Source organism: Vulpes lagopus, chromosome 20 (assembly GCF_018345385.1).
Source record: "Vulpes lagopus strain Blue_001 chromosome 20, ASM1834538v1, whole genome shotgun sequence".
Lineage (NCBI taxonomy): Eukaryota > Metazoa > Chordata > Mammalia > Carnivora > Canidae > Vulpes > Vulpes lagopus.
Window position 1 is genome coordinate 21,671,220 of NC_054843.1, and position 1,153,433 is coordinate 22,824,652.

Genomic DNA, 1,153,433 nt, shown 5'->3' on the forward strand with positions numbered 1-1,153,433 from the left:
TTTTGTGGTGGAACCTTACAGAAACTGATGGTGAAGTTTCTTCATTTTACCTAAGAAAAAACTTTCGCATTGTACCAGATATGTTTGGCAATTTATTTTTCAAAATTGTTCTTTTACAATTTTTTGAACTTTTGATTAACATGAGGAAGCATAAATTTGGAGCTTATTTTTTCAAATCACTTACCTATATTATTAAATAATTAAAATTAATTTATGGTAGATTATTTCCTTTTTGCATTGTTATTATTCTCTGAAAGTGGAAGACGTGGCTTTACACAAGGCCAGTCATATTATAAGAATGTAGGAACATTTATGCTAAGGTCTGAACATTTATGCTCCCACAGATTTATATGTTGAAACCCTAATTTCCAGAAATGATGATATTAAAAGGTGTGGTGTTTGGCATGTGATTAAGTCATGAGAGTGGAACCTTCATGGTGCCTTATAAAATAGGCTTCTGAGAGATCCCTAGCCCCTTACACCATGTGAGAACACAGTGAGAAGATGCCAACTATGAACCAAGATGACAAGTCATATCGTAACATGCTGGCATGTTGATCTTGGACATCCTCATCTCTAGAACTATGACAAATTGTTATTAATAAGTGACCAGTCTGTGGTATTTTGTTACAGAATGTCCCAGCATTAGTGTAGACACGCAAGATAGAAGAGTTCACGTCTTCATGCAGTTTATATTTTGGTAGCAAGAGAAAAATCAGAAAAAAAAAAAAAGTATATTTTGTTCCAACTTAGGGTAATGCAATTTAATGTATATATATGTATATATATATATGTATATATTTGCAATTTAAAATATTAAAGGTAGTAATGGAAATGATAGAACATGGAGGATGTATACTATAAAAGGATGGCTACAGAAAGTCCTGTCTGATGACACAACATGTTAGCAGTTACATGGAGGAATGGGAGGGATAAGGCTTATAACTGGAGGAAGAACTCTCAAGGCCACTTAATATCATCCTGCTAAAGGTCCAATCACACCACAAACAAGTTTGTTCTTTGTCTTGAGAGCCTTTTTCACAATGTGATAGAACATATAACAAAAAAATCATTGATGGAAATGGTATGCCTAAATCCTATTTACCTTATGAACTATATATAGAATTACTATTATTCATGGAGAAAACTAGCATATTATTTTAGATGGACTGTTCAGTAAATGAATACATTGATATATAATTTAGGCGAAGTTGTTACCTTTTAAAACTAGTCACATCACACTCTAGAATGGATAATTGATATCAACCAAACAGGATGGCAGATGGAAAGCACTAATAAGAATGGTAGCCTGAATGATATTACATATCAAGTGGAAAGTTTAGATATCAGGATCATAGTACGAAATTGGGGTTACATGTTTTATTCATCATTCAAGGGATATTAATTGAATGACTTTTATGTGTAATGACCCCAAATCTTGGAGGGTGTAGAAAAATACATGATGGGAATTGTGTCTAAGTTTCTGTCTTTGGGGAGGTGGGAGGAGGCAAGGGGAATAATGTGTAACCAAATCATAACTAGGCTTTGTTGGATATACTTTTCTTATTTTCAGGTAGAAGACAGAATGACAGCATTTTCAATAGGTAACAACTTAGATGGACTGCAGACGTTCCAACTGGTACTTCCTTAAGGAAGGATTAGAAGAGAATACAAACTTGCAAAATGTTTTGGGCAGCTATTTGACTTAATATATCAATTAGGTAATGGGATTGGTCCTTGGAGAGGGATGCCAAATTTGAAGGATGTATAGTACTGCAACATAATAACCCATAACCTTGGCAGTCCTGATGTTGAAATAACTTCAAGTATTTCTTTTAATCACGGTAGAGATTATAGTAATTTAAAAGCTGTATAATTTTTCTTACATTATCATTTCAAATCTATTTTATTTATTTTTTTAATTTTTTTTAAAGATTATTTATTCATGATAGACATAGAGAGAGAGAGAGGCATAGACACAGGAGGAGGGAGAAGCAGGCTCCATGCCAGGAGCCCGACGTGGGACTCGATCCGGGGCTCCAAGATCGCGCCCGGGGCCAAAGGCAGGCGCTAAACCGCTGAGCCACCCAGGGATCCCTCAAATCTATTTTAAAGCACAGAGAAAACAGCATATTACATTATAATAAATTATTTGGTGCATTCAACACTCATAGCCTAAATGCAAATGTGATATTAATAAAATACCATTTAATAATTTACAACATATTTGGTAAATAATGAGAAAATACTGTAGTATGAAACACATGCTTTGGCCCCTTATTTTAAAATCAGCCCAATTACCAATCAGAAAATTGGTTATTAAAAAAAAAAAAAAAAAAAAAAAAAAAAAAAAAAAAAAAGAAAAGAAAATTGGTTATTTATACAACATAATATTTATATCAAGCTTTATCCATGTAATAGAAAATTCACCAAAAAATATTTGTGCAAAACTACCTAATGGGATACCCACCTGCAGAATGTTTTAATATTTTAATATGAAATATCAGCTAACTATCCAAAATTTATTTATGTTTCCCAACATTGACAAAATTGAGAGAAAGAGAAATAAAAACCAAAAACATGATGTTTGGTCAATTGTGTTCATATGATTTTGGAAGTCATATATTTTTCTTCATAAAATTATGCTGTCTTTTGTAAATAATATAATATCAAAAGAGAAACATAACTTTTTAATACTAAGCTGAAAGACTTTAAAATTTATTGGGTATAGCTTTGTAATATCAAATAATTTCATAATCATGAATTTTTACTAACAATTTCAACAAACTAAAAACTCAATTTTGTAGAAACTTCATGATCATTCTGCAACTGTTAAGTTTAAAATAGTTTAAGACCTGATTTACCTGATTGTTTTTTTCTTCTAGTTATGTGTGTAGACACCTTAAAAGTAATTGATATATATTCTATAGTAATAAATAGTACCTATCTTTGTCCTAATTATATTTCAATTTTCATGAATATTATAGCTTATTATATCATCTTTCTTATTAGTGTTTTTTAAGGCTTCAATATTTTTTAAGATTTATTTATTTTATTTATTTATGATAGACATAGAGAGAGAGAAAGAAAAAAAGAGAGAGAGAGAGAAAGAGAGAGGCAGAGACACAGGAGGAGGGAAAAGCAGGCTCCATGCTGGGGGGTACTAGATTCGGGAACTCCAGGATCACGCCCTGGCCGAAGGCAGGTGCTAAACCGCTGAGTCACCCAGGGATCCCAGGCTTCAATATTTTTTATGTAAAGTACATACAATAGCTTTTTTCCAGAGTTTGATTTTTCTCTCTGGCACATTATAACCAGTCTATTAATTTTGCATAGATGTTAAAGTATAATCAATCTGCATTATTTAGCTTTTCTGATTTTCCTATCTATCTGGGACAAAACTTTAGGTTAACATATATGTGAAAAAATAAATTAAAATATAATGAAAATCTGGACACACATGTATTTAAATATAATACAATTTCAAATAAAACATGGTTGCTGACTGGCATCAGTTCTCAGACCCTTCCCTGTTCAATAATCAAAATCTATCCTCGTCTTCTGAAAGTCTTTAGTATGTACAAGTCTTATAAAGAAACTGAGGCAAATTTATCCAGTTTCAAAGTGATTTATCTAATCTTAGAAAGTTACCCTAAGGGAAATGCCTGACTGGCTTAGTTGGAAGAGCATGCCACTATTGATCTCCTGTCAGTTCGAGCCCTATGTCGGGTGCAGAGACTACTAAAAATCAATCAATCAATCAACTTTTCAAAAGGGGAAAAGAAAGGTACCCTATCCTTGGAAAAATGTCAAATTCTTATTTTTAAATCTACTTAATATAAGCAAATGTCTAGATAGTTTGACTTTCCATATTTTTATTATTTAAACATTACTTGGTATGGGGACGCCTGGGTGACACAGTGGTTAAGCGTCTGCCTTCTGGCCCAGGGCGTGATCCTGGAGTACTGGGATGGAGTCCCACGTTGGGCTCCCTGCATGGAATCTGCTACTCCCTCTGTCTGTGTGTCTGCCCCCCCACCCCCATGTCTCTCATAATAAATAAATAAAATCTTTAAAAAAATAAAACAATAAACATTCCTTGGTATGGAATGAGATGTGTTTTTTTTTTAATGAAAATAAATTCTATTGTCACGTTATACAAATAATACTTTTTTCTATTTTTAGTAATATTTCATTATAAAATAGTTTTAGATTTGCAGAGAAGCTGCAGGAATAGTGCAGAGTTCCCATATATCCTGCACACCATTTATCTCATTGTTGACATCTTACTTTATTTTTTTAAGATTTTATTTATGTATTCATGAGAGACACAGAGAGAGAGGCAGAGACATAGGCAGAGGGAGAAGCAGGCTCTCTGCAGGCAGCCAGATGCAGAACTTGCAGGGAGCCTAATGCAGGACTTGATTCTGGATCCCAGAATCACACCCTGAGCCAAAGGCAGACCCTCAACCACTGAGCCACACAGGTGTCTTGACATCTTACTTTAGTATGGCAAGTTATTCACAACTGATGAACCAATATGAATACAATTTTATTAACTAAAATCTGCACTTTTTTCTATGATCTTAGTTTTTACCAAATACTTTCTTTTTTTTTGTTCAAGGATCCCATACAGGATGTCACATTATATTTAGTTGTCATCAATCCTTAGAGTATTCTTGATGATTTCTCTTCCTTGTTTTTCATGAACTTGGCAGTTTTGAGGAGACATGTCTAGTATTTTTTGGGTTGCCTATCAATTTTGTTTTGTCTGATATTTTTCTCAGAATTAGACTGGAGTTGTAGGTTTTGAGGAGGAAGACAATAAAGGTAAACTGGCATTTTCAAAACATCATTTCAAGGATTCATGATATCAACATGACTTACTACTGATAGTGTTAACAGAATTTATTTTTATAATAATTTATACTTGGTGTTATAAAAATTAGAAAAACATTTTTATTTGGCACATATTGATTTGAAGAGCAATGTCAGCACACTAAGAGGAGATGCATATCTCAAGGAAATCTCATTTTTCAAGTATGTGACACTATTAGAGAGCAAAAATGTCATTTTACTTACTCAAAAGGAAAAGGAAAAGCTTTATATGTGGAAGTATATGTGGATTTGTAGCATTAAACAGTCCATTCTTCATAAGTAGGCTATGTGGGTAGTCAGATCATATTCAGTAGGTTGCTGGTGAACACGTAAATAAAACAAAGAGGAATAAACAAACTAAACTTTAAAGGGAAATGATGGAGAATAGTTGTATGTATCCTCTACATTAAGCAGAACCTTGCCAATGAAACCGGAATAATTGACATCTCTTGGCTAAAATCTCTGGACAGTGTTTGGATGTGTGTTAGTTGGCTTTTGCTATAATAATGAAACAAATGATCCAAGTTTTACTGCCTTACAATTGCCATCATTTATTTCTCACTCATATACCTGTAAATTGACTGTGATGGTTCTCAAGCTGTGGGTTGAATTTGGCTTGATCCTCCAGTTTTCTGATTTCAAAACTTAGGATGTTGGAGCAATAACACTTGGACTATCTTCTTCTCATGGCAGAGGGAAGAGGCTTAAGGGACCAAGTTAAATCATGCAAATTATTTAAATAATTTACTTAGATGTGGAGTGTTATGTTTCAAATACCATTAGCCAAAGCAATTTGCATTGCTAAGCTCAACACCACTGAATGGAGATCTACATTCTTTCCCCAAAGGTCATGGGTACACCGAACATTTAGTGAAAAATCATATAATCTATCAGTGATGACTATTCATATTCTTTTATGCTTCTTTTGCTTCTATATGTAAAAGCTATATAATCCAGCATATTATTTACCTAGTCTTACTTTCTGTTACTCCATCCTAGTATATTCAACCAGTTCATGTTTAATTTTTTTTTGTAGGTTTAAGTACTTTTTTATTTATTTAGAAGTGCTTTGGATTGATCATGTGTCATGTAATCTATTTCCCTAATTCAGGTTTTTGGTTTGAGTCATGCCTAATTTTACCTCCCAAGAAATAAAAGCCCATGGTATACCATACACTTTTAAAATATATATTTGTTCTTTTTGTCACACAGAAAGAAATTTCAAACTCAACTGATATGTTCAAAATCAAAAATCAAAGTGCATCATGCATTTAAATAATTGTACTAGCAAAATAGTTGATCTCAATATAAAAATCTGACTTATACAACAGAATGTCAGTATAAATTTATGTTTCTTATTTTATTGGAAATAAGCAGAAAGGGCAATTCAAGAATAATACATAATTCATTATGAATGAGATAAGAAAATTTAACTTAAGAGAACCTGGGTGGTTCAGTTGGTTGAACCTCTGACTCTTGGTTTTGACTCAGGTCATGAAATTAGGACCATGAGATCTAGCCCTGTGTGGGCCTCTGCACTCTGCACAGTCTGCTTGAGTTTTCTCTCTCCCTTTGCCACTCCCCCACTCTCTCTTCCTATCTCTCTCCTCTCTTTCTCAAAAAGATAAATAAAAAGATAAATAAATCTTTTTTAAAAAGAAAAATTAACTTAAAACGAGAATTTCTTTTAACTAGAATTTCTATAAAAATAGAAAATATGTTTACATATAATATGCATATATACTAATTCATATATTTTATGTTAGAAACTCTGGATTGATTATAATGCTCATTACATGAAGCTGAAATGAAAAGTTAATGATCTGGAAGACCAAGCTAAAATTAAACAAAATGTTGCATAGCTATCTAAAACTTGGGAAAGTAAAATAGAAATTGATAAATATATAGTATTAAAAGACAAAGTCTATTATGCATAAACTTGGGGTTCCTGATGTTTAAATAATCAACTGGGTTTGGTATAAGGCTGTATCTGTTTCTTTCCATCTCACTATCAGTATTACCTAAATTGTACTAACACTAGCCAAAAATCCATTGTTACTTTTTTTCCCCCATCTCTCTTTAGAATATGAAACACATTTCAGACCTTGATTTCATGGAGTCAGTAAAGTCTCATATTGTAGGTATCCCTTTTCATTCCTATATCCTAAGAAAAGTCTTCTTTGTTTTTCCTTTCTTAGCTTGTTTCTTGATTCAGAAACTAGCATGCCTGCACATTTAAACACATGAATTAATTTGTCTTTATATTCCATGTACTTTCAGAAGATGTTCTAGGAAAAACAGAGTGATAATGGGCACATGAAATATATAATTTCATAAATATGTAATTGATTAAATAATTATTTGTTAAAAAATAAAGAAAAAATAAAATTATATCCTAGTACACAAAAGCCAAAATAAGTTATTATTAGAACATAAACTAAAGGAAATTTGTCAGGCAGAGGAAAGATGACAACAGATGAAAATATGGATTTACATACAAGGAATTTAGAATACCAGAAATTGTAACTACATAAATAAAAATACAAGATATATTCCTTATTATTTAAATCTCTTTAAAGATATTTGCTGCTTAAATTAATAATGCATTGTGGAATTGATAACATGTACATATATATATATATATATAAATTCATACAGACATGTAATATTAAAAAACATACACATATATAAACGGTATGAAAACATTTTTATAAAGGCTAGAAAATAAGAAATGAAGGTATACTATTTTATGGTTCTTATAGACTATGTAGAGTGGCATAATAACATTTGCAATTAGACTGTGATAAGTTGAAGCAATCACTAAAATAACAAAACGAAGAGATAAAACATTTTATCATGGCGATAAAATGCACACATAGCAATACTCAGTTAACCCAAAAAAAGGTAGAGAAAAAAGAAAAAAGTGAATAAAGAGATGATGAAACAAACAGAACATAAATATCGTGATATAGGCATAAATCTTATTGTATCAACAACATTTTAAATGTAATGGTCTAAAGTCTTCAATTAAAAGACAAAGTTTTCATATTGCATTAAAAGCAAGCTCTAACTATGTGCTGCCCAAGAGAAAGGAAAACTACAAGTATAACCACAAGTATAGAAGTAGAAAGATTGAAAAAGAAATTAACAGAAAGTGAGAAAGAAGGTGAAATTATGATATCAATATCAAAGAATATTGAATTCCACTCAAAGAGTGTTTTGGGGTATGACAAAGATAATTTCATAATAATAAAAATGCCAATTCATATAATAATCCTAAATGTCCATGCACATAATAATACACCTTCAAAGTACATGAAAGCAGAGCCAGTATACTGCAAAAAGAAATAGGAGAATCTAAAATTATAGTTAAAAATTTCAATACCCATTTTCCAACAACTGAAGAGAATAGACTTAAAAGCAATAGACAAAAAATAATAGGTAAAGAATCCATAATATGTTTATACATTGGATTACTGCTCAGTCATAAAAACGTATGAGATCCTGTCATTTATGACAACAATGAATGGACTTAGAAGGTATTATGCTAGGTGAAATAAATCAGACTGAGAGAGAGAAATATAATATGATTTCACTTATATGTGGAACTTAAAAGGCAAAAGAAATAAATACATGGACAAAAACCAGAATCTGACCCATACCATAAATGCAGAAAACAAACTAATGGTAGCTAGGCAGAAGAGGAGTTGGAGGTTGGACAAAATGGGTGAAGAGTTGCGGGAGTTACAGGCTTCCAGTTATGGAATGTTAAGTCATAGGAACAAAATGTACAGCATTTGGAATATGGTCAATAGTATTGTAATAGCTTTGTGTGATGACTGATGTTAGCTACACTTGTGATGAGCACAGTGTAACCTATAGAGTTGTTGAATCACTATGTTGAAATCAATGTCACATCATCTGTCAAGTATACTCAAATAAAATTATTTTTTTAAATCATTAGACTATATCACTGGAACAACATTAGCAACCACTTTGACCTAATTGACAATTATGGAACTTTCTAACCAATGATAGCAATACACACACTGTTTTGAAGTATATGTGAAACATTTTACCAAGTTGGACCATATGTCAAATCTCAATAAATTGAAAAGGATTGTAATCACTTGAAGTATTATTTCTTACTACAGGGAAAATAAAAGCACATCAATCTGAATTAGTGGGATGCTACTAAAGAAATACTAAAGGGAAAATTCACGGCAATAAATAAAATCAGCACTCTCTCAGTTTTGACTGGAGAACATAAGAATATGAGAAATAAAACCTCAAAATAAAGCAACGTGTGGAAGTCTGTATCTCCCTCTCCTCTTCATCTATCTTGCCCATCCTCCCATGGGAGGAGTCCTCAACTCCTCTCAGCAACTATCAGTTTTTTCTTTGTATATATATAGGTCTGATTCTACTTTTTATTTGTTTATTCAATATATTTTTAATTCTACTTATGAGTGGAATGATATGAAATTGACCTTTCTCAATCTGACTTATTTCATTTAACATAATATCCTCTAGTTCCATCCATGTTGTTCCAAATGACATCATCTCATCCTTTTATGTGGCTGTGTAATATTCTATCCACATTTTCCTTATCCATTCATCAGTTAGGTTGCATTCATGTCAAGGTTATTGTAAATAATGCTGTAATAAGAATAGGGTGCATATACCTTCTCAAATTACTGTTTCTGTTTTCTTTAAGTAAATACCCAGTACTGGAATTATCAGATCATATGGTATTTCTATTTTTAATGTTTTGAAAAGCCTCCATGCTGTTTTCCATAGTCACTGTACCAATTTACACTCCTGCCATCAGTCCAAGAGAGTTCTTTTTCCTCCACATCTTTTCAATACTTACTTTTCTTGTCATTTTGATTTTAACCATTCTGACAGGTATAAGGTGATATCTCATTGTGGTTTTGATTTGCATTTCCCTGATGATAGGTGATGTTGAGCATCTTTTTGTGTATCTGTTGCCCCTTCTGTATGTCTTGCTTAGAAAAATGTCTATTTAGGTCCTCTGCCATTCTTTAATAAAATTGCTTGGGTTTTTTGGTGTTCAGTTGTGTAAGTTCTTTATATATTTTGGGAATTAATCCCTTATCAGATATTTCATTTGCAATTATCTTCTCCCATTCAGTTGGTTGTCTTTTTGTCTTGCCCATGGTTTCCTTTCCTGTGCAAAAAGCTTTTTATTTTGATATAGTCCCAATAGCTTATTTTTGCTTTCGTTTCCCTTGCCTTAGGAGATATATTTAGAAAAATGTTGCAATGACTAATGTCAGAGAAATGATTGCCTTGGCTATCTACTAGGATTTAGGTCTCATATTTAGGTCTTTAATCCATTTTGAGTTTATTTTTGTGTATGATACTAGAGAGTGGTCCAGTTTGATGGGAATAAAAGGCACAGCATAGAGAATACAATCAATGACACTGCAGTAGCAAGATGACAGGTCAGATAGTAGCTATACTTATGGTGAACATAGTATAATGTTTAAACTTACCAAATCACTAAGTTGTACATCTGAAACTAATGTAACATTAGTTACAAACATTTGTGTGTCAACATATAAGAAAAAAGAAAGAAAAAAAGAAAATATAAAAATGCACTAATACTTTTTTTTTAAACTCTAAGGTTTTTACTATATTCAGATGCTAGGTTTATTTTTTAGCTAGTTTATTTTTTTTATTTTTTAATTTTTTTAGCTAGTTTATTTTTGTAAATAAAATGATATTTTAAAATTGTAAGTTAATACAAAAGAAGATTATTTAGTTAATAGTATCAGGGCAATTAGCTATTTGGAAACAGCTTAGGTTCTTGCCTCAGGTCAACAAATTAATGCCACATGAGTTTAAAAGTTAATGTTAATATTAGTTAATGTTAATTCTCTAAAATATCAGTAAAGAGGATTTGTTATTGTTCAAAAAAAATAAAGCAATGGAAAGGAAATAATGATCAGAACATGAATCAATGAAATAGAAAACAGATAAAAAAATGAAGAAATATGTACAAAACAAAACTAGTTCTATGACAAAATGAATAAAATTGATAAATCTCTAGCCAGATTACTTAGAAAAGTGGAAGACACTCTGTCATTACAAGGAATCAGAAAGGTAACAAAACTCAGATGGTTACAGATAACTAGGGAATATTATGAACAACTTGATTCCAATAAATTTAAATTAAGTTCAGCATTTTAAGTTTCTTTAATGCAAGCATGACCAAAGTTTACTAAAGTAGAAATAGACTTGAAAATAAAACATACCTGGAAAACTGTTTCTTTCATATAGCTTGAATATTCTATATCAATGAAAGACATTGAAATTTTAGTTAAAATTTTTCCTACAAGGATAACTCTAGACCTAAATTGTTCCTCTAGAGAATCTTTTCTTAAAAAAATTTATTTAGTTTTTATTTATTTGAGAGGGAGAGAGAAGGTGCTCACAAGCGGAGGGAGGGGCACAGGGAGAGAGAAGCAGACTCCCCACTAAGCAGGGAGCCCAACCTGAGGCTCCATTCCAGGATCCTGGGGTCATGACCTGAACCAAAGGCAAAGGCTTAACCAACTGAGCAACCCAGGCACCTACCTCTAGAGAACTTTTAAGAAGAAATAATAGCACTTTTATAAAATCTCAGATTGTTAAAGAGGGCAGAACACTCATTCTATGAGACCAGCATTATGTTAAAACCAAGACCAAACAAATTGTAAGAAAAAAATACTATAGTTCAGTATCCCTCTTGAATACAGATGCAAAGAAAATGTTTATCAAAGTTTTATCAAATAGAATCTGATAATCTGTAAAAAAGATATTTCACCATTATAATTATTTTAGAAATGCAAATTTTGTTTCACATTTAAAATCATTTAATGTAATTAATCATATTGAAATAATAAAACAAAAACATAAGATGATCTCATAGATGCAGAAAAATGTTTGAAATTATCCAAAATTTATTCATAATAAAATCTCATAAATTTAGCATGTAATCTGATATAAGGCATTGTGGTAAGGAGAATTACATACCTTTCCCCTATATTGCTTATATCCTAAGCTTCTAAAACTAAAGAACTGATGAGTGAATTTAGAAAGTTTACAGGATCCAAGACTAACATACAAAATCCACTGCATTTTTACAGAGTGAAAATCCAAATTAATTAACAAAATACATTTATAAAGTTTTGTCTTTTTTTTTTTTAAGATTTTATTTATTTATGATAGACACAGAGAGAGGCAGAGACACAGGCAGAGGGAGAAGCAGGCTCCTGACGGGTGCCCAACCTGGGACTTGATCCCGAGACTCCAGGATCGCGCCCTGGGCCAAAGGCAGGCACTAAGCCGTCGAGCCACCCAGGGATCCTCTATAAAGGTTTTAAGACGTGAAAAGCTTAGAGATAAGTCTGACAAAATACATGCATGGCCTGTCCACTGTATCCTGTACAGCATTGCTGAGAGAAATGAGAGACTTAAAGAAATAGAAAAATACGTCTTGTTCCTAGATGAGAAATCTCAATAATGTTAACATTTAGTTTCCCTCCTCTAACTGATGGTTGGTAAATTTGAATAAAATCTCCAAATCTCATCAGATTTTTTTTTTTTTTTGGTATAAATTATCAAACCAATTCTAAAATCCAAAGAATTTGGAAAGGTCAAAATTTGAACAAGAATCTCTGCTAAGGAACAAGGCTTGCAGAGTTAAAGGGTGATTGAATAGATAGAGCTCTCCAGACCTACAAAGTGTTCTCTTCCTATCTTCCTGGAGATAACATGTTTACATTTCAAAGTGAGAGTAAACCTTGAGAATTTGTTTATATATCGAAGGATAATAAACTAGGGATCTTTATCTTACCTCTAAGGTAGCCTTGACTCTACAAAAAAATAACCTGGTTCTTTCTCTTCATTCCTCCCATCCCCCTCCCTCTACTTCATTTTCCCTTCTGTCTCTCCCTATACTTCAATATAAACCTGAACGTCATTCATATAACAAAAGGAATTATAATCCAGATCATCATATATCAATTCTAATAATGCATAAATTATAATTAATGTCTGTGATAAAATGAAGAGACAAATTTAATGTTAGAGACATGGCTAAAATATGATGAAAACTTTTTTTATTTTTTCAAGTTTTATTTTATTTATTTATTTATTTATTTATTTATTTATTTATTTTAAAGATTTTATTTATTGATTGATGAGAGACACACAGAGAGAGAGAGAGGCAGAGACACAGGCAGAGGGAGAAGCAGGCTCTATGCAAGGAGCCAGACATGGGACTCCATCCCTGGTCTCCAAGATCAGGCCCTGGGCTGAAGGCGGCGCTAAAGCACTGAGCCACGGGGGCTGCCCCTCAAGTTTTTTTAAGATTCTGTTAGGATCTTGAACTTTCTTTGGAACCATAAATATATCAGTGAAACAGATATACTATTTACATTTTAGATTAAAATGGTGAATATAAACCAAGAAGACAAAACAAAACAAAATCACAAGGCAATTAAAACTTTGGTGTATGCAACCCTGGAGATTACACAGATGATATATAAGCAGCTTAATAAAATTACTAGAAACAGAAATACCAAGTTATTTTATCCATTAGATGTTAGATTTATCCTGCCCATCCCCCTACCCCAACTTATCCCGTAAAAGGAAGCAAGTATGTACTCATGGCAAACGATGATTCAGGGAAAACAATGTTAATTAATCTCCCCACCATCTCCTCCACCCAGAGAAGAATCAGCAGCAATAGCATAATATAATGCAAAAACACCATGAACTGGTAAAATAAAATAATACAAGGAATATGTCCTCAATTACAATCAATAAATTAGAATAGGGATAGGACATAGCAGTGGTAAAATATCAAGCTGATAGACTGCTCTGCCTATTTAGGGAAGAACTTTTTGGTCCACTCCTGATCTACCGTGTCTAAAATTTTATTTCCCAGATACTGTAAAAGAAGTAAGGGCTATTATTGTACTAGACTAATTTTGAATAAGAAAGATGAATTGGCTGGTAAAAAATGTAAAATGAAAGCACTATAACTTGAAATCAGTGATTCTGAATAAATGATTTGGACATGTATCCTAGACTTAAAGCAGAGAAAATAGGTATTAAATCAATATCTGAAATTTCTGAAATAATAAAAATATTTTAAATATTTTGAGAATTATACCCTGAAACCATAATTTTAAATGGGCCAAATGAAAATGAAAATGGAAATGATGAAATTTCAAAATTAACATATCTAAAGGTTAGGAGAAGTGAAAGGACAGTTCATACCCAGAAAAAAAGACAAATGTCGGGAGGTTATAAATATAGTATTAGGATACCTAAACTATAGATTATAACTGCTACTTATAAGAAGACAGGAACAGAAACTCTTGGCTATATCTGGAGGAAAAAAATGAACAAAGAAGTCATAGGTCTGGTGCTTCAAAGAGACAGTCAAAAGACAAACAAACATAAGATAAAGTCTTTAAATGTTATTTTGAGTCCATTTTCTCTGTAATTTTGGAATGAGATGAAAACCACTTTGGTAAGAAAATATCAGCAAAGTAAACAAAAATGTTATGAAAAAAAAAGTAAGAATTCCCTGAGCTACCTAAATGAGTTTAAGATTCCTGGCTCAGGCAAATTACAACCCAGGCACTGAATGAATTTGATAGGCTCATTAAATGGATGTCAAATATGTGTGAGAGCTATAGGAAGACAAGGAGTTGGTGAAGAGGCAAAATGTTGGCTCAGTTTCAGAAAGGAAGAAGATGAAACTCAGATTCTAGACTAGATAGTGTTCAGTATCAGCTGATTAATTTGGAGGCAATTAGGAAAAGAAATGCTGAAAATCTGGAATGTTATAAAATTGGGATTGCCTATAACAGGTACACTACTTTCTGTGCTGGTTGTACTCATTTGGGATAAGTTGTTCATGAAATACATTTAAGAAAAATACGGACACACGAGAGCAGTTTATCTCTGGAAGTATAAAAATGACACAACAATTAAAGCCAATTTTTGCAACTGGGGAGCAACGCAGACATTTAATAAGAAGAGACACTTAAGAGTGACAATTGCAAACACATATTTGAAGGGAGGAAATTTGGATAAAGACTTGGGTATGTTCTATCTAGTGTGATGAAAAAAAAAAAAAAACAGTTGCCATAGTAAGAAAATGCTTTCTAATAATTTCACCCTCCCTTCATAGTTCATTGTGCATTGTGGAATAATTTTATTTGAAAATACGGATACTAAATTTGGATTACCATGTACTGGACATGTTTTTTGAAGGATCTAGATATATGGAAGCAATAGATCTTCTGACCTTAAGACTTTCTTCTAAATATGGTGATTGTGTGCAAATAGACATAACTATTGTGCTCACCTATGCAACTTTGAGAGAAGAAAGTACAGTCTGAATATTTCTGTACCATTTCTTGAGTATTATCAATATTTGATTTTTTTTTTACTCTGGCTATGGAGCCACTTATGAAGAACTATAGCTTATATTACTTAAATCTTGAAAATTCCTAAAAAATGTACTGTGGAGAATACTCTGCATGTCAAGGTGATGATCCAGATGACCCAATAGATATTACCTATCTACAATTTCTTTAGCTCTGCAGAAAAGTACCTGGCAGAAATAAAATATGTAGTGCATCACCCTAAATATCTATTATAGTCATTATGTTGCCAAGTTTAATACATTCTATCCCATATAATCTGTAAATCTCCATAATTAACACCTTATTCATTACAGAAGCTATATCTCATATATCATCCATTCACAGGATTAAGTAGCAGAGTTCCCAAGGGTAATTGCTTCATCTATCAATAAAGAAAACAGAGCATTGCACATTTTTACTTATAAAACATTTTATCTCAATAAGTGAACTAGCATATTTAATTTCATTATAGATATATTTCACTTAGAAAATATTAGCCAATAAACAATGAATTAAGAGTTACAATTTGACTTCTCTGCTCCACTTTAAGTACTTAATGATATTAGAAAAACTATAAAAAAAGACTATTTAGAGAAATAACCTAAGTTCAAAACAAACATCTTCCAGGGCCAAATAGAATATAAGCATACAGCAACAGGCAGATTTAAATATGCAACCCTGCTAGTTTTGGGGCCAGAAAACAAGCAGAGGAAGAAGGAGGTGAGGGTTCTTTGGGGTAACAGGATTTAAGAGTTCCCTGAAATTGCAGGACTGGGATATTTCTATGAAGTAAAGATATCAAATTGATTCCCTGATCTGAAAGGAGATGCAAAAAGGTTGTGATGAATCTTCTGGTTGGAGCTATGACTTATATAAGGTGGATATTTAATGAGGTGGAATGAAGGAAGCAGGTACAACCATGCAGCCAAACATGTTGGATAAATTATGCATGTATATCACCATGGATAAAACTCTGAACCAACCATATAAGATTGTTCTGGTTGTGGTTAGGAGAAATGTATGATATATAAATTCATATTATAAGGAAGGATGAGTACACACACACACACACACACACACACACACAGTTAAAAGAGTAAACCATACACAAAAATTTTTAAAACCCCTGATCAGTCTGAACTTAACAACCCCAAATTTGGAAACTCAAACTGATATTAAAAAATATAACAAACCAAATCAATTGAAGGTGAATATACACTAGATAAAATGAAAATACTAGAGGAAACTGAAAATGACTTTAATACTTTCAGGGGAAAAAATGGAAGAGCATTAATAAAAAGAACAATTTAGGCAGCCTAGGTGGCTCAGCGCTATAGCGCCGCCCTCAGCCCAGGGCCTAATCCTAGGGACCCGGGATCAAGTCCCATGTCAGGCTCCCTGTGTGGAGCCTGCTTCTCCCTCTGCCTGTGTCTCTGCCTCTCTCTCTCTCTCTCTCTCTGTCTCTCATGAATATATAAAAATTTTAAAGTAAATTAGATAAATATATAAATAAATGAGTAAATAAATTAAACAATTTATAGGGTAGAAATTACATGAACATATGTGTTTATCAAGTGAACTGAGAAATCTTGAAAATGAGAAAATATGATCATTGACTTGATTAATAAAAAAGAATGAGTGGAAAAAAACTCTCGGACACATATAATCAAAGAAAGAATTAGTATATCAAAAGACAGTTCTGAGGAATTTACCTACAGAACACAGTAAGAGAAAATAAAAAAAATAAAAAAATAAAAAAATAAAAATAAGCAAAATTTTTAAACAACACATGTGTAATATGGTTTCTGGAGGCTAATTATAGAGGAAAATGTCAAAGGAACAGTGCACAAAGTTAAAAATAACCTAAACATTCCTCTGATTTTAAAAGCTATGAAACCTCAGATTGAGAATTTGATGAGTTCTGGGAATGATAAACACAAATAAAAATATACCAAGGCCCCTGAATAAAATTGAAGACAATTAACAATAATGAGTAAAATCATAAAACCTGATGGGGGGGAAAAAAGGAAGAAAAGATCCTAGGAAAAGAAATAATTAAATTGATGATTTTTTTTTTTTTTTTTTTGCCATCAATATATGCCAGGAGTCAGTAGAGTAAAATCTTTAAATTTACAGAAAAGAGCTGTCAACAGAACATTCCCTATCCAGGTGCATTATTAGTCATAATTGAAGGCCAAATAAAGGTATATGTCAAATAGAGGACTATGAAGAATGCTCACATACAACATACCTTCACTTTAAAATCTACTAAAGACTGTGTCAGGTGTGAACCTATATGGAAGGAGTGAGGTGACATTAAAGATCAATATATGGGGCACCTGACTGGGTTAGTGCATACAACATCCAACTCTCGATCTCAGGGTTTGAGTTTGAACCCCACACTCAGTGTAGAGATTGCTTAAAAATTAAATTAAATTAAAAAAATTAAAAAGACCATTATAAAAAAGACCAAAATATAGTATCAATTTAGCTATCATGCACAGGAATAGTAATTGTGACCAATGTCCATCATTAAGACATTATAAATTAATTTCTTAAAAAACATTAGAAATTAATTTCTAGATAGAATCATTAAGGATAATATGAAAAAAAAAAAGTGCGTTTCCTAGGTCTTTTTAAAATTTGCTAAGGTTTTTTCCTTTTATAGCAAAAGGCCAGAGGCACCGAATACAAAAAAAAAATTTACTTAAATATGTACACTAAAGGTAATTACACAGTACAAATGCAGTGTTAAAATTCCAAACCACCAAAAGGAAAAAAGGGCTCCAAGTTGGGCATGATATAGTATGGTGGTGAAAAGTGAGAAAAAGTACAACTGAGTAAAAAGAAGGTAATAAAGAATTAAAAGTCAGCAAGATTAATCCCAACAAAATTGCACTAGGATTTGGAGAAATTACAGTCACTGGCAAAAGGATATGGGGTTGAATCAAGTCTCCCTGTGCAAGTGGTTCATAATTGAACTTATTGATTCACGGATCACTATATATAGTCTTGTAATATATCTGGAACTCTATGCACTTATTCTAGGTTTACTTTCATTTTGACAAATCAACTTTTACCGTTTTAAAACAAAAAATGGTAGCTGGTTTATCGTCAGTACATATATATCAGAAAATAATGCACCATTGATGGTGGCTCCTTCTTAGAGCAGTGAACTGAATAGCAGTCATGGGGACACCGCACAGACACTTCTCCCTTTGAATTTCTCACATGCAAGGGTTTTCCTTGCTGTGCGATGTGTCTTCCCTTTGCTATCTTCAATTCACTCTCCGGCTTTCTCTACCTTCTCACTTGCCACATGAGGCTGAGCCCTTATCTACATCAGTGAGCTTCCTTGAACTCTGGTGTTGTGGTTGGGCTCAATCCATGAGGTGCTCTGACAGGAAGTAGAGAAAGGTCAGGGTACCTGTGCCCCTGAACCTCTCCCTCTGAGGTTGCTTTGAACTAACTGTGTATCTTAATTGAATGTCACTGCTACTCTTAAGGAATCCTATATTGTACAATTCTCTTTATCAAGTTATTGTTACTGTGCCTCTCTCTTTTTCTCCTCCAGGGTCATGGCTGGTGATTGCTCTATTGCTACCAAGTCCAGGTCACTGTACACTTACTTATTCCTCATCCACTTTGGGTACTGTATTGACTGGTTCCCTCAGAAATCCCGTTAAGTACACAATTCAATAAATAGATAATTTTTTTTAAAGTAGTTACTATCCTCATGTATTCAATAGAAATATTTTATCCTTTGCACAGAGGGAGATGGAAGCTTCAGGAAATTATAGAAGATGAGTCATCACTCTCATTAAAAATCTCTCCCCTTAAAAAAATAAAAATAAAAATAAAAATAAATCTCTCCCCTTCAACATCTTATATACAAAGGCTTCTTACAACAGTGTATTAACGTGTAAATGTCAGAAGCTTGCCTTCCTAGCAGCCATTTTCTTCCTCCTTTCTTCTTGCAAAAAACAACCTCCTGTGACAGAGACTGAACACTATTGAAGTGTGTCTCCCCAAACTTCCTGTGAATCACTGTGGCCAAGCAACTCAGTCTTCACCAATGATCTGTGCGAGAAGACTGTTTGGGGTGAGAGGGACTCAGAGAAAGATTTTCACTTTAATAAATGTGGGAGCTTAAAAAAGAAAACTTTTGGATTCTATTCCTCATCTTTTTCCTGCTTGGAAAGCTACCAGGTTTGGATTCAGATCCTTTCAGACACACTTGAATTCACCTATGAAGGAAGATACTGCTACCACATACAGGATGGAAAAGTAGACAGCAAGAACCTGGGTAATTTAGGACTTACTGAGGCTTTTAATCAATTCTGGAATAGCCAATATTTAGACTTCTTACTATGTGTAATTTAATGTTGTTATTTTTAAGGCATTATGAATTGTTTATTCTGTTACAGTCCAAACCATGTTTCATTGATAGAGAAGATGAATTGAAAATGTCATAAAACCCAACTTAAAATATATAAATCAAGATAAGGATTTGGATGAAGATATGGGGAACTCTTAAGGTCTGAATTATATAAAAACATCGTAGTCCCAGGAATAGTTGGAAGAAGTTTTATGAACTTCTTGTCGCTGCTTCTCTGCTCACTATTGCTGCAATGCTGAGTGGAACTTATCAAATGACTAAAAGATTAGTTTCTGACATCATCCCCAACCCACCCCCACCAAAACTTTTATATAATGTTTTATATAATGTGAGACACTCAAAAAGGTACTCTTAGTTCTAATTCTGAAAGTCCACAGGTAAAGCATATTCCATAAACATGCATCAATTTTCTGACCTAGAACATCCCAGATGACTGTTGGAAGGGTAGTGGACTACAATGGGAAAGGGGTGGCAACATTTTGCCCTGAGTCCAACCAGGGGGGCTTTGCATTGCAGAGAATTTATCAATTATAATGAAACAGACTAAGTTATTCTACTTTATATCATCATCATGTGTCTACAATTCCCAACAATGATAGTGATATAATAGTCCTCTTTGTTGAGGCAACCACCACCCACTTTTAGCATGTCACTAGGTAGTTCTAGAAAAGCAATGAAGAGCGTGTGATCCCAGAAAGTATCATAGTGGTTAGCTACATCATGAATATTGAGTGTCTCTATATAGGCATTGGGCTAACCAATAGAAAGAGAATAACAATTAAAAGAAGAATATTAGCTGCTCTTAATGAGTTTTACAATGTGGTGTCAGTTATTAACCATATGAAACACATATTTTATTTACATTATGTAATGATTATATAGTATAATTATATTATTATATGTTACAATCTATACACATATATATTTTATATAGGTATGATCATATAATATTATACTTTGTATTATACTTGTACTTAATGATGAAGTTTTGGCATATAGGTGAGGTTTGGTGGGGTGAGGTCTGGAGGTGACAACCAAGAAAGAAATCTTGAGACATCTTTGGTGTAAATGATGGTTTGATTAAAGCACAGGAACAGGACCCATGGGCAGGAAGAGCTGTTGCTCCAGGCCTGTGAGGGGTGGCTGATTATATATCTGGGATTTGGGAGGGGTTTGAGGATAGCACACTCTCTAAGGAAGTTTGGAAGCAAGATTTACAGGACCTTGAAGGAGCTAGCTATTGTTGGGAAAAGGTGACTTATTACTGTCTAATATAGCCTGAGTCATGAGACTCTTCAGATGTATATTGGTGGGCCATGTGCTTGGGGGATGATTGCCAACACATATCTTGGGGGGTTAGAGATAAAATAAATTTCTAAAGGAATTTTTATATGTTAAAGTAGACTGATAGGATTCTGGGGGTCAGGCTAAGAGTGCCTGTTGCCCTTAGCAAAGTATGAATATTGAGGCAGTTGAGTCCATAGAGGAATGTCCCTCTGCCTATTTCAAAGACTTGTCAATGTGCTGCCCTGGGCTTATGCATTGTCCTCAGCTAGTCCTCTGTTCCCTCATCACTCAACACACAAAAATAAGACAAATACAAATTACTATATTTATATTTTATTTGTGTACAATAAATTAGCACTATCAGAAGTTCTAAAATAGAAAACTAAAACAACTCAACATACATGGAGCTTCTCAGAAATTGTAAGTAAGACAGTTTTAAGATAAAAAAAATGAATTATATGCCAGGCAAAGGATAGGGTAAAAGTCAAAAGATAGTAAATGAAGAATTTTAAATAAGGGAAAACTTGTTTCTACTTATACAACACACAGTAGCCTTAGACAAGTGAGTGCAAATTAAAAAAACAACAATAACAACTGTATTTCCTTCAGGAGCTGCCATCAATTACTTGTTTTATTTCCTTCATTTGAAAAATGGGGATGGTAACTGTTCCTAACTCATTAAGCTGTGATGATTAAATGTAGTATTTGTACTGTACTTATGGTAGTGCTTCCACAAGAGTATTCAACAAGCAAATGTTAAGTAAATAAAAATTATGGATGGATGAGTAGATAGAAGAAAGATGGGGGGGGCGCTAAGGTAGAAAGGGTGAGATAAGAAAAGGAGAGGAGAGAAGGAGGGAAAAGAAGGCAGAAAGAGGAAAGAAAGAGAGGAAGATAACCTTCTTGTTCACGAGTTCAAAAGTTTCTCTGTTCAGGTCATGATCCTGAGGTCTTGGGATCATGAGGTTCACATGGAGCCTCATGTCTAGTCCATGCTCAGCAGGGCAGCAGCTCAGCAGCTCCCTCTCCCTCTGACCTTCCCCTCCACTCATGCTTTCTCTCATTGTCTTGCTCTCTCTTTCTCAAATAAACAAATCTTTAAAAAAAAGTTTCTAGTCTATGATGTAGATGGATAGATCGATGATATCTATCATGAACATGGTAATTCTCTGTATCTGTCAAGAACAGAATTGGTAGACCTTGATATTTGCACACATTCAACTCTTTAGGCTTTTGCTAAATTACTTGCTAAAGATTTTTTTTTCTTTCTCTTGCAATTTTTCCCTCACAATTTACACTTACACATGTAGGTATGAAGGTATGCATTCTGCTATTTTTGTGACAATGTTTGTCATTATAGACCTTCTAATTTTTGTGATTTCTCATCGTGGTTTTATCTGCATTTTTCCACTTACAAATGAAGATAGGCATGTTTTTATCCTGTGAAAAGTCTGTTGATGTCTTTCCAAAGTTTTCAGAGGATGATCTTTGCCTGAGTTCCTTTTTTTTTTTTTTTATCAATTTTGAACAAACTTAAGAATTTGTGACCATATTTTCAATATTTTCGTGGGGCACTTTAATGAACAGAAACATTAATTTTATTATATATTCCAAATTATCAATCTTTTCTGTTCTATTTGTGTTTTTTTTTTTTGCCTTGTTTGCAGATATTTTAATACTGAGTGGTGTGTCATTAATCACCTATATCTTTTTAAAAGGCTTTGAGATACTGTCTTTCATATTTGTTATTTTTCATCTGGAATTGATGTGCATATAAACCTAAAATGAATTTTCCAGATTTATAATCAGTTCCACTGCTATTAACTGAAGTGTTTATCCTTTTCCCATTTATGTGACTTTATCTCATGCATAGTTTTAAATATATATGGGTCTGTTTCTGAGATCCATGTTAATTTAGTTATATTTCTGAGAAAAACTACTTCACTCTTTTATTTACTATTATATCACTTATTAATTACTAAATAAATTTATCATGTACCTTGTTCTAAAAATGTTTTTTTTTTTTCCTTTTCTGCCTTCTGAACACCCATACACATTTTTGAAACAATGGTCAATTGTGTTAATTAATGTAAAGTTTGGTTGTATGAGAGAGTGTTCCAAAAAATCTGTACCTTATAAAAAAAAATATTTATTTTTATCACTTAACATCTCCATCCAGTGGGATTCCTACTGTATGGTATTGTCAAGGCCATGAATTCTATTCATTTTGGGTGGTTCACCCTTCTACAGATATTGCCCTCATTCATATATGCCAAAACAATTCTGCAATACATTCTTATTCCATATAGAAAGAAGACAGGGGAGTCAACGGTGAGAGGCAAATCCCATTTAGTTAATAGGAAAACCCTGTAATTGCATACATTTAACAAAATATTCTTGAACTTCCATCTTACTGGAGAGAATTTAGTCCCATGACCATACCTACATGGTAGGGAATGAAGGAAATGTTATTTTTTTCTTCTGGATAATGATATACCCAATATAACAGAATCAAGATTCTGTTACCATGAAAGAACATAAAGGGACAGTGACCTTTTTTTGCTGTTGTTAATTTATTTCTGTGGCTATCCAAATAGCCATGCACTCACTTCTCATTCATGGAACAAATTCTTTTTCTCCAACAAGAAAATCCTAAATTAGTATGGCAACTAAATATCCATGAAGAATGAAAAATGTTCAGCAAGTTTCAGTATGGGTGTTTAGTTTAGACAGCTAGGAGACAAGTAATATGTTTATCCACCCCATGTTGAAATATGGAATAAGAATAAGAACACTGTAATAAAAATTCATTTGGAAAGAGGAAAAAAAAGAAACACAGTCCCCTTTTCCAAGGCATTTATCAAATGTCACTGGTAGGACACAGCACTTTAGAAACAACTCTGTTGTTCATTGTCTAATGTGCATTCTGGCTCTGCCTCTGGAGAGTTTTTCTTATATAGTGAAGCCCCAGGTCACATTTAAGAGGAAATTGGAGAATATTCTCCTGGGAGGTTAGTGCAGGTTTGGTCTTCTGGAGGTTGTTTGTTAGTTATAGGATGCCTCTGCATATCAAGCTCTCTGTTTCTTTGCCAATACAATTACTTGGCTAACAAAGTCCCCATCCCTTAAGTATGTGATGTGCATAGTACCTTCTAAAGGGTATAGTACAGAACGTTGAGAATAAAAGAGTAACTTGACACTGGAGAAAGCTGACAAACACCCCCTTCAGGTGAGTGATGAATGATAGCAAAAGTTATATTGACAGTATGTACTTTTGATATGGCATGAAGAAAACAGCACTTTACCTCTGTAATCTTTGTCCCATGAACCCATAACCCCAGTATGACCATGAGAAACACATCAGACAGGATTAAAATGATGAGGACTTTACCGAATATCTGACTAGTGCTCCTCAAAACTGTCAAGATCATCAAAAACAAGGACGGTCTGAGAAACTGTTCACCTTCTAGAACAACCTATAGAGATACTATGAGTAAATGTAATAAGATATCCTGTATGGGGTACTAAAACAGAAAGAATATGAGATTGAAGGTATAACATCTTAGTGGGAGTGAAACCAACTCCTGGCTTGGAGCAGCAGCCTCACCAGGGCCTGCTGGTCTCCAAGGGTTTCTCTGTCCGGTGTCTCTCCCTCCAGTCCACAGCATGGGGAATATCTACACAAACCTCTTCTTCAAGGGTCTTTTTGGCAAAAAAGAAATGTGAGTTCTCGTGGTCGGCCTGGATGCTGTGGGGAAGACCACCAGCCTGTTCAAACTGAAGCTAGGTAAGACCGTGACCGCCATTCCCACTAGAGCCTTCAACGTGGAAACCATGGAGTCCAAGAATATCAGCTTCACTGTGTGGGATGTGGGCAGCTAAGATAAGACCCACCCTCTGTGGCACCACTGTTTCCAGACCACACAAGGTCTCATCTTTGTGGTTGATGGCAATCACAGAGGGTTTGTGAACGGGATCCCTGAGAGCTCGTGAGGATGCTGGTGAAGGCTGAGCTCAAGGATGCTGTCCTGCCAGTGTTGAAGCCCAAGCAGGACCTTCCCAAGATATGAATGCAGAGGTTTGTTTGTTTTTTTTTTAACGTGGTTTTTGTTCTCAAGGAGGCAATATCTGGTACTCCTTGGCAATATTTTATTAAAAATAAAAATATTTTTTAAGAGGTGGGAGAAAATTTTAATTCATTCACCAGATTAAATGAAGGGACAACATACTATAGACACAACTTAAGACAATTAGGAATCATAAAAAAAAAAAAAAATGAGGTAGACCAATTAGTGAAATTCACCAAATTTTTGTGAAGAAAACTTTACAGTAATAAAAGAACACAGGTGCCTCCTTTTCTAAAAATCATGGAAAAACCAATTGCATAAATTACAGCCAAAATAATTGAATACAACAATTCTCATTCTAATTTTAGTTTACATTCAGTATTAACTTGTGTGAACTGCTGCATGTCAAGGTGCAACAGGTCTATAGATCAATTATTATGCAGGCCTAGCAAACACATTCATACCACAATGTTCTAAAGGATGGCAAGGCTTGAAGCTGAGCACACCAAGGTATGTATTAACAAATCATGGTGTCCTGTGCTTGTGCAATTTCTTTCTTAAAGGAGAAGGACCTAATATTCTCTAAAGAATTATACTGATAAGGTGATTTTAAAAGATCCAAACCTTAATAATATAGGCATTGAAAAAAATAGGTAGGTCAAGTTGAATTCAAGTTGATTGTCTTTTGGCTTTCTTCTGGCATTTCTCTTTCACAGAGTTAAATAATATTTAGCTAATAATAATATTTAAGAAATCATTCAGAATTTTTTTGTGTGTGTGTTAAAAGTGAATCAATTCACTGTTTAGTACTGAGAAAGGATTTTAGGCACTCGGGGCCTCCAGCAGTCACTGTGTGGGATCAGCCTTGGCACTCCTCCTCTGGTGTCCATTGTACATGGTCACAGTAGGGTCCCTGTGACTCACTCTGTTTCAGTTCCACCTACATCCCTAGACTGTCTGTATTTTCCCCTTTACCCTAAACTATTTTCTAAATTTCAATTGACAATCATGATTGTTACTTGTCTTCCCAATCTGGAGAATATTGAGAGACTGAAGATCCTAAGGTCTATATCTATATATTCCCACTGTGTGAGAGCTCAAGTTTAATCAGTAAATAGAGTCTCTTTGCCAGGATATAGAATTCTCACCGGATTGTAATTGCACATCTATATTTTTAATTTAGAAAATACTTTCCTAGAATTCTTTCTTGGAAAACACCCGCCACACATTTAAAAAAAAAAAAAAAAAAGGATTGGCTAAAATGGCTCTTCTGGTAGGACCACTTATGTAGATCTAGTAATCTTGCTGCAAAAATAGAGAATATATGCCCAAGAGCCAAAATTCCATACGTAGTTTAATTCCTTTTTATAAAAGCCAAGAAAATGTGACAAACTTGTGATGATCATCATTTGCTTTTATATCTTCAACATCATTAGCAACTGCTCTTTATAATGAATGGGGGACCATAGCAAAGACTAGCAATTAGGTTGCTGACCTTAAAGTAGAGGTTTAGACACAGGGTGGGTAGATTCTTGAGTGGAGGGTAGAAAGGGAAATGATTGATCCAGGATTTAATTGGTGGATGCATGATCCTGACTACTACTTACCTTTTGTATATATTTTGATCTATATTCATTTGGAGCTGAAGCAAAATCTGCAAATAAAGTTGCCTTTTGTTAGAAATTTTTTGCAACTATTCTTTCTATATCTAATTTTTATTAGAATGCTATATACTCCACTGCCGAAAGCCTTCAAGGCAACCCTATTTGCTTCTTCTATGCTCCCAACCCTCAATTTTGAGACTTTGGTAAATATTGTTGAAAAGATAAACTATGGTGATCCCCCAGTGGTCCCACAGTGGTACCACCATGATTGGGACATGAATGAATTCTAGGGACTGACATGTGACTGAATATTGGGCAGTGTGAAATGGGGGCAAGTCTGTAGTCATTGGAAGTTTTAGGCATAAGTCTTTAGCTCCTAATATAAGAAATGCAAGGTCCTTTACTAGCTTGGTTATTGGTATGTGATGTGATGCCTGATGCCACTGAAACCATCTTGTGACCATGAAAGAGACTAACAAATACTTCAAGGATGTTAGCATAAAAAGATGAAAATAATCTCTGAGCTACTGAATTGCCTACTTCCAAATTGCTACTTTGCATTATAACAAATGTCCTTAAGGCTTAAATCATTTTCATTTAGTATTTATTTCTTTCAAATGAAAGTATCTTACCAATACAGATGGTCTATTAATAAGAAAAACTCTGGGGGTTCCTGGGTGGCTCAGTGGTTGAGCATCTGCCTTTGGCTTAGGTCGTGATCCCAGGAATCCTGGGATCCAGGGAGCCTGCTTCTTCCTCTGCCTATGCCTCTGCCTCTCTCTTTGTGCCTCTCATGAATAAATAAATAAAATCTTAAAAAAAAAATCCGTATGGTAGGAAGTGAATAAAATTTACCAAACTGTAACTATATGTAATAAAAGTCTGCTCTAATATAGTTTTAAAACAAGTAGTTACTTTTATAAGCTACATATAGAATATAGCTACTTAGTATTTATTTGTTTAAAAATTCAAAAAATTGCTTATATGTGTTTTATTACATTTAAAAATTAATATAAAGTAGGGATGCCTGGGTGCCTCAGCGGCTGAGTGTGTGTCTTTGGCTCAGATCATGATCCCAAGGTTCTGGGATTGAGTCCCACATTGGACTCCCTGCATGGAGTCTGCTTCTCCCTCTGCCTGTGTCTCTGTCTCTGTCTCTCTCTCTCTCTCTCTCTGTGTCTTTCATGAATAAATAAATAAAATCCTTAAAAAGAAATAAAAATTAATTAATTAATATAAAGGAATTAAAGTGAATATAGTTGTATAATTAATATGGCAAGTAAAAGTAAATCTCTTTTTCCCTCAGTAAGTTTTTGTACTTTATAAGAGGAGGAGACTATATGAAGGATACTGTATTCCAAATATCTGAATACTACTTTTAAAATATTAGTTTATTTTGTATCAAATTATAGTAACACATTTTTCATGTACATTTGGTAAGTTTTAAAATTGACTCTTACTCCTAACTCTATGTAAATCATCTGTTGATCACAGTAATAAAATAGAAAATGGCAACAAAGTCCTTAAATAATAGTATTGAATAATAAAACTAGAGAATTAAGCTGTTATATGTGACACAGTCATAAATTGTATCATCAATTATGTGGTAAATATATTATTTTCTCTAGCTCATATAAAGAAATTAAAAATTCTCAACACAAAGGTAAGGCTTACCTTTGCACTAAGATGTAATTTTTTTTTTTATTCATTGAAACTCTAACTTTATGAGAAACACACTAAAATAATTTTGACACAGTAATGATAGTAAAGTCCATTGTCTGATATTTCTATCAATGCAAATTACTTTCTTCATATATTGCTTCATTTATTTTGTACATTTCCATTCTGGTCATCATTCATTTTGTATTTCAAATCCTAATTCACAGATAGTACCTTAATTATTTTGATTGTATGTCCTGATAACATCCTTTGTGAACTTAATTTCATGAATACATGAATAACTACTTCTCTTTTAATATCTACATAATGATGAGATTTTGTCTGTTTATAAACATCTTCTTATTAGCCAGAATAAGAATTCACTTCAAAAATAATACATATCTTAATGATTAAAGTGCTTTTAATTTCAAAAAAACTTTAGCCTACAAAATCCTGCAAAATCTGAGACTATCTTTATTTGAAATACATTCCAGATCATTCTGAAATTTGTGATGAAACCATTCCAAAGATGTTAATACATAAAATAAGAATTTTTTTTCCAGATAACAACACTATCCTGCTGATTAAAACCTGGGAATTTATTGAGTCCAATCTATGATCTTTCAGCCTATTGTTCCATACAGTAGTTTTTAATATAATTTTATTTCACATAAACTGTAACTGCTAGGAATGGATCTCAAATATCATAAATAGAATTAAAAATCATATGGGTTTCCTTATTCAAAAGTCTCATCCACCTACAAAGAAAAGCATATGAAAGAGTTTCTATTAACTTTGATTTTAAAAATTTTTAATAAGATAAATACCTGCTTTATAGTATTTTTAGTGTGGCTTTTATGTATTTTTGCTGTTTACTTCTTTCCGCAAACTCTTCAGATTTTCAACACAGGGCTTCATTCTCACCCCTAAATCTACTGTGTCTTTTTTTTTTTTTTTTCCCAATACAATAATTCCATTGAATAGCTTTTTTTGATGGTGGAAGTTGTGATTTGAGAGATAGACTGATTCACATATACATACGAATGCATTAAAATACGGTGTATTTTTAAAAATATTTTATTTACTTATTCATGAGAGACACAAAGAGAGAAGCAAAAACATAGGCTAGTATTATTTTCCATGTTTCACTTTTAAATTTGTGTGATCTTATCTTCTGAGTGTGTTGATTGTTTATATTGGGTATAGCATATAAGGAACCCCATTACCTCTACCACCCACACTGTGGAGGCCAAGAAAAATTAAGGCCATCCCACCTAAAGTTTAGCATTAGCACAAGTACAGCCATCTTAGGTCCCTGTGAATAAGAGCTGAACTTTATAGGAAAAACTGCAGAATGTCCTCAACGTCCTGGGCAGGTAATCCCATATCAGAAAGACAACAGAGCCCACGCCCATGGTAGAAAGTCCCATATTAGAATGAGAACAGAGCTCAATGCCCTTGAAAGCCCCACATCAGAATGTAAACAGAACTTGGAGAAATTCTTCCACCCCTTCTGAAAATCCCCTAGACCAGCTTATAAAAAATCCAGCTGTAACCCACTTCGAGGTCCAAGTCCCTGCTCCGCTGTGTCGGGTATACTTGGACCCAAGCTCCAGCTTGCTAATAAACCCTCGTGCGCTTGCATCAGTGTCGGCTTCTTGGTGGTTTCTCAGATTCACAATCTTGGGCACAACACCACCCAATAGCTAATACAGCAGATTCAGCATCAGAAGACTGAACTACTGACATCACATCTCAAAGAAAAGTGAAGGTTTCTTTCATGGATATGAAGAGTGAAATACTTCCTTTCCAAACCCAAACATCAAAGACAGCTCTTAGTTACCAATTTGCCAGAGTGGGTATATAAATACCCCAGCTCCTGTAGTTCTCTAGTGAGTAATTCTGGTTTGTATGTTTTTCACAGTTTCCTAGAAGTGGTTGCGTTGTTTTGTTTGGTTTGATTTCTTTTTTTGTTTTTTGTTTTTTGTTTTTCTTTCTTTCTTTTGTTTCTCGGATAAAATTGTACTTGTTCTGTTCATTAGCAACTGAATGCATATTCTTTACTGACTGCTTCCCTAGCCTTCAGGTCTTTGCTTGTGTTCATGAAAACACTGAAAATTTACATTTACTTAAATCCTTATCTTCAAGTCTGCTTCTGGGAACACCAGCAGAGATAATTAATTTCCCAATAATCAATTTGTTAAATAGAAAATTTATTTCTACTTACTTTTATCATGATTTTTGATAAATTAGAGTTCATTTCACCATCCTATTTTACTATTTTGATTTGCCCCATATTTATAATTCCCTTTATTACTTGGAGTACACACAGAGACAAAATACTTTATTTTGAGCTTACTTTTATCTCCATTTAATTTCACTTGAGAGAAGGGAAATCCAGAAGAAGCTTGAAGTTAATTTCAGGAGTAAAATGTGTTTTTTAGTGATGCCTGGTGGCTCAATGGTTGAGCATCTATCTTTGGCTCAGGGCATGATCCCAGGGTTCTGGGTCAAGTCCCATATCAGGCTTCCTGCAGGGAGCCTGCTTCTCCCTCTGCCTATGTCTCTGCCTCTGTCTCTATGTCTCTCATGAATAAATAAAAATAATCTTTTAAAAAATGTGTTTTAGTACAAAGAAGAAAAATAAATTTATATGTTAAACTATAGCAAGCATTAAAAAGATAATTCCAGGATATGATTCAAATTACCAGACCAAAAGACGTGGAAATAATTATAAATTGCTGAGAAATAGTTTATGCTTGAGCATGTGCTTTAAGTATTCAAATAAATAGTTGATACATCAAAATATGATTTATTTTGCAACTTTGAAGGCAGGAGAGAATTGTAAAAATTGAGTGTTACTATAATAACAATAACTATCATTTATCAACTATTTACTAGAACAAAGACTTAGTACTCAGAACATTATATATGCTGTCTTTTCTCTTCATCACAACCCTGGGGTTATACACTGTTATCCTCAATTTTTAATTTACAGATGAAGAAACTGAAGTTTCCATACATTCAGTAAATTGCACCACAGACAAAACGTGTCCAAGTTATTCTGAAGTACATGATCTCAATAGCAGGAAAACTGAAGCATCTTGGAAGAGGATGAAGTTGAAACTATTTTCCTGAATCAAAAATTATATTTCGTTTCAAGTATTTAATACAAATCTTCACCATAATGCTCTATATTCTATAGTACTATAATAAAGATACCAGCATCTAAAAAGCAACTGCTGTTTAACTTTTTAAAATTATATTATAAAATTTCCAAAGAGATTATTTTCATTGCTTCATAAACATCCCCCTATATAAAAATCTATATTTTAGGTGTATCAATATACTTATCTGTCTACAAACCTATCTGTTAAAATTTATTCTGCTGCTGCATGGAATCTTCCTAAGTAGAGTCCTACAATTATCTTGGAATGTCATAAATATTTCCTACATCCTAGTTTAGTGTATTTCAATACCACTAACTACTTAACTTGAAGTTGAGTGCTATAAAATGTAAACAAATATTGACTTAAAAATGAAATAAACATAGTGTTTTAGAGCAAAGGTCAAAGAATATTTTCAGAAAAATTTTGAGTTTTCTGTGTATTTAGTAATCATAAGCTTCTGATCTAGACTTTTAACATCTCAAACCTTTCTCCCCACACATAAGCATAAAATTGTCTCCCCATTCTTCACACATTTGTTGTAAAGGTCAAATGAAATCAGGGTAAATGCTGTAAAAACCGTCAAGTGCTCTATAGGGAAAAATAATTAGAGCATTATTGTTAATAAAGTAACCATTTGTAGGAATTTCCCATTTATAGTCTCCTCCACTGTCTCTCTGATGGAATGTCTTATCTAAACTAAGTTTAGATAAACTAAACTAAGTCCACTATAAACTAAGTCCACTATAGATAGCCTCTATTACCTTGGCTTTTTTCTAATGCCAAATGATAAAAATCCTGTTCACTATCTGTTAAAAAGTATAGCAAAATAATCCAATCTGCCAATCCTGACTTTATTTCCCGTAAGCTTCCCATATGAAGATACAGCACCTGTCATACTATCTCCCTAATAGAATTCTCACTAAAAATTTTGGTGATTTCAAGATTAATATTAAAAATCCTTTTAGTTCCTTAACCCCAGAAGTCCTTCAACTGCTTCAACTCCAATGATCTTGCCCTCAGCCATTCACTCTGTGTTTATGCCCTAGTCTTGTTAGTTCCCAGCAGCCATACCCTTTCCTTAATATCAACTTCAACAATTCCATTCTATAACCACTGCTTCCTATTTTTTCAATTTCCCTTCTTATTATTACAGTTTTCCAACAACCTCTACTTTCTTTCTACTTGAACCTCCTTCAATCCATCGACTGATATTTATTCCCATCATGTCTTTAGTGTCTTTATTGCCTGACTCGGTTTCATTGTAATCACTCTATTGCATGAACTTGAAATCCCCTTCTCCCTTCCCTTTTCCTTTATGCATTATGCATTTTTCTAAAAACCCCAACCTTAGTTAAGTTTGACTCTCTCCCTGTCCTGTTGCTGCATCTGTGTGACTCAACATGGCTGGAGGAAAACACATAAACGTCTACCAACTGATATTACTTTTAACTCATGGCCAGTAACCTCAACTTCCTTCCTGCTCAGAGAGCCTACTTAATGTTGGTTGCCTATACATACTCCAATTAGAACCTCAAGGACTATATCACAACTTTGTCTTTCTTCTCAAACATCCTTTAAAAAAATTGGAAAAGTGTACTGAATCAGAAATAAAATTCTAGGGACACCTGGGTGGCTCAGTGGTTGAGCATCTATCTGCCTTTGGCCAGGTGGTAATCCCAGAGACCTGGGATCAAGTCCTGCATCAGACTCCCCTCAGGGTGTCTGCTTATCCCTCTGCCTTTTTCTGCCTCTCTGTGTCTCTCATGAATAAATAAATAAATAAATAAATAAATAAATAAATAAATAAATAAAATCTTTTAAAAAAGAAATAAAATCCAAGGACCTCTCTACCCATGTACCTGCGTTTGTACTCATATTCTGGTTTTCCTCATGGTTTAATTTATTCTTAACTGTATTACTAAGGCCAAAGGCCAAATCCTACACTTTTGCAATGCAATTATTCCTTTTCAAATTATCTTGTTGCACACTTCCTTTGTTTTTTATACAATTTAAATTTATTATTACTTAAAACTAAATGCAGAATACATTTTAAAATGTTAACTCTACATTCTATCGATTATCACCAGCAACATTTGCTCTCCTCTCTTTACAGTAGAACTCTTTCAACAGTTGTCTGCAGTTTGTATATAGTGTTTCTCCTCCCCATTCTCTCTTGATCTCAGTCATGTGAGGTATTTCAATGACTAAGCTAAAGTCCCCAGTGAAATTTGATTTGTTAAATCAACTGGACAATTATTTGTCCTTATCTTACTTGATTTATCAGAAACAATGGACACAGCTGGTCACTCCCTTTATAGAAATAGATTCTCTACCTGGTATCCAAGACCTATGCCCTCCCAATTCTCTTCTAACCTCACTGGTCAGCCACTTATGCTAATTCCTTTCCTGCATTTTGAGCACTTCCTTATTTTCTTAGTCAATATTCCTTATCTGAAATATACCTATGCAAAACAGTCACTTCTGTGCCTCTGGATCATCACAAACTTAGCATACCTGAATCTTCATTTTTGTTTTCATTCTTCTTTGAACTCACTTTTCCTTCAGTTTTCCCAATTTCAGTAAATAACAACTCCATTCTTCCTGTTGCTCCTACCAAGGCCTTGGACTCATCATGGATTCACCTCTTTCTACTTCCTCAGGCATTAGTAGCAAACTATACAATTACTATGTGATTACACTGTTCTAACTGTTATGCACACATAAACACACACATCAGCAATGAATTTTTATAATAACTAAGGTAAGAAACATAATTTTTCATTTTTTACAGACAAGGCATCATGTAAGTTTAAGTAGTACCTGGCTATAAAACATGAGTCAGTTCTGGTATTTAAACCAAAGTAGTCTATCTCCAGTGTACATGCTCTTAAGTCTGTCTTAGTCTTAGTCTTATGAAATATAGCCAAGAGCCAACCCAATCGGTTCTCAAGGTCTGCAGTCACTGACTTGCTCTCAGCAACCACTGTCTAATTCTAGTGTTGCAATGTTCCACTAATTACTATCCAGGCTATACTGTTACTCTCTGTAGTTCAAATTCAGAATGATTTGCATTTTAAAAATATCCACATAATATCATATTCTCTGTTCAAACCCCTACAGTTCTGTTTCATCTCTGTCTCTCAAAAAAAAAAAAAAAAATCCACAATCCTTATCCTATAGGCATGGGTAGATCGGTCCCCCATCATTCTCTTTCCTTTCTGACTTCATACCTTACCATTCTCCCCCTCCCCAGGGAGGAGACTTTACTTGCCAAGTTCAAACCCTGCTTTGTTCTACTTGCAATCTTTCAGCCTGGGAAACCTTTCCTCTGGACACCTGCTTGCCTTGCTTTCTCCTTTCCATCAGGTCTGCTCAAACATTACTTTATTAGAGAAGCTGTCCCTTAACACACTTTAGAAAATAACAGCAATCTCTCTCTTATTATTTGACCTTGTTTTCTTAGTCAAGGGCTCTGTTAGGTCAGATGAGTTTTCTTCCCCCAACCTCTTTTTTATTTCCACTAGGAAATAAATATTTTTTTTTATTCTTACAAAAGTACTAAATATTAGTAGATACTCAATAAATATTTATTGAATAAATTAGAAGTCCATGCATATACTAAAATTATTCTAAGTTGTCCAGATGCCTTGTAGTTAAGCTAAAGTTTAAATTAAGCAAAAATCACATTATGCATCTCCTTTTAGAGAGAAAGTGAGATTTAGGTGCTTATCTAAGTGAAAAAATATTGTCACACATTATGGGATAATTTGATATGAAGTTTTCTAGAAACTACCTTTCTATGCAAAGGTAGTAGCAGAAAAGAATAACTATTTCACCACCATAACAAGTCTGGAATTTGACAAAAGCTGATTTACTGGATCTCCTACTAAGACAGTTTGAAAATCTCCTGATATCATTTGAAACGTTTGGTGTATGCTCTTGGTTGGCTGTGTTAATTTGTTCTCTGTATTCTCTAAATAAGTTGTCTCCAAAGGGAGGTGTATGTATTTTCACAGGATGTGAGCAAGATAATCCATCAGGGTACAAGAAGAAAATATTACAATAAATAATATTTAAACATAGAGAAAGAAAGTGATTCTACTAATAATATATAAAATATGGATGAATACTGAGCTCACTCCATCTTAACAACAGATGGAGGATTAGCCTACATAGTTTAAAATGTTCCTTGAGGGAAAGGATAAGAGTTCAACCAGAAGGGATTTACAGTGACAAACATCTTTTTTCCCCCTGAACAGGTTGTCATGCGTTGTGATATACCTCTTTCAGGTTCAGTAAATTTCTGGATAGTATTATCTAGTTAAAAAAAAAAAGTCTAAAGTGGACAAGTAGCTGATAAAATACGCCTAGAAAGAACGGTGAATTGAAGATATCACTAGTAGTACAAGTAAGAGCAAACAAGCAATAGCAGAGTATATACTTTTCTTACTTAGAATATAATAAGCACTTTGAAAAAAAAATAAAAGAGAATATAAGCACTTTGTCAGCAACTACAGGATAAAAACAGTGCCAGTATAAGATTTAAAAGAAAGATGAAACAAATTGAAATAATCAGAAAACAATTGGAAAAGTGCATTTATTTCTCATTTAAGTGTGTGTTATGCCTTGAGATAATGGTTAGTGATACTGCTAAGCCATCATTGTTAACAAAACTGTTAAGAACTACTGAAAAGTGTCAATTTTTACTGAGCAATAAATATCAGTAATTTATTGTATTGGGATTTTCTTTGTGTCAGTAATTAATGATACAATTCAAATATCAAATCATGTAGAAATAGAACTTGTTTATAATTATTCCTTTTTTAAAACTTAATTTTTAAAAAAAATTCACCTTTTGTATATTTTAGAATGCAGCTGCATACATATCAGTACATCACTATTAATATATAAGATATAAACAAGTAGTATACTTTTATTAGGAGTATAAACTCAAAACATTTGATAATAGAGGTACATAATGAAAATGATTTGGCAATAACTGTCTCAGGATATGAATGGCTCATAGTCTATACATATTTATACAAATCTAAAACCACAAGTGGAATATGCTTAGTCACACAATTGGTTAGTCTGATAAAGATTTAAAATCTGTTAAACAGACTGTTTGGCTCCATGCAAAAAAAAAAGAAAATGATTGCATTAATGCTAAAAAGTTCTGTATTCAAAAATGAGAATTTTGATAATGTTTTAGCTAGTTTTTCTCACAAGTAGTTAAATTAATTTATCATATTTCACAAGCCTGAAATATTCCTTCAAATACAATATAAAGAAAAGGCATCCTAAAGAATGACAAAAGTAAAAACATGTAATAATTCATAGTAATAAGTAAACAAATTAAAAAAAAAAAACCAGCTACACATGCACAAATGAACTTACATTGACTAGCAACTCCAAAACCCTTATTTCTGTATAATAAATTGGTAAATTTAACATAAACACATTACCTAATTAATACTATATATCAAAAAACACAAAAAAATACTATATATCATTAAACATTTTATTTTTTTTTTAAGTAAGCTCCACACTCAGCATGGATCACAATGCAGGACTTGAATTCACAAACCGGCAATTAAGACGTGAGCTGAGATCAAGAATTGGAAGATTGACTGAGCCACTCAGGTGCCCTAAACATTAAACATTTTCAATACAAATTCTTACATTAATATGAATTATAATTGTTCCAGATTAATAGAACATTTTTACAGAAATGCAATTGTATCTCTAAGTTATTACTAATATTGTTATTTGAATGTATAATGTATGTTGTTTATAAAAATAATAGTATAATTCTTAAATTTCTGTGCATGCTAATTATTCATATTTAAGCTTTTTAAGTATAAAAATTATTTTGCAAATGCAAGAAAAACAGCTATTTTATTCTGCTTAGAGTTAATACTCAAAATTAATTTAAAATGTGGTCTTGAGAAATAATGTGTTCTTATATGCTTATTATTTATAATTCACAAATATATTGAAAAGAACCCAAGAAATTGCCACAAAAATACTAAATCATGCTGTGACACGTTTTTCAATTGTATTTGCCTACAATAAAGTCTTTAGACTTCCCAATTAGAATCAATGTATATATTGTGGTTTTTTACATTTTGAAGTAAAAAGAATAAAACAGAGCTATTGTACCTAGAATAATCAAACTTCTCCAAAAGACTTGGAGAAATTCCTACACCATGCTAACATAGATAATATTAAATTATTGTTTTATTTCTTCAGTTGGAAAACAATGATCTACATTTTATTTGCAAACTGTGTTTTTTATTTTGATGTTTGGAGAATTTTGAAAGATGACTGAAGGGGAAAGAATATCCTGAGCATTTGTAGAATTTTATTAAGCCTACTATATTTTTTCTCAGATGCAGAATCTAAAAAGTAATAAAAAAAAAAAAAAAAGCAGAGAAAGAAACTGTCAATCTAAAAAAAAAAAAAAGTTTAAACAAAGAAATACACAACAGTTCTATTTTCAACCCCCATGCTCAATTGGTATTTCAATTAAATATGAGGTAGTCAAGTAGGGTAGTCAAATAAATGCAAGATAATGAAAAGATGAAGTGCTCTTAATATAATCATCCTCAATTTAGTGTGCAAATAATAAAGTGAGCTAACCGATGGCAAACCCAAGCACAAAGCAGTCCAGGCATTAATATTTATCATGTTCAAGGGAAGTTCCATATTTGGAGTAACATCTAAGTAGGGTGAAATTTTTTAATACCTTAAACACACAAATTGCATTTCTGTAAAAATGTTTGCTCTATCTAATAATCAAGAGCAATTATAATTCACATGGTTGTAAGCATTTGACCCTTAGAGAAAACATCTTAGTAAAAAGGCTATGCTGTGCTTTGGATATTAGGACATGGCCTCTCCCACATCTAAAATGTTAACTAAAGGGGTCAATTTTACCTCCAAAGTTTCTGTCATCATAATCCCATCTATCTTTCCCATGTGTAATATAGTGTAGTTCCTTTTAAGTGAGACGATGTAATTTCTAAACTTTTCTATTAAAATATCCCCCTTATTCTTAATGGTGGGTTCACACCAACCACCAATGATACAAACTAAATTTTATTATTTAAAAACAAAGATACTACTGGCATTCTCTGCTTGAAGAAGAAAAAGCACCAATAGTAAGTAAGCAAGCATGTCTAAACAAACTTCTATTACCTACCTGTGGTCTACCAGACAAACATGTGGTCCTGACTCCTTACCTTCTCCCGAAACATACTAACCAATCTCCTCCTGGAAATTGTTCCAGACTGTCACTCAAACTCAACCTGCTTTGCAGAGCATCCTGTGATCTTCCTACTCTAAACTTTCTGATTGTCACTCATGGATACATCTGACTCATTCAATACATTGACCAAGAAACAGGTTTTATGCACAGTCTAAAGTATCCTCATAAAAGTATGTATTTCTGTTACTGTAGTGAATTTAACTTGTCCTCATATTTGTTGATACTCCTTTAGGAAGTGGAGCTTTATTCTCTTTCCATTGACCTTAGATTATGTTCAGTTAGTGCAGACAGCTTTAGCAGTTCATGGACAGGTATAGGAAGATTAGATGTCTTTGGAAAGAAACATAAAATTAAGAATATCTTGAGCTTCCTAGAATGTTCTAAAAAGGTCCTCAAATTTGTGTAAATTAAGATTTTCCATATAATTTACAAAAGGCAATATTATAGAGTTGTGAAATTACTAGAAAATTATTGAAATTGCTCTTGCTTAATGATGTATTTTTAAGGACTGGATTTCAAAATTTTTATTTGTTGTAAGGTAAGAAAGTAAAGCAATTTATAGACTATTTTCTTTTCCCTCAAACTTAAATCACACTTTACTGGGGAAGCTATTGACATTTAAAAAACAGTGGAATGGGTGACGGGCACAGAGGTGGACACTTGACGGGATGAGCACTGGGTGTTTTTCTGTATGTTGGTAAATTGAACACCAATAAAAATTAATTAAAAAAAAAACAGTGGAAGAAACAGTTACATTATTCTAAATGAATTTTCAAAACAAACACATTAAATCAAGTTAAGAAACTTGCAGATTTGTTTAAATCATAGACCCATGAGCACATCTAGTTCCCCTCCCTTACTCCTAAGCAACCAGTCAGCACAGACAGGTACTAATGAACTGAAAGACAACCCTGTGGGAACCTACAAACACATAGGAAGCTATATAGTAGTGCTTTTGCAGTAGATTTTAAAGTGTTTTTTCTTTCATTTATATCTGAAAAATAAAATTACTACTGTATTAGAGTCTATTTCCTATTGTTTAGTTATCTGGGGACTTGGAAAACTGCTTCTCCTTCCTAATTGCTCTATGAATGACTCATTTCTATAATCAGATCAGCCTTGTCCTTCCTTTCTCTAAGCTAAACAAATCTAATTCATTTAATTTCTGTTTGCCAGAGGTTAATTATCTTAGCTTCTCTCCTCTGACCATCTCCTGTTCTTTCATCTTTTTTTAAATTTTTTTAAAGTTCAATATCTAAAACTAGACACAATTATAAAAACCTGATTGATGTTGAACAGCAGGAAGATTACTTTCCACTTCTTCCATAATTGTTTTATTTAATACCTCTCATTATCCTATTGGATTATTTTTTATCATGACATTTCACTGTAGATTTCACCTTGGCCATAGATGCCATCTTCAGTCATCCTTTTAATTTTTTTCTCTAAATCTTAGAGCATCCTCCTTTCCCAAGGATTTATCTTCTCAATTCATTCACATATCAACAATTTTGAGGCTCTGACAGTGTCATTTACCTCTGTCTCTATCCTCTCCAACCCATCTATCTTCTACCATCAGATTAATCATTCTAAAGTAGCATTGCTTCACAATAACCTATGGGAAACCAATCCCTGTTAACTGTCACACTGAGTCATGGCCCTTCTGGGTACTTGCAAGATGTTCCTTATTTCATTCTTGGACATGAAGTGAGCTGCCTATACAATTGTGCTCTCTGACAATTTCTTCTATAATACTCTCTTTCTCCTCTACTGTAGCATTTATAATACTCTTCTGTGATGGTTTTCTCTTCCTTTGCCCTACTTTAAATTCTTTGGGAACTTAGACTGTGTGATTCACTACTTATCTTGATAGCCTGGCATTTTGTACTAGCACTAAGACTTTCAATACATTTTTGTTACAAGAGTAAATACATAAGTTAATTAACATGCAAATAATATTGTGGAAATATTAAATCGGTGTATTTTAAATGTTTCATAATTAAAATTTCTCCCCACACCTTTAGACATGTCTAAATCTAAACTTTTGTCTATCCTACAAAATGGACAAGTGTGATTATCACTTTGGAAGGAGGAGAACATAACAAAGCAGCATCTCCTGTGTAAAGAAACTCTTGCTTTATGGAGGGAGAAAGAGAAAGAGGGAAAGCAGTCAAACTTGAGGTTGCTGATCACTCATCTGGGTTATTACTTCATAGAGTAGGGGGTCACAAAACTACAGAATGCCCCCAAATAGAGGAGAAAGCTGAGTCCATCAAAGCTTTTGTTTATATTGCCATTAGAAACTCTAGAGCACTTTGTAAAGAGCCCTGTACCTATATAATTTTAGGAGAATATAAATGGTGTTTGACTTATTTAGACCCAGAGAGGTGTTTAAAAGTATCCCTCCTGCATCTAAGTCAATTTTTAGCCCCTGTGAAGAGACAGTTGAGAGCTGATAGGTACAATGTTTTGAAAGAAGGTGATCACTCCATGACAAGGGCTATAGTTCAAAGAGCCTAGAACAAGTACTGAACAGAGAACATGTTGAGTTCCCAGGCTTCAGCAGTGCCAGCAAGAACTGGGTTGAGGATGGGTTCAAAAGGAGGTCCCAGCCGGTTCCACCTGTGGCCAGAACACAGATGAGCTTTTCTAGCCACAATTGGTACCATAAATGACAACAGGACACCCAGTGCCATGGAGTATCATTGTATAAGCTCATGAGTACCTAGGGGACAATAGGAAGTTCTAATTCAGAGCTTACGTTCATTTTTTTTTGTCATGATAAAGGCACATAGGTAGTCCTCTACACAGCAGCCTACCAAGAAGAAGAATCTCCAGAAGACTGGGCATTTCCTTCAAAGGAGAAAATTTTAAGATGAAAATGGGCTTCTTCCTTTTAACTGTAATCTTTCAAAGCTCCCCTATCCTCAGTGGAAATGGAAATGAGCTTAATGAAAGTTTTCATAGGAAAATACACTCATGACTTTTTTTTAGAAAACCTAAAGGATACTATGAAAAAATTCTCATCAGCAAGAGGTAAATGAAAAGACCACATGCCCCGTTGACACTGGAGTGGATGCATGTGAATTTCTCACTCCTACACGTATTCTAGGTATCCACTCTAAAGCTGCATGCAGAGTCAGTGTGTAAAAACCTTCCCACGAAATCGAGCTCTAACTAAAGTAGTGGTGCAAACCTAACATCCACTTCACCTTAGTATCTATAACCCCCTCTTATGGGCTGAATTGTATCCCATCAAAGTTCATATGTTGAAATCATACTCTCAATGTGACTGTATTTGGAGACAAGCCCTTTAAGGAGGTAATTGAGGTAAAATAAGATCATAAGGGTGAGTCCCTAGTTGATAGGATTGGTGTCCTTAAAGGACATTAAAGTCATCTTTCTGTCAGGGCACAGAAGAAAGGTCATGGGAGGACACAGGGAGAAGGTGGTAACCTGTAGGCCAGGATGAAAAATTTCTTGATTTTGAATTCTTTGCTTCCAGAACTGTAAGAAAATTAGTTTCTGTGTTTAAACCACCCAACCTGTAACATCTTGTTATGGCTACCCCAGCAGACTAATATACCCTGCTAAGTAAACTTTCTATAGTCATACCAATCTCTTCATCGTATTGCATTGGTCCCCATTGTGGAGTCTTTATTTGTGAGTCACTTCACCTTCTCTTCGCCTTTTCTGATCCTGCTACTATTGATCTTTAAGAATTAGGTCACCTTCTACCTTCTGGATACTAGTACACATTCTTCTCTCTCTATAGTACGATCCGAGAGCTGCACAACTTAGCTCTTAAGTGAACTTGTATTGCTCATGTTTATTTACTAGACTTTGCTCAACAATTAGACTTTAGATTTCTTAGGAAAGTATGCAACAATTTACACTTCTTGAATAAATCCTACCACATCCAGCAGAAGTTTAATTAGCAAGAACAATCTTTTGAGCTCATGGTCAGTGTTGACTTTCCAGGTCTATTTTATTAGTTTCAAGAAGTTATTATTACTTTTTTTACCATACATCTTAATCCCATACTATGATTAATTTCCTTCTCAAGTGTACTTTTCTTACTGATTTTATACTTTGGATAGTTGTTCGGACAAATTTTCATTTTTAGTTTATATTGCTTGCTTGTTTTTGTTTTATTTTAAAATTTTACTATGTGATCACTCATTTAATAAATATATATCCTTTGCATGTGAGTATCATTATAACATGTCTAAAATATTGTAGAAAAGATAAAATACATGGAATCCAAAGACAGATAACGATCTCTTTTCTTTCCTCTGAGCTTCTTAGCACCTTCTTTAAAATATGGAAAATCTATTATCTTTTCATTGTGAAGACCAACTAGAAAAATAATGAAAGTGCTTTTAAATCATGAAGAATTATAGAACTGTTATTCTTTGAAAAGATCAAAAATTTAAAAATTATCTCAGTTTCAACTAATTAAAATACTTTGTAAATAATTTAAAACTAAAGCTACATAATACTTTTTACATTATTGCAAATGTCAATAATTCATCAAATTAATTTGTTATTTTAATATTTGATTAAAATGTAATTGAACATTTAAATCCCTGAAGTAGTATGACATCTATATTGATAGATATCATACAGTTATTCTCCCCTAATTTGCCATTAGGGTCTAACCAACTTATGGTGCTTACCTAGTGTCAAAGCATTCATCATGGTCATGTGTTTACTGCCACTAATCTGTGATTTAACATCATTGCTTCTCTATATCTTCCTTTGAAATAAAAGAGCTACATGAGGTTTAAAAAAAAAAAGGAAATATGTTAGAAAGTGTTTGATGATGACATTGAGGACAAAATCTAGTTTAAATAACGAAATGGTCTGTGTTCCAAGAGAAGACACCTGAATGATGCAGAAAGAAGTGATTATGGGCCAGAAAAACCACTACTGCCAGTAGTTGGGACATGAAGGAATGTGTGTACACACATACACAGGAAGAACATGCATGAGCACACACATACACACACTTAATAGTTTTTTTCCTTATAGAGAGTATGCGCTCTATCATGCTCAAACTAGAGCCTCCAGGAGATCATTTACTCTGCCATCTGTACCAATCACCATTCTATTCCAGTTTATAGTTACTTTTTAAAAGATTTTATTTATTTATTCATGACAGACACAGAGAGAGGCAGAGACATAGGCAGAGGGAGAAGCAGGCTCCTTGTGGGAAGCCTGATGTGGAACTCGATCCTGGGACCCTGGGATCACAACTTGAGCCACAGGCAGATAGATGCTCAACAACTGAGCCACCTAGGTGCCCCTTAGAGTTATTACCAAATTAACTTTTACCCTAAAAGTACCTGTTATCTCAAGCTTGACTAACATATTTCCATTTCTTAAATATCCTCATATAGTCATATCAAGATAAGAGAAACTTTTATTTTGCAAGATTTATTATACAATGTTGCCTGCTTTATTTTTTCAACATATTTTAGCATGTCTACTTTTCATGACACAATTTTAACCAAAATAAGTTATTGCTGTGTTCATAAAATACAAAAAAACCCCTCATGATTAAAGGCAAATTATAAAGTGTAAGTATCATTTCTATCTGATACTATTAGCTCTCTGATCAATCTGAATGTAGCCAGGAAGCATAAGAGGTAATCTACTCACTAATAAACTGTAAATGAAACTCAGTGATTTATTATATTTTTAGAATTTAATGTGCACATAAATATTTCAATTTTCTCATTTCAAATATATTAAGAAACATACTAATAGATATTTGGATAACACTTAAGTCATGAAGTCTGAGGTTTTTAAATTGAATTATTATACTAATGGAAATTACCAGTTATGAAGGACTATTTTTTAAATAAAATATCATACTCCCTAGTTTTAATAATTTTTTTACTCATTTAGACTTTCCCCTACTCTTTCTACTATTCCAAACCCTACAAATTCAGAATAAAGGACTTTTTCATAATTTATTTGTGTCTCTCTAGTGGCACATTACTTTCTATCTGAATTATATTCAAGTACCCACATATCTAGTTTTCCATGTTATATTATATAAAAAGTATTTGAGGATATATGTTTATTATCATTTATTTTCTACAGAACCTGGTAAAATGTCTTACACAGCGTAAATGTTCCATAAATATCTCTGTGTTAGTTAATCTGTAACAGGTTGTTAAAGGAAGTTTCCTAACTCACTTTTGTCTGAGACATAAAATTAATAGATGCTACATTCCAAAGTAGCTTGTAACTCCAAGAAGACATTTTATAGTAGGTGGTTGAGAACCAGTTAGAGGATTCACCTTATCTATTTTGTAAAAGGGTCAGATTTGTCTGTAGAGTTTTGTAAGAAAGGTCTAATTGGAAAGATCTGTACTAAAATTCCATTCCACAGCAAGGTGGAGAATCCAGGCCACTTTTCTCAATTCCATGGCAGTACAGTACCACTTGAAAAGCTTACTATTTGAGTCCTGCCATTGGAGATGCAGGGGCTGATGTCTGACCCATTCTTGACAAAGGTGGAGGGTGGGACCTGACCAAACCAGGACTGTGTTGGGAATGATCTGCACTTTTCTTCCAAAACAGTCAAAGGTGTGTGAATCCCAACAACCTCTACAACATTTCCAGTTCCGAAAGAATTCTACCAAAGGGTCGTTCATCCACAGAAGAAAGAGATGGAGAATATCTTCAAATATCAAAGCAGAAAGGGACATGGAAGTATGCAAATGAAAGATTGGAATGGTCTACATTGAAAGAGTTGCAGTTGAAGTGACCCAACATAGGACAGATGAGCATTGGCTAAAATAGCACTATAATATGTCAGCAAAGACACTTAAAGATAACAGCTCTGTCCAGTAAAACATTTTGGCTTTACTTTCCCTTCCTCTCTTCCCTTAGATCAATTCTGGAATCTTATATCAAAAGGGGATATTAGATAGAAGAGAGCAGGACTCTCAATCTACTTCCAAAACTGTAGGTTTTCAGCAGGCGTCAGCTGAAGATGAGGGAGACAATGTCACTGTTTCATCTTTGAAGAGCTTTTGTGAGATGTAATTGATATACAGTAAACTACACAAATTTAAAGTGCAAAATTTAATAAGCTTGACATATCCATGCATCTGCGATACTCACAGCGCAATCAAGATAGGGAACATATCATCATCTCCCCCAAATCTCCTTATATTACTTTGTAATACCTTCCTCCCTCTCATTCCCCACCCCACCTTTCCATCCCCAAACAACCACTGATCTACCCTCTCTATCACTAGAGATGAGTTTGCATTTTCTTGAGTTTTACATAAATGGAATCATAGAGTATGTATTCTTCTGGGGGGAGAGGAGAGGTCTGGTTTCTTTCATTCAACATAATTTTAAGGTTCATCCATGGTGTTGGTTATATCAATAGCTCATCCACTTTTATTGCTAGGATTCCTTTTTTTTTTTTTTTTTCTGGCATACGACAATTTACTCATGAGGTAATGGACATTTAGATTGTTTTGTCAATTATAAATACCTTTGCTGTGGACAAATGTACCAGTATTTGTATAGATATACACTTCATTTTTTCCTCCTTGAATAAAACTAATAATAGAATGGCTATATCATATGGCTTATATATGCTTAACTTTAAAAAGAGAAGCTGTCAAACGTTTCCCAAAGTGGTTGTTTATTTACTGTTCATACTAGCAGATTATGAAAGAGTTTAAGTTCTTTCCATCTCTCTTAGTATTTGATATGATCAGCCTTTTTTATTTATTAGCTATTTGAATAGGCATATCATAGTATCCCAGAGTTTTAATTTTCATTTCATTAAAGACTAATGATGTTGGGCATATTTTAAGATGTATATTTGCAATTTACCTAAAAATTAACATTTCCAATTATAACAGTTTCTATGACTTAAATGATTCTAGGTTTGTCTGTTCCTTCTTTAAACACCAGACGTAGCTAAATAAACTCTTTTTCAGCTTATTATTTCAATAAACATCTTCTGACTTAGTAAAGCAGTAGCATATTGTTCAATTAGTTAAAAGTTGTGTAGTTGTTAAGGTGGCAGATTCTTAATTAAAGAAAGCTGCTTTTAGGAAACAGTAGAACAAGTTTTTGACTGTCATAGCACTAAGCAAGGCATTTGTGAGAGGTTAAACATATTGCCAAAAACAAATGGCAAAACTAAGGGATGATTTCAGGTCCACTGGCCATTTTTTTATGTTTCAAAACACATTTCAGACAACTGCTTCAGACTAGAGTCACCACACTGAATATTACTGAACCAAAAAATAAAAACTAAATGTAAATTCAATAAAATATCACTGCAAAGTTTATTTCAAATTATTCAGTGTGTTTTAAATACCAGTATTATACCTACTAAGCTCTGATAGAGTAGAGGCTTCACATCCATCATATATGTGTTTTGAAACATCTTACATATATTAAATTTTAATATAGAACAGGAAGGAACTTATGTTACATAATCTTACATGCATTATGTTTTATTTTATTTACCAATTATCCATGCATTTTCCTTTTTTATTTATTTGCTACCTTGGCTTATAGAATCTCCTAAAGGTATTCAGTGATTCAAAAACATTCCTTCAGCAATTTTTTAAAACAGGTGGTGGTGGGGAGTGCCACAAGATATTTCCAGTCTGACAAATGCAAGTCTTTTGATATTACATTAAACCTTTTGCATTATTGATCTAATGAGGAAGAAGAATATAAGAATAGTGATTTACTATTAACCCTCAATAGTAAGGCTTCAGTAGCATCCGTGCCAACAGTCTACTTGGATGATTGCAACAAACTGGAAAGAAAAGTCACTCTACTAACTTGCCTCATAATAAAAGACAAAATGATCACAAATTCAAAGAATTTTCATTTTCCAGTGTCCACATACTCTGAGAAAGTATATTGATTTCTGATATAATTTTTTTACTTAATTTTTAGTTTGGAAAATGGAAATACTGGAAAATAAAAACTGAACTCCATTAATTAGAACATTTTTTAAATTGTTCAATACTTTGTTGGTGTTCAATACTTTTTATTAATAATGTTCAAAACAGAGGATAAGAGGAATCACTCTTGTTGGGTGGAAATCTGAGAAATACTATCTTCTTATTAGCTAAACAAACTGATACTTCCCATTCCAGTTCTATACTAGAAGATCTACTCTATGTCCAACCCCTTTCATTATTGTTATTCCCTTTCACAATAGTGAGACTCCTTGTTACTGTTGTCCACAATATGCATTTGACAGTCTCAGAATATACAGTACTAATTACTGATTAGTAATTAGTTTCCAAAGTACTAATCTATGCCAATACAGAAATCTTGCCTGCCACGTTTCAGAACATTTTTAAAGAAATCTTTTTTTTTCTTGTGTTTTGTTTTTTGTTTTGGTCTTCTTACTGAAGGCTTTATAGTCAAAATACTGTGACAATATGTTTATAAGTCACTTGGGTTATTTCTTTGTTCCACTTTTCAGTTTGGTTGTGCTATGCATCTGAAATACAGTTAGGTTAATTTGTTTTCCATTTTAAACATTTTCCCCAAACCTCATTTATTTTTATTTTATTGGTTGTATAAAACCTTAATGTGGTTCCAAACAACAAAACTATATGTATATATAAAAAGGGAGATCAGAGAAGTTTTGGAACAATCATTCTTGGATTTGTTTTTTTTAGAAGTTGTAAATACATATAGATTTGCTAATTCTCCTTTCTCATGTAAATGTTAGCATACAATGTATCTCTGTTGCTGTTTTCACCTGACATTACATGAAAATTACTCCATATCAGTTAATATAGACCTTCCTGAGTTTTCCTATTAGCTGCATAGACTCCAGTGTGTAATTATAGTATTTATTCAGCCAATATTCTGTTTGTGAATATGTCTTCCTCCAGTACCCTGCCCTTATAAACAATGTAGCAGTAGCTAACCTGTTGCATATGTATTTTCATATGGTTGGAGATATATCTTCACTCTAACAAGTGAAGCTTCTGAATCCAAACATAAATACACATATGGTTTTAATATATATTGAAACATTCTATTCCTTAATAGTTGGACCAACGTGTATTCCTAACAATGTTTGAATGTTCATATTTATGAGAGACAGAGAGAGACAAAGAGGGAGAGAGAAATTGTTTCAGAGATTCAATCTTCTCAGGAATTTCAGAGATTTGACCTTATCCAGAACTGGTGAAGCCATATTTCTAGATCTGTTTGCTTAGTGTCTGATACTAGGGTTTGAGGTCCAGCAGGACAGGCAGCAGGGAAGGGAGGGGAGATGCCAGGGTGAGAACAAGCACTAAATGGAACCCAAAGCCCAAGGTATAGCCCATGAGGAGAGCTAATGCCTGAGTCAGTTGTGGTTGTCTCGACCCTGCGCTGTGCAGGCTTCTACAGGAGCGAGGCTCTCCAGCAGAGGTAACAAATGCTGATGTAGGAGTTGGATAAGCAGAAAAGGAACAAGGGGAAAGTGAAGCTGCTGTCTTACATGAAGATGAGTTGACAGATCAGCAAGAAGGTGTGAGAGCTACCTAATGGCTCTGCCTCAGTTTCACCCACCAGACCTCTCACCAATTCTCTTCTATAACTCACCCTAACTCAAAATATACAGTCGAAGAAATTATGGAAAACATACTTAAGCATAGCCAAGTTGACACATTGCAAAGCCATGTAGGAATTTGATAACCAGCTTTCTATTTTCAAAACCTGTTCTCAAATTCAATGCTATATGATGATCACTGGAAGGGGCTGGGAGAGTTCCTTCACGGTTTCTGAGTGTAACTATAGTAGAAGCTGCCATGTCCAGACAATGGAGAAAAGCGCATTATCAGAGAAGTTACATGTAACCAGAATTACCATTATCTAGCACTGTGCTTAGCACAATCGTCTGGCAAAATGTAGGCACTTGATAAGGACATATTAAGTGAACGACTAGATTGGGGAAAGTGGGGAAAAGGAAGAAAAACTGAATTTGTAATAGATATGAAAGCAGGACACATGATGTCAGAAGCTTGATGGACCTGGAAAGCCAAAAAATGTTTGAGAACCAAATATTCTGAAGTCAGCTAAAAGCCTAATTAATCAAAGTATAGATTTTTATATGATACTTGTAGTATAATAGATTGCCCTTTTTGTTTGTTTTAAACTTCTTTCTACATCTTTATATTAATAGGAGCATTTACAAAATGTTCTGTGGATTTAGTGTTTTCTGGGGAATATGTACTAGAAAATTCTTTTTTTTTTTTTCAAAGATTTTATCTATTTATTCATGAGAGGCAGAGAGAGAGGCAGAGACAGGAGAAGCAAGCTCCATGCAAGGAGCCTGATATGGGACTTGATCCTAAGACTCTGGGATCATGCCCTGAGCAGAAGGCAGATGCTCAAGCACTGAGCCACCCAGGCATCCCTGTACTAGAAAATTCTTGCCTTTGCTCTCTATGCAGATTTTTAAAATAATGATTAGCTCAAAAAATTACATTACTTCTATTCAGAAAACATCATGAAGCCATCAACTGTCCTTTAGAGCAATTGGCTTGTAGCAAAGAAAAAAAATACTTTATGAAGAATTTTGGATGAATTAAAACCTATAATTTTCTTTGGCCCATTTTTTTAAAAACATTTTTAGAAATGATCCAAATATTCTAGTTTATCTAAGAAAACTTTCAATGCAAATGAAAGCTGGTCATTCTTAAAATTTTATTTTTAGTGTTAGATTAGCAAAATAGACTAGTGGATATAATCAGAGACTATTAATTGCCCTAACAAAAGACCATGAGATATTATTTTGACCTGGAGTCCTGTCTTAATGAAGCATAAAAGCAACCTGTATCAGAGGAAAGTTATTTTAAAAATCAATAGTGATAAGTGTTAGATGGAAAGTGCAAATTTATAAGTTTGAGCAATAGAGTTTTTAATGGAAGTAACCTACATGGCCAAAAGTGTATCATGTGTCCCAGTTAGAGTTCATGCAGGTGAAAGGTGGGAATTAGTTTTCCAAAAAGCATACAGAAAAAAATGAAAAGCTAGTCATTTTTTATCTTAAATACATAGAGTACTCTATTCATTAGACTTTGAAGTTTCCTGTTTTTCCATTGATTATTCAGTGTAATTATAACCATGCATTAAACAAGGTCACCCAGGACACAACTGAATATAGTAAGCTTGAATTTTAGTTTTGAAGCCTCACGCCAAAATGGAAATGAATGTGGTTAAATAGAAAAATAATTCTCAAACCAATTAACATATTCCCATTCTTTCCTTTATGATGCAAATTGCCATTAAGGAGCTGCACAAAATTTTGCTGCACATCACTTAATGAAATAGAAAAGCCTTGCCATCTAACTTTAAGTTGTAGAAGGAGTATCATTATAAATATTTGTAGCATTCTGAATTGTTCTTTAAACATTTTTCATCAAGTAAAACTCATAAACCAGTTATAACTGTCAAGGCACTCTATCATATCAAACATAATAATACCCCATGAAGTGAAATAGTAGCATGACTACTCATAACTGCACACACGAGGACACACACAGCACAACATATCTAGTTGTCAACTTTTTGGTCTAACTTCTTCATTCACCAGAAACTCAGACACCCGGTGTTTAGCTTTTGCTTCATAAAAAGCCATCCCCAAACCCAGGAATTAAAAACACAGCCATCTCTTTTTCTCTCAAATCTATACCTATACATTTTGAAAGATTCCCACAATCAAATTAATTAATACATCCATCACCTCAGTTACCTTTTTTTCACCTTTTTGGTAAGAATATTTAAGATTTCGCCTAGAAAATTTCAATTATTAAATACAGTATTATTAATTATAGTCACCATGCTATAGATTAGATCTTCAGAACTTCATCATCTTTTTTAAAAATTTTATTTAATTATTCACAATAGACACACACAGAGAAAGGAAGAGACACAGGCAGAGGGAGAAGCAGGCTCCATACAGGGAGCCTGATGTGGGACTTGATCCGGGTCTCCAAGATCACACCCTGGGCCGAAGGCAGGCGCTTAAATCCCTGAGCCACCCAGGCTGCCCCAGAACTTCATTATCTTATAACTGAAAGTTTGTACCTTTTTACCAATATTTCCCTATTCTCTCCCATGCCTCAGCACCTGGCAACCACCATTCTACTCTGTTACTGTGCATTCAATTTTTTTGTCCTCATATATGTGATACCATGAAGTAATTATCTTCCTCTGTCTGGCTTATTTTACTTAGCAGAATGTCTGCCAGTTTCATCCATGTTGTCCGAAGAGGAAAGATTTCAGTTTTTTTAAGGCTGAAAATGTCCCATTATATAAATATCACATTTTCTTTGTTCATTCATCTTTGATGGACACGTGTTGTTTTATCTTGGCCATTTTAAATAATGCTGCAATGAACATGGGAGTGCAAATACTCTTCAAGATAGTGTTTTAATTTATTTATATATATGATTTATATATATATATATATATATATACATATATATATGATTGCTGAATCATATGGTAGCTCTTTTTTAAATTTTTTGAAGACCCTCCATCCTGTTTTGTCCATGCTGATTCTACCAATTTACCTTCCCACCAGCCAATGTGCAAAGGTTCCCTTTACTCCACATTCTCACCAACATTAGTTATCTCTTGTCTTTTTCATAATAGATACTAATAGGAGTGGCGTAAATAGCTCCTTGTGGTTTTGATTTGTGTTTCCCTGATGTTGAAATTTTAGGCAGTTTGTAGAAATTCTTTGGAAAAAAGGGTCTGTCCAGGTCCTTTGCTCATTTTCTAATTCGGGTTTGTTTGTTTGTTCATTCACTATTGAGTTGCATGGATTTCTTATAACAACAAAGAATATTGCTAAGACCAGTGTCAAGGAGCTTATCCCTTAGGTATTCTTTCAGGAGTTTTTGAGTTTAATGTTATGTTCAAGACTTTCCATTTTGAGTTAGTTTTATGTATAGTGTTAAATAGGAGTTCAATTTCCTTCTTTTGTATGTGGATATTCAGTTGTATCAACACTATTTATTAGACTATCCTTTCCTCTTTGTGTATTCTGGGAACCTTGTTGAATGTTAATTGACCATATGTATGTGGGTTTATTTCCGGGCTCTTGATTCTGTTCCATTGATCTGTGTGTCTGTTTCTTTTTTAATTCCATACTTTTTTTATTACTGTAGATTTGTTACATTATTTGATTCAGGAATGTGGTGCCTCAGCTTTGCTCTTCCTGTTCAAGATTACTTTTGCTATTTGAGGTCTTTTGTAGTTCCATGCAAATTTTAGGATTTTTTTCCCTATATCTGTGGAATATGTTGTTGGAATTTTGATAGGCATTACATTAAATCTTTAGATCCCTTTCGGTAGTATGGGCATTTTAACAATATTAATTCTTCCAATCCATAAACTCAAATATCTTTCCATTTATTTGTGTCTTCTCAATTTCATTAATCCATGTTTTATGGTTTTCATTGCACAGAACATTTGCCTCTGTGGTTCATTTATTCCTATGTATTTTATTGCTTTTTTATTACTTTTGGCAAATGGGTTAATTTTCTTCATTTCTTTTTCTGGTAGTTTGTTGTTAGTGTATAGAAACATGGCCAATATGTGGATATTGATTTTGTATCATACAACAGTACTACATTTGTTCATTGTTTCTAACTCTTTTGGGTGGAGTCTTCAGGGCTTTCTATATAAAAATCATGAACAGAATAATCTATTTTCTTGAAGAACAGAATAATCTATTTTCTTGAACTGATCTATTAAAAGAATCTATTTTCTTGCTTTCTGATATGAATCACTTTTATTTCTTTTTCTTGCCTAATTACACTGACTAGGACTTCCAGTACTATGCTGAATAGGAGTGGCAAGAATGGGCATCTTTGTCATGTTGCTGATCTCATAAGAAAACCTTTCAGCTGTTCACTCTTGAGTATGTTAGCTGTGGGCTTGTCATACATGGTTTTTATTATGTTAATATATGTTCCCTCTATATCCACTGTGTTGAGTTTTTATCATGAGATAATGAACTTTGTCAAGTACTATTTCTGCATCTACTCAGATAACCATATGATTTTTATTCATTTTGCTAATGTGGTATATCACATTTATTGATTTGCATATGCTAAACCATCCTTGTATCCCAAGAATAGATCCCATTTGATCGTAGTGTATGATCCTTTTAATGTGTTGATGAATTCAGCTTGCTAATTCTTCTTTTGAGAATTTTTTATATGTCTGTTCATCAGGAGTATTGGCCTATAGTTTTCCTTATTTGTTGTTTCCTTATCTGGCTTCAGTATAGGGAGATGCTGGCCTTGCAAAATGTATTTGGAAGTGTTCCCTCCTCTTCAATTTTTTGGAATATTTTGAGAAGGATTAGTATTAATTTTTCTTAAAGTTTTGTAGAATTCACCAGTGAAGCCATGTGGCCTTGGACTTCTCTTTGTTGGAAAGCTTTTGGTTACTGATTCAATTTCCTTACTCATAATAGGTCTTTTGATATTTTCTATTTCTTTATGATTTATATGTTTTTGGTTGCATGTTTCTAGGAATATATTCAATGCTAGGTTATTAAATTTGTTAGTATATAATTGCTTATAGTAATGTCTTATGATTTTTAGTATTTGCATACTATCATTTGGAATGTCTCATTTTTTTATTTATGATATTATTTATCTGGATTTTCTCTCTCTTTTCCACTGTTAGTCTAGCTAAAGACTTGTAAATATTTTCTCTCCTTCTTTTAAAAAATCTAGCCTTTAGTTTCATTGACATATTGTATTGCCTTTCACTTATATCCACTCCAATCTCTATCATATCTGTCCATCTGCTTACTTTGGACTTAATTTGTTCTTCTCTTTATAGTTTCTTGAGATAAATTCTTTGAGACCTTTCTGAGTATGTTTATTGTTGTATACTTCCCTTTTAAGAAATTGCCTTTGCTGCTTCTCATAAATTTGGTATGTTGTGTTTCCATTTTTCTTTCTTTAAAGATAACTTTGATTCTTCTTTGAACCATTGATTCTTCAGGAGCATGTTGTTTAATCTCTATCAACTTGTGAATTTTCAATGTTTTTATTTACATTTTTTTATTTTTTTAAGATTTTTATTTATTTATTTTAGAGACACAGAGAGATAGTGTAAACAGGGTGAGGGGCAGAGAGGCAGAACCTCAAGCAGACTCCCTGCTGAGCCCAGAGCCCAGATACAGGGGCTCTAGGTGAAAATCCTAATCATGACCTGAGCCAAAGCCAAGAGTTTGAAGCTTAACTGAGTGAGCCATCCAGGTGCCTTAGGGTAGGTGCTTTTAAAGTTGTGGTCTATCCTCTTCCAAGGAAAGGCTAGGAAATGGACATTTTTGCCTGCTCCTCCTATGCTTACCTGGAGTGGATAGATGAAGAAAGCAATAAGTCTTAAATTTTAGGTGCTATCTGTGTGGTCCAAACATTTTGCTGCTCACAGAGAAACTGAGAGTTTGGTATTTTCTCTCCATTTTAAGGTGCTGTACTGGGAATGGGGTTTATGGTTATCATGTATCTCAGTCTTTATTTCCTGTTTTAGTGTGATATCATCTCAGTCACCTGATGTGTAGGATTTATTCAACTAGTTCCTGGATTTCTCTCAGAGGATATTGATTATTAGTAGTTGTATATTCAGTGCATCTGTGGGAGAAGGGAAAGTCAGGAGCCACCTATTTTGCCATCTTGGTCCATGCCCAAAACAAACAAAACTTCCCCTCTCTTTATACATTTTCTTTGGTAGTGCTTTCCCACACTAATGCTGGAACTGGCCACGTGATTTGCTTTAGCCAATGACACAATAACAAATGAGGTACAAGCAAAGCTTTCCAACTGCACTCTGCAACACTCTCTTTTGTGAAAATTGGAATCATTGTGCTTAGTCTATGGCATTATAAACAAGATCACAGTAGCTTATGGATGATAAGAAGCATATGGTCAGTAGTTCTTGTTCTGTTGGCCAACAGCCTACCAACCTTCATTCACGTGAGAAAGATCTTTCAATGTAATCCACTCCCAAACAACTCTCTAGCTGACTAAAGACACATGAAAAAGCCTAAAATTAAGATTGACAGACATATAGTAGGTTTGAGAGATTGAAGAGATGGTTGTGGCTTTAATTCGCTGATTTTGGAGATGGTTTATTAGGGAGCAAAAGCTAACATCATGTCAGAATTTTCATAATGTCATTCTAGAATAGCATTTCCAATACTCAAACATATTATCCCACTTAAATTTATATGCATAGCATTAGTGGCCATCCGATTTTTTGTTTCTTTAATGTTTGCACTTCTTCCACTATACTGTAATCTCTAGGAGATCATGATCATATCTGATTTCTTCACTCATATCCCCCAGAGCAGTTTTTTGACAAATAGTAGGAAATCAATGAATATATTTGAAAGAATGAAGAAAGAAATGAAGAGTGTATCTGTAATTGTAAATACACTGTCCATGTCATTCTTTAATATGTTCACTCATTCTTTACGAATTCTCTCAGATACAATTTTGAGTCCTTGCTAGATGTATTTGCAGGTGATCAGTAAACATTATCTTTATTCTTCTATAGTGAATTTATTTTTGTTTCAAAGCCCAACTCCACTAAGTAGTGAACCCTACATTTCTTTAATGTATGGCATCGTGAACCTCTGAATTTTAAATAAGACTGAAGATATTTTCAAGCCATGGGAGAATGGGCGAAATGGATGAAAGGAATTGAAAGACATAAACTTCCAGTTATAAAATATATAAATTTCCAGTTATAAAATAAGTAAGTCATGAAGATGAGAAAGTATAATACAGGGAAAATAATTAATAATATTGTAATAAGGTCATATGGTGATGGATGGTGACTATACTTAACATTGGTGAACATTAACTTGTGTAGAATTATTATATCACTATGTTGTACACCTGAAACAAATATAATATCATATGTCAACTATACTTCAAAAATAAAAGAAAAACACTAAAGGAATGTGGGTAGTGCAAGTTATTAGAAATATGTGACATTTGCTACCTGTTCTTCATTTTCTATCCAAGCAACATCTGAAAAGTCCTTTCTTCTTTTTTTTTTTTTTAATTTTTATTTATCTATGATAGTCACAGAGAGAGAGAGAGAGAGGCAGAGACATAGGCAGAGGGAGAAGCAGGCTCCATGCACCGGGAGCCTGACGTGGGATTTGATCCCGGGTCTCCAGGATCGCCCCTGGGCCAAAGGCAGGCGCCAAACCACTGCACCACCCAGGGATCCCAAAAGTCCTTTCTTCTAACTAATTTTTATATATAAATCAGTGCATCTCAGAAGCATTCTTCAAAATCTGCCATTAATTCTCCTATTTTTCTTCTCTTTCCTAGCTGTGAAGCCCTTTAGGAATACAGAAAATTAGAAAATTCAGTCGGATTATTTTAGGCCTTACACTCTCCCAGTCTTACTTTACTTTACATAGAAAATTATTCTACCCTCTATGTAGTTATGCTGCTGGGGTATAGAGACAATCCGTGGAATTATCTAAGACTCTCTTATTTTATGGAAACCCAATAACAATTTCTACTCTATTAACTTGAGTCATGATTGTGCATCCAAAATATCTGGGATCATGCCATTATCTTGAGCATAAGTCTGTCCTGAGGTTCATTTTCCTACAAGTTTCTGAGTTTCAGTTGTTCCCTTCTAGCCTCAATCCCAGGGATATAGCTCTGCTTAGGGACAAGCTTCCTTGTGTAATTCTTACATTATTCCTATAGCTTTTCCCTTCCTTCCTTAATCCAGAAGCAAAACAGACATCTCTTCTTATCTCTCCAATCTTTGTGAACTGTATTTAGATCCAAGTCACCAAATGCATAATTCTTAACCTATATGTACATCAAAGTTGAGAATCAAGGTGAAGTCAAGGAACTTTTCTGAGCATATTGTTAAGTCATCAATCAACTCAGCCACTCAAAATATCAGGACAGTTGCTTGTTTGTTTGTTTTTTCCCCAGTAAATTATCTAATCTAACTAAATGACTCTTAATACCAAGGCTTCCCAGAAACTTATATTTATAGTTATGTGTGTTGGAATTAAAAAATGCTGCCAGTGTTTCTCCAAGTACAATACCTAACTCATTTGAATCACCTAGAATTTGTAAGGAATGCAAACTGTTAATTCACCCCAGAACTACTTAGTAAGAATCACAGGTTGAAGGAAAAAGAATCTAACTCTTTTGCACTTTAAATACATGCATTAAAAAAATAATAAATACTTGCATTAATAAATAAATAATAAAATTAAATGCATTAAAAAGGAACTGTAAAATGAACATAAGAGCAAGTATGTAAAAACATTTAGATGATACAACTAATCCACTAACAATTACATATATACTTAATGTTGTCCCTAAGTTGTATAAATAATCCAATTATATTCTCTCCTTTAAGATAGAACAGTCCTATACCCTAACAAAAATTCTATCAAAGTGTCAAGAATGAAATGGTTACAAAATAGAAATATGTCATGGATTTTTATGGAAGTGAACAAGACATTTGAAAATAATATATTGCTGTTGTTCTAGGAAATTAGAAATTTCAAATACTATTGATTACCTCTGAAAATTACGTTTAATACAAGAGAGTGTATATTCTTGTGATAAGCCTACTTGGTTAGATTCAAGATCCTGACCTTAGATTATTTCCATGGACTTCATATTTAAAAAACAAATTTATTTTTTTTTAATTTTTTTTTTTTTTTAATTTATGATAGTCACAGAGAGAGAGAGAGAGAGAGGCAGAGACACAGGCAGAGGGAGATGCAGGCTCCAAGCACCGGGAGCCCGATGTGGGATTCGATCCCCGGTCTCCAGGATCGCGCCCTGGGCCAAAGGCAGGCGCCAAACCGCTGCGCCACCCAGGGATCCCAGCTGCGCCACCCAGGGATCCCTAAAAAACAAATTTAATTCATAAACATGTTCTGAACTAGCCTGTGTCTAAAGTAACCACTAAAGTAGTTAAACAACTATTGGCTTTCTTAAAGTAATTAGGTTAATTGATCTATTGAGATTATCAAATATTCACTATTTTAAAATGAACTTATACATAATTTCTCGGCAAGAATCAGTATACCCTGCTAATACAATTATTTATGCTTTTCATATCAATTAAAAACAGATATGTGCATTAAAAACTCTGAACAATTGATATTAAGCATCATTTTATTTCTGGAATTGTCTTAAACATATGTGAAACTCAGACAAAAGATTGAATAAAAAGAGACATTAAAGTCATTTTGAAAATGCTTATTGAGCTTGCAATATTAATTATTTAGCCTCTATTACAATTTCTAGTCTAAAGCTAATCAACACAAACCATTAGGAAATGGGTTCTGAATTCAGACTTCCTGGTTACAGATTTGAGCCATGTCTCAATATTAAACTTCTCTAAGTTTCAGTTTCCTAATATAGACAGTTTGAGGACAAAATGAGTTATTAGTGAAATGTGTAGTTAATGCTCACTCAGTGGAATCTATTATGAGAGCCTAGACATTTCTTCTTAGCTATAATCTTTATATATTTCAAAGTAGCTAAATATATATTTTTAAAATGTAGGTCCTTCTAGCTCTGTCATTGTACATGTGTCAAACACATAACTGAGCTTATATTTTGTGAACTATGTGCCCTGCACCTAATGTGAAGAACAATCAAAATAATGAAGTTGTAAAGATTTTCCCAAAGACAGAAGAGAATCTCACATTAGCTATGACATGAAGTTTTCTACAGGCATGATGACTATCTATTATTTGAAATATAAAATTCATTTAGAATTATTTAATTATTTTAAAACATCTTTAACAAGTCCCCTTTGTTTGCTTTGATTTTCATGTTACAAATGAATACTTATCAAATAATCAGTATCTCTTACAAACATATGGTGCTTCTGATCATCACAGCTGTGGCCACAGACCCAACAGACAGTGGGTTACTCTATTACCATATGATGTGCATATTCAGATAAAAAGATAAATCCAAAAAGTGGAGTTCATCTAGCCGCCATTCTCAAGTGATGTGTATTATAGTAAAAAGGAACACAAGAAAGAACTGTGGAATCTCAACCATTTTATTAACTACATTAAAGGGAAAGAATTATAATATCAGGTAACAAGAAGGAAAAATATGATATTCTACAGTGAATTTGTATAAAATGGAGTAGTGTGTATCATAATGTGAATGAGACAGGTTTTTTAACAAAGAACAATGTAGACTTCTAATTTTGTAACCTGTGACTTAACGTAAAAGAATTCTATTTTTCATTTTCCTCAGGCTATTCCAACTAACTTCTTCTTCTAATTTACCAGCCAAATTGGTTTCCCAAATTCTAATGTGTGCCTATGCTAATAGAATCTATAGAGTAATGTAATTACCTAATCCATTCATTATATGGGTTAAAGATAGTACAGTTAAAATGTCAAATAGAACCAAGGCTATCTGAATAAGAAATATTTTCAATTGTAATTTTTCCTTTCCCGAAAGAGATATGAAGGTATAATTTCTTGCATGCATGAAATGGTTTATATTAAGCTTCTGAAAATAAGTCTCAGGAACCATTTTAAAGTGTAAAGTACATCATATTTGTGACCTTGGGCTAGTTTCCTAAATTTTAAGGCCTCAGTTTCCTCATCCCTAACATGAGAATTATGAATCAAATCATCTCCTCACTATATTAATAATAACCAAGGATTTTATGAGTCCAGAAATTAATTATTTTTAAGTAAGAGAAGAATTTAGTGGATTTTAGCAATTTAATAGGATTGAAGGAATCACAATGTTAGATAGATTGAGATTGAAAGCTGAAATTTAATTGAACAGCATTTTATTTTTTATATAAATTTATTTTTTATTGGTGTTCAATTTGCCAACACATAGAATAACATCCAGTGTTCATCCCATCAAGTGCCCCCCTCAGTGCCCATTACCCAGTCACCCCCACACACACCCACCTCCCCTTCCACCACCCTTAGGTCATTTCCTAGAGTTAGGAGTCTCTCACGTTCTGTCTCCCTTTCTAATATTTCCCACTTATAATAAAATGTTAAAATGCAACTCAGTATTTGCCCTCATAAACTTACAACTTTTATCTCTCCTATGCACCATGCATCTCTGGAAAAGAATATGCCCCAGAAGCAAGGTGGAATCAAAAGGGTGAACACTTGTCCAGAGCCCATTATAATTATTCTGAGGGTTTTCAATAGCTATATATTCATCAAGGATACAAAATGTGAATGAGAAAAAAATTAATCAACATTTTATCTGCAAAACATACACACTACTACTCATTTTTTTTATTATTTTAAGTATTATAAATAGTAATCATGATATGAAAATTATATAATATGTTGAAAGCAAGTAAGTGCTTTGAGAATCCTACAGAGAGAGAGAGAGAGAGAGAGAGAGAGAGTAAAGGTGGTTGGGGATATCTTTTTGCAAACTACTTTCTAGCCACATTCCGCTGCATGCAGTATAGGCATGGAAGAGTCTGGAAGGTGAATTTAATCAGATTTTTTTAAATTAGTATGTAAAATCAAGAAAGGGAAAAGTTTTGGAGACACAGGCAAGGGATAATTATTATGACTGATTATAGCATTAAACCTAGTAGGTAAAGAAAAGAAGCATAATAAAGCTGTGAAGATTAGTTGAAAGAAACAGTATGTAGGATCAAAAATGTATGTTTGGAGAGTCAAAAAGTGATTTAAATGAGGGAATACATTTATTTTAAACCTGGATATTTATGGGAAATGAAGATTATGATAGATATTGGTAATATATAACATAATAAAGATTCTTATCAAGAAAAGGTAAAAATTGGGATCCCTGGGTGGCGCAGCGGTTTGGCGCCTGCCTTTGGCCCAGGGCACGATCCTGGAGACCCGGGATCGAATCCCACGTCGGGCTCCCGGTGCATGGAGCCTGCTTCTCCCTCTGCCTGTGTCTCTGCCTCTCTCTCTATCTCTCTGTGACTATCATAAATAAATAAAAAAATTTTAAAAAAAAAGAAAAGGTAAAAATTGTTGAGATTTCTATAAAAACACAAAGCAATAATAAAATAATATCTTAAGTAAATTATTGAGTATTTTTATTAGGAAAAATAAAATCATTTTATTTTTTTAAAGATTTATTTATTTATTTATTTATTTATTTATTTATTTATTTGAGAGACAGAGAGAGAACAAGCAGGAGTCAGGGCAAATGGAGAAGGAGAGAGAAACTCCCAAGTAGATTCTTTGCTGAGCCTGATGTAGAGCTCAGTCTCAGGACCCTGAAATAATGACCTGAGCTGAAATCAAGAGTAGGATCCTTAACCCACTGAGCCTCCAGCGAACTCCAAAATAAAATCATTTTAATCATGTCATAGTTTAATCATGTCATAATCAAACATACTAAATGTTTTAGTATTTTATTTGCAATTTAACACCCTTTATTGAGATAACATTGGAAGTTTGCATTTGTTTCCCTTACTTACATTGTCTGACAATTTGCAGGTATGGAAATAAAGGCACAGGTATGAAATAGCTAGCTGATAGAAGTTCCAGAGCTTAGACTCAGAGATCAACTTCTGCTAGCACCTTCCAGTAAAGAGCACAAATCCTCCCTCATAAACGTGTTCAGTCACATCTCTTTATTCCATTCTGTGAGAAGAGCAATAGACACAGGAAAAATGAGCTTCAATGTCAAATGACAGGCATTCTCCTGTGCAGATTATTTAAGCTATTATTTGCATCATTATTTTCTGTAGCATTATATCACATATATATGTAATATATATATTTTGAGACATACAAAATAAAGGATAGTTAGAAAATTGACAACTTGAGGGGACAAAGTTTTGAATATCCTTTTATTTGTTATTTTGGAGGAAGAGGGAGGAACTCTCAAATACCTTGCTATTGACTTTTGGTTAATTGCATTTTTGCCTATCTCTATAGCAAAAGTGCCATTTTCTTATAGTAAGAGTGTCAATAATTGTTTTTTTAATAGTGGAAATGGTGTCCAGATTCATGCAATCTTGATGCCCTCCCCTAATATAACACAATGCATAATTTTTCAATTTTATTATAATGAAAATGCTTCGATGTTGTGTTTTTTCTTTGTATGTAGTAAACAGATGTGAAACTGTTCTATTACCTAATCTATAGTAAGTTCGTATTTAAAAGAATAAAGATTAATATTAGATCTTCTGATTGAAATGCAATTTAACTTTAGTGTCATATTTGAAAAATACTAAATTCTCCAGTTGTAATTGATAAAACTAAATATTTTTATTCAGTCTAATAATTTTAAAAAGAAAAAAACCCAGCCTTTTCTTAGAGCGTTTCAAAAAATATACTAAAATCATCAGTGACAAGGCTAACATTTCAGGGCATTCAATATGTCTTTTGAATATGCATTGTCAGACAAGCCCTAGATCCCACCAAAATATGTTTCCCTAACAGTAAATCATCATCATGATTGCCATTATTGATCTGTAGAGTCAGTAACCGAATCTATCCATGAGATTCAACACCATCTATCTTGATATTATATAGCCCCATCCTCCTGCCTAAACCCATTAAACTGTCATCTGTGGGTTTATATCATTTTTATTTGAGGGACCTAGTGAAACTTTGCACTTTACTTGTTTTCTAAAACACTTCTAAAACCAAACTATCTCATCAGGAAAATTCCATTGTTTCCTGTTACCATCTGTTACCAAAATGGAGGCCATAATAATTTTAAATGGGAGGATAACCATTATCACTGAACCTAGCACGTCATACAGAGTGTGCATTTTTATTTTCATGTCTGTACATATACTCGTATGAATATATAATATGATGATAATCTATATCCACTGGAACATGGGAAATATTATGTAACAATGCCTATCTTGGGGTACTTTCAGAAACAATTAGAATTGGTGAATACTATTTAAAAACTATTGCCTACCTCCCCTAAATAATAAACTAGCAACAAAGAAAAGGTATTACTTACAAACTGTATAGTTAATACAATTTGCTTAGAGTAAATATGAAGATATTTTGGACTATGCTGTAAGGATCTTATTACTGGATATATTTCAGTGTGTGCATGGATATCTTGATAATGCATGTGAAGAATTATATCTATGTGCATCTCTGCTAATTGGTGAGGAAAAGATCAATGGTTTTCAATACAATCTCAGAAGATATCATGATCCTTAAATTATTAAGAGATACAGGATAACAAGAAGTCAAATTTTTAAAGGGGATCCCTGGGTAGCGCAGCGGTTTGGCGCCTGCCTTTGGCCCAGGGCGCGATCCTGGAGACCCGGGATCAAATCCCACGTCAGGCTCCCGGTGCATGGAGCCTGCTTCTCTCTCTGCCTCTCTCTCTCTCTTTATTATTTATAAATAAATAATAAAAAAATTTTAATAAAGAAGTCATATTTTTAAAAATCAAAACACAATTATAAAAATCAATCTGCTGAAAATAAAAAATGTGGCAGATTTTACTTAGTTTACACTCAAAACATTGAAAGTGAGCACTGAATATTGGTTTAGTATCAAAATGAAACACAGAACATTGTATATCTGTAGCCCAAAGCTCATTGTATGAAATGTGTTAGAAGTTTTCAGAAAAAGCAAATACATATTGCATGCAAAATAAAAGAAATACATATACATGTCTGTACATATATATACACACATATATATGTGTGTGTATAAAATGTACCCTTTAGTTTATGTGTAACATTTTATGTTCTTGCCTATATTTTATCTCTTCCATGTTTACAAATTATTTCTTATGTTTATAAAAGTATAAAAATTGCTGCTGTAATAAAGTGCATTTGTCTGTTATATTTCCTAAGTAATGAAACTTTGAATCTTTAAATCATAGATGTTTGCAATTGAATATACTCATTCTAACTGCTATTCTAATTGTGAGGTAAGAAAATAAACTGAAAATAATCATTCCCATTTACATTTCACATTTTTTCCCACATCAATACCTTCGGAAAAGATTTGAGAGACAGATAAATACACAATTTCCTTTAACTTGATAGAAATGACAATGGAAAGAAAGAAAGAAAGAAAGAAAGAAAGAAAGAAAGAAAGAAAGAAAGAAGAAAGAAAGAAAGAAAGAAAGAAAGAAAGAAAGAAAGAAAGAAAGAAAGAAAGAAAGGACAATGTTCAATTGGAGGGAAAACAAAATCTTTCCTGCCCCTGTTCCCAAACTTCACTGTTGTTGCTCAAAGCCCTAAGAACAAGAGTGAAGTTTTAATGAATCTTTTAAATTATTTTAACTTTCTTTGGAAAAATGTAATATTTTACACTATGGTAATTTTTCTAGAATTTGTTTTTTTTTTTTTAATTTTTTATTTATTTATTTATTTATGATAGTCACAGAGAGAGAGAGAGAGGCAGAGACACAGGCGGAGGGAGAAGCAGGCTCCATGCACTGGGAGCCTGATGTGGGATTCGATCCCGGGTCTCCAGGATCGCGCCCTGGGCCAAAGGCAGGCGCCAAACCGCTGCGCCACCCAGGGATCCCTAGAATTTGTGATAGTACTAACAAAAACAATGTTTAAAGAATTTAAACACACACACTATGTCTTCTCTAAGAAAATGCATGTAATATAGGGTGTTTACCATACAAGTATATTCAACAGTCATATAATGAATACACAATTCACTAGATTTTAGGCATCAGAGAGAGAAAATTATAAGGAATCTCAGGTTATTTGTTATAACAGAATGTAGCAAATAAATTTTTCAAAATAGGTAAGTTTTACATGTATTAGAATATCTCTAAAGATGTAATTGGACATCTTTAGAGATTTTTACCTTTAAAATATCTCTGATTTTTTACTGATTTTTACCTTTAAATCATCACTTGAAAATTCTCATAACAGTTCTAAATGTGTTTTGTTCTAATAGGATCCCATTATATACTTTTTTTAACAAAAAGTATTTCCTGAATATATATCTGGTGGACATATTTCTCACACTAGAGATTTTAAAGAGAAATAAGAAATGGTCCTAAAATTGTGAACCTAGGAAAATGCCTTCTACGTGAGAAATATCAGGGACATTCTCAGATAAACAGGCCTTTTTCTGGGTCTTAAAATTTAAAAAAATATATATCTTAACCTCTCCACTCAGAAGCACCAAGAGCTTTAAACTAAATAAAAAGGAGTGACATGTACAAGGCTCATAGATGCAGAAGTATGTGGTGTACTGCAGACAGAGGCAAAGATTACTATCTGAGAATGGGTTAAGCGAGGATTCTGGAGGGAAAGGGGCAGGTCGTCATGAGAAATGCTTCATCAGGTTAATGAATTGAAAACATCTTTCTACAAGCAGAAGAAGCAACAGAAGGATTTGTAAACAGATTTGTTTTTACAAGTTTTGGGTTCAGTTCAAGACGTGGACTCAGATGCAAGGCAGCATCAGGGGTTTTTGCAAGGACTGAATGAGAGAGATGCTAACTGCCATAATGTAACCTTTCCAACTTTTGACAGTAAAAACACATGAGGACTTATGTATCTTTATTGTTATATGTCAAGAATGGGGTAGTAGTAACAGTTTACTCTGAGGAAAGGCAATAAGCAAACGGGTACAATGTCTGCAGAGAAATTGAAAACAATAATAAAGCTGACTAAAAATCAGTCTTTTTTTATTATTGCCCTGAGCCAATAATGCTAAATAATATCAGAAAATATCTTTCATTAGCCTAAGTTCTAAACAATTGCTGCAGTTAATGTTTTGTTTCAGTGATATCTCAGTAAGCCCCAACTTATCACATTTGTAATGCTTACCCTTTAACAAACATTAATACAGAGTACTTCTGCGTGGAAGTTAATACAGAAAATTTCTATAGTTGTAACATACATCTCCCAGTGGTTTGAGACTAAGCTAGGCATGTTCATCTTGAGAGTAAGTTACTAAGAATTCATAACTGTTTGACCTTCTTTCAGTGCAATTTGTGTCTCTAACTCAAAGTATTATATAATTTTTATGCAATTTTTCTTTTATAAGTTATCTTTTTCTCCCAATGTGAACTTTTAAATGAGGTTAATCAGAAACAAAATATATTCACAAACAGCCAGAATCAGCCTTAAAGAATGTACAATGAAACACTAAGCTTTGAAATCATTCTTTGAAAATTGGTGCATGGAAATTGTGGAGTATGTCATTAATTATGCAGGTGCAAAAGTAAGAAAATGGAATCTTCCAAAGAATAGTAGAATCAAATTTCAAAGACTAATGCTTGGAGAACTGACAAAAGATACTCATACTGTCAGACATCAAAAGAAATATTGTATTGCCTTGATTATTTTCATCAAGAACTGATACTCATTCTAAATTAATGAATCAATAATGTCAGCTTGTCATTCAGCCATTTTAAATGTCATTCAGCCATTTTAAAATAATTATAATAGAAGAAAAATAACTTCAGAAGTTTTTAAGAAATATAATTGAAATTTATAATGTTTATTTTTGTTTCAGATATTTTAATGGAAAAGAATGAGAATAAAAACAAAACACTATATAGATTTCCAAATAGATTTTTATGAATCTCTACAAAAATTATATTTAAGTCTTTTCTTAACAACTTAACAACTTACTTCATGTGAAAGAATACTTTTGAAAATTAAAATGCTTTAAAAATTAAAATTAATAAGAAACTTTCTTTGAGCAACAAACAAGAGAAAAAAAGATTGATAATTTTGCTGATGTCTATTGGACATGAAGAAGATCAATTTTAAAGAAGTCATTGACAAATTTGTGTAGGGTAAAGCTCAAAACACACAAATTGTAATGATTGTTTATCAGTGCAACAGAAGAATACATAAGCATGATTGTTTTAAAAAAAGTGCAATTAAAAAGCATTAATCCATCATTTTCCTCAATTATATATATATATCAATATTTTAAATATAAATATATATATTCTGTCATTATTTAATACATGTGAAATTCCATAAAATACAATACTCACTCTGCACTTTCCTGGCCATTATTGCCACTTGTTTCACCTTATTATTATTCCTGAAAAAAATATGTCATGTAGATAAGGTGGATGTTAAAAAATGATCCATTCCGCTGTCAAATAAGCCAGGCATTCATTACCTTCATTAGACCTCCAAAAAATTCATTTTAAATCTAACCTTGTGACAACCTCTCAGAAAATTTAAATAAATTCTATCAAGAATTCATCATACAGATCATATACCAAGGATACTAATGAGTTATACATTTTGTTAGGTATGATAATGGCACTGACATTACATAAGAAAAGAACACCATTTTTTAAAACATTGATTTAGGGGATCCCTGGGTGGCACAGCGGTTTAGCACCTGCCTTTGGCCCAGGGCGCGATCCTGGAGACCGGGGATCGAATCCCACGTCGGGCTCCCAGTGCATGGAGCCTGCTTCTCCCTCCGCCTGTGTCTCTGCCTCTCTCTCTCTCTCTCTCTCTCTCTCTCTCTCTCTGACTATCATAAATAAATAAATTTAAAAAAAATTTAAAACATTGATTTATTTACTTTAGACAGAGAGAGAGAAAGAGAGAGAGTTTGAGTGGGGGGAAGGCCTAGGGAGAAGGAGAGAGAATCTCAAGTAGACTACTCACTGAGCATGGGTCCCAGATGTGAATGAGGGACTCCATTCAAGGACACTGAGATCATGACTTGAGACAAAACAAAAAGTCATATGGTAAACTAATGACCCATCCAGTCACCCCACCCTATTTTTAGAGTCATACAATGAGTGAAAGGCTATGAAGTTCTGAAATTTGTTTAGAAATATCAATTATAGAAAAATAAAGGAAAATAAGAAAGAAGGAAGAAATTGTAAAGAGTGAAAACAAGGTCAGAAAAATATTGATCATTTTTAATTTGAATGATGGATATTTGAGGAATTATTATTCTATTCTTTCTACTAGTTGAACAACTAGATTTTTTTGTAATAAAAATAATCAAAGGTGTGTTCACCTTCATATGTGGACCTAGATTGACACTTTATGGTATTATATTTTCTGAGAAGGTGACTCTAACATGACTGAGGGGGAAAAAAAAAGTGTTATTTTCTTGAACTGGCCTCAAAGACTCAAGGTCTATGCTAAGGGTGTCACAAAAAGTAAAAGATGGAGAGGGTCTCTGTTGTAATGCATAATGGGAATTATGAATTAGTTTATTAATTAGGACAAAAGTTCAGTGACAAACTCTGTGACAATAAAGAGAAGAATCAAATTCAATGTAGTAATAGCCCACAAATAACATTAGCAGCCTCAATTTATCACTTTTTTATAAACCAGGACCTCTTCTAGTTGATTTGTGCATTCTATTTCTATTTCCTGTTCATGAAAAAAAAATTAAGTCAAGGCTCACTTATTTAAAGAAAGATCACCCCAAAAAGTTAGGAAAATGTTTGCAATTAGTGTGGCTTTGGAAATGGGAAAAGAAAGTGAATATGCTACAATGAGAAAGCTGAACCTAAGTACCTCATCTCTCACCCATGTAATCATCAAGTCAGGCAAGGCAGCTAATCCAAGATGGAAAATATATTGAGTTAAAGCAATCAGTTGAGTCTTACAAGCCAAAAATCATAGGAAAGTATGAAAACAAAGCAAGAGAACTTATATACATGTAATTATTCAAGAACTGTTCAGAGTTTGGGATCCCTGGGTGGCGCAACGGTTTGGCGCCTGCCTTTGGCCCAGGGCGCGATCCTGGAGACCCGGGATCGAATCCCACGTCGGGCTCCCGGTGCATGGAGCCTGCTTCTCCCTCTGCCTGTGTCTCTGCTTCTCTCTCTCTCTCTGTGACTATAATACATAAATAAAAATTAAAAAAAAAAAAAAGAACTGCTCAGAGTTTGAAGAGGTAGAAGTAATAAGCATAGCTCTATTCTACACAGGTGGGGGAAAGAAGTCTGGAGTCATAAACAGGCAGATTTCATGGCTGGTTCAGATCTGAACTGGTGTGAGACAGAGGAAGTCCTGACAATACAAGTCTTGACAGTACTAGCAATACCACAGCTTGGTGATATACAAGATTGGTGGTTTCCTGGAATTCTAAGTAGACTTAGCAAGATTAGTAGATAAAAAACAGCTTTAGAATTGATCAAAAATAAAGTCCAAAATCATATGAACAATTAAAATTAGGAAAAGTCTGAGCAGCAAGTAAGCAGTAGGATCAAGGTTTGAGGCAAGACTTAAGTATGTTCCCAGATGGTATCAAGCAAAACTTAAACCTGAAAAGTTGAACAGATAAGGAAGACTATTAAAGACTCTTCAAATAGTGTAATAGTGAAGGGGAAAGTGCAGTCTGAACTCCAATCTGGGGCAGCCTTGGTGGCGCAGCGGTTTAGTGCCGCTGGCAGCCCAGGGCGTGATCCAGGAGACCAGGGATCGAGTCCCATGTGGGGCTCTCTGCATGGAGCCTGCTTCTCTCTCTGCCTGTGTCTCTGCCTCTCTCTCTGTGTGTCTCTATGAATAAATAAATAAAATCTTAAAAAAGAAATGAACTCCAATCTGTTAGGGGAAAAAAAAGGAAAAAAAGATGGGAAAATTTTTTCAGATGTGGGGTAGAGGATAGTAGGCTATTTCTGTTTGACAATTGGCTCTACTACCTTTTTTTTTTTTTTAAAGTAAATTTTCTTCTATCTTCATGACAGGAAGGAGTTTTACAACTCGGAGTTAGACTGGAAGGTAAAAGCTTTCTCTTCTTAATGATTACATTTCAAAAAGATGGCTCCCAGCTCCTTAAGTAACATAGTCTTTGGTTGTAATATTGGCAAGAGACTTTTTTAAAGATATACATTTTAGAAGGGTAGAGAAAAATTTTTCAATTATAAATTTCTTAAAGTAAATGTTCTAAGAAAAAGGAAATCAGAAGCCTAGAGTCAGGAAGAAGCCTGTCCAAGTTTTAATAAAGCGGAGGAAAATAGTAAGGTTATCTTGGTAAGTAGGCTGTCATTACAATGGGAAACCAAGGAATGAAGCAATCTCAATTTGACAGTTACCTCTGAATTCCTTGGAAGTAAATGTCTTCTATACTTCAAAGAGTCACAGTTGTTAAGATTGGCACTAATTACTAAAAATGTGTAGTCTTTTGCATTTTACATTTGAACTTAAAAAAAATCAAGGCAGATTTCTCTTTCATGATTTTAGGCAGAGGTATCAAATGATCCTTCACTGACGCCTTCAATAAACCTGGAAGTCAACCAATATGGGAAGGACATGGATTAATTAAAGGAGAAGGGAACTGCTGTGAAGAATTTCTTAAGTGTCCACCAAATGATTATTTTCTTCCTGGATACAAAGCTGACGCATCCATGCCCCTCTCTCTAACTTCTAGGAAGTGAGACAATGTGATCAGGTTTTGGCCACTATAAATGTGGACTGAAAACATGTAGTTTTCTTCCAGGTCTTTGTTTAAGTTTTCTTTACCTCTTCTCTTCTATTGAGAGCTAGGTAGATGAAGATGATCCTGTGGAGAACATCTTCCTGGAGAGCATGGGAACCACTTCTGGAAGAATCAAGAATCAAGAGCAAGATTTTAAGTTGCCAAGAGCAGGGCATAAGCATTTGTGGTGCTACGATATTAGTTATTTATTTTGGCAGTATATGGAGTTTATAGTAGAGACATAATGTGAAAAAAGGCAAAGCTGGGAATATAAATGTAGAATGTAGAAAAAAAAAGTGGAAATGCCTGAACTCTCCATGAAAAAGAAAAAGGTCAAAACAAGCAATGGTCCAAAATAGAGCCTTAGAAAACAACAAAATTAGGAAACAAAAGGAAGATACGTATTTATAAAGGATGAAAGTAATCTGATTATGGAAGAAAAATATAACAGTATAATAGAGATTTTCAAATTGAAAGGTTAAATAAAATAAATAAGATCCAGGAAAATATTGATTAAATATTTACATGATGGAAATTTCAAAATTTTATTTCTATTATAAAATTCACTGATGACAGGAGACAATTAATTCAGTGTTCTTATTTCAAGAGAGATGTGGATTAATTCATAAAGGAAGATAAATTATTAAAATTGTGTCATATAACTCCTTAAAAATAGTGTTTTAATCAAAATGGATATCACAAAAATTTGAGCAACAAATATTTTCGAGACACTAAGAGAGTCCATATGAATAAAAGTATACAGTGTTTCTGCCCTCTTGTTCCAAAGAAATTATTAGCAATTATTTTGTAATCTTCTTTACATAAGATGATGGAATTGTATTATTATCAGATAAAAGAGATATCTGCAGATATGTATGTAAACATACAAAGCTAAAGTATCCATTGCCCTTCTTTCTAACTTCTAGGAAGTGAGACAATGCGATCAGGTTTTAGCCACTAGAAATGTGGACTGAAAACATGTAGTTTTCTTCCAGGTCTTTGATTAAGTTTTCTGATTAGAGATAACTTATAAACAAAAGTTGGTGTTGCTGCATGGCTCCGTCATAAGCATCTGACTTTTGATTTTAGTTCAGTTCATTTTCTGGGGGTTGTGATATAAAGCTCTGCCTCAGGCTCTGCTTTAAGTGTGAACTTGCTTGGGATCCTCTCTCTCCCTCTCCCTTTGCTCCTCCTTCTACACACTCTCTCTCAAAAATAATAATAATAATAATAATAATAATAATAATAAAAGAAAAGGAAACAAAACAGTGATTCTAGGGACACCTGGGTGGCTCAGTGGTTGAGCATCTGCCTTTGGCTCAGGGTGTGATCTAGGTACAGGGATCTAGTTCTGCATTAGGCTCCCTGCACCCTCTATGTCTTTGTCTCTCTCTGTGTGTCTCTCCTGAATAAATAAATAAAATCTTTTAAATAAAGTGATTCTAGTATTTCATGCAATTGTAGATTTTGAGTCTGAAATTATTTACTAGTAGAAATCTCTGGAGATGATCCATAAATAAGCTGCAAGGTATTACTATATTCCTAAAATTAAAAGTAGCATTGGAACCGCAAGACATTTTTCTGGAGAGAGGAGACATGATTATCATCAAATCTGCAAAATGTTCATGACTCAAAAAGATCAAAAGCTACCATTGTAGTCCATCTTTATCCTTTTTATAATAGAGGCATCTGAAATTCAGACCAATGAAATGCCTTTCTCAAAATCATGCAGATCGTTGTAAAACTAAAATCAGAACCTCTGTTTTCTCATCTGTAGTCCTTTATTCTCTTCCATATATTCTTTTCAGCATCTTTACTATTCTCTGAAGAATTCTAGAAACAGGAAAACATTTCAACTGTAATGATTTAGTTATAGTTATCTTGAGCGGCATGAGACGTGGCATCCTGTTCTTTAAGCTCTCAAAGCCATTATTTGCCATTGCTTTTATCTGTGAAGCTGTTTGGAAGCCATTCCCCAGCACATCCTTCCCTGGGTTTGAGGACAGTCATTAAATCAGTGTAGGCCTTTCAGGAAAGATACTTCTGATTCTTCTCTTTCTTCATACACCATACATTATTGTTATATTTGCTCTCTTCTAAAAACCTTCCAAGTCTTTTCCATGCATTATTGTGTCCAACAACCACAAAAAGAAGGTATGTAAATTCTCTAGTAAAATATACAGTTCAGGGAGCATTTTCTGTCCTTTGTTGTGTAATTCTGAAGACATATCTACAATTATTATGGTCTCTCTGCAGTTGAAAAAACATGAAAAAGTATTCAAATAATTGAATGCAATACTTGAAAGTGTTTTAACACAAAATTTGAGATTTTTATGAAATTTTGTAGCAGTGTAGTATAAAGAAAATAGGCTATGAAGTATTTCTAACCCGCTGTGCAATCTTCTCTCTCACAATTCAATGTGTAACATTGCGTATTTTTACTTCTATGAATCCCCAACTCATTCTTAAATGGAAGTATTAATACATAGATTAAAGTCTTCAAACTAAATGCATTAATTAATGAATTATTTAGTTAATTAATGGGTTTAAATTTCCTGGCACTCCTGAAAATTGTACTTCATCATTAAAACTTTGTGTATCATTTGTAATATATATTAGCATCCTTTCTCAAAGGTACTCATTAAACCAAATGAAGACACAAGACTGGTAATTATATTCATTTTATCATTGTATGCATTCTACAGTGGCTTTCTCCTGCAGATTTACATGTTAGTGTTGAATTCCACAAATAAACTTCAGTGTTTCTCACTAGTACTCAGCCCTGAAATTCCTTGTTTACAAGGGATCCCTGATGACCAAAAGATGGAGTAAATAAAACCAAAACTGTCAACATTTAATTGTGAGTTGGTAAGTCAGTACATCACTGTCTCACTTTACCTTTCCCCCATACCAATAACTCTCCAGAGAATTTATTTTAAAAGCAATCATCTGGGAATATATTTATAGGAGGACTATATTTGAACTCTTTGTTTTCTTGGGTATAGATTTTATTTTCTATAAGAATTTAACATTTTTAAGATTTAGGGTGTGTGTGTGTGTGTGTGTGTGTGTGTGTAGTGTGTGTATGTGTATGTGGTGTGATGTGTGTGTGTGTATAGTGGATGGTGATGGTGTTATGTGCCTATCTTCAACCCCGGAGTGATAATTTTGACTCCTAAAAGGATCACTATTACTTCCAGCAACTTATTATCCTATTTCTTTTGTCTAGTAATTTATCTTTAATGAATAATATTTTAAGTTTGAAGAGAAAAACAAAATTGTTTTCCATACTTAACTATTGTGAAGCGTTCCCCCCATCTGAGAAACATAGCTGAAGAAGAACTGGAACACTATTGTACAAGCAGTGCTTTATTTAAATAGCATATTTCATGTCCCAGAATTTCATTAACTTGCAGTTCTTTGCTTATTTTATTTATGTATTTGCTTATTTTCAGAAGTTAATTTAAAATATGTTTACCAGTATATTATGAAGAATCCCAATAAATAATTGAAACTAGTACTGTGGAAATAGATATATTTTGTAGTCTGAAATATGCAAATTACAGCTTTTGGAAGAAATGAGAATACTATCCTTTTTTCTAGATAAAGAATAGTAGTCACATAAGTTAATGTCTGAATTACAGTATGACATATTACAAGGTAACATAATATGTCACAATAACAACACTAGGTACAATGTGCCACTGTGCCATAAACTTTGAATTGTTTTATTGATAGTCCAGCAATGTAAGTATGAGTATCTGGTTATAATTTAACATGAACAATGCTTCTGCAGGCATTTTAACAGTAGAAATGTTTATTATTAGTCAAATCTAGGTTTATGGATGGCAGGTAAATATAAAACAACAAAGACATGTTACTTCATAGTTTAGTGACCAATATTTCCAAAAATATTTTTTTCCAAATGCAAATAACTTTCATATTTGTCATACTGAAAGAGATATAAATATTTATCAAGACTGAATTTAGTACATGCTTTATGTTTTACATGGGATTTTTTCCCACTGTTCTGTAAGTACATCAATTTTAACAATTTAACTCTTCATGCTTTATATTTATAGATAAAATATATAATTCTGAATTAATTAGAAAAGTATGTCATGGTTCTTGAAAGTTTATATGAGTTTAAATACATTAAGTACCTAGCACAGTACCTGGTAGAAAATTATTTCTTTCAATTTCTTTATTTATCAATTCTAGGTTTATGATTTATATTCTATGATCTTTAAATTATTTTTTTTACTCTCAACTCACAAATTGCCACTGCATGTCAAAAGTCCTCCCCTTATCTTCAAGGTTAATACAATTATTTCTGGAGAATCTCATTCAATTCTTATCTCTATCAAATATCTCACATCTTATTTTTCTTTCATTAGTCAATCCATTCAGAAGCTTGCAGTGTATACATATATCACTCTAAGTGCTATGGTGAACATGGAAAACACAGTGTCCACAAGAAAAATAATGTTCTTGTTCTCATGGGCTTCATATTTTAATGGGGGAATACATGATATAAAAATGAAAGAAAGACTATAATTTCAGAGAGTACCATGTCCTTTTATAAACCACAACAGAATTCTTGGTTGATGAATGATAAGAAGCCAAACTACTTGAGTAAAGTATTAAAGAAGGGAGTCCTTGACAAGCTGACCAGTCCTGTGATCTTATTGATAAATCATATGAAAATCTAAGGGAAAGATGTTTCATGTAAAGGAAATGCAAAGATAATGCCTTGAAACTAGGAACAAGTTTGATTCAGCAAAGGAAAATAAATTCAACCAGCTTTAGTTTACATTACAGGAATAATTCTCTCTTTCTCCCCTTGCCACCCTGCATTCAGACTTAACTCATCTGCCAAGCCAAGTCAGCCTGAGTCCTGACTCTGTCTGACATCTTCCATCAGTCTCTCACTCACACTGACTTGATGGTCAAGGGTAGAATCCTTAACACACATGCCAGTTCATCGGTTTGCAGTCAGTATTTTGGAGTACTAAGATCTAAAAAGAAAGGTGAAAAATTGGTTAGATTTGGCATATGATCATCATATATTCTACTCTGTGGAGTTCTTAGAAAAGAAAAATCAAGAATGTGCCCAAGATTCTTGATGTGAGGATCTAGATTAAGAGGTGAAATGTGACCAGGTATAACCCAAAGGTTGAATCTAGTATTGCCTTTCCAATTTTAGCCTTTTCATCCATTACCAGGAAAATAATTCTTTTTAGAATTTATTACCTACACTCTTCATATGTAATTAATAATCAGATTCAGTTGATTATAAGATCTTAATATTTTTGTACCTACTCTCTGTACCAGAGTCATATATTACCTGTGTTAATACTATCAGCTATATATACACTGACCTTCCTACTTTTAATCCTCTCCTTGAAATGTTCTTTCTAAAATGCAAATCCAGCTATGCCATGTCCTGAATAAAGTCTTTTGTAACTTTTTATTACCTTCAATATCAAGTCTAAACTTTGTAGAATGAGATATATATGTGCCTCCATCAAAAGGCTTTTGCTTCTACCTCCAACCTCTCTTTTACTATGTCCTATCTAGGATTTCCTGCTTCAGCTATTCTAAAATAGGTGTGGACCTTTAAATCTGAATGTTTCATAATTTTATCTATGCTATTTTTTCCCTTAGATGTATTTCTTCCTCCACCATTGGACATTTATTCATTTTTGAAGACTCAGTTCAAGGCCATATCCTAATGAGGTTCACCTGCCCTATTGATCATAGTATCTTTTGTGAACCCATTTGCTATTGTATACTCTTGTTTCTCTTTAGCTCTTTTGATTGTAAGAAATTTGCTCATTGGTAGCAGAGATGAATGGTATAAGAATATGGATGGTACAATAAGGAAGAGGCAGTTTTCATGGGGATTTAAAGACTTGATTCACAGACAGCCAACCATCAGGATTAGTTTTTTAACTCAACTGTTTTCAAGGTCACTGTGGCAAGTTTAACAACATGAATTACTGTTTATTTATTCTCTTTTGCTCGATATGACCTACTCATATTCTAACAATCCCTCTTTTTTCTTTTGAGAAAAAACATGCCTTTTAATTTTTTTACAGTAAATTTAATTTTAATTCAGAATGTAATTTTTTTAAAAAGAAGCTGAAAGTAATTTTGTTTTTAAAAAATTGAGTATAGTACAGTAGCAGAAGGTAGCTATACTTGTGGAGGACATAGTACAATGTATAAACTTTATGAATCACTGTGTTATACACCTGAAACTAAAGACATTTTACTATTCCTCAGTTTGCTCAAATATCTTTCTTTCTTTTGCTGTTGTTGTTGTGATGATGATGATGATGATGATGATGATGATGATTCATGAAAGACACAGAGAGAGAGCCAGAGACACAGTCAGAGGAAGAATCAGGCTTCCTGTGGGGAGCCTGATGTAGGACTTGATCCCACCCAGGTGCTTCTCTTTCTTGCTTTATAAAACCCCCATTACTTTGAAATTCATAAAACTCAAATGTCCTTGTATATTTCCAATATCCTTGTGCAAATCATATGCTTTTAGTTCATTTCTTGGAAAGATAATCAGAATAATCCAGCGAATCTTTCTATAAAATGTGTCACAAAGTCTGTATAGGTCCAGAGAAGCTTCTGGATTCCTTGTTCTACATTTTTTTTTTTTACTCTGCATCCATAGATTCATGGTATAAAACAAAGCTACCTGGGTAAAATTGGCCAAGAGTCAAAAAGTTTCCAAGATAAAGAAGTATGGGTGAAATGAGCATCAACCCAATATATGGCATCCTCTATTATGAATGCTTCCATTTATCTGATACTCATGACATCAGTTATAAAGATGGCATTTGCTGAATGTGGCCTAGCCATCACATACAACCACCATACCCACCTTCATAGTCACCTCACAGAGTCTGATCAGAAATATAACTTGTTACTAGATCTAGAAGTAAGGACACAAGTCTCTTTAAAGGCATTTGCTGGGGTGCCTAGGTGGCTCAGTGGCTGAACATCTGTCTTGGGCTCAGGTTGTGATTCCTGGGTCCTGGGATGGAGTTCCCCATTCAGTTCCCCTGAAGGAGCCTGCCTCTCCCTCTGCCTTTGTCTCTGCTCCTCTCTGGGTGTCTTTCATGAATAAATAAATTATTTACAAAAAAAGGCATTTGCCAATCTTAAAGTCTAGGATTTCTAGTGTTCCTTAATTTCCGACTTCATTCACAACCCCATTCTGATATTATTTATAGATCTTGTGAATCATATGAAATAAATGGTAGATATAACTACCAGTGCCACTGTTTAAGTACAGTATTAGGAGGGGATCCCTGGGTGGCTCAGTGGTTTAGTGCCTGCCTTCAGCCCAGGGTGTGATCCTGGGGTCCCAGGATCGAGTCTGCATCAGGCTCCCTGCATGGAGCCTGCTTCTCCCTCTGCCTGTCTCTCTCTCTCTCTCTCTCTCTCTCTCTCACACACACACACATAAATAAATAAAATCTTTTTTAAAAGTACAGTATTAGGATAAGAGCAGAAAGTGCAATAGTAAGGCCCATTTATAAAAAGATTTTTTAAAAAAGATCAAAGGCAGCACAATATATCAGGTGCTGGTTGTATCATTTATCCATTGCTATAGAGAAAAATCACAAAACTTTGTAGAGTAGAACAACAGTTATTTATTCATAATTTTGTTCATGTATCTGTTTTATTTTGTTTTTTTCATTTTGTTTTGTTTTTTGTTTGTTTGTTTGTTTGTTTTTGGCAGGGCTTCGATGGGATTCAGCAGGTACCTTGTCTTTAATTCAAGAGGTTCAGCTGAAAACAATTCATCTAGAGCTGGAAGATCTACTTTCTGGTGGTTAAGTCACAGTCACCACTGTGAATTTAGGACTAGCTATCAGCTGGAACCTCATCTATACTGTTAGCCAAAGTTCATGCACACAGCCTTTCCATGGACTGTCCCTCCTTTTTAGGAGCAAGCATCCCAAAAGACCATGGTGGATGGGCATGACATTCTTATGCTGAGACTGTCACAAAGTGCCATTCAATTTCAAGGGGAGAGGACACAGATCCTATCATAAGTCACACTGTAAAAAGAACACACAGAATACAGATTCTGTTGTACTCATCATTGGAAAACTCAATACCCCACACTCTAAAATATATCACTGAAATTTCTGGCTCTCATTCTAAAGCAACCAACCATTTCTTAATGATAATATATTTGATCAACTATCTAACAACATGATAAATAGTATTTTTCCTCATATGTTTCCCCATTTATACTCATGCCTAGAAATGACATCATGAGAAGAATCTCAATGTATTCCTCATGTGAATCATACACAAAATAATGATGAACAGGCTTGAAATATTTTTTGGAAATTCAACTTCCCCCCAAAGTCAGCCCACATTCACCAAGATTATAAAGTCTTCTCAGCTCTGTTTACTTGGAGATAATGATATCAATGAGGATTCTTTTGCTTAGCAGATTTGGTCCAGGCCAACTAATCCTAATTTACCTATCATAGTTCTCAAATATCCAATGTAATTCAGATACTGTTAGGAAGTAATGTACTCTTACAGAGAAACATGACCCATAACAGCTTCTCTAGCCTAACTCAATCTAATGATTTTTCAGAAACTTCTACATTACTCAAAGTCTTTATATAGGCTTAGCTTGAATTTCTGTGTCAGAAATTGTCCTTGGGTATTATCATCTTTATAAGCCCATTTTGCATAAACTGTAGGTGTCTGTAAATTGAATGCTTTCATGATATATCATCTTTTTGATCAAATCACCATGACTTTACAGTAGAAGTTCTGGGTCATATAGTATGAAGCTTAACCACTAAGGCAGATGGAACTGGAGGGATACAAGGTGGGGATAAAACAGGAATAGGCATCTTCCATCACAAAAGCATATGGATGAGCAGGCATAAATATTAACATATCCAAAATGACAATGGAACTTGTATTTTAATTATGGGGGTTCTTATTATGTTGTATCTGTTTTGCATTCAGGGTACATGTCTGATTCTGTATTATGGCTGGCACACAATAATACTCCACCAATGTCATATGCATCAATAAATGACAGAATGAAGGAACCAACAGGTTATAGTCTTTCCTGTTGCCACTATGGCACTGGGAGATTATGGTCAGAAGAGTTCATGTCAAGTCTTATTTATACTGATATGAAACCATGTTGTATATGATAAAAGACATTTTCAAGGATTTTTCTACAGTCAGGCACTTTCTACATAATGGAAAAGAATGAATGTGTAATGCAAATGCTTGTATGCTTGGTTAATCAATTATTTAAATTTTTGCTATTAAACATATTATCAGGAGGTATGTGTGCTCAAACCTGCCTATTAAAGGAAACTATTTCAAGCTTAATACCTAATCAAGACCCAGACACAATACTTTCCACTTAAGTGCATACTTATGAACTGATAACATGAATTATCCTGTATAAAACATTGAATAACTAACATAGGAGCTCAATAAATCAGGTTTTAGAAATACTCTGTTCAATTCAGGTATACTCAATATTTTAAAATAGTATATGATTATCTGAGTTATATTTGAGGATAGGCATAGAAGAGTGAGAAAAGCAGGGTGGAAGAAGCTGATCAAGACAAAATGATATGAATAAGTTAGGAATATTTGCTTTGTGTAGCTAGATCCTGAAAGGGGTAATAACATCAGAATACAAGAAAATAACACAAAAGTTTGCTGACAAAATGATGCACAAAACACCATATATATTTTTCCTCTGTTATTTTTCATTAAATTGGGTTCTCTGTGTAGGACAAAAAAGGGCCATTGGATACAAATCTTAGTAACAAAGAAATAACTCAGGTTACTGCTTCATATACAGATTGAAATTCTGTCCACAATTAGGATTTACACAATTGGGTGGTAGACAGACACAAGATGGAAATTTTGATCCACTGATTATAACTGTAGAAATAACATAAAAGATGCATTTCCAGGAGACTTGAACAGCTTTAACCTGCCCATTATATTTCTGCAAATATTGCCCCTCCAACGAGAGTTAACTTTAGCAACACAATATTTCATTTGTTGGAAAACACTCAAAAGTCACACAATCATCTAATTCTGGTTATAACTGTAGTACCTTTTGAAGCCCAACAGGGCATTTTTCATCTTCTGTGGACTTTTTCTCATTGTGATATGATACAGTGTGCTTCGGGGGCTCCAACATGTAAACTGTTTGCTGCCCAGTGTGCCTGTAGAACGTGGTCATTCTACTGAAATTAAGTCACCCCTGAAAGGTAGCAGCAACTCTTGCTTTCCTGCAGGGGACTTTGATATTGATTCATTAAACTCACTGTAGCCATGTGGCAGGATCATTATATACTTCACTTTGAATTTTCATAAGTTCAATGCAAATCTGTGATTGTCAATGATTCAACATAAAATTATTTTTTTTTTACCAACATATAAGACGTCCATTTCAGCACTTTCAGGGGTTAAGAATATATATGTGTATTTTTTAGGATGTATATATATATGTATATGTATATGCTATTTTACATCAGATAGTTTTTAAGCTATGCATCTAACTTGTGCATATATTAGGAAAGTTATCTGATGTAAAATAGCCTAAATATGACTAAGGAACAATGTTTATCAGTATTGATTGTTGTTAGAAATCCTCCTGGATTACTAATCCGTAATCCTTTTATACTAAAAAGTTGCATTTTCATCTTTTTCCTAGTAATTTGATGAATGTAGTGTTTGTGTTTGCAGTATTTTTAAAAAGATTTTATTTGCTTATTTGACGGAGTGAGAGAAAGAGTACAAGCAGGGGGAGAAGCAGGCAGAGGGCAAGGGAGAAGCACACTCCCTGCTGAGCAGAGAGCCTGATTTGGGGCTCAATCCCAGGACAGCAGGATCATGACCTGAGCTGAAGGCAGACTTTTACCCAACTGAGTCACCCAGGTACCTTGAAGCATTTTTCAACACGTTGCTCTATTTATACATTCTGGAAATAATTTTCACATGTTGATCCAGAATGCTTTAAGAAGTTTCTGGAGGCTTCCAAAAGACTTAGACATGACTTTTTTGCATATCACATTGCAGAAGACCATCGTGGAAGATCCCTAATAATCCCCACTTCCTGATGTTCACATCTTTGTGCACTTCCCTTTCCTTGTGTGCAGGTGGGACCTGTGAGTTGCTTCTAACACACAGAATATGGCAAAGGTAATGGAATGTCGCTCCTTTGATTAGGTGAAATAAGATGACAAAAATGATAGGGTACCTCTTTCACATTTTTAGCAGCCTTAAATGAAAGATTCTCCCTTCCTGTACTTGAAAGTAAGCTTCCAGGATGCCTGCTCAGTGGGTAGTCTGCTTCTCCCCTCTCTCTTGTGCTCTCACTCTTTCATGCTCTCATTTACTCTCAAATAAGTAAGTAAAATCTTTAGAAAATTAAAGAAGAAAGTAGCTACCATTTGCAAGAGGGTCTATAGAGAGGGTCATGTGGCAAGAAATTATAGATAGACTCTAAGAACCAAGACCAGTCCTCAGCAGGTAGTGAGCTAAAAACCAAGAAGGTCTATCCCACAGACATAGGAGATAAAATCTGCCAATGACTTGAGAGAAATTAGAAATGTGTCTTGTCCTACTAGAGCCTCTGATGAGAATGCAGACATGGCTAGCACCTAGGGTGTAGTTTGGTGAGACCCAGAGAATCCCGTTCATCTGTCCCTAGACCCATTAGAATAAGTACCAACACAGATAAAGAAAAGGAGATATTCTTCTCCCTTCATTACCATCTTTAGATGCTATGGTTCTAAAGAAGCACTGTAAATCAGAATCATCTGTTCGTGTTATTAGTAAGTCATGATAAAAATTAAAAATGATTCACAATCCTTTAATATTTGGATGACTGAATGAGTATCTTCACATTCTCTTTCTTTACAGACACTGAGGAGGGAACAAGTAGCTAGTGCATTTCCTCAAATGGAAGTAGCTTTTTCAGAACTGTAAAGACAAATCTGAAATACTCTCCCAATTAACAACTACTATTTTAATGGCACTCTAGTTCCTGCAAGATGAAATGTAGTCTGACATTCAAGGCTGTTCACAGTATGACTCCACTTACCCCCCTAACATTAGCCAGCATTTAAGATATACCAACATGTTCAGCTCTCTGAACAGCAACAAAATGTCATGCCATTTGGTCTATGATCTGCCTGTAATGTCCCTCCTTACTTTGTCCACTGGCCTGTTTCTTTAGTTCAAGCATGATTCCCTAGACTGTGTCGATGAGCACTCCTTTCACACTGCAATCATGCTACTGAATTCATTCTTCTTTTAGTGTCAAGAATGCTGTGCTGTGATGATTTTTACATATATTTATCTTTTTCATTAGACAACAATTTTCTTGAGTTCAGGGTATTTCACTCATCTTTATGTGTTTATGCCTTATGTGTCAGTGCTTAGTAGATATCCATATATTCATATGTAAAATGTTATTTTTTAAAAAAAGTTTTATTTAGGGGTGCCTGGGTGGTTCAGTTGGTTAAGCATATGCCTTCAGCCCAGATCATGATCCCAGGGTCCTGGGATCAAGCCCAACGTCGGGCTCTCTGCCTAGCATGGACTCTGCTTCTCCCTCTGCCTCTGCCTGCCACTCTGCCTGCTTGTATATGCTCTCTCTCTCTCAGTCTGTCAATTAAATAAATACATAAAATCTTTTTCTAAAAAAAACTTTATTTATTTAAGCAATCTCTCTACCCCACATGAGGCTCAAACTCATGACCCCAAGATCAAGTCACACGCTCTTCTGGGGCACTTAGGTGACTCAGTCAGTTAAGCATCTAGCTCTTGATTTCAGCTTAGGTCATGAACCTCAGTGTCCTGAAATCAAGCCCCATGTCATGTTCCATGCTAAGCATGAAGCCTGCTTAAGAGTCTCTCTCTCTCTCTCTCCCTCTCTCTCTCTCTCTCTATCTAAACAAAAGTCACATGTTCTTCCAAATGAGCCAGCCAAACACCCCTAAAATGTTGTGTTGTAGACATCTATATAATAGGCCCTCAATAGAGATCTACTAAGTCAAAATATGTAAGAAAACATTTAATCTAAATGCCTTCACAAAAATAATGAGTCCTTCAGATAAAGCTTGGTTAGTGCTCAGTTGTTTACTCATACTCTACTCTAGATTTGGCTATAGAGGTAATTGTGAATGCTATAAACATTTACATTCAGTTGACTTGAAGTAAAACAGATTACTCTTCACAGAGTGAGTACATTTCATCCAATCAGTTGAAGACCATAAAAAAAGACTTAAGGTTCCTGAAGAAGAAGAAAAGTTTCCTCAAGTCTGCAATATACAAACCCTGCATGAGTTCCTAGCCTGCTGAGTCACCTATAGATTTTGAATTTAAGACTGCAGCATCAACTCTTGCCTGCATTTCTAGCCTTCTAAGTAATGCTACATATTTGGGACATACAAAATAACTGTGTGAGTCAATTGCTTAAAATAAGTCTTCCTTTAGATAGATGATTGATGATAGATGATAGATGATAGATAGATGATAGATAGATAGATGATAGATAGATAGATGATAGATAGATGATAGATAGATAGATAGATACACAAACAGAAACATAGAGATACAGATGTATTTCTTAATAGGTCAATGGTTCCTTTTCTCTGGAGAACACTAATACAGTGAATAAATTTTAATTTTTGATGGCTTAATATTTACCCACTTTAAAAATTATCAATTCAACAGGAGATGTAATTTCTTGATTTTGGACCTTAAATAAGGTTTAGAATCTTTAAGATTTGTTCTTTGAATTAAAAAAAAAAAAAACGCTTTTGTCAGTGATAGCAAAGTAAAAATGTCAGATTTACAAAATCTGCTATAGCTAAAAGAGAAAAAATATATAAAACAAGGTAAATCTTTCTATTTAACAACTTTCCTTATGTAAGCTTGTTAATGTATAAATCCAAGTCTTGGTTGGTTTGGATGAAGATTAGATGATTTAAAGATATCATATTGAGATAAACAGCTTTTGAAAGGTTTTTGGTTGTTATATGGGCAGGGATATTTTTTATGCCATTGCAATGTATTCTTTGGCAGAATACCTCTGTGAAAGGAAAAGAATTATTGCTTTTAACAGGTGTATGTCCTGTGGAAAGACTCGGAGCAACAGAAGTTGTGGTAGGCAGAGTAATATCCCCCCAAAAAGGGTGCCCACATTCTAATCGCCAAAATCCACTAATATGTTACCTTCCATTGTAAAAGATGTTGAAATGTGATTAAGACTTTTGAGGTGTGCAGATTAGTCTGGCCCAGTATAATCACACGAATGCTGAAAAGGGCAGAACCTTCTCGTTTGTGATCAGAGGAAGATTTAATTAGGGGAGAAAGGTTGGACAATGCAAAGCACTGGCTTTGAAGATGAAATAAGTTGACCATGAGCCAAGCAATGTGGGTGGCCTCTACAAGCTGTAGAATAGAGGGTACAGATTCTCTTAAGAGTCTCTGGAATATAATGTAGTATGTGCCAACACCTTGATTTTAGCTCAGTGAGGTCCATGTCAGATACTTATCATACAGAAATGCAAGATAATAAATTGTGTTGTTTAAGCCACTAAGTCCCAGGTCTGTGGTAATCTTATTATAGCATTATTAGAAAACTAATATGGAGGTTTTCAAAGTAATTATGATGTGGATACATAGTCATAAAGTTACAAATACAACAGAAAGAAACACAGGGTAGATTTTAACAGTGTCTTTCCCATGTTCTGCAACACTGATAGCCCAAAGTGGGCAATATATATGCTATATTGATAGTTAACTAGAACTTCTCTTTCTCTGCACGGTACAAATAAGGTCACCTAGAACATGAAAAGTGTTTCACCACTGACATCTTCCCAACAGCAGGCAATTGTTCACACCTTAGATGGTTCAGTTGGTGACTATGCACAGTTGGAACTATTTCTTATTCCCATGAAGCAGACCTGATTTAGAGCTGTCACCAAGTTATTTGAGAGGTGAGGCATTAATTAAGGAGAGAGAAATTTTGGACTTCATAATATCGTCTTCCTTCCCAGCCTATCATCAGCTAGAATTCTTGTCTTCAGCATTTCTAAGATGTTGCTTAGCAATGCCATTGTCTCCAATGGGTGACAGAAGTAATATCCAAAGTGAAATAAGAGTGATCCCTGGGTGGCGCAGCGGTTTGGCGCCTGCCTTTGGCCCAGGGCACGATCCTGGAGACCCGGGATCGAATCCCACATCAGGCTCCCGGTGCATGGAGCCTGCTTCTCCCTCTGCCTGTGTCTCTGCCTCTCTCTCTCTCTCTGTATGACTATCATAAGTAAATTAAAAAAAAATTAAAAAAAAAAACAAAGTGAAATAAGAGCTTGAGAAGTAGACAGAGTTCATGTAGATGAAGAAGTAGCATGTTGGGCTCTAAAAGTGATTTTGAGGACAGCCAATTCTTCAAAGATGTATCATTTTGTGAAAATAAGAAGGATTTCTTGACTGTGAATGTTGAATGAATGACTCACTTAGGAGTTTAGTTTCTCTAAGTTGTTCTGTCCCCTAGAGAGAGAAAAAGAAGTAAAGGAAATGTAAAGATAAAATGGAGTAATTTCTGTCTTATCATATAGTGTTATTATGAAGATAAAATTAGATAAAGAAAAAATATTTAAAATGACATAAATATGGAATAACAGGCCTTTATTAAAAATAAAAGCTACTAAAGAGAAGCAGAGATAGTAGAGAAATCTATCTTTTGTATTGATAATCTATAAAATTTTTGAAAAGATCAATAGTAGCAATAGCTTTAAATCATTTCTCTTTTTAAAGAAACTTTTGGTTCAATCTACAAAATTGAAAGTTTGCAAACAACTAAATGCTGCTATGCATTGTTATTCTTTGATGTTTTTCAATGTCCAAGTGCTTTGAGACCAGCACTGACCATTAAAAGAAAATGTGAGAAACATATTTAATTTTAAATTAGGCCGGGGAACGCCTGGGTGGCTCAGCAGTTGAGCGTCTACCTTCAGCTCAGGGCATGATCCCAGGATCCAGGATCAAGTCTCGCATCGGGCTTTCTACAGGGAGCCTGCTTCTCCCTCTACCTATGTCTCTCTCTCTCTCTCTCTCTCTCTCTCTCTGCGTGTGTGTGTGTGTGTCTCTCATGAATAAATAAATAATAAATAAATAAATAAATAAATAATAAATAAATAAATAAATAAATTTGGGGGTGCCTTGGTGGCTCAGTAGGTTGAGAATCTGACTCTTCATTTCAGCTCAGGTCATGACCTCAGGGTCATGAGATGGAGCCCATGTTGGCCTTGTCTCTCATTGAGGATTCTACCTGAAATTCTGTGGCTCCCTCTCCCTTTGCCCCTCCCCCACTCTCTCTCTCTAAAAATAAATAAATAAATCTTTAAAAATAAATAAATGAATGAATTTTTAGTATCTGCACTAAAAAGATAAAGAAAAAAGTCAAATAATGCTAATAATGTATTTCATTTTGTCTAATATATCCAAATAATACTTCAACATGTAATCAATATTAAAAATTATTATTAATGTATTTTACCTTTTATTTTTAGTATGTCTATAAAATATAGTGTTTATATTATATTTTGTAATAGTTACATTTTAAGGCCTTAATAACCACATGTCATTAGTGGTTACCATACTAGAAAGAAATATTTTAAATTTAATGCTTTTAGCATCTTTGGCTAAACAAACAAACAAAACAATCTAATCATTCATCAAGTGCAAAGATTTAATCATTTTATTTCTTAGAAAACAACTTGATGTACTCTTAGCCGGTGGCTGTCAGTCCTCTGTGGTGGAGGTAGAGGTGGTTGTGAATATTTACTTTTTTTCACAGCTTTACTGCTTCAACTAGAGTCATTTTAGTTTATATTCTGGTCAGCTATTGTATATTTTTATATTATTCTTTTTGAACAAACTCTTCTTGGTTATATTTTATAATAATAATCTCAACAACATTTTATGATAGTGATCATAAAATGGAAACCATCAACAGAAAATAAAACATGGACATCATATATTTGGGGCCTGTACAATATTTTTATTATTATTTGTCACATGAATAGCTACATTTGTAATTTCTTTCAAAAAGAAAAAAAAATATTGGTTTACACTTTCCTTGCATGCCCATCCCACAATTGCCCAGGAGCTCCTCTGGAGCTAGTATCTGTTACTAATCCTGAACACTTCCTTACCCATCTACCAAGTACCTGCAGAAAATTAAATGTGCAATTTGTTCTCCAGCATTAATAATAGTATCCAAGACCAGACATCTACAATATCTGCTCATATTAAGTGAAAGTCTATTTTGTTCTGATACTTGAACAACACTAAATACTATAATTCATCAAGAAATCTCAAAATATATCACAACCAAACACAAATTCCATTAATAAATAATTCTGGTAGATGTGCCAGAAATGATAATTCAGGTATAGGAATATCTCAGAGATATTATAGATGTGGTTCCATGCTACCACAATAAAGTGAGTCAAATAAATTTTTTGGTTTTCCAGTGCATATAGAAGTTATGTTTATAGTATACTGTAGTATATATTAAGTATGCAATAGCATTATGTCTAAAAAAGCAATGCACATATCTGAATTTAAAAATACTAACCATTATATGAGATTTCAACAAGCTTTTGAGCAACATTTGCCTCAGTGTTGATGGCTAAAACTGACTGATTAGAGTGGTGGTTGCTGAAGTTTGGGGTGACTGTGGCAATTTCTTAAACAAGACAATAATGAAATTTGCTGCATCAATTGACTCTTCCTTTCACAAACGATTTCTCCATAGCACACAATGCTGTTTGATAGCACTTTACCCACAGTAGAACTTCTTTTAAAATTGAAGTCAATCCTCTCAAACCCTGCCACCGCTCTTTGACTAAGTTTTGTGATATTCTAAATCATTTGTTGTCATTTCAACAATCTTCAGAGCATCTTTACCAGCAGTAGATTCCATCTCAAGAAACTACTTTCCTTGCTCATCCATAAGAAGCAATCCTCATCCATTCAAGTTTTATCATGAGATGGCAGCAATCCAGTCCCATCTTCAGGCTCCACTTCTCATACTAGCTCTCTTGTTATTTCCACTACATCTGTGGTTACTTCCTCCACTGAAGTCTTTAACCTTCGATTTGTAAACAATACAATATCCGCAAAGCATACAGGTATGCCTATATCTGTGTCAGATTTTAAAGGAATGCTAAATAAAATTATATCCTTTACCATCTAACATTACTTGATAAAATGAATTGATAAAATCCAAGAAAAATAGTTGATATACTAAGGTCATCCCAATATAAAAGGCCCCTACCTAATGGAGAAGTTCCTAGTCAGCTGATTAATGAGGGAAACTTACTTCTGGGCAAGAGAGAGTGAAAAACAAAGGATTTGCTCTGTCATCTGAGAAACCTAAAAATCAGAACAAAATATAAGACAAGGTGTTTTTAAAACATTGACATTGGACAAAGATGGCTAACAATCCATGAGATAGGAAACAAGCTGGAAGAACACTGCAATTGTCCTTAATTATTGCCTTGAGCATGCTGGCTATATGGTCATGAAACCTATGCAGTTCCAGATTGAACACTTAGTGCAATGCCTGCTCTCACTGCCTTGAAATTCCTTCTTTTTTAAAAGATTTTATTTATTTATTCATGAAAGATACAGAGAGAGAGAGAGAGAGAGAGAGAGGCAGAGACACAGGCAGAGGGAGAAGCAGGCTCCATTCAGGGAGCCTGATGGGAGACTTGATCCTGGAACTCCAGAATCACGCCCTGAGCTGAAGGCAGACACTTAATTGCTGAGCCACCCAGACGTCCCTGCCTTGAAATTCTTAATAGTATTTGAAAAAGGGCTTTTGCATTTCCCATTTGCACTGAGCCTGCAAATTATGTAACAGGTTCAAACTTTGAGATTTTCTATATCATCTTGTGAAATGGGGGAATCCCAACTAATGGATTTCCTTGAGTGGGAAAGATGGAAAGGAAGTGAGAGGGGGCAGAAACAGCTGGAATTGACAAAGCAGAATACCAAAGAGGACTATACAGATGGAGAACTCCAGAAAACCACAGATGGTGGCCTTTAAGAATTTAGCAGACATGTAACAAAAAGTTTAGGAGGCTTGGGAAGAGGACCCGAAGGGATCAGAAGAGACAATAATTTGAGACCTGGCTGAGAATAGGGACCTTTCTCACTTGCCAGAGTTGAAATCCTCATCATTCATGAAGCACTGGGTTGAATCTTGAGATAAATGCTGCTGTGGTCCAAACTAACAAAATTTAAAAGCAAGTCCCTAAAGGATCAGTTTGTTTCCAAATAACTTCGATGCACTTTAGAACAAAGCAGAAACATTATCTATAGGAGTACACACACAGGCACAATGCAGCATCCTGCACAATGCAGGAAAGTAAACATCACAGTGTCTGGTATGCATACAAAGAGGTAGAAAAAGTCTATGCATGATGGAAAGAACAATCTATGATTTGAACTTTTCATAGAATTGATACACATGCTATAATTACTAGACAAAGACATTAAATTTCAGGTATTCAAGCAACTAGAGGAAATCGTGAACATATTAAGAGAGACATGGAAGATATCAGAAAGGCACATATCAAGCTGTAAGTGCTGAAAACTACAATGTTCAAAATAAAAAATTCATAGGATGGGATTTTTACCCAATTGAACATTGCAGATTAGTAAATCTGGAGATACAGCAAGAGAAACTTTCTAAAACAAAACACTGAAATAAAAAATAACAGTAATATAATAAACAGAGATAGCTGGAGCATCTGGGTGGCTTAGTTGGTTTAACGACTGGCTCTTGATCTCCACTTATATCTTAGTTTCAAGGTCATGATTTGAAGTCCCTCATTGGGGTCCATACTGGGCATGGAGCCTACTTACAAAAAGAGAGAGAGAGAGAAAGAGAAAAAAAAAAGAGAGAGAGATGGGTGACAACTTTTTGGGACCAAATACAGAATGTAATTAGAGTCACCAAAAGAAGGGAGGACTAGGGAAAAAAAGCTCAATTATGTTTTAACTGCAAATTAAAGCTCTTAACAGGAATACAACATATATTAGTTATGCTGACAACTCTTGACCAGATCTAGTCATATAGTCTCCCAAAAGGACTAGTTAGAGTTTGATGTTTCCTAAAGACTGTTAATATTTAGTGAACAAGACAATGACTACCATACTCGCATTCATTGTTACAATGTATATAAGTCCAAATCAGATTTTCCTAGTGCATCATATAGGGAGTTAGAGCAACACTAGCTATTATAACAAATTCTACAATTTTGGTAGCTTAACATAATCAGAACTATTTTTCATCACATAAATATCTACTATAGTTTTTGTTTTCATATAACTGTTTTTTATACTTAAAAATTCAGAGATTTAGACTACTACCTTCTCTATTTTCCTAAGATCTCAGCTCAGTCTTCTTCCAGGTTAAATAAAAAGAGAGAGTGGAAAAGGCATTCATGCTTCCTAATTCATTTGGCCTGCAAGCAACACGCAGCATTTCCAATCACGTTCTACTGGGCATGGGCCCAACTTATTGCAAGGGGATCAGGAAATGTACTTTTCAAATGGCAAGTTTATAGGGTTCTTACATTTTCCTAAGTAGGCTCTATGCCCAGTATGGAGCCCAATCTGGGGCTTGAATTCATGAACCCAAGAGCAAGACCTGAGCTGAGATCAAAAGTCAGATGCTCAACTGCCTGAGCCACTCAGTTGTCCCAGGGTTTGTATTATTATTATTATTATTATTATTATTATTATTATTATTATTAGACAGCTGCTTTTTCTAAAATTAGAAATGAAAATAATTATTTCTCAAAAGAAACCAGTATACCACAGTGTACTTTCAACTCAGAGGAAAGATTGGACAACAATAACACAGGAAGCTCAGGGCTGGACCTGGAGAGTCTTAATGCCTCTCTCCTCCTATTGCTATTTCCCTTTTCTGTTTTTATTTCCTTGGTGCCTTTCTTCTGTTCTGACTTCGGACTGTTAGTTCTATGTGGTGAAGAAAGTGGTCTCACAGAGTCCAAGTCTCACATTTGATAGCTAGCTTCTAATACTAGAGAAGGAATGGCTTGTGCTTATTCTTATTTCAAATTACTGAAGTCTTGGGGAAGGACTCTAATTGGTCCATGAGGGTCAGGTACTTTTTCTGGATCACACTACTTGATCAAAAACTCAGGGTGTACAGGATATGAGAGCTCTCTTACAGATTATATTTTTCATGTAGTACTTAAAAAGATGTTTCCAAAAGTAAGAAAAATGTTCACGTTCAGAGCAAACAATAGCAAACAATCACTTTCCTATGATCTTTTCTCTTCTTCTAAATGATTTCCCTCTCTAAGATATTCCTCATCTTTACCAGGCCCCCACCACCAAGCATTCCCTGCCATGCAGTTCTATAGCTGAAAATGATTTTGCCAAGTTTCCTACCCCAATTTCCTCCTTCCATTTGTCACTGGGGATGGCATTGTTACTTCTTAACAGTGGAATGCAAGGCTATTTTGGACATGAACATTCCAATTTCCTGCTGTTTGGTAGATACTCTATTTATATATAGGTAATGTGTTACCTCCTTTCCTTTAATTTCAAAAACTGAGGCATGTATCATTAAATGGGAATTTTAGTGCCTCCACCTCTACTCTGCCTCCTACATTCTCTCATCACTTCCAGGGCCATTTATTCTATTATTAGGCCATTCGTTATATTTTAAAATCCTTTTGCTACTTACATTCTTTTTGACACATTCTTATCCACATTACATATGTATTCTCTATCTAGGAAATGGTGCTATTATTGGTAGTAATTATGGATGACAACGTGGGCTGCACTTGGACTCATCTGGGGATTACTGCTGCTACCACAGCTCCCGAATTAATTATAAGGGGTATGGCCTGTGTATCAGGATGCTTCAAAGTTGTTCCCAGATATTTTAATATGCAAAAGTTTGAGAACCACTGATCTGTATAATTTCTTAGCCAGAGCCTGATCTGATCCTTCAGTCTCTAGTGATACCAGTTGCATGCAATTAACAACAGAAAAGCCCTATGAATCTCGCTTTTTGACTCTCTGACATATCTATTCCCTCTATATATACACACTGCCCCCTCTTTATTTGAGAAATTCCTTTTCTAAAATATTTTATTTATTCATGAAAGACACACAGACAGAGGCAGAGACATAGGCAGAGAGAGAAGCAGGCTCCGTGTGGGAAGCCCGATGTGGGACTTGATCCCAGGACCACAGGATTACTCCTTGAGCCGAAGGCAGATGCTCAACTGCTGACCCACCCAGACATCCGAGGAATTCCTCTTTTCTCAGGATTATTTCATAAATAAATTAATCTTACTAACCTTGATCTGTCTGCTGGTCAACAAACACTGCAAATTGTCATCAGACTACTCTTTAAAATCACAAAGCATATATTTCACACTTGCTCAAAACATTTGGAAATTGACAATCTTGTTTTGCATGAAGTCCAAATTCTTATTGCAGCCATAACTCAACAGTCTGATACCAGCCTAGTCCTTCAGATCTACTTTTCCTATAGCCCAGGCTTCACCAACCTTGGATTTCAACATTTCTAAACTAAAACATCAACTCATGTATCCAACCTTTTTCACTTTTCACATTTTCAACTCCCCCAACTGCATGCTCTAACTCAAGTTGAATTGTTATTCTCTGCTTTGGTACCATAAATGAACTTTTTGCCAATTTGCATGACATCTTTATGCATTATTCACTTATAGGTTTAGTTTCATAGTAAGATAGATAGTAAGTAGATAGTAAGGCCCTTAAAACCAGGGACCATACATTATTCATCTTTGTATTGTGATTGTGTCCACCGAAAGGGCTAAAACTGGATGAATAGACACTACCCCTTCCAAAATATTAATTCAATTTAACAAGTGAAAACATAATACTGGAAAGTAATGGTTTTCTAGTGATGAAATTTCAGACAAGGCCAAATATTTTATGAATGTATCCTCCAGTTAGATGGTAGGCTGGTCTTATCTACACATAAGTAGCACATACCATTCCTTCAATGAGGCCACTTTATAACCTTGATGGGTTTCTCTACATATCTGATGTAGAACAGCGGTTCTCAAGGTGTTTTCCTGGGACTATCAGCATTATTGTCACCTGGGATTTGGTTAGAAACACAAATTCTTGGGCCTCCCCTCAAATCCTAATTAACCAGAAATTCAGGGGAAGGACTCAGCAATCCATGTTTCAAGTAGTCCTTCAGATATTGCTAATGTCCCAAAGTTTGAGAGCAACTACTAAGGTTGGAGAAGGAGCCATCATTTGCTACCTGACTAATGTTTTCCCTTTGCCTCATATGGTGACTGCAAGAGCCAGCTCTGAATGCGAATTATAGCCAACATGATCGTCTAGGTAGCATGAGGAAGTGGCTTAATCTTTTAAACCTATGTTTCCTTATTTATATAATGGGGTAAAATATTGCCAACCTCAGGAGTTGCTGTGAATATTAAATAAGTTAATCAATAGAAAATGTCTAATACAATTCATTGTATTAGAAAACTCAAACAATTTAGGATTTTTTTTTCTTTGATACTTTGCTATTTCTGTTGTTACTTTGCTACACAACTCTGTTTAATACCACTGTGGCCATTACTATTAATTTTATGATAAAACTAAAAAGGTAGCTGTGAGGTATTGTATTATTCTCATTTTAAGAAGATGGAAACAGACAAGAAGAGGTAGACTAACAGGATCACAAGGATTACAAAATGAAACCAAAATTAAACTATGAGTCAGTTTGATAACCCAATGAATACAATTTTCAAAGTAAATATTACTACTTAAATAACTTCTATTTCAAGAGAAGTCAAAATACTTAGAGAAATGATTAGTACATAAATGAAAAGGTAGTTCAGCCATTTGATAAGAACTACAGATACTATTAAATAATGCAAAGTGAATATCATTTTTGAAGAGTAGTAACTCAATATGTCAAACTGGAAGCATGGTTAAAAGATGACAATAAATATACAGCTTTATGGACCTATTGATATTTTTCTTTGGGAGTTTATTTGTAGTTATGAATGTCAACTCAAACTCAAGGGCATTAAAGAAATAATGTATTTTTCCCAAGTATTCAACTTATTTTCTATTTTGAGGGCCCATATCACTGAGGTGACCTTAAGTCTTTAAGACTTGAAGTCACTCCATCTGGAGTTCTTTTTAAGTGCCCAGATACTATGATCATTTAACCCTTGAAACAGTCTACTAACATGAGAATCCTGAGATTTTCTTCATCCATTCTGGTCTTCAGTCAGCGATCCATTCAGATTGACATTGAAACATTCCTCTTTCCTATCTGCTGACTTTATTTAGATTCTATTGTTTTTTTGCTACTTTCACCTAGAGTCATGGACATTGTCTGTAGCTTCTTTGTTACCCAGGGGATGAAAATCCCTGGAAGGTTACCTGTGACCCTTATCTGCTTAATGCTAAAAACTTCCATTCCCCAATATATACATAAAATGGCCTAAATACTTTGTGTGATAGAGTGAGCAACTGAGAGAACAAAAAATATGTTAATATTTATGACACACACAATATAAACATAGCATATTTTGTGTAATATTATAAAGTTTAAGTCATATGTCCTTCTAAATTCACCTTCGGTCTGCGTCATCTAAGCCTTTTAGCTTTCCCTCACGAAACAAATGAATAAGTAACCATTCAACTGATAAACTAATTCAATTCACTGGAACACAAGCTACACACAATTCTCCTATCTATAATGTGTTTGGCAACAATGAAAAAAGTTTGCATGCACCAGTACAGAGATTCAAATTTTTACCCTGGAGGAAAATGAGGAGGAACATATGGTATTCAAATGTTAGTGATTAAATCTCAAGAAATACAGGAAAAAATCATTAAAAACTCCTGCAATGTGGAAAAAGGGAGAGTATTAATAATGGCTCATACATTAGTGGGGAGTTAGGGGGAAAACAGGCTTAACAAGAAAATGTTAATTCAAATTGATGAACTTATTTCAAATGGCAGAAAGAAGTTCAAAATGCCAGCAAGTCCAAGTGTCAGCTGTTGGGAAGCATTGACTCATAACACAATAATTGGCTTTGGTTCTTGAACATCATCAAACACACCCACATATACACACACCCATGCACACATCCTTTACTTTTGATATATGATTGTAATAACCTTTAGGCCACAGACAGTTTTGGTTATGTAGGTTTACTTATTGCAGCAAATAATTCATACATTCATTTCAAATTTATCTTAATAATGAAATTGATATTTTCATCATCTATGTAAATGAAGTGGTAGTTTATTAGACTGAACAAGCTAACTTCATGATCTGAAACTCACATATCTAATCCAGTGTTAAGCTAATTCATAAGATTGCTATTGACCCAGAAAGGAAACAAAAATATTCACAGAATAGTGCTTACTGAGTATCTATTTAAAAAAAAAAAGAAAAGAATAAATTTGAAAACAGTAAAGGAAAGAGATAGGGAGACAAGGAAGAAAACTGAAAATAAAGAAAGGGAGAAGGGGCAGTGAAGAGAGGGAGGAAAAGGAGAAAGAAAGGAATGAAAATGAAGACTTTTCAGGAACTCCAGTGAGATTAACATTCAAAATCCCTTTTTGATACTATTTTATTATGATTAGTTATTTCTTCTTTCAACTTAAACATAACTTCGTGGTATGGTATCATCCAATTTTTCACAGTAGAGATTAATCCTATTTCTTTCAATTGTACCATAGTCTTCCATTTAGTTTAACCCCAGAACGACTTCTAAAAATTCACTTTTCTATGACACAGATTTCAATAGCGACTCGTGAACTATTAATATGTTCCCATAAAGCATCCATGTTTTATTTATTTATTTATTTATTTATTTATTTATTTATTTATTTATTTTAAAGATTCCACCTATTTATTCATGAGAGACACACAGAGAGAGAGAGGCCGAGACACAAGCAGAGGGAGAAGCAGGCCCCACACAGGAAGCCCGATGTGGGACTCGATCCCAGGACTCCAGTATCATGCCCTGAGCCAAAGGCAGACACTTAATCACTGAGCCACCCAGGAATCTCTCCATGTTTCTTTTAAATGTTTGCCTGTACCATCATATTTAGATTGCTACGTTCACTACTTTAATGATTTCTAGGCACCAGACTCCCTGTAGACCTACCCTAAAGGCACCTAAAAACTATCACGTTAATTTCAATACACAATTTCAATTAAACTTAATACTACTAGTTTGTCATTACTTCTTTCGTTTCTCCATTTTCTGCAATATCATATCCAAATGTGTACCCTCAAACTGTTGACAATCTAAATAACCAGGGATCCCTGGGTGGCTCAGCGGCTTAGCACCTGCCTTGGCCCAGGGCGCCATCCTGGAGTCCCGGGATCGATTCCCGCATCAAGCTCCCTGCATGGAGCCTACTTTTCCCTCTGCCTGTGTCTCTGGCTCTCTCTCTCTCCCTCTGTCTATCATGAATAAATAAATAAAATCTTTTAAAAAATAGAAAATAAACAGTTTTCTGAGAAATTGAACATAATATTAATTATTTTTATATATCATGGCATTTAATACTCATAATCCCATTTTATGGAAAGGAAAATGGAGCTCAGGAATGTGGGCAACATATTTGAGGACTTGCAGCTGTTAGGGCTAAACTCTAAACCTAGCTCCGTCTCACTCTCAAATTCTGTTAATAACACATTGTGCAGACTTGGTGTCAGTTCCTCATAAATGGTTCCAATGTTTTTATTGACTTCATGTCATGTGAAAAATAATATTTAATATAGCAGAAGACAAATTTTAAGGCTCTTCTTAGTCTTTATTTCTGTAACACAACAATTACCAGTCTTTTCTTTTACTTCTGTTTCAACACTAATTATTTCTGTGACTTTCTGCAATATTGTTTCTGGTTGTTTCAGGTCTTTAAAGATTTGTGATAGTGCTATCTATGTATTAATTTCACTATATGTTGAATTAATATTTCTAAGGTAAGATTATAAAATAATAAAGTGTATTAAAATAGCTGGATTGCAAGCAACTTAAAACTAATACACTACTAGCAACAATTTAATTTACAGAAAAAAAAAAATCCAGAGTTTGCTAAAATTATAGACAGGTACTAGAATATGTGTTCTGTGTATAAAGAGAGAAAAAGAGTGAATTGTTATCCCAAGTATATTGCCATATGTGGATTAGTTATGATGTTTTTCCTATAAAGATATTCATGTGTTTATGTGTAAATCTAATGTGAAATCAGGTTTATAAAATGCATTTATCTATGTTGTCCTACCATTATGTAGCATCAGAGCTCTAACTATTTACAAATATAGCCAGAGTATCTCAAGAAATACGGAATATATAAAGTGTAATATATATTAAATATAAATATGTACAAATGTATTTTAATATATTATATATTATTTAATGCTAATATAATTGGATAAACAATAATACTTATATTAATATTATAATATTTAACATATTATATAAAGATATATACTACATATATTATATATTTCAGCAGTCATACATGTTTTTATTCATTGCCATCAGGAAATATTGACTTTTTACGTACTGTTTACATACTGTTTTGCCCTCCTTTTTTGTGCCTTGAACTCTTGAAGCACATCAATCCTTTCTTCAATGACATTCCTTTTAGCTGAATATACTTCTTAAAATTCTTTCTGTCAATCACAATCCTTCAGTTATTTCAAACAAACTCCAATCTTAAATTGTTCTCCACATCCTGCTATTCCTTTAATTTTCAAATTAATGAAAAACAGCATAAAACAATTTGTTGCACAGTTTACAAATATCTAATCTTTTAGCTTCTTCTACCTGAATGCACAAACACAAGTAGACATGTTTACACACACAATAACACACATACTGAAATATTTAAAAATGGACTACACTATTTATTACTGTATACCTATGTACTATAAAATAAAACCTATAGTTTCTTCTTCCTTTAAGATATTGATATTTTTTAAGAGTTCAGTAGACCACACAAATGAGAATGAGCATTATTATTCAGAACTTGTTGTGCAAGGGAGTCAATCACCATTATTTGTGTTTTGGCACATTCAAAGGCAGGCGGATGAGTGGGGAAGCATTATAGTGGGAAAAAGAGAAGGCTTCAAGTATGCCCTCGTGTGAGGCATTTACCTAGGGAAGCTGATAGCTGAGCTAACTAAAAGTGAGTTATCCTGTGTGATTTGTTAAAGGTACATATTTGGCTTTCTCCTGTTAATCCTAAATTAAAAGTAGGAACAAAAATTAGCAAAGCTGTCACTTATTAATCAAGCCCTGGCCACTTGGGGCCAATTTTTTACAAAGGTTATTATTTGATTTCCCTGACTGGTTGCTAAGGAAATATTATGATATACTACAAATCTTGTAGGTTGACTTCCTGGATTGTCTACTATGGATAATGGGTTGAATTCTTGGGCATGTTTTTTCAGACTGTGGCTCAAAATTCTATTTTTATGCATCATCTAGACACTGCCTATTTATATATTCAGTCTCTCATATGAAATATCAGACAATCTGGATATGTGCGATCTGTCCCCATGTTTACAACTACACTGAACTTTGTTGCAGGTAGCATTACCATGATGTATATTTTTCTTTTGCATAATGTATGTAGGTACATATATAGAATCAGTGTGTCCCAATATTTGTTTAAGTCAAATCACTTTGATAAGATGTTTGTCAGATTTCTCCATTGTAAAGGAATTTTTTTCTCTTTGCAGTCAATAAGTAATTTGTAAGGTGATACTTTGAGATGTTGTAAATATCTTATAAATATCCTTGTTCTCCAGTAGAGTTTTATCCAATCTTTATCTCCATTGATGATTATTACATTGATGGTGGCAAAGTATCTTCAATCATTCTTTCTCTGCTATTGTTTCATTGCTCTGTTACTAAGAGCTTTCTTTTCCCCTCCTCCTTTTTTTGTTCAAATATCATTATGGATCCATGGAAACTTTTGTTATTCAAATTTTTAAAATCTATTAACATCAATCATTTTCTTATTTCTTTCTTTCTGTGCTTTTTTTTCACCTTAAATACACAATCTGTCCTAAATTTGTCCCATAAAAACACCTTTGCACCAGATTCTTGCCCTTTTGATACATTCACATTAGAATTTGAATATTCCTTTGCTTTCTGGAACAATATATTACATGCCCATCTTCCACCTTGCCTCACCTAAATATAAAATCAGTCATTTCTCCAAGGAACATTGGTGCCTTTTGTTGGAACACATTATTATTTTGTTTTTAATGCAGAGAAAACCTAAATAATATTATCTACCTTGCTGGGAATATTTGTTAAGAAAAACTCTATTATAAATATTAATAATCTTAACATAAAAATTCTGTAGTGATCAAATAATTAATATCGATATCATATATACCTCCAAATTACTTAAAAATTTCCTAAGCAGTCACTAGTTCATTGGCTCATGTTAATCACTGTTCTTTTCTTTGTATATGTAATACACATGAGTATTGATGGACTAAACTGATAAAACAAAATAGTTAAGATTTGCAAGAGATAAAATTACATTAAATCAGATGTTTTCTTGACAGGGACTTCCCTTTGGCAATATAGTAGCAAATAAAAATGACAATGTCATTTATTTTTTCAGATTTCTGGGTATGGGAGAATAAATGTAAGAGAAGGAAAAGCATTTTTTGTAATTTTTAAACTGATTCAGGTTAGAGAAAATATTTGCTAGTAGTTATGAAACTTTTTGGACTTAATAAGTAAAAAAATATTTTTCACACCTAACAATGATTAGAAAATAATTAAATTTAATTATTTAATTATTCTGAGAATGATGCAAGAAGACCTCAATATATATGTATATATGTATATATGTATATATTCAACTATATATATTTTTTGATATTCCAACTGATGCATGATAAATGAGATATAATTTAAATAATATATATACTACTTAATAGGTTTGTAAAAGAAAAGAAAAATAGCCTGATTTACAGGCAAGTTTAGAAATCAATTAAAATTTGAACAATTTATTAAAATAATTTTTCAATTTAAATGTGATCTTTTCCGTATTTTATGTCCAACAGATCACATATTTCTACCATACTGAACTATCAGTAACTCATGTAATATTTTTCCTAAACCAAGAAAAAAAATACTGCTTAAGCAATAAATTACTGGATTGCTATGAAATGATGTTAAAATAATTTTCAGTTATATTGTAGAAATTGACTTTTAATTCATATTAAAAATAGTTATTCATTATGAGAGTTTTCTAAATTATTCCCAAGCTTCTTCTCATTTAAAAGAAGGACTCTTGGGGATCCCTGGGTGGCGCAGCAGTTTGGCACCTGCCTTTGGCCCAGGGCGCGATCCTGGAGACCGGGGATCGAATCCCACGTCGGGCTCCCGGTGCATGGAGCCTGCTTCTCCCTCTGCCTGTGTCTCTGCCTCTCTCTCTCTCTCTCTCTCTCTCTCTCTCTCTCTCTCCGTGTGACTATCATAAAAAAAAAAAATTAAAAAACATTATTTAAAAAAATAAAATAAAAGAAGGACCTTAAAAATATTGGAAAAGTTGAGGGCACTCATCCATATGATTTAACTTAAATGCATGCATTTGCTTTATATTTTTTTTTCCTTAACCCTGAGCTCATTAAGAAAGTTACTGAAAGTGTTGTATATATTAAAATATAAAACAAAATAATATAGGTGATCTTTAAATTGGTTAAAGAAGAAAAAATAGGAAAAGTAAAAATTCAACCTATCCCTCTTGATATCCATATGGCACATGTTCATTCCTTTAACAAACTTTTATTTTGCATATACTGAAAATGGATTAGAAGGAACATGCAGGGGCTCAGTTCTTTGGGCAAACAACTCTTGATTATGGCTCAAGTCGTGATCTCAAGTTCATGAGATCAAGTCTCCAGTCAAGCTATACATTCAGCATGGAGTCAGCCTGAGATTCTTTCTCTCTCTGTCTGCCCCTCCACCCACTACTCACACATGTGCATGCACTCTCTCTAAATAAATAAATAAATGAAATCTTTAAAAAAAAGGAACATGGGAGTATGTTAATGATAGTAATCAGAATACTAACAATGCATATTTACTATATATTTACTATATGCTTGACATTGTTGTGTTTGACTACCCAATCAATCTTCCTGATATCCACACAGGGAGATCCTTTACTGGCACTATTTTACAGGGGGGAAATGAAGCTCAGGTACATTGAATAATTCACCTGCAGTTGCTTAATCTTGGGTGATGAAGCTGAGGATCCAAACAAGACAGTGTTATTCCATAGCCTCTTTGTCTCAGATCACAAGATAGTAAGTCTTCAAAATAGCTTAAGTACAATATTAATAAAAAAGGAGATACATACAACATATAATATTAAAATGTCTACACATTTTAACATAGAATGTTGTTTAAAACTTAAAAGAAAAAGATGAGATAAACACATTTTTGTTTTACCGTTTTTTTTTTTTTTGTTTTTGTTTTTAATGATAGTCACACAGAGAGAGAGAGAGAGAGAGAGGCAGAGACATAGGCAGAGGGAGAAGCAGGCTCCATGCACCGGGAGCCCGACGTGGGATTCGATCCCGGGTCTCCAGGATCGCGCCCTGGGCCAAAGGCAGGCGCTAAACCGCTGCGCCACCCAGGGATCCCTGTTTTACCATTTTACATAATAAAAATGACTTTCTTTAAAGTGAGGTGACTTGCCAAAAGATCCAGAAAGTATTGGGATTGGGACCAGATCCCGATTTTCTCAAATTAAATTGTTTTATTTTTGTAAGAACATAAAGCCTACTAATGAAAATTATCAGGATTCTGACTGGTTAAATAAGAGATGAGAGCAAATAATAATAATAATGGGCTCATACATAATGTGTACTGTGTGCTAGACACTTTCCTAAATGTTATATATTTCAATGTGTTTATTTATTTATTTTTAAAGATTTTATTTATTTATTTATTCATGAGAGACACAGAGAGAGAGAGAGAGAGAGAGAGAGAGAGGCAGAGACACAGGCAGAGGGAGAAGCAGGCTCCATGCACCGGGAGCCCGGCTGGAGACTCAATCCCGGGACTCCAGGATCACCCCCTGGGCCAAAGGCAGGTGCTAAACCACTGAGCCACCCGAGCTGCCCCTATTTCAATGTGTTTAATCCACAGAAAAACTATGTGAGATATGTTTTTATTATTAATCCTACTTTCAAGATGAAGAAATTGAGGAGCATAGAGAAAAAATGCATTTCTCAAGGACATAAAATTAATAACTGGTAAGCTTGGGCAATGGGTCCAGAATTCTTGCTTTTAAGTCCAAGGAAATGCTGACATTTCAGTTTTGTGACTGGGAGGACTATGGTAGAAATAGAGAAGGCAAATGCTGTCTCATCAGTTTTCCCCCTAAAAAATGAAGGTGAGTAAGCGTTTAACATATGCTATGCTTGAGTCATCAAAAGGTATGATATCCAAATAGAAATTACATCTGAAGAAAAATAATATATGAAAATAATATATGAAATAGTATATGAAATATATTGTTTCATGTATATGAAATATATGAAATAATATATGACAAATAATATATGCGATATATGAAACTAAATCTTAGCACAGGAATCAGAAGAGACATATTTCATTTACTAGAGATGATATTTAAACTGAGAAAGTAGAAATAATACTACTAACAAAAACAATTGTTATTGCAAATATCTATACTATAGTAATTCCTTTTATATTTATTCTGTAGTTTACAGCTAGAATTCTTGTCACATATAACCTTATTTAACCTTATATATTATTTAATCTCAGAAATAAAGCTACATATGGGGCAGAGAAGTATGCTAGGACAACTTAGGAAGCAGTCAGAAATAAGAAATGGTTGCAGACATGAGAAATGATCCAAATATAAACTAGATTTCAAGGGTTTGCGTTATGAGTGGATGATGAGCTAATGAAATCGACAAGTTCTCTGCATTTTCAAGAGGTTTAAGGGAAAGAAAAGAAAAAAAGATTAAGAGATTAAAGAGTTAGTCAGAATGAAGAAAATAATAAAGGAGTAGAACAAACTAGAGCATATTTGGAAATAGAACTAATGAAGAAAGATGAATTAGAGCATATAAGTCAGGAAGGGATGGTAAATTGATTGTGTTCCTTGAGACATGAGTGAATGATATCAGAATATCCCATCCTCCCTTCCCATTAGAGATTATGGACAAACTGATACAATAATAAAAGGTTCAGTAGGAACTTTTAGGGATCTAAAAGTTTTATGAGCTTGCTCTCTTCAGAAAGGTAGCTAACTGATAAATTAATCTGTTGAGAATATGGAATGAGGGAAGAATACTGAGAAGAAAAAATGGTATACACATGTAAGGAAATGTATTACAAAGTCACGAAGAGTACCATTTTCAGTAAAAATTGTGGTATTCGTCAGCTTTCTGTCTAAGGCACTTTTAGTAAGAATATAGTTTTTAATTGCTTCAATCATTTAAAATTTAAAAAATAAGGATCATATTTCACTGTAATAATAAAATTTTTAGATATTCCTTTAATTGTTGTATAAGTAGGCAGCCAATAGCAAAATCTAAGAAAGACTGAATGGATTCTCAAATGAGCCAGTTAAAGATTTCTGTCATCATAAAATGTTAAATGGAAAGAGATTTTTAAATAATAATTACTGTAATCTATACTGGAGCTCAGAGAAGGCAGTAAAGTCAATCACTAAATGATTTATAATCAATTAATGTTTCAGTGTCCATAAGGACTTCACTGTTACTCTATCTCATACCGAAAGTTACGTGTAACAGGATAACTTTTAAAACTCATTTTTCTAATTATTTCAGTTCTATTTATTTCCATCTTCAATTTGTGAAGCTACTTTTAATCTATTTGAGTGTCCAAAATATGCTACATAGCTCTTGTGGGGAAAAAATACAAAAATCATTTAAAAGAGAGAAAAATAATAACTGAATTTTCTCCTTATAATACCTAATTTCTTTATAAATTGTGGATTCCGTAGAAGTCCTAGGAAAATGTAAATTGAGACTTTTAAATTTTCAAATGAATTTAGACTGACTGTAGTGCTTTAGCAAAACATAGAATTGTAGAATCTCCTAAGGAGTTTTAAGAACATCTAGATACAAATATATACAAGAATTAGAGGGATGAGATGAGGTGAATGGCATCTAATTCGTTTCTGCCAAAACCACATAAATATTGTCTTTGTGCAATAATGATTATTTTGTTTATTGCTTCAGTATGGAATTATCTTATATACTGAATATATATCAAGTATATATGAGAATTCTTTATCAAAATTTTAGCTGAAAATTGAGACAATAAAAAGAAACCAAATGAAAATTGATTTCATTTATAACCAGAATATTCATTCACTAAATATATTATAACCCACAAAAACAAAGTTCAAAGTAGTCCATTATGATACAATATGCAGTTATAGTTTCTTATGCCTGCTATAACGAAGTATAACAGACTTTGCTACAAACGTCATGGCTTAATATAATACACATTTATTCTCTTAGAGTTCTGGAGGCCAAAAGTCCAAAATCAGCTTCACCTGACTGAAACCAAGATATTCACTGGACCATCTCTCTTTGGAGATACTAAAGGAGAATTTGTTTCCTGGCCTTTTCAGCTCCTAGAATTGTATTCCTTGACTCATAAGACACCTTTTTCATCTTCAAAGTCAGTGTCAAATCTCTTTCTCTTTATGTTTTTCTCTGCTTCCTTCATATGGCTTTCCTTTTCTATAGTCTGTGGTAAATGTTTCTTTTATAAGGATACAGTGATGACATTTAGGGCCTATCTAGAAAATTCAGACATATTCCCTCATCTCAAGATCCTAACTTAATTTCACTTGCAACATTCCTTTTGCCATGTAAGGTAACATTCACAGGTTCCATGGAATAGGATGTGGATACCCTTTGGGGCTTCATTATTCATCCTACCACAGCATGCAAGGCACACAGTAATCTATATTGTGGTATCTAATGTATTTTTATTTTTAACTGGTGTATTAAAAGGAAATTGTGAGGAAAATGTTTAATGGTTAAAAACTGGCATACTGAAAGGAGCATATGGTCTCAGAAAAGCATGCTTGTACAAACCCATAAAACACAAAGGCTGAACTCCAACCCTAAGACTTGTCACCTACTTCTTCCACAAATCTTTAACAACTGATAACTATGTGGGCATCTTTAGGCCATAGCCTTTCTGTCAAAGACACTACCTAGCAAGTGTTTGCCCATGAAGCAAATAACAGAAATGCCACAATGGAAGCAAAATCTCATGAGATCAAATCAAAATCAAGAACCAAGAGGCTTTAAAATGCAATGAGAATAATGTTTGGAAAAAGTTATAAAAAAATCCTGAGAAATTGGCAAAGAGAGGGTAATATATACATGAAATTGATAATTAATTATATTTCAAGTATGCGTTATGTGACAGTCTGGGTTAATGGTATTGACTTAATGTTATTTGTCAGACATTAATATCAGAAAATGTAAATGTATTTTAAAATATTTTGTTGAAATCACAAATCAGTAAGACCAGCTGGCATAAACTTCAATTTCAAATAATAATGGACAATCATGTTTTGGCAAACAGAAACCTGGACATATTTTGGCATAGAGTTATCATGGCATGACAAATATGCAAATTCAGTTTTTCACAAGTTCCTAATCAAGATGAGTCTTAGTGTCTATGTGCCACTAATTAGTATTATTATGTACTGTTATCTTTCATAGTTAATGCTTCATGTGTTTACATAATATCTCTTCAACTAGGAGGTTTGCCCCTCATGAGATAGAACATAGCTTGGGCATGCATAGCAATAAATATCCTGAGAAAAATATTGTTTCCCTTTTGACAATTGCAAATCCAAGAGTTCAAAATGAATTGTGTTCTAAAGTCACTCAAGCAAATCTTTTTCATCTATTGAAATGCCTAGCATAGCAATTGATACATATAATGTAATCAGTAAAAGTATATAGAAATCATTAATGCAATATTTATAAAATAATCTGCACTCAGTTAAATAATTTATTTCCAAAACAAGCCAAAAAACCAGTGCTTAACATCAGGAAATTCTTAGATAAATAAAGTGTTGTGATGTTTTGCTGTGGAAAAATAATAGCACTTAGCCATGGTTTGAAGATTGTATCCTCCTCATTTTTCATCCACCCTTTAGATTCATGACTTGAATTCATAGACACCACTCAGATTTCTAACAAGGGCTTAAGATAGCTTCTCATAATGAAGGAAGAAGGAAAGATGTTACACAGACTATTCTGTCTGGGCACATAGCCAACCAAAATAAAAATGACATTTCTGAGGGTAGTTTCAGATAGGTATAGTTTCGAAACTAAGTTCTAGACACTGGGATATAAAAATGCATAACCTTTGCAATGACACTAATGTACAAGAGTCAACCTTCTATTTTTTTAATTCCTTTAAGTTGTTTGGAATTTGTACATAATGGATACAGCTGGAGAGGCGAAAATGGACTATGAGAAATTCCTGTGAACAGAGTCTTTCACAATTTGAGTTGTGGATACTGAAATGGAGTTTGGTATGCAAGATATTTATTAACAGTACCTTTTAGATCATCCACAGTAGAATGTAGGGCAAGGAAACAGGACTGGACAGAGGTAGAAATTGAACTGAGATGGGGGTCCCATAATAGCCTCCAGTGATCTCATGAGATCTATGGAGCAAGAGTTGTCCTTCAGAAAGAGTCTCAAGGTGGGTTTGAAGTGGTGAAGGCTTAATACTCCTGTATTGATAAGTCATTAGCTGTCAGTAATCCAGGGGAGCATGAGACCCAAGGAGAGACAGCTCTTTGCTCCTAAAACTACCCCTTGAGTGGTTGACAACAATGTGCTGACAGTTCATTAATAACTGGGAAAACAAATCCTTCGGTGACAGAGATCTGATGGTGCATCACAGTGTCCAAAGCAATGGCATGTTCAATGGGTAATAAAATAGAGCAATATCATAAGCCCTGGACCCCTGAAAGAACTTTCCAATCTTGGACTGACAATCTCTGGACTTCACGAAAGAAAAAAATTCAAACGTGCTCTCAGTGGTATCTCCTCCACAACATGGCTTTTACTAACCATACTTATGACAGTGAGCCCCAAAACTTCATCTCTAATCTAGATCAAGTACCACAGATATATCAGAAATAAATACTTGCCATTTCTAGTTGAAACATGAATGCATCTTTATTTCAATGTGATCAAATTAAACATCATACGTACCAACTACGCAAAAGATTTCTTTGTACTACCAATCTTATTACATGACACAAAAGTCCATGTAGATGCTCTGATTTCACAATCCAAATCCTTATGTCATTCATGAGCTGAAATTTTCTATACCATCTCATAGAATTCCTCATCATACATTCAAAATTCCTTTCTGCAAAGGGGGTAATTTTCTTTTTTTCCTCTAATCCTTTGTCCACATCATTCCCTCTTTTTGTATTCTCCTATGCTCCTCTTCCAATTTACTTCTATTCACATTTTATATCTTAAATTAGATTTTTTTTTCTGGTCACTATGCCCACATTGTAACACAGTTGTATTTGTAATTATTTATCTTCAAAACAAAGCATCATAGTCTCATTACATTATTGTGTCTCCAGCACCTACAAAATGTCTGGCCCATAGTAGGTCTATATTGATACTGAGCAGATAAATGAGTGCATGCATGAATGAAAGAAACCCTTGATTCCATCCAGTCCAGTTTTCTCCCCTTTCCAGTTCGGTCTTCACAGGTTATAAAAATAGTGAAAACAAATCTGAAAAATATATTAGGATCAAATAACTGACAACAACAAATATTAGAAAAGGTAAATTGGACTTAATTTTTTAGACAATGTGGAAGAAGTCTTCAAGCATAACCTTGAGTTTGATTTCCAGGCCTTGGTCAATTAAAGATAAACAGAATAATACTTGCATAACTGGTATCTTACTGGAAGTGTGTGGTCAGAGTTAAGTCATGAATCATTTAAGAGAAGGAATTCTGAAATCAGGATGATAGAATATCAACTGTGCTCATTGACTCTTCAGATAACATTAAACAGCAAGAGAGAAAAGGAAAGAGCTTGAAACTAAAAGAATCTGATAACAATTTAAAGTGACCTCCAGGAGTGTAAAGACACACAGAACAAAATGCATTAAATATAAGATGAGGGAAATATAACTGGAGAGGAAAATAAATTTCCGAATGCAAAAATGTAAGATGCGCAAGTGTGGCAGATACATAGCTGAGTGTCAGAGTAGATAATGAACTGGCCAAGATCAGTGGTGCAGCTCCAGGGAAAGCAAATATAGTGCTGAATCCTAAGAAGAAACAGTGCACTCAGACATGATATAGTGATTCCCAAATCATATTCTCAGTGCTTTGGGTTTTTTTTTTTCTTTTTTTTTTCCCACTCTTTCCACTTTTTCTTTTTTTTCCAGCTTTGTGGAAAATTGGGGGAGATTCAGGAGAGGAGAGTATAATCTGTTAAGTGGTTAACTAATAAAGGAAAGCCCAGTAAAGGAAAAGGAAATAAGAGTCACCACGCTAATAGTGGTTGAGAGTTACATTCTGCAAACAGTGGTGTCCAGGCCACTTCCCCTCACAATTTGGAAGGCAGTGAAAGCAAACAGTAATGCGATAGACTATGTTGTGAAGAATGATTCCCTAATAGTTGTTTTTTTATACCAGCAAGAAATGCCACAAAGATAAAAACTAGAACTGATTATAATTTTCTTGGAATGATTTAAGTAAAATTTTATTGACTAGAAAATGAAATAAATACCTTTTTGAATAACTCTTATCCATCATAAAAACATTTTGATATTATTGGTCAGACAAATTGATTTTTAAAAAACCAATATTTTCCAGTATGAATATTTACACAGAGAAACACACACACATACACACACACACACACACACTAGTGCTGTGGAGAGAGTGGCTAACACTCAAGCAATCCTGACACAGTGGAATGAATGCCAGCCTTCTAGTGATCTTGAAAAAGGCAATGATGGGTATTATCAGGGATTTGGTGCATTCTCTGCTGGGAACCATGCTGATCCCATTCAGTACTTAAGTCACATTGAATTCTGATGATGATTCTGTGGGTAAATACTATCAGCATTCTCAATTTTACAATCAAAAAACAGTTAACTAGGGATCCCTGGGTGGCGCAGTGGTTTGGCGCTTGCCTTTGGCCCAGGGCGCGATCCTGGAGACCCGGGATCGAATCCCACATCAGGCTCCCGGTGCATGGAGCCTGCTTCTCCCTCTGCCTATGTCTCTGCCTCTCTCTCTCTCTGTGACTATCATAAATAAATAAAAAATTAAAAAAAAAAAAAAAACAGTTAACTAGACTAAGTGACTTGTCCACACTCATGTACCTGGGATATATATCCAAACCGATGTTTGTTGGGCACGAAAATACATGTTTCTAGGCATAAATAATACAAGAATATCAGTCTCAAAAAAAAAAAGCAGGAGAGTCGAGTTTTTCTTCTTTTCCCTCTATATCCTCAATGTCAAGCACATGGTATTTACTTAAATATTTGTTGAAATAATATTATAAATGAAAAAAATTGGAAACTAAGATAAGATAAAGATGCTAATGAATTAATGTAAATAATGTGTATCCTTTCATGATTTTAAACGGATGATATATGGGCTGAATTGTGTTCCTCTAAAATGTTGAAGCCCTAATTTAAAAAAAAAGTTACTGAAACTGTACTTAGAGTCAACCCTTTTTGTTATGAAAATCATTAAGAGTATTTCTAGTAAGGCAGAAGTATTTCTGGGTTCACAAGACTAGATTTGACTTTGGACTTTATTCTTTAAACAAATTGTAGAGAATGGAGGGGAAAATAAGTGATTTACAGAAAACAATATCTACCTAAGTACTCAGGTACAAATCTCGTGGCAGAAGAGAGTAAAGTACATGCTGGCATCTCACAAGCAATTCTCAAAGAACTTAGTTTTATTTTATTTTTTTTTAATATTAAGAACACCTAAAACCTTACATCATCTTTGACCTTGGAAGCCAAACAGTATTTTCTATGTCCCATACTAACAATTTTATACTCTATAACAAGTCCATCTGTAGACTTACTGGGTGTTGCTGTAGGAGAGTGAAGTGGTTTTTGTAAAGAAGTCCAGATACCTTAGTGCTAAAGTTAGCGGAACTGGCTCATTTCCTCTCTATGGCAATAGCTTCCTCCTCTTTGTGAACATTACTTGCTTCTGACAACTTAATATTTATATTTCCAAGTTCTACATGTACTAAAGGAATAGACAGGGAGGTTTGTTGTCATACTGTCGTTTGGTTTTTAAATCTGGGATAGTAACAATTGCTCTTAAATTCTCTCTTTGTATTTTTATTTTAGATATACTGTCTTCTCCTGAGTTAAACATATCCAATTTTCCAATATTCATGTAATATTTATAATAATTTCACATTTATAGGAGAAAATAGCATAGATATATACCATAGAATATCTGTTGGAATGGGAAGGTGAAGACATCCCCTTCATTGTCATTTTTTTATGATTATCTTTCTTTTCATTGTTAATATCACTTTACAGTCTCTGATCTTGGTGGAGAGAAACCAGTCTTAACTTTAAGCGAACTATTCTGACACTTTAGATTTCTTTAATTCAATGCTCAAGTTGGATTCAATTCAATTAATACAGAATATTTAAAATGTAGGGCTGCCTGGGTGGCTAAGTTGGTTAAGCAACCAACTATTGATTTTGGCTCAGGTCATGATCTCGGAGTAGCAGGATCAATCCCAGGGTCAGGCTCTGTGCTCAGCAGGGAGTCTGCTTAAGATTTTCTCTTTTCCTTCTCCCTCTGCTCCTTCCCCTGCTTGTGCACTCTCTCACTCTCTCCTTCTCTTTCTCTAAAATAAATAAATAAATACATCTTTTAAAAACAAAATAAATTGGTTTATCTTAAAATTCTACAATGAAAAACACAAGACCACGATAAAGTCATTTCCTTGATTAACCTTTTGAGTTACTTACTTCCAGTTGTAAAAGGTTTAAATGAGAAAAATAAATAAGTAAACCACATTGATTTTTTTTTAAATTGGATTGAAGTGTTATAAGTGGTCAGAAGTAAAAATGGGTAATGGAATATATATATAGAGAGAGTGTTTACTCTCTTCAAAATATAAATTTGTTGGTAGAGATTTGGTTTTATAGTCTAAACCATTATCTAATCTTCTGTGTCCCTCATGCATAATTTATTTTTAGAGGAGAAAGACTTTCTGTTATGATGTGATATTTGATCCAATATTTTTAAAATGTTCTTCATCATTTCCTACAGAAATACAGTGACAAAGGCTCTTTGGTCATCAGTGTAGTTGTTTGTTAATTACAACTATGAGAAAGAATACTTGACCGAATTTTCAAAAATGTAAATCCCTAACAATACATAACCTTAGTTTAATTTTAATTATTTAGCAATATTAGGAATGTTTACTGTTTACTGTTAAGCTTCCCTGAAACTGCTTTCCTTATTTATATTTTGGAAAGAAAAATTATGTCAATATGGCAGGCAAAACTGATATGAGCAGTACTTCTTTTGCTCCAAAGACATAAAAATACTGCATAAAAAACATATTTTAATTCATAACAAAGTTTTTAACACATAGCAACAAAATATTTACAATTTTGCTTCAAAAGTATTAAAACAGATGACATTTAGTCTTATATGTAATATTAATTATGTTTCAACTATTTGGTTTCTAAAGTATTTACATGGGTTCCATAGATGAGCAGTGGCATGTAGATAAAGACTGAAACATAATCAAAAGTCAATTCATGAAAAAATAAAATAAAATGCATGATGGAATCAGAATAAAGATATTTCAAAATATTGTTTTAAAAGGAGAGATTATGTAGACACTCTGTATTACAAATACATTAAAGAAATACAAAGCCCAAGTAAAATATCTTAGTGTAAAATAATAACAAAAACTCATCATATTTGTAACAAATTCCATTTTTGAAATGTGCATTTGATAGAACCCTTTTTTTTTAAAGATTTTATTTATTCGTGAGAGACACAGAGACAGAGAGAAGAAGAGACACAGGCAGAGGGAGAAGCGGATTCCATGCAGGGAGCTCGATGTGGGAGTTGATCTCACGTCTCCAGAATCACAACCTGGGCTGAAGATGGCACCAAACTGCTGAGCCACCCAGGCTGCCTTTGATAGAACCCTTGTAGCTGAATTTCAGCGGAAGTTTTTCAACTCTTAAATTGCATTATTTGAGCCTCTGAATCTTAATAAGATTTTCCAGACACATTTTTTGCTGTTTGAGTAGCACTCTCCATCAATGTTAATGAATATTTTTACAACATAACTTGTAAAGAACTGTTCTGTCCATTAAATTAGATGGGACTTTTAGCATCATCTTGAAAAAAAAAAAAAGATGCATCAGCTGTTTCCAAGCACTTTTAAATACATGATGTATAACTTCTAGACTACAAAATGAAGTTGGCAGAACTCATATAAAAATGCTCTTGATATCCTCAAATGGAGTTTCCTAAGGCTAGCATCAATGAAGAGAGCAAAATTTGTATAAAGAAGGAAGAAAATGTTGAAAAATCTTAGGATAAATAGCAAGTAACAATTGGTAAATATGTGGGGAGTAATATTGAACACACCTGGTAAGGATAAAGAAAGGTTAGCATAATATAATGACCTATATTTTTATATATAATGTTTATTTGTATATTTTTACACACACATTATATATACATTATATATGTAACTTGTACACTTATAAGTGTTATAATACTTAACAAGGGGGCTAATACATATTTTTGATGAAGTTTTGCATTGCTTTTTCTTCACAGAGACTTGAGGAATACTAGTAAGAGTTTTAAACATGACTAAATTGAGACTTTTTCTTGCTAGAGGGCTCTGGGAAATAAATTTATGTAACAGGAAAAAATAAATCTGTGATTAGTTACTGTTGTGTACAAAATGCTATTTTTGTATTTTTTATAAAAATGTATAATGGGAAGGAAATTTTTGTTGACTGTTTTACAGCTCACAATATTAATAAGAATATTATATTTGAAAAGTAAGAGCAATTGAAATAACTAGTAACATTTTCTGAATTAAACTGGTGAAAAATGCTAATAGAATAAATATTTTATCACACCATGTTTTGAGTCTACCTTCCAATATTTAAATTTAATAGCAGTATAGCCCAGAATATAAAAAATTGAACACATGTAATAGGGCAGCTTCTTTTCCTCAATAAATCTAATGGCAAGTGAATTATGTTTTTGTGTAAGCAACTGAACTTTCTCCATTTCAGAGGCTTTGGAATAATACATCAGAAAAGTGATGGAAAACAAGTGTCTCCCATGCCATAAAATTATGGCAACATAAAATACATTGGGAAGTCATCTTCTGGACATCAATGAAAAATATATCAAAATGTCTGCACATGTTTTATGTTTCTCGTCATGCCAGAAACATATCCTCCAATAAACTACAAAAATATGAACACGTTTCAATTAAGCATGTCTTCTATTATATATACATTTTATTATTCAACCGGTGCTCAGATGCACATTAGGGATAGTCAGTATAGTCTTTCCACTCTGTCAATATTAAAATTTAGATCAGATAAAACTTAAGCTTTTATATATAGTCTCATTTTAGACTTGACAACTAAGTCTTCAGGCTCCTCAAAGTATTTTTATTCTAAAAATCTTTAAATTGTTTTTTAATTTATCATGGCAGCCTGTTTTTAATGAGATGTCAAGACAGCACGTAATATTGGCCATTAATTTAAGTCCACACACCACAAAGTACATTTGAATTCTTTCATTAAGCTGTTTCTAGATCAAGTGACTATATATTTGCAGCAACTGAGATAAAACATATGATAAAGTGCAGATGCATAATCACTTATCTGTGATTATAAAACCCAAAAATCTCTTAAAATTAAAAGTATTTTGATAACTCAGTGGACAATATTATTTGAGCTGCTCTATGTTCACTTCAGAAGTGAATAGATTTGAGATTATAGCTTTTCTTTCCCACTTAGAGTGACTATCCATATGATTTTCTGTGAATATAACACTATGCTTGATAATAGATCCCACTAGGACTGTTAGGTACACAGGATCTGTATATACTGCTAATCAAAGTATCTCCAAAATTCTAATTTCTAAAATATATCTGGCTTCATGAGTTTGAGAAAAAAAAACAGTATGAATATGAATAAAGATTTTAGGACATTGTTTCATCTGCATAGTTGAACTATCCTTGTATCTCAGGGATAAATCATGGTATGGTCCTTTTAATGCACTGCTGGATTTGGTTTGCTAGTATTTTATTGAGGACCATTCCTCTTGTGTTCCAAGGATATTGACCTCTTTGATTTTTTTTTGTGTGTGTAGTATTCTGGGTTTTGGTATCAGGGTGATGCTGGCCTCATAAAATGAATTTAAAGGTGCTCCTCTTATTTTGGAGAAGTTTTTAAAAAGTGTGTGTGTGTGTGTGTGTGTGTGTGTGTGTGTGTGTGTGTTAATGTTTGGTGGAATTTACCCTTGGAGCCATCTGGTCCTGGGCTTTGCTTCAGTGGGAGGTTTTCAATTACCTCTTTATTTGTTATTGGTCTATTCAGGTTTTGCATTTCATCTTGACCCAGAAAAAGTGATACACATCCATACACACACACACACACACACACACACACACACAGGAATATTATTCAACCTTTAAAAAGAATGGCATTCTGACATTTGTAACAATATGAATAAACCTGAAGGACATTATGCTAAGTGATAAGCCAGACACAGAAAGACAAATACTGCATAATCTCACTTATATGTAGAATTTAAAATAGTCAAAGGTACAGAAGCAGAAGGTAAAATGGTAGTTACTAGGAAAGTGAGGTGAAGAATGGTGAGATGTTGGTCAAGGGGTACAAAATTTATGTTTTGCAAAGTGAGTAAGTTTTAGAGATAAACAGTGTAACTATAGTTAACAATACCATGTTGTATACTTGAAATTAGCTCGGGATAGATATCAAGTGTCTCACCATATACACTCAAAAAGAAAGAAGATGGGGGTACCTGACTGGCTCAGTTGGTGGAGCATATGACTCTTGATATCAGTGTTGTAAGTTTGAGCCCTATGTTGGGCATGGAGATTAAAAAATTAAAATTTTGAAAGTTAAAAAAAGAGGAAATGGTATAAATACATAAAGTGATAATATGTTAACTTGAGTGTGATGATTATTTCACACAATGTATATGCATATCAAATCATCAACTAGTATGCCTTAAATATACACTATTGTTAATTATTTATAATTACCTCAAAAGAAAAAAGATACAAGGATAATTTTCTAGAGTAAGTAAATAAAAGGCATCTTAAATTTTCCTCATTTTTCTCATTCTGAGTTCACTGTAACAAGATCACAGCTATGAAAGCTCTTTGACCTTGGAACTATATCTCCTACTGTCCCTAGAAGTCACATCTATCTGGATGACACTACCTCACTATTTTACTTTTTGGCAGTCTCATTATCCATATTTTGAAGCTGTGGTGTCACCTCTCTTCTCTAAGTGCTAGAAATAAGCTCCTATATAATAATTTTGTTGGAAGAAACTGTTTCATTGCATCCCATTCAGAACTCCCCATAAAATGCAGCATGCAGATCTGACCATCCTAGTCTGAGTTAGGGTTATCTCAGTATTTCAGGAGCCACCTGACTGGTTAACCTTTGCCCACTGTTGTGCCCTTAAATTTTCTTCTTAATAAAGCAATTGGTATAAGTCATGTCATTCCTTTCATTAAAACCTTGCTGTGATTCTCATTTTCATCAGGGTAAAATACAAATTCCTTCTGATGACCCTAGGATCCTTTCTGTCCAGGCTTCACCCACTGCTTCTCTGACCTCAATTTCCATGACACACTCTCTTACTCTCCCCAGCTACACTGGCCTCTTCATGGTGGTTTCTTTCACACAGCCTAAGAATTTTCCAAGCTACTTCCTCTGCCTAACATGTTGTTTTCTAAAATGTCCACCTGGTGAACTTTCTCACACCCTTTAATTTTTTTGCTAAAATGTCATCTCTTAGGATGTGAAGGCAATTTGGCTGGGATATCTATCACTCCGTTGATCAGCAGGGTCTATTGACTAATCTGGCTGGCTAGGCATGTGTCCCTTTTCTCCTTTACTGCTCCATGTGTGTTCCTCCCAAAGCTGGGCACTCGGTGGAAGAGGACAATCTTCCCGGATAGAGGATGACTGTTCTTAAGTCAAGGATATGAGTGGCTGTGCTCTCCTGTTCGAGCCACCAAACAAGCTCTCAAGGTCCATTCATAGGAGAAGGTGGGATGGTCAAGCTTTCAAGACTCTAGACACATCCAAATGAGGAGCTGCATGTGGCAATCTGCCTTTCTTTAAAAAAAAAAAAAGGAAAAGGAAAAAGAAAAAGAAAATTTCACCTCTTAAGTGGAGGTTATTGACTTTTCAAGTTTCAGCCTTCCCTATCTATACTCATTCTCTGCACTCTAAATGCCCCTTAATCCATTCCATGTATTTCTTCATAGTATATATAATCTTTTGACATAATGTATTATTTATTTACATAATAGTCACAATAGTAGGGATTTATGTAATGCCAAGTTTATATAATAGTTTTTGTCATAATAGGCACCTGCTGAATATTTGTTATGTGAATGAACAAGTGACTAAAATAATGAGATTAATATCAATTTAATTCAGCCTGAATTGAGAAAATGTTGGATTATTAGAGAAAAAAAATACTGATGAACAATCATGATACCTGGGTCATTTTTGATTGTTTGTTTGGTTTGTAATTGATTTTGCTCACTTTGGACAAGTTACTTAATATGGGCTTTGGTGATCTAATCTAGTACAATAAAAATGATGGAACTTGGATGAGTTCATTTCTAATTTTCTTTCCTTCTCATTTTCCACCGTCTCATTCTATGAGTGTACTGTAGTTTTCGATAAAAATATAAGAAAAATGACCAATAGTTTATAAATATTTTCAAATCATGACATGCAGTAGGGATCAAATAAATGGCTGTTGAATAAATAAATGCATGGATGGATAAAAATTTTCAAGTGTACCATTTTAAATATTCAAATGATAAGTTTATGAGTATATTTTGAAAAGTAATTCTGGGACTAGATAGAAATTGGAAAGACACTGCCAACTCTTCCGTGGTATAAGAATTGGAAAGGGGGCACCAACAATCTAAAAGCCATTGATGGGTCACATTCTAGTAAGTGCAATGAGAAATAGTCCTTGTGGGACCATAGAAAGGATACTTATGGAAGTGTGCCATGCCTGGGTAATTCTTTCTTAGTCTTGTTAGTCTTAAAAATGCATCTGTAGTTGAAAATGGATAATGGCCTTTAGGAAACAAAGGATGACCTAAGCTTTCAAAATCTGGTTCTGATGAGAGTAAGAAGAAATGTTGCCAACAATTAGTCCATTTGCTGTATTCTGAAAATGTTGCAGCTTCTGTCTCCAAAATAGATGATGATGTAGCAGATTGACTTGTACTTTTACTACCAATTTGAAAAATAATTGAACTCCACACTCCAACAATTCATAACACTCTTGAAAAGTTAAGCAAAGGTTAGTTTAGTCATATTGTTACATAATTAAAAAATTAATTGGACTATCGAAATATTTTGAATATTGAAATATTTTGACTCAGAATTAGTGTTTTTGTGCTATTAGTAATTATGCTATAGTAAAAACAATCACTAGAGATAAATATACTTTAATGTATTAAATCCATTCACATCTGAGTAATGAGGACAATTAGAAAGAACTTCGAAAAAATATATATATTTTGGTCTCAAGTGAGTAATAGGTTATATCTGAGTATTTTCTAAAGGTCAGGGTAAACCAGGAAGGAACAAAATCTACAGCACACAGGACGGACAGAAACAGATTAAGGTGGTCCTGTGAAATTTATCAAATCCGGAAGAAGGAAAAATCCAAGGTAACCTGAAGCAATAAAAATGCTGTGGAAATTTGAAACAAAATTTGAGAATGGCTAAATCCATAACTTACGATTTTGAGTGTTTATCATATCAAAGGGATATAAGTCATAGAGAATAGAACAATACTTGGAGGCAAAATGTCTGGGCTTTAGAGGTTCAGAAAGGGTAGCAAAAGAAGAGATTCAGAAGTAGACATAGTCAACCTAAAGGATAAAATATAAGTGAAACGGGCAGTCCTTAAAGGGCTGTATGTCTGTCATATGCTGTCATAAACAGCAACCTAAAGAAACCACGTAGAGCTGATCACCCCTCCTGTCACCATTGTAGGTGAAATGCTGTTATTGCCATGAGTATCTGGGTTGATTCCCTTGGGGACCCTGTAAAGAGCTGTATAAAGCAGATTTAGAATCTCCTGCCTAGGGCAGGAGGCTGGGACATTTCTCCACTGACGCCCATGCTCAAGAGACAAGCTTATTCCCAGTAGTCCTAATGTCCCTGAACTTCAGTGTAGCACCTTCAGGAAAACTGAGGGGCCCTGTTCAGCTTTAGAAAAAGGCTTTTTGTACAAAGGCAGAGAAACATGATCTCAGGTGGGACAGCCTACCAGATATTTTCATGGAGGCTGTGCTGAAATTGAAGCTGTGCAGCAGTGATGGGATATGGGGCTTTAAAAGCATATGCTGCATCAAGTTAGCTTAATATAGTATTTTTTTAATTTTATAAATCATGTTAATGAAAACATAATCTCAGTAAATTAAATACTCAATAATATATTGTAAACTGCCAATATACCATTTCTATAAATGATCAGCTATCAAGTGTGTGCCTATATTCCTTCACTCATGGCATGTTTCATACAGAACAACGGTGCATTCGCTCATTAATTTCTTCATTCATTCAACATATAGGTATTGAGAGATAACTATGGTCAGGCACTTTTCAGGCCATGAGGAAATAGAACAGATAAGAAACTGTCCTCTGAGACTTTTTTTGTTTTGTTTTGTTTTGTTTTAATGGGGAAGTGTTTCCTAAGTCTTATATCATGCAAAAGGTATGACCTTGTGAATTTTCAAGAACTGGCAAGGCCATGGGAAATCCTGTTTTCCTAAATAAAAGCTAACATTTCTCATGTTAAATGTTCTGTATTCAATGAATAAAGTACAGGGGATCCCTGGGTGGCTTAGTGGTTTAGTGCCTGCCTTCAGCCCAGAGCGTGATCCTGGAGTCCCCCATGTTGGGCTCCCTGCATGGAGCCTGCTTCTCCCTCTGCCTGTGTCTCTGCCTCTCTCTCAATCTCTCTCAATCTCTCTCTCTCTCTTAAATAAATAAATAAAATATTTTTAAAAAATAAATAAAGTACAGTGAGTGAGCAGGTCATGAAAATGTATTTGATAGATTGAAACCCCATGTAATTGTTAGCTATTTCATACAGTATATCAAATTAAGTGCTTAAATATAATTCAACCCATGCTAACAGTTTGAAGACAATTGAATGCAGGCTCCTTGAATTAAATTTGAATATTGATTGTTCTGATGATAGTAATAATGGCATCACCAACTTACAGACATTTGTTCTACAGACAGCTAGGCTAGGAGAATTTATATATTGAGAACTTTGGAAGAGGTTAAATGAAATGAGAGCAGAAAAAATTTAAATTAATAGTGAGGTTAAAAAAATGATCTGTAAAGCCTAATTCTTTAGTCTGACATGTTATAAATCAGACTCCCTATATAAGAGCTGAAGTATATACTATTGCCCCAAAATAATTTTTTCTAGGAACTTAGTACAGTAGTTAGACATAATGAAATCTGGGATGCAGAGGGGCTCTGTCACTCCAGGTGTGGTATCCAAGGGTGAGTAATTTGCTATGCCTCAGTTGCTTCATCAAGTGAACATAATTTTACGTTCAAAATATTCTCAAATTTCCATAACTAAAGTGTGCTCCAGAAGTTCTCTGTTTCTGTGAGTAATTCTTGGAAAACAAAACAAAACAAAACCCACAAATGGTCAAATCATGGTCTATATTGGTGGAAATTTGCTGACTTGGACATAAGCTACAAAATAAATTTGATTTTGCAGCAGATCATATACATTTTAAAGTTAAAAATATCCCTTTACATTTTGCTTATTTTCTCAATGCTTATGAATCAAGATTTATATGGAAGCAATATGGGGAATATTTAAAATGTGAACATTAGAACTGATCCATCAATGTGCCTTCTATTTAAATATATACATTTACTCAGGATGTACAACCATGCATCATATTTAAAAGAATTGGAAAGACACGGATGGCAAAGCGCACTTTAAAATCATTTCCAATGACTTTTCTTTATAGTTGTGAAGGGAGAAGAGCCATATCTAAGTTCATACATAGCTTATGTGGCAGATGAAACATACTTTAAAAAATACAATGAACACTTCACTGTCTCCTGGGACTTTAAGACATCCTTGCCTTGGAAGAAGTATGTTTACCTTTAATCTGAGTAATGGAATTTTAGGATTCCATATTTGAATCACCAAAAAATGGTGCCATTCTTTTATCTTCTATCTTTCAACTCTAAATATAGAACATTCTTTTTTGCTTTGTTTTGTGAGATGAAGACTGCACCTCATCATGCCCTTTTCTTTCTTTCAGGCTTTCTACTGTTTCTTTTCATGAGGGAAACAGATGGAGATCAGAAAGAAAGGAGTCTTGAGAAAGGACCTACTCTGTTTTATTTGCATACCATTCCTACCAGCTTCTTCCCATAGTGAACACCTGAACTGACAGAAGCACAGCAGCTGTTGTTTCCAGTTCCAGATCCTTCAGGTCTCCAGGGCAAGCCTCAGGCACCCTCCTTCCTGGAGCAACCAGCAACAGCCAGGCAATGGTTCCTCTGAAACATCTCAGCTTGGTCTTCAAAGGATCCTTTCTCTTGTTCTCCGGGTTTCCATGAGTGCTGCTTCCTCTAGCCTGGTCGCTCTGAATCTGAATGTTCCCTTTTTGACTTTCCAACCTGCCAGCAACCATGAAACAAACGACCCTACACTAAATCATATCTTTCAAAATACCTATTTTGGTATTTCTGTTTTCCTGACTGATATGAAATATATATTTGAGTGTTTATTTTAATTCCAGTTAATTAACATACAGTGTTATATTCATTTCAGACATACAAGATACTGATTGAAACCCTCCATACATCACAAGTGCTTCCTTAATCCCCATCACTTACCAGTGAGGAAGCCCAATTAGGAGGAATAATGCTTTGTTTGAGATTTAGAGGCTATAAATGAGATAGTTCAGAAAATCCATCCTACAGTACCCAATCCATACACTCTATTGATGGCTCATAGTAATGGACTTAAAAGATGACTATAAGGGCTTGTCTCCCTCTCTGATTTCGTGTTGTTTCAGAAGAATGATTCAACACCTGTAAATCTATCATTGTAATTCAATGCATTAATAGAATAAAAGGAAAATAATCATGATTATTTTATACATTTAGAAAAGATACTTGATAAAATTCAAAACTCATTCATGATTTTTAAGATACAATACTTTGGAAATTATGAACACTTATTTAATCCACTTCTCCCACTCTCCTGCCCCTCTGATAACCATCAGTTTGTTCTCTGTGGTTATGAGTCTGTTATTTGATTTGTCTCTCTCTTTCATTCTTTTTCTCCCTTTGCTCATTTGTTTTGTTTCTCAAATTTCACATATAAATGAAATCGAATGATATTTGTCTTTCCTTGTCTGACTTATTTTGCTTCACATTGTACTCTTTAGCTCCATCCATGTTGTTGCAAATGGCAAGATTTCATTCTTTTCTATGATTGAATAGTCCATTGTATATATATATATATATATATATATATATATATATATGTATGTATATACCACTTCTTCTTTATCCATTCATCAGTTGATGGACACTTGGGCTGCTTCCATATTTTGGTCATTGTAAATAATTCCACTATATACATAGGGGTGTATGCATACCTTTGAATTAGTGTTTTGGATTCTTTGGGTAAATACCCAATTGCATGATTGCAAGATCATAGGGTAGATCTTGTTTAACTTTTTGAGGAATATTTATACTGTTTTCCACAGTAGCTGCACCAGTTTACATTCCCACCAATGATGCACAAGTGTTCTTTTTCTTGACATCCTCTCCAACACCTGTCACTTCTTGTGTTGCTGATTTTAGTCATTCTGACAGGTGTGAGATGATATCTCATAGTAGTTTTGATTTGTATTTCCCTAATCATACATGATGTTGAGCATCTTTTCATATGTCTGTTGGTCATCTGATGTCTTCTTTGGAGAAATGTCTGTTCATGCCTTTTGCTCATTTTTAAACTGGATTATTTGATTTTTGATGTTCAGTTAAGTTTGTTATAGATTTTTGATACCAACCTCTTAACAAATATGTCATTTGCAAATATCTTCTCTCATTTTAGGTTTATTGATTGTTTCCTTTTCTATGCAGAAGTTTTTTTTTTTTTTATGTAGTCTCAATAGCTTATTTTTGCTTTTATCTCTCTTTCCTCAGGAGACATATCTAGAAAAAAAGTTGCTGCAGTTTATGCCAAAGAAGTTACTGCCTGTGTTCTCTTCTAAGATTTCTATGGTTTTGGGTCTCACATTAGGTCATTAATTCATTTTGCATTTATTTTTAATATAAAATATTTTTAATAATGTACTGTCTTAGAATATTTTGTCTACATTAGTGAGTTTCACAAACCTTAAAGAATTTTCAGAAATTAAAAATGAATATAAAAAAAGAAATGCAGACTTGTGTTGATCATAAATATTTCTTTAGTTTTCCATTCTTTGAATATGGAAAAAATGAAACTAAAAGTATTGTAGAAAGAGTTAGGGATACCTGGGTGGCTTAGCGGTTGGGCAGGTGGCTCATCTGCCTTTGACCCAGAGCATGATCCTGGAGTTCCAGGATCGAGTCCCACATCCAGCTCCATGCACAGAGCCTGCTTCTTCCTTTACCTGTGTCTCCGCCTCTCTCTCTGTGTCTCTCATGAATAAATAAATAAAACCTTTATTTTTTAAAAAAGAGAGAGTTAATAAAAAATTCCAAATACTATGGTTGTTTTGGTGCATGACATCTCTGACTATTGATTGGCAAGTTATTAATGAAGAAGTTTAATGATTTGCAGGTTACTTTTTTTTTTTAATTTTTTTTGATTTGCAGGTTACTTATAGATAAGTCTACACACATAAACACACAACATCTTACATATATATTAAAGAAATTTTTCCCATTGGTTTGTAAATTAATTCAGTTGAAACAATAACAAGTATCCTGGTCATCATCTGTAAGGATGTTTAATAAAAATAATTCACCTGGCTACAAGTATTTTACCAATTATATTTTAGAGATTTAACTGAAGAAGAATACCAATTATTCAATTTTCAAAAGAGTATAAAGTTCAAGTTTCAGCAATAACACAGAAAGGACTATTACAATGTAGCAGGTTTTTGCTAGTGCATACTGAAATGTTTCTTAAGTAAGGTAAAACCTGCAGACTAGACCATGTTTTTTCCACAACCAGTATAAGTTCTTCCATGGAGAAATGAGAGATGCATAAGTCTAGATTGTGTTCTTCACTTTCTAAAATAAGGAAACTGTGAGTACTTGTGCCAGTGGGTGAGGAGTTAGAACTGAAACTAAGACCATATCACATATTAACATTCTAATCGAAATGTGAGTTACTGCAAATATGACCAAAAGTGTGAAAACCAAATTAGATAGACTACTACATATTTTTTTTTATTTTTTAAGATTGTATATATTTATTCATGAGACACACAGAGAGAGGGAGAGAGGCAGAGACATACACAGGCAGAGGGAGAAGCAGGTGCCAGGCAGGGAGCCCGATGTGGGACTCGATCTGGGGTCTCCAGGATCAGGCCCTGGGCTAAAGGCGGGGCTAAACCCCTGAGCCACGCGGGCTGCCCTTTTTTTTTTTTTTTTTTTTAAAGATTGACTACTACACGTTAATGATACTGGATAATCTTTTATCAACTACTACAGGCAAAGAATTGAAAAAGAGATAATATGGATATTACATAATTCCATATTTTAAGTAAGTTACAAGAACTTATTTTATGGTATATGGGAATAATGTTGGAATTATAACATGAATTTACAACAAAATAACTACAAGTAAATGCATGGGAACACATATAAATGATTTGAAACTCTTAAAATACCATGTTTTTAAAAAGTACTCAGGTAATGTAAGCTTGTGCAGCAGAGAAGAATTTTCTCAAGTTTCTTAAGAAAGTTTCTTTCTTTTTTTAATGTTTATTTATTTATTTGAGAGAGAGAGAAAGAGAGAGAGAGTGAGCATGTGTGAGCCTGGCATGGTGGTGCAGAGGGAGTGGGAGAGAGAGTATTAAGCAGACTCTGTGCTGAGTGCAGAGCCCAATATGGGGCTCGATTTCACAACCCTGAGTTCAGGCCCTGAAACTATGACTTAACCTGAAACCAAGAGTTGGAGCTTAATCAACTGTACCACCCAAGCACCCCTCTTAAGAAACTTTCTTAAAAATACTTTAGAAGGGGATCCCTGGGTGGCTCAGTGGTATGGCGCCTGCCTTTGGCTCAGGCCATGATCCTGGAGACCGGGGATTGAGTCCCACATTGGCCTCTGGCATGGAGCCTGCTTCTCCCTCTGCCTGTGTCTCTGCCTCTCTCTCTCTCTGTCTTTCATGAATAAATAAATAAAATCTTAAAAAAAATACTTTAGCAGAATCTTATTGCAAATATGTGTGTATATACTGTAGGATAAAGAGTGGACCTAGGATGCTGTAGTCTATGAACAGGGAACTATATGAATAGAGTATAGTTGAACTATAAAAACATATTAAGAGAGACTAAAATATTCATCTAAGTTCCTCTTAAGTTTTCTGATCTTTGGTATCAAAATGAAATTTGGTTCATATTTTTCCCCATACATATTCAATTTGTTTTGATTTTGGAGAGTAATCTATATGTATTATAAACTAAATCAAAGAATTACAAATATGTTTTAGAAGCAATAAATTGAGAACTAATGTTTTATTTAGTTCATCCATGCTTCTTTCTTTAAAAAAGTTCTAGGTAGACTGATATACTCATGGAACACATTCTCAACATTTCTTTTTTTTTTTTAAGATTTATTTATTTATTTATGATAGACATAGAGAGAGAGAGAGGCAGAGACACAGGATGAAGGAGAAACAGGCTCCATGCTGGCAGCCCGACACGGGACTCGATCCCGGGACTCCAGGGTCATGCCCTGGGCCAAAGGCAGGCACTAAACAGCTGAGCCACCCAGGGATCCCCTTCAACAACATTTCTACAAAATAGTTGGATATTAGGATTTTAGGAAGTGTATTTCATGAAAAAGTGTCAACAACTTTTCTTGTTGATACTTGTTGATAATAGTTTCAATTCATTTAATTAGATAAACTCCTTGTGTGTCATAGTATACAAGATCAGAAATAAGATCTCCAGAATAAGAATCTACCAACAAATTATATTACAGTGTAAAAAACTGAAATAAATTACAGTTATTACCTTTAAACTTTCATCAAATCTCAGAATTATTTTCACCCAATCAGAGAAAATTGTGAAGCCTAGAATACAGAGGAAGAGCAGCATGACAAGCAGGAAGAAAACAGTAGGAAGAGGAGGAGAAGAAGAAGGGGAAGGAAGGAGAGGAGGGGGAAGAGAAGGAAGTAAAGGAGGAAATGAGCAATTTAAATATCTTTGCACTGTTTTGCTGCTTATTTTGAAAGCTATGCCTTCCTTTCTACACTTTATTTTTAGGAGATGCAGTGCTTTTTGTGACATTGCTTTATGTAACTTAACATTTGCATAAATTTATCTTATTTTGTATTAGATAATATTGATATGGAAATGTTGAGGTTTAGAGCAAATGGTTAAGAAAGAATTCTTGACATGTCTTTGGTGCAAGGAGGTGATTTTATTAAAGTATGGGAACAGGACCCATTGAAAGAAAGAGCTGCAGTGGGGGTGTGAGGGGTGGCTGATTATATACTGTCAAGTTGGAAAGGAGTTAGGGATAGAGTTAAGTCTCTTTGGAAGCATAGTTTCCAGGACCTTGAGGGGCTAGCTATTGTTAGGAAAACGTCATTTATTGCAGTCCAGTAAAACCTCAGTCATAAGACTCTTCAATTTATATCAGTGGGCCATATGCTTGAAGGATGATTGCTAGCATACATTTTGAGAGGATAGAGATACAAGAAGTTTCCAAAGGAATTTTTATATGTTAAAGAAGGTTTATAGGATACTGGAGGCCAGGATAATGTTAAGCTAATGTTAAGCCCTCAGCGAAGTATCAACATCAAGGCAACTGAGTTCTTAGAGGAAGGTCACTCTGCCTGTGTCAAGGACTTGTCAAGTAGTAAGGAAATTTAATATTTTCTTTTGCCTTTGTTTCCCACATCAATATGAGAAGCATTTCAATTTTCTTGTAACACTTTTGGTCATAAATGTGGACATTTATGTAGACGTTTGCCTTTTAAGACAATCAATTAAAAGTAATGACTACCCCCAATGTGAATCAAAGATGAAATTTGCATGTGCATTAGGACAATGAGAAAAATGAAAATGCTCACAATTTCCAAGGCAATTGATGAAGTAAAGTTTGGAGAACTTTTGGTCTGTTTTAGTCCCACATCAATTTTCACTGGCAAATCAGATGCCCAAAATCTTTTAGTGTAATTTATTCTTTTCAGTCTAACACATTCCACAGAAATTTTTCAACAGAATTATGTGAGGAATGAGGGCCACATTTAATTTTAAAATAATATTATATTATTATATATTTTGTAAGAAAAATTTTAATCCTTTGAGTTATTATTTGAACAGTAGACATTTGCACTCTTTTAAGAAATATTTGAGTACCTACAATATACAGGGCACTATAACAGGTTTTTTGAGGAAAGAAACTTTTAAAATATCTATAATCCAATGCATAACTATTTTACATAAATAAAGACTTTCATATATATTGTCTTCTTTTTTCATAAAGCTTGCTTTATTTATTTGTTTATATTTTATTTACTTACTTACCTTTGCATACCTCTGCTTCAACTGCTACATAATCCATACCAGCATCTAGAAAGTAAATGGTGAAAGCAGCAGATCTGCCATCTATTCTCAATTCTGGAAAGGCATTGGTATTCCCAGGAAATAAAATTCAGGTGATGTGATCTATGCCTCTTGTAAACTTGGTAATGATAGGCTTCCTGGCAAACAATTTAATGGCATTTGCTAAACATAGCTTCCTGGGAAATGTTGTGTAAGCTTGTGACCATCCGAGGATGATGGAGATGGTTTATGATTAAGATGGCTTTTTGGGTATAATTTATGTGGCCACTGTCATTTTTTTGGAAACCTCACATTTTAATCTGGGCCACAACATATTCAATGTCATAAGAAAGCACCTGGTGAGGGATGCCTGGGGGGCTCAGTGGTTGAACGTCTGCCTTCAGCTCAGGGTGTGATCCCAGGGTCCCAGATCCAGCCCCACATGGGGCTCCCTGTGGGAGGGCCGGCTTTCCCCCCTGCCTGCGTCACTCCTCTCTCTGTGTGCCTGTCATGAATGGATAAATAAGATCTTAAAAGAAAGAAAAAAATAAAGTACCCGGTGAGCTCTTTGACTGTCTCTGGCATCTCCTGCATTGTTTGTGCCTAGTGATTGCTTATATCCTTGTAACTATTCATAAAAAATTAATTCTGGGTAAATTCTCTAATTTGTGTGTACCTAATCATCCTAACATCCTAGTCTGATGTTTTGCATTATTGCATAAACTGTGTATTATTCAGGGATCTTTAGAGAAACTGAACTAATGAGATATATATTTATTATTAGGAATTGGCTCATATGATTATGGAGCCCAAAAAGTCTCAAGAGCTATAGCGACCCAGGAGAGCTGATGGTGCATTTCCAGTAAGAAGGCAAGACCCCAGAAAGAACCAATGTTTCAGTTTGTGTCTGAAGGTAGGAAAGAACCAATGTCCCAGCTCAGTGTAATCAGGAAAAAAAGAATTCCCTCTCACTCATGGGTAGGTCAATCTTTTTATTTTATTCAGGCTTTCAACTGATTGGGTGAGGCCTACTTACATGAGCGGAGGTGGGGAACAATCTGATAGTCTACCAATTCAAATGTTAATCTCTTGCAGAAACACTCTCATAGACACATCCATAATAATGTTTGACCAAATATCTAGATATCCATCATTTAGTTGACACATAAAATTAACCATCACATTTAGTATTCAACCTTCCTCATTTTTGAAATATTAAATGATATACAACTTTTTCTGCATGCTGATTTCCTATCCAAAAATAACTTTGAGAACTCTTTCTCAAACCAAAACAAAGATCTCTTCTCCTAAAGTCTGCATAATTTTCCATGATGTATATTACCATGGAACAAATAGGCCATTTTTGTCTAGCTATTTTCTTATTGATGATAAGAACTCTATTTCTGATTTTTGCTATTTAGAAATAATTCTGGGATAAATATTCTTATGTATATATCTTTATATACTGTCACTTTTATTACTTTTGTATATTTTTCAGGAGTCAGATTGATGTGTTTAATGATACACGTTTTTGTTTTTTGTTTTTTTTTTTGAGTAACTGCTCCCTGAAGAAATCCCAAAAATGTATGTGGACACTCTTATACTTTAAACCACAACATGAAAAAGTCTCATACATTAATTATATAAATTCTCTACAGAACAAATGTTCTAAATGCTTGTGACGTGGAAAGATCTGTGTCGGTAATTTTTCCTTCGCTATTGCAAAGCCAACATAATTTTATTTTTCAGTTTTTCATGAATATACCAGTGAGACAATTTTCTTTTTTGCTCTTATGTTCTTAAGCTCTCACCATCATTCAATAATTTCTATGGAAACTCGACCTAGGGAAATGACTCAGGTGGGACATGTAATATCTTTGAATAATCCAGACCTTAACTCTGAATCTTCATCCTTTTTTGAAATCAGTGGGCTTCAATTTTCTCCTTCCCTAGGTTAGTTATTTCGCAGGAAGTAACTTATGAAAAGTGCCTCCCAGTAGCATTTACCCAAATGTCCCAATCTAGACTCTGGATATGCAAATATTTCCCCCATGTCTGAATTCTAGAGTGAGCATGTCTAGACTCTAGAGTCTGCATCCACCCTATAGAAGAAACTACTAATCTAGAAAAGTGTAAACCTTTACAAGAGGTTATTGACTAACAGGAATAAAAATGTTTCTGAAAATTCTATGAAAGGTACCATTCTGGAGTCATTGCTGTAGTGTTAAAAGGCTTGTGAAACAAGATCAGCAAGAAGTTAAAGGACTGGCAAGGAAATTTGATGTCAGTAATAATGATGAAGAGAAGACATTACATTGTGGTGGTAGCAAGGGAAAAGTATTTTGAAGGCTAGAAAATTATGAAGTTTTTTTGTAGTTAAAGAAATATTTCATGGAGAAAGTTTTAAGAAGCAAAGCACAATAAGGAAAACAAAATCACCAGAGATGATATGGAAGGAACTGAAGACACAAATGAAGGAACTGTCTTTGGCAAAACTGAAGGTCATTTCCCTTACCCATAGCCTAAGCTTTCCTACTTCCTACATTACTAGTCCATACAAAATATAAATATAAATTTGGTAAGTTTTATTTTGCCTTCCATCTTTTTTTTTCTACCCAATCAATTATTTCCCATATGATTTTTGTGTTCTATATTTTATTGTATAATTTAAAAGAAATTACCAGAGGGTTCAAACAATTTACTATTCACAATATGATTGATTTTTAAAATTGTATCTTATGGAAATGTGACTTGGGGTGAGCTACAGCACAAATTTAGATAATCATAAAAGCCAAATAGGGATCCCTGGGTGGCGCAGTGGTTTGGCGCTTGCCTTTGGCCCAGGGCGCGATCCTGGAGACCCGGGATCGAATCCCACGTCAGGCTCCCGGTGCATGGAGCCTGCTTCTCCCTCTGCCTGTGTCTCTGCCTTTCTCTCTGTCTCTCTGTGACTATCATAAATAAGTAAAAATTAAAAAAAAAAATTTAAAGCCAAATAACTTTAACTTTTATTATAATTATATATATTTTATCACTACATATAATATGTCTAGGATTATATATATATATATATATAATTTCTTAATAATAGAAAGGAATTTATGTTAAAAAAATTCAAGACCTTCATACTATTTGAAGACCTTTCAGTTTTTAAGACCTTTAACTATATGTATATAGTGTTTTGGAATATATTCTAAGTATAGGCCATAAATTTTATAGATGTTATTATGTTCTTGAAGGAAGTAGTTAGAAGCAATGTGAGAACACAAGACACTTTATGTAAATTATTATTTTTCATATTTTCCATCACTGTCTTCTCCCAAAATTCCTTATCATAAAAATATTTCACAATTTTATTGTCATTTATGAGATTTTTATACTGTTCATTTCTTGATTATCTTTGGTCCTGTGTTCACAAGCACATGTGTATTCTGCTAATATATCAGAGCATCCTATTTTAAATAGACTAAGTGATATGGCATAGTTCATATAAATAATGATCTAGAATTTAATGAATTTTAAAATCCATTTATATGTGCAGCATCTTAGAGGTATGTGTGTTACCAAAATAAGTATTTTAAAAGTGTTATTTATGTGTTATAATATCACCATTGATCCTTGGGTATAAGCAATAATTAGCCAAATATTAGCATCCTCTGCCATTGAGATCCAGTATTAGTATTTTCCAGAGAAATGGAACTGATGGGATCGTATTTTATATAAAGAGAAAATAAGATTTATTAGAAGATACTGGCTCACATAGCCTGAGAAGCCCCATAATCACCATCTGCAAGCTGGAGATCCTAGGAAGCTGGTGGTATAATTTGAAGGCCTGGGATCCAAAGAGCTAATGATACAGATTTCAGTACATGTCTGAAGGTCTGAGATCCAAGAGAATGTGGAGAGCAACAAAAAACCAATGTCCCAGCTCAGTCGGGCAGAGAGTGAATTCAACCTTACTCTACTTTTTTGATCTATTCATGCCCTTAACAAATTGGATAATGACCATTCACATTGAGGAGAGTCACCTGTATTAGTCATCATTTAATGCTAGTCTCTTCCAGAAACACCCTAATAGAAGTACCCAGGAATACTTTTTAGCCAGATATCTGGGCATCCTGTGCCACAATCAAGATGACACATAAAATTAACCACGCAGGTCCCATAAACATGTTTTATCAGTCCCAGATAATTCAATGAAGATCTTAACTTATTTAGAATTCTGAGTTGGAATCAGAACTCTAAATATTTGATCTTCTTGATATTTCTCAGTAGCTTGCCAACTGAGCTAATTTTTTCCCTCTTATGTTCTAAATTCTATAAAAAACAACAACAAACCTTACAATCACCGTCTATTTCAGAGAAGAGAATATACCAAATTTCACTTTTCATTTGTACTTCTACCTGCTGAAATTGCAGTAAGGCATTAAATCAAAGAGTTGATATAGGTCAGAGTGATTCAGCATACCACACTAAATTTTTGTTTAACTATACAAGAAAAGAATGATTTAATCCACCTTTGAGATACCAATCCACTACAAACATAGTTTTAGAATTTTTTAAAGGCTCGTGGATTTATTCCCATAGCTAAATTTTAAACAACTCATGAAAAAAGGATCATGTTATTGATGGATTTTTAGTTTTTATTTTCCCATTTAAGACAACGTATTAGATATTAATCTTTGTATTGTCCTTTATGGTACCAAATACATTTGCTATGAAGTGACTATTTTCTCTCCTAAGAAATTGAAATTTCATCAGAAATGACTATAGTGCCCCTATTTTCCATTATTTTTATGAAAAAATATTTTTTTATTCCTCTAGTACATTACTGGTATAAACATAGCTTAAACTGTGATTGAAAATTGTCCAATGGAATGACGGTAATAGACAACTAGAGTTTTATTAAGATGGTGAAGAAACTTCTAGTACAAAGTCATTTTAAAGGATAAGGAAGCTGGACATAATGAACCTGATCTAACTAAGACATTGGAGGAAATAGTCATTGCTTCTGTCCTCAGATTCTTCTTTAGCCCCTAGGACAAATTTAACTAAATTCAGAAAAAACTATCTCTGTAAAACTGTTGTGAGATATTGAGGCAGAAATAGCAAGACTTCAGTACACTTTATGCCAGAATAAATGGTCTGTTCTGTCAAAGGCAGCTGAGATTTCTAATATGATACACTAAGAAGTACCCTTTGGACTTAGAAAATACAGAGTTTATATTGACATTTGACAAGCTCCTCTAGAACAGAATGAATATACAAAGGAAGGGAATGATGATGACTCTTCCAAAAAATTTTGTGGTGAAACCAAGAGATAGGCAAGATTATATCCTCATAGATATTGAATGAGTACATTGAATACAGAAAAACTTCTGTTTTTGTTTTGTTCAATGTGTGCCTTTTTGTTTTAACAATGGGGAATACTGAGCTGTGTTGTATGAAGAGAGAATTCATAAGTAGAAAGAAAGAAATCAAAGATCTTGAAGAAAAGAAATTAAGTGGCATGATGAGGTGCCAAGAAAGAATATAAGGATAAAATCCATAGCAGAGTGAAAGGTTTAGTTTTTGTCACAAACAGATCCTTCTCCACTGTAATAGGAGAGCAGATACAAAAATCCATATAGAACTAGGGGTTGAAATTTGAGGTTGCACCCACCTTATGTCTTCAATATTTTCTATAAAGTAAAAGTGAGAGCATTTAGAAAATTTCGGTGTACATTGTGAGCAATCAGGAATGAAGCTCGTATATTCGAAGAAATAGTGCATAGATGGCACATGGTTATTTAAAGACACAACAGTATCACCCATATTCTATGCTCTTCATATTCTATGGCATAACCACTTTCCTATCAGTAATTGGAATCTATTTTTTAACCTTTCTGAATCTAAGCAGACATACTGACTGCTTTCACCAATAAAATATAGGCAAAACGATTCTGTGCCAGTTCCAGATAGAGCCTCTAATTGGGCATTCACTTTCTGATTCCTGTTCTTGGAAGCCAGGTCCTTATAAAAGGGACTGATATCCTGAGTCCAGCATGCTCTAAGAAGGCAAAGCCATGAGGAGGAAATGAGATACCAAAGACAGAGAGGTAGAGACAGAAGTACCAAAGTACCAGACATCTGAGTTAGATGCCCACTTTGAATGTCCAGCACACTTAAGAATTCTGATCTATCCTTAGATATTATCTGCAACTAAAAAAGATGATTACTCAATTGAGGAGAGGCAACCTGCAGAACTATGAGACATGTTAATGAAAAATTATTTATTTAAACTGCTAAGTTTGGGGATTCTTTGTTACCTGGGAATAGTTAATTGGAAAACAATGTCAAATATGTTGTATTAGAGGGTTCTGGACTGTACTAACCAGAAAGATACAGTAGGAGCTATGAAGCAGTGCTTTTAAAGCCTAAATAGGGTGTGAAACTAAACTTATTTTGGAAACTCTAGTGCAATTGAGTAAATCTAGCCAGATGTAATCATGAGCTAAGTATGAGCATGAACACAAAGAAAAATACTTGTTCATAATCTAAGGAGAGGATACCCAGGATAGGTATAAGAAAATGAAAGTCATTTAAAAGAGTAAAAGATCAAAATAAAGAATTTTTTGAATTATTATTTTAAACTAAAATGAATGTTTCGTTGTCTTTGATTGCTTTTACCATTTTTACTTAAACCATTCTATAGTGCTCTAAGTCTCCATCATCGTCACCACCACCGCCACCACCACCACCATCGTCATCATCATCATTCTTATACCCTGCAATATGCTTTTCCACTGGATCTAATCACAGTTTCTTTCTATTAAAATAGTGAGTGGAAATCACTATACTTTTCCTTGGGGCTGGTGTATAGTTTCTAATCTTTATCAAATGATTGGCATTGATTATAGATTATCATTCTGGATATGTTCTTTTCAATGGTCTATTTTGGCACTGAAGTTTCTTTTTGTTCCTCCTCAAGTCGATGTACTGTAATTCAAAATCCAGAAGAGTGTATTGGATTTTGAAATAGCTGGCAGGCACTCTAAGAAATATTTCCCTCCTAAATAAAGTTCTTTTCTTTAATATCCTTCCTTCCTTCCTTCCTTCCTTCCTTCCTTCCTTCCTTCCTTCTTTCTTTCTTTTCTTTTTCTTTCTTTCTTTCTTTCTTTCTTTCTTTCTTTCTTTCTTTCTTTCTTTCAGAAACACATCCTTTATTGCTATTTAATTTTATAACTGAAGAAATTAGAGAAACTACCTAGAAGAAGAAGTGAACTTCCTCTAGGTTTGCTTTTCTTTCTTTTTTTTTTTTTTAAGGCATTCTTGAGTACATGAGATTGTTGATGTTCTTAAGCAAGCAACTTCACAATGATATGTCACACATATGTCACACCTACATTTTCACCACACTCCTGAACTGTGAGTCACAGTTACAACTGCCAAGAAAAAAAGAGTACTTTAAATTTTAAGAACTGATTTTCTATGTTTTCTGCTTTGTTGGCTGCCAGAGAGGAACTGCTAGTCTTTTTTTTTTTTTTTTAATGCCAATGGAAACCAGAATAGATTGAGACTCGTTTACACTGATTGTGCCAAAGGGGAATGATGTGAGAAGCTGATATAAATGAAGTTGAAATGTTCTTTCTAGTTTTATTACTTAGAAAAAGAGTTTTCCTAAGAAAATAGAAAATTCACATAACTAATCATTTTGAATTAACTTTTTTAAATGAGTTAAAAATTGAATTGGCCATCGGTATATTCCCTGTGTCCTTCAGCAATTCACAGGGGTAAATACTTGATGAAAAAATTTTAAAAGAGACATTCAAAGAACTATGTAGAACAATATGCTGGTATGCATTGGATAAAAAAGATGTGACCCAACTTTTTCTATTTAGTCATGCAGCCTACACAAAATTCCCTAGTTTGGCCATTCTATTAAGTAGTGCAGTCATGTCTAAAAATGAATAAAATATAAGGGAGGCAATTTGTCTGAGGCAATTTAGCCACTGGAATTTATCCCCCTCCATTTTATAACACAATCCTGATAGATACTCAAATTTACTTTTATTTACATAATTAGGGATTAGACAAGTCCACATTTATATTCTCTTTCCATTTACAAATGCCCTATTGAGTCATCTATTATTGTCTCATATTCTTCTCTAAGGCAAGGACCCCATACATCATTACTATGTGATTTCAATACTACTGTCCATCCTCTAATCTGTAAAGACTTTCATCCATACATGGAAAACATAAGAATCACACTATCTGTGTTGTAATAAAACCAGAGATGCCTGTTATACCTACCATTCCTTCCCGTTAGTAAATTATCTTTGAAAAACTTCAGACAAATAAATAGGCACACAGGCTGATACTGATTACAGCAGTCCCCCTCCCAAAGTTTCAGTTACCCCCAGTTATCTACAGTTCACAGTCAGAAAGCAGATGATCCTTCTTCTGATATGTGGTCCATCGTAGCCTAGGGGTATGTCATATGTCTCTTATTCCATTCACCTCACTTCATCTCATTCTGTAGGCATTGTATCATCTTTCATGATTACAAGAGAAACATGAATACAGTACAATAAGGTATTTCGAGAGTGAGAAACCACATTCTTCTAACTTTTATTACAATATCCATTATCTTAATTTTGAAGGTTGGATGTCCCATTGGTAAAATATTCTCTCAGATTCATATATTTCCAACAAACCACAATAAATAACGTGATCGCAGTATTTTCCAGCTACTCAGAAGAGTGTCAGAGAACTGCAAAAAGCAGATACATAATAATAGAATTAAGATTCAGACTCAATCAAGACCAAATTCAATATAACCTCCATGCACAAAGAGATAGACAAGAGAAAGAGAGTAATGAAAAGCAGGATGAATTTTTTTTTGAGAGAAAAGAGAATCATTCCTTTTTGACAGAAAAGAGTTACTTTTTTAAAATGTAGGTAGATACATGTAACGATACATGATTAATTATGAAGTGCTAGGTTTTAGTAAATTCAAGAAAAATTGTTTTAAAGATTTTATTCTTTTATTCATGAGAGACACAGAGAGAGAAGCAGAGACATAGGCAGAGGAAGAAGCAGCCACCTTCTCCCTCAGGGAGCCCAATGCAAAACCTGAGCCAATGGCAGATGCTCAACCACTGAGTCACCCAGGTGCCCCCAAATTTCTTTGGTATAACTGTACTAATAGTTTCATAGTTTCTTTTTTTAAGATTTTATTTATTTATTCATGAGAGACAGAGAGAGAGAGAGACAGAGAGATGGAGAGACACAGGCAGAGGGAGAAGCAGGCTCCATGCAGGGAGCCTGACATGGGACTTGATCCTGGGTCTTCAGGATCAGGCCCTGGGCTGGAGGTGGCACTAAACCCCTGAGCCACCTGAGCTGCCCTGTACTAATATTTTCTAAAAGTTCTTTTTTTTTTTTAATAATAGAAATTGATATGGCTAAGTCATTTTTCTATCTAAACCTATGTGCATTACTTTATTCTTTTTCCAAATTAGCTTTGAAATCTCATCTTAAATGTTGGAGTTTCATTTGTCATTTGAAACTTGTGAGAAGGTACTAAACATAGAAGGACATTTTTAATAATTCAATACTAAATATTTAAACATAATTCTGGAGCATCTGAGCATTATAGTTCTTAATGTTTCTCTAAGATATAATAAAACTTTCCCAGTTAAAATTGTGATTATGCACAATAATGATCAATCATTCCAGAGATAACATTTAACAAAAGTATGTTTTACTGTCTATACTTAATCAATTAAATAATAACATTCAAGAAATTATGCTCAGAGAGTATTTCATTTCAGATTTTGAATTTATTCATTTTTTTTCATTTCTATATAGTACATCCTGCTAGCTGAATAATTTGTTTGTTATTGTTTCTCTTGATGGCTTAAATGCTTTAGCCATTTATAATTATCTACATATTTAAATCAGGTATATTGCTACATTAAAGCTAATTTTTCAAGAGCCCTTAGTAGTATTATTTAGTTTGCCTTCCTATATTATATAGAATAGCACTATGCAATGGAAACATACTACAAATGACATGTAATTTTAAATTTTCCTGTAACCACACTAAGAAAGTTAAAAGAACAAGGACAATTTATCCAGTAAGATATTTACATGAACCAATACCAAAAATATCCTCATTTCAATATGTAATCAATAGAAAAATTATGAATGAGATATTATACATTTATATTGTATATGAAATTTATTGTGCATTTACATTTTAATTTAAGCTCACATTTCAAGTGCTCAGTATTCACATATGACTAGTGGATAGCATATTGGACAGTGCAGTTCTCAAAAACAGAAAGTGGCTTTTTGTTTTGAAGGTTTATTTATTTGCAAGACAGAAGAGAGAGAATGCAAGCAGGGAGAGTGGCAGAGGGAGAGGGAGAGAATCTCAAGCAGACCTCTCTGAGCACAGAGCCCATGTGGCAAAGACCCAGGACTCTGAGACCATGATCTGAGCCAAAATCAAGAGGTGGCTGCTCAACAAACTGAGCCATCCAAGTGCCCCAGAATGTCTTTAAATTTTTCCAAAAAAAAAAAAAAAAGCATTAAAAATGGCTTAATTAAACTAAGTGCTCAAGTGTTCTCACTTTCTCTAAATGTTAACATTGTTTTTAACTTTTATAATGGAAAATTCCCAACTAATTGAAAAGAAGATTCAGAAAGAAGGAAAGACAAAAAGATAGAGAAAGAAAGAAAGAAAGAAAGAAAGAAAGAAAGAAAGAAAGAAAGAAAGGAAGGAAGGAAGGAAGGAAGAAAGAAAGAGAAAGAAAGAAAGAAAGAAAGAAAGAAAGAAAGAAAGAAAGAAAGAAAAAGAAAGAGAAGAAGAAGAAAAAGAAAGAAAGAAAGAAAGAAAGAGAAGAAGAAAGAAAGAAAGAAAGAAAGAAGAAAGAAAGAAAGAAAGAAAGAAAGAAAGAAAGAAAGAAAGAAGAGAAAGAAAAGAAAGAAAAGAAAGAAAGAAAAGAAAGAAAGAGAGTTGTGGGCATCACTCAGCTGCCAGAGTTATCACTTGTGGTATTTTTCCTCAACTCATGTGTCATCTATATCTCCACCCACTCCCACCTCTATTTTTATTGTAAAGCAAATTAGATAAATTATAGCATTTCATTCACACAGTTAACTATGTATCTTTAAAAAATAAGCCTTTTGGGGATCCCTGGGTGGCGCAGCGGTTTGGCGCCTGCCTTTGGCCCAGGGCGCGATCCTGGAGACCCGGGATCGAATCCCACATCGGGCTCCCGGTGCATGGAGCCTGCTTCTCCCTCTGCCTGTGTCTCTACCTCTCTCTCTGTGACTATCATAAATAAATAAAAATTTAAAAAATAAGCCTTTTAAAAAATGTAACCACAGTATCTCTAATACACCTAAAATATGTACAAATACTTTAATATTCAGTGTCACTTTTCGAATTCTAATCATTTCATTTTTTAAGTATCACAATTTTTAAACAATGCTTTAAAATATGTGTAAATTTCTTGGCAGCCCCGGTGGCGTAGCGGTTTAGCGCTGCCTGCGGCCCAGGGCTTGATCCTGGAGACCCTGGATCGAGTCCCACATCAGGCTCCCTGCGTGGTGCCTGCTTCTCCCTCTGCCTGTGTCTGTGCCTCTCTCTCTCTCTAGCTGTGTCTCTATGAATAAATAAATAAAATCTTTTAAAAAATAAAAGAAAATAAAATATGTGTAAATATCTATTATGTTTTGAGTTACTTTTCCTTTACAGACTTTCATCCTCTTATTTTCTCCTTCCTCCCCACTTTCTCTCCTTTTCATTCATTTGTTGATTATACTGTTTTTGGTTTCTATGTTATTCCCATTTTGTTTTGTTTTTGAATGTTGCCTTCTTATAGTGTTCCCCACATTCTGGATTTGGAGGACTGTATTGCTGCAAAGTAATAAAACTGCTTTTTCTCTTCATGGTATATCCTATACATTGGTAGGTGAATCTAGATTCAGGTTGGTTTTTTTTTTTAACAAGAATATTTTATAATATATCCAAATGTTGTTTTTCAACAGGAGACACATAGTTTTTATCAGGCAACACATCTGATCTGGTTGTGTGTGTGTGTGTGTGTGTGTGTGTGTGTGTGTGTTGTTAACAAGTATTGATGATTAATGCATAAATCCATTAATTCACTGAGGATAGCAAAAAAAAAAAATTCTAATCCAATCGTTCATTCTTTATGTATTACCTAGAAAGTTTCTATAAAAAAGTAGTTTCCTATCATTCCCTACTTGAGTACCCAGTTCACATACAATTTTTAAGAGAAAAACCTAAATACTTCTTTCTTTTTTTGATTTTTAGGAGCTTTCAATAGAATTTTAACTCAAGCTTCAAAAAAAAAATTTTTTTTTAATTAACTTGTGGTGTGAATATATTTGATGGTTTATTTTTGGTAATGTCAAGCATGTGCCACCTTTGGCCAGTGGATGCTTCTTCTTTTAGGTTCCTGAATTTTTTTGACATGATCCTAGCATTCTTCCAGAGTTTCCTCACTGTCTGATATTAGGATGTTGCAGACTCCTCTTGTGTATATTATCCTTAGTTAGAGTAAGACATTTCTCCTCCATATCCTGGATCAAATCTTGTGGAAGGCTGATCTCGGCATGCTATTTCTAGGGGAGCAACCATTTTTTTCTAAGTCTTTTTAGTAGAAAATGCTAGAAATTTGTTGTTGTTTGCTGATTTTCAAGATAAAGTACATGACTTCATGATAGCATTTCCCATTTGGGGTGCCTCAGTCAGTTAATTATCGCTTAATCTCAGCTCAGATCTTGGTATTAGGGTCATGAGGTCAAGCCTGATGTTGGTCTCCATGCTGTGCATGGAGCCTAATTAAAAATAAATAAGTAAATAAATAGGCAAATTTAGGTAATTGTACTTAATCTGCTTTACCTTGTATTTGTATCTCTTTTACCTACAATGAGAAGGTCATTTTTCTAAGACATCAAGAGTGATAGAATTTTAAAAATTATGATTACTCAATTTGTATACTTTACAATACATACAATTACCTCAGAAAGGAAATATCAACACCATTTTAAGAAATATAAATCTTGAAAAATACTAATAACTTTCACAATACTTATTTTGGTTCTACTACAAATTAACAAATTACTGTATTTTAAATCCATTTGGCATCATTCCCAACTGTGTGGCTATGACCAACTTTGTGTATCTTCATATGCATTTATTACATTTTATTTTTGTTTGTATTATTTTGGATTTTTAATTCAATTTTGTTTAATAATTATATGAAATATTTGCATAGCTCCAAAGTAGAATTTACAAAACAAGGACTATTTAAAGAAGCCTAATTATTACAGAAGTCTCCTCTATTTTATTTCTTTCATTATAAGTAACCCTTATTTTTAATTCTCCTGTATATTTTTCATGCTTTACTTACTATAAGCAAATGTTTTTGTATACTCCATCTTTCTTAGGTAAACTGCATCATACTATAAATCATTTCATAACAATATATAGACATCAAATGCTCTTTTTTTAAATTCAAAAATATTTTAGCCAAAAGAACTTCTTGCATAGATTGAAAGAGTATGAAACAATTTTATATTCTGTGTTATTTATTGTAAACTTTCTGAAGTAAGAACTTTACATATATCCAAAAAGATAAAACTTTATTGTCTCCTTATGAAGGGAAGGTTACATGGTTTTCCTATACGATAGACTTTTTATTGGGATATATGTATTTTAACCCAGGGCAATCTTTTAGAAAAGGGGGTAAAGATATGTTAGAGTTGCTTGTCGCTTAGAGATGGAAAAAAAATGGCCATTGTATCTGTTTCATCTTGGAAATTGGAGTGTGGTTTCTAAAAACCTCTCATTTCCTTTAAGTTTGAGAATATACCTTTTCCAGCAGGCAGTAAAAATTGCCCTCAAGCAAGATGAACCTATCTTCTATAAGTATCTTGTATTCAATTAAGCTTTGCTTTTTAATATAGCATTTATTAATATGTCTCATTTAATGGATGATGGATCCAAGTGAGAACATTTTGCTTTAAGTAATGTAAACCAATTCAGAATTGCCATTAAGTTGTGAATTTGAATTGCTCCTGTCATGGCTAATTACCAAAGAACTAGTTTTAATTTCTTTTTTTCCATCCATCTCCTCTCTTAAATTTACAAAAGAGAAAAGATGTTGATGGCTGAGGTAGAGTGTCATTTGCTCCAATCAGAGAATTTTGTCAGGTGTTTAAATTTACCCTCTCCAAAGAAAATTTACATGTCCAAAATGCCTGGAAACAAACCTACTAGAAATAGTGATTGTTACATTGCACATCTAGGAATTTTAAATGTGCTTTCTTTAACCCAAAATGATATTACACACACTAAGAGAGAGCTAGGATTCCTGCAATAACTCATTATAAGGTCAGAAATGATGGATTCTTTGCATATATGTATGTGTGTGTGTGTGTGTGTGTGTGTGTTTAAAAACTAAATACCCCATAAACAATACTACATAAACAAGACTACATATTTTAAAAGTAAACACCTGGGAGATAAGTTCTCTCTCAACTGAATATTATTTTATTTATAGTTTAGCACTCAATAATGTGAACAAGGACTTATCAGTTAAAAAGAAAAGAAAATCCTTACCAATAGCTTATTGTGATACACTCATGGAATAAAAGCATGTGTGGGCAAAGGTCATATAGTGTTAGTAAAATGTTCCAATAAAGAGATTGAAGGCATAAGAAATGCAATTTCTCTTTAAATATAGATAATAATGATACATAATATTGACCTCTATCGAGAATTGTATCATTTAGTTAGGGAGATATACAATCCACTTAGTAAGCCATCATCCCAAAACATTAGCATATTGAGACAGGGACCAAAAGACAGCATATAAATGATGATGATAATGAATCATGTTTTGGAAAAATTCCATGAGCTTATGTTGCTGTTGAGATAAGCTGCTTTTCCAACTTCTTGATTTTGGGGAATCCAATGAATGAGATGAAGTTCAAGTTGTTAGATACAAAAGCAGAGCAATGACTAGCTGAAAGTGTATGTATGGGGTAGGCAATTGAATGTTGAATAAAGTCTATATCTAACTTTATTGCAAAAAATATTTACCAATTCCCTCCATATTATAATTGTTAAATTACATGTGACTCTTCCATTACTATGGATAATTCAGAGCTGAATCTAATTCATTTCATTTTTATATGCACCAGCAAATGATTAATTAAAGATTTTATGATATACAAGGAAAAAGTACCTTGAGGCTTAAAGATAATCATAACAAAAGAGATCCACAAAATTGAGGGAAAATGTATGAATCAAATATCTTATTCCTTTCCATTCCCTGTTATATATTGTCCTTCTAAGCAATTAAGCTCCTTTTCATTCAGCTCTTGCAGATATTGAATTCTAAATATCGAAGAAACCACATTTCATTGAAAAACGCAACACTTTCATTTTGGGATAAAAGATTTAGTTTATAAGAGATGAAACTTTAATCTGAATTTCCCTTTTAAGGGTATTGCATTCCATTATCGGGAGGCCCTACATATAAATGGGGGATGATAGATTATTTTTTTCCAAATTTAGGATGTTTAGAGATCCTTTCAAAAAATGTTAATTTACTTTTTAGATATGGAGATTTGTTTTTTGAACTGACAGATTGTTATTTTAAGGCTGAAAATTGTTTATCAGTCAACATAATGTTCCATTGCTCATCTTTAAATGAGTCATCTCCCTCTTTCTAAGCCATTATTTCCAGATGCGTGGTAGGTGGCCAAACTCCTATTTATGAGAACTTTACTATGCCTCACCCAAGAAACAGAGACATTGACAATCGTCTTCACTGTTTCAGCTCCTAGTCTTGTCTACTAAAGTAATGAGGAAATGCAAGTTCATTGGTGACTCGACTGACTTTATCAATACTGCCTTAAAAGTTCTAAGATCAGCGGAAAATGTGATTTCTAGTCAAATCACTCTATAAAATTCTATGTATATAACCCTGAATTAAGAACTTACATAAACTGCAGCCCTAAGTTTCAAATTACTGTTAGTACAGAAGTATGGGTATTATTATTTACACTTCACAAACAAGGAAACTCAAATCCAAGAAGAGTTGTAAGTCATGCTTGATGAAGTTTTGGAATATAGGTGAGGGCCAGAGCCAACGACCAAGAAAGAATTCTTAAGACGTCTTTGGTGCAAAATAGTGGTTTTATTAAAGCAGGAAGACAGGACCTGTGAGCAGGAAGACCTGCTGCCCTGGGCCTGTGAGGGGTGGCTGATTATATAGGAATTGGGATGCAAGCAACAGGGAGATTGCAAAAGGATTTTCATACACTAAGGAGGACCTACAAGATATCAGAGGCCATGTAATTGTCAAGTTAAAGATTGTTTTTCCTTCTAGCAAGGCATTAACATTAAGACAACTGGAAGCTTCCTGAAGAATGTCACAAGTACCCCATCCTGAGTGGGGGCTGTTTGTGGGATATCAGTTCTCCTTTGTCCTAAACTAGCCCTGCTCCCTCATCAATGCTCAAAGAGCAATAGCTGGAGAGAGTGAAGAAAAGATTTAACCTAGAATATCTGGTTCCAAACACAGATTGAATTGAAACATTACCCTAAACCACAATCTCCTTGTACATATTTGGACCAGGCTTAGTAAAAAATGCCTTGAAAGATAGATGGACACTTAATTTCTCATTCCCCTTTTACTTCCTGGTGTTGAGCATCTCATGATTAACATTAGTCCTTCTTTCCATGCCTATTTATATTCATTCCCCAGGTATCTCACCCCCCCCCCATGATATCAACAAGGACTTTAAAATTCATGGAATGATTAAAGAAATCAGTACCTTAATCCTGTCTTCTCCTCTGTTTTTCTGTTTTGTTTTTTTTTAATCTTGTCTCCAGCTGTCTCAGATGTCTCTTTATAGATGTCTCACTAATGTCTCAAGAGTAAATTCTGTTTTTGCTTTTCTTCTTAATTTCTCTGCCAATACTCAGTAGATTCACATTGCCATTAAACCTTTGTGATTATCCTTTACCCTGAATATCCCCAATATACTAGTTTCTTGGGCTAAAGGCATTATTAATCTCTTCTCACCATTGCTATCCTAGGCGAATCCTTGAGGAAAAGTGAAATATGACATAGAGATATTTTCCACGGAGTCATAAAAACATACACATTAAAAGTAACTTTAAAAAATACATTTAGTATTTCCTTGCAAAATTTACATCAAAAAATGTCAAGAAGAAATTGTGCTACAAAGTAAAAAAAAAAAAAATCTATGTTTAGCTAAACATACTGCTGAAGCAATTGAGCTTAATAAGAGGTCTCCTACTCTAAGATATTATTTTTAGATATTTCAGATTCCTCACACAGTGGACTCAATCAAATATGGCTCACCTACAAAAGCAACTTGAAATCCAAAGGCTATTTGTAAAACAGCTACTCTTTTTAAACCAAAACCAACAAGAAAAAAGAGTTTTAGCAACATACTGCATTTCTGGTGACCTCATAATTTTCATCTCTCATTTTGTAGATTTTACCACTTTAATTATAATCATTACATATCACCATCACAGCCATCTTCCCAGTTTATGCAGTCACCCTTTCAAAATCTGCATTGGTCAACAAGCTCACTGATCCTTTCACCCAGCTCTCTGTTGTATCTATGAGTGGTATCTAACTTCCTGAGTGTTCTTATCTCAGACAGAAAGTGTCCTCAGGTTCATGCCATATACATTCTTCTATTTTATTTAGGTCATTATTATTTTCTTGATCTCCTTACAAGTTGTCTTTTCTTGTTCACCATGTATTAATTTTCTTAACTATCTCTTCTTCCTTCCATGATTAGCAAATGAATGGCAGCTCCTTCCAGTAGAGGCTAAAAAGATTGTCAATCTCTTTTGTAAATCTATCACTTACAATGGAGGGTCACACAGAAACCTGATTGAGGAGATTACTTCTCTGTATGTGTTACTGCCAATAATCCATTTTGCTAAGACATTGATACTGAACACATTTTTCTGTTTTCTGTTTTTTTTGTTTTCCATTGCTTTCTTTTTCTGTAGGATAACATTGTGCAGTAAAGCAAGAATTGGACTTGGAGTTGTTGTGCTCAAGATTGCAAATGCGAGAAACCACCAAGGAGCAGACATCCATGCAAACGTCCAGGTCCTCCATTTCTAAGATCTTGGCAGGGGCCTTAGATCTTTTGTTAGGGCAGTCTTTCACCCAGTGGCCCTCTTCTTTGCAATAAGCACATTGGTTTTGTTCAGTTTAGGGCACTCCCGATGGGGACCAGGGCCATCCTCCTTACCTGTCCCTGAAGCCAGCTTCTTGAGGTGCCTCCGTCTTTCCCGTGGGTTGTCCATGGTTGTGGCCAACAGGATCTTGGCCAGGTTTCGGGTCTGCCGGTCACTTAGTTTGGTTTGTTGTTCTTCCGGACTTTCTCTATTATTATAGACTCGTTCTACCACTATCCCTAAGTTCTGCAAGCTCTTCTCTCCCAGTATCTCTACTCTTTGCAATTTCTTTTTAATGTCTGGAGTGGCCTGGTTAACAAAAGCCATGATAATTACGGCCTTTGTTTCTGGGGCTTCTGGGTTCATAGGGGTGCACTGCCTAAAAGCCTCTATGACTCTCTAAGAAGGCTGCTGGACTCTCATCCTTACCCTGTCTCACATCATATACCTTGGCCAGATTGGTAGGCTTGTGCGGCAGCCTGGAGACCTGCCCCTAGAGTCTGGGGGTAGACCCAGAGTCTCTCCTTAGCTTTAGCCGAATTGTGCACTTTGTGGGGTAAAAAGGATTTTAGCCAAGGAGGGGAATTCTCAATCATGTCCTGCCAGGCCAGGATGTAGGGCACCTGGTCAGGGTGGCTGTCCCTGAAGATCACGGCCTTAACCTGTAAGATAATAGGTAGGTGGAAAGTTCCTTCTCTGGGCCATCCCATGTCAAAGGTTGGCCATTCTGACATGCAATACATTTGAAATTTCCCTCTCCTTATGTAAACAGTTATGACAGTTAACAAAGACACAGAACACAGACAAATGCACAGTTAACAAGGACATGGTAACACAGACAAATGTTCCAGTGTGGCCATGGAGACAAAACAGAAAGTAATCCAAACGGCTGGCAGCCAGCCCTCCTTACAGATGAGGACCCCCGCCCCCCTTACAGATGAGGACCCCCGTCCCCCTTACAGATGAGGACCCCCGTCCTCCTTACAGATGAGGGCCTCCATCCTCTTTACAGATGAGGACCCCGTCCTCCAGGCGGGGGCAAGGGACATCTCCTCAACACCCCGACAAGGACCCACCAGCGTTCTGCCTAAGCCAATGCCGACCCAATACAGATTGGAATTCCTACAAGGTAAAAGTACAGTTTAGAGCTCTCAGAGAATATGTGCACAAAAAGTGGAAAAAGTTGAGTGAACTCACCACACATGAAACCCTCCGGATGGGGTCCTGGGGGTTTCTCAGATCTTGGACAAGCCCCCAAATGTTGTACTCAAGATTGCGAATCTAAGAAACCACCAAGGAGCCAACACCAACGCAAGCACAGGAGGGTTTATTTACAAGCTCGAGCTTGGGTCCAAGTATACCTGACACAGCAGAGCAGGGACTTGGAGGTGGGTAACAGCCTAGTATTAAGGGCTGGTCTAGGGGACCTCCAGAAGGGGTGGAGGAATTTCTCAAGTTCTGTTTACATCCTAATATGGGGCTTCTGGCCCTTGGCTTGGGCTCTGTTCTTATTCTAATATGGGGCTTTCTAGGGCGTTAAGCTGTAAGCTGTTTTCTTCCTGTAACTGAAGTAATGTAAATTTTAGCTCTTATTCACAGGGGCCTGGGATGGCTGTACTTGTGCTAACACTGAACTTAAAGTGGAATGGCCTTAATTTTCTCAGCCTCCATAGAGTCATAACGATTGTGTGTTAGTCTTAGTTCTGCCACTGAATAAATTTGTGTCTACTTTTAAACGAAGTCACTGAAATACTTTGAGTTTTAGTTGTACCAATAGTGAAATAGTAATGTAAAATTACTAGTATTTCATTTTTCTTCCAGTTTTAAAACATATTGAAATATTTTTATGTATCATATTGTGTCAAGTCTAGAGTACATCTCTCAAAAACAGAAAAAAAAATCCAGTATTCTTTCCCTTCTTCATGTGTAGTGCATGGAATAAGATAAAACTTCTCATGCTCATTAAATATTTAATAATTTATAAATCAAGGAAAATATTTCTTGCTATTTTGTTAAAAGTTTATGTCGCTATTTAACAATTCTCAAAACTAGATAATGTGCAGAAAGACCTATCACCAGATACAATCTAACTTAAGTAGACTAATGCTTGGACCAATTATGGATTTAAAAGTACCAGAAATAATATTAGTTTCTAGTAATTAAATACATATTTTTGATAATATACTTATTCAGTACTTCTAGGACCTAGCCCATAGCCCATGCTCATTACATAATTAAGTAATTGTATATTTATAGAAAATACAATATTTTGTTATTTGTTACACATATTTTCTTTTTTGTTGTTGTTTTTTCCAGAATATGTAGTACTTGCATAAGCAATATAAATAGACTTTGCCAACCAACCTAAATATATTTGATCAAATATCAGAATTAACAGAATATCAGAATTTTAAAGATTTATTTTCCAATAATAATTTCTAAGGATGATTATTACATTTCTCCATCTGGTGTGTGTGTGTGTGTGTGTGTGTGTGTGTGTGTGTGTGTGTTTCTCAAATGTTCAAGGCATTTCATTGTATTATTTGTAAATTTAAACTGAGTGTTATGAAGAAACAAAATAAATCTGTAGCCTTCCTCATTCTATATTCCTATATTTGCATGTTCTACTACTCATTTTTAAAAATACATTTAGCTTTATATATATTTTAATACTTTTAACCAATTCTGTCCCCAAAATCTTGTTTAGTAAATTCAAATAGAAATCAAGACTTCTAGAATTGAATTTTGTGAAGATGACATTTATTTCATTTCCTCAAAAACAGTAACTTGTAATAAACCTGAATTTCAGAAGAACCTATATTTTTGTGGAATGCTACCAAAGATCTGGGCATTCTCGTTCAATATTATGTTTTAGTTTCCTTTATGGGGCAAAACAAAGGTTGTATTGTCATGTGTATTATAAGGTCTTTCCCACTCACATAAAATATAAAATTCAGTTAATCTGCTGTCAAAGTAAACTTTCAAAAAGTTAAAAATGTGACTCTAATCCAGGTACAGATTTAACACATATCAAAGATTTTTAAATTTACAAATGAGGGAGCCAATAAGATGGTAAAGTTGTTTCTAAAAGCACTTAAAGGACTGCTTATGTATAAAAGACAGCAAAAAACTGGTAATGCTAGTTTAGATGCAAAATTGGTTAATGTGTGTCTTAGTGGGCAATTAAGCCCTATCTTTTGAATCTTTTTCTTTTTGTTTTACAGACACAAGTATATCACTTTATATATAATCTCATAACCTCTATCCAAATAGCAACATTAAACTAGTTATATTCTGCTATAGCTAGGCTTCTTAAAATGTTCTCAGTAATCCTTTATACTAAAAATTATAGAAAACTTACAAAAAAAGAAAAAAATTCAAGATGCTAATGAGTTTCGTGTTTTTTTGATTCTAGCTACTGAAATTTACAATATTAGAAATTAAATCTAAAAAATCATTAAAAATAACAAATCCATTGAACATTAATATAAATAACATATATCATTCTGAAAAATAAATGCATTTCCATAACAAAAAGTGGAAAGTGTGACATTATTTTATAGTTATTTGAAAGTCTTTTTATTTATTTATTTATTTTTTTATTTTTATTTATTTATGATAGTCACAGAGAGAGAAAGAGAGGGAGGCAGAGACATAAGCAGAGGGAGAAGCAGGCTCCATGCACCGGGAGCCTGATGTGGGATTCGATCCTGGGTCTCCAGGATCACGCCCTGGGCCAAAGGCAGGCGCCAAACCACTGCGCCACCCAGGGATCCCTGAAAGTCTTTTTAATATTAGGAATAAAACTGCAGGATTTTTATTTCTGTTTCTGCATTTGATATGATGAAACATAATATTTAATTTGAAATATATGAAGAAAATTCAGCCTCATACACTAGGTAGTAGGAAAAATTAAGGTCTCATAGATGTTTGAAAGGATTTGGAGTACTTCTTGGGACCCCCAAACTATAGTTGGAGGATCAAATAGTTCTTGGAAGGGCCTGTTAAAACATGCCCAATTGGGGGCACTTGGGTGGTTCAGTCAGTTAAACTTCTGGCCCCTGATATTCGCTCAGGTCATGATCTCAGGGTCCTGAGATGGAGCTCTGTATAGTCCAGTTCTGGGCTCAGTGAGGAGTCTGCTGGAGATTCTCTCTGTGCTTTTCCCTCTGTTCCTTCCCTCCACTCTCTCTCTCTCTCTCTCTAAATCTGAATCTTAAAAACACCTTCAAACATGCCCAATTAGAATACTAAGAGAACATTATAGTGAATATTCAGTTTTGCTTTATTTCCAAATATTTGGTAATTTTCTCGACACTACACTCTTTTAACAAATCATTCTGCCATCTTCAATCAATGTCTTCTATTGTGAAGACATGTTTTATTACAGCATTAGTCACATAAGAAGAAAGAAAGGAAGACAGAAAGAGAAGAAAGGAAGAAAGCTCATAATCCATAACAGTGTAAAACTATTAAGAAACTAAACTAGTACTTTCAAGAGATATTTCTTAAACGTGAAAACAGTGATGATTGCAATTTCTATCCAAACCTTATACTCAGTTTAAGGGAACCTATAAGAATCCAAGGAATGAAAAAATATATTTGATTCGATCTGACTTTCAAGGGGTCTATCTATAGAATCTGTGGACTAGAATAAAAAGAAAATGCTCCAAGGAAAATGAAGATGAAGAAATTCCTTACTCAAACTGAGCTTCCAAAGGTCTATAGCAATAGTATTCAAGTGACTTGGTTCAGTACCACACTTAGTATGAGGAAAACTGAAATAGATAATAAATGACCTTTTGCACCCTCTTTCATACAGTGAATAAGTTTTGTATTATTTATTGTCATCAAGGAAGCCTGATAATAAACACTGAGTGAGTCATGAGGAGTGAGTACTAACAAGTGGCACAATGGATGACACAGCACCATGAGCAGTGAGGTAGCCAGCATTAAATAAGGTGATGTCAAGAAACTGAGAAAAGATTTATATAGTGGTTTTTTTTTTAGATTTGTATAATTGTAATACAGATTCTGAAGAGCTATGGCTTTGTGCTGTCCTTTTTCAACGTCAGTGCAGTGACATGACATTAGCCAACAACTCTACCGTTGATGATAACACGCACACACACACACACACAGAGTACACACACACAGGGACACAGGTAGTCGCTATACAAGCAAAGGAAGATATGTGCCTGAACACTGGAAAAATCTTTACATGCACTTACTGAATAATAAATAAATATGCCAGTGCCTCTTCTCCACTCTTTATTTTAAAACTTCACTGATGAGCTACCATGATCCACTTTGGCCATAATTCACTTTGGTCATATATAGATAGGGCCCAGCAAATATTTGCCTGATCCTGTGTATTCTCTGACTTTGACCTAGTCACAAGTCTGACCTACTTTTATAACCTTTTGGCTCTATAAAGTGAATTATTAAGATAGCAGGTTCATCCATAGCCACAAAGCTCACTGTTTACATTAAGTTGAATTTATTAATTAAAAACCTTTATCAGGAGGACCTCTGGGTGGCTCAGTGGTTTAGCACCTGCCTTCGGCCTAGGGCATGATCCTGGAGTCCCAGGATCAAGTCCCACATCAGGATCCCTGCATGGAGCCTGCTTCTCCCTCTGCCTGTGTCTCTGCCTCTCTCTTTCTCTGTGTCTCTCATGAATAAATAAATAAAATCTTAAAAAAAAAAAAAGCCTTTATCAGAGGAGCCTGGATGGCTCAGTTGGTTAAGTGGCTGCCTTCGACTCAGATCAGGGTCCTAGGGTCCTGAGATGGAGCCCCCAGTCTGACTCCATGCTCAGTGGGGAGTCTGCTTCTCCCTCTCCCTCTGCCCCACCCTTTGCTAGTGCTCTCTCTAGCTTCCACTCTCTCTCTCTCTCTCTCTCTCAAATAAATAAATAAAATGTTAAAAAAAAAAAAAAAAGAACTCTGTTAAATTAATTTTACTATTCCAGGACATTTCTCACCCAGAAAGATGAGGTTGCCAATAATATTATTGATTATTTATGTAACTTCCATATATCTCTTTATACAAACACTAGTCAAAGTAATCATCCTCTTTTCAGAGCAATCACTATCAAGATTATAATGGTAGTAGTCTTTCTTACTGTAGTAAGTAATAAATTTGGGGTGATTTTATTTTTTTTTATTTTAAAAAATATTCTATTTATTTGAGAGAGAGAGAGAGAGAGCACAAGCACATGTGTGGGAGAGAGAAGAGTAGAGAAAACCAAGCAGATACTGCACTGAGCATGGAGCCTGATGCATGGCTCAATCTCACCACCCTGAGATACTGAAGTCAGCCAAAACCAAGAGTCAAATATTTAACTAACTGAGCTACTTGGGTGCACCAAATTTGAAGTGATTTTAGTGGTGTCTTGGGAAGTTGGCTATTGACATACACTCACAGTTAAAGCTTTTAAATAAATATGTGAATGAATAAATCAAGACATATATATTCTCTTTGAAATAAGACAATTTTAATAAATATAACAATTATATATTTCAAACTGTATTTTATAATATCTACTAGAGACTACCATAAATGACATAATAGAGGGCCTTTGCATTTTAAAGACAGCATTTATAGGAGAGAGGCATCGTACATGCATTCTAGTTCCATAACCTATACATAAAAATGATACAGTTTTAAGGTAAGAAGGACCTAAAAAATTCACTGTCAAATGACAGAAAAACTGTTCCAGACAAAATGTGTATTTTAAGTTTATTTAAAGCTCTTTATTGCATAATAAAAAAAATAGGCCCTTTATTATGCATACCAAATAATTTCAAATACAGATCTCTCTTCTTTGAAGCTATTTTAAGAATTGATTACTAAAGTTCATCTTTCCATTTTAATATCATGTTAATCAACATCTTAAAATGTAAAGCATTCAAAAAATCACTTCTTCAATACTAATTTTTCCTCTAGTAGACTTTCTAATTAAAAAAAAAGTTTTAGTATTCCTATCTCACAGATTGATATGGTTTAGTCTGTCAAATAAATGTATGTGAAACATCAAGTCTCACTTTTGCCCACAGAAAGCTCCATAGCATCCATGATTTTTAGCTTCAGATTTGGGCAACCAGTATGGATGTAAGGATGAATGAGACTCATTCTGTACTCTAAAGTAATTTATGCTCAGATGAAATTCCAGAAAAGTACACAGGAAATTGTAATATAATTTGCCAAATATAAAAATTAAAATGAATGTTTGGAACTAGAAGAGGAAGACCTATCCAAGCCTTGGAAATATAGTGTAGAATCCTCACTAAAAACTACTAGAAAACTAGATGTGATTTGAATATTTTGTATCATAAGGGAGTTTACGTAGTTGACAACTATGTTTTGACTGCTTTGCAATGAGGGAAAACCTCCCATGCATAATCATATATGTAACCAACCCATCAAAATATATCTTTAACAATTTATACTTCTTTAGTGTCATATTTCTTTTTGATTCTTTTTTATTCTTATTTTCAGAATGACTGTGACTCACTTTGTTTTCAAATACATATTTGAATCTCTCCTATGTATACTTTATTTTTCTCAAATTTTTCCTTTTAAGAAAATGAGTATTTAAATTTTTTTTCAGATGTAAATTTACCACATTGCTCAGTCCTTTCTCTTCCCAAAATGCATAGTTAAGTCACTTTCCAAATCTATATTATTAAGCATTGTAATTTCCTTTGCTTTCGAGTACAAAGACTTGTCCTTTCTAATCTCAAAATTAGCAATAGGAAATGTGGGAAAACTTTGACTTGCACTCATAATATTAAAATGTTACAACTGGTGTGATATCTCCTGCTTTGGGATGGGGCTCAAAGATTCTCATTAAACAACAAAATACATGCTGGACATGTGCTTTCATTTCTTTGAAGCTTGTTCTTTTATTTCTTTAGATCCTATACTGGGGGAATTTTCAAGCTCCTGAATCCCATCAACTCAAGATTTATCTCAAAATACCTAAAATTATCAGCCTCTATTGGAGTCAAGATTCAGATATATAGCATTGGTTTGCCAGTCATATGAACTCAAGAGAGACTTCAGTTTGGAAGGGACTACAGTTGACCCTTGAACAGCATGGACTTGAACTCTGTGGTTCTACCTATATGGGAAATTTTTCTATAGTACATTATAGTACTATAAACGTATTTTCTCTTCCTTGGGGTTTTCTTAATAACATTTTTCTTAATTTTGCTTACTTTATTGTAAGAATACAGTATATAATACACTTAAGATACAAAATATGTGTTAATTCACTTTTATCAGTTAAGACTTTTCATCAATAGCAGGCTGTTGGTATTTAATTTGGGGGCAGTAAAAAGTCATATACATGGATTTTCAATTGCATGGGGGTCAGTGCCCCTAAAATCCACATTGTTCCAGGGTCAACTATAGTTGGAAACACACATCCAACTCTCAGAAGTGGTAGTAATTTTAAGTTTGAGTCCTTTCTCAAATCTTCTTCTATTACTGTGGAATCTTTCTCTAGAGCCTAGTGGGGCAGTAGAAGCTTGAGTGGTTTCCTCAACAGCCTGTTGTGTGTTTGAGAAAGCTTTGTTTCAAGTTGGGCTCTCTGGACCCCTCCCTGTGCTGTTCCACAGACTATGAAAACAAAAATAAAAGCCTCTCTCTACTTAGTGTTTAATCAGTAAGAGTTATGTTCACTACAAAAAAATTGATTTTTATGGCTTCTAAATGGATAAATCATAAAACCTTTGTGATACACAGCCTATTTTTAAAATCATCCTTGCACTCAGAGAAGAATAAAATTGAAAGACAGCAAGAAGTAACCACAAAATAAAGAATTCTAATTGATATATTAGACCATGTGCATTAGTTTTCCATGGCTGAATAACACATTATCCCCAAATTTTGCAATTGACACAATACATACTTATATTACAGTTTCTATGGGTCAGCTGAGCTCTCTGTTTCTCACAGAAGACTATACTCACGGTACAGGCCAGGGTGCCTCATCTCTTGAATTCTCGATTCAGGAAGAAACCATTTACAAGTTCACTTAGTGTTTCTTGTTCAGTCACTTGTGGGATGTTGAATTCAGGGCCCCTGTTACCTGTGGGCTGTTAGCCGGAGATGGCTCAAAGTTCCTTGCTGGGGCCCTCTCACATGACAGTTTGTTTGGTTAAAGAACAAATCAAGAAGGTCATTGAAAGAATGTTTTAGCAATACAGAAGTTACGGTCTTTTATAAAAAATCTGGGAAATGACATCTCCTCAACCTTGCTGTGTACTGTTGATCGGAAGCGAATGACTACAGGGGAATTAATAGCTCAAGACTGAATATCAGGAACAAGGATGGTTGTTGGTGTTCTTAAAGTCTGCCTAAATACAATTAGACTTTAATCAACCTCCAGATGATCCTTCTTATGCTTAGTCAAAAAATAGCTTAAAAATAAGCTTTTGTTAAAAGCCATGGCAGGCATTGACAAACAGGTAAAGCAATTGTATTTGTTAAGGTGTTAACACAGCATTTGTTTGGGGGAAGAACTGAACTTCAACCATTTGTGTGGATTGTACAACTAGAAATTAGCAACCTAAGAGCTGTAACACGAAATTAAAAAAAAAAATTAAATCTATGTTGTCATAGAGCGAAAAAGATGGTGTGTGAAGTGAGATTTGGAAACTTCAGAACACATTCACAAGCAACCTCTAATTACTGTTTCAACACAGATATAAAGACATTCCTATCCAATTGTGGACTATTGTGTATAATATTTGGCTAAAAATAGGTTGCTTTGAGAAATGAGACTAAAAGAAGAAATCCTAGACAATAAAGAGGAAAATACTATAGCTGGTCATGGATTTGATCACAACTGGGGAAAATTTTAAGACTACTTATTATTTGACAAAGGTTTTTTTTTGTTTTGTTTTTAAGATTTCATTTATTTATTTGTGAGAGACACAGAGAGAGATGCGAGACATAGAAAGAGATAGAAGCAGGCTCCTTGCATGGAGCTTGATGCAGGACTCCATCCCAAGACCTCAGAATCAAGACCTGGGGTGTATCTCCCTTCTCTGGCTTTGAATATTCATCCCCTATCCTCCTTTGTGCGGGGGAGGTGAGGGTGCTCTCAGGGGGCTGACATCTGTGGGCTGAAGGCAGATGCTCAACCACAGAGCCACTCAAATGACTGACAAATGTTTTGTTTTGTTTTGTTTCTCACATTTACAGTAAACCCATGACACAAGCAGCTTAGACCTTTGACTTCCCAAAAGTTCATCAACCGAAGTTGAGTTTACAACCTGCTGCATTAAAGGAGAGTATCAATTTGGCAAGGTTATAGCACTCCCTGGGAAAGGGGAAAATAGGGGCAAATACCAGTGTCATCAGTAATAGGACATATTTTTACCAAGGATAAAAATGTGCAAATCTTATTTAATAATTAATGAATTCTTGAAAGGGCTTTCTTAACATTCAGAATTGAGAACTAGATGACAGAAAACTGAACAGTGGTAAAGGAACTTAATTCTATCTTGCCAGGACTTCTAAAAGTGTTGGCTATAGATCTCCAGAAGATTGCCAGAATTGATCATGCAAAGTTGAGTCTATTGTCTGTAACTACAAGGCATCAGTTTGATGCATCTTGGTGTGGCCACAGGGCAAATATCAATAGGTGTTCAGCGTCTGGGAGTGGAGAATTTAAGGTAGAATTTCAATGTGGACATTTAATTGAAATGAGCCAATTTTATGAAAAAAAATTAAGATTAATGGGCACGGTGAGAGTTTTGAAAGTGAGTGTGAGCAAACAACAGTTTGTTCCAAAGTTGAATGGTTTTGCCTGGTTGAACAAGTTATTGTCCTGGAAAGGGGGCTTTGGGCCCAGATGGGCAAATTGCTATCCTGAGGAGGAAATTACTTGAGCAAGTTAGTCTTCAGATAAATTGGTTTCTGAGAAGTTCCAGAAACAAACAATGAAATTATTTACTGATTTATAGACTTGTCTTCCAGGGAAAGAGTTTCCTGGAACAAATAGTAAAATGTAGGCACTTTTCATTCTTAGTCCTAACAGACATGCTGTGTCTGCAGGCAGTGTTAGGTCTCAGTATTGTTACTACCCATACTTTTAAATAGGGAAAATTAAGCTTCTAGAGGTTTTAGTGAGTTTCTATCAAGTACTCTAGAATAAGACCAAAGGAAAAAAAAAAAAAAAAGAGGAAAAAAAAGTTTTAATTAGGAAGATTATTCTGAAAGTAAGAATACTTTGATTTTCTGACCATGAGTTAGATATTTTATATATTACACACATTTTGGTTGGTCTTGTGAAAAGGGACAGAAAAGCAAGAATTTGAGTTGTTGGGGAACGAGTATGAGACAAAAATGAATGAATAACCACCAGTTCTGAGAAGCACATGCCCTAAGGGTAAATAAATTAGGGATAAGTACATTCTGAAGATTAAGTTTATCAATAAAATGGGTGGTTTGGTCGCCATGACTGTAAACTTTGGCAACATGAGCTTTACAGAAAATGTCTTTAACTATTTGATGACTATAAAATACAGCTATACAATTAAAAAATGGCAAAAACCAGATAAGCCTGTAAGACTACCTCATTACAAATCTATGCTTTCAAATAGGGGTCATTTATCTTATGGAATGTTATATCACACACACACACACACACACACACTCACACACATAATAGACGCTTGATCGTACATATCCAATAGATGGTTGGTGAGTAAATAAATATAATATCATGTCTTCAGCTTAGTACATTGATGATTTTTCACTATTATAGTTGTTAGCCATTTACTATGTATATGTGCATACATATGCAGAAGAGGCAAATATATGGCAGCTTATTTTATATCCTGTGATATTTAAAAGGCAGTATGATAATGGATATATCTTCTGATGATATAAAATTATTTCCTATTCTTTTTCCTAATAAGGAAAAATAAAATAATTTATTATTTCTTAAAGAAAAATGTGCATTGAACATCTATGCTAGTTATTCTTTATCCAACCTTATTTAAATATTACTACTTATATACATTGAAAAATGTTATGGCAATAAACAAAAATGCAGTATTATAGGGATCTAGGAACTGTGATATATAATTCATTAATATATTGGTTTATTTATTCAATATATTTAATATAATATTTGCTAATGCTTTTTATATGCTAGATGCTGTTGAAAACAACGGTTCAATTTTAGGACCAGTATATTGGCTTAATATCAATGATATTGTGTTACATAAAACAAGTTGTAATACAATCATATATAAATTATATATATCATATAGATTGATATATATCAATCATATATATATATGAACATTATGTTGTACATAAAAAGTACATAAATATAAATCCTGTATTCCATTAATAAGTCTGGAAAATACCTTTTACCTCTGAGTACTAACATTTGAAATATCAGAGAAATTATTTAGCTTTCTATTCTTTCTTAGTTGAGAATATTTGTATTATTTTTACTTTTATTATTCAAAACAAAAAATAAAGTTAAATATTATTATTGAGCAAAGTTCTTATTTAGCAAGAAATTTCTTTTAAGAAGATTTCAGAAATAACACTAAAATTAGTGTCAGTTCTAGCTCTAATACTAGAACAAGTATTACATATAACTAATTTTTTATTTAAATGATGTAAATATGTAATTACTTTTATTTTTCCTTTTTTAAAAAGATTTATTTATTTATCCATGAGAGACAAAGACAGAAAGGCAGAAACACAGGCAGAGGGAGAAGTAGGCTCCCCGCAGGGAGCCCCAATGTGGGACTCCATCCTGACCCAGGGATATGCCCTGAGCTAAAGGCAGATGCTCAGCTTAACTGCTATGCCACCCAGGCATCCAATTACTTAAAAAAAAAAAAAAAGCCATATGTTTTCCAGACAGGTTCCTCATCTGTAAAGTGAGGCAATTATTTACTTCATTATAAGGTAATATGATGTCCAATATAAAATTCTAATGTCCTCTGATTCTAAATAATCAAGTCAGAATACTCAGGAAAGAAAAGATAGGAAAAATGCAAAATAAACTGATAGCATTATGCTCACCAAAGTTTACATGCAAAAGCAAGAATTTTCAGGTATAAATTATGCCTTCATTTTTCTTCATAATTGTATAAGAGTTATTAACTCTGCTGTTTGCAATTCACATAGAGGATAGGGAAAAGAGATAATCTTTCCTATAAGGGAAATTAAATTCTCAAATAATTTTTCTCAAACCAAGATCTTTGGAAAACTAGAAGCAAAATAATTAGGGGGAGTTTATTAAATATACTGGTTCCAGGGCTGCACCCAAGAACTACTGAATTAGAAACTTGAGATGGATCGCAATAATTGTCATTTATAACAAGTTGCTCCAGTTATTCTTATAGTTGATGACATCAAAAACCACGAAGAATTAGTATTAGAATTAGGGAGACTGTCAATAAACATAGCCAACAGTGTTAAGAGATACAAGTGAGTTAGAGAATGGTATATTTGAGGAGGGGAATGAAAAGACTATTTATATTAGATCTTTTCATTTGCGCAATACATTTACAATGTGTTTTTGGTAGGATCATTTTGTCATTTGTTCCATAAATGCTTTAAATGCTATTTAAAGTAGTGACCATAACTTTACCAAAGTCAGAGACAAACTTGAAAATAGGATGATTTTGAACTTCTCACAAGCAAAGAATGTATATATAGGAAATTTTCATATGTTCCAGAACCTCTTGGAATCTCATTCATAATCCTGAATTTTTAGTTTAATGCATTGGTTTCTGTGAAACTAATGTAATAAAGTAACAAATATAAATTGATCTTATTAAAGATTCAGCTTTTCAAAGTTGGAAATGTAAAAGGTGCTTTATGATTTTTCAACTGTCAATCACACCATAGCATTAGGTAGGTTGTTCTACATATTAGTCATTTAATTTTATCTGTCAAAAGGGAAAATATGTGGGTAGTCACTTAAAAGTTCAAGCAAATTTAAATGAATTAAAGGTTCAAATAAGTAATTACTGTCATTGGATAAAAGGTTACTTAGGATTAAATCTGACCACTCCATCTATTTTATAGTCTGTAGTCAGTTAGGTGGCTGTATATCATTGCCACTCTTTTTTAAAAAGCTGACATAGGCATTAGTATGCTGACATTGAAACTAATTTTACAAGATATTTTGAACGTAACTAAGCATGAGACCTGAGCTCTAAAGATATCCTGTTCCTCTTTAATTCTAAGGACGAAACACTGACAGGTTAAGTGCTGTAAATCTCCTACAGATGCTGTCATGACTGCCTTCAGATGCCACTCAATGTCCCCAAAATGCTGTCAAGAAAGAAAGATCAATTATGGGTAAACATAAAGGGAAAGTAGCGAGAAAATCAGATTTTTCAAAGAATTATAATGCTGATTTGAATTTCAAAAAGTGTTAGTCAAAATCCTTTTAGATATAATTAATGGTAGTTAAGAAGGTCAATTATAAGCCCTAAAGCTTTGGCAGAAAATTTTAAAAAATAAGAGTAACAATATAAATTTAAAGAAACTTATAAATAAATTATATTAAGCCTAAACATTGACAGGTAATGAATAAGTTAAGTTTGCTGAGCATCTACTATATATTGAATATATTTTATTCACAAAGTTTAATCTTTCCAAATAAACACAACACTCCCTTATACACATTGAAACATATCTCCTTTTCTTTTGCTTATGAATCTGAATTTTGTATTTGTAAAAAATAATTGAGCATAATTAATTTCTCTGAAGATGTATATCATCTTCAAAATTTTCCTGAAATTCTTTGCACCAATAAATATTCATGTGCAGTAAAGTTATCACTTTGAGACTTTAAGTATAATGATAAAAAACTTTCATATTACTAGATAAAAATATCAACTTTGATTTTTATTGCCCATAACTTTCATTTTCTACCCATTTGTAAGTGCTGACACTTACCAGCACATTACCTATTCCTTTTAAAAGCTGAGTATTTATCAGCATATTAGAATTTGTTTTTTTCTTAATACCTATGATACAGATTTTTACTTTTCCCAATATATACACAGGAGTACTACGCTCACAGTATTTCTATGATGACTGATTTTGAATGTTTTTATAATGATTTTGAATTATTCCAAGTGAAATAAGGAACTAAAATTTCCTTCAAATTAATTTGGAATGAAAATATTTTCTGAAAGTATAAAATCAAGTTTAAAGGACCCTCTTTAGGAAAAAAAATACTCACTTTATGTATGTATGTATGTATGTATGTGTGCGTCTGTATTCATCATTCGTTATTTTATTTTTTAACATTAAATATTTTAAAAGTGTGCTAATGTGTTTTTTTTTATTTTATTTATTTATTCATGAGAGACACAGAGAGAGGAAGGCAGAAACATAGGCAGAAGGAGAAGCAGGCCCCATGTAAGAAGCCTAATGTGGAATTCAATCCTGGGACTCAGGGATCACGCCCTGGACCAAAGGCAGACACTCAACCACTGAGCCACCCAGGCATCTCTGGTAATGTGTTTCAATTCCCTTTTCACTTAGCATTTGCCTGGGAAGCTTCAGAATAAAAAGAAATCATTAAACAAATTGCTAGAAGAACATAAATATTTGAGTGAAAAATAGTCACCATGACACTGCAATAAATAGTAAAATAAATAATTCTAGTGTTTTTCTCATATATTATGTAGCTCTAAATAAAACCAAAAAATGGAGAATTTGCCTTTTTTTTTCCTCTTTCTTACACATCCTTTATTAATAATAAAGATAATAACTTTATTACCACTTTCTTACACATCCTTTTACTTGTGTCTCATCCCTATCAGATCATTTTTTTTCCTAGATGTGGGCTATCTAAATTAAATATGCTAGCTGGGACACTACTATTTTTTCTGCTCTATTTAAGGAACTACCTCTGGCTTATTCTCCCACTACTCTCACCAGAGCCCCTGACAATTTTCAAACATGACTCCAAATTCTTTGATACTCATTCCATCAAGAGTCATATCTCTATCTCCTTCACTTAAAACCTGCAAGGGTTTGTACCAGCCTCAGCCAATAGAGTACATGGTGCTGTAGCACCTCTGAGGCTCATTTATAACAGGTCATGTGACTACCACCTGGTTATATTGTTTCACTTACCCTCTGGATGATCCCTCTTGAGATGTATCTTCTCATATTCCAAATTCCATTTTGGGAGAAGTTCAAGACTCAAAGACAGGCATCTATATAGGTGCCTTGGTCTATCTTCTTTGCTGACCTCAGCCTTGGAGTCATTCCCACTCAGCCATTAGACATATGAGTAAGGGAGACTCCAGATACTCAATTTTCCTGTTATCGGAGTCTTTCCATTAGAAACAAGCCATTCCCCCTGTGCCTGGTTCTAATTCAGGATGTAGAAAATGAGCAATCATAAGGAAATGGTTGTTATTTAAGCCATTAGGTTCTAGGGGTTTGTTATACCTTAGTAAATAATTTGAACACTTAACAACTACCCCTAACATATCTGTTCTTCTTTAGTCAAGATGCATTTACATGAGCAATTCAAAGTTTAAGATTACCATTGACTCTTTCATCATGAAAAGATAAATAGATACTGGAAATTTATCAATGAAAAAAATCTACAACACTGGTAGATCCCTTAAGCCACTTCATTTAACACAGTTCCCATAGCTGACCAGAAAGAAATACTTCCTAGGTCTGCTAGCTTGTCAGGGACAAATTGTCTGCACCAGTGCATTGGATACAGACAATTATATACCACTGCAGTAAGAGGAACCAGGCAAAACCTAAACTGATACTTGCTATTACTGCATATCAAAAATAGCCTCCTGTTAATTAAAGTAAAAAGAGAGAAGGAAGACAAGAATTACCACTACTTTCAACAGACACAGCAAAAGCTGTTTGACTTGTTGGTAAACAAATCATAATTTTCACATTAGAAAATATTTTATGATTCTATAAATGTAACTTACATCCCTATCAATAAACATATTTATAGAAGAAACTAAGTTGTTCATAGTTATTAATATACAAATTAACATTTTTCAATAATTGAATTAATCTATAAATTAAAAAAGGAATGTTATTGAATTTTATTCAGTATGACATCTTTTTTTTAAGATTTTATTTATTCATTTATGAGAAACACAGAGAAAGAGAGAGGGAGAGACACAGGCAGAGGGAGAAGCAGGCTCCATGAAGGGAACCAATATGGGACTCGATCCTGGGACTCCAGGATCACACCCTGGGCCAAAGGCAGGCACAAAACCGCTGAGCCACCCAGGTGTCCCCAGTATGACATCTTTAAAAAAAAAAAAACTTTGATTAAAATGTCTATAGTTGGGTATTCACATGCAAAAGCAAATTATAGTATTAGTCAACTAGATTGTAATATATTGATTTTAATTAGTTTTACCTAGACTGTTATCTAGACTGGAGATTCTTTATCAATTTTATTAATAATGCATTTCAATGAAGATAATAGTTATTTACAAAAAATATGTAAAATCCAGAGACTGTTTTTGTCACTTTTTACATTACCCATTAAGATTGTAATTATTTTATTTCATTTACATGCTCAGTTGATTACATATTCCCCCTCTTGAGGAGCTTGTTAAAAGTTATCTTGGTAGGCTGGATTGAATGATCATTCAAGCAATATTTTTCAATGTCGCTTTCAAAATCCTCCATCAGCTTCATAAGTGGCCTCTATCCTAATACTCATTCTAGTAGTTTCTCCAGGGAGAAGGAGGTAGAAGAAGAGAGGGGATTCATCCCAAATTCAATACATACTGTGTAGGGTATTAGAGAAGGTCCTTAGTGTCCATGTCTTTCTGAGACTCTAGGTCTTAGCAGTTGACAATAAGTCTGGTCATGTGTTTCCCATGAGTTTTCATCATCCTCTCAAGCATATTTATGATTTCAATGGGCCAAAACCTATGCAGCCATGTGTTAAATCACAGATTCTACAAATTGGACTTCTTCTAGGACTCTCACCATGTAAGTTACCCTAAGAAAATATACTTAGGGCTATTTACTTAAGGAATTTTATATATAGACATTTATAATTTTACATTTATTTATATTATATATATATTATAAAAGCAGCCTAAAACACCTTTAGGTTCCTGCTGAAGGCCAAAGGTGAGTGAGGGAGCATTTGAGTTGTGATGCACAACGCAAGCAGATTTTGAATAATATCAAGAGAATAGCTAGTTAATTAAGTAAGTGACACTTGACTCTACTGCAACTAAGTTCTTGAGTCCAATTCTCATATGGGTCAATTAGCATCACTCTACCCTGCCCTCTGACTGCAACACTAATGTCAACCAAACTTTTTATGAATAAGTGTTAGTTGCTTTTTGGTGGCTAGGCCAAGATAATATGCATGATTTCATGCCAACCATCAAGAAGCTTAATTTGTATTCCACATGGCAGTTCAGAGCAAGAAAATATTTATTAGAACAAAGTAATCAAAGTTATTTTATCAAAATGTACCTTTTAATCTAAAAATTGTATTAAATATATTGAGCTTAGATTTACATACACATATACACAAACACATACACACACACATATATATACCTGAGGAGTTTATTAAAATTAGCTGGGAGTAATTCAGCATTCTGTAAGATTAGATAAATGACCAAAACTGATCTTTAGTTCAGCAGTGCAATTAAGTCACAGTCTAGATTATCTGATTTACTCTTGATTAAGTATGAGAATAGGAAGAAAAATCAGGTATCTTGAAAAGTATTTATCTTGTTGACATGAATGAAACAAGATAAGTGTATTAAAATCTGTATGTGTCAATAATATTGCAACCCCACTGGACCTTGGAAAATATGTTCACTAGTCACATAGCTGAGGAATGAACTTCAGGCATTCATTGAGAAATTAAAATTAATCTTACTCTGTTATATTCCTAAGATTAAAGTAGTTTTCTGTAACTATAGAAATGCCAAAACTTAATCAAATTTGCAAAGCTACAAGTGGCAACACTATTATAATATTATAGAAACATTTGTTCCCTATTTTACAGTGGAAGCTTAATTTTCAAACATGTTTGTATATAGGAGGAGAAATTCTCTACTTTAGATTTACAAAGAAACTAACACTATTGTTTGTTGAATGAATGAAGACTGGGGAAAAGGGAATAATATATGTAACACAATACTGGCCAATAGCTCCAAATACTATTTCATCACACATGATGTCTTTTGAGAAGTGATTTGCATGTATAAACCATACTTTAAAATAGATTCATTCAACCAGTGACATAAACCAAAAGATAATAGTTTACATTTAAAATGGCTGAAAATCAATACCTAGAGTATGTAATAAATGTTTAATTTTTTTTAAAGTCACATGCTTTTATACAAGAGAGAAGAGAAAAAAACAGAATGAGTGTCACATTAGCACAGAAACTCGTAGGAATGCAATTTAGGGTTCTTTACTGTGTGCTCATGTTCACGTGCTTGAGCTAAAAGAGTATGTGTCATTGACTGATGAATGGATAGGGAAGATGTGGTATATATCCCTATTTCTACCTCTATCTCTCTATCTGTATACACACACAATGGAATATTACTCAGCCATCAAAAAGAATGAAATCCTGTCATTTGCAATGATGTGGACGAAACTGGAGCATATTCTGCTAAGCGAAATAAGTCAATCAGAGAAAGACAAGTGCCATATGATTTCACTCATATGTGGAATTTAAGAAACAAAATAGACAAGCATAGGGGAAGGAAAAATAAAATAAGATAAAAACAGAGAGTGAGGCAAGCCATAATAGACCCTTAACCATAGAGAACAAACTGAGAGTCACTTGAGGGGAAGTGGGGAAAGGGTGGTATTTGGGTGATGGACATTAAGGAGGGCACTTGATGTAATGAGCACTGGATGAGAAATGCAACTGATGAATCACTAAATTCTACCCCTGAAACTAATAATATACTATATGTTAACTACTTGAATTTAAATAAAGTCAAAGTAAAATAAAATAAAGGAGTATGTGTCCCAGGATTATGGGGTACTAAAATGAAACATGTGAGGTGGCAAACATAGGTCACTCATACTTAAAAGTCACTCAAATAAACTTGATATTCATGAGATTAAGATGAATTTATAATATTCTGGATGTTTGGGTATGTTTGTGTACCTGAGACTAAAAGTCACATGGTATCAAGTCAGAGGCTTTCAATGTAAAACATATGAAAGCCTCATCCTACCGTTGTATTTCACTTATTACTCACTAAAATTTATTAGTCATCTTCTTAACTCCCGAAAAACTGGCCATATTTGGTGTTCTACTGGGAGGTGAAGCATATTTATATTAAGGAGAAAATAGAAATCCCAGACATAGAAAAATACTCAATTCTGAAGTAGTCTTCATTTATTCACAATATATCTATGGCAGCTCCATTCTATGGCAGGCAGTAATCCCAAGTGCCAAATACTATCCGTTAAGTCAGGTCTCTGCTCTCACAGAGCTTGCGTTCAAGTGGGATGGGACAGACAACAAACATACACTATGTCTCTAAAAGTTAGCTGGTGGTATTTTTGTAGAGAATAAAAATAAAACAGCATAGGAGAAAAGGGAATACAGGAATGGAGATGCATTTGAATCAGGTGAAAATTGAGCAAGTTAGTCCAAGGCAGAGAGAAACGCAGGTGAAAAGATCCTGAAGTAGGAACAATGTTGGCATGTTTGAGAAAAAACAGAGAGGCCAGTAGACTGCAGAAGGAAAAGAGTCAGAGGGAGGGCACCCACTTCCACCCAACATGAGGGGCTGCAGAGTAATAATACAAGTGGAGCTCAAGAATTTTATGTCCAATATGTAAAATGAATAAATTGGTGCAGCCAATTCCTGAATAAAATACCTAGACGTTTCCTACAATGATAAACTTATTTTCCAAACAACCAAGAAGTCTGTTTGTATTTAGAATTCTTGGGCTCCTTAATGTTATCACAAGCATAGAGCATCACAGAGAAAGCTCAGTAGGGAGAACAGTTAGGATCTACTGCAACATTCCACATGGGATGATGGTGTGGTAGGCCTGGCTTATATCGATGAACAGTAAAACTTGATTAGATTCTGTGTGTGTGTGGACCCTGGGTGGCTCAGCAGTTTAGCACCTGTCTTTGGCCCAGGGCGCAATCCTGGAGTCCCAGGATCGAGTCCCACATCAGGCTCCCCGGCACAGAGCCTGTTTCTCCCTCCTCCTGTGTCTCTGCCACCCTCTCTCTCTCTCTCTCTCTCTCTGTCTATAATAAATAAATAAATAAATCTTTAAAAAAAAAGATTCTGTGTGTGTTTCAAAGGTAGATTAGATAAGATTTGCTGATGGACAAGACACGTGACATCAGATGAAAGGAAAGGCCCTGGATAAATGCAAGATGTGAACATAAGGAATTTGCAGAATGAAACTACCCCCTCCCTTTAGGATGAGGATTAGAAGATCTTTTGGACACACTGAAATTTGGATGCCTCTTAGACACCTAAGGTGGCAGCAGTTATTGTGAGTAAGCTCCCACTCATATTAGTCTGGAGTTCAGGGGAAAGTTTGGAGCCAAGGTTAAGCATCTGGGAGTGTTCAGTGAACAGGTGGTATTTAAATCTGGTGTACTCACCCTGTGAGCAGGTGGGTGAATTTGGTGGTCAGAACATGTAGAAGTTCTCTTCAGTTTGCTCATCTTCTCTCAGTGAAATAGAAAGCAAGATGACCCTCTGTGAGAAAGCATGGTGGAGAAGATTTGGAAAGTTTGAGAAGATGGGACCAAGTATGAAATCATCCAGGAGCATGGATCAGAGAATGGAATAGGGAAATGTAGAATTCCCACATAGCACTAAAGGTTTATATCTACAAACAAATGCATCTCCCGGAGGACATACATTATGTATTCACTTCCTTTGTGTGCCCTACAAGATTAATAGAGTATCTAGCATATCTTTGCTAGATTTTGTTGAATGAAAATGAATGCTGCATCATGAGATTTATCCCTGACCTAATAGATGATGTCTAAAGCTTTTCTAGGTTTCCATCACAGAGAGAAAATCTTTACATTTGATTTCCTGATTTCCCTTCACCACTGATTCTGGGACTTGGATAGAGGCCTGGTGTAGGACAACGTTGCACTCCCTTGTACATGACTTTTGTTATATTTGTGGCTGATCATCCTCAGGGAAGGATTTGCACGCTTAGAGTAATGGAGGATTGCCTTTGCTTACATCATCAGCATGGGAGTCAACTGAGGTGATTCTACAGAAGAAAGCTCAGCAATTTTAGAGCCTTCTTCCTGTGATAGCACTGCTGGTCTTAATCCTTCAGGCCCGTTCTAGTATTCCACTTTTTCTCTCTTTAAAATGTGCTTCCTTTCCAAATATCCTTGAAAATTGAAAAGTCCCTCTTCTGTCGACAATTTCAGCTGAAAGAATGCAAAAATAATAAAAAGAAGCTTCTACCTTTCTGTTTCCTTTTTCCTCTCCTCCCTTGAATCACCTCAAGAACTCATTGTGTTGTACCAGAAACCTGAGAGCAACTTGCCTAGGGGTGAAGGTTTAGTAATTATCCTTTGCATGTACCCCAGGGTTTTTTTTTTTCTGAGCACCCCTGGTGATGCTAGCTCATGACCATTGAATCAAATTGAATTGTAATTTTAAATGTCACACTGAACTTAATTTAATGTAGTAATTAAAATGACTTATAGCTCAATCATTTTTCACTGTTCGATTTAGATACCCTCCTCTTCTCTCCCTTGTACTGAATGCCTCACACTGCACTGTGCTTAGCAGAGAGGACAATATTGAGAAGTATCTTACTAGATCCTTTTCCTCCGGACATTTACAATGTTAATGGGGAGACAAGAAATGTATGCTTAAGATTTTAAAAACCACTGTCAAATTTCTGTATAATAATGAAGTCTGGAGAATTACATTTTTGAGGTAGAAGAGTTTAGTTTAAATGGTATCAGTTAAATGGTGTCAAATGATGGAAATGCATTCAAGTGGAAAAGTCCTGCAGGCGGTTGAAAATGTAGAACGGATGCTCAGAGAATGATGAAAATGAGAGATAAAGATGAATTATTCTATTGCATAGAAGATGCTTACCCATATAGAGAAAAAAGTAGTAGAGCACAGAAATGACTGGACACATTGGAGAACTTTGAGTCAAACCAGGGATTAGAACTTGACTCTATGTCTCTTACTTCTATATAATAGTACAAATCAGTCACCTTCTCTGAGACTCTGTTTCTTCATTAAATGGTAAAATAAAGCAGTTCTACATTTTCAGTGTGCAAAAAGGGTACAAGTTGTCAAACCATAAAACAAGTATTGACTGCTGACACCATCAAAGAAGCAACAGAAGAATCTGTTAATCAAGTAAAGTTTACTGGTCCTACTACAGTAAGAGAGACTTAAGAGTCTTTGCAGTGTCTCAGAAGGGGTTTACAAAGAAGGACATTTATAGATCGTTGGGGTCGGAGATCAAGCAGATATTTCAGATTATTTCCCTTATTCAGAGAGGAAGATTAATTGGATTTAGGTAAAGATTGTGACATAATAATTTAAGACTAATGGAAACAGTGAGTTAAGGATCTTGAAAGTAAACTGGTGTTTAACAAGCAAGGTATGGGCAGCCCGGGTGGCTCAGGGGTTTAGCGCCACCTTCAACCTAGGGCGTGATCCTGGAGACCCGGGATTGAGTCCCACATCAGGCTCCCTGCACGGAGCCTGCTTCTCCCTCTGCCTGTGTCTCTGCCTCTCTCTCTCTCTCTCTCATGAATAAATAATTTTAAAAAATAAAATCTTAAAAAAAAAAGAACAAGCAAGGTGTGTGGCCAGGTTACAACCTATTGTCTGAGGGGAGACTTCTTTGCCCAAATGAGCTCTTTGCTTGGAAAATATAGCTTATAAGAGTTTCCTGAATAAAAATAAAATTGTTTATTGATTCATGGTCTTATTTATCTGGGTAAAGATTTGTGAACAAAAAAAGATAGGTCATGCACCTTTCCTTTTGCTCAGTGAGACTGATTTTGGATGTCTGACCTCCAGAAACATAAGATAATAAATTTGTGCTATTGGAAGCCACTATGTAAAATCTTGTTACAGCAGCAATAGAAGTGTAATACAGGTTCTAAGCTCTTTGTATTGCCAGAGCTGAAACCAGAAGTCCCAGAGAGATTTTTAAATTTCTCTCCATACTGGATATATTCGACTCTTGTAGAAGGACGGAAGTATTTGAGGTCAGGTAGGAGGAAAGGAGGGATGCATCCCTACCAATATTTTTCAACCCTGACTGTAGTATAGAATTACTCAGAGAACCTAAAACAAAATGTAGTAGCCGAATTCTAAAGATATTCCCACAAAACTCCCATCCCTCGGTTATTCAATCAAACACCAATCTACGTATTGCTGTGAAGGGATGTTACAGGGAAAAGTAAAGTTATTAGCTTACCTTAAAATAAGGAGATGGTCTTGAATTACCCAGGCAGATTCCATGTTATCACATGGCTCTTTGGATTAGAAGAGGAAGGAGAAGAGTCAGATGAATGTGGAAGAACAAGCAGGAGAGATGAGGCAGAGGGTGGCTCAGGGGGATTTGATGCATATAAAGGACTCAATCCATAGGCAGCCCAGGTGGCTCAGCTGTTTAGCTGCCACCTTCAGTCCAGGGCGTGATCCTGGAGACCCAGGATGGACTCCCTGCATGGAGCCTGCTTCTCCCTCTGCCTCTGTCTCTGTCTCTGTCTCACTCTCTCTCTGTGTCTCTCATGAATAAATAAATAAAATCTTAAAAAAAAATAAATAAATAAATAAATAAATAAATAAATGACCCAATCCAGGGATGGAGTTAAGTGGGTCATGAGCCAGGGAATGCGAGAGGATTCCAGGATCTGGTAATAGTTCACAGTCTATAGCTGATGAGGACACAAGGAACTCAGTCTTACCTATTCAGAGAATTGAATTCTGCCAACAAGCTGAACAAGCAAGGAATTCATCCCCAAATCTTCCAAATATGAGGATCTACCTGCTGACACCTTGCTTTTGGTCTTTTGAAATTCTAACCAGAGGGACCAGCCAAGTCATGCAACACCAGCCCATCAGACCTGCAGAACTGCGAGGTAATAGATTTGTATTGTTTTAAATCACTGAGTTTGTGGTCATCTGTTATGGCAGCAATATACAGTAATAAACCAACAAAACAATACCTGAGACCCACCCCAGATCAATTTAAATAGTCTGTTGGTAAGAGCTTGGGCATATATTTTTCTTGCAAATATTCCAAGATAATTTGTACAGTGAGAAGCAAAACTAGGGGTGACCCTCGCTAGTTCTGCCTCAGCCATGGATTTTCCTGATTTGAGCAATTGAATTTCCTTTGTCCTGAGAAAGATCTTAGCATCAAAACAGATACAGCTTGTCAACCCAGAAATCTTCCTAAAGGAAGCTAAAGCCATGTGGAATTTATAAGAGATGCTTTGGAATTTGTACTTTTTAAGCCTCCGGCAAATTTCCTTGTGAATAGTTTCCTTCAAAACTATTTCAACAATTTTTGCCCTGCCTTCCTAGAAAATAGACCTGTATGTTGAACTTCTGATTCTTCCACCAATTTGGTGTAGCTGCCTAGAACTAAACTAAAACTTTCACCTAACATCCTTTGTCTCCTTGCAGGAAGTGTAGTATTGTCATTCACACACTTTTTATCAACCATTATGGTTGAAACTGCTACTGAAATGTTACTATAACCATACCATGCTGGGCATTTCCACACACAACATCTCAATCATAAAATTATGTTAAGAAGCAATATTCTTTCACATTACATTGAATCTCAGTTCATACATTTATGAATTGTTTTTACATGATTTGAAAGAAAATTAATATTCAGTCTTAGTTTACACATGTATGGAATATCTATATAGTGCTATGTGAATGTATTATCTTTTCAATTCTTGATGACTAAACTCTTATTGTAGTTAATCTTAAATATGAATACTTACTCATTTGTATTCAATTTATCCTCAAAAAATTATTCTCTATAATGGAAAATATAATATAAAATCAGCAATTTCCAGCTATGCATACCATAAATGTTCCCCTCAATAATATAATTCTTCACATTTTATATTATTTTGTTTGCTAACCCGTATTCAAAGAGACAAAAAATTTACTTAGCTTTACTACAAATTTTTCAGGCGGAAAAATACACACACACACACACACACACACTTTAAGGCATAAAATAAATGCCTTAAAATAAATGCATCCTTAATTAAAATAACAAATGTATTGATTTAAATGTCCATAAGTTTACATGCCGAAATAAAATCCAGAGGAAAAATTAAAAATTAAGGTAATTAGTATGTCAATTTACTGATTTTGAGTTGTATAATCTAAATAAAATAAAAATATAAAAGCTCTACAAGAATGTATCATTAGACGTTTTCCATTTAACAATGACAATAGTTAAGTAAAGAAAATTAGAAAGTTAAGTTATTTTTGTTAAAGCTCCAAATAAAACTTTGATTAGAGGAATTACAGGCACTAAAATTAATATATCAGCCTTCATTTTTCTTTGGGTATACCTCATCCTATCCTTACTTTATCACATTCTCAGCCAGATTTCAATAATCATTAAGTCTTATATTTTACACATGTCCTTACAGCAGAATATCTGCTTCAAAAATTGTTAGACTTCTTATTAAATATTAATTTTTTTCAAATTTATGTTCCATTTGTATATTTTATGCTTACTATGAAAAAGTGAAACATGAGGTTAGGAATTATATTTGTCTTTATGTCATATCCTTCTTCATGTATAAATAAACATGATCCTTTTGACTAAATTGATTTTTAGCTCAGGGAAATATAAATATAGAATGGATATGAATATCCTGTATTATTTTAACCAAAATCTCTCTCTAGCCTCAAGTAAGATTGATTGAATCTTGTCTTTTTTCAAACTACTTCCAAAAATAACTCAAAATTTCTTTTTTTGAAGGACATTTATTTATTACACACTCAAATCAAAGATTTTCTGAACAATTCAAGAGGGCTTTTTTTTCCCACCTTAGAGAGGATCATGCAAAGTTAATATCAGATCAAGATGGTTCACACTTGGGCAGCCCTGGTGGCCTTGTGGCCTGGTTCACACTTGGGCAGCCCTGGTGGCCTGGTTCACACTTGGGCAGCCCTGGTGGCCTTGTGGTTTAGGCCTTCAGCCTGGGGTGTGATCCTGGAGACCGGGGATCAAGTCCTGTGTCAGGCCCCCAGCACAGAGCCTGCTTCTCTCTCTCTCTCTCTCTCTCTCTCTCTCTCATGAATAAATAAATAAAATCTTTAAAAAAGAATAGTTCACACTTTTGAACATTCTTTAAATTTAGTATTTTATATTAAGTTGGATTCTCCATGCATGTTTCCACGATGATATGTTCAAATGACCTGAAAATATTTAATTTGTTCACTGTGATCAACACAGTCAAATTGCAAGACTGAATCTAATATGAATAAACTGGACTTTGTTAACCCCATCCCCTGATTTGGTTATTTTAAAAGCAGGGTTAGTGAGATATTGAAACAAGGAATCATAAAGTAACTCATTGTGGACATATACCTTATGTGTTATGCCCTTGAAAAATCCACTCACTTTGAGTGTGGGGAAACTCTGGCTTGATTGTGCTGATAGGAGATAGGAAAGATGAGGGGATAGTCATTGCTAAGACTATGTTGTAGACTCCATCTTAGCAGAGTAAAACCAGAGTGAACTAGTCTTTAAGAAGTAAACTGTCATGATGAGAGGAGCTTAAGAAAGATCCATGACAGAAAAATTTGAACGGTCTCTGGGAGCTAAGAGTTGCTTTCAACTGACAACAAGAAAAGAAATACCATACTATACAGTAGCAAGATGAATTCTACTAATAATCACATGAACCTCAAGAGATCCCAAGCTCAAGAAAGGAATTCAGCCTTATTGTCAACTTGACTGCAGCCTTGTGAAATCCTGAGCAGAGAACCTGTCTGTTTCATGCCTGGAACACTGGTACACACACATTATGAAATAATGCACCCTGATCGACTGTAGGTTTCAAAGGTTATTATTTTGCCAATCTATTATGTATAATATGGTTCCTTACTATTTTAATTTGCATTTATCTATTTATAAATGAATTTGGACATCTTTTATATACTCATAAGGCATTTTATTTTTTTATTTTTTTTGAGGTTTCATTTATTTTTTATTTTTTTTAAAGATTTTATTTATTTATTCATGATAGTCACAGAGAGAGAGAGAGAGAGGCAGAGACACAGGCAGAGGGAGAAGCAGGCTCCATGCAGGGAGCCTGAGGTGGGATTCGATCCCGGGTCTCCAGGATTGCACCCTGGACCAAAGGCAGGTGCCAAACCGCTGTGCCACCCAGGGATCCTCATAAGGCATTTTAATAAAAAATTTTACTGAGATAATTGTAGATTCAAATACAATTATTGGGTCTATAATATACAATATGGATTATGTTTTAAACCAAATATACTAAACATATATTGTTATTTTTCATATTTTATTAAATATATTACTTATATTTCATTAGCTAAATATTAAAATATGCTTATTTATTTGGAGAGCAAATATACTGGAAAAAAATTAAAAATATAACCACATGAATATGTTGTGTTGAGGTTTCTTTCTATAATCACCAATATTTGGTGACCATATTTCCTCAGTAAATATATCTAATTTATTTCAAGTTCTCTGATAGCAAGCAACAGAAACCAAGTATAGTCCATTAAGCAAGCAAACAATCTTAAGTATATAGACTGGCTTATAGAATTTACAGAAAAGATAAAAAAAATACCTGTCATATTTAGTACAGAAAATGGATAAGCTTCAAAGATATAACTAGCAGAGACCAAGGCACAGTCAATCCTAGATGCCTCTGTTGGGATTAATCAGCATTAAGTGTTGGGTGCCTGTGTCACTCCACCCAAGATCCAGGGGAGATAGGGCATCTTGACATTTCTCATCAGGACTCTCTCCATTCTATGTGTGGCAGGGGAAGGGGGTGAAAGTTTGCAAAGGCTAATTATTAAGAGTACCCAGAATAAAGGTCAAATTGGTGTGCTTCCAGCCCCTGCAACATACGTCTATTACATCTGCTATGCTATTTTAATGACTTATTAGTATTCCACTTAATATTAAATCAATCACTTTCTGCTGGACATCAACTACTTTATAATTTTTGTCATTGTATTCAACACTGTATTATTAAATTGGCAGCCAAGGCTTTCTAAGCCATCTCTAATGTGCTGGTTCAGGGCAATATAAACTGTTTTCAGTTAACTGCCCATCAGAAAATGTATGCCAATTTAAATTTGCACCCGTAGTTGAAGGGAGTATTTTCTAAACATGTGAGACATTTGATTTATTGTTTTACTGCATTGCTATTTTATTTGCAGTTCTTGGATCACCACTAGATTTTTAAAATATTGGACGTATTCTTCATAATAAAATTTTCTTTCGTGTATTATATATTGTCTGGCTTAACCATAGCTCAATTTTTGTCAATAGAACGGTTGTCTATTATTTATTGATTTATAATAAGTCTTTAAATGTTCTGTTAACTCTTTGTATCTTATACATACAGCAATTATTTTTAAGAATTTGTTGCTTGTTTACTACTGATAGTATATTTCATTATACAGCGGTTTTATTTTTATAAAAAAAGTTTTGCTTTTATAATTTCTGCTTTTTGTTGCTGTTGCTTAGATAGTTTCTGGGTGAAATGGAGTTTGTCTTTTTGCTGTTGTTGTTTTTAATGATTAATGGCTTGGACCTGTATGATGTAGTGATTAATCTATTCTTACATTATATAGTTGAAATATTCTTTTCATCATTTTTTAAATGTATATGATTGATGTTGATAATGAAAATTATCAGGTAGCTGAACACACATAGGACCCAGAATATTCACCTTGGAACTCCCTCTTCTGCCTAAATTGGTTAACTGTCCTCCACAGTTCCTTCCTCCCACCACATTGAGATGCAGAGGAAAGCTGGTTCTTTACCATCCTCCTTAGCTCCTTGCCGGAAATATACAGATATTGCCACAAGGTGATCTGACAGGCATTTCAAATTCAAATGTACCAAACAAGACCCCTGTTTAACCAACTCTGTCTCCACAAAATCACTCCATTCCCTTCAAAAATATTTTATCAAGGAGCCATCCCCACAGTTCTTGTCCTGTCTTCTGAGTCCCAAACTAAATCTGTGACACTGTTTTGAATCTTTTCAATGGTATTTTGATCTTTCCATAGTAGTATTTTCTGTCTCAAAACTTCTTATTCAAAGGCTCAAAACTGGCTCATGTATCAGGGAGCCTGCTTCTCCCTCTGTCTATGTCTCCGCCTTTCTCTGTGCGTCTCTCATGAATAAATAAATAAAATCTTAAAAAGGGGGAGGTGGCACTTGGATGGCTTGGTGGTTGAGTATGTGCCTTTGGCTCATGTCATGATTCTGGGGTCCTGGGATTGAGTCCTGCGTCAGGCTTCCCACAGGGAGCCTGCTTCTCCCTCTGCCTGTGTCTCTGCCCCTCTTTCTCTGTGTCTCTTATGAATAAATAAATAAAATCTTTAAAAACACTAAAACAAAACAAAACTGGCTAGCATGTAATAAGAATAAATTTCCAGTGCCCCTTCCAAATCCAGTCTGACTTACATAACACAAAAAGTGCCCTCATAGGTTCCCAACCCCCGCCCCCCCCAATAGGTTCAATCTGGTCTGGCAGTATGTGGTCCTGCCTCCCACGGGAAATGCTAGTCTGGGGAGATGGAAACAAGTAAGGGCCTGTGGGAGGACAGTGTACCATGCTGAAGACGTGCAGTGTGATGGGGGAAGCTTCCATGCTGCTGCTTTTTGTGCATGTTTGCAGGAAAAAATTAGATAGCACAATTTAAATAGCACAGCAGTGGGGATTCATGATGAAGGGATCTACTGCAAATCCTGCTATGGAAAGAAGCATGTGCTCAAAAGCTAAGGTGGCTGGGTGAGGGGAGGCTGAGCCTGAAGCCAGAGAATGTTCAACCTCACAGGCCAACAACAGAGCACACACTGAGAACCTGACCATCATCTAGGCACAGATAACATGAAACTACTGTGAAATTTTGCCAGCATGTGAACATATCCATGGATAGGCTGGCTGAGTAGGAGGAAGAGAGCGCTGTCGCTTTTTGCTTTATTTATTAGCATTTTCAAGAATTGTTTCTTTTACATTTTAAATAAAACTTCAAATAAACCAGCTTGAAACAAAAATCTCCATGTAGCTTTACTTTAATATAAAATCTATGTCTCTTCATATTTAAAGTATACATAAAATTGAAGTAGATTTGGTGGGTTAAACATTAGATGACCAACATATGCCCTATTTTCCCCCCTGATCTTTAGTATATATTAAAAGGCAAAGTAGATCACAAATTTAAAATAACCATTATAGATATTATTTTGCAATGATTTAGTTTGATAAAATTAACTGTATTGGGACGCCTGGGTGGCTCTGCGGTTGAGCCTCTGCCTTTGGCTCAGGGCGTGATCCTGTGTCCAGGGGTCGAGTCCCACATTGGGCTCCTTGTGGGGAACCTACTTCTCTCTCTGCCTATGTCTCTGTCTGTGTCTCTCATGAATAAATAAAATATTTTAAAAACCCTAACTGTATTTTGGTAGTGCAAGAAGTTCTACAAAACTGTGTATCTGTCACCTGCAGGTAAGAGACAGGTTGTGTACTATTGGCAAAGCAAACTGCATTTTGGAACTGATTTATATAGATATTTAAAAGTATTTGAAGCACAAAGGCCACTGTCAAGCTAACATATGAAGTCCTTTGAATGGTACTTACTTTAAAAAAAATATGGATGTCCTAATTTCTATTGTTGAAATAAAATAGAAATTCTGGCATTTAAATGTTAATGGAAAATTCTCATATGGAGTTTAGGTACAACTTATACAATACCAGGTATCACAAAAACAATTGTATTTTAGGTTATCTTGATATTTTAGTAGGGAAATAATAGGCAGTGTTTTTAAATATTTACTTCTAAAAGATCAAAAATAAGAAGATTGGGAATTATTAAAATTCATTTCCATATATTTTCATAAGAGAAAATAAAGGAAATCACAGAGGCCAGTACCAAATATATCAGCTTTTTACACAGTTTTTTGAATAAACACAAAGGTATAATTTTTATCTAACAAATCTGCATTAATGTCAATGCATGTTTAAAAGGAAATAGTCTGGACTTTCTTTCTCTGGACTAATCTGATATCATTATTATCCTAAAGCTTGGGAAAGTCATTATGTAGGTCAGGGTTTTACTATGGTTAATGGTTGGATTTGGCTTTCATGATTTCCTATAATTGTAACAGCAGTGGTATTTCTTCAGGCTACCTCCAGACAGGGTCTTGATAAAAAAGCATGGAGCACGGACTTCTTTTTTTTTAATCCTTGATGATTCTTTTCTTCTTTTACTCCCTGAACACAGCAGTTCTTGGTTCAGGGTGTGAACTATGAAGCAGTAAGTAAACCAGTTTTGGAATCAGAAGGTCCAGATTCATGCCCCAGCACTTTTTACTGAAGAAGTGACCTTTGGAGAAAGAAGCATGAAACAGTGCATTGAGTAGGAGCTTTACAAGCAGTAGAAACCCATTCAAACCCAGCTCATATCTCTTTACAGCTGCATAAATGTGACAGGTTACTTAATCTCCTTGAACCTTGGTTATTTTTCTGTAAAACAGTGATTGATGTTTTATGCATATCATTGCTCTGCATCTTAACCAGGAAAACTTTCTAAAAGATTGGACCCAGAAAAAAAGTTCTCAAAAAATTGTGGGTGTTTGCCACTTGTCTCATCCTCTGTGCTGCAGTAGCTCAGCTGTATAAAACCCTTCTCTATGCTTACTTATGTCACTATATCAAATTGCCCCATTTCCAGCCCCTGAAGATTTCGGCCCCAATTTTGTTCCCTCTACCACAGGTAGTAACTCTTGAATTCTCATTTTCTAAAAAGGACACATTTCTATTTCCATTTGTCCCCCTGACAACCTGCCCCTAATGACAGTTGTCATACTCAGCTGGCTGTACTCTCATTTCTAACTCATTAATTTTGGTGAGGTTTATACTCTCCACTAAAGCCATGGTTATGTTTATTAGACAGTGTCCATGAAATGATTCTAAGAAATGCATGTCAACAGAAAACATTCCCTTTCCCTCTGACTCCAAATATTCTTCAGAACTGAGCAAGGATTTTACTTGTTTTACTTTGGGTTTCATGTCACAACTCCTGTACCACTCAGGGAGAATGTTGATGAGCTAAGTGTAAGTTACATCTCTATTTTTAATGCCACACACAATGCCTTTAATTTATCCACAAGATTTTCAGAGTGTCCAGCCATATATCCTTTCTATCAATGCCTCATTTTTACCAGGGAACACTACTTTCCAGAACCTTAGAATCAAGACAACCAGCAAGTTTTCTGCTCTGTTTCCCTGGTAGTTATTCTTTTTCCTGTATTCATTATTTCCATTTTTCTTTATAAAATGTTCATTCTGGGATCCCTGGGTAGCACAGCGGTTTAGCGCCTGCCTTTGGCCCAGGGCGCGATCCTGGAGACCCGGGATCGAGTCCCACGTCGGCTCCCGGTGCATGGAGCCTGCTTCTCCCTCTGCCTGTGTCTCTGCCTCTCTCTCTCTCTCTCTGTGTGTGACTATCGTAAATAAATAAAAATAAAATAAAATAAAATGTTTATTCCTCATCTATCAACTTTTTTTCTACCCTCACTGGGTATATTGTTTGGCAGAATATGGAAATTTGGATAAATGGTGATTTTTTTTCAGAGATCTGTACTCCACTGTCTTCTAATTTCTTCCTGATAAAATACCTGCCACCAATTTGACAACTGTTACTCTTTACAGGCCTTTGGTTTACTGTTTGGATACTCTGTAATCTCTTGATCCTAAGAAGTTGGGAATCCCACAATGTTATATGTTACCTAGATCTTTTTGTGTTGTCCCAATAATTGTTCTGAACCATCAATAGGCCTTTTCATTCAGGGGCATAGATCCTTATTCACCAATGGCAAAAAAAAAAAAAAAAAAAAAAAAAAAAAAAAAAAATTAATGCTTGATATTCTTCTCTGCTCTACTTTCTGATTCTTTGTTTTGGGAAATCTCTTAAGTCTGGTATGGAATCTCCTTATATCTTTGCTCCTTTCTTGCCTTTTTCTCATTTCTTTTCCTTTTTGTTCCTGGAGTTTTTCTTGGCTTTCTCTCCCAACCCTACTTTTCTTATTAATTTTAGTGAATTCAAAATAGTCTGTTTCATGGATGCAGTATCTCCTTTCAGTCTTTCCAAGGATAGATTTAAGTTTTTGTTTTTCCCCCAATTATATTTTGTCCCTCAATTCCTTCTAATAACGCTGAGGTAAAATTACTCCGCTTTATTCTTTTTTAGAGTTTATCTTTCATATCTTAAAATAATCATGCCTTTTGCTTGCCAACTGACATTTTGAAGTAGGATTGTGGAAGGTCTGTTAGTGCTGTTTTGGTGGCAGGTTAGATGAGTGGGTAACCAGCCATTTTTGCTGAGGGAGCTTTATTCTTTTCTTCTGGAAGGTTAAAGTGGGAAATAAACTAGAAGAATATTTTTTCCCATTATTTTTTAAAGTTTTCCATTAATTTATATGATTTGGGCCTCACTTCTCACTATTGCCTTACCGGTATTTGCTTCTGCTTCATCCAGAACTTCCCCAGTATTCTATTGGTAGGACTGCCTCCCTTCCCTGAACAAATGTCTCATATCCCAACATTCTCAAGCTATGATGCTATGTGGGCTTTCGTTTTCATTTTCAATTTACATTCACTTCTCCTCTCTTAATTCCATTGATTTGTTGAAAACCTTGCATGTGCTATTTCCTATGACGTACATGACATCTTAGCTCTCTTTTACTTATTCCTTTGCTGTCATTTTAACAAATATTTAGAAGAGATAAATGCATTTTTGTTCCAATGTAGCATCCTGCCTTAGCCATCTGAGGATTTAGAAATAAATGAAAAAATTGGCGGATGTTTTTATTTGGACTCAGAATTCCACAATTTGATACTTTGCAGTGATACTTGGTGAAAAGTGGAGTCCTATTAGAACTGCCTAGAAAGCTATAACACACATGTCCAGCTCTTCTTTGCTTTTACTATGTGGTCCAAGAGAGGGCACACCATTACTTCCAAGGGCTTCGAACAAGAATTGAATTAAAACAAAGCAACATAAGACAAGACTTGTCCTTGAACCTCAAATAACATTCCTCAAACCTGAAAATCACTGAATACATGGGTGCCTGGGTGGCTCATTTGGTTGAGCATCTGCCTTCACTTCAGGTCATGATCTCGGGGTCCTGGGATCCAGCCCCGTAATGGGCTCCCTCACATACTTTAATAAATCATCACTAAATATTTATTTAGATTATTGGAATAGCAGGCCCAGCATTCCACTGATCATATCTAATCCTGAGAAAATGGTGTTTGAAAATTTTCATATAACCAATCAGAAGAAAGGTATAGACAGACATATACTAAAATAAACTAGTAAGGGAAACTGAGCATGAAAGGAGAGCATTCATTACGTGCCTTACATAGTTCCCTAATTTCCAAAACTAGTCTTTTATCATTTCAACATTGCTTTCATCATTTTCCATTCTTGTTCATTCTACACATTCACTGTCAAAATATTTCTACTGAGGTGTCAACGTCTTGGGATTCCATTCTCCACTTTCTTATATATTTTTGCTACTATGCAGTAGGGCTACTATGCAGTAGGCTTTAGTCAGATTAGAAATCTTTCCCTGACATGTATGTTAGAATTATTTAAGAATTATATGAAGAATTTTTACATGAGTTTTTGTATATGGTTATAACAATAGATGATGAAAATCATTAATGAGATTTTAATTTCAGGTTTATTGGACACTGAGAGCAAAAAATGCATTGTAGGAAAAAAAACATTGTAGAAAGTTGATGTATTTTTTTAAAGATTTTACTTATTTGACAAACAGAGAGAGAGAGCATATGTGAGAGGGGTAGGGGCAAAGGGAGAGAATCTCAAGTAGACTCCACACTCTGGGTGGAGCCCCAGGTAGAGAACTAACTTGTAACTGTCTGAAAAAGATTATCTTTGCAAAAATTCCATATAATCACGTTTTTAATTTGTTTATTTCACATTTTATTTTTATGATCTCAACCAAAAAACATTTATCCAAGTTTGCCAACACCTCTGTTTCATCTTATTTCCTTGTTTTTCTTTTTAAGATTTTATTCATTTATTCACAAGAGACACACACAGAGAGAGAGGGAGAGAGAGAGTGGCAGAGACATAGGCAGAAGGAGAAGAAGCAGGTTCCACTCAGAGAGCTTGATGTGGAACTCAATCCCAGGATTCCAGGATCACACCTTGAGCCAAAGGTGGACACTTAACCACTGAGCCACCCTGGAAACCCATCTTATTTCTTGTTCAATCCAGCTATGCTTGCTACATCAGTAACTATATCAATTGGACAAGAATGGTCATTGTATAAATAAATATATAAAAGCTGCAGAAAGTCCCATACTTTAATAAATCATCACTAAATATTTATTTTTTTTATTTTTTTTATTTTTATTTATTTATGATAGTCACAGAGAGAGAGAGAGAGAGAGACAGAGGGAGAAGCAGGCTCCATGCACCAGGAACCCGATGTGGGATTCAATCCCGGGTCTCCAGGATCACGCCCTGGGCCAAAGGCAGGCACCAAACTGCTGCGCCACCCAGAGATCCCATCACTAAATATTTTAATTTCTTAAGCAATTAGTAAATGCCTAATAACTCACTAATGTTTAGATTGTTTTCGAGGAAAAAAGTCACACTATCATTATTCTAAATTGTGTAAAGCTTTAATGACATCAATTTTTTTTTAATCTGGGAAAAAATCAAGTTAAGTCTCTTCAAATACAATTATAAACCCACAGCATTTCTCTCTTGCTGAAGTGATCTGCAATTTCATAGCAACCATGTTCTGCTCTGTAACTTTGCTCCTTTGAATCACTCATAACAAAATTGGTAGAGCAGAAGGGATTTGTTTATCTCTACAGTATTGTTCTATCCTGCTTCAGGTCATGTTTAATTTCTTCACACCACTGTTTGAAAAATCAGCTTCTGACTTCAAGGGTAGAGAAACAACCCTGAAGGATTCTGTTTGTTTTACAGCTCTGTAAGACATGCTTAATCTTCAGATTCCTACAAGTGCAAGATGACAATGGAGTACAAAACAAGGGTTTTAGGTCTTCATAAAAGTGCAAATATAAAATCCTTGTTTTTCTTAATAACAAAAAATATTTATTAAAATCAGTTTTTAATTTTTGTATTAGCCAGGATGGTTCTATAAGATAGAGTTTCCAGACCAAATTTATCTTTTAGTTTATCCTCTTTTCCCAGAGGCAGCTCTGAAAAATTGCTCTGCCCTTAGAAGTCAGCCTCCATAATTGGAGACAAGTGATGTAAATAATTTGCCCTGCATAAGTAAAACTAAAAGACAGCATGTTAAATCTTTTTAGTTCCAATTACTAGGTAACACTGCTATTAAATTATCAAGCTCAAGGTTTCTGGAATAAATTTAGAATTTATACTTGGTATGCAATACCATTTTTGAAATGTGAAATCTACATCATTATTCTGTCAGGATGTAAGTTTAGTGATTGAACATGTATATGATCAATTTCTTGCTCTGGTTGAACTTCAACCTTATGAGAATTATGGTATTGGCTTAGGTTTCTCCTAGAAATATAGTGTGAGAATCTGGGCCAAAATTAATAATCACCCTAATTCTCCATAGACTCATCTATCTCATCTTGCATGAAACAACCTTTAACTTCAGGGGATTCTCAAAATTCAGAAAAGACATATATGTGCACATGCACACAAAAAGATTATAGGGTACATAATGGCATGCAGCATTATTGCAGCTTCTGAATTAAAATAACTTTTCTTTCTTTTCCTTTTTAATTGTATCAATATATTCATGGTCATTTTTTAAAACTCTAGGGTGGGATACACAAATGAATGTAGATTTTACATAATGATTGCCTGGTGAAACTACTGGGCATAGGAACCAAGTAAGAGCAAACATACTATCATGTTTGTCAGTATACAGAGAGACTACTTACATAATATTTTCAATATCCCATGTTTCTCCACAAGAGATAAATTAATAAGACAATACATTATATAGGTCATTGGAAGAAAATGAATTCTGAAGTCAAAAGTTTGTGATCACTGGATCCACCCATTTTGAATAACTTCTTAAGAATCTCTGAACCAAACTTTTTAAGGGTGGTGTTAAATCTTAACTCACATATATCATGGACAACAGGGTAGGTTTGCAGTCTAATTTATGTTTCTTTCCTGCTAAATCCTAATTTACTGAATAACAACTGTCAGTTACCATTAAAACAGCTGGGTTTATTCATTAAAAACCAGTTGCAGAGTCCTACTAAATCTTTGGTTTTGAATTACGTATGAGTGTGGTCTGATCTTGGATACTAGCAGTCCCTACTGTGTGTCTTCTTGAATTAAATATGAACTTATTCAAGCCTTGGCACCAAAACTCACAATGAAACAGCTGTTAGTATTTTCTTATTAGATCATCTCTGAAATGGGGTAACAAACAAAAAGTAAGGTGTTTGAGGGAAAGAAATACTGGATATCTTTTCACTAGAAACATATCACTGTATTAAATATTTTTATGCAGAAAATTTTGCTTTAAAGATTTTGAAGGACACTAAAAGAGCTATGTCTAAAAGTTATCTTTGTAGAAAGACTAAGTAGGTTACATATTGAGAAGGGCAGAGGCTATGCTTAGAGTTTTGCCTTGTATCATACTCAGCAAGTGTTGATTGTGTGATTGATTGGCTGTCCCCAGTCAAGAACTAAGATGAAGTTAAATGTTTTTGACAAGAAATGGGTTTTGACATAGTGCTTCACTGGTTTTTAGTACTAATGAATTTCCACAGTGTCTATCTCTGTTCGTCTTTTTCATTACCAGAAACAATACCTGTATCAAAGTCTTATAAACCTTTCATGCCTAGAGTTTCTCTCATGCACAGAGTCCCAACCTTGCAGTCATCATGACTTTACTGATCCTCCAACCTTATGCCAACCAGGTAAGATTATGGTTTCATGACTATAAGAGAAACTGTCCCAAATCCTAATGCAACTAGGGGGATAAATTTGACTGACCTTCAAGAAAAATATCTAAAAGAATTGTCATTGCTGCAAATCAACAAATCATGATGGGGGTGGAGTTCTCAAGGAAAAGGTACAGTCAACATTTACTATCTTGTTAGTTTTGCTTTCAAAGTTTTGCATTTTCATTTTTCTATTTCAGCAGGATGATACAAACTTTCAAAAGTGTAACATCTTCTTGAATCACCACAACACTGAATTTGTGATGAAGCAACTGCTACCCAGACCTCTTATGACCTGCTATTAGAAATCAAGTTAGCAGTTCAGGAAGGATCTATTGTCCTCATCAATAAAACACAGCAAGAAAAAAATATAAGCATACTCATTTTAATTGCTTGTACTATTTATCTCTCCTCTTTTCTGTTGAAGTTCTTTTTTCCCTCTTTTAATTGAAGTATAATCAACATACAATGTTGTATTAGATTCAGGTGTACATTACATTGATACAAGAATTCTATATATTACTTAGTGCTCACCATGAGAAGTGCAGGCACCATCTGTCATCAAACAACATTATTACAATTTTTAAAATATTTTATTTATTTATTCATGAGAGACAGAGAGAGAGAGAGAGAGAGGCAGAGGGAGAAGCAGGCTCCATGCAAGGAGCCTGACATGGGACTCGATCCCAAGTCTCCAGAATCACATTCTGGACTGAAGGTAGCGCTAAACTGCTGAGTCACCGGGGCTGCCCCATTATTACAATTTTATTGATTATATTCCCTGTGCTGTAATTTTCATATCTGTGACCTATTTATTTTATAACTGGAAGTTTGTATGTCTTAATCCCCTTTCTTGTTTCCCCCTAACTATCCTCCCCTTGGATATTAGAATAAACTCCTTTTCAGAGAGGTAGTGAAGGCTTTCAAGCACAGACCTCAGCATCATGTAGTTGAAGATTTAAATCCTGGATTTATCTGTATCACATAAGCCTCAGTTTACACCTTTGTCAAGTCCAATTTAAAAATGCATGCTTCGTGGAGTTGCTATGATTAAATGGTATAACATAGTTAAAACCCTTAGCCCAGAGCCAAGTATATAATTAGTGCTTGGTTAACCCTATTTATTGTTCAATATTATTCCACAATGCACATTGAAAATTGAAAGTTCAGTTATTCAGATTGCCATATTAATGGACATTTTCTTTATGATGTGATATTATGACTTAGATCTTTTCATGACAAACATATCGGGACTTTTTTTTAATAGAAAGCCGTTAAAGACTTGTTTTTGGTTTTAAGATTTTATTTATTTATTTTGAGAGAGATAACAGGAATAGGGGGGAAAGGGAGAGAGAGAATCTCAAGCAGACGCCCCACTGAATGTGAAGCCCAACCAGGGACTAGATCTCATGACCCTGAGACCATGACCTAAACTGAAATCAAGTCAGACATTAACCAACTGAACCACCCAAGTGCACCTAAATGTTTCAGGACTATAATCTACGTGTGGTTGTTTCAAATTTTCCCTCTTCAATAACAATAATTAAAATTTCAACCCCCTTAGATGTTTAAAACATAATGTTTGTCCAAAGTATCAGGATCTAGCCCCCCAAACCAGTAAGGTACCCTTTAAGTTTTATTTTTAGAAGAGATCTTGGACTGTAGTATTTCAATTACTACTTACCCCTTTTGATGGATATCCAATTGAATGAAAATTAATGTGTCCACAATTACTGTACAGGTCTTGGGACAGGGAAACTACTTCCTTTCTTTTAGAAACAGACCATGGATCTTTGCTTTTATCAGTCGTATGCAACTTTCATTCGATAAAGAATGCAGATGATTTTTAAAAATTGCCCTAGATGAAAGGCGTTGGTGTGGCCAAGGTGAAAATCAAGAGCTTGTGAATACATTAAAGGCTTAAGGAATTTTTGGAAACTATTTCCAAGGATGTATAATGCACAATTTCTAAAACGAATAAAAGTTTGAAATAAGCTTTAAATAAGATGTTGAGAAGATGTAAGAAGTGTAGCTACTTTCATCTTAATCAATGCAACTTGTGATGAGGCAATCAGTCAGAACCCAATCTACTCAAATGAAATCTCAAACAACAACAGAGGTTATTTTTTTACTTTAGTTTGTGTTAAGAGAAATGGGCAATGTAAGTGCTGTGCAGACTTAATGTGCTAATGAAATCAATTCATCAAGTTTTAAATTATGTAGGAAATTAAAATAAGAAACTGTTCTGTACACAAAAGAGACTATGCCCCAAGAGACTATCCAGCCTTGATTTAAAAAAAAAAAAAAAAAAAAAAAGAGGGCAGGCAGGATGGTTCAGCAGTTTAGTGCCACCTTCAGTCCAGAGCCTGATCCTGGAGTCCTGGGATCAAGTCCCACATCAGGCTCCCTGCATGAAACCTGCTTCTCCCTCTGCCTGTGTCTCTGCCTCTCTCTCTCTCTGTCTCTATGAATAAATAAATAAAATCTTAAAAAAAAAAAAGAAAGAGGAAGAAAAACAACAGCCCTAACAAATTTAAGTAAGATTTTAAAAAACGTTAAACATCAGCTGCTTTTAAAGAATTCTGTTTTTTGTTTTTTATTTTTAAGTTTTCCTATGAGTCTCCAGAATTTCTATTTAAAAGCAAGCCTAGGAGAGGAAATCTGAAAGAAGCAAGCCAAAAAGACCCTTTGTGAAGTTGTTTAGCTAACCAGTGTGGTGCTCTTCCTCACATCAGTGGTCTACCACCCGGCTTTTGGGTGCCACTAAAGTATATGGAGACATTCAAGAGTATCTGGCAACAGGTAGTTTAAGAGAATTGAAGGAATTACACCTTTTATATTAAATCTTTGCTAAGAGTCTTTAATGGAGTTTTCAGTCTAATTTTCCACCACTGTATACTAAGAATCTCCAAATTTAAAAATAAAATGCCTCCTCAACACTAAACTTATAGTGATAATAAGGATGGCTGAGTGGCTTAGTGGTTGAGAATCTGCCTTCAGCTCAGGATGTGATCCCAGAGTCCTGGGATTAAGTCCACATTGGGCTCCCTACTTTTCTGCCTATGTCTCTGCCTCTCTCTGTGTGTCTCTCAGGAATAAATAAATAAAATCTTTTTAAAAAAATAATTTTTCAATGTTTAGAGGGGCTTATGGCCACAAAAATAAATTAAATCGATAAAACTCTTCTTTGCATAACATATATCGCCTTATAATAAAAGTTAAGTGTGAGAAGTTGAATGAAATTGGTTTTAGAAGAAAAAATGTATTTAGAAGAAAAATGTATTTAGAAGAAAAAATGTAAAATTTCTGCTGGTTAAGCAAAACAATGTTGATATATATTCCTAAAAATATATAATAGTGGATATTAAATCATTAGAGTACTTTGCTTCCATTGGAAATGTTTAAAGGAGTGATGTAAATGCTTTTTTTTAAAATGCCAATATATACGTTAGGCTGGATATTAAACTCTTTGTAATATTAAAACCTAAGATATAAAGTATAGCTGTCTGCTTAAAAATATATCTACTGTATTTCATCTATATGTTCTTCTTTTTAAAGATTTTATTTATTTATTCATAAGAGGCACAGAGAGAAGCAGAGACATAAAGAGAAGGAAAAGCAGGTTCCATGTAGGGAGCCCAATGTGGGACTCGATCCCAGGGCGCCAGGACCACACCCCGAACCCAAGGCAGATGCTCAATTATTGAACCACCCAGGCATCCCTCATTTATATAGATTCTTACTAAACTAAAGACAGATTAAATATTGATTGGGATGGCTTAGACATACTTATGGAAATATGAGTCCTCGGAAGAAGTCAAGACTGAAAACATCCACTTGTTCATTACGAAGTAGAATTGGTTCAATATCCTTATGTACACTATATATTTCAGTAGTCTTTAAATAAGCTGAAAATTCTATAGATTTTTATAATATGCTACCTTTTTAAAAAATTATTGAGTGACAAGTATTTTCCATGAATTATTTCAAGTAAACTCTCAGTAGGCCTATGACAGCATTATACATATCTCTGGTTTAGACTTAGAATGAGGAAAGAAATTTTTCTATGATCATCTACCTACAAGTGGAAGGGGCTGAAATTAAAATCAAAGGACTCTGACCATGGAGTATACATGGATTCTTATCCTTTAGTTGTTTATGTCTTGGTATTCCTCAATTTCAAGACAAGAAAATAGGAAAAAATCTGCCCATCTTATTTGATGATTTCTCTCTTTACCAATAATATATAATGGAATAGTTATACAACGAAAAGCTAGATTTGGCCATACTTCCACTATGCTACAGTACTATTCCCATACATTTAAGGAAAACTATGGTCTCAATTTATATTATGCTTATTTACTTTGTACCTTAGTATATTGAAAAATAATTATTTTCTAAATAAAAATAATAGTAAATGTTTATATATGTGACTGCAGATTACATATATCTCTAGCACATAGGGATAACATAAAAAAAGATTGAGTAAAAAAAACTAGTGAAACTACATATTAAATATGAAATCTATTCTCTTTTTTACTGAAATTTCTGTTAAGAATATTCAAAATAATTATTGAAGTTGAGAAATTTTATTACTTCCTCTGAAATACTTATTATATTGCAAAGATCTTATTTTTTTAAGAGATTTTATTTATTTATTCATAAGACACACACACACACACACACACACACACACACACACAGGCAGAGGGAGAAGCAGGCTCCATGCAGGGAGCCCGACGTGGGACTCCATCCAGGGTCTCCAGGATCACACACACCAGGGCTGCAGGCGGCGCTAAACCACTGCGCCACCGGGGCTACCCAAAGATCTTATTTTTTACAAAATTATTTCATAAAGAAAAATGTCAATACCATGAGATATGTAAATTTAGTTGTTTAAATTTATCACTCACCCTGTTGATGAATGATGAAAATTTGAAAGGAATTCACATAGACTAACAAGCTTGGTATATTAAACATTCTATCTGCAAAACTGAATGTGTCTCTTCCCCCACTCCAAATTCATAGGTTGAAATCTAAACTTCCACCATCATTATATTAGGAGGGAGGGCCTTGGAGAGGTGATTAGGTCATGAGGGTGGGGTCCTTATGAATAGGCTTAGTTATAATAAGGACCTTTAGAGTTCTCTCACCCTCTTTCTACCATATGAGGATTCCAGAAGATGGCAATCTACAATCCAGAAAAGGACTCTCACCAGAACCTGACCATGCTGGCACCCTGATCTCGAACTTTCATCACCCAGAATTATGAGAGAGAAATTTCTATTATCTACAAGCCACTTAGTCCATGGTAGTTTGTTATAGCAGCATGAACTGACTGAGATAGTAATAATATAAAAAGAAAGGCAAAAGAAGAATCAAAATCTGTACAATTTCCAGTCTTTAGCTTAACAATTACAATGTCATAGAACTAGTTTGTTTTCATCTTTCTTCATTAATGCTAGATATCCAAACAGATTTTTTTATACATAAATGTAGATGTTCAGAGAGCTAATGTGGGCCAAATAACTTGCTAAAGATGATTTGGTAAGTTTTGGGCTCAGAAAATAAATTAGACTCACAATTATCATCAGACACAAAAAGTTATGAAGAAATTAATAAATCTTGGTTAGGTTTAACAGTTCATTATAGCCTGTGAAAGAAAATGATTTCTAGATAATGCTATTTGATCTGTTCAGAAAGTATTGATCAATTTCTCTCTGAACCATATTTCACACATTCAATTTATCCTAGAAAGCACTAGATTACTGAGACAGACCAAGAGAAACAAATATTCTTGTCATGATCTATACATTAGGCATATTTATATATGTATTATGTTCATGCATGTAGGCACATGTATAAATGCATACACACGTGTATGCACACACATGTGTATATGCATTATAAGCATACATGTATATATGTACATACATGTGTATGCATGTGTGCATATAAATGGCATATGTATTTATAAACGTGTACCTTCATACACTCATATATTTACACACACACATGGTGGCACATGGTGGCTAATTGATAAGAAAGAGAATACTGTCATTTTCTTAGTCATTGCTAAAGAAGATTGCATTAAATCTAATCAGGATAGATCTTTGACTTGCTCAGACTGCCAGGAGTCCTTCTCACCACCATATCCACATCTACTAGCCACAAACACAATACTGAAAAGTATTTACTTATCTAACTCCTTTTTTTCATTTCTATTACTATTTACTAATCTCAGGCCTTTAAAATGAACTCATCACCCCTCAAACCAGAGTCTTCCTTCAACCCAGATGCTTCAGTAGTGCCAAATATCTTCTCTCATACATAGAATAACAACATCCAACTTTATAACTTTTATTGACTGTCCATTGCCTTTGGCATCATGTTGTATAACATTAACTACACATGCAGACAAAAAATTAATTTGGATGAGGAATAAAAAAAATGAGTTGACAGAAACCAGTTATTGGGTTGCTGCCATAATCTAGGTAAGAAATGATAATAACATGAACCACAAAACGAGTGAAACATTTAGAAAACAGTATATTCTAAAGATATCTAATGAGTAAAATAAATAGAACTTGATAATCAATTAGATAAGGAGGATAAGAAAGAAGAAATCTAGAAAAATCTAGCTTGTCTAAATTTGATCATTTGAAGGCCAATGAAGTCACTTTAAACTGGGCTACAAAAAATGGCAGATGGGAATTCATGGGTTCACTTTTGGACAGACTGAATTAAAGGTATCTGGAAATAACATGGAGATCTGAAGTGAGTATTTGAACATAGGAATGTGGATATTCAAGGAGAAGTCAGTGCTGGAAGTCATAGAAGTTGTAGAGCAAGAAAAAAAAAGCCAGTTAATATGGAAAAATTCCTTTGAAAATAGTGCAGAATTTACATATTAAAAGATTAAAGGACTGGGTTGTAAAAAGTCCAGCTAAAAGATGTGTAAGACTGGGTAAAATAAGGCGAAGAAGTAGGAGGAAACCAAAAGAGATATGTCATAAAAGACAAGAAAAGTGTTTCAAGGAGGACGTTAGTTGAGGATGTTAGTGAGATAGGCTCCCATTTTTGCCAATTGTAATAGTACCTTCTGCAAATAAGTGATAATGTAATCCAGACTGAAACAGATTGTTTACAATGCAGGTAATGCATCCATATACCCTCTCAAGTGTTTGACTTAAAAAACAAAAACAAAAAGCAACAAACAAACAAAAAAAACAAATGAGGAAATAACGAAGATGAGAAAGATCAGGGCATATATAAATATCAATTGTAAAATGCTGGTTGGGATGGATAAGTTGCTTGAGACCTTATGAGCACAATTGAAATAAAGGAAGTAATTAACAAGCTTTGGGTCAAATTTCACAAGCTTTTGGGCAAATTTCACAAGCTTTTGGGCAAGCTTTGGGTCAAATTTCATAAGCTTTTGGGTCAAATTTCACAAGCTTTTGGTCAAATTTCAAGTTGCTTGAGACCTCATGATCACAATTGAAATAAAGGAAGTAATTAACAAGCAGTGGGTCAAATTTCACTTTCTCCACATTTCACTTGTTTCTGGTGTCACTTTCTATTTTAGTTGAAGTTTGTGGAATACATCTACACATCCTTAAAATGTGTAGGGCATTCTCAGTCTGTGTTCTGAGAGACAAAGACAATTTGAAAAGCATCAATGATTAAATGCAAATACCCCAATGCAAATAGAATGAAGCAGAAACACAAGGATTGGAAATTTTTGCGTCATTTTTATAGAATTCTTGTCAAATAGTGTTAGCACAGGTAAATAACTAAGGTTATTGGCTTATGTTAACCATAGTTGTTACTCTCACCCATTAATTACACAAGCACACACCCACACACACAAACATGCCTGCCTGCTTCTACAGCAATAAAATAGTAAAACAATGAAAATGATGCATAAGCACATTATGAAACAGGTTTCAGTAATGTCTGGCACTTATATTCAAATTTTCATTCTAAATGATTGGTATGTTCTTTGCATAATATATGCATAGCAGGTGTTTCAACCACCAAAACAGAAGCTCCACTGAGGTAGAAATAAAGTAATTTTTCTGCTTCAGCAACTGGGAAGATATTTTTTTAAGGAAAAAAAAGAGTTTTGCAAATAAAGCAGAATTGGGGAAGCAATGTATGTTCAGTCTTATCTTAATTATTGATAATAGACCTGACAAGCTAACTTTCAAGACTTTGTGTCATTGACAAGGGTCATTTAATCAAATATTTGCATGTAGAGTTACAAAAAAAACACTCTGATTTCAATGCATCCAAGTCTGTAAATATTCAAACTAACATAAAAAAATCCACATGACTGTATAAACCACTAACTTATTACCTATATATTAGGTTGTAGTTTATTTTGCTGCAGCTGTAATTCCTAGTGAGAAAAAAAATCAGAGCGTAGCAAAATAACTTGAAACATTCATTTATAGCCTGTTTTATTTTAATTGAAATGAAACTGCAGATGAATTATGACAGTTAAATACTCAGTTTTGTTATGTATTAGCATCAATTAATAATATATTTTATATTCAATATATGATTCTATAGAACTTAAAACTAATATTTCAGAATTTTTCAATAAAAGGACAGAAATATTATAGGGGTTTTATTGTTTTACCAGGCAGGTAATTTAGCACATACTCATTGAAGCCAATAAACAACATAATATTTTGGGTTTAAAAGTTCAGATGTTGGGACGCCTGGGTGGCTCAGTGGTGGGCGCCTGCCTCAGGATGTGATCTCAGAATCCTGGAATCGAGTCCCACGTTTGGCTTCCTGCATGCAGCCTCCTTCTCCCTCTGCCTATGTCTCTACCTCTCTCTCTGTGTGTCTCTCATGAAGAGATAAGTAAAATCCTTAAAAACAAAAACAAAAACTTCCTTCTTAAAAAAAAAAAGTTCAGATGTTGCTATAATTCCAAGTATCAAAAAACGTAAGAAATAAATTTGAAAGTAAATTAATATAAAAGACAATTTTAAGATTATATACATGTTCATGACATAAATAAAAGGAAAAAAAAAAGCAGCTTTGCTTTGACAAAGATACTTGAGTCATTCCTTTTGTTTCCCTGTGGTCCATTAAAGTGTTGAAATAAGTTTCTAGGCCCAACATGGAGTTTGCCTCTGCCCCAGGTGTACATCAGGGAACTGAATCTCAGATAACTTTCATGTCCCTATAAATACTTTGTTTGAGGAGAAATGTAGTATTATAAATCCAGTCAGCCAATCCCCAAACACAAAGCCTGCTCTGGGCACCATACTTACTTTCTGGTTCCTTCTCACCACTAACAAGGCTGACTATGTGGCCCTAGCCAATCTGATATTTTCTTTTTGTCTTTTCCTTTTTCGTTATTCTTTACCCAAAAAAGCTTCCTGCCTTCCTTCCCTTTTGCAGTTCCCAGAATGAAAACTACAGTCTCATGGTTAAATACATTTTGTTTACATCATCTATTTGTTGTTTAATCATTTTTTGAATGATTAAATTTTTTGTTTTGTTTAATCATTTTTTGAACAAAAGTGAACAAATACATTTGAAAATAGAACTATTAACTTTGTTATTTTGAGTCTTCATATAACAGTAAGAAGTAGTGGAGGCTAACCTATTTATCCATCCTTGACTTGAAATCTGCACAATAACTTTTAACTCAAGTTTTTTGAATTAGAATAGGCATCTATGGGGTTAATAAGTAAATACAGTCCATTCTCATTATGCTTGGTAATTATGTTTTATAAAGCCTCTGTGAACACTGATGTAGCAAGTGGGGAACCATTGTTCCAGGGAAAATACAGAGTTATGTACTGTGAGACTCTGATCACAACATGTGCAACAACCATATACATAATCTTATTTTTATGTGTGCTTCTATTTAAACACATTTTAATATATAGTGCTAATTCATTAACACTGAATTCAGCAGTATATCTGATGCCTGAATGAAGCTTATCTAACACATGTATTTTATCAGAAAGGCATATCATCACCTAAGAAGATGCCTTTAGGAAATTTAGAGTAACTTTAACTACAGGGCCACCTTAAACAGCTAAATCATCATCAACAATAACAAAAACAAAAATACAGAAAACATAGCACTAAATAGACTGCTCACGTAGAGTAAGGATGCTCACTTTTTTTTAATTAATTTTTATCGGTGTTCAATTTACCAACATACAGAAAAACACCCAGTGCTCATCCCGTCAAGTGTCCGCCTCAGGATGCTCACTTAGAGTATGAGAGCTGACACTAGAAGCCAGAGTGGCCAGAGTGGCCTTGGTCCATGTCAGCGGCAGAAGTTCATTCTGGGCCAATTGCATTTTTTGATGCTCTGGGCATGTCTGTGAATGACCTTGACAGTCCTGGGAACTGTTGGGGGGTATATATAAATTTTAGCAAGTAGACAAAGTTGCAAATGCAAAATCTAAGAATAATGAGGATTGACTGAATTTCTCCCTTTCTGCTGCCAGTCCTTGACAAATGGCTCCAATGGGCACGGACAACTAGAATTTAGGTAATTGTCAAAAGTACTTGGAAGACTTAAAAACTTAAAAAAATTAAACACATACAGGTTAAGAGGAATTTCTCAGGGCTGTATCATTGAATAAAGACACAAAAGACCATAGTTAGCAACTAAAACTAAGCTGCACATCTATCAACTTTTCTGCTAATTAAATTAGATGGGAGGGTTCTTTTAATTTTGTTTTTTCTGTTTGTTTGTTTTGATGTTTCTTTGTTTTGTTTTTGGTTTTGCTTTCATTGACAAGGAAGAAAAAAACATGGAAGGATTGATAAAAAATTTGCATTTCTACAAAAAATAAATAAATAACAAGTAAAATTTGCATTTCTGGCCCATAGCAGCTGTGGGTGAAATCAATAGCTATTGTATTGATTTGGGGTTGCCATCTCCAGTTGATTGATAGTGAACCTATCCGGTAGTATGGGACCATCAGGGAGACTGCAAAAAAAGCTTTGGAACCTATTATTACTCAAGTTTTCATGTTTCAAACTGCCAATAGCTAAAGTTATAATATACCACAGTCTTCTCGGGTGGCTGTTTTCTAAGGGCAAATGCCTATTAACTTATTAAGATACCTGTATATATTTGCAGGCCACTAATTTTAAGGAGATTCTTAAAGTATAGGCATTATTCCATAATCAGTTTTCAAAGTGATTGATATACCCTTATATGTGACTATAAAGCAAGTCAGAGACGTTACTAAAATCTATTAGCAGAAGCATAAGGATCTGAAAATCATTTCTGAGTTATTTATAATTCTTAATAAAAAGTGAAATGTGGGGACTCTGGGGAATAAAATGGTGAATTTAAGGGACAAAAATGAGTGCATTTGGGGATAACACTAAATGCCAAGAAGTGACTTTAAGGGATAAAAGAACCTTTTAAAAAATTTTTGAAGATTCTGGAGAAAAAAAAAAGAAACAACAACATTATATTCCAAAGAGAATATGGAGAATATAAAATTCAGATATTTGGAGGCAGGAACCAAAGAGATTAAAGTGAATGGGGGAATTTCTAGATAATTAAGGTAGGTTAGCTCCATGCTGGTTATCTCCTATTCAAAACTAAAACAGAGAAAAGAAGCTTTTAAAAAAACGTGAAAACTAATATGTACAAACCCTAATGAGATTTTAACATGTTTTTGTAAAAGTCAGCAGATACAGAAGCAGTAGCTGACTTAGCAGAGAAAGGGGAGGAACAACTCCAGAGCAAAATGATCCCATTGAAGCCTAGACAGGTGAGAACTTGGAGCCCTGGGATACCTTGCAAACAGGATTGAAGATAAGAAGCTTGAGGTTGAGAAGGAAAAGAGAAGAGTAAGAGCTCCAGAAAGATCAAGAAAGGAAAGTGAAGTTGGTAGGTTATCATGATATATTTGAGCATTTAGAAAACAATATTCCTAAAAAGTATTTGACTAGTTTGTTGAAGCAGAAAAGTGAAACCTATTTGATTAAAAAATGCATCATACTCACATCCCTGTGTGACTCAGTGAGAAGAGTATTGACAATAGGCTAAATATTGACATAGGCTAAATAAATACTGATTCAGAATGTGACCAAAAATCATGATTCTATTTGAGGAAAAGTAGAAGTGGGTGTCAACTTGGCAGGAAGAAAATAGATGATGTTTGAAATTGAAAACTTAAAATGAAACAGTATAAATGCTATGTAGAAATATGAAGCTAATATATAAAGAAACAGCTGGAAGACTTGGAAGTATTTTTTTTCTAGTGCTGAAGTTGGGAGTGGAGAGAGAGAAACAATAAACAGACAGAAAAAAAGGTAGTTTTTACTCTAAACTTTGGTAACATTTTTATAAATTTACTTGAATGTGTTACTTTTGCTAAAATAAATATGAAACAAAAACAATAATTAAAGCTGGAAGGGGATTTTGGCATCTGCCTGTAAATGGTTTAAGATTACATGTACAATTTTACAGGGCCAGTGGCAGGACAAAAACCCATATTTCTAATAGATATACATATACAGATACAGGTAGATAAATAGATAAATACATACAGATATAGATATATCTCTATCATATATATATACATATATATGACATATACATTTTTTCCTTCTCTATTGGTTATTTGGATTCTCTTCTTTGTAGATTTCCTTCATTAATTTCAATTCTGTATTCAACTGCTTAAATATGAGCACCCCTAAAGCCATCTACCAGCTTCTATCTCTGCTAAATTGAATCCTTTCCCTTTCATAAAACTTTGGATCTCTTTCCATACATGAAGCCACTCTATATTACACACTTTTAGACTTTAAACTTTCCACTCTGGATTTTGCCCTCTGTGTTTTCCCTGTCTTAAATATCCTTTTTCATCCTTCCCTCTTAATTGGGTCTCAACAGCATTCAGGATTCTGTTCAAATCATTCCAAGAAGACTTCTTGGATAATTTCAGTCTTCAAGTGATTATTCTTCCTCTGTGAATCAGGACTCATTTAATGGCTGGTTTCGTCAATTCAACTCAAATTGATTTAAGAATAGGAAGAATTTTTTGGTCAACATCCCCAGAAAAGTGCAGGGGTAGAAGAAACTCTAGGTATAATGAGATACAGGAATACCTCTCTCTCTGCATCTCTCAATACTGTTTTTTTTTGTCTTAAACTTTATTCCCAGAAGGCTCTTCTAATTGAGTGGCAAAGATAATCAGGAGGACTTCCATGATTTAATCCTACTAGCCTAGGACCTTCACAGAAATAGTTCCATCCACATTCGCTTCAGTAAATCAAGAAGCAGATTTTCATTGGTCCAGCTTGAAGCAGTGTGGCTAGCAAGAAAAATATGCTAATTAACCAGGCAAGAGCCATATACATACTACTGGGGTTTATTGTGCTCTTATGATATCCCATGGAGGGGGGGGGGGCAGGGGAAGAGATACATTCCTAAACAGATTTCCACCATAGATCCCTTTTCTAGCCTCCCATATTTCTGGTCTATAGCACCCGACATTTAGCATTTACCTTACATTGTTATAAATACATTGTGTTCACCCACATATGTTTATGGATGCCTATGTGTTTTCTCATCTAGACCATGATAAGCCTTTATAGAAGGCTACATTTTACACTTATTTTTTATACTCAGCACTCAGTCCAATGATATGTGCAAAATAAGAGTTCAATAAACATTTGTGGATAATGCAGAATTACATTCTGGACAGGATATCCAACTATTAATCAGCATATCCTATGCCAACTTGCATGTGAAAGCCTGTGATATGGAGATGTTTCAATACCTAACACATCCCTCAGTATAAGGAACCCTTATGAAAAACTGCTATGTACACAAAGTCTAACATATCAGCTCTGACTCTATTCTCCTAAAGACCAAAAATTGATTTAGTTTGTCAAACTGCATATAAACAGGCAGAAAATAATTCTGACCTTATGCAACAATAGAGCATGGTATTTGTGAAACCAAAAGTTTTAAAGAAACACATCATCTAATAAACTGGAAATGCTGGTGACATTTTATAGCTTAAATGTGAAATGAAAGGGCATTTCATCGACATTCATGATGTTTTAAAAACAAAGGAAATTACTTTGTATAAACTGCATTAAGTAGCCAACCAGTGTTTCTCCACACTGTTGATTATTCATGAAGCCTCTGGATAGGTCTCAGTTGGCTCATCCACTGCCCTGTCCTGCTCAACTCTATACCTCATTCTGTGGCCTCCACTCACTTAATTACATCAAAGCATCCACTTCATCCTCCAGCATGGCCTAGGCCACCTCTGTGGCTTCTGAAGCCTATTCAGCTCAGGGTTCTCTGGTTCTTTAGCTGAGACCAAAGCTGCTTCCTTTCCCAGGCTCTGCTATGCATGAATTGAGCTAAGAGTTTCGTACAGGCAGAAAGCCTGTTATTAAAGTTATTAAGGCCTGTTTTCTCCCAAGGGAGCATACACCTACGGGAAAGATATCAATGGACATGAAGGGGACATAGACTCAGAAGTTGTCTAGTGTGAAATTAATGATCAGGCTGAAAGACAATTGGAAGAATATGAGAAAGCTCCCTTTAAATAGCAGGGAGCCACTGAGGTATCTGAGGACAGGGACAGCCACGTATGAAGCCTTCTCATGACATACTGTATGTTGCAGTTGTTCTTAAACTCTGGTTTGGGGACTGCTAGGTATTCCAAAACATTTTCATTAACATCTAAGAGGTCAAATTGATTTATTTTTTATAAAAAAGATGAAGATTTTTCTTGCCTCTCACTCTTATTCTCTCAGGAGCATACTGTGTAATTTTATTATTGGTGTCATTAGACACCTAACTCTGGGAAATGAACAAGGGGTAGTGGAAGGGGAAGTGGGCAGGGGTTGGGGTGACTGGGTGGTGGGCACTGAGGGGGGCCCTTGGTGGGATGAACATTGGGTGTTATGCTATATGTTGGCAAATTGAACTCCAATAAAAAAATAATAATAAAATAAAAATTTAAAAAATCTGATATAAACTAAAAAAAAATCTGAAGACCCATGAATCACATTCTTATGTGTCTTGGATTTTTAAATTTCTCAGTTTAAATATTTCATAAGGTCAACATCCAGAGATATAAGCTACATCAACAAGTTCTTTGGGTTCGTCAATGCAGGCATTCCTTGCTTTGCTTGGTTCTCATATGCATGAATTTTCCATTAATACTGTACTATGCAGAGTTGGCTGTAATTTTAAGAGTGTAAAGGTGGCCTTAGACAAAGTGTGTAATGGAAAAAAAATGTTTTAAGAGACAGAAGGCCTATTTCCAGTCTGACCTATGATCTATAGAACTTATTTGAGTTCTTACCTTTTGTTTCTTGATGTAAAGAAGGGCTAAGAACTTCTGTTTAGTGTGCTTCACAGATTAAGTGTGGGTGGGTGATGACTATAAAGAACAAAGAAATGTATTTCTGTGGTGTTGGTTGTGATCTCTCCTCATTCCTTCATGATTTTATTTGGGTCCTTTCTCTTTTCTTTTTGAAAAGTCGAGTGCGGGATTTATAGATTTTGTTAATTTATAGATAAGTTAATAGAACCAGCTCCTAGTTTCATTGATCTGTTCTGTTTTTTTTTTTTTTTAATTTCTATGTCATTTATTTCTGCTCTAATCTTTGTTATTTCCCTCCTGCTGGATTAGGCTTTCTTTGCTGTTCTTTTTCCAGCTCCTCTAGGTGTAAGGTTAAGTTGTGTATTTGAGACTTTCCTTGCTTTTTGAGGAGGACCTGTATTGCTATTTACTTCCCTCTTAGAATTGCCTTTGGTGCATCCCAAAGGTTTTAGACTGCATGACCAAATGAGATTTATTCCTGGGCTGCAGGGATGGTTCAACATATGCAAATCAATCACATTAATAAAAGAAAAGATAATATCCATATGATCCTCTCAATAAATGCAGAAAAAGCATTTGACAAAATAGAGCATTATTTCTTGATTAAGAAGCCCTCAAGAAAGTAGGGATAGGAGGAATGCACCTCAACATCATAAAGGCCATATACAAAAGACCCACAGCTAATATCATTCTCAATGGGGAAAAACAGAGCTTTTCCCCTAAAGTCAGGAGCATGACAGGGATGTCCCCACCATTATTGCTCAACATAGTACTGGAAGTCCTAGCCTCAGCAGTCAGACAACAAAAAGAAATAAAAGGCATCCAAATTGGCAAAGAAGCCAAACTTTTACTCTTCATAAATGACATGATACTCTATGTAGAAAATCTGAAAGACTCTACCAAAAATTTGCTAGAACTGATACAGGAATTCAGCAAAGTTGCAGGATAAAAATCAATGCATAGAAGGCTGTTACATTTCTATACAGTAATAATGAAGTAGCAGAAAGGAAAATCAAGGAATTGATCCTATTTACAATTACAACAAAAACCATAAGATACCTAGAAATGAATCTAACCAAAAAGGTAAAATGACTGTGTTCTGAAAATATAAAACACTTATGAAAGAAATTGAGGAAGACACAAATAAATGGAAAAACATTCTGTGCTCATAGATTGGAAGAACAAATATTGTTAAAATGTCTATACTACCCAAAACAATCTAGACATTCAGTGGAACTCTTATGAAAATAACACCAGCATTTTTCACAGAGATAAAACAAACAATTCTAAAATTTGTATGGAACTAGAAAAGACCTCGTAATGAGGTAATACTGAAAAAGAAAAACAAAGCTGAAGGCATCACAATTTCAGACTTTAAGCTCTATTACAAGACTGTAATCATAAAGACTGTATGGTTCTTGCATAAAAAAAAGACACACAGATCAATGGAACAGAATAGAGGACCCAGAAATGGATCCTCAACTATATGGTCAACTGATCTTCAACAAAGCAGAAAAGAATATTCAGCAGGAAAAAGTATCTTTAACAAATGGTGGTGAGAAAACTGGACAGCAACATGCAAAAGAATGAAACTGGACCACTTTCTTAACACTGTACACAAAAATTAATTCAAAATGAATGAAAGACCTAAATGTGAGACAGGAATCCATCTACATCCTAGAGGAAAGCACAGACAGTATCCTCTTTGACCTCAGCTGCAACAATTTCTTATTAGAAACGTCTTCAGAGGCAAGGGAAACAAAGGCAAAAATGAATTATTTGGGACTTCATTAAGACAAAGAGCTTCAGCAAAGAGAACAATTAACAAAACTAAAAAGCCACATATGCAAATGGGAGAAGAGATTCAAATGACATATAGGATATAGGGTTAGTGTCCAAAATATATAAGAAACTTATTAAAGTAAAACCTCCCAAAAATAAAAAATCCAGTCAAGAAATGGGCAGAAGAAATGAACAGACATTTCTCCAAAGAAGATGTCCAGATGGCCAAGAGGCAGATGAAAAGATGTTCAACATTACTAATCATCAGGGAAATACGAATCAAATATACAATGAGATATCACCTCAAACCTTTCAGAATGGCTAAAATCGATAACATAAGAGGCAACAGGTGTTGGAGAGGATGTGGAGAAAAAGGAAAACTTGTGCACCAATGGTAGGAACGCAAACTGATGCAGCCACTCTGGAAAACAATATGGAGGTTTCTCAAAAAGTTAAGAATAGAACTACCCTAGGGCCCAGCCATTACACTACTAGGTATTTACCCAAAGGATACAAACATAGTGATTTGAATAGGCACATGTACCCCAATGTTTATAGCAACAATAACCACAGTAGACAAAATACGGAAAGAGACCCAATGTCCATTGACTAAGGAAAGGATAAAAGAAGAGATTATATCTATATCTATCCATATCCATATCCATATCTATATCCACATGTATATCTATACCCATCTTGGAATATACTCAGCCATCAAGAAGAATGAAATCTTGCCATTTGCAATGACATGGATAGAACTAGATAGTATTATACTGGGTGAAATAAGTCAATCAGAGAAAGACAAATATATGATTTCACTCACATATGGAATTTAAGAAACAAAACAGATGAACATAGGGGAAAGGAAGGAAATATAAGAGAGAGATGGAAGTAAACTATAATTGACTCTTACATATAGGGAACAAAGTAAGAATTACTAGAGGAGATAAGTAGGGGCATGGGGTAACTGGGTGATAGGCATTAAAAAGGGCACTTAATGTGACACACACTGCGTGTTATATGCAAGTGATGAATCAGTAAATTCTACCCTTAAACTAATACTACACTCACTATATGTGAACTAACTTGAATTTAAGTAAACTTTTGAAAGGAAAAAAAAAATCAAAGAAATGGAAAAGAAGTCATAGTAAATCTAATTGATATACTACCACTAATAACAGCTAACCCACGTGTACTAAGAGACAAGCACTGTTCTAAGCAAAGGGTACCTGCTGATTTAGCCTTATAACTACCATATAAAATAGATGTGATCATTACCTACATTCCTCACTGGACAAAACTGAAGTTGAGAGCATTTAAGTAACTTTATTGAACATAAATTTAACTTAGAAAAAAATTTAACTTAGAGAAGTTTCATTCATAGAAAAATTGAGCAGAAAATATAAAGAGTTGTCATATACCCCCTGTCTCCGCACATGCATAGCTTCACCCACTATCTACATCCCCCTACATAGAAGTACATTTGTACAAAAAAAATGACCCTACATTCACACATTATCACTTAGTTAACACATAGTTAACACTTGGGTTCATCCTTGTGTTGTACATTCTATAGGTTTTGACAAATGTATAAATAGATGTTCATCATTACAGAATCATCATTGCAGAATAGTTTCACTGCATTAAAATTCCTCTGTGCCCTGCCTATCCATCCCTCCCTCCCTCTAACCCCTAAAAAATACTAATCTTTATGCCTTCTCTACAGTTTTATCTTTTCCAAATTATCATATACTCAAAATAATAAGGTATATATAGCCTTTTCAGGTTAGTTTCTTTCACATTTACATTTCTCCATGTCTTTTCATGGCTTGATGGCTCTTTTCTTTTTAGCTCTCAATAACAGCTAACTGTATGTACTATAATTTCTCTATTCACTCACCTGCTAAAGGACATCTTGGTCGCTTCCACATTTTGGCAATTATGAACAAAGTTGCTGTAAACATCTGTTTGTAGGTTTTTGTGTGGATATAACTTTTCTACTCCTTTAGGTAGTTAAATACCAAGAAGCATGTTTGCTGGATCAAACAGTAAGAGTATGGTTAAGCTTGTAAGAAACTGTCAAAATGTCTTCCAAAGTGGCTGTGTCATTTTGAATTCCCAGTAGTAAATGAATGAGAGTTCTTGTTGTTAATTAACTTTTTTAAAAAAGATTTTAATTATTTATTAATGAGAGACAGAGAGAGAGAGAGAGAGAGAGGCAGAGGGAGGCAAAGGGAGATCCCGGGTCTCCAGGATCAGGCCCTGGGCGGAAGGTGGTGCTAAACCGCTTAGCCCCCTGAACTGCCAGTTAAATAACTTTTTGTAACTCGCCCAAAGCCACACAGTTAAATAGTGGTTGATGCAGGATTTAAATCCAGTAGATCAGCAAGCTTCAGAGTTCAAGATCCTTTAAAGGAAAAATAAAAATAAATAAAATAAAACAATTTATATGCCTTTAGCTCTCCACCTAAAGTAAATGTAATTCTGAGTGAATGTAAAATTGACATACTCAGAAATTCCTGGCTGTTTTGGAGACTACTGTCTTATTTAGTTTAATTAGCCTAGAGCACTCTGGAATTGTGTGCCAGGAATAGGATAAGAGAATATTGCCTGCAAAAATGCCACTAAACTAATCCCTACAGTTTCACATGTAATATATTTGCAAATACCTAGGGAAAAAAAAAGATTACAGCTCCAAAATTTCCACTGATTACATAAAAATAGGTCTTTTCTTAAAATGAAATTTTTTAGTAATCAAGGAGAAATTTGACATAAAGCAACTTAAAGAAAGAACTTCAAATACTTAAGAGTGATTCATGACTTTGATTCAATAGCCGATTGGAGGAAATAAGAGAGAATAGAAATATTCAAACTGTCTTTCTTTGGCCTGCAAAGCAAAAACTATGCATTTTGTAAAAATGCTAAAGTATTTTTGAACAGATATATCATACATAAGTATTTTATAAAGACTTTTCACTGTAATTTTTTCATTTTGTATTTTTATGCTTTTGACTTTTCAGTAATACATCACATGGTGATTGAGCAAGATGCATCTTCTCTCCTTTCTTCTTCTCTTCTCTTTTCCAACATTGACAAATAGAATCTTTAAGAGACAAATTTAACAAAAACCGTATTTCTGTTACAATATTTTGAGGAAACATAGTAATTTTTGAATGTAGCCCTGTTGGCTCCTTCCCTCTGCACTAAATTTGGGTGACTCTGTCAACTGACTTCAATTTGACTGCTGATGTCTAATGGCTGTTTCCAGCTTTTGCTTATTGAGTTTTATGCTGGCTGCTCACTCTCTGCAGGAGATGGGAGGGAAAGGACAATGCTTTATCCCCAAGATTTTTGTGTCATCCTACCTACTTAGTTTGGATCACTCTTGGGTTATACCTTTTGCTTCAATATTTATATTGGATTTTTCAGTGTTTAATGAATCAGTTTTATTAAAATAAGTGGCATTATATATTTTTTAAAGATTTTATTTATTTACTTGAGAGAAAGAGGAAGAGAATGAACAGTGGGAATGAGAAGAGGAGAGGAAGAGAGAGAAGCAGACTCCCTGCTCAGCAGAAAGCCCAATGCTGCGGAACTCAATCCCAGGACTCAGAGATCATGAACTGAATTGAAGGCAGATGCTTTACCCACAGAACCACCTTGGTGCCCCATTAAGTAAGTGGCATTATAATAAGGCAGAGGTTTCGGTAGAACTTCACTTGCATTCCAGTTCCTGTCAAGGTCTCTGTTAGTGAAATTGAGGAGCATGTACAGTGAACAGAGATAATTGTGGTTAAATCTCACTTTGCCTATCAATGACCCAGCAAGAACTCTTTTCTCAGCACTTTCTATTGAGGCATACCTAAAGTCTCCTTTTTACAATGGCAAACAACACAATTACTTACAAATTATCTTTAAAAATGCACCATAAATGGAGCACCTGAGTGGCTCAGTCTGTTAAACATCTGCCTTGAGCTGAAGTCATGATGCCAGTGTCCCAGGATCAGGTCCCACATTGGGCATTCTGCCCAGCCGGCAGCCTGCTTCTCCCTCTCCTTCCTCCTGCCACTCTGCCTACTTGTCCTCTCTCTCTCTCTCTGTCAAATAAAAAAATAAAATGTTTTTTAAAAGCACCACACAGATTTAACTAGGCAAGGAATACTTTGTTCAAGACTATTGCAATAGGAGAGAGAGGGTGAGCTTAACTCCATGGAAATAAAAGGTTGAGAGCATTTTTAAGCACTGAGCACAGCTAATGAAAAAGTACTGGAGGGCATCAAGGGATAGGTCTTTGGATGTGAGCAGGGCTGTCTTGTTTGCTAAATGTTCCATTTTAGTAGTTAGACCTCTACTATCCCACAGAGACTGTTAGGGACACTATCATTCTTGATAATTACATTTCAAAGGAATGGTCCCTTAGGTCCTTGGGGGAAAAAAAAATCCAGTATTATAAAACTGACAGGAGGCTTGGAAAATATTTATATCTCAAAGAAGCAGGAAGTATTCCAACTGAAAATTTGCCAAGAAAGAAAGAGAGAGAGGGAGGAAGGAAGAAGGAAGGAGGAAGGAAGGAAGGAGGAGGAAGGAAGGAAGGAAGGAAGGAAGGAAGGAAGGAAGGAAGGAAGGAAGAAGGAAGGAAGGAAGGAAAAAGATAAAATTATTTTTTAAAATCCTTGAATTTTATGTGATTAAGCTATTCAAACCCAAACCTGTTACCACTATTCTTAGAATTATTTCCTCACCTACTGGTTGTCTTCCCAAGATAATTCATATAAAATCCCAAGTGATTTCAATATCTACAATGATTCTCCCAAGACCCCTGAGCTCTTACTTCCTGGATCTTTTCTTCTGCAGGGAACTTGCCTTCCACAATCTATTCTCATGACCAAGCTTTGATTTTATCATTATGCATAAAGCCAAATCTCCATAATCTGATCACAAGCAACTATTTGCATACTCCATCAACTCACTTGCCTTTCTCTTGCACTATTGTTTTCTCTAAAGCACAATCTTAATGAAATCCAATTTTTTGCTTCCCTTTGGCTCCTTGAACTTGAGCATTTATAAAGAGGAAAAAAAATGTGTTGATTGATCTTGATTTAAAATCATAGCTGGGGCTTCTGGGTGGCTCAGTGGTTGAGCATCTGCCTTTGGCTCAGGTCATGATCCTGGGTCTTGAGATCTAGTCCTGCATCAGACTCCCCACAGGGGGCCTGTTTCTCCCTCTGCTTATGTCTCTGCCTCTTTCTTTGTGTCTCTCATGAATAAATAAAAATAAAATCTAAATAAATAAATAAAACTCATAGCTAATTTCTTCATTCAGAAAATAGGCACAGGTACTTCCCTTAATTCTTACTGTAATATCTGAGGACAAGATATATGTTTACCAAAACCGAATGGACACAAGTTTAACAAATTTGGAGACTTGTGCTTTAATTTCCTGTGATTGTCTTAAGTCCTTGTAACAGTGTAACAGCTTTTTTTCTTAAGAGTTTTTTTATTTATTCATGAGAGACACCGAGAGAGAGAGGCAGAGACATAGGCAGAGGGAGAAGCAGGCCCCATGCAGGGAGCCCGACGTGGGACTTGATCCCGGGACTCCAGGATCACACCCTGGGCTGAAGGCAGGCGCCAAACTGCTGAGCCACCCAGGTGTCCCATAACAGCTTTATGAGTTATAATCCACATACTATACAATATACCCATTTGAAGTGTACAGCTGTGTTCATTGCTACAAGGAAAGGGGTTAGGGATTGGCAAATGGGTGAAAGCGAGTGGGAAATACAGACTTCTAGTTGTGGAATGAGTAAATCGGGGGGAAAAAAAGGAACAATTTAGGGAATCGAATGAATGGTATTGTAACAGTGCTGCATGGTGACAGATGTTAACTATACTTGTGGGGAGCATAGCATAATGTACAGAGTTGTTGAATCACTATGTTGTATATCTGAAACTAGTATAACACTGTGTGTCAACCATACTCACATTTAAAAAGTAAAAATAGGAAAATAAAGTGTACTACTCAATGGTTTTTAGTATATTTATAATGTTGTACAACCATTACCACTATCATTGTAAAACATTTTCATCACCTCAAAAAGAAATCCCATACAGGCAGCTGGGTGGCTCAGCAGTTTAGCACCTGCCTTCAGCCCAGGGCCTGATCCTGGAGACCCGGGATCGAGTCCCATGTCAGACTCGCTGAAGGAGCCTGCTTCTCCCTCTGCCTGTGTCTCTGCCTCTGCCTCTCTCTCTCTCTGTCTCTCTCTCTCTCTTTCTGATTCTCATGAATAAATAAATTTTTTAAAAAAAGAAAGGAAGAAACCCCATATCCTCTACCTATCCCCTCCAACTGCCAGGCCTGGCCCTAAATCGCCTTAATCTACTTCCTATCTCTATAGATGTGCCTAGTCTGTACATGTCATATAAGCAGAATCATATATTTATTTTTAAGTGGTATATTTCTAAGCACAATAATCTTTAGCTGACTACATCCTCCATCAATCCTGGATGCTGTTAGAAAGCATTTGAGTTTGGGTTTCCTGGGAAGAAACAAAACATGCCTTAATATAAATAAAATATAATTATATAAACCTATGCAGACATTTTCAATACTGTACTGAAATCTTAATAAGAAGCTATGTTCAAGGGCATAAGTTGCTTAATTTTTTTCTAACTCAAATTTCTCCCCTCTGAAGAAGGGTTAATAATATACAACTCACAGAACCTCTTCAAGTAACAAAAAACTGTGTTATGTAACCAACACAATGCCTAAAACCTGAAAGCTTTAACACACTTTAGTTGCTTTCTGAGTCCATCTTATATTCATACTTTTTCAATCCTTCTTGTGTGGAGGCTGAGAAAAATCAAGGCCATTCCACCTCAAGTTTAGCATTAGCACAAGTACAGCCATCTTAGGTCCCCGGGAATAAGAGCTGAACTTTATAGGAAAAACTCCAGATTGTCCTGGGCAGGGAATCCCATATGGGTAAGACAATAAAACTCAGAATGCCCTGGGCAGAGAATCCAGTAACAGATCTTAAGAAACTCCCCCAACCTTTCCCCCATATTGGAATGGAAAAAACTCCTCCACCCCTTCTGAAGATCCCCTAGACTAGCCCCTAAAAAACTCAGCTGTAACTCACTTTGGGGTCCAAGTCCCTGCTCCGCTGTGTCAGGTACACTTGGACCCAGGCTGGAGCTTGTAGGTAAACCCTCGTGTGTTTGCATCAGTGTCGACTCCTTGGTGGTTTCTCGGATACGGAATCTTGGGCACAACACTTGGCTGATTTTTCTTTATGTAGGTAATAAAGGAATATTCAGAGTTTCTTTGAGGATATTATTTCAGAATTCCATTTCTTTTAAACAGAAAATAAGTTGACGTTTTCTGTGAAAGGTTAAAACAAAAACAAAACAAAACAAAAAACACTTTCTGATTGAAGACTTCAGTCAAAAGATCCATATTGACTTTGGCATGTTGTGGAAACGTTGAATTGGAAATGCTGAACCACATCTCTGCTCTTTACCCCAAAATCTATGCAGGAGTAGATAGGGTCTGTTGAGTGCTGTGATTGCCACACCTCAGTTTCTGTGGGACCTCCTTTTCACATTCTCATTCATATTGGACTAAGAAAGGATTTCCCACTACAACCTCCCTCTTCCCACAAACACATTTCAACAACTGTTTTGGAATTCAAAAAGGAGGACAACCATTAAGTTTATTATATGCATTTGAAGAGTGCTTCAAGTATATATTTTAAACAATGGGAAAGGTAGTAACAGTGAATGAGGTTAAGTACACATTTGAATGAAGACTCAAATGTGCTTTTGAAAACAAAAAAAGTTAGTACACCTAGGAAGTTTACAATTGTAAAGGGAATGGGTAAAATTGAATTGAATTGAATTGAATTAAATTAAATTAAATTAAAATTAAGACACACATGAATATATATGTTATATATAACCAAATATTATACATAACCAAAATAGCCAAAATTTAGGAACATTTACAAAGTCCCAGTAACTCTATCAGATGCTTTAACCACAGGAGGTAATCTCCATCCTACTGTCTTTGAAGATGTTGCCATTCTCCTGTTCCAAATGACTTTAGGAAGCAGTATATTTTCAGATTCTAAAGTAGTCTAAATGGGATGCCTAGGTGGCTTAGTGGTTGAGCATCTGCCTCTGGCTCAGGTCATGGTCCCAGGGTCCTGGGATCAAGTCCCACATCAGGCTCCCAGCAGGGAGCCTGCTTTTCCCTCTGCCTATGTCTCTGCCTCTCTCTGTGTATCTATCATGAGTAAATAAATACAATCTTAAAAAAAAATAAGGAAGGGGCACCTGGGTGGCTCAGTGTTTGAGCATCTGCTTTTGGCTCAGGTTGTGATCCCAGGGTTCTGGGATCATGTCCCACATCAGACTCCCTGCAAGGAGACTGTTTTTCTGTCTGCCTATGTCTCTGCCTATCTCTCTCTCTATCTTTCATGAATAAATAAGTAAAATCTTAAAAAAAAAAAACAAGGAAGTCTATTTTACTAATTCTGAAATTGATGCTAAAATTTAAAGCTAAAAAGATAAATAAAATTTAAAGCTATAATAACAGCACCAGTATTTTAGCAAATTAATTTACATAATTTTATTAAATATTGTAAAATGAAAAATCTGCACAAAATGTGTATGTAGTAGTTTGCAACATGAAATGTCGATGAATATTTCAAAATGCCACCAAAATCATTTTATTGAAAAGTTACATCTATTATTTACATAGAAGTTTCTATATGCCAAATACTATTACAAACTATTTAAAGATTAACTTAGTCTTCATAGAAACCTAGAATTCACTCTCATATTACTCAAGTACAAGGAAACCAAGACACATCAAGAGAGGAAAACAACTTGCAGAAGATCATCCAGCTAGAAAGTGGTATAGGCAACATTTGAATACAGACTAGTCCCAGAATTCATGCTATCACTTATTTCACTAAAATGCCACAGGAAAGGAAAGAAAAAAAAGTCAAAATATTTCTCCCCAGAATGAGGAAAAAGTGAATTGATAAAATTTTTTCCAAGTTTTTTTTTTTCTTGTCTCCAAGTTTGTGCAACAATGTATTTAATGGGCATTTATTAATTTTGACATATAGGGAATATTTTTCCTTGAAAAGGCAGTAACAATAACCAAAATTTAGAAACAATTACAAAGTACCAGTTACTCTATCAGATGCTTTAACTGCAGGAGGTAATCTCAATCCTACTGTCTTTTAAGATATTGCCATTTTTCTGTTCCAAAAGAGTAAAGAGAAGCTCAGAAATATCATGAAGGATAGTTGGAAGAAGGTCAGACAGGGACAAAGAGCCATCAGCTTAAGAGGAAACCACCCTTAAAGGATTTTACACCACCCTGGAAGGAGTCCTCCACCTTTTCCCACGTGACAAAAACCTGATTGGGTGACAGGCTCAGGGAGGGTTAATCAGATTAAAACAGCCTGCCAACAAACCCATAAAAACCCCTAGACTTATAAATTTTGGTGGCAATCCTCACAGGTCCTATTCCTTTTTGGGAGTTTTGTACTGTCCCTCAATAAACTTTGCTTTGCTGCCCACCACTCTTCATCTGATCTACCTCTTCATTCTTCCAATTGGTATGACCAAGAACTCCACCACTAAAGGAAAAAAAAAATCCTGTAACAAATATATAGTAATTTTTTCATAAGCTATGTGTAAATGGCAGAGTCATGACTTTAACCCAGGTTGGCCTTGCTCCACTGGATGTTGCTTCTACATCATATTGTCTTCTTCCCTTTAGTAGTTGCTTTGGTACCAAACTCTGCCTTGTGAGGGCCTTCATCCAGCTTTGAATGTGTCTAGAGAAATACGTACCCTTCCTGTTTACCTTTCTGTTATTCTAGCCTCTGCTACTGGCTCATTGTAACCACTTTCAGTCAACCAGACATACTTTCACTTCCCAGTAGTTACTTATTTAAAGAAAAAGGAAAAGGAATATCAAATATTGGACTCTATTGTTGACATAACATTAGAATGAATAGATTCCTTACTGTTGAAGTATAAAGGAAAATCAGAATTCTCAAAGTAAGATGAGAACCCAAAGGATCTCACTGATTGTCAAATGGTATTTTTCTCAATGCTTCTCTCAGGTTCAATTTTTCTGTAGAAGAGATCATTTATTTGGTTGGGCTTTCTCCCACTGATGCCGAAGCCTTCAAAGTTCCTCAAGTTGGCTTTTAGGAAAAATGATGTCATCCATATTACTTCTATCACTCAAAAAATCCAGTCACAAGGGCCCAGGTGTGACTGAGGCATTAGGACACGTCATGGCTTTTAAAAGGGCAATGGGTCTTCTGGGAAACAGATTTGAGGGATCATCAAAATGTCATATCTCTAGTTAGTAAATCATCAACTGCAAAGTATGTCCTTGAATCCACTTTAGATTCCTTTAAAGATGTTTTTTTGCTACATAAAAATGCATATTCAAAAATTTATATTCAAGTACAAATTTAATGAGCACAACCAATGCTGAAATATGACTTTGATAACCAGACTGATAAGCATATTGGAAAAGAATCACTATGTGTTGTTTTTTCCTAAAAAGTGTGCATTTAGAATGTTGATCAGTGACAGCTTTCAAAAATTATTCCATTTTTCTCTTGAAACTATATATACCTGTAGCCACCTGACTGAAAGCAATAATGAGAGTTTTCAAGAGGTCTGTATTGTTCATTCTCTATACCCTTGTCAGTTTAATAGTGCTTGACATGGTCTTGGCATATAAAATTCACGCCTTGCACTTATATAATGAGATACTGAGTCTAAAGCTCAATTTGGATGCTGAGCAATGTTTACCAATATTCTAAGACCCTTCATGATGGAATAGTTCATTGCACTCCTGTTAATGGCATTGTGTCTGGGCTATTTCTAATTCCAATAAAGTGCAACATGTTTGTATGATACACCCAGTTTTAATCAAACAATTTTACACAATGATAAATGAGGTCATAGCAATAAGCTAAAAGATGAAATTAAGAATTATGTTATATTTCCTTGATAGATTCTAAACTACCATAACATTTTAGAATTTGTATATAATTGTATGCTTTATAATTAGTTATATTCTGTATTTAGATGTAAAGATAAAAACCATCTGAGATTTAAAATTATTTTTTTGTTGTTGTTGTTTGCTTTATTTATTTGTTCATGAGAGAGAGAGAGAGAGGCAGAGACATAGCTAGAGGGAGAAGCACGCTCCCTACTGGGAGCCTGATGTAGAACCCAATCCCAGGACCCTGGGATCACAACCTAGGCCAGAGGCAGATGTTCAACCACTGAGCCACCCAGGTGCCCCATGAGATTTAAAATTCTAACACAGAAAAAAAAAAAAAATTCTAACACAGAGATTGTAAGCCTCTGGAAAACATGCTGTACTTTATTATCAAGTAGCCAAGACTAGTACATTTTTTAAGCCCATTCAACTCAAATGTCTCTTCAGTCCTCTAAATAAAATGTTTTGGTTCTGAATACTAACAGACTTTCACTTACTTGCAATTATTCCAATAGCTTTGGCCTTCACTGATTTTTTTTTATTTCCAAACAGTGTTTTGCCTCATGCATGGGTTCCTCAGTGCTGCCTTATGATCTTCAAATTACCCTCTCCACCTCTATGCCCAGAGAAAAGTGGACCATCCTTTCCTTTCAACCCACACCAAACAAGATGAGCTATAGTTTTTAATGTTTTCAGAGGTTGAGCTTCTAACATTTCATTAGGAAAAGGAAAAAACAAAGGATGTGGAATTTGCAAAATAAATTAAAGGTTGCAATACAATTTTCTTGATCATAGTATAGAAACTGCCTATTCAAGGAATTGGAAATAAAGAAACTTTACCTAATTGGTTTATATCTGTCTGCCTCAGGAGCCAAAATCACTTGATTCATTCTAAACCATGATGCCAGAGGCATTTCAAAATGGAATGAAATGAAATTACATGGGTTTTGTTCAAAAACAACTAAGAATTTTAAGATGGTGATGGCAAAAAATAAAAAATAAAAAAATAATAAGATGGTGATGGCAGAGCAGGAAACCATCAACAAGGCCCTATTGAGTGTGGGATTCCATGAGGTTGCCTGGGTTGCAAACTCATCAAGCCCACCCAACCTTCAGCAGAGGAAGAAGAAGAAAGCTAATATAGAGGAAAGCCTCTATATTCGTATTTTAGCTTGTAATTATTAGAAACTACTTGAAATAGTCTTTTTATACTTTGATGAATTATAAAAGATATAGTCTTTGGTAAACAAAGAAAGTCAGCCATTTAAGCACACTTCTTTATCGAGAGCTGTGCCTCTGAAACTCATGCAGAAAGACATGAAGCACATCATACATCTTGGAGTGCCAGCACAGCACGGTGTTGACAATAAACGTGAAGGAGAATGAGGTCATTTATCAGCTAGCTTTGGCAAAGCACCTCTTTAAAATTCTTAGTTCCTTAACTGCAATAAATATCCATGTTTCCAACCTGTAGAACTATAAAAGAGTTGTAGCCCACTGGAGGTGATTTCTTTGTTAAAAGTAAGGTGAACAGTGGTTACCCTATCAGGAATAAAACCTTAGCTATGAAAATAAGTAGAATGTCCACTGCTTGATCCATGAGGATTACCCTGTGTTCTAGAAGCAACTGTCTCAATAGGAACTTTAATTAAAGTCATTTCTATTTTAGTAGATGTCCAGCTGGAGAGATCATCACCACAGGAAGATTCTGAATGTGTTTAATATCCAGAAAGAATGTAAGAAAGCTTTTCCAGTGTTTATGCATAGGTAAATTTTATACATTTATTTTTGTTGTTCTTACAACTAATATGGCAGTAATAACAGATATATAAACATATAATCATGTGAACTAAATAGAAAATACAACATACATAAGTATAACAGTCTTTTTCTTAACTATTTTTAAATTGAACCAAAGAATACCTGTATGGACTAATACAGTCTTTTTCTTAACTTTTTTTTTTTTTTTTTTTACTATTTTTAAATTAAACCAAAGAATACCTGTATGGACTAATACAAAATATAGTCATAACCAAATTGAATTCAGATTATGAAAGTTTTGGGCTCCCAGGTCAGTTTGTTTAACCAGAATATGAATATTGTAGAGCAGTATATTCAGGTAAGTGAATAATTTTGAGTAATTATCATGTTCAAGGCATTTTGCTATTTCCAAAGACATGTAAAACTGCTAAAGTTATAGTGTCTGACCTCATGAGCTAACACTTTATTAGGTAGAAAGGGAATATTACTGAATATATGGGGTTTATATCAGCATATGTAACCAGTTGTAATGCACATTAATATTGATGCAGGTACTCATATTATAGACAAAGTGTTACAGGAGAGAATGCATGGAAGTGATGATGTATTAATCACAAGAGAATCAAGGTAAATTTTACACTATTGGTGACCTGTGAGTTAGGAATTTAGACATAGAAAGAGAAAAGCAAGTTCTACACCAGGAGAGTAGTTGAGCAAAAACACAGACTTGGAAGTATGACATATGTAGAAATTAGACATGCAATTTCAAGGGATTCAGGAAATTTTGCTACAAGCATAGATGGGTTATTGCAAGATTCTTTCTCTAATATTCCTTTTTTAATTTCTCATAGTCATCATATGACTCATTCTGTATGAAAATTCATAAAGAAATCAATGGAGAGAAAAAAGAGGTAATCAGTTCATAAAATGAATGACTTTGGGATAAGCATGTGAATTTCTAATTCAATTTATATTGTTTAAAGCTGAACCTTTCTTTATCAGATGCCCAAGGGATAAAGGTCATTTAACATGGAGTAGTTAGCTACAATGACTTTTTAAATTATTCACTAATCAAACCATTTAAGATGCTTTAAAATATGTTCTTTGGCAGTTATATGGTTTCATAAATGCTTTCACTCTTGTAAAATCTTATTGTTTCCATTTTTTTCATTCTCCAGTGCCATTTTAAAACAATATAATGAAACCTCAGGAAGAATAACTTAAGAATTGATTTCAGAAGTTCAAACACATTGCCTCTGGATAGATAGATTTTTAATTTGTTTGTAGTTATCCTAACATGTTCTATAAGAACTTTTGAATAAAGACTCCAAGATCTAAGACCTTTGAAGCACCTCATGAAACTTGTGGATGCTAATCAACTTCTAGTCATTCAAGTGTGAATTTTGGACTCAAATTCTACACTTCTTAGTAACATCTTCATGATTCAGTCTGTGCCTTTATAGTTCAAATTAATTTCAATAGCTGTTAGTTGTAAGTTCATCGTTTCTATAAAGCAAATGATTCCTATTTAAAAGAAAAACAGATGAGATGGGGATTTATATCAATGTGGATTCAATCAGGGTGGGAAGGGAAGAGGAACTAGGATTTTGGTTAGGGAATTCATGAGGATATCAGTTATAGTCATAAGGAAATCTGAAAAAGGAGTGCACTGGAAATAGAGAGAATGGGGCCCCAATATAACATGTTAAATTTAAGTTTCTTAAATTTGAAATCAAATTGAAAATTCTGAGAAGATGCAGTTGAAAAGGATGCTTGATCAATACTTTCTATTAAAAAAAACTTTCTATAGAAGTCTATAATATGAATAAATGTGAGAATGAATAACTACAGTTTTAGAGCTCAGGAAAGACTTTATAAACTTCAATAAGTAGATCACAGTTGAGACAATGAGATTAGATCATCAGGCAGATCATGAAAAGAGAGATGAGAAAATTAATAAAATTAAGCCTGAAAAATATCAGTGAATTCTGGTGTGTGAGAGGAATAAGAGCCAGCAGTTTCTCCTGAGAAGTGGCCAGAAAAAAAGGAGAATCAAAGCAAACAGTGGTTCAAAAACAAAGAGACATCAAATAAAATGAAATGGAAAGTCCACTGAGTTTGTTTTTTATAGACATATGACTGATCTCAGCCTTAGAATATTAGAAATAATCATTTTCTGTTGAGACATATTTATTCATATTTATGTTGTAAAGTGAAGAAGGAAGGGTGTGTAATGTCATATTGTTACGTTGAAGTTTTATTTAAGTTTGATCTAATAATCTCTGTTTTTATTTCACCCATGGTTTCCCAAGCCAAACCTAACTCACTCTTTCAGCTGCCTGTGGTTCAGGTCTTGGTCCAAATCTGAGAGCTGATTTTCACTGCAAAATGAGCAGAGACTTGGTGAAGTGCTTAACTTTGAGTAGACAGAGGCAATGGGAACTTGATTTTAAACCACTGATTCCACTAACAAACCATAAAAACCATTTCTATTCATCTTTTCATAACTTATTAAGGCCCAGGAAGAACAAGAAGATTGTACAATTAATGGTTATGGCCCTTGAATATATCCTGGCAGCTGTCATGAGAATTGGCAGAAAAGTTATGACTAAACATTTGAGTGTATAACTTTAAACAAAAAATCCTACTAGAGAAGGCTGCTGGAAAATGTCCTGATGGGAAGAGATCACACAGCATGTGTTGAAGTTTTCAGATCACCAATTAGGAGTTATATAGATCACATTCTGTTCCTAAGTCTAAATTCCCTTATACATGATACAATGATAATAGTCTTTGCCTCACCAACCTCATACAATCGCTGAAAAACAAAATGTGTGACATTACTGCCATATACTGGGAACTTCTCTGGTATATGAACAGTTTGGTAGATTTAGATCTGTGTACCATGAATATCATTATCAAAGTGTAATACATTTTCTAAATGTAAGGTAAATTATTTTCAATATCACAAGATTTTCATTTTTAGATTAAAAAATTTTTTGAGACAATTCTGCTTAAAGATTTCTCTTGCATAACAAAATAATGGACTATAAAACTCCAAGCCCCTTTGCACTCATAGAAATATCAAAACACAACCAGAAACTGGCTTTATAAACCTTATAGGGTCTCTGAAAAATGATGCACGGTCTACAGCAATCAAGCAAATCCTTAATCAAGACAATGTGACCTTCAAACCAGTAGGAAATTTTCTGGTGTTTTGACTAACCCTTGCCCCCACAGATAATTGCAAACCAATGTTCATAGCAGCATTATTCACAATAGCTAAAAAGGGGAAACAATCCATCAACAGATGGATGGAAGAACCAATGAGATGTGTGTGTGTGTGTGTGTGTGTGTGTGTATGATATTTATCTATCTATCTATCTATCTATCTATCTATCTATCTATCTATCATCTATCTATCTATCTATCATCTATCTATCATCTATCTATCATCTATCTATTTACAATAGAATATTTAACCTTAAAAAGGAATGAACATGCTACAACATGAATAAACCTTGAAAAATTATGCTAAATGAAATAAGCCAGACAACAAAATGATAAATATTACATTCTTCCACTTATATGAGGTACCAAAAATAGTTAAATTCAGAGACCTGAAAGCATAGTAGAGGTTAGCAGGGCCTGAGGGGAGCAGGGAATGAGGAATTATTTTTTAATGGGTAGAGGGTTTTGGTATGAGATGATGAGAAATTTCTGAAGAGGAATAGTGGTGAGGTAATGCACTGTGTAAATGCACTCAATGAAATTTAATGCACTGAATTGTGCACTTAAAATGTTTAAAATGGTCAATCCTACCTTATCTATATTTTATCACAATAAAAAAACATCTTCCTAGCATACTCTTTTTTAAAGTGTTAATATTCCTTTGTAGAATTCTAGGATTTAGTCTTGGGGCCCTATCAATAACTGTAAGGAAAGGTCATCAATCATTTTGAATTCACCAAGCAGATATTAGCTTTTTCTATTAAAAAGAATTTCAACATTCCTCTCTATCTTCTCTTAGGGAGAAAAGGTGTGGGAATGTATCAATATGAGTTTTATTTTTAATGTCCTTGAGTATAGTTTTGGATACACAAAATATTATTCAGAAATTATCCTTTGGTTTTTTTAATTAATATTCAGTAAATATCCAAACACAAAAATTTAGATTATTCTAAAGATTTTTAGTTTCACTTAGAAATACTATTCTATTTACACACCCGGCATGTTTTAACCTTCTGCTTATTTCCAAATCTTGAATGTATTTTTAACAATGGATATTCAATTCTTAATATAACTGCAAATAATAACTATATCAAACCAAAGCAAATTATACCAATTGAAAAATTGTTCAAAATTTTTCCTATAATTTTTAAAAGTATAATAACTATGGCCAAATAGGAAACATGGGCCTTGAGTGATTACATAAAAAACAAAAAAATACAAGTAGTAACCTATGGAATTATTAGTGTTTTCAAGTTTTGCATTACCTTGGGTTGCTCAAAATTTATTTAAATAAACTTTGATGATTACAACATTCATTTCAACAAATTTGTTTTCAAAAAATTACTTAGAGCTGGAAATAATATTTAAAATGTTATGAAAACATTGCTATAAGATAGAGTAGAAATAATTGACTAACATTACATTTAAAGTTTTAAATGATAAATTTGGATATATGGGACAAATGGTTTAAAAAGCTGATGGCAAATTAAAGTGCATAAATGTCCTCTGTCTACTAAAAGTTATCACTATGTGAAAGGGAACATATTGTAAGTATTCTTATTTTGACCAATTCATTATTTTTGATCAATTTGTTTTCAACCAAAATCCTTTCTACAAATTTAGTTTCCATCAGTTCTCCTGGAGCTGGTAGGAGGAGAAGAGGCTCGGTATTTTAGCAGCTGATGGAGGTGGCATGGTTGGAGTTGAACTATTTCATAATGCAGACTTTTCCTTCTTAGTTAAATAGTCTCTAAGGTCTAAAACTATCAGCTATGATAACTAGGGATAAGGAAAGTGGTGTTAAGGATATAAAAAAGATTTGAGGGATCCCTGGGTGGCGCAGCGGTTTGGCGCCTGCCTTTGGCCCAGGGCGCGATCCTGGAGACCCGGGATCGAGTCCCACGTCGGGCTCCCGGTGCATGGAGCCTGCTTCTCCCTCTGCCTGTGTCTCTCTGCCTCTCTCTCTCTCTCTGTGACTATCATAAATAAATTAAAAAAATTTAAAAAAAAAGATTTGAACCCACATTCATAGAAATTAGGAAAAAGAACAGAAAGAAGAGAGAAAAAACCAGGGGGTTTAAAATTACAAACATATCAACAGCAGGAGAACACTTATATAATATGCTGAACATTTTTTCTGACATTCTTATAACCTAAACCCATGATCCAATGGGCACAGGTTTTGATATTCTCCCCTCTCTTGTCCCACTGCAGATGTACCTGAGGCTGTGAATTTAGGTATAAGCATATAGCTATTTTGTGCCATATCAAAATAATTATGTGGCTTTTCTGCTATTGAATTCCAGATTTTGTTTCAAGCCCAGGTTGGCTCTCTTCCCTGCTCTCCCTGCTTCTTTTCTCTCCTCCTACTTCTTTTTGTTCTCAACTCTTTCTCCTCCTTCTCCTTTTTTCCTGTCTCTGTTTTCTGTTTCTCACTCTGTATATACACACACATGCAAACACATTTCTCTACCTGACTCTCCACCATGCCCCCTGTCCAACCCAATGACAACTAAAGATAGGGACTCAAACTATTCATCTCTATTTTGCTCTAGAAATAAAGGGCTTTATTTTGAATTACTATAGCTAAATAGATTCAGCAGGATAAGACACAATCTTGAGACAGTTATAGAATCCGGAATTCTCAGAAGTGACAGAGGTTATGGATTGCTCAAGTGCAGACTGGTGTAGACTTAATTCTGAAATGGTAACTATTCTAGTTAATCTATTGTGTACTGTGCCTTCCCTTGAGAGTGATGTTTACTATATATTTTTTTCTTTTGCTTCTGTCACCACTCTCTTTATTCAGCTGAAGTGCTTTCCCCCTTATACAAACCCCTTCTATTCATTTGCCAGTCATGATAGAACAATAGCTATCTGTTATTTTAATGGCGCTTTGTATCCCTAAGGATCTTTAGGTTTGCAATCCATGAGACCTAGGGCTGAAATAACTTCCTCCCATTTCCTCAAAAAACCTATTAGTTATGAGTACCTGTGGAGTTGAGGATATTTACTTATGCATCTTTGTATTCTCCTGGAGCATTTATGTCCTTATTTCCCCATCTATTCATTGAGATGCAACTTGTGCCAAGCAATGCACAGGTCAATTAATGCGTAGTGTTTGAAATGCATTTCTTTATTTTCTATTAATTCTAGCCATAGTTTTTTTGTATCATGCCATGCCTGCTGTCCTGTTGAGATATCTGGTCACTTTGGGTTCTACTTATGAGTTGAAGGGGCAGATTGCTAAAAATTGCCTTTTTAATTCCAGTTTTGTGTTTGAGAATGTTTGACTCCATTTAGGATTATGCCTAAAAGCATTTTTTTTGTAAGTGTGTCTTTCTCAAAATTAAATTTTTATTTAAATTTATGATGCACAGTGTATTTTGAGGTAAAAGCAAAATTGTGAACTAATATTTTGATTTTGTGCATTGAAATGTCTCTAGTGGGAGTTTCTAGAATAACATCACCATTAGCTGTTTACAGACTTTGAGAAATTAGAAAGATAAAGGTAGCCGAACAAGAGTTATTAAATCAAGAAAACCTCTCAGGCTTGGACACAACTAAAAGACTCTCAGGAAAACATTTCCACAACATGTAAATGGCAAATAAGATTACTGTTTCTTTACATTGCAGTTCTAGACATTGCCTAGTCGTCCTTCAAGGGTTATTGGACTTTTTTCTGTGTTTTCACCTTTGTTTGTCTTCCTTAAATAGATAATTTTATGACTCTGTAAGGGTGGAATGTAAATTGTATAAAATGGATGGAAATGCAAATAATTCTTATCCATTGCAAAGTGTACAATTTTTTAGTGGAAATACAATTGACTTCTGCTCTGTAGAAAATATGACCCCAATTATTGCATTTGCATTTTATTTCCCTATAAAACATGAACCCATTTTTGTAACTTTTAGCAAATGTATTTTCGAATATATAGATATAGGTGTTCTTCAAATTTCTCTTTGAACTGATTTTCACATCTTTCTAGTTTCCACATGCGTTAATGAGTTAAGACATTCGACACATGTTAATTTTGTATTTGTATGAAATCTGTACTTTATCTTCTTAAAATTAAGGTTCAGTAGCAATACTAAGTCACAAATAAGAGCTTCCTTGACCCTTCCTTCACAGGACTTGATCTGCCTTAATTTAGAAGGTAAGCATTCACCAAATGAAAGAATTCTAGACCACTACTTCAAATGAACTGTGGGGTCTCTGCATGAAGTTGTTAGAATAGGAACAGCACTAGAGCTACTTCTGTCTCAGAATCAGGAGGAAATCAAGATTAGCTCTTTGCTATTCCCATTGTTCACTGATCAGGAAGGAGCCTTTAGATCCTAAGAGTCTGGTGTCTGTGTCATTTATTCATGTTTAATGCCTTATGAGTCTCAATTGGCTATAATCAGATATAATAATATGGAAAATACAGTTTTGATATCTCTTAGACAAGTTCTGTTCTCAATGGAAAAGTTCATTTTTACATCTTTAGGGAATATATCCATCTGAAGTCAAAATTCACATTGGAATACAAATTTTAAGGTTTTTAAAATCAATTTTTAAAGTTTTTTTTTAAATTGTGGTATCCTTGGTTTTTAATAATATATCTTGTCTGTAATTTCTGTTTTGTTCTTTTGTCCATCCGCAGAGTTAGATAGGTTTTAATTTATTTTTCTTTTATTTGTAATTGCTATTCTTTATTATATCTATTCAGAAGATCTATCTTTGAATTTCAAAAATTAGAATTGTCATTTTTCAGTACTTGATATCTTGAATGATTCATTTTTCCATATAATTAGTTTCCTACAAAGATCAAATCTCTTCTGAACTAAGTTCATTTTTAACAGACTCCTAGAATATATTCATCTCTTTGAAATAATAGCATTTATAAAATAGTATCAGGATAGCTAACTTATTAAAACTCTTCATATTTTGAAGTAATCGAAAAATATTCTCAAACTTTTACCAAAAAGAAACACTACAGAGCCTTTTCATTTATTAACAACTTTGGGGAAAATGGCAATATGAGAGTCAATATGCAATATTCACTTTTTTAATATCAAATGTGTTCTGAGTGCTTTAATATATACACATTGTACCTGATATCATACTTATTTTGGATTTTAATATAGTCAAACTTCTGAATAGATGTGACTTTGAAACATTGTGCTTAGATGATTAAGTCATGCATATCTACTGTACAGCATAATGCCAGCAGTTAACAAATTGCATTCTCTACTTATACAGTTGCTGAGACGATAGATCTTACATGTTTTTAATCACAAAAAGATTAGAATAAAGAAAGAGGAGGAAACTTTTGTAGATGATGAATGTGTTTATAGCATTGATTGTAGTGATGGTTTCATAGATATATACTAAACCCCAAACTCAGCAGGTTGTATACATTAAATACATACACCTTTTTGTTGTCAATCATAACTCAGCAAAGTGGTAAAAAAAAAAGCATTGCACATAAAAATGAATTGTTAGAAATTATTATAGTCAAGCAAGCATGGAAATACAGTTTTAAATGGTCACACTAGTTTGAGAAATGAAAAGTTAATAAATTCAAACTATGGACTGAAAATTTTTCTATCTGTTTCTATAGAAATTTTACTAATACATAAAAATTTGACATTCGGACCATATCAACAAAAGTATTGAAAAACCAAACTGAAAATTAAGAACAGGAAAACATGGACATTAAAATACACACAGCTTGTTTAAATACTAAAGAAAACATTTTCAGCTGTCCAATATTAATGGATGGTTAAAAACATACTCATCATTCATTCATCTAGTCAAGAACATGTCATTATTAAACCAATAAATGAACCACAGTAAGATGAGACTCATAATTTTCCATGTTCATTTATTTACCAAATATAATTACCATGTATGGCACCTGAACATTCCCAAGATTATATGCTAGTCCATTTAATGCCACTTAAAATAATTCTAGAGTTTTACATTTCCAATGATATTATCAATAATAGTAGTAATGATAATGCATTTTATAACAGAATGGGATTTCAATGAACACAATTTTTTTTACTTGTTAATTTTAATTTCTTAAAAAAATTTACTCATTTATTTGAGAGAGTACACAAGAAAGAGAGAGAGAGAGCACAATCAGTGGTGAAAGGGCAGAGGGAGAGGGACAAGCAGATTCTCCACTGAGTGGGGCGGGGGGAAGCCTATTCCAAGGCTCCATCCCAGGACCCTGGGATCATGACCCGAGCCGAAGGCAGTTGCTTAGCTGAGCCACCTAGGTGCCCCAAAACTACATAATTTTTTTAAATATGATGTTAAAGACCATGAAATAAGGGCCTAGTGACTAGTTCTTTGGTTGGCATACGAATCAACAATGTGAATTAAGCTTGTATCATACTGTTAAATTATCAGGTGGATTTGAACTGGACCGTAACAAATCTTTACTTTGAGCCTCTGGATGCCACACAATTCTGTTTTCTGACAGTTCTGGTTACCTTTCTGGAGATGATTATGCTTTTGTGTCTTTCATAAGCTAGAGACTACTTTAAAACACATGCTGAAAAGCCACTTGGGGACCATGGCCATACAATTGAGTTGGAGTGAAATTACTCAACCACCTTTCACTTTGCCCTCTCATTCCACATTCCACTCTCTGCTCAGGCTTTGCAGATCTCTTCAATTAAGTGTATGGAAAAGGCAGTAAACTATATTTTCCTTTTATTTTTTTTTTTCATTCAAGTCACAATATTACAAGGAGTTTGAACTGGGGCTGGGTAATTTCCTACTTACAGAGGAAAGCATGGGTATCCTTTATCAACTATTTCATGAATAGCTTAGAGTTTTCACTAAACATAACTAATTTTTATTTTATTTTCTTATCTTAGGTAGTCCAACAAGGTTTTAGCCTTAACATCCAATTCAGTGGTTCTTCTAATTTTCCATACTTTTGCAATTTTCTGCTATGTTGACACATCAGGGCCTTCATCTACACTTCCAAAACTCGTAAAGCTCTAAAAACTAAAATATTTTTAATAACTCATTTAGAAGCAAAACCTGACCTGATTGACATGAATTTTATAGGATTTATTTGTTGTGAATATTTATTTGTTTTGCTTCAGAGTAATTTATTATGAGACATCATCCTCGAACCTGCTGATGAATGCTACAAAATATATCACATATACACTCTAATAACTTCATAAGTCTGCAAATTCTATATTCCATATAAATTTGGTCCTAACAGTTTGGATGAAAATTTATGGAATTTTACTGGTTATTCCCTAACTTTTTATCTGCATAATGACTTAAGCTAAATAAAAAATCTCTTATCTTCCTTCTCTTGTAAGTCTGTTTTTCCTGATTACACTTTCTGCGTCTCCAGTGGCATCATCTCCTGGACCAGCTCTGCTTCTGGTGGTTGTACCCTGCCCCCCTGTTTGTGTCAGCTGTTGCTGCAGAGCTAACACAAAACGTAGCAGTTTAAAGCAGCAATCATTTATCATCACTCATATATGTGCAAGTTAGCCAGGTGCTCAGTGAACCTTCACTGTGTCTGCTCCTCACTGGTGCTCTGCTAGCAGATTGAGGATGTACAGATTGTGTCTGCAGTGAGTGGAGCGACTCTGTTTCCAGGTCCTTCCTCTTCTTCCTGGAACCAGCAGGTTAGCTGCCTATGTTCTTTTCGTGGTGAGGGAGAACTTCAAAAGAGCAAAGACTTACAGATAAACTAGAAGGATGGAGAAATGGGAATAGGGAGGAGAAGAAAGTGGAAATGAAAGGTGCAAATAACTGATAGATTTTTAATTAAAAAATCTGATAGATTTTTTTAAAAATACCAAATTCTGCTGTTGTTTCCCCTTCCTATCTATCATTACATCCCTTTGAGCGTAGAGGAGGACATAGTGGCTTATGGTCTCTTGTTAAGATATTGTAAGCACTGAAAATTATAACATAAATAAAAACTGAAGAATAAACTACCCTATTTCATTGTAACCAGTCCCCACCTTTGGAAATAAAGAAATAATGAGATTTTTATCACCTAACTAAATATTTCTCAATATGACCATTGTGAGCATTAGTCCCAAGTTTACACACTGGAAATATACTTTTCTCTAAAATACTTCCAAGTGAGAAACAAGTATTGATTACTTTCTGAGAGTAAACTCTATATTCCATACAAATTTGATTTAAGAATGTAGTTTTTGAACATATAAAAAAAAAACCCTTGTGGCGCCTGGGAGGCTCAGTCAGGAAAGCTTCCACAGCTCTTTGGCTCTGGTCATGATCTCAGGGTTGTGAGACTGAGCTCCTACTTGGGCTCCATGCTGGGAGTGGAGCCTGCTTGAGATTCTTTCTCTCCTTCTTCCTCCGCCCCTCCCCATGCCACTTATACTCACACACACACACACACACACACACACACACACATACCCTCTCTCTCTTTCTCTCTTAAAAAAATATTTAAAACTTCCCTCTATTTAAATTAATTTAAATATTTTATTTACATAAATGCTACTCAACAATTAGAAATTTTTCACAGGTCGATGAAATTCAGTTTTTGTTTTGAAAGTGCAAAGTAATAAACACTTTTAATCACAATTATTCAGAAACTAGCTAACAAAGTCATTGGGCAAGACAAAAATTGGCATGGTTTCAAGTGTTAGAAGAGTTACTCTTTCAAATTAAAAAAAATAAAGTTTAAAAAAAAATAAAGTTTAATTTCAATCCACTGGGTTTCAAACCTGTATTTCTCTAAATGCAATTCCTTTAACCGTCAATTTGGGACAATTATTAAAAATGCAGATGCCCCATCTCTTTTCCAACCTACTTAAAGAGAAGATTCTCATGGTGGGGACCTGAAGTCTTCATATTTACAGGCATTTGGGAAATTCTTAATTACATTAATGTTAGAGCATTATGAAAGCTCTATAATGTGGAGTATTTTTGCTTAATGCTACTTAGTTGCTGGCTGAAGTAAATGCATCACTGGTGTTTCAAAATAAAACAAACACTGATTGAATCAAGGAAAGAATGCATAATGATTTATCTTTATGAAAATTACCTTTCTCCAAATATATTTATAATTGTAATAGGAATAAAATGAAAATTAAGTAATCAATTCTACCATCATTATACACTGCAGCTGTGTCTACAAAAGTTGTCAGTCATACAGAAGGAGTTTTGTTTTAGGTGAGTGCAGCTAGTCCATTTTTGGCCAAAATATAAAGATGTTAAGGGGCATCTGTGTGGCTGAGCACCCAAGTTACATTTTCACTCAGGTAATGATCTTATGGTCATGAGATTGAGCCCTGAGTTGGGCTCCATGCCGAACGTAGAGTCTGTTTAAGATTGTCTCTCTCCTTATCCTTCTGCCCCTCCTCATCCACCATACACGCTCTCTTTCTCTCTCTCTCTCTCTTTCTCAAAAGGAAAAAAAAAGACATTAAGTACTTTTAAGAACTTTGTAAGGAAAATAATATTATTTCTATCTGAATATTTTTTATGTTATAGATAAAGCTTTTTTTATAGTAAAAAAAGAGAAAGAAAACTGACTGATTTTCAGTAATTAAATTGACACTTCTGATAGTTTTCTTTGTAATGTAAAATTATAGTATTAATTCAGAGAGGCATTGGGTGTTTGAGTCTCTGATTTGGAACAGTAGGTAAGAATTAAAATGCAGTTAGGTAATTGTGCAGATATTTTTCATTCAGGACACACGGATTAGTCATTTCTACAAAATGGCAAAATAATTAAGAATAATTGTATAAAGACAATTTTATAAAAATGGGCTTAACATACAGTGTAGCCTTGGGGGCAACTATAAATAATGGGTCTGCTGTTAAGTTAATCACAGTGAAACCTGACCATCAATTTTTGTTTTTACCATCTTTCCAGAAGAAAATCAAGAGTAGTCCTTTTTCCTAATAATTTCCCTTCTTATTTTCTTTTCCACTTGAAATGGCAAAAATTGCTATCAGAAAACCTGTAATAATCGTCAAATGTGATATTAAAATTTTATTATGAATATTTCTTTAGGTTTGCAAATGTTATTGCACCATGGATATTGCATGTGCATGTTTGAATCATTTCTTTTAGAAACATCAACTAAAATATATATGAATTTTAAAAAAGAACATCCATATCATATGGATGGATATGTGAATGAGTGTTTACTACTACCTCTCTTCAGTAACTTCCTTTTCCCTTAACTGAAGGCCTGAGCCTATAAAAATCTGGAGTAGACTTGATTGCTAGTGAAATGAGGCAGCAAAGGCATAGGAGCTCAAGGAGTGTGTTTAAGTTTCCAGGACAGCTCTCATCTCTCAGAAAGGACTCCATGACCTGGAAATTTGGTTTCACTTATATTGTGCTTATTCTGCAGAAGCTAAAAGTGAGAAATAGTAAAGACAATTGGAGATATAACTGAAGAAGTTTATTAACTTTTCAAGTATCTTTTTTCTGTAATTAATTTTTGAAAAGACACATTAGTATTCACTGTAGTGTCTATCATCAAGGAGAGGAGATGCCTACTATACAGCATATGATGCCTTATCATTTTGCTTGAGAAGCTGGGATGTGATGGTCACTATTTGTGAGTCTTTTCATCATTAATAAAAGTTGGGTGCAAAATCTCAGAGATTCCAATTTATTTCTTTAGGATCTAGATCAGCAATTATGGACCAGAAAAGATGCCTTTAACAAACTTGAAAATTTTCTTATGTTTCAAATTTTAGCAGTTCAATTATTTATTTCCTACTTTTTCACAATGATTAACAAAAAATACTCAACTAAATCAATCTGGACACTTCTTTCCTTCAATAGCAGCAAATAGCAGCTAAAAGTCTTGAGCCTAAAAAACATTAAGAATTGGGCAACAGCAGCTTTCAGGGAGAAATGGCAAACAGCTGAGATTTTGCATCCTGCTGAGAAGACAGTATGAATCTGTAGGCAGCAGCTTGAGCTCAAGAAAGGCTGTAGCCCCGAGAAGACACCTCCTCATGCCCTGTGAACTAACTGCCACTCTGGACAGGTGCTCAGGACTCAAACCCTTCCTCTCTCTCTCTAGCAAGCAAATAATTGAAAATAGTGTTTTTAGTACAGAAAACCATTAAGGAAAGGAAGGAAGGAGAGAAGGAAGGATAAATGGAGGGAGGGAAGAGAGGAGGGAGGAAGAAATGACGAAGGGAGGGAAGGAAGAAAAAAAAAAAACAATGTCCTACTTAGTCATAAGTGTCCCATGGCTTATGTGTTAGGACTCAGGAGTTGCAAACTCCTTTCCCTGAGGGTAAGCCACTTAATTTTAAAAAATTTTCTCATTTTTAACTGAGGCAACTAGATTATCTCTACACTTTTTGAATTTGAATATTCTCTATTATTCTTTAGTTCTAATGACAATATTGCACCTCCCTCTGTAGCCTCAAAGACAAGGGATCAACTCACTTTCACTGTCAGTTCCTTCCTCTATAATAATGGGTTAATACTGTCAGATGATCAGATGACTAGAATAACTTGAGGTACTAGATAGAAATATTGATTCCTTGACCCCAGACTATATCTGAATTCATCTTTCGGAAGTCAGAGAAGCTTGATAGTTTCAACATTTTGCGGGGGAGTGGTACAAATTCTAGTCCACATAGCAACATCAGCATCTGTTGGCTGAGATATTCTTTTTAAACATGTATCCATGATATTCACATCAGATCTACTCAATCTTGATCTCCTAAAGTGATGCCAAAAGATGTATCTTTAAAAAATGTTGCAGGTAATTCCAAGAGGAATTCAGGAATAGAAACCATTAGGTTAGATGCTTTTCTGGTTGTAATCTAGCAAAAAAGGTAATTTCCAGAGTGCTCAATGCTGTGATATTTTGGATGAGCATTGGTCTTTTAGTAATTGGTCTTTAGTAAATAAGGGTGGATGTCTCAGAGATGCACAAGTCTTTTCTTTCATCTGACTAACATGAGATACTCAGAGCTTGATCTTTTCCCCCTCTGCAGCTGTTTATAGAAGAAGCATTTAAGGTGGGTGTGAGGGAAGAATGCCTTAAATTATGTGAGGCCAATTAGATGGTCATTATTATAGTTCCAAATATTTCTGGTTATGCTTCTGGAACATAATAGGATTGGATTTTCCTACTCTCATATAATTAGATAAGGCTGTAGGATTTTTCTTAGAAAATGTAATCAGAAGTGGTGTGTGCATGTTTTCTACACTGTTTTAGGGTCAGCAATCTTTTGAATTCAAATCATCATTACTGCATATTATTATTATTGTGGGCTTCTCTAGAGAAGGAACTTTTCTCATGCAAGTTCAGAATTCTTGAACCTCATGTCTCTAATACAGAACCTGGCAATACCTTCATGGATTTGTGTCATCATATGTATGGTGACTTTTGACAAATTTGGCCAGATGAAGTCATAAGAATACACAAATATACACACAGAGAGAAAATATTTATATAGTGCCACCAACTGTCCTGATTTGTTCTGCATGAGCAATTACCCAGAGTAATTATAAGATAGAATATGGAAATTTTCTCTTCTCTCAGTTATTTAGGTATCATGACACAAAGTATTTACTGAGTGCCACATATTATAGCTACTTGAGATCATTGTTGAACCAAATAAAGATTCACAGCTTTGGAGAGCTTATATTCTAGTGGAAGGGAACACGTAGTAAGTAATTAACCTAGTACATAAGTAAATGTGTAGCATGTTATAATTGACAAGTGCTATTGAAAATGGGGAAAGTGGAGTAGAATGAGAAGAGATCTGTAACAAGGTGGTGTCATTGGAGAGCAAGTTAGTGGTTTAGTGGACCCCTTTGAGAAAGTGTGATCTGAAAAAAGACATGAAGGAGGTAAGGGGGATTAGTTAAGCACATATCTTTGGAAATAGTGTTCCAAACAGAATGGATATCTAGAATCAATGCCCTATGATATTCTCCTGTATTTCTGATCATAGAATAGTAAGAGATAAGCTGAGAAAATTAACATTATGGCCATTGTATGAAATACATTTTATGTTGTGATTGGAATGGGAATTGATCACAAGGCTTTGGGGAGAGAAAATGACATGATCTGACTTAAATATTTGAAGAACTAATGGCAGTTTTCAAAATGAAATAGACTCCTTAAAAGAAGGGTAGGGAAGGAAGCAGGGAGACCCTTTGTCATGCACTTGCCACAATATGGACAAGGCATAGAGGTGGCTCAGACCATGTAGCTTAGCAATGGAATGGAGTTAGGTTAGGCATAGCTTACTTTCTGTCTTCTATGTCATGGAAAGAAAAATGAAGGATCATAGAATAAAATAGCAATCAACTGTATGCAATCCATATTTTTTAATCATAAAAATATTTATGAGCTGGGAAGCTATAGAAAAAAAATAAATACCTGTAAGCCCACTGGTGAGATAAACTATCTAGAAACAATGGAAGTCTGTGTCCCCCTCCACAATGACAGCCCTTAACCACTGTTCCCAGAAATAGCCATTTTTGCTATTTATAAATGTGTCCATAAACTATAAGTAGGCTTGATTTACCTGCTTTTAAGTTTTATATAAGGGGTATGCTACTATATAGAAAGCAGGATGTATAAGTATACACATCTTTTTAAAATCAATATTTTAATTTTTCAGAATGATCTATGTTTATAACATAGCTCTAGTTCCTTTGATTACATTGTTTATCTCTATTGTATGGATAAAATTTATCTAATTTCTATGATCATGGAATTTTAGGAAATGTCACTTGTATTCAGGGAAATTAAAATTAAAGCCACATTGAGATCATTGGTATCACATTTTGTGAAGTGTTTTTAAATTAAAATTTTTAAAACCTAGCAGTATCTAAAATCTACCAAAACTAGGGATTGAATATTAAACTATGGTAAGATTATTACTGTTGGGTAAAAATCTAAAATGTTACTACTTATGACCAATTCAGCATAATTTATAAAATTGAAAATTTATTTCAATTTCCTATAAATTCCCATTTATAGGAAATATTTTTTGGTAGTTTCAAGTTTTTATTTAAATGCTAGTTAGTTAACATATAGTGTAATATTAATTTCGGGAGTAGAATTGAGTGATTCATTACTGCCATAAACACATTATCACAATAAGTGCCCTATTTAATTTCCATCATCCAATTAATCCATCTCCCTGCCCAGTACCCCCTCCAGCAACCCTCAGTTTGTTCTCTGTAAAGACTTTCTTTTCAATACACTCTTGGTTTGCCTCTGTCACTTTTTTTCCCTTATGTTCATTTGTTTCATTTCTTAAATTCCACATATGGGTGAAATCATATGATAGTTGTCATTCTCTGACTTATTTCACTTAGCATAATACACTCTGGCTCTATCCATGTCATTGCAAATGGCAAGATTTCATTCTTTTGATGGCAAATAATATTCAGTACACACACACGTACACATCCCACACCTTCTTGACCCATTCAACTGTCAAAGAACATTTGGGCTCTTTCCATAATTTGACTATTGTTGATAATGTTGCTATAAACATCTGGGTGCATGTGTCCCTTGGAATCAATATTTTTGTACCCTTTGGGTAAATACCTACTAGTGCAATTGCTGGGTTGTAGGGTAGTTTTCTTTTTTAATTTTCTGAGGAATCTCCATACGGTCTTCCAGAGCAGCTGTGGCAGTTTGCATTCCCACCAATAGTTCATTTTTGCTTTTGTTTTCCTGGCCTCCAAAGATAAATATAGATGTAAATATAAATATATGTAGTTTAAAAAAAAAAGCTATGGTTTTAAGTAGTACCAAACATTTTAAGCTCAAATTATCCCATTGTCCCCAAATGGATAAATTAAAAAAAAAAAAAAAAAAAAAAGAGTGGTCATAGGGCACTAGCTTCAGACACATTCTCATGGAAAATAGGTCTTGGCCAGAGTTACACTGCTATCATGTCAGCATGTCCAGCAGTCTTCTCTCTTTTTATTTTCTTAACATATATAATTTTCTTATTTTATGCATATTTTAAAATTTTAATTCCAGTGTAATTAACATACAGTGTTACATTAGTTTTGGTGTATAATACAGTGATTCAACAATACATTACTCAGTCCTCATCACTATAAGTCTATTCGTATTCCCCTTCACCTCATTTACAAATGGTGTTGGGAAAACTGGACAGCTACATGCAAAAGAATGAAACTGGACCACTTCCTTATACCACATTCAAAAATACATGTGAAAGGAATTAAGGACTAAAATGCAAGAGATGAAACCATAAAAATCCTAGAAGAGAGCATAGGCGATAATTTCTCTGACATGGGCCCTAGCAATGTTTTTCTAGATGTGTCTCCTGAGGCAAAGGAAACAAAAGCAAAAATAAACTGTTGAGACTATGGTGGTCTTCTCTTAAAACCAAATGAGCAGGGAAAAGGACTCTCACACTTGGCTTTTCCCCTTCAGTGTCAGTGAATTGTCAACTCAGGAGCCAGGGCCCCTGGCCCCTGGTCAGGCCCAGCATCAGCTCCTGCCCTCAGAAGAGTTGGCTCACATAGATCTCCCTTGAAAGAAATGAAAAATCTGCAGGAGCTCCTGCTTGAGTTTTTGCTGCCTCCCACTAAGACAGAACTCTACCGACAGCTCCCTGAAAGTGGTGCACATGCAATGGGCTTCTTTGGAAGTCTGCAGTGGGTGGCATGCTTCCTTTGGTGTCACATGGCTCCAGTAAGAACAAGTAGAGAGCAGTGAGGGAAATGAAAGCCCACCTACCTCCTAGCATAAGATGGATCTGCCGAGGGCCATCACACCATCTACCAAGCATCAGGGAAACTAGACAGTTAGGCAGTATGTGTGTATTCCCCAGAAACTCTTGTACATACACATATGGAGACATAGACAAGAATGTCCACTGCAGCTTGTTTGTTATAGCAAAATATTAGAACTCTCCTTCATATCCATTGAGAGGGGATTCTATTTATAATGGCCTTAAAGATGGAACTTATGGAAATATGAGCAAAAGGTATCTGTCACAGGGAGAAGAAACAGAGTAATCAATACAAAAGGTTAGGAAAATTTAGACATGTCTTAGAAAAAAATTCATGTCAGCTAGAGCATGGGATTTGTAAAGGATAGGACATGTGATATATCTGTAAAAGGCCGATTAACATCTAATTATGGAAGATTTTGTGTGACATGGCAAGAAATACACACTTTTGTCTACAGATGGTAGATAGTAAAGATGGTGAGTCTATAAACAATCATAGACAATATGAAGACAATAAATGTATGTCTAACGGGGTGCATGTATGGCTCAGAAAGTTGAGTGTGAAACTCTTGGTTTCATGTGTATCTCATGTGTTGTGGGATCAAGGTGGGCACTCATTAGGGAGCTTGCTTGAAATTCTCTTCCTCTGCCTCTTCCCCACCTCAAATAAAAAAAATAAATCTTTAAAAATAAGTATGTCTTAAGGCAAAAAGACCCATAACAAATACTTGTGAACAAGCACTTTTGCAATGTAGTACCATATTAACAGCAATAGTATAAAATGAGGGAGGAATTACTGTTAGGTAACAATGAAATTGTATTGCAAGTTCTGTTTTTTTTTTAAGATTTTTATTTATTTATTTATTCATGAGAGACATAGAGACAGAGGCAGAGACATAGGCAGAGGAAGAAGCAGGCTTCCTGCAGGGATCCCAATGTCAGACTTAATCCCAGGACCCTGGGATCAAGACCTGAGCCAAAGGCAGTTGGCACCCACCCAGATGCCCCTGTATTGAAAGTTCTAGGCAATGATCTACAAGGTAAAAGAAATGAAAACAATTTTAAAGTAGCACATGACCAACATGGTAGATGAGCAATGATGAGCAAATAGTTCATGGTTGAGGAGTAATGGCTAAAGTCCTGGGGCTGGGACTATGTAATTAGCATATTGTTCCTGGAATGATGGACTTGTGTCTCACTCATCCGTTGCTTAGAAAGAAGTAAAATGTCTCAGATCAGAGACATCTGCTGAAATCATGAATACCTTGTTTACTAAACTCAGTAATAGGAAAAGCCTGCTGTAGCTCAGCTGTTATTGTGCTGCCATAATTAGAAAATAATATCTGAATTCATGGGAAATCAAGAAAACAAGGACAGCATGAAATATCAAACTGGAAAGTTTCAATAAAGAGTGATTTCAGGCATAATTGTTCTAGTCCTCTCTCTTTTATTCAAATAAGTAACAAAAGGGTCATAATCAGAGAGGTGGATACACTTTTTATTTTCTTAGGAACAAAGCAGTTTAGATCTGAGTGAAAATATTATGCCAACACAAAGCTTCCCCGAAAACAATATTAAATATTGGGAAACATCTGCTAACATATTTCCCAGTACATTTTAAAATATTTTCTTTGACATTTAGCCAAATATGTCTTTCTCTCATTTGCTATTTTTTGCAGGCTAGTTCGGAGCCAGTATTCATGGAATCAACAAGCACATTCCCATATATTTTTTTAAGGCTATGTTTCTTTAGTAGAATGTGAACTCAATAATATTACACATGACTTAAGAAGGTATGAACCACTATCACGACTATTGTTGAAAGTCATTTATTAAGCTCCCATCTGTTCAGCTGTTCTCCTGTGCATTGCATAAAGTGAATTGGCAGTACGCTTCTTTGACATCCATATTTAACAATTAAAGACGAATATCTGTAAAACAAACCAACAAAATAGGGGCAACTCTTTTTGGCAGAAACACATGCAAAGGTAAGGAAGAGACTAATCTTTTTTGAAAGTCAGTATCTTCAAACAATTAATGTTGAATCCTCACTATCATCTAATATGTTTGGTATCATTGTCTTTTTTGTCAAGGTGGTGACACATTGGCTTGTACAACTGTAACAAGATAGCCAATGGAGTTAGTGGAAGATTCGAATTCAGATCTCTTTGACACAAAATTTTGGCACTTTACAATAATGTCAAAACCTATCAACCTAGAGATGCTTAACCCTATCTGTACCTTCTAGTCTTTGGTCTGGGACACTAACCAATCTACTGCTCCCTCTATTGGGAATTTGAACAGGCAGCTTTCCAGACTCATTTCCTTCCCTTACCCAACTTCTGTTCTTGGGGTGTTAGTTCCACAGGTCAATGATTCCTGAGTAAAAAGCCAAAAATTTGCATATAGTAGATATAGAGCAGGACAAGCAACCTGGCATGGTCAAGCACCAGGAGGTAACCCTAATGCAGGTGACCTATTAACCAAACTGGAAAACACCATTTTTTCTCAGAAGGCTTCATTGGTCTCCCAAGGCTAGTGAAAGTGCTCCTCTTGTATTCTCATATCTCACATACTGTTTGATTACTTATACTCCCGATCTCACTATTACTATGCTTGTGCATTGACTTAGTCTTCTTGACTAGACTTAAATATGCTTTAGGCAAAGAAGTATGTGGTATGTTTTTAGTCTTTGCCTACCCTGGACCCAACTCTGTTCTTGGGATAGTGTAGATGGTAAATAAGTGCTTGATTCAATGACTGAATGCATGAATGATAAATGCTCTTTACAAATGCTAATGATAAACAACTGGCAGACCACTGAACAAATGTTTCTATCAATTTTATAAATCTGTTCTTTGTTGTGAAGAATAGAATCAGTCTTCACTGTTTGAAGTAGAAACATAATTAATTATGTTAGGTGGTACATAGAACTTTACACACCTGCCCCACACAGATACTACTTTTGGCTCAAGAATGTGACCTTGACCCACTGCTTTCCTAACACCAGACACCTCTAACATCACTTGCTTTAGCAAGTTAGGTCTTCATACAGATCTGTGCCTTCATGTTGCTCACTTAAGGTCTCACGAGGGGACATCTGATTGGGGAAATACAGATTGCATGCCCACATCCTGACTGTAAGGAGAGCAAAGATTTCAAGTTACATCACTTCTCTGTTGAATAACATGAGAGCTTAGCCAAATAACATGAGAGCTTACCCCCGACTGGGGGTAGGTAGAGATACCTTCTTTACATTCAAAAAGCTCAGGTTTCATTCAGTTTAATAATTGCAAAGGCTTTAACGTGGTCTTCGCGCTGCTGAATTTTTAGAACACCTATATGTTACTAAATTGACACATTTGGATAACCGTAAGAGAAAGTAAATCCTCCAAAACTTTTTGATTAACTTTGGGAAATAAATTTGAGTGGCACATTGTTATATAAGGGTAAAGCTCTTTCTTGTCTCCTGATAGTATTCATAAAAAGGTGAAAATAAAAACTTGGAAAGACTGACAATAAAATTTTATTGCTAGAATGAACTTATTGGTATGGAAATGAAAGTCAGGTGAAAGTTATTTAAAATGAGGAAAAGTGGAACACCAGATCTTAACAAGAACAAGGCAATGCCTAAAACCTGACACACAGAGCATGCAAAACATCCTCAGAGCATTGCTGAATAAAATTCAAAATGCAGCCAAAGCAACGATGCACAATTTCTTATATTATACTTTAGTTCATACACACATTGATATATTATACATTAAATTGATGTGGAATACATTCCTAAATATTCATGCCTGTTTTTCACGAATTCATTCAAGTGAGAAGATTCATTGATTTGCTGAGTTCAATATTTTTTCTAATTTTTTATTACAGTAAAATATATATAATATAAACTTGCCACTTCAACCATTTTTATGTGGAAAGTTCAGTGCACATTAAGCATATTCACATTGTTGCAAACTATTGTCACTATCTGTCTCCAGAAATTTTTCATCTCCCCCAACTGAAATTCTGTGTCTATTGAGCACTGATATCCCATTCCCTTCTTCCCTCAGACCCTGTCAACCACCATTCTACTTTCATTCTCTGAATTTGGCTACGTTACATACCTCATATAAATGGTTGTCATTTTGTGACTGGCTTATTTCACATATCCTAATTTCCTCATCTTCTAGGTTTTTCTGTGGTTGTAGCATGTGTCTTATGTTGAACGTTCCCTAAATACATCCATCACACTGTTCCTAGGAATCTTGGAAATCTTCAAGATAGAAGACATGCTTTCAACAAAGCTGCAGGTCATACTTGACATATATATGTTTTCTGAACCCCCATATGCAATCAATCACCTTGATTGATTGTTATTGTATCACTTTACCCCCCCAAACAATCAAAAACTGTGTGTGCTTCAGAGCATCTTCATTGGTCCCATATGAATACTAGTCAACAAAATCTCTTGTCTCTGCTATTCTGATAACTTGTCTACCTTGTTTCTCCATTTCTATTCTTCTCAACCATCTCCACATAGCAGCCATGGTGATCTTTCAAAAAAAATTAGATTCTCAGTCTTCTTAGACAAGCTGATATTAAAGGCTCTATATGACCTAGCTTCTCCCACCTTCCCAAAATGTAACACTCGGCCGTCTTAGATTCACTCTCTTCCCTCCAGCAGCCCCTCAGAGCTCCAGGCTCTCACCTGTCTCTCAGACTTCACTCTTCCATTTCCTTGGCATGATCATCCTTTGATTCTCTCTCAATCTATCCTCATTGTTTCTTTACAGAGCACCTGGATGTTCTTTTCACCAAAACATTGATTGCAATTTTAAATTTCATACTTGTGTTTCTATTTATTAAAAATATGTGTCTCCCACTGGAGCACAACCTCCATGAACCAGGCACTATGTTGGTTTTATATACTACCATAGAGCCAGGACTTGGCATGGCACCTGGAACATAATAGGCACTGTGTGGCACATATCACACAATATGTGATAAAGGTAATGAATAATTTTTCTCTAACATGTATATCTGACCGTATAAGTAGGTAAAATGCACATATAATTACTGAGAATTCCAGAGTCACCTCAGACTGCAAATTTCTTTAATTTACTTACTTGAGAAATCAGGAGCTGCATATTCTTCATGAACAGCTTTAAGGTTGTTTATATTCACAGGCAATGACTTCCTCAGTATGTAAAGTTGCTACCATTGGAAATCAGTTTTAGAAGTTTCCATAACTCTCCTTAGTGCCCTGAAGTAAAACCATGAGTCAGATAAGTAAGCTGGTGCTCAAGGGTAAATTGAAGAATGGTGAGGATAATAAAAAAATTCATATTTTTTAAAAGATCAGATAAAATCATATTTGTTTTGTTAAAAAATACAATGATTTTCAAGTAAGATTTTGGTTCTAATCTTGACTCTTAACTATTTTTTGAAATTTAATACATTAACTCTTTGCATTTTGTTGTCTTTAATATGAAATGAAAGTGGCAGTTCTTTCTGAAGCCACCTCCCTCAATTATTTACATCATTAAAACAAAAATGGCATTTCATGTAGTTGAAAGGGTTTTACAAATCTATTATGATAATACTTCTGTGTAGATGTGGTTAAGTGCTGAGTTCCTATACAATGGTAACACATGTAGCATATACATAAAGCAAATTGTAATTGCTTTATGGCTAATAGGTAGGAAAGGTAAAGAAAGAGATTTTTAAAAGAGTAACATTGTCAAAATAATGGAATCCTTACAGGTTTGTTAGAGATAAATCGGTCAATTCATTGATTTTGCCTTTGAATTATTCCAGAGAAAATAGCAGAGAGCAATGGCCACATTGTGTTTGACACGCTCTATTTCACAATATAATTCCCAGTTTTCCACTTCTACTGAGAGTTATGCAAACTGTTTTTCATTAAAACCATGGCATATTTTGATTTTCCACTTCAGTTTTCCCAGGGAGAGAATGTCTCTGAGACCACTCATTTGTGCTGCACTCCCCTTGAGAAGCACCACTATTAATTGGAACAAAAATGTTTGGATAGCAAATGTCACTGAATCTCTCAGGATGTTTCATGCCTCTGCAGCTATGAGAAAACGTAAAGCAAGTCATGGCTGCATTATCTGGATAAGCTAAGGAAACAGGAGGTAACTAAAATTTTGCCAATGTGTTACAAATAGCCTGACCACTTTGATTGAATTCACCAGTTAATAGCATTTACTACATACCTATTATTTGTTAGGAATTTAACCTAGTTATAAGGTTGCAAAGATGAGAAAAAAAAAATGGTCTCTGTCCCTGTGGGATAGATGAGTCACAGAAAAGAGACAATATCAAGTCAAAGAAAGATGTGATAAGTGGGCTGACAAAAGAGTGCAATGTACTGTTGGCACACCAAAAGGCATAAATGTGCCTTAGGACATGTGGGCTAGGTAGTGCTGTGAAACTAATCACTCTGATATTTAGTGGCTTAAAGCAACTGGCATTTATTTAGCTTTCAGATTTGAAAAGCAGCTTGCAACTGGCCTTGCTCTATGTTGCATATGCTGATCCTGACTTTGCTAACATATATCTGAGGCTTCAGCTGAGAAATTGAGCTGAGTACTGGTCCATGGGCCACTCCATCTTCAGTGCCTTAGTCCAGACTTTTTTATATGGCAGTCACAGAGGACAAAAGAAGGAATGCAGAAATGTGAAAAGGACTCTTGAAATCTACACATGGAACTGGCATTATGTCATGTCTTTTAAAATGTCTTTTTAAAGCAAGTTTCAGGTCCAGCTTAGATTCATGGGGTAGGAACGTGGATTCTATCTTTTGAAAGAAAGAGCTGCAAAGACATATGGCAAAGGAGCATGGATACAGAGAGGGTGATAATTATTGCCATTTTTGCAATTAATTGCAGCAGATGGTTAAAAACAAGAAGTGATTTTGACCTGTCTCTTGAAGTTTCCATTAGGTGAAAGAAGGACATTCCTCGATAAGACTAAGGGCAGGGGTGATTCTGAGTTTAATATATTTTATACACCCTTTCATTCTCACACCAACATTATTCAAGTTAAGATTTTATTGCTAAAAATGTAAACTCAGAAAAAGAAAAAGTTACTCAAGAGAAGCTGTACAGATAATAAAAATGGTGAGTGATAAATTGACCCATGTTGTTTGACTCCAAAAGTGTTATCATTCCAATTGTTCTGCACCATCTGTTTACAAACAATACAGGAAATCTCCCAAAATGTAACATAGTCCATGCAGTGTTTTCTGAAACTTCTGAGCTTCTTTACTAAAAGTAAACTTCTTTACTTTCCTTTGTATTATTATTTTTTAATCATTTGTCCATTTGCTAGTCATATATTATTTGCTTGTTCATTTTATATATTTGTTCACTATTAGCACATGACATCCATAGTTGTTGTATTGGAAATGTTGACTACCTACATAGAATCTTTCTTTCATTCCTAAAGAAATTAATTTTTCCTTTAATATCCTTGTGCCCCATATGTCTCAGGACCCCATCCTTAGCTGCAAAGCTGTATCTTTTTTATTCTAAGCCAATTAATGCATGATATTCTGATGGTGACTCCCCTTTGTCCAAGGGCAGTCATGTGACCTAAGCTGAATATGTCTGGCTGAGGTTATGAACTTTGAAAAGCTGCCTGTTCAGTAGGAACAATGAAACATGTAGTTATGGTCATAATAAGCATTCATTTTGTGACAAGAAAGGAAACCAGACATACATAATTGTTCCTTATTGTTCCCTTTTAGGATGGGCAGATGGTGAAAATAATCTGACCCTTTATGATATTACTAAGCAACTGATCTCACTTTTACTCCACCTTGGAGTTCTAATTGTAAGACATAATGCTTTTATTAAAACTGTGTAGGCCAGCTTTATTGTTTTTGTTTTTGCCATTTGCTATTACTCAGTCAAGCAAAGATCTGCTGACCTAGATTTTGTAATGTCCACCATACCATCTCCTATTCTCCACCTCCACCATCACAATCCTCTTCTGTTTCAGTTCTTAAATTACTCCTATGCAAAAAAAGTTTGACTCTTCCTGTTTATTCAATTATTGACTCAAATTTATTTGGGATCCCTGCTTTTTCTCTATCTTATTCAAGGCTCTAATAAATTAACCTATTCCTAGAAAAAAAATCCTGATTACTCTGCCTACTATAATATTGCAATGTTATAACTACTCAATTTAAATTTTTTTAAACTTTTTAAAATTTATTATTTATGATAGTCACAGAGAGAGAGAGAGAGAGAGAGGCAGAGACACAGGCAGAGGGAGAAGCAGGCTCCATGCACCGGGAGCCCGACGTGGGATTCGATCCCGGGTCTCCAGGATTGCGCCCTGGGCCAAAGGCAGGCGCCAAACCGCTGTGCCACCCAGGGATCCCACTCAATTTAAATTTGATTAAGGAATAAAAATGATCCTTCCACTTGTGATCCACAGTAGTCAATAAATGTTCTTACATACCAAACTTCTGGTACTGTTTTATATACTTTATAAATCTGGGAAATATTTTTTTATCTAAAACAAACGTGTAAAATGTGTTTTATTGTCACATAAGTGTAAGGCAATAGAATTCATAATAATTTATGTTCATGAAATAGACATAATATCATTAGAATTTTAATGGATAGTATAATCACAAATTGTAAACTAATAGTTAAACTATACTAGACATTTATGATTGTTTTAGTTCACTATTGGATCAATATATTAATTCAACTAGGTTTTTTTTTTAAGATTTTATTTATTTATTCATGAGAGACACACAGAGAGAGAGAGAGAGAGAGAGAGAGAGAGAGAGAGAGAGAAAGAGGCAGAGGCACAGGCAGAGGGAGAAGCAGGCTCCATGCAGGGAGCCTGACGTGGGACTAGATCACGGGTCTCCAGGATCACGCCCTGGGTTGAAGGCGGCACTAAACCGCTGAGCCACCGGGGCTGCCCTCAACTAGGTTTTAAAAATAAATTGACGTGAAAGCAAAATAAAAAATAATAGAATCCTTGGAATCAAGGATTACAGTGCATAATTTGTTTTTCAGTGGTTCCAAATGTCACTATGTTTAACAAATTTGTTTTGACAAGAAAACTTACCTAGAATTCGCTACTTTAATTAAACTTACATGCACTGATAAAGCATATTCCAGCATAATACATCATTTTCAGAAATAAGACTTTCACTTTGGGGCAAAGAAAGTAATTAAAAACTTGAAGAATTGATTATAGGTAACTTAAGAAAATGAAGTTTATTTCTGTGAGAAGGGGACAAATTAAATGAGAAGCATGATTAGCATAAATCAGTATTAGAATATGTGAACATCTGGGAAGGCACATAGTTAGTCTCAGAGAACTGAAAACTAGCACCCAAATGCATAGTCAGCTAAGTCAATGGTTTATTAAATAAATACTTCTTGAACATGTATTATGTCGCAGTCCATGACGTACTCTCCTGAGGTTTATTTCCTAGTTAAAGAAGCAGATATGGTTCACTCTTCTGGATAATAAATGCTCTGAATAATAATGTAAACAATGATGGAGCAGAAGTATTGAACAGGCCAGGTGAACATAATACACATACAGGAAGAGTAAATGAAGTATTGTAAACATCAACTGGTTACCATAACTGACACAAATGAAAACAATAAAATAGCTCTGTTTTGCCAACACAATTGAATAATAGGATCAACTTATTATAAGAGCTAAATTGATCCCCTACAAAAGATTTTTCAAGCTCAACTAACACATAAACCTAGAAATTTGTTTTGTATATAAATTAGATATCTGAAAATATACAGCATTTATAGGAAGGATTGGAAATTAGATGTAAAAACACATTTTAACAGCTTAATTGGACCACCTTTAAGGTTAAATTAGTCAGTTACTAAAGTTATTCTCAATCTCCATTGCATGCTTTAAAGACACAATTTTAAATGTTAGCTTATCTCTTCTCCAGGAGGTATTTTTAATTGAATTACATTTCACTGACAATGTTGTTTTTACACTGAAGTATAGAAACAATTTCCCACGTTGATGATTTTTCTATAAGCTTTCAAGCAGAGCACAGCCTTTCATTGCATGTTCCCCAGAAGACATTCGAAGAACAGATGATCAAATCCACACAACCCTCTAGAGTTCATCTTCAGCATGAGGTTTTAGGTCAGGCGCAGGTCCTCCACACCAAGCGACTGGGATTTTCATGACTCTCTCAAGTTCCCAAGAAGGTACAGAGACCATACCAGCTGTCTCGTTTGAGGACTGAATAATGGACAGCACCTCCAGCCTCTGGAGAGAAACATACTTCATCTTCTTCAGACACCGTTAGGATGGAATGGCCATAGATTCACTTCAAGAAGATGGCTTCTTAGCTTTAAATTGAGTAATTATTATTCACCCAATTATTATTCACTAATAATAAATGCTATTGAATATATTCAGGAATGGATAAATGAATGAATGAATATATAGATTATGACATTCTGTGCTCTGTGTTGAAGAGAGGGAAGGCACGTAACTTCTGGAACCAGTGCACCGTTAATATTCTTGACTGTTCCACTATAATGATACTTCCCTAACTTTTAAAAGTAAATTACTTTGGGGCACCTTGTGGTTCAGTGGGTTAGGCAACCAGCTCTTGGTTTCAGCTCATGTCGTGATCTCAGGGTCATGAGATTGAGCCCAACACCTGGCTCCTTGTTCAGTGGGGAGGGAGTCTCCTTCTCCCCCTCTCTCTCTCTTCTTCTGCCCCTCTCCCTAATCGTCTTCTCTCTCCCTCTAAAATAAATGAATAAATCTTTTTTTTTAAAAATAGTAAATGACTATAAAATTTCCTGAAGAAGGCAAATGTTCTGAGTATATGTATATATATACACACACATATCACAGACATGTAGTACTTTATATACTATATATACAATAAACAATATACATACACACATATATTTTATATATGTGGCTTCCACAAATAACTAAAAAGAAATCACTGTATTCAGGAAGAAGACAGGTGGACATTAAATAACTGGAAGGCTAGAAGGCAGGAGGCTACTTCACACCATTTCTTAACATACCACTGCTATGGCTTTTCATTTTATTCATAGATAAAAGCCAAGATACATTCAATCACCTCTTACTTTGTTGAGTAATCCTGTGATCCACAGAGAAAGGAGGCACTTTTACTCAAAAATATACAAACTTTAAAGGATTGGCTAATATTATATATTTAAAAAGTGATATTATATATTTAAAAAGTGTCAAAGTATACAGTTTGACAACATAAAAAGCAACCAGGAAGTGAAGTCAAATTCATATAGATTTTTAGAAGATATTTAAAATACATATTTTGAAGAAACGGGAGGCAGAATTAAGGTTAAATATATTTAAAGATATATTCTGAAAATACAGTTAAATATTTTAAAATTTACATTTGTTTAAAAATAATTTATATGCATATACGGTATTTTATGACTGAATTCTTTCATTTAGCAGAATGTTTCTAAGGTTTATTTATATTGTAGCCTGATCAATACTTTGTTGATAAATAATATCCATTGTGTGGATATACCACATTTTATTTATCTATTCATAATTTGATGGACGTTTAGATTGTTTCAACATTTTGGCTATTATGAATAATGCTACTATGAATATTCATCTACAAGTTTTTGTGTGGACATGTTTTCATGACCCTTGGGTCCACTTACGGGTGGAATTGCTAGGTCATTTGGTATCTCTATATTTAACCATTTGAGAAACTGCCAAAATATTTGGAAAACCCTTTGATTTCCAAAGCCCATCAGAAATGTATAAGGATATCATTTTCTCCATATCTTCATCAACACTTGTTATTATCTGCCTGTGATTATAGCCATAGAAATCATTTCAAGGTTTTGATTTATATTTCCCTACTAACAGTAATGTTGAGTGCATTTTCATCTGTTCACTAGCTATTTACATGTCTTCCTTGGAGAAATATCCAGTCAGATCTCTTGTCGGTATTCAATTATATTATTTAAATTTCTATATTGGGCTATAAATTTTCTTTGGGGTCCAAATCCCTTATCAGAGATATAAATTTCAAAAATTTACTCCCATTTTGTGGGTTGCCTTTTCAATTCTTTGGTAGTATTATTTGGAGCACAAAAGTTTACAGCTATGATGAAGTATACAATTTATCTTTCTTCTGGTGTCATATCTAAGAAATTATTGCTTAACTCCAGGTCATAACATTTATTCTTAACTTCTCTTTTTCCAAAAGTTCTGTAATTTTTGTTCTTAAATTTAAGTCTACAGTATATTTTTAGTTAATTTTGGTGAATGATGTGGAAAACAACATCAATGGCATTATTTTCCATGAGGATATCTACTTGTTCCAATATCATTTGTTGAAAAGACTATTATTTCCCTATTGAATTAGTTTTGGCACACTTGCCAAAAATCAGTTGACTATAAATATAAGGACTTATTTCTGTACTCTCAATTCTATTTCATTGGACCAAATATCTCATCAATACCAACACCACATTGTCTTGACTACTATAGCTTTGAAGTAAGCAATAAAAAACATGGGTCTTCCAACTTTTCTTTTCATTTTTAAGGTTGTTTCGGTTGTTTTATATCCTTTGCTGCATTAGCTTGCTAGACCTATTGTAACCAAATGCTACTGAGTAGGTAATAAGCAACAAATTTATTTTCTCACAAGTGTAAAAGCTAGAAGTCTGAGATGAAAGAAATAGCAGGATTAGTTTCTTCTGAAACCTCTATCCTTGGCTTATAGGTGGCCCTCTTCTTATAGATTGTCTCTTCACATGGTCTTCTCTTCATGTCTATCTGTGTTGAAATTTCTCCTGCTTATAAGACACTGTGAGTACTGGATTAGGGCCCACCCTAATGATGTAATTTTAACTTAATTACCTTTTTAAGGACCCCACCTTTAAATATAGTCACATTCTCAGGTACTAGGGGTTAGGAACTCAACATATAAGTTTCAGGAGAACACGATTTGTGATACTTACATAAACAAGTGCATTTTAGGATCAGTTTTTCATAAAACAAAAAGAAACCAAGGTTTTGTTATGTATTGTATTAAATCTGTATGTCATTTTAGGGAGTATTGCCATCTTAGTATTGTTTTCTGATTCAAAATATGTGATGTGTTTCCATTTATTTAGATCTCCTGTAATTTCTTTCAATAATGATTTGTAGGAACTTTGAAAAAAGATTTTATTTACCTATTTATTTATTTGAGAGAGAGAGAGAGAGTTGGGCAAATAGGGGAAGAGGCATAGGGAGAGGGAGAGAGAATTTCAAGCCGACTTCATGCTGAATGTGAAACCAGATGCTGAGAACGATCCCATCACCCAAAGATCTAAGTGGAAACCAAGAATAGGATGCTTAACCAACTGAGTGTCCCAGGTGTCCCTGATTTGTAATTTTCAATGTAAGAGTCTTGAGCTTGTTTTGCTGTGTTTTCTAAGTAATTTAGTGTTCTTCATGCTGTTGTAAATGGTATTGTTGTTTTAATTTCATTTTTGTATTTTTTATTGATGATCTATAGAAATACAATTGACTTCTGTATAATGATCTTGTATCTTGTAACTTTACTGAGAGTATTTATTAATTTGTGTGCAAGTGTGTATTCTTTAGAATTCTTTCTCAATAGATAGATGATAAATAGATACTTATAGATATATAGATATATATTTATATATTTATATATGAATGTCTTTTATTTCACTCTCTTGCCTAATTTCCCTGGGTAGGCCTTTCACTACACTACTGAAAAAAAGTGGTGATAGCGAGCATCCTTGTCTTGTTTCTTATCTGAGTAATAGTTGATCTTGAACCTTCACCCAAAGTGTGAGCTGTCAGAGTGATTAGAATCTGTTTTTGTTGGCCTGCCTTATTATTTTGGGCATCGTGGGGAAGTGAACTCCAGTACTCCTGGTTGCATTTGCTAGAATACAGCTTCTGCAAAATAGAGCTACATGGTATAAAAGTTTCTGGTGTCCTGTCACTCCCAGATTGAAGCAATGGCCCTAAGACTGAGAGCTATGTGGAGGGGTTCTGTCTAAGGTATGAGCAAAGAGGGCAAGTTGAAGTCAAGCACCACAGACACTTTGCTTGTACTACGGTATAGTAGATTTTCTTGAACAAGTACTTCTCCGTTTGATGTATGTCCTTAATGCCATTTAGAGAGACTATTTATGATTTTTGCCTATTAAATGATTGTTTAGCTGAGACAGCATTGACTGGGCTCTTCACACAATGATGCTGACATTCCAGAAGCCCTTAAAAAAGGGTAAGTTTGGATGCCTTTAAATTTCACCAGTCTTTTGTAATCTTAAGATCATAAAACCTTTAAGATACTTAAAAGTGAATTCAAGATACCTTGCATGTCTTTTTGTGATCCAAGATACAATCTAGAGGATGATTTCAAATCAGTAGAGGTAAACAATGTCTCTGTTTTATTTACATTACTAATTTTCATGTTCCTTCTTGGCATAACAAATTAGTGATAACAAAATAATTGATTAGGAAGACTCAGCACAATGCATTCTATCCTCTTCATCTTTATGAGTACCATTGGCTAGCATCTTTGTGTGTATGTTTCATTATGGACTTATTCTTTTTTAATATAACTATATAACTTTAATATAATTATAAGGCAAATCCAGTCAATATCCATTTGATTTAAAATTATTGCTACTTGGACAGTATGAACCTCTTGTCAATTTAGTCTCTGAGTATTTGACATGAACCAATGAAACTTAAAAGCTGTCTTACTTTCTGACATAGCAATGCATTCTGGGCTTACTTTGTACCTTTCAATTCCAAACATGATGAATTCATTTCTCCAAAGGGTCATGATTCCATTTAGTGGAAAAATTATTGTATGGAAGAACAAGAGTCTGGACACTTAGATGAATCACAGGTTTGAAATTCCTCCTGGAACATTTCAATGGATATAGCCAGAAAACGGGGAGGATTTTTAATTTAGTGTTATTTTATAATATTTTATTGACACTTATAATACAGGTAAAAGGACATAGTTCTCCTTAAGACTCTTTCTTCCTTAATTATACTACTCACTGTCAATTTTGAAATAGATGTGAGAGTGTGAGAGTTACCCTTTTCTTTGGATCCACTTATTAAGTAAAATAATTTTTTCGGGTTGTAAGAATTCATTATCCATTGATATTCCAGTGAAAGTCACAGAAATAAGGCAAAGAGGAGAGTTTAAGCAGTTGCAGATTCCAGACAAGAGCAAGGAACAAGCACTTGTGGAAGAATTTGTAACAAGAATTCTGTTCATGTTCTTTTCACTCTTTCCAAATCTTAAATCTTTGCATGAAACTAGATCCAAACAGGACTTTTTAAGTCTTTGCTTATTGGGATCTCCATTTACTCTGCACCACAAACAAGAAAATGGTGACAGGACACAGCAGCGAGGAGCTTGAACTCTGATTCCAGAAGGATAAAAGCCAACCTTTGGCTTGACAACTTTTTAACTACATGATCTGGGCAAATTTTTTAAGCAGATTCTGACAGTTTCCTTTTTATGTGAATAGGGGGAGATGATAATTGTTTCTATTTGAGAAGGTTTTTTTTTAAAATTTTTATTTATTGGGATCCCTGGGTGGCGCAGCGGTTTGGCGCCTGCCTTTGGCCCAGGGCGCGATCCTGGAGACTCGGGATCGAATCCCACGTCGGGCTCCCGGTGCATGGAGCCTGCTTCTCCCTCTGCCTGTGTCTCTGCCTCTCTCTCTATCTCTCTGTGACTATCATAAATAAAAAAATAAAAATAAAAAATTAAAAAAAAAATGGCTTTCTCCTTAGCCTAACGGAAGCACATCAAAGTTTTAAAAAAAAAAAAAATTTTTTATTTATTTATGATAGTCACACAGAGAGAGAGAAGAGGCAGAGACACAGGCAGAGGGAGAAGCAGGCTCCATGCACCGCGAGCCCAAAGTGGGATTCGATCCCGGGTCTCCAGGATCGCCCCCTGGGCCAAAGGCAGGCGCCAAACCGCTGAGCCACCCAGGGATCCCTCTATTTGAGAAGGTTGCTATGATTAAATGAGTTCATATTTATAAATGTGTAATATTAAATGAATTAATATGTATAAAACACAACAGTGCCTGGCACAGATTGTTAAATAAACCTAATATGATTCTTAAATAATTTTTCCTAACAATGAGAGTTGTTAGGTCACAGTATTTTCCTTCATGATGAGTAGCAATCTTTTTTTTTTTTTTTTTTTTTTTTTTTTTATGATAGTCACAGAGAGAGAGAGAGAGAGAGAGGCAGAGACACAGACGGAGGGAGAAGCAGGCTCCATGCACCGGGAGCCCGATGTGGGATTCAATCCCGGGTCTCCAGGATCGCGCCCTGGGCCAAAGGCAGGCGCCAAACCGCTGCGCCACCCAGGGATCCCAATGAGTAGCAATCTTAAACAGTCTTTTTTCGTTTTTTTCTTTTTAAGATTTTATTTATTTATTCATGAGAGGCACAGAAAGAGAGAGAGAGGCACAGAGAGAGAGAGAGAGAGAGAGAGAGGCAGAGACACAGGCAGAGGGAAAAGCAGGCTCCATGCAGGGAGCCTGACGTGGGACTCGATCCCAGGTCTCCAGGATCAGGCCCTGGGCTGAAGGGGGGCGCTAAACCGCTGAGCCACCTGGGCTGTCCCTAAACAGTCTTTTTTGGGGGGTTATTGAAACCTTTCCTGGAAAAATATGACTAAAGCTATTTACAAATATTAAAAAAAGAAAAACTTGGGCTAAAAGCAATAGCATGGATAAACTATTTGACAGAAAGTGTTTATCAATTTAAATATCTATTATTACTATTGTAAAATAGGCTAAATCAAAATAATTTATAATTTTGGAAAAAAGAAAACTTTAAAAATCAAACTAAAGAGTGTCTATTTTCCCTGAATATTCTTATAAAACACATGCCACTTCAAAGGAAGATTTATAGCAGTATAGGAAATGATGATTAAGGTGGTTGCTCTTCCTTCTACTTGTCTTTTATAATAAGAATTTGCCTCAATTGTTGTCTCTGATGGAGGCTATACCAGATGTGCTCCTGAAGGCTCTTAAAACATACGAGGTTCCTGGGGGTTAATTTCTGCTTCCATGGAAACTACCCTGGTGTGCCCCAGTTTTAAATGACTCCCTGCAGGCTGACACCCGAGGCACCTGCTCAAAGAAACACCTTTCTTAGGACAAGAGCAACACACAGAATGTGGAGAAAAAGCTTTATGTTTACCCTCCTTTCCGTTAAATATATCAGTTAACATTTTCAATTTTTAGGAAATTATTTCTTTAGAATATCCTTAGCTATGAATTCTTTAGCAATGCTGGTAGCTTAGCAATACTGGTAGTTCAAGAATATCACTCTTGACATGGAAGAGGCGTGTTATACCTCTTAATGATAAAAAAAATCATTAATAAGTCATTTGTTAACTAATTAATTTATTTGACGAGCACTTATTTGATGTGCTAACAGGATAAGAGGTAATTTTGATATAGATACTGATCCAAAGAATCCAACTATCTGAAAAACAGACCCACAAGAAAAGAGATTATTCTAAAATAATCTGGCAAGTTAAATGGGTACTAAGTATATAGGATAATATGTGTTTAGAAGGCATATATTACTAAGCATGGAGAAGGAGTAGTCATGGAAACCTCTTTTGAGCAGGTAAGGAGACTCAGGAACAGGATAGTCAGAGGGCAAGCAGGGCATAAAGAAGAGAAATATTTTGGCATCTAGATACATATAGGATGTGGCAAGTTATTTGGCATTGTGGAAATACAAATACAAAGGGGGAAACTTTAAAGGTTCCTGAAGATATAGATGATATGGAGAGTCATATAATTGTTATACTACGGCTCTTAGCCTGTACCTTTTTAGGTAAGAGGATCCCTGAATGCTTTAGAGCAGAAAAGAAGCGGAGTTAGATTTGTATTTTAGGCAGATCTCTCTGATGGCCATGTTGAAATTTGACATTCAAGAGGACTGAAAGAATGGGATATGGGATGGTTCTACTGGAGGATTCTAGACCAGAAAACATAAAAGCCTAAAATAACACAATAAGAGAGATAAAGGGGCAGAAGAGATTAAATAGTTGCATGGAAAAAAATCAAAAGAATTTGATTTGAGGAAGTAACAGTTGAATGGGAGAGGTATCCACTGATACGGGAAGCAAAGGCAAAAGAAAAATTAAATTTCCTTATGACTTATAGCCCACTGACACGTCCTTGAAAAAGGCAGAGTGACTTTCCTCTAGGAACTCAGATGCCTCGATGTTGGTACTTTGCTAAAGGCAAAAGGCAATCTTAGCTTAATATTATCCCAACCCCAGAGGATCCTGTACATCTACTTTAACATATAAAAATTCCTTTGGAAATTTCTTTTATTTCTAACCTCCAAGATATATGTTAGCAATCATCCCCCAAGCATATGGTCCACTGATATACAACTGAAAGGTCTCATGACTAAGGTTTTATTAGACAGTAATAAGCAAGCAGAGACTCACTTGCTCCAGGGCCCACAGTTCTGGTGGATCAGTGCCTGGGATCAGCATGCAGCAGTCATGCTGATTTTAACAACAGTTTTGGGAATCATTATAATGGTGGCCCAACCTGAAGCCTGCTTTTCCAGATCTTCCAACATTTTTGTGTTTACCAATTTCCCTGTAATACTTTTTGCTTAAAGTGTATAATATGCTTTTTGTTACCTTCAAATAACTTTTACCTGATACACATTGCTTAGTTTATCAATAGAGCAAAAATATGGAAATACATTACATTTATACATGTGTATTAGTATATTTTAAAATATTAAAATATATATGAAATATACCTAGTATAAATCTTTTCTATCTCCACAAAACTTAAGAAGTTCTGACATTTAATGAGACCTTGAGAAGGCAAGGAGAAGATATTTGTACCCAGTCTGGTATCTAATCTATAAATATTCATATTTTTATTAATAACTGTAAAACAGATTGAGCTAAAAGTATACATATTATTACGAACAATTATACCTTACTTTTATGCACCTTTTGCATTAGATCAATTTAACTGTTTCTTTTTTTAAATCTGTAATCTATATATTTCTCACTATGAAATAGACGTTAAAGTTGTGCTGGAATTTGACAGGGAAATATTAACTTCATATGCACATACTCTGGAACTAATGGTTTATACTGTGTTCTAAATTTGACACATTAGACTATGAAGAACCTTTGTTTCCATTGTCGCTTTATTCATCATATAAATACGGTATCTTGACAGTTGCTGGAGGCATATGCAAGGCCCCGGACTGTCTTGATTAAATGCTAATGAGTAATTTTGCCTAGAAACTTCTGTCAGGATAGACTGGTTTGAAAGGTATATTTTGCTAAAATGTTTCATTGAATACTCTCAGTCCTTCTTACAAGAGCGGTGTCCACTCTATGGTATGTTTGTTTCTTTTTTTTCCCCTTGCTTTTGCAAACATGAAATTCAGCTTTAAAGACTATAGTTCAATTTAAAAATCTTCCCACCTGGCAAAGAAGCAAATGAGAGATTCCTTGGGTTGTACATAACTTCACAATTAATTTTGAGAGAGAAACATATCCTGATTAGTTTTAGAACTACTAACAAGAAAATTAGAGACACAACAATGGATTTTACAGGAACTTGAAATAGAAGCTATTTCTTGTTAATGATGGTCTTTGGTGCTCAGTGCTTCAGATGCAAGGTTGAGCATAACAAGGTGATTTAATAGGGCTGATAAGTTGCATGCACATGCAAACACACACAGAAAACAAAGTGGCATCTAGGAAGCTCAGTTTTCTGTCTGAATGAAAATTGTCTTTTATATTAAAATTACATTGACTAAGTTTTATGAAATTCCAAGTTATTTTAAAATTTTATTTATTCATGAGAGGCACAGAAAGAGACAGAGATATAGGCAGAGGGAGAAGCAGGCTCCATGCAAGGAGCCTGATGTGGGACCCAATCTCAGATCCTGGGATCATGCCCTGAGCCGAAGGCAGGAGCTCAATCGCTGAGCCCCACAAGCATCCCGAAATTCCAAGTTTTAATCATGCTGGGAAATATTGCTTAAAAATATTATACTGAAAGGGATATAAACCTTAGTAAGTGAAGACACTGTGAAACCTGTGTCAGATAACTAGAGCCACATTTAACATTTTTAAAGTTTATTTTTTTCTCAAGTTTGGGTATGGGATCAGAGAGTTCTTAAACGTGGGGTAGCAGAGCAGCAGATAACAGTTTATTGGAAATGGGATTGTTTATTTAAAGGAAGAGCTATTGGCACCAGCCTTTGCTTATCCTTTGCTGCATTTCATCCTCAAACTAGTTGTGAATGAACAAATGGTAGGTGAAGACATGTCATTGTAACATAAGCCCCATTGGAATATGTCTATGTCCAAACCAGGATTGAAACAGTCTCCATTCTAAGAACTACAACAGAGAAATGTAAAAAGAAGAAAAGTGCAGAGAAGAGTAGGTACTGGGGTATGTGTGTGTGTGTGTGTGTGTGTGTGTGTAAGGGGACAATGGGTTTGAGGAGAAGTCAGGGTGATTCCAGCATATGCTACTGTGATCAAATACTCACCAGAAGGCACTGAATATCTTCACTATAATGAGACTAAAACTCTTCTCACCTCTCATGATGCATCAGTGAGACATTATACTGGTCAAGTAGTCTCAATCTCAAGAACTAAGATGACCTTCTCTGTTTTTTTTTTTTTTTTTTTTTGGTCTTTTTAGCATGTTCATATGAAATAATGTAACCATCACTGTTAAGCCATCACTAAAGTGAAGGACACTAATTGAGCAACCTTATTATTATTGAATACTAGGTAGAATATGATTAGAAACAATTAAATAAGAGCACACATGGCATTTTCTTACCAAAATCATGAACAGAAGCCATTTCCAAAATAGAGCAATATAAAGGTCACATATCCTCTAAAATAAGAATGCATAATTTAAATATGCCTAGGAGCAGCTGGAACTTACCCTCTAGCTATATAAACATATTTTTATTTTAATATTTACTCAAGTATTCATTATACATGGTTAATTTTCCATTTGCTTCCTCCCTCAAATTGCCCACACCCTGCCTGAAAACACTGTATGGTTCTCTTTTGAAGAGTAATTCAGATTTATGAAACTTTTACTAATGAAAGTAAAGAGAAAAGTGATTACCAAAAGATGACACTTTCATATTTTTCAATTTTTATATGGATTTCTATATTAATTGAGTTCCCAAGTGGATAGATATACTACTAGGTAATAAATGCTTTGTGTCAACAATTATTCTAAAGGACTTATTATATTTCATGTTTTCTTTAATATTTTGTCACTGAATAATTTCATCCTATTAGAAAAAAGTTTACAAATATCACACCAAGTGAAATTGTAAGTAGATAGTGCATGCATACATTTAAACTGAGAGTGAAAAGAAAAAATCAGCACAAAAAATGAACAATGACCTAAGAAAGCAATAGAACTGACCCTTATTGTGCATTTACTATGAGCCATATTGTATGTGATGCAATTTCCACAAGATTATCCTATTTAATCCTCAAAGAACTTCTAGATCAGCTTGAATTCTCACATTTTAAGAAGATGAAGAAACTGGAATTTGGAGAGTCCAATATGTCCATGATCACTCAGGTGAAATAAAGGGCAATAGTGATTATTCTGCTCACCCTTATCTGCTTTCCTTGCTGTGGGCCCTGGGAAGTTCCAAGCCCTCCTGCAGGTACACAGAGGCCACGTGACTATTCTGACTAATGGGTTGTGAGGCAACGTTACACGTGTCACTTCTGGTGGGAGTCAGTTAGGAGCCTTTGGGAGTTATCCACATTTTTGCTCACGAATAATGCAGCCCTTGACTGCATGTAGCGGAGCTGTGAACTGGCCTCTGTCCCTAAGCATAGCAGACTCCTGTGTGCAGCCAGCAACTGGTGCTGGACGGAGAAAGAGAAATCAAATACCTGTTAAGCTACTTGAACTATATTGGCTAGAATATATGGAGGAAAGTAGCATCTTTTCCTGGTATTATTAAATACAAGGAGAAAAACCATCTTCCAGAGCAAGTATATTTTAAATGCACTGCTGTTCATGCTCCATTGAATAATAGGGTAGCAGCTAACTGCCTATGGCCATTTAAGTTTAAATGAATTAAAATGACAAAATTTAAGTTTTAATTACCCGTATTAGTTACAATGCAAGTATTCGGTGGTGGCACATGGCTAGTGGTTCCTGTGTTGGACAGCAAGAACTTTTCCAACATCACAGATGATATCAAACAGTATGAGGGATGGATTTCCTCTTTATTCTGTACATTCTATATATAGAGAGGTGGCTTTTGAAATTCTTCTGAGTCATAAATACTTTGAGAAAAAACTATATACTGTTGCTAAAAACAAATTTATTTGGGGAAAAATAAAAAAGATAGTCATGGGTTTTCCTTCCAGAAATTATCTTTGCCTTTCTGAAAATATAAACATATATTTAAAAATTGAGTATCCTGATATGATATCTAATTGTAATGGGAAATGTTATAAAACATAGAGCCCTCCAAGTAATGTGAAACTACTAGATTAATATTTGTTTTTTTCTATGGACCCATATATAGATGCACACATTCTACTTCTCTGTCCATCAGCATCCATAATAGAATTTCACTGCATATAGAAAGAAAAACATTATAAGCAGACATAGCTCTTTTTAATTAAAGTAAAATCTCAGAAGATTTATTTCTTATTACTGCCCCTAAACCAAAGTGTGGGGCTTTCTTTTATCATGTGAGAGAAAAGGAGAAAAATAAATTGAACATGAGAAAGGGGTTAACATAAATGGAGAATGAGAAACTATCTTTTTTTTTTTTTATTGGAGTTCAGTTTGCCAACATATAGCAAAACACTCAGTGCTCATTCCATCAAGTGCCCCTCTCAGTGCCCATCACCCAGTCACCCCAACCCCCTGCCCACCTCCCTTTCCACCACCCCTTGTTCATTTCCCAGAGTTAGGTGGAGAATGAGAAACTTTCTGAACCAAAGCCAACTAAGGCATAAATATATCTGTAACATCACAGCATTATTTCTTCAAAGAGTCAAGCATTTTTAAAAAATTGTATTTATTTATTCATGAGAGAGACAGAGGCAGAGATGGAAGCAGAGGGGGAAGAAGACTCCCTATGGGAAGCCTGATGTGGGAGTTGATCCAAGGACCCCAGGATTATGACCTCAGCTGAAGGCAGATGCTCAACTAATGAGCCACCAATTGGTGTCCCAAAGAGTCAAGCATTTAAATTTTCTTTTTCTTAAATACAACTCTCCATCTCAGTAACAAACTAAGAAATAAACTTTAAGAAATTAGTACTTTAAAAAAGTTCCTGGAACAAATTTCTCAATGTTCCAGTTTTCCTTTAAGTTTTAGCCTTCTCTATCCTTATCAAGAAAAAAATGGACTATTATGAAATCCTCTTAAGTAACGCCTGGAGAAAAACCAGCAGCTCTTTCCTTCTCAATCCATAAGAGTGGAAAGGAGAAAAAAAATGACCACATGGCCCACGGATTCCACTTTTGTTCGGTAGTCAAATGCACCCTCTAGTACCATACATGGCAGGCTCCAGTCTTGACTTCTGATCAGTGACATATCAAGAGAGAGAGGCCATGGAAACAATCTGCCCTCTCTTGAGGAGCATTTTATCACTGATATTGTTTGAAATTGTTAGTATACAGTGACAATAAAAAGTAGAACAAATTTTAGTTGGATTTTATTTTTTAATCATGTTGTATGATCTTTAAGTATAAAGACTTCCTCCAATCATGTTACCTAGGGGCCATTTTACCCACTGCTGTGTTTGACTGCCAGTCTCTTGTTTCTCTCCTCAGCAATGGTGAGGTGGATACCTCTTCCACTGGGAAGAGATATCCATGGTTTGTTTCCTTTACCAATAAAATAAAGGTGGAGAGCCAGGTGGCAAAGCTGTTGCCATTGTATCTTTCATGTGAACTACATCAAAAGAACAAGGGTGTCTCTCTTTGTTGGTGATCACACCAGTTCTTCCCAGGTTAGCACTTCTAGTCAACATCCACAGATTACCATATTTGATGAAATTAGTAATCTTTCCAGTCTCCAAATCAATCTGAATGGTGTCATTCACCTTCATGAGGGGATCTGGATAGTGGGTGGAGTGAGCATCCTGTGTCACCAAGTGAGGGATTCCTTTTGTGCCCACAAAGATCTTTCTCACTTTCTATAACTTATACTTGGCCTCTTTAGGTCTAAGCCAATTAACAGCAAAGAGACCCTGGGTGTCATAGATCAGATGGAAATTCTCCTCAGGCTTGTCAGTGCTGATAACATTCATAAAACCAGCAAGGTAGGTTATATCTGTTTGGACCTTGCCATCACTCTTGATGAAACACTGAATACAGATCTTCTTTATTTCATCTCCTGTTAGGGCATACTTAAGTTTATTTCTCAGGAAAATGATGAGAAGGAGACCTTCTCTTAGCTTCTGGGGGCAAGTAGATGGATGACAGGCAAACATAACTAGTCAGTTTAATCAGTGTCCGATGGAGCTGCTACATGCTTTAGATGCTTCTTGGCACCATGAGCTATGGCTACACTAGGCACTAAAAGATTACTGGTTTGGGGGTTTTGTTTTGTTTTTTTTTTTAATTCTCCAAAGAAAACTTGTCCTTAATGGCCTGTATCACTCTTAAAGACCCATACATATCTTGGTAGCCTCTCAAACTGGTCACATGGACATGCTAATGACAGAATTTTGGGACTTTGTCTTATCTACAGTTTGAGGAGGTCAAATATTTACTTTCTTCTGGCAAATCTGTGCTCCTATGAAAATTTAGCAACATTCTTCTGTTATAGTAGGATTTCACTTTTCTCAGGTTATATTGCAGAATAGCTTCTTTCCTTTTTTAATTGGCTGTTGATTTAGTCTCAAATACCCTATGAAATATTTTAATTTGTTATGTCTATTCAATACTTTTAGTTGTTTTGTTGTGTAGATTTGAATTATCCTAATACTCTTTAGGGCATAATTGGCACAAACTATGCCAGCAAAAGTTAGGATACATTGTTTTGAGTCAGTGCCAATTAAATTTAAAGGAATGGATTTTCCAACTTTAAGAAAAATGGCTCACAGCAGGCTAAAGGTGAGATAAAAACAAAACTAAACTAAAACCTTTGAAGCCCTAACATTTATCCTGAGGCTATGTAAGAACACCCATGTTAGATAGCTTTAGTAAAAAAAATAACTTAATATCAACATTCAAACAGAATATATGCTGTGATTCAGAAAAGATGGGATTTTATTCAACTCAATTGCTTTCCATGAGGAAAAAAAGATTAGAAGAAAAGCTAATGAAGGAAAATATATAACAGTAATGCAATTTATAGTGAAAAAGTCAGAGGTGAGAATGCTCACTTATTTTCCATTAAATACCAGATGTCAAACTGACTGCCATTGAGATCAAATATCTCATAATTTTCCTCTGCCTTTGCTACCACTATACCTCTAAACCATTGCCTCTATACCATTTCAGTCACCATAGCAGGTCCCAATCTACTGGTGCTAAACACAAAGAAAAGTTCTTTTAAACGCTAATGGAAGTACATACTGATTGATATCGAGTAAAGGAGACATTGAATAAAGTAGAATAACTCAACTTCATGCTGCATTCTTTGAGGAAGGGATAGATGAGTACAATAAGTACAATAAGTACATGTTACACAACATGGCACAATGAATGAATGATCTAAAGTTTGTGATAAGCCATCATCGTCTTCCAAATTTCAAGCTTTCTCTCCCCTCTCTTTCTACTACTCTCTGTTAGGAATTCTCAGTCCTGTTAATCATAGCACATCTATAAAGTATAGAAATTTCTATGAGTTTTTTTTTTTTTAATCTCAGGACTTTCTTTGGGATTCTACTCAAAGGGGCCATACATCCAAACACTGTAGGTCTAAAAGAGAAATAAATGACTGAGCATTGCTGAATTAAATATTTTTTTCTTTTAATTTTGAGAGTTTATCACAGACGTAATTCATGGTACTTGGAAGGATTTGGGTCAATTTTATCTTGGAATTTAATATAATATTTTCAAATGTCTTGTGGCTTATGCATAATGCTGAGCTACATTTATCAAAGTAGTGAAATAGTGTTACTGAGCTATATCAAAATAAGTACAGCAGAAACTGATCAGCAGTGATGGGGAGAATAAAAAGTGGAATCAGATAGAGCTGATACTGAATGCTAGTCTTGTAGATTATAACCGTGTGGTGGAATGTTGTTGCAAATTGAACTTCTCCAAATCTTTATTTTAGAATCTATATAAAGTGAAGTTGTCACATCTCATGGGATTCTACTGAAAACTTAACTTATTAAGGCACAAAAGTGCTTCTTACAGGTTCCTAAAGGCTCTACAAAGGTCTAGCATATTTTTAGTCATGGGATTTAAATTGTATGATGGTCTTGAAAAAAATCAGCATCAAAGTATTCTAGATGTAAACTTCATAAGCAAACATTGCCATGTGATTTTTGCATTTATTTACTTGCTTTTGTATATGAGCTTGTCTGTAACAAGTAAAAGTAAAATTAATTTATGGTTCAGAGTTCAAGATTTCACTGTGGTTTAAATTGAGGGAAAAATGTGAAAGAAGTAGGAGTTTTAGGTTGTCCTAAAGGGTAAACTAGTATAGATATACTGAACTAAAACAGAACAAAACAAAATGAACAAACAAACAAACAAAAACAGGCCACCCAAACTGGATATTTCAAGTAGAATATTATCTGACTATGGTCCTTTACTTACTAACTTATAACTGTTCTTTAGAACTGGTATTAATTTAAAATCATCATATTTGGTGAGTGCATTATTGAATTATTTGATCCCATAAAATATGAGGAATTGATAAAAAAAAACACTAATTTTTAAAGGATATATAATCATAGAAATAATAGAAACATCTCAAAGGGGAATATATTATGTTCTGAATAGCAGTGATCAAGGAAAGAAGGAAAATTCAAAAGATGCATTTTACAGCCAAACCCAACATCAACATTACAATTTCAATAAATCAATAGTATACATCACATACATGTAGTGGTGCTAATTCAAATTTTATTGAGAATGTGATTTTGTTTTTAATTAATGCATTTGTTTGGTTTTACATGTGGTTAAGATCCTTAAGCCTAAGGAGTTTTTTTTTTTTTTTATCTATTTTGTATCTATGTATATTTCATTGTGTAGAAATTTAACTTAAATATTGTCAAGATTCTGGTATACAGAAAAATCACTTTCTAAACCAATAATTGAAGCAACTATGCAAACCCATAATCTATTGCTAACGCATTAAAAACTATGGAATGTAAGGATTTTAATTGTGCACGTCTGTTAGTTTTTGCTTAGATTGGTAAGATTGATCTCTCTTTCAATGATGTTTTTCTCTTCCTCCATTTCTGTGGTATATAGACCATTTTTATTTCAAGGATTCCAAACCCACAAGATAGAAAAATCTACAATCAAGTATAGCAAGCAAGAAAAAGAAGCTTTTTTTTTTTCCTTAGGAATAAAAAATAAACATTTATAACACCTTACCTTTTAAATAATTCAAAAGAGAAACAAAAGGATGTTGCATAACAACAATATTTATATTGCATATTCTGCTTGTAAGAAGACAAAGCAACAGGGCTTCTTTTGCAATTTTAGTGTGAAATCACACATAATTGAGGAAAGGTACATTGACAGGAAGAAATGAAGATTCTGAGGGAGAAAAAAAGAAAGGTGTTGGAAACAGAGAGAACAGAGAGCAGAGGATGTGCCAAAATTTGCTAGATAAGAAGGAATTATAGGGATAAAAAAGAAGGAATTAGAGGACAGAGAGGCACATGGGCAAGGTGAAGCTAGGAGGGAAGCCAGGCCAAACAGGGAGGAAGAGATCATTCATTCTTCATTCATTCATTCAGTCAGTCAGTCAGTCACATAGCTAATGAAACAAACACTCCTTTACCAAGAATATAATTGAGTTCTGGTTATGTGCCAGGCTCTGAGTTAGAATCTGAGTATGTCGTAGCAAATAAAATGAACACTTTAGTCACGGCTTAATAAAAGAGATAGTCAATCAAATGAACAAAGTTAAATACATCATTAATTCTACTCATTATATAAAAAGGGGACATTAATTTTCCTGTAACTCCTGCTTATTTAAGACACTATTGTGCCATGAGGCAAGAGAAGAATATGTAGAAATTTATGACTGCATAGTTTGTCTAAAGTTATCCAGCAAGCACACAAATGGAGCAGTTTATTATTTTTAACAGTCACATTTTTTTTTTTTTAGCTTGTGTTCAGTTTGGGACAGAAACAGATGAGTTAATAATTTAGTTGGAGGTACACTGTATGCCACATGATATTCCCTTGAATTGTCTTTTGAATCATTCGTTAATTGCAAAACTGAGCATTATGCAAAAAGCATAGAATGACCGTTTTTATTTTAAAATGCCAAAACCCAGGGATCCCTGGGTGGCTCAGTGGTTTGGTGCCTGCCTTTGGCCCAGGGTGCGATCCTGAAGTCCCAAGGATCGAGTCCCGCGTTGGGCTCCCAGCATGGAGTTGCTTCTCCCTCCTCCTGTGTCTCTGCCTCTCTCTCTCTCTCTCTCTCTCTCTCTCTATCATGAATAAATAAATAAATAAATCTTAAAATAAAATAAAATAAAATAAAATGTCAAAACCCATAATTGAACTGGAATTTTATTTTTGTCTTTGAGACTGCTAATTCAGGCCAACATTTCTAAAAATCTTATTGGGGATTAGTAATAATTTAGTTTTGTGGTCATTTTTAAATTCAAATTAAATAAAGCATATGATTTAGCTCGATATTTGTGGAAATGTTATCCAATAAAAAACTTAGGATGAACAATGCATATGTAGAGTTTACCCTTGTACAACATAGGGGCAAAGAACATGGCTCCCCCATGCAGTCAGAAATCTGCATATAACTTCTGACTCTCCAAAATCTATTAATAGCTTCTGTTGACCAGAAGCTTTACCAATAACACAAACAGTCGATTAACACATATTTTGTATGTTGTATGTATTATATACTATGTTCTTATAATAAAGTAAGCTAGAGAAAAGAAAATATTATTAAGAGAATTCATAAGGAAGAGAAAATATATTTACAGAACTGTTTTATATTTACAGGAATACATTTGCACATAAGTAGACTCATGCCATTCAAACTGGTGTTGGTCAGGGGGCAACTGTATTTAATGCTACAGAACTATAAACTTGAAATAATTAAAATAATAAATATAATATTATTTAATTTTGTCACAATAAAAAAAGATAGAAATCCTAAGAATGTGTGAAAAAAAAAATGAGAGGAGTTCCTCCACTGTTTCTTGATCTCAGCTTTCTTACCTAATCCTTTAGAGCCATGGCCCTCAACCTCTTTTGTCCATGGGATACATTTGAGAAACTGATCAAATGATGGTTTCTTTGTGTACATAAGGAAACATACACAATGGTTTTGAATAATTTTGTAGGTTTCATAGACAACCTTTAGTCTATCTTTGAGCCTTAGAAAGGATTTGACCTCCAGAATAGTCTTGGAATCATTTTTAAATCATTGACTCATTAAAGAAAGATTTCTTGTAAAAAATAAATCATCAATCAAAGAAACTCTAATGAATGAACAACTTTTCTTCCTTCTCAGCCAGTTCAGTCTGTTGAGAAATTGGAACAAGGAAAGTAAAATAGAGGCATGGAGAGGTACTGTGGGAGAAAAGAAAGGAGTAGCTAAGTCAGGACAGGAAGTGCATAGATACTAAGACATGAGCTGGACTTAAAGAATGGAAAAGAGCTTTACAGATTGAGAAGAAAGGAAGAACATTTTAGATAGAAGAATCACTGCGGGCAAGGTCTTGAGAGGGTCTGTGGGTAGGCAAAAAGAATAGAGATCCCATTATGAAAAAAACGTAGAGATCAGGACAGTGGGTAAAGAAGAAGCTGGGAGATTTGGTTTTAACAATTTGTATGTATCAGGCTGTGGTGTACAGGACTGATGGGGGAGGGGGAAGGCACAAAATAGGACTGAAATGGACAAGCTGAACAAGGAAGGTTATTGTCCTTGGCATGGAATTGAATCTCTTCCAAATGAGCTCACTGCTGGCAATAGAAATAACATACTTGATTTGTTACCGAGCACAACTTCAGGAAAACCACAATGGAAAATGTGAGTGTGATCACTTAGTTCCTCCATGGAATAAGAGCCTGTCACCGGGTTTGCTACCTCTCTGGCTTTGTGACAGTATGAAGGCACGAGAACACGTCAGGTTCCATTGATGACCTACCTAATAATCTACAAGTGATATCCATTTGAAATCATATAACTGGAGCCAGAAAACAGCTATTTGATAGTTTTTTAAAAAGTATTTTAGGTTTGCAAATCTGGAAAGGCTAAGAATTTAAACAGCATAATTATCTTTTAAATGCTTCAATTTTGATATAATATATGCTGTCGAGGTAAAATTTTTATGGTCCTTAATATGACTATACTCTCCCTCAACCTCATTCCCATCTTAGGATGTCCTCTATTTAGAGTAAAATTTTGAATAGCAAAACCTTAATGACTCATTCATGTTCATGTCATTTACAGCCATTACAGCATAGGTCACTCACAGCTTCTGTTATTATCAGAACATTAAAAACCCTGCCGGGGCTTTTCATTGTTATTTGTTTGACATCCGCTTATTATTTACCATTGGGAACATCACAGATGGCCCAATTTCCTTCTGACCCTCTTAATGAAGAGTGATCATTATTTTTATGGGTCCTCCTAGGGTACCCTATCTGTAAGTAAATAGCTAGTGGGAAGAAATAAATTATATTCCAAGTTATTACCAATTGACCACACCTCACAAAGAAACCTGTGCAGTTAAACTGGACCCCAATTTTTGAACTTCAATCTTCTGGGAAAGATGTAGATACAGATAAGGAGTTAAATAAAAGTGAAAGAACATTGTAATCATTGCATTACTTAGGAATATTTAGGATGCATACAGAAAGACCTTACTCAAACTGATTTAAGCTAGGGAATGTATTAACTTCTCTAATTGAAAATTCCAGAGGAATGCACAGCTTTGACACAACTTCTTTTAAAGGTTATATATTTATTTATTTGAGAGCAAGAGAGATGGAGAGAGTGGGGAGAAGGGGCAAAGGAAGAAGGAGACAGAGAATCTCAAACAAATTCTCTGCTGAGCATGGAGCCAGACATGGAGCTCCATCTCAGGACCTTAAAATCAAAATCAAGGGTCGGATGTTCAACCAACTGAGCCACCCAGGTGCCCCAACACAACTTCTTTTAGAGTTCAATTAATGTCATTAAATTTAGTTTCTCTCCACCAATTGATTCTGTTTCTTTAGGTTACCTTTTTCAGAAAAAACCCCCATGCGATTTCAAGATTGCCACTCAACTTTTGGTATTAACATCCTCATCTAATAAGAAACTGTATTTACCCTGATATTCCCTGCCAAAATCCAAGTATATCTCTTTGCGTGGGATTGCATCTTTTGCTCGGCCTTGAATACAGAGCGACATTCTGATAGTGTGAAAACTGTTTTACTCTGGCTCACACAGTCCATATGTGCTAAAAGAATAGAAAATGGAAAAGAAACCAGTTAGTTAAAGCAACAAATTACCACAACAATGATAAGGCAATAATAAGATAGAGTTAAAAAATAACCTAGATATGATTGATATCAGTGGATAGTTTAGTCATCAAAATAAATTAAAGCTAATGCCCTTGAAATTATAGAACTATATATATATATATATATATTTAAAACAGTAAATCTTATAAAAGTATGTATTTTTCGCTACTATTTTCATGTTTTCAGGCTCAAGACAATTATTAAAGCATAATGTTCTTAAAAGTATCTTTCTTTCCTAAAATATAGCACCATCAACATTCTACTTTCCATTGTTGCTTTTGTAAAGCAAATATTTAAAGATACTTGGAAAATAATCTGATGTCACAATTGCTTTTTTAAAAAACTGTTTTTCCTTCAATTTTATATGCTTGTATCAACAGTAATTTTTTTAGACATTCATAGCATATTATAACAGGTTATCTTCTTTCCCTAAAGCACACCCAAAATACATCTTCTTAGATTTCCATTTTTGCTTCCTTTAGAGGGGCTTACAGTCAAAACAAGATGGTATAGACTCATTTCTCCCTATTCTTTCCTGTTCCTCTGCACAAAGTACAACTATAAACCCTGGTAATAACATAAGAGACAACCAACAGAGCACTGACAGATAGAAAGAAGAGAGTGGGTTGGAGAAGCCAAGATCTGAAGAACAACACAGAGGTAGTTTGGCTGCACCCCCACAACAACACAGACATAGAGACCACCCAGATCCCATGCCTTCAGATCTCCAGCCTAACGACAGAAGGCAGTCCAGGGAGGTTGATTTCTTTCTTGAATCAATCCCTCTGACAGCATCAGGGCTAAGGAGGTCAATTGGGAACCCCATAATGACAAGCAGCCAGCAGGGGAAGCATTCTTCTTTCCTGCCAAATAGAAGACAACCCTCTTAGCAGCCTCTTTGTCTACGTGGGCCTGATATCTCTTTTTCCTGCCCAGAGACTCTGGCTGGCTTGGGGTAGAAAGAAGAGAGATTTTTAGTGGAACCCCACCAAATCCTCCTCTAATCTCCCAATCCAGGGACACCCTACTGCCACCTGAGGCAGCAAGATCAAGGGAAAGGAGAGTGCAAGTTGCAACAGATAAACCAAGTCAACCAAGACAATTGCAAAGACTCTGAGAAGTCCACTGACAGCCTACAAAAGTCAACTAAATCTTGGGGCCTAAACTTAAATAAGGTGCCCACTGGTTAAAAAAGAATAAACAAAGGCAAAAACAATGAAGTAAGGGTAACTGGGTTAAGCCTCTGACTCTTGGTTTAGCTGGGGTAGGGATCTCAGAGTTGTGTGATCAGGCCTGCAAGGACTCTACTCAGCCAGGAGTCTGCTTCTCCCTCCATCTCCCTCTGCTCATGCTCATATTCTAGTTCTCTCTCTCTCTCTCTTTCATATCTATCTATCTATCATCTATCTATCTATCTATCTATCTATCTATCTATCTATCTATCTATGATGGATATCTCCCAGAATCTCCTAATTGTGGGGACATAAAACTTCCCCGAATTTCTCACTATTCCTATAAAAAGGTCATAGTTTCCAAAGACTCTTTATATACCATGTGAATTAGATCTGCAGGCTTCTATCCACTTGATTGTTCAAATGTGAAATAAGAGTAAAATTTCTCCTCTCTAAGAGAGCCAAATGATTCTACTCCTGCTAAGTTTCTCAGTAAACTACAAATGAGCCCTGAGCACACTGAGTTATTTTCCTCAATATTTACATTTCAAGGAAGAATTCTTTGGACCTGGACCTTGAAAAGAGTTCTTACTTATAGTGTAGGGCTATCTGGCACCCATCAGACATGTTATTTACATCACAAATGTCTGGAATAAAGATACATTTTCAGGAATACAGAGATATCGATCTCTTTCCCCTTTTTAGAAGCAGATAAAAATTTTTCTTCTCCCTCACCTATGACAAGTCAAGCCACTCACAAAGTGAAAACAGTCCTGTGGGCTATCATTTTGTTGCCCTAGGAGTAAGATAAAGTCCCTTAGGGGGACTAACCACTTCTTATTTACTATAAAGTATTTAATAGGAAATCTTCCTCTAATTCAAGAATATATTATGTATAAATTCAGTGTAAAATTATTAAAGATAAATATTAAAAATGTAATATTACACAATAGACAAAATGCCCAGGATTCTGTTGAAAATCACCCACCATACTAAGAACTAAGAAAATAATGGCTTACATAAGAGAAGCCAACTGATGCCAACACTGAAATGAATGATCTCACAAGGATTTAAAGCACCTATCACAAAAATGCTTCTGTGATCAATTACAGATTCTTTTGAAGCAGATTTTAAAAAAAGAAAAGAAAATCCCAGCAAAGAACTAAGATTTGTAAAACAATCAAATACATATTGTAGAGCTTAAATTAGAATCAAATTGATATTATATAACTGAAAAATAGAATAAAAGATACTTTTGAAAACCCACTAGACAGACTCAATAGTAGTGACAAAGGATAGAATCAATAAGCTTAAAGTCCAAGCAATAAAATTTACCTAGTATGAACAACAGAGATAAAAAACATAGCTGAAAAATATTGAACACAGCCACAGGGACCTATAAAACAATAAAAAAAAGATCCCACACAGGCATATTCAGAGTCCCACAGGAGAGGAGAAAGAGAGTAGAGCTAAAGGAGAATTTAAATAAATTATGGCTGAAAATCTGCCAAAGTTGGCAAAATATGCAAACCTACAGATCCAAGAAACAGAGTGGATCCCTAACAGTTAAATCCAAAAAAAAAGAAAAAATCATAATTAAATTTTGGAAAATTAAAGGCAAAAGAATCTAAATGGAAATGAGGTTTCCACACTTCGTCCCAACTGGAAAAATATCATTAGTAGATTGCCATAAATCAAATATGTATTTTGTATTATCCACTATAGCATCCACTCAGAAACTATACAAAGAGATCCATCCAAAAACATTGTAAATAAAGTGAAAGCTTAAAAAAAAATAACAAAGCAAAAACTTAAACATACTTTTGAAGTAGCCTGATCAAATTTTTTTTCTTAATTTTGACATCCCCCCCCCTTTTTTTTTTTAGAAAGAACACACTTTATTGGAGAGAAAGTACTACATGTGAGCCATAGATGAAGGCAGGCAGCCTTGTGGACATCCTACATGTCACTTCAAAAATGGGCACAGCACACCTACAACCTGAAAATAAAAGGTTGGAGAACCATTTACCATTCAAATGGTCCTCAAAAGAAAGCAGGGGTAGCCATCCTTATATCAGATAAATTAAAATTTACCCTGAAGACTATAGTGAGAGATGAAGAGGGACACTATCTCATACTCAAAGGATCTATCCAACAAGAGGACTTAACAATCCTCAATATATATGCCCCGAATGTGGGAGCTGCCAAATATTTAAACCAATTAATAACCAAACTGAAGAAATACTTTGATAATAATACACTTATACTTGGTGACTTCAATCTAGCTCTTTCTATATTAGATAGGTCTTCTAAGCACAACATATCCAAAGAAACGAGAGCTTTAAATGATACACTGGACCAGATGGATTTCACAGATATCTACAGAACTTTACATCCAAACTCAACTGAATACACATTCTTCTCAAGTGCACATGGAACTTTCTCCAGAAGAGACCACATACTGGGTCACAAATCGGGTCTGAACCGATACCAAAAGATCGGGATAGTCCCCTGTATATTCTCAGACCATAATGCCTTGAAATTAGAACTTAATCACAACAAGAAGTTTGGAAGGACCACAAACACATGGAGGTTAAGGACCATCCTGCTAAAAGATGAAAAGGTCAACCAGGAAATTAAGGAAGAATTGAGAAGATTCATGGAAACTAATGAGAATGAAGAAACAACCGTTCAAAATCTTTGGGACGCAGCAAAAGCAGTCCTGAGGGGGAAATACATCGCAATACAAGCATCCATTCAAAAACTGGAAAGAACTCAAATTCAAAAGCTCACCTTACACATAAAGGAACTAGAGAAAAAGCAACAAATGGACCCCACCCCCAGCAGAAGAAGACAGTTAATTAAAATTCGAGCAGAACTAAATGATATCGAGACCAAAAGAACTGTGGAACAGATCAACAGAACCAGGAGTTGGTTCTTTGAAAGAATTAATAAGATAGATAAACCATTAGCGAACCTTATTAAAAAGAAGAGAGAGAAGACTCAAATTAATAAAATCATGAATGAGAAAGGAGAGATCACTACCAACACCAAGGAAATAGAAACGATTCTAAAAACATATTATGAACAGCTGTATGCCAATAAATTAGGAAATCTAGAAGAAATGGATGCATTCCTGGAAAGCCACAAACTACCAAAACTGGAGCAGGAAGAAATAGAAAACCTGAACAGGCCAATAACCAGGGAGGAAATTGAAGCAGTCATCAAAAACCTCCCGAGACACAAGAGTCCAGGGCCAGATGGCTTCCCAGGGGAATTCTAGCAAACGTTTAAAGAAGAAATCATACCTATTCTACTAAAGCTGTTTGGAAAGATAGAAAGAGATGGAGTACTTCCAAATTCATTCTATGAGGCCAGCATCACCTTAATTCCGAAACCAGACAAAGACCCCACCAAAAAGGAGAATTACAGACCAATATCCCTGATGAACATGGATGCAAAAATTCTCAACAAGATACTAGCCAATAGGATCCAACAGCACATTAAGAAAATTATTCACCATGACCAAGTAGGATTTATCCCCGGGACACAAGGCTGGTTCGACACTCATAAAACAATCAATGTGATTCATCATATCAGCAAGAGAAGAACCAAGAACCATATGATCCTCTCATTGGATGCAGAGAAAGCATTTGACAAAATACAGCATCCATTCCTGATCAAAACACTTCAGAGTGTTGGGATAGAGGGAACTTTCCTCGACATCTTAAAAGCCATCTATGAAAAGCCCACAGCAAATATCATTCTCAATGGGGAAGCACTGGGAGCCTTTCCCCTAAGATCAGGAACAAGACAGGGATGTCCACTCTCACCACTGCTGTTCAACATAGTTCTGGAAGTCCTCGCCTCAGCAATCAGACAACAAAAAGACATTAAAGGCATTCAAATTGGCAAAGAAGAAGTCAAACTCTCCCTCTTCGCTGATGACATGATACTCTACATAGAAAACCCAAAAGCCTCCACCCCAAGATTGCTAGAACTCATACAGCAATTTGGTAACGTGGCAGGATACAAAATCAATGCCCAGAAATCAATGGCATTTCTATACACTAGCAATGAGACTGAAGAAAGAGAAATTAAGGAGTCAATCCCATTTACAATTGCACCCAAAAGCATAAGATACCTAGGAATAAACCTAACCAAAGAGGTGAAGGATCTATACCCTAAAAACTATAGAACACTTCTGAAAGAAATTGAGGAAGACACAAAGAGATGGAAAAATATTCCATGCTCATGGATTGGCAGAATTAATATTGTGAAAATGTCAATTTACCCAGGGCAATTTACACGTTTAATGCAATCCCTATCAAAATACCATGGACTTTCTTCAGAGAGTTAGAACAAATTATTTTAAGATTTGTGTGGAATCAGAAAAGACCCCGAATAGCCAGGGGAATTTTAAAAAAGAAAACCATAGCTGGGGGCATCACAATGCCAGATTTCAGGTTGTACTACAAAGCTGTGGTCATCAAGACAGTGTGGTACTGGCACAAAAACAGACACATAGATCAATGGAACAGAATAGAGAACCCAGAAGTGGACCCTGAAATGTATGGTCATCTAATATTCGATAAAGGAGGAAAGACTATCCATTGGAAGAAAGACAGTCTCTTCAATAAATGGTGCTGGGAAAATTGGACATCCACATGCAGAAGAATGAAACTGGACCACTCTCTTTCACCATACACCAAGATAAACTCAAAATGGATGAGAGATCTAAATGTGAGACAAGAGTCCGTCAAAATCCTAGAGGAGAACACAGGCAACACCCTTTTTGAACTCGACCACAGTAACTTCTTGCAAGATACATCCACAAAGGCAAAAGAAACAAAAGCAAAAATGAACTATTGGGACTTCATCAAGATAAGAAGCTTTTGCACAGCAAAGGATACAGTCAACAAAACTAAAAGACAACCTACAGAATGGGAGAAGATATTTGCAAATGACATATCAGATAAAGGGCTAGTTTCCAAAATCTATAAAGAACTTATTAAACTCAACAATAAAGAAACAAACAATCCAATCATGAAATGGGCAAAAGACATGAAGAGAAATCTCACAGAGGAAGACATGGACATGGCCAACAGGCACATGAGAAAATGCTCTGCATCACTTGCCATCAGGGAAATACAAATCAAAACCACAATGAGATACCACCTCACACCAGTGAGAATGGGGAAAATTAACAAGGCAGGAAACAACATATGTTGGAGAGGATGCGGAGAAAAGGGAACCCTCTTACACTGTTGGTGGGAATGTGAACTGGTGCAGCCACTCTGGAAAACTGTGTGGAGGTTCCTCAAAGAGTTAAAAATAGACCTGCCCTACGACCCAGCCATTGCACTGTTGGGGATTTACCCCAAAGATTCAGATGCAATGAAACGTCGGGACACCTGCACCCCGATGTTTCTAGCAGCAATGTCCACAATAGCCAAACTGTGGAAGGAGCCTCGGTGTCCATCGAAAGATGAATGGATAAAGAAGATGTGGTTTATGGATACAATGGAATATTCCTCAGCAATTAGAAACGACAAATACCCACCATTTGCTTCAACGTGGATGGAACTGGAGGGTATTATGCTGAGTGAAATAAGTCAATCGGAGAAGGACAAACAGTGTATGTTCTCATTCATTTGGGGAATATAAATAATAGTGAAAGGGAATATAAAGGAAGGGAGAAGAAATGTTGGGAAATATCAGGAAGGGAGACAGAACATAAAGACTCCTAACTCGGGGAAACGAACTAGGGGTGGTGGAAGGGGGAGGAGGGCGGGTGTTGGAGGGGAATGGGTGACGGGCACTGAGGTGGACACTTGACGGGATGAGCACTGGGTGTTTTTCTGTATGTTGGTAAATTGAACACCAATAAAAATTAATTTTTTTTCTTTTAATTTTTATTTATTTATGATAGTCACACAGAGAGAGAGAGAGAGAGAGGCAGGGACACAGGCAGAGGGAGAAGCAGGCTCCATGCACCGGGAGCCCGACGTGGGATTCGATCCCGGGTCTCCAGGATCGCGCCCTGGGCCAAAGGCAGGCGCCAAACCGCTGCGCCACCCAGGGATCCCAATAAAAATTAATTTAAAAAAAAATGGGCACAGCAGGTTCTGCTAAGAAAGAGCAACTGGAACATGGGTTCATCCGGGCAACTTTCCCAACCTCATCCCTCCAAGGGGTGGGGACACTCCCAAACATTTCCTTGAAGGCAACTGTGGTCTGCTGGAAACAGAGCCCCTCAGGGGTGCCTTCTTGTTTTATGAATAAAGAACACTTTCTTTAAATTTTTTGAAGTGATTTGTTATTTTCATTCTACGTTCTCTCCAAGCCACCAGACTAGTTTCTGTGCAGAACGCCTTGATATGGGCACTGGAGAGATTATCTTTAGCCACGATCAAGTTGTCCAGGGTTACATCATCAGCCAGCATCATTTTGCTGTTGTGGATCTGAAAAATGCACTTTTTCAATTTTCCATCAAAAATTCGAGGGAAATCAAATCTACCCATCAATGTGGCCTTCTCTGATGAGGTCTAGATCTTAAGTTTCTATTTGGTTTGTGGCCATGATAACTTTCATGTCATGACAAGTATACTCTGAAGGAGATTGCCTTCACGTATTTCACTCATCCCCCTACCTATCTCCCCTCTGGTAACCACCAGTTTGTTCTCTATATTTAAGAATCTGTTTTTTGTGTGTCTCTGTTTTATTTTGATCATTTGTTTTGTTTCTTAAATTCCACATATGAGTGAAATCATATGGCATTTGTTTATCTCTGATTTATTTCAGTTAGCATTATATTCTCTTAGAGCTCTTAGATCCATCTAAGCTGTTGCATATGGAAACATTTCATTCCTTTTTTTATGGCTGAACTAAGGTCCCATTATGCTACATCTTCTTTACTCATTCATCTGTCAATGGATACTTGGGTTATTTCCATAATTTGGCTAATATAATAAGGCAACAATAAACATGGAGGCACATATATCTTGTTGAATTAGCATTTTCATATTCTTTGGGTAAATATGCAGTAGTGGAATTACTGGATTGTATGGTACTTCTATTTTTGATTTTTAATTTTTTGAAGTAACTCTAGAGTTTTCCATAAGTGGCTATGCCAGTTTGCATTCCAACCAACAGTGCACAAGTGTTTCTTTTTCTCTACCTCTTTGCCAAAACTTGTTGTTCCTTGTGCTTTTGATTTTAACCATTCTGACAGGTGTGAGATGATATATCATTATGATTTGGATTTGCATTTCTCTGACAGTAATGGTGAGCTTCTTTTCACGTGTGTGTTTGTTATCTGTATGTCTTCTTTTAAAAATGTCTGTTCATGTCTTCTGGCCATTTTTTAATTGGCTTATTTGTGTATTTTAGTATTGAATTGTGTAAGTTCTTTATATGTTTTGGATACTAACCCATTATCGGATATATATCATTTATAAATATCTTCTTTCATTCAGTAGGTTGTCTTTTGTTTTTCTGTGAAGAATATTTTTATTTTGATGTAGTCCCAATAGTCTGTTTTTGCTTTTGCTTTCATTGCATTAGGAGCCATATATAGAAAAATATTGCTGTAGCCACTGTCAAAGAAAATATTATCTGTGCTCTCTTCTAAACTGTTTATGGTTTCGGGATGCCTGGGTTTATTTTTGTGCACATATGGTATAACGAAATGGTCCAGTTTCATTCTTCTCATATTAATTGACCATCTCATTGGTTTATTTATGGGCTCTCTCTTCTGCTCCACTGAATCTGTGTGTCTACTTTTGTGCCAATAATATGCTGTTATGAAAACTGTAGCTTCATGGTATAGCTTAAAAACTGAGATTGTGATACCTTCAGGTTTGTTCCTTTCCAAGACTGCTTTGGCTATTTGGGGTCTTTTGTTGTTACATATATATTTTAGAATTATTCGTTTTAGTTCTGTGAAAAATGCCGTTGCTTTTTTGATAAGGATTGAATTAAATCTGTAGATTGCTTTGGGTATATGGATATTTTAATGTTTGTTCTGCAAATCCATGAGCGTGGAGTGCCTTCCCATTTGTTTACGTCAGTTTCTTTAATCAATGTTTTATAGTTTTCAGAGTATAAGACTTTCAACTCCAAGGTTCAGTTCATTCCAAGATATTTTACAATTTTTGATGCAGTTGTAAATTAGACTGATTTCTTAATTTCTCTTTCTGCTACTGCATTATTAATGCATAGAAATGCAATGGATTTCTGTATATTGATTCTGTCCCTTGCAAATTTACTGAATTTATTAATCACTTTTAGTAATTTTTTGTGGAGTCTTTCAGATTTTCTATATGTATTATCATGTCATCTGCAGATAGTGATAGCTTTACTTCTTCCTTACCTATTTGATAGCTTTTATTTATTTTTCTTGTCTGATTGCTGTGGCTAGCACATCTAGTACTGTGCTAAATAAACATAATGAGGGAACATATTAGTATTGTTCCTGATCTTAGGGGGAAAAACTTTCAGTTTTTCACCATTAAGTACAAGTTAGCTGTTAATTTTTTATATACAGACTTTATTATGTGGAAGAATGTTCCTTCTAAAGCCACTTTGATGAGGGTTTTTATCATGAATTGATGTTGTACTTTATCAAATGCTTCTTCTGCATCTATTGAAATGATCAAATGGTTTTTATCTTCTCTTGTTTATGTGATGTATCACTTTGATTTCCAAAGATTAAACCACATTTGCATCCTAGAAATAAATTCCAGTTGATCATGGTGGGTTTTTTAAAATGTATTGCTGGACTCAGTTTGCTAATATTTTGTTGAGGATTTTTTGCATCTATGCTTATCAGAGATACTGGCCTGTAGTTCTCTTTTTTGTGGTGTCTTTATCTGGTTTTGATATCAGAGTAGTTTTGGCTTTGTAGAATGAATTTGGAAGCTTTCCATCCTCTTCCAATTTCTGAAACAGTTTGAGAAGAATAAGTGTTAACTCTTCTTTACATGTTTAGCTAAATTCTGTTGTGAAACCATCTAGCCCTGAACCTTTGTATTTTGGGCGTTTTGGATTACTGATTCAATTTCATTGCTGGTAATTGGTCTCTTCAAAGTTATTAATTTTTCCTGGTTCGTTTTGGGGGGTTACATGTTTCTAAGTATTTATCCATTTCTTCTAAGTTGTCCAATTTGTTGGCATATAATTTTTCATAATATTCGCTTATAATCCTTTGTATTTCTGTGCTGTCAGTTGTTATTTCTCTTCTTTCATTTCTTATTTTGATTTTTGAGTCCTCTCTTTCTTGCTGCATCTGGCTAACAGTTTATCAGTTTTGTTCTTTACAAAGAATCAGCTTCAGGTTTCATTGGTGTTCTCTTGTTTTTTGTTTTGTTTTGTTTTGTTTTTTGTTTTTTTTTTTTTTTCATTTATATTTTGTTTATTTCTGCTCTAATATTTACTATTTCCTTCTTTCTCCTGGATTTGGATTTTGTTTGTTCTTTTTCCAGCTCTTTAGATGTAAGGTTGGGTTGTTTATTTGAGATTTTTCTTGATTCTTGAAGTAGGCCTATATTACTATAAACTTCTCTCTTAAAACCATTGTTGCTGAATCCCAAAGATTTTAGACTATTGTGTTTTCATTTTCATTTGTCTTCATGTACTTTTTTATTTCCTTTTTGATTTCTTTGTTGACCTATATATTGTTTAGTAGCATGCTTTTTTTTTTTTTTTTCAGTAGCATGCTTTTTAACCTCCATGCCTTTGTGTTCTTCCCAGATATTTTCTTGTGGTTGATTTCTGGTTTCATAGACTTGTGGTTGGAAAAAGTACATGAGATGACTTCATTTTTTAAAATTTATTGACACTTGTCTTGTGTCCTAATATATGGTTTTGTTATACTATTTTTAAGAGCAGTTCTCAGCTCACAAAAAAAATGAGAAGATACACATATGTCCTGCTCCCACACATGCAGAGCCACCCCTATTATCAACAGGAGTCACCAGAGTGGTACATTTGTTCCAAAAATGAATCTACAGTTACACATCATAATCAATTAAAGTCCATAGTTCACCTTAGGGCTCACTTTTGATGTTGTACATTCTACAGAATTGGAAAAATATATAATGACATATGTCCATCAGTATAGTACCATATGGAATATTTTCCATGCCCTCAAAGTTCTCTGTGCTCTACCTATTCAACTCTCCCTCATTCCCATAGATGGCAGTCACTGACCTGTGTATTGTCTCCATAGTTTTGTCATTTCCGGAATGTCATATTGTTGGAATCCTGCACTATGTAGCCTTCTTAGATTAGTTATTTTCAGTGAGTAATATGATTTTTAGTTTCCTCCATCTATTTTATTCTCATGGCTTGATAGCTCCTTTACTTTTGATGTTAAATAATATTCCATTGTCTGGATATACCACAGTTTATCCATTCACCTGTGAAAAAACATCTTGGTTGCTTTCAAGTTTTGTCATTTATGAATAAAGTCACCAAATAAACATAGATGTTTAGAGGTCTTTGTGCAGGTTTTTGTGCAAACATGTTTTCAACTTCTTTGAGTAAATACCTTGAAGCAGAGTTGTTGGATCATATGGTAAGAGCATGTTTAGTATTGTAAGAAAACACTAAACTGTCTTCCAAAATGATTGTACAATTTTGCATTCCTATCAGTAATATATGAGAATTCTTCTTGCTCCACATCCTTATCAGTGTTCAATTTTATCAGTATCCTAGATTTATGGCCATTATACATGTGTAGTAATATTGTATTATTGTTTTGATTTGCATTTTCCTGACATTATGTGATGTGGAGCATCTCTTCATATGCTTATTAGCTATCTATATATCTTCTTTGGTGAGATATGTGTTAGTCTTTAGTCCACTTTTTTTTTTTTTAAGAATATATTTTATATTTTTTAAAAACAGGACATGTATAAACAGCATGGCTGATTCTGACCAAACCCATGCTGGTAAGCTCTTGAGAACCACTGGCTGTGCTGACAGTAGTACTGGCACAGGCAGACAGAGTAAGAATAAATAGTGCTTTGGGGAGAGCAGTAGTGATCGATAGGGAAAGTGAAGATGTGGATGCTGTTTTAGTCCACTTTTTAATGAAGTTGTTTGTTTTCTTATTGTTGAATTTTAAGAGTTTTCTGTATATTTTGAATAACAGTCCATTATCAGATGTGTATTTTGCAAATATTTTCTCCTAGTCTGTGGCTTCTTTTTTTCATTTTTTCCATTCTTCTTTTCTTTCTTTCTTTCTTTTTCTCTTTCTTTCTTTCTTTCTTTCTTTCTTTCTTTCTTTCTTTCTTTCTTTCTTCCTTTGAGAGACAGAAAGCACATGTGAGTAGGAAGAGGGGAAGAAGGAAAGAATTCTTGAGAAGATTCCCCATTGAGCATGGAGCCTAATGTGAGGCTCAATCCCACAACCTGTGAAATCATCATGACTTGAACCAAAACCAAGAATTGGGTGCTTAACCATCTGAGCCACGAAGGTGCTCCTGTGGCTTCTCTTCTTATTCTCTTGACATTGTCTTTCACAAAGCAAAAGTATTTAGCTTTAATTAAGTCCAGCTTATAAATTATTTCTTTCATGGATCATGTCTTTGGTGTCATATGTAAAACGTCTTGCCATACCAAGGTCATCTAAATTTGTCTTCTGTTATCTTCTAGGAGTTTTATAGTTGTGTATTTAACATTTAGGTCTATAACCTTTCATTCATTCATTCATTCATTCATCCATTCACTCATTCATTCTTAATGAACTGACAAAAGTAACTTATTTTACTTCTTTTTTTTTTACCTTGAGTTTTAAGCAATGGTGCTCTATGCACAATAATCACTGTTAAATATAATTTTTAAGCTACACATCCTATTCACTTTAATTAAAACTTAATTTTCTATCATAGGTATATTAAAATATCTCCATAGGAACACCTGGGTGGCTCAGTGGTTTAGTGCCTGCCTTCAGCCTAGGGTGTGATCCTGGAGTCCCAGGATTGAGTCCTACGTCGGGCTCCCTGCATGGAGCCTGCTTCTCCTTCTGCTTGTGTCTCTGCCTCTCTCTGTGTGTCTCTAATTAATAAATAAATAAAATTTATAAAAAAAAGAAAATCTCCAAATTACAATATAAATATGCAATTTCATTTAGAAAGAAATTCAGTTTTCATAACTGTCAGAATAAAATGAGACTTTTTCAGATGGGATATCAAAGAAAGTGAATATAACAGCCAAATTATGATACATCTTTATAGTATATTTCATTAATTATTCACCAAGAAATTGAGGGGCACTTGATGAATAATATTTTGATATCTTTAGTGAAAAAAATGCATGTTCTTTTTTGAAGTTACAACTTGACCTCATCAATTTTTACACAGCACAGATTTTGTTACATTTTCATCAGAGCCATAAAAATGTATATTCCACTTTGACAAACTTGTTGAGGCATAATTAGTAAATAATAGAATGTACATGTGTATTTATGCAATATGGCCATTTTTGTCAAATGTATGTAACTGTGAAAGCATCAAAACAATTAAAATAATAAATACATGTATCATCCGCACAAATTTGTCCTGTACCACTTTGAAATCTCTTCCTTTTGCTCCACTCCAGTTTCCCCACACCCAGAAAATCACTGACATTTATTTCACTATGGATTAGGTTACATTTCATAAAATTTGTTTTGTTTTTGTTTCTTCTTTCTTTCTTTAATAAATGGAATCATAAAACCTGTTCTTGTTTCCAGATTTTTTTCACTCAAATGAATACTTTTGAGAATAATGTACATTGTGGCTATGGTTCGCTTCTTTTTTAAACTCAGATATAAAGGACATATTGTGGAGGTATATAATATCTTAACTCGATATACTATATATAATACAGTATGGTTGACTATAACCACAATGCTGTGCATTAGATCTCCAGAACTTACTCATCTTCTGACTGCAAATTTATACCCATTAACAATATTTTCCCAATTTCCTCACTTAGTCTCTAGCTCTTCGTGACCACCATTGTACTCTTCTTTTACAAGGTATGGTTTTTGAGATTCCACATATAATTGAAATCATACAGTATTTGTCTTTCTCTACCTGTTATCTCACTTAGCATAGTGCCTTCAAGGTCCATGATGTTGTCACAAATGACAGAATGCTCTTCTTTCTTATGCTGAATAAGATATATATATATATATATATATATATATATATATATATATATATAGTATATATACTATATACATATATTTAAACTATATATCATATATTCTTTGCCCATTTATCAATTGATGAGTGCTTAAGTAATTTCCATTCCAATTTCCATGATTTTGGATCATACAACTCAATAAACAGCAAACAATCTGATTAAAAAATGGGTAGAGGAACTGGATAGACATTTCTCCAAAAAAGATACACAAAGAGCCAATAGGTACATGAAAAGATGTTCAACATCACTAATCATCAGGGAAATGCAAGTCAAAACTACAATGAGATATCACCTCATATATTTATATATATATATATTTATATATATATATATTTATATATATATATATATATATATATATATTTATATATATATATATATATATATATATATATATTTATATATATATATATTTATATATATATATATTTATATATATATATATTTATATATATATATATTTATATATATATATATTTATATATATATATATATATATATATTTATATATATATATATTTATATATATATATATATATTTATATATATATATATTTATATATATATATATATATATTTATATATATATATATATTTATATATATATATATATATATTTATATATATATATATATATATATATATATATATTTATATATATATATATATATATATATTTATATATATATATATTTATATATATATATATTTATATATATATATATTTATATATATATATATATATATTTATATATATATATATATATTTATATATATATATATATATTTATATATATGAATTTTAAATAACCGGGCTTTAACGTATGTTCTATAATATTGGTCCTTATATTTTTAAGCTGTACATGTTTTATTTCTTACACTTAAATATATCACCAAAGAGTATATTTTGAAGTTATGTAGCTGATTCTATTAATATTGCTTTGTTGTCAAAACCAATATATATATGGAGAGCATAACTGAAGATCTTGAGTTTAAACCAGATATATTCTGAGATTAATTTTAAATTCATCATTAATATATGTTGTCTCTTGATATGTGATGCTTACTGGAAAAAAATCAGAATAGATATTGCTTGACCTGAATTTGAATCTTGTTTCTGCTACTTTCCAGATATATAAATCCAAGAAAAAACATTTCATCTTTTTGCTGATCAGAATTTCAGTTATAAAAATAATGGGAATTAACAAGGAGGTGTCTAGTGCCTGTATACATTCTATTATTTCATTCTATTCTATGATTTTCTTTCTGACTGTAAAACCTCTTTTTATCTATTGCAAATTTAATATTTTGAGCCATTTCACTGCTTAGTAGGATACGTTTTATTTGTCGCTGCTAATCCATCATGTGTCTTGATGAAACCCTCTCTCACAGTGACTGAGTGGGCACAACATTTGGAAGCTGTTGTCATATTAACAAGAGTAATGCAAACAGACGGTTGATAAATAATTGCACACTGGAATTTGTGCTCCTGAAAACTCTCTTTTGAAAGCCATTCTCCATACTCTAAAGATCTTTGTACTGGACTACAGAATGATTTGAGGCCCTGTCAAGAAAGATCTAGAGGATGAGAGATAATTTTCCACATTCTAGTTTCCCCTGAGGGTCCAGCTGAATGTGGTTGTGTTACTGATCTTAGCACATCAGTAGAGGAAAAAAAAAATCACATCAAATTGTGCAAAGTCAACACAAAAGAATCATAATATAATTGTATTGTTTTACCATTATATTTGATAATAGTTTATAATGTAGATTGGTAGGCAGAGCAATAACCCCCAAAGCCTGTCGGGGTCCTAATCCCTAAAACCTGCAAATATCTTGCCTTATATGTGAGGGAGAAAAAAAGCTTTGTGTATTTGATTAAGTTAGGAGCTATGAGAAGGAGGAGATTACATTGGATTATCCCATTGTACTCGATATGATCACAGGCTTCTTAATAAGAAATAGGGAGGCAGGGAGTAGGAGTCAGAGAAGGCTTGCTGACAAAAACAGAGGCCTGAGTGTACCATTGCAGATGGAAGGGTACTAAGAGTCAAGGAATGTGGGCAGTGTTCATGTTATCAACTGAATATTTGTATCCCCCTCAAATTTTTGTGTTGAAACTGTAATCTCCAATGTGATGGTATTTAGAGGTGAAGTTTATGGGAGATAATTAAGGTTAGGTTAGGTCATGAGAGTCGGGCCTTCATGGTGAAGTTAATGCCCTCATAAAAAGAAAATTATAAAATGAGACTTCCCCTTGCTCTTTCTCTCTATTTCTCTCTCTCCTCTTCTCCCTCTCTGTCTTCCTCTTTCCCTTCCTTCTCCCCTTCTTCTTTTACTGTCTGAATACACACACCAGGAAAAGGCTATGTGAGAACATAATCAGAAAGAAGGCCTCACCAAATCCCCCAAACACCATGCTCGCACCCTAAATTCAGACTTCCCATCTCCATAACTGTAAGAAATAAATGTTTTTTTGTTTAAGCCACCAATACTATGGTAACTTGTTATAGCAGCCTGAACTGACTAAGGCATTCTAGAAGCCTTCAGACTAATACAATCCTGCTGGCGTCTTGATTTTAGCCCTGTGAAGCCCATATCAGAGTCTCACCTCTACAAATATGGAATAATACACTTGCAGGTTGTGTTTTTTTTTCTCTTTTTAGATTTGTTATTTGAGAAAGAGAAAGACATAGAAAGGGATAGAGAGAGCATGAGTGGGAGGGAGAGGGATAGGGAGGGAAAGTCTCAAGCAGACTCCTTACTGAGCATGGAGCCCAAGGTGGAGCTTGATCCCATGAACCTATGAGATGATGACCTGAACGTAAACCAAGAATTGATGGCTAACTGACTGGAACACCAAGGCACCCTGGGTTGGGTTTTTTATTTTATTTTATTTTTTAAGTCACCAATTTCCTTGTACTTTTTTGTGGTAACAGTAGGAAACTGATACAGCTCAGATAAGTGAGACACAAAGTATAACTGCAAGTGGGTTACTACTGTAACAAAATCTGAAACTTCTGTCTTTAGCTTTGTAAACTGGATAGGAGCTAGAGACCTGAATAGGGTAAGGAGACCATGAAGTCCACTAGAACAGTTACTATCAGATACCAGAGACAAAACTACCTTTTATACTGGAAGAACAATCAGGTAACAATTAGGCAGAACAATTAGGTAGGTAACAGTTAGGTAACAAACTGTTACGTGTGATAAATTGGTAAACAGAAAATGTAACTAATGAGTTTGTAAATCTGACTAAGGAGATATCCAGGCAACATACCGAAAGTGGTATCTATCTTTTTTTTTATTTTTTCCCCTCTCAGGTATGATAAGATCTTTCAAGAGAAAGGTTTGCTAACAAGACAGATACTCAAATTTTAAGCAGAATTCAGAGGAACAATTTTTAATGCAAGACTTGTTCTCTCATCCCCACACTTATAGCTGTCAAAAATTTCACAAAGCAATAAATGGCATAAGGATAAATATCAAATTAAGCTATTGTCAGTAAAACATAATCTTGAGGTCAAAAATCACAACAAGGGTCTCCTTTGTTTTGGGTCACATAGAATTTAAGGAATTGCTTAAGACACTAAAGGAAGTGTTTTGTAGACTTTCTTAATTAGACAAATGTGCTTTAAAGAATCTTAAGAGCATTATTCAATAGCTCATTTTGCAGCCCAACACAGAGAAGACACTGCCTTAAAAAGATTTGAGATTTTTGTCAAATGTAATGGTTATAATTTGATACATAAAAACAACAACAACAAAAAAAATAAATAAATAAATAAATAAATAAATAAATCAACCATAACAAAGAAAAACAAAAACACCCCTCAGTTTCTAAAAAGGTTGTATTAGTGGAACACCTGGGTAGCTCAGCAGTTGTGTTTGCCTTCAACTCAGGGTGTGATCTTGGAGTCCCGGGATCAAGTCCCACATGAGGCTCCCTGCAGGGATCCTGCTTCTCTCTCTGCCTGTGTCTCTGCCTCTCTCTCTGTGTCTCTCATGAATAAATAAATGGAATCTTAAAAAAATATATATAAGATAAAATAAAGGAGTTGTATTAGCTTGAACTTAAGAGAACTTGGTTTAAAAGGAAGTAGATTTGTAAGTACTAGATATATTTGGCCAGGTAGCAAGACAAGAAATTTACTTAGCTACACACACCATTTTCCACAGAAAAGAAGTATACCTCAAAGAGTTTTCCAAAAAAAAAAAAAAAAGAGTTTTCCTAGGAGCCACTGGGAGCAACAGATTTAGTAATGACTGGCACAAATTCAAACCAAAGTTAAAATGCCCTCTGTTGGAAGCAAGGGGGAACTGGTGATGTTTGATTGGCTGGATTTCAAATTTTCTGTAGACACAGTAATTGTTGAATTCCTTCATTTCCTCCCTTTTTATCTTAAACGGCAATGTCTAGTGCTTTTTTTTTTTCTGCTTATATCTCACAATTAATTATCTGTAGGGTTTCCCTGGGGCAGTTATATTGTCTTTTTAGTGCCTCTGTACTGGAAAGGCCCACCCAAGTTATAATAACCAAGGAGCCTTATTGACATTTCAAAGTTATTGAGTTGATTAAAGTCTGAAATTGAAGCTCGAGTCTCTTAAACTAATGAAATAAGACTTTGGAAATCTTGGGAAAGGGATAAGTACACATTGCATGTAGAAAAGATGTGAAACATTAGGGGACAGAAAGAGAGTGTTTCCATACTTAGGAGTGTTGCTCAAATATGTCATGCTCTTGTTACATTATGCTCGCACATTGACTATATGGTATTCACTACTTGAAGATCTCAAGTGTGATGCAAGTCTTGGTAAGTATATACACAATGAGGCTTCCATTTGTAGGATTTCTTCTTAGAAACCAGTAGCAATATAAGTGAACTTGGCTACACCATATGGAGGAAAATAATTGCCAAGCTGAGTCAAATTAACAGATATGGTCATGAAAAATAATATATTGTTGATGTTTTAAGCCATTATATTTTGGCTTGATTTATATTTAACAAAAGATAATTAAAACAGAAGTAAAAGAAATAATGAAATGGAAAGCCATACTTTCAGCTTTTAATGACTCAAATTTAACCTATTAATAGATAATTTAATAGATTAGTAAAATTATGGTCAGTCTAAAGAACGTGAAATAGCTGTCTAGCACAACTTAATTAGGATCAGTATTAAAAAATGGCAGATATAGAGATAATCATGGCTATCTTATTGTTATTTTCTGTGGTAGACACTGCATAAAGAGTTTTATTAATAATATCTCAATGAATCTTTACATCAACTCTTGGAGATTATTATCTAAGCACATTTTATAGATGATGGAATCAAGATTTAATTTTTTACATAAATTGTTTAAGCTTAGAGCTTGCAATAGGTTGTAGAATTGGACTGTGAGCCCAAGTATATTCTAATACTTAGATTCTTATCTGTTTCCTATTATTACTTTAGTAATCTCAGTTCTATCCCCACTGCAACTTTGTGAGAGCACTTCTTTCCTCATCTTTTTTTTCTGGTGAGTAAAGATATGGGTCTCTTGGTTCCTGACTTAATGAAAATTTTGTTTATGCTTTCCAGGGGTTGTTTTCATTAGAATTGTTAGGGGAGCTTCACATGGTCAGACATGGTGACCAAGTTTCCCCAACCTCTACTGAGTGATCTCTTGCATATGTTCCTTCCTCTTTAATTAGAAGGAACATTACCACTTCCTTTTACAACCCTCTACTTATAAAATGATTCTTCTAAGAAAGTTTGTAATTGCTTGACTTTTCCATTGTGAGTGGATTGATTTTAGCTATCATTCTTTCCTCTATATATCTCAGTCTTGCCAGGTCAGTTCTAGACATTGATCATGCTTTTGTTATGACAGATAAAGGAAGATAAAGGGATCTGCAGAGGAATGTGAAAATTCAAGGTGAAAGAAGAGATGTTTTTGTTAGCTGAATCATCAGGTTAGTCTTTTTTCCCCAAATCTTAATATCTTAATACTAGCAACCTCTGCCTTTATAGCCTGCTAGATTAATAAAATGACAAAGTAAATTAAATTTTGATTAAATTTAATATTATTCTAGCATAATAGTACAGTTGCCTCCTCCCTGCATCCCCCACCCCCAAATTCTGACTCTGGGAAATGACTTAAGTTATCCAGGAAAGTGAAAATATCCAAATGCATACATTTTATTTTGGTGAACAAAGTTATGCCAAGGATAAGAACATATATAAGACCCTTCACATAAAACAGAAAACATTATTTATGATTGAGAACATTCTAACTTGTGTGTTGAAAATGCATTCAGAAAAAGTAATTAAATTTAAAAAGAAATTTAAAGTGCTGACTCCATATATGACCTGATTCTTAGGAGACATACATTCATTACCTATATTACAAATAAAGAGGATTATAGTAGGTGATAGCTTAGGTTAGAAAGAAATAGAAGAAATTCTCTAAAATATTAACAGAGTTACCTGATGCATTTTTATCATATATCAGAGACTTTGTTTCAGCCTCTTTCTCATGGTATATTTTGTATTTTATTATAACTGTTCTTTTAATTAAATGCAGGGTAACTGACAGAACAAGCACCATATATAAATGTTTTTTTTTTCATTCTTGACCAACTATTAATATTATTTTTACTCTACATATGTATGTACTTTGTGGTATTTGTAAGGCTTATATTGAGAATTGTTCCCTTGTGAAAATTTGGTATTTGCTTTCCTTTCATTTTTTTTTTTTTCATTTTAAGAATAAGTTGAACTTTACACTGGTTAAAAAAATGAAAACCCCTTATAAAAGCATGTGAAGAATGACTGGCTTCTCTTATAACTCGTGAAGTCCTGCTTGAACATAATCTATATAATAATGAGAAATAAAATTTCAACATGAACTAGAAGTTTTTACTTCTAGATTGTCACCCAAATGTGTCTCCAATCCACTCGCTCTCAAATTTCTGTGTGCATTAGGTTACTAGAAAGGCTTGTTAAAATACAAATTCCTGTAGCCCCTCCCAGATTCTTCTAATTTAGGGGGTCTGTGGTGAGGTCCAGAAACTTATATTCATTTCTAACAAATTCCCAAGTGCTAATGCTGCTGGTTTGATTTTAAGTACTGTTCTAACCAACCGTTTATTATCAAAATATTGTGATTCAGCATAGGGCAAAATGGCAGAAAGTATTCCTTTTTTTAATGTATAGAGATAAATTTGGAAATTCTTTGAAAATGAAAATATCTGAAAAAAAAAAAGAAATGCCAAGTCATAAGCTCACTCAATGCAGAGATGTTATTCAAAATAAACATAAATGCAACACTTTATTAAAGTAAAAGTATCTTTACTATTAATATACAAATGGTGAAGAGTGACAATTTTGATATACTGTAAGCCATACTTTCAATGTCTCTCATAAATACAAAACTTCAACATTTGCAGTATAATTTTTACAGTTTAGACATATATATACAGCATTTCATAGGGACATACTATATTGAAACAATAAGAAAACTTCGTGGTAGCTAACTTAAGAATATAGAATTTGAATGGATATATACGTTAAAGAAAAGTATGTTTTTATGCATACTGAACACAGCATAGAATTCATACACCAAAAGGGAACAAAAAGGTTTTCTAATTTTATTTGTAAGAAGTTCACATATTCCTAACACAGTTTAGAGGCAAAAATGCTAAACCATGAACATTCCTTTAAGAATTGGAACAAATATGTTTTTTTCTTAACAGTACCATTTTATATAATGCATATTGTCTTTGAAATAAATCCTATCTGCAAAATTGAATATTAGGTTATTAGGTTCTAAGTTAACTTTTTTTCTCTGGATCTAATTGAGTCTTCTCTTTGCACCAGTATAACTGGCCTTAATTTTTATCTAAGTGGTGTTCCTAGTCCCTGGTCCAGCACTTCTCACACTTACATCCTTCCAATCTATCCTAAATATAGGAACTCAGTTTGCCTTTCTTGATTCTTTCAGTTTTTTGTTTCTCTAGTCTCCTATGCCTGGTTGCTGGTTGTGATTTGAAATGCTCCAAGCCATTGCATGGCTTATTTTTTCCCAAAGAAGGCTAAAACCAGATGCTACTTTTAGTGTATTATATGTTTTTATTTTAGAAAAAAAAAGTGGCAATGTTAAATTTATATAAGCAGTTTTTATATTAATAATTATGAACGTCCATGGCCAAAAACCTGAAAATTATATTAAAAAAACTAAAGTGGTGGTACCAGCTAAGGTATTTAAGTTATTGATAAAATTTTATAGTGAATAATGAGCTATTTTTAAGAACGTTAAATGTGTTATCAAACAAATATTAAACATTATATATATTATAAAAATCTCTGAGGGGAAATAATCTGCATTCTCATATAGTGTTGTTAAAAGAATTCATCTACATCGGTAAATGCATTTTTAAAAAAGGAGATTTGGAAAGACCTGGGAGGAAAAATTGTATTTGTTCAGCGAGTACTACATCTAGGCTCTTTTTATAAGCTTCCCGTTTACACATATCATTGTTTCATCTCAGAACATGATTAAATGCATGAGTAGAAAGCTTTCTTGAAAGATTTTCACTTCAGGACTGAAGTACTTCATTTCTGTGACCTTACATAGTTTAATTTTAGTATACCCTAATACTTCCATATGCCATTTCAGTGTGAGAGACAATGTAATGATGCTTCAAAGGATTAACACAAAGATGCAAATCTTTCCTCTCTAAATATAAATAATGCAAACAATTCATTAAAAAAATATTTTCCCTTACTCATAAAGTTTGTTGAGTAAACATTCTGGATATGATTATGAGAAGAACTCCATGAGCAACTGACATTGAGCATTTACATTATTCTTCATGAAAAAGAACATTGCAACTTTAATAAGTAATTGTAATATGCTATTCCAATATTTCTTAAGAAATGGAGATTATTCTTTCTATTATATCTCTTGTAGATATTTTTATCAGTGGTTAGATTATCAATAATAAAGGATGATGTATGGACCCCAAACAAAGTACAACAAGACAATGTAGACCCAAGTGACACTAAAATAATTTACCCTATCCTAAAATATCATGTTGTCTTTGTCTTACAAGTGGTAGAACTCAATTTTAACAATATCTAGAATGTATTTATTATCTAGAACAATAGTGTAGACAAAATGAAATATATTTTACATGTGCATTAAAGGAATTGCTTTGTTATGAATGAAATAAGTTGCACAGTATTATTTATTATATTTAGATTTTGTATTCAAAGTAAAGTAATTAAGTTGAGCTTATTCACTAAATGTAAATAAGACAGTACCACTTAAGTGTCACAGATATGAACAAAATTAATCAATAAAGATTGCAGTTGATTTTTTCCTTTAATAAAGCAGAATATCATGCTAATCCAAAGGCACAAATACATCTTAATTACTTAAAATAAGAAGCATAAAATAAAGGTCTGATTATAAAGTTACAATTAATTGTTGGCACTCAAATAAATAATTTGATTAATAAAATCCTATTTATATAAACGTTTAAACCAAAGACTCAGATTCATGTAAACTTTGCTGGATCAAATCATCTTTGAAAAAATGTATAACTATTAATATTAAAAATAAGGGAAAACTAGAGAAACATTACATTAATGTTAGCATTAGCATCAAAAGAATGGCAATAAATCAATCAACAAAAATAACAAATCTATAGAAATCACAATTCTTTAGTTCTTTTGCAGATCATTGTAAAATATGTTGACACATTAATTTATGCCAGTTTTAAAAACAGAATGTGTCAAAATGCTGATATTACTGTTCCTTCCTATATGTTGTTGAATATAGATTGTCATTGCCTAATTGCACATTACCTATCAAGAAATATCAATATTTTAGTTACTTTTTTCTTCTTTGTTTAAATTAGCATAGGGTTCTGATTATTTAACCCACTTATATTCAGTCAAATATTTTGACATTTTATATTAATATTTAAGAGCACTCTCAGACAGTAAAAATAACATTTATACAGTTATATGGCATGTTTAGAATAAGAATGAAAATAAGAACAGATTATTTCAGTTTTACTCATATTTTACAATTTACTACAAGCATCTCTTATTCGGAAACTTTTAAAAATAGAGCAAGTTGGAGCATTCCATTGAAATGTTATTATTATTATTATTATTATTATTTTTCATCACAGTATTGCCTTGCTCCTGCATGGCATAGATTTCAAGGACAAGAGATAAGGACCACTCAGACAATTGAAACAGTGCACTTGAAACGGTTTGTCTACAATTAGTTTCAAATTATCTGCTAACCTCAGATCATTACTCCACATTAGTGGCAAGAAATTTAACAGCATATATATGTATATGTATATATATATAATATATATATAAAAGAAATATTTAAGTAAATTGCTTTACATGGAAAGTCCAAAGAAATGAGAGAGACAAACTTTCAAACTGAGGAAACACAAAAATATTTGTTCTTTATTATGATTTCTCTGCTCTTGAAGTATAGCACAAATATAATAATAGTAAACATGCTAAACTGGTTTCTCAGTTTTTCTAATTCTTTCACCATTATCAGTTTAAAACCAGCCCTATCCAGGAAAAGTTAGCATTCATGGCTATTGCTTCATGGACATTTTACTAAGCCTGTTTACTTTGCACAAATAAATTCAAGTACTTTGACTAGTTATAGCACATTGGTACAAAAGGGGGGGAAAACGTCAAATAAAGCAAAGAGGTGATCAAACCAACATAAATAGATAGCAACAGTCAAGTCTATCAAAAGACCAGGTGGATAATTTCTACTCAAATTCCTAGGGAGGCACAGCATTTCTTCAGAATATGTCAGAAAAAAATATCAAGGGGGATATTCCGGCACTATAATCCTGTGAATTATGAAAATGATGCTGGAGATTTAGTCCACAAACATGCAGACGGACACATTCTGTCCTGCTAATAACTAAAGTTCTGTGAAATTAGTTGTCTCTCCTTGCCTGACAGTTTCAAGCACTTTGTAGAGAAAAGTGCTCATGAGTAGCATTAATATTGCATTTGATGTATTCATCAAGTTATCTCTACAGAGAGACATGCAAAGCAGGTTGCTCTGCACTGTTAAAACTCTCAGCGTTCTGTTGGTATGCACTTCCCAACCAGCCAATATTTGAGCTATAATACCACCTGAAACACTAAAGATTATGAATGTAACGGGCCTAAAGAAACCTTTGGCTCTCTAGGATAACAAATAATCTAAAACCTGCTCCCAACTGGTATGTATATTTATAAACATAAATACATTTATTTTACCTCACATATGAATGAAAAATCACATTTCAGTCTTTTACCTCTGGGAGCTTGCATAGCTTGGAAGTTAATAAGTATTTTATTCTGGTTTAGGCCCTATCAAATAACATTAGAAAGCTTGTGTTGAACAGCCAAGGAATTTCTTCAACCAAAGTTATTTATCAAAATTTTAAAATGACTTCTAGTTACAACATCAAGAAGAAAAACAGAGAGTGGCAATTCAATTGTTTATCACTGACACTTTTATGGCATGTGTAAATGTTGATTTCTTCTTAATTTAACCACTAAGGATCTTAATTTCCAGTAGCCAATTACATTTAATGATTGACCTATAACATTGGGAAAATGAATTTTTAAACAATGATTATCTAAAACAATGGTCCAAAAGCATATCTGAGGATACGGGTTGAAGTATTTCAACACTAAGGACTTATTTTTTGATAAAATTATTTAAAAAGTAAAAGATAATCACATATTTATAAATATATCAAGACAACATTGATATTGTTACCATTTCAATTTACTTTATTTGAAGCTGAGGGCAGAAATCATATTATTTTCACTTGCAATACATTTATTATTTTGTGTAATCCATTGTGAGTGATTATGGCATATATAAAGAGAGAGATTTACGGAATCTTTCTAATCTAATTTTACACACAACTAATATTCGTTCAAATGGGTAACAATTTTGATCTGGCACTTTAGTCTACCAAAAATGAACATTGAAATAGCACTGTAATTATAACTTAAAAAGAATTTTCCAGTTTCTCTCAACTTATCTGCTAAAAATACTGGCTCCTTCAAGCCCATGTTCCCTGAAATTCTCCTGATAAAAAGTGTAACCTTTATTAACTGTTTTTCATCTTAAACTGAAATCTACTTTAATCATCTATTTGCCCAAGATAGAATGAAAAACATGCAGGGCTTTCTTACACATTTAGCTCACAAAGTTTTTCTTTCCTTTTGTTTTTTCTTAAACCCCTGTTGGTTGGAGAGGTCATTGAATGAAATATATGTTTCTTAAGAAACAGAGCACTTTAGATGTATAATAAATTGCAGTACTTCAATCACAGAATCAAATTGATGCCCAAGAGTTGATGCCAGTCAGGTCTCTCTATTGAAATTCATAACAAAATGAACAACAACAATAACAACAACAACAAAAGGTAATGGACCATGGGTAGGAATATTTGATCATATGTATATGTGTACAAGCTATTCCAAGCTAGAAGTTTCCCAAGAAATTAAGGTCAATGGAATAGTTTTGGTCATAGGGTCACTGCAATCCAAATGCTCTTTGTAGCATTGCCCAAGCCTCTGTGATCTTGGTGTTATGCTTTGCTGTCGTCTTCTTTTGATTGGATGATGTCATTAGAAACCTTAATTTCTATAGTTTCTTGATTTAAGACTTCTTTTCCATTTTCTTCTTTTAAAGGCAATTTTCTGGAAGGAAACATAAAAGTAATGAAGTTCATTTTCTAAGGTAATTTATGTGGTATTCTTTAATGCTTACATTATTGCTTTATAGAAGGCAATGCCCACAATTATTAGAATGAAAAAAAAATCAGATTTGTTAAAATTGATAGAAAAATAATTAAATAATTAACTAATATTGTCCATTGTAAATATGTGATATAGCACAGAACAATTAATGAGACATTTGAGGTATTTGTAGATTTACATGCACCAAATCGTTCACTGTAGGGTGGCTTAGAATTGATAAACAGTCATTAGTATGAAAAATGTAATTGTTTGGAATTTAAACAAGCCAGTATTTTTATATATCAAATAGGTGAGTTAATAGTACATACATTTTTTCAAATAAAAACTGTTTAAAAATAAAATAAAAACTGTTAAAAGTTGCTGCCATATTCTATTACACAATTTGAAAGCTGGGTGAATTAGCTATATTCTTTGGAACTTAATGGAAGTAAATGCATTTAAGGACTTTGTCACTTTTCTACATTTACTATATATGTTTTCTTTAGTCTCTTGTCACCATTATTTTTTGTTGTTATTTTGGTATTATTTGTGAGCATATTTTTTTAAAGGAGAAAGAATCTCTCTCTCTCTCTCTCTTTTTTTTTTTTTAAGATTTTATGTATTCATGAGAGACACACACACACAGAGGCAGAGACTCAGGCAGAGGGAGAAGTAGGCTCCATACAGGGACCCTAATGCGGGACTCGATCCCAGGACTCCAGGATCACACCCTGGGCTGAAGGCAGGCGCCAAACTGCTGAACAACCCAGGGATCCCCTATGAGCACACTTTTTGAAAGTTGTTTTCAATTATAACTAAGAAAAACAAGCTCTCTTCTTTTTCTTCTTCTTGTTCTTCTTCTTGTTCTTCTTCTTGTTCTTCTTCTTGTCCTTCTCCTTCTCCTCCTTCTTCTTTTTTAGATTTTATTTATTTTTTTTAAGAAAGCAAGAAAGAGAGCATGAGTAGAGGAAGGGGGAGCATGAGGGGCAGAAGGAAAGAGAAGCAGACTCCCTGCTACATGGGGAGCCCAAAGCTGGGCTCAATCCCAGGACCCTAGAATCATGGCCCAAGCCAAAGACAGATGCTTATTCGACTGACCCAACTAGGCACCCCTTTATTTCTAAATATTATGATAGCTTCACAAATCTTACTATCATGACAATGATTCGAGGTGTATAATTTTTTCTACCACTCTTGAATTCAATGGTTAACGATTATGCCTTGTGTACATGGCTTTGGGGGTAAAATTTCCTCCCTTGACAAAATACTTTTTCCACATCAAAAACAAATTCCAGTTCAATTCTGTACTTTAATGTCATCATAAAAATAATGTCATCATTTTGTGGTGTAGTGAATGTTACTATGTTAGTTTCTCCGGGATTTACTTGTAATTTCTTTTCTATTTTTGAATGTATTGTATTCTGAAGATGAAAGCTATTAGTGAAAACTAACCAAACAAAAGTAAGTCACAGGTAAAAGTTACTACAACCCATTGCTGGGAATGAAGTACCATCTACTTTGTACCCACTAGGGCAGTTTCTTTAATTTATATTATAATAATGCCTTCACAGTTCTTCAGTTCTCCCATCCCCAAATATTGCAAACATTGATAATAAAAGATAAAATCAATGGGTCACTTCTAAGCAGCAAAACACAGAGAAATTTAGAGCTTGGATAAAAGGTTAGCATAATGCTTCATATATCTCTTATTCGAAGACCTGTAACATTGTAATTAACCAGTGTTTTCAACTAATTCTTGGATGATGAATATTTGCATATATAATTTTCACTACTTACATTTATGTTAAATTGTTTTTAAAGATTACTGTTAATTCTATTGTTTTTATGTTGATTATTTCTTTTCTATAATTGAGGACTGGAGTAGTTATAAGATCATCTTTTTTATTTTTGTTTTATTTTTTGCAAAATATTATCCTGTCACATGTAAGGATATTTTTTAGTAGTGTTTTGTTTTGTTTTTTTGTGGTTACAAGTTTTTATTTAAACTCCAGTTAGTTAACATATAGTGTAATGTTAGTTTCAGGAGTAGAATTTAGTGATTCATAGCTTACATGTAAAACCCAGATCTTAGCTAGTTTTCATACACACCAATCTGATTGCAGGTGTTAATAAGTATATAGAAATTTGTTTGTTTTGTAATATTTCACTTCCTTGAAAATTCTTCTAATTTTTGAAGGGGAAACTATAGAACCCATCTTGTAAAAGCTGCCTCTAAAGAGTAAACTTCAGTTTAGAAGATAATAATCTCTAAATGCAGTCACTGACATGACCTGAGGATTTATACTGAAATTTTAGCTACATAGTAGTACTTTGTATTTCTCTAAATAGTAATTATTTCAGTCCCTTGAGAGCAGATATCAGGGAATTTCTGCAACAAGTTATTTTCTTCACCTGTAACGACTCACAGCCTTCCATTCAGGATGAGAAGCCTATATCAAATTTCTCTGCAAGGGAATGTGTGCTGGTAAAGAAAAAGGGATCCTTAAAAAAATAAAATTTAGAAGTCACTTTAGTGAGCAGTTTTTAAAGAATAATGTGATAGCTATGGTTTTGTTGGTATCTAATACATTTCATAGAATACTATTACCATCCCCTCATAATGCCTTTGACTTTAATCACTTTAACTTTCATGTTGATGAACATCATCTTTGAATGTGTACATCCTCTTTGCAGATGTAGTTGAAATAAATATCTGCTATGTCTACAATGGACCTCTGACGGGTGTAGAAAGAAGTAAATAATATAATCTTGAATGAAGAGCAAGCACCAGTTGCTATATAGACATTAAAATGATAGACAATTTAACTGTATTTCTTTCTCTTCCTAATGACTCTTCTTTCCTTTTAAAGTACACTTCTGTATATTTTCACACTATTAATTTTTATTTTAAATTGTGATATTCATATTCAGAATAATGACTTATTTCCTGACCTTTTTAAAAAATATTTCAGCAGATATCACATTTTGAAAGTATACGTTCTTTTAAAAACAAACATTTATTTATTTTAGAGAGAGGGAACATGAGCTGGGTGCAGGGAGGCAGAGGGAGAGAGAGAATCTCAAGTAGACTCCCCAACTGAGTGCAGGAGGTTCCATCTCACAACCCTGAGAGTTGTATGTCATGACCCTGAGTTGAAATCAAGAGTTGGATGCTTAAACCTTAACTGACTGAGCCCCCTGGATGCCCTGAAAGTATCACTTTCTTAAAGAGTAAAATAAGTGTAAGAAAATCTGACTCTAACATGTTCCATGTTTTTGATAATTTTACATAAAATTATAAATACATGTTTGAACAGTTGATTTCCTCTGGTATTGATATAACATTTTCATATGAAATGTCTAAGTAGAAAATGGTTTACAGAGGCGCCTGAGTGGCTCTGTCAGTTGGGTGTCTGCCTTCCACTCAGGCCATGGTCTCAGGATCCTGGGATGGAGTCACAAGTCCAGCTTCCACTCTGCAGGGAGTCTGCTTCTCCCTCTCACTTTGCCCCTCCCTACCTCACTCATGGTAGCTTTCTCTCCCTCTTGCTTGTCTCTCTCTCTCAAATAAATAAAATCTTTTTAAAAATGGTTTTTGATATTCACATGTATTTTATTTGAAAAAGAAATATTTTTCTACAAATGATGTTATTTGGAAATATATGCTATAAGTAATTACAAAATGTTATAATTAATCATGCTATAATTTATTATGTTAACTTTTATCCAAAAATAATTAAGCATTTGAATTTACTTACTCAGGTTCTGTTAGCGGTGTGGTTTCATTTGGCTCATTTACTGGGCTCCCATCCTCATGATTAGTGATTCTTTCATCCTCTGTTCTCATCTCCACTATTGGTTCTTTTGATCCATCTTTCCTAAAAAATAAACAAACAAAAAACCTTACTCATGTAATGCAAAAATAGAAGCATTATGAAACATAGTTTAGCATCTCAACTGAATCCCACCTCCTTCTGCCAAAAGTCCAACAGTCAGATTAAGAATACCACTAACAATTTTTTTTAATTTAAATTCATCTCACCCACATAATTTTCACTCAGAAAAAATAGAAAGGAGAAATTCCATTTTGTCTAGAATTCTTTTTCTCCTCAAAGCTGTGTTAAATTTTTACAAAAGTCCAAATTTAAATTTGATTGTGTAGTTTATTTTGTGAAATAAATAAAAAATGTTTGCTAAAGAAAATTATGACATAAAGTAGCTTTTCCCTCTAACTAGCCATATGCTTTAAATTTTTTATTTGAAATATAGCATCAAAAATATTGCTCCTACATTACAATTCAGAAGATAAAATTTATATATGAGATGTTTTATTGTTTTAAATGTTTCCATGAGTTATATGAATGATTTTAACTATAATGTGATATTCATATTTTCAAGAAAATAGCTTAAATAAAAATATCATAACATATGCATGATCTGAGCCAAAATCAAAAGCCAGACGCTTAACTGACCAAGCCACCCAGGTGCCCCTCTGTTTGCTTTTAAGTTTGGTATTTTCTTTTAAATCTCAAAGCTCCGAGATTCTTTCTTCAGCTATGTCTAGTCTATTGGCAAGCTCATCAAGGGCATTGTTCGTTTCTACTAGGATGTTTTTGGTCTCTAGCATTTCTTTTGGATTATTTTTCAGAATTTCCATCTCTCTACTACACAGGCCATCTATTCTTTCATGCTGTCCTACAGTGTTCTCACCATATTAATCATATACTTAAAAAAAATCTTGGTCTCATAATTCCAACATCCCTCCCCGCCTTCTCTGAATCTGGCCCTGATGCTAGTTCTGCTTCTTCAAAATGATTTTTTTGCCTTCAGTATAACTTATAGTTTTCTTTATACTGGGACATGATGTACTAGTTAGAAGGAACTGCTAAATACAGGCATTTACTAACATGGTGGTAAAGTGGGGTGTGGAGCAGGTACATACAATAGTCTTATCATTAGGCTTCATTAAGTCTCTGCCCCTGGACTGTAAATGTCACAACTGCTTCTCAGGCTTCTGTCCTGAAGTGAGTCAGAATGGCTGTAATACAATGGCTGTAATGTTATGTATTTCCTTTCTCTCACATGCCAGTAAAGGGGGCTGGATTTGGATATCTCTCTGAACATTGAAAAGCCATTTCCACACACACACATACACCTTGGCTAGTTACATCTTATTAATTTTTAATAATTTAGTTCCTTTACAGCTTGCTCAGGTAAGTCTAATCAGGAAAATCCTTTCCTTTTTTATGTAGCATTTATAACGTAAATTATTTATTTATTCATCCATTTGGTTGTTTTTTAACTGAAATGTGTTTCCTAGTAGAGTAAAAGTTAGATGATGGATGGGACTAGTTTGCTTTACTTCAGAGTTGCATTTCTGGGGCTTAGAATGGTGCCTATGTAGGTGTTCAATAAATATTTATTTGCATAAATTAATGCTTGGGTAAGCAAGAGTATAAGTACAGTTTGATAAAATAGAAATCATTCACCATTTTTATTAGATAAATGATAAGAATGCAAGATAAATGTAAATTTAAATTTACAAGAGCCAAATGATATAATATTCTAGAACTTTACACGAATGTCATTCTGTATGCTATGGACTTTAATTTCTCTTTTCTGGAACTTGATACTCTTTAAACAAGAATTCTCTAAGTGTGTAATTACCGAATTCTGTAATAAAGCTGTATAGTTTTTAATTGTGATAACATGAAAGAACTAGTCTAAGAATGCTTCAGATCTTGTTTAAAGGCCAGTGGAGATCCAATCCATCAAATCAGTTATATTCTATTTCTCATTGCAATTTTATGTAATATTCTTGAAAAATATATATAATATTTTCCCAAATAAAACACTGAATATTTGAAAAATATTTGAAAACTGTTTTCCCAAAGCACAGGAAATAATGATATAAAAAGTTATGATGGATAACAAGCAAGGAATGAACCCTGTGTTTTCATCTTCCCAAGTCTTTAAGGTTAATTAAACCCAGCAGGACTTATAAACCAAAGTGTTGATGGGTAAATTACCAATTAATAGAGTAAAATAAAAATAAATGGCAGAACTTGAATATCCTCATTGTTTTGCACATGGTCACCAGTATCCTCCAGTTAATTAAGACAAAAACATGATTTCTCTCTTTAGTTCATCCCAAAGTCAAATAAACACATAGTATTTGACACTACCTCAGCTGTATCTAGACTCCATACATTTTATATGTCTATACCTTGGTCCAAAAAAATGTTATTTTTTATTTGGATTATTTCAAGGTCCTTCCACTCCATCATTCTGATTCTAAATAATTCCTCTATACCTATCAACCTTTCTGTAATTCATTCCTCACAAGTAGCTAAAGCAATCTTCAAAAACTTATTGGGAATGCCTGGGTTGCTTATCAGTTAAGCGTCTGACTTTTTGTTTCAGCTCAAATCATGATCTCAGGTTGTGAAATCAAGCCCCGCATGGGGCTCCACATGCAACACAGAGTCTGCTTGATTTTTTCTCCCTCTCCCTCATCCTCTACCGCTACCCTACCTCACTCTCTCTCTCAAATAAATGAATGAATAAATAAAATCAATTAAAACTTACAGGAGCTTTCTATTTAAAAATATTTCTTACTTGGACTTAAGTAAATTTAATACTTTGGTATCTAGTAATTCTCTAACATGACATTTGTACCAGACTCTCTCTGACTGGCATCACTCATGTTCATTGGCCTTTAACATAGTAAGATGATTTCTGCCTTAACAACTTTTGTATTAATTATTCCACCTTATAGGATATTTCTGCCCTGATTATTATATTCTTGCCCACTATCACGCATGCTACACCCTCCTTCATTTTCCCTGCAAGACGTCTCATGACCCAATCTGTAGTAAGAATTTATCACTCTATTTTTGTTTTTTTTTCTTTTTAGTGCTTATTGCTATTAAACACTTCCTTTTTTAGTTACTGCTTATTATTGTCTTCATAAGTCAGAACAAGAACTCTATGTGAATAAAATTCTTACTTACTTTTGTCATCTCTTTACTGCTTGGTTGTATAGCAGTGCTTATTATCTAGCATTTATCCAGGAAATATTTGCTCAGTGGTTCAACAAGAATAGAGATACATAAAATTAAGCTTTGAGTTATATGTGTATGTGTGATATATATATATATATCATATAATATCATAACACACATATATGTGTGTGATATATGGTTTTATACAATATATAAATCATATATATATACTGTTATATAATATATAGTTCTCTTAATATGTGAAAAAGAGACTAAAACTAAGTTTGGTATATATTTATTTAGGTAATAATGTAAAAGCACAGCAAGTTATTAAAAGTAGACTTTGTTCTAGCAAGAGATGGTGGATAGTGAATTGATCCTGCTACATTTACTATGGGACACATTACTATCTGATTCAAAGTGTGAAGTGGAGCCTGATTTCTGTTTGTTCTTTGCCGTGATCTGTGTCCAACAAGTAAGTAGGTGGCATTTTGGTATTGAAATGAATCTAATGTTTTTGAAATGAAAATGTATACTATCTGATTTGGCATCCTGTGAGGTGAAAATATCCCTTATAGAGAATCCATAAGAAATGGTCATAGACAAATTGCTTAGTAGGACTGAAATAAGCTTGGAGATGTAAAAAAAACCAAAACAAAGTAAAAAACAAAACTCAATACAGTTTTTACAAAGTAAAAAACAAAACTCAATTAAAGAATGGTTTCTCCTATATTGTGAAGCCTAGAAATTAGTGCATGAGACTACAGATGCCTAAAAGTATGCATAGAGAAGCAAATAGTAATGATTCAACAATAAAAATAAATGAACTACTAATAAGCAGAACACTATGAATGAATCTTAAAACATGATGCTGAATGAAGGAAGCCAGATACAAAAGAGTCAACATTACAGGAACCCATTTTTATCAAGTTCTATAACAGCTAAAAATTATTTATGATTTAAAAAATCAGAATAATAGTTGCCTGGGGCAGGGTGAGGTAATGTTAGTTTTCTGGATAGAAACATGAGAGAAATTTTGAGGATGATGCTATTTCTGAATTTTGATAGGGGTTGGATTGTACACATATAAACATTTGTCAAAACTCATCAAATGGAACAGTTTGTGCATTTTACACTATGCAAGTTTTTTACCTAAAGAGAACATTAACACATTTTGAATTGCATGCAGTGATAGGCAGGTCAATGAATTATGTAGGGTTCAGTGGATAGATACACTATGAAATGCAAAAAATAAAATAATGGATTGAGGGAATAGATAAATATATGATAAGAGAAATAAAATAAAATATTTTTTCTATAATCCACATAGATGATAAATGGGTGTTGGCTATAAAATTCTTTTAACTCTTTTGTATGTGTTAGATGTGGAACAGAAAGACTAAGATTTATAAAGTAAAGGAAATGTTCTCATTTCTTAAGAATGCTTATTTTGGATTACAGGGTTTAATATAACATATATGTATATGTATGCAAACACACATATACATAAACATTGCATGTTTATATGTGAATGTGCATGTTCTCCTGTGTCCTCTTTTTTTTAATTGAGCCTTTTGTGTTTTTGATATTAGATAAAATCTAGCAAAAGGCCACAAAACAAAACAAAAAGTATTAAAACCTCTTAGTTGATCTTTTACATAACAAACGAGTTTTCTATAGTATTCCGCTCTGTGTATTTTCTTGGAATTCACATTCTAACTGAAGGAGATGCCACAGACATAATAAGGAGATGTCTTATTAAACACTGCCAAATTCTAACATATAGTCATCTTTTGATCAAAATTTGGAAGAGTTAGTTTAGAATCTGTAATAATGTATTGCATGGCACATACAACATTTCTATACAATCTTGAAGCCTCTATGTAGTCACCTCTTACACTTGAAGGAATTTGCATAACACATGTTTTTACTCAGCTTACCCAAGTTTTTAACTCAAATTACCATCTATATCCTTCTTTTATTCAACATAAACTGAAAAACGGTGGAAAAAATGATAAATATATTTGCACCATTGTCTATATTTCCATCTGTTTATATTTAAATCATAACAGTAACTAATTTTTGTGTGGATCCCATTTTAAGATTTATTTTTTAATAATCTGTTTTCAAAAGCATTTGGCTCCATAACATGTTATATTATTTAAGGTCATTAGATTGAAGATCAGAAAGCAGACAGTAGTGTTCACTGATCTTAGAGCTGAGCTCTTTACTCTGCTCAGCAAAGTCCCTGAGCAAAATATTCAAACTTGACTGTGGCACTTGTGTAATGTAATTGCTGCAAATATCTGCTACTCACAGGTATGCAGCTTTTCCTTCTTCGAGTTCTTTACTTTTCCCACTAGAACCACTTTTCTTCCCGCACATTCTCCTCGTGATGCACATCAATAACCCACATTGCCGAATAAAGAAGCAGCTGACGTCCGTTACCACAAGGATTAGCAAGAGTGCCGCCACGCCCAGGCCAATGACTGCTCCGAGCCCAAGACCATTAAAAAGCGTATCTTAAAAAAATAAAAGAAAATAATTTTACTAAGCTCCAAATTAGAAAAAAAAATAGATAGTTATTTTGAAAATAAATCTTAACTAAAGAGACAGGAAAAAAGTGAGTCACTGGTAAATTTTAATTTCATGATTTTTGGGAACCATTCTCTGGCTTTCTAATAATATTTTAAGCAACTGACCTGTTAATGATTTGAAATATATTTTTTCTTTTTTAAAAGATTTTATTTATTTATTCATGAGAGACAGAGGAAGAGACATAGGCAGAGGGAGAAGCAGGCTTCCCATGGGGAACCAGGTGTGACACTTGATCCCAGGACCCTGGGGATCACGCCCTGAGCCAAAGGCAGATGCTCAACCACTGAGCCACCCAGGGTTCCCTGAAATATTTTTTTCAGACTTCATTTAGAAAAATGCTCTTAAAAAAAAAAAGAAAGAAAAGAAAAATGCTCTTAAGTAGCTCTCTTTCCAATATATTTTTTGATTTCCCAAGGGGAAGATAATGAATATTATTATAGCCCCAACTGTACTCTATTAGAAACTCATAACCATTAATGGATCATCACATTATTAAGAGGAAAATGTAGTCAAAACTCCTGTAGGAGAAGGTTAAATAAATGTTCCATGTAGAATTATCTCAGTTAAGCCTTGAACTTGCAAATTATGTGCACTCCAAGCACTTTGTTTTGACAGAGAATACATTTTAAAATATCTGTGTATGAATATTTTGAAAATCATCATTTTAGAATAAATGATTTACTTGTATTTTTTTCAGCTAATATCTTACTAAATCATATTAGACTAGAAGCAAACTTTTTCAGAGCTATGGTACTTATGACCTTTCTGAAGTGTATCATGGGAAGGCTAGGGACGATAGGAGTCATTTTTCCTTGACCTGTGGTTGTAGAAATTCTTGAAAGTCATACAGAAACTATCCATGAAAGAGGTAACTGGGAATAGGATGGAATATGCTGACTGATAAAGTAGAAATAGCAAGAAGGAGAGTGGAAGTGAGGATGTATCAAGTGTTTCACGCCTATAGTCAAAAATGATGTTAGACCACACAATCACAACAGTGTTGGCACAAAAATAAGTACCATGGAAAGAGATTAAACTGGTGATACTTTGTTATCTATCTGAGGGAAGAAAAGAATTCCTGTAAGACAGTGTTAGAGAATTATTCAAAATGATTCTTAACATAATTATGTTAACATTTGCTTACATAACATTATAAAATTATAATTATCCTTTTTAATGATAAAATATATTTATTACTCAGCATCATAATGGCATCTTAAATATCTAAGATGTGTGCAATGCAATTGATAGGGACAGATGCACACTTAGTTTGGAGAAAATCACTTCTGAAAAATAGCTATGTAAAACAAAGTTTTTTAAGTTATATTTTTAAAATTAGGTATAATATTTTAATAGTGACTTGAAGAAATTGTGATATAAAGGAATCAATGTAACTCATTTGCATTTTAAATCAAGCTGATGCTAGATGATGACAGACCTGTCTAAATCCTAGTTGATTTTTCCACTGAAAGACTGAGCCTCACATCTATATTTATTTTTTTCCCCAGGAAATGCATGTTCTTTAAAAAAAAAAAAAAAAAAGAATTCATTCTACCTGTGACATAGTTCCTGGCTTCTTACCCAGGTGACTTTGTGGTTCACCTGTGCTAGAACATGGACGTACTTCTATAGCATTTCTGTGTAATTGCAGGTAAGAATTCCTGAAGTCTTAAATCAACAAACTTGCAACTTCCAAGCAATTACACTTCCAAGCAAGTGTAATTTTGATAATAGTTCTTTTACTTCTGATAAAGAGAAACAGGAAGCAAACACATAACTGTGTTGGAGGATAAATAAGATTTCTGCAAAGTTCCAATACACAAATGGAGAATGAGATTCTAAATGTTATTTATCAAAGATATATCTATAGGCAAGATTGAAAAAAAAAACTAGCGTCTCAAGCTATAAAAATAATACATTAAGCAAACCAGGCTTTCTTTTGACAATTAGAAAATCATTTTATACATTTCCTTCCATTATCCTTTTTTGAATATACACGATTCCTACCTGAATGTACTATTCCAATATAATAAGGACAATTCATCTATGAAATGTCTTTGATTACATATAAAGCTAAATTTTTTTTTTCAGAGTCCATGGAAATTCATTTTGCTCTACTGCACATGATTCAACAACTAAAGCTCAAAAAAGAGGAGTTGAAAAATAGAAATCTGATCGGGCATTAGGCCTTCTGGATGTATTGACCAAAAGACCCTTCTGTTATAAACTATTGCCTTTTCTTTTGCTTCACTTAGGTTCCTCTCCCATGCAGCACTGTTCTAGACAATAAATCCCCCATGTCAATGATGATCTACCTGGCCTATTATTAAATCTTCATTTACCTTTTTTTTTTTTTTAATGTAAACTCCACCCCCAGCATAGAGCCCCATGCAGGGCTTGACCTTGTGACCCAGAGATCCAGACCTGAGCTGAGATCAAGCTTCAGACACTTAGCCATCTGAGCCACCCAGGCACCCTTTTATTCACCATTTTTAAGTATGAAAGGACTGGCTTTCTACTTAAATGCACTGAACCTGGTGTCCATCACATACTGCTGTATATCCTTGAATGAGGCAGCTAACTTCTCAAGGCTGCAATGTAACTTTATTAAAACGAGAACAATTATAGAAACAGCAATAATCACAAACTAGGTCATGGGGTTTTGGAAAGAGTGTTGTGAACATATTAATGTACTTAAAACCTCTACATTTATTGTCCAGTGCAGAGTAAAAATTTAACAAATATTGGCAATATTAGCACTACTATTACTATTACTACGACTACTACCACTACTACTACTACTATTTTGCTATTATAAAATTCTGGGGAAATGAAGTTTTGCTAGAAAAAAAATTGATCTTCTAAATTTAATCTATTCTCTAAGCATATTTTTTTCATCAGCACCCTAATGTGGGACACTTTCTCTTATTAAACACTGATTATTCTCTTAAGAATACAGTCACATTATTTTCTTTACTTAGTTTTAGCTAGTTAGCTTTTAAATAATAAATATTTTATTTATGATTTTATCATAAAACCAGCATACTGATCTGCTTTATTACCATCTTTAGAAAAGCTCTTAGAAACATTATATTTGTAAAGCAACTTATGATAAAGGAATATTGATGCTAAAATGCTAATTACTTTTTTCCTAAGGAAACAAAATTAAATCTTTTAAGCTCATGATTATAAATGTTGAGAGTTACTTGAAGTTATTTTTATGGAAAACTGAATATGTTTTGTCATTGCAGAGGAGAGGGTGGGCAGCAAGATAGTTTATGTAACAGATATTTAATTTTCTTGTTAAGTTATGGTTTTTAAAAATTGGCTTAACAATGTATTTAAATGCTAATATTTTCTCACATCCCATGAAATTAGACAATAACTATGAAAGCCAAATTTTCTAATGTTTTCATTTTTTTTTTCTACCACCTATTTACTATGGTGTGAAAATTTACTACTTGTCTTTGGCTTTTTCAGAAACAAAATCATGACCACATGTAAATTACATCACTAGGATTTGGGGACTAGCAATGATTTTTTTTTTTTTTTTTTTGGTGACATATAGAATATACTTTCTTTTTTAAGTTCATTACAGTTTTAATTATTTAACAAATTGAAACTGAGCCTAGTGATAATTTAAAAGATTTTAAGTTCAACTTTTCTTTTTTAGCTTTCCAGAATACTTACACGTCCTTTATGATACGATATTTTATGATAATTTTTACAACTCCATGACATAGGAAAATGGTGTTATCTCTACATTACAGATAAGAAAACTGAGGTCCAGAGAGTATAGTGGCCTAAGTCTCAGGATAATACTGGATATTAGATCAGTATCAGTGAAGACTAGCTTCAGGATTTATATTGTTTGTACTTGTGTCAGTTTTGTATTGTATATTCCTCATCAAATAATCAGAAGAGGAGGGACGCCTGGGTTGCTCAGTGTTTGAGCATCTGCCTTTGGCTCAGGTCATGATCTTGGGGTCTGGGATCAAGTCTCACATCTGGCTCCACCCAGCGAGCCTACTTCTCCCTCTGCCTATGTCTCTGACTCTCTCTCTGTGTCTCAAATGAATAAATAAATAAAAATCTTCAAAAAAAATCAGGAGAGGGGTAACATAGTAAATAAAACATGTAGTTTTTTTGAACAGGAAAATGTCTATTTTTTCCCTACACTACTAGAGGAACAACAATTTAAATGAGGTACAACAGTGTAAATCATTTATTTATGTATTCTTTATTTTAGTTTTTTAAAGCTTTAATTATTCATGAAAGACAGAGGGGGGGGGGGGAAGGCAGAGACAGAGGGAGAAGCAGGCCCCCCACAGATCAGGAAGGTCCTCGTGGGACTTGATCCCAGGACATTGGGACTATGACCTGACCTGAAAGCAGATGCTTAACTGACTGAGCCACCCAGGTGCCCCTTATTTATGTATTCTTGTAATTAGCTCTCTTTTTAGTGATCATTTTGTATTGCTTTTTGATAGAGTATTTTAAACTAGAATTTAATAAGAATAAATAATTTAGGAATTATAAAGTTTAAGCATCTGTTTTTTGGTATGTATTTTGCTATTGAGAGCAAATAGGAGAGTCATTCTGATTGTATTTCTATAACTTCCCTCCCAGCTGACCTTCTGTTCCATGAAATTCAGAAATTGTCAAGCTCAAGCCATATTAGTCCCCAAACCTTGTGTAATCACATCCTAACTGAAATAAAAACATAAATTCAAAGCATTAAAATGAGAAAAAAAACTTAAGTTAAAATTTGTCACATGCATATCTTTATGTTTCTGTTGTAGAAATTAATTCACAACTAAAACACAATTAATTTTCTGTGAAACGTATTACATTTGATAATAGTTTTTCAAAAACCAGTACATTATATTCATAAAACTAGCCTTGTTTTTTCACTCTTTAAATAGTTTAGTATTTTACTTAACTATTTTTCTATGTGTACATATCATCTCCTCCAAATAGATTGAAAATGACTTTCAGACTTGGAAAGGCAATAAAGATATGAAGAAAAAAAATTTCTTAATTTAATGGGTCCTAAGAGGGGAGATTTATTTTTTCCTCGCAGAATAGTGGTAGCTCTTTCCATAAGAGATATTCCTAATATAAGTAAGTAAATAGTGTAAGTCTATGAAAGACAAGAAGACATTCAAAAACTTTTGGTGTTTCTCATAACATTGCTAGGTACTATATCCTCCAAAATCGCAGTAGGTATACTTGTCTCCTTTCTTGTGTGTTTGTTCTTCCTTCATCCTGCTCACAGTAACACACTTTCAAACATCAGTTGATCTGTGGAAAACCTAGGTGTAAATCTATAAGCATGCATGTTTACTCATATATGTCCCATGTGAAAAGAGGTGAAGCAGGTGGTTTTCTGAGTTGGGCTCCATCTGAGCCACAATGGGAGCTACTTTAAAATCAGATCTGGATTAACTAAAGACTTTGTAGCTGTATAGTTAAAAAAGACTATCAAACCATGTATGCTTCACAAACTTTCACTGAGTGCCTGCCTAATTAGCGTAGAACTAGATGGGCTTTCTGATACGTACTAAAATAGAACTAATAGAAATTAACATAAATCTTTAGGATTATACATCCTTTTAAGTCCTTTTCTACTTACAAAGCACAAGTTCCTAAAATTTAATTTCATTCATTAAGCTCCAAAAAATACAAGCAAAGAACAAAAGAATAATACCCACCATTTGCTTCAATGTGGATGGAACTGGAGGGTATTATGCTGAGTGAAGTAAGTCAATCGGAGAAGAACAAACATTATATGGTCCCGTTCATTTGGGGAATATAAATAATAGTGAAAGGGAATAGAAGGGAAGGGAGAAGAAATGGGTAGGAAATATCAGAAAGGGAGACAGATCATAAAGACTCCTAACTCTGGGAAACGAACTAGGGGTGGTGGAAGGGGAGGAGGGCGGGGGGTGGGGGTGAATGGGTGACGGGCACTGAGGGGGGCACTTGACGGGATGAGCACTGGGTGTTATTCTGTATGTTGGCAAATTGAACACAATAAAAAAATAAATGTATTATTAAAAAATAAAGGAACAAAGAGCTAAAAAAAAGGAAAAAAAAAGATTTTTATATTAATAAAGGCATACAGTTAATAGTAAGGGTTTTCACTAGAATTAGTGGTAATCTTGCATTATAGAAGGCACACTCTACAGTAATACATCCCCACTCCTCCAAAAAAAAGGACGTTGCACTGGATTCAAAACCAACTATCATCCCTAAGGATTTCACAGTTTCTCACACTGTTGATAAACAAGCTGTTTTCAAAAATCATCTGTCACTTACAGACTTGGAAATTATCTTAAATTGGTAAATTAATGTTTCATGATTTTTCCATAGGATCTCCACATTAACAAAGAATAAAAAAGTGTAGCAGAAAGAACAAAAGTATAGAAGTGAGACAAGGTCTAGACTAGTTCAACAAAATAATAATTTTTAAAAAGTTTTTTTAAATTTTTTTAAAAATTTTTATTTATTTATGATAGTCACAGAGAGAGAGAGAGAGAGGCAGAGACACAGGCAGAGGGAGAAGCAGGCTCCATGCACCGGGAGCCTGATGTGGGATTCGATCCCGAGTCTCCAGGATCGCGCCCTGGGCCAAAGGCAAGCGCCAAACCGCTGCGCCACCCAGGGATCCCCCTTTTTTTTAATTTTTTTTTAAAATTTTTATTTATTTATGATAGTCACAGAGAGAGAGAGAGAGGCAGAGACATAGGCAGAGGGAGAAGCAGGCTCCATGCACCGGGAGCCTGATGTAATTTTTAAAAAGTTATAAAAAGTTTAATAAGCCTCACAATTTCAAAAATGATGGGGATAGTGAAAATGAAGTCTAATCACAACATTCCCCCACTATAGACAAAGCTGCAGTATTTACATTTCTTGACATAACCCACTTGTCAAGAAAGAAAATAATATTCTCCAACCTATGGAATTGTGTAAATAAATGTCTTATTACGCATTTATAAGACTTTCTATTCTCTACTGGGAATAACAGATCTGTTAATCAGATCCTAAATTATGTTAAGATTTGTCTTTGGATTTGATAGACTTTTCTCAGCTAAACTAAATGGAGAATCAGACATATGTTTGTAAATGTGATATTTATATATTGTATTTAGAAAAAATCATTATAAATATCTATTTTTATATATTTAACAAAAAACATGACTTTCAGGTCACCTTGGTAGTAGTAATCATAAATGTGGAAAAAAGTAAATGTTGATTTATTCATATTATAAAATTCACTATTAAAGAGGGAAGTGTTAAAACCACTCATCTTAGTAAACTGAGCACATGTCACACTGTTTCCATTTTTCCAAATACCACATTTCTGTGTCATGACCACAGGCCTCCTGCATTTAGGGTGCCTGGTGTTCATTCCTGAATTGATAGATCCATTTTATTTTGATTCATATTTAATATCCCTGTTTGAAACAAAGGTTTGGACTTCTGAAGTTTCCAATGTGTGGTTAATACCCCCTTTAAACTGTATTAAATAAAAAGAAGGAAAATATTACAAGTTGCATCAGCAAGGATTAAAACTATTTTCTGCTAATTTAAAAAATTAAAAATCAAACTGCCAACTGACGAGCAACTATAATTGGATTTTATATTCTTCCTCTGTCTAAACTATTTTTTTGTTGCTTCCACATACACCTGGGAAAAAAATGGAGTGTACTCTCCTAAGATACATTTTTTTCATTTAAATTATAAATAGGTAATATTTTATGACATTTACACTTTGATAGACACACAATGCAATGCATTGTTCATGCATTTTGTGGCTCACACATTGCAGTTAGATATAACTAGATCATAATTACAATTTTGTTCTTTTTCATTATTGATAAAATGTGAGTAATAATTCTAATGTATCCTAGCTAAAATATTATTTGAGAATCATATTATGAAAATGATTTGGGAATTCCTAAGAACTGTACAAATGCATTATTATTCATTTGTTATACTTGTTACTTTATGCTCATTTTTATAGTAACTTATTTTTATTTTTGTTTACAGTATTTTCTTTAAAAAATAGAATTTCCCCACTTTTACCCCAAACCTTCCTATATTTTAGAAGCTTAAACATTTGAATATTGCTAACACTTATGAACTGTGATGCATAAAAATAATTGTAAACATGTATTTACATTTTACAAGTGTTTTTGTATCATTATTTTTGATAAACTGTCTTCATTAAGGTCTAAGGTTTAAAACCATTTTAATTCTTCTGGTTTTAGATGTGAATTTCACTATGACTAGAACTCAGCATGGTTGAATACCATTCCTTTTTCATTTGTTCATTATTCATATAGCAAATTATCTTTCTGGTCATTCATTCCCATACTTCTGTATGTCATAATCTTTCTTGATCTTTGTAAGGGTGATGTTAAAATAAATGAAAGCAAGAGAATTATTAAAAATGCTCTTTTTGACTCTTATAGATGAAACTGCTTTTGCCTGGTTTGGGACAAATATATATATTATATAAATATATATATATAATATAAATATATTATATATATATATATTCTATTCTGTAATTCACCCGCCCTCTTTACTTCACCATTAGATTTTCTTGCTGTTACTATTGTTACATTTGTTGTTATGGTTATCTTGTGCATTTTAGACCCATTTGTCTTCACTGAAACAAAAATAGGGTTGAAACTTGCAACAGATTATTGCTAACGAATCAAAAACCTTTTCCCTAAAATAAAGACTGTACCCCTTTTGTATTCTGATCTTTTCTCTGTTGTATCTTGACTCCCTCTTGGAAAAGCTTCTAATATTCATGAGATAATGAAAGTATTTACATCGTTTAGCTTCCTGACAGAGTGCACTTATTAGCAACTTTTTAAGTTCACTCAAGTTCATATTATTTGGATATTTAACTGCTTAGTGAACTAGCTGAGTGAAAACTGTGTGGGTGCAACATGAATTTTTAGGCATGCAGTTTTCAATGAACAGTGTAAAGAAAAAGTATGTAATGCTACTAATATCTGTGATGGCTGTGTAAGAGTATTGTTAATGGTGAAAAGAAAATTGTGGACTCTTTTATAAAGGATTGCATTTGGGGAAAGGAATCTTGGGATTTTAAAATTTAAAATCTTTAGAACTATATTAAAAATTAAAAGTTCTAATCTTGAGAAGAGTATATAATTGTATGAAATTGCACTATTTATAAGTGCATTGTGATCAGCCTGACAGATGTTTGAGTTTTAGGATCACACAAAAGTAATTTGCTGTGTATTGAAAGAACATGTATTGAGTTTATTGGAGCTCTTTCAGTAATCCAAAAACAAATTATAAAAGTTCATGTCCGAGATTAATATCTGATAATCCTTGATAACACTATTTGTGTATCCACACATTAATTTCAAAAGGTGAAATTTCAGATTTTTTTTTAAGATTTATTTATTTTAGAGAGAAAGAAAGAGAATGTAGGGGGCAGGATATAGGAGCAGAGAGAGAGAGAGAAACCCAACAGACTCCAAGCTGAGTGTGGAGCCCAATGAAGAGCTTGATCTCATGACCCTGAGATCATGACTTGATTGAAACCAAGAGTTGAATGCTTAACTAACTGTACCACCCAGGCACTCCTGAAATTTTCAGGTTTTTAATATTATAAGTAAAATTTACCAATGATTTTTCAGTATTATTCAACTATATTAACAAAGCCTACTGTTACTATTTGTATGTGTTTTAAATCCTCAAGATATTTCAGTACATTTTAGTAAGGTGGTGTTGTCTTTTCTGGATGTACTCAGTTAAGCAATATTGATGTAGATGTATTCTTGCTTACGACCAAATTTCTTTGTGTGGGGGGGTGAGGATTGTATGTTATATCATCTATTTCTTACCACTGTGTCTCTATTATTTAGTTATTTTGATTATGTCAATATGTTCTTTACACATATAACAAATATCACACACACACACACACACACACACACACACACACATACACACTCAATGATAATACAAATTTCCCTTCAAGTCACTTATCCTTACTAGGAAGTATTATTTGGGAGAAGGTAGGTTGAGAAGGCAGCACAGATAAACCTGACTTAACTTATTTATCTATTTACTTACTTATATTTACTATCTGATTTGGGGCAAGATAATTATCTAATTAGCTAATTGAGGATATCTGGTTTGGTAATGGGAAGAGAATTATGTATGTGTGTGTATGATTTATAATTACAAAACTCTATACATTTTCCTAAGAATGTCTTTTCCTAGATATGTTTGTTTACAAAGGCAGAATTATAAAATATCTTTTCAAAATATCTTCTTCTCCTTTGATAATACAGAAATATTTTTGCCCAAGGCTGAATTGAGCCAAAATACATGATCATCCTTTAATTTAGCACAATCTTATTAAACAATCTTATCAAGCAGTTGTGAAGATGAAATAAGAAAAAGGCAAAAGACTCTCTTCACTGGGGACTCATATAAATTGAGAGAGAAGAGTAAGACATGTAACTGGAAACTGAAATGCAATGCAATTGATTGCTTTACTAGTGGTAAAAATTAATGTAACCTGAGCAGATGGGGGGAAAATCACATATGTTAGTAGTTCGTGGTCAAGTAAGACGTAATAGAGAAGACAATGCTTGAAATGGTATTGAAGAATGAGGACATTTCCATGTGATGACAGGAGGTGATTTTTGACAGAATACGCCATGAGTAAATGTGGAAATGTATGAAAATATATGGTATGTTTTGAAATTAGCATATATATAAATATTAGAGATAAAATACGGAAGATGGTTGAAAAGGTCAAAGTGAAGTGATAAAAATGATGAAATTAAAAATGTGGACCTTGCAAACTGAGTAGATAAATACATCACCTAAACCAAAATTAGTCACCACCACCAACAGAACCTCAAACGTGTGATCTTTTCACAAAAGATGGTAGAGAGTTGTTAGAGATACATAGGAAGGGAAGTAGAATCTGTTGCAGGAAAGAAGCTAGTGGAAGCCTGGGCTATGGTTTCAAACATCTGTCCAGTCTTTCCTGTCTCCTCTTCCACCTCCATTTCCATAATGCACCCAGGCTTGTCAATCTCTGCTTGATACTTGAAGCAGTGAGAAAATAGACTCAGCCTAGAACATGTGATTAGTGACAGAACATTAATAGTGACCATTAATATGTTTTAAAAATGGACACTGTATAAGTTATCATTTACATACTATATCATTACTATATATTTACAATTACATATAACTGTTCTGTGTAATTTGTCATGGAAAGACATTCTAAGTGGCTCATCTCCTTCACACCATTTTTAAAATTTATTATCTACACAATCCTTAAGGTTATAGTATTTGTCTTTTGAAAACAATTCCCTGTAAAAAGGAACACTCTAAAATATAAAGTTATTATTCTTCTATGGGAGTGTTGATGAAAACTTGTCACATTCTCAGAAAAAGTTAAAGTAGTATATTTAATATAAGGAAAGGAATTAAAGATATAAGCTGTCTTGATTTTGAAAAAAAAAAGTGTTATCTAATAGATAACAGCACATTTTTGGTAAATGTTTCAAATGACTGAAAACTTTAGAAATGAATATTTCTAAGTGTTTTTTATAAATCTGGTGCAACAAACCATGAGAGATTGTGAAATATCTAGAGTACTTCCACAACAGAATACCTGTGCTCCTAACTACACTGACATTTCAAATTGCTAAGTGTGTTGGAATGGAAACCACTGATCATTTCACAAAAAAATGCAGGATATAAAATATTTTATATGTCATAACTATTCAAACTGCTACTTTGGAAATTTATTGTTATCTCACTAACTGTACTATTCCATATGCAGTTTAAATCTTATGATATGTGTTATTTTTCTTTGGTGAAGATGATTTGAGTATTTCTCATAAGATAATGAAGGTTTTTATTGACTTATAGGGAAGAAAACTTCTTAGATTGGAATGAATATGATAAAAACAGACATGAACCAGTGTTAAAGAATAGAATAACTTAAATTTTAGTTTTTTGGTTTAACCATTAACTGGCCAAATTCATTTTTTTCTGTTAACATTAGTTAGTTCCATTTATTGAATATGGAATATTTTGCACAGGTAAAAAATACCATATTTTCTTTTTAAATAAGATTTAATTAATTTATTTATTTGAGAGAGAGAGAGTGCACATGAGTGCTGGCAGAGGGAAAAGGACAGCAGACTGTACTGAGAGTGAAGCCCCACATGGGCTCCATCTCATGACCCTAAGATCATGACCTGAGCTAAAATGCAGTCGAACGCTCAACTGACTGAACCACCCAGGTGCCCCCAAAATACTTTTTTTCTTAAAGACTCTATATTACAAAGTTGAATCATAACTGTATAAGATTAAACTACAATATTTTACAAATTGTTTAAATTACAAACTGTTTAATCTATTGCAAAATTATTAAATATACAGACCTTTGAATTTTATAAATATGTAAGACAATAAATGAAAAATATGAACAAATATATGGATCCTATTATTTTCTAAGGAATTTATAACACTAGGTTTTGAAAATTTTCCAGCTTTAGACATTCACTATATTGAGTTGTAGAGATTTCAATTTCTGCCTTAGGGTTCTATTTTAAAACCCCCATTACATTATTAAAATGAAACATCTAAATATGTAAGACCACTTATAATGTATATTATTACATAGTACTTCAAAATAATATATCATATAGTATACTTTAAAATAGAAGTGCAGATTTTCAATATATTTAAAAAGTACATCTAAGATATGCTCCTCTGGGTGAATGAATACACTGTGGTACATCCAGACAGTGGAATATTATTCAATGCTGAAAAAAAATGAGCCATCACAACATGAAGAGACATGAAAGAACTTTAAATGCATATTACTGAGAGGAGCCAATCTTCTGAAAAAGTTATGTGCTATGTGATTCCAACTACATGACATTACAGAAAAGGAAAACTATAGAGGCTGTAAAAAAGACCAGTGGTTGCCACGGGTTAGGAAAGAAGGAGGGACGAACAGGCAGACAATGGAGGATTTTTAGAGCCGTGAAACTTTTGTAAAATACTATAATGGTGCGCACATTTCATTATGCATTTATCAAAACACATATAATGGACAACACCAAAAATAAATCCTAATGCAAAAACTGGTCTCTGAGTAAAAACGATGTCAGTGGTATCAATCGAGGTGGATCAATTGTAACAACTGGACCATTCTCCAAGTTGATAAGGGGAAAGGCTATACATGTACTGGGGCAGGAAGAAATGGGGAACTCTGTATATTCCTCTCAATTTTGGTGTGAACCTGAAACTTCTCAAAAGTAAAGTCTTTCTGAAAATGGGAAAAAAAATACAATGTCATATCTTGAAAATCTTCCCCCCAAAAATGGCTAACATGCCTCAATTGACTGAGAAAGTCTATAAATTCAATAAACAATCTTTTATGCCCTTCATTAATCAAAAAGAAAAAATGACCTGCTAAGTGATGACACACAGGAAAGTCTTAAACATTTTTGGCTTCCTGTTTTAGTATTATGGGACTCACCGATGAACCAGACCAGCCCTTGCTGTAGAGCAATGGTTATATTCCCTTAAATAAACTTTCCTTCATGTCTGAGCCATTTGATGGAACAGGCCAGTATATCAAAATGCCACAATATTTTTTTCTGTTTTCCACCAATAAGCACTGTGAAACAATATTTTTCTTATCATTTTTCAAGAACACCAGAGAGTTTTGCATTTAATCTTCTATGTAACATATGTATTTAGCCTTTGTGAAATTATATAGAGATAATAGTAAATTCAAAGTTGTTGTTCATGCATTCAAAACAGAAATGCTAGTTTGAAGAGCTGATTTTTACTTTTGCTAACCTTATCTAAGTAAGGAAAAAATAGTCTATATTAATTATAATATGAATTTTTAAATATTTTAATTGTTTCTCTTTGTAATAATAAATGAGAAATCAGTAGAGAAGCAAGCATATAGCCACTATGTAAATTCTGGTTCAAAGCTGTTTATTTTGATTTCTTAAAATGAAAAGGACAGATGCTGATATGAAAACACCTGTTTTAGTTTTTATTAGACAGTACACAAAAATATTACTAGAAAATGACCTCTTCACACTAACAATGCAATAAAGTCATTTTATAAGGTATTTTCAGGAAATATGTAAAAATCATAAAGTGATCACTTTTAATTTGATATTCCTTTAGGGCTAGAAACTGAGTGTGAGTTTATTATATTACATTGATCATGGGAAAGGAGCTTTGTATAAGAGTGGAAGTGAGAAAGGTAAGCTGATTTGTTGAATGAAGTATGGAGATTACTGGAAGGAACTGTAGTTGATTTATACATGGCCTTTCTTAACTCACATTGTTTTTTCTTTGAGGCAATCAAGAAGAAATTAAAGGAAGTGGGACAAAGACAAAGTCTGTATGAATTATAGACTAGGGATTGAGTTATTCTTTCTCTGATTCAGTGTAATTTGATAAAACAAAGACAGGAGGAATGCTGAGAGTTAATGCATCCCAATTTGGCTTCTCTGATCCTCAGTTTGTTTACATAAGATATTGGTATAGATGACACTATTCGAATAGATTTCCTCAAATCTCTTTAGCTTTTTCATAGTGATCCCAAACAAGAAAGTAATATAAAGCTAATAGAGTAATGTAAAGTCACTGTGACAGTCACTATAAAAATGTCCAATAATTCCCAGATACTTCCCTTTTGATACTGTCTCATTGTCAAAGGGTTTCAGGAAAAATAAAAACAAGAACAGCAAAGAAAAACAACTTTCTTTCTCTCCCCACATCTAAAACCTCTGTAACTGTTGAATCAACTGAAAGAGCTCAAAAGTTGTAACAAAATATTATGTTAAAATTTTCATTTTGAAATGTATATAAATATGTTTTAATGGGGGATATATATATTAAGACCTACATTTAAGACTAGGCTGTTCTGGAATAAGAAAGATTAAATGTGCCTTAAAATTATGCAAATCTTGAAAATGAACATTTTCTCCTTTGTAATTTCTACACTGTTTCATTTTTATCTGGCAATGCAGCACTTGACTTCATTTATATAAGAGAAATACATATTCATATCTAATGCAGCAATTTGTCCTCTGTAAAAACTAACTGAATAATTTCCATAATAAAGAACTGTCATTTGAATCCAGGTCCACTACTAAAACAAAAAAAGAAATATAATGCTTCATTAAGAGCCCTGGACCTGGATTCTAACTGTGACTCTTTACATAAATTATTCAACTTCTTTAGACCTCACTATTCTCATCTAAAATATGGGATAATGATACTTTAAAGAGACTTTATGAAGGGTCAGTTAAATATTCCACACAGCATGTGTGGCAGTACACATTAAAAAATAGAATTAATTAAAGAATAGAACCAAAGTCATTTTTGTTTCATACCCTGGCTGTGTATAAGCAGAGAAACTTAGGAACTTTTTATAATTTTATTCTTATGGTGCTTAAGCCAAATTATAGCAATACATTAACCAAAGACATTTTAAAAATCTCTTTAAGCATTTATCTCTGCCTTTATAAACTTTTGCTAGGAAAGGAAACTATTTAACAATGCTTGCATTATTAAAATTATTAACTATATTCTTGTATTTTATTAAGATAGTATCAATTACTTTCATCTCTTACTGGTTATCGAAGTCTTCTAAGAAGACTTGAACTAGTTTACTATGAAAGAAACAGTATTTAATAGTGTATCTAAATTATTTTTACAATATGAGCCTACTAATGATGTATTTATTTATCCCAAAAAGAAGTCACTCAATGATTATATGTTTATTACATTGAGATATTGGATTTGACCAAGTTAGAAATGAAAACACACAACAAGGACAGAAAAAATTTGTACCAGTAATAAAGAAAACACATATAACAAAGATTTTCCTCAGTTTTCTTTATTACAACAATGGAGACACAGAGGTACAGAAAATAAAATGACATTTAATATACTATGAAACACATGCATAGGATTACACATAGTGCTGGATATTATGTTGGGGTTTCAAATAAGAGATGATACTGAAGACAATACATTTACAACGTACATTTTTTTTTCAAGAAAGTAAGCTATGATGAAAACAAATGCAATTAAAGTGATCAGAAATAGTCACTTTAAAACACAAGTGTTATACATAAAATCAGTGTAAGATGTGAGATAAAAATATTCTTAAAGAAGCTCATGAATCATGGATGTTACTTAAAACAGTAATTTTTAATTGCTTGCATTTAAAAAATTAACTAGGAGACTTATTTCATAGTTCCCATTTAGTACAGGTATAGAATAAAAATAAATATGATATAATTAAGAAAAAGATGCTATCTCTTAACATTATGTAGTGCTTGCAAATATGTAACTTTATATTTTATTAGTTAAAATGGAATGATAGAGAATAACTTAATTTAACTCAACACACACAAATTAAGAAAATTTACAATATACCTAAAAATAGAATTAGTTCACACTTAAAATGAAATTTGATTATACTTGAATGAATCTATCTTTTAAAATTAGGTAAAATAATAGTCTATGAATTATAGTCTATCAACAAAGCAGTAAGGACATCAGTTGCAGTTCAGATCAGTGAAGCTATAATAATAGAACTCTTGAACATAGGAGTTTTCCTTGGCTATTTCAATTTTTTCATTTTGGGCTTCGAAATTAATGAATAGCTATAGGAGAAGAGTGGACTACTATCAAAAAATCTTTATCTGAATCATCTTAGATAAGAAGATATTAAAACCAAAGGCATTTGGAAAACGAAGCATGGATATTACACTCACATCTCTGTCTTATTTCAGAACAATTAAATTAGATTTAAGATTACTGAATTTTTTACCTTAGATAAAAATTGAGATGCTGCTTAATATACTATAATAAGCATTATGTATTTCGTCAAGTTTTTAGGTACAATAAATTAAAAAGAGATAATATTAAAGCTTTATATTTAAAAGTTAAAAAAGTATTAAATCTAAATGTTGACTCTACCAATATAGATGGCAAAGAAGGAATCAGGTTAATTAGATGTTTTTTTTTTTCTTTAGTTAGATCCTAAAATTTACTGTGGTAATATCTTCTAAATTCTATGATAAACTATCAAGAATTAATAGTGACTAAATAATTCATTTATTTTTTATGACATCATCAAGTGATTTGAAAATGGAATTTTTACTAATTTCAATTCATACTGAAATAATTTCAAGGGCGATTTGTCAAATATTTGCATCTCTAGTCATTTGAATTATGCAAATTTGAGCTACCCATTCAATACGTTAGTCTTTCTGAAGGTTTTAAGACATATATCCAAACCACAAATGCTAAGACTTTAATATTTACCACTGATTAATGGAAAAGGAATAGAAAAAATACATCCTATTTATTTATGGCTAGAAATCCAGAGGGAGGGAAGGAAGGCTGGAGGGTGGACGAGAGAGAGAGGAGAGCAAGAGAGACAAAGAGGAGGAAAAAAGAGGAATAGAGGAGAGACAGGGAGAGAGAGGGACTATTAGAAATTATGAATTGGAAGGAAAGAATGGAGGGACGGAGGGAAGAAGAGAGGAAATGATGGAATGAATGGGAAGAAAAGAATGAAGGAAGGAATTAAGCCATAATAAGAGAAAACCTACTTAATTTGTACCTATTCAAAGGTTGTTTGAAGGGTATTATATTATACCTCACAGATTTGAGCCATAATAATAAGATGCATAAAATGGCACATTTAGATATAACCTTATGATCTGATATCTTTATTCATTAAGCAAAATTATAATACATAAGGGCTAAAGAAAATTATAAATAACATTTAATTAGGTAGTATTGTAACACACCAAAGCTCCCAGTGCTGCCAATATCATAACCAAAAACAAACAGGTGGAAATTTTCAGATAATTTTACGTAACTAGAGAGGTTCCTTAACTACTTCAAACTGTAAGTACTATTATAGGTAACATGAGCTAACTCTTCTTGAAAACTCGCCCCAAACATAGTTAATGGTTGTATTGGTAATATAAATATCTACCTTAAATCACTAAAATCATTTGTAATTTTAAAATTTATTTTTCCGTTCCCAGTGTAGGTATACCATATTATAAATAAGATGCTTTTCAGATACATAATAGAGCTCATCCTGACCCAAAAATGATTAATTACCTCTTGCAACTCTGTTTTGTTGAATATAACTGACTAATCACAAATCCAATTGTATAAAGTTGAAACTACAGTAGAATTTTCCGTATTTCAGTTTTAATTTAGTTAAATATGGTAAGTGGCCATTCTTATATGGAAAATATTTGAGTTAAATTATAATGGCTTCCAAATTGATCCAAATTGTAGAACCTATGAACTACTGTGCATACTTGTATTTTTAACTCTTAATTAAAAAAATCTTCTGTATATTTAAATAGTAAAAACTATTTGCAATTAAATTATTTGCACATGTATTCATTTTATATGTCCAACTGAAATAACATACATACACTATTAATCCAATGTCTAGAATATATTTATTTACTTATATAATTTTTTAAAATACTTAAGAAACTTTAGATGAAGGAAATAATGGAAATAAATTTTTTAAAAAATAAAGCCATAAGACATTTTAATCTTGTCCATGTCTACCAGGAATGAATGCATATATGTTCTTTTGTGTAATGTTTTTGGAAATAGTATGAGTGTAGCATTTATAAAGTATAGCTATTCCCAATGACTAATATGAGGAGAGAGGATGAAAAATGTTAATTGACCTATGAATCTCCCAGGTAAGAAGTTTCATAGAAAAGAATTTACTGCTACTTGCTAGGCATACTCTGCTGGCACATCTGGCACGTGGTATTGGTGAGCTTTATAGTGATCTGATGAATAATTACGGAGTTTGGTTTGGGGTAGAGAAACCAGTAGCACTGAATAATTAAAGGAGAAAAGAAGACAGACCGAGCAAGAGCTGGGAGGAGAAAAAAAGGAGATATCTATGTTTATACAAGAAATTAAAAAAAAAAAAAAAGAAATTAACCCTGATGCTCCACATGCCACAATCATCCATAAGTAAGTCAGCCTAACCTAATAACTCATATAATATGCCTGTTAACAAAATTTTGGAATGATTAAACATTTGGAGATATGATATACATGTCAATACACATAGACACATTAAATGTAATGATTAACATAAAACTCACCTTAACACACAAGTTCCTATTTTATACATTTCAGACACAGCATTTTATTTAAAAATCTATTGGATGAAAAAAATCATTGGGTAATACTAGGGAGAGACATAAAATAAGCTGAATTTTTATGTTTTGCTTACCAATAATAACATTCACTTAGACTTATAGGCAGATACTAATTAGACTAAAAAGCACTGTCAAATTACATGGTTGCATATAACAAGACTAAAACTCAGATTATAAAAAAGATAACTTAGCAACACTTACACATTATTATTATTATTTTTTTAAATCTGAGATGGTAATTTACAATCCCTAAGGTTTCGTTTATTGAAATGCTATAGCTATACTGTTCAGAGTTTTGTGCTTTCCTATTTCTTGTGGAAATAAACCAAAGCACAGAGCCTGTATTTTAAGATATCTGAGGATCTATTTTCAAGAATTTATGCATTTCTCAGAACTGTAAAATAACATCTTCTAAGCATAAACATTTGGTCAAATGAAAGGTTGCTCATTAATTTCAGGATTAAAAACCTGATCTGTACTTAGATGTTTATAAAAACTAAATGAAGGGTTCCTGGGTGGTTCAGAGGTTGAGCATCTGCCTTTGGCTTAAGTCATGATCCCAGGGTCCTGGGTTGGAGTCCTTTACCTGGCTCCCTGCAGGAGCCTGCTTTTCCCTCTGCCTTTGTCTTTGTCTCTCTCTTTCTGTCTCTCAGGAATAAATAAATAAAATCTTTTAAAAAAACTAAATGCTGAATTTATTAAATGTAAGTAATTCTGTGAGAATAAAAGTTTAATTTTAGATTATTTTATCAACTGTCAAAATATTATTTTAGGTATCATGTAAACCTGATTTCGAGTCTTCTTCATATCACTGTTGGTAACCTTAAATCATAGAATATTAAATTTAAAAAATCAACTATGTTGTCTTATAGGAGACCTATTCCATGTTCTTAAAAAATATTTTGCTATCATATACTATGTCAAAATAATTTCTACATGACTTTCTTGAAGAAGCATTTATCTTATTGGAAAGATCCAGTCAGGTTATAGTGAACAGAAAAATTGTTCCTGGAAGAGTTATTGAAACTTTTTTCCCAACACTTTCTACATATTAGTAACCAATAAGTCTACATGTCTTTTATAAGCACAGATATCCTTGAATATTATATGCACTTATAATTAGTTCTTTAATAAAAAACAAAAAGTTGGCTATGGTGATTTTAAAAATAGAACATTCCCCATAAGCAGGTTAGATTTTCATACTAAAGTCTGGAAGTTCCTTTGTCTCAGCAGAAGAGAAGGGAAGGAGGCAGAAGTATGTTTAATCTGTGGATGGGTTACTTCTAAAGGTCCATTGCTAGGTAAGAAGAAAGAAAGACAGACAGAAAGAAGAAAGAAAGACAGCAGTGCACTGCAGAGTTTAGAAAAGATAAAGAAGATAGACTACTAACGAGAAGTCTAGCCTTAGATCTGACATAATAGGATCCTATCGCTAGTTTTTTGAAAGAATAAGAGAATACCTTCATGCAACAAAGTAAATAGTTTTTGATGAGTGATTCTCAAAGCCTAGAATCCAACAATATGATTTACCATATAAGTATGGTCACTTTTGCGCACATATGTAAATCCGATTGCTTTCTAATTATCCAGAATGAGTAGTAAGATCATTTACTAGGGTGTGGTTGGGAGTGAAAAGCACAAAACACTTCTTATTTTATAATGCATGAAAATGTGAAAACTGAAATCATTACTCATGATAATTCCTCAAATCCAGCTTCCTTTGAAAAATGGAACTCAGTTTCATCTTCTTGCAAGTAGTAGCTAAATTATTTACTTCTGTCTCTGGTCCTTGCAAAGATATTGACTCTTACATGTCCAGAAAGATGTGAAAAATAAGTATACGTGTATGTTGTTACAACATCAATTTTTGATGCCAGCTCACAGCACAATCCATAACCAGTGAACAGGGTGCAACTTTTTAAACACATTCAAAATTAATTTGTTATTTACTTTGGGATATTTGCAGAGATATATTTTCACCTAATGAAAAGTCTGGATATTTTAAATTGATGTTCAAATTTAAAAGAGGAAACACTTTCACTTTTATTCCTATGACATTTTAGGTCAATAAAAGGAAAATAGGCAGCACAGTAGGGATACACATCTAATATAATAAAAGTTACCAGGTTTATGTTCTATATAAATGGTAAACACCATGAAATTTTATAAATGTCCATGAAGTTAGAAACTTACATTTGAAAGAGTAACAATGAAAACCAATATAAAGGATCCACAATTCTACATAATAAAATTAGTATTTATACAGTGTATGGTCATGGATATTGAATTATATTTGCAAAATAATCAAATGAAAGAAGATTAGATGCAGCAAATGCTTATGTTTCAAGTAAAAGTGACATGATATTTAACAAGGTCAACCTTAGAAATTAAAGGAAACTTTAGAATGAAGCAAGTTATGCAGTGAACTGTATCCTGGAAGAAACATTCCTGATTCTCTTTCTTTCAGTGATTTTCTGACAAATTATCTACTTTAAAGATTGACAATTTGCGGAAAGGAAAATAGGCTAATTGTTCATGGGTGAAAATACATGCATAATTAGTTGGACCATAGAAAATCTTTTATCATAATTCCCGATTAGTCTTGTAAATTTGCAAGGCATAAAAGGAAATATATAACAACAACATTAAAACATCCAAGACAAACTTATGGCTATAATGAAAGAAAACCCAGCAGCATTCAGCTGCCATGACTGGCTTCCATTTTCGCCTTTATTCGCTTCACAGCATCTATCTGCATGACGGAATTGTTTTTGAAAATAGAGTAAGAATAAAATAATTAAGGAAGAAAAGAGTAGGGTTACAAACACGAAAGTAAAGAAAAGGAAAAAAGTGACAGTAGGAAAGAAAAAAAAAGAGAATAATTAATGCAAGATTTACACAAAGCCGTTACACATTACCTACAAAAAAATTACTTTGATACAAGACAAAGAATGTCTAAAATCTGTATAGAACATTTCTAAATAGCTGTCACATATTGAAAACATATCTGAGCCATGATATTAGTTATTCTTATTTCACATAAACCAGACAATAGTTCTGTCTTTGATTATTTAATATAAGCATCTTAATTATTCTCTAATGAAGATATAACTTATGAGCCAGGAGGCAGGCAGCTGTCATATCACTGGGCTACTGGTAAATTCACATTGCTACTGTTAATTTGAGCTCGTCACATTCTGCAGTGTTTACTGATAGTACTTTTTGCTACCATTTTATCTTAGAAAAAATATTTAATAAAAGTATATTTTTAACAGTGAATAAAACTACCAAGAAATAGCAGTGAAAATTATATTTCACACAATGAAAATTTGCCATAAGAATAGAAGAGCAAGGAGCACTGGCCCAACAGACCAAAGGCAAACTCTAGACATATGTCATTGTATCTCCTTAAAATAATCTCCTTAAAAATTAAAAAAATAATCATGAAAATATAGGTTTACTTTTTCATTACATGCTTCAAAGAAATATTGCTTTGGGTGTAGTATTAACATTTAGCTTTGATATTTCCAGATAGTTAAAATGAAGTTCTCCCCAATTAACTAAACTTCAAGTTCACCATTGTTTTAAAATTTCTCTTATTTATATTCCAAACAGATCATAAATTAAACTTTAAGAAGACATTTTAGTATTGGCCATGCACTTGAATGAGTTGTTTTTGTTTATGTTGAGTTATACTAGGTTTCTTGGAACTAGACTGAGCGTCATCAAAATAATTTTCCTCTACAGTTCATTAGAGGTATAATCAAAAAAATATGAAAACACAAAAAGAAAAGACCTAAAATTTGTAGCAATATATTTAGTGATGGTGATTATATAATTTCTTTGTTATCTTCTTAAACTTGAGGACCTCTCAGAGATGTATTACATGCTTGAATTCAGATGGTAGAATTATTTTATCATCATATCTTAACAATGTATGAATGGAATTCTTTCTTCCCAAATTATATTGATAGCGCTAAAATTAGACATGTGTTCAATTCATAGTAACAAAAGCAGAAAAAGGGAACAACATTAAAAGAAAGAAGTTCCCTCTTTTTGGTTAAAAGAAACAGTATTAAGCATGTCACAAACCAAAAGAAATGGTGGGAAATGTTTTTCAAATAAATTGAAATAAATAAAATCATCAAGGATTTTTTATTTTATGTATTTATTTTTTAAGGATTTTTTTAAAACATTAGATTATACTCATTCCACCAAGTTAGGAGTATTTTTAATCAGAGAAATTATAGAATGAATCCATAAATGTCATTTTATCAGACTCTCCTCCGATAGATTTGTAATCATTTTCTAAGAACGAGTCATAACATTTGAATATTCTCATTGGTCATAAATAAAAAGAGACAGCATTATGCTGTGTGAATATTCCAAAAAGGAACAAGATTGTGATTTTGCACCCTATTTCTAAGTAAATCAAGAAACACATCTTTCAAAGTAAACACATGTTTAATAAGTGAAAATGAGAAAATACTATTCATCACAAAGTACTTTTCAAGTTAGGATAATAAACTATGGAGAAGTGTGATATCCACTAATATATGTATGTAGAAAGGCCATTATTATCAATATAATATATATAAACAGGTGAGCATAATGTTAAAAAATAGTTCTTCAGTCCAACAAGTATGTGTACTTTACATTTAGCCTGTTGCTCACAAAAGTTAAATATACTGAATGCACATGAGCAATGACTTTTTAAATTCAAAAGTCCATAAACTTATTTAGACAGTGTGCAATGCATGCTACCAAAAATGAATTAAAACTAAATTAACTTGGAAAGTTCACATCTTCTAAAACTGGATAGAAAGACTTAAGGTCTGCTAGTTTATTATAGATAACATATTTCAGATATGAGTTTGAATTTATAATATTTACTTTAAAATGGTATAAGAAATCATACAGCTACAAGAGTAATTTTGGTGAAGGCACATGCAGATCATTTTCCTTATTTACCAATACATAATTTTAACTCTATCGGATTCTGTTGGCATAAAGACTCCCAAACTCACCATCTCTCTTCACAGCCTTTAAAATTGCCCAGAGAAACCTTCTGGAGCTAAACCGAACAATTCTTAAACTATAAAGGCACGTCTTTAATGTGGCTTTCCACAAGGCTTTTGCAGCCAGTGGATTCAGGATTCAAGTTGGTGGCTATAGTTAATTAGACATCATCTTGTGACATTTTTATAGATAAATTAATCTTTTCTTCTTCTTTCCCCTTTTCAGGAAGCTGTTACTGCTTTGCATCAGCTGCACAGTTTAGAGAGGAGAAATTCTTTCTCCTACCTTCTCAGATAGCTTTTTCTGATTTCTCCTTGACTGCATGATCTGCTTCATCAGCTGTGAAACAGACTCCAGCTTTTTTCATCCTAAAAGTCCTTCTGACGCTGTTTTTCTTTTTTTAAACTCTGCTCACCTTCATAGCGAAGCTTCTTAAAAGCATTAAATAAACATGGAGTCTAAACCTCCCTAACCTCACATAAAATCCTCATCCCACTCCTACCTAATTTCTCTCTCAGCCACTTCAGCAAAGTTGTTTGTACGAAGGACACTTCACATCTCTTTCGATTGAGTTCCACTGACCTCTCAGCAGCATCTAAAGTGGCAAATGTGATTTACAGCTTCTCTTTTTGAAAGATGACTCTCTCTTAACTTCCAAGATACTACAGTCATCTGTTTTTACAGGACCTCTACAACATCTTATTCTCATGGGAGGGATGTGGTTTGCCCTTTCTTATATTAATTCCTTGGGGGCTCAGTTCTTCTCTACTCAGTAATCCCAAGAAGTACTCCTTGACATATATGTTGTGCCAGTCACCCTTCTAGGTACCAGGGAGATATCTTCGAGTATTTCAGACATTGACTCCTTTTCATAGAACTTAGGCACTATTCATTGTGTAATTGTTATCCTCACCCAGGCTTCAGATACCATTCACCTATTTAGTATTAACATCATAATGTATGTTTCCAGTCTATGATAGTCTTCTTATCTTAATGCACACACATAACTACTACTTGACATTTCAAACTTAGTGAATAACACACTGATCTTATGTTTGATCCTATTCTCCAAATCCTGCTCCTCAAATTCTTTATCCTGAGAGATGATGCCAACATTGTTCCAACCTCCAAGCAGGAGACTCAAAAGTCATCAATATCTACTGAATTCGATCTGTTACACATTTAAGGTTAACCTACATTATACTATGTCCAGAATTTGTTCATGGTTTTCTTTTTCTACCGCTATCACTTTCTTTTAAGTGTTCTTGTTCATCCATCTCTTCCTTTTACCCATATGAGCAAGATTAATCTGTCGGTAATGCCTATCTTCTCATATAATGTCCTTGCTTGAAATGATTTCTTATTGCATTTAGGATCTCTCTTAAGATTTTTTTTTTATTATATGTGCTGCTGAAGTGAGTACTCTCTTATGATTGTTTATGCAGTTTTCAGAAGACTTTGGATTATATCCCTCTCTATCTTTTATCTCTGTACACACATCTCCAGGTTCTCTTTGGCCATGTTTTTTAAAGTTCTTAAAGCAGATCAACTTTTTTTCTCTTCCTTAAAGGCTTCTTCTATATATGACACTTTCCCTGGAAGGCTCATTTCCTGTCAGTTTCTTTTGGGAAGGCACTTTCTACGAGAACCCCTCCCTACCCCCACTCTATCACCCCAAGTTAGGTGCAAATGCCAACCCCCCTCATGGCAGCATACAGCACCAGCACATCTCCTAGTTGTAATTATTTGGTGGTTATTCTAACTCTGGTTTTATGTCTATTTTCCCCAGGAGATTGTAAAATCTTTGAGGACAGAGGCCAGTTCTGTATTTTTCACAGGTCATTCCTCTCTACTCATCTCTGTCCTTGTCACAAAGCAAGATCCCAATAAATATCTGGAACAAATGAATGAATCTTAACATTGAAGATCCAGAAGAACTAACTCAGAGATAAGAAAAAGCATATCAAGAGAAATTAAGTAACAAAAGCAAAGCTGAAACTATAAACCATAATTTTTCCATTTTTCTTCCAGGTACTTCCCACAAATTGATTTTGAAATTGAAACAAAATATGTTTTTATAGTAAATGTGTCATAATATATCTTAGGTATATATATATGTATGTATGTAATTATATGTATGTATATGTATGCATATATGTATATACATATATTCTTATTTATTTATCCTTTTTCCATACTTATTTTTGGTTTTTATTAACAATTTTTTAAAAAATAGCAGGGATTCAGAAAGTATAAAGTAACCTGCCTAAAATCTATTTTTTTACAGTTTGTGTTACCTATAAAATGTCATTAAAAATGTCATTAAAAATGTCATTAAATTTTTGTCTTCTAACTTCATACAATATTAATTTTTATCTCAATAAAAATAATTATTTCCTCCAAACATATTAGCTAAATTAAAGATTTAGGAAATAGAGTACACTGTTGCGATCATCCTTTGAAGATTTTAACTCAGATTTAGAATCATATTTATATCATGCTGCAGATATTTGTATAAAGGATAATTACTACAAATATAAAACATTGTAATTGTAGAAGCAGTTACCAATGTTTCAAAGTCACCAAGGCAATGAAACTGACAGCGTATTCAACCATTATTCTTGGTTAGGTGTATCATAACTGTACTGAATTCGTCATATGACTAAAGTAGCTCTGATCTTGAACAGATCCCTTAACCCCCAAATTTATATCTGTAAAGTGATTATAACTTTTTCTTGTTCAATTCAGATTCAGAGATATATGAATTAAATAATGAGATAATAAATGCAAAACTAGTTCATAAATTTTAAATATGATATTATATCAATATTAGTTCTAGATGCTCCCAACTTCCTAATTTCAAATGATAATTGGAAGCACTTAATTAATATTAATAATGCAAAGTCAAAATATCAATTACTTTTAAATCATATAACCAATAATAATTATTTTTAATAGAAAGATTAACTATATAAAATCTTTTCAATTTGAAAGAGAAGACATACGGATCACAAGCTCATAATAATGATATTAATAGCAATTTGAAGTTACAAGAGGGTTAAACAGCATGACTGAACTGACAAACTTTATTTTTAACCCAGTTTCAAAAATGTTATATAACAGTACTGATACTTTCATATGACTTCAATAAGCCATACTTATGAATATGCTGCTCTCATGTCTACATATATGCATATGAAGAGCATATGTATATTATATATATTCATACATGTACATTTAAAATTTCCCAGTAAATATTACATATTATATTTAAACGAATGATAGATGTTAAAATATGATCCATATGACAATCACAGAGTCAAATATGACTATAAATCAGGAAAATTCTTGCATCTTTACCTCTACAGCATGTATCTGAAAAAAATGTTAACATCCCTCTGTGGACTTTGATCGTATCACAAGCATATAATGGTGCAAGCATTGTTACTTAATAAAGGTAGAATCCACCAGTGTGCTGTGAATATGGATGTGGGGTGTCCTGCAACATTGTGAGCCTCCTTTAACTCTAATTAAAGTTTTTTCTAAAGCTACGTCTGTGGCCCTTTCTGCCTCACTGTGTGTTTGAGTCTATCTTTCCAAAATCAACTTGCTTGATTAGTCATGGATGGGCTTATCATTATCTTTGACCACATTTTTCCAAAAGTGAAGGACCAGCCTCCATGTGTTTGGTAGAAAAGTTGTCTTCTTTGCAAAAGATTTTTTGGTCTCATCAGAAATCTTTCATGTTGACTTTGACACTTCACTTTTATCTTCCACCTCCCCCCCCCACCCCGTTCATCCTCTCTCCATCACTTCACCAAAATTGTCAGCGTGTATTTACAAGTTAACTGATACTTCATGACAAGAATGACTTGAGAAATCTTGAGTAAGACATGTCACAATAATTATGATTAGAACTTGGAATTTACACTTTCTTCTATAAAATTATGTTTTCAATATTAAGAAAAAATCCAGAGGAGTTATAAAAAAAGATGATATCATATTTATTGCCCGCCTAAGAAAGCATATAGTTTTGCTTACCTTTAATAATGTTCGGTTTTGGTGGCATGCTGAACTCATAGACTGTTGGTTCTGAATATCCCAATCTATTGGCAGCTGTAATTTGAACTTCATACCCCATTGTCCACTGTAGATGCTCCAAAATAATGTGGTCTTTATTTCCCTGGACTTTTTTCTCTAGCCACTGATCTTCTTTATCTTTCTGTAGAGGCAATACAAATATATTTTGTAAATACTAAAGTTGTAATTTAAAAAAAACAATAATTTATCTTCAGATAGAAAAAGTGGTTTATTAATAGTGGAAAAAGATATTTATCATCTACAGAAAGTTGATAAATTTGCTTTATCAATGAAGTCATTTCTAAGAATTTTCTATAATATGTGTAATATTTTTAAAATTTTAGCCAAACAATGATTTCCTAATTAATTCCTGATAATTCAGTGGTTGATGAATCACCCTCATTAATATCTTTATTTTTATTTCATAGGTATAATTTTACTGTTTGGCTATTTTTCAATTATTAATAGTCATATGTACAGAAAAAATAAAACATGATTTACAGAAAAAGTCTAGTATATCCATTAAAATAATTGCCAGAGACTACTGTTTAAGGTTTGAGGTGGTGTGGGGGGAGATACAATGTCTTGCAAACAGAGGCTGGATATTTTTTATAGATTTAAATTTTTATTACTCTGATGTTTTAGAGTCATAATAAAAAATATGTAAGAAAAATTATTACTTGTTAAATATGTTATTAGCATCAGAAAATAAAATATGTTATGCTGTCCTTGGACACCTACACTTAAATCCTGATTCTAAAATAAAGGCTTTAGAACGTGTTTTATAATTACCCTCTATTTCAAAAATATACTATGATTACAATTAACACAGAAAAACAAATCTATACAATTTAGTGACAAACTATCCTAAACAATGTGAACATTTGGCTGTGCCATGTTAACCATTTAAACACTGGTAAGTTCCTTAACCTCAATGCCTTGTTTCTCTCTATTATAGAAATGATAGTAACAGTTGCATCTGTCAGCTTTCATGAGGGAACAATGAGGAAAACCAAGTACTTTGGGTCGTCCAGGGCCTTAGGAATCATAAGCACTTAACAAATGACAGCCATTATTAAGGAGAACTTATTTCCATAATAACTGTATGAAAATAATATTTTTTGGAATGATGTATTTAATAAATTATCATTGCAACTGCAAAACTCAATTTCCCAGAGATATAATTATAAGTAAATTAGAGCCTGGCGATAGATAGATAGATAGATGGATAGATAGATAGATAGATAGATAGATAGATAGATTTAGGTAAGTAGATAGATAAAGGGCAGACAGATGAATCCTTTTTAACTTCAGAGCTCAGCCCAGTATTACTTTATGTTGAGCCAATATTTTACAATGTTTCTTTGGCTATAAAGCATAACAATGTTTTCAGCATTTATGGTGAAAATTGAGGATTTATTCTCTGAAATGAAATTATGGAAGTTAAATGCATGATTGCATTAAATTGATGATACTACAAACATGAAGTACTCATTAAAAGGAGACAAGAGGACGTTATTAATTTGATGTCATACTATTACTCTATCTTCCTACTTAATTATTTTTGGTTATATAGAACTTTTATTACAAAAGCATCAGGCTATTTTGATAATTCATCTAAAACTAAAGATATTAGCACCCCTAATGAAGCCATGAGTTCTGGAAAAGCACTTAAAGTTAGCATATAAACAAGAGACATTTCCTTTGATTTTTGAAGCTTATAAATGGATTGAGTTAATAAATTGTTGTCCATTACTATTTTAAGGTAATATGAGGAATACTGAAGAGACCAGTGGAAAAACAAATAATTTGGACCAGAATGCTTGTAACTTGCCTACATCACTACATGACTAGTAAGTCTAAGAAAGGAGGTTAGGCATGCTTTTGAAATGCTTGGGACAGCTGTGCCAAACAGCCATGATTTTCCCACCACCTTCATTCCTTATCAATCCATCCATCAACTATTCATTCTACCTTTACTGGGTAGAGGGCCTGTTCTAGAACTATGAACACAATAGTGAACAACACATGTAGAATATGCTCATCTTGGAGTTCACATCAAGTGAGAAGAAAGACATGAGCTCTTTGAAAAACTAAGAATGCTCCGGGAGCATGAAACAGGGAAACTTAATATTAAATCCCAGGGCTAGGAATGTTTCTTCTAGGGAGGTGACATCATCCTCTTTGGAAATAATAAACTCCAGTGCCATTTTTCATTTGTCCTAACTTAACAAAAAAGTGTGATTCTTTCACAGTGCTTTAGACCCGAACATAAGCACAATGATGAAAATCTCAGAAAGGTGCATGAACACTGGGAGATAGTAAGATACACACTATAGGCTTATTGTTTTCAGTAAATGTAAAAATGCTATAGATATTGACCAAAAGGAACCCTTAAAAATACTTATTCAAAAATGACATTAGAGGACATGTTATATGCATATGTGTATACATATGTGTATGTATAGATTTTATTGGTTTTATTATTTGTAGAGGACTGTGTGTGTATAGACATATATATTGTGTCCATATATGTGTGCATGTGTGACACATATATAAACACATACATAGACACAATAAAATCTATGTAACATAAATATCTGATATGTTCTATACTGTGTATACACATACACATCTATAGGAAGGAATGGGTGAGAAATAGGAGAGTTGAAAGGTTAGATAAAGACAAGGGGTACATAGAGCAGGAAAGAGTTGCCCTTGTGGCCTTCTTTTTATCCTAATAATTCCATAAGTTCTAAGTAACTATGAAGTGCTTGGTGAGAATGAATATCTTGATGAAAATCCAGAGTTGAGTTTTGCTTTGGATCTGAATAGACATGTGGGTAAAAGAGCCAGAAAATGAGCCAACAGCTGAGGTCTGGATTATCCCAGGATAAAATTTATTCTTCATAGTGATGGAGACACTTCATGTCCTTCATATAATCCTCCAAAAATAGTATTTCTGGGAACTGAGCATTTGAAGTGATACTTCCTGACAAGCATAAGACATGTAGATAGTCTCTTCTGAAATACCTATCATTTAATTCTTAATTGCTGAAGCTCTTAGTATGATAAATTAAAAACCCCTCCATCATTTTAGGTAGCTGGGCTGATGGCATAAGGAACCAAAGGGAGTTCTAATATCTCCCCCCATTTAAGTCAATTTCATTTTCCATTCAATATTAGACAAGGAGGCTTTTTTAATCCCTTAATTGCTGTTCCTGGGGAATAGGGAAAAAAATTAATGTGGGTGTTACCAAATACTCCCCTAGGTATCAAAATCTCAATTATGCATCTGTAGAGTGCCTAATTTACAGAATTTAAATGCCTAGGGAATGATTTAAGATAATCTAGTTGCAAAATGTTCCCCTAGGTAACTTAATGAGATGATTTGCTGAATAGGGCTATTATTAATAAGCCAATTAAATGTTGAAGGGCAGTTACTAAAAGAAAAATGGCCATTTTGCTTTGATATAGCTTCTCTTAAGCAATCCTTTTTCTCAGAAAATAGACAGCAGGGCCACATGACAATTAAGATTTCTCCTTAATAGTTATTTTGAAATCTTAATATCAGCATATGGGGAAATATTTGCTATCATCTGTCTAGGGAGCAAAGCTGAGAGGAGATGAAGGGTGTGTTGGTTTTATTTGCAGAGGACTTGCTGACTGCATTTATTTATAAGAAGTAATTCACTAATCCTTTTGCAAGTGTCAGAGAATATATGGTCAATATCATCTTAAATGAAAGTAGAATCAACAGAGGACAGGAGAGGCAATGTGCTTGTACTAAGTAGATGAATTTTAAGGTTCTTGTGACTCTCATGTGTTATGCTTTGTTTTTAAGATTTTATTTATTCATGAGACACAGAGAGAGATCGAGAGTGCTTGCATGCACGTGAAAGAGAGAGAGACAGAGAGAGACAGAGAAGGGTCCCTATGGGGAGCCTGATGTGGGACTCAATCTCAGGACCCCGGGATCATGACTTGAGTGGAAGGCAGATGCTCAACCGCTGAGCCACCCAGACATTCCTCCCATGTGTTAAGCTTTAAGATTTTGTGTTTCCATGAAAGGCAGTTTCTGCTTCCTGGATTACCTGGTAGCATGGTTCAGCTACTCACTATTTGTATGATCTTTTGTAAGAATTATCCCAGAATTCTCTAAAGCTCCATTTATTACTCTGATTATAGGAGAGGTAATTTAGCAATTACATACACAAACACACGCCCGTGCATGCATGCACACACACACAAATACACACAGACACACACACAATTGTGATTAGAAAAGGTATAAGATTTGGAGGATTTTAGTAAAGTTTCAAATTCTACTTTCTTTCTAACTGAATCAGCACAGTTGATGCGAATTCTAATTATTTTTTTCTATTGTCATAACTGATTCAAATTGCCTTTATTCCATTTCCTGAAGCTTGATAAAATGTTGTAAACTGGATCCTACTTAACCTACTCCTAGTCTCCATCACTTATATATCTCTTTAGGGAAAACTAAAATATAATTTTTCCTATTAATCACTTTGTTTTCTCGAAACCCATAGAAATTCACCCAATGCAAGTGTTTTTTCCTCTTGCATTATTTCTTATATTTGTTAATCTAATTATATAATTACTTACAATTATTCAACACAGACTGATTCATTCATTGATTCTTTGATGGCTTTATTCATTCAGACAACAAAGTCTTTTTGAAGATATCAATACGAGAATGAATAAAACTTATCCTCTTCACTAGGTGCAAAGGAAAATTATCAAAAAGTTTAGGATTGTTTAATGGCCATAGTTATTACTTGAAAATGCTTCAAAACTATACTGATGGCTTTAAATAAATTTCAGTATACCCACCTAAATATAAGAAAATCAGAAAATAGGTTATTATCGTTAATAATTAATTAGAAAATAAGTTATCTCAACAACAAGAACTCAATTTTACGTAGGTATCATTTTAATATCCTTTAAAATTTTTTCTTTTCCTATGGCTATTGAGATACACCTTCCAGAGACTCCAAGTAGCTTAAGAAGGTCAATTAAGACTCAGAAACGTATGCTAGAGCACTGTTGCTAGTCCCTAAAGTACCTTCTTCACAATTGATTTTAAGCAACTAATTTTTTTTAGTCCTTCTCAGCTCAGGAAACTTATTTAATGTGCCAACACTAAGTGATAGTTATGATCCCACAGCTATCATCAAATCTGGGGAGAAAACAGTGAAAAACTCATGGAAGCACGTAAAAAGCTATTTATTAAATTATATGCACTTACATTGACTCTACAACACAAAGTAGATGTAAAATATTCTGTTCATAAAATAATTTCTTTCATTTTTCCATATACATTTTGAAATTAATAAGCTTGTCTATTCTCCAAATACATGGTTTAATCCTACTGACTTACTGTTACAGACATTAATTTTCACAAAGAATCCATAGAGACATATAATTCTTTTACTACTCTAGTTCTGATCTCATAAATTCTGTCTTCTTAATGTGTAACTGAACGAAGTCATGTGCTCTATCTACTATAAGATAACATGGAATAGTATGTTGTCCCTGGTTTATATTGAGTTACACATTTTCTATATTAGGATATGATTTGTCTTATCCTCATTCTGGTGAAATGCAGGTTTCATACTTAGATTCAATGTCTGCTAGCAGTCAACAGTCACATTAGGAATATATTAGTTTAGTTTTGTTGTTCCTAGATGTGTTCCTATGTGTTCCTAAATATACAGTCCCATGCACATGGAGAAATTGAAAGATAGGGTCAAAGAAGCAATCAAGATTAAAATCCTTATGATGTTTACTTTCTGAATTCCTCTACTTCCTTCCATAGAGGTCATACAATTAAAAAAATGCATTGCATATAGCTAAATAATTTTTCAAGTTTTTCAGTTGTAGTTTATTCCACTGTGGAATTCATCCAGTTTGAGAAACTAATAGATGAAGGGGCTTGGAATCATACAAAGAGAAGAGATGATTAAAAACGTTTTTGAAATAGTTACTATTTCTATACAAGTGCAAATATCAAGGCAAATGCTGCCATGAATATCTAGCTACTAAATCTTAAAATGCAAATTTTTAAATGTGAAGAAGTAATCAATTGAGAAAGAGTATGTGGAGAAAGTTATTCCTTCCCAAGATCTGCTACTGTTTGACCACATTAATAGAACTTACATTGAATCATGGAATTTCCTAATTAGACCTGCAGAGCATGATTGTAGGATGAAGGAGGCAGAGAAGGAAGGGAAAGAAAAATAAACAGAAATATGGACATAATGTTGATGTGTTTAAGTAGAAGACATACCATAAATGATATGGTAAAGATGAAGTGGGTCAGAATGGCTGTATTTTGGATGTACAGAGCTGGTCATTTGAAGTGAGATGGGAGAGTGGTCGAGGGGTCGATACAATCTCTGTCAGCGGATTTCAATTCAACACTTACTGCTGCAAAACTAATGTTTAGATTATAAAGTCTTATGTTCTGATATCTGCTCCCCCTGCCCACTAAGTCACCCATATTGTGTAGGGTACAGTTTTCCCATTAGAAAGTATTAAAAAGTATCACTTTTTTTTGTATAGCTGACATACAATGTTACCTTAGCTTCAGGTGTACAAAGTAGTGATTCAACAAGTTTATACATTGTGCTCTGCTCATCACAAGTGTAGCTACCATCTGTCCAAATATTTCACATCCCTATTACAATATTGTGGACTACAGACAATGATATTATGTCAATTCCTTATGCTATGTGTTTTATTCCAATGACTTACATATCCCATAACTATGTCTCCCACTTCCCTTCACTGAATGTTTAATTAAAGGTTTATATTTATGTGTATACTTATACTTATATTTATAGTATCCAAGAGTAGAATGCCTTGCATGAAGTACAAAGGATGGAGATGAATTACTTTTATAAATCTTGCCATAGTAAAATTCTGCTATGTAACAACAGTGTTCCATCTAAAATGCTATTAGTTCTAAGAGTACTAAGACACTAATTGATTATCAGTCATTTGTAGCTATGCATTAATTATGCAACCAATTATTTTCATTATGGCATTTAAAAACAAATCCTTCAGCACTTTTTCAAGTTAGAAAGGGCTGGGGATTGGAAATGAAGAGGAGAGGTATGGCAAGGCAGAAGTAAGATGGAATTGAAAAGAGAATAAAACTTTTTTACTGGTAGAGTAAACATAGATGTTGAGTAAATAAGCAAAATAGAGCTCCCTTGCTATTAGGCTCCCTTGCTATTAGGGCTTCCCCTCCTCCCCTATTTTGGGGGGGAGGGGAAGAGAAGGGAAAAAGAATGAAAGTTACAATTATGTAAAAAATATTTACATCATCTTTATGGAAATTTGAATTACTCCATGTTTTTGAATCTATTATACTTAACACTTTAACTTACTTGTATCCATATATGTTTCACACAAAACTTTGCATAAGACATTAATTCTAATCCATGTTAAAGAAATAAAAATTAATTTGGCAGCATTTTAAATGGCTTGTATTATTAATTAAAATAATAAATACTAAAAATAGATAATAAAATGATAAAATAAATTATTATAATATTTGTAATTTCCCCTTGAATATCTAAAATGCCATTTTACCCCCATTTTGTGAATATAATTGGTTCTAAACAGATGCAGTGCTACTCCAGGGGACATTTTTGGGTTCAATAATGATCAAGGACACAACTGGTAATATAGTGAGTGAGGGCAGGGATACTAAACATTCTGTAATAGGGGGTAGATTTCTGGAGGGCTCACTATTATATTTAAAATGCCAATAGTGAGTGCTTTCAGATACACAGGATTCATGACTGATAACTTGTTATGGACTGAATTGTGTCCCTCCCCCATTCATATATTAAATCCCTAAATTCCAATGTGACTTTATTAGGATATATGTCTATAAGGAGGTTATTTGGATGGAACACTTATGACTGATATTTTTATAAGAAGATGAAGAGCGGTCAGGGATGTATGTATACAAACAAAAGGTCATGACAGGAAGAATGCAAAGAGGGAGGCCTCAGAAGAAACCAAATCTGCTGGCACCTCGATCTTGGAATTCTAACCTCCAGAACTGTGAGACAGCAGATTTTTGTTGCTTATGCCAACTATGGTATTTTGTTATGGTAGCCCTAGTGGACTAAGACAGTTGTTGTGACAATAAAGATAATTATTTTAACAATTTGTGGCAGACCCCAGGCCCTATTATTTAGTTGACCTAACTCCCAACTAACCATTTTTCATTTAGTGACAGTCTTGAGAACTATTTGTCTAATGGGACATAATTTTAATTTTGCTCAGTGGAGTTTTTGGAAAATTTGTACTGTATTGCTAGAAAAGAAAGACAAAAATAGCCTATTATTCTTTTGTGCTTTTTACCTTCTCTACATTTGGAATGTGGATGTGAATCCACTGTCTTAAAACACAAGATAATCTACATGAAGATAAAAGCCAACGTGCTAAAGATGAAAGACATGAAGAAAAATATTATGTGGGTGCCTGATTTTATAAGATGAAAAAGTCATACATTCCTAAAATATAATGCTGCATTAATAAAAGCCACTAGTATATGAAGAAAAGATACAATAGGAAATAATAAATATTTGCTATCATCAGTTGAAATAAATGATTCTGGTTGAATTCAACATAGCACTGGTATTAATTCCAGTATCAAACTCTTTCAAAAGGATAAGTCAAACATCACTTTTAATTTTAGGTACAAATTACATTCATAGCAAATTTTTAGATGTATTTTTGTAACTTCTCATTGTAGCTCAGTTTAAAAATGGGATTTTATTGGAGTTGCCTATGAATTCCTATCATCCACCTGTATTTTGTGCCAAAAATTCTGTCCAATGGTAGGCCACAATCTGCATTGAGGTCTGTTCTCCCTGTTTAATTCATGATTCTGTTCAGGCCTATGACCCTTAGGACTCTTTCCCTTCCAAAGAGTTTCCAGATGGTCAAATAAGAATGGCCATGAAACCTGGCTTGAGTAGCATGAAACCATCAAATTCATAGAAAGACTGGTGAGCCATTCAGAGCCATTTTGGGGTAGAGGCATGAAACCTTCATAGACAATTAGCCACAAAATACCCACAGCTGCTCATCATTCCCAGCATGAAACCTGCAACAAAAAGGGTCCCAGAAGGGGATATTAATTTTAAATTTAAAAGACTGATGTCTAAAATTAATAATTTTTAAGTATGCTATTCAATATCAAACTTCTAAATAAAACTGAACTCTTTTTTTTTTTTACTAAACTTTAAAACTTAGATGTTTGAATTAAAAAATACTACAACTTACAAAATTATGAATTTGTGGGAAACTGCTGAAAATCATTTATAGACTATTAAGGAGCAATTACTTGGTATAATTTGCTAAAATATATATTTGCTAAAATATAATAAACTTAGAAAGTATTATGAGGTGTCCAGGAAATGTAAACTTAAAATTGACACTGTATGACACAGATAATCATAAATGTTAATAAATAAATATTATAAAATTTAATTTAAAATTGCATTTCACTTTTAACATATTCCACAGTAGACACAAATATTCGATGGCACTTACTACAAAGTTAAGAGAAGTCACTTTTAGTGGCTCTTGACATAATTTTCAGACAAAGGCAAAATCCACTGGGTCACTTTCTTCATCACTCTACAAGCAGATGTCCTTCACCCCTACATGTATAAGTTCCAAAGGAGTTCTTAGCTGTCCAAAATTCCATATTAGCTAGTGCTAATTAAACTTAAAAAAACTAATCCTTCTTCCACAAGTTCAATGTGGCCATTCTTTGTTAAATGTTGATGAGAATAATTTGTTTTTAATGAAATTATTTATATCACATCCCTAATAAAGTTATTAATAATTTAATAATTCACAAAATTAAAAATAAAACATTTTTGCTACAATAACTAAATTGAGAAGAGGGGCTTAACTTGAAGCTACTAACATCAAGCAGAATGGAAGGTGAAATGTCCTGTTAAACTTGTCAGAAAAACAAGGAAATGTTACTTCATTTCTGAAATGTGAAGTTTAGAAAGCACAAGTTAAATACATGGCATGATTTGCATGATTAATGCTTAGATTTTTCACACGGATACGAAAGACAAGTATTTCACAATTTATAATGATTTTTCACACAGACTCAAAAGACAAGTATTTCACAATTTATAATGATGAATTTCAGCAATGGACAATTAGCAATTGAATATCTATGAGAACTGTTGATCATTACTATTTAATATACATTGACACCTAATATGCCTATGAATTTAATGCAAATTTAATGCAATTTGGAAACATTGTACAATGATTATAATAAAAAGATACTTACAAAAAAAAAAGGTACTTACACTTCTATACTTCACAATGTATTCCAAAATAGGGGCTCCTCCATCATCCTGCTTGGTGATACTGAGTTTAAAGCTCTTCCCACTGCTTGGCTGCCCATGTATGGATGGAGGACTTGGTTCACCTTAATAAGCAAAACAACATTCTTGATGTTTACACACACCTCAGATACCTGGAGAAACTGCATTCTAATAAAGAGAACAATGTCATGTAATAAAAAAACATGATGTGATCCTGAATTTACCCTTTGGTGTGATAAAACCTCTGGTCCTTTCTCCCCATTCAAGAAACAGCAACATTCATAAATCTAGATAAATCTAAAAGTGTCATGACAAAATTGTGACACCTGAGAATCAAAATATTATTCAAATTGATATGCAAATGTTCTGAGAATAGTACTGCATTATACAAATGTAAATTTTTTTCTTGTGTTATTAATAGAGTGCAATCATATTTAATAATGTAATTTTGGTTTACATTGTGTACATGTGTATTAATACAAACATATTAAGTTATCAAACTATATAGAATACATACTTACCAAGAAAGATAATGGCTTAGCAATTACATATTGCTTTAATGAGTATTTTCTTAAGATTTATCTATTTATTTTTAGGGAGAGAGAGAGAAAAAAAAGAGAGAGGGGAAGAGAAAACACGTGAGAAGGAGGAGGAGCAGAGGGAAATGGAAAGACAAAATCTCGAGAAGAATCCATGCTGAGCATGAAACCTGATATGGGGCTCTATGTCTTTACTCTGAGATCATGACCTGAGCTGAAATCACGAGTTGGATGCTTAACCAACTGAGCCATCCAGGCACTCCATACTGAGTATTTTTTAACTAGATGTAGATTTGAATTACAAAAATTTTGTTGTATCCAATTGATAGACATGTGTTCCAATATATGTTTTTTTTTTCTTTTAACATCATGAACATACTTGCCTTTGATGTTTTTCTTCCCATGGAGGTGGTCTTATAACAAAGATGCTTATATGTTTAACCTGAACAGGGATCTAGTGGAATGTAAGAGTTTTCTATGTGAAAGATACCATCACTGCTTAGCAACTTGGAATGGGAACTATTTGCTGTGTGTCACTTATGTGATGTCCTTTGGCATGTGCTGGCATTCTCTACCTTTAATTCCTCCACTTCATATAGATAGGAATATAGCAATACTGAGGAACTTTCTGAGGACATGCAAGGTTCCAGAAACTGGTAGTATGGGTCTATTCAGAGGAGTGTCAAGACAAAGTAAGCAGAATAGAGTTGAAGAGGATTTTATGTCTCCAAATTTGGGGGAATCTGTTTTTTTTTTTTTTCTCAGCAGGTTATCTTTTCTTAATATGATGTTTATAAACCTATGAAGTGAGAAGTTTATTTGAGAAAAGGCAAATCATTAAAGAAATATGCCAGTAAGATATGTTGATGAGCAAATAAAAAATAAAGCAGCTTAGCATACTAGAGCCATATAGAAACAAAGTAAATAGAGGTATTTTGGAGTGATTTTGCTAAAATTAATTAGTGTTCAGATATTATGATATAATCTGTATTCGATGTAACATATTTTCAATAAATGAATTAAAATGTCTGTAAAAACTGGTACAATAATTTCTTTAAAAGACTTAAGAGATTATGGAAAATTTAAGTATTGTAAAATGAATTTTACATTGAGTTTAGTATAATTTATAAATTAAATTTTAGAATGTATGCTGTATAGCATGAATTCATTTAATAATACTATAATCATGTTATTTTGACAATAGCATTTTGAGACAATAATTATACAGTAGGAACTGTATTTTCAGTCACAAATGTTTTAATATATATATTTAAAATATTTATGTCTACATTTAACCTTTACAATATTCTAAAATTGTGATTCCATTACAGTTGTTATTTCTTTGAAAAGAAAACAGAGTTCCAAACAAATGTAAGTGCTATCAAAAAGGAGTTGATCAAAATAAGGTTTCCATTAGCAGTTTAATGGAATGTTTATGCAAGAGTAATAATATAAATAATAATAAAGAAGTAATAATGGATAGTTACGTCATATTAAGTACTTGGCATATACCATCTTATTTAAACTTCAAAAAAATCTTGAGAAGCAGCTACTGGGCATCTGGGTGGCTCAGTCAGTTAAGCATCTGAATCTCAGTTTTGGCTCAGGTCATGATCTCAGGGTGGTGGGATGGAGCCTGTCATGGACTCCATGTTCATGTTCAGCATAGAGTTTGCTTTCCCACTTCCTCTCCTCCTGCCCCTCCATACACTTGGATTCTCTCTCTCTCTCTCTCTCAAATAAGTATATTAAAAAAAAATCTTGTGAAGCAACTAAAATATATATTTACTATTCAAAACACTAAGACCTGGCCCTTAAAGTCTCAATGTCTAGGACAGAAGTCTGCAAGTCAACCGCAGTCAGTACACTAAGAAATTAAAAGTGTTAGAATTTATTTTATTTAAAAAGATTTTTTAATTTTATGTATTTATGTATTTATGTATTTATTTATTTATTTATTTATTTATTCATGAAAGACACACACACAGAGAAGCAGAGACACAGGCAGGGGGAGAAGCAGGCCCCTATGCAGGCAGCTGGATATGGGACTCGATCCCGGGACTCTGGGATCACGATCTGAGCCTAAGGTGAGGCTCAGCAGCTTAGCCACCCAGGCATCCCAGAAGCATTAGAATTTAAAAAAGGAAAGATGAAAAAATAGTTAAGGAGAGGGGTTTTATGTTAGAAACACGTAGGAAGGTGTTCTAGGTACGAAGGAAGGGAATCATGCTGACTTGAAGGAGGAGAAGTTGAGAAGTTGGAGTGGTTAGTCAGGGTCTTACTGGTCCCTGTTTGGAGGCTGATGTGCAGTGACCAGGAGAGAGGAATCAAGACAGAATGCACAGCACATTGGAAAGGGAATACAGCTGGATCAAACTTGATTTTCACCTACTGATGCCCAGAGCACTATGGCCTGAGGAAGGGGTAAGAGGAGGAAAGGCAGGCAAATGTGTGTGTGCACAGAAGGTGTGAAGGTGAAGGCTGATGTTGAGGATTCTAAGTAAAGAAGGGACAGATTTGCTTAAATTTGTGTAAAGTTGCTCTGGAATTATTTTAGTCTGAAAGTACGGTTGTGAGTCAAGATGTACCAGCAGTCATCCTGGAGAGAAAATAGGGAGGGACTGAAAAAGACATAGGCATTGGAAATGGAAAAAATGAGACATCTGACAGATTTTATGAAAACCAAGAGTGGGTCACAAATTAGAGTAAGATGATTTATTGTGGCCATTTTGTCATATTAGGTGTATATAAGAAGCAGGGTGATACATAGATTTTGCAATAGCATTTGTTGGGTCACAGACAAATTTCTCACATTTTCAAGTAATTTATCCAGCATAAAGGAAACAGAGGTCTTTTCACGTTTATCTTTACATTATATAACTCAATTGATTTACAATATCCTCAAAAAGGATAGTAGCGGGGACAAGGCTACAATAGTTAATCTTCTGCAGTCACCATGATAATGGATTAATTCAGTGGTGTCATTTTCTCACACTTACAGCCTAAATGGGCCCTTTATGAGGGATAAAGGCAGTAGTCATGTCTCATCAATAGAATGGCATATTGGACATTTTACAAAGTCACTATTTTTACTTTCTCACAGACTATGGTCTGAACAATATAATCCAATTAATCAGGCTATAAATGAATAGGATACCTTCCTGATGAGGAAAATTTCCTGACGGCAGTTTTACTGTATCATAGTGTACCTTTTCCTTTTTGCCTTGTTCCAGACCAAAGTTATTTTTATAAATCTCAGATGCCACCATGTTCAGAAACTACTTCACCAAAGACATAATTCACTTCCCCAAAGCGTTGAAACACCTCTCTGCATTTCAAGATCCCTTCAATTTGTTAGTGAAGAGAATAGTGAAAGAGAGCAAAACAGAGATGACTACTTACGAACTGGTAATGTCTGGAAGATTTCTATTTTACTGTAGTCTCCTTGCCCTTTTCCATTTACTGCTGCAACCCTGATTTCATAAGTTGTATTTGGTTCTAGGTTGCTCAAAACAACCATTGCTAGAAGAAGAAAAAATATATATGTGTGTATGGTTATATACTTTAATAAGTAAAGAAATAGATCTATTACAAAGCTAAGTAAACAATTTCACTGTAAATCTTTCCAGAAAATACCCGAAAAAATAGCAAATATATATTAAAAGAGAATGATTTGTGAACACTCCCCTTCCACTTCTATTTCATTTAGCTTTCTAATTCTATGCAGTAACTTTCAAAGAAGAAAATTAGTAGCTTCTTTCATGATTCTTACATTCACAATGTATTCAATAAATAAGAGTGAGCTAAGCAAAACATCCTTACTGTTTGCATTCCAAATATTCTATCTACTTTAAATTGATTATTTCTAATTTTTTTTTTTTTATTCATCTATGATAGTCACAGAGAGAGAGAGAGAGAGGCAGAGACACAGGCTGAGGAAGAAGCAGGCTCCATGCACCGGGAGCCCGATGTGGGATTCGATCCCGGGTCTCCAGGATCGCGCCCCGGGCCAAAGGCAGGCGCCAAACCATTGCGCCACCCAGGGATCCCTAAATTGTTTATTTCTATGGGACTTCATAAGATGTAGAATTAAGTACACAGAATTCTGGCATCCGGTATAAGGTGTTCAACTCATGTCAGAAAAGTGTCACAAAGCTGACTTACAACTAAAGTAGATCATTTATTTGAAAATATCAAATCAAATTAAGTCAAATTATTTTTAGTGCTATTTTGAAAGTTGTCACCTCTTGTATTTTGTCTCTGAATTTCTTAATTCTATACTTTATCAGACCTGGATTCAACATGACACCAATAAGAGAGCATCCAAAAAAGTTATTAGAAATGTTTCTTGGGTCATGCCAACCTCCTCCATTTGCCAAAGAATTCTGGGTACAATTGCAGCTTTAAAATATATCCTTACGAATTCCTCTGAGGAAGCCAACAAAATTTCATAGCTGTCTTACTGCTTTTGCTAATTAGTGCAAAAATTTACCAGTGGAAGTGGCAACGCCTTCAAAAACAATCACAAAGAAATTATATCTGGCTTATACAATAACTCTAAGTAAGATGACCAATTCATAATAGAAGATATAATCAATTGTAAAAAAAGCTTAAATCATAGATAACCAGGAACATATCTGTAGAAATACTGCTTTATATCAACCATGAGTGAAGCTGATATACATTATTTATTAACATATTTCTGAAAACTAATTATAGATTTTAGATGATATATTTCATTCCACATTTTATGAATATACTTAATGAATTTGTTTTGATATTTCCTTTTGTTTCCTTTTTTTCCCTAATATTTATTATCATGACATCTCTTTAGCTTTTTTATTATAATTATTTAATCTCACTGAATCACTTATTAAACTACAGAAAAGAAAAAAAGTTGCTGAATGCACAGTAAAGATATTTTTGTTTAAAATGCAGAATTAAAATATGTAAAAATTATATATATATAATATGTATCTGATATTCTATCATATGTGTCAGATAATTCTTAATGGCAAAAAAGAAAAAGACATCAACCAGACCTTATTTAATACAGGACTGATGTTCTAAAACCAGCAGAAAGGATATATTTCCAATTGGTAAAATTGACATTCGTATTTCTCAGTTTCTCTACCTCGTAATAAAACTGATCTACTCAGCCATTAGAAACGACAAATACCCACCATTTGCTTTGACGTGGACGGAACTGGAGGGTATTATGCTGAGTGAAAGAAGTCAACGGAGAAGGACAAACATTATATGGTCTCATTCATTTGGGGAATATAAAAAATAGTGAAAGGGAATAAAGGGGAAAGGAGAAAAAACGAGTGGGAAATATCAGAAAGGGAGATAGAGCATGAAAGACTCCTAACTCTGGGAAACGAACTAGGGGTGGTGGAAGGGGAGGTGGGTGGGGGGTGGGGGTGACTGGGTGACAGGCACTGAGGTGGGCACTTGATGGGATGAGCACTGGGTGTTATTCTATATGTTGGCAAATTGAACACCAATAAAAAAAAATAAATTTGTAAGTAAAAAAAAAACAAAAACAAAAACAAAAAGTGATCTTGTTTTGGAGTTTCCATTGCTTTGTCAAAACCTCAGATTATAAAACTTGGTGTCAAAGTTACAGGAGGCCATGTGGGAAAGAACTGATGGGAAGGGATATCTGACTTATTATAAGGCATAAGGATAAATGGGAATACAACTGTTTATTGTATCTTGAATCCAACTGTTGCTGACAAGCTAACAACCTGTGAGCTTTTTCAAGAAACCCAAATCCAGTTGGTTGGTGACCTGAAATCAATGAATATATAACATCAGTCCAAGAAAAATAAATAGCTACAATTCAGAGGTTAGTGAATTAGATCATGCAGATTATGGAAAGGGAGGAGGAAATCAAATGAAAAGTTAGAAAGCTAAAATGCTGAGAAGTTGGAATCCTACTGTCCTTGAAAGAAAGCTTCCATTCAAGGTTAGTATAACAAGGAATTCAAGAGTTTAAAAGTCATCATATCTTACCAATTTTCCCAGTAAATAAATATAACAAATTTAAAGCCAATATGGAGTAGGCTTACTGTTCTGCAGAGATTTTCAAAGCTTTATAACAACGAACATATTTGTTCGTCAGGGCTTGTAATAAAAATGCCTTTGGACAATCAATACTGTCACAGACTAGTCAATGTTCAATGTGCTGTCATGGAGCAGTCAGTGTTTGATTGCCATTTCCTTTACCCTACTGGAGAATGACTTAACGTAGCATAGGGACATAGAAGACTCGTACAGGTATTAGTTTGACTACACAAACTCTTGCAAGACACTGTTGTGATGCATACTTTAAAATCATGAAAGAAGTCATTTGGTTCTGAGCCTGATTCTACCATTGACTGAGATTCCACCAAGTCTCATGGCTGAGTTAGTCTCCCACCTCATCAATGAAGACAGTTTTATTAAGTGTCATAGAAACAAAAGTACAAAAATAAATTGAAATAATGTTCAGATAAAATAGTTTGAGCTCTGTGAAATAATCATCACCACGCACTGATGATCTATGCTGCTCATGATGCAAAATAATGGATCATCCAAAAGTTGTTCATCTTTGCCTCCATTTAATGGCAAAATACTCTGTATTTATACACTTATTGATAAATATTAACATTTGCATAGATATCTATTTAGGCAGTATGCTACATAAGGATATAGGAGAAATTGCTATAGATGTCTTCCTGTTGCAGACCACTTTGCTCTGTGCTATGCCTGTCCATATTTCTATGATGTAAAGAGGCGACTGCTATCATCATTTTAAGATCATTGATAGTCTGTAACTCAGCAATGTAGGTGAGAACAATCCCTAATGTGTATATTTAGTTGTCTTCATACAACTCAGCAAGTAAAACAGTAGAACTGAAATCATACAATTTTAATTGTAAATAAAATTATCTGTAAACCAAAAGTGTGAAAATCAGATGGTTCATCTTCTTAGGTTAAAAATGGAAAACAGAGCTAGCAAAGTATCAGAGCTTATCCAATGAGGGGGAAATGAGGTTTTTAGATTAAACAATGAAAACAACAACCCCCTCTCCCTTCCCAAATACCTCCCACATTTACTTGAATTATCTGAATGTTTCTAGTGAAAGCTCTTTCTGGCTTAACTGGCCAGCATTCTTCCTCTTTTACCATTTCACAGGGCTTGTGAGGAGCTTTGAGTGTCCCTCTGTCTCTGCCCAGGGGAAACTCATTTCTCTAATTACATTATAATTATTTTGAAATCAAGTCTCCTCATATTCTTCTGTTCTCCATGTTAGACTCTCCCCCCTCTGGTGTCTAAGAGCAGTGCACGGAGGAGAAGAGCAAAGAGCTTAAATGTTGGCTGAACTGTTATTACAGTGCTGAGCTACAACACTCATAGGTAAAGTGGATGAGGGGGCCTGATGGAGGGCCTTCAAAATTATAGGGGAGAAGCATGGAAGTAAACCTATTGAAGCAAGTTTTACGAAGTTTATATACAAGAAGAAGTCGGTTTTTGAGTTCTGACTGTAAGGGTTTCGGTACAATAACACTTATTATGAGGCTTATTAACATTGTGCGAACATAAAGATTATTGTGTTGAAATAGAAAGAACTTCTTAAATTGGGACCAATTCAAAGAGAGGTAAAGGAAAAGGTTCAGGGGAGGCAAAGCCCGGATCTGTAATTTGACTTGCCTTTCTTAAATGAGAGGATATATACATTAAGTCATCCACAATTTCCTGGCATATTACCAAACACAGGGTTTCTGAATACCCAAGGTAGAGATTGAAAGCAAACTACCACTTGAAAAACGAAAAGCTGTGTACTCTATAATAGACTCATACCTCAAATTATGAAGTTAGTTAATAGAAGACTTGCTTTCCCCAAATGTGCCCATACAATACAACAAAAGAACCACAAACTGAGGTGTGGGATGGGTTCTTTCCCTATAATTTGTTAGAAATTTGAACTCAGAAATTAGGTGAAAGTAGATCTAGGTTACAAACTACTACAAGTTCTCTAAGGAAAAATGGCACAAATTAAGGTATTTTTATAGTTACATTCAGTCAGCATGATTTGGAAATCACAATGCAATTCTTCTGAAAATTATAAACCACAATGAATTTTTCTGTGACATGGCAATAGGTATTGGTTCTATAAAGGTTCTGGTTTTCCTCATTAATTTAATGTTTCTGCCTGGTTTAATACAATTGAGTTTCATAAAAGACCATTTGTCACCTGGCTGCAAATGCAAAGGTGCACCAAATATTAAAATGCATAAAATAATGACATTTAAACTAGCAAAATGAAGGAAAACAGAAACTTTTTTACGTTACTTTTGCAAGTATGGAAATAGTATTGCTAGAGAGAAAAATCTGAAGTTTCATTTTCCCTTTAAGGAGGGAATCAGAGTTTATTAGAGGGAGTTGAATAAAGTAAGTTTTTGTTTGTCCAAATTAGGTATTATAAATCCCATCCCTTCAACTGTCAAGAGAAGCAGAGGCTACAGAATCCTTATGACCCTCAGAGCAAAATAAATTACATATTTGCAAACTAATTAGGTTGAGTAAAGTTGTAAAGTGAGATTAAATTTAGCTATGCTCTTTTGGCTCTCTTAAAACCTCAGGCCTCTCCATAGGGTTTTCCAACTAGTCAATATTAGCAGATAAAGACTCCCTGGATGGAGAAGTGCTGTATTACCCACCTGAAATGCCATTTATTTATGTTGCCAGGAACTGTGAGGCATGTCAGACAGCTATGAGAAATCATAAAGCTTAGCTAAGATGGGACTCAGCATTCAAAATTGCACTTGCTGCTTATCTCCTCAGATATATCTGAAAATATAATAAAATTTCCTGAAGTTTCTCACCTAAGATTCAGCTTTTGTTCTCTAAACAATAAAAATAAAACAAAAAGCTTTCATTCCTTTTTTCTTTTTCTTTGAGAGAGTGAGAAAGAGAGAGAGAGAGAGAGAGAATTACCATACTGTCTTCTGCAGGAGTCTGCAATAGGTTTAAATAAAAGTGTATTTATCCATAATGTAGAATTTATTTAAATACTTTTACTCCAGTTATTCTCTACATACATATAAATGACTTGTGGAATTATTCCATTAACAGTGCAAAGTTTTAAGAAGTTTATGTAAGCAACCTTCTCAGTTCAGTTAGATTTTCATTTACTTTTGAAAAGTAAAATAGGCATTTTTGTACAAATCACATTGTGTTTCAAGATTCCATTAGTTGCAAAAGAATATCTCATCTTTTCAAAAGTGCCTAAAAATTTCTATGAATCATAATATATAACTTGCACAGATATATACTTTAAGATGTATAACATTTGTTATGAATAGATTCTGTGTAATACATAATTCATATTGATACGTACTGATGAAAAGCAGAAGGAATAATTAATCAAATAATTATGTGGTTTGTCTGTGACTTTTACTCAAAACAGTATGTTGACGGCACTATTTTAAGACCACAGATCGTCACTTAGGATATTCATAATTTTTTCTTTATTGTACCACTTTATGTTCTCGTTCATCATGAGTATAAACTATGCATAAAAAAAAACAATTTAACAAGTCAGTTTTAACTGACATGGGATTTTACATAAGAAATACATACTGTCTCTTGAAAACAAATGGCTTCCCTTTGAAGTAAACTCTAGATAAAAACTTTGATTTCAGAACAGGATGGTTTCATCAAAGAATATTTTTTTCACAAACAATTCATACTTTTCTCACTTCAAATATATCTCTTAGCACACAAAATTTATTCATTGAATTTACTATTCAAAAGTTCAAATGATACTTGTTTTCAGGACCCACTTGGTATGTAAAATATGATAGATCTATAATTACCAAACATCTCTTTCTATAGTCTAAACAATAGGTTTTTGTAAAATATTCATGAAATCTCCTTATGATTAAAAGTAATCAGAGTATTACTTTTCATTTATAAATAGGCTAATTTCTTAAAATGTCTGTGTCCACAAAACTTTTAATGCTACAAACTTTTTGTTGCTATAGCTTTGTTTGTTTGGCAGAGGTTGTCAGCATAAATTAAGCTTTTGTAATTAAATGCCCCCCTCTGCCCCCGCCCTCCACCGTGCCTATAGAAACTTTAAGCTACATTTCAGGTATTTAATCTCCTAACAACATATATATTTTTTCTCATTGATTATGCTCCCTACTTTTGTAGTTGGCTGTGTAATTGTTGGAAGCATTTTATTGTAAGAATCTGGTGAGCTGTTTATATATATATACAGGGAGAGTCTCCACCCCTTACAGAGGCTTCACATTTTGAATGCAAAGCGAGAATTAAATAGTTTTTGAATTGATATGGCATATTTAAAAAAATACCCCAAAGAAAACATCACTTTACAAGAAACTGACCCAAAGAGGGCACTGCTAAATCTATAGCTGGTATCCTTTATCACTTATTGACTCTACTCTTACACTGCTGAACACTAAAAGTACATTTTATTTCTCCAAGAAAAACTTCTTGTTGGGGGGGGGGGGGAATCCACTGTTCAAATTCCATTTGATGCTATGCATTTCACACTTCGACTAGTATAGTTTGGTTGTATTCTACATTCCATAAATAAATGGAAGCTCAGAAAGATCAACCAGCCACTAAGTAGCAACGCTTAGATTTAAACAAGATTCTGTCTTAGAGTTAAAACTTTACATCCTTCCCCAACCTAATCCTGGCCTTTAAAACCAGAGTACAGAAAATCCTTTGTAAAAAAATGAATTGAAAAAAATCCTCATAAACCTAAATGTAGGAAAATGTGTTCCATTTTCCCAAAGACACTAATTACATATAAAACTAAAAATGATAAACTAACAAAAATGGCAATAATGTATATGCCTTTTAAATTTAATTTATCAGAGAACACAATCTCTTAGAATACTCACGCATTTCTGGATTGTTATCAGAAAGAACAATGTAAATGCATGCTGATGATCCTCATAAATTCTGAGCACCATAAAATAAACACAACTCAGTGATTTTCTCCTTTAGTTCACAGGAGCATATTATAATAAAAGTCAAAATGCAATGATGAGAGATTCAAAGCAAAGTTAGATCAGACTATCTGATCCCTGAGTTCAGATTCTGAGCCCTGTCACTGGAAAGAGGCTTTTACCAGCTGGGTCTGCTTATGGGCATTTTGTCCAATTTACTCTGTCTTATTTATTTTTAAACAAAATCAAATAGATTATTTCATATATCCCACTCAAGCCCATATATTCCTAGCCACTTTTCCATATAATGAGGGATGAACTGGTTTTGCTCTACCATTTATCATTTATCAGAACCAAGTGCAACTTGGGCAGTTTTCTCTCTAGTTTCTTCTAAAAAAATTTTCTTTCTGTATTTCCAAGGAAGTTATATAGTATTTTTAAAATTCGTAACAGTACTTGAAATTTCATCTAAAGAAACCATGCTTTTCTATAGTTAACCCAGACATCTCCATTAGTTCTAATCAATTGCTCGCTATTTTTAAATGAATTTCAGAACATAGAAACATTTTACTTTATCTAGATACTTTGGATCATGTATTATGTTCCTTTCTTTATCTTGTTTAACATGTATATATTTCATTTTCCAGCAAACCTTAAGCATTTCAAGTAAGTTAATATGAATGCTTGCCATTCATATTTTATAAATATCATATCCTTTAACAACTTCCGTCAAAAATTTATTTGTAAATATTTGAAGTATTTTATGAAAATATATTTCTATCTAGCTATTTCTAAATCAAATTATTGGACTTAGAGCATTTTAAAGTGATTTTTGGAGAATTTATATTTTGAGCCAGACAATTCTATGGCTAAATATTCATGTGCATAATTCATTTATTTATGAATACTTCATATAAACTGAAGATGATCATCTGAACAATTCCACTGGAACCTCTCATGAAAGTGGTTAAAAAATCATCTGAATCTTGAATTTTAAAGCTAAAAGAACGAATGTCTATAATTAAATTGTCAATGAATGTGAAGAATTATAAATGGAAAGGGAGGATTCTAGGAAGATAGTGAAGGGGGAAGCACCAGGAATCTTGTCTCCCCACCTAAACAACAACTGTACCAGCAGAATCTGTCTGATGTAAATATTTTGGAAACTTAGAGTCTATTAAAAGCATGCAAATTCTAGGGAAGATATGGATGCCAATTAGGTAAATTTTGGTCAATTTCACCTGTTAGCACAGTAGCAGCTACCCATTCCTATCCCAGACAAACAGAAGGCAGCTGCACACATGTTTCTAGAGTGGCTTGCACACAGCATGTGGGAGTCAGGCTGGGTAAAAAAGGGCACTCTCCTCTAAATACCAGGGATCTTACTCTGAGTTTGATTGCTGCTTTTCATCACAGAAAAGTGGACAAGGAGGGGGGCAGCCATTGTTGTTGCACACCCCTTCACTGTTGCATGCCCCATCTCTTCTGGCCAAAGTGACTTCCCAGGTATTAAAGGAACTGGTGCCCTAAGGAGGCCTTACATTTACACGACAGTCTGATCCTTGGCACAGATATAGCCTGCAACAACAATATTTTTTAAAAATAATAAACAAGAATAACAAGAGTTAATGCTGGGGAAGGGGGAGATATGATTACCAGAGTTTTCATATTATTAAATTCAAATGTCCAGTTTTTAACACAAGTTTCACAAGGCAGTCAAAGAAACAGGAAATTATGGCCCATTTAAGGAAAAATTTTAATCAACATAAACTTTTCCTGAAAAATATCTCATAGTGGATATACCAGAAAAGGATTTTTAGAACAACCATCTTTAGTTCTAAGTAAAGAACTAAAGGAAGATGTGAACAAAGAAAACAAACAAAACAACAAAAACCAATCTATGACCAAAATAAAGGCAGAAAATCTAAAAAGAAACCAGTAAGAAATTGTGGAGCTTAAAAGTACAATAACTAAAGTGAGAAATTTATTAGAAGGTTTCACAAGTATATCTGAGTGAGCTATAGAAAGAACCAATGAACCTGAAAATAAATGATAAAAAAATCTTGAATCTAAGGAATAGAAAGAAAAAAAGATTGGAGAAAAATGAACAGAGCCTAAGAGACCAATGAGACATGATCAAGGGGGCAAAAATAATCATACTGTGGGAGTCCCACAAGAAAAAAAGCAAGAAAGAAACAGAGAATATTTGGAGAAATAATATTTGAAAACCTCAGCCATGAATGTAAATATCCAAGAAGTTCAATGAATTTCAGAGTAAATGAACTCAAAGAGGCCCATATCAAGCCACATTTTAATCAAAATTTTAAAAGCTGAAGACCAAGAGAGAATCTTGGAAGCAGCAAGAGAGAAGTCACTCATTATATATAAGGCATCCTTAATAACATTCTTAGCAGATTTCTCATCAGAAACTGTGAAGGCCAAAAGGCAGAGAGATGGTTTATTCAAAGTGCTAAAAAAGGAAACTGTGCTATATTTGACAGAATTTTTCATCAAAAATGAGGGATAAACAGACATTCTGGATAGACAAAAGCTGAGTTGCTTTGTTACTGCTAGGTTTAGTCTGCAAAAAAGCTCGAGGGAGTCTTGCAGAGTAAAAGAAAAGGACACAAGACAATAACTCACAGTCTTATAAAAAATGAAGGCAAATACAGAGATAATCACAAAAGCTGGTACTGTTAGAACAATGATTAATAACTGCACTGGTGGTTTTCTAAGTGATTAAGGAGATTATATATATTTTTTTAGATTATATTTTTTAAGTATTCTAAAAGCTGATATTATTGTAACTTTGTTCGTAACTCCAAATTTTGTTTTTGTATATAATTTAAAATATTAAAACATTTAAAAGAATTACTGATTCATGTTCTTGGGCACACAATGCATAAAGATGTAATTTTTTGATATCAACAACCAAAAAGGATGTCTCCATCCTTATAGCTATAAAAGAGTAGACTTTTTGTATATTACTGAAGTAGAGCTAGTATATATTCAAATTAAAGCGTTATAACTTTAGGATGTTAAAGGAAGTTCCCATGGTAACCACAAAGAAAATAGCTAGAGGATAAACACAAACGTAGACGAGATCAGAATTTAAACATTTCACCACAAAAAATTGACTAAATACAAAAGAAGACAGCAGTGTGGAAAACAAAGGACCAAGAAGCTGTAAGACATAAAGAAAACAAACAGCAAAATGACATAAGTTCCCCCTTATTGATAATTACTTTAAATATAAATGGATTAAACTCTCCAATCAAAAGACAGAGATTGGCAGAATGACTAGAATCTATAGGAGATTTACTTTAGATCTTAAAGTACTAACTGACTGAAAGTGAAAGGATGGAAAAGTTTATCCATGTAAATAATAACCATAAGAAAGCAGGGCTGGTTATACTAATATCAGATAAAACAGACTTTAAATCAAAAAGTGTCACAGAATACAAAAAGGAAATTATATATTAATGGAAGTTTCAACACAGCAAGAAAATATAACAATTATAAAAATATACATGTTTATTAACAGATAATCAAGATACATGTGAAGCAAAAACTGACAGAAATGAAGAGAGAAATAGTTTAGTAATAGTATTTGGAGTCTTCAATACTCCACTCAGAATAATGGATAGAACATTCAGATAAAAGATAAGTAAAGAAACAGAGGAATTAAACAACAAGATAGACCATATATTAGGCCACAAACTAAGTCTCAACAGACTTTAAAAAATATATATTATATCAAGTAACTTTTCTGACCAGAGCAGTATAAAGTCAGAAATCAGTAACAGAAGGAAATTCAAAAATTAACAAAATCATTCAAATCAAACATTACATTCTTAAATAAACCAATAAGTCAAAGAAGAAATCACGAGGGTAGTTAGGAAAACTTAGAGATGAATAAAAATGAAAATATCATGTATGAAAAACTAATGGGAACCAGCAAAAGGCAGGCTCAGGAGGAAATCATAGCACTAAAAATGCTTAAATTAAGAAACAAGAAAGATCTGAAATCAACAACTTAATGAACTAGAAAAAGAGGAAATGATTAATCTCAAAGCCAGCAAAGTTAAAGAATAATAATAATTTGGACAGACAAAAATGAAATAGAGAATAGAAAAATAATAGAGGTAATGATACCAAAAGTTGATTCTTCAAAAAAGATAAACAAGTTAAAAAAACAAAACAAAAACAAAAACAAAACTTTACATAGACTAAGACAAAAAAAAAAGATACTCTATTACCAAAACCAGATATTAACTGGAGACATTACTATAAATTTTACATAAATAAAAAGGATTATGAGACTACTATGAACTGTAGGCTAACTGGATAACCTAGATGAAAAGGACAAATTTCTAGATACATAAAGCCTACTAAGACTAAATCATAAATAGAAAATTTGAATAGACTCATACCTAGTACAAAGATTGAATCAGTATTCAAAAATCTCCTGACAAAGAAAAGCCCTAGACTCAAAAGTTTCTGATGAATTCTATCAAACATTTAAATAAAAACTAATACTGAAGTGCTTGGGTGGCTCAGTTGGTTAAGTGGCCAACTCCTGATTTCGGGTCAGGTCATGATCTCAGTCCTGAGTCAGGCTCCATGCTCAGCAAGGAGTCTACTTCAGAATTCTCTCTTGCTCTGCCTCCTCTCATTTTTTTAAAATTTTATTTATTCATAGAGACAGAGAGAGAGAGAGAGACGCAGAGACACAGGCAGAGGGAGAAGCGGGCTCCATGCAGGGAGCCCAACGTGGGACTCGATCCCGGGTCTCCAGGATCACGACCTTGCTGCACCACTGGGGCTGCCCTGCGTCCTCTCTTATTAAACAAATAAATCTTTTTTAAAAAGAAAAAGAAAAACTATAAACAATTTTTCTCAAAAGTTCCTAAAACAAACAAACAAAAAACAAACGAAAAAACAAAGAGGAGTGAATACTTCCTAATTCATTCTGAGGCCAGTATTAACATGATACCAAAACCAGACAAAACACTACAAAAAAAAAATTAGACTACAAATCAGTATCTTTTATGAACAGTGATACAGAAATCCTCAAAACACATTAGCAAACCAAATTCAGCAGCATATTAAAAAGTTTATCCACTATGACTAAGAAGAAGAATATTCTTGGAAAGCAAGGGTGTTTCAACATACAAAATTAAACACTACAATTATAGGATAAAAAATTATATCATCATCTTAATGCAGAAAAAGCATTTGACAAAATTTAATAACCATCATGATAAAAACACTCAAACAACTAAGAAAAAATAAATACTTCAACATCATATTAAAAATCTCCAGTTAATCATATTTAATGGTGAAATATTAAATCTTTTCCTCCAGAATCAGGAACAAGGCAAAGATGATTTCATCACTTCTATTTCACATAATGCTGGGATTTCTAACCAGAGCAATTAGGCAAGAAAAAATAAAAAGCATTTACATTAGAAAGGAAGAAGTAAACTTATCTCTGTTCAGAGATGATGTGATCTTATATGTAGAAAATCCTAAAAATCCCACAAAAACTTTTAGTACTAAAAAATGAATTCAATGAAGTGAAAAACACAAAGTCAACACTCCAAAGCAATCAGATGCTTTTCTGTACACTAACAATGAACAATCTAAAAAGGAAAATTAAAAAAATTCCATTTTAATAGCATCAAAAAGAATGAAACACTTAGGAATTAACTCAATGAAATAAATTTAAGACTTGCACAACAGAAACTACAAAATATTTTTTGTAAAAATTTTGTGAAAGACATTAGAGGAGAAATCAATAAATGGAAATGCATCCCATATCCATGGATTAGATATATGTAGGATAAGCAGCCTCACCAATAGATCCGGGGATAAAACAATGCTACCCTGGACATGAGATCACGTCTTGAACTCCGATTCCAAAGTTCTTGCTATGTGTGTCTGTGTCACAATACCCAGTTGTGAGGATGATGATCTCTAGCAAAATATGCTAAATGGACACAGTTTTACAGAGCATACTAATTTTTTTATGACGTGATAGATATCCTAACTGTCCACTGACATGCCCAGTTGCCAGAACTGCACAAGGATGTTCTATCACGTAAGGAGGTCTTCTTTTTTTAATGTTAGGTGAGCCAGTAGCAGAAGTACATGACCTACAGTGATTGGATGCTTACCTTTGGTCTGAAGTGTGGAGAAAAACAGGAATAATTAAGGCTGCTTTTTTAGAGAAAGATAAACTGCTGTCTCTATTTTCTCAATTGTCTACTTATGTCTAGATTTAGAATATTTTTTAAAAAGCTACAAAAGATTTTTAAAATCTTAATAACTGAAAGGGAGTTTTAATATACAATAGCATCAGATTTTATGGAACAGCAAATTCCATAACATTAGTATCCAGAAAAGCTTGTGGAATCTGAAAACTTTAAAGAAAGGAAAAAACAACCAACTTGCTTAGATGGTTCCATTTAATTTAGCAGGGACCCACTAATAATTTACAGATGTTTGGAAATGGTTAAAAACTATATAATTTTATTTGAGTATAAGTAAACCTAGTAATTAAGTAATCCATTCATTCATCTCAGGTGATGTAGAAGATTCAAAGGTTCATACAATATGTTACACAGGCTCTCAAATGTGCAATCAAGATAGAGAAATGTGACTTGTGCCTTAATACTTATATTATGAGGTGAGAAGCTGGCAAATACTAGTATAAGCAATATTTACTCTAGAGTTTCAAAGGAATGTAAAAATATTTCTACTAAAAAGTAGATAAGCCCTTACCAAAAAGCTCAAATTTATACTGGATCTTGAAGGATGGATAAGAGAGTGGAAGGAGTAACACAAACTCAAGTATGGCCATAAGAACATAGAACACATGTATGACACAGTGAGTGGAAAGTGTTTGATGTGCTATGTGTTTATTCTGGGACGTTTTATGAGATGAAGAAAAGGGACATATGAAGCACATACACTCTCACATACAAGTACACACACATACATACTTATATTGTCAATTATTTATAAATGTGGTTATCTGAATCATAACATATAATTTGATTAGAGAAATGGACCTTAATGGCTGATCCTTTATATATCGTGGAATACAAGAATCCTATTTCGATATCACTGCTATACATAATAGTCATTTTTAAAAAGGGCTGTGAGAAAAGTCAAAGCGGTGCATTATTAGTATAAAATGCCAATCAGACCTGTGTATACAGAAAAACTAAGGAACATATGAGATGGCAAGATATGAAAAGAACATTATCTCCATGGTTCACATGTGATGTACAAGAGTTGAGAACCAGAGTATTGTCAGTCTCTGAAACCATTTCTGGTCATTCCAGTCCATGACAATCATCCTGCTTACAGGATGGCACTCCTGAGGAAGGCTTTAGAACCCTTCCAAAGATAGAAGAATCTTGAGCCACTTAGCATATAAAGGAAAAGCTCTACACTCCTCCTTAAACGTTGAGAATATTTATTTACTATAATACAGAAAAGGCTGTTACTAATATTGAACCTTAACAATCAAAAAATCAAATAATGTTTATTTAATAAAGTGAAATGTGTTAGTATGATTTTAAAAATTTTAGGGATATAAAATTTAAACATGTCTTCTAAGATTCCCTATTAGTTAAATTCACTATTAAAATAACCATGATGGTCAGCCCACAGTGATTCTTTGTCAGAGTTAAGAAAAAATTTATGAGCTATATTCTAGGAAAAATTATATTTACACTGAATATTAAGGTGTTCAAAAAAGTGTTTGAGCAGCGAGATGGACTCTTATTTTTTTAAGTTTCTAGTAACAATGAATACTGGCATCCTTCTGTGGATTAAATTCCTATAAAACACTCACGAAATATGTTTTTCTCATTACTCACAAATATCTTTCTTATATAAATTAAGTTCATTTTTTCATACCAGTTATTTCTCTGATTTATAAAATTATATACATACAGAATTGTTCCTTAATTTTATTAAAAAGTTAAGAATTATTTGTGTAGAAGTTCTCTTTATCATTATAGAAGAGACCAGGCTGAGTGCAGAATTACAAATGACTTGGGTCTTCATACTGAGATGTGAGGGGAAGTTTCTAACATACAAATAATTTTACTTAAGGGTATTATTTCACTCAATTTCCTTCTTAGTCTCATTCCCCATATATTTAGATCTATATAATTTAAATTCATTAAGATTTCTACTATACACAAATTTCTAATTTAGCTCATTGTTTTTAAAACAGGCACAATGAAAAGTCCAAGATATTCTTGTTTAGATTTTTAACCTACAGAATTCTTTCTATTACATTCAAATTAGAACAAAGTTCTATTCACTGAAAATAATTAGAATTAATGTGGACTACTTTTATACTTTCTTTTGCAATTATAAAAGCTTATTGCACTTATATTTAATATAGACAGATGATTTTTGCAGTCAATTTCTCTTTTACCATGTGAAACACAGTCATTAAAATGATAATCATTTTTCTTCAGGAGCATTTATGTTGAAAATAGTATAATTGTAGAAGATATTCCTTGTGGAGAATTTTTAAAAGCACTGGAATTTACCAAGATTTTAAAATCTGCAGTAGTTTACAACTAATTTTAAACAATGATTATTTAAAATTGTTTCTAAAATCATAATATTTAGTAGTACGATATGTGAAAATCCAGTGTCACCCAGGCAACTATAAATAACATTGATTAAAGAAACATTGGAATAAAAATCTTAAATGTAATTGGAAATGATGCTGTGATAACTTTTAGCCATTGGAAAACAATAGGAAAACTATACATCCTCCTACAGAAAAATCATTCCTACTAAAATAAAAAAAGAGTAATGGCTACAGATTACTTAAAAAACAAACTCCAAAACCCTCTCGGACCCTTTTCAACACAATTGGTAGCCAAGGAAGTTTGTTGAGACCTGGTATAATATAGCATTGTAAACATAAAGTAATTGTCATGTTCATGTCACTGTACCACATTAACCCTTTACTCATTATTTAGAAAATTATGCCTACCAAAATATCACAAAACAAAATTCATAATTGTGTTTCAAGAACACAGGCAAAACACACACGAAGGTAAAAGAAAAAAAAAAAGGAAATTCCTTTTTTATAGTTAAATGAGACCATTATGTATTTGGTTGGTAGACAGGAGAGACAGAAGATAGAAAGAACCTAAAAGTATGATCATGTCATTTGTTACACAGGGACATCTGAGATGTATTTCCAAAAAAAATAAAAAGACAAAAAAATGAAAAAAAAGTTTTAAGTAACAAAGACCTATCAATTATTTCTTTCATTATTTTTAGTGGTGCCGTAACACAACATAGAAAATTCCTGATAAATTTAGGAAAGTCACACATTCGAAGAAATACCTGGGTGGGCTTACTCTGACTTTGATTGAGTTATGATGCTTGTTCTCATTATTTTCCTCCTGTATTTTAAATAATCACTGGCCTTCTTCTTAAGTATGAACAAAAGCAAGAAGGTTTCATATTCTATAATAATCACAGCAAAACATTTATAAACAGTAACTTTAATATAATGTTTCCACTGACAATAAGTTACTTTTTTTGGAGTCACAATTCAGAAGAAGCCCAATCCTGTATATTCTCACTACGAAAATGAATTAATAATTTAAAAGAAAGAAATCTGCACTATTATATTATCATTCCCTCCTTGTAGACATAGCATTGTATATATACAGAATGTTCCTCAATTACCACTGAAGAATCCAGGAACTATTAAGTAATCTGAACTCTATAGCACAATTAATGGGTTTTTGAACAAAAAAAAATGAGATGAATATCAAATAGCATGTTTTTAATAAAAGAGCTGGTTGTATTAAATTATCTTTGGACTCTAACAGGCTCTTTTACACAATGTAATAATATCTACCAGGAGGCAGAATTACTGTAATGATTTCAGTGGATTCCCTTATATCACAGTCTATTGTAAATAGTTCTTCTTGTGGTGATATATTATACAACATATGCAACCTTACACTGTGTCCACATCTAATGGCCTTTGTTATTTTTAGTATTATTAGAAAAACTGTCAAATATTGAAGCTTAATTTATATTTAAAATTTCTACTGAAATGTGCCTATGAAGCTATCCAGTTTCCAAGAAAAATGTGAATTTCTTTTTGCCTATAAACCCCCAACAGAGTAAGATTAGCTGGTTATAGGTGCTAATCATTACTCAGTAAGTAACACTGATATGCTCATTTTTCTTAAAAGTGTGATTTTCAATACTATGTCATCAATATATAAACAAATTAATTTAATATTGTCTGTTTTAAAAGTTGAAAGACCCACATATAAAAATATAATATTACATCAAAAATTATAAAACTCTGTATATGATGAGATGATAAGGAGAGGTAAACTAGACCTACAGAAGTCAAGAAAGTCTCAGGAATTTTAAGTTCAAAAAGATGAAAGCACGAGATTGGATGATCATCAAACATTTAAACAATTGTATTATCCTGCCCTCTTCTCAGGTTTAAAAGATGAATTCCTCACTTTCACCTAAAAGGAAGATGATAGGTTAACTATCCAGTTAACCTGGATAACTGGGACCTAAGAAGTTTTGTGCTCTGGAATTCTAAACATGAGAGAGCATGGAGTTGATGTGCTAGACAAAACTTTGTGGAAAGCATTTGACTCCATATGATACAATCTGCTTTTCCAGTGTCCTGGTAGCCAGGTATTCCAATAATAATTGAAAAGCCTCAAAAAGGATATCCGAAAATAGTTACTATTTCACAGACCTCTGTTGATGAGGAAGTAAAACCCTGCCTTTTGCATAGAGCTCAGGCATGATTTTTTTCTCACTTTTTTTTTTTAAAGGTTTTTTCTCACTTTTAAATGCACATATCCAAGGCAAGGATCACCAAATACTTGGTGAAATTTTTCAATGTGAATGACAGAGAACACAACAAGTAACAACAACAAAAACAAAGTAAGTCTAGGAAAATAAAATGAAATCAGAAAGCAAAAATAACTCTGACAATGAATTATAATTACAGTTATCAGAGAGATAAGAGAATATATTGCACACATGAATTAAGTGATCTGATAATGGAAGATTTAACAATTTTAAAAGTTGATAGGTAAACTATAAAAAATAAGTGATGAAAAATTCAGGGCAGAGTAAAAGATAAAAGTAGAGGCAATGAGAGAAAACACTGGTAACATAGGAGGATTAATTAAAAAAACATAACATTTGATTAAGAAATTCTAAAACAAAACAATGAGAAAAAGTTACAAAAAACTGTACCAAAATCTATCTTACCTTTCTAAAAGGCATTAATGTCCAGCTTTAAAAGATAAACAATTCTCTGAGGCAAATAATGTAAAAGAACACTTTGTAGGCCATACCAAGCCTGTTACATTAAGAGAAAGTGAATAGGGGTGGGGTGGTGAAAGGACAGCAGGGCATGGAGGTGATTTCTGGTGAAAAACTAAAACATGGAGGAACATGTAACAGCGCTGTTGGTACAAGGAAATTCCATGCATATAATAAATAAACTAATCATTGTTATGTGGAGAGTCAGCTTGAATATATATATATATATATATATATATATATATATATATATATATATATATATATATAAGTTTGTGGTTTGGGAGAATTCAAGCCAGAAAGATTCTTTATTCCAAGAGAGCTGTTGATGCCATTGAATTTAGGGCACCCCCCCCACCCTTGAGACAAAGGAAGACACCGGCAAGTAGCATCTCATTAGTTGCACTAAAATCTTTCTCAGGATTTGATTAATTTTCATTCTATTCCAGTTTAAGCTCCTATTTAAAATAAGTTTGTGGGCCTATCAGACACAGGCATATAATTTATAAATCCAAACCTATACTTCAAAACAATCTTGGAAAAACTCCTTCATAAAGCTGAAAATGGATTTATCTACCATATAAGTTGATATTTTTTCCTTTAGATTTTATTATTTTTTAAATTATTTATTTATTTATTCATGAGAGACATAGAGAGAGAGAGGTAGAGACAAAGGCAGAGGGAGAAGCAGGCTCCCCGCAGGGAGCCCGATGTGGGACTCAATCCCAAGACCCCAGGATCACACTCTGGCCCAAAGGCAGGCGCTAAACCACTGAGCCACCCAGGCATTCCTTCCTTTAGATTTTAATTAAAATAGAACTAAAATCAAAACCTGGATAAAAAGTTTGGCATTAAATGTAATAATGAAGCATGTACATAACCTTAATCACAACATTTACAAACTAAATGCTATAATGTTAAAATTACCATTTACAGATTAAAATATACATACTGCAACTGCTACCTGTGAAGTCATATTGAAGGTTTAGTGAAATTATGCAATGAATGAACTGTAGAGTCCAACTGTGAACTTACTTCCAAATTGTAGTTAGTTATTATTACATCCTTCAATTAATAAAAATGGTAAAAATCTGAATATATTCCTAATGAGTGTCCCATTTACAAAATGCGACTATTTTCAAATAAAAATTATCTCCCTTATTTTCAGATCAAAGAGAAATTCTGCTATAACCTTAGACCCAAATAAAGCAGAGCATATAATAATCTTGTTGAGATTGAAAGGACGTCTGTGTGTGATTCTATCTGGCTAAACATTTCAAAATTAAAAGAAATAGATTATGCTATCTGAAGAATTGTTCTATTCTCTGATAAAAAGAACCTGATATTTCAAAGTGTTAATTTTTCATTTTTATTTTGAATACTCAAAAATGAGTAGCTGTTTTGCAAGATTATTATCTTCTCTTCATTTGTGCCCAATGAAGTATATAGAACATGCTTACAAAGTGTTAAATGATAGGGTAATGAAAATGTCATGTATCCCTCCCAATCAAAAAGTCTTGCTACACCTGTGCTACATATTTTTCACTCAAAATTAAATGTCAGAATGACTCACAGGTTTAAATAGTTCAAGTTGTTGATATCAGATCTGTTCATAATTCTTCATGTTTTTGAAATTTAGTTTTGTGTCACATCAGTGATTGGGATGATCAGTAAGACTTCAGCTAAACCTTGAAGAATATAATAATTGGTCCAGACTGCAATTGCACTCTAAGCCTAGGACCAGGTGCAGAGTAAGCAGGTGAAATTCACTGGAAATTAATTAATGAGTTATTTAGAATCAGACTCTACTAACAGGCCTTTTTTTTTTTTTTTGCTAAATTTTTCTTGCTTATGCTACCACAATCAAACAAGAGCTGATATTTACTTCTAGTTAGAAGTAGACACATGAACAGTACATAATGAATTATAGATATTTATGAACAAAGAAAAATAACTGAACATCAACTGAAATCACGTAAATTAAATAAATAAAACCAGCTGAGGGTAAAAAGTAGTAGCTGAAATGTTCATGACCATAGTAACTGTCTTTTCATAGATAAACCTAAATTTATCTTCTAACAAATGTCTCAAAGACAATAAGTATGCTTACAAAACTCTCTTAAGCTTTAAGATGAATGAGAAGTACAAACTATAAAACAAAGGTACCAAAGAAGCATTTCTCCATTATTCAAAACCATGTATGTGCTTTAAAATATGTCTTCAGAATTTCAACAATATGGTCACCTATACAGCAAGAAAATCAAATTTTTAAAATATGCTTACAATTTTACATACCATTTTCAAAAATCTCTTTAAATGCACATATTATCTCATAGAAAAGGAAGGCAAACTCTGAGATATGAAATAAAATGATGTGAATGGTGAGACGTGAAGCTAGAAGATTAGTCATGCAATTGTTTTTCTATCAATTACTGCAGTCTTTTGGAAATTATCAGTGATACTCAGACAGCTGAGAGCTTTTGCACAGATGTGTAACAGAGGAGATTGGGTTTGAATGTCGTCACTGGGGAAAGAAGAGAGAGGGAGATCTAAGGCTTATACCCCTGTATGCAGCCAGGAATCTCAAAGTTTTTGGAAGAATGTAGAAGTGTGGACCAGAAAAAAAAATTGTTTGTCTTGGCCTTGGGCCAAAACCCAATTTTTCTCCCAATTGTAATCCTTTTGAAACCACCAACTAATACATCACATAATCTCACAACTCACATGTACACAATATCTATCATACGTGTTCTGGATCCTGTCCAGGAGTGAAGAAACATGCTTAAGATGTTAAATCATAGTTATTCTGACAGGTTCTTGTTCTTTCCTTTTTCTCTCCCTCCCTTCCTTCCTGTCCCTTCCTTCCTGCTTTCCTCTTTTTAAGAAGAAACTTCTAAATAATAGGGATATTTCAACTCTAATTCATATTTAACTTGGTTAGGCAAATCATTCCCTAAATTATCTATGTAACTCCTTCTACTAAGTTTCTAAAACATATTGTAACAAACACACACACAGAGAGACATATTACACATTATATATATATACTATAAAATTATTTATATATAAATGTACATAAAATTATATTATATACCTTCAAACTATATATATATATATATAATATATATACACACACATGCACACATAGATATAATGGGTCATATTAATACTTTACAGGGCAGTAATTTCTGTTACACTTTCTCAACTCTTGACTGAATAGAGGATGAAAGGTGCATAAGAGTCAACAGTACAGGCTCTGGAATCAGATTTCCTATTAGGGCTTGAGTTTTAGTTTCTCTGTTATTTATCCATACTACTTTAGAGATAAGAAGCTAAACTTTCTAGTCTCAGTTTTCTCCTTTATATAGATAACCCTCAGATTCATACTCTGTAAAAGAGAAGATATTGATAATACCACATTCTTCAGTTTGTGCTCAAAATCTATTGATTTATTTTCAGTTCTTAACACAGTGACTAAAATACAATGAGTTTTTTGGAACTATGAACTGAATTGTGCCCATCCCCCCATTCATATGTTGAAACCCAAATTTCTAATGTGATAGTATTTAGAAGGGGGCCTTGGGAAGGTATTTATGCTTTATGGGTCATGAAGGTGGAGCCCTGTGATGGGATCAGTGTTCTTATATGAAGAGGAAGAGAAACCAGGACTTTGAGTACTCTAGTCTCACTGGCAAGCTTTACGGTGTCCCAGTCTGAGGGCATTAGATAGCTCATTTGTGTAACTTCCCTGACTGATATTCAAGACTCATCAAACAGCTTTCTGACTCATGTTTTCTTTCCTCCATAAAATACTCACAGGTAAAGAGTATACCTATCATAGATATTCTGACCAACTAATTTCAAGGACAGTGATTTCTTCTTGTGAATTCACATATGTTCTTTCTTATATGCCTGTTTTATGAACGTGGAAATCTGCTTCTGAGAGATGGATGCATGGAGTAACAATATCAGGTTTTTGAACAGGAATAACTCCGCCAGATCAGGGCCTTAAACATTCTTCATGGGGTTTTATTTTGTAAGAAGTGGTGAGAGATTCTGTTAATCTTCTTCCCCAGAGAGGAAGGGTTAGGTGTGGCAGTACTATTTTGCCAAGTTTAATGTCTCTAATATTCATCTTTAACATCACATTTCCTCATGATTGTGCACAAGCACCCACTTTGAGTGTTCCATAGTGTCAGAAAGAATTCATTTCTCTTGCTCTCAGCTTTCACCTCTCTCTTAAAAAAATTATTCTTGAATCTAGGATAATAGTTTCTTCCCCTAGAGTAAGAACTCACTTGCTCATTCCTTTGGGACATTGTCTTCTCTCCTAAACCACACAGCATTTGCACAAAGAATATTACTTACGCAAAGCCTCTCATCATTAAAATAAATGATAAGAGCTGATGTGTTTGGGGAGCATTATTTGAAGCATGTGGTAAATGACTTGTGACATATTGATTAATATTTCTGGCACTTCTATCAAAAACATATAGTTGATCCCAGTAAAAACAGAACAAGTAGGTGCCAGCATAGGTGAAACTGGAATGACTAGGACAATTCTTCACAGGAGGGCTCATACTTTTTTCATAGGACAGCTCATGGCTTTTACAGCTCCCTTACACCATACATGTTAGGGTCCAGCCAGGGCCCCAGGCCAGGGCCAGCATAGAAGGTGCACTATGGAACCATCATTTCCTCACTATTTTCCTTACTATCCTTTTCAGCTATTCAATGTAGTTCTACATCCCAGCCAATAGAGTCCACTTCTCATAGTTTATTATGATTTTATACTTTAGTTTCTTCTTTTAGTGGGAAAACAAATCACATTTTTACAACATGATGAAATTCTATACAAGTGAAAAGAAGTGCTGTAAATTGTTTTAACTTCCCAGAATTAGCTTATTCTCCAAAATGCCATAATTGGTAATAAAAACCTGAGTTTCAAAACACAATTTTGAAATAAAGTTTAGTAGACAGATGAGTTTTTATAGATGGCTTCATAAATACATACAATAAGACATCCACATTTTATAGTATGACTTTTACACCTACTTTTGGAAGATATCTTACTAATAAATGAAAACCAAAGATATTTCAGAATATTGAATCATCAAATCTGACATGTCAGGAGTTGTTTTTCACCACCACAATTCTAAATACTAACTTTTCTTCCATAAAATTGAACTTTGGTGATTTTGTTAAACTCTCCCATCTTTATTAAAGACGAAAACTTTCCAACTCCTATTAAAGTCATTCTCAAGAAGAGTAGGGGGCAGTAAGAAATGTCTTCTCAGCCCTACTTTATTAAAAAAAAAAAAAGGTACATGTTGAAGGAAAATAAAAACCCAATCACACAAGAACATTGGAGATCAGCTTGAATTAACCAACATACTTTGAAATCACTGACTCACTTTGAACTCCATGGGAGCGTACTATTTTCCAGGTTTCTGATGCCACTTCTTTGACATCCACTTGATAGTGATGAATAGGCACACCTCCATGGGAGTCCGGCTTGTTGAAAGAAACCTTGGCTGTGGTCTGTGACAGCTCTATAATCTTCACTCCATAGGGACTGGATGGCACATCTATGAAAAAGTGAAAACAAAGGAAATATAAGCCAGGATAATGGATGGCTTAATATGGATGGCCATTATTAAGACTTAATGGTATTCTGCTAATTAGGAATAAAGGAAAATTGCTTCCCATGTTGCTTAATATATTTGAATTAGAAGGCTTGCATAAACTGCTGAATGATGTCTTCAAATGGCAAAGAAGTATACATTAATCAATCTTTTTAACTACAGCAAATAAAGAGTAAAATATTCATTACAAAATTCCATTGATTTTGGCAATAATTTTACTGCTGCCTTTTCTATATAATATGAGGATTTCATTTGCATTCAAGGAAAACAAGCTCTTATGTGTATGTATGTATGCATGTGTGTGTATTTAAGTATGTGTGACAGAAAGATAGAGAGGAAAGGAGAATGCAGGTACAGTTAAAATACAAGAAGAACAAAGACTTTATTGAATCATTAGCATAAGTAACTTTTGTGAAGATGTGAGATTTCTTTTTGTTCATTAAAATTCTATTAATAATTTTGGGGAAAGTGTTTAGAGTAAATGTCATTATGAACTAAATAAAGCTGCACATGACCTGTTTTAGTTTCACTTATATATTATTTACTAGAATAAAGCTTTATTTGGAATATTTAAATTGTAACCCCTATATTTTAAAAACAGCTATAAAATCTGTCTTGTGTGTGTTTTTGTATCAATCCATTACTCACATTATTTCAAGCTCAATAATGTATCCTGCATGAAACTTTATTTTCCAGTATACAAAACTTTATAAACAACTATAAAAAATGGTAAAGAGGCAAGAGGAGAAAATAGAGAAAAAAGTCTATGAGGAAATCAATGAAACATCTATTCTAGAAACATGAAGAATTAGAGGCAGTTAAACATTGAAGGGATATCTATCTCTCAATTTCTCTTCCTCTACCCCTTTTTAAAGAAGTAATCTCTACACTGAACATGGGGCTTGAACTCATGACCTTGAGATCAAGAGTCACACATTCTAGTAACTGAGTCAGCCAGGTGCACCCCTCTTTCTTTCTTTTCAATACCACATTTGAAATAATCATAAAGTTGGAAATTTATATATAATTTACATAAAATATATATACATATGTTATAAAAACATGTAAGTAAGGGGCACCTGGGTGGCGCAATTGGTTAAGCATAAGACTCATGGTTTCAGCTCAGGTCATGATCTCAGGGTTGTGAGAATGAGCCCAGCTCAGCGCAGAGTCTGCTTAAGACTTCCTCTCCCTCTGCCCCTCATCCCCACTCTCTCTCAAATAAATAAATAAATCTTTAAAATATATATGTATATATAAAAATATATCTCTGAAATTAATTTTAAAAAAAGAGAAAAAAAACTTGATTAAAAATAATGCAGTAAATGCAAATTCCTGTTCTGATACAATCAAACATTCCTATAAAAATCTGTAATGGCTGTCAAAAGTCAAGTGTGCCTTATTTGCTAGAGTTGAAAGAGAGCACTGCAGATCACATAAAAGTACGCCTTATAAATGGTACTGGGCAAGAGCCAGAAAGACAGGCTTATGGCCTTTTGGATAAGAATATTGTAGAGAAATGTAACAGTGTACATTTTAGCTTTAATTAGTAACTGTAAATTATTTGGATATCCTATTAAGTGTATTATGGAAAAATTCAAGGTTTGGAAATTAATGTGCAGAATACTGACGCATCCCAAAGTCATGTTGTTACTAAAATCTTATCTGGAAATAAAAATTTTAAGTTACCTTAAAAAAATCTATGAAAGCTGCCATACATAAACATTATTATATCCTCATGTTTCTTTAATTCTTAGATTATGACTATAGGTTTTTTTAATCTGTAGGTCTGATCTAAAATTTGTAGGGGGAAAAAAAACATACATCCACACTCTGATTGCTCTTAATAAGATGCCAATTCTTCACCTCATGCCCATGACTCTCTAATGTCAGTCAGGTCTAAATTGGACATCATAGCAATTATAATCTTCAATTTAAGGTTACATTTAAAAAAGGAAAGGTACTAAGTACGGGGGAGGGGGGAGCGGTTCGTGGAGGGAGACATATGATACCTCTTGGGCTCCACCTTTGACCACACATTCAGAATGGACATGGTTCTTGGTTCTTACTCTGACCACAGAGGTATGCAACATTAGCTGAGCTGTGCCTGTGACATAATATAATTACAGAAAAAAAGAGTCTTTTTTTTTTCTTAGCACAAAGATACTATTACCAAAACCTGAGCAGTGCATATTTTTTTCTAGCCAGATAGTCTATTTTCAGATGGGCTGACTCTTACCCTGGTTTTTCATTTGTATTTATTTTTTGTTGATCTCTTCTTTCTGTTACCTGACTAAAAGGAAAAAACAAAAACAAAAACATGCTTATGACTTGCAGCTCTAGTAACTTCCTAAATATTTTTTCTTTTACATTTTGATTTTGTATGTTCAACCACTTCCTGACTACCAAAATATTCCATACTTATGTGCATATATATATATATATATATATATATGCCATTGAGAAAAATAACTGGACTATACTCAACCCCTGGGAAATAGATGATGAATTAAACATTTCATTTTAACAGAATCTATGGATCCAAAGACTGGCCTTGCTACTTTTTTCAATAGCAATCTTGGGCAAATCCCTTGTCTTTTCACCAGTATTTTTCTTTCTAAAATGGAGATTAGAATTAAAAATAGTATACAAAGGTACAGAACATATTCAGGTCTTAGATGCCTAAAACCAATATCTCTAATTCTTCCCTCCACTCTCTCAATTGTTTTACAGTCATGTTCATCCTTGAGTCTATCTCTTATATACATCACAATAAGTCACAAAATTATTTTCATCATTCCCACATCATAATTCTTGTGTTCTACTCTTCCTTCCTGTTTCCACTGTTAAGCCCAAGGCCTATTAGTTAAGCCCAATGCCATTAGTGGCTCTTGGTTTCCTTTCCTATTGGACATCCCACCAAATTTCAATGCATATGGCATGTAAATGTAAAATCAATCTTTCTAAAGCACCACTCTAATTATGTCACTTCCCTGAGCAAGGTATTCAGAAGCTTCCTCCTCTTTATAATATCAAGTTTAGACTTTTCAGTCTGGCTTCCAATACCCTGAATTATAGACCTCACTGGATCTATGCAAACAGAGGATTGTATTGTTGAAGACTATCCAATACAGTCCTATGTTTCCAATGGGGCTTGTGGGTATTGAATTCCATAAACAAAACTCCCATCATTGTTAGCCTATTTTTCTAAACTACTTCCTAGCACCTTCCATCTCAATAATTAATGAATGCCACCCATCACTAAATGAATAGAACAACTGTACAAACATGTGTTTCTTTCTTTATTCTTTCTTTTCACCTCTACTAAAACCAGCATAGAGCTAGATGAAGAGCCTGTAACTATATATCATCAGAATCTATGGATCCAAAGATTGGCCTTGCTACTTTTTTCAATGGCAATCTTGGGCAAATCCTTTGTCTTTTCACCCATTTCTTTCTAAAATGGAGATTAGAATAATACCCATTGCTAAGATTACTATAAGGATCAAGTAATGCAGTACACAAAACAGAACCTGAGATAGACTAAGTAAATGTTAATCATTGCCATTTTGTTATCTCTCTTTGATAGCCACACCCTTTCTATTGTATTATTATGTATCCACAGCCATTGTCAATATTTTGGTTACATGGAAGGTAAGAGACAGAACATTGAGGTTCAGCTTAGAGACATGGACATTATATGATAGCAAAGAAGGCCATAATGTAGGAGCAGGACAGAAACAATCTTTAGCAGATTGTTGTAGGAGTTGCTGTATGACCCTGGGCAAATTAAATGCATTGACTATTTAGTTTCCTCCTACACAAAAGGTAACAATGTGAACACTATAAGTTGCTGTTGTAAGGATAAGTTGATGGACATAAACCACTGGAAATTCACAAATCCTATTTTCACTTATCCTTTCTTTAAAAAGGCTGTCAGTGTATAAATAATGTTGATAAACATTTTGATATTTATATATATGCTTAAAGCCACAGCTATAATGTAACAAATATAATAAACATTTTGATATGCATACCTATGCCTTTAGCCAAAGTATAAAAGTGAAACTTCTAAAAAGTATGCTTTGGTTATTATTTTATCTTGTGAAAGGTACAAACACAATGGAAAAAGTTGCTTCTCTGACTTTAATTCTGATAAAATAAAATAATGGAATTAAAAAAGAGCAACGAGGGGATCCCTGGGTGGCTCAGTGGTTGGCGCCTGTCTTTGGCTCAGGGCGTGATCCTGGAGTCCCGGGATCGAGTCCCACATCGGGCTCCCTGCATGGAGCCCGCTTCTCCCTCTGCCTGTGTCTCTGCCTCTCTCTCTCTCTATGTCTATCATGAATGAATAAATAAAATCTTTAAAAATAAATAAATAAAAAAGAGCAACTAGTAAGTGAAGTGGAAGTACTTGTTACATGGAGTCTTATTTAAAACAACAAAAAAAGAGTACGACCATCAGATATATACATAGATGTGTGAAAACAGATTCAAAGTAATACATAAAATATCATATTCTTCTTTCTAACAACAATAACAAAAGAATCCCAAAGTAAAGATACATTCTAAAATGCAAAATTCTGAAAATATATGTCCAAAGATACTCATGCGGAGGGGAAGGTCGTGAGCTCATGAATATAATGTGAGTGCATAGGAAATCACGGATGAGTAAATGTTTTAGAAACATTTTTAAAATGAGATGAATCATGGAATTACAAAATAATATTTCTTCAGGATTCAGGATAAGCTGAGATATGTTGAAATGACAGCAACAACAAAGATTAGCTGTGTGTGTGCATGTGTGTGTTTGCATATATATGTGTTTAAACTGTTCAAACTATTCAAACTATTCCTCAACTGCATCCACAATTCTCCCCAAATATAAAAAGACCTTAATATCAAGAGGGAAAATAGAAGTCATCAAGTAAGCTCACTCAAATTGTATCCAATGGCTTCTGAATGAACCTGTAATGGAAGGCTGCCTTCCTCTTTTTTTGAAGGGCAAACACTCCATCTTTGAGTGTAATTTCTTTAAAGTGTCTGTTCTCCAGGACACTGCATCGCTAGATGCTCTTCTCTTCCCTCTTCTGCTCATTTGTATTTTTACTTCTTTTTGCATCTTGCTACCATGAACTATAAATCTCTCTCACACGACAAACTGTCTTCACCCTACTTTCTTCTCAGGCCATAAACTCTTCTTTTGCTTCTCTGTCATGCTGTTCCAACAGGCTATCTCTGATTTCTGCACTGGCATCTTTACGTTACTTTGGCAATTTGGTTTCCTGAAATGCTGGGGTGCCAGTGACAAAGGTATGGCTGAGAGTCACTGACTCAGCTCTTCCCCCCAGATGAGGATGTGGTATTGCTAAACTTAGATCAGTTGGAAGAGTTCAGTATTTGTCAAACTTCTCTTAAGTGGAAGTACTCAATTGAATATTTGTCCAGAATGGTGCTTCAAATCTAGGTAATAGAAGTACCTTAGACATTTTCTGTTGACACATCACATCCATTTCTATCATCTAAGCTACTCCTCTTTATCATAAGAAATGGAAGACTAAAATTTTCATTTCCCAGACTCACTTGCTGGTATGGTTTGAAGTGCCACAAAAGCTCAGGATGAGATGCACAAGTAAGTGGTTTAGAATACTGAAGAGGAATGAACACTACTTCCACTTTTCGATGGAGGTGCATCTGAACAAGAGGACCTAACAATGTGAATGAAGACAGAAGCTGTACTCCCTACTCCAAGTCTATTCACACAGTTTCTGGTGCAGGGTGGCTGTGAAGTCAGCAGGGGAAAGCTTGGCAGTAGGACTTCCTGACCTCAGGTTGGTTAATAGTTGAAGACTTGACCTCTGAGCTGTACTTTGCTAGATTGTGACCTTGAAGCTGGAAGGTGATTCTCTTATCTTCCCCTTTCTCTGTCTCTCCAATGATTTTATAACCACCCAACTCTCAATATGGAGTTCTTTTCTGCTTGGTTTGTTTCTCAGTCTCCAATGTGATGAAAGACTCACATATTAAGGGAATTGTCACATAAAGTATTGACCCTCTGAATTTAGCAAGACCATGGAATATGCAGTATCAGTATTAATTGCATGCCTGTGGGGGACTATGCTGAGATGGGTTCCATTGGCCTCTGCTCTGAGTGGCCACTTTATTTCCAATAAGATTTTGTATATATTTTTCCTATTTAAATTGTAAGCTTAATCTAACATAAGAGTAAATTTGCAACACATCCGAAACCTTATAAATTTCACAACCTATCCGTTTTTCTCCAATTGCAAATCCAAAGCATTAGTCTACCAATCTTTTCACAGCATTTGATCACTCATGTTTAAATTTTTCTTTGTACAAGTGATTATATTAACTGTGAATAATTGTTTTTCATTTTATTTATTCCTATCCTGCTAAGTCCAATAATTAAACTGAAGTAACCCAGGGATCTCTCTTTAATTACATCATTTTTACCTCTAATATTGTCCATTGAAGTGCTCACTTACTCTTGAGATACCAGTGGAAATTATTACCTTCTATAATAGTCAAGTGTGAACCCTTCTCACAAGTCACTGAGTCCTATGTCCCCTATTAATTGGACAATTCAACTATGATCAATCAGCAAATTAAATAGAATATACTAAATCCTTTATACCTTCAATAATTCATCTAAACAAAAAAAAAATTCATCTAAACTTACTACAAGCTAGGCAGTTTTCTATGTCTGGGGTAAAACTGAGACAGCAATCATTACTCTTATGGTGGTTATATCATAACTACATAGAAGAAATTATATATACAAATTATTTATTGTAAATATTGTGGTCAAAAATTAAGCAAGCAAGGGAGATGGTTGGGAGTATAGGGATGAGAATTGGGAGTTTGGAGTTTTAAAAACAAAATAAGATGAAATCAGAGAGGGAGCCAAAGCGTAAGAGACTCTCAACTATAGGAAATAAACAGAGTTGCTAGAGAGGAAAGGGGTGGGGAGATGTGTGATGGGTGTTAAGGAGGACATGTGATGTGTGATGTGTGATGAGCACTTGCTGTTATATGCAACTGATGAATCACTAAACTCTGCCTCTGAAACTAATAATACACTATACGTTAATTAACTGAATTTAAATAAAAGTTAAAAAATTTAAAAAAATTAAATTGAGTGGACAAGAGTATCTTTGCTACAAAAGGTAATATTTAACCAAGGACCTAAAGGAGAAAAAAATTCAACTCGAAATGCTAGGAAGAGAAAATAGTAAGTACAAAAATTACATATGCCTTGGAGTTTTAAAGAAGGGGGTGATATGTGCGTAGGAGCATAACTAAGATGGGAGAAAGGAGACAAAGGTCAGAGAAGCCAATGAAGACAGTGTAGGAAGAAACATTATGAAGCTTTTTTTTTTTTTTTTTTAATGAAGCCTTTATAATCATGATGACTTTATCACTGGACAAAATGGTAAGCCACCAAAATGCTCTGAGCAGAGGAGAATTATGATTTTTGTTTGTTTGTTTTAGTTTTTAAAGAACTCCTCTTTATTTATTTATTTTTTAAATTTAACCTATACTCTAGGGTGACATAGGCCAAAGCAGGAAGACCAGTTTAGGAATTTATGCAACTATCTATATTAAAAGCAAAAGTAAAGCAACCAACCAAACAAATAAAAACAACCAGAATGCAGAATTTAACATGAAAGCAATGAGGCTCTTGAAATATTTTGCCAGTATAATCAACAAGACTTGTCAAAGGGTTGGGCCTGAGTAAGTAAGTAGATTCAAGGATAACTGTGTGTTTCTTGGCCCAAACAAGTGGAAAGAGACAGTTGCCATTTACTGAGATGGAAAGAATGACAAAAGAAGATATGTAGGGGTGAATATAGGGGATTGGCTTTGGATATCTGGATATCTTAACATTTGCATTGCCTACAGAACACCTAAGTAGAGAGGGAATTAAGCAGTTGGATATAAAAATATAGCATTCAGGGAAAAGATCCAAGCTGAAGATGTATATTAGAGTTACAGGTGGAATACAAGGGGTATTTAAATCCATACAAATGGTGGTATTCTGTATTTGATTGTATATTGACTGTACTGATGCCAATATCATGGTTATAATACTGTACTACAATTTTGCAAGATGTTACCATTGGCAGAAACTGGGTACAGGGTACCTGGATCTCTGTATTATATCTTGCAATTATATGTGAATCTACAACTACCTCAAAATTTTAAAAAAATTAAAAGCAAAAAAATCCACATGAACTTAATGTATCAAGGATGAAAGTTTATATAAAAACAAAGAGATCCAAAAATGGAGTCCTATTGAATTTTAAGAGGTCAGAGAGATTTATAACAACTAGCAAAAAATATCAAGTAGGGCCCAATGAGGAAGAAGGAAAACCAGAAAAGCATGGTGACATGCTAGCTAAATTGGGGGCTGGAGAGATTATTCAAGGAGAAAGAAATGATCAACTGGGTAATATTCTGCTATTAGATCAAGAAGTATGAGGATTGAAAAATGGGCCACTGATTGAGCATGAGCAGCTCAATGGATACCTTAATAATAGGTTTTATAGAGCAGTAGAGGTAAAAACCTGACTGGAAGATGTGTGCCAGAATAAGAGGAAAGTAATTAGGTACAGAAAATATAATCAATTCTTTTGTGAAGTTTATTTATTAAGGAAGAGTAAGACGCAGAGAAATTATGTAGTGGCCAGAAGAATTTATAAGGTCAGGATGATTTTTTTAAAGATAAGAATTATTTTTCATTACAGAAATAAAAAGCTTACTTTTTTCCCCACACTGATACCCTCCAGAACAAAAGAAAAGCAATCCATCTGCCTGTTATACACACACACACACATACATACATACATAAATATATATATATATATATATATATATATATATATACATATAAAATTTATATATATGTTTATATATACGCATTCTTTTTCTATCATCTCCCTTTCTGGAACAAAGGACATTACTTTGAGACGTTTGAGTTTACACTTAGAAATTTTAGGATATTTAGAGAGACATGGAAATTGGCAATTGCCACATACCGGTATCTAGGCCATGTTGAGATCAATGTCTACAATGCTACCAACATAAAAGGATCATGCTGCTTTATAACTAAAAACTCCAAACTTCCCTTGCTATAAACATGATGCAGGAGAATGCAAACATGCTAAAAGTTTCTAAGGACATGCATAATCTGACCATCTCGCTACTTTCCTGTTTGTGTCACCACCACTGATCCCCTCACATAATATGGCCTCCTGTCTCTCATTACTGTACAATCCACGCCATTCCACAGCATGGTACCTTTGATTCTTGCCATTTCTCCCTTTCTTTTCAATGGATCTGTTTCTAGTGTCTTTCAGACTTAACTCAGAAATTGATACCTGTTTGAAACCTTCCTCAAGAATTCTAAACAGAATTCCATTTTGCATTCCTAAATATTTCACCTACATTTCTATCATCACCCTTTTATTTTGTACTCTTACTTCAATGTAAAGAGTGGGGGCCATATATTACTCATCTTCTGATTCTCAAGATCTAACACAGTACCTGGCACTTATTAGAAACTCATTATACAGGTTTTGAGTGAGTGAACTAAGAAATGATTAAAAATTGATGCAAGCATGGGCTCCTTAAAAATAATATCTAGCTATTCTAATTTCCTTTTTCAGAGGAGCAGGGGAATTACAAAATTAAGTTGATTAAGCCATAAATAATTTCTGACGACACACAAAAATTTGCCTCATAGTTTTAGAAAAAAAAGCAAGATGTAGATTTTTCCAGGCTAGATAATAAAACTGATCATGTAAAAGAAACCTGACTTTATATTCAGCTGAAGAAAGTGTGTTTCTAAATGAACCAACTTGAATCTGCTTTCAAGCTTTATATATAATAAGGGTCCAGAAAAAATATGATTCAGATACAAGGACAAGTAGACTGACTATAATTCCATAAATACAAAATTCTGTTCAATTGATTCAAGTTAGCATATAAGCAGGTTTCTATTCTCAAAAATGACTTGATAGACTTCTCAATGACTTAGGTGAAAATAGAGATGACCACACTTGATATTTTTGAATTAAGTCAATCCTGGAAAGAGGGCTAAAACATTGAATTTGACAGGGTCTCAGTAGGCTAAAAAGGTGAGCCCAAATGGACAAGATGAGATTTAATAGGGTTAAGTACAGGGTCCTGAGGTTAAAATAAAAATCAGTTGTGAAGTACAGCATAGGAGAACTCACTTAAGAGCAGTTTGTGTGAAAAAGATGTAGGACCAAAAGGAAAAACGTGGCAAAATCAAATGAAATTTTGTATCCTTTAATAGAAAAGTAATGACCTCCATATAAGTGAGGTCACTGTCACATTATCCAGTTTTACTATGCATTGGTCTACAGTGTCTAGATCTATGTATTTTTTTTCTAGATCTATGTGTTATATCTAAGGAGATATTTAACAAACTGACTTTTACCCAAAGTAATCAATATGAACTACAACTTGGCCATAATAGTAGCTAGCTAATACTTATTGAGTACATGCCCTGTGCTGGTGCTTTGAATTCATTTTTTCACTTAACCTTCACACAATTCTGATCAGGTGGATCTTGGAATGGCTTCTGTGGAGCACAGAAACCCCCTTCAGGACAGAAGCACCCATTCCCCAATGTGTGTGATATGTTGCCTAACAGCTTACAGTAGAGTCCTTCCCCTAAAAGTGCACAGGAAAAGGTGACTTTATCAGAAAAGCACATCAACTAATGAAGCAAATGGGAACTCATAAAATTAAGATTTAATATGAAAAAGTTTACAGTTAAGAGTTAAAGATGAAATGAATTAAGAATATTAAAATTATTAATGGAATCGTTTGATAATGTTCAAAAGTTCGATTAGGGATGCCTGGGTGGCTCAGTAGTTAAGCAACTGCCTTCAGCTCAAGGAGTGATCCGAGAGTCCCAGGATCAAGTCCGATGTTGGGCTTCCCTGCATGGAGCCTGCTCCTCCCTCTGCTTGTGTCTCTGCTTCTCTCTCTTTGTGTCTCTCATGAATAAATAAATAAAATATTTTTTAAAAAAGAAGTCTTTAAAAAGGGGGTGCCTGGGTGGCTTAGTGGTTGAGCATCTGCCTATGGCTCGGGTTGTGATCCCAGGGTCCTGGGATCAAGTCCCACATTGGGCTCTGAGTGGGGAGCCTGCGTTTCTCTCTGCCTATGTCTCTGCTATTCCCTCTGTGTCTCTCATGAATAAATAAAAAAATAAATCCTAAAAAAATCCACCTCTGTTTCTCTCTTCATTTTTTTAAGATCGATTTATTTATTTATTTATTTATTTATGAATGATAGACACACAGAGAGAGAGAGAGAGAGAGAGAGAGAGAGAGAGAGGCAGAGACACAGGCAGAGGGAGAAGCAGGCTCCATGCCGGGAGCCCGACTCGGGACTCGATCCTGGGACCCCAGGATTACGCCCTGGGCCAAAGGCAGGTGCCAAACCACTGAGCCACCCAGGGATCCCCTCCCTCTCTTCATCTAATTGCATTTGTATCTGATATTTTAGTAAAAAGTTAATATAACAAAATTGTTATCAAACACATATGGGAAATACTTGTTATTTCCCATTAATTGTAGTTTTCCAAAGACAGGATATAAATCAAAGAGAACTGAAAAATCCTTGCTCCTAAATATGAAGCCAGAGCCTGATAGGTAGATCTCGTTCAAGGTTTTTCTGATTTAATCTAAGCACAGCTAAATAAATTTTATTTAAAAAAATCATTTGACAAATGGATATAAGTTCCTTGATATTAATTGTGAGACTGTAAAAACAAAAATTAAATTAAAATTAGTACTTGGCCCATTAAGATCACATGTAGGAAACATGACCAGAAAAAAAACAAAAAAGAACGCTATTTTCTCACTGGCACTTTAATCATTGGAGACCTTGGACTAGCCAGTATTTTATCCTACTTACTATTTAAATCATCATCAGAATAGGTAAAATAATAATCATAATTATTATTATAATTGTGTTTTTATATATTTTCCCTAATTTCTGAATGTATCTTTCTTCTGTAAAATATGTATAAATAGTATCTCATGTACTTCCATGAGGTACTTTGAGAATTGTATCGATGACTACTCAAGATTCAACTTAGTTAATCACTCCTATGCATCTTCTTGCTAGAACTTTATCAAGCTGTTCTTTCCCAGCAAAGATAAAGGAAAATGAAGTTGGCAGCACATGGGTAAAATATCCAGCACATGAATATAAGTGGTGTCTATATGCCAATTTCGATACCCTATTATTCCATACACTTCCATATCCTACTAAGTCTATGCCTTGATTGTTAAGAACAGTATTATCATCATATCTATTAAGATATTTTTGAAAAGTGTCTAAATTTTATTTAGAATAAAATCTATTTTAGAATAAAATTATATATTTTAGAATAAAAAATTATACCTCCATATTTGAAACACCACGTGTCTGTGAATCAATGAATTATTTAACATGCAAACCTTCTTTTCAGTATTTTAAAACTATAATCTCATATATGAAGCTATGTATGTACACACAAAAGATTGGATTTTTTTAAATCAAGAAAGCTACCTATATTCACAAGTTATGTTGCTTTTTTAAGGTAGAATGTATGCCCAGTGAGGACTCCAATGCAAGGCTTGGACTTGAAACTCATAACCCCAAGATCAAGACCTGAGCTGATTTCAAGAGTCAGATACCAACTGAGCCACCGAGGTGCCCTTACTCCTTTTTTAAAAATATAATTTCAGGTTTATAGACAGTGTACAAGAATAGTGTGTAGAACCTATCTTTTTTAATCTGAGCCATTTAAAATAAATTGATATGGTGCTAACTTTAGTATTTACTATAACAAAACACTCTCCTACATAAGCTCTATAAAACAAATTACTATCTAATCCAAAGACTGCAATCAAATTTCACCTATCATCCCAGTAATGTCCTTTATAACAAAAGATACAGGCATGGCATTTATTTGTTATTTATCTTTACTGTCCTTTAATATAGAAAGTTCCTTAATCATTCCTTTGCGTGGCTTTGACACTTCAAAGGCTGGTTATTTTGTAGATAGTACCTCAATTTGGGTTTGTCTTCTATTTCCTCATACTAGATTCTGGTTATGCATTTTTAGCAGGAATATTACAATTGTTATTCTGTGTTCTTGCTGCCTATTTCTGATAGTGCCCAAGTTTAATTTTCTCATTACTGGTGATGCTAATTTTGATCACTTAATTAAAGTGGGATTTGGTAGGTTTACAAATGTAATGTTGCCATTTTTCCTTTGTAATTAAAAAATAATTTGAGGATAGGCACTTTAAAAGTATTTCCGTTTATTGTTTGGTCATCTAGCTCGCTATTTTTTTTTTCAATATACACCTGTATTAGCAACCATTGATGCCCCTCAGGTGAATTCATTTGTATGATGGCATTTGTTAGAAATGCTTGATTGGGGCAGCCCCAGTGGCTCTGGTTTAGCACCGCCTTCTGCCCAGGGCATGATCCTGGAGACCTGGGATCCAGTCCCATGTCGGGCTCCCTGCATGGAGCCTGCTTCTCCCTCTTCCTGTGTGTCCCTGCCTCTCTCTCTGTGTCTCTCATGAATAAATGAATGGAATCTTAAAAAAAAAAAAAAAAAAGAAAAGAAAAAAAAAAGAAAGAAATGCTTGATGGGGGAACCTAGGTGGCTCAGTTGGTTAACTGTCTGCCTTCAGCTCAGGTCATGATCCCAGGGTCCAGGTATTGAGCTCCAGTCCAGGGACTGGGCTCTCTAGCTCAGCAAGTAGTCATCTCCTTCTGACACTCCCTACTCAAGTTCTCTCTTGCTATTTCTGTCTCTCTCTAGAGAGAGATAAGATAAATAAAATCTTAAAAAAACAAAACAAAACAAAAAAAAAACAGTTGATGGTTGTTTTCGACATGTCCTTATTCTTTTTTAAATTTCTTTCCTCCTGGCACAACACATTGTTTCAGGCTTATCTTGTACTCTCTTTGTCTCCCTCCTAGAATCAGCCATTGTACAAGAAATCTTGGTTATTTTTAGTGAAAAACAGTATTTAGAAACCAAGATGTGGCTGCCAGAGACATGTAGTGCTTTGCTGTATGGGAGCTCCCAAGTCCTCCCAGTGGATAGAGCTAGCTCAGCAATATATATATTTTTTAGTTTTAAGTTTTTATTTCAATTTTAGTTAGTTACCACATACGGTAAAATTGGTTTCACGTGTAGAATTTAGTGATTCATCACTTACACATACAGAAATTGTTTTCTAAGTAAGATCCCTGACAAAAAGAAGTTCCTTTTAGACATGGCTGAGTAAACACACACACACTCCTTTACTTCTTTTCTCCTTTCTATATCTAGCTACATACATTAAAACCTGATTTCACATCAATAACTCCAATACCCAACCATTACCCTAGGGTCATTCTAATTTGTGTGTCTGTATGCAATTACTGATGTTACCCATAGGCTTGTAGAAATGAATCACCCATCACTGCTCCCACCACTTTATTTGGGCCTCTCCTTACACTGATTAGATTCCAACACTCCTCTCTGAGTTGCTGTTTCTGTCTTGGCACATGCAAATCCTTCTCACTTGCTTAGACTCCAACACCCACACTAGACCACTGGACCCCTCATTAGTCTTTTAACTCTGCTGAGAGTCAGACATCCTATGCTAGGCTGCTCCGCTCCAACCTGCATACAGATGTCTACTTGCTCAGATGTAAGACTTGATTATAAAGGATGTAAAAAAAAAAAAAAAAAGAAGAAAAGAAAAACGGAAAAGAAAAAGGAAACAAAGATTTTTGAAACAAAGGGAATTTAAAAGGTAGCTTTTTGCTGTATTTTTCACTGAATAGATAGAACATCATTTCATGTTTGTCACTGTTTTAATTTATTGCCGTTTTGAATCAAAGTAATCTGTTATAATATAAAATACCATATGCCAAATGATCTGGACCTTTTACTAGGTCAGATAAGCTAATGAGATACTGAGCTGTGATACTTACATCTATTTAGAAATATTTAAATTTCTACATAACATTTCTCTTACATTTTATTTAAAATCATATTGCACTTTCATTTTTCAAATTCTTCATTAATTTTGTAAGCATTAAATAAAAAGGTCCATCAAATGAATAATGTTTATAAATGCTGATGTTTAAATGTATGTTTCCCATCTAAGTCTGTGGGTCTAATTCATTTTTATATCTCTGCTACAATTTCAGTCGAATCTATCTCTTTCTTTTTTTTTTTAAGATTTTATTTATTTATTCACGCGAGACACAGAGAGAGAGAGAGAGGCAGAAACACAGGTAGAGGGAGAAGCAGGCTCCAACGTGGGACTTGATCCTGGAACTCCAGGATCACGCCCTGGGCCAAAGGCAGGCACTAAACTGCTGAACCACCCAGGAATCCCCCGAATCTATCTCTTTTTTTTTTTTTAATTTTTATTTATTTATGATAGTCAGAGAGAGAGAGAGAGAGGCAGAGACACAGGCAGAGGGAGAAGCAGGCTCCATGCACCGGGAGCCCGACGTGGGATTCGATCCCGGGTCTCCAGGATCGCGCCCTGGGCCAAAGGCAGGCGCTAAACCACTGCGCCACCCAGGGATTCCCCCATCTCTTTCTGAAACAAATATTCAGTTTGTATTTGTCACAAAATTTTGAACTATTAGGAAAGTTGCATATTTAAGAAATATTTCCAATAACATTTTAGCTCTTCACTTGAGTGAACATATTCTATTTTTTTTTATGGTTAGGCTGAGGGAAACTCATTAAGTTAATATCTTAATTAGAAGGATACATATCAAATATATTTTTCAATAAAAAATGTTACCATAAGAAATGTGAGATATGAAAATGTACAGGCATTAAATATTTCTTGAGAATTTAATGAGATATTAAAATCTCATGAATATAATATTCTATTTTTCATATTTTTTCTGGAATTACAAGCACTTAAAAATTTAAAAAACATATCTTGTCATTAATGAGTTTACCTAATAGATCCAAACCTATATGATTTGTAAGAAACCAATGTAAAATCAATGTTAATTAATTGTATATACATATATTGATCACATTTATAGCTGTATTTATAAAAAAGTTCATACTAACTACAAGAAAATTTGCCTAATTTTCAGAGGCTTGGAATTAATGTAAGGAGTAAATGCTTCTGATCAGTACAGATGATGCTCACTTCAATTCATTATCAGTGAATTTTGATATGACTTAGCACATTTAATTTTCCTACAATTTATGCTTGTGTAATGGTTTATTCATATATCTAAATGTGGATAGTCTATTTCCTATGATTTTCATTGACATCAATTTTCTAATGACGTCACGGTAGGCAATAAATACTTGTTTATTTCCTTTCTTCCTTAATCCTTTTCTCCCTAAGTTAAATTCCCTTTCATCTCAATATTTTCCTTCCCCTCCTTCTTCCCTAAAGCACGTCACACAATCCCTTCTTTCTCTTCTCCTTCGTGTAGAAAAACCCAAATTGGAGATAAGCAGATTTCAGTCACATAATAATTTTAGTATTACTTGCTTTGTAAACTTTTAAAAAATTTCTCGTTTGGTCTTTGAAACTAATGATGTGACTTTACATATCAATAGAAAGAAAAATATTTCTTAATCAAGTTAATAGTTATATACTAGAACACTAAGAAAACATTCTAAAAATTTTCATGGAAGCTACTTATTCTATTAAAACAGAACATTACAATAATTTTCTGATATTTCTCTAACTAGCCCTAAAGACAATAAATCATGTTTTTGTATCTTCTGAGCTATGTAAATATACTGCTATGTATATTTTCAGACTTCCAATCAGTCTTGTAAAACATAATGCAAATTCTATAAATATATATGTGTGCTTTATATATAACTTATTTATATAAATAAAAACATTACTGGTTTCTAGTTAAAATGAGTTGTATCTACAAGTTATGATCTCTATATCTATTAGCTCTTGAGGAAGAACTAGAATGTTTTCATGCACAAAATGCAATAGTTTTCAGTGAATGTTATGTAAGCTCCAAATTTTCTTGAAAATAAAATTATTTGTACTTTCAAGTTTAAGATTTTAAAATAGATTAATTTTAGTGTATTTTCTCTCAAGAGGTCTTTTAAATTTTTTGATATGATTCTTACTTAACATAAAATATAATTCGCTTTCTTAAGATATATCTTTCCTATTTCTTTCGTAGATAGCTCACTTGAAAAGGTGGGGGATTAGAATCAGGGTTTAAAATCAATCTTGATTTATAAAAGTGTTCTAAGTCCTCACTATCTGTCAGATGCAACTATTCCTAATTTTTAAGCACTGGCCCATTCATCCTAATTATAACATGTATTATGACCTATAAAAATGTAAAGCTATTTGCTTATAAAAATATTTTATGAGATCTCAGAAATTATTGTGCTATACTTACCAGCCAAAGCAAGAATATATTCTTGAAATCTTGTTCCTATACGGTTAGTGGCTGTGCAATTATATCGTCCAAAGTCATTGTCAGATGTAGGTGCTATCTAAAATATTAATAATAATAAAAGTTTAACAATTTTGAAACAATATCATGGCAGTTTTAAAATAGACTCTAATATGACTACCAACTTCACACATGTTCAATTATTCACAATGCCTTGCCATAACTCCTTTTTTCTGTATTTAGTAAGCATCACAACCTTTTAGATGTAAGAAATGGACCCATATTTCCACAGGACTAGATGAAACATAGGTTAACCAATAATTTAGTCAGTAGACAAATGCCACAATTTGATTATATCTATTCAAAAGAAAAAAAATCATTGGATATTTACATATGTAAACCTCTGAAAGTAGAACACAGTTTGGAAAAAATATATATTCTGCAACTGTTGCCGACATGAACTTGAAAACAGAACACTATACCAAAAGCAATGTTAATTAACCCTTTGGTTTTTGTTTTGTTTTGTTTTGTTTTTTGTTTTGTTTTTAGCATGAAGTCAAGCAGATTTAAAGTTCAAGAAAGCCAGGAAATGCATCAGTTTTCTTTCCCTCTCATGACTTTATTGATTGTGAAATATTAATGAAGGATGAAGACTCATTCTAAAATCAATCAATCAATCAATCAATCAATCAATCTTTCCAGGAAGGTATTTTGGAAGAAAATGTCACCCTTGTGTAGCAATCCTTGCAGACAGGCACGTTATATGGATAGCTAATAACAGTATCTTGCCTCCATTTCTGTTCAATTTGTATCATTCTCTTTCAGTTTAGGTGGAAAATAGCTGACCTCAGTCCTCACACATTTGAAATCCATAATTAAGTTAACCTTTCAGGAATCTATTGCTGAACATTGTGACCAACCCTGTAATTCAAATGTACCGAAATTTTGAAGTATCAATTCAGAAAAGAGATCTGATGATAGTAATAGATATAATTTTCAATCCCAGTAACTGTTATTAAGAGAGAATATGCTTACAACAAGAGTTGCTGTTAATTTCAACTCTATCCCAAAAGGGGGGAAAATGATTTTGTGGTAATGGGAGGCTATTAACTAAAAGTGTAATTTTGAGGTCCATTGAAGATGGTGATTCTGAAAAAGTACAAAAAAGCTGTGTCATTCATTCTCTGGTTAGCTGTCTATCTAGGAATAGATCATAAGTTTTAAGGATTAGAAGCCTTAATCATTCTTATGTAAGTACTTCTGAGTGATTAAAACATTCATTTTTCTTACATTCAGCTTTTAATATACCAGGCTAATTTAACTTGAAAATAACTTTACTAGAGAGAAAGGAATCTGCCAAAAACTTTTCTACAATTTACAGGCATAGGGGGGTTATTTGTATAGTCCACAGGGAATAATGTATGCTGTACTGATAAAATGTAGACAGGATGGCCATGACAGAGAATCAGGAGTATTGTGCAGCCCCTCAGTATTAAAAAAGTAATTCAAATACAGCTAGTTTCATTGGAACAACTTTTAAAAGGCTCCATTCAGGGTTTTTTCATTTGATTGTTTTGTCTTCTGTTCCCAGGAGTTCACTAATCAAAAGATAAAAGTTTTACAGTTTTATCTGAAATAACTTCTTTATCATGTATGATTACCAAATACAGAAAACACCTCTAATAGCACAGATTATTAAAAAAAAAAAAAAAAAAAACCAAAGGCCTAGATATAATCTGATCAAATCATGTGCTTTGCAGCCTATCTGATGTGTTCTAGGAAAACAGTATGAATGCAACGCCCAATAGTGGCTTTATGCCCAATCCCAGCACAATTAAATGATAGTTAATTTTGTCAAAAATAAAATATTATACAACAAACATATAAAGCATTAATTTTAAAATATTTAAATGTTTAAAATATATCAGTTATTGCTGATATTTATCCAGGAAGTGGTAGACATATCTACATATGGCTCAACTTTTTCACACTTTAATATTCAGTTAACATAATTCAAGTGTACCTAAGATATTGGGCTTTCATAGTACATAATAAATCAGATATAGTTTGATATAGTTTTTAACATCAAAATATGAGCTGGGAGTACAGTGTTAATAAAGGAGCTCACTGTTCTTTCTCCTAAATCTGCAAAAATTTTATTTCCTCTTTCTTTGTGTTCCATGGTGAGAAAATCACATATTTAATAGTTAGCATTTTACTTAGGGCAAAGAACAGCAATACAAATGATCAAAAGCACAATATTATTCCAATCAACCTATTACAAAGTTCCTACAACAAATTTTTTCCCATATATTAAAATGTTGACTTATTACCTCAGGAAGTGCTCAGGGAAAAAAAATGGATGACCTTTACAGATGATTTTATTGACACTAATCCAAAGATTTATAGATTACTTTTTATGTTTAAGAATTCATAAATTTAAAAGACTTAATATATATATTTACTCAATGAAAAACTCTAAAAAATCAATTCAAGAAATCTGTTATTGATCAACTTGTTATCAGTTGCAAATTTAATATTGTATTAAATGTATAAAATATTCTTAAGAATTACCAGTTACATGACTATTATGATTACTAAGAAAAAATAACACTGTACTATCCTAAGCAACGATGTATGCTATTAATTCAATTTTGGTAATGCTTATCTTTGCTTTTTCATTTTTGTAGTTATTATTTTGTTTTTAAGTTGTATTAGCTACCCTCTAGTTATTTATTCAAGGTTTTAATTTTGTTTTAAAAAATAGTATATACATAAAAGTATATGTTTAAGGTCAATGCTTTAATCAACAGATCATATGGTACGTATAAACAAAAATTGCTTAGTTTTCACTTTTTGGTGGGGAGGAATGCCATTTAAGCAGAATAGTAAATAAAATGAGAGCTTTATATGAATAGAATTTTTAAATATAAAAAACTTAAAATATTTAAATGTCTGATTTATAACATGTTGCTTGACATTGACTATGAAGAATTATGAGCTATCCTAGAAACTGAAAAGTGGTAAAATGAACTAAAAGCAGAAATCACAGATTAGTCTGCTATTTAAACATGAACTTATACTGATCTGCTATGGAATAAATTGTGTCACCCAACAAAAGTCATATGTTGAAATCCTAACCGCTTAAGGTTATTTGGAAATATGGTCTTTAAAGGAAGTAATTGAGGTTAAAAGAAATCATAAAAATGGGCCCTGAGGTCCTTATAAGATAACAAGACACCAGACCTCTCTCTTTATGTGCACAGAGGGAAGGCCATGTGAGTGCATGGTTAGAAGGCATATCTACAACCCAAGGACAGAAGTTTCACCAAAAGCCAATCCTCTGACACCTTTATCTGGACTTCTAGTCTACAGAAATATGCAGGATGGAGAAGGTTATTTTGTTTAAGCTACCCCACCTGTGGTATTCATTACAGAAGCCCAAACACAATAACACAGTGTCCAGAACTAAAGTTAAACCTAACCTGTTTTTAAATTTGGGTGAGTTAAATCTACCCAAATGTCTGTAAAATTGACCTTTGTGTCAACTCACCCAGTTAATTTTAATACAGTTACAAAGAAGCCAATTTAAATCAAAACAGATTTAGACACCACCCACCCCAAGGTGTCTAAATCCTCTGGGATGGGTGGTGTGCACAGATGTTTGTCTTACTAATATTTTATAATATGTGTATTTGTTGGGCATATATATAAGTGATAGTCAAAGCCTCTCTTCCCTAGGCCTCGAATATCGAATGTAAAACAATAGCTCTTTTTAGAGTCTAGCCTTTTATCTTTTTGGCTATATTAATAAATAAATAAATAAAATACAAAATTAAAAAAAAAAGAAACAGATTAAGCAATTGCCTAATTAACAAAGAGTCAGTTACCCAAATATTTGGGGGAAGTGCTAGCTAATTCCTTCCATCAACCAACATTTTATGAAGTCCTATTACCAGATAAAAGAGTTAATGTGGCACCGATTAGAATACCTTTAAGTTAATGAATTAGTAGTATCAGATGTTATTTTAAAACATGTGTATATAAAATGTCTATAAATTGAATCACAAGGAAAAACACAGTATCCTTTTAGTGAAACAAAACACAGTATACTTTAGTGAAAGAAGGCTATCCAAGGAAGATTCCAATTGTACCGAAAGCGTGATAAATTAGAAGGGTTCATGATCGTGACCATGGACACACAAACTTTGTGAATTGCCACACACACACACACACATACAATCTACAATTAATAAATAAAAGGTATTGTATTCAAACAGAATTTAAATGCCAGGCACTTGACAGCATAAAGACGATTATCTAGAATCTTAATTTAAATGTAAATATAAAATAATATAATATAAAATGAAGTGAGGGGTGCCTGGGTGGTTCAGTCGGTGAAGCACCTGCCTTCAGCTAAAGTCATGATCCCAGGTCCTGGGATTGAGGCCCACATCAGGGCTCCCTACTCAGGGGGAGCCTGCCCTTCTCTCTCTCTCTTTCTCTTTCTCTCTCTCTCTCTCCCTCCCCATCATTCATTCTCCCTCTCAAATAAATAAACAAAATCTTTAAAAAAATAAAAAATTAAATTAAATAAGGCACTGAAAAAGTAAATCTGGTTTATTTAGAAAGTTCTAAGTATGTACCCAGCAAGAAGTTACATATGCCAGTCTTAGAAGGCATGGTCTCAGAATCAATATCTACTATCAACACTGAAATTGAACTTTTGGCCCTTAATAAATGACGAATTACTCATTCTGTCACCCTATTTTGTCCTGATATAATTTTTTTCCAAAAATAGATTTTCATAAATAATGGCTTTTGCTATACACTCATATTTCTATATAAGTAAATAGTGAGATATTAATCATTAATGGGCCATGGTCCAAATACATAAAATTTCCCTTTTAAGTAAATACACAAGAAAGATATATAATGAGATTTGTATGTGTATAGATATTATATATTTGTTATATAAATGTATTTATATTAACATATTTATATATATTCTAAAATAGCAGATAACTCCTAAAATAATACAACTTATTCATAATGTACAAGACTTACCTCTAATATCATCTTTCTCCCTGCACTGTATGTCTTTAAATTAGTGGTGTTTTTAGCTGGCAGGACTAATTTCTCTCTTCTCCAATGGACTGATGCTGGTGGATTAGATTTCACATCACAGCTTATATTGATAGGGTTTCCTTCCCAAGAGTAATAAATTGTTTGGTTTGATATAAACTTGGGAGCATCTGTAAAGCAAAATAACATAACATTTATAGACCTTTTCTTTAAGATAATCACTTAATTAGTATAAACAATAGTAATTACTACTTGACTACAAAAAGAAGCTGCAGCAACTCTAATTTCATATATTTATTAATACACGACATTGGAATTCATGATAATATGTCATTTGACTGTATCATCGAATAATTTTAAAATTAATATAGAAATATTCAAAGTTGGCCAATTGTTAAAATATGAAACATTAGTGCCCAGACAAAAAATTATCAATCCAGTTAATTAATGGCTATCTATATATGTGAAATCTGTTTGTGGAACAAACCTCATTATAAAGTGTAAGTTCAGGATAACAAAATCAGTGGTCTTGTGTCATTTTTAAATATTGTCTTACTCATATAATTTCTTCTATCAGGGGATCCCTGGGTGGCGCAGCGGTTTGGCGCCTGCCTTTGGCCCAGGGCGCGATCCTGGAGACCCGGGATCGAATCCCACATCAGGCTCCCGGTGCATGGAGCCTGCTTCTCCCTCCGCCTGTGTCTCTGCCTCTCTCTCTCTCTCTGTGACTATCATAAATAAATAAAAAATTAAAAAAAAAAATTAAAAAAAAAAATTTCTTCTATCAGATATTTTGAAACAGATATAAAATCTGTATGTTTGTTAAGCCAGTCTCACAGAGGAGTATGAAATATTAATTGAATGTTTTCTACATAAGACAGTAAGATTATATATTTTATTCTATTTTATCTTTTCAATAATCTTGTGTGGAAGGTGTCATCCTGTTGTAAGCATGAAGGATCTGGAGTAAGAGCTGTCAAGCTATCCTAGCACGAAGTTGTAAGTCTGGGATGTGAATTTAGGGTGATTTTAACCAGAGACCATTCATTCTATATCTATTAACCCCAGGAACAAAATTATATTATTCACTGCTAGCAACATTTTGGTGATGTGGATCCCATCATACATTATTGAAGTGAGTACAATTTGAACAATTCTTCAGAAGATAAAGAATCTTAAAAAGCCTTATAATTTTGATTCTGCAATCCAGTCTTAGGTATGTCTCCAGAAAAATACATAGAAATATCTAAAGTTTATACGCAGGACTTTTAATGCATTGTTATCTTAACAAAAACTCAAAAACAGCTTACTGTCCCTCCAAAGAGAATTGTGTAGCTATGTAGTAACACATCTTGGCACTCAGGTGTGCTGAATATTACATAAAGGTATCTGCTGTGATTATCCTTCAGCTTGTAATGTGCCCGTCCTTCCCTTCACCCGGCTGCCTTCAAAACTAAGCTCCATACTACCTAAACACAGCTTTTCCATGACTTTCTATTGTGAGTGAGCTTCGGTACTTGGTGCTCCCACAGATTTTGTGTGTTCCCACAGCACAGTAATAGGAAGTGACAGGATCTACATCACTGTTTCTCCACCAAATGATTTGAATCTTAGGAGCTAAGATATGTCTTGGTCACAATTATATACCTGATAGCTTACATAGTGTAAGATGGTGACTTGGTTCTCAAACACTGTATATCAAATTTACTTGAGATTAAGCCATCGATGAGTTTTCAATTCAACAGTTCACATATATTGAACACAAGGTATTTTCAAGGAGAATAGAAAACAAAACAAAACAAAACAAAACAAAACAAAAACAGTGGATCCCTGGGTGGCGCAGTAGTTTGGCGCCTGCCTTTGGCCCAGGGCGCGATCCTGGAGACCCGGGATCGAATCCCACGTCGGGCTCCCGGTGCACGGAGCCTGCTTCTCCCTCTGCCTGTCTCTCTCTCTCTCTCTCTCTCTCAATTATCATAAATAAATAAATTAAAAAAAAAAAAAACTTTTTCAAGGTCTGGGAAGATTAAGTGGAAAATCTAAGGATGTGTAACTAATTATGGGTGCGGGTGTAAGAGAAACCAAAGTTCCTGATATTCAGAGTCAAAAGCTTAGGTTATATCTATATCTTTATCTCTAGCTCTATCTATAAAACATTTTATTACACTTACTAAATATTAAATATAATCTCTTTAATATTATAATATTCTAAGGAAAGGTTTATGGGTAATTTATTTGCATATAAATATAGCCCAGTATGAAAATCATACATGCTAGCGGAACTATTAATTGCTGACTCACAGTCTACTCTGTCCACGATGTGGCATCTGTGTGAATATGTATTATGGTTTTATAATTTAACCATAAACTTAGGGCAAGGTTTGATTTTTCTATAAAAGCAAGCAATTGCTGCTAATTGTTTGCCTGATGATCTCAGTAGGAATTTAATTTGGAATCACTGATGTTGAATGCAAACATGCTTACAGGCAGTACATGCTATTCTGAAAGCCACATTAAAAAAATGTATTTGTGGTGTGAGGCAAGAAAATATTGATAATTTCCATCCACAATTAAACACAAAGTAAATTTCTATATGTTATATGCTTTGTGGATATCAAACCAGATATTGTAGCAAGGCACCAATATTCACTGGCACAAGATGGGCACGTTAATAAAATCCAACAATTAGTGCTGGGTCACTGTTTGAAGAAGGATGTAACTTTGGCACAGGCAGCATGTGAAAACTTCAGGCTAGAATCAAGTAGCCATATTTCATGTTGATAAATCAAATATAGTAATTTTCAGAGAATCGGCCTTTTTAAGAAGTAGGCCTTTCCCATCATGAAAAGCTTCAAATATTGTGCAGAGGAAATAAAGTTGAGCAGTTAACAAAACAGCAGGGGGAAGGAAGAGGAGTGAAGAATATGGCATAAACAGAACATAAAGTAGTGGAAACTTCTCCCAAGGCATTATATGTCCTCCAAATCCTATTCAAGTCCAAAATAAATAATTCTAAAAAATTCAATGAACAGAAATCACTTTATTGGAAGAACATTTTATCTGAGCAAAGTAGAGAAAAAAGTCAGTGAAATCTATACAGTGACAAGATGAAATATTTCATTCATGGGATGGAAAAATAGAGGCGTCCCTTAAAAACCTTCTGGGAGGGATCCCTGGGTGGCGCAGCGGTTTGGCGCCTGCCTTTGGCCCAGGGTGCGATCCTGGAGACCCGGGATCGAATCCCACGTCGGGCTCCCGGTGCATGGAGCTTGCTTCTCCCTCTGCCTGTGTCTCTGCCTCTCTCTCTCTCTCTCTGTGACTATCATAAATAAATAAATAAATAAATAAAAAAAAAAAAACCTGGTAACAATGAGGAGCAAGGAAAATAGCAACAATGCCCTCCTTGACAAAACTTTCGTCAGGCTTCTGTAAGTCTTTCTATAGGGATGTGGCTTTGTGATTAGGTCCTGCCCTGCTCCGCTTCTTCCTTTAGTGAAGAATCCTGCTAAGTCTGTTTAGTGGGGATCGTTCAAGCATTGATATCTGAATATCTTTGAAATCTGATCAAGTTCCTTCTTACTCACCCTTAAAGCCCATGACCCAGGCCTGCCTTTAGTGAGAATTCTAGCATGCGAGTTTAGCGAGAATCACATTACAGCTGAAATTGAATAAAGTTTCTGCTAGTAATTTTCCATCCACTGACTTCTGTCATTCTGCTCCTTGGCTATAAATCCTCACTTGTCTTTATTGTATTTGGAGTTGAGTTCAATCTCTCTCTCCTATTGCAACAGTCGTGACCCCCATTCCAATACAGTCTTCCTTACTATTTTTAAGTGTCGGTATAATTTCTCTTTGACAAAAGATAGAGTACCCCCCCAAAATAAGGAAAAATTTATTTCCTTTTAAGAGGAAAGAAAACAAGAACAATAACAACAACAAAGAAATATCTGAAGCAAATATGGCAGTGTTAAGAACTACTTAATTTTTGGTCACAATTATATATCAGATAGCTTACATAGTTTAAGATGCTGACTTGGTTGTCAAAACACAAAATATCTCCTATATTTTGTGTAATTGAAGTTGTTAGAATTAGACAATTTTTAAAAATCAATCACACAATAAAGAAATTTACCCCAACCAGACACAGAGGAGGAGATATGAAAGATTAACACCCAACTGTGTGTGAATTCACCAAGTTCTCATTACGTGAAGAGATCTTTGTATTTACTGTATTTACCTATGAACAAAATTAAACTTGTCTTTTGTGTACATGGTCATTTCAAGTTTGACAGAACTAGACAGATCTTATAGCATCTAATATCTGAAAAGGAACATGAGAGTCATCTACAAATCTTTGTTCCACATACAAGAAACTTGATTCTGGGATATTTGGGAAGGTGGTGGCAGAGCCAACCCATAGACTTTTGGCTCTTTATGATCATGTTATGAAATCACACACTGTGACAGTTATTCTATTAATAACTAAGTACATTTTCAGAGACTCATTCCTAAAGATCATTAATAGAAAATTAAAGTTTAAAGTGATTATACCAAGTAATCAAGGAAATATTTATTACTCCTGTATGCTATGTTTAAGCAATAAAAGAAACATGTATGTGGTTTAGAAAAAAATTGATGGAAACGAGTGCACACTCACTTATGTCCAGGTGATGCCAATAAAATGAAATGATTTAAATCATGACCACTTTTCCAATTTCTCTGCTCATGTATGAGAAGCTATGATGTAAGAATAAATGTATTCTGGGGTAGAGCATTCATTTTCTGCACTAATGGTTTTACGGTTAGAATTGCATTTAAGCAATATATCCTTGAATAAATAGTTCTTGGATAAAAACTCAGGAAAGTTAATCTCACATTAAGGTTAATAGAGAATAACGAAATCTAGAGTGGGGAGAAAAAGAAGGAGTAAAGGATGAAGGAAAGAGAGGAGGAAAAGAAGAAGGAAAATAAAAGCAAGGACAAGAAGACAATAAAGTATACTTTGCTTTGTTGTAGAATTTACATCTTATAAATATTTCCTGATTTCAACTTGTGTTCTCTTCTGCATATGGGGATCGAATGATGAACATGAAAGACAAGGTTACCCACCTTCTTGAAGTTTTTATGTTCTTTCAAGTTTATTTTATAATTTGAGGTAACTTGAAAGAACTTATAGATACATCATTATCAGCATCAAGACACAAAAAACTAAAATAATAAACTAGAAGTTTACTAAAATTGCAAATAGGGAGAAAAATTAATCCACTGTTTCAATATCAAAGTCAAAGGTAATCCCCTCAGCTCCAGTGTGGAAATTTGAACATACTTTTCATTTTGAATTAATAAGGTGTATTAAAGTAGTGTATAAAATTTGTTTGGTTGCTGCTTATATATAAATTGATATTTCAAAGTAATCTCAAAATTTGCTGTCTGGCCCTCTCATGGTTAAGAAATTATGAATAAGCTAGCCCAGCACTTTTGCTCTTGATCCATAATAAATGAAGTCTTGCATTAAAATACCTAAAATAAATGGAAGATATCATTCAACATCTCAATAAAGAATACATTTAATCCCCAAATGAGCATATTTACTAGTGCCTTACAATGTAATAATTGTTTCTTAACACTTTTTAAATTATATTTTTTTATTTACTAGGGTACCTGGGTGGTTCATTCTGTTGGGTGTCTAACTCTTGATTTCGGCTCAGGTCATGATCTCAGCGTCCTGAGATCAAGCCCCTACCCTATTCCAACTTCATGCTCAGGGGGGAGTTTCTCCCTCTCCCTCTGCCCTTCCCTCCCCCATGCTGTCTCTATCTAAAATAAATAATCTATACAAAATGCATATACTATGTAATTTTTATATGAGGAAAATTCATTTGAATTTCCAAAGTTGAGCTTGATATTCAACTTCCTATTAGGACATTTATGAAGAAAGTAGGTTGTTATTACTTTTCAAAACATTAAGAGTTGAAAATATGTTACTTGCTTCTATCATTATAATTACTAACATGTGCTATTTTTTTTTTTTTCTCAAGAAGGGTTTATTGCAGGTCGGGTACACGTGTAAGGGGCAAGAGTCTAACAACGGGAAGGAACTACAGGGCCCACCGGCTTAGAAGATGAGCCAGTAAAACAAAACTACGGGTTATATACAATCATTAAAAAGGGAGGGTGGTGGGGCCAAAAAAAAAAAAAAAAAAAAGGAAAAGGAAAAAAAAAAAAAAACTGACATTTTGAATATGCTCTCTTCATATCTGAATCTGATAATTATGATTTATAGATTATTTTTGGATGTCAATACACTTGTACATATATTGCCTCTAATAAAAGACTATTCTAGAATATAATGAAAAACATGGGGTTTTGTTATTAAAAATATCACTTATAGGATATAGCAAAAAAATACTAAATGTAACTGCTAAGATAGAGGATATTTTTCTAAAATATCCTAAAAATAGTGAACATACAATTGCATATTCTAAAAATAGCAAACATATATACTGGTATCTTTCTCATTCTGTACCTTTTCAACAGTGAAATTCTAATTTTTTTTTAAATTTTTTATTTATTTATTTTTGATAGTCACACACACACACAGAGAGAGAGAGAGAGAGAGAGAGGGAGGGAGAGGCAGAGACATAGGCAGAGGGAGAAGCAGGCTCCATGCACCGGGAGCCCGACGTGGGATTCAATCCTGGGTCTCCAGGATCGCGCCCTGGGCCAAAGGCAGGCGCCAAGCCGCTGCGCCACCCAGGGATCCCGAAATTCTAATTTTGATACTTTTTTAGTCTTAGTGAACTTACAAGCCTTACAAACTTACATGTGTGTGTCTGTGTGTATTTGCTCTAGTGCAAACACTTATATATGTATCATTTCAGGGAGATTTTAAGCAATCTGTTTATTTGTTGAGAAATATTATTTGGAATAACTCATAAGTGGCTTCATTTTCATATTTCAAAAACTGTAGCTACTGCACATGAGGTAATATGCTTAAGATTTAAACGGTAATTTATGCCCACTGACACAAAGCTACCACTAGTAAGTGTGGATATAACTGTTTAGGTATAAAAGTTTTGCCAACCTGGCTATCCATCAAATCATATTTTGAGCTTGTGGGGAAAAAAAAATCAGATGTCTAAAGCTTCCTCTTAAATATTCTAATGCACTGCTCTGGGAGGGGTGGCTGCTGCACTAATTACCCAAATTATTTTTGTTTTTGTCTATTTTATGCTAAGTACTATTAAAATGTGGGGGATTCGTGACAGCAAGGAATCCTATCTTAGTGGATCAGGAAGATGCAAAAATACATAACTATAATGAAGGCAATATGTAGTGCAATGGAAGTGGAATGGGTAAGGTTCTTGTCTCAAGGTATTAGCACTGAACCTTGATTCTTCCCATCAAGCCTGACAATAAGAATCTGGACACACACACACACAGACTGGAGGCTGAACTATAATAGAAGACAGAAATTTGCAGTTACTGTTTATAAGTGAATATAATTATATTGGAATTATTATATAATACATAATAATTAATAATAATAACAATAATAAAATATTCAAAATAGTGTCAGGCCTTCTTTGGATTCAGGTCCAAATGATGCCAGATAGCAATTATGTCCCCTTAATTTTCTGTTTATTAATTTGAGCTTTGGGTTTTTAATTTTTTTCTTTCTAGAACTAATAATTGAACTTGTTTCTTTAACTCTAGGAGTTTACTAACACAGAAAATATGTCTTGGACAGGTTAAAAATATAGAAAGAGGGTTATAATATTTACCATATATAAAGAGGCATTGGACCATATAAAAGTGACATTTGCTTTTGGCTAGAATTATAAATACTTCAGGATAGTTAATTATCTCATGGCTGGTAGTTTACTATACACGCATACATGTAATTACATATATATGTACACATATAATGCAAATGAAGAATAAGCCTTCTTACTAAATATCATTTTAATAAGTTAATATCTTAAAAAAACTGAAGAGTGTATGAGAGAAAATCATGTGAGTTCCTTGGTGGTGAATATACTAGGAAGCACATGATTTTCAGGTTTCCATATATTCTACTTATGAATATGATTAATAAAACTATATATATGATTGCACAGACTGTGAGAAGGAGAACATGTAAAACTGAATGTAAAATGAAAACAGACCTTAAAAATCAAGGATCTGTGTTCTCCTAGCTATTATCACAACAGGAAGATCTCTAAAGAGAAATTATTTATGTTTAATTAAATTGTAGCTGAGCTAGGACATTTCAACAGTACTTATGTCCATGACCTTAACTGAATCTCTAATTTAAATTTGCCAGCATAAGTAGAAACAGCAGAGTGTGTCAGTATCTGATTTTGTCATTTCCTCAAAGTGGGGATCAGGAAAAGCATGTTCCAGGAGTACCAGGAGACATTAAAGAAACTTTTCAGACTTGGTGCCAAGTTACTCTTGTTTGGTAAATGTGTTTTCTTATTTTGCCTTATTATTTGTCTTATGGCTGAGACTTAGGGCTGAATGTGCAGCCAGCACTCATCACAGCATTCCTGACACTGCACGAAACTTCCCTCCTGGATTATTTGCTTAATGCAAGCTTTTCACTTTCTCCTGTCATTCTCTCGTAGTCTCTGAAGGCTTTTTTCTGAACATGGTTTATCTGTGACTGGTACCTGTGACCTAAGTAAAGTCTTACTTCTCGCTGGGTGCTAGCCTGGATTCCTGAATTCTGCTTGCTCATGAGCAGGCTGGAGCTGATAACAAAACACAACACACAGGCTCTGGGATCTGATCTATAAAAATCCTTGACCTGAATTTCCGAAGGTTCATGAATAACAGAACCAGGCAACTCACTATACACACACACTATACACTATCCATTTTGTGAATCAAATTGAAAGGCATATGAGAGGGTAAGATTTAAAATCGATGAAAAATAAATTTGACTTTGAAAATCATATTGATAACACGTATTGCACTTATAAAACTGTACTGGAATTATAGTGAATCTGTCTCACACACTCTCCAAATAATTTCTATACTGTCACGAAATACCACCCCCTCTTCTAATCATCATACTTTCTGGCACAAAAATTTCAAATTCTTTTTATTTAATATTAGATTTTTAAGACACAATAAAATGAAATATTCTTAAAAGTTCGACATTTATTCCTCACCAATAAATCACAGCATATAAAAATACCATTCACTTCTTCCAGTTATCACTATTATATCCCCGGTTGAGGCCATCATCATTACATGGTTAACTTTAGAAGGCTGGTCCTTACTGGTTTCCTGGCCTACCAGCTTCTATTTTAAGATAATGTCACTATTCTGATTAATCCTTGCTATAAGATTCTCTTCACACTTCTTAAATCAAAAACTTTTTAAAAGATTTATAAAGTTCCACATTAGCTGGCCTATGCCTACCTATTTTTGCGTCTACTTTGTCTCTGAGTTAACTCAATCCATCCTGAGATGGATGAGGGAATGTGAGGACCATCCCTAACTTTCCTGCTTTCAGCACTTTGCACTAGCTTCTTGTTTCTTTTCTGAGTTCTGTATGGCACCTGAATTTATATTTGACATTCAGTAAATAACAGTTAAATAAATGAATGAAAATCCAGGTTAAGTATAGATTCTAAATATTATCATTGCATTTAATAGAGAAGGTAAGGTATATCAACATTCGTTTCATTTTCCTAGTATCACAGAATTTAGGACTTTAATACTGTATTAATTCTGTGCTAACATTGTCTTTTGTAGATTCTGATTGCCTATTTTGTGAAGAAGCCAGCCCCTTAAATTAACTAAGAATTAACTGCACATGTGTTTTTTTTTTTTTAATATCTAAAACACCTTGATGCTTTTTTTCAGGCACTGAATTTTCTCATTTGATTTATGCTGAGGGAAACTACCAAGGGAATAAAAACTAATATATCCTTTGGCACATTTAGAGGATAATTCAATTAATAATTTCATAGACCCAGCTCTACTGCATGTTCACTCATAGGTGGAATCAGCTACGGCAATTAACTGGATTCAGTCCATGTATCATGGGAATTCTAGTGGCTACATGGAATACTAAATTAGATGTGTGCTTATTGCCAATTAACCAACCATAGTGTTGGATGTGCATTTTCTGTACCAAATTTGAACAACCCAGGAACGCATAAACCTCAGCAAATTTTACGACCCTGGAGTCCTAAGTGTCATATGAAGATAACGCTTATATAGGATTTTTAGCACACATTGGGGTTCTCTTTAATTTGACTAATATTAGTGATATAATTATTACTAATAAGAAAAGCTTGATTACAAGTACAGCAAATTATTATTTCTATTACTACTCTTCTTTTACTTGTCTTAATATTTCTCTTCCTTAAACCATACATATGTATACTGATAAAAGTATTTTACTACCTATGGTTAATTTTTCCTCTATTGATGCTTGATATAATTCAATTTTCCATAAGACTGCAGTTTTTTAAGGACTATATTATTATTATGCACAATTTTACATAGACATTTAGGAAACAAAGCCTGAGTGGATCTCTTTGGTAAAAATTTCTGAGTTGTCAAAAGAAGATTGATTGGACATACGGATATAGCAGTGTTACAGTTGTTTTATAAATAACAATATTGTTAGTTTCTTCAGAGTCTAATTTAATTACAGCACATTCTGTTATTTATGTTATTTGTGCTTATTCATGTCAAATAATTTTGGAGTTTGTCACTACTATTAGGGTTGAAAAGAAAGCCCTATCAAGTTAAAAGTACAGTTTTTTTTCTAGTGATTCAATTTGATATCTAGGTTATTAATCTTATATGCAGTAAGTTTAATTCTTTTCCCAAACTTATCAAATACTGATGAGCTAAAAGATTTCAAAAACAAACTAAAACATTTTCACTATTATATTTCAAAGTGCATTATTGTGTTTCTAGAATGTTGCTTATATGCACAAAGGAATGTCTGGGTCACAATAATGGAAACCAAACAACAAAAACTCCCAGTATTATCGCCATGATATAATAATAATAATAATAATAATGATAGAAATAATAGTACAGTTAACGTGGTGCTTATGACCTATCAATGTTTAAGCATGTTGTATAATGAACAAATTTAGTTGCAATTACATTAGATATTATTATTATCACTACTTTACCTTTATATTTATTGCCTCTTAGTTGAAAGGCTGAAATGCAGGGAATTATGCAAACCTTTTCTACCTTCCTTTAAATGTCTTGAATAAAAATTGGTATCAATTATCACATATTTTTAACTTTCAAAGAATCATAGTTTAGATTTATTTATTTATTTATTTATTTATTTATTTATAAGATTTATTTACTTGAGAGATTGTGCAAGTGTGAGTGAGTGTGTGTGGGGGGGTGGACGGAGAGAAAGAATCAAGTCAACTTCCTGCTGCTGACTGCAGAAGCAAGGTGGGGTTGGCTCTCATGACCTTGAAATCATGACCTGATCTGAAATCTAGAGTCCACTACCCAAGTGAATGAGTCACCCAGGTGCCCTCATTGTATTATTTAATTGGACTTTGATCACAATTTCTTCCTGCTTAACTGCTGTTTATGTTGACATGTATATTTTTAATGTGTATTTGATTAGAACACTCTTTTATTTAAAGAGGTGAGAAGCTATTGTTAAAATTAAATTATTTTTACATAACATAGCAAAATATTTTGAGCCAAATGGAATAAAAGTAATTCAAGCTATGATTAGAAATGAATCATGTGTGATATATTTTCAGAGCACTGCACCATAGTAAAATAAACAAAAACAAAAAATGTACAGTCTCTTCTAAAATAATATTGACCTAGATCTCCATCTTCAGCTTTTTCTTTTATTGAGCTAAAAAATGTGCATCCTTTATTTGGGTTTCCCCGGGGCCAATATACTGCCTAGCATATAGTAAGAATTAAATAAATATTAATTTAATGAATGTATATGGCAAAAAGTATCAAGCAGCTGGTATTACACTATTATGTACAAAATTCATATTACAAATAATCTACAGTTTTATAATAACATTAACCGGTTTAGGAAGTAGAGAATTAAATGAAAATAATATTGAAACAACACATTGTAAACCATAGTCTGAAAGAAAAATACCAATGTATAATGAAGGTTTGATCAAGGAAGCATTTTTTTTTTACCTTATATGTTTATTTTAAAAGTTTATTGTCAAATTGATTAAATAGGTAACCAAGTAGTTTCTCAGTCATCTACAATTTTAATTCAAGCAGGTGGACAAACCTGTGAAAGTGCTTTTGATTTTACTTTCCCAAAATAAAACTCTAAATTTAGAAAAAAAGAAACAAAGATTTAAGGATACCTATTACATACAAAAATAGCTTTGGGATTTTCCAGAGAGCTTCTAGAAAATCACAAATATGTGTTCCTTTTACTTTCTTTTTTTACCCCACTTTAGAAAAAGAGAGATGTTCAAAATAATTGGCTTTGTGCATATTACATTATACTGGAAAAATTTCCACTTATTCTAGGAAAGAATATTTCATTGTACAAAATCAAACAACTAAAAATGATCCATATGAGTAAATGTAGTAAGGCAAATGAGTTACATAGGTTTTTGAAGTTGTATGGATATAGAATCAACATTATCTGATCTTAGTTTCTACTTCAGGATATTGTGATATTGCATTTCTAAGAGGCTTTTATGTGTTTTTTTCTATTACTGCTCATTTGTATAGTCTCTATGACACATTTTTAATTATAATTGCATTAAATTATATGTTATTTTATAATAGTTTCTAAGCTGATCCACATAAGTGGATTCCAGTTACCTAGATATATAGCAATATTTGTATATCCCTTCAATCATTTTGTATCTTTGAAGAGCCCTAATAATACATTACTTCTAATGTTATACAATAAATGTTATTAACCCAAGTAATTATTATGGTCATTAAATGAAGATACAAAAATACCATTTACTTCTTTAATATCTTTAAAACAACTTAGTGAAAATTATGTTTTTCCTTATTCAATATGTGATGATACAACAATTCTGAAGCAGCTTAGAGAAAAAATGTAGATACATAGGTTTTCACAAACTTGAATATCATTTTAAAATTATCTTTCATTCACAGGTATATAGTTTTGATACATTCAGCAGATAGTCACTTCCAAAGCCCTCCCAGTAGGAGTGTGTTCCCCTGCTGGATTGATGATAGGCTTAGCCACATGACTTTTTTGGATGTGACATGAGCAGACACATAAAATCAGCTCTCGGTAAGGGGCTTGTTCTCTTGTGCCTCTGTCATTGTCACAAGACAGCTTCCTCCCTGTAGTTGTCACCTCTTCTGCCTGGTTACAAGTGTCACTGGATCCATAGAATGGAATTTAGCCTTGTTACTTGACACAGAGCTCCCTATAGAAAGCCTGCCTGTATCAGCTGGTTCCATTTGAGCATGGGAATTATTATCAAGTGCCGCAGAGTTCTGGGATGTTTATTATGTCTGATTATCATAGCATTAGCTGCATCTCACTGCACTGCTCTATTTTCTTCTCCTTGATCCTTTTCACTGTCCCATATTATATATTTTACAACTTTTTTTTTTTATTATTATCTGTTTTCCTTGACACAGGGTGAGGTTCATAAAGTCATTTTTTCTTGCTTAGTTTAATTCTCTATACTCAACACCTGGAAAAGTGCTTGGTTGGTACTACATGCCTGATAAATACTGTTGAGTGAAAAAATATGTAATTAATATCCTAACCTCAATATGCCTAAATTCATAAAATAATGAGTTTAGATGCATCTCTCTCTCTCTCTCTGTACAAATCCGGAAACTGAAGTTTCCATAATTTAAATTAGCAACATCATAGGATTAGATCCAGCAGATTCATTAAAATGTAGGGACAGCTGCTAATACTATGATATTCAAATATTTTTGTAAAGCTCAATATATTAGAAAACTATTTCAAATCATCACAAACAAAAACTGACTTCAGTCAGTGGATAGATATCAAGAATACATAGATAATATTAGGAAAAGCTTGTCCTTGCCACTGCTCCAAAGAAATTAAATAATAGAATTTAGAAGATTAAAGGATTTATGGCCACAGAGTTCTGGCTCATTGGATTCAAGCCCTTGGTGGTCTTTTTCAAGAATCAATATCATAACTTTTGGTGGCCATGCTATCGCAGACTAAGGATTAAAGTGGCAAATACAACAAGGCAATATTTTGGCACCATGTCTTAAGAAGAGGAGGAAAGTGGAGAAGCACTGTTACAAACTGAATGTTTGTGTCCCATCCCTACCAAATCATATGCTGCAACTCTACTCCCCAATATGATGGCAGTAGGAGGCATGGCCTCTGGGAGATGATGAGGAGTAGATGAGGTTGTAAGGGTGGACCTCTCATGAATGGGAGCAGTGCCCTATAAGAGTCAGAAGAGAACATTGTTTCTGGGTCCTGCTCTCCATCCTATGGGGATATAAACAGAAGCCAGCAGTCTGAACCAGAACCCCACCATCCTGGCTCCCTGATCATGGACTCCCAGCCTTCCATGCAAAACAAACTTTTGTTGTTTACAAGCCACCCAATCTATGGCACTTTGTTACAGCAGCCTAAATGGACTAACACAGGCTGTCTGCCACAAGGTCTTAGCATATCTTCCAGGATCTTTTTTTTTTTTTTAAATTTATTTATGATAGTCACACAGAGAGAGAGAGAGAGAGGCAGAGACACAGGCAGAGGGAGAAGCAGGCTCCATGCACCGGGAGCCCGACGTGGGACTCGATCCCGGGTCTCCAGGATCGCGCCCTGGGCCAAAGGCAGGCGCTAAACCGCTGCGCCACCCAGGGATCCCCTTCCAGGACCTTTAAGATGATAAAAATTCAATGTCAGTGAAGTCTTAGTATGATATGATCTTGGTGGACAGCTTCATTCTGTGAACTTATGCTCTAGTTCCATCTGTGAAGTGATCTTCTCTGTCAAATCCAGAAAGTTCACTGCTATGGAATGAATGAGGGGGTTCCCACCTCACCCCAATTTCATAGGTTGAAGCCCTAATCCTTAATATAATGGGATTTGGAAGTGGGGGGACCTTTGAGAGGTAGTTTTGATGAAGTCAAAAGAGTAGAATCCCTTAATGGGATTAATGTCCTTAAGGAAAGAGGAGGAGATAGCAGGTATGTCTGTGCTTGCATCAAGGAAAGGCCATATAAGGACATAACCAGAAAAATGTTCTGACCAATAACCTGACCACACTGGCATCCTGTTCTTGGACTTCCAGCCTGCAGAACAGTGAGAAATAAATGTTTCTGTTTAAGCCATTCAGTCTATGATACCTTGTTATATAGCAGCTCAAATTGAGACACTCACTTGCTAGTGTGAACTGGGATTCCTGGGGAAAAGAATCAATCCAGAGGAAGGATGGACAACTGTGGCAAACTGGAGGTAGAGCTCACTATTTCTGGGCAGTTAAGTTAAGCAAGTGCCAAGAGGCAGTGATAAATTCAGGGGCTATATGATACAGATATTTTTATTTCTTTGATATTTGCTTATTCATTTCTAAGGTTTATCCTCTCAAGAGCTGGATATTTCCTGAAATTCCTTAACAATTTATCATCATAATCTCTGAAGTACATTTCAACATGATTTTATTTGAATCAGATGATGTCTATCAGAAATAGACAAAAATGGAATAAGATTGGAATAACTGATAGTATCTTTACATGAGGAGCATGGTATTTCAAATTTTCCCAGGAGATACATGGAAAGTTTGGGTTAAAAAAATACAGCAGAGCAGTAAAAGATCTTTCACCTTTTTTCTTAATATTCTATTCTTATCTTCTGCATGTAGGTATAAGCTTTATATGCCTCTCAAATACTATCCTTGAAATTATCATACTGGATATAAAACCTAAGCTGTTGCTAGCATTAGAACCAACTTATTTCTACAAATAAGCCATTTTCTTTAAAGTCTGGATAGCTTAAATGTATTATGGTTAGTATAAAAGTTAGGATCATAATACAATATTTCAATCACATATATAAATGTGTGTCTACTATGACCAAGAAGGTTTTCTAATTTCAAAGTATTTACTAAGATAATTTTTTAAATATTAAAATCTTATTCACATTTTATCTACCTCATCTTGTACATGCAGCAGATCATGCTACCAGAATCACTGTTATCTTGAGAGTGCAAAATGTGAGGAAAGAATTTATGTGATGAAAGATGTATCAATTCTATGGAATGCATGTAAATATGGAAGTAACATGAGTCTGCTATAAGATTAATTAATATTGCCACATCCTTAAACAGTTTCTGATATTACTAATGCTTTTATATCACAAGAAAAATGAGTATAACTATTGCTATTAGTCTAACAAGAAAAAAAGTAGGTGCAGAGAGCTGGATGAGAAAAAAATGTAAATGAAAAATTCATTATTTCTTAACATGCATTGTTACATTGTAATCGTTAAATTTATCACATAAAATAATTAAGTCTAATTAACAGGTAATATGCAATGAGTCTGTAGTCACAAAGCTTAATGATATCCTAATTTCAATCAAATGTACTATGTAATCGGTGCTTATTGCATTAAACCACATATCACATGCCTGTTGTCTCCTTTGTTTTATAAATTGGAACTTTAGTTGAACTTCTGTTTCTTAGTAAAAGTAATGCCTTTGAAATGTTGAAAATGAACTGGCAGGAAGCCAAGAAATCTGTTTCAGAGAAACATAAAAGAGGTTTCGAATTTTTAAAAAAGGGAGTTTAATTTAAACACTTTAAGTTTAGTGCTATTACAGTAAATACAGTTGGTATCAATTATAAATGGCTTGATTCTTTTTCACTCTTTTTTAGAAATAAGACAGTAGCTGCTTGAGTCAGGCAATGAAGATTGTTCTGGTCAGTGTTTTATAACACTGTGCAATGCCGTTGTAGTTTTCATAGTTCCCATACTGTTTTTGATTTAAACAAAATGTTTAAAATGTTCTTACCATTCTCATTTGTAAATATTTATTTACAAAAATAACTTATCGTAGCATTGCCTATCAGGTTCCAAAAGTTTCATTGCTATTGTAATTTAGCTGCTAAATAAAACATCCTATCTTATAACAACATAGGCTTTAATTACCAGGAAATAAGCTTTAGTACTTATATTGGAGCAATATTCAATCAAAATAAAAATTTCTACTAGTCTTTATATGAAAGAAGATGAAGATTTGTTACAATAGTGTTATCACAAATGTAAAGAAAGTTCCAAATTTCATAATACAATTACACTAATTTACAAGGAAAATAATTGGAAGAGAAGAGCAGGCCAACTAAATTTTAAATTATGACCATGGTTACATATTCCAAATGATCATTTAACAATACCCCAAAATAATGTTAACTACTGTAGATAAATGATAACATTGTGGCATTTTCTCTATTTCTATCACAAGAATAAAATCTGAACTTTAGCAATTAATGAAATTAAGATTAATAATTATGTTGATTTATATTTAAGTAAAATTCATCTCTCATCATATTTACATAACTTAGCATAAATGAATTTTCCGCTATAATTCTCATCAAATTTAAGCATTTTTATGATTCAGTTTTAATACATTATATTACCCATGAGGTAGTGCATATAGAGAAGAAGTTAGCTACATGGATAGACAAAATATTATCATGCTAAAGCTAAAATTTATTCTTAAATGTAATATAAGGTTGGAAAAGTGGGTTAGGATCCCAACATATTTTGTATCCTCCTAGAATTCATGAGTAATTTCAATTGTGAAAAATAAGGATTCTCATTAAAGTATATGAAGTATATGAAGAAATAGCATAACAATTTGGATCAATCAAAGCAAGCTAGACTTCTAGAGACTTATCGATAATTTGTAACGGCTATTTAAAAGGTACCATCTGGAGGAGAAAACAAAAGGAGATAGCTAATATGTAGCATCTGTGTGTAGGTTATAACCACAGGAAAAACTCCTTTCAATTGGAGATTTTAAAAAAAGATGGAAAAAGAATGTCAATGGAATGTACCGTTAAATGTATTTATTTATTTTAAAAATAGAAGATATTTTTAAGATATTTTGTTTTACATGAAATGTAGCCTGTATCAGTAGAATTAGAATTATGTCTCTATAGGATAATTTCTAAGGGATACTATTAAAAACTTTGAACATCTAACTCTGAACTTCAGCTTAAGCTATCCTATCTCTAAACTTAAAATCTGAAATGATTTACATAGGAAGAATTTAATACACTTTTCAGGATAATTAAGGTTTGTGTATAGATAAATGAAACTGCACAGAAGATCAAAGTAGTAAAAGGGAGAAAAGAAACTCTACTTCTTTTTAGGACTTTGGATTTTAAATAATCTTTGATCAGTATAATGCTTTATTTGAGAACATATGATTTATAAAAAATAAAATCAAAAACACGAAATTTGAAAAAAAAAAGGGAAAGGAAGAAATATACTAAACACTCCAAAAAACTGAAATTAAAAATTTGTACCTCAATTCTGGAAACTAGGGAAACCAAATATTTTTGTGATTTAAAATTATATGAATATAATATATAGAAATTTCTGCTTCCATAATGGCAGTATAAATCTGATTGTCCATTTCCTCTACTAGTAATGATTAAAAGCTTTAGAGATGATACAAATTAAACAAAAACACAAAAACAATAATAAAAGTCACTATATAAGACTTCTATAGATTAAACAAAATCAAGGACATTGTGGAAGGGAATCAAAATTAGTTTCCCACTTCTTTTTCTCTTTCCTGGCTTTGTCTAAAGGGCAGGCCTTAGTCGAGCTTCACAGTGATACTGGAGTTAAAATCTGTCTAGAAATAGAGCAGTTCCTTGGAGGAAGCCAATACAGGATGAGTAGCAAGGGGGCAATTCCAAATAGGGGTCATAGAGGAGATGCCATAATTCTGCACATAAACCATAGAAATTGGGATGCCTGAGCGGTTCAGTGGTTTAGCATCTGCCTTCAGCTCAGGGAGTGATCCTGTAGTCCCAGGACTGAGTCCTGCATCAGGTTCCCCACAAGGAGCCTACTTCTCCCTCAGCCTATGTCTCTGCATCTTTCTCTGTGTCTTTCATGAATAAATAAATAAAATCTTTTAAAAAAATTAAAAAATGAACCACAGAAATCAACCTAACCCCTGAACTTTGAATGTATGGGACAGGCACAAATTTATATAGCAAAGGCTTTAAGAAGTTAATTGAGATTTGAGTCACTGCTCACAGTAGGCACACAGAATTAGGAGTGAATATCTGCTCAATACTCTTTTTCCAGATGTTTGTCAAAAGTCTTACAGTGTGCACAACATAATATAGTAACCAGGACTCAATCCAACATTTCTTGACATTCAGTGAACCAGAAAAATATGATCAATTCTAAAGGGAAAAGACAATCAACAAATGTATTCCAAGATGACCCAAATGTTGATTCTATCAGATTTTAGATTTATAGATTTTGGACTGGCTATTCTAACTATGCTCAGTGAGATAAAGGAGAGCATGCATAAAATGAATAAGGATAAAAAATGTCAGGAGATAAACAGAAAAAAAACAGAACAAAGAAATTCAGGAACAAAAATTAATATTTTAAAACAAAGAACTCACTGATTGATCTTAGGAACAGAAAGGAAATAGTGGAATAAAGGTTCTGTTAATTTGAATAGAAAACACCAGAAATTACCTAATTTAAAGAACAGTGAATAGTTAAAATGTGTAAAACTTAACAGTACCTCAGGGGTTTTTTAGATAATTTCAAAAGGTCTCATATGAGTTGAGCAAAGCCCTAGAGATGAGAAAAAGATTAGGAAAGAACTAATAATTGAAGAAATAATGTCCAAATTGCTCAAATAGATTGACAAATATAAATTTACAGACTTAAGAAGCTCAGTACACCCCAAACAAAAAACTCAAAGAAAACTGCACCTAACACATTCCATTCAGAGTTAAGAATAAAATAGAGAAAGAAAGTAATTTGAAAGTAGTTAGTGAATAATGACACGTGGCATATAAGGAATTCACAATTCAAATGATCATGAAATTCTCATCAGAAACAAGGAGGTTAGAAGATAGTGGAACCAAACTTTAAAAAAAATGTCAATCCAAAATTCTTTCCAGGGGGAAAAAATATCCTTCAGGAATGAGGGATGAGGAGAATATTTTCAGATGAAAAAAAAAATAGAGTCTATCCCAAACATATATGCTCTAAAATTAATGGAGAAGAAATTTCTTCAGGCTGAAGGATTATACTATCAAAAAGAAATTTGGAACTTAAGGGATGAAGAAAAGCAAAATAAATGGTCAATGGATAAGTAAATTAAAATATTTTATTTTCAGTTCTCAAAAATATGTACGACCATTCAATAGAAATTTAACATACTTTCTGGTGAGATTTCAATGAATATAGATATAATGCATATGAAATAAAAAATAAAAAGATCAGTGGTGGGCAGGTGTAAAGGTATCTATATGGTTGTGAAGTTCTTCTATTTAATATAAGGTATCAAAATATTAGCTCAATGTAAGACTGTGAAATGTTAGGTTTGTGTATATAATTCCTAGAGAATCACTTAAACAAACAACAACAACAAAAAAAAACACAACTATATTGCAACATAAAAATTAAAATAAATATAATGCCAACATACAAATATATAGCCAATATACAAATTAAAATAAATCAATAAAATCTTATATGACTAAAAATAATGAAGAAAAATCAAACAGAACATGAAAAAACAGAGAGAAAAAAATATAAAACAAAATTTTACACCTGAATGATATTATATCAATAACAGCATTCAATTTAACAGTGTAGCCTATGAACTATGACAAACTATGAACCATGGACAAAATATACTCCAAGGATCTCTTATATGTATGCTTACAGTTAAGATTTTTTTTTTACATTTTTAATCATTTGTAAGAGAAAAATGTATGAGCCTTTAAGATAGTTTGTAGGTGACAGAGATTATATCATGAAAATTTAAAATATTTATTAACTGGTCCACTTATCACTGATTCCTACTTTAAACACTCTAATGTTAAGTTAGAGATTGACAGTATGAATGAAAAAGCAATATTCTGTCATAAGCCACCTAAAAAGACACATTTTAATTTCACATAAAAATAGAGTGAGGCAGAAAGTAAATAAATGAAAAAGGGTGTATAAACAGTAAGAACAAGAAGGTATGACTAGTTATCTGAATATTAGGCAAAATAATTCTAGGCCAATGATTAGTGGAGAAAATAAGGGAAATAATTCATGAGGAAAACATATGTGGGAGAGCAAACAATGACCTGCCCCTCCAAAGATATTCACATCATCATCTCTGGAACCTGCAAGCATGTCATTTTACATGTCAAAAGGAACTCTGCAGCTGTGATGAAGTTAAATATGTTAATTTGAGAAGAATATCCCGGATTATCCAATGTGGGTCTCATGTAATGGAAAGTCAGAGACAGAGAAGTGAGAAGAGCCCCAGAATTAGATGAGGTGATGTGAGAGAGACTCCATCTGCCATCGCTGGCTTTAAAGATGTTAGAGGACCAAGAGCCAAAAAATGTGGGCAGATTTTAGAAGCTGAAATGGACAGAAAACAATCTGCCCTAGAGCCTCCATAGAGGAAAACAGCCCTTCTGACATTTTATTCAAGTGAAAATAATTTTGAACCTCTGACCTCCAGAACTGAACAATAATGTATTTGGGCTGTTTCCAGCAATTAAGTTTGTTGTCATTGGTTTTAGCAGAAATAGAAAATGAATACAACATACAAGCTATAAATGAGCATGGCCTCAATGAACTTAAAGATACGTGATGCAAAAATCAACAGATTAAAGGGAGAGAGAAAAGTTCACAATCATGGTAGAGGATTTTAACAACTCTCACTGTCATAAAACAGCTCTACAAAAAAAGTCAGTAAAGACAGAAGATTTAAACAACAGTGTCACCTACCTCTATCTAATGGATATTTATAGAACACAGTATTCTATGACTACAGAATACATATGCTTTTCATATACACTGTGTAGTTGTTGAGATAGATCATATATTGGGGCATAAGTCTCAATAAGCAAAAATGGCTAAAAATCACACAAGGAGTTTATTTATTTATTTATTTATTTATTTATTTATTTATTTATTTATTTTTAAAGATTTTACTTATTTATTCATGAGAGACACAGAGAGGGAGGCAGAGACATAAGCTGAGGGAGAAGCAGGTTCCTTATGAGAAGCCTGATGCGGGACTCAATCCTAAGACCCCAGGATCATGGCCTGAGTCAAAGGTAGATGCTCAACCACTGAGCCACCCAGGTGACCTAAGGGGTTATTTTTATACAAAATTGAATTAAATTAGAAGTAAATAATAGCAAAATATGTAGGAAAACACTAAATATCTGGAGATTAAATCCTTACAAATAACTATGGACCAATGATGAAATCACTAGAAAAATTAGAAAACATTTTCAAATAAATGACAATAAAAATATAACATATTATAATTTTTGGATTATGGTGAAGTATTGTTTAGTGGCAAATGTAGAGTCTTATATGGTATTAGAAAATAAGAAATATTTAAAGTAAATGACCTAATATTTCACTTCAAGGAAATATTATAATATAAACAAAGGTCGAAGCAAGTCCAAAATATATAGAATGGAAATATTGAAAATAAAATGGAAATCAACAATCTAGAAAATAGATTTATATACAAAGAATGTAAATTAACAAAGTCCAAAGCTAGTATTTTATAAATATCAACAATATTGACAAATCCTTAGCTAGAAAAAGGAAAGTCAGAATTAGTGCTGAGTCATTTTGATATATGTATGAAAAAATAATATATATTAACTCCACAAAAATGAATCCAAAATAGATCATAGACTATCATGCAAAATCCAAATCAACAAAACATTAAAAATAGAGCCTAGCCTAGAGGTGCCTGGGTGGCTCAGTTGCTTAAGGGACTGCCTTCAGCTCAGGTCATGATCTCAGGGTCTTGTGATTGAGCCCTGCATCAGGTTCCTTACTCAGCAGGGAGTCTGTTTCTCCCTTTAACCGCACTCATCCCCACTGCTTGTGCTCTGTCTCTCAAATAAATAAAATCTTTAAAACAAATAATAAAATAAAATAAAATAAAATAAAATAAAATAAAATAAAATAAAATGAAAGCCTAGTCATAAATCTTTGTGGTCGTAGGTTAGGTAATGATTTCTTAGATGGAACATGAAAAATATCGTGAGTCCAATATGATAAGTTGGACTGGAACAAAATTAAAATCTTTTGCTCTTCAAAGAGACATTTTTATTCCAGAAAAAAGAACAAATCTCTACACAATGTTCAAAAATGTTCACAAGAGCTTTTCTTAATAGGCCCAGACTTAAAACAACCAAATGCCCATCAACAGGTGACTAAATAAACTAACTTTGTTTTATTCACACAATGCAAAGACAGAAACAAATTATAAATTTTTTATTCATAGTCAACATATCAATGTATGTTGACTGAAAGTGCTTAGTAAAAAATTAAAATCAATGTACGATTCCATGTATATAAAGTTCTGGAAGTGCAACTAAATAATAGTGATAGAAAGTAGACTAACAGTTGCTTGGGGAGGAGAATGAAAGAATAGATTACAAAGGAGCTTGAGAAAATCCCTGGAGGTTATGTAAATGTTTGTTTAGATAATGGTGACACATATGCAGGCACTTCCATATGTCAAAACTGTTAACATTTTGCCCTTTATATATTGGCATCATAACTACAGTCCAACTATATTTTAATAAAATTTTCAACAAGGGGTATTTATTTCTCTAATTATTCTTACTAAAGAAAAATAAAATTCAATATTTAATTGTTCAAAGGAAAAACTGATCACATGCTCTAAAAGCTATCCATAAAACAAAAATTATTAAGACAATGGTTCAATAGTTGAGACAAAGTATTTTATTATCTTTGAAATAGATTTACCTAGCCAGCTTCTAATCAACAGGTAGCAACAACAATCTCAAGGAATGTTCAAAGAATTCTCAAAGCATTCTTTTACAAAGAAAGTTGTTTCTTTTTGATCCTGGCTAAATAAGAGATACTGTATAATTTGCTGGTGAGCTTTATTCTAAACATATACTTCAGAAAATTAAACAGGCCAACCAATGTCTATACCTTTAAGCAAACGAGAAATGCCTCTGTGATCAAAAACAACTTGTACTTCGTTATATTAGCCCTTGAAAAAGAGTATCCTAAGCATGTTTTTGTGTGTGTGTGTGTTAAAGTATTCATGTTATTAGAAGATCACAAGAACATGCAATTTGTACTGCAATATACAATCATTTGTTTACCCTATTGCTTTCTACCTATTTGAAATCAGTAATAACTAAAAATCTCATGTCATTATACATCAGCATTTCACAGTATCTTGATATTTTTCTCCATCTATCTCTTGAAAATTTGAATTCAAGTTGAGGTTTGATTTAAATCTCTCTCAATCCCAGTGTTCTAATGAAGCATGAGCTCTGTTTTATTCATTTTGTGTCTACAGTCACTCAGTACCAATTCTAAATCTTAAACAGCTTAATGAAAAGATTCTCAGTTTGCTCCAGTATGGCATTTTAAAATTCTTTTCAATGAAGTTTTAAAACAGAACAGAAATTGTAGACCTTAATTTAACTTGTTATTTATTTCATAATGAAAACTCAGGTAGGCATGCATGGAGGACAATTAAGAAGTTCTAGGATTGTAGGATGTGACTATGCTTGAGTAAAAGCATTTTTACATGGTTAAGTATAATGAAGCCCCACAAATTTCTTCCCTTAACCTTCTTAATTCACGTATATGGAAATCAAGGTCCCAGGGATGCATGTCAAACAACTAATTAGCACCAAACCTAGCACTGATATATTAACCTAATATTGCCTATAGGACCCAGTCAGCCTTACTCTGTTTTGGAAATATCAACAATGCTCATTTCTCATGAGCTCCACTTTTCTGAGTACTTATAGCAATAATTTAGTAGTAATTCTAGGATATATTAAATAAGCATTTAAATATTTACAAAATGCGAAGGAAAAAAGCCCTAAAGTAAGTTTTATTAAGAGAATATGATGCCTACCATTTCTTTGGCACAGTGAGAAAAGGCTGGAAGTATTCTATGAACTGCCCCTCCAAACTGGTTGGGCAGCTCTAATATAAATCATGTTTTGGCACCCTTAAATTTTTGCTCATGCAGGTTCACATTTAAAAAAGTAAAAAAATAGTAAGGTAAATTTTGACTTAAGATACTTATTTTGAATTACAAAATATAAACAAAGATGTTAAAAATTTGAGAAATGTTCATAATTTGTACAAATGCTGTTGACTTGAAAAAGATATATCTATTAATATGTGACATATTAATACATATAAAATATCGGGAAAATAGCAGAAAATAGTGTTAGGAAATAAAGCTAAATAAGTTATCAGTATCACTTCTTCCTCTGTGCATACCATTATTATGGCATTTTTTTTGCTGGTCTCTATTTTTTTAAGATGTATGGTGACAATAAAAGGACTTTCTTGGAAGTTCTCTACCTTTAGAAAATGAAACCTGCAATTTGTGAAATAATTATTTAATATCCTTCACATTTTTTTGTAATTAATTGGCCTTTCCATGAATTTCTTAACAAGAACACTTATGAATATGTAAAATAACATGGATTATTTGTGTCTGTTCTTGAGGAAATATTTACTTTCTAAAGGCATTTTCCACGAAAAAACATCTTATTTCACAGTTATTAATCACATTTTATCAATATTAACGCACAAGAAATTCTCCAATGTTTTGTCAATAAGAGCATGTTATACATCCCCACTATGACCGTTATGTCCTCTCAAACATCAGAGAATCTCCAACATTGATGATTCCTGAATATTCACTGAAAATAATATTAAATTTCTTCCTTTTTAGAAACATATATGTGAAATTATTCTAAAATCCCACTCAGTGATGGAAGGTGGATTGTGCATTAGCCTTCATATTCCCCAAATATTACATCTCCTTGTCATAATTCCCACTTACAGACAATAAACACTACTCTGATAAAATATGAATGCTGATACAATCATCTTAAAAACAGTATTTCATATCTTATGAGGATGCAAAATAATTTAACAAAATAACTACACAGGTGATACACAGGACTATTACTATTATAAATAAACAGATAAAACTCTAAGAAGATACTGACCAATTATTGATAACTAATGCAATTCAATTTGTATTGTGTTTGGGTTAAACACTTCAAAAAAGAAAATCAAAGTTTTCAGGATAAGTAGTATCAAAACCATTGAATCTATAGAGTACTGTGAAATGTCCTATAACATCCACTAGATGTCTCTAATAACTGACTTTGAATGCCAACAATAGATCTAGAGCTATGCATCAAATCATGAACTACACAGGTATTTCGATGATCCTACCAAAATTCATACTTGTCAAAGCAGAAAAAGTTGTTTTAATAAACATACAAAATGAAAATAACTTACATTCAATATCAAGGTACATGCTCTTTTGGTGCCCTCCAATTCTACTTGCAGCTTCACAGTCATATCTCCCTGAATCTGACAACTTCACATCTTTAATATGCAGTGATGAGCTTCCATGCTGCCCTTTGACTTCGATACGGCCATCTGGGCTCTGTTTACATCGATTCAGGAAAAAGAAAGATTTTACGCTTGTTTTGTGCAAAATTATGACCAAACATAGGGTGTTTATCACATATATAATAAACGAAAAAGTCTTACCTGCATTACTTTTTTTAAAAACCAATGTTTCTGTGTTTATGACTTTCTGTTTTTAGCTTTTCCATTTTACCCACCTACTTGCTTACAGGGACACCAACATGTAGTAAAAACTTCAACACATATTTTATCAACCTCTTTATTTAGTGCACTCTTTGCTTTAAAAAAAGCTTGCATGTTCTAGGAAGGGCTTTGTTGGCTTCCAATTATGCTCCTCACAAACAGAATGGAACAACAATGCCCATTCAATTCTGGCTGAAACCCACCAGTGAAAATGATATTCCTCCTTCACTTTAGTTTCCATTTCATCAAGTAAAGTCAGTGTATAAAGATGTATGGAAATTAAAGCTTTAAGAAGAATTTATATTTATTTTGAATGCATGAAACAGCACTGCTCCAAAGTCTGTTAGGTACCATATTTATAACAGATAAATTATTAAAAACAGCACTATGTAAGTCATTCTTAGAAAGTAAACAACATGAAAAAGATTAATCACATGCCCTATGAATATTGATGCAAATCAAGGAGTTGCTCATAATCCAATAGCCTAGAGATTATATTTCAAATAAGAATTCTTGTGTGCAACCTAATCGGTATACCTACAATTGTTTTCTTAAATCATTTAAATACCTTGATAGCACACATGTTAAAACAGAGGTAGTTAATTTACTGAATTTTACTTTGCACAATCAGGAAATATAGTGGTATCTGCCATTTTATAATTCATTTGTAACATGTACTTTAATATTATTGAATTGATTATTTTCAATATTTGAGGTTTTAGTGCCATAATAAAAACTACATGCCATACATTTAATTTGAAATATGTAAGTTATTATGTAATAACGTAATGGCTGTTTAATTTTCTATATAACTGAAATTCTATAACTGAAATGTGTCCTTTGTATCATTAAAACTTGTTTATTTTCTTTTATTAATATCAAAAGTCTATTTTAAAGCTCCTTTTCAAACATGAAGTTGATTGGGACACAGTATGATCACTTTTTTGCCTTCTAGTTTTATAAAGGAATGCAATTACTATACAATCATATCAGCCACTCATAATTCATTTACTATCATGATCGTAAAAATGGTTTTCAAAAACAAAGGAACAAAAATATGCAGGGGATGTATTATGTGACCCAGATCAGACCAAAAATATGTTCCTCAACTCTCAAGTATTGCTAGAAAATAGTAAGGTAAGGCTTTCAAGCAAAAGACATTCTCTTTTTCCAATAATTAAGATGTTCAGTGGCCAACCCAAGTACTTACTGAAGAGAAAAAAAAATGCAGAAACTCACAGAAGTTAAAATTAGAATGAGTAATCTCAAAAAAGCAGAATGGCCACTTTGTTATACAAAGTAACTAACTACTTTTTGATAACTAAATGAGTATTATTTTCTTATCTTACTGCATCTCTATCATTGGACCCTACAAACTACCCTTCTGTCCTTATGTGCAAACTTCCCTTGGCTTTCAGGACACCCACACTCTATTGTGTTTTCTCCCAGTGTCACTTTCTGACTACTTGTTAGTCTGGGTTGAGGTTTCCTCTCTTTGGGGACCCCTGTATTCTGTCCTGAACACAACCAATGAACTCTGCTTAGACATTCTCATCCCCTCCCATATTAGCAGTTGTCATGACCTGTAGTCACTCTTTCTCTAGGCAAGATTCCTCTTTCCCAGGAGAGCTATGGAACCAGATATGTCTCTTTCAGGACATGCCCATTTGATGTTTCTCAACCAGCATGGGTATATCTGAACATATCACTTCCTCACCCAGCACAACATGATCTACTCCTGTGGTCTTTCCTTCCATGAATGGTACTAATCGTTTTCCATGCTCCATGGTAGACCATGTCTTCAGTCTTAGATCAGTTGCTGAGTCTTTATCCATTTACATGGTAAGTGATGATAAATCTCAGTTTATCATCTTGTTCAACATTATCTTGTTCAGTGTCTACCAACTGTATTTCCATGGACCTATCTGCTCTCTGCTTCGCCTATTTGTAAACTTAGTCGTGCTGCTGAGTTGGAAGAAAGCTAACGGGCATCTCTGGGTTTCAGAGAGAACAATCACACTCAGGGTGAATGCGACTGAAAAAGATTCCCTGACTCTGCAAAAGCCATCAGCATAATGTTATTTCCTATGTTTCTCTAGCAAAGTCTCATTGCAGATGCAGAAATTATTTCTTGTGTAGCTAAGAATAAGTTTTTCTAAAAGCAAATTTTTAATTCTCCTAACAACTTCATGAAGGTTTCATATACCATGTGCTTTATAATCATGAATAACATTGTACTGACATCTGAATAAAATCCCAATGTCTCAGCCTGACATTTAAGGACTTCCATGTGACATCTCCTTTCTGTCTAAGACATTGATTTTTTGTTTAAGCACACTTTATAATTTGGATACCATTAATTTGGATTCCAATTAATCTGAATTACTGTCATTTCCATAAGCACCCTCCACAGACCTGTTTCAACCTTTCCCCCTTTACCTCTTCTATGTTTACATGGCAGGGTTCTGTCATCATCCCTTTAATTTCTTGGGAAAATATCAGTTTATATTCAAAATAAATCAACTGTTTTATATAATTATTAAATGTACTACTTTGAACTTTGAGCTTTTCTTAGAACACACTACTTTTTCTAATCTAATTGGAACTTCAGAATTCATCCTGTAGGATATTATAGTTGAACAAATGTGAGAACATTTTTATTTTTATGGCACTTTATGTTAAAGTCACCTGGACTAGTACCAAGAACAGGGCCATTATATTCTAATATCTTTAAAGCAAATTAAGTTATAGCGAAATTTAGATATAGTTGAGGAAAGGAAAAGTATTCCTCCAGCTATTATTTACTATGAGTTAAAAATTTGCAGTTAGTAACTTTATTAATGTGATAAAATACCTTTTTAATAATACAAAACAAATTCTTCATTTTTCTATTAGGAAAAATATTGTTCTTTCACAGAATTGATAGAGAAAATATGCCTCCTTTGAAAATAAACAGGTCCTCATGTTATTACCTGCTGTAAATGATATGGTTTTTGACTTATGAAAAACTGGTGTCTTTAAAAATTAGTATGATACTAGTAAAGATGTTGGAATTGAAAAGTTATTTTCAATGTATCTGAAATTATTAACAGAAATTCTGGAAAAACAGAATTTCTTTGGGAAAGTGTGTGATTCCCTGAGAAATCATAAGTCATTTTCAGACTTGACATTGATTCTGTAATAATTACAATGTGCATTTGTCTCAAATACTTACATTAGAAGACCAAAGTCATTCTTTCTCATATCTGACATTTCAAAGGACATCTTTCTCTTTGTGTTACAAAAAGGCATTACATATTTCTGAGAGAAAATTAATTTATATCTTGGCTTTGATTCACCACCTACCAAATATTCATGCAAGATACCTGATATTTGATTGAGACCGGTTAATGGGCATATTAGCTGTCCATCTAGTATTTTCAGGTTATATCACTGCATTAAGTAAGATGATTAGAAAGTAAAGTGCCTGACTATACATTATTATTCCAATCCTTTACAGAAAGAGACTCTGATTTGACTTAATGCTATATTCTTTGCCTTTCCAAAAGGTCAATTTAAGAACTGCTTATTTGAATGATATTTCAATATTTTTATAAAATGGTTATTTCTAGAGTATACTGAAAAAAAGTTTATTGATAGAGTTTACTGTCCAATCAAGAATCACTTAATGATAAAAAAAAGAATCACTTAATGAAATACCTATGTGATAACTACCTTCTAGGGTTTAGTTTCAACACAAATATTTTGTTGTCAATTTTAATTGCTGGACTGTTGAAATTATGCAATGTATCATGTTTACAGGTTGTTTTTGTGACCATGCTGACCAGATATTTATTGCCAGGTTTAGAACCCAATTGTAGTATACAACACATTTGAGGTGGTGATATTCCCTATCTGTATTCTATATACTGATGTCATTGGCCCCTTTGCCCTTTTGGGAGATTTGTGAATTATGTCACTTAGTTACTCAGCAATTGTTTTCTTGTGCAATTATTCTACAAAAAGCACCCAGGCACTGGAGATACATGTTGAGCAAAACTGAACCATTTTTACCCTTTGGGAGATTAAAATTCTGCAGATATTAATTTGAAAAAAATAATACAAAAAAACTGAAAAGTACCATGTAGGAATGCCAAAATTCCATTTTAAGGATGAGTAAATGGAGGGGTGGGGTAGAGTGAGAAGAATGTTCCCTGATAAATTGAGGTTTGGATTATGATCTGAGAATAATGAAAGAGGAACAGTTTATAGAGAGAACTTAAAGCTGGTGCCCCCAGAGGCATTTGAAGCAACTGAGAGAAGCCAGCAGGCACAGAGAAGAGAGTGAGGGTACAAAGGCTCTCCTGACGTTGAACTGGCAAACAGAGACAGCACGCCGGACCCAAGACAAATACAGACACACAGAAACCATGCATCCCTATAATATACATTCTGTTTGCCTTTTTGTAATGGCATTCTAGCTTCATTGACTGTAAATTAAATGCAACTCCAAATACTTTGAGGTAATGTAAAAGCATAACTGTTAATTACATAAACAAGGAAGTATGTTCCAAAGGTTACTGGTATTAATTTACTCAAGCTAACCTCTCAAAATTATGTTAACATTGGGTTAAGTTGAATAATTTCTGCAAGAATTTTAAACAGAAAGATTCTCTTCCTTCCTTATAAGATTCCTATACCTACTCTTAGCATTAATTTCTCCTTCCTCTGAGCTTGCTCCCAGCTTCTTAATTTTCTTCCTGCTCTGATTCCCTAAACTGAACTTTTGTACAACTACCCTTTTTTCTATCATTGCAAATTCATGTAAGGAAGAGTGATTTGAACAATGTAATTTCTTAATTTACATAATTTTTCCCTAGGTTCTAATGCCCTCTTCTCTCTTTGTATATAGAGTCAATAATTTATTCAACAAATAGGAACTGAATATAGCGCAGATAGCAGGTAACAGTGGTAGTTAAGATACTATTTTAAATGTTCTACATTTATTAGTTCACTAAATCCCCAATTAATCCTAATACTACTACTATGAGATTTGGACTATTATTTTTCCCACTGTAAAGATGAGGAAATGGGGCACCTGGGTGGCTCAGTGGTTGTGCATCTGCCTTTGGCTCAGGTCGTGATCCCAGGGTCCTGGGATTGAGTCCTGCATCAGGCTCCTTGCAGGAAGCCCTCTGCCTATGTCTCTGCCTCTCTCTCTCTCTCTCTCTCTCTCTGTGTGTGTGTGTCTCTCATGAATAAACAAATAAATAAAATATTTTAAAAAATAAAGATGAGGAAATGGAGGAACAAAAACATTAAATACGCAGTTTCCACACATCTTACAAATTATAGCACTGGATGTCAAGGCTGTCTGGCCCTGGAGTTCATATTTGGAATTACTTTCCTTATGTGGCCCATTGCTGAGCCATAACTAAGGGGTTGAACTACATATCTTACCACTATGCTGGTTTCTGAGGACATCATAATGAATCAGAAAGGCAGAGCCTTTAGTCTCATAGGTCAAAGGGCATAGATGAAAAAAATGTCAAATCATAATGCATGCTGGTATAGATGAGGTTCAGGAAACAAACATGATACAGTCTATGGAGGTGGGGGAAAATGTCTTACAGGTATGTTTGTCTAAACTGAGATCTGAAGGATAAGTAATAAAGATGGGTCCAGCACCAGGCTGACTACATAATTTTCAAGGCCTACTGCAAAATGAAATGTGGGATATCTTGTCTAAAACTTATTGTGAATTTCAAGGCAACCACAGCAATACATGGAAGCACACAGGGCCCTTGTGAGTGTCAGGCTCTGCACAACTGTGCACATCACACATTGACAAAATTGCTCTGGCCAAGCTAAAAGAAGAAACAAAGGAGGAAGGAAATGGGAACTACATAGGCCTGAACTAGAAGGAAAAAAATGGCACATTCAGAAAGATGAAAGAAGCTCACTGGAACTAGAATACTCAATATAAAGTAGAGAGGGGCAAGAGATAAAGTGGCCAGAGAGGGACAGGACTGCTGTAATGAGGCTCAAAAGTCAAAGGAAGACCAGTAATAACATGAAAAGATGCTCAACATCATTAGCTACCACGAAACTGTCAATCAAAACCACAATACCACTTCACACCCTCTGGGCTAGCTGTAATCAAAAAGACAGATAATAGTATCAGTGAAGCTGTGGACAAATTGGCTGGTGGGTGAGAATGAAAAATGGAGCAGGTGGTTTGGATAAAAAAATATGACAGTTATCCTGAATATTAAACACAGAGTTATCTTATGACTTAGCAATTACACTCACCAGAGAATTAAAGATATATGTGCACACAAAATCTTATACATGGATGTCCATGTATAGCATAACATAGCAAAGTATTATTTGCAGTCTTATTAATAAAACCACAGAATTAAAGCACTACAATGTCCATCTACTACTGCATGCATAAATAAAATGATCTAGTCATACAATGGAATGTTATATGGCAATGAAAAGAAATTAAATACTTACACACAGGCTACAATATGGATGAACCTTGAAAACATTAGGCTAAGTGAAAAAAGCTAGTAACAAAGGCTACATACTGACTGCTTCCATTTATATGAAATTTCTAGAATAGACAAATCTATGGATACCGAAGTATAGCGGCAGCTGCTTGGGGAGATTGAGAGTGATGGCCAAGAGGGGAGGAATTTCTTTTTCAGATGATGAAAAATATTCCAAAATTGATTTTGTGGATAATTGCACAGCTCTGCAAATATACTAACAGGCATTTAATTGTATTCTTTAATGAGTGAATTGCATCCTGCATGGATTATTTGTAAATAAAACAGTTAAAAATTAAAGAAGGAAATTGGGTGTTCCATAAGCAATTGGAAAAGGATATGAAAGGTTTCAGGCCTACAAGGCAAATGTGTTTGCTCTTTGAAAAGATCATTCATGCTGTGGGGTGAAGGATGAATTCAAGAGGGAGAAGGGAGGCCCATGGGAAGCATACTGCATGGATAAGGTGCTAAGAAAAGGTAGTGGTAGTGGAGATGGAGAGAAGTGAATACATTCTATAAATGCTTTAAAGGAGAATCAACAGTGTTTAGTGAATGATTGGATGAGAAATAGTGATGAAAGAAAAAGGGAAGAGAGTATCTAGGTTTCTGTCACACAGCCCAGGATGGGAAATATTCTCTATCATTAGTAAACTGTTGTATGTCTATAAATTATACATATGCATGCATATATTCATCTTTTATGATATGTACCCATATTTTAATAACTGGCATAATTCTGTTCCATATTATATTTTCAGTACTTTAAAATTGATATTTAAAATAGAAATGTTAATAAATGAGACGTTGATATAAATTGAAACTAGAATAAACTCTTCACAGATTTTAATTTCAAAAAAAAATTATATAAGGTTAGGGTTCCAACTAACAGTTGTCAAAATGATGGTTTTCAGAATGTGAACTGCTTATTTCATATTAATGCCCGAGTGTGATGCCAACTTTAGCATAACATAGCAGCTAAGACGGCAGAACCAGACTGGAAAGTTTATATCCTAATTCTGCCACCTACAACCTTTATGACCTGGAGTTAATTACTTAATTTAGCTGTATCTTAGTTTCTGTCTGTATAATGGGAGTGCAACACTCATAATCTGCTATGCAGATTAAAGGAGTATTTGTAAAGAGCTTAGGATGTGTTATTACATGATAAATAAACTGGCATAAAACATCCGATATCCATATCCAAGAGATAAATATGTAAGTTTATACAACATTCATTTCATTGTGATAGCGAAGGGTATTCTGTCTCACAGAGAAATAATAACTCTCCTATCTTCTTTTTACTCACCAGTGCATTACTACTGCTAGACTTTTCTCACAGTCCCATAAGCTACATCCCAATTATTTATAATATTTTGTCAATGAAAAATTTGTAATATACTCAGTAAAGAACAAAATTAAAATAGGACAAAGAAACTACCATAGGAGAGCAAAATCCTACTGATAAATGATAAAACATTTCACACATCAATAATTAAATTACTGAATAATGGGATTCATATTTTATTATATCCATAATGCTAAAATAAAACTCTAGATATTAAATTTGTCTGTAATTGCCATCACATTTGTGGACGGTCTGCATGTATCCTTGACTTTGCTCTTCATCAGGATGACCTTCCCTATTCAAAAACCATGACTTTGGTGTGAAAGGTCAGTCTTGTAAGTGTTACACTGATATGAACTCAATGATACCATTCAATGGTTTTAAAATTTTAAGATTCCAATGATTATGCATCACCTCCCTGAAATTTATACTGGTCAAAGCCATATAAAGTAACATGACCCCATGTCTGTGATATTCACTATTACTTATTAGGGCCATTCATTGTGATTAGAGCTCCAAGAAAGTAAATTTTAATAGGAAGAATATGCTTATAGTATAACTGACCATAATTCTGGCATAACTGTTGGCTAATCTGCCTGACAAGACTTATTTTTTGTTGTGTAATTATGTATGGCATTTTAATCTAACCTAAGGATAATAAAACAAAATATTTGATATCAGGATTGTTTAGAAAATTTAAAACACACGAATTGAAGTCATAAGTATGGGACTAGAATAGAAAGTCAGGACTTAGAATATACCACTGATTCAAAGTATCATCTATGTAAAATTCCAGTGCTTTCTCCAAGGTTAAGAAATCAAGAAAAATAGAATGGTCACTATCATTTCTGGAGTCCCATTTTTTCTGTGTATCCTTTATAATGGAAAATAAGATATGTAAGAACAATTGGTTATTAAAAAATCAATAAGAAGTAAAGAAGCCAAGAAGATACTCAGATCCAAAAATCACATCCTCTATTAAGGTAAAATTTAGTTTCATGTCACACAACCATGGAAAGACAGAAAAGGGTTGTGAAAAAATGAGGCACATTATACTCTAAACCTTCCTAGTCAACATTTATTATAAGATACTCAGATGTAGTGCAATGACTTACGTCACATAACTGAACTTAACTTGTGAACATTGATATTGTGTTATTAAGTCATACTGCTCTGGAAGTAATATGAGTAATCACTAATAAGCACAGATTTCATGATTTTAAGGCTTTGAAGAATCCATAGGTCACCTGGCCATGTTTTTTATTCTAAAATTTAAAATGTTTTACTGTCTAGCACAAAGATAGTCATTGGAAATAGAAGAAGCACAATATTAAAAATACTAGAATTGGAATAACACAATATTAATACCTGTAAAGGTGAAGAATAGACATGAAATTTCATTATACTGTTCTCTAATCTTTTGCCTTTGTTTTCAGTTACATCATACATTTACCATGGGAAATTGTAAACAGCACAGTCAAGATGGATCTATTCCTTTAGATCATTCCCTGAACTGTTAGAACAATGTAGAGAAGATCTGAACCCAAAGTCAATACATAAAAATCCATAAATTTTCTTAATTGAAAGGCACTGATATTTCAATGTCATTTATTTTGCCAGAGTTATCACAGTACAAGTTGTCTAATACACAGTATTTACTCTTTGCTGCTTTTTCCCACATCTAGTTAGAATCATATAAGATTAGGTAAGCTCAGTTCTAGGTACATGAAAATGTTATAATCAATTATGTAACCAGTTTAAGGAGTATGGTAATCCAGTTCAAATTCTAGACAAAAGAAGTTTTAAAAGCAGAAACATAATACCAAATAGGAAGTAATACAATAATGTTATATGAAGTGCTAAAAAAAATACCTGACATATACCATATATTCAATAAATGCTAATTGTAGTCATTATGCTTTTCCATTAGTATATCTTTATACAAATCCTACAAGATATTCTATAATGGATTTTTTCCACTTTAGTATGAAGAAACTAAAAATATTTTGGGAACATTTTTCTTTGCTCTAATGGGACAAATAGAGCCCTTATCCTATGTCATCTTTGGTCAATACTTAAGACAAAACAAAACAAAAAAAAGACAGGACTACTGAAAGAATATATTAGTCTGTTACCTCCCTGTATACATTTGAATAAGTTATATTGTTCTTTGATTTCACTAATCTTTTCTTCTGTAGTACCTTTTTTTTAAATTCTTAAAATTATTTTTAAATTTTTTTCTTCTGTAGTATGTAATCTGGTATTAATTCCATGTTTGTTTGTTTTTTTTTTACTTCAGACGTTTCCTGATCTCTAGAATTCTTATTTACTTTGTTTCCTTTGTGTCTCCTTATTATGCTCATGCTTTTTTTAGACAGTATATAAGTATATGTAAAAATACATATATGAATATTCTTTTTTTAGATTTTATTTATTTATTCATAAGAGAAACAGAGAGAGAGAGAGGTGCAAAGACACAGCCAGAGGGAGAAGCAGGCTCCATGCAGGGAGCCCGACAAGGGACTCAATCCCGCGTCTCCAGGATCACACCCTGGGCTGAAGGTGGCGCTAAACCGCTGAGCCACCGGGCTGCCCATATATGAATATTCTTATCTACTCTCTCCTACGTCATTAATGGATTTGTTTATATTAATTGATGTATTTTTGTTTGCTATTCGTTATATATTTCTTGCCATAATTTTTGATTTGGTGCCAGACACTTTGAGTGCAGTATTTTTTTTTTTAAATTCCTTTCAGTGTGTTTGGTCTCTTCTCTGAGACACTGTTAAAATCCTTGAAAACAATTTTATTCTTTTGAAATTTTAAATTTTGTTAGGGGAGGTGGGAGCGATCTTTAGTTCAGGACTAATTTGGTTACACTACTAAAGCAACATTGTTCAGTATTCCAATGGTTCTTTCTATATCTCTGAATAGTCTCTCACACATACACATATTAGTACTCAGCTTAAAACATCAGGGAAAAATACTGAAGATCTTTGGACCTCTCTGTGTGTGAATTTCCCTCTTCCCTACAGAGCTCTCTCCTCTCTAGTATTCCATACTGCGAATTCTAGCACCATGGATGACTCAAATTCGGAACACTGTTTCTTCAACTAAGAGAAACAACCAGACCATTCATCTCTTTGCTGTAGCCTGGAAACTCTCTCCCGACATTATGCTTGAGCAATAATAAGACTCATACCATTTGTTTCTCTTCTCTCAGGGATCAATGTGCTGCCCATAATGTCATAAATTGTACTTGTTGTTTAAAGCCAGAGCATAAATCAAGCCCTGCTTTATCCATTATAAAAGAGAAGCTCTAATAGGTAATTTTTAAAGATTTATTTATTTGAGAGAGAGCACAAGGAGGGGCAGAGGGAGAGGGAGACAAGCAGACTCCCTGCTGAGTGGGGAGCCCAACATGGGCTCAATCCCAGGACCCTGAGGCTGTGACCTGAGCCAAAATAGAGTCTGATCCTTACTGCCTGAGCCACCCAGGGGCCCCAACAAGTATTTTAAGTTGTCACTAATTCCACACTTACCATCAGAAAATTTACCTATTTACCCTCTAATGATCACTTTTTGTCATAGATATGAAAACAGAGTACACATCACTTTTAACATCATTTTCATCAGACTGAAACCATAAGTTAAAACATATTTTGTTAGGAGGAGCTAAAATGGCAGAGTAGGAGGAGGACACCAGCCTTGTCTTATCCTTTCAACACAGCTAGATAAATATAAAATCATTCTGTATACCCAAGAAACTGATCTGAGGGCTGACAGGACAAACTGCACAACTAGAGGTAAAGAGGCTGCATTGTGGAGGTACAGAGACGTGGTTTGGGGGGAGAAATGGATTGAGGGTGCTGTGGAGGAGAGGGAGCCCTGATCACAGAGAGAGTGAAGGGAGAGGGGACACATAGGGGATCACACAAGGAAAACACTTCCCCAAAGTCACTAACTGGGAAAATGAGAGGAGCTGATTTTTGTGAGTTTTTACCACCAGCCAGGCTCAAAGAGTGGAGTTTTGGAGGTACACACAATGGCTGGTGTGAAGCCCCTGAGGGCACTGCAGTGCTCTTGTGGATAAGGGCAGATAGCCCAGCGGCAAATGGCATGATGTAAGGATGCCCTGCGACATAATGGGAGAGAGGGTTCCTCAACTTTGGAGTGGATCTGGGATAGGTGGCATTTCCTCTCTGGGGACAAAAGAGCCAGTAACACCATTTCTCTCCCCTATTCCTCAGCATAAACTAACTTCAGTTAGCAGCAAAGAGCCAACATTGGCTGCCTAAACCGCATACACCAAGTCCTGGCCCCTAGGCTCTGCAAGTGCTGCTCTTCTTGGGCAAGTGTGCCTGAGAACTAGCACAGCGGGCTCATCACCCAGAAAACCAGCACAATGCGCTCCCCTCCCCACATGCACCACATCTACTGACCAGAGAGCTCTGCAAAGCTTCAGCTCTAGTGGAAATAACATCAAATCTCTTTTTTAACAAGCAGATCAGGGCACATCTAGTTAAAACTCACCACACTCTGGCCAAAGTCCAAACACTTCCTACTGCAGGCAAGGAGAAATTCTGCAGAGGGCTGACCTGAGAGAAAGAGCAGCCAAAACACAGCAGCATAATGCACACAGCACACACCTGAGACACAGAAGTGCCAGGCCCTGGACAGCATATGACCTCTTCTTAATAAAGCCATTACTCTCAGGAGCAGGAAACATAACAGGCTTTCCTAACACAGAAAGAAAACAAGGACCTAGACAAAATGCCAAAACAGAGGAATTCATCTCAAAAGAAAGAACAAGAAAAGGTCAAGGATTTAATTGAAACAGATATAAGTAATATGCCTGTTCCAGAATTTAAAACAATAATCATAAGGATTCTAGCTGGGCTTGAAAAAAGCATAGAAGACAACAGGGTATCCCTTACCACACAGATAAAAGAGCACAAGTCTAAAAACTAGTCAGACAGAAATAAAAAAATGCTATAACTGAGATATAAAACCAATTGGATATAATGACCACAAGGATGGAAGATGTAGAGGAATGAATAAGTGATATAGACAATAAAATTATAGAGAATGATGAAGATGAAAAGAAGAGGGAAAGAAAAATATTGGATCACAAATGTAGACTTAGGGAGCTCGGCAACTCCATAATGTGTAAAAACATTTGTATTATAGGCATCTCAGAAGAAAGAGGGAAAAAGAGGCAGAAGGTTTATTTGAGTAAATTATAGCTGAAAACTTCTCAATCTGGGGAAGGAAACTGACATCCAAATCCAGGAGGCACAGAGAAGTTCCAGCAAAATCAATAGCAGGCCAGCACCAAGATATATTGTAGTTAAATTTGCAAAATACAGAGATAAGGAAAAAAATCCTAAAAGCAACAAGAGAAAAGTCTCCAACTTACAAGGGAAGTCAAATAAGGTTAGCAATAGACCTCTCTACAGAAACTTGGCAGGACAGAAGAGAATGACATGATATATTCAATGTGCTGAATGGGAAAAATATGCGGAAGGATACTTTATCCAGCAAGGCTGTCATTCAGAATAAAAGGAGACATAAAAAGTTGCCTAGACAAACAAAAAGTAAAGGTGTTTGTGATCACTAAACCACCCTGCAAGAAATAGTAAAAGGAACTCTTTTAGTGGGAAAGAAAGATGAAAAGCAACAAAGGCTAGAAAGGAACAGAGAAAAATCTCCAGAAACAGACTTAAAAAAGTATTACAATGGCACTAAGTTCATATCCATCAATAACTACTCGGAATGCAAATGGACTAAACGCTCCAATTAAAAGGCATAAGGTATCAGAATGGATAAAAAAACTAAGATCCATCTATATGCTGCCTACAAGAGACTAATTTTAGACCTAATGATACCTACAGGTTGAACTTGAGGGAATGGAGACCATTATCTAGGTAGCGGATGACAAAAGAAAGCTGGAGTAGCCATACTTATATCAGACAAACTAGATTTTAAGCCAAAGACCGTAACAAGAAATGATGAAGGGCACCACATCACAATAAAGAGGTCTATCCAGTGAGAAGATCTAATAATTATAAATATGCCCCTAACTTGAGAGTATCCAAATATATAAGATAATTAATAACAAACATAATGGAACTCATGGATAATAATATAATAATAGTAAGAGACTTTAACACCCCACTCAGAGCAATGGACAGATCATCCAAGCAGAAAATCAATTAAGAAAACCATGACTTTGAATGACACACTGGATGAGATGGACTTAACAGATAAAATCAGAATATTTCATCCTAAAGTAGCATTCTTTTTGAGTGCACATGGGACATTCTCCAGAACAGATTACATACTGGATCACAAATCAGACTTCAACAAATACAAACAGATTCATATCATACCATGCATATTTTTCAAGCACAACACTATGAAACTTGAAGTCAACCACAAGAAATACTTGGGCAGTTGAACATAGGGATAAAAAAAAAGGATGGGGGAGGGGAGAACCATAAAACCAATATGGTAGAGAATCAACTATGGTAGAGAATAAACTGAGAATTGCTAGAGGGGAAGAAAGTGGAGGGATAGGATAAATGGGTGTTGGAGATTAAGTGTGGCAGACGAAAACCCAGAAGTATATTGCACTTGTGATGAGCACTGGGTGTTATTTGTAAGTGATAAATCACTAAATTCTATATCTGAAACTAATATTATACTATATGTTAACTAACTGGAATTTAAATAAAAACTTAAACAAAAAAAAAAGGGAAGAAAAAAAGTACCTGGAAATGTATGTGTATGTTTTTCCTTCCTTTTTAAGAATTACATCATGCCAAATATATATTTAAATGTCTACATCATTGGATATATAAGAAATCTGATATAGCTAACATATATAATTATTATATGTGTCACTAGTATTATAGCAAATATATGCTCCTTTTTGAACAGGGAGCTATGCTGAGTGATTAAAACCTTATTTCAAAGTCTCATAACCAGGCATTGGGTAGCTGTGTTGCTATTTGACTCATAGCTAATGAACATAATTATCATAAATGAAAGCAGTGTGTATTTATTGGAAATGCTTTATATAAGGCATGAATGTAAAAACCAAGAATTACTCACTATGCACCAAAATACCAAAAACCACAATTTCATCAAATCATTACACAGACACAGAAACAACCTATCTCCAAGAAATGGCTAAAAATTAAAACTGTATGTAACAAATATATAAACTCCATTGAGCTGCTTTTCTTTTTGGTTTGGATTTTGCTTGTTTTATAGCAAATAAAGTAATCTTCCATAAAGAATAGGTAAGCTACAAGAAAGAATGCATATGCAAAGCGAACTTTTTATTATTGTTAGAAGCCTTCAATTAAAGAGAAGAAACTCCTCAGAAAGGATATAATAGAAGTTATTAAAGTGATAATGCAAAGGAGGAGGAGAACTAAAAATGTTTGATGGGATAAATGAATCAATGCTGCAACCTGAAACCATGAAAAAGAGAAGGTACTGTGTGGAATTTGTCAAAGACATTAACAGAAGATAAAGCATCTTGTATTTCTATATTGTAGTAATTTTCCTTAAAACAATCCAAAAATTATAAATCAGAAATGTCTGTGGTGAATCTTTACAGTGATGTGTATCAATCATTAGACCATGAAAAAATTAAGAACATTATCATTAAAGGGAGATCTGGTGAAACTAAATGCCCGGGGATCAGAGATGGTCTGGGAAATTATACTACCTTGGCTACAAGACATAAAATTGATGAGAAACAGCTTTCATCAAGCCTCTAATTGTGTGCTGGAATATGCATGCATAAGAAGAGGTCAAATAATTATAACACAGGGCAGAGTGTTGTAATTTTATGAGAAGGTACTAAAAAAGCATACTATTAGTGAATAAATATGTAACGTCCTATCTCAAAGTGCTGATCAAAATAGCCAGCCAGGCAGTTTTTTTATAATATAGGAAGAGATGGATAAGGCCTCAATAAACCTCCAACATCTTCTCCATGATACACATACAAAAAATGTGCAATTTAATGGCTTGATAATCTCCTATTTCTATACATTTTGTGAACGGGATCCTCTTAATTATCACCTTATCTATCACTTGACTCCAAAGTGCATTTTAATTTATGGATAAACAGATTATTAACTTACTAAGTAATCAATTATATCAATTCATTCAAATTTTGATCAATAGATATGCTACTATTACTTTAGCATTACATGTCTCTATAATTAAAATTTGTCCCTGAATCATCACAGCTCCTATGACTCTGATAGATACAATGAACTTCAGAGTTGAATGCGAAAGTCCACAGAGGAAATTAACTCTCGTGTTTTAGAGATATTTAAGTTCTTAAGTAGCTCTGAATTTTGTGATTAAAAGAACAGTGGTCTGCAACTTATCCTTAGTTTACATGAAGAATTCAATAATTAACCAAAATATATTCAGAGTTCATACCTGTTAAAAATCAACCATCTATTATATAGACCTCAGTTTGTCAGTCAAGGACTCTCAGAAGATTCAAAAGTAATTGGAAACTGTAGTCAGTACATCAAAGATTTGTGACAGTTTTCACTACACTTATTAGTTGCTATGTGCAGTTAATATTCTAGATGGATATAGTAGAGACACTATTGAAAAACTTGCAATATTCAAGGATTGATGGAGGAATGTGAAATTTTACTTGGTTGAAACTAATCTTAATAGTAGGACATATGGGGAAAAAAAGAGATAACAGAAATTGGAAGAGTGGCCTACCTACAGAGCCATGCAGGTAATAGAAGGAATTTCCAAATGATATGAGAAACTACTGGAAGCTTCTGAACAAAAGAATGATATTATCTGGCTTTTTTCAAGTGAAGCAATCTAGCTATTTTAAGGAGACTAATGCCCTGAGATCTCTTCAAATCTATTGTAATAATCTAGGCCAAGTAATTATGATGGCTTGGACCAGAGCAGTAATAAGTAGGTGTTAAGAAATGAACAAATTTTGAATACATTTAAAATTGGGCTAGAAGATTAAAAAAAAGAATATGGGTGTAATAACAGATAAGAATCAAAGATAACTCCAAGAATTTCAGTCTATGTAACTATAAGGTAAGTGTCACCGTTTAATAAGGTTGAGATGATGGAGGAAGAAGCAAATATGAAGATAATGGACAGATTTGTACTAGATATTTTCACTTTAAACTACGTATTTAATATCCAAATGAAGTTGTCTGGTACATGACTGGATGAAGACTAGGATGTAATGAAGAGGTCCATTGGTTGAGATTTAGAGTTTACTGGATCCAAGTGGTAAACAAAGCCATAAGACTAGATGAATAAGTCAAGGGAATAAGCATAGAGAAAGGAATTCAAGAATGGGCCCCAAACCAAGGCCTTTAATCACTTAGAGGCCAATTAGAAGGCAAAGATTAATCAAAGGGCACTGAAAAGAGAGAGAAGTGTGGCAGACGAAAACCCAGAAGTATATTGCAAACTAAAGAACAAGATTTAAGCAAAAGAGATAATTTCATTGGGTCACTGTTGTTACTAGGTAGAAAAAAAAAAGGGGGACTGATAATTTACCACTGAGCTTTAAGAAGATGAACATTACTGGTAAATTTGTCAGAAAGCTTCAGTGGGGTGATATGATCAAAGCTTATGTTCAGGAAATAATTGGAGGAAGAAAATTAGAGCAAGGTTAAACCACATTTTCAAGGGATTTTGCTGTGACTACACAGGATAGAAAATCAGATGGCATGTGGAAGCTATATGAGATATCTATCTTTCCATCCATCCATCCATCCATCCTCTTCCTGTCTATATGTTATACACACATATATTCACATATATGAAGGATATGTGTAGTAGGTATGTGTGTATGTTACAGATATACATATAAAATGTGTATGTTATATATGCAATATATACATAAGAGAAAAATAATAGAGTATTTTTGGATGTTGACAGGGATGATAAATAAGGTACTGGGTAAAAATATTGCTGAGAATAAGGATCTGAATTACTGGACTGATATTCGTATGTTAGAAAGCGTACTAGGAGCCACGTAAAAAAACTCAGATATTGCATTTACGGTGACATACAGGTTCAGATATGTATGAGTGTAGATGTAGTAGTAGGAATTTGTTAAAGTTTTTTTTGATTGCTTCTTAATAAAACAGCAGATCATCAGCAAAACTTTGGGGATAGAGGAAATTAGCAAATTTGAGGATGTAGGAAATGAACTGAAGATAGTTGTCTAAAACTGGTCAAGAAAATGGGCCAGAAAAATGTGGGATGAATGGTACACAACAACAACAACAACAAAACGCCCACAGGGTATGCACCACAACTTTAAGGAGAGACCATTCCGAATGATTACAAGCTTTTCCTCCATGTAAGCTCAGCTGTCCTACCACATGTGTGGAATAGATGTGGAGGTTAATTAAACCACGAGTGCTGTTTTGCCAGAAACATTTCACGAAGCCAAAAACAAAAAATTGAGCAATGCGTATGAAGTCGTAATTATAATAATATACAATGAAATTTTAGGCTGGGGATTAAAAAAGGTGAGCAAGATGAGTGGTCTAGGTCAGGGAAAAAACAGTAGAATCCACAAATATTAGAAATGCATTGCTTCTACATATCTGATAGAGTATAAATACATTTTTCTTATAAGTATATGCACTATTAAATATGCATCTAAAAATAATCTGAGGATAAGAGATTTAGAAAGTCGAAAGAACTTTCTGTGGATTACAAAACAACAGTAATAATGCTGCTCCAAGATGTAGATCATGACAATGTAACATTAATAGCCAAAACTGATTTACATGTAAAACATTTTTGTCCCACCCTGAACCCCTATCATAAACACCAGTGCTCGAAAGATGGCCGAACACAGCTATTATTGAATATCTTTGTTTAATACATCATTTAACTTTACTGTTCACCTCTGAGTCAAGGGCAATGAAGGCACTGCAGTAACTATGCTAAGGTAATTTTCATTAAAATGTATTCAGTTTTATTTGTTAATTATTGTGCAAGTAACATTCTTTTATGCACCTGTTTTTGTTGGATGCTTAAAGTTGACAACAAAATACATCAGATGTATTATTTTTATGCAAGTTGTTTATTAGATGTTGGATTAAATATTTTCTCAGATATGCTGCATTTATTATATAGTAATTTGAATTTAGTTTTCATATGTATTATTTTAAATCATACCCAAATGACTGCATAGCTGTCATGCATTTATTCAAATTTGCTTCATCTTGTTTCTTGAATTTTGTTAATATTATTTACTAAAATATAGAAGTTACAAATACCAGAAAATTTATTTTTTGGTCTATTAATATTCACTGACACCTCCGTATTTCTTTATAGCTATATGATTTTATATTTTTTCGGGGACAGTACTAGATTGCTTCATAAGAAGAAATAAATATCAATTGAAGTCGATGTAGGACAAAGTACTTATAAGAAAAAATATTTTCTGCTACAAAGCCATACTAAAATCACTTTCAGTATATAAATAATATGTTTCCCCAGAACAATTCCTGCGAAATCGTGAACTACTGTTATGTTATCTTACAAACCTGATGACGGCTTCTTTCAAGTAGAAATTCTTACAATACATTTAAAAATAATAGTTCATTAATAAATAATGTTTTTTTAAAAGAATAATGACACTCTTATTTTTAAAATATTTCACCGAATTTTATCAAAAGTAGTTTTTAAAAGCATATGTTGAACTTATGGCTTGACTTCTTTGATAATTGTTATTCAAGCTGTGGGCTGGAAACAGAATTTCAGGAAGCTGTAAATGATTGAAAACCCACCTCTCAGCAAGCTCAGTAGCATCCAGGAAGATTTCCAACCTGCCTAATTCTATTCTACCACCTACATCAGATAGGGGATAGAAGTATCCATTTTGCCTATTGCCCAGCAGGGACCTATAATATTGCTCTCAGAGCACTAGTATGAAAAAATGCATTAGGAGGACCTTAAAAATGTCATTCAAATACAAAATCCTTCAGAAAAGCCCATTATCTCTACAAAGGGAAAAAAAAAATACAGGCATTGAAATCTACAGGTGCCAGAAATATGTTCTTTGGCATTCTTCTCTACAATCAGAATTGACTTTCCCCCCCAAAGTAAAGATTTTACTAAAGTAATCTTAATTTTTCTTATAACTGAGTTGTATGGAAAAGCTATATAGAAAAAGGAGATTGCAAACACCGCCTCACTATACTAAGTTATTATTTCAATGTTGTGACTTATACATAGCACTAATTCATAACACTGTATTTTAAATGAACTGGGAATACCAAAGCTAACATAGTTAGGAACCCATGGGTTATGCAGATTATTTTTTTAAATGTATCTTACTCTATGGATAGCTCCTTGAGATCCTCTAACGCACAGCACATTAAAAGAAAGGTGTTCCTTTCAGACATTGATTTTGCAAATTGCACTAGAGGAATTCAAGAGACTGGGCATTCTTTCATTTGAAATTTAACAATTTCATTATCTGTAATCCTTGATTCATGGAAAGTCTATGCCTTTTAATAACTTCTACCCTTTTGTCATACGATTACCTGCATTAAGCAATACAGCTAGTTCAACTGCATGTATGGATGTCTTTAAAATATTTGAACAAATATATCATCACTGCTCTTTCAATTTTGTACTAAAACATTTTATTGATTTTATTTGCCTATTTATTTTTTTACATTAAAGTTCTCACCTTGACCTCTATTCCTGTGTTTTTGTTTTGTTTTATCGATCTCAGAATCAGGCACTAAGAATTGCCCATAACTGCATGCCAAAATGGATCTTCTAGCTTTGGTAAAAAGGTATAAATAAAATTCATCATAAAAGTGATAAAAATACAGCTGTAAAAAATTTGCCCAGAAGTATAGCTACTTAAAAGATATATAAAAGATACAGACATTCTGTCCTTCATACTTAAAGATGATGCTATAAATATGCCATATTTTAGCTTTTCATTTCACTAGGGTATTTATAATAAAGTGCAGATATTTGAAACTCTACAGTCTCTCTTTTAAATCAATAATTGGGGATTTGTTGGTCTTATTTTGGTAATTTCTATTTAAAGAGGAAAATGAAGTTGAAAATCTTTCATTTTTCCTTATAATACAAAGATGCAGCCACTTATGCCATTATTTTTGTTTTTGTTTTTAAATCAGTCTATGCAATTTTTATCATCCGGGAGCAAGCGGAGTGGAGATATTCTATGAGAGTAGACCTACTCTCCAAGGTGCATGATACACAGGCCAACCAGAAGAACAAGTTGAACTGGGTCTGCGATAGCACAAAAAAATATGCCAAAGCAATATCTGTAGTCTTGTAAAAACGCACTTACATACTCAAAATTGGTATTTTGGATGTGCAAATTGCATAATTCAAAATTGCATATTCATAGGGAAAAGACTACTGATTTTAAATATGCTTTGATTCCATCTCCCTCCAAAGTTGTATGCACCATAATGTAGAAGATTTTTTTTTCCACTGCTGCATTCTTTGTACCTAGCAGAGTTCATGCAAACATAACAGTTCTCAGTAGTATTTGTTGATAGCTGTCAAATGAATTTGGGTAAATGATAAAGAAAACACTAGTCATATAAAACCCTATCACTTTAAAGATTATTTTACTGCTTACATTTTATGAAATTTATCTTTTCAAGAAGTCATATTTACTTTAGAGTTAAAAAAAAGAGAGAAACACAGAAAAGGTTAATGTAATCTTCTCATTTTAAATATAAAAGATCTAAGAATTTTCAGTGTAGCTTTTCACGTGACGTGAAACGTTCAATCCATTACCTTCTGCCTTTCATTAGAAGGGATTTAAATAAATCATTTTTTAAATGGAAGTTTCCCGGGACACCTAGGTGGCTCAGTGGTTGAGCATCTGCCTTCAGCTCAGAGCGTGATTCTGGCGTTTCGGGATCGAGTCCAGCATCAGGCTCCCTGAGAGGAGCCTGCTTCTTCCTCTGCCTATGTCTCTGCCTCTCTCTCATGAATAAATAAGTAAAATCTTAAAAAAAATAAATAAATAGACTGGACGTTTCCTTAGGTCCAAAGCTGTACATAGACAATAAGGAATAATATCCCAAAGCATAAAATAATAATATAATAATGAATATAGTCATGTAATAATAAATATATGCTGAGATATTTAAATTGTTATAAAATTTAAAGTGCCATATTTTGTTCAAAAAGTTGTATGAAAAAAAAAGTTGTTGTATGAAAGAACTGCCTATCCTTATTACTACCAGAAATCTCTTCAACCTGGTATTTTAGTCTGCAAGAGCATTTTAAGTAAGCATTGTCCAGATCACAGTGTCTAAATACCTGGAGAAATTTGCTCACCACTTCTACAATATTAAAATAGAAAGGGACATTTCAGTACAACTATGACTGCTGTACCTACGTACAGAATGAAATGTTAAAGTATTCATACTTAATTATTTTTAATCTTAAATTTCAGTTTAAATACTGTGAAGTAACAAAAAGCAATATGGGCCTAATATACAAAAGCTGACGAAGAATCAGCTAGCTTTCTTGGACACACACACTTTTCAAAAGGAATGTAAAAGAATGGAAAATCCTATAATTTTAATCACAAATTTTTGTCTTGATCTAAATTCAGTAGAATTTGGTGTTTTACTTCAGCAAAAAATAGGAAGAAATTGTTTTTGAGGTTAACCACTCCACTTTATGTATTGAGTTTATTGGCATCATTTTGAAGCAGTTTTTTATTTTTGAAGATTTTATTTATTCATGAGAGACAGAGAGAGAGAGAGAGAGAGAGGCACAGAGACAGGCAGAGGGAGAAGCAGGCTCCAATGCAGGGAGCCTGACATGACACTTGATCCCCAGTCTCCAAGATCACACCCTGCACTGAAGGCGGCTCTAAACCACTGAGCCACCAGGGCTGCCCTATTGGCATCATTTTGAAAGGATCACTTGGTATTAAGGACTGAAACTAAATGAGTTTCTGTTACTAGTATCTGTAATCTCTTTTGCCTTTAATTAATAATGAACCATGTTTGTTTAGGGAAGTGTTTGGTCCCAACAAGAAGAGGACGGGAAATGGGTTTTTTTCTTAATCAGTCTATGTGTGAATGTGTTCTACTCCACAAAATTTCATACCTAAACTTTGTATCATGTTAATTCAAAGTATGTTTGACACAAAAAGTAGTCATTTTAAAAGTATAGTCTGTGTACCAGTGAAGGTACACGTTTAGTATGACTTTGAAAAACAATTTTATCTTATAGCTTTATATTTATTTAATGATATTTAAAACATAACTAGTATATAATCATACTTTTGATTCCACTGACATTTTGGGGTAGGATTAGAATAAATGAAAAACTAATTCAATTTAAAGAAAAAAATAAGTGTATAACAGGCAGCACATGATTACAGAGGAGATGAAGCTGTCAAATGACTAATGTTTGAGAAATTCTGCTGTAAGACAGTTATAACTTACTGCTATACATTTCAAATACTTCTTATGCAATGTAGGGTGGGATTAATTTCTAGTAGAGGGAGGCCTATAATTTATTATGCAGGACAAGTGTACCAGGAATAAGATAATTATAGATTCTGTATCTTAAGAGTATATAAGTGGCATGTGTAAGATGTCATCTCCCAGACAATATTTTAAGCACTTTATAATTATTATATAAAACATTCTACTCATATAGATGGGGTTGCATGCTGTCATGTTTACCATTTTGTAAGAATTCTAAAAGTAAAAATCACTCCCTGTAGATCTTTTTACTTCCATTTACTCTTAAAATAACAAGTAACGATACTGCTTTAAAAAATGTTTAAAAGACATCAGGCTTATCAGATGACTATGAAACCATATTTTGAAAACTTATGGACCAGGCACTGTTAAGTCATCTTGCTTTGTGGAGTGTGACATTTTTTTTCTTCCTATTTTAATGACCTGTCTAGTCTTTATTACAATGCATAAGGGTTTATTTAGAATCAATATTTATTGCTATGTAATGTGGGAGATTTACATGGGTCCAAAAAAATGAATCACTTCCTACAGAGGAAAATTTGGGGGTTTAGGAGAAGACAGATCTGAGAGAGCAGAAAGAAATCTGTGATATTTGGTGTCTCTTAAGAAGAAACACCAGCCTTTCTTTAGCATAAAAACCTATTCTCATCCAAGCCAGGAAGTTTGAGCCTCATCTGTGCTCCCTTGCAGGGATGGAGATTGACATCAAACATACAGTAAGATGAATACTCAAATTCAGATTGTCAACTTCCAAACGGAATGTGATATATAGTTACAAAATCTGGAATTGATATTGCTAGATATGATTTTATAGTAAATTTCTATATACAGTTATGTCATAGAAGCACAATCTATAAAAACTATAACACTATTCTCCTGTTTTTGTGTTATTCATACGGGACATATGACCATGCTCAATTTTTTTAACTGGTTTCCTTTGTGACAGCAGTCATTAACAGGGAATTAATATGATCATTTTCTGATGCATAAAATATCAGAAGACTGGATACCCCCAAGGACAAGAAAAAAAAAACATTTTTAAGATATTCAATTTGTGTCTAGCATATAGTTATGTGGAAACATAACATCTTCATCTCCAGAAACTTTTTCCAGGGACATTTCATTATTATCCTGATTTGGACCTGCAAAAACTGAGGTCAGATATAAGAAGTAATATAGTGAATGACACACCAAAGTGACAAAATTAGGATTAAACTTTGACTTGTGTGACATTTTGCATGACATCCCATACTAATTCATCAAAACCTATAATCTTACATATACTAATGTTTATTGAGTAATAAGAATTATAAGAAGGAATGATTTAAAGAAACAGGTTCAAAACAGATGATAAGAATTAATGCCAGGGACTATGTCAAAACACTCTAGAAATATAATCTTACATAATCCATAGATCAATTCTGTGAAAGAAGCATGGTTTTATTTTAAAAATAAAGTTTTTAATATAAAATTAGATTGCTTGGTTTGTATATTACAAAACAATTTATAAGTTTTAATTCATGGCTGTTTTATATTCCATAAAAATAGCTTTCGTTGTGTCTGAAACTTTTTATATATATATATATATATATATATATATATATATATATATATTTAAATATTATTAAAATTATGTGTATAATATCTATTAAATGAAAAGGCTAGGGATTTATGATTTTTAAAACAAATGTATCTTACGATGATTCCAAAATAATATGCCAATATTAAGCTGTCACTTTAATGAATTTCTGGATAACACCAGTAAATCAATATTTTTTATGGAAAGTCATAAATAATACTTAAGTTGCACTAAAGTAAAGTGCCTAGAAATTTTTCAATACATGGGTAATTAAAAGTTAGTTAAAACTGAATTTTTTAATAATAAAATGAACAATGAATTGTTTTTCTGAAATAATATTAAAATATTTTTAAAGCTCCTTTTCTTACATATTACACATATGTTTGAAATTTTCTGAAGTTTTAAAAATTATATATACTATTTTAAATGTATATAGGATTCATTAAAGTGGATTAGATGAAATAGTCATGAGTTTAAAAGGATTCTGTATTTAAGGACCATATTTTTTGTTATCATTTCTGAAGGATGCTTTATTATGCACAGATCTTTTATGGTATCTAAATATGCCTCATTCAGTCTTCAGCAAAACTACAGATATGGAAAACAACTACATGTAAGCCCATTTGAGGTGCCTCGTCCACTTAGCCAAGCTTCCCCAAATTCCTGATCCACAAAATCATGAGCAAAAGAAAAAGGTTGTTTTGTGCCACTATATTTTGAGGTCATTTAGCATGCAGTAAGAATACCAGAAGTTAAATTGCAACAATGCATATACAGTGCTTTTTAAGATGTTATTAACATAAAGTTTGTCAGGCAGTGCACATTTCTCATGGACTCCTAACATTTATTCCATAGGAAGGGAGTTCTGCTAACATATGTACTGGACTTTCCAATTCCTTAATTACTCTCCTCCATGAGAACTAGGCAGATGTTTTATTGGTAAATATGGGGACATCATACTGAATATGCTTTTCCGAGATATTCTCTTTGTATTTTCAGAATGGACACAGGTTCTCCCTTGCTCTCAGCCATGGTGGTAACCTTAGCAGTGACACCTAGTCTGCCACAGTGGAAGGCTACAAGGTTTAATGCTATTCAGGACTGTGCTGTGTAAGTCTATCTAATGCTCTAGTTTGGTATAAGACATTCACTTACCTGCAGATTTAAGCCCCATGACATTTAATCCCCATTTATTTCTTTTGTCTTAGCTGGTGATTAAGAATTAGGCAAGGAAAGTGGATACTATTGATTGACATCACATACTTTGAAAATCTACATTGATGAACATATTTGCTAAATGCATTGTCATATTTCTGGGCGAAGCTATAAGTTTGAGCCATATTGCACTGATGTTGTTTCACTGTCTATGACCTAAATAATTAGCAGTTTCATTAAACTTTGATAGTGTATGCATGATGGGAAGTTTTGTTTTGTTTTGTTCAGTACTTCCCAAGCCCCTATCAGCTGCCAAGTAATCTGTTAAGAGCATATTTCTGTTGACAGGATTGGTTGTTAAATATCATTTGACTTAGAGAATTGTTTTCCAGAATATGGCCTGAATTCAATCCATATGATACCAACCTTATAAGTTTATTAAATATGTACTTCTTGGTCCTGTGTTAGCATTATCAAATCAACCCTGGGAAATGGGATTCTAGAGAGTGCATTTTAACAGGCTCTCCAAATGATTCTTGTTGAAAATATAATCTCATGCTTTCCATGACAAGAGATAGGACCTGAATATACTATGTGATACTGTTTAATCAAATCTTAGGCACCAGACTTTATGGAGTCTATTAACAACTAGAATTTGTTCCAAAACAGAAATAAGATAAAGTATGCTTTGAAAATTATGTAATATGGCAAAGTAATATAACAAAGAAAAAATAAAGTTTATTGAATATTTACAAAATATAAAGAGTTTGGTATACTCCTCATTTCTTGTACTTTAAGGGAAGTATTACTATCCACATTTTAAAGATGAAGAAACTCATATTAATAATAGAGTTCAAATAATCTTGTCAAATGGCAGGGGTGAGATTCAAATGAGATATGTCTTATTTCAAACCTTAGGTCAAACATTCAGTTTTTGAATTTTGTCTGCTGAAGAAGCTAGTAATGTTAGGAGAAAGGAGGCTTACCACGCCGAAAATAAGATATGAATCTTAAAATAACTTTGGAGAAATGTCAAGATAGAAAGTGAATAACCTATATTTCTTATATACTGGATAAAAGAAAAACCATTTGGAAAAACAAAAAGAAAAAACATTTGGAAAAACCAAAGAGTATATGGGTTCTAGAATTGTGGTAACAAATAACCTCCCCACCCCACCAAGAAAAGATGAGTTATTTAATAGAGAAAGTTTTGTTCAAACAAAACCTGTTGATTATTGTTCATACCTACCAGAGAAGAAATTTCTGTATGTTTTGGGTGGTTTGGGGTTTATAGTGTAGAAAAAAATATCATGGCCTGCTAGTTACTTGATAACTTCATGATTAAAAAAACTGAACATAATGTGTCTCTCATTTTTGGTATACACATAAGGAAACATATATTAAATGAAGAGTGAACACTATCTTTAAGATGAGAACTTTTAGTTGCTGGCTTTTTCCCTTTGGCAGCACATATACTAAAATAGGAAAGATATAGAGATTAGCATGGCCCCTGTGTAAGGATGACATGCAAATTCATCAAGTACTCCATATTTTTAAATAACTTTACATCAAATTATCCATCAATAAACAGCTACTAATGAAAAAAAAGATGAGAACTTTTAGAAATTTTACAGCGGACAAGACAATAATGGTAGCATGAGGTAGGAATATGGACGTATAATTGATAAGGGCTTATAGACATGACAATCATTATTCTTGAGTGATCTTGTCTAAAGAGATGTACTGAATTGACAAACAATTACCTACAGTTCTATATATCTACTTTTTTATATATAATTTAAAATAGTTTTATGGAGGGATGCCTGGGTGGCTCAGTGGTTGAGTGCCTGCCTTTGGCTCAGGGCATGATCCTGAGTGCCAGGATCGAGTCCCACATCAGGCTCCTTGTGAGGAGCCTGCTTCTCTCTCTCCCTATGTCTCTGTCTCTCTCTGTGTGTCTCTCATGAATAAATACATAAAATCTTATAAAAAATTAAATAGTTTTATGGAAATATACCTTTCAGATTTGGCAACTATGCCTTAATAATATCTGTGATTCTCTAACAAGAAAATGGTAAGGCAAACTATATGGTTTCTCTGGATTGCCAGAAGATATTTTATAAATTTGATTTTCAATTTGTATATATAAAATACGAATACCAAAATAACATAACTATTACCAAAAAGGATTAACTCTTAAAAATGCCATTATGAGGAGGAAATGAGGCAAAGAAGTGTGATATATAGATATATATGAATACATGTCATGTATATCATATATACGTATGATACATACATATGTACATATCACATATGTAAATACAATTCTTGCAAAGAATAAACAGTAAATAGGCAGGGAGGTAGCTGTTTTGTCAATTTATGGAGTTATCATATTGTTAAAAACTACATGATGAATTGGAAGGATAGGGAATGTCTGTTAGATAAATTGGTTTCAAATTTTTCTGCTATTAATGTTGGTAAGTCAAAGGTATTTATAGTGTAGAAATCACTGTCCATCACAGATCTGATTTAAATAAATGAAAAGTTTAAAAGGGGTTCTCCTTAATATTAAGAAAAGAGATCTGTAATATTAATCTTATCCTTTTTACATGTGTAAAATGTCAGCTCATCATATCACGAATTCAGTATCTTTTCCTTTCTGTTTCACTTTTGTCTATACTTTGGAGTTTTATATGAATAATGAAAAATAACAATAATAAAAAATCTATTAATTAATTTGTTAGAAATTTTAATGCATTTTCAGAACAGGTTGCCTATTTACAGGGGAATGGCAATTGCCAAAGCTGTATTTGTTGTGTTTGGGCTTATGTCTCTTTATTAGATACTAAATTACATGAAAGCCAAAACCAATCTCCCACTGTGTAACAACAATTCTAAAGAGTAAAGAGTTAATAATGAAGCAGAATCTGGTGAATTTGAATGATTTTCATTTTCACAGCATGAAGTGGGTGAGCTAAAATTGTAATAACACAATTTATAGATTCAATATATGCTAAAAGTCCATGTAAGCAAACAACAATATTAGCAACCTAAGATTTTTGTGGCTTAATGAAAACATCTTCAAATATCACACTTTCACTTTTTTTCTCCTCTACTTAGTTTTAGGCTGACTGTTGTAGTTACCTTTTTAAAAATTAAACCATTTCTTGCATTCCTACAAGTTACTTAAGTTGGAGTCCACCATGAGATTTAATAATACACAAAACTCTGAAAATACAATGGAATTGAAAATCATTATATACTGAGTTCTTATTACCTTATCGCCTTCAGAAAATGTGATGCCATCTACTGCTCTCTTCCAAGTGATTTCTGGAATAGGCTCCCCTTCTGCTTCACATATAAGAGTGACTTGACCATTCTCATAGGTAGTCTCATTTTTAAGCTGTATTATGTGAGGCTGTACTGTAAAGAATACATACGTTACTCAATCTGTCTGGAAGGGAAATACTTCCATTTAAGTCCATATTAGTATAGTATAGAATTTTTAAGTTTGTAGTGTTACAGCAGCATGCTTTGCTTGAAAGAGATGCCAAGAGACTTGCAAGGTACAGGAGAAAAAGCTTTAGAAAATAATTCTCATTGATTATCATAAAAATAATTTGAAGTGGCTTAGAAACAAACATGCAAATTATAATTCCTTTTGAAATTTTGCAATTTAAAAGACCTCTAGATATTTTTTCCTCTCTTAAACTACAAAATAAAAAATTTCCTCTTTTAAAGTCATATGGTACCTATGTTGAGGAGTATATATGTGTTTATGTGTGACACTTGCATATTCAGTGATTATCTCTTAAATTTCCATCTACTATTATGAGTTAGCCAATATTTTGCAAGAATATACATGTATCATTTCATGTAATTCTTAAAATAATTCTCTCCGGTAGCTGCAATGCTAAAATATATTTCAGATGAGAAAACACATTTAATTTTGGAAAAGTTAGTGACATATAAGTGACAGAGGAGAATTTGACTCAGACCTCCCTCTAGACACTATAATTTTAACCACTATGCTAGAATACTTACCAAAGACCTGGAGGAATGCCTGCTTTTCATCTTCTCCTGCTTTATTTGTGGCCCTGCAGACATAAGGACCCGCATCACTATTAATTATGTTCCTGACAGTGAGCTCTGTATGGCTTCCTTTCAATACGTACTTTTCATTTTCTTCAATGAACTTGCCATTCCTAAAGAAGAACAGAGGTTGATCTTCATAAATCTGACGTTGTAACTCAGGAGGAGATTGTATTCCATTTTTTGATCAGTAGTCGTCACCCATTTCATGGCTTTTGACAGACAAAGCTATATTCTAATCGTTAAGTACACTCTGAATAGCCCAGTGAATCTCAATTATTAGATATTCAAATTATACTTGAAAATTGCTTTGAATTTAGAGACAAGAATAACATCTGAGCTATGCTGAAATCTTAACCCTGACCTTAGGCAAAAAAGCACACTGGTTCAATTTTTACTTTGCTTACTAGCAAAAAAAAATTTGTTTAATTGATCTTAACTCCCTATATACTTTTTATTTGGTAAGTCAACACATGCTTATCGACTAAGTTCCTAGGACACATTAACAGAATTTTTATGGAAACATCCATTAAAGAAGTTTCAAAGTAAATGCAATTTAAATATGTTACAAATTTATATTGCAAATAAGTACCAGCGATGATAAGAGGGTAAGATGAAACAATTATGTGCAAATGCAGCTAGAAAAATTATGTTGAATATGATGATTTAAATCATTTATGAGAAGAAACCACTTTTCTTATATATGTTCCCTCTTAGATACAAATAATTTTCAATATTTTCCAAGTTCTTTTTGAGTTGAATAGTTCACTCTCTTCCAGTTCTAGTTTTTGTTACCTATTAAAACAATGTCTTTCAAACTTTGTATAATAACTTATAGTAAGAAATACTTTAAATACACTTAAATCTTAAACTATTTCTACAATTCCCCTTCATATGTGTGAAACCTTATACTGTACATTCTCTTCCATTCTAATTTATTCTCCTCATTTCCTCTTCCTCCTCCTTTTCTTTCTCATTTAGTTTTCCCTCTATGTTTTTCTTATAATGGTATTTTGAAGAATTGAATTGATTTTAAGGTCCACTAATGTAAAACGTTAAGGATATGTCCTAAGGGGATGAGACATCTATTTGGCCATACAAGTTTAAATTAAAAAAAAAAAATCCTGAAAGAATTATAACAAATATTTCCTAGAATGAAAGAGAATATTTCTTCAATACACTAAATGATCATTCCAGTGAATTCTAATTTCACTTTCCAGAAAGCATTGGCACATATCCTAATATAATACTTCTTTTATGACTCATTAACATCTGTTTTTCCATTTCTATTGACATCTCTAAAGATATCACGAAATGTGCAAAAATTTCCTAAGAGCAGGGTTCAAAAGTAGAGTTTGTAAAATACTAATATGTATATATATTGCTTTGGGTTTTTTTAAAATATTTTATTTATTTATTCATGAAAGACACACACAGAGAGAGAGAGAGAGGCAGAGACAGAGGCAGAGGGAGAAGCAGGCTCCATGCAGGGAGCCTGATGTGGGACTTGACCCCGGGGTTTCCAGGATCACACCCTGGGCTGAAGGCAGGCGCTAAACTGCTGAGCCACCCAGGGATTCCCCTGCTTTGTATTTTTTTTTAATATTTTATTCATATTTTTATTAGTCTAAATCTCATAACAACTAAAAATGATGTTTCAGCAATTTTGTCTAGAATATAATGTATAGTTTGAACTTTCACAACAACTAGTGATACAATGTATTTCTTACTCTAGCCAATAGAAATTATTAATTTGTGGAACAAGAAGAACAATAATAATAATACACTAGAGGTTTAAGCAATTTATGCCTTATAAGACACTTTCCCTATGTATTCTACTGACTTCAAAACTCACAATTAGCTCATTTGTTCATTTTCATTCCTACCCTCATTCACAGATTAGAGAACTAAATTTTTAAGTATGATTTTCCCAATCCTGAAATCACAGATGAAGATACCTAGATTTACACAGTAATATAAGCAGCAGATTAAATACATTCTAGTGTTCTTTTTGATAGAATTATTTCCCCACCTCATTTGGAATATTGTGCTAAATGTCTGACGTACAGCAAATAAGTGAGACATGGCTACCTATCATGAAGAATTCATAAAATTGGCAGTAACAGCAGTACCAAAGGATAAGGAAAATCCCATTAATGAATTTTTTCATATTCTTTTTTTGTGTTGGGTAGGGGCAAGGAAGGATCTCTATAGTAGGAGAGAAGGAAAAAGAATAATGGATGAAAAATTCCGGAAATTTTCATGGGAAAAAAAATTATGACTTGGGCTCTGAAGCAGATGGGTAGATCTTAAAGAGATTTAGAGGAAATCACTATGTAAAGACTATGGTCAATTTAAAAATATCAGCAAGGGATATAACCAAAGTAATAGCTCTTTAATACCTATCTCCTAATAAGCCTGTGATATAGAATATACTTGTTATTATTTACTATCCACCTCTGAGGAATGTTATGCCTGAAAAAGACTCCCAAAGAATTCTGATTGAATTCTGTAAGACCATACTTTAAGATGCAAACCAATTCTCTAAGTATCCCTTTTCTAGGCACAAGAAAATAGGGATTAGAACTAGGGAATTAGTAGAAATTATAAGGAAGTGAGGATAATTCCACTTTAAACCATAATGGAGTAACAGGGTCCATATCTACCTTCTCACTGTAAACTGCAAACAACACTAGACATAGACTAAATAACAGTTTTCAAACACTATCAACAAGTAGCTCATGAGTGTGACCTGTAAGGACCACCACAGCCTACTATTTAAAGACTGCTCCAAGCTGTAGCTCACAGAGAGAGAACCCAAACACAAGCCAGGCAGAGTTCTCAGCTGGAGGACGTTAAAGTAGCTAGAATTTGTGGATCAGAGAATTTAAGAAAAGACAGCTACACAAGAAAGAGGGCAGAGAGATTTGCAGTGCATCCCCAAATCATCTTTAACTAACTCCTTATAAGTGACTGCATGCCAGTAAGGCTTTCCCAGTATATGGAAGGAACCATTGAAAAAGACAAAGCACAACAATCCCAGAACCTGGAATAATTTGCATCTCAACCATCCAGAGTATAAAGACCTTCTAAAATGCAGGACATCAAGCCACCTCTTTAGAAGAAAATTGCTTCAGTAATGGAACCAGGTTAATTCAAGGCTGAAGGCTGCTCTGCATCCACTCACTAAAAGAGCCTAAAAGCAATTCTCAAAATATCAAACTTTTCCCAAGTTACTTTCTGTGTCTAACCAGAGTAAGAGAATACAAGAATATCCAGGACTCCAGAACATAAAATCCTTAGTACCTGGCACTCAACCAAAAATTACCAGGATAGTATATAAGTGGGAGAATATGACACATAACAAGGAGAAAATTCAATCAATTAAAAAGATCCAGAAATGACACAGATGATGGAGAAAAGACTGTTAAAATAACTATTCGAATATATTCTGTATGTTCAAGGAAGTTAAATACGAGTTTGTAGGAGAGGAATAGAAGAAAAAGAAAATCCTCTATGATAGAATGTGTAATAAATATCAAGTAAATAGAGTGGTGGTTCAAGATGGTGGTATAGGAAGATCCTGACCTAAATTCCTCCCACAGACACACCATATCTTCAACTACACAGTGATCAATTCTCCTTGAAAAATACTGGAAATCTAGTTAAGAGCTTCTTCACAATAAAGATAAAAGGCTACACTGAGATAGGCAAGAGAGACAAAGACATGGTCTCACCAAAATCCCTATCCTCAGCATGGCAAATCACTACTTGGAGGGATCACAAATTTATAGTTTCAAAGTGAGGAGTGAGGAGTTTATACCCCATAGCAGACACCTCAGCCCTTAGGGTATTATACTGGAGAGATGAGCACCCAAAATATCTGACTCTGTAAAGCAAAAAGGCTTACATCCCAGACATCCAAAAAGCTGTGAGAAATAGAGAGGCTGCTTTTAAAGGTCTTATGCAGACTCATTCACCCTAGGAATCTAAAAAAATATGTGGTTTGGAAAACATCTTTCCATATGCAGTGGAGATTCATTAGCATGTCCTGGAGACACAGGAGTCTGGTAGGACTTTCTCCAGGGGAGAAAATGATGGTGAGCACCATTTTTACATTCTTACCCAATCTTAATACTATAGTAGGGCTTCCTCCATTCCCTGTGTTCTACCATAGCCCTGCTTCAACTTCTTGGCTTGTCCTGCCCATGAGCTTTGATGGCCCTACTATATTGCCAATTGGTTCCCTCCTATCCTGGGCTTCCTCTGGGTTCTCCCATAGCCTCTCTGAACCCAGGAGGCTCACTCTGCCCATATGCTGTCTCTCCCTGAGTATCACTGGAGCAAGTTGCTCATTCAACTTGTGTGCGGTTCCTGATTAAGAATAAATCAGGCTATATAGGTAAGCACAAAGGTTCTAGAGATGACCAAAAACTAGGATAAGGTTGGATGAAAAGTTTTATCATCCAATCAAGGCCATTACTTCTGGAATGAGAGGTAGCTGTTCCACCCAATACACAGAAACAAAAATACAGAGAAAAGCAAAATAAGAAAACAAGAATACATTCCAAAAGAACAAACAAGATAAAACCCCAGAAAAGAAAAAAAAAAAATCCTTGATGAAATGGAGATGAGTAATTTATCTGACAAAGAGTTCAAAGTAATGGTCATAAAGATGCTCACTGAATTGGGAGAAGAATGGACAAACACATTGAGAACTTCAAAGAGACAGAAAATATAAGAAAGTATCAAAGAGGTCAAAGAACTAAAGAAAATAATAACTGAACTAAAAATAGAAAGTGTTTCAACCACAGTTTGGACGAAGCAGAACAGAGCTGCAACCTGGAAGACAAGACAGTGGAACTGTCTTGAACAACAACAAAGATAATTTTAAAAAGTGAAGGAAAGGGACAGAAAACTTGTTTGAAGAAATAATGGCTGACAACTTAACCAACCTAGGGAAGGAAATAGACATCCAGGTCCAGGAAGCACAGAGAGCTCCAAAAGATATGAATCCTAAGAGATCCATATTATGACACATTATAAGTAAAACGTCAAAAGTTAAAGAAAAAGAGAAAATTTAAAGGCAGCAAGACAACAACTTGGTACATAAAAAGAAGCCCCATAAAACTCTCAGATGATTTTTCAGCATAAACTCTACAGGCCAAAAGGGAATGGCATGATATATTCAAAGTGCTAAAAGAAAAACTTCCAAACAAGAATATTCTACCCAGCAAGACTACTATTAAGAATAAAGGAGAGACAGAGTTTTCTAAACAAGCAAAAGCTAAAGGGTTTCATAGCAATAGACCATCTTTGTAAGAAATGTTAAAGGTAATTCTTCAAGCTGAAAAGAAAAGGTACTAGCTAGTAACAAGAAAACATGAAAGTAAAAATCTGACTGGAAAAGGCAAATATATGCTAAAGATAGTGGATTAACCACTTAAAAACTTACAGTGAAGGCTAGAAGATAAAGGTAGTAAAACCAACTATAACTACAATAATTTATTAAGCTATACACATAAAATATAAAGATGTAATATACAACATCAGAAACACAAAATGTGGTGGGGGGTGTGTAAAAATCTAGATTCTCTAATTTGTATTCAAAACTTATGCTTCTCTCAACTTAAAATAAACTACTATAGATACAGTCTGCTATAGGTGTGCCTGACAAAGCAAAAACCTGCATAGCAGATACAAAAAAAGACAATGGGAAATGAATCTAAACATTAGACTAAAAAAAGGTATCAAACCACAAAGGAAGAGAGCAGGAGAAGAAAGGAACAACAGGGAGGAACTACAAACCATCCAGAAAACAGGGAACAAAATGGCACTAAGTACCTACCTATCAACAATTAATTTAAATGCAAAGGACCTAAATTTCTCAAATCAAAAGACATATAGTGGCTGAATGGATAAAAGAAGACCTATTGATATGTTGCCTATAAAAGACCCACTTCGCACCTAAGGGCACACAGAGATCTAAAGTGAAGGGACAGAAAAAGATATTCCATGCAAATAAGAATGAAAACAAAGCTAGCATAGCTATACTTATGCAGACAAAATGATGACTTTAAAACAAATACTATATAAAATGACAAGGAAGGGTATTATGGAATGATAAAAGGGTCATTCAAAAAAGAGGATATAACATTCATATATAATTATGCAACCAAAATAGGAACACCTAAATATATATAGCAAGTATTAACATACGTAAAGGTAGAAATTGACAGCAATGCACTAATAGCAGAGGACTTTAATATCCCCTGTACACCAATATAGTATCATCCAGACAGAAAAATCAATAAGCAAACATTGGCTTTAACGCATTAGACCAGATGGGTGTAATAGATATATACAGAACAACCCATCAAAAAGCAGCAGCATACACATTCTTCTCAAGTGTACATGGAACATTCTCCAGGATAAATGGCATTAGGTCACAAACAAGTCTCAATAAATTTAAGAAGACTGAAATCATACTGAGTATCTTTTTGACCATAGTGATATGAAACTAGAAATCAATTACAAAAAAAAAAAAGGAAAAATCCGATAGAAAAAGAAAGATATCTTGCTATTTGTGACAACACAAATGGACCTCAAAAGTACTACGCTAACTGATATAAGAGATAGAGAAAGATATATACCTCATGGTTTTACATGCATGTGGAATCTTAAAAAACAAAAGAAATGAACATACACAACAATCTCATGGATACAAAGAATGGACTGGTAGATATCAGAGAGGAAGATAGTGGGTGGGTGAAACGGGTAAAGGGAAACCACTGTCTGGTCACAGACTGTAACTAGACTTATTGTGGTGATCACTTTGTAATGTATACAAAAATCAAATTTGATGTATATCTGAAACTAATAATATTATATACCAATTTTGCTTCAAAAATAAAGTCCTTCCTCAAACTTATAGAGATAAAAAACAGGATGATGAAAAATACTCTGATAGATTTGAGAGCAGGTTAAACATTGCAAAAGAAAACTATCAATGAACTTGAAAATATGTCAATATAATTTATTGAGTTTAAAGACAAAAAAAATTAGAAACAGAAAAAAGTACTCAAAGTTCCACCTGGTATCATTTTATTTCTAAAGAAAGTTCATTAATAATTTTTATAATATTGATCTGATATTATAAATATCTAAACATAAAACAGACCTTCAAAAGACATGGAACAAAACAGACCTGAGCACAGATATAGACAATAGTTGTCAAATCAGTAAGAGTAGAGAAGATGTGAAGAATACTAATCAACTAGCTGACCTATTTGATATTTAGAGACTACTCCACACAATAGTTGAATATAAATATATACATATACACAAACACACATACATACATATGTATACACATGGATGTGTGTGTATGTATGGTCAAATGCAAACAAAATATTTAAAAATATAGATCATAAAATGAGACCCAATAAATTTAAATAAATTGATAACAATTGCAACCATGTTTTCTGATAGTTATGGAATTTAAGTTAGAAACTAATAACAGAAATACATATGAAACAAATCAACAGCATTCTAAATAACCAATGTCAAAAATAACATTACGAGAACAGATTCGAAGGGACACATGTACCCCAATGTTTATAGTAGCATAATCAATGATAGCCAAATTATGGAAAGAACTCAAATGTCCATGGACTGATGAATGGATGAAAAAGATGTGGTATATATATATATATATATATATATATCCAACAGAATATTACTCAGCTATCAAAAACAATGAAATCTTGCCTTTTGTAATAATGTGGATGGAGTTAGACTGTATTATGCTAAGCGAAATAAGTCAGAGAAAGACAAATACCATAGGACTTCATTCATATGTCGAATTTAAGACAATAAACAAATGAATATGGGGGAAAAAAAAGAAGAGAGGCAAACCATAACACAGATTCTTAACTACACAGAACAAACTGAGGGTTGCTGGAGGGCCAATGAGGGGGATGGATTAAATGGGTAATGGGGATTAGGGAGGGCACTTATTCTCATGAGCAATGGGTATTATACCAGAGTGATGAATCTCTAAAATTCTATACCTAAAATTAATAGTACACCATATGTTAACTCAATGGAATTTAAATAAAATTTGAAGCAGACAAAATAACATGACAAGAAAAAAAAATTACAAATAATCAAACTAAGAGTGTCTGAGTGGCTCAGTCAGTTAAGTGTCTGCCTTTGGCTCAGATCATGATCTCAGGACCCTACGATTGAGCCCTGCATCAGGCTCTGCACCCAATGGGGAGCCTGCTTCTCTCTCTCCCTCTACCCCACCCCCAACTCACACTCAAGCTCTCTCTCTCTCTAATAAATAAAATCTTAAAAAATATATTTGAACTGGACAAAAATTGTGACATATTAAAATTAGTAAGGTGCAATTAAAGTATTATTTAAAGGAGAAAAGGTATGCTTATATTAGAAAAGGTATAAATGATTGAAATCAATAAGTATCCACTTTAAGTGACTGAAAAAGAAGAGACTATTTTTTTTTTAAGAAGAGACTATTAAACACAAAGTTAACAAAAGAAAGACAATAATAAAAATAAGAGCAGAAATCAATGAACTAGAAAATAGAAAAACACAATAGAAAATAATTGAAATCAAAAGCTGATCATTGAGAAGATCATTCTTTTCATAAACCTCTATCTAGACTGATGAGGATGAAAAAGAGAGTAGAACAAATAACCAATTACCAGGTTATCAGGATGAGAGAGGGAATATCAATATAGATAATGCACAACTTACAAGTATAATAAAATAATACTATAAATGACTTTAAGCTAGTAAAAAACCAATGAAATTGACAAATTGCTGGAAATATATATACATATATATCAACAGATATATGTATTACTGGGATAAGACTTAGATGTATGAAAGAATCTGAATTTGTAGTTAAACCTTTACACAAGAAAAGTCCTAGCACAGCCTGTTTCACTAGGAAATTTTCCAAATATTTAAGTAAAAAATAACAAGCATTATATATAAAGTCTACCAGAAAACAAAAGAACAACACTTCCCTAACTCATTCTGTGAGGTCAGTATTGCCCTGATCCCAAGCAAGTCAAGAACAACAACACAATAAAACAGTTATCTCTCATAACTGAATGTGACAATTTTCACAAAATACTAGCATAATGACTCCAACAAGACATCAAAAAGACAATGCAGCATAATCAAGTGGGTGCATTCAAGGAACACAAAACTGTTTTAACATTTGAAAACTAATGGAATTCCCTGATTAATGGGCTAATGATAAAAATCCATATGGTATTCTCAACAGATAGAGAAGAAGCATTTGAATGGAACAAAGAGAGAGATACTTTAGAGGTACCTGCTTTTACTTGCATTTTGGCCTCCATGTCACCAAGTGCTCCTGATTCTCTTTGTGAATTTTTTTTTTAAATTTTCCCCCATTCTTTGGTCCTTAACTATTTTCTTTTTCGGTATCTCTCATACCCCTTGGACATATTATCTCTGTGCAACAGGGAGACTGGGTCTTCCTCGTTGGGCTGCTACTCTATATTACCTAATGATTACAGGATTTTTTTTTTTTTTTGGCAAGGATAACATGCTTTTATCTGCATATAAAAACAAAAACTTTTGTTAATACTAATTTTAAATTTGTTGATGTCGTTATCATATACTCACTCCCATTCTCCCATTATATATTAAATATCCAGAGAATATAACAATTATTATTTACACCATTAGAGGGATGAAACAAATGGCATATAAATATAAAGAGAAAAACATTATAGATTTAAATGACTTACTACATTAGGTTCTGATTTTTATTTATTCTAGCCTCTATGATAATTATGTTTCAACTTAAATATGAGAATTTTGAACAAATGTTGAACTTTAAGATAGAAATCTAAACAGAAGAAGTCTCTCTGGAAAGATACAATGATGAGAATGAGATTCTAGAACAATATTTGTTCATTGTAATGAATGATCCAAGAGCTTTTCTTGCTGCAATTAGATGTAATATTGACTTTTAAGGATACACACCAGAAACCAGAAGTCTCTGAGATACATGATCATTATCTGGGGTGATATGTTCATGTTTGATGTATAATCCTTTAAAAAATACAAACAGTATGTCAGCAAGGAATTAATGTTTGCAAAGAACATCTATTTCCCTATTTGAAGAAACATCTTGTTTATGGCTACCTGCCGTATTAAATGGATAAAAGTTTGAAATGGGTAGAATATCTGTAAGTGCTCAGGAAGTAATAGAAAAAAAAGGGAATCAGACTGCAATTATCCTTCTTAAAATAGTTTTTTTAAAAATCTAATCCTCACCATGGCTACTTTTGTCAAAGTGAATATATTTCTACTAATTGTTTTCTTGTGATTATTCTTACATTATTGGTTTATGAAGTGTAGAAGAGATTCTATAAATACCTGTAGCCATGTTTGAGTGGTAACCTGAACTAATAACTAATATGTATTAATAACATTATCCATTTGTAAAGTTTCATTGTCTCTCTTTTTTTATTTTTTTAAAGTTTTTATTTATTCATTCATGAGAGACACAGAGAGAGAGAGAGGCAAAGACAAAGGCAGAGGGAGAAGCAGGCTCCAGGCAAGGAGCCTGATGTGGGACTCGATCCCAGGACTCCAGGATCACACTCTGGGTCAAAGGCAGGCGCAAAATAACTGAGCCACCCAGGGATTCCCCACTGTCTCCCTTTGAACAGTGAAATATGTTCACTAAAAGAATGAAATATGTTGATAGCTGTTTGATGTTAGTAGAAATCAAATAACACTCTAAAATCTAAAACAAATATATAAAAGTAAACTGTCAAAGAATAGATTTAGAAAAGAGAGTTTCTTCATTTGATGAAGTAAGCTTTTTAAAAATGACATTATATTTATGGAAATTTAACTGTACATAATGAGCTTTTTTCCTGAATAATACGGTACATAAATAAAATATGTAATTACATGCTAATAAAATATGATTTCTATACACATACAATGATGGTGCCATTAATTCTAATATTCCTATTTCTAGACACTCTCTAGCAGTACATTAACGTAATGTAGTTGAATCAGTCATTAGATTTCTGGGCCCATTTTTGCTCAAATGTGCCTTATACAAAGAATAAGCAATGCAATGGGTGTAGCCTTTGACTTGGGTTCCATCTCTCTGTTAATCTCTCTAACAATTTAATCTAACCAATTTAAGAGAAAACAAAACCAACATGACCTTTTATTAAAATTCAAAAGAATACTTTTATTCTTGATAAAATCACATCAGAAATACGGTTCCATGAAATTGATTCTGGACACAAGTCAGAAGGATATGTACGCACAATAACCTACCTGTACCAGGAGATGGAGGGCTCAGGAGAGCCAGAGGCCCTGCAAGATAACGTCATCTCTTCTCCTCTCTCTGCTGTGGCATTAAAGGTTTTCTGAGGCATTGTGATTGCTGGCGGCACTGAAAAAAAGAGATGAACACAGATTAAATAGAGATGAAAAACATTTCATCAACACAATTGGGACTTTCTTACAACTACTTTTGTTGTTGTTAAAATGCTAAGCTTCAGAACCTGATAGCTTACTTCTATATCTTTGTATCAACAGGACGAACTTGGTTGCACAGTAAGTGACCTTAAGACCACTGACCTGCCTTCCAATGTACAATAAGTAGATGATTCACCTTCATATTATGTTACTATTTTTAACCTATCAAACTAGATGAAACAAGAAACTAGACATTTTAACAAATTTATATATACATACATTTATGAAATATTTCTCACAAAAAGACAGACTATAGCGCCCTGATTGACATCAACACTGAGATCTACTTGGAGCATAAATGGATTTCCTACTTGGGTTCTCACTGGTGTATGTAATTCTATAAGCAATCCTTCACTGCTTCAAGACAGGGCTTTCAAATTAGGTGTCAAACTATAATGTTCTTTCTGATTAACTGCACTTAATTTCTTCATACAACTATAGAACATTTTATGAAGAGAAACTGCTAGAGCCATAGAGAGTATGAAATAGATTTTCATGAACAATTCAATTTTAAAATTAAGCTTCCCAATTCTAACTAATTACATCGCAAAAACTGTATAGGCTGCACATTTTGAATATGTTGAAACTGTTGCTAAAATGTACTGTTTGCAATAAACAAATCAATAGCATCCATAATAAATGCTAAATTTCAAAGTAGAGCATAAATTTTTATTTAATGCACACTTTTATGATTTTCAATTGAATATGACAAAATTATATTCCTAAAATTAATTATATTATTAGAATTGTTTTTTATATATCCTAAACAACATGACCAGACAGGCATTTAGAAGTGTGATAAAAATTAAATACATCTACAATAACATTCAGGTCAGCACTGATGCTGTATCATTGCCATCGATGGTAGGGATGGGAAATGATACGTATCTTAGCAATTAAGCACAATAAATCAAGTTTCTGCCTTTATGAATTTAGATACAAGGGACATGATCTGACACGGTGTCTCTAAAGTAACATAATAATTACAAGTATTACAATAGGATGGACCCTTTTTCAGATATTAACTATGCATTTTAACTACAATGAAATTAGACTTTCTGTAACTTGTTTTACTTCTTTTGTAATTATAGCACATTTTAATCAAAATGTATTGCCTTTCATTTTGTTATAACAAAGGTGGTTCCAATAGCATCATGGCTACATTTTATTACAACAATAAATATTTGTAACCCATTAGATAATTATAATGAAAATGAACTCTTTAATAGAAATTCTCGCTATGGTAAAGTATTTGTGTAAATAGGAATACTTCAGGGTACCTGGGTGGCTCAGTTGGTTAAGTGTCTGCCTTTGGTTCAGGTCATGATACTAGGGTCCTGGGATTGAGCCCTGCACTAAGCTCCCTACTCGGTGGGGAGCCTACTTTTCCCTTCTCTTTCTCTGCCCCTCCCCCACGCTTGTACACATCTTTCTCTCTCTCATAAATAAACAAAATCTTTTTATTTTAAAGAAAGACTTCAAAATGGAGAATCACATGCTCCAGTTCTTATCCTGTTATTTTTACTACCTTAAACAAATTATTTATTATGATAATTTTCTATAATGTAAAATATTATTTATTATCATAATTTTCTATAATGTAAAATGCATACGCTGGATGATCTGTAAGAATTGCAAAATCTTAAAGTTTACGTTATATGATAGAGTGACTCTGCTAATGAAATGTGCATTCTTAATTACAATGTGGATTTGTTGAACAATATTATTATTGCTTATTTATATGGTACTTTGAAGAGTAATTCCAGAGCCATTCTGAAGAATAACAGCATTCAAAACCTGCAGAAATGTTCACTAATTCTGATGCCAACATGTTCAGAGAATTCATTAGTCACTGTTTTAGACTACGGAGCATTTTATGTGTAATACCTCATTGGTTCTGAATTTGCTATTTAGTTGGATTAAATAATTTAAAAAGGGATTACAATTATATTTCATCTTGTCATCTTGTCATCTCATAAGACCCATATCTAGTATAATTTTTCTACTCTATTTTAACTTCTTAAAAATACTTTTTGTATTTGACAGTATCTGAAATATCTAGTTCTAATAACCTTACAAAGATTTATATTCCACATATATTAAGTAGTCAATGTTTTCTGGCAAGTTTCAGTTCTCATTCTTTAGCTTTAAGAAACATGAGAATGGGAGGGAGATAGCCCCATAACTCTGACTTAAATGGAAATTTTGGTCCATCTTCATGTTCTAATTCCCCTCACTGGCTGTTCAGGAAGCAAAGATCCCACTAATTTGATAGCTTAATTCCCTTTCATCAACAATAGCACCCAGCAGTTCCACATATATTTTATGTCTTACAATCTCCCTCCACGCATTACCCCTTAAATATTTCTCAGAAAATGAAAACATGGTATTAACTATGGAAAACTCTTGTGGTTCAAATTGACCACCTACCAATAATTCCTCCAAATTTATTCAAGAGAAGGGTAACAACATCCTCACCCCCAATCACCATCATTGTCAGGAAAGCTACTCTTTTATAACTCATTGATTAACCACATCTGACCAAAATATATATCATCAAATAAATTCACATGTCTGTTCTCTATCCAGCAGAAGACTACTAAAATTAAGACTCATGTGTTTTTTTCTACTTTTCCTTGTTTTTACTATTAAGGCTATGTGACTCTCAGACATTAGCATAAGGGGAGATTTGAAAAGAATGGGAATATAGTAAGCACCAGTCATCTGTCTCCCCACCTGGGCAGCAACTGCAGATTCTGGCTCACGTAACTGTCTTGCATCTCTGGAGTTTATTGAAGGCTTCCAGCTTCCAGGAGAAGACATGGAAGGTAAGCGGCAAGCAAAGTCTCAAAGAAGTATTTGCACAGCCATGTTCATATTCATAGCAGCATTATTCACAATATTTTACAAGTAGAAGCAACCCAAATGTCCATCAATGAATGAAAGGATGAGCAAACTGTGGTATACAGTCACAGAACGACAAATACTTTGTTATTCTGCTTACTATGTACGTAGAGTAGTGAAAATTATAGAAACAGAAAGTGGAATTGTGTTGCCAGGGGCTGCTAGGTGAGGTGGAATAACAAGAGGAATATGGAAAGGACAGGTGGTGGAAGAGGAGAATAGGAAGTTATTGTTAAATGGGTATAGAGTTTCAGTTTTCTAAGAGGAAAAGGTTATGGGGATGGATGGTCCTAAACGCTGTACAACATTATGAATGTATTTAATGCCACCTGACTGTACATTTTTAAAGGGTTAAGTTGGTACATTTTTATGTTATGCAATATTTACCAAAATTAAAAAAAAGAAGAGGGAAAAATCATATATGCTATCTCAGTCCCAAGAGAAGAGATAGATCATGTTAACACTGAAGTACCTTCTGGTTTTAATATTCTATATTGTTTGTCTTAATGTATATGGAAAGTAATTTAATTTCTTTCCTCAGGTCTTTCCATGAGTTCATCCACATGTGGTTCTTTCCATTTTACATATACACTGAAGAGAGAAAAAATGAAACAACTAGGAAACCACATTGGCAAAGCTGATTCATATTATTCAGGGATGCTAGAAAAGTGATTTTTTTTTTCAGTTTAATTTTAAGACTACTCCTTTGACACGGAAGCAAGTACAACTTAAGTCTTCAGCACTTTTTCATGTACTTAGCTGCTGATAATATGTAGTAAAAGAATGATTGGTATTTTAATATTATGTAGACGCTAGGCAGTAAGATATTTAAATTATGTATAATGCATTCTCATCATGATTTTGCTCATTTGATTAATACTATCTAATAGTCTTATCAGGCCTTGATGATATCACATGTGCATGGATTTTTCTTTATTCTATTTTTTATTTTTTTGTTTTGCTCTTTACTTCTGTTTCATAGGCTATTATATCATCTAACATCTCTCAATTTTCATTAATATTCATTCTAGTTATTTGCAATAATCCTTCACTTGGTATTTATGAGGATGTTCAATTTAAGGTGCTACTAAGTAAGAATAAGGTTTTTTTGAGGAACTCAAGACATAAATTTAGCAAATACAAAATATAAGATTAACATAAAGAAAAGCTAATAAATTATACCATTTCATTTTGAAAGAAAATCTAGCTCATTGGTAATAGTAAATTAAGTGTTATAGTCATTTCTTTTCAAATAGACATAGTTGCTCATGCGGAGTGTTAGCATACTTACTACTTCCTTCTATAAAATCTAATCAAAAACAATTTTTAATGTACTCGACTGAGAACTGGTAACTCATTGGTGGGCACTTTCTGCATATACTTTCCTAATATGTAAATATAGTAAAACAGCAACATAATTATAAAAATCTGTTGAAACTGAGTTTTAAAATCAAACCTATCTGAGGAAAACAGTAAGGGTTTTATCTGATTTCATCTGATTACAAAATTGGCCCAAAATGTTGCTTAAAAAAAAAAAAAAAACCTCAAGGGAGATATTTCTGTTAGCATATCAAATTCTATTCATAGTAAACTCTAATATGGAAAATGTCATAAATATTGGCAAATAAATATTGCTTTCAGGGGAAAGTATAAAAGGAAAGAAAAAATGTTAACTGGGGCTTTGTTGCATTATTATGCTTTTCTGTATTTTCCAAATTTTGTCAAATAAATCTCATTTTTATGTTCTTTTACTTTGACTTTCAAAGTAGATCATATTCACACGTTCAACAATGAAATGAAATTGATAGGCAAATTCTTAACTTTTCTCCTTTCCTCCTTAACCACTTAATTACTTGTAATTTTATGCAAATATTAACATTTTTAATATTTTTTTGTTTCCTTCTTCCTTTTATAAAATAAAGCCTTTTTTATACCATGCTTCTTTTCTCAAACTAATAGTACTACTAATAAAGGGATATATTCACGTCACAATGTAGAGAACTTTTCACTCCTGTTCAAATTGCACAGTCTTCTACCCTGTGGATAAACTACTGAACATGTACATGTCACCTGAGAATATCCCAATATTTATCTATTACAATCTTTATCTACTGCAATCAATGCTCCAGTTAATTATCTAGTAGTAAAATTTGTATGTCAAGGAGTAAATATATATATATATATATATATATATATATATATATATATAAAATTTTGACTGAAGAAAATTAAATCAAAGTGCCCTCAGTTGTCACTACACAATTTTTGACTTCAGCTATGGACTATTTTCATCACAAGAAAAAAGTATTAATGAACAAATAAGAAAATAAAACAATAAAAGTTGAAGTAAATAATTTTCAGATAATTCCTAAAGTTAACCCATAGCTGAATGTCTATAAGCATTATAACCCTTATTAAAGAAAGTCCAAGTAAAAAAATTACAATTGGAAGCACGGAAAGCACTACTTTGATTTTCTTTTTGTTCCCACAGTAAGAGATGATAACTAAATAAAAGACTCAAGTTAATATAGAAGATACCTCAGGGCAGAATTTTATAAAAAGTCTGAAAGTCTTAGACATGCTGAGGAATATTTTCACAATTAAGCATGGTCATTTTTATGTTTTTCTGAGTACACTTTATATCAACAATATTCTATAGTACTCAAAGTATGTTTCAAGAACCTCAGAAGCCCTCAAAACCTTTTACCAACCACATATCTCTGTGAGTAGGGATTTCTCCTGCAAAATTCCCACAGTTTTTACAATCCCAGGTATTGGATTGTGCTAATGGAGGAAAAGTTCAATAACCACCTAATCTAAAAGAGTCTTTTTTCGGGTTCAAAAATATATCACAGAAGATTGAATGAGCAACAGATACAAGAATCTCCCTATCTTCTGTTATAGTACACACTAGAGAAACTTGCAAAAAATTTAAAATACAAAACAAAACAAAAGGATGTCTTTTTGTCTTGGAGTAGTCCCAATAGTTTGTTTCCTTCTGTTTTCCTTGCATGAAGAGACAAATGCATATATTTGTAAATGATACATCCAGTAAGGGATTAATATCCAAAACATTTAAAGAACTTCTACAACTTAACACCAAAAATCCAAATAATCTTATTTAAAAATGGACAGAGGATCTAAATTGACACATTTCCATAGAAGACATTAACAGATGGCCAACAAACACATGAAAAGATGCTGAACTTTAGTAATCATTGGGGAAATAAAAACTACAAGCACATCAAAATCACACATGATATATCACCTCACATCCAGAATGGCTAGCATCAAAAAGACAAGAAATAACAAATGTTGGTGAAGATATGGAGAAAAAGGAATCCTCAGGTACTGTTGGTCAGAATGTAAACTGGTGCATCGCTATGGAGAACAGTATGAAGTAAACTTAAAAAATTAAAAATAGAAATACTATATGATCCAGTAATTTCACTACTGGGTATTTATCCAAAGAAAATGAAAACAGTAATTCAAAAAGATATATGCATCCCTCTCTTTATTTCAGTAATATTTATAATAGCCAAGATATGGAAACAACCAAAGTGTCCACTGATAGATGAATGGAGAATGAAAAGTTGTGTGTGTGTGTATATATATATATATATATATATATATATATATATATATGTGCGTATATATACACACTCACATATATACATAATATATATTATATAAAATTGTAGCAGGGAAAATAGTCACTAATACTGTAATCATGCTGTATAATGACAGATGGTGACTACAGTTATGGTGAATACTGAATAACGTATAGAATTATCACATCACTAAGGTGTATATTCGAGTAACATTATACATCAACTATACTATAATAATAATTTTTAATGTAAAAAGAAGCTCCTATGCAACTGTATTTTTGAAAATGTTATTTTCTTTAACATGGTATTTAGATTAGCAAGTGTCTCCAGAGTGGGAGGAGGTCAAAGAAACTACTGGGAGAGGTGGGTTTGAGAGGGAGGCCTCTGTGTCTAGGTGATGTCACTCAGCAGCTCAGCAGGGGAGCTCCAGAGGGCAGCAGTGGCCTGGGGTGGCCCAGAGTTTGTCTTGTCTACAGCTAGCAGAAGATGAGTGCACTTCTGCAAGGTGTGCAAAGCAGGCAGATTCTAAATGGTTAAAATATGCATATTTTGGCTATATTTAAAACAATAGATGTGTAAAAATATGAATTTGGTGCTAATGAGGCTTTGAGCTAATGGTCCCAGCATGCTAGGAAAGCAAAAACAACATGGCAATTAAAATAGGAGGAAGGGGTTTTTCTTTGGCTCATTTATATGACAGGAATGAAGGTAAGGCTGATGACAACAAAAACTTTGGGAGAAAAGGGCTATCTTGGTATTATATTAAAAACTGTTCAGTTTATTATAAAATCTGAATAGATATTAGAATAAATCATCAAATGATCATACAGCTCATAATTTTAGGAAGTTACAATTATTATATGTTTTTTAAAAGAACAGATTTTATAAGACCAATATAATTTCCATCAGTCATATGCTGCCAGAAAGAGAGTTACAGATTTCCTTTGTTCCCATCTAAGTAGATATAAATGGTCTTAAATATACTCATGGAAAAAGTAAGTAAGTAGTCTGAGCCATCCTAAAGTCTGAGCTAAAAGTTCAGAGCCACACTTGAATGACAAATTAAATATCAATCAAGTGAGCTGCTGTAAATCATTTCAGTTAATATCTTTATTGAGAAGATACTCATTTTGAGTTTAAAAAATGAACAACAGAAAAATTCTGATCATTTACATGTCAACAAGTTTAAAAATAATATTACAGATTTCCAGTTCTGGGTTAATGAAAGTCGCCCCAATGCATCCTGCCTGTATCACTTAATTCTTCTCTAACGCTTAGACAGCACGCATGGATAATCTCTTTGAGGATTTCGAAATGTAAATAGTAGCAAGCACATCATTACTAGAAAAATATCAGAATTTGAAATACTATAAGAAAATCTGTAAAAAGCAAACAAACACAAAAACCACCACATTATTATTATTATTATTATTATTATTATTATTATTATTATTTTCCTTCAGAACCCTTGGCCTGGACTGAAGGCAGCTGGATACTCTGAAAAAAAAAAAAAATCAATATGGCCTGATGTTGATCCAGAGATGCCTTCTGGTTCAGTCTCAGAGAACAGAAGAGTTCTCCTGGGACACAGCACTGGGAGCCTGCAAAGCCTGCAAGTGCCTGAGTCTCAGCGAGAAGAAATTCTTTCTCATCAGTTAGAAGAGCTGTGCTCCCAAGAGGGCAAGGCAAATCCCATTGCTTTGCTCCTTCTCTTTCCTCCAGCTAGTTGACCCTCAATAAAGGCACATCTGTGGAACTGAGGGGTAGATAAAACCCCAGGTTTTAGTCCAGGGAACTAAAGGTTATTCATGGAATCTTGGGTTCAGCTTTGAGCTGTACATTTGGAGATATGATCTTAAACAGTCTCAAGACTTTGAGAATTGAACTAAGAGATAAACCACCACACAGGTACTGAAATGGCCCCAGGTGCACATGCATACAGATCTGAAAATACTGCAGAGGTTGTGAAAATGTAACTAATTTTTAATCCACACCCCACAGAAGTCTGGTCACAATATGTGGCCTGAATTTCTACAGATTGTGAAAATAAAGATATCAACATCATAAAATTGCTAAAAACCAAAGCCATACAAATACAAAAGATGTATCAGTTTTAGGAAAATAATTCAAATAACTGTAGGTTTCTTATCAGAAACTATGGAGGCCAAAAGGCGGTGATACAATATTTTTTAAGTGTCATAAAGACAGATATTTTAGAAAAAGTTCTATGTCCAGCAAAAATATCCTTCAGAAACGAGGGTAAAATACATTATCATGCTCAGATAAAAGACAATTAAAACTTCTGCCAGGAGATTTGATCCCTAATGAACTGGAAAAGGAAACTCTTCTGACAAAAGACACATTTTATCAGAGGAAGCTTCAGGGATGAAGAAAGAGCAAGAGAAATGGTAAATATCTTTGTAAAAATATGTTTAATGATAGAAATAGAACTTTAGTGTTGTATAATAGAGGTTTTCAGTTAATGCAGGTATAGTACATAAGACAATTAAGACAAAGAAGAAGGGGGTATAAGGACGTATGGTGCTACAGCTTCTACATTTCAACTGAAACAGTAAACTATTGGTTCCAAGATAAATAGGCACATTGTAATCACAATAGCCATGAGAAAAAAAAAAAAAAAACAGATACAGCCAATGACATAGTAGATAAAAAAGAATACTAAATAATGTTCACATAATCCAAAAGAAGGCAGGGAAGAGGAAATAGAAGAATGAGAAACAGAATAAAATGAAAACAAACCAAACCCATATGATGGACAGGTAAAAGGATGAATATTTTATTTCTAAGACTGGGAATAAGTAAAGAACTCCCCACTCAACACTCCTGTTTAACATCATACTGAACCCAGTACTAAGCAAGAAATAAGAATAAAAGGCAGACAATTGGAGAGGAAAAAATCATTTTCTTCCAATTTGCAGATGCATAGTTGTCTTCACTGCATATCCAAAAATCTATAAAAGCATTGCTAGAACTAATAAATGCCCATAACACAGTCACAAGATATGAGCAAAACATACAAACATGATCATATTTCTGTATACATATTTGCAGTGAACAATTATATATTAACATACATTTATATTATAAATATTTATATTATTTTAATAACGTATTAAAAATAGAAAACCATATTCAATAGCACCAAAATAGAACACTTAGGTATTAATCAAACAGCATTCATGTATGACATCTGAATGCTAAAAACTACAGATTAAATAAATGAAAAAATACCTTAATAAATGAAGAGATATACTGTTCATATATTTGTAGACTCAATATTGAAGAAAATGTCAAATATTTCAAAATTGCTATCAAGACTCTGCACAATTCTAACTAAAATCCCAGTAGTATACCATTTTGTAGACAGAATGACTCTAAAGTTTAAGTGAAAGGCAAAGAAACTAGTAAAATATTTTTGTAAAAGAAGAACAAAGTCAGAGTAATTGTACTATCTGATTCTAAGGCATGGGTAAAGCTATGCAACTGAGGAAGCATAATAACGGTGCAGGGATAGGTGCACATATCAGTGGAACAGAAAAGAGAGTCCAGAAATAGACCCTTATGATACAACCAATGTCTTAAAATTTTAGTTTACAAGGTGCAAAGCCATTTCTTTCTCTCTCTCTCTCTCTCTCTCTCTTTTTTTTTTTTTAAGGTTTTATTTATTCATTCCTGAGAGACATAGAGAGAGGCTGAGACACAGACAGAGAGAGAAGCAGGCTCCCTGTGGGGAGTCCGATGCATGACTCAATCTTAGGACCCCAGGATCATGACCACAGCAAAAGCCAGACACCCAACCACTGAAGCACCCAGATGCCTCTGCAAAGGCATTTCAATACTTTGAGAAATAGTAATGTTTTAGTAATGGTTTTTAAATATTTGCATATCTAAAAAAAATTTGCATATCTATATGCAAATACATGAACCTGAGGACAGAGAACTCATCCCTCATATAAAAATGAGCATCACCTTGAAATTAGAACTTAATCAGAACAAGAAATATGGAAGGACCACAAACACGTGGAGGTTAAGGACCATCCTGCTAAAAGATGAAAAGGTCAACCAGGAAATTAAGGAAGAATTAAAAAGATTCATGGAAACTAATGAAAATGAAGATACAACCGTTCAAAATCTTTGGGATGCAGCAAAAGCAGTCCTGAGGGGGAAATACATCGCAATACAAGCATACATTCAAAAACTGGAAAGATCTCAAATTCAAAAGCTCACCTTACACATAAAGGAACTAGAGAAAAAGCAACAAATAGACCCCACCCCCAGCAGAAGAAGAGAGTTAATTAAAATTCGAGCAGAACTCAATGATATCGAGACCAAAAGAACTGTGGAACAGATCAACAGAACCAGGAGTTGGTTCTTTGAAAGAATTAATAAGATAGATAAACCATTAGCCAACCTTATTAAAAAGAAGAGAGAGAAGACTCAAATTAATAAAATCATGAATGAGAAAGGGGACATCACTACCAACACCAAGGAAATACAAACGATTTTAAAAACATATTATGAACAGCTGTACGCCAATAAATTAGGAAATCTAGAAGAAATGGATGCATTCCTGGAAAGCCACAAACTACCAAAACTGGAGCAGGAAGAAATAGAAAACCTGAACAGGCCAATAACCAGGGAGGAAATTGAAGCAGTCATCAAAAACCTCCCAAGACACAAGAGTCCAGGGCCAGATGGCTTCCCAGGGGAATTCTATCAAACGTTTAAAGAAGAAATCATACCTATTCTACTAAAGCTGTTTGGAAAGATAGAAAGAGATGGAGTACTTCCAAATTCGTTCTATGAGGCCAGCATCACCTTAATTCCGAAACCAGACAAAGACCCCACCAAAAAGGAGAATTACAGACCAATATCCCTGATGAACATGGATGCAAAAATTCTCAACAAGATACTAGCCAATAGGATCCAACAACACATTAAGAAAATTATTCACCATGACCAAGTAGGATTTATCCCTGGGACACAAGGCTGGTTCAACACTCGTAAAACCATCAATGTGATTCATCATATCAGCAAGAGAAAAACCAAGAACCATATGATACTCTCATTAGATGCAGAGAAAGCATTTGACAAAATACAGCATCCATTCCTGATCAAAACCCTTCAGAGTGTTGGGATAGAGGGAACTTTCCTCGACATCTTAAAAGCCATCTACGAAAAGCCCACAGCAAATATCATTCTCAATGGGGAAGCCCTGGGAGCCTTTCCCCTAAGATCAGGAACAAGACAGGGATGTCCACTCTCACCACTGCTGTTCAACATAGTTCTGGAAGTCCTCGCCTCAGCAATCAGACAACAAAAAGACATTAAAGGCATTCAAATTGGCAAAGAAGAAGTCAAACTCTCCCTCTTCGCCGATGACATGATACTCTACATAGAAAACCCAAAAGCCTCCACCCCCAGATTGCTAGAACTCATACAGCAATTTGGTAGCGTGGCAGGATACAAAATCAATGCCCAGAAATCAATGGCATTTCTATACACTAACAATGAGACTGAAGAAAGAGAAATTAAGGAGTCAATCCCATTTACAATTGCACCCAAAAGCATAAGATACCTAGGAATAAACCTAACCAAAGAGGTAAAAGATCTATACCCTAAAAACTATAGAACACTTTTGAAAGAAATTGAGGAAGACACAAAGAGATGGAAAAATATTCCATGCTCATGGATTGGCAGAATTAATATTGTAAAAATGTCAATGTTACCCAGGGCAATTTATACGTTTAATGCAATCCCTATCAAAATACCATGGACTTTCTTCAGAGAGTTAGAACAAATTATTTTAAGATTTGTGTGGAATCAGAAAAGACCCCGAATAGCCAGGGGAATTTTAAAAAAGAAAACCTTAGCTGGGGGCATCACAATGCCAGATTTCAGGTTGTATTACAAAGCTGTGGTCATCAAGACAGTGTGGTACTGGCACAAAAACAGACACATAGATCAATGGAACAGAATAGAGAACCCAGAAGTGGACCCTGAAATGTACGGTCATCTAATATTCGATAAAGGAGGAAAGACTATCCATTGGAAGAAAGACAGTCTCTTCAATAAATGGTGCTGGGAAAATTGGACATCCACATGCAGAAGAATGAAACTGGACCACTCTCTTTCACCATACACAAAGATAAACTCAAAATGGATGAGAGATCTAAATGTGAGACAAGATTCCATCAAAAGCCTAGAGGAGAACACAGGCAACACCCTTTTTGAACTTGGCCACAGTAACTTCTTGCAAGATACATCCACGAAGGCAAAAGAAACAAAAGCAAAAATGAACTATTGGGACTTCATCAAGATAAGAAGCTTTTGCACAGCAAAGGATACAGTCAACAAAACTAAAAGACAACCTACAGAATGGGAGAAGATATTTGCAAATGACATATCAGATAAAGGGCTAGTTTCCAAAATCTATAAAGAACTTATTAAACTCAACACCAAAGAAACAAATAATCCAATCATGAAATGGGCAAAAGACATGAAGAGAAATCTCACAGAGGAAGACATGGACATGGCCAACAAGCACATGAGAAAATGCTCTGCATCACTTGCCATCAGGGAAATACAAATCAAAACCACAATGAGATACCACCTCACACCAGTGAGAATGGGGAAAATTAACAAGGCAGGAAACAACAAATGTTGGAGAGGATGCGGAGAAAAGGGAACCCTCTTACACTGTTGGTGGGAATGTGAACTGGTGCAGCCACTCTGGAAAACTGTGTGGAGGTTCCTCAAAGAGTTAAAAATAGACCTGCCCTACGACCCAGCAATTGCACTGTTGGGGATTTACCCCAAAGATTCAGATGCAATGAAACGTCGGGACACCTGCACCCCGATGTTTCTATCAGCAATGGCCACAATAGCCAAACTGTGGAAGGAGCCTCAGTGTCCATCGAAAGATGAATGGATAAAGAAGATGTGGTTTATGTATACAATGGAATATTACTCAGCAATTAGAAACGACAAATACCCACCATTTGCTTCAACGTGGATGGAACTGGAGGGTATTATGCTGAGTGAAATAAGTCAATCGGAGAAGGACAAACAGTGTGTTCTCATTCATTTGGGGAATATGAATAATAGTGAAAGGGAATATAAAGGAAGGGAAAAGAAATGTTGGGAAATATCAGGAAGGGAGACAGAACATAAAGACTCCTAACTCGGGGAAACGAACTAGGGGTGGTGGAAGGGGAGGAGGGCGGGTGTTGGAGGGGAATGGGTGACGGGCACTGAGGTGGACACTTGACGGGATGAGCACTGGGTGTTTTTCTGTATGTTGGTAAATTAAACACCAATAAAAGTTAATAAAAAAATAAAATAAAATAAAAATAAAAATAAAAATGAGCATCAAATGAATCAAAGACCTAAACTGAAAACATAAAAGTATAGAATTTTTACAAGAAAACTTGGGAGAAAAGTCTCTGTGACTTGGGGTTAAGTGAAGAGTTCTTAGACATGACACTTTCAAAAAAATGGTCCATAAAGAAAAAGATTAATACTTGGACTTCTTTAAAGTTAAAAGGCTTTGCCTTCTGAGTTACACTGTGAAGAGAATGAAAAGATAAGCCACAGCATGGGGGAAGTACTTGCATATCACATCTCCAAACAGGGAATTGTATCTGAAATATATAAAGACAATCTAAACTCAACAATAGGAGAAAAAAGTGCCTAAGAAGTGAACAGATACATCACTATAGAGGCTGTTTAGAAGGCAAAATTGCTCTGACAATTTGTAAGGAACTCTCACAATGTAATAGTGAAGAAAAAAAAATCCAATTAGAACATGGTACAGACATTGCAGAGAGACATTTCACTGAAGAGGAGATGCCATAACAGAAATGAGAGATAAGAACATGAAAAGGAGTGCACTATCTTTGGCCACTGCATAAAGCCATGGCAATGCATTGCAGAAATGCAGATTAGGACCAGAGATTTCACTACACACCTCTTTTGATGTGTCACATTAAAAACAAACAAAAAATAAAATTACAAAACTGACAAAATCAAGCACTGGTATGAATGAGAAGCAACTTGACTTCGTATGTATTTCTAGAGAGAATTCAAAATTACACAGCCATTGTGGAAAATGTCTTGGCAGTTTCTCATGAAGATAAAAACATGCACTTACCTTATAGCCCTGCAACCAAACCCAAGGTATTTACCCTAGATAAGGCTAGGCTTTAGATGATTCCATTTACATGACATTCTTGAAAAGACAAAATTAGAGTGAAGGAAAGGGAATGGTGGTTGTGTGGGGCTGAGAGGTTACAGGAAGATGTAACTTCAAAGAGAAAAAAATAAAAGTGTTACTGAATCTGGTGGAGGTGGTTACATGAATCTATGTATACATTAAAATTCATCAAACTGTACAGTAAATATAAAAAAGAAGTAAATTTTACTGATGTTAATATAAAGCAAATAAAAGAAGTAAATTTTACTGATGTTAATATAAAGCAAATAGGCAAACTTCAAAAAATTATGTGGTAAGGTTTTACGAAATTATAATTGTATTATAAATACTATCATTGTATAATTTAAATAATGGCATTATTTAATGTATAATTAAGTGTATGGCAATTATCTACCAGATTCAATAAGGTGACATCTGAAATCATCCACAACTCCTGGAGAAGTCAGTTCCTCATTGTTTAGAAGCAGGAAAATCGATATGCCTGGGTGACTCAGTGGTTGAGGGTCTGTCTTTGGCTCAGGTTCTGATCCTGGGGTCCTGGAATTGAGTCCCCCATCAGGCTCACTGAGAGAGACTGCTTCTCCTCTGCCTATGTCTCTGCCTCTCTCTCTGTGTCTCTTGTGAATCAATAGATAAAATCTTTAAATAAAATAAATAAAATATAAAAAGCAGGAAAATTTCAGAAATTTCCCAAAATCTGAGGGAGTCTTGACTCACATTAGGGTGTGCTTTTTTCAACTTTACTTTATTAAACTCCTCCCCTTTCTTTAACTCATTACTCCTATCTGCCAAATGTATTCTGAAAATCCCTTCACTGCTTGTTTTTACCTATCGTGAACTGCAGATTCCACAGCTTCTGGATTCTTCCTGTTTTCTGAAACACCTAGAAATTTGGCCACATTTCAGTTCATGGTTTTGGCTCTTTCAGAGTAGTTTTGTGCCACCCTGCTAGCAATAGTCCAGCGTCAAAACTGGAGTACAATTAAGTTAATTAACAAAAATACATTAATTTCAAAGCAAAATGTGTGGGCAACATAGGCAGAAAATGAAATTTAGACACAGATATGTAGATACAAAATGATTTTGAATTCAGTACAGAACAGGAGACTGTAATATTTTGAAGTTAGGATTTAGGTACAAGTGAGCAACATCACATTAAATGAAACATATTACTAACATTATTAAAATCCTTGCCATTCTCTCTAGGATTATGTTTACTATGCTGAAAGAATACAAGAGAAAAAAAAAATGTAAGCTTCCAGCCAAGATGCAGAAAGAGGTGCCCAATTTATCTTACTAAGTAAAAGAACCAAGAAATCAGACACACTGTACAAAACAAGTCTTCAAGACATTGTGAATCAGTCGACAAAGCAGTCACAGTGATCTCTGAAATATAAGAGGAAATGAGTGAGTCCTATTACTGCCCCAGCTAATTGTCTGGAGAGTTTCTATGCTGCAGTAAAGGGAAGAGGAGCCCAGTTGGAGTCGAGAAGTTTCTCTGAATTGAGGCAGAGAATGCACTCAGGGGAAGCAAAGAGGGCTGTAGTTCACAGGGCAGAGTGCCAGACAGGAGACAGGTGTGCAATAAGGACATCCTGAGATCTGCAGTGAGTTTCCCTGTAGCTTCCAGATGAGTACCTTTGCACATCTGTTCATGAGAAGAAACTACTGAGGTCAGAGAAAGAACTTCCCAAAAGATTCAGGAGAAACAATTTGCAAAGCTCAGAGAAACAAATAGTTTTTATTCCCACCAGCCAGAATTTTTTTTTTTAATGAGAAAAACAAAGCCAAACCAAACATCTCATAAAATTTGTCAAATAAGGAATTTAGAAAGATTTTTACCTCAAGAGTGAGGCAAAATTAGCTCTGGACTATTTTGATTCCACCTAAAAAAACTTAAAAGCATGAACTGAAAGGATGAAACTGTTTCCAAGTAATTCATCTGCATTTCAGAAAAAAAAAACTAAAATAAATACAAAAATATTCAGCACAGCAAAGGAGTAAAATCCACAAATTCTGGCAACCAATTTAAAATTATTCACCATGAAAAGAAGCAGGCAATATGAGACAGGATGAGGAAAAAAAAAATACATTCAACCATAAGTGACCCAGAAGTGGCACAGATGATAGAATTAGCAGAAAAGAATATTAAAACAGTCGCTATAACTGCATTCCATATGTCCAAGAATTTAGAGCAAAAGCTGATCATGTTACAGACTTAAAAAATCAAACTTATAGATATTAAAACTACAGTGTCTGAAGGTAAAATACAGAAGACAGAATTAATTATAGATTAAACTTGCAGAAGATAACTTGAAAATAGTAACACAAACTATCCAGAAAATTAATACATCAAGAAGAAAAAAAAAGACTAAAAGAAAATGAACAGAACATCTGAGAGATGTGGAGTTCAATTGGTCTAGTCTATGTGAAATTGGAGTTCCAGAGGAGTGTGGGACAGAAAACAATATGTGAAGACCTACTGGCTAAAAGATTTCCAAATTTGATAAAGATTATAATACAAGTTTGTCAACAAAACCCAAATACAAGAATAATAAAGAAAACTACTCCAAGGTATATCAAATCCTAGTTGCTTAAAACAAGTGATAGAAAAATTGTTGAGAATCTAGGAGGGCTAAAGAATTCAATTTGAGATTCTATACTTAGCAAAATTGTATTTCAAACATGAAGGCAAAATGAAGATTTTCACAGATATACAGCAGGTGAAGTGAATCATCACTAGCAGACCTGCCCTGTAAAAAGATGCTAAAGGAAGTCAATCAGAGATTTGAGGAGTGATATCAGATAGAAATCTGGATACATACTAAATAATGAAGAACTCCAGAGATGGTAACAATATGGATATATATAAAAATTTGCTTTCCTTATTAAAGTCACCTTAAGAGCTCATTGCCAATTTAAACAAATAAATAAATAGATAGAAAAGTGGTAGTAGAGAATAATGTCCCCTTCCTCTGTAAAGATGTCAATGTCATCCATGCCATAAGCCCAGCCATTTATAAATACGTTAAGTTAAATGGCAAAGAAAATTTTCAGATAATAATAGGATTAAAACATTATAGTAGGAAAAGTATCCTAGATAATCCAGGTCAGACCAACTGCATGAGCCCTTAAAAGTAGAGAACATTCTCCAGTTGGAATACCAAACAGAAGGCGGAAGGAGATGCAGCAGAAGGGAATGTCACAAATACTCCAAGTATGAGAAGGACTGACTACACCTTTGTTGGCACTGGAAATAAAAGTCTGCATGTTAATAAGCACCAGACAGAGCCAAAGACAGTCTCCTGTGGGTGATATCTAGCAAGAAATTAGAGCCTCAGTCCTACAACAAAAAGAGGACAAACCTGTCAACAATCTGAATATTAGAAGAGATTCTTCCTCAGAGTTGATAGCAAGGAGGGCAATCCCACTAATACCTTGATTGTGGACCTATAATTCCCTGAGAAGATCCCAGCTGAGCTTACGGATTTCTGATCTATAGAAACTATGGAGTAATAAATCTGTATTGTTTCAAGCCACCAAATTTGTGGTACTTTGTTACCATAGATGGAGAACTGATACAAGGTTTATAATTTATATAGATATAAAACATATGATGATAATTACACAAAAGCTGGAAGGAAATACTGTTACTCAATGTGTGACTAGTATAACATCACTTGATAAAGGACTGTGAAAATTAATTACTAAAATAACATAACAATGATTTATAGTTAAAAAGCCAGGATAGACAATTAATTGATTGATACAAAATACTTCAAAAATTAAAGGAGTCAAAAATAGAAGAAATGAACGAAGAACAATAAGATATATGGAAAACAAATAGCAAGATTTAAACCCAATTAAATCAATAAGACATTTAATATAAACTGTGTGAATATTCCAATACAAAGTCAAGGATTGTTAGAATTGACCATTAAAAAAAAAAAAAAAAGACCACTAAACCTTCTATATACTGCCTAATCTAGCGATCAAGAAGTCAATTCATCAAGAGGACATAATTCTAAGCTTATGCATAAAATAACAGTTTTGAAACACTAATAGAAATAGAAACTAATAGAACTACAAGGAGAAATACACAAATCTAACAAATTGAACAGCCTTCTCTCAATAATTAATAGAGCAAGTAGACAAGAAGTTAAAAAGGATAAAGAAGACTTGATTAACATTATCAATTGACCTTAACCTAACTGATTATTATTAAGACTCTAACCAAACCAGCAGATCACATTTAGGTTTAAATTTAAAAAAACAGAAAAGAGGATCAAGTTAAACCCAGAATAAGGAAGAAAAGATAAAATAGAAAAAAAAAAAACTAATTAAACCAAATCAGTTCCTTTAAGAGACCAATATAACTAGCAAAATTCTAGCCACACTGATCAGAAAAGATGAGAGACAGGAGTGAGGGACAGAGAGAGAAAGTGAGAGAAAAAGAGACAAGGCAGAGAAAGAGGAGGAGAGAGAGGATACAAGTTGCCAATAGTGGAACTGAAAAAGTCAAGATGACTGTAGATTCTAAAGGTATTAGCAGGATAATAGTGGGATATTGTGAACAATGTTATGCCAATAAAGTCAGCAACTTAGATAAAATGGACAAATTCCTTGAAAGGTATAAACCACTAAATTCCACTTAAGAAAAAATAGATAACTTCAAGTGGATAAACTTTTATCTATTAAAGGCTGAAATAGCAGCTTAAAATCTTCCCACAATGTAAACTCTAGACCCAGATGGCTTTAATGATGAATTTTACTAAATATTTAATGAAAAAATAAACTAAGCACAAACTTTCTCAATATAAAGAAAGTTCTTTACAATTTTTTCAATGAGGCCGATAACATTCTTGTACCAAAATAAGACAAAGGCATAACAAGAGAAGAAAACTGAAAAACAAACAAACAACCCCTCCTCAAGAAACTGCAGAATAATATCGCTTAGAATACAGATGCAAAAATTCCAGAAAAGTAAATCCAACGTTATATGAAAGAATAACACATTATGGCCATGTGGAAATATAAAATCAGTTAACATTCTAAAATCAAGCAATGTATTTCACCAAATTAAGAGATTAAAAGAGCACAAACTATATTATTATCTCATTAGATTCCGAAAAGAAGTACTTGGAAAAACCCATAATTCATTATTGATTACATTTTTTACCAATCTAGGGAAAGGTCACTTTTCAACCTGATAAAGAGCAGCTCTGCAAAGCCTATACTTAACCAAATATTTGATACTGAGAGAATGAATATTTCCTCTGAAAGATTAGGGTCAAGGCAATTGAAATCTCCATAATAAGAAAATAATCCAGTAAAACAAAAAAAAAAAGGTGGATTAAAGATTTTAAAAGAAAACTGATGGTTGCTCCACATCTTTAGTCATTAGAGAAATACAAATTAAATCTTCAAATATGAAACTACTAAACACTTATTAAATATGTAATCATAAATGGTCTGACCATTAGGATGTTCTGTTGAGGATGTGGAGCTTTTGGGAATATAAAGTAGCTTTTGGGAATATAAAGTAGTCCAACCACTTTGGAAAATTATTTGGTGGATTTTTTAAAAAGAAGGTTAAACACATACATTATCCTATGATCCAGTCATACCTCTCAAAGGTATTATTCCCGGAGAAATAAAAACATATATCCATGCAAAGACTCATACATACAAATGTTTATAGAAGCTTCATTTTTAAGGCAAAAACTTGAAACATTCCAAACAGTCATTTGGGTGAATAGATAAGCAAATTGTGAAATATTCTTAAAATCGAATGTTACTAAGAAATACGAAGGAATAAAGTTATTATTTGCATGGAACAACATGAATGAATCTCCAAATAATTTTGCTGAGTGAAAGAAGTCACTTAGAAGAGTATATACTGTATGATTACTCTTATTTTTTATTTTTATTTTACTTTATTTTAGTTTTAGAGAGAGGGAGTGAGCTGGGAGGGGTGGGGAGGAGTAGATAGGGAGAGAGAGATCTTAGGTAGGCTCCAATGCCCGGTATGGAGTCTGACGCAGGGGTGTATCTCATTACTCTGAGATCATGACCTGAGCTGAAATAGAGTCAGACACTTAACTGACTGAGCCACCCAGGCACCCTTACATGAATACTTTTATTTTTATATTTTTAAAGATTTTATTTATTTATTTCATGAGAGAGAGAGAGAGAGACATAGGCAGAGGGAGAAGAAAACTCCATGCAGGGAGCCCGATGTGGGACTCTGGGATCACAACCTGAGCCAAAGGCATACACTCAACCGCTGAGCCACCCAGGCATTCCCACATGCTTAGTTTTATATAAATTCTGGGAACTTCTGTGGATAATGGGTATTATCTTGATTGTCATTAATCATATTACATATATGGCATTCACATATACATATATATGTATATATATGGCATTTTAAATATGCAGTTTATTATGTATTATATAACTCAAGAAGACTGTTAAAATACATGCAACATAACTAAAATTGGATTGGTAGATTAGTAATATAAGGGAGAAACGTCCTCAAGGTAATGATAGGATAATTGGCATTATTTAACCTCAGGAGAAAAAAAGTAAGCCATGATAATTATCAAATAAAATGTCTTTTGTGACTGGGGTACTGATACTTTTGTATAAAATAATTAAAAGCTGAAGAAATTATTCCTAAAGTTTACTGCTTTCTAAGAGTTCCAAAACTCTAAGGTATTTCTTGATGCTATAAAATATTACCTTTGTTCTTGAAGCATTAATGATCTAGTCTGAGATAATTTCACACACAAATAGATAATTTCAAATCAGTGCGAAAGGTACACTGAGAGAGAGATTGTAGAGATGGAGGTGGTTAATAGCTCAGCTGAGAAAGTTCTAAAAGACCTTTGGTCATACTTGGATGTCTGTTGTTTGACTTTGGACAAAGATAAGGCTTTGAAATTTATGATGAGCCAGAAACTCCCCTAGCAATCTCCAAACATTTTCTGCCCTAACAGCTTGAACCTGGACTGGCCAATTTATAAAAGTTGCTTTAATTACTTAAGGACACCCCCCCACTGAAGGCTTCTTGGAGATTCCTCACTCAGATGGAGGTTCAAGGTAAAGAGCAAAGAGGGTTTTTGAGGATCTCACACTGGGGACTGTGTCCGGAAGCCTGCCTGATGTTCACCTGCATTATTTTCCTCTTGCTGCACCATGCACGCTCTTTCCTTTAAAATAAGACCTTTCCGTGAGTATTCTGTATGGAATTTGGTGAGTCCTCTCAAATAACTGAACTTGGGAAAATTTTACAGAGATGAACTGAGTGCTATGAGATCTCAAGGAGAGAAAGTCAGGTAATGAGGCAGATAAAATTGGGAAAAGCTTGCTAGACATGACACTTGAATTAAGTCTTACAGAGAAAATAGAAATCAGGCTACTTTTGTGTGTGTGTGTATATGTGTGTGAGACAGAGACAGAAGACTCATTTTATATAGAGCCTACACACTCCTTTACCCTGGAAAAACTAAATGTACCTACATAAAGGGGCAAACCATACTGTACTTAAAAATGTGTTCAGTTTAGGGAACTAATTTTACTTACAACTGGGTATTTATTTAATCCATACTTAAATGGAATTATTTCTGTTTCTAAACTATTTCCACTGTTAAAAATACACATGCTCTGGCTACCTACACTTTTATTGAAAATCACAGGATATGATGCAAAAAAAAAATAGTAAGTGAAAGCAAGAAATACTGGTCATAAGTAACTTGCAGTATGAATAAAATAGTGACACTGCTTCCTAAGTTATCCTTTAGTGTAGCAGACTTTGAAGAACAGAACTCATGAATATCATGAATGTAATTTAGACACTAATTGTCCTCAATGTCATTCATCTGCACAATGCCAGATAATAGGCTGATGGTGTCTTTTACTTTACTGATTGATTCCATGAAATGTAAAATATTTCCATCGTTGCAGAATCTTGTAGCCACTATAGATTTCTTGAAATTTTTGTTATTGCTTTCACAAATGATAGTATTCACTTCTGCACTTATTAACCAAGGGTTACAGAAAAATTACAAAGACCGATCTCTACCTAACCTGCAGGAAACTGCCATTCAGAGGATGGTTGAGTTCAGAGCTGGGATCTGATTCAAACAATAGGATAATTCTGCCTTTGGAAAGGAATACCTTGTAAAACAAATGTATGCTTTTCTACAACCTTGCAAATATAATATTATGCCCTTTGTGCCTAGGAAATTCTGGGCAAAAAAGAAATACAGATTGAAGAAAAGGAAGAAACTATATTAAATATTCACGCCAATCATTTATGTTGATGGGAAAGGCAAAAAAAAAATGTCTTTAGATATACGTAGGTGATTCATCTGTCTATCTATCTGATAGAATAGGCAGTTAGCTAGATATGAGCAGGGAATAGGTGCTTTCAGACTGATATATAGGGTGGAAACCAAGTTCCAAACAGCAAGTTCCAAACCCCAGGGGATCCGCATGCATTCTTCCCTATTAATTCAGTCCTATAGCAAACTCTAGCTTCATTTTGACACATTTACATTGCTATTTTGACCCTCCCTCCCTGTGGGGGAAGGCTGCCATGGCAGTTCCAACAAAGACCATAGAGAGCCAAAGACTTCCCCTCCCAACAGGCAGGAGGAGTCCCTCAGATGACTAAAAGCAACCTCAGTCAGAGACCACCCTAGCTATGACTCATAACCTATGCAAACATAAAAAAGAAAAGATAACCTGGACCCCCGCCCCTGGCATGCAGTCACACCTGCCCACTCCCCTGCCTTGAGAGTGTTTCACTTTGACCCTTGCTTATTTAAGAGTTTGGCTCTGAATTCTTTCTTGGCTGAACTCAAGACTAAGGCTGGGGAAGTGGATTCTCATGCTAACATATCTGTCACATTTCTTTTTTTTTTTTTTTTTTAAGATTTTATTTATTTATTTGTGAGAGAGACACACAGAGAGAGGAAGAGACATAGGCAGAGGGAAAAGCAGGCTCCCTATGGGGAGCCTGATGTGGGACTTGATCCCGAGATTCCAGGATCACATCCTGGGCCAAAGGGAGGTGCTCAACTGCTGAGCCACCCAGGCGTCCCGATATCTGTCATATTTCTATAGTATGGAGATTTCTTTTTTTTTTTTTTTTAATATTTTATTTATTTATTTGAGAAAGTGAGAGAGGGAGAGCCAGCATGAGCAGGAGAGTGGAGAGACAGAGAGAGAAGCAGATTCCCTGCTGAGCAGAAGCTTGACTTGGGGCTTATCCCAGGACCCTGAGATCATGATCTGAGCTGAAGGCAGATGCTTAACTGACTGAGCCACTCAGGTGCCCCTGGAAATTTCTAAAATAGCATTGGATAAGAGTAAAAAGAAAAAAAAAGTCTACCTTATATTCTTAGACTTGTAATCTTTTAAAATTAATGGGACCATTAGGGGTAAAAAAATAATAATAATAACATCAGAAAATAGTCTGGTTTTGACAAATGCTATTTAGTAATTCTTTGGTGAATTACATTTTATTGCTATTACCTAGAAATTCCATCATAATTTGCAGTCATTAAACTGACTTAAACTATTGCTCTGAATGGTTGATTCAATTATATTATTGATAAAGAGGCTAGTTCACTATCTTTTCTATTTTTCTATATCCTTTATGTTATATAACGTTGTGTAAAATTTAAAGAAGAAAATTCTGACTTTTCATTTTCTTTTTAAAGAAAAGTATCCAATGTTCTTAATTTTCAGAAATGGGTAGAAAATGGGTAGGAATACAAAATCACTGCCTGAAGGCCACTGCATTAACAAAGTGCACTATCCATTCTGACATGTACTTGCACAAATATCTCTGGCCATTGTCACTTACTGTTGATTTTAATGTTCAAAGGAAGACTAAAGACACAATTGCTGTAAAATTATACCACTAGGTGTTTTTCATCCACTCTGAATTGTTCCTGCTTCCATTATCCCAAGTTTGAATTGGCAATTAGTGGATTACTCTCCACAAATTTACAAAAGATTTGGAAAATAATGAATCATTATACTTTAAAAGAGCATTTTATAAAAAATAACTTTCTATTGACTACACTTTAAATTTAAGACTTATTTCCAGACCTGTCATTTGTATGGACATTTTCTGAGCAGCTTTAGAGACTGTTCTACTTAACGAAGGGCTAGGAGTCTGATGGGGCATGGGTTAAAAAGACAGAAATGATTTTGATTTTCTTTTAAGAAATGTAACTAAGATTTTGTAGTAGTGTGTCTGTGGGGGGGTGCATAACATAACTATCTAGTAAAAAGCATCCAGGAATTTATAGAGAATATGGCCAGCCAATTTATCAAATATGTAATAACGTAAGGTATAATAATAAAAGGAAGAGAGCCACTGGAAGATTTGTGAAAAAAATTTTAGGCATGTTAGAAAGCTTACTTGAAAATCCAATAAAGAGCAGATGTAAACACATAAAACCGTGGAGAAATATTTGAGCAATATCCAGAGTATATCAATGTTTGCTAGGTGACGGAAGCCAGGTGATTGGAAATAGAATAGTGAACTCATGTGGCAATATTTCTCTTAAATTATCAACCAGACCTATCTTTGAATTAATTTATCCACATCCTAACTCATTTCTGACTCTCTTGCTCCAGGCTCAGGATAAAAGATATCCTCCTTATGTTCAAGGACTATCTTCCTTACAAATGTCCTAAAACTCCAACCATTTCCTCAAGTCTTTAATTCAAACTTGTGATGTTTCCTATTTAACAAATGATTCCAATGAGCTGGGGTAACAAATGCTGTGTCTTTGCTATCTTCGTTCTTCAAATGAATGTACAATGTACATTCTTCAGGACATTGCAGTATGAATTTTTTCCAGGCTATTCAGTGCTATCATTGACTCTAATGTCTCTGGTAATCTCATAATGGTCAAATTCAGCAGATATATTTTAGTTCTCACTTTGTTGGTCACTTATGTTTGCATTTATTATACAGAAAACCTAGAATCTACACTAAAAACCATCAAATTACCCTTGATTGCTCTAGCCTCTGTGACACATGCGTAACACAAAGACTTTGCTTCAAATAATACCTGATTATGTATCTCCTTCTCCATTTCTCTGGGGCCCTAATTATCTTTCACTTTAACTAACTCACTTTCTTTCCCTGCCTCTATCCTTCTGTCAATGCCCTTGCTCTCTAGTTTTCCTGTTCTTCCATGTCAGTTCATCTCTGTCTCATAGAAGATAGTCCATAGTCCTCCATGATCTGGCCCTACCTGTTTTCCAGCTGTATCTTCACCCAACACTACTGTCACTCCCTCCCCAAAATATCACATCCAGTCACAGTTTTTGGATGCTTTTTCATATCATACCTATCTTCTCTTTTGTAGATACTGTTTTATTTCTCTATCACTCTCTCTCTCTGTTCTATAAGGTAACACTTTTTCATCAATAGATTTGTCCCAAATACCAAGCATGTCTTCCTTTAAGCCACATTAGGTGCCTCTTCTTATTATAAAATAGTCCATGTATATCCATATAAATTGCCCTTAGTATATGCTTTTGTATCCAACTGCCTCATAAACAATAAAGGACTTTAGTAAAGTTGATTACCTTAAGTTATTAAGATAAAACTCTAAGTGCTTTGAGGGAAATGATGTTACATTAAGCCTACTAGTATTTTGAGCATAACATACTGTGAAACATACAGTTAGCACTTCATATGTACCTGTTCAATAAATATACAAATGCAATATAAGTTAATATTGAAACTGCTATCCAAAGTCTTCAGTTGAATTTCTAATATTTTGATAAGGTGATAAAAAAATCATAAGAACGATCACCATCAGGGGAAAGTAGGATTATAAGATGCCTGTGCCACAGTCAGTGAAGTAATTTTATTTTATTTTATTTTTTTAATTTTTATTCATTTATGATAGTCACACACACACAGAGAGAGAGAGAGAGAGGCAGAGACACAGGCAGAGGGAGAAGCAGGCTCCATGCACCGGGAGCCCGACGTGGGATTCGATCCCGGGTCTCCAGGATCGCGCCCTGGGCCAAAGACAGGCGCCAAACCGCTGCGCCACCCAGGGATCCCTCAGTGAAGTAATTTTAGAAGTACCCCTAGGTTGAACAGTATTTAATTTGCTTATTTTAAGTAGGAAAAAGCCACTGGCATTGCATTTGTCTGCTTTTTTGTGATAACAAATGACTCATATTTCAGAGCTTAAAAAAATTATGCTTTTACTTCTTATTTATGTTATGTGTCTGCACCTGCAGACCAGCTGTGACTCTGCTGCACATGTCTTCAACATGGTGTCCAAGGTGAATGAGAAGTCTCTCTTTGTGTCATGTTAGTTTCATGTCAGAAGGAAAGAACAGGATAAGAAACATGTGATTCTTCTTGCAGCTTATTTCATCATAATGTATACTGTGTTTGCTTATACACCATTGACCAGACCAGTCACATCATCAATTGGGTGGAGATGCATAACTCTCCCACCAGAAGCACTATAATCCACATATCAATGAGCAGTGATATATAACCTTTTCAGTGGAGGAGAGAAGTATTTGTGAAAAACTGTACACAGGCATTAAAAAATATAGTAAGAAAGTCACTGAGGAAGTTAAGAAAAAAAATATTCCTGGGGCATCTGGGTGTCTCAGTCAGTTAAGCATCTGCCTTAGGCTCAAGTCATAATCACAGGGGGCTGGGAAGAAACCCTGCATCCCACTCCCTACTTAGTGGGAAGCCTGCTTCTCCCCCAACCTGCTGCCATACCTCTTGCTTGTGCTCTCTGGCTCTCCCTATTCTCTGTCAAATAAATACATCTTTAGAAAAAAAAAAAAGAAAAGAAAAGAAAAGAAAGAAAAGAAAAGAAAAGAAAGAAAAGAAAAGAAAAGAAAGAAAAGAAAAGAAAAGAAAAGAAAAGAAAGGAAAAGAAAAAATATTCCTAACATTTAGTACTGCTGGTACCACAGAGGAACCTAGAAAATATATCTTTCAACTAATTATTGAAACAAAAAGTATGAATTGGAAGAAAGGAAATTTGAGGGAAATGTTTTCAAAAGCAAAATATAGAAGAAAGAGAAGAATTTCTTCCAGAGCCAAGATTTTACAGGAAGTAGTGAGATGTACATAAGGAGTTGCCTGGAGCCTTTGGTTGGGACTCCAGTGTACTTGAGGAGAAAGGAGACAAGTAAAGGAGGTCCAGGATAAAATCCAAATCAGTTAGGATAAAAATTATTAGCAATTAAGAGAGAGGGCTTGCAACATAAATTAAGGAAAAAGTCATAGAACAAATCAAATTTGTAATTAAAAAGAGAGATAAGATAATGTGGATAAAGCAATTGCTTTATTATTATTATTATTATTATTATTACTATTATTAATTATTTTTGTACCCTTGAAATTTTCATTGAAACATCTTTAAGAGGTTTTATTAGAGAGAATTAATAGGGGGATAATTCTAATAAGAGTTCAAAATTTAAAAGGAGCCAGTAGTCAGTAAGAAGCACCAGAGTCAATAAGACCAGAACAGAATGATTTTTCTGGCTGAAGTAAAGGCAAAATGTGAGAGAAAAGCACAGATGAACTGGTGGCATTAGTCAATGCATTCCCTTGACAGGGTGCAACTGCATCATCCAGAAGCGAAATAAATCAATGGCTGATTTTTGTGAACACTGTTATTTTGAAGAGTAGTGGCACCAGGAATTCTATGGTATGAGTGTCTGTGACCAGAAAGGGAAAATGTGACTAATTAGAAGAAGTAGAGATAAAGCAATGATCGAGCAAAGGTCAGATTAGGATCTGTAGTTGATTCTGTTAGAGGAAATTGGGATATAGAAGGAGGATGATTTGCCTGCCTTTGGGAGGCTCCATCTGATGCAGGCAGAACAGAAAACCGTCTACATGATTGATTTGAGTGGTACAAAAGAATACAATCTCATGTTTATCTACTTGTGAACCCTGACATAATAGGAATAGACATTCAGAACTAAATATTCCACTTTGAGCGTACACCACGATGGACTTGAAGATTCAAACTTTGTTAACCCAACACACTCATACCAAATAATGCCTCTTTTGAAATAAATGTAATCATGTATAAACATTCACAGATAAACTAGTATGGAAATGGATTAGAACACTTATTAAGTGTATTACATGAGAAATTACAATAACAAAATATTTAATGAAGGGTGAACATGCTATGTTGGCTAGATAACACTTCTTTTGTAGTATCAGACTTCAGTTAATGTTTTAGTGTAAAATATGTGCATAATTTGACATATATATCCATATATATAACATATAATAGTAAATATTTACATACTGCCTCCAAAACTTTATATGTAAGAATATTATAATCCCCATTTTCATAAAAGAATACTCAGCACAATGATTTGTCTGTGACAAAATACACTTACATATGTCAGCATAAATTATTTTGAAAATAAAGCACAGTATAAAAATGTCAATAATTAAACAGTGTAAGTTATCTTTGTTTACTGGACATAAAAGAAATAGTTTAAAGATGCTTAATGGTAATAGAAATAGATGGAGATACAGATATAGATACACATCTACACTTTAAACTATTCTTCATGCACTGAAACCATTCCCTTGTGTTGAAGGTCAAAACCTCTGGGGTATGGTACTCTTAATAAATACTGGACTCTGCATTTCTAAAAGAGAAAAGCTTCTTCTCTGAAAGCCTGGCCCTTTGGCCTCCTTCATGAGCATGTGCAATTTTTACCAGCCTGTCTAGTTTTCATGTCATACTATCTGGTCTATTCCATTATATTATCCACAAATCCCAATGAATTACAACTTGGAGAAGGAGAGAAAAAAGATAGCAGTATTTTAATATTCTCCTTCTCCTTCAGCAATAACTTTGTGGATAAACTCCTTTGCTGCAAGTAAGAAAAGACCAATGAACTCTTTTAGATCTATATGAGATTCCTAGTATTCTCCAGTCTTCAAGACCCTGGAGAGAGTGAGCTCATGGTGGGATGGGGATAGAATACAGAAGAAGACACAGATTCATTTCTCTGTCCTTGCTCTAACTCACAGGAAACATGTGGCTAACTCCTTAATATTATATTTTGTCTATTCTAAAAAGAACAAATGACATTCTGTTTACAGAATCCTATCATTATAGTTATCACTAACTTGTTATTTTACTTTTTGTGGTGGGAGGGGTAGAAGGAGAGGGAGAGAGCATTTAAGCAGGCTCCATGACTAGCGCAGAGCCTGATGTGGGGCTCCAACTCACAACCCTGAGATCATGACCTGAGCTGAAATCAAGAGCTGGATGTTTAACCAACAGAGACACCTAGGCAACCCTAACTTGTTATTTTCAAGAAGAAGAAAAAACAAAACTGCATTTGTGTACTGTTACTACTTGTATTTCCATATGGCTGAAGCGTAAGCTGCTAATGGTTGAATGTTAGGGAAGAGGGGCTGGTGATCATAAAAGGATTCCTAGAGCAAAAAAGTGGTTTTGATTTTGGCTCAAAGGTAATGGGAAGCATTGACAATTTTAAGTGTTGGAGGGCTGGATGGAGAAAAAGTTGTTGAAATCATGAGACTAAGAGTAAAGGAAAAAGGTTATAGCAATTCCAGAAAAAAAAATTTGAAAGGGCTCGTCTTATGGAGGGATCTCATAATAGAATATATTTTAAAGATGTTAAAAGTATGCAATGCACATGTCATTTACAGATTAGATTACCAAAATGGAGACAACCAGGATAACATTAATATATCTTCTGGGCTCACAGAATGTCATGTTAACACAGGCAGGAAATATAGCAGGAGAAGCCAAGTTTGGAAGAAGAGATGTCATCGTGATATCATAAACTTAGTTATCAATCTCCCTGTGGAATCAATTATTAAATTTAAATTTGAGAAAACCTACAAAACTGTTAAATAGATTAGTTTAAGCAACAAGTGATTCATGCAATTTAAAAGTAAAATCTAGTATGATACTTTACTAGGTTTCATTTAGCATTCTTTCAACTACAAAGCCAGAAAAAGGCAGCTAGTGTCTTAGAGAATCTTTGTAAAAGAAGAGGATGATGTTAAATAAGTCACGGATCCTGTCCTTGAGGCTACACACAATGTAACAGATTCTATTGCTGGGATGAGGAGATTTCCTCCAGGTAAAGAAGAGGTGTATTAGAATGCTGCATGTGCAAGGTTGCCCTTTCAATAAACATATTCCCAACATGCATAATAATACGATACATACAAAGTATTCTCTGCTTACCATTAACAATAACGATGATATCACGGAAGTCAATTTCTCCCCTAGCCTCTACTCTTCCTTCACACCTGTATATACCTTCATCACTTTTATTGATGTTGAGAATCTGCAGATTATTGTTGGCTAGCATAGCAAAGCGATCTGGAAAGTAAGCAAAGGGGAGGAAATGATATCAGTAATTGAAAGCAGAGTCCAGTGTGCTCTAAATTGCTAAGAGTTAAAATATGGCACTTGTCTGACACTATCAAACTTTTCATCAACAAACAAATTCAAATTTGAAAGTAAAATGTAATTTCATGGCTTCAATTTTTCCACTCCACACTGCCTTGTTACACCTTTTTTTTTCTAAAACACATTCAAGACTTTATTTCCACATAAAACGGTTAGGCTATTATTTTCCCCTTGGTACTCTGAATGCAGAAATGATACACAAAAGAACAATGCTGAGAGATTAGATATTGCAAACATGAAGACATTTTGACTGCAAATATGTAGCAACTTGTGTATGGGAAAGGTTTAGAAAACTGAACAGTCTTCCTCACACAATAATTAAACTAATAATTTTGTATACTCTGAGGAGGCAGCTAAATGATACAATAATATTCAATTCACATAGAGGATATATAAAATGGCCACATACTGAATTTATTTGAATTTTTTTCTGAATGCAAGATAATTCACTTTAGGAATGAACAGATTAGACTTGATTATTTTTATTTGAATATTCCATTTTACATGTGAGTATATGCACATGAATATACATTAAAAATAAGCTGTTACAGGGCATGCATTAGTAGATTGCTTAAAATAATCTGGCTGGCCGAGGCATCATCTCAGCCTGACAGTGCTTCTAGAAGGTCTGGCCTGATTTTTGAATCATCACAATTTTGTCGTAGTGCTAACACCTTTTTCCTTCTTATCAAGTAAAGAATGGTCTGATATCTGGTCCTATTTTAAAACATGTTGCAAAAGCAATATCTTAAATTTCATTAATTAATACATCATTAAACATTGTCTATTTGGTATGTACAGTATTTGAGATGCTTTGGTAAATAAGAGAAATATGTCCTTGACCCCCTTGGACCTTTTGGTAAAGTATAAATGCCGATTAGTTTAAGGTATTCATCTCTGGGATGAGCTGTTTATTGTTATACCATTGAAATTTACTTTTTGGATCTATTCCAATGTTCACTGCTCTTTCCTTATCTGGTGGCTTGATAGGTTAGGGCAAACATGGAAGGCACATGAGATAAAGGTAGAGACTCCCTCTGCCTAGAGTGATGAATGGATGCATTGGGTACAGTCCTACCCCTAGGTTTGCTGCTAACTGGACTTTGTATAAATGAGAAATTAACTGCTTTAATATCAGCCAGTTTGGAGCTCAATTCAGATTTGGGATTGATCTGCTATATCCTGTTTCCTTAATGCAACTCCTTAATACCATATCAATTCTAGTTTGGGCTACAAACACAAGTAGGGGAGTCATCAGACTAGGACTTTGCTTCATATGGGTAAGCAAAAGATAATTAACACAGATTGGAAATATGTAGATTCAGAAGATCCCAGAGACAGAAATGTTGATTATAAAGCAACAACCATGATTTTCAGCTCAGAAGGCACTGCTTTAGTCAATCACACATAACTTTGGATATCAGAACTATTTGATTATTAGAGACTATTTGTTTCACTCAATTATACAGAAGTTTCATTATTAAAATGCAAATTTTCACTACTGCATTAAGAAAAATAAATAAAATAAGATAATACTCAATAAGTGATCTGCTTTATGTTTTTTAGGCAAATTGTTTTCTAGTTCTCTTCTCTTCTCCTTCCCCAGCCACTGATGATTGGTCTCATCTACTCTTATGGCTTCAATCACCATCTATATTTTGAGACTAGCAATTTTTCTTCAGACCAGACCATTAAATGATTATAAAAGTGTTTAACAGTAGAATGGATGTCGTTACTCAAAAGGACTGTAAATACCTCAAAATCAGCAAATGAAAAATTTACTTTACTATCTATCCCTGGAATTTTGCATATGGTCTCCCAGTTCTGTCTTCACGCATCTTTACGTTGAACTATTTGCCCAAGTCAAATTCCTTGAGTCATCCTTGACTTCTCCATCTTCCTTCATTGCATATTTAATCAAACCTTATGTCCTGTGACTTCTGCCTTGATCATTACTTAGTCTACATCTCCTTATCCTTCAGCAACTATTTCATTAGGGTTTGAATTGTTATCACTGCCTGGAGTTTTGCCTTGATGATCATCCAATTCATTCTCCTCACTGAAGCATTAATATCTTTCTCAAATTCATATTGGGTCATGTTACTGCCTTGATTAAAATCCTTTAGTGATGTTCCCTTTGGATAAACTCCAGATTCTTTAGCAGGGATGTTAAGGCCATAATGACTTGGCTCAACCTTCCTTTCCAGTTTCCTTTCTTATTAGTCCTTTATGATCAATCCTAGTTTATATTTGTCTATTAGTATGAGTATTCTAGTTGCACTTATTCATAAATTCCCATTATAATGAACTAATTCTAGTTTCTGAAAAGCATCATTCATAGTGTCTTTTACCTCCAGGCCACTGCAGATGGCATTTTCCCCTTCTGAAAAGTCCCCACCACTCTTTGCCTGGCTTATTCCTTTTCATATTTAAGGATTATTTCTCTCTTCAGCAGACATCTCGGACACCCTCCCCTGCCCTAACAGGTTGAGGTATTCTTTTTTTTTAAATCATCCTCTGTCATTGAATTTTTCTTTTCATAGACATCAATATATCTTGTTTTCATTGATTCTCTATTAATCTTTTCTACTAGAGTATTAGCATTTTTCTAAAGGTTTTATTTATTTATTCATGAGAGACACAGAGACAGAGAGTCAGAGACAAGGGGGAGGGAGAAGCAGGCTCCATGCAGGGCGCCTGACGTGAGACTCAATCCCGGGTCTCCAGGATCAGGCCCTGGGCTGAAGGTGGTGCTAAACCACTGAGCCACCCTGGCTGCCCGATTATTAGCATTTTGAAGGCAGTGTACTTATTTACCTTGATAACTATGACTAGCCACCATTCAGCATGCTAAATGGCACACATTAGGTTTTCAACAACTAGTTTAAAATTGAATGAATTTTTATACTGGAAGTAGATTACATAAAAAAAATTATAACAAAATTATCCATAGTTTTTGATGCAAACAAGGTACTTCATTAGGCAATTATAAAGGCATCTAGGATATTTTAGAGATAACTTTCAAACTGGCTGAGGTTGAATGAGCAGCTGCAAGAGCATATCCCTCCATCTTGAGGATACTAAGTCAAGATATTCAACTTTGTAACAAAGTGGCACATTTACTCCCTAAATGCTTGGGTTCTTTAGCAGATGGATTCCTTTCAACAAGCAACATGGAAAACCTCCACTTCAAATATTCTATTGGAATTTTAATTATGAATACCTGCCATACAGCTGCTACCAAAAGCAAGGCTAATAAGATGGACATTTCCAACCTTTCATTATATCATCTGGAGCCTGCAAACTTTACTCACGTACCACATTAAGGCTTTAGGAAGTTACCTGGACATACTACATTATTCTAAATCTCTTTACATGTTCCTTTCATAGTTATAAATGTAATCTTATTCCATTAGCTTTAATAAAAGGGCCATACAAGGTATAATCAGGTGAAGAATATTATTTCTTATAAATCCATTATGAATTTGCAAATTGCTCCACAATGAACTATGTGGTGAGTTCCTTCAATATTAAAAGATTATAAAAGCTTGTCCCTCCTCACAATTCACCTAAATCCTTTATATCCTAGAGTTTAAAAGAAAAAAAAATTGTCTTTTTTTCTTTGCTTGCCATACAACTCAGAGCCATATTTCATTTCATGCTTACTCTAGACTAGTCACTTCCCCTGCATTGAATTTTTTGGTTATTGTTGTTCTAGTTATAGCCGAGTGCATATAATTCTGGTAACCCTGATTCTTGAGATTTCAAAACTCAATGAGAAGGGAGGATAAAGATGAATGTCATTGTGTTGAGAAACCGATATATATATACAAACATTCATCCATTTAAAAATATTTATTATGTGCCTAAAGTCTTATTGAAACTCAACAACTATTGTTGAAATTGGAGATAATAACCCACTGTTTACAGATAGGGAATCTGAATTAGATACAGAGCACTTAGAAGATTCAAAGTTTCTAGGCCAAGGAAAGGAGTAGAACCATAATGGCATTCCAGCTTCAAATCATCTCCTCCCTGGATACTGGGGAAAAAAAATGTGTGGGCTGTATCACAGAAATAGCGCTCCTCTGTCACCACCCAACACACTTGACTATCAATCTCTGCTTTGAGGCTTTTATTCTACGTGTCTTTTAAAAACTATAATTCATTTCAAAACCTTCATGTAATTAAGGTTCACAATAAACCAGATGCACACTTGAAGTCTAAGATGAGGCAATCTGAAAATGTTTAGACATTGTCATTTAACTGCTATAAAAGAATTGCCTTTTCTTTACTATTGAGGTAAAAATTGCTGAAAATACATTGCACAATGTACTCATGTGATTTGTTAATAAGATATAAAGCAGTTATCCTGAAATAAAGTCAGAGGAAATAAAGTATTATTTCTCACTAACTTATTATAATAGAAAAAAAAGAGAGGTAGTCAATAAATGACAAATGCTGAAAATGCTAAGACCAGAAAAATTGTCTCAAAATTTAAAAAAAATGACTATTAAACATGATTATGGCACATTCTCTGTACATATTCAAAAATAGATACTATCTGCTCTCTCTCCTTTATGCTATAAGTTTTATCTCCTAGAAAACACACAACGGAATCATCCAAGATGGAGAGTATTTAAAAAGATTCAATTATTTTGTAACTCTCTGCAGTGCAGGTGCATTGAAAAATATTCTAAATTGAAAATGCTTCCCAATGCACAATGGTAAAGTAGCATAATGTAAGCAAATTATGCTTTCAATTTCAGATGTCATATTATTCTGGAATTTTAGCTCAATCTGAATCAAAATTATGAAGACAATTTGAATGAATGTACTTTTTTGTCTATTATCCATATGCATTTTACCATAATATTTAGAACACGTAGATGTCTCTGAAAGAACAGTGCCAGAATAATAAACAGGATTCATATAGATATTATTATAAGATTATGTAGATGAGCCTACGGGATGATGTTTGAACTATAATATGTAGAATTTGAATGGATCAGGATTGATTCCTTCACTCACTTATCTTTAAATTGTTTGTACTAACTTTTTCTTGAATAAGATAGAGTCAGCAAACTTTTTTTGTAAATCTCCAAATGGTAAGTCTTGTAGGCTTGGTAGGTTACACCATCTGTGTCATAGCTGCTCAACCCTGTCCCCAAAGTGGCCATGCATTCTATGTAACAGTGAAGTTTGGCTGCAATCTCATGATACCACAAAAAAATAGCAGAGGGGCTGAATTCAGCCCAAGGTCTATGGTTTGCCAATCCCTACTTTAAAACTTTAAAGTCCTCAGAACAGTTATTTGATGCTCAGGATAAAAAAAAAAAATTCTATATTCAACAAGGTGGATCCAGTCTTTCTAAAAATTGCAATGTTATTAGAACATATAATTTAGGGAGTTACCCAAATACTAACTGTCGGAAAGAGCGGTGACTTCCTCATTATGATACAACCAGCTGACAACAGGGGCAGGTGAGCTGCTGACTCGGCAAACCACTTCTGCATCCTCTCCTTGTTTGAATTCTTGAGGAGATACCACTTCTTTGAAAGTGAGTTTTTCTGTATCAAGAAAGTAAAACAAACCATAAAAGTATTATTGCTTGCTCAGTTCTCCCAATAACATATTCCAAAATCTGTGCTGATTGATGCTATGATTAAATCATTAGTTAACTCTAGATCTTTTAAAACCTTAAGCCAAATAATGTAATTCCTCTACCCAAGAACTTCACATCTCACTGAGAAGAAAAGTCAAAGTCCTCACAACGCCATATTAGATCCTAAGTGAACTGGAGTCAACCCACAACTTGGATCTCAATTTCTTCTCTCTTTTCCTAGTCCCTGTGATCCAGACAAACTGTCTTTGCAATTCAAGGAATTGCATTTCAGGTTTGTTCTCATCCTCAGGCACTTGTGATCCTTTGAATTCCTTCAGATTTCTGCTCAACCTTCACAAATAAAGTAACTATCTCCCTTGCTAATCCACTTCTCTCCATCTCTTTATCTTATTAGCTTTCTTCACTATAGAATTCTATAGCATGTATAAATGGCACCTATGTATTTTTCTAAGCTCATTCATTGCTTGTCTTTCTCTGCTCACTAAAATATAAGCACCAAGTGGCCAGTGACATTTCCGTTTTAATGAGTGTCTAGGACTCAGAATATTGTCTGTTATGTAGTAGACACCCAATAAATGTGTTGAAATAATGAATGAACATGGGTATTTATGCCTGTTGATAAGTTTTCGCAAAAGTAATTCATTGTTTTTTCCAGGAAAAATAAAAAAGTCATTTCTTTAGTTTACAAAACAACACCAGGCATCTTCAAAATGCCAGGCATCATTCAAAGTAAGGAAAAATCTTTCCAAATACTAAGTCTGTGAAAGGATCACTTCAATTAATTTTTTTTCTATTTATGAAATAGGTACAGTAGAGTCACATAAATAGGTACACTAACTTTTCTTAAGGAGCTTAGAAGCCAAAAGGAGTGGGGTGAAATCTAAATCAGAAACAGAGAGGGCAGTAATATGCCAACAATTTGCCCTGGGTATCAAAGAGGAAGTCATGCTGTGGGAATGCTTTGCCTTTCTTTTTCTTCCTGTCTTATTTCTATAATAATAATAATAATAATAATAATAATAATAATAATAAATCTATAAGGAAGAGATGTCTTATGACTTAGTATTTAAAATTTTATAGATTTTCACATATTTTTCTTAATACATAGTAGAAATACTATCACGTATTAATTTTAAGGCATTGTTCTAAGCACTGTACAATATTAATGTAGTGCTCAAAATAACTCTGTGTATGAGGTAGGTAATAGTATTATATCCATTTTATAGATGACAAAACTGAAGACAGAGAGGACAGGTATTTGCTCAAAGCCACTAAAGTAAGTGATACAGCCTAGGGAGTCAACAGGCTTTACAGTGTTCTTAAACAGGTTAATGATTCCTGGGCCACTACGGTGGTGCAGTCAGTTAAGCACTGGACTCTCGGTTTGGGCTCAGATTGTGATCTCAGGATCATGAGATGGAGCCCTGTGTGGGGCTCTGTAAACTTGAGGATTATACCAAGCCTTGCGTTGGGCTTCCTGCTCAGCAAGCAGTCTACTTAAGACTGTCTCCCCACCGCCCCCCCCTTGCACCCTGCCCTTCCCCCTCTCTTTCTTTAAAATAAATAAATAAATCTTCAAACAAACAAACAAATAGGCTAAGGATTCCTAAATGTAAGAAGGGTGAAGGAATGCAGAGAGCGGGCAATCTCAAGTCATAAAATGAGGTGTAAATGTGGAACCTTGTTAATGAAAATTCTGATGGTGAAGAATTCAGCTAGATATTATTCTCCAGTAGATGAGTTTTCAGTTTTTTGTGTGTCTACTCTTCTTCACTGACCTTTTCTCAGTTCTCATTCTAGACTGTTCAGTGTTACCATATATGTTATTTCACTTGTTCTAATCCTGAACTTTATTTTAGAATGAAAAAGTACTCCCTATAAATTTCTTAACATTAAATAATCTACTGTTTTCTATTTGTCCAACAGATTTTTAATGGGTGGAGAATATTAAAACATTTTCATCTCTCTTATTTAACCAACAGAAGTGGCTCCATCTACGTGTTTATAATAAACTATTTCCTATTATCCATTCTATTTTAGAGATGCACTATGGTAAAATATGAACAAGCTGATACTTTTAATGGTCTTAGAACGTTGCCTATCACATAGTTCTTCATGGGGGTTATTTTTTATTAAACACACTTTTTGTTCAAGTTTTTATACAACCACAATTTCAATCAACTAATAAATGCATGACTTACGGTAAATTTCCAAAACAACTGTAGCTTCTTGTGTCTGTCCTTTGGCATCTGTTGCTTGACAACGATAGATCCCTGCATCCTCTATGTTTGCATTATAGATGGTTAATCGTGATCTAACACCTTCCTTTTGCACTGCTACTCTCTGGGTTGAAATTATCTTCTCTCCTTGAGGATTATACCAATCTATACTCTCAGGTTCACCAATTGCTGCAAAGAGCAATGGAAAAGAAATGTTTGAAAATATGTTTCAAGTGTTTGTTTTGGCATTGACATTTACTATTATGTAACAATTTTTAACAATTTTGGGGGAAAATGTAAATAAGAGAAGGCTGGAAGTCTGAAAAATCTTACAAAATTGAAAGTAAACACAAATGTTAGCACACATGTTCATTCGTATTTATTCAGTGTTGAGAATTCAATCCTGTTTGCATAAGCAAAACCCAGAAGTTCTATAGGAAACTTCCAGTTTGGTATTTAAGCTCTGATAGTTGAAATTTTACCATAGCAATCTATGAATTATTACTGCAGTTAAGTTACGAAGCTTGCTTTGGCCACCGAGTCAGACATAAATTAAATGAGATCAATACATCTGAACAGAAACACGATTACTAACATGATTTCACCTGTTCCCAATTCTCCTTGCTAGGGTCAGGAGATAGCACTTTTTTCCCAATTAAGTACAGCTCATAACAATGTAAATCTTACACAAAATAAACTTTGGCTTTTGATAATACTGAATTTGGAATTAATTTCCCAAGTTGTTAAACTTATACAGATAAGGTTAATAATTATTTTTTGAAATGGAGTCCTAATCTCTTTCTCAAATGAAATGAATAATTTCATCATTTTAATCTAAAACTGTTAACTATTTAATCATACGATAATTAGAATACATTGAAATGATACTTCTACTGTTAGGCAATTACAACCAAATCATTATAGGGTAAACATTTATTTAAGTTTTCCAATTTAGAATCCAGGTTCTTATCCTCTTCATAAAAACTTCCAATATTTGCTTTTACTCACGAAAAGGATGTATTTCACCTAATTAGTTGAGAGATAATTTGTGGAAGCAGTATATGCTATTAACTCAAAAGTATCAGGGGAAAATGCATAAAGTTAACTAACATTGGCAGGACAACTTTGAAAAACATTGTTCCTTCTTATTTTATTACCAAGAAATGGCTTTAGGAACAAATTATTGTGCTTACCATATCAAATTAGACCTGCTTGAGCAAAAAGTATGAAAGACAGTTTAGTTAAATCTTAAATGGATATAAGATATGTTATCTTCAGTTCTTTCTGGACAGAACCATAAAATCTTAAGAGTTATGGAATGACTCATTTGGGGGAGGTATGTGTTTTAATTCCTCTCTCCACAGAGAAGTTACAAATGAATAATTTAAATGAGTAGCACTTTAAATTTGAACAGTACAAAAATCTCACTTTATACAGTAACTAGGATATTCTGTGAAATATTTTGGGCATTCTTTTCCTTAATAATATGGTATAAAATTCCATTATCATGGAGAGTTTATTATGGATTTTCAGAGAGCAGTCATTCTTCTCTTTTTATGTCATCTCTAACAACTACTAATTTCCAGTGAAACTTTCTATGTTATTTATTAAGACTAGACTATTGGACATACTGATAAATATCATTAAATTTTGTATTTTCTTAAAAATGTGGTATACAAATTCATTTGCTAGTTATGACATACTTTTATTTAGCTCTCTGAGGGTCCGATATATCAATTTTAGACATATATTTTATTGAGTTCAGATGTCTATGTTTTAGTGTGTTAGGAAACTTCAGAGTCATATCAACTTGGTCAGCACTGTAGTGGAAAAAAATATATGAAAGCATTCCGACTTGCAAGGGTTTCCCACATCTGATTTTTAGACTCTTGTTTTATTACTGTATTTAATGTATATAAGGAAATTTACATGACAACAGTATGGCTCTTGGTTATGCAACTTTATACAAGGAAAAGAAAATATTTCATTATTTTATCTTATTTTAAGAGCGAAACTTAGTACCACTGAATGATGTTAATTCATTCTTTAAAATTATGGCTTAATTTGACCTTATGTAATACCTACAGAGGTAATAACATTATATAATTTAAATCGCTGTGTATATACAAAATTTTTAACTACCATTCTGTGAATATGTGACACAATTGAGCTGTGTGCGCATATGTGCACTTGTGTATATAAAACATGGATGAGATTCATAAACAATGATCTACTTTCTTATGCTAAAGCTCTGCTAACATAATAAATGATGATAAACCAATATCTCACTTGCTCTCTGCCTTTCTACTTGTCAATATGCAAAAATATGTATCAATAGACCTATTAATTCAGACCTTTAGGAAGGCAAACATATGAAGAATCATGGCTTCTATTAGTATTTATAAAATGTGATATTATACATTCATATCATGTAATATATATATAAAATAGTATATATTATTCATAAATTTTATAACTTTCTATCTTTATTGATTTTAATAATAATTTAAGTAAGTCATGCAATTCTCAAGACTTTTATAATTCATTTTATGTCAGAAATGCCTATTTTAAGCCAATTTTGAATTACTTAAGCATAATCAGGAATACAAACAATTTTAAAATACTCTAAAAAGTTGGGACACCTGGGTGGCTCAGCTGTTGAGCATCTGCCTTCAGCTCAGGGCATGATCCCAGAGTTCTGGAAGTCCCACATCCGGCTCCCTGCAAGGAGCCTGCTTCTCCCTCTGCCTGTGTCTCTGCCTTCTCTCTGTGTGTCTCATGAACAAATCAATAAGATCTTTAAAAAAATAAAATACTCTAAAAAGCAATTCTGGCACTGGATGAATACTTTTTAAAACTTTGGCTATGAAGGCTTGTATGCATAAAAATGAATTTGATGAATATAAATAGAAGTCATATGTGTGCATTTGTGAGCTCTATAGTACTCTGAATTAGAATTCATTGCTTAGGTATTTAAATGTCTTCTGAAAAAATTCTGCATATGCATGATTAAACTAAATGAGGTCCATAAAACTTCCCACAGGTATTATGATATATGATATTTTTGATTAATAGTCTCAAAATTCTTGCAAAAAGTTTTGCTGATTCAATATTTACTTTTTTTAAATTCACTTTTCATAAGGATGGATTTGATTTTCTTTGTCCCAAAGTTTTCATTCAGGTACAACTATAATGCAGTGTGCCATATCTAATTTATTCATTATATATTTACAAAGATAATTCAGTTATAATATTTTCATTCATCCTCATATTACCATTTATACAATAATAATATTTGAATTTATTAAGTTATTGTGCATACAATATATTTGATAATAAGTTATTTTCAAAATAAATGAGCTAGTCTGGCAGGAAAAATTAATAACTTGGAATTAACAGAAATAAAATTCATACTTTTTAACATGCAAAATATGGTTATTAACACTTCCCAGTCCCATAAGCCCAATGATAATAAGGTTTTATTTTCAGAGAATTTTTCACTATCTAAATTTTGCAAATATATAATATTAAATTATTAAAGCATAAAACAAGTCATCATCTGAAAATATTTGTAGAAATACATACCTGTACATGTGAAGAATTTAGATTCGCCCACACTAAGCTCTACTTTGCTAAGTGAAATTGTCACTTGAAGAAGAGCTGAAAAAAAATTAAATAATAATTTAGTATGGCTTTCAACATGAATTCTAAGATTTTATTACATAATCTATAAACTCCACAGTCCAAACAGCAATTATTTTCCCTGTAAATTTTTGTACCTGTAAAAAGAAATGAAAGTTTTATAAAATACAATCAAATTATAAAATATAGTCTAACAGCATTATGTCTGATTAGATGTAATTCACAACCAGACCAAATATAAGACTTATTAAATCTAACATGTTGAAATTTGTTGATCATGTAAATAAGTAAATTCATATTCACTTTCATATTTGCATTCTTGGTTGTATATGTACTACCACATTGGGCAATAACTACAGAAAATGTTTGCCCAACATATGGAGCCTTGTTTGAAAGAGTAAATCTTATACTGTCATCATAACAATAAAAATATAAACTACATTTTAACCATCTACTAAAATATTTCCATGAAAAGAAGAAAAATATTACATAAGAAATGTGAATGAGCATTATTTTCACAAGATAAATAAATAAGTGAAGGAACCAGGAAACTAGTAATAAAATAGAGATGTTCAATAAGTTTGTTGTCAAAGTTGAAATAAAATAGCTGAATATTCTAAGATTTTAGAAGGTAACTAGAATTATTATTATTTTTTTTTAAATATTTTATTTACTTATTCGTGACAGACACAGAAAGAGAGAGGCACAGACAGAGGCAGAGGGAGAAGCAGGCTCCATGCAGGGAGCTCGATATGGGACTCCATCACAGGACTCCAGGATCAGGCCCTGGGCTGAAGGCGGCGCTAAATCACTGAGCCACCGAGGCTGCCCCTGCTTTTTTCTTTGAATCTTTAGTATGCGCTTTTCCAAAATCTAATCTTGTGATTTCCAACCCTCAGCTAGAATTCCGTTTGGACAGCATGTTTTAATTTCAAATTTTTTTTAATTTATTTATGATAGTCACAGAGAGAGAGAGAGAGAGGCAGAGACCCAGGCAGAGGGAGAAGCAGGCTCCATGCACCGGGAGCCCGACGTGGGATTCGATCCCGGGTCTCCAGGATCGCGCCCTGGGCCAAAGGCAAGCGCTAAACTGCTGCGCCACCCAGGGATCCCTAATTTCAAATTTTCTATGTGCAAACTGAACCCATTTCCCTTCCACCAAAACTTGCTCTCTGTTTATATTCCATGTTTTGGTCACCGTCAATCAGTTTTCAAGTCTTGGAGATACAGCCTCTGAAATATCATTTGCTTGCATTCTTATTTATTTCCCATACTTTTCCCCTAACACATGTACTCATTAATTTTGATGTGAGATGTTTATTTTAATCTGAGAGGGTGATGTATCAGATTATTTATTTCTTTTTCTGACTTTTCTCTCTTCAATCTCTTTTTCCATGAAGTATTTCTCAGGCTGTTGTATGCATAAGTTTCTAAAACTGTTCAATTTCACCTTCCTAGTTCAAAAGTCCTCAAAGTGGATTTACTGAGCCCAATTAATTATTATACAAATTTTAATTGAAAGAAAACTTACCTTTCCAAGTTTATTTCCAATTAATCTTTCTCAATGTTCTGAAGCTAGAGACAACCGCAATTAATTATCCCTGCCCTTTCTCCATGGACTCTTATTTTCCTGCCACTATGTATTCACTCAAACCTATTTCCTCTGGCTTTCTCTCCCTTTTTCACATGTCCACATGGCTGGCTATATTCTATCCTCAAAGCAAGAGTAAAATATCAATAACTTTACAAAACATTCTTTGTTAGTCTCTTTATGCTATCAATAAATAAATATCTTTGATCAGTAGGCATTTTCATCAAACTTACATAATAGCTACTTATATTAATTTCTCTACCTTATTTAAATGTAAATTTCTGAAAGTGAAGGCTCATCAACCTCACTTCTGTTCCTTGCTTAATTAAACTGATAAAAAAAATACGACTATATGGCAGAACAATGGATAAACACCAAGAGCTTATTACACGGCAGATACAGGACACTGACATTAGTGACATTATAAAATTTTGGAATGACTTCATTCCCTTAAATTGAATTTAAGTATATCAGACAGTTTGAGAAATGTCTGCCAATTGTTGTTTAAATAATTTCCATCTTTGGTCTTTGTAGTAAATTTGCTTTCTTAAGGAAAAGTTTATAGAAAAGACAAAACTTGAAGGATGTAAGCACTTTAAATGTTAAATATAGTTCTCGGTAATTTTATACTAATTTGCTGATGGGTATAATAAATATCCTATCATTGTAATAAAATGGAATTGATCCTGAAATTAATTAGTTAATTTATATTAAAATACTTGGTTAATTTTTCATTAAGCAAAACTATCAATTCACCCATTAATCAAGAACATATTTTTCATGGGCATTTTGGTGACTAGACACACTGCTATATTTCAGGTTATTAAAATAAAAAAAGAAAATATGTAATAACCTAGTTTAATACATTTCCCAAAGGCTCAATTTGCACTATTGACCTCTATAGATACATTAAAACATGTGCATGTTAGGAAAAACTTGAAGAACTAAAATTTAAGGTCATGTCTTAATCATGGCTCTCGTGATTTAACATCCAGAGTCCCTTGTAATCATTCTTGACCCATGGCCACCTCCAATAGTCTCATTTTGGACCCAAATATCAGAAGAAAATTAAAGTTTTATAGTGTCAAAAGTTGTGTCCATAAAAAACTGGATAGGACTCATCTATTTGATACCTACCTTGTTAATCTCTCCTTTATTTCTGGTGTTTCAAGTTACACACACAGAAAATGAAAGTGGATAGTAATATGAGGCCTTTATTTCATTAAGAAAAAATAATATTAAGCATTTCTAATTAAAATTTCTATGTAGGATTGGAATTTGAAACTTAAATGGCATTCATTGATCCTCAACAATCTCATTTTGGTGTTCTACTTTTTATATATTTGGAATAGATATAATAACTTTAAAGAAGACTGTGTAGAGTATAATATTTCATAGATTCACCCCTTATAAGTCATTACTGATTACATAATGGCATTTCTTAAAATTCAACCAATAAATCATCTTTTTGTATTAGAATTAAGTTTGAATAGTAAAAAAAAAATTCATCTTCACACTACATTCTTTTTTTAAAAGTTTTATTTATTTAAGAAATCTCTATACCCCATCTATGTGGGTATACTCACAACCCTTAGATCAAAAGTCACATGCTCTTCTGACTGAGCCAGCCAGGTGCTCTTCTTTATGAAAGATTCTGAAGGGTAAGAAAAAACTTTAACCCACAGACTGAAAAGTGGAACATTGATAAACCTATGTTCTCTGTGAACTATTCTCAAAGAAATGAATGTAATATCAACCTTAATAGGTTGATTTAATTTTACAAAATTAAAAATTGTCTATAAAAATCAGTGTTTATTAACTATATGCATTTTGCAAATCACTCTTTTAAATTCAGTGGTATACAAAAATAATAAACCATAATTCCAAAATCAAAGGAATTATAATTTATTTGCAAAGATTAACACTACATAAAACGATAAATAATAAGATGACATGTATCAATTACGGCCATCATGAGATTTATAATCAGGAAGCCTGCATAGTGGACAATAAAACTTTAAAAAATATGAAAGATATAATAGACAGAAAGAGGATAAACATTCCAAGTAAGGATTATGTATGCTGGTGGACATTCCAGGTAAGGTAATAGTATTCAAGGAACATTCAGAGGATAGTTAGTAAGTCAATATAGAGGAGGTTAAGTTCATGTATAATATTGGTAATATATTATCATTGGAGAAATAGTTTTGAAAAGACATTGGAGGATCTCAAAAGCCATAGTAAATGTCAAACCTTAAATTTTTCTTCATTAATTATTTATAAATAGATACTGACATGACAAAATTGGCATTTAGTAAAGGTTAGGCAAAGATAGGATGACTGACAATAATTAAGGGGACATGCACTCTAGGGTAGTTATGTTGAGTATCTGAGCTGGCTTGTGGCAAAGAATTTGGAAAGACCGGAACAGATGTGATAACAAAGAAAGATCAAAATAGAAGTTACACCTGGGATCAATTAGAACATTAGGATGAATAGGGAAAAAGTCAAAGATATTAAGATTTTCTACTTCAGCGAAACAGGGGTCACCAACATGGAAAAGAATATCAGGAGGAGAGCTAATGAAAAGAATATACAGAACTGCAATTTATTTCCTAAATGAAAATTATTTCTCAAGATAGAACATAGGCAACACAAAGGTAATCGCTATCATAACAAAGCTTAAATTAATATTTATAAATTTAAGCATGCATATCAAGTAGCAGATATTCGAAATAGAGTTTCTTAATTCATAGGAATATAAATATAATGAAGTCATTGGCATTTCTAAGTGCCATGAGGGGCCCAAGAGCCTGTTGCAGTTTGATACAACATTTAACAATGGCATTTAAAAAGGGCCAGTTTATCACCTACAGAGGTTTAAAAGCTGACAACTTCATCAGTCTACTATATGCCTGACACAAAGCAGAGTTGGATTCACTTAAAATTCAACAGACATGCAGAGAGAACTTAGGGCACTGATTTATCTTGATACAATGACTTGTAACATTTCTCAAGCAAGCACTTTTATTCCTTGGCCTCTACATCCAGGGAGTTGGGGAACGAAGGCACTTGCCTAGTAATTACAGAAACTCTCAAGGAATCTTACTCACTTAAAGTCCTTATAAATTACTGATACCAAATGAGTATGATATTCTCAATTTTTCATTGAAAACGTTTTAAAACTTACCTGCTTTAAGAGAATTATGTAAATATCTTACTTGTTCACGTTTTTATTATTGAATTTTCATGTCATTATAGTATAACCGTCTAAGTGGTTTATTAGATTTTGAAAATGTTCAAGAAAATTCAGAACTTTTGAAACATTTAAGAAATAAATACTCAAAAAAATACTCTGTCATCAAACACTTTAGGAAATTTGATGCTATGAATGTTTCATGAGAATTATTTTTAAATAAATTTTTTCATCTAAGTTTATCAAGATGAAGTTAAACTTTTTAGTGTAATTCCTCTCCAGCTGCATGGTTTGTTTTGTTTTGTTTTGTTTTGATATTTGAATTCAATTTTCCTATCCTAAGTTAGGAAAACAAATGTCGCAGTTGCTAGATCACTTGGCTTCTTCTAAAAGAAAAAGCTCGACTCTCTAATGCTTCTGTTCATTGGCCCCTTCCTGTCAAACTATAGACTCCACCTAAGGACTTCCATCCTAAAATTCCATCCTAATTATTAAGTGAAAAAAAAAAAACACAAAAAAGAGAACAAAACAAAATAACCAAATAAGATAAAAAGAAAAATCATCCTTTCCTTGCTTCTCTCTGAAATTACTATGGTACATCCTATTTGTCTTCATCATATTACTTAAAAAACCAAAAAAAAGAAGAAAAAGAAAGAAGAAAGGAAAGAAAGGAAAGAAAGGAAGAAAGAAGAAAGAAAGAAAGAAAGAAAGAAAGAAAGAAAGAAAGAAAGAAAGAAAGAAACTCTTGAGGCCCCCAGTCATTCTTTATTCTATTCCACTTTACTTCAGTTCTTTTCATTCAACTAATAAGCTTGCTATTCTAAGGTCAACCACAACCATCCGATTTCCAAATTCAGTAACACTTTCACCTTTGAAAAAAAACCTGACTTAATGAAGGATGAGACACTGCTGACTATTTTGTTTTTAACTGTCCCATTACTTGATTCCTACTTATTTATTCTCTGCTCACTTTTCTACATCCTCCTATTTTAGTCTTCTTGGATACATCTCTTCTTCCATATATGCCCTAAATTTCTGCATTTCTTAGTGATCTCTTCTTTGATTTCTTCTCTTGGAGTCCTACATATTCTCTTCTACTCCAAACACATATATGATGTTTACTATGTGCTGGGCAATGTTTTAATCAGTTGACAGTACTAGGAATTTACCCAAAGAATACAAAAATACTAATTCAAAGGGATACATGCACATCAATGTTTATAGCAGCATTATCTACAATAGCCAAATTATGGAAGCAGCTCAAGTGTCCATCTACTAATGAACAGATAAGGAAGATGTGGTGTATATATGCAATGGAGTATTACTTGACTGTAAAAAAGAATGAAATCTTGCCATTTGCAACAGTATACATAGAGCTAGAGAGTATTATACTAAGCACAATAAGCCAGAGAAAGACATACCACATGATTTCACTCATATGTGGAACTTAAGAAACAAAACAAATGAGCAAAGGGGAAAAATATAGAGAGAGATGCAAACCAAGAAACAGACTCTTATTAGAGAACAAACTGATGGTTACCAGAAGAGATTGGGTGGGGATAGGTGAAATAAGGGATAGATATTAAGGAGGGCACTTGTGATGAGAACTGAGTGCTGTATGGAAGAGTTGAATCATTATATTTTACACTTGAAACTAATATTACACCGTGTGTTAACTAACTGGAATTTAAATAAAAACTTAAAAAATGTATACATAAATGAAGTGATACTATAGGCAATGAAATAAAAACAAATGAAACTTTCTTATTCACATTCTTCCATGGATGTTTCTGTTGGTTGAATTGAATAAAAAGGAGTTTTAAATCTACTTTTATTTTCTATAGACTATTCTATTTTTGAGAATCTAGATCTTGCTAAATTTATAAAAATTTGCATAAATTACATTAGTGACATATTAAGTGAGTCAAGTAAAATGTTCTGCTACCATGGATTATTCAGTAATTGTGAGTGTTTGTGTTTCAATTCAGACATGCATTTCACTCGTGAATATGTGTACAAATATGTCATTCAAATGATTGGTACTCAAAAAGTAACCAATGTTCAAAAAAGACATGTGAAGGAAAAGAAAGGGTGAATAAGGATAAAAAGAAAGAAAGAAGTCCAAAGGAAAGTGAGAATGTCTATAAAGAAATGTCAAGAAATGATCAGCTTGGGAAGACCATCATGGTGAGACAATACATTTTATGATCATTACACTCATATGTCATGGAACCACAGCACTGAACAAAAATCAATCACTTATGTATTGAGATTTTCCAACATGTCAAACATTTAAAAACCTGGGCTTATCAAGAAATTATGAATAAATCACAGCAAAGAGGAAATGTTTGTGAAATGAAGTTACTGCAGATTCAAATATACTTTTGTTGTAACAGACAAAATGATTTTTCCCAAAATCCATTGCCTGAAATTAAATAGCATGCAATAAATTTAGAATGAAATATAGAAGTTGAAACTCCAAATATGTCAATACTTATTTTTTGAAACTCCAAATTTAGATAAACTTCAACACACAGCACACTCAACAAAATAGTTTATTAATAAAAATAAAATAATGGCATTACTTTATATTTATAAAACTGGAAGGAAAAATACCATCTGTCCCATATTTTAAAGTAAATCCTTTTTCTTAAATCATTTAATGTAAATAAAAGTGAAAAAATATCCCTTCATGCCAATTAGTCTAGAAGATGTCGTCTGAGTGATGAGTGAAGCAATCTGTGGTGGGCAGGCTTGGAGTCCATTACCAGACCAAGCACAGCTCACTCATCACTTATTTTGAGTGTGACATTTAATTAAAACTAAAATATCATGAAGTGGCAGCTAAGTCCAAGTTCTACATCCAATCCAAGTTTATTTCAACAGACACCACTTAGACATGTAACTTATTAGCTGCCTTGATGAAACCAGCATAGAACATTGTGTGAAATTTTGAATCACTGCTAATACTATGCGGTAATAAATTAAATTAAGGAAGAGTGTTTGCGTTGGGGCTAATTCCTAAGTGTCTGGATGCCTATGTAAGTGCTTTGTCTACTTCAAGTGTGTGGACTTTCTCTCCAGATTGAGGTTAGTCTAAACCTTATTTATAAGCCTGACAAATCAAAAATCAAACATCCATCACAGCAGGGCTATGCCAGAATGTTCACCTGCCTTCCTTCCCTGAGTCGTCTCATTGGGCTGGCTATTCAACACTAATAGTGCTTATCAGCCTCCCTTGATATACATTGTTAGAAAATGTGAAACCTGTCGGGATATTGCAAATTCTAGTGTGAAATAGTGCGGAGAAAAAGAAAGAACATGCATTCTGCAACTTTAGGAACAAAAATGTTTTAAATCAGAAGCATAATTATAAAGGACCAATGAAAGATGTCATCCATAATGTAAAATGTAATGTAAATGTAATTTCCTTTGCTCAGTGCAGATCATAAAATTACTATAACATGAGTATATTATGTCACAGAGTCCAAAATATTTCTATAGGAATACACTCCATTAAAATAAACAATTTTGAAAGACTATAGGCATGAGTCATAATATTTTTAAAAGTTTTCAATAGCACAGGGTAACTAACAGCAATTACTAGAATAAAACTGGCATTTATCATTCAAAGATATATGCAATTAGTTACTCATTGAGTGGCTCACTCAATAATCACGTATGGGATCACAGAGTAGATTTGCCAGAGCACATATATATCAAGTTTGTTGTTATATAACCACAATAATATTTCATGAAGCTGAAAAGTTTATGGTTTCATGAAATAAGCAATTTATATGTTTTAAGAAGTCAACAACAGTTTTGTTTCCTAGGCCTCCAAATCAATGATAACTTTATATTATGACTAGGAGCATATAATACTAAGATTAAATATTACCAAAAAAAGGATATTTTACATATGATTTATTCCAATGTGTTCACAGAGTCATGGAGGCAAGCCAGAGAAATTTTTAAAAAGAGCAAATTAGTTTGGATCGTTAAATATAGAGAAACCTTTTTTAAAAACGATTTTATTTATTTATGAGATGCACAGAGAGAGAGGCACAGACACAGGCAAAGGGAGAAGCAAGGAGCCAGCCTGATGCGGGACTCGATCCCAAGACCCTGGGATCATGACCTGAGCCAAAGGCAGATGCTCAACCACTGAGCCACCCGGTGCCCCACCCCACGACTTTTCTTTTTAAATGAAAGCGTTTTAAACATCTCTGTCAGATTATTACAGCCTGGAGGTGTCTACAGGATCTCTAGTCTAGTGATCTCAGGTTCCAGATGAGGAAATGAGTCCAGAAGGTTTATCTATTTCAGCAGGTGCCAAGATAAACCAGAAGTAGTTCTGTGCTTAGACTACTTCCAAGTAACGTTCAATTTCCATCTGAAGTAACGTTCGATTTCCAAAATACTTGGTGCTATGCTGTTGAAGACTGAGTGAAAGAGCAGACTGGTTACCTCCTCAGAGGGGCGGAAAACTTAAGTTGGGGATAATCCCTTCCAGATGGGAGGAGAGCAGATAGCCTACCCCCTCTTCCAGGGAGCCAAGAGAATCAGAAAAGACATGTACAACGTGGAGCTGCCAGAACTCATCTTCTACAGCTTCCTACTTTGGACTAACGGAATGAGAGGCTGTCCACAGGTGTAGAGGAAGGCTGGAATCAGAGAAACGGAACCTTGCAATTTTGTGTGGCTCTACGTGTGAACAGGCTCTATGTGTGAACAGCAGCAACTCCACAACTGGTGACTGCAACAACCCAAGGCAACAGAGAACTCAGAGTGACAGAGTGAGTAAGAAGAGAGGGAGTTAGTACTGTTGCGGGGTGTGTTCCTGACTCCTGTGTGGTGCAGGAGGATGTAATGTCCCCAAACCCACACAAGTCTCATGGAGCAGAAAGCAGCATCGGGCATGAGGCTTGCTGTGGGGGGTTCCCTACTGAGAGGTGAGTGACTGACCGTGAGGCACACACCCGCCAAGGACAGGGCAGGAAACGTAGAACTCTGAGAAGTCCTCAGCACCAACAGCAGCTGAATGCAGCTGAGGCCGCATGAGAGAATTCCTCACCCCTGACTTGGTTCACAGGACAAACCACATATTCACCAGCAATTTCTCTAAGACACCAGTTCAAGGAATCAGGAACCCTAGCAGGGCTGGAAACCAAACCAAACCAAACCAAGCAGCTGAAGCAAGGACCACAGTTAGAACTAAGAGACCAGAGACCGGCCAGTGTCTCTAAGTTTACATAGGAAAGTTTTCTCTTGGGGCACAGGGGCTTTCTGTAGAGCATCCAACTCTTGATTTTGGCTCAAGTCATGATCTCAGGATCATGAGATCGAGGCCCACTTCAGGCTCACCTGCTAGATGTGGAGCCTGCTTAAGATTCTCCCTCTCCTATAGGGCACCTGGGTGGCTCAGTGGTTGAGCATCTGCCTTTGGCTCAGGCATGATCCTGGAGTCGTGGGACCGAGTCTCGCATCAGGCTCCCCGTGGGGAACCTGCTTTTCCCTCTGCCTATGTCTCTCATGAATAAATAAATAAAATCTTAAAAAAAAAAAAAACGATTTTCTCTCTCCCTCTCTCCCCCTCCCCATTCTCTCTTTAATAGAAAAAGACAGAGAGAGAGACAGAGAGAGACAGAGAGAGAGAGAGAGAGAAAGGAAGGTTCCCCTACCATACCAGACACACAGATGCTACTATCTGAGGAAGGTGGTATTAAAGATTCAGAATTTACCTGAATGATATTGAATTAATTGTATAAACTGGAATAAACCCATATTCTGTCTTTGGGATGAGACAAAGTGTCTGATACAAAGTAAATACCAAATGAATGTTAACTGCAATCACTGGAACACCTCCTCTTCATTAGCTCCAGAGGTGCTCACAAAGACAAATTTCGTATTTTTGTTCCTTTTACCTAAGACGACTGCTCCATGTTTGCACACCACTAAGGTTGCCATTCAAACTGTACTGGTCATTTTTCATCCCAAATAAACTGAGAAATTGTTTACTCAATCCAAATATAGTTAGAATGTATTTAAGCAAGATTTGTTCACTTCAGTCTCAGTCCACCTAGACTGCTATAGCCAAATACCATAAGCTGGGTGATTTATCAATAACAAACATTAATTTATCAGTTCTGAAGGTTGGATGTCCAAGATCCTGACACTGGCATGGTCCTGCCCTGGCGAAGGCTCTCTCCCAGGGTGCAGATTGCCTACTTTCTTGTGTCTTCACATGGTGAAAAGAAAATGAGAGCTCTTTGAGGTCCCTTTTAAAAGGGCACTAATCCCATCATGAGGGCTGCACTCTCATAACCTCATCACCTCCCAAATGCCCCACCTTCTCACATATCAGCTCGGGCATTAGGATGCTATTGTAAAAGTTGAAGTTTCATCCTTACAAACAAAAAAAAAAGCTATTGTCTCTGTCAGCATTTATGCAGAAAATTGTGGACGAGATAGTTACTCTTAAGCTATTATAATGTAATAAACACACCTGAAGTAACCAAATTTCTAAATCAGTACTAAGAAAAATTATAATAGTATCAAAGTGATTGATTTCTGCCAAACTAGCATAGTAATTAATATTTCAGGGTATCATATGTTTCAAATTCTGTCACATGTGTATATGACTCCTTCTCCAACAAGACCCCTGGGAAATTGTTATTTGTACATCTAAAGTCTCCCCTTTTTACACCTGTTTCATGCAGCTCCTCTTCTTCAACATGGCAAGCCTCCTATTTTTCTCTTCTCTTCTACCTTCCAGAATTAGGTTGTCTGCCTCATTCTCTTTGTCTCTTTGTGTCTGTAGCTCCTTCAGCATATCACTCTGTCTAACTTACCATATTTGAAGGATAATTATTTGTTTATATGGCCTTATCTCTAATTAGAATTTTTTCTGAGAAAACACGGTGCTTTACTAAATGTATTAAATAATCTGGAATATTGCCAGCATCTATTTCATTTCTTAAGGAAGGAATGTATACATGAGTTGGATTATTTTTTAATCAACACATTCAAATCTAAATTTGTCAAATAAAAGGGTACAAATCTATTCCCCACTCCCACTGCCAGGAAAGAGAGGGTACTTATTTTAACTTATATTTTTAAAATATTTTCTATAATCAGACCTTTCTATTTTGATATCATATAAATAATGAAAGAAGCAAATCTGAATATGTACTATTTGATTGATTGATTTGTTGATTGCAAAGAAAGATGATTATTACTGTATCAGTGAGTTCTATGATAGGTTTCAAAACCAAAATAACATGCTCACCTATTCATTAACCTTTTTCATTCAAAACAACTACATCTCATGCAATTGAATACTGAGTACTGGGGTGATAAAAGTATTTTGTACTTTAATATTTTGCGACCTAGCTTAGAACCTTAACAGAAGTAAAGAAAGAGTGAATTTTGAATACATATACTTTTAAATAGAATATTAACAGTAAAACCATATATTGTATAACTCATAGTGCTCAACTTTGTCTACTTTTTCAATATTAATTAAATTTATGTGACTCTGCCTTACAGTTGTACTTTTAAATTTCATCAGTTAGTCCCTCTCGACATGAGTCCAAGGGGTCAGGAAACTGAGCAGAGCCCCAAATGGGCAGCTGACCCAAGAACAACAGAATCATGCATGTATCAATGGATCTCCCAAACATTGAAAATTTACATAAGTGGGTTTCCCCTCCCCACTATATATGCTAGCTAAGATAATATAAGTATAGCTAGCTCAGAAAAAAAATCAAGTTTCATGTTCTTTCTCTTTCATCTCTGGTTCCTGGATTCTTTATTTTATTTGTTGTGCCATTTGGTCTGGTGAAAATTTAGAAGACACTATTAGATTTCTTGAGCCTTTACAGTCTTAGATGGCAAATAACACACTCTAATCACAACCACAAGGATTCCATAGGACATTTTATCCAGCTTCAGAGGTTCCTGAAGTTTCTGTCTCTCCAATTACCTCACTCTCCACTTAATTGACAGAAGGGAGTGCTTAGCTGTCAATTCTGTGATTACTCCAGTGACCAGTCTTTGCTCCTAATCTGCAGAGAAATCGGTTGTATTCTAATTCAATCCATCACTTAATTTTACAAGCCAAAGAGTTTACAGTTTAATGGCAATCTCAGGCAAGTGGTTTCTTTTTTTTATCTTGTTTATCTGAAAAACTGGAACAGGGTCAAATTCTCCTCCTACATACAGAAAGCCTATGATAATGACTTCTAGGACATACTAAATCACTGCAGAGTTCTCTTCTATATTAGCAGCTTGATTAAAAAGATGAATGATTGCAGGTCTACTGCAGGAAAGCCAAAGGAGAGAACAGACAATGACATTATCAAAAACACTAGTGGTAAAGAACAGAAGACTGTTGCTTTTCTAGTGTTACTAAGTATACAGATGGGGTATCACAGGTATGTCCAACACAAGGAAGTGACTTCATCTAGAGGTTAATTAACAGGTTAATACTTGAATCTCTAGGCTGAAGAACTATAATATATTTGAATATATTGTAACTGTTCTTTAGATTGGACTTGTATGAGCCTCTGTTCTCTGCATTTGAAAACATAGCATTCCTTTAGAAATGCACATGATTATTTAAGATTGAATTTTAGGTCATCAACAAGTGGAGGGAGGAGGGACTCTATTTCAGTCTCTAAGCGTGAACACTCACCAACAATCAAAGGCATCCAATAGCCCTTCTGTATGCAAGAAGATATAAGCAATTTACCATCCAACTTTATACAACCCAGGTAAAATAACTGATCTCTGTATGCAAGGAAGGGGACTGAACCCCTTCTGAACCCCAGTAACATTTATAGTATTCTAATAACTGGAAATATTATTTCAATCAATCCCCATCCTGGTCTGCCCGGCAGAGGACTGAATGTTCCCCTGAAATTCTTATGTTGATCTCAATGTGATGGTAGTATGAAGTGAGGTCTCTGGGAAATAATTAGATCATGTGACTGGAGCTAGTGGCTTTATAAAAGGGACTCCAAAGAGCTTTTTCATTCTCTTTCTACCATGTGAATATACAACAATATACTTGTCTTCACCAGAGAGGGTCTTCACCAGACTTGATTGTGTTGGCACTCTGTTCTTAGACTGTCGGCTTCTGAAACTCGAGAAATAAATGCTTGCTGTTTAAACCACCTAGTCTTATTATAGCAGCCTGGATTAAGACATATCCTAATGCAGTCTATCCCTATCTTATAGAAAATTCATCTTCAAACATGGGCTTATATATATAAAGGCGATTACCTCAGTATTTACCCATCCAGTGTCAGTCATAACCAGGGATTGTATTTCAGGGCAAATTTTTCAATAAAACTATTTTCTGGGGGTCGATGACAATTACTGAATGAGCTTGGCACCCTAAGACTCTTAGACCTAAACACCATAGCCTAGAGTAGGTAGGGATAGCTCACACTATGCCAAATCGTTGGGCCACATCATTCAGCAACTATTTACAAGGAATCTACTACATGCCAAGTACTATTCCAGGCAATCAGGTAAATCTGTGAAGAAAACAGAGATCCCTACCCTCATGAAGTTTACATTCTAGCAGGTGGGAGACAGACTAACATGAGAAAAAAGTAATGCTATAGAAAAAAATATGAATTAGGGAAATAGACCATGCTATGGGGGGAAAAAAGAAAATAGGGAACATTCTTCAGAATACTTTGATAAAGTGTTTCTAGTCAGGTAATTTGAAAGGCACTCTATCACATAAGCAAAAAAAAAAAAAAGAAAAAGAAAAAAAAAACAACACCATCAGCTGAAGGACAGCATATAATGCTAGCAGCAGATTACTTCCTGCTGGCCATAGTACCAGGGATGCAGAAGCAAGCAGAGATAGCATAGAGGGTTCATAAGATGGTGAAGCGCTGCTTGATTAAAACCACCAGCTTAGATCTTGGGAGGAAAAGTCTTTAACAAGGCACAAAAAGCACTCCAGTCTCTTCATTAAATAGGGCACACCTCCCAGGGAAGTCTGGAAGCTACCGATAAGCTGTAGCACTCTGCAGTATAGGAAAGCATGATTTCTGTGCCAGGGCCATGACCAGTCCCAAAAAGAATAGAGATATTATGACCTTCAATCTTCAAAAGACTTAAGGATACCAACACTTTTGCTGCATTCTAACTGTGTTGTCTATGTCATTTTGATAGCTTGTGGTTTATTCTACCCAAGATTTCAACTTGGAATCAAACTTGTTTTGAAGGAAAAAAAAGTTGTAAAAAAAATCCCTAATACATATGCCTACTATCAACCACAAATAGGTTGATGGGAATAATGTCTGTTTTCACAACAGCGATATAAAACCAACCTTGTCACAAATGGAGGACCTACCACCCCGAGTTTTCTGAAATCACTGAAGTGGTTCCCTAATTCTAGCACTACCACTCCCCAAATACTTGATGTATATTTATTCCATCTTAGAAGTATCCTGCTTTGGTACAGCTCTTTACTCCAAACCTAGACTGGGCAACTGAAGAAATGAAGCATACTGCATAGTAGAATAGGGCCAACTTCAGTAACTTGCATTATAAGAAGATTACGGGCTAGATGATGGTTATGGTCTAGTCTTTAAACCCAATCTCTTACCAAAGATGTTCTGGAGGTGGGAATCTCAGCAAGAGGATAATGCCAAATGACCAACATGCATTTTCTGATCATTCACAAACACAACTCATTTGGCAAATAAAATCCAAGCCACAAATAACAGTTTTGATTATAGGCTATCAGTCAAGATTTCTAAGGAAATGTTGAGTGATCAGGACTCAAGTATTGGTCAGACTTGATTAAGAGATCCTGGCCTGCCACCCAATAGCTCTGAGTGTCAGTTAGTCTTCTTGATGTCTCCTAGTTTTAGCAGATGGATACCACTGAATTTATAGAGTCTTTCTAAGAATTAAAATGAACAATAACGTGACAAGCTTAATGCAGTGTTTGACACACAAAGAAAATAAGAGAAACAAAGTAAATATAATGAAATTAAAATTTGGGCTATCATGGTTTGGGGACTCCTGCAGTTGACTTCTTATTTTGGTATTTGCTTCTGATCAATGCTATTAGTTAGACTAATCTTTTTTTAATATTGTACTTTTTGATTCTTTTATTTGGGAATTCAATACAGGTCTTGGATTTTGTAATTCCTCTGTGTTTCAAAATTTCTAGCATCTTTAGATGAAAGTTAACATATCTCACTGAGTTCTGATGCCAAAGCCTGGGCTTATAATCACTAGCAACTCTGTTTCAGAAATCTTGGCCAGATGCCTACTGGGCCCTAGAACCCCAGTGTCTAAGCTGGTTCTTTTTTTTTTTTTAAGCTGGTTCTTGATATCTACCAGTTTAAAAGTAGAGGCGACTTAATTTTAATAGTTTTCTAATATAAGAACTGATATCAGATTCGGTTAAATAGTATTTATTAAGGACTTACCATATAAAGGAGGAATGGTTCTAGGTATTGCTAGGATTACAAAAATAAATCAGCTGCAGTTCAAATTAAGTATTTGCATTCATTCATTAATCTCATCATTAATACAAAAAAAGATACATAAGAAAATAAAATATTCACACTCCATTAAGAATTTTTACAAAAAGTGCCATGAACAGATTCTTCAGTACTCAATGTTTCTGGTCATTCTCTTTTAGAATAAAAAGCTAACACTTAAAGAGGGGGAGAAGATAATGAGATTATGCTCAATTTAATTTAGTGGAGGGAGCTCTCGGTGGCTCAGCATTTGAGTGCTTGCTTTGGGCCCAGAGTGTGGTCCTGGAGTCCCGGGATCGAGTCCCATGTTGGGCTCCCTGCATGGAGCCTGCTTCTCCCTCTGCCTGTGTCTCTGCCTCTCTCTATGTCTCTCATGAATAAATAAATAAAATCTTTAAAAAAATTAATTTAGTGGAAAGATGAGCCATACCCAACCAACGTAATGTTCAAGAAAGAATGTGAGAAACATGGATAAGCAAAGTGTGACACTAGCATAAAGAAGGCAACATTAGGGGATCCCTGGGTGGCTCAGCGGTTCAGCGCCTGCCTTTGGCCCAGGGTGTGATCCTGCAGTCCCGGGATCGAGTCCCATGTCAGGCTCCCAGCATGGAGCCTGCTTCTCCCTCTGCCTGTGTCTCTCCCCCGCCTTCTCTATCATGAATAAATAAATAAAATCTTAAAAAAAAAAGAAGGTAACATTAAAAACTGACAGTTTGTGTATGGACTTTAGAAGAAGCAGTCCAAAGACATACTTATGCAACAACTGGAATTGGAAAGAAAGAAAATTACCTCTAGACCATGGAAAGAATACAATCAAAAATACAAGGAAGGTAGGAGGAAGCCATTTTCCAGGGGTTTTGGTAGATTCAACAATTTAGAGCCAGATGGTGGTGATACTTCTAATGGCACAAAAATAGGCTGAACTTCTTGTATATGCTAGAACTTAACTGTAAGTCTTGGATCTGGCTGAGTGGTAGGGAAATGATGTCTCTGCAGGGACAGAGAAGGAAGGATGTGAGGAGAGGATGAGTGGGAAGGAGAGAAGAGAGAAAAAAAGAAGTTTTTGAAGACTGAAAGAAGATGATTTCATTTTCATTTTATAATTGATTCTGGCTATTTGTTTTTATTTTTTTAAAGACTGATTGATTGATTGATGAGAGACACAGGGAGAAGCAGAGCATAAGCAGAGGAAGAAGCAGGCTCCCAGCAGGAAGCCTGATGTGGGACTCCATTCTAGGGCCCCAGGATCATGACCTGGGCCAAAAGCAGACGCTCAACCACTGAGCCACTGAGGTGCCCTGATTCTGGCTACTAATTTATTCAGTGTAATTTCCCACGTGTTTAAGAGCACAAAAAGAGAGCATGGGTGTGGAAATATTTTTATTGTTTAATTGTTTGATATAAAATAGCATGAATACTTAAGTCACAACTGCCGTATTTACATTACTCTTGTTTTATCTTGATTTAGTTTTAGAAAGAATTTCCTGTGCATCCCCTCTTTTGGTATCCTCCATAATCTATTTTCTATCTTTAAAGAACATATTTAGATAGGTTAGAGAGCAAAGATAGTCAGAGTCAGCCTTAGATGAAGTTATCTGTTAAGAATAATTCTAGCTTATGCATGTTAGAGAAAAAGAGAGAAGGAGCACTTAGCTTTTTTTTAATGACATATAATCAAAAAGGAAAAAAAAACTGCATTTAACTCTTTCCCTATGAGAGAGAATAGACAAGTCAGGTTTAAACAGAATCAGGCACTTAGCTTAACCTAGTTCTGCACTAGTGGAGGACTTATTATCTAATAAACAATAAGCAGTTGTAATAATGTAATATTAGATTAGCTGTAGAAAAAAATCTATGATCAAAATTGTTTTTTGTGAATAAAATATAACCAGACCAGAAAGGGAATTTGTTAAATAGTTACTTATACATCTTATAAAATAATCCTTACAATTACATTGAATGAAAATTGATATACATGGGGCACCTGGGTGGTTCAGTGGTTGAGCATTTGCTTTTGGCTCTCAGGTCATGATCCCAGGGTCCTGGGATTGGATCCCACACTGGGCTCCTTGTAGGGAGCCTGCTTCTCCCTCTGCCTATGTCTCTGCCTCTCTTTGTGTATCTCATGAATAAATATATAAAATCTTAAAAAAAGAGAAATGTAATATACTTAATAACATATTCACAAATTAAGAGAAGATTTGGAGCTGAAATTTTTTTTCAGGAGTTACAGACTGGTAATCCATGGACATGAGATGGCCAGCAGAAATGTCTTGTTTGGCCCACAAGATTGTCTCAAAAAGTGAACTTGAATGTCTTCTGGGAGATCATGCATGCCCAGGTCTGTGGTGGTATCTGTATTTCCTCTCTTCACTAATGCAGTTATCTACCAGGGTCTATATAAACATTAGACTTGTTGACACATGTACTGCGTATCTTGATATGTTTGCTTATTTCTTTTTCCCTTTTAGGAAAAATGTTTTAAAAAAGACTGTCATAATTCTTACATATTTTTAAATAACTATCAAATGCAAATTTTGAAACATGTGGCACATGTGGTCACATTATATAAGTCAAATCGCATTTTTTCCAGTTTGTTAATCAGTAATGAAAGTAAAATTTCTAGGTAAAGTAAGCAGCTCCCTTGGCGGCATGGACTGAGGAGGACCAAAGTGCTTGTATCAAATTTGATGCAAATATAATTTTTCCAGTAACCATTTAGAATTTTGGCGACTCCAAGTATACTTTCTTCCTTATAAGCTTTGTCTTGCCCAATTAGCTTTCAATGGTGCTTGAAATTCCCACTCGAAATGCCTTATGTTGACCTGTCCATTTTAATCAAGTTAAATACTATCTGGGAGGAAGATATATTAGCTATCACTTAGACACAAATTAGTCTATCTGAACCTATTACTGCACATTATCAACCAGCACACAAAAAAAAAAGGCCTTAGGGCACTGGTTCTTGAAATCATTCAAATGCTAGACCACAGAGAGGCATGGTAAACTTGGTGGAAAACCATGCACTATTAGTCCATTACTCTTATAACCATTAAATATACTTGGTTGCACTAAATCTACTGTCATTTCATTCTATAATCCACACAGTAGGAAAAATCACAGATCTAAAGAATTTGAATTTTTTTTAAATTTTTATTTATTTATGATAGTCACAGAGAGAGAGAGAGAGAGAGAGAGGCAGAGGCACAGGCAGAGGGAGAAGCAGGCTCCATGCACTGGGAGCCCGATGTGGGATTCGATCCTGGGTCTCCAGGATCGCGCCCTGGGCCAAAGGCAGGCGCCAAACCGCTCCGCCACCCAGAGATCCCAGATCTAAAGAATTTAACAGAAGAAACAATTCAATTATAAATATTTCACCCAATTTAAATTTAAACAATTGTTATAATATTTTATTTAGAGAAAAAATCTTGTTTGCTGCAGAGACATTCTATTTTAGTGCCAAAGGATTGAGAGAGAAAAATAAATCTGTAAGGGGATGCTGATGGGGTGCAAAAAGAAGGTATTCAATTTCTTAACCCTCGTAAGACATTTATTATAAGGTAGGGTCATCATTTTAGCGAAACAAAGAAAACATGAAACAAAGAAAATACTATTTTACTGAATGTACACATTGGCTATACAACACAAATTTCAGAAATGTGAGAAAATGTTTATAATATAACTGAATATGGAGGCCCTAATGTGGACTACAACTGCCTTCCCTGGTTGGCCAAAAAGGGGAAGATGGGACAGGCAGATAATTTTTTTCATACCCTGAGAGTGGAACAGCTCTACAGAACCACAGTTCTACAGGAGAATTAAAGTCTCACATTTCAGAAATGTGAGAACATGTTTATAATATAACTGAAGATGGAGGCCCTAATGGGGACTCCAACTGCCTTCCCTGGTTGGCCAAAAAGGAGGGAGATGGGACAGGCAGATAATTTTTTCATACCCTAAGAGTGGAACAGCTCTACAGAACCACAGTTCTACAGGAGAGTTAAAGTCCAGTGCCCCAAGGCATTATATGCAACCTATTAACTCCTCTCATATGCATCAATAATAATATTAGCAATATACCTTGCTTGAAAGAATCAGTCAAATCACTTTCTATAAAACTTAATTTTCTGCAGAATCCCAAGTGAAAATATTGGAGTACAGGGCTATTGAATAACTGGTTCAGATGCAGAAAAAAACTACATTCTTTTTGATTTACTTCCTAGGTAACATTACTTTATCACCTTGATTTATAATTACTATTATTATTATTATTATTACTATTCTTTGCCACATTATTGGAAAAGATAAAAAGAGATAGAAATCAGGAGAAATAAAGTCTTTTTCAGAAATTAGCATTACCTGACTTGCATTTTTTTTTTTTTTTTTTGTTTAGCATCTGAAAGTTTTCATCAAAGTTTTATGTTTCTATTTTGAGAGCAAAGCATTTTGGTACATGAAGAAAACTGTAAATCTTAGTGAACTCTATACTTTTGTAGGAAAGCAAGAACTCTTTTAAGTGTGATGGTTTGTCTTATGAGTCAAAGAACATTTAGTAGAAGAGCACGAAAAGGTTGTAAAGGGAAAAAAGAAAGCTACTCAATTGTTTAATGAGAAGCAAAATGATATTCTTTAAATCGTGAAAGGATAATGACGACTAGTTAAATGGACAGAAAGCAAAAACAAAGGGACTTAGAGATCATCATCTGGAGTTAGAATAACTATGTTCTCTAAAAAGACTGCTTTCTAGGAGAGGTGGGAGTCAATGATCAGGGAAGGACTACGCAATTGGATCAGTAAGTTAGATTCTCACTTCTGGAGGATTGATGCTCTAAGTGGAGATAACAAGGCCTATGGTCTTTCTTTACATCAAGGATCTCTCTCTCCTCTCTCTCTCTCTCTGTCTTTCTCTCTTTCTCTCTCTCTCTCCCTCTCTCACACACACACACACATACACACACAAGCGTGGGCACACTTCCTCTCCACCCCTTGTCACCCTTCTGTCTATTCTTTCCTCCAACCTTAGGCCTTTAAAGTCAGTTTAAACTCATGTTTTTAAAAATGAAAGAAAGAAAGCCTCTGTACAGTAATGAGCAGTAGTAGAAAAATTCTCCCCTGAGTTAATCACATCAAACAGGATGATCGAAGAAAAGCAGGTGTGAATAAGAATGAATGTGCATTTGTCCTACTTTATACTTTAATAGTGTAATTACATGGCAATATGAATCTACAAGCACTGGTTACGATAAACAATATGATTATATGGTGACTCATTTCATTCAACACAGAGTTCCTCAGGGGATAAAAAATAATTCATCAGAAATTACAGGGTAGTTATATTTCACTTTCACAGTAACTATTTTAGGTCTACCTAGATAGAATTTCATTCATCAAAGACACAGTTAGTGAAACACAAATATTCCAAAATAAAATAGATTTTAACTTTTATTTTTTTTTTTTTTTTTTTTTTATTTTTTTTTAGATTTTAACTTTTAAATCAAAGATTCATTCTGAACTTTTTTCTTCTTGTCTTTAATAGATTTGTCTGAAGTAGCCAAACAACCACAGTCTCTCTGTTTAATTCATATTCTTTAACATAATAAACTACTATAGAGACAGTGTAATGTGACACACTAGTCACATCCTAGCTATGTAGCCTTAGAATTCTAAGCCTCCATCTATAAAGCTCACATCCATTGTTCTCCAAAAAGTAGATGAAGATCATGACTTATAGGTTTCTGTTCTAAAAATTTTGAATCATGTGTTTGCTGTCTAAACCAGTGGTGGTGATAAATACTGTAGTGGGTCTGAATGTACTAGGGAAAATAAAATAGAGGTATTAGACAATTCAATAACAGAAATGCTAATATTAGGTAGATAAGCTAAGGTGGCTTATATAAGTAAAGATACTGATGGTGTCACCGAAAGTTAAAAAAATTTCATTGTTAAAATTTAAAAATTTGTGCCAAATGAGTAAGGAAGTGTTTTTTTTTTTTTTTCACCGAGTTGTTCTGTTTCCTTTATTACAATGTGGTTATTGTCAATATCCAGAAAATGTAGTAAGTATGAAATAGGTTAGAAAAAGGAAGAGTTTGCAGGTTTCTGTAAAATTGGCAATTACAAAAAAATGAACAAAACAAAAACTTGGAGGCAAAACTTATTTAAAAAATGGTAGCTGTAGCTCTGTTATTGCATATATTTATGAATTTGTAAGCATAAATCTGCAATATTTTTCTCTATTTCTACTTCTCTCAGATGTATCATACATCTACTTCTCTCCAATTTACTGTAGTATCTAGTGATGCAAATCATTATTACCCTAAACATTATAACTTTAATCAACAGATATTTATCTAACAGTTTCTGGAATCAAGATGTCAAAAGAGGCTTAGGTGGGTGGTTTAGGCCAGCATTTTTCATGTGGTGGCAGTTGGGATGTCACCTGGATGATTCACTTCCGAGACAATTTAAATCACAGGGCTGGCAACAGGAAACCTCAGTTCCTGGCTACATCCGCCCCACTATAGGCTGCTTGGGTGCCCTGAGGGCATGGCAATTCACTACCCACACAGTGAGGCATCCAAGACAGAAAAAGGGAGGGGCAAGGCTCAGTGCTTTTATCACCTAGTCTCAAAACCAGCACATTGTCATTTTACCCTCTATTCTATTTGCCAGAAGTGAGCCATTAACTACAATCCACTCAAAAAGGGAGAAAAATTAGGTTCCATCACTTGAAAGGAAAACTATGAATTTATGGGCTTATTTTAAAACCACCATATCCACCATCTGGGTACTCACATCTCACTTCCTACCATCTATCTATCTACCTATTTTCCTTTTATCCTTCCTTTGTTCCTTCTCATTTCCTCTCCCTCCTTTCCTCCCTCTCCCTTTCTCAGAAGGAAGAGGAGAAAAAGAGAGAGGAAGAATGCAAATAATGGTTTTCATAAGAAAAATACCAGAGAAATATATGGTATAAAATAAACCAATAAATTATAAGCTCTGATATTTGGAACATGATTTTAAGGGAGTAGTACAGTGAAAGATTTTGGCACATGTTTAAGAAGTAATTTCTGGTAATTTGGGTCCAAGGAAAGAGATACTCTGACCTATATTATTTTCATGTTTTGTCCCAGAAATCTTCCTGAAGAAGAGATGGCTTATCTGGCCATTGAAGCTTTCTGCCCAGTCCATCTGGGCAATAGAACAACTTTTCATGTGCACCCCAAAACAGGAAAAAAAAACTTTTGCTTATGACAAAGGAAAAAGACACATTTATGTTCTCAAACAACTTAACCCCCAACAAAGAAGGGAGATATGTATCTCTCTGTCACACACACATATGCAATCACTCCGATATTAACATACAGTGTGATAAAACTGCAAAAGCTAATGGAAGCACAAAGGGAAGAGTCATTATCTTAGCCCCGGAAGTGGTGAGTGCAGTATATAGTGAAGAGTTCACAGGTTTATGATATTTGATCTCTGAATGAAGAATGAGTGATACAGGGAAAGAAAGGTCATCTGGGCAGAGAAAACAGCTTAAAGCTTGAAGAAACGCATGTACATGAAATGCGACTGTGATGGCTGGCCCATGGAAATGTGGAGAAACACGTAAAGAGTGGTTCAAGATGTTTCTCAACATTATTTCAATCACCGATCTTACAGGCAGTATCCTCTTTGGATACTGGGCATTCTCAATTTATTTTAAATCATGATTTGAAGAATTTTGGCTTTTTCCGGCAGTGCTTGTTACTGAGGAGGCACATCATTTGTCATGGATTCAATTCAAGGGGGAAGCTGGGAAAAGAGTCACCCAATGAAGTTGTTTGTATCTTAATTTCAAATTTTATATTCTAGTCAGTTAACATATATGGTAAAATTGGTTTCAGGTGTAGAATTTCCTGATTCATTTCTTACATACAGCACCTAGTGCTCATCACAAGTGTCCTCCTTAATACCCATCACCTATTTAGCCCATTTCCTGTCCACCTCCTCTCCAGCAACCCTCAATTTGTTCTCTATAGTTAAGAGTCTCTTATGGTTTGCTTCTTGCTCTATTTTTTCCCACCTCCTCTATGTTCATCTGTTTTGTTTCTTAAATTCCACATATGAGTGAAATCATATGGTATTTGTCTTTCTCTGACTGACTTATTTTGCTTAGTATAATACAGTCTAACTTCATTCATATTGTTGCAAATGGCAAGATTTCATTCTTTTTGATGGCTGTGTGATAATCCATTATATATATTATATTATATAATATATATAATCCATTATATATATACACACATACACACACACACACACCTGTCCGTTATACACACAGACACACACCTGTCCACCTCCTCCTCCGCACTCACGTGCACAGTCAGTGGCCACCTCTGTCATCTTCCTGGGGTCCTCTGGGACCGAGCCCTCCTGAGCAATGTATGTATAACGGTGTATGTATACACACACACACACAGACACACACACAAGGCCCTGCATCTCCTTCATCCATTGATCAGTCAATGGACATCTGGGCTCTTTGTATAGTTTGGCTATTGTTGATAATGCTGCTATAAACATCTGGGTGCATGTGTCCCTTCAAATCAGTATTCTTTAGTTAACCAATAAAGTACTGTGAAGTACTGTGAATATCATAATGAAGTACTGTGATACAGCAGTCCTTATTTTTTTTTTGTTTTCTTTATGCATAATTTGAGCATTTAATGTGGAGGGTATATATAAATTCAATTAAAAACAAAAATTTTAAAAGGTTTTTATTTTCCCCTGGAAACTTCATTGAGTTAATAACAAAATTTCATCTTTTCCTAAGAAGATAAAGCAGCAAAGTGCTTGAAAAGTTTACAATTAGATATTAGAATTTGTATAGATGACAAACTTGATGTCAAAACTAAGTTAACTATGTATTTCCAATAACTACAGTTTTTAGTGTAGCTATTCCTTGACTAAGTTTTGGTTTTTCCTTCTAGGAAGGAAAAATTTCCTTTCATGTTGAAGGGAATTTATTCTTTTGACTAGCTAGCCAAAACTAATGCAGAAAATAGGATATTCTGTGTACTTCCAGGGCTTTCTACCAACTTTGACCAGGTCTCATCTTAGTATACATAGGCAGAAAAATATTCCTTCTAATCTTGACAAATGGTAATCAACTCTGTTTCTACATAAGATTACCTAGGCTGTTTTTAAGATATGCCAATGTCTGGGGACCATCCTAGGTCAATTAAAACAGAATTTGGAAAGGATAGAAAAAACATTCAGCAGGTAGTTCAGATGTACATCTTGGAATTAGAACCCCTGCTCTCTGTCTTTCCCCATACAGTTTTTTTTTTGTCTTTGTTTTTGTTTATTTGTAAAATAGGCTCTACTTTACTTTCCTTGAATAGGACCCATCCCTTCTCCTCTATTCTTTCCCAGAAACATGTATTTTATGACTGTTCTAGAGGACAAGCTATGACATCTGCAAGTAATTTATACTTCTAACTTCTAATCAGCATCTAAGTGCTGGCAAATGGCCTCAGTTATGTCTTAAGCTACAAGGTCATATGATTGCATTACTATGACCACTCATGTCAGGACTAAGTGTCAGGACCAAAGTCAAACCTAGCTGATTACGATAGACAAAATGGCTTTGAAGACTTATTTTCAACATATCTTAACAGTAAAATAAATTCTCATCAACTGGTAAGCCCAAGCATGTCTGTACTTGTTAAAATCCAAAAAAAAGGGTAATACAGCCCCAACTATCTTTCAATCAGTAATAATAGAACCTCTGCTAAACTTTATGAGCTATAATATTTCCCCTACAAAGAATTAATAGTATTTTATGATTTTTTCAAGGTGTAACTCTCTTTCTCAAATGGTCTGGAACATATATATGCATTCTAAATGATTCCTTCCTACAGTTTTAAGACTTTTGCTCTTCACTAATAGAAATATTGAACCTCTGGGACACTGAGTTTCATGCAAACACTGCCTGTATGCACTGGCATTAGATCGTTTCTTTGGTTTTTAAAACCTTAGGAGCATCTGCCCTATGGGTTTTCTGTATTTCTTTCAAGATCCTCTGTTTTATCTCTCAATTATCTCTTTGTATGAAGTATTAATTTAGGTATTTAAGACAGCTTAACTGATAGTTTATCTGGTTTTGCTTGAAATAAGAAGGTCTAGAACACACAGGGAACAATTATTTTCCTCTATAGCTTTTCTTCCACCATTTCTTGGCTATTCTTATTTCTTCTCTGACTGGAAAAGCTTTCCTTTACTTCTTTCACTTGGTGGTGATTCCAAAAGTCTTACCTCCTATTTAAATATTAAGAACAAATAACCAGTAAACATTTGTCAAACACTTCCTGTGCTGTCTTCGTATTCCTACCACTCAAAATAGTTCCAGCACTTTAATGGGTGCTCAACAACTCTAGTATAATGTGGTATAACTCGCTGAATGAATGAATTTCCACAGTCTTCTTAGATATATTATTTTAATAGTTTCCAAATCTTTATTTAATAACATTATTCTTCAAGCTCTCAACCTATTTTTCTAGCTAGACCTTATTTACAATTAGTAGGGTTTTTTTCTTTTTCCTTGTACCATCAATTAGTGGGGAAGCTAACCAGGTAATGAAGACAGTTTTTGAACTCTCAGGACCAAACTTTATTGATTACAAGCACAATATACTCTAAGCCGACATTTTGGTCAACAGGATGTTCAGAAGTATGCAAGTTTTTGTATCAAATCATGGCTTACATTTTTTAAAAATTAAATCAGTCTCTATTTCAGCTCCTTAAATTACCTGGAATAAACCCTTACAACCTGGCAAGTGCTTCACATGAATGGAGTTGGCAAGACTTCCCAGACAGCTTGTCATTAGAGTCGTCTCCACCATCTGCCCTACTGCAGCAGGGTAAAGCACGTGCGTGGAACTTGGACAGAATAAATCTGGGTTATAGCATAAACTCTATCACACATCCTCATTGAGCGTGGCGAAGTTAATTTGCATATACATGTTTTAATTCCATAATTTATAAAATATGGAAAGTAACAGCTATATGTGAAACATTTCATAGAACTTAGAAGTTTAAGTAAACAGGACTAGCCTATATAGATTGTGATGTGATACTTCTTTCATCATTTAGAAAGGGTTCCTAGAAGACTTTTCTCATAGGCAAATCATCGGGAAACTATGGTTGTTCTAAGGTCAGTAAAAATAATCTCCTAAAGCACAATATATGTTTGTTTGTTTTTTAAAGATTCCATTTATTTATTCATGAGAAACACACAGAGAGAGGCAGAGACACAGGCAGAGGGAGAAGCAGCTCCATGCAGGGAGCCCAATGTGGGACTTGACCCCAGGACTCCAGGACCTGAGGACTTGACTCCAGGACGCCATGCCCTGGGCCCAAGGCAGGTGCTAAACCACTGAGCCACCCAGGGATTCCCAGCACAATATATGTTTTTAAAAATCATTTTTTTTTGTTGTTGCCATTGTTTTACTGCCCTTTTAAAGGTCAGTGATTTTTTTGTTTGTTTGTTTTTAACTGAAGATATTTGAGACACATTATGGTCCAAAATGTGCTCTGAATTTATTAATTATACTATACAAAAAAGACAGTTACACTTCCTAAAACAGTTCCAAATCCTTTATATAGGTTTTTAATCTAATCACTGAAATAAAGTCCTGTAAGATTTCTGGTCCTAGTAATTTTAACTGTATTATGGTAATGCTAATGATGCTGTTGTTTATAATAACAGGAATAATAATTCCATATTTATTTGGTACTTACTCTTGCCAAGGACTATTCTGAAAATTTTATAAATATTAACTCAATCCTCCCAACCCTGTGAAATAGATATAATTATCCCTGTTTCTTCAGATGAGAGTTGATATATAGAAGATAGATAACTTGCTTATATTCATTTCCAGTCCCCAACAAGTCATGACATCTTAATGGGTAACAGATCATGGGATGATCAATATGTCTCATAGGATTTATGTAAGAATAATACAAGATAATAGATATAAAAATATAATCATGATTCCCCAATGTCTCATAGGAGTGATATAAGAATAATATAAGATGGCAGATATAAAATATAAATTCATAAACTATTATAAATAGCACAATTTTCCAAAAGGATAAATGGTCACTCCAATAATAGATTTCCCCAAAGATGATTTAGATAATTAGTGACAAAACAAGAATTAGGTTAAGCATACTTTCTACCACACCACCTGTCAGATAAAGAAGGAGAAAAATGAAATAGTTTTTCCACAGGGTGGATATGCAATAGTGTAGTCCAAAAGCCAATTTTCTTTTGGAAGCAGTTAATGCAGATTGGAGAATTTTGCTTTTTAAAAAAAATTTAGCAAATTCCTCTGAAATAATTTTGCATGCTAATATTATTTCAATCACAAAATTCTTTTTTTTTTTTTTTTTTGAGAGAGAGAGAGAGAGAGAGAGAGAGAGACTGAGCACATATGTTGTGTGGGGGCAGAGGGAGAGGGAAAGAGAGAATCTTAACCAGGCTCCATGCCCAGGGTGGAGACCACCTTAAAGGCAGGGTGCCATTTCATGACCCTGAGATTGTGATCTGAGCTGTAATCAAGAGTCGGGTTGGACACTTAATTAAGCCACCTAGGTGCCCTAATCACTAAAACTTTCTAAACTTTTGGGAGAAAGCATTTAGGCTTTTGCACATTACTTTTTAGGTATGTATGCCACCATAAATGGGATGAGTTTACAATTCATAAATGGCTAAAAGAAGTCTATTGGGCACTTGATATATTCCCATTTAAAACAGTTTTATTTTATTCTTTTAGTACTTCTTCAGTACAAGTGCTTTGCAATATCAAAAATATGTATTGGCTACAACACAACTTCTTCTAGAAGAAATGGAAGCAAGGTGATGGCATTATTGTGTCTGTGTGTGTCGGTGTGCATGAGAAACAGGGACAGAGACAGAGAAAATTAGCCACAGATTTTCCTAAAGCAATTGCTGTTTGGAATGAAAAACATGTAAGATTACCTAAAATTATTTATATTTATTTGTGTTTATATATTTATTACCTATTAATATGTAATTTAATAATTATAATATAATTATATATGTAATCTTAAAGTATCTCTGACCTTAATTTTTATTCCATAAAATGCATCCAAATTAAATCACATATATATTATACATTAGAATATTTTCATTTAAAGCCGCCATGCCTTGTAGGTACAGACTGATCAACGATATAACGTGCTGTAAGAGCAGAAAGAATTCCCACCATTTTGGGAATGAGTGTCCAAATGTTATTCCTGAATGGTCGCTAATTTGTGGTCATAAATACATACATCAGATACAAGTTTGCAAAAAGTTTCAATAATTAGATAGATGGTAACTGCAAATTCAATGCTTAAACAGAGAAAGCTTTACATTTTACTAATACCAACTGAAAATTGAACAATCATGACACTGAATCATTAATCAGGACTATCCAATAAGTTCTTTATAGGTAGATCATTAATTTTTACGAATACTTGCTGGTTGCAAAGCATAATACCCTATATATAGATTATTGCTAACAGACTGCTTGCCTACTGTTTTCTGCCACCAACCACATTTTTTCCCCTCTTAAAATTTTCTGCTCCAGATGTCTTCTTGGATGAGTGTTGCCTGAAGATGGCTGTGGTGGCATGCACACTCTCCCTTTTCATACAGAAACTTTTTTTTACAAAAAATTATGAGTTGCCAATGCCGCAGGGAAAAAACTGCTCACCAGCCCTTTCTGCGTTGGGTTTCTACAGCATCTGAATTTACAGTTTGCATAAATGTTTAATTTAAAAAACAAACATTTCAGAGATGAAGCTAAAGGAAATGGGGGAGCTCTGTGTCTCTCTTTTGTACAATGTCAACACCCCAGTTTATTGCTCAATCAATGCTGACAACATTAGGAAATATTCTCATATGAAGAAAACTGGGAATCTAATTTCATTTAGGCCAATTTTATCTAGAGATTACAAATGCTTCCATTATTTGCTGTAATGACCCACCAAGGGGAATTGCTCTGAGAAGATTATGCCACGCGATTGAAGCCTTTATCAGTATTATAATACAGATTTGAGGAGCTGCTACTTTGCAACCCTAGGAAATTGAGGTAAACAACTCTCTGAACTGCCAGTTGATTATTTCAAGGGAAAATGACCACTTATTACAACTCGTTACAGGAAAGACTACTGCTCTAATGTTTGTTGCTAAAAGTGACTAAAGATTCCTTTTTCAAAAATTTTTTACAGATTTCACCCTCTTCAAAGGTGATTTGATGTAGGTCTGAGCTAACAAACACTAATGTCAAGAGGAAAAAATATTGATGCACCCTGATTCTACTCAATTAAAAACAAAAACTTGCTTTTAAAATTAAGTTTATGCTCAAAACTAAAGTATTCATAGTTTTAAATGTTTCTATGATTTCATCTTAATCTGCTTTTGTATTTTCATTTATGATCATATATTTTGTCTTCTACGATCTTTATGTTCAAAAGTAAACTCTATTCCATAATTAAAAGACTATTTGTAAAACTTCAATATTCAGTGTTAGAAGAATACTGTTAGATTAAGAATAAACTGATTTTAATAACCATTTTAAGGGAAACATAAAGATGTAAATCTAAATAATTTTATTATGTTTTGTCCTAATTATCAATTTGTATGGCAAACTTTTATAGAAAATCAAAGTAATTCATTTTGCCAATTTAGCATGATGTTGTGGGTTTTGGTTTTAAGGATTTAAATGGATTGAATATAATTTTTCAAAGGAACAGATATCCTCCAAAAATCCTATCCTTTTTTAGTATCTGCAATCCAGTATTTAATAGTGTTCAAAACTGTCAAGCAACACTAAATATGAATATTGTTTTAAAAACCCTACTTAAATCATAACTATACTCCATGATTTGATGAATGAACTTTATTTCTTTTTGTAGCAATGCTCTTCATTAGGATAATATAATGTACAGCAAATAGGATTTCCCTTTAAAATTTCTGGAAAGACAAGTCTCAAATTAATCTGGAGAACTGTAAATTTTGAACTGATTCCTACTTCTGGGAACACGTGCTTTCATGAAGTGGAAAACAGTATATAAAATAGATATTCTTAATCTGGGAGAGAAATTCTTTATTTCAACATAACTTTGGGCTATAAAGCAGGTTAAAGGAGCATTTAAATGAAGACTGTCAGAAGTTAGCAAATGGGTTTCTGATTCATAAAGGAATTGAGAATTTGGAGTTGGAATGCTAGAAAGAGAAAATAGTAGTCCCAAGGCCCATCATTGTACCACCACTTGCTATGAAATATTTAAATATGCCAAAAGTTTTATGTTGCACTTACTTATTGCCATAGCTTATTATAGAAAGTAGTTAAATAGAACTTTTCTTCAGATGTAATGATACGAACCCTTAAAAAATTCGAAATCACAGTGACAATATGAGCCATTCCCTCAGGGCTCTCTGCAGGATTAAATACTCTACTAAATGGGATGCCTGACTAATGAAAGGATTATGGAATTAGGTAGTCATGCCCATTACAGCTGTATTATTTCTGTTCGTTCTCCTGAAAATACCAACCATGTGCCTCCAGAAATAGGATTAACTATCAATCAGTAATTAATAGTTTGGAAAACAGAGAAACAGGGATAGAAACATAAATAAGGGGTAGAATTCCAAGGTTAACAGTTTAGGCCTTAAGGGGAAAAAAAAATAGAGAGAACTTAAAAAAAAAAAAAAGAGAGAGAGAGAACTTTGAAAATGGACACATAAGACAGAAACTGTGCAAAAACAGAATTGCATATTTAACATCAGTTTTCTGTCCTGCACCTCCACACTGCCAAAATGTCTACATTAAAGATTTTTAAATTATTAATGACATTTTAGGTAATAGAGAAAACATAGGACTCCAGATGTTATTTGTACAATGTAGACACACACACACACACACACGGATTGACACACATAGTGATCTCTGTGGGTATAGCTTAAACCCAAGAGTTTGCTATTATTATGTGTGTTATTAGGTCATCAGATATGCTGTGACCTCAAACAATCCTAATAATCCTAAATAAAAAGTTTTGGGAGCTTGAGTGGCTCAGCTTGAGTGTCCAACTCTTTATTTTGGCTCAAAAATAAATCAAATCATGATCTCAGGATCCTGGTATCGAGCCCCATGTTGGGATCCGTGCTCACTGGGAATCCGCTTGAGGATTATCTATTTCTCTCTCTCTCCCTCTGCCTTTCACCTAACTTGTGCATCCTCTCTTTCTCTCTTAAAAATAAATACTAAATATTACAAAAAGATTTATAAATACTACAGTGTCATAAGCTTAAATCCAATGCCTCCAAGTTTAAAGATTTTATTTTGAAAATGCCTACAAAAATAGGAAACCAGTCTTTCATAATGTATATATGTATATCAATAATTATTTTGTATTATTGTATGTATGTATAATGTATATCAATAATGTATAATGTATATCAATAATGTATATCATAATTACATAATGTATATCAATAATTATTTTATCTGAGCACAATGTTCATGATTTAAGAGTTATACAGGAATATCCAAGTTTCATAAATAGAAGCAAAACTACTAAGTATAAACATAAAGACATAAATTATTTTGGAAACAGTTTACACTTGCTTATCAAAATCAACACCTCCACCTACTAATGGCTATACATATTTCTTAGATATTACAAAAAAAAACAGAAAATACTTTTTAAAGAACCATTTTTGAAAACCTACAGAAACATTTTGAAACATTTTCATTTTATACATAATGGAATTAGTAACTACCTATCAGAGTGAAACTCTGATTTTTTTATGTCTTACATATCTACTGATGTTATTGAGATTCTATCTCATGGGAAAGAGAACAATGAAGTTGCCTAGTAAGTATTTCATGTTTATGAAATATAAGTCATCATAAAAGAAAACTGAGTTTATCTCATTCTATTTCACTTATAAATGGAAATGGGGAGATCATTATATAATAAAAATCTACTCTGTTATTTATTTTTTATTAAGGGATAATTCTTTTAAAAGCAGGCAGTCTTGGGATCCCTGGGTGGCACAGCGGTTTAGCGCCTGCCTTTGGCCCAGGGCATGATCCTGGAGACCCAGGATTGAATCCCACGTCGGGCTCCCGGTGCATGGAGCCTGCTTCTCCCTCTGCCTATGTCTCTGCCTCTCTCTCTCTCTCTGTGATTATCATAAATAAATAAAAATTAAAAAAAATTAAAAGCAGGCAGTCTTATGGAATGTAATTTGCACAAATTTGATTAAATATGATATTGTAGAGCACTAACTACCCAAATCAAGATTCAGATCCCCTTCACATTTACAAGGAAACACTGGTAGCTGTAAACGACATCAAATTGTCAAATAAGAGGAGTGCATCTTTTATTTATTAACTCAAATATATTTATTTATAGCTCTGATTTTTCCACCATAGAAAATTGAAGCACAAGACAATTCATACTCTCCAAATTTAATGATCTAGTAGAGAAAATAACACACATCCTCAAATCACCAGAGGATATTTGACTATAACCAATACTAAAAAAAGAGCGTATCTCATGGGTTTCAAAGACAGTTTAGTTTTTGTTTTGTTTTGAGAATCAGGGAAGCTTCATGGAAGGCAGAATTTCAGAAGAGAGCAATGCCGTCACAAACAGCGAACAAAGGCCAAGAGAAAGTACCACTGACAGTATTGATGTTCATGGTCATGTTATGTGTTAAGTAAGGTGACGGGTGCTTGATTTCACTGAAGCATTCATTAGACTCAGTAAGTGCAGACTATATGCTGAAGATATACCAGGCAAGGAAATAATTAATTACAAACTTTAATAATAAGAAGATTACTACTACTCTTACACTTATTACTACTACTAAGTACAACAAGAAAACACTAGAATGTGCTATGAGAACATATAGAAAAGGGACTTCATCTAGTCCAGTAAAGATAGAGGTTGACACCAGGTTGTCCTAGTGGTATTGACCTTTGAGCCAAGATCTGAATGTGGAGGAGGAACTAAGCAAACTGCAGCTGGATGAAGGTGCATCTACAGTCAATCATCCCACTATACTTTTAATTAAGTGAATTAATTCCATTCATTATTTATACCAGTTTTATCTGAATTTTCTGTTATATTCAATACAAAGGGTCCTAATTGATTTGGAAGTGTATTGATCACTTGCACTCACGTTATTTTCAGTTCATAATTTTAGATATCTCTGGAGAGTTTCATGATTAATGAATTTAATTTAATAGAATTTCTAGAAGTAATGAAGTGGACTAGGTCCATCTACTGATCTATTTTTTTGACACTGGCCAATTAAATTCATATATAAAATAATAATTTTGAGATATTCAATCTGAGAATAAATAAACTATGCATTAAATTTCCTTACAAATATCTGGAAATCTTTCAATCCCAAGTGTTTCTTACTTGTTGAAACCTAAGATGTAAAATATGTGAACATTTATATTTCATTAAGTTCAAATAAAAGTTTAAATTGGTAAAAAGCAAAAAGATAAAGCTATTTTTCTTTGTTAACAAAGCATATCAATATTCATGTTAAATATCCTTTATTTTTCTTGTATACCTGCCATAAAGTTATCTAACACTAAAGGTGTCTGAATAATTAAATTTGATGTCCTATTTTAACTTGCCAGATGGATACGTGGAAATTACTTGAAAATTCTTTTCCTGCAATGTTTCACTTATAAAATTGGAAAATATTATAGACGATGTTATGTCATTATAAACGTAGCCACTACAAAAGTAAAATATGGAACTCAAATACCATTAGCTGCAATTTACTTTTTACTAAATATCTATGTGAATTGCAAAAGAATCTTCTGAGCGATTTATTCATCATTTATTTAAATTCTCAGCACAATAACAGCAATAATGACCTGCTGGTCACGCATTTCCTGTAAGGTAATGACCATATGGATCAAGGGTCCTCAACTCCTCTTAAAAGCTCCTCTACTCCAGATACTCATTAACTCTTAGGGAAAGTTTGGGCTAAGAGGTCATTAATGCTGGGGAAAAAAAAAAGTGCATATATGGTTCACACCATGGATAATGTGCAAATGAGAAATGTCATCACTAAAAAAGTTATTATAGAATTGAAAATCAGCATCTTTCACAGTATTTTAACATAAAAATTTTCTTTGGGAATGAATCAATAGTTTAAACACTCTCTTAAGAAGAGGAGTTCATTCACATTGTGATTTAAATTTCTTTCCTAAGACACATATACCCATTTAAAAGATATTTCAGTGCTTATTAGTATCCTTTCCCACAGGGGATTTTTCCTGATCCTGACTCTAAGATACTTTCATTGCAGGCTCATATAGTTTCTTGTATTTTTCCTATTCTCACAATCCTGCTCATTTTCTTACTGCGTAAAGAGTATAAATTTCATGACGGCAGATGTCCTACCCTATTTCTGCACCAATCATGGCACCTCCCAGGCAAGGTGCTTTTCTGGTACATAGTATATTGTTAATAAATGGAAAAATAAATTAATGCAGGAATATCCAATATCCTTCAAGAGGTGATTGTTAATTTTTCCAATATTAATGTTTACTTTGGCTATTAGTAAAGCCTCTGAAAATATTTTAAAAACTAGCCCTCAGATCCTCCTTTTCTTTACTAGGGGTGGATGTTAATGAAACTTTCATAATGGTTGGTCATGGTTGGTCAATAATTATTCATAATTTCTTTGAATACATAATACTCTAAATATATAATACTCTAAAATATTAGTTAATCATCAATTTAATCATAATTCTTAATTTGTTTTCAATGTGTGTGAAAGTTATGAGCTTTAGGTATGCTATTAAATATAGTATATACTTTCCATTACACTATATAGAAATTATATCTTATTTCAGAAGGTTAATATGTATAGTGATAGTTATTTGGTATGATTACCAGATTTAACCTCCATTAACAATACAAAAAAAAAAACTCACAATTTATCTTTCTGGTTACAATCTCTACATAGCAAGAAAAATATGCATTATAACCAAAATTACTAATTTCATGAAGAAGAAAAAGCATATATAACTTCTTGTGGTTTTACTTTTAATTTTTTTTCATGGTTGGTCATATCAAAATTTCATCTGCCACACAAAGTACATTTAAACAATTCCAATTTAAATTTAAGTATACTCAATATCAGTGTCTTGACAGCAAGAAATCGTTAATACTCATAAGAGGGAGTTGACTGGAGGGTTAGTGATGAAAAGGATCTCCTGTATAATTGAAACAATCTTGGTATTACACCAGGGAGTGATTTTAAAAGATAAAATCCTGTTTAAAATATTTTTAAAATGATGTTTACTCTTTATTTAAAAACATGCAACTTATGAAATGGGAGAAAATAAGCCCAAACCACAGATTTGATGAGGGATTAATATTCAAAATATACAAGACACATGTACAACTCAATAGCAAAAAACCAAATTACTCAGTTAAAAAATCGGCAAAGGACCTGAATAAATATTTTCCCAAAGAAAACATACAAATGGCCAACAGGTGCATGAAAAGGTGCTCAACATCACTAATATCAGAAGGATGTAATTTCAACCATGATGAGATAATAATGTAATGATGTGTCTTATCAAAAAGATGGAAAAGATGTACAGAAAAGGAAACCCGCATACACTGTTGGTGAGAATGTGAAGTACTACAGAGTCAATGTAAATCATTGTGGAGATTCCTCAAGAAATTAAAAAAAGAACTATCATATGAAAAAAAAAGAAAAAAAAAAAAAGAACTACCATATGACGCGATTGCACTTCTGAGTATATGTCTAAAGGAAATGAAATCATTACCTCCAAGAGATATCTGTATTCCTATGTACATAGCAGCATGATTCACAATAGCGAAGATATGGAAAAAATCTAAGTGTCCATCAACAGATAAAGAATTTTAAAATCTGGTGTCTACACACACACATTCACACACAGACACACACTGTATTATTATACAGCCTTTAAAAAGAAGGAAATTGTCACTGCAACTACATAGATGAACCTGGAAAGCATTATGCTAAGTGCAATAAGCCAGACAGAGAATAGAATCATGATTATCATTGACATGCGGAATAAAAAGACAACAGTAGAACTCATGGAAATAAGAAGTAACAAAGAGGTTGCTAGGGGATGGGGGAAGGGGAGATAGGAAGAGATTGGTGAAAGGGTAACACATTTTAATTATAGGATAAATAAGGTCTGAAGATCTACCATATGACATGGTGACTATGGTTGATAACACCATATTGCATAATTGAAACATGAAAGAACTTAATGTTTTCACATACACAAAAGATATATCTGTGAGGAGATGGATGAGTTAATTAACTTGATAGGCAGAATCCTTTTAAATGCATATTACATCAAATCATCATGTTGTACACTTTAAATATCCTACAACTTTATTTGTCAAATGATCTCTCAATAAAGTGGATAAAAACTTTCACGTAAATATATCCTCCTATATCTAGCAAAAATTAGTCTTGGTAATTGATATTACTCTCCACATAACAAGTTTAGTTTTCCTAAGATCACTGACTATGTGTCTAAACCATCTAAACCCCATTCACCAGAAGAGAAGCTAACTGCCCTTCTGATACCAAACACACGACTGCCATCAGGTGGCAAATCAAGTAATATTCAAACATAGCTGTATAACTTAGTCACAATCCTTACTGACTGATTCTTCTAGTAAGAGATATGAAATTATTTCATTCAAAGACTTTATAATTAGACTAACATTAATTTTGTAAATTAATATAATTCTTGTTTTTAAGTCATCAATCTCTGTTTTTGGTGGCAACTAAATATAAATGTGTATTTGTATACACTTTATTTTCAGAATTCTTTTTTATATTTATGTCATATAATTTGGGTGTAATAGAAAACTTCGAATATGCAGGACTGGTTTATATTTAAGTAATGCTATAATTATGGGTATGATAGGAATCTAGTACCATCGACCATCTGAAAGCCTCTTAGGAACCTCTGTTTGGATCCGGTATTGTCACAGTTGGCACACTAGCGCAAGAAAATGGGGAGAAAAAGCTTAAGATGTTTTTTTATAAGATTTTATTTATTTGAGATAGAGAAAGGAGCACGAGCAGGGGAAGGGACAGGGAGGGAATCCTGAAGCTGACTCCTCATTGAGTGAGGAGCCTGACCCAGGGCTTAATCCTAGGCCTTGGTTGCAGCATCTTTGATTAAAGTGCTTTTACCATTTAATTACAGGTTGTTTACAACATAGCAATAGGATGGTTACAAAGGGATCTCCTTTTTAAAAGCAACAGGTTTGGAAATGAGAGTAGAGTCGTTATGGAGAGTAGAGTCGTTATGGAGCAGACAGCATTCTGTGAGCACTGGCCCCTCAGGACCACAGGATTCCAGAAGCCCAGTCCTGGGACTGCCCTGCCCTCCAGGACCCGCTCCTCCCCCAGCTGACAGGATGTTGGTTGTACTCAGTCTAAACTTGGAGCCAATCAGGTTTCTAGCACAGGTCATCACCTGAGTCAAAGTCAGATGCTTAAGCATGAGCCACGCAGGTGTCCCAAAAAGGCTTAAGATTATCTGAAAAATTATGCATTTAATAAGAATGTGGTGGATATGCAGAAGTATGTTCCTAAATTAGAAGCTAAAAAGAAAAAAAAACCCAAGAGCCAGAAGAGAAATGGTCAATTTCAAGAGAACAGAATTTCATTAAAATGAACAAAGCTGGCTTTTATAATGACACAAGAAGACTCAGTACTATGTTCTGTTTTTGCTATTGAGGTAGGCATGGAACATACAAATGCATTAGAAATATTTGTGAGAAATATTAGTTATATACACCCCTAAATGAGGTTAGATATGTAAAGAAATATAGATCAGTTTTTGTAATTCCTGACCTCCCAACAGCTGGAAAAGTAACACATTAAGGTAAGATCATTTTGATTGGAAACAGTACAAACTACATGATATCCATAAATAGTATCTTCTCATGATTGCTCCTAAATCAAGCAGGATGATCCTATACAAGATTTACTTCAATCAGTTCATGTTTTTAAGTTTTCAGAAATAAGATTTGTTAACTTCCTCCTAAATTTTGCCCTTCTAATAATTTCTGGCAATGATTAAACCATGAAACATAATAAAGTAGATAGAGTCCTTAAACAGCAATAATCTACAAAAATATGCATTCATGCTAGAGTATAAAATTACACCTAAAATAAGCCAAGTGTTTTGCCCTTTATATTTAATTTTATAGTCTGTTACTTTCTCCAAAAGTGCATATCTCATACTGTTTTCCCAGGAAGTATATGATAATGATACATACATTCCTGTAAGTTTTTGTCAGAACTTTTCTCATTAAATTATTAAAAGGGAGAACTGCCATATAAATTCTACAGCAGTTCAATTTATTAGGCAATATTTTGAATGTTCCATGCACATCTCTGTTTTATGAAAAGTTCGGTTAAATTTACTGCCCCCTCATCTACTAAATCAGCTCTTTAGCTGCAATAGTTAGACAACCAGGTACTTTTGGCATTGTACTTTTAATTTTTTCTTAGTGCAAATCAATATAACACTTCTGCATTTTTAGCAATGATTAATTTCCAATTGCTAGTCTTGCCATCATTCTTAATTGCTTGGCAATTTTGTGAGGATGTCAAAATTTTAGCAGCCAGCACACACTGGAGCAATGTCTTCAAAAATATTTTATAATTGTACAGATCATTATTACATATCTCTCATATGCCTCTTGCTATAATGAAATATCCTATTCACCTACAATACAATTATGTGCATTGGTGGAAACATTTTGGAGGACAACACAATTCAATTTTGACAAAATTCTTAGACAATTATGGATAAGCATCTCACTAGCAATAAAAATTTTACAAAGATGAGTAAGGTGGACTTGCTATTTTCATCATAATGAAATGAGAATGGAAAAAAAGGGATAGAGGGGAAGGAAAAATTATCACAAAATCATATTTGTACTTTTAGCATCAAAGCACAATGTGCGATTAGAAAGTAATGCTTTGACATCTTTAGGCCACAGACTTGGATTTCATGGTCAGCCAAATCACATAATAAAAACAAAACAATAATTTAGGGCCACACAGATTTCTAATTTTAATGTTTTAAGCAAGGACATTAAAATAAAGCAAATCTGAAACTATTTTACCATCCACAATTTAAAAAAAAAATAAAAAATAGAGAGAGAGGGAGAGATTTATTTAAAAAACAAATTAAATATATGGCAAGAGGGGAAAGTGAAAAGATACGAGACCAAAACAATGTTGGTATCATAGCAAGTGAGAGAGCACAGCATCATCTGTATAGCAAAGTGTTGTCTGCGGGTCAAGAAACAAAGCAAACAATGTTTACTGAAAAAAATTTTAAGTAATAATCATTTTAAAACTATATAGACTAAATACAGTCTATATAACCTGTAAAATATTATTTTTAATTTTTAATAAATTCTGGCTTTATTAAAATAAAACATTTTTTCATTATTAATTTAAAAAGAAATAACAAAAGTATGGCATTTGATGACTACTAATAGAGCCCAACCCCATATCCAAATCTGGTACCTCATAGCTGTGAGACTTCAAATTATTTAAAATATCTGCTTCAAACTGTTCACTGTTAAATGGGATAATGTAATTATGTCTGTGTGTGTGTATGTGTGTGTTTTGAATAAATCAATATACCTCAAGCCCTTAGAAGAAACAGTTCCCTGGCATATAATATATGCTCAAAATGTTAGATATATCATTTTTGTTGTCTTTATTCAATATTTAATTTAATACGATTTCCAAAAACCCAACTAAGTGATTATTAGCTTGTAAACACCTCTGAGATAGTTAATTTAATTTTTAGAGCATTAAAAATCTGTATTGCTTCCATATTTCCAACTTAAAAACAATGACCAGTACAAGAATGCATTCACAAAATATTTTTGACCTAGCTATGGAATAGATTAATATATATTAAGAACAAAAGGGACTGATATCACAATGAATGAGATGAGATGACAGCTTATCTCTAAAGAGAGATTATCAGACTAAAAATACCAAATATACTGGCAGGATATAAAATATACCACTTCCTAGCTTTGTGACCTTGGCCACATAACTTGACACACTTCACTTCACTTCCTCATATGGAGAAGTAGTGACCACAGGATTCTATGAGGATTAAATTAATTAATGTACGCAAAGTACTTAGAAATGTCCACAGAGGGATCCCTGGGATCCCAGCGGTTTGGCGCCTGCCTTTGGCCCAGGGCGCGATCCTGGAGACCCGGGATCGAATCCCACGTCGGGCTCCCAGTGCATGGAGCCTGCTTCTCCCTCTGCCTGTGTCTCTGCCTCTCTCTCTCTCTCTCTCTCTCTCTCTCTCTCTCTCTCTCTCTGTGACTATCATAAATAAATAAAAAAAAAAAAAAAAAAAAAGAAATGTCCACAGAATAGAGAAACCAGTAGAAATGTAATTACTATCTGGTTTTGGGATCAAGGTAACGCTGGCCTCATAGAAAGAGTTTGGAAGTTTTCCTTTCATTTCTATTTTTTGAAACAGCTTCAGAAGAATAGGTAGGTATTAATTCTTCTTTAAATGTTTGTTAGAATTCCTCTAGGAATCATCCAGCCCTGGATGCTTGTTTGTTGGGAGATTTTTGATTACAGCTTCAATTTCTTTGCTGGTTATGGGTCTGATGTTCAGGTTTTCTATTTCCTCCTGTCTCTGTTTTGGTAGTTTCTACATCTCTAGGAATGCATCCATTTCTTCAAGATTATCTAATTTGTTGGCATATAGTTGCTCATAAAATGTTCTTATAATTCTTTGTATTTCTTCAGTATTGGTTGTGATCTGTTCTCTTTCATTCATGATTTTATTTATTTGGGTCTTTTCTCTTTTCTTTTTGATAAGTCTGGCCAGAAGTTTATCAAACTTAATTCTTTCAAAGAACCAGCTGCTAGTTTTGTTGAAGTATTATACTGTTCTTTTGGTTTCTATTTCATTGATTTTTGCTCTAATCTTTATTAATTCTTTTCTCTTGCTGGGTTTAAGCTTAAGAATTACAGACCAAGGGATGCCTGGGTGGCTCAGGGGTTAAGCATCTCCCTTTGGCTCAGGGCGTGATTCTGGAGTCCCGGGATCAAGTCCCACATCGGGCTCCCTGCATGCGGCCTGCTTCTCCCTCTGCCTATGTCTATGCCTCTCTCTCTCGCTCTCTTTCTCTATTATGAATAAATAAATAAAATCTTTAAAAAAAAAGAATTACAGGCCAATATCCCTGATAAACATGGATGCAAAAATTCTCACCAAGATACTAACCAAAAGGATTATACAGCATGACCAAGTGTGATTTGCTTCTAAGCTGCAAGGGTGGTTCAACAACCACAAATTAATCAATGTGATGCACTACATTAATAAGACAAAGGATAAGAACTATATGATCCTCTCAATCCTGTCGAAAGATGCAGAAAAAGCATTTGATAAAGCATAATATCCTTTCTTGATTAAAACTCTTCACAGTGTAAGGCTAGTGAGAACATACTTCAACACCATAAAAACCATATATGAAAAGCCCACGGCATATACCATTCTCAATGGGGAAAAACTGAGAGCTTTTGCCCTAAGGTCAAAAGCACAACAGGGATGCCCACTTTACAATGCTGTTCAACATAGTATTAGAAGTCCTAGCCTCAGCAATCAGACAACAAAAAGAAACAAAAGGCATGTGAATTGGCAAAGAAGAAGTCGAACATTCACTCTGCTCAGATTACATGACACTTTATGTGGAAAACCCAAAGACTCCACCCTTAAATTGCTATAATTCATACAGGAATTCAGGAAACTGGCAGGATATAAAATTAATGCACACAAATCAGTTGCCTTTCTATATACTAACAATCACAATGAGACAAAAAGAAATTAAGTTAATCCCATTCACATTAGCACCAAAAACTGTAAAATACCCAGGAATAAACCCGCCCTCAAAAGAGGCAAAGGATCTGTGCTAAGAAAACTATAGAATACTCATGAGAGAAATTGAGAAAAACAAAAGAAATAGAAAAACATTCCATGCTTATGGATTGGAAGAACAAATAATGTTAAAATATCTATGCTATCTAGAGCAATCTATACATTCAATGCAATCCCTATTAAAAAACCATCAACTTTTTTTTTTACAGAGCTGTAACAAACAAACCTAAAATTTGTATGGACCCAGAAAAGATCCTGAATAGTTAAAGGACTGTTGAAAAAAAAAAAAAAACCAAAGCTGGTGGCATGACAATTCTGAACTTCAAGTTCTATTACGAAGCTGTAATCATGAAGACTGTATGGTACTGGCACAAAAACAGACACATAGATCAAAAGAGCAGAATAGAGAACCCAGATGGATCCTCAACTCTATGGTCAAATATGGTCAACTAGTCTTTGACAAGCAGGAAAGGATATCCAATGGATAAAAAGACAGTTTCTTCCACAAATGGACAGCCACAGGCAGAAGAGTGAAGCTAGACCATTTCCTTACACCATACACAAAAAATAGACTCAAAATGGATGGAAGATCTAAATGTGAGATAGGAATCCATCAAAATCCTATGGGGAACACAGGCAGCCACCCCTGTCACCTCAGGCACAGCAACTTCTTGCTAGATACATCTATGAAGGCAAGGGAAACAAAGGCAAAAATTAACTACTGGGACTTCATCAAGATGAAAAGCTTTTGCACAGCAAAGGAAACAGTTGACAAAACCAAAAGACAATCAATGGAATGGGAGAAGATGTTGGAAAATGACTAATCAGATAAAGGGTTAGTATCCAAAATCTATAAATAATTTATCAAACTCAACACCCAAACAACAAATAATCCAATCAAGAAATGGGCAAAAGACATGAACATACATTCCTCCAAAGAAGACACACAAATGGCTAATGGTTAGAGTTGCAGCAAATGCAGAATATTTTCAACACCCATTTCTTCTCCTTTTTTCCTTCCTAGGAATAAAAATTATCCCCAAGGTAGTAAATGGTTCCCAGGAGCAGTTTTGTTATTAGGGCATATATGCACAATTTGAACACACACCACATAATATTTTGTGTGTTTTAAAGTCTTACATGAATTGTATCTTATTTTAAATAGTTTTAAATTTTTAGCATTTCACTAAATACTGGATTTTGAAAACTTTATCCATAGTGATTCATAAAGATACACTTCAGTCATTTTCATGGGTACACAATATTATTGCGTTGTGGGAATAAATCATAGTTCTTTATTCTTTAGCTGAAGGATACTTAGTTTGATCTGTTGTATTTTTTTGTCACCAATTAGGTCATCTACAAGTACTACCATTTATCTTTCTTTTCCAGTCCTTTTTAAGTTTTTGGTTTATTTGTGTTTACTTAGTGTGCTCGTGACAACTTTAATATTATGTTCAATAAAAATGGATTGTTGGCAGGAACTTTGTCTTATTTCTTAAAGAAAATATGACCTAAGTCGCTCCATTATTTATACTTGCTCTATTTGCTACTGGTAGATGCAATTTATCAGGTTAAGAAAGCTAACTTTTAGTCCCAGTTTGCTAATAGTACTTATAAACAAGTTTTAAATTTTTCCATTTCTTACGTCAACTAAAATAATCATATGCATGTTTCTTTGTTTCTCCTTTAATCCAGTAATGTGGAGAATTGTTTTAATAGTCTCTGTAATGTTAAAGTACCCATGTATTCTGGGAAAGTTGTCGTGTGTGTATGCATGTGTGTGTCTGTGTATTTGTTATATTAATATTTTATTTTATTTCTTTATGTAGTTTTGGAAGACAGGCCTATGATTTAATTTTCTTGGGCTACTCTTGTTTGGTTTTGGTTTCAAGATTTCAAATGAGGTGCAGAAATTTTATTCTACTTGGATCTTCAGGTATATCACAAATTTAATTTAATTTAGAAGTATATTTCATCTAACCTCATTGATTTTATATTTATCAACAAAATATAGATATATTCCCAATCATACAAAACTGGATACAGAGTATCTAACAGAATATATTAACCTCATACTCAATCTAAAATGTTTTTTTTATAAATGCAAAATTCTCTTTGAGAAACATAAAATTCCCCTCTATATAAGTACAAAGTTACATTACATGTTATTATCATTGCTATGTCTGTTTTTTGAAAGGTATTTAAAAAAAAAGATTATTTAAAAAAATAATCATAATCATTACTCGGAAAACTAAAAAAGTATATTGGTAGACAGAATGACAATGACTTGCCCCAAGACAGGTTCCATGTCCTCTTTAAAATAGGAAAAAAATATGAAATTTTGGTTGAAGTCAAATCAAATTTAAGAAAACATCTTTAGGTATTTATTTATCCAAGCTAAACTGCCACGAATACATTTGTAGCTAGAGGAAGATAATATAGCAAAGGCTGTATGGTATTCCTATTGACTCAATGCTGAAAGTCAGTCTAGAAACAAGTGTTGGAAAAAAAAAATTGACGATAATACTCATAATTTGGTGTAAAGTGGTCCAGATAAAATCTGTCTATCATCTATCTACTATGTATCTATCATCTATCATATATATTTGTGCTTTATAGAAGTAGTACTACACTGTATATAATTTTATGCACCTTGTCCTTTTCATTCAACATGCAACATTGCATGTTTGGCATTTATATAGAGACTGGTACTTGCAGCATTAGATCATATGTTTTAATTGTTTATATTTTAATTGCTCTTATGAGCTGTGGTAGACAGTTTCTAAGATGTATGTCAATGAACCCTGCTTCCCACTGACTTGTTTGGAATGAAAATCAAAAGCAATGAGATGACACTTCTCACATTAGATCACAAAGATTCTGGCTTCTTTCTTGCTCACCTTCTCTTACCCTTTTGTTTGCTCTGATGGAAGTCCACTGCCATGTGGTGAGAAGCCTATATAACAAGGAAGTAAGGGAGGCTTCTAATAACCAACAAGGATCTGAGAGGCTCTCAGCTCAACAGCTCACTAGGAACCAAATCCTGCCAACAAACACTTGAGTGAACTTGGAAGCAGACTCTCCCCAGATTGGGATGTTGGGATGAGAAAACAGCTCTGGCTAACATCTTGACTACAATATTATGAGCGATCTTGAGCCAGAGGACTCAGCTAAGTCATGCCCAGACTCCTGACGCACAGCAACGTAAAATAATTAAACGTGTGTTGTCTTAAGCAGCTACATTTTAGGTTATTTGTTAAATAACAATAGATAAATAATAAAATTCCACTGTATAAATACTAAATTATATGCATTTACATGTTAATAAACATCGAGGTTATTCTTTGTGTTTTTGTTTTTGTTTTTGTTTTATCTATTACAAAGTATTATGTGCTTCACATACTTGCTGCTGCCTCCTTGAGAAGACATGCAGGAGAATCTACAGTATCCGTACCTAGGGGAAGATGTGCTGCATTAAAGTAAACATGAGGACTTCATCTTCGCCAAGTATTGTCAAATGTTTTATCAGATTGTTTTGCTGTCTTGCACACCCATCAAAAATACATGAGAGTGATTCCTTTGTCATATCCTTACCAACATTCAGCATTAACATATTTTTTACTTTTTCATCAAATTGACGGGTTTGGAATGGTATCTCACTGCTGTTTTCATCTGCATTTCCCTGATCATGATGAGGCTGTTTATTGACGGATGGCCATTATTTGGTCATAGTGAATATTTGGTACTACTTTCAACATGAGTTTCAGTTCCTCTCTATAATAAAATAGTAGAGCTGGACAAACAGTGAGAATTTGGTGGATTATGCATGTACGGAATGGTGGAATGTGTCTTGCTTCCTTAAGGAATAGACAAACTGATGGAGAAATATTATGGTTCAATAATTTTGATGGGGAAATCCTATGGATTTTCATAATCTTTATTCCTCTCTTTTCTTCACAACTGACATGTAATAAATCAGAAAATACTATGGGTTTACCTTGAAATGATACTTAGAATCTGATCACTCTACACCATTTTCACTGCTAAAACTCTCTCAAAAGTCAATTCTCTCTCACTCTGGATATTTGCCATAATGTCTAATTGGCATTCCTCTTTCAATATTTGATTCCATTATCAATAGTGTAGTAAGTTCAATCACTTAAAAACAGAAGTTTGATCAACACAGCAGCAAGACTATTCATTTGAACAGTAATTACGTAAAAACATGAGTTAGATCTTATTACATAGCTAATAAAATTTTATCAGTGGCTCCACGTTTCACTCAGAATAAAAATCAAAGATCTTTTATGAGTCCAGCAGGAAGACTGATCACTCTCTTACCTTCTTCAGTGTTTGCTCAAACCTCTATCTTGACCCCCACCCTGACTACTCCTGCTTGCTTAATTTGCTGTTTTATTTAATATTCCTTACCAGCATTTAACACACTGTACAACTTACTTGTTTACCTTTATTATCTCTTTAGAGTTAGTGGAATAGATGGCCCATGAGTACAAGTATTTTAGCTATTTATTCACCAAGATATACCCAGAATAATATATTCTCAATGAGTATCTGTTGAATGACTGAAGAATCTCAAATGATTCTAACTAGTAGTCTTCCTGCTTTTTGGTAGGACAATGTAAATGATCAGAGGATAATCAAAGACTATCTCCTAATTGAGTCATCTCTCTATACATAGGGAACAGCACAGCATAGTTTGTATAGCTCCTGGACTATTCACAAACATTCTTGAGTGGCCAGCATCCAAAGACAGGAGCTATCACTCAAAGTTTACAAATTTTTAAAAAGATGCAACTCCTGAGAAAAGATATTACAAAGAGTTGTCCTGTCCTACCAGCTGATGTGGCTCTGAACCACAGTCCTTAACTTTGGGGAGTAGAACAAGATCTGGGTTTTATCTCTCATTGGCCTTCCTTGGTCAAGGTAAACTGTGAAGGACAAAACTTGTACAATGGTGACTAAAAAGAAAACTCTTTCTGACTAGTGTGGTGATATTATTTGGAACTGTTATGAAGTTTTAGAGATAGAAGATATAGATATCATGGAATAGTTTTTTCCTGGATACGATATGAAAAGATATTTTTAAAGTATTACTGAGATGAATGAAGGATATTCTGCAATCTCTGAATTAATGTGAAAATATCCAAATCTATATAACAAAAAATGTATCATTCAGTTATTGAATTATAAGAATGCTCATGCTAAAGTTTCTTAACTATACAGAGATCCAAATGTTCTACTCTATTACTTTCAGATGTGAATATATAGGTTTTTCTCTTTTTTTGATGTGAATATATAGGTTATTCTTTCTGAATAACAAATGCTGTAAGTATATGGACATGATTACACACACACACACACACACACACACACACAAACATTTGTCTTCTTGCTATTCTCTAGGTTAGGTGGGACACTGTACATTTTTATTTCTGGAATATGCACAGTAGAGCCTACAGCATTTAGTCCACAAAACCTGCCTGCCATGCAATTCTTATAATCTCACAGTTTTGCTCTTTGCAGTTAGAATTATGTCAGGAATTTCAAAGTGTTATTCTGAATTTTATTTACTCAAAATTAAGTCTGAAGCAATGTATATTAACATAGCTTTTGGACATCTATTTCTCAGTTTCTCTTTGCATTGCCTCTTCTAAAATCCTAGGATAGTTATTTTAAATGTTACTACCGATGACAGTAGATACAAATTCTTAGTGTGCCACCTCATTCAAAATCAACTGTTGTAATATTCTTATTGGAAAGTAACAGTATTGCAAATTCGGTTTCCATTTTGATTTGCTGTATATTTATAATTTTAACTTTAGGTAAAGTTTAAAGGTAAAAATTAAGAAATTAAACAGAATATTATGGAAAAAGAAAATTAAAAGGAATAAGTAGGATTCATATCTAGTATCAGTGTTATATTATACATATATATTCTGACACCTATAATAGATTATTCAACATTATTTTAATTAGTACATTAAGGTAGAAAGGTCCAACTGTGACTTTAACAATGTGAGCTTGGGTGAGTCTGCAACCTCTCTTATATGTGAATTTCTTCACCTTCAAAATAAATAATGCATGCCAGATGACTCTAAGTATTTTCTAGGATTTTTAAGTTGACTTTCTCTGCTGTGCAAAGCAGTGAGCCTTTTGTTACTGCCATTCAAATATATAATAAATATATAATGAAGCAGAATTCTTCACATTTTTCTATTACAATACATAATATTTTATTATTTTAACTTAAAGATAATATGCAAGGAACATTTCTACTTCATCAGGTTTAATCACTTTAAAAATATTTGAGAGAAGTGATATTACTGACAATAGTTCCATATAAAAAATTTAAAATCTATTATTTCTCCATAAGAATCAACAAGGATATCTGTCCAGGTCCTGTCTTTGTTGGCCAATCATATATTAAAAATAAGATTGTTCCAGGGCAGCCCTGGTGGCTCAGCAGTTTAGTGCCGTGTTTGGCTCAGGGTGTGATCCTGGAGACCCGGGATTGAGTCCCATGTTGGGCTCCCTGCATGGAGCCTGCTTCTCCCTCTACCTGTGTCTCTGCCTCTCTCTCTTTCTCTCTCTCTCTCTCTGTGTCTCTAATGAATAAATACAATCTTTAAAAAAAATAAGATCGTTCCAAATAGCCTCCATATAAATGCTAATCTCCTTCTTTTAATTTTCTTTAGATTTAATGTAAATTCAAAAGGTTAAGTGAATCTTATGGATAAAGTTATATATTATTTCTAAAATATATTTAACATATATCTATGTGTTTCTGTAAAGATTACAGATATTTGTGCAAAAAAAATAATTCTTTAAAATAATCCCTTGGTGAAGGACATCTACTTGAAACAAAATATGAGATAACAGCATCCAAACATTTGTTTACATTCTACCTAGATTATCTTTGAACATCCTATATATTCCTTTGAACATCCTTTGAACATCCTATATCTTTGAACATCTACTTGAAACAAAATATGAGATAACAGCATCCAAACATTTGTTTACATTCTACCTAGATTATCTTTGAACATCCTATATATTCCAGATATAACTAAAACATCTTAAAGCATAGTGGAAATTCAGTAACATCTGAAGCACAGAGCTACTCTGTGCCAGTTACAGTAAATAAGATTGTTTTTCTCCCTTGGAAAGATTCATATCCTATTCACAGATGAGAACAAATGTGAAAATCCTTTAAGTCATGAAGGCTTTGCAGTATTTGGTAACACCCATGGGGAGAAATTTTGTCTTTGACTTTCTGTGCTAACATTCAAATTGCTGCACATTTGTGTGGCTGGATTGAGCACTCAGTGTCACTGGTTTTGTAAGAAAAGCACTTATGGAGCTCCACTATGATAACAAATGTTCTACAGAGCTCTGAATCTCCCACTCCCCAACCCTGTCATGCACTGTGTTCAGTGATTGCTTTTTCCTTCTGATGGGCTATATTTCAGATCTCTCCAATTGCGTTTGAAACGTGATGATTGCAAATGCTTTTTCTGCTTTATTTTTTGTTTCTAGATTATGCTTGATTTTTCTTAAGCATGCCACTTTATCTCTGTTTACATTGTATTTAGTTTGGCAGTGTTTTGAGATAAAGCATAGTTTGTGAATCTCATTAATATAACTATTATCTTTTTCAATTGTATGGCTCACTCAAGCTCTAGTCTGAAAAGAACTTGCAAAGCAAGGCTGTTTCAATGGTACTAACAAAATTTTCTATATATCATAGAACATTGCATGGTACATTAATTCAAGCTTTATGTTCTCCTGTTTTATACATTCTTTAGAGGGAGGCACTGCATGGCTCACAAAATCCTCATTCTAGTACTCTCTAAGGTGGCTATTACTGATCTGAAGACATGTATACTTGGCTTGAAAGAAAGAAGGGCAATGTTTTCTTTTCTACTTCTTCACCATTTCTTTTATATACCTAAAAAAACCCTGAGTTTTATTGAGAAATGAGAAAGTAAGTATGTTCTCTTAGACAATATAACAGGATGGTCAGGATTTTAAAAGCATGGTATTGATGTGTCTAATGGTTCCCACAGATAAAAGAGGGAAAAAATCAGAAAAAGTAGAATTTTAAAAACTATTAAATGTTATTGAATCTATCTTTATTGCTTGGGCATTTCTGTTATTCTAGAAATTTGCTAATTAATTTTCAGTATTTCTAGAACCAAGAACCATGTAAGAAATTATATAAAGGTGACAACACAATGTGGCATCTAATCACGGCAATTTAGTGAATAGTAACGGGAGATATATGTATATACCATGTACATATGTGTGTTGTGTAAAATGAGAAAAGAGCTAAAGAAAGTTTTCTGGGAAAGTTGTTAACCAGGTATGTAATAAATAAAAATGTGTGATGAGGACATCATCTCTTTAGAAAAATCTCCAATTACTTTAGTTATCAGGGAACCATTTAGTTATGGGGAACCATTTGATTTAGTCTTGAATGAGTTTGATTTCAAGAATAGACAAAATAGACAATGTTTACTAGGAAGACACATTTCAGGGGGATTTTCAAATAAATTTAACATTTTGATAGGTATATTTTAGTTTTTTGGATAGCAGTGGATAGTCACTAGCCATTTTGGAATTTATATATTAAAATAAAATGTATTAAGAAGCGTGTTTTGAGAATGGAGTATAGGGTGACACAAAATGAACAAAACAGAGCAGAGGGCAGCCCAGGTGTCTCAGCGGTTTGGTGCTGCCTTCAGCCCAGGGTGTGATCCGGGAGGCCCGGGAAGGAGTCCCACGTTGGGCTTCCTGCATGGAGCCTGCTTCTCCCTCTGCCTGTGTCTCTGCCTCTCTCTCTCTCTTTGTGTGTGTGTCTCTCATGAATACATAAATGAAATCTTTAAAGAAAGAAAAAAAGAGCAGAGATTAATGCAACAGTCAAGTAAGCCATGAGAAAGTGAGAGCAGTACCTAGAACAGAAGAATAGAATAATTAGAGGTAGCCAAAAATAAAATAATATTTAGAAACATGAGTGTAGATGAAATATACAATAGAAATAAAATGTGTAAGAGAAGAGAGTTCAATGGAAGAACTTTAGAAAACCCATACATCTCCTGGCCCCATTCTCAAAAGTAAGTTAGTAAGGTAATGCAACCAAATTTTGAAGTGGCATACAAACTATTAGGTGCTGTACAAATGTTACCCACTCAATCTTCATAACATCCCTGCAAGATAGGTAGCATTATTCTCCATTGATGAACAAACAATGGTTGAGAAATAGGTGACTTTCCTGAGATATAGGATTCTAATCCAGGTCCATATCCATAGTCCAGTCCCCTTCTTCCACAATATGCTACAAGTTAGTGATACACCCAGTGAGAGAAGGGGAGGGTCGAGGAAGTATAGGATAGCAGAATATTAAAAAAGGAGGAGGGCTTTATGTCAATAAAGTGTCAATAGCTTTATGACATAAAATAAGATTAAGAAAACTTGGATTTTACGTTTCAGATATTGACAGTATTTGAATGAATAATATCAATGGCTTAGTAGAAGCAGATGTCATGTTCAAGAGTAACAGACAACTAGTTAGACAACTAACATGAAAAATAAGGTATTGTGCTACAATGCAGGTTCTATATTCAGACAGCCTTCCACATGAACTGTGACTAATATCTAGAGGGATTAGAGATGCTTGTTATCTCTGAGTATCAGTTACTTTATCAATAATGGGGAGTAGAGTCCCTACCTCTTTGAGGTTGTTATGGATACTGAGATGGTATATACAAAACACTACACACAGGTGATTATATGGTAGACAATTTAATATACTAGGATATAAAGAATATTCTTTAAAATAAGACTTAGAGAGGGATGTATCTGTACATATCATTTGTAAGGATGGCTGGATGTATGTATTTAAGCCACATCAACAATATAATACAAATGTGTCATATATTAGTATAGGTACAACAGATTGGATATTATAGAGAATAATTATAGTTGACCCTTGAACAATGGAGGAATTAGGGGTGCTGATTCCACCCTACAAAATTGAAGATCCACATATAACTTCTGACTCCCAAAAAACTTCACTTCTAACAGACAGACTACTGTTGACTGGAAGCCTTCCCAATAACATAAATAATCAACACATATTTTATATGCTATATGTATTATAATGTATTCTTACAATACAGTAAGCTAGAGAAAATGAAATGTTATTAAGAAAATCATGAAAACAAGAAATTACATTTACAGGACTATATTGTATCTATCAATACTATAAGTTTATACACCTATTGAAAAAAATATGTGAGCCTGCATTGTTCAAGCCCATGTTATTGTTCAACCACATAAAGCATTGTCTTTTATCACAACCACGTAGAAAAGTTATTTTCCTTATTTTATAGAATAGCCTTCTTAAAATTTGAGAGAGATGAAGTCACAGTCATGTGACATAAATTCACATTTGCCAATCCCTTATCTTTTTTTTCTTGCTTAATAAGTACTGTAACAATGACATCACAACTTAATCAATGAAAAGGAGCTTACTACTCAGGTCAACAGATTTCAGTCAAAGACAAGGATTCAAAGAGACAGAGTGGCCATCAATTTAAAAATAATACTGTTTCTCTTATTTTTCATGGTAATATTAAAAACACATGGGATTCTTCTGGTTGAGTATGTATAATATGAAGTTCTGCTTTAAAAGAACGTGAAGCTATTACATTTTTAAATCTTTTAGCTTCACTTTGCTAATGATTTGCATACCAATTAGTTCATTATATTTTCCTTCCACTGTATTCACTCAATTAGTTTTTGTGCAATTGGCATTAATGAAAAGAATTTTATGATGTGCTCTAATAGGCATTAGCAGGATATAAGAAAATTAAATGTTTTAGTGGATAAAATTATATAACTGTTCAGATCTATCTATTAATTTATTCACTGCTTCTAACTTGAGTAAAGCCAAAGTGTTAAAAACATAAATGGTACTAAAGAAATAAGCCAGGATGAATAGAAACATCCCAATATGGCAACAGAACAACACAAAGTTGAAAAATAAATATAATAAATATACTGATGAAAGACCAAATATGTAAAAAGCTAGTCGATATTTTATTATAGTAAGACTATATCAAAAATGCATTACAGCTACTCATAGTCCAATGAACACTACGTAATACAACCATGATGTTTAAATGAGGGAAGTGATTACAGCCAGAATTTTTAGAATTGTTTAGTGAGCTGAAATCATTACTATTATGTGTTTTTCTCCCAAGCTGATAAAATGTATTTCTGTATTTACTGACCTATGTACATATGAACTATTCCAAAGTGATATCTTCTTTAGTACTTAATTTTATACTTACTGACTGACAAATTACCCCAAATAAATGGTTTTCTTTACCAACAATTTTGCAGTTCAATAAATTTGTAAGCCTATTTTAAATTTCATTTATTTTACTAAAAATCTTTCTAAATGACCCATATGTTTGGATTCCCTCTAGTGGGTTCACTTCCAACAGTATATATGAATTTAATAAAAAATATATCGGGATCCCTGGGTGGCCGCAGCAGTTTAGCACCTGCCTTTGGCCCAGGGCGTGATCCTGGAGACCCGGGATTGAGTCCCACGTTGGGCTCCCGGTGCATGGAGCCTGCTTCTCCCTCTGCCTGTGTCTCTGCCTCTCTCTCTCTCTCTCTCTCTGTGACTATCATAAATAAATAAATAAATAAATAAATAAATAAATAAATAAAATATGTCAATCATGATTGAGCTTAGTTACATTCTCATTAAGGCTCCATTGAGAATGGGAACATAGAATTATGTGTTCTTCATGTAAAGTTTGTATTTCTGTGATTCTGAACTCTTCTGGATCCTCCAAGACTTGATATATTTCTCTGTGTGTGTGCTTGTGTCTGTGTGTGCGGATGTACAAAAATTTTGGTGTAATTTAAGATACCAAATAATTTAGATATCTTTTTAAATTTATCTATTTTTGGTAGTCTCTATACCCAACATGGGGCTTGTACTCATGACCCCAAGATCAAGAGCTGAATGCTCTTTTGACTGAGCCAGCCAGGCATCCCTAGATATTTTTATTATGTGAGTCTTTTAATCACTTCAGAATATAGTTACTCTCCTATGAATTTTTAGATGGAGAGATTGACATAAATAAAATATAAATTTTTGTGTGTATATATATGTGTATATATAAATTTAATTTATTCTACTAAAAATAGTTCTAAATGATCCATATATGTACTTCATATATATACTTCATGTTATTATATATATATTATATATATCTGACATATATATATGTATATATATATATTTTTTTAACATAATTGAGGCTGAAGAAGACCGGGGTGATGAGTACATACTGCTGTGTAATAGTTAAAATCATCGAAACACACCAACCACTCAGTTAAATTAAAAGTATTGTAATTGAACATATTGAAAAGCCTCAGCTCTGGTTTTAGTACACCAGAATTGTTCATTTCAATTTTAGAAAATTGAGCAGCTTAGGGAAAGTAGAGATGAATTAGTGGATGTGTCCTTTATAAATTTATTTATGAGAACCCATAAGTACTTCAAACTTGAATAATAATATTGGTAATGCTTAAGAGAATTTAATAAAGAACGAAAGCTTAAAAAATATATATATATATAATATATCCACTTGGCTAAGTGCCTATGGTGCCAGTTGTTTGATCCATCACTAGTCTAGTTGCAGTGTCAGTATTTTGTAAATGTAACTAACTTTCACAATTAGTTGATGTAGTAAAGAAGATTGCCCTCAATAATGTGGGTAGGCCTCATCCAATCAGTAGATCTTAAGAGCAAGAACACACTCTCACAAAACAAAATAATTCTGCCTCAAAACTATAATACAGAAATCCCATTTTCAACCTCAGAGGTTGTCCTTCAAATTTCAGACTTGCATTCCCAAGATCACATGAGGTAGTTCCTTAAAATAAATCTTTGATTAATATGCCCACGTATATACTATTTGGAGATATTATTGACATATTATACTAGTTTCAGGAGTACAACATAATGATCTGATATTCATATACAATGTGGAATGATCAATATAATAAGTCTCCTTTCCCTTGTCAGGATATAAAGTTGTATTATATAGGATACAATATTAGTGACTATGGTCCCATGCTGTACATTGCATCCCCATGATTCATATATGTTATGACTGGAAGTTTGTACCTCTGCCATTTCACCCATCTTTCAACCCTCCTGCCCTCTAGCAACTACCAGTCTGTTCTCTGTATGAGACTGGTTTTGCTTTGTTTTACTTTTTAGATCCCACATATAAGTAAAATCATTTGCTATCTATCTTTCTCCTTCTGAATTATTTCACTTAGCTTAAGAATTATTTATTGAGGGAAATATAGTGAATGCTGTGCTCCCCAAGGCCCATCAATGTTACAAGTAACAAAATTTCATTCTTCCTTATGGCGTAGTATATTCCTTTCTTATATAGTTTTTTATAAATATATATGCAAAATAAATATAAATAATATATAAATATTTATAAAATAAATTTATGAATAGATATGTATTTACAAATACATATATAAAATAATATTATATATATTTAAATAAATATCACATCTTCTTTACCGATTTATCTATTAATGGGCACTTAGGCAGTTTCCCAATCTTGGCTATAAAGAGTAATTCTACAATGAACACAGGAGTGCATATATCTTTTCAAATTAGTGTTTCATTTTCTTTTTTTTATTTGAGAGAGAGTGAAAGAGAGACAGAGAGAAGGAGCAGGGGGAGGGGGGTAGACGGAGAGGGAGAAGCAGACTCCCCACTAAGCTGGAAGGAAGCTTGATGTGGGACTTGATCCCGGCTTAACAAACTGAGCCACCCAGGCACCCCAGTGTTTTCATTTTCTTCAGATAAATATCCAAAAGTGGAATTGTTGCATCATATAGTAGTTCTTTTTTTTAAAGATTTCATTTATTTATTCATGAGATACACAGAGAGAAGGAGAGAGAGGCAGAGACACAGGCAGAGGGAGAAGCAGGCTCCATGCTCCCCTGTAGGGAGCCCAACGTGGGACTTGATCCCAGGACTCCAGGATCACGCCCTGGGCCAAAGGCAGGTGTTGAACTGCTGAGCCACCCAGGGATCCCTTGGGATCCCTTGGGTAGTTCTACTTGTAGTTTTTTGAGGAACCACCATATTCTGTTCCATTGTGCCTACATTCATTTGCGTTCTCACCAGTAGTGCACTAGGGTTCCCGTTCCTCTACATCCTTGCCAACACTCAATATTTCTTTTCTTTTTGATGATAGCCATTTTGAGAGGCATGAAATGATACTTCATTGCGATTTTGATTTGCATTCCCCTAATGATTAGTGATGATGTGGGTTTTTTTTGAGTTGTATGTTTTTGTTGTTATTGAATTGTGGAGTTCTTTATATATTTTGGATCTTAACCACTTATTGGATATGTAATATGCAAATATCTTCTCCCATTCAGTAGGTTGCTTTTTAATTTTTTTAAAATTTCCTTTGCCATGCAGTTTTTTTAAAATTTCCTTTGCCATGCAGATAGATGCTTGTTAGTTTGATGTAGTCTTATTTATTTATTTTAGCTCTTATTGCCATTGTCTTTGAAATCACATTTTAAAAACATCACCAATAGCAGGGCCAAGGAGCTTAGCACATATGTTTTCTTCTATGAGTATTATGGTTTCTGGTTTTAAACTCAAGCCTTTAATCCACTCTGAGTTAATTTTTATGTATGGTGTAGGATAATAGTCCAATTTCATTCTTTTGCATATGGCTGATTATGCCATATGATGAAACTGTCCTTTTCTCTTTATATATTCTTATCTCTTTTGTCAGAAAATAATTGACCATACATGCATGGGCTTATTTCTGAGCTCTCTATTCTGATCGGATTGTTTGGGATATTTGGTATCTTTTGTTGTTTCATACAAATTTTAGAATAGTTTCTTTAATTTTTGTGAAAAGAATGCCATTGGGATTTTGACACATATTACATTGAATCTATATATTGCTTTGGAAAACATGGACTTTTAAAATTATTTTTTAACTTATTTTTTAATGCCAATTGCTCATTACATGACATTCCCTCCTTATTGCCTACTACCCAGCTATCCCATCCCTCCTTCCCCCTTCCCCTCCATCAACCCTGTTTGTTTCCTATGATTAAGAGTCTCTTATGATTTGTCTCCCTCTCTGATTTTGTCTTTATTTTTTTCTCTCTTCCCCTATGATTCTCTCTTTTGTATCTTAAATTCGACCTATGAGTGAGATCATATGATAATTGTCTTTCTCTGGTTGACTTATTTCATTTAGCATAATACTTTCTAATTCCATCCACATCATTGCAAGTGGCAATATTTCATTTTCTGATGGCTGAGTATTCCATTATATATATCATGTATATATTATATTTATATATATACAATATAATATATATCTATATATATGATATATATATCACATCTTCTTTATGGACATTTTGACAATATTAATTCTTCTAATCCATAGCATGGAATATATATTATTTCCTTAATTTCTTTCATCAGTATATTGTAGTTTTCAGTGAGCAGGTCTTTCACTGCTTTGGTTAAATTTATTCCTAGATATTTCATTCTTTTGGATACAATTGTAATGGGATGTATTTCTTAATTTCTCTCTTTTATATCTTATTGTTAGTGGTACAAAAAATGCAACAGATTTTTTAAAAAGATTTATTTTAGAGAGGGAGAAGGAGAGGGAAGGAATCTCAAGCTGATTCCCTGCTAGACACAGAGCCCAATGCAGAGCCCCATCTCATGACCCTGAGATCATGACTTGAGCCAAAATCAAGAGTCAGACCCTAACTGACTGAGCCCCCCAGATGCTCTATAGTAGATCTTTGTATATTGATTTTCTATCTTGCCTTTTACTTAATTTATTATTTCAAATAGGTCTTTTTTGTGTAGTCTTTAGCATTTCTCTTTATATAAAATTTCGTTGCTTGCAAATAGTCACAGTTTTACTTATCCTTTAAAATATATAACCTTTTTACTTACTTTTCCTGCCTAATTGCTTGGATAGGACTTCCAATACCATGTTGAATAAAAGTGGAAAGAATTCTCATCCTTTTCTTTCTAATCTTAGAGAAAAAATTCTCAACTTTCACCACTGTGTATGATGTTAACAGTGGGCTTGTATATGGCTTTAATTATGTTTAGGTACATTTCTCTATACCCACTTTGTTCCAAATGTTTTTTTCTACACCTATTGAGATAATCATATTATTTTTACCCTTCATTTTGTTAATGTAGTGTATCACATTGATTACTTCAATTGACTTGTGAATGCTGAACCATCCTTGCATTCCTGGACTAAATCCCAACTGATCACAGTGTATGATCTTTTAAATATATTTAATATATTATTTAATTAGGTTCAATGATATTCTGTTGAGAATTTCTGCATATATGTTCATAGGTATATCAGCCTATAATTTTATTTTTCTGTGGTGTCCTTGTGGTTTGATTTTAGTATCAGGGTAATAATGCTGGCTTTGTAAAAGAAGTTTAGAAGCATTTCACCTATTCAAATTTTGGGATAGCCTGAAAAGGGTAGATATTAAATCATCTTTGAATGTTTTATAGAATTCATCAGTGAAGTTGTCTAGTCCTGGATACTTATGTTTTATGAGTTTTTTTTTTTTTTAGTTTTAGATTTATTTATTTATTCATGAGAGACACAGAGAGAGAGGGAGATAGAGAGAGAGAGGCAGAGACACAGGCAGAGGGAGAAGCAGGCTCCATGCAGGGATCCCAACGTGGGAGATGATCCCGGGTCTCTAGGATCAGGCCCTGGGCTGAAGGCGGTGCTAAACCGCTGAGCCACCTGGGCTGCCCTGGGAGGTTTTTGATTACTGATTCATTTTCTGTTCTAGTAATCAGTTTATTCAGATTTTCTATTTTTTTTTTAATGATTCAGTCTTGAAATTACATGTTTCTAGGAATTTATCCATTTCTTCTAGGTTGTCCAATTTGTTAGCATATGATTTTTCACATTAGTCTCACTCCCTTTGTGTTCCTTCAGTACCAGTAGTAACTTTGCTTCTTTCATTTCTGATTTTATTTCAACCCTCTCTCTTTTTTTCTTATTGAGTCTAACTAAAGATTTATCAATTTTTTTTATCCTTTCAAAAATCAGCTTCCAGTTTAACTGATCTTTTCTATTGTCTTTTTAGTCTCTATTTCATTTATTTCCACTGTTACTGTTTCCTTCCTTCTACTAATTTTGGGCTTCACTGGCTCCTCTTTTTTTAGTTCCTTTATATATAAAATTAAATTGCTTGTTTTATATTTGTCTTGAACTTGAAGTAGGCTGTTATGAACTTTCCTTTTAGAACTACTTTTGCTGCATCCCACTGAATTTGGTAGATCATATTTTCATTTTCATTTGTCTCAAGGTATTTCTTGATTTCTCTTGTGATTTCTTTATTGGCCTGTTAGTTTTTCAGTAGCACATTGTTTAATCTCCACATATTTGCAGACTTTTCTACTTTTCTTTTTGTGATTGATTTCTAGGTTCATATCACTGTGCTCTGCAAAGATGCTTTGTGTGATTTCAACCTTCTTAAATTTATTGAGACTTATTTTGCAGCCTAATACATGATCTGTCCTAGAAAGTGTTCCATGTGCTCTTGAGAAGTAGTATGTATATCCTGCTGCTTTGGGATGGAATGTTCTGTATATATTTGTTAAGTCCATCTGGTCTAAGATGTCACTTATGTTTTCTTATCTTCATTTGAATGATCTATCCATCGATGTTATGGAGTCTTAAAATCTTCTACTATTATTATATTGCTATTGCTTTGTCTCTTTAGATCTGGTAATATTTACTTTAAGTATTTAGTTGCTCCTATGTTGGATGTTTAAATATTTACAAACATATTACAAATATCTGTTACAAATTAATATTTGATTTCAATATTTAGGCGCTCCTACATTGGGTGTTTAAATATTTACAAATATTTGCAAATCCATCTTCTTGCTGGATTGACTCCTTTATGATTCAGTGATGCACATTTTCATCTTTTATTACAGTCTTTGTTTTAAAGTCTATTTGGTCTGACATAAGCATAGCTATGCTAGTTTTCATTTGGTTTCCATTTGCATGGAATAACTTTTCAATTCATTCATTTTCATTCTGTGCATGTCTTTATATATCTGACTCTCTCAAAAGCAGCATATAGGTGGGTCTTACTTTTTTTTTTGCATTCAGGTACTGTATGTCTTTTGATTGGATAATTAGGTCCATTTACATTTCAATTACAGACAGGTATGTGCTAACTGCCATTTTGTTAATGATTTTATGGCTATTTTTAGTTCTCTGTTTCTTCTTTCCTTAATCTCTTCTCTTGTGGTCTGTACCCTACTTTAGTGTCATATTTACATCCATTCACATTATCTTTTGTGTTTCTATTATAGGCTTTTGTTTTGTGGTTACCATGAGGCTTAAATATATTAGCTAATATATTTACCAGTCTATTTTAAGTTGATAGCTAGTGAAGTCTGAATGCATTCTAAACTCTACATTTTTATTGTTATTTATGGTTTTGGTGTCACAATTTATCTCTCTTTCTCTTTTTTTTTCCTTGTGTATCTCTTAACTAATTGTTGTAGTTATAGTTATTTTTGCTTCTTTTGGCTTTTAGCCTTTAAGTTAGCTTTAAAAGTGATGAATCTACTACCATTATTATTTACTTTGACCAGTGACATTTTTACTTTTATAGAGTTTCTTCCTTTATTTTTTTAATTTTTACTTATTTATGATAGGCACACAGTGAGAGAGAGAGGCAGAGACATAAGCAGATGGAGAAGCAGGCTCCATGCACCGGGGGACTCGATCCCGGGTCTCCAGGATCGTGCCCTGGGCCAAAGGCAGGCACTAAACCGCTGTGCCACCCAGGGATCCCTTTTATAGAGTTTCTTGTTACTAATCTGTACCATTCCTTTTCAGTTTATAGAAGGTTTTTTAATATTTCTGTAAGACCAGTTTGGTGGTGGTGAACTCCAATTTTCACTTGTCTAAAAAACTCTTTACTTCTCCTTCAATTTTTAATAACATTACCAGGCAGGGTATTCTTGTTTTAAGTGTTTTTGCTTTCAGCATTTTTATATTTTGCCACTCTCTTCTGGCCTACATAGTTTCTGATGAAAATCTGCTGACAATCTTAGGGAGTTCAACAAGTATGTAACAAGTTGTTTTTCCTACTACTTTTAAAATTCTACTTATCTTTAATTTTTGACATTTTGTCTTGGTTCTGGACCTCTTTGGATTGATCTTATTTAGAAGTCTCAAAAATTCCTAGATGTGGATGTTTGTTTCCTTCACCAGGTTAGGGAAGTTTTCAGTCATTATTCCTTAAATAAGTTTTTGTCCCTTTCTTCTCCTTTTAGAACCTCTATTATATGAATGCTGTTCTGCTTGATGTTGTCAAGAAGTCCCTTAAAGCATCTTTATATTTTAAAATCTTTTTCTTTTTGGTGCTCTGAATGAATTTCACTGCACTGTCTTCCAGGTCGATGATCCCTTCTTCTGCTTCATCTAGTCTGCTATTGATGCCCTCTAGTGTATTTTTCAGTTCAATTACTGTATTTTTTAACTCTGTGACTCTTTTGGCACTTTCTTATATTTTCTATGTCTTAGTTGAAGTTTTCTGTATTCATTCATTTTCTTGAAATCAGTGAGCTACTTTATGATCATTACTTTGAACCCTTCACTATACCTAATACTTTTCTTTGTTTAATTGAGGATTTTTTGGGGGGTTTTATTTCATTATTTTGTTTGAGGCATATCCCTCTGTTTCCTCATTTTGCTTGAACACTGTATTTGTTTTACGTATTAGGCAGAAAAGCTATCCTTCCCAGTCTTGAGGGAGTGGCCACAGGAAGATCTGTGTGTTTCAGTCTGCTGTTTGTGCAGTACCCTGGGGGATGATAATCTTCCAAAAACAGTCTCTCTAATTGTTTCAGTCCCCTGAGGCCCAGAAATGCATGCTCCTTTGGCCACCAGAGCTAGGCATTCAAAAGGGGGTTGGTCCCCTGTGTGTACTGTGCTCACTCACTGGCTTTGGTGGGGCTGTGGAGCACAATGGGTGTTGGCAAACCTGCCCACCAAGTTTACCAGTGGTGGGAGGGTCATGAGGAAGTTCCAGGCTAGGGCATGCCTTCCTGCCTACTGGGTTTAATGAGACAGGTTGTATAAGAGCACCATGGTGGAGCAAGCCTGCTTGCTAAGTTTAGCAGGGGAAGGCCACAGAAGAGTACAGGGGGAGGACAAAGGCATTAGCAAGGGAGAAAGAGAGTACAAAAATTGGAATTGCCAAAACTTGCATCCCCAGAGTGAATTCCAACAGACCTCTTTCTGTCCAAAAAATACTTTAAAACCAACCCACATGAATCTCCTTCACATATATTCTAGACACTTTTCAATCTGCTGCTTTTGTGCTAGGTTCTGGGGCAGGTGAGTCTGCACAAGCCCTTTAAGCGACAAGTCTCAGTTTCCTATAGCCTTTAGGTCTCCCTTATTGGTTTTCAAGGCCAGATGTTTTAGGGCTCATCTCTTTGGTGAAGGTCCCAAGCTTGGGGTGCCTGATGTGGAGCTCAAGCCCTTTGCTCTTCAGGCATATAATCCATATTTGTGAGATCTCTCCTGCTTGTGAGTCACCACACCAGGGTTGTTTCTGGTGAGACCTCATCTCTCCATCATCTACTCATCTTGACATGGTTTTTTTATCCTTCATTGTGAAGGAGCCATTCAGTTAAGTTTCAGGTCTTTTTCGGAAAGAAGTACTTTAGCTGTAGATCTGGTATGTCTGTGTGAGTTCAGGGTCTTCGTATGCCACCATCTTGAGCTGCTCCCCATATACGTCTTACTGACTCTGTTTCTGTGGAAAACCATGAATAATACAACGAATGTCTGTGTGTGTGTGTGTGTGTGTGTTTATCATACACATATACTCCCCAGATGTGCATAACTTTAATTCTTAGGAGAAATATTTTTAAAATTTGTATTTCATGTATTCATTGGAAAATAATTACCTTTCTAAAAGAGAAAAGTAGAAGTAATGGAAAATACGTAGGATAATAGGCTTCACATGGATCAATAAAGCTTTTGTCCCAAAAGAAAAAAAAATGTAGAAAAAGAGTAAAAAAGAAAATGACAGAGTATATATTTTCCTTAGATTTTCTCATAAGGAACGCATGCCTGGGTGGTTCAGCAGTTGTGTCTGCCTTCCGGCTCAGGGTATGATCCTGGAGTCCCAGGATCAAGTCCCACATCAGGCTCCCTGCATGGAGCCTGCTTCTCCCTCTGCCTGTGTCTTTCTCTCTCTCTCTCTTTCTTTCTCTCTCACTCTTTCTCTCTGTCTCCCATGAATAAATAAAATCTTTAAAAATAAATAAACAAATAAATAAATAAATAAATTTTCTCATAAAATGAAAGGGGGCTAAGGAAAAAAAACTCTTCAAACAAAAAAAGAATAACATAATTTATCTAGCTCACTTGAAAATATTCAGTCTTAAAAGATTTATATTCTCCCACTCCTCTAAAAATATGGAGTTAAGGACAGAAAAAAAACCCAAAAGACAGATAAAAAGGAGAGTAGAAAGAAACACATACAATTATTGTACAAATTATCCCATATCACCATATTCCTTTTGAATATAAGAAGCCATGATCAGGGGATCCCTGGGTGGCTCAGCAGTTTGGCACCTGCCTTCAGCCCAGGGCGTGATCCTGGAGTCCTGGGATCGAGTCCTGCATCGGGCTCCCTGCATGGAGCCTGCTTCTCCCTCTGCCTGTGTCTCTGTCTCTGTCTCTCTCTCTCTCTCTGTCTCTCATGAATGAATTTAAAAATCTTTAAAAAAAAGACCTTTTTTTTTTTTTATCCACTTTATCACTCAAGCACAGAACGTGAGGTAAGCCCAGACCTTCAGAATGTGCAGAGAAGAGGCTGAGGAGGTTGGGGACACAACCTGGCTGAGAAGAGAAACTGATCCAAAGGGAAATACTGGTGGGGGGACAGGAGGTGGTCATCGGGACACCAGAAGACACCTTAGCCATACCATCTGAGGGGAGGATGGCAGCAGAGAACAGTTTACGGGCACAGCAGTGGTTCTTCCCATGCCCCTAGCATGGAAGGGCCACATGTTTATGAACGGACCAGGAAGAGGAAAGGACGAAAATGGCTGCCTAGGAGGCTCCCTCTCCACCCTGGTTTCCCATCAGACCTCGAGTAGCATCCCTACCACTCACTCCCTTCTACCATTTGGAAAATGGACATAGCAAACAAAAGAAGCAAAATAAATTAACATTCTGATGAGTGTGCATGTGGATGGACATTCATTCACATGTAATGGGGGAAGAGGGAAGGGAAGAGGGGGTGACACCACCTGAAATGATCCCCCAGCCTACTCCTTTCCCCTTTCCCCCAAAGCCACCATTTTTTTCCAATTTTATTTCACCAGTATTTAATAATCAGTGGTTCTTCGGTTATTATATTTAAAGGGAGAATTTCTCCTGAAAAAAAATGTAGAATATTGCTATATATCGTACTGAGATATGCAGTGAAACTTTACTGCTCATAAATAATCAAATAATGACATCATCTGTGGATTCCATATATTCACTGAGGAATAGGAAGAAGGAAAGTTCTATATGGCAAAAGTTGGAGATGTCAATGATAGCTGACTTGCTTCACTCAATTTCTACTAAAGTAGTGGCAGGATAGTCTGAGCACCAGCAGTTTAAAATACATTGCAAGACAGAGTGAAGTAACAGCAGAAGAAAGAAGTACTCTGTGAGTTAACAGATTAAAAGCCTATGACTTTCTAGAGGAGCACTGAATAGAAGAATTTTAGCAGCTCACAAGTATAAGCCACAAAAATAATTTTAAATTTTCCAGCAGCTACATTAGTAAAAAGTAAAGGTATGCCTAGGTGGCTCAGTTATTTAAGCTTTCAACTCTGATTTCAGCTCAAGTAATGATCTCAGGGTCTTGAGTTGAGCCCATGTTGGGCTCCACACTCAGCACAGAGTCTGCTTGAGATGGTCTCTTCCTCTCTCTCTCTGCCCCTCATCCCACTTGTAAATATCTTTAAAAAATAAAAGTAAAAAGACACAGAAGGTGTTAACTTTTATAACATATTACTTGACCTAATATACCCAAATTATTATCATTTCAATATATCAATATAGAAAATACTAATGATATCTTTTTAAAACATTTTTTTTTCTAATGATATCTTTTACATTCATTTTTCACATTAGGCCCTCAACATTTGGTGTGTTTTTACATTTACAGAATATCTCAATTTGAACTACACATATGTCAACTACTCAATAATCACATGTGGCTAGTGGTTACTATATTAGATAGTGCAGTTCCAGGTCAATGAACCTCAACCCTGACCTGACAGACCACTGGAATCACCTGGAGAGCTTTAAAAAAGTATTAATGCTTTAGGTCCAATACTAAAAATTCTATTTTAGCTGGTCTGGGAGGAGGTGTAAATACTGGTTTTTAAAAGGCCCCTGGATAACTGGAAACCACGATATGATGTGTACTGGTCTATTTAGATCATCTCCTGGAATTACTGGGAAGTTATTATTTCTTTCACCACCATCTATCTATAGCTCTCCTTGGAGATAATGACTATGTGTGAAGATAAATGCAGACTTTCAAAGGGAAGTGGTTATCTTTGCACTTAGTCATAATAGCAGACACAGTCAGTTGATTTTGTAATCTGTACTGAATTCTGGAGAGCACATCAATTAAAAAGCTACAATGCAAGAGAAATTTCATATTCTAGTATGTATCTCTAAACCCTAACCACTAATTATCAAAAGGCTCTTTGTACAAACAATTCAGAAAGGTAGCCAAACTGTTTTGTTTGTTTTTAATTAGAATTCTGAATACTTTGTAGCACAATATTTTGGGAGATTTTCATGAGCAACTCTAATCCTGACAATGTTACTAAATCTCTCAAACCTATTTATTTTCTCAATGTGGAAGTTAAGAGTTTTAGAACTCCTAGAATACACAAGAGTTTTCCAAAAATACACCTTTGTTTTATATGTGTGTGTATATATATATATATATATATATATATATATATATATATAATGTATATGTTTGTTAATAAGTTCTTTAAAATTATAGAGAGATAATTACGTATGACTCAGCTGCTGGTTTGAAGGTAGTTCTATCTGTGGCAAACTCATTGACTCAGGGTAGCAAAGTATCATCTGTGGGCCAGCAGCTTGGTACAAATGCAGAATCCCTACCTCAGCCCAGATTGAAAAAGAACTTGCTTTTTAACATAAAATGGAGATTCTGGTACATATTACATTTTGAGATGTACAGGGGAATTATTTTGAAGGATCATTAAATGGAAATAGATTTGACAGATGGAATAGAATAGAATTAAAGACAAGGTGGGGTGATAGGAGGTAAAGTTCCTTGAGGGACTGAAGTGAATATTTTAAATTGAGTAGAACCAAATTAATAGCATGCAACTATTCACTTTTGAATTAGCTTTCTATTTGCTGCTATAATAAATTATCACAAACTTGTTTGTGTCTTTACACAAGACAAATTTACTGTCTTTAAGTCACAAGCCTGACACAGGTCTTACTGGGCTAAATTTAGGATATCAGTAAGGCCATGTTTCTTTATGAAGAGACTAGGGGAGAATATTTCTATATTAAGGTCAGCTGATTAAAAATCTTATTTCTGGGGGGATCCCTGGGTGGCTCAGCAGTTTGGCGCCTGCCTTTGGTCCAGGGCATGATTCTGGAGTCCCGGGATCGAGTCTCAATCAGGCTCCCTGCATGGAGCCTGCTTCTCCCTCTGCCTGTGTCTCTGCCTCTCTCTCTCTCTCTGTGTGTGTGTCTTTCAGTCTCTCATGAATAAATAAATAAAATCTTAAAAAAAACCCTTATTTCCATCTTTATTTTTCCTTTGCCATGTAACAAAACATATTAACAGGTTCCAGGGACAGAGACATCTTTGGGGGAGGGGGGCATTTTCTCTTCCAAACACAACCTTCAGTGCAACTATTTACTATCTAGTTGACAAACAGTGTCCAATGGAACAGCTGACACTGGCAGCCTCTTGGGAGGAAAAGAAAATGTAAAAGGCTGTGTGTCCTCTTAGGGGAGTTTCTCTTGATTTCTAGTAGAAGAAAGTCATAGAATAAAAATATACAGGATATTAGCTAATGGGCCTGCCATTTAGAAACTATCTGAAAATACTCATTTTATTACAACTGCTATTTGCAAATGGGTGTATTTTTGTTAATGAGCCACTCACATAAATCTTGTTACTCTCTCTTTAAAATAATATGTAGACCAATTTAATGAGCATTATAGTGGCAAAAATATCAAAAAGGAAACCTTCATGATGCTGATTTTGGGCAAATATAATCTTTGGGCCTCAGGGGCTCAGCGATACCTGATATTTATAACAGGATCTTCAAAGCTTTGAGCCTACTCTATGTTATAAAAGCTTATAACATATGTTATCAAAAATAATGTCCCTATAAAGATCTCATCTCATTTTCTCTGCATATCAAGGAGTCTAATGCTTTCAAATTTTGTCCATAATCTGTGGTACTGATATGCTGGTGTATGTCTGAGAAAGGAAATCAAATGGTAACTTGGTTCACAGAAACAACATACGAGATGATTTTCATTGTCATCCACTGTATGTTTTTGTTTTTGTTTTAATTTTCTTTTGTGAAAATTCTGGAGGGCAAATTTACTTCCCAAACTGTATTAGATATTTAGGTAGTATTAGGATAGCCTCCTACTCTTCTTTTAAAAGTAAATTAAGCAATGTAATGAGTGACGCACCACAGCTGAACTGGTCTGCCCTGCAGGCTAGGATTAAGCCACATATTTGGTTTATTTCTATATAACTTCTAGCCCCTGAGTATCCTTTCAAAGTGAAAATGCCCAACATAAAAGTCTGAATAGCAATGAACTAGAACTCCAAGAGGGCTTTCTGAAAGTGTACTGCATTGCAAATCTTTAAAGTAAGAAATAATTCTAATACTACTATTTCAACGCATACTAGCTGGAATCTGGTGATTAAGTTTTCTGTGCACTGGATTTCTCTTGGTTCAGCATACTGCTCATGCTTGGAAGCACAAGTAGGCCCCGCCTTAGAGTATATTCTAAATGCACTTGTGCAATGTATCTGGTTCCTATTGCCAAATGGCCACAAACTTAGTGGCTTAAAGGCACCCATTTATTATCTCTCCCAGTTTTTGTGGTTCAAAAGTACTCACAGCATGCAGAACTCATCCTCTGCACAAGGGCTAAGTCAAGGTGTTGGTAGGGCTGGGCTCCTTAGAACCTGCAGGTTCTAAGGTTTTACAGAATTCAGTTCCATATGGTTGTAGAACTAAGTTTTCCTTTTCTTTTTTTTTCCCCCGGCTTTCAGCTGCGGATTACAGTCATCTTCTGGAGGCCACCTGCATTCCCTGGCTGTGGTTCCTTTCCTTCATCTTCCATGCCAGCAGATGTCCTTGAGTTCTCCTCATGCTTTGAATTTCGGACCTCTCCTTTGGCTGTGCCTTTTCCTTGTCTCTGTCTTCTCTTATCTAACTGACACTTCTGTTTTCCTCTGCTGATTTAAAGGCTTATGTGATTACACTAGATCCAGGATAATCTCCCTACTTAAGGTCAGTTGATGAGTATTCTTAATTCCATCTGCAAAGTCCCTTCCCAGCAGTACCTAGATTCATGTTTAACTGAATAACTACAGGATGAGAATTTGGGGGATTATTTCTAAAGTTGCTCCTACCACTTGTAGGAGCTACATTTAAGATTATCTTTTCATTTTTACAGTGCTTTACACACCTCCACTTTTGTGATAATATGATTCAATAAATCAAAGAAATAAAAAATGTATATTTAAACACAGATTCAATATCAGTAGCATATACTAGTTGGTATTTAGTATCTCTATGCTCCAAGGCTAGATGGATGGTTACCTTTCACATTGATGTGTCTAGACTTTGTGCTCGAGAGTTTGTACACAGATGTAGACTCCTGTATATAATTTGCCTCAGCAGTGATTCTCCCCAAATGTTGCTCACACTGAGCTATGAATGCCCTGGTGGCAGGTGACATTATTATTATTGTCAATGGGTGTCCTATATATTCTTGTCTTCTCCTTTAATTCTTGCCTGTCTGTATTCACTAAGCTCCTTCTGACTGATAATTAAATGTCTAGCTCGAGACTAACTGATACTTTCCTGGTGCCTTAGCACAGTCGCCAACACACAGTCAAAACCCACTACAGATTTCTTGACTATCTCTGCTCAAATTGGATATAGAGGCCTGAGACCCAAAGGTCTGGGAAATGGACGATGCCTGTTTCTGTTATCAAAATAATTATTTTACTAGTTTTCTACTTCAGTTTAGCTTGAATTTTCTCTCTAGGTTTGGGGAGATTTTTTTTTTTTTTTTTTGGTCAAACTAGTTATATTTCTTCCCATGCAAATGGATAGAGGAAGGAAAAAGAGAAGAAATATTCTGTTATTAGAGAGACTTTCCTCTTATCTTTCATGGAAAGAATCTTCATCAAGTATCTGATAACCCAGAAGATATATATATATATATATATATATATATATATATATATATAGAGAGAGAGAGAGAGAGAGAGAGAGAGAGAGAGAGAGAGATCTTCATATCTTTTTGCTCAGGCTCAAAGAATGAAAAGCTCTATTTTATTTATTCAAGCAACATTTAAGAAATAGTCATTTCAATGAACTGATTGCATTAGAAATAATCCTTAAGTGTGTTCTTCGAACAGCTCTTAGCTGTGTTGCTGTTTTAATGTGAGTACATCGCTATGGCTCTGTTCCAGACAGCATTGCCCAAACTGTCTTATCCTGAAAGTTTTTGACACAGCATGTATTACTCTTTGTAGAAAAATGAACACATACATATATGGAAAATCTGAAGCACATAAGTTCACTAGATTCATGGAGCTTCTCTTAGAATATCCTTAACATTTGGAGTTGGTTCTACAGAAGTTCTTTATACTCTATGATCTTTCCGTCATCACAGGTTTTTATTTTGTAGATTTTGATCTTCACAAATAAACTGATCAGTAAAAAATATCAGTTCTATCCTTTCACATTCAATGTTTATTGTTAAATATATTAAAGACTTCTAAAATCAGCATATTTCCAGAGTGACATCATTATTCCTCTTGCCAAGAGATTGTTTTGTGTAACTTCAAACTAAAATTATTTATATCAGAACTTAAGTCCCTCTAAGAAACTAATCCTAATTTCATTATTTCTTTCTTTTACAAACTTGTTTGCTTTACTTGCGGCAGTCATGATTTTAGTGATTTCCTTTAATGCAAAAACCCAAATATATTTCAAGGTCTAAACTTGATTGCAAATATTTCTCCTTCATTATAATGTCTTGTGCTGAGAGCACAGCCTGTATTGTATCAAGAAATAAAACTCTCTGGGAGTTTCTCAAGAGTTAACAGTAATTATTTGAGTGAGAAGAAAAAAGCTTCAATCTTAAGACATTGTACTTACATTGCCAATTGTCTTGGCATCCATATTAAATATGTGACTTTACTCAAATTAACTTTTCACTAACCGTTGTATAATTTAATAAGTACTTCATAGAAATTAGATATCATAGAAAGAAAATTGGAGCAGGCTATTTAGAAATGCTGACATTACTAAAGAATGCAAAGCATGGGTAATTACCATACTTATTTCAACAATCTGGACTCCACAAGCATATTTCATAAAACGCTTTACTTGGAAAGACTGTAATTCTCAAAAATTGAAAAGTTACACAAAAATAGGTGGAAAGCACAAAAACACCCACACAGTACCATGAGCTTCACTTCCTACACATCTTTAGTGTAAGTGAAATTCATTCACAGAAGGAAGGAAAATAAAACAAACACTTAGAATTTAGCTTTGGTATATCTTAGCAGGTTGCACTCAAAGTAGAAATTGATTTTCAGATATTGTCCTCTCAAATAAATCACCAAGACTTCAGGTGCATATGTATATTTAGTGGCAGCGGTCAATATGTGGTTGCCAAAAACTCAGTTCCATTGATCTGAGCTGATCAAGAGGTTCATTTGTAGAATGTCTGGAATGTCCTTCAAAGAATCACCCTTAATATCGTGTTTTTATTTATGTTAGGCACTTTTTAAAATAAAATCTATCAAAAAACAGGATGTGTACTCTTCCATCGCATGTGGGGTGCACCTAGTTATTTCATGTTGTCAATCTATGTGATATTCATATACTTCTGTGAAGTTTTGACATCATGGGTAGCTATGTTTATATGAAACCCGAAGATTTACAAAACATGTTTCAAATGATAATGAGCCTGTGGAGAACTGAAGACAGAAAAATAAGATTCAAAAAAAAAAAAAAAGATTTTTCTTCAGTAAAAGATGTAAAAGGCTGTATAATATGAACATATACTCAAAAGCACTGTTCCTAATAGCATCATCCCAATGCTTTTACCTTGAAAGTTCTTGATATAGCATGCCATACTCAGAGTTGGAGCAATATGGCTTCCTAGTATATTTTATGAGGTCATGAACTACGTATCATATTTTAAGTGAGGTAACAATATAAAATGTTATTTCTAAACCAGTTGAAATTGGGAAGCATTTACCAAAAATTATTATTTTAAACGATTTAAAATTGTAGCTTAACCTTTAGTCAATAATTGGCAACTCTAAACAGTACTAAAGTTACAAGTTAGATATACTAAATCCATACCAGTGACATGAGAAGAATGCCTATCCTCCTATGTGTCTAGGAGGTTTAGTAGTAATTTTAGGTTTTTAATAAGTTTAAGAGAAAGCAGTCATAAGTTATTACAGATCCACTGGAAATTCTTCACTGACTTGTTCACTTATTCTTTCATGGGACAAGTATTTACTTAGTTATGTATATTTTCAAGTTGAGATTTTAACAGAGATTATTGAAGATTCACATGAAGATGTGATACAAAATACAATACAGCAACACAAATATACCACATATACACATTGCCCAATTTTCTCTGATGACAGCCTTCTGCAAAACTATAGTATAGCATCACAAATAAGATATTGTCATTGGTAGAGACCACCTATATTATTCAGATTTCCTCAAGTTAGCTTACAGTCATTTGGTATGTGTATTATATGTTTATTAAGCTCTCTACGATTTTATTAACTGTATAATTTTGTAAATCTACCACCATAGTCATAACAATAGGGAATGCTTCCAACACCACAGGATCTGTCCTCTTGCTTTTTGTCCTCATATACACTCTTCTTTTCACCTGTCCCACTAACATCTTTGACCCTATGACTCAATAATGTGTTCTCTATTTCCAAATTTTGTCACTTCAAAAATTTTAGATAATAAAATAATACAGTATACAAATTCCTGGATTTTTTTTCATTCAGCACAATGACCTGATATTCATCCACTTGTTACAAATTTAACCATTCCCTATTAAACAGACTACTATTCCATGGAATGTATGTTCTACAGTTTATGTAACAATTCACCTGTTGAAAGATTGCTGAGCTAATTCCAGTTTGGGATTATTACAAATAAAGCTGAAATGGGCATCTGCATGCAGGTTTTTTTTTTTAAGATTTTATTTGTATTTATTCATGAGAAACACACACAGATTGAGAGAGAGAGAGAGAGAGAGAGAGAGAGAGAGAGGCAGAGACACAGGCAGAGGGAGAAGCAGGGTCCATGCAGGGAGCCCGATGTGGGACTTGATCCCGGGTCTCCAATATCACGCCCTGGGCTGCAGGCGACGCTAAACCACTGCACCACCGGGGCTGCCCTGCATGCAGGTTTTATGTAAATACATATTCTCATTTTTCTGGAATACAAACTGAAGAATGCAATTGTTGGGTCATATGGTTAACTACATATACAGTTTCTTTTTTTTTTTTTACAGTTTCATTTTTTATTTTTTAATTTTCTTATGGACTTTATTTATTTGAGACAGAGAAAAAGAATGAATGGGAGAGGCACATAGGGAGAGGGAGAAGCAAACTCCCTTTGGAGCAGGGAGCCTGATGCAGGGCTCCATCCCAGGACCCTGAGATTATGTTCTGAGCCAAGAATAGATGCTTAACTGACTGAGCCACCCAGGTGCCCCACATATGAAGTTTTCTAAGAAACTACCAAACTGATTTCTAGAGTCATTGTATCATTTTAAATCAGTACCAATAATGTGTAATTGATCCATTTTCTCTGCATCTTCAACAGTATAAAGGTATAAAGACTCAGGGCAAAGAGCACTAACAAAGCTCTATCTGTCAGGATTTATAATCTGGCCAGAACAGCATCTTACAGGCTGAATTTGACAGTATATTTCTATTATAGGTCTACGGAGCAAAAGAAGCTCATTTTCAGAGAGAGAGGACAATGAAAGGAACATGAGGAGAGAAGCAGTGACTGTAGGAGAGAGGAAATTAACAGCATCTCAATCTCAGACCTATGTATTTTTTCAGAAAATATGTGCTGCCCTTCCTATAACTTGGATTTTACAAGATATTTCATTATATTTTCCTCTCTTTATCTAGATAACTTCTATGGCTCAACACAAAAGAAACAAATAATCCTGTTTAACACACTAGGTGGCAAAGAGTGTAACTATAGGTTTGGTACCTAAATTAAGGCTATTTCCTGAAATACACTGAAAACACCAAGGTGCCAAGGACTCTAGGGTCAGGCAGATTTGAATTAAACTTGAATCCTGGCTCATAACATATGTTACCTATGGCTGTGGTACGGATTAAATAAAGCTTGTTCCTAAATGATTTATCACCATGCCTGGTGAATATGACAGCATATTGTTTCTAATAATAAAAATGCTTTACAAAAAAATCAGATGCACTACTGTTAAGCAAAAAGTTTTCATGGATTTTGGATGAAACTGCCCATCAATTGCTAAGTCTATATTTGGGGAAAGGATGTTGTTGACCTTGGAGCTGAACCTAAAAAAAAGGCATATTTTAAAAAATAATATTTAAGGCTTATTTAGCATATAGTTTAAGACTGTTAAAATTTATTCAGTGATTGTGATGCCTGGGTGGTTGAGCGTCTGCCTTCATCTCGGGGTGTGATGCCAATCTGGGGATCAAGTCCCACATCGGGCTCCCTGTGAGGAACCTGCTTCTCCCTCTGCCTATGTCTCTGCCTCACTCTCTGTTTCTCATGAATAAATAAATAAAATCTTTTAGGAAAATTTATTCAGTGATTTATGAAAGAAAGATGGGAAAGAACTATTGGTAGCAATTCCTTATATTAGTAATTCATGTGCACACGCGCATGTGTGTCTGTTTGGGGAGATTAATAAAAAGCATGTACTTCTCTTATATAGAAAGCCCCTTACTGCCCAGTTTGGTGGTTCCTCCCCACTTCCCATTCTCCTCACTCTGTCTCTCTCTCTCTTCCCTTTACACCTACACAGCAGTGACTTATCAAAGGACCCCCTTCAACTACAAAACATATTCTTCCTCAAGGGGAATTCTGGTAAATAAGATGTTCTCTACCTTACTGCCTTTCAAAGACATTCTAACACTCCTTGTAGATTACAGTCTTGGGCAACTGTGCAGCTGACTTGTCCTATAATCTCTCTGGTTGCCCAGAGAATGGAATGCTTGCTTCATTTGTTTCCAGTCAACAAAGAAATCTTGCCTGTTGATTAATACAGATAAATCTGTCCTCACAAATACAAGCTCACCTTTCACGACACTCATGAAATAACTCTGGAAAGAGAGTTATTTAGCTCTCTTATTTTTCTTGAATCTGTAAGAATTTGTTTTTCATGAAAGATTCTTACAGTACATCAGTCATGGAGTGGCCCAGTGCTCTTAAATAACTATTTGAAGAAGTGTTCAAAAAATTACTGTTGACACTTGAACAGCATGGGGGTTAGTGTGCTGATGCCCCTGTGTAGTAGAAAGTCTGTGTATAACTTTTCATGCCCCCCCAATTTACCTGCTACTAAGAGAGTACTACTGACCAGAGGCTTATAAATAATTAGTAAATTCACACATATTTTGTATGTTATACATATTAATACTGTATTCTCACAATAAAGTAAGCTAGACAAAGACGCTTATTAAGAAAGTTATAAAACACAGTCTATACTTATAGTCTGTACTGTAAAAAATCCATGTATAAATGGACCCACACAATTCAAACCTGTGTTCAAGAGTCAACTTCAATTCTTTCAGCTTGTACACCTTAGGTGATTAAAACTTTAAGTTATGAACATTAAATAACATGATAGCTTAGAATTATCATAACTGGTAAATAGTGTATTTTTGTATGTATTTCTAATCTATTACCAAATTTAAGTGCAATAGTTACCAAGATGGTGATCTTCTGCAACTAATAAAATGTCTCAAGGTAAAATGAACTTGATGGGAGATAAGGGAAAACAGTGAACTGCATGGCCAAGTTTTATCTATAATAGTATTTCGACTATTGTGTGGCAGAAGGAACAACTGTTTATTTTCTGTGTTCTCATCCAAACCCATGACAGTGACATAAACTACTGAATTTATAATAAAATATTATCCAGCACTTCCAATCCCAGTCTACTCCTCAGAGACTATGCTCAGGACAAGTTTCTCAGGTTCTTCCACTCTGACCATTTTGCCATAATTCTATGCTGCTTTCGAGGGGGTTGGAGGTGGGTGGACAGCAAAAGTGTGTCAAGTACCACTTTTTTGAGGATAATGGGTTTCTAGTATTTGCCACTGATTCTTCTTCTCAGTCCTCCTGTGAAGGGATATCACCAGTCCATATGTCTGTGCACAGATCCATTCTCATGATTGGCTGAAAGTTTCTCTAATCTTCCTGCTTCATGTAACCAAGATCTGCTCCCCCATCACCAGATGTACCACTATGCTTTAAAATGCAACCTAAGCCCATTATCAACACCAGAAATGGGAATCAGTTCTTAACTCTTGCCCATTACCATTTCATGTTATCAAATTTACCTCTTGATAGGATACTGAGAGTAGAAATTTCACAGTGTAAATAAAGGAAGCACATAGCAATGCAACATCAGTATAGATCATAGACTCAGGATTATTTTTATGTTAAGCCCAAACATAAACAAGTATCAATGTACGAATCCAGATTTTTAAAAATCCTGTTCAACCCCTGCTTATTAAGTGTGAAACTCTTATAGTCCACTCTCAATATTTACCTCACTAAACATAAACCACAGAAAGAGAAAATATGTTTATAAATTTAAGTAGATCATTTTAGTTGAATATAAAAACACTGCATGAGATGAAATGATGCAATGAGAAAACTTATGCTGGGAATTTTAAGAACTAAACAGCTACTTATTTTTCCATGGGTCTCTTTGAACATAAGCTAAGTAGCTATATACAGGTGAGGATGTCCAAGATTTTTTCCTTAAGATCTCTCTTATAATAATCTCCAAATAAGTAGTACCACTTACCAAGCACTCATATTATCTTATAACCAAATTTTGATCTATTGTCAAATACATCCATTAAATAAGGCTTGAAACTTATATATATGTTGCCACAAATAAGCTAAAATAAAGAAGATTCTAAGTATTTTACTCAAGTCATTCTAATTTAAAAATGGACTAAGAATAAAATCATGATACTTAATAGATATCTGCCTGCCCAGGCTCTTAATATTACAAAATCTTTTAATTGGTATTAATATTACAACTGAGACAGACAATTCCATCCTCCCCTGCTGCCTAGTACAGATTGCATTTTATTAGTGTGAAGACATTTAAATGGTTTGAGCTGATAATTAAAATGTTTCTTTAATATGTTCTATTCTATTCATTGTCAATTGATTCAAGGTCACATACAATTGTCCAATGCTACATCCACACTTTAAAATTTTTCTATTCCACTTTATACCCTGGAAATATTTATAGCTGTTATACTTTCAATATAGCTTGGAATTCTTTCTAGCAACTAATTGTAATCAACTTCAAAGCGACTTATGTGTCAACAGCATTTCCATTAATTGGTTACTTAAGTTCATAGTCACAAAAAATTAATAATGTATTAAAAAGTTGCTTCATAATTCAGAGGCATAGTCTTATTATTTAACTTGGAAAACTGACAGTCATACTTTTCTTAAACAGGTTATATTATAGCTTTCGGTGAGTCTAGAACATTTGTATTTCATTATGATATGCAGTTTACCTTTTTGATAATTTTGCAGTCAACCAATTTCTATGCACTTCAATTGTGTGATATTTTATCAGTTGGGGAGGGTCTTCTTATGCTTATAGGTTTGGATCTCTGCCATCATATCCATATTCATTCCTACCAGCTGACAAGTTCTTATGCTATCCTTGACTTGGGAATAATTACCTGAATAAACCAACATAATTCATAGCTGCAATATATACTACAGATTGGTTATTTGAAGACTCATTATAATAACTTTGTGCCCTGCTCCTAAAAATCAGGTTCTTATTCAGCTCTCTGTGAGCAAACCCCACAGCTCTCTGTGGACAATCTAGTTTGCTCCTTTGTGCTAGAGTCCTAGACCTGATCCCCTGGCTTGGCATGACAGATTCAACAGAATGCTTTAATTTCCTTCAAGCACCAAAGTTCCATGTTCTCGAGAGCCTAGTCATAGGAAAACGGTGCAAAGACAGAGACAAACATCTGGCATAGATAATACTGTTTCTTCTTGACTGCCAAAACTCACCCTTGCACACATTCTCTCCTATCCTTTTTTTTTTTTAAGATTTTATTTATTTAAGAGAGAAAGGGGGAGAGAGAGAGGGAGAGAAAGAGAACATTCAGAATGAGGGGCAGAGGGAGAAGATTCCCCCACTTAACAGGGAACCTGATAGGGCACTTGATCCCGGGACTCTGGGAGCAGGACTTGATCCGAAGGCAGACACTTAACCGACTGAGTCACCCAGGCACCCCTCTTTCCTACCCTTTAAATTAAACCTCAATTTTGCTGAAGTTTTGCCCAATTAATGGGACAATTTGCATTTTAACATAACAATATTATGATTCTGTGCTATGTCTTATATGTATGCAAAAAATTTGACCACATAATCTACAATATATCTTGTTTCTGTTTTCCCTATTTTATTTTTCAGATAATTTATAGGGTGGTATCTTTTTTTTACAATGTTACACCAAATTTATTTAAGAAAACAATCTAGATTAAACAAATTTTGGCAAGCCATCTGATTTAGCAGGTTCTACATTCCACGCAAAATTATTATGGAAAATTACTATATGGTCCTCAATGTAATAAAACTAAGAAAACAAAAATAAAATTATAAACAAAATAAGGTAGCAAAGGTAGTTAAATCAGCAAACAATTACCATGAAAAAATTCTCAAGGAAGGTCTGATTGTTGATTAAGTAGCCAAGGCACACTGAAACGTGGCTTTGGATTTACGCATACAGTGTACTCTCATTGCACAGTTCTAATACTTGGAATTTGTTGCTTTCTGATTGGGTAGTATTTTTTCTTGGGGGACAAAGGTCCATCTTGAATGATATGGTTCTGTAGTACCTAAAAGTTTCATATCTAATTACTCAGCAGAGAAGGCATATAATAAAATTGTTCATAAGCAGATAAATGTTTCAGGTATTTCTGAAACGAGGATCACTACTCATTTTATTTTAGCAGTTATTAAAAATAAAAATTTATTATTAGTTTTTGGTAGAGTTGACACATAATGTTACATTAGTTTCAGGTGTACAACAAAGTGATTCAACAACTTTGGTTGTTATGCTATGCTCATCACAAGTGGTAAGACAATTTATTTCCATTACAAGCCATTTACTTCAGGGGGCCTTAACCAACAGGGTTCTAATGTTATATAAAACATGATTTAATTTACAAAAAGCCAATATACATACAATTGACTTATAAATGTCTATTTTATGTTCCCTTGATTTTTGTATTTGTTGGATTCAGTGACAATGTATTGAAATCCGAAATCTCTCAATGAGCACAAAAGATCCTTAACAATTATCTATATTTCTGTCACTTCCTCATGTACTAAGTTTTCTCTTGTTTTGTTGTTTTTTGCCTTTTTATGTATCTTACTGCCCTTAGCCTTTCTCTTGCCCTGTCTTGGCCTACCATTCCTGTATCATTCTTCAAGATGAAAATTCTCAAAATGGCATCATCTTGGCAAAACCTTCCAGCACTCCTCTGAGCAGAATTAATTGCTTCATCCTTATTGACTGCAGAGTCTGTATTTGGATTATAGTATATCAAATAGTATGATTATAAAGGAAAATGTTTTCTAGGTTTCCTGTTTGGAAATTATAATACAAATATTAAATCTAGAGTTTACAAATTAAATACAAGTAAAACTAAAGCATGATGAAATTTAAATACCAGTAGTAGTTTAACATGCATTAAATCACTGTTCACAGTGCACTCACGGTGCTTATTATAATGGCCCAGGTTCCTTTGAATTTTAAGAAGATCCAATTGTCTCAGAACTTCTTTCTGTCAAAGCTAAAACCAAGTTTGCTTCATTAAGTGTATCAAACATTATTTAAGCTCTTCTTGGTATAAAAGCCCCTATTTGTTTTTAATATTCAATAATCAGCATAATGTATTTTTTTAATTTTCTAAAGACAATGTTAAAATTCTGAGAGATATCCATTAATATGATTTTGGCTTATGTAGACATTTATAAATACCTTGTACATCCTAAAGAAAGAGACACTGGCTACCTCCTCATCCATATTCAAATTATCCCCTCATAGTTTTAATAAGACATTATTTAATATCTATAATAATCTGAGTTAACTGCAGATGTTATAGATACCAAACCAAGCAGCATTGGGTTCCTACTGAATGAAGCAGTGCTTTTATCCTTTTATTTAATAATCATTATCAAAATAGTTACATTATCTCCAATTTATATGCTAAGAAACTAAGGTATCAATTTAAAATAACCTGGATTCCAAATTGTGACAAAATCAAGAAAATTATTAAGCATGACATTTTATGTTGCAGAAGCATATAACATCTATAACATGAAGTCATAAAACATCAGTATTGTAAAAATGGATTCTTTAAAAAAATTATAAGAACTTACTGGAGATAATATTTCTGATGCCATTAATGTTCTGACTTAGTAGGGCTATATGACATTTTACTGTGCTTCAAGTGTCTTTGTCTGCTACTATAGTAGCACTGTGGAGCATAATTAGGTGACTCAACTATAAAGTGGGCTTTCATATTTCCATATATAAGTATAATTTAAATACCTGTTGAATATAGTTTGAATTAGTTTAGTAATAAGAGAAGTTTCTAAGAACCAATATTCAACTTTATCCTATGAAAATCTACCTATCATGACGTAAAATTGAGCTTATTAATACATATAAATTTACAACTATGATGTGGAATTCAATGCATTGCAAAATAAATATTATTCTATCATCTGTATACTCTTCTAAACACACTTCATATATTGGATTTATAGCTGCTAATATCTACTATGTCCAAGAAAACATAGCAAGTACTTTAGGGGACATGAAATTGGATAAACTGCTAAGAGTACTCTTGAAGTTTTTTGAGACACTTGGGTGGCCCAGTGGTTGAGTGTCTGTCTTTGGCTTAGGGTGTGATCCCTGGTCCTGGGTCCTTGGATCGAGTCCCGCATCAGGCTCCCTTCAGGGAACCTGTTTCTCTCTCTGCCTGTCTCTGCCTCTCTTTGTCTCTCACGAATAAAGTATAAAATCTTAAAAAAACAAAAAAAAGTTTCTTGAAACTTTAAAGTTTCTTTGAAAATCAGGGATTTGGGGCAGTCCAGCTGGCTCAGCGGTTTAGTGCCGCCTTCAGCCCGGGCCGTGATCCTGGTGACCAGGGATGGAGTCCCACGTCAGGCTCCCTGCGTGGAGCCTGCTTCTCTCTCTGCCTCTCTCTCTCACTCATGAATAAATAAATAAAATCTTTAAAAAAAATAAAATTAGGGATTTTGGAAACTTCTTTTGAGTAGTCAAATGTAAGAATGCAGGTTATTCACTGTGCTGATTTTATCTCGTTGCTATTCTATTTTAAAGGAAAAAAGTAGGCTTTATAATATCATGATTTATTAAAAAGTTTCTAAACTTAAAACAAGATTTAAACGAGGTATAATCTACATAAAAAGCAGTGGGTTTCAAGGAAGTTTATACACATCATAGTGACGTGAGAAATTTAAAGGAAATTATATGTCTAGACCATATTCCAGCATATTCTGATTCAGGCAGTCTGCAGTAGTAGCCAAGCACTGATAAAAATTAAAATAAAATTTTAAAAGTCCACAATTAATAGGTCCAAAGTTCTGATATACTTAGTATTTACAACACTCAGTTGTAAGCTATTGAATGGTTTTATGAGAAATTTATGATTAAAATGTCTGAAGACATACAGAAAAAAGCTAATGTTCAGTTCTAATATTAAAATATATTAAAGTTTCTTCAGCAGGTAAAATATTACAAAATCCACATCATTAATGGTACATTATGTGAACAATAAATGTCTGTCTTCTCATCAGAATTTTTAGTGTATGTGTGTGGATTCACTATATGTTATACAGCTATACATATGAACATACATACATGTATATATGTTCATATAAGTACATAATTTTTATTGAAACATCCAGTAAATATCTCACATCTTTTATTACAAATAGTAATACATGTACCTATGAAAGGGAAATTTAGAAATTAAGCAAAGGGTGTAAAGGAAAAATGGAAAGTGCAAGTAACTACTATCAGAGGATCAAGTTCCGTATTAATGTAGAAATTGTAGTCAAGAGAGCTACAGTACTTCCTTGCTATGCATAACACCCCAAAAAGCAATTAAGGAAAATATTTGCCAGATGGCTGTATGCAATGATATGAATACATTGGCAACAAGCCAATTTTTCTAAAACCTTTCACTATATATGTTAGAGAGCAGAAGTATCACCAGTCTGAAAAAGGTTATTTCAAATAGGATGATTTCATTTCAGTGTATGCAAATATTCATGGTACAATATAAGGGGTCCATTTTAACCTTAGTGCCAAGGTTGGAAGACTCTTTAATAGAATATTGTCTGGAATCCAGATCTGATTTCCAGTGTGGCCTTTCTTCCAGTTTTAAAAATTATCTCAGGCTTGAAAATATTATTTAAGAAAAACAAAATAAAAAAACAAAAAACAGGCTTCCAAAGAAATTTCTTTGTTCTCATTGATTTATACAGATTATGTACCACAAGGTTATAGAGAATGTGTTTATTATAAAATATAACAAAGCTATTGGAAATCTCAAAGGTAAAACATGCCCATAAAAATAATTTCAGCAGTAACTATCTTTGGAACCATAAATATTCATTTTATATTTTTATTATGCTGGCATGGTTCTCTATGAATAACTGTCATGCTTATGTCATGATGTCAGAGTCAGAGCTTAAAGCTAAAAATTTTAAGAATTAAGAAAGACCATAGTAAAATCACTTCTAGATGAGAGTTCTGACTCGGTAGGTAAGCATATTTCAAAATTGAAGATGGAGCATTGTAGTAAGCAGAGGTCAAAGTAACCAGCTATATCAGGAAATACTTGCTAAAAGCCAATAGGCACTTAATTGAATGAATAAATGAATGACTTTCAGTGTTAAAAAAATATGTCAAACATTCTATAACAATGTCAAAAACTTGTATTGATTAATAAGAAGAAACAGAAAAGTTATTGATTTTAAATTGTCATGATGCAAAGGAAGAACTCTTAAATAAATGTCAGTAAACTTAACTTACAAATAAGTCTCTATATTTATAAATCAATCAATTCTGAATCCCAGTGATAGAGCAAAAATCAACTTCTCAATATCAATACATTTTCTAAAGGAATTAGGAAAGCCATTAAATTCTATCTGTTCCAAAATTGAGGATTATCTCAAGCAAAGATATCTGCAAAACTCTCTCACTGTTGTGTAATTCAGGCTTTCTACAACAGAACAGCATCATCTCATGTTTTTTACTCCTTTATGCATCAAACATAGATTGAACATCTACCAGGTGTTAGGAAATGCACTAGACTCCTGGGATTCGGGAATGAATAATACAAAATTTCTATCCTATTGGAAATCATACTACTGGAGAATATTATGGGCAATTTCAAACTTACTCTGAGGTTCTTACTGTGTATATGAAGTGATACCCCCCAAAACCTTAAGACTGGCAAAATAAATGTCATTGAATCTATAAAAAAATTTAAAAAAAATCTATGTGTGATAAGTTTGTACAGTTGACTTTTATGAGCTTTCAGAAAATCACTCTAGAGTATACTAGTTTTTCATTTCCCAGGTGAAATACACAAGAACAAGTAAATATATAAGCAAATCTAGAGCTAGTTATTAACAAGAGAGACAAGAAAACAAAAACAAAAAAAAAGAAATAAAGACCATAGCTCTGAGGAGGCAACTAATTTAAAAGTCAAATTACACTTACATGGGATTCCTTAAACTTTTTTTTTTGTATCTTTTTGAATTTTTTTGTGTCAATGATTCATTTGACAGTCTGATGACTCTGTCTCTGAATTATAATTTAAATAAGCTATAACTATTAAATAGATATAATATGTACAATATTGTATTGTGCACATTATATATAACTATATTTATCCACTGCATATAAATAAAGATAAAATAATATAGAATTGAATACAAATTAAAATAGAGTTCCAAAATACTAATTGCATTTAAAGTTCAATCCATGAAATCATTGGTGTTCTTGGACCCCAGGTTCTTGGCCCATTTCAAAAGCCTCTGAAATTGGAGGCAGACAACTAGTATTCATAATGGTGACCAGAGAAACAAATAATTACATCCAAAATACTCTGATAAAAATGTGATAAAACAGTATACATTCTAGAAAGTTACCTCTCTGAAACTGATCCAAAGCTGCTGCCTTCATTCAATGGAATTAAATCTGAGTTGTGGGTATATTTCCTTAAGAGATTAAAAAGTGCAGGCCAGGGATGAGAACCACTGCTTTACAGTATCTACTTCATTGCCATTGTTGGAAAAAAATTTTAATATGTATATTAAAAACAACTGACAGTGAAGCACATTGTGTACCCAGTCTAAGGAACACAGATACTCACATTTAGTAGATATTGAAACTGCCTGAGTCATCCAGTTTTTTTCTCTTTCTTCTGGGTTATGTTTTTCTTTCCATTAACTGACAGTACAAAGTTATCATTATTGTCCTTTTTCTGTCAGAAAAAGGTCCGGGGTCATTTGTTGTTATGGAGCCATGTTTAGGTTATCTGATTTGAGATCGTTTGGTGGTACACCTGCTGTTCTAGAATTCTGGCTTTCACCCACTAATCATAGGGGATGACATTTGTCTTATTAAAAGAGGCATTTTTTGCTAAAAGGGGAGAAAGCAGCATAACTCAAGATCATGAACTTCGGAAGCTGTCTTGTCTTTAGGTCCTGATAGACTATTTCAATCAGCCCCCAAACAAGAGCCTTGAAACTAGAGGCTATAGTCATATTTATAGTATTAGCTCCCACATCTTCTAATAGCAACTCATAAAATAAATGTATGGTAAAGAAATGAAATGAAATTGGGAATATTGTTTTACTATAGAGGTGGGCTTAATTATCTGCACCTACAGTATCAACAAGCAACAGTAGTCTCATTATATTCCACATGCATTATGTTATTCCAGCAAACTACTTGAGAGGTGGAAATACACATAAAATCATAAAATGTATTCTTAAATCATTTACTGATTACTATGCACTCCAATACAGTTGTAGGAAAAAAAGATCTATAGATACATTATCACTGAACCTAAAAATTTATAAAGTTAGGAGAATGTAAGATAAGCATACATGTGCATGTGCATGCACACACACACATTTAAAAGGCAATTTTATTTCTCAAAGAATCAAGATGTTTTGAGAGGTTTGAGGTTCAAAGAGGTCAAGGTTCACATAATTAGAAGATTATTTTTAGAGCATCACATTTTGAGCCTTGTCACTAATTTAGCTATATCATAACCTGATAAATAGAAGATAAATTAAACAGCAAATACACTGTCTGAAGATGTGATCTGCATTTTCTGGTGTGTCTGATCCCCTGTTCCATAGTGACCAGAAAGTTTAAGGCTTAACAAATTGTACCTGACAGTTTTATCCGGCCACTTACTGTTTTCTATCCTTTTTATCTCTTAGAACCAGAAAAAATAATAGCTGGGAAAACTACTAATGAAAGACAAATGAAGATTTCAGTTTTCTTACTGGCATGGTGTTGTCTCATTTGGAATTCTCAGAATCTACTTCTAATGGTTGATCAGCTACATGAGTCATGCAACTTCTGAGAACCATCAGGCGGTGTTTCCTGGTATGAACCAAGTGTCGACCCCAATGTAAGTTCATTTCATTGCTATCCAAAGTAAAACACCCCTTTTCCAAGTACATTTTCTATTTATCCTTTCACGGCACTGTTACCAGGGGTCAAGCCAGGAATGCATGGCATAGTTATTGGATCTATCAGCTATGTTAGTCCAGTCCATCCTGCCTTGGTTTGTTTTTTTTTTTTTTTTCTTTTCCTCTACTTTTAGGTGCACCTCTTTAAAAATTAAAAAAAATAAAATAAAACAAAAACTGAAACATTTTCTTATTAGAAATCCCTCAAGTTTGGGGGGGCAGTCTTGATGTAGTGGCACAGAAATACAGTCAGTTAATATGTGCACCAGTAAAATTGTGAATAGTTTTAATTATCCTAGAGTTTTATTTTCTCTTTCAATGGCCATTTATTATACTGCATAAGTCACTGTATAAATGCTGTGGAATATTCAAAGGATATCCAGGCTTTAGCCTTGAAGTGTTTTGTCTAACAGGAGACACATGATATGACATAAATAGCTATGACTTAAGTATTTTCTCAGAATTTTAGACAATTATATAATAAAAAGACAAACTTGTATAATAAATCTTTTACAAACTATCTGACATTCTATCCTATTATATGGCAAACAGTCTCTATGCAGTATATATGTGCATTTCTTATATATATATATGTTAAATTTATTTTATTCTTATCTTGTTCTCTATTGAAGTCATGAAATAAGGTCATCCACAGTTCGTTAGGTCCATCCTCTGAATAAGGACACTAAGTTCAAGGTTAATGGTGGAATGTTAATTCTCTGTGTTTACATTGCTTTTGTTTTATTCATGCAACAATAGTAAAAACACTTCTTAATGCTCCATTTTGGTCTCTGATATTTATGTTCATTAAGAATTTATGTATCAAAAAAAAAAGAATTTATGTATCAAGACTTTGTTATGTGGGGAGCTCTGTGCTGTTGATTGAGGTATATTGTATATAATATACAGAAGAGCACAGGGAAGTTTATAGCCACAGGCAGGAGCCTTAAAGAATATAATGCCTTTTTCTGCTCCATATGCTTAGACCAGTGGTTATTATTAACAGACCTTGAGAAGAAAGTTAATCTTGAGGACAGGAGTCAGAACAGTAAAATTTCTTCCTCTTCTATTGCTAGCCTTGAATGACCAATGTTTGATTTTATTAAGAGAAACAGCAAGTTTCCTTACAACTTCCAAAGCATTTTAATTCATCTTTACATAAGGTCATTCTCTATTCATGGTATGAATGTTCTAATTCAACTCACTTTGTTATATAGTTTTCTTCCCCATTAAAATGCATTTTGGTTAAATTGAAAGAACAGATTATTCTTCTTTGTATTCTGTATGGTTACACTAAATCAAAGTAATGCACAAGAGAAATTTAAAATAACTTTAATTGCATTAAAATGTAAATATATAGAGTTAACAATAGTAAAAGGTGAAAGGACAGATCTCTAAAGGGAAAGACATTATATTTAAGAAAATAAGTGAATTCGTCTTGGATAGAAGAGAAACAGCTGAAAAAATCCTAAAGAATGTGTGTGTGTGTGTGTGTGCGTGCGTGTGTATGATGAAGGAATAAACACTGATAGTGTTTTCATATACATTAACTCCGATGATCCTCATAACCAGGTAAAATGGAAAGTATTTATATTAGCATTTTTTAACAGATAAAGATCAAGGCATGGAAAATATCACTTATATCCCTCGCTGTAGTAACTATGGAGACAACCTTCAGCCCGAATCTTTTGTCACCAAATGTGCAATGCTTCCATTTCACCAAGCCTGATATTTCAGTTCCATGTTAACTGTGTTCAAGGGGGCTTTTGATTTTTGTCTCAGCGTTTTCTTGTCAAATTCCTCAACTCAGTCTACTCTATGTATTTTACTGACCTTCATCATTTCTATACTGACAGCTCTTTAGCCATGGAACAGGAAGGAACTTGGCAAAGTATATTCTTTACACAAAAAGTGCAGAAATAATTTGCATTAAATTCTGTTTTGTCATATTTTAGTTAGAAACTGTAACATGTTATTCAGAGTTTAAGATTTGAAAATCCTGAGTGTTGCTTTACTTCTTTCTCCCTCCCTTTCCTTTTTTTTTTTTTTATTTTTTTTTTATTTTTTTTTTTCTCTCTCCCTCCCTTTCCACACGACTTTATGCTTTGAAGATTTAGCAACAATGAGTCTTCCCTTTTGGATCGAAAATATATTTTGTTTGCCTCGAAATACATTTTGCTCATTTGTTTTTAGAGAAGGCCTGTGCTCTCCAGTTTCTGGTCCCCATGGTCTCATTGTCATACTTGCTATTATTTTATATTTAGGCTGATTCACTCAGTAACTTACCCACTTGGCTCCCACTGTGGTCTAAATGCGTCCCTGTAAAATGCACATATTGGAATTCTAGTACCCACTGTAATGGTATTGACGTAATGGTGAGGTCTTTGGGAGGTGATTAGGTCTTGAGGGTGGAGCTCTCATGAATGGGATTATAGTCCATAAAAAAAGATCCCACAGTGCTCCCTGCCCTGTGCCATAAAGGACATAAGAAGGCTGCTGACAGAAAGAGCACCCTCACTGACCATGCTGGCACCCTGATCTTGGTTTTCCAATACTTAGAACTGTGAGCAATAAATTTCTGCCATATATAAGCTCCTCAGTCTGTGGTATTTTAATATAGCAGCCCAAACAAACTGAGACAGTTCCTATAGAATTTGATCTTGGGCCTAGGTGGTAACTTTGTTAAGAGCTCCAGATCCTTATGTTATAATTTGAATCCTTTGTGCAGCAGACTCCAAGAAATATTTAGTGTTCAGAAGTCAACCTCTTTAAAAAAGAAGTGAGGAATGAAGAATTAGGTGGAGAAAAAAGAATTGAGCTACACAACTGGTTGCAAGTACAATGGGTCCAGCAATCCTCATAGAGAGCTGTGGAACTTAAATGGTCCCTCAGCATTATCTTGTATTAGACTGAAGTGCTCAAGTCTTTTTATCCCTACTTAGTCGTCAGATCCACACTGTCCCAAGAAGGACATGACTTTGGGTAAAATGACTTTCGAGTTGGAAAATCCTTTAGTGGGCTGACAGCTAAAGTCTGTCTCTTGACAAATCTCCCGGAAGCAGGAGTAAGTCCTTTCTTGGGGCTCTGAGTGGTGCCTGCCCATGTTTAACACACCATATGACCTTATTCAAACCAAAGTGGGATTGGTTAGAACTTAGATCAACTAGCTGATTCACACTCTGATGCAGCTTAGGATGACTAAGAATGTAAAACGTATTTTTAGAAGTCAGATTATTTTAACAATCTAAACTCAGATATTAATCAATTCTATCAAAATTTTAAAGTCTGGGGCACCTGGTGGTTCAATCATTTAAGTGTCTGCCTTATTCTCAGGTCATGATCACAGGGTTTTGGACTGAGCTCTGTGTGGGGCTCCCTGCTCAGCAGGGAGTCTGCTTCTTCCTCTGCCTCTCCCCCTGGTTCTTGCTCTCTCTCCTTTCTCCCTCTCTCCCTCCCTCTCTCTCTCTCTCTCTCTCTGTGTGTGTCAAATAAATGAATAAAATCTTAAAAAGTCTTTCCATCCCTACTACAAGTTTATAAGGTCAATTTAGCTCACAGTTTTATTTCCCATTCAATCACTTCCCTCCTAGGTTTGATGTATCTGAAAATATAAAATCAAGGAAATATTACTGAAGTCTAACATTTCATATTCACATAGTGAGCTGTTCATTACAGTTACAGCAATATCTGCAACACTGCACAAACTGTCAAAAAACATGTTAAAGAGTTAGTTGATCAAACATACATCAGAATAATTTTTATTCAGTCATTTTTTATCATTTTATATAAAACACAAAATGTGTTCCACATTCCAGATCCTATTCTTTACTCCTATAAAAAAAATACTTCTTGCTAATGACGTTGTATTAATATTATTTTTCAGAACTGCACACCTTTGGGATGATCTACTATAGACGGAACCTCATGTCATCACAGAAACAAAACTATAATGGTTTTGAAAAGATAGGTGCAGTGACCTAATTATTTTACTTTCCCTCTTGACTCTGTTTTTTAACTGATTATTTTAGGTTCTTATTCATGTATTTCTATATGGATCTTTAAGAATAAGGTAAATACTCGAAGCCTTCTCTGTAGAATAAAATTTTCCTTAAAGGCATAAACATGGAATACTTTAATTCAGAGTTATTCTTTTTCTTTTATTCTAAACTTTAGGACACCAAGTGAAATGTTATAGTTCTTATGTTTTAACAATTTTATACATTCATTCACATTTATTTCCTTCTATTTCTATTTGTTTTTCTACAGAAATATGGCAATAAAAATGAACAATGGTAGTTAATGTTCTCCTTCCTTTATTGCCTCAGTGGTTGCTATAAAATTTATTCCCCACCCTCAATTTACAATACCACTTTCTATCCTTTCATTATCATCACGTATACCTGGAGTATCAGCTCTCTCCCTTGCAAAATGGAGGTCAGCTCCAGTTAATTATTTTTTAAAGATTTATTTATTTATTTTAGGAGGGGGAGGGGCAGAGGGAGAAGGAGAGGGAGTGTCTTAAGCAAGCTCCACACCCAGTGCAGAGCCCCATGTGAGGCTTGATCTTAAGACTCTGAGATCATGACCTGAGTTAAAATCAAGAGTAAGATGCTTGACCAACTGAGCCACCTAGGTGTCCCTCCAGTTAATTATTTGTATTATATATATATTAAACTCTTTATCTCTCTGTCTCAGTTTTCTTGTCTTTAAAATGGGAGATATACCTACCCATTTATGAAAATTAATGAATTAATAGATGTAAAGTGCTTCAGTCAAGTCCTAGCATATTATGAGAACTCAGTAACTATGATTATAAATGATATTGTATGTGCATGTATCACACGTGTGTAAGTGTATATGTGTGTATGTATGTGTGTGGGTGTTTATTTATTTATTTAGCCATACTTCAAATTCATTCCAACCTGGAATGCTTTTCTGATAAATTAAAGAAATGATCAACCTTATTATAAAGTAAAGAAAAGCTATACATCAATTACAATTATGTTTTTAATAAAAGAGAAATTTGAACTATTCACTAAGGTCAGACTCTTTCTATTAAAGGTAAAGGTCATACACTGGGAATCTATTTCAAATGATAAAATTAAAAGTAGGTTGTTTAATTATCATATTTTATTATCTTTTTAAATATTTTTTGAAAAACTGTGGTCTTCTCATATGAAAGAGAAACTGTATCACATGCAACATAATTCACTACAAAACGATCACTAAGACAAAGATGTTTTAAGTTCAATACCAACATTTAACTATATTTGCCTCTACACCTGAAATAGTAACTCATTATTGAGAACTTCTGAAAATAAACTGTGATATTAACTGTAATTAAAATTAAATGAAGTATATATATATCCTCTCCACTTATTTTCAACTGTTCTTTGAAGTTCTCATGTTTGTTTTTACTCTCATGACCACGATTATTCCCAGAACTATTTTCATTAACGTTTCTGCCAGTGATAGGTAAAAAAGCTTATCTTTTCTTCCTCTTAGCATGATTCAAACAGGTCAGATTTTACAGGACATTTTATTAAATAACAAATAAGGAAACAACTAAATATAATATAAATATGATACACCTACAACCCATTCATTCATCCAATTGAAATCTGAGTGTTCATTCTATACCCAGTTTGGCTTAGACATACGTGATAGAGACATAATCTGTTTGGATGGACTGGGATAAAGGAGAAAGCTGGGCACAGAATTAATATTTTAGGTAACTGGCATAATCAAGAAAAGGAGATTAAGGGGCACTTGGGTGCCTCAGTGGTTGAGCATCTGCCTTTGGCCCAGGGCTTGATCCCAGGGTCCTGGGATCGAGTCCTGCATTGGGCTCCCTGCATGAAGACTGCTATGTCTCTGCCTCTCTCTGTGTTTCTTATGAATGAATAAATAAAATCTTAAAAAATAAAGAAAGAAATAAAAGGAGCTTAAGTTTAAGGCCAAAATCTGTTGAATTCAAAATTAAGTATTTCACATAAACAAACTACCCCGAAGAAGAAACCGAAATAGCCCATTATTTGTAAGTATATAAAAGAATTATTTTACCCTCCTTAAAGCAGCGTACCTTGGTCTATCACCCTATGCCAATAGCCTCACCGCACTGAGATAGGCATAAAATCTTGAGGCTGGTGCTCAGCCCCCTTGAAATCCCTTCCCTGTCAAGTCTCTTCTCATTAGCAGTAGATTGGTATTGCTGACCTCAATCTGTAATTTCATTAAACCCTCCTCCCATGCTAGAACCTTCATTCATTCATTCTTGGGTTTCTCACATCATCATTTCAGCCTCACAGGGCTTATTCGGTCTTGCTCTTAGATTCACTGTCTTTAAAACTCACCCCGGGGCCACATGTCCCTCCAGCAAACATCCCAATTCTCTGCGTCCTGTTTGGCTAAACTTCTGGTTGCTGTACTGTCTCCAATTCTCTTTTCTGATTGACTCCTAAATCCTCCTCAGTTTGGGTTCAACTGCCACTCTGGCCAGAACAGGCTCTGTCAAGGTTTCCAATAACCTCTATGTTTCTACATCATACACCAAGCATTAGTGGTGTTTGTGGACTTTACCACCATCCCCCTTAGGAAACAATCTCTTCTGCTCCGTTTTAGAGCACTCAGGATTTTTATTCCATCGCACTTGTTTCTTTCTCACTCATGGGCTTCTCTGATCTTTAGTTTTTAAAACCAAGCCTCTTCTCAAGTTTCCCCAGGTGATCTAATCCGTGTCCTCAAAATGCCAGCAAGTCACAAATGTGAGATTGTTGACAGTCCATTCTGTCCCTAGGTTGTAAGCAGCACGACGATAGTGAGCTAGTCTGCCTGTTGTTCACATCTGGTTCTCCAGTACCTGGCTTTATGCCTGCTGCACAGCAGAAACTCAATAAATACTAAGAATGTACTAATGAAAATAATTTTAAAATAATCTTAAAACAGGGGTGTCTGGGTGGCGCAGTCGATTAAGCATCCAACTCTTGGTTTTGGCTCAGGTCGTGATCTCAGGAAGGTGAGCTTGAGCCTCACAATGGATTCTGCACTCAGCACAGACTGCTCTCTTCCTCTCTTCCTCTCCCTCTGCCCCTCCCGCTTGTGCTGTCTCCCTCCGTCTCTCTCTCTAAAATAAATAAATATATTTTAAAAATCTTAAATACTTTTTCACAGGTATGTCTAAAGTACGTCTTAGCCAAGACATGAGAAATTAGGTAATTCCTGAAACTGCTTTAATCACACAGTTGTTTAAATAAAAAATAAATAAATAAGGATTAAGACACCTACAGAAAGACTGATATAAAATAAAACATGTCAGTTTATCCTCTGACATGAAATACATATTTAAACATATAATTATGAAACTTTTAGCTGTTTCTGAAAACATTGCTACATACTTGGATATGGAAAGGTCACAACAGGATTTGAGAACATTAAGAAAAGAAGTCAAGGAAATCCATCATTGGTCTTATAGCCTATAATCAGGACATCATTACAAGCCAAATGAGCATAATTTGTCACTTTGAAAATTCTCAGGTTGAGAATCGGGTCACTTCAAATACTAATTTTCACAGGGCAAACAGGTCATACAGTCCACCTGTTCTGTGTATTTCTCCCAAATAACTTTCAAAGTGGCTGGCTCTCTACAAACTATCATTCATCGCCAAAGGAACCTCCTGATGTTTCCCTTCACATGGCCTCCATTTATATGTAGCTTTTGCTTTTAAATCTAAAGGGAGATTATTTGTAAATGGCTTTTCAGAACATAGTTTGACAGTTTTTAATAAATATGCAAATATGTCTGACCTTTGATCTAACATTGTCAGTAACAAGATATCCAGCTAACCAGCACTCTCATTTATAACAGTGTTAGCAATAATAAATATTTTTATGGAACTTTACATGTGCTCAGAATCATTCATCTTTTTCATTTCTTGAAAGAGCCCCATAAGGTAAGTACTATTCTTACACACATTTTAAAGAGAAGCAAATTAAGGCATCAAAAAATTAACTAAATCACTAGAGGTCACAATGTTATTAAGTGTTATAGCTGGAATGTAATCCCAGCTAGTCTTGATCTAGAGTCTGTTCTCTAAACTTCCTGCACTAGACTCCTGAGACAGACAAACACACACCACACACATGCATGTACACACTGAATTGAGGCAATACAAAAGAATCCAGAAGCTTTATAATCTTACCTAGGAGCGTGGACTTAATCTTGCTCCCAAATGTATTATTACTATCAATGATAAGTTCTTACATCAATAACTACAATACTGAAGAAACAAGATTCAGGGTCTAATCATAAAGCAAATTTATTTTCCCCCATTGCCTCATGTCAAAATTGTTTAGTGGGGAAATTTCTTCTCTTTGGCCCTGGTTAAAAGCTTGTGGGTTGAAGTAGGTGGTAGGGAATGGAGTGTGGATAGTCGGTGGATAAGAAAGGTAAGCCAGCAATATCGGGAGGTGGTGCTGTGCTTTCTGGAACTAGCAAAGAGTACAAACTAATTTATTTATTCACAGCACATGCCTGTCAGTATTTGGAGACCTGTCCTCACTTGAGGTAATTTTTCCAGCTGCTGTTTGCTCACTTCTTAACACCTAGGAATCCAATGGTCTCTTTCCAGCTTCTGTTTTGTCAGTTTTCATTGCTCAGTTGGATACAGCCCAAATAAGCCCCTCTCTTCCCCAATACATCACTTCTGCATGGCCCGAATCTGGTCATTATTAACACACAGGCATTCTTCTCTTGGATAACTCTAGAAGTCAAGAATTACTGCAATTTAACAACTAACTTCCTTTATTCCATCACCAACACAACCCACTTGCCCATCTCTCTCCTACAGAATATTCAAAGACTAGGTGGACATTATTTTACAGTCTTCCCCTGACAGCCAGGGACACATTGCTAAGCGGTCCCATAAAAGGCTGATCAGAGAAGACAAGAGTACCAATCCACATATTTGCCTTTGGCACAGAAATGAGTAAATTCCTAGCAGTTTTATCCAAAGAGGCGCACTTCAAAAATATCTTTCTGCCACAACATCAAACGGTTCCTCATTTTTACACCCTTTAGTGGGTGAGGGTTCAAGAGTAATCCAGAAGTAACCAGGTTTAAAATAACCGTTTTGAAAACGTGATTCTCTCTCACTTAACTTTGGATTTATGATATTATTTATATCTTGCAACTATAGTCAAGTCTGGAAACTTTAACATCCAATTAGTAATCCCTGACACCCTTACACAATACTTAAATCTTATCTAGAAGTAGTTTTCTTTTTAAAATTTTCATTATTAACTTCAAAGCCATTCTGTAAGAGATGACACATTTTTATTCTCGTTTTTTATTAAATATTTAAAAGTTGTCTTCAAAAAATGATTTGCTACTAAAACAGGTATCAACTGAGCAAATTTTTAAGAGCCAAATGGTTTTAATACCCCTGATTTGGTTTCAGAAGACAGAAAGTTTCTGACTACTTCCTTTGGGATTAAAAGGCAAACCCCCAAACCTGAAGAACTTTAATATCTCATTTGCACAATGAAGGAGTGGGATTAGATAAATACTGAAGTTTTATTAGGTCTAACATCGTATAAGCTAAAATGCACATGTGTTCTACTGAAGGCTTGGGATCCCTGGAGGATTCTCATAAGTTTCTGGGCTGGTTTCCAAGACACCTGCCCCATTTTAATCAGCCCTCCTTTTTATACTTTGTGTACCAAGGGACTCTACATAAATTGCACTTGACAAAAAGGTTCTGTACTTTGAAGGTTTATATTTCATTTGTTTTTCGACTGCTCAAGGCAGAGTGAATGTATCTAGCTCTCGTATGCTATTGTTTTTAAAATGGACTAAACTATTCACCATTGGACGGAAGCCTTCATCTCTTTTCATGTGACTCTTTGTGATCCATGGGACCCACATGAGGCAATGAGCCCCGTCCTTCCCTGCAATTCACTGGGATTACTTACTTTTGCCATTGGCAAAGAGCATAAATATAGGTACTGCTTCATGGCTAGAAAATCCAAGGGCCCCTTATGAAATTATTATCAAACACTTATTTTAATCCAGCATCTTGCTGATTGTTAATGGGGCATCTCTAGTCAGAATTATATCCAGCTTTATTTTAGTAAGAGCTTCCTTTAGAGATAAATACCATGAAATGAGATTGCTGGTTTTTGTAAAGCATAGCCAATTACAGAAACATTTCAGTCTTCCATATGAAATAACTCATTTTTATTTTAAAATACATTTGTTAAAGAACTTTAATGGGTAGTAATTATACCTTTATTCCATCACTGAATATGAAAAATAATTAACTAGGAACTTTGTTCTGATTTCCATAAACTACTGAATATTTGCTAAAACCCACAAGTATGTATATGTATTAACAGCTATACTGACCAATATTTAAAGTTATTTCCTTCATATTTTACTTTTTTTGCAACATAACATAAAGTTTGCAGTATAGAATTTCACAGATATTTTCTATCTAACCATGGTGACATAATCTACCGCTTTGATTTTCAACTCTCATGACAATTTGATGTGTTATTTCACTAATGTGCTCATTCACCGGGGAGACAGGTTTAATGAATACCCAAGACACAATGATTATACAAAGTCATATGGCATAACCCCAAGGAAGGGATAAAGTTTTAATAACTAGAACCATTTGTGTCATGACCTTCTATTTGCTTGGTTTATGTCATATAACAGTTATATTTGGAACAAAAAATTTATTTAGCTCTTGACTTTATAATGACATCATTAAAAAAGACAGCAAAAAAAGGAGAGAAAATGATGATTTCTCTTTTCAATGCCCTTCATGACCCACAGCTCACTCACTACTGAGGATGGATGTTTGGGTATCGTCAAGACTTATGTCCATGTAAAAATTCTTCTCACATTATAAATTTATACTGAAAGGAAAGGTATATTCAACATTCTTACAATAGAATTTCTTAAAGTTCACACTTATTGCTGTTTTGTATAGATGGAAAACAAGATAAAATGTATTATTACCATGAAAGTAAATAGTTTCTTATATATTAGTGGTATGAGATATGATGGTGTTATGTATTTTTTAATTTATGAAACTGTAATCAATTCCCGGATCTGTAAATGTAATTGGATGTCACAGAACTCAAAAAAACTTCATTGTTTTCTTTTACTTTGTTAAATTAGGCCAATTTCAAATATAATCTTGAAGTGTTCTTTTTAACAGAGATCATGTTCTTTAAACTCCTGGCCAATCCAGGCATACATTTCAAGCTAATTGGAGAAAAAACAAACAAAAATTAGAAGACACAGATTCTGGTCTTTACTCAAATAACTATTACCCTTGTGACCTTTGGAAAGCCATTTAACCCATCTGGGTCCTAATTTGCTTCTCTTTATAATAGATTAATAATAATTTATTTTCCCTACTCTTTAAAGTTTTCCTAAAAACAATACATTTGAGAATAATGAGAGAAAGCAAAGTGGTAAACACATGGAAAACTATAAATTTTTAAACTTGTGGAGTATTTACTGCTTTATGTAGCTGTTGGAGTACAGTGTTTGCAGACTTTTACAAAAATTTAATCAATTTTAACATACACAAACCCACAAATGTACACTATATCATCAGTGATGTTTAACCATGACTGATAACAATGCTTCCTCATTATCAGGGCAATCAATAATGAACTATACACCCCCCATCCCATTATACACACTCAATCTAGTCTGTTCCAGAATGACAGGAGTTAATAATAAGAAAATCATTTTCAAATGGTGTCTACATTTGCAGCATTGGTCGTCTAGTGGTGAGCATAGACGTCTTCCAAATAATATCTATAGCTTTGCCGTTAGAAAAATGTGCCCTGTACATTAAAAATAGCAAATGTCTACAAACTTTTCTTAAAGATATGAGTTCTTAAAAAAAAAAATAAATAAATAAATAAATAAAATAAAGATATGAGTTCTTAAAATAGATATTTGCTGGGGACAACTTTTAGAATTAGTAGCTAAAGCAAATTTCATTATTTTACAAGTATTACTTTACAAGTATTCAAAACAAAATAAAACGTCTTCTTGCAAAGCATCTAAATAAAAAATGAAAAGAAGATAAGGCAATATAGGAGAGAAACTGATCAAAGTTCAACTGTCTTTTCAACATGACTTAAAATCAAGATTCATAAATATTTAAATAAATAGGTCTATCTTAAATGTGCATATTTTAATATTTAAAATGTACTCTTAAAATGTCATTTAAGTTCGTAATTCACATACATACACACATTCTTTCTCTTGCTCTCTCCCTCTCTTTTTTCTAACAATGTTATATTTCCAAATCCTAAAAATACATTGGGATAAATTATAATACAAGAACTATTGTATATTTGAGATAATAAAAATAATTGAACATCCAGAAAGACTTTGAAACCAGAAATTTTTCTTTTTTTAAGATTTTTTTAATTTAATATATATATTTTTAAAGATCTTATTTATTTATTCATGAGAAACAGAGAGAGAAAGAGACAGAGAGAGAGAGAGAGAGAGAGGCAGAGACACAGGCAGAGGGAGAAGCAGGCTCCATGCAGGGAGCCCGACGTGGGACTCGATCCTGGGACTCCAGGATCAGGCCCTGGGCTGAAGGCGGCACTAAACTGCTGAGCCACCTGGGCTGCCCGAAACCAGAAGTTTCTAATCATAGTATTATTTATGTGCATAATTATTACATTTAAGAATCTCTTAAAAATTGTCATTTGTGGGCAGCCCACAAATGATAATAAGACTACAGATAATAAGACTACATTTAAAAATAAGGAACACATTTATTTTCTTATATTAATAATTTCTAAATTTTAGCGATCTTAATTTCCATTTCCTATTTTTATATCATGATTATCTCATATAAAAACTACCTAAATTAGTTACTAAGTCAATAATTAAACTGAAATAAAAGCACTAAAATTTCCTACAAATAAAACTTATTTTTTATAATTCACAATGAATTCTGAAAGATAGTTTTCTCATTTGCCAACCACCTGAAGTCTCACTGAATCTTTAAAAACTATATATACATATGTATTTGATATATATCTGATATATATATATATATATATATATATGAGGTTAGTTTAAACCTCATTTAGAGTGTACATAATGCACATAAGTTGAAAAGTTTAGAAGCCTATTAGAAGGAGAAAGAATAATGGTATACCTAGAATAAATCCTATGGCTCCTGCTGGGTCACATAAATTACTAAACCTCCTGTTGATCATCATGGTATTAGTTCAAATATCACAAAATGAAAAAGTAAAGGAGTAGTTATTTTTTTAAGATTTTCTTTATTTATTTGTGAGAGAAAGGTAACACGAGCATGAGAGAACAGGCAGTGGGGCAGAGGGAGAAGGAGAGAATCCCAAGCAGGTTCCTTGCGGAGCACAGAGCCCAGTAGGGGGCTCAATCCCAATTCCCCGAGATTATGACCTGAGCTGAAATTATGTTGACTGAGCATCTGTCCAACCAACTGAGCTACCCAGGCACCTCAGGAGTAGTTGATTTTTAGCCTGTGAAAAATTGATGCTTTAGAATTTCTAGAAATATATTTTGCTCTTTGTAATAATTACAAATTCCATATTTTGTTTTTATTCTAAGTTATTTTTCAGAAAATACTGGGAAAAAAAGGAAAAGATCTTTCTGGATTTTTAGGATTGTAGCTCAGTTTTGGCAAAATTTTGGATGTTTCTTTGAAGATTTTATTCAATCAAGTACAACAGATATAGTGAAAAATACACACATTGTAAAATTATGTCATTTTGAATTTTCATAACCGAGAATAATTAGACTATACATTAAGAAAGATGACAGTTATCTGTGCCCTAGAAATACCTCCTGTGTTGTTTTGTAGTCACAATCTGCCCCAGGCCATTATCCTGCCTTCCAAAATAATACAATAGCTTTTTGTAAATTGTATGTTAATATAATTATATGTTATATGCTTTTACTTTTTCCATTCCTTTTCCTCAACGTGATGTATAGAAAACCAACTGATATTATGCATATAACTCGAGGCCTTTATTTGCTATTGCTATATTATAATTATTGTGAATATAACAGAATGTATTTTTTCCACTTTATTACTGATTGGCATAGTTTTGCCATTTGGGGTTAACTGAAAAGTGCTACTATGAAATAACTTTTTCATTTCAGTTGCTACCACAATTAAGACCAGACAAGCTGAGTCATAGCACACTACAAATGAAGTTATGGAAGATATGGTCAAACAATTTTTCAAAGTGACTATTCGGCAAACTTTTAAAGATAAAAGCAAATAATTAACATTAATAATTGTATTTCCATAGACGGTCATTGAATATAATGGAAAAGGTAATCTTCTATAAGTAAAGTAAAAACAATTCTGAAAGAAAAATAGCAATTTTAAAAGTCAAAAAAGATAAACTTGAAATTAAATATGATGGACAAGCTAGTCAAGGATAAATTTGCTGAGTATCTGAATAAAAAATGTCTTATGACCACATGTCATAGGAGTTTCAAAACCCTCTTATCCTGAGTCTTTGCTAACCCCCATCTAATGTCAAAAGTAACAAGCATAGAACAAAGCCACATCTAGAGTAAACCGGATGAATGTGATTTTTTGGCAAACATTCTTAAAAATGTATATGTATACATTTGAAAACCAAAACACTACAGTAAATATCTTAAGGTATTAAAAGTGTGTTAAGTGTTAGACTTCATAACTGTAGACGATTAAGCATTTTAACTTGCTATGTGGTACTATGAAAATTCTAAAACATGCATCATTGTTTTGCATATATATTTTGCATATTATTTTCCTCATACTGAGAATATGGTGTCATTTGTCCACATTGACCAAATCAGTGTTGACTCCTCTATCACCTCTGACAAATCCATCTGTAAACGTACAGTTATTCCTCCACTTGAAACCTTAAGCTCCTTTTGTAAAAAAAAAAAAAAAAATAGGATACAGAAGTACTAAAATGACAGTATTTGCTGAACAGTTTCCCAAAGAATATATTTCATTTGCTCTTCCTAGAAACAGCCTATGCGTTTCAATATTGATTGATTTCATTAGAAGCTCCCTGGGAATAAGGGACAATTTCTTTAATTATTAACACTCTCAGTATTTACTAGATTGAAAAACTGGCAAGAAACAGGGACACCATGTAGGGACACTGTTATCAGAATATTAACTCTTCCCAAGAAATAATCCTCCCAACTTTAATTTGCTATAAAGCCCTGAGTTATTAGTTTTCAATAACGGTTGTACCTTGGAATCACCTGGGAGCTTTAAAAAATATATTCATGACCAGGTCTCCATCAGGCCCACTTAAGTCTTAATCTAGAGGAGGAGCCCAGGCATCAGTATTTTTAAGCATTCCCATGGTGATTCTAAGAAGCAGCCTGTTTTGAGAACCAGGGCATGAAGTCATCAGTCTTTCATGTGTCAAAATATACTCTACAGTTAAGGCAGAAAATGTTCAAGTATTCTTTTAAGTTAAGGGATACTTTCTTATTTTTTTAAATTTCTCTTTCTTTTTTTTTTCTTTCTTTTTCTTTTTTCTTTACAAATACCAACTTTAAAGCCCTCCCTTGGCATATGAAGTCATTAGCATTTCCCATATCTCACAGAAATGGACTCCTTAATTTTACTCTCTTCACAGATTCCTAATCTTAACTGTATGTTTTTGTCAATGGTATGACCCAATAAACTAAATTACCTCTCTTAAAAGCATATTAAACAAAACAGACAAAAATTGTATAATAATAGTAAAACCCCTCCAGGGCCCTGAAAAAAAATGTTGAAGCATATTCTTCCTTTTTTTTTTGTAATATTTGTATGGGTATCTATGTATTAGCCAGTGAATATTTTTTTCCTTTCTCATATTTTAGTATCTTAGCAAATAAATATTCTGGTAAACTCTTATTATGGTGAGAAACTTCAAAACTCGGTGATTAGCATCCAATTCTATACCTCTATTAAATTGCCGTATCATTAAAATGAAAATGTGAGACTGTAGAGTTAGTAAGATTTACTTTCTTTTTTATTTACATTTTTGTTACTTTTCCAACTTGGTCTCAGTACAGCAAATTAGACTTTGACCACCTACTTATTTTTGGTCAGTATAGATTGTGGTATTCTTTTAGATATAAAAGATTAAGAATATGACATGAGCTAAAACAAATACTTTCAGCTCCTCTCAGCTCAGATCCATATGAAATATTCAAGAGAGAATCCTTCATATTTCATACTTTTAAGATTTTTGTTTAGATGTCACATTTGTTTAGTGCATTTTCCCACAAAGCACTGTCATGGCCAGGCTGAAGAATGTAACAATGAAAAGACAAAGTAGGTCTGTATCCTCACCAAGTTTCCTCAACTTATTTCCTTGCTACCCAAAGCTCCTTTAGCTGGCTGCTCCTACATGTTCTCATGGCATTCTTACTTACCCTTCCCATAAAACTCACTGCACAGTAAAGATAGATCTGTTTGTTTCTCTCTTTCATTAATAATCACTGCTGTGGCCTAGTTATTCACAGTTATATGGGAGGCAGCATAGCACTGGGATTAAGAGACTGGCTTCTACCGTCAAACCACCAGCATTTGAATCCTCGCTTCATAATTTATCAGTCATATGACCCAAGCAAATTATTTAACCCTGGTGTCCCTGCATTTCTTCTGCTGTAAAATGGAAATAATAAATTAATGCCTGCCTCATAAGTAGGAGTACAGGATGCACAAAGTAATTTATATAAAGTGCTAGCACAGTGCCTAAGATATAGTGACATCCCAAGAACTGCTACCTATTATTATATTGCTATTTTTAGCACCATGTGTGTCATGGAACATACGTACGGTTTATGCTGGTTGAGTGAATTTATCATTTGTATGGTACTATTTAATACAGATATCATAAATACATTTTCAAAATTTAACTTTAAAGGTTACTACAAAAATTATCTTAACTTTTCCTAGAATATTTTATTTCACAGAAGGGAAATTGTTATTATGAGATTATTTCAAATGTTCCATTGAACATTTTGAGCAAGTGACTAAAATGATTTGGACAAGGCATACATGCATCTTAATAGAAAAATACTGCCCAGCCTGTCGAGCTGTCAAGTGCCAATCTCCATCAAAATCATATCTAAAGTATATTTTACAAAGATATTGGCTTTCCAGTGCATTAGGACTATGATAGCAATTGTGTGTGAAGTAATATTCTAAATTGAACAGCTAAAATAAAACTGGGTTGGTGAAGATTGCTAATATAAATTTTATCAAACCCAATTCAAAGAGAGCAAAACACTAATGAACATTTTAAAACAGACACATGACAAAATTTATAGATGTTATTTGGGATCATGAAGCACATTAATAGCTGGTATAATGGAGATGAATATCAAAGTTCAGGCTACTGTCTCAACAATCCAAGACCAAAGTAAAACTATGGGGATTTATGTCATATGAAAATATGGATTCTGAAAATATGGATTCAAATTTCAGTAACCATCAACTTAATATAGAGACTCCTCTATGTTTAAGATGTTACATAGGAACCTAATGGTAGCCATCAATCAAAACCCTATAATAGATACACAAAAAATAAAGAAAAAGGAATCCAAGAATAACACTAAAGAAAGCCATCAAACCACAAGGGTAAAAGAGCAAGAGACAAAAGGGACACAAAAGAACTACAAAAACAACCATAAAACAAGTAACAAAATGGTAAGGAGTACATACCTATCAGTAATTACTTTAAATGTAAAAGGACTAAATGCTTTGGTCAAAAGACATAGGGTGACTGAATGGCTCAAAATACGTATTCTGAAATTATTATGAAAATAGCTTTCCCATTAAAATAGTTAAAATGTTTTCATACTGTCCAGAGACTTCACATTATATATGTTTCTTACATTTAGTGAGATGTGTCAAAGTGCAAATTAATATGTATTTCCTATTGCTGCTGGGAATTCACCTTGTTGTAAGGTTACTAAATAATTCTCTAAAGGAATCAACATGAAAAGCTTTATGTGAACACCAGTTAAATATATATGTTAAATATTTCATTTAGGATTAATGCTGAGTTATCATTGCCTCAATAATGATCCATTCATTTATTTAAAAAGATTACTAAGTGACTACTATGTATCAGTAGCTATTGTAGGTGATAGGGCTATAGCTATGAGAAATATTAAACTAAAAAATATTCCTGGTAGTCACGAAGATTACATCTAATGGAGCAGGGAGAGAATAGGCTGATAAATTAATACGTTATCAGTCTGAATGGTAACAAATAATGTGTAAAAAGAAAACAGAAAAGGAGACAAGAAATACTGGAAGACTAAGAGGTTGTCACAGAGAAGGCAACATTTCAGTAAAGATCTGAGCAAAGGAGGAAGAAGCCTAGTTATGAAAGTATCTGGAGAAAAGCATTCCAGTAGAAGTTTCAGAAAGTGCAAAGGCCCTAATACAAGAATGCATTTGATTGGCTAGCAGCAGTCTTACAATGGGTGCGGGGCCATCACACTCATCACCATACCCATAAAATGCACATTGTAGGGCAGCCTCGGTGGCTCAGCGGTTTAGCGCCACCTTCAGCCCAGGGCGTGACCCCAGAGACCCAGGATCTAGTCCCACATCAGGCTCCCTGCATGGAGCCTGCTTCTCCCTCTGTCTGTGACTCTGCCTCTCTCTCTTTGTGTCTCTTTTGAATAAATAAATAAAATTTTAAAGAAAATGCACATTGTAAAAGATTTTTATTCATTGCAATGCACACACCGAAAAGGTTTAGGTTAAGTATGAAAACAGCATTAGTTATTGTAAATTATATATTTCTGCATCAACATTGAATATTCCACTTCTATTAAATAGACATTGTAAGATGAGAACAGAATAGGTTTTTACTTGCCTACAATGCTGAGATTATGTGCGACAAAGTGGTAATTTTGTGAAGAGACACACTCAACTACTACATATTTACAGACAAACTACAGAATTGTGTTCTGTAAAAGACAGTATGATTTTAGAACTTAAATCAAAAGTAAATTTCCTTCTATCAGCACATCCCCTTATTGCATTGAAATTCAACACCAGGGAATAACATGTAGGAAAGGCATATGAAACTGAGTTTGTATCTTTATAAAATGTAATTCCATCAATCTTTTTTTTTCTAATGTGAAAATGTATAGTTGTATCAGTGATCTAGTTTTGAGATGATAGCTTGTTTTCAACAAAACTGAAGCCCCAGTGCCCATGAACAGAAGACATAAAAGAAAAAAATGCCACTTTCAGAGTTGATGTGATTGCAGAATACCACAACATTATTTTAAAACACACATGTGCATACACCCACCACATCATATTGATAGCTTTTTCATAAGAGATTGTTCCTGAATTGCCCATAGCTTTGCTATAGTTTGAGGGCAAAGACATCAATGCAATGTATGGATTTCTTTATATGACCTTCTTCCTACTTCCTAGGCTGATAGTTTTCTATATGGTGTTGCTCTGTTTGTGATATTATTTTAGAGTGTTTTATCATAAGTTCTAATACATATGTTAACCTTTTGTGAAACAAGGCAAAAGAATTAATACATAAATGCATGAGAAAACACTCATCTTTAAACACTCAAAATCTACAAGATTTTTCAATACAGCAAGCAATTATTTGCTGAATAAATAAATAGAATTAACTCATAGTCAAGGAGAAGAAAACGTATTTTCCTTCCCCTTCTTTGTCTCCACCAACAAAGGCCTGAAAAAATTGCAGGTGGCAAGAGTGATACTGTGTAACTGTGAGGTCTGGATCTTTAGAGTTGCACAGCTTTTGCCAACACTCCTCCTTGGGACTTAGCCATTATTCTCAAAGGATGCCCAAGTAGTGCTGAGAAGAAGTCAATGTGGAGAACAAATGCTGTCCCTGCCCCAAAACTCCAGCTGATCTCTCCTATGGCAGGGGCACAATAGTTAGGCATTTCCATGAGGTCATTTTGAACCTTGTAGGAGCTCCATTTGGCAATGCAAGCAAATTCCCAATGAACCAACAACATTATGAGGAATAATACATTGTTGTTGTTGTTGTTGTTGTTGTTTTTAAAACAACTATTAAGTTTGGGTCTGTTTAAATTACACGTCAGTCAAGAACTGAAATAACACATGAATGGTCCCTCTGTGGTAGATACCATACTGCTTCCAGAGTTAGCCCATAATGTTCTATGTCTGCACAAGCAAGGCTGACTATAAAACAATTACATGGGATCCCTCGGTGGCTCAGTGGTTTAGCGCCTGCCTTTGGCCCAGGGCGTGATCCTGGAGTCCCAGGATCGAGTCCCACATCGGGTTCCCTGCATGGGGCCTGCTTCTCCCTTTGCCTGTGTCTCTGCCTCTCTCTCTCTCTCTCTCTCTCTCTCTCTGTCACTCATGAATAAATAAATAAAATCTTAAAAAAATTACATATCTTATTGTAGCTTTCATTTGTATTTCCCTGATGATGAGTGTTATCACCTCACACCTCCGAGATGGATAAAATCAACAACACAAGAAACAACAGGTACTGGTAACGATACAGAGAAGGGGAAACCTTGTATTGTTGGTGGGAATGCAAACTGGTCCAGTCACTATGGAAAACAGTATGGAGGTTCCTTGAAAAGTTAAAAACACAACTACGCTATGACCTAGCAATGCACTACTAGGTATTTACTCAAAGGATAGAAAAATACTGATCTGAAGGGATACATGCACCCTGATGTTTATGGCAGAATTATCAGCAATACCCAAATTATGGAAATAGCCCAAATGTCCACTGACTGATAAATGAATAAAGAAGTGGTGGTTGGTATATATAAATAAAATATTACTCAGCCATCACAAAGAATGAAATCTTGCCATTTGCAGCAACATGGATGGAGCTAGAGGATATTATGCTAAGCAAAGTAAGTCAGACAGAGAAAGACATGTATCAGATGATTTCACACAGATGTGGAATTTAAGAAACGAAACAAGTGAACATAGGGAGAAGGAAGAAAAAAAAAGGAGAGAGGGAAGCAAACCATCTATAAGAGACTCTTAAAGATAGAGAACAAATTGAGGGTTGCTGGGGGGAGATGGATGGAGGATGGGATAAATGGGTGATGGGTATTAAGGAGGGCATTTGTGATAAGCATGGGTGTTTTATGTAAGTGATGAATCACTAAATTCTATTCCTGAAATCAATATTACACTATATGTTAATTAACTAGAATTTAAATAAAACCTGAAACATAAAAAAATAAAAAATAAAATAAAGCAATTACATATTCCTCATGAAAATGACACATGTAATAACCAGAGATATTTGTATCTGTCATGAAGTTAATATACTTTCTAATTTGAATAAAACTGCCCAGATACACCATAATAAGCCAAAAGTATGAGGATGGCTTTTTGACAAATGTCACACATAAAAGAAGACAAGAGCTGTTGGGATTAATTATAGTTAACACCCATAGCATTTTGGGAGAATGTCATTTTAGTATTGACCTGAATTTCTCATTAGTATTTTTATAGTAAAAAAAAAATAATTTCTTAAGGCAAACAGTTTGTGAAGGGAGAAAAAGAGGAATTTGTATGATAAATTCAATTTTTTTAGGTATATATGATTTTGTACTGCTTTCAAATATACAGAGAAATACCTCAAGCAAACCATCAGAAAACATTAATTTAATAATGCAGTAAAAACTATAGTTAATATACTTTCCAAATAGTTTTTAAAACACAAAAGTTCTTAAGTTCTTTAGAAGGAAAAAAACATTTCAAACCTTAATTTCATGGAAACATTCTAAGAACTGAGAGGCATCCCTGAAAAGTACTTATCAGGATATGAGTGAACTTTCAAGACTGCAGTGTTCAGATATTACAGTCCCTCACCTCTGAATCTGCCCTCACTAATTCTAAGACAACTAGCAAATATTTGTAAGACAGACACAACCTTTGTGACAAATTTTTGCCCTGCTCTATGCCAATATGTGACATTAGTCTGCAGCCAAAATGTGTGCTTTTCAAGTATGAGACCTAAGCATAAGAAGGCCATGTCAGAGGTAGTGACAATAGGTAATCCTTAATTATCTTTTAAATACTAAAAATGCATTATTTTAAACAATGTACTAATAATACTATTATTTTAAAAATAATTTCTACCAGTGTTAAAGAATTATAGAAGACTAGATTAAGAGTTTAAACCAAATGATTACTGAAGGCAGATTATAAATTGTTCCACACTTTAAAAGGTCCACTTGGAAATACTAGAGTATGAGATCAGCAAGCATGTCTAATTCATCTCTTTAAGTCTCAGTGATAGGATCATAGTATGTATTCAACATAGAGTATTCTGTGTTAAATAACCTTCTTAGAAAATATCTTTCTGACAAAAATTCAGAAAATTAAAGTTTTCCTAACTGAATGAACAGTTTATATAAGAATTGAAAATTGTAGAGGGAATGTTGGAGAAATCAGAAGTTAGCGATAAATCTAAATCTTTAAATTAAAATGAAAAGAAAGATGTGTTTGCCATGTTTGAGGTTTCCTATAAGCTGAACTAGTGTATGTCTCCCTCTCTCCATCCCTCCCACTCTATCCCCCAACTCCTCATTGTCTTGGTCTCTGCCTTTCTCTCAGAAAAGGTAAATCAGAGCACTAGTTAAATTCAGGCTTATAACTGTTCTATCAGAAATGAAAATGGAATAATGCATCCAGATTGGTTGCTTTGGTGAGAAAAATGTTATGTGAATTATCATGACAAGAAGAAAATAGTAATATGCCTTATATTAAGTAATTCATTTGCCAATATCCTTATTGTTATTATCCTTATTATCTTTAATCAGATACAAAAGACTGATTTTCAACTTAAGTGATTAAACTCCAAAATAATGACATTACAATTGTTAGTACTTAATTCCTATCCAATCCTACCCAAAGAGAATTACAAACATGTGTAAAATGTTTTCCCAAAATATATGCTAGGCATTATACAGCAAAATACTCTTCTTATATTATGAACTTACCTATCAGTAATATTATTCCAGGGCAAAAGCAGTGATGGTCAGTGTGACAAGGAAGATGAAGTACAGTTCATTTCATTGAAGGGGAAATGTCCCATTCATTGTTGGAAGGAAGAAAAGGAGGGAGAGAGGGAGGAAGAAAGGGCCAGGGGGGTGGGTGGGGAGAGAAAAAAGAGGGGGATATATGTTAATATATTGTGCTATATTAATATATATTATATAAAATAAGTTTTCACAAAAATTGTAATATATGATTTCATTTTATTGGCTTTAAATATGTATTATAAATAATTTTGATACAAGAATATGAAACAAAAATAACTGGGTAATTCATTTATCTTCACATAAAATGATAAGCATTTCAAAGGTATTTGGTAAACTTTTTTTTTTTTTTTTTAATTTATGATAGTCACAGAGAGAGAGAGAGAGAGGCAGAGACACAGGCAGAGGGAGAAGCAGGCTCCATGCACTAGGAGCCCGATGTGGGATTCGATCCCGGGTCTCCAGGATCGTGCCCTGGGCTAAAGGCAGGCGCCAAACCGCTGCGCCACCCAGGGATCCCGGTATTTGGTAAACCTAATTAATAAATGTTTCTACAGCAGTTCAAGATAACTCTATGAAGAATATAGCGTTTTCTAGATATTCTATTAAGTCCCTTAGAAACATTATGAATAGATCCAAATTTTGAGTCAGAGATACATGAGGATTAAACCTTTAACTGATAATTAGAAAGTAGTTGCAGGAATACAAAGGAAAAATAGATGAAGCTTAACATTAATTTATTTGTAGGAAATAAGTCAATAACACCAAATTAATAAACATAGACTGTACAACATGGTCATCCTCTAAGTTTCTGATAAAGCTAAAGATGATAAGAAAGAAGAAAGAAAGAAAGAAAGAAAGAAAGAAAGAAAGAAAGAAAGAAGAAAGAAAGAAAGAAAATAAATTAGTTGTTTGTGAAAAAACTTTCATTATAGCTCCTACAATATATCCATCCTGTCTCTCCTTCCCTTTCTCCTTTATCTCTTTCTTTCACTCTCTCCCTCTCTTTCTCCCTCTCTGTCAATGTGGTTGGCATTGTCTTATGAAAATACATTAGAGTTGTGCCAATAAAAAGACTAGAAATATTCTAGGTAAATAGGCATTGGTATTTAATATGACTTAGATATTTCTATTTAGAAGCAATTTTTGGTTGTAATAGAGAATGATGCTGAGAAGATTTTAATTTCTAAATTGTGGGTTTCTTCTTTTTCTCTTTTATCATTACATCAACAAACAGCTCTATAATCCTCAGTAATAAATAACTAGTACAACAATTATCTAGCACAGTTAAATGTTGATTCTGTAAAGAAAAATATATCACGTCATCTAGCTGTTTTAACAAAACCGTGGTTTACTACAATTTCATGATTGTATATAAAAGCTGGAAAATAAAGTATATGATACATTCTCATTTGGAAAAGGATTTATCACAAAAGCCATAAATATATATTGAATATATAAAATCTCAAACCTTCTTCATGAACAGTGAACTTCTGAAAAATACATTTTAATATATTTTTTCAAATTTTAAAAACATTTTACATAAAAGCTATCTTAACTATGTTATTTTATTCCTCTAAGTAAGTTTACTCACATTTTGATCACATTTTAATTTTCTATTGTCAAAAACAAGGCCGCAGGCTCAAAGGAGAGTTACTTATGCTAAAACCCACATCATCAAATCAAGCCTAATTCCAGTTTTAGCTCTCCCAGAAATGGATTCTTAAACCAGTCAACAGTCACCTAATCTGAGCTAATCAGGTAATCTGCATGATAGGCCCCAGCTATCCCCTAAAGGAAAGTTCCCTTGATAACCAACTTGCTTTTTGTTTGTTTGTTTGTTTTGTATAACTTCCTTGTTTCCATTCCTTTCTGTCTATAAAAGTCTTTCATGTGCTATAGCACTTCCTATCTCCTGGATTGGATGCTGCCGGATTCGAATCAATTTTTGCTCAGATAAACTCTTAAAATTTTTAATACACCTCAGTTTATCTTTAAGCAATTCTGGTGTCAGAAGGAAGAACTAAAAGAGGCCCCTGAAGGCTCCCAAGAGCAATGAGCAACCAGGTTTAGGTACTTGTAAGCCCTGCAAACTCACTGCTTTCCTGCTACCTCTTAAGGCTGTGGGTTAAGTCCCTCTCAGATCTAGCTTTGCAGCTTTTACTGCAAAAAAAAAAAAAAAAAAAAAAAAGCTTCCAGATTTTATTTGAGAGCATTTCTTTTCCCAGACTGAGCCCAGAAATCAGCTGGCATCAGATTGGGTCTGACTTAGAAACTGGACTGGGTCCAGTGTAAGGCAAGAGAAGAACAAAATTTTGTTTTAAAGCTGAACAAGCAGATTAACCTTATCAAAGATAACCTTGAATTACAGTGGCCACAGTAGGGAACTTTTAATCCAGATAACCTCATCCATTTATGAGATGCCTAGAGAAAAAGGGGTCTCAGTCAAGTATTCACCATAAAGGGTAAAGGAAATATTAATTTCCTCCTCTACATTTGCTTGTAACCAGGAGGAGATTGACTAGAACACCCAGACTCACTTTACAGCATATCAATGGGATTCTGAACAAACTAGCAGAAGCTGGCAAAGAGTGAGAATTGTTGCCAAAGCCAACTCTCCCAAATCTCTATTCATAGTGCCTGGTCAAGAGAGAAAGGTAACATTTCATATTGTCCCTTTCTTCCCAAATTCAGATTGGCAGGCAAAACAACAACCAATCCACCCCCCCCCCCCAAAAAAAAACAACCCTCCACATTTGTAAGAATTAGATCTTTGAATTATGACTCATGGATTTGCTTTCAGGCGTCCACATGCTGTCGATCCTTCTATCCCAGGGATAACTACTGCTTTTAGTCTGTCCTGTTTTGCATCCTGAGAACTTGGCATGGCAACCAGCAGGTTGGGGCTCCCCAAAATATGGCACAGTGTATCTGGTCCTGTGGAAATGTTGGAGATCTCAAAATCAGAGAAGTTGCTGCCATCAAGGTAGTCTGCTTCCTCCCAAGATGTTGATTCAAGAATGTTTTATTCTATTCCTCCTTTACTCTCTGAACACTCTTTTCCTGTTTTTTTACATCATGAATGTCTTTATTCTTTTGGACATGTTTTGCTTTTCTCTGGCCTGGGAAGATAATCCCATTGTTCACATGTCTCAGGCCATTGCAAAGGAGGTTGATCCAACCTCTGCACCACTGTTGTGTTTGCCACTTTGATGGTGATCCTGTAGTTTCTCCTGTCAGAAACTTCTCTCTGATTTTTAATGCCTCAGTTCCTCTGGAAAAATGTCAGCCCCCTCTCTACTGTGTCACACTCCCTAATCCTGGAGGTCCCTTTCCTATTCTCTAGTTAACAACCCCCAACCTGGGGAGCCTTGAGTCAAGAGTCTGTACAAAGAAAGGGACATAAATCCAGGGAAACCAGAATAAAACCACCTGTGTAGTCTACACATCCTTAAATTCTACTGGCCTCCATGGCTGTCTGCCATCTTCCCAGTCCCAAGTCAGGAATTACCAGGAGCATTCATGATTCAAAATCTACTTCCTTTGGCGGGTTTCTACTCCCCTGGCAAGAATGAGTACAAATGAGGCTCTGATCAGGAATCACTTCTTCATTCTTGAAGATATTGCAGAATCTCTGTGAAAGCAATAGTGGCCCCCAAAATCCCTAAACTCTCTGGGTAGCTTTGTTCTTTTTTTTTTTTTTTTAAGATTTTATTTATTTATTCATGAGAGACACAGAGAGAGAAAGAGAGGCAGAGACAAAGGCAGAGGGAGAAGCAGGCTCCATGCAGGGAGCCAGACGCAGGACTCCATCCCGGATCTCCAGGATCACGCACTGGGCTGAAGGTGGCGCTAAACCATTGAGCCACCCGGGCTGCCCCAGCTTTGTTCATGATAATAGGATAACCCTTGACTATCTTTTAGCTGAGTAAGGAGGTGTTTGTGCTATGGCCAACACCCTTGCTGCACTTGAATTAATACTTCTGGGGTAACTGAAACCCAGTTATGTAACATCACTGAATAAACAAGTTGGCTTAAAAAAAAATATGACTCCTTGAATGAGGTCTTCATCTGATTTATTTGATTGTGATTGGTTTGGGTTTTGTGAGGCTGATCAAACAGAAGAATTGTCAAAATTAAGACAACAAACTCAAAATGAGTCACTTATACAAAGTCCTGTGTCACCAAACTGAGACTTAATTACAGATTATTATAGTTTCAGCTCTCCCAGAAGTGGAATTTTAAACTAGTCAATAAGGAATCACTTCATTAGCACTAGTTAAACCGTCTGCCTGATAGACTCCACCCATCCCCCCACAATAAGTAACTTTGCAATAACCAACCTGCTTTGTTGCCTATAAAAGTCTCTCATTTTGTACAGCTTTTAGGAGCTCCTTTTATCGGCTAGATTAGATGCTGCCCATTCATATTGATTTTTGTTCAAATACACTCTTAAAAATTTCAGTATGTCTCAGTTTCTTTTAACACTATATTATATGTATTATGCCTATTTACATGTTTCACAGAAAAATTGTAAAGTCAATGTTTCTAAAAACCAGATTAATATTTGTCATGATTTTATTAGAAAGCCAAATCAGCAAATGGATATGAAAGACAGATGGCTAATAATGAAATTCAATTATGATTATCCATCATCATTAGAAGGATATCTCAATTATATATAGATTTTTGAAATTACACTCCTATTTCTCAGTATTTATGGTTATAGAGCTTTCTGTGAATTATTCTGATGATAACTTTTAGTCAAATAAACTGGAAATGGCACTGAAGTCATCAATACACTTATGAAGTATGATTGATTTCATCTAAGATCTCTAGACAAATGACTTGGGAAAGGTAACAGAGTAATACAAATAGCCTATTCAAAATCAAATAATTCACAGGTGTTATCTCTTGATTGGAAAACTGGGATTTTCAAAATCATTTCACAGCTACCTCAGTGCTCTTTTTTTAGAGTACCATGTATTGCTTAAACACACTTCGTCTTCCTAAAATTTAAGGAACATTGATTTTTAGATATATCTGTTTTTAACCAGTTTCTACAGAGAATTAGTCCTCTAGGATATAAGGGGGAGAAAAAGTTAAATTCACTGTTTTGACTATTAGATGGACATGTTAGGCTATTTCATGCTAGGAATCAAACAACAAATAATTAGGAAGCACCTGGGTAGCTCAGTTTGTTAAATGTCTGACTCTTGATTTTGGCTCAGGTAAGATCTCAGGGTCTCTCTCTAAAAATAAATAGATAAATAAATAAATAAATAAATAAATAAATAAATAAATAAATATTTTAAGATAATAAAAATAACAACAATAATTAGGATATCTACCAAAGCATATGTTCATTTATCACTTTTAAAAATTAACACTTGATTTTATTTCACAACCCTCTTATTCCTATGATCCTTCTTCCTATGATCTTCCTTCTCTGAGTAAGTGCACTGGTACTACTCTTAGCTAGAATGCTGAGTCATCCTTCATTACTGTTTTTTTTTTTTTTTTTTGACCCCAACCACTCAGCCCTTTGTAGGTCTCAGGAGCCCTTTCCTTTGTAGGCCTAAGGAGCCCTTGTCACTTCCTGAAAGCAAACCTTACATTTCTCCCCTTTGTCATTTTTACTGCTACCACTCTGGTTTTCCAAATCTGCCATCTTCCTACCTGCCCCCTAGACTACTGCATTTGCATCTTAATTTGTCTGCCAGTTTGTATTTATGTTCTCTCCCATATATTCTCCCTGTGTTACTTGAACTCATCTTCTGAAAATAGAAACCAAAGTTTGTTATTTTTCTGCTTTGAGGAATCCAATGGCTTTCTACTTTGAAAAATAAAACAGGAAAACAAAATTTAAAAAAAAACAAATTCTCATTATGATTTGCAAAGACCTATTTAATGTTTCTATAAAATGTTTCACTCTGTTCCATGAATAATTTTCCTTTACATTCCATATTGAGTCCTTTTGTGATTAGGGCATTGTTATAGAAGAATTCCCACTCCCAAGCATGTTCTTATCTCCAATTTTCCTATGACTAATTCACATCATTCTTAATTTTTAGGTGTTAGGTCATGTCTATCCCCTCATCCAGCCTTTCCCTGGCCTCTTTATTTAAAGGCCATTAAAGATGGCCTCCTTTCTCTCACATTAGTGTTTTATTTATATCATACCATCTTTCTTCATTTAAAATTACTGATTCATTTTGCTTATTATCTGTCTCCTATCTAAAATGTTCTCTCGCTAAAGTCAGTGATCCTATGTTTTCACTGCCAAGTACCCTGCTGAATTCCTCACATCCAGTCAGCACTCAAAAAATATCTGTTGAATGAATTGAATTTTAAAATGAAATTCATGCTTATTTCCTTCCAGAAACATAGTTTTGTGGTAAGTTCATTATCCCTCAAACAGTGCTGGTCATGTGGCAAAAATGATGTCCAGCCTCATCTGCTCCTAGATATCTCAATATAGGGTGCTATCTGATTAAATGTAAGACAATCAAAAAACTTTCAGATAAAAACTGATTTTTTTTTAAAGATTTTGTTTATTTATTCATGAAAGACAGAGAGAGAGAAAGGCAGAGACACAGGCAGGGGGAGAAGCAGGCTCCACGCAGGGAGCCTGACATGAGACTCGATCCCAGGTCTCCAGGATCATGGTCTGGGCTGAAGGCAGGTGCTAAACCGCTGGGCCACCCAGGGATCCCCTAAAAACTGATTTTTAAAAGTATAAATATGTTCCAAATACTGTGTGGGAGATACTTATACTGAGAAATTACACATTATTTACCTAAAATTCAAATTTAAGTAGGCATTGTATCAGAATTTACTTTCTCTGGCAATTCTACCACTAAACATATTGTAAATAGGGGGTGAATCTTGCTTAAATCTCTAAGTTTCAAAATTATAGGTCAACTCTAAGTCTCATGACCTTTAAGCCTATTGATACACTACTTATCAGCTACATGGGTACTATGATACTATGTATGATATCTAGGCTTGCTAGAACGTATGGCTGTGAACAGACTCCTGCTAATATTTACCAGATATCTGATTAATAAAAAGTGGTATATACAGATACTTTGGAAGTATCAGGAATATTTCTTTAACTAAGCATACTACTTGTTATTCCAAGGAAGTAGGAAAATGCAGGATTTAATACCTCAGAATAGGGGGCACCTGGTGGCTCAGTAGTTGAGCATCTGCTTTGGGCTCAGGGCGTGATTCCAGAGTCCTGGGAGCCTGCTTCTCCCTCTGCCTATCTCTGGTTTTCTATGTGTCTCTCATGAATAAATAAATAAAATCTTAAGAAATAGTAATAATACCTCAGAAAATTAGCATATATGTGTGAAATTGTCTAGGCCTCCTACTAAAGAAGTTTCATGGCATTGCCTTTGGAGTTCTGCTCTTGACTTCCTGCAAGGAAACCTAAAGAAATAACTAAGTAAAGCCAACTTCTCATGTTTCAGAGTGTATCCTTCAGGCCATTCTCTACTATATTTGGCAGTAGAGATAAATGAAGGTGTGCAAAATGCATTACGTTTTACCTCACTGCCATGGTGCACCTCTAAGTGGATACCAGACTCAGTGTCACTGACAACCCTAGAAGTTGAAGGAACAAAAATGCTATTAATATATCTCTAAGTAAGTTTGTATTATGCTGATATATGGCTACTCTAAAGTACAGTACTGTATATATAACTCTTCATTACACTACCATATTTAATTCCATTGAGCTTCAACCACTTCCTTTCCAATGAAGAGCAAGAAATTAACACCTGAGTACAAATAGTTCCTTTCTGAGATACACTTCTTTATCAACAGAGAAATGTTCTTGTATGTTCATAAATAAAAATACAAAATGCCATCATTTTTTTCATTTGTACAACTCTTAAATACTCTTTCTGCTCTAGGCATTGTGTTATATTAATTATTTACATTACTTTGCCCTCTCAAATCCCCATGCAAGAAAGCAAAGTGAAGATACATTTTACACTGTTACCATTAATCAAGTCCACTATTATTGAGTCTCATAAATAATAATACGGGGTAAAAATTGAAAGCAGCAGCAGATCAAGTAGGAGAAGTGAATTAAACAAATACAGTTTCATATTTACTGTTGATTTCTTCTTTATGAAATACACATCTGGAAAACAACATTATGAGATATATATGAAAAGTGATTTCTACGTCTGTAAATTTTCTGAAAAATCTCAGCCAATAGCATGTTTGGTGCAGTTTATGTCTTCAGTTTTCAGTTAGATAAATATTTTAAATGTCATATATTCATCTGCTACAGTATTAATGAATTGCCTGAAGCTCTAGATGAAATTGATGGTGCCATTTAGTTAGTGATAGGAAACACTACATCCATTTAAATGTTGAAGTACTTTTAAGCCAATGAAGTTGCTTCTCCCATATAATTATGTCAAACCTTATAAATGGTGACTAACTGATTATATATTTATATATGACCTCAACTGTTCAATATGCAATGTGTATGTAAAGTGTATACTAAGAAGCCATTATTTTAATGTGTATTTCTACAGGACAATGTTTCATACTTATAGATGGACTGTGAGAAGGAATAAGAAGTCTTTATATATATATTATATATATAATGTATATATACTTAATTTTATACTTATATATATAAATTTTTAAGTAATATATAAATACATATTATTTATTTATATACTAATATATATTAAAGTAATATATACATATATTACTTTAAGAAACTTCTCCTAAAGATTAAAATTAAGTTAGATCAAAATGACATAAATGTATGAAAGAAAATGATTTTTTATTGGATGATTTGTAAGACATCATAAACTATTATGATGCTTTTAAATAAAGGTGCTATGAGTGTCTGTAGAGGTTTTTTTTTTTTTTTTAATTTAGCCTGAGGCTCCAGATGTGAAAAAACTGTTATTTTTTCTCATAATTTAGCAAACTGATGACTTTGTCACTATTCTGTCAGAAAACAACTGGAAACAAATGCAAGCTTGCTAAAAAAGTTTAAATAGGACACTAGACTAGGGGGAAAAATAAGATCATCTATATTTGGTAAGGCAAATAAATATGTGGAAGAGTCACATTCTGTCTGGGTTATGCTGATTTATTAAGGTTACTGGGGGAATAAAAGACATAAAAAGTGATTCATTTGTTTACGATGATTGGGCTTTTTAAAAATATAAGGAGAAGTCCTTGTAATATGAAATTATAAACAGAATATAAACCTGCTACTACACTAGTTAGTACAATTCCATTTACTCTAGCCACCAAAACAATATTCTGCTGATTTAACATCAACTTTTCTGTCTGCCCACACTAGTATTCTCAGTTAAAATAGTTTGTTATTCAATCAACTGTACTTCACAATCTTTAGGCTACAGAAAATATTTGAGATTTTGTTTTGTTTTGTTTTGTTTCTCTTCACCCATCAATCTTCTCAAATGGCTACTGACCTAGAAAACAAGGGAATGAAATACTGTCTTTAAAACTCCTGCTCTTGCATTTCCAGTCAGTGACAGTTAAGAGGAAGGTAGGAGACAAGATTGATCATCTGACTCCAACATTCTCTACCTATGTGACTTCTAGCAATTACTATAGGTTTGGGTGCCTCACAAATTCCTTAATGCCACAACAGGTTGAAATAGACCCTATAAAACAAGGATACTCCCAGGACAAAAATAATATTATTCATGTGATGTCTCTTAATACCAGTGTCTGGCACACTTGGAGTGGTCAATACAGTTTAGTTTTTATTCCTAGATTACTGTTACTAATGTCTCACCATTTACAAGGCATTGCAGCACCAGTATTTGTAATTTGAAAGAATTTCCTAAGAAAACATCCTACAAGTCTTTGCCTTCCTTCAGTTTAGAACCCGGTTCAAATAAGTAATAATCCCATGATCATTACCAAGTGTGGTTTCTCGGCCAATGTTTAATGCATGGCAATTAATCACAGCAGAAGCTGAAAGTGTCACATTATAAATGTATTACCACACCCTTGTCTAATTGACCATGTAATCTATTACAATATCAAAATTTAAAGCTGAAGATGTGTCCAAGTACCTCTAAAATAAAAGGAAGAAGTTTGGAACTGATCACCTAATTTTTTTGTTGTTGTTGTTTAAGATTTATTTATTTATTTGAGAGCAAGGGAGAGCTAGCACAGGTGGGGGAGGGCCAGAGGAAGAGGCAGAAGCAGACTCCCCGCTGAGCACAGACCAACATGGCTCATCCCAAGCCACTGAAATCATGACCTATTCTCACACATACCTCCCAAAATATCAACACCTCCTAGCACAGTGGTATATTTGTACCAATAAACCTACATTGGTACATCCCCACCAAAGTCCATAGTTTACGTTATAGTTCACTCTTGGTGTCTGATGAATGTATAATATATTTTTTTTCTTTGAAGATTTTTATTTATTTATTCATGAGAGACACAGAGAGAGAGGCAGAGACATAGGCAGAGGGAGAAGCAGGTTCCATGCAGGGATCCCAGTGTGGGACTTGATCCCGGATCCTAGGATCACACCCTAGACCGAAGGCAGACGCTCAACCGCTGAGCCACCCAGGTGTCCCATCTGATGAATGAATGTATAACGATATGTATCCACAATTGTAGTAATATACAAAATGCTTTTATTGCCCTAAAAATCCTCTGTACTCAGCCTATTCATCCCTCGCTGTGCCCCAACACCTGGCAAACACTGATCTTTTAACCATCTCCACAGTTTTGCTTTTTACAGAATATCATATGGTTGGAAAAATGTGGTATGTAGTCTTTCCAGATTGCTTCTTATAATTAGTAAAATGCATTTAAGTTCCCACATGCAAGTTTCTGTGATAAGTACAAGTTTTCAGGGACACCTGGGAGGCTCAGTGGTTGAGCATCTGCCTTTGGTCAGGGCGTGATTCTGGAGTCCTGGGATCGAGTCCCACTTTGGGCTTCCTGCATGGAACTGCTTCTCCCTCTGCCTGTCTATGCCTCTGTGTGTGTGTGTGTGTGTGTGTGTGTATGTCTCTCTCATGAATAAATAAAATCCTTCTTTAAAAAAATATAAGTTTTCAAATCATGTGGGTAAGCATCAAGTTATGTGACTGCCGGATTATATGGCAAGACTGCTTAGTTTTGCAAAAAAGCTGCCAAACTGCTATATTCCAAAGTGCTGGTACCTTTTTTTTGCATTCCCACCAGCAATGCATGAGAATTTCTTTTTCTCCACATCCTCACCAGCATTTGGTGTTGTCAGCACTTTTGATATTGGCCACTCTAATAGGTTTGTAGGGTATTTTGCTGTTTTAACTTGCAATCCTCTAATGACCATTTTTCATATACTTAATTGCCATTGTATATCATTTTTGGTGAGGTTTCTCTTCATGTCTGTTGCCCATTTATTAATTGCATTATCCATTTCCTTACTAGTTTTAAGAGTTCTTCATATATTCTGGGTAACAATCTTTTGTCCATTGTGTCTTCAACAAATATTTTCTCCCAGTCCGTGGCCTGTCTTCTCATTTTCTGGACAGTGTCCTTGTAGGTTTTGTTTTGTGTGTGTGTTTTGTTTGTTTGTTTTAATGAAATCTAGCTTAATTCTTCCTTTCATGGTAATGTCTTTAGTATTGTGTCTACTAAGTTACTACCATACCCAAAGTTATGTAGGTTTTCTTCTATTTTATCTCATAGGACTTCTATAGTTTTGAATTTTATATTTGACATTTAAGTCTAAGATTCATTTTGAGTTAATTTTTTGAAAGCTGTAAGGTATATGTCTAGGTTTTTTGGGGGAGGGGGGCATATTGATGCTTGGTTGTTTCACTATTTGTGAAAAAAGGTGTATTTGTTCCATCGTGTTGCCTTTGCTCCTGTGTCAAAAAAGTTGACTCTACTTATATGGACATGTTCATTCCCTCTGTATTCTGTTCCACTGCTCTATTTGTGTATTATTTCAGCAGTACCACCATGTCTTGATTACAGAAGCTCTTTGTTAAGTCTTAGAAGTAGAGCTTTATTAGTCTTCTAACATTGTCCTTCTTCAGTACTGAGGTGGATATGCCAGCTTTTTTGCCTCAACATATAACCTTTAGAATCAGCCCATTGATATTCACCAAATAATTTGCTGGGATTTTGACTGGGATTGCACTGAATCTGTAGAACAAGTTGGGAAAAACTGATATCTTGACAATACTGAATCTTATCATTCATGAACATAAAATACATTTCAATTTATTTAGTTCTTCTTTGATATCTGTCATCGGAGTTTTCTTCTTTTCCTCATATAGACTTTGTACGTATTTTATTATATTTATAGCTAAGCAGGTGTCTGGGTGGTTCAGTGGTGACCTTTGGCCCACGTCATGATCCTGAGGTCCTGAGATCGAGCTCTGCATCAGTCTCCCTAATGGGAGCCTGCTTCTCCCTCTGCCTATGTCTTTGCCTCTCTGTTTCTGTCTCACATGAATAAATAAATAAAATCTTTTAAAAAAAAGATTCAAGCTAAGCATTTCTTTTTAGTAATACTGTAAATGGTAATGTATTTTTAATTTCAAGTGCCACTTGTTCATTGCTGATAAATAAAGTACTTTTTGTACTTTAATTTTGTATCCTGTGACTGTGCTATTACCATTTATTAGTACTTAGGAGGTGTTTTTCAACGGTTCTTTCAGATTTTTTATATAGATAACCATGAACAAAGTTTTGTTTCTTCCTTCCCAAACTGTATGTCTTTTACTTCCTTTTCTTGTCTTATTGCATTAGATAGGGCTTCCAGTACAATTTCAAAAAGCAGTGGTGAGAAGGGCTATCTTTACCTCATTCCTGTTCTTGGTGGAAAGCTTCAAGTTTTCTCACTCTACAGTATGGTGTTAGCTGTAGGTTCTTTGTAATCTTCTTTATCAAGTTAAAGAAGTTCCCCTCTATTATTAGTTTGCAGAGATTTTAGTAATGAATGGGTGTTGGATTTTGTCAAAAACTTTTCTGTAGCTATTGATATCACCATGTGATTTTCAAGAACTTGTGATGTGATAAAATGCATCAGTTGATTTGTAAATGTTGAATTAACCTTTATCTAGAATAAACCCCACTTGGTCATGGTATATAATTTTGTTTATACATTGTTGGATTTAATTTACTGACATTTTACTGAATGTCAGTAAAAAATATTTGCATCCATATAAATGAAGGATATTGCTTTGTGGTTCTTTTTTCTTTCTTTTTTGTAATGACTTTGTCTGGTTTCAGTAATCCAAGACTAACAAAATAAAGTAGGAAAAATGATCTCTGTTTCTAGTTTCTGAAAGAGATTGTTGAGAATTGGTATGATTTCTTCTTTTATTATTAATAGGATTCACCAGTGAACCTGTCTAGACCTGCTCTTTCTGTTCTGGAAGGTTATTAATTGTTGTTTTGATGCCTTTAATTTGGATTATATTCTCTCCTGTGAGTTGTGGCAGACTGTGACTTTCAAGAAATTTGTCCATCTCATCTATGTTCTCAAATTTGTCACTATAAAGTCATTCATAGTATTCTTTTAGTATCCTTTTAATGTCCATGAAATCTGTAGTGATAGCCCCTTTGTCATTTCCTTTGATATGAGCAATTTGTGTTTCCTTTTTTTTTTCTCTCAGCCTGGCTAGAAACTCACCATTTTTTTTATTTAAAAAAAAAAAAAAAAAAAAAAAAAAAAAAGCTTTTGGTTTTGTTATCACTACTGATTTCCTGTTTTCTATGGCATTGACTTCTGCTTTAATTTTTATTATTGATTTTCTTCTACTTCCTTTGGTTTAATTTGCTCTTATTTTTTCTAGTTTTCAAAAGTGGAAGCTCATAAGATTTTTATGGACAATATGTAGTATCTTTCTTCTAAATTACTCAACCTAAAAATGAAGATTTGCTTGTCATATGAAAGCAAATCCTATTACCTTGGGATATGCCTTTCCTCCACTTCAAAATCTATTTTCTAATCATGAGTAAAGCTTTTTGATAATCTGATTATAAAGAATAATAAATTTCAAGAAGAGAGAGAGGATGTCATTCTGTTTTAGGTAAGATTGGCAGGCCTCTCTGGAAACAGGACAAAAACATTCACTTTAATTCCCACCCACTGACTGGAAAACCTCCTTTCTGTACTTTACTTCCCCAAAAAATTGAAAACAATTTCTACAGAGATTAGGTAGATAAGAAAAAGAGAATGAGAAAAAAAATGAAACTAAGAACATCCAGGGGAGATAAGGCACCAATTAGAGCAGAGTACTTAACAGGTTATGGCAAAGGATGTGACTATTTCTTACACTGGTATTGATAACATTTGATGAAATGGAATATTCTAACTAACCAGAATGACTCTGTTCCATCAAAAATATCTTTTAGAAACAGATGTAGTATGGTGAAAAATAAACAGCTGCTTAGAAGCCCATGAAGCATTAAGTAAGGAAAAGCAACAAAATAAAATTTTATAGTATAGATTATGACAATTAGAAACTCAATCAGGTAAAGAAAATTGGTATTTTTTTTCTTAAAACACATCACAAAAAGAACCAAATTAGAGTTCAGAGAAGAGGATCAAGTTATCTGGAGAAATAATGGAAGCAATGGCTCCAATGCCACTTTTTTAGTAAGACCACATTGACCACTCCATTCAAGTCAGTGTTTCTTTCTCATTCTGTACTCATAATTTTTCTTGCCTTGTTCTACATTTCTATATTATTTATATCTTTAATATATAATTTGCTTACTTGTTATATTTATTGTGTCTCTCTCAAACAGAATGTAAGGTCAGTAAAAACAAAGCTTTAAATGCCTCATTTTTCACTGATGTATCTCATGCTCTGGATTTTATTTCCACAAAATTAACTTGAATTCATCTCTTGTTTCATTGTTCTCCGTCATCCTACCTAAAACTGCAACCTACTTTCATCCATAATCTCTTCTTCCTCTACCATAATCCAGCACTTACATGAAAGAAGGATTCTTTTTGAAAAAGAAATACATCATTCTACAATTCCTTACTCTTAAAAAATGTTAAAAGTCCTACATAATCTGGCCCAGTCTATCTCTTGAATTTTACCTCACATCTTGTTTTCCGTCACTCATTCTTGACTATGCTACATCCTCATTTAACTTTCTACAATCCCCTGATTATTCAGGGTTTTCTCCTATCTCAGGGACTTTATTACCAGTTACTTCCTCATTTGGAGTGCCTTCCATTCCATTCTTTCTAAGATTAGCTCCTTTTCACTCCTTACGCTTTGTTTAAATGTCACTCTTTCTTTCTTTGATCAACTTTTCTAAAGTTGCATCATTGGATTTTGAGAAGGCTATTAATCACATGTCCAAGTCGAAATGTCATCTGGGGATACAAATAGTAACTATCTGGGCAGTAAAGAGTGATCTCCACAGTCCTGAGTTGTTCAAACTCTGTATATTCCAAAGAAAGGCCTATAGCACAATTATTATACCAGATGTCCAAGAGGGTGAAGCCATCTGTTTTCCAAGACAATCCCTACTTTCAGAAAGTAACAAGTTCAAATGAAAAACTATAAAACTGAATTGTATTGTTCAGGGAGATATTTTGGTCATACAATATGATGATGATCCAAACCAATCATTGATGACTGAGTGCAATTCTAGTATTGTACCAGGATGTTTGGGCTCTCATTTTTCTGGTTACATCTACTACAAAAGATACCATTTGTGAAGAAATTTCTAAAAACTCTTCTCCATTAGGTCATCAGAGTATGAGGTGGTATATAATTCTTAGCATACTAATCACTATGTAACTATAAACAGTGATGACTAAATGCTTAGAAGGGCCCCTGATAATACGGACAAAATAGGTAACTGCATGCCCAATAGGCCACATTATGCTGTGCATAAATACTTATCATCTGTGTTTTTGTAGGTAGAAAGTTATGAAGCAGAACTGTAAAAGGCAATGGTTTCTAATGGGAATAAAGCAGCAAGCATCACAGAATGAATCCAAAATGCCACAGAGGATGAGCCTATTTTAAAAATACAAAGAAGGCTGAAACTGAATTATCATCCTTACTTAACCAGTCTCATTACAAGCCTGTGTAGAGCGACTGGCTTGTTGCCAACCAACTTAGAACCCAAAAAATAACTGAATAATGGCCAATTTTAATGATGCTTGTCCATAATATATCTGATATATGTGCAAGGGCTGATTTTGTTGGGAAAACATAGCAAATACATTTGTAATTCTCATTGGTTTGTTGTATGACAGATATATAAATGTTATACTAAATGTAGATGTTCAGAAAAAATAATAATTGCTTTACAATAAGAGAGCCTAGGACAGGACTGAGAAGTCAAATTTAATTCAGCAGACGTGAGTTGTTCTAACCATTCACATTCCAAAGAAAGACACTGGCTGATTCTTGGAGAATAATTTCCTAACTCTTGGAATGATCTGCCTGGTAAGAGTGTGTTTGTATGCCTGGGCCCTTTGGCCATGTGGAACCAGTTTGGACAAACTGATTTACAGTGAATGTTTGTTTTTGATCTGACAGGAGACTGGAGTTCGAGTGGCTATGGTTAGTCATGAGGGTATTGCATGCCTATGGACTGATTTCAATAAAATTTCTACATACCAAAACTTGGGTGAATTCCCTAGTTGACAGTACTTTGCATGTATAGCACTTTGATGTACAGCACTTTGCATGTACGGCCATATATCATCAGTGGGAGAATTAGGTGTGTCCCAGTGTGACTCCACTGGGAAGAGACACTTTGAAGCTTACACTTTGGCTTCTCCTGGACTTTGTCTTATGTACCATTTTCTTTTGCCCATTTCAATCTGTATCTGTTCAATGCAATGAACAGTAATATAAATACTGTATTTGTATTATCAGAAAAAGCTTTTGTGAGCCCTCTGAGTTCTATCTAGTGAATTATCAAAGGTGGTTTAGAGGATAAACACTAACAAGGTTGTTGTAAGAATGAAATATGACAGTGTGTGTGTGAAGAGTACTTATAACAGTGTCTGGCATACGGTATCGTCTTATTTTCCTTATTCCTATCTCAAACCTTTCTCTGTTGCATTCAGAGAATTTAACACAATCTACAATCACAATGATTAGCTGAGAATTGTCTGTTCCTCTCATTACACTATAAACCCCACAATGGCAAGAGTTTTGTCTGTTTGACTCACTATTTGACCCCTTAACCATGTGGCATCTCACACAGTGTCAAGCATAAGGTAAATCACTGAATTAATACTTCTTCAATAAGTTAATGAATAAATATAAACATGACAAAGAAGCAACAGAACTGTGGTAAAGTAAAAGTTATTTAAATGTAGATTTTGGCTCAATTTTAAAAAAGCACTTTCTGGGATGTCTGGGTAGCTCAGTCAGTTAAAGGTCCAACTCTTGACTTCAATTCAGGTCATGAACTCAAGGTCATGAAATAGAGTCCTACATCGGGCTCCATGCTGGCTGTGGAGCCTGCTTAGGACTCTTTTTCTATCTTTCTCCCCACCCTCATAGAGCACTTTCTAATTGTGATTTGACCAAAGATGGTACGAGTAGTCTTCAGGGACTGTGTTTCTTATTAGAGAAGTTCAGGCAATAACTCTACTTAAAAACAAAGAAACAAAAAAAACAAACAAAAAACCCCAGCTATTTTAAGAGGAATTCAGTCATTCCATCTGTTCAGATTAATTGCCTTTAAACTTCCTTGCAAATCTCAGATTCTGATTCAAATGATCAAATATAGTTTCTCTGAAAGTATTTGCAAGCATCCATAAAATTTTAATAATCTTCTTTCTGGAATTTTTTTCAATTTCCAATCAAATATAGAAAACCCCACTGTAACAAGAATATGTGAAGTCCAAAAATTCTCAATACTGTAAACCTCAGAATTACAATACATTATTCAGCCAAACTGACCTAAAGGACCTGATACCTTGGGACAGGAGCTTATCCTTCTACTTCTGATTGTATTTGGTGCCACCTAGTGGCAACTTTCCACTCGAGTTTATCTATAATGAGAGACTTTCTGGGTACCGGAGTGTTAGTTGAGACTCCCAGTAGACCTCAACGATGCAAGTAGCATTTTTCAGTTTTCATTTCACTACAATAGTCCAACTCAGATATGTTGGGCCAGGAGAAAACTGGAGTAATCAAGTCCTGATCTAGTCCCACATCAATAATTAAGGGAAACACAAGTTTCTGAAAGCAATGTCAGGCTCAAATCTTTATCCCAACGCTTGCTAAATGAAAAACCTTTACTTTACCTAAATTTGTTTGGCCTTAATTTATGTGTAAAAGAAAAGTAATAATAATAATTTTCCATAGATCTTTTGCAATGATTAAATAGATAACTCATAGAAGTTCTTACAAGTGTTCCTGGCACATTAAATAGATGATAGATAGATAGATAGATAGATAGATAGATAGATAGATAGATAGATGATAGATAGATGATAGATAGATAGATAGATAGATAGATAGATAAAGTAAGTAAGTAAGCTTTAGGTGGTTTTATGTGTTTCCCTTCATGTGGAACAAAAGAAGGTGGAAGTAGACCACTCTGTATCAACCTAAAAAAATTACAGGACAAATATACCTTTAGGATATGCTAGCCCATGTAAATGTGCAAGAAGTCATTTCTAAAAAGGTGATTTCCTGCATTAATGTTTTCAAAGATGTGATTTATTTGAGACACAAAGAGCACGAGCAGGTGCAGGTCAGAGGGAAAGGGAGAGGGAGAAGTAGACTCCTCCTCACTGAGCAAGGAGCCACCCCCCAGAGAGAACTGGATCCCAGGGCCCTGAGATCATGAACTGAACCCACTGAGCCACCCAGACACCCCTTGCATTCTTTTTCTTAAATTATGAGTTGAAATACCTTCTGAGCATTACCTTCTGTGGGGATAATTTTTCTTCTTGCCTTTTTGAGCCCAAATTCAGTAATCAGATACTGCCCATCTATTATCTTATTATTTGTAATTGTTCTTGTATGCTTCAAACCACTGGTGATTCAGACTGTTCATCCTTTGTCTTATCTAACAAAAATTTTGCCAGGTAGGTGGAAAGGAAGTGAGCAGGGTCTCATTCCGTAACTCAATGCTGCTGTCTACATCCCATGGAAACGTGGCATAATCAAATATTTGTTCTGCCTGACTCTTGCTGGCTTTTCTTGATTTTAAAATAAGTTGTGATCAATAATAACACACTTGATTACACATTTATTACTGCATCTCTCAGATGTTTTGTGTCTCTTTAATGTAAGAAAAAAGCAAACTAAAAATACATGAGAATTCTGGGTTTGCAGAGTGTGTGTGTATATACATATGTGTGTGTGTGTGTGTGTGTGTGTGTGTGTGAAAGAGAGAGAGAGAGATAAAGAGAATTAAAACCATAAAATATCACTTTTACTAAACAAAATGTCTTCAATGAGAAAGAGCGCTGATTAATACACATTTAGCATAGTAAGGGAACCAGATAAGTGGGCTGCATTCTTAACCACGGAGTTTTATCCTCCTTTCTATCTTTGTACATCTTTCTCTTCTAGTGAACGGCCTTTGAAGTACTTCAATCATGCTTTCTCCTACAGGTAATCACTGACCTTGATTTTGGCTGTCACCACTGAAAATAATGCATTTATCTTTATTTTTACTGGAGTGTAAGCTTCTTCAGGGGAATTGCTTAGTTTATTTCTCAGTCTGTACCCCTGACATCATTAATTCAATGCCATATATCAAGGACAGAAATATAGGATTATATAAATGTCTCTTTTTGCTTCAACATTACTATTTAGGAAAGGGGATGAAAGAATATGCTAATTGGACACTTCATTATTTTAAGCACAAGGACTGAGTAAGCAATTGGGACTTCCCTTTTTTATCTATTCATAAAAGCAGTTTAATCTCCTCACAGGAACTGCCAAATTTCTTCCAAGTGAAAAATTTAAACTCCTTACTCATGATACTTTTTGACAGAGTAAACGTCCACCTGTTTTTTCTTTATCAATAAAGGATATATTTCATATCAGTGTTGATGCCGGTAACATTTAGAAATAGCAATTGCTTGCTTCCTAGGGTTTGGGGTAATCCAGCAAAGCTTTTTAGAAGCTTTTGTCTACATCTTGGTACATGCCAATCATTACCAAGAATTTTTTTTCTTCTTTTTCATGCCTGTAATCATTTAAGTACATATGTCAGGTATAATACCGGGAAAGAGTAATGTGCAATTTGGGCTTTTCAACTAAATGGGAAGAGAGGAGGTATATGAACTTGAGAGGACCTTCGTTTTTTATGCAGTTTCTCATGATCTAAATAAACTCCAATCCCTTAACAGCCTACAGTCATATGTAAATTGTGATATTTTATGCTAGTAATTTGCTAAACTGGTATTTAAACAAAGTTTTAAGCACAACTGCTCATGAAAATGTACAATCTGGTGAATCAGCAAACATTCGTCTCTATGTTTTATGTATATTTTTCAGACACATGACCCATTTTATTTTCCTATTTCACAGGAAGAATATTTTTTAAACTTCTGCCGAGAGTTGTCCTTCATTATATGAAATAGTTTTGAAATCATGTCCTAGAATTTTATTTTGTGAAAATATGATTACATTTCAAATGTGGTGCAGATGAGTATCTCTGTGAAATAAATCATTCTCTGAATTTGCTTTCCAATTGGATGTGGGGTAAGTTTTTTAAAGCAGGATAAGAAATGACTGAATATGCAAATATGGGTATTGTAATAAATATCTCTAAATATATCATAAATTCAGTGAAATACACATGAAGATTCTAGTCATAGAATTCCTCCTGCCAAAATCCCAATTGTTTTTGAGAGATATAATGCAGAGAGTAAATAAGAAACAAATGAGATATGAAATATTTTTACTTTTTACATTCTATCATATATCTCATGAACCAAATTATTCCAAAACGGTCTCAACTGTACCCGTGTACCACATACTTCTAATCCACATACATCTGGCTTTGAATTCAAATATGATGTAAATGGTAGCTGTTATATAATAAAGATTTTTGACTAGTTTCATTCCTGGTTCCTGGGAAGGAGATTCTAACTCTGTGGAATCTAGGCAATGTTTTCAGTCACATTGCCACTGATTTCAGTCACGTGGCCAATGATTTAGTCAATCATGCCATAGGTAATGCAACCTCAACTTTGGACCATACAGAGTGGAGCTTCCTAGTAAGTACACACATTAAAGTGCTGGGATGGTGACTTGTCCGGATTCCATAAGAAATGGTCATGAAAGCACTATTTATGACTCTTCCAGACCTTACTCTCAATGGCTCTTCATTAAGATTTTTCCTAAGTTGTACCCTTAATAAAAATGGAATATTACTCAGCAATTAGAAACGACAAATACCCACCATTTGCTTCAACGTGGATGGAACTGGAGGGTATTATGCTGAGTGAAATAAGTCAATCGGAGAAGGACAAACAGTGTATGTTCTCATTCATTTGGGGAATATAAATAATAGTGAAAGGGAATATAAAGGAAGGGAAAAGAAATGTTGGGAAATATCAGGAAGGGAGACAGAACATAAAGACTCCTAACTCGGGGAAACGAACTAAGGGTGGTGGGAGGGGAGGAGGGCGGGTGTTGGAGGGGAATGGGTGACGGGCACTGAGGTGGACACTTGACGGGATGAGCACTGGGTGTTTTTCTGTATGTTGGTAAATTGAACACCAATAAAAATTAATTAAAAAAATAAAAAATAAAAAAAAATAATTAAAGTTCAGATGTTGAATGCTTTTCTGAGTTCTAGGAGTTATTCTAACAAATTTTCAAGGCTGAGAGAGTCATGCAAACCCTAGTATTTGAATTCAGGCATTCAGAAGAATGGGTGGACTGGTGACTTCACTTGCAGCTTGTCTCAAATGAAGGCAGTCTTGTGGAGAACTGAGGCCTTACTTCATGGGGTCTGCACTACCTCCAGGCGGTTGTCTGGATCAGAACTAAATCACAGTACACCAACTGTGGTCAGAACAGAATGGTGGAAAATATTTAAAACCACATTTCCTAAATATATATTCCAGGTAGTAAATTGAAAGTTTTTCCTAACATAAATATATACAAATCCTACAAGAAAAAGATTTTCATGTACACCGAATTTTGGCTAACTTGATAGGAACCCCTCAAACAAATATGAGTTGACTAAAAAAACCCAAACTAATGTAAAAGTATTAAAGTACAAATCTAATATAATGAAACACACTACTGAGACAAATGCTTTTGCATCTGTCATACAGAACTAGAATGGTGCCTGATTTGCATGACTCCGAATCTCTGTTCATTTGGCCTTCCCGGGGTCTGAATGCATTTATCTATTATTCAAGGGTGCCTCAGGCTTGCTAGCTCTTCTTTTTAGCTTTTGGCCTTCATGTTTATATTTGGCCCTTACAATAACACTAAGATATATTAATATATAATATACAAGATGATACATTCACTCAGCTCACTCAACTCCACAATTATGAGATTGTCATAAATCTAGTATGGTGGACTATCATTTGGAAGAAACTTTTAGTGATCATCTGATTGTTAGTATACTAAAATCAACTCTAACTCCCAAAAAATTACTCTAAAATTTGGACCTCAGAAGAGCTTAATTCATATTTGCCAAATACATGAAAATTATATAATTAGAAAAATGAAGCCACTGTCTTATTGGCATTTTAGTTCCTAACTTAGTCCTTTTTTTTATGTGTTAAGATTACTGATTTTTTTCTATCTAATCAATTGTATATTCATGTATTATAATTTTGTTTTCATTGATCTAGCTTTTTCTTTTGTCTAAATTGATTTATAGGAAAATTTCTTTCGGTGTTTTGTAATGGAGGTGTGGCAGATAGCAAGAGAAAACCAACACATAGGTTGAAAATACAAAGTTCTCAATCAATATTTCAGGGACTTCACTGTTAAAGCATGAAGTGATCTTATGAATTTATAGCCAGAATCCTTTTAGTCAATAACCTAAACTGAATCAAAAATCTTTCTAATATTTTTCAGTGTTCCCATGCTCATTCAGTAGAATATATAACAAGACTAAATGATTACGTGAACAACTGAAGCAAATGCCATGGCAAACAAAGACTAAAAAGTAATGATGTTGCAGCTGTTTTTTCACATTTCACAGTGATGTCTTAGAAAATTAACTTTTTGCAACATTTTCTTGTACAAACAACACTGTATTATGGAGTTAAAATATAAAAAAGGAAATAGTAAGTTATTAATAAATGATTGCACAGATCAGATTTATTCAATTTTAGTGATAATGAGGGCATAGTATAGTCCATAAATCTTTTCACCTTTAAATTCGTTTTCATCTTTAAAATTGTTTAACTAACGTTAACATTCTTTTGAACTTTTATAAATATTTTAGAAAATATTGTAAGATTTTAGAATCTTGTATGGGAAAGAAATAAAACATTTATCTTTAATAAAATGTCCTTTATTAAATTTAGCTTCATCTGTCGTATAGCATGAATATTCAATGCAAACTAAATTTTGTAAAATTCTTGACTGAAATAAGCATGGACTTAAAAATATTTTTGCTACAAGAAATGATAGTTAAGTCAAATTTTATATCGTGGAAATAGATGGATCAATGACATTACTGGGTAAGCTACTGTTTCTCTATGCTTATTTTAAACTTGCAGATATTATCTTTTTTTTTCCATTTTTCCTAAATAGTCACATGAAGATTAAATAAAATAACAACTGAATCCAGTAGAAAAAAATTACACAATGCATATAGTTAGAGAATTTGATAATGAGAAATGGTGAAGCAAACCCTTGTCTATGATTCATAAAGGCACAACATATTTGGAAACATGGTAAGTAGAAATTGACTTTCTCAGTTGTTCCTTCCTTCAATATTGATAAATGCTTACTTTTTGGAGGCCCTTTCTTTCCCTGTATATATCACTCATCCAGTCCAATTTCAATGTCAGAGTTCAATATCTTATGTATGTACATATAGATTCTTATCTTACTTGATAAGATATTCACATAATAAAAATTAACTAGAACAAGACACACATACACAATATGTACACACACGATATGTATACACATATATATATCCACAGTGTATGCAAAACTATGTGAATGAGTTTTAAATTATAATTAACTTTAGAGTAAGAGAAAATTTAAATTCTATTCAGCACATACTCTATTCCAAATATATTTAATTCATTATTCTAAATCAGTTACTATATTTAATTCTCATAAGCCAAGATGGGAGGCTTGCTGGTATTTTATATCTATGCCTATCATAGTTCAATAATTTTTGAGTAAACAAATATACGAGAAAAACATTGTTTTGTTTTTTTCTTTTAAGATTTTATTTATTCATTCATGAGAGACACAGAGAGAGAGGCAGAGACATAGGCAGAGGGAGGAGTAGGCTTCCTGCAGGAAGCCTGATGTGGGACTCGATCCCAGGACCCGGGGATCATGACCTGAGCTGAAGGCAGATGCTCAACCATTGAGCCACTGAGGCTCCCCACTAATATATGAAAAAACATCGATGTTAAACTTTCAAAGATCACACAGCCAGTAAAAGATTCAGAGGTGAAATTCAAACCCAGATCAAGGTGAGCTCAAAATCCAGACCTTTAACCTAAATGGCTCCCTTCTGTTAAGTACAAATATCTATGTCTGAGAGAATGAGGTGTGCCTCCAAGCTTCACATTTCTGCAATTTGAGGAAGATGCTGCTGTAAGGATGTTCAATTTAGTAGAAATTAAACAAGAATGACAACAAAACTTCAAAGACTTCACCGTTTTGCCTAGAGTGGATCCTTCTAACCTTCACCTGCCTCAGTACAAATAGAAACTGTGTACCAAAATATTTCTGTCTTGCAGCTGCAAATACAGGCAGCTGTTCTTTGCATGTTTTATGAAGATCTTTTTTAAAAACGCAGATTATTCCATATAAAGGAAGTTCTCATTCTGAAGATTTTGTAACAGGGCACACATTATAAAGTGTAATGCACTTAATTCTCTCCCTTCATTTACTTGACAATGCACAAATATGATGATAGTACAAATATGGTGATACATGATTACTCTCTGAAATCTAAATATATAATTGTTGTGTGACCATAAGCCTACATGGCATCCTAAAGACTTCCAACAGTCCTGTGTTCAAAATAATTTGTGATGGTACAAAAGCACAATTTTACCAAATCTTGGAGCTACTGCAATCCATAACATTGAGTGTAAAATATAGTTAAGACAAATCCATAGTGCAGCAGCCAGGGAAAAACGTTCAATGGTATTGCATAGGACATAACAAGGTGTTCATATTTCTAACCAATGTGGAGGCTAATTTTAGCTCAGATTCAAGTGGTGAATTACTCTTCCTGCCAAAATTCTGGGCAGGACATAACTCCTTTCTATTAATGCAGCAGTAACACATCAGTTGAGTGAAAGATACAGCTATGAGTCCATAGATGAATAGAGAAGCCATTCCATGGGAATAAGGAACATGTGTCAGGTACGTTACAGAGTCTATTAGAGAGAAGTGGGGAAAAAAATTCGTAGGAATACAGCTGCTCCTCTGCGGTGAAATGAAAAACTGTGTGTACAGAAACAGAAATTTCTACCAGTAATAATTTGGATTCTGTAAAAAGAAAAGGTATTAGGCAACTGTGAGAGAAGAAAGGTGGGACTTAGACAATTAATAAAGAAGAGACAATAAGTCCTTATTAGAATAGATGCCATCTTCTTGGCCAACCCTGTATAGGAATTTCCCCAGTGCCTTTGTTAGGAGAAATTACAACTGCATCATAGTCATAGTTTTGTAAACAGTTATGATTGTGGTTTCTGGAAGTAACCCTCCATTCTTTTTGATACGTTAGGTTCTTCTCAACTAATTTTCTTTGTTTTGTTTTGTTTTTCTGGAAAATGTCCATAAAAGAATACCATCTAGATAGCATGACATATATCTATAATGATAGCCGTATCCACTTTTATACCTTAATCTTTGTATCTATATATCGATCTATGGACCTATGCATCTATTTATGTCTATCTACCTACTTATCTATCTACAATTAATTCCACCATTAATGACTTAGTATTATAGGCAAATTAACAACCAATTAATATCACTTTCTTTTTTTTAAGATTTTATTTATTTATTCAGGAGAGATGCAGGGAGAGAGAAAGGCAGAAACACAGGCAGAGGGAGAAGCAGGCTCCATGCAGGGAGCCCAACATGGGACTCAATCCCGGGTCTCCAGGATCAGGCCCTGGGCTGAAGGCAGCACTAAACCACTGAGCCACCCAGGCTCCCCCTTAATATCACTTTCATAGGATTATCAAGAAGTTCCTGATAAGCCATGCCACACTTGTGTTGTCATATATGTCTCCCATACCAGATCAAAAAGGAAGGACAAACATTTGTTATGAAATGATTTAATGTTCAAAATATTGTTGTTCTTGTTGGCCTCATTACTATCTAACAAAAGATGTTTAGGTGTGTCCAGAATAAATTTATTCCTTTGGAATTCAAACACTACTAATTTGTAATTTACCTTATTTTGGTTTGTTTCTATTAAACAGAAGAGAAAATGCTTCATCCCTTATAATAGGAGACAGGAATATTATAGAAGCAGCATACTATAGTAACATGACCATTTTTATTTTTTATATCATTGCGTATAGGTGTCTGAAAAGATTGATGAATATTCAATATGGCTTGGAGTGGTCTCTGGACATTTTCCAGATATTGAGTCCAAGGGTAGGAAGCAGAGGTGTACAGATTACGACACCCTTATTATCAATGATAATTTAAAGAAAGAAGGACCTTCTTCATAGATGGAAATAAAAGTTTAATATGGTTGTTCTACATATCAAATTAAATTAGACTAATTATTAATTTTTTAAACTATTTTAAAGGGTGTTTCCCCAGGTTTTCCTGGTATTTCATGCATCTTGCTCAGCATATTTTGTATATTACAGTGATTTCTATTAAAAGTTTATTGATTTAAAGGTCTTACTTCAAAAAAGGAGCTCTTACCATATACTAAAGCTAATGTAAACGTCCAAACTTCATCATGCCACTAATAAATCATCTATTTAGCCAGAGGTTGACAAAAAAGAGTAAAATAAAATGCACCAGGATAGTCATAGTGATATGAATAATCATGATTAACACACAACTATAGCATCCTGTACTAATTTTCTTTAAAAAGTAAAAATAAAAGATCCACAAGATATAGACAAGCGTATACTTAATTTCAACATGTTAATGAGTTTCTAATAAAATGTAAAAATTTAAATGGATCCAATTGTTTTTAAGATTTTATTTATTTATTCATCAGAGAGGGGGGGTGCAGAGACACAGGCAGAGGGAGAAGCAGGCTCCATACAGGGAGCCTGACATGGGGCTGGATCCCAGGGCTCCAGGATCATACCCTGGGCTGAAGGCGGCACCAAACCGCTGACCCACCCAGGCTGCCCAGATCAAATTTTTTAATATATTCAAATAAAAACATTTATAGTGGCATTAAGCAGATTCAAAAATTAGAGTGTGTAGGGAGAGATAATGGTTGTCACTAACTGTGTGAGGACTCATATGGAACGCATTTTCTGAAGCGTCTTTTCTTTAATGGACTATCTTAGAGTGAGATCATATCCATCATATTTCCTCCTAGAGCTATAATCATTTCCATGTTTGCTATTTTGGTTGACAGCATTACTACGGTCAAGTCCAAAACTTTGGTTTCAAAACTGAATTTGCTCTCCTCTTTTCCCTCCAAACTTGAAGCAGTTGCCCCATCTTTGTATTTTTACCAAAACGATGGTGCATTTGTGCATTTCCTTTCTTCATAATTTTTATTTTCATTATCATAGTGAAAGCCCCGCTCACCACCATTTCTGCAGATTTTTGAATGGGTTCTATAGCTAATCGTTTTCCAACTACCTAAATGATTATTAGCTTCAAGATATATGCTGTTGGTCTTCTAATTCTTTATTTCATCCTATAGCAATTTTATATAATTTATAACTTAAAGTGTCATATATACGCATACACATATATGTGTACATATATTAGTATATTTGTGTATTTTTCTAAAATCTATAATCAAAAACTTTCTTTTAAATTGCACACTTGAATGTTTAATCTCAAAGAAATTGTCAAACATAGACAAAACTAGAGCACATGGCGTCAAGAATGATCAATATTTTTCCATTCATTTTATATGTCCTTCCCTTATTGGCTTTTTTCTACAGTATTTTAAAGCAAATATCAGATAAAACACAATTTGTCATCACATATCTTACTAACACAGACCTATTATCTTAGACTTCTTTTTGAACAGGACCACTATGCCATCCTTATGCTGAATTAAGTTAAAATACTTCTTCAGTATCAAATAATATGCTATCCATATTTAATTTAATATTTTTTAGAGTTGGTTTGTGCAAACCACTATCAAGTAACATTCATATATAGCATTGTTGTAAAAGTGCATGCATTTTTTGTTCAATATTAATTCCCCTTTTTTGGATATCATTGATAAGCTAGATAAAATGGGTTAGTTTATCGATGTAATTCCCTGTATGAAATTGACTACTTGCTTCTTTATGGTGTCATCTACCTTGTTATTCTATGTCCTATACTTTTTTGTTACCTGGAAAATCCAAATCCAATTGCCAGATAGATATAACTACCCAAACTTGAAGCAGGCTTCTCCAATCTTTCATGCTAAAAGTTATGTGATTTCATCCTCTCAACTTTTTATGTTGTGTATTCTCTAGCTCAGTTATAAAAGCATAAGCAGGTATTAGGCAAGAAAAATAAACATGAGGCATACACTTTGGACCTTCCTCATTCCCACACATCTATCTGAGCATTCTATCTTATTTTCTACTCTTATAGCTTCTGATTAAATTTGCTTCCTCTACCTGTATGTGACCAGAAGTATCTGAACCCATTGGTCTTTTGCTGAAAAACTGATTGAGTTGAATGCAATTTTCCAATCATCATTGTATTATTCAATATCTTTCAGATTTTTCCCCAAGTTATATTTATATTCACTTCTATGTTTTCTAATTTTCCAGTTTCTGTGCCTTTGTTCACATGATCTCCTATGCCTATAATTTGGCTTCCTAGCATTCCATATTGCTCACAGTCATATCCTATAAAAGTCATGATGGTTTTTTTCCTGAACTTGAAATTAATTCATTTTTTCCCTAAACTTGGGCTTAATTATTTACATTTATGGAACTAAATATTTCATTATTTTTCTATTACAATATTTTGATCATACTCTCCAGTTATGTACATAAACAAGTCAATGTCAAATAAACATGGTGTAGTATAACAAATGGATTAATGGAGAAAGCACAGAATCCCATGGCAGCAAATACAGAGGATATATGGACTCACAGATCCCAGACAGCTTCTAGGGTGTTGGGGATGAGGGGGAGATGGTGTGGAGGCATTTAAACAGAGATCAGAAGGAGACACACAAAATGACAAGGGAATTATGTTCCATATTAAAAGAATAAGGTTTTGTAAAGGCTTCTAATAAAGAATATATTATTAAAAAGAAGAATAGTAGACTTTCCATTGCTGGCCAAGATGGTATAATTGGTTCCAGACAAACCCTCTATCTAATCAACTTAAAACTAAAACAGAACAAAATATTTTCACAGACAACAGGCTATACAGTACACTGACCTGAGAAATGAAAAATAACTATGAGGCTTAAGATCATCCTAACTTTCTGCCTAGAGGCATAAACTAGACACCAGTACATGGTGGTGACAGAGGACAATAATTTCTATAATTTATGAAGACAGAAAGTTAAGCTCAGAGGAGTTAAGGCAGCTAAAATTTGTGTCAGAGTATTAGAAAGAAAAAAGGCCACACAGATAAGGAGCTCCAGCATCACATAAGTCCCCTTGAGTCTATTGCTGAATCCTAAACTAACCTTTCAGAGGGAAAGAACAACTACTAAGGAATGACAAGTTTAAAAAACACTACAACTTACAAGGCTGAAAGAGTTCCAAGCTTGAAGAAGACAGAGAAATTTGTTGAGAAAATGGAACATTCAGTAGGGACTTAAAAAAGGCCAAGACCTTTAAGTCCAGCTATGCTAGTTCTAAACTACTGCCTCCTCAAAATCTCCCATAAAATTCATTAAGAAGGTGCTTAAACAGATCAACTTAATGCTCAAATAAATCGTCATCACAGCAAAATACAATCCTCTTTAGGGGAAAACATCAAAAACCAGAAACTTAACAATGTGACACTCATGATGACCAGTATACAACAAAAAATAGTAAACTTAAGAAGAATCATGGACTAGGAGAAAAATATATGAAAAGAAATAAGTGAAAATGACAAATAAAATGGAATTAATACACATGTCAAGGATTTAAAGGGAAATACGAATTATAATAAAGAGAGAAATGGAGTTACAGAAAAAAAGAAATCAAGAAATTAAATGAAATTTAACAGTTGTCAGTACAATATATAAAATTAAATATTCACTGGATGAGTTTAATAGCAGATTGAAACTGTAGGGAAAAATATTAATGAACGTGAAGACATATCAGTAATATTAACCAATAAAAATAAATAAATGAATAAAGTATCAGTTGTCTGAATTAACACCAAGAAATCCAACATACATTACATAAGAGTCTCAGAAAAGTGAAACAAAACATGCTTGAAGAAAAATATAAAATTTCCATATTTGATGAAAAAATATAAACCCACAAATTCAAAAAGCTCAGCAATCTCTAATTAGGATAAATACATCAATCAGCAATATTTCTTAAAACCCACATAAAAGGATAAGGCACTACTAATTAGACTTATTTTAAAAATTTAAAAATCACACTGAGGTACATCATGACAATATTGTTAAAAATCAATGATAAAGATAAGACCTTACAAACAGCTAGATTAAAAAATCAATTTATGCATAGAGGAACAAATTTAAGAGAATTCTGATTCTGTATCAGAAAAAATACTAATCAGAAAATAGTGAAAACCACATATTTAAAAATATAAGCATGAGAAAAAGATACCATGTAAACATCAATCATAAGACAGCAAGGAAGGCTATCTTACTATGGGGCAAAACAAAATTCATTACAATATGATCCAATATAGGGAGGGGTGTTTCAATATAATAAAAGACTAATTTCACAAGAACGACATTAAAATTTTTGATCTATAACAAATCATTGTTGACTAGACCTCTTTTCTAGTGTACACTGAATATTCTCTAAAATAGATGATCTTCTGGGCCATAAAATAGGTCTGAGTAAGTATGATATAACTAAATCAACCCAAGTATATTCTCTAAACATACGGTAAATAAATTCAAAATAAATATTTGGTATATTACAAATATTTGAAATTAAATAGCCACTTCTAAATAACCCACAGATCAAAAAAGGAAATTAGAAAATAGCATGTGTTAATGAAATATATCAAAATTTATCAGATGCAGAAGTATTTTTAAAAATGTTTTGGTTTGAATAATATTAGAAAATAAAGATGCAAATTTAATTATCCTTAAAAGAAAAAAGACAAAAGAAAAAAGAAAAAAGACAAAACCTTCCAAGTAACATAATAATATCAACTAAATAAACATGTAAATATTAAAGAAACAAATATGATATTTTAAAAATATTCCTACAAAGAAAACTCCAGACCAAAATTACTTTCCTGGTGAATTTCATCAAGTAATTTAAGAAAGAAATAGCATCAAAAAAGAAAGGAAGGAAGGATGAAAAGAAAGAATGAACAAACATCAAACATATAAACTCTTCCAGAAAACAAACACAGAACACTTCCTAACTAACTAATAAAAAGAGTATTAGTCTTATACCAAATGCAGAAAAAGATATTACTAGAAAATAAGAGCACAGTCAGGAACATAGACATGGCAATCAAAAAGAAAACATTAGCAAACTGAAACCAATACATAAAACAGATAACATATCATGACCAAGTTGGATTTATCCCAAGAATGGATATCAAACAATATAAGTTGCCATATTTATAAATAAAAGGGAAGTCATATTATCATCGGTAGAGACGCCAAAAAAGCATCTGACAAAACTCAACATTCATTAATAATTAAATATGTCACTAAACCATAAACAGAAGAACATTTTCTCAATCTAATAAAGAATATTTGCAAAATACCTCCATTTAAAATTATATTTAATGGTGAAAACCTGAATGTTTTTTCCATAAAATTAGGAAGTAGACAAGGATGTCTGTTCTCACTACTTCTATTTAACATTGTCCTGGAGTTCTCAAGCAGTAAAACAGGCAAAAGACAAATATACAGGGGCACCTGAGTGGTTCAGTGGGTTAAGTATTTGCCTTAGGCTCAGGTCTTGGGAGGGAGCCCTGGTAGTGCTTCCCGCTCAGCAGGGAGTCTGCATGTCTCTCTCCCTCTGTCCCTCTTCACCCCATGCTCTCTCTCTCTCTGTCTCTCTCTCTCTTAAATAAATAAATAAAATCTTTTTTAGAAAAGAAAACAAATATGGAGAAAGATACTATAAATATTATAAGAAGTAAAACTACGTGGTTCTCAGATGATTTGAAACAAACTTATAGAACCTAACACAAAAAACTGTAAGAATTAATAGGTAAATATGTCAGCAGAGCATAGGTCAAAGTACAAAAACTAATTGTATTTCCACATATCAACAAATAAATATATCTTTACTTGAAAAATAGTAACTTTTAAAGTAATATAAAAACATAAGATACTTAGGGAGAAGGTGAACAAATTACACATGATACCTGAACACTTAAAAGTAGCAAAAAATTCCCAAGAAAAATTAAAGTTCTAAAAAAACTGAGGAAACTGATCTATAGATTCAATACAACATTCCCAAAATTCTCTGCAGACATTTTTAAGGAAATTTTCAAGAAGTGTCTAAATTATACAAAAAAGAGAATAGCTAAAGCAATTTTGAAAACTTAAAGTAAGAAAATACATAATACCTAATTTCAGTAATTTATATAAACATAAAGAACTGAAGATAGTTTGGTGTTGGAATAATAATAGAAATTTAGATTAATGGAACATAATAGTCTGGAAATAGATCCACATATACATGGTCTACTGGTTTTGACAAAGGCTCTATGATATTAAAGGTGGAAAAATAGACTTTCAAGAAGTGTTGGTGGATAAAGTGGATTCCTATTTGAAAAATTAAAAAAAAGGTAGCTATGTATGCCTTACAGCACAAATATACTAAATATTGTATGAGATATACAACTTTAGAATCACAATTGTTTCTATTTCTGTTCTAAGAATTATTTGCAGATTAGTAAATACATTCAAGTCAATGTGTATGCAAAAATCTGCGCATTAACTGAATATACTGGGAAAACTCAGGGAAATTCTCAGAACTATTAATAACTATGACAACTTAAGCACATGTGACTGCTTCTCACAGCAGTTGCTAAAAAAGCTTCCCACAAAGAAAACTGCTGCCCAGCATTATTCTCTACTTTGAAAGATTCCAATAAATAAATAAATAAATAAATAAATAAATAAATAAATAAATAAATAATTCTGGAGTGAAATGCTATATATTTGTCTTCTTTTGGGTTTGTTTTAAAATCTCCATTTTAACAATATCTACTCCTTAGAGGAGAAAAAAAATTTTCCAGAGAAAATAGTAATGAAATAAAGGTGATACTGTGAAGCATCAGAAATCTGCTCTCCAGCAAACCAGGCTTGTGCAATCTCCTTCCTGTTCAACAATGTTTAAAATAGAGAAAGCCTTCATTTCTGTGGTCCTAATATTTATGCTCAAACCCTTCAGGTAATTTCAGTCCACATGAGGTATTTAAGATCACCACAGAAGGCTTAAACACCTGCTCAAAAGAATCAGATCATATTTATGTCAGAAAGACAGTTTGCTTTTTATAATGTGTAATAGTCAAGACAAAACAAACAAAAGAAACCTGAATAGAAGCTAAAGGTAAAGTAAGGCTGTCATCTTACCCGTAGAAATAGCTTATCTTCTTAAAGTTAAAATGAAATAGAATATTTTATTTCAGTAAAAATATTATGAATGTTTTAGGTAATCACAGATGCTTATTCTTATATTTCTAATAGTTGTACAGCACCATACAGTGATAGAATTTATTCAATTCATATTTTCACTTGATCCATTATTATTTTTATTTTTGAAGACTGTAGAAAAATGTGCCTCTCCACTGCAAAAGTTTCCAGGCACAGCTGCTATTTAAAGATATTGCCATCTTTACTGTCTATAAGCCTGCTTCTCTGTGAAGCCTTCCTGGCTCTCTTGCTTCCCTCAGGCAAATTTAATCATAGTCTTCACTATTTTCTGAAACTCCTTAAGTACACTGCTATTGTTAAATGTATCATACTTCACCTGAGTCACTGCCTATCTTTCCTACTAGACTGTAAAGTCCTTAGGTTAAAAAAAAATCTTATTTATTCATCTTTTTTATCTTCAGTGTCTTGAATTGTTCCATGCATACTGGAGATCATAAACCTCTTATAGATAAATCTTTAATTTATAAGTTCTCTTGTTGCCATAGTTTACTATTCATAGTTCCCTTTTGCAATAATCCTTTTACCCTCTTCTATTTTGGCTTCATCTTATTGTCCGTAGCATACAGATTTATAAGCTAACCTAAATAACAAATGACTAAAATTATATTACATAACAAAACCAAAATCAAAATAGTTCTCATCAATATTTAATTCTGTAGAAGACAGTGCATGGTTACATGGGGAACATCAAGATTGTTTTCATCATTGTGATTACACATATAAATTTCAATAAGTTGTTAATAATTTATACTCCATTTCATAACTATTCAACTTAAAAACATCTAAGTAATATTCAAGACAGTGAAAAATCTTACCAATAAAAACAAATAACACAATTTAAAATTTTTGTTGTTTTTTTGTCATATTGAATGAAGCCATTGTAAAAATATTTGCAATTCATGTTAGCATTAACTTCAAAGCCTTTCTTTCTGCTTTTGCTTTGTCACTACCAAAGGTTTTCTTGTTTTTCAATGATAAGAAACTTTTAAAAAGTTCAGTGGAGTCATCATACAATAAAATGACTGATGTATCAAAATGCATTGAATTCTCTACTAGGAATTCATTCATGCAGAGACTAAGATTGCTTAATATTCATATCAGTGGCAATAAAGTTTTTCAATCCTCAGTGATCAATCTTTCTTTCAACTTCTCACACATTGGTTTGTTTTTCATATATATGCAAGCCAATCTTTGACTTTTCAAGGAAAAGTTCCATTACTGTCGGAACACTTTCTGCCTGTTTCTCTACATTTCCTCATATATCAGTTACTAAGCATTTTATTAATCAAGATGCTTAGATTTTGTATTCTTCCTTCTTCGTCTATAGTTAAAACTACAAATGTAAAAAAGAGGGGAAAACGAATGATGGAGGCATTGTGTTAGGCATTTGGGAGCAGGAGTGTTGATTTAAGCTGGAGAGGATTTCTCCTGTGTTGTATAATGCTAAGATAAAAGAAAATCAAAGACATGTCATGAATAAGACATCCTAAATTTAAAAAATATATACTTATTTATAATATATATATAAAATAATATAAAATTATATATGTTATATATAAATATTGAGATTAAGTGGAATATACAGATTTAGAAAGAAGTGCCACTTTGCTACTGTTGAGTCATTTAATACATGATCATAGGGTGTGTCTGCACATGTTTGAGTCTTGATTTCTCCCAGCAATGTTCTTATGTTTGCAGTTTACACATCTTGAACTCTTCTTTTTAATATATCATTTTAAAATTTTATTTTAAATGTTTTTTTTAATTTTTTACTTGCCTTTTTAATGCTGGCATATAATAAACCAATTTTACTTTAAAATATTGAAAAAAAGGACAATCACAAACAGGCATGAAAGTAATACACAGAACCAAAATACAAATACTATATCCCGTGAAAGGAAAATCCCACATTATGAAAATGTGACTTATCTATAAGTTAAGCATTTTTGGCAATGCCAATGAAATCACATCAATTATCTGAAGCATAAGAATAGGATTCAAAAGTTTATTTGTAAAAACAAACAAGTATAAGTAATTTTTGTCCAAAACATCTTAGGGACAAACAAAATAAACAAAAAGGAGAAAAGGTCCACAGAATGCCAAAAATTTTAAAAACTCTAAACTGTGTTTGGGTGCAAGAAAAAACAAGGTTCCAAAGGGAAAATGGCATATTAGAAAAAAAGACAAAAATGTATTCTTGTAAGTGGTGTTTGGATAACTGGAGACAGTAAGGAAAAGAGATAAAATTATATCTGTTCATCATATGATACATGAGGATAAATTCCAAAATGGCTAGAGATTTAAATATAAAAGGATAAAACTATATGCATAACAGAAGAAAACTTGGCTGTCTTTTTTATAAATGGGAGAAGAAAAAATATTTAAAGCTATAATTCAAAATCCAGAAGCAATAAGGAAAATGTGAGATAAACTTGATTACATTTTGAAACTTGCATAGCAAAAGACACTATAAGTAAATAGACAAATGTCAAACTGTGAAAAATATTTGGAACTTAAAATATCAAGGAGCTACTATGCTTAATGAAGAGCTCTAAAGTTAGAGAAAATCTTCAACAACACTAAAAAATAGAGAAAGGAACACACACTTTCTAGAAAAAAGAAATGGAAATAATCCAGAAACTGAAATGCCATTTTCTCAACTCTTCATTGGCAAAAAGTCAAAAATATAACAGCATATTCAACTAACTAGGGGGCAGCTAAATATTAACCTTCATACATTGCTGACAGGATGATACAGTGATAAAATCACTATAAAGAGTAATTTGGCCTATGTGTGTTGGAGAAGGTCATCAAGAAGATGTGACCACCAGTTGACCCATGAACTGGACCCAGGTGATAAGAGGCTTGACATCCTCTCCTCTGTCATTGGAATTTGGATTCAGCTTGCCCTGCCTGATCCCAGAGGCTGCCTGTAGGACATGGCCTTGAGATAGTAATGTGGTATTAAGACCATCTGGAAGGTACACTTGACTGAACCCAGTTAAGGACTCTACGTAAACTTTTAAGATCTGGCAGGCAGGTGTGGAGATCTACTCATCTTGCAGCCACCCAAGACAAGCCTTGTTATATGAATTTCCTTGCTTATTAAACCTGCCACCTACCAATCTGGACTGGTCTGACTCTTTCTTCAGTACTCTGAGCCCTCTAAGTAAAGGAACCAGTTTAAGAATACACCTGGGAAGCGCCCAAGGAGCCTATGAACCAACAACATGACAAATTTTTAAATTATTTACTCTTTGATCCAGCAATATAACTTCATAGGAATGTATCTAAAATATACACTAGCAAAAATACTTTTGAAAAGAATATCTTTTGTAAACTAAGCAAATAATGGCAGCATCCATGGGATGGAGTGGGACCCAACAAACTAGCAATAAGCCACATTTTTTTTCCAATGAAGATTCAACTGAATAAAGTGTGCTATATCTCTGAAATCCAGCTCTACAAAGGAACAAGTACTCTTGTATGTATGATTTGCTCCCCATGTATCATAAGTGAAAAGGGGGAGAAAAATAATACATCCATATTATACACACTTTTCTCTGCTTTGCTTTTTGGCTGGAAACCCATTCAAAATATTTTGCACAAATACAATGAAAAAGAAAAGAACAAAAGAAAAAAACGGAAAAGTGAACTTAAATATGTGTCTAGTTATTGAACAGACACATGACCCACAAACACACACACGGTTGAATGATTCCAAGTGACTTTAGCCAGAGTAATTTGACTGTATGTTTATAGTGAGATACAGCCTAAGGACAGAAAAAACTATCAAAAAATAAACTATTTACAGTATTCATTATTGGTTGTTCTTTTGTTTTTTGTATTACCTAGGCTCTTGTATGTACATTGTGAAATACAGCAAATGTTACTCTAATTCAATTATTTCTAATGTTGCTGAAAAGCAGGAGAAAAGTAAAGATGTGAAATGAATCAATTATACAAAAACCCTTAAAAGCTGAATTTGAATTGGAAAACTCAGCACGGACTCGACTTATTTCATCTATGTAGCTATGTCAGATAGATAAGAGATCTAGCATCTATTTTCATAGCTCTGTTCTCTGAAGTGTGTAGAACAAGGTAGAATGCAATAGTAATAAGCATCCCTAGCACCCAGATTACAGTCCAGATACAGTTGCCCAGTAAAAGGAAGCAGTTCATTTTGGAGATATGTCTGATTTCTGGTTAATAGAAGGAGATATATAACTTAAACCTGGAACACTGTTATTCCAGAGAGCTTGGAAGCTACGAAAGACTTAGTTGGGCTGTGTCCGAAGAATTTAACTAAACTGAAGAGGCTCCTACGAGTAGAAATTGAGAAAATTCGAGTATCAAAAAGGGGAATCATCTGAGTGGATGGAAGGAAATCCATAATACTCATTTATATTCAAGAGTTCATAACAATGTTTATATAAACTAATTGTTCACTAATGAAGGTTCTAAATAGGCAAATCTTTATTCTGAAAACTAGTCATTGATAGGAATGAATCAAGCGCTTCCCCTGCCTCTCTGATACCACTAGTAGCCATATAGTGGCTACTATAGGAATGTTTTCTTTCTTTTTTTTTCCGTTTGCATATGACTAAAGGTGATCTTTAGGGTGAAGGGAAAGGAAATAACGAGGAAAAAAAAAAAGGACTGGAAAGACAGGAAGACAGGCAGTTGACTAAGAATACCTGGATGTCAATCCTAGCCCTACTTCTTCCCAGGTGTTTTGTCCAGGAACAAGCTGACCTCGAAATCTCTGTGTCTCGTTTGTAAAACAGAAGTGATGATACCAGTCTCACCTACATTACAATGCTCTTGTTGGATTCAAGTGGTAATCCTAATTGTGGAATTATACTCATGGGTGCCTCATAGCCCACAATTTTGAAATCTTCCCTCATTAACTGCACAGAAGGTCTAGAGGGCATTCAGTAAATACTTAAAACTAAAGCTTATCATTGTCATGAAAGCAGAATCACATCATAACAAAGCTTCTCATACTTTGAGCACATATGTATATACTAACTGTACTAGGGAGCAGGGTGGGGAGGGGAAGTGGGCAGGTGGTGTGCGGAACAGTGAACTGTCCACAGGAAAAAATGTGTGTTTGTAAGTGATGTGGTGGTTTTCATCATGTCAGGGCATGAGTGGTTCTTATCTCCATTATTATGTTCAGGTAATCACTGGAGCCTTGCTAAAGGGATGTTCTTCTTTATAAAGATATCTACCAATAAGTGAGGATAGAATGATGGAATTAAAATAGCATCATTTCTAACTGTTGGTGAATTAATGGATCTAGGCAAAGATCACCAGCAGCTGTTAGCATCATAAAAAGAGACACCCAACAAGCTGTCCCTCCTAATGGAAGAGCAATTTACAGGAAATAGAAAAGTTTGTCAAATGGCAACATATCATGTTTATACACACACACTTGTAGCCACTCTACAAGTTTTCTAGCAACAAAATCAAAAATATTTTACGTAGTATAAATTTTGCAATTATGAAATGCCATGTCCTCCACTTTTGTCAGGAGCAAAGTCAAACTCACAAAAATGTGCAAAGATGAGAAAATATTAATTAAGATACTATGGAGAGAATCTACTGCCTCTAGGACTATGGTAAACAGTCCATTTGGATGGTTGCAAAAGGCCTTTGGTACTGGGTGCATCTCAAGTCAGGGTTAAATTAAGAAAATCATTACCCTCCATTCCTGGTTGTTCACTATACACTGTCTTAGGGCGACCTCTGTACCCGTGCCACCAGCAATATGCAGAGATTTTTATTAACTTATTGATTTGACAGTCCTTAAATTGAATTAGACAGCATTCCTAATACTGTATGGATTCAGAAATTGTAACATAAAAATACTGAAAAAATAAAGTGATTTTTCAAGACTTCCTAGGAGGCAGTTTGAACAAAAGGGAGAAAAAAGAGCACTAAAGAATAATGTAAGCTCTTGCTGATAACCTCTGAGTAAACTAAGAGCTGTAATCAGAGTACAAGATTCTGAACTCTGGTGATCCCACTAAGAGAAAGCAGTTGATGAGACTCACAGTGAAGAAAAACCTGTCAACTTCATGTGATTTTTATTCTGTATTTCCAAAATTAAAATATACCTTGCTTGTTAACATCATGATGGTAATTTATTAAAGCCCAAAAGGAAAATAGCACTAATGGTAGGATACAAATGATACAAATTATCATGTTTCTGTTAATAGTTCTATTTTCACTAAGAATCATTTACTGAAGTTCTGGCTTACTTAATATATTTGCCGTGCCCAGAGGCCCCATATGGAGTTTTCAGATGCTCTAGCCAACATTACTAAAATAGAAACTTTTATCTTTGATATCCAGGTATTGCAATACAATAATTTATCTTTATATCTCACAAAACTGTGTTTAAATTTGCAGTACCATTTATTTTTCAAGACTTTTTTTATATTAGTCTAAGACTTTTGAAATTGATACAATTAACATCATTATACCCATTTTAATGATTTAGAAGTGGATTTCAACATTTTTCTTACTCTCTAAGTAGTAAGTAGCCTGACAATTTACTCTAGCAATAGCAAAATAATCTTTGAAAAGAAACTCTGGGTAAATCTCAGAATCCATCATTACCATGTCCTAAATTCTTGGAATATCATCTTCCTCAGTGAATAAACTGTTCATCATGAACACTTTCTTAACATGGAAGTTACCAGTATATTTCCAACAAAGCAAATCTTGATAATAATAAACTGAAAATAATTTTAGATTTATTTATACTAGATAACTAAATTTTATAATTAAATTATTAGCAAACTGAGTTTAACAAAGGTAGTAGTATTCTTCATACATAGAACTAAAATTCATTATGCATTGGCATTTTAAATATTTTAATATATAGATATATGCTTATATAGGTTACTGGCAAATTCTTATAAATTTATATTGTAGACTTCTTTTCTGTACACATATTTTCAAACAATCCTAATTTTTTCCAGTACTCTAAAATTCTAAAAATAAGAATTTAAAAATTTCTTACATATTTCTCTTACATCAATGTAAAAGAATATAAAATAAAGACATCTATAGATTGTTGCAATTATATATGTATACATATGGATATTATTGTATATCTTGTATATTAATTTCCTTCTTGTTTTCTACAGAAACAAACAGGTTAAGGGTGTTTGTGAAAAATCATTCCAAATCTTCAGGAACAGGTGCCAAGAACTAGAGACATTAACAAATTTGTATTAGTTTTCTGAAGCTGCCATAATAAGTTACCACAAACTTGGTGGCTTAAAACAACAGAAATGAATAAGTAAATCAAAGAAAGACAATTATCATATGATTTCACTCATATGTGGAATTTAAGAATCAAAATACAAAATGTGGAATTTAAGTAGCTCAGTCAGTTAAACATCTGCCTTGGCTCAGGTCATGATCTCACTATCCTGGGATAGAGCCCTTATCAGAGGCTCCCTATTCAGTAGGGAGCCTGCTTCTCCCTCTCCCTCTGCACCTCTGCCCCACGTACACACAGCTCAGGCTCACAAGCGTTCTGTCTCTCAAAAACAAATAAACAAACAAAATCTTTAAAAAATAATAAAACAGAAGAGCATAGAGGAAGGGAGGGAAAAATAAAACGACAAAATCAGAGGGGGAAACAAACCATAAGAGACTCCTAATCATAGTACACAAACTGAGAGCTGCTGTAGGGGAGGAAGGTGAGGAGATTGGGTAACTGGGTGACAGGTATTAAGGAGGGCATGTGATGCAATGAGCACTGGGTGTTTATACAACTGATGAAACACTGAACACTACCTCTAAAACTAATAATACCTCATGTTAATTAATTGAAAAAAGAAACTCAAAATGGGGAAAAAAATAAAAGAAATGTATTCTCTCATAGCTCTGTTGGCTAGAATTCTGAAATGTGGCAGGATTATGCTCCAGGGCTCTAGGGGAGAATCTAATTCCTCACCTCTTGCAGATTCCAGTGGCTATGTGCATTCCTTGATTTGTGGGCACTCACTTCAATATCTCCCTTTGTGGTCATGTTGCCTCCTTAGTTTCTGTTGACTCAAATCCCCCACTATCTTTCTATTTTATTTTATTTTATTTTATTTTATTTTATTATTTTATATTTTATTTATTAATTATTTTATTTATTTTATTATTTTATTTTATTTTATTTTATTTTATTTTATTTTATTCTATTTTTTTATCCATGAGAATGAAACGAGAGGCAGAGACACAGGCAGAAGGAGAAGCAGGCTCCCTTTGGGAGCCCAATGAGGGACTCTACCCTGGGATCAGGCCCTGAGCTGAAGGCAGACTGAACCGCTGAGCCACCCAGGTGTCCCCTCCACTATCTTTTTCTTAGAAAAATAACTGCTGTTGAATTTAGGGCCCAGGCAGATAAACTTCATATAAAAATCCTTAATTCAATTACATCTGCTGCTATGGGCTGTGTCCTCACAACATTCCTATGTTAAAGGCTTACTCCCCAGTACCACAGAATGTAACTGTATATGGAAATAAGGTCTTTAAAATAGTAATTAAGGTAAAAGGAGGCCACATGTTTGGGTCCTGATACAATCTGACTGTTGTCCTTATTAGAAAAGAAAATTTGTACACAGAAAGGAGGCACACAGAGGAAAGACCATCTCTAAGCCAAGAAGCCATCTGTAAGCCGAGGAGAATGGCCTCATCACAGACCACGTCTGCTAATACCTCCTTCTTGGACTTCTAATCCCCAAAACGGTAAGACGATGAATTTGTGTGTTTGAAGTCATCCATTCTGTGATATTTACGTTAGGATAGACCTAATGAACTAAATAAATCTGTGAAGACCTTTTTCTCAAAGAAGGTAACTTTTACAGGTTCTGGGGAAGGCCACTATCCAACTCACTACATTCTTTATTGTGAAATATCCTAGCATGAACAAAGTGATGAATAACTATGCAAAAAATTACTATATAATGACTGCATTGTAAATGCAGAGATATTTAATATCACCTAAAGTCAATGACCACAATGTCAAATAGCCAAATACTAAAACATGAAACATATTTTTGGCATGAGTATGCTTAGCTATAAAACTGTGCTTTAATTATTAGGAATATTTTTCAAAATCACCAAAACGAACATACACTTTTTTGTTAATATGAATATGTCACAGCGAAAAGCAGTTATCTGTTAGAGACTAATGCTGGTATATACAGATTGCATTCTGTTTGCAATACTGCTGTAGATTTGGGTGGTGATAATGTGAAAAATGCAACCTTTATTCTCATGTAGTTCACAAAATGGTGGGGGAGAGAGCCAGTCAATTGATATAAACAATTACTTTTAATTGATTCCCACAATGTGGTAGGCAAATAAAGACACTAAACAGAAGATATAGCTTAAGATTTGGGAACTATTATCATTATCATCTCCAACTTACAGATAATGAAAATGAGGCATAGAAAAGGCATGTCAAACATGCCTATTTGTCTCTAAAGCCCCTGTTTTTGTTTTTCAGTATCACACCAAGTTTGAAAAGTGCCATAAAGGCAGTTTACAGAGTGGATTGGAGAGAATAATACCTGGGTCAGCTCTAGGCAAACCAATGGGGAAAATTTCACTTTGACATTTTAGTCCAACAATTAATGAAGTCTGTGCTTGTAAACATTTAGGGAATATGAAATGTAGCTATTTCCAAGATAAGGCTTTAGCAAGTGGCAGGACTTGCTTTTTGAAGTGCCTTGATTAGAGTTTGAAAGGGGGACATAAGATGTGTTTCTCAGTTCTAGGAATATAGACCCTAGACAAGATGGCAACAAGCTCATGTCTGGAGTGAGCTGAGTTTAAGGAAACACTGTTAAAAATGCTCTTGCCAAATATACCAATACCAAAGTATGGTGCCAATTTCCTGCTAAACCTTACACCCATGAAGGGAAAGAAAAGAAGCCATCCATCACAAAGAGCGCCGAAAAGAATCTCAGCATGTACACAAAAAACATCCCCTAGAACTGACTACTGTCTTCAAAGGATATCTCTAAGGCTTGGAAGCAACCAGAAGGAACTCATCCTCATGCTGTCAATATTTTCCTAAGTCATACTGAATGACACAAAAGTCTCACCTGATTTAAAATATTTTATAGGCACTTTAAAGGACTAACGTTTTTAAGAAATATGCTATGATGTGAAGTGTCACAATATAAAAAAGCATGATTCTTTCCAAAGTTCTAATTTTGTAAGTGATGTTTTTAGGTAAGATCACTTTTATATACTCTGGCATATACAGTCATATTTTTAGTACACTCTTCGTAGTGTAATGTTCCCTCTTTTAAATTTTACTATACAAGCAGCATGTTTAACTTACATCTTAAAATAGGCTCACAAACTTTAAACTTGGTAATTGCATTTTCCCAATATTGTTACCAATTAATAATGTACTTTTTATAAAATGACTATGTACTTGAGGATTATTTTGTGAGAAGAAAGGACAGTAAATTGAGTATTTGATGACTAATTAATACTATAGTCACAGAACTGATTACTGCAGTTCATGAGATACAGCCAGACCTTTCCACTCCAGCTACACAATTACTTTGCGTAATTGTGTACTTCCCTGCCTCTTTGAAATCACGTATGAGCCTGTGACCTACTTGGGTTATGATTAGGAATGGAAGTTCTGTGTCAGTTCCGGGAAGATGCTTTAAAGGACAAAATCCAATTCAAACCATTTACTTGTTTCCTTTGCCACAGAAATGGTAAATGTCCCAGATATGGCTGCTTTTTCATACTAACAGTAAAGAACATGCTGTATAGACTGGTGATAGAAGTGTAATGAGATAGGAAAGCCAACATAATTCCGTGTTATTATCATCACTATTATCCTATCTTGTTATTTCAATTTGTAGGTTTTAATATGTTCTAGTCTAAGACTATTGCATTTTAAATTAAATCAGTGGAATTCTGTACAGATATCATATAAATAATCCAGATTTATATAAAAATGATGGATGGATTTTATAAATATAATCTGAACAAAGTAAGCAAGACATCATAATACACAGAATGTAATTTGATTTATATTATAAAAGCAGATATGAATATATTGTTTAAGGCCATACATCTAAGGGCTAAAAATATCAAGGAAATGATTACTAGAAGGTACAACAGCAGTTATCTCTAAAGAGTATGCCCTGGAAGCAACATGCAAATGCTTCTAGAGTGCTGGCAGAGTTCTTCTTATAAGGTTCTGTACTGTGCTGTGGTTTATGTGATGATCTTTTTTTTAAATGTTAATTATGGTGCAAATTACTGCTTTATGTAGTTGTCTCTGTTTTATATTCCATAACAAAATGTTTTCATAAAAAGAGATATTTATCTATGACAATAATACAAAACCAAAATCTGTGTTTATACAATAAAGAACTTTCCATCAAAATCTTTAGCAAGGTTTATGAAATTTAATAATAACTTATTTTAATAAGTATAGGGACTCTGTTAAATCTAAAATTAGAATACTGAACATTTTTCTCCCACTCAATATGCACACATATATTATAAATGCAGTCGTAACAGAAAAATAAGCATATCTCCTGAAGTAGACAGAAAAATGCTCCCTCAACTGAAGATGTCCATTTATAATCCCTAGGACCCATGAATTTTTTTCATTTACATGGTCGGGGGGAGGGCTTTGCTAATGGGATTAAGTTAAGGTTTTGAAGTGAGATGGGAAGATTATTGTATATTATTTGTGTGAACCAAATGTGATCACAAGGGTCTATGTAAGGGAAAGAGGATGGCAGGGGAGTCAGAGAACCTGTGACTAATTGGAGGTCAGAGAAAAAGAGAGAAGGACAGCAAGACCTACAGTGAGGGAAAGCAAGAGAGGTGGATGTGAAGACTCCCCACAGGAGGCTCTAAAGACAGAAGTAACTTTGAGCAATATATGCAGGGAGCCGTTAGAAATTAAAAAAGGTAAAGAAAAGGATTCTTCACTACAGCCTCAAGAAGGAAAATATGCCAATACCTAGATTTTAGTTCTTTGCGATTAATTTCAAAATTCTAACTTCCAGCAGTCAGAATGATACTTTTGTGTTGTTTTAAACTACCAGGTTTATGGCCATTTGTTACATTATTTATAGAAAACTAATATACCTACATAGTTATTTACATAGATATATTTTATATTTTTCACTTCTATATATCCAGAATCTTACACAGGATCTTACACATAGTATAAGTTCAATATATATTGAAATAAATGAATGAGGTATAAGAGATGAAATGGGTATTGAGGCAAGAAGAGAAAAAGAAAAATTATGCAAAGTTGCTACTAATTTTTAATTAATCTTGTAAGAATATTTTAAGTGGTAACTTTTATTACATATATTTTTAAGTTAAAATCTTTTGAATGAAATATAAGTTGAATATATGAATATGAATATAAATTGAATAGCTGTTTATTTTTCATACAGCACTATTCTGTAGGTAGTGTCACCTATATATAGAATTGCAGTAATTGATAGATCTCTAATTAGAGAAAAATAGGGTATATTTCTACACAGATTATAAATCAACACATAACTTTTTTAGTTTTTAAAGTTTTTAGAGAGAGAAAGACAGTGTGTGTGCACTCATGTATGTGAGCGATGGGGACAGGGATGGGCAGAGGGAGAGAGAGAGAGAGAGAGAGAGAGAGAGAAAGAATCCCAAGCAGGCTCCATGCCCAGCATGGTGCCAGATGTAGAGCTCAATCCCACAACCCTGAACCATGATTTTAGCTAAAATCAAGTACTGGATGACCAACCAACTGGGCCACCCAGGTGCTCCACAATACATTATTTTTAAAATAGTAGAGCATAAAGGCCAATATGGATGGATGGATATATATATATACATATATATATATATATATATGTATATATATATATATATATTATGCTTTAGTTATAAAGTTACTAATCTGGCATTGCTTCTTGACATGGTTACTGAATGGTGATACTTTAGTCTCTACCACTACTCCTACCATTTTCCCCAGGCATCAGTCAGGTATGTCTGTGTCAGCTACTTTTTTCATAGGTAGTAGCTTAGCTCGAAGTTTCTAGATAATAATTTTAACCTTATTAAAATAACTATTATTTTTATGATATAATTACATGTTTGCATATGCACATATAGATCTTAGAGGTAAGCAAAACATCTATGGAATTTCACAATAAAAATTTAAATATATTGTCCTCTATTTTAACTAAAATCAAAAGTAATCACTGTACACCTAAAACACCTAGTTTAACCTAACAGCATTATTTCTGCGCTAATTCATATGCATATGAACTAAAATATTAATAAATGTCTGCCCCCCTACACACACACCAGTTTTAATATTCAACTAAATCGCACTGTCAACTGGTTTTCATTTGAAGACTCCCCACAGGTGGCTCTAAAGACAGAAGTAGCTGTCTACTGGTTTTCATTTAATAACCTAATATATTTTTAGATACTATAACAATTTGGTAATTTTTTAAGAAGCAAAAGTTATAGAAAATTGTTTTTGTCAAGTAATATTCCATGGCATGGATATACATTTTAGTTATTCATTCATCCACTGATGGACATGAGTTTTTATACTTTTTTGGATATCATAAATAACACAACATCAAAAAAATAAAGTACCGATGCATGCTACAACATGAGTGAATCTTGAATGCATCACGTTACATGAAAGGAATTAGAAACAGAAGTTCAAAATGCCTATAGTGAGAAAATTCATATAGATAGTAAGTAGATTAGTGCTCTCCCAGGGATAAGAGAAGTATTAGAGGGACATGGGGAGTGACTGTTCAGAGATAAATGGATATGGGGAATGAAAATGATCAAAAACTGGAGTTTTTTTTGATGGGTAATGAAAATGTTACAAAATTGATTAGGGTAATGGTTGTACAACTCTATGAGTATACTAAAAATCAATTATTTTAAGTTGTTGCATTATATATGTGAATTATAGCTTTATAAAGGTGTTCTAAAAACAAAAACACAAAAACCAAAAAATGCACAAAATAACTGTTTTTGTTGACAGATGACAACATTGTCTATGTAGAAAATCCAAAATAACTGAAAAAGAAAACCTACCAGACTCACAAGCAATTTAGCAAGGTTCCAGGACACAAGGTTAATGTGCAGAGGTCAACTGCTTTCCTACACACCAGCAATAAAAAGTGGAATTTGAAGTAAAAAATACAGTAACATTTTCATTAGCATGCCCAAAAATGAAATATGTAGGTATAAATCTAAATAAATAGGTGTAAAATCTACAAAAAAAAAAAAAAAAAAAACAACTATAAAACCAATGACTTAAAAAAGAACTAAATTATTGCAGATAGTCCATGTTCATGGATAGGAAGTCTCTATGTTGTTAAGTTGTCAGTTCTTTCCAACTTGATCTATAGATTCTGTGCAATCCCAAATAAATCCTAAGCAAGTTATTCTATGGATATTGACAAACTGATTCCGAAGTTTATATGGAAAGTTAAAAGACAAAATAGCTAACACAATTTTGAAAGAGAAGAACAAAGTTGGAGAATTGACACTACTCTGTTCAAGTTGTAATATAAAGCTACAGTAATCAACATAGTATTAGTATCAGGAAAAAAAAAGAGAGAAACAAATAGATCACTGAAACAGAACAGAATGCTAAAAATAGATCAACATAAGCAGAGCCAACTGTTCTTTGAAAAAGAAGCAAGGCAATACCATGGAGCAAAGGACTGTCTTTTCAACAAATGGTGCTAGAACAATTAGACATCCACACCTACATACAAATTTAAATATAGATTCCAAATCCTGTACAAAAACTAATTTGAAATGGATGGACCCAGATGTAAAATGCAAAACTATAAAACTCCTAAAAGATAACATAGGAGAAAATCTAGCTAACCTTGAGTATAGTGATGCTTTTTTGCATATGACATCAAAGGCATGATCCATGAAAAAAAAAAAAAAAAAAGAACTGACAGGCTGGGCTTCATTTAAATTAAAAACAATTGTTCTGTCAACAATAGTGTCAGAAGAATGGCAAAGGACACAATTAGCAAAAGACTGTGATCCAAAACATAAAAAGAGCTCTTAAAAATTAAAAAAAAAAAAGAAAACAAACAACCAAACTAAAAAGTGGGCCAAGACTTTAATGGTCACTTCATCAGAGAAGATATATAAATGGAAAATGAGCATACAAAAAGATACTCCTTATCGCATGTCATTAGGGAAAGGCAAATCAAAAAAATAATAAGATACCACCCATATCTATTACAATGGCCAAAACCTGTGACATTGATAATAACAAATACTAGCAAGGCTATGAACCAGTAGGAACTCTTATACATTGCTGGTGGGAATGCAAAATGGTACAGCCACATTGGAAGAGAGTTTGGTAGTTTCCAAACATAGTATTACCAAATGATCTAGCGATTATGCTCCTTGATATTTACCCCCCAAATTGATCCTTAAGTCCACAAAAAAAATCTTCTCACTGATGTTTACAGCAGCTTTATTAATAATTTCCAAAACCTGGAAGCAGTCACGATGCCCTTCAACAGCTAAATGGATGAATAACCTATGGTACATTCAGAAAATGGAATATTATTCAGCATTAAAAAGAAATTATCTATCAAGCCATGAACAGTTACAGAGGAATCTTAAATGCATATTAGTAACTGAAGGAGGCCAGTTTGAGAAGACTACATATTGTATAATTCCAACTATATAAAATTTTGGAAAAGGAAAAACTATGGACACAGGAAAAGATCAGTAATTGCCAGGAGGTGGAAGTGAGAGGAATAAATAGGATAGCAGGCAGTGAAGCTCCTCTGTATGATATTATAATGATGAATACATGTCATTATACATCTGTCCAAATCCACAGAATGTACAGCACCAAGAATGAATTCTAAGATAAATTACAGGCTTTGGGTGATAATGATCTAGCAGTGTAGGTTCATCTGTTGTAACAAATGTACCACTCTAGTAAGTGACGTTGATAATGGGGTTGGCTATGCATGTGTGCAGACAGGGAGTATATGGGTTTCTCTGTATTTCCCCCCCAATTTTTCTGTGAATTTAAAATGACTAAGAAAAAAATGCCATTGAATATATTTTCAACTGGTTTTGATTTAATAAGTTAGTGTCTTTTAAAAAATACCACAATAGTCTGTAATTTACATAAAAGCAAGGTTATAGTGCAGAGAAAGCGAGCAAAACTAAAGTATTTCCTCAGCTATGGATAGTATTCAAAGGCAATGATATTGTACCATGTCAAATTAAGTCAATATTTAACCATATTAACTAATTTCTACTGACTATCCCCTACAGGTTATCAATTAACACTTGGGATTCATTTTAACTATATATGCTTCTTTTTCATATATTATGTTGAGGCTTTTATATTAATCCTAAAAAATTATAAGAGAGACAATTACATGGCCCACTAAGAGTTTGGGATATTGATCCCCATAAACTTATAGTTTATTCCACAATTTAGAGAGCTGGCCAATATTGACTAAAATATTCTAAAATAAGAGCTATTCCATTGAATATTTTATTAAGTGTCTTTAAGAAAATCCTCTTGAAACTATATATTTCCCAAGATGAACAGGATAATTGTTGCATAATTTCCAGTTGTATAAAACACTGAGTTACAAAGTGCTCAATCCTGGCAAATCATTATGTTAGCATTGTTCCACAGACAACAAAACTCTAAGAAATAAAAGACATTTCATGAACAATTTTCTTGTTGAAAACATATTTAGACCATATAAACTATCTTGTTTTTTTATTTTATATATATATTTTGTTTCTTTCTTATTTAACATCTTTATGTGTGCATATCTGATAATATAATTAGAAAGACTAGAGAAGGGGAAGCCCGGGTGGCTTAGTGGTTTACCACCTGTCTTCAAGCCCAGGGCCAGATCCTGGAGTCTCAGGATCAAGTCCCACGTCGGGCTCCCTGCATGGAGCCTGCTTCTCCCTCTGCCTGTGTCTCTGCTTCTCTCTCTCTCTCTCTCAATCTGTCTCTCAAGAATGAATAAATAAAATCTTTTAAAAAAAGGCTAGAGAAGCCCATATCTAACAAAACATATTCATTTTTCTAAAGATATTGGCTTCATATTCCTCTTTAAATGAAATGATATTCCAGGGCGCCTGGGTGGCTCAATCTTTTTAAAGTGTCTGACTCTTGGTTTTGGTTGAGGTCATGATCTAGGCATCCTGGGATCAAACCCTGTGTCATGCTCTGTATTCAGTGCTCTCATTCCCTTTTCTGCTGACCTTCTCCCTCTCTAAAATGATAAATAAATAAATCTTTAATTAACTAATTAATTCTTCTTCAAGTCTCAGGCAAAGGCTCATTTATTCTTGTACATGATTGCATGTTCTAAGTCCATAATCCACCTTACATTACCCAAACAAGTACCATAGAAGCTATAATGTATTCTGATAAAAAAAATATGTAGATTCATCATACAATTTATTTATCATACTTATATTCCTTTATTATGTAAAACTTTCTATTGTCAGCAGAATTAACAGGCAGCTTAAAAATATATAAAAAGTTAAATTATTATTATAACCTTCTCATTTGCTCTAATTAATAAGGTTTTGATAGAGAAAACAATATAGTAACTGTTCTAAATTATTTTCAATCTACTACTTATTTAAAAATTGTTAAATTGTGATATTATACAGATTAATGTGACCAATATATTTACAATAAATAGCAGCTGCAAATTCATGCCTTAAAATTTGTCTATCTGCAAAATTGATGGTTGTTATTCAAGAAGCATTTTAAGCATATTTTATAATTTAATATTTGTTACAGACATCTGCAGTATATGCTGTATTTATTTTAGATCGTTTCTATCCTCTATTCTTTCTTTGGTTTTTACCTTGGTCTTGCACATATATAATATATTAAAGTGTCTTTAGTCCTTTAAACATTTCCTTATTTCCTTTATTGTTTATTGTACAATTGTTTATTGCACAATTCTGATTCAATTTTGTACAGCAATAATTATCTTCTTCACCATCTCAAAGGGTAGATTTAATTTAGCTATTGATATTTTGTTTCTTTTCTTATTTTTTTTTAAAGATTTTATGTATTTATGAGAGACACAGAGAGAGACAGAGACATAGGCAGAAGGAGAAGCAGGCTCCCTGCAGGGAGCCCAAAGTGGAACTTGATACTGGAACTCTGGGATCATGCCCTGAGCCGAAGGCAGATGCTCAACCACTGAGCCACCTAGGCAAGCCTGATCTTTTGTTTCATTACTATCTTGTTATGTCAAATCACTTTTTATCTTGAGATATGCTTTCAATTCATTTTTATTTCTTGCCTTACAAAGTCCAAATATTTTATATTTTATATTTATTTCATATTTCATCCAGAATCAAATCAAATGTTTAAAAGTACCTGTATATTATCACATACTACCCCTGCTCTGTTTCTATAGGATCTTATAAATTTCAACTTTTACATGTGGTCGTATAGAATTCTTACTTTTATCTTCCTTCATCCTTTATTTTTCATTTCTCTCAACAGTTAATTCAGAAGAGATATTGATCTTCTCAGTCCATGTTTTATTTACTCCATCAGCCACCCCATGTCTCCATTTGCATACTAACAAAGTTTCCCTATCAGATGTGAAGTTGGAAGTCATGGTGACATGTATAATACTTAGATAAATCTGTGAATACCAGGTGTGCATTAATTTTAATTCTGAACTAAAGACTTTACCTTACTCTTATGGCCTTATCCTTGAAATAAAAGAAAAATAATTATTCTTGCACAAATTTGATTCACTCTGTATTTTTTCTTTGACCACACAAAGAAGCAAAGCCAGTATTAACTACAGTCTACCATTCACAGATTTCTTTCTGATTTCACCTTCCTTAAAACACACATGCCAGATGTAGTATGTAGTAGCATGGTCACACTACTTCACTCCTGGCATACAAACCTTTTCTTGACTAAAGAGAAACAGTAGTAGTAACACAGAGTGGCAAACATACTGCACTTGCCATCTCAAAACACCAATCTCATCTGTGAGTTGAATGCCAGCCAAGTTTCCAGTTGTTAATATCATTATGCATTCTCTAAGTAATTTGGACAGTTTGTTATTTAATATATATGTTTAAAATATATATATATATATATATATGTTTAGATAGACAACAGATATATTTCTATTTATTTAAATGTGTTTAAATAAAGATATAATCAATTACTTGACCATACTTAGAAATGTTTCACCTTGGCCTCTTTCTTCTATTTCAGGATACCTGTTTTCTGATATTTACTTCTAAATGTTCATTGATGTATTCATTTTATACTTGTACTAAATTTATTAGTTATGTGATGATTTCCATAAGGGTCAGGCCAAAACTATTTATAAGCAAAACAAAATTATGTAAAAATCACAAGGTATATATATATATATATATATATATATATATATATATATATATATGACTGATTCCTATTCTTTTTTAATAATAGAAAAACATAGATGAAACAGTAACAATGTATATATATTTCTTATTTTTGGAAGTTCTTATGATAAAAATACTTGAAAGATTAAAATTTAGTTGCAGTTTTTTGATATGTATTTTTATTGGTTTGTTTTTGGAAAGCAAAAGTACCATTATTCTGACCTTTAAGGTGTTCTTCGAACTTACAAAATATGACAATGACTTTTAAAATGCACATCTATACCAGTTAGAAAAATAAAATTGGAAGTCTAAACATACATTTGAGTTTTTTCAATATTACTGCTTAGCAAATAAATTGTTATTTTATTTAATTGCTAATATTTCTATTATGAGGTCATTAATTTTTATAAAGCTTATATATATAATATATGTATATGTATGTGATATAGTAAGATTTCTCATGACAAGATAAGCTTCTCTTTCCACAGAAGTGACTGTGAAATTTCAGGTTCACTAGATTAGTGGGCTTCAACAAATATATCAAATATATGATTTTCCACAATACAACCACAACACACATACATTTACACATATCCCACACAAAGCATGCATATGACGTTGTACTGAAGATATTTAATGAAACGCTTATACTTTGGTTATTATGAAACTGTGACAGAAATATAAACATAGGGGCAGCCCCGGTGGCCAGGGGTTTGGCACCGCCTTCAGCCCAGGGCCTGATCCTGGATACCAGGGATCGAGTCCCACGACAGGCTCCCTGCATGGAGCCTGCTTCTCTCTCTCTGCCTCTGTCTGCCTCTCTCTCTCTCTCTGTCATGAATAAATAAATAAAATCTTAAAAAAAGAAAAAGAAATATAAACATATAGATAAAAAATAAAAAATAATTTCTTGTTTTCAAAGTACACATATATGTGTGTGTGCATATGGGTCTACATATGTTTAGCCTTAATGAATAAGCAAATCTATTTGGATGTAGTTTACCATTTTGTACAATCTGAGAAGAGTACTGTAATAATTTAAAAATTACTGGGCAGCCTGGTCGCTCAGCGGTTTAGCACCACCTTCAGCCCAGGGCCTGATCCTGGAGACCCGGGATCGAGTCCCACATCGGGCTCCCTGCATGGAGCCTGCTTCTCCCTCTGCCTGTGTCTCTGCCTCTCTCTCTGTGTCTCTCACAAATAAAATAAAATAAAAATCTTAAAAAATATATTTTCACTAGGTTACATTAACTCAAAGAAATTTTTCTCTATAAATATTTTTAATGTTCCATGACAACATGACAAATGAAACTCCAATCTGACCTCATCTTTTCATAGCACTTACCCCAGTCAAAGTTCTCTCACTAAACACTGTTGAAAGCAATTATTTCATTATGTTTTACTAAGAAAAACACCCTTTATAAATGAGACTAATAGAACATTCTTATTAAGAAACATAATTGGATGTAGCCAATTTTTGAAAGCATGCTAGTTAAACATTACAATATTAGTAGAAGCTTTGGGATTCTTTGGCACAAACAGAGTTAGTGCTAGAGGAAAAGCTTTACAGACAATTTTTTTGTTGGGTGAACCTGATATACTGGAGAAGAGAAAAATGAGGTATTTGCTTAACTCTTTTTCCATCTTTTCTTTCCAGCAAATCTGAAAATGAATATGAAGTTCATTCAAGTTCAATTTAGAGACCATTGTGCTGTGCTGATTTCATGCTAGTTCAACAAGTTTGGAAAACAAGGTTTGTTTGGAGTCAAGGGGTTCACAGAGAAAAGAAGATGTGGTTTCTACTTTGGCTGAGATGGCTTGATTTTTCAAAAAAATATATTTTTATCTCCATGCAGATATTTTAAATTAGGTTTCCACAAAGCAGTCAGATAAACTAAATCTCCACTAGGATATGATATAGTTGAAGGAAGAACCTATGTAGAGAAATAGTAAGAATTCACTGGGAAATAACTGCATAGTAGGTCTCACACAAAAGTAGTTAAACAGCCATAAATGTGACATTACTAAATGTGGCATTTAAAGAAGACATAGAGTAATACTAAATTATATAGTATTTCTGTCATAGATATACAATAGATGTATAACCTAAAGAACATAAATAGAGATGTGTAATGAAATAATTACAAAACAAGGAGTTTGAGTTATCTTTAGATTTTGCGTTTTTTACAGATTTATTTATCTATTTGAGTGAGAGATGTGGGGAAGGGCAGAGGGAGAGGGAGAGAGAACCCCAAGCAGACTCCTTGTGGATCCCAGGGTCCAATATGAGGCTCCATGACCCCAAGATCATGACCAGAGCCAAAATCAAGAGTCAGATACTTAACTGAGCCACTGAGCTGCCCCTCTTTGTTTTTAATAAAATTTATATTTGTAGTTTATGTAATTTAATTCTTGAAGTCTGTGCTTAACAACCAGCTCACCAGTATATTCTAGCAGCAAACGAATGTAGGAAGGAGGATGGGGTGGAATAGAGTATGGCAATGTCCCAGCTGGCCATCACTGATACAATTTGGTATTTTGGTACTTCTAGAGGGCAGATGGCAAAGTGTACACTCCACAGTTTCCCTCATGGAGAGAATGTCCAAGTGTCCCCATGTTGTCTCCTTTTATCTGGCTTTGAGCATCAACAACATTCTGGCTATAAAGAAATCTGTGCACCCTGGATTACTGTTTCTGAGCTCTGCCTAGCAACTGTGACTGATGGAGAGAATTGGTACAGGCTCCTGCAAGATCTCACCCTCCAGTTTTACACATTCCCTTTTTTCCCAGGGTAAAAATGGTAACATTAATGACTCACTAAGACCATTCATTAGAGAAGCAGGATCGAGTTTTATTCTTTATTCTAATAGGATGGCTGCAGAACTAGAGTTGGAATTCAGGTAAACTGAAAGAATAGTGTCATATCCTAGGAAAGAAAGCCTAGAAGAAGAAAAAAACTGTTCTTAAAATAACAACACGGTTCAAGTTTTAAACTATATGTTAGGTTTGGTTCATGATTCAGAAATTCAATGCAATGGGTTTAAGGTTTTTTTAAAGATTATATTTATTTATTTGAGAGAGAGAGAGAGAGTAAGCAAGAGAGAGAGAATGTAAGCTAGGGAGTGGAGTGCAGAGGGAGAGAGAGAAGCAGACCCTCCACTGAGCAGGGAACCCAATATGGAGCTTAATCCTGGGACTCCAGGATCATGACCTGAGCCGTAGGCAGATTCTTAACCCACTGAGCCACCCAGGTGTCCTGTTTTATTTATGTTCAAAGTTTTTGTGAGGATAAGGTATTTCCCTAATTTGATGTCTACATATTTTGCCCTTTCTATTATTCTAGTTAAATCAGCAAACATAATCTTCCAGAACTGATGGTTGGTTACAATTTTAGAAACCTACACTAACTACTGAAAGACTGTAACAAATGCTATTTGATATTGCTTTCTTTATGTAAGCCAGACAAGATCCAGGCTGTCTAATGATGTGTGTAGATACGGTTAAATTCTAAATATTGTATAAGAACTCAGTATAATTTCACTGTAAATGATTGAAGGGCATTGTGCTAAACAGAGTATGTTTGGGCAACATAACCTAGCCATTTTAAGGGTAATTTTTGCCCTTGATGTACCAAAAATTATCAATTTGAATGTAATTTGAAAACAATATGAAATGAAATGAAATGTTATCTCTTTCTGTGACTCTGATTCATCATCTGTAAAATGGGATAGCCATAACATCTAAATCATAAAGTTGTCATAAGGAATAACTAAAGTGATTAATATAAAAACCAATATATTTTAACTCTTCTAACTTACTGATTTCTTCATATACAGCAAAACATGTCATTTGCAACATCCATCATAGATATTTACTAAAGAAACAAGGCAGCAAGAGGGACTCCTGAGAGGCTCAGCCGTTAAGTGTCTGCCTTTGGCTCACGGGATCCAGAATTGAGTCCCGCATTGGGCTCCCTGCGGGAAGCCTGCTTCTCCTTCTGCCTATGTCTCTGCCTCTCTCTTTATCTGTGTCTCTCATTAATAAATAAATAAATCTTAAAAAAGAAGAAGAAGAAGAAGAAGAAGAAAGAAGGCAACAAAATATCTCAAAGACATCCATCACATCAGGGGACAGCACTTGAGGTTAAGTTTAGTAGCCAGTGTGTTATATAACCCTTAATCCTGGAGTATACAATTTAGAATAGAAGAAAGAAGATAAAATTGAACAGGTGTTAAAGGAGGACAAATGTAGACACCAATTACTGTTTATTTTTTAAATTGACATGTTTTGAAGTAGTTTTAAGTTCATAGCAATACTGAGCAGTAGGTACAGAGATTTCCCAAATGCTCCCTCCTGCTACACATGCCTAACCTCCCCCATTATAGACATCCACCAGCAGAGTGACACATTTGTTACAATTAATGAACTTTGATGAATCTATATTGACACATCATTACCATCCAAAGTCCACAGTTACTCCAGAGTTAACTCTTCATATTGTACATTCTGTGGGTTTGGACAAACATACAATGATAGATATCCACCATCATAGTATACAGAATACTGCCCTGAAAATCCTGTCTGGCTCACTTATTTACCCTCCTTTCTTTCTTAACAACTGAACCCGCTCATTTTTACTATTCTCAAAATTTTGCCTTTTTCTGAATGTGACATTTTTTTATACTTGAATATCATACAGTGTATATCATTTTCAGATCAACTCCTTTCACTGAGTAATATCCATTTAAGTTTCCTCTATGACTTTTCATTGTCTGGTGGTGCATTTCTTGTTCATGATGAATAATATTTCATTTTCTGGATGCACCGCAGTTCATTTATTCATTTACCCACTGAGGGTATTTTGGTTGCTATCAAGTAATGGAAAATATGAATAAAGCTACTATAAACATCTGTATGCAGGTTTTTGGGGGGATATAAATTTTCCAATTCCTTGTGTAAATATTAAGGGGCACAACTGCCAAATCATTTGGTAAGGGTGTTTAGTTTTGTAGGAAATTGCCAAACTATCCTCCAAAGTTGCTGTACTATTTTGCATTACTACCATCACTGAATATGAGTTTATGATGCTCCAGATCTTTGCCAGAATTTGGTGGTGCCAAGTCCCTAGTTACATGAGATTGAACATTTTTTCCCATGATTCTATCTGGTCATACATATTCAAACACATTGCTGTTATTATTTTGAACAAACTTTTATCTGTTAGGTCCGTTAAGAATAATAAATGTTCTTAACATTTATTTCTTGTCCCATGCTCTTCCTTTCTTTATGTAGCTCTGACTTTCTGATTTATATTGTTTACCTTTTCTTTAAAGAATTTAACATCTCTTGCAAGGCAACAAATTCCTTAAATTTTTGTTCATATCAGAGTCTTTATTTCTCCTTTACTTTTGAAGGATAATTTTTTGGGGTTCAAAATTATATATTTTTTTCTTTTTTTCTCTCTTGACCTTTTAAATATTTCATTCCACTGTCTTCTTGTTTGCATAGTTTCTGAGACATTAGATGCAATTCTCACCTTTGTTTTTCTACAAGTATTTTTTTTTCTTTCAGATTTTGTCCTTATCTTTGGTTTCTTTGTAGTTTGAAAGTGCCTAGGTATAGTTTTTCTGACATTTTACCTGCTAGGTGTCTCTGAGCTTCCTGGTTCTATGGTTTGGTGTCTAATATTAATTTGGGGAAATCCTTACTCAGTGTTTCAGATATTTCTCCCATTCTTCTCCCTTTCTATTCTTCTTCTGGTATCTTCAATACTAGTATAGCTTCTAGACTTGTCACACAGATCTGAATATTTTCTTTTTTCATTCATTTTTCCTATTGCTTTTCAGTTTTGGAGGTTTCTATTTATCTCAGATTTTTTTTTTAGAAATGTCCAGTCTACCAATAAGTTCATCAATTGCATATCTTCCTGTCTCTTACAGAGTTTCTTACCTCTATCATTTCCTTTTCTCTCATAGACATTTAATAGACATTTTCTTTGTTTACATGGCCCGTCTGTTCTTGCAGTCTGTCTACTTTATGTAGTACAGTCTTTAGCATATCAATCAAGCTATTTTAAACTTCTAATCTAATAATTCAATATCCCTTCCACATGAGTCTTTTCAAATTATGTTTTTGACTTTTAGTATGTCTTGTAATTTTTTTGATTGCTAGCCATGATGTACTGGCTACACAATGCTGTAAATAAGTCATTAGCAAAGTGATGGTAAGGTGTTGGGGGAAAGGAGCATTTTGTCATCCTATAATTAGATCTCAGTCTTTTTGTGATCTTCTGTCTCTAGATTATGAACTTTATATATGCTTCTCAGGCCCCTTTCTCTCTTAAGTAGGACAGGATGGTTAGATGAACAAGAGCTGAGAATTTTCCTATAAGGAAGGGTAGAAGGAGGAGCCATTGGGTACTATATAACCCAGGCCATTTAGGCTCCAATAAAATCTCAGCAGTTTAGGCTCTACTGAGAACAGACCTTGTTGAAAACTACAGAATGCTCTGGCCTACTCCAAAATGGCTCCTTTTGCCTTCTCTATGGTGAGCACAAGCGTCTTTTTCTCTGATATTTACTGTGAGACCATGTGACAGAGAACTGGTATAACTCCAGGAAATAAAATTCACAGAAATATAGGGACCCCCGAGGAGCGGATTTCTCTGGAGAATTTATCTCTGACATTTCCATGCTGAGCTTCTAGCAATTCCTCAATTACAATGCAGGCTTTCCTACCCAGACACTGGTTTCTGAGGAGGTTTCAACCCTGCTTAGGTTAAGCTGTAATTCTGTGCACACCTGTCAGTAAACACCTGTCTTCAATTTGAGGGGCAATGGTAAACCCTGTGATCTCATTTCTCTTCAGATCTAAGAAATGTTTTGTTTTGTTTTGTTTTTCAGTTTGTTCAGCTTTTTATTTGTTAAGATAACATGAAAACTTCCAAATTTCTTACAGGCATGCTGGAAATTATTGTTTTGTTTCTGTTTTTCAATTTTGTATTGTGCATAGGAGAATTTCAAATAGTATGTGTTCAAAACATTTAAAAATTTACTAACACTTGGATAATTTTATTGGCAAGGACAATACATAGCCTGCTAAGACACGTGTTTATTTGAAACTGAGTTGCTATTTTAATAAGGGAGAAGTAGTTGAGGAAAACTCACTGAGGGTAAATTCATTGAGAGTAATAAGCTTGCTTGAATTGTATAGGAGAATGTATAGGAGAGTATGGTGAATGGTCTGCAATGCAGTTTTGCAGTAGCTATCAAGAGTTGTAGTTTATTTCTCTCTTACTTCTAGAATAGTCTTTAATAACTTTCCTAGGCTACAATGTATGAGAAGTCACAGTGTGTCAGCTCTAATCTGAAGGTTCAACAGGTTTGGCATGCTTCCAAAACTCTTGGACTCCTGCCTCTGATTTATTAACACAGGGCTGTCTTGCTAGAAGATATGAGGCCAAGTGAAGGAAAACTGAATTAGCCCAGCTAAGACCCAGCTAGTTTTCCAGTCAACCTGCTACTTGACTGCAGATACCTCAGAAAGCCCAGCCCAAATTAGCCAATGTAGGCTCAGAAAGAATCACTTAGCCAACCTTCAGAATTGTGAGAAATACTAAATAGTTGATGTTTTATACAATAATTATTGGGATATCTTTTTGTATAGCATTATTGTGGAAATTTACAACTTATATAAGGAGAAATGATGCACTGTGGGGGAGGGCAAAATATTCACAACTATTTATCTTCTGCCTATTACTAAAATTAGGGCTCCAGACTACATGCATTATGAAACTCAGGCTTTATATAGTATATGGAGTACCTTGACTATATACAGAAAATAGGATCTTTTTTCCCCATACTGAGCCATGTGCCATCTCATGTAATCACCTTAGCAGAATATATTAAGAAATTTAATAAAATGTGTTTGTCATCATTGTTAAATTACTGAATTACTATTAAATTACAGATGGACAATCATAGGACAGAATTCCTTTAACTAAAGGTTGATTCTTTTCCTAGCCTATCAGTGTTTGCTACTTCTGATATCTTATTGTATAACTTGTAAGCATTACCAGACCTCTAGTAATAACAGTAATTGGTTTTAACTCCTTGTAAAACACAAGTGGGTCAAATCCTCGTAAGAATGCATTGTCTTCAAAGCTCACACTCATATTTTCAGTTTTTTTTTTGGAAACAGCTCAGCTCAATGAATTGTCCTTTTCCCTTCAATTTGTCTCACCACCTATTCTGAAGCAATGTGAATCTGCAGATAACTCCGGTATTAGCTTCCTGATTTATCATATACCACATCATGATGGAGGCATCAGATCCATTGGTGGGCCACCTGAATAACATGATTCTGGGAGGCATTCTTGAAAGCTCAGCCTATATATAGCCTTTTCCATCAGCTCTCAAAACACTTCAGTGAGCAAGCTATAATCCATGATAAATCCTTTTCTGTTTAAACTGGCTAGAATGGATTCTCTTATCTTTCAGAGCTCTGGCCTTAAAAGAAGGATCATGATTACTTTTGTATCCTTAATCGTATTTGGACACATTTTAATTGCTTAATAAATACAGCAGAGTAAATAAACTTCCATAACTTTACCAATCACAATTAGAGCCTTGTCAAAGCTATCCAAATTTTTAGCTATGATAAGCAACTAAATATAAAATTATGACATAGAAGAATTTCTTTCATCATTTGGAGTTTATATCAAACAGCAAATATTAAATAAGACTACTAATTTCATCCACTCTCTCCTTGGCAATTAATGTACTTGGAGGATTATAACTATATTAAAATGTAAAGAATAATTTTTAATAAGTAGGTTAAAGACAAAAAGGGAAAAGATGAAAAAAAGGAGGAAGTATCTGTGATGTACACTGCAAACATTAGAGCTGTTGAAATCAACACTGTTAGAGTGTAATTGTTCATACTTTTATAAAAAGAAACTTGTATGATGTTTGAGAGAAACTTCTGAAATATTAGAAAACAATATTGTAAATAGTAATCATGAAATATCAGTGAAAAACAGAGAAATTCAACAAGCATATAAAGAAATAATGTATTCTCAGTAAAGTCATTCACAGTATACAAACAAAAATCATTTTTTAAAAAAATTAATTTCTTTTAAAATTTTTCATTGCCTTTAAAAAGATTATTACATTCCTTTCCATGTTGTACCAAGCTGGTCTTTTCCCCATCCTGTCAAACCCAAGCTCCCTTTTATTGCAAGGGTTCTGCATGAACAGCTTCCACTGCCTATAAGTACATATTTCCTACTTTCACCTCACACTCCCAAAATCATCTTTAAACCATGTCCTAAGGAATTACACACCCACACACAGACGTGCACACAGCAACACCACAGAAATTCCTTTTCCATCCCTAAATTAATGTTACTTTCTTCATCACATAACTTGTATTTTTTTATAATGATATAACTGCTAACAGTCAAGTGACATCACTGTCTTTTTCAACTTTTCATTTTTAAACAAAATACTGGAAAACTCAAATTCATATGTTATTATCCTCAGAAATCAATAACAAAGCTATTAACATAAACAGAATCCTTATATTCAGAAAATGTATTATATCCCCTAATAAAATAATGAAGCCTAAGAAAGTATCTTGCATTCTCTATAGTACATAAGGAACAAATGCAACAGGTAAAACTTTCTAACTAAAGACAATACACTTATTAAAGCAATTATAACAACAATGGAGCTTCAATATAATCATCACTACTAACTGGGCAACAAATCAAACACTGAGGTAATGGAGAAAAATCAGTGCTTAGGGACCAAGGCAGAATGAGGTCACGATGGGATTTTGCAAAAATTTAAATCAAAGTAGAAAGATTATACCTGAACACGAACAATAGATTTTACTTAATATGAAGCTAAACTATTATATTTTGAGATTCAAATTTCTAGTGGTATGAATATAAAAACATAAATCTCAATATCTATGAGCTGCTTTTGTAATTATTTTTTCTAATAGTTTAGATGTAGCACTAATAAGATGTCTCTAGAGAATCTCTTCTTTTGTTCCTAGACCTTATTATCAAAGAAAAAATTGAGTTCATAAACAAATCGTCTTAAAGCTTGTAAAAAACTTGCATTATTTTCTATATTGGCTTATTAAATAGGATAATAATAAAATAAAACAGTTATTTTAAGATGCATCTGATTAGATTTTGTGCATTCTCTGCCACTTTATAAACTATGAATGATTCCAGCAATAACAAAAATATATAAGCTGAAGAGCAATTATTGCTTAATATGCAACTTAGGGCTATGAAACAATACTACAGTTCTTTCAAAATCAAATACCTAACAGAATAGCACAAAATCCTTCATTAAAACACTGATTTCTTCTTATGATGGGAACACGGAATAGCTATATGACTATCAGAACCACCAGAAATCTGAGCTTACAGTCAGCTAATTTAAGAAACAAGATATGAAATTAGTACCCTGGGGCTAAAAACAAGCACTTAGAATTGAGATGTGACATTAATTAAAGTAAGAAGAAAACTATAATATTACTGTGAAGTAATCATTATGCTAAAAAGAACATATAAAAAGAGAATTAGAACTGAAAGAAAATGCCCAATTACCTTGCTCTGAATGAAGTTCAAATGTAGTATCATGATCTTCCAAATGAAAAATGACAGTTGAACTTTCAAAAAAGTAACCTACAATACGCTTAAAACAAAATGAAAACAAACAAAAACAGGAACAATTAAACAAAAAAGCGGGGGATGAGAATGATTACAGGTACCCATAGGATAGTGCTCACTAATCCAAAAACTAGGAGTGAGTATAAAATTAAGAACCTGCATAACATAAACATAATTGTGTTCCTAAAAACACTGTCATACATAAACACTGGGAATAAGGTGCTAATCTTCTTACATCAGAAATTAGTGAGTGTGGGGAGAGTACAAGCAAGCTATCTCAACTGGAACAAGCACAGGAGTGTGTATTTGGGGGGGTGGAGATGGAGAAGGGACTATTCAGTAGTGGAAATGCTGCAAAGGGAAAGATAAGAATGAGATGGAAGAAGAAACAAAGAAGAAAAATGGAAGGAGGATGGAAGGAGGATGAGTAAAAAAGAAGGGAAAAAGAGGAGAAAGAAAATTAAGGCAAAAGCCTTTCTTTCAGTGTTACTCTAATTAATATGGCTACTGATCAGTTCAGACTGTATACAGTAATTGAATATGGAGCATTCTCCCTTATTAATTTCTCTCCACCTAAAATGTTCCTTTCTGTTAGCTCATCTGAGTTGGTTAAGCTTCAGAGTCCAGTTTAGATCACCCATCTTGCAGGAAGACAGAATGACCTCTCCCATTCCTATACCATTAAGGCATCTGTTCTTAAACTCATTTTCAGATCGAATCATATCCTTACTCTTTATGTCTTGGTGGTTGTTTGTAACAAATAAATCCTTAGAACAGATGGTTGGGCATGTGCAGTGATAACCTGAACTCCTTTCATGCTGATGATGTGATCCATTTAAACCATCAAGAGTATTGAGCATAAAAAGAAGGTAACAAATTCTCATTCTGAAGAACATTCAAAGGTGCCAAACAATGTCATCACAAGAACTTACTCTATTTTTTGTTGAGTCTCAGTAGGCATTCTAACAGGTGGGCACTTTGACAAGGAAAAATTGAGGATTTTTTTTTTCCATTTTCATATTTACTGATTTTTCCATTAAGATTTGAAAAGTTATTCCTAAATAAATGCACTATTTTAGTTCTGTCAGTATAATTAAAAGACATGAATATCATATAACTTAACCTCTTCATTATTCCAGTTGTCAAACAGAATTGGAATTAAGTTTTCAAGTTTTAGTAAGTGCCTAATAATGAGCCATGTTCTTGTTTCAGTTGTCCATCAAATGAGACACAAGCTGTTTTCATAGAACTTGAAATTAAGAGGAAAACCACTTGATTTCAAAGAAATACACATAAAAATGTGGATCACATGGGACACCTGGGTGGCTTAGCAGTTGAGTGCCTGCCTTTGGCTCAGGGCGTGATTCCAGATTCCCTGGTTCAAGTCCCACATCGGGCTCCTTGCATGGAGCCTGCTTCTCCCTCTGCCTGTATCTCTGCCTCTCTCTCTGTCTCTCATGAATAAATAAATAAAATATTTTTTAAAAAATGTGGACCACAAACTGCGATACATCCATTAATTCTCAATAAATCTTCATAAGCCAAATCAAATGATGGAAGAGTAGATTCTGTATAAAGACTAGTACTGGTGGTTTCTGGTTTTTCTTCAAAGACCACTGCCTTGTAATTTTAATTCTTTCTGTGACTGCATTCATTCATTCATTCATTAATATATTTGTTGAGTCAGTCGGTGAACAACTATTTCTTGCAGCACTATGTTAAATGGCCCAAATAGGTGTTAAAGATAGTGACCAAAATTGACATGACATTAAACTAAATATACAGTTCAATAAGATGAAAGCCATCAAATCAATGATTACCCAACTGGTGTTTAAGTGATAGAAAAAAAAATACAGAGGGACTTGAAGCAGTTTCGAAGATCTAGGAAGATTCTTCAAGACTCCTCAAGGAAGTGATCTGAGGAAACTAGTGAAGAGAATTAAACAGACAAATAAAAGGGGTGTCCCAGAGTGTCAACAAAGGAAAGGACTTAACACTGAAAGAAATCAAATGAAGGCCAGTATGTCTAAACAACTTTGCGAGTTCCCTTTAGACATCATATATTATTATACATATCAATAAACTTACAAAGTATTTAAGGGTACATTTTCTTTGTTGTATGTCATGTTCCAAACAATCTAACAATGTTCTGGAAAATAACTATTTCCCCCTTCAGTACTATACTAGTCAGAGCAGCGGCTTCCCTAAATTATTCATTCAAGCAATCATGATAATCTGTTGATACAAGGCACATAACTCACTTATGGTAAAAGAGACATCTATCTGCTGGGAGGATCTGAAAATTGATTAGTCCTCAGGTCAGAAAGGCAGGGAGAGAAGATATAGGATCTTCCTTTGTACATTACTATATCTGGATTTGATGCCTAGAACTGATGTATCCAAACTGGAAACAGTTTAACTGAGGAAAAACCCAACCCATGAAAAAGGAAAAAGAATCCTAGAGAAGTGGAGCTAGAACCCTAAACTCCAGTCTTACTCATGAACTTCCTGTTATCGCACAAGATAACATTTCAATATCTTTGAGCCAACTTGAATTGATTTTACTTCTCTCCACAGAAGACACTGCAAATCACACACACACACACACACACACACACACACACACACACACACATACTCACTCATGGATACTCATGAACATACACATGGACACAATTTCCATGGTTCTGAATTCAAATTTTTTTTCCAGGAAAATCATGTACAATTGTTGGGAAGGAAGTTTTTAGAATCATGAGTACCCAAAAAATGAAGGTGCTTAATGCAGAATACAGAATTATAGGATAGCAATCTCAGAAAAGTCATGTTAGAGAAGGTTTTCTTAAATGAGCCTGTAACCAGGAAAATAAACACTGAATACAGAGACATTCCATGAACCTACCCACAGAAGCTGGTAATGGGATTTAATTACCTGTGAGAAGAACAGTTTTAATAACTGATCTGGCCATTAGAACCAGAATGAACCTAATATTTTAACTGTGGAGAAGACATGCAGTGAAGAATTCAATGGGATGGGTAACTGAAAATGAATTTGACATTTTTAATGTTTTTATTTAACTTAACCAATTCCTATAGAACTTGTTTCTTGAGTATTCTCCATATGGTAATTAAACAACAAGGGTGATACATGGTGACTGAGCATTCAGGGCTGGGGCAGACAGTAAAGACTAATGCTAGAAGAATGGACTAGAAAAACTCTAATAAAATTTCTTTTTTCATGCTAGCTAACATCAGTGGGTAATTTCTCAAGAAAATGTAACAATGACTTGCAGGAACAGTCATTAATTATGGCTTTCTTGCATCTTTTTCACACTATTTCATGTAGGAAAATTATGTCTTCAAATGAAAGCAATAGACAAAATGAGTAAACCAGGTCATTAAAATTAAAAAAAAAAAAAGGCAGAGATGCTTTAGTTGAAGGTGAGGAAGCTGTGGAAAACTCTGAGGTCTGTTTGGTTTGTCATCTAGTCTCCCACCCTTGCCCTAGAAAGTCTGCTCAGTGGTTCATTATGACAGCTTTTGATAAAACTGCTTTTTCAGTGCTCTTGGCATCATTAAAATAGCCTGAACCACATTGTTTGTCATGCTCTTTAGTTTTAAGAAACATATTTGGCACAGATGACACCTCCACCCTTATTACTAACCTGTTCCTATGGCGGTGCATTAACACCGACCCTTGTAAACTAAGGGTTATATCCCAGGAGATTCATTAGTCCATGATCACACTTGTATTCCCAAACAATTTTAGAAACACATTCATGCAAAACCACTTGGAAGCAACCTACAAATGATACTTTTAAAAGTACCATATAGGAAAATGAAATATTGCTTATAACAGCCTACATTCTATTTAAAGAATAAGGTATTATATACAGAACAAAGGTCTATTTAAAAACTAATATCAAAAGAAAAATAAGATATCAGATGTTTTATGTTACTTTCAAGTGTGTATATGCCTTAATATTCTCGAGGATTGCCACACTCTTCTCCCAAACCTGGGAGGAGTGAGGTTCTTGGTCAGTCAGATGTAATGTAAAAGGCATACTCAAAAAGCTTATCATTTTTCTAATAAATGCTATAGAATATAAATTGGGAGGTGTTTTTCTTTTGGTTCATGAGTATTCCCAGAGTAAATAGTAAGAATAAATTTTGGAAGCACAGATTAAACAAGAAATAGAAACAGGAGCTAAAATAGACATGGCAAAATTAGTTGATTCACCTGAGTGATTATAACTCAAATGAATGATTATAACTCAGAGAATGATATGACACTTTTAGACTGTCTTAACTCTAAAATACAGCAATTATGATGAAGTTGAGGTCATTCAAATCAAAATCAACTGCCTAACAATATTACTATACCTAGTTAAAACCAGCATTAATATTGGATTACCAGAAGGTCAATCAAAATGAAAGAGGCATTAATTTAAGTCTTAAAACCTGAGATAAATAATTGGAGGAAAAACCCACATCAAATATGCATAGTGCAGTATATTTCTCACTATTTAGGATTAGCTGATTAAAAGCACAAATTATAAAGAATGTCAACAAATATTGTTAGTTTCCTAGAAGTGACAGGCTTGCTTTGCACATTTTAGGGAAAAAAATAATATCTGGTAACCCAAATCTGAATAACCGTGTTTTGTCAGTCATTTTTCTCAAGTTAGAATAATGTCCCATGTTTAAAAAGATAGCTAGTTTAGCTCACACTGAAATAACCCACATTTGCTTCTTCCTCGAGATAATTATATCTCTGTTTGGAGCAGAAATGCTCTATATGTTGTTGCAATTTTGTCACACTAAATATTGAAAAGATGTGTCGTCAAGTGTTGAGCACATTACATTTTACTGCTTATTGAAGAACATTCTTAAATGAAATTGGCTTTCTTCTCCCTGTGATTGTGTGATAGTGAAGAAAATGACCATTAGAATAATTTTGTGGCACTATTCTTGCTAAGGGTCACTTTTGCCCACCACTGCTTTTAGACCACTAGAAAGAGCAAAAGTCGACACACTAGAAAAGTCCAATTATTGTCTTAGCATTATTATGAAAATAGCTTGCTTAATTCACAATCCCCTGAAAGTTTTAGTACATGCATTTGGAGGATATTCTCACTCTGAGAACCGCTGCTATAGGTCTTAAATTCTAAAAGACTCAATATTTTATGCTAACTCTTCACAAAGTTGTTCTGTGAATTAAATGGCTATGTGTCGGACAGCAACAGAGGTGCCACATTTCAGGGCCGGGTGTAGGAAAGCCACAGAACACACCAGATCCTTTTTAATCCTAGGAAGCCAATTCTAAACCTAAGTAGTTGAAGGAGGCCTCAAGATATGCTTTTACTAATACTTGTTATTGACTCAAGAGTGAAACGATGAATCCTGTGCAACTTCAATCTTACTGGCCAATCTCCTATAAAAATCTGCTTCGGGACATTCTTTATGATCTGCACTGTTCTTCTAGCTTGACCACTGGCTTGTGGGTGATAAGGCCTGATGGTGACACTGATAAAGTTTTCTCTTCCGTACATTTCTTAAATGGAGTTATCAGGACTGATACCATCTGGCAATCAGTGTGTCACAAAATAACTACCAGAGAGGAGTGACTGCAGGCCTGGAAGTATAAGAAGGAACTGATACATTTCAATTCCCTTTGAGGTATATTTAAAGTACATTCAGGCTGCCTGTGATAGTTCAACTTTATTTCAAATAGGAAAGCAACACTGTTGATAGAAGTTATAATAGAAACAGGTAAGTAATAGAAGAATGAGGATGGGTCATGCTTTTAGAAAAATAGTTACCTTTTTCAAGCTGCCTCTATTCTCTACAGACAAAAAAATGTTCTAAACACAAAATTCAGAATTCAGAGCAGAATGTAAGAAAAAAAATATGTTTTAGGGGGTACAGAGGAAAATACATATATAGAGAGAGGGAGGGAGAAAAGAGTGGCAAAGTAGAAATAAAACACAAGGAATCACTATAAAATATTATATCTTAGAAAAAGAAACTTCAAATGTTAAGAATATAGTATTTTGTTTTAACAGAGAAGGCAAAAAAATAAATTTGTATATGATAAATATAGTAATTAAAATGACAACTGGATGTCTATACTAAATTACAATGGTTCAACCATTCAGAATATTATTAAAGCAGGCTTTAATACAACTACAGGCACACTACTTCAGAGATAACTGTGGTTGGTTCCAGATAACTGCAACAAAGCAAATATTGTAATAAGGTGAGTCAAGTGAATTTTTTGGCTTTCCAGTGCATATAAAAGATGTGTGTTTTTTTTAAGATTTTATCCATTTATTCATGAAAGACAGAGAGAAAAAGTCAGAGACACAGGCAGAGGGAGAAGCAGGCTCCACGTAGGGAGCCCGATGTGGGACTCATCCTGGGTCTTCGGGATCACACCCTGGGCTGAAGGTGGCGCCAAAGCGCTGAGCCACCTGGGCGTCCCTATAAAAGATGTGTTTACACTATACTATAATCTGTACTAAGTATGCAATAGCATTATGTCTCAAAAATGTACACACCTTAATGAAAAAATACTTTATTGCTAAAAAATGCTAACCATCACCTAAGCTTTTGGTGAATTGTAATCATTAATCACAAGTCAACATAACAAATACAATAATAATAAAGTCTGAAATACTGTGAGAAAAAACAAAATGTGACACAGAAACATAGTATGAGCAAATGCTGTTGGAAACAAATGGAACCAATAGATTTGCTCAAGGCAGGGTTGCCAAAAACATTCAATTTGTAAATATAAAGTATCTGTGAAGTGCAACAAAGCATAGTGTAATAAAAGGAGGTATGCCTGTATTACATGATTCATTAAAATAATGGTTGAGTTATTCACACAATAAACATTAATCTATTCTGCCATAGGGGCACCTGGGTGACTCAGTGGTTGAGCGTCTGCCTTCGGCTCAGGCCGTGATCCCAGGGTCCTGGGATTGAGTCCCATGTCAGGCTCCCTGCATGGAGCCTGCTTCTCCTTCTGCCTGTGTCTCTGCCTCTCTCTCTCTCTCTCTCTCTCTCTGTGTGTGTTTCATGAATAGATAAATAAAATCTTTTAAAAATCTACTCTGCCATAATTAATCTATTGGAGTTTATATCTACTGGTCATAAAGCCCAGTTTTTGCTTTGAAAAACACACAAGTCAATGAGAGGACACATAACGTCCTTAGTCAATGAGTTCTGAGTCCTCTGGTGCAGTGCTCCATGCCTTCTCCATTTTCCTCATCTCAAACATTCCCTCCCACCTCTTCACATTTATCAGATGAATGGGACTTTATTTTTGAAAAAAAAAAAAAGAAAGAAATAGTAGGGGGGTGTCTGAGTGGCTAGGTGGTTGAGCATCTGCCTTCGGCTCAGGTTTTGATCCCAGGGTCCTGGGATCGAATCCTGCATCAGGCTCCCTGCATGGAGCCTGCTTCGCCCTCTGCCTATGTCTCTGTCTCTGTGTGTGTGTGTCTCGTGAATAAGTAAATATAATTTAAAAAAAGAAATAGTAGAATCATAAGAGAACTTTCACCTTCCCCATCTAACCACAGTTTCACCAAGCATCTAGTTTCTGTAACCACCTGCACTTTGCCTTTCTTCTTGTTCCAGTGAGTGGATTATCCCTGCATCTGATCTGCCCTGATCTGTAAGAAGATCAGCCAGTTTCCCCCCTTTTAAAAATATTTTATTTATTTATTCATGAGAGACACACGGAGAGGCAGAGACACAGGTAGAGGGAGAAGCAGGCTCCATGCAGGGAGCCTGACGTGGGACTCAATCCCAGGACTCCAGGATCACGCCCGGGGCTGAAGGCAGGTGCTAAACCACTGAGCCACCCAGGAATCCCCCAGTTTCCCCTTCTTGCATCACTTTCTCCACCTGGCTTTTGGAGCAATTCTCTCTTGCTTCTCCTCCATGTGGGTCCTAAGTCTTCTTGTGAGACGAACCTCATCCTGAAGACCTCCAAATGCTGCAATGTCCCAGAGCTCAGCCTGGAATCTCTTCTGCTATCCATTTCCCTGACTAATGGATCACATCCAATCCCATAGCTTTAAATAATACCTCTGTGCTTTCAGTTCCAAATGCACAATTCTAGTCCTGATCCCTGGAGTGAAATTGGATATTTTAAAGGAGCAGTACTGTATGAATAAAGTAAAACAGAATAATCAGCACTTGGAAAAACATAGTTACTGCAATATGTTATTCATTTAGGTTTGAGTTTCTTCAAATGTAGAAAGATTGATTAGAAAGGGAAACAAGATGGATATTACAATATCCTATTTTGGATTAAAGTAAGCATAATCTTTTGTTCAGAGAATAATGCTTTGCCTGAAACTATATTCAATGAAAAATTAATTTCATCACCTTTTAAACAAAGGATAGTTCTGATGCTTACCAGAGGGGAGATGGGTAGGTGGATGGATGCAATAGGTGATGAGGATTAAGGAGGGCACTTGTGATGAGCACGGAGTGTTGTAGGGAAGTGTTGAATCTCTGTACTGTCCACCTGAAACTCATACTACAGTGTATGTTAACTAACAAAAAATTTGTTTATTGAACTAATATTTACATAATGATTCTTCAGTTTAGTACTATGACATGCCACGTTATTCAACTATTATTATTAAACATGCACAATATCCATACACTTCTTTTCCCCAAACTTTTTGATAATCTCACCAATTCTGTAGTCATTGTCTGAGTGTACTGGAGTAAGAGATGAAGCTTCTAAATTAAGGTACTAAATTTGCTCCATCTATAATTAGTAGAGCCAGTATTTAGGCACAAATTCTTTTCCTTGTCCTTATTCAATGTTCAGTGATAGTTTTGTAGTAGGGAAACATGCAGTTTCCAAAAAAATGTTTTAGTAAAATATTAGGATGTTTTCAAAACTAATTCACAGAAGAAGGCATTCTGTGGGACCTTCATGAAAAGTATAGATTAATGATAATTTGGTATGTTACTTTGATAAAGCATAGTTTATAAAACACTGATAAAATTATTCTTTCATTACATGCCTCAATTTAAAGAATTAGTGTGTGTGTGTGTGTGTGTGTGTGTGTGTGTGTGAGTGTGATGTTCACATATGTTTCACATCTAATAGAAGTTTGGACAGGAAATACACTTTCTCTTTCACCTCACTGGACTGGCATTCTATTTTTAAGGTTCTTCTCTTTAAATATTAAGTGAGATGTTACTAATTCCAAATATTGCATTAACAGTTGAGGAAAAAAAAGATGAATTATAGTTTGTCCTCAAAATTTAATAGATGTGAAAAATATGATAATACTATGACTGAATTAACAATTTTTAAAAAGAATTTTTAAAGATTTTTTTGAAATTTATTTTAGACAGAGAAAGAGAAAGTACACAAACAGGGGGAGGGGCAGAAGGAGGGAAAGAGAGAGAAGCTCAAGCAGACTGTACACTGAGTTGGGACCACCAAATTGGGCTTGATCCCAGGACCCTGAGATCATGACCTGAGCTAAAATCAGGTATCAGACACAACTAACTGAGCTACCCAAGCACCCCAACAAGTTGATTATATATTTATTTAGATTATATATTTATTTATAAGAAAGTTCAAGCTTAACAAATAAGCTTAGGAGTTCAACAAGTTGTCAGTCTTATCACTATATTAAAAAATGAGATGAAAGTGGGTGCCTGGGTGGCTCAGTCAGTTGAGTACCGGTCTTAGGCTCAGGCCATGATTTCAGGGTCCTGAGATGGAGTACCATGTCAGGTTTCCTGCTCAGTGGGGAGTCTGCTTCTCTCTCTCCTTCAGCCCCTTCCTCTCCTTCTGCCCCTTCCCCTGCTCATACTCTCTTGCACTCACTCTCTCACTCTCTTGCTGTGTCAAATAAAAAAGTAGATTTTTTTTCAAATGAGAAGGAAAAGTATCTTCACTGAACGTTAACCACCATGTTTTATTTCACTAAAATGAAATAATAGTTTTATTAACACTAAAATGAAATTTTTAAAAAGACAAGGAATATAGTATTAGGAATGGTAATCAACAATAGAGGTACTGTGTTATGTTTCTATGCAGGGAAAAAAGTACACTTTTATCCTATGAAAGTTAATCATGAATTTCAAGCATTTAGCAAACTTTTAAATTAGAAAATCTAAGATATGGGGCGCCTGGGTGGCTCAGTTGGTTGGGCATCTGCCTTCAGCTCAGGTCATGAGTCCCGGATCAAGTCCCACATCAGGCTCCCCACTCAGTGGGGGGTCTGCTTCTCCCTCTGTTCCTCACCCCACCTGTGCTCTCTAATAAATAAACAAAACCTTAAAAAAAAAGAAAATCTAAGATATGTGTGTATGTATGTGTCAATTAATGCAACTCAAATATATAAATTATCTTATTCAAGAGTTTCCAGGAAGTGCAGAACCATATTTAACTGGCCATTTATATCATTAATCTTAAACAACAGAATCATATATCACTTATACCAGGCTTATAGTTGGAAAGACATTTTAAAAGCAAGACATTTTCTTTCTAATTAAATCAAAATATATATTCCAGCCACTGCAAACAGTATTATATTTTCCTATTAGCAGTGACCCTAGCCACTAAACAACCCTTGCATATATGTTATATTACTGTTATAATAATTTAGATACCAGAAACATATATTTTTAAAAAAACACAAAAACTAGAGACTATTACCATAACTGCAATCAAAAACATTTGACTCTGACCCCAAACACAACCTTGGGTGGTATTTGAGAGATAGTAAATAGTGAGGTTGATTTATCCTGTATTTTTGGATACATACTCTGATTCAGAGATAAAAGCATATTATTTCTGAGTTTGATTATAAATTCCTGAAATTCTGTATTTTGTGTGTCAGATAGGCATTCAGATCCAACAGAAAACAAAAAAATTCATGAGCTTTGGCAGTGAGGAATTTCAGATCCAGGTAAAAATATCCGTATTCTAAATTCTGTGTAGTATTCACAACAATTCAGAAATTGAAAAACCTATCTCTGTAGAATTTTCTAATTCTGGCCCGGTCTTACAACTTAATAATCATTTCGCCTTAAAACCCACATATTAAAAAAAAAAAAAAAAAAAAAACCCACATATTATATGGAGTTCTTATCTCTGCTTGATAAAATTGCAACACTTCATTTCATAGCCAAAGCTTTTCAATTAGCATACTCGTTTTTGACAACCATTTGGATGGCAGTGTGACAGCTTCTGTATAGCTTCAAAATTAAAAGTGCCACTGATGGCCAAATGTATTCTACATTGCTGTTTTTCAACTTTTATAACAGAAATTAAACTGTGAAAGAAATTCAGTTGTCTAAAATACGGCCTTACTTTGTAGAATTCCTGAGTGAAACTTAAAGCCTGGCAGGCACTACATTTTAATGCTTTTAATGAAAAATAAAAGGATTTATGAGTCAAATTGTTTTTTAAAAATATTTTATTATGATTGAGTGAAACAATTTAGCCTTTGGACATAAGGACATTCTTGAGATATAATATACAAAAAATGAATAAAATAAAAACATACAATTAAAATAATTAAACTTCATGGTCATTCAGATATTACAGGTGCTTTACATAGAACAAATATATTTCCATTCACATGTGCAATAATGTATACTGGGAACTTTCAAATGTTCATTAAAACACTAATAAACTGTAGAACAATACTAGATTAAAATCAAGTAGTATCTTATGAATAAGTTTCTTATGAAGTGACCAGATTAAAGAAGACAAATATAACTCCTATTCCAATAAATATCTTGTAAATCTTAGCAATGACATCAAGGTTGAAGTAAATTCAGCTCATATCATATTCACTGGGTAGTGCTGAAGAGATAAGACCCAAATTGTCAATAATGAAAGCATTGATTACAAGGTGTTGTTTCTGTTCAATGATTTTTCTAACATGCCTTATATCCCCAATCAACTTTGTAAGCTCTGTAGGACTACAGTCTTGTCTTAGATGCTTAAACGTAGTAAGTACAGTTTATTAGGACTTAATGAAGTCATTTTTAATTGAATTAATAAGTATACTCAAAACAAAAATTAAATAGAAAATATAGCAGTTGCCATATTCTATTGGAAATAGAATATTGTCCTATTTTCTATTTAAAACTGCAATATTTACTATACAGAGAGAAAAGTGTAGGTTGAGAAGCTGGAGTGGGAAAACATTTTTCAGAAATAATTTCCTGTCCCTGTTCAATAGTGAAACCAAAAGGGACATTCTGAAAGTTGTGTGAATAAGTATACAAGGTTTGAATGCAAAAAAAAAAAAAAAAGTCTGATTTACTCTTTTGGAGGCATTATTTCATTCTGAGCTCTGGAGTTATTTTCTTTCTCCACTACTTACTAGATTTATAATGGTGAATAAACCACTTAACCCCTCTGAGCCTCAGCTCTCTGATTTCTCAAGTGGATGCCATTAATCAAAGCTACCCCAAGTTATGATAAATATAAAATGAGACACTGAATGTAAAGCACAAATGAGATGAGTAATTACAAAAGTAACACATTATTATTATGGCTGTTATTGCCAGATTAAATTGCCTGAAAGGTTAAGACCTCTAGTAAACCCTGAACTAGATACATTACTATCAAATAAATATGGAAAGCAGAACTTTCTTACTGATTTTAAATATGATTCTTGGTCAGTCTCGAAAGCCAAAATTATAAAGCAGCATTTCAGTGGATACAATTCTCTTAATATTACTACATTAGATCTTGAATAAACTACCGTTTAACGTGAGAATAAGTTTTGGGAAATACTTTTTACCCAATTAAATTCTTTTGCAAAAACTGACAGAACGAATACATCACTTTAGCAATCTCTATGAAACATATGTGCCTGGTCCATGATTTATCTGAAAACCAGGAAATTTGATATCTGTAATAAGTCTGTAGCAAATATATATATCTCCTTTAAAAAAAAAAAACTATGTTCTGATATTTTATTTTCTCCTCAATGATCAATCCAGTTTTATTTTCTCTTATTATTCTTATATTTTTCTGCTCTAATTAAAATCAATAAATACAAGGAACGATTATTAAAGTCTTGAAAAAGTAAATAAGGTAGGTAACTGTGAATCTTAAATTATCACTATAAAGAAAAGATTTGAATAGGGAAAAGGACTACTGCAAGAGAATCATTTCTGTACTTATTTGCTACACTAGAAAATCACGATATAGATTATGACTTTTAAGTATTTTTTCTTCAGTTAGTTCATTTTCTTTTTTACATAGTTTTGGATTATCTGTATTTGTAAAAATAACATGTCAATCAAAGGCGCAGAAAGAACTGATACGCTGGACTTCACTGGAATCTAAACTCCTGTTCTGCCAAAGACACTGTCAAGAGAATGAGAATAAAAGCCACAGGCTGGGAGAAAACATTTGTAAAGGACACATTTGATAACGGGCTGTTACTCAAACTATACGAAGGATTCTTAAAACTCAGCCATAAGAAGATAAACAACCCATAAAAAAAAAAAAAAGGCCAAACACCTTAACAGATACTTCGCCAAAAAAAAAAAAAAATATATATATATATATATATATATATATATATATATATATATATATATATATACAGACAGCATATATGCATATGAAAAGAGACTGAGCATCAAATTTTACCAGAGAAATACAAATTAAAGCAACAAATAAAATACCCGTACACCCTGTGGTAGATTAGAATTGAAAAAATCCAGAACACTGACAACACCAAATGCTGATGAGAATGTGGGGCAACAGGAATGCTCATCCATTACTGATGACAGTGCAAAATGGTACAGCCACTTTGTATGACATTTTGGCAGTTTTTTATTTTATTATTTATTGATTTATTAAAAGATTTTATTTATTTATTTGACAGAGAGAGAGAGGACAAGCAGGGGGATCAGCAGGCAGAGGGACAGGGAGAGGCAGACCCCTGCTAAGCATGGAGTATAATGGAGCATAATGTTGGGCTCAATCCCTGGACCCTGGGATCTTGACCTGAACTGAAGGCAGGCTGTTAACAACTGAGCCACCCAGGTGCTTCTTTGGCAGTTTTTTAAAGAACTAAGCATACCTTTCCCATATGATACAGCAATTAAACTCCTTAGTATTTATTTATCCAAAGGAGTTGAATACACGTCTACACAAAAATCTGCACACAGATGTCTATGGCAACTTTATTCATAATTGCCAAAATTTGGAAGCAACCATGATGTTCTTCAGTGAATGAATAAATAAACTGTAGCAAGTCTAGACAATGGAATAATATTCAGTGCTGAAAAGAAATGAGCTATAAAACATCGAAAAGTCAGAGAGGGACCTTAAATGCATATTGTTAAGTGAAAGAATGCACTGTTTTATTCCAACTACATAACATTCTGGAAAAGACAAAACTATGGAGACAGTAAAAAGATCAGTGGTTGCCAGGGGGTAGGTGGGAGGGAGGAATGAGTAAGCAGAGAAGAAAGGATTTTTAGTGAAAATATACTATAAAGATTGATAGATGCACGCCATCATCTATTTGTCCAAACCCAGAGAATGTACAACATCAAGGATACTATGGACTTTGGGTGACAATGATGTATCTATGTAGGTTGATTAATTTAAAAAAATATACTAGTCTGGTTAGGGATGTTAATGGGAGAAGCAGAGAGGCACATTTTGCAGAGTGTATACGGAAAATCTCTTTACCTTTTTCTCAATATCTTCAGGAGCCTAAAATTTCTTTAAAAAGTAAAGTCTAAAAAAAATAATAAAAAGTAAAGTCTATATACAAAAAAAATATTAAAAACAACATGTCAGCAAAAAGAACCTTAATAGAGAAAAATCTAAAGAAAGCAAAAAATGATCTCCACTACTTAGAAATATTGACAACTGCTGAACATTATTCTGAATATTACCTTTTAATGCACGCACACGCACACACACACACACACACAAACAATGGCATGGATATTTTATATACATGGATTCATGATCAACACACCATCCTGAAACCATTATTTTGCCATTAGCATGATTCGTTACACATACAAGGATGAGTCTATCAACTACTTCCAAATTTCCACAAACATAAATAATCTTGGAGTGAACAATGAGTATTCTATTAATATTCCAAATATTTCATTAGAATAAATTCCTAGAAGAAGAATCACTGGAACAAAGTGTATGCATTTTGCAGACTAGCTTCAGAGAGTTTATATCAGTTTAGACTCATATCTACAATAAATGAGACTGAACAGTTTTCCAGGCTTGCCAATGAAGAGGTTATCAGTCTTTTTAAATCTGTGGGATGAAAATGTCATTATTATTGATTTTTTTTGCCCATAATAATGAGATCGAGCATCTTTTGCAAATGCATTTTGTCATTTATAAATTCATTAGTTATGTGCCTTTTATTTTTCTCATCGATCTTAAGTAATCATGTATATTAAGGATATCCCCATCATTAGCATTTCTTGCCAGTTCTATCACCTTTGTACCCAAGAGTTCCACTTGTGTTTGTTCTATTCAATTCTAATCATTATCATACACACATCTGTTTTACTCCTAATTAACTTGACAACCTGATGAATTCTTATGGTCCTCAAATTACTGTGTTTTAAGAATCAATTCAGTTTTATTTATAACAAAGTCAGATCCCTTTATGTATGTATATATATATATTTAATAATTTCAAATCACTTAATAACTTAAGCTTTTTTAATAACTTAAAATTCAAACTCTACCGAAGTCTGTGAAATCCTACATCAAGTCATTTCATTTCTAAGCACTCTTGTGTATCATCATTTACTGCTGCATAAAAAAGATCTCCAAACATGAGTACTTGAGGCAATAAGCAGTTAATTTTCCACACTATTTCTGAAGCTCAAGAATCTAGCAGGAGCTTAACCAAGTAGTTATGGCTCCAATAAAATTGCAATCAAGCTGTCTTCTAGGGTTGCAATCTTAGACTTGTCTGGAGCCAGAGAATCCATTCTAAGCTCACTTTCATTGTTCATGGCAGGAGTCTTTAGTTCCTCTCCACATTAATGCATTTATTTTTTGAGTTTTTCAAGTTTTCATTTAAATTCCAGTTAGTTAACATACCATATAACATTACTTTCAGGTGTAGAATTTAGTGATTCATCATAACACCCAGTGCTCATCACAAGTACTCTCCTTAATGACCATCACCCATTTAACCCATGTCCCCCCCACACACACACACACTTCCCCTCCAGCAACCCTCAGTTTGTTCTCTTGAATTAAGAGTCTGTGTTATGGTTTGCCTCTCTCTTTTTCCTCATGCTCATATTCATCTGTTTTGTTTCTTAAATTCCACATGAGTGAAATCATATGGTTTTTGTCTTTCTCGGACTTCTACTGCTTAGCATAATACTCTCTAGCCCCATTCACATCTTTGCAAATGGCAAGATTTCATTATTTTTATGGCTGAGTAATATTCCTATATATACATAAAATAATGACTGCTTTATCCATTCATTAGTCAATGGACATTTGGGCTCTTCCCATTATTTGGCTATCGTTGATAATGCTGCTACAAACATCAGAATGCAGTTTGTATCCTTTGCATAAATACCTAGTGGTACAATTGCTTATTAATTGCAATTAATCTTTTGCATAAATACCTAGTAGTGCAATGGCTTATTATTTTTCATTTTCTCTTCTTCACTGGAATACATATCCCATGACAGCAAAATGTGTCTGCCTTGTTCAATGCCATGATTAAAATAAATGTATGGTAATTAATAAAAACTCTATAAAATTATACATATAAGGAACTACCTATGAGAAAAAATACATAGATGATCGGAAGTCTTTATTATATAAGATGTATGGCAAATATTTTCCTTGTTTTTATTTTTCCATCTTATCTATTTTGCATTTCACATGCAAATATACAAAACACACTAATATATATAAAACATATATATCAGAATATATATATTATCCGATAATGATATATACACATATATATCACATTATAGCAACTGCTTAAAAAGAACTTACTTAAGTTTCTTTAGGAAGAGAGAGGAGAAAGGGTAATAACATTTACTAAAAACTTAAGACAGTATCTCAATTAAAAAAAATCCTACACCTTTGAGGTAATTATAATGGCTGAATTTTTCACATAAAGAAACTAAGTTTCAGAGGAGTTACTTAACTTTTCCAAAGTCCCAGAAATAATACTGAAAAAGAAAGGGGGGGTGGGTTTCTATTTAGATCTGCTGGATGTCAGACATCCCTCTTTGTTGTTCCACTCCACTGTGACAAGCATGAGTCAACATGCTGAAAATTCCACAAGCATGTTTATTTTCACAGCTGTTATTTTTTTGTTGTCAAGGAAATGGTTTTAGAATTTAATTTTTCATTCTTAAAAGTAGGTTTTTTTCTCATCAAGATCCATTGATATTTAAGGAATCATTAACACACACAAATGAAATGACTAACATTAGGCCGTGTTCACCTAATTACAAAAAGTTAATATTCCTTTGAAAGCAAAATGTATAACCATCTTCCATAGCAGCATGGGATGTAAAACAGGTACATATTTCTAAAAGCAATATTCCTTTGTACTGCTCTCTTAGCATCCAAAAGAGAACATAAGTAACAAACTGAGCATGCTAGACACTTACAAAAGTAAAAAAAAAAAAAAAAAAGTATTGTAGATTTTTTTTCTCTCGAAAGCAATTTTGAAGCTCATTTAGCTCAAGCTCTTAATTTCATGGAGAGAAATTGGCTATTTCATGTATTGTTAATTTTATATTTTGAAATACATATTTCTCTGGGATGGATATACATTTCTACTAATTAATTGCTATTATACTGCCTCATTAATGATTCTGTTCGTGCCTACTGAATTTGTATTTTTTTTCTGTTTGTTTGATGACCATTCCCTTCAAATAATCAGCTTTTTGTTAAGTTTCCTGAGTTTAATTGCAGTTCCACACAGATCAAGGAATATGGAAACTGTCCAAATCTGGGTTTTGTTCATTTTTTTCTTCCTGTAACAAATGACTAACCATTAATACTGTATAAGTATTTCTTAGACTAAATTTAAAAATAAGGTGAGGTTACAGGGAAGGCTTCTTTGGAAGATTTTACCCCCAATAATAGCTGTTTTGTAAAACTTGGACTTTCTACAGCTGCTGAATTTTTGAGTTTCCTAGGAGACTGTAAGCTAGCGTCACTTTCTTAAAAACGATGAAAGCTCTCTTTGGTCTGGGTCTATGCCTTGTTGATTCACAAGAATGAATCCTTTGATAAAAAGACAAGACAAGAATGCATGCATTAGATGATGAGACTTAAAACTATTTATGACAGATTTTATAAAAAAGGCAAAGTCACAATAGTATGTAAGACATTTGGATATATTACATAATTATATATAAGGATTTTTTTTTTTTATTTCTCCCTAACACCTATCAGGAAAATAGCAACAGCGAGAGAATGGTGCCTTTCTCTTCATTTCTTTCTTTCTGTCTTTCCTTCTTTCTTTTTATTATTACTCTCATTTTAAAAAAATCCCAAAACCAAAGACAGGTTGATTCACTGAAAGACCTTTTCAAACTGTTTCACAATACATTAATGATAGTTTCTACTGGAATTTTTATAACTCAGCATCAAGTTAGAAAACCATCATATGAGAATATCTCATTTCCACTATTTTCATTTACTTTTTTCCTTCAAAAACTTATCACAGTGCTCTACACTTGAAACCAATTTTCATTGTAATTGTTTTGGTGCATATCCATGAATTATTAGTTAAGTGCAAAAGAGTCTTATTAAATGCCCAATTCACTTCCCTTAAGCTACTCTGTTTAAAGTTTTCTGTAATACACGAGAACCATAACATACATGAACTACCACTTGAGAAGTAGTATATTTTGAGGAACTAAAAAATTAGACTGTCAACTTCTTACAATCTTTCGAATTAAAAATTATAAGTAGTGTTTCTAATAAAAAGTTTTATATCATGTCATATATCCTATGTCATATCATATTATACTATACATTTAAATTTAAAATCTAAATAAATGTTGTGACAGGACAGCTTTAGGCTTGCTATGTCATAGTCCGCCTACAACTCCAAAGTCTTATTTTAACTAAAGGGTTTGTTTTGCTTTTGCTTCATCTCCAATGAAGGTCAGCAGGGGGCTCTCTGATCATGGTCACAGTCTCAGGATGATGGAAGCTTCCTCTTGACTAGAGCTTCCAGGATCATCAGAGGAGAGCAAAGAAAGGTAACAACTGCCACTCCTCGTACTTCATGGGCCAGAATTTGTTACATACAAGGCCTAACTTCAGAGGCAGGCAAATACAATCCAGGAACATACCCAAAAAAGGTGAGAATTGGAGATGTTTGATAAATTCCACCAATAATTGTAAAATCTGTAGTTTCAGGTAGCAGCCTTGCATAAACTCAAAAAATAAAAGTGGGATCACAAAACTAATGATTTTAAATCAATTTTCTTTTTTTGGATTATTTAGTTGTTTGTGCAACCACCTAAATTCATTCTTAATTTCTGCTGCTTTTGTTTGTTTCATTACTTCAAAAGTCAAAGAACACATCAGTTCTTGGCCTTTTGGCTAAGATCAAGTGCAAAAGTTCAAGAACATTATTCTGATTTTTTGAAAAAAAAGTTACATTTAAATATCTAACTTCTCAGTATTAGCTACTAAGTCATAAGTAATTTTTCTTTTACTTGTCCAACAAAGGTGCCATTTTTTACCCTATGATGTTAGAAATCTAGATTTGAAATAAAGTTTAAAGTTATAGTATCTATAAAAAGAATAATCATAAACAACAATCATTTGGTGCTTACTAGGTACTTCACATTATCCCGTTTAATCCTCAACACAATAAATTATGTATGTTATCAATACTTTTTGAATTATGAAACTGAGGTATGGAGAAGTTCAGTGACCTGCACAGAGTCAAACAGCCAGGAAACATTGAAGATGGTGTTCGGACATGGGCAGTCTGACTCCAGAGACAGAAAAGCACTTGGTTATATTGAGTCGTCCTTGATCCTTTAAGAACATGCATATTTCGTTATAAGTAGGGTAGTATTCATTGCTTATGCTTCCAAAAATAAAAAGTGGTCTCTAAGGAATCAATCACAAAGGAAAAACACAAGAGAAATGAAGCATCATTTCTGTTTTATAATTAACTATGATTAAGTATTTGTTATTTTTTTCATGCATATTTTCCCATGTACAAACAACATATATTTATTGTCTATTATCTGTATAGCTTAGGGGTGTGCATGCTTCTGCATATTAATTTTTAAGGAAAACTGACACGTGCTATTTAGTATTTATTCACATAAAAGTTTATATTGAAATAATGTTTGTGAAAGTATTTTTTAAAGAGTAAATATTATAGATTCACATTAGACCATTAAGTAACTACTTCCTCAGAAAATAGATAGTATCATACATTACATACACAGTGTGCCCTTAAATACCACCATGCTACGTAGATTTCATTGGGAGGTACTGTTGGGGACATTTAGGGCTTAGTAAGTCAATATTACAGATTAAAAGTATTAGGCCTAGCAAACTAAATCCTAGGGAAGCACATTTGTTACATTAAGACAAATGAAAGGGCAAAGGGATCCCTGAAAGAAGTGTGCTCCCCCAAAAAAGGGATGTTTATCTACATCTCTAGGCCCTGCATAGGTGAGGAAGGCGATTTACTAGAAGTCACAAGCCAGAGAAACAAGAAAGGAGAAAAGAAGGCAATCTGAGTCGAACGAGAGGCCAATTATATCAAAAGTCCATATTTGGAGGAACTGGACTCAAGTTTGAAAAATGCAAAAAAAAAAAAAATCAAGGAAAGAAGGAAGGAAGGAAGGAAAGGGGGGAGTGAGAGAGGGAAGGGGTGGAGGGAGAAATTAAAAATATATCAATAAACAAAATAACCAAAACACTGCTTAATTTCTTAGTCTGTGCTGGCTAAAAGAAAACAAAAGATGCTTATAAAACATGGCAAGTTACACCCATGGCAAAGGAATCATGCTGGAATACAGGCAACTAGAGGCTATAAAGCATTTATTTTCAAAATGAAAGTTAAAAAAAAATAAAGGCAAGATAAGCAGAAGTGTCATGACTAAATTATGTCCAGCAATGTAGAAGTAACTATGGTATGGCAGGTGGGTTAGGGGCATTGAGATATCTACTATAAACTCTAGATCCAAGGGAAGAAATGGAGGAAATCTACCAAGATTCCCTCTGGCACTTGGAAATGATTAAAGCTAAGAACCGCCCCTTTTCTTAGATCCCATTTCCTTACTCTTAGTTTATACATTTAATGTAGGTTGGCTGACCCTAGTACTCCAAAATTAATGATAAATAAAGGCAAAATATGTGTACTTCACTACAATTCAAGGCAGCATCCAGGATCCATCCGCCTTTCTACGGTCTAGAATTCTGTTTGATTACAGATCCCAGGTTTGGCTTTCTTTCTCATTTCTTTCACTCCTTCTGCCTCCACGGCCTTCTGGATAATATCTAACACACTATGAGAGCTCAACAATACCCTGCCTATTAACATACTAGTGAACAAGTGAATTCATGGATGGTCACTCCACTTGGGTATGGGTTCCCCATTGGATTCCTAACCTTCTCTTAGTACTGCCACCAAACCTCATCCCCTAGCTCTTCCTATGCCTAGACATTTCAGGCAGGAAATGTTCCCTCCATCAGTTTCTGGTAATTTCTTGAAATGAGTGCACTAGATGAGTCCACTTTAGGCCTCTTAGAAATAATAGATTTAATAAAAGGGTTTCCATATTGATGTAAATAAACTTCAAAAGCATTTCTTTTTTGTCAACTTTTACATCCCAGCCAAATATGATTAAGGAACATTCAGAGAAAGTTATGAAATACATCCCTCCTCATGTCTCAGGGCACATCACAGAAAATATTTCAGCTTTGGAATGAAATGGAACTAATTCCTCAGCTCAATCCACTGAACCTCAGCTTACTTGTCTGTAAAATGAAGACAAAAATACCTCCCTAATAGAGCTAGTGTTAGCAATAAATCTGTTAATAGGTTTAATATCTAATCTATGGTAACACATTAAAAATGGATCATCCCTTTTTGCTCTGAAATATATTTGAATATTTTTAATATAATGTCAGATGTGAGTAAGAATAATAAGGGTAGTTCTATGAAAACATAAATTCATCACATTATAAAATAGGTCTATTATGAAGATATATAGAGAAAAAAGCTAATAAGTCTAATAGTAAGAAAATGCAGTGATAGCATTGAAACAATAGCATTATAGATCCTTAAACTTACATTTATCTAATAATATCAATGCACATCTTTATAAATAATTAAGTTTTCTAAAAATTGACTTCAATATTTATAGTATTATAAGAGCCAAAAAAGCTACAAAAAAACAAAATATTGAAATGAAGCTATTTACAAAAATTTTATTCATACAGTACTAAAAGCTAAAAATAGTTTAGAACTATATTATATAACATGTACTTTCAATTTTATAAAATTAAATTCTAAAGGTATATATCATAGCAAGAATAGAATGTAAAGTACTTCCTTTAATATTCACTTATTTTTTATTTAAACAAATTACATTTTAAAATGTTATGATTCCAATAAATAGAAAAATATGAGTAAAAATTTATATAAATCATGATTACTATCTAAATATTTGTATGCTGGATATTTTTGTGAGGCAAATATAGTAGACAAAAAGATCTATGTTGGACTCAAGAAAAAATAATGCTGTTATGATTCCAAAAAATTCTAGAGAACCATATTCCATTTTTATTTATTAAAAATATCTATTAATGAGTAATACCGTGCATGGAGTTCTATAGTACTTATTGCCTCCTGCAAATGTATGAAAAATCAAGAAACACTGCAGGTTTCAGGACTGTCAGAAACAAAGGAACATTTTGACATTGTAAGCATCTTCTTTCATCAAAAATTTCTCTTCAGTTTATATTTGAAGCATAACATTTAATTATATATCTTGTTAATGAAATCTTTTTGCAAATGAAATAAAAATGACAACACAAGTTCTGATATAATAAACTTAATGTCAGAAATATTTTGCATGTTCTTTTAAATTTAAATTTTTTCAGGGTGTTAGGAGATAAACTGTGTCCCCTTAAAACAATGAATGTTGAAGTCTTAGCCCCCTATACCACAAAAATGTTACCATATTTGGAAATAGGGTTTTTGAAGGAGTAATTAAGTTACAGAGAGCTTACTAGGGTAGGCCCTTAACCAATATGACTAGTGTTCTAATAAGAAAGGAAGTTGGGGGGAAACCCTGGGTGGCTCAGCGGTTTAGTGCCTGCCTTTGGCCCAGGGCATGATCCTGGAGCCCTGGGATGGAGTCCCACATCAGGCTCCCTGCATGGAGCCTGCTTCTCCCTCTGCCTGTGTCTCTGCCCCCCTCTTTCTATGTCTATCATAAATAAATAAAAATAAATAAATAAAAATAAAAATAAGAAAGGAAGTTGGGCACAAATACATAAGGAGGGACGATGATGTAAAGACACATGGAAAAAAAGGTAACCTACAAGCCAAGGAGAAAAAGCTTCAAAAGGACCCAACTCTGCTAAAACATTGACCTCAGACTCTAGCCTACCTAACCATGAAAAAGAATACTTTCACTGGGGCACTTGGGTGGCTCAGTCGGTTAAGTGTCTGCCTTCAACTCAGGTCATAATCCCTAGGTCCTGGGATCCAGCCCCACAGAGAGCCCCACATCAGGCTCCCTGCTCCTTGGGGCAGGGATGCTTAACATACCCATTACAATACTTTGAAGTTTTTACTGCCTCAATACATTCAAATTCAATTCATAAAGTATAGACTGCTTCTCCCTCTGCCCTTCCCTCTGCCCATGTTCTCTCTCTCTCTCTCTCTCTCTCTCTCTCTCTCTCACACACACACACACACACACACACGCTTTCTCTCTCTCTCTCAAATATATGAAATCTTAAAAAAAAAAAAAAGAATACTTTTGTTGTTTAAGTCACCCCGTTGTGGTACTTGTTAATTGTTTTTTATTATGACCACACTTTCTTTTTACTCATCACTTGTACCTGCACAAAGATAACAGTTTTAAAAAGACAAAATATTTTGTGTTCTATTTAAAATTACCAATAGAACATTGTTTTTGTGCTTTTAACTGTTCCCCTACTGCAAAACCAAATAATGATAATCTATGACAATATTAAAGATTGATGGTATATGTCATAGTGCTATCTATCTAACAGAAGATAAATATCTTAAATTATTTTCTTTACTTTTTGAATTAGGCACATTTTAAGACCAGCTGTAATTGTAATGTTTTCTCATTACGTGAAGACCCCAGCATAGAGCTCAAGTATCTTCTTTGTGGGATTGATTATGATACTTCTCCATCTGGATAAATGTTAATACAGGAAGTCTCATTTTCTTTGTCCACATGATTAAACGGAAAACTAAGTTGAAAAAAAATGGAATGATACCTTTTAAAACTTAGAATTTAATTTATAATAATTATTTCCCGCATATTTGTTGACTATAAGAATTCAGAGTTTAAGGACATAGTTAAGATTAAATCCATGGGAAATTCCAGTTAAAATAACTAATAAGTTCAACTGGAATAAATAATCTATTCTATTACCTTAATGAGTATTATTAGTTCATTAAACAGATACTTAAATCACAGAATGTAATATAAAATGAACAATAGAAGATGAATTAAGAGTGACAAAGGTTAACATCTGCTGTAGAATTAAATTCATGGAAAAGTATTTAGGGAGCATAGCAAATGCACACCTGGTAAAGCATAATTTGATTAATTATAGCCAACATGAATTCAGGCAGGAGAATTCATGCTTAACAAACCCATTACAATACTTTGAAGTTTTTACTGCCTCAATACATTCAAATTCAATTCATAAAGTATAGACTTTAGGAAAGCTCTAGATGAAGTTTATCATCTGCTATTAATAGATAAATTAACTAACCATAGAATGGGAAGTAAAATGAGTTAGATAAGAGGATATCTTTTTAAGAGAAAATTAGCATCAGAATAGAAATATTTCAAACTGAAAAAATTCATAACTCTGATTAAAAACTTTGCCAAAATCTTGCTGTTTTCATTGTACATAATGAAAGATGAGTGTGGTTACCTGTGAATATCTATTATGACTACATCATAAGCCTAGACATTGAGCAAAAGAGAAGGATGTAAAAACACTAGAGTCACGTCATTGGAAGTCTGTGTTTGAGGAATGGTTATTTTGGATCATGGTTATTCCAGTTGTAGAAGTACTGGTCATTAAATAAAACACAGAGAAGAAATGTGACATACACTCATCACTTATGGTGAGGTAATGCAAAATTATATTACAGATACCCAAAAGAATTATTTTGTTAAACATCTAAACCCAAGTTATGTTTTTAACATAAAACAGATATGAATGCAATTCCTCCTTGGTTTACCACAGAGATCTATTTAAGCCAACTACATTTAGAAATCATATCTACATTACAATATTTTTCATAAATATATCTAAAAGTTAAATTTACCAATGAACCTATAGACTATAAATTCATACAACATCTGTGGTTATTTGGCACTATAATAGGAACCACAGTACCACACACTAGTATTAAACATTCTTATATTCAAAATTCAAGTTAACGTTTACATATTATTTAATTTATATTAAATGGAAATTATTACTTTTTAAAATTAAAATTAAAAAAATAAACACAGGTGTAGATGCATATTGAAAAAAGTTACTTTTGAAACTAAATAGCATAATCATTTCTTACTAAGAAGAGAACTCTCATAAAAAATAAAAGAGTTCCCATTATTTTACCACAATGTGGAAAAAAAAAGCCATCCTTTGGTCAGGAAAATAATTATAATTAACACACACACACACACACACACACAATGGATACAATTATTATACATAGAAGTAAACCAAAAAGTAGTATGGTGTGTGAATATGATCCTGATGAAATATAAACATGACAGTGATGAAATTGGGCTGTGTTTCAACTCTGTCAACAGTCCTGTGTATTCTTAAGAAAATATGTCTTGATATGTCTGATGTAAACAAAGTATAATCTGATCCAATTATACAGCAATATGTCTGGAAAGAGTAAAGGATGCTGATTATAAGAACACAAAAATACAAAAGAGTTTAAAAGAAGAAATGTTCAATGCATTTCCTCTGTTGGTCAATGCTCAACAATAGTAACTGACATATAGTGCTTAAGTAAATGTCAGGCAAATATCTAAGTGCTTAATACTTATTATTAACTTATTTAAATAAAGCATTTAAAATTATATTCTAGTAATTGTTATTTTCTGCATTTGACAGATAAGGAAACAGAACAAAAAGGTTATGTGCCAGGGTCACTGTCACATGACAAGGAAATTGTGAAGCTGGAAGTTGAACCTAGTTCACTATGGCTCTGGAGCCAAGCTCACCCCTTGAGTCACATAAAGCAAAGTTAAAGTTCCTGTAGACACACTGAGAAAAGTAAAAAGAAATAGGTGAAACGAACATGAATAACATTTAAACCAATACATCCAAATATTTTTTCAATATATAATTGATACAAAAATTATTGAGATTTTTACATTATTTTTTTCATAGTAATCCTTCAAATTCAGCACATTTTTTTTGTAAATTTATTTTTTATTGGTGTTTTACACTCAGAAAATGTTTTAATTTGGATTAGCCACATTTCAAGTGCTCAAGTGCCATGGTGGTTAATGGCTACCAATATGTGATGTACTACTCTAGAATATGTGCTTTCAGGTGTCAGGCATCCTGCCTCTTGAGGGGCCTGTCAATGAGAACATGTACTCATTTTCTCTCTGAGGGTAGAGCCATCTAATTCTAGCTTTTTGTCCAAGCCCATAACATGACAACTGAAAGTATTGTTGAGATTCCTATCTGTGAAAGAATGTATTACAAAATGCAGTGCGACAACATTCATCTAATTCATAGTTATTTTTGTTACCAATTCAAAGATTTGAGTTGACTCATCAATTGCTTTTTTTGTGCTTTGGTTAGGATGAATCAATCCCTGAGGTCTGGTAAAGAATTAGTTTGGTGCAAGAGAATGTCTGCAGACCCTTCTTATAGTCACTGGCCTTGGCATGCTTGAAACAGCCAGATAGGTTTTTACTGTTCACCCAACAGGTATCTATTATGTGTCCAAGTTCATGGAACATAAACAGGACCATCACTGAAATTTATGTGCAATTTAAAATACAGAAAACTTGGGGATCCCTGGGTGGCTCAGTGGTTTAGCGCCTGCCTTTGGCCCAGGGCACAATCCTGGAGTCTCGGGATCGAGTCCCACGTTGGGCTCCCGGCATGAAGCCTGCTTTTCCCTCCTCCTGTGTCTCTGCCTCTCTCTCTCTCTCTCTATCATAAATAAATAAATAAATAAATAAATAAATAAATAAATAAATCTTTAAAAAATAAAATAAGATACAGAAAAGTCTGTATTTAAAACAGTAAGCATATGAGAAGTTTTAAGTGACATCTCTGTTAATAATGGATAATTTTAAGAGTCTGTTTTTTGGTTTGCCTTTCTCCCCCGTTGCTCCTTTGTTTTATTTCTTCAATTTCACATATAAGTGAAATCAGATGGTATTTGTCTTACTCTGGCTGATTTATTCCACTTAGCATAATACTAACTCTATCAGTGTTCTTGTGAATGGCAAGATTTTGTTCCAATTTACGGCTGAGTAATATTCCATGGTATATGTATACCGTATCTTTAGCCATGCATCAGTCAATGGACACTTGGGCTGTTTCCATAATTTGGCTATTGTAGATAATGCTGCTATAAACGTCGGGGTACATTTATTCCTTTGAATTAGTATTTTTGTATTTTGTAGCAAATACCTAGTAGTGCAACTGATAGATTGCAGGGTATTTATATTTTTAAAGTTATTAAGGAACCTGCATACTATAAAGAACAAACTAATGGTTTCAAGAAAGGAAGTAGGTAGAGGGATGAGATAATAGGTGATGGGGATTAAGGATGGCACTTATTGTGATGAGCATTGGTGCTGAATCACTATATTGTACACCTGAAACTAATATTACATATTACCCTGGATGTTAACTAAGAATTTAAATAAAAACTTAAAATAAATAAGTAATCCTGAGAAGTAGAGGAAACAGACTTAAGCCTTCAGGCCAATGGTAGAGCCAGGGCCTGTGCTTAGTCTTACTAGGTTCTATTTTAATTTCCATAAACTCACATATTTTTGTTTTAGAGAAACTAAATTTAAAAATGGAAAAGATGAATAATTTTACATGTATGTCCATACAAAAAATAAAATAAGCAATATCCATACCAAATAACAAAAATGCAGGTAGTCTTTGCTTTACACAGTTCCAAGGTGTATGAATTTTGGTTACCACAGTTCACTTAAATAATAGCCACTATACAGGGAAAAAAGAAAAAAAAATAATAGCCACTAAAACACAGTTCAGGGCTATATTGTTACAATGGCATGTTGACCATAACTGCCTTAAGTACACAGGTAACCGCTAGCTCCTCAGCACATAAAGTACTATGTAAATAACACATGTTTCATTACCAATGACCCATCATGTCAATTCTTCTATAGTCTTCCGGGGATTGGTCAGATCAACCCATTCAGTTCATGAACCAAAAGCAAAGCCAATGGTTGTATTGTCTCATGGTGTCCCAGTGATAAACTCGTATGATATTTCACAGAAATGGATCAACAATGAGGGAACTGGCCAATGAAAACTAAGGAAGAAACTAAAAGTTATAATGCTGAAGTGAAGTCAAAGGCAAATGGAGTTATAGAAGAAATAACTTACTTGGGAATGCAGATACTGCTGCCATTGAAGAGGCTCTAGATATGAAGCCAAAGGAAGTTGGGTCAGGCAAAACTTGGCACAGATGAAAAAATTGATTGTGACAAAAAGGAGGAAGATATTCCAAAGGAAGTGATGCCAAGAAAAACATCACATCAAAGGAACTCTCAGAAATATTTCACAGTATTGAAAGGGCAAAGAATATTAGAAAGTTGATCCAAACTTAGAAAGAAATATGACAATCCACCAAGGCATCAGAAAAAATGATACTAACCATGAACTAAACAATGAGAAGGCAAGCACTGTTCACACAAATCGGAAGAAGTATTTTACAAAAAAAGAAATCATTTGAATTCTTAATATGCCTAATGTTTTAAACTATAGTGTTTTAAATATTAGTTTTACTATTTTTTCATGCCTCTATGGATTAATGAACAACGTAAGAGATGTTTTAATATTTTAACAAAAAATTTTAAATGGGAATAATAATTTTCCCATTGATTTGTTTGCATAGGTTCATTTTGCAATGTCATTTTACGGTCCTGCAGTTCTATGCAAATGTACTTTGAGAGATCATTACAGTGAAAATGTCAAAAGAAATTGACACTAAACAATTGGGAATTTAAAACGAAGTGAATTAAAACACTTAAAGTCAACATCTAATCTATTCTGTCTGAGATAATGAACTTTGAAAAACCTGGCAAACACCCTTGTTGATAAGAAATTGTGACATTGTTATCTAATGTATTAAATAAAATTAACGGTAATAGGTAAGGGGTTTTAGGTAAGACAAAGACAAACGCAAGGGGAAAATGAAGAATCTTCATGGATCTTCCCATAGGATAATTAAGGACGTTTTAGTGTCCCATAAACAGATGTTCTGATCATATTATCTGATGCAATCTGCCTCATTAGTTTCTTCTCTCTTGTCTCTCACTTCCTTTCTTTTTAAAAAATACATCTGTGAATTTCTGATGGTAAGGGTGTAATATTCAACAGCCAATCCTTAATGAGCTTTGCTCTCTTTCAGATACTGTATTACATTAGAAATATAAAGAAAAGATAAATCATGGCTCTCTAAAAGATACTATGGGAAAGCTGATACTTTGAAATTTGAAACAAAGGATAAAAATTAACATTTTCTTTATTTAATAAATTATACACAAGTATTTAATATGTTTTATTCACTGATATTTTTCTTTACAATACCCATGTTCAAATGGTTTTATTTATATTTTCACAGGTACACAATACCTTCATTTTTTGTAGAAACAGGCTTATTTGAGAAACATTTTATCATTCTCCCTTAAAGATCTTATCTTTTTAGTTTCACTTTACGTTTGCTTCCATACTTTTTTGAACATGTACTCATTGTCCATATATTTCATGTTTTCTCCCTTTTCTCATCTTTTGTTAAAAGCAAAGTTAGCTGCGTCTTTTGATAGATGACTCTGAAAAACTTATGAAATATGTTTATATGCTTAACATAATCACACTAGTGCTTCAAGTATCAAAAATCTTATGTATATATGTATGCCTTAATTTTTCTTCTGTGATTAATGTCACTCATGTGATCTGTACCCTCCTCCAAAAAATACACCTCCAAATGAAAAAATTAAACTGTAGCACACGTGCTTTGAAAGAATTTATTTGTTGACTTATATTTTTTGACAATGAAGTTACTAACACTCCCATCTTAGAAATGGTATACACTTCATTTTTTAAAACGTAGACATAATCTGAATTGACTTAATATTTCTCAAGACATTCAAGACAACAGTTCTACTTCAGGAAAGTGACGATATTTAACTAATCAAATGTTAATTAATAAATCTATCTGGAGAAAGCTAACAGACTGATTCCTTTTTAATGGTGAATATCAATGCTCAGAGAAACCTAAAACTCTCTTAGAAGTCAACAATTATGTCTCTAATATACACCAATATTCTTTATTATTCACTGATTATGATTAATATCCCTATGGAAATTTTTCCAATTAGAAGTGTTTAATTTGAATTTTCTTAAATCTTTTAGTTAATCTACCCTTTGAGAATTGTCTTTAAACATGCTGACTTACATCTATACATAAACCTTCAAATAATGTCGCATCTAATATCTCTGCAGAAAGCTACCTTGTAATACACGTGATTTTTTAAGTTCAAAATAAAGCTTATAGTCATTCTAAAAGCGTATTGTAAAACCCTGAAATAACTTACATTTATAACACCACATTGAAGTGTTTTTGTCCAAGCAAATCTCACTTTCTTGATATTCTAAGTAACAGTTTACCTAGAAGAATCATATTTAATAACTGAGCATATTCCTTACCTTACCCTTACGTAAAAAAAACAAATAATGTCCAAGCATTGGGATTATCTTTATGTTACCTTTCCTGCAGGCTTTTTTAAGGGCATATGTCTCCTTTTTCTTCCTAAATACATTTTTTTTTTGAACTATCTGGCTAATCATTTGTTTTCTTTGTATGGTTTTATTTATTTATTTTATTTTTTTTATTTATGATAGTTACAGAGAGAGAGAGAGAGAGAGAGAGAGGCAGAGACACAGGCAGAGGGAGAAGCAGGCTCCATGCACGGGGAGCCCGATGTGGGATTCGATCCCGGGTCTCCAGGATTGCGCCCTGGGCCAAAGGCAGGCGCCAAACCGCTGTGCCACCCAGGGATCCCCCTGTTTTTGTATGCTTTTAAAACAAATCAATGTCTCTAAAGTTATCATCAAATGTATATTTGTGCATATAAATTTAACAATAAACACTTTAATTTCATTATCTGTCATAAATTTCAATTTCCAAGTAGTGATTTTTTTTTCAATATTCAACCTGTACAGCCAGTCACAATACTAAAGGTCAAATATACAGTGTATGGCAAAATGAGGTCCTGGATCTCTTCTCATGGAGCTGACACAGTGGGGAATGCAAATGTATTAAATTTGCAAATTTGATGAAATATCTCATGAGTACAAAATACAGTGAGAGCTTAGAGAAGACAGAGACATTTCCTTGAGAAAAAGGTCTCCTTGAGGAAATTATACTAGATGAAATGTAAAAAGCAAGGAAGGAAGATAAGATCATTAGAGGCAAAGGATGAAAGTACAAAGGACTGAAATACAGATTGCATTTTGGAGCCTGGAGACCAACATCAGTCACAGAGAAAGATGCTGCTAAGAGGGAGAGATGGGAAAGGTGAGGCAATGCAAAAACAGGCCCCAGTAAGGAAACTGTCCTTAGACTAGTCTGTTCATACTTCATTCTAAGACTGAAAGGTGACTAAATGTGATTTTTTTGGCAGCAAACATGATATAATCATACCTCCAGTTTATAAAGGATGCTCTCTCGAGAAGAGGGACTAGAATGGATGTGAATAATTAGTTTCGACTCTGCTTCTGATAGGGTCACTCCAGCTGCTGTATGACTACGATACACACAGTACAATAGTGAGAGCAACCAGCATTATGGATAAAATAATACTATTTTAAGTATTTAAGTTTATAAAATAAACTTGGGCTGTTTATTAAAAACTAAACAAAACCTGACATATCTATAGAGAGCAATACTTGATTTTTTATTGTTTGCTTAGTTTTTTTAGGTATTAGTGTTTCCTGAAAATGCAATAAAGCTGCCCACATTTACTTCTGACATCAGATGTTTTGGAACAGTTTGCAAACTGGTGGCCTCTCAGACCTAATGATATTTTCAGTTTGTTTCACTGGTCCCAGAAAGTATGGGGGGAAAATGACAGTAACAACAAAAACCAAATTAGATAATTTTTGAAAATTAAGAACTTTCGCATTAAAAATCCACATACCCTGAAAAACTTCAGCAGATTTGACAATCGTGGATAGAAAGACACAAAGAAATTAGAAAAAGAGAGAAAAGCAGTGCTTCTCAACCACTAACATGTACACACATCGCTTGGAAATTGTGAATGGCAGATTCTGACTATGTCTGGAGCAGGACCTGAGAATCTGCATTTCCAACAACCTTCCATGGGCTGCTCATGTTGCTGATCCTCAGCCCAAATCTTGAGTAGAAAGGAGCTGGAGGACAGAAGCAGTTCATGTCCCTTCCTCCAATTCCCACACTCCAACCCATTAGCAACCCGCTGTTGTTGCTAATGTTGTTAGTGTTACTGTATTGATGTCTGTTGGCTTCTGAATATTTATTCTCTGTTTGAGAATATGATCTGTTGCATGAAAGAAGAAGTAAAGAGGATGGCAATTATTAAACTAGAAGTTGCAATTTAATGCACACAGGGGATATACTTATAAACTCAAAAGAAAAAAATTAGTAGCATATTTCACCATTGACGTATATAGTCAGTTGACCTTTAGGAACACATGGGCAGACAGCTTAAATATGCTATGTAAAGAGCAGTGACAGATCTCAGTGGAGGATGCTGTGGGAGAGCAGAGGGACACACCAACTGAACAAGAGAAACAGAGAAAATGAAAGAAGGCAGACAACAGTTGTTCCAGATGTCATGGGCATCCATGTTCAAATCTCAGTTTCAGACAAACAGTCTGGTATAGGTATCCAATTTCAATTACAAATAGATGTTCAGAGAAATATTCAGCCTCCAACATTACCAGTAGTGTGATAATTTCAGAAAACTAACAGAAAAAAAAGTGGTGGTTTTTAATGTGATTCTTTATTGTGGGTTTGATTGCCACTAATAGGCAGCAGATGGGATAGATACATTAGGGAGAAAAAAGCACATAGAAGTTTTCTGGCCAAAATAAGCAGTTATATTCTAAATTACACCACAACTTTGAGAATTGCAAAATGCTATTGGAGAAAGTTTTTCAGAAAACAAAATTATTTTTAAAGGTAGGTTTCTTTATTAACCATGCATAATCTAAATGTTATTAACAGTAATTGTTCCAAATACTTCTATTGGGGTAATTTTTTATTGTATTTTCAAATAAAGATTCCATTTTCTTGCAAAGCATAATTCCTCTAGTTCTAAACTCTGTGTATTGAGTGGAAGGCTTTGAACAGCCAGTTTTTACTAAAAAAGCAAAACAAAACAAACTAAAAACTCACAAAAGATTACAATAATATGGCTAGCTACCCAAATTGTAAATCTATGATCCCTAAAGCTTAAAAACCACTACCTATGAAGGTCTCTGGCTGTGAATGGATGTGCTCAGTAATCAGTTTCAGTGAACACTGATTGTTAAAATCATAAATAAGTTCTGCAAATCTAATGCAAAGCATAATAATTATAGTCAATAATACTATATCATCAACTTCAAAGCTGCTAAGAAACCAGATCTAAATTGTTTTCACTACAAAAAAGAAAAGTGTGTGACATCATAAAGTGTTAACTAATGCTATGGTGGTAATCATATTGCAATACACAAATGAATCAAATCAACACATGTACATCTTAAGTGTACATAAAATGCATGTCAATTATATCTCAATTAAAAATAAAAACTCCCAAGAGCTGACCCTGAAGGAAAGAAATTGATAACAAAACGAACCCCTGGGACATAAGATTATCAATACTTCTCTGTTTGCAACATGATTGATCACAAGGGCTGTTATACGTGATTGAGAGCTTTCCTCTAATATGAAAGTATGAAGTAACAACATGGACATTCTGTTTTTAGTTCAGTTTCACAATGTGAAGAATTTCAACACATACAGCTGAGAAATGCAATTATATATAATTTAAATATAGTCCTGGAAGATTATTCGATATCATGGATATTAGTACATTAAACAATGCAACATGAATTATAATTTTGGCATAACCTAATATCCATTATATTGGCTTTGCATTATTTAAATTTTTATTGACATATGCTTAGTTTGAAAAGGAGGTAATGCTTCTTCTAAAGTGATTTGGGTAGTATATTTAATATTTGTATTGATTGCAAATATGGATCATATTTAATTATTTTAAAGCTATTAACTTTACATACAAATTAATTATGATTTAATATAGTGTCATATTCTTGGTGTAATGTAATTACAGTTCCAAAGCACTTTAAAGATCTTCAACATATAAAACCAATGAGGAGATATATATTTCAAGATAAATTTAGATTATTTATATGTATTTGAAAAACAATGCTCAGATAGTAAGGACAAATTTGAGGACATGACTAATTCCTGATACACTATTCTTAGTCATATTGAGTCTTTATGTGATCACACAATTACTGATCACACACAGATGAGATTTTGTCAGAAATGATGTGAAAGCAGACCATCATTTCTGCCTCCCAAAGGCCAAAACCAAACAGAAGTTCCAAATAAGAGGCATTCTTAGTACCTTATGCAATAATTGTACAATTTCCTATCTCACTGGATTCCACACCCTGTCTGCACTATCCAAAATGCTGTAACTCCCCATGGTCCACACAGGATACAGCTGGTACACTCAAATTAAGATAGCATCTTATTTGCAAAGGGACTAATTACAAAGATGTGGACAAGGAATAGGGAAACAATGAGGGAAAGTTCTGCCACCAGAGCTAACAGGGAAGGAGCAGTTACCACTAGTCTCCTCAATGAAAGGAGTGGCTATCAAAATCCAGGAGAGATGTGTGGATGAGTTACCTGAAGGGAAACAGTGACATTAGGGCAGGACACAGTCTCAAAGAGTAAGTCAAAGAATAAACACTCAGATCTCCTTCTCTTCTGTCTCTTGAAAGGACTCCCTATTGGCCCATCCCAACTGACTAAAATACAAGACAGTTTCTAGGACAAGAGAAGGGTGCAGAAGTATAGAGGGGATCTGAAGAAGTAAATGAAAGCAAGCAACATAAATCCTTAAGGGAATACAAAAAAAGTATGCTATAATATTTTTCAAACCTGAAATCTCTTTTCTTTGTGGTTTTTTTTTTTAATTTTATTTATGATAGTCACAGAGAGACAGAGAGAGAGAGAGAGGCAGAGACACAGGCAGAGGGAGAAGCAGGCTCCATGCACCGGGAGCCCGACGTGGGATTCGATCCCGGGTCTCCAGGATTGCGCCCTGGGCCAAAGGCAGGCGCCAAACCGCTGCGCCACCCAGGGATCCCCCTGAAATTTCTTTTCTACTCCTCACAATTATCAGTAAAAAATTTAAGAGGAAAAACCATGCATAATCTAAATGTTAGAGACAACCTAAATTCTTATGCAATTCTTGTCTTGCCAGAAAGACACTACAATGTTAGATATGTCCACAATAGGATAAATACCGTTATTAAAAGGATGGATTGATTTTTGTATTTGAAAAAAAAATCAAGAATAAAATCAGGAACTTCTTGAAGCACAAACTACAACATTTTAACCCAAATAAAACTGCTCTCTTCATTCTTCTAGTTGAATTAACTTTCCATTTTAGTTAGAACTCACATTTAAACACCACCACAACTACTGTTACACATCTTATTATGTAAATCTTTCAAAATGTCTAATTACAGATTCTGAGGTGGTGACATGTTACTACACTGAAGCACTGTATATTGCTTTTTGATAGCCCTGACCCTTGCAGCATTGCAAAATCAACCTTATGCATCTTAAGTACTGTAGTACAGACAAATGAAGTTGTATAGGAAGATGAGATAAACCTTTCCTGGCCATTTAAGATATAGAATGTATTTTGAACAGTGGTCTATTGTGCACATACAATTCTACCATTATGCATTTCCTTATAAGTAGCAAGTTCATGCTAAAAGAGATTCCTAGCCTTGGAACACTGACAGGTCTAAGAAAACCCTCAACAACTGGGACCTATCAATAGTGAACCAGGCAATTTAGACAATCACAAAGGTTCAAGGGTCAACTAACAACTAGGGAAAAACTGAACAGAAATATTCATCATCTATACAAGGACTTCTTTGAGCTGAAAAGGAACCATACTAATTAATAACAAGAAAACGTGAAAGTAAAAATCTTACTGGGAAAGGTATATTGTAAAAGTAGTACATCAATCACTTATACAGCGACTATGAAGGTTAAAACACAAAAGTAGCAAAATTAATACAATAATTAGTTAAGAAATAGATTTAAAAAGATATAAAATGTGATATCAAAACATAAAATGTGGAAGGAGAATAAAAAGGTAGAGTTTTGGAATATGTTCAAATTTAAGTTGCTATTACTTCAAATAAACTATTCTATACATAGGATGATATACACGAACCTCACAATAACCACAAAGCAAAACCTTATAGTAAGTACATAAAAGAAAATGAAAAAAAAAAAGAATCTAAATATAACAAAGGAAATTACCAAACCACAAGGTAGGAGATAAACAGAAGAGAGGAAAAGAGAAAAACTACAAAAATAACCAGAAAACAATCAACAAAATGACAGCAAGTGTATATCTCCCTATCAATAATTATTTTAAAGGTAAATAGACTCTCAGAATGGATGAATGGGTAAAGAAAAAGACACACTTAACATCTATATACTGCCTAAATTTAAGATATTCACTTCAGAAGTAAGAACACACACAGAATGAAAGTGAAGAGATGGGAAAAGATATTACATACAAATGGAAACAAAAAGAAAACTGGTATACCTATAATATGTCAGACAAAGTAGAATTTAAAAAGGACTGTAGAGATGTGCCTGGCTGGCTCAGTCAGAGCAGTGTATGACTCTTGATCTCTGTGAGTTTGAGGCCCAAGTTGGGTGTAGAGATTAAGTAAAAATAAAATCTTTAAAAAAGACCACATAATGATAAAGCATTTAATTCAGCAAGAAAATATTATATATATATATATATATCTTATATTTTAAGATAAAGATTTATTATAAGATAAAATATTATAAACATTTTATATTATATGTGTGTGTATATATATATATATATATATATATATATATATATATATATATCTCCAACACAGAAGGTCTGAAATATATAAAGCATGTGTTAAAAGACCTAAAGGGAGAAAAAGACAGCAATACAATAGTAGGGGATTTTAGAACCCCACTTACATCAATGGATAGATCATTCAGATAGAAAATAAGTAAAAAACCATCAGCTTTCAATACACATTAGATCAGATGGAATTGATAGATACATTCAGAAGCAAAACACACATTCTTCTCAAGTACACATGGAACATTTTCCAGGATAGATAACATGTTAGGCCATGTTAGAAATCAAAAACAAATATAAAAATACCTAAAGACAAATGAAAGTGTAAATACAACTCACCAAAATCTATGGGATGCAGCAAAAAGTGATCCTAAGAGGGAAATTCATAGCAATATAGGCCGATCTCAGGAAATAAGAGAAATCTTAAATAATTTAACTTTATATCTAAAGGAAGTAGAAAAAGAACAAGTAAAGCCCAAATTTAGTCAAAGGAAGTAATTAATAAAGGTCATAGTGTAAATAAAGAAAATATAGACCAAGAAGAAAATAGGAAAGATAAATGAAATTAAGAGTTGATTTTTTTGAAGGGATAAATAAAATAGATGAACCTTTGGCTAGACTCACCAAGAAAAAAGAGAAGGCTCAAATAAATAAAATCAGGAATGAAAGAGAAGCTACAAATTCTACCACAGAAATACAAAAGAATGGGCAGCTTGGGTGGCTCAGAGGTTTAGCACCATCTTCAGCCCAGGGTGTGAACCTGGAGACCTGGGATCAAGTACCACATCGGGTTCCCTGCATGGAGCCTAATTCTCCCTCTGCCTGTGCCTGTGTCTCTTTCTCTCTGTGCCTCTCATGAATAAATAAATATAATCTTTTAAAAAATAAAGAAAGAAATGCTCACATAAGAGACTACTATGAACAGTTACATGCCAGTAAACTTGACAACCTAGAAGAAATGGATAAATTCCTAGAAATTTACAGTGTTCTAAGACTAAATAAAGAGGAAACAGAAAATCTGAATAGAACAGGTACTAATAAGAGGATTGAATAAATAATTAAAAACCTGCCAATGAACAAAAGTCCAGGACCAGACAGCTTCACTAGTGAATCTGTCAAATACTCAAAGATTTAATACCTATGTTTCTCAAGATCTTCCATAAATTTAAGAGGAGAGAATGCTTCTGATGCCTTATGGAGATGTTGGGGCTTTCTGATGCCTCCCCAACAGGATCCTAATGCCTCTGCAGCTCTAGCTATATGGTTTCCAGGTAGGAGAGCTGCTAGAAGAGAAAAAAAAAAAAAAAAAACAATGACAAGTGAAAGTGTAAATACAAATTCAGTGTATCAGGTTAGCATTGCCCTAATACCAAGATCAAAGAAGGATACCACAAAAAAGAAGATTACAAGCCAAGTCCCTGAGTAACATAGATGCAGAAAATATCAAAAAATATTATAAACTGAATTCATCAATACAAAGAATCACACTCCATGATCAAGTGGAATTTATTCCAGGGATGCAAGGATGGTTCAACATCCTTAAAAATCAATCAACGTGATATACCACAATAACAAAATAAAAGTTAAAAGTCATATGATTGTTTAATAGGTACAGAAAAGGCGTTTGGCAAAATTCAACATCAATGTACCCAATATCAACAAATTGAGAATAAAGGGAATATACCTCAACATAATGAAAGCTGTGTATGACAAATGTACAGCTAATACCATACTTGATGGTGAAAAGATGAAAGCTTTTCTTCTAAGATCAGGAAAAAGACAAGGATGCCCATTTCCACAGTTCTATTCAATATAGTATTGGAAGCTCCAGGCACAGCAAGTAGCCAAGAAAAAGAAATAAAAAGCATTCAAATAGAAAAGAAAGAAGTAAAACTGACACTATTTGTAGACGACATGATACTACATATAGAAAACACCATAGAGGACTCCACCAAAAACAAACAAACAAACAGAAACCCGTTAGGACTAATAAGCGAATTTAGTAAACTTGTAAGATACAAAATGAATACACAGAAATCGATTGCATTCTATACACTATCCACAAACTATCAGAAAGAGAAGTCAAGAAAACAATCCCGTTTACAACTGCATCAAAAATAATAAAACACCTAGGAATAAATTTAGCCAAGAAAGTGAAAAATCTATACATTGAACCCTCTAAGACACTGGTGAAAGAAATTAAAGAATACAAACAAATGAAAGATATTCTATGCTCATGGCTCAGGATAATTAATATTGTCAAATGCCCATACTACTCATGTAACATCAACTAATATCTAAAAAAGGGGGCAAGAATATACAGCAGGAAAAGGACAGTCCCTTCAATAAATGGTGCTGGGAAAATTGGACAGCTACATGTGAAAAGAATGAAACTAGACTATTACCTTACACCATATACAAAAATTACCTCAAAACAGGTTAAAGATTTAAATGTAAGATCTTAAGGCATAAAACTTATAGAAGAAAACAAAAGCTATAAGCTTGTTTTTAGTGACTTTTTTAAAATTTTAAAATTTTCCAAAGCCAAGGAAAATAAGCAAAAATAAACAAATGGGGCTACATCAAGCTAAAAAGCTTCTGTACAGCAAAGAAAACCAACAAAATGAAAAAGCAACCTATGGAATGGAAGAAGATATTTGCAAATCACATACGCAATAAGATATCTTTAGATATCACATACATGCACATACAATGGACTACTACTCAGTCATAAAAAAGGAATGAAATCTTGCCATTTGCAACAACTTGGATGGACTCTGGGGGTATCATACTAAATGAAATAAGTCAGACAAGGAAAGACAAATATTGCACAATTCACTTATATGAAGAATCTAAAATCAAAACAACCAATAAAAACAAAACAAAACTCAGATTCCTAGATACAAAGAACAGTCTAGTGACTGCCAGAGAGAAGGGGAGTGAAGAAAGGCAAAAATGCATGAAGGGGATCAGCAGTACAAACTTCCAATTATAAAAGAAATTAATCATGGAGATACAATGTGAAACATGAAAAACACAGTCAATATTATATTAATATTGTATGGTGACAAATGACAACTAGACTTTCCATGGTGATCATTTTGCAATGCATACAAATGTTGAATCACTATGTTGTATACCTGAAACTAATATAATACTAATAATCTAAACTAATAATACTAACATCAATTATAATTCAATTTTTAAGAAAGATTAAATTTTGGCCTTCTGAATCCTATGATAATGTGATAATGGAATAATTTTAACCACTGATTGAAGCAGAAGTGGAGATGGCAGGATGGGTGCATAGGTTTCTCTAGTATCTGTAAAATCACACCAGTGCAGTGACAACTACGGTAACTCAATATAAAAATATTTTATTTACATGAGTGAAAATTATCAAACATGAAAGGATCCTGTTTTTACTATAAACCCAGAGTTTTTACTATAAACATTTTTTAAGCTCTACAATTTTTAACTACAAAGTTATTCATTCTTTTAGACAAATATTTATTATCAACTACATGATGTGTGCTGTACAAGTCAATTGGGAAGCAACAAAATGGGGGGTGGGGGACAGATGACATAGTCCCTGTCTTCATGGCATGGAAAAGAAGTATCCAATTATGATAGTCTCTTAATCAGTGTGGTATATATAATATGCACAGATGAAAGTAAATTATTAATATTATTACTACTTCTTTATTGATTACCACAATATTTTTTAAAGATTTTTTTTAATCCATTTGAGACTGAGTGAGCCAAAGAGAAAGACACAAGCAGGGAAGGGCAGAGTAAGAGGGAGAAGCAAACTCCCCACTGAGCAAGGAGCCTAAATTGGGCTTAATCCTGGGACTGCAGGATCATGACCTGAGGTGAAGTCAGTAACCCAACCGACTGAGCCACTCAGGAGCCCCTGATTACACAATATTATAAATTGAAGAATCTTATATATTACATGCTAATATAATTCCATTCACATAGCATTTTTAAAACATCAGAATTTTAGAAATGAAGGCAGATTAGTGATTGCTAGGAGTTGGGAACTGGTGGGGGTGTGAGGAGGGAAGTATCTGTTGTTGTGAAGGCACAATGTGAACATCTTTGTGGTACTGGAACTGTTCAGTATTTCCACTATGTTGGTTGATACAGGAACCTACACAGATAATAAAGTTGTATAGAACTTATTATACCCAAAACACATACAAATGAGTAAAACTGAGAAAAGTTTGAATCAGCTAGGTACATCAATGTCAATTTCCTAGTTATATTATACTAGAGTTCTGCAAAATCTTACCATTGAGGAAAACTGGACAAGGTTTAAAAGGAATTTCTCTGATCTCTTACAATGATTAATTTTATGTGTCAACTTGACTGAGTCAAAGAGGATACCAAGATGGCTAGTTAAACATTTTATCTGGTTGTGTCTGTGATGGTGACTCTAGAAGAGACTGGCATTGGAATTGTAGACTCGGTAAAGTATATGGCCCTCCACAATATGGTCGGTACCATTCAATTCTTTGAGGGCCTAAATAGAACAAAGAACAAAAAGGCAAAGAAAGTTTGAATTTTCTCTCATCTGGTACATTGATCTCCTATCCTCAATTCTTAGCTCTTAGGCTTTCAACTTGGACTGGAATCTAAATGATTGGCTTTCCAGCACTCAAATCCTCAAACACCACTACCAGCTCTCCTGGGTCTCCAGACCAGCAGATCATGACACTTTTTAGCTTCATAACCATGTGAGCCAGTATCTTATAACAAATGTTTTCTAGATCTATCTCTATCTACCTATCTATCCATCCATTCATCCATCCATCCACCAACTTCTTACTGCTTGATTTCTCTGGAAAACCCTAACACAACACTGAATCTACAATTATATCAATAAAAATCTCCATTAAATAAAAAAGATGGATTTTAGAGTTCACTGGAGTCTAGTTTCCAAGCTCAACTGATAGGTCTGCAAAGAAATAGTTTCACCTATTGAAACCTTAGCTTTCTCTCCTGTAAAATGGAGATGATAATTACCACAAAGATATCATTTTATCCATTCTTTCATTCATGTATTCATTCATCCATTTAAACATCAGGCCTGCAATGAATTCCAGGTGCTATACTAACACGTTGGAAATACAAATGTTATTACTATTAAAACTGCTACTACCACTACAACTATTATTGCCAGGACTGTTGCCACTACTACTATCACTACTACTGATCATAATGGAGATTTCTAACCTCAGGGAATAAAGGAGCCAGTGAGAGACCCAAATAAACAGATACTCTGTTTTGACAAATGCCATGGTAGAAGTAAAAGACTCTAGAAGAAGCAAACAGTAGATTTCCCACTCAGATTTTTAGGAGAAGCTAGGGGGATTTCTGAACTATACAATGCTTGGACATATGTCCCCCGTCCTGAAATAAAGAAAGAGGAAGAGCTTTTCAGGCAGTGGAAGCGAAGTGCAAAAGCATAGAGGCCTAAGAGACTGGTGAATTAGCTAAAATCTAAGGCATCTAGTATGTCTCGAATATAGTAGAGAAGGAGATGGACAAACTACAGTTCTACTACAAGGAAACATGGGATATAAAGATGACCACAACAGATCAGACCAGTGACTCCTTCAGGTAACTGCAAAGGCTCAGGTAAGCTCCAAAAGTACTATTGACAGTGCATGGTAAATGCACTTTAGCTATTGCTAGCTGTAGTAGTGTTAGGTATAATAACTGCAGTAGTAATAGCAAACGTAATAGTAATATTTAGTATCACTTTTAATGAAGTCTTTAATAAAAACTAATTTTTAATAAAAACTACTTTCAAACTAAATTTAGCAGCCATAATGTTAGAGAGATTAAATATTCTGTGAAAAAGCATACCTAAAATAAATGCCAATTATGTCAATGGTCAGATGATGATCCACAATTAAAAACAATTCAGAAATTACAATCAATTCTTCAATACAAAAGTAGGCTGAATCCATATAACACCGTACTGTTTTACATGAAAAAACACGTATGTAGCCAAGCCTCAAATTCATACACAAGCACTCAAATACACAAGCCCTAAAAATAACTGAGTCTAAGTAAGAGGTAGTAATACTAAATGCTTCTATTTTGTTCTATGTTAACATAGAACAAAATCAAACACACTCCCCTTACACGTGAGACAACACCTTCACTGAAAATTAACCTATATTCTTAAAGTGTTATGAATTAGAAGTTTACTGACTTCAATTTCACTATTACTATTAAATAATTCTGCTACCATTCTTGTTCGGTTAAATTCAAAATTTGATTACAGTCTTCCCTAAATTCTAATCTTCAAATTTCACTGTTGACTTCACCAAAACCCTAAAGAGTTAGTTACAATTTGGCCTATAAAGCCACATGACAATTTCCTCTCTCTACATCAAGTAAATGAGTAACATGGTGTTCCAGTGACTGAATAAAGTTGAATGCCATAAAATAGTGATCTGTGGTCTATTAGTAAAGGTCAGTTAAAATACACCTGTATCTCTTTTGCAATGTAGTCAGTGAGAGTTTATCTCAAATTTATCTTAATATTTTGAGTTCCTGCTTTTTCTATGTGTTTGAACTATTTTATTTCTTTATAGAGGGAAAAAGAATTTTCATTCTGTACTTCTTAGTTTTTACTTATAAAATGTGCAAATATTAAAGCAAACAATCCATTTTACTTTTTAGGCTATGTAACATTGATAACATCTGGGCATTATCACTTAAAAAATGTTACAGCCTCAAAAGGTAATGAGTCTCATTAATCTGAAATTGAGAAACAAGACAGAAAAACAGGGGTATGTTGTTCTTAATTGTGTGCAAAGGCCAGAAGATGATTCCTTTTCAATAATCCTTCAATTATCTTTGAAAGGCAACTGAAGGCCTATCCTATTAAGGAAAAGGAAAAAAAAAATCCAAACCTAAAATCTGCAACAGAAGACAGTATTTTCTTTGCTTAGGTTTAAATCATCTAATGTGGAAATACTGGGATGAAGCAAAGCACTAAGTCAATTCCAGTGCTACATGTTATCTACCTTAAGTAATTATCACCTGAGTTGCAAATTATGGAAAAACCTATGCCATGCACTTCCTCTAAAATATCTTGTCATAAAATTTTCTTAAAAGGTAGGAGTTGTCCCCTTTTTTTCTTTTTCACTTTTTTTAAAATTTATTTATTCATGATAGACAGAGAGAGAGAGAGGCAGAAGCAGGATCCAGGCAGGAAGCCCAATGCAGGACCCGATCCTGGGACCCCAGGACAACGCCCTGGGCCAAAGGCAGGCACTAAACCACTGGCCACCCAGGGATTCCCACCCCCCACCCTTTTTTCCTAAATAAGAATCTGAAACTAAGAGAGGCTGAATACTTGTCTCAGATCACCAATCTCACATGATTCCAGATCTCCTTTCTCTGACTTCTCTACTCAACATACTGCCTCCTTTTCCCTGACAAACAATCTGTGATCATGGGAAGAAATTCCCCAAACAATATGGCCAAGGTTACAGGCATCTCATACTCTCTGTCAATGTACTCACTGCAAACGAGAGGCCTCCCAATTCTCTGAGCCTCCCTGACCAGATGGGAGACAACAGCTGAGAAGGAATTTGTGCCCTATAGGATTCTGCTCATTTTACTCCAAGAAAAAAAGGGCCTGTCTGAGCAGAATTATGTTGGGGCAGCCGGGTGGCTCAGGGGTTTAGCTCCACCTTTGGCCCAGGGTGTGATCCTGGAGACCTGGGGTCGAGTCCCACATCGGGCTCCCTGCATGGAGCCTGCTTCTCCCTCTGCCTGTGGCTCTGCCCCTCTCTCTCTCCCTGTGTGTTTCATGAATAAATAAAATCTTAAAAAAAAAAAAAATTATGTTCCGTACACCCCCCCCCCCCATGGGGCCTGAAATAAACGTAGCCTGTTAGGAGCCTGGAAAACATTACATATGCACATGCCCAGTTGTGAGGACTTTAAAAACTATTTTATGAATCATATATAATATTAAATGTCAGGGAACTTATTTTGGAATCAATAATCTTCAGAGAGCAAGGAAATTAAATCAAAGCAGACTGACCTAGTTTTAAGACAAATGATATTTAGGAAAGAAACAAAGGAAGGAAGAGGGAATGACATGTCTCAAACTTAACTGAAAGAGCTATAAAGATCTTTAAAAAGAGAAATCTAGACAAAGCGAAATGTGCACAAAAGAAAGCAGTAAAAAAATTAAATGGCTCTAATTTTCTAACAAATTTTTGCAAGTATAAGCCTGAAATAATTACTTAGCAAAGCACGCAAAGAGATCAGGACAGAAACTAAAGAGAGCCTTTTTGTTTAAGTTTTTTGTTTTTGTTGTTGTTGTTGTTTTAGTAAATTGTAAAGGTCCAAGTTTCATTATGTGCAGCATTAAATGCGTAGTCAGCTTTTAAAAATCTCATAAAAGCACTATGGAAGAATGTTTTCAGTCCATTTCCCTTGTAATACAAATTATACTTTTATCAAACTTCTTTTGAAAATGCTGATTTTCATGATCATATTCTTAAATTACATCATCATAAAGTTTTCCATTTTTTAAAATACGTTTCTCAAGTTTTTCTTTCGAGATTTTCATTTTTAAGTTAAGTTTCTCTTATTTTATATTTCTGTATTGAATCGTGTCCATATGGGATTTAAAGACTGAATATTCCAAAAAGGAAAATTTACATACATTTAAAACATGAGCAATTAGACCAGGTTATTGTGACTTTGGGGCAAAGTAGAAGTTTCTTGAACAACATGCTGAAGATTTCTGGACCTGCCATTTATATCTACCACAACCATTCCACATTGCAGCAAAGTCAGGCTTATCTGGAAGCCTCTGATTTCATTTGGGCATTAACACAGGTAGATCTAAAGGGACCACACACAGAACTGATTATGAATTAACAGAAGCTGTCCTAGAGTAAGTTTTTGCTTTTATCACCTTCTTGCCATTGTGGCTGATATAAAATTACTGTCTCCTAGGCTTTAAACCTATTTATATAATCCTGTATGGTACCTACTTATGTTCACTGGGTATTACCTATCAGCTATTACATCATCAATACATATTGATTCTATCCATATCAACAAACATTTATAGGATTCAGATCTTACTTATCTATCACAGTTTATCTCAATATATAATGAATCTGTCCCTATGCTGTCATTAAGGCATGACTCAGGTATGGGAATGTGGCTCTGTCAGCAATTGTTAAAATGGGAACTGAATCTTGTATAGGTAATGTCCACACATAAAACAATCACTACCATTAACAAAGATGATTCTTTAGTACTTTCTCCAAATCAATCTTGTCAAAGAAATACCTTTAATCTGATTTTATTAATGCCAAAATGAATACAGAGTAAAGACACAGGAAACAACAAAGAACAAGTGTTAGCTAATCTCCATCTGGTCACAGGGATGGTTCTTCAGAAGCAATAAGTGACTATGATTTTCACCTTATCCTTCTACGAGACCCTGACCCACTGATGAATTCTAGATCCTGACCCACTGGAAGAGTTCCAGTCAATTGACCTGGATTCTAATATTAAATCAGCATTCCAACTGATATTGCGCATTAAAGCACATCTTCAAGGTATCCTTGTATTAACCATTTATCTTATGAATTCATTTATTTTAAATTCATTAAAATATTTTGAATTATATATTACCATTTTTGTAATATCAACACATTTATGATAAGTAATTCTATTTCTTTACATATCATATCTCAGATAGGAATATGGCATACTTGGATATTTTTCTTGGTAGATAAGGCATTAAAGATGGCTTTAATTAAGTGATAATTTCAAGACATAATTACAAAAGTGTGGCTATTGCAAACCAAGGCTAAGCAAACAAACTTGTAATAAAAATAATACATCAGAAACCACAAAGAACACTGTATTACAAAAAGAGCTATGGCTGGAGAATCAAGAGATCTTAGTTCTATTCTTGACTGACAAAAGCACTTGATCCTCAGGCAAGTCACTTAAAACCTCAGAGTTTAAAAAAAAAAAAAAAAAAAACCTCAGAGTTTCAGATCCCTTTTATATAAAATAAGAAAGATGAACCTGCCTAAAACACACTATGGTCACAAAGACTAGACATATAAGCACATTTTTGATTTACTGATCACATTAAGTGACCTATAAATGCTTGCACTTGACAGGGTAGGGGAAGATCACCTGGAGTGGTTCCAACAACATGGCACACCATTCTATTATGCTGGAATGGGGAGAAAACTGTTCAATGATAATTTCCAAAACTCATTTGGACAATGTGGTTATATAGAGTGGACTTTGAGGTCCTAAATATGAAACATGAAACTCTTAAATACTTGTTCAATTTGAGTATACTAAAGGTATAGTGAAAATCTGAGACCCAACTCTTCTGTGGTACTCAAGTAAACATGTGCAGGGACTAATGGAAATGCTGAATTATAATACCACATTCACTGCAATTTTGCATTATACACTAAATTGTTCACTATGACTGAGGAGGACGCATCAGATATGACATGTTTTAATGCAATGTCAATATACTTTAAAATTTTTTGGATAAAATTTGAAAGTGTAAACAAAATATATGTGTATATATGTATAATTATAAATGTATATTTATATACACATATGTATACATTTTTATTACATATATATGTATGTGTATATATGCAATGAAATATTATTCATTCTTATAAAATGAAAGAGATTCTGACACATGCTATAATACTGATATATCTTATCGACATTAAGCTGAGTAAAATAAGCCATCACAAAAAACAAAAATCTATGAATCTATAATTTTATAAGATATATTATATTTCTAGTTGAAAGGACTTGAAGGAAATTAGGACCTATAGAAGAAATCATTTAAAGCGATTCAGTGAAAATAAAATTATATAGATATAAGCCTCATATATCTAGTGCAGATTTGCTAGAGGGTTTCTCAACACCCATTCTAGCATGATATCACTCATCCTTCATTCAATTTATAGCTGAGGGCCTATTTTCCAGAAAATACTACACAGTAATTCAAGAATGTGGAGTGGAATGTTTCTATATAATTTTGGGAAACATTCTGTTTTGATCAAATCTTGATTTCATTGAGTAACAGTTATTCTGATTACCTTCATAGAGTCCAATTCAAACTTACTTTCAAAAATTGAAATAAAAATAAATCACATTTGTTTTAACCAATGATTTTTACTTATTTTTCATGAAGGAAAAGAGAGTTATGAATCCAAATTCTTACCTCCCAGAAGGGAAAATTGTATCTAATACCTTTTAAACCACTCTTTTTAGGTCTCCCCCATCTACTTTCCTCCAAAATCATTAGAAGTTCTTAGTTCAAACCAAGTTTGTAATGAATTATAATATTTAGGATTTTTCTAATTAAAAAACTCCCAAGTGGTGCTAAAAAAATCAAATTCTCTAAAATTGAAAGGACAATTTAAACTAATGGCCAAAAGGAAAATGATTCTTCTATATTTTTTGAACTATGTCAACAGTTTGTTACACTTTATCTTCAACATAATGACTTAAAGTGAATCACTACTTGTCTAAGTGTATATACTGCTACTATCATAATTAAGGGGAGATAGCTCACTCTTCAGTTAATAACCCGTATTATTCCTGTACATGGAGGCACCATTGGTAACATGACACAAAGTCAGGTATTGGTTTAACAATTCTATTATTTCTTAGCTAAGAGAAACCTATAAAACCAACAGCAATAAGCAGAAGCAACAACAACAGTAACAACAAAAAATAATGGTTTCATTAGACACCTATGTATGTTACAGAAAACAATGCATTCATAGTGATTCATATTATAGAAAAAATAAAAAAATTATAGAAAAATTCAAAATAGGTATCATCTTAAAATCTGGTAATATTTGCAAAAAGGAACCTAAAGACTGACACCCCCATTGCCTGGAAAGGGCATTCTAATGAAAAAATATAGTCAAAAATTAAAATCTGATTTAAAAATCAAGGATTTATTGGTTTTTAAAGAAAATCATAAATTTTTTTCAGCAAAAGATGAATGTTGTATAACGTTTCAAATTTTGCCAAACTGCATAGAGAATATCCCATGAGGAAATATTGTCCTTGTGTCTTTAATTGGAGATTCATTCACTGATCATAGGGACACTAAAACAAGGACACTCCCTCCTCAGTAAATCTGGAGACAGGTCATAGAGGCATCTGTTCTCCATATACCTATTTAATGAGGTCATTTGGTACACATGCCATGCATTGGGGAGTGCTTAATTTTTATTAGGAGCATTAATCTAGCTAAGAGTTAGTGAATTAAAATTATCTTCGAAATGAAATAGAACACTCCTTTGTCTAATTTGCTCAAATTTATTGACATACAATTCTTATATATAAGCCATTTTGTAAATGGCTAACAATAAATATATTAGTCATAGCACATATTTCCATCTAAATAACAAAATACTTTCATGACCTTGAATAATAATTAGTACTCAACAATTTCAAACTATGAATATTAAATTAACTAGTAACAGCCAGCCTCAATGACTTGGGACTCTGGACACCCTGTCATACAGGAATACAGCCACCATTTTTAATAACAAAGAATATTTACATGAGTAGAAACACTCTGTAAAGGAGATTCATTTATTCAAAAGTGAAGGAAAATGGTCCTAGAATGCCAGTTTGCCTACAAACTTATGATGCTTCAGCTGTGGACTTGCTTCAAGTATTTGTCTTTGGTGTTATTTTAAGGGTCTTTTGTGATTCTCAGGTATCACTGGAAACAATAAAGCTTGAGTTCTTTAAGATTGTTATTCATATGATGAAAATGAAAAACCAGAGCACACAAGACTTAGGATTTTCAAGTTAATACCTGTATTAAATGGGAACCAAGGAACAGAAGTACTGTTGGCCTATAATTTCTATAATATTCTATTATTTCTAAATGAGACTCTTGGCTCTAAAAAGAGGTGATGGTGGGTAATCAAGCAGTCAACTGACCAATATCTTACAGATCTGATGTCTAGGTTAACATAAGGGAAAAACAGCCCAACCACTATACAAAGTTACAATAAACTAAAAACTATGTCTGGAGACCTGAGATTAACATTTCTCAGCGTAGTGGAACACAATGTAGAATTTTATTAAAAACTGTCCGCTTGATTTTCTAATAAACAATCAATTAAAGTGCAAGAGAAACTACACTTCTCAAAGGGTTCTGAACCTACAGCAATTCCTGGAGTGATTAATATGGCTTGCAGATGGAAGCCAGGATGCTTTTGGTGGAGCAAAAGGGCATACATGACAAGAAACCATAATGTGGGACCTGTATCAGTACATCAATGACAAAGGAATGCAATCTTTAATGAGTGCTATAATTGAGAAACTTTGGAGAAAAGATATCTAAGAAGTTTTTTGCACAGCACATTCCATGAAAGTGCTAGGTCAGTCTTTTTAAGAAGCAGAATAAAGATAAACCTTGTTCTTTGGGACAGCTGGATTGGGTCTCCTATTACTTCACTCAAAGCTTAAACAGACACCTGAAGGATGATTAAGGTTATATACTTGGATTAATATCAAAACGTTTAACATGTCCTTCAGGGACTGGTGTAGTCTTACACCGTCTATATGTGCAGCTGCAGAACATCCACATTTACTGTGCTATAGCCACACTGACCTTACTTTATTTTCAGCATGTACTAAAATCTCACAGCTCACAGTTTTCATAGGTCCTGTTCCTTCTACTGACATATATGCTCAAGTCTTCAGCAGAAGTCTCCAGCATCACTCATGTCTCAGATAACACATCTCTTCCTACATGTCTAAATCAAAAAAATTGCCTGTTATTATCTCTCATTATATCCTCCAATTTTGCTTTCTTTCTGGTGTCAGCATTTGTGCAAATATCCCATGCCACCAGACCAAAGACTCTACTGATATAAAAAGCCTTTATTTTTTAGTTATTTTATTCCCAAAATGTAATAATGCGCCTCATAATTAATAAGCTCTTAATGCTATTTAAAATGCAAATATATATTAATTAGAATGGTACCTCATTAACAAATATTATAGAAAGCATTGATAATAATTTACTAAGCACATTTTATCGCATGAGATTTGATTTTTGTTTTGTTTGGATTGTTTTTGTTATTTCTTTTTTCCTTTTAGAGTCTGTCACACATTTAAGGTGGGAATTTTATTAACTGGGAAATTTATTCTTTCCTCTGACACTTAAATTTATATGTGATTTTTAAACTTCAAATTCCACATTTCATCATTTCCATGGTGTTAAGACTGTAAAGACAGTTTTCTGACTTGAAGAGTAAGTTTAAGATTCAACACTAATTCTGAGATTATAAATCTATTTACTTGTAGGTACTACAGAACTGGTTTTGCCAGCAGTGGGTAAAAAAAAAATAGTTAAGTAGGATTACTTCGGACTAGAAAAAAAACTAAAATTTTATTATTTTATGCCAATGTTAATGCTCTCTTTTCACGTTACATTTCATTATGATAAATAACAGTATAAGGTTAACACTGCAAAGATCTGTAAATTTAAATGCTTCACGTTTTGAGAACTCAAAACACTATTTTCTTCACACATATTTCTTCATATATATTATATATAATCATCTTTCTCATTGTCTGACATAGAATATACTTTTCAAACCCAGATAAGCATAATAATTTTGTTTTCTGAAAATGATTAGATTATTATTTCCAATCGTCTATATATGAGGGCTTTCTTTTCTAAGCAAGCTACGATTGGCCTCTGTATTAGTATAAATATAAAAACAAATAATACATTTTTCTCATTCAAAACATTTGCTTATTAGTTGATGTATCAGCTTGCCAGGCTGCTATTAACAAAATTCTACAAACTTGGTGGTTTAAGCAACTGAAGCTTGTCTCACAGTTCTGGAGGCTGGAAGTCTGAGATCAAGGTGTCAATAGGGTTGGTTCCTTCTGAGGTCTGGAGGGGAGAATCTGTTGTATCTTTTTCCTAACTTCTGGTAGCTAACTAGCAATCTTTTGGTGGCCTTTGGCTTTAGCTGAATTACCTCCATTCCTGCCTCCATCTCCACAAGGAATTATTCTTGGGTGTTTATCTCCAGATTTCCCCCTTTTTATAAAGATATAAGTCATATTGGAATTAGAGCCCACCCTAATTACCTAATTTTAACGCAATGAGCTCTGGAAAGAACTTGTCTGCACATCCGGATCACATTCTGAGGTATTGGTACTTAGGACTTCAATTAGGAATTTAGGGAAGGATACAAATCAGGCTCCCACTGTTAGTTTGATGTAGCAACAGCCTCTGTTTTAAGACATCACATAACTTCACAGGCCATCAATCAGAACATACAGAACAAATAATTCAAGAAAATGTTCCAAGTAAGTTTAATTAAACTTAAACTTAATTAACAATAAATTTAAAAGATACTGCAAGGGGCACCTGGGTGGCTCAGTGGATGAGCGCCTTTGGCTCGGGTCGTGGTCCTGGAGTCCTGGGATCCAGTCCCGCATCGGGCTCCCCACGGGGAGCCTGCTTCTCCCTCTGCCTATGTCTCTGCCTCTCTCTGTGTCTCTCATGAATAAACAAATAAAAAATCTTAAAAAAAATAAATAAAAGATATTGCAAGTAAACATTATACAACATAAACCAGAACACTGTAAGATAATTTTGGAAAATAATTCTCAATTGATAGACCTATGTCACATACACTCAAGGAAAAAAAAGTCATGGAATACGTCAAAACATAGTTAAATTAATGTAAATACAATGAAAGCTCCAAAAGAGTACTGGATATAAAACCAGAAATAAAATAGGTTTGATCTCAAATTGTCTACTCTTTTCCAGTCTAACAACCTCATTGGAGCCACGTGCTTTCTCTGAGGCTCAGTATCCTTATAAATAAAACAAAAATAGTATCATCTCTTCTCCTACTTATCACAATGCTCTTATTATTTATGTAATTATTTGTCTCCCTCCAGCTTCCTCTTTAGTTATCAAGGACTGAAAGGGCAGGCATGCTGTATCCCAGCCTGCCTAAGATGTGGTGGCACTGAGTAGATGCCAACTGTATGTTGGGTGTATATCATTTGATTTACCACCAAATGTAATTTTTAGTGATTTATTGATGTTTTTAAAATAGATGTTTTATGGATATGATATTCTATGTGGAAATGATGATTTCTGTGTGTTTAAGAAAAAATGACCAAAAGACAAAAAATATTTTGAGATGTTCCTATTAGTGTTTTGCAAATGGTGATAATATTATGTGTGCCCAAATACTATCCTTCAGCTTTGTTTACATTTCTGTATACACGGACAGTTAAAAATTTAAAAAAAAAAAAACTTTCTTTCAAGACATTCTCCTCACTTAAAAAAACAGCCTCCCCCAATTAATGTTTAGCTTTATGTTTACCACTTCTAACTACCAAGTAAACGTATGAGTGCTTTTTTGCTTTATCATTTAAGTTAAGAGAGCAGGAATATCAGTAAAAAAAAAAAAAAAAAAAAAGAGAGCAGGAATATCTAGATTAAAAGTGCCTAGACAATCCTTTTTTTGTAAAGTTGGTGCTCTCCCACTCTCTACTCTCTATTACACCTGTTTTCCAATATAGAATGTACAGTGTGATGGTAACTGCTATTACAGCAAAGTACTACTATTATTTCTGTGATATTATTGTAACTGAATATCAAAACACTGTAAAAAATATTATTTTTAAACTGCATCATGAATATTTAATAGATTAACAGAATTAAATAACAGCAGTCCAGACCCAAATAGAGGACTATAAATAGACCTTTAAGACACAACTATACGTCAAACCAAATTTATATTTTAAACATCTAATCAATACCAATAACTATTTAATTTCTATTATTTTGCCATAGTTAGTATATGTTTCAAAGAAATAAAAGGTTAAGGGATATTTTGCTTTTAAGCATCAGCAAAATTATCTATCTAAATTCTAACTCATCAGTGAATGAATGAATGAATGGTTTCCATTCAGATTATCTATTGAGAATTTCATTTTTTTAAATATAAGAAAGCTCTCCCTCCTTCAACCCAGAAAAGAAAGGGGTCATTAACATTGATCAAATCTAGTTGTATAAAATGCACCTAAATCTAAATGGTCTTGGCCTTTATCTCTAAAACCAGAAAAAAACAGAAGTACACCTTACAATAGAACAAAAATGATGTGTTCAGTATCTATAACTGTGGTTGTTAACAGCAGCCAACTAACAATCAAGCCAAGCCTCAGCAATAACTTGAAATGACACTAAGACTGTATTTTCAAGAACACTCTGAAAGAGACTGTTTAATATTTAATATGGCCTTTAACTCTCTTTTAGAATAGAAATATCAAAGTAGCTGCATATTATGTAGATTGGTACCATTCAGTTGAACTCTTCACACTTCCAGCTTATGTCCATACCTAGTTTCTTAGCTATGAATAGCTATTCTGAACCTTCACATCTTTTCAAACCTTATACTATCTTTCTCTTTTCCCACTAAGCCTCTTTATACCTTGGAGAGAAGAGGAAGCCAGCTGAGAAGATCCTTTAAGAACATAGGGGAGGAAAAAAAAAGATGCAAAACAGAAAACAGACTCTTAACTATAGAGAATAAACTAAAGGTTGCTGGAGGGGAGGTGAAGGGGATGGGTTAAGTGGGTGGTGGGGATTAAAGAGTACAAATGTCATGATGAGCACCTGGTGTTGTATGCAAGTGATGAGTCACTAAATTCTACACCTCAAACTAATATTAGTATGTTAACTAACCAGAATATAATAAATGCTTGGGAAAAAAAAAGAAAAAAATTAAGTTTAAACCCATCTTCATTTGGATTTTTCCTTTCCCTCTTAGCATTTCTTGCTATATGGCTATTGCCCAAAAAAGTTTACTAGGATCCTGGATGACTTGCCCTCCTTTCAAAAGCACTCTCCATCAGGAATTCCTCATCATTTTATAGCTCCCACTTCTCTACTAGTCCTATGCTTAAGTTTGTTATATTAAAATTTGCCAGTGAACAGGTAAAAAAAAAACTTATTCCTTTTCCCAATAAGAATGCATATATACACCTATACCTATATCTTTATCTCCCCTGCTATCTGAAAGTAGAGCATGTATATGGAACCTTTCGTAAGTTGAAATAGTGTAAAGCAAAGAAACAACATTAACTTATGTGGAAAGAACATTAACTTATGTGGAAGAAAAAAATCTTTCGCTTTCCCAGACCCAAAAAAATAACCTTTCTTAGGCTTTTCCAATGCCTTAGGATGCATCTTGCTAACAGATGCACAAAATAAATCTAGATAGAGTACAGATGCTCACAGGCACAGTTCAAGCTATGGCTGCTTGATCATGTGATCATGTGATGCTGAATATAGTTTCCAGGGAAGCAGGTTGGTGGGGCCACTCTTGTTGCTTGGAGTGTGTCCTGCCTCTGATAAAGCCTCGCTGCAAAACAAGCACTGAAGTATATTTTCTGCTTTTGAACCTTTTTTTTTTTTATAACAGTGAAAATCCTTTTTGGATTTTTCAGTTAGCAAAAACAGGTATTAATGTAGGTCTTTTGTAAAAGTGAAGTGGCTTAGCATGAGCTTTCCAAAAGTAGAGGATATCTGTATACACATATGTACATACATATACCATCCTTACTCCCCTCCATTAAGCTATGGTTATTGAAAAAATAGACATATCTCAGTATTCCAATTTTGTCACCTTCTACATCTGCTTAATATTGTGTGATAGATTACACCTTGTCCAGATAGACAGTTTTACTTGGCATTTAATATTACTAATGTTCCTATACGTCTTGAAACTCACGTTTCTCATTTTTGATGCCTGAAATTATCTCCTTCAGAATAAATTTAAACATCTGGATAGAAAATTAAAAGGGACAATTAAACATATTTCAATTGGAATATTTTTCTTCAGATAAAATAATTTTTAAGGAATATGTTCTAAAACTTAGGGGATTTAGAAAATGTACAGATACATACACAGATATGATTATGCATTTATAATGCAGCACATTTACATGTCATTGAACATCAGAATAGGTATAAAAATGGTTTGACTATCAGTGACTATTTTCAATGATGTTTCCTTTTGTTGTTTTTCAGTGATGTGGTAAGTTGAAATATATCAAAATATTACCACTTTAAACTGAGTATTATGCATAAGAAATCCTATTGAACTTCGTACCAATGGAATAAATATACATTATTAGTGTATCTATAATAGACACTTTTTACAAATATATGTCAAGTGTGTATAAACATAACCCTAACTTCATAATCAGATTATAGTTCAGACATGTGTACAATATATTTCACGTAATAAATATAATTATACAAAATCCATTAAGTTGGGCATTTCTACATCTGACCAAACATACTGCCAAAAATAATCATTCAGACATTAAACCTTTTAACTTCCACAGCAGAATTTCTCAACCTCCATTCTATTGACAATTTGCATTGGATAATTCTTGGTTTACAGTGGTGATGCTGTGCAAGGCAGAAGATTAGCAGCATTGTTGGTCTCCGTCCACTAAGTACTAACAGCACCCCACACTCATGCACAATTGTGAAGGCCAAAAATATCTCTAGATGTTAAATCTGTGGAACAAACCATCCTCTCTAAGAACCACTATTTGAGAGATTGAGAATAGGTTAATTTAAAGTCAAAGAGGAAAAAAAATAAAGTCAAAGAGGATACTGTGCAAAACCATTTTTAACTTCTCAATAAAATATGGCTTATATCATAAATGCTATGTAAAAGATAAAGATGACATTAATACACACAACAGGCTATTGTATTCTAAGTATAAAAAGGTTCTTAGGTTAAAATGTTCCCTAATATAATTGCTTAATTCCGTTCCTATTTACAAAATACCCCCATATACATCTTCTTAGACACAAAGTCTAGAATGAAATATTAGTTTCATTTAAATAAAACTTTTAAAAATATTTTTATTTTAAGAACACTTCATAAAACATATGCCCTCCTAACAATGTTTAACTCTACAGTACAGTATTGTTGATTATAGGTGCAATGTTGTACAGCAGATTTCTGGAACTTACTTATCTTCTTTAACTGAAACTTGAGTGACCCCCATATTGTTTCCTGTAGCAGCTGCACCATTTTGCATTCCCACCAACAGTATACAAAGGTTTCAGTTTCTCCACATCCTGGCCAACAATTCTTTTTGTTTGTTTGTTTGTTTGTTTTTGTAATAGCCATCCTAACAGGTGTTAGGTAGTATCTCATCGGAGTTTTATTACTTTTAATTTTATTTTCTTTATTCATGAGAAACACACACACACAGAGAGAGAGAGAGAGAGAGAGAGAGAAGCAGGCTCCATGCAGAGAGCCCGACGTGGGACTCGATCCCAGGTCTCCAGGATCACGGCCAGTGCTGAAGGCGGCGCTAAACCGCTGAGCCACCTGGGCTGCCCTCATTGGAGTTTTAAATTAAGTTAACCAAAGTCAAATCTGAAATTTTGAAAGACTTCATCTCTGCTCACACTACTTTCTTCCAATACCATATCTTATTAATGTCCCCAAATCTCTGACACATTTAGCTTCAAACTTTGGCTTTAAAAATTCTCTTCTGAATCAACTGACATAGTATAAACTTCTTTCCCTGCCTTCATCTATATTTCTCTTATATTTCAACTGCTATGCACTAGATCAAAAAACACAAAAATGCAAAGAAGTTGACATACATAAGATAAAAAGAAGTTCTTCATTTCAAGCATAAAAAAGAGTCAAACGTGTGACATGGTAGATGAAACAGCTAATGAAAACTGAAGTTGCTGTAAAAGAAATAATGTCTATGCCACAGCAAGAGAGTGAGTCGGCAAGTCAACTGTAAGAAGAGGAGATGGAAGAGGAAAGAGGAGGATGAGGAGAAGAGGAGGAGAAAGACAGGAACAAAGGAAGAAATAAATTCACCCATGGTCAAGGAATATCTGGGTTATTAAAGTCAAGTTTGAGTGTCATATTTTAAGCAACTATTGGAAACCAATGATCATGGATGATCCTCCCTTTTTAAAAAATTTTATTGTGGCCACTAGCAATATGCAGCTACTAAGTATTTGAAATGTGGCTAGTTCGATGGAGGAATTGAATTTTATTTAATTTTCATGAATTTAAATTTAATACCCTATTGAACAGCATAGGTGTGTTTCCTCATCTGACCAAGGAGGAACTCATGTGTATGTGGAGCACCTGGCAATGACAGGAAATCCATGCATGCTCTCCCATCCCCTGCTACTGCAGCAGACCACAAGCAAGGAACCTAACCTGATTGAAGGCACCATCCACTATGCAGGTAGGAGGACCACAATACATTTTTAAGGGCAAGCTTGGAGAAGGGACACCCACAAGGACCCTCTCAAGAAGTAGATGAAATAATAGATAGCACTTCAGGACATTTCCCATAAGTGGATTTAAATGATTACATTTTTTATGCTTTTACACTGCTCAGAAAAAAGCCTTGGAAGTCCTTAGAAGTGCTTTGGTGTCACTGAACAGTCTTGAATAGGATCTGAACCATAGATTCTCCCCCACTCTGCTTTTGGCTGCCTTTCAGGTTGGGTTTCTTCTGTTACAGAGTTTAAAATTCACTTAAATATCCTAGAAACACACCTTGGAAATACTGTCCATAAATGTGAAACACAACCAGCCTGCCACCAGCACAAGGCAGAAAAAATCTTCAAACAACGCAGGAGAAAATAGTGTAATGCAAATTAATAGGAAGACATCTGTACTTGGTTGGCTGCAGTAAGAAATGCATTGAAAAATGGAAAAGCTATTTTCATATATCAAAAATAAAAAATGGACTATAAGAAAAAAAACTGATTTTTTTTTTGTTTAGCCAACATGGAAAAACATGACCCAATGAGTCAATATATAAATGAAATTTAAAAAAAGAAAATAAAAACAATTCTTGTGAATTTCAGCATAAGCCTGCTTTCACAAGTACCCGAACGTATAGCTGACAAAAAAAGTGTTTCAAAATCTATGTAAATCTTATCCTTGACATAACATACTTCTAACTCTATAGAAAACTGCTATATGTTTCTCTTTATTTTCTTTGAGTGTATCAACAAATGTTTGGTGATGCCTTTAATATAAATTGCACAATAAACTATACTTTGTGGTATTAGAGAGTAGATGGGTATTTTAGGTGTTCTTGACATAATAATGTAAAAACTGCTCTTAGATATCCATGAGCACAATGAAATAACATCACAGAATACACACACACAACCACATACACACACGCTCAACAACTAGATTCCAGTATTTCTGAAATCTAAACTACTAAAAATGGGAATGTACTGTAGGAATAGAGTCAATTGTATTAAAAAAAAAAGAAAAGAAAAGAAACTACTGAAAATGGGAACAAATTGCTATACAAGCTTTCATTTATTTTTTTTCTTTTTACTTTGGAAAGCTAGAGGTTTTGTTGTTTTTGTTTGTTTGTTTTTTGGAGGTGGTGAGAGAGAAAGGTACTTGGGGGCCACTTTGGTATATTCTTTTTGTACAGTATTTGTCATCAATCCACCGGCAGTTCTCGAGCATTACTGATCACTGGTGCAGTGGTTCTTGATGAAGTGGTAAGCATTATGCCTAATTACAGAGAAGTCATTTTGATTGAGAGGATGACATCCTTTGCAGGAATATCATGTTTTCTTCCCAGTGGTTGAGATCTAGATAGAGGAGTTGGATTTTCTGGTCTTTTGTAAGTAGGGTAATATCTGGGGAGTATCACATAATGAAGAAGAGGGTCTAAAGAGAGAAATGGCGCAAAAAAAAAAAAAAAATCCCAGGGAAGGTGAGAGGCCTGAAGCCTCTAGGAGCAGAGCCAAGTGATCTCCAGATTGTGTTAGTTAGTGTCATCACTGCATTATATTGTCTTCAACCCTTAGGAAAAAGTCTTAAAAATGACAACTTTAGAAATGCCTTGGTTAAAGTAAAAGCATCAGTTGCATGGAGATGCTCCCCCAGAAGCCCAGTTACAAATAGGGAGAAACTGAGAGAAAAATCAAAGGAAGGATGACAAGTAACAATCAGATTTTCCGGAATGTGTAAACACTTTGTCCTGATTGGGGATCACCTACACTTATGGATTATAAGTGTTCAACTATTGGACAATAAAAGTAGAGGTTACTCCTCTGAAGTCTGGAAAACTTCAGTATATTAGGGTTATATATATGAAATCTTGAAAATGGAACTAAACCATTTCAAACTATGAAAGCAGAATATACAAATCATCCACTGACAAGTAATCCCATCTCTTTATTACATCCCAACAGTTTATTAGTACTTGTTGCAATCTCTCTCCTCTTGCCTGTAATCGTGTAACTGCTATTGTAAATTCTGTATAATATTTTCATCAACGTTTATAAAGTGAAGTTTAAACTACTTATAAAGAAGACATTTTAACTCCTAGAAGTGTGCCTTCATTTTTATTTTTTTATTTTTATATAAATTTATTTTTTATTGGTGTTCAATTTGCCAACATATAGAATAACACCCAGTGCTCATCCCATCAAGTGTCCCCCTCAGTGCCCGTCACCCAGTCACTCCCACCCCCCGCCCACCTCCCCTTCCACCACCCCTAGTTCATTTCCCAGAGTTAGGAGTTTCTCATGTTCTGTCTCCCTTTCTGATACTTCCCACTTATTTTTCTCCTTTCCCCTTTATTCCCTTTCACTATTTTTTATATTCCCCAAATGAATGAAACATATAATGTTTGTCCTTCTCCAATTGACTTATTCCACTCAGCATAATATACCCTCCAGTTCCATCCATGTCGAAGCAAATGGTGGGTATTTGTTGTTTCTAATGGCTGAGTAATATTACATTGTTTACATAGACCACATCTTCTTTATCCATTCATCTTTTGATGCTCCTGAGGCTCCTTCCACAGTTTGGCTATTGTGGACATTGCTGCTAGAAACATCGGGATGCAGGTGTCCCGGCATTTCATTGCATCTGTATCTTTGGGGTAAATCCCCAGCAGTGCAATTGCTGGGTCGTAGGGCAGATCTATTTTTAACTCTTTGAGGAACCTCATGAGGATAGGTTAAGGGAAATAAGTGACAGCATGAGGAAGAAAAAATCTACGTTTAACTGGGGTTCCCGAGGGCGCCAAAAAGGACAGAGGTCCAGAATATGTATTTGAACAAATCATAGCTGAAAACTTTCCTAATCTGGGAAGGGAAACAGGCATTCAGATCCAGGAGAGAGATACCCCCCTAAAATCAATAAAAAACGTTCAACACCTTGACATTTAATAGTGAAGCTTCCAAATTCCAAAGATAAAGGGGAGATCCTTAAAGCAGCAAGAGACAAGAGATCCCTAATTTATATGGGGAGGAATATCAGATTAACAGCAGACCTCTCCACAGAGACCTGGCAGGCCAGAAAGGGCTGGCAGGATATATTCAGGGTCCTAAATGAGAAGACCATGCAGCCAAGAATACTCTATCCGGCAAGGCTCTCATTCAGAATAGAAGGAGAGATAAAAAGCTTCCAAGACAGGCAGGAACTGAAAGAATATGTGACCACCAAACCAGCTCTGCAAGAAATTTTAAGGGGGACTCTTAAAATTCCTCTTTAAATCGAAGTCCAATGGAACAATCCACAAAAACAGGGACTGAATAGGTATCATGATGACACTAAAGTCATATCTTTCAATAGTAACTCTGAACGTGAATGGGCTTAATGACCCCATCAAAAGGTGCAGGGTTTCAGACTGGATAAAAAAACAGGACCCATCTATTTGCTGTCTTATTTTTATTTTTTAAAATATTTTTTAAAGATTTTATTCACTTATTCATGAGAGACACACAGAGGCAGAGACAGAGGCAGAGGGAGAAGCAGGCTCCCCGCAGAGAGCCTGATGTGGGACTGGATCCTGGACCCCCGGATCACAACCTGAGCTAAAGGAAGACGCTCAACCGCTGAGCCACCCAGGTGTCCTTAAAATATTTTATTTAAATTCAATTTGCCAACATACAGAGAAGTTTGCCCTTAAATCTGATCTTAGATAAATGAATCTTTTCTAGTATTATAAGTTTGTATAATTTATATTTTTATACATCTTATGTTATATATTATATATTTATATGAGCTTATTTATATAAGCATATTATATGTTTACCATAAACATAATATTATACATTTTGCTCTTGAAGATTGTGCTTACTGTTTTTTATTTTAATTTCAGTATATTTAACATCGTGTTATAATAGTTTCAGGTATACAATATAGTGACTCAACAATTATATTTAAGATTGTTTCCAGGCAAAATATATAACAAAGAAACACTCCTTAAAAGGTATTTTTCAAAGAAGTGGGATCATGGATAATAAAAAGTATTCACTCCAACATATTATTAAAGAGGTTCTATAATGCCAAAAAATAGATGGGAGAGGAAAAAAGGTACAAAGAGCCAACTGTTTGGTTTCTTTGATGTTACATGATTCCAGTTCCAATTACTGAAGTGTGTCCTTCTCAAATCTGCAGGTTGCCCTTGGCCCTTTTCATTACAATATCCATTTCTATCTCTGTTTATTCTCAATTTTTAACTGCATAAATCAAAGCTGCACTCCAACTTTCTAGAGTAGCAACAGTTCAATGAATTAAGTAACCCTGAACAAGACTGTCTCTTCCTTGCCTTTCAGATCAGTTTTTTCTTTAGAAGTAATAGTAGAAGTCTTTTGTGATAAAAACAACACATATCTCTGTCACTTGCTCTCCACTGGCAATTATCTATTTATTTTAATTTGTCTCTTGAGGAATTTTTGCAACTTGATAAATGAGCTAGAAGAATGGGCAACACAGTCCTACAAATGTAAAATAAAATTACACTGTAGGAGAAAATAAGGAAAAGTCAAATAAAATATATTTCCTCATTAATTTCTGTTGGAATTCCACAATGTTTCTGCCCTTTTCTTCACAAATATACTCAATATATGTTGTTGATCAAGGTATACACTCTTGGGAAGTTTCATAAATAAATACAACAACCTGACTCCATGTTTAGATATTAAAATGAATCCTGTCAGCCTTCATAGGTTATATTATATATACACTGGCTATTATATAGACACTGGCTCTTCTCGTTTTTTGTTTGTTGTTTTTTAACCATGGGCACAGACAGTAGTTGATTCAGTGCAAGTAAGAATGCCTAAGCCAGAATATCTATCCCCAGAGAGAAAATAGTTTATTGGATATAAAGCTAGTCCTAAAATGAGGTACTTTAAGAACAGGTGTACTACTTTATCTTTTATTCATCCTGATGGATTTCTAGTCCCATAGAAATGTGTAATATACATTTAGAGATATGTAAGTGTAATAATAATGGTGATAAGAGCTCATAATTACTGAGCATGGGATATTCCAGGCATTGTATTAACATGGGTTTCGTCTTTCAATTCTTCTATCAAGTCTGTGAGTTAGGCTCCTTAAATTTTTTTTTATTATTATTATTATTTATTTATGATAGTCACAGAGAGAGAGAGAGAGAGAGGCAGAGACACAGGCAGAGGGAGAAGCAGGCTCCATGCACCGGGAGCCCGACGTGGGATTCGATCCCGGGTCTCCAGGATCGCGCCCTGGGCCAAAGGCAGGCGCCAAACCGCTGCGCCACCCAGGGATCCCTAGGCTCCTTATTATGATCTTACAAATCAGGAAATTAAGGTTTAGGCAGTGTAAATAACAGGCACAGAGTGATGAGGTGATTAGTCTAATCCCACATGGGGGGCTCCTGAGCCTTCTCCTAACCACTCACCTCTACCGGTAGTTCCCCCAATGCTTCCCATTTTGTTTTGAGATATGATATGCCTTTGTACTTACAAAAGTAACCAAGAAACTGTTTGTCCTTTTGAGAGTTCATTCTACCTCTAATTAATGAGCACAGACTAAGAAGACACTGATCAAATAGGACTGCTCTCAAACTATCTCGGCTTCCCATCATTATCCTCTACCTAAAACATATCTCATTAATATGTTAAACCTACCATTATTTTTAGTAAAGGGAATCATCAGTGTAGTTTCCTGCTTATGACCTATTAAATAATATCTTGCTAGATCAAGAGAGATGATAAGGTTACTTTTAAACTATTGTACTAAGTTGCCCAGCGAACATAATCACATACACACACAACCATAAGTTATTTGAATGGCATCACAGGTTGATCACATAGTTGGTGTCTAAGTGTTCGGGAAGTAATTTAGCTTACCTTACTGGCTTCTCTGTATGTATGTACGTATGTATGTATGTATGTATTTATTTATTTTAAAGAGAGTGGGGAGGTGAGGGGCAGAGTGAGGAGGAGAGAGAATCATAAGCAGGATCCATGCTCAGCACACAGCCTGACATGGGGCTCAACCTCACAATGCTAAGATCATGACCTGACTTGAGCTGAAATCAAGAGTCAGATGCTTAATGGACTGAGCCACCCAGGTGCCCCAGTGGCTTCTCTGTTTTAATCTCTTTTCTCTGTTTATCCAGACATATCAAATATATAACAAACATAACAGGTAAAAAAGTTGGGTTTTTCCATACTTAAGAAATGCTAGAAAAAGAAATACCATACATGAATTTCTTTCCTGTAGCTCATTGTTTCATTTTCCATTAACGTGTTTATGATATACATTTTCCTATGAATCTTAAAATAAAAGGAAATGATCCAAACTTGATGTTTTAAGTGATAGCTTCTTTATTTCTGCACTTAAGAAATTTCACCCTAAGAAGGCTTTTATCTGTAAAGATGTATGAGATATAAACACTCTCATTGATTATTCTCTCATGACGATGAGAAAGAATTTTTTAAAAGTTAAGGGTTAGCTATAAGTAAGTAGTACACATTTGGGTTTTGTCATGCTTTTCCTACATGAATATTTCTCTTCAAGACAAATACTCAGAATCTAAATTTAATGGGAAGACTTGAGTTAGCTTTTACAAAAATATGTTGCTTACGTCAAAGTTTCAATTCATTTATCTTCTAACAATTTAAAGTGGAGCTTGATATAACTTCTTTTGGAACCAATTTATTTACTTTTTGAATTACTACTCTAAAGTTGCCAGTTATGAACTCACCTGGAAACAATATTTTTTTCTCATATTTTGAAACTTGGCCATGGTATTTTATTTCTACTTATGCACAGACTTGGAAATGGAACTCTCCAATATCTCTAATAATTGAATGTCCAAAAATCATAAATCATGAACATTTTAGGTATTAATATATACTAATTCTACATGTCTATGTGCTAATATTAATACATAGACAATTACTCTTCAGCAAATTTCATTAAGTCTATGATTACAAATCATACTTCTATATATTTTGTTATAATAATCATGAGCTATTATATATGAGTAGTATATCTTCATGCTGAATCAAAGTTATAATCTTCACATTTTACATTAATGGATGAAGTTAGAGCACAGGAGTATATTAGTAGCAAGTCGTATAAACTGAAGTAGAAGTGTTAACATGAATTTTAAAAGCAAACAGATATTTGCTTACCTTATAAGATACAAGATATTCAGACATCTGAATACCTTATATCTTGCACAGTATGGAAGTATTGTCCAAACTATACTCAACAATGAATTTATATTTATGCCTAGACTCCTAATATGCAATATTTTTTTTCTAATATGCAATATTATTAAAAATATTTGTGATAAGATTATGCAATAGCACAAAATGACAAAAAGCTATGGTGATGACAGTTGACTGGGGAATAATAACCTGTAGTATACAATGCTTATTTTATCAAAATTAGTTTCTAATTCTGAAGTCAAACCACTGAAAATAAGAAATTTCATTCTAGATGTTGAGTTGGCTGGGTAATTGGTATTTCTAAGGATCATCTTCTAAACCTACAAGGAAATAAAAACTGAGATTCCCAATTATAAAAAGAAAAAGAGTTAAAAAAAAAAGAATAGTTCAAATCTAAACCTATGGGAAGAGTATATGTATATAGTATGTGTGTGTATATATTACATATATATGTATATATTATACTATTTGCATACACACTAATAGTATATACTATAAAGAAGAAAATGAGCAATAAAATAAAGAAAAAATTTGAGGACCAATATGGATAAAAAATTAATTTAATGTAATACAATATTAAACACAAAAAGACAGAAAGAAGTGATTAAAAATAAAAGCTAGTTTCTTAAAAAGAATATCCTTGTGACCAAAAAACAGAGAAAAATATAGAGCATTAGGAATAATATAAGAGGCCAAAAACATAAGTATGTAAATTAATAATTTTAAAAGATGTCACGTGAAAATAAATTGCAAAAAATTAAATTTAGAGATAATAATAATAGGTTACTTATAAAATGTAGTCCACAAAGTTGACCTCCAGAATTCAGGAAAACTAAGCAAGGAAAAACACATAAAAAGAACTGGAAATTAATAAATGTTAACTATTTAAAATACTATCTAGTCCATAAGCTTTACAGATGAGTTTCATCAGAATTTGTAATAAAAAAATTTTGGAAATACAGATAGCATGAAAGGATTAGAAAAATTTATCACCTATACCCTGATGCCCACCCCCAATTTTTATATTACAAATTCATTTTCTCCTTCAACATTTAAGTGTATAACTACTATATAAATACTCAGAAGCAAATTTTAAATAGGTCTTCAAGATAATTTATTTATTCTATAAAATTATAATAACCATTCTCAATGTCTTCACAGTAGAACACACAAAAAAATCAGATTTTTGGCTTTTGGCTTATAATTTTTTTTGCTTCTATTCAAAAAGTGTCTAAGTAAAGGAAATTATATACATACCCTTAAAGGGCAAGTAAATGGTGAAAAATGGTAATGGGAATAGTGAAGCACAGCAAAACACCAAAATACAAAAAAAAAAAAAAAATAGAATTGACCATCTGAAGCCTATGAACCCTTTATTTTCTCTAAATTTCCTTAAAAAGTCCAGAGTTCTGTACTAATAGTCTATTATTGTCTAGTTTTATTTTTGCTTTAAAGGAAAGAATAAGCAAGATACTATACAATCATTTACTTTCTAATTATAGTGGAAACTCCAGCTGGAACCTAAATTAGATTCATTATAGGGTTTCTAACCTGTCTGAGCTTGTCTGGTTGGCAGGATTACTGTGTGGGCCACCAGAGGTCTATTTGCCTAAGAGACCAAAAGTCTTTCCGGGAAGAAATTCATTCTAAGGAAGATGGAGTTTATGGGTTTGGAGGAAGGAAAGATTTTCGATGCTTAGTGTAGATGACAATTCCTTGGACTCTGTCCAGCACAGATGCCACAGAATCTTTACTCTGTGCTAGAAAGATGCTACAAGTCATACCTGTCGAAGGACTTGGATGAAAATCTCTGGGATCCATGAAGAAAAAGGCTTCATGGGAGTCCGGAGTCCCCAGTTATAGAGCTCACTAAGATCATGGTTAAAAGAGTCTCTCCTAAAAAAAAAAAAAAAAAAAAAGAGTCTCTCCTTTCATAGGAGACAACAATAACAATAATGGAGAAATGTCTTCGAGGCTGACTACCCAAGCCACTGTTTCTGTTACATCTTAACCATGCAAAACAGGACATTAGTCATTGTCTTGCAGTAATGGAGATAAAGATATTTCTACGCTTTTGTGAGAGCCCAAAGGGTTGACATAAAGAGGAGAGGGCAACAGAAGTTGTTAAACAGCCAGAAACATTCTGCCTGCTATTTTGCAGAGAAGAATTTGCCATGAGCCTGTTAGGGCATCAGACACTTCACCAGGTGTGGAAGCTACAACACTGAGCCAGAGCACCTCTTGTGACTTAGTCTTATCCGCAGCTAAATGTAACCAGGACACCGGAGTTTGCACGCTGAAGATAAAATGCTTTGTATTTTGTCTTTCTGCTCAATTTTATATCTGTTTATTAAACATCCACTATGTGAAAAGTACTAGTACTATGTATCTCAGGCTGGGTTTCCTGGAAACAGACTCTGAGGTGCTTTAGCATTTAGGATATTTATTAAGGTGTGCTCTTGGGATCAACACCTGTTAAATTGGAGGGAGAGATACAGGCTTAAGAAAAGGGAGATGTTGGGGCACCTAGGTAACTCAGTGGGTGAAACGTTTGACTCCTGATTTGGGCTCAGATTATGATCTCAAGGTTGTGAGATCAAGCCCAGAGCTGGGCTCTGCACTGAGCCATGGATCCTACTTAAGATCCTCTCTCTGGGATCCCTGGGTGGCTCAGCGGTTTGGTGCCTGCCTTTGGCCCAGGGTGTGATCCTGGAGATCCAGGATCGAGTCCCACGTCAGGCTCCCTGCATGGAGTCTGCCTCTCTCTCTCTCTCTCTCTCTCTCTCTCTGAATAAATAAAAAATCTTTTTTTAAAAAAAAAAAAAGATCATCTCTCTCTTCCCTCTCCCCCTCACTCACAAGCTCTCACTCTCTTCTAAATAAACGGAAGAGAGAGATGCCAAACTGTAATATGGACCCAATGGCAGTTTCAACTAACCCTGTGGAATTTCTGGAGTTTGGCTGGGGGTGCTATAATTTTTTTTTTTTCTGAGCTGGGTAGTGAAAGCCAGACCTTTATATATCACGTCTACTTGTTATAGGCTATAGACAGACCCAAAGAAAGGGAATGACCTTAAGCATGGGATCATCTACAACTGAAGCAGTTCCTGAAGAAACAAAAATCTAGAGAACTGGTGGTTATCACAGGGGAGGTGAGTGGTGGATGGGTTAAACAGGTGATGGGGATGAAGAAGGGCACTTGTGTTGAGCATTGGTGTCATAAGGAAATGCTGAATCACTAAATTGTACACATGAAACTAAGATTACACCATATGTTAATTAAACAGAATTTAAATAAAAACTTTTTAAAAATCTGCTATTGACAGCCCTCTCTGTAGCTGGTACAAACCCCCCTTTTAGTGGAAACCAAGTGAGGTTGGGCCCAGATTACTTGGTCTGAAGACTGACAAATTCAAAGTTACCTGATAAAAAGAAATCAAGGTTCAAATACTGTTACCAAACAAATATTTAATATCACAGCCACATTCATTTTGGATAGCACTATCAGGATTCCTACAACCTCCAAGAAAAGAACACTTGTGATAACCAATAATAGCTAACATTTTTATGCCTATATATTCTAAGCACTAATCTAGGGCATTAACTCATTTAACTCTAACAATCACACAGGGACTTATATAATGTGTTCGTTTTCATTTCCCTGATCAAGACAGTAAAGCACCAAGAAGGTAAAACACTCAGTACTAAAACATCTTTCAGCTCCCTTGCTAGACCAGTGATGAACTCTACGGGGAATCCAGAGATCAATAAGACACAGGCTCTGACTTTAGTATCTTACATTCCAGCAAGACAAAAATGTTGCAAATCTAAAAGTGAACACTAGACTAAGTGGGGTTGGCATAACATTGAGCTGGAATTAAAAAGAACGAACCAAAGGGGTCAATGAGGAACACAGAGAGAAATGTGAATTAATGCATATTCTTGAGGCTCTAGAGTTCTGCTGATATTCATAAACCCTCCTCAAAAAAAGTCACATGCGTAGCACATAATCTCTGACTTAAATTCGGCTGAAAACAGATTTTGGCATAATTAAATGACATGGATTCTAAAATGCTATTTCTCCAGGGCATCCTTAAAGAAATGTATAACTTTCACTTTTCTATCTCTGGTATAGATTGGGAGAGTTTGTGAAATAAATTAAGAAGTGATCATATTAAAGAGGATTCATGAGGAATAGACCTAGTTTTGTGTTATACAGGACTCAGTGTGAATTAGATAAACATCTAAATTTTGCAAGTTCTAGTCAATGTTAGCAGTCCAGTCCTTAAATCAGTCACTTGACCCAAGACAGACCTGTAGGATCACTGTGCATCTAATAATCTAGGATAATAATTAGGTTGTCTTCAGACACTCCTACTATAATATTAACACCTCCACTTGCATTCTATTTACATTTTCCAAAGCTCATTTCTATGCATAATGTTACGTAATATTAACTATAATATTAAATGAAAACATCATTAGAGTAACACACAGATAAATCCTTTATAGTAACACAGAGGAAGAAGTGGCTGTGGTATTCAGTGGCTGATTCCAATTCTCACGCTCCTTTTATTAGGCAATTCAGAGGGGTCTTTGCCATCAATTATAAATCCATTAAAAAGAATCAAACATGTAATTAGAAGCCTAATGTTGTGGTATTTTATGGACATGAAAAATTACACTTGAATTTGATCATTATAGGGTATTTAATCTGTACAGTTTGGCTGCATCAGCATATAAATTAAATATAAAAATAAAGACAAATATATTAGTATAATATTATAAAATTTCCTTAATGACTGCAGAGATAAATTATGAAATAAATTATGATTAATTCAGCTGAGATACTCCCCAAAATGTGTTCCAGATTTAGATTGAGAAGGGGGTTAAAGAAAACAATTTGAATTCGTCAACAGGCATGAGGTAAAATTCAGAGAAAAGCTGTAATTTTTGCTTTGGTAATTACTGTAGGGAAGGGAAGTAGAATTACAACAGATCATTAATAAAATGTAATGCTTGAAGGCCCATAAAAGGAAATATTTGCACAGATGGACCAGCAAAGGATTTTTATTAAGGTAAAGGGATAACAACTGGCTTCTTTGAAAAATTTCATTTAGGAGACCAAAATTTAAGAGTTCTGTATCTGAAAATTAGCTTTAAATGATAGACCAAATAGAAGAAAGTGAAAAAAACAGCTATCTCAAAATGGAAAAGTCATCCGAAGACTGGGATTCTCCCTTTTATAAAACGCAAATTCATTTAATTTTCCAAATATCTTACGACTAAAGGTGTGTGCAGATCTTTCTATTGCTTTTCTAATAGCCTTGTGATTATCTTATGAGTGATGCACAGTATTTAAGAAATCTCAGGTAAGTAAACTTGAGTTCAAGATGGAAGAATCCATGGATATATAGAATTTGAAAAACCAAAAAGTGACACAATCTCCCACCCCTATAAATGAGCAATAACATGGCAATTACCTAATGAGATACAAAAGAGGGCAAGAAAACATTGCATAATATTTTTTTAAAACATCGCATAATATATTGACATGAGTTGATGACATTTGTTTCTATAACTTTATTAATGCTATTCGTGGATTATTTTCATTTACCTCTAAAATTTTATCAACACTTTTCTGAAATTCTAATGCAAGTTTCCACACCATATTCAATTCTATTATTAGAACATCCTTCCATTGAGTCACATCAAACTGGATGTTTTTTAATTTTATTTCATCAACCACAGCTATACCTTCCGTCAGCGTAAAATAAACAAGCAAAAAACCTGTCTATTCATTTTTGTTGCTCATTAAACATCTGCTCATTAGCCACCTCCTGGTTAATGAATACTTAGAAACTAAATGACAACCCATTAGCAAAACTAGTTTTGTTTTCAAGCATATTTTTCTATTTTTCAAATAGTAGTTATTTAGAAAAAATATTTATTTAGCCAAAATTCATGTGATCATATCAAAGAAATCACTGAAGAATTACAAGCTTTGTCTTAAATGCCCCAATAAAAATAGAAATTTCTTTAGTGCATTTTTAAGTATATAATCATTATTTAAAGCAAATCTAACAAAACTATTTAGTAATAGCTTCCCTAACTTGTACAAACCAGTGATAACACAAAATCTTTCTGAAAAAGGGTACAGACTATTTCATAAAGCAGCTATCCAAATGCAGAACAGATTATTTCAAATGGTGTTTCAGAAGCTGTAGTATATCTTACCATCAAATACTAACTCAATTCCTTTAGAGGTTAGTTTACTAAATAAAGGAAATACATAAATTTAGAAGAAAATAACTAAATAAACACCATTTAGAGAAAAATACTAAATTTTCTCAGATATTTTGCTATTATTGTTTGGTTTTGCTTCTCTTTCCTAACACTTTCTTCTTTGTCAAACAACAGAAACTAGAGCTCAGTTTCTTTTTTTTCAATATTTTATTTATTTACTCATGAGAGACACACAGAGAGAGAAGCAGAGACATAGGCAGAGGGAAAAGCAGGCTCCCCACAAGGAGCCCAAGGTGGGACTTGATCCCGGATCCCAGGATCACACCCTGAGCCAAAGGCAGACATTCAACTGCTGAGCCACCCAGGCGTCCCATAGAGCTGTTTCTTTACTTAGCTTATGCCCTTGTAAACATTATTTTTAATTAAACTGGAAAAAAATCAGTAAGAATAAAGTGTCCCTGAACTGCAGCATCAATGCAGACATGTAACTAAGAAATGAGCTACAAGCACTTTTTGGTACTGGCAAAAAATCTAAACCAAGAGATGAAGCAGAAAGGGTCAGAGCTCTGTATCACAAGACCTGACTATGGTAATAGGAATCAGTGGAAAGGAGAAGGAAAGGATTTATCTTAAAAGTTGTAAGAGAAAAATACATATGATTTTACGGGGCAGGATTTGAGATTTAAATGTTTGGATTTGTGAAGAGAGAATCCAATGGCATTTCAAATAAAATTTAGTTCTGGTCATCTACAGGGGGCCCAAATATTTAAGGCATTATAAACACCTATTAACAGGGAATGTAGGAGCACCTGGGTGCCTCAGTTGGTCAAGCTTCTGACTTCTGCTCAGATCCTGATCTCAGAGACCTGGAATTGGGCCCCATTATCAGGCTCCCAGCTCAGCAGGGAGTCGGCTTGGCTCTCTTCCTCTCCCTCTGACTCCGCCCCCCCCCACCTTAGTGGTCTCTCTCTCTCTCTCAAATAAATAAAATCTTCAAAAAAAAAAATTAAAACCAAACAAAAATACGGAATCTACATTTAGAAAGCTCTTTTAAAATTAAGTATAACAGCAGTCAAAATAGTTAACTTTCTGCCATTTGCTTGAAATTACAATAGACTTAAAACAGTAAGTAACATTTTCCTTACTGCTCAGGCACTCAGAGTCTCCTGTAGAAGACAGACATGCAAACTAGTATCATAAGGTATTTCTCTACGTGATGTAGAAAACAATAGGTAACATCTATTGAGATCTGAGTTTTTCTGAGTGCTTTACTCATTACACATTGCCTTTAGTTCTCATGCCTATCCTAGGAGTGAGGACCCATAGTTATCCTCCTTTTCCAGGTATGAAAATGAGCAAAAGAGAGGCTAAGTGACTTTTCTGAAGGAAGACCACTAGTAAGTGATGTTACCAAAATTTAAACCCAGACAGTGTGGAACTTGTATTTGTAAAGACTATGTATCTGGTATAAATCTTCTCTATATTGGTATACTAGATAGGTCAAAAAGAATGGTCATGGTCTTGAAAACATGCAATACTTCTGCAGATAGGCAAGGAAGAAGAGAACACACCTGACAGCATGTGATATATGTGTCCATGTTAAATTGAAATATGTTGAGGGCTCAGATTATTAATTCTTTTTAAATAGACCTACTTTGATTTTAAATGCAAGCCTATCTGATGACAGAAACATTGATTTATTCATTGCCACTAACATTTAGTCCTACCTAATATGAGACAAGTCTTGCACACTCACTTTGGTTTATATTAAATCAGTTAAATCTATAATAATTACTGTATTTTTTTTTTTTTTACAGAAAAGGAAACACCGATCCTATGGCATTTCTATTTCACCTTTGTCTATGTTTAAAGGGTGTACAACTCTTAACAGGAGATCAAAGTGGCATCCCCAGTGGGATGGAGTGGGCTTGCATTTCCTCACTATGGTCATCAGCTTAAACTTACAGATCTTAAATATAATAAAGAATATCAGAAAAACCAACAGAGTAATCCAGACCATCTTTTACAAACCCTGCTCTTCTGTTGCTATTCAAGCTATTCCATGGCCTTGAAAAGAAAGACGAATTCCTTCTGGTATAAATCTGCCACAAGATTATATTTTTTTAAGATTGCAGTAGCTATAAACATGCTCTTAGGACATATTGACTGAAATTCATATTTTAGTAGATAAAATGTACTAATACATTTTACAATGAAATTTCACATGAATGAACTTATATTCTCTCTCTCTGTCTCTTACTCTTTCTCTCTCTCTCATACACATACATGCAGTCTTTAAATAAAATATTTGGAAAAAACACTCTATGGTTAAAAGTAGTCAAAATTATCATCAATGATCCAAAATACTTAATTAACGTGTTCCAGTAAACCCTGTTGTAAGTTCCATAAACTTGTAGTTTTGTATTTTTTTTATTTTTTCAAAGACTAATAACACATATTTTACTTTTTAAATTAAAACATAATTTGACAGCATCACTCTAACAAGAAATTACTAACATTACATATATTTCTTCATAAATACTTTTTTCCTTGAAAACAAAATTTACTCACTAGGTGCCAGGAATTACCATCCAATTTATCTATATTTTCTCATTTAATTCTCAAAACAATCCCATGGAATAAATATAATGATTCTTATTTTACAGATAATTAAATTACTCATCCAAGATTCCTCACTGTGTCACTAGAATTCCATATTAGTCATACTGAGTCCAGAACCCTGGTTTTTGTTTTATTTTTGTTGTTTTTTTTGTTTTTTAGAGAGGGAGCAGGTACAGGGAGAGGGAGAGAGAATCTTAAGCAAGACTTTACACAAACCATGGAGCCCGAGGCAGGACTCGAACTCATGACCCTGAGATCATGATTTATGACCAAATCAAGAGTCGGATACTTAACTGACTGAGCCACCCAGGTGCTCCAAGCCCTGGTTTTTAACCACGGAACTGTATTTCCTATATAAATCCAATTACTGTGTTTGTGATATTTACAGACTTCAATGTAGCCATTTATAGAGGGGCATGAGACAGGGAAAGGAATAATCAGTTCCTTTAAATCAGAGGCTGTGGCTTCATACACAACTCCTTCCCTGGGTATAATTCATATTTGTAAATTAGATACAATTTAATGTGTTTAAAAATGTTAAAGTAGTTAAACATAGAAGCCATTAGGCTGAGACCAAAGCCAGAGTCAATGAACTCAAAATCCCAGAAAAATAAAAGGTAAAAACAGTCACAAACAGCCAATAAGATTTTCCCAAATAAGGAACCTGCTCAAAACTGTAGCCAGGCAAACAATATATCTGCTCTATTTCCATATCTTCTCTAAAAAAACCTCTCCCTGGGACCCCTGGGTGGCTCAGTGGTTGAGTGCCTACCTTTGGCTCAGGGTGTGATCCCTGGATACTGGGACTAAGTCCCACATCAGGCTTGCCACAGGAAGCCTGCTTCTCCCTCTGCCTATGTCTAAGCCTCTCTCTGTGTCTCTCATGAATAAATTAAATCTTAAAACACACACACACACACACACACACACACACACAAAACCTCTCCCTTAGCTCCCTTTAGTGGAGTCCTCCTAAACCACCTTAACTTTGGTGCTGCACCATTTGAATCAACTCATGCTCTGACTCTGGAAAATTTTAGTGTGCCTCAGTTTATCTTTTAATAAAAAGAATGCCTGTCATTCCTTGGTATAATGATTTCAGAAACATTAATTGTGGATAAGTTATGTTGATGGCCGGTTGTACAATAAAACTGAATATTGATATTGATATTTGGATTTCAGTCATTTTATTTTGTTTCTCTTGCCTTTGTTTAAAGCTTTCAAAGAAATAAAATGTAGTAATGTGTTCTCTAAGATAATTAAGCTTGTTGTTATTTAAACCTATTGATCAAGGACAGCTCTTGCAGAAAATAAGATCTATATAAAGCTTGCATTCCATTTACCTAGCCAACTCAATTCCTCATTATTTAGAACCAAGCTGATTTCAGGTTTCTAATATCAACCTGAGTAACAGCTGCTATGTGAGATGGAGAGTCTGAAGGGAGTAATTCACACTTCATTTTGTACCTGGCAACATTCCTCATTTATAGATAAAAAATTCAAGCTCAAATAATTTAAAATACACGAAAAGACGAATCCCTGAGATTTTTGCACATTAACTCTTCCTTCTAAATTTAGAAAGATAAACCTTACTTTCCTGTTAATTCCTAGAAATATCAAATGCTTACCCCATGAGACCCCATGAGAATTTTATATCTATCTACCCCCCAACAGTCAGAATGAACAATCTCCAGACACTTTCCAAATTTTAGATTCTTAATCTGTTTATATAGCACAATCCCTGTCTTTGTATATGTGTTACTGTTTAAGAAAAATGTGTAAATATCTTCAAAAATGTTCCACTGTGCTTAAAATTAATGAAGGTTGACACAGTCATTTAACCTGTTACAAATCAATTCTTTGGTCCACATTTCTCCATATTACCCACAAAGTAAGCTTCTACTAAAGAGTGAGCTCACATTCAGATATACCAGATTTTAAAACTTTCCTACTCGTCAGTCCAATGACTAACCATAAATAAAGTCAAACATCTGAATAATCGCTATTTTCGTTCTTTCAGCTCATGTGTTTGAGGGTACACGTACACACACACACACACACACACACACACACATGCTACCTAATGTACTCTGAAGTCTTACCCAGAATCAAAGTCCACATACATATAGTTTGGTACATCTACTTTGTGAAAAACTCAAAAAGTTCACATCTTCATAGCAACTTTTACTACTTCAAAGACTGTAGAATAAAATGTTCTCACCTAAGTTCAGGTATTATTCTGTGATAGAATTTACTGGAATAAAGAAGATGAAAAGCATTTATGGTAATTGTTTTCCTAAAGACTCCTCACCACACTCTACTTGCCAATGCTCCTCAGCACTCTCTTCTGAAAATCATTCTCAAAGAACTGAAAAAGAATAGTACATCTGCTTTCTCTCTATCATTAGCTAACCATACAATTGTTTTATTTAAAACCATCAATTGGGGCATCTGGGTGGCAGAGTGGGTTAAGCGTCTACCTTTGGCTCAGGTTATGATCCCAGGGTCCTGGGATCGAGACCCATATCAGGCTTCCAGCTCAGCGGGAAGCCTGCTTCTCCCTCTCCCTTTGTCCATCCTCCTTCTTTTTGCTCTTTCTGTTTCTCTCTCTCAAATGAATAAATAAGAAATCTTTAAAAAAAAATAAAACCATCTATTTACATAGTGAGTGACAGCATCTTTTAACATCACACCACAGCTTCGCCAAGTGACTTTCTATTGTTGTCAACATTCTCCAAAGCCTCCCCTTATTCTTGGCTAACCTAATTTTGTATTATTCTTATAGAATAGGGAATGTTGTTTTGTATCCACTAGTTCTGTGTTACTTACTCTTAAGGCCCTTTGTAAATGTGCATCAGAAAAAAAAAAAAAAAAAAATGTGCATCAGAAAGCTCTTTTTCAATTGATACTTTTGTTTTTTTTAATCTGGATAAATTACATTAATTTTGTGACATACTGATTGTAGGATATGGCACTATGTCTATACACAGGTTTCCACTGGCTTATGGCAAAACAATATATTAAAAAATATATTTTTGTAGGTAACGGTGTACTGAGAGAGGCAGAGACAGAAAATAAATGAACTGGATGCTAGAACAGGACATGTCAGTTGTATAATTTGAAGCAAGCAAACTAAACACCTCCTCTAGGCCAGCGCACAGTAAGTCCTCAGTCATGAAAAGCCATTAGGATCTTCAACAGGAAAAGGAACACTCATAAGGTATCCTGTACAGTTCCTCCTCTACCCTTCCTAAAATTCTATAACTCCATAAAACTGCACTTGGCTGGCAGCTGTTAGCTTGGTAAAGGGAGTAAATAACTTTGTGGCGTGACAAGAATTCAAATGGAGGACTCTAGAGAGAATTACGACGTGCTAGCTGAGGTTGCCCTTAACAGTAATAACTGGCAATGTGTAGCCTCCTTACCGGTGTAAAATATCTGCAGCTACTCATCACAGACTCCCCTCTCTGGGAAGCTGTCAGAATAAAAAACACTCCTAACTGTTTTGAAATATAATAACTCTAGTTAATATGCTTCCCTGATCTGACAAGCGCTGATTTATGATGTTAACTGAGGATTGGATATCAACAAGCAACCCTAACATTTAGTGCTGCACTTGAGAGAGAACACCATAAGTGACCCTCTGGCAACTTCAGTGATTTGCATACGTCCAAGGCAGAAAGTTATGGAATTGCTGGGAAAATATTTTCTCATTTTAATTTTTAATGTTTTCACACATCAAAAACCCAAATGATTATTAAAATACTAAGTTAACATATGCATTCATTTGAATATAACCCTGAGTTTTTCCTAAAGTTGCATTATTTTTCTTCACGATTTGCTGTTCCCTCTCAAAAAGCTATCCCATAGTAATCCACTATTGTCAAAGAACAAATTGATATTAATGTGCCTGTTATATCTACTTTCTTAATTAAAGGAAACGTCAGAAACTGTAAAAGAACACGTGTGGGAAATATTTCTTTGTAGAGATGAATGGAATAGACACACTTCAGAGTTACAGGTCTTGGTTTCTCTGACCAAGAAATATATCCGCTGTTAGTGTGGCTGGAAAGGTGAGTGGTCTGGTTAACGTTTTAAGATGATAAACATTGAGAGACCGTCTTCCAGGAGAAGAACGAGGTTCTGCTTGGCACAGTGTTCCTGTGCAGAGCCATCCTAATGGAAACCTACTGAGCATGAAGAGTGCTTGTGCATTCAGTCCACAGTCAAAATGGGATTAAATAAATCAGTAAATTTCAGAAGTGACAGTGGAAGATCAGGATTTGGGTTCTCTCAGAAAAGAGCAATTTATAATTTGTATTTCTTTTAGGGAATGAAATCATTTAAAATCAAATTAATCAATGGATTGATTGCCTTTCACATACAAATATTTCAGCCGAATCATTTTCTGAAGATCTGTACATATTCTTTTTTGGGGGTAAATGACTAAATGGTTCTTATTATGCTGACTGATCTGCTTCTTAATCTCTGTACTCTCAATAAAAATCAATCTTGTCAGCCACTAAAACAAATCCGGATTTAGATCATGCCAATTGGTAATTTAACAGTAACAGCAGGAAAAAAAATCTTAAGACAATTGTGAGCAGAAACGACGCGAAGTAAACCATTATTAAGGCCAGAAAATAGGAGAGACCATCTTCAATACCTTTTTGCTCCCATTTTTCATAATCTCATAAGCAGATAAAGCAGAATTATTTGTAAGACATCCCAACGCAAATGATATTATCTGTATTAATATGTCTTTAAAATGGGGATTCTGCTTTTCAAAATAAAGAAGTTCTGTTTTCACAAGATCAAAATTATCAGAAAATTGAATCATCCTACTCTGTCGTTTCCAATTTTAATCAGGTAAACATAAAGTACCAACTTAAAAGTATGTGGTGTACAAAGGAACTATATATCAAAATGAATCAGCACATTCAAACCAAAATTATTATTCTGCATCCACCCCACTTTTAGGTTAGAATTTTTAATTGACAAAATCTGAGCTCTAGTAATATCTCCATAATGTTCTCTTACATTTTCACTTATGGTAATCATGAAGACTTAACAATTAGTCTAAGGCTGCAAATTAGCAAATTACTGCTTATCTGTACTGTTTTATTAGACATGTAGCCTAACATAGAGCCTGTAAATACCAATAAATGCCTATCAATTTCTTATTTCTTCTTATTTCTAATTATTTATTATCTAAGAAATATATAGAACAAACAACTTGAAGTGAACAATCAATTATAAATCATTCAATTTCACTCTCTCATTTTGAAAAGTTTAAATACTAACTACAAAACCATTTGACTTCTTTGAAATCAAGAAGGACTTGGACTTCTTAACTGGCTTAGTGGCTTTCAGAAGAAGAAGGTGAACCTACAAAGTAAGAGGAAAGCATGCACTACTCCTGAAAATTACGTTCTATAATCAATGTCATTCTATATATAAGAAAGATAGGAACATTCTCCTCTGACATCATGATCTTAGCTATAGCCATTTAACACTTTATCATCCCAAGTGCCTAAACACAATGTGGCGCACATTATGAATTTTGTGTAAAAACACAACCTAACGAATGAACATACTGTTAGGAATTAAAGTTACTACCAGAAACAAAACAGAACACCATTTTGTCAAGGTGTGTGGATAAGTTTCTAAATGCATTTTATGAAAAAGAGATTAAAGGTCACAATACAGTACTGATGAGTCTGTTACTAGCTACCAATAACCATTAATTTACTTCATGAAATAAGTTAATAATTATGTCTCTGACTATTCTATTGTTTGAGTAAATTAGTACTTGGCTACTTCCATGAAATAACATTATGTTATAGTTTCATAATGCACTGTAATTATATTCCTTCAACAAAACACTAAGAGCTAATCCATATTTTAGAACTAAGGCAAAATGCAGAATGTTGATGTGAAATACTGAGAGGTTTATTTTGATTTGCTATAGTCAACACATATTTTTCTTTTCAAACTGAGATACTGTAGACATTAGGATTATTTGCTGATAGTGTTTCTAGCAATTACAATAACATTTCCTGGTGTTAATAGACAGCTACCCTGTAATTCACAGACTAATGCCAGTGAGTGGTTTTCTGGATGAAGGAATCATAGAGACTTCCTAGCCTACATGACAAGGGAAATCTCACAGAAAACTTTAACTTTAAAATAGCCATTTTATATATTATGCTTAAGTAAACGTAACTTGTAATTTAATTTCCTTACTAAATAATAAATATAAATAGTTTAGCCACTGTAGTTTTATTTCTATTTCTATAATCACTGGCTATAATATATCGTCACTAGTTGGAAATCACTCCCTAAAGAAAATTATCTATGGAGTAATTTATAATGAAACCATTTTTTTAATAACGTAATTTAAAAGTCATAAACAGCTAGATATTTTCCTAAATTCATGTGCTCAATATTACACTGGCATCACATCAAGGAGAGTAACAGACAATCCTTGCTAAGTTTAAAAATATCTAATCAATATTGAAATTTAGCAAACCACATTTACCTTAATGTTCCTCTACTACAAAGCATGATATTATCAAGATATCTGCATAAATATTACCAAAAAATCTACTGAAACTGTACAAAGACTATATGACACTGTTCAATGTGTACTTTTATAAAGATAATGAAATTGTGTATGTGTGTGTATGTGTGAGAGAGAGGGACAGAGGGAGAATATATTTAATAAAAAATATACTAATGCATATTGAGGTAAAAGTGAGTTAACTCAGCAAAAGCTTAACTGGGACCATTAAATGTAATTCTAGTTTACTTGACAATTCCATTGACCATCACTGCCTGCTTGCATGTGAAAGACCTACTTTTTAAAATTTAAATTCAATTAGCCAGTATATAGTACAGCATTAGTTTCAGATGTAGTGTTTAATAATTTATCAGTTGCATATAACACCCAGTGCTCATCACATCATGTGCCCTCCTTAATGTCCATCACCCAATTATCCTCCCGCCCACCTCCCCTCCAACAACACTCAGTTTCCTATAGTTAAGAGTCTCTTATGGTTGTTCTCCCTCTCTGATGACTGACCATTCAGTTTTCCCCACCTTCCCCTATAATCCTCTGCAATGTTTCTTATAGAGCCCTACTTTAAGAGTTTCATATCATGGAGATTTCCTCCACCAAAATCAAGATGATCTAGGTCACAAAAGAAGTCTAACTCTTGCCAATTACTATATTACACAAATGAACCTGATTAGGCAGTAAAATCAGAAGGCTAAGGGCTCATTAAGTTCTCTCTTAGAATTTGGGGAGTGGCTGGACCCAACATCAATCACTTTAGAGTCCAGTGAATAAGGCAGCAAGTGAGCTTCTATTACCAATTAGTTGTGTGTCTCTGGGGAATTTACTAAAACTCACCATGTCTCAGGATGACATTTTGTTTATTAGGATTAATACCCTGTCTAGTCTTTAAAAATCATTGCAGCAGATTATAAAATGACTCAACATAAAATGGCAAATAAAGATTAAAAATGACAGAAAAAATAAATGGTAAAACTAATGATACATGTTAGTTGTCATGCCTCAAGAGAGGTAATATGTGTATTAATGTATTAATTAAGTGAAATATTGGTATTAATATTTATTAATTAAAAATTATTGTGATGAGTTTCTTGTCATACAATTTATACAGCTTTTGAACTCCACTCTATAGTTTTGTATTTTTTAAACAACACTGGTTGCTGAATATAAATGTATTAATATTTCCCTGATTAAACAATTAATACTGAATAATCTCTTTTGAGCTCTCCACAGAGAGGACTATTATGTTCTCCAACTTACTTCCTTTAACATCACACATTCTAAAATATACACTGGTGGTTGGGAAAAAAAAATGGCCCTCGAAGATGTCCTCATCCTAAACCCCAGGATCTATGAATGCTGCCTTATGTGGCAAAAGAGAATTTGCAGAAATAAATATAAATCTTGAGGTGGAGAGACTATCCTGAGGTCTTTATATGGACCCATAATAATAGCAAGGGCCCTTATAAAAAAAGGGGAGGTGGGTGATTCAGACGAAGACAGAATGGCAGACAGGGAAGGAAAGGAAGGGAGAGGGATCCCTGGGTGGCGCAGTGGTTTGGCGCTTGCCTTTGGCCCAGGGCGCGATCCTGGAGACCTGGGATCGAGTCCCACGTCGGGCTCCCGGTGCATGGAGACTGCTTCTCCCTCTGCCTGTGTCTCTGCCCCTCTCTCTCTCTCTCTCTCTCTGTGACTATCATAAATAAAAAAAAAAAAAAAAAAAAAAAAATTAAAAAAAAAAAAGAAACAAAATTGTATACTGCCACTATTATTTAAAAAAAAAAAAAAAAAAAAAAAAAGAAAGGAAGGGAGAGATGTAAACATTCTACACCAGTGGCTCTGAAGATGGGCCATGAGCTAAGAAATTGCTGATGGCCTTTAGGAGCTGGGAAAAGAGAGGACACAGATCCTCAGTTATAGCCTCAAAAAGGAACACACTCCTGCCGACACCTTCATTTTTATCCCAGTTTTCTGACCTCTAAAACGGTGAGAAAATAAATCTGTATTACTTAATAACAGACACTTGAAAAAATGCTCAACATCACTCACCATCAAGGGAATACAAATCAAAACCACAATGAGATACAACCTCATATAGGTCAGAATGGCTAAAATTAACAACTTGGGAAACACAGATGTGAGCAAAGGATGAGAAAAAGAGGAACCCTCTTACACCATTGGTGGGAATGCAAGCTGCGGCAGCCCCTCTGAAAAACAGTATGGAAGTTCCTCAAAAAGTTACAAGTAGGGCTACGCTATGACCCAGCAATTACACTACTAGGTATTTATTGAAAGGCTACAGAAATAATGATTCAAAGGAGCACATACACCCCAATGTTTATAACACCAATGTCCACATAGCTAAACTATGAAAGAGCCCAGATATCCTTTAAGAGATGAATGAAAAGATGTGAGGGGATATACATACATACTCATCATCAAAAAGAATGAAATTGGGCAACCCGGGTGGCTCAGCAGCTTAGTGCCACCTTTAGCCCAAGGTGTGATCCTGGAGACCCGGGATCGAGTCCCACGTCAGGCTCCCTGCATGGACCCTGCTTCTCCCTCTGCCTGTGTCTCTGTCTCTCTCTCTCTCTCTCTCTCTCTCTGTGTGTGTGTGTGTGTGTGTGTGTGTCTGTATGTGTGTGTCTCATGAATAAATAAATAAAATCTTTAAAAAAATTAATGAAATCTTGCTCCTTGCAACAACATGGATGGAACTGGAGGGTATTATGCTAAGTGAAATAAGTCAGAGAAAGACAAATACCGTATGATTTCACTCACCTGTGGAACTTAAGAAACAGAGCAGATGAACATAGGGGAAGGGAAGGAAAAATAGATTAAAATAAAAACAGGGAAGGAGGCAAACCATAAAGGACTATTAACTACAAGGAACATACTGAGGGTTGCTGGAGGGGAGATAGGGGAGTGGGACGGGGTAACTGGGTGATGGGCATTAAGGAGGGCACGTGGTATAATGATCACTGGGTGTTATATGCAACCGATGAGTCACTAAATTCTACCCCTGAAACTAATAATACACTATATGTTACCCAAATTGAATCTGAATTTTTTTAAAAATCAGTATTTCTTAAACCACTAACTCTGTGGAAAAAAAAAAAAAAAAAAACTAATATCATGCAGTCAAAGATATGGCCTTTGAAGTCAGGCTACCTTGCCTTGAAATTTTAAAAAAAACACTTAAAACTTCAGAGCATTGTTTTCATATTCTGAAAATGGCCCAGGAATAGAATTTACCTTATAAGGTTATGTTTAGGCTCAAGTGAGATTATATATGTCTAATGTTTAGCATAGTGCCTGGGATAGGTAATGCTCAAGAAATATATTTTTACAGACCTTTGCTCAAATGTTCAATATCACTTCCTCCCTTCTGTCATCAAGAAGGTAGTAAGAAATGAGAGTTGAAGTTCTAGCCAAAGGTAGAGTCAAGGCTGTCTGCAGTCATGTGAACAAGAATTTTGAAAGCAGACAGGACAATCACAGTTTTTGAATTCCAGATTTTACCATTATCAATTGGACAACCTTGGAAGAGTGATTTGCCTTTTCAGAGTCTTAGTTTCTTAATTAGGAATTTATATAAAGTGAACATTCCTTACAGATTAGCTATAGGATTCATTCAAAGTATCTAACAGAAACTAGGATATAGGGGTTGTATTCATTTAATGTGAATTTTCTTACCTTCCATTCCTACTCAGTACTAATGATGTGAATACCCTCAAAGCAGGTAACAAAATAGATGTATATAGACAAAGATATGGATTCCCAGTGAAATTAAGTCAAGGTTGGATATGAACCCAATAATTTTGTTTTGAACCCAAGCATTATTTTTTCACTAAATCACATTTGGCTAGAATATTAACCAATCAATTAGGGAATTAAAACAAATCAGGCAATACTGTTCTTGAATTTTGTGACTTTCACCTCCAGCCAGATGCAGGGAGTTCTAGATAATATAATATCATGGATAATTATGTAATACAATTTTTGACAGATTATTTTTATTAAATTCCATCAATTTTACATGAAATTTTTGAACATTTAGATTAAAAGCAATTTTAAAAAGCAAATATGATACCAATGAAACTTTTAGTCTATGAAGATAATTATTTGTTTTCTAATTCTGAAAGCTAACACTATGGTTAAATATGCATCACATACAGACCCACTGTCCTGAGTTCTCCTGCCCCTACATTTGTTTCGAGCTGACAACCTCAAAAGTTAATCGCAGACATAGATTTGGCAGGCATCCCAGCACAGAAAAAAGGATGTATGGATTAAAACTACTTTGCATTCTAGTCACAAACAGCACACTAGCAACATGACAACTGAGAATTTTACATCAGAAAGAATCTATTGTTCTCTGATTGCATTAAATGCTTGTGATTAAGTCAAAATATACCTTGACCACTGTCACAGATTTCATCTGAAAAATATAACAAAGTTTCACGCAAGGTAGGAAGTCCAAACAGACAGAAAAAGAAAACTGTAAATATTTGTACAAGAGCATACCTTGGTTAATGAACAGTTTCTGTTTTTTTGAATCAAAGTGCATTGATTTGTATTTATGGGTTATGACCACAACCTTTCTACAGAAGCTCCACGTAACTCATTCTCCTATACTTCTAAGTCCACACTTCAAGGCAGCTAAAGAGCTATTCTCTCGGAACTTAGTTCCTCCCATACTGAATTTTAATACTAAGAGTAATTTTAAACATTCGTACTTATGAAAAATATAAATTATATATATCTCTGATGGTAGACTGCATTTTAAAATTTTTATGATAACATTAAACATCTTACACACAAACACACACACACACACACACACACACGCACACACACGTTTTGTTTCCCTATGCTCCAGGAGAATATTAAGTACAATCAGGTATCCTTATATGAGACATTGATTTTTATTCAACAATATCGGTATACTATAGACATGTACACTTACTGATGTTATATATTACAAAAGACAGACTATTTGGACATTTTGTGTACAAACCTAATACATTTGTCTTGTGTAAGTCTGCGTATCTTACAGCCCTGTCTCATTTTAATTCAGTTAAGGTAATCTATGCTGCAGCTTTCTGCCCCTGATTACATGCCGGCTGCACACCAAAGTTTTCCGGCGAGAAGGACAAGATGCTGGGAAGATTAAGTACAATGACAACAACAAAGTGACCTCAAATATGACTCAAAATCATTTAGACTGAAGGTCTGTTTGGGAAATGTGAATCACTGTATTTGGTTTTCACTCAAAAGAGCTGGCCAGGCCTCATTAAAGAATCGAATAAGCAAATAGTTTCATCCAAAATATATTTTTGAATAGGATTATCAGTTAATGGTATTTGTGCAATAATAAGATGATTGGATCTGGGAGACTCATATAATTTCCAAAGAATCAAAATAACAAATTTGGTACATAGGAAAAATGTCAAAATTATAAAGTAATCAACAAGCCAACTGAGCGTAAGAGGTTTTAGCAACAGTCCTGTTCACTCTAGAAACTTAAGAAATAAATACAATTCAGAAAAAAAGGGCATCCTAAAGAACTATGTATTCATGTTCGGAACCCACTTTGGCATATTAAAATTACTTAAATAGGGCAGCCCTGGTGGTTTAGCAGTTTAGCGCTGCCTTTAGTGCTGCCTTTAGCCCAGGGTGTGATCCTGGAGACCCTGGATGGAGTCCCACGTCGGGCTCCTGCATAGAGCCTGCTTCTCCCTCTGCCTGTGTCTCTGCCTCTCTCTCTCTCCGTGTCTCTCATGAATAAATAAATAAAATCTTTTTTAAAAATTACTTAACTAGCTAGGAAAGTAATGTATATAACACAGGATATGCTCCTGAGTAATTAAAAGGAAGTGCAGAGAGTTCAAACAATATGTCCATTTTTGAACATATTTGCAATGTGACACATCTGTGATGAGCACTGTGTTAAACTAGGGAAAGTATTTTTATTAACTGTTCTTCCCTTGATATAAAGCAACCTGAAATAAAGCTACATTCTCATTTCCACACTTGAGAAAACAATTCCAAAGTTGAAAGCAGACTAGTCAAAGAATATGATAAAATTATATTTCAGTATTATTTCATGTTCAAAGATTGCTTCCATATTTGAGAGCTTGGTTATAATAATTAGAATAATTTATTGGAACTGTTTGCTTAAGTGTTTTCTCTATTGAAAACCTAAAGCTTCCTAAGGGAAAAGACAAAAGTTTGATTTATCTCTATAAACTAATATATCAAACGTTTATCAAAATGGCTGGTAAACAGCTGATTCTCCAAAGAGGTCTTAAAATAAGTAAATCCATAAGGGAATTCACATTATCTAACAATGGAAAATATATAGTAATACCTCAGACTGCTTGTGGTCAAATAAAAAAAGTCAGAACTCAAGAAAATAAGAAAGCTGTCATGGTTAAACATGGCTATATAGAATAAATGTCTGTGGCCCTCCTCAAGCTCCCTCTGCCTCAAATGTGTATGTTGAAAACCTAACCCCCAATGTAATGAGATTAGGAGGCAAGACCTTTTGGAAATAATTAGATTATGAGGTGGGCCCTCATTAATGGGATTAATGCCCTAATGAAAGATACTGAAGTGAGCTTTCTAGCCCCTCCTAACAAAGAGGACACAGCAGAGAGACAGCTATCTACAAACTAGGAAATGGGCTTTCACCAGACACTGACTCTGCTAGTGCCTTGATCCTGGATGTCCCAAGAAGTCAAGAGAACTTTCCATTCTGAGCATTTAATTTTGACCTTTGAAATGTTTTTACACCTTCTTCTCCAACCTCCTGCTTTTCTCAAATAGACCCTAGCTATCTCCAGTTAAGTATTCTTCTGCTTGCCTTTAACACAATGTTAGGAAACGGTCACTCTGTGCCTTACTTCCAAGCTACATTAGTCCCTCTCTTAACCACCACGTTTTCAGAATGAGTCCATGTACGCCAATATTTTCCAAGTTCTCAATGCTCTCATTAAACTTATTTCTGGAGTTTAACCTTTAAAGGACTCCCCCATAGAAAATGGTTTACATTGTTCTCAGTCTGTTACCATTCACAATTTAATAAAAAATAGTGACTGTCCTTGAACCTACTCAACTCTGTCTTCCTATAATTTCCCAAAAGACATTATCAATTTGCTTAACACTCTTTGGCCAAGACTTCATAATACACTCCACAAATCAATTTCCTCTTGACCTACTCTCTCATTCTGATTCACAACAGCTCATAACCTCTAGTATACCCAGTTCATTGGCTCTATCCTACCAATACAGCTTCCTCTGCCCTGGAAGGGTGATAGCATTTCTATTTTCCTTAAAAATGCCCCCTCTCTGTGAGAAATAAATATTTACATCACATAATAAAATCCTGGAAGATAAAATATACTGGTTTGATTCCAGGTAAACTTAACACACTTTTTCAGATGCAATAAAGACTTAATTTTAACAGTGATTTTAGTATTTAAAAAAGATAGGAATTGAATTCCTCCAATTAATCACAAAATATTAAAAAAAAATAGTGGGATACTCAGTATCCCGGAAATCTCTTCTCTGATATAAAAGTATTGTCACTACTGGAGAAAGAGAACATATTACAACAGTTCTAGTCTTTAAGTTTTAAATCACTTCCCTTTGGAATAAAGAACTATAATGGATATTTGGATAAAACACGAGCCAATCTGGCACATTTAGAATAATTTTAAGGGATGCCTGGGTAGCTCAACAATTGAGTGGCTGGCTTCAGCTCAGGTTGTGATCACGGGATCCGGGGTCGAGTCCCACATCAGCCTCCTGTGAAGAGCCTGCTTCTCCCTCTGCCTGTGTCTCTGCCCCTCCCTCTCTGTGTCTCTCATGAATAAATAAATAAAAATCTTAAAAATAAAATAATTTTAAAAGCACATGAAATTTTGGCCAAACATAATTTTTCTCCTTATATGAACTATTTAAAGTTTTTGTACTTAAGTTGAAAGTCAATTTAGATTAAGCTTTGCTACCTTCTAGCTCCCAACAACTGAACAAGTCACTTATCCCTTTAGAGGATTTTTTTATTTACATTTGTAAAATCAGATTGTTGATTAAAGTGATTTGCAACTCTTTTTCTTATGAATAAATATTTCAAGTCACCCTGTTTTTTATAGGAATTCTTGGACAATACAAAACCTAACCATTTTCTTGGCTCTAGGGAGAAGTGCATGAGCAAAAGCAAGGTGCCTGACCCCAACAATAATAGTAACCATAAAGGAACTGGTATGTTGTGGTGGCAGGAAAAACTGGTTGATTTTACGGTTCTTCCTGAGTCAGAGTTTCATTGCACTGTGTTGTTTCAATCAAATTCTTAGCACTTGGTGGACACACATATAATCAAATTGCATTCACAGGTTGATACCGCATTTTGTCACTTATATGGAAATATCATATATTCTTTGTATTATTGCTTTGGGAATAAGTGTATTATTACTGATGCTAGATGGTAAATCCCTGGAGAAAATGATTCAGGGCTTATATGTCTTTTTATTACCCGTAGGTTTCAATGGCTTCAAGGATTTCACAAACAGGAATGAGTACAAGATATACAAACTCAATTCTGAAAAATGCATTTGTGAATTTTTCTTTTCATTATTCATCACTCAAAATTGTGTTTTAACACCTTGATTTAATGTAAAAAATCTAGTTCACTGAACTACCTAAAAATATAAACACTAAACACTGAAGAATGTTTATCTCTTTGTTTATATTTTATATGTATATAAAATCTATACATACAAACAAATAATATAGATTAACATAATCTGATATGCCCTAGGCTCTTTCCAAATATACCTATATGAAATGGCACTATATAAAATATCTGGATCTTTCCTAAAACTGGAATGGAAGTCATCATCTATTAAACTGTTTAAAATTATCTGACCTTAGATGCCACACATTAAAACAATTTTAATCTTCCTTCTGGATAAACAGTATGGTACAATTTGATCATTTGATAATAAAAATTACATATCCCATCTTCCCCTTTACCCAGAACTCTGAATTAAATATAACTTCAAATGCACTAATATGGCTCATTTCAATTTTTATTGTAGTACCTTTCTTGCCTCTCATATTCTTAATTAAGTTTTTAGGAATACTGTTGTGTGTATATCTTTCACAGTGTGACCACAGATAAATTTTCACATTTACAGGCTATAAATCTTAATGCATTTTAAAGCAAATTAAATATTTAGGAATATTTTATTTTAAATCACAGACATTTTTGGGATGGCTAATTTCTCCTACTTTAACTTTTACTGTGCTTCTGTTATAGCTGTTTTGCTTATTTAATTACTATAAGATATATATTCATATACAAATCACTTCTCACCTTCTGACCTTTTTCCCGTTAAAATTAAACTGAAAAGAGATTATAAGAGCTTTATTATTTGTTTCATCAGAGTGAAACACTGAAAGTAATCAACAATGGATTACTCAGAAATTGTCAATACTCTATAATATTACATGAACATAAATGGAGTATTTAGGAAAAAATGATCTTTTAATATCTTACAATTATTTCAAAATACATATGTTACAGAGTATTCTTTGGAGGTATTTAGTAGTCAGAATGAATGAATCTGGGTATAAGTCTTATTAATATGATAGTTTTAGTAACAAAATAATTCAAATATTTGTCTAGATGGTACCATTTGAAAAGTCATTCTATATTTCTTATAACTGAAATAGCCTTTTGCTATAGAATATTAAGGGTCAGGAAAAAATTGTACAAATTTAGATAGGAAGGGAATGTACATAAGTAACTAAAGTATATACAAGAAGATATGATTCTGGGTTTCTGACCATTACACTTACTTATTAGCTTTTCTAAAACTTTGTGAGAGATCATTGAGAAGGAAAAGTGTAAATATTCCTTATTAAATTTCTGACTCAAACAACTGAAATAATATGAAGAGGAAAAACACAGAAGTTTAATATTTAAGTACATATTTTCAGAGAACTTTGAGGCAACTTTGATCATTTAATTTATATTTACACCAAAACTGTTCTAATCAAGAACCTGGGTGGCTAAGTCAGTTAAGCAACTGACTCTTGATTTTGGCTCAGGTCATGATCCCAGGCTTCTGGGATTGAGCCCTGCATTGGGCTCTGAGCTCAGCAGGGAATTGGCTGAGGATTCTCTTTCTCCTCTTTCCTCTAGCCCTTCCTCTGCTCACTCAGGCATGCAATCTCTCTCTCTCTCTCTCTCAAGTAAATTAATAAATTTTTAAATATATATGTTTATCCTTTTAAAAAATACTCTTGTAAAAATGTACAAATATTCTATAACATTTATCAGTAAAATATGCTAAATAGCAGTCCCCACAGCCAGATACTTATCTTTTTTTAAAATTTTATTTATTTATTAATGAGAGACACACACAGAGAAAGAGAGAGAGAGAGAGAGAGGCAGAGACACAGACTGAGGGAGAAGCAGGCTCCACACAGGGAGCCTGACGTGGGACTGGATCCCAGGTCTCCAGGATCAGGCCCTGCATCGAAGGTGGCGCTGAACTGCCGAGGCACCCAGGCTGCCCAATACTTATCTTTTTTATTTAATACAAATTCCTTTTGTCACAGTTTTTAATCTCTACTTTTATTACAAATACAAATAGCACTGTAAGAACATCATTCACTTGTTTTTTTCAACAGCTATTTACTGAGTATCCACTATGTGCATCACATAACATAAAGCCTTTGTGTATAAGCTTAGAATCTGATTTAAAAGACAAGATTAGTGAAAGTGAAATTAAAACACAACCCAAGACTATATGAGATTATAGATGGGCAGTACTAATCTATATTCTAGTGGTTTATAAGAGAGAAAGGTAGTTTGGAATGACTAAGAAAGGTTTCAAAAATGAAGCAGGATTTGAGCTTCATTTTATATGATAAACTGAGCAAATTCAAAACTGCCATCTTACTATAAGGATCTAAAAAACTACTTCTAGAAAATTATTCTGAAATTTCTAGTGGGATCAAATCAATCCTCCTACTTTTGTAAACGTAATGATCACAATTCACTCATTGCCCTTTCTTTCATATTTCCATTTCCTTCTGATATGTCTACACACTGAGTCTTTATCATCTTGCAGCTCTGGGAACCTGCCGTCCAGGGCTCTGCACTCAATGCACTGAACCATCCAGCCCTTGACAGAGAGTGCAAGAGTGGAGAACCAACAGGTCACTATCAGGGGTGATTTTCAAATAGCACTTTTAAATAGAGCATGGCAGATGGATAGCTTTGAATGCTAGATCTTTAGAGTTAAAATCCAGGCACTTGAAAGAAAAGAGTATTTTCATAGTAAGTGACCCTTTCAATATCAGTAACTGATGACTCAGAGCAAAGAGGTTATAAAAAATCCACAGAGAAAGAAGACTACACCCGATATAAGGACAGTTTCCTATTCCCTAAAAAGAGAAGAACTGCAGCTAGTTTTGGGGAAAGATAAAACAGCTGATGGTCAAGTGTCTCTTAAGAAAGTTATCTCTTCCTTCTTTGTGTTGTAATTCTTGGTGGGACCCAGAAGGCAACAGGCTGGCTTGTCCTTTTATCCCTACCACCATAATCTCTACTACCATCACCACTCACTCAGAGATTTGAGAGCAGAATAGGGTTTTTTTCTTTGTTTTCCAGCTGCAAGCATGGAAAGGGCACCAGCATGTCTGACAATAGGGAACAAAGATTGGGAAGGTTAATTAGCCCCACATGGCCCAAATGGTGCTCTTCCCCCAAGACCTCAGTGACTCAACTGTGATATGCAACAGATTTAATGTGTGTTCTTATAATCCCTTTATTATGATGCAGATCTTAAAAGAGAATAAATTGTCACTGAACTACCTTGGCCAGGGGAAGGAGATGTTAAAACTTAAACCAGAAAACCCAGTAGCACAGGAGATGGGGGGAACACCACCAGGTAAGTCGTGAGGGAGGAACTACTAAGGCTCAGCCTCTGAGCATATCAGAGTCAGTGGGAGCTGAGGCAGAGCCTTATTCAGTAGTCTGGGAACCACCTTCATTGATCCTATCATGGAAAGGGACCAAAATGAAACATCCATATTAAAAAAAATAAAATAAAATAATAAATAAATAAATAAATAAATAAATAAATAAATAAATAAAAAGAAACATCCATATTGAAGGAGGCCATTAGGAGGACATAACTGCCAGCTGACCCACAAGCTGGACCCGGGCAATCGGAGGCTCCTCATTCCCTCCCCAGGCCTTAGAGAGGATGCTATGCCAACTGTTCCCACAATGGGAGCCATTTTCAAGTATGCAGCCTTGAGCGAACGATGTGTTGGAGAGACCATCTGGATGGTATTCATGATTGCATCCAGTTAAGGCCTCTATATAAGTGTTCAAGATTGTGGCAGATAGGTGTAGAGATCTACTGTCTGCAGCCATTCAAGACAAGCCTTGCCTGTGCATTTATGAAGCCTGATTCCTCCCAATCTGCCTCTTTCTTTAATCATTTCTTGCCCCGTCCCCATCTGTGTGGGCCAGGTTGCAAACCATCTGGCCAGTGGTACAGATACTGCCCCAAATCTAAGCAGAACCAAGAGGCACACTTGACTTAAGGATGGATAAGAGTAGAGAAACAAATCAAGACAATAAGCTCCCACCTAAACCCAGACAAGAGTCTGAGTAGGGTTATGTGAAGAGGAGGAAAGTCCTTGAGAGGGAAACAGAACTTGGCACTAGATTCAGGATTTAAACAGTTCTGAGGTGGTCACATACTAAGTGGTGTAATTATCCTTAATTCCTTGTTCTGCCTCAATTGTGAAGCCCTGCACCGTGATAGCAAACAGCTAACAAAGAACAGCAGGGAGGCCATAAAGGTCCCAAATGCTAAACTTACCAGTTGTTACCCACCCTTATCAATATGTGGGAAAACTAAAAGGAATGTAATCAATGGTGCGGTGATAATGCAGCTCTCCAAAACTAATAATTGTGTAAAAAAAAAAAAAATTGTGACACCACACCACAGTATTGTTTTCCATAGAGCCAGACTCTCTTTAGAAGCCTTTTAAGGAAGGCTGGTTGATAAATTCTCAAACAGGTAATTATATCTTGGCTTTATAGTAATATTAATGGTGGTAAATATAATTGAACATTTACTATGTAAGTAGTGCTGTTACTATCCCCATTTTACAGATGAGAATATTAAGGAATAGAGGAGTGAATACCTTGATTGTGGCCTCTCATAGAGCAAGTGGGTGAGGAGGATTTGAATTTAAATCTGCCAGAGATCAGAGTCTGTTCCCCATCTCACAGCCACTGATACGAAAGAATATTTTGAGGGCCCAAAGCATTTGCATGCCTACAAATCAAAATAAAAATGTTTGCAAGTAAAATTAACAAAACTTTTGCCTTGACGCTAAAGGAAATGTAAAGATATTCAGATATTTAGCTCTAAGTAGAGATCTGGGCTTCACTGAGTATGGAACAGAGCTGGAAATAAAACACAGATGTTGAGTTATTTCTTGAAGACATCATTTGGGCCACAGGATCCAAATTTAATCACAGGAAACCACTACCAACTTGTGCATGGGAAAGTTTGGCCCCAGCACTAAGCAGCCATTGGCCTCAGTGGCTGGAACTGCCATGTGCTGGCACGAATTCATTTAGTACCCAACCACTCAGAGAGAATGCTTCACCAAGCAGCCACGCGATGTGAATTCTGAACACTTCCGAAACAATTTTGACTGGTGTCACCAAACCATAAGGACTAGAAGAATATCAAAAAAATCTTTTAAAATGGGACCATTCAATGCCATTTAGAGGAAAGGGAAAGCTCCTCTCAAAACACTTTTTATCTCCATAAAGCCATAAACCAGTCAATGATAAAGTTAATAGAAACTATTTAATTTGAACACTATTATTTGGCTGCAAATAAGTAAACTCAGTTGTCTTGAATACCTGCAAAGACAGAAATGCTTTAAATGAAAAACATTAGCAACATATCTCACAAAAGCTCTTTACACAAATGAATTTGTTCTCTGTCATCAGAAATAGAAGCAGACTATCTGCTTAGTAATCCTCAAAAGGGACATGGCAATCAAACACAGATACAAGAGAATGTGTATCTACAATTTTATGATCCAATCCTTATTGTGATATTACAAATATGTTAAACAATTTGTTCAGCAGCATTGAAACAAATGTTGTAACTCAGTTGTACAGAGCAATGTAAAAGAGAGCATAACACTGCTAGGAACTTAGCAGGCTTCATGTCTTCAGTTGCAAACTGGGGAAAATGAAAATGAAGAATTTTTCAAGCATGTGCATGCATTTCAATCACAGTCCCTGAGCTGGAACCAAAGCATCCATGCTCCAAATGCTGATTTTATCTATATTCAGGGAATATGTTTTGATGGAAAACATCATAAATTATGAATGTTTGTGTGCTGGGAGTTTGTTTAAAAAAATAAGGTGGGAGAGCTGTTTAGCTGTTCATTTTGTGTTACAGAGAGACAACAGATATTGTTTTGTAGTCTTGAGAAATTAAACACTAGCTAATTAGTCTTCAGTTACACTAAGTGTGAATAATAAGTCCAATGTTTTATCATGGAGTACATTTTCTTCTTGGAGGCAAAAAGCAGCAAAGAACAAATCATTTTAAATATTCATGAATTTCAGCCCTAATGAAAATAATGGAATAAATAGAGCAAGGATTTTGACACAGCATAAAATGATGGAATGATTTTCCAGTTTTTATATATATATATATATATATATATATATACACACACACATATATATATACACAAATGTATACACACACACACACACACACACACACACACTCCCCACACACACATACACAAATATATATTTTATATATTTGGCCATTCAGAAAAAACAGTGTTGATGAGAGTACCTGGCATGGGATGGGGGTGGGAGGAACTAGAATGACTTTCGAAGAAAAAGTAATTAAGAGTATGCACACAGTTTTATACCCTAAGCATCTTAATCTTTATCCTGCCTTTTAATTCACTGTATAGTCTCAGGAAGAAACCATCTAGAGGCCAGGAACTGATGTAGTTCACATCTTGGTCCAGGCATGTAGTAGATTAGCACTCTGATTAGTGAGTCTACTCATTTCAATACTTAGCCTGTCTCATCAGTAAATATGAAGTCAATATTCTTTGTTTCCAATTTCCACTTCTCTTTCTAAAGGAGACCCTGGTCTCCATTTCTATTTTTCATTCAACTCTTCCAGAGACCAAGTGAGAATTTTTCCTTGCCCTTCTTAAATTTGAGAACATTATTCAACTATCTAGTTTGGGTAAAAATGAAATATATTTCCTTTAAAAAATGAATTTCTTTCATATCATAAGATTCTGGAAGACTGATCAGGTTTATGTGATTTGTTTGATTCCAAGTCTGTTACCCCAGCCCTGCCATACTTTGACCACAATCTTTAAGCATTATATAGTGGGAAGCATTCAATGCCTCAAATTAAAAGTAAACTTTTAATCAAATCCCACTTTGGCCACTTCATAGCTATGTGTCCTCAGGCAAACTGCTTTATCTACTCCCTCTTAATTTCATTATCTGTAAAATTTTAAAAAATGGTAAAAGATGTATAAACACATATTAAATAAGATCAAGTATAACAGCTTTCTCAGACAATTTCCCAGGATATACCCTATTCACAAAGGAAGTTGGTATCCTTACCTACCATTCTTCAACTTAACAATAGTAAAACTATGCACAATGTTAACAGTTTCCTTTTACAGTGACCTGGCAGGGAAAGAGGATTCTGTTGCCAGCCAGCCAGGGTTCCAATCCCAACTCTGCCACTGAGCAGCTTTGTGAGTTTGACAGGTCATTCAAACACTTCAAAACCTGTTCCCAGCCCCTTCTCTACAACAGAATCATCTTCACAATTAGTCTGAAGAATTAAATTAGATCACACACACAAAGTACACTGAAATGGCACACTGTAAGTGATTAATAAATATTGAATTATTTTATTTTTAAAAGATTTTTTGTATTTATTCATGAGAGACACAGAAAGAGAGAGGCAGAGATACAGGCAGAGGGAGAAGCAGGCTTCCTGAGAGGAGCTTGATGTGGGACTCGATCCCAGGACCCCAGGATCATGACCTGAGCTGAAGGCAGATGCTCAACCTCTGAGCCATCTGGGTGCCCCATAAATATTAACTTCTGATACAGTTTACATTCTTTGTCAAAAAAGGCCCTCTCAGCATCCCTGTAGCAGACACATCTGGCCACCCACTGCACCCTATGTCCTCTCCCTCATTCTTTAGTCAATGAACAACTGAATTTGATTGAACGATCATAGGCTCCAAGGGAGACTAACTTTTCCCTCAGCAACAGAAAGGAATGGATTAGTAAGTGGAAATCATGGTGACGACATTCTCCTCACCAGCCATTAGTTTAGGGGAGTTCATATCATAGAATTCAAGCCAATGAGAACTGAAGGAAGACTGATCGATGATATATGAGAATTTTTATTTTTTTGTAATACAAGGCCAGTGAAATATTTTTCTTCCCTAAATTCAGATTTTATTGCAGAAGAATATAATACATGAAACTGTTGCAGCCACCTTTCTTCCATGAAGTCAAGGAAAAAGAGCAAAAAAATAAGGAGAAAAAGTCCAAACCTGCCTCTAGGTGGTTTCTTACATGCTATAACAGATTTTTATTTTTAAGCCCTATAAAATATGTCCTTTTCTTATTTGCCTCTAAACGCATCCTAAACTGATGTAATTTCATTATCAAAGTATTCAGTAAGTCAACCATGAACTGATGACCTACTGAATTATTAATAACGATAATGTTTTACAATAAGAGACGCCATTTAGAAATACAACTTATATTTAAATATTAATGTTAGCCCTTAATGAATTACACTAATCTGGACAATTAAACTGCCCCATCTTGCAGCCACCATGAACCCAATATTTCTAAAACCTGCTGGTTCTTTGTGCTCATTAACATTTTAAGTCCCTAAAAGATTTACTTGTTTACTAATTAGTAGTCACTCACCTAGAGTTTAACCATTCAAAAGAAATAGTCTGAGAGCAGTAAAAACCTGAAACTAGAGCTACTCCAAGTACTTCCTCTCTGCTTTCTCCTTTCTGTTTCTAAGGTACCATGTTTTAGTCAGAGAAAGGAGTCAAGTTTTAGAACCAAGTATTAACTAAATTTGAAATTTCAAGCCCTTTACTTATTAGATGCCACTTAACTTTTATGCAATTCAGTTCCCTCAACTGTAACATAATACTTCAGAATTCTATATATGTTGCGAATATAAAAATGAAGTAATGCATGTGAAAGTACCCTTTAGGGTGACTTACAATTTTTTTTTCTAGCATTCTCTGCTTTACCAAACTCTAACCAGGCTACACTTAGCTCTCCTCTCACCTAGGCCTCAAACTTGACCAATAAAGATTTGAATGAAACGCTAGCATTTTTAACAGCTCAAGGCTGCATCCCTGGAATGACTTAAAGTGGCTGAGAAAACTTAAGGCTGCCAAAAGACTTCCTATTTGCTCCAGTCCACACCTCAGGATAGGACACCTGTCTCCCAACCTCTGTGGGAAAGTAAGAACGTTTGATAACCACCAGTTAACAAACCCAGGTAGATTTCAAACAGACCAAACCATCCTTCTAACATTTTGCAATTTTTCACTTCCCTAATTCTACTGAGCCCCCACATACCTCACTTGCTATTCCCTCATTCTCCCTTTTAAAACACCCAGTCTGGGGCACCCAGGTGTTTCAGTGGTTGAGCATCTGCCTCTGGCTCAGGTTGTGATTCCGGGGTCCTGGGATCTACTCCCACATCGAGCTCCCCACAGGAAGCCTGATTCTCCCTCTGCCTATGTCTCTGTCTCTATCTCTCATGAGTAAATAAATAAAATCTTAAAAAAGAAAACAACACCCAGTCACCTCTGTACAAATCAAAGTTGAGCTCAGCTCACACTAAGCTCTTCACCCTACTGAATATAGTCATATACTTCATTTCCAACATGGTCTATTACTGATTAAAATCTGTCCTTAACTGCTGTGACCAGTGCCTTGCTTTGTTTATCTCTGACACGTCTTCATTCAATTAATCCATTAAATATTTACAAGCAGACACTGCTCCTTGAGGACACAAGGTTGTCTGTTGTCCCTCTCTATGTTGTTGGGCATCTCCTTCTCCCCTTGCACACATGTAACTGTCAGACTTGATCCCAGCTCTTCAAAGTCTGACCCCACCATCCACTTCCCTTTTAGCTGATGAGTTATCCTTGAAACAAAACAGTGACTGATCTTTACTAACAGTATTTACTTTCCTTTCTCCTTCTTAGCTCCCTGCATGCCTTTCTGCTCAGGAGTCAGAATGTGTTCTGGAGTCACAATTAGTAAAAGATAATTTTCACGTCTTACAACAACTTCTCTTCTCCCATCACACACCCACGTGTGGGTACAGCATCTGAGATGTGAAGACTTTTAAATGAGGTGCCTTCTGAGAGGCAGCCAAACAGGAAGAGACAGGTGAAAGTTACCTTAACAGAAGTCCCCTGACCAGCCATAGTCAGTAAATTTAATCCCTTGATTTTCCTAGCAAGAGAGACATTCTGCTTAAATAAGGCATCTTTTACCAAATAATCTGTATTCATGCACAGCGTAGGATGGAGAGTATTTTTAATAAAATGTTTCATAAAATAGGAACAGAACAAGGACTTGAAGGAGAAAATACATGAGCAATTTAGGGTACTTCATAATTGCTCAGAATTCCATTCTAAACATTATTTAAATATCATAAGAATACTAAAGTTGAATACTTTCTATCCACTTTGGATATGGCTGTGAAAGTTTTCAGTAAAGCACAGAGAGTGACATAATATCATTTAATAGCCTGTGCTGAGTTTTGTTGCTAAATTGCAGACCACACACAATGCCCACAGAAGTAAAATGCATTAGCATGGGGCTCTCGTGAGGGGGCTCCGAAATAAAATGACTCAAGAGGATAATCAATTAAAGTGATTACAAATTATGTGAAATTTAAGGGGGGAAATGAAAGTAAAAATGGATGAATCAGGAGCAGTGGTCATATCTCTAATTGCCAACTGTGTTTCACGTTAGAAGTGGCATATGCAATACCGGTAACATTAGCGCATAAATGGAAGGAAGACAAATAAATAGGTGATAAAGACATTCTGGAGTATCTGAAAATGTATTCAACCCAATTAACTTAAATGCTCTTACCACTGAAGTCAGACATAGAAACATCAGAAAATCAGGACAAAACATGGCTACCAGACAGGAGGGGATTTTTTTTTTTTTTTTTAGGTTAAAATGAATTTCATTTTTTTTAAAAAGAAGCAAAACCCAAGTGTCTATGAAACAATAAGGTAAAATACTCTTATCTTACTTGTCTTCCTATACATACAGTTTAAAATTGGCTTCCAATAATCATTGATTGAATAATCAACTTTTAATTAACCCCAGGGATTATCTTGATTTTTCAGGGCTTTAAATACTTGCTGTATTGACAAATCAGACATTTACTATTGACAATATCTAATCTGTTTAATTATACCATTATCAACATATTATATCTTCCTCATTTATTTCTACGTATTGAAGACTTTGAAACCTCAACAACGTAATGGTCTCCTATTCCTCAGATAAGGCTTCAAAAGAACAAATCTTACAGTAAGATTTAAAAGTTTGCTTTACTCCTGGTCTAACTTATTTTCAGTACTGGAGATAAAGCAGGTTATCTTTTCTTTCCTTCCGAATTAAGTAATCACTGTGACTGGATTATTTAATAGATACTCAAATATTTAGTGAAGGCCTATCACGTGCAGTAGTGATATAAACAAAATCTTTAAAACAAATACACAGACCAACAGATAATATATTCCCAACAGTCAGAACTAAATATATTTTTAAATAGTTAGTTTGTTTTACTCTCGCTGGGTAATATTTAAATATTCATTTAGCACATATTTACTAAACATCTACTATGTTCCAGGAATACACATATGAATTTACAGTGAACTCCCTAACTATTACACTGTATTTAATAGCAAGCCAGCATGGAAAGGCATTCTTGATCTCAGGGAGTTCATAAAAAAGGTCACATACAGTTACAGTGAAGTCTGACATGCAGAATTCAGGTATATTACCACCTATGATTGTATCTTCAGTGTCCTGCACATTGACTGGTGATTAGGTATATTGAGAAAATATACCTAATAGGTATATTGAGAAAAAGAATGATGTCTTCACTGATGACATGGATTAGCTGAGTTTTGAAAAAAAATAATGGGAAATTGTCTGAGCGAAGAAAGTTAGGAAAAGTGTAAAATACATGAGCTGTGTTAACACAGAGCCCAAGTCTGGGGATCTCAGAAATGGTGCAAAACTGCTTGGTGGGCATGGTAATAGGCATGAGTCTAAGAAAACAAAATCCTGCAAATGAATAAAAGGTAAATGTCTTAATAGTTTTAAGTCAGGAACTTCCAAGTAATTCAAGTGAAAGGGAGTCCTCTAAAATGAACAGCACGTGTAAACACAGTCCAAAAATAACTTTGAAGAGCCGAATAACATAAAGTATCTTCTGTGCCACAGTTATTTCTGTTTTTTTTAAAAGATTTTATTTATTTATTCATGATAGACACAGGGAGAGAGAGGCAGAGACACAGAGGGAGAAGCAGGCTCCCAGCAAGGAGCCCGATGTGGGACTCGATCCAGACCCCAGGATCATACCCTAAGCCAAAGGCAGATGCTCAACCGCTGAGCCACCCACGCGTCCTGTCACAAAGTTATTTCTGAGAATTGCTCCATTAATATGAGTAAAATATATTTCTGCAAAAGCACGGACTTTAGAATAGGAAAAATGCTGTATAAAGAATAAAATATTTATATCAAGTCCTGGGCCAACCATTTTTCAAGTCTTTCTTCCTGGACAAGTAATTTGACCTCTTCGGCATTCATTTTCCTCTTTTCTAAATCAGGAATAGTATCTACATTTCAGGGTAATTGCGGAACTTTAGGTAGGTAAATTTAAGTTGACCATCTCAGCATATAATATATCCATTCGAAATTGTTAAATTCCACAAGGTAACCTACTAACCCTTTGATATTTCAAAAGTGTAACGCAGTTTAAAGTATTAATATATAATTAATTATATAATTATAATTATATATATAATATATATATAATTAATATATAATACTATATACAATAGGTAGGGTGAAGCCAGTGATTCTGCAATAAAGAATATAAAAAAGAAGTAAACAGGATTGAAAATGTTTTCAGTTAGCATTAGAAAATTATATATGGTTTACGTAAGTAAAGAAAATTATTTTTTTTTGTTTTTTTATTTTTTTTAAGTAAAGAAAATTAAAAAAAGAAACAGGTCAATATCATTGATCAGTACTTTGACAAAGATTATGACATATACTTCATGTCATATCTAATTTTCACATAATTTGTGTTTCACATTTCTCTCATCAATGACACAAAGCTATCACTATAATATAAAGATGCAACTTGCTCTGTTCAGGCAGTATATTCAAATACTTGTCATTGGTAGATTAAAAATAATCAGAGAGAAATTAAGGAAGGCAATATATATAAAAGTAATCAGAAAGAGTAGTACCGTATTATTAGAAAACTGCTTGAGAATGGACAAGTTACAATAAAAGAAACACTGTCCACAAACCCTCATTAATCCTTAGAACAAAGTATAAGTGTGCTTATTTTCTTAAATTAGGATATACTCCATTCTACTGTAAGTCTTAGCTTTATTACATTGGTTTATTGTACAAGTGGTGGCATGCATTTCTATGCTAACACCACATTTGCATTCCTGAAAAACGCTGGTGCCTGCAAAATTACGCAGTAAAAAATATCATGGCTTATTGGAAAAGACAGGATTAGAGGTCAGAACATTCCAGACCTACAGAAATGTGTAACCAAGCACTAACAACAACCATAACAATCCTAATTAAAATACTAGCACTGTTAAATCTTTCCTGATGCTTGTACCTAGCATTTGCATTTTCTTTCAAGATGCAGGGCCTGAAGGGCATTCACTTTAAAATGAAAACTATGATCAGGGTGTAGCCTTTTAAAAAGAAAAAACAAACACATCATTTTAACGCAGGAAAAAATGACTTTCCAGTTTTTTAAGCTATACTCTCAGTATTTCCAGAAATATAATATATCCAGTATATATATATATATTATATATATTATATATATTATATATATAATTTAAAATATTATATATAATATTTCCAGTATATAATATACTGGAAATCAAGGTGGTTCTTAAACTGCTAAACAGATACTTGCAGTAAAGGAAAGCATTTGAGTTAATTTTTCATATTTTTTATTAACATCTTCATAGATTGCCAAGACTTTCTCTTTAACAGTGAGAAAGCTTGCTCTTGATCACTTAAAATTTAATGAGCTAAAGAAGTAATATATGGAGCAACACAATTCCTGTATCATCCCCCTATTAACCAATCATGTATCAAAAACACACACAAAGAAACAGAAGTATAGGGATCCCTGGGTGGCGCAGCGGTTGGGCGCCTGCCTTTGGCCCAGGGCACGATCCTGGAGACCCGGGATCGAATCCCACATCAGGCTCCCGGTGCATGGAGCCTGCTTCTCCCTCTGCCTGTGTCTCTGCCTCTCTCTCTCTCTCTCTCTCTCTCTCTCTCTCTCTCTATCATAAATAAATTTTAAAAAAGAAAGAAAGAAAAGAAACATTAGTATATCTTAAATGCACAGGATGCTCTTTGGCTGCAACTTTGGATGTCAGCCACAGACCCTAGTTAATAGCTCAAGGCCAATCTGACATTCTCAATCTCAAGACAACATCTATCAATGGTGATTTTGTCAGGATTAAAGGAGACAATGAGTGAAAATACCTGGCACAGCACCCTGGCATACAGTAGGCACTCAAAAATACTAGTTCCTTTGAAGATTCACAGAAAAATGTCCAATTCTATGTATTTAATATCAAGATTTTTTTTTAAGTTTTGATTTTAATTTTCATTTCTTTTTAATTTTCTTATTTCATGTTTTATTTCTCCAGAATAAAAAGGGATAAAAAGCTTTGTATAAGCACAGAAAAATGAAGAACATATAATAAAAGCAAATTTGACCTACATGCTTCTGAAATTTTACTCAAAATCCAGACACATACACACTAATTAATATTAGAGTGCAAACAATGATGGAAGACAAGAGAACAAAGTTAAATGAAAGTGGAGAAAAATTCTGAAACGAAGATCAACAGCTGGCCTTTCCAAAGTTAATGATGACATTACCATCTAGATGTTTCATGGATACTTCAAAGTCAACATATCAACATAGAAAATCACAAACAAGGAAAACATAAACAAAACAAAACAAAAAACCCTCTTGCCTAAAATAAATGGTTGCATTTATCTATTTCCCTATTTCTATTTTTTTATTTTTTATTTTAAGATTTTTTATTTATTCATTCATGAGAGACACAAAGAGGGAGAGAGGCAGAGACACAGGCAGAGGGAGAAGCAGGCTCCATGCAGGGAGCCCGATGTGGGACTCGATCCTGGGACTCCAGGATCGCACCCTGGGCCAAAGGCAGACGCTAAACCGTTGAGCCACCCAGGGATCTCATATTTCCCTATTTCTATTAAGATAATCATTCTTTCTGTCAAAAAGGCTTAAAATTTCAGGTACTACATTTTTCCCAATTTCCCAAATCGAATGACATATGAAGATCCATTAATTCTTCCAGAGAAACACATGTCACGACCCCTCAACTCCTTTATCATTTCCCTCAGGTCCACCCCATGCATGGCCAGGAGACTTAAAAACAAACCAAATTTTAGTCATGTTCTTTTCCTGCCCAAACAACAACTCCTAAAGATATAGACCCGAGAGTCAAGCTGAGCCTGGCCTCAAGGCCTTTCTACCTCTCTGTCCCACCAATATTTCCACAATCATGCCCGACAACTAACCTTTCCAAACTCTTAAATTAATTGAATTGGATTATTTCTGTCCTCTGAACACTTGGGGCATCCTTTCTCACAGCATGCTCACCTGTTTTGAATCCCTTGTCTTATCTTTTCCATTTTCCATGTTGAATACCCTTCTGCTTCAGTGAATGGCAAGGTGGGGTCCTGGTTAAAAGGCAAGTCTTTGGACGTGTCCTGAGTTCACAGCTTTGTTTCTTGGCTGTGCAACCTCAGATAGTCATTTAATTTTTCTATGCCTCATAGCCCTCAAGTGTAAAAGGGGAATAGCAATATAATAATTAGAAGGCTATTTTACATATTAAGCTAGTTAAGTACATGTAAAGTGCTTACCATAGAGCCTGGCAGTTAGCAAACACTCAACAAATTTTAGCTCTTTCTAGGTGCTGAATTCCTAAGGGCTTATTTAGGCTTTTTAATTTTTAGTTAATTATATAAATTTCCTCATTTTGCAGCATTTTGTTGACCAAGTTTATTGATCTCTGTTATGCTGATTTGGCTTTTATATTTTTTGCCTTCTCAACTACCAACATTGAATTCTGTGTACTACCCCTCCCACACACATGCAAATTTTCAAATGAATACATTAAATACATTTAAAATATAGGCACTGAACTAGAAGTGAGAAAATCGAATCCTAACTCCAGAAAACTACTAACTATAAACGATATAGGCAAATCAGGGAATTCCTCTGTACCTCAATTTCTTCATCCACAAAATAAATATTCCTTTGGATTCTCGAGCATTCTTTACAAGGACGTTGTATGAACTTTGAAATAGTGGTCTACACTGTTACGAGATGCTGGCATTGTATTCATTATAAGGCCTGCACAAGTGTTTGTTAATCGATGAACTGACAAAATGGCACAAAATTTAAATATCACCATTACTTTGAGCTGAAGAAATGTTAGATTAATTTTCTTAAACCAGTGCAAAAGCCTGGTGTTCAGGGAACTGAATTAAGAGTCTGGAGACCAGAGCTCTAGTTACTATTTGATCTTTACTAAATCACTTTTCCTAATTGTGTGCCCATTCTAAGCCTCTCTGCAACTAATTTCAGCCTGGTGTTGGCCCATAAAACGGATTTATGATACAATAAGAAATCCATTCCTCAAGACCCTTTACTGCCATCTGCTGGAAAACTGTGAAAATAAATATGTATTCTATCACCATGACTATGAGTGGCGCCCCCTGCAGTTGTTCATCACGCAACCTATACAACCATTCCTCTGAATATCACTGAATAAGGTGTCTGAGGCACTGTGAGGATTCAATAAATGTTAGATAAATGAGTAAATGATGAATGAACCACTCATCCATTAATTACATTATCTCTGCCCCCCCTCAATATTTGTTTATAATCACAGAGCAGTTTTTAATGACTTAAAAAATTGAATAAATGGACTATTTTTAAACCATGAACAGCTTTATCTGTATTCATAATATACATCTGGCATTATAACGTCTGTCATAGTAGGGTTGACATTTTATAGGAGGCGTACACATATCTATTATCACAATTGCTCCTCACAGCGGTATAGCAACTATTAGATATATTTATGTCTGATTTTCAAATAAGCACATGATGGCTCTGAGAGTTTAAGTTGTTTCTTCAAAGTCAAGAGATTTAATGGTCTAAGTCCTCTGATTTCAAATTCAATGTTCTCTCTGCTTCCCTGCTAGTTTTAATAACAAAATGAAGCCAAGAAAATTTTGACCAACTGATTTGAAACCCTTAAAACCGTCATCTATTGATTGTTATGTTTGTAAATACTCATAAAATTCCTTACTAGACTTCTTAACTATTTAAATTCAGACATGTTTGTTTCATTACATCATAGCTTTCTGAAATGCCTTGTTATGGCTGATGAACCATTCACTACTGGCAGAGGTGAATATGTGACACCAGGAAGTACATTGATAGCCATTTGGAATCAGCACTATTACAACTGTAAAACTGTAAATAGTTAAAAGTCATTAAAATATTTTAAATAGTGCCACATAGAAGCACTTTTATTTGCTGAACAATTAAAGATACCTTAGCTCTATGAAGCTCAGGAATATTGCATGTAATAAAAGCCTAAAAGCACTGGGTGCATCTCAAAGTGTTCTCCTATCATATAATTTGGAAAATTAAAACTAATTTATAATCTTTTAAATAGGTCTATCTTCAATATAATTGGGATAGTATAAAGGACACAAAGAACGTACAATCTAGGTTAATAAAACTTGAAATACAACGGACGGTATCCCCTTTATAAGAATATTTAAATTATTAAATTAATTTCACATACACCAACACCCGGAGGACTCATTTTATTCTGGACCTAAACAGAAACAACAACAACAAGCAATTCAAACTTGCTCTACCACTTATCAAGCACTTTCTTCATGTTTTCAAAAGTTCACTACTATGAGAGATGACCCTGAAAACAGATAAATTAAAATCGTTTCCCAAATGTCAAAAGCCAGAGAGAGCAGCAGGACTAGTTCCAGGGCCTTCTGATTGGCAACCTTGTCTCCATTCGCATTGCTCCCTCACAAGGAAATAAGACAAAAACAAATGAGACTGTTAGGCTTGGTTACCAGCCTCAATTTCTATAGCTCATTTCTCAGTCCCATTACAAACTAGCTGTATGTTTGAAAGAAAGCCATTTTATTCACTCAATTTTATGAAGTTTGACTTTAGTCTTGTAGTGAATGAGGTCATTTTCTTCCATTAATTGCTTCTCTAATAGGACATTACCTCTGGAAGAACATTAGCCCCCTGTGTCACTGGAAAGGCTCACTGGACCCCCTGGGACCTACCACCTTCCCTTCTTGCTCTTCTCCAGGGCTCCGATTCAGCTTTAGAAACTAAAGTGGCCAAGTGGTCTGCTTAATTCCTTTGACATCAAGCAGGAAAGAAAACCCTCTGGGTTGTTCATGGACAATAACAATATTAATTCACACAGCCTATCTTCTCTAAGTGCAAATGCATATGGAGTTGATTCAATAGAAACGTTGCACAAGAGGCTGACATCAAAGAATTAGAGCAGAGTAGATTAGAAAGGATGTGAGAGAGGCTGTCTGCGTAACAGCCTACCCTGAAGACAGGTTTGTGGAGACCTTCCTGTAGAAGTGAAACTCGTAGTCACCCACACACACACCCACACACACACACTCCACACTTCCTGTAGAAGTGAACCTAGTAGTCACCCACACAGCCACACACACCCACCCAAGCCTTATTTTTAGCAGGTACACTTCTCTAATGAAGGATGTCCTACTAGCACTTCACCAGAAAGAGAAAATGTAAGCAGATGCCTGTAAGTTCAACTGATTAACTGGGCACCATGATTTTGGCTTAGGTAAGTGCTATAACTGTATGGGCTGAACTGGATTGCAAAAGAGATGAATAGCTAGCTCTGTTCTTACCTTACAGTTTCATACAAAAAAATCCTTCTGTTTCATATATGTAAGCATCCAGGAATAGATCTTTATTAATCACACTTGAGTAATTTTTAAAAGGAGAAGACAATTATTTAAGACAGTGAAAAAGCTTCAGGAAAACAGCCCATACATATTACAGTTTGGGAATTGGAATTTACGCAGATCCAAACAGCAAATGCACTGAGAATCACAGACTCGGGTTACTGATTGAGATTTACGATGACAAGAGACTGTGACCAAGTTTTGAATACAAAAGAAAAATAATTGCAAAAGTTAAGAGTTATAGAATCTCCCTTCCATTGACAATTAAATTCAGACTTGACAGTTAAATCCCAACCTTACTTCGCTGGATATTAATCTTGCAGTGGAAATGAGAGGCTTTTGAGGGGAGCATTTCTGCTATAACAAAGGCTCTCACTACAGTAGAACAATAATGTTGTGTTGAAAGTTAGAACTATTAGACCTTGTTAGCTAATTATGGTATTGGCATCCACTTAAGTTGCTCAGTTTTTCACTTCTGTCATTTTCTGCTGTTCAACTGCTGCAGTTCAAAACGTTTTGACTACTTAAAAGGGAATACATCATCGTTGCCTTTCCCCAGTCTAACTGCACACCACTTTCCAAAGCAATAGCTTCAATCATGCTTCATAAAATCCCCTGCAAGTATATTGTTGGAAACATAAATCAGCAAGCTGAGATTTTAGTATTTCTAAGGCAAGCTCAGGGATCACTAACTGGAGGCTTTTCCACGGCCCCACTTATAAAAGAATAAACAAAATTATGAGTTACACTAGATCCCTTTTTTTTTCAAAAACTGCTCCAGTGGTGTGTCTGGTACTTGCTTCTGCATCCTTAATTGGAGAACAAAACACTAGCATAGAAGAATTGGACTCCAGGATCAGGATTGCTGTTTCCACGCATCTCTGACTTCATTAGGACACATGGCACAGAAGTACTACATGTTCAGTTTCACAAAAGCTAGGTCTCTCTGACATGCATCTACGCCTCTACGAGTGCCATGCATTTTTAAATCGCACTAGATAGAGAGATCTTTAGAACGATGCTCTCCTCCTCCTCTGTTTCATTACAGTGAATATAGGCTCCCTTTCAGGCACGCTTTAGTTTTAGAGCCCCTCTTTACAATCACTCTGCATTCTGAATTATGTATTAGGGGAGTCACAATTTCAGATATGTCACACATACAGAGCCAAATTAAATTGTGTCTGTGTATAATACTTAAACATTCCTAGATTTCTCTTTTGTCCCCCAAATCCCAACACGCTTAGTGTCTATAGCTGTAAATTCACAGACCCCACCACTGAGACATATTTCTTCCCCAAACCAGTCACAATGCAATCATAAGTCTGCATAAACTTGCTTTCTATTATGCCCCCGTCTTACTCCTCACTGGCCACACTCGGTTAATTGCAGTGCTATTTTAACTGCAATTTTCAGGGGCTGCTTCTTAGGATTCACTAATACCTGTCCGTGTTATAAATGAACAGTTAAACATAATCAGCAGCTCTGCCAAAATGAAAGCAGCATGTCCGTAGGGCATAAAGTCTATGTTGATCTTTGCTATAATAGTGATTAAATTAACTGGGCTGATATCAGCTTTGGATGGACACATCTGCAATTTCGCTGTGACTGAAATTTTGCATACTCTATGTTATTAAGGGAAAATGAGCAGCATCTTTTCCAAGACACTTCATAAACTATGGCAACATTCGGTGTCTGCATTCTGATTTCTGAACATAAAAATCTGCATCCAATCGTGTTTCATCAGCAACTAACACTGTATAGCTTTAGGGAGGTGAGGGCAGAGAAAGGAAGGCTTCATATCCAAAATGTCAAGCCCTGCTGAAGAATGATAGAAGGACCCAGGGAGTGTGGAAGAACAGAAACCACCATTTCTGGGCTTAAAATGGAGTTCTACTACCCCCTGCTGGACCACACGAGCAACACAGAGGAGGAGAGCAAACGCTTAGTATTGAACACAGTGGAGATATTTTAACTTGTCTTGTAATTTATGTTTTCTCAAAAAAAAACAATTTTCATGCCATACTAATAATGCAACACTCTACGCAATTATTACACACCGCAAAATCGCTGCTATTTTCTCTTTCGCTAGAGACTGCCACCAATGCATGCTTTATGGCATGTTGTGTTCCCAATTAAATGTCCAAACTTGTGTGGACAGTTGAAAATGCTTGCATTCATCACAAATATATTTTACGTGAACGCGAAGTACCCAAACAAAGCAAGATAAATTCAGATCTATCTCTATACAGATAAACAGAGGTGGCTTCCACAAATTCTCCCAGGTTATTCTAGTAAGCCATTCAATTTTTTTTTTTTTTTTTTTTTTTTTTTTTTACCCCTCCAGAGATTAAAAATCTCACCCAGCTCTCCACAAGCTAAAGCATCCCTTACAGGTGTAATTACAACCTGACGCTGTAAAAATTCCCAACCTTGATGTATTAACAGGGGGGGGGGGGGAGCTGGGAATGAATGACTGCAACACATGCCTAGTTTTATCCATTTGCCGTTTTACACCACATCCAGGGCCCCTCTCTTAGTTTCAATAGAAATAAACCATCACCGTTCACCTCCCAGTCAGGAATTGGGGTCTCGGGAAAGGGGGGGGGGACAAAAAGAGTCTCTTAAGAATTGCATTTCTTGCACACCAGAGACATTTCAGCAACGAGTTTGATGCTGATAGTTTTTGCTCCTTCTGTAAAACATCGTCGTTCCCTTTCCTTCCGCAACCTCCGATATTTGACTGTGAACACACAGCAACGTACTCAGCCAATTTTTGATAATGGAAATCGGAGAAAGCCAACAGCCCAGAAAAATAAAAAAAAGAAAAAAAGAAAAGAAAAAAATTGAAAAAGAAAAGAAGCAGTTTGCCTAGATCTCCCGCTCACTGATGCCAACCTCCAAATTCCGTATTTTCTCTCATTTAAGGGTCTCCGCAGCACCGATAGCGTTTCCAGCGGCAGCTAAAATAAACAGGGAAAATGAAAATCACAAGCACCGCGACTGGAACTTTTCATCCAATTCTTCGGTGCCTCCCTGCGCCGCTCCCGGTCGGGGAAGGGGGAGGGAAAGTGGATGCAATAGGGCGCCGCGCTCCTACCTTGCCCGCTGCTGACGAGCAACCCGAGCAGGTGCAAGGAGAGGAGGAGGCTCATGTTCAGGACGCGACCCTGGAGGACAGACGGCCCCAAAGTTGTTAAGTCCAGCCCCGGAGAGGGGACGCTCCGCCGCCTCGGCCGCCTGGGCTGCAGCCGCCGCCGCTCCCGGGTGCCCGGCCGCCCGCAGCCCGCGCGCTCCTCCTCGCAAAGTGACTGCGAGCTCCGCGCCTCCCGCACTATATCCAGGCGCGGCGGCGGCGGCGGCGGCGGCAGCGGCCGCCGCGGCGGCAGCAGAGCCGGGCGGGGAGGGAGGCGCGGGCGGGGGCGCGGGCGCGGGCGCGGGCGCGGGGAGGGGGAGGGGGCGCGGCCGAGGTGTATCCCTCCGCGCCGCGCGGCCCCGGATTCGTCCGCAGTGGAGCTCGCGGCCGCGGGTTCGGTCCCGGGCGCCTCCGGCCGCAGCGCCGAGGACGAGGGCGGCGCGGAGCCCTGCGCCGGGGCCGGAGCTGCGGGCGCCGCTCGAAGCGCGTCCGGACTCAGCCGGAGCGGGGCAGCGGGGGCAGCGGGGGCAGCGGGGCAGCGGGGGCAGCGGGGGCAGCGGGGGCAGCGGGGGCAGCGGGGGCGGGCGGTGTGTCCCGCGGCCCTGGACCCTCCGAGGGCGTGGGGGGGGATGCCGCGGCCCCCCCGCTCGCCCCATCGGCCGGCTGCCCCCTTCCCTCGCGGGGACGGGGGGGTTGTCCTCGGGGTCCGCACGGCCCGTCCCCTCCGGCCACAGAGGGGGCCGGGAAGGTGTGGACGGAGGATCCCGTGCGCCTCGCCCCTCCGCCCTTAAGCGCAGGTACCTGAGGGAGAGAGGCCGGGAGGACGCGAGACGCTGCAGGGGCCTAAGTCTCCCTCCCGGGGCGGCTCAGCCTCGGCCCCAGCGCGGAGGGCGACCCCGGGGATGCGCTCGCAGCCCGGCGCCCCCGACACACCTGCGCGCGGGACCGGGGGACGGGGCCGTGGCGGGCGGGCGCCCGAACTCGCTCCTTCTCTGGAGGTTGGGGCACGTCCTTGGGGAGCCGGGGAGACAGGTCGGAGCGATGGAGGCCTGCGGCCAGGCCCGGCCCACCGCAGCCGCCCCGGCCCCGGGCCCTCCCTGGAGGCGCGGCCCCGTGCAGCGGACGGACGGTGCGTCCCTTCATCTAGAGGTTCGTCCTGTTCCTGGGTACCTGACGCCCAGCGAGACCCCTGGCCGTTTCCCTCCGAGCGAGGACACTCAAGTAGGAAGCGGGAGGGGACAGAGACACCGTGGAGCTCGGCACCAGCGCCCAGACGCCGCCCGCACCACACGCGCACGCACACGGGGGCTGGATGCTGACAGGCAGGTGTTGCCCGGGGCCCGCGGTAAGAGCAGACACGCGCTTCCAGGCTCGGGCAGGTGTTGGCTGCGCCTGTGCTCCCGGGGGGACAGGCTCCTCACACAGGAGGTTCACTTGCTTGGCATCTGGGATGGGTCTGCAAGAAGAGGGGAGGCAAAGGCCGCTGCCCAGTACCCAGGGCTGAACGCTGACCCATGGCCCTCCCAGCACCTCTCAGTTTGGGAACCGCGCCTTTCGCTTGGTTTTATAATAGTATATTTAGGACAGTATGTTTAGGAAATCCCTTTGTCAAAGCTCCCACCTTACGTCCTCTCCTCATTCTGGGAGGCACCAACTGTACTTAAGTAAGGTCACAGTCAGGGGTCCCTGGGGGCGCAGCGGTTTGGCGCCTGCCTTTGGCCCAGGGCGCGATCCTGGAGACCCGGGATCGAATCCCACATCGGGCTCCCGGCGCATGGAGCCTGCTTCTCCCTCTGCCTATGTCTCTGCCTCTCTCTCTCTCTCTGTGACTATCATAAATAAATAAAAAATTTAAAAAAAAAAAAGTAAGGTCACAGTCAGCTCTTTGCGGGAAAGGGTGGAAACAGCACACTTATAAGTGTGAAAATGACTCCTTTGTTTGCACCAGTTCTTGATTTCTCTAGGGAATCCGGTGCTGGAGCTGCGGGCACATAGGTGCATACACACACACACACACACAGGGTCACAGAAGACATTTGAAAGTGTACTACCTGTGCCAAATAGCCCCTTCACCACAAAACCTGAAATTTTTCAGTGTGACACCAGGAATAGTCGAGTACCTATGACATACAAATACACACACACACACTCACATCTGATAGTTTTGACCATTAGATCCCGTTCTTTCTTATTGGAAGTCAGTTGACTTTTACAGAGGGTTGAACTTTGCCAGGGGAGAATTTGCCTGGTGCCCTTTGAGGTGATTTAGCTATTAAATCTTCTTAGAATATGGTCAAGGAAGGAGAGAAGGTAAAAATGATCCATCAAACACTAATGACATTTCTGAGTAGAAGTTTATTTTATAAGATGCGTACAAACTATCTGTGAGAAACATAAAGAGAGAGAAGGGGATGTATGTGTATGTGTGTGTGCACCTATCTGTATGGAACAATGAACAAATAAAGCGCTGATATTCAGGAATATACAAAGGTAATATAGGTATTGATCCTACTCTCAATTTGCTAATAGTGTTATTGACTAGATCAAGAATAAACACAAGATCCGATCATATAAATCAGGTTGTGAAAATATCTTAATAGAAAACAAACTGTGATTGGGACATAAACAGAGAGGATGATTTCTGAATAGAGGATTGAGAAAGGCTTCAGGAAGCTTTGAAGAAAGAGGAGAAATCTGATGGGTAGAGACAGGGAAGGTCAGAGAGAAGCTTAAGCAGAGCCTGGAAATGTGAAAGCACACCGCTTGCCTGGAGAACAGAGAGAAGTCCAATTTGAAAAAAGTATGGTGTAAAATATACAGATTGTTTGGAGTTGCAAAAGGGGTATAGGACTATGTTATGCTAAAAAGTCATAATAGTATGTACAACCCTCTTGGAATAAAGGTCCAGACATACATGGTCAGGAAGATCCAGGCTGGCTATCTCTCCATCCCTGAGGCACAAGTCATAAGTTGGGAACCCATGGGAAGATTATAACATAGGCTCTCAGGCGTTTTATGCATAGTTATCTTGAATTTATGTTGCTGTGGGGTCTCAATAGCAGGGTGACACATACTCAAAGAAAGCCTTCCCACACTTGCTCAAACTGCTTCTTAGACAGAGGTAGGAGTGTCTCTCCAGGGCTCCATCAGAAGCACATTCATTCCCTGTTGCAGTGACAAAGTGATATACAACCTGACATTTGCCTTGGTCACTCCTGCTTCACAACAGATTGCCAGTGTGAGGACAACTTGTAGAAAAATTGTCTTTGCCCGCTGTCCTCCTGCCCACTCCAAACGCATGCTTCCCATGTGCAGACACTGAGTACTATTACCAAATGTGCCAAATCTCTGAACATGACTAAGCCATGTGTCCTGGGCAGGATATAAAAAGTATAGAAATGCATCCTCCCTCCTTTATGTGTCCCATGATTACATTTAAGACAAATTATCATAGTCTCCATCCACCTGGGGAAGTGTTTCAGAGGTTGAGCTGGGGCTTTAATTATTTCATTTATAAAAGTAAGAGAAAGTTGAACAGAACTCAGAAGCTATGAAGAGCTGAGTAGTAGGAAATACCAACAGGACTGGATGCATGGTTAAATGAAAGCAGATAAATTTGTTTTTAAAAAAATCAATAAAATGAACATGAAGGAGTAGCACAAAGATAGAAAACGATAAGGTGCATTATGTGTGGAAATTATCTTCTCAGAGAGGTTCTAACTCTTCCAACTGCAATCTGTTCTTGCAAAAGGCATGCAGGCATATAATCCACACATAGATGCCAGGCATGAATGGTGTGTAGTGGGCAGGATTTAAACATCATTTCTGTTTGTGTATTTCTGATGTTATTTTTGTTTAGTCTCTGTTAACAAAATCCATGTGTGTTAGGATCGTACTATTAGGAAATGGGACATTCTGTGTGTTCATTTATATTTTTGAAATGTCATAAACCATTATACCTATTCATTTACTTGTCTAGAAAATTGCCTGTTTTGACTTTTTTTTATTACCACAAAGGAAAAAAAAAAAAAAACACTGTATATATAGGCAGATAGCCTGAAACCTCTATAAATAGATTATCCTGCTACTGCTTTTCCTTCTCCATTAATGCCACTTTTTCAAACGGTCATCCCTTTGAAAATAATTTCAACTTTTTTGATACAACAGCACTTTAGATGTTTTACCAGGCTATTTGTGAGCATCTGACAGTAGCTACTATAGCAGTAGAATTTAGATTTTAACACCTTCCTTTGTAAATGCTTTACTTTCTTAGCCATTCTATTTGAAATTAAGAAACAGAAGGGAGAGATTTATGATACTTGAGGCACCCTAATTGTCACAGACTCTTACTTTTTAATTTCTTTCAAGATACATGGGGTCATTTTCCTTCATGGCTACTTCATGTTCCCTCTGGGCAAATAACTGCTCACTTCACTCTGAAATTATGCATTAACTGCCTATAATTTGCCACTTGCCAGAATAATATTTTCTTAACTCTAAGGGGTATTATATTTTTCTTTACCAAGACATCCCTGGCACCCATAATGATGGGCAGAGCAGATAATGTAACAAACCTATTACCCATTGACAAAACAGTGATTGACACAACTTTAAGAATATAGTTAGGACAAAGTGAGATGGGGAAAAAGGAATCAAGCAATGGCTAGCAATGAGCCTATTTGATATGACAAGGATCATAATGGAAAGTGCTGATTGCCCAAATATTAATCACAGCACTCAGAAATCACTTTTTTGTCCATTGGTAATATTAAACAAGGTGATATCTGCACAAATCCTATCATTGGGGGGGGGCAGTTTTTACATCCTAGATAAAAGCAAATCCTTCATATCTGACAAGTGATTCCATGCAGGTATAGGTTTAAGAGGAAACAACACCAACCAAATGCATTTTGGCAGGACAATAGATAGTTACATTTGAAAATCTCTTATTGCATAGAATTATTTGGTTCTCTCCTTAATAAAATTATGTTTCTGGTAATTTTCAAGTTAGATATGCAATTCTCCTAGTAATCAGAAAGCTACTGGTAGCAATAGGATTCCCTCTAATATGTCCACAAACCATTAATAATGTCCTAATAATTAACCAATGCACATTATTTGAATATACACATTCTTCTACTTTTATTTTAATGTGTATTGTTAGGTGAAAAATACTTGCATTTTACATTTACATGAGATGATCCTCACTCATTAAAAAAATTATGATACATTTTCCTTACAACCATTTTTAATCATTAGTCCTCATATTTAAATGAATATGTACTTAATACTGGGTTTGATAACCTTCCATAAAATGAGGAACTCAACACTTATGGAAGAAAATGACCTGACAATATATAAATAAAATAGAGAAACGAAACAATATATCTGTTCATGTTTTATTGTAAATTAATATTTACTCTCCCCAAACTCCTGCATTCTAATAATTAAGAAATTAAAAATGTCTATACCCTATCAAGCTGACAGATACTACCTTTGAACACTTTGGTCCATTTTCTTCAAAATTTCATACATATATATATATATGTTTTTCTTAGCATGGCTTGAGATAATACTACTTGGCCTATTTCACCTTGTTTCATATTGGAAATTAGTATTTTATACTGCCATTAACTTTGACAAATATGAATTTAATAATTTCATTTGATTACATGAACTATAGTCTAATACATTTAACAATTTTCCTACCCTAAGACATTTAGTGTTTTTCTGTAATTTTTATTCTTATGAGAAACACTGCAATGTGAATATCTTTCTCCATAGAGCTTTGAACATAGTGGAGGTTATTTCTGTAGACGACTAGAAGTTGTATAACTTGGTTTAAAGATATGACCAGTTGTAGATACTAGATTTGTATTGCATCCGTGGATGCCTGAGAAATGAGGCATCTTTCACACATAAAACCTGGTGATTGTGTGTAATCCCAACACCACCTTGTGCTGTTTCCTCCCTGGAGGTTACTTTTTGCCATCTTATAAATGGCTAGCCAAGGCTGTACTCTCCGTTCTGTATCACTTCACTTGAAGCCTAAAAAACAGCCACCTGCTTTAATTGCCCGGAGCTCAAGCAGAGATGTTCAGTAAAGCATATTGAAAGCTTGAGGGTAATAGAGACACAATAAAACACAAAAAGAAAACCCAACCTTGAATAATAGATACCACAGTACATCAGCCACTTTGGAAGACAGTTTGGCAGTTTCTTAGAAAGCTAAACATAGTCTCACCATATGATCCAGCAATTGTGTTCTTTGGTATTTATCCGGAATAGTTGAAGATTTATGTTCACACAAAGACCTGTACACATGTTTATAGAGCAGCCTTATTCATAACTGCCAAAACTAGAAGCAACCAAGATGCCCTTCAGTACGTGAACAGATAAATAAATTGTAGTATGTCCAGACAGTGGAATATCATTCAGCACTGAAGAGAAATGAGCTATCAAGCCATGAAAAGTCATGGAGGAAATTTAAATGTCTAGTATTAAGTGAAAGAAGCCAGTCTAAGAGGACTACATACAGTATGATTTCAATGATATGCATTCTAGAAAAGGCAAAATTATGGAGATGACAAAAATAGATCAGTGCGGTTAAGGGAGAGATGGAAAAATGGAGCACAAACAACATTTACGGTAATTAAAATACTCTGCATGATAGTATAATGATGATTATATGTTATTCTACATTTGTCCAAACCCATAGAATGTACAACACCAAGAGTGAACTCTCAGGTAAACTATGAACTTTGGGTGATTATGAAGTGCAGTATACTGTCATCCTCGGTAAAACATGTACCATTCTAATGATTGATTTTTATGACAAGGGAGGCTCTGCATGTATAGGGGCAGGGAATAAATGGTAAATCACTTTACCTTCCTCTCAATTTTGTTAACTTAAACTGTTCCAAAAAAAGGTAAGTCTTAAAGAAATAGATACCCATTCTAGAGACCATGGGCCATTTCATCTCTCCATAGTGAATCCCCTTAACGGATTCTCTTTCTCGGTGCTGGGAGATTTTTTAGGCACCAATTACCCTCCCAAGAAGAATTTCTCTAACCTAATCTTTCATGGCTGAGGACTATTTAGTTTCCTAGGAAACATTTGTTAATGTCTTGAGCCCTTATGATCGTCGTGATTGGGAGGATGATGTTATTGGCATCCTTTAGCATCCTACAATGCACAGAGCTGCCCTCCACAATGAATCATTATCCAAAATATTAGGGTGAGAAGTCCTGCTCTAAACTATCTTTCTTAGGGCACCCGAGTGGCTCATTTGATTAAACATCTGCCTTCTGCTCAGGTTATGATTTCAGGGTCCTGGGATCAAACCCCATATTGGGCTCCCTCCTCAGTGAGGAGTCTGCATCTACTCTCTGCCCCTCGCCACTGCTCATACACTCTTTCTCACTTTGCTCTCTCTCTCTCTCTCGCTCTCTCTCCCTAAAATTAAAAAAAAATCTTTCTCAGGATGGGTCTAGAAACAATTGCCTGTGTCCTGAGAAAAAGAACTGTTTGTTTGCTTCTCTAAAACCAAAGCCAGCCCCATTTTCTTCTCAGAAGTATTTTTAATGGTGCAATCCTCATCCTCCAAAACCAAATTTGACCCTAGATATAGTGTGACTTTTTGTCATTACTCTGTCATTTTTCCCAAAAAAAAGGCAATAATTATAATGGAAAATCAATTTCCTGAAGTTTCTTTTTCCCCTCATTTTAAATGATGTTATATGCTAGACCTCAAAGAGAAAAAAATGCATTCAGTAGAGCAACCCCAAGGGGGCTCCATATTCTTTACATAAAATGTCTTCATTTAAACATAAGTCTATGAGCATAACAACTTAAAAGAGCCCAGTGTGGCAAGTCCTACTGACTTGACACTTTCAGTCTCCTTATAAACTAAGTTTTGGAATGGCATGATTTGGGTACAGAGTCAGGGAAAGCAACTTTAAAGAGTCAACTATTGTTATAAAGCCAGCACAGTCCATCTTCATTAAAACAAAAAGACAGGGGTGCCTGAGTGGTGCCATCGGTTAGATGTCCTTTGGTTTTGGCTTAGGTCATGACCTCGGGGTTGTGGGATGGAGTCCCACATTGGGCTCCACACTCAGTGCTGAGTCTGCTTGAAACTCCCTCTCCCTCTTCCTCTCCTCCTCTCTCCCACTCTCTCTCTCTTTCTCTCTCTCTAAAATAAATAAACAAATAAATATTTTTAAAAAGCAAAAAGACAAATATTATATTTCCAGAAACATCCAGTTTGCTAATTATGCACTCAATTTATTTTTTAAAATGTCTTCGACATTCAAGGTGGAAACAGCTACAAAGAGACAACTTCATTAAGTCAGAGATATCCCAGAAAAACAGATGCATATGTGCCCTCTCTCTCCCTATTGAAATGAGTTATCAAAGGAATCCCTCTATGAATGAAAACATGTCTGACCCATGCTCAAAAATGCAGAAATTGCCAACAGCCTGCTGACATGGCTACTTACAAAACATTATGATTCAGACCCCATTTAACAAACTGTTATATGTCCAGAGGGCTAAGATAATTTTATCAGTTTATTTTACTTCAACTACTAAGCTCTTGAGGAAATAGGGATGTGCCTAGAGGATTCTGATCCATTCATATAATTGCTCCAGAATTGCCTACAACCCCAGTGTCTTTCTTAGTTTCCCTACTCTGGCTTTATATTTACCCATATCCCTTTAGCATATCAGCCTTGCAGGCCAGTTTTATACTGTCTTCCTCAGCTTTGATATGACTCCATCCCTTCCTACCACTTCAAATCAGGTCTTCTGATATTTCACAATGAGCTCACTCCTCCTCCCATGCCTGTATTCACTCACCAGTTTAGGGCTCAGTCCCTCCTCTGCCCTCATAACTGTTTCCATAACACGAATGAATAGCTATCAAGACCAGCTCCCAGAAAGGCAAACATAGCAGTGCTCCTACTTAAGCTACAGAACCTGTACTGAAGGTCTGGGGTCATTCTGAAGTGAATTGTGGAGTTATTGAATTATCAGAGTTGAAGCAACGGTGTCTTAAAAACACTGGAGAATCTGTTCTTTAACTCACCCCTGAAATAGAGGAGTCATATTTAAGAATCTTGAGATATTGAGAAGCTAGTGCTAATAAGGGTTGCAGAGTGGAAAATGCTGTAGGGAGGAAGCAGGAATATGGTAACTTCCATGAAGCCTGATACTTGAATACACTTTTTACTGCCGCCCTTATTAAAAAAATAATTATACCTAATGCACCTTGAAATTAGCAAATGGCAGTATTAAAGAGTGGTCATAAAATGTAACTTCAAAAGTCATTGTTCATATAAGAAAGAAAATCAATGTTCAGAAAATTTGACCTTTAAGTAGATCTTCTTCAAATTACAGGTGGTGTCTCAAGAAAGTATCACAGTAACACCTAAGTATAGTATAGTAAAATCAGGTTCACTCAGTATTGGAAAGGCCAAAGTGGTGTTTAATTCAATGTTTCGTCTTAACTTCATTTACTTGAATATATAGTTTGGTAGATTTACAAGACATTTTTCTTCTTTGAAATCAGAAGATTTACTAGTCGTAATTGTTTATAAGCCACTTATGCCTGGATTTCCTTTTACTTACAGACAAATACATGGTAGTAAACTAAACATTTTATTCTATACACCATCATCATTTGTATTCCATAGTCAGTCAAAGGGACGAGAAAGTTTAGGTGGAACATATGAGTCTGGCTCTCTAAATTTACAAATGAAAAAAATTGACACTAAGAAAGATTAAATGACCTGCCCAATTTCATTGAGCTTCTGGAGCAAAACTATAACTTGAATCAGAGTAATAATTTTTCTGCTACAGAATGCTTAAAAATGGAAAAATGCAAGATCAATTTCCTAATCACTACATAATATAATTCTATAATTTATTTCCTAAATGAAGTGTGAGAGTATTGCCTGTTAAGATATTTTTTAAAAGTTAGATTCCACTCTAATGATTTCAGAGGAGCAGTTTTATTTATTGGTGACTCTGATGCCATTATTATATATTAATAGATTCCTTCTTCTTAATTCAGCTTTCATCTCTAATTACCAAAGTGACTATAGCTACCAATGCCAAAAACTGATTTAAAAGTGCAAAACTGAGCCAAATCATCACAGGCTGACAAATTATTGGCTAAAATTCCCAAATAACTAGTTTATTTTTTTTTTCTAAATGGGTCTGATCAACAAAATCGATGCTCAATAAATAATAGGTAATTGGCTATAATCAACTCCTTAAACATAATGCAAAGAGAGAGCACACAAGTTAAAGTAGGGTATATTTAATGCAGTTAGGTAGTTCAGAAAGCATTGTACTATTAATTTTCAAAAGTAAACCCCTTTTTCTGTGCTGTCTGTAGCATACAGAATTGCTTTTGGAGGAATGCGTGGGTGGCTCTGTCGGTTGAGTGTCTGACTGTTGGTTTAGGCTCAGGTCATGATCTCAGGGTCATGGGATCATGAGATGGAGCCCCCACATTGGGCTTGGCACTCAGTGGGGAGTCAACTTCAGATTCTCTCTCTCCCTCTCCTGCTGCCCCTCCCCCGCACATTCTCTCTCTCTCTCTCTCAAATAAATAAATAAATAAATAAATAAATAAATAAATACAATCTTTTAAAAAACGAATTGCTTTTTTGATTGTAAGTGCTTACTAAACGTCTATGGAAAATAAAAATTTGACTTGCCTGTAATTTAAATAGCGCAATGGTTATAATGTAATGAGAAAAGTGGCATCGGGTAGAGGAAAGTAACTATAGGAGGAAAATACCCATTAATTATGTTTTCTAATATAATATAAAGTATGCATCCTATCTGTAGCTAGAGAATATACTAATTTTGGCCATGTGTTGGTTTGCAACCTTGGGAGCTTCCCAGGTGAAGTCTGAAACCAACCCTCTCCCCTTCATGCAGGGCAGTGAGAGAACAAAGAAAGAAGCAGGCCACTACAGATTGGCTGGTGAGAGATTTAATAAACAAGGTGATGGACATATGAGGTTTGTCTTAAATGACTACAAGATGAGCAGATCACTGTACCCACTCTGCCAGAGTTTTAAAAGTTAAATACAGTAGCTTTAACATAATCCCATCATATATATCATCTAGATATTCTCAAGAACACATTGCTCTCTCAAGCTTACATCCTTGAAAGTGGCTCCAACTGTGGTAATGATGGATAGAATATACATTCCAAGGACAGAGGAGAGGATGAGGATGAGGAGCCTCAGATGGCCCAGGCCAGCTCAAGGGACCACCAGAGGTCATGTCCTCTCCATGAGCTCCTCCAACTACATCCATTAGCATTTTGGTAAATTTTGGTTTGGTTTGGTTTGGGGATTTTTTTAAAGATTTTATTTATTTGTTCATGAAAGACACACATAGAGAGGCAGAGACAAAGTCAGAGGGAGAAGCAGGCTCCCTGCGGGAAGCCCCATGAGGGACTCAATCCTGGAACTCTGGGATCACACCCTGGATGGAGGCAGATGCTCAACCACTGAACAACCCAGGCGCCCCAGCATTTTAGTAAATTTTGAACAGGTAATATGTCCTATGTACTGAGTTAAGCCATTGGTACATACACATCATGCAATTTATTCCTCACAGAAACATTATGATGTGGATTATTATTCCCATTTTATATATGAGACGCTAGAGGACAGAAAGCTCTAGCCACTGGGTAAGGTCAGAGACATGAAGTGCTACAGCTATGGTTTGGACTCAGGCATACCTGACAGCAAAGATCTGTATTTTAAAACCTCTTCTTTAAGTATAATGTGCTGATAAGCCATCTACTAAAGGCTCTTCAAAAGCAAAGATGACGTAAAAGGAAAAAAGTAGACAATTTTCAAAATTCTCCACATGCACTATAATTTCAATTACTTAAGATGACCAAAATGAGAATGATCTAATTAAATTATCCAAAATTCAAGATGGAGAAGTTAACATTGAAAAGGTTAATAATATTAGTCTGTTGATCTTTAATAGCAATTATCAAGTTTCGACACATTAATTATGGCATACACATTAAATATATATTAACATGAAGTTATATAAAATTTATGATTTGAAAACCTATTATTTTATTGGTTGTCAGCATTAGAAAGAATAAAAGAACTTACAAATGAAAAATACCCAAAGTACTGTTAAATAAGTATTAATGACAGCACATTTGTGTATATGTAGAGATATGACATTTAGTAATTTTATTTACTATGCATGTTGGATATATTTATCACTTATAAGTATCTTTAGCACATATTTAATTTCCCCTAAGTCATAACATTTATAATTTTTTTAGTGTGTGGCATTATAAATCGTCCACATAAAAGAAAGAAATAACTGGTTCAGTTATTTTGCCGAAAAAAGACACTCTTATGAACAACTTTAAAAGCACAAAATGCTTAGAAAAAATGTCTTAAAGTATTCTGGTAGAAAGAGGATGAAAGAAGCACTTATTTATACTTTGTAGGTCTGAGTGTTTGTAGGAAATTCTGTTCTTGCAACATTTTGAGTAATTTTCTGAAGTGTTCATGAACCAAATTACCGATCTTCACGAAGATGAGTAATTATCCAAACAGAATGCTTCCTTGTGAATACTGCAAACACAATTAAAGAGGCACTAACATAAATTATGCCACAGTGTACCACTCTATCACTTGTATTTTTTCACTTGGTTAAAAAAAAAAATCTTGAATACGGCCACGGATCTATTATTGGTTCTACTTTAGTTCTAAGACCTTTAAAAAGCGGTTGTGTTCAAGCTAAATTCGGCCTGATGAAGTGACAGCAGCTGTGGTGCTCCATACCCTCACCTTGAGGCCCCCTTCCCTCTCAGAAATGACCACTGTGTTTGGGAAAGCTGTCAGTGTTTGTGTTGGTTTGATTTACCTGTCTAATTTGGATTGTAATTATGCCCACTGGGTGGGGAATGTGACTAACTTTGTGTTCCGACAGCACCTGGCGCACAGTTGGATTTCCACTAAGTGTTGAATAATAATCTACAGAAATCAATTTAATATTAGCAATGTAGGTCTTTATGCAGGGCAATTCCTTCTTATCTCTAGGAATTGTAGGGTAAAAAAAATCTAGCTTAGCAAAGAATATGCTATACTTGGGGTCATTCTGTCCTACAGGAAAATACCATGTGTCTCCTGAGTGCACTTTCTGTCTATAATAGACAAGAACAAAGCAGTGAACTCCGAAGTGAATGAAGTGCAAGTGGGAGAGAGAAAGAGCAGGCTTCACATGCCATATTCTTTTTTGGTCTTTTCCCTGAAAAGGCTGGCGTGAGACTCACAAAGCAGATGCAGTCCTTGAGGCAATGCGTGTGCCATGTGCTGTCCTCGTAAGGTATGTGGCCATTGAGAGTATCTAAAGAGCAGGCCCTAGGACTACAGGATTCTATAGCTGCAGGACCTTCAGCAGAACTGACCCAAGACTGGAAGCTTGAAACTGAACCCCAGAGCTAGGAAGTGGTGCGCCCAGAGTCCTTCATGTATTGAGTGGTGACCTGGTATTTTATATATTGCTCTTAAAAATTAAACTTCATCCCTGTCCATATTTATATTTAGTTAGAGAGAAAATAAATCAAACGAATACTGCTACACCACTGTTCAGTGTGGAAAGTAGTGTAATGGTATGATATTGATCACTGGATACCATTCAAGTATTTGTGGGAAAACCCAGTCTTTTGTTGTGACTTCCCCATACCTGTCTTTTCTCCTCTGCTATTTTGAACACTTACTTAAAGCGATTTCTATCCTGTGTTCTTCCCAGTGGGGTGTTGATTGCCCATCCCAGGCTCATAATTGGTTTGGTTCTCCAGACCCATTACTCTGATATATGAAATATCAGAATAATAGTAGCATTGGATACATTAACAACTGCATTTCAACACTTCTATCTTTGGGTAATGGACTCAGGGCAGAGTACTATGATCCACCCTATATTAAGGTAGCCACTGGGTCTTTTTCACTTTCAACAAAATTATGATACAGATGAAGTCACATTGTTTAAAAATCTTGGTAATCACACACCCTGAAAGCTATTCCCTGTATGTTATTTGCTACGTATGATGAAAGTCCTCTACAACCTGTGCTGATTGCTGAATTATAGGTAACACTTTGGAACAAACAATTGAATGTGATTTTATAGTTTGGGATCATACATAACTATGACTTTTGGAAAAGACGGGTTATCTACTTAGAAATAAAAATGCATTCTGGTTCACCATTCATTTGCCTTATCTCACTTGCTGGACCTTTTCTCATGCCCCTTTGAAATAAAAATAATTGGAATAATTAGTGATGCCACTATTTTTGCCTCTATACTAAATCCACATGTGGGAGTTATACATATCCTCCTTAATATGGACATGCCATCACTTGATCATTACCTGAAGATTCATTAAACCTAACACATATTATTTTACTTTCTTTTGCACTTTTTCTTCTTTTCTTAAACTTGGAGAGAATACCACAACAGAGCTTATATGAAGATTCTTACTTCCACCTTGAGATGTGTTTAGGTCTGACAAAAAGCAATGTTTTTGGCTGAACAGACTTACAAAACACAAAAATTTAAATTAGAATTACAAGGCAATATTATGACAGACAATGTTATCAAAAATAATACAACTAAATATGGTATATATGGGCAGCCTGGGTAGCTCAGCAGTTTAGCTCCGCCTTCAGCCCAGGGTGTGATCCTGGAGACCTGGGATCGAGTCCCACGTCGGGCTCCCTGCATGGAGCCTGCTTCTCCCTCTGCCTGTGTCTCTGCCTCTGTGTGTGTGTGTGTATGTGTCTCATGAATAAATAAAATCTTTATAAATAAATAAATAAATAAATAAATAAATAAATAAATAAAATATGAGATTCATATTTTATTTTTTTTCAGAGAAGCAAACAATAAGTGCCAATTTATGTCAATATCTAGATGAAGCATGATAAGGCCCTTAGCTTTCCACCTAAATGGTGATGTTTTTGCTAATAGTCAGGGAAACCTATTTCTATATCTGTATTTCTGTCTCTTGTACCTGGGCACAGGAGAAGCATTGCTAGGGTGATATTTTTTCCTCTTGTCCTTCCTCTGCTGTCATGGCCTCTGGTGATTCCACAGGGTAACCTAGGGTGAAAGCAGAAAGAATTTATCTTATCTGTGGTCCGTGAAAGATGAATAAATTTCCTTCCCTTCTCTTACCTTCCTTAGAATCTAATGCCCTATACAACTTCTCTAGTCTAAACACTTGCAGAAATCGAGTCCAACATAAAGTTGTTTACTGTGTGTCACATGGATTTCAAATGAGCAAAAGAAAGTGTGGGGAATAGAGATTAGAGTTTGCAGCTCCTTCTAACAGAGTAGTTCCTTTTACCATAGAAGGATCAAGCTTTAGAGCTAGGCTTTTAAAAAAGATTGATCATCCACTAAGCTCTCTCTCTCTTTCCAAAACCCTTTTTTTTTTCATATCTCTTACTATAATCTCCCTGTCAATGGAGCAGCTCAGACTTCCGCCAGATGCTAGAAAGAACTCTCTGTTCATATGTGCTGCTGTCCCTGAGAGGTGAAGGCTGAAGCCATATGAAAAGCAGGGACTAAAGCAGACACTCAGCTCCATTCTTCCCACTGGAGAGATCTGGAGAGGATTTTCTCACTAGTTCACCCAAGAAGCAAGCACATCTCACAGAGGAAAACTTGGATTTTTTTTCATAAATAATATACTAGATTCTTAAAAGAAGACATTTTTCCTGTGTGTGTGTGTGTGTGTGTGTGTGTGTGTGTGTGTGTGTGTGTGTTTCTTATAGGGCTGCTTAAAGGCAACAATAAACTATAAAAATGTCATTGTTGGGATGCCTGGGTGGCTCAGTTGGTTAAGCATCTTGCCTTCAGTTCAGGCCATGATATCAGGGTCCTGGGATCAAGCCCTGCATCAGGCTCCCTGCTCAACGGAGAGCCTGCTTCTTCCTCTCCCTCTGCCTACTGCTCTCCCTACTTGTGTGCTGTGTGTGTGTGTGTGTGTGTGTGTGTGTGTGTGTGAAATAAATAAATAAAATCTTAAAAAGAAAACAATGTCATTGTTTTACAAAACAGCTGTGGATTTCTCTTGGCCTGGCATATCTGATAAGGCTTGACAAAAGTGCAGATCTTGGGCTTCTCTGTTGTTGGGATTTTTTTGTTTGCTTATTTGTTTTTTAATATCAAACCTTCCCTAGCCTTGATCAGAGGACTCATGGATTATTTCTATCATAGCAAACAATTTTTGCACATGTTTGTCTCTTCGTCCAGGAAGACTTTCTCCATACCTAATATGGCAATCGAGTACATTATACTTTATAATTATAAAGTATTAGTATAAGGTGTGTACTTATAAATGGAGCACATGCCTTTGATTGGTTGATTCAAACCAAAAGGTCAGAGTTTTGGTAAGTTACACAGAGGGTTTATCTAAGGCGCAATAAGCAGAAGTCACTGGGAAGCAGAGGAGACTTGATCACAAGGGCTGTAGGGGGGTGGTGTTGGGAACTTGCCTGAGGGGACTAGCCTCAGTTTAGGGTCTCAGCAGGCTGTTAGTCATATAAAATGTTTGCCGAGGCAGCAATACCACAGCATAGCTTACTAAACACTTGACAGTCGTCATCCAATCGTTATTTTCCTGTGTGTACTTTTGACTTTGGAGCTGAATTATTTTGTAAACTAATGATGGCCTGATTCTTACAAGAGTGGTATATTTAACTCTAGAATTATATTTACATTTATAAAGGTGTATTTTGTTCCCTGCATATTTTTTCAACTTTAATTATTTACTTTTGAAATAGCACTACAGAGATGATAATTATATTATTTTTATATATAATAATATTATTTTATTATATATTATTATAGATATTTTTATTATATATAAGGAGGTATTGTTATATATTATGATATGTAAGATATGATTATATATAAGAAGAAATACATATTAGGTCTTTGTTCTTGTTTGTTTCTGGCACTGAGTTCCCGAAACCTTTGAAATTTCCTAAGTGTTGAGACTGATCAAGTCTCTGGTTATATTTATGCAATGACTTTTAGGATCTGCTTACAATGGGGGCTGGTTGTCAGAAGAATCAGCCATGTGTTTGGAGGGTTGGAGCTCTAAGTCCAAAATCCAGGGAGGGGTTGAAAACCTGAAAGTTGAATCAATTACCAATTGGTAATGATATAATCAGCCCAGCCAATGTAATGAAGCCACCATAAATACCTAAGAGGACAGGGTTCAGAGAGGTTCCAGGATGGTGAACATGTGAACTGTAGAGAGAGTGGTGCCCTGCAGGGGGCATAGAAGCTCCTTGCCCTATGCATTCTTTTACCTGGCTGTTCCTGCATGATAACCTTTTTTAATGAACCAGTAAACTGGTAAGTAATATGTTTCTGTGAGTTCTGTGAGCCTCTCTAGCAAGTTAACTGAGCCCAAGGAGGTTGTGGGAACCTTCAATCTACGGTTGGTAGGTCAGAAGCACAGGTGACAACCTGGGCTTGTGATTGGCATCTGCCGTTGTGGAGGAAGGGCAGGTAGTCTTATAGAACTGAACCCTCAGTTACTATCTTCAGGAGATAGAACTGACGTGAATTCTTGGACCTCCTGCTGATTTCTGAGAATTGCTTAGTGTTGTGTGGGAAGCCCCCATTCCACACAAACATGTTGCAGTCGGATCCGATAATCTAATTTATCATCACATATGAGAAAATATCAGTGGCTCTATATATATTTTTAATGTGTAATTTATACAAATACTGGCATTAATCTATATAAAATTGCATAATTTATATTAATATATAACATGATCACATAAATATATAATATATATTTATAATTATATACATACATATGGAGCAGAGATTCCTAGCACTGTGTGACTGGTAAATCAAAGTCAAGTAGATTTAAATGTACTCATTCACACCAGAATTTAATGAAATAAGCAGGGTAAAATATCAGGACATGGAATGTCTTCCATATAATTATAACCTGCCACCTCTTATTGTTACCTTTCTTAAACCATGTAACAGCCTTTTATAAAGTTTGTAAAACCTGTGAATTTTTTCTAACGTTTCCTGAAATTGTCTCTGTTCTTAAATAAAGGTTTTTCTGGACACAAATATCGGTGGTTTTTGTACAAATAGTTTTGTTTTAACATAGGTAATGTTAATGAGCTCAATTATTAAATACAAATTTAAGCACTTACTCTTTTAGCATTGAACAACTTGTTTCTACAGTTTAGAGACTTAGATGGCAAAATCTCTAAAGACCATTCCTAAATTACATTGATCTTATGTTTTCATTTTCAGTAAACAGCAGTCCGGGCATAAGTGTCTATCCTAGGAATACCTATTTCCTTGTTGCAAATTAATTAAAAGTCATGCTCACTTCTTATGTAAGTCTTTATAAAATGTACGTTATTCTTGCTCTTTTTATCCTCGTGTTTATGATAGAAGTTGATATTTTAAATCTTTGATCTTTTCTTCTGTCCTTTGCAGGTAACTCAGAAGGAACTAGGCGGACACCAGAGGGAGCCCACGTTACCTACCTATCTCAGGAGCTAATGTGACATCATCCGTCGCCCTATTTATAAAGAGTAAATTTAATATTCAGGCACAGCCCAATACACCTAAGAATTCAGGGGAGGGAAGCAACAAATAGCTTAACTTATTGAGGTTTATAAAAAATAAACTGCACTATATATCTTCACTACTTAACACTGCCATTTAATATAATTAAATATAATTTAATTACTTTATATTATCAATATAAATATAATTGCTTGAAATGTTTCCATTAAAATGCAAAGGCATGAGCAATTTCTAAACCACTTGGAATCTAGAGGGAGAGAAGGAGATATGAGTGGTAAAGTCCCGCTCCTCTAAGGTTTGAATTTCAGTGCAGTTGGGACAAAAGGTCTATCTCCCTGCCCTGTTGTGAGAACATGTTGGCTTGCAGTATTCATAGGCTATCATTTGGCTTTATTTTATAGGTGATGAAACCCTTTTCTGAGCCCCTTTACCACTTTGGCAAAGGGCACTCACCACCCAAACTTTATTTTTCCCCTAAATCGAATGCATGTAAAAAAAAAAATACCTAGCACTCAGGCAATTCACTTTTTATCTGAGCCTTGGGCAATGACAAAATAGAAATTGCAACATTTTACCATACTCATAATGTAGTGATACAAGGTCTCTTTGAAACAAGCACACCAGGCAAAAGACTGGAAGAGTCTGTGAGCTGAACAATAAAAAGAATTTCTAAATTCCCTTTTATAGCTTCTCAAAAGTGCTTATTGATTTCTTGTTTTTAAAATAATTCTAATGCCACATCATATGAAAATAATATCCTATGTCCCATGAATGTTTAATGTTCTTTGGTTTTGTTATTGTTTTTGTTTTTTGGCACATTCTATCAAAACACATAGATAGTGTGTGTTTCACAGTGGTGGAGGGGGAAAAATTTCTGGCTTATTTAGAACTAATCCAGATATGAGACTCTCAGAGTCTCCTTTTTGGAAATCATTCTTCCAAATTCCTAAAGAAGTTTTCATTAATGTTGTTAAAACCTTATTTAAAGATAATCTTGCAAGTGATTTAAAAACCTAAACTATTTTCAAAAATCAATTTATTGATAATTGTAATCTACATCTCTTTTGAAATGATTCTAATGCATATATCTGATCCTTTTCATTAATCTAGTTTCCCTTCTGGTCTTTCTGTCACCCACTGATAACCTGTATCTTAGTTACTGAGAGCTTCTTTACTGCCACCATTTCCCCCCATGGTGTGGCAAGTTCCTGCCAACCTCCCCTTCTCACCATTAACAGTCCTGTCTACCTGCTTGTGAAATAATCTTCTGTAAGAAAAGGAATAGATATCAGCTGTTGCACTAAATAGCAAATTTAATCTGTACATTTACAATGTAGGGAATATTTTTATTTCTTGGATTTTTAAAACTGACAAAGGCATTATCACACAGGAAGAACAGACCTTTAGGGGTGAAGATGTTACTTCTTGATTACATGTGACAATTTATAGTGGACAAATATTTGTGCATCTGGAAGGAGCAATGCTTTATTTTAAAAAATAGGTACACTCATTATCAATATGGCCAGCGTATTTAAAAAGGTGTATGTTCCTCTCATAATCATTCATTTGGGAAATATTTACATTTATATTTTCAAGAAATTAGTCCAATTTTCTTTTGCTAACAAGATTTGACAATATACAAATGTTTTGAAGTTTAATTAGGCTAATGGCAAATGGTATGGTATTTATCAAAAAGATTCAATCATCATATACACCGGCACCATTCACTATTAACCATCCAGATCCCATTTCTTAGATCCTCTTATTCTCAGTTTCCATGTTTGTAAATTCTATGTATGTCAGGTATCTCATGAAAATGCTGTCAGAAGGTAATGGATTATTTTATATGAAATACCATACTATATTTCTTAATAGCTCCTGAATAAATGTGAGATAACTACACTGTTCTCTAAGTGAAAGATTATATTGGAAATAAATTTTCAACTTTATAAAATTTTTACTCTAGCATACTGTATTGAATTTTTACCAACATAGATGATGATAGATAGATAGATGATAGATAGGTGATAGATAGGTGATAGATAGATAGATAGATAGATAGATAGATAGATAGATAGAGGCATTTTATTGAAGGGTACCAAAGAAGATAATACAAGTCAGTCAGAATGTGTATTACATGTCTCTTTCTCCCCCAAATTTCATATATATATATATATATATATATATATATATATATATATATATATGTTTTCCCTTGGTAATAAGTCAATAGAAAGTAGATACCTTTGTAAGTTATTAGATACATCAAATCCACTTATAGTCTGCAACATACATTCTGTGTTAGCTTAAATCCTGAGTTTCTATTTAGTATATTTAACTGTGGTTCACTTTGCATGCTCCACCCTTGCCTCCTGGCCCTTCACATTCCTCTGGGTCATGGACAGCAAGCAGTCTTCCCTAAATTCTGAAGTTTCTCTCATCACACTGAGATTTATTGAAAAAATAACAAAAAAGCAAACAAAAAACAGAAGCTCATCAAAAGTGTTTCACTTTGTACTGTATCCTTTGTGCTCTACCCCTTTGGAGTAGGTAAGAAAAGCCCTAGCACAGGATTTGTGACTGAGCACGTCACAATGACGTATTTGGTCTTAGGCCTGCTTTCACTTCAGCTCAAGGTACCAGGCAGCCAGTTTGGCATCTGAGCATGCCTTTCATAGCTCAAAGCACCTTTCCCAGTATATCTGGTCTAAGTTTATAAGCATTTTCTGATTATTCATTTGGGATTTAAAACCACATCCATAAAAATATTAGGTGAATGTTCAAAAACATGTCACAGAATTGATAAAGAGGATTACTAGTTTCTGTTGGCAGTATATGTCTTAGTTTAATTTAAATACTTGATGAATAATTATGTACTGTAGCACCATGACTGTTGAAAATTTAGTAAAAATGAAAAACATGGCTATCTTCTTCAATATTAGCTAGGAAAAAAAATCCTAGGCACATAGTGGGTATGCAATAAATACAGAAAACCACTGATAGCAGTTGTAATACTGATAGCAGTTGAAAAAAAAATCTTTATTCATGATAACTCAGATACAAGAAAGCAGAAATTAAAAGTATATCCTTAATTTTTATAACCATTGTACATACTTAGAAAGACAGGAAAAGTTTTGAAACAATGTGAGCTACCTATATCAAGCAGTAAGAAGTGTCCCTGTAGTTTGCACATTGTTTTACCAATATCGTATTTTTAAAATCCTGTTGAAAAATTACATTGATGCATTTTAGCCATTTTATAAAATGTATAGCAAACTCCGAGGGAAGAGGTATTTCTCTGTCTTCATGACATTCAGGCGGTGCATTTGCTACATACTGATTTAGAGACAGGGCATTCAATTATAGTGAAGGGAGCTGTATATCCAATTCCCTCTGCACAGGTTGTGCTTGGGAGTTGCCCCTTCTTGCTCCTTTACTCTCCATCATTCAGACAGAACAGGTGGTTGCCATGGGCAGCATAGCATTAAAGGACGCATGATCGTTTAGTGACTGCTGATTGTATGAGCCACTGCAGTCCATGAGGACTTGAGTTTCTGTGTTTACTTTCAGAATGAAAATCTTAGAACTATTTATACCTAAACAACTGGAAAAGACCTGCTTTTCTTTTTTTATGATTTTATTTATTTATTCATGAGAATACACAGAGAGGAGAGAGAGAGAGGCAGAGACACAGGCAGAGGGAGAAGCAGGCTCCATGCAGGGAGCCTGACATGGGACTCGATTCCGGGTCTCCAGGATCACGTCCTGGCCTGAAGGCGGCGCCAGAACGCTGAGCCACCCGGGATGCCCAAGACCTGCTTTTCCAAACAATCTTTCCCCCACCCACTTCAGAAAAATTCAGTCAACTTACTGTGAGGGGGAAAGTGGGAGGTGGGGGTACCAAAAGATTCATTTGGACGCTATCAGTAACTTTTGGAAGTCATCACATAGAAACTGAATAGAGTTTTTCTTTTTCTCTTTTTAATTTCTCTTGTGGGTTTTATTATGCTTTCAATATACCTGCATGAAATGGTTTGTCAAGGAACAGCTAATTCGTCTCTCCATGTAATAGATTACATTCCTTTTCAATTGTTTTGACTGATAAGCAATTACTCCAAAATTCAGCATCCAGTAAAATTTTGCTTATCAGAAGGAATGGAGTGTAGACAGAGCATAGGTAATTCAAAGTGATGAATAATATACAAATCTTTAATTTTCAATTACATTTAGCTTTGCATTTGCAATTTAAAAAACTAAGCTGGCATCACTTTTCCTCTTATTTACTTATACTTTACAAAATAAAGCTATTTTCAGTAATTGTTTGAATGTTCTAAATATTATGACATGTTATACCAAATTTATATTTTAGATACATGCAAATACACACATACACATTTACTTACATCTTCCTAAAATAATTCCCAACAACACTGTAAACTTCTTCAATCATTTCTTTTGTCCCACCTACTCCAACCAGAAAGCCTCATGCAGTCACTTAAAAGAAAAAAAAACAAAAACCTTCTATGCCTTACTATGTAATAACTCTAATTCAGAAAAAAAATCTATATGGAAACAAAACTACAAAATGAGAATGAGGGCATAGCAAATACAGTCCAGAACAATTATCAGGCAACATCAGTGCTTTGGTTATGGAGTAGTTTGTTTAGTGGCTTTGATGGGAATTTGAAACCACATTGAATATTATCTCCAGGTACTCTCAGTCATAGACATGTTGAGAATTGTCAGATGATATTAAAGATAACTCTAAAATCTTCCAATAATTGTTATTGAATCTTATATATTTTCCATTGAAGAGCTTTCCCACTGTGAAATGATGGGCTGAAACATAACCAGGGGCATGTCTGGGGCTTCCTTTGAGTAGTTTCATCCTACAATCCAGTGATTGGAGCTGATTATGAGTGGATATTTGGCATTTCTGAAAAATTTACAATTCTGTAAATAAGATACCTTTTTATGGAAATAATGAAAATGGTAGGAGGAAGTGGGATAACTTTGATAAATTAATAGTAAAATACCTATACGTGTATTTGTGTCACTAATTTAAAGAACATTATAAAAGGTGATAAAATATCTAAAGAACTAACGAGTTTAAATAACAACATTGAGTTTGCCAGAGTTATTCTTGGCATAAAATTCCAATACAAATGGAACATTTTAAGCTCTCAGTCTGAAATATAAAGTTTATATATTTCTTAATATAAAATTCCTCTCTTTTTCATGATTACAACTAGCATACCAAGAGTGCTAGCTTCTTCGGTTTACAATCAAACATGGAGATCATTATACATGTCTCTTTAATGCTTGCTTTTCATGGAGATAAAGAAATCAGCTTGTTTTTAAGCTGCACAAACTCTAGAAGAGAAAAAAAAATTGTGGAACGAATTTAAGTATGTGATCTTTTACCGTATATTTTGATTAAGGGATAAATTAACAGCAAAACTAAGAAAATAAAGAAATTAAACTTTATCAAAAACATATGGCAAATCATAGAACAGAAGTGAAAAGAATTTGCTGGTAAGAAAAAAGAGCATATAGGTTGCAAAAAATAATGAAAAAAAAACCCCACACCATTTTATTAAGAAGTATGTGGTCATGAGTTATGACTATCATTTAGAAAACAGAGTAAATTTGAAGAGCACCAACATATAAATAAACACCAAATTTTCGTGGGCCAAACTTTTAAATGATGACTCAGACTATGTTAAGGACAGTTTCATTAAAGTATAAAATTTGAAAACACCAAAGAAACTGTATAGAATGTTGAAAAACAATGCCAGAAACAAAAACATTTGCAATAAAATCAACCAAGATGAAAAGGTTGTGCAGAGTATAATTCTCCTTTGTGTGAGAAAGTCTGTATGAGTTTCAAATGGAAAATAGGATTACAAACTTAAAGACTGTTTTGTTCTGCGACATTAAAGTCTACTTTCTAAAAATATGCACCCCAATCTTTTACAAAACATGACATATACTGAATTATATCTGTCAAAGATGCAGTATTACACTGGGTACCAAATCTTATTCACTGGAACAGTGTCTCTGTAGATCTTGGAGTCATCTCTGGTCATTAACTTTGTGTAGATCTCCGAGGTCCTATGTCTGTAGGAATTTTAGGACATGTTACTAGACTTTAGTCAGGTCATCACAGAGCTCAGAAATTCCATTAAAGATTAATCAATGGGGACACCCAACTTAATTGTTTGTTTGGAAAATGATTTCGCACCAGGTAACACAGTGTAAACTCCCTTTCTATCTCATCCCTTGGCCAAGACCTTGGGGATCCCTCAGTGTTTCAAAGCTTTCTGAAAATGCTCTGTACCTGACAGTCAAGCAGGTCCCTATTCACCACCTCGAAGAAGAATGGAGGGTAAGGATTGGCCTGAATTCCTCTTAAGTGATTTAGAGGTTTCACTGTTCCATCATTGTTTTGGCATGAAGAATTTATGCTTTCAAAACCTAGTTTTAAAAGACCAGAAGTGAAGGGATTTTAGAAATTTGTCAATTCCCTGTTCATAAAGGCTTGGTAGCAATAGGAATTGATCACTCCCTTTGTCATTCCTTTTTTATTTATAAGAAACATTTGGCTCTTTATTCCAGAGTGTCTTTTCTTTTTACTCATAGCGAGTGCACTGCATATCTATGATCATCAAATAACTGCCTAGAGATTTTTGAATCTTAATTTTGTCAAACTTCATATTAACTATTCATCTAAGTGTAACAGGGTGCCTATTAAGAGAAAGAGATTAAACACAGTGCCCTTTCATATAAAGTCTTTAAAATGCCAGCCTCTTCTTTAAGAGCCTGGAGCTGACTAGATTTAGGAAACAAGTAAATGAAATTATATTTAATTTACAGAGCAAAGTTTTTTTTCTTTAAATTTAACTTTGTGACAGTTATTGTGCTTTGCAGGGGTTACTCATTCAATTGTCATAACAAATCTTTAAAGCAGACACTATTTTTATTATATATGAGGAATCAAAGACTTGTAAACATTGAGTGCTTTGCCCAGAGTCATATAGATATTAAATTGTAGTAGCAAGATTCTGTGAACTGTATTCTTCATTATAATTGAATATTATATCATAATAAAATTAATAGATGGTTTTCATGATAGGTGAGTGATCCTATTTGACTCAATAAGTCTAAGAGCTTCATGCCAGGTGGACATCAGTTAGTGAGGTGACTTGGTAATACCCACTGATAAGAAACTTTATTGGAACAGTGTAAATTAGTTGACATTATATTTACACAATCTACACTCTAATCTCTTACACTCCAAAGACATGCTAAAATTTTTCATGATAATGTGAATTATTTTCAAATCAAATCAAACTTTACAAGTCAAGAATTTAAAATTAATAAAGAACACTATGCATGTTGTATTTAAAAAGTCATCATGAGGTTGAATTTTGTACCACATAAGAATAGAATAGCTGCAAATAAAGAGGAGTATTGTATACAGGAAAGCACAGAGTTGAGGTCATCATTGGCTCTACCCGTGCTGTCTTCCTACCTCTCTGTCCAGTGCACTCTCTGCTCCTTCAATTGTACATTGGGCTACCTGGGAACCAGATCCCAGAATCTCCCTGCAGTCCCACAGGCCTCTTGTTTAGAAAGGATAGAGCCCTGTGTTGCAAGAAGCTACTGAAAAAGATGAAGAACTGAGCATGTTTTCAGCCACAGGTGCACAGAACATCAAATTTAGATCTTCCTAATTAGTACACACTGCCTGTAAGATGTGGAGGAGTGCAAACTCAGATCTTGCTTCTTGGGGTCACTCTTTGAGATACAAATGACTAGCCCATGATCCCTGGCTGCCCAATCTCTATCAGGATCCCTTAGAAGCTAAAGTTATCAATTTCTTCATGTCCCATCTGTTACTCATTTGGAACATATAAGGATACCATAGTATATGATCTAGAAAGCTCTCCCCTTGAGCATTGTTATTCCGACTTCTGTTAATTAAAGTGATAAATTAAATTAAAAATACAGGCTAATGAATATCTGCTTTGTACCTAAAACTTAGGATAAAATTTAGTTTATGCTATATTAGCAGTTATTTTGATTCACATCTGTATGTGTTCAATGAGAAGGTACTTTTATTACTAAGCATTGCTATTTAATTTATGAAAACTATAGGAAAAATTGTACTCCTGTGGAAAACTATGTGCTGTCTACAGCATATCCTTTTGGGTTGATTCTAGACTTTCAATCATAATTTGTAGGTCATTGATTAAGATGCAAATTGCACCCAATTTGGACCTTCAAATTGTAGTTGAAGTTCAACTGACTTTTCTCTCTTACCCTAGAGAAAACCCATCTTTCCTCCAAGTACGTATTAATCTGAATATTTCTAATCTGTAAATGTGTCTATTATTTTGTATTCTCTTTTGAACCAAATGTAACATCTGCATGGACCCTTCATTAAATAAACAGTTAACATTTGCTTATTTTTTTTCTGGAAATGATTTTTTTAAACAAAATTGACTCATTTACTACTATCTTGTAACCCATATTAAAAAAAACCATAAATTTAAACGAGATAATGTATGTGAAAATGCTCTGCCAGTTCTGAAGCCCTTTGCAAACAAAACATAGAGTTATTACAATAACAAATTAAAGGAGTATAAGAAATATCTTATTGAAGAAAAATCTAGTATTTTCAGTAGAAAAGGAATTGCAAGTTTTATTTTCCTGTCAGAATAAATTCAGGTACACTGAAAATAACAGGAAATGCTGATCAGAACTGAGAAAACAACATTCAGAGAGTGATGAATTGTTTAAAGAAAATCAGCCTGGATCACAGGAAGACAACCACACCTGACAAACCTGATAGTATTTTGCTTGATAAAATAATACAGTTGTCAGAGAAAATTGGGGACATAATTTTCCTACAGTACAAATCGTTCCCTAAATGACCAGATAGAAAACTAAATCTACAAGGTCAACCATTATGGAGAGATGTGGAAGACAGCTACTTGGATAAAGAACTGTCTTGAAGAATGAAGACAAATGATAACAAAAGAAGAAAAACCTTCGCATGGATAGGAGTGACAAGTGCGATGTATCAAAGACCCACATTAGTTCCAATTGTATAAAGTTAGATACCAGTGATGTGAAAGCAGAATACTCAACAAGATAAACAAGTGTTCATTGGAAAAAACTTTGAGTCTAAAGCCAACAATTCATTCAAGGATTAAGGTCACTAGCTTTTCAAAGCTTTGGCAAGACTATGTTGAACATACTAATTGAACAATGATTCTAATAGACCAATGACTTGAATGTTATTTGTTGGAGTAAGACTGGGACAGTTAAGCCACTGACAAGAAAAGAAAAGATAATGTCAAATCCTTCAAGGTTATAATATATTAAATAAAGAAAAAATATGTTGGGGATGTGTGCGTGGGTGTGCGCATGCTCATGCAGACATACGATAGAATCATCTTTACCTTTTATAGTGTCCTTTACCTTTTTACCTGAACCAGGTGAGCAGATGTCATCATTTCAAATCTCAATAGAAAGTTGCCTATTTATTTTAGCACAGCAGGACAGAGTGATAAAAAATAGTGCTGAAATCCTCAATGTAGCAATGAGCAACTGAACTTGAAATTCCTGTACAGCCTCAATATTTTTAAGAGAATTTCTGAGTATGAAAAGATCTTTAGCTGATCCTCATTCTACTTCAAACAATTTGATAATATGACAGATACTAGTTGTAGACAAATACTAAAGCTAATAAAGAAAAATCTGTCTTCAGTAAGGGCAGGTGGTAGGACAGGAAATGAATTGTAGGGAGGATATTACAAAATCCTTTCAAATTAACTTAAATTGTTTTTTTTCCCTAAATATACATTCAAGACATGAAAATTATGAAAATATAGTAAAGCTTATGGAAGAAAAGACTTTTAAAGAATGAATATTTGATATTTAACCTGCATGTATGTAATTGGTTTCATTGGTTAGTGGTGGAGATGGTTCTGGTTTCCTTTAAAATTAAGCAAAAGGGATCCCTGGGTGGCTCAGCAGTTGAGCACCTGCCTTCGGCCCAGGGCGTGATCCTGGAGTCCTGGAATTGAGTCCCACATTGGGCTCCTTTTGGAGAACCTGCTTCGCTCTCTGCCTATGTCTCTGCCTGTCTCTGTGTGTCTCTCATGAATAAATAAAATCTTTAAAAATAAATAAATTAATTTAATTAAATTAAAGGGAAGACAATGTTTATTGAGTTACATTATACTAATGATTTCTCTAAGCGTTTTTTAAACAAAAATTGTCTCAGTTTTTAGAAAAAAAATTGAATACCCAGATGTAAGATATATACAGAAGAATGGACCCTCTGATTTTTATATTAATAATATAAATATGTCCCACATTTCTCTCTCTTTCCAGCATAATGCAAAACAGAGGATCAATAAATATGTAAAAATTAAAATGAGATTTTAAAAATCTAAAACTCCAAGTGAGATATTAAAATTATACAATCTGATTACTGAATGTAAATCATGTACTGTGTGTGTTTATCTCTTTAAAAAAAAATTAGATCAGCACTGTCTTCCTGAACTTTCTGCAATGATAGAAATGTTCTAGAATTGGTGCCATCCATTATAGTAGCCACTAGCCACCTGTGGCTGTTGAGTACTTGAAATGAGGAATTGATTTTTACATTTTATTTAATTTCCAATACTTTAAAGAGCCACATGTAACTATTGTCTCTCATATTGAACAATGCCTATCTAGACAATTGTATTTTTTCTCCAGTTACAGATATAAACTTCTTGCGTTTTCATAAAGCTATCCACATGGAAATGAGATAACACCCCTTCAATACTTTTATGATGCTAGGAGTGATCAGATCTTTAATCTCTATGTTCTCAAAAACAATCTCACTTCCTATATGAATTCTGACATTTGTATGCATTTTAATAACTTTAAAATAACAAAGCATCTATGAATGTTGATTAGTTCCTTTGATAAGGCCTGTAACAAATGGAAAAAAAAATAGGTGATCCAAGCTTTAAAGGAGGTAGGAAATATCAAAAAGTCACTACAAACGCTAATACCACTCCATTTTCAAAGACTGTTGTCTGTGTTCCTTTCACAACTCAGTGCAACTTCATCATTTAGTACTTTACATTTTTAATATTTTATTTATTTATTTAAGAGAATGAATGAGCGTATGAGAGACAGAACACAAGCTGGAGGAGAGGCAAAGGGAGAAGCTGACTCCTGGCTGAGCAGGGAGCCCCATATGGGACTTAATCCCAGGAAACTGGGATCATGACTCCAGCCAAAGACAGACATCCAACAGATTGAGCCACCCAGGTGCCCCACTGAGTGCTTTCTAATAAATATCATTTTGTTTGAATCTCAATGGAGATTCAAATATTATTGGGAGATACTTGTTTTCTAGTGTTTGTGTCCTGGGAAATGTATTTTAATCACTTTTGTTTTATTTTTTAACTCATTTTCTTGTCGGTATGTTTAATATCCCTTCAGATCCTGGGGATAAAATGTGGAATATTTGTTTCTCAAAACAGAACTTCTTTCAAGGTATTCACAGAGTAGAGGAGGATCATGTACATATAGCACTATGATGAAAATCCCAGTTGAAGTTTGTAGAATATTGTGGGCTTTAAAAAGAACTCTTACATATTTCGTTGATTTTCAAATCAGTAAATTAGTGCGCTAAGTAAAGCATTAACCAGTGAGAAAAATTGAGACTCCAAGTCATTAACTGATGACTGAGGAAGCAAGAACTCGAGCTATGCCCTGATTTAAATCTAAGATTCCCTTCCCCTGCACCAATATACGGTTTAGCCAAAAGCAATGTCACCATCTCTACACTAGAGGGCCTGTATTTGAATGATTTTGAATTATTACAGAGTGATCTCAGAGACACCTGAAAATATTCAGATAAACGGTGCCATTTGAAAATAAACTCTAAGTATTAATGGTTCAAATGGAAAATACATTTTTAAAATCAGTGAAGATTAGCTTTATGGGTCGACCTAGAGGTTCTACACATTTATAACTCCCCATAGACTTGTTTTAAAATGTTGCCTCTAACTATAATATACAAATCACTATACATGTACTTTAGGGTTGACTTGTTAAATGATTTCAAGAAGGTGTATTTTATTCATAATAAATTACATGAATATTTGCAATGAAAGTATTTCATTCAGTAAGGAAAATTTAAAATCTAGGACCCTAATCCTCTAGTTTATGTGTTCAAGGAAAGCTTCAAATGCATTAAAGAAAGCATTACCAGGAGCAAAAGCCGGACAAATGGTGACTTTCTCTGAATCTGAGATCCTGTTTGTCACAAATCACGGTGAAAGGACATAGAACTGCAATTTTCAAAACATGTTCTGTAATACAATAGTGCCTAGGCCGTCAATTACACATTTGCATAAAAATAAGCAAAAAAATGTGTTAATTATAATAGTCAAGGGGCTGTACCAATTTGAATGGTTTATCTACATCAGGATATTTCTGATCCCTTATGCTAACACAAATATGGAGAGAGATGTGCCAAGAAAACCAGAGGGGGATAGATGTTAAAGTTGTAAAAGCAGATATTATTTATAAAAACTATTGCAGCAGGGAAAAAGAGACTTTACTATGAACTGGGCTGCATTCTGAATACGGCATGAACAAGTTGGACAGCCAAGGAGCAAGGTTGGAGGTGTGGTTGGATGGAAAATTAGTCAGGAAGCATCAGAGATATGGAGGGATTCTGGCTAAAGGGACCTAAGAAAATTCTTGCTCAATGTATGCCTGGGTGATCAGATACCAAAGATGGTGGGGGGTGGTGAGGAATTGATCAGATATCAAGGGTTGATATTTTTACAAAATTGACTTAGCAGGATTCTTGCTAGAACTAGACTCTACAAAGAAGGATGTGGAAGCCCTCATCAAAAAGAGAGCTCAGAAGAGCCTGTCCAAAAGTTGGTCAAGGAGAGAATCTTGCCAAGGACTTGAGTTTCTAAATATTTTAGATGCTGAAGATATTGTTGTTTTCCATTAAACCTCTCATAGGACCCGCTATCACTTGGAACATACTTTGAGAAATTATTGCTAGAGCATCCCTTCAGCCTGTATTTCATAGCCTTGGGCTCTCCAGTATTAGTACTAAGAGCAACAATTGAATGGCTTATGGCTTTTGCTCTTCCTTTCATGATGGGATAAGAAAAATATAATTTATTAAGAAACTTGAATTACAGATCTAGCTCTGATATTATCTACCATAATTAACCCTCTGTAAACAATTTAAACTCTTTAATCTTCAGTTTGAGCATCTGAAAAATACGGGATGGAATTTGTTGATAGCAAATTTATTTCCTTCAGGGGCTACTATCTGACTCTCTCTTGCTCACTTTAAAATTTTTATCTGAGACACTTCCCTGATATTGCTTTGAAAACTATTTATATTAACTTCCCTTACTTCTTACTTACCTGTATAGTTTTTCACATAACTCCCTATACCCTACCAGGGTAGAATAAAGGTAACTAAATCCTTTAAATTCTTTTTATATCCCTTTTTCAAAATAGAGAAAATCACATTCTAGCAACAATCTGATCTTTAATTTCAAAGGGCTGTTCTAAAGGGTTAAAGAATATCTTGCAGCTAAGAGGCTTAAATTGCTGTCTCCCAAAATTAACTTAAAAATCTGTTGGTCATTCCCAAACAATCCTAGAGGCTATGTCTCTGAATATAAAAACAAAAACAATTGTCCAAAAGCAAAACAAAACAAATGTAAAAACAAAATAAATATCCCCTACCATATTTTATACCATTTCTTTACATTTTTATACCATATAACATATATAAGATGAAGTTTAAATTTTGTTAAAAAACCAAAGTTTAGGTAATTGAAATATAAGACAGGGAGTTAAGGGATGAATGTATCATTTTTAAAGCATTCCTTGATTTTAGTCCACATGCTAGGGACCATACACTGAACACTGTGACATCTCTCCCTCAAAACATTCTTATAGGTCATATTTTGTATCATGCTTTTGCAGATGAGAAAACAAGGGTCAGATGATAATTAATAATTATTAATTGTCTAGTAATTTGGAGAACCAGGATTCAAACAATATTTTCCAGAGTCAACACACTTTAAATGCGGAATTGTATACCACATTGGAAAATAAGAACAAGCAGAGATAAATATGAAAAGGGGGTTGGAGAATTGCTGAAAAAGAAGGATTTGAACACATGTAATGTGAGTGGGTCTTTCCAGGAGTGACATCAGAAAGACAATCTTATTAAGAGAATTTTATTTTGGGATAGGACACCCAAGAAGGGAGGTAAATGATAACTCTAGGTTGGAGAAATGAAGATCCAGTGCCCAGATTATACCCTGAACTTTTTCATCACTTCATGAAATAAAAATAGCACCTTGATTAGGGGTTCTCAAGTCATGGTTACAAGTATTTCTCTAAATCAAGATTATAAAAAGTCCTGAATTATAAAATACATTTACAATAAAGAGATGATACCCCAAAATCTATCTTCCCTTGATTATTCCCTTGTAAAACAACAAGCAAACAAATTAACAAAAGACAAGAGCATATACTATAATGCTGGACCCTCTAAGGTTTTTTAAAAAATAGTAAGTGTAATATCTTCAGTAATAACACATTACACCTCTATTCTTCTATCTTATCAGAATAAAAGTAAGAATATAGAAAATGCGTATGTTGGGGCACCTGAGGGGTTCAGTTTTAAGTATCTGACTTTGGCTTAGGTCATGATTGTGGTATCCTGGGATCAAGCCCCAAGTCAGACTCGCTCAGCAGAAAGTCTGCCTCTGCCTCTTCCTCTGTGCTCTCCTTCTCTCTCTCTCTCTCTCTCTCATTCTCTCTCTCTCTCTCAAATAAATACATAAAATCTTAGAAAAAAAAAAAAAAAGAAAGAAAACGCATGTGTTTCCCTGGGCAGCTTTGCATTCTAAAACATAAGGGGGACCTAACTTTGTTGTGAACACTTACAAATTTACAAAAGAACATCCTACCTCTTTATCTATTTTAAACAGTTTCTTTGGGACATTCAAATGTCTCTAAAGGCTTAAGTAAAGGGAAACGCGCTTTATGCCATATATGCTAACTCACACTTTTTAGTGTTTCTAAAAGTTTAGGCAATCAGGATTTTTGTTTGTTTCTCCAAAATAGTACAAAATAAATAATTCCATAGATTATGAAAAGGATAAACTTAAGCAGAATCAGATGCAAGTCCTATCTTGAGATCCAAAGAGACAGTGAAGCACAGTAGATTAGACCTGTGCTATGAGAGACAATTCAGCCATTTTTTAGGGTTTAATTTTTCTAGAAAGGATCAAGATTACCTGCCCAAATCTAATGAAATTTAGAACAGATAAGGAGTATTGACCTAGGTCAAAGCCGGAAAATTAGTGAATTGGGACCTACGTGTAAAAGTTACTATATATATTCACAGAATTTTCTTTTTCTTTTTCAGGAGAGAAAGGGAGGTGAGGTGGTAAGGGCCAAAGGGTGAGAGACACTTTTAAGTAGGCTCAACATCCAGCCCAGCACAGAGCCCTGGGTCTCAGAACCCTGAGACTGTGATTGGAGCCAAAATTAAAAATCAAGAGTCAGATGCAGTATGTTATTCTAGTTACTTTTATTGTAAAAATCAGGGTAAGTTTTCATCTCGCAATGTGTATTTGAGAGTCAATGATATGCTATGGATTTTAGTTGCCATTTTGACTAATGACTAATGCTTCTATCTTAGAAGCATTATGGGAAACTTAAAGGAATTCCTGCAGAGAGGAAGTAATTTGAATTTCTGAAACATGCATGATAATTTATTAAAATTGAAAGAAACCGAGGCTTTACATATAAATATCTTGGCAAATATTCATCATCTTTATATTCTTTGTTGTCTTTTCAATCTTAATATAATAAATGCATAAATGTCATGAGAAAGCAAATTGAATTTTCTTTCACAGTCAATGCACAATCTTCAGTTATTTTGCTATAAGATATTGTTTATTATTTTGCCATGGGAAGCCATTTTTAGTTTGTAATAGGATACGAAAAATGGTTTTAATTAACTTGCTTTTAATGCCAATCACAGATATTCTATTATACTTTCATCTTACCTTACTAAAGATTCAAAGTACACACAAATTTTATTTAAAGAGAAAGTTTTATGAGAATATTATATTATCTGAATGGGGAAATTTTTCTATATTTCATAGTAAGAACAAGAGAGATAATTGGCATAGTCAGGGACCAGAGTTGAGAAATAAAATTAGTACCTGACACAAATTCAGATACACTCAAGTTTTAAATTAAGATAGCATTTGGAATATTTAATCTATTTTCCTCAACTTGTTAGAGAAGTAAGTTTGAAATCTTAGTGTGACTGATTTGTGAGATTCACTAAGTATTAATAATCAGTTTTTGGTCTCCAACCACATTTTTATTTTAAAAGGAGACCTCTATAATTTTTAAATACAAGTAAAACTTCAAAATATAAGGGTTTAGATTTTTATATTAAATTATGGAAAACATTTACCACCATAACTATTAAAGAGTATATCCTCTTAGCTACCATTCTATATTGTACAATCTTGGAATTTTCATTATAGGTAAGTTCAGGATGATCACTTAAGTAATTTAAATGCTGTAACTAATATTACTGATCAGTAAGACATGAATTTAGAAATTTATGGTATTTTTTTGAAGTAGATACTGCATATAAATTTATTTTTAGGAGAATAGGAAAATAGTTACTGTTGAAAATGTTAAATCAGTAGAAAAGCCAGATATATCATTGGACAAACAGTATTCAATTTTTGACTGGTGTTGAGAGAGGTAACATGAAAAAGAAAAGTAAGAAACTGTCATAGGGGATCCCTGGGTGGCGCAGCGGTTTGGCGCCTGCCTTTGGCCCAGGGCGCGATCCTGGAGACCCGGAATCGAATCCCACATCAGGCTCCCGGTGCATGGAGCCTGCTTCTCCCTCCGCCTGTGTCTCTGCCTCTCTCTCTCTCTCTGTGACTATCATAAATAAATAAAAAATTAAAAAAAAAAAAAAGAAACTGTCATAGGAGGTCTGAATTTATCAAAAATAAGAATTAAGATAAGAATTTTTTAAATATTTATGATTTATTTTGCTGGACCTTGCTAAGATGGCTTTAAGCTTCCCAAAACTAAGTGAGCATTAGCTATACCTGAATTTCAAAATAAATACATCTCCTGGGCCTTATTCTTTGTCACACTTAGTCTTTCTTTCCCTACTCTTTGTCTGACAATTATTTTCCAGTACATAATTATTTCTCTCCCATGCTTTCAGAAGTTTCAGAGGCAAGTTTGATCTCTGGCCCTTGATGATCACTGACTTTGGACAGTGATAATCAAATCTTAAATTAGAACACTTTTGAAATGAAAAAATTCTAAAAACATAATTATTTTAAAAGCAAACAAAAATTATTATAATTCAGTGATTGGTTAATTTCCAGAGGTAAATTATCCTATAGAGGTAGTAATAACTCAAGAATGAATCTTTGTAATCTCTAGTTTCACCATTAAACTTTTTTTTTAAAGATTTTATTTATTTATTTGAGTGAGAGAGTGAGCATGAGCTGGAGCAAGGGGAGAGGCAAAGGGAGACAGAGAAGCAGACTCCCTGTTGTGGAGGGAGCCAGACTCAGGGCTAAATCCAAGGGTCCTGGGATCATGACCTGAGCCAAAGGCAGACACTTAACTGACTGAGCCATCCAGGTGCCCCACCATTAAACATTTTAATGTCTCTGTAACTAATAGTTTGTAAAGAAAAAATTAAAAAGACTTAGTGCAAAAGAATGAAAGAATGAGAATAAGAAGAAAACAAAAAAAGTGAGCAAAATAGAAAAAAAAGTATTAGAAAGAAAGACATACATGCCAAATGTATCATTAAGTAATCATTTAATTATGAACTAAATATTCAGAATAAAGGTTCAAGATTGTCAGCCTTGAGTAAACATAAATACAACCATAGATTGCTTTAAGGGCTATAAATCAAATGAACGCAGATTTAAGTAAAAGGCTAGAAAAGATATATTATGCTTCAATAAAATAAAATTCTTGTATCTGTATGTAAACAAAATAAAGACAAATGAGTCTTATTTCAGTTATGAAAAATGGCTTAACATTTAAAGACAGAGCCTTTTTCACTAACAACAAGGTAGAAACAATTATAGAAAAAAAACAAATTTTAACATAGCTTTATGTCTTTTTATGCCTTATGTGTTGCCTGCTTTGTACCAATTTGGATCATAATGCTATTGCTTGAAAGTGATCTTGTTTTTAATATTTTAACAGAAGAGTGGACCATTGTCACTCTAACTTTCTACTTTGATCTTTCTTGCTAATATTAGGGTCACATTTCCACACATTTTGTTATCTCAGTAACCTGCAGATATGATGAATCCACTTTCCACAAAGGGATTGCTCACAATGTTTCAAAGGATGGCTTAAGAATTCCTTTGAAGAATAATGCAGTCATGGATTATTTTAACTTTTCCTGAGCTTTATTTTATTCTCCTTCTTCTTGATAGAAAGTATTGAGGATGAACTGAATCTGCATATGAAAAAGATGTCAGATGCAGAATTTTGTTTAAATTAGTAGTGGTATTGTGGATTGAGTGGTGAATGTGGTACTGAGCATATGAATAAAAGTGATTAATTATCTAGCTAATCAAAGAATATATTAAAGACTGCATGGACTTATATCTGCCTAGGGAATTGCTGCAGCTCTGAACACCTTTGCATGCATAAGTATTAAAAATAAGGAACTTACATCAAATGCCTATCATCTAATAGGCATCAGGAAATGGAATTCCTAATAAAATCCCATCAGGAAATAGAATTCAAACTCAACCTAGGCAGCCTATGGCAACATAATCATCAATATTTTCTTAATTTGCTAAAAATAAGAATGACTTTAATTGAGCCAATTCTTTATGTAGGAAGAAATAGTTCAAATAGATTTTTTTTACTCTTTATATATATATATATATATATATATATATATATATATATATATTACTCTTCATATTGTAGCTAAAATCAATGTAGGCATTAAATAGGGATTGGTCAAAAAACAATGCTTCCTTCTTCGAATCAGAATCACTTAATTGATTATAGACTTGTAATAAGTTATAAAACATTTCATCTCCAGGTTAGCAGTCCAAACACCTTCAAGATTAGTTGTGACTCAAAGTTGCTATAATTTAATGGATGTTAAGTGACCCCTGGGAATTGGCTAGTGGTCTGATTTCAAGTCTGGAAGGCAAACTGTCGTATCTCAAGCTCATGCACACGACAGTTACAGTTTAATGCATCAACCTTTAATAAACAGTCCTTTAGAGTGAACTGTCTGGTTCCAATAAGGTAAATCCTACAAGAAATATTAGGGATTTATGCACTGGCATAGGTTATTGCATAAATAAACATATCATTCTATGAGTTGCTTGATTTGAATAGAATTTAAATTTTAGTTTTAAAAAATTAAATAAAATGAGGCCAATGCATTATTAAAAGAAATAGATGAATGTTTTCATTAATTTTTTTCTCACGTGCTAGGATTGGAAGATAGCTTAGTGGTAAGCTTGCCACCATTTATTCTTCAGCTCAAAGCATTCTTCAGCTAAGCATCTTGACATATCCATTTAACCTCTGCTTTGTATCTAAAAGCTGAACATTTATCAACCTCCACAGCCTTGGCTCTTTGAATTGCTTAGAGTAAGCATCTGTATTCAAACATATGCTATGGATAACTACTATGATATTTTAGCCAGTTTGGTTTAGCAGCTGTTCCGTAAAAGTGAGATGAGTAATTTAATAAGAAACTCTCCTTGACTCTGATACTCCTCCCCCAGTGTATGCCAACCTCAACCAGAAATGCAACCTAAAAAGGGTTCAGTGCTTGTAAGACATAAAGACAGGATAATGATTTATGCAGAGGACCATCTTCCAGGCGCTGACAAGCACTCACTGTCCCACACAAGTCATCACTGCTGCTCTAAAGAGAACAGATGGCTTTGCACACACCACTAACAAAGAAGGAATTCTGCACAGATAGCATGAAACTTCACTACTTTTCTGAACACATCTTGTTTGAACCAAGTAATAAAAAGCACTTGCCAAAATACAACTTGCCAAAGTACAACAAATATGAACCTTGGTCTTGCTCCTAGAAAAACATAACATAGGTTAAAAAATGTTTTAAGAGAGAGATGAAGACAAACTACTATATTTGTTATTTCCTATATTAAACCAAATAGATAGACTCACAATATGAATCCAAAGCAAATTCCTTGATGTATTTGACAAGTCAACAACTATGAAAGTATCAGACAAAATTCTGAATTAAATAATATGATGACCAGTATTTGTTCATTGATAAAATATTTGAAATGCTTCAGAATTTAATCAGATACATACCCTAGTTGTATATTTTAGAAAATAATTTTAAAAGAGAACAATAGACAACATTCTGATTAGTAATATTTTTGGTATCCCATGTAATGATTATTTAGGGAATATGTTTCCCAATAATGCCCCAATAGACTGTGCTTCTGTTAAGGTGCACCAATGAGTTTTCATTCTATTATTACCTTACAGCATATTCAGTATATTGGGACTTGTAAAGTATTCCAAAATTTATAGGTATACAGGTGACTTATTCAGAAAGCATGTTTGTTCATCATGGGATCCTAGAAACATGAGTGCATGAGTGTAGATCACATAACCGATTGTGGACCAATGTGGCAAAGCAATATAAATGTTTACTTGAAAAACAAAGGGGCACCTGGTGGCTCAGTGGTTGAGTGTCTGCCTTTGGCTCAGGTCATGATCCCAGGGTCCTGGGATCAAGTCGCACACTGGGCTCCTAGCAGGGAGCCTGCTTCTCCCTCTGTCTGTCTCTGCCTCTCTGTGTGTCTCATGAATAAATAAATAAAACCTTTAAAAAAAAATGAAAAACAAACAAAAACTTGCAATTGGAAATTCTGAGGCTTATAACATTGCTAAAAAGGAGATTGGGCAGTCACCTGGGTGGCTCAGTGGGTTAAGTGACCAACACTTGGTTTTTGTCTCAGGTCATGATCTCAGGGTCATGAGATGGAGCCCCTTGTGAGGCTCTGTTCTCAGTGTGTCATCTGCTTAAGTTTCTCTCTCCACCTGCCTCTCCCCACCCTGCTCTGTCTCTCTCTGAAATAAATAAATAAATCTTAACAACAACAATAAAGAGAGAGAGAGAGAGATTGGGCATTATAGCCCTGTGTAAAACTGATGTTTTGGTGGGTTGGAAATTGTAGCTGCCATATCATCTTGCTTCTGGCTACACAATGTGTAGTACATACAACACTGGCATCTGCATCCTCTAAGGCCTTTGTGGAAATACATACTTTCAGGACCCACTCAATACCTACTACATCAGAATTTCCATTATAGCAAGATAGCCAGGGTGTTTATATGCACATTCAAATTTTGGAAGCACTACTCTAGTGGTTCTCAACCTTGACTCTACCACACTGGAAGAATCTGAGGTGCTTTGAAAAATTAGCCATGCCTGGAAGCATGCCCAGGCCAATTACATCAGTCTGTGAAATAATTGTGAACAATACAGTCAAGGCTGTTATTCCTTTGAGAATGCATACATTCTGGCATTTTTACCCGTAAGTGCACATGGTCCATATGCACGGCATGACCCCAAAAAATGGTAATCACTGGACAATATTAACAAATGTAGTTAATGCTAATACCTCAAAAGCCAAACAGCTTTAGTTGAAAATATGAGGCATTGCTTGTTTTGGGTCATGATTCCTTTTTATTGACAAAGCATTCTGAAAAGCTCTCTATTCTCTGCCTCCTTAACAACAGAAACACAATTCCAGATTTCTGAGCCACAGATTGATCTGTATGCCATTGTTTCTCCAGCCCATATCTTCATCAATATATGAAAACATGCTTTTTTTTTCACTCTCTTTTTACCATTGCTCAGCTATATGTCAATAAAGAGTAAACACATAGATGTTTTCTTCATGAAGCTGGATAAGTAAGTCAGCCACAAAGAGAAAACAGAACAAAATAAGGCAAAAACTCAAAACAGCAAGGGGAACAGAGAGTTGTCCTGAAATATATTTGAAAAAGTCTGAAATAACTCAATTTTCAACTGCAGATACATTGTCAGATTCCTAATGGTCTGAAGTGGGGTACTAATACAATGAAAATGCCATCTGCTATGAAAATAATGTCATAATATTTGAAATCCAACTATAATTATTCATGTAGAATTAAGTAAGTTATAATTCCTTTTTTGGCATTCTGTGATATTGGTGCAGACAACATTATATTTTGAATATGGGAATTGCAGCTTATGATTGTACATGTGGGGAGTGAATATATATGTATATGTATATTTACATATGTGTATTTAAACACACATGTGTGTTTATGTATAAAAACGAAAAGCAGGGCAGCTCTGGTGGCTCAGCGGTTTAGCACTGCCTTCGGCCGGGGGCGTGATCCTGGAGACCCTGGATCGAGTCCCACGTCGGGCTCCCTTCATGGAGCCTGCTTCTCTCTCTGCCTGTGTCTCTGCCTCTCTCTCTGTGTCTTTCATGAATAAATAAATAAAATCTTTAAAAAAAATGAAAAGCAGGAGCAACATTTTATCTGAATTTGGAACATAATTTATATAATGGAAGGGACTGGCAGCAAATTAGCCTTAAGGTTTGAGGATAGAACTACAGTTCATGCTTCAATCGCTGGTATACATAACCTAAAGTCACTTTATTTTTTAAAGGTTAATTTATACACTTTAGAGAGAGAGAGAGAGAGCAGGGAGGAGGAGCAGAAGGGGAGAGAATCTTAAGTAGACACCCCACGGGGGGAGGTACCTGATGCAGGGCTCGATCACAGGACTCTGAGATCATGACCTGAGCTGAAATCAAGAGATGGATGCTTAACGGACTATGCCACCCAGGTGCCCCAACCTAAAAATTACTTTAAATAGATACCTCTGCAGTTGGATTTCTTCCTATGAAAAGAAGAAACTGGTTTTAAGCATCTCTGTGCTGCTGAAATAAATATTCCAGAGCAGGGCTTATTTTCCAGCTGGATAACTTCAAGTGCCCTGCCATCACCTCTTCAATGTAATAAGAGAGTGCCTTGTCACCTGGAGCCTTCACTGACCTGCTCTTCATTTCATACCAATACAAGTGCCATTCCTCCTGGCTTGGGTCCCATGCAATATCTGGTGATTTAATTTCTGGCTGTAAATATAACCTTACCTGGTATGAATGTCCCCTTCTTGTAGATAAGCTGAGGAAGTATGGTCACACCTGAGGGGGCTAGGTCAGACAAATTGCTGACAAGGCTTTCCCAGTCCCTGCTGCAATCCGACTGGTGTAGGAGCTGACAAAGCTATCCAACCCCAGAATTTATTTATTCCCTTGTCAAGGAAGTGTTGATTTAGCACAGGGCCAAACTTTCTCATGTATCATTAAACAGGTTTGAGCCACAAGATGGAAAGATGATGGATACTGAACTCCCAATGCCAGGGTTTGGGTGATGTATTTGTGACACAAAAGGCCCTCGGTGTTTAAAAGTAAGTAGCCCTTAAGTGATAGACAAAAGCATAGTGATCAAGTTCAAAGGCCTAGAAAGAACATGAGATTTACTGCCTCTTCCACAATATATATATATATATATAAAAAGACTATTTGAATTAGGATGATTCTAAAACCTGACATTGATAAGCAGTATTGGTCAAAACAATGAATAAAATGAGTGCCTATTGCAGACTTGCCAACTCAGGAGAATATGTGATGGCTGTGGTCTTTGTCAAATAAATTAAATTTTTTTCATCAGAGAAAATTGGTGTCAGGATGCTAATCTCCTTAAAACAATCTCTTATTCTACACCATACCATGTCTAGGTCATGGTATTGTACCTGGAGGAGAATAGGCCCTCACCACGTATTTATTGAATAATGTGTCCTTAGGCGTTATTATTATGGATTGTATATCAGCTTCAGACAGGTTCTTCTACTAAAATTATTAAGTTTATTATCTCCTGGACTTTCAGAGAACATAGGGAGTTTAAATCTGCAGAATTCTGTAGAGCCGCAGTGTTCAGTTGTACACAGAGTGGCATTATCATCCTTGATCTCATCATAAATGATGCTGGCTCTCAATTTACCCACCAAAAGGAGAACAAGGTGCCTGAGTTCACAAATCACATTTAATCAGCTGCCACACTGGCAGGCTTTTCTTGACAACTTGAATTTTAATGTTCAAGTTCTTCCAGGCAAATGCAAGAAGCCTCTTTATGTGGGCAACCATAGATAAATCCCAACACTTTCACAAAGGTCTAGCTCAAAAAAAAGGAAGAAGAAAGAAAGAAAGAAAGAAAGAAAGAAAGAAAGAAAGAAAGAAAGAGAAAGAACTGAAAGTACGTTATGGAAACTAGTAACTAAACAGACGACACCAGTATGATGACACCAGTAAGAGAGCACGCTGTACTTGAAAACTCTTTTTTTTTTTTTGGTGATCATTTACTCTACTTTGAATTGCCATCAGTTTAAAGCACAGCTGCAAAGAATTCTTATTATGTTAACTCTTATAATATTTGTTATTCTGCATACACATTGTTATAAAATATAGCTCTTGGCAAAACTGTTTAAAAACTGTCAGAATCAATGCTTTTTTTTTTTTTTTTCAATCTCAGCTATATTTCCATGGTGGAAGAAAAAAGATAACAGTAGCCCAAGAAAAAACACAGTTTTTGTTTGAAAGCTCATTTCACATTCTTTGAAGAAATAGTACTATTCGAATCTTGGGTGAAATCTAAGTCCTCCTACCATTCAAAGAGAGCAATAAATAATATGCTACACTTGGCTTTATACTTGCCAATTCCAGTTTCTCAGTTTAATATTATGAATAACAGAATACAAAATGTTCTAGCTTTCGGGGCAATAACTTTTAAAAATCTGGATGTCTTAATTCTCAAATGCCATATGGTGTGTGTGTGTGTATGTACATGTAAAATAAACACTTCAGAATTCTACTCTGAGGCATGTCAGGAGCTCCTTAGCATACCCCTAGTGATCTAGTTAATGAAGTGTGCGCTGTGCTGACTGATAAGACTTCCCTTTGCTACCTTGCACTTTGGAGCTCTTGAAAAGTATTTGCCAAGGGTGGCTGGTCTACAGAATCTGGCTACACACACAGGGCAACCCTTTGCTAAAAGGTTTTATTGCCTCTTATTTGAGAGCCTTACTGATGTCTTTGGTGAGTATAAAAAAATGTCAAAGGAAGATGAATTGAAGTCTGTTACAAAGCCCCCATGTTTATCATATCTCAGATTGGCAAAATTTCAGTGTGCAAATGTGTTTTCTCTGCAAGTCACCTTTATTAGAAAAATAAATAAGTGCTTTTACAATAGGTTAATCAGTGTGCATGTTTTTGGAAAGAACTGCTTCACATCATCATCAATTCTCTTTCAGAAAAACCATACGTGCATAGTTTCTTTGAACTCAATTTTATATTCTTTCATATTGCATGACATTATTTTTATAGGCATTGTAGTACATTTATGTGAGGTCACATATATTTCTAAGATGGTTTATAATTTTTCACAACTACTGTCATTTTACATTTAAGAATATTTTCTACTTTCTCTTTGGTATGTTCTAGCAACCGAATCCATATGCATATCTCTGTGCAGGGATGTCTGCTGTTTACTCACACCTTCCCATCCTTTTCTATACTTTTCCCTGCTAACACAGGCTAATCATTTTAGGAGGGTTCAAAGTTAGACCCTGTTGATGAGTAGCACTGAATGAAAAAACACTATTCTTCAGTGGGTTCTGTGGATAAGTGCGTGGAAATCTGAGGTTCTGCTACCTGTTTCCAGATAAGCTAAGCATTCATTTTAGTTCCACAGTAAGTTCAGATAATATGCCAGAGTATCTTTTAGATCTTCCAAAATACTCTGTAAGTCTAAAACTCCCTACTTTATACTCCCTCCTGTTATATGCTCCCAGAGTGTTCTTTGTTTTCCTGACCAGCCAGCCCACTGTTTCAATATTGATGTGTGACGTTAAGATCTGATATCTAATTACCCTTCATGTTAATATAAAGCAGGTATCAGATGTATTTACTATTTTGTTTTTCTTATTTGTGACACAGATTCTTATGGCTAGCTGTGGTAGCTTGACAAATGGGAAAATCTTCAATGCTTGTAATACAATGCTTAAATTCAAACCTTCCAGGACAGCTGGGTGGCTCAGTCGGTTAAGCATCTGCCTTTGGCTCCGGTCATGATCTCCAGAGCCCTGGGATGGACCCCAGTATCAAGCTTCTTGCTCAGCAGGTAACTGCCTCTCCCTCCCCCTCTCCCTCTGCCTGCTGAACCCCCCCACCCCGCTTGTGTTCTCTCTCTGTCAAATAAATAAATACATTCTTTAAAAAAATTCCATCTCCAGACTGAGTTTAACTGAAGAGCTAATATCAATTATGAGTCCAAAATTCGTAAATCAACATGCACAGATTTTTAAAGGGAAATGTCTAAGAACTTATTTCGTGATTCTTCAATACTTTTCTTTTGTTCAAATAACATTTTAAAACACAGAAGGGAAGGTGACTTGAGGAAGGTATTTTGCAAAAAGACACACTGTTAATTCCACTTCAGTCTCCACTAAAAAGTGGTGACTCCACTAAAAGAAGAGATTGTTGCTCCTTCCTTCAGCTCAAAGTCCAAGGGCAGAGGGGCTTTGCCTGAGCTCCTGCCCTGGGGTCACTCTGGCACTGTGGCCTTCTGCAGGGTAGAGACAAGAAAGGTCTAGTAACCAGGAGTGGCCTGATAATCCAGAGTATTGAGGCAAAGGATATGTATTTCCTATGATTCAGATGCATCCCATGTTGGTGAGAGCAATCTAGTAAGTGGTTCCTTTGTGTCCTGTGCAAGATGACTGTCCAGATGGGTGGGGAAATCTCAGCCAAAAGAAACTGCAGGTAGCTACCAGTTTCTAAGGAAACAGTTACAGGGGACCAGACTTATTAAAGTCTAGAGATGCCTCCATCCAAAGCAAGGCAATTACGAAAGAAAGGAGCATGAGCAGCGCACTTCCAAAGAAACCTTTGCCAGGTCCAATGAAGGAGAAACCAACTCCTAACAGCATCTGCTCAAATAAGATCTTTCCTGTTCTGTTGCCAGTACCCCTCCCACTCACTCAAGACTATTGCACAGGTAAGCTAGCTAGTTAGCTTTTGTGGAGGAAAGGGCAGAGAGGAAGATCAGTGCATAGAAGATAAAACACAAAAAGCAAAAAAAAAAAAAAAAAAAAAAAAAAAAAAAAAAAAAAAAAAAAAAAAAAACACAAAAAGCTGTCATGTCTGCCTACGTCACTCAGCAGTCTCACCTCCACCAGACCCTAATCTCCAAAGGAAGATGATTTGAAACTAAATCACGTTCATAGTACTGGTTAATGTCTTGGGTTGGACATTCCATTTCCTGAACTAAGATGCGTTAGGACAATGAGACACCATATATGTATCTATTTCCTATGGGACCCCCATGGAATCTATAAGTTTTCATCCAGGGGCAAGTCAGATTACACTCCCTTGGATACTGCATAAAGAGATAATGTGAGACAAATTTGAGTTAGAATTTGGGTCACAATTGGTAGAACTGTGGTCAGAATTTGGGTCACCCATGTTATACAGACACAACTTAATTAGATATTAAATATCCATCGTGGCAGATAGGAGCATATTGACAAAAATTGGACAAGCAAATAATCAGAATTCCTTGTTGCTTCTTGATGTAGTTTATTTGCTCCATATTCATAAGAAGAGCATTTCATTAGTTACATTTAAGAAAAGCTATCCTCTCTAAGCAGATTGGACAATTTATTTCAATGTTATCCTGTAAGGAGTAGCTCCCAGTTGAATCTTCTTTTTTTTAAAATAAAGAAAAATATAGCAGTAGCTTTGAAATCAGACAGAGCTCTGAGTCATGATGGACACAGTAATTAAACTCATAGTTTCACTTTCCTCACGTTAAACTAAAAACTGGGAGTGAGGAGGAAAAAGCGAGAGAAGACACCAATATCTATCTCATATAGTGTTATCATGGGAAATAAATTAGGTAATATTTGTAAAATTCTCAAAATCAAAATAAATTTTAACTTCTTTCTTTTTCTCTGCACTTCACATAGAAATAAACTAATAATGGAAATCCTTCCAATTTAAATTGAACATCTCACCTTCTGATACAATTTAACATTTAAGGATAAATACATCCCTGTCCATCCCTAATGCAAGGAAAATAAACAGTGTAAGTAACTGGATGTTGAATTCACTATAGGAGAGAATTGGGCTGCAGACTTTTCTATACTGTAGAAAGGATGGCAACATAAAAATAAAGTTATCCTTCAAACTAATGAACACAAATTAATAATTATGTCAAAAGAAATATGATACTTGATCTGCATGTTGAAATCCCTAATATAAAAGCCATATTGATATAGCCACTAGGTTTATCTCAATATCAATTCTTCTTGGTGTCCCCTAATTACTGACAATACATCCCTCTCTTCTTTATTTCCATAAACAGAGCTGAAACAGAAATGCATCCTGTTGTTTTTTTTTTCCCTAATAATTAGCAAAGGAAGCTACCAAATGCCAAAGCCTTGAGATGCTACATTTAAGATGTAACTTATGTTTATATACCTCAAACCCCTTTCTTAAAACTTTGACAGGAAGAAGCATCCTACTTAAAGCTCAGCTGAATGACTTACTCCTCCTCAGAAAGTTATTGATTAACTCCCACAACATACTGTTGTTTTTATCTTGAAGTTTCCACTGAGATCACCATTCTCCTTACCAGGCTGAAGCAGCATTTTGAGATTGGGTGGGTGTGAACATTGATTTTTGGAACTGGCCGCTGAGGTCAGCTCTTAATTTTTCTTACTTTGATCTTTTACTACTAGAATATAATCCATAGTCCCATGGGATTGGGATAGAGTAGAAAGGCTTGAAAGCCAAGATACATCTTCTAAAGTGCAAAGCCCTGGCTTATTTTATCTGTGAGTCTGAGGTACCTCCAGTATGAACTTACAACAAGTTCGTATGAGTGCATTTGAGTTCTAGTTTCCTCAGTTCAGAAGTAGGATATTCATTCATTATAGGGCATATATTTGGTTATCATTTATTGGAAGTTCAAGGAAGAAGCACAGCAAGGGCTCCAGGAAAGGGATGCTACTAAAATATCATGAGAGTCCCCCAGCTGGAGACATCAGTACTAGTGGCAAACAGGATGAGTTTGGAATCAAAGGACATGCAAGAAATCCTTTATTACTTAGCTCTGCAAAAAAAGATCTTCCCAGTATTTATTGTTTGTCAGACACTGAATGAAATGTTGAGGCTATTTTCAATAACACTACTCCCACCAGGGCAGTCTCAGAATAGTGGCATCCTGGCTTTTTTCCTAACCTATAAACCAAGGATCATCATTAGAATACTCCATCCTGGACTGGTTATGAGGATTCAATCAGATGGTCCATGTAAAGTGTTCTCTGTACTGCCAAGCTCTCTACATATTAGGTGTCTGTTCTGTTATTATGCTAACAGAACTGACATTGTTTTCTGGATGATCAATGTGTGGAGGGGACCTACCAACTCTCACCTACTCCATATTAAACTCTATATACTTCACATGGATATTACTATCTAAAAATAATATTTGGTCCATTGGATTTATAATTTTCATAATTTGTCCCTGGGATAAAATCTTGACCCAAGGGTTAAGCATCTTGTACCTTCTCAGAGCCATCGTTTTAAAATATCAATGAACACTGATCATGTGGTACTATAGATAAAGGCGGTTGAAAAGCCAAGCCAAATCTGTGTTGAATTCAGGTTTCTTTTAAAAATAAATCACAATCAGGATATTTTGTATAAAATTCAAATCTTTATTATAAAATTAGCTGTGAAAATGGGAGGGAAAATCCATTTACTCTGACAATGGGAAATTTATACAATTTGATTCACTTTTGCACACACACACACACAGACATACAAATACACACACACATACTTACTGTTTGTTTCAAGATTACCTTATGATTCAAATAGAAAGCTATTTTAGTCAGTTAGATGAGCTGCTATAGAAAAGAACCCCAAATATCAATGGATTAACATCCTTTAAGTTTATGTCATAGTCCAATATGGATGTGGTTGGTCAGAGAACTCTTCGGGGCCAGTCTCCTTCAAGGGATAATTTAGAGAAGGAAATTTCTTTCACTTTTTGGGTCTATGGAACTCTGGCACTTGCCATCCTGCCACTGAAAACTGAAAATTTTAGGACCAGGAGTGAAAGTTCACTACAGCACATCTACCCATATTCCATTGCTCCGAACTTGCTATTTGGCCCCATCTCGTCAATAAGCGAGTGATGAAATGGAGTCATCTCCTGTGCACAGAAGGAAATTGAAATAGTCCAAACAAGTTATAGTATTGCCTTTATCATGGAAGCTCATTACTATGGCTCTATACGGATTTTTAGAAAAGGACATACTATTTGTCATTATCAATAACTGAGATGTTCTCTAAGTAAATACCTTATATTTGCTTGCTATGTGTTTACAAATTAATGGAAGAAATCGCTAGAATTTGTGATTTGCAAATTCCTTTGCCAGATGTTCATCTTAGGCTTTAACAAGAAGTGGACAGATTACTAAAGCTGAACTGCTGCATATCGTTTTATTCACAATTTTTGGTAGACTGCATAAAGAAAATGATATTCTCTAAATGACTTCCCACCTACATGTAAGCTTGAAGACAAGACTTGTCTACCAGAACTCAGGTGTTTTCTATAACTAATATAATCTCATTTTGTTTTACTGAAATTGAAAAATACAACTGTGTAGAAAACCTCTTTGCTTTCCTTTTCAGCCATAACAAATTTGAATGAACATAACATTCAAGCTGTTTAGTGATGATTTCTTTTCCTGACATGGTGAATAAAATACATTTCATTGTGATCTGAGTAAAATTTCATGGGATGAAGGTTATTATACAATAAACACACATACTTAAATGTTGCTGAGTCCTTTTTAAGTTGTTATAGGTCTCTATACTTGAGATAGTCCAGAAAAAAGTAATATGGCAAATCTCCTATAATTTCACATTTATCTGAAAGTTAATAACTGATGAACTGCTGGAAATATGAGTAAGGGTTATATATATTTGTCATTACAGATGATTTAAGCTTGTGTTAGATAACATCTCTGATATCATCATCAAAATTAGAGCAATGGCACTCTGTATCATGTTATTTGTCTCAAACTCTATTTCATGTGTGATACAATATAATCTATATTCTGTGCTTTATAAAAGAATGTTGTCCTGATTGATAATTATTTGGCCAATGATGCTTGCATCTTTCATCATTTTAAATAAAAAAATAACTAAGTATGTTTCATGTATAATAGACATACAGCCTGATAGCATTGTGGTGCAGATGACTAACTCATTAAAAAGTACTTGGCAGAAGTGAATTTAATATATTTTCCTTTGGATTGTTGGCTCTGTGGTTGATCACAGAAAAAAATTCTAATTTTCCCCAATTAGTGTGTCTGTTAATCTAGTTAAGAAATTAGAATGCTACTTCAACACCAGTATGCATGACAAAGGATTGATAGATAAATAAAAATCGGTCCTTAATCTTCTAATTTTACTTTAATAATATATATCCAAGAGGCTTGGAGTAACTTTATAGATTAGTAGCAGTATCAGTACAATATTTTTCTTTTGTCTTGGTAAAATTTCAAACTTAGTAAAACATAAGGGGCTGCCATGGTAGCTCAATCTGTTAATTATCTGACTGGTGATTTTGGCTCAGGTCATGATTTCATAGATCATGAGATGGAGTCCCGCATGGAGCTCCATGCTTAGCAGGGAGTCGGCTTGGTTCTCCCTCTGCCCCTCCCTAAAGTCTCTCTCTCTCAAATAAATAAACAAATATTTTAAAAAGTAAATAAAGCATTGCAAGCATAGTATGAAATAGTTCCATAAACCCTTCATAAGATATCGCATTCAAGTTTACCAATCTTCTCAATGATGCTGGTTTGGGGGAAAATCTAACCCTTGATCATTCCTTGCATTGATCACCATGTTTTTTAAGTTTCCCTCATCCTAAAATACCTCCTCAGGTCTTCTTTGATCTTCATGGCCTTAGATTTTTAAAAGTATAGTCCAGTCATTTTGTAAAATGTTCCGGAATTTGAGTTTGTCTGATGTTTCCTCATGATTAGAAGCAGGTTACACATTTTTTTTTTTTTTTTGGTCAGGAAAATCATAGAATTGATGATGTATTCTCATTGCATTTCGATGAGTGAATTTCAATGTGTGCTAGCTTTATCTCTTCTTTCCTCCTTATAATTAACAAGAATTTTGTTGGAAAGTACTTTGAGACTATGCAAATATTCCAATGCTCAACTAACTTTCACATAGTACCTCTATTCTTCATTGATGCTCTGGTTCAATACTACTATGATGATTGCCAAATGGAGATTTGCTATTTCATTTATTCCTTCTGGACTTACTATTTTATCTTGAGAAAGAACTTCCCTCTCTATTTATATTTAACTTGTATATTTACAACAGTGAAGACTCAGAGATTCCTATTTTATTCAAATGGATATATTTTATTAGTATGACTATATTGATGTTCCAGTTATATTCAAAGATATGATCTTTAGAAATGAGTAGGATGAGGAGATGCTCACAAATGAATGTGTGAGGCAGTTCAATACAGCTTGTGGTGGATTTTAGGGAGACAATATCTTTTGAATATATAACATCTGGGGAAAAATCATTTTGAAAATCTTTGACAGTATTACACTGCTTATTTTACGTTACTAAGTATTTTCTTTTAATAATCCCAGAATTAGGGATCCCTGGGTGGCGCAGCGGTTTGGCGCCTGCCTTTGGCCCAGGGCGCGATCCTGGAGTCCGGGATCGAATCCCACATCAGGCTCCCGGTGCATGGAGCCTGCTTCTCCCTCCGCCTGTGTCTCTGCCTCTCTCTCTCTGTGACTATCATAAATAAATAAAAAAATTAAAAAAAAATAATCCCAGAATTATCTTATTCTCATCATTCAAGGAAACTTAAAATGAGAACCCCAAGATAAAAATTTCTGAATTTCCTGAGGCAAAACTACCATATACTTCTATCATATGGTATTTGTCAATAAAACATGTTGAAATATACTGGATAATGTGTGGAGACTCATTTAAATAGCTAATATCCATATGCCTGTTTCCATAACCACAGGAGTGCTCTTATACTGTGCTTACACCACTGCATATTTCATAGAATTTCATATGTGAGTATCATCATTTGTACCACTTTAGGCATGAAACAGTTTCCATAAACTTATCAGGTAATATGGTTGATAATCATTATACTGTAAGAAAACTACTTTTTGACTTAGCCAAATTGTCATAAATTAAGAATCAACCTGGATTTCCACCTTGCTAAATCAATAAATAATTGCCAACAAAAACTACACCAAAATAAATTGCTGAGTATCACAAAATGATGCTTAAAATATAACTAAATAGAAGTAGCTCAAATTAAGCATTAAATGAACATTTAAACTCTTTGTTTAGCAGTCTTATTCATTTTGGCTTTTGAATTTATTAAACCTCTTTTAAGGAGATTTTCATAAATACTCTTAATTGCTTTCAACTAAATTTTAATATTCAGCATCTTTGAATCACAGACTTTGGAGGATATTTTAGGTAAAAAATAAAAAGAACTATTAAGAAAACTGGGGAAAGAAAGTTTATTTCCAAATTGTATAGCAATTCAAAGTGGACACTAGCTACCATAATGCCATAATTTTTATAATAAAACCTGTGAGTCAGAAATGATGTTTCACCATGGCTGGTTTTATTATTACAATTAAACAGGCTAGAAATGTTTGTATTTAAAGAAAAGGAAAATCATGCTTCCTTTCTTTTTGGATAGGTTCTTCAGAAGAGAAAGAAAACTTTGTGACATTGCAAATATGGTGTGGGCATTCTATCAACTGCTTATGATAAAGAGCATTTCATAAAACAAACAAACAACAAGCAACTTGGAAAAAGATTGTCAAATTTGAGTGCAAAATAAGCCAACTCTTAAAACCCCAAACTTTTTTACAGGAAGAAGTTTTTCAAGAGCTTAATCTGAAGGAATATTTTTCTACTCAAATTCGCATCAGGGTAACTTACTACCTGTATTTTAGAAAATGAAATCTTTATGAATATAGTGTTATGTTTTTGTGTTGCTATATGTGAATTAGACAAAATATTTGTTAACAATTATTGTTGATGGATAGAGAGGAAGATTTGCAGCGTACACACACACTGTGCATACATACACAGTATCTTAGCGTTTATTTAGCGTTTAAAATTTGTTTATTGTGTATATTAATTTACACAAAAATAATAGTGATCATAATAATAACCCTGACACATAATTGGCATTCCATAAATATTTGTCAGACAAATATGGATTAGCCTCCATTTTTTATAACTTCCATAATTAGTTGCTTATATACTACGTACTCGACATCGATATATAGAGAAATCATATATATGTATGTGTATCTACAAATCAATGGAGAGAGCAAGAGAAAGAAAAAATTATCCCCACTCCTGGAGGACAAAAATGAAGTTGGAGAATTGGACATGGATAAGTCCTACAGTTGGAAAAATGATCTGGTCTCAAAACCTATGGATTTCCATTATATCCCTTGCTCTCATAATATTTATCTTCTTATGCAAAAGCCCCACATTTAGAAGAAAAAAAACTGAGTAAAAGAGGAATTCATTGACTATCTCTTGTATCTTTAAATTTGCTGAAGCATACTCATAAAAATAAGGTCTGGAGAAAGGACTTTATACATTTAAGTTTAAATACAAAAGAAGTCACTATGCTAAAACCAAACATATTTTCTGAGAAAAGGATATGCTAAGAAGCTTAGAACTCAGTGTATAAAATGAAGCAGAGGAGTTAAGTCTTAAGGAAGTTACCTCTGTTTCTTTCAAGTGCACCCTTCAAACAAGGTCTTTAAGAAGCATTTTTCATTCTTAGCTTTAACCATATCCATTTGATTCCCATCTGATATGAATATGGAATTCCTTTTTATCTTTACAAATAAATCAGTGATGTGAAGAGAACTTGATCATAGGGAGGAAATATTTTCACAGCCTTCTGCCTTTTAGTAATTAACACTAGCTTCTAAATATACAAAATAACAGGCTCATGCATCACATGTTTATAAAGCATTTCTTAAGTGAATAATAAGTATAATTTTCCTAACATATCCATATGGAAAGAGATTCAAACATTTTTTCCCCAGACAACTGTCATTAATATATCAAATGATCTACTTCTTGACCTCTACCATACACTAAATTTTTATAGGTACTTAAGTATTTCATGGTTTTCAGCAAAGTTCTTGGTTTCTTCAAATTTTCAATGTGCCAATGGTTATTTTCCCATTATAATTCTGTATGTGTGTTGTGCATGTTCCTTCTTATTTCTGATTATTATTGCTGTTTATGTATTTTACTATTTTATTCAGATAATTGGCTTAAAGCTTTAATTACTAAGTGTAACACTATTTTGCTGCTCACCTATTTCAACAATTCAATATTTTTCTTCCATCTTCTATCTTTATTTTATGATTTTTCCTTAAGCTTTGAGTTATATGCTTTTTAGCATATAAATTTTCTTTTTAACTTTGGGATGCCTGGGTGGCTCAGTGGTTGAGCATCTGCCTTCGGCTCGGGGCATGATCCCAGAGTCCCAGGATTGAGTCCCACATCGGGCTTCCTGCATGGAGCCTGCTTCTCCTTCTGCCTGTGTCTCTGCCTCTCTCTCTATGTCTCTCATGAATAAATAAAATATTTAAATATACATATATATAAATTTTCTTTTTAACTTAATATAAAAATTTAGCATTATTCATTGTTCTCCTAATAATTGTTTAACTTGTATCCCAGGTAAAAATTCAGTTTTGATTTCCTTTCAACCCCTTTGAAGAAGAATTTTGTTGTTGATTTGTGTTTTTTTTTTTAATTTTTACATATGGTGGGCTTTTAAAATTCTGATTTATTATCCATAAGTAGTTTTATTTTATTGAGATTAGAGAATGTCCTCTGTACTAATTTTTCTTTTCAGAATTGAGTGAAAATTTCTTTGTGGAGAAACAGATAACATTCTTTAAATGTTTCATGTATAAGTGAAAAGAATGTCTAGTTTATGTTTTCAAGAAATACAATACAGCATATTGGAATTTGGTCTGACTTGCTGTTAAGTCATTATGTTATCATCTCATTTCATTGGCCATAGAATTATGGAGGTATAGTAAAATGTCTTTCCTATACTGTGTCTCTCTCTTTCTATTTTGTCTTCTGTGGTTGTTGTTATGAAGGCAGATGCCGTGTTGTTATGTGTCACATAGACATTTGTATAGTACTTTGATATAAATTTTAAGTATTTGGGTATAAACTTTGTGCTTTTCAATTATTTAAAATAGTTGCCAGCTCTACCCACCCCCACCCTCTCTTCCAAATGTAGAAGCTATTTTTTTGTTTTTTGGTAATCAGCTGGATGCACAGTTGTTTTTCATTGTGAATTGAATTTTCATTTCCTTGACCATTAAGAAGATTATGCTCCATTTGCCATCATATGTTAATTGGCTATTGAGTTTTCCTATTAGTGATTTTTTCATATAATTTTTCTGTTTATATGTTGCATTGTATTTAATTTTGTTATCAATAGACACATGCTTTTGTATAATAGAGACATTAACCATTTATTATCTGGGTTTCAAGCATCCCTCTTATTTATTCTTATATCCTGGGTTTGTTTGTCACATATTTTGTCTTACAAAAGTTTTAAGTTTTATACAGCTAAATATTTTTTCTTTTCCTAGTATAGCTTCCAGGTTTCCTGTTGATTAGAAAGTCAAACCCTAGATTACCTTTTTGACTTTTTGATGTGTCTCTAATAAATTAGAACTTTATTACCACCATGAACCAAAAATTTTTCAAGTAAACCAGCCATAGTGTTTCTGCTCCTTCAGGAGCACTTCTTCTATTTATGGCCTTTAGCTGTTGTTGTCATGTCATATAAAGTTCAAAATTATCTTGTCCAGTGCTATGATGAACTGTGTGACTTTTATTTAATTTGATTTTTACAATTCTTATTTAACAATATGTTATATCTCACGATTGACATAAATTCTTTTTTAATGTGAATGCACTTCATATATTTTTATTTCTGTTCTAAATTGTCCTTTATAAATTATTACAGTAGAACCTAGGGCACAGCCTTTTTAAAAAGTGATTGTTCTGGGGCACCTGGGTGACTCAATTGGTTAAGTGGCAGATTCTTGACATCAGCTCAAGTCATGATCTCAGAGTCCTGGGATTGAGTCCCCTTGTGTTAGGATCTGTGCTCAGCAGGGAGTCTGCTTGAGGATACTCTCTTTCCCTCTGCCCCTCCTCCCACTCTCTCTCTCAAATAAATAAATCTTTTAAAAAAATTGTTCTAACTTTGCTTGAGAATAATATGTAATCTCAAATTATTGGGTGCAATAATCTACTTATATTCATTAGGTAACTGAAATGTTTTCTAATTCTGTTGATTTTACTATAGATGCATTTGTTAGTTTTTTTCATATGCTTAATTAAAGAGAAATATGATTTTAAAATGATGAAGCTTGGGACTCCCAAGTGGCTCAGTTGGTTAAGTGTCTACCTTCTGTTTAGGTCATGATCCAGAAATCTTGGGATTGAGCCCCCATCAGGCCTCCTGCTCAGTGGGACATCTGCTTCTTCTTTGCCATGCTTATGCTCTCACTCTTTCTCTGAAATAAATAAAATATATTTCTTAAAATGATGAAGTTTATCCATTTTCCCTTTCATATTATGCCAATATTTTTCTTGTCTATATTTTGGAGTTATGTGATCCTTTATAGAAAAATTTTGTATTTGTATCTATCTATCTATCCAGAAACTATTCATTTCGCTGATGTCTTTGAGGAATTGCATTAGATTTGTATATTATACATATTTTGATTTAGTTATTAAAAGCGTGTGCTCAAGTAGAACTGGTTTAAATTCTATCCACTATTTACTTTCTGTTTGACCTTGGCACTTCCTTCCAATGTCTAAGTCTTAGTTCTTTATGTAAAATGGAAATAAGTGTCAGCCTCATAGAGCTTTTATGAGGATTCAATGCAATAAGGTATTCAGAACACTGAACGCAAGGTCTGACATTGAGAAGAGTTCAGGAACTTAAAGATAGTGTTATTTCTCAATTTTTCAGTTTGCAACTTCATTAAATTACACATTTTTAAAATTGTATCCTAACAACTGCCTCTCTACTATTAATTTTATTTTTTGTTTTACTTTCTTGAGATAGATGCCTTCAATATTCCTCTTTTTAAATAAGACATTTTAAGGATAATTGCTCTTATTTTGACACAGCATTGGTTACACTCCTATATTTTTTGGTAATATTTTCACTTTTGCTATTTTTTCAATAGATTTTATTTTTAGATCAGTTTTAGATTTATAGAAAAATTGAGCAGAAGTTTCAGTGGCTTCCCATAAGCCTCCTGACACCACATATACATAGCCTCCCCATTGAGACTATTACTCACTATTAGTGACTGTTGATGGAACTCCACTGATACATCATTATCACCCAACATCCATTTTTTATATTCGAGTTCCCTCAGTGCTGTACATTCTATTTTTTTAAATGTATCCATAATTGTGATTTTTACACAATGTTACAGGAAGATTATTTAGCATTGTATATAAATGCTTAATGCTTACCAATTCTACTTCAAGATTATCATGTATACAAGTCCAGAATTCAGGTCTCAGATTCATAGCAGCTTTATTTTCATAGCATTGTCTGAAAAACCAACTAAATCTCCAGTGATTCTGGATTGATTTGAAAAAAAATAATTTAAAATATTCATATAATGACTCAATTTGCTCAATTTGAAATTACATTGTAATATATATCCAAACCTTTACTGGTGTTGTAATCTTTTTCATATTTATTCCTATGTAAAACAAAATATGTATATATGTATGTACATATATATATGTATACATGGGCATGTGAGCCTGCTTGTAATTTTGAAATGAAGCAAATTGAAAGCTTGGAATGCAGGATACAGAGCTAGCCATTCTATTTTCCACAGGAATTCTAATCCTGTTCCAATGGCATGCTAAAGAATTATTGGACCAGTGCAAATGGCAAATCACAATTGTACCAGGTATCTTCAGAAAAATGATAAATATTCATGGTATAACGTCCCCGGCCAAAACAGTAAGTCGAAAAGTAAAAAATATGTTTTAAAAATATGCAGATATAGTTGTTTTGAGAGGATTATGCTATTATATTAACAGTTGTTAAAAACTTTTGTAAGTAAGCCCAGTTAATGGAGTCTTCTCTTCAATTCAAGACCTGGAGAAGTACTGATGGGACCTTTGGGTTCTACAAATCACTTGTTGAAAACCATAGGCTTGGAGCACCTGAGTGGCTTAGTCAGTTAAGTGTCTGTCTTTAGTTCATATCATGATCTCTGGGTCCTGGGATTGAACCCTACGTTGGGGCCTCTACTCAGCGGGAGCCTGTTTTTCCCTCTCCCTCTGCCTACCCCTGTTCTTGTGCTCTTTCACTCCGTCAAATAAATAAATAGCATCTTACAAAACAAAACAAAACAAAACAAACAAACTCTCACAGGCTTGTGAGTAATACAGCGTCATCACTGCTCTTCATTATGCCCTCTTAAGTAAATTGGTAATCCGGGACTCAAAATATGAAAAATCCTGAAATATGAGGTATAGGTATTCTTGAAACAGATATTGTATGGGCAGCATTTTAATTTTAAGAAAAGCTTTTTAAACTAACTTTATTTTTTTGAATCATAATGTATATAATTAACAAAACATATATAATTACAGCATATTAGATATCACACAGGAAATATTTGTTTAAGAAAAATTAACACGGATGTCTGTAACTAAAGGAAATTTATCTATAGCTTTCTTTTAGAAAAATGAACAGATGCTATTTTTCAGTGCAAACACCTAACTTGCTGTCAAGTAGATTCCATAAGGAAAAGTTAGTTCTCTTTCTGGCAAAAAAAAAAAAAGAATAGATAATTAGGAATTGTAATATTAATGGACATAGACTTCTTGAACTTATGTCTTATGAGAAAATTGGAAAGCATAAAAATGACAAATAACTGTCTTGTATTGAATATTCCTTCTGCCATAAATTGAACTTAATTTGACTCTTTCTGAATATACTACTCAATTGCTATTTGCTGTTACAAGCAATTTGATCTAAAAGGCTTGTGGGATATTCCAAAAAATGTCAGCACATTTTCCCAGCATTTATTGTGTGCCTAGCACCATATCTGGCACACAACAAACAATTAAATGATAAATAAATGAACCAGTGAATTAGTGAATGGACAGTGTTCAACATTTTCAAAGAAAAATGTTCAATATGTCCATAATGTATATCACAATCATTTGACATAGGATTACTTTTTAAACCTCCTAGAATGTGTACAAAAGACTATCGTCTTTCACTCTTTTCTTTTTTCTCTTTCTCTTGTATACATTTGTGTGAAAACCCACTCACCCCATACACAACCTTATATAATCCCCAATGAAGACAGATACTGCTTTGACTAGAGAACTTTGAGAACTATTATCACCACCAAATGCCTCCCTCCCTCAGACTTAAATATTTCCTGGGCTCTTGAGGGAGCAGACTAGGGGGACTGAGAGAACTAGTGTCACTTTCATTTTTGAATCTCTAAGCTGTCTGAGAATTTATCATCGTTACTGTTCATTTGACACTTCAAATATGTACAACTTCATGCTGGTATAAATTGTTTTATTTCTATTAGCCATACTCCCCCAACTAAAAGGAAAAAGAAGCCTAATTGCAAGGGTTGAAACACCACCTTATATTTAGTGGGTGCACAGTTCTGATTGTTTAGAAGACTTGCAGATGCAGCAAAAGCAAATTTCTAAGTCAAAAGTAAGACTTAACTGCCCCAAATTTCATATACAGAATTATAAGATTCTTATCACATCTATAGCTAAGTACTCTCTCCTGACATATGGGTGGCACTTAAAATGCTCCAAAAACTCTTTAGTATTGTGTTGAAAGGTGTTTTGAACTGCAGAGATGGTCTTCACCTCAGGTCTTAACTTTCATCTGCCACTCTGAAATCCAAAACTTCGCAATCAGAATTTTCTTGTAACTCAATTAAATGACAAAATGTGGTTGGGATGACAATGAAGTTATTTAGAAGATTTTCTCTGTGTTGTGTTGCTATATTTAACACCAATTAAGGAGTGTCTGTTTCATCCACTTTCCTTCAGAAATATTACTGTGTACTGCCATGACCCTACTGAAGTGTCAAACAATAAACATCATATCTGTGTCAATCTATCTTACTAAATAAGAGTAGAAGCATGAATCTTGAAATACATCTGGCCCCAAATATTTTGAGTAAGGGGTTGTGAATCTGTACTATTTATTGACTACATATGTTAGGCCATTCTTTCTCAAAAGTATGCATATAAAAGCAATCGATAAAAATAAAGACAAATAAAATCTGCAATAAATTGAACCAAAATAATTCCTAGCATGGTGAATCTGAACCTCTTTGTAGAAAACAGAAAAGAATTTTTCAGAGTCAGTAGTTTAATAAGAATTCTAACAATAAAAATGTTCTTCTAAATAATTCAGATTATGTAGAGTCTGTTTCTGTGGGGCAGAGAAAATATACAGTGAGAAAATAATCCATATACTATTTCCTACATCCTGTATATGTTCTTATATTGGTAATTCATTTTGAGGTTTGGCACAGTTTATTAATATTTAGTGCATCTAACTCTGCTTTCTTTGCACATTGACTTGAAAATATGTTTGAGAAGTAAATTTAAATGACATTTTAAATTAAAAACAAATTAGAAAACATTTTAAAAGGTTCACACAATAAAAATAGTTTTATAATACCTATTAAACAGAGAATATTGAAAAATATTCTTTTTTTTCTGTAGCTAAAGTATAAATGTTTATATTCTTCTGGTTATATAACTCACTCAGTGACATTTAAATCTATTGCATTTTTTTAACTTACTAGATTTTTTTGTTGGTATATCACAAATCTTCAATATTTATTATCTCATTATTTATTATTCTTTGCAATGTACATGCTATCCTTGAGAAATAGAGAGAGGTGGTAAGAGAGACACAGAGAGGGAAAGAGAGAAAAAAAGAGAAAGATTATATTCACTCTCACAATGAATGGGGTCTTTACATTTGTTGGTATAAAAATTAAATTGTTCTGTGACCAGCTTCAAAAAGTCATGAGGGTGTGGATACAGAGGCAATTTGTTTCTGATGCTTCCTGCATTTCCTCCTTTGGCCTGCACAGAATAATTGTAAAAAAACAGAAAATCAAAGCCTTATAAGCTGAGTTGCCTTTCAGCAAAACTAGAAGACAAAAATATTCTCATAATTCACATCACTTTTGAGTCATCACACATCCACTCGGAGTAGTAGAGCCCTTTGGGAAGACATGCAGAACTGTGACCACAGCAGCAAGGAGGAATAGAAGTGGTCAGGAGGCCTTAGTAGTGGCAGATCTCAGAAAAAAATCAGTAAAAACAGATTCCCAGAAGGGAAGCACCTCACCCCAAGTGGGAATCATTGTGAATAGGGCCAAGGTCAACCAGAGTAGGAACATTAGATAAGGTACAGTGATAAGGCTCATAAAGGATGTATATAGCCTGCAGGTGGAAAATCCCAGAATGTACCAGCAAATCTCTCCAGCCTAAAAAATGGGCATGCTGTGGACTCAGTAGAAAGTGGGATCATGGGTAACTCAGAGCTGGACAAGGAGCCATCCTTAACCAGGGGAGGTGTGAATAGAGGAAGGAGGACTACATAGAGGCCTGAAATGATCCATCAGAGAAGCAACAGAGAGGGGGGCATTAACTTAAGTTAACCTGACCCCTTGCAATTTAATATCCTTCTCCAAATATCCTGCAACTAGGACAGGTAAAGCCCAATTAAGCATGAAATTTTTAAAAGGAATTGTCACATCTACCACATAAAAGTTTGACAGAAAGTTTGAGGGTGATGACAACCAAATTTTCCCACAAGAGAAACGATAACAACAAAACTAAGAGAAGATGGAAGAGGAGGGGGAAGAAGGAGGAAGGGAAGAAGAAGGAAAGGTAGATTTGGGCATAGGTAGAATTTGAACATATTGAAGTGGAACTTGGGAGAGTTATGAAATTGTCACTTGAGGAGTAAGAATATGAATGGACTAGAGCAAGTAAAATAGGGTTTCTGGGTAATAGGAAGAGCCCACTTGAGCTCTATGGCTATAACAGGCTTCCCCCACTATAAAAGTAGAGCATTCCTATGAAACATTTCCTAAACTGAAAGATGATCCCCACTTTCTGGAAGTTCACATTATACCACTTCATTTTTATGAATACCTGTTTTTCACTAATCAAAAGAAATCCAGAAGGATTTTTGCTTTTGAAAAAAAAAAAAAAAACAAGTCATTACTATACTAATGTAGGTACTTCATAAAAGGCAAGTGGCATAAGGCAAACTTTCAGAAAGCAGGGCATACCTATAACTGGAAATGAGATCAATCAGCTTGGTTTGTGCTAAAAACACATTTTTTTTCAAGTCTAGTGATTGATTCAAAGTATTTTACGTTACTTCCTGTAACCTCTCCTGTTAAAGGAATCAAGTTTATATTATGAAATCCAGGACTAAACTGTTAGACCATTTGATAGTTACTGTTTGTAATTGAAGAAAAAGAAAATAAAGATGAATATTGTCAATATTTAATTTTATTTTTGAGGATTCAAAATGTAAAAGTGCCATTGCCCTGAAAAACAAATATAATAGTAATTAGAATGAGTTATACGTTTAATATAAAGTAAGGTAAAACAGAAAAAAATAAGTTAAAATTATAGTGTACAAAAAATACTTTTATTAGTTATAAAAACATAGAAAATTATATTTAAATTAAAATCACAGTCCTTTAAGATGTATTTTTCATTGCTTTAAATATAAATTATTAAGATAATTTTATACAAAGGAACAATGCCACACTATTTTTCTCTTACTACTGAAATCCTGATGTCACTCTCTACAGACGAGCATAAAGGATGGTTTGGATGGAAAAGAATTTTCTTCGTGCTTTAAATTATCGAGGCATATGAAGATATGCAAATAAAGGTAAACTGATGTCTAGTATCGTATTTTTTATAAAAATTTTCACTGCTTTGTCACTGCTGTAACTCTATGTCAAATATGAAATTTTTTTAATTCATGGGATATTAAGGAAATCTATGACATTTTCCTGCAACATATGTTTTACCTTCTGCTGGCAATGTTATTTGGCCCCCAAAAGTGTGGGCAGTGGGAAAGGTGATGATTAAGTCCTATGATTGAGTCTTCAGGAAAACAAGCAAAACAACAATAAATATATCTGCCAATATGAAGAGGTAAAGGGAACTACAAGAAAATACTATGTCCAATTTGCTACCAACATTCCAGATGGTCTGAGATAAGTTAAAGCAGATATGCTGCCAGAGAAGCATGTTCCCTTGTGTGTAAACCTGGAACTGAATGACTTCTGGGTGTGTCTTTTGAAAACCTCAGAGCCCATTGTACTAGAATTGCTTCTACAAGCTAATGCCAAGAATTTGAAGATTATTTCCTGTTACTCTTACCAACTCTCGAACACACTACAGTTAAAGTGATCCCTCTAATTAGTCCAGTTACTGGATGCATGGGCATAAAACACACATTGCAAACTGCCCTATTCATTCAGTCTATGCTTCAGCACTCAGCTCAAGTAAAAGGTTTTCTCAGGATCAGCTTTGGTTGTGTGTAGCTTATAAGGTCATGTGACCAATTTTCCCCCATTGACCAGTACAGGGTTGGTTTACATCTGTTTTCTCAGTGTTATTAATAACGCCCCTTCTAACTCAGGAATTGGCTTCATTTGAATAATAAGTTGAGAAGTCAGGGGAATCCCCGGGTGGCTCAGTGGTTTAGTGCCTGCCTTTGGCCCAGGGCCTGATCCTGGAGTCCCGGGATCGAGTCCCACGTTGGGCTCCCTGCATGGAGCCTGCTTCTCCCTCTGCCTGTGTCTCTGCCTCTCTCTCTCTCACTCTCTCTCTCTCTTTCATGTGTGTCTATCATGAATAAATAAATTTTTAAAAATAAGTTGAAAAGTCCACCTAATACAGAGGGTATAGGGAGTCGGTTGTGTACTGGCTTTCTTTCCTGTTTGGGAATAGGAAGAGGAGTAAGAGGGTCTTGAATCACAGAAGGCAGTACTTCATAATCAGCAGCAATTTTGCTTCCCAAGGGACATTTGGCAATGTCTAAATATAGATATATTATAGATAGATGATAGATAATTTTTTTTCTGATTGTTACAAATTAAGAGTAGGGCTGGAGGCTATGGTTACTTGAATCAAGTCAGAAAAGGCCATGAAAGTTTCTTTTTAAAGGTTTTATTGGTATCCCTGGGTGGCACAGCGGTTTGGCGCCTGCCTTTGGCCCAGGGCGCGATCCTGGAGACCCGGGATCGAATCCCACGTCGGGCTCCCGGTGCATGGAGCCTGCTTCTCCCTCCGCCTGTGTCTCTGCCTCTCTCTCTCTCTCTGTGACTATCATAAATAAATAAAAAATTAAAAAAATAAAGGTTTTATTAATTTATTTGACAGAGAGAGATAGCACAAGCAAGGGGAAGAGGTGGGGGGGGGGGCATCCCACTGAACAGGGATCCCAATCCAGGGGTTGATCCCAGGACCCTAAGATTATGACCTGAGCTGAAGGCAGATGCTTAACCGACTGAGCCTTCCAGGTACCCTGGCCATAAATGTTTCTAAACATCCTTCAGTAGTCAGGACAGCTGCCTCAACAGGGAATTTTCTGACCTAAATTGGTAATAGTGTGGGGGGTTATTTTTTAATGGTATGAATGTTACACTGTTTATGGCAGTACCTCTCTGCCACCAGGATGCAGGCCTGTCCTTATGGATGTTTCTCTGCTAGTATTCATTACAGCAAAAACAGCTCCTCCCTAGTTCTTTTATTCCAGGATGATGCTTAGAACTGGCTGTATAAATGTGCAGGGTCTGATAGAAAGTGAAAATGCAGGGAACCTTGTCCAAAACTCAATCATTACAAACTTCAAGATAGTGATAATGAAGTTCTAAGTCAGACCTAATTCTGAATGATAGCAGAGGTTGCACACTCATGAATTGGGCACTGATGCCCCATCAGCAGTAGAAGGTGAATTTCTACTGAGTTAATTTTATGAAGATGCAATCAGAAGGTTGAATGCCTAACTATCTTTGATTCCATGGTAGTGTTATTTAAAGAGATAGCTTTGTAAATTTAAAACATTAGGCTAATTGGGTTAACTGGACCAGTTATATATATTATATATATTATATATTTATATATTTATATATTTATATATTTATATATTTATATATTTATATATTTATATATTTATATATTAAATTGCTGAGGGGTGCCTGACTGGCTCAGTCAGTAGAGCATGTGACTCTTGATCTGAGGGTTGTGAATTCAAGCTCCACATTGGGTGTGCAGCCTACTTTAAAGTTAAAAAAAGAGCTGAAACATTTTGAAAACTAAAAGCAATAATGTGGGCTTTCTCCTTATGTTTTAAAATCTTTTATTTGAGTATAGTTGACACAATGTTACATTAGTTTCAGGTGTACAACATAGTGATTCAACTGCTCTAAACATTATGCTGTGCTCACTATAAGTGTAGCTACCATCTGTCACCATACAGTGCTATTACAATATCATCGACTACATTCCCTATGCTGTGCCTTTTATTCCCATGACTTACTAATTCCATTACTGGAAGCCTGTATCCCCCACTCCCTTTCACCCATTTTGCCCACCCTTTCACCTCCCTCCCCTCTGATAACCATCAGTTTCTTCTCTGTATTTACAGGTCTGATTAGGCTTTTTCTTTCCCTACTCATTTTTAGATCCCATATATGAGTGAAATCAAATGGCATTTGTCTTTCTCAGACTGACTTATTTTACTTAGCATAATACACTGTAGCTCCATCCATGACACAAATAGCACAATTTTGTCCTTTTTATGGTTGCATAATATATGGTTGCATAATATTTCATTATATATATTATTATACATTTTATATTCCATTATATATGTATTCCAATATATATACATAAGTTCCATTATACATATATTGGAATATATGTTGATATATATCCATTCATCTATCAATGAAAACTTGGGTTGCTTCCATATCTTGGCTGCCACTATAAACAATTCTTCAAGAAACATAGGGCTGCATATATCTTTTTGAATTAGTGTTTTTATTTTCTTTAGGTAGATGGATACCCAGGAGTAGAATTATTGTATCATATAGCATTTCATTTTAATATTATGAGGAACTTCCGTACTGTTTTTCACAGTGGCTGCCCCAAATTACATACTCACCCACAGTATGAGAGTTCTTTTTGCTCCATAATCTTCACCTCACTTATTTCTCGTATTTTTTTATTTTAGCCATTCTGACATGTATAGGATGATATCTCATTGTACTGTTGATTTTTATTTCCCTGATTAAATGTAATGTTGAGCATCTTTTTCATGTGTCTGGTGGCCATGTCTTCTTTGGAAAAAATGTCCTCTGCTCATTTTAAAATTACATTGCTTGTTTTTTTTTAGTTGTATGAGTTCTTTACATATTTTGGATATTAAATCTTGTTGGATATTAACCTTTAAGGATATTAAACCTTAGTTTGCCTTTTTTGTTTTGTTAATAGTTTCCTTCACTGTGCAAAAGTTTTTAATTTTGATCTAGCCCCAATTGTTTATTTTTACTTTTGTTTCTCTTGCCTTAGGAGATATATCTAGAAAAATTGTTGCTAGAACCAAAGAGACAGAAATAACTGCCTGTGTTCTAGAATTTTTATGGCTTCAGGTATCACATTTAAATCCTTAATCCATTTTGACTTTGTATGGTGTTAGAAAGTGGTCCAGTTTCATTCCTTTTGCATGTAGCTGTCCAGTTTTCCCAGCACCATTTGCTGAAAAGACTGCCTTTTCTCCATTGTATATTCTTACCTCCTTTTTCATAAATTAATTGACCATATATGCATGAGTTTATTTCTGTGCTCCGTATTCTGTTTCAATGTTCTAAGTATCTATTTTTTGTACTAGGACTATACTGTTTTGATTATTACAGTTTTGTAGTGTATCTTGTAATCAGGTTTGTTTTCTTTTCTCACAATTGCTTTGGCTACTTGGGGTCTTTTGTGGGTCCATACAAATTTTAGTATTATTTTTTCTAGTTCTGTGAAAAATGCTGTTAGTGTTTTGATAGGAGTTACATTGAATCTGTCTATTGCTTTGGGTACTGTGGATATTTTAACAAAGGTATTCATATTCTTCACTTTATTCAACATAGTACTGGAAGTCTGAGCCACAATCATAGGACAAATAAAAGAAAGGAGTCATCCATATTGATAAAGACGTTAAACTGTCACTATCTGCAGATAACATGATACTAAACATAGAAGTAAATGAATTCAGAAAAATTGCAGGATACAAAATTAATGCATAGAAATTGGTAGCATATCTATACACTATAATGAAGGAACAGAAAGGGAAATTAGTAATTCCATTTACAACTGCACCAAAAAGAATAAAATACCTAGGGATAAACTTAACCAAGAAGGTGAAAGTCCTGTAATCTGAAAATTATAAAACACTGATGGAAGCAACTGAAGATGATACAAACAAATGAAAAGATATTCCATGTTCATGGATTGGAAGAATTAATACTGTTAAAATGTCCTTGTACTTTTAAGGACAGGAAAACCTGTTGTAATATTTGGCCTAAAAATTACTTAATATGTAAATAGACACTTGCTTCATTATCTCCTCTGGTGCATCAAAGTTAGCATACTTCATGTAGACCATTAAGTACATCCTTTGGCAACATTTATGCTAGTGTTCCACCAACATGTGGTTAGAATATTGATAGTTAGAAATACTTGATATAGTCATTCTCTTTCACATGCCATATTAGCTAGTAGACTCAATTCCTTTTACTATGTCAAACATTATGGCTTAAGATGTTGTTGGATCAAGACACCATCAGCTTCTTAAAAAGATCTTCACAGTATTTCCAGACAGGGAATTGTCAAAGGGCATGCTTGCCATCATTGTCATCTATTTCAAAATGTTAAGGATATACTTTTAAATGTATTGTTTTATCTACTTTTTTCCTTCTTCCACTTATATTATACCCACCCTACCTTATCTAATCACAAATAGTGTCCCTTTTACAAGTACACTTTCTTTATATCTGGTTGGCAGCAATATTTCAGAAATTTTCAAACTTACCACTAAAGCCTAATGTGGTCATAGAGGAAAAACGTCATGTAATCATTTGTTTTCTCAGTCCAGGTGCATAGGGATTTTTTGGAGATACAGTTTTGATTTAGATTATATAGACATCTGAGCACAGTCAATAACCAGGTTTTTGAGGGGAGACAAGTTTTCACATTCCACACAGCAACTTTTCTTTCTGAAAGAGTAGAGAGCCTCTCTTCCTTTAATTCATTTAAACAGGGCTTTTCAACCTCTGTGCTGAATAATCATGGGAAGGCTGTTCTGTGCACTGTGGGACGTTGATTAGCATCTCTGGCTGTTACCTACTAAATGGCAGTAACACCTTCCCAGTTGTGAAAACCAAAAATATTTGTAGACGTGGCAAAATGTCCCCTGGAGGGAAAAATCACCCCTGGTGGAGAACCACAGCTTTAAAACAAATCTAAAACAAATATATCAGATTTTCAGGCTGAATTTCCCTTTATTCTTCCCAAAGGAGCTCAGTGAATTTTCATGCAATAATCCGTAAAGCTACCCTGAGAAAGCATATTAGACAAATGAAATAGAGATTCTATTTTATTGATATAATAACAAATCTTTCCAATCTGATGAATGTGTTGATTTTTAATATTAAATTGAAAAAAAATTACTTTTAAAATGGTGTGGCCTGGAATAGTGCCTCGGCATGTTAAGCTTGCATGTTACTTCCACTAGTCATTGTACTAATATTACAAATTGTACTAAGGTCAAAATGTGCCCTTCTTAGATGCCAAAACAGGAAAAGAAAGGCAGCATTGTCTTCGGAGCTGAACATTTGTTCACTTCTCACACATATTCATATAATCATGTCATCTCAGGCTGTCTCTGCTTAACAATACAACCATTTGAACAAAGAAGAAAATCAAACAGCTGCATAAAAGATGAACCCATAGCTGTTTTCACTGATTGTTTTTTACTGTCTCCTTGCACAGATTCCCTGGATCTCTTATGTTTATGATTGTCTTTACCTTCAAAAGGTGAAGCAATCACACTGTTGTACTTGAAGAGTAGATAAAGGATGAATTAACGGGTCATTTGGATGGATTCAATTCAACTGGCTGACCTAGAGAATGTGCTTAGATATATTTTAGTGAAGAATGAATTACATACATCTACACAGTTATGTTCCCTATTTTTTAAAAAAAATCTCCTTATAATTAGCCTTTACTTAACATCTCCTGATTCTCTGTCATTCAAGATAAATTCACCTGGAAACAGAATTCCAGAAAACTCAAAACCAAATATATTCACCCTGGAAAATGAGAGCTAGAGCACGACAGACAATAAGGGATTTAGTGCTATTTCTACACATTTTCCATGAATGGAAATTAAGAAGATGATTAAGAAAGAATAGTTACTTCAACCACAAACTAGTAAGCTTAAATTATTAAACTAGTAAAACTATATTACAGAAAAGTTCAAGTTTATTTTAAATATCTTCATACTTTTATTTTTACATGCTGATTGCTTTATTGTTTTTCCCCTTAAAGATGACAAATAATACACGCTTAAACTATCAATGAAAAAATTATTTCTCTAGCTTTACTTTATTTCATGATTATTTATTGGCATTATACTGTGATTAAAATTTAAGGGAAGGTAACAATGGTTTACTAAGCATGATTAATAATTTACTAAATCCAAGCTTTGCTTTAAATTATATTTATATTCCAGAAAGTTTCTTGAGTGAAATTTAGTAAAAGCATTGTTTTCTTCTGTTTTTCTGTATTGGTAACAGAAGACCATGAAACTCTGTTGAAAGGAGACTCCCTTAATATCTTACATTCATATAGCATCTAGAAATGTCTCTACTTTGTAATCCAAAATGAGAAAGGATAAGAGCATGCAAATATGAAAATTTCTAGCATATAGATTTCTGAGTCACTCTTGATATTATAGTCCTACCACTTAAAAGTGAATTATTTTGGAAAAATATTACAATCAAGACATAAAATATAATAGACAATCAATATGCAGGATGCCAGCAAAACATCATATAAACTATGCATTTTTCCTTGTTAAAGTCTTATGTGAGCCATGAATTATGCAAAACAACCAAGAGATCCTATTAAAAAGGCGATACATCTTCGGGATCCTAAGACATGAAGACCATTTGAGCTTTCCTCTCAAGGTTATTACAGAGTTATCAGAAATCCTCAGAGTCTGAAAGTTTTAAATGGAAGTAAGAATATATTGCAAATTATATGCTGGTAGAAGAGAAACATCACAGAAAAAAAATTATTTTTGATGAAGTAATAAAAATCATTTATTAGGTAGGCCACTGATTTGCTCAAGAGCACAATTTATAAGGCAATAGCCTGATGGCTGCAGTGATGTCATTGGTTAGAGCATGTGCTTTGAAGAAGTTTCCATTAATATGCACAACATACCACCCAATGAGAATTTATACTTACTTACAAAATTCAGTATATTTTTGATGCCTCTTTTAATACTTTAAAGAATGATTGCCAAACATTTGGAATTATTAGTAATAACACTGCCACACAAGTGGCAGTGGAGACACTGATTAATTCTGAGAAATCACAGAAGAGTGGATTCAGATGATCTATTAGGAACAAGGTTATGGATTTAACATGTAAATGTTTGTAAGCCACCCAAATTCCTGGACCAGATGTAGCAAAGCTAGGTTGTCAGTGGTGTGTGTGTGTGTGTGTGTGTGTGTGTGTGTGTGTGTAATCCTCACCAGTTTATTAGTTTTTCCCTTAATGAATTATTTCAGCAAAACTAAGGCTGATGAATTTCAGTCAGATGTGTCTACAAAGCAAAAAAGTAGATATTTGGTTAGCCAATGAAAGGAATGACAAAATGTCTTTCAGTACAATTTAAACAACACAATTTTTACCCCCAGGAAATGTCTAATTTCAATGATCTTGTATACTATTGTTCAGCAACCTCACCCTGCCCCCGCATGCACACACAGAGTTTCAATTTAAATAAATGCAAACTACTTCCAAAAAAAGGGGGGATTAGAAGGAAACGAAGCATAACATTAAATGTGGTACTACTATCTCAAACACTTTGAAACACTCAGCTTAATTGAGTCAGTTTGGGTTTATATCACATACACAGAGAGAACCTGGATGTTCTCTCTGTGTTACCACTAGTGTTGTGCAAGTACCATATTCCTTGTCTTAGCCCAGTTCTCACTGAAAATGGTGAAAGGGGTAGCAAAGGAAGGTTGCTATCTCATAAACCTTCAGAAATGTTAGAGTTTATTAACCAAGAGTCAGCAGAGTGACTGGCTTAAAGCAGGGGCTTTGGAACCCTAAGGAGCTGTGATTTCAGGTGAGTAGCTTGATGTATCCGAGACTTTTAAGAGGTGTCTTCTCTTTAGCATGGGATAAAAAGATCGTCTAATACTTAAGGTTGCCACAATGCATGTTGTCCTGAGCTTTCAGTTGTTCTGCTTTATACCACAAGGGGGGACTCCTGCAGGCCATACATTTCATTCCCCAGTAATATTTGCCCATGGGAGAAAGAGAGAAGGGATCTTCCAGCTGTAGGAAAGAAGCCAGAGTATATCCCGAGCCACTCTATATTAGTTTGCTACGGCTGCCGTAACAGAATACCACAGACTGGGCAGCGTGAACAAAAGATTTTTCTCACAGTTCTGGAAGTTAGAAGTCCAGGATCACCGTGCCAGCAGGTTTATTTTCTCTGAGGCCCTTCTCTTGGTTTGTAGAGGCCGCCTTCTCACAGTGTCTCCTATGAACTCTCCTCCACATGTATGCACTCCTGGTGCATCTCTTTTGTGTGTGCAAATCTTGTCTTCTTAGAAGGACAGCAGATAGATGGATTAGGGTTCTCCTGTGTAATATAATTTATCTAATTCCTTCTTAAAAGGCCCTATCTCCAAATATAGTCATATTCTGAGGCACTGAGGTAAGACTTCAATGTAAGAACTTGGGGAGGGGAGAGATGGGGACATAATGGAGCCCACAACACTCTCTCTGCTTCTGTAGCTTCTCTAAGAACCACTGTGTATCCTCCTTGGGTTCATCTCCCACTGGACATGTCTGCAACTCTCTAGGGATAATACTCAAGCTACCACTGGAGAGATCTCTGTTTTTCCAGCTTCTCTTGGTGACTTGGGCCTGGGGCCCTGCCTATCCCTGCTCCTGTCATTTTTCCTCCCACTTTTGAGAACTAATACAGAATTCTGTTGTTGTTAATTGGGATATCCCAACTTTCCCTGTTTGGGTGCTCAGCTCATGATCAATGGGTTAAACTTCCTTTCTTTCAAATACAGTGGAACCTCCTTTGCTATAAAAGAAGTAAATAGATACAGATAAGGAGTAAATGAATAAAAGTTCACAAAGTCAGGAGAACATAGCACCATGCATGTGTTTCAATAAATGAACAATATTTCTTTATTCAATGTGAATGAACTCTGAACAACTTTCTTCAAAGTTACTCTACTCAAGCTCTTTGTTATTACTTATGTCTTTTGATAAATTTTTTGTTCCTGAAAGCCAATGATTTGGAGTAAAATCTGGAAATTTTTGTTTTAGTTTTCAAAATGAAAAAAAAAGGAATAGAACAGATTTTTGGGGGGCCAATATAGTCTTTGTTCTGTTACTTCTAAAAAGTGGGTTTTTTCCTCTTTTATAGTGATGAATGAGTTAACATGTGGGAGTTTTCACAGATTTTTAAATTCTGTGTTTTCATCCTGCTTCTGCTCTTTTACAACCTGCTTATCACCACTTTCTCATCTGCAATTCAGAAAGAGCCATATCCACCTGAAATTTCATGTAAAGATTAAATGTGAGTTGCTCTTTCAATCTCACTCCTTTCTTGTCTTTTTTTCATCATCATATTAATATAACTTGATTAAATTTTGCCCCCTCCTTGGAGAGATCTCATTATGCCAAGCTTTTAAAATGTGAATAAAATCTTACCCCAGAAGATGTAAAATTTGGCAAAAAAAAAAGAATTATACCACAAAGAGGCATTTTATTAATATATCCTTTTGATATTTTACTTCATAATTTCTACTATGTTATCTGGCTGCTGGCTTCTCCTTGCAAAAAAAAAAATTCTCAAAATTGAGGCAACTTATTCTCTCTCTCTTCCCTTTTCCTTGATCCTTCTAGTGATTTTACTGTCTTGTTCTATCCGTTTTCCAGTGAAAATCAACTCTTTAGATTCTCCTCCTCCTTCCATGTTTTTTTCCTCCAACCTAAGATCATCCCAATATGAATCCAGAAACAAAGCAGCATCAACCCAGCAAAACACACTATGACAAATAGACTTTACCATTTTTGTTCTTATAGTGTAATTATGTAAGCATACTCATTACCTCTTAGCATAACAAATAAGTAAATCAACAAACAAGCAAAGAAAACACACACACACACATACACACACACACACACACACACACACACAGCTCTTATACTTTTGCTTCTATGATCATGGATTTTAACCAGACATCACCAAATATCTCTGTTGCTTTATTGCCAAACTTTTTCGGAAAGTGATTTATTCTCATTATTCCTTCTCCCTTATCAATTATTCCACCCTCAACAACTTGAATTCCACTCTCTTCCTTTGTCATTTTATTCTAAATACTTACCAAGATTTCCAATGATTTAGGGATTATCCCCATATATATTATGTCAATATGATCTTTTACCCCTCTATAACCTTTAGCATTTCCAGCCACTGAATTAGGGCTTTTTCTTATATTTTCTGCCAAAGCTTAAGTCATACCTTCTTATTTTTGAAGGCTCCTTTTCACTGGACAGAAAAACTGTTTTTTTTCTGAAGTTTGTATTGAGTATTTTTCTGCCTCTACACAACTTGATATGTCAGACCTTATTTACATTATCTAAAAAAAGGCTACAACCATGGCATTTTATTACCTATGTATAAAGACTCACAAAATACTTATGTCCTAAGCAGATCTTTCCCTCAGGTACCACTTATTGTCCATATAATTTGCTATATGTGAAATATCTCCTAGGGGAAGACCTTCAGGCAAGTCAATTAAATATGTAGATTTGAACTCATCATTTCTCCCAAACCTGTCCCTATAGCTATGAATAGTTCTACAATCCAATTTTTTAAAATCTAAATTAATTCCAATGCTTTAAGTATTTTTAGACATATAATTATGGTCCCTAAATACATACTGTCTTCTTTCCATTAACATTGCCATAAAATTTCCTCATATTCTCATCATTTTTATTCAGTGATCTGCAAAGACTCATCTCATCTCCCTGCTCATTGTCTTATCTGCCTCCTGCCTGGAATACCCATTCCTATCCAAACCATGTTTCATATAGTTGTGCACTATCCTTCCATAAATGCAAATATAATTAGTTGCTCTGTACCTAAAATAATTCCAGTAACTCCCTAATGACACAGGATGAAATTCATGTTCTTACTATGGCTATAAGACTCACCATGCCTTGATTTCTTTACAGAATTTCAAGTTAGTTCATCATTCCATGTTTCAAATTCTGCTCTCTAGCTATACAAACAGAAGTAGCTTCTAGAAAACAGGAGGAGCTTGGAAATAAATAAATATGCCATAAGATCTCCATTCAGCAATTTAACTACAGTTTGCCTCTTTGTCTGGGATCGCCTAACATTTTTTTTTTTTTTGCTACTAACTCCAGTTAGTATTTTTGTTTTTCTGTTCACATACTTTAAAAAATCAGTTTGTATTCATCCACTGTTAGGAGGCCTCTTTATACAGATTACCCAATCTGTATAAATTTTTGAAATTAAAAGAAGATAGAAGGGGGTCGTCTGCTAGTAGATTTGTATACTGTATAGTGATAACCTACGTTTTACTTTCTGTGTTATGGAGTCTGGAAAGCTAAATTTCTTTCCCCAGACCACCTTGTGACTGGGGTTATCGATATATTGAGGTTCTATCAATCAGATGCAGTCCCAAAAAAAAATCTAAATTTAGAGAAGATTTGTGAAAAGATAGATTGCCACCACTTTGTACTCCATGAGCCATCCATTTGCAATTAATGATCTAACAGAGAGGGTGTGGTACTAGAATGAAATATGGAAGCAGTGGGTCTCTGATCCATGGGCAGAAGTGGTAATGGCGTATTTCTGGAGACAACAGCTGTATTGATGCTTTTTCATCCCCCAACTTCCTGATTGTGGCACAGATGGACCCATTCTCAAAATTTTTATGGAGTCTTAACCAGACCTTAGAATACTCTGCTTTACCCTCTCCCAACATGGCAGCCTCAGCAAAAAAAGAAGAATAAGAAGGGGAAAACTATCTCCCTAATAGACTTTCCGGCTGAGGATGGAGGGACTGGGGGAGGAAGCACATATGTCCCCAAACCAGTCAGCTGGGCTGATGAAACAGACGACCTGGAAGATGTTTCAACCACTTGGCACAGTAATGACAACAACATGTATAGGGCACCTCCAGCTGACTGTTCCATCCTGCCCACTGCTCCACGGGCTGCTTGGGAACCCAATATCGACCGGAGCCATCTTCCAAAATCGCCATCCTATACTGCTTTTCTAGGCAACCTGCCCTATGGTGTCATAGAAGATTCCATTTAGGAATTCTTTAGAGGATTAAATATCAGTGCAGTGCGTTTACCACATGAACCCAGCAATCCAGAGAGGTTGAAAGGTTTTGGTTAGGCTGAGTTTGAAGACCCAGATTCTTTGCTCAGTGCCCTGAGCCTCAACGAAGTGTCTCTAGGTAACAGGAGAATTCGAGTGGACGTTGCTGATCAAGCACAGGATAAAGACAGGGATGATCGTTCTTTTGGCCGAGATAGAAATCAGGATTCTGACAAAACATACAGACTGGAGGGCGCATCCTGCCACAGACAGCTTGGATGACTACCGGCCTAGGAGAGGTGATGAGAGCTTCGGAGGCAAGTATCGAGACCTTTATGATTCAGACTGATAACGGGATGGGTATCAGGATGGGTATCAGGATGGTCCACGCCAGGTTATGGACCAATCGTTATGATGACCCAGGCAGCAGAGACTATGACAGAGGCTACAGTTCCAGGATAGACAGTGGCAGAAGAGCATTTGGTAGTGGGTACGTAGGGATGGATGATGACTACAGAGGAGGCGGGGACCGCTATGAAGATAGATATGACAGACCAGACGACCGGGCATGGAGCTCCAGTGATGATTACTCTCAGGATGACTATAGGTGTGATGATAGAGGTCCCCCTGCCAAAAAAGACCCAAACTGAATCTAAAGCCTTGGAGTACTCCAAAGGAAGATGGTTCCTCCGCTAGCACCTCCCAATCCAGTTGAGAGCCCTCTGTCTTTGGAGGGGCAAAGCCTGTTGACACAGCTGCTAGAGAGCAAGAAGTAGAAGAGCGGCTGCAGAAGGAGCAGGAGAAGCTGCAGCGCCAGCTGGATGAGCCAAAACTAGAGCGACGGCCTCGAGAGAGACACCCAAGCTGGAGAAAGTGAAAAGACTCAGGGGCGGGAATGGTCCAGGACACGAGGTGAGTCACCACAGACTGGGACCTCGGCCACATCTGGTAGAAATGCATGAAGGAGAGAGAGTGAGAAGTGTCTAGAAAATGCAACACCGAATAAGGAGGAAGACTGTCACTCTCCAACTTCTAAGCCACCCAAATCTGAACAGCCTCTGAAGGTAATGCCAGCCCCTCCACCAAAGGAGAATGCTTGGGTGAAGCGAAGTTCTAACCCTCCTGCTCCATCTCAGAGCTCAGACACAGAGCAGCAGTCCCCTAAAGGGGTGGGGGGAAAGCAGTCCTGGCCTAATCACAGGAGGAAGGACCAGCAAGGAGAGCAGAGGAAAACAAAGTAGATGGGGTGAGTGTCCCAAAAGGCCCCAGTGGGAACTCCAGCCGTGGTCCAGGAGATGGAGGGAACAAAGACCACTGGAAGGAGCCAGATTGGAAAGACGATAAAAAGGATCAAGACTCCCGATCTACACCTAATTAAAGAAACCTGAAGAAAATCCAGCTTCCAAGTTCAGTTCTGCAAGCAAGTATGCTGCTCTCTCCACTGATGGTGAAGATGAGAACGAGGGAGAAGATTACACCGAATAGGCCTCTGCATCCTGTGCTTTCTTTCTCCTAGTCTCTCCACCCTGGAACATTCAAGAGCAAATCAAACCTCTATCCAGACAAGACAATATAACTCACCATCTCCTGGAGACCTTTCTTAACTTTTTTTAAAACAAAAAACAGTGAAATGAAATTCTTTTGCATGCTGCTGCAGCCTTTAAAGTATTGAACTAACTGGAGAATCGCCAATGTAGCCAGAGAGAGAGACGTACAGCTTTTAACGGAAAAGTTGTGCATTTTTACGGCACATGCAGTTGCCTGTGTGATTAGTGCCTGGGGGCTCCATTTAGCAAAATGGCAGTGACAGTGATGCAGTGTCTGGAATCCAGTTGGGCAGTAGGGCAGGCTTAAGGAAGAGTGAGATTTCTACCTTCTGATTCTCATTATCCTATTGTGGCATGTATAAATTCTCAGACATTATCTGAATAAATTTTCCATCCTTGGAAAGGTAAACTTAGTCTCTGAAGTTGTTGTAATCTCCAAATGGCTGCCTGCCTCCCCCCCCCCCACTCTTATTTAATTCTGAATTACTGGGGCCAGCCTGAGGGAATTCCTTAATTTTACCACCCAGGGAGGTAGTTGAGAGTGAGTCTATAGGCCACTAAAGAACAGGGCTGCTTGGTGACCAAAATGAGCAGGGACATCCTGGTTTAAAAAGAGGCCCCTGGGGGGGCAGCCCCGGTGGCCCATCGGTTTAGCACTGCCTTCAGCCCGGGGTGTGATCCTGGAGTCCCAGGATCCAGTCCCACGTCAGGCTCCCTTCATGGAGACTGCTTCTCCCTCTGCCTGTGTTTCTGCTTCTCTCTCTGTGTGTGTCTGTCATGAATAAATAAATAAAATCTTTAAAAAAAAAAAAAAGAGGCTCTGGGGAAGTAACAGATTATTTTGCACCAGTGATGGGGGGAATGACGTGACCTCCAGTGATCCCTGGAACAGGAAGCACTTAGGGGTCGTGGGAATTCCTAAGTCTTCTGCATGTCCTGGTTTTGCCCTCTCTCAAATACTGTCCTTTCTGAAAGTTCACACATACCCGTACTCTGTTGAAATCTTGAAGCTTTAAAAAATGTAGACTCTTGTCCTGGGCTTCTGAGCCTCATGCTCTTTGCAGTCACTCCCCAGAAGCAGTTTCTGATGCAGGTGTTCTCTATCTGCCCCAGGAGCAGAGGCAAATGAAGAATCACTGCTCTTCTCCAGCAGATTGGGGCTCCTTCATGTCTTTTGACTCTCACTCCTTCCCTCCGTTCCTGCTTCTACTTCTTTGACCCCTTTTACACCTCGGAAAATTCTAGAATTAATGGCTTAGGTGGTGAGTGAGGGCAAATAAATAAGGACGAATTGTGGGCTGTTCTTACCATCTTGATGGGGGCTTTTTGGTTTTGTTCTGGCAAGTTTTCTCTCCATTGAAATCCCACACCAATGTTTGTATTTATAATGTGGCCTTGACCAATGTGTGGTTTTTGGGGGCTGTGGGGGTTTGGAGGGTTTCTTTTTTTTTTTTTAAGCTTCCCTTGAGAGAACAAATGATAAAGGAGAGAACTTAACAAGGGCCTGGTTTCTGTTGCAACATAGTAGCTTCACTTGCCTGCTTTTATGTGCACCTTTATACTGTCAACCCAGGAGCCGGCATCCTTACGTGTGATATCTGCACTGGCAGAGAAGTGATACCTCAGTCTCTTGTTGGCAAGCCCTTCTCCCATCAGTCCTAGGTTATCCCCTGCCAGGCCATGCAGACAAGCATTGTGGGAGTGCTGCAGCAGTGAGCTAATGAATCGTTTGCCCCATGGGCAGAAAAGACTTACCAAGTGGAGTAACTTTAAATAATTGGCTTAGATTGGCCAGTAGCCAGGAAGTGGCTTTTAGAGAGATACCCAAGGCTGAAGGGTTTGGTTGGGTTTTTTTGAACCATTGAAAAGGTAGGTTTTGCCCTCTTCAGGTCTACTTCCAAATGGTTGTATCCAAAAAAGCAGTTTTTTTTTTCCCACTCCCCACCTGTCCTCCTGTTATCACAAAAGCAGGGGTCCTTTCCTGCTCCTTAGTACATGTAATATTTGTACAAAATATCTTCTATGAAAATGATTTGTAATCTGTAGACTTAATACCTGGGAAATGTCTTGAGATGTAAAATCCCAACCTTTGGGTTGTGGGTTTTTTTTTTTTTTTTTTTTTTTTTTTTTTTTTTTTTTTTGTCGTTGTTGTTGTTTTCTCCAAATAAATCTGATCTTTAAAGTTAAAAAAAAAAAAAAAAAGTATACTCTGCTTGAGGTTTACCAGTGATTGTGGAACACAGCACTTCCTATCTTAAGCCATATTCTGCCTAAAAAGCTAAATATCTTCACAAAAATTCTTTTTTTTTTAACTTTATTTATTCATTGGAGACACAGAAAGACAGAGAGAGAGAGAGAGAAAGGCAGAGACACAGGCAGAGGGAGAAGCAGGCTCCATGCAGGGAGCCCAACGTGGGACTCGATCCCGAGTCCCCAGGATCAGGCCCTGGGCTGAAGCCCACACTAAACTGCTGAGCCACCCAGGCTGCCCTCTTCACAACAATTCTATCAGGTAAATAACATAATTGTCTCCATTTCATGAATAAAGAAGCTTAGATATGGAAAGTAAATCTTTCAAGGTTACACAGACAACAGTGGATCCAGGACATGAACTCAAGCGCTCTCTCCCAAGTTCTATCCAAAACTTTACATATAGGATCTTTACTATGTTGCAAAATTTGCCGTAGTCTTCAGTCTTGGAGGCACTTGAACTTGATTTCTTTGGAACGTTTTGGAACTCCATTGCTAGTAGTAGATTTACATTAAAGGAATTCACATCAGAATGCCATCTGTTAATACAAAAAGAGATGTAATTCCCACATAGATGGAAATGTTTATCTCAGGCTAACTAGCACTGTTTTTCTGTCCTGTGGGAGATCTATGGGGGAAGCCACATCATTATTAAAGTTTGCTTGGTCATCTTCAGATAATAATGAAAAGAATTAAGGAATAAAATATTTAATGGCTTTCATATCCATATGAGGTGTGCTCTTAAATATGAGAGTGGATTCTTGGAAGTTATTGGCCTTAACTTCTTGTACATCTCTTACTGATATGATCAAATTTAGCAATAGACCTAGAATAATATTTTAAATTTAGCTAAGCCCACTCCCATGGATAGCTCTTTGATTAAAACTGTTGACATTTGGGGCACCTAGGTGGCTCAGTCGGTCAAGTGCCCTACTCTTGATTTAGGTTCAGGTCATGATCTCAGGGTCATGATCTCAAGGTTGTGAGGTTAAGCCCTGCATGGAGCCTTGCACACTCTCACTGTCTCACTCTAAAAATCAAAAACAAACTGTCTACATTAGCTTCTATGATCTTTGTATCTTTTTTTCCATTGGCTGGCCTTTCTTCTGAGTAACCTTTTCCTTCTTTAGCTGATACTTCCATTCAGTAAATTATTGCTTATGTCTTCAGGCTTTGGGACTATTGTTTTTTTCATGACTTCATTTATCACTCAAAAGGTAATGTTGTTTACCTTACATTAAATTTCTTACAGAAAACTCAGAGTCACCTCCCTTTACCCAATACACTTACTATCCTTAAATCTAATCATCCATTATCTATTCCTCCAATGAGAGTGAAAGCTCCAGAAAAATAGAGACTGTGTCACATTTATCTTTGTAGCCTCAAGTTCTTAGCAGAGCACAGAACCAGATCCCAAAATACCCAAAGTATTATTATGAATGAAATAATATGTTTGAAGGGACTTTGCCAGTTGTAAAATGCACACTAATATAAGACATTGATATTGTGAGGCTTGTTGTTCAAAACATACCTTCTGAATTTAAAGATAATTTCAACTGTGTTTGCCAAAGAGCAAATTATTAGAAAAAGTTTTATGTTCTTTATTTTTATTCATTTCCATAGTGCTAGCTCTCAAAAACTCAATATGGTAAATTATCATTTTGAGCTCTAAGAGAAAAAAAGATAAATGTATATTATTTCAGCCCTTCACATTTCAGAATTGCTCCTAAAATGCATTCTGAAAAATGTGAATACTCAATTGCCTTATTTGGCATTTCTAAAGATGAACGAGCTAAAGAAAATATAAGATTAATTCAAAATATCTCTGCTGGGGTAATAACTTATTCACAGTATTGTACCATAAATATGCCATGGCAGCCTTATTAACTGATTTAATCTAATTAGTGTCAAAAGCAAGGTACAGGTCCTGAATGTAAGATTGCACTTGACAATAACATTAGGGCCAAAATACACGTAATGAGATACATTTTTCAAAGAAATGTTTTCATTGTAAGGATTTCTGAAAAGATGTTATGGGATGTCAGTTTAGTTTACTCCAACAAATATTTCCTGAGAATTTATCATGTACACAATGTGCTAAGTTCTAGGCAGGCACAAGTGAATTAAAAGCAATCTTATCATTAAGGAGGGCACGTGATCTGATAAGCACTGGGTGTTACATGCAAATGATAAATTGTTGAACACGACATCTGAGACTAATCATGTACTATATGTTGGCTAATTGAATTTAAATTAAAAGAAAAAGAAAAAAAGGAACTATGAAAATAAAGAATGCTAAAAGAAAAATTAAAAAATAAATAAAAGTAATTTCATCAAAGAGTTTATAGCTGGAAAATTAGATATTCAAAAATAACATTCTAATTACATGTATCAAGTGCTTTAGGGGAAAAAAGGGCATTAGGGGAGAAAAGAGAAGGATATATAAGCCTGCCTTGGGGACTGGAGTTGAGATAGTAATAAGAAATAGGCTTTCTGGTTAAGGTAAGATCTGAGACACATGCTAAAGAATGAGAAGTCTGAATCCAAGAGAATGGGAAGAGAATGCTCTTTTTTCAGATCAAGAGACTCGTGAAGTTGCAGAGACTTGAAACTAATTGGTAGGTCTGGGAACCAAAAATAGATCATTAAAGTTGGAGTGTAAATTGTGAGATGGGGACTAGTAGAAGATTACATCTTTTTTTTCAGTGACAGAAAGCATCCATGTCATGGAAGCCCTTGTCTGCAAGGATTAAGAGTAGGTGGCGGAGGCTGCCCAAAATATCACTGCAGATATAGTGTTTTACACAAAGTTGTTCTATGCATATTATTGCCTTATATGCTGTACAAACATCTAGTAATAGAGCTAGAAAATTAGAACCCATTTACTTTGCTTTTAGTTATATAATGTGAACCACTTTCAAAATGTAAATCACATTGAATTTCATAAAGTATTATCGATAATACTTGAACTGAGGAGTGTAGAATCAGTGGAAATTTCTGCATTGCCATTAAGCAGGCTTTCACTAGTGGGTTACCTTTTGTCACCCTATTATTTTATAAAATGTGTCTTTCTGAACCTGGCCAAAACTGTAACTGGTTTAGGCCACTAGGCAGTCTTAAAACTAATGCTGGAAAAGTGAGGTTATAAGCTTTATGGTAAAATTGGAAGTGCTTTCCAACCACTCACATTGAAACAAATCTCATACGGAGATTACCTCCTTAATCTGTCACCTATGTCTGTATGCTTCTCCCCATCAGATCTTTTTCCAAGTCACAGCCTAAAATACTCTTTTTAAAAGAGTAGTTTTATCCTCCACTTCTATCCTCAGTGTAGAATCCTTTAATGGATTAGCACTGTATTTAAGATTAAAAATTAATGATGGGATGAGCACTGGGTGTTATTCTGTATGTTGGCAAATTGAACACCAGTAAAAAAATAAATTTATAAAAAAATTATAATTTTTTTTATAAATCAAAAAACTGATTCTTAATCAGTTCTCTACTAAAGTAAGTAGCAATATAAGGATGGGGCACTTTTTCTAATGTCAAGCTTAGTCAGAAGGTGCTTTTAACTAAATCATTCCTGGAGCTTATTATACACTTTATGTCATTGGAAAGGCATAGAGAATGAGATTCTGACTCATCCTTAAGAAAAGTAGTGACCAGTGACAATAGGAGGAAGAAGGTCTAAAACTTGAAGGTAACTACCCACCAGCAGAGAAACAAAGATGTGCAATTCCTGGGGCCCAGTGAGGCAACCACCATTAGGAAGTCGGCACAGGGATCCCTGGGTGGTGCAGCGATTTAGCGCCTGCCTTTGGCCCAGGGCGCAATCCTGGAGTCCCAGGATCGAATCCCATGTCGGGCTCCCGGTGCATGGAGCCTGCTTCTCCCTCTGCCTGTGTCTCTGCCTCTCTCTCTCTGTGTGTGTGTGTGACTATCATAAATAAATAAAAATTTAAAAAAATTAATTTAAAGGAAGTTGGCGCAGGAAATAATCTACAGGGTGATAGGACACCAACAGTAGGAGGACAGTAGGAGGCTAAAGCCGGCTCCACAGGGAGAATAAGCTAAAGTATGCAAATTGGGTGGCTGGTTAATTGAAAAACAAAGCCCATGTCATGACAATCAAGAGAACCAATGAAAATTCAGAAAATTATCTGTGAAGGAAAGGCTTTAAATGTTTATTACTCAAGAGAACACAAAACTATCTTTCATAGTACCTAACTCTTTCTGATTTCCTCACCTCTTATCTCTCCAACCTCTTTGTTTCAGATGGTGCTAAAATAGCAGAAAAAGGAAGGGAAATTGGTGAGTGATACCTAACAGTCGAAGAACCATAGCTCTACTTCAAAGCAACTAGAAATGAACTATATAGCTGGCTTTAGTGGGGGGCGGTGGGGGGGATCTTATCATTGAATGATAGTTACAGTATTGATCAATTTGTTGGGTATTTTTTTTTAAAGATATTCTTTATTTATTCATGAGAGACACACAGAGAGGCAGAGACACAGGCAGAGGGAGAAGTAGGCTCCATGCAGGGAGCCCGATGTGGGACTCGATCCCCTGTCTCCAGGATCAGGCCCTGAGCTGAAAGCAGATGCTCAACTGCTGAGCCACCCAGGCATCCCTGGATGGTTTTAATCAATGAATTGAAGATGTATTTTCATTATAAAGCAACTATTTGACTTTTTGCTATCTCATAGTGATAAAAAAAAATGTCATGGAGTCATTCTAGCTTTTCAGTCAAGATTAAGAGGAGGGCTATTCACTTTGGGAAGGTTTAAAAAAAATAGAAGAATGAAGAAAGTTAATTTATAACTACACCCCATGAGTACCACCAATTCAATGTGCCTGTTGCATAGCACTTTATGCACATTTGTGGAATGAGGGAGCTGCATTTTCATCTTGCCTTTTACTAATAAGCTGTATGACCTCGGAAAATATCTGATACAATTGGCCTCATGTGTAAAAATAAGAAAGTCCTTTGGATCTCATAGTCCATTTCCAGTCCCAAATGTCTACTATTCTTTAGTAACCTCAATTGCTTGGGAATCACTTTGTAGAAAGTTTAGAATAGTATAATGCTGCCAACTGCTAATAATTACCTTGCATTTTTAATATGGAGATACCAAATGAATAGATATATGCTTGATATCTTGGAGCTGAACATTTAGCTGAGGAGAAAGAAAATAGATAATTGCAATATATTTTATAAATGAGAAGATGAAATCTAAGGATACATATAAAACATATTTAACAGCTTTAAAAAATAGATGTTGGCTCTTGGAGTCCCTGAGTGGTACAATAAGTGAAGTGACTTACTCTTGGTTTTGGCTCAGGTCATGATCTTAGGGTCCTGAAATTGAGCCCTGTGTCAGGTTTCCTGCTCAGTGAAATGCCTGCTGGGGATTCTCTTTCCCTCTCCCTCTGCCCCTCACACTGATGATCTCTCATGCGTGCTCTCTCTCTCTCTCCCTTTCTAAATAAATAAATAAATGAATGAATGAATAAATAAATAAATAAATAAATCTTTAAAAAAATAGATGTTGGCTTTTTGTAAAGCCAGAGCTATACTCAGGATATCGAAAGCTTCCAAGGCAAACTAAATTTGAAAACTAAATAAATATCTATTATATAAAACAAAGAAAGTATTTTTTTTAGCAACATGTTTTATATAATAGATTTATTTCTTTGGTTTCATGAATTGCTTATTTGTGTGGGCAATCAAAGCTTAATACCATGTTTTTTATAAGCACCTTTGAATGCTTGACCAGTTTAATCTCCAGGTATATGGATTCAATCTGCAAAGAAAAGACATGGTGTGAAATGCTTAATTAGTTGTGTAGGGAAGCATTTCATGAGTCTGTAGGTAATGATATAAGCTTTATAACTTGTATTTGCTTCGGAGAAAAAGAAAACTTTTGGCCCTTTCCTTGTTAATTCCAGTCAAATTTTATTTTGATTAACATTATAGATGTATAAGATAGACATCATAAACTGTTAAGTAATTTTGTAACATCAGTAAATTTTACCTAAAAATATCAGGGAGGGGATCCCTGGGTGGCTCAGTGGTTTAGCACCTGCCTTTGGCCCAGGGTGACATCTTGGAGTCCCAGGATTGAGTCCCACGTCGGGCTCTCGGCATGGAGCCTGCTTCTCCCTCTGCCTGTGTCTCTGCCTCTCTCTCTCTCTCTCTCTCTTTCTATGTCTATCATGGATAAATAAATAAAATCTTAAAAAAAATTGGGGAAAATTCTGCAAGATTAAACTTTGAAAAATATATGTGCTATCTTGAAAAAATAATATGAGAATATTTCCAGGGGGAAGGAACATCGAATATTGTACTGCATAAACAATCACAAACAGTGAATTAGACAGCACATATAATGTAAATTTTTTTAAAGATTTATTTATTTATTTATTTATTTATTTATTTATTTATTTATTTTAGAGAGAGAGAGAGAGAGAGCATGTGCAAGCTGGGGAGGGACAGAGGGAGAGGGAGAGAGAATACTCAAGCAAACTCCCTACTGAGCAAAGAGCTCACAACAGGGCTTGATCCCAGGACCCTGAGATCATGACCTGAGCCAGAATCAAGAGCTGCTGCTTTACCAACCTAGCCACACAGGTGCCTATAATGTGAAAGTTTTTTAAAAGCCTTAAATTGTTTTGAATTTTCCATCTACTTTATTTTTAAGCATATAAAATTTTAAGTTCAAGTACATGAAAATGTGTAGTGCTAAGAGACAGAAGTCATAAATCTGTAAAATACTGGTCATTCATATAGGCCATTGACCCAAACAAAGGTACCCATTCAGATTGATGGAAGAAAATATGACACAAAAAGTCCAGATTACCTGTTTTATTTTAAGATTGCTATCTTGGGTTTTGGTCACCAATTTCAATGTGCATGTATTAGGGTGAGGGTTCCCCCACACCAACAAACAACGTTCAGGATATTGGCTAAATTTCCTATAATTCAACTCAATTCTGAGACTATCTGCCCAGAGAAAGCATCAGATTCTACAGAGGGCAGAGTTCACAAGACTCAGTTCTCCCCAACTTCAAACACTAGTCACAAGTCCAGGTTGTTGCTTGTGTTTCTGACTATATGACTATAGATTATAGACTTCCATCATGGAGCCTCCTCCTTGGGTTCTGTTAAAGAGGCTTACAGAATTTAAACACTTTATTTACTGGATTACTAATTTATTATAAAAGGATATATTTTGGGAACAGCCAGATGGAAGAGATGCATAGGGAAAGGTATGCGGAAAGGCCGCAGAGCTTCAGTGCTCTCTGGGAGCAAATCCTCACATATTCATCAACTTGGAAGCCCTCCAAATTCCCTATTTTTGGGTTTTTATAAAAGTTTCATTACATTGGCATGATTAATTAAATCATTGGCCATTGGCCATTGACTCAACCCCTAGTCCCTCTTCTCTCCCTAGAGGTGAGTGGGATGGTACTGGAAGTTCTAACCTTTTAATCACTTGGCTGCTTTCTCAAAGGATCAGCCCTCATACTTGAGTGATATAAAAGTCACCTCATTAACAGAACAAAAATCATTTTTTATCTCTCTCACAATTTAAGAAATTCCAAGGGTTTTAGCCTCTGTGCCAGAAGACTCAATATATATTTATTATAAATCCCAGTGTCACAACAGCTTAACAATTTTTCTTATTATTGAAAACACAAGAACCACCCTTTTTTAACAATAGTAAAATTAAAGACATTCAATTAGTTTTTTAAATATTTACAATATTTTGGAACATTTAAGCATGTGAGGATACAAGTGAGAACAGTTTTGAGAATAATATATATCATATTTAGCATAAGTTTGAGTACAAATTTAAATTTTGGTTAACCATGTAGACCAATACTCTCAGTAAAAATTCAGAATGATATTAAGAAATCCAAGTTTTAAGAAGTCTGACAATAGAGAATTAAAATTAAACTCGGGGCACCTGGCCAGCTCAGTTGGTAGAGCATGGGACTCTTGATCTCAGGATCATGAGTTTAAGCCTCATGTTGGTGTGGTGCCCATAAATAAATAAGTAAATAAGTAAATAAATAAGTGGAAATGCATAAAAGGTTTTGTAATAATCTCAGTAGGCACCGGATAGAGTGTGAAAGACTGACATGACTAGAGCCATTTATTTATTTATTTATTTATTTATTCATGATAGACATAGAGAGAGAGAGAGAGGCAGAGACACAGGAGGAGGGATAAGCAGGCCCATGCCGGGAGCCTGACATGGGACTCGATCCCGGGTCTCCAGGATCGCGCCCTAGACCAAAGGCAGATGCGAAACCGCTGAGCCACCCAGGGATCCCCAACTAGAGCCATTTTAAAACAGAGCCAGAGCTGTGCCTGTAGAGAAACCACTGTTGCCACCTTTGTTTGAACTGGGCCAAAACCTCTGGATTTAGCAAAGTGGCATTTGTCTAAAGAAATTGCTTGAGAAGTCAGAGGGTGGAGGGACGTCCTGATCACAGGCTGATGGTTTCTAAATTCTAGACTTTCTAAAGATAGAATCAATGGTCAATCAATGTATAATCCAGAGTAATTTAGCTTGTTAAGATCCACAGAAAACTTTTTTCCCTCATATTTCTTCAACTCATAGAATTTCCCTCTTCCTTTTTCTCATAAAAACCCTGTACTTTCACTCTATCAGCAGGACATTACATGAGTTTCTACCTGAATCTGTGCTTCCTGAAATGCAGTTCTTCGATCCCAGAAAAACCCCATTAACTGCTAACTGTGTGGTTCTTTATTTTCGGGTTAACAGATGCTAAGTAATATAGTATGGAAGAGATCAAAATGGCAGATGAATTTTGGTGAGATAGAAAGTGGGCCAAAATAAATGCTGCTTTATCTGACATATTCTTTCTTCATAGTTCTTCTATATATTGAGAAGAAAGACATTTTCATAATTTACCATATACAATTTTGTGAAACGTATTACTTTCATAATATACCATATATTACACAATGTACTTTAAGGTCTCTTCAACACATTCTGCAAGAATCTACATAATTCTTTGAACACATCAAAGTGTAAAGACAAGATGGATGCCATCTAATAAATGGTCATACACTTAGGCTTCGCTAGAGCTTATAATTCTTTTAAAGAATTATCTGCCAGGGATTGAAATTAGTTACTAATAACATGAGCACTCACTGTTGTGTGAGGAAGTCTTTGGTTTCTGTCAGCTTGTTATATAATCTACCAACATCCACAAATTTCAGCAGAAACATATCACTAACTCAGTCTCTATGTTGATTAAATTGTGGCTAAAGAAAAATGATGCCTAGAGAAATTAAGAATCTCTTATATCAGAAAACTAGACACTTCTTTTTATTTGGCTTGTCCAGTCATTTCCTTTGTCCACTAATAAAAATGCTTTACAGGTCTTAAAAATGTTCTAAATATCTATACTTTTCCTTACAAGAAGATAAGACTTGCAGGAAATCATTATTGCTGTGGAAGCCAGTCTCCACTATTGCCCCAGTATGGTTCACCTGGTGGTGGTCAGGCCTTTGTCAGGTCCCTTCCAACATGGCATCAAGCTGACTGGTATAACCAATAGGACACTCTGGAAATTACAGAATATGACTTCAAGGCTAAATCATAAAAGGCATATTAATTTCTGTGTCTATTGCATCATTCCCTTTGGGAGAATTCAGCAGCTATGTTGTAAGTCATCCCTAACACCCCTAAGGATAGGGAGGGCTATGTGGTGAAAAACTGAAAATTCCTGCCAACAGCCAGATCAGTTTGCCAGTTCTGGAAAGGAGCCCATCATAAAAACAGATCCTCCAGCCATAGTCAAGCCTTCAGATGTCTGCAGCCACAGTCATAATCTTAACAGGATCCTTATGAGAGATTTAGAGCCAGAACCATTCAGCTGAGCTACTCCAGGATTCCCCACCCACAGATACTGTGTGAGATGATGTTTATTGTCTTAAACCATTAAGTTTTTGGATAATCCCTTGTGCAGCTACAGAACTAACACAAATGCTAATCATAGTGGTAATTTACATACTAAAATGTGTTTACAAACTGTATGTATTGGCATATTTTATTCTTTATGATCACATTTCCACTTGTTCTCCAGATATTTAATTTTTTAAAATTTATAGATGTTAGAAAAAAACTACTTGCTTCACACAACGGGCCATTTCATCAAGAGAAAAACAATGAGTCAATGTTGATTTCTTCCAAATTCCCGATATTCCCTCAGAAATATTTTTGAGAGCCTAGTATGTGCAGATGGATAATAAACCCTCTGGCAAGAGGAGAAGGTTTTCGTGTGATATGAACTGACATGTTTTAGTAGGATCCCAGGGCTCCCAACACCAACAGGCAGAAGTCAGGCAGCTCACATAGTTGAGACAACTACCAGTGGGTGCTGGAAAATACAGCTGCTGTGTCTAGAAATTCAGTATTGTACCTGAATTTTCATATGAACATTTCCAGTTGAAAATGGGCAATGTAGCTAATTGTTGGATTTAGTCATGAGAATAAGCTCTAGCCATAAAATGTCAAGCGGAAAACAATGAAAAGTCTGTAATTTTACCATACTTGCCAACTAACAAGTTAGCTTGCTGTAGAAAGTCAAGGACTGGGGCTCCCCTGGGTGACCCAGTGGGTTCAGTGTCCAACTCTTGATTTCAGCCCAGGCCATGATCTCAGAGTTGTGGGATGAACTGCACATGGGACTCCACGCTCAGTGGGGAGTCTGCTTGAGATTCTCTCCCTCCCCTTCCTTCTGCCCCTCCCTACTCCACCACCCCCCCCCCAGTCATGTGCACATTCTCTCTCTCTCAAATAAGTAAATAGTTTTGAAAAATAGTCAAGGACCATACTGCCATGCTAAGTCCATTCTGTTGAGTGTTGGGACAGAATGTTGAATACATACCAGGGCAGACTAATAATATACAGATGATTCCTTAATCAGAGACAAACACCATTTATCATCCATATTTGCTCCCTATACATCAATTCCCACAGGGCAATATAACGAGAGCCAGAAGTAATCTGCACATGCCATGAGTGCATCATAGGATAAAAAGGTCAAAATTAGTAAACTCTGATCTTGTGTGGGGCTGCTCATGACCTGTCTATCCTCCCCTCCAGAGAAAGAAAGAGCAATAGGAATATTATCTTCATTGTGATATATAAGGAAATATGACAGTGAAAGAGAAGCCATCTCTATGTATAATATCCTGGGGTATAAACAAATCCCCCCCCCCACAAAAAGGAAAAAGACTTAAATATCCTGGACTGTTTCCATACATAAAAATTGACTGTACATACTTTTGCTCAAGGGACTCCAGCTGTACAGGAATGCAATTCATGGGAAAATGTCTTCCAACACAAGAAAGGCTAAAAAAAAAGAACATAAGGCATTTTCAGATTTGATACTGAGTTTCAGGCTCTTCTTCAAAAAAGTGGAAGATTCTGCAAATATATAAGCAAGTCAGGTTCTGGATAGACAAGAGGAATGCTAATAACTGCTAAAATTGACCTCAAATGTGTCTGATTTATTGGCACCATAATGTGGACAGAAACTTAATTTTTTCTCATGTCTTCATTATTCCACCATTTTGATTTATTTCAACATCAAGCTCTTAAAAATATAGTAACAACAGTCCCAGAAATCATGTAAAAAATAGCATCAACAGCAATAATGGCAGAAGCAACAATAATATGTTTTAAAAATAGAAGAGATACTGTATTTTCCAGTGGCTCTATTTTGTGAATGAGGAAACTTTTATTAGAAATCTTCTAACAGAATATGCTTCTCATTCTATTGTTTAGTATTAGATCACATGCCTTTTCCTCAAACTGTCAGTGGTGTAGAGTGTGGAATATACCAGTTGGCTTAAATTAATCAACTAAGGTGGATATGGAAATGACCACCAGAGGGTGCAATGGGAATGGTAACTACCCGGGATTTGGAGGATCAAGAAACATTCTGAAATACCAAACTGGGAGGTTAAGTAGGAAATAAATAGTTGAAGACAGTGAAAGGAAGTGTTGCCCATAGAAAATACAGTATAGGAAACAGATGGGGCAGGTACAGAGTTTTTTCAGGAATAGAAGGGAGTTCAAATTAAATGGAACTTTGATTTCAAGAGTGTAGTTTCCAGAAATAAGACCAAAAAGGAAGGTTAAGTTTAATCACAAAGAATCAAGCATAAGAATGTTTAAATTTTCATTAAGCCTATATTTGTATATGATCCCATATAACAACTCCAGAACAATTGATTCTTTAACTCCATATAACATATATCCTACACTAACATTAATTTAAAAATTTGGAACTATTTTTATAAAATGTATTCATATTTATTTCAATCTTCTGCCTCCTTAACTGAGAATAAGTTTTTATTATTTCATGCTGTCTTACATGACACTTGAATTCAAGATGAGACCAATGCTTATAGATGATGAAGGAATGGAATATATTAATCACAACAAAACAGAAATGTTGGAAAGGATAGTAACTTAGTAGTTTTTCAATAAGTTTTTAAGTGATGGTTATATTATCTCTATAAAATAGTTCATGTTTCTTCCTCTTTCAAATATTTCCAAGGCTTTTAAGGAGAATTTTTTTTTAATTTACCAAGCATTTGTTTTGAGTTTCTGATCTTCTTTACCCTACTTGGAGTCATATTGCAGTTACAACAAACATAGCAGCATGTAAGATTTTTAAGGATAAAGAGTTGCAAGCAATTATACTTTCAAGATGGTTTTAGTGACATTTAGGTCCTCTGAGGTTTATTCTCATGAGTAGTAACTGCATGAAATATTCAGTCCAGATAAAGATTTTTCCTTCTTCCTTCATTTTTATCCCATCACAATGTAGTAAGATATGCTTTCATTGACAATATCAAAATGGGAAACATTTTTCAGAAGAAACCTCCTGAATCAAAATGAATATCTTAAAACACACACAGTTAAATTAAAATTTATTTTCATTAGAATTTGATAAACGGAGTCAAAAAACAATTTTGCAAAAACACACAATACACATTTTTTTGAATTCTAAAATAAGACACGTTTCTAATTGAACACACTAGACAACAAAACATATTTTATGGTATTTTTTTAAAGATTTCATTTATTTATTAATGAGAAACATAGAGAGAGGCAGAGACATAGGCAGAGGGAAAAACAGGTTCCCTGTGTGGGACTCGATCCCAGGACCCGAGGATCACACTCTGAGCCGAAGGCAGATGCTCAAGAACTGAGCCTCCAGCATCCCTGGTATGTTGCTTCTTGAAAGTAAGTTATCACTTTACCTCATTGTAAGAGATTTTGGCATTCCATATTTTACCTTTAAATGCAGTTCTGTCAAGGGATGGAGAAAGGGGGGTCATAAAAACATAAATGTCATATGAAGAAGGATTATAAAGGAAGAAATAAGCAGCTTTCATAGAACTGTCAGAAACCCTAAACTATGAAATAATAGGTATACATCTTAGCAATAGGCAATTACTGGAACCAAAGTATGTTACTGTAAGTCAGAAAGAAAGCAAATGTCCTTTTACAGTTTATTTTCCATACTGACTTTGGAGAAGATACCACAAAACCGTTGTGGTTTAGATTTTTTATCTTGAGAAGACTATGATTGGTGGGTTCACATTAGCATCAATTAGCTCCCTAGAAGGAGAAATATAATTTTAATTTCTTTGGTTTAAAGAAGTAACATGAATATATTATCATGAGTTTTTCCCCTAGGTTGGCCTGTCCTGCTCACTTTAGTGTTATGGAATTTAAGTTTCCATGACAGATACTCCAGGTAAGAATAAAAATTATGGCTCTGAACAGAATCATTCAGAACTCAAGTGTAGGAAAATTCAAAGGTAAGGTATACAGCAGGCACAGGAATTGAAACTAAGCCACTGTCACAATATTATCACTTCTTCCTGCTTCATTTGGCATCAGCAATGAGCGTTGGAGATTAGTGTTGGAGGGAGTCAGAGCAGGGACAACTCCCAGGACATCATTGGAAGACATTAGAATAAAATTGAGTGACAACTAGAAAGTACTAACATATTTCACCAAAATTGCAATTCTTTTTTCCACCACTTAAATGAGCACCAGACATGAACAATGACAACTAGATTATGATGTATATTTTTGGAAGTAAAAGTACGCAGTTCTGTTTTCTTATTTTGTGGCTTTTATTCTTTTTATGACTTCATAATACTATTGCCACTTCCACAATTTTTTTTTCTTATTATATATTTATCTTTGAAACTAAGCCTCTAGAGTAGTGTCTGGTAGATGGGTAGGAAGGTATAATTGCATTAGGTGGTGTGGCGTGTGTTCATGTTTGGTAAGAGAAATAATTAATTTCTCTTTCTTGTCCATATTCAACACTCTCAATTTCTCATGGAAAGATGCTGAAAATAGCATTTATCTAACTATTTATAGCATGTCAACTCCTTGTGTCCCAGGAGAAAGTATATAAAATTTGTCCAGCAATGTCCAGCTTGTTTTAATATGTGCAAAGTGGAAAAATTCTTACATGCATAGAAAAACTACTGAGAAAGAAGTCATGAAAATTTTGAAAGCCCTATGCATTTTATTATCTCCAATTTCCCTCTTTTGTAAAACTCTATTCAATTACCCATTCCTTTATTCTTAGCACATATGTTCTCAATTTGCACTGTATCAATTTGCATTTATTTGTAGATCGCTGTTGGTAAAACATTTCTTAATGTTGTGTGAATGTACATTTATTTTTTTATCTCCACAACTGGATTGAAATTTCGTGCAGGACAAGCACTTAATTGACTCTCTCTCTGCCTCTAAGCTAGGACAAGTGCTCAATAAAAGTTTATTGAAAATGAAAACTCGTGCCTCAAAATCACTCTTTACCACCAAACACAGAAACTATAAAGGAAAAGATTGGCTGATTGGACTACACAAACATTTTAACTTCTGTGCTTTAAATACTGATGGATGAGCAGAATTGAAAAGTAAATAAAAATTGAGAAAATAGCATATATGATATACAATCATAATAATCATTACTAAAGGAGTTAATTTAAGTCAGTAATAAAAAAGGAATACTTCACTATATAAGTGAGAAGGGATTACGATCATGGGATTTGCAGCGTAGATGATAGATAAATATACATGTATATATGTGTATATATATGTATATCCATGTACATATACATATATATATCCATGTACATATATATATATATAGTAGAGACATAGGGATAATCATAAGAAAAATATACTGACACCAATACTAATGGAAGAAAATATTATTTAAACAAAGGCAAAACTTGGGATGCCTTCTGGCTCAGTACATTAAACCTTTGACTTTGGCTCAGGTCGTGATCTCAGGGTCTTGGGACTGAGCCCTGACCTGGGCTCCCTGCTTAGTGGAGAGCCTGCTTCTCTCTCTCCCTCTGCCCCCGATCCCCCACTTGTAGTCTCTATCAAATAAATAAATAAATAATCTTCAAAAAATAAAAGCTAAATGCAAAACTTGTGCTTATCTCTTAAATTGGAATAGAATCTAGGAATAATAAAGCTAAATATCAGTTTAGTTGTAGAGAAGTTCAGAACTTTCTTAGACCTGTGGGTGGGAGTACCACATGCTATACACTTTACAGAGGAAGTTTTCACCATGTGAATCATATATTTAAATAGATATTCAAATTTTGGCCTATAATTCTACTTCTATGAACTTACTGTAAAAAATATTGAATGTATTTAATAACATAAACTTCTAGACAATTAAGTGTATTATCTGAAAAAGTTGATGTTTTCAGAAAATTAGTGGTAACATAAAAAGATTGAATATCTAGGGGCAGCCCCGGTGGCTCAGCAGTTTAGCACTGCCTTCAGCCCAGGGCCTGATCTTGGAGACCCAGGATTGAGTCCAACGTCAGAAGCCCTGCATGGAGCCTGCTTCTCCCTCTGCCTGTGTCTCTGCCTCTCTCTCACTCTCTCTCTCTCTTTCATGAATAAATAAATAAAATCTTAAAAAAAAAAAAAAAGATTGAATATCTGTCTACAGGTTGCTAGTTGGCACATTGTGTAAATATATTGCATATGATGGACTTGGATTTCACTTAAAATTGACATATATATTCTATCAAGAATAGCTGATTTTCATACTTAAACCTTTTTTTCAAGTAATTACTTCACAATATTTCCTTTCTCAGTAACTTAGACCTTCTAAACTTAGACCTTAGGTCTTACATGCTAACATACAATAATTATCCAAAAGCCATCTAAATGAGAGACAATAATTAATCTGCTTATAAGATCAGACTGTGTACAATTGTTCATATTTGTGATATTTCTACTTTTGTTTTTAAATTGTTTTCAGGATTAAACTCTACTAGTTTCAGAAATTAGGTAATATTAAATGCAGTATATGCTTTTTCTTGAGAGGATGACTGATAATACTGATTATAATGTTATAACTAACTGAATTTTAAATTACAGACTATTCCATATTAGCTGAAGTATCACAGAAAGTCAGTCATTGATATATAACTGGTGCTTTTCTAGATTCAGTATGACCCAAGAAAAGCAATTTTTCTATATAATTAGTAATCAATCAACAATTTCCTAGAAATATAGGAGTAGCACAAACAGGTAGGTAGGTCCCTTTTGGGGTAATCACCTTTAATGGATTGGAGAGAATAATGCTAACTGCACATGGTGCCTGTTATTTCTCTTGGCCTAGCATATTTTCTGCATGTTTTTGTGACATAAACATCTGTTTGCTTTGCTTGCAGTTATAATACCAAGAGAAAGAAGCTAGACAGAGGCAGCAATTTGATGGTTATATTTTTCCAAGTGCAAAGATAAAGTAATAATAAAAATAGTGATCATGTTTTCAAGTAGCACAACATATAATCCCTTAAAAAATTGAAGTGCCTCAGATGTAGCAGAACAACTGCAGCCAATTCAAGTTGGTGGCTATAGGGTATGTTGGAGAACTACTCCAGAAAAGATTAATGGAGCATACTTTTAGGAGAAATGGTATGGTTGAGCATAATATTTAACTTACATAGTTATGAAAAGGATGAATTTGAAAGCAAACCAAAAGGCTTGCATACTTATGGCTCCTATGCTTACTCCCCAACTGTGACTCTCGATTGTGACTTTCCACCTATAATTTTGGTAGATTTATGGTTATATATATTTTTTTTCCAATTTTTTTGTTCTCCCTGGAGCAAGCTGCTCATGTTTTCAACTGCTGCTGAAGTATCTCTTGAAGGTAAATAGAACAGTTGAAAAGCTGTGAATAACTTAGTTGCTGGAAGTCAGAGACAGGTTCTCCTACCACTTGTAGTTTTCTACAGTCTCATACCAAGAATCCAAAGACTCAGTCTGAGAGGCTAACTCTACAGCCCAAGATAAATTGCATCACTCCTCAAGTCTCTGAGCTCATTGTGATAGCAGCCTCAGCAATTAATAAAAGGGTAATGTGGGTCCCACTACATTGCTTTTTCTGGAAAAAGCAAAACTATAGAGATGGTAAGAAGATCAGTTATCAATGGTTAGGAGGGAAGACTGAATATATGGAACAGAGAGGATTTTTAGGACAGTGGAACTATTCTATATGATACTGTAATGGTAGACACATGTCATTATACATTTGTTAAAACCCATAAAATATACAATGGAAATATAATGTGAACTATGGACTTAAAAATTTATCAATATTGTTTTATCAATTATAATATCAGTTATAATTATAATATATAATCAATTATAATGTACCACACTCATGGAAAGGTGCTGACAGTCTGTAGAAGTTCACCCTTATGACACTCAGATCCACCTGTTCCTCACAATAAATTCTCTCTATGCTGACAATGCTTCTTTTTCATGATGGCAGCAAAGCATAATTTCTTTAGGGAACAAAAAAACTTAAAGAGGAAAAGTAATAAAACAATCCATAGTAGTTACTGTTGCAATTGATACTAAGGCTACAAATAATGCTCATCATATTCTTTCCTAACATTTGGTCAAGTGTAGTTTGCTCACCACATGGGATAATGTAGATCTTCATTCTCAAGGGACTGAAACTCTGGTTTCCATGCCATTGTCAAACTATAGTTACCTATGATTGTTACCCAACATAGATATTGCCAAGAGGAGACCCAAAGAGTAAACTAAGGTCCAGCTGTCCACCTTCCTGTTCCTACTGTGTTGCAACTATCTACCGTATCATGAAAACCAGAGTCAGTAGTTAGTGAAGGCCTAAGAAAGGTTCAGTTGACCTAGAATGTGTTTATCTAGGAGGTTTTGCTTGGCTAGGTACTGAAGTTGGAGGTTGGGTTTAGGTCCTCTCAAACTGTTCACTTTAGCTAAAGGAATAGTGCCTAATACATAATAATAGCATAAGAAGTAAGCCAAAACATGCGTACACACTGAAGACCTGTGTTGCCATCAAATGTGCTCACATTTTTCTAAGCAGATAACCCCATCTATTGGCAAAAGTAAGTCTCAAGTCCAACCCACACTTCATCAGGCAGGGTAATAAACCCACCCACAATGGGTAGAAGAGAGAATGAATATTTGTGAATAAACTTAATACAAATTATCCTACACCCTTCTAAGGTTGTTAAATGATTAAGTTAATTAATGTCTTAATCTCTTAGGGTAGTTATGATCCAAAACACATACTATACAAGAGTTTGCTAAATAAAAATAAATAAATAAACCAACCAGTGATCATTTGCAAAATCCATTTTTTTTTAATTTTTCTTTATTTATGATAGGCACACAGTGAGAGAGAGAGAGAGAGAGAGAGGCAGAGACACAGGCGGAGGGAGAAGCAGGCTCCATGCACCGGGAGCCCGACGTGGGACTCGATCCCGGGTCTCCAGGATCGCGCCCCGGGCCAAAGGCAGGCGCCAAACCGCTGCGCCACCCAGGGATCCCTCAAAATCCATTTTTTAAACAAATTTGCAAATAATTTTTTCCAGTAATATATATATCCCTGGTACTAAAAGAAACACTGATATTACTGCTATAGCTCTTCAAACTATCAGAAATAACTAACCAGATGATAACTTGATAGAGCTAGAAAAGAACAGCTTTTATCTCTGCAATATGAATATTATACTGTGTTAGGAAGAAACCCTTCTAGAATACTGAATGCTTACATTTATTCTTCTTAAATAAAAATTCTTAAGGCTAAAGTAAATCTTCAAGTTCAATTCAGCTTCCTTAAATGCAATTTCATTGTAGAAAAAAACGTTATTGAAGCAAAATTTCAAATTTAGCAAGCTGAACATCCCAATTAAAAAAAGACAATTGTCTATGTCAGAGAGTGTTGGCAAGGAATCCATATCAGTGGGCTGTGCAGTTATTACTTACATGTTGATGTAGATATACTACATCAAAAGCATCATTTATGCTTTAGGATAATATTTAGAGTTCGTATTTGGAATTCAAAGTTAGTATGTTGAAAATAATAAAGAGATTCAAGATATCTTTCCAAATCTTCAACTCTTCCTGTGATAACCATTATGTTGTAAAGTGTACCCTTTAAGTCCTGATGTTTATGATAGAGCACTTTTTTCCTTTTAATAATATTTATAGATCTTATTATTCCATCTGTATGCACTATGTTTCTTTTTTTCCTTTTTTTCTTTTACAACATGTTTCATATGTATAAATAAAGTAGCTACTTCTGAGACAATGGTAATAAAGACTTTCTAAACTATAGCCATGTTGTGTTTGATGTAAGCAAGAAGACTGTAGAAACCCTGAATGGAAAGATCTCATTTTTCTCTAGGTATGAAATTAAACAATAATCTATTAAAGAAATCTTCACTCAAGCCCTTTTGATTATCTACTATTTCTCCCCCCCTTTATCCAACGCTCCGACTGACCACCATGCTCTGGAATGATGTTACGATCATACAAGACAGCCGAAATCCACCCAACATGAAGTCAGGGGTGAGCTTTTAGCCAGTAGGTGCTGCTGTTGAACAATGTGAACAGGAACCATTTTCCAGGAATAAAAAAAAAAAAAAAATCAAGTTGACACTTTGATTTTAATGGATCATAAGATAAGAAAATACGTCTCTGTAATTTAAATGAAGATTTTAGCAGGTAAGACTTCCACTATATATCATATTTCATCCCATCATAACAAATCTCATGGTAACCCATATGTTATTTAAAATACTTTGGACAGATTTATTAGGCAAATGCATTATTCTGTTTAAAGAATTAGAATTGATGCTCCATTTTGCTTTACTTTCCCATGTGTATCATTGGTAAAAATAGAAAACTCTTAATTGAAACCACTGTAGTTCTATATGTTTAACTGTGACAAATATGCAAGTTGATGACTTCTGCTTTTTCAAATATTAAGCTATAAATAAGGAAAATAAGAAAATGACTTACTTTTGCTAGAAAATGTCTGAATTCAGTCTCATTCATTCTATAAACTGTTGTTTCTCAACGTCAGAGTCATTTAAAGAAAATTTGTGCTTTTTCTAACATTTCTTAGATGTTACTCGATCTATAAAAATATTACCAGGCATTATTTCATCTCAGTACTTCAGCATGGTGATGATAATGGATTCCACTTTTTGTTCCATCTTAACATCTGCTACCAGATTGAAAAGAAGAATGAGGACTTGTGATATCATTGTGTATAAAATGAAGTCATAAAAACCAGCTTCACAATTAAGTCGATCAGATAAAACACTATGTGCTAAAAAATTACCTTAAATTCTTAACCACTACCTTTTGTCAAAGGAGAACATTTTTTTGTGTGTAGACTAGAAAGTCTGTAACTTTGTGCTGATACACACACACACACACACACACACACACACATATACACACATATACATACCCATATATAAAACATGCCATTGGGACACCTGGGTGGCTCAATAATTGAGCATCTGCCTTCCACTCAGGATGTGATCCTGGGCTCTGGGATCAAGTCCCGCATCTGGCTTCCTATGAGGAGCCTGCTTCTCCCTGTGTCTGTCTCTCTGCCCGTCATGAATAAATAAATAAAATTTTAAAAAATGCCATATATGTGTATACATTGTATATTAGGACATATATGCATTTAGGATTTAGATGTATGACATATATGATTTACATGACATAGTCTGTATAATATGATGAATAGCATAGTATATATCCACAAATGAGTAGAGATCACAAATCTAAATGCTTTCTATTATAAATTGAATCATGTTCTTCTCCCAAAAGTATGTTAAAATCCTCACTTCTAGTAACTCAGAATGTGACTTTATTTGGAAATAGTGTTTTTACAGAGGTAATTGCATTAAAATAAGATCATTAGCATTAACCCTGATCCAATATGCCCTGCATACTTATCAAAAGGAGAAGTTTGAACACAGGGGCAGGCATACAATGAGGAAAGACAAAGTGAAGCTACACATGGAAAAGATGGCTATGTGGCTGGAACGATGTACCTACAAGCCACAAGATGACAAAGATTGCAGATGTCAGGGAGGGTGAAACTTTTCATGTCAACAGTGCCTCCAGATGGATTAAGAATTAAACTTACATGAGGTAGAATAACAGGAGAAAAAAAATCAAAGTTTTATTTTGTGTCCATGGAGGTCCAACAATGACATCGAGACCTAAAGAAATGACTGACCAAGGCGCACAGTTCTTGTGCTTTTTAAACAGAGACAATAAATCTGTGAGGAATAGACAGGACAATAAAAGCTTAACTTGAACTTCAGTTAGTAAGGAATTCTAAACAGATTTTGAGTTGTGGTAGTAAATTGCTAAAAAGTAACAATGTGTATATAGCCTTCTCTGCTTTAGTGATAAGGGTGTCTTCTTCACCTCCTGGTATAGGGAGGGAACATCCACTTGCTTTCAGGGGGATGGAGGAGGGTGTGAGTATCCCTTCTTCATGGATGCCTCTTCAGTGACTTTTATTTAAAATAATTGGTATTGGGATCCCTGGGTGGCGCAGCGGTTTGGCGCCTGCCTTTGGCCCAGGGCGCGATCCTGGAGACCCGGGATCGAATCCCACATCGGGCTCCCGGTGCATGGAGCCTGCTTCTCCCTCTGCCTGTGTCTCTGCCTCTCTCTATCTCTCTGTGACTATCATAAATAAATAAAAATTAAAAAAAAAAAAATTTTTAAATAATTGGTATGCCAAAGTGGCACAATTTGGGCAGCCTGTCCTTGGCCCCTACACAGTCAAATATTAGAAGTCAGAAGAGATAAATAAAGATTCTCCCCTAGAGTCATCAGACAGAGCAATGCTCTGCCAGCACCTGGAATTCAGATTTCTTGCCCCCAGAGCTAGGAAAAGAGAAACTTTTGTTGTTTTAAGCCTCCCAGTTTTTGGCATTTTGGTACACCAGCCTTAGAAAATGAATATGTCGCCTTGGGCATTAAAAAAAAATAACTGTACTGGCTAATGAAAATACTTACATGAATCAAATTTAGCCCTGGAGACTTTGTTTTGCATCCTTAGACCTAGATTCGTTTTAATCAAATTTGTAGTCAACACAAATGTGAAATTGCTACTTAATATCATAGATATCAGCATTAAAAATTTAGAATTACCTCAATATCCAGGAAACATGGGATGAAACCAACAGCTATCATCTTAATGGAGGTAAATGAAGTGTGAAAAATGCACAAACTCCAGTGGATGTTAAAAATTGTGGAGGGTTTGCTAGTCACAAGTAAGAGACAACAAGGATATAAAATTACTTAAAAAATTGACACAATTTTAGAAGACTACATTTAAAATATTTCAATCATAGGAGCTATTATTTTTTCAGGGTGCATGGAATAGTACATAAAAATTATATCTAATTAGAAATGTCACAATGTAACTGAGATTATGCAGACTCCTATTGTCAAGGATAAACCTGTGTGGTATAATAACAGCAAGCCCTAGAATGAATTAACCTGCATTTTAGTACAAACCTGGCTGCAAACTGTATGATTTAAAGCGATTCACATGTCTTCTTGAAGCTCAGTATCATATATCAAATGAGGGGCTTAAGTTCAATGCTTATTCCCTAGGATCATTTAGAGCTACAAGATTCATCCTTTTATTCATTCATATAATAGGTATTTATTGAATATACCATGCACCAAGAATTGTGGTATATTTTAAGACTTTAATAATGAAGAAGGCAGATAAGTTTCATTTTGCAGGGAACTTACTTCAATGCATGAAAAGAGACAATGAGTAAGTGGTAAGTAAAATGAACATTGTTGTAAGTACTGTAAAGTTAGGGGAAAAAAATGAGACCATAAAGCATGAACATGGTGGTATAAGGATCACAAATTTGTTGAGCTGTATGGAAAGCATTTCATGAAGATAGTTCACTGAATTGTGGATATCATCTTGAAAAGAAAATGTTTTTTTTTTTTTTTTTTTAAAGATTTTATTTATTTATTCTTGAGAGATAGAAGGAGAGACAGAGCCAGAGACACAGGCAGAGACATAGCCAGAGGGAGAAGCAGGCTCCATGCACCGGGAGCCCGACGTGGGATTCGATCCCGGGTCTCCAGGATCGCGCCCTGGGCCAGAGGCAGGCGCCAAACCGCTGCGCCACCCAGGGATCCCAAGAAAATGTTAATATAAGAAATCATAATACCTTGAAAATATCTGAACAGGTATCATTTTTCAGAAGGAGATTAGTTTTGTGTGGCCTATATGTACAAATAATACCAGCAAGTGGAAGATAATAGTTTGGGATTCAATATAAGATCTTTCTGAAAATATAAAAATAAAAATAGGATGGATTATTTTAATACCATGAGTTCCCTGATTATAATTTGATAGGATATTATATCAGAATTCCAACATTGAGCATGGTATCTTCAATCACTGATATTTAGCATAATTCCTACAACAATAAATAATACTGGGTTCATGAAATGCTATTTGAATGAAATGCTAATCACTCTGGGAGAAAAATATCCGAGAGAGTATAGCAAACCAATAGAGATTTTCATTTCAGTTTTACAACCTATGAGAGTAACATAATTACTCCAAATGTTGTTTGTTTTATCTAAAGGTGTTGGTGTCGTCGGGACACCTGCACCCCAATGTTTCTATCAGCAATGGCCACAATAGCCAAACTGTGGAAGGAACCTCGGTGTCCATCGAAAGATGAATGGATAAAGAAGATGTGGTTTATGTATACAATGGAATATTACTCAGCAATTAGAAATGACAAATACCCACCATTTGCTTCAACGTGGATGGAACTGGAGGGTATTATGCTGAGTGAAATAAGTCAATCGGAGAAGGACAAACAGTGTATGTTCTCATTCATTTGGGGAATATGAATAATAGTGAAAGGGAATATAAAGGAAGGGAAAAGAAATGTTGGGAAATATCAGGAAGGGAGACAGAACATAAAGACTCCTAACTCGGGGAAACGAACTAGGGGTGGTGGAAGGGGAGGAGGGCGGGTGTTGGAGGGGAATGGGTGACGGGCACTGAGGTGGACACTTGACGGGATGAGCACTGGGTGTTTTTCTGTATGTTGGTAAATTAAACACCAATAAAAGTTAATTAAAAAAAAAAAAAAAAAAGGTGTTGGTGTATGTGTGTGTGTGTGCACGCCTCCCTTGAAGCTATACATAGTTGTTCAATCCAATTTTTGTGGATAGATAATTAAGAAAAAAGTGGAAGTGAATCAGAGAATTACAGTATCAACTATTTTAGAATGAAGACATCACAAACAAGAGATTTGGGAATGGAGCGTGCCGGAAGGATGGGCGGACAGAATGTTGAGCTTATCAGCGTTGTGTTGGAAGTAGGCTCCCTTTCTTCTGTACCCTTGCTGCTCTGGGACTTTAATGTATTCTCCCTCCAGAAATGTCAGACATGGAGATTTAACGGTGTGATAGAAAGACTGAAGATAAAAACAAGTCTAGTAATAGTATACCTGCTACATCATAATTTTAGGCTTACCCAAATTATGGGTTCAGCATGACTCCAAAGACTAACTCTGAATATTTGATTCAAAAATCTTTAAAACAATTGTTTTTCACACTTAATTTTCAAATTATTTTGAATTCACAATATCTTATGTTTTTGAAACAAGACTGCTAATTTTCATTCTTGGTTCTATATCGGAATGCCTGGGAGGCCATTTCTTATTCTCTTATCAGCCCAGTAACCCATTTATAAATGGATATAATATTTAAATAGGGACAAAGGGCCATGTTAAAATTAATACACTTTTACATGGCACGCTAAGATTTTTGCTTACTGCCTCATTTAAGAAAAAAAAATAATCTCAGACTAAAAATATCATAATGATATAATGGAATTGTTCATGAAAATTTAAGTGTCAGCTCTGTCCCAGTAATTTTCAGGACTTAAGTAGATATCTGAATTTTGGCCAGACATTTTAAACCGAGGATCTCCAATACTCTTTGATGAGTCCTAATTTGAAAGAGACAAGCAATTGTTTACAAACGGTGTGGTGTAGCTGATATGAGCTGGAAGGTATTTTTTCTTGGTTTCTGGAGGAAAGCCATGCTCATGTACATCTTTACACTGACAACGTGTGCATAGCTGTTAAAAAAAAAGATACAAAGCTTACTGCACTTTACAGTTTGGTGGGAAAACAGTAAAATAGACAGAATGGTGGCTGACCTGTGGCCATGGCAAACTAGATAGATATAGAATTGTCCTGAACCTATCTCAATGATGTAGTTGAGAGTTATGAACAATAATTACAGTACAGACTGTAAGACTGCAATTAGCAGGACTAATAATAGCATTGCACAGCCTAGTAGGGTGATGATTTTCCTCCCTTTTTTGCATATTTTCCTGGAAAATCAACTTAACTAAAAGCGGCAATATTCTACAATTTTCCAATTGTAGTCAGTAAAAAGGGGAAAGGAGAGTGATACCACCAAATTGATGTCATATGTGATTCCTGAATTTCCCTTTTCCCATGGACACACAGAATACACAGCTACACATGGTGCAATTCCCTCTGAGAGAAATCCAGAAGCCAGATTTGAATAGCTCCTACACACTGAGAAAATGCCCACATTGAAACAAGTAGAAACAGATGAGACACTCTCACCATAAGCCTTATTCCAGGCACAGTGCCTTACAACTGGGCACTCCCAGCTCCCAGCTTTCCCCTGAGGAGCAAAGAGTTCAGACCATACATGTAATTCTCCAACTTTTAATGCTGTCATCCAAGAGACAGGTCCCTAAATCACCCAGCTCTGATAGCCAGTGGGGCTTGTATTCATGAGTCCTACAGGAGTATAGCAAACACATAAGCAGCTGTTAAAAGGACACACGAGCACTCCCTCTGGCTATGGCCCCAAGACTCAGTGCAGAGGGAGCAGACAAAAATGGCCATCTCTCAGTTTTTCCCTGGAAGAGTTTGAGTGCATACATTACCAGATTTTGCTTGAGGGTCCAGCGTCAAATTAGTCTGCATCTAGTGCTGAATGAGATCTTCCAGGAGCCCAAAAGGGCCCATCCTCCCTCTGTCTTGCTCCAACAGTAAAACCAAATTTCCAGCTTCACCCTAGAAGGATCTTATTCATACCTTTAATAAGTTAATAATGCAACATTTAGGGATTTAAGACTGTCACCCCAAGGATGTCTTCCCCACAATTACCTATTTCTGATGGGCAATGGGCCATGCATTCTTCAGTCACACAGAACAATAGCAAACAAAGAAGCAGTTTTTAAATGAGTGCACAAAAACTCCCTGCAGCTACCCACCTGGGCTCAGTGCAGAGGGCATAGGCAAAAGCACCCATCTCCCAGTGTTTCTCTGGAAACAAGTTGATGGAATACTTTCCCAGCTGCTGGCAGTGCTTCCAATTTCTAATCCCTCTGTACATGGGACCAAACTGGAATCCTCACAGAAGCCTGAAGGAGATTTTGAGCATGTCCTTTATTGTCTCCTCTCCACTCCGAATACACATTTCTCCAACAGTAAAACCAAGTCTTTGGTTTTTCCTTAGAAGGAGCTTGTTCACATATATAGCACTTCAATTTTTACAGCTTCCATTAGAGAAACTGGATTCCAAATCAACCACCTCTGAATGCTGATAGGGCTCAGCAGCCAGTCTCCCAGGGCCACACAAAATACAGAGGTTGTTCTATTGTGGGGCACAAAAATTTTCAGCAACTATTCCCTCTGGCTCAGCACTGTGTGAATGAACACACACTCAGTCCCAGTTCCTCCCCAATAAGAAGCTAGACTGCATTATCTCATGTCCACTGCTGCCTGAAAGTTAGGCTTCCAATTTGCCTGCATTAGAGAGCTGAGGGACCAGATAATTATGCCTGGGATCCAGAACAGGCAGATGGACATTCCCCATGTTTTTGGGATACTGATGGGTCTTGGCACACCCTGAACTACTGGAAGCTACTAAGAACAAAAAAAAAATGACTTGGACAATCACGAAAGTTTGAGAGGCAATCAGAATCTCTGGTCAGACTGATTGACAAGATTCAACTCCTACGTAAGACTACTCTCTCAAGATTGGGAGAAATGGCTGTTTTACCTAATACACAGAAACCAACACAGAGAGTCAAAGAAAATAAACAGGGAAATATTTTCTAAACAAAAGAAAAAGATCAATATCCAGAGACCAACTTTATGGAGAGATGGACCAACCTTATGAAATGGAGATAGACAATTTACCCAATAGAGAGTCAAAATAATAGTCACAAAGATGCTCACTTAGGTTAGGAGAGCAGTGCATGAACAGTGATAATTTAACAAAGGCATAAAAAATATTAAAAAATGTCAAAGGGAAATTATATAGCTGAATAATACAAGAACTAAACTGAAAAGTTCAGGAGAGGACTTCAACAGTGTACTAGATCAAGCAGAAGAAATGGTCCGTTAACTGGAACACAGAGCTGTGGAAATCATGTTACCCTATTTGTTAACATGAAAGAAGAGCAGATGTTCAGTTTTGTTTTCCTATTGGTAGCCAATATGTGCTGATCAACATAAAACAAATGGACATTAAACAATTCTAATAACTATTGTGTTCATATCTTGCTCCTTTATCATCTTCTCATTAGCACATTTAGACTTCTCTATTATTTTAAAAGAATACACAAAATTTCTTTAATAGGATTTGTACCCAAACAAACTCCTCTGTACCCAACTCACTTGTACCCAGGCAAGTTCCCAGAGGTCTTTATGAGCAAGTACAGATTCTTTTTACTGATCCATAGAAGGCTATTTATATTCTTGCTTCTAACAACCACTACAGGATGCTCTCTCACCACTCTGTTTGTTATATCCTTTTGTCATTCTGTGAGTTATTAGGTATTGGTAGCATTCTTCTCTTTGTTTTCCACCTCCACATTTTTATATTTGGTGTTCTAGCCATCTAGAATACCCTACATCTCACCTCCCACCCCCACACTTTTCCAACATATGACCATGTACATATGTACATGCATAAACACACACACACACACGCACGCACACACACACACACACACACACACACACACACTGAACTGACTTGGGCCAGATTTTCCCAGAGGAAGATCCTGAGAAAAAGATTTGAGTACAAGTAGTTTACTTGTGTCCCCAACAAGTAACACAATGCATGTGATATAGTAGAGGCCGTATCTCATGTATTTATGAACCAGAAAATGATAGTTAATGATGATAAATAATAGCATACTAATATTTGCTTAGTATGCTTACATTACTGAAATGTTTTTATATCCATCATATTAATTAAGGCAGTTGGAGTCATTTTCTATCTTTTTACTAAAACCTAATAACTCACATACAGAAATGTAGACTTAACGTTTTGGAAATTTCTGGCTCTGCAATTCTGTTCAAGGAGACTGGAGTTGCTTGGCAAGATTCTAAAAGAAGAACATATTCAACATTAGTCTTTATACTCTCGAGGTTTGGTTTTACAAAACCAGCTGGCTTCCATCTCCACATAGGCCCATGTTGTCTAATTGAGAAAATAATCTCCACAAGACCCTGCAGTGCCTGCACTCAATTTCTATTTTAACAGTTGATATTATATATTCTAACCCAGTGGTCAAGTTGTGATGTTCTCAAAAGTTTGCTCTATGCCTTTCTCACTGTGCATCTGGACTCCTACTCATTGTCTGGAGTTAAATCCCAAGTGATAGACTGTAATGACTGAAGGGAATTTGGAAGACTATTCACTTCAAATTTTTTGTTTCACAGCTGAGGCTAAGAAGGGATTAGTTTGCCCATGTTCACCAGCAGAGGAAGAGTGATATTTAAAATATTTAGCAACTTGTACAGCTGGGTATCAACCAATCAAAATGGGGCATCAGTCAATCAGAATGAGCACTGGTTACTGAGCACAGCCATGCTAGTGCATGGAGAATAAATATAGATCCTTCAGCAGAGACTGTATCAAATCCGAGCAGCTCATGCTGTTGCTGATTTTACACCACCATAGACTCTTCTCTGCTTACTCCCTTTCTGCATCTTATAAAATAATAGAACTGGTATCTTTAATGTAAAATATTCACTACTTTATACTTCCTTGCTTCTTAGAGAATAATCTAAGAGCAAAAACTACCTTACAGAAGTTTATGTATACATGTGGAAAGGGACATAGTGAAGAATATGGAAAAATATTTGTTTTCCAGAGTTTGTATCTTTTTGGCTTATTTCCAAATCACACAGAATATTCCAAACCAAGTCTAATAATTCTTTAAAGTAAAAATTTTTAAAAAATAAATAAAGAAGAAGAAAACTCGCTCTAAGACAAATAAAAGTAAGTTGCCAACACATGATGGCTCAGGTATAATCAAACTGAGTACCATAATGGTCTGAAAGCTCTAATCAAAAAATTTATGAAATAATCAATAGCAAAAAAGGAAGCCTTATATCAATAATGGAAATTAAAAACTATTTCTGAACATTCCTGATAAATGAGCCTCACTGTGATCTTAATCTTGGTACATAGATTAATTTTTCTAACCAACTTCCAACATTTTAAAAAATGTTTAAAAGGAAAAAATATAAGATGAGTACATCAAAGCCTATTTTTGCATTAATGCCATGAGGGCTTAACTTGGAACTCAATGTGTAATTCTTTATTTTAATGCACAAATATTATTTTTTGAGGAGATCATTTTTGGAGCTCTCATTGCAACATTAATTTTCATAGAGTTCTATATTATCACATTTGTTAGCAGGAAATTCAACCCAATGTAGCTTGGAAATAATGATTACTTTCTGAGTGGAAATAAGGGTGATTATATTTTGAAATAACTGCTTTTCAATAGTGATTCTTTATCTTAGCTACCCCAATTATAGACAACAAATGTTGGTATCTTGTTTGCTCTAAGAAAGTTATATGGAATTTTTTAACTTTTATATTAAATATGATTAGATTCCTGTTTTACTTTCAAGGTAATATAGTTCAATCTACTGATTATATTAAAAGTCATTAAAGTAATTTTTACATTTGTATATAAATTTGTATGCATACACCTCATGTAAACTGCTTTTTTTTGACAAATGAAATAATTAGCTAGGGGGATACTGAAATTTTTAATGCTTCATAAGAAAAGATGTTTTAAATTGGTAAATATCTTTTTTGTTTGTAATCTATCTCCTTTAGTTAGGTGATAGGATCTTTGAGGTCAGAGAGCTTTGAAGTGATCATACGATCACTTAGTTTCTCCTGCACCTGGCATAGTGGCTTGCATATTAGTAGATTTTCAACAACAGGATCATGATTGAAATTATTGAGCTTGTTTAGCAAACAGGACTCTTCTGTGAAAATTAGAGATGACACATGCTGAATTCTCACACAGTTATGTAATTTACAGTAGAGACTTCTTACTAATACCAATGGGATGCATTCTATATAATAGAAATATTATTATTATTGTGATAGAGAACTATCTTTGAAATAGGCCATTTTACAAACTCCTTTTCATCTAGCAGTGGACATAATTTATGCCCTAACACTCTCTTGTAATTTGGGGACAGAAGATTAACAAAAAAGTAACCCCAAAATGCTCAGCATGTAGCTTCTTTTTTTTCCTTGTTAGTCCATAACAATGTTTTATCATAAAATTTATTTTTTATGCCACAAGTATTTCTTTTTTTAATCAGTTAAATAAAGAACAATAATAAAGAGTAAAAATATGAAAATAAATTTGGGATTAAGAAAAAAATCCTTTAATGAATGACACAAAAGCATGACTCATGGGATGGGGCAGTTCAAGGTCTAGCAAAGGTCTGTTGGCCTTTGTGGATGATTAACACATTGTGTGCACCTATCAACTGTTGAACAGCCCTCACAATTTAATGTTTAAATTCTAAAACACTCTTCAGAGTTGGTGCAGAAAGTAAGAGACAAGTAAATGATAAGTGGAAAACTGGATAAAGCATGATTATAAACAATGTAAGATGAATTTCTGTAAATGAACTTAACAATTAATGGAAGTGATATCACACACAAAAATAAAGGCTTCTGGTTAAAAAAAAAAAGAATTAGTAGCTCACAGACAAATAGACAACTACTGATTAACTGATTAAGCTCCCTGAAGTTTTCAAATTAAATTTGAAAAAATCTTATATTAAATAAATTATTTTTCTTTTTTAGAATATATACACACACAGATGTATGCACACACAGAGATCCACATATATAGATAAATATGCACACAACATACATAATGTGTGCACTTTTATCCAAGGTATCCATATAGAAACTAAAATTTATTAGCCTTCAGTTGTGCCCTAAATATTATCTTTGGACCAAGTTATATGGCTGAGCATGAAAAACTGGGCTTTATAATAGGAATGTTGACAGAACTTTAATTACCCTGGTGTTATTTGAGTGCTACTATAGTTAATTCTCTCATATACTGATAACAAAAGCACCAGTGACTTGTAACCTGCAGCTAGCACATTTTTATTAATTCCTTCTACAATTTTGATATTTCATTATAGATTTTGGCACCTTATTTTGCCTGACTCCCTTTCTGTACTCAATCTTGATTTACTTCAACATGTTGAGAAAGGATATTTTCTATTTACTTTATATTATTACTTCCTTATTCCTTCTTCCCCCATTTGGTACTACATTTTTAGTTAACTCAGTGGATTGTGTTTTTACGCAGTGAATGATGTCTTTAGATAGAATCCTCCAATCAATCCAACTGGTCATGTCTATATCATAGGATTACAACTTGGAGCTTTTAAGATAACCAGCAATCTCAAGACATTTCCCCATAATATCATTTCTAACACCTTTAACAGTGAATTCTTAAACTAGTCAAAGTATTAACTAAATACCAAACATTGACTAGAACTCTCTAAAAATGTCTCTCAAATTAGCTCCAAACTTAACAATTTCAAGGAGTATATTCCATATTTGTACCACAGTCTGTACTACAGACTGTATCCTAGCTTGGTGAGGACAAGGTCATGTCATAATTTAATATTTATAGACCTAGTGCAGATGTGATTTGTTAAAGGTAATAGAAAGAACTCATGTAAATTTTTTTTTAAGATTTTATTTATTTGAGAGACAGGAAGAGCATGTGTGTGAGAGAGAGAGATGAGTAGGAGGCAGGGGTAGAGGGAGAGAGGGAAGCAGATTCCCCACTAAACAGGGAGCCTGATGTGGGATTTGATCCCAGGACACTGGGATCATGACTTGAGCTAAAGGCAGACTCTTAACCTGACTGAGCCACCCAGGCACCTCTCATGTAAACTTATGCAATGACTTAGGGGGCAGGGTTTGATGGAGATTTCACCTAATTAATTTGCTTTGTTTTGAAAGCTATATTTATGAAGGTGTTCAGTTAATTTGTGCCTTTCTCTTTATTCATGTATTGTTAACTTATTAATTCCCCACAACTCCAAACCTCCCATTTCATCATTCAGTCATGTTCCTGTTATTTCTAGGATCGTGCCTGGATTTCTAAGCACTATATGAATGAGTAGAGTCTACAATTTGGCCCCTCTTCCCTTTTGCAACCTATTTCCAACTCTCTGTCCCCTCCAAATTCATCCAAAAGTCAAGGTCACATTTGAATGTCTTCCCCATGCTGACTGTGTTTTTATTTACTTGGTGAGGAAAAATACTGAGTCAGTAACACATTTTTGAAAATCAACAGAGTAAACCTCAAGTGCCACCACCTCCAAGACACCTTCCTCACCCCATGAGACAGTAGAGTTTCTCTTGTTTTGTTACTTATCTCATAGAGATGACTTAATGAATCTGCACTACAGGAATTTAAATCATGCTTCTGTCAGAGACCAGCTGTGAAACTCTGAGTATGTTTTTTTTTTTTTTTACTCTCTTTTTCTCAGTTTCTTCCTCATAAATCTGGATTGTGAAGATATTATAGGTCCATAACCCCTTGTCCAATTTTGAAATCTAAAACTCTCCAAAAGGTAAAGGCTTCTTTTGTTAACTCAGACAGCTGCAAATTCGACCTGACCTAAATTCTTTCAGAAGCAAAAGCTGACTTGAATTAATCTTATAATCTTCTTCATACTTAGTGTGAACACTCACGTTTTACTCCAGAAGTACTAGTGTGTTTTATTACAGGTTGCTCTCTCAGATCCTCCTGGGCACGTTAAAACACTTTCTTGTATCCTCAATAGTGGTATGTAAACGAAATATTTAGAAACCAATGAACTGCAGTCTTAACAATTAGATGATGATAGTCCCAGTTCGGTCTAATTGTATATATCCAGCATAAATCTTCCACCCCTTCATGCCCTGCATTTTTCAGAACTTGTACATTAAATTTAAAATGAATGCCTAGATTAGATAGTCACTATATTGGTAAATATGCCTTAACAACAAACTTAATGGAGAGCAAATCTAATATAGCCTCAGAGGAATTTAACCTGAGCTTCTGTTTATTTAAAGACAAATACAGCATATGGGAAGTGCTGTTCTTCATCAAAAAGTCTTTTCAACTGAGAGGAAAAATAGTGAGTAGAGGAAGGTGCAAACAAACATAAGGAAAATCCAAATTGAGGTTAGGTTAAAAAAACATCTCTCTCAAATTCACAGCATATATTTCACTGCGCTTCTGATTAAACATTTCTCTTTTAACCTCTCCTTGATATTCCTTGATCTCATATTAGAAGCTCCCCACCCTCAAAAAGAAAAAACAAACAAACAAAAAAACAAACAAAAAAACCCTTCCTATTTTTTACGGGGATTTTGTTTTGGTTTGGTTTGATTTTGGTTTTAGTTTTTATAAGGCAGACAAAATTTATACTGAGTCCATTTAAGCTACCACATGTCAGTCACCTCATAAATAAGGCATCAGGGAAGTCTAAAATGGGTCACAATTATCCAAGAATGTATACATAACATATAGCCTTTTAAAAGCTTTGAGACTATGGGTCAACTGTACATTTAGTCTTCTCATCCAGAGTTGAGGATATTGTGCCATAATTAGAGAATTGGAAAATTCTAAATGCAGAGGTAGATGGAGTGGAAGAAGTAGAAAAGAGCCCAGTTCCCCCAAAGCATTCACAGTTGAAAGTGCCCAGCACACCCATAGGTAAACTTCCATATTCTTATTAGAGAAATAAAAATATATAGCAGGCATATTCATCTGCTTAGACTGCCCTAACAAAATACTATAGACTGGGTAGCCTAAACAACACAGATTTATTTTCTCACAGTTTTGGAGTTCAAGATCAAGGTGCCATCAGTGTTGGTTTCTAGCAAGCTCTCTTCCTGGCTTGAAGACAGCCAACTTCTCATTAGGTCCTCAAGTAGCTTCTAACTCTGTGTGTGCAGAGAGATTTCTGGTGTCTTTTCCTCTTCTTAGAAAAACACCACTATTATTGGATTAAGGTCTCATCCTTAGGACCTCACTTAAGCTTTATTGCCTCCTTAGTGACCCTATTTCCAAATACAGTCACATTGGGAGTTGGGGTTTCAACACATCAATGTAGGGTGTGAGAAGGACACAATCCAGCCCATAACTCAAAAATTGTACCTTGCAGGACACTTGGATTTCTTGCAGATGTTCATTTTCTTTCTCTTTCATAAAGAACTCTGATTTCATTAAGGAATCCTCCCTTCTTCATCTTGCACATTTGCCCCAACAAAACCAGATCTCATTTCCAATTTCAAAGTTTGACCAGTATGACTTTAGGTAGAATAGTAATATAATTTATTATTCAAACTTAGACAATATTAAGAGTGAAAGGGGCCACTATTTAATTATGACAGAAAACAGGTAACATTTTAGAGGAAACTGGAATGTAAGGTCATTGTTGAATGTTTGGTTCAAGAATGAGCTCCTGGTCCAGTTTGTGGCAGTGCATCAAAAAAGTATTTGGTGGGGGCTTTAAGGAAGTCCTTCCTCATTATCCTATGTTGGACAGGTCTTCCCTAACCCCATGTAAAACTTTTAAAAGCTGTTACTCCATTGTTGTTGTTGTTGTTACCGCCTAAAAATAGAGTAGCCACATGGAGAGTATATTAGGGGAGTAGAGCTAGAGGGACTATAAGATTGAATAAGTCAATCTTTAACCCCCAAATTATCCCAACTCATATAGGTGCATTTCTAGGAATAGAAAATTTTCTTATAATTTAATTTAGAAGACTTTCTTGTCATACCAAGAAGCATTGTAAACAGTTTGAATCTGCATTGAACCTCACTATCTCCATTCCTTTCTTCCATTTTTTTTTTCTTTTCTTGCCACAATTATCATTCCTTATCACCTTGGTTCACATGAAACCATTATAGTTCCAGTGTCCTTGAGCTTCCTTGGGCCTTAAATCATGTTCTGCCAACCACATTCATAAGCCCTTCTTCAAACTCCAGCTTTCTAGAACACTGGATACTTTTAGCTAAAACTAATTACAATGTTTGAACAGAAAAAACAGACACTTGGGGATTTGGGGATGTAAAAAAATAAATCATTATAAGAGTAACATACAATAACCCTAATTGGTGGCTACATCTAAGTAAACAAGTAGTTTTAAGCAGAATATTTGCTAAAGTGTGTTTTTAAGTTTAGAGTTAATTGAGATATTTTAATCTGACTCATATTTCACAGATGTGTGGAATTCTTTTTTTTTTTTAAAGATCTTATTTGTTTATTCACGAAGACAGAGAGAGAGAGAGAGAGATGCAGAGACACAGGCAGAGGGAAAAGCAGGCTCCATGCAGGGAGCCTGACCTGAGACTGGATCCGAGGTCTCCGGGACCAGGCCCTGGGCTGAAGGCAGTGCTAAATCGCTGAGCCATCTGGGATGCCTGATGTGTCTAATTCTATGTCTGCATTTATGATGGTCTCTCTCCATCTCCCAGAGTCTGTCACTGTCTCTCTCTCTCACTCTCTGTCTCATATAATCATACTATATTTATAATTACTAATTATGTACAATATTCATTGTATTGATTGCTGATTAATATTAATAATTATTAGTTAATACTAATATTATAAACAGTAATTATATAATAGCACTACAATGAGGATTTACAGAATAGATAAACTGATATAGAGGATACACTAGTGTATCCACTACATCACAGTAGTGTAACCTCTACACATTTCTATAATATATTAGAAATACATATTATATATTTTTATGTATTTAATTTATATATATTTACATATTTTATATATTCTAATATATTAGAAATACATATTATGTATTTTATATATCTTATATATAACATATTAGAAATAGTACATCCAATAACAGGGTATCCTCTACACCAGTTTATCTTTTCTATAAACCCTGATTATAATATTAACTGTCCAAACATAATAGGAAGTATAATAAGATCATTCTGGATAATATGCCCAATGTTGTAACTGGTAACTCTAAAATGACAGTTAAATGTGGCCAGTGTCCAAGACTTAACACACAAAACAACATAAGCATAGTTAGAAACTATGTTTTAGACTACTGACTGTACCACAATCGAATAATAACATTCTGAATTTGATTAGGATATTATTTAATATCTGAGTAATTCTGAGCGGGAACAGACTACAGGTTAAAACAGTGCAAGAAAACCCCAAACCAAACCAAAACAAAACAAAAACCACACACACACACACACACACACACGCGCGCGCGCACCAGAGAATTTTTAAACTTTTGCCAGATATTAGACTGACACAACATAACATATCACCGAACATGCATTTTCCCTTCTTCCTTTTAATCAATGAACTTCCCACCCAAAGTTTAAACTGAGCACATAGCCAGAGACTGCATTTCACAACTTTCCTTACAGTTAGGAATGCTCATGTAAATGAGTTCTGGCCAATAAGGAGTGGACCAACATGACACATTTCACTTCAAGGCCTTGGCATTTAAGTATTATGTGAGAGTGTGATATTGTACTTATAATAAGAAATATATATTTGGTATCCAGCCCCATTCCCAGCAGAGCTTCTAAAACTCTTGGAATTTCCAAAGTGAGGAGAGGGGCAAAAGTGTCCTTTATTATGTTAATGAAGTGAATTTTGGGTCCCATCTAAGCTTGTGGGTTGGTTGCCAGGAGTCCAACCAGATGATTAGAAGGTTGGAACTTTCATTCCTACCAACAAACCTCCAGGGAAGAAGATGTAAATTGAATAAATGGCCAATGTCAATGATCTTATCAATCATGTCCTTGTAAGGAAGTATCTATAAAACCGCAAAAGTGTGAAATTTGGAGAGCTTCTAGGTTGGTGAACAAGTTTAGATGCTGGGAGAGTAGCACACTTGGAGAGGACATGGCAGCTCTGTACCCTTTCCCAGACTTTGTTCTATGCATCTCTTCTATCTGGCTGTTCCTGAGTTACATCCTTTTATCACAATCTGGTAATCTAGCAAGAAAAATGTTACCCAGATTTCCGTGAGCCACTCTAACAAATTAACTGAACAGCATCATGGACCACTAAAATCTGTGGGCAAGCTTGAATTGTGAGTGTTGTTTGAGGGTATAGGGGGTGAGTGTTTAGGGTATCTTGTAGGACTCAGCCCTTGCTGTGGAATCCGATGAAGTAGTTAGAGTCAAAATTGAGTTGAATTGTAGGATGCTCACCCCATGTCTGAGAATTGCTTGGTAGTGTGGGAAGAAAAAACCCACACAATGGAAATGGGCACAGAATATTAATGAGGTAGCCCATTCTCTCTTTTCTTTCCTTGCAGAGGGCTGGCACGAGATGACTAGACTAATTCTTACTGATGCAGAAGAGGATCATGGCCTCAGCAAAGGAGAGCAACAAGCAGAATCCTTGCTTAACTTTGTGGAATTGTTGAAATACCAACCATTTTTTATAAGCAATTAGACTTTTTCTGACATCAATTTAGCCTTCAGTCTTCCTTATATACTCAGTAAAATTCACTACCATTTTAGTGCAAATATCCAAATATTTGCATATGGTAAACAAATCATGCCTTTATCCCTATGCTTTAATTTGTGTGTGTCCAATATAAGATCAAATGCAGTCTTTTCTAAACATATGAATTCAAATATTAAGCCCACAGAGACACACATAGACATGCTCTCATACACACACTCACACACACAAAGAATAAAACAAAGAAACTTCAACCATTTTCATTCACATAAGGAAATCTTACTTCATTGAATATATTTAATATGTTTAATGAGCATTTCCTTCTCAGAGCCCACCTGTAAGTCAGTGTCAGTTTCCACAAATGGATACTAACAGAGAACTCCTTTATCATGGGGCTTAATAAGATCTGATTTATACTTTTATTTCCAGGATTAGCTTTCCAAAATCCAAATTGTAATGAAATTTTGAGAAGCATTTAACCTTCATGAGGCATCTGAAAATAAGTCCTTATGAAAATGAAGAGCTTGGCACCCTCCGGAGGTCCCATATCAATCCTCATAGTCATTCACCTCATTTTCATATTCACATGAAGTTCCGTAATAGTGTAGGCAACAAAATCTTCAATTACTGCTGGACAACAGTGATGTATGCATGCTGAAACTTGATCAAGCTGCACTTAATAAAAACTTGAATCTCAATATCTATGTTGAGTTTTAAAATGCATTAGATTGCAAAAGGAAATTTTTTCTGTTTCATTAATTTTATAGTGAATGGCAATTTCCCACACATCTCATCCTACTGAATAAATTTGTTCATTAGCACAAAAACAATAATTCATATAATGCTCATCTAGGTGAGTACTCAATTTTTATGTGCAGTCATGGTGCATTTTAAAAATTTATTTAACATTTTAGAAATGAATTTTAACCATACTTTTGATTTCTTCTGTCACATGGAGTCCTTTCAAAGAGCAAAGATATGCTAGGTAGTCTTACTTAAATGAACAAACAAGAGATATCCAGTTTGGAAGAAATATATTCACGTATGATTTTATATAAACAAAACCACATGTGTATGTATATACATATATGTAGCTATATATGCAGGTATGTATATGTGGCTACATATATGATAAATATATGTTGCTTATACAATTGATGATATGCAAATAGGTGTCTATCTATACATACAACTGTATATTATTAAATGTATGTGCAACCCAACAACATTTATGGCAGAAATAAATGTTATCATTACTCCTAAAATTCCAAGCATCTTCAAAATGTGAATTATAATGACAGACTGGTAGTATTTCTGATATCAAATAGTCTTCATCTTCAAGGAACTTTTCATTTTAGAGGGCTTTTAATTTTAATTCAGAAAAAATAACCCTGTTTTTAGCTCAGTATGATAATTGTTATCATACCTATAAATACTGGGTATTATGTAATTTCCAGTAAGAGGAGTTTAACCAGGTCTGATGTGGGAGAGCCTGGAAGAAGTAAGATTTTAAAGTGGATAATTTTGAGATTATCTTGAATTGTAAACAGGAGATAGAGAAATATATACACCTCTGGGCTATTTTAACATATAAAAGAAACATCATGCAAAGGAGTGTAGGTGAATGGAATTGACTGCCCCACAGTGTGTCTCTTTGGCATGTGGATTGTTTGGGGGAGTAGTTTTTAAGAAACAGAAATCTCAAGAAGGTTTTCATTTTGCCTTCCCCACTAAATGCCTAAAATAATTTATATAGAGGACCTGTTCCAGGAAGGGAACCATCACTGTAGATAGCCACAGTATAATATTAACTAGGTGTAGTAGACAGGGAGGAACTTGGCAAACTCTGTTAAAATTTCTATGTCCCATTGTTTCTGTACGGCCCAGCAAAATTGGTTTACCAAACATTTACTCTTTTCATCTTCCTATTAATTGTCCTCCTTCTTTTTGAAGTCCCAAACCCCAGCTCACTTCCCCTTCGTTCAGGATGACATATAAAGTCTTAACTACCTGACTGCCTATGAGCTTCATATTCTTATGGAGCTCCATTGTATATAATTAAATGTTATTTTCTCCTGTTAATCTATCCCATATTGATTTAATTCTTAAAATGGCCAGAAGACTCTTGAAGAGTAGAGAAAAAGTCTTCTTCCCATCACAGAGCAAGCAGGTGATTGCACGTGGATTGCTCTGTGCGGAGAATACCATGCAAATGAGGCTTTGGTCCTTATGGGAACCAGATGCTCCTACCCCATCCCTAGCAACTCTGTTTCCAACCTCCCAACAACAGTTTTATACAAACTGCCATTGTAATGCAGAGAATAAATTTGAATTTAAAACCACGGGAAAAAAAATCACTTTAAACTGATAATTCGAGGGGAACCAGGACGGGGAGAATGGGATAAAACTTTTCATATCAATATTTTTGTCTCCTCAATACTTTTACTTATTCAGTGTTTCATAATTATTAAATGAGAGCACTATTGTATAGAGATAAATATGTCTTGTCCTTGAAGAGAGTATGCCCAACTCAAAGAAATTTTGTTAGTAATATTATGCATTTAAAAATTTCCCCTGATAAAAAAATACATACATACATACTTATATACATACACAAAGTTCCCTGTGGCTCTTATTTTAGCTTCTATTCTGCATTCTAGTGTTTAAAACATAGAGACATGACTTCTGAAAGTGTTTATGCTGCAACTACTTGAAATTCACTAAAGTCCACACTGCATACTATAAACACGATTTCCTCTTTAAAGTATTTTTCTTAAGCAGTAGTTTTCCCAAAGTCTGTTTTTCTAGTCACCTTTGTAAATTTTTGCTTTCAGTTATATTCCAGGGAATTACCCCTTTACCCCACAAAATTCTGTTATACTTTAAATACAATTTAAGTTTTATATTTATAGATTCAATGTCATACGGCAGGATAAGTAAAGTGAGCAGTTTTCAATTTAATTGCTCATATTTGTAGATATTATTTGTCTTGCGATTCAACTCACTGTAGCAAATTGCCTTTTAATGATCTACCTTACAAACAGGTATAGTGTGCAGAGCTACAGAGATTTTTAATAGCTTTGCCTGTGGCATCTTTTTGCAAGAAATGAATTGCAGCTATTGGCTAATTTATTAAAAAAATAAAACATAGGTATTGCATGTATCCAGATTTTCTATAAGACTAAAAGAATTAAAAATAAGACTAATAACTTATTTTCTCCATTGAAGCAACCCCCCCCCATGCTATGCCTAAAAAATAAGACGATTTTGAGTCAAATGTCAAAATCATGTCATACATCAGGAGTAATCTTTGAGGAAGGTAAGTGCTCAGGTTGTTTGGCTACACCCACACACTTTCTAGCAGTGTTTTTTTTTTTTTTTTAAGTTCTTTTTGAATTCTACTTCTGTCAATAGCAATTCTTTCTCTCTTTTTTAAGACTTTATTTATTTATTCATGAGAGACACAGAGAGAGGCAGAGACATAGGCAGAGGGAGAAGCAGGCTCCTTGTGAGGAGCCCCATGTGGCTCTGGATCCCAGGACCTAGGGATCAATCACAACCTAAGCCAAAGACAGATGCTCAACCACTGAGACACCCAGGTGCCCCTGTAAATAGTAATTCTTGGTCATTAGTTGATTGGCCAGTAAGGCGAAGCAGTAACACACTTGTCCCAAAAGTTTCAGTGCAAGTTTAAGCTTTGGTAACTTCAGATGTATAAACAGTATAACTTTAAATAAAACTGAAAGTTGGTATTTAATTTATTGGACATTCATTTATTCTTGTAAGTTTTCAATAACAAAATTCTATTTTATTTTTTTTTTCATTTTGGACCCTCAGATTGAAGGTCTAAATTGTCTGAAAACTACAAATTAAAAAAAAAAAAGCAACAGTTTTATTTCAAAATCTAAAACCATCTGTTCTTACCTTTTGCAATCTATAGACCTAGATTTGGATCTTAATTCTGATACTATTTGTGGAAATTTAGAGAAAGTATCAATTATCTCAAATGACAACATCAAACCAGTAACACTGCCTTTCAGAATTATAAAAAAATATATATGCAGTTTCTACAATGGTACCTGACAATTGGGAGATGTTACTTAACTTTAGGCATTATAATTATTTTTGTAGATTATTCATTTGGTTTTCTTTCTTTAAAACACTCCAGATGTATTTTCTTTAAAATACACAAGATGTTTGAAATCCAGGAGAAACCTGTAACATGTAACTGGAACTCACAATGAAACATATTATTGAATTGCTATGACCTTTCTAATTACAAACCACACTAAGTTTTTTTAAGCACAGACCATCTTTTGATATGCAAAGCAACACTGAGACAATCAATTTAACTTCCACTGTATTCCTCATCACAGCTCAATATATTGCAGCAAGGTCATTAGGATCCTGGTTTGGGAATCAGGCAAAATTGAATTGCATTCTTTGATCCAACACGTACTAACTGCGTGTCCATGGGCAAATTTCTTAATCCGCAATTACCAAATCTCAATTCCCTCAACTATAATATATGGGCAATCAAACCCAAACCAAATCCATTTATGCAATCCAGACCTTTGTGATATAGAACAAACAGACTCAATCAGCTTAATCTGCATTCTCTCCAAGTCCCTTCCCAGGGTTTTCACACATACCTAGGAGGTAAGGTGACTCTTGTTTCTGTTCCAGGAAAATGAGTGTTTCTTGCAACCAGAACATTAGCACCCAGAAAGCATGGGCTTTTTCTGCTCTGTTGGCTGTTTATTTACAGCATCCCAAGCACCTTGGGATAAATCAATAATAGAATTTTTATTGAACGATTTAATTAATAGACTTACTCCCCTTATATGTCTAGGTTCTTTAAACTCTCGGCTGTTCAAAATCAGAATAATCAATACTGCGATTCTCAATGTTTAACAGTATAAGTGTTATAGACATTTTAAAATAAAAAAAAAACATATTGTTTTCTTCTTAGATTTGTTATTTTAAAAAGGAGCAATGTGGGAGAATATTTATAAAATGCTCAACACAATGCCTATGTGCATAGTAAGTTCTCAATAAAATGAGTTCTCATGAAACAGATGGAGTTCCATGCACAGGTCAGTCTCTTATCATTTGGAGATATAAGAATATATGTGATATTGGAGTTCAAAATCAGCAGTCATTTTAAATGAGGAATTGAGGATTGGAGAGGTTAATTAACCTTCTCATAGATATATAGCTTGACGGGAGTAGATAGATCCAAGACCAAAAATCAAGCTTCACTATTCTGGCAATGACTAAAGGCTATAAAAGTTGGTAATGCCCACTCTCAATCTGTTATCATATTAGAAACTGGAAACCATTCACACAATGGTAGTGAACCTCAGTCAGAGAAGCATAGATTGCTCGACTATTTCCTACAGTGTTTTCTGCTCTTAGGAGACAACTGAATATAGTATTACTCCTTATAAAATATGTTTAAAATATTAACGTGGACCTCTTATTATCTCTAACCCTCTACATGTAGGAAGTTTTTCAACTTTTGCCTACCTGTTTTCTCTCCTGCATTTTTTTTTCTTCAAAGTCAATGCTAAATGAAATTATTGATGTGAAGAAACACATTTGAGTAGAGAAGACTGGATCTAGGATAAATAATAGATATCACATTATCTCCTAACATTCCTTTGGAATAGATTTCTTTTGGGCCTCTTGATTATTTATTGTGAGAGAGCTATTTGGTGCACTATAGGATGTTTAGTAATAACTTGACTTCCATGTACTAAATAACAGTAGCATCTCCTCATTTGTGACAACAAAACAACATCTCCTAAAATGTTGGCAAATGTCCCCTTGGAAACAATATGGTGAACAAATACTTAAGATTATGAATCAAGATGTAATCTAGAATGACTTTCAAAAATTTGGTGTATGTCAGAATAATCAGAAAAATTTGTTCAAACCTTTCTAGATGGTCCCAACATAGGGAGATTCTGATGGAGTAGGACTGCAGTGTGTCCACATAGTCACTTCTATGTGAAATCCGCAGGTGACCTGGGCACACGCACAAGACAGAGAAACACCATCTTAGAGAATAGGGAACATGTTGCTTTGCTATTAGAGGAACACAAAAATAGACTCTTGGTAGGAAAGGCATCATAGGAAGTCTGGCTTGGTTGATCCACATTATCAAGGACACCTGAGCCAGGAAGATATTTGTGTCACCAAAGGAGCCTAGGGATTACTGACATATACACTAATGAGGGCAGACAGAAAAAGCAGCTAGCTCATCCATGCTCAGTGAGCTCATCTCAGATTAGACCCAGTATTGTGACATAGAATCCTTGTCTATGATAATGGATTAACCAAGGTTTCAAATTCACAGCTTTATTCTCCTTCAATTAGCATAAAGTCAGAATGACATGGTGGTCATGAACTTGAACATTACTGTACTGATTTCAGGCTTTATCATTTCACTAGCTAAATAGCCTTACACAAGTTATTTGATCTCTTTCTAAACCTCAATTTTCTCATTTATTTATAAAATAAGGATAATTATAGTTATTCATGGTAGACAAAATAATGCCCCCCATATATATTGAAGTATGAATCCTTAGAACCTGTGAATATGTTACCTTACATGTTAAACTTTGCAAATGTGAGTAAGGATCTTGTGATAGGAAGATTATACTGGATTATTTCCGTAGGTCCAATCCAATCACAAGTACCCTTGTAAGAGGGAGATTTGGCTACAGAAGAGGAGATGAGGATTTGACAACGGAAGCAGATTTTGGGATGATGTGACCAGAAGCCAAGGAATGCCAATGGCCTCTAGAATTTGCAAGAGACAAGGAAGGGATTCTTTCCTGGAGCTTCCAGAAGGAATTAGCCTTGCTGACATGTTGATCTTAGCCTCATGAAACTCTTCAGGTTTCTGATTTCCAGAACTGTAAAAAGATAAATTTGTGTTGTTGTAGGCCATTAGGATTATGGTAATTTATTACAGTAGCAACAGGGAACTAGTGCATTATCTCAGAGTTCTATGAGGATTAAGTTAATACATGTAAAACATTTAGAAGAATGCCTGCTCACAAGAGGTATTAATGTGTTCGCTTTTATTATCCATAATGTATTGTATGTCTCTACATCACAATGTTGCTCTAAATAATCTATCATTACTAATACTCCATTATGGTTTCTCAATCAACATATCAATGGTTTGCATGGTGGACCATGTAAAGTCTATATGACACTGTCCTGCATGTTCTAATAGCCCAGAGCTTCTCAGATGGGAAAGTTTAATCCAAATTGCATTAGCTTATTTTTCATTTGAATGGAGATAAAGTTTCCTTGTGAAGAAGTAGTATGTCATTGTATAAGCCAGAGTTGTAGGATCATCCAAGACCAAAAGTCTAAATTTATTGATGAAATCTACTAATTATAATGTGTTCCTAATTCTAAACTATAAAATTAAGTTCTATCTGCAGATTCTTCTTATTTTTGCTTAAAAATATATCTGGTTAGGGATCCCTGGGTGGCTCAGTGGTTTGGCGCCTACCTTTGGCTCAGGGCGTGATCCTGGAGTCCCGGGATCATGTCCCATGTCAGGCTCCTTGCATGGAGCCTGCTTCTCCCTCTGCCTGTGTCTCTGTCTCTGTCTCTCTCTCTCTCTGTTTCTCTCATGAATAAATGAATAAAGTTATGTTGGAGAAACCTTTTTTACAATTTATCTTATGTTTTGTCTTTCAAAAATTTGTCATGTAAAACAATCATATACATTACAAATAGAAAACAAGATAAATAGCATCTTACTCTCCTGTCTTTATACAAAGGAGACCTCTTGATCTGATGGTAAAATTACCCTTTAGTCCTTTCTAGTTCCATAAAATAGTTCAGCTAATTTCCTTATAATATGCTCAATTTAAAAAAATGTTTGCATATAGTCTTTTATTTGCATCATATCTATGAAGTAGGTAAGGAATGGAAATACTATTAGTCCTAATTTATAAGTAAGAAAATTGAGGCAAAAGGATTTTAATGATTTACTTCTTGCTATATTCTTACTCAATAGCAGAGAAAAAGTTATACATTAGATCATCTGATTCCTAATGTAGACTTTTTTATATTTTTGGCATAATTGGTTAGATTTTTAGACCAAGAGGAAGAGACACATGAGGATTACTGTATGAATTCAGTGCAAGGAAACAGAGTTGTAACAATAGAAAAGGATGTATAGATTTAGCAGCATAATCAACACAATTCTTAGCCTCAAGCTATAGAACAAGAAGAGACTTCACAGAACACCAGGGAAGGTCTTCAGCACTGTGTGTGATGAAAGCCTGTGCTGACTGAACATACATACCATCTTGCCTTACCAATGTTTTTTACTTGGAGAATTTTCAACAACTCTTTCTGATGCTATTTTTTATGAGTTCCATATTCTTATAGCATTATGAGAGAGAGCACTGATATGATGGTGTCCTGCCCATAGCTACTCACCTCTGGCTTGTTTCAAGTACCCATTATAGATATGGAGATAGATGATCTCTCATCAGAAATCTAGTTCTATTAGAACCCAAAGAGAGTCACCATCCAAGGGTGAACTCCTATAGGTCCAAAACGCATAAGTTACTAAGGATAAAAGCACATTTCCTTTACTCTGTTTAGAACTTTACTGCATGACACTGTGCCATTGATTTATGTACATAAATACTTTCATTCTTAGATCAAGGCAAAAATGAGAAAGATTGTTGTAGAACACGTATTGTCATTTAAAACATGATTAGGCAGTGTGTTTTTAAAACTTTTTATACAAGAGAAACAAACTTCAGAAATACGGTTAAAATACCTTTAGTATTCCATGAGGATGTCAGATTTAACATATAACTTATCTGACTTTTTAATAACTGTGTCGTGTCCACTGATGGTAATTGTCAAATAAAGTGAAGAGCTTATTTAACCTGCTTAGCCTAATCATGGAAATAAAGCTATGCTAGCAGATTTGTTATTTGGTAGTTCACATCCTCGCATTTTTTAAGGCAAACATGAAGTGGAAATTTGACGCTCCTATTTTTTTCTTATGGTTGTTACTTAATGGTTTAATCATAACAATGTACATCAGAAAGATTTTGCTTCTGTCAAAGGAAATATTAAATATTCATTGAAAGAGTTTTCTTTCTTTGTGAAGGATCACTCAATACACTGTCATGACAATTTTGCAGAATGAAAGACGGTGTTTTAAGTAATGGCACATAGTCACCACATTAAGTGTGAAAAATTCAGAATTTGCTCCCCTTTATCTCATCAATTCTCACTCATTCTTTCCTTCCCTGTTACTCCCCTAAAAATAGAATCTAGAAGGCTATGCTTTGGATGTTCGTAACTGCTCTGGGAAAATCTGCAGTCAATTTTTTCTCCCTCTCTTATATTTTTAATCCCTTATTCCAATGCCTTCCTATTTCAAATTGAGGAAAAAGTCACCCTTTGGCTTTATCTGTTTCTCAAGGGACACATCTCCTACATCACTTGGAGAATTCAGAGTAAAGTCTTTAGCTGTGGGAACAGTCACTGACTACACCACATGACTATCCCTGGTATTCCCCTCATTCTTACATTTCATTTAATATTTGCCTCATTTTAAACTTTACCTGAAAGAGAAAAGAGAAAATATATTTGATTTTTTTTCTGTTTTGCATGATCCTTAACATGCCTCTTGCATTTTCCTAGTTTCTGAGTTTTCCATCTGTGATTTTATGATTTATAAGAAATGTATGTTTGGCCATTCAGGTGACCAAAATATATTTCTCATATGTATCTTGTCTTGGTCCACAGTTCCAGGCTCTCAGCTCCTATAAACCTTGGAAATTCTTGTGATATGAATCACAAAGGTATCTTTTATTATTTTAATGAGTGACCTTTAGGAAGCCCTTGGGTAACTTAAGGATGGAGGCTGGTTGCCAGAAGAACTAACCAAGTGATTACAGGGTTGGAACCTTAAAATACACCTCCTTGAGCTCCTAGGAATCAATCACCAGTGGCCAATGCAGTGAAGCCTCCACAAAAGCCAAGAAGTACTGGGTTCAGAGAGCTTCTGGGTTGGTGAACAAATGGAGATTAAGGGAAAGTGGCCTGCCTGGAGAGGATGTGGATGCTCTGTGCCATTCCTCATATCCTTTCCTATGTATTTCTTCTCCTGGCTGTTGATTTGTATTGTTTATCATATTCTTTAATTAACCAGTAAATGTGTTAAAGTGATTCCGAGTTCCGTGAATCTCTCAGCAAATTAAAAAAAACCTAAGGAGATCGTTGGAACCTCCAGTCCATCAGAGGAACAGGTAACATTTTGGGGCTTGCAACTGGCCTCTGAAGTGGGTGGGGGACAGTCTTATAGGATTGAACCTTTGCCCTGTGGAATTTGATAGTATCTCTAAGTATATAGTGTTAGAATTGAGTTGAATTTTTGCATAGTTGCTGGTATCTGAGAATTGCTTGGTATTATGTGTGGGGAAACTGCCCATACCCTCCTCACATTGCAAGTGGGTCTGGGAACTCCAAGTACCTTTCACTTGATGCATATTTACATTTTATAAACTCATCTGTGACCTATACAAAACTATAATTTGGTACTGAGTTATGGTTATATCTGTTATATTTTGTTTTTCTTACATCAGTGCATCAGAGACAGTGCAGCACAGTAATGAAGAGCATGGATGTTGAGATAAGATGCTTGTGTTCATATATTTCCTTTGACAATGTATTAGCTGCATGCTAATGTATTAGTGCTCAAATTACTTAAGATTTTAGAGGATATATTTGTATCTTAGAGATAATATCTATAGTTTGGAAAAATATTTCACTTTAAAACAGAAGCACAAATATACTACTAACTAACTGAATATTCATTTGAGCAAGGTTGGCTTAAGGAAAGTTTACTTAAATGAGAGCTGTAGATATATGAAGTTTGGGTGTGAAATAACAAGTTTAAATTTTCTATGAGGCTTATCATTGCTTTAGAATCAAAATTGATGTGAAATTTTTTGGATTATGAATGTCATAAATGATATTACAGAGGAATAAATGGTTGTTCCTTATTGCAATATAGGTCTATAAAGTTACCATTTGGTATTCCATTTTATATTAGATGTATCTTTACATTCAGGCATTTTCCAGAAACTAGAAGTACTTATCTGCTTAAATTATCTGACTATCATTTTTTTCAACTAAAAAGTTTTCTGTAACATTTAATGATTTTTTGACAGTAGATACCTGAAACATAAATCAAATATCCTTTAAAATTTATGATATTCAATACTATTGTAAAAAATATTGGTGTCTTGGGGTATATTTTATCTTTTCTTTTAACTATAATATAATTTAACTGTAATTTAACGATTGAATTCTTGGGGGGCTACTTTCCCATGGATGCATGAATATACATATAAGTAGGTTCAGCTAACTCTGAAAGCCTACTATTTTAAAGATGAATTTAAGTGGTATGTTTTGTTTTATTTTTAACACTAAAATAATGCATTTCTATAAGTAAAGAGAGTGAACAATTTTCATCATTTCCAATGATGAATCAATATCAACACAAGTTTTGTGATTATTCTTTGAAGTTATAGATTTGTTTTGAGTTGGAGGGAGGTTTGTTTATTAGCAGATCTGACTCCCTAGTCCTAAAGACAGAAATACTAAAAGCTTGGAGAATTAGAGAAAAATGTCCCAGAGTCAAGCTCTATTCTAGACTCAGTCTAGGATCTGAATACATCACCACTTTTTCTTTCTCTTTTTTTGAAAACCATTTTGCTCCAATATTTTTACATGTTCTTCCAACCTAAATAATTAATTTCCTCTAGAGAATAACCCTTAGTTTCTGCTGTTTGAGTACATTGCAAGTTACCCATTGTGAAAATGGATTTAAGAAAACTCCATTCTCATCAAAATGCTTAATGAATGCAGTCTTCCAATTTGCTTTAACATGAGCAGTCTGAAACTGACATCAACCAGATTTACTGTTATTCAAAAAGGGGGGGAAGCCTCTAAAATTTAAAGTGCTGCTCTTGTAGATTTAAAAAATGCTGTCTCTGCTGCCAAGAAGTTTTAGATTTCAGATGATTTACCTTTGAGAACAACCAAGGATCAATAAGAGGACTGAAAGAGTATAGACTGAGTGAAATAGGGGTAAAAAACCCTGAAAGAAACATTATAGGAAAACAAAAAGTTCTCTAGTATGGGAAAAAAAAAATCTCATGGGCCAGTAAAAGAGAGTCTTTAAGTACCAAATTGAGAGACCTGTTCTTTTGGATTAAAAAAAAAAAAAAAAGAGTGAAGGGGAGAAAGTACAAATTAAAGGAACATTTCACATATTTTCTTTGCCATAAAAAAAAATCATGACATTTTCAGGCAGATTATGAAGTGAACATGTCTCCCAAATGATAATATAAGCATATTAGCTATCCTGAGAGTAGAGTTAGTCAATAAGCAATTGTATCTAGTGAACAGTAGGCAGCTCCCTAGGCTCTACCTCTGCATCTTTATTAGCCAAATATCCAACAAATTTCTCAGAAGGAACAGTGCAAAATTAGCTGTATTTTAAAAGGAAACCCAAAAGGCAGGCTCATCTCCATCTCTCCTAATGTATACATTTTAATGTCTTCAGAAACCTTTCCAGATCCTTAATACTCATTTCTCAAAACGACATGACCTTTAATCTCAGATAGCAAGTGTATTTATTTTGCCCATCCTCTAGTGAGCAGCCAGGCCTTTTCATATTTAGGTCTACAGAATTTGGATCAAGATCATATTTGATTCTCTATTCAGATGAACCTCTGAAACATTATAGGCTGACCATTCAATAGAACTCCTCACTTCCAACTCTTGGTTATAGTGATTACTGCTATTAAATCTGAATTTTCAGTAATTACTTTTGACCAACAGCTCCTGAAATCTCAAGATCCATTATCTCTTTCTAAAATGCCTTACATGGACAGTTATGTTCAAAATTGAATTGCCACAGTTATCATTAGCCAAAAATTGCAATTACCTAAATTTCATGTAGGATAAAACCAAGTATAATGGCTGAGAATTTGGAATTCTATATTCTACATGGTATTAATTGGATAAAATTAAAAGTTCATTTTTATTTATACAGCATAGACTTAAAAATCTGGAAACATAGGACAAATAATTTTATCTAGCAAAACCATTTTGCAATGTAACTATTTGTTATGCACATGCATCTATTCCAGACTTTATCTTCACCCTGGACTGATATATTGAGTACATCTGGTGTACAGAAATATTTCAAAGAATTTTCCAGACTTCAAAACCATAAAACTTAAAATTTCTTTGACCGTGATGCAATCTCCTTTCATATATGGGAAATCTCCATTGAAGATTTCTGACAAAAATTTATATTAACCTCTTAAATAAATGAAAAGGATATAAGAAATGTTTTAGGCAGCTTAAATTGTTCAAAAATTTATATATCTAGAATCATTTTCATTTTATTAATCTCAAATCTTCTTTGAAATTTATGATCATTAGTCTTAGTTCTTCCCTTGAAGGAATTCTAAATATCGGCTTCCTTTTCGATCTACTTGTCATCCCAATGTTTGGAATAGCACCTTCTACTCTGCTTCAAGCATCATGTACTCTATATATCATGATTTCCAGTGTTTTGGATTTTTTTCTTAGATTATTTTTTATTTACTCATGAGAGACACAGAGAGAGAGGCAGAGACATAGGCAGGAAGAGAAGTAGGTTCCATGCAGCCCGATGTGGGACTCAGTCCTGGGATTGCAGGATCATGCCCTGAACCAAGGCAAATGCTCAACTGCTGAGCCACTCAGGTGTCTCTCTCATGATTTCCAGTCTTAATCAACATTGTTTGAGGCATCATGCCCAGAACTTTTCATACTACTCCTTATTTTCTTTCCTATAAATCTAGGACAGAGCTTCTTATATATTATAATATTTACACAAAACATTTTATAATTTAGAGAAATCAAACAACTTTTAAAGAAGTTGGTTTATGATTCCATATTTGCCTGACTTCTGACTCCATGGTATTAAACTCTGTGTCAGATCATTATCTTCAGAAATGCACTGAACATTGTGAAGATAGGAATAACATGAATTTCTTTGTCTGCCAAATACTATGCTAGGATATGGTCAACAGACAGTGCAAGTGAAGGAAGACTTGTACATACTCTGGATTTGATGTTCTACTTCTGGGGCTTAGTTTCCCTACATCTACTTTAAATTATATTAACCTTCATTTGAATCAAAGCTAAGAATATAATGGTTAAATGTATAATCTTACAGGTTAGAACAATGTTGGGGTTTGATGGTCTGTTCTGTCATGTCCAAAATATTTTTAAATATAACAACTGTCAGTGTCTTGTGACTATAGGAAATAGGCTTTCATAAATGGTTGGTAGACAAATTGGTATCCTTTTCTGAAAAACATTTGTTATATGTTCCGTGTTAATTTTATTAAAATGATTACATCAAACTTGTGTATAGATAGCTAAGTAAGCTCATACCTTGGTTCTATATTTCAGTGCTATCAATGCATAGATTGGTAGAAAAAATGAAAATGAGAATATAAAAAGATATCCCTGTCAGACTTACATAAGATATATATTTCCAGATTTTTGAAAAGGGACCAAAATCTAGAACATGATTGGGGCTATTCCTGCACACCCACTTGGCTTTGAAATCAGGCACTGAGGTTAGGAATGGGATGGAAAAGAAATAGGGAGGAGACAAAAAAAAAAAAGTTTATATTCAGGAAGCCATAAAGAGAACAAATGATAACAACCACACCCTTTTGTTTTCTGATAGGCATCTTAATTAGGTCCTTTTCATAAGTATAACATATAAAGGTGACACAGTAAAACTATATCTCTCTCTTTTCTTTTATCCTACAGTCAAAATGAAATTTGGAGTAATATGTTAAGAGCCCTTTTGTTGATTTTGAAAAAAAGTAAGATACAATATCCAATGATGGATACAATATCCAATAATATTTTACCAAATTCAGCATTTATGTCCACAATGTTTAAATTATCACTTCTTATTATTGTCTCCCCTGAAAAATAAAAGAAAAAAAATACATACTTTCAACAAGATCCTACTAATTCTAGGCCAGACAACATAAAAACTCTAAGACATGAATGATTTTAGAGACAATATATAAATAGAATTCTCGATCAGCAATTTCAGGAGATTGGCAAATGGTGTGCTAGTTTACCCACTATGCGCATTAACACCTTACAGAATTATTATTTACTGACTTATGTAATGGACATGAAAATATATTAAGCTGAACTCTTAAGGAAATTTTATGGTTCCAATTTATGAAACACCATCAACATGCGATTCAAACAAGAGCACTTGGGTAGAGACATGAAATCTTTATTGGAAAGAATACCCCTGAAGACAATATGTGATTTATAAAGAAATTAAATTTCACTAATAATAAAATGAAGGAGACGTTTGTTACAAAAAGTAAAATGCTAGTAAAGATGACTATTCTCTAAGGAAAACTAAGTAAAGAGGTATTTTTCTATCATGTGGGTAACATTTTAAGGAATCTCATGTTCTAACTAAATGATGGCCAAGGTTTATTTGAATTATAGAGAAAAGAATGTTTACAGTAAATAGCAAAAATATAACTATGCCATACATTATATTTTTTCTCTCAAAATTTCATATCACATGATATTTCAAGTTAGGTTATCAACATCATCAAAGTTTCATTTCTCCAAACCCCTGCTACATAATTTATAAAGAAAGGTGAAATAAACTAAAAATGTGGCTCATACAATGCTTTTCAGATTTAATCCATTAAAACAGTGACATTAGTATTTTAAACTGTCTGGTATGGCAGTTATGTATACATACAGTTTAAAGAGTAAAATAATTCTAAATTTTCTTTTTTTTTAAGATTTTATTTATTTATTCATGAGAGACACACACACGGGGCGGGGGGGGGGGGGGGTGCAGGGCAGAGATAGAGGCAGAGGGAAAAGCAGGCTCCATGCAGGAGCCTGATGTGGGACTCGATCCTGAGTCTCCAGGATCACGACCTGGGCTGAAGGCAGGTGCTAAACCACGGAGCCACCCAGGAATCCCAATTCTAAAATTTCTTATGAAAAAGTGTATTCTCTGCCATTCACTTCCTCTGTCCCTCTTTTCTAAGGTCTCATTTCGGTTAGCTTTCTACTTTTGACTTTATCTCTTGATGGCTAAGTTATTTGATTGTATTTTGATTTTTTAGGTTTAAATATTACCAGTTTCCCAACATAAAAGATGAAGAATTAACCATTTGTTTCCCTCTCCATCATCTACTTAAATGCTCTCACCCTCCTAATTCAGTTACATGATAATTTGGAATAGACCAATGTTTACTTTATGAAAATAATTCATAATTAACTAACTTCAGTAAAGTATGAATACTTTAAATTTTTACTAAACATTTTCCTATTAGTCCTGTAATTTTTTACTTGCCTTCTTTCTTGTCGGCTTTGGGTTTTTTGCTTTGTTTTCAATGTACACTTTCTACTACACTCATTCATGTCTAAATCTCTTCTTAAAACATGAAGACCATCATGTATTCTATTCATATTTCTCAAGCTATCTCTTGGAACACTTGGTCTGATCTGTTCTGGACTGTTTGCTCTCTGTGCCACTTGCACAGATGCCATCTTGAGATATCTAGTTTATGTATCCTAAAACAGTTTCTTCCTTCTTTTGTTCCTTTGTTTTAGTGAAGAGCATCTGCCAGAACCATCTAAAAAAGAGCAAATGGAAACAAAACAAAACAAAACAAGAAAAGGGATGCCTGGGTGACTCAGTTGGTTAAGTGTCTGCCTTTGGCTCAGGTCATGATCCTGGGGTCCTGGGATCCAGCCCCATATTGGGCTCTCTGCTTCTCCCTCTTCTTCTGCCACTTCCCCTGCTTGTGTCCTCTGTCTTTCAAATAAATAAAAAATAAATAAATAAATAAATAAATTTTGAAAAATATTCACAGTTGGAAATAATTTTGATTCAACATTTTGAACGCACTGTCCCATTGCTTTTGGCTTCCTGTGTCATCCTTTAGGGATCTCTAGCCATTGTGTTTCCTTATCATTTGTATGTGACTATTTTTTTCCTTCAGATCTTACAGAATTTTCTCCTTGTCCATAATGATCTAGAATTGCATGTGCTTTGATGTGGTTCTACTTTCAAACATGTGCTAGGCTTGTCAAATTATGTACTTGTTTTGGGGAACATTTTAATTATTTTATGTATGATATTCTGGTTTTTTAAATTATTTTTTGTAACAAATAGCATAAATTTCAGATATCAGGTTTCTTGGAGCAGGCCTCTGATGATCATACCATCTCCTTATTTTCCTTATTTTTAGAATTTGCTCTCTTTCAAGGAGATTTCTCCAGATTTTTATTTCAATATATCTGTTACTTTTATTAATTCTGCCATCCTCACTTTAATTTCCTCTGGTTGGTTCAATTACCAGAGTGTCCTTTTATCTTTGAAATAGTAATTTTTTGCATGGTTGCAGTGTAATATCTTTTGACTCTCTGTTATCAATGTTATTTTCTTTTAAAGCTTTTCTATTCTTTGCATAATTTCTACTTCATCCAAATTGTTTTCTCTTTGTTTTATTCTCTTTCCTTTAGAGGTTTCCCTTAGATGTCTGGTAATCCTTCATTGTTTGCTTGCATTTAAAGTGGAGAATGAATAGCTGATTTTAAACTCTGGGTTTGTGGATGTTACTTGTCTTCTGAGAGCCTCACTCTAGGGTAATGTGATTGGCCTATTTAGTTGGAGAAACATAGCTGTCAGGGTCTTTTTGTCTTTGGGCCTCATTAGGTATCCCATCAGAGAATTTGGCAATTTCCTATCTGTAGAGAAAAGATATGTTTGCTGGCAATTGGAGGATTGTGTAGAATTGTGTCTGGGTATCTCAGAAAATGGAATACTTAATTAGATACTTAATCCTACTGTATCAATAGAGTCTAATTAGGAGATAGAAACCACATAGTAATTTGAACAGAGTGTGTAATATATAAAGAATTATTAACTATAAAGGGTAAAGAATATTCTAAAGGATATCCTCTTGCAGAAAGAGTGTCCCATAGAAGGGAACAAACTTGGAAGATGGGCCCCTTTGTCAAGTCTGGGGTCCAGATTCTCATTGGAGAAGATATGGTTGCAGCCTACCGGATAATGGACATCTTGGGTTGCTCTATAGAGGCCAGAGCTAGTTCACAGTTGCTGGGCAAACAGAAGACAAAACAAAAACAAGACAAAACAAGACAAAACATCTATATCCCAAAAACTTTTTGGGATATAGATGGCTGAGCTGAGTCTGGCAGGCAGAGAACCACAGCCAGGACTGGCAAGCAAGTAACATCCCTTTTTGATACTGATGGTCAGGAAACTAAGGCTTGAACAGGTAACCAGTAAACACATCTCTCATGTACAGATGAGAAAAGCATCAAAAATGTCATTTGAGGACCACTAGGGTGGACTCATTAGAAATTTACCCAGGGGGCTGCTGCTGAAACTTCAATGAGGGTAAGCATCACTGGGCATCTGCCTCATTGGCTGCTGATAGCTGTGTCATAAGAGAAAAAAGAAGCAATGAAAGTGCATCAAAACCAAGGTCATGATGGATGGGATGGGAATATTTGCATGGCTAATACTTTGTGAGTTTATTGGTGTGTCATATCAGATCTCATTCCATTGGCTAGAACTTAATCATATTATTCCTCTTAATTGTAGGAAAAGCTAGAAAACAGTCTGCCTGCCCAGAATAAAGAAAAAATGGGTTTGATGGTTATCTAGTAATATGTGTCATACCAGGATTATATAAAAGTTCTTAGATCTTATTTGATATCAAACTAATTGCCTACAACTGCTCAATTTTAAGTGATGTATGGTAGTTCTGTGATATTTCTTAATTCAAGTTTATGAAGTGTCATTATCTAGAAATAAAGAAATCTTTTTACTGTTTATCTCAAATTACTTCATTGTCAATAGAACTTTGACCCTGAGTATACATACAATGTTATGATAGTATCAATTTTATATTAAATACTGTCTCTCAATATTGTGACTCCTACATTAAGAGAAATCATTGGGTTGAATGAGAAAACCAAATTGTAAATCTTACTACATTGCCTCTTGTAGGCACTTTGTTACCAAACCCATTAATTTTTCCACAAAGAGAAAATTGATGCTGAGTATCCAGTTGCTACAGGTCTGATGAATTGATTTATTTCCGTGAGCATTCCTCAATGCTTATGCGGTATAAGGTTTTAAATGCTACCATCAGTGCCAAAGGAAAATGAGAATAGTATTGCTGAAAGGAGCGGAGGCACCAGTGCTAGGAACTCTTCAAATAAAAATGAGGATTAATGAGACAGCAAATTGAGATTCCCTGGAAAGCACATCTCCATGATTTTGCTTTAAGGCAAGAGGAGTTAGTGTCAGTCACAGCCACTTCAGTAAAGAAAAAGGAATCTGCTCATTTAGCTATTTAGGACCAATGTGGTTGACTTCTGTCTCTTGTCGGGGGAAGAGCACTGTGGTTTCCCTTAATGTTCTAGTTAATATTTCATCTTTTAATGAAAAGAGGTTACTAAAATTAACCTAAAAATCTCATTGCAGATCGGATGTTACAGAGGCAAAATTAGATTCAAAATCCGTACTTCTCAAAATCTGCCTTATAAAGTTCTGCAATTCTTCATCTGCAAAAACAAAGCAGTATAAAGGTACTAAATCTAAGCTTTGGTATTAAATTTTTAACAAGTTTCTTCCACTTACAATGAGATACTGAAATAATTAAAGGCTGAAAAATATATATATTCAATATTTTTCTCTTCTATGGCTACTCCTTGCAAATATTGCTGGAAAATACAGTTATACAGTGGTCATCTCTTTTCTGATGGCCTTAGAACTTGGTTCTCAGAAGGAATCCATTTTATAGTTTTGTATGTGTAACATGGGGCCACTTAAAACTTTAGAGATTCTTTCAAGTAGATTATTTGCCATGCTTTACTCATCATTATCTGGTGTCTCTCTTTCCTATTTCATTCCCTTCCAATACAAACTGCATACATATCCCTGGCGAGATTTTGGAAACATCTCTTTAGTCACCTTTCTCTCTCCTGACTCAAGAATCTCCAATGACCTTTTCTTGCCCAAAACATGAATATAGTCAAGACTAATCTCCTCATTGATCTGCAAGCGCAAAATATTTATTTATCCCTATAGCCATGGTTTTGCTTATGCCGTTCCTAGAACCCAAACTGCCCTAATTAACTTTTCCCTGATCATTAAATGTTATTCCACTCAAGTCATGGTTGAATTCTTAGAAGTTTCACAGGGATTTCTAAGATTTCTATGGGCTATAACCCTCTATCCATCATCTTTTATTTTGGTGTGTTGAGTTCATCTCCAGTGATATTTATGCTTTACTCCTGCTCCTAGGTCTTTATTATAATAGCATACTGTTAAATTGCCAAATATTTTTTATTAAAAATTATAGCATGGAAATCTTATGGTATATTACAAAATTCATGGAAGTTGTTAGAGATGATTTAAATTGATAAGACTTTCTACAGTATAGAATTGATTATTTCTATCCCGAGCTGAATAATTTCCATGAACCAATCAATTTCTGAAAAACCATCCTATTTTTCTGCAGAGTATTTGAAACTCAAAATACTTGATGAATCTTATTAAATATAATTCCTATATAACAAAAGTTTTATCTCTTCAACATGTGATGAGCTTGTCATAAACAATAAAGAACAGACCAACAATGTGATTTTTGAAATTGGTTAAGTATGTGAACAGATAGTTCATAATAAGTAAATAAAATGACTCAGGCTGCTTCTGTTTTTTTTTTTTTTTTTGGCTTAATCTTAACCTTAGTGACACTACTGCAAACCAAAACAGAAGTAAAATAGCATTAATTTTTTCAATTATTAGCAAATATGATGTCAAATATAATTATGAAAATATGATGTCAAATACCAAAAATTCTGTCAGTGGGAAAATACATGTGAAAGAAGCACACATCGCTGGTATATTGATCATTTGGAAAACTAAAAGTGGACATGCCCCCAGCCCTTGTACAAAAAGACACCAATAAGGATAATGTTGAAGATCATGTCAGTTCTCTCTTTACATCTTCTCATCTTTACAAAAAAAAAACCAAAAACTATTTCACGTGAATCTGCATTTTAAGTGTGAGGGTTTCCCACCCTCCACCTCCTCTTAGCTAGAAGAGCATGGTCAGACCATGTACAGGGAATACCAAAAGTACTATAGAGATAAGATCCCTGTGAGCAGCTCACATTCCATGATGGACTGGATGAGGAGTTGTGGATAAGTGCTATCACTTCCCAGCTCCTGATTTGGAATAACTAAGGTATATTCCACTTTCTGTGCCAGAGTTCCCCAGCAAGACTGAAATCCAGTGACCTACAATGGCAAGTTTCTTGAAACTTGGATTCTCTGTCTCAGATTCTCTCCTTTCCCTGTGTCTCTTGTCACCCCCCTGTCCTGTGTTTCTGGCATCTTTATCAAATAAACTATTTGTACCCAAGACCTTTGATCAGGTTCTGTTTCTGGTGGAACCCAAACTGGAAAAGATTCATTGCAACCTTGTCTGTGAAAGGAAAGAATTTTGGAAACATTTAAATGCTTCTCTGTAAAGATTGGATGAACATATTAAAGTGCACCATTTTAACACAGTAGGATGTTTCCTTTCAAACAAGTGAAATAAGTCTCTATATGCTGATAACAATCAATACCTAAGCTATGATTCTAGGTTTTAAAAAGCCTGTAAAATAAGAAAGTACTTAGGTATGAGTCAATATAATCACATCATATTTCAAGTAAAAAAAAAAAAAAAAAAGAATTGGTAATGATAGATATCTCAGATACCAGAATCTAGAGGCTATAGAATATAAATAAGGAGAATTCAATATTTGCTCTAGACCCTTTTGTGCCTTTTGATTTTTATCCATATATATTTGTACCTGTTAAAAAATTGAATAACAAAATTTAAAAATTAGGATAACTTTCTATCTATGCCATTGTAAGTTGAATTTCACCTTGAGAAAATTGATCTCGGTAAAATGAATTAATAAATATGCATTCCAAAGTTATTGTGCTAAGATTCTGATATTCCTTAGTAAATATCTGTCTGAAGTTTTAAATGTAAGAGATATTTCATAGGTTACTCTGCATGGCTGGCCATGAAAACAGAAAAATAAAACATCAGTAAGAAAACAAATGTTTCTCTCACATGGGAAACTCATATTATGACTTTAGATATGAAAACCTTTAAGTATTTTGGGATGTGTTTTCCAAGAATGAGGCATGAATTGGACAAGGATATGAAGAACATTCACTGAGAGGCTAGAAAGGTCAGATTAGCTTAGATGTAATAGGTAAAGAAAAATCCTCTATGTTAAAGGATTCTGAAATCTGCTTGTGAAATACGAGTTTTATTTTCATGTGTTTTTATTTTTTATGTAATTATTATGTTCATATTTTCTAGTCAGGAAAAAAATATTATAAGCAAAAAACATTGTAATAAAATTATTCTTGCTTGAAAGTATGTCATTTATTGCTTCCAAATTAAAACTCCCCATTAAATCCTTCTCTGTAAAGTTCTTAATTTGTTCTTCCTCCCTCCTCACCCTTTTTTGCCATAGATCTCTGGGTGTTGTTCACGTTGTTCTATTATTAAGGATTTTCCCCAAAAGACAAAAGAACTTTTACCATTTTGGCAGCCTGGCAATCTTCAAGCATTATCAAATAACAGAAACTTGTCCCCACAAAGAGCCGTAAACTGTACTTGAAAAAGTATAATTGTATTAACATTTTTTAGACCACTCTGCTAACATGCCCCTCATGGTACAAAGGTGTCAAGGCTATATGGTTTGGAGAAACTGGCATGGGGTAGCACATGTTATAAAACAGGATTTCTCTATGTGCATTTCTCTAGTATAAAACAAAAAGTCATGCTATTAAGTGGGAGGCTATGGAGAACATTTAAATTTTAATCACAAATTAAACTAGACACAAAATTATGTGAAGTTTCTTTTTTGGACTAAATATACATTGATTCCAATAATACTCACATATACTTTAAAGCAAAATGTTTAGTCTTAATTTTCATGGAATATGTTTACTTGATATTTTCCTAGACATGTGCAGTTAATATAAGGTCTGTTTTATTTAATCTCCTGGAGAAGAGAGTAAATACTCTTGGAATTCTATTGATTTAGAGTGAGAAAAATACAAGGTAACAATCAGTCAAGCATTCAGAGAATAATTTTCTAAGGAAGAGTTGCAGAGCTGGACCACTAAAATGAAAACCATCAGCTCCGTATCTGACCATTTTTACTGAGGACACATGGTCATGCCCCTTCAGGTTATGCTTGTTCAAAAGAAAGCTCCACTTCTGAAAGGTCTGCCCGAACAGTGCATCAAAATCTGTACCTTTAGAATAGGAAAGGGAAGTTATAACTCCTTTTTAAGACAAAAAAAGCATTTCTGACCACTGAGAAAGAAGCAGTTCAAAAAACTACTGTCATGGATCTCTTATAAGAAAGGAAAAAAAAAATTAGAACAAATTGCCATAGTATTTCCTTTGCCAAAATTACACAATACAACTAAAATTAAAACAGGAACTGGAATACTTTGGATCAAGTTAAATACTTGTCTGTTGAAGAAATTTTCATAGCATTTAATATCTGTATATTTTCAGAGTCAATTTCCAAAACATTTAAGGGGAAATATTATGTGAGGCGTGTCACAAACCCGCAATCCATAGGGTCACTGAGGATATTTTAGTTTGACTGAATTCTGTTCAGTCTTCAGCTGCATTTCTCAATCTGCACATATATTGAATGCCACTTTGGTAGGTGCTACACATTAAAAATTAGAGATGTTTTTAGAAATAACTCTTCAAATGTGGATTTATGAGAATCCCAAATGTCTGTATGTGTGTGCTGCTGTGTTGTGTGTGTGTCTGAGTGAGAGTACTAATCAAGATTCTCCAGATAAATAGAATCAATAGGAGATAGAAGGGCAGACAAAGAGATTAGACCTGAGGAATTGGCTCACATGGAAGTTGAAAAGTCCCATGATGTGCTGTGTGTACCTGGAGACCCAGGAAACCAGTTAAATCATTCAGTCTGAGTCTGAAGGCCTCAGAACCAGGGGTGCTAATGGTATAAATCCTAGTCACTTGGCCAGGTAGGAAAGGATTAAATGAGGCGTCCCTCTTCAACAGTGAGGCAGGAAAAAACAGGAGTTAATCCCTTCTTCCTCAGCTTTTTAAAAATTTTAAATTCAATTAACTAACATATAATGTATTATTAGTTTCAGAGGTAGAGGTCAGTGATTTATCAGTCTTATATTATACCCAGTACTCATTACATCACATGCCCTCCTTAATGCCCATCATCCACATACGCCATCCCCCCCACCCCCCCCCAGTCCCCCCCAGCAATCTTGTTTGTTTCCTATGATTAAGAATCTCTTATGGTTTGTCTCCCTCTCTGATTTCGTCTTATTTTTTCCTCTCTTTCCTTATGATTCTGTATCATTTCTTAAATTTTACATATGAGTGAGATCATATGATAATTATCTTTCTCTGATTGACTTATTTCACTCAGAATAATACCCTCTAGTTACAACTACATCGTTGCAAATGGTAAGATATCTTTTTTTTTCTGGATACCTGAGTGGTATTCCATTGTGTGTGTGTGTATATGTGTGTGTGTGTGTATATATATATATATATATATATATATATATATATATATATCACATCTTCATTCATCTGTTGATGGACATCTGGGCTCTTTCTATAGTTTGGCTAGTGTGGACATTGCCTCGGCCTTTCATTTTATTCAGGTCCTTATTGGATTTCATCACCACCACCACCCTTGGAAGGGCTATCCATTTTACTGAGCTGAGTCACAGATTCCAATGTAGATCTCATTCTGAAAAGCCCTGAGAGACACGCCCAGAAATAATGATTAATCTGGTCATCCTGTTGAGTTAAGGACAAATGGGGCTAGCCTGGGCTAAGTAGAGGGTCACAGAACCAAGCTCACAAAAATCCCCAAAATGTGGAGATAAAAGTAAACCAGAGATAAATAAACAAGACCATCCTGTCCCAGATGCCCGAGGTGGGGTCTTGTTATAACAGCTACTTGTGACCAACAAAGAATTACCAGACCCTAAAAAGGAAGTAAGCCATTGAAGGTATTACTAGTCCTTACTCAATGGTGATATCAATAGATAATGTTAAAAGATTTAGGTTTCCTGGTTGGCTTTCAGAAAAGGCCAACCCTACAAGCACTCAGTGGCAACCCTGTGGGGACCCCTCTCACTTCTAGGAGCTTTCTCTGTATCTAAACTTCTATTGCTTTACTCACTCTCCTTGGTCGGTGAGATACATTCTTAGACTCTGTGAGACATGAACCAAGCTCTCCCATATCATTGTAGAAGGAGTGAGTGTGTGTATCTGTGTCTGAGTGGCAAAATCGGAAGAATTTCCTCACGCTTTGGGTGATAGCCTGTGTCAATAACATTCCACAAATTCTTGAATTATTGATTTTCTCTACTAGAAAAAAACATTACTTTTCATATTATTTCATATACACATAGAAGGGTAGTTGTCCACCCAAATATGAACTCTTGAGGAAAAAAAGTGGTAAAGACAGACATTTCCCTGGCTGAGGTCAACATTCTGTCAAAAAAAAAAAAAAAATACAGATGCATTTGTCACCACAATTATGATTTTAGGCAAACTATATTATATTTTCCCTATTTTATCATCTGTAGGCCTTATACGGCTTTGACAAGGATTAAACAAAAATAAAGTTAAATATTTTAGGTAAATGCTTTTTAAAAGGTCCTGCACACAATACGTGCTCAACAAATATTAGCTATTGCTTTTTTTTACAACTATTATTAGTCTTGATGTTGCCACTATTGTTAGTTTGTTTTTCATATATTTCTTAAATTGTAAATAGCCCAAATAACATACCTCCATACATTATCTTCATCTCATACTGATTTGTAACCTTTTTGAAGAAAGTCCATTTTCTTACTCATCTCTCCTGAAGAAAATGGTTGAGAACAAGAGATCCGGAGTCAGACAACCCAGTTTGATACTTTGATTACAACATTTTACTTACTGGAATATTTTGGTGAGTATTTTCCTTGAGGTTTTCTCATTAATATTTTATCCCACTTGTTTGCTAGGTGTCTGTGGGAGATAGTTTATATTTAGGTGAGAAAAAAAGAATCACATGAAGATGTCTTTAGGAAATATGCGTTGACTTGCTGTGGGCTCAAAAATCACATTGTTCTTCAATATGACAGTAAGAGGAATAAACTGAGTCATTCTGAAAAATTAATGTATAGATACAGAGACATAATGTAGTAAAGAGAAGAATATTTTTATAGCACTTTGGAGTAAATTATAATTTAATGTTTTAATTATTCTAGGAGATATAGATGCCACTGAAAATAAAACAAACAAATACCCTCAAAACTATACATATATGCATTGATAATTCTTCTTTTTACACCCATGGGCATCTCTGGGACAAGTGCAGAGTGAACAGAATCAAATTCTTTACTAGTGTTGTGCCCAAGTTTGCGAATCCGAGAAACCACCAAGGAGCTGACACCAATGCAAGCCATGAAGGTTTATTAGCAAGCTCGAGCTTGGGTCCAAGTATACCCGACATAGCGGAGCAGGGACTTGGCCCCCGAAGTGGGTCGCAGCTGGTTTTCTTATAGGCTGGTCTAGGGAATCTTCAGAAGGGGTGGAGGAATTTCTCAAGTTCTGTTTACATTCTGATATGCGGCTTTCAAGGGCATTGAGCTCTGTTCTCATCCTAATATGGGACTTTCTGCCACAGTCGTGGGCTCTGTTGTCTTTCTGATATGGGATTCATTCTGCAGTTTTTCCTATAAAGTTCAGCTCTTATTCACAGGGGCCTAAGATGGCTGTACTTGTGCTAATGCTAAACTTGAGGTGGAATGGCCTTGATTTTTCTCGGCCTCCACAACTAGTATTATCAGAAAACAATGGATCCTACAATTTGAAAGAGAAAATGAACTCTTACATGTAATTGCATTCATAAACATAGGGCAGGGCAGGGCAGGAGGTCCACATAAGATAGGCTAGTTTGTTGAAAAGAAACATTGGACAAATGCCTAATTTTGAAAACAATTAAATAGAAATGTCCATTTATCAACAATACAGTGCAAAGAAGGGTTGTTATTGTGTAGTAATTTACACTAACTGAAAAATCAGTTAATTAGTTTATAGCCAGGCCCTTTTACCTGAGACACAAGTCCCTGTTACAGCTCACATTTCATCAGTTTTTAAATGTCCTATGAGAATTTAATGCAAATAATTTCTAATAATTGACATATTTATTGCTTTGTGACCATTTCTTTTTTTTTAAGATTTTCTTATTTATTCATGAGAGATATATAGAGACAGAGACATAGGCAGAGGGGAAAAATAGGCTTCCTGTGGGGAGTCTGATGCAGGACTTGATCTCAGGACCTCAGGATCATGCTGTGAGCTGAAGGCAGATGCTCAACCACTGAGCCAACCAGGTGTCATTTCTGACATCTTTCACTTTATTTCTCAGTCTCAGTCTCTTAATATCAACAGCCAATACAACTTCAACTGTTAGAAAGCATAAGCATTCTCCCAAAGAAGCCATCATTGTTCACAACTATCAAAGTTTTCACAGACAAAAGTCTGTGATTCTCATATTGTACATCCTAGTCCAAGTATTGTGTGCAACAAGTACAGTAACATCACTGCGGTTTTTCCAGGTTGTCAAAGAAAATTACACTGGACAATGTTAACCTGGCAAGGATGAGTTTATTTGAAACTATTGTAATAGGGGAGTGAGGTCATAAATAAGTCTGAACTCAGTTCTGCTGGAACTAAGAATGGTAAAGTTTTTAGGAGCCTGGATGAGCTAGTGGAAAAGTGCTGGAGGAACTGAAGCCAGGTCCATTTGCCTGATATGCAGCAAAGCCAATCACTGAGACACCAAGTATGCAGCAAGTAAAGGCTTTATTTGAGAGGCAGTCAAGGGAGACAGGAGGATAAGGTTCAAATCTGCCACCTGGAATAGGGAGAGAACAGTTTTTATAAGGGATTGACATTACATACATATTGATGAAAAGGGTAGGGAAACTTATGACTACTCATGAGGAAAGATGGAGCATACACACGAGCAAACATGTATGTAACATAGATCTCATGCTCACTTACTTCTAAGTAAGTCTCATGACTTACTTAACATTAGAACAAAGCAAAGTTAAAATAAAAAAAAAAAAGAACAAAGCAAAGTTGAGTGCCTGGTGTCAGGAGGTTATCATAGGATAAAGAGGAGCTGAGACCTGCTCCAAGAGCCAGTGTAAACTGGATAAGGTCTTGGGCTCATTATCTAGGGTTAGGAATGCAGGGCCTTGCTTGTTCATCGGCTGGAAACATATCAGTTGACCTTGAATTCAGGCATATTTGTTAGTGGGGTCTGAAAAGACATACTGGCTGCTAAGGGACAAGCAGATCTCTGAAAAACAAGTTTAAATTCTCTGTTAGTTTCAACTTCATTAACCTTATGGGGCAGAGTTTCAGAGGGTGTTAGAGAAGGTTGATCAATGGGGTTGTGTTGAGTGCACTGGGTTGTTTATTGAGTTTGTGATTAGGGCCATTGGGTATGGAATGTTTTTCTCTGTGATTAGGTTACCTCTATTCTGAAAGGTCCAGTGTGAAAAGGAGGGCAGGGATCTAAAGGCAGGAAAAAGCCTGTCTAAATTTTAGTTAAATTGTGGAGAATATTAAGGACATCTTGGTCAGCACCATTCATCCTAAGCTGCCCTCAGAGACAGCAGGAAAGACTTTCTAGAGTAAAATAAAGGTATATCCCATACTACTCAGAAATTACTGTTCTAGAAGCTCTCCAGCAGGGACCTCAAATAAGGTAAATTTTTTCACATGAGGGAGAGATAACAAATTAGAAAATAAGGCAATACCAAATTCAAAGGGTATGTGAAATTGAAGCATTTTATGTTTTGAAATGTGATACCAGCTGACATATATTGTGGACACACTGGTTTTCTTTGAAAATTTTCAATGAAGCTTTAAGAAAATCACCAACATTAAAATCTAGTATTTAGTGGGTTCAGCTTTAACTAGACTTATTTCAATCCAAAATATAAGACACTGTTATTCCTGGACCAATTACATCACTAAGAACACACAGGCAATAGATAGTATAGCTTTTGTTGCAATGTCAGAAATATGTATGTTTCAAGATTTCTTTTTCCTTTAGTGCCCAGTCCTTGGTCACACCACTGGGAAGAATAAAGAAGTAGACCAGACAAAGAGTGGTGGGCAGCAAAGCAAAGTTTATTGGGTGATACTACAAAACTCCTGAAGAAGAAGGGGACCTGAGAGGAATGTCATTAAAGTTTCCACATCTAGGGGATTTTATGAGAATGTTGACAGGTTGTTTTAATCTGGTTAACCCTCCTGTCACATAATCAGGTTTTTGTCCACATGCTCATATACCAATCAGGTAGTTGTTTACATGGGAAAGCAAGCATGAAGGGCTCTTTCCTTGGTAGTATTGAATAACAGGATGGGGTCTTTTTCCTTTTAAAGGAAAAAGGTCTTCCTTTTAAGGAAAAAGGTCTTCCTTTTAAAGGTCTTTTTCCTTTTTCCTCTTAGGACCAGGCCCTTATCCCCTGCCTGCTTTTCTTCCAACTATCCTCCATTTCATAGATGATGAAGAAGGGCACTGGTACCTTTCAAATAAACTGAGAGGCCTCTTTTAGTTTCACAAGTTCTAGAAAATATTTGTTAAACCTGACAGTGGTAAAAGTACCAAAAATAAATCAGGAATAGTGATCAGTACTGAAGTTGTTTTGGTTTTTTTTAGTTCTGCTTTCCACCCACAGCCTTGTAGGGTCTCCTATTTGGAGATCCCCTGAGGTAATCACCCCCAAAAGGGAGTTGAATATGTGAATTGACATAAGCATCCTTCAACACATAGTCTACATTTGTAAATGTACTCCACCTGTCAGTGTGAATTGAAAAAATTAGTTAAGGTATTAATTTTGGTGTGCCTCGGTAATTAACATGTGTTTCCAGCTAAAAGTAATGTTTTGAAGTTGGAAACAATTTGGAATTACCTGTGTTTCTGAACCAAGTTTCAATCTGATGAGTTCTGAAATTAATTAAGTTTGAATTGTTCCTTAAATACATAATTTAATTGATTAAAAGATTACTCTTCTAGAGTTTATACTATGAAAAGACTTATTAGAGAATGATCACCTTGCTGATGCATAGCAGGGGACTTCAGGCTTGGAGAGAAGCAGATTAATTATAATAGTATTTTACATAATACCAGGAAAAAAATCAGTGGTGGTCTTTATTGTTGTTTTAATACATTTTAGAACGTTTGCATTTATGGAATTTAAAAAAAGATTTTCTGAGAAATTCTTGAAAGGTCATTACTTCTACATTTCTGGGTGCATGTGTGTGTTTTTTAATTAAGAGCTGAAATAAAAATGTATGAATATATTTTAACATTTATCTCACTTCATGGCATCTATTAAGCAAGCATGTGTTAATTTGTATGACCTTACATCCTTAGCATCTTTTTGTTTGTGGTTCCTACTTTCAGAAGAATTGGCATTAATTATAACAGAAATAATTTAAAATATCAGTTCAAAATTCTACAGCTTGAAACAGCTCATCCTTTAATAAATTAAGTAAATAAAACTAAATTTAATTTAAACACTAATGCTGTTTTTTAGGCTTTGTGGAGTCATTATAATTAGTAATTCATAATTAGTATTTTATTGATGTCCATGCCCTGTGTTGTAGAGCATCATCAAGAAACTATGATGATTGGTGGTAATTTGACAAATATTCAGAGCCATTGCATTAATTATGTGCCTTCCAATTACATCTGAAGTTAATGAATGTATGTGAATATTATAGATATGAATTTAAAGGACAGCCCAACTTTAATTATAAGACAGTTTTTTTTCTAATATTCTAATTATAACTTTCCTAGTTATAAGCTTTTATACAAAATGAGGCTTATGTAAAATATCAAATTTGAGTATTATACATACATAACAATCTGTTTTCAATCTGTTATCAAATATGGTAATGATTGATTCAAAACAGCGTCATTGTATAAAAGATGAAAAAAAGCTATCATGCAGTTTTTAGTCTGAAACAAAATCTGAAAAAATCTATATAGTGACTAGAAAAGTTTAAATGATTTTACTAACTTTGACACTATTTTTTTTATAATGAATTTTTTAAACATTTTATTTATTTATTCATGAGAGACACAGAGAGAGAGGCAGAGACACAGGCAGAGGGAGAAGCAGGCTCCATGCAGGGAGCTGATGTGGAACTCGATCCTGGGTCTCCAGGATCAGGCCCTGGGCCAAAGGCAGCACTAAACTGCTGAGCCACCCGGGCTGCCCATTTTGACACTATTTTTAATATAAAACTTTTCTAGAAGCTATGCTGCATTTAACTTAATGTACTTAGCTCATAAATTAAAAGAATTACTATAAGAAAAATGCATATTTTCATAGATAAAAATCAAGGTCATAAATATCTTTTTCTTTGTTGATGGAGCTGGAGGAGGGGGCAGTGTCTCGTGCAGTTGGCTCCGTTTAAACACAATTAGCAGAGTGTATTTTGAATTTCCATTTTAACAGCCAGCTGAAAACCAGTGAGCTTTCAATCTGAATAAGAATGGAAATCTGTAGCAATGTCTATAGAATTTAGATGTGGTACCTCTCCAGAGTACTTTCTGTAGGATTCCAAAAACTCTAATGTGAGTTAAAACCCTTGGTTCACTAGAGATATGATGCTCACATCATCACACAGATGATACCTTCTCTTGACTGCTTCCTACTGTTCCCTTTTTCTACCCAAATATCTAAGATTGAAGGTTAACTGACCAGGCAAACTATAGTGTTGAAAATATAGGGGCCTGTGCCCATGAGTAAAGAGAGAAATCTAAAATGAGAGAGAGAGAAAAGAAAAAGCAATAAAATGCTGAAATTTAAAAAAATCCCATGGAACTTATTTTTCCAAAGTAAAAAAAGAAAAAAAAAAAAAAGGTTGTTTCCTAATATACAGACAGAACCAAAATCATCAGCTACTAGCTAGGCTTTAATAATTTCCGAGTGTATTTTCATTGATGGTGAGGATATGGTCTTGAGATTTGGAGGATTCGTAACAAGATACTACAATTGGATGTGTGGTTTTTAAACAAGTCATTGAAATTTCTCCAAAATTTGATGTTTGGAATAGATAGGAATAGGAATAACTCCAAAATTCAATGCCTATCAAAATAAAACTATTGCCAAACACAATGGTTTATGTTTGGAAAAACTTTTTATTCTCACACTTAAAAATCTTAATTAAGGAGTACACTCAAATGGTCAGTGTTAAAAGAGAAAACTAACAAAACTACTACATTACTGAGTCAAGGATTTTGGTGGTCACTGCGAACAGTTGTGTTCTGTTACTATTTAAATCCATTGTTTATATTTAGATTCCTAGGTTTGTTCTTTTTTAAACTTAACCTGGCTTACATGCCGTATTAGTTTCCAAGGCTTCTTTACAAAGGAAATTCACTCTCTCACAATTCAGAAGATCCTATGTCTGAGAGCAAGGTGTTGGCAAGGTTCGTTCATTTCAGCATTGACCCCATAATATTGTTATAAGAATTAAATAGGAGGGATCCCTGGGTGGTGCAGCAGTTTGGCCCCTGCCTTTGGCCCAGGGCACGATCCTGGAGACCCGGGATCGAATCCCACTTCGGGCTCCCGGTGCATGGAGCCTGCTTCTTCCTCTGCCTGTGTCTCTGCCCCTCTTTCTCTCTTTCTCTCTCTATCATAAATAAATAAAAATAATTAAATAGGAACACAGTTATAAAGCACTAGAAGTATGCCTGAAAATACTACATGAGTTTCTTAAATTAAAAGGAAAATACATGCATTTGTTTATTCATTAAATAGCTCTACCTTAAGCGCTTATCACAGGCAGGTAACGTTCTAGATGTTGGACATAAAGTATTTGATAAAGATTATAGACTCAGAAACCAGTTTTTTTTTTTTTAAGATTTTATTATTTATTTATTCATGAGAGACAGAGAGAGAAAGAGGTAGAGACACAGGCAGAGGGAGAAGCAGGCTCCATGAAGGGAGCCCGATGTAAGACTTAATCCTGGGTCTCAAGGATCAGGCCCTGGACTGAAGGCAGTGCTAAACCGCTGAGCCACCTGGGCTGCCCACAAACAAGGTTCTTATTGTTCATTGATATATATACCGTCTACCATTGAGAAACTATAAGGTCTATCATTGAGAAATTATCTCACCAGACTTTTCATTGTGTCAATATTTCCATTTTGTATCTTTATACAGTTTTATTTCAACAAATTTTACAGCAATTACAAATTACAACAATTTACAAATAAAGTACAAGATTTACATGAATGGAAAGGAGCTTTCAAGGTATTTTTTTTAATTTCAGTATTTCTATCATTTTATGATAAATATGTATATGCATGTCAAAATATATGTCTATTAAACCATTAAGTGCAGAAGTCTTATCAAAGTTTGTCTAATTTAAAAAACACTCAAAGTAGGTGCACCAGAACGTTGTAGAGGAAACTATGGTAAGGACAAAGGAGAAGTTACAGACACCAGCTCTAAATTTGTATCTAAAATTCTATACAAAATTTTAAAGTATTCATGGTTCCTCCCCTTATTTTCACCTCATGCTCATAGCTAGCTCACTCCAGTCACAACCAGCTACTGAGTACTTAATTTCAAATGTGATGTTTAATCTGAGTGAACTTAATATAAGATACTAAGAATACTTGGATATCAATACCTTCTTAAGTTTATTGAGTAAGTGGCTTCATCTGCTTATGGAAAATGTCTTCAGTTTGGTTATGGTATGATACTGATGATTTTGATGATGATAATACTGATGGATGAAGAAATAAATTTTATTGTTATTATTACTATGATATTTTTACTACTGCTGCTGCTGCTGCCAGTACTACTACATATATACACTAGTCATAAATTCGATGCATCAACCCAATGATAGTCTATTTAAATCAGCTTCAACACCCAAAGTTATATGAATTAGGATTTTTTTTCCTTTTCATACTTTGTATCACCATCAGAATAGCCATTCATTCATAGTAGGTAGTAAGTGACTTTTCACATTAATGTATAATTGTACTATAGCTACCTTTTCTGTAAGGTTCTCTAGTTTGACAGTGTGGTGAACAGGTTCTCTAGTCTCAAAGAACCAATGGAACTTTCTAAATATAGCAAATGTTTTTATATCACTAGGAGTACAACCAATTCCCTTATGTCTTGATAGTCTTAGAAAACTCTTGCATTTGTTGTAAGGAAAAGACCAGAGCTATTGGGGTGATGAGTCTACCATAACCATTGGGAATGCGTGTGTAGGGAATGGGAGTGCTACCATGCTGGGAAAGCCCAACCAAATGAATCCATAAGGTAGCCAACTAGGTAGGCTTGAGTAAAGATGGCTGAGCTGAGCCTCTGTCCCACCAATACGAGGAGACTGACTCTATCTAGTAATTTAAGGTAATTAAGTAATTTAAGTAATCCAATGTTAAGTTTGCAAACAGTAGGCTTATGTTGCAAGAAAGTAAAGGCAACCAATTTCTTAGTGATTTTGGCTTATAACAAAGATTCCAATGCTTCAGGTAGACTGAAAAAAGATTTAATTGAAAGCATGTATCATAACGTCCATAAAGGCTACATTATTGAGAACTTTGGCTAATAACATATTTAAAAAAAGCTGTTTAAAAGCAGTAGCTATATTTGTGTAATTAAAAAGTGTGGACATAATACAACATCTAGAAAATTCTCTTCATTTCCATAATTGCTATTTGTGAGGTAAATGTGTTTAAAAGCAGTATTGTATCATGTTTTTCTATTGTATTCATCTAAAAGCAAAATTTTAAATGTTCCTTCCATTTCAAGTACTTGAGACACAGTTTTGATATTTCTATGGCTGTTGTTACATTCTCTGTAGGAACAAATGTATTAAAAGTAATATTTTCGTGTGACAACAATATTATTTTATAGGGCTCTGTTTTTCAAATGTTCAGAATAGAAATTTCAGTGACAATTTCTTTTTTTAATCTCAAAATATAGCCTTAAAATTATCACTTGGACAAAAGCCTTAGAAAAATACAAATGCCTTATGTGCAAGTAGGCCACAATCCCTCAAGTTGCTAAATTGTAGTCTGACATTATGGGTGCAGGGAGCTTCCTCCAAGGAGTTGCCCCCTGGAGGAAGGCTTATTATTTAGCCCAATGATGAAAGCGATTGTGTCATCCTTGATGCCAGTGAAAGATGCTTCCCACACTGAGTGGGAGCTTTGAAGTCTTAGTATTTCAGTCCTTAAGTTTCCATGTGTCAGTTCTGAAAACAAAATGTAGAAAAAAGAGCTGTACAAGAATCTCCAGAAATAGCCTGAGTCAGTAGCAAATGAACAGGCATTCTGTTGGATGTATTGATTTAGTTTGTAATTTTCCTGTTGCTTGTTAAAAACCAGAATGTACTTAGAACCTTCAGCGCTGTACAGCATAATACGTCATTGATCTTTTCATAAAAAAGTGTTTGTTGGGGAATATCTGTCCACTTGAGCTTTTACATGGGTATTGTCAGTTCCAAACGCAAAGCTTAATCGAGATGTATGCTTAGTTTTATTGAAGGGCACATGAAGGAAGAGAAGGCAATGAATAGGAAATTATTCCTACCAAATTTCCAGGGTCATGTAATGCAAATCTCACAGTGATGAGTTGGAAAGTGCTATTTGTAAATCCAGCTCTGTTGGATGAGGGTAATGCACTCCTTTCATTTCATTGCTTCTGAAATTTTCACATTAATGGTTAGTACTCCTGGTATAAAAGACTCCCTAATTCATTTGTGTTGTATAAATAGAGCATTTATATATATGAAATATATTATATACATGTATATAATATAATGGAACAAGAGGAACCAAAGAAAACAGTGTAGAAAAAAAATGACCTAAAGGAACATCCTTAATGAAAGGAACACCCATAAATAAAAGCAACAAAAATTTACTGAATGATTACTGTGTAAGCTCTAATGTTTGGATTTGGTGGAAATGGTGATGGGTGGAAGTACAAAGATGGATAAAATATTTCCAACCCTGCAATAATTTAACATATGTAAACAGATATTAAAAATTCAAATTGGAGACATAAATTGAGAAAAAAATATAAGGAATGCAATAAGGCTCTTTGGGTACAATTACAATCATAGTTAAGACAGTTGTTGGTACATGAAAGCAGAGGGTGGTCAGAAAAGGCCTACAAGGGAGAACACACAGGTACTAAACAGAAAATGACAAAATGGGAAGAAGGTGGAGGTTTGGGGAGACGCTGTCTGATGAAATGTATAAAAGATGAAACATTGTATTTCACTCAGCATAATACCCTCGAGTTCCATCCACGTTGAAGCAAATGGTGGGTATTTGTCGTTTCTAATTGCTGAGTAATATTCCATTGTATACATAGACCACAGCTTCTTTATCCATTCATCTTTCGATGGACACCGAGGCTCCTTCCACAGTTTGGCTATTGTGGACATTGCTGATAGAAACATCGGGGTGCAGGTCAATCGGAGAAGGACAAACAGTGTATGTTCTCATTCATTTGGGGAATATGAATAATAGTGAAAGGGAATATAAAGGAAGGGAAAAGAAATGTTGGGAAATATCAGGAAGGGAGACAGAACATAAAGACTCCTAACTCGGGGAAACGAACTAGGGGTGGTGGAAGGGGAGGAGGGCGGGTGTTGGAGGGGAATGGGTGACGGGCACTGAGGTGGACACTTAATGGGATGAGCACTGGGTGTTTTTCTGTATGTTGGTAAATTGAACACCAATAAAAATTAATTTAAAAAAAAAAAAAAAAAGAAACATTGTAGCCAAGAAAATAAAGAAATAAAATGAGTAAAAATGTTTGGTAAACTTTTAATATGCTACCTTGGCTAGAAATAAGCATTCAAGAAGCATTTGGGAGGCACTGGGGTGCCTCAATCAGTTAAGGGTCTGCCTTGGGCTCAGGTAATGATCTTGGGGGAAGGATAAAGCCCCAAATCTGGCTTTCTGCTCAGTGGAGAGTCTGCTTCTCCTTCTCCCTCTCCCTTTGTATTCTCTCTCACTTTCTAATAAAAAATAAAATAAAATATTTTTTAAAAAAGAAACATTTGGGTAAATCAATAGTTGGGTAGTAATATTACTAATGTATGAGATCTCTTTGAGAGAGAGGATTCAGTTTCAAGGCAATATTCTTCGCAGCTATGCTGGGCATTTGCCTAAAATAATGTCCTATGATTACGTGGATTGCCTCTTTTTCTAAGAAAACTTTTCATGAGTCTTCTTTATTTCAGAAAAAAAAAAAAAAACCTCACTGTAGAATTCCGTGAAATTATTACTTCTGAAGAGCTGAGAACTCTAGTTTTATTTGTGCATCTTCAGTTCTTAATTTTGTATTGTCCCCTCCTCTTTTAAGCACTTTTTCCAGCTGCCTCTATTCATTGTGACATGGAATTTGTAAGTAAGTTTCAGTTGACTCCCTTGCTAGAGTTAGGTTATAGAACATAGTGTTAAGTAGACCTTTGGGGTGATAGGACCTAGATTCTGACTCTATCACTTCCTGGCTGTATACATTTGTCAGATTTATTTAATCTCCCTATGTCACTATTTTCTTCTCTGCAAGAGAAGAATAGTAATAACACTAACACCTATCATCAGGTAGCTATGGAGATTAAACTACATAACAAAACAGATGACAGCAACATCAAAATTAAGGCAACGCAAGATATGATGATGAAGATGGCGATGATGACATGATGACATTATTATAATTAGCATTATTACTACAACAGCTGAGGCTCTGATGCTTTGCTCTGTGATAAGTTTCCAGTTTGCAGACAGTTCGGGTTCATTCCTGTCTTAACACATAGAATTCTTTTCAGTCTCAACATATGCTGCTTTGAACCATGAATTACATGGTCATGCTCCCCATGGAACCGCTGGGGATGATTCCTTCACCAATCACTTAACTTATGCTGCTAAAAAAAAAAAAAAATTAAATAAATAAATAAATAAATAAATAAATAAAAAAAAATCCCTTCTTGATTTGCCTGACGCCTTGTTCCCTTGCTCCAAATCCCAACATTTCACATTAGCAGTGTAGCAGATTTGACAATGTCCCTACAATTTCCCACCCACTCAGCTTTTTTTCCTTTCTCAACAGTAAAATAGTTTTTGAAAAAGAGTCCAGGTTTCATCTTTCCTCATTTTATTTATTGCTTAATAATTTTATTATTCTATTATTGTAGTTTTGGTATCATGGAACACTTCACAAAATAATTCCAATTTGTTTATTTATTTAATAAAGTCCTTATAGACTCCTGTAGATGTGTTCCTAACTACTTTTCTAGCTAACTCTATTCCTCTTCCTTCTCAAACACTGTGCTTTCTAGTTAGATTCTCTCCTTCCCCCTTTTTACATTTTCAACAGTCAAATGAAGAGAGAAAAACATATAGAGCAAAAAACCCCCACAAAAAGACACCAAAACCCCCCCCCCAAAAAAAAACAAGAACAACAACAAACAAAACACTGAAAAACCCCAAACCCAATCCCTTCAAACCAACAATAGCAATAATAAAACAGATTTGTCCACCACTACAATGACAGAAGAAGTGCATTAAATTTGGTCCAATACTTTCTTAACAAGGCACCGACTCTGTGTAACTATGTACAACCCATAGCAATTTGACTCAGAACTTTCCAATTAAGTCTTGTTTTGAGGTATGGATCTTACTTCTCTCCTAGTTAACTCTCAAATGCTTTCTACAATCAGAATATCAATTCCTGTTTATGTAATTATTTTGTTCTGGGAAATTGAGAGTTACCAACATGATGTTCTAGCTTACTTAGGTTTTAAGGGTTTTTGTCATTTTGTTTTTATTTCTCTTTCTTTTCCTTGGGTGTATAGATGGTGATGGTATACTGAGGAGAAGGGAGGGACCCAGCAGAATAAGAGGTCACAACAGTAACAAATGCTTATTCTTAGCCCAGTCATTACGATGAAAGACATTCTTTTTTTCCTGTCAGGAAAAGTTATAGTCAATATGTTGTCTTCCTAATTATTCTTAATAATTTGGTAACCAACAAGTACAAATTTGTAGAAATTGCATTTATTTCCTATCTTCCTCGGTGTATAGTTGATGTCAGCAGGCTGGGCAATGTTGGGGGAGCAGACCTACCTGGCCTACAACAACTTCCACATTCATGACTCTACCTCACTCATAACCCCTGCTATATTCTAGCCCTCTAATCTCACCACACAGATCTTAACTTTTCTGGAAATTTCCTGGAAAACTGGAGGACTTTAGAACCTGAAATATCTCCCTATCTATATTACCCAAATATACTGATCTTGCACCTGTCCTTTTAGAAATGAGATAACAATTACATGATCATTATAATTAGAGAAATAAATAATCTTGAGGAATAGAGAAGACTAGTAGGGATGTTAGGCTTTCCATTAACTCCAGTAATATTATTTTTGTCAATACATCAGAAAATGATATATTAATTGCTTTTTAATTCAACATATATATTTAGTCACCATCTATGCACATATTTATTTAGATAATTGGATTTATTGGGCCAGGACAGCAGTATTAGACATTTAGTTTTTGCCTGATTTTAATTGCACCTAAAATTAAGTGTGCAAATCACATAACATCTCAGGATATTAATTTGATTCTCTTATAAAATAAGATCATTGGAGTTGGAGACTTCCTTCTCATTTAGCTTTAATAGGAGGTAAACTGAGTAACCAATATATAGTCACCTAATCCTTTTATTTATTTACAACAGATTCTGTCAATTTCAATCAAGAAAAAATTAGAAAATGTTATTTTAGAACTTAGATGTAAAGTTGGAGACAAAGTTTTTGCCTGGATAGTGGGTTAAATATTTACACATTTTAGCTTACTTTAAATATATACAATCATAATTTATTATAGCTTCACAATTTTCTGATCTAAAAGTGCAATGAAACTTAATTTATACATTATTGCAGCTATCTAATATGATGTTGGTTTTCAAGGGGAAGAATAATTAATGGAGGGCAGAAACTTTCCTAACATCCTATCATATATTCTGAACTTAGTTTTTCATTTTTATTTAGGTTGGTATCATTAAATCAAGTCTCAAGAAATTTAAAATTGACAAGTCCTTCTTCCATTTAATAATGCTCAATATATGTATAGTTCAACTAAAAGATAAAAACACAAAATGCCCAAGGCAGAGGCTCACAGAGATTTTTAAAGGGGAAAATAACACACTTGACAGAGTGTGAGATAGAAAAATGAATTTCTTGACAAGAGAGGTTGTTAAATATGTGAACAAGTTCCTAAAGGATTTTATAAAACTGTAGGGCTTTAGAACCTGAAATATCTCCCTATCTATATTACCCAAATCTCACTGATTTGGGTGAGATTATGAGTAACAGTTAAATAATAGATCTGATGAATACAAATGGAATTTGCTACCCCTGTGGGTTTTAGATTTATGTTGGAGGCTATGATAAAATCAGATTTAAAAGTCATACGTCATTACAAAATCCAGCTAGAGAAAAATTTTGATTTTGAGATATTTTTGAACAAGGAAAATGACAGAAAATTGTCTGTTTTATGTTATGCAGTCAGTCTCTGCCATATACAAAACAAAAGTTTTGCATTCCCATAACACTTGTGAAATAACGTGGGAAGCGTTTAAGTGTATATAGCCAGGAATTAAAAAGTGACAACAGAATCAGAGAAATGGAGAAAGACTGTCTTTGTTTAGTAAAATATTTTGATGGTCCATTCGGTTATAGAAACCAAATGCCTGGGGTCAACCAGATGCCTAGGGGAGCTCCAGGGCTTAACTCCTATTGGGTTATGTGGAGTCCTGTGAATAACTGGGCTCCAGGAGAGAAGCACAGGAGCCAGTCACTCCCATCGGTTAGAGCTGCATATTTCTACAGGCTCACTGAAGATGGGGGCCATCAAGAATGAATGAATGGTCATGTGGTGACCCTGCAAATGCAGGACTCTGGACTGGTTACTTTCACATTTTGAGGTTTGGCTTGAGCTGTGCGTGAGTGGGAGCATGTTTTGAACAAGGCACTGCCTCTGGCTAACATTAGATGCCTGCAGGGGGTAGAGGGCATTCCTTACTCTGTGTGACACCCTACCAGGCATGCTGGCAATCGCCTCACCACAGCAGCGAGACCTGGCACATATGCACCAGTCCTCCAGGGGTGGCTGCACCTATATCCTTTGAGTTTTTGAGACCACTGCACCAAAGCAAAGGGGACCTAACATGTGAAAGATATGGACAAGGCAAGATTAAGTAAATGATTTTAGGGAACTACAGGTGCAAAAAATTATCTATATTGTTTTAATACAGATCATTTCTAAAGAATCACAATGTGAGCAGTAGTTATGTCATATTTTTTCACTACCTTTTTCTCATTGTGCTTGATATAAAGTTAGACAGTGAGGTAGGTAGAATGTGGAGACGGACCCCAATGACTTTTGCCCTTGTATCATCCCTTCCCTCTTCAGTGCGGATAGGACTTAGGAAAATAAGGAGATATCATTCTTGTGATGATGACACATTTAAAGCAAAAGGGAAACTGTCCTGGGTGGGCCTGGCATAATCAGTTGAGCCTTTTGAAAGCTGAATGCTTTATCTTGTTGGTTGAATAAGAGGACATCAGAGACAAAGGGTTTTGGCTGCTCTGGAGGAGAGCAAACATCTATTTGGTGAACTGTCTGGGGAGCTTTACAGTGATAAATTCCATCCAGGTGTCCTCCAAGAGTTAAGAGCAGTCTATAGACAAGAGTTGGCAAGATCACAGGGATCTCAGTCTGCAGCCACAAGAAATGATTCTGCCATCATCCTTTAGTGAACTTGGAAGAGAACCTAGAGCCCAGCTGAGAAACAGTCCCTGCCCACATCTTCATTCCAGACTATCCAGGCCTTCAGCAGAGAATCCAATCACATTGTGTCTTGAATTCTGACCTTTGAAAACTGAGAGATAATAAATTTGAATTTTTAAGCTACTAAGTTTGTGTCAATTTTGCAGTAGTAGAAAACTAATACACCTAGGAAGGGCACAAATGACAGCAAAGTACATAAAGAGATTGTTGATAGCCTTGCACAGGAAGAGATAGTGCCTGGACACTAAAAAATCTTCAAGTGCACTCTTGGACAATGAACAAATATTTATGGCCCTCTTCTCTACTATTAAGATAAACAGTCATCAGTAAATCACTATACCTCACATATGCCATGACAGTTTAACTCAGTTGTAAAAAAATAAAATTCTTCATACTGATGGGTTCTCTGCCAAAAATATTTTCCCAGGACCATGCATACCCTATGGGTGTCACTACACTCTGACCATGCATCTTCTGTTCTGATGGTAAATCTTTTCATTACGACATAATTTAATTTGAAGTTTTTGTTACTTATAGGCAAAAGTATATCAAATGATGGAACAATATTATTTACATTAGGGTATCACAGATGATTTTAACTCTCAATTTTGCCAATACAAATATTCAGTCAGTGATCAACTGTATTTTTATTCTGATTGCTTTTCTTTCTATAGCAGGAGATATAATGATTTTTACTATGAGTGGATTTATGGTATTGATATAGCTTCCAAACCTACGGAATCGTGGACTAATGCAATGACTGAATTATTTGTGATGGCAACTAGGCACTTGCAGGAATAGTGGTTCTATTTATATATCATCTGAGACATTTAGGGAAAAAAATCCTCTTATTTAGCAAATCATTGCATTTCTATTTCTTAAAATCACCAACTGGTATCTTAAAATCAATACCACATAATTCAGACAATATATTTCTGTCAAATCCTAAGGACAATGGGGCCCAATAGAGTTAGGCCATCATTATGAAAGAGAGTTAGTGAAGGAAAAGGTCATATTCATAAAATTTTCATTCAATTGTATTTCTAAATACTATATTTCCCTTAAAGACATATAGGTTAGAAATAGTGAAAACTGTTTCTTTCAAGATCACACTCATCATTGTTTAACTCCTTTCATTGCTGCCAATAATAATATAAACAGGCTTTTAAGAGAATACTATTGGGAAAAATCTGTTAAAGGAGTACCTGAACTTTGCTTGGAAATCCTCAAGATTCTGGGGTAAGCAAGAACTTTACAAAGAGCCCAAACTTGAATAAAGTTACCTGCAAGGAATTTTCTTCAGACTTATTTACCTAGTTGTATAAAACAATACACTCTATAAACATTAAACTATCTTCTGTGACATACAAAGGATGCTACACATGTTTTCAGAATATGGATGATTGACAGAAAATCTTTGCAATTCACTATGCATTTATGTATGTATATAACATGAGGTATTATTGTTATACAGTAAGGTACTATATGCATAAGGTAATATTATATACAGTTGTCCACCTTTATCCACGGTTTTGCTTTCTGGGTTCCAGTTACCCAAGGCTAACTACAGTCTGGAAGCAGATGATCCTGCTTCTGATGTATTCTCAGAAGTTCAGTAGTAGCTTAACACTGCTACATCACAATGCCTGTGTCATTCACTTCACTTCATTTCATCATGTAGGCATTTTATCATCTCACTTCATCATGAGAAAAGTGATGAGTACAGTACAGTAAAATATTCTGAGAGAAAGAGGACACATTCACGTAACTTTTAGTACAGTATGATGTTATAATTATTCTATTTTATTATTAGGCATTGTTGTTAATCTCTTACTTTAATATGTACCTTAAACTTTATCGTAAGTATGTATATATAGGAAAAAACATAGTACACATAGTGTTTACTACTATCCACAGTTTCAGGCATCCAAAGGGGTCTTGAAATATATCTCCCCATATATAGAGAGGAACTAATATTCTAAAAAAAAAAAAAAGGAGGGTATCTCCTATTTTCATAAGTAGAGAAGAAAATAAAAATGTAAAAGTATCAGGTCAAGATGAAATATACTTACTTCAAATTATTAACTTTATTAATGCAATTAAACAGCTTATTCTAAGTTATATATTAATTAATTGGCTAATGAATGAATGATAATGTTTTGTAAGAAGTAACATGCTTTGTTACTACTAAAATTTAAAGTTGGTTTAAGAATTTGTGATGCAGAAAGTAAAAAAATCAGATTTTACAGATTATGTGGGTATTTTGTCCCAATGGTTATAATACTTCAGAAATAGATGTTGCAATTACATACAAAGGTAAATAAACATCACTACTGTCTGTCCATGGTAAAGCAAGACGTTCATTTAAAAGCATAAAAAAAATTAACAAAAGCTATAGTTCTAATTTAGCTATGAAAATTCCAATTTTCCCTAATGTCTATCAGATACTTTAAATAGCTAATAGTGTGAGTTATTTTGCAATTACACATTTATGTTACACTTTATATTTACATATATATTATATTTATATTATATGACATTTTATAAATACATACAAAACACATTCAGGCTCTTAAGGCACTAGAATATCACCAGGTTATATAATATGGCTTTAAAATGTTTAAAAAAAAAGTTACATAAATGAGAATTTTAGTAAGTGACACATTTACCACACACATAATTTTCAATAACAAAATACATACAATGAAAAATTTCCAAATTCTGTTATAAAAATGATCTCTCTATAGCATAAGTCTCTTTCAGAGATATTTCTTATTTTTTGTTAGTGCCACTTATATATTAAAGAAAACATTTTAAAATTAAATTGTTACTTACCAACCCTTTGTCATCAGAGGAAAAAGTCAGCAAATATGGAAGCAGTTTTTTCCCAAAAAATTGTTACTCGTATTTACATTTGACATATTTTATAAATGCTTTATAGCCAACAGCTCAGATTCCAGGCTCAAAATTGCACTCTTTTAGAGTTAGGTGACTACCAGTACTTTTTCTGATCTATATTCTAGTTGATTAATATTTGTTCATCAGCATTTTATTAGCTTGTTTATTTATTAATTGATTTAGCCAGGCATTTATCATCTCAAGTGTGAAATGTCTGGAGAGTGTTTATACAGTTTAATTATTAGAGAACTTATAGTTAATCTAAAGTATACTTGTGCATATCAACTTCCAATTTATATTTCATTTTCTGAAAATTAGGCCTAAATTATGTATCACTAAAATTTCTCCAGTGATTCTATTGCTTATCTCTATCCTAAATGTATATGATATTACTAATTTTTTAGGAAAACATCAAATCAGCCCTTCATTATTGCTATTATATGCTGAGCACAGTGCAAAGCAAATGAGTATATGGCAAGGACCTAATCCTCCTGAGATGAGAATCTAGTAAGGAACACAATACATTTAGGCACATAAAAAATAATGATGATACAAGTCAGCACTATTGGCCCTTCTTAGGAAATATTCAAATACAAGTTCCAGTAGCATTTTGGAAAATAAGTACTGTAAGTTTATAATTTATAAATGAGTACACTGAAATGATAAAAAACTGGAAGTGCTCTTTAAACATGGAAGTAGTATGGAAAAGTACAGAGGAGAGAAGAGATGCCCACAGACAGAATGTCAGGATGAGGGACCATACATGGAAATGCTGATCATAGACTGCAGACGCCCTGAAATACTGATAGTAAAATGATGGTAATCAGAAAATAGGTTGAACCTGGGTGAGAAGTGCTAACCTACTTGTAGGTTCTATAATGAAAGCCTTGGTGTAGAGATGAAGTCTTAAAATCTTGAAATGCTCAGCTTTCTTGCCATAGAGGTGCCTCATGGGTATGGTAGCAAAAAAATAACATTCAGGGAGATTTTATTGGAGGAAAAAATTAACACTAATGAACCAAAGATGTGGTAAATATCAAATTTAATTATTTAAAAAAGCTCACATGAACTCATGACTCAGTCTTCATTACGTTCAAAATGGTATTCTAGTGAGTAGCATATATGTGCTTCATTTATTTTCAGAGTGAAGACTTGAGTTAAGTTGACTCGTTCACTATTACAATCCAGGAAAATAATGCTCATATAACCAGATGCAACTTGCTATGCATTCCTAAACTATCCAAGTTGCTTGTCAATTTTTCTTTTATTATTTAGGTAAAATTGTCTTAAATCATCTCTCCATATATGATGAAGGTAGGAGAAGATAACTTTGTTTCAAATGTCCTTAGAGATTCCTGAGGATTTGGAGAAAAGTTTGCCTACACACTTGTTCTAAGGGCCTCAAGCTCTAAATTCCTACCTCAGGTTCTCTTGCTCTCTTCTGGATTTTTTTTCTTCTTCTGTACCTATAGTCCACTTTCTCTGTGATGTCATTCCCCAGAAGTCACTCTTCTCCACATTGTGCCAATTCCCACAAGTCATTTCTTTTTCTCAGGGACTATGGACTCAACAAGGCTGTGTATATACCAGAATTAACTGAACATGAGAAGCATAGAGGAGTTTCACAAAAGCATTTGCAAAACAACAATGTAATATTAAATATTTAAGAATGTATTCTTAAAGTTCTCTCAAACATTTCTGCCTCCAGGAAATTTTTCATTATTATCTCTTTAAATCAAGAACAAATCTTCTACCAATAGAGTAGTAGTAGTATAGTACTAGTACTATATTAATGGAGCACTAGACTAGTAGTAATAATATCAGTCAACAATTACTAAACACTCTATATGAGTAATTAGTATTCACACCATTCTAAAGATATAAGAAAAATAAAAAGAAATACATTCTGAAGAGAGGTAAAAAAGAAATACAAAAGGATTAATTTTCTCCAAATCTGCTAGCACTGAAGTATGGACTGGACATTAGAAAGTAGATTCCAGATCATGTGATTATACTGACATACTGTATCAATACCATATTTCTGGACTAGCCTAGGGTATGCGAAGCTTTAAGCAGAACATTTTTGCAAGGGCCATAAAGATCTACAAAGAGTTTGATTTTTAAAAATGTATTAAAAATTCATGGATCCATGTGAGGTAGAGTGATTTAATGAAGATTTAAAATAGTGAATCAGTATTTATGTATTTATTTATTGTTCCATAGTGCACAAGAAGATTCTTTGTAGAATAGTAAACTATCTTCTCTTATTCAGGTCCAGAGACCATGTATTCTCATTATTAATTGTCAAATGTGTCATTTCTTGCTAATTTCATAACATACGATAAGAAAAAAGATAGCAGTATCATTATTACACCTAATGAAATAGCTCTTCTCAGCCTATTTGAATTGAAACCATATGGACTTTTTTTTTTGCCTCTGCAATACTTGAATATCATTTATTTAATGTTACCTACATCATTACTCATGATACTGTATTATTCATTGTGTCACTCATGAGTACTGACTTCAAAGGACTCCCTCAAATAACTAAATAAAATAACTAAAAAAATAAAGAAAATGTGACTCTGCTTCATTGATAACGACCACACATACAATGTTGTTCAGAGTATGCAGGAAAATTTGAGCGAAAAACAGTTTTTTTGTCATGTTATATTTACCACTGGGAGTCCCCCCCCCCCCCACTGGGAGTTTATAATGTGCATGTAGAATAATGTATCTTCAACCACATATTCATTGTTTTATACTCTTTAGGCAATAATCACAGCATTTTAAAACTGCAATCTCTTTTATTTTTTTTAAAGGTTTTATTTATTTATTCATGAGAGACACAGAGAAAGAGAGGCAGAGGGAGAAGCAGTCTCCATGCAGGGAGCCCAACACAGGACTTGATTCCTGGTCTCCAGGATCACGCCCTGGGCCGAAGGCAGGTGCTAAACTCTGAACCCCCTGGGCTGCCCTGTAATCTCTTTTGATATTGACATTCCATACTACTTTTGTACAAATCATCATGTAGGAGGGGGAATGAGAACCAGATGAGCGGTTTTAATGAAGCTAGAAGAATGTTCCCAATCACCCAAGTAATGTCTACCCCTACTCTACTTCAGCTGATAAACTACCTGGGAAAGCATGACATCACATTGATCAGAAGCAATTAGATGGCATGGTCCAGAGACCTCATTGATGTTGTGAAGCAATAAGATCTGAAAAGTCTTCAGGAAATATAAGTATGAGGGTGCCTAGGTGGCTTACTCAGTTAAGCCTCTACCTTTGGCTCAGGTCATAATCCTGGAGTCCTGGGATCCAGTCCCTTATCGGGCTTTCTTTTCAGCTGGAAGTCTGCTTCTCCCTCTCCCTCTGCCTGCCGCTCCCCCTGCTTGTGCTCTCTCTCAAATAAATAAATAAGTAATATATTAAAAAAAAAGAAAATATGAAGTTGGAGTGGGTGGACTATGCTCAGTGACAGGGCTGGGAAACACAGGGTCAAAGAGTGCCTGCTACCTCCCCAGAGATTCTGGGATGATATAGTCAGAGGCAGCACTTTAGTTGGAACAAGGTTGAGCAGGAACTATAGCCAAAACCTACATATGCAATTCAAGCCCCAGGGTCTGTGGTGGACAATCAGTAATCCAGAGCCCTGCATTCTTTCTGTGAGTGACAATCACTCAAAATTACCATTATCAGCAATATCCAGCATCTCAAGGAAAAGATGTTGTGGTTAGGAAACAAATTTCCCAAAAAAGATTCCCAAAGGAGACTTACCCATTATTCTTCAGCAGCATCAGAGTTTTGCTATCATGTGACTATATTATTGCCGATGGTAAATGAAATAACTAATAAATAAAATCTGACCCGCAAAAAATAACAACTCAAAATTAAACATATTCCATTGTAAAATGCATTAAAATCATCACTTCATTATAATAGATAGATAAATTGATAAAAGATGAGTAGGAAATAAATGAATGAATAGATGTACCAGGATTCAAAACAGTTTTCCAATTCATACTCCACATCTCTTGGAAGTAATCCACAGTATATGCATCATTGTTTCTTCCAAAGCTCATGACAGAAGATAATGCATAATTTAAGCTGCCTACCAATTCTAATGGAATCCCATTCAGCCTCAACTCTCCACCAAGTTCCTCATATTTTAGTCACATCATAACCAATTATTCTGTCCCATAGCAATACCTTTGTTATTTTTATTTTTACCACAATAAAAAATCTTCATGTAAATTTAAATTTGCATCAGTGAAAGCTCTTGCCCTTGTACTAACCATCATTATACTTCATTGGGGGTACAGTAAATGGAAGAGAGAAAATAATTAAGATGCTCAAAGGCCTTTTTGATAACAAAGAGAGATTTGGATATGTATTTTTCTGTATTTTTATTTTTAATTATTTCACTTTTAAGTTACTTCTGCTGGCAATGAGACAACATTCTTGCTTTTTATTTAGACATAACATAGGTATTCTAAATTCACATCACATTTTCTTTAGATAATGTGTAGCTGGTAGATACTGCCCAAAACAAAATTTGTGTGTTTTCTCATTCATAAACATTTTTTCCCCTAGATTTTGAGAACATTGGTCAAAAAAGAAAAAAAAAGAGGATCCTCCTCATTAAATACATAATCATCATCCTCTAAAGAAAACATATCTTCTACTGAAATAAATATTAAAATAGCTAAAGAATTTGAGAAGCAAGTATATCTTAAACATCTTAATCAAAATAGTAGCTTGGCAAATGGTAAGCATATCATGAGCACCTAGTCATGGCTGCAGAATGACTAAATAGGTAAAAAGAATGTTCATATGATTTCTGTAATGACTTTGACTTTTTTTTTAAATATCCCTTTTTTAGCAAAAAAATTAAAAAGACAAAATTCTCTGCAATTTAGGTATTTCCTTCCATCCCTTCCTCACTCTGTCTCTCTTTTTCTTTCTTTGTATTTTATAAAAGCATTTGAGATGGTTCCCTTTAAGCCCATATATATGAAAAGCTGATAGGAAAATAACCTTGCTGGGTTCAATTCAAGAAAGCTCAGAATTGGTTTTCATAATCTAGAAACTTGGGTCCTGGGTTAAAAATTGATAATTTAAAAACTGCTTTGGATACACTCAAGCCTGAGCTTTAGATAATCCCAAACCAAGTTGACATAGAAGAGTAGCACTAGAACTATGGATATATTTTCAAAAGGCAGGCTGTTCCACTTACAAAAATGTAATCAATGATTCTGACTTCTATTATTCTATGAAAATTAATAACTTCATAACTCAATACAATGTAAATATGGGCAGCAGACTTAGTTATGTTTCCAGCAAAATGGTTTCATCTTACTATTCTTTATTTTAGTCAATATCAAGCCCTAAGCTCAGGGGTAAATTGTAATCTGTCGTCCCTTTCCCTTTGCCAGTGATTGGACATGGCATGGCACTCTACATATTAAAATATTGGTATGTATTACGTGGAGGTTCCTCACTCCTCTCATCTCCATGAGGTTTTCCAGAAATACACTAGGAATGATAGAATAGAAAGATAAAATGGACTCAGATCTTTAATAATATCATTGAGCCAGTAAATTAACCAATAGAAAAGCCATCCTTTCCTGGATCATTCTTGTATTCAAGATAATATATCTTACTGTTTGAACCATTTTTTTTTCTGTAACTTACCTGAAATAATTCTCATTAATAAAATGTAACTATTAGGAGACTTATTCCCATTGCTGAAATCTTACATGAATGGCATTAATAATTAAATTAATGGATGAATCAAATTATAGACAATAAAACAGTGATTTAAGACTTACCATTTATATATTCATATAAAACTTATTAAATATGTACTATGTGTTACGTAGTTATTTGAAGTACCATAAATCACAAAATATTAAAAAAAGAAATTGTTTCTATCTAGAAGCATGATCATGGGGCAGCCTGGATGGCTCAGCAGTTTAGTGCCACCTTCAGCCCAGGGCGTGATCCTGGAGGCCTGGGATGGAGTCTCACGTTGGACTCCCTGCATGGAACCTGCTTCATCCTCTGCCTGTATCTCTGCCTCTCTTTCTCTCTCTCTGTCTCTCATGAATAAATGAATAAAATCTTTAAAAAAATAATAAAATAAAAGAATGATCAAATGAGATTCTAAAATTACAACCAAGAAGTACCTGAGCCATGGGTAAACTTGGCCTCAAGTTCCGTAATGCAGACAATTTGTACACTTATTCTCTGCAAGTGGATTCTTTTCAGGCTTTGTCTACATGCAGTTGTTTGACTAAATTGAATATTCAGTCAATTTATTTTTCAGTTGGAATCTATTTCCTCACCTGTAACTTGGGAAATCTACAAGCTGCTTTTGAAGAATAACAAAGAATAAACAAAGTAAAAAAATCTATCAGACACTATGCTGAAAAATAACTCTATAAAGAAAAATGGAAGAGAAATCAGAATGAATCCATGCAGTTGACCAGGGAATTACCAATTACATATAAAATTTAATACTGGAGATATCCTTACCTATGATTCCAAATATTGGGGCTGGTCTTGAAACAGTGGTGCGGTCTTAGTCAAATAATCAGTTCTCCAGGTAGTCTTAATTTTACTCTTAAATCAGACAATTAGAGTACTGATAAGTGGTTTGGTCCTTTGGAAAATTGTCTTTAATTGAGGAAAGTTATAAAAAAAATATAATGAACTCAATACAGTATCTTCAGGACATATGTTTCTATATCCTAAGGGATTCCCTATAGACATTTCATTCAAGCATTAGTATCAAGAAAACAAACAAGCAAGCAAACAAATTTTGCTCCCCCTGTACGAGTGGTTTCTTTTTAGCTTGAGTGAATTAAGAATCTAAATATCAAGCATGTTTACTCTTGATTTACTCACCAAGATTCTAAAGAGATAAATTTGAAAATGCCATCTCCTTAGTTTTTTGCCCAGTGTTACTGAGATGTAATTGACATATAATGTTGTGCGAGTGAAGTGTACAATGTGATGAATCGATACACGCACATATATATTGGGAAATGTTTACCACAGTAAGATTAGTTAACAGATCTATCACCTCACATAATTACCATTTTGTTGTTATGGTGAGAACATGGGAGCTCTACGCTCATAGCAACGTTTGATTATACAATATTATTACCTATGGTCCCATGCTGTACCCTAGATTCCTGGAAATTACTTACCTTATAACTAAAAGTTAGCACTTTGACAATCATCTCCCATTTCTCTCACCCTTTAGTCCCTGGCAACCACCATTCTACTCTTTGGAGCAATGATAGTAGATAAGTACTCTTTGCTTTGCTTATACCTCTGGCATTGATATTCTACTTGTACAGCTCAGCTTCCTCATCTATTTTCTTCTTTCTTTCTTTCTTTCTTTCTTTCTTTCTTTCTTTCTTTCTTTCTTTCTTTCTTCTTTCTTTCTTTCTTTCTTTCTTTCTTTCTTTCTTTCTTTCTTTCTTTCTTTCTTTCCTTTCTTTCGATTTTATTTATTTATTCATGAGAGACACAGAAAGAAGACAGAGACATAGGGAGAGGGAGAAGCAGGCTCCTCACAGGGAGCTGGATGTGGTACTGATCCCAGAACTCTGGAATCACACCCTGAGCCAAAGGCAGACGCTCAACTGCTGAGCGACCCAGGAGTTCCCCCTCATCTATATAATTTCAACTCATGTACTAAGTCTTTTTAAAAAATATTTTTATTTATTTATTTGCAAGAGAGCAAGAGAAAGAGAGAGAGCCTGACTCTGGGATCATGACCTAAGCCGAAGGCACACTCTTAACCCACTGAGCCACCCAGGTGCCCCACTCATGTACTGTATCTATTTTTGCTAGTATTTGTGAGTTGATAGCAGATAGATGCCTGGATTTCCTCAGTATAAATCAGTTTACTGATATGCAGAGATGAGCTAGGTGACATCTTTAAATTTTTAAATATTCTCTTGTCTGTTTCTTCTTTCACTTAATTTGGTGCTAATAAGTTGTGGGCATATGTTTATTGATATTGATATTTCAAAGGAAGCCACTTCATCTCTAGATTTAAAAATTTCAAAGAATGTGATTTGAAATAGAAAGATCAGTTGTACTAATCCAAATTTGTCATTAAGAAAGGTAATTAAGAAAATATCTAGGTAGGAAAAAAACATGTATACATATATATATTATTAGCATTAGTTTTTCTTTGTTGTCTGTAAAACCAATGGTTATTTTACCACAGTATATTTATTTTCTAAATATAGTCATATTTTTAAAAGGTAATAATTACAACTTGTCATGTTCTGATTTTTCTAATGGCATACTTTTAAAGAATTATTTAGGCATGGGCAACTTAGTTTCCTTAATCATGTTCATATATCAATGATTCATACATTTCTATGTATCTCTTATAGTTTTAAAGGAGAATATTGCCCTAAAATGTATTCCACAGAGATAAAATATAATGCCACTTCTCAACTAAAACCCAAACAAAACTAGATTCAAGATCCTTCAATACAAAATTAAACTGCCAGAATTCTATTTGCTGATTATCTTCTACATCTTTAATCTTCTTCAGCATCCCATAGAGTTCATTTCAAATGTGGATATCAAGTTCTGCATAACAGAGAAATATATTGGCTTAACTGTATAAAATATCATTTAAATGTAAACATTCAGATCGCATATTTCTAATTTTATCAGACTTTCTAGTGATAGAACTAAGAGGTATTTTATATAACAGGTATTTTATATAACACATATCCTAATGCTTTTGTATGAATGCTTTTTTTTTTCTGACAGACCAAAGCAGAAACAGTGATTAGTTGAGGTTGAGGAAAAGTGGAACATCGGGCACAGCATTTCTATTACACAGATATCCCCCCTTGTCTCTAGCTACAACTCTTAGGCAAACTACAGCATGTGAGCCCATTTCATTTCTCTGTAGCCACATCTTCCCTTCCTTAATTTCTAATTAGTCTGTCTAATCTAAATTTCCACTTAATCCTTATGAAAATAATATTGCACAGCTTGTAGTTTCATAGGCTCCTAATGGTCTTCTTGGTTTCAAATATTTTAAGACTTTCATTATTCTGATTTAAAATGTTTTGCATGTCATTTAAAAAAATACTTAACTCTTCCTCCCCCAAATTACTTAACCCAAGAGGAAAAAAATATTGTTACCTTGATGTTTGTCTAATATTAATACACTTGTATAACACAAATAAGTAAAATGTGTTTTAATTTCCCTTTGAAGTTATACCCCATTGGTGGCTGAATTATAAGTATAACATCCCAAAACACCTAGGGTACCTGATCCCTTTAGTAAGGCAGTAGTTTAAAATCCAGTTTCAGATAAAAAAAAAAAAAAGAGAGAGAGAGAGAGAGAGAGAGAGATATTCTAAATTCCTGAAGAACCAGTCTGAAAGATTCAGAGCAGAGAATTCAGCAGAGAATGAAGCCTTTGTCAGTTGGGCTATATAATGTTTATTCTTGAGTAAAGGATAATATGACATGGCAGAAAGAATGCTTTTCTCCCTCTTGTATAGATTAAGAGAACAGAAAAGAGAAGAACAAAGAGTGAAGGTAAGTGGCCAAAATTGCTAGTTCTGTTCTCCCATCTCTTGGTTTGATGTTAGATAAGTCAAGCTGAGGATAGAGACACAGGGACTCTCTCTCTCTCTATCTCTGTCTACTCTATTATCTATCTATCTATCTATCTATCTATCTATCTATCTATCTATCATCTATCTATCTATCTATCTATCTATCTATCTATATCTATCTATCATCTATCATCTCTAAGTATCATCATTCATCAGTCTAAGTATCATCATTCATCAGTCTAACCATCCCCTAAAAGGAAGATAGGGCAACCCAGAATAGGCAGATAAACAGGCTCAGTATGAGTTCTACCTGAAATGACAAAATGATAGTGTTATCACTTGCTAAATAGAAAGCAATAGGGAAACAACTTGGAATGAAATATTTTGGTTGGTGAGGGAAGATAAGGAGGAAAATTGAAAACAGGTCATTCAATTGAACAATTTGAACACTCTATCCTTCCTATAGCCTACCTCCTCTGTCTCAGAGATCCATGTTTCTCCACCTACTGCCAAGAATTTGCCAAACTGTTGTTTAGAAAAAAAAAAAAAAGGAAAAGAAAAAAAAGATAGAAAGAAAGAAAGACTACAGATTATATATTTTCAGAATTTGAATTTTGTCATTTACTTAAGATCTCTCAAATGAAGGTTATGAGTGATTTTAATCATCAGCCAGAAGAAAAGGATCACTGCTGAAAATTTTGAGAACTGTAAACATTTAAAAAAATAATCTCTACACCCTCAAACTCATGACCCCAAGACTGAGAGTCACATACTCTAACAACTGAGACTTCCAGGCACCCCAAGAAATGTAAACAATTTAAGCAAAATTCTTCTGTTTGGACAATCTCTTCATATCCAAGTTTTAACTACTTAAAAATTGCTTATGTAAATATATTCTACAAATATTTTCACAATTCCTTATTTCTTTAAGATTATTAAAGTTACAGGAGCCAAGTAATATGACATTTATCTGTATGAGCACTTGAGACAGACACCATGGTTTTGAAATCTGGTTCCAACACTTATCAGCTGTTTTACCTGAATCTCTTCTACCTCTTGCTAGTTTCCTCATCTGTAAAAGCAAAAAAGAATGATTCCTGTTTCATTGCCTTGCAAGGATGACACATGTTACTGTATAGGAAGTACTTGGAATAGTACTTTTCTACACTATTACTCAACACTCACAGGATTTAATAATGAATCACGGCATATTCTAATAATGTGATATCTATTACCAAATCATCTTCGAGAAATCAGGCATGTTTTCATTTTTTGCCTCAATGAGTAAGATACAAAATGCTGATTTTCCAACATTCTTAACATTTCTTGTATATTCATTTTTATTCTTTTTTGATAATATGGTAGAAAACATCATTATGCTCAAATTTGCAATCATTGATTATTATTAGTTTTCTTTTCATATTTTTTTCTTTGTATATTTTCTTCTACCCACTTAGGGGGCATCTATATAATTTTTAAAAATTCTAAAAATCCTTTTTAAATTAGCAATGATATGTAAGTAAATATATAAACTAACGATGAATACAATGATATGTAAGTAAATACATAAAATAAATGGCAAGTATTTCAAGAACATTTTCATCTACATGTTTTTCTGGGGCTTTTTGGTCATGTAGTTTAAATTATATATATTTTCCTTTGTGATTTCTCTTTTCCTTTATGTTATCACTTTTATGCTGTGATATGATCTGATCCCAAAATTGAAAACATATTCTTACATCCAGTTTATAGCTTCGTTTTTACAATTAATTGTTTTAATCATTCTGGAATTTATGCCATGATATGACATGAGACTGGGGTATACTTTGATTGTTTTCTAATTAGTTAGCTTATTATCACAACTCCTCTGACATTTTATATAATCATTATCATTTGTTCTATCTTATCTTGACTACCCCATTAAGTTGTCTATCATTACATTATGTCAGTACTTCAGGCAAAATGATGTTTCTTAATGTTTTTGTAGCTATGTGCAATGTAATTTAAAATTTGTGGAGGAAGTTTCTTGTCCTCGTTCTTTTTTTCTTTCAATTTATTTTCACATTCCTTCCCTGGCAGCAAGAGTGTAACCATGTGTCCCGATCTGATAATCTGAAGTGAAGTCTTCTGGGGGGGATTTCTAGAAGGGTGTGCCTCTCTAATTAAAAGGAAAAGAGAGGAGATAAAGAGAGAGAGAGAAATGGACAAACAGAAAACCACCTTCTTAAGTCTCAGATTGGACTTGGTCATATGAATATGTGGGGCTTAATCCACAGGAAAGCCATTTTATCAACAAGAGAAAGATATAAAGGTGACCTAGAATCCTGACATTGTTAAGCAACTGAATTATATAACCCTTGAATCACCTGCTCCTGAAATCTTTTAATATTGAATAATTAAAGTCAATAATAGTGTATTCTGCTCTTAAAGCAGTCCCAGCTGGTATATTTTCTCTAGTGATATTACTGAATTGAAAAAGTCTCTATTAGGGTGGCTCAGAAGTTGAGCGTCTGCCCTCAGCTGGGGCGTGATCCTGGAGTCCTGGGATCAAGTCCCATATTGGGTACCCTGCATGGAGCCTACTTCTCCCTCTGCTCATGTCTCTGCCTCTTTCTATTTCTATGTCTCTCATGAATAAATAAAATCTTAAAAAAATAGAGAAGTCTTTTTTAAGTCAACTGTTGATTGATCCTCCCTCTGCCACCCCCAAGTCCTACCAAGTAAAACCAAAGTCCTAAGGTTAATGGTCAGAATTCTTCAGAATCTCTCTCCTTTTTTTTTTTTTTCCAGGCTCACCTCAGGCTACTAATCAATGGAGCTAAATATTCACTTCCTCTTCCCGATTATAGCTTCACACACTTTAAATTAATTCTAGTTAGAACATCTTTTCTGCTCATGGCTTCCTATTGAATTTTCTTGTCTTCATTAATAGTCATGATTTCCAACAGAATCGTGAACATACTTTCTCTCTTCCTAACTGAAATATGATGTGTCTCTACTCTGAACACTAACATTTGTCTTATACCATTTAAACAGCAATTTTCTACATGAGAATTGAAACCATTTACAGCCACACAGCTTGTTGTCTACCCTAACATGAATTTAATATTCTACTGCCTGCAATTAACATGAATTTAATACTTCAGAAATGTTTTACCCAGAGAGATCAAGTTATAACATGTTTTTATTTGGTTTTGGAACTTATCGGGTAGCCATTTATCTGAACAGGCCAGTCTATTTGCCCCTGTGAGAGTAAATAGCTCCTTCTCAGAATAATAATGCTCAATTCAGCTGAACCAACAAATCTTTACTCATTAAGACTCACTTAAAACCATTCTCTTACTGTGCCACCAATCTTAAACTACTGTATCACAATCTTTACCCAGCCCCAAACAGAACCCCTGCATTGGAAGTGTTGGGCAAATACACTGACAAACAAAACATCCCAACCCGGAAATCCTTTCTACAAAGGTAGTAGAAAAAAAGAACACATTCATTATTGAGTAAACTTTAAGTAAACCAAAACTTGATATGAATCACAAGCAATCTGCTAAGAGAATGTGAAGACCAAAATAAATGCCTCTTTTATACATCCATGCAGATACAGGCCATTACTTACATGTTTTCAACATAAACAATGACTAGCTCCTCTCAGATCAGAGGACTTAACAGCATTACTTGTCACATAGAGTTTGTTCATCTTAACCTTATCTTATTATTGGGGTGACCATCTGATCTGTGTGAGCTAATTTGCTCTATCCAGAAGAAAAACAAACTATCTTTATGATAGGAGGTGGCTTTGCAAGTTGCAGCAAGGTGCCCACAGAAGTTAAGCTTCTTCACTCCCACAGAGACTGGCGGATAGGGGTGCTATCTCCCTTGGTGATCATATTTTAAAGAGATAGTTCCAGGGTCCTTGAGAAAGACATTTCTAGGTCATACACTAACAAGATGCCAATCTACTTTTCAAAAGGACTTATGTACATTTCAAAGAGAGGAGAAAGTACTTAAAATTACAAGTTTCTAATGTAAATGCTCCAAGAAAAAGGAAGGAGGCAGGTTCTCTTCCCTTATTTTCAACAGAACAAATTGAGCCTCTTATTTTTAATTTATATTTGTCTTACAGAAAACCTGTCCTAAATGAGATCTCCAAAACCTTTTGAATATATCAATGGTAATTGATGTCTCCTTCTGGGACTCTCCTAAAACTCTGTCAAATCAGTAGCTCCCGGGGCTGCAGTCCTGATAAACTTGGGCTTTGCTGGATCTACATGTTATTATGGTAGCATTTTCCCAGACCTGGTAGTAGACACCTATTGTCTCATACTAATTTTTGAAACTGCCATCTATGCTGTAGTAGATTATAAACTACTAGGATGTAGAAAATATTTATGTAAATTTACTTTTCCTTTTTCTTTTCTCTGTAGTTAGCATAAGATTCTACTCTCATTTGAAAATTCAATGAATCAAATTTCCTTTTATAGTTTCAAGATATCTTGTCCATATTTTGAGTTGTGAATAGGACAAAATTAACTGACTCTCCCTGGAAGATATTTTTATAACTACTTTGAATACAATTTAATCACAAATACAAACATAATAATAACCATCTGTTTAGTGTAAACTGAGAAAAATGACTGAAACAACCAATTACAAAATGCTTGCCATAAATTAGTATTATTTCATCACATCTTCAATAAAATACATGCAAATCGCACTATTTTAACAGACATTATTAGATTTCCTAACTTTTTTTTAAAAAGATTTATTTATTCATGATAGACGTAGAGAGAGTGAGAGAGGCAGAGACACAGGAGGAGGGAGAAGCAGGCTCCTTGCCGGGAGCCCGACATGGGACTTGATCCCGGGACTCCAGGATCAGGCCCTGGGCCAAAGGCAGGCACTAAACCGCTTAGCCACCCAGGGATACCCCTTAACTGACTTTTGAAATTACTTCTTATTCATTAATGAATCCCTAGTAATTCTGATCCTGAGGATTTTTGGCTGGTTCTCTATATTCTAAAAGACTATGCTTTTTATTTATTTTAATTTATTGTTTACTATTTTTTTTTAAGAGAGAGAAACAGCATGTGCTGATGGGGGTACTGGGGGAAGGGTGGGGGGAAAGGGAGAGAGAGAATCTTAAGCAGGCTCCATGCCCACCACAAGCCCAACAGAGCTCCATCTCAGGACCCTGAGATCATGACTTGAGCGGAAATCAAAAGTCGAATCCTTAACTGACTGAGCCACTCAGGTGCCCCTAAAAGAATATGCTTTTTAAAAAACGCTTCAGCGATGCATAAATCTGAATCCTTCTGAAAATGACCTCCCCAAAGAGGTCTTCTTTGAGAGAGATTTTAAGCCCTTTCATTCCCAATTAACCCCTTGCCCAGGCATTGTACAGTTTCTCAATCAACATAAAAGCCACCGATTTCTTTTCTTTAAGCATTGCAGAGAGCAATGGCTCCTGCTGTGATGAGACAAAGGCAAGATGCCAATAAAAGTTAGCTATGACCTTTTTTCCTCTACCAGAGTCATCAGGCAGTAGCTACTTCAAGATCACAGATGAAATAGCAATACTTAAAACGGCAATAAAAAGTTCTTCTCTAATTAGGAAAAAAAGCTTGATACTGCAATTTCTTATTTGATACTTATATTTAACTTACAGGAAGCTCGATAAAAGTGCTGAAAAACATACTAGGGAGTTTATTTGACCTATGCATTGCAATTTCCAAATATCTGCCAAGACAAGCAATTAAAGTGGGCTAGTGAAGAGCTTGTAGCCACTGCAAATATCTTCTCAAATGGAGTAAGACATTCTAAAAATACTCAGGAGAGTTCATCACACATCTTTTTTTTTTATGTGCTCGAACTTCTCCTGAGTCATGTTTGGTTTTGTAATTCTAGAATTCAGCAATCTTTTCATTTCAGCCACAGACACTTTTTCTCCAACTTAGGTAACTAGAACCAGATGAATTAATTAGGAACACTATTTTTCCCAAATTTAAATAAATTTAAATAATAAATAAAGAATTGGCAAACGTAAGAGGTTATTCCATATTATAGCTTTAAAGATAAATAAACCAATTAAGATTAGAATATAAACACTAGGAAGAAATATACACTCTTTTTGAGAGTATTAACAGGATCATCTAATCTAGTCTAGAACTTCAGAAAAATTTTCAGAGAGAAAATGATCTAAGTCCTGAGAAACACAGATTGAGGTGACACTGGCTGGGTAAACAGGGATGGAGGAATAGTAGCCCCGTAGTTGGAGGCCCTGTGAAGCCCGAAATTTAGAAGAATTAAAAGAAAATCAAAGGGATTGGTGTGGCTTTGGAGTGTAGAATGCATCTGTAGAGTGATATAAGGGGCAGTCAGTAAGGGAACTTTGAGATTACATGGAGACTCTAATATATCCTACAAGAAAGGAAAAACTTTCAAGGGTCTAAATAGCACCTGAGAAGTACTAAAGTGTCTGACAAGTGTTTTGATTAGGTTATAATTTTTAAATTTCCAAGCATCCAGGCTCTAAATAGAAATAATAATACTTGGAGATCCATGTATTTCTTCCTAGGAGAGGGAAACGGGGTAAAGGGGAAGAAGAGTGAGCAGGTATCTGGAAACAACTGTTTTGAGTCAGTAGCAGGCACTTCCAGAAAGTCTCCTTAAAACTTTAATGCCATTTTGTTTATTGTGCTATTGTTAGAAGGTGGGTGAGGGGCAGTAAAGGATTCCCAAAACTGAGAAAGAAGACATTTGAAACCAGAAAATGAAGCAGAACCATACATGTTACACAGAATTTTATTCAGGGTAATTTACTGACTGGGGGATCAGGCCTGATGATTCAGGTAGCTACATAGCTATTCTCCCCAAAGTACAGACCTTAGTCCACAAATAATTTTATACAGTGAGAGAATGTGCAGGAGGGTACTGTAGTGATCTCAAAGGATTTGCATCCACCTCAAAAAGCTTGAATGCACCTAACTGATCTTTAATTAGATCTTGTGGCACCATCTGTGCATCAGGAGGGGAAGAGATTATACAAACCTTAACAAAGTTGTGCAGGGCCTAACCAAGCATATCCCAATCCTGACCCTGGTGGATATTTCTAAGGTATGTGCATTAGTCTAAAGGGGCCCAGAACAGGTAGCAGCAAGAGAGGCCACTGAGCAAACACGAACAATGTGGAGGGCCAAAGATGGTATCAGTATTGCCAGCATTCCTGCAGCTATTATGGAATGCAAATCTTAACCTATATTACTATTCAATTAAACCAACCAAATTACATGTTCATTTTTCAGTGTTTAGATAAATGGTGTACAAATTACTTCACATGCATGACTATGTAAATATGAGATTTAATGGTAAAGTAACCTGACTGGTTTTCAAATGTGGTTGCTAAGCCAATCTCAGAATTATACGGTACAGAGAAAGAAAAAGATAAATGGCTCATTTTTCTGTGAAGTAACATCTAAATCAAAGGAACTGATACCACTCAGTTGGGATTAAAAAATAAAATAACTCAATGGAATCAATGAGTCATTGATTACTGAAGTGAGCCACGCTGTTGAATACTTTAATATCTGCTCATGCTAAAAGTATTCTTTGTGGCAACAGACACAATTGCATTATTTGGAAGATGGATTCAATCATCTAATGATAAAAGGGAGTTCATAGAGTAAATAAAAACAAGTATCAATATCACTATTGCAGACTACTTACCATCTAGAAAAAGATAACCAGATATTAACTATACTGAAAAATAATCATTTCTAAGAAACAGAAAAAGAAAAATTGCTACAACAACTCACCTGTCATTTTGAAGTAAACTCATGTCCCCAAAACATTGGCTCTGAGGACATCAAGACTGAAAGAAATGTCACTGATGCCTCTACTCTCTGGGCCACAGTTCATTAAGTCACATAGTTCAAAGATAACCTTCCTCAGTAGCTGACAGTGCTATTCTCTTATTGAATGAAATACCACTACTACTGTTTTACACAAACTAATACAGACTAGTATTTAGCAGTAAAAATCCAGTTATGTAAGGGAGGAACTGAAATGATGTTTTGCCTTTTTATTACTTTTTTCTGCATTCAGATTAATGTTGAGACCAATTCCTATGGTCCTATGTTAACTCAGAATCAATGAAAACTTAAAAGATTTCATTCACATTAACAAATTAAGATTTGTATATGTTTTAACAAATCATAATGTGAAAGTGAAAACCTTGGAAGTATCTTTGCTTTTCTAGAGCCTATTTGTGAAAATCAGGGGCACTCTGGGAGGACAGCATGTCACATCACACACATAAGTTATAGGACTACAGAAGCTAGAACACATCGTGGTAACATAGGCTGGCTGTGTGAATTACTATGCTGTACATAAGGCCCCAGATGGCGGATCTTACCAATTTGCATAGTTTCAGTCTATATCTTGTTGTTCTTCATCACGCAATTTGTTCTGTAATCAGAATTACTGCTTTATTCTTTCTGCAACAAGCCAACTTTATTCCTATTACCTTGCCTTTGTAGTTGCTCTTAAATTTGCTTCAAATATATTTTGCTTCACCCTTTTATTTATAGAGATGCCAAATCTTCACTATATGACTTAAATTCCACCTGGTTGTATAAAGCTTTTCCTGATTACTCTTTCTTTAAGGAAACATTTGTTTTCACTATGATAAAATCAACTCTAAAGGTTTGCTGAAGGTGGGCTATATAGGTCAGCTCTAGGTTAACTGAGCTCTGCTCTATTAAGCTGGACTTGACTGGACTCAGATTAGCTCCATGCATCTTCTAGTTCCAGAACACAGAGTGAAAGATTGACCAAGAACTGGGATAATTTGTTTTTAAAGTAAGAAGAGTCTCTGAAACAGATTACATGGATGTACATGAAGATTCAGCTTGAACATCTTGTGTGTCATGTCTATGCTCATTCCATTGGCTAAAACAAATTACCATCTAGAAATGGTACCTTACACTAGAGTAGGAAAGTATACTTCATTTTTCTGGGAGATAGGATTATATAGTACTCTTAGAGGGGAAAGAGCACATATTCAAAGTATAACACTATTTCCATCTCCACTCTCGATGCCATATAATGGGCTTTCCTCTTATGTGAAAAATGTACTCAGTACTTCCCCAAATGGGTTTAATTAAGGCATAAGATGCAAAAGCCTGTATCTTATGATTTAAATCACTCCCAGACGCAATTTCTTTTGATCTAAAAACAAATGAATAAATAATACAAGTATATTCCTCATCCACACCAAAGATTTTATGGTGAAACAAGTGTGCTATAACCACATAAACATACTCATTTAGAGAGAGGAAGAAGATGACACACTCATAGTCACTGTTCCCTGTAGTTAATCTGGGTCACAATAGTGCAAGTCCATCATTACTAGACATAGGGCATGTATCCTGATTAGACCCCAATTCTACTCACTCCTGTGGAGTAATAACCATTCCTTGTTTCTTTTTTTTTTTTTTTTAAGGTTTTGTTTATTCATTTGAGAGAGAGAGTGCATGAGCAGGGGGAGGGCAAAGGGAGAGAGAAAGAGAAGCAGACTCCTCACTGAATGGAGGGCCACCCTGAGATCATGTGACCTCAGAGGCTTAACTTACAACTAAGCCATCCATGTAACCCTCCTTGTTTCTTATTTGACTCTGGCCTCAAAGAGGCTCTTTTTCCTTCACTCTCCTTGGCCACATCAGAAAGGCACTTGAGAGAATATGTCCACCATGGAAGCTCAGTAATTTTGCCTATTTCTGCTATTAGAAAATTGAGAGCCTAAGGATTGTTTCATGTTTTAGTCACAGTCTCCTTTAAACCAAGCTGGTAAAAATAAATAAATAAATAAATAAATAAATAAATAAATAAATAAATAAAATAAAACAACCTGGTGACACTTTTTTGGAAATAAAGCTTTAAAAAATGTGGTGGCAGGGATCCCTGGGTGGCGCAGCGGTTTAGCGCCTGCCTTTGGCCCAGGGCGTGATCCTGGAGACCCAGGATCGAATCCCACGTCGGGGCTCCCGGTTCATGGAGCCTGCTTCTCCCTCTGCCTGTGTCTCTGCCTCTCTCTCTCTCTCTCTCTCTCTCTCTCTCTGTGTGACTATCATAAATAAATAAAAATTAAAAAAAAATGTGGTGGCATTTAGCTATTCGATTTCAGGCAGTTCCTTGTGCCAATATTAACACCCACAATTCTTTTTGAGACTTATCTTTATTTAGACTTCTCCATAAACATTTTGATCTTACCAGGCATCCTTGGGCCCACACATGTGGTTGCTTTTCCCTCACAAGTCAGTGAAAAATCTTAGCAAACAGCTGGATGATCATCTCTCCTTCTCTGCCTTCATTTGGTGTTTTCAGCAAAGCTTTGTCTTCATTGATTTTGTGGTTCATGTCTTTTCTGTAGTTTATGCTTTAGTGATTGGAGTTGAGTATGTCTTTCAAACCTGATTAATATATAACATAAACCTAATATTGTAAATATAATATTTTATGAATATAATTTATAAATATAAATGTTATATAATTTTTCATATATATATGAAAAGAAGTAGAAAATAACATGGTGGACTGGATTCCAGGAACTATTTCAACTTGAATTTCTAGAATATAAAGCATAATGTAAGGTACAGAAGAAACAAGTTTGAAAAACAAGGGAAAAGATCATGATGGGCTTGGAATGTTATGTTGCAGATTTGAAATTCTGTGGGATGTAGTGTTAAATATAATTTTTACTCTTCAAAATGTGTACTCTTTTAGCAGTCATAGTTTTCGGTCTAAGACTAATTATTAACAGATTTTTTTGTTAAGCTAATGAGAATAAAGGTACTTGTCAGTATCTTTATTGAGGAATTGAAGTATTTAAGAATTTAAAATCAGTAATGTATTTCTGACTTCAATTTATATGATCAATGGTTAGACAGAGTCCAAGGATCCCAAACTGGACTAGAATTGTTTATAAAAATTTCTAGATAGTTCTTGAATCCCTAAGCTTTCCCCACCCCAAACCTTAAGCATATATCATCAGTTTTGAGGCAAAACATTTTCTTTTAGTCTAATTAGCTCCACTTGAACCTGAAGCATACCTATAGGGGAGAAGCTTTGTAATTCATACATATTCTAAGGAGTTTGACCTAAATCAATGAATCACTTTTGAAATTGTGACTTAATAATCAACAAATGGCTCAGCAATTCTTGAAATCATGATTTTATTGAGTTGAAGGCATTTCAGCCAAGGGGAACCGGTTCAATTTGAAACTACCTACAGCTTAATCAAGTCTAAGGTTGAAGTTATTTAATCTCTTAAAATCAGCAAAGCAGTTTTTTCTCTGCAATTGCAGGTTCATTGGCTTGATGGCTTCTGTCCCAGAGGAAAGAGATGGCAACCACGTTAACCACAGCTGAGGAGCATATATCAAAATAAATAAAATCTTTATAATCCTCTTAAAATTCTTCAATTGATTTTTAGGAATGTGAATGTCAAAATATTTATTGCTTTTTAAATTTCATCATCACTTCTAGCAGTGAATTTGATTTACAAACTTAGCACACAAACTTTCATAATAAAGAATAAAGTGGAAACCTGATACACAGGCCCCTTTTGACCAGAACTTTCTTTTCTTGTACATTTCAGATGCCCCCATTTAAGCTATGAGTGTGAGTGTAGGCCCCAAATTTTATACTCTTTACTTAAAGGTGGTTAAGTTATACTTAAGGCCATTAAGATATAGTCCATTAGCTAAACTACTTCAGCAGAAATAACATACTTATTGAAAACAAGAAGGTTGAAAATCGTGGTAACACAGATTGAATTTCTTCCCAGAATGCCTGTTAGGTTCCATCTCACCTTGGATTTTGAACTACAAAAGAGGTGCTATCCTGTGATATCTCACTGCCAACCACAATCTCACTGTGGGTTGATTAGAGGTAAATAGAAAGTGACTTGAATACATCAGTTCCCTATAAAGCCAGGATGATTGTTATTCATTGTTTTGTTCTTTTACTATTAGTTTTAGAAACATTTTCCAAATATTCATTTCTGCATATTAATAAAACATACCCCTTTTTATATTATTTATAGGAAAAGTTTTAAACTTAATTTTAAGATAACATACTACTTCTGCTTCATGCTACTACAAAATGTTGGTCTTTTATAAGTTGCTTAATTCAAACCTTTTATTTTTAGAGCAGGCTTTTTAATTGGTCATATGAAATATGCAATAGAGATGTTTATTGTATAAACATCTATTAATTCAAATTTAGAGAAAGCACTCAGGTTGATCTAATCGGTAGGGAGTTCATTAAAAGTAAAGATGGGGAAAATGATGCTTTTAAATTACAGGAAACTAAAAAAAGGTATGTGATAAATTAAGTGATTTAAAATTTTTATTTTCTCAAGTTACCATTTACTGGGTCAGAAACCAATTGTACCACTATCTTCTTTAATAGCTTTCCATTCTAATCCTTTAGTCAAATAGATCTATTTTTTAAAATAATTACCTTCTCAACTATGCTGCTAGATAAAACACACAGGCAAAAACCTCATCACAAATCTTTAGCAATGAAATCATACACACAATTCCAGCAATTTCTCTGGTCCAACATCTAATTATGTATCTACCCATTACTTATTTCACAGAAGTGGACGTCAAGCTAATTAGGACTTTTATTAGGTTCTTCATCCATATAGAAAATTAAACTCTGGTCAGATTTCCTACTAAACTGAAAGGCTACCTTACATGGGACACTAAATGCATTCTAGGATTTTTATTGTCTGAATTTATTGCTACTACTGTGCAAATCTTTTCAGCAATTGTCAGCACCAGCCCCAGAGCTGTTGACTTCTTCAACACTTCCAGTGGTGAAGATGGTACAGATTAGATGGAGCCAACAAGTTCTCTGTGCTCCTAGAAATAGTGTTTTTCTTCTCTCTGACCACAGTATCACCACTACAATCAGTTTTGGAGATCCCAGGCACAAATCTCATTATACCCCTTGTGTTTGTAATTCAAGCATCATAAGATTCCTAGAAATCCAGGGTCATGCCTCTTCCCCTGGAAACACATCCTGCAGAGATGGATCTGTATGTGGCTTAATCTGACTTCATCTGCTCTGCTCCCCAACTTCTGAAATCCTTCCATTGTATCCTCTAAGTCACATGATCTTTTAACAGTTAAAACTTTTCTAAGCCCAAACTTCCCTCGTCATTTTATTTACCTTCTTGCTTCAAATGATACCTGAGATCTTTTACCTGTAGCCCTCATAAAATTGAACCTGAAGGTTCAATCTTTCCTCCTCCCCTTTTTTCAGACTGAACCCATCTCTTCATCTCTGTCTTAAAATACTTTTATTTCCCTTAAAACACTTCTTACTAGATTTTATTACCAGCTCTCCATCTTTTAAAAAACTTAATTATAGATTCTGTGATCACCTACCCTTCATTTAAGATTTTAACTCTTCTCTAACTGAACGTTACTCCTTTACAGATCTATCACAGTTATTCTTGATAGCAGTGCATATACCGATGATTCTTCCACTTGTAAAGTGTGGCAAGCATTCAGTGCTGTTATCAGGTATTCTGATTTTTTCTTATTGGGGTAGGATTGCATTTTCTGGTCCCCTTGCTATTGGGTGGGGCCTTTAGCTTAGCTCTGGTCAATGGGTTCTGATTAGAAGTGATTTAAGAGTCCCTTGAAATTAGAGCATTTAACTATCAAGTTCAGACCTTCCTGAACATAATTAATCATGTTGACTATGATGGGCCCATAACATGAAAGAAATAATCTTGGATTTTTAAAAAACTGGATGTTTTAAGCTGCTGAGTCATATTTATTTTATTTTCAGCAGCATGACCTGGCTTATTTAATAGATGCACCCAGTCTTTCCATTCTTTGCTCCTCCATAGCAAAAGATCTAGATTGGTTAAATTCTATTCTTTATTATAACTATAAGCATGCAGCTGAATGTGGCTGAAAAAGAATAAAAAGTCTTGCTGACTGATCTTTCTTTAAATTCAGGACTTCTAGCAGTGTGTGACCCTTAATGCTGCCCTGCAATCCAGCCTTATTTTCCTAGTCTAACCTCCCACTCACAAGCAACTATTATTATACCTTCTCTTCTGTCCTCAAACATCTTCTTCTATAGTTTGTAAGTAATAACAGTATTAGAAGAAGTAGTATTAATCCATTAAAGCTAGATATCAATCATAGTTTGTGATCATTGTTTCCTTAATGACTTAGTAAATATATTTCGGACATAGAAATGTGAGAGTTAACACACACGCTCCTCAAGGCTCCTCTTTTACTATCTGACTTAACTTATGCATTGCTTTTTTTTTCTTTCAATTTTAAGATTTTATTTTTTTTATATTTTTTTATTTATTTATGAGAGACAGAGAGAGAGAGAGGCGCAGAGACACAGGTGAGGGAGAAGCAGGTTCCATGCAGGAAGCCCGATGTGGGACTCGATCCCAGACTCCAGGATCACGCCCTGAGCCGAAGGCCGGCACTTAACCGCCGAGCCACCCAGGCGTCCCTTTCTTTCAATTTTATTTTATTTTATTTTTTTATTTATTTTTTATTTTTTTTAATTAACTTTTATTGGTGTTCAATTTACCAACATACAGAAAAACACCCAGTGCTCATCCCGTCAAGTGTCCACCTCAGTGCCCGTCACCCATTCCCCTCCAACACCCACCCTCCTCCCCTTCCACCACCCCTAGTTCATTTCCCCGAGTTAGGAGTCTTTATGTTCTGTCTCCCTTCCTGATATTTCCCAACATTTCTTTTCCCTTCCTTTATATTCCCTTTCACTATTATTCATATTCCCCAAATGAATGAGAACATACACTGTTTGTCCTTCTCCGATTGACTTACTTCACTCAGCATAATACTCTCCAGTTCCATCCACGTTGAAGCAAATGGTGGGTATTTGTCATTTCTAATTGCTGAGGAATATTCCATTGTATACATAGACCACATCTTCTTTATCCATCATCTTTCGATGAACACCGAGGCTCCTTCCACAGTTTGGCTATTGTGGCCATTGCTGATAGAAACATCGGGGTGCAGGTGTCCCGGCGTTTCATTGCATCTGAATCTTTGGGGTAAATCCCCAACAGTGCAATTGCTGGGTCGTAGGGCAGGTCTATTTTTAACTCTTTGAGGAACCTCCACACAGTTTTCCAGAGTGGCTGCACCAGTTCACATTCCCACCAACAGTGTAAGAGGGTTCCCTTTTCTCCGCATCCTCTCCAACATTTGTTGTTTCCTGCCTTGTTAATTTTCCCCATTCTCACTGGTGTGAGGTGGTATCTCATTGTGGTTTTGATTTGTATTTCCCTGATGGCAAGTGATGCAGAGCATTTTCTCATGTGCTTGTTGGCCATGTCCATGTCTTCCTCTGTGAGATTTCTCTTCATTTCTATACACTAACAATGAGACTGAAGAAAGAGAAATTAAGGAGTCAATCCCATTTACAATTGCACCCAAAAGCATAAGATACCTAGGAATAAACCTAACCAAAGAGGTAAAAGATCTATACCCTAAAAACTATAGAACACTTCTGAAAGAAATTGAGGAAGACACAAAGAGATGGAAAAATATTCCATGCTCATGGATTGGCAGAATTAATATGGTAAAAATGTCAATGTTACCCAGGGCAATTTATACGTTTAATGCAATCCCTATCAAAATACCATGGACTTTCTTCAGAGAGTTAGAACAAATTATTTTAAGATTTGTGTGGAATCAGAAAAGACCCCGAATAGCCAGGGGAATTTTAAAAAAGAAAACCATAGCTGGGGGCATCACAATGCCAGATTTCAGGTTGTACTACAAAGCTGTGGTCATCAAGACAGTGTGGTACTGGCACAAAAACAGACACATAGATCAATGGAACAGAATAGAGAACCCAGAAGTGGACCCTGAAATGTACGGTCATCTAATATTCGATAAAGGAGGAAAGACTATCCATTGGAAGAAAGACAGTCTCTTCAACAAATGGTGCTGGGAAAATTGGACATCCACGTGCAGAAGAATGAAACTGGACCACTCTCTTTCACCATACACAAAGATAAACTCAAAATGGATGAGAGATCTAAATGTGAGACAAGATTCCATCAAAATCCTAGAGGAGAACACAGGCAACACCCTTTTTGAACTTGGCCACAGTAACTTCTTGCAAGATACATCCACGAAGGCAAAAGAAACAAAAGCAAAAATGAACTATTGGGACTTCATCAAGATAAGAAGCCTTTCTTTCAATTTTAAATAGCTATTATATGTTTAGTGCCTGCTGAGTGCCAGGCAAGGCATTACATTTTTTATAGGTAGTATCTCATTTAATTTTCAAAATAATGCTATTACTGGCTATCATTATGACCTTTTCATATAAGAAAATGTAGGCAAAGATGTTAAATATTCTATCTCAAATTACACAATCAGCCAGCAATAGATGTGGAATTTGGAGAGGGGTTGATTGTGGATTCGAGAGATCATTATCTAAGTGCTAGGTACCATGCCTCCCACAACATACTGAACAGAGTTTGAACAGTTCGGCTAAGAAGCAGGAGGAATAAAGAAGGTTATATTGCCTTCTACGTTTCCCACATTAAGAGCTGTTGATTATCACACAGGAAAGAAAACTCTCAGACACTCTCCGTTCACTTGATAGTGTTGTCTATGTGCGGGGATCACAGAGGAAAAAGGCTGTGTTGCACTGTATTAGTCTTGGTAGTCAGTCAATTGTTATGATAACGCCAATGACATTTTGAGTAACAATATATCTATTTTGGGGTTTAGAGATATCTATTTTACTCTAACTTTGCTACTTATGTGACTTCAATTCATCCTGATTTCTTATTATAAAATATAAAACAGTAACTCTAAACATGACCCAGTTAGAGTGAGCATTAGGGAGATGTTATATGTGCAAGGGACTTTGTAACATGTTGCTCTTTCTGGAGGGCTTGGAGTTTGAAGTATGCTGGTCAATGTGATTGGATTGCCTCATGAGTACCACCAAATGGATTTCTGGGTAAGTACAAATTCCTTAATTATTATCAAATGCTTGGTATTTTTATAAGCTTGTATCTCACTACTTCCCCAGATTTCAAGTCGCAGATGTCCATGGAATATAGGAGAAAGAGACACAAAACCCATCTGACAGAATGATGATTATGTAATGTTATAAAACAAGATTTTAGGAAAAGATCATGAGATACCTTAGAAAAAAAATATTAATGAAGAAAGACCCTGGTATGGGATCCAGACTGAGCAGAGGGTCTACCTGGTAGAATGAAACAGTCATATTGCACAGAATACAAGGCTGTTCATTAACCTGTTGACATTCTCATTTTGGGCATCTTGGAAAGTAGAAGACTATGTGATAAGATAAAAAGTCTATATTGCTAGGCAGGGGGAGGGAGGTGGCAAACAATTCTACTTTGTAATCTCTTTTTACAAGAGCCATATATGTTGAAGAGAATATATTTTCCTATCTTCCAGAAAGAAGGAAGCCTCTAGAATACAGAAATAGGCAGAGATGATGATGAACTCAGAGTGTTGACTGCAGAAGGAAGAGTTTCCCTAAGATTGTCGAGGTCCAGCGATATCCATATCCAAAAAAGAGTTTGCTCAAGGGAAGCACTGCTCATGTAGCAGAGACCACTGCAGGTGGATTAATGCAGAACAAAAGTGACACAAACAGAAAGGCAATGGCATAGTAAGGGGAAAAGGAGGTCAGAGAACTAGAGGCCGCCAGGCAGTAATTTAGAATTTTGTGGCCCTACTTTGGGGATTCCTAGAATCACAAGCAGAGTAGTAACCTGAGACTTTTATTTTTGGTGAGTGATGTCCAGTGATCCATGAAATTAGGAGTTAACTGCTTTAGTGCCTTTCATATGATCCTGAAGCTAATGTAACTTAGGGCACATTTGTTTACACCAAGTAAAATATCTGGTAAATATTGTTATCATCAAATATCCATTCCTTCCCTGACAACTCTATAACCCATCCTGTATAAGTTGGAAAATGGCTTTAGTGTACACATTTTTAAGCCAGGGGTTTTCATATGGCATGGAGCCTTATGTAGGGGTGATATGCATTTTGGCTGTTTATTGTAACCTCTACTTTTTTCCCACTAAAAGCCAGAGTTCATTCAACTAACCGAACGAATTAACTTCCCACAATGTTTTTGTGAAGGCCTGTTTGCTTATGGTTAGTCCAAATGTGCTAAAAATTGCTAACTTTCTGCCTTCTTTGTAGCCAGTAAATTTGTCCTTGAAAATAAATTTAGAGATTAATATACTTTTTCCATTACAGGCTGTTTGTGTAAACCTTTCTATATGTCAAAATAAAGACTTTAGTGAAGGAAAGTGAAATAGAAAAGGAGTTAAAAAAAAAATCAAGTTGATGGATTAACTCAGTATTTCCCAGCAGAAATTTTTTATTCTCTTCTGTTTGGTAGTTGCTTATCTCAGTGGACTATATCTCTAGTTTTTATCAATTACCTGAGGGGCACTTCTCTGCAAATAGTTTCAATTCTATAGACTCTTTTGGCAGACCTCCCTGTTACCTTTGGCTCTTTATCTCTGCATTTTATCAGATGCTTTCAAGAGAACTATTTTGGAGCTCAACTTGAGGAGCCTGAGCACTAGACTGTTTCAGATCTTTTTTTCTGTGAAATAGCTAAGCATCCCAAGATACCTATTTTAAAAGCAACCATCATGTTGTAAAGGCAGAAAACTCTCTTTGATTCACTCATGATAAGAAAATTTTCTATAAATTTCATTTTTGTTAATTTGCATCCTTTTACAAAATTCCTATGGAGTATTAGATTGATACAGAGAAATAGAAAGGTAGATAGATATAAATATACAGAGTCAGGTCGTTTATTCATTGTTGCAGACTATTTAAAAAAAAATTGAAGTAGAGGTGACATACAACACTATATTATTTTGAGGTGTGCAACACAGTGATTTTGACAATTCTATACACAAGGCTATGCTCACCACAGGAAGTATAGTTACCATCTGTCACTATACAATGTCATTGGCTATATTCCCTATGCTGCACTTTTCATCCTTGTGACTTATTTATTTTATATCTGGCAGTTTGTACCTCTTAATTCTTTTTACCTGTTCTTTTACCCTAGCTCCCTTCCCCTATGGCAACTAACATTTTGTTCTCTGTATTTATGATTTTGTTTCTGGTTTGTTTGTTCATTTGTTTTTTGTTGCTGACAAAATTTTTACAGACAGTATTCTCTACAATTGAAAATGAGAATCATTTGAAAAAAAATTTCTGTTAAGTATAGATTCTTAATTTGGTGTCTTTAGTGGTTCAAGAACTTCATGGATAGAATATAAGGAATTCATGAACTTAGATGGGAAAAAAATTACGTATTTGTTTTTAGTAGTCTGAATGAAATTTAACACTTTTTTTTTTTCTAATTATAAGCCTGGATAGCCAATCACAGCAGTATTTGCAGTACTTTGTTACCAGAAGAAATCATACATATTTTTCTATTCTTAGCCCACTAGAGATATTGTATATGTGCTTCATTTTACACTCATTGCTAATTTGTAATTATAATTTTTAGAATCTTTCTGCTAAAGCATGTTAATATATTTAATAATGAGGTACTAATTAAACTATGTAATTTAAAAATTATTTTAGAACTTTATTTCAATATATTTGTGTTCCTATTTATTCTTAACATTTTAGTATAAAGATTTAAAAATATTCTGAGAAGTAAACCAAAGGTGTCATACAATTACCAAAAGAGGCCTTTAAAAATTAATAAACAAAAGCTTAAGAATACCCAGTGCAAAACCTCAGAAGTCTAAGAAATTTTAGATTCCTGATATACTTAAAAAATTACAATGATAATAAAAATCTTCATTCCTATGGTGATGCCAATGAATAGATTTCAGGTTAACGTTCACTTAACAGATGTTCATTGAACATCTGACATTTGCCTAATAATGTTCTTGTGACAAAATAGACAAAAATAGATTATATTTGACTTTACAATCCTGGGTTTATATTTTAGTGCAAGAGACAAAAATAAATACAATTTAAAACAAGTGCTGTAATAAAGTTGAAGGACTTACACTCATTGATTCTAATACTTTATAAAGCTACAATAATCAAGAGATTGTGGTATTAACAAAAAGACTGAAACTTAGATCAAAGGAACAGAATAGAGATTCTAGAAATAGACCCATGAATATATACTCAACCAATTTGCAAAAGCAATTTGAACGGAGAAGCAATAGTCTTTTCAACAGATGGTGCTGGGACAAGATGACATCATAGGGAAAAAAAAAAGACAAAACAAAAAAACAAAATGAAAATAAGCCTCAAACAAAAACTCATATAAAATAATTAACTCAAATGAATCATTGACTTAAATTTAAAAGTTGAAGTTGTAAAATTTCTAGAAGAAACCAAGGGACAAAAACCTTTGTGCACTTCCAAGTATAGTATTATCTCATTGTAATTTTACTTTGCAATTTCCTACAAGCTAATGATGTTGAACTTCTTTTCATGAACTTATTTGGCATTCATATATCTTCTTTTATATCAACTAACTCTTTTGCTCATTTTAAATTTGTTCATTTTGTATTTTATTATTGAATTTTGAGAATATTTTATATACTTTGGATATAGGTGCATGATGAGATATGCGTTTTGCAAATATTCTTCTAGTCAGTGGCTTGTCATTTTATTTTCTTACCAAAGTCTCTGGAAGAAATAATTATTAATATTTATTCTTTCCAAATGTGTTTTATTACACTTCCTTTCATTTGAATAAAATTTGAATCTATTTGTTGATTTTTGAAAACAAAGAACAAAACAAGTAAATAATAATAATAATAATAATAAAAACTTGGTCAAATTCATTGGATTTGCATGGACTCATTAGAATTGCCATCTCAATAATATTGAATCTTTCAATCCAAAACCATGTTTTATTTAGATACCCTTGGCTTTCTCTCATCAGTATTTTGTACTATATAATTTTAAATAGAAGTGGTATGAATGGACAGTTTTACTTTGTTCCTGATTTTTTGTAGGGAAAGGTTTAGTCCCCTATCATTTGATATAATGATAGCTGTATGTTCTTGGTAGAATCTTTTCACTTTTTTATTAGGGTAATTATGGCCTCATAAAATAAGTTGGACAGTGGTCTGTTTGCTTCTGTTTTCTGAAAGAGTTTTTTTGTAGAATTTATATTATTTCTTCTTAAACTTAGTGGCATATGCCAGTGACATCATCTGGGCCTGGAGTTGTCTTGCTAAGAAATATTTTTAATGATTAAGTTCTGTTTCTCTAATCGATTTCAGACAACTCAGCACACCCATTTGTTCTTGAATGTGCTCTTCAGTACTTTGTGTCTTTCAATTAATTTGCCATTCCACCTCACCTGTCAAATTTGTGGGCATAAACTTGCTCTAAGAGTCTATTGTTATACTTTTAATGTCTTTATGATCTGTGATAACTGCTACTTTTTCATTCCTGATACCAGTAGTTTGTATATTCTCTCTTTTTCTCTTCACCAGTTAAGCTAGAGGATTATCAAATTAATAAAATATACATAACATTATAAATTATCTATAGTATAATAATATATATAATGTATTATTTATATTACTTATTTTATATAATTTAAAGTAATATTAATATAGTCAAATTAAATCTATCACCCTGTTCTTATTTGTTCTCTTTTCTTTCCCTGATCATTTTTTTTTCTTTTTTTGTTTGTATGTTTATTTTGTGTGTTTATTTTTTATTACATTTATCTCTACTACTGCTTTATTATTTTGTATCTTTATAAAAAATGTTAGTGATTATCTTAGGGTTTATAATAACATCCTTCATACATCACAGCTTTTCATCAAATAATATTATGTTTTTTGGAAATGAACTTACAGTTTATGCTTCTAATCTTACTCTCTCAATTGTGCTACTATACTTACTCTTTTTAATTTTACCTATGCCACAGGACATTACTTTTATTTTTTAAAACATCAAATATCTTTTAACAGAGTTCCTCAGTACTGGCACTGTTAACATTTTGGATCAGGTAATTCTTTGCTATTGGGACTGTCCAGTTTTACAGTATGTTAGCATCATCTCTGGTCCCTACCTAGTAGACTCACCCAGTCATAAAAGTAAAAAAAATATCTCCAGAAATGGCCAAATGTGCTCTGGATGGGTGTGTGTGTAAAATTATCCTTGATTGAGAACTTCTACTTTAAAGTCATTTAACATAACAAAAAAAATAAAAAATAAAAAAAATAAAGTCATTTAACAAAGAAAAAAAAAAGTATTTGTATGTTTATCTGTATTACAACACCTTGCAGAGTCCTTCATTTTTTGTATTTGAATGTACTCTGTCATCATAATCTTCTGGCTCGTTCTCTCTCTCTTCTCTATCTGAAATGTGAATTATGTGCATGTTAGATTATGTATCCTTGTCTCACACTTCTATCTTCAGTAATGTTTTTGTGGGGTTTTTGTTTGGTTTGTTTTGTTTTACCCTGAGTATTTTTATTTCACTACTCCTTACAGCATTCTGGTTACTCTTGTAATTCACCATCTATTTTTCCATGCTCTACTAGGTAATTTACCATATTAATCATAGATGCTATAAGTTATCTCTCTGGGATGGGGTGTCTGGGTGGTTTAGTTTTAGCTCATGTCATGATCTCAGAGTCCTGGGATTGAGCCCAGGTGTTGGACTCCACTCTCAGCACAGTTTGCTTGGGATTCTCCTCTTTCTCTTCCTCTCCCCCACTCCCCACTCCTCTGCCCTACTGTGCTCCCCATGTTTTCTCCTTCTCTCATAAATAAATAAATAAATAAATAAATAAATAAATAAATAAATAAACCAAAACTTAAAGGATTATCTCTCTTGAAATTCCTACATAGGGATCATCTCTGAGTCTGGTCCTATTGATTACTTTGTCTATTGGTAATATATTTTTCTTTCTTCTTTCATGAGCTTCATGTTTTGTGATTGAATCCTAAACTATCTATATAGAACAGTAGAAACGTCTCAAGAAAATCTATAACATTGTAGTTTATCTGAGTTTTTATTCCTATTTAAGTGAATGTGATGTTCTTTCCTATTTTCTACATCATAGGCAGATGTTGAACTAGAAAACCATTTTGAAAATAGAAGTGACATGATCTGATTTGTATATCTTTGCTAGAAGATAACACTTGCTGGTCTATAGTACTATAAAGTAGAAACTGGAGAAATTAATCAACTGGATATTGGAATAGTTCAGACCATGGTGGACCATGAAAAGTTGTCAAATCATGATATAATTTTAGAAAGAACCAAGAGAATTTCCTCATGGATTAATGAGAGTGGAATAAAGAAAATTTTGAAAGTAAATTTCCTGAGAAATTGGATGGATTGTGGTGACATTTACTGAGATGGAAGATAATGGATAACAAGCAAGTATTTCTTACAAGCAGGGGGAGAGGAGAGTAAATCATCCATTCGCTTATTCAACCAAATAATTGTTATACTTTAATTTTATTTGAAATGTTAAGAGACATGTAGGTGGATCAGAAATATAGTAGGTATCCTTGAAGTATGAGTGTTATAAGACTATAAGCAAGAAATTACATTCCAGTGTGGCATATTAGAAGACAGAACTAATTCAGTACATTATGAGAATACTCAGGAGGAACACCAGTGTTATCTGACTCTATGTTGTTCCTACAACATTTAGGAAGTATAAGAAATCTAATTACAACATGAAATTAAAAGTCAAGCAACTAAAATTTAAAATATGAAACTAAAATTAAGAGTGACATTTTCATACTTCATTTTTGCAATAATTCCTGATTGTCAAAGACTTAAATATCTTACTGTTAACACATAAGTCTCTCTGTGATCTGACCTTTTTTTACTTTTATAGTTCAAATCTACAAAATTTTTATTCCTCTCTCTCTCTCTTCTACAGTTTGTCATATGATATTGTCTCTGATAGAAGTGGCTACTCCTACATCCTCAATTCCAGGTTCCATCTGGTAAAATCTCACTCGACTTAAAATAATCAACTCAATTTTGATCTCCTTATAGAAGCTTTCTTGCCAAACCGCAGAAAGAGTTGACATATCCTCCTCTCTGTCTTCTATTTTCTTACTGATTTTCTAATCCTTTTTTTCTTTTATTTGTTTGATTGTCTCTACTTCAGATTTTTAAGTTCCTTTCATTTTTTTAGTTCATGACAGAGTATGTGATATAGATGAAATGGCTTATAAATGTTTCTGAAATGAAAAAAATGCATGGATGAATAATCCATTCCTGAAATAAATGCATTTTGGAACTATAAATTGGAGAAGACACATTGGCTAAAACATGCCTTCATTCTTATAAATGAATTACCTGGATTACTTAGAACTGAAAGGGACCACTAGGAAAGAATTGACTTGGACTTGCTTGATACAATCAGCATTGCTCTAGAGGAATCCTACAATGTCACCTATAGGACTGTGTGTGTGTGTGTGTGTGTGTATGTGTGTGTGTGGCTAGGAAAGGGGATGAAAGTGTTTGTAAGTAGAGGAAATATGTTTGTAAGAGAACGAAAGGAAAATAGGGAACATGATAATAAGACTGAATTTCTTGAGGTAAGCGATACAACTTGATGATTTTTTATTCCCAGAGACTGACTCAGGAAAAAGCCAAAGAAAAATTATTTTCTAAGACAGTTACAATTGACTTTCACATCTTTTAGTACTTGCAGACCAAAATATTCTCTATCATCTATCATCTATAATTTAAAGTTTTTATTTTATATTCTCTTTATATTACTAGAATAAGAAGTTGTATAGAGAAGTACAAGATCCTTTTATAGCAATAATGCATTTGCCTGTTATTATGCCATAATTACTCAGTTCTGCACTGTTAATAAGACTATTTATAACTTTATCTCAGGATCATGAGATCAAGCCCTTCATATGTTTCTGTGCTCAGTGGGGACTCTGCTTAAGATTCTCTCTCCCCTTCTTCTTCTACCCCCCCACCTTTAAATAAATAGATAAATAAATCTTTAAAAGTAAAAGATGATCCATAACTTTATTAGCAGGTTGAATGTGGGAAATGTGTCACCATCTTCTCATATTGCCCAGACCACAGTAACCAAATGGAATTTTTTAAAAGAAAATCAAATACCATTGTAATGTGTTAATTAGAATGATACAAATGGCACAAATTCCTTAAGCAAGATTCCATAGGAAATCTAAACCCTTGAATAAAGAGTCATTTCCTATTGAAGTATATATTTACTAATGACATATAATATATAGTAATATATATGTTTTATCAACACAATGAAGAGATTTGAAGACCAGCTATAATTTCCTAAAATATTTCCAAAGAAATTCATGGAGATTTAAATAATTGTTAAATCAAACTGAATCTAAGAGTGGCAAAGGGCCTATCTAGGCTTTCCTTTTATTGTCCCTGGTAGTTACTGGACTGAAGAGAAGTTTCCCTCAGTTCTTAGGAAACCGTAGTGTTATATTCTCTAAAGAAAATTGACATTGGCTTACTTTTGTAATTTTGTATGTGTGGAAATTTAAACTTGCAGGCCAGCTATACCCTCCAAACACCTTCCTATCAATGAAACGAAACAGAAACTTTATAAATCTTTATTGAAAAAGTTAGTCTATATTTATTTGATGTCCTAGAGCTTCTCTATAAGATTTTTCTGCTGATATTTGTTATTTTCTGTGCTAAGAACTAGTAAGATTTTTAGAGAAATTTAGTAATTTGCTTTGATTATTTTGATTATTTGTGGAAAAAAGTGTGTGTGTGTGTGAGAGAGAGAGAGAGAGACAGACAGACAGACAGAAACAGGGATAGGAAGAATGTGTGTAGTACCTAGGCTAAGTACAAAAATTCATTTCTAATGAATAGTCTATTTTGATTTATTACATATTTTCAAGTTCTAGAAAGCACCAGATTTTAGAAAACTCTGACAATTAAATTCTCGTAATCATGATGATTCATAACTTGATAGCAGGGGACATATTATTGTGTTCTCTCCTTTCTATGTTCATGTGTGTGTACTAAAATGGGACAGTTTTCTCATTTAAAATGAGAATACACAAAATGAGAATTTACTGTGTAATTCAGGTAAATGTATTATAATTTTTTTGGTCAGAGTTGTCATTACCTTTGAATTAGGGAATGAATAAAGGAAATTTAAAAATTAACAAGTAATTTATTTTTTCAGTAAAGTAAAATTGCATAATATTCTCATTATTTAAAGAGCATTGTTGACTCATTCTCACTTGGCTGTATATGTGTGCTGTTTATGTGTGTCTTGTGCACTATTTTTGCCGTAGCTATAGTACCCTTTTTCATGATACAGTCATATTTTAGCAGTATTTTGATATCCATCTGACAGAAAAAAATGTAGAATAGAAGGATTATGTATGTATTTTCTTAAAATTATCATCAACAACAACAAAATCTCAGGGAAATGTAGTTTCCACAGAGCATTAACCTTGTTCACAGTGTTATACTGCATGGCAAATTTTGTCCCTTTGCTGAACTGAACTGCTATTGAAATACCATTTTCATGATTCTCAATTTTTCAAATTTATGCAGGTGTTGTACTGCATGAGAAAATCTGCATTTAGTATGCGAACTGAAATTGGCAAAGGAGGATGGCTGCTCTCCTGCTAACTTTAAATAAGTCATGTCACAAATTGCATGCAAGCCTTATAAAATATTAACATCGGGAGACACTGAAACAAATCAGTATTACTATTAACCTGGGAAAAGATCTTCCAAATGTATATCCAAACAAAATAAATACTGGAAAAAAAGTTTTAGTTTTCAAACCAAGTTTATGAAATATTTTCCTGAAGTTTGTATGATTATTAGGCAGGTGACTCAAATGGTAGAGAAAAGCTGGTAGCTTGTGTGTTCCCAAGCAGCTCCTCCTACACTTTGCTTCTCTGTTGCCATGGACTGGCAGAGCTGCAGACAGGAGACATTTCCTAAATTAACAAGTGGAAAAGGTGTAGATAACACATTATACACTTTTACTTCAGGCTTCTTTTTTTCTCTTTGTCCAAGTACTACAGCCTGCTTTTAAAAACCCTTATAATGGGACTTACACAAAAAAACTATTGTGGTTATAAAAGTGTGGCTGTCTTCTCGAAGGAAGTGCTGATTATAGTTCATAAAAGTTAGTTTACGGCATAAACCATACAGAGGCAATTAGTTGTTTTTATTTTTGTTTGTTTTCTATAATAAAAAGGGTAAGTATTCAAGGAGAGATGGAAAACTATAAAGAGCATAAGTTGTTGTCTACACACAATTTGCTGTCTTGCTAATTAGTAAAAAATGAAAGGAAGAATGAAGATACAGAGAATTCTGTTTTATTGACAACACCAGATATATAGGAGGGAGGGGGACTTCGTTAAGTGTCAGCCTTATTAAACTATAATTAAGCTAGCTTGTGAACAGTCTAGGCTTTGTAAAAACAGATAGGTACATAGATGATGGATGGATTGGTAGAGAGATAGATGCATACATTCATACATCTAGTGAATGATAATTAAAACCTTTTATCTAAGACTGATTAATTGGCAACCTACTATATTTTACTATGTTATATTGGCAGATAGTATAGTAAATAGAAAAGTAAGATATAGTCTCTGTCTTCAAGGGAAATATAATGTTGTCAGGGAGGTAAGCCGTATTTGTATGCACTAAATTGAATAGGTAGATTAGAGGAGAATCTTGAATGCCATGCTTAAAATTTTGAACTTGATTCTGAGTACAAAGGAGAGGCGCCAACGTTTATGACCAGAATTTGGCCATTGATATGATTCATTTTAGGAAAAGAAATCTATCAATTTCAATTTCCAGAGGTGAGGACCATTTTGCTTTCATATTTTACTGAAATATTCTAATACAATTGATACTGCCACTCATTTCCTCTTTGAAATGCTCTTATCTTTCAGCTTTGGTCCCTAGGATTCTGCTGATTCTCCTCAAATCTCTCTGACCATTTTTTCTTATTCATCTTTATGTGTTCATCTTTTCCTCCACAATGTAGACAGTTCTTTGCAATATTAATATTTCATTGCATTCTTTCCTCAATTAAAGGTACTTTTTATTCGCTCTGTGCTCTATGGGTGATCAAATGAAATTACCTAAACTCAAATACCATCTAAGTGCTGATACCTCTCAACTAAGTCTCTGGTCTCTCTCATGTCAGATTCACATACTAAACTGTGCGTGTCACTAGGTTGTCAGAAAAACGTGTTCCATATTGAGTTCCTTTGGACAGTCATTGTATCTTGACCACCCAGCATCAATTTGCATGCTATTCTTGATAGTGTGTCAGTTTTATTTTGTAGAAATTATTCAATCTCATTTGAATGTATCTTGTCAGTCAGTCCAGGGGCTCTGCTCTCTTGCAACAGAAGAATTTTTGGAGAATAAAAAAGGCTGTCTTTGCTAGATCCTTTCTTTTACCATCCTGTGTTGTCTAAGGGTGAGCATATGAGCAACATCATTACCGGATTCTCTCTTTCATTTCTGAAAGTTGTGATGCATGGATTGAAGACTCAAAGTCTATTGATTTCCATGGTGGAATCCTTCATGCATGATTAAGTCATTCTAGCAGCCTCATTCCTTTCCTGGTTTCTGTCCTGTTTTTGTGGGTGCTATTCTAAATATAGTGTATATGTTATCTTTTTCTATTAGTTATTTGTTGCTGTACAACAAATCATCAAAAAATGTAGCAGCTTAAAAGGACAAATGTTTATAATCTCTCTTAGTTTCTGTGGCCCCAGAATCTAGGAGTGGCTTGATTGGTTGCCTCCAGCTCAAGGTTTCTTGAAATCATGCTGCTGATGAGGTGATGGTCATCACCAGGTTCAACTGAGGCAGGTGACTCTAATTCCAAGCTCACTCATGTGGCTGTTGGCAGGCCCCAGGGCATCTAAGCTTGCTACGTAGGCCTCCCCATAGGACCTTCTGAGGACATGGCAATTCGCCTTCACCAGGGTGGGTGACCTAAGAGGAAGTAAGAGAGAGCAGCCAGGATTAAAACCACTGTCTTTTTTACACCCAATCTCTGAAATGACATCCCATCACTTCTTCTTTATTCTGTATATTCCAAGTAAGTCAAGAAATCTAACCTGCACTCAAGGGGGGCAGATTATGCAAGGATGCTAATCTTAGGGGAATTAGATCATCAGGGGCATCTTAGAGGGCACCTATCATACCTTTCAATGCATTTCCTTTCTGCTTAAGATAGCCAGGGTGGCTTCTATTGCTTGTGGCCCATGTCTCTAACTGGCAAACCACATCAGCATTATCCTTCTCCTATATTGCTGTATTTTTTAGTGCTACTATGAGCCACCCAGGCGCCAAATGTGCAAGTCTTGGATTAATGTTTGTCATTTCATTTTCTCCAGTTTCTCACATCAAATATATTCTTACATTCTAATTTATACCCTTCCTTCAGTTTTGTAAACCACATTTGCTGAGGGAAATCTCTACCACCTGAACTTTCTCTCCTGTATTTTCTACATCTTCTGTCTCTAGAATTTAGTCTTGTATTTCTTTTTTAAATGCTTTGAATGACTCACACTGTGCTAATTTTTGTTTTTTTGTTTTTGTTGTTCATGCGGTTTTCTCAGACAAATACTTTCTCTACCATCTCCCCAGTCCCACACTAGATTATTTTCTCAGTTTCCCAATTTAGAGGGCATCTTACTTAGAAATCCACTTCTTAGTGTGAGTAAAATATTGTCATTGTGAACCCATAATGCACTGTGACTATCTCTGTTATTGTACTTTTATATGTTATTAAAATAATCTGATAAGTGTCTGTCTTCCTCATAGGACTGGATAGTTAACTCTAGTTTTTGTATTCATTTTGAGATCTTCATGTCTTACACATGCCTCTTTTATATAAGATTCTCAAAAGATAATAAACTATAAATAAATTCTACATCAACACTCTAGATGATTCAATAAAGATAGTTATATTGAATCATAACTGAAATCAAATAAAGTGAGTATCTATGTAGAAAATAAATCATTGAAAGTGTCCTATGTTAAGTTTAGAACACACATTGAATTGGAAATTTATGAATTCAGAAGTCTAGTAGAAAATAAAAATGGAGAATTAAAGCAATTGCAGATATACTTTGTCATAACTGCAAACTTTTTTCCTGTATTACATATGCAGCTTATTATATGAAGTAGTTTTATAGGAATTATCATAAGTGTTTAGTGTAAGTGTAGAGCTAAATATTAGCAGACGCTCAAAGAGCAAAATGAAGAACTGGCAATTTTTGATGATTAGAGATCATGTCAACAGTCAATGTGTAAAGTTATTTTCAAAAGTCAAATTTTACAGAAGATTCACATCAACACAAAACAGACACAAAACAAAAACAGGAGTTTGTGACTTTAAAGAAATGTACGTCATGGCGTGTGTCTAAAGGACAAGACACTAGGATGCCACTACTTTAGACTATTTTTCTTGAAAAACTTATCTGCAAATTAACATTTCTTATCTGTTACCTAGCCCCTTATTTTAAATTATAAAATAAAGAATGACCCCTGATCACTGTCCTGCCAAAGGATATTTTAACATCCTTTGTGGAAGTAACAATGAAGCCCTCCAGATGTTTTTATTTTTTAGCTTAACATTTAAATATTTTATTAATATAATATTGATTTCATTAGGAATGAAAACAACTTTCTAAAATGTCCACAAGTGGCAATAGGTTTTTCTCATCTGAGCACATGAATCATTAAAAAAAGAAAGCATAACATTTGTTTAGTCTATATTTATTCAGATTTCAAAATCTGAGTCATTAAGAATATTCCATTTCATGTTTATACATATTTGTCTATTTTCATTGAATATGCATTCTTGGTTTTTAAAAATGTAATATAGCTTATTTATGGAATTAAATTGGACATTCTAGCTCCTACTTATTGTCATCACTTGAGACATTGGCTATTTTGGAGTCTGTGGCATAAAAATGGACATTTTTATTTTTAGAATTTTCCTATTTTACCTTTGAAACTGATAATGTTATTCAGCCATGCATCCAGATTTTTGTACTATTTGGCATATTCTTTCCAGAGTTATAAAAATCTGCTCTTTGCATAATGAGATTTCCTTTAGTATCACTAAAAAACCCACAGAGATCATATTCTTAAATAGGTAAGTAATTCAGGGTAATTTATAGTTTCAAGAACACCCATTGCACTTAAATTTGTGTGTGTGTGTGTGTGTGTGTGTGTGTATGTGTGTGTGAGAGAGAACCGGTTTCCAGCTTAATACCATGCTGTTGTTAAGCCATCTTTATTTTTTTCTTTTATTTTTTAAGCCATCTTTAATATCTCCTGATTAGATATTTGTTTCAGGTCTAGTTCTCAAGAGTTTCCCATAGAGCTATAAATTAAACTGTCTTGAACACTTTCAATGAAATTCTGATGTTAACATTTAAAGTATATAACAATCATGTTGACAGTGCTTTCTGTTTAAAGAAACATTTCATAGAAAATAAGAAAAAATAATTTTACATAAATTTTACCACTAATGCAGAGGAAACTCATTAGGTCCTCTGGATAAAGATAAAAGACTCAATTTTCATAGAATTTGTTTAAAGGATAATATTATAAGACATGTTTTCTGAAAATTTCTATATGCATCAGATCATGTTTAATAAAACAAATTTAAAACATAACTAACTTTGAGAACTTTAAATATGCATATAAACACTTTATCTGTTTCCCACTAACCCTATCTTTTTCACCTTCTTTCTTCCTTCTTTGTTATCCTTACATTCCAAAATTCCGAACACTGAGATTTGTTCAACATGCCACGTCTTTTTATGTCTCCATATATTTTACTCTACTAATCCCTGGAAGGTAAATGCTCTATTCACAATTGGCCTTTCCTCTCTAATGATCCAACTTTCAATGCTTATGCAATATCATCATGAAGATACCTTTTCCAGTTGCCCTAGATTTGGCAATTAGGATTCAAGGATAAAGAAAAAGGGACAGTACTCCGTATTCCCAAGAAAGAACCATCAAAGCATTTTAATAATCAGACATAAACATTTCTGAGAAGTTACTAAAAGATGATCACATTAGGTCTGTTACCCCCTGACCATTCATTGCCCCAGCTTCCCATTCATTTTTGTTTATGTAGATTGCAGAGAAGAATAAATGGAGACTCACATTACCTAGAGATTTCTGAGACAGTTCCTTTCCCACGCCTAAGCCAAATGTAGACATAATCACTCTTAGATATCAAAGTGTCTATAGACAAGGGAAATGAAATCTTGATCCCTGGCAGGAAGTTTGATAAACTGGAAAATTAGCAGTTTAACCAAACTGGGGAGAGTATGGGGGGGAAGGTCCACAGGACAGCTTAATATCTTGCAATTTTGGGGTGGGATGGGGGATGACTCTGACCACAGAGCCTGGTACTTGCTTCTTAGCTGGAGATGTTTGAGCATGAAATATGGATTTAAGCAGCTCACATCATCAAAATGAGAAAGGATGAATTAATTAACAGCCTATAGAATGAACACTTTGGAAGTCTCTGTGAATTTTTATTTAAGACAAAATTCAAGAATACTTTCCTTGTGAGTGCATTGTTCTTGAATATTTCAAAAATAGTTCTGTGAATGTATTATTCACATATATTTTCCTGAATATATTAAAAATTCAGTTAATATAATTGTCAACAAAGATAGGCAATATATATTCCTATATTCTAATAATGTATACATTCATTGAATTTGTATTGAATAATACATTTGTTGAGTTTTATACTTATGATGGACTTATTATTTGTATACTTTGTCTCTGGATGCATAAGCAGAGACTATGATAGAGACAAATGACAATACTTAAAATATTGTTATTTAAAAAAGAGAGAAAACTAGGTGCCAGAAGTTGGAAGAGAAGTTTTTCTAGAATTAAATCATACCCCTTGCCCCATCACCCACTCAAGGAGACTGGAGTTACAAGCCCAGTGAAAAACTGGCTACATTTCCTCACCCACTATAAGCATGCATAGTGCTGGGGGAGCACAGGAGATGGAATTTGAGTCAAGGTTAAGATTGGTATTTTCATCCAGGCTTTCATCACAGTCTTGGAAAGAGGGATGAGGGAGCAACTTGACCTCATCAAGCAGAAAGAGCCTGAGCTTCAGAAAATGATAGAAGTCAATATTCATCTATTCTGTAAGTTCGTGACTTAGTCATATCATTTTCTCTTAGATTTTTAGTTATGTTAGAAAACTGGACTGTTAATTCTATCCCAGCTAGACACATTTGGTACATGATTAGTGCGCAAATCTTTTATCTCTTTTATTGGTACAAAATTTCCTGACATACTTCCTCTGGCAAGTACTTTTTCCTCTTCTCCCTTTATTATCACAACTAGCCTCATTATTATGTTGTAGGCTAATAATTTATAATCACAATTTTTTCTTATTACACTGTCATCTCCTTGACAACAGTCACAGTATATTCATCATCTTGGAATCCCCACTTCCCAGCACGATTTTTGGCATGTATTAATTTAGTTCAGATGTCCAAGCAATATTGTCTACTTGCTGTGTTCTAACACTTGGTGACACAGAAGTCAAAAGAAAGTGTCTCTTACAAAGTAAAGAAGACAGGAAAAGCTACACAAAATTTCAGTAGAATAGATGTATGCTTAAAGTATATGGTTGTTTAGGAGAAACACTTGCTCAGACAAGACCCAATTTCAGCATGCAGTGTGCACATTTCTTATATTTCTTGTAGAACTACTGCCCATCTGAAACTGGAATATAAATACAGATTAGATATACTATCTAATCTATCTTATCTAATTAGATAAAATAAATTAGATATCTTATCTAATTTATAAGATATAAATTCTGTATTTATCTTACTAAAAGAGTAAAAGACTATTTTAAGTCAGAGGTTGGCAGACATTTTCTGTAAAGGAAGAGCCAGATAGTAAATATTTTAGGATTTAAAGGCCATACACTCTCTATTGCAACTCTGCAATGTAGTATGAAAGCAGACATAGACAAGCATAGGGAGTAGATTTGGCTGTGTTCCCATAAAACTACAAAAACAGGCAAAACACTGACCTCTGTTTTAGGCAAAGACACTAGCATGTAAGGGTAGCTAAACATAGTTTGCAGAGGGATCTAGAAATTATTGGCTATTAGTGATAAGTTTTGTGAACATTTAAGAAATAATGAGAGTTAAAATAAGATTTTCATATTGAAGGGAGAACAAGATAGGCTTTATTTATCACTTTAAGCAGTTTAAATTTTGCCCATAACTCAGGGTGAGAAAAGATAGTTAAAAAGTAGTCATGAGGCCTGAAGCAGATTCATCTGGGAAGATTTTGAAAGGAATAACTTTACTTTATGCCATAAAATATTGGGGAAGGAAATAGGAGAGGTTGGGAATATTCATGTTAAAAAAATTTCTGTAGCTAAGCTTTTCCATTTGAGAAGCACCACAGTATATGCCAGGTGACACGGAGGGGTTTAAATCAGGGTTATGGCACGGCCATATTTCTTCTTAGATGTATTATTCTTGGGACCTTATAGAGACTTATTTAAGGGGGTCAAATGCATAAGAAAAATTCTGAAATGGTCCTAGTAAAGGATGATGAGAAATTTTACAGGCCAAGGATGGTGAGTATGGTGAGGAAAGTAAGAACAAACAAAAATTATTAAAGTTTTGGAGAAAAATTTTGCTGAATGGATAATTAATAATCATCAAGAAAGGCTGAAACAATACTATACAGTCTCTGTATTGTATTTTAACTTAAGCTTATTATTGGATTTTCAAGAAGTAAAAAATTCAGGAATGGAGGAAATTGGATATATATATGGATATATGTGTGTACAGGGAATTGAATGACTTCATTGTTGAAAATGTTAACTATTTTCATATTAATTAGATAATACAAAAACAAGTTAATGAGAATAAAATTAATATTCCTCAATAGGAAAAATAGACTGATTATTTTCCGGTGGAACTGCATACTTGATTCATACTTGATTTTCCTATGAACTCTTGCTTTTTCAAGTTAAGAATTAGGGTTGGAAAAACGTTGTGTTCATATTCTTGTATTTTTTCTGAAAAATTTAGACTTCACTCGGGGCAATGTCAGTGTTATCAGTCTTTTTCCTTAGAAAGATAAGGGTTGCATCACATCTAAATCATGATTTTTTTTTTCTCACAGTGGGGAAGTGGGAGAGGGAGAGAGGGAGAGAGGGAGAGAGATAGAGAAAGGGAGGAGATATGCACCATAAGAACAATTTTATATTCCCATGTAGCTAATTATAAATTTTCAGGGGTAGAAATTTGACAGTGATTTTAATAAATCTTGATTCTGTACATATCTATTTTGACATATGCCTCTAGTTGAACATCACTAAAACATTTGGTTTCTTCTTCCCTTGTCAGCGCAGAGCTATTCAGTGATAAGTATGACAAGAGTGATTGGTAGAGGGTCTTTCAAAGGATTTAAAGCCATCACTGAGGGAAGAGTGAGAAGGAAATTCCATTTTTAAGAACCAAAGAAGAACAAAATCCCCATTAAGAACTGCGACTTGAACATCACTTAGCGATGTCTCCTATCCGGTCTCATGTATCACTTGAAATGTATTGAAACTTCAAGCACAAAGTAGGATAGGGTAAGATTAAAGATCTAACAATATACTTTCTAGAGTGAGTTTCCAGGAAGAATAGCTAAGATCATGATTCATCTTGACTTTTCTTTGTAGTTATTGTTTTGGGGGCATGCAAATCATCTAAGACTTCACATTTCACTTATTATTTTTAGGCATCATGCTTGCATTCATTGTTTACGAAGTAGCTTGAAAGCATGATTCAGATCAGGGATAGCTCTAATGTCACGGGATGGTGTCAGACACGAGCACGAGTAAACTTCTCTATCTTCCTCAACACATCACCAGTAACAGAAAGCACAAAGAAAAGTTGGATACTTTCTGCATGCATTATCTTTCCTTTTGAATTTTCCAGGATTTAGATATTAGAGTATTTATGACTTCCTTTTTCCTTTAACCTATTTGTCTAAAGATTAAAAAATTCCTTTTAAATGAAGTAATTTGAATTATATTTGTTTCTATCAATTTTATATATTTATTAACAGTCTCTTTTTATTCCTCAAAAATTTGAAGTAACGTAAAATTACACAGAATTTAAACTTTTTTCTTTTTATAATTTATATCGTTAGTTGAAAATTCAGAAAGTAAGACTAGTAAAGATTTAAATCTATAAATCTAGGGAAACATGATTTGTAACAAGAAAATAAAGTTTATGGCACAGGATAAAGCATGTGATTAATTTAGCTGGGATGTCAGGAGTCAAATTCCTGACATCGGAAGTTGTGACCCTGAATCAGCTGTGAACCTGAGTAAGTTATTTTACCTCCCTCTGCCCTGTGTTATCCATTTATAAAGTCAGCTACTTCCCATGAATTTAATGTAGATTTAATGAGTTATTAAATATAAATCACTTAGAAAACCAGACAGTATATATTAAGTAATGAAATAATGTTAGCTATTTTCAACTATTTGCTATTACCCTCCTTTCCCATAAAAAATAATTTTGAGAAAAATCCACTTGCTGTATTTCTTCCATTGTTTTCCATGGCGTATAGTGTAATATAGTTTATAAAGTGAATAGGACATGCACAGATACTAAATTTCAAATTTAAAGCTCTAATACAGAAAACACTCTGTTTCACAGAGAAATTAACGTAGACTGTTTTCATGTAAACTTTCATGAAATGATTGATGTTGTTATTCAAAATAAAATGAAAAGTTGGCGTATTTTCTTGGTTAATATAGTCTCAAATATTTATACTGAAACTGAGCTCTTTATACTACTTCTAGCTTCTGTTCTTGCTAGAGATTATCTAGATTTATAGTAATCACTATGTTAAAAAAGAGAATTACCTATTAAATATCCAGGTAAGCATTTAGACACAAAGATATGTATAATTATAAACACGTTTGGAAGCTTCTGTCCCAATTAAAGTTAAATGTACACTTATTCTTTCTTTCTTATATTAATAATTATTACATTAATGTATTTCAGTAATATATTAAAACAATAATTATAGGAAATACACATATACACGTATATAAGGCCAAGTATATCTAAAAAGCCAAAAGTAACTATAAAGCTAAGTATACATATATAAATACGTTATATGTGTATTTAAACCATATATATATATATTTATATTTATATATAAACCATATATATATTTATTATATATATTTAAACCATATATATATATATATCCATATATATTTAATTGACAGATACCCTCAATCATGCCTTGGTTTTAAGGAATAATCCAACAGAAATTTACTGAAAACAACTCATATTTTTGAGACCAAGAAATAATTTAAAATTGTCCAAATTAGAATGGGAACATTTCTTTGCTTGTTTGTTTTAACACTGAGGCACCTATCTGTGTTAGATAAAGCAGCTGTGTCCTTGCTATATTTCAAATTCTATAGAGATGATGACACCAATATGTATATATTTTTAAAGATTTTATTTATTTATTCATGAGCCACAGAGAGACAGAGACACAGGCAGAGGGAGGAGCAGGTGCCATGCAGGGAGCCTGATGTGGAACTTGATCCCAGGTCTCCAGGATCATGCCCTGGACTGAAGGCAGTGCTAAACCTCTGAGCCACTGGGGCTGCCTAACACCAATGTATTTTAGCGGATTCTCCCCTCTCTGTGTTTCTTATTTCCTTTATTCTTTGTAGGGTGACTGGATATATCTCCTTGTCTATAAGCCAGTCTAAACAAAACAGTCAACAGATCACGCTTAATAAAGACAAATTTGGAAACATCTTTCTTTGCAAGCTAAAAGGTTATCTATGCCTGTGGATGGGAATGTAGGGCATTACTTTGATATTAGCTTATTTTTAAATCTCTCTCAGATTTACCAACCTTCCCCAAAGAATCAGTTATCTCTCTGGCTCAACCAGAAAATAGACATACAACTCTTCTCTCAATGACTTCACACTGACATTACTATTCAGGTGACATGAGGGGAAAGAGACCTGGATATTGAGAAGTGTAGCATGACTTTTTCTATATCACACTTAAGCAGTTCCCTTTCTGAAATATTTTCCATCTTATTAGAAATATCTGAAGAGGGATGCCTGGTGGCTCATGGGTTGAGCACCTGCCTTTGGCTCTGGGCATGATCCTGAAGTCCAGGGATCCAGTCCCATATCAGGCACCCTGCAAGGAGACTGCTTCCCCCTCTGCCTGTGTCTCTGACTCTCATGAATAAATAATAAAATCTTAAAAAAGAGAAATATCTGAAGAGAAGGGTTGCTATGGGATTTTATTAATTTTTTATTTTTTAGGGATGAAAGAACCTGATTCAACAAGGATCTACATCAGGTGCAGTCTCTAGTAACAGTACAATCTAGAAATGCACCTGAGGAAGGGATTACAATAGACATTCTAGAAACTCAGGCTGGCAGATTTATGGTAAAATAACAGCCTCAATATTTTTGGTTCCTCCAGTAAAGCTTACGAAAAATATTGCTAACTCGCTAAAACACCTTTGCAATAACCTAAGTGTTTACAGCTTTATTCCAGGGTATCTCAGTTACTAAACTGGAGCAAAAACATTTCTCTTGTATAGAAAAATTGGATGACTATGGCTTTACAGCAGATTTTCAATTATTAATATTTATGCCAATAATAGCTTAGCAGTGCATCTATTAACATATATAGAAAGAATGCACATAGACAGATGTGTAAAATTGGAAAATAAACATAATAAAAGAAATACATCTTTTGGACAGATAATATATATATGCACATCAAACAAAGCAATAGCTGTAGTGACTACGATATTTATTTCTCATTTTAAAATTGGCTACATTATTGACAACCTGGAGTGGCAATGGACAATGCAGCTAGAGGGAAAGTCTCAATCAAACTCTAAAAATAAGGACTATGTACAAAGTGTATTTCTTTCTGCTTTTGTAATCTTAAATTGCAGAAATTTATACACTTAAGTAGCCATCTGTTTTCTTAGAGTAGAATTTATTCTCTTTTCTCTTTTTCTTACCCTGAAAACAGCTGTCAGCCAGGAGGGCAGAGCTGAAATTTATTGCTCACATCACAGGAAGCGTGGGACAGACGTCAGTACTCCTTCAGACTCAAGGGGGTGCCGTGCTGGCTCAAAACTTTGCCTCCTATAAGATTACCTTTGTTTTGTCTGGTTGATAATCACCCTCTCCTTTTTCCTCTTCTGTGCTTTTCCTTTTTTTCTTTTTCTGATAATCCAGTTTGTGAGTGACTAGGTTCTGTGTTAGTTATGATAATTCTCTCAAGAAATATTTTTAAATGCTAGTAATTGACAATTAGTCACTATCTGAGTGTTTGAAAGATAACCATCATTTTGGGTTTTAAAACCATATGTTAATTTTTAGGCCTCTGTTCTGCATTTTTTAAAATTTATTTTTGTTTTTTGGTTTGGGTTTTGGATTTTTTTGGTAATTGTTGATTCAGTTTTGTTTTGTTTTGTTTTTTGAGGCATGGAACTGTTCTCTCATGCATTTTTAAAACTGAATTAAAATCTGCACACAGTTAAATATACAAATAACAGGTGTACAATTTGATAAGTTCTGACAAGTGTTCATTCTTGTGTAATGAACACTTCAATTGAGACAGAATCACCTAAAGGCATTTTTTGGTGCCCTGTTCTAGTCCATCCATGCACACCATAGACAAAGGCTATTGTGATTTCTGTTGCCTTAAATTTACTTTGCTTGGCTTTAGCATTTCACATAAATGTGATTGTGTGGTGTGCATGTATTTTTTGTGTGTGTCTGCCTCCTTTCTCAACCAGCATGTCATAATTAAAATTCATCCATGTCATTTCATAATTCATAGGCACCAGCTAGCCAACTAAGAGAGATAGTTTGTAGAGTTTTAGCCTTAGCACAACAAACCTGAACATAGAAAGCTAAGTTTGGAGCAGATTCACAGTAGTTTATTAATGGCACAAGCAAAGGGGTGAGTATGAAGGCTATTATAATCTCTGAGAGTGCATGGTCATAAATGGAGAGAATGTAAGAGAAGAAAGAGCATGGATTAAACAAATACAAAGTAATTTATGACTTCAAAATAGTTCTGGTAGACTGAGACCAGTAGCTTGCTTAAATAAATAAACAACTAACTAACTAGCCAGAGTGGAAACATGGAGATATTGATACCAAAATTTGGAAGCTATTTCTATAGTTTCCAATCTAGTTCAACTGTGAATGAATTAGATTGGGAAAAGTAATCATGGGCTTATCCATACTTTACTGGTGAAATCGAGCAGATTTACCAGCAGAAACACAGAAAGAAATTTCATTTATTTTCTAACTTTAAAGTCTGACCCAGAGACCCAGATCTCTACTCTCTGGAAAACCAGATAGTTATTACTATGCTGTACAATTGATACAGTTTGAAGAGGTTTTTTTTGTACTGTTGCCCATAGTTTTATAGCCATTTGGGAATTGCAATGCTAAGAAATCAAGGCAGCAGGGAGTCAGGAAGACTGAAAGTGGTGAAGAAGGATACAGCATTGCAACCTAGAAGTACTTTCATCCCAAATAAAGCACTTTCAGTTGGGTGGAAATGAAAACATTCCTGGAAATAGTACATTCTCAGCATCCTGCTATCCCTTATTTTAGATTATCAGAAAACCAAACAATGGTCTTAGTTAGAGCTTAGTACAGGAAACCTATGTTCTACAGCTATAGTTGGCTTATGGGAATATGGCAGATTTGTATTCTGTAGGTCATCTTTCAGATCCAGATATGAGGAGGGGATTTAACTAGTGCTTATATGAAAAGTGTGCCCAGATAAGGCACATTCTCACATATTGATTAATAAAATGATGCATCTGAATAAATTTCTACTTGGTCAATCTATAACTAAAAATTAAAGAAAAAAGCAAAAAGTTCCTATGAAATTTCAGGTTACGTGAAGTAAAGAAAGCATTATCAGGAAGATGCTAGAGAAGGGCGAGTATTTGAAAATTACTTATTGCAGAACCCAAAGAAAGTCAGGATATTTTTGTCAAAGAAAAAAAAGTGACCTTTATAAAAGAAGAACATAAACTAGTAAGCACAACATAGGTAGCTTGCCTAAGTCTAAGAACTTTTGGTTGTAAGAAATAGAAATCCACTTACACCAACAGTAAGGTGGGTAAAAAACACGGGGGAGATTTTATGAAAGGATCCAGACTGTGCTGGGGAACTCAAGGGTAGCAATCCCTCAAAGGATCTCTGTCTAGGCAATGGGAAATATTTGGGAACCTGTAGGATGATAGTCATTCTATTTGTCCTTCAGGCATGTGTCTTCACAGTTGCTTAACTTCTTTTCTCTACAGAGCAGCTGCCAATGCAACACAAGCCTAACAATGTTCTGATCAATGTAACTTGGAGCCCTGGAGCAAATATCATTTACCAGATATCACTTGCTCTCTATTCAGCATTTACATTCCCACCTCTCTCAGTCATCAGGCTGCCCTGGGCAGCATGTGACTTTCAGGCAGGCAACTCTCTATGGCTGAAACGAGGGAGGACAGAGCTGAGCCCCAAGTTCTTTCTTGAAGGGCAATCTGGATGGAGCATCCCTGTAACTACCACAGTCCACCCTCTGTGCACATGGATTTTCTTCTCCATACACTTTTGGTGACCAGCAACTCCATGAATCCATGGGGCTCTTTTCTGGAAGAGAAACAGAAGAGAGATTAGTTGGATGAACTACAGACTCAATTCTAGAGCTATTCTCAAGGCCCAGCTGACACTCAGATTCTTTCTTCCACTATCTGTCTCTTACACCTTCATCTTGCAGCTACCACTTCTACTGGCTTCCAGAGTGCCTTAGTGATTGGGCCTAGACCCTCATTACAGAGGATCTGATCTCATTATCATCATGACTTCTCAGGCCAGGTTGCTACATTTGTCTTTTTATAGTAACAATTGGGCAAGGAATTCCCGAGAGGCACCTAACTGGACTACCTGGCTTCCATACATAGTCTTAATTTCTCTTACCTTTTCATGATGATCAGAATCTACCCCTGCTAAGATGGTGACTTGACTTCTTATCCATTTGTGTCTGGCCCAAGGAACCCAAAGCTCCCAGGGGACAATAATAGTTTATAGTTGGTCCCACTATAGTGGGACACTTGCTGTTTGCCCTGGCAAAAACATTAATCTTTTATAAACCCAAAGACTCTATTCTAAAGAGCCCAGGGTTACAGAGATAGGAAGTATAAAGTCCCTTAGTGGGTCATTGGAATAATGTCCCCTGGGAATCCTCCTATTTCCTGTCCTTGTACTCTGTAATTATTTCTATTGGGACACAGAGTCATATAAAGGTCTTTGAATCCATGTATATCCTGCCTCCTGGGTGATGATATCCCATTTTCAAAGAATATTGCCTCTAGGTCAATTGCATATCAGGTCAGGAAATCCTGACTGGTATAGAATGTAATCTGATCAGTAGATCCCATGGTCAGGGGTCTATACATGTGCTTAAAAGCATTTCTACTGGTACCAGAGAATATTAGGTGAGATCCAACCCAATGGATTAAACACTCTGCAAACCCTCAAGTAGTGTTGTCTGCTGAGGTCTTGAAGCCAGGAAAGGCAAATTCAAATCCAGAATATGTATTTCGTTTCTATGAGACCAAACCAGTGACCATTCCAATATGGAAAGAACATAGATATCTTGCCAGTGAGTGGCTGGATTGTCTCCTAGAATAGCGTCCCACTGGGTCCTCAGCACTGACCTTTATTTCTAGCAGGCTAGATTTGACAATGATGGTAACTAGATTAATCTTAATGAGTATCCATTCTGTTGGACCCATACACACCCTCCATTTCTGCCATATTGACCATGTCTTTCTTGCGCCTATTGTTAGTGCTGGGGTGGTCAATGGCAGAAGCTGTTTGATATTAATCTACTCATGATTTTTGTCCTTTTGTTTAACATCTATAGTCCAATGTCTTTTGGTGATTGTTAACACATAATAGACAGATCTTTACACTTTGTGCCCACTCCAGTGTGTCATCTTCATGCCTCTCCCCCTGAATTCCTGGCTTCTTCTAATCCTTTTCGTTCCAACTCCTTGACTAACTGACCAAGACATTTGCAACTGCCATATGACCATAAATTTAATGACTCTGGGTTCCCCTTGTTCTATATAAAGTAGATTATGTGATGTTGCTCCTGAAATTGCCCACTGGAAGAATTTTCACTGAGCTCTATCTTTAAAGATCACCCTTGAAAGAAGCATAATGCAGTCATCATCCATTTTTTTTTAATTTTTAATCACATAGAAAGCCAGGCTATCTATAACCAAATGGACATTTTTTCCCTATTTTCCTAAAATATTCTTATGGAATGATGTTTGTCTCATCATGAGTTCAAAGAAAGCACTGATGCAACAGTGTTGTAAGCCATGGAGCTCTGGTCTACCTGCTTGCCCATCTTACTTCAGCCATATAGTCATGTTCAAGCTCAATCCCAAATGCACCATTTCATTATTAAAATAGATGGTGCTGGGTCCATCTCACCTTATGACTTGGTGAATCTGATAGGATCTGGCTAATCCTGGGCTTCTCTGGTGTTATGGTCATATACTACTGTATGGCCAAGTATTCCCTCTCTACCTGGGTCTAGTATAAGTCCAGGATCTGTTTTTCACAAGCTTCATAATTCTCTACTGCTGATGACATCATCTTGTTCCAGAACTGCAGGGGTCGGCATTATAATTTCTCACTGAGTTTTAATACAAACTCTACATTTTCTTTTTCTTTCTTTCTTTCTTTCTTTCTTTCTTTCTTTCTTTCTTTCTTTCTTTCTTTCTTTCTTCTTTCTTTCTTTTCTTCTCTTTCTTTCTTTCTTTCTTTCTTTTTTTTTTTTTTTTAGATTTTATTTATTTATTCATGAAAGATACAGAGAGAGAGGCAGAGACACAGGCAGAGGGAGAAGCAGGCTCCATGTAGGAAGCCTGATGTGGGACTCAATCCCAGGACCCCAGGATCAGGCCCTGAGCCAAAGACAGATGCTCAACCGCTGAGCCACCCAGGCATCCCCAAACTCTACATTTTCATGAACACCTCCTATATTACAGGATCTGTTGGATCATATGGGCTACATGACAGGGCTACTTCCTCTGAAACCTAGACCTGCTGGAGACCCTTGTCCTTCTCTGAACCCCACTTAAATAGGTATGACCTCATCCATATAAAGGATCAATGTGATATTCTGCAAAACTTCCAATTGGTCTAGGACAAAGAATACTATGACAGAGGTAGGCCAAATTCTAAATGTATATTGTTCGTGCTGCAGGGTCATTCATCCTGATCATGTAAACTGACACACACTTCAGAGTGCGAAATATTCACTAGGGAATAATACTTTTAAAATTAAAGGAAAGGAAATAAGATTATGAAGAGGAATAAATCGAACTGCAATGTAGGCTTTGGTAAATGCTGAAGTGAATATTGCTCATGAGGTTCCCCCATCTGGGCTGATATTGCTAGGCATTATACTCCCACCACACTCTGTCACCAGATGTGGATTGTCCCAGGAAAGTCATGACCAGGGGCAAGACAGTTTTTTTGTTTTGTTTTTTTTGGGGGGGAGTTTTTGCAGTGGAGATTGACCCAGAAGGAGTCAACAGCTGGAGGCTGAGTGATAACTGTCTTTCTTGCAGGTGAATAGTATGTTTTTTCCTGAGTACTATCTAATTGTCATATCTCACTATCTATCATAGAGGACTATATTAAAGAAACTGTTTGCGAATTGTACAGACACCCACAAATGTACTTAATATAGGAGTAAAAATGAAGACCAGATAAGATGAAATAAAAAAGAAGGTAAAATAAGATAGGATTGCAAAAACTTTTTAAATAAATTAATTTAAAAAGAGAATTGACCAAGAATATTAAAATCTAGGATTTGTTGAAGTGCTTTGTCCAAATTTAAGCAAAGTCAAAAGAGATGAAGAGATAGACTTTTATAAATATGAAGTAAAGGAAACAACGAATTATTTTTTAAGTAAGATTTTTTTTAAGTTAGGAAAAAAAGAAATGAGAACAAGATAATTCAAGAAATACTATATTTAATCCTAATACCCTAAATTTTTCCTTACATTTTAATTTTCTTGAAAGAAAAAGAAAAGAGGAGACTTACAACAAATGTCATTGTTTAATTGGCAGGACTTATATTTCTATAGTGAAATATAAAACAATGGCATGTTGTACCCATGATGGGGATATAGAAATGATAAAATTCAGTAAGTGAAGAAAAGAAACTATCAAAAAAGCAAAGAAAAGAAAAAAGAAAAGAAAAATTAAAACGATTGAATTCCAATCTTGATATAAATTGAAAGGAGTCCTCACAACAAGCAGAGATCAGAACCTAGAATTTAAGTTCCATAAAGTTAAGGGCTTTATTTAGTATAGTGTTTACAGCTCCAAGAAAGTTGCCTGGCATATAATCAGAACAAATAAATATTTTCAATTAACTGCATAAATTCTGACACCAGTTTATTTTTTTAAAAAAATATATATATCGTTCCAAGAAGTTTAGCATATGCTTTAAGAGTACTCTAGAGCTAGAATGTCTGGAATTGAAACTCTGGTTTTGCCATTATGAAAAATGCTTGTAAAGATTACTGATAACTATTTCTCTTTCCCTCCAGAACATGTGATAGGATCATACTTCTGTATCATCATATTTGTAGTCAAGGTCATGTGCTAGTTCTGTCCTATGAATTTGGCCAATTTATGTCACTCTGTTTGAGTCATTTAATAGCCAGTGAAAGACCCTTTGGCACTTTCTTTCCCTACAGCTTTGGGCATGGAAGCACACATTGGGCCATCAGATCAAAGTAGTTGAACTCTGGACCAATACAAGGAACATAGCTGCCTTGAAAATTGTGTGATTCTTGTCTAGACTTTTACAGAAAGTGATCTTTTGTGGATTTCTGTAGTTGTTAGTTACTACAACATGACTTAGTTGTATCAACCAATAAGGCACTTATACATTGAGTGACATTATATGTTTATCCTTCTATAACTTGGTTTTCTTATCTTCATATGGTTAATGATTATACATAACTCAGTTTTTTAAGAATTAAATGTGCTAACCTAAGTAAAGTAGTTCTGAAAGTTCCTGGCCCATATTCAGAGCTTATTAGGCAAAGGAACATTTTATAAGTACAGGAAATTTTTCCAACATGAGAGGAAAATGAGATAGGCCATAATTTGCTCCCTCAATAAGTTTATCACAAATGAATTTGTCTTTTACATGTGAAGGTCACAAAAATATTCTTCTATATAAGAACACTGAAATTACAGACCCTTTGAAAAACAGACCCTAGACAAAAGAAAAGACATTAATCAACATTGATAACTCAAGATTGAGAGAAATATAAAAATGGCTTATCTAAACTTATCTCACTTGGTTTAAATCCCAGTCTAATAAATTTTGTTATGTGGAATTTTGTAAGTATTTCGGTTGGATTCTACATCTCCGGGGTAAAACTAAGTTCTACCCGATTTTGCACCCGATTTCTTCTTCTCCATCAAGAAATTAATAGAAGGAAGAGACTAAAGACATATTTTTAAGTATGCATCAGGACTAAATAAAAAAAATGTTTTGATCAGAAGATTTTAAAAGCTAAGAAAGTTTTAGTGTGGTAGGTTGAATAATGGCTTCCTAAATAGTCCCATCCAAATCCCTAGAATCTATGGCTGTTACCTTATACAGCAAAAGATAGTTTGCAGATGTGTTCAAGTTAAAGATTTTTAGATGGGAAGATAAATGTGGGGTTATTTAGGTGGGCCTATAAGCACAGTGGTCCATGTATATGGGATACAGGAGGAGTTTGTCAGACAGAAGGCAATGCAACTACCAAAATAGAGAGATAGGAAAAGAGGTTTAAAGATTCTACACTTAGAGTTTTGAAAATGGAGGAAGAGGGTGTGAGCCAAAGATTGTAGGTAACCTCTGGAAGATGGAAAGGACAGGGAAATAAAATCTCCCTAGAGCCTCCAAGAACACAATCCTGGTGACCCGTTTTAGAATTCTTACCTGCAGAAAGGATATGTGTTGTCTTAAGCCACTAAGTTTCTGGTAATTTGTTAATGATAATCAGAAGCAAGCATGGTTATTTTGAATGATGATTTTTATGAAGATCATTGAGTTCTTTTTTTCTAAAACAGTTGAGTTTTGAGCTTATAGGCTGTTATCAATGTCTCGTGTCCTTGAAATATTTTTGAATATTCAATTGTCAGTAATATAAGTAGTGTGATATACTTGCCATTTTTACCCCTTTAGTTTTTAAAACTTGTTTTCTTATTTTCATGAGCAAAAATAATCACACAGAGCTAACACTTTATATTTCTTTGATTACATGCCTGTGTGACTAACATATTCATATTCATGTAACACTAATAAATAAGCATATTTAATAGATCAAAAATGAAATTAAAATGGGAGAGACAGAATATATGTGAATAGAATATTTAACACCTTCACTTCCTTCAGCATTTCCCTGGGCCATATTGTAAATCCCCTGGAACTTTGCTCCTTGCATTAGAAACCACTGTATTAGATAACCGGTACAGATCACTTCCTACTGTTTAATGATTCTCTCCTTTTTCTACTGTGAGATATTAATGCTAAATGTAGTACAGATTTAGTTAGATGCTATGGGGTATGATACTGAATAAGCAATGTGACTAATCCTCATTGTGTATTCCCAAGCTGACTCTTAATACTCTATTTTCATGTCTCTTGAGCACTATAGCTTATTAAAACTGTCTATTTCTGCAATGTTTCAGTGAAAGGTATTATGATGCAATGCATTTTCTTTCTCAATTTGCAAAGGTGATGAACTAAAATTATATGATCATTTGGCTAATGACATTAATTTATCTGTGTGAATATATATTTTTGAAAAATCATATGCTGTTATGGCAGGAAATAAGATTAAGTTTCTCACATTTTGAAAAATCAGATAATATACATGCCACAACTAAAAAGACATTTTGTTGAATGAGTCTATTTTAATCTCAGTATGATGATGCCAATCTTGTGGTTTTTCATATTAGAATGAAATGTAGAACAGAGCTTTTCTATTTCTAAAAATCCTGGGTTTCTTTCAAGGTCTCTGGCCTCCAGACACCCCAAGTGACCTAACCCATCATTACAATGGGCCTTAATTTACATGAAAGAGGAAAAACAACCCATAGTTGCTGCCATTAATGAAATGGCTCCAACTATCTGCCAACATTGAATAATTTAAGTCCAAAATGACTTAAAAAGGACCGTGGTGTTTTGAAATTTAAAACATCTGCTAAAACTTGCTTTTCACAAAGCACCCTAGTAACCTCCCATAGCATGACCAAATTCCTGGCAGTAATATTAAGGTCAGTAATAACAAAGACAAAAATAACAGGCAATCTTCAAAAATTGCATCTTTGCCTTCAACCTTAAACTTCATTCTTTTTTTCCATAAAGTGAGTTATTTTGCTCTCTGGGATCCAGTTATTTCTATAGACTATGATAGGTTCCATCTTGTAATCAATACCTAGAAATCACTCTTTGCATAAGAATCACATGGACATTGGTTATTACAAATATTACATCTAACTGACACAAAGAATGGGACTGTTTGAAAATGACCCTGAAACTTTGCCTTTGACTACATGGAAAATGATTCAAGGGTATCTGGAGGGGAATGACACCACCATGGTGTTCTGGCAACCTTACATGTGTCTACCTAGGCCATGGCGGGGAAAAGCTTAAAGCCTATTGTCTGAATCTTGTAGATTGCTTTGTGGTCTCCTCTGAGTGGGAAAAGATGAGAAGTTTGTGAGGCACTACCTCAGGGTTATCTCTCACTTGCCTGCCACCTGCTCCCCCCCCCCCCCCCAGGAGGCCATATTGAGAGAGTTTCTCATTGTCTCCAAGGTTCTGAAGAGGTGTCTCCATTTCACTCAGGGTATAGCTACAGACTATGAAAACAATGAGCTGCAGGTGAGAATTGGTACTTAGATTTCCCCACAACTGGCACTGCAGCCATTTGGTGCTTTTTTGTTTCGGTTTTATCCTTTTCAGTATGTGGTTATAGATATAAGGAGTTGGTACCTTTGGCTATTTTTTCCTTTCACTGTATATATTAAGTAATAAACTGAGTCTTAAAGTGGCTGTTGTATCTTTATTTTCTGAACTGTCAGACTTGGCCTTGGCCTTAAGTACTGTGGCCTTGTCTTCACAGGACCGTGACCATCATTCTTCTAACAGAAGTGACCACAGTGACATTTAGCTCCTGCAGAACTGAGAGGGATTCAATTTTCAAGATGTCCCTATTTTCAGACAACTCTTGAAAACAAGTGCAAGCCAATCCAGACTGCTTGGCATCCATATCTGTAACATGTGGGTCTTCCTCCATGGATCAGACTGCTTACCCTGAGAGAATCTTTTCACTAGAGTGTAAACCCATCTTGTGTGCCTGGTGGATCACACAATCACCAGCATATGCCTCTGAGGGATGATGAGAAGATGGGCAAAACATGCCTCCTCTCCTTTTGCTGAGTCTTGGCTTTTAAAATTCTCCTTTCTCTGAGTCCATTCTATTGAAGGTATGGAAATTTTCCTGACACCTAAAAAATGAAAGGTGGTGACTCTTATGATATGGATCTTTTAGAGCATGGATATTTAAGGATGTAGGCTGTTGTTATGGGCTGTATTGTATCCTTCTAAAATTCGTATGTTGAAACTCTAACTTTAGTACCTCAGAATGGGACTATATTTGGAAATAGGGCCCGTAAAGAGGCAATTAAAGAGAAATGAAGTCATGGATGGGTTCTAATCCAACTGACTGGTGTCCAAACAAGAAGAGGGAATTTGGACACACACGGAGACACCAGAGACATATGTGCACAGAGGACCAACATGTGAAGAGGCAGCAAAAGGGTAGCCATCAGAAAACTAACAAGACAGGCCTCAGAAGGAATCTAACCAGCTGACACATTAGTCTTGAACTTGTAGCCTTCAGAACTGTGAGAAAATAAATTTCTATTGTTTCAGCCAACCATTATGTTGTATTTTGTTTTGATGTCCCTCGAAAACAAATATACGAGCTGAAATTATGAATGTACTGGCATGAGAAAAGTCATGTTTGTAGGAATTTTCTATGTAATAACTACCAGCTTCCATTTGCTTTTGAACTTAAAAACTCAACTCACAGAGAGGGGGACACTTGAAGAGCTAGAAACATCATGCCTCACCATGCTGATACTTTTTTAGGTTAGAGGGTTGCTGCTCTTGTCTAAACTGCTGACTCTGGCCACACCACCACCATAGCTCTTAAAATTAAAATGTGTCATGTTTTCAATGTTCTCGACCATCATAAATCTGAAATCAATGGTGGACCACTTGATACAAAAACAATTCAACAATAACTGATTCTCAAGATAATCAGTGGAGCGTCCATGTTCCTACCATCCATAGACATTTGGTATTTTTGAACATTAGAAAGGTCTCTTCAAATATTGGTGTAAAGGGGGTGCTTGAATAGCTCAGTCAGTTCAGCATCTGCCTTGGGCTCAGGTCATGATCCCAGGGTCCTGGGATGGAGCCTGCATTGTGTTCCTTGCTCAGTGGGGAACCTGCTTCTTCCTCTCCCTCTGACCCTACCCCCTGCTCATGTGCTCTCTCTCTCTAATGAATAAATAAATGATCTTTTAAAATTTGGTGTAAAAAGTTTTCTGACTACTACTCTGACCTCTTCTTTCTTCACACATTTTAGTAAGGGAGTTTTGTCATTGAATGTGACTATAACCAGAAAGGGATAATCTGCTTTCAGTTGCTTCCTGGGCACTGATTAGGATGAACAAAATAGGAGTTAAATAGGAGTTATATACATCTATGTCAGGTTTCAGTCCCAAACCATTCTTGGGCATGATGTTTCTATCCTTTTCCTAAAGGCAACACCAGGTCAGCTTCATTGGTATATACTCTGAGTAGCAACTTGGACAAAAGGGAACCTACCTTTGTAGGTTTAGTTACCTGGATTCTATGTTAAATCAGCATAGTCCGAGACCATAAAGATAAAGAATGATTGAATGTACTGCTGTGTGCCATGCCCACTGATTTTGTCCACAATTTGATCACTATTCTCCTTCACCTTATAGAAAAGTCTATGGAAAGAGGTAGAGGATGGCTACTGATCTTGCATCTTCCAAGCAAAACACCTGTCAACATAGTTTACTACTTCCTCCATGCCCATTTCTATGACTGACAGGCAGTCATATCATATGGAAAGTAAGGCTTCCTGGCTGCTAGAATTGACAGATAGTGTAAATTGAACTTAACACCCTCATTCTTCAGAAACAAGGACTAATCCAAGTATTCAGACTAAACTGGGAACTTACGGACTATAGTTCTTGAGTGGAAGCCAGGTATTTATCTGCCTCCTTTCTAAAAATACAGTTGATTTGTTCATCAAATATTTAAGGAAATACTCCTTTTGGCCTGGAAGACTTTCATGTCATCCTCAATTCACAGGCCTGTTTTAGAAGTTGATATGTCCTAGAATTCTTTCTTGCAAGCAAAGATGGAACCTGTGTAATTGGTACTGCATCCAGGTACTGCACCCTGTGATACTGAATTAATGCCTCAGGCCATGTGGAATGGCCAGTTCAGAAACCTGAAGAGAGCAGTACGTGGCTTTCTAGGACATGCCCTGATTTGTTCAGCTGGTTAAGACCAAGATGATAGGGCATGTTTGAAATATGAAAGCAGGCTCCATCCAGCTGCTTGGAGTCATGTCGATAACAGCCTAAGGTAAATGCTGAAGGAGAAAAATTGAACAGATTGGATACCAGCTACTCACTATCTGATTAACCACAATAGTCAATGGAAAGGTGTACGCATGATGAAATTTCCCAGAAATCAAGATTATAAAAAATGAGGGGCAGATATTGTTAGGAGACAATCCCTAATGAATGTCTTTTATTTCTGCATATCTTGGTATAGATTCCTTTCAATGATGTTTGCACAGCAAAGAGACTTGGAAGATAGAAATAATATCTTCCTTCAACACAAAGGGAAGATTTGTTAGCTGTTCAGTACAGTGAAATAATGTTTATATCAAGGGCAAAGGGAAGTCATGCTTAGTGCCCATAGTAGAAGATGAAGTTCCCTAAGCTCACGGTTTCTTTCCTGTTAACTCACTCATGTGCAAGCTTCACCTGGCCATCTTTGCCATGCCCTGTGGGAGCTGGAGCCTGAGGAACTTGCTCAAGGAAATGTTGATATTCTGGCTACTGAAATTGTTGTGTCTAATAAAGTCATTTGTGCCCCACCTGGGAATGTCATGTCTTGCTGACATCCACGAAACAGAGGCAGGCTAACTTGTTAGCTTGCAAGAAGGAGACTATCTAACCTTCTTCTCAGTACTTGACACTTTGAGACTTGCTGTGAATATAGATAGCCCGGTTCTTATTATTTAAGAAGAAAAAATATATATATTATTACAAAACCTATAGAGAAGATATCCAGTCACTACTTAATATTATCTCAAGTAGAAAATTGAAAGAAACTTGCTTAAAACTCCCTATGAATATGTGTGTCTTTGGGATTTTAAAAATTCTTCCATTGGCACTTTTATATTAAAAAACCCATTTAATTAATTTAGTGTAAAGCATGGAGAAAGGAATATCCCCTGTTTCTTAAGTCTGTAAGAAATGAGCAAAAGCACTATTGAATAATACAATAAAAAAAAATACAATAGAAAGTGTAGGAAGTCTGTTGATGCAAAGGACTCTGGGAACTGATGCAAAGGGGAAAGACTCCCAAACTTTTATTGCTAATACAGCTTGTTCTCTTAATTTGCAGGTCCATATATTCAGGGCAGTACTCATCCTGGTTGCATTGATTAGTTGTGAACATGTGAAATATACTATCTGAGCCAGTTAAAGCTGCTGTGCTGTACACTGAAGGGCCAGCTCCTTGGATGGGAGATCCTTGCTCCAGCCCTGCTATGATGGATCACCAACCATCCAGTGCTTACACTCTTCTTATCCTCCCTGTCAGACAGCAGGACCCTACTCCAAGGAACCACCCTGATTAGCCACCACTGCTTGTCTTATATCAGTTATGGTATTTTTTGAATATCAAAAAATAATTTGACTAATTGTTAACTTAGGAATCATACTGAAATCTCAGTTAACATATCCAACATCAATATCTTTATCTTCCCTCAAAAATATATTTTCCTCCTCATCTGAATTCTAACTCAGAGGGAGGCAATCACTACTAAACCCACTCAGCCTGTTGCCCAAGAAATTTTTTATCTTATCTTTCTCTTCTCCACACCCAAATCCTTTCTACTCTACTTGTTATCCTTGTAATATACTTCTTACTTTCCCCTTATCCCCTTTATCACTGCCTAGTTGCCTCTGCCTGTTTCACCCTCCTCCAATCCATCCATGCTCAAGATAGCTGCTGGAACAATCTTTCTAAAATGCAGTCTTACTTGATTATTCTCATTTAAATTCTTCAATAGCTTCAGTATAAACTTTTCACCTGGAATTTTGAGATTTGATTTCTTATGACCTATTTAACCCATTCCTCACCAATCCACCACTCATACTTTTGTTTCAGCCATAGCAGACTACTCATTATTCTCTATAGTTGTTCCATGCCTCGCTACCATTGCCACCAGGAAGTTTCTTCACCTCTTTTCCGTGCTAGTTTCTGCTCTACTTTAAAAAGCTACATGAATAAATAATACCTCTTCTGACTCATATTATACCAGTTGTATATTTCATTCTATATTCATTCTTTGGTTACTTTTCCAGCCCTCCCAGTTCTTTTTACTATTAGTTCATGACAGACTGTAAGATCTCAAAAAATGTTGGTTAAATGAATACATTTATTCCTACTGAAATATCTTAAAAGTTAACTATGGGTATTGTGTCAATTCTCAAAACTATACATGACAGTGTTATGTATGTTTCAGCTTTCTGTCCAGTTATTTAAACTTTATACTTTCCAATTGCACTTCTTTCTCTGTCTTATATTTAAACCATGATTTGGTCTCATTCATTTTTCTTAGTGGAAGCTTCCACTAAGAAGCCCTCAATATTTAAAATATTGCTACTTGGTTTTGTTCAGTCAAAGCACATTCCAGAATCAACATGGACTCAGGGAAATCAGACAAATGATTTTCTTTTATTTCAAAAGTGTATCCAAAGTCTGTTGTGCTGGAATGTGTCTCCACATATAAAGAAGCACACAACTTCCACAGTGAATTATTTCTGTCAACATAAAAAATAACATGAATAACTATTTAATCTACTACAGCTGCTGGGCAGCTTAAGTCCTCCTTCTCTGAAAATATATCCCTATCTTAGACCTGAAAAACAATATTTCCAGGCAGAATTATGTCATAATCACTGATTCCACATGGCTCAGAGACTTATGATTAGTCAGTTTTCCTTCAGGTTCCCTCTAAACTAACATTCTGGTTCAAGAAAATGGCACTTTTTTTTTTTTTTTTTAAATAATAGTCATCATTCCAGAAGCTACCATTAATTTCTGTTGATATTAAATGGTGTTATATAACATACACCCTGGATTTTGAATAGTGAACTTCCTGACCACTGCAGGCAACCCAAATAATATATCACTATGTTAGCCATTGTAGGGAATTCTCTCTTGCTTCTGTTTCAAAGACCTGGAACATGAGAAGAAAGGGAGACTCCTTGGAGGACAGTAATTAAGTCCCAGTTTCTTCCTCTAGGTCTGTTTTCCATTCTGCTCCTATTTCTGATACCATGTCACCACTATTAGAGTTTTGGTATTCATTTGCATTTAATTTTTTAAAATTAAAAATCCTCACATATAACTTTAACCTAATTAAAATTCCACTAACAACTTTTTAGAATGATATCCAAGCATGTGATTTTACAAATTCGATGCATATTGCTTTGCATATTATTTGCCAGTTGTTCCCCACAATCTCTAACATGGGTTGACCTAGAATATCTTCTACCCAATCAGCACCCCAAACACACTACATTTGATAAGATGTGGAATGAATGATAATTGTTAGGATACTTAAGGTCATAGAAGTTATTTATGGCAGGAATTGCAAATACCTCTCTATATTTGCCAGGCAGAAAATTTAAGTAGGTGAAACTATAAGGATGCATAGGCTTGTTCTGACTTAGGAGGTGGTAGGATGCAGACATTGGTTTTGTTAAATTTCTAATATTTCTTTTTTTTTAATTTTTTTTTATTATTTATTTATGATAGTCATACAGAGAGAGAGAGAGAGAAGCAGAGACATAGGCAGAGGGAGAAGCAGGCTCCATGCAACGGGAGCCCGACGTGGGATTCGATCCCGGGTCTCCAGGATCGCGCCCTGGGCCAAAGGCAGGCGCTAAAGCGCTGCGCCACCCAGGGATCCCTCTAATATTTCAAAAGAATTAACATTGCTATTTTTATGTAACATCTCCCAATGTCAAAATATTGACTAATTTTTAAAAAATTCCACAGATGAAACAAAATATATCTGAGGGCCAAATTTTGCCCTTAGGCTACCAGTTTGCCACATTTAATATAAAGATTATTTTTTGCTTCTTGATTTTTGTTCTCTTTTTTTGATGAGTTGTTCCTCCCATATATAATCTGAGACTATTTGGTGAGAAAAATAATTCATAATAAGGAAATTATTTTGTGATTCATAGGACAACTAGCAAAGAATATTTAAAATGTGTTGTTTTGTTTTGTTTTCAAATATGGAAATAATATGTTCTGTTATATTTTTTTTTTTTAATTTTTTATGATAGTCACAGAGAGAGAGAGAGAGAGGCAGAGACACAGGCGGAGGGAGAAGCAGGCTCCATGCACCGGGAGCCTGATCTGGGATTCGATCCCGGGTCTCCAGGATCGCGCCCTGGGCCAAAGGCAGGCGCCAAACCGCTGCGCCACCCAGGGATCCCAATATGTTCTGTTATTAATCTAACCACATACATTTATGAAATGCTATAACGTTTGATAAAAATAATATTTATCTGTGAAAGAAACATGCTTTCACTTGATTGCATCTGCTTGCAAAACTTATTAAAAACATAGTGTTAATGGATTATACTGCAGAGCTTCCCAAGATATGTGTTTAGTATAAACTTGTGCCATAAATGGAATACTGTCATCCATTTAAGGATTATTGCAATGGCCAAAACATGGATCTCTCAACTGAATCTTCTTAGAGATGGATACAAATTAAAATCACCTGTAGCAATATTAAAAATTCATTTGAAATCCATCTGAAAGGATTTTGTTGAATTGTCTGGAGTATCTTTGCATAGTGGATAGAAAATCACCCAAAAACAAGGAAGGACAAAAAAATCTGAATATCAAAATTATCACACTGGAATGAATTGACATATGTAGAGCACTGTACCCAACAACAATCGAAATTACCTTCAAGTTTATATGTAAGGTTCATCAATATCAACCATACAGTGAGCCATCTCAAAGCCTCAACAAAATTTAGAACTTTGAAACAATTTGAAATTTTAAAATATTTGAGGTATTTTAAAGTATATTCTCTAATGATAGAATTAAGATGGTAAATAGTAACAAAATTATACTAGAAAAAAGATGCACCCGCTGGAAATTAAGTAACACATTCCTAAACAACTCATGGATGAAGGAAGAAGTCATCATGGAAATTAGAATATTATTGAATAAAATTATAATAAAATATGATAGACCAAAACTTGTGCAATATAGCTAAAGGAATATTTCAAGGGAAACATAGCCTTATATGCATATATGAAAAAGAAGAAAGGATAAAAATCAACATTTTAACTCTCTATCTTAAGGAATAAGAGTATAGAAAAAAGGAATAATAAAAATAAAAACAGAAATGAATAAAATTTTTAAAATATTGTATAATAGAGCAAATAATATAGCCAATAGTTAGAACTTTGAAAATATTGAAAATATTGATGATTTGATAAATCCTTAGCAAGATTGATCAAGGCAAGAAAGATTGTAAAGAGTAAAACAAAAATAAAAATGGAAAAGGGGGCATAAATATAGGACTATAATATATTTAATAAAATAACATTATGAACAACTTTAAGCAAAGGAATTTGATAATTTAGTTAAAATGAACAAATACCCCCATGAATACAATTTACTGAAGTTAAAGAATGACATATAAAACCTCAGTAGTGAGGCATCTGTTGAGGAAATTAAGTTTGTTACTTAAAAAAAAAAAAGAAAGAAAGAAACAATTCCCACAGGAAACTCTACAACCAGATGGCTTTAATAGTGAAATCTCTTCCAAATATTTAAAAAAGAAATAACCCCAATCTTGCATAAAATCTTCTGAAAACAGAAAAAAAAATGAAGGTGATCTTTCCTAACTCCTTTTATGAGGCTAACAAAACCTTGAATCCTAAATCCTGTCAAGAAAAATCAAGAAAGAAAAAAAAAAATCACTCCGAGAAAACAAAAAGAAGCATTTGACTAAAATTCAAAACTCCTTATGAAAAATCTTTTAGTAAACTCAGAGAAAAAGTGAAATTTTTAAAATGATAAGGAATACCTACAGAAAATCTAGAGGGGGTATACCTTTAGTATCTAAAAAAGAAGTTAGATTTTACCCTATAGAGAGGAAAGAGGATACTCACTATATCCACTTTAATAGAGTAGTGGAGAGTCTAAACAATCCATTCAGGCAAGAAAAAAAAAAAAAAAGAGACAGAGGAGCATAAAGATTGGGAAGAAATAAAACTTATTTTCTTAGAGATGACAACTAAAAACTCTAAAATATTATATGAATAACTTTATTAAATTAATGAATTTACAATCATCACTGAACCCTTGATCAATATGAAAAAAAAATTGTTGTATTTCTATAGAAATAAACCAAAACAGTTGGAAATTTAAGGACTGATACCCTTACAAAGCAATAAAAATAATCAAATATCTTGTAATAAATCAAATAAAGGTTTACAAGGGCTTTACACTAAATAAAATACTATTGAAAGAAATGACTAATGACCAAAATAAATATCAGGATTATGTATGAAGACTCCATATGGTAGATATGTCAGTTCTCCTCAAATATATTTACTTATTGGCAATGTTAATCAAAATGTTCAGTCTTTTTTTTTTTTTTCAGAAGTTGGTAAACAGATTATAAATTCATAAGGTTATGCAAAGTGCCAAGTAAAGGCAAAGTAATCTTCAAGTAGAACAAATCTAGGGATGTTACAGTACCAAATGTAATTCTACTTAAATCTATACATCTATATTAAAACCTTGTGTCCTGAAAAAATAATAGAAAAAATCATTATGGCACAGATATAAATTCTGGGAGTACATCATAATCTATATTATAACATCTAATCATGACAGACACCACTGTCCTACTTCAGTGTGATGAGAGAATGATTGTGCTATCAATACATGTCGATTGAACATCAATTTATGACAAGAAAGTATGTTCACCTCTACCTTACACTAAATGAACACACAAAAATGAAATCCAGACAAATTAAACTGCATTAAAATTAAGAGCTCTGATTCATCAAATGGCACCAATAACGGAATGAAAATTTGAACTACAAAGTGGAAAACGATATTCAGAATTCATATACCTAATAAAGATCTTATAGCAAAAATAAATAACTCCTACAAATCAAAGAAAACCAGATAAATCTTTTTTTTTTCCCCAATGGGCAAAAGACTTTTGACACCTTGTAAAAGAGAAGGTTCAAAAGGCCAACAACCATTAAAAATGTGGTTCAAAAAAAAAAAAAATGTGGTTCAATCTTAGTAATCATCAGGGAAATACACACTAAAGCCACAAGGTGATGCTACTATTCACTCACCAAATGGCAGAAATAGAAAAGACAACATTAATTGTCACCCTGGATGGAAAGCAAGAAGAGCTTAAACGAATGCCAATGGGGGTATATTTTTAAAGCCATTTTAGGTAACATTATGGCAGTATGATTCTATTTATCTGAAAGAGGACTTCACCTACCTCCGGGTTGACTTCAAACTTTCTAATTGATTAAGTTCTTCTTTCCACTTTTTTTCTTAACCTAGGCTGAAGACCTAGTAGGCAAAGGATGCCCTGATGAGAACCGAAACTATCTCTTCCAGCAAGAAGAACTGCCCTGAGCCAGCAAGACCCAGCGAGATTGACAACGATCCACCTGACCTTTACTGGCCACCTGCAGTATCCACCAACCTTTGTTCCACATTTTCCTTACGTGAATGTAGAAATATTAGCAGCAGTTTGGAGACAGTCTTTGAGATGATAGTCGGCTGTCTTCCACATGTTGGCTTCTCTGAAATAAATTCCTTTCTTGTTTCACCACCACTGTCTCTCTGCTTTTGGATTTGGTCAGCGACATGTAGCTGAATCTGGTTCATGGGGAAGCCCTGAAATGGGGTATTGGCTTTCCTGGTGACCAGCCCCCATCCTGAAGCTATGGAGGGGCCTCACCATGACTTAAACCCTATAGTGTGAACTCAGGTGTGTGGCTCTTCATGAATAGCAAGACCCTTCTCTCACTCTGGGCGTTCTGAGGGTTTTAGGAGGAGCTCTGTGTCAGGAACGAAGAACAAAGACCAAATACATGTGATTACACAGTTCTTTAGAAAGAACATTCTCTAGTTATGAAGAGGCTGCAAAATACTCTTGAGATTTGCCTTTTTCCAAATCTTCTGCAGCTTTTGAGTCTTTCTCTAAATCAGATTTCACTTAAAAAAATCCTTTTGGAAATGAAGCACCATCTATTTTTTGCTGATTTGTATGCACAACAATATATTACAGCTCTCTCCCTGTTTGCACTAAGGGAAACTGTCATTTCATCTGACCAGTGTTTTCCACACATCTACTAAACATAATGTTTTTTTGTACATTTGTGAAATTGTTGTGCCCAAGATTGTGAATCCGAGAAACCACCAGGGAGCGACACAGATGCAAGGGCACGAGGGTTTATTAGCAAGCTTGAGCTTGGGTCCAAGTACACCCGACACAGCGGAGCAGGGACTTGGACCCCGAAATGGGTTACAGCTGGGTTTTTTATAGGCTGGTCTAGGGGATTTTCAGAAGGAGTGGAGGAATTTCTCAAGTTCTGTTTATATTCTGATATGGGGGTTTCAAGGGCATTGAGCTCTTTCTAATATGCTCATTCTAATTGAGCTCATTTTAATATGGGACTTTCTGCCCCTGGCTTGGGCTGTTGTCTTTCTGATATGGGATTCCCTGCCAAGGACATTCTGCAGTTTTTCCTGTAAAGTTCAGCTCTTATTCACAGGGGCCTAAGATGGCTGTACTTGTGCTAATGCTAAACTTGAGGTGAAATGGCCTTAATTTTTCTCGGCCTCCACAAAATGACTACTAAAAAGCTTTTTTAAAAAGGTTTTAAGGAACATACTTTTGGAAAACTGTCATTTTCATTTTTTCTCCCTTTTTCTATATGATGTTAAGAAAACACTTTCTTGGGAAAAAAAGAACACAGTAAAGTTTTCATTCAAGTATTACATGTAAAATCCACAAGATAGCCAAAACTAAATTCCAAGTATTTCTTATTTTTTATGACTCTATAATAGTATTTATCTACTTATATTTGTTTTGTAAACTCATCTCCAATTCAAATTTAACTAACAGTGTGAATAGTTGTGTTATTTTATTTACTGCTCATAAATGTTTTGGGACGTACTTATACCTATGCCTATATTTATATTTTTATCACTGTTTTAGAGGATTTATTTCTCTGCTTCCCTGAGATTCTACCTCTTCCCTTCAAATAATCAAACTAGCCTTTCTTTTGTGTTACTCAGACACGAATACTGTCCTCATAGTCTTGATCATTTTACCTTCAATATAAATTTATAGAAGGAATTTACCATCCCCAAAGTAGCAGTTGTATTATATACATACTCCCCCTGGGCATCCCCAATTGCTTCCACTCCATTTCTTCAAACTTTAACTCCCAAATTCAATCTCTGAAGGGCAGGGCAAGTGATAAACTTATCATCATAGTCATCATCACAAGTGCCCTAAGGCCTAGAAGATTTTCTTCTGACCAGTCCTGTAGTTGATTGACTTTATATAGTTGAAATTTCCAACCAGAACTGGTTCTAGTTATATTTCTTGGGGTTTATCATTATATGACAATTAACCTGCTGGTAGTTTACATGTACCCATGACTAGCAGATTTCATATCAAGACTAAATATTCAGAGTTAATTCCTTGGCAGAGAATGTGTATGTGTGTGTGTGTGCTTATTCACATATTTGTATATGCATATTTTTATGTTTATGTGCATTTACACATAGATATAAATCATCTTTATGCTGCCAAAATTGTTAACCAGCATGCTACTTGGAAATGGTTCCTGAATTTGTCACTTACTCCTTTGTGGGCATTAATGCACTCTCCCTCCTGAATATCAAGAAATGGAGTATGAAACTATGTTTCCATTTATTATGATTTTTAATAACTACAGAGGAAAATACACATGGCAGCTTCACTGTCTGCTCTGCTCTGGACCAAAAATTTTCTTTTTCTTTAATAAATTTCTACTACATATCTTATTTAAAAATATCTTTGATAATGTCTGGAGATAGTCCTTGAGTTTTTGATTCCCATCAATTTGAATACTTCCAAAAATTATGATCTCAATATTTTATTTGTTTGGAATGCATCAGAATAGAGCATCCCATACTAAAAAATATATTTTTTCCCCGGTGTCCACGGTTTTTTTTTTTTATTTATTTATTTATTTATTTATTTATTTATTTATTTATGATAGTCACAGAGAGAGAGAGAGAGAGGCAGAGACACAGGCGGAGGGAGAAGCAGGCTCCATGCACCGGGAGCCTGATGTGGGATTCGATCCCGGGTCTCCAGGATCGCGCCCTGGGCCAAAGGCAGGCGCCAAACCGCTGCGCCACCCAGGGATCCCTGTCCACAGTTTTCATAATGAAGTATCCCTGAAGTTAGGGTTCCCTGCTTCAAGTATAAGGCATTGGACTATTTTATACTTTTTGTTTGTTTGTTTTTATTTGACAGAGAAAGTGCAAGCAGAGGGAGCAGCAGAGGGAGTGGGAGAAGCTGACTTTCCACTGAGCAGAGAGCCTGATGCGGGATTCTATCTCAGGACCTTGGGATCATGACCTGAGCCAAACGCAGATTCTTAACAGACTGAGCTACCAGGTGTCCCAGGGCATTGGGCTATTAAAGTATCTATTAATTGGTGAAAAATATGCCTTTCCAAATCCAGGATGTTCAGAATATAAAAGTTCTGTATGCATCTGTGATGGTTGTGGAAGGTAAAGTTAGTAATGTTCGAATTTCTACTTACTTTAATGTGGCTACCAAAGTAAAAATCTGCTTTGCCCTGTGGCCCTCTGTTTTGCTCAGCGTAATATGAACTTGAGTCAAGATATCATCTTAAACTCATGCTATGAATGATGTGTGTGTATATATGGTGATTGGTAGGGTGAGTATTTGTGTATTATGACTTTCTCCTTTCTACCTGAATTAATTCTAGAAATAAAAGAAAGTCTTGGTTGGGAGGAAACTCTAAAAGTTCCATGAGAATCAGGGATTGAGGTTAGAATAACCCAGGTCTGAATAAGATAATTCCTGCCTACAAGTTCTTGATCATTGCCTGGCTTGCTGAATCTCAGTCCTTGGACTCAGTCCTTGGACTCCCCTCTGCACTGCCTTTTGCAAATAATATTTTCATATTATTACAAAGCTAAAATTCTTTTCAACTTCTTATGCCAGATGGTCTCACATTCCACATATGTTTCCTTGGCAATTTCTCTGCTGTCAAACTCTTCAGAGTGCCAGTAACCAGTCAAGTACAGGTAATGTTGGAGTCTTGGCTTTCACTCCAGGCACCACTTCAGGACTAGGCCCCCAAAGCTTACATCAATTGTCAACATTTCTCCAGCTCTCAGAAATCTTATGCTATACTATTTCTTTCTTATGTTCAGTGCACCATTCAAATCCTTCATTTTTCAACCCTCACTTTTCTTTCCTTCTAAAATTCCTCAGTTTTTTGTACCTGGTACAATCCAAATTCGGCTCTCTGTAGAAAAGTGTCAACATAGCTGTTACCCTGGGAAATTCCTGCTTGCAAGATTGTTCTTATTTGGCATCCGAGATATGGGGGGTAGGGGGCGGTTTCTACCATTGTCTAAATCAGTTAGAATGGCTTACTTTGCCTAGACTGTACAAACAATATGATTTATACTGAATACTTGCTTACTTTCTGGGAGCCTGGAGTTTTGGAACATCCAAGGCAGAGGGTGCCTTTTGTGACCAGTCCTCAATTAAAACCCCGAGTACTGAGACTTCCATGAATTTCTCTGGTAGACAACATTTTACACATGGTGTCACAGCTCATTACTGGAGGAAGTAAGCACACACTGTGTGACTCAACTGGAAGAGGACTCTGAAGCTTGTACTAGTTTCCTTTGCAAAAATGCTGTATTAGTTAGCTTGGGCTTCTATGACAAAATATTATAAACTCGGTGGCTGAGACAACAAATTTATAACAGTTCTGGAGGTTGGAAGTCTTAGTTCAGGGTATCTTTCCTGTCTTTCTATATATAGAGATCGAGAAAGAGAGAGAGTGTATGTGTGTGTGCCTGAGAGAGCAAGCAGGCTCAGTAATCCCATCAGACCAGAATCCTACTCTTGACCTCATATAATCTTAATTACCTCCCCAAATCCTTATCTCCAAAGATTATCTGTTAGGAGTTAGGGCATTAACATATGAATTTGAGAGGAACATAAACATTCAGTCAATAACAGGCCCCACACTCCTTTCCCTTTGCTAATTTTGCTTTATCCTTCTGCTATAAAAATTATATCCTTGAGTAGGACTATGTGGTGAGCCCCCCTAGTGAAAAACAACTAAACTTGGTGTTAGTAATAGAGATCTACAACACAGCATGCATCACTTGATACATCTTTTATTCCAGGGCACTAGTCCAGATACCTGGTGCTTCTTATGTCAAAACTGTTGCTTTTAATCTTCCCACCAACTTTATGATATTGCTCAAAAATCTACCTTCCTTTTCCAGAAGCAAACCTACTTGTTAAACAGCTATGTGTTGGACAAGGCATGTATGTGAACTATTGTCCATAAGCTTCTTTGCCTTGGATGTCTCCTATAGAGCCTTGGATGAGAAAATCACATGGCAACATAAACAAACAAACAAACAAACAAACAATAAATAAATAAATACATAAATGACTTTAAAAAAAAAAAAAAAAGACCCACCAATTAACAAAGCTCTAGAGTTGAAATCACTGTTCTTTATCATGATAGCCTTTTCCTGAGAGGATTAATCCCAGGGTCATTATTGCTTTTGCCAAATGCCTTTTTACTTTGACAAAAATTAACAGTTTATTTGCTATGATGACCTGCAAATTGATTTAATCCTATAATGTGCTTGAATTCAAATTCAGCACTATACTACTTGTGGAGACATCCTGCATTCCAGGTCAATTTTCCTATAGATGAACACTCTAAAAGGCTTAGCCTTAAAGTTTAGAAGAAAGCAAAGTAAAGCCCATGGGTCTTAGATGATCAAATTGTCCTCTTTCTCTCTGACATAAAGAGGGTACACAATGCATTTTTCAATTTTCCTTTGCTCCGATCAGTCTGTCTCTAAATGCAACTCAGAGAGGTAGAAGGAAATTCTTTCTCTGGCATCTCTTTTTCTCTTTCTCCTTTGTCTCCAACTTTTCTGCTCAACTTCTGCAATGAGCTTACTTCTTCATCCTTTTGTTCTCTGATTGAGGCTGTTTTTTGTTTTGCTCTCTCACCTTTTCTTCCACTGGGAAAAAGGATTGGGGCTGGAAATAGATTACATTTCTGCTTAAGGAAACAGGGAATTAAGCAATAATGTCCTTCCTGACCCTTCACAAAAACCCAAACTTTCCATGGTTTATATTGATCAAATTGTGGTATTAATGTGCATGACTTGAATTATCTATATCCATGAAACTCACTTTTTACTTTTATTTTGGTCACTGCATCTGACCATAAAAACATCCTTCCATCTCATAATTTGCCTATAAATTTTGTTCTTGATATCTCTGAATGATTTAAACATGTCCCACATTAAGATCATGATTGACTCTTTTACTCATAACATAAACTTCTTCAGTGTATCTCCCTCCATCTTTGTAAATAAATAAGAAACCTAGAGGTTTTCTTTGGCACTTTCTTTTCTCAGAGTTTTTTTTTTTTTTTTTTTAAGATTTATTTATTTATTTATTTATTTATTTATTTATTTATTTATTCAGAGAGAGAGAGAGAGAGAGGCAGAGACACAGGCAGAGGGAGAAGCAGGCTCCACGCAGGGAGTCCGACATGAGACTCGATCCCAGGTCTCCAGGACCACACCCCAGGCTGCAGGAGGTGCTAAACCGCTGAGCCACCGGGGCTGCCCTCTCAGAGTTCTTAATAATCAATCCTTCACCAAGCCCTAACAATTTACCTCAGAATTATAGGTCACTTCGTCTTCTCTCTTTCTCTCCCTACAACCAACATCTTCATCTGGAATATTGCAATATTCTTCTGAATAATCACTTTTAACTTAATCTTGATCCTATACAATCTCTCCTTCACACATGATAGAATACATTGTTCATTTTGAAATACAATCTGATCATATCACTAACCTCAGTCAAATATTCTCCAGCTTCCTGTTGGCTTCAAAACACAGGTTATACCCTTAAAAAATGAGCCATTAGCTATTTGAGATCATGTATCATGATCTCTTCTCCATTGCTCTTTTGCTTTCTTTCTATATTCCAGTGTTTTGGTTCCTCAAGCACCCTGTCTTGCACAAGGTTTATTTGCACAAGGAAAACTGTATGCAGGAACAACTTTCCCCAACTCTCTCTATTTAATATCTATTATTTCTTCATTCCCCAGCTCGGTCATTTTTTCCTCTCTGATACCTTCCATAGTGGTTATAACCAAGTCAAATCCAACTGTTAAGACTCTAATGACACAATTCATCTCCCTTTTGTGGAGATAAGTGTAATTTGTAAAATTATATTTATTTATATGTGATTATCTAGGTACTTTTTACTTGCAAAACTCTGGGATCCTTGGGAGTACGACACATCTGTGTTTGTTGGCCATTGAAATCCCAATACCTAGTATATATGCAACTCATAATTAGTTTTCAATAAATATTTTATGAATTAATAAGTGTATGAACTATCCTTTTGTGTTATTATTCAAAAATATCTATTTTTTTCTTTTCAGTTTTTCTAAAGAGCTGATTCTCTTAACATAACCTGTGATGTCCAAGGGATCTAGATCTAAACATGGGTATACACAATATCTAGCAATAAGTCTATGTGGAGGGGAGGGAGGAATAAAGGAGGATGAAAAAATATATAAAATAATTTCTAATACATTTTATATTAAAAATAATCTTAATATTAGAAAAAACAGTTTATTAAAATGTTTAGATTTTGGATTTTTAAAATGAATTCTGGACTCAGAATAATCTTCTTTAAAATATCCCTTTGCTAATTCTTAACTGTCTGGGCACAGTATATATTTTAGTATTACTTTCAGTCTTTTCAGTAGACAGTTCCTTGAAGCCATAGTCAACTTGTTTTCTTCTCCTTGGCAAGTGGTGAATGGTACTTAACATACCAAAGTAAGACATCCAAATCTAAAGAACTGTTATGGCAAATTATCTTTGAGATATGATAACTGCCACATCAGGTTAGATAATTTTCTATCTTTTTGTTCCTCTGTCTAATCCTAAATGATAATTCTAATTTTATACAAATGTTCTCATATCTGTCTCAACTGGCTTTTCTTTCTTCTCTGCTCCTTTCTACTTCACCATTAAGCAGGTTTAACTTGTTCAATTTTGCCTTTGACTAACTTTATAGCTCTTTTACAGCTGTGAATAGTTATAGACTCTTATCTCTGAGGTGAAATTTGATGCCAAACATCATATATATGTTCAGTCATATATATGTGTGAGTATGTGTCACACTTATATTTATGTCACACACACACACACACACACACACACACACACACATATATTCTTCACATAAACATGAAGAATAGGAGGTAAATGAGAGTCTTATCTCCAGACTCTATGCTCACTTCAGTCACGATCCTTACTTTAGGGATTCAGTTAAAATTATATATAGAGATCAATGAAAATATTGGTTTGCTTCCTTTGACTTTGGTTCCTGTCTCCCTCATTAATATTATTAATTTTTAGTTGTAGTATCTTTGATGGAAGAGATTTTTGACTAAGCTATCTGTTTATCTTGAGTTGTAAGGTATAAAACTTTCTAGATAGGTCCATGTGCAAAATTCCTAATATATACTTTCAAATAAATTCTTTTTTTACATAGATTTAGTCTTCTCTGAAGCACAACAGGCCAAACCTTCTCATAAGAGCTCAAAACATTGGTTGAATACCCAAAGGGAGGGACTATCGACATTGTAAAGTTCTAAAAACATAATTAGCAAGACTTGCTCAGCAGTGATCAAAAACAGGTTCTCTGACTCTTATCCTGCAACTGCCCTTAGCCAATGTATCTAGACAGTGAAGAAGTTATGGGAGAGAGTATTATTTGTTTAAAGATAGTACTAGCCACTGCTGTGCATTGCTCATTCTGTACCTACAAGCCATATAAATACAGTGGGATTGAATTGTAGGAATGTGAGGTATGGGAGTGTTTCCCAGGAGGAAGACAAATTCTCATCAACAAATCTAGGTCCAATGTTGTCATGGGACAAGAGTAGAGCAAGAAAGAATCTTGAAGGGAATGACTTGAATTATTGGAGTTTTTGGAGCATGAAAACTGTGCTTGACTCTTTCCTGGACAAATCTAAACAAAGATGAGAGGCTGCTCTGAGTTGCCTTTGATGAGAGTAAAATCTTTTTCCAGATTGTGTTGAAAGCCATCTTTGTTTCCAAAGTTTTATGTGGCAAAAATAAGGAGCCCTTTACTGAGTTAAGTAGACATAGTAGAAGGAAACTAATTGTGATCTTTCCAAGCAGATTACTTTGGAAAGTGAGGGGACCAAAGAATGGTTGTAGATAGGTAACTTTTGCTATAGCAAATCTCAAGGTGAGCTGGAGCAGGTGTCATACTGAAGTCTAGTATGACTTTATGCGAGGTAGGGAGCAGTATGGGAAGAACAGGAGATAGCAGTGTGTGAAGAACACGCATGAGAGAAAGAGCCTTCAGTCTCAGAGGAACACCAAGGACAGTTCACAGTGGTTTCAGTTAAGCAATATCTTTTGTTCCCTTGTTTCTTCTTCTTCTTCTTTTTTTTTTTTTTTTTTTTTTTTTAGATTTTATTTATTTATTCATGAGAGACACAGAGAGAGAGAGACTGAGAGAGAGAGTCAGAGACACAGGCTGAGGGAGAAGCAGGCTCCATGCAGGGAGCCCGACATGGGACTCAATCCTGGGTCTCCAGGATCACGCCCTGGGCTGAAGGTGGCGCTAAATCACTGAGCCATCTGGGCTGCTCCCCTTGTTTCTTTTAATACTAGTCCATTTCTCCACTCAAATCTGTCTAGCAAATTTCAACTACTATTTCAACTACTAGATGTTAAGGGTACTGAAATTTCACCTAAACCCTTTTGCTTTTCTCATGAAATCTAACAAGGTCATGAATACTTAAAGTGGTACTTCCTTTCTTCCACCTCTTAAATATTTTTATTTATTCTGTCATGGTTCTACAGAAGCCCACAGCCACAGTAAATATAAATAAATTCTGTTCTATGAATATAACTAGTTGTGGAAAGACATTTATTTTTTCAAACAATATTTAAATCTTGTCCTGCTGATATGGGTATTTATAACATTTTTACAATGCCCTAAATGGAGAAAAAAATTATTCTGAATATAAAGAATCAATACAAGCTGTTAAAATCTCTTAGAATTAACTAATGGTATCAATTCTTACCCTGATATGATTTCATTATGTACAACACAGGATAATAAGATGGCAATATGTCGAATATCTTCTTTAGAGCTAAAATTCTTGGACCAAAGCACATTAGCTCAGAAAAGACGTATGTGTGGTATGAAGCAGCTGTATAGGTTTGTTTGCTTGTTTTTTTTGTGTTTTTTTTTTTTTCACCTCCTGTAATTTCCTGAAACAATTGCCTTTTTCTGTAAATACTTAAGTTGCTAGGCAGTTAGAGTTTTTGCCTGAGGCTTTATTTTAAAGCAAATGGTGCCATTTACTTCTCTTCTCCACCTTTACTTCTACCACCACATCATCCCATGTTATCCAAAGGAGCACCTAGACCCTCACTTAAGCCACAGGAAAATCACCTGGGTAGTTTAAACAAGGGCACTTTATCTCTAGAACAAGGAAGATCACTCAGGTGTTACAGGAGGGTGAGAAATCTGTTTATCTAACTGAAAACAAGTTTCCCCGTGGTCAGGGCAGATAGCTCCAGCATCATAGTAAAGTAACAGCAGTGGTGTAAGGTTAGGGAACGCAGCCCCTCACAGAACACGGTCAAGCAGATACTAACAACCTCAGTATGCACCAGTGGCCGGCAAAATGTGAATGCTAGAACTTTCATTTATGTGGCTTTTGTTAAATAAAATTGCATCCACAGAGAGGTCAACTATCTCATTTTTATGTTATTTTCCTGACTTAGAAACAGTGACAACAATGCAATCTTAAATCAGTAGCTTCCTTTCTCATCCCAGTGATAAAGCAGCTGTCTATTCATTTATGAGTTCACAGAGGGAGTAGATAAGTCTGTGATCACCTGTATACTTATGCTCTAAATCCAAACTATTTGCCACATTTAGCTGGGAGGGATTGGGAAGCAGGCTGGTATATTGAGAAGGAAATGCCAGAAACTCCACAGTCAGAGAGGGCTGTGGTACCTGGTGGAACATGGGTAGGCCCATGTTTAGGCCACTGTGTGAACGGTGCCCCCTAAGGACGTGCAAGATGGTGACCCTGGAAAAACAATAGGTCTGACTTTTGATTTTGTTGCTTACCTGTAGGTGACCTTGGACAAATTACCCCAATGATAGTAGTCTTAATTTTTGTTACCTAAACCTGGGCTAATTAAACCTAACTTCTGTGTTACTTGTGACAAATAGAAATACAGTTTCAGGCATATATATGTATATTTGTGGCTATAACTCACTATTATAAATTAGCCATAAATATGCTAGTTTACAAAGATAAGGATCAAAAGGATAGTTCTACCAAGCAAAAAGGACAGGGCGATAATAGAATCGTGACTTTAAAAAGTGATAAAGCAGTGAATATACTCGGTGAATAACTGAGAAAATTGAGACCCTAGGAGATGACTGACTCTTCCCTATTAAGAATTTTTTTTAAGTGCATAAGTAATCTGGTATGTCTTACTTCTAAATCTTCTACATATTTCTCCTCCCAGAGACTCTGAGTTGGACAATATTTGACACATAGTTGTCAGTAATATGTGGTGAAAAAGCCTTTTCCAAACTGTTCAGATGCCCCCTTAGAGTTCTTTTTTTTTTTTTTTAGATTATTTATTTATTTATTAGAAACAGAGAGATAGATAGAGAGAGAGAGGCAGAGGGACAAGCAGGCTCCATGCAGGGAGCCCGACGTGGGACTCGATCCCGAGTCTCCAGGATCAGGCCCTGGGCCGAAGGTGGCCCTAAACTGCTAAGCAACTGGGGCTGCCCCACTTTAGAATTCTTAAGGCATTTTTAAAATGTTCTTATAATAAGTACTTATTTTAAAGAACTGTAGTTAATCAATAAATAGAAAATAAAAGCCACATGTAAACTTTCTACTCAGAGAAAGCCACTGTTCTATTTTCCTGTTTTTGTAATTAGCCATTTTAAAAAAGCATATAAAGATCAATCATATATTAAAAATAGCTAGTAATGAAAACTTGATGTTGAACTGAAGGAGTATAAATACATAGCATCATTAATACATAAAAAATGCATGTTCAATTCTAGTTCTCTGGAATTTGGGCAATATTATTTTGGGGGGCTTATTTTTCATTTTTAACTATATAAATTGTTATTATTGAAGTATGGTTGACATATAATATTATATTAGTTTCAGGTGTATAACAATAATGGTTCAATACTTCTGTATATTACATAATTACCTTGGGTAGCATTGTTGGGGGTATTAGGATAGAATACAGAAAAAAAGTGTAACAGCAAACATTAAAGCAGCAAAAATTTTAACTTACACAATCAAGTTATTATTATAATTGTAGTAATAATAAAAATTTGAACTATATATATTTAAATTAACAGAGCATTGTCTTTGAGTGAAAGTGAGACAATAATTTTAATCAACAGCATTGGTAAATAATGTTTATTGGTGGGTGCCTAAGTATCCCAACAAAAAAATAACCACATACTATATTATTTGAAGAGGAAGTTTTCAAAAACATTTGAAAGTTCTGCCTAAATAAGAGTAAATATTGCAGGTTTATTAAGCCTCTATTATAGAAGAGCCAGGGAAATAAAAGGAATTGGTAGCTTGGAGAAGTTGTGCTAGTTTTATACTAGTAACAACACACTGGTTAGAAAGTGAGAACCGTAATATTTAGTGCAAACTGCCTCTGAGTTGCTCGCTCTGGGCCTGGATATTTACCCGATTACCTAGGGGTCAGAAGAAAGAATGTTCAAAGCAATGTACTTTGCAAAGTATGCTTCTTCTGGGTCTCTATCTTTTCCCCTGTTGGGATTCTGGATGAATTCAACTAAGTCCTATTTGCAAGGCATAGTCAGCAAGAGAAGAAAAAACTGAGGTTGCTCCATCTCCCTACAGGGAGAATCATCAGAGTTTAGGGACATATAAGGTCGTTTATGTCCTAAGGGATATTGCCTGCTCTTATTCTTCACTATATGGAGTAAGTGTGAGAATATAGTCTTATGGATGGAAAAAACAGAAGGAGTTTGGTCTCAAGCAACCTAGAATTTTGATGCAGCTACTGACAGAAGTCTGGGAATATCAGCTGCACAGCACCTGGGGAGCTTGGCTCCCGTGACGTGTTATATACTCCTTGTCAAGGAGCAGCAACAACTTGTCCCTTGGGAAGCTGAGGTTTAGTGCAGCCTCTTCTGGTAAGAGAATGTGGGGCTGGGAGGCTGGACCTCCCAGCCTCCTAACTATGTCAACTGGGTCAGTAACCAGGAAATTCAGAGTGAGTGTCCATGGTCATTTTTGAACAATTCTGTTCATTTCACTACAAAATGACTGGAAGGGAGTATTTATTCATTCATTCATTCATTATTTTTTCATATCTATATTTATGCCTACATATGAAAAATTTATGTATATAACAAATTTTAGTTAACATATGGTGCAATATTAGTTTCTAAGAATAGAATTTAGTGATTCATCACTTACATACAACACTCAGTGCTTATCACAAGTGCCCTTGGAAGGGGGCCTTTAAATCAAACCAAATTTTCAGTGGAAAAATTCACAACAGAATAGCATCCTTCCTTTGTAGTATAGTCAGAACTATTTGAGTAAGCCAGTCCTTTAAAGACATGATGCTTTCCTTAGGGAAGTTTTGGACTGAAATGAGACTTTAAGTTTTTATGCTGCTTCTGTCTTAAAAACACAGAAGTAATAAATCTCCAAAAAACAGGTGGATTAGGTAGAGAATTTTTGTTTTAGATATAAGCAGAACTGAAGCAAATGTGAAGCAATATTTGAGATAAACAGTCAAAACATTGCTAAACCTAGACAAAGAAGCAAGAGCTTAGTTCTGGCCAACTTCTAGAGAGCCATGGCTGTATGCAGCAGATGGCTCTAAATGGACCATAGTGAGGTAGGGTACCTGTAAGGTAGTTTACATCTGGATGAGTAAAATATGTGAGGCAGCTTTGGGAATCATTGCTTTGAGGAATCAGATTCATAATGATATATGCAGGCTTCCTACACCACAAATGACTCCTAGAAGTAAGTGAATGACTTTACCCATGACTCATTCTCTTCTTTTTAAAATTTTTTTAAAGATTTATTTATTTATTTATTCATGAGAGACACAGAGAGGAGAGAGAGGCAGAGACATGGGCAGAAGGAGAAACAGGGTCTTCCAGGGATCCAGATGTGGGACTCGATCCTGGATCCCCGGATCACGTAGAAAGCAGCGGCTCAACCGCTGAGCCACACAGGCATTCCCCCATGATTCATTCTTTTAAGGGGTAATAATGAAAATGATGGAAAGTAAGACCATGGAGTTGAACTCTTAAACTTGTCTGTCACAATTTGAGTCCTACCTTCTTTATTTGTAAAACCATTATAAATTTCATCCTAACTTAACTTTTGAATTGAAAATCTAGGGTGGCCTAGTAAATGTGAATATATACTGAAAAGCATATGTTTTGAAGTTTGAAAAGCAAAACTTCTACTGTTTTGTTATTAGATATGATTTTTATCTGTGGTTAGATCTTCAAGAACATAGTGGTACACAATCATAACACCTCTAGAAAACCTGTGTTTTTTTTTTTTTTTAATTTTTGAAGAGCTAATTGATTTGGGTGATATCAATACATTAGGAATCACCATTTTTCCATTATCTTTTTTATGATTCGCAATATCTTTGAAAGGTATAGGCTTATGTCTTTGGAAACCATTTTAAATTCTCATTTCCACTAACTTGTCATTCACACTTCATCATCTTCATCCTCACCCAACTACCAAAAGTGGAATAACCCTTTCTGTCCTAACAGAAAAATATTCTTTAGTAAAAGTGAAAGTGGTACCTAATTTCTAATATTTTTTTTCTGGCTTAAACTGGATCAACAGGACTTACTCATTAAAAAGCAGATGCTGTCAATATGACTTCTCTGGAGGGGTTGTTTCATCAAGAATAAAAATTTCACAGACAAAGAAAGATGAATACCAAATGACTGCACCTTTATGTGGAATCTAAAAAACAAAACAGACAAAAAACAGAAACAGAATCATACATTCCAAGAACTGGTGAAAACTCGTGGTTGTCAGAGGGGAGACATTAGGGGGTAGGGTGCAATAGGTGACGGGGATTAGATAGTAGAAACTTAAAAAAAAACTCAAAAAAAAAAAGAAAGTAGAAACTTCTAGTCATGGAAATGTAAAGTACAGCATAGGACAAGGTGCAACATAGTCAATCATATTGTAATAACTTTGTATGGTGACAGATGGTAACTACACTTATTGTGGTGAGCATAGCATAATGTATAGAATTGCCAAATCCCTATGATGTGCACCTGTAACTAACGCAACATTGTATGTTAACTCTACTTCAATTTTTTAAAATATAATAAAAAATTCATTTTGTTTCAGGATAAATGAACACGAGATTCATGCACTCGTTCACGCATGCCACAAGTATTGTACACCTGCTATCTGTAGTCTTTTTCTTTTATGACTGGTAGAATGAAGCAATCTCGGAAACTGTGTCTTGAACATTTCTTCCACCACTCTGTCACTCCTGAGAATTTATTAAACGCTCAAGCAAGATTGTACTTAAAACTCTTTTTAAAATGATTTTATTTTGGAGGCCCATTTGTTACAGTAGTAATACCGTAACTAATATATAATTGTGCACAAAACAATGAAAGAACCGGTCAGCTATAAAATAGATAAGTAATTTTCTAATGGTTGCAGTACTCTGGTATTGTGTACCTGATGGTAATAGGATGGCAGTTAGGGAAATACAGCAGAAATTAAGCTAGGAAAGTAGATTGAGGTAATGCAACTTTAAATTCTCGTCTTTTTTTCGCTCCAGAATATTGAACAGGCAAATGCATATGTGAAATCGGTCTAGTTAAAAGTTGTTTAGAGTGTGGGTTCTTGTGTCTGATGGCTTTGTTTTGTTTGGATTCTGTCCTGACCATTAATTAGTTGTATATGTTCGAGTGTTAGTAACACATTGTATATGTTTGCACATACATGTTAACATCTCTGATATCAATCAATATCTTATAGTTGATACTGCCTTAAAATTGAAGACAGCCAGAGAGTAATCATGGAATAATTGTCACTGTCCATACAATGGAAAAATGGATATCCAGCTTTAAAATCTGTATAATGGCCAGCAGAGGCATAGAAGATAATCCGAATGATAACGCTGGAGTTTTCTTTTTACCTTCTAGATTGACCTAATTTGGGGCAGGCATCAGAGAGTTGGTGACTCAAACATGTTAAGCAACGAACTCAGAGTGGTGCTGTTTTATGAAGTTAGCTTAACACCACATCAGTGGTTTTGGTTAGCTCATACAGTCTTTTAAGGAATATTGTGGACTCATAATGACACAGAGGAAAATATTGTCAATATTACCAAAAAGTGATGAACTATTATATTCTGAATGTTAATCCATTTTAGAAATACCTGAACTAATTGCTTTTACTTATATTTCTACTTATTTATGTACAGTGGCTATGGCTGACTAATAAAATCTGTGTCTAATTTGTCTAAGAAGCTCTAAGTGATAAGAAGGAATTGTGTCCGATTAATCAGCATTTTAAAATTTCTTTCTTCCTGATCGTAGTATCTTATTTTTTATGGAAAGTGGTAATAATGCATACCAAAAAAAGATTTAATTAATTAGCCGAGGAAAAATGCCCTAACAAAGAGAAAGAGGTCCCTAAAACATATTATTGTTTAGTGTCAATGGAACACTATGGATGTAGACTGTAAGTCTGCAATAAAATAAAAATCTGGTGATATAAATTATTCCTTGCATCATCCGGTGTTTACTACTTTAGAATTTTTAAAAACTGTTAATGAGTCAAATTATAAGTGCTCCACTTTTGAGGTTGCCTTTGAAAAAATTTACAGGTCTGACAATCTGATAGACAAAAACGATGATCTTGATTATGTGCAGGAGAAGGAACATCAATAGGAGCAGAATAAGTGTATTTATCTGCTAAAAAGTTCTGGTTTTTTTTTTTTGGTTTTGTTTTTGTTTTTTTTTAACAGACCTCCTGGTCTAAGCATGAGTGGTAATAACCACTATCTATATCACTCTTCCCCTGAGATCCTATTAGTTCTTTTGTGCTTGACCTTCCCCGATCTGGCAGTTTTATTGGCCAGTTCTTCTGGGAAACCTGGTGCATTTGTGAAGCAAAAGAAGTACTAAAATATCCTCAAGTCCCACTCCTATTTTGTTCAAAAGACAGTGCTTTGTTAACACAGTGCTACCCATTAGCCGTTATCCATCACCGGGTTGTGGAAACAAGTCATATGCCTTTCTAGTTCAGCTTCCAAATGCAGACAGAGCTCTACAGAAACTGTAATAAGGGGGTGTGGGGGAGGCAGGGAAGGCCTGTTGTATCCCGTAGGACTCCTATTTAAATTTTTATTTTTGAATGACCCCGACAGCTCTCACAAATACCTCTACTTGCAGTTTACTACATTTTTCTACATTTTTCTTTCCTTTAGATAAGAGTGCCTATTATTTTAAAACCAATCAATTTTATTCTATTTACAGGCTTAAATAATAAATCAAATAAACTCTCAGATTGAGGAAATATGGTTACTACTAAATATTCATTGGGAGTGAATGCAGCAGTATGTCTTTGTTAATGTGGTCTTCTGGGTTTAGTTTTGTGACTTATTTGGCTAAATTCAATTGAACTTAATTGATTTAGCAAAGCCAGACATAAAATATAGAGAAATGGAGTGCCTATGAGAGAACAAGGCAGTTATGAATTCATAAATAGAGACAGATATAAGAATTATAAATAAGATCCAGGATGCAGAGCATAAAGCTAAAGGAGATAAACACAGAAGAGTTTATGACATGTTAGCCTCAATCAATCTATTCTCATTTCTCTGAAAATATTTAACTTCTGCATCTTGGCAGCAGGTTAATTTTGACCCCCCCCCCCCCCGACCCTCTGCCCTTAATTACATCATTTTGTTTCTAAAAGCAGAGCTAATGTTTCAGTATCATTCAAACATTTATTCTATTTCCAGGATCAGAATTCCTTAATGTATTCATTCATTCAAAAATATATTTTGAATCTCTACTATCTGTTAGATACAGATTGGATCTGATCAAGTGCAGGGAAAGGGGGGAAAAAAAGATACCAGCATAGTATCCAGGATTCGACTATTAAATAGTCGATTGGAAACAAAGGATAGAAAGCAAGTTTGAGGCAGAGGTGACAAAGTTTATGATCTCTTGATTGGGAGGGGGTAGAATTACCTATGGGACATATCAGTGAAAATAGCAAACATGGGTGAGAGGCTTAGAAAAACTATCTGGCCTGGGGATAAATTTTGAAAGCATACAGAATTGCAAAGGCATATCTTACTTAAACAGCTTGTGAATGTAAAAGAAGGACTATTGATTGATTGATTGATTGATTCATTTTGCAGGTGATATTAATTATTCAGTGGTACTTATTTTTTAAGTCAGGTTTCTCGAGGTATAATTTACATACAGTAAGATTTACTCTCTCTAGGTATACAGTTCTATTAATTTGGAAAAGCATATGTAGTTGTGTTACCACCGCTGCAGTCAATATATGGAGAATTTCCATTATCTCAAAAAGCTTCTTTGTGTCTGTTTTCAATCTCCTCCCTCCAGCCCCAGTCTTTGGTAACCTGTAAACATTCTCCGTCCCTTGAATTTTATCTTTTACAGAATGTTACATGAAGGTAATCCTAAACTATATGACATTTTGAGGGTGGCGCTACTTAGTGTAACGTCATTGATTTATTAATGTATGTATCAATAATTCGATAATTATTGCTGAGTAGGATTTCATTGCATAGATGTACAACACTGTGTTTACTCACTCAAAATGTGGTGGAGATTGGGGCTGTTTCCAGTCCTGAGTGATCAGGAATATAGATGCTATGAATATTCATTCAGATATAGGTTTTTGTGTGGATATATGTTTTTGGTACTCTTGGGTGAATATCTAGAAATAGGATTGCTGGGTAATATAAATAGTACATGTTTGACCTTAAAAGAAACTGCCAAACGTTTTCCAACTGGCTGTGCCATTTTGCATTCCTACCAGTAATGTGTGAACACTCCAGTTGTTTTGGAACCTTTTTAGCATTTAATATTGTCAGTATTTCTAAAAAATTAATTCTAATAGGTTTGTAGTGGTATTTTATTATGATTGTAATTTGCATCTCACTAATTACCTCATGCATTTTATTGTGTTTATTCGCCATTAGGATATTTTCTTATTAAAATATTAAAATATTCTCTTGTGGCTTTCAGTGTATCTCTTACAATTTTTGATTTTTATGTTCTTTGATGGTACTGTAAAAGGAATTGTCTTCTTAATTTCATTTTTACATCGTTCATGCCTACTCTACAGGAACACAACCGATTTGTGTGTTGATTTTGAATCCTGCAACATTTCTGAGATAATTTATCAGCTCTAATAATTGTATGTGTGTGCATACTTTAAGATCTTATAATCTGCGAATAGAGATATGTCATTTCTTCCTTTCCAATATGTAGGTTTTATTTTATTTTCTTGCCTAATTGCCCCAGCTAGAACAATATTGTACAACATCGAATAGAAGTAGCAAAAGCAGACACTTGTCTTGTTCCAGAGAGTAGGTGGAAAGCTTCCAAGATTCCACCATTAACTATAATAGCAGCTACAGGGTTGTGTAGATTAGACGCCCTGTATCAGACTGAGGAAGTTTCCTTCAGATAGTAGTTTGTTGAGTGTTTTGTTTTTATCATAAATACAATACCTGCTGAGTTTTGTCAACTGCATCTAGTGAAATGATCCTTTTTCCCCCTTCATTCTGTTTACATATGTTATATTACATAGACTGATTTTCATACGTTGAAACAACCTTGCATCCCTGGCTGTGGCGTACAATTTGCATGCTGCTGGTTTTGGTTTGCCAAATATGTAAGCAATATCAATATTTTTCATCAAATTTGGGAAGATTTTGACCATTTCTTCAAAAATTACTTCTCCCTTTTTATCTGTCTCCTTTCTTTTTTTTAAATATTTTATTTATTTATTCATGAGAGACACAGACAGGCAGAAACATAAGAAGAGAGAGAAGCAGGCTCCATGCAGGGAGCCTGATGTGGGACTCAATCCTGGGACTCCAGGATCAGGCCCTGGCCTGAAGACAGATGCTCAACTGCTGAGCCACCCAGGTGTCCCCTCTCTCTCCTTTCTTTTCTGGGACTCCCGTTATTCATATGTTGATATGCTCCATGGTGTCCCAGGTTTTGAACTCCATCCATTTTTTTCATTATATTTTCTATTTCAGACTGGATAATCTCATTTGACCTATCTTCAAGTTTGCTAATTCTTTCTGCTCAAGTCTGCCATTGAGGATTTTACTATTTCATTTCAGTTATACTTTCCAGCTCCAAAATTTTTATTTGGTTCTTTTATATAATTTCTAGATCTTTACTAATATTCTCTATTTGGTAAGATGTCATTCTCATACTTGCCTTTTTTAGACACACTATTCTTTGGCTTGTTGAACATATTTCAAGTAGCTGATTTAAAGTATTTGCCCAGGGATGTCTGGGTGGCTCAGTGGTTGAGCATCTGCCTTTGGCTCAGGGCATGATCCCAGGGTCCCAGAATCTAGTCCCACATCAGGGTCCCTGCAGGGAGCCGCCTTCTCCCTCTCTTATGTCTCTGCCTCTCTCTGTCTTTCTTATGAATAAGTAAATAAAATCTTAAAAAAAATAAGTATCGGTCCAGAAATTCTTATCTGGCTTCCTCAAGTATAGTTTTATGAATGGCTTGTTCACCCTGTGTATGGGCCATACTATCTCAATTACTTTGCACACCATTTCATTTCTTTATTGAACACTGGACATTAGATACATTTCTTTGTCATGGGTTTTTATTGCTGCTGCTTAATGTAGTTGTTTTTTTCTTATTTGTTTAGTGACTTTTCTTCACTAAATTTGTAAAGTTAGCATTTTTTGTTGTTTTGGCCACTGAAGTCTCTATTCTATTGGCTTTATAGTCTGTTAATGATTGGACAGAATTTCCTTAAATACCTAGAACCAAAACAATCTTCTAGCGTTTGCCTAATGGTTCTCTGTATATGTTGGGGTGCCCCTTCAACACTCAGACAGGCAGTTTATAACTTTACCTTAACATTCATTTTCTGTCTCTACATAGACTCAAGATTAGTCAGGGTTGAGTGCTGAGAACCTGCTCAGGTAATTTCTGGTCATGCACATGCCTCAGGGCATGGGTGTGACCGTCTAGTGTCCCAGAAATATGTTGGGGTTTGTCAAAGCCCATATGAACATGTCCTTAAGTATCCACTTCTCCCAAGAATATCAGTTAGTCCTTCACATGTTCCAGTTTTTATTTATTGCTTCTGGCAGCTGTGACTAAAAGATTGTTCTGTAAATGTTTTGATAAACAACCTATGGCAGCAGTTTTAGCACTGGGCCAGTTCTGAGGGTGGTGACATGCAAGACTTTTGAACTAGTGTTCCAAGTCATGACTAGATGGAAAAAATGATTTAAAAAAGGTAATAATTACAAGTATTTGCAAATGAGGTCTGGTCTGTTTCCTCTAGTACTGGGAATGTGGGCTTTTATTTTCATAGATGCTGCTGAGCTAAGGAATGGGGTATCAAACTGGGTTAAGTTAAAATACTACACGGGTCGCTGTGCTTACTGACATTCAGTTGTTGTTGTTGTTGTTGTTGTTGTTTTCCTTGAATAAGCACTCTCTGTCTTGCTCCAAGTCTTTAGTTATGTTCCAGACTTTGAAAGAAAATTGAGTTTCCCCAGTTTTTTTCATTGCTTTTGTAGAGGGGTGGGGTTTTGAGTTTCTTATTTCTCTATTTTGCTGATATTACCCCACATTCAGTACAGTAAAGTGAATTTCTCATATATGTCATATATTTGGAGCATGCTTTCTTATCTAGTTTGATTAATATTGCTTCTTAAGTAATATGTTAAACCATTTACATTTAATGTGATTATGGATATTATAATATTTCGGTCTATTCTATTGCAGTTTGTTTACTATTAGTCCTTTATTTTGTGCCATTTTTTTTTCTTTTTAGTAGTATTGTCAGAACTTCTGTATCCTTACTAATTTTCTAATTGTACTATCAATAACTCTCTTCTTTCTTGGACTCCAAATTACATGTTAGACTATTTGCTATTGTCTTGGGATTTAAATTTTTTCTTCCAATATATTTTCTCTTTGTGTTTCAGTTTGGACAATTCCCATTGAAATATTTCCAACCTATTGGAGATGGTTGAAGAAATTTTTCACTGTCAATACCATGACTTTTAATGCTACTATTTCAATTTGACCTTTTTTTATAAACCCTTCTCTTTGCTGAAATACTTATCTCTTCCTCTATGTTATCTGCTTTTTCTAATAAGTCTTTACCATATTAATCATGGGAAATTTATCTCCCAGAGAGGTTTTCCCTGACGATGCTCCTTTATTGGGCCATCTACTTTGTTATTTCAGAGTCTTTAGTTTGTTCATTTATTTATTATTTTACTTCTTCAACTAAACTTAAGTTCCTCCAGGATAATGACTCTGCTTTGCTCAAAACACTTTCCTATACCTCTCATCATGCCTGACACAAATAATTAAAAAAATATTTAAAGGATGACTAAACATGTGAACAGTGACCTGTCTATACTCCCTTAAGATGTGTTTAGTTATTTCCAAATGCATGATAGCCTTCTATGAATAGACTTTTGTGAGATCCTATAATATGAGAACTCCACATACAATAGCTCATTTCTCTTGAAATGATGTAGCTGATTGAATGAGGCGGTATGAAGACTATGAAATATTTACACTTGCTTTAAGATTTCTCCTTAATGTTAGCATGGTTTGTTATATAAACCCTGTCTCTGATATTTTGTCATAATTCCTAGAAGATCCTAAAGATTCCTACCACTATGTAGTTGAACCCAATTTAGAGGTTTTAGAACCATTTTTAATATTTTAGGGAAGTTTTCTGGCCATTTAGTGAGATATAAAATAGCACAGAGGGGCATCTGATCTTGATTCAGTTGATGGCTTTACCACTTATGAACTGTATAATTTTGAATTGATTATTTAATATTTTTAATATTTCACTATAAAATGAAGGAAAAATTTAGAATACATACCTCACTGTAATATTGTATGAATTAAATGGGATAATCTGTTATACACAGTACATGAAACATTCTAAAATATTTCTAGTTTCTGTTGCTATTATTATTATAAATACTATCCACTTAGGATTGAATCAGAATCCTCCTCATGAGTTATCTAAAGGACCTTTCCAAATTTGAATTAAAAAGAAAAATGTGTTTTTTTTTAATTGCAGAAGAAATTTGACCATGAGCTTGTTCTGTTAATTGGTCTTTTCCTGAAAATTTTATTGACCTGTGAGGTTTCCATAGATATTCTTCTGACTCAATTTTTCTTTATGCTTACACAGCAATGTCTTATTATTTGGGAAGCTCTCATTAAATATGTGTTGAATAACTAGATATTGAATTTTTCAATAAGCTACTGGTTTCAAAGTACAATGTAGAGAGAGAATTACAGATATTATTTTTCCTTCTATGCATTAAATTTCCCAAGTTTTAGAGTGCACAGGAGTCACTGAGGAGTGTTTAAAAAGAAGACTCCTGAGCTCCATCTAAACCAGGTGGACCTGAACCTCCTGAGTGGATCCTGATCCATAGAACAAGTAGTGCCCAAACCTGCTCTTTTAAAAATACTGCACTAAATTGTGATCTGATCATGCTAATTTTCAATCAAACACAGGGAGAAGGAAGCACATTCTAACTTAATTAAGAGAAAGCACAGACAAGTTATTACATTAATCTTTTTCTATAGGCTTAACAACAGCATGAGTAGCAAGTCATGAAATGATTGAATCTGGAATACCATATGTACCTAATGACACAATGGTAATTGAAATACATGCTTAAAATTTTTCAGTTAAAGATGCAGTCTCAAATTTACTTATGAGGAAGTTTAAACAGAATGATCTACAGTACTTGTCAAAGGTTAAAAAAGACTATTCTTATGGGAAATAGTATATTATTTGTGTCTGAAAATATGTTGACATTACATTGTTTCTTCTTTGAGTATTTTTGATAATCAACCCAGAAGTTAAAAAAAATAATGCTAAACAAACAAACAAAAATAATGCTAAACAATCCCTGGAATGCACAAAAAGAGGAAACATTTATATTTTGTCTGTAATATGCATAATACCTATTGAACTTGATGTAAGCTAAAAACATGTATGTCAGTCTCATAATTGAGTATCATTATTCCTTTCTATGTTGAATCTCACCTATTATTTTCATGACAAATAAATGATTTTAAAAGCAAACAATACCATTCAACTAATGGTAAAGAGTAAGAAAAACAACTGTCCACACTACCAAGGTAGTTTTCAAGTAATAAATAACATGCTTTTATTTCTTTACTTTTATAGTAATTATAGTTTTGATAACTTCCATTTCATTATATTTTAACATTTGTCAGAACCCCTATACTATTAAAATTATTATTTTTTTCATTCGCTCTTCAAATTTGCAAATTATCTTTCATACACACACATGACTACACATCCCAAACAAGTCCCAGTAACAAAAGCACTGCTTTTGGACTACTTTGAGAAGATTAATTTACTATTTATGTTTTAGTAAACTAACTTTGCTGCCCCTAAACTAAAATCATTCCCTTAGTCAAACAAGAGTACAAAAGGCAATAAATAGTTAGATCCAGGAACAAACTAAATTATTGATTAAATAAATCAATCATATCTTAACTTACATTTTTAAAAATCGAACACACATAAGAGCTTTTGGTGTCTGGGAGTCTGGAAGTAACACTTATATAATTGATGGAAGAAAGGCTCAAATCCGTGGCTCCTTCTTACTTCAATGTTCACTCTGCAAGAATCTTTTACCTCTATCAAGGAATCTGGCAGCTAAAGTCATGATTAATAGGAGCATGGAGGGGTGTCTGGGTGGACTATTCAGTTCAGCTTCTAACTCTTGGTTTCATCTCAGGTCGTGACCTCAGGGCCTCAAATTGGGCTTGGAGCTCAGTGGAGTCAGAGTCAGCTTGAGACTCTCTCTATCTCTCTCCCTCCCCACTGCTCACTCTCTCTCTCTCTCTCTCTCCTTCTCTCAAGTAAATAAATCTTTAAAAAAATAGGGGTGTGGAAATGTGTGTGTGTTTCTGGGTTTTTCTTCTTTTGATTAATGATCTTCAATTCTTAAAGCAGGTTAGTTTACTATATACCATAATTTGTTTATTTAGCAATTGAAAGACATGTTGGTTGCATCAATTAGGGCAATTATGAATAAAGTGGCTATAAAACATTTGGGTGCAGGTCTTTGTGTGGATATGTGTTCAACTCATTTGGGTAAATACCTAGGAGTGTGAATGCTGGATTGCAAGGCAAGAATATATTTATTTTGTAAGAAACCAGCAAACTTTCTGTTGAAGTGTCTGTGCTATTTTGTAATCTTACCAGCAATGAATGATAGCTCCCACATTCTTGTCAGCATTTGGTATTCTCAGTGTTTTGATTTTAGACATTCTAACAGGTATATCATGGTTAACTCATTATTGTTTCATTTTGCAATTCTCTAATGACATAATACTGATCATGTTTTCATATGCTTCTTTGCCATCTGGATATCTTCTTGGATGAGATATCTGTTCAGATCCTTTGCCACTCAGCTCCAGTTTTATAAAATTAAATTTCAGAAAACTAGGCATGTAAGCAAATGAACTAAAGAAAAATTATGTTATAAAATTACCTTAGTTTTACTAAAAAATTCACGATAGATATACTTTAATGGAAGTGAGTGTTTTAGAAAATTCTAAATATTATCTGATTTATAATTTAAAATTTAAAACCTATCAGTAGCACAAAGCAAGGTACAGCTATAATACAAATTTAGACAAAAATGATCAGAAAATTCACCATTTCCTACTATATTCTTCAAGGAAAACACAGTTGTTAATTTTATGTTTGATAATTGATATCCTAATGTAATTCTGGATTATATATATATATATATATATATTTACTTATTTTAAAGATTTTATTTATCTATTCATGAGAGATACAGAGAGAGAGAGGCACAGAGACACAGGCAGAGGGAGAAGCAGGCTCCATGCAGGGAGCCTGACGTGGGACTCGATCCTGGGACTCCAGGATCACGCCCTGGGCTGAAGTCTGCGCTAAACCACTGAACCACCGGGGCTGCCCCGGATTTAATATTTACAGAGAAAATCACTTAGATTGATTGTCCTCTTCTAAGCTGAGTATCTCCTTATAGGGAAACATGAAGAAAAAGAAGATCCAGTTTTATCCTTAATGACAAAAAGCACTTATTTTTCTTATGTGGGGATTATATCTCAAGCCATTACAAGTACCAACCTTAGAAATGAGAGATTGGAGAAATACCTACCATTGCAAGAGAATTCCTGGGAAGTATACAAGAGTGCCAAGAGCAGAGTATTAAATTTACAATCAGAAAACCAAGTTCAGGCTTTTCCATGTATTAACTATTTAATCATGTTCTTATTTACTCATATGTGTTCATAGTAATCATATAACTGTGCTTATTTTGATGTTCTGGCTACCATTCTCTTATCAGTTATACTAGCAGTTATGTTTAATGTTTTCTAAGGTTTGCTAGCTAGTATTCTGAGATGCTAAATCCTTGGAGGGTGGCCCACATATAAACTGAGCCTTTTACTCACACTGTGGAAAATAAAAATATGTGGAAATATGTGAACTATCTCTATCTCAATATGTCGGACTTTTTAATATTGTAATTTAAAATATGATTATTTTAATGCAATCTCTGATATCACTTTTTCTGAGAAAAGAAAGTATAAAAACCAAGAAAAATTATATTATAAAATACAGAATTATCATGGGATTATTCACAATGAGATCAGTATATTGAGAAAGATTTTGAGTATGGATATATTCATTTTTCAAACCAAAAATATATATATACACACACATATAAAGGTTAATGCACACATCAAACTTAACCAGTTCAATGAACTGTATCAAAAATAAACCCAACAGCTAAACGTGGAAGCAACTCAATGTCCATAGATAGATGACTGAATAAACAAGATATGCTATATGTGTATTATGAGATATTAGCTTATAAGAAAGAAATTCTGACATATGCTACAATGTGGATGAAATTTCAGGACATTACGTTAAGTAAAATAAGCTAGACACAAAAGGAGGAATGTGTTTGATTCCACTTATGTGAGGTACTTAGTGTAGTAAAAATCATAGAAACAGAATAATGTGGAATATTGTTTGCCAGGGACTGGGGGAAGGAGGAACGAAGAGTTATTTTTTTAATAGTCATGAAGTTCCAGTTGCACAAGAGGAAAGAGTTACCGAGGTGGATGGTGGTGATATTTGCACAACATTATGAATATACACTGATCTGGTCACTTAAAAATGATTAAGACGATACATTTTATGTTATGTGTATTTTACTACAATGAAAAAATTGGGAGAAGAAAACTAATCAACATATCCATTAAACTACTACACTTAATAGTTCAAAATGAAAATCACCAGAAACCCAGGAATTGATTTTATGTTTAGAGATTAGTTTGAATTTTATATAAATGAAATCATGCATTGTTTTCTTTTCTTATTGCCTTCTTCATCCATTATGTTTGTGGACTCAAGCACGTTGTTGTGAGTCCTCTAGTTAGCTCATTTTTATTGCCGGGTATTTCATACAGGTAATTCACTGTATGATACTTTACTACCACTGCTTACCCATTTTATTATTGATAGAGATAAATTTACACTATGTAGCTTTGTAAGTAATGTGCTATCAGTGTTTAAATTCATGATTTTGTGCACATTTTGTTGGGCTTGCTCCTAGGAATAAAATTACTGTATAATTTGGCATATTTATGTTCAAGTTTCGTAGCAAATACCAATGAAGTTTCCAAAACAATTTAACAATCTATGTTCTCACCAGCAGGTATAAGAGTTTCACTCAATGTACATCTTCAACAACACTCAGTAATATCAGATTTTTAAATTTTCAGATGTTTGGGTAGGTGAGTAGTGCTGTCTTTTTAATTTGATTTCCTGTGGAAACTAGTAAGATTTTGTACTTGTTCATGTATTTGTGGGGTACGTGAATATCTTCTTTAGCAAAATGCCTGTTCAAGGGCTTCTGTTCTGTGTTAAGATTGACTTGTATTATTTTAAATTTGTTTAGGGAATGATACTATATAATCCAAGGCTATGTTTAATGAATAAAAAGGTAGGAAATGTAGGTCACCTCCATGTCCCAATTTCACAGATTAATGACAGCTATTGATAATAACATGTCCCAGTTTAGACGTTGTATAATTTCTTCGTGTTTAGCACTTTTTATCTTGGTCAAGAAATGTTACCTTATTACAAGTTTATGAAACTTTTTTATTAAAGTATCAGCTGGAAGCTTTATGGTTTTTATCTTATAGAATTACATCTTCTGCTTCTGCCCTCCACCTGGAGTGGGTTTTTGTATATGATATAACACAGAGTTAAGATTTATGATTACTCATTGGTCTATAGTGCTCTTCGTGTCATAATAAAAAAGTCTATATAAGTGTAGGACTGTTTCTGGACTATTCTATTCCACTGGATTATTTTTCAATACTTGTACTTAAATGACATTTTTGTAATTAACCATGCTATTTTATTAGGTTAAATTTATAAGTCATGTCGTCTTGCAGTGTGAGCACTTCAGTTTTGGCTGCTCTTTGTATTTGTAAATCAATTTTAGAATCTATTTGTACAATTTTATACACCTATACATGAACATGCACACTCAGAAAATGCTGAGATTTTGTCCAAGATTATAATGAATTGATATCGATTTGGTATATAGAGAGAAATAGTATCTTAAAACAATGAGTATACCAATCTGTAAACAAAATATATATCAAATTACTTTCAATATTACTCTCAATTAGTTCTTTATATTTTTTGTACAGAGATTTTGTATATTTTTAGAATAATTTTAAGCCTTTAGATGATTGTTGAATTACTATAAATAATAATTTTATTTTGTTTTCCAATTTTTGTTTTTGATAATATGAAAACATAATTAATGATTGTAAACTGATCATGAATTCCAAGATTTCACTGAATTATGTTATTATTTCTAATTCTTTATCTTTATTTTGTAATTTCCATGAAATATTTCTACCTGAGGAAAAAAATAGCAGCTTTATTTCTTTCCATTCCATCATTATATGTTCATTTCTTTGTTATTATTCTACTAGCCAGTACATCCAGAACAATGCTGAATTGAAGTGATGATTATAAGTATAACTAAATATGATTCCAGTTATAATTGCTGCAAAAAAGACAGCCCCGGTGGCACAGCGGTTTAGCGCTGCCTGAAGCCCAGGGCGTGATCCTGGAGACCCTGGATCGAATCCCACGTCAGGCACTCTGCATGGAGCCTGCTTCTCCCTCTGCCTGTGTCTCTGCCTCTCTCTCTCTTTGCATCTCTATGAATAAATAAATAAATAATCTTTAAAAAATTAAAATATTAAAAAAATAATTGCTGCAAAAACAAACTACAGCAAACATTCTTATTAGAAACTAGGCAAAATGGTATATTTAGAAGGAAACTAATGTACCAAAATATAATAGCAAGTAAGATCCTAAATATTGAAATAATACAATCATTTTTCTTAAGATTAACAAATACACAGGATTGTCCCTTTTCACTGTTGTTATTTAACAGTGTTGAAATTACTAAAACATGCTTTGGTAAGAGAATACTGATTATTTATAAAAAATAAAAAATATAAATTTAAAAAGCTCTCTAGTGACATAATTCTCTAGAAAACTCAAATGGCATTTATAAATAACTTCTAGATAATGATAGATAAGTGTTAGAAAGCTTAAGTGTACAAACAATAGATGTCCCCTGCTTTGGCAATAGGCACTTAAAATATATAGTATAGTTATATGTAAAATGAGAATAATAAGAGCATCTATTAAGTTATCATTGTGAGGGATAAATGAGATAATAAGTTTAAACTGTATATCCTATTTCAGACACAGTGCTCAGGGAATGTCATGTGTTTTAGTAAGCCATATACTCAGATTTTTACCTCAAGATTTTCACACATGCCTAATGTTCCTTGGCCTACCTCAAGGGTAAGCTAACTGCTCCCTGCCTATTTTATTGGAAAACAGTTATGCTCATTTATTTATTGTGTATCCTCAGTGGCTGTGTTCCCTTGCAACAGAGACCATGTGGCCTGCAAATTTGGAAATATGTACTCTAAGACTTTTTTACAGAAAAGCTTGCTTCCCCTGGTTTGTAATGCTCTATCTCTAATTTTCTTAGCTGACTATTATCTTGTATGCCATTATTTATTTAGATTTTATATTGCAAATTAAACTGGGCAGCCTGGGTGGCTCAGCGGTTTAGAGCCGCCTTCAGCCCAGGGCACGATCCTGGAGACCGTCTCACGTCAGGCTCCCTGCATGGAGCCTGCCTCTCCCTCTGCCTGTATCTTTGGCTCTCTCTGTGTCTCTCATGAGTAAATAAATAAAAATCTTAAAAAAAAAAAGTAGACTATGTTCTCTCTCCATATCAAAACCTGTAGTTTTTTATGAATTTTTATAACATGCCCTCCATAATTAACTATATATTTCATAAGGACAAGGAACTTGTCTCATTTGTTCACTGCAATACATTGTCTAACTTCTGACATAGCCTTTAAATGGTAGTTATTCAATAAGCATTTTTCAAATTAACCAATGAATGAAAGAATGAGTGAATGAATAATCTAAAGCTATAAATTGTCTTTATAATTGGTTTAATCCAATTCTTTATTTTTATTTAAAATATAAAGACACAAACTAAAAATAAGCAATCTCATTCAAAGTTCCATGATGTAAATGAATCATGGTTACCATTTTAGCATCTATATCTATGTATACCTATATATATAGACATATGACAAAGATAGTTTCTAGTCTAGAAAATCATACTGAATTTTAACACAAAAATATAAGATATATATATATCATATATATGTCACATAGATGTTATTTCATTGTATAATATTATAGTGAATTTTGCTACTTTTTAATTTTTACTACCTTTAAATTCACCTACTTTAGCAGTATTTCTATTGTGTGGTCTTGTTGAGAGCATATATGGCTTTCCATTCTACTGAAGAATCTCAAAGGGCCAGATAATGCTCAGATTATGAGCAGGTGACCAGGATTCAGCAAAATGGATGTTTATCAGAGATGGTGGCACTATGAGGTGAGTGGTGGTGAACTACACAAATGCCACCAACATGATATCTCAGCGAACTGTTTTTGTGACGTCTTTGAGTTTACTTCTTACTGCTTGAACATTTTCTCCATCAGCTTTCATATCTAAGTTTCTCAAAGATTTCCAGCTCCTCTGATCCTTCCATTATCTTTCCAATGATTTTATTCTCTACTTCAGTTAGCTGGAGTTCACTAATCTTATCTGCAGTAAGATATTTTGACTGATAAATAGTATTAATTTATTCATCAGTCCATCTTTTTAAAGAAGTTTTAGGCATGTGCCAAGCACTCTGCCAGGTACTTGACATCTATTCTTTGTAATTGTCTATAATACTAATTAATTTGATGTTGTTCCTTTTGCTTGGGCAAGATCTCAGTTTGTGAATGTGTCTCCACCAGTTTGGAGAACTATTTCTGAGAATTATAGAGGAAATTTTGTTGTAGATGTCTGAATATATGACATTTCTAACACTACTTGATTTTATTATTGCTAATTTTACAATAATAACTATGTTTTTAAGCCAACTTTTCATTCATTATCTGAGCTTCTGACTTTCATCTGTGACATATTTAAAGAAAGAGAAAGTAACGTGTTCTTATAAAGGAGATTTGCTCCTGTCATGGTTAGTATTTCTGAGGGAAAATGTGCTTGGATTGAAAGCTAATGGTTACTGAAAGTCAATTAGAGGGCAAGGTATATAATCAAAATTTCTTGGCAGAAAACAAAACAAAACAAAACAAAACAAAACAAAACCCCAGCATCAAATAGCTTCATTGCTACATGTCACCTACTTTATGACTCCTTAAAAATATCCTTTCAAACATCAACAGCCACTTCCTCTGGAAGGTTTATACCTCTGGAATAGATTGTATCAAAGGAAAGCTTCAATATCAGGAGCTAAAGAATTATCTTCTGAGGCCTTAAAATATTATTTCAAAACAGAACTTTTTGATTTGCTGACTATGTTTAGTTATGTCTAATTCTATACTGCTTAGAATGTAGCTAAAGCATTACAAACATAGCCTAAATTACTCAAATTGAAAAAATGGTGTCAAAATGCACACTTAGCATTATCCTCTCTGCAAATTCTTTCCTTGCCTCCCCCCACCAAGATGAAGGAAACTGTTTTTCATTTATGTAGCATAACCCTAAAAATGGCAAGTTTTTCCAAAATTTTTCGTTTATATCTAATCTTATTAAATTGGTTTCTAATAACTTCTAAAATCTTTTCTAAAATTTAAACATCTTGAAAACACAATATTTTCCATTTTTTAAATAAAATCATTTGTATATATATATATATATATATATATATATATATATATATAGAATTTGAGTTATTTCACTGGTAGAGATAAAGACGGTAAAAGACTGAAGTCCTCTGCACATCTACCTAAGTCATTCCTTGGTAGCAACACTGTCACTTCAATGCTTAACTAGTATTTGCACTGTCCCACCACTACGCCTTAGTGCTGCTACAAAATTCACCCACTGCTCATTCTATTTTCTGATTTAAAGTGCCCACTCACTAGGGTAAAGAGTTTGCCTACAGCAGGATCTCACTTGTAAAGTGTTGTGTTTGAAGTAGTGTTTTCACAAAATGGGTTCAGTTACCTACTTTTATTATTTTTTAAGATTTATTTATTTATTTATTTATTTATTTATTTATTTATTTATAGAGAGGAGCAGGGCAAGGGGCATGGGGAGACAGATAGAGAGGATCTCAAACAGACTCTCACTAAGTATGGACCCTAATGCAAGGCTGATCACATCAACCCTGAGATTATGACTTGAGCCAAAATCAAGAGCCTGATGCCTAAGTGACTGAGCTACCCACAGGTCCCAGTTGCCTACTTTAAAATGTAGGGAATTAACATGAAATTGCAATTTCTAGAGGCTCCTGGCTGGCTCAGTGGTTGAGTGTCTACCTTTGGCTCTGGTTGTGACCCTGGGTCCTGAGATCGAGTCCCGCATCAGTCCCTGCAGGGAGCCTACTTTTCCCTCTGCCTCTGTGTGTGTGTGTGTGTGTGTGTGTCTCTCATGAATAAAAAAGAAAAAAAAAGGAAATTGCTATTTCTAGCTCTTGCAAAATGTCAAAAGATCTAGAAATACTGTGCTGATGCCCTGATGGAATCAATTGGCTTGGGCTCAGTAGCACTTGACTCCTTAAGAAAGGGTCACTCAACCCAACACAACCCTTTTCTTGTGTTACTTGCTTAACCCTTGTTGGGATTGGCATACTCGATTCCAAAAGCACAGATTTTTGATAAATGCCTCTAGAATCAGACTGCCCAGATTCCAGTCCTGGTAATTTTGAAGATTTAGCGTCACAACTCTATGTTTGTTTATTTGTTTATTTGAAGAGGAATAAGATTGGAAATGGCCTCTGTGGTAATATGGGAATTTGTACCTTCCTCCTAATTAAACCTATTTGTACATTGTGAGTTTTTAATAAAGATATTGCCCTTTATCTTTCACAGATGAATTAATAAGATAATATATTGGAAAAAGTTTTTGTAAATGTCAAAAAAACTGCACCAAGTTTAGCTGGTATAAGAATAAAAACGGGGATGCCTGAGTGGCTCAGCGGTTGAGCATCTGCCTTTGGCTCAGGGTGTGATCCCAGAGTCCCAGGATCGAGTCCTATATTGGACTCCTTGCATGGAGCCTCCTTCTCTTGTCTCTGCCTCTCTCTGTGTCTTTCATGAATAAGTAAATAAAATCTTAAAAAAAAAAAAAAAAGTAACATGGCTCGAGTTGCTTCTGTTCCATCACTTTTGACTTAAGAAATTTGTAAACTGGGACCTAGGTCCTGGAGCCAGCTTCTATGTCCAGCTGTCAGGAATGTCACAACTGAGTCAGGGTGTTCTTCGGGGACATCCTCCCATCCCCAGGGTCTCCTTTTCATTACCTGTGCCATCTACTGTTTGGACCTTGCCTGCCTTATAGTAATTATTCTCTCAAGCATAGTGAAAATCTAAATCAAGTGCCTTCTTGTATTTCCAGGGGTTTAGACATTTCTGCCTTTGCCGTCATATTGTACTTCATTATCTTGTATGAGCATTGCTTTTTTCCTAGTATTGTTCCCGAAAGTGCAGTGCACCCTGTCTGAAAGTGAGTCCTGGAGTGTTTCCAGTTCTTCTAAAAGGGCAGTTGGTGTTTTAGTAGTAGCTGGCATTTCAAACTATAATATAAGATGAGAAAACAGGGGTCATAATAATAGCAAACACTTCCAAAATGCTTTCTATGTGTCACACATCATTCTACATCATTTCTAAGTCATATATATTAATTTAAGTCACATTACAACCCTACAAGATAGGTACTTTTAACTGTTGCAGGCCTAGAAATTCACTTCTTCTTTTGAATCTTGGAATACTAATCTGAACAGTGACAATAAGGTGAAACATTATTGTTCAGAACATAGAAATATCATCATTTAAGAGGAAAAAAATCCACTCTGAGTTTGCGTATGTTCATGTATTAAGCATTTAGTAACGCCGTGAATCAGCTGGGGTTTAACACATAAGGGTTTGCTTTTCATTCTTTAATTTTTCCAAGCCACAAAACATACTGTAAACAGACCTATTCTAGGCACTTATTTAGATGGCAACTGATTGGTACGTGTCTATTGCCTATACAGGCATTTGATAGAGAACATGACTTTGAGGAAATGAACTCTAGTGCATTTTTTAACTTTCTTTCTTTCTTTCTTTTTTTTTTTTTTAAAGGTTCTTACACCCTCTTTGGTTCACCAGGTAGACTACAACAGAATAGCTAAAACAACAGATATTAAGTGCACTAGAATACAAGTTGGTTTCTTTGCCTCATGAAATGTTAACAGGGACTATGTCTTTGGACTCTGTGGCTTTTTGTCCAGGGTTAAAATCAGGGTGAGGGGTGAGCTGAGGTTACAGAGTGGATACTATATTAAAATGCTTGCCCACATGATTGGGTTGATTTTTCACTGCATGTACACATCAACTGCTGATTCTTTCCTTAGCAGCAGATGCTCCACTGTGTTCTCCTCAGGGCCCTCAGATAATTACACACAGCTCTTGAATAGTCCCATTTTCTCTGGTGTTATTGCCCAATTTACTTTTTAACAGACTCATATGATTGTTGCCAAAAAGACATGCTATACTCCAGTAGTGAAATTTCCCTGACAAAAACAGACATGTAAGGAAGAAATAAGGCACAAAAATTTTCTTGTTAATTGCTATTAAATGATTATAGGTTCACTCCATTGTTCCATGGCACTCTTATTAAATAGTATAATAATATTATCAAGGATTCCCATAAAGACTAAAAATTCCCCAGCATTGAATCACAATTCCCTTTATACAACTAACTAATAATCTCAAAGATTCCTCTAGATTTTCCTTGCAGGCTTGGTTATAGAAAATCCACCATTTTCTAGAGATAATGCCACAGAAAGGAATCATGCACAGTACATAGAAGAGTATATTAAAATTACATGTCAGAACAAAAGGTGAATTGGGTAAGTAAATGTGACATTTAAAAGTCCTTGTTATTATGGCTTTTAAAAACTCAATTCTTTATGAACATTCATTTTCAGTTCTCAGAGGAATAATGACCCAGTTATTATTATGCTCGTTGAGGAAACTCTAGGGGTATGACATGAAAATGATTTGCTTTTGAAACTGGGTGTATTTGTCATAATTTTCTTAGTGCTAGTAGAAAAAAATATTTCATAAAATTAAAAAAATATATATGAGCATGAAATGCCTTTGGATTTTGACCTAGGAAAAAAAGTAATCAAGAATAAGAATAGTTATGTGATATGTAGGCAGACCAAGGGGAGTTTGCTCTAGGTGAGCAGATTCAGAATTGTGGTCTCCTTACTTGATACACTGAGTCAGTTGTCATATTTAGATATCATGTATTGACTGTCCATATTACCAAGATTCATAGGGGAATTTATTAATTCAGTTAATCCTGGATTTGCAAGAACAGGGATGAAACTTGAGGTGATTATGCTAAGTGAAATAAGTCTGAAAAAGACAAATAATACTCTATGATCTCATATAAGGAATCTAAAAAACCCAAAACAAATGAAATTCATAGAAAAAGAGATCAGATGTGTTGCCACCAGAAGCAGGGGTGTTGGAAAGGGTGTTGGAAAGGGGTGTTTTCCAAGGACCACTTGGAAAAAGGTGGTCATAAGGTATAAACTTCCAGATGTAATATAATGAAATGTACATGATGACTAGAGTTAACATTGCTATATGACATACAGGGATAATTTTGAAGACAGTAAATTCTAAGAGTTCTTAACTCTTTCCTTTTTCCTTAGGAAAAAGGAAAATTTTTTTTGCTTCTTTTTCTTAATGTGTCTATATAAGATGATAAATGCTAACTAAACTTATTGTGGCAATCATTTCACAATATATGTAAGCCAAACTATTATACTGTTAAAAAAAGAAAACAATGGTTTTTACCCCTTATTTTTGCTCCTTTTTTTTTTTCCTGGGACTTTAGTCCACATGCAGTAAATGGACCTTACATACCTATTCAATTTAATTTTGGTAGACATTGGTGTAATCAATTTACAGACATAGGAAATAAGGCACAGAGCATTTAATAATTTACCAAAATGACAAAACTAATGCCGTCAACTGTAGAATCAGGATTGGAAGACAGGCCACACTCAAAATCTGTAGTGTAGAAGTTTGTATTTTTTGTCGTAGAATACTTATATTCTATATTCTATAACTATTTTCAAAGTTACATTCTATATTAACTTTCCAATAATTATTTACCCATTTGCTACATTTTAAATGAGAACATAGATGCCCTGGCCACTTATTCTAGGCATTCTTTAAGACAAAATAAAATGTGAATATTTCATAGTAGGTTGGGAAAACTCATATCATAGGTAATCTATAAAAGCATTACCAATTTTAAAGATATAAATCTTATAGTTTTATGATGTTTAAACACTAACAGACACCATTCTTCTGTTTTTGTGTGTTTATGTGTGCCTATTAGGACAAATATTAAATGCCACAGCCAGATTCAGGCTATGCTCAAACCTTCTTTTACTCAAAGAATTTCTAAATGCTTTATTTCTAACCTCAATGGATGACTAAGTGGTTGTACAGAATTGCGCTTTGAACTTTCAAGACATATTTTTAGGCATCTCTGGCTCCTGCCTACAATGTCCTTGATGGTGACAATACTGCATTTTCCCTTAGCCTGGTGATCCTGGGAAACAGTGAAGGTTAAGAAACCGCCCACCCTCTTGTGTTCTGAAAAAAGGCCAACTCTAATAAATCACCCTTCCCCACATGACTTAATTAAGGTTCATGAATGTTTCCCTTGCTGTCCTATGACAAAACCAGACAAACACTCCAAATTCCTTATTCTTTGCTTCATAAATCATTAGCTGAACTACCTGTTCCCACTGGTCAATAAGAACAAAATGCTTGTGAAAGCAAAACAAAACAGAACAAAATAATTTGGGTAAATTTTCTCCTCCTCCCTGAGTCCCTAACTTTGGCTGGCATGCAACCCCTTAACAGCTCTTCCTGAGGTTAGGCTGGCCTCAGACTACAACATTACTCTGATCTCCTATTGGATCCTTTCATCGCACTTCCCCCACATGGGTCCTTTTACCCCTGTTCACTCCTTTCTAGAAAAACCCTCTTTGCCTAATCCTTGAGATATTCTAATATCTTATGATCAGAGGGTTCTCATTATTTCAATTCTTCCCCTCCTCTCTTGCAATAGTCCTTTTTACCCTTGGAATAATCCTTTCAAATCAAGTCTCTCCGTACTAGGTCCACATTTGTTTTTGGTTTGACAATGATGATGAATAAATGGAAACACAGTACCTTCATCCCCTTAGTAGGTAGCCTCTATGATAAAGTGTGTGAAGAGGGGTGTTATTTTAGTGCTGAAAAATAAAATGAATAAAATGAGATGCTTTCATACAGATCAAAATTAGTAGGTGTCATTTAAGCCTGGCTTTAATGGTGGGTCCTGGAGCAAGGCAGGATGCTTCTCTTTTTGCTGTGAACATAGCTAACAATCTTTTTGAATCTAAAGAGAGAATGCAGCTCATAATAAAATGTGATTTCAGTAAGGATTTTCTTTAGCTGCTCAAAGATGAAATTGTGGCTCGTGGACCACAATAGCATTATAACTGCCTTGTGGCATTTGTGATGAGCAGTTGACAGGTTGTACTTATTTTTCTGAATAACCACTTTGAAGGAACATGAATACCTTTCTTAATAAAATGGATTCATTTAAAAAATATTTTATTTATTTATTCATGAGACACACACACACACACACACACACACACAGAGGCTGAGACATAGGCAGAGGGAGAAACAGGCTCCCTGCAGGTAGCCTGATGCGGAACTTGATCCCAGGACCCAGGTATCATGACCTGAGCCAAAGGCAGACCCTCAAACACTGAGCAACCCAGGTGCCCCAAATGGATTCATTTTGATAGTACCCCTTTCAAGGAATTTTACAACCAAATCCAGAAATAAAAGGTATAAAACAATTATTTTGTGGTAATAGGAAACATGGGTGTTGGTAGGAAGTTGTTATGAAATTAGTTAAAATAATTCCACCAAATGCTTCTGAAAATAATCTTTGACTGGATTGAGATTCAAAGAAGCTAAGTAAACTTGGAGACAATTGACTGACCATCAATATACTTCGTACTAGTTATAAGCAAGAGAATTCTAAGTAATACACGAAGACTATAAACTTTGCATCCTAAAAATTTCTGGTCACTCATGGTCACTTAGACATTAAAAGCTTCCCAGCAGTCATGGTGCCAAGGATATTGAAGAAGAAAGAGACTTCCATTGTAGGGTTAGGCCATCTCTGACATAAGATTCTGCATAATGCATAAGCAACAGTCACTTTCTAGAACTGTCAGAGTGTGATTTCATGGGCTCCTCAGCAGCTCAAATATTTCCTGGCTTTTTGCAATAGCAGAGCCTTGTTTTGTGAAGTATAAATGTTCTCATTTTATTCCATATTAAAAACAAAATATTTCACAGGTGCTTGGGTAGCTCAGTCAGTTAAGCATCCAACTCTTGGTTTCAAATCAGGAAATGATCTGACTGGTCATGAGATCGATCCCTGCATTGGGCTCTGCACTCAGCGGGGAGTCGGCTTGAAGATTTTCTCCTTCTGCCCCTCCCTCCCTCAAATAAATAAATAAATCTTCAAAAACATATTTCATTAGAATGGAAATGCATAGTTAATTCTGTCTTGAGACATTCTCAGGTGAAATGGATTTTTGTATCACTGATTCCTCAATATTCTGTTTTCTCTTTCTGGCATTTCTTCAATTTGGATGTTGAAACTTACATGATTTCCGCAAATCTCTTACCTCTTTCTTTATACATTCTGAGCCCTTTTCCTTTGGAGAGCAATCCTCAATATCAACTACACCTGCTTATTAACTCTTCAGCAGCATCTATTTTGCTATTTTTTTTAAATTTTTATTTTACAATGTTACCCTATTTGTATGTGTATGTATGTTTAAAGCCTTGCTTACTTTAAAATCCAATCTTACAATTTTGTTTCTTTGTGTTAAAATGTTTCCCTTCATTGAGCCTGCTGTTTCTCTGTTCTGGTGCCTGCTTTTCTGTCTTGCTTCATCAGTCTTGATATTGTTTTGTTGAGATTCCCTGCTGTGAATGGAGACTACATTCACACAGCTTACTGTCTGCATTAACATGTCCCTGCTCCTCCACTGACTTCATGGACTTAACTTTAGTACTACAGAAATCTCTTGCCCCAGAAGGTAAAATTTGGAAATAATTTCATTTTTCACTCTCGGATCTTCCTGAATGTGAAGACCCGTTGTAGTACTTCAAAATTCTCTCCTCCCTATTGTGCACGATCCTAACCAATGTTGTTATGGTTTTACCCAATCCTAACCAAGCTTCCACACTGAATGACCCACTGTATAGAAGACTTTAAAATCTCATTAAGCACTCTTCTGCCTCTGTCAGGGTAGTATTGTTTACCACGGAAAGAAATGAATTGGGGTGTGTCTCATCAACTTGTTTTGGTGATATTTTAGAAAATCAACATTGAATATTGCTTATTTTTGAACAAGTCTTTTAGGAGATAGGACATACTGAATGCTTTGTGTCATTTGCTGGGAAAGGAGAGGCAAGTAGGCCCTGTTGCTGGGTGTGATATCCAGGCAGGATGAAATGTCCATTCCTTCTGCATGAAACCAGCTCTCAGGACTTGCCTTCCTCTTTCCCCTCCAATTCTCCAATCTCACTGCTTGCCAATGAAAGTCAGGCATCATTGTTAAGGCTCACCTAATTAGACCACCACCTGTAAACCAGAAATTTAGAAGCTATAATTAATTTATGCCTAATTGTGAATCAATTCTAACTGAGTTTAGACTATTAAAAAAAAAGTACAAATAATTGGATATCAGATTTTTTTTTTTTTTTTTTTTTTTTTTTTACTTACAGACAGAGGACTGTGATGGAAGCAGAAAAGCCCTAGACAATAGTTGCTAACAGAAAAGAAAATGATTATAGAAAATGATTCTGTCAAAAGATAAGCCTCAAGGAAGTCATAACCTTGATTAAGGTGGACCCAATTTATTTTAACTTCTTTGGGGAAAAAGGTACTGAGGCCTTTCCATTAAAAAAAAAAAAAAAAGACTTATATAGACAGCTGTTTTCAGTATGAATATTCAGTCTATGTTTGAATAAGATAATTTGATTTTAAAGGAATTTGTTCATTGAGGAAACATATCTTGTACACTGATTATTTTTCTGAATTATTTTTTACAAATACTATATATTTTACAAAACACATTTGAGGTTTAACTTTGTAATATGCATTGTAAAGAAGCAAAAGTAAAACCAAAACCAATTTTTTCTTTCCATCTTCTATTTTTAAAATCTCAGGTTTGCTACAACTTATTTTATTGATTGATTTACTGCTAAATGCCAGGTCCTTGAAATTTAAGATGGCTTATATAAGTACTTTAACAGAGCAGAAAGATTTACGTTTAATTTCCAAATCATCATTCTTTCCTAGAATATAACCAGTAGTAAATGCTTAAATTAATACAGTTAATATTCCTCATATTCACCTCCATATAACTTGGTTCAATCTTGAAAAGTGATAATTTGATGTGGTATCTCCGGAGGACTTGTCTGTTTATTTTATTTATTTATTTATTTATTTTTGACTTGTCTGTTTAGATGTAATTCTCAGAAGGTCAGTATAACCCGAAGCCATTAGTCTTCATCACTGGTGATTCTTATACTTGAAAGCAGTTTTTGATCTTGAACTTTGTACAACGTTTTAATGCATATAATAACATCATTAAATACAGCTATGATGCTTTAATGGAAATTAGAACTTTTTTATTTTTTATTTTTTATTTTTGGAAATGAGAACTTTAAATTGTCACTCACCCACTGTCTTACACTTTTCCTCCCTAAATAACTGTCATCACATTCCAACACTTGTCCCAATTTTATTTTTTCATACTGATAAACATTTTGATACTTGGAGCGATGGTTAGATGGATGAAAGAGAAGTAACAGCACATTGAGGTTGCAAATCAGTGATGGAGATTAGCAATTCATATCCACATATTCCCTCACAGTTTCTTAACTCTAAGATAGTATGCCTTCTTTTTTATTGAGCATATCCCACCGATGTAGGTAGAACCAATGGTAATCTTCCCACTTTCCAAATGTGGAAAGACTATGTGATTATGATCAAATTGCTAGTCAATAGAGTTGTAAGGGACTTTTACATGTTAACATATATCTTAAAATTACTCAAATGTTACCATAATTCCTGTATATCTATAGAAGTAAAAAGTGTTTCTCTATTCTAGATGTTTTGAAAGTGGAGATTTCCTACTCAGAACTCCTTGTGGTCTTTTAGTCTGAGATCATGTCTTTCTATATTTGTTGAGAAAAATTAATCCACTTTCTATTTAAGTATAGCCTGTCTTCCTTGTCTCTTTTCCCCAATTTCTAGTGTTCTTTTATAGACATATATCCAAGGGCGCCTGGGCGGCTCAGTCAGTTGAGCAGCTGCCTTCTGTTGAGGTCATGATCCTGGGGTCCTGGGATCCAGCCCCACATATTGTTCCCACAGTGGTGAGTTTGCTTTGCCTTCTCCCTCTGCTCCCCTCTCCCCCCTCTGCTCATGTTCTCTCTCTCAAATAAATAAATAAAATCTTAAAAAAAATAAAGATATATATCCAGGTTCTATCCTGTCTCCTTAGCTTAGTCTTTAAACTCACTGTGATGTATTCTTGGTATTTTCCTCAGCTCTATCGACCAAATAATCAATTAACCAACAAGTAACTAATTAACTCTCTAATACATCACTTTTTAATGTAAACACCAATATTATTTATTTCTGGAATTTATGTATTTTTAAAATGTCATAGGCCCATTATAAATTCTATTTCTTCATTTATCTCTCTGAATAACTTATAGTAAACTAAATTTCATAATGTCCTAAATCTCCATTTTCTGGCTATGAATCTTCCCTTTTATTCTCTTAATTCAGTTTCAGAGGAAAGGATTCATTTCTCTGCTTTTTGATATTCTGTGCTAGCCCTTCTTAAAAGGCACTGTCTTCACAAGGTGTCTCATGGGTTCCCTGGGTTGTGGAAACATTTATGGGCAATTGGAGTGCATTCAATTCTCTTGGGGCCTTGCCCAGTGTCAACTGCACCCCCTTTTTATAGTTTCCTCTTCACTGTAGAGGAAAAGCTGAGAACTATTATTTTAGAACCCCTGATTTATAGTTTGCCAATAAGAGAGCTCATGTAATATTTAGAAGGTATTTTCTTCCAGAATTCTGGGCAGACTGAAGAGTCACAGGAGCTTCTCAGCAAGAACGTGAGAAGCTCCCATTTTGGTGCTGTTGATGAGCCAGTCAATAACAGCTTTCAACCATTCATGCCAGCCCTTGAGATGAAGATTTTGATGTTTGTTTTCCTTCCCTCCCACTTGCAATGACCTTGTATTTGGTTCCTCTGATGGCAGCTCCGCTCTCTCTCCCTACAGTCCTATAATTCCAATGAACTTAATAAACCAACTATTTCATTAAAGTGACTTGTTTTCCCAATGGAATCAAGACTGATAGAAATTCCTATATAAATTCTTTATGTTTGAATTTTTAAGTTAGGTTTTTTTTTTTTAATTTTTTTTTTAAATTTTTATTTATTTATGATAGGCACACAGTGAGAGAGAGAGAGAGAGGCAGAGACACAGGCAGAGGGAGAAGCAGGCTCCATGCAGGGAGCCTGACATGGGATTCGATCCCGGGTCTCCAGGATCGCGCCCTGGGCCAAAGGCAGGCGCTAAACCACTGCGCCACCCAGGGATCCCCAAGTTAGGTTTTTAAATAGAAGATTTATCACCAGAAACTTTGGAGTTCAGGCTTAGCTTTCTGTTTAGCCACAAATGACACTCTTTCCATTCATCATCTGTCACTTCAGTCTGCTAATTGGTAATAGTTAGCAGTGTCTTTGCCCATTCACAGAAAGGATGATTTCTTTTGGTTTTGTCATGGTCTGTGGCCTTGTAACCACCATTATTTTATAGGTGGTGCTAATAGTTATGGCAGCACAACAGGCGAACACTAGAACATCCCAGGCAGACCACGTCACCTTACACACATCTCTCTCTCTCTCCAGATCTAAATATGTTCCATATTATACATATTTTTCATATACTCAGCATTTGTGTGTCTCAGTAGCTGAAACATAGCATTCTATCATCTTAGCCAGATGTTCGCTCCATGCTTCCTTTCATAATTCTACTGCTTTTTCAGGGAAATATTAGTACTCAACAAGAGACTTCCATGTACAGTTGCTAGAAAAAATAAAAATTTAAAATAGGCTGTCACATCATTCATACTCATCACATATTTTAGTAGAAAATCCTAACTTGTGATAGCCACGTAGGAAGCTCTAAACTAAAGCCCTAGAAGTCGAGGTCCCAATTCTTGCTCTCCTTCTAATAAGCTGTGTGGCTGAGGCAAGGTCCTACACTTCCCAGTATTTTCCTCATTTGTAAAGTATGTATAAAATAATTACCAGTATTGAGCATCTCTTCCACCTGAAAGATTGGAGTTTATAATTCAAGTAAGTATACTATTTTTCATATGTACTGAAGGAAATGTATTTCAGAGGTAGTCTTGAGACTAGAGAAAATATTTGCCCTTTGATTATTAAAATATGACCTCTGAAGTTCTCTTGTTTTTCAGAGCATCAAATTCTTTCTCGAGTATGGAATATCTGCCTTTGACAGCTCTGTCAGCAGTGAGCTAGACTACAAAGCCAAATCAGTGTTCAAAGACTGGCAAGAATGACAACTCAGATTCAACTAAAGTTGCTGTCACTTTGGTTTACCACTATCCTGGCAAATAAGAAATATAAAAGGTCTACAAGATACAGGTGTATGTTTAGGGAAACAGCTTCTGGTGCTTTCCAAGTGCCTTCTTGAGGCCGGGGTGAAGTTCATTGTTGAACAATGAATCCCAGATAGAATGAAAAATTAAACAGGTCAGAAAAACAATGGGCTTGCTGCCTTTTATAACTTTCAGCTACCCAGGGACTCCATCTCTGCTAAACAGTAATGCCTCCCTGCCAGAGTTTCATTCTTCAATGAAATGATTCCTTCTGCCCCATTTGGGCTATCTCTGATGATGGCCTACTGCAGTATTTCTCATAGTCAGATGTCAGCCCATAAAATTATTACACTTCTTTTCACAAACAACTTAAACATGCACTTCAAATTTTAGAAGCCATGTCAACGGTTAGCTTTGAGTCTTGCCAACTGAGAACTACACATTAATTAGATTTTAATTTGGGTTTTTCTTTTGATTTTATTAAACTATGAAGGACACATTAAGAATGTGAGAGTCTAGGATGACATAAGGTACTTAAAATTAATGCATCATTATTACTGTTATAGGTTATATTAGTAAATAAAAATTATAACATTTATAACTAATTTCAATTAGCTGCCAGAAACAAGTAATTACTAAAATACTAAATAATTTAGCTATAATGTAGTAGGTTAACCATAACTATATTAACTATATTTAATTGTATTTTTATTAACAAAATAGTGAAGGATCTATAGGAAAGATAAACTGTATCTGTCTCATATCTAAAATGTCTTGAGGGTATTCAAAATTGTTGAATTTATCCAAAGTCAGTTATTCATCAAGATATTTGTGTGTTTTGAAGACACTTGAAAAATGTTACACTCACATAAAATTGGAGTGCACTAACTAGGAATACAGTTTGAGGACTAAACATCTGAAATTGCGGGTATTTCAAATCTAGCTCCCTGATTTTCCATATAATCTGCCTTATGTGGCTTTGTTAATGTTCATGGAAAATTAAAGCTGGCCATAAATTCTTTGACACTTTTCTACCCAGAGGTGGAGCCGATGTTCCTTCTTCTTGAATGTGGGAGGTTTGTATGGCTGCTTTGACAGTATATCTATCAGAATAATGCTATGACAGTTTCTAGGCTCAGGCCTTAGCAAAGTAACAATTCCCACGTCAGTCTTTTGGAAATATCTCTCTTAGACCCAGCTGTATCCTAAGAAGAATCCTAAGTAGTTTCAAGGAGATACCCATATTAGAAAAGGAGCTGAGATCCACAACTGGCAATTCTGATTCAGATAGCAGCCATATATGAACAGAACATCTTGGAAGTGGTCGCCTCTCCAGCCACTGTCTAGCCACACCAAATAATGCTTAGTTAAAGTAGAGGAGTCATCCCACCCTAACTCTGGTGGAATTGTGATCAAAGGAAATAACTGTTGTTGCTTTAAAAGCCATAACTCTTGAGGCAGTTATCTACACAGCAATAGATAACCAGAATAGAGATGTTTCCAACTTCTGATACTACTTCACTTATATGTGTTCAGTGTAGTTCAGAGCAATCCAGCATCCCTTTATGAACTTAGAATATGTTTTCAGTATCTATGTGTGGCTGAGGTCTAGCTAAAATACTTGAATTTTTTTGTGCTTCTAATGTTTGTTATTTGATATAAGGATGCTGAACATTTGCAAGAATAGATAAGATTTTTCACTCTGAAATGTGAGCAATTTGGATAGAGTTAAGATTTTCGTGGGAAGGATTTGGCAAAATATATCGTATAATAGATACTAAACATCCGTTTTTAGGTAAATAGAATTACATGTGAGACTCAAAAGAATAAACAACAAAGTTCATACCTTTTTTTGTTAATTTTGCCTAATCCTTACTTGTGCCATTATAGCAAAGGCTGGAGACGAACTTGGTGGAAATACAAACTTTTCTGCAATCTTACTTATTTCATCCAAGTTGCATTACTATAAGCTGATGAAATATCTCAAGGTAAATAAAGTTTCCTAAAGGTTTGGAGGCCAGACTTTTGCCATTTCTTCAACTAAGAGAAGAAATAGAAATGACACAGATACAGATAGATGCGGAGACAGAGATAAAATAGATTGTGCCTATGACAGAACTAAATACCTAGCTGAAAAATGGTTTTATTGAAATAGTGAAACTGGATGATAGAGATTTTGGGTGCATCATTTTATAAAATTCACATGTATATTCAGGCATATCTTTCTCTCTCTGCCTATTATACACACACACATGATTATGCTGAATCCTTCCAGATTTCAGGTTGGCTTTTAGCCTGAGGAATTGTAAAACTGGTTTTCTACTGCAACACATATAGAGATCTGAAACCAAAGAAGACTCTGAACCGAAATTCCTCATAAGAATAGCTAAAGCCTTGAGTTACAGTAAAGAGTTAATTTATTTTTAACCTACCTTTTTTAGACCTTCATATTAAAGATGACAATTGCCCCTGGCCTTAATTGAATATGAATTGGTATACATTTGAGGTAACACAGATTCCCTACCCTGTTTTCAGATTTTTATACTCCTTGAAAGAAAACAGAGCACAGGATTTTCGCTCAGAACATATTTTCTCCAGTAGAATTTTGGAGGACATTTGGCACTTCTGCGTCTTTCTTCTGCAGGACAATTTTTTAAAGAATATATATTTTCAGAAGCTTGCAAATAATGTGAGTTTCCCCATTTTTGACATTCTTTACATTTAAATATGTTTGTATTTTTTTCCTTTTTGTTTCCAGCCCTTTCTATCTTTCATCATTAAATTGTGGACCTAGCCAGTACTCTGGTTTTGTTTTCTGTTTTCATTTGCTTCTTAAGCTTGTTTTCAAAAAACTAAAAACAATAGAAAATAAATGAAAGCACCGTTTTCAGTTTACAGCTGGGATTTTGCACAGCATGTAATACTAACTGCATCTGTGCAGAAAGTCCACCATATGGGTGGGAGGGGAATCATTTAATTTAGTTCATATGCATGAAGTAAGTGAAAGTTGACTATATTTTAGATCTTGCCAAAGTCAAGCAACAACAGAGCTAGGAACAGAATCCAAAAAGTTTCATAATCAATCTTATGCTCTTCTTGGTAAACTACTCCATATTTTAAGGCTGTTCACTTGTACAATGCAAGTGATATATCCTTAGAATGAAACTGTATTTTTTAAATGTAGTTTTTGGCATATTAAACTGTAAAGAGATTCTATTTACAATTTTTAACCTTTGAATATATGTCTTTCTTTGAATTTCTTTATCAAAACATATCTTAAATGTGCAATTTAGAAGAAATTAAAATGTATATAATATTTAAAAATGTCAACCATCTCTGGAAAAATATTAATATGTGTTGTATGAATAAAGATATGATTATAATCTAACCCAAGTAAAATAATTCAGCTGATTTTAAGGCTGTAGAGTTAAAGGAAATACATGAGAGTTGAGTTTGAGTATGAGATTTGGAGGCACATTTGTCACTCAGAGATAAAAGACGAGCACTGAATATTCAGAGAGAACTGAATATAAGAAAGAATATCTCAAGAGCAAAGACCATGCACCTAATGAGGAAGTTTACTGTTTTTTTTTTAATGTACTGTCCTTAAATTCAACAAATTCACTCAAAGTATTCCATTTACTTTATAAGAATAGTCTTTCTACAAGCTTTTTCAAGGGATCTTTGAACACAAGTCTTCAGTTTTTTTCATCTGTATTACGAAGATCATGTCTACTAGGTGACATCACTGAATATTAAAATGAAGTTATAAGCATATTTCTATAACTTCTTGGAGAAAAAACTTTCAGGGATGGTGGCTTCACTAATTTTTTTTTTAATCTTATTCACTGCTATGGAAAAAAAATATGTACTCTCTGAAGTCTTATTTAATTATGGGAAGATCATCCCAAACTATGAATTCAGAGTCATTATGTCAAAATGAAAATATGGGATTAATATCTATTTAAAAAAAAAGGTAAGGAGAGTACTTCTTATGTACAAATAGGTATTATTTTAATAAATCCCCCATATAGATGTTGCACATGGTAGTATCTACTTGTTATGAAAGCTCTCTCAACTAGGTGGCACTAAAGTAACCATTGGAATTAATCCACATTTTCATTGCCATGTTGTAATTACTAATTTAATTTTAATGAATAATTTAGTAAACTAGTGAAAAGTGCTTGCAAATAGTCGGGGTTTTTTTTATTCTATTGAAATTAAATGGTTAACTGGAAAAAGGGCATTCATTTAATGAACTGTCATGTTAGAATTAGATAAGGCAACTGCAAAAGTCATAAAATTTACTGGATATCCAGATGTTTTAAAAAATCTTGTCTTTTTAGTTATTTCCTATTTGACTTTAATTTCCTATTGAAACTTTTAATCAATATAATATATGTGGATTTATTAAAGAAAGATTTTATAGCCTTGGAACCATTTAAGAACTTCAGACAATAAATGAATATAGGTACTAACTTGATAGATAACAGTGCATCTGTCTTATGATTCTCCTTGTTAACTGATTTGTTTGTTAATAAACTAATTACCAAACCCAATTATGTAAGCACATAATAAGGCTTCTATATATTCTATAATGTGTTCATATATTATAAGCATTTAAAATGTACTTTGTAGGGTGCCTGGGTGGCTTAGTTGGTTAAGCGTCTGATTCCTGGTTTCAGCTCAGGTTATGATCTCAGGGTTGTGAGATGGAGCCTCGCATCTAGCTCCATGCTCAGGACAGAGTCTGCTTGAGATTCTCTCCCTCTGCCCTCCCCTGCCCTCTCTCTCTCTCTCTAAAAGAAAAGAAACAAAATCTAAAAAAAAATGTATTTTATGATCTACAAAGTCACAAAAGTTTTTGAATAGCATAAGGCAAAAAAATTATTTGAATATTTTACTTAGTTTCAACTCATGACAATGTAGAAAGTTTCTGTGCAATATTCCTGTCAGTTGGTCATCAAACTCTATTTCATGGAGTTTTTAGGTCACATTTAAGAGATACATTCTGGATTTGGGTTGAGTTGTGTAATATATATACATCTAGAAGTAAAGCCATATGGTATAATTATGCATCTCATTATATTCACTCAAACTAACAAAAATTTGGGTACAAAGATGGCAGAAGAGGATAACATGCAAGTGTTACAAAAGTATCTCATAAAAGTGCTACAAAAGTGTCTCACAAAAGTAGCTAATATGAATCTAGATATTTTATTTTATATAAAATTCTGTGTTACTATTGTGCTATTGATTTTCCCTAATCCAATATGTAGAGTGTACGTAAGTTAATATTTATCTATTTTAAAGATTGGGAAGGGTAGCTAAATATAATCATAAGATTCCTAGTAACAGTACTATAATATTTAAGGATACAGATGAAATGTACTAATGTATTATTTTACTAAGAACTTTAAATTGCCTCATTAGTTCTCACAAATTCCTATGAAGTCAATCTTGCTATGACAACTTTAGAGATGTATTCTTATTGATAGATGATACAAAGAATGCACAGTGAGAGAGAATAAGAAATTTTGAATTTAATTATTTCTAAATTAAGGCCTAGCTTTGTGGTGGCAGGCTTGTTAACCATTTTGTTGGCAGGAGTTAAAAATAAGCAGAGGTTGTGAAATAGTGCATTGAGAGAAGCACTTTTTATTTTATAAGTTTTGATTATAATGTCTATGTTTGAGCTTCATGGAAGAAGTCCAGGACCTAGCTCCCATGATAGGACAAACATCAGAGTTTCAATAAATTGCCTAAGATTCTGAGAGCCAAAATAAATTCTATGTGGGAGTTACTATCTAGAATCCAAGATTCTACTGCAAAAGTGATATTGGTAGCTACAGACATCTTCTAGTGATCTAGAGGAAAATCATCACATGAGGCAGCTTATTTTTTTTTGATGTGAAAAAAAGTAACTGCCATGGAATACTGACTATATGCTAGGAATTATATTAGGACTTTGCATGTGTAAATATCATTTATTCTTTAAAACCACTTCCTGAGACAAAAATCACTAAACCCATTATAAAGACAAAGTCCTTGAAATTCAAAATATTTCAGGGGATCAGAATTTGTGCAAAAATATGCAATGAACCTATACCAGTTTAAATAGTTTAACCATTCTTTTTTTTTTTTTTTTAAGATTTTATTTTATTCATGAGAGACACAGAGAGGCAGAGACACAGGCAGAGGGAGAAGCAGACTCCATGCAAAGAGCCTGAGGCGGGACTCTATCCTAGGTCTGCAGGATCAGGCCCTGGACTGAAGACGCACTAAACCACTGAGCCCCCCCGGGCTGCCCTAGTGTAACTATTCTTACTTAACCAATGTATTGTGGCTAGAATCTGGAAAGGGAGTAATTCTTTATCTTTTCCCTCTCTATTTTTTTAAGGAACTTTTAAAGAATTTAAAAAAAACAAAAACAAAATAAAAACTCAGCTAAGAACAATTTGCAGGCCACATGTTAATTATAGGATGTACATAATTGACTCATAACCAATTTACTTATAATATATGTCAAACACTTGAAAGCTGCTGGGGATAGACAGGCCAAGGAGTCATTGTTTTGAAGGTCCCATAGTTGGGCAAGGAGAAACAGATATGAAAGCAATGAAATTCTACATATCTTATGTACCCTTTAAGAAATAGGCTCATGTACACTGGATGGACAAAGAAAAGAATTGTTAATTTATTCAGGAAGCCTGAAAGAATCATCATAATGTGGGTGACTCTTCATGTGTATCTTTAAAAAGCCTTGTGAGGTTTTCAATGGTTTTGCATGGAAAGAATATTTTCTATAGCTTCTAAGTAATCTTTAGTTAGAGAGATCAATATAATTGTCTCGATGACCGAAATTACATTAGAAGAAAAAGTTCATTTATACACGAGAAGTCCTTCAACAAAAATTCCAAAATTATTTCAGGTGAAGTTGAGAAATTTGGTAAGAAGCTTTATTTTCAGAGGTATAGCAGAAGTAGTAATGATCAATTGATTTAATAAATCATATCTTCCATACAATTCCTCTCAATCATTGAGTACTAATCTTTTTTTCTAGTTGCTAGGACATTCTAGTGCAACAAACAAAGACTATCTGAACAAAGAAGGTAGAAAGCGAAATTCTTCAAGGGAAAAAAGAAAAAAAAGATAGTCTGTTTACATAAGTTATGGACCATTCTACCAAAGAAGACACGGGACCTTGAAGAGATAAAAGACTTGTCCAAGGCCATGCAACTGAAATGACAGATTTGAGATTGACTTCTGGTTTTTTTCTTTCCAGTCTTGATGTTTCTATCACTGAAGAGGATCAGACTTTTTCTCAGATTCTCATAAATAAGTAACTTGGATTGCTATTTTTCCAAGATTAACCTTTTTCTGAATACAGTGTGTATCACTAATGGTTAAATGTTCCTCTCTCTCTCTTTCTCTCTCTCTTTCCTTTTAGGAAGCACATTCTGTGATCTACTAACCTTGATTTTATAAGTTTAATCTTCTGCAGGCAGATTTTGAGATGGACTTTGGGGTGCAAAATATTTAATAAGAATCAATACCTGTGAAGGGAAGGATGCTGACTCAGGATTTGGCAGAGGAAGGAAGGAAATTGCATTTCCAGGCTTGACAAAGTCCGGGCCCATCCCATGGGAAGCTCTGGGGTGAAGACTGCTTGTAAGGGTGCCCACATTGAGCTGACATTGCCAATCCTTTATACTCTCTACTTGAAAAGTCACTGAATGCAGACTGCTCAGGAAGAATGTAGCCTTGGAAAGTCAGCTTTCTGAAGAGATAAGGTCCTTAAAAGAACTGACAGCTGGAGTCTATCTATTGAGTGACTTCCCAGAATTGGCAGCAAGTGACTTCCCAGAACTGGCCGCAAAGACTTTCTTAAAGGGGCATCTGGGCCCACACATCTCTGTGTCTACCACACCTTGCATCCTGGCAATAACCCTAAGTCTGCTCTATTTCTTTAAAAACCTTTTATTTTAAGATGCGTGACTTTCTACTAGAATTATTTCTTGTATCATATTTCACAATCACCCAGTTTCTCTAATGACACAGTAAAAAATTGAGAGGAGCTGGTTTTCCTCAAACTCTTCTTCAGCAGACTGCTCAGAATGTGTTCACAGCACATACACATAATGAGGGCCCCTGAGCAGAAAGGTCAACATGACCTACAGATGGCAGGTCCCTGGAACAGTGTCTTTGCCTTTTGTAACTTCACAATCCCAAAGTGACCTCATTGTACTTCTCCCAACACATTTCTAAAAGTTCTTTTTTGTCAGTTAACTGTATGAATCCAGATTCTTAGTTACACAGGTTCTTAGAGGAATTGTGTCTTTAAGCTCCCCTGACGGTGCCTCATAAGATCCTTTTTAACCTCAGTTGAACTCCCATGCATTAGTGCTTGCTCAGCCACAATTTAGCCAAGACTAAAAATTCAACAAATCCAGGGACCTTTGACCAGTCTTCCAGAATCTCTTAGTTTATTACACATTTTTTTGCTCTACAATTTTTCCCAGCTGAATTCGGTGTCATAGCCAAATACTACTTCATCAAATACATATGCTACAACATACTTCACCCCATTTATCCAGGAGAGGGGTGAGGAAAGTCAGTGAATAAGCAAACACTTGGTGTTATACAGTTTTGTATATTATTATCACAATTACACAGTGATTGTAAGTTATACAGTTTTTGCAAATTATTTAACCACTTTTTATTTTTGCTGTTGTTCATTTGAACAAGGGGGTATCAATGCTTATAGTATGATACTGATGTGAATTGTAAGTATGACACTATATTTAAAGTTCTTGACGTATGTAAGCTCTCAAACACTTTGATAACCTTTGCTTGGCATTCAATTTCATTTTAATTTACTTTGCTCTAATTCAAGTATTCCTATTGTCACATCTCCTTAACACACAGCCTTACTGTAATTTTAAATGGTACTATTAATCTTACTCAGTGAAACACTGGTTGGAAAAAGGTAGAAAACAAATGGAAATATTCCATTTTATTCTACTCTTTTAAAATTTGGCCCTTTCATGTACACCTTTGCCATTTGTCTTTAGAGAATACTCCCTAGAGAAGAGCCGTCATAGTTTTTCTTTTCTTTTCTTTTTTACTACTCCAGAGTAGATTTTTTCCCATGTTTCTCAACCCTTATTATAGAACACAGTATATTCACTTATAATTTTGACATTTATCATTGATTGGATTTTACTAGCATTACAATAAGGATGACTATTACAGTGAAAATGTCATGTTCTAGATACAAACTTCTGCCCACTTTTAAAAAATTTAACTTCCAATCTTTAAACAACATGGATACTCAGAAAGATAAGATTGTTATAATTCAATTTTATTTGGAGGCAGAAAGGATTACTTTCCATCCTTAAACAGACTGGTCTCTTTAGCTCTTATTGGCATTTTATTTAGATAGGTAAATAGTAGTTAGGCAAAAAAAAAAAAAGAAAAAGAAAAAGAAAAAGAAAAAGAAAAAATATATACATATATCAATCTGACAAAAGACTTGCCAATCAATGCTCTTTTGAATTATATCCCTATCCAACCCACCCAGGCAGGGAAACAAATGAAATAGCCAGTTTACTGCCATTTCTGTCTCTTTCAAGCTATTTGATAGAGTTGAAGATTATTATTATTGACTCTATTATCTAGAGTTGAAGATAGTAACTTTGAATTAAATTATGGGGACACACACACACACACACACACACACACACGCATACACACACAACTTCACATAAATACATGCAGCCACAAAAATAGTGCCTTAAAAGTTATAATGTAGTTTGGAGCTTGTAACATCTAATGTATTGTTTAACTTCTTCCCCATTTATTTCAAAGTTTTCATGAGGTAGGAAAAACTAAACTAAATCTTATTTATCTACAGTTGATTAGATGTTTGTAGTTTGGTTTTGTTTACATCAAACTAATTTAACAGTTGCCTAAACTGCAGATTTGGTTCTGAAAAATTTTACTTGGAGTTACTTCTGACTATATTGGTTTCATTATGGTCAAAATCCAACTATGGCGAGAAATATGTGTGCACTGCTCACTTATGATGTGATCTTCAAACCTCTGCTTGGCTAGTTTGAACTCTTTCCCATTTTTTTTTTTTAATTTTAATTTTTATTTCTTTTGCTTATCTGTTTGACCTTTTGGAACCCAAGGTCAAAAAGCTGTATTGATCAAAATCTTTGATTCATTGCACGCTAACTTCATGGGTAAAGATATGGACATTTATTCGTAATTTAGCATCTAAAAAGATTTATTGTAATGATCAGATGAACATCCACAACACATTGCCAAAGAAAAGGTGTAGTTGTTGACAACTCCCATGGATATGTGTGCTCCCACCTATCATATCACTCCTAGATGTAATCTTTACTGTGAGTGGAGTTTATCGTGGCCCATTTTATTTTTTAATCAATATATATGTATCTAAAATAGGCTATTTTACTTATATTTAAGGTTTATGTAAAAAAATTGTTTCCTATAAATAGTTTTCTGACACTTGCTTTTCTAACACAGTATTTGTTAGTATTATTCATTGAGGCGCTCTCTTCATTTTCACTACTATTTGCCTGTGGGATTTTCTACAATATGTTTACCCATTCCCTATGGGGTAGTGTCTTGTTTGGTCTGAGTGTTTAACTAGAACAATCAGGGATCCTGTTCTCTAGATACCTCTTGGTACACAAAAATTAAAGATAAGAAAGAAATGGCTATATCTAAAGGTATATATAACTGTTCAATCTAACTATTTAAGTCTAAGTTGAGGGGTGCCTGGGTGACTCAATTAAGTCTCTGCCTTTGGCCCAGATCATGATCTCAGGATCCTAGGATTGAGGCCTGAGTCAGACTCCCTGCTCAGAGGGAAGTCTGCTTCTCCTTCTCCTTCTGCCGCTCCCCCATTCCTGTTCTCTGTCTCTCTCTCTTTCTCTCTCTCTCTCAAATAAATAAATAAAATCTTTAAAAAAACAAAAAACAAATCTGTTTTTTCCAAAGTAGTTTTACTGGCAAGAAACTTCTTATCCACAGCTACCCTAACTCTTTGTGTCCTCAGATTCCTTAATTTAATCCAGGTGAATAGGGTAAAATAATATTTTATTCTCTCCTCTTTTCCATTCTGATATTGATAATGATTTTTTAATTGAAATCTTCCCACTTCTTTCTTGATTTCTGGAGAAAAAAATGAATTCTAGATTATTATAGATATGTACAGAAAAAAATTTTAAGTCTTGCTTATTTAAGTAATCTGTTCACTCAGTGTGGGGCTTCAACTCACAACCCTGAGATCAAGAGTCTCATGCTCTTCCGACTAAGACAGCCAGGTGCTCCTGAAAAGTTTCCTTCTTGGTCTTTGGTTTGGAATAATTTCAAAAAGTTGTTCATTTATTTCAACCAAGAAATATCACATATATTAGACAGGCATCATTGTTTTGAAAATTTGTTTTTGTTGTTTACACGGTGTACTACTTTTTTCTTTCTGTAGGTGAAGAGAAATTTTTGATGCCTGCCACCCAAAGCCATATTCTGAGTTTATGTTCCTTGTTAACTAGAGACCATGTGGGTGCTGGAATCTTTTGTCTATGAAAAAAGCCACATGGATCCAAGAGGTTAGCTTATTCATAGTTTCTTTCTTTGGCTCTTAAAATGTCTAAAACAACATAGAGATGAAGTGCTTGCTTGATAGCACTTGCCAATACATGGAAGCCCCCACTGGAACATGGATTTTGTACTACTGGTTGAGAAACCAGTCATGGATACCTAAGAGGCCTAGATACACAAAAACTCTTCCTTATAAATGAATCTCTGTTTCAGTAGTATCTAGTTAAAGCTGGTCAAAATCAGATTCACAAATTCTAGTCAAAGCAGTTGGTCTTATTTACCTAATGTCTGCTCAATTAGAACTAGTCAAGTAATCATTAAAAACTAATAATAATAAAAGTCAGTAGAAACTAACCATAAACCATCAACTCAAACTCATTTGGCACGCATTGAAAATCAGGTCCTATGACAAACAAAGATTCTGAATCTCTGTATGTAGCCGTGTTCCTCAAAAGTAATTCCTCATCTATTTCTCATGGTGCCTGGTTAATGCACCAAAATGTGCAGGTCTCAGGAAATCAATTAAATAAGAACTATTCTTTCACTTCCACACTTTGGAACAAATTGAGAGTAAAGACTATCCTCAGGGAAATGCAAATTCAGGAAAACAGAGGCTGCCTGAAACAGTAGTTAGCAGATTAACTATTTGTCTTAAAAGTCAGTATCTTCTAAGTTAAGCATGTGGTCTTGATATACGAAGTATCTTTAAATCTTAAAATTTTCTGGAAACCAGCATTCCTTCATCCTATGAACGAGTGCTAGAAGAGAAACTAAACAATTTGTGAACAAAGTATGAGGAATCATGAATCACATTGTGAACGAGCACAAAATGAGGTCATCTTAGATAAATCACTAAGAAGATACACAGAGTACTTATTTCTGGGGTAAGCTGCTCTGACCTAGACATTCCCTAAAATATGGGATGTAAAGACTTTACCTTTCTAGGTTAAATTGAGATATCAAATCACCTTAGCTCTAGAGAAAATAGAACGTTAGTCCTGAGAAAATATGTGGTAAGTGAAGGAAAATATATATTAAAAAGTGTTTCTGAGCCACATTCATTTTTATAACCACTTTAAAATATTCTGTGTTTTTGAACCTGCATTTATCAAGTTAATTCCTTTTTAAGGCATTTAAAATAAATGATTTTCCAAATTAGAGTTATCCAAATACAAATCTTGCATTTTAAAAAGAATGGTTTGCAACACTAAGTACCACTTTTCTTACCGGTCGATTTTTTAAAAGAATTCTACAAATAGAAAAGTAAAAATAGATCACTGCTTTGTAGCTTCTGTGTTGTTTTGGGGAAAGAAGAAATAGAAGAGGAAGAGGACAAATGGAATATCCTTGACTTTAAAAGTAAACATTTTTTAATAAGGAGCAAACTCCCTGTATTTTCAAAGGTGCTTTCCTGAAATCTTTGTTTTAGAAAGTGATATTTTATTTTTCTTTTCAGGTAAACATGGTAAATGCTTTTTCCTCAGTTCATTTGGTGAAACCATTCTACCAAATCATTTCCTTGCCTGATTTTGAAGATGTCATCAGTTATATATGAAATGTCCACTAAGTGAATCAATTGTTTTAGTCGATTTTTGGCACTAGTTCTCATCCATAGCTGTGCATTTGAATCACCAGAAGTGCTTTAAAAAATATACTGATGTGTGAATATTAGTGCATTTAAAAATCTCCCCTGGTTATAGGAATAAGCAGCCAGATTTGAAAAACAATGCTTCAGAGAAGCCCTAGAAAAAAATATAACACTAAATTTAAAAATATGATATAGAAACACACATACTTTTAACAATCCTTGTGAGAATCTGAATTGATCAAATACTTATTTGATCTCTTTAGAATATTAAAGTATGTATAGTAGCTAGAATTTACCCTGAGCTTCACTGTAAAAATAGAAGATGGATTCAGGGAGACAAACACACATGTGATAGTATGTGACATGTGAGTCAGAAGGTGGAAGAAGTAGAGGGCAATTAGAACTGCCACATAATCTAGGCAAAAATGTGAAAGAGCAGATGATTGTTTTTAGAGATCTCCTACTTTTACTTTATACACTTTTTTTTCTATCCCAGTTACTTTGAGTCCTCAGATTTCTTTTTGAGTCAGTAAAATAGCCCCTGCAAGTTCCATTTTTTGCCCAAATTCACACATAGTTCAATGTTCACTTTCTTTCTTCCACTACCATACATGTCATTAAGATGCCCATTTTCCCCAATGAAAACCATAATGAGATATTATTGTACACCAGTTAAGATGGCTAAAATCAAAATGACAAGAACCAGCAAGTGTTAGTGAGGATGTGGAGAAGAAGGAACCCTTGTGCACTGTTGGTGGGAATGCAGACTGGTGCAGCCACTGTGGAAAACACTACGGACATTTCTCAAAAAATTAAAAATAAAACTATCATATGATCCAATAATTCCATTACTATTTACCCAAAGAAAACCAAAACACTAATTCAAAAAGATAGATGCACCCCTGTTTATCACTATTATAAACAATAGCCAAGATATGAAGCTAACTGAGTGTCCATCAAAAAACAAATGGATAAAAAAAATGTGACACACACACACACACACACACACAGGCATATTATAGAGCCACATGATATTGTGCTATTCAAAACAACATAGATGAACCTACAGGGTATTATGCAAAATGAAATAAGTCAGACTGAGAAAGACAAATACCATATGATTCTACTCATAAGTGGAATCTAAAAGAATGAATAAACAAACAAAAAGTAGAATCAAATCTATAAATACATAGAATAAACTAATGGTTACCAAAGATGAGGAGGGTGGGAGTTGGGAAAAATGAGTGAAGGTAAGTGGGAGATATAGAATTCCAGTTATAGAAGAAGTCATGGGAATAAAAGGCACAGCATAAAGGAACACTATCAGTGATATTGTAATAGCAAGGTAATGGTACAGATGGCAGCTACACTGGTGGTGAACATTGCATAATGTATAAACTAGCAAATCACTAAGTTGTACACCCCAAACTCATGTAATATTGTTTCAACTAAACTAAAAAATTGCCCATTTTTTTCTATTTACTTCAGAATGGTAGAAGGAAAATAGCCAACTAAACAGAGCTGTACAAAATGGACATCCTTTGAACTATCAGATTATTATTTTAAAAACTGGAGAACTTTTAACTTAAATCAACATATAATTGATAATATTTGGGCTAATGTGACTAAACAAAGTTAAAAAATACAAATTTTGGGTGGTTTAAAAATTGGGTAAGGAACATTTCAATTAAAAAATATTTACTGACTAACAACTATATCTAAGAACTAAAATAGACAAAAGGGGTAGTCCCTGGATTTAGGAAGTTTGTAAGCTAGTAGGAAAAATATGTAAGTAAACAGTTAAGTCAAATGTAGAGTACTGAATTCTGTATTGAAAATTTGTTAAAAATGTTACTGATCACAGAGGAGCACCTCGTGGTGGTGCAATTTCAAAGAATATCAATGATCCTTTTATCCCACCAGTTAGACGATGGATAACTTTTCTTCTACATATGGATAGTATACATGTTGTGCTTGTTTAAAAGAAAATGACTAATGAAGCAAGAACAAACTTTCCAGACTAAATATTTTTTGGAGAGTCTGAGAACATATTTATTTTTACTCTCTTAAAGTGAGAAGATAAATTCAAAATGTCACATAATTAATAAAGTACATTAATTAATGTGATTTTGACATCTTTAAAGTTATTTTATAGTTCCCTCTATAAACCTCCACTGTATTTCTACTTTTAATTTTCACACAAACTAATTGAAGCTGAGAGAAATCGAGAAAAAATTGGAAACACTGAGGTGAGGGAAGTGAGATGATTTGATGACAGGTGATAATATCTAAACTTAAAAAAAATGATTTAGATGGGCACTGAGGAGGGCACTTGATGGGATGAGTACTGGGTGTTATACTATATGTATAACTTCAACAAAAACAGAAAAAGGTGATTTATGTGAAAAGCATGTATACTTTTACCTAAGTGTATGTATATTTGTCAACTTAAAAGGCAACTTGTCATAATGAACAAGAGTATACACTTTATAGGGGGAAAAAATCTAAGCATTTAATTTAGAATGTTCATTTTGAAGACTTTTTTACCTCAAATAATTATAATGAGATAGATTAATAATATAGAGAAAATTCTTGTATCAAAATAAAAAAGCAAAATTCAAGTTATATTCTTGTGCTTATTTGGATTTTATCACAAGGTTCTCTCAAATGATTCCCCAATCTATTTGCATATTCAGACCTGTTATGTGCAATAAGGCACCATGTCCAATGAGTCAGATTTTATTTATAGGCAATAAAATCCAAACAATAAAATGAATTATCAAAATATTTATGAACAAATTTTATCTATGATAGCTTTTGTTAGCTTTGATGAGGTGCTAGTTATTAGTGGAGATGATGTTTTCTTTTCTTTTTTTTTTTTTTTTTTTTTTTGAGATGATGTTTTCATCTCATGTCCTAATACAACTCTGGAATGTCATTGATGCTTAAAGAGGCATTTTTCATTTAGTTCGGAGGAAAAAGTTTTAGAGTAATTATCATTACTCTTTTATGACTCATATCAAAACATTCACTTTAGGTGAATGGTACTATTCACCTCATGGTACTATTGTCAGCCTGCCCCACCCAAAGCATGTCTTATATAAAGAAAATACAGCATGCCTTTTCAAAATTACAATTTTCTACCAGTATGTCAATCTCTTTTTATATTTGAGGTAACATTTATAAAAGACATATAGTATGATGAGTTTTTATATTTGTATACACCTAAGTAACCAATTCTGGTACACAGAGAAAATTTGAAATTTAAAATCTCAGATGGAAAGATTTCTCAAGTCCCTTCCCAGACAATCCTCATCTTTACAATTCCTCAACAAATAATTACTTGGATTCTTATCCGGTCCCCACTTCAAAAGATTAAATCATGCAGCATTATTCTTTTCTGTTTGGTATCTTTTTCTCAGCATGTTACTAAAGATTACTTACATTGTGGTAAATACAGTTTTGGTTTTCCCTTTTTGATGATTCAGTAATATTTCATGATTGGTATATCATAATCAGTTTATCCCTTATTGTGTTGTTGAACATTTGGATTATTTCAGTTTGGGCTACCATAAAAAATCATTTCTTTTCTACAAATCTTTATGCATAAGACTATTTCTTTTAAATACACCTTCATTTCCTTGGGGGACCTCAGTATTTCCAATTTAAGTCATTTTCATAGGAATTGAGAGTTCTCCCAATGTGTTTCAAATCTGCATTACCCTGACAATGAATTGAATATTTTAGACCAATAAAGTTAAAGGATACATGCTTATTGGTGTGTAATAGATGAAGCTGGGCTAATAAATGAAGCTGGCCATTAAGCACAACTTCTTGTGTTTCATCAATGTCCTTATGATAGATGTCTCTAAGAGGCTGACATTTTAAGATTAGATAATATTTTGAACTGTAGCACCCAGTGTATGTGTAAGAGGGGAAGGCAAGAATAGTAAATTAAAGTCACCCACAGCACTGATAATTTTGATCAATCAATTATATGACAAATTATTCCTGTACTTACTACATTTTAAAATCAATGCATATTATTTAACTCATTATCAACAAGTATTCTGTTGCCTCACATTGAAAGGCTTTTAAGTTGGGTAGATAGATGAGAAAGAGTGAGGCTTGGAGAAGTGTCATAGGTTGAGGTAGAAAAATCTGTTGTGGCAAATAAAAGACTGACCATAAGACTAAAGTAAGAGCCAGACCAAGGACATTTCAGCTCATGCAATGGGTTGAGATGGCAATGTTAGAACCAGGTGACATGACATCCCAACCATTTATATCTCTTTGGACAAATATAGGGAGATATGTTGACCATATATGAGGGGTTTTGCTGTCAATGCTCCAACTGTGCACCTGCCTTTTCAATTTTTACCTATCCTGCAAAGGAAAGATGAGTTGCCTGAGAATACCCTTATTTGACCATTTTTACACCGAATTAACACACACATTAGAGCTGACTCTCATGTTAGCATTTTCAGGAGAAGAAATTAGGGTTGAATTTTTGGACATATGTGTGTGCTGAGGTTTTTATCTGTTGCGTATATTCTTCTTTAGTTTCGTTAAGACCAACTCAGACAAACCTCCTATTTATCTCCTATCTTGATATCCATCTGTCATGCATTTGAAATTAAATGCATTAGGTGTGTTGTAACTCAGATGCTATTACATATTTGATAGCATCATAAAAAATGCAAACTGCCAAATTTTAGTTCTTATTTGGAATTGAAAGGCCAACCGCTCATGTTTTACATAGAAAACATTAATGTGAATCCCTTTATTTCTTTAATATTGTCAAAAAGAATATCCTTTTTCAATTCTCCTTTTCACATGTGGGTTTCTTGCACTTAAAACATAAAACCAGACTCCCTTTTTCAAATTTGAAATGGAGATTGCTAAGGACAGATTCTGACACATTCCAGGTAGCTCACAGTTGGCTCAGGTTAGACTGCTGCTCTGCTCCTGGACTGCTTGTTACTCAGAAAAAGAGAACATTGTATGGACTTAAACTCCTTTCTTTCCTTCCTTCCTTCCTTCCTTCCTTCCTTCCTTCCTTCCTTCCTTCCTTCCTTCCTTCCTTTCTCTTTCTTTCTTTCTTTCTTTCTTTCTTTCTTTCTTTCTTTCTTTCTTTCTTTCTTTCTTTCTTTCTTTTTCTTTCTTTCTTTCTTTCCTTCTTCTTTCTCTTTCTTTCTAATACATGAAACCTTGCCTTGATGGCACCTTGGATTGTAAGAAATTGTTATCTGACTCTTAAGGTATTCCTAGTACTGATTCATCATTTTCTATGAGTGATGTCAATCAGCAGAGGATATACAAAACTTCTCAACCAAGAACTGAGATAATTTGGTTGAAACTAAGCTATTAATTATCAAATATTTATTTAAAATGAAATGAATTTATAGTTGGAGTTTGGTGAATATGTAATAGAGATTGGTTATTAGCAGCAACATCGGGAACTCCTGAAGATTTTATTAAAAATATGTAAGTTGAATGGACTCTTGTCTCATATTTAGGTCTTTCATCCATTTTGAGTCTGTTTTGTGTATTATATGAGGAAATGGCTCAGTTTTATTCTTCTGCATGTGGCTATCCAATTTTCCCAATACCATTTGTTGAAGAGACCATTTTTTTTTCCATTGGATATTCTTTCCTACTTTGTCAAAGATTAAGTTGACCATAGAATTGAAGGTCCATTTCTGGATTCTCTATTCTATTCCATTGCTCTATGTGTCTGTTTTTGTGCCAGTGCCATACTGTCTTGATTACAGCTTTGTGATAGAGCTTAAAGTCCAGAATTATGGTGCCACCAGCTTTGTTTTCCTTTTTCAACATTCCTCTGTTTGGGGTCTTTTCTGGTTCCATACAAATTTTAGGATTATTAGTTTCCAACTATGAAATAAGCTGATGGTATTTTGATAGGGATTGCATTAAATGTATAGAGTGCTGTAGGCAGCATAGATAGTTTAACAATATTTGTTTTTCCAATCCATTAGCATGGAACGTTTTTCCATTTCTTTGTGTCTTCCTCAATTTCGTTCATGAATGGTCTATAGTTTTATGAGCACAGATCTTTTGCCTCTTTGGTTAGGTTTATTCCTAGGTATCTTGTGGTTTTGGTTGTGATTGTAAATGAGATTGACACCTTAATTTCTCTTTCTTCAGTTTCATTGTAAGTGTATTGAAATGCAACTGATTTCTGTGCATTGATTTTATATCCTGCCACTTCGCTGAATTCCTGTATGAATTCTAGCAATTTTATGGTGGAGTCTTTTGTGTTTGCCATCTAGAGTATCATGTTATCTCCAACGAGTATGAGTTTGACTTCTTTGCTGATTCAGATGCCTTTTATTTCTTTTTGTTGTCTGATTGTTGAGGCTAGGATTTCTAGTACTATGTTGAACAGCAGTGGTGATTGTGGACATCCATGCCATGTTTCTGACCTTAGGGGAAAAGAATTTTTCCATTGAGAATGATATTTGCTGTGGGCTTTTCTTATTGGCCTTTATAATATCGAGGTATGTTCTGTCTCTCCCTACACTATGAAGAGTTTTAATCAAAAGAGGATGTTGTATTTTGTCGAATGCTTTTCCTGCATCTATTGAGAGGATATACAGTTCTTGTCCTTTCTTTTATTAATGTAGTGTATCACATTGATTGATTTGCGAATGTTGAACCACCTTTGCAGCCCAGGAATAAAACCTACTTGATCATGGTGAACAATCCTTTTAATGTACTGTTGGATCCTATTGGCTAGTATTTTGATGAGAATTTTGGTATCCATGTTCGTTACGGATATTACGGTCCGTAATTCTCCTTTTTAGTGGGATTATTTTCTGGTTTTGGGATCAGTGTAATGCTGGCCTCATAGAAAGAGTCTGAAAGTTTTCCTTCCATTTCTATGTTTTGAAACAGCTTCAGAAGAATAGGCATTAATTCTTCTTTAAATGTTTGGTAGAATTCCCCTGGGAAGCCATCTGGCACTGGACCCTTGTTTTTTGGGAGGTTTTTAATAACTACTTCAATTTTATTGCTGGTTATGGGTCTGTTCAGATTTTCTATTTCTTCCTGTTTCATTTTTGGTAGTTTACACATCTCTAGGAATGCACCCATTTCTTCTAGATTACTTAATAGAGAACACAAACAGCAGCCTCTTTGATCTTGGCCACACTTGCTAGATACATCTCCAAAGGCAAAGGAAACAAAGGCAAAAATGAACTATTGGGACTTCATCAAGATAAAAAACTTTTGCATGGCAAAGGAAATAGTTGATAAAACCAAAAGGCAACCTATGGAATGGGAGAAAATATTTGCAAATGACATATCAGATAAAGGGCTAATATCCAAAGTCTATAAAGAACTTAACGAACCCAACACCCAAAGAACAAATAATCCAGTCAAGAAATGGGCAGAAGACATGAATAGACAATTCTTCAAAGAGGACATACATATGGCCAACAGACACATGAAAAAATGCTCAACATTGCTCAGCATCAGGGAAATCAAAACCACAAGGAGATATCAACTCACACCAGTCAGAATGACTAAAATTAACAAGTCAGGAAATGACCAATGTTTTATTTTTTTAATATATTTTTAAAATTTTTTATGTATTTATGATAGTCACACAGAGAGAGAGAGAGAGGCAGAGGGAGAAGCAGGCTCCATACACCGGGAGCCCCACGTGGGATTCGATCCCGGGTCTCCAGGATTGCGCCCTGGGCCAAAGGCAGGCGCTAAACCACTGCACCACCCAGGGATCCCCGGAAATGACCAATGTTGATGTGGATGTGGAGAAAGGGGAACTCTCTTACACTGTTTGTGGGAATGCAAGCTGGTGCAGGCACTCTGGAAAACAGTATGGAGATTCCTCAAAAACTTGAAAATAGAGCTATTCTATGACCCAGAAATGGCACTACTGGGTATTTACCCCAAAGATATAAATGTAGTGATCTGAAGGGGCACCTGCACCACAATGTTTATAGCAGCAATGTCCACAATAGCCAAACTATGGAAATAGCCCAGATATCCATTGACAGATGAATGGATAAAGAAGATGTGGTGTTGTGTACACACACCACGGACTACTATTCAGCCATCAAAAAAATGAAATATTGCCATTTGCAATGGCATGGATGGAACTAGAGGATATTACATTAAGTGATATAAGTCAGAGAAAGAGTATTATCATATGATCTCACCCATATGTGGAATTTAAGAAACAAAACAGAGAATCATAGGGGAAGAGATGAAAAAATAAAACAAGATGAAATCAGAGAGTGAAACAAACTATAAGAGACTCTTAATCATAGGAAATAAACTGAGGGTCACTGGAGGAGAGGGGAGTGGGAGGATGGGGTAACTGGGTGATGAACAGTAAGGAATTCATGTGATGTAATGAGCACTAGGTATTATATAAGACTGATGAATCACTGACTTTTACCTATGAAGTCAATAATATATTATATGCTAATAATTGAATTTAAATAATTTTTTAAAATTAAAATAAATAAATATTTATATACATGAATATAAGTAAATTACTAGTCATGAATTATGAAGCTAAAAAATCTTTCTAAATTATCAATAATCAAAACAAATTTAAATAAAAAATATATAAGTTTTCTGATCTTCCATCCCTTGATTAAGATTTCTTCCTTGCATTTTGTGTGTGTATGTACATACATTCCTAATATATCCCCCTCCTTCTTCTGATTCCTTTAGCAAATCTTTGGGATTCACCTGCTTCCTTCATTGTCTGCATTTCTACTCTTTTATTTTGTTTTCCTTCTGAAGGTTCTGCTTATTTTCCAGTGAGTCATATTCAAAAAGAGCTAGAATCCAGAAGAGACACATGTCAGCAAATTAAAATGTGCAGTCTTCTGATATAAATAAGGACTTATTTGGTCATTATACAATGAAGAAAAAATGTAAATTAAAAAATATAATTCATTACATGATGAAACAATAATACACATATATCCTATGAATTGAAGCCCTGACATATTTTGGAAATGCACATGAGACAGTAAAAGAGGAAGATATTTGATAACAGTTTTTTTCAATAGTTTATTCACAGTGTTTAAGATCTATTTATATAATGGAAGCTAGATTGGGTCCAATAATAGAAGAAACACTTGACTCAGAGCCTAAAATAAAGTGGAACTACCTTGAAAATAAAGATGAAAATATTAACCTCCATGCTTTTCTACACAATATATATTTCATTTGGCTTTGTTTACAAAGAACTGCTAATGTTCTATCAGAAATTGCTAAATGACATGATTAGTTCTTTGGAAAGTGATGAGTTAGCACCATAAAGAAATTATATAATGGATTGAAATCCAAAAGGAATAGTAATTTATCCAAATAAAGTGAGAAACTTAGAACTTTTTGATATCCCAATCATACTACTCCTGATATCCTTTGAGATTTCTCAGTTCAAGCAGGGGCTGAAATGTTCCACTAGTTAATTATAAAATAAAAATATTAGAAAATAAAATTACTGAATATTTATTGAATAGCTACTATTTTCAAGTGACTATTATTTACAAGGTTATAAAAATTTTAGAAGTTGGGGATATCAAGCATAAATAGATAATAAAATAATAATTACATAGTAAACTTCCTAATTCAGTACTTGAGTTTTCATGACAGCAGTGATTCAGGAAAGATGAGTTTTGATTTAAAGGCTAGAGAAATCACTGTGAATCACTGTGAATTTCAGTACTGACCTAGATTACCCTATTGATTATTATCAATTCTATCTTAATGAGATGAAAAAGAGATGGCTTATGGTCCTTCGAAGTGTCTCAGTTCAAACAGAAGCTAATTTGTGTTTGCCAGTTATATAATTTGACCGTCTACACCTTGAGTACATTATTGACCAAAAGAGAGTAAAAAATATATACCACCATCAATATGCTAACCAGGAAGATCTATAGTCATCACTCTTAGCATTCTAAACGGAAAATTATACTTTACATTTTGTATATTTCGATTGAATTTTGAAAAAAAAAATCTAAAAGTGACTTGGATGATCCACTTCTTAAGTGTTCTGTTTTCATCCATGAGAAGAGATTTTCCTAAATCCTCCTGGCTGTTTCCACCACTCATCACTCCTTAATATTTCCTTAGGAGTAGGATGTCTTACCTGGTAGAGGTCAGTCTTCACCCCAATTTCTCAACTAAGTGGAACTATCAGGCACATTTTGTTTACTGTCTGCCCTCCATCTCTGACCCTCCCTCCCCTAGCTCCCAGGACACCCACAAACTCCAAAATTGGGGAAGGTATTGACATGGGTCAATAATGCCTACTCCATGGTTTCAAGCATTCTTTTACATGGGCTATTCCAAGAATAGTAAGAAGTTATAAAAATGATTTTTATCTCAGATAAGTTGTATCTTTAATCAGTTAAAGCAAACAGAGTCATATGCTACTTATACATATGCTAATTCATTGTTTTTTTCTCACTTGATGGAAAAGAGTGATTCTCTGCATTTATGTGTGCATTTTATTCCATAGTTTTAATTTCTCACAACTTTCACTACATTCCAAAAGATCTTCACTCAGTAACTATCCCTTTTAATAACTTTTTGGTTTAGAAATTAAATGCATATTTATAAAACTGAATTGTAAAACTCAATATCAGAAAGGCATCTGGTTGTTTTCTGATTTGATCACAAATAATTCCACTTCCTATTTGAAAGGCTAACATTACTTTATATAAAATGGATAAGGTTGGGGCACCTGGGTGGCGCAGTGGTAGAGCATCTGCCTTCGGCTCAGGTCATGATCCCAAGGTCCTAGGATCAAGTCCTGCATCAGGCTCTCTACAAGTTTTCTCCTTGAAAAATAATTCAAATGTCAATTAAAATGAGGCTAATATCAGGGAAAGTGATCAAAAAGAAAAAAAATTACTTATAATTTACATCAACAAGAGAAAATTATTTACTTTTTTTTAAAAAAATTGGGATTTTCCAATTAATGTTGGGGTCTCAGTGAAAAGGACCAATATATTTCTTTAAAAAATCTAGAATTGGTTGTTTGTTTACATTTTGTACTATAATAAACAGTGATATTTTATTATTTATTATTTTTTATGTTTTTATTTTCTTTTAAAGATTCATTACTTGAGAGACTGCATGCCCATGTACCTGCATGCAGTGGTGGGGAAAGGCAGAGGGAGCTGGGGAGAGAGAGAACCTCAAGCAGATTTCCTGCTAAGTGCTTTGCCTGACACTATGGGGCTTGATCCCAGGATCCTGAGATCATGACCTGAGCCAAAATCAAAAGTTGGATGCTTCAACGACTGTGCCACCAAAGTGCCTTGATTCATAAAATAGATTATATTGCAATTATGCCATTATTCTTTTGTATGCTGCTAAGCCTGTGCCTTCTTTTTTTCCTCTTATCCCTTCCTTCATCCTTTTCATTTGAACATTGAGATAATAATTCTTAGGTTATGGAAATATTTTGAGAATCAAGTGAGAAACTATAGTGCTTGGAATATAGCTGACTCTCAATAAGTGGTAGCTTAATACAATTATCTTGGTATCACTTCAGTTATAAAAATACATAAGATGTTCATTTACACAGAAATAAAATTCAGGTAGGATATTTCTTATTAATTCAATATCACACTATTTTATGTCCTGAATCATAAAAATTGAAAATTTTAAATTTAATTCTAAATTATAAATTGTAGGTGGTACCATTTGTATGTCAATCTTTTATTTTTTTGTCTCCTTTGCTTTTAATATAGCTACAGAATATGTTTTCACAAGTTTTATAACTTGGTACTCATTCTCTTGTCTGCACACAATCACTTATCACAAAACTATAAAAATTACAAAGTAATGAAAGAGATGGCTAAGGGTTTCCATGCTTATGATATCATAGTGGTGGGATAAATCACAGTAAATAATCTGTAATATTTTGTTTCCTTTTCTTCAACATTGAGTGTGTAATAGCCTACTAAAACCTAACCATGAAGTTGCAAAAATTAGCATTCTAAAATCACATTGTGCATTAACTTTTTTTTAAGATGATGCAAAAGATGGTAGGCACATAAAAGTAGCATCAAATCTAACAGCATTTAAAATATTTTTTCACAAGGTTAAATATATGAAGGTGTCAAATTATTTTGCACACATCAGTAGGTTCTAATGAACATAGGGGTTATTCATAAATCTAGACAGAATTGGGTTGGAGAGACAGAGGCTTAGAAGTTCACATATATTTCAGAGAAATATATTTTTCATATTACTATTAAATATAATGAAATGGTGTAGCTAAACCAAGTAATATAATAAAAAATCCTCCAAACTATTTAGCACTCCTGAAATGAAACTTTAAATTATGCTCTCCCTCTTTTTTTCCATTTACTTTGAAATTAATTATATCATTTTAGATAAATTTGAAGCAGGCATTATTATTATTCTTATGTCACAAATTGAAAAATTAAGGTGAAAATATATTTTCTTTCCCAAAGCAACAAGCAAGTTAATGAAATAAAAAAATGAAGGAAAATAGTGAAGTATTTTTATTGCCCCTCTGATACCATCTCCCTTTGCTCATGGTAAATCATTTCATAGTTTCACCTACTTTAATATAACTGAGTGAATAGAAGAAACTAATGGATATCCCTGAGAACTCTGTATTGAAAAGATTTCTTGAAAATAAAGAAAACCATAGTTAGGCACTTAATTACTGATTGTAATGTTGGAATTGCATTATAAACTCTATAAACACTAAAGAGTAAATGATTTACTTAAATGATATTTTATAAATGAAAATTTTCCTATGGGATGAAATTATTTCCCGGTCAAAATATCAATCATAGATAACTTGTCAAACATTTCTTAAAATTAATTTCATAACTGTATATAACATTAAAAATAAATTACTTAAAAACTCTTATTTGATCTCTATGAATTCTGTAATCTCTGCTCTTACAAAATTGAAGGTCGCCTATAGTTTCTCCTCCAGTGTTAATATTCTGATGTCACTATGTATACTGTGATCACTTCTTCCTTGCTGATACTCTTACCTGACTTGTAGTTAGGCACTGGTACTATCTAGGAATCCTTTTGTCTTATTCCTGCTTCTCTTCCTCCTCTTCCATTTCTTTATGGTGGATTATTTTCTACAATTCTCTGAAATTGGGTGATTCAATGTTAGGCTTTTGGCCAATTGTGCTTTCATTTTTGTAACATCCTTGAGCGCTTATCTTTTCTCACAGCTTTAGAATTCAAGTCTCTACTAGGGATGACCCTAAATCTTCTTTTGCACTCAAACTTTTTTCTAAGTTCTGGGGCTAAATTTTCAACAGTCTCATGAGCCCTTTTGCTTGGAAGCCTACTATCATTCCAAGCTCAAAGTGACTAAAACAAAAGTGAAGTCCACTCATAAAAATTTTTCGTCTCAGCCATGTTATCAATATACAGATTTGTAATTTCCAAGACCATAGTTCTAACTTCATGCCTACTCTATCATTTTTTTCTGATTTTGACTTCTGTGTAAAAATTATTTTTTCTAATTTTTTATTAGAAATGTGAAGAACTGTAGTTAAATTTTTTACAATAAATATTAAAAGTGTAGTTAAACCACTTTTTTACAATAAATGCTAGAACTGTAGTTAAACCACTGTCCCTGAAACACAAGAGGTTAAGTAACTTTGTCTCTCTTCTCACTGTTATAAATAATTTAAAAATATATGCCATTAGAGTTCCTATTTGGATACAAAATATGCACTCTTCCATTAGTTTTATGTTCTACTCCTACAACACTTATTGCTGTCTTCTATTAAATAACATCTACAATGGCCAAATTATGGATACACGCCAAGTGTCCATCAACTGATGAATGCATATAGAAGTGATATATATACAATGGAATATTACACCACCATAGAAACAATGAAATCTTGCCATTGCAACAACATGGATGGAGCTAGATAGTATTATACTAAGGAAAATAAGCCAGAGAAAGACAAATATATATGATTTCACTTATATGTCGAATTAAGAAATAACACAAATGAGCAAAGGAGAAGAAAAAAGAGAGAGACAAAGAAACAGACTCTTAATTAAATAAAACAAACTAACGGGGGCATCGAGTGGCTCAGTAGTTAAGTGTCTGCCTTTGATTCAGGTCATGATCCCAGAGTCCAGGAATCCAGCTCTACAGCTCTTGCTTTTCTCTCTGCCCTTCACCCCACTGGTGATCTCTCTCTCTCTCTCTCTCTCTCTCTCTCTCTCACAAATAAATAAATAAAATCTTAAAAACAAAACAAAACAAACTAATGGTTACCAGAAGGGAGGTAGGTGGGGGAATGAGTGAAATGAAATAAGTGAAAGGAAATAGGGATTAAGGAGGGCAATTGTTGGATGAACACCAGGTATTGTAGTGAAGTGTCAAATCACTGTACTGTACACCTGAAACTCATATTACACTGTAAGTTAACTGGAATTTAAATAAAATTTTTAAAAAGTTTTTATATATTATATATATTAGACATTATATATCTATATCACATTATCTAAATATATAACTATATAACTATATATAACTATATATATATACACATAAATAATTTTACCCTCTCCCTTCACTCATGTTTTTCAGAGATTACAAAAAGTTAATATTGAGTAATTAAGGGTACCTGGTTGAGCATCTGCCTTCAGTTTGTGAGACTGGAGTCCTGGAATCGAGTCTCATATTGGGCTCCCTGTGAGAAGCCTGCTTTTCCCTCTGCCTATGTCTCTGCCTCTCTCTGTGTCTTTCATAAGTAAATAAATAAAATCTTTTTAAAAATGGACTAATATGGAGCATTTTCCTTCCTTCATTAATTCTATTTTTCTTCCTTCTTCTCTCCCTCCCTCCCTTCTTTCATTTCTTCCTTTTTTCTTCTCTCCTCTCTTCCTTCTTTCCTTCCTACCTTCATTGTTTTTGTCATTAAAAAGTAATAATAGATATTAATGCACTCGAAATCTGCGTTTGCTTTTCCACTTGCTAGGTCATGAACTATCCTGTGGGTAAGTGAATACTGATTTTTGTTTGTTTGTTTTGTTTTTAGTATAAGCAAAATCTATTTCATGTCAACACTACAATTTAGTTAACCATAACCATTCCCATTCTGATGGACATTCAAGTTGTTTCCATTTTGTTTGTTCATTTTTGAGAGACAGTATTATAATAAACATTCATTGTGTGTGCATAAAAAATAAATACATCTTTCAAGTATATGATCATTCTGACATTTTCACTGGGCATCTCCTTTTGCCCTAACTCTTTTAAAATTTTAGAATTTAAAACTTCACATCTCTAGAATGTAAGCTCCAATAAAGTGGAAAATGTTGTCTATTTTGTTCAGTTAGGGTCTCCAATGCCTAAAAAAAAATGCCTAGCACCTGGTAAGTGTCAAGAACTGTGAAGGGCCTTAGATTTTAGTCTCCTTTTAAACTAACAGAAGATTCCTGCATCAGAAACAAAGGTTTTTTTACACACGGCAAAACAGTTATCATGAGCTGCATGTTGCTCTGATTCCCCATGCTTCCCCAGATCTCATGGCAATAATTCAGATAGGCCACGATGGGTGTAACACAGGAATTATTTTTGCTCCCATCTGAAGAATTCCAATTTCAGAAAATGTCTATCTTTTATGAGGTGATACAATCAAATCCACCCAAACTTTGCCCCAGAGGGAGACATTAGCCTTATTATTGTGGCTAGCAAACAAATTTTCTCTCTCTTCTGAGGAAGACAATATCTGTCTTCCTGAGTGGTTCACTATGTAGACAGCCTTGGAAATAGAGTCTGGAACAAAAACTGTCAGTGCCTTTGTTTGCAAGATGTTCAGAAACATAAGGAACTGGTAGAGAATCATCTCCCAAAAGGTGGTGCTCTAAAACTATTTTTAGACTGAGTGAATAACAGAAACTCTTGATTTTACTTAGGTGGCCATTTTTATCTTGGTTCATTTTCTTGAATTAGCCCTCTTTCCTGTATCTTAGGTTTCATTTCAGCAGCATCTTTATCCTCTTCCAATCCTGAATCATCTCTTCATTTTCTAAGCTTGAGTTCAAGTTCAAATATAACTAGACATAACTCATTTGTTTCTCCTCCGAATTTTATAGAGATTAATATAGAGTTCAACTCCCTTCATGTCTATAAATATAAATTTTACAGCATTTAGGGAAAACTGAAAGGGAAACAATGCATTATGCCTCCCCCAAAAAAATCCTTTCCTTAAAACTAAACTTCTTCCTGCACAATATTTTAATACCAGTTATTTATTTAAATTTTAATTTAGCAGGAAAATAATTTCCTAATAATCAATATGGAAAGAAAACTTCAGATCAAGCATCACTCCTAGTAAATTAACAATATTCTTTGTAAGTTAAGATAGGACAGTTCATCAGAAATAAGCCATTGCACTTTCTTCTATCTAGAACAAACTAGAAGTTGATATCATTGTAGTGTGAACTAGAAAGAAGGGAAGGCACACACTAGACTTATTTGAATATTCCACTTACCATGATACATTACTCTTTGGATTTTTATAGATAAGAGGTTTTCCACTGAAATGCCATTCTTTAAGCCTTTGTTATAAGAGAAACAATAATGAAATCCAGTTCATTTTTATGACACTAAAGTATTAAAAGGAAAAAAAAAATCCTAAATTTCATGAGTCATTATAAACCAGTTCTAATTTCCCTTCAGGTAAAGAAGAAAGTAACCCTCTGATTAATCTTTTAAAGTATATTGCTCTTTGTTTCTTTATAAATTAATGTGGGCTTATATTATAGGTTACCTGCTAAATCTCTATTACAATTCTTCCTTATTTGATTAACTTCTGAAATGAGTTTTGTGTAATTAATGTTATCTTCATTAGAGCTTAATAATGCTTTTCTTTTTACATATTGTTTCCTGAACTATTGTGTACTCTTAGAAGTAGAAAATGAATAATTAAACTCAGTATTTCTATTATGATCATATAAAAATATTAAAAAGTGGTACCTGAATAAAATTAGGCTATGAATTTGTGAGTGGCAGTAAGTATTAATGTAAGGCAACATAACAATAATTCACTTCAACTTATTGAACATCTCTCTCTCTCTCTCTCTACACACACACACACACACATGATTAGGGAATCATGCACAAGCATTAATGCATTATGTCTTAAAAGAAATCCTTTTCTTAAATTTTATTGTACAATGATTTGTTAACATGCACTAGTCACACCAGATTTGCTTTTACTTCTATTTCAGTAAGAAAATTGCCTCTGCATCTAGTGCATATAATCACTTATTTGGTAAATATACATCAAAACATATAACCTGATATGGGGCAGATAAACTCTAGATAAGCATGCATTATTTCTAATAAATAACCAATAACTTTTGTAGTTAAGAAAGGACAGTCTGTCACAAATAAACCTCTGCACTCTCCTCTTTCTAGGAATAAAGTCAAGAGGTAGGACCCATCATGAAGGTGAAGTAACTGAGAGACTACCCTTTTAATTGAGAGGGGGCTTCTTTATTGACTAGTTGGGGAGAAAAGAATATTTCACAATAACTATGTCTCTTTCTTTCCTATATTAATGTAAGGTACTGAGTGGCTTTTTTAAATTTTAGGGATATAATTATATCAATAATCATCTGAAACTGTGAATATATACTTCAAATATGTGTTATTTGTTTCAGAAATTAAATTTAGTTTATTTGAATAAAATCATGATAACATTTTTCACGTAAAATAGTTTAGATTCTTCCTTTTATCCATCATCTTAAATTTTTCCTTAAATTAAAACTTCTACTTGACCTTTCTTGTTTAGCTTTAAAAACAGTTGCTCCCCTAGTTCTCATGGCATTTTAGTTTCTATTTGCTTTCATTCACAAAGACAAATGTAAATTAAAATGCACAATTTGAAGAAATAAATGTCTATGTACTCCCCAATTTCCTTAAAAAGTATTAAGTGAATACTGATACACATTTGTGCCCCTTTTTCCCGTTAGTAGAATCTACTGTGTCAGGATTTTGTTATTCAATGCCTTGTTTAACATTACTCTTTTATCTTAAATATTATATTGCTTAGTTTTCCATTCTATGACTCTATCTAAATCAACGTTTATTTTACAGATAAATTTGTTGTTGTTCTATTATGTACAATACTGACAGTACATGGCTTCTGGTGTACGAGACTATATTCCTGGAAATGTGATTGCTGGGTCATAAGGAATGTTCAAGTTCAACTTTGTAAGATAATGTAATGCCAAACTGATTTTCTCAATACAGTCCCTATTTGTCTTTAACAGTATATCCACTGTTCTATTATCTCATCAACAATTGAGATTGTGATACTATTTTTTTTTCTATCTAGCAAACTTACTTTTTGAGTTCCACTTATGGATAGTTTATGATTTCCTCAGTAATTTGAAATGTGACTTTCATCATACATTAGACACCCATATATGGGAGTCTTTTTGGCCACTTTTTTGCTTTCTCAGTCCATTTGCTGTGCATACTGCCTTGGTTACCATGGCTGTATAATATCCTGATACCTTGTATAGCAAGTCTCCCGCCTGCTCCTTCAAGAAATGTCTTTCAAAACTTTTATTTCTTTGCATTTTGTCTTTTTGAATGATTAACCCAAAGGTCACTGTGGGTTAATATTTGGCAAAATGGATAAAAACCTGAAATTTAAGTAAGTAAGGAAAAGGGTTTTTTAAAATAAGGAAAAGTTTAAAAGCATATTTCTGTACATTTTAGTCCATAGATTTTGAGAAATATATGCTTCCTCTGCAATACAAAATTGTTCAATATACCTTATCAATATTCTAATTTTCTAATATAACAAACTATGTCTGAAAAAATCTTATTTTTATCACTTTTAACATAATTTCCTGTTCAATTTCCATGTCCTTCTCATCTTTCTACCAAAAATAACTTTCAATTGAAAAAATAAGTTATTCATTTACTAATGGACATTGGATAACTAACCAGGAATCAATATTAAGAATAAAGAAAAACAATTAGAAAGACTTTCAACACTAGAGTTAACTATTGCAATTCACACTGTAATTGAGTTCAGGACTTTAAATATCAACTAATGCTAGACTTTTATACTTGTGCTTTGGCTTGAAATCCTATGCATTAACCTATTTTGAATTTATTCACAGTGAGCCAGTGGTTGCAATGTAGTAATTCTTCATATAATGTCATTGTCTGTCTTTTGATTTTAATAAAAGAAACTGCTTATAAAATATATTTTGAACAGGCCAAGATAGAAAAATTTGCATACAGTTTATCGAATGAAAATAATAATGACTTAACAAAACATGTAAGATTTGAAAATTTAAGATGCAAAAAGGAAACAAAGTTGTCTTTGTTCTCAATTTAAAATAAATATATAAAAAATAAAACTAATAAAAAATATAAATTCAAACTGTTCTGCCAATTCATAATTTATTACTCTGAAGTATTTCAATACCTTGATTCGACAAATTAATATAACTTTATATAGTTCCAAATTAAACACAGATATTTTTGAGAAAAAAATGACTATTCTTAATGTTATAACTCAAGATAGCTTTTGAATTGCCAACAACGATACTTTTTAGGCTCATTTGGATTTATATGTATAATCCTTAATGAATGTGCAAGGACTGAAAGAACTCAGTAATTACTTTCTCAAATTATCTATTTTAATTATATTCTAGCTATATGCAAAAAGGAAGCAATCTAGCAGCTCTATATTTTAAAAAACAAAACAAAACAAAACAAAAATCAAAGATTTCTTCTGTATGGATGCTTTCCATAAAGATGGCTAAGGACTTATTGCCTCAAACTTAAGGGTGAAGGGTCACCCACCCAAGTGAGATATAACATGTGTTAAGCAAACTCATTTTTAAAAAGGTTTATTTAATAGAAATACAGTGTGGCACACCTCTGCCATCTTTCCAATTACCAAACATTATTTCTCAAGAACAGCACAAAACATCAGCCTTGTTCTGCAACATATGAGCCTCCCATCTTCAATATATGTGTCATTTAATTGGGTTTCCAAAGAAAATCCATCACTGTATACTTTCCCATGAAACTGATTATATTATAATTATATAATAATAATTATTATAATTATATTTTAATTTGTTCTAAATAATAAAATAGCTTAAATGTGTAAACTATTAGGCAAACTCATGATAGTTTTTAATAAATGTTAAAATGATGAAAGCTATCAATTTTGTTGTTATATATCCATGTATGTATTTAGTATAGCAGCAAGTACACCAACTTATAACAGTTATAGATAATGGGACTTCTTAAAAGAATAATGTTTCTCTGTCTCTAAGAATGTTCTAGTAGAGCCTGGTTGATCTGTGTAAAAAGGATACATGCACATTTATTGGGTTAGATGACCTCAGAGATTCCTTTAACAAATATGTAAATCAATAATGTTAGTAATAATAATGAATAATACAACTGCCATCCTTGAAGACTTACGTCTTACCACTGTATTGAGTAGAACGCAAATATTGTCTCATTTATGACCCATGGTTACACAAATGGGATCTTCCATAAGCTGATTGTTCAAGTGACAAAACTGAAAATTAGGGAAAATCAATTACTTGCTGAAAATTACACACATGGTAAAGGTGGGATTCAAATTGAGATAAGCCTTTCTATAAGCCCACAGCTCTTTCTCTAACACTACTCATTCTTCTCATTTGCTCGGATTTATTTTAAATGAGATTTAGTTGGGAGGGCTGGGTGGCTCAGCCGTTGGGTGCCTGCCTTTGGCTCAGGTCATGACTCCGGGGTCCCAGATCGAGTCCTGCATCAGGCACCTGGAGAGGAGCTTGCTTCTCCCTCTGCCTATGTCTCTGCCTCTCTCTCTCAGTCTGTGCCTCTCATGAAGAAATAAATAGATCTTTAAAAAAATAAGATTTAGTTATAAATATATATCATATGTACACATATAAATAGCATGCATAAGGGCATAATATGTAATATTATGCATTTCCAAAATTTTAGGGTTTTGGCTTTTCTTTTTAAAAATATTTTATTTATTTATTTGATGGAGAGACAGAGAAGTGAGAGAGAGAGCACAAGCAGGTGGGGTGGCAGAGGGAGAGGGAGAATCAGCCTCCCCACCCTTCAGGGAGCCTGATGCAGCGGTTCAATCCTAGGATTCCTAGGGATCATGACCTGAGCCAAAAGCAGACACTTAACCAACCCAACCTAGCCACCCAGGTACTCTGGAGGGGTTTGGCTTTTCAACATCAGAAAGAATGAAACTGAAACAGTCTCTATTACCACTTTTTTAAATATTTCAAATTATTTGCTTCTTAAAACTACTTTCAAAAATCTCTCCCTCTGCATTTTGTTGTGTTATTGGAAATAGTCTGAATAAATAAGCCTATTTCAAATCGCTACCATCACCCCCAATTTTTTAAATGTACATTTTTATTATTATCACTAATGCTATACCACATCATGGTTCATGCATTTGTACACATGGATGTGATTTTGCTAGGTGAAATTTTCATAAGTAGAATCACTTTATCAAGGTACATATCGAATATTGATACATGCTGTCAACTTAAGTGCCCTTGATTTGTATAAAGTTATGCTTTCACTGATAATCTATTTATCATCTTTACCCATCACATAGATAAAAATAGCTCTTAAAGTAATAGACCATAGACCTACTGTTGAAAGTCACAGATTTAGTACAGCTGAATTAATACTAATCTGACACCTCATGTTCCTGGATAATTTTATGGAGCAGAGAAGCTCTGCCAACATTAGAACATTCACCATTTGCCTTTTTTGTGTGTGTGTGTGTGTGTATGTGCGTGTGTGTGTGAAAGAAATATAGTCTACAACATTTGAACAGTTGAGCATTGCTCCTTATTGGATTCTGAATTAATGAAGACCTCTCAGATTTATCTTCAGCAGTTTGGTTTGGATCATTATACCGGCTTACACCTGCACTACACAATGGTATTAGTATTCGCTACCCAAACCCCATCAATGATGAGAGTCCCTTTCTGTTTCAGCTGTTTATATATTGTTTTTTTAATCCCTGAAATGATGTTTCTTAAATGATTTTGAGCATAAAATGGAATTGAGAAAAGTTTGCTATAGTTCATTTACTATCCATTTATAATACAGTAAAAACCCGTCAGCATATTTGCTTTGCCATACTCTCCCTTACACATTTTTTCTTTATTGTTTGATTTTAATCAAGTATTTTTAGTTAACACCCTCTAGTTTTTGGAGATGAAAAACATTATTTTACTTTGTAGGAATTCAGACAATAAAATATTATCTGGTCAGTGGAAACAAAAAGGGAGAGGTCTGTATCCTGACGTGGAATAGTCACCTTACTGAACTCTATCTCCAATACCCATCCCTGCACACACACCATGTACACACCCAACACAGAGACACTCAGGTACACAGCACCTAATTTTTCTCACAAATATTTATGTTTCATTTAAGGTGGGAAGTGCCTAGAAACCTAAAATAAATAGCATTCTGGACATTTTACATTTCTTAATAAACATTTATTACTTTTTTTGGGTTTAGATAAACACAAAGGTTAATGTTTTAAAATAAAGATTTTGCTTCAAAATTCAGTTTAATTCCCAGATATGTAATCTTTTAGTCAAGATATTTAACATAGCCATGTTCTCTTTAAGCATAATATATTTAAAATATTTAAGAATACTATTGTCTTCTATATGAATTTACATCAATTTACCATGCAAGAACTACTATATAACTTAAAATCTACTGTTCATAGGGGTGCCTGGGTGGCTCAGTGTGTTAGGCTGCTGCCTTTTGCTGGGGTCATTGTTCAGGCTCCCAGCTCAGAGAGGAGTCAGTTTCTCCCTCTCCCTCTGTCCCTCCCCCTAGCTTGCATGTAGTCACCCTCTTTCTCCCTCTCTCTCTCTCAGATGAATAAATAGCTCTTTTAAAAAAAAATCTATTGTTTGGAGAATAAAAAATTTAATTTCCACACATGTTTAAAGAACTGATGCCTCCTGCACAAAAACAGCTTGCTTAGTATCTCCTTTTTAAAATAAAATTCTGTTAAATTTATTTGCTAAGCAAAAAGCACTGTTTCATTGTATAATAGTTTGTAAAGTTTGTAAAGAGTAAGTAATAACAGGGTTCATAAAGTAGTTTAAAATATAAATTAGTAAATGCTAATGGTGTTTATCCTGAGTAACATAATAACATCTTCATAATCTGAGTAATTTTAATTTGGAAAATGAGTTTATAGAAAGATAGTAGAAATTGTAATTAGAACTTACATAGTGCATTGTGAAATAAATTGATTATGGTATACTTATTATTAATATATTAATGTTTTAATTATATTATTAATATATATTAATATAATGATATATTATATATAATATAATATTAATATATTAATCATTTACTGCCTATTATTTTTGACTACTGCTCAGATACAGATACAGATTCATGGATTAAGTACACAAAGAATTTTCTCCTTTGTACTGAAACTGTCAATAAATCTGTAAAAATCTAATGTTTAAAAAAAAGACATAATTTTCTAAATATCTTAATAAACTTATGGACAATATGTTAATGGCATATTTCTGACCATTTTTGTTTCTGTAATTTAACATTCTGCTACAATGGGTAAAATATTTTATTAAGTTAGTATTCAGGCTAATGAGACCAAAATATTGTCTTATAAATGACAGGGTTTGTTTTTATTCTCTGAAATATTATCAGTTCATTCATGTGATCTTAAGATCCTTCAGCTTCTAATAATATTGTGAAATTTACAGAGTTAACTTTGGTGGATAGAGTCACAAAATTTGAAGATAAAATGGCTTCTGGAAGTTCAAAGCATTAGGAAGTCAAATGAGCATTATTCTAGTTCTATATGAAGCATGCAACCAGAATGAGCTCTTGATCATTAAATGGGGAAAAAAACAAAACAAAAAATCAAATCACGTCATCCTTCCTCCGTCATCTTCTTTGATGAATGCCTACTTTATATAAAGACTTATTACTAAAACAGAGAGAAAAAATTATAGCCATTTCAGAGTCCCAGTTAGGACAATCATGCTATAATTATCATTCTGGAGTTTACGTCTGAAAACAAATTTAATCTGGGAAACAGGAATCTGTGGACTCTGCAAAGATGAAATTTAGGGGAAATAAAATTTCCAGGAAATGGAAATTTATTTTCTCTTCTAATCCTTTTATATAATTAGCTAGTCTGTTTTCTTGTTGGAAGAGAGGGGCTTACAGATATCAGATAATTCATGTGTAATAATAAAGACTGCATGCACAAAACTAAGAAAAAACACAAGCACAGTATACCGAATGGACTTCTGGCATAATTCTTTGTCAGAAAATGCTTGTGTTTAAAAGAACAATGCACAATTTACTACTCGTTACAAGAATTGTTCATGTTTTTGATGTTTTCCAAACAATTGGGATCTGTCTTCAAGGAAATTGTTCTTGTTTATTCTTTGACATTAAACACACATTGAAGACAATAATGCCTGTTAGAAATGTGTTCAGAATATAAGGGCAAATTTCAAGGTTTTGTGCTGAAACAACCTGAAGAAATAAATACCACATGTTCTGCAGTTTGCAGACTTCACAGTGAATTTCATGTGTCCCTCAACTTTGATCTAAACAATTGCAATTGATAAATGGAATAGGATCTTGTAGGCAAGGGAACAGACATTTCCCCAATTTCTAAACAATTTAGTTGCTTACAGGTTTTCTTTGGAAGAGACATTTCAATTTATACACTAGTTCCTATTCAGGAGAGTTGGATGAAGGCAGAAATATTTTAAAAGACTAGAAATCAAGATTATTGATAAGAGGTGTGAAGTGGTTAATTCAGAACAAAATACAGGAGTTCAGTTAGGCGATAGAGTTCAAAGGAAGAGGCATACAAATTTATCTCTGACTCAAAAAACCCTCAACTTTATTCAGGTAAAACTGACAAAATTGTAAGATACTTAAAGTGTATGTCATGGTGATTTTATATACATATTCATTATCATCCACTTGATTAACATATCCAGGTATGTATGTATGTTTGTATGTATGTTTATAAAAATATCTAAGTTCTACCTTTTTAAGCAAATTTCAATTAATTTTTTTTTTTTGCAAATTTCAATTATATAGTAATGTGCTATCAACGATAGTCACATGTTTTACAAACCTCCTTCATACTACAGCTGAAAGCTTGTACCTTTTTACCATCTTCTCCAGCCCTTGGTAACTGCTTTTCTACTTTGTTTCTGTGAGTTTGACTTTTTCTTTTCTTTAATTCCACATCTAAGTGATACTTTTTTTTAAAAGATGTAAAAAATTTATTTGACAGAGTGAGAGCGAGAGTGAGAGAGAGTACAAGGAGGGGGACCTGCAGAGGGAGAAGGAGAAACAGACTCCTCGCTGAGCAAGGAGCTGAATGTAGGGCTCTATCCCAGGACCCCTGGATCATGACCCAGCAGAAGGCAGAGACTTAACCCACTGAGCCACTTAGGTGCCCCTCACATCTAAATGATACTCTGCAATATTTGTCTTTCTCTCGTTTATTTCGCTTAGCATAATGCCTTCAGGCTCCAACCATGTTGTCACAAGTGGCAACATTTCCTTCTAATAGTGGACATATATTCCATTGTGAATAGATATAACTTCTTTACCCATTTATCCATTGATGGACACTTAGATTGTTTCCATAGCTCAGCTATTCTGAATAATGCTGCATTTACCTTTCTTAATCTTGTCTAATCATTTCAAATTGTTGATTCTCTCTGATCTTCAGTTTCCTCCTCCTAAAATTCAATAGCAGAAATTTAGCAGGTTGTAAAAATTAAAAGAAATCAGGTTTCTAGAAAGCAAAATTTAAGATAAAAAATACTACATATATATTTTTTAAAATATTTTATTTATTTATTCATGAGAGTCACAGAGAGAAGGCAGAGGCATAGGCAGAGGGAGATGCAGGCTCCTCACAGGGAGCCTGATGTGGGACTCGATCCCAGAACTCCAGGATCACGCCCTGGGCCAAAGGCAGATGCTCAACCGCTGAGCCACCCAGGTGTCCCAAAGTACTATATATTTTTGAAATAAATTTTATTTGATCTATGATGATTAGAAATTAATCTGAGAGCAAATAATACTTACCATTTACATCAACATGAATGGATTTGGAGGGTATTCTGCTGAGTGAAATAGGTTAATCAAAGAAAGACAATTATCATATGGTTTCATTCACATGTGGAATATAGGAAATACTGCAGGAGACCATAAGGGGAGGAGGGGAAACTGGGGAAAAATTCGAGAAGAAGACAAACTAAGAGAGCCTATTAACTCTGGGAAACAAACTGAAGGGTGCTGAAGGGGATGTGATTGGGGGGATTGGGTAACTGGATGATGGGCACTAAGGATGGCACTTGATGTGATGAGCACTGGGTGTTACACTATATGTTGCAACTTGAATTTAAATAAAGAAAAAAAGCAAATAATTTTAAAAGTCTTTAAACAGAGCCTATCAAATCAAAGCTACCTGGAAAACTTTGGCCAACCAAATGTGAGTTTTAGAATAGAAAAATAGAAAATATCCATAATACTCTAGCAAACAATAGTTTAAAAGAAGAGTAGGATCAGCACACACTAGCACTGAACTCTGTCAAAGAGATATTGTAGTTATACATATTATAGAATATATGCATAGTATGACTACATTCTTATAAAAGTGTATATTTTGGAAGTTGTCTAAGGGGTTTTAATAGTCACGTGATTGGAATGGTGTTACTGACATTTAGGGAATGGTAGTGAAAGATGTTAAATATTCTTCTGTGCATTGCATAAACAGAAGAAAAAAAAGAGACTACACAGCTTTAAAAATATCTCACTATAAAAAAAAAAAAATCTCACTATATACCCATATAGGCTAAAACAAAACAAAACAAAACCAAAAATTGATTAATACTTATCTGAGCCTAGTATTTAAGTTTAATTTGCATTTACATAGTGGGAAAATTTAGTTTACTTTAATATGCTTTAAAAAAAAAAACAAACTAACCTAAACTAAACTAAGGGGAACAAGAGGTTTCCAGAGTGTTGGAATAAGGAACTCAGCAGACACTCTCTTCAGCAAAGAACAAGTTAATTCATGAATTTTTAAACTCATTTAAGGAATCTGAAGAATCTGAAATAACTGGAAGTGACAGGCCTTCCTCATGCTTCAACTCCTGCCTCTTCTTTTCCTTTCCACCTATCTAAATCTTACCATTTCTGCAAGGCTCAGTTCTAATACTACCTTTCCATGACACTTCTCTACAAGTTCTCATGACTCTCTTCATTCTTAGCATAGTTTTGTATCAGTAATGACTCATGGCCTGGTTAACTCTAGGTTATTCTCTTCAGCAGACATTTTATAGGCATTGTCTATAAGGAACAGATGTAGGTGTCATTTCATCAACTTGAAATCATGACCTTGGTTGAAACCAAGAGTTAGCACTTAACCAACTGAGCCACACAGGCACCCCCACAAACAGACTTAAAAACATAGGGTGGGAGAGCCACTGATACAAAAGTTTTAAACAAAACTTCTGGCTAAACACTGACTGAATGAAAAACTATTCCAATAAATTAACTGAAAAATTCACAGTGAAATGCAAATTTACCCTCATCCCTGGCAATTTAGAAAACTGAGTACATGCCTAAGGCTAAACTTTCTTGGGAGTGACCAGAGAGGATATCTCCATGCTAATGATCTTTGGCTGAAACTGGGGGCAAAATAAGCCACACACATCTAACAGGAAATGGTACAATCTAAATGGCCAAGAGGACTTAAGTAAAACCTTTGTAAAATGCAGTTTATACCAGCTCAGGGATGCCCCATAGGTAACCTGACTAAAAGATAAAAACAAGGGGGAAATGATCTGAACAGAGACAACAGAGTCTTCAAAATACAGGAAAATGTGATCTCACAGAAATAGTTTGGAAAATCACTAAACAAAAATTGACTAAGCTAATAACAACAAAACAACCTCTGTGAAGGGGGAATTTATTCTCAGAGTTTCTGCACCATATTATCTAAACTGTCCACTTTTCACCAAAAAAATTACAAGTTATGCAAATAAACAACAAAAATGTATGATACATACAATGGGGAGAAGGCAGCATTAGAAACTGCCTGTGAAGGGGCCCAGATGGTGTATCAGAATTCAAAGACTTCGAAGTACTTAAATAAATATGTACAAAAGCTATGCTTTCAAAATAAAGGAAAATATAAATACAATGCATCATCAAATAGAGTATCAAGAAAGACATTTAAATTATTACAAATAGCAGAATGGAAAGTCTGTAGTTGAAAACTATAATGATCAAATGGAACATTTATGAGAGAAATCTAACAATTATTTCCAACAAGAAGAAAAAAGAAAGGGCAAATTTGAAGAAAGATAAGTAGAAATTATGAAGAACTAATAGGAGAAAGATTAAAGAAAAAATATAATGCCTAAAGGAAATGTGAGACACTATTAACCGGACAACAGATGTGTAATTGGCCTAGAAGAGAGAGAAAAAGAAAAAGAAACACTTGAGGAAATACTGACTGAAACCTTTCCAGATTTGATGAAAAGGTTAATTTGCTGACTCACTGAATAAGCTCAATAAACTCTAAAGAAGATAAACACAAAAAGTTACACACTCACATGCATCATAGTTAAAATAATAAAAGTAAAAGGCAAAGAGAAAATCTTGAAAGCAGCAAAAGAAAAACTACTCATTACTTATATGAGAGTCCCAATGAGAAACAAACTAACTTATCAAAAGCAACAAATTCCAAGAAACAATTTACAATTGCACCAAAAAGCATAGGAATAGATCTATACTCCTTAAACTATAAAACACTGATGAAAGAAATTGAAGATAACACAGAAATAGGAAGACGTTCTATGCTCATGGACTACACAAGCAAATGTTAAAATGTCTACAATACTCAAAGCAATCTACGTTTAATGCAATCCCTATCAAATATCATGAGCATTCAGGGGTAGAACAAACAATCCTAAAAATTTTATGGCACCACAAAAGACCCCAAATAGCCAAAGTGAATCTTGAAAAAGAAAAGCAAAGCTGGAGGCATCACAATTCTGGACTTCAACTTATATTGCAAACTGTAGTCATTAAGACAGTACTGTACTGGCATAAAACCAGACACATAGATCAGTAAAACAGAATGGAGACCCCAGAAATGAACCCAGAAATTACATGGTCAATTGTTCTACAAGAAAGAAGGAAAGAATATCCAACAGTAAAAAGATAGTCTCTTCAATAAATGTCATTGGGAAAACTGTATAGCAGCACACAAAAGAATGAAACTGGACCACTTTGTTACACCATCCACAAAAATAAATTCAAAATAGATGAAAGGCCTAAATGTGAGACAGAAAACCATCAAAAAGAGAGAGGAGAACACAGGCAGCAACCTCTTTAACATTGGCTGTAGCAATTTCTTACTATATATGTCTCCCATGACAAGGGAAACAAAAGCAAAAATAAACTATTGGGATTTCATCAAGATAAAAAGCTTCTGCACAGTGAAGGAAATAATCAACAAAACTGAAAGCAACCTTTGGAATGGGGGAAGATATTTGAAAATAACAAAGGGTTAGTACCCGAAATCTATAAAGAACATATGAAACTTAACACCCCAGAAAACAATAATCCAGCTAAAAAAATGGGCAGAGGACATGAACAGATATTTTCCCAAAGACATCCAGATGGTTAGTAGATATATGAAAAAATGCTTAGCATCACTCACCATCAGGGAAATGCAAATTAAAGCTACAATGAAACATCACCTCACATCAGTCACAATGGCTAAAATTACCAATACAGGAACAACAGACGTTGGTGAAGATCTGAAAAAAGGGGAACCCTCTTGCACTGTTAGTGGGAGTGCAAACTGGTGCAGGCACTTTGGAAAACAGTATGAAGGCTCCTCAAAAAGTGAAAAAAATAAAAATTCCCCAAGAGCCAGCAATTATACTACTAAATATTTACATAAAGGTTACAAAAACATTGATTTGAAGAGTATATATATATATATATGTATATATATATATATACATATATATATATATAACAGAATATTACTCAGCCATCAATAAGAATGAAATCTTGCCATTTACAATGACGTGGATGGTGGTAGAGAATGTCATGCTAAGTGAAATAAGTCAGTCAGAAAAAGGCAAATACCATATGATTTCACTCATGTGTGGAATTTAAGAAGTAGAACAGAAGAACATAGGGGAAAGGGAAAAAAAAGAGAGAGGGAAGCAAACCATAAGACAAATTGAGGGTTGATGGATGGGAGGTCGCTGGGGGATGGACATTAAGGAAGGCGCTTGTTGTGTTGAGCACTGGGTGCTATATGTAAGTGATGAATCACTAAGTTCTATACCTAAAACAAATATTAAACTGTATGCTAACCAGGTGTAATTTAAATTAAGACTTGGAGAAAAAAAGAAGTGATCGAATATATTCAAAATGATGAAAGTAAAAACCAAAACAAAAAACTTCCAGTCAAGATTCTGTTATTCATTTTATACTAATTATAACTAATTTCTCAAATTATGGTAAATGAAGACATTTCCAAATAAATGAAAATAGAATTCATTGCTTGGAGATGTATCTTACAAAAAATTCTAAAGGAAATTCTTCAAGGTGAGAGCAAGTGACACCAGAATGAAATACAAAACAATGAGTTCTGTTAAAGATAATTATGTAGGTAATTACAAAATACTGTATAATTACATTTCTTCTCCTCCTTTCTCTTGACTGATTTAAAAAGCAGTTGTCTAAAACAATATTATGTAATTGTACTGCTGGACCTATCACATATTGAAATGTAATATATTTGACAATAACAACACAGAAAAGGTGGGTGAGGAAAAGCTGTATTGGCATAAACAAATGATACCAATTAGCAACAAATCCATAAGAAATGAAGAGAAAAGAATAATGGTGAATAAAAATGTTATTATAAAACAAACTCTATATATTTCTTTCAGCTTCTTTAAAATACATATAAAAAGTAATAATTGTAACAGTGGATTGTTGGATTTAAAGCAAATATAGTCATAAAAATGTATACAAATAATAAGAAGTGGAGGAGGGAATGGCAGTATAGGAGGACGGTTTCTATATCTTGCTAGAACTAAGTCCAAAAGCTAGACTACAATAAGATTTATATTTATATCTAGTGCAATTACTAAGAAAATAACTCAAAAGATACCTTAAATCATTAATTAAATTAAAATTTTACTCTATACAATATTCATTTACTGTAAGCGGAATTAGGAAATGATAAATAGAAGAATTAAAAGATAATATAGAGAAAACAAGAATCTAACTGAAAGATACAAATCAAACTATATCAGCAACAACATCTGAATGAAGTAACAATCAAAAGGCAAAAGTCAGGCTGGATAAAATAACAAGATTCAGGTATAAGCTTTCCCCTGGAGACATAGTTGAGATTTAAATATACAAATAGATGGAAAGTTAATGAGCGAGGAGGAAATACCATGCCAACCGCATAAAAAGAAATGAAGAAACTACCCTAATACCAGACAACAATTGTTTTGTTTTTGTTTTAAAGATTTTATTTATTTATTTATGAGAGACACACACAGAGAGAGGCAGAGACACAGTCAGAGGAAGAAGCAGGCTCCATGCAGGAGCCCGACTTGAGACTTGATTCCAGGACTCTGGGATCATGACCTGAGCCAAAGGGAGATGCTTAACCCCTGAGCCACCCAGATGCCCCCAGACAACAGGTTTTTAAAGCATTACCAAAAGGACTTTTCAAAATGATAAAGGATTGATCTAAACTTTTATCTACCTAGCTGTGAAAGAGAAAACTCAGGAATACATTCCCTTCACTTTACCACTCATTGAAATTGCCCTCTCAAATTTTAAGTACAATGATTATAATTGCAAATACCCTCCTAATCTTTTTCCACTTTTCTCTACCCCTATACGTTGGCTTCCATGTAATAAAATTTTGAATTTTGATTGCTTCAATAGGCAGCAAATAGTTTCTTGTGATTTTAATTTGCATCTCCCTCATGGCCAGTGAAATTGATGAATGGTTATGCTGCCTACCCTCATATCCGTATGTTGAAATTTAAACCCCAGTGTGATGGTATATGGTGGTGGGGCCTTTGGAAGATAAGTACCCTTATAAAAGAGACTCCAGAGAGTTCTCTTGCCCTGGACCATATGTGGTTACAGTGAAAAGACAGCCATCAGACACAAAATCTGTTGGTATCATCTCAGGACTTTTCAGCCTCCAGAACCATGAGAAATAAACTGGGCTTTAATAAGCTATCCAGTCATTGTTATTTTTGTTATAGCAGCATGGATCTACTAAGACAGATCATTAGTTCAAATTTTCTAATATGTTTGTGAAATGTCTGATCAAGGCTTTGCTCCCCTACCTTTTTTTGATGTTTATAGTTTTTTGTTTTTCTTATAGTTATTGATTCGTTATTTTCTGGATTCAGCTCCATTGTTACATACATATGTAATATACATGCTTTGTGAATGTTTCTCTCTCTTTTGGGGTTTAACTTGTAAACTTGTTGGTTTTTTTTTTTTTTACAGTGTTGTTTTATAAAAAGAGTATTAGGTTTACATAAAGTCTAATTAATCATTTAAAATTTGTTTTTGTTCTAGAAATATTTGCTTGTCTATAGATCAAAGAGAGGCTGTTATGTTTTCTTTAAGAAGTTTCAGAGTTCTACATTTCACATTTAGGCATTTCTTACAACTCATATTAATCTTATGTATGATACAAAGTAAGATTCAAGTTTCATTTTTTTCATTATGGATTTTCAGTTGCTCTTAGCACAATTTATTAAAAATGTGTTCTTTTCTACCTTGAAATGCTTTGCTAGCTCTCTAAAAAATAAATTAGCTATATTATAGACACATTTTTTCCATTGGTATATTCATCTTTTCTAATATCAATACTTCACTTTCTTAATTAATATACCTTTATAGTAAGTCTTGAAATGGTACTAGATGTCTTCCAAGCTTTTTTATTCTTTTATTTTTAAAGGCTATTTTAGTTAAATGTATTATTTTACATTTCTTAAATAAAATTAAAAACAAGCCTGTCAGTTTTTAAAAGAAAATTATAAAACTTTTGAGTTTTCAATTGATTAAATTGAATCTATAGGCTAATGTAGACAAACGACATTTAAAAAAAATTGACTCTTCTAATTCAGAATACGTCTTCATTTATAAAAGTAATCTTTCAGAAATTTTTTTATACTTTTTAGTGCAAGAAGTCTTGCCAATTTATACCTTGTTGTATGTATAATAGTTTCATCTTTTCCAGAATGTCATGTAGGTAGAAATATATAGTATGCAACCTTTTCAGACTGGCTTCTTTTACTTAGTAATATGCATTTAAGGTTTCTCCATGTCTTTTTACGATTTGCTAGCCCACTTATTTTCAGCACTGGATAATATTCCATTGTCTAGGTATATCATTCTTTATCCATTTGAAGGATATGCCCTTTGAAGGATATCTTGGTTTCTTCATAGTTTTGATAATTATAAATAAAGCTGTTACAAACATCTGTTTCTAGGATTTTTTTGTTGGTTTGGGGTTTTTTAATGATTCTACTTATTTATGTGAGAAAATGTGAAAGAAGGAGAGACAGAGAGAGAGAGAGACAGAGAGCGAGCATGGGCTGGGGGGGAAAGGTAGAGGTAGAGGGAGAAGCAGACTCCCTGCTAGGCAGAGAGCTTGATGCGGTACTGGATCCCAGGACCCTGGGATCATGACCTGAGCCAAAGCCAGATGCTTAAATGACTGAGCCACCCAGGCATCCCTGTCTCTAGGTTTTTTTTTTTTTTTTTTTTTTGTCTCTAGGTTTTTATGTAGATACAGGTTTTCTACTTTTTTGAGCAACAACAGAGTGTGATTGCTGGATCATATGGTAAGAGAATGGTTAGTTTCATAAGACATCATTGAAGCATCTTCTAAAATATCTATACTATTTTTTATTCCCAACATCAATGGATGAGATTTCCAAATTGCTCTACAATCTCACTAGCATTTGGTATTGTCAGTATTCTAGATTTTGGCTCCCCCAATAAGTGTTCAGTGGCATCTCACTATTTTAATTTGCATTTATTTGATGGTATATAATGTGAAATATATTTTCATATACTTATTTAGCATCTGTGTATCATGTGAAGTGTCAGAGACTTTGGCCTACCTTTTAAATTGAAGTGTTAGTTTTCTTATTGTTGAGTTTTAAGAGTTTTTTGTAAATTCTGGATATAAGTGTTTTAGCAGATGTGTCTTTTGCAAATATTCTTCCCCAGTCTGGGAGGTTTTTTTCTCATTCTCTTGACAGTGTCTTTCACGGAGCCAAAGGTTTTAATTTCAGTGAGATACAGCTTATCAATTATTTTTTCCATGGATCACATCCTGGGTGTTGTATATTAAATGGCAATGCCATACTCAAAGTTATGTAGGTTTTCTTCAACGTTATCGTCTAGGAGTATATTTTATAGATTGGCCATTTACATGTAGGTCTATGATCTACATTGAGTTATTTTTTTTGAAGAGTGTTAAGTTCTGTGTTTAGATTCATTATTTTGCCTGTGGATTTCCAGTTATCTAGCACCAATAATTTAAAGAAAACTTATCTTTGTTCCATTGCTTTGTCTTTGACCCTTTGTCAAAGATCAGTTAACCATATTTGTGTGAGTCTTTTCTATGCACTCTATTCTGTTCCCTTGATCTATTTATATATTCTTTCTTGAAACCACATAGTCTTAATTTACTATAACTTTGTAGTAGGTCACAAAGTCAGGTAGTGTCAGTTCTCCAATTTTGTTCTTCTACAATATTGTGTTGGTTATTATGAGTCTTATTCCTCCTGATAAAAACTTTACAATCAGTTTGCCTATATTTGCATAGCAACACAGACACACAAACATGCACACATAATTTTTCTGGAATCTAGAATAGGATAGTACTGTTTTTTTAGATCAAAAGCTGACATCTTGACAATATTGAGTCTTCCTATCCATCAATGTGGAAAAACACCTCAAATATTTAGATCTTTGATTTCATTCACCAGGGTTTATTATTTTCCTCATATAGATTTCTGCATGTTTTCCTCATATAGATTTCTGCATGTTTTGTTAGATCTGTACTTATACAGTTGATTTTTGGATGTTTATGTAAATGATGGTTTTAATTTTAAATTTTATTTATTCAATGATGGTATATAGGAAATTGATTGAATTTACATATTGACCTTGTATCCTGCAATCTTCTGTGTATCTTTTATTTCCTTTTCTTATCTTATTGCACAAGTTAAAACTTTTAGTATGATGTTGAAAATAAGGGGTAAAAAGGAATATCTTTGACTTGCACTTTCCTTGAAAAAGCAGTAATCTCATAGTTTAGTTTCTTAGGTTTAGGTTAGTGGTCTAACAAGAATTCTGACTTTTGTTATTATATGAGGCTCAAAAAATTAATCATTGTGATGAAAGTTTGCATTATATAAAGTAATGAACATTGTTTATAGGTATTTACATGATTTAGTACTTCTTTTTAAGGCATAAACAATTATTTTTCCAATGTTTAATAACACTTTACATTTTCTTAAGTATTTAAAGACTATAAGTAACAATTATATTTATCAATCATAAATTTTTAAAAGATTTATTTAGTTATTCATGAGAGAAACAAACTGAGAGGGAGAGGCAGAGACCTAAGCAGAGGGAGAAGCAGGCTCCTCATAGGGAACCCGATGCAGAACTCGATCCTGCATTCTGAGATCATGACCTGAGCCTAAGGCAGATGCCCAACCGCTGAGCCACCCAGGCATCCCTATCAATTATAATTTGATTTAATTACTGTGATATTACATATTCTTGGGAATTATGAAAATATGAAACTATGCCATCAAAGTTTTAAATTTTTTTCAAGGATATTGCTCATTTTGCATTATGCAATAAAAGTCAAAATTTACTGATAGTAATTCTAAATGAAAATAAAACAACATGGATACGGTTGAGTCTCTGTTAACTGAGTTTTCTTTGCTTATTTTTTGTGGACACAAATATTTTCTAGTCACCTTTGCAATTAGACACGCTATATCGATGTGTTCCAATCAAAAAATTTAAACAACTTATATTTTGTATTTATAACTTAGGACAACTTTTTTTTTTTTTTAAGCAGATCTATTCCTCCAATCTCCTTTTGTGGAAAATAAGGATATAAGTGATGGCAATGCTGAAAGATCAAATACTTGATAAGACACACATACTTAAAATATCAAATTCTAATATATGCTTTTATTATTTAATGGTATGTATGTCTTTTTTTTAATGTAGAGCAAACCCAACATAATGAGTTTGATTATGTTTAACTGAAATAGCTTCTTAGAACATGAAAACTGATAAGGACCATTACACTAAAAATGCAACCATATATAATACTGGCCATAGACTATACCTCCTGTTACAAATATGTAATAAGACACTTTTACATAATCCTATATCTCTCTACAAATTACTGGAGTTAATTATTTCAATATAACAAAGTATTGAAACATTTGGTTTGGGAAATATTTTCCTAAAAGTGGTAAATAATTTTAATATCTCTACTTAATTTTTTTTTATTTGTAGTACATATCTTTTTAAACATGAGCCTAAGAGAGAAGCTCTGAATTAGTATGCACTAATTGGTATATTTATTTCTATTGATTTCATTCTGCTCAAACCCTGCTAATTTCATGTAATCATAGCTTATTATAACCTGAGGGGACCTTAGGGATCAATTTGTGATTCCTGGCCCCTCCATTACAGATTTGCACATTAAGGCTCAGAGAAATTAAATGATTTTTCCCAGATCTCACAACTTCTTAGCAACAGGTATAATACTAAAACCCAGGTTCCATTTAATTTTAATGCTAAGATAACATTCATTTTTTCTTAGTTAGATACCTTTTGTTAAATCATAAGTATTTTCTTTGGGCTTTCTAGAGAGGCATTGAAATAACCGATAACATACTCGTTATGTCTTCCATACAAACAAGGGCTTTAGATATCTTTTAGTGGCTAAAAATAAAAGTTCTTTTCATTTTACTCTATTTATCTATATAAACATATTATACACTGAAAATCCTGCAACATATGTTTGGAATAACAGTCTTCAGTTATAAGCCTCGTTATAGTTTTTTTAGTATTTTATTTATTAATTTATTTTAGAAAGAGATAGTGCATGTGCATGAGTGAGAGAAGGGGCGGGGGAGAGAGAGAGAAACAGAGAGAGAGAGAGAGAGAGAGAGAGAGAGAGAATTTCAAGCAGACTCAATGCTGAGCATGGAGTTCCATGTGAGGCTCAATCATATGACCCTGAGATCATGACTTGAGTTAAAACCAAGTCAGATGTTCAACTGACTGAGTCATTCATGTGCCCCAAATGCCTGGTTAATTTTATTCTACAATATAATACTGGCTACCCATCTACTATTCCTATACCTTTTTTTACTTAGAAGTAAGGTCTTGTGCTTGGAACATTGGAGTAATGGAACAAATGTGAATATGTATTATCTAGTATGAAAGCCCTAGTGAAAAATGTAAAACATGATGTTTTTAATGTAGTTGGCATGTAGATTAAAAGAATTCATTCCTATATTTAGTTTGAATTTTGATTTTGTTCATTAACTGCAACAGAATCTTTGGGAATTTTCTATTTTTCTTTGTATTCAGTTGCCATATCTATAAAATTGATATGATAGCAGATGAAAACTCACAGTATTTTTGTGAGGGTTTAGTCAATTGGTTATATGTAATGATTTCAGAAAAGTGTTTGGCAACTAAGTGCTCAACAAAAGCTAAGCTTTGAAAATTTATCTTTAGGTATGAAAATTAAAAACATTATAAACACTTGGGACTGCATCAAACTAAAAAGCTTTTGGACAGTGAAGGAAATTATGAACAAAACAAAAGGGTAACCTACTGAATAGAAGCTATTTGCAAATGATATATCTTATAAAGGGTTAATATCCAAAATATATAAAGAACTCATGCAACTTAACACCAAGAAAACAAATAATCTGATTTAAAAATGGGCAGAACACCTGAATAGACATTTCTCCAAAGAATAACAGATGACAAACAGACACATGAAAAGATGTTCAGTATCACCAGATTGTCAGGGAAACACAAATCCAAACCACACTGAGATATCACCTTATACCACACAGAATAGCTGGTATCAAAAAAAGCAAGAAATAACAAGTACTTGGTGAGGATGTGGAAAAAGTGAATCCTTTGTGCACTGTTGATAGGAATGTAAATTGTTATAGCTACAATGGAAAACAGTATGTAGGTTCCCCAAAAAATAAAAATAAGAATACCATATAACCTAGTACTCCACTTCTAGGTAGTCACTCAGAAAACAAAACCACTACTTTGAAAAGATATATGCACCTCTACATTTACTGCAGCATTATTTACAATAGCCAAGTTATGGACCCAAGTGTCCATCCATAGATGAATGGATGAAGAAGATGTGATATGTATATATATATATATATATATATATATATATATATATACATATACACACACACACACACACAATGGAATATTACTCAGTTATAAGAAAAAGTGAATCTTTTCATTTGCAATGACATGGATGGACCTACAGGATATTACGCTAAACGAAATAAGTCAAATAGAAAACAAATACCACATGATTTCACTTTTATGTGGAATCTAAAAGCCAAAACATATGAACAAATAAACAAACCAAAAATAAATTCACAAATACAGAGAACAAACCCAGAGGTGAGGAGAATAGGGAATGCAGATTAAAATGAAGGATATTAAGAGGATCAAACTTCAAGTTGTAAAATAAATATGTCACAGGGAAGAAAAGTACAGCATAGGAAGTAATCAATGATACTGTAATAACATTGTGTGGTGATGAATGGTAACTATACTTATTGTGGGGAGAATTTTGTAATGTATACAGTTGTTGAATCACTATGTTGTACACTGAAACTAATATAATATTGTGTATCAGATATACTTAAAAAATACTTGCGATTTTGCTACCATAGCATTTATCACTTTTTGATATTGCCTATTCATATCTCTACCTTTTACAACTGTTTTAAGAAATATGACTATCTTATTTCTCATGTCATATGTTTCTGGTACAAGAGCAGCATATGTTTAATAAGTATTCAATTCCAATTAATTGACTTTACTGCTAATAAAACTTCCTCTGTTTAGTTCTGTATGTGTCTGACAATTTTATATCCAGTCTTCTGACTATAAAGGGAGGGTGAGCTAATGTGGACTCTCTCATGTAAGCCATTCAAATATTTGCATTCCTTCCATTTTTGGCTCATTACTATAATGTGTTCTATAAACAATCTAAAAAATGTGATATATAACATATATCCCATGGTCCCATGGAATCCACCTACTACAAAAAATAATTTATAAAAAATTCTATAGGTATGCCATTCTCCTTATATATGTTTGAAAGTAAATCTTTGAAATTAGTCAATAAATGAAATGTTTAGTTACTACCATGTATTATACTTCTTCACTGGAGCTCATTGATATTGCAAAACTTTAGGGTTTTTAAATATTTTATTTATTTATTTGAGAGAGAGTGAGAGCCAGAAAGATCACAGAGGGAGAAGGAGGGGGAGAAGCAGACTCACCACTGAGCACAGAGCCCCAAGTGGGGCTCGATTCCAGGACCTTGGAATCATAACCTGAGCTGAAGGCAGATGCTTAACTGACTAAACCACCCAGGCACCCCACTATTTCATAACATTAGATAAATAACTTTACCTGAGAGGAAACCAGTGTTAATTCCCTTATCAAAACACAATATTTCCTCAATTCTGTTTCAAAATCAAAGGCAAAAGGGGAAGAAATTTTTACAGAAGTTTTTTTTCTTCTAAAAATGATCATAATTATCATTATGATCTCTGTGCAATATCAATCATAATAGCAAGAATTAATGATTTTTATAGTTATTTCCAACCCCACATTGCATAGAGTTAACTGTCTTGTTTTATACAAATAAGTCTCTACAACTACTCTTAGATAGGCAAACTTAGAAAGGATCCTTAGGGAACAGATAATTCTGTTTATTTGTCATATGGTACTTCACTGATATACGACAGACATACATGAACACAGCTATGTTCTGGTATAGTACATCAATATTGAACTGCAACTTATTCACAGTGGTCAATTCTGGATGTACTCTGGATTCAGTTCAATTACAATATTATACACCACCAGGGAGTCCTAAATTTTATGGAATTTGTATTTTTAACAAAATGAGATTGTCTCCATGTGTCTCTCAAATGACAGCTACCACTTACTGAGACATTACTGTGTGCTAGACACTGTGCTAATTATTTTGTCTTTATTATCTCAATCTTCATAATAATTCTATCAGTTACATAAATTTCTATTTCACAAATGATATAACTAAGGGTTACACATTGCACTACTCTGTACAAGATTATGACAAAAATTCATAGAAGAGCTATAATTTAAACCATATCCATCTGCATAAAATCCTCACATATTTCTTAAAAATTGAGATTATAATTAAAGACAGAGTAGTTGATTTAAGTATACATATATCTGATATATTTTCTTATGTTATATGATTTTTAAGAAACATTTTCAGTTACATTCCAAAAGTATTAAATATTAATATTTAAACTTTGGCTTTTTAAGTAAAAAAAAAAATCAGTTCACATATTAAAACACGAAGCAATTAAAGTTTTTTAAAAGATTTTATTTATTCATGAGAGACACAAAGAGAGAGGCAGAGACATAGGCAGAGGGGGAAGCAGGTTCCCTGTGGGGAGCCTCATGCGGGACTCAATCCCCAAACCCCAGGATCATGACATGAGCAACTAGAGCCACTCAGGTGCCCCTAAGCAATTAAAGATTTATCAGGAAAAATAGATCCTCTTCCATGTCTACTTTACTAGCTTCTTTGGTATCACGTACTAAAATAATTTCACTTTCAACACGTTGTTAGATTTCCACCTTCAATGCAAGTAAAGTAGTTGTCAGAACAATTGTCAACAGTTTAAGCTACTCATGCTATTGAAACTATTTATGTATATTAAAATTATACATATAAGTGCAAAAATTTCAAAACCATCAGCTTTATAAATCTTAATTTGTTAAGAGTACTTAGAACAAGGCATAGCACGTAATAAATGTCACATAGAAGTTCACAGTTACATGCACAAACGTAATTATATGTATGTTTATATGTGCTAACAGCATTTTAATATTGAAGGTTAAAACACTGACTATTGTTAAAGAACAGTATATGTATGTATGAGAGAGAAGGAAAGAAAGGGACAGAGAGAGTATGTGTGCATTCTGGTTTACTCCATAGTTGAACTGAAATAAGGGATACGGATATTTGACAAAGAAGTAGGATGATATATGTACTGTGAAGTGCTTTTCTGAGGTGATGCACTCATCCTTGTATGCTCAACTCTCTGCACCTAGAAATGCTGAATAAATAGGTGAAAAAAGAATAATAAGTAAGTTGAAGAAATAATTAGGCCTTTATCCTTCTTGTGATTTCTAGAATTAATCACTTATGTAAAAGAGGTGAGTTTCAAGATCCAATTTTGAGACTGTTTTATGGTGGAAGACACTGGGCATCCGGATGGGTCTGTCTCAAGGCTCAGGGCAGAGGTTTAAAGTTATGGTTGCGGGAATAAAAAAACAAGTAGATCACATATATGGTGTCTGAGAAAGAAAAAAAATCTAAGAACAGTGATTAATTCTGTAGTTTTTAATTCACAGAAAACCTTGATTTCTTCCACCAAGCTTATTTTGCACTTAGTATTCATCTCACAGTAAGAAGAAAGACACAGCATACTTACACTGAATAAACACCAGAGTATGTGGGACTTTTCTCATTGAGACTGGTTGCTGCAGCCAATATAATTTCTAATAATGATTTTTTTAAAAAATATTTTATTTATTTATTCACAACAGACACAGAGAGAGAGAGACAAAGACATAGGCAGAGGAGGGAGCCTGATGTGGGACTCAATCCTGGGTCTCCAGGATCACACCCTGGGCTGAAGGCGGTGCTAAACCGCTGAGCCACCAGGGCTGCCCTAATGATCATTTTCTTTTTGAGAAATTGAGTTTATCACACAACTCAGACTGAAAATTATGTAAGGTATTTTTGTGAGCCATGGTATTTGATTTAAAAATCAATCATTATTAAAAAAATAATTAGATAATGCTTTAAAATTAGCTTATTGTTGTTTGCAACATTAGTATTGTCCCATTAGCATATTCCCAGGTATTAAGCAAACAATCAGTTTAAACAAAAATACACTAACAATGTCTAAAATAATTCCTACTAAGGAACTATGATTGGCTCTGTACGTTGGTGGGCATTTATTTCAGTCATCATGATAACCACATGGGATAAATTTATTTTCAAACAGTAAATCCATACTGCAGCCAACACTATTCCAATGATTTATTCTAGAATTCAAGTCTCTATGGAGCATTATGTTCTGGTCCCAGGAGAGGATCATTGTTCCTGCATCCTAAGGCTTTGACTCTGTCTCTCACTTAACATTAGTAAGTCAATAAGGTAACAATCGTGTTATGAGGGAATCCAGCCTCCTTGTTCCTTAGTCAATGTAGGAATTACGCAGATAACTCTATTCTTCTCTGAAGCAATTTTTACATATGTGATAGGGTCAGTGGCCTTTTCAGAGACAGAATCAATAATGACATTTGGAAATATTTTCACAGGTATAAAATCATATGGTTAAAATGACCTATAATTCAGGGGATGGTTTTTCTTGTTCGCACACACATGCATAATAAACCTTATACTTTATTTAATACATAAAAAAATAGTAAATTAGAGTAAAGCCGTACATTGAAAGGATCTAAATAATTACTTGTTTGGTTAGTTGAATGATACTTTTCAAAATTTTGGTAAGTTGTTTATCTCTTTCTTTCCCTACTTTATTATTTTTCTCTACATACTCATCTCTCACTCAGTTTTCTAGACATATTAAAAACAAAGAAAATTACATTAAGGGCCACAAAATTCTGTTAATTTTTTCCCTGGTCCAATATTCTATTACTTTCATATTAAATCCATTAAAGATGTAGAAAAATATATTTGATCACAGAATAACTGACCCTATGCTACTAAATAACATGCTTTTGATTCAAATTTTTCTCTATCTTTCTGAAAACAGAGGTTCTTAGAAAAGGTGATCAGTTAATATTACAAATGATTATCCATTTAAACATAAACATGTATACAGTGAGATTTTTAAATGAACTGACATATTTCTTGTAAAAAAAAGTTCAAAAAGTGTTATAAACACTTCACATACTCTTTTGATTAAACTACATAACTTACCTTATTTTCTTAATAAGATTTATTTATTTGAGGAAGAGAGCATGTGAATGGGGAGGCAGAGTGAGAGAGTCTTAAGCAGACTCCTGTAGCCCGAAGCAGGATACTCCTGTATCTACTACTACTGGATCTCATGACCTGGAGATGACCAGAGCCAAAAATCAAGAGTGAGACCCTTAACCAACAGAGGCACTCGAGTGCCCCTATCTAACCTACCTCTTGGTTTGCAATCTTACACACACTCTTCCTTCTATTTATATGCTTCTATTTTTCTGCTTAATTTTTACTTCCTAGAAATTTAACTAGCAATGATTGTTATCTAAATTAAGTTTAACTTTGATAGACACTTCAGTGAACTTTTTAAACTCTAATTAGGTTATGCTAAAAAGTGCTAACGGCAATTACACACATGTTAATTATATGCACAAACATAATTGTGTGTATGTTAATAGTATTATAACATTGACAATCATGTATTATTCCATGCCAGGCATTGGTATAATCGCTCTGTATATATGGGATTATTTAGTCGTCACAAGACCCTTTGGAGTTTACAAAGAAGATAAGTGAGGCACGGACAGGTTAAATAGATTGACCAAGGTAACACACAGGTTAGATAGTAACCAGAAATCACCCCCAGGCAACTTGGCTCCAAAGACCACTGGCAAAATAAGACAAAAGTAATATTTTCAGAGTGAAAGTATTTGTGTGATTTACTTGGTTTCTTCTTTATATTTTACATGGTTATATTTGTTGTTCAAGAAGACTAATCATAGAACTTAAATTCCTGAAGGGATCTTAATTTAAACATAGGGATTTATTTTTATAGTTTGATTGAAATTTAACTGACACAATTCAATTTACCCATTTAAGCTGTGCAGTTTGACATATTTTAGTATATTTACAAGGTTTTGCAACTATCATTTAATTTTGAAATATTTTCATCACACCAAAAAGAAACTGCAGAGCCAATAGCAATCACTGCCATTCCTGTTAACTGTCTCTTCCCACTCCAGTCCCACATTCCATAAATCTTCCTTCCCTATGAATCTGCTGATTTGAGACATTTCATATAAAGGGATTCACATGAAATTTAATCTTTTAGGTATGCTTCTTTGACTTAAAGTTTTCAAGTTCCTTCCAAGTTGTCATCTGTTTCTGTGCTGTACTTTTTCTTAATTGCCAGATGCTACTCCACTGGATTGATACATAGTATTTTGTTTTTTATGTTAACATAGTTTGGGTTGTTTCTGCTTTTTTTTTTTCTTGGTGATTATAAATAATAGTGATATAAGCATTTGTGTACAAATTTTTACATGCATGCATGTTCTCAATTATCTTGGATAATTACTTAGGATTGAAGGTGAGTCATGATAAATCTTCAGCTTTTTGAGGAACTGTCCATCTGCTTCTAAAGTGGGTGTACCATTTTATATTTTCACCAGCAATATGTAGGGTTCAGATTTTTCCACATGCTCATCAATGCTTGTTTTGCTTGTTTTCTAAGTAGAGTCAACCTCATAGGCAGGAAATGAATCTTATTGGAATTTTGATCTGAATATTTCTAAGGACAAATGGTGTTGAAATTGCTTTATGTATGTATTTACTGGTCATATCATTATGCAATATTTGTTGGAAAAATGTCTATTCAAAAATTTTGGCCATTTTTTACTTGGATTGTCTTTTTTATTGTTAAGTTGTTGGAGTTTTGTTGTTGTTTGTTTTTTGTTTTTTTGTTTTCTTAATCTGGATAGCAGAACCTATCAAGCAAATATTTTCTCCCATTACTTGGATTCTATTTTCACTTTCTTGATGAGGTTTTTGAACCATAAGTTTTACTTGTTAATAAAGTCCAACTGATTTTGTATATCAGTATTGTATTCTATTGTAAATATGGAAGGCTTGTTCATTAGTCCTAATTGTTCTGTGGACTCCTTACAATTTTTCCACACATAAAATCAAGTAATCTGCAAGTAGAGATAGTTCTACATATTCCATTCTCTCCTTGGTGAATTTTACTTATCTTTCTCTTCCCTAACCTTCATGGTAAGAAACACCAGTATAATATTGAATAGAATGACATGAGCCATTTGTGTCCCTGTTGTTAGGAAGAAGGTTTTCAGTCTTTCACCGTTGAGTATGATATTTGGTGTGGGGTTTTTATATATGCCCTTTGTTGGATTAATAAAGTTCCATTTTATTCCTAGTTTGTTGAATGTTTTTATCAAGAAAATGTGTTGGATTTCACCGAATGTGATTTCTACTTTTATTGAAACAGTAATGTGGTTTCTGTCCTTTATTCTTGTAATATATCAGATTGTTTTTTATATTTTGAAACCCCTTCCAATCTGGGAATAAATCCTATGTGTTTTTGTTGTATAATTCTTCTTGTATATTGCTGGGATTGGTTTGTTAATATTTTGCTGAGGATTTTTTTACATCTATAGCCTTTTAAATGCAGTGGGTTTGAGGATTTCAGGTCTGATCAAGGATAAAGAAACTACTACAAGTTGGCATTGACACACAATGTGTTTTACTAGGGTAGTACTTTGACAGGTTTGCCTGTGAGGATAAGTCCTTCATCATTAAGACTTTTCAGAGATTAAGATATAGGGCCACCACCCACAAGAAGAGGGAAGGGTACCACTGGGACATAGGGGAATTGGGGAGGGACTCTACCCATTCAGGGTTTGTAGCCCAGGAGCATAATAATGGTTTCCAAGTCAGTGAACTATTAAGGGCAGCAGTGGCTTGCAGGCTTTTGTAGCCTCAGAGTTTTATATATGAATAGTTTTGGGGTAAAGTTTTGTGGAAGATGCAAAGTTAGACAGACTCTAAATGCCTACCAAACTGCTTGCCTACAGGGTGCCTGGCTGGCTCAATCAGTGGAGCATGTGACTCTGATCTTGGGGTTGTGAGCTCAAGCTCCACATTGGGCGCAGAGATTACCTAAAAATAAATAGATAAATAAATAAATAAATAAATAAATAAATAAATAAATAAAACAAAACTCATTGCTTGCTTGGGCTATATTTAAAGCAGTTAGATCTGTAAATATTTGAGCTTATTGCTAACAGGCTTTTGAGCTAGCAGTCTAGCTTCCTGTGAAGAAGTAAACACCATAGGGCCAACGTGCAGGAACCAACTGTGCCTTATTTATATAACAATAATGAATTATCAGTCTATAGTTTTCTTTTCTTTCTTTCCTTTTTTCTTTATGTATTTTTCTGTTTGGAATATCAGAGTAATATTGGCCTGACAGAGTAAGTATTCCTTCCTTTTCTTCATTTGGAATAGTTTGAGAAAGTTTGGTAGAAATCACTAGTGAATCTACCTGTTTGGGGGCTTTTCTTTGTGGAAAGTCTTTTATTATTAATTTAATATCTTTACCTTTCAAAGGTCTTTCCAGATTTCCTATTTCTTTTTGGGTACACTTTTAATATTTGTGTATTTCTAAAACTTTGTTTCTCCTAGGTCATCTAATTTGTTGACATATAATTGTTCATATTTTTCTTTATAATCATTTTTATTTCTGTAAGGCCATTAACAATGTCCTATTTTCATTTATGATTTTGTGAATTTGAATCTTCTCTCTTTTTTTCCTGGTCAGTTTACATATATGTTTGTGAATTTTATTGATATTTTTCAAGAACCAACTTTGGTTTTGTTGATTTTTTTCTATTATTTTTCTCTTTTCTAATCCATTTATTTTCTGTCTAATCTTTGTTATCTCCTTCTTTCTTTTTGCCCTGGGTTTAGTTTGCTCATCTTTTTCCAATTTCTTGAAATGAAAGTTGAGGTTACTAATTTGAGCTAATTCTTTTTTAAAATGGCTTTTATAGCTATAAATTCCCTGGTAAGCACTGCTGTTCACAAATCACATTAGTTTTTATATGTTGTATATTTATTTTTATTCACCTCAAAGTATTCTCTAATATTTTTGTGATTTTTTTTCTTTTGAGTCATGGTTGTTTAGGACTTTATTATTTACTTTTCACATATTTGTTAATTTCCTAATGTTTTCTTTGTTGTTATTTTCTGATGTAATTAATTCCACTGGGATCAGAGAACATACCTGTATGATTTCAATCTTTTAAAATACATTACATCCTTTTCTAATAATAATAATTAATAATAGCTTTTTGTAAAATAATTGTGTTACTTATGGTCTATCCTAGAGAACATTGCATATGCACTTAAGCAGAATGTGTGTTCTGCTGTGGTTTCACGGACTATTATATTCTTGCCATTACATTATTTCTGTCATACAAAATACACTTTTTTTTTTCAAAATACACTTTAAACATTATAAGTCCATCAACAGCATTTTTAAGTAATTGTTTATGCTGCTGTTTTTAAAATTGATAGAATAAAGAGTTGCACCAAAAGTATATTTATACTGTCCTTCTTAACACCTATGCTGTTAGCTTTACTGGGGCTTCATCTTTGGATGGATTTGAATTACTCTCTGATTTCCTTTCATTTCAGTCAGAAGGACTTCCTTTTTCTTTTCTTTTTTTTAGGGATTTATTTATGTATTAATTAGTGAGAAAGAGAGTGTGCAAGAGGGAAGAAGGGGAGGGAAAAGTCTAAATTTCTCTTGTAGTTTTGAGGGACCATTTAGCAGGATTCTGAATTTGATGACAACATTTTTTTTTTTTTTTTTACAATTAAAAAATGTCATCTGTCTTTTGGCCTCCATAGTTTCTGCTAAACAGCTCATTGGGGTTCTTTTGGTAGGTGATAAGTCATTTTACTCTTGCTGCTTTCAAAATCTTTTTTCTATCTTGGTCTTCAAATATTTTGAATATAATGTACATAGGTGGATCTATTTGTGTTTATCTACTTGTATCTCATTACTCTTCTTGAATACATAGATTTAATAGTTTTCATAAAATTAAAAATTTGAAAAATCATAATTTTTCTAGTACCTTTTATGCCTCTTCCTTCTCTCTTTCTGAGCCTCCCATTATGCACATATAGGTACACTTGATGGTAGCCCACAATTTTTTGAAGTTCCTCAAAAATTTTTCATTTTTCTTCATTTCCTTTCTTTGTATCCCCTCAGCCTGTATAATCTCTATTAACCTATATTCATGTTTGCTAATTCTTTCTTATTTTAGTTCAAACAGTTGTTGAGCTGGTCTAGTGATTAGCGTGGTTTCTCATTTGTTTGTTTTTGGATTAGTGGCTTCTTTAAAAATTCAGCTATTCAATTATTTTCCTTTTCAACTCACAATTTTTTTTGAAAGATTTTATTTATTTATCATGAGAGATATAGAGAGAGAGAGGCAGAGACACAGGCAGAGGGAGAAGCAGGCTCCATGCAGGGAGCGGGATGTGGGACTTGATCCCAGGTCTCCAGGATCACACCCTGGGCTGAAGGCGGCGCTAAATCACTGAGCCACCCTTGCTCACAAATTTTTATTTGACTTTTCTCATAATTTATCTGTTTATTGGTATTCTCTATGTGATGAGACATCACTGCCATACTTCTCTTTAATTCTTCAGACATAAGGTTTCCTTTCCTCCTTGAACATCTTTGCAATGCTAACTTATACTCTTTATCTCCTAGTCAACCAATGACTGCTCCTATTTCTTTAAATGTCTTGTCTGTATGTCTTCTGCATTATGACAGGAGAATCTTTGTGAGACGGGACACATTCAAACTGCAGGCAGTTTGCAAAACAGCCTTAGATTTCATTTTCTACTTTTGCAACCAGAGGTTAATGGGTGGTGCTTTTTCTTTCTCTGGGTATTCTCCAGGCATTTTTTCACTGCTTTTTTCAGTTTGGCTTTTAGGTCAACAGGAATATGGTGGAGCTTTTCAGAATTACCAATGGTCCTGAAATTTGAATGTTTTGTGATTTCAGAATAGATGAATGGTGGATCTGAGAGAATGAAAAGTTTATTTAAATAATCATTGGCAGTGAGGTAGGGAGGCTGAAACTCAATATTGAAATAAAAGTTTAAACATTCTTTCCTTTAAGTATAAAAATGCTTCAAGGTGTAATTTTAAAAAGTCTGTTGTTAATTGTTACCTTAAATATAATTACTTAATAGATTTGCTAAAATTTAGTGAACATATGAGAAATCATAATGTTTCCTGACAGAAAAAAGCTTTCCTATAGTGGATATGAAAAATTAGAGTTTATGTTTGAAATATTGATATACCAGAGTCAAGTAAATGATCACCAATAAAATAATGTAATTTTTACTGATTTTTCATTAAATCACCTGCTAAAAAGATGTAAAATATAAACCTATTGGGTATAATATATTACTACTGAGGGAATTTGTCAGTAAAACTTAAATATTACTTTGAGACTCAAATTATTATTTATAATATTTGGCCATTATTTCTAATAATGACTTAGAATATTTTGTCAGTAAGATAAGTACAATAAGTGGAAATGTGCCTAACCCTAAGCCCTGCAACTTGTTAAATAAGTTGTTAAAACTTGTTTCTAAGAAAATATTAAGCTCAAGCTATTTTAAACAAATTCAAAATATTCTTTAGAATTTCATTCTACTAGATTACTAAATATATAAATTTTAACCACAGATTTTTATACTTATTAAAGACTATTACCAAAGGGAATTACAAAACCATTCATTGCACTTTCTGGAAGAAAAGAATACTATGCTCAAGGTACTTAAGTAACCTTTTGTTGATGATCTATGACAGGTAAAATAGACCTTGTTCCCATGAGAAAGTTTTCTCTTTGAGATGGAGAACAAACTATCAGATAGGAAAAAGGTACATTTTAAAAGTATTAAAATAAGCAATTTGAATTAATATATCTTATGTCATCGTATTTAATCCAGCAATATGAGATTAGAATACTGAATGTGATCAACAAAAGGTACATACACACACACAAGTGTGCACATACATACATGCATGTAAAAAGTCAATCATTTTGGTAAGAAGCATTAATTAGAATGAATATATCACAAATGGGCAGTGTTTTCACTTTTCAACAGACTATTTGGTTCTTATATACAATCTACTTTGGCAACATTTTTTTGCAAAACATAAAAAGGGAACAAATTGAGAATGCTTTCATGGTCTAATAAGCATGTGTTTTGTCATGATTAGTATTTTTGTAGACCTTAGAAGTATAAAATATTTCAGTTAATACTTTAGAAATGAAAAACAAAAACATTAACATAATCGAAGAGATGTAAAATGGTGATATGTTTTAAAATTTGCATATACTCTGAATTCTCCATGCATTTGGAACAAGATGATTTGACTGCATATAACATTCTATAAAATTCAATTTTATAATAATGTATTTTATTTCTAATTTATTCAGTAAAATGAATAGATTATCCCCTGTTTAGAAATGATATTCTTAAGAATTAAAAAGATAAGTATGCATTTATGACAGCTGGCAGAATTATAAACAATATGTATAACAATGAAATCCAATGCGCATGAGACATGAAGTCCAAATCTAATTAAGTAAATTCTATAAAATGAAATTAATTGTGTTTACCACCAAAACACCATCTGCTTCTAATAACTGAAAATTGTGAAGAAAATGGAAGAGCTGTATTAGGCTGAAAAATATTTCTGATTTTACTTCACAGTGGAAAATCCAAATAAGAATCTCCTGTTGTACATATCATTAGAGTTTTTTCTACCCAACTATCCATTGTTAGACATATAACTCTTCTGTCAAGTTAACTATGCATATACATGTGTGTGCATGCATATTTATATCTAATTATTTTCTGTACCTCTGAATCAAGTGCATTTGCTCTACTAGTGAGAAGGTCAATTTAACAAATTATTATTGTTTTTCATATATTCTCTAACTTTTTACCATCACTTGGTTTTCTGGGTTAAATAAATGGTACAAAGGCATATGAGTGCTGAATTGCTTAAGATAAAACTACCTGGGTGCCTAGGTGGCTCAGTTGGTTAAGCATCAGACTTGGCTCAGGTTATGGGTCCTGGGAGTAAACTCCAAGTTGGGCTTCACACTCAGCAGGGACTCTGTTTGTCCTTCTCCCTCTCTATCTGTGTCTCCCCCAATTTGTGCACACATACACACACACTCTCTCTCTCTCAAATAAATACAATCTTTAAAGAAAATAAAAACTATAAAAGAGCTTAAATAACAGCTAGAAACTCAATTTTGTAATTTTGACAGTTATTAATTAGTAGAGTGAACGACATATATAATTTTATTCTATAAAATGAGACAGTACTTTGAAAAGAAATACTCTTACCATGATATTTACTTATTTTGTCTCAAGGACTGGAGATTAAAGTCTCTAATTCTATTAATATTTTCTCAATTGGAAAGCCATAGAATTTGTTTTGCAGTATCACAGATACAGTTCTTGTGCTACTCAAATTGTTTTACCAAAATAGTTTAAGAAATCTCTGGAGTATTATCTTGATAATAATTCTGAGTAAAAATATTCTTAAATTGAAATGGGAATACATTGTACTGCCTTGGCTCCATTTCTTTTCTCCTTCCGTCAATTGGATATTAATACATTACTTTAAACTTCACCTGGAGGAATTTAAACTAAGAAATTGTAGAACTCTGAAAAGCAGGAAATCTCTTGACAATTTTTGAAAGAGTTTGCCTTTTGCAATCTGTGAAAATATAGCTCCTACAAAAATTTTGCTTCTGTGTATTTCTAAAATGAGAGTGAGTGATTATAGTACAAAGAATGTGTTTAATTAGTTGATAGTAAAATAATCCTTTTGAACTAATATTATTTTAGCTAAGTTGACATATAATGACAAGAAAATAACACCAACATCACTACATTTTTTTCATTGTTTTCTCATGCTTGTGTGCTTTTATTTTCTTATAGACTTTTAAATTTTGTCATTTTTTTTTAGAACGTCTGGGACTCTGGCATCTTATTAAGATAAACAGGATGTGATATAAGAACAACATTCATTGGAAGTTTAGTGGAACCATCTACTTCTGCTAATACTTCCAAAGGCATAGTGTCTATAAAACTCCACATATAAAGTTACAGTAAAAATGGGTTAGATTTCACTGACAATTTCAAATGAGATAAAACCTGTCTTATTGTGGAGTTTGGGAAGAGGGAGGAAATCCTTAACTCTTGGATCATGCAGATAAGTTGATAATGTATAACCTATAATAGAAGCAGAGAATAAGTAGAAAGGGCCATGCAGTCAACATGCAGAAGTATCTCAGTATAATTTGCATGGATTAATCCACAACAACTCTATAATCAAGTTGAGCATACTATCCTTCAGCACTGGGGGTTCTGAGCCATATAGACACATTAATCTGTCATAAAATAAAGATGGCCACAAATTCTACTTTTCCCAGTAAGAGGTGGAGTCTAATTCTATTCCCTTGAATCTGGGCTTGCCTTAATTATTTAATTGGTCAATTGACTGTATGGAAAGGTATTTTCAGGATTTCCAAAGCTACTTCATAAGAAGCCTTGCAGCTTCTGCCCAGACTCTTGGAATTCTGCCATTAGGGGAAGCCAACTACTGTGAAAAAAAGATCAACAATCTTGAGACTGTCATACTAAAGAGAGAGAAGAGAGGAGAAATTCTTGCCCAGGTAACCCCCGCTAGTGCAGCCAGTCCAGTCCACGGACCAGGTGTCAAACCTGTGACTGAATATGACATTTTTGGATCAACCAACAGCCAGAACCAAGACCCCAGACATTTGGCTCCAGTGAAGCCACCATAGCCATCTTAGCTCTAACTGTTTCAACCACATAAGCTCAATCATCATGCAACAGAGATGAATCCTCTGTTATGAACTGCCCAAATTCTTACCCATAAAACTGAGCACTTTAAAATGGTTGTTATTTTGTATAATTACATTTACTGTTTTTTGTTTTTGTTTTTTTTTTTACAGCACAAATACCCCAAACAAAATGAAATAGAAACACTTTAGTGAATAAATATAAGACACATAAAGAAGTTTTTGTAGTCCCACACTTGACAGAAGGGAAACTGATGATATTAACATTGATCATTTTTGGCCAGAGGGAGACTGTGTCAATTTGTGTGTGCTGTGCGTGTCCGTATGTGTGTTAGGTAAGGGGATGTTAAATTGAATTGCACAAAGAGCCAGGACTTCTATTACCATGCTCCATGTAGGAAATATGAGTTTTGCTCCCAATTATTCTGTTTCTAGTTTCTTAATTTAAAACCTTCAACATTACCATAATACAGAGAGAACTACGAGAACAGATTTTTAAAAGGCAGCTAACAAGAACAGAGAGGGCTCAAAATAGAGTAATCCATAGAATAATATGAAAACTAGGTGGCATGTCACAGACTGTGCAGTACACCCAGCTTAACATTTGTGATTTTAACTATACTTGCTATAACCTGTAGTAATGAGGAATTGAATTGGGGGTGTAAATTTGCATACTCTTCTGGGGAAATTTTGTCTTTTAACTAGATAACCAATGATTTGACCAGCCATATCCACATGGATAATATTTTTTACCATTTCTTCATTGATCATTGTTTTTTCTGCCATGCTCTATAATTACATTCTTGGGGAAAAGTGTGAAAGTTACCTCAACAAAGAAAAAGGAATGTGAACAAGGGCTATAGAGATATGGAAAAGAAATGTAGGCAGAAAAAAAAGGCAAATTAAGATAGCAGCTCCAGGGGCTTGTTCATTCCTCTCATACTTGGAAGCAGAGAGTTCTGGGATATGGAAATATACAGAATGATTTTCAGACTTGTGGCAACGACACCAAAAGGAAAGAATTTGGAAAATTTTCAGGTCTTTTTCATACTGAATAAGGGTACGATCCTGGAATGTAGTGTGATGTTAAACATACTGCAAGGCATGAATAAATCTGGCACAAGAAAGATTTGATCTGCCTCCAATACCAGGAGATGGTGTTTTCCCACCCAATAGTCTGATTTTCATCGAAAATCTGGGTGAATTTCATGATTCAAAGAGAGACCTCGTACAGTTGACTCTGGAACAACTCAGAAGTTAAGAGTGCAGACCCACCATACAGTTGAAAATCCTCACTTTTGAGTTGCCAAAAACTTAATTACTGATAGCCTACTGTTGATTGGAAGCCTTGCCAATAACAGTCAATTTACACAAAAATTTTCTGTTATACATATATATGCTGTATTCTTTCTTACAATAAAGTAAGAATAAAGTAAGCTAGAGAATAGAAAATGTTATTAAGAAAATCTTAAGGAAGAGAAAATACATTTATAGTACTGTACTGTATTTATTTTTAAAAATTTGCATATAAGTAGACCCATGCAGTTCAAACCCATGTTGTTCCAGAGTCAATTGTATTTGGCTCTCCAACAGGATGTCTAGGTTCAAAACTCTGACTCCACTCCTTACTTTCTGATTGATTTGGGTATACCTTTAACTTATTCTTCATTTTATTTTTCTTAAAGATCAATTGTAATCACTTCAAAGCATTTTGTGAGTGTTCAGTGATTTAATGTGTAGAAAGATGTAGAACGTCTCCAGTTACAGAAACACTTTCCAAATGTTAGATATAATAATGATTATTACTATTATTATTATTTCTTTGCAGGACTGAGAAAATTATATGCTTAGAGACTATTTTTTTTATATTTGGAAATGTGTAAAGATCTTAGGGTTTAATCCCTCACAAATTACCATTATATTATATTTGAAAAGTCAGCATACAGCATACAGCATACAGCTTTGGTGCAAACTGTAAAAGCCTTTTTGTTTAGGAATTCTTAATCTGCTTATCGCTCTCTTAATGTTCTTTTTTTTAAGATTTTTATTTATTTATTCATAGAGACACAGAGACAGAGAGGCACAGACACACACAGGCAGAGGGAGAAACAAGCTCCATGCAGAGAGCCTGACGTGGGACTCGATCCCGGATCTCCAGAATCACGTCCTGGGCTGCAGGCGGCGCTAAACGGCTGCGCCACTGGGACTGCCCTCTCTCTTAATGTTCTAAAGAGATTCTTTACATCTGTATTAATCAAATAGTTGATTCAGAAAAAAATTTAGCTTGACTATTTTAGGCAATATTCCAATGTCCTTAGAAGACAAAACAGATCAATATCTCTCATCTTATTGTTTGTTGCCTTTGCCAAACTTATCTGTGTCTTTACACGTGTTTACATATATTTTGTATAGTAAAACAGAGATTTAAGGAAAAATTTCAACAATAGAGCCATTGAAATAACACGAGTGAATGAATGGATTCATTGCATAAGGTTGTGTTTGTGTGTAGGAGGTGTGCGTGAATGCATATGTGTGTGCACATATATACATACGTATGAACGTGGATTTTATACATGCATACTGTTTTGCCTATTAAAGAAAAATGAAATCTCACCTTATGCATGTCCTTCACAACTCAAAGAACGAGACATAATTTCCTTTTTCATCAATTTAACATGACTTAAACAATAATTCAAGAATTGTGAGAAATGGCTGAAATTGGCTGAGCTGTGGGCAGTGAGAATTGCAGTAAACAGTGGAGCACAGGCCCGTCTAAACAGAGCAGCTCCTGCTTATCTCCCAACCATTGCCCCTAAAAGTTGAGAGTATTTTAGAGATCCTGTCGACAAACAGGATTCTGTTGAGAAAACTGAGAATTGCAACCTTACGTGAAATATCACAGTTAATAAATGCTGAAAACTAAATACGTATTTTTAAAAACCACAGGAACCACCTTTACACCAGTCTTTGGAAAAAAACAAAATCCATTTTCGGCTAAGTCATTTTTGAGAGGCTGAATTGGCTACATCTGTAAAGTACAGTGATGAAAGGACAGAAAATACATATTGAAAGCTGTCCATTTTATAATCCTTTTAATGAAGATTGGTACTTTGTTATAAGAGCCAAAGTAAATTTTGAACTGTTTGTGCAGGTACTACTTTAAAGTAAATTTTTCCTTAATTTTAAAAGATTGAATAAATGACAGGATTTCTATAGGACATGTTTTCTGCTTTGTTCTACAACCCAATGTTTCACTCTATCTGTATAACCCTTGTATATGATTCCAGACGGCTGATGCTCTTATGTCACAGTTGCGCTTCTAAACCTGAATCCCTCTCATTATATTAAGTTGTTGTCCTTTAACTTTGGTTTGAACATCTCAGCTGATGACCCAATAATGTCTCATGTCTTTAAGAAACTAGTTTCAAACCTCTCCAACATCCTCTATTCTACTTTTAATTGTATAGTTATTTTCATCTGTCTTTGTCTCCTCTACTATCATAAAGGCAAATATTGCTTGAACTCTGGGTAAGCTAACTCCTTTACACATGGTCCTTATTGTAAACAATCTCACATTCTTTAATTATTTATTTCAACAATTCTTACCACTTCAAGATTTGCATTCCATCAACCATTCTTCAGTAGGGTTTTTTCCTCTTACATCCACATACAAAACAACTCAGGCATCTTAAATTCTGAATGTTGTATATTTCAACATATTCCCTCTGTGACTAATTATACTATTTCTATTCCAACCATTAAAAATAATTTTTAACATTATTTGAAAACCTAGTCTATACTTCCTAGTTCTATTTCCATACTTCCATTTTCCTTCATGTATGTAATATTTCAGTGTCCTGATAATTTCAAGCAAGCTACAATAGAAATAATCACACCCTTGTGGGGGTTTAAAATTTACATTTAAAACATTTCTTTCCGGCAGCCCTGGTGGCTCAGTGGTTCAGCGCCGCCTTTGGCCTGGGTTGTGGTCCTGGAAAACCGGAATGGAATCCCTTGTCTGGCTCCCTGCATGGAGCCTGCTTTTCCCTCTGCCTGTGTCTCTGTCTCCCTCTCTCTCAGTCTCTTTCTCTCTGTGTCTCCCATGAATAAATAAATAAAATCTTTATTAAAAAAATTAAAAAATGAAACATTTTTGATGCTTTTCATGATAATATTTCAGTGTGAAACATTTTCTATATTCTTTTATATTCAATGTTTAACCTATAATTTATGTAGAAATATATAGTTTCACTGCCAAATACTTGAGGATTTTCTAGATATCTTTTCAGTGATTTCTAATTTAATGCTATTGCACATAAAACACAAAGTTTGAATAATATCAATCTTTTGAAATTTATTGCAACTTAGGTTCAGAATGTCAACTGTGCTGGTGAATATTCCATGTTTACTTAAAAAAAATGTGACTGCAGTTTTTGGATGTGGTATTTTATTAATGTCAATTAAACCAATGGGATCCTATCTTCCTACTAATTCATTTGCCTAGGTGTTTATCAATTACTAGGAATGGAGAGATAAAAAAATCTCTAATTATGGCTGTGGATTTGTCCTTTTTTTTTTTTTTTTTTTTGATTCCTGTATTTGAATCTTTAACATTAAGTGCAGACCAATAAATTGATTTTTGTTATGTTTTCTTGATGAATTGACACTTTTTTCATGAAAGAATGCCCTACTTTATCTCTGGTGAGTTTCTGAAGAAAACATTTTTTTAATATTTATTTATTTATTTATTTATTTATTTATTTATTCATGAGAGACAGAGAAAGAGAGGCAGAGACATAGGCAGAGGGCTCCTTGTGGGGAGCCCGATGCAGGTGAGACTCAATCCCAGAATTCCAGGATCACGCCCTGAGCAGAAAGCAGATGCTCAACCACCGAGCCCCTCAGTCATCCCAGAAGAATAATTTTTCTATTATAAACACAGTTACACCACTTTCTTATAGTTGGTATGTATTCTTTCAATATTTATTTTGCAATCTCTGTGACTTTGTATTTCAAGTTTGTGGCGATTTGTATGTGTGTTAATTCTTTTGCCCTTGTATGCTGGTTTGTTTATCAAATCTGAAAATATTTGTCTTTTAATTGGAGTATTTAACTTATTTACATGATCATATTATTGTATGTGTGTGTTTAACATATTCATATTTGTTGTGTTTTGGCTATAAAAATTTCTTCGTTCCTCCCCCCCCCCTTATTTTTTTCCCATTTTTTGGAATAATTATCTTTTACTATTTTCTTTTATCTGCTCTATTGATATTTGAGCTATACCTCTTTGTTTTTAATTTCAGTGGTTGCTCTAGATCTGATTTGTCCAATAGAGTAGTAACTATGCACAGATGGCTATTTTAAAATATTTTTTTTTCGAGAACAAGAGAGTGGGACAGAGGTGCAAAGAGACACAGAGAGTCCTAAGAAGGCTACACACGCAGTCAGATATAAGGCTTGATCTCATGACCTGAGCCTAAATTAAGAGTCAGATGCTTATCTAACTAAGCCACCCAGGTGCCCCTCATATAGCCATTTAAATCAAAATTTAAATTAATTAACATTACATATCATTAAAAATTCAGTTCTGCTGTTGACCAACCATCTTTCAAGGTTTACTAAGCATATATAGCTAGTGGCTTACAGGACTGGACAACATAGGTTAACAGAATATTTCATCATCACAGACAGTTCTAAGGACAGTGTTATTCGTGACTGTATGGTATGAATATTTAACTTGTCACATTTGATCTTTAAGTAATATTATGCTATTTTAACATGAGAGTATGAGAGTATGATTTCATTTGTGTCTTTCTCTGTTCTTTGTGCTTTTGTATTCCTGCATTTTACTTCTCCTTATGGTATAACCCCAGAATATATTTGTATCATTTTTGCTTTAATCAATAATTTTTGAAATAAATTTTTACATATGTGAACACACATACATGCTCATTAAAGATCATAAAAAGGTCACTTATGGTTATCATCATTTTTTGCTTTTCTCATGCTCTTCTTTCTTTCCACAGGTCTGGATTTCTGCTGGAGACAAATTCTCTGTCTCTAAGACATTTCTCTGAGAAAATGCTTTTGTTTATTTGTTTGTTTTTAAAGATTGTATTTATTTATTCATGAGAGACACAGAGAGAGGCAGACACAGGCAGAGGCAGAAGCAGGCTCCATGCAGGGAGCCTGATGCGGGACTCGATGCCAGGACTCTGGGATCACAACCTGAGCTGAAGGCTGACACTTAACTGCTGAGCCACCCAGACGTCCCGAGAAAATGCTTTTGTTTTAGCCTCAGTTTATTTTATTTTTTAAAGATTTATTTATTTATTCATAAGAGACAGACTAAGAGAGAGAGAGAGAGAGAAAGAGAGGCAGAGACACAGGCAGAGGCAGAAGCAGGCTCCTCGCAGGAAGCCCGATCTGGGACTTGATCTCCAATCCCAGGATCACGACCTGAGCCGAAGGCAGACGCCCAACTGTTAAGCCACCCAGGTGTCCCTTAGCCTCATTTTAAAGAGCTGTTCCACTACATAGTCTTTTCAAATTTTCACAACTCTATAAACACTCAGTTCCATCATCTTCTAGTTTCTACTGATTCTAAGGAGAAGTGGGCCACATAACAGCATTCCATCAGATCTAATACTCCCTGCACTGCCTGATTTTAAGTCTTCTCTTTGTATTTCTGGGGTACATATAAGAAAGGGGCCCTGAGATCTGATGGCCTGGATATGAATACCAGGTTGGAAATTTCAAAATGCTGTAGCATAAACAAGTTACTGGGCTCTCAAGTGGTTGATTTTTCCATCTATAGAGTAGGAGTAATGATAATAAACCACAGTACACTAATTAATAAAGAAACACATGTGAATGCTTTGACTGATACATGACACTTGTCAAATGATCAGTGAATGATAATTGTCATTGCTATCCTGGAAGTGTTTATCCATATATATTGCTCACTGTGCAGATTGTGTGCTATTTGAGATTTTAAGAAACACCATGTGTTATTCAGGATTCTGTTTGCACGGTCCTCAAAAATTTCCTCACTCTATCAGTATTTTCTGTGTAGAGTAAATGCAGAAATTATCTGTGGATTTTTATTTCCATTAGTATTTATTTTGTCAAAATGAAACTTGTTTTGAAGCATATGTGTGCTTGAGTGTGTTCCATTTTTGTGTTTAGTAAATACATTTGTTTCATATGACAGGGTTTACTGGAAATACTGTCTTTTTTGTCTAGTTGATTTTCAAGGTCCATATGTTAAAAAAAGTGTAATTTGCAGTGAAGAGATAGATCTTTTAAGGTACAAATATGAACTTTAAAATATCTGCATTAAATGGAAAGAGGTTATATGCAAAAGAAGAAGCAAAAATGAGTTCACTAAATATTGATTCACTTATTTAGCAATGGTAATTTTGAACCTGTTATACCCAGACACTGTCTAGGTGGTGACAATGTATCAGTGAACTAGCCAAAGACCCTAAGAATACAGTGGACCCTAATAATAGATTATTTTCTTATTGTAGGAGGTGAGAAAATCAACAATAATAATAAACATGTAGAATGAGGTTCCAAAATTTATTATGTGACAACTCAGGGAAAATACTCTACTTTTAATTTGTTGATACCTTACATTGATTTTCTTAAAAACTACCACTGGATGGTTAATAGGCAAACAAGCATATTTAGTTCTGTTCAATAATTAAATTTTTGGTAGTACTTTCTTTTTATCCCCAGTGAAGGCTTTTTAAAATAAAAATATAAATGTACAATATTCTTCAAAGGGAGAAAAATCCCTTCAATACCCTTACAATGCCATGTGGTTTAATAGTAATCTTCTTTCCTTTTAAAAGTAAATATGTAAAAAAAATAAATAAATAAAAAATAAAAGTAAATATGTAATTGATAATACACAATTGATTCCTTGTGAAATGTTGCACTTCTGTGTTTAATCTTCATTGCCTTTATTTAAACTGAAGATAAGGCCAATTTAAAGCTATTGCAACAAGCCAAATCAGGTATCTTACTGAGAGATGATATAAAAAATAATGCTAAAAATGATACTGCTGATAAATATAGTCAATTAGTTAGTAAACAGTGTATAGTTTACTAGAGCTGCCATAACAATACCATAGACTGGTGGCTAAACAACAAAAATTAATTTTTCACTGTTCTGGATGCTAGAAATCCAAGATCAAGGTGTTGACAGGTTTAATTTCTTTGAGTCTCTCTTTTTTGGTCTTTCGATGGCCATCTCCTTGTTATGTCCTTACATGGATTTTATTTATATGTGTATGTATCCCTGATGTTTGTGTGTGTGTGTTTAAATTTCCCCTTCTTATAAAGACACCAGTCAGATTGGATTAGGGTCCATCCAGAAAGTCTCATTTTAACTTAATTTTCTTTAAAGGATGTACCTCCAAGTACAATCACATTCTGAGGTACTGGGGGGTTAAGGCTTCATATGTTGAAATATGAATTGGTGGGGGCAAAAGGTACAATACTGTATCCCAAAAATTGACATGTTTGAACTTATCCCACTTAATATACAGTTGCTCTGATATGTGTGGATTTATGCTAAAATACTGACAAACTATGACTGGTCTAAATACATTTTTCCTGCTATCTTTCTTTCTTCTGAAAAAAAAAAAAAAAGAAAGAAAGAAAAAGATAACATTACTCTGGTTACTAAGAAGCAAGGAGAGCATCACTGTTCCAGAGGGACTGAGGGATCTTATTCCTTCATCCTCTTCTCTTCTCTCAGCCCCTATAATGTAATTGCAGGTAAGTGAGAAATGCCAGGATTGTGGTTTGCTACTCTATAAATCATGTCCTAGGTTAGGAACTGTGGACATAATTTGCACTCATCTTTAGAAACATTTTGTTTTTTTCTTAGCTGAAACTTTAGAGAGGTGGAATCAGTCTCAAAACTCACCTCATTTTTAGAATATTACAAAAGGGCTTCCCTATGCTATATAAAAAGTTGAATAGGGCAACCTGGGTGGTTCAGCGGTTTAGTGCCTTCAGCCCAGGGCGTGATCCTGGTTACCTGGGATCGAGTTCCCCATCGGGCTCCCTGCATGGAGCCTGATTCTCCCTCTGCCTGTATCTCTGCCTCTCTCTCTCTGTGTGTCTCTCATGAATAAATAAATAAAATCTTAAAAAAAAAACCCACACACATTAAAAAGAAAAAGTTGAATAAAAGGGAAATTTAAAATCTTTTCTACAAGTTCTGGTTGAGGACTTCAGAGGAGTGCTCTGGACTTTTCTGACAAGGAGGATAGGTGTGGAATAAGAAACAAGGAACAGTGCAAGGTATGGTGTTTTTCACTATTGGTTTTGTCCTTATTTATTTCCCAGTTTAAGAGGTTATTTTATGGGCAACTGGGTGGCTCAGTAGTTGAGCATCTGCCTTTGGCTCAGGTCATAATCCTGGGCTCCTGGGATTGAGTCCCACATCAGGCTCCCGGGGGGCGGGGGAGCTGCATCTCTCTCTGCCTGTGTCACTGCTTCTCTCTGTGTCTTTCATGAATAAATAAATAAAATCTTTTTTTAAAAAGAGGTTATTTTACGAGTTTGGGTAGAATTTTTAATGGGTCAATCTGAAGTTGAAAATGTGTTCAGGCCCAAAATTCCGTGCCCCTATCAAATGAATTTTTTGCCCACAAAAAGTCCCAGCCAACTTGATACCTTTAATTTGGTCTTGATTTAGGCATTGGAGTACTGGTAAGTTCATTTCAAAATTGGTTTTGACCTCTTTTCAATAGGGGTTTCAAGATAGAGAACTTCAGAAGAGCTCTATTGTGGCAATTCTTATTCGTACAATGGATCCTTCCTTATTAAGGTAGTAGGTGTAGTTTCACAGAGGAAGAAAGCATATTCTCCAGTTAAAGATCTGGAGTGGTACCTATTAAGCCCTAGGGCTATTACCATGTGTGAAGTTTGTTGATTCTAAGTGAAAGGCTGTGTAATGGTAGACTTAAGTTGGATATTGTAGCAGCTATATCAATAGCAATTTTTAAGGTTGTATTTTAATATTTAGGAAATTATTTCCTCATGAGTTTCAGGGTAAAACAGGAAAATGGGTTCTTGATTCCTCCACTGAGTACCTTCATTGGTCATCTTTCTTCTTCTAGTTTCTTAATAATGCAGGTTGATCCTTTTTTTCCAAAGTCCTTTCTGTTTATATATCAGCTACAAGAATCTTTACCAAAAGAATCCTCTGCTCTGCTGTATTTACTGACTGGAATGGAGACATCTAGTTTTTGTTTTCTATAGGCTCACAATTCTGCGACTTATTCTGATTTTGTTTTTAGTCTTTTTCAAAATGTTCAGTTTGGTACTGTAGGTCTGGCAATGAAACTCTTTTTCATTCTAGTTTTTGCTTGTTATTTAATTCCCTTTTCTGGTTCAATACTATTCACAGAAAGTGGAGAAAGCCAGTCACACATGGTTCAGGATCCACTCTTGAATTTTCTCTCCAAATGAGCTATCTGTGATTTGCACAAAGCATGTATCCTTTTGCTCTTTGTGGGACTAAATCAGAGGAAAGGCTTTGAGAGTAGACTCTGAAAACCTTTCCCCAATTTAGCTTTTTTACATAACACTGGTAGCTTATTTAGTTTGGGGTCTTTATTTCATCCTCAGTATCTTCTTTTTCTGTCTTCTATCCTAAATTTTTTAACCTAGATTTTCAAATACTGCTGCCACAAGAACTATCTGTTCATAATACAAAGCTCAGTTTATTCTTACTGAGGCAAACGAGATCACTACGTGACAGTCTTGTAAGTAGCCAGGAGGTGGGAGGATACAACTGAGGGACTTATAAGATTTTGGAGTCTGGTTAAAGGCCAATATCTAGATGATATAATTTAGCATTGGTGGACACAGAAGGTAATGATGTTAAGGTGAGGGGATTGATAGTCTTGGGAAGTAAAACCGCTATTTCATGTTGTTTGTTCAATGGAATTTTCTGGATGTCCCAGGAAGAACAATTAAGTTATTGACAACTGCCTGGAGTAATAAATGCATGATGATAGAGACAGGGAGATTGTAAAGCTCTGTTAATATAGACTATAAAATTAGTAGATACAGGTAATTTCAGTTCTCAATTTTCATCATTAAGGAAGATAGAAGGCTAGGTAAACTTTATAAATCTGCTATTTAGAAAGGAGTCATTTGGCCAGAATAGAAAAGAAACCAGTTTCCCTGAGAAGAAAACTGATCACTGAACTCACTGAGGTCCTCATGGCATTTCCAAACATGCAAAAATAGTGCTTTGATTCTGTGTTAGCTCCCAGAGCTGCCATAGCAAAGTATCAAAAAATGAGCGATTTAACATAAACGTATTTTTCTCACAGTTCTGGAGGCTAACAGTCTGGAATCCAACTGTTGGCATGGCCATGCTTCTGAGACTCTGGATAAGATCCTGCCCTTCCACTTCCTTGCTCCAGGACTGTTCTCAGCTTATCATTCTCAGCTTATCAGCTCCATCACTCCAAATGTCTGCCTCTACCAGTATCTGACATTCTTACTGTTTTTATTCATGTTGTCTTCCCTCTGTGCTTGTCCTTCTCTGTGTCCCTTCTCTTTCCTAAGGACATCAGCCATATTGGATCAGAGTCTGCCCTCCTGATCTCATCTTAACTGATGAGATCTGCTCACATCCACTATGACCCTATTTTCGAATAATGGTTCCATTCACAGGTGCCAGGAGCCAAGACTTCAATATATCTTTTTTGAAGTACATAACGAAACCCATAACAGGTTTAAAGAGACTTTTGGTACCTCAGAGATAGAAAATGAAACTCAGGACCAACTAAGATGGGGAGTTGAATATCATACAGTTTTGGTTAGCATAATACGTAATGGTTCAAAAACTTCATGGTTATTTCTCATATGTGCAGAGTAGGGGTGGTAGGAGGAGGGGACACTACAAATGCTGGCAAACAAGTGAAAGCATGGATGGCTGTATGTGGATATTTTTATATGCACTATTAGATGACACTTCCATTAATGTTTTATTTACTCAAATCCATCCATATCCACATCTAAATTTAAGATAGTAGGAAAATATACATAGGTATATGCCCAGAAAAAGTATTAAAAGCATTTGGTGAGTAGCTGCTACAGAAATGATTATGTGTGTACTAAACACCTAAATACTCAGAATTATAGAAGACTTCAACAAACTTTTCTTGGAAAATGGGAAAAAGGGAAAAATCTGTGAGAGGCTGAATCCTCTTTGAAGTTGGTAGAAGAAACTATAAAGTAACCAAGTTAATTTAAAATGAGTCTAGAAGGGTAGTATAGTAGGTACTTGGCAGCTGAAATATTCATCCTTCTGTAGGAGTTCACCATTATTGTATCAAAAAATTTCTACAAATAAATAAAGTGAAGCCTTCACAATTTAAAAATAATGATTATACGCAAGAAGGTTACCAGCAAAAACAGCAGAAAGTCAACATTTGCTTCACCTGGTTGTGTGGATACGTTAAAATGTAAACTCTAAGGCACTCCTGAGACCCACATAGTCAGAATATGTATTTTTATCAAGATTCCCAAATGATTCTTAGGGACAGTAAAATTTGAGAAGACTCTCTTTAGCATTGTATTTTTCTAGGTGAGCTGCAAATTAGTCACTTAGAGGAGTTAACTCCTGAGTTTCACCCCTCAAATTCTGATTTAATTGAACTTAACTTATGACCTAAACCTCAGAATTGTGAAAGAATCCCTGGGTGCCTCTAAAGTACAAAGCTGAGATCACTCCCTCTACAAATGTTGCCTCCTTTCTCCCTTGGCCTCCACATTGCCTAGCAGAATCACTTGCACTTAGTAGGTTTGCAATAAGTGCTGATTCCATTAGGGCTTCTCTGTAAGCAGATTATTTTCCTTAATGAAATTGGAATAGTGTTCAAGTCTTTTTAAAAGACAGGATTATTCTTCAAAATACATCGCCTGCTGTTCACTGCTTTGCCAGTCATGAGTTGAAATTTAGAGAACATAATTGAAGGCAAACATCTTTCGACTAGTAGTTGTAACAATGGCTGTAATTTAACAGATTTGATTCAGATACAGACAAATTTCTTCTCTAAAAGAAAAAAGCTTACAATAATGATATCATAGAATTTTTAAAATTTTACTAGTTATTAGCTACCTAGGAAATAAATCCTCAAGGATTTATATTAAGTTTATAGTTGGATAAACAAGCCATTGTTAACAAGCATATTTATGTGTGTGCAAACACACACACACACACACACACACACACACACAAAGCCTATCCCTCCAAGACTAGAATTTAAAATTTTTTTAAATTAAATCACTTTTTTTTTAGAGATACAACTTTTCCCAGCTGGCTGTGTTTTCACTCCATAAACATTGCAATGTTCTGTACTGTTGAATGATTCTGAGTTGATTACATTTCCCCAAACTCAAAGATCCTGACTTTCTAGAAAAGATGCATTAAAAAGGAAAGAGAAGAAACTAGTGTAGAATATAATATGTAGCAATATGCCCAAAGATTTATATAGGAAGCAAGATGAAATATGAATTTTTTCAAATCCAAGTCATGGTCTCTGACAGTTATTATTTTAGCCTTGCTTTTGTAAGATGCCACTCTCTCAGTTTTTTAAGAAACTAGGGTAGGATACTTTGTTGTGTGCTTTGTCTCATTTTGATGACATAAGGTGTATAATTTTAAGTATATATAAATGAGGGTTCCTTTCATCTCCACATAATTTCAAAGTAGAAGAAGAAAACAAATCTCTATTATGAGAAAGTATGAGAAAATAATTTTTGGTGAATAATTGGAATAAAATGAAGAGGAACATTTGTCTTGTCAAGGTTTACATTTTGCGCAGTGCTACTTCAGGATTCCCCAGTAGTTTCTACACAGCATTATAATGTATTATAATCTTCAAGATGAATTCTTCCTATTTTGTATATCAAAGTTTAATTCTTCCCCTCATGGCCTCTCTCTATAAAGGGTTTCCTAATCCATGCTAAATGACTTGTTGTTTCAATAGAACACAGTCAATTATCATAAACACTATAATAAATTCTAATACAAAAATCTGCTCTCTTGGGATAACATGTTAGTTTGGGGATTTAACCACCTGAAGCTTGCCTAGGCAGTGTGTGGGCATTTGGCGTTAGGCTGCATTTCTGTGCTTGTTTTGTCTGTAAACAAGGGACTTCTGCCTTCAAGGCAGTCCATCTGGCTGTTGCTGCAGACCTAAATTGCTTTGCACATTTTGGATGTGCAATGAGCCAGGCTTTCCAGTGAGAGACGAAGTGTAAGCACTTTAGGAAGTTGCACTAACTCATTCAGCCACAGAGATGTTCTGTTAGCCTGTCCTGAGGTTTTTCACCAGAAGACAGATAAACCTGGAAAAGTTAGAAGTGACAGGATATAGCTCCCTGGGAGGTTACAACTCAGTAACTTGAGGTCTGATGCATATTCTAGTCTGCATAAAACATAGTGAAAGTATAGTTATCTTGTCCAGAATTTACAAAATTAAGTTCGACTCTTTCTCAAAGCACGTATTGTAGAGTTTATTAAGGCCAGAAAAGATCAGTTCCTGCATGACCTCACAATTCTTAGTGTTCTACACTTATGTGTATATAAGTATTTGCCTTTTAAATATTTTTATAATTATTTAATATGTTCTCTATTTATAATATCTCTGGTTAATAAGAGGGAATAGTAGTCATTATGAAACTAAAAACATTTCTATTTCAAGGCTACAAACTAATTCCTTGTAATGTCCTTGATTATCTTCATTACTTCTGATGTTTATAAAAAGAAAATAAGATGTTTTGTATTTCTTTTTTTAAAAAAATGGCTTAGGCAGCCATCACTGGAAGGTACATGTGTATATGAAAGAGGGAGAAAGCGAGAGGGAGAGGGGGAGAAAAAGAGAGAGAGAGAAACAGAGACACAAAAAGAGAGGGAGACAGAGAAAGATTGAAAATTGTTACAATAAATTTTTCAATTGGTTCTAGACAGGTGGTTTTCTCTGTTGTGTGACCAAACCACTTAAGTTGATTGACTCTCCAGGTCCACCGCTGGAAAAATTAGTCTATCAAAAATGACCTAAACTTACTAATCTTATAATCCTCTAATGATTCTGCATTTCATTTATTGGAAAGTTGCACAATCAACTTTTTACACAAGTTATTTCATTATCTAACTATTGCACACCTCCCCAGTCTTATTTCTATTATCTCCCCCATATGTAGTACTTGCTCTAGGCTGATGAAACCAATCTAATAATCCAGAGGGCACATACTGCTTCAAGTCTACTATCCATTCCAAACAAAAAGCCTTCTTCTTTCTTTCAAGGGTATGGATGATCCCTATTCATTGTTTGGAAATCATTACAAGAGGCAGTAGCCTCTGAAAAAGTATTCTGAAACGTTCAGCACAATGTAGACATTTTCTTTTATGCCTATACCTCCAAACTTTTGCAAAACTATCATAGAACAAATTACATTATCCTGGTTGAATTGATTTACTCTCTAGATAGTCTGTAAGACTCTCATAATAGGAAACATATTTGAATCTCTTTCCCAATAACTGCCACTATAGATTGCACATTGCAAAGGCTAATAAATATTTGGTAATTTGTTGTAGATGATTTTTTTTTTGCAGCATTGTCAAATAAAATGATCCTCCTTGTTATAATTTTTATGGAAGAGGAAAATTTGAAATTTTTTAATCAAGGGAAATGTGTTGAGCTTTGACATTGCTTCATGTGTGAACTGGTAAAAAGATCACTTTTACAAAGAATATTAATCAATCTTGCTAGCAAAGCACTGTGTGATTATTTTGAAATAGTTAGGTTTTGAAAAACTGACTTTTTTTTAATAATGTCTTAGGACTAAGTCAGTATTAATAATCTTTGAAAGATCTAGAAATTTAATATAGTGCTTTTACTAATAAAAAAAAGTAGTTTGGAATTCTGTTTTAGACATGATAGTCTCAATAGTCTCTTCTCTCTCCCAATTAAAAGACAAGCTTTTCAATTTTTTTCCACCAAACATATAAGTACAATTTTATCCTATTCAGTTTCATAGTAAGTTTCTTATTAAAATCATGAACTTCTTTTCCAGTCAGCCAGTTTTCTTGCAGAGACTGGCTAGTCTTAAACAAGAGAAAAAACATTCTATCCAAATTTGCATTAAAATGAATTTTAAAGTAATTCAGAACATTGACTTTTGGCAGGATTTTACTTATTATGAAGAGGAAAAGAATGGGATCTGCCTATCAAAATAATGAAACTGAGCACACATCTGCCAAGTGAACTATGTATGTTGCTGAAATGTATTATTAACCTTGAACACAATATGTTTTGTGAAATAAAAGAAATCCCATTAAGACTGCCAATTCTAATATCAGTGACATAGCTTTATTCAAAAAAAAATCCATGAAGTTTTTATAAATCACAAAATGTGAGGTAGATGTATATTATTTGGCAAATCTAGTGACTTACCTATAAATGAAAACACGAAGTGAACTATGGAACTTTTTTTCCTATAAGTGGCTTTCTCTGATAGGAAAAAAAAAATAGCCAAGAACCACAAGTAAATAAAAGCACACTTATTTTTTTAGCAATCTTTTAAAATTTCAAAAATGCTGTTTAAAAACTATTTTTAAATGTTTTGATAATCTAAGGCATCAAAATATTGTCAATCCATTCACAACTCTATCTTATGGAAATCACAGACTACTTTGTCAGAGTATTCAGAGCTTTACTGTTATAGAGGCTTATAAAGAGGGGTGCACAGAAAGAATTGAGGTAAACTGTACAGTGTATGTGGCAAGGGTAGTACAGCTTCCAGTGTTCTGTGTTTTTCCTTGGAAATTTTAGGTCTTCTATAGGTATGTGTTTTGGTAGCTATCACAAACCTGCCTCATCAGTTGACTTTGTAGTCTGCTTCTTTTGACTCCTGAATATTTCTTTTATAATAAATAACTCCATTTTTTTTCATTTTGTTCTTCCATTCTGTATTTTTTCTCCCCTGTAGGTAATTCCATGTTAGTGATTATTATTGGAATAATTGTTATTGGAATAAAAGTCACTACATTTCTATGTAGGATATGTGTAATTCTATTTTTATTCTTTTTTAAAGATTTTATTTATTTATTCATGAGAGACACACTGAGAGAAAAAAGCAGACATAGACTCCAGCATTATGCCCTGGGCCAAAGGCAGGTGTTAAACTGTTGAGCCACCTAGGGATACCCTCTATTTTTATTCTTAAATGAACACAGAGAATATTAGAATATGGCAGTTATGAAATAAGAAATATCCATGATGCAGACATGTGGGGAGTATATGCATCTCGAATGCTACCTGGCCATGTATTATGTCCCTAAACGTCAAAAGCCTGGACTCAGGAAAAAGGGCCAGTGGTTAGATCTCAAAAGAAAGCACTTCTATTACTGTCATTCATGATATAAACCTCTAGTGTTAACTCAGATATGGGGTTCATATGATATAGTAACAAAGTAGGAAGGGATTCAAAAGGGCTTGCAAAATAAATAAATAGTGAAAAGATAGCTTGTCCACTTACATGTTTTTTAAAAAGTTATTTAAAGCTATAATTGTGACATTGCATTGTATATTTTCTTCATCCTAAATTTCATAAGCTTTACAAAACTTTCAGTCAGATTTGTGACTATTTTTACTGTAACCATATCTGAGTACAGCCTGTAATGGCCTGATGGAAACTGTTATGAATTATGTAATCATTACTTTTCAATTGCCAGATTCCATCTATTGTAACATACCAATCACTATCCTAGGTGTTTTAACATATAGCAGGGAAAACAGAGCAAAAAATAATGACTCATAAACCATGCCATTGTCTAGTGTACACACAGAACAGAGAGGAGAGTCTGGTCAAGACAAAGTAAACAAGGCAGCTGAAAGAGCAAGCTCTCCAATGAGACTTGATGCGTCCAGAGCCCCCTCAGTTCTAGCATTCCAGTCTCTCCAGTCTTAGGCTAACAGCAACTGACCTATTATATTTGATATTAATGCTATGTATTCTTTATTATTAATACTTTTGCTAGGGAGATGATAGATAGATAGATAGATAGATAGATAGATAGATAGATAGATAGATAGATAGATATAGAGAGAGAATGCCATAGGGGAAATAGAGTTGTGGGCATGCAATCTAATCCACAGCTAAATTCCTGTCCATGACTAGGCAATGTGCCCCAATCTGATGACATTCAGTCAGGGGCATTCATTTCTCATAATTTTGGTTCCACTTTCAAGTTCAGAAGGCTTTGTTTTAAGATCACACATTCTTGCTCTACCTTCGCTGCCCAACTATCATTCTCCTTTTGAACAATGCACATA

General features: G+C 34.3%; 1 protein-coding gene, 1 non-coding gene and 3 pseudogenes across 3 annotated transcripts; 3 read left to right on the top strand and 2 right to left on the bottom strand.

Moving 5' to 3' along the window:
* The first annotated feature begins 24,684 nt into the window (after positions 1 to 24,684).
* LOC121479359 lies at positions 24,685 to 25,011 on the top strand (annotated as a pseudogene).
* A 233,900-nt stretch (positions 25,012 to 258,911) lies between these two features.
* Positions 258,912 to 274,505, bottom strand: LOC121479360 (annotated as a pseudogene).
* A 13,977-nt stretch (positions 274,506 to 288,482) lies between these two features.
* NCAM2 (neural cell adhesion molecule 2) lies at positions 288,483 to 791,983 on the bottom strand. Of its 2 annotated transcripts, XM_041735239.1 has the most exons (18): positions 791,792 to 791,983; positions 504,873 to 504,947; positions 501,270 to 501,476; positions 498,869 to 499,012; positions 493,214 to 493,351; positions 461,976 to 462,093; positions 450,558 to 450,718; positions 449,791 to 449,936; positions 420,027 to 420,177; positions 393,446 to 393,633; positions 388,382 to 388,478; positions 370,667 to 370,840; positions 346,311 to 346,430; positions 342,352 to 342,473; positions 331,925 to 332,105; positions 303,283 to 303,487; positions 297,720 to 297,839; positions 288,483 to 293,922 (listed from the first exon to the last, which is right to left on the bottom strand). In XM_041735239.1, the coding sequence occupies exons 1-18, from the start codon at positions 791,844 to 791,846 to the stop codon at positions 293,811 to 293,813; spliced, it is 2,514 nt and encodes an 837-aa protein (XP_041591173.1). In that variant the 5' UTR covers positions 791,847 to 791,983; the 3' UTR covers positions 288,483 to 293,810. The 2 variants fall into 2 exon arrangements, with proteins under 2 accessions (XP_041591173.1, XP_041591174.1); XM_041735240.1 differs by lacking the exons at positions 288,483 to 293,922; positions 297,720 to 297,839; positions 303,283 to 303,487 and adding an exon at positions 323,472 to 325,616.
* Positions 447,963 to 448,068, top strand: LOC121479609. Its single transcript, XR_005984770.1, has one exon. It is a non-coding gene; the product is annotated as a U6 spliceosomal RNA (small nuclear RNA).
* Positions 791,984 to 792,868: 885 nt separating the features above from the next.
* Positions 792,869 to 869,180, top strand: LOC121479361 (annotated as a pseudogene).
* The last annotated feature ends 284,253 nt before the right edge of the window (positions 869,181 to 1,153,433 follow it).

Excerpts from the sequence above, each read along its gene's own strand:
- NCAM2 (XM_041735239.1), bottom strand. The coding sequence starts at position 791,846 with ATGAGCCTCCTCCTCTCCTTGCACCTGCTCGGGTTGCTCGTCAGCAGC. Across the intron at positions 501,477-504,872 it reads TAAATTCTTCACATGTACAG|CAATTGGTGAACCTGAGAGT; the intron begins GTATGTATTTCT and ends TGCTCTTTGCAG. Across the intron at positions 450,719-461,975 it reads CCCTCCATCTCCTGGTACAG|GAATGGCAAGTTCATTGAAG; the intron begins GTAGGTTATTGT and ends GTTCTTCTTTAG.